Source organism: Grampus griseus (genome assembly GCF_964374135.1).
Source record: "Grampus griseus genome assembly, chromosome: 17".
Taxonomy (NCBI): domain Eukaryota; kingdom Metazoa; phylum Chordata; class Mammalia; order Artiodactyla; family Delphinidae; genus Grampus; species Grampus griseus.
In genome coordinates, this window is record NC_139011.1 from 2,679,836 (window position 1) to 3,825,770 (window position 1,145,935).

At 48.9% G+C, this 1,145,935-nt stretch overlaps 6 protein-coding genes and 1 pseudogene across 19 annotated transcripts; 4 read left to right on the top strand and 3 right to left on the bottom strand.

Moving 5' to 3' along the window:
* Window positions 1-270: 270 nt before the first annotated feature.
* PTK2 (protein tyrosine kinase 2) lies at window positions 271-253,564 on the top strand. 11 transcript variants are annotated; one of them, XM_082674402.1, is made up of 35 exons: window positions 271-400; window positions 31,129-31,225; window positions 86,731-86,957; window positions 95,372-95,538; window positions 108,831-108,918; window positions 121,736-121,815; window positions 124,084-124,146; window positions 137,678-137,732; window positions 146,028-146,168; window positions 146,685-146,762; window positions 152,831-152,938; window positions 154,631-154,748; window positions 160,062-160,092; window positions 163,811-163,863; window positions 175,470-175,553; window positions 176,511-176,528; window positions 182,957-183,013; window positions 184,376-184,396; window positions 185,389-185,486; window positions 190,664-190,748; window positions 194,822-194,922; window positions 196,551-196,666; window positions 197,518-197,618; window positions 200,448-200,537; window positions 203,088-203,292; window positions 215,893-216,004; window positions 222,165-222,251; window positions 223,745-223,882; window positions 224,594-224,725; window positions 236,298-236,360; window positions 241,982-242,021; window positions 242,355-242,461; window positions 247,614-247,769; window positions 249,460-249,540; window positions 252,320-253,564. In XM_082674402.1, the coding sequence occupies exons 3-35, from the start codon at window positions 86,763-86,765 to the stop codon at window positions 252,530-252,532; spliced, it is 3,282 nt and encodes a 1,093-aa protein (XP_082530528.1). In that variant the 5' UTR covers window positions 271-400; window positions 31,129-31,225; window positions 86,731-86,762; the 3' UTR covers window positions 252,533-253,564. The 11 variants fall into 11 exon arrangements, with proteins under 11 accessions (XP_082530528.1, XP_082530532.1, XP_082530531.1 ...); XM_082674406.1 differs by lacking the exon at window positions 184,376-184,396; XM_082674405.1 differs by lacking the exon at window positions 176,511-176,528.
* A 25,583-nt stretch (window positions 253,565-279,147) lies between these two features.
* On the top strand, window positions 279,148-387,568 carry AGO2 (argonaute RISC catalytic component 2). Of its 2 annotated transcripts, none has more exons than XM_082674486.1 (19): window positions 279,148-279,223; window positions 329,354-329,549; window positions 341,462-341,582; window positions 349,140-349,321; window positions 350,941-351,077; window positions 351,555-351,689; window positions 352,443-352,530; window positions 353,861-354,008; window positions 354,811-354,930; window positions 355,081-355,203; window positions 358,817-358,950; window positions 360,789-360,973; window positions 362,199-362,358; window positions 364,575-364,665; window positions 365,241-365,435; window positions 367,671-367,805; window positions 372,813-372,914; window positions 374,926-375,125; window positions 375,571-387,568. In XM_082674486.1, the coding sequence occupies exons 1-19, from the start codon at window positions 279,202-279,204 to the stop codon at window positions 375,677-375,679; spliced, it is 2,583 nt and encodes an 860-aa protein (XP_082530612.1). In that variant the 5' UTR covers window positions 279,148-279,201; the 3' UTR covers window positions 375,680-387,568. The 2 variants fall into 2 exon arrangements, with proteins under 2 accessions (XP_082530612.1, XP_082530613.1); XM_082674487.1 differs by having other exon boundaries at window positions 374,995-375,125.
* A 3,913-nt stretch (window positions 387,569-391,481) lies between these two features.
* On the bottom strand, window positions 391,482-395,099 carry CHRAC1 (chromatin accessibility complex subunit 1). Its single transcript, XM_082674695.1, has 3 exons — window positions 394,883-395,099; window positions 393,069-393,195; window positions 391,482-392,489 (listed from the first exon to the last, which is right to left on the bottom strand). Exons 1-3 carry the CDS (start codon window positions 395,027-395,029, stop codon window positions 392,365-392,367), a joined length of 399 nt encoding a protein of 132 aa, XP_082530821.1. The 5' UTR covers window positions 395,030-395,099; the 3' UTR covers window positions 391,482-392,364.
* A 36,715-nt stretch (window positions 395,100-431,814) lies between these two features.
* On the top strand, window positions 431,815-937,530 carry TRAPPC9 (trafficking protein particle complex subunit 9). Of its 2 annotated transcripts, XM_082675096.1 has the most exons (23): window positions 431,815-431,932; window positions 439,781-440,374; window positions 448,574-448,719; window positions 458,269-458,397; window positions 467,626-467,652; window positions 482,362-482,483; window positions 486,291-486,416; window positions 495,111-495,327; window positions 503,453-503,596; window positions 537,687-537,813; window positions 545,804-545,949; window positions 553,415-553,500; window positions 556,646-556,772; window positions 560,261-560,393; window positions 562,446-562,609; window positions 576,158-576,310; window positions 607,546-607,670; window positions 735,226-735,368; window positions 754,912-755,022; window positions 817,272-817,424; window positions 830,068-830,159; window positions 935,904-936,124; window positions 936,787-937,530. In XM_082675096.1, the coding sequence occupies exons 2-23, from the start codon at window positions 439,791-439,793 to the stop codon at window positions 936,952-936,954; spliced, it is 3,444 nt and encodes a 1,147-aa protein (XP_082531222.1). In that variant the 5' UTR covers window positions 431,815-431,932; window positions 439,781-439,790; the 3' UTR covers window positions 936,955-937,530. The 2 variants fall into 2 exon arrangements, with proteins under 2 accessions (XP_082531222.1, XP_082531223.1); XM_082675097.1 differs by lacking the exons at window positions 431,815-431,932; window positions 439,781-440,374 and adding an exon at window positions 442,847-442,890.
* LOC309835467 (large ribosomal subunit protein eL31-like) lies at window positions 470,382-470,754 on the bottom strand (annotated as a pseudogene). The gene has a single exon. The product of its transcript is annotated as a large ribosomal subunit protein eL31-like (transcript).
* Window positions 506,243-506,496, bottom strand: LOC309835653 (protein CEBPZOS-like; the record flags this gene model as incomplete). The annotated part of the gene is made up of 1 exon (XM_082675257.1): window positions 506,243-506,496. The coding sequence occupies exon 1, from the start codon at window positions 506,483-506,485 to the stop codon at window positions 506,243-506,245; it is 243 nt and encodes an 80-aa protein (XP_082531383.1). The 5' UTR covers window positions 506,486-506,496.
* Window positions 937,531-965,451: 27,921 nt separating the features above from the next.
* On the top strand, window positions 965,452-1,056,927 carry KCNK9 (potassium two pore domain channel subfamily K member 9; the record flags this gene model as incomplete). The annotated part of the gene is made up of 2 exons (XM_082674546.1): window positions 965,452-965,734; window positions 1,056,086-1,056,927. The coding sequence occupies 2 exons, from the start codon at window positions 965,452-965,454 to the stop codon at window positions 1,056,925-1,056,927; spliced, it is 1,125 nt and encodes a 374-aa protein (XP_082530672.1).
* Window positions 1,056,928-1,145,935: the final 89,008 nt, after the last annotated feature.

Below are 1,145,935 nucleotides of genomic sequence, written 5' to 3' on the forward strand. Positions count from 1 at the left end.
GCCGCAGCCACGCCCGCGCGCTGACCCCGTCCACCCGCAGCCCGGGCCTGGCGTTCCAAGTAAGATCCCGGGGGCAGAGCCTGGCGGCAGAGCCTGGCGGCGTGGTGAGCATGCGCGGGCCGCGACGCGCGGCGCGCATGCCCAGTGCTCCCGGGAGGCGGAAGCTCGGAACGGGGACGCGGCCGGGCGCGCGCAGCGGAGGGAGGCGCGCGCCTCAGCAGGCCGCCGCGCACGCGCGGCCCGCGCCGACGCAGCACGGCCCCGAGGGCGCGAGCCCGCCGCCGCCGGGCCGGGACTGCTGTGCGCCCGCGGCGTGAGGCGTGGGAGGGAGCGAGGCCCATCATCCGCGGCGCCGCCCGGTCGTCGTCTATCTTCGTCTCCCGGCGCCAGCGCGGTCCGAGTGAGTGCGGAGCCGGGGCCGGGGCGCGGGCAGGCTGGCGGGCCGACTCCCGGAGCTGGTTGTTGGCAGGGCCGCGGCCCGAGGGTGGAGGGCCGAGCGGGGCCGGACCGGCCAGTCCCGGCGGCGGAGACCGGCCCCTCCCGCGCCGGCCGCGGCCCCGGGAGGCCGAGGACGTGGGGAGGCCGGGGGCCCGAGGAGGCCGGGGGCTCGGGGGCGGGGGGCGCTTGGAGGCCGAGGGGTTCGGGGCTAGGAGACTCTGAGGGTCTCGAGGCCGGGGGACGTGAGGAGGCCGGGGGCTCCGGGAAGCAGGGGGCTTTGGGGGATGCGAGGAGGCCGGTGACTCAGGGAGGCTGGGGGCTCGGGGGACGCAGGGAGGCCGGGGAGCTCAGGGAAGATGGGGAGGCAGGGGGATTCGGGGCTCGGAGAGTCCGAAGGTCTGGAGGCCCGGGGCCTCGGGGAGGCCGGCCGGCCTCTGCCGGGGCGGGCCGAGTGCCTCCAAAACAAAAGGGGAGAGAGAGGAAGGAGGGGGAAGAGGGAATCCGCGGGGCCGCCGGGGGATCGGCCGGCCCGCGGGGCAGGGAAGGGTGGGCCTCGAGCCCGCGTGCGGGGCGGCGGGGCGGCTGCGTCCCCCGCGGCCCGCGCTCAAGTGTTGTGCAGCCCGGAGGCTGTCTCGGCGGCAGCCCTGAAGACCTGGCAGGATTCGTTGCGCTTCCTAAGTTTCCTCCTCTTCTCGCCCCAGCCCCCAACTCCGCGGCGCCCGCCGAGCAAGCTGGAAGCACTCTGGGTCCTTTCCTGGCACCCCATTCTTTCTCAAAGGAGTGTGTGTGTGTGTGTGTGTGTGTGTGTGTGTGTGTGTGTGTGTGTGTGTGTGTGTGTGTGTGTGTGTGTAGGGTGTGTGTGTGTGTGTGTAGGGTGTGTGTGTGTGTGTGTACGCTGTTACTTGGTTTTCTTTGATTGCCGGATTTTGTAGCTCAGTGCATTAAGGGTAAAGGTTTTTGTTTTTGCCATTTCAACAGTGTCTTATTCTTCCTTAGGTAGCCTGCAGCTGGGTTTTTGGCAGTGAGACCAAGAGAATAGTAATATTGTGGTATTCATGGGAACTGGTTGAAATACGGTCACGTTGAAGGCGATGTAAGAGTTTGGGGGTCTGTATTTAAGACGACCATCATTGGGATTCTTACTTAGGATGTAAACATCTTCGTGGTTGGAAAAACAGGCCATTACTGTTCAAAATGCAATACCAGAGCCTCACCTTTAATACTGTATTTGTAAAACGGGTAATGAAAATAGTCTTTTCATTGAAATGACACAGCCAAGCCCTCAGGTTAGTTGTCCTGTCTTTGACAACCTCTGAAAAGTGGGAGGAAAGTATGTGGATGAAGTGATTTAAGATTCACAGTAAATTAGCATTCAGCGTACTTTGTTGAGGTACAGTGTAGATAATATTTTGGTCCAGTTGTACTATTGAGTTAATGTTTAAAACCCTGTAGTATTTAAACACATGAAACTTTTAAAGGAAGTTTGTGTTTCAACTTTCAATTCATAAAGATAGTATGTCTTAGTATCTTTATGAGTATATTGTTTTATATTTTTGGCTACTCTTGGAGGGGAAAAACTAGTTGAACTTGCCATTAGTCTCTTCTGAACACTTGTGTACTAACTGCTGCTGAAACAGCAAGATCAAATATTATAGATTCTCCTCAGAAGAATTTCTTTCAGGTCATTATCAAATAATCCAGTTTAATAACGAGCACTGGAAAATATCGTTTAAAATACATGTTCCCATGTAAACGTGGCCCCATAAGACTTCATGAAAGGACTGAATAGAAGGACTATACATCATTCAGAGGTGATGCATTGAGAAGCAAGTGCTTGGCTAAATAAAGACATTGAATCCAAAACTTAGTATTTATGATGTGGGGCAAAGAATGCTGCAACTCCTACAGGAGATCGTCTGAGGCTGTCTGTCATGGAAAGTGAGTAGTAAGTGTTAGATCAGGAGTGATCAGGAGTGTTAGATCCACTAGTGCAGCGGTTGCTAAGTGTCTGGGGAAAGCGGGAGTTAGGAATGGCAGTAAGGATCATTAAAACATTTTTAGCTAAACTCTTCTCTGTAACACTCCAAGCCCTTTGTTGGAAAGTACAGAAATTAATGTTCCAATTCTCAAAGCTGGGTTCTTCAGCTAGACAACTTTTCTTACTAGAAAGTTGGAGAAATTGTCTAAATAACAAAATCGTATCGTTAAATTGTTCCCTTTAAGAAAAAATACTGATGAGCTTCCTAAGAAGAAATTATTGTTATATTTTGTATATACATATATAGTCTACGGTGCTATAAAGTGTTACGTGTAGCAAAAGATAATTTTGAAAATTACGATCTTTGCATGTTATTTTGAGTTATAGTGAGGTGGGATCTTAGTTCATATCTCTAAAGGTTTTATGGAAACCTTGTTTTCCAATATTTTAATGTGTCTTAATTTTGAGAAAAATAATTAAAAATTGTCTTAAGGGTAACAAAAGATGCAATTCAAATTGTTAATAGAGTATGTAAATCTTTAATTTTTTAAAATTAAACATTTTCAGTTTAGACATTTTCAGATAGAATAAATCTTGTTTTAAATTTCAGTGGCATTAAAAAAAGTTCTGTTACTTTTGATTACTGTAGCTTTATAGTATAGTCTAAAGTCAGGGAGCCTCATTCCTCCAACTCCCTTTTCTTTCTCAAAATCTCTTTGACTATTCGGGGTCTTTCGTGTTTCCACACGTTTTTAGATTTTTTTTGTTGTTGTTCTAGATCTGCAAAAAATGCCATTGGTAAAAAGTTCTCTTATTTTTATCATATTTGTGAAATGAGTTTTTAAATAAGTTTTTTTTGCTAGTAAATCAGAAAAGTGTAGTTTCTGAAGTACTTTATTTCGCTGTAAAGCTCTAGTTTAAGAACATATTTTCATTAGTTTCCTCTTAGTGAAATCCCTTAAATAATTAGAAAAAATTACTGTGGGGATCTTTGAGAATTTTCACTGATGTCTGTATTTAAAATGTTAACTTAAAAAATTTGGGCAGAGTAAATGACCTTACTTGAGTCAATAGTAATAAACTCCAAGAAGTTTATGAATGCAAATAAGCATTCAAATGTTAAGTTGCTTATCACCCTTTAGAAGGATCCCTGGAATGGAGAAGGATGGAGAGCAGCTCCAGCTTGCCTTGGGTGCACCTGTGTTTCTCTAGCTCACCCAGATACATCCAGAAGTTATGGTTTTTTTCCTTCTTTTCTGTAAAACAGTGTTTAGTAGTGGATTATTTGAGCCCTTTATTGCTTTTTCTCTCTACTGACATTTTGGCAGGGTTCTTTTTCTTCTTCATTTCATGACTACCAAAAGGCAACCCAGTGCAAGAGAAATGAAATTCATATGTACCAGTTTCTGGCATTAGTTTCTAGGAATTGTGCTAAATCTTATCATTCAGAACTGTACAAATGTGTTTCTGATTGTAAATCAGCAGAGGAGCCCCCTCTGTTTCTATCTGTAACAGTTGTATTGTTTTTTACTAGGCTCTGTGATGGAAATGAAATTCAGATACACATATATAGTTAAACTTTCAGTTTAAATGGAATTTTTAGCAAAACTGTTAATTATAGTCTGATTTGCATAAATAGTAAGGAAATGATTTATAGACATAGTAGGAAATAAATGTTTCCCCAAGTGGCACTATTCCCACTCTTTAGCAGTTGGAAGCCTCAGAGAAAAATACTAGTAGCATCACCACAAAGTTTACCTATTTTTAAGGACACAAAGGTGTTTCCTTACAAACTTTGTACTTAATTAAAATAATCCTACCTAAATCTTATTTATGTACATAGCTATTTATTATAAGCTTTTTCACATTTTTCACATCAAGAAGAATGACTGAAGTTACACATTTGAATATTTGCCAGTGGTAGGGGAAGAACTGCATTTGTTAAACACCATGTGCCAGGCCTGAGCTGGGTGCCATAGTGCTTTATCTCCTTTTTTACTCGCTAGAACTACTGAGTTGTACTGTTGTCTGTATTCTCCTTTTGTAGATGAAACCCTGCAAGCATCGAGTTAGAGTAGCTCGCCCGGGTCCTCAGCCCACAGTGGTGGACGGCTTGGACAGACCCGAGGGACTCTGCAGTGCCAGCTCCTAATAGCCTGCCTGCGGCCTCCCTGGCTGGAAAAGCAGCAGTCTGTAAAATCTTAATCCAGTCTCTGCAGTAGGAATAAGTAGTGTGCTAGTGTAATGACCATGTCTGGGAAAGTTTAGATAATTGTATTTTCTATTTGAATCTGACGCTTTCAGATCATGAAGTTCTGATCTGGCCAACATAGTATAGGTAAACATTTTAATTAATATACCAAAATTGTTTAATTATTTGAAATTAATTTAGAATTAGGTAAAGTATATAATGCATGATGCAGTGATTGATACTTCTTATTTGTCAAGATGTGCTTTAGTAACTTCCACATTTACAGTTTTTTCATTGGTGACTTTTTTGAGGGGTTGGTGTTTGAAGACAGTTTTGTGGGAAGCAAGGAGTATGTAAGGGAAAAGCAAATTGCACATTTCTCACACAGGTATGAGCCCCTTGTAGTAATCCTAGTATTTACAACCTCTGATACATTGCTGCTCTATAAATGTTTCTGAAGTGAATGTGCTTACTCTCACCAACTTAGAATTTTCCATTCTGCTTTTTTTAAAATATATTTTTAAAATTAATTTAATTTTGGCTGCATTGGGTCTTTGTTGCTGCATGTGGGCTTTTCTCTAGTTGCAGTAAGCAGGGGCTGCCCTTCACTGTGGTGCGCGGGCTTATTGCTGTGGCTTCTCTTGTTGCGGAGCACGGGCTCTAGGCACATGGGCTTCAGTGGTTGTGGCATGCAGGTTCAATAGTTGTGGCGCACGGGCTTAGTTGCTCCGCGGCATGTGGGATCTTACTGGACCAGGGCTCGAACCTGTGTCTCCTGCATTGGCAGATGGATTCTTTTTTTTTTTTTTTTTTTTTGGCGTTACACGGGCCTCTCACTGCTGTGGTCTCTCCCGCTGCAGAGCACAGGCTCCGGACACACAGGCTCAGCGGCCATGGCTCACGGGCCCAGCCGCTCCGCAGCATGTGGGATCCTCCCGGACCGGGGCACGAACCTGTGTCCCCCGCATCGGCAGGCAGACTCTCAACCACTGCGCCACCAGGGAAGCCCGGCAGATGGATTCTTAACCACTGTGCCACCAGGGAAGCCCCATTCTGCTTTTAAGAGTCGGCATATACTCTGCTCCTTTATTTGGGGCCAGTGAACCAAGACCAAGGCTTAGAAGAACCTAAACGGTCGTGTCTGTGTGCTGTGTGTGCCTAGGATCTCCCTTCTGCCCCCATATTCTGTATTGAAAGTAGTCCAAGGTGCTCGTCATGTCTACTGGTGACCAAAACATGCATTTGTCTTTGCTGGCCTAAAGGAAGAGCTTAAATGATTTTACACATTACATGTTTTTAGTGGCTTGTGTGTCTTCTCGTGAGAATTTAAGCACCATGAGGGCAGAAACTTCGTTTTACACACTTTTCCATCTTCAGTACCTGACACAATATTTATTGAGTAGAATAACCCAGACTTATTAATTATTGGAGAACAGCTATTACATCCGTTAGCTGTCTGCGTTTTGTTTGCCTTGGTAAAGGACCTCACTTTAAAACCACATAGGACTTGATACCAGGGAAGAATTGGATTATCGTGTTTTCACCTTTGTCTGCTTTATTTTAGATTACCACTGTCATCAGACTCGGGCCAGGGAAAAAATACTGCTCTGCCCCTTGACAGTTTTGTTCTTTTTTTCTAGAAACTGATCCTGTATAATTGATCTTGTGTTCTTTAGGACTCATCCTAAGTTCTGCAGACATAGAAAATTGCTCAAGGCGACACAAAATGAGCGGGACTTGTAAAAGCTCCTTCATTACTGGTCCAGAAGCTCTAACGTGTCTTTTACTAATCAGCTGGATTCATTGGCTGCTTTACAAGAGTTTTCCATTATGCCCTGAAACCATTTTCAAAACCCATTTTCGTATGGCTGCAGTGCCAATTACATATACAACATGCCAGCTTTCCCTTGCCGTGACAGGTCACTTACCTTTACTTGGGGGAAAGTCAACATTTGGGTAAAAAAGAGCAGTTTGTTCTTCCTCAGCGAGTTCCCCCTTAGTCTTGCTGTACGGTGTGGGGAAACAGGCACTCTCACAGAGACCAGGAAGCTTCAGGTTGTTGAATTGGTTCTCAAAGTAGCCACAGGTTAGAAGTGCAAATGCTCCTGCCCCGCTTCTGACCTGCTGAATCTGACTCTGGGGGCGGGGCCGGTGGTCAGTTTCAACTTGCTGTCAGGAGCTTTTGATGCACGCTAATGTTCGTGGACCACTGCTTTAGAGTGTTTTAAAAGAAACGCCAGTTGTAGCAGGCAGACATCAGTCATAAATGGCAGAGGTACGTGTATGGTCTTTTTGACCACTTAGATTTGCTAATGAGGTTGCCTTCCTGTCAGGACTCTTAAACATGTTCCTAAGGGTTTTTAGAGTCCTGAGAAGACCTCACAACTCCTTTTGTTGAGTAGGGAGTTTGACTGTTTTCTGCTGAGACCACTTAATTATTTTAATTGAATCTCGGCGTGGATTTTAAATGAACTCTTATGTTGAAGTGGCAGTTTGTGTGGCTCCCGGACTTGTGGCTTTTGGCAGATAACAGGAGAGTGTGTACATGTGAGTGCTTAAGGCACACGTTCCCTGGTGGTTTTGCTTTGGTGCTGAAAAATTGGCTAGCTTTATACTAGAGTCAGGGTGATTGCCAAGTCTTGGGGTGACTAATGAAGCAGCATTGTGTGAATTGATTCTATGCCTAGCATTACATTCATATTTAAGTTTAATGAATTTCGTTTTGCCTTTTGTCCTTTCCTTTCTTGCCTAAGAAGGCGGCTAAGTGAAAGTTAGTGCACCAAATGGGATTGGCGATGTGCCTTGTGCAGAATTAGATGCATCTGTTGGTAAATAGACTTATTATAAGCTGACGGACAAGGATTCTGTATTATCTTTTCCTCATGCTGCCATAGTAGATGGTCAGTCAGTGATTGTTTGATGATTGAAGAAGAGTCTCTCATGCTGAGGTCCTGGAATTACAGAGACTAAAGCAAATGACGCTGTTGTGGGCCTTTTGTGGTAAGGGGTCTTTTTTTTTTTGGCAGTACGTGGGCCTTTCACTGCTGTGGCCTCTCCCGTTGCGGAGCACAGGCTCCGGACGCGCAGGCTCAGCGGCCATGGCTCACGGGCCCAGCCGCTCCGTGGCATGCGGGATCTTCCCGGACCGGGGTACGAACCCGTGTTCCCTGCATCGGCAGGCGGACTCTCAACCACTGCACCACCAGGGAAGTCCAAGGGGTCTTTTAAGTGTGTGAAAGTTGTTACAAAGGTAGAGACGAAGAACTCATCAAAGGCAGAAGGAATTAGGTGTAATGTGATCTCATTTGGAGCTCTTTGGAACAATTTCTTTCTCCTTAAAGTTGGTCAAGTGAAATTAAAGTTCGCATTAATGTGACTCCCATTAAATGTATAGCTGTCTGACCAGTATTCGTGGGGGATTGGTTCCAGGACCCTCCTCGGATACCAAGTTCCTTGGATGCTCAAGTCCCTTACCTAAAATGACGTAGTATTTACATACATACCTTTAAATGCACACCCTCCTGTATACTTTAAATCGTCTCTAGATTACTTACAATACCTAACACAGTGTAATGCTATGTAAATAATTGCCAGTGTGGCAAGTTCAAGTTTTGCTATTTGGAACTTGCTGGGATTTTCCCCCAATATTTTGAGCCTTGAATGCGGAACCTGAGGATGCAGAGGGCAAGTGCATTTGAGTGTGCCTGGCCCAGAGCAGCTTCTCAGTGGATGTCAGTGGATGGTTCTCCTGGGATCCCGCCCTCCCTAACCATTAGGCTGCATCCCCTGAGCAGCCTTCTCTCTGATCACAGCTTCAGCGCATCCCCGTCTGTCTCTGTTCCCGTCAGTCTCCCCTCCCAGCGCCTTGGGGTCATTTCTGTAGTATTATTACCACCTTGTGGTTTTATTTTATTTTTTAAAAATTTTATTTATTTATTTATGGCTGCGTTGGGTCTTCGTTGCCGCGCGCAGGCTTTCTCTGGTTGCGGTGCACGGGCTTCTCGTTGCGGTGGCTTCTCTTGTTGTGGAGCACGGGCTCTAGGCACGCGGGCTTCAGTAGTTGTGGCTCATGGGCTCTAGAGCGCAGGCTCAGTAGTTGAGGCGCACGGACTTAGTTGCTCCGCGGCATGTGGGATCTTCCCGGACCAGGGCTCGAACCTGTGTCCCCTGCATTGGCAGGCGGATTCTTAACCACTGCGCCACCAGGGATGCCCCCCGCCCTGTGGTTTTAAATAGCCTTTTCTTGGTTATAATGAGGTTGCACATCTTTTTATACATTTACTGGCCATTTGTATTCACTGGTTTGTGAAGTGCCCATATTTTTCTATTAGTTTTAAAGAAATTTATTTGTAGACTTCTGTATATTCAGAGCACAGGTCCTTTGTTGCTTATGTATTTTGCCACTGCCTCTTCCTACTTTGTCATGCAGTTTCAGTAGCTTGGTGGGTTGGTTTTTTTCTTTTTTGAATGAAGAGAAGTTCTTAAGTTTAATGTAGTGCAGTTTATCAGTCTTTTCCTTTATAGTTGGTGCTTTTTGTGTCTTTCCCTACCCTGAGATAATGAACTTAATTCCTGTTATTTTCTAAATGCTTTATGATTTTGCCTTTCCCCTTTATAATTCTCTTGGAATTGGTTTTGGTGTGTAGTGTGAAGGAGGAATCCACTTTCGTTAACATGTGGACATCTTAGTTGTCCCAACACCATTTCTTAAAAAGAATAAATGCTCCTTTCCCCCAGTGCTCTGTGGTGACACTTTTGTTGTAAATGAAAGGTCCATATATATGTGTGTGTCTGGACTCTATTTGATCCCTCTGGTACTAAGCTGCCTACAGTATTGTAGCTTTATAATAAGTCTTATCTCCTCGTGGACCTCTTCCCACTTGATTCTCCTTCAAGTATGCCTTGGCTATCCTCAACCCTTTGCAGATCTGTATATGTTTTAGGATCACTTGGCAACTTCCCAAAAAATTCTTCCGGTTGTTGTTTGGGATGACATTAAATGTATAGATCAACGTGTAGAGAGTTGATTCTGGATTTGGGTTATTACGGATAAAGCATATGAATATTTTTGTACGAATCTTTTTGTGGACCCAGGCTTCTATTGTTTCCTGGGGATGATTGTTTAGGGTTGTAATGGCTGGATCATATGGTAGGTGTCTGTATAGCTTTTTTTTTTTTTTTTTGCGGTACGCGGGCCTCTCACTGTCGTGGCCTCTCCCATTGCAGAGCACAGGCTCCGGACGTGCAGGCTCAGCGGCCGTGGCTCACAGGCCCAGCCGCTCCGCGGCATGTGGGATCTTCCCGGACCGGGGCATGAACCCGCGTCCCCTGCATCGGCAGGCGGACTCTCAACCACTGCGCCACCAGGGAAGCCCAGCTTTTTTTTTTTTTTTAACATCTTTATTGGAGTATAATTGCTTTACAATGTTGTGTTAGTTTCTGCTGTATAACAAAGTGGATCAGTTCTATGCATACATATATCCCCATATCTCCTCCCTCTTGCGTCTCTCTCCACCCCTCCCTAACCTACCCTTCTAGCTGGACACAAAGCACCGAGCTGGTCTCCCCGTGCTATGCAGCTGCTTCCCACTAGCTATCTATTTTATAGTTGGTAGCGTATATATGTCCGTGCCACTCTCTCACTTCGTCCCAGCTTACCCTTACCCCTCCCCCGTCCTCGAGTCCATTCTCTACGTCTGCATCTTTATTCCTGTCCTGCCCCTAGGTTCGTCAGAACCATTTTTTTTTTAAGATTCCATATATATGTGTTAGCATACGGTATTTGTTTTTCTCTTTCTGACTTACTTCACTCTGTATGACAGACTCTAGGTCTATCCACCTCACTACAAATAATTTCATTTCTTTTTATGGCTGAATAATATTCCATTTTATATATGTACCATATCTTTATCCATTCGTCTGTTGATGGACACTTAGATTGCTTCCATGTCCTTTACATGTTGTAAATAGTGCTGCAGTGAACAGTGTGATACATGACTCTTTTTGAATTTGTGTAGCTTTTTTTTTTTTAATTAATTAATTTATTTATTTTCGGTACGCGGGCCTCTCACTGTCGTGGCCTCTCCCGTTGCGGAGCACAGGCTCTGGACGCGCAGGCTCAGCGGCCATGGCTCACGGGCCCAGCTGCTCCGCGGCATGTGGGATCTTCCTGGACCGGGGCGCGAACCCGTGTCCCCTGCATCAGCAGGCGGACTCTCAACCACTGAGCCACCAGGGAACCCCCAGAATTTGTGTAGCTTTTTAAGAAAGTGCCAAACTGTGTTCTGAAGTGGCTGTACCGTTTGACATTCCTACCAGCAGTGTATGAGAGTTCCAGTTGCTCTGTATCATCAGGGCAACATGATGGTTAGTCTTTTAAGTTTTTGCCATTCTAATAGGTGTATCATGGTATTTCATTGTGGTTTTAACTTACATTTCCCAAATGCCTTAATAACACTGAGTATCTTTTTATATGTCTACTTGCCATCTGTATATCTTATTTGGTGTTCAGATCTTTTGCCCATGAAAAAACTTTTTCGTACGGGTGGATTCTTTATATATTCTGGATACAGGTCCTTTGTGAGATACTCTCAATGCTTTCCTCCCATGTTGTGGCTTGTTTTGTGCATTCTCTTAACAGTGTCTTGAAGAGCAGAAGTTACAAATTTTGATAATGTCCCATTTATCAATTTGTTCTTTTATGGATTGTGCTTTTCTGGTGTCATATTTAAGAAATAGTTGCGTAACCTAGGTCACAAAGATTTTCTCCTGTTTCCCCCTCCCCTCTCTAGAACATTTATAGCTTTAGGTTTTCCATTTAGGTCTGTGATTGATTTTGAGATAATTTTTGTTTGTGTTGTGGGATATGGGTCCACATTACTGGGAGGACTCTTTCGAGGCCTAAATGAAGGTAGCTCCCTCCAGAGCGCATTTGTTTCTGCTGCAGCCAGTCTGGGACCACCTTAAACCAAGTCCAAGGTTTGAGGTGTTCTGGACCACACAGAGCTGTCATTCTCTTGGTGAGCTGATTCACTGCTGGCTTACTCTCATCCTGAGCTGTGTAGCTTTTGAGGTCCTGCTTAGGGAGGTAGGATTAGACACTTTGGGGGGCCCGGCTTTGACTCCTGTCCCTCTTTCCCTGCACTGTTGTGAAAAGGAAAGTCGAAAATTTCAGAATTGTCAAATGACTTCCGTGCAGAGGTGGTTTCTCTGCTTGTTTCTCTCTGGGTTCCTGAGTTCACTTTAATTTTGTTATTTCCTTCTTGTCCTGTCATTTTCTGGTTGCTTTTAAGATTTTTAAAGTATTCTATCCGTCTTTTTAAGCCTTTTTCAGGGAAGGGTTGGACCAAACAACGTAGCCTGCAGTTAAGGAGCCAAGGAAAGTTCTTTTTCATTTCACTCCAGTGTCTAGAGTCTAAACCTGGACCCGCCGTCGCCTATAGTAGCCGCTAGCCACGCGTTTAAGTTAAAATGGAATCAGATTTAAAGTTCTGTCCAACAGCCAGGCTAGCCCCGTTTCCAGGGCTCAGTACCCACACGTGACTAGCGACTCCCCCTTGGACGGTGCAGATGGGGAGAAGGTTTTCACGGTTGCGGGAAGTCCTGCTGGGCAGCGCTGGCTGGACCGAGAGCCTCTGCGGGGAGAGCTTCTGCGGGGCCTCGTGGCGGCGAGTCTGCCCCGGAGAACCGCTAACGGAGCTGCCCTTGCTGCTTAAGGTTGGCCATTTTCTGGAATCTGCCTGCAGCCAAACATGGCTGAGCCCCTTAAGGCTTCTGGGGAAGGCTCTCCATGAGGTGGGTGTGGGTCGCAGGCTGTGGCTGTCAGGGTGCGGATGGGGAGGGCAGACCGCGGGGCGCTCACAGATCTGCTGATGGAACTGGCATTTGGGGAGAACGCTCAGCATGCGCTGAGTCCCTGCCCTGAGCGGGTCGTAGTCCAGCGACCAGGCAGCGGCAGTGCCATGTTTAGCAGGTGCTGGGCAGAGCTGCGGGGGACTGCAGGACACTGCCACCCCATCCCAGGGGTCAACAGAAGGAGCCTGGCGGGGAGGGGGAGGAGGAGGGGAGAGTGTTCTAGGCGGAAGGAAAGCACAGGCAAAGCTACATGTTGGTGGGAACGTGCAGAGATTGGTTTACTGCACCGTACGTTGGATTCTAGCGTCGAGAGAGGTGGCAGAAACCACGGATTTAAGAAAATGTCACAAAAGGATATTCCATCCATTCACTGACTATTCGCTGTGAATTGGTAAGAGGATTATTAGTGCTGGGGCTGTGTCGGAAGCTCTCTTTGTAGCTCACAGAGCATTAGGATAAGAGCACGTGCTGCAGCAGCCCCCGCTGCCCCTTTCCGCTGCAGGGCGCCCCGGATGCTGGGCGCGATTCAAGGAACTCGGGGCATGCGCACTTAGCCGTGTCTGTAGCCTGCTGCTCTGGGAAGAAGGGTTCAGCTGGCTCAGTAAGTGCAGCCTGGCTGCAGGGGCTCTGTCCGAAAGACAGGGTGGTAATTGGGACTGAGGGTGGGGAGGGAAGAGGTTGGGGCCACAGACATGGGCTTGTCATGTCAGTCCTCTTCGTGGCCACCTGTGGAGTCGCCTGCCAGCACTCCTCTGCTTCATTTTGGGATCAGAGAGCAAGCAGAAGAGGTGAAAGCTAATTTAACTGTACCAGGGTATGTTGAACTGATAAACTACCTCAAAATCCAGTGTGTGCGTGCTCTGTATCAGGGCTTCTCAAACTTGAACAGGCACACACATCACCCACGGATCTCGTTAGGTTTTAGGTTCTAATTCAGTCTGTCTAGGGTGGGGCATCAGATCTTGCATTTCTACCAGGCTCTCAGGTGGTGCCGTGCTGATGGTCCCTGGGCCCCACTTTGAGTAGCAAGGTACTGGTTTGCAAAGTATGGGTCATAAGATGACGTTGCCTTACTTAGTTGGAATGTTGAATAACCACTGGCAGTGCAGTTGTGAAGGGCATGGCCTTGGAGCCAGACTCTGACTCTCTGGTCTTGGGCTAGTTTGTTAACTTCTCTAACTCCATTTCCTTGTCCTTTAAATTGGCCAAATAATAGAACCATAGGGTGATGAGAGAATGAGGTGGTACGCAGCATGTAAGGTTCTGGTGTTCACTAGTGTGTGACCTTTTGAGATATTTCACAAAAGGTAGTAACTATTAAAAGTAAACACTTACAGTAAAAGTTTGCCAGTTTTCAAAGTTCTCAGTCCTCCCTGCATCATTGCCCATTTTGTAATATTGCAGCTCAAAGAGAATGGGGGTATTTCTTTCATTTACTGCTGTATACACAGAACGTAGAGGCACAGCTGATACAGCTTGTTTTCCTGTGGGTGAATGTCCTTTGACTTTCTCAGCTCGTTGCTGTCAGCCTCTTCCTTTCTGCTAGGGTCAGAAGGTGCAGTGCTGTGTCTTCACATAGATTTTGTTTTTTAATTTATTTATTTTTGGCTGCGTTGGGTCTTCGTTGCTGCGCACGGGCTTTCTCTAGTCGTGGCGAGTGGAGGCTACTCTTTGTTGCGATGCTCAGGCTTCTCATTGCGGTGGCTTCTCTTGTTGCGGAGCACAGGCCCTAGGCGCGCAGGCTTCAGTAGTTGTAGCACGTGGGCTTCAGTAGTTGTAGCACGTGGGCTTCAGTAGTTGTAGCACGCGGGCTCAGTAGTTGTGGCTCGCGGGCTCTAGAACGCAGGCTCAGTAGTTGTGGCGCACGGGCTTATTTGCTCCGCAGCATGTGGGATCTTCCCGGACCAGGGCTCGAACCCGTGTCCACTGCATTGGCAGGCAATTCTTAACCACTGTGCCACCAGGGAAGCCCCTCATGTAGATTTTTAAATAAGCATTTTTTAAAGAAGTTGCCAGTAGTAAGGGTGATGGAAAGCCGTTTTATACTAAGGATTCTGAAACATGCATAAATGGGAATTGTGTGAGTTTCTATTACATGAGCATTATACTTAATAATTAAAGTTAAAATATGAATCTTCAATTTTATTTTAAAACTTTGTGGAAATTTTCAGACATATGCAGAAACAGAATGTTGTAATGAACTCTCTGTATTCATCACCACCTTTAATGGGCATCATTAATTAATATTAACTCTAATCAGAGATACTGGCTTATTTTTAAAAGATGTGAAGGCACTTGCATCGGGAACATATATGCTAATGTTGGCCAGATATTGTGGCCCTTGCTAAAATGTGACATAACAATTCATGACACATTTCTTTCAGAAGACTGGAAGGGATCGGGTGTAACTGTACTGCTTTTTTAAGTCAGTGATGCACAGAAACATCTAATAGTCCTAATGAGCTGGGTGTTAAGCAAGGCTGTGGTTCTCTCCACAGCCTTGGAAACTGGAGTGGAAAAGTCCTCCCTCCCTCCCTCCTCCCTCCTCCCTCCTCCCTCCTCCCTCCTCCCTCCTCCCTCCTCCCTCCTCCCTCCTCCCTCCTCCCTCCTCCCTCTTCCCTCCCCACTCCCCTCTCCCTCCCTCCTCCCTACTTCCTTCCTTCCTTCCTTCTTTCCCTCCCTCCTTCCCTCCCTCCCTCCTTCTCTCCCTCCGTCACTTTCTTCCTCCCTCCCTCCGTCACTTTCTTCCTCCCTCCCTCCCTCCCTCCTTCCTCCCTCCCTCCCTCCCTCCCTCCTTCCTTCCTTCCTTCCTTCCTTCCTTCCCTCCCTCCCTCCCTCCCTTTCTGTTTTTCTTGTACTTGAGTCAAAATAAACAGTAGTTTGCTTTGCTGTCTTGCTTTAATGCTCCTGATAGCAGTACATATCTTGTTTTTTAAAACTTAGTCATTAGGATGGAGAAGCAGCATGAAGCTTTAATAGAACAAGGTTCATTAGAGAAATACACTTAGTGTATTAGTCTTTTTCAAAAAATGATTTTATTAAACATTGAAGAGATACAGAAGAACATGTGTAAGATGTGTGTAAGGTGTAGATCAAGAGTGCTCTGATCTCCCAGAGGAAGGTACCCGAGTCCGCAGAGGTGAGCTTCCTCGTACTGGCCCAGACAGGACACATTTGGGCTCTGCAGGCCACCTACAGCTTCTGTCCCCAGTACTCAGCCCTGCCATTCTGGCACAAAAGCAGCTGTGTTAAAGGAGTGAGTTGTCTGTGTTCCAGTACAACTTTATTTCTGAACCCTGAAATTTGAATTTCATGTAATTTCACATGCAACAAAATGTTATTATTCTTTTAATAATTTCTTTAATCATATGCAGTGTAAAAACCTTTCTTAGCTCATGGGCTGTACAAAAACAAGCAATGGGGCCACCCTGGTGTAGAGAAGAATAAAGCAAGCCTAGCACCTACGGCCCAGCTGCAGCAGTGGAGCATCCCCACTCTGAAGGCCCGCCTGCTGCCCACCGCAGCCCGCCTCCCACATCGTGAAGCCTGCATAGCTATCCTGCCCTCAGCCCCCTTAGCTACAGTCTCCTTCTTCAAGGCCTGGTGTCATTTGTATTTTACTCACTTTTATTTTCTTTGTCACTTGGCTGTGACAGAAAATCTCAGGGCAAAATGTCTGTTCACTACTGTATCCCCAGCATTTAAAACAGCGGTCACTGAATGCATGTTGCGTTTATCATTTCTTATTTTTGTGTTAGTTTTGTCTGTGTTGAACTTTCTATTAGGGAATCACACTACATGTGACTTGCCTTTTTCCACTCAGCACTGTGATTGAGACCCGTAGGAGGTGCCGTAAGTGATCAGTACGTTCACTTTCACTGTTGTGTAACCTTGTCTCCAGTTGATGGGCATTTGTGTGGTTTGCCGCCTTGCTCTTGCAAGCGCTGCTGACACGTCTTTGGCTGCCCACGTGTGTGGATGTGTCCAGCCTGCCCACGTGGGAGTGTGATGCCGGTTCTGGGCTGGCCAGCCTTCAGCTTGACTGCTTACTGCCAGATTGCTTTTAGAGTACCCCTGCCAATTTACATCCCACTCCTGGTTGCTCTGCATCCTTGCTAGTAGTTTATTTTGTCTTTTTTTCAGTTTTACCATTCTGATGGTTATGTAATAATATCTTGTGGCTTTAAATTGAATTTCTCTTATTACTAACTTTGTTGATACTCTTTTAATATATTGGTCATATCTCTTCTCTCTTCTATGAAGGACCTGTGAAAACATTGACCTAATTTCTTATGTTTTTCTTATTGACTTGTAGGTGTTCTTTCTACGTGTGGATTACTATCCTTTGTCATTATAAGTTGTGAATATTTTCTTCCAGTTTCTGGTTTGTCTTTTTACTTTTGAGGTGTCTTGGAACTAAGTTCTTAATTTTAATATCGTTGACTTTATCAGTCTTTTGCTTTTTCTTAAATTAATTAATTTGTGGCTGTGTTGGGTCTTCGTTGCTGCGCGCAGGCTTTCTCTAGTTGACGTGAGCGGGGGCTACGCTTCATTGCAGTGCGCCGGCTTCTCGCTGCGGTGGCTTCTCTTGTTGCAGAGCACGGGCTCTAGGCACGTGGGCTTCAGTAGTTGTGCCACATGGGCTCAGTAGTTGTGGCACGCAGGCTCTAGTGCGCAGGCTCAGTAGTTGTGGCGCACGGGCTTAGCTGCTCTGCGGCATGTAGGATCTTCCTGGACCAGGGCTCGAACCCGTGTCCCCTGCATTGGCAGGAGGATTCTTAACCACTGCGCCACCAGGGAAGCCCCAGTCTTTTTCTTTATGATTAGTGTTTTTGGCATCTCATTTAAGGAATCTTTCTTTGCCCAAGGGCTACAATTTGATGTGAGGTATTTTTATTATTTATTCATAAAACATTTATTGTTCCATTCAATAAATATGTTCAATATTTAGGTATATTTCTTTTCTTTTGACCACTCTGCATGGCTGGTAGGATGTTAGTTCCCTGACCAGGGATTGAACCCGGGCCCTCGGCAGTGAAAGCATGGAGTCCTAACCACTGGCCCATCAGGGAATTCCCTATATTTTCTAATTTCCATTAAAATTCCTTTGATGACTTATGATTTATTTTAGTGTTTGATAAATTCCAAATGAGTGAATTTTTTTCATGTACCTTGTTGTGACTTATTTCTAAAAGGGGGTTGTAGTAAGAAAATGTGTTCTGTATGGAACCACTTCTTTGAAATTAATACTATCTTTAATAGACCCACATCCTAGTTTAGTTTGGCTACATCTTGGTCCTGACTCAGAAACTTCTGGACACCTAGGTACTTAAATTCCAGCTATGCATAATTTATACCTTGGTTTTGCAAAAAGATTAGATTAATAGATTAGACTAAATTTTTTTATTTGATAGAGTTTCTTATATTTCATTTCTGCCTCTGGAAATACTTGTTTTATTTCCTGCCTGAAGTCGAGGTGTTAATGTACGTTTTCAGCTCTTGGACTCTGTTCTGTCCAAGCTGAAGCTTGAGGACAGGTGACTGCCTCGACTGCCAGTTTGTTTCAGCTTAGCCGATGGGCAGGGGTTCATGCTGTGCCTGCAGCTGCTTCCTTTCAGTGGCATTTGTTAATTAAGCTGTTTAATTTTACTTTCTTAAGGACTGGTTGAAGAAAAGGAAAGAAAGAAAATTTTAGTTTGTGGTTATACCAGGGTCTTTTAGCCTAGTGCTTATTTTGTGTATCCATTTCATTTTTGTTTTGTTTACAAAAAGTAGCATTGACTTGAAAATTATCAAAATTAAATAATGAGTCAGAAATTAAATTTTATCCCTCCCCTAACATCTCAGGTATTGGTAATTGAAGGGGTCTGGGCATCATGGTTTGTGTGGGGAGGCAGGTCTTTTTAAAAGAAAGAGTATCTCATCTGGGAAGCAGAAGACCTGGGTTCAGATATTGCCTCTCTGCCTTTTGTCAGGTGACTTTTGACAAGTTGTTTAGGTTCTGTGAGTCTCGGTGTCCTTACCTATAAAGTCTAGTATTTATAATCGCAGCCATTGAGGGTATTTATGCAGCTACAGTGTAAAGCTTGGACAAACGTGAAGTGCTAGGCTCATGATCTTTACCTGACTTACGTAGTGTTTTACTACTAAAGGCTAAGTCTTTTCCACTTATGTGTTTCCCTGGTTTGTTTTTGAGCTCGTCTAGTCAGTTCATTCATTTGTTCAGCTTTTATTAAACACCTGTCTTGTGCCTCATACAGTATTAAGCCCTGGTGATACAGACAAGAGGGGAGTGGGACTGGTTCAGGTCAGTGGCTGTGTCACAGCAGGGGCTCTGAGGACTGGGAGGGCGTGTCCCCATTGATGGTCAAGCTCTGGTGTTGGCAGACTTTCTCTGTTAAAGGCCAGATGGTGAACACTTCAGGCTTTGCAGGCCGCATATCGCCTGTCACATATTTTTTTCCCCTCTTTAACCCTTTACAAAAGTAAAATGCATTCTTAGCCAAGGAACCATACAAAAACTGGTTGTGGACCAGACGCAGTGGCCTCTGCAGGTTCTAACTGTCTGAAAGGGTCTGTAGAAGTCGAGTGGCAGTTGGGAAGCAGAAAGGGCCTTCAGGACAGGACCCGCCCTTTGCAGTGGTGTGCAGGCGGGACGGGCTGGGGTTTGTGGAGCTGAATGTCTCTGTCAAATCTGGAGTACAGGACAGGTTGGGTAGAGGAGGAGATGAAGTTGGCGTTATAGGCAGGATCAAAGCAGTTTGTACTTGATTCTGATATAGAACAGATTTGTATGGTTGGAGGAGGTTTGGACTGGATCAGCGTGGGCAGTGTTACAGTAAAGCAGTTGAGAAGGGGGAAGAAGCACACGTTTGTCACTCAAGAAACAGCTGCCCGGTGTCACTTGCTAGTAAAGTGACGGGCAGAGTTCAGATGGTCCAGTTCCACAGCTTGTGTTCTTTTAATCATACAATTATGTTGTACAGATAAATGAAGAAAGCCTTGATCAAGGGCATGACTGAGGAACGGGAGAGAAGGGGACTGATTTGAAGCCCGTTTCTGAGTTAATCTCCAGGCCTTGACCAGGCAAATGACGCGGCAGGGCCGCGAGAGGGGTCCAGGGTAACTCTGGGACAGCTCCCAGATTTCTCCTGGGGTGACAAGTTCATGAAGCTCTCTTTGCTCTTGAGTTTACTAGGGATCACAGTTGCTTTGAGGAGGAAACATTGTTTCCTAGGTCCATGAGCCCCAGAAATTAAGTTGTAAGCAGAATTGTGTGTAGATGTGTGTTGTTTTTCCCTGGAGAGAGAACTCTAGGGCTCTTGTTGGATTATTAAAAGGGAGCCCAGCACCCAGGGGTGTGGCTCCTTGTTCTTAGATTGTATACTTCTGGCACTCTGCAAAGGTTTAAGCTAATCATCCCACATCACAGGGGTTTTACTTTAAATGTAATACATCCCAAACTGCCAGCTAAACCCCAAACACATGCAGCCCCTCCGAAGTGGAACTGTATCCCCAGCCTTTCCTCCCCTCCAGAGACAAAACAAGACACGTTTTTGGTACATAGAAGGCTGGCCAGGTGTGTGGGACTCCAACCGTCTTGGAGTGTTTTCAACGTGCTATTGTACGTTAGAGCTGAAGTTTACATACTGTTAGGCATCTCTTAATAGTCACATGGCTGTGAGAGATGGACAGGTGTCACCTTTAAGTAGGATTTGCTAGCACCAAAAATGAGTGTAGTTTCTTCCTAGGAATGTGTGACCTCAGGCCCCCAGCTAAATTAAGGCGGCCTAATCAGGCAGGAGGTTCTGAGGGCTCAGAGGTGACTTCCCAGGAGTTGTGTGCGGGCAAGACCTTTCCCTGGGCCAGGTTCATGCTTTACTGCACAAAGCCTAGAGAGGTTAATTATTATTTCTGTCATTACTATGGAGTTCAAGGAATTATTGCCTTCAGATAGATATATGTTGCAGCCACACGCAGTATAATTCACCACAAAACTGAAAAATCAGAATTTCTACACCAAAGTAAAGATGTCTCCAGAAGTGTGTCATCCTTGACACCTGTCCTAATGTTTTTATAAGGGACTTGAATAAAGATCAGGAGTCATGCTGGGAGACAGCTCACTTTTAGGATCAGAATTTTAAAATATTTTGACAGGTTGTAATGAAGTGCTGAAATCAATAAGGTAAAATTAAAATTTATCAGGAATAAATGTAAAATGCAGACATAAATCAAAAAAGATCAACTGAGAAAGTTGAAGATGGGTCAAATATGTCTTAACTGTACCTGTGTGTAGAAGACAGGGGGATTTAGTTGACTAAAACGGATTGTCAAACATTTCTGTAAAGGCACACAGTTTCCATAAAAGGAAATATCTTAGGTTTTTCAGACTAATAGGCAAAATCAAGGATATTATGTAAATACTTCTATAAAAAGGGAGAACACAGAATTTCTACAAATTTTTCATGGACAGAATTCAAATTATAACTGAATATAATTTTTTTTATAATACAGGTCCACTAATGAGAAGAATGGGATTCTCTTCTGGGGGAGGAAGGGGATAACACTTTCTTTAATTGGAGTTTTGAAGTTACTGCTTCCTGTCATTGGAGTCAATTACAGATATTCATCTCTTAATGCTGATGTGCCCAGGAGGTTTTATGTGTTTCACCTTTGCAAATGTCTTTATGCCGATAGGTACTCTCAGATCCTGATATCAGTGCAGGAGTATATCATTTTAATTGAGCATATTCATTGCTTGGAAGGCATTTATAGAATCCTATTAGGTTCTTCTTGATATTTGCCTTTTAGCATGCCATTATATTGCAGATTAATCACTTCCAGTTGATGGTTAGAGGGCGGCCTCAACTGCATAGTTAAATGGATTTTGAAATATGTAAATTTTTATTATACTTGCATCAAGGTTCAAAAAATGCTGCTGTAGCTTAAACTCAGAAATGTAACTGCTGTGAATTTGTGTGGGAATGGAAATCTCGCTTGTCGTCATAACTTTTGATAGCAGAGAGTGTAAAGAAGCGTGGTGTTACTTGTGATTCAAACATTGGCTGTCATTGAAATGACTTTACTGCAGTAGAAGTCTCTCATATAAGCACTCTTGTGCCTTGTAATTTTAGGTTGAATTCATTAAGAAATGTTATCAAGTCTTTAGCAACAGCTAATTTCATTGAATACAATTTTTCGATTAACAGTGATAATTGAAGGAAGGTCTTTTTCAGAAAAATTTCGGTCATGGCTCTGAGGTCAACAAGTCACAACAAAACCTTCCCCCAATCATTAAACTGCTGTATGGGAGGACAAGTCAGGATGTTTCAGTGAAGTTCGCTGTTGATGCTACTGGTTCAGTAACACATAACAGATTAAAATACTTTGCACAGAGTACGTGCCGATGAAGAATACAATGAATAACCATAGTTTAAATAACTATGTTTAAAAGCTTTACAGGTTTTAAGGCTTCCCTGGTGGTGCAGTGGTTGAGAGTCCGCCTGCCGATGCAGGGGACACGGGTTTGTGCCCCGGTGCAGGAAGATCCCACATGCCGCGGAGCGGCTGGGCCCGTGAGCCATGGCTGCTGAGCCTGCGCGTCCGGAGCCTGTGCTCGGCAATGGGAGAGGCCACAACAGTGAGGCCCGCGTACCGCAAAAAAAAAAAAAAAAAAAAAAAAGCTTTACAGGTTTTAAAAGCTGTAAATGTATAGCTTACATTTTCATAATCTTTGTAAATTTGTCCAGCCAGCCCTTTTCTTCTGCTTCCCATGTATTTTTTAAAAAATATTTATTTGGCTGTGCTGGGTCTTAGTTGCAGTATATGGGATCTTTAGTTGCGACATGAGAACTCTTGGTTGCGGCATGCATGCGGGATCTAGTTCCCTGACCAGAGATCGAACCTGGGCCCCCTGCATTGGGAGTACGGAGCCTTAGCCACTGGACCACCAGCGAAGTCCCTCCCCATGTATTTTTACTGTCATCGTTTGTATTCCACTTCAGGTTGTACTAAATTAGTGTTTTCTCCAGTTCTTTGAAAATATTCTCACCTGTAGTTCCACATACACTATTCCTGGAGGCCAGTTCCTCAGTACCACTGGCTCCTTGAATAAATAGCCGAGCAGTGTGGGAACCATCTGTTGACGCATCAACAGCCAAGGAAAGCCACCCAGAATCATTTGCCTTGTTCTTTAATTGATTATTGATGTTGTTTCCCATGTCCTCAGCGCTTTGAGCAGCTGTTCTTGCTGAAAGGCTGATAGTCTTAAGCAGGTTTGTTTTTTTCTCAGCACATTTCTTTGGCCGTGCAAACATCCGTTTAAACTGAGGGACTGTCTAGGATCTTGAGCAGAGAAGTGGTGCGTCTGATTGAGAGTCCGAGTCACGTGCGGCGTTGGGAACAGGCGCTGGGGTGGCCAGGGCGGGAGCAGGGAGGCCAGTGCTGAGTGGGTGTGGCTGCTGCCGTCATCTTTCGGCTCCGGTCAGCCTGGTGTTGGGGGATGTGACGCCAAGGGCAGTTTCGGGGCGTGTTTTGCAGGAAAAGGCGACCAGATTGGGTGGGGAGCGTGGGAGGAAGGGTTAGGGATGACACCCTCAGCAGTTGGCTGAGGGGGCGTTGAACGCGTGCGGAAGGGTCGTGTCGGAAGGCCACGCCTGAGCTTCGAGGGGTCTGCTGGGCAGTTTACGCCGCTCTCTTTGGCGACGTTTCACTGCTCTGAGTGGGCTAGCAGCTGTCACGGTTTGGTCAGGAAAACAGAAGCCACGCTAGACTTTTTTTCAATATAGGAACTAGAATCCATCACTTCTGTTGCTATAGGGCTGGCAGGGTTGAAGGTCAAGGAAGCAGCCATTACAGTGAGTGTGTCCCAGGAGCTCATCTGGAATCAGCAGTGATCTGGACAGTTGGAGCCGCTGCTGCTGATCTCAGTGGTTGAAGCAGGTGGTTCCTGGGGTCTCCCTCTGGAACCACTGGGAATTCTCTGTGGAAGCCACTCTAGCTCTTAGCTGCCACAGTTGGTGAATTCTTTTTTCTCCCTACGCATCGACCTGCAGCTATGCTTCTGCCCACAGCTACCTCCTGAGAGTACTTTTCTCGTTCGTCTTACCAGTCTTGCACAAGTGCCTCTTATTAGTTACCTCCAGCCCTGAGTCATGGCAGGAGGGGGTTTTGGGAAACCCAGTTCTGGCTTCTTCTCTGTGATGCACAGGAGAAGGTGGAAGGTGGTGGCTGCGATGCAGGGTTGACAGCAGTCGGTCCAGGACAACAGCTGGGCAGCGGGTCTGAACTAGAGACGCATTTTAGAGTTAGCAGGAGACAGCATTCAGAGTGAGCTTGCCTGGGAGGTAAGCACAGCTAAGAGGAGAACAGACAGTCCTGGGGGCTCTGGAATTGACTGGTTAGAGAGAGGAGGAAGCACCTGTGAGCTGAGAAGAACGCAGGGGAAGACGGCATCCTGGGAGCCAAGAGGAGGGGAGAGGAAGTGACCAACTCTTTTCAGGTGAGGCCAGAGTACTGACCACTGGATCGAGCAGTTTGGAGATTATTGGTGATCTTGGATAGAGAAGTTTCTATGGAGTGTGTGTGTGGGGGGGGGGCAAAGCCCGTGGGTTTAAGAGATAAAAAGAATTTGTGATATTGAGTATATTGGGTGTGTGCTTGTTTATGGGATTATTTGCATAATAGCTGCTTTAAAGGCTTTGTGGGCTAATTCTAACATCTGTTTCATTTCAGTATTGACTTACCTTGATTGTCTTTTCCCATGGGAATCAAAGTGTGCCTGGCTCTTCCTATGCCGAATATATGTGGAGCACATCCTCCACATTTAGGGTATTTTGTTAGGGGCTCTTTGTCATATTTAAATCTGCTAATCTGTTGGTGGTTTGAATTCCAGTCTCCTTTCCTAATCCACCTGCTACTGTGTACTTTTCATTAAATAGCTTCTGCAGTTGCTCCATCCAGGTTTACTTTGCTGTCTCCAGGAGAGACAGGATAGAGTGTCTTTACTCTTCCTTACCTAGATCTGGGACCCTGCACTTGCACACTGCTTCCATTGTGCAGGTAATGATGGTTTCTGGTTTCATCTGGGCCATTAATGTCCAAATGACTGTCCCTTGATCAGTTACCTCTCTTGGTCCCTACAGGAGATGCTCCTTCTAATTACTTCTTGAATTTGGTTCATAGGTCCTTCTTTTGGTGTCTCTCTCAGGTAGACAAAATGACCCTTAGATATACCGTAATAACCATTAGTTCTTTTGAGTATGATTGAAGGGTTGACTTGTCTTGAATATATTAACTGTGCCTATTAATTAATTTGAGTAGAATAGTGTTTTGCTAATATTTTTAAGCCTTTTGCACAGTAGAATTTTCTGGGAATGTTATTCACAGTGCAAAATAGAGCGGTGGTTAAGAGCATGGACTTCGGACAGATTTTACTTTGAGTCTCAGATCTGATCCTTCCTCCCTGTGTGATGGGGATGAGGTTGCTTAAACTCTAATCTTGTTATCTCATCTGTTAGGTAGAGATTATCATAACTCTCCTACAAATGTGGTATAATATAGTTCGTACATGGCTAGTCATATAAATAAATAAGGAAAGAATCAACCTGATGTTCAGCAAATACAGTTCCTAACAATGTAGATATTTCTGTCGTGGGAATTTGAAGGCTAATCTTTTTTTTCTTTTTTTTTAAAGATTTATTTTTATTTATTTAGGCTGCGCCGGGCCTTAGTTGCAGCATGCATGCCGGATCTAGTTCCCCCACCAGGGATCAAACCCGGGCCCCTTGCATTGGGAGCGCAGAGTCTTACCCACTGGACCGCCAGGGAAGTTCCTGAAGGCTAATCTTAATCATTCTCCGATTTAGTTTGATCAGTTTCTCCAAGAACTAGAAGGCAGTTTATATTCATCATTTACTCTGCAGGCATAATAGGCAATCTGTTATTAGTGTTGTTGTTAATATTGTTTTTTCTGAATTTAGTAACTTTACCTCTTCTCTCTTGTTAATGTATTCACTTAGTCATTAGTTTAGTACCAGCATCTCAGAGATGCCTGAGACACTGCATCCCAACCTGTGAGCAGCACCACAGTCTAGTATTAGAATATTTTTGGCTAGAAAATTAGTTTGAAGCATAAAGAAGCTTTTGTTTGCCCAGATGATTTTCATAATCATATTCACATTCTTTATATATTTTTGGGTTTTTCAGAAAGTTACTTCTGATCTAGTGTTTTTTAGAATACAGGTTGCAGCTTGCCTACGTACAAAACTGTTGGTAGACTGAGCTTAGAGGAAGGGCAGCCTGTGTGAAATGGTTGTATATTTTGGACACTGGAGACCGTCACAGTTAACTTAAATTGTTACGATGTTATGGGTTAAGAAATAGTGGGTTTCGGCCTTATTTAGCACTTAGCATCAAACGACCAATTCTTCTCCAGGAGTTCAGCCTACATGCTTAATTCGAGCCAGATAACTTATAATTTGTCAGTGTGTCATGTTGAATGTTACTCAGCTTTAGGAAGAGTTTTTCTGCTGTGCTTGCTTTGGAAAGCCCAGATCATGTTCATTGTTTTAACAGTAATATTATCTGGTTAATTTGGGAAACAGGATAACATCATGATTTTAAAAGTGCTATTAAGCTAGTGTTTGAATCCCTGATCTCTCCCTTGCTTGTTGTGTGACCTTGAAAACTTCTTAATTTCTTTCAGACCTAGCTTTCTTCTGTGTAAAATGGGAACACTAATAGGAACCAGCTAGAGGCGTGAGGAGCTAGTGCTTACGAAGCTCTTAGGAGAAAGGCTGTCATTGTATGATGGTTAGGGTTGTTATTGAGACTTACTGAGAGATGGATGTTAGAAACCTGGCCACGTTGGATTGTGCATTGAAATGGGAACACTGTAAGCAAGGTGATGGAAGGAAATACTTTACCTGTTAGTGAAGCACAGATTTAGAGTGTGAGACTGGTGGGAAATTTTAGTTTGCATGTTAGAAAGGGAAAGGGGTTCAGAGCAGCCCAGGTGTCTATTTATACCCATCATAAAACACACCATTCATGCCCAAAATGTAGAGAGTATCCATCTTACAAATATCTTCAGGGACCTGGCAGTGTATTTTATTGTATAGTGAGACAAGCTTAGTTTCTGTTTATCTATCTGGAGTAAAAGATATTATTTATGTATTTTAATTATACAGTTTGGGAAATATCTAGTTTTCTGCTCTATTTGAACTAGTTCAAATTTTTATGCTTATATTTTATCAGTTTTATAGTTAAAATGCATAGCTTCATGTTCTTAATAAAGATAGATTGGCTCATGTGATACACAGGAGTGCTGGAACTCAGCATGCACTGAGTCTCCCACTGCTAACATGACAAGTGAACAGGCCTCCTGTTGCTTAAAATGAAATGTTGTTACTTACTTGAATTCTCCTTAAAATACAGTATGAAGCAAAGAGCAGTTATAAGGCACTCAAAATCTAGTGTATCCATTCATTTATTCAGGCATTATCACTCATGCATCGAGTACATGTTTATTGATTAAGTACTCTACGTGTTTGATACAGTGTATACTATTGGGTATATAGTGGTGAACAAAAACCAGACCTGGGGAGTGTTTTGCCTTTCACAGCAAGAAGAAAGCCAGTTGTAAGAGACTTGCATTTCAATGAATGGAGTTTTCAGGTTTGTACTCCTCTAATAGAAAAGAGGTCAAAAACAAACAAGAAAAGAAAAGAAAAGAAAAGGCAGAGGGCCTCTAAAGAGCACGTGTTACTTACCTCCTGCCACTAACTGGAGTTTTTTTGACCTTAGCTTTGGTTTTATTTAATAGTGTGTCGGTCCTGAGGCTGCAGAGCTGAAAGAGGCTGCCATTGTCCCTAGAATCTTGCTGTTTGGGTGGAGGGAGAGGCTGACAGATCGGGTAGGATTTAACATTCACTCTAGTAAGCATGTTAAACCAGAAGCTACACCCCAAGGGTCCTTGGGGACAGGGCCATGTCTCCCCTGTTGACTGATGTGTATTCCAGTGCCCGGTACCATGCATGGCATGTGTCAGTCACTCCAGAGATCCCTCTGTCAGTGATGGGATGCTGGGGGAGTGCAGGAGAGAGGGACGTGGCTCCCTCCAGGTGTGCATCCTGGTTCAGCCAGGGCAGGAATATCCAGGTGGAGGGACCTGCAAATGGCATAGAGGTGTGAGGGAGGGCACATGTGTTCTGTAAACTGGAAGTAGCTTACCTTTGCTGGAGTGTAGGATTCCTAGGAGACCGATGTTGAGAGATGTTAGGACTCTGGAGAGTTAGATTGGGCTTGATCAATAAGGGCCTCGTGTCATAACGTGCAGAAGCCAGATTCCCTAACGCCCAGGCTGACACTTTTCATATTACATAATGCATGCCGTGTCAAAAAGCATCATCATGTCTCGGGGTACCAATCCGTTAGTGATAACTTGCCTGTTGAAATTCTGTAAGCCGTTGGTGAACTTTTCATCTTTTGGGGAGGATGAGGATATAGAATAAATACTTGTTTTCTCAGGAATAAAAATAGTTTAGACTCTTGAAGGCCAAGCAAAGTCTGTATGTCTTTGACTTCTAGTTCGCTAGAAGCATGCCAGGTATGTAGAGTAGGTACTCAGTACGTGAATAAACGCAGAAAGATCCTTGCTCTCATGTGCACTGCTGTAGCAAGCATTACACTGGGTTTGGGAACGTGATCGCTGAGAAATGGCCCTCTACAAGGTCTCCAGGCCAGTGAGGGGCAGAGAGAAGCAAGTCATTGGTGATGGGACAGTAGGTGAGTACGTTGTAGAGAGACGCACAGGGTAAGTGTGATGGATAGTCACCTTCCTCTGACCACTGAATCCCGTGTTCTTAGTTCTTTTTATGCCTGCTGCTTATTTTCCCCATACTTTCCGATAGCCTTTTAGTAAATCTTCCACAAGGTCAGTCACATAGACTTCACATTCTCTTTCTGGGATACGATTTCCTGGAGATCTCTGTTTTCTTCTTTTCTGAGCTGGTTGCTCCTTACGCCTTTTCCTGTGGTGTTGCCCCTGGACGTTCCTTTGCTCTCATCCTTTGGCTTTTCTTCAGAGTTGAGTTTCATGTTTGTGGTATCGCTTGTGTGTGTGTTTCTTGACTGACTTCTTCGTTTGGGTGGCGCACACCATACAGAGGTGAATCACTTTAGAAAGGTGGTCCAGTGTCTTTGGGCAGGTGCGGCAGCCTTCCACATTCCTTTCTCACGAGCCACGTTGCTCCGACTGTCCTGTCCTGCCGCGCAGCTCCTGTTCTGGAATCTCCTTTCACTGTCGCCCTGGAGATGCCCTCATCTCTGCATCGACGTTCGTGTTTGTCCATGGCTTCCTCCTACTTTGTTATGCTCACATTTTGGTGGAGGACTTGCTCCAGTGGCTTCCTGAGGTAGGACGCTTAAGAGGCAGAAAGTTGGAGAGTGAGCGTGATGGAGAAGGTGATTGGTGGTGTGGCCAGTGTGGAGTTCTGTGTTGGCATCGCTCTGCTCCGTTGCCTCCTGTGCGCCATGTTACTGGTTTTCAGTTCAGAAGCTTATTCTAATTTTTTATTCTTTGTATGTAACTTTTTTCTTTCCATCTTTAGAAGCTTGTAGGAATTAAAAAAATTGTCCAAGACTTTTTAAATGGCATGAAGTGTGGGTCTCTTTTCATCTACTGTTCTGCTTGTCTAGTGGGGACCTTCATTCTGGTAACTTTTATCCCTCAGCTATGGGAAAATGTTTTCAAGTTATTGTGCTGAAGATTTTCTCCCTTCTGTTTCCTTGTTCTGTCTTTCTGGAAGTCTTGTTATCCACAACTTGGGTGTTATAGACAAGTTCTGTAATTTTCTTATACTTTCACTCCAGTATACTTTTCTTCCCACCCTCCCTCCCTCCCTCCCTCCCTCCCTCCCTCCCTCCCTCCCTCCCTTCCTTTCTTCCTTCCTTTTTATTTTGCTTTCAGGGAAATGTCTTCAATTTGACTTAACTTTCTTCTTTAGTTTTTTATTTCTGTGCTAAGCTTCTTTAATATCCAAGAGTACTTCTTTTGTTCTTTTAAAAGAACATCCTGTTTTTTTTTTTTTTTACACATCTTTATTGGGGTATAATTGCTTTACAATGGTGTGTTAGTTTCTGCTTTATAACAAAGTGAATCAGTTATACATATACATATGTTCCCATATCTCTTCTCTCTTATCACAAAGCACGAGCTGATCTCCCTGTGCTATGCGGCTGCTTCCTACTAGTTATCTACCTTACGTTTGGTAGTGTATATATGTCCATGCCTCTCTCTTTCTTTGTCACAGCTCACCCTTCCCCCTCCCCATATCCTCAAGTCCGTTCTCTAGTAGGTCTGTGTCTTTATTCCTGTCTTACACCTAGGTTCTTCAAGACATTTTTTTTTTCTTAAATTCCATATATATGTGTTAGCATATGGTATTTGTCTTTCTCTTTCTGACTTACTTCACTCTGTATGACAGACTCTAGGTCTATCCACCTCATTACAAATAGCTCAATTTCGTTTCTTTTTATGGCTGAGTAATATTTCATAGAACATCCTGTTTTTGTTTATTGATTGCAGTGTCTTCTTATCTCTAGGTTATTGATTGTATAGTTTCTGTTTCTTTCAAGTTATTTCCCTCCTTGCTTCCTTCCCTCCCACCCTCCCACCCCCGTCCTTCCGTCTGCCATGGACTGGGCCTTTTGACTTTTACATCAGGATATTCTGGGTGGACCATTTGTTGGGGAATCCCCAGTGTATCTTTAGGTCTTTCTCCTTGGCCTGGACAGATTCCCCAGACTCTTATCTGTAGAATTCTGGGGGCTGAGTGGGTGGGTGGTGGGAAGCTGAAGCATCCACCGTTGAGGTATGTACGCTGATGAAGTCCGCCTGTGTTAGTGCAGCTGGACAGGGGGACTTCAGTCCAGAGACCACGGAGTGACCGTCCAGTCTGTGTCAGAGATGGTGTTGAGGTTCTGGCTGTGGCTTAAGCAGCTTCACCTGCTCCTCTGTGTTTAGGCCTCCACCTTCCTCACCCTCAGTTGGCTGCACGGGTGCTGCCAGTTCTGAGTCTTCTGGGATACCGATGTGTAAATGGAATTGGGTCTTAGTTTTTTCCACTGCTGGCTTAGCATCTGGCTTTCTTGGCCTGCTGAGTCATTTACTATGCTTACAATCTTTCATAGTTTCCGTTTCCTCCAAGTTTTTTTTCTTATTTTGTTTTGGTTTTTATCTTCCATGTGAGAAACTTTTCTCACAGCTTCCAGAATTCCCTTTCTTTTTCTCCTTTCAGTTCTGCCTGAGCTATGTTTTGTTTTTAAAATTTTTTTATATCTCTTTAGTGTGATTTTGGTGGGAGAGGATGAAATAGATGTATATATTGTTGGTGATCTTACCCTGAACTTATTCGCTAACTTTGTGACTCATTAATATATGCTTCTTGGTATGGTTTAATAGTTTTCAGTTTTCCACATTATTTTCTTAACTGGAATGTAGGTTTGAAGACAGGGACTTGATAACATGTTTTTATCCCTCATTCCAGGTCTGGCACGGTATGCGTGGTAGGTATTGAAGCTGACTGTGAGGGGATGAACACAATAGAGCTTTGAAGAAGTGGTAGTGAAGACGATTTTATAAACGCACGTTGTCTTTTCTTGTCAGGTTCTTTCTGACCGCTATGGAAAGAGGAAAGAGAAACTAGGAGTATTTGTAAATCATCGTTTGACTTCGTCACAGAGTTATGGTGGCCTTCTGAACTGTAAGTCTGATTCTCTTGCCACACTTGTGTCTTGGTTTTTTGTTTTGCTTTGATTTTTCTTTCCCCTGTCTTAGGGTTTCTTTGACACACAGTAGAAACTAACAAAAGGTAGTGAATTTTGCAGAGTAAGTGAGAGAAAGAACAGAAGTTATGTAGTACCTTCTCTGTGTAGATACTATGTATATATTTTTGCTGAGATAGTGTAATAATAATGATTAACAACAACAGTAACATCGCATGCTTTAGAATAGTGCCTGGTGCCTTATAAACACCAAGTTATAGCTGCTGATGGGTCCTCACAATAACCCCGTGAGTGAGGTTGCTCCTCTCCCCTCTTTCACGTTTGCATAACTTAAGTACAGAGAGGTTAAAAGTTACTAAGCTAGTAAATGCAAAGCTGGGATTCAGACTCAGTCTGGTTCAGAGCTTGTGCCCTTTACTCTGGTACCTGATTGTTGTGGGCTCTGGATTCAGATGGCAACTTAGCTACTTACTAACTCTTGACTAGCTACCTAAACCTAGCTTTCCCATCCAACAAACGGTGTTTTGATAGCACCTCCCAGTGTGGTGAGAGGTGTGTAAGGTGCTCAGCACTCAGAAATGTTAGCAGTTACTCCGTGGGAGTTTTCCCGTTTTAATGAGAGGAAGACTGGGCTCTTTGTAATTTGTAACTTCGGAATTTGTTTCATGCTCCACCGCTGGGAAGTTGTAAACTTGAGATTCTATCCCAGTTTGTCATTTCCAAAGACTGCTCTTTCTGGTTAGTTTAGTGGTAAATCAAGGACAGACAGTTGGTAGACGATTCATACATCTCTCCTGGGGTATTGGCATTGGTAAGCACTTTGTTGTACCAATATGTTGTGTCGGTAAAAGCCTCATGAACTTGGACTTCATGGATTCAGTATTCATGACAGTTTATAACTGTGTTGAATTTCACTTTGGCCAGTGTCCTTGTCTTGGATGTCCAAGTGGCAGGGCCCTGGTGGTTTTTCCATTTCCTTCTGAAGGTCAGCTCACTTTCCTCCTTTGTTCTCTTTCTTCCCAAGCCACTTCTGTTTCTACGGAGGCTAGGTATTAGGGAAGGGAAATTATGTCATGCAGTTTCAATTTCCTAGCAAGGCCCGTAAGTCTTACTCCTGTTTTTCCAATTCCTGCTGCTCTTTATTGGCTGTCAGAGGAGCCTCTTCTGCATGGCTGTGCCAGGTGTGATTGTGTCGCAGGTCGTGAGGTGACAGCCTTGTTTCATTCCCTCCTCCCAGTCCAGATTATATGTTTCTTCCTGTAACTGTAACATTTATTTGGGTGAAAGTCTGTTTCCTAGAGTCTTCGAAATAAAAAAGATTTTATTTCACCTCTGCATCTTTTCTGCTTGACCTGTAGGTGGTTTTTGCTAAATGCTGAATGAAGGAATATTTAATGCTTGGCACAAAATAAGTTCTCTTAGTAGATCCAAACAAGAGGCAGAATATCAAGTGTAGCTTTTCAGCAGCATTAGCGCTTAAAAATATCTCATCTTGGTACAGCACAAGACGATTACATGAGGGGGCAGTATTTAGTAGAAGTTACTCAAAAATCTTCTTCTTGATATAATACACAGTGGAAGAAAAGCCTGACGGGAGGGTGGTGAGATGCCAGGCCAGCTCCTGATGGACCAAGAGCCTCTGCCCCAGCTCCGTGGAGCTTTTAGCACCAAGACATAATCTACTGATTCTGCGTTGGCTCTTTTTTTTTTTTTCTCCCCCAGTGTTTGAAAATATATAAGCCTAGGAAAATAACCTTCTAACCAGTGTTCCTGTAATTGTTTCCCCCAGCTCCAGACAAACAGTCAGACCACATGAGTAATTCTGGCCTCCCCCAGAGTGAGTCCAGAGCTGTGATGCTGAGGTCCAGGCCCCTGGATCTACCTGAGTGCCCCATCATAAGCCCCTGGCCCACCTGAGCCCCTGCAGAATGGCTCTGCTCCAGAAGCTGCTTTGCCAGAGCTGGCTCTTGGTTCTTGCTGTGTTTTGGGGTGTTGGGCTAGAAGGCAGGGACTTGGGATGGAGGAGTTTACAACCGCAACCCTAAGAAAGCAAAGCAAAGTTTTGGAGGAGCGGAGTTGCTGAAATATGTATGGAGACCATTTTCAGGGTTAATGGTTTGTGGGAAGGTGGTAGACAGAAGGAAGGCTGCCTTGAGACCCTCTGAAGACCCCCATTTTGGAATAAAGACATCTTTTAAGCATCTCGTGCCCCCCTCCTGGAGGCCCCTGGAATCCTCTGCTTTAGACGTTTCTTTTAGCGTTTGCATCCATGTTTCCTAACTATATTTCTGTACTAGTCAGGAGTCACTGATGCATCAATTTTAGAAAAAGTTACATTTTCAACTTTGCTATATAGTTAAATCACAATTTTTGTTTAGACCCATAATTTAGTTTTTAATTTTTCTTGACTTTGTAAACATTGCTCACTGTTGAGCCAGTTAATTCAGTGTGATTACGTTTCCTTTTTTGTTCAACTTTTTGTTTTCCTGCTTTCTTGGACCTCTAATGGCCACATTTTTTTCCTGTTTGCTTAATATTCTTAAGTCTGGCTAAGAGTTCTCACCTCCTCTACTAGCTCTGTAAGTAAGGCTGATCAAGTATTTTAATTCTGTCTCACCCCCGGGCACACCTGCCCTTTCCCAGCCTCCTCTGGACAGATGTTCCTCCTGCCTGCTGGGAACGGTGCCTGGCTTGAAGAACATAGGGCAGATGGGGCAGGAGCAGGGAAACAAGGTAGAAACGTTGATGGAGAAAAGTATGGTGGGAAGTGCAGAGGGAGGGGACAACTGTCTTCCTGGGGGAGCCTGCAGGGGAAGAGAAGAAGGGCTGGCTGTAGCTGTGGAAGGGCAATCCAGGTAGAGAAAAGTGCAAGAATAAGCACAGAGACGGACCTAGATTGTACAGAGACTGTACATATTAACTGAGTTACAGACTCTACCCTTAAGAGATTTAAACAGGTTTACATGGGAAATGTGATTCAGATTGTTAAACGTCTGATGTAAATTTTTAATGTTGTCCTAAAACCTGAGCATAGGAGATATCAGGACACTTGAATCCAAGTGATAATCTTAAACTGTTGATTGCATGTATTGATTCATGGAAAAAAATCCTTATAGAGCACCTGTCACAAAAAATAAAATTGGCCTCTGGCTGTCCAAACCAGTCACTGGCGCCGGACTGTGCTGAAGCTACGCTCCGTTTGTCAGGCAAGAACAGGGCATTGAGGGAGCTGTCCAGAAGCTGTTCCACATTTGGCTGCGCTGGGACTGTGGCAAGCAGAGTGGGTGGAAAATGTCACTGAGGGGTGTACGCACCAGTCTAATTTGTACGGCATAGCTGTAGCATCCTGGAGGAAAATAAGCCGTCCGTGATGAGGTCATGCGAGACCAAGGGTGATTAGATTAGATCCTTTTGCAAAGAAGTGTCAGTGCCTTTGAAACGCTGAGGCAAAATCGTAAGAAATAAGGTCCACAGAGGCTTTCATGATTGCCAACTCCAGGGCACCTCTTATGTAAACACCTGGTAGTTTTCATGCGTGGTCGGGACCCTGCACCTGCATTTAGTTCAGTGCGTCCAGTGTGTGCACATTACCTGCTGTGTGAGCCTCCAGTTTCATACGCACAGCTCTCTGAAGAGTGCATCTTTATCTTTCCAGTCTCACATTGTGATTCAGGAACTTCGGGTGAATGTATAATCATAATAGCTGCCATTTATGTGTCAGTTGTTGTGTGAGTTAGAATATTATTTAATTTTTTATAGTAATTCAGGAAGGTAGCAGTTACTATTCACGTTTTGTAGATGAGAAACGGGTCTTAGAGATGTTAGGAAACTTGCCCAAGGTTTCATACGGTGGTTATCGAGTTTTCAGGTTCCTTTGCAGTAAGTCTTAGCCCTTGCGCTCCTGCATGTGGGTCGTGCTTTCATAGCGAGGAGCGTCGTGCTGCCTGCTCAACTGCCCGCGGACCTGCCCGCGGACCTGCCCGCAGCACTGTGCTTCCTTTCTGTGCTGTCAGCCACGTGTCGACCACGATGCGTGTATTCAGCGTGTATGTATCGCCCATGCTGACTTGCGTTACCACTGTATCTGCAGAGCTCTGCAGGTAGTTGCCAATCATGTGTTCCTGGCTCATACTACGGAAAGAGTGTGGTTTCAACAAATACTTGTAAAAATAGGGAAATTGGTCCATTCCTGTCCCTAAAAGTAGGGAGACGACTTTTCCTGTGGTTTTTACATTCAGAGTAAGGAGAGGAGGGGATTTTTTTTCTTTCTACCTGTTTTGGCATATCATAGATATTTTTTTTAGCGGGGGGGCAAGTAGGGTGTTGGGAATTGGGATGGTAAGGAAGCATTTTAGATTTTTGTCTACTCATGAATTCTAAGTGGCTTATCAAAATATGCAAACTTTTCAGCATTTCTTCTTTGATTAACTGTATATTAAAAAGGATAGATGTCTCACTAAAAAGAACAAAAATTTGCCACTTGCAGCGACATGGATGGACTTGGAGGGCATTATGCTAAGTGAAATAAGTCAGACAAAGAAAGACAATACTGTATGTTATCACTTACATGTGGAACCTGAAAAAATACAACAAACTAGTGAATATAACAAAAACAAAAAAGCCTCACTGATATAGAGAACAAACTAGTGATTACCACTGGGGAGAGGGATTGGGGAGGGGCAGTATAGGGGTAGGGGAGTAAGACGTACAAACTATTAATAAAATAAACTACAAGGATATATTGTACAACATGGGGAATATAGCCAATGCTTTATAATAACTGTAAATGGAGTATAACCTTTAAAAATTGTGAATCAGGGCTTCCCTGGTGGCCCAGTGGTTAAGAATCTGCCTGTGAATGCAGGGGACACGGGTTTGAGCCCTGGTCCGGGAAGATCCCACATGCGACAGAGCAGCTAAACCCGTGCGCCACAACTACTGAGTCTAGGGCTCTAGAGCCTGCGAGCCACAACTGCTGAAGCCCGCGCACCTAGAGCCCATGCTCCGCAACAAGAGAAGTCCACGCACTGCAATGAAGAGTAGCCCCTGCTCGCCGTGACTAGAGAAAGCCTGCGCGCAGCAATGAAGACCCAACACAGCCAAAAATAAAATAAATTAATTAATTAAGAAAAAATTGTGAATCACTATATTGTAACCTGTAACTTATGTAATATTGTACAGCAACTATACTTCAGTTAAAAAAAAAAGATGTCTCAATAAAAACTTCAATTGAAAAAATGGCCAAAAGGTTTGATTAGGCCTTTCATCCCCTTCATATGGATAAGAATAAGCACACAGAAAGATGCTCAGCATCATTAATCGTTGGGGAAATGCAGATGACAACCACATTGAGATACCATTGCAATCCTATTAGAATGGCTATAGCATTAAAACAGAACAAGACAACACAGGGTGACAGTGCCCAGAGACAAAGCTGTGAAGCAGTTAGAACTCTCTTGCTTCGCTGGTGGGAACGCAAAGTGTTATAACCACTTTGGAAAACGATTTGGCAGTTTCTTATAAAGTTGAGCATATACTTATCATACAGTCCAGTAATCCTACTTGGAGGTATTTACCCAGGGGAGATGAAAATTTATGTCCGTGTGTATGAATGTTTATAGCAGCTCTATTCATAATCACTTAAAATGGCAAACAACTCGGATGCCCAACAGCTGGTCAATGGATGAGCAGGTTGTGGTCCGCCCTTACGGTGGAATCCTATTCAGCAATAGGAAGGAATTAGCTACTGACATAGGCGGCAAAATGGGTGAATCGCCAAAGCATTGTACCAAGTGAAAACACAAAGCGCGAATATAACTTTGATTCCATTTATACAACATTTTGGTAAAGGCAAAGCTCTGAGAATAAAAATGAGGTGAGTGGTTGCCTAGGGCTGAGGGTGGGAGAGACCTGTGTACAGAAGGGCATGAGAGCACTTCTTGGGGTGATGGAAAGAGGCCGTATCTTCCATGGCCATACAACTGAGTATGTTTGTCAGAACTCACTGAACTGGAGGTTTTTCTGTATGGAAATCATACACCAAACTTAAAAAAAGAAAAAGATAGTTGACTTCTGTGTATATACATACAGATAGATATTGCACACACTTCAGCTCAACTTTTCTTTCAAGCTGGATTTAATTTTACTTTTCTGGATGAGGTATCCTGGACGTTTAAGTGAAATAGATTTTAGCATAGACACTGCCTTGAAGTCCTTGGCTGATTTTTGTATGCTTATTTATTCATGACCTCTAAAGGCTTTATAACGTGGCTTGTCTTCGTATAATACAATTGTATATTACAGATGTCATGTAATTAGCATAAGTAAAAGTTGTTTTAAAAGTTAAATTATTTTAGGATTCCTTCCATGTTGTTCAAGCTCTTGTAGCTCTGGAGAAAATAGTTTTACCAGCTTTAAAAATTAATATGAACTGTTTCCTCAGATTGATGGGACAAATTTATTTTATTTTTAAAATATTTATTTATTTATCTATTTGGTTGCACTGGGTCTTAGTTGCAGCAGGTGGGCTCCTTAGTTGCAGCAGGCGGGCTCCTTAGTTGCGGCTCAAGGGCTTTCTCCTTAGTTGCGTCTTGCTGGCTCCTTAGTTGTGGCATGCGAACTCTTAGTTGTGGCATGCATGTGAGATACAGCTCCCTGACCAGGGATCGAACCCGGGCCCCCTGCATTGGGAGTGCAGAGTCTTACCCACTGCCCACCAGGGAAGTCCCGAGACAGGGTTAATTATGCAGTCTTCATCTCTTTTGTTTAGTCAGCTGTAACTGTAGGGTACAGTTAGTTATATTTCACACTGCTAGAAATAATAAGAACGTACACAGAAAATAATACACATTAGCTTTACTGAACTTAAGACTTAATTGTGACTGTAAATACACTTTCTTAAAAGTATGTAAGAGAGTTACTTGTTATTACTTTGTGGTGCCTTTTGATGTCCTCCAGAGCTGTTATTTAGCACTTTTCCCCAATAGGCCCTTGCTTAAGAAAGGCTTGTATAGGGCAGGGAGGGAAATTAAAGTGGAAAGTTGTGTGTGTATATGTGTGTTTTAATTTTTATTTAAAAATAAAAGTTTGTTTGACTTTAGAAAATAAGAAGGCCGCTATTTTAAATGATGAGCTCTTCATGATTTTAGGATGGGAGGATACTCCACTGTGTGGTTATAATAGAATCAGTGATAAAATGAGGCTGGTTTTTGTTCCTTTATTGCACGTGCCCCTCTGTGTTTGAGACCCACCTTACTCTTCCTTAGAGATGTAAACCACTGGGTGCCCAGACCTGCTCACCGCAGCCCCTGCCTGCCGCCCTTTGTATGGTGAGCATACTCCAGAGATCTGCTAGTAGCCTTCTTGATAGCATATTGAGGGACAGAAGAGAGATTGGAATTGTTCTGCTTACATTTTGTTGTCTGGCTCCACCCCTGTGTTTTTCTCTGGAACCTGCACTAACTTAACCCTGGTTCTGCAGTCTGAGAAGAGGGCTGGGATGCTTCTTACAGTTAACGGTGTTTCTGGGTGCTGTCAGTGGTCCATTTGTGTGGATGCGGGCGGGCAGTTTGCCGGGTGCTCCCTCTGGTTGGGATCATGTGTCGTTGCTGCACCACACGTGTGGAGTGTAACTGCCATGTACAGTGTCTTCTAAGAGGTTTCAGTGTGACTCACTGTTCAATTGAAAGGTTATCGTATATGCAGAATAGAAAAAAAATAGTGGAGCGTACACTTAAAAAATATGTAACCATATTTATTATATTTTTCAAAAGGATACTTAACAGGTCTTCTTAAACAAAATGTACTAAAAGATATTAAACTCAGTTTTATCTTTTCTGGGTGACGGGATCTGCGGTATGAACACTTGTCGATTTCAGTACGCAATGACACAACTTTTGCCTTTTTCGTCAATATCATACCACTAGGTTGGCGCCTCTGAAAGCCCTTCCAGCATCCTTTCTAGTTTGCTGCTCCTTGTTTTTTAAATTTTTAAAAATTGAAGTATAGTTGGGTTACAATGTTTCAGGTGTCTAGCATGTTTTGTTTTTTTAAATGAAAAAATTTTTTTCTTTCATGGAAAAGTTGTAAGATGCAGTATAGGGAACTCCCAAATACTGTACTTCACCTAGATTCACCAAATATTAAATTAACATTTTGTTACATTTGCCTGCGTGCCTTCCCTACCCCATCCCCATTTTCCTCTTCTCTCCCTCCCCATCCCTCCCTGCCCTCTCTCTCTGTCCCTCCATATATATATGTGCACATACACACACATATATTTACTTTTTTTTTTTTACTTTTTTTTTTAAAGAGGTTTCTCCACAATGCTATCCTTTTTTAAAAAATTAATTAATTTTATTTTTGGCTGCATTGGGGCTTCATTGCTGCGCACGGGCTTCCTCTCGTTGTGGCGAGCGGGGGCTACTCTTCATTGCAGTGCGCAGGCTTCTCATTGCAGTGGTCTCTCCCATTGCCGAGCACGGGCTCTAGGCGTGTGGGCTTCAGTAATTGTGGCACTCTGGCTCAGTAGTTGTGCCTCGTGGGCTCTAGATCACAGGCTCAGCAGTTGTGGCACACGGGCTTAGCTGCTCTGCGGCATGTGGGATCTTCCCGGACCAGGGCTCAAACCTGTGTCCCCTGCATCAGCAGGCGGATTCTTAACCACTGTGCCACGAGGAAAGTCCCCATATATTTACTTTTTACCAAGGCCTTTGAGAGTAGGTTGCAGCCATCACGCCCTTTATCCCCTTAAATACTTCGGTGAGTATGTGCTAAGAACAATATGACCGTAATATAATTCATATAATTATCAAATTTACAAAATTTAACGTTGCCTTTGCAACCCAAACACTTATCAAAATGTAGACCATTGTCGTTTTGTTGTTGAACCCAGGTTCGTGTGCCCAACTCACTGTGAGGCCAAACAAACCAGAACGTTAGAATTTGAAGAACAGAATGGTGTATTGCAGGACCAAGCAAGGAGACCAGGCGGCTCGTGCTTAAAAGACCTGAACTCTCCGGTGGTTCTGCTAGTAGCCTTCTTGATAGCATATTGAGGGACAGAAGAGAGATTGGAATTGGAAGAGTTTTTATAGGTAAAACTCAGGAGGAGGGCTGCAAGGTGTGTAACCATCCTCTGATTGGTTGGTGGGGAGGTAAAAGTGTGGTGTTCAAGGAATTTCAGTCATCAGTCTTCTGCTTCCAACCGGTCTGGGGTCTATGTGCTTCTGCTCAGCCTGAAGTTAACATCTTCCACCTGGGTGGGGCCCTTAGTTCGTGTAGAAGCAGTCAGAGATCTGTATCAGATTGTTAGGTATACCCCTTGAGGAGGAACCAGGATCCTGGTTTATCACTGCATTATTCTTTCTTTCTTTTTTTTAATATATAAACTTATTTATTTTATTTATTTATTTTTGACTGCGTTGGGTCTTCATTTCTGTGCGCGGGCTTTCTCTAGTTGCGGTGAGCAGGGGCTACTCTTCATTGTGGTGCACGGGCTTCTCATTACGATGGCTTCTCTTGTTGCCGAGCACAGGCTCTAGGCACGCGGGCTTCAGTAGTTGTGGCATGCGGGCTCCGTAGTTGTGGCGCAAGGGCTCAGTTGCTCCGTGGAAATGTGGGATCTTCCTGGACCAGGTGTCGAACCCGTGTCTCCTGCAGTGGCAGGTGGATTCTTAACCACTGCGCCACCAGGGAAACCCCTGCACTGTTATTTCTTGACTGCTCTTCCTTTGTTTCTGCATTCCCTCACTCCTCTAATTAGTAACTGTTGGAATCTGCCCTTTGGAACTCAGGGAAGGTCTAGGAGGCTGAAACCTTTCTTACAAACAAGAAATGGGGGGCACAGAAAGTCCCTCCATGCTCACAGTCCCTGCCCCAGCACCCTCCCCCGCCCGCCCAGCCCGAGACAACTGCTGTTTTTCTTCCACCTCAGATCAGTTTTGCCTGTGCCTGTCGTAGGATTTCATGTCAACAGAATTGTATAGTATGAATGACTGTGTAAGGCATTTTTTAGCACAGTGTAGTTGAGATTCATCTATGTTGTTGTGTAATTTGTTCCTTTTTATTGCTGAGTAGTATTTCCTTGTATGAATCTATCATACCTTGTCTATCCATTCTTTCTCGGTAGACATCTTTATTTTTGAAGAAATTTTTGCTGGGTGATGATGTTTACTTTCAGCTTGCTGATGAACTTGTTGTCCTGTCGTCCTCTGGCTCTTTGTGCTGATTTCTGAAACTTATTTTCTACAACTTTTTCATCTCTGATACTCTGCCTTGCAATTGTCAGCTTGACTCAGCTTCCCAGAACTTGAAATTTTCTCTCCTCAACTTACTGAAGCTGCAGTGCTCTGCTTCGATTCCCCTTCCTGTACTGTTGTCCAGGGTTGCCTTCAGCCAGACAGAGGGTTCAGTGGGGATCACAGGCCTGCCTTGCCCGTTGTCTCAAGATCTGAAAAGTTTCCTGGATTGTGTCTATTTTTCTATTTGTTTACCATTGGAGGGCATTTTCCATACTAGTTACCCTTTCCTGGCTGAAGTGGACATCCCTAGGTCAGTGGTTTTTTGCGGTATGCGGGCCTCTCCCGTTGCGGAGCACAGGCTCTGGACGCGCAGGCCCAGCGGCCATGTCCCACGGGCCCAGCCGCTCCGTGGCATGTGGGATCCTCCCGGACCGGGGCACGAACCTGTGTCCCCTGCATCGGCAGGCGGACTCTCAACCACTGCGCCACCAGGGAAGCCTGGTCAGTGCTTTTTAATGGCACACAGCTCATGTGCTGTACTTCTAAATTTTCTGGTAAATAATATGATAAAATTGTACTTGTTTTAATATTAGCTTAGCTACTGATTTTACTACCTACAAAATCTCAAGTAATTTCCATTTTGACAGAGAGAAGCCTATTCTTTCTTTTGTCAAAACTTTCATTTTATTTTATTATACTAATATAAGACATTTGGTTTATTCTGCATTGTGTTTAATGCAAAGTAGCATTTCTTGGCTGTCTTACCAAATGCTGTGTTGTTTGTCATAAACACAACTGTTAATCCCCACTCCTTCAAGCAGAGGTCATTTTCTTCCAGTCACTTGCCCACTGTCAGCGATGGGTAGTGTAGTGAGCAGTGGGCGAAGCTGGGACTGGTGAGTGAGCGGGAGGAGAAGGGAGACGCTCGAGGGCTGTTCGTTGGTCAGCACACTGCCGAGCGCCCGCTGTGACCCAGCCCTCTGCTCTGCACTGCTGAAGGTCAGTTTTTCCCTCTGATGTTGCAGATGATTGGTTGGAGATTTGGAATCATTTTTGGCTCTTCTTCTAGTTTTTGTTGTACATTTTAGTAACTCAGTCTCTCCCTTTAAAAAATATCTTTGTTAATTTGTGAAACTGAGATTAATAGTACAGTGTATTTCTTTTTTTTAAATAAATTTATCGTATTTATTTATTTTTGGCTGCTTCGGTTCTTCGTTGCTGCACACAGGCCTTCTCTAGTTACGGCAAGCGGGGGCTACTCTTTGTTGCGGTGTGTGGGCTTCTCATTGAGGTGGCTTCTCTTGTTGCGCAGCATGGGCCCTAGGCCTGCAGGTTTCAGTAGTTGTGGCACATGGGCTCAGTAGTTGTGGTGCATGGGCTTAGATGCTCTGCAGCATGTGGGATCTTCCCGGATTAGCACTTGAACCCATGTCCCCTGCATTGGCAGGTGGAACTCCTAACCACTGAGCAACCAGGGAAGCCCCAGTGTAAGTATTAAAATAATTTTTCTTTACGTAAGCCTTTGTGAAGTGACATATCATGAAATGAAGAAATGTGTACATACTACATACTTTCTCTCTACTAGTGACAGCTGCTTTGAAATACAGTAGCCTCGTAGAATGATGGTGTTTGGGTGTATTTATGACATATGCCCATAACCTCTGTATGACATATGACATAGGACATACCCTAGAACGAGGGGTGAATGTGACTTAAAGGCACCATGGCCAGAGTATTTCCTTTTTTTTTAATTTTTAAATTTTATTTATTTTTTTATACAGCAGGTTCTTATTAGTTATCTATTTTACACATATTAGTGTATATATGTCAATCCCAATCTCCCAGTTCATCCCACCGCCACCCCTGCCCCCCCTCCCCCCCCCGCTTTTCCCCCTTGGTGTCCATACGTTTGTTGTCTATGTCTGTGTCTCTATTTCTGCCCTGCAAACCGGTTCATCTGTACCATTTTTCTAGGTTCCATATATATGCGTTAATATACGATATTTGTTGTTCTCTTTCTGACTTACTTCACTCCGTATGACCGTCTCTAGGTCCATCCACATCTGTAGAAATGACCCAATTTTGTTCCTTTTTATGGCTGAGTAATATTCCACTGTATATATGTACCACATCTTCTGTATCCATTCGTCTGTCAACGGGCATTTAGGTTGCTTCCATGTCCTGGCTATTGTAAATAGTGCTGCAATGAACATTGGGGTGCATGTGTCTTTTTTTTTTTTTCGATACGCGGGCCTCTCACTGTTGTGGCCTCTCCCGTCGCGGAGCACAGGCTCCGGACGCGCAGGCCCAGTGGCCACGGCCCACGGGCCCAGCTGCTCCGTGGCACATGGGATCCTCTCGGACCGGGGCACGAACCCGCGCCCCCTGCATCAGCAGGCGGACTCCCAACCACTGCGCCACCAGGGAAGCCCGCATGTGTCTTTCTGAATTATGGTTTCCTCTGGGTATATGCCCAGTAGTGGGATTGCTGGGTCATATGTTAATTCTGTTTTTGATTTTCTAAGGAACCTCCATGCTGTTCTCCATAGTGGCTGTATCAATTTACATTCCCACCAACAGTGCAAGAGGGTTCCCGTTTCTCCACACCCTCTCCAGTATTTGTTGTTTGTAGATTTTCTGATGATGTCCGTTCTGAGTGGTGTGAGGTGATACCTCATTGTCGTTTTATTATTTTTTTAAATTTATTTTTATTTATTTTTTGAACTTATTTATGTATTTATTTATTTTTACATCTTTATTGGAGTATAATTGCTTTACAATGGTGTGTTAGTTTCTGCTTTATAACAAAGTGAGTCAGTTATACATATACATATGTTCCCATATCTGTTCCCTCTTGCGTCTCCCTCCCTCCCACCCTCCCTGCACTGGCTGCACTGGGTCTTCATTGCTGTGCACAGGCTTTCTCTAGTTGCGGCGAGTGGGAGCTACTCTTGGTTGCTGTGTGCGGGGTTCTCATTACAGTGGCTTCTCTTGTTGCGGAGCATGGGCTCTAAGTGCCTGGGCTTCAGTAATTGTGGCTCATGGGCTCTAGAATGCAGGCTCGGTAGTTGTGGCACATGGGCTTAGTTGCTCCATGGCATGTGGAATATTCCCAGAGCAGGGCTTGAACCCGTGTCCCCTGCATTGGCAGGCAGATTCTTAACCACTGTGCCACCAGGGAAGCCCCTCATTGTCGTTTTGATTTGCATTTCTCTAATAATTAGTGATGTTGAGCAGCTTTTCATGTGCTTCTTGGCCATCTGTATGTCTTCTTTAGAGAAATGTCTATTTAGGTCTTGATTGGGTTGTTTGTTTTTTTATTATTGAGCTGTATGAGATGTTTATATATTTTGGAGATTAATCCTCTGTCCATTGATTCGTTTGCAAATACTTTCTCCCATTCTGAGGGTTGTCTTTTCGTATTTTTTGTAGTGTCCTTTGCTTTTCAAAAGCTTTGAAGTTTCATTAGCCCATTTGTTTATTTTTGTTTTTATTTCCATTACTCTAGGAGATGGATCAAAAAAGATCTTGCTGTGATTTATGTCAAAGAATGTTCTTCCTATGTTTTCCTCTAAGAGTTTTATAGTGTCCAGTCTTACATTTAGGTCTCTAAGCCATTTTGAGCTTATTTTTGTGTATGGTGTTAGGGATCGTTGTAATTTCATTCTTTTACATGTAGCTGTCCAGTTTTCCCAGCACCACTTATTGAAGAGACTGTCTTTTCTCCATTGTATATCCTTGCCTCCTTTGTCATAGATTAGTTGACCATAGGTGCGTGGGTTTTTCTCTGGGCTTTCTATCCTGTTCCGTTGATCTATATTTCTGTTTTTGTGCCAGTACCATATTGTCTTGATTACTGTAGCTTTGTAGTATAGTCTGAAGTCAGGGAATCTGATTCCTCCAGCTCCGTTTTTTTTCCCTCAAGACTGCTTTGGCTATTCAGGGTCTCTTGTGTCTCCATACAGATTTTAAGATTTTTTTGTTCTAGTTCTGTAAAAAATGCCATTGGTAATTTGATAGGGATTGCATTGAATCTGTAGATTGCTTTGGGTAATATAGACATTTTCACAATACTGATTCTTCCAATCCAAGAACATGGTATATCTCTCCATCTGTTTGTATCATCTGTAATTTATTTCATCAGTGTCTTATAGTTTTCTGCATACAGGTCTTTTGTCTCCCTAGGTAGCTTTATTCCTAGGTATCTTATTCTTTTTGTTGGAATGGTAAATGGGAGTGTTTCCTTAGTTTCTGTTTCATATTTTTCATCAGGAACGCAAGAGATCTGTATAGGAATGCAAGAGATTACTGTGCATTAATTTTGTATTCTGCAACTTTTACCAAATTCATTGATTAGCTCTAGTAGCTTTCTGGTGGCATCTTCAGGATTCTCTATGTGCAGTATCATGTCATCCGCAAACAGTGACAGTTTTACTTCTTTTCCAATTTGTATTCCTTTTATTTCTTTTTCTTCTCTGCTTGCTGTGGCTAGGACTTCCAAAACTATGTTGAAAATAGTGGTGAGAGTGGACATCCTTGTCTTGTTCCTGATCTTAGAGGAAATACTTTCAGTTTTTCACCATTGAGAATGATGTTTGTTGTGTGTTTGTCGTACATGGCCTTTATTATGTTGAGGTAGGTTCCCTGTATGCCCACTTTCTGGAGAGTTTTTATCATATATGGGTGTTGAATTTTGTCAAAAGCTTTTCTGCGTCACTTGAGATGATCATATGGTTTTTATTCTTCAATTTGTTAATGTGGTATATCACATTGATTGATTTGCGTATATTGAAGAATCCTTTCATCCCTGGGATCATGATCATGATCACTTCATCATGGTGTATGATCGTTTTAAGGTGTTGTTGAATTCTGTCTGCTAGTATATTTTATTGAGGATTTTTGCATCTATATTCATCAGTGATATTGGTCTGTAATTTTCTTTTTTTGTAGTATCTTTGTCTGGTTTTGGTATCAGGGTGATGGTGGCCTCATAGAATGAGTTTGGGAGTGTTCCTTCCTCTGAAATTTTTTGGAAGAATTTGAGAAGGAAGGGTGTTAGCTATTCTCTAAATGTTTGATAGAATTCACCTGTGAAGCCACCTGGTCCTGGACTTTTGTTTGTTGGAAGATTTTTTTTTTTTTTTTTTTTTTGCAGTTCGCAGGCCTCTCACTGTTGTGGCCTCTCCGGTTGTGGAGCACAGGCTCCGGACGCCCAGGCTCAGCGGCCACAGCTCATGGGCCCAGCCACTCCGCGGCATGTGGGATCTTCCTGGACCGGGGCATGAACCCGTGTCCCCTGCATTGGCAGGCGGACTCTCAACCACTGCGCCACCAGGGAAGCCCTGCTGGAAGATTTTTAATCACAGTTTCAATTTCATTACTTGTGATTGGTCTGTTCATATTTTCTGTTTCTTCCTGGTTTAGTCTTGGGAGGTTATACCTTTCTAAGAATTTGCCCATTTCTTCCAGGTTGTCCATTTTATTGGCATAGAGTTGCTTGTAGTAGTCTCTTAGGATGCTTTGTATTTCTGTGGTGTCTGTTGTAACTTCTCCTTTTTCTTTTTTTTTTTTAAGTGACTTTTTCTTTTTGAATTTTATTTTATTTATTTTTTTATACAGCAGATTCTTATTAGTTATCCATTTTATACATACTAGTGTATATATGTCAATCCCAAACTCCCAATTCATCACACCACCCCTCCCACCCCCTGCCATCCTTTTTCATTTCTAATTTTATTGATTTGAGTCCTATTCCTCATTTTCTTGATGCGTCTGGCTAATGGTTTATCAATTTTGTTTATCTTCTCAAAGAACCAGCTTTTAGTTTTATTGATCTTTGCTGTTGTTTTCTTTGTTTCTATTTCATTTATTTCTGCTCTGATCTTTATGATTTCTTTCCTTCTGCTAACTTTGGGTTTTGTTTGTTCTTCTTTCTCTAGTTCCTTTAGGTGTAAGATTAGATTGTTTATTTGAGATTTTTCTTGTTTCTTGAGGTAGGCTTGTATTGCTATAAACTTCCCTCTTAGAACTGCTTTTGCTGCATCCCATAGGTTTTGGATCATTGTGTTTTCATTGTCGTTTGTCTCTAGGTATTTTTTGATTTCCTCTTTGATTTCTTCAGTGATCTCTTGGTTATTTAGTAACGTATTGTTTAGCCTCCATGTGTTTGTGTTTTTCTCATTTTTTTCCCTGTAGTTGATTTCTAATCTCATAGTGTTGTGGTCAGAAAAGATGCTTGATATGATTTCAATTTTCTTAAATTTACTGAAGCTTGATTTGTGACCCAAGATGTGATCTATCCTGGAGAATGTTCCGTGTGCACTTGAGAAGAAAGTGTAATCTGCTGTTTTCGGATGGAACGTCCTATAAATATCAATTAAATCTATCTGGTCTATTGTGTCATTTAAAGCTTGTGTTTCCTTGTTAATTTTCTGCTTGGATGGTATGTCCATTGGTGTAAGTGAGGTGTTAAAGTCCCCCACTATTATTGTGTTACTGTTGATTTCCTCTTTTAGAGCTGTTAGCAGTTGCCTTATGTATTGAGGTGCTCGTATGTTGGGTGTATAAATATTTATAATTGTTATATCTTCTCCGTGGATTGATCCCTTGATCATTATGTAGTGTCCTTCCTTGTCTCTTGTAACATTCTTTATTTTAAAGTCTATTTTATCTGATATGAGTATTGCTACTCCAGCTTTCTTTTGATTTCCATTTGTATGGAATATCTTTTTCCATCCCCTCACTTTCAGTCTGTATGTGTCCCTAGGTCTGAAGTGGGTCTCTTGTAGACAGCATATACATGGGTCTTGTTTTTGTATCCATTCAGTGAGCCTGTGTCTTTTGGTTGGAGCCTTTAATCCGTTCACTTTTAAGGTAATTATCAATATGTATGTTCCTATTACCATTTTATTAATTGTTGTGGGTTTGTTTTTGTAGGTCCTTTTCTTCTCTTGTGTTTCCCACTTAGAGAAGTTCCTTTAGCATTTGTTGTAGAGCTGGTTTGGTGGTGAGGAATTCTCTTAGCTTCTGCTTGTCTGTAAAGCTTTTGATTTCTCTGTCGAATCTGAATGAGATCCTTGCTGGGTAGAGTAATCTTGATTGTAGGTTCTTCCCTTTCATCACTTTAAGTATATCATGCCACTGCCTTCTGGCTTGTAGAGTTTCTGCTGAGAAAGCAGCTGTTAAGCATACGGGAGTTCCCCTGTATGTTATTTGTCATTTTTCTCTTGTTGCTTTCAATAATTTTTCTTTGTCTTTAATTTTTGTCAGTTTGATTACTATATGTCTTGGCATGTTTCTCCTTGGCTGTATTCTGCCTGGGACTCTCTGCGCTTCCTGGACTTGGGTGGCTATTTCCTTTCCCACGTTAGGCAAGGTTTCAACTATAATCTCTTCAGATATTTTCTCTGGTCCTTTCTCTCTCTCTTCTCCTTCTGGGACCCCTATAATGCGAATGTTGTTGCATTTAATGTTGTCCCAGAGTTTTCTTAGGCTGTCTTCATTCCTTTTCATTCTTTTTTCTTTGTTGTGTTCCGCGGCAGTGAATTCCACCATTCTGTCTTCCACGTCACTTATCCGTTCTTCTGCCTCAGTTATTCTGCTATTGATTCCTTCTAGTGTATTTTTCATTTCAGTTATTGTTCATCTCTGTTTGTTTGTTCTTTAATTCTTCTAGGTCTTTGTTAAACATTTCTTGCATCTTTTTGATCTTTGCCTCCATTCTTTTTCCGAGGTCCTGGATCATATTCACTATCATTATTCTGAATTCTTTTTCTGGAAGGTTGCCTATCTCCACTTCATTTAGTTGTTTTTCTGGGGTTTTATCTTGTTCCTTCATCTGGTACATAGCCCTCTGCCTTTTCATCTTGTCTGTCTTTCTGTGAATGTGGTTTTTGTTCCACAGGCTGCAGGATTGTAGTTCTTCTTGCTTCTGCTGTCTGCCCTCTGGTGGATGAGGCTATCTAAGAGGTTTGTGCAAGTTGCCTGATGGGAGGGAATGGTGGTGAGTAGAGCTGGGTGTTGCTCTGGTGGGCAGAGCTCAGTAAAACTTTAATCCGCTTGTCCGCTGATGGGTGGGGCTGGGTTCCCTCCCTGTTGATTGTTTGGCCTGAGGCGGCCCAACACTGGAGCCTACCCAGCTCTTTGGTGGGGCTGATGGCGGACTCTGGGAGGGCTCACGCTAAGGAGTACCTCCCAGAATTTCTGCTGCCAGTGTCCTTGTCCCCACGGTGAGCCACAGCCACCCCCCGCCTCTGCAGGAGACCCTCCACCACTAGCAGGTAGGTCTGGTTCAGTGTCCAGTGGGGTCACTGCTCCTTCCCCTGGGTCCCGATGCGCACACTACTTTGTGTGTGCCCTCCAAGAGTGGAGTCTCTGTTTTCCCCAGTCCTGTCAAAGTCCTGTAGTCAAATCCCACTAGCCTTCAAAGTCTGATTCTCTAGGAATTCCTCCTCCTGTTGCCGGACCCCCAGGTCAGGAAGCTTGACGTGGGCCTCAGAACCTTCACTCCAGTGGGTGGACTTCTGTTGTATAAGTGTTCTCCAGTGTGTGAGTCACCCGCCCAGCAGTTATGGGTTTGATTTTATTGTAATTTCACCCCTCCTACCATCTCATTTTGGCTTCTCCTTTGTATTTGGATGTGGGGTATCTTTTTTGGTGAGTTCCAGTGTCTTCCTGTCGATGATTGTTCAGCAGTTAGTTGTGGTTGCCGTGCTCTCACAAGAGGGAGTCGGCCAGACTATTTCTTAAGACCTAAATGGGAAAGATTTGGGCATCCTCAAGTGATAGTTTTGTTCTGGACACGAAGTGTTGGCTGCCTGTTGTGTTTATGTGGAAACTGTCGATCCTAAATTTACCCTCTTTTGGTGGACTGAGGGCAGATGAGACTTGGTTAGTCTTGGAGCTGAGCTTTCACCGTTCAGGGCTGAAGTTTATTGTGTCATACATATGTCAGTAGCAGGGGTGTATTTGAGAAAACTTTGATCACTTGTGTGCTTAATTTTGTCATAATTTCTGTTATAAATTTCTTGAATGAAAAATGTTGAATTCATGAATATATAAAAGATTTTTTTAATTATTAAAAATGTATTGACTCTCTTGAGTTTAACTTTTTAGAGTAAATCTTTAGATGTAGAGACTTGTATTTATTAGGTACTGAAGAGAATTTTCTGTGTGGTGCATACTTCTGGAAGATTAAAGAAAATGTATCCTCCTTTTTCTTTGCTCCCAAACCCCACCTTACTTTTACTCAGGTAAGAAGATTGAACAGGGAAAAAGGTGGGGTGTAGCTTTTTATGCAAAATATTCTGATTATGTAAATGGAGTCAGTTCATAAGTGGATTTTATCTGGAAGAGGAGGATAAAAAGCATGGTCAAATGTTTGCATGGCATTTACACAATAATCATGATGGCTGTTTTTACTGTAGGACATACTGTGGCTGCTGTCAGGAATTCTCCCAAATGGCAGTGCAGAGCAGAGGGTTTCCTTAGCTGCAGTAGCAGACTTAGTGACCGTGCCTTCTTTGTGTTGGCCTAACTCTGTGTAAGGGAGACAAAAAATGGATTTACTGTAGATTGTGATAGATGTACACAGAGAGGAGAGTGTATTTTGTCTCTTACCTAACTGTTAGAATGAGGTGGAGATCAGTTAAGTTTGAGGATATTAAGAATGAGATAGTCCTGAGTATAGTTTTCAAAAGAAGAAGTAATTTCAGTCAGCTGCTGTATGGAAAGGTTGTATTGTAGTAAGTATAGATTGTACCTTTGAGGTCACATGGAAGCAGGTGTAAGTGTACTTGGTGTGTTTCGAGGCTAGGAATGTGTAGTTACAGTTTACAGGAAGCTCTGCAGGTGGTAATGCTGTTATTGTTGTGTTCTCTTTTTTCTTGTTAGATTAATTCATATTTCTGTTCACTTAAAGATAATATTTGATTTCCATAAAAAGTTTAGGAAATAAACATTAGGAAATTCCTATACTCAAAGGTAGTTCTTAGGTGGTAATTCAAGGATGCCAATAAAAGGAATATGCTTTAAGCCACCTGTAGTTATATCCAGACTGTATATGTATTTATAGCAAAAAGTAAACGTATGTTCTCTCATAAATTTAAATGCATTTCATACAGACACATTCATTTCATAACTTTGTTTTCAGCAAAATCAGATTTGGAGATATTTAAAGCCACAGCTGAAGTAAATTACAATTTCCCCAGGAAATAACTATAAAAGTACGCAATAATGATTATAAAAAGAAAATTTAAAGACTTGAGAGTATTTTTGCAGATTCTTGGCTCTTCTCCTCCCAATCACATAATGGAAAGTAAAATAATTTTTTTTTTTTTTTTTGCGGTACGCGGGCCTCTCACTGCTGTGGCCTCTCCCGTTGCGGAGCACAGGCTCCGGACGCGCAGGCTCAGCCGCCGTGGCTCACGGGCCTAGCTGCTCTGCGGCATGTGGGATCTTCCCGGACCGGGGCACGAATGCGTGTCCCCTGCATTGGCAGGCGGACTCTCAACCGCTGCGCCACCAGGGAAGCCCTTCATCTGTTTTTGATGTTTAGTTTTCTGTTTTTGAATGAACAACTTTACTAGCTGAGGATGCATGCAGAGGTCATATCCCCAAAGAACAATAGTCCACATAATGGCTTTAATTAACTGAAAGAAGTTTTTCCCTAAAAGATTATGTTTCTAGGAAGTTTTTAAAAAAATTTTGTTCTTGCGAGTATCTCATGTCTTAATGGATTGAACAGCTGCAGGTAAAGGTAAGTTTTTAGAACTTTTGTGGGATTTAATTTGAAAATTTCATATAGTGTTTAATAGATAGATAGATAGATAGGTACTTTTGTGTTGGGCTTCTTTTACTTAGCATAATGTTTTCAGGTTTCATCCATGTTGTAGCCTGTGTCAGTACCCTTCCTTTTATTGCTGGCAGGAAATATACTACATTTGCGTTTAGGTTTTTAGCCTGCCAGAACCTCTCCTGCTTTTCTGTCCTCCAGCAGCAGTTTTCTGTGGTTGCAGAGCCCGGGGTTTCAGCCTCCTTGTTTGCAGGATTAGCAAATCAATACCAAAGTTCACAGTAGCTGCAGTAGATCAGCTCAGCTTTGTGGTTCCTCACACTCTGAAGTATTAGCCCCTCTTGTTCTCACTGCCCTAGCAACTCTCTGATTATTGTATTTTATCCACTTTTCCTGTTTTTTTTAGAGGAAATGCTGTTCTACTGTCCACTGTTGGATCTGCCTTGGGTTCAGAAATCTCAAAAAAAGGGGAAGGAGGAATCTTTGAATAAGTTAGCTATTTACAAACTCTCTCCTCTTTTCTAGCCGTCAGGCCCTGCCAGCGTGGCTTGTGGATTTAAGCTGTTGCCGCTGTTATTCTGGATCTTTGGACTAGAATAAGGAGGATTTCTGCTGTATCACAGGAGGTGCAAATAGCCATAATCAAGCATGGATTTTGCTCACACATTTTTAGGGCTTGCCTCCTTCATTTCAGGTCCGACATTTATGAATTCAAGAGTTTGCTGGTCCAGTGTAAAAAATGCATTGCAACTGTTTCAAATAAAATAGATACGCTTTGACAGTTTAGTTACTGTGTTTTTGGTCCTTGAAAAGAAGTGTTAAATAGCTTGTTGTTCTCAGAAGGGAACTTTTAAAATTGCATGATTGTATTTGACGTGCCTTGGGCAGAAATGTTTCTAGTTTCACAAACTCCCTAGGTGATATGCCCTGGATGCCTGGGTGTGGGGAGCCTTGGGGTTGAGGTGGACAGGGCCAGTGGAGTGGGGATGGGTATGTGTGGGCAGGACTCTGGTGAGGCATGTCTCAGGGACCCCAAAATCTCAGTAATCAAGATAAGTAATCGTTTTTGTTTTTAAATTTTTTGGCTGTGTTGGGTCTTCTTTGCTGCACGTGGGCTTTCTCTAGTTGCAGCGAGCGGGGGCTGCTCTTCGTTGCGGTGCGTGGGCTCTAGGCGTGCAGACTTAAGTAGTTGTGGCACGTGGGCTCAGTAGTTGTGGCTCATGGGCTCTAGAGCTCAGTCTCAGTAGTTGTGGCGCACGGGCTTAGTTGCTCCGTGGCATGTGGGATCTTCCCGGACCAGGGCTCGAACCCATGTCCACTGCATTGGCAGGCAGATTCTTAACCACTGCGCCACCGGGGAAGCCTAAGATAAGTAGTACTTTAATGCAGCATTTTTAGAAGTCAGGATTTAATGCAAAAAATCCCTGATGGATGATACCAAACTTAAATGAAGACAGGATCATTATTACTCATTTTTCCTTTTGCCCCAGCACTGTTCCTTGTTCTGTCTTAACTTCTACTTACTTTGGGTTTAATTTGCTAATGTTTTTCTTATTTCTTAAGGTAAAAACATAGACAACTCATGTTTTTAGCTTTTAAATATAAGTGCTTAAAGTTAATTCCCTCTACGTACCCAGCACTCTTTTAGCTGCATCCTAAAGATTTCGATGTTCTGTTTTTAATTATTCTATTCTGAACATTTTGTCAGTTTCTCCTTTGATGTGTTGTTTGTGTGTTATTTGGAAAAGATTGTTTACTTGCTAAATATTGGGAACTGTACTAGATATCAGTTCTTTAAAATAGGTTTTTTTTGTTTGTTTGTTTGTTTTGCGGCACGCGGGCCTCTCAACCACTGTGCCACCAGGGAAGCCCTAAAATAGTTATTTTTTATGTTCATTTACTATTTTAACTAAAATATACATGGTACATTTGGTGGGATTCATATGGGTGGGAAATGAGTCCTAACTGTCTCTATGTGAATCACTGTTCCCACTTGTGTAACCACCCACAGGTCCTCTATGGTGTACAAGGAGGTGCATGTGCGTGCATCTTTCTTTTGCTTTATATCAAAATGTATTTTACATACTCTTCCATACATTTTTTTATTACTTAAAATATGTATCTTGAAAATCCTTGCATTTTGAGACTGGGAGTTGCCTTAACTCTTTATAGTACATGTTGCTTTTTTGCATTAATGAGTATTTTCCAGTATGAACGAAAACTTTTCTGCAAACACAATTTTTTAATGCTTGTATAGTGACTCATTTTTTTTTTTTTACGGTACGCGGGCCTCTCACTGCTGTGGCCTCTCCCGTTGCAGAGCACAGGCTCCGGACGCGCAGGCTCAGCAGCCATGGCACACGGGCCCAGCCGCTCCATGGCATGTGGGATCCTCCCAGTCCGGGGCATGAACCCGCGTCCCCCGCCTCGGCAGGCAGACTCTCAACCACTGCGCCACCAGGGAAGCCCAGTGACTCATTTTGATGTTCCAAACTTTATTTGCTCATTTCCCTTCTTTTGAGCATATCCCCAGTTTTTCAGTGTTGCAGATAAACCTATGAATCATTTAAGCCTCAAACTGTACAGGAAATTTACTGGGGGTTTCTTAGACCAGTCTACCAGGAGCCGGAACTGTGGGTGCTGGGACTTATGCGCTTGTCCTCTGTGAGCTCTGAGCTCCTCAGTGGCCTGGGCTCTGTCCCAGTTATTTTTGGATCCCTGGTGTTTAAGTCATTGCACCAGCACAGAAGATGCAGAGTAATGCACTGATAATGCTGTACTCTCAAAGCCCTTTGTGTTGTGAGATTTAATTCTCCTAACAACTGTGAACAGTAGATGCCATTTTAAACTTCATTTAATTGATGAGAAAACCAAGTCAGAGAGAGGACAACATTGGGCTTTCAGGCTTAACGGTGTGGAAAAGATGAAGTGATTTGGGCTTTGGAGTCACATGTGACTTTGACTTCTACGAAATCTGATCTTACCCCAAGTCCTTTACCTCTCTAAGCCTGTTGCCTTTTTCTTGAAAATGGTGATATTAGTAATAATCTCAAAGTTTATTAGGGGATTAATTTTTTTAAGCCACATAAAGCCCCCTTGTCCAGTGCTGGACCAGTATCAGCAGTGCCGGACCAGTATCCAGCCTAGTCAAGGACCGGTTGTTGTCTCTCTTTTTACTGCCTCTTGCACTTCGAGCTCGTTCTGACGTCTCAAGGCTTTCCCCCTTGTCTGTAAAAGTAGACATAATTATATCGTATTTGCAGTTCCGTTGTAAAATATAAGTGAGATTCACTCTTTTAAAGTGGTTTTAACATTTTAAAAAATTTTTTATTGGGATAGACAAAAAACAGAACATAAAATTTACCATCTTACCTGTTTTTAAGAGTGTAGGTCAGTGGTGTTAAGTGTATTCACATAATTGTGAAACAGATCTCTAGGGCTTATCTTGTGAATCAGAAGCTTTGTACCCCCTCTTCCCTTCTCCCCAGCGCCTGGTAGCCACCATTCTGCTTTCTGTTCCTGCGAGCTTTACTACTTTAGGTGCCTCAAGTAAGTGGAATCATACAGTATTTGTGCTTATTTCACATGTGACAGGCTTTCCTTCCTTTCAAAGGCTGAATAATATTCCACTATAATTTACACCACATTTTATTTATCCTTTCAACCATTCCACTATTGTGAATAATTGCAGTGAACATAGGTGTGCAAATCTCTTCAAGACCCTGCTTTCAGTTCTTTTGGGTGTGGAATTCCCGCAGTGGAATTGCCGGATCGTATGGTAGTTCTATTTTTGATTTTTTTGAGGAACCTCCATACTGTTTTCTGTAACAGTTGCACCATTTTACTTTCCCATCAATGGTATGCAAGGGTTCCAGTTTCTCCACATCTTCACCAGCACTTGTTATTTTCATATTTAAAAAAAAAAATAGTAATCATCCTAATAGGCGTGAGGTTGGTTTTAATAACTTTTAAAAATTGAAGTATAGTTGATTTACAATGCTGTGCCAATCTCTGCTGTCCAGCACAGTGACTCAGTTATACACATAGAGACATTCTTTTTTTAATATTCTTTTCCATTATGGTTTATCACAGGATATTGAATATAGTTCCCTGTGCTATATATACATTAGGACCTTATGGTTTATCCATTCTTTTTTTTTTTTAAGTGTTGGTTTTACCAATTTATTTTATTTATTTATTTATTTTTGGCTGTGTGGGGTCTTTGTTGCTGCGCGCAGGCTTTCTCTAGTTGCTGCAAGCGGGGGCTACTCTTCGTTGCGGTGCATGGGCTTCTCATTGTGGTGGCTTCTCTTGTGGAGCACGGGCTCTAGGCACACGGGCTTCAGTAGTTGTGGCACGTGGGCTTAGTAGTTGCGGCTCGCGGGCTCTAGAGCGCAGGTCAGTAGTTGTGGCGCACAGGCTTAGTTGCTCCATGGCATGTGGGATCTTCCTGGACCAGGGCTCGAACCCGTGTCCCCTGCATTGGCAGGCGGATTCCTAACCACTGCGCCACCAGGGAAGCCCTTGTTTATCCATTCTAAATGTAATAGTTTGAGTCTACCAACCCCAAGCTCCCAGTCCATTCTCTCCCTCTCCCCATCCCCCTTGGCGGCAACCTCAAGTCTGTTCTCTATATGTGAGTCTTGTTTCATCGATAGGTTCATTTGTGCCATATTTTAGATTCCACGTATAAGTGATATCATACGGTATTTGTCTTTCTATTTCTGACTTACTTCACTTAGTATGATAATCTCTAGTCACATCCATGTTTCTGCAAATGGTGCGCGGGCTCCAGTTGAGGCGTTTGGGCTCAGTAGTTTGTGGCGTGCAGGCTTAGTTGCCCCATGGCATGTGGGATCTTAGTTCCCTGACCAGGGATCGGACCCCTGTCCCCTGCATTGGAAGGCGGATTCTTTACCACTGGACCACCAGAGAAGTCCCTAATAACATTTTTGTTTGTTTGTTTGTTTTTGTTTTTAATAAATTTATTTATTTTATTTATTTTTGGTTACACTGGGTCTTTGTTGCTGTGCACGGGCCTTCTCTAGTTGCGGCGAGTGGGGGCTACTCTTTGTTGCGGTGCACGGGCTTCTCACTGCGGTGGCTTCTCTTGTTGCGGAGCACCGGCTCTAGGCGCGTGGGCTTCAGTAGTTGTGGCATGTGGGCTCAGTAGTTGTGGCTCACAGGCTCTAGAGCGCAGGCTCAGCAGTTGTGGCGCATGGGCCTAGCTGCTCCGCGGCATGTGGGATCCTCCTGGACCAGGGCTCGAACCCGTGTACCCTGCATTGGCAGGCGGATTCTTAACCACTGCGCCACCAAGAAAGCCCCCTAATAACGTTTTTTAATGATAAAAATTTTTAGGTAGAGTTGGAAAAGTGACTCTGTAAATTTTTGCTAAGTTAGAATAATGTCTGTTGATACCAGTGTGACAAGAGCAAAATCATAGAGGAGGCCGATTGACAAAGAAAACCAACCACTACGCAGCTGTGTTTGGGAAGAGAAGCCATCTTATTTGTGCCTCTTACTCAGAATATGATTGAAGAAAGGACTGGATCCATACTGGGTGTTTCTAGTGTTTCTTGAAAATGGAGTATAGAGTCACGTTGTAGAAACACTTTCCTTTTCCAGGCCACAGCGAGGGATAATTTAAAATGTAGATAGTTGACGTCTCCCTCTTTATAGCTGAGGAATGTAGGTTGCAGAAGAGACTCATTCACCACCAGGGGTCCCCCTGGCACCAGCGCCCCTTCCAGCTATAGCTGCTTGCAACCTGCAACCACATGGCCTGATTTCTAGCAAGACTCCAGAGGTTCTCTCCGCTTCAGTTACCTAATTCGGGGAGCCAGTCCTACCTTCGCTATTTGCTAAATAAGGTGAGTGGTCAAACTGTGGATAAATTGGATTTATAGGGTAAACTGTGGATAAATTGGATTTATAGGGTATGGTGAGGAAATGATGAGGTAAGTTGGATATGTATATGCATGCCCAATACAGTAAAAGTTTCAAAGTTGATTTGAACAGTTGCAACATTAAAATAAATACTCGATTGCCTTTTGATATTTGTGTCATTTTGGTTAATATAAACAGAATACCCCTCTATAACATATGTAGTTAGGTTGAAAATTTTGGTGTCTTGTCCCATCCTATGTTACTATACCTCTACCACTCACTATATTTGAAAAACTAAGGAAGCATTCTTCTTACACATTTCAGGACCCTTTTTTTCCCTCTTAAACTTAATGGCGAGTAACCTCCCAACAGTTTTTAAACCTGGAATTTAGCGCTGCTCTTTTATATGGCAAAATAAACAAGAAATGGCCATGAATTAGTGTCTCTGGAAATATTCTAGTTTAGCATTGTTTTTTAAAGTTAATTAATTAATTAATTTGGTTGCGTTGGGTCTTAGTTGTGGCAGGTGGACTCCTTAGTTGCAGCTCCAGGACTCCTTAGTTGCAGCATGCAGACTCCTTAGTTGCGGCATGTGAACTTTTAGTTGCAGCATGCATGTGGGATCTAGTTCCCTGACCAAGGATCAAACCCAGGCCGCCTGGATTGGGAGTGCAGAGTCTTATCCACTGCACCACCAGGGAAGTCCTGAGTATTGTTTAGATTAATAATAAGTTCAAAATTTTCTGCCTTTTAATTTTTTGAATTTATTTATTATTTTTGGCTGTGTTGGGTCTTCGTTGCTGCGTGCAGGCTTTCTCTAGTTGCAGCGAGCGGGGCTACTCTTCATTACGGCGCGCGGCTTCTCTTGTTGTGGAGCACAGGCTCTAGAGTGCGCGGGCTTCAGTAGATGTGGCACGTGGGCTCAGTAGTTGTGGCTCATGCGCTCTAGAGCACAGGCTCAGCAGTTGTGGTGCACGGGCTTAGTTGCTCCACGGCCTGTGGGATCTTCCTGGAGCAGGGCTGGAACTTGTGTCCCCTGCATTGGCAGGCAGATTCTTAACCACTGCACCACCAGGGAAGCCCTTCTGACTTTCTAGAAGGCATTTTCCTTCTGTTTCATATATCTCAGTGTGGCTTAATCCAGTGGTATGTTTATCTCCTGGTGGTTTTGATGCATCTCTCAGGTACCAGCTGCATGTCCAGCATCTTACCTGAATTTGTTTTTGGCAGGATTGCTGACACCAGGGACTGTGATGGGATGTTGTGTAGGGGAGAGAGTGGCCCGTCTGTCTTGCGTTCTTTCCGTGGGCGTGTTTCTTCCCTTCCTTTCTTGTCCCTTTGGTCCTCACTCTGACTCAGTCATCCTCTGTAGGTTGGGTGGGGCCTGCTTTCTGACTCTCTCTGGAAAGCTTTGCAGTCTCTGCAGGTAGCATCACTGTAGATGGTGGTTGAAGTGTGTGGTCTGGCGGGTGTCCGAGTGCCCGTGCATATCCCAGCTCTGCCGCTGACCGACTAGCTTGATGTTAGGTATGTTACTTAACCTCTCTGTTCCTCGGTTTGTTCACATGTCACATGTGGATTATAATATCATCTACCTCATTGGTTGTTTTAAGTACTAATTGAGAAAATAGGTGTAAAGCACTCAGCAAATTAATGAGGAACACAGACTGTGGAGCCTGGCTGGCTGAGTTTGATTTCCAGCTTTGCACCTTAGAAGCTCTGTGACCTGGAACAAGTTATCTCTCTGTGCTCCAGTTTCTTCATCTGTGCAGTGGGGGTAATAGAGTCTGCCTCTATTGTGGGATAAAAGTACTTAGAACAGGGCTGGGTACGTAGTAAGCATTAGCTTGGCATCATCATTATTATTATATTTTCATCATTATTAGTGTTGCTGTTCTGCTCTTTTGTGATTGACACGTCATCACTGTTCAATAGGTGATAGGTATTGTCATTGTCCTTGTTTTACAGGTGAACAGACTTAGGTTCAGGATGGTGAAATGATTCTTTCTTTGTCTTACGGATAGAACTGGGGCTCCTTTGCGTCTTCCAGTTGCAAATTCAGTGCCTTCCTCAGCTTCCCCAGAGTTCCTCCAGATTAATGGAAGGGAGGTATGGTAATTGTTATGAAAGTTGGCAGGGAAAGCAAGTAATACCAATACCATCACCTTTCGGAATATTTTGTGTTTTGCGACCTATTGTCTGTTTGTCTTCAGAAGGTGATTATAGCCATTGTTAAGCTTGAATTTCTTTAGTTCTTACCAAGTCATAATTTTTATTGATACTAAAATTTTCAGAAAAAATTTTTCCTGTGTTTGTGGTGGAAACAGTGAGACGCAATGACACAGAAATGGTAATTCTATGAGTCTTACTGGAAGTAAACTTAGAACAGGATACCCGGCTGCAGAAGTTAGGGTATGTTGTAACTATCAGTTGCCAGTGGAGGCATCATATTGTGAAAGTTTTGATTTTATTTCAGTCTTTAACTTTTGATTAATGAAGGTAAATTTTGAATTGTGTGTGTATAATGTGAATTATAGTTTTCTTTTACATTCCTCCTGTTGGTTGACATAAAAGCATTTACCAGTGCTTTACTCTTGTAAGAAGTACTGCCCTAAAGTTTTGGTACTAACTTAAGGCAAACCAGTAAAACCATGATAACCGTCTGAGAACTGTGAAAGTCAGAGTTGTATCTCTGTGAGCTGCTTTTGTGACATTTACAAGCAGTTTGTTTCTTAATAGTTCTTTCCCAGTGACTTTCTTATTTAAGGCCAGGTTTCTGTAGGGAAGCCGGATTGGACAAAATTATACAGTGTATGAAGGGTTTTTCTGCTCACTGATCTTGCTTATGGCATTGTTTGCTAGCCGTCTAATCTCACACATTAGTTTCACTATTGCTCTACTAAAATCTGCAGTGGAAGTTCTGATTGGAGTATCAGAATACTACAGTTGTGTGATTTATTTTTTATGTGGGATGAGGAAGGGCATTCCACATGGTTTTTGTAGAATTTATATCAATTTTTCTTTTTCCATTCTTACGGGGGAAGAAAAGCAAGGTTTACAACATGTGTAATTCACGTATTCATGCAGTAAATATTTTTCAAGCCCCTGTGCTGGGTCCTGGAGGTGAAGCAGTGCCCAAGACTGAGGCAGGCCACGCTGTCGTGGAGCTTAGTGTCGGGTCCTGATACCTAGAATCTCTGATGCTTTTTCTATGGTTGTGGCCTCTAAAATAATAGAACTTCCCTCTGCCATGTCCTCATTACCTACAGGGCTTAGAAGAATGTGTGGAATACGGCCTGTACATTTTACTTTCTGTTTTAGCAGTGAGGCCCTGGAGATGGCGTGCAGAACCGACGACGTCCTTCCCGCCATGGAGAGTGCATTGCAGTGGGGCAGTCAGACAGTGGACGAGGTGCAGAATAAGGCACGTGGTGTTGTAGACGGGGTCATGCTGTGAGGAGGTGAAGCTGGGTTAGGGTATGGGCTGTGCAATTTTAGATGAGGCGGTCAGGATAGGCCTCGTGGAGTAAGTGACATTTGAGCAAAGGCTCGGAGGAAAGGGAGTGAGCCTTGTGGTTATATCTGGGGCAAGAGTGTCCAGCCTAGAGGGAGAGGCAGGCAGTGTAAAGGCCCTGAGGTGTCATGCGTGGCTCGTGTGGGCAAAGGGCAACAGGGAGCTCAGTGTGGTTGGAGCTGAGAAAGCCCGGGGGCGGGGATGGTGGTGGTGAGGAGATGGGGCTGTAGATGGTAGGGGAGTCTCCTGGCACAGGGATTTGCAGACCATCCTTGGTGTGCAGGTCACCTGTTCAGGGGAGTTGGGGAACGTTTGGTGAGTTTTAGCAAAGGAGTGAAATGGTGTGATTGATGTTTTGAAAGAAAGGGTCAGTTGCAGCTGCTGGCTTGAGAATTGATTGTGGAGCAGCGAGACAAAAAACAGGGGGCTGGGCGGTGGGGAGGCCTGTGGGTGCCAGATGGCAGTGGGCGGGGGGAGGTCACGGCCCAGGTGTAGTCTGAAGGCAGGGATGGTGGGTTTCGCTGATGGAATGCTTTGATCTAAGAGACAGAAAAAGAAGTCGAGGTGACCAAGGCTTGGGGCCTGAGCAAACAGTAATCTTTCTATTTAAAGTAAATTTTAATTAAGAGTTTACTTGTTAAGTGGGACTTACCAGAGTTGCTCTTAGCTAGACTGATACTATAAAGAGGTTGTTTAAATACCAAAGAGCTTTTTATATTAATATATAGAATGTCATGAATCAGAGCATAAAGGGATTGCTTACTTTTTTCACTTGTGTTCCCATTCTTTTCAAGATGTCACTGGATTGGGAATTTAAAAGCATAAGTTGTTTTAATATTTAGCAGAAAGAAAATACTAGTTATATCACCAAACTTAGGCCTGAGACAGATCACTCCACCTCTGAACCTCAGGATCCTCTTCTGCAGAAAAGGGGAAGGAAGTGCTTTGGTGGGATTGTGTTAAGGGTTAAACTCGGTTGTTTTATGTGTGAAAGCACCTGGCACAGTGCTGGTCCGCAGGTGCTTTTCTGCTGTTTGCAGAGCACCTGTGTCCTCTCCTGCTCTCACACCGGCTGCTCTTTCTTTTCAGTCGCCGCAGTGGTTCTTTCTTGTAGCTGCTGCTTCCATCTGGGCTGTGCTTCATCAGGCAGCCACTGTTCCCTGTTTCCTGGAGAAGTTTATGCTTCTCTGTATCTTTCCAGCTTTCAGGACCTTGCACACCAGGAGGTGACATTTGGGTATTGAAATAAAATATAAATTAGCTTGGTGGATGGGAGAGAAAGCTGCCATCCACTGGTTCACTTCATTTGGAAACTGGGCTTCTCCCCCCACTCACTTTTTCCATCCTAGAAAGCTCCCAGTTTGCCCCTCGTCCCTGCCTCCACTGCCCTGCCTCCACTGCCCTGCATCAGCTCCAGCCACCCCCCCCCACCCCCACCCCCGCTAGCTTTTCTTCACAGCTGCTGCTGTGGCCTTCTGGGCTGTTTGTGAAGACCCCTGCTTCCCGGATACGGCTGGGCTCAGTGACACTGTGCCTCTGCCGGTTGAATGGCCCTGTCTTTACTCATCTTTAAAAGATGTGGTGGCACTGATTTTGCTTAGAAGATGTGAAAATGAGATATAATCAGTATCTGGTGTGTAGAATGTGGTTGGTGACAAGGTAGCCTTGAATTTTTAATTTTTGAGAGTCATAGGTTCCAAGAGAGACTCACAGTTTGCTTGGGTCGTTTATACAGTCTGTTAGCTGATGGTTTCAGATTAAGCACCAAGCCGTTGTCATGGGGCTGAACCAGGTACCAGACTTGCCCACTGATGTTCCTTTCTGTCCTGGGCTCTCCTCAGTAATGGGGGAAGCTGGGGTGGTTGGTGTTCATGAATTCTGCTGGGTCTGTCTGCTTGTTTCTTCTGTTCTTTTTCTGGCTTGCTTGCCTGTGTTTTCTGGAGCCCCCTTTCTTACCAGTGTTGCCTGAGGTCAGAGTTCTCTGTGGTGAATGATGTGTTTTCACTGGGGCATATGAGGGGTCACTTGAGCTCTGCCTGCAATTAGGAGACTGAAGGTAAAGCCTGCAGCACAAAGCGTCATCTAGGGGAGCTGTTAGAAACTGAACACGCTGCCCTGAGGCCACAGCCTTTGTTCAGCTCTGGTTTTCAGAAGTTAGTGAATTCACAGTTAAGTAAAGTACTTGATTCTTTATTAGCTTACGGGATTTAAGTAAAGTACTTGATTTTTTTTTATTAGTTTACGGGATTTACTACTAACAAAATCACCGATATATTAGGAGGGCTAAACTGTGCCCAGGCAAAGGCTCCAGGAACCTAGTTACTTACTGTCTTACTGCTAAGATAATAAGTGTGGAATGTGTTCAAAGAGCTAAATTTTTTAGACAACCTTGATTATCTCTCAGTTTGAATGGAGAAAGTAAGTAGCTTTGCATCTTAAAAAAGTTGCTAGTACAGATTATTAGGGTATTTTTCTGTCCTGCTTCTTCAGTATGAGTTTATTATTCACTTATATTTTGAAGCTAAAAAAAGAAATGCATCTTGGATCCCTCAATATTCCCTAAAGCTAATTTTGAAAGTATCTGGCAACCTCAAACTCTTGTTTTTATGTGTTTTCTAGATACTTTCTATAAATTTACAAACTTTTCAAGTATCAATCTGGAAAAATATTTTACCTCAAAAATACTTGGGTTCCTATGGACATTTTTTACAGACTTGTTTTTAGTGATGATCAGGATTTTATTTTCAGAATTATTCTTATTTCATCAAGGTAATTATTTTAACTGTAGGTCAGAATTAGGCTGGTAAAATGCCAAAAGCACGACTTTGAAAAACAACAATGGTTTGAGCAGGCACCTACAGACATGATCTGGGTCAGACTTGATTTGCAGCTTACCCAATTCTAGAATCGTCTGTCAGTTTCGTAAACAGAAGTCTGCCAGATGAATTGAACAGAAGGGTGAGATTAGCATATTAATAAGGTTCTGGCTACCGGCCGCCTTTTTCTCCACCCTGTGTCCTCCCTCCCCTCCTTCTCGCTCTCTTTCCCTGAATGAATCTAGGAACACAGACCCTTGGGGTCACGTTACTTGCTGGTTTCTTTCTGTTCAGTAGCTTAATCTGGCCAGGAAGGTCTGTGTTTCAGGTTGCGGAAGCTTGAGAAGATTCTGTAACTGAGAGGCATTCTTCAAGCTGCTGGAAAACATTACAGAGGGAACACCTCCAAAATTTTGCTTCAAGCTCTGAAAAAAGGAGCGCAGTGGGGAAGCTTAGTCTTGCTTGTGGATCGAAGCAAATCCTGTAGGAGCGATGAACGGGGACTTGTTGTGCGGACTCCTGGCTTGGTCTTTCTAGGACTGACTTTATGTTGTTGGAAGTGACGGGCCGAGGGGCCCTGGGACCCACAGGTGCTGTCTGTATGGAGAAGAGCGGCTGTAGTCCATTTCCAGTGTGTTGGGCTAAAGGTATAAGTAGATTAAAAATCTATTCGGTTTAAATTTTATTTAGATTCATGCTTTTGCGCTAAGAAGGTGGATAAGAGTTTGTCAGAACTTATTTCAAAGAGAGTCACAATTAAATTTAAGGAAAAAGGGAAATTACATGGTATGGGTTTGCAACTATTGCATAAAACCAATTAGAGAGTGTTTCAAAAAGTAAATAAAATTATTTTTATGAAAATGCATTTAAATGAGTAAACTCTTTTTATGCTCTGTCTTATGTCTCTTGAAGTTGCATGTTTTGTTTTGAGTTTTAATCAAGACGTCCTACCCATTCTGAGAGGCAGAAGTTTTTAAAGAGTAAAGAGACTAAGCTTAAATAGGACTGCAGGAAAAAAGAGTAACAGATTTTCTTATTTCAAAAATTGGTTTCCTTTCCTCACCGTAAAGACTGTGTATTTAATTGGAAATTCCTTGTTACTGTAAGGTGGGCTTATCACTAAGGGTCAGCAATGCTGTGAATAAACAGTTTTCCTCTGTAATGTTGTTAGGGGTTTTAGTTATATAAAAATAAAAATATAAAATATAGCATTTCATTGTAACACTCAGGATGGTATTTGGGGAATGTGTTTAGAAGTTAAAAATGCCATATAATTCATGTATGAATAAGACCAAGACAGGTAGGCTGTTTTGCTTAAAATAGTAGTGGATTGAATATTTAACCTGGGAGATAAGGTCCTTAATGAAGAATTTAATAAAAATATTTATTATTAAAAAATATATATTTAAATATCATCTTACTTCACTTAGGAAAGATTTTGAAAAGGAGGAATCTGCACTGCGTAAAGAGCTGCAGTATTATAAGTAAAGCTTCAGACTGGTTAAATTTAGTGTTCAGGTTAAAAATGTTAATACCACCAGGATATTGATGTGTTAGCACAAGATTAAACTGGTTTTCATTTGAGTTGTTGTCATTATCTATTAATTCTTTTCTAGGCTTTTAAACATTTTTAAAACATGTGATATTAGAATCCTTTAGTATGACTAAACAAAGACTGTCATTTTATTACATAATTAGATATTAAGAGTAAAGATTTTGCAGTTAATTCAAACTCTTGAGTTTTAAAGGATGTTGGGTTTGGGAACTTTTTAAATTGCAGGTTCTTACCTCAGGACTGTGTAGTATAATTGAACATGGTCAGTGCTCAGTGGCGAAGAGTTCTGTACTTGTTGAAAATTTTGATCTTTTCCCAGACTTGCTGGGATTCATTTATATAATGCCACTTGCATTGTGTGATAGCAAATGATACCTCTCTGTTAGCACTTATCCTTAACAATAAGGCTCTGATTTCACTCACAACGTCTAGGCTAGATTCAAGATATATGAATCCAGTGGCAATGTGATATTAAATAATCAGCTACTAAGTTTTTTAAAACTTCAAAGTGACTTTAAAACTATGAACTTTGGAAGAGAGATTGTAGTGTTTTTGTTCGTCCCAAAGCAATTGATTGAAGCCACTTATTTTTCCATTATGTTTGCTGACTGCAGAGCAAATGAGTAGAGGCGTTTTTAACTGAAATATCATTTTGATGGAGGTGGGCTTGGGCATGAGGGCAGAGCTCCCATGTGTAGAAGAGGGAGAAGGTAGGGATGGTGTCAAGGTCAAAGTCAGTCTGCGTGTAGGGCTGGAACAGGCTGTCTCCTCAGATGGATCCTTCAGGAGCAGATTCTGACAATTATGGGGAGTTTGCACCCTGTCCCCTTCTGGGGCTGAGCCCATTGCCCGGTGAGCACACAGGCACCATCTCAGGACAGGTCCCCTCTGCCTTCTCCGCTTACTGTCTCGCCCTTAGGTGTTTATCCTGATTAATTTTTGCTGTGTGATAAAGACAAAGATGTTGCTGTGCAGAAATTGGCTGAATTGGTTATTTTAAAGTATAAAATTACTCCTTTTAGATAGAGACAAAGTAAAAAGCTCAAATCCAAAGAATATATATCCAAATCTCTCTTTGCAGTTAGACATTCTAAACCTCACATTTGATTTTATCAGTCACATTAACCTCAAAAAACAGCCATGGCCCAATTTAAGAAGACATGTAAAATACTTACTAGAACAGGCTAAAAATAATAGAACAGACCTATATTTGTGTACTTTGAAGTGAAAACTTTATCCTTAAAACACTCTGGAGTCTTTTCTGTAATAAAGTTTATTGTACTGATGAATTTAGTTTAAAGAACCCACCTTAGATTCCACCTGCTGAAGATTGTATTTTAACATATTTAAGAGCACTGTGTTATAAATTGTGTTCAACTATATCATAATTTCCTAGGCTTAAAGACAGTTTTAATTCAGGATATTGAAGTAAGTGTAAATGTTTACCGTGCTGTTAATTGGCTACAAGGCTACTAAGTGCAGAAAGCCCTGCCTGGAAAGTTCTTTGATTATATCAGTGTGTGCATTGTTTGTTTCATCTTTTTGAAAGATGGGGAAGGATTGAGGGGTGTCAGATTTGGTTGTTAGGAATAAATGTGTTGTTGATTTTTTTTTTTATTTTATTTATTTATTTATTTATTTTTTTTGTTGTTGTTGTTGATTTTTTTTCTGTGTCTTTCAGTGGTAGATGGAGTTTGAATATACTATTAATAGTTCATTTGTGTGATTCTGGATCCTGTGGTTGAAGTCATGCTTTTTCTGTATCAGTATTTTAAACTCCATCCATCCATCCATCCATCCATCCATCCGTCTCTGTGCATCTTCTCTTCTGTGTAGCAGACTCCAGGGGTCAGCTGCCTCTTGATACCTACATTTGTATTTTTCATAAGCATCTGATATCAACCAGAGAGGAGCCTCTTACTTCTTGCCCCTGAAATCGGTTCCTCCCCAAATCCTGTGTGTTAATAAACATGTCAAACCCCCATCCACTCAGTTGTTCATGCCACAGACCCAGGATGCCTCTTTGATGCCTTCTTCCATGTATAAGGGATCCATCTTTTTATCCTGATGATTCTGTCTCAAAATCGGTCTTGAATTCCTCACCTTCTCGCCCCCTCTGGGCTATGGGAGTTGCTTCCTGTTGGTCTTCCTGTTTCCTCACATGTTCATCCTTCACACACCTGCTGGAGTGATTTTGTAAAAACATAAATCTGATGTTATTCTTTTTCAAACTCGCCAGTGGCTTCTCATTAGAATCTGATGGAATTGCAAATCCTTAACATGGCCTGCAGGGCTTCGCCTGATCTGGCTTCTGTCCACTGTCCCCAGCTTTGGGCCCTTGGCCTCTTGCTCATTTTGACTTTTCAGTGCCTGGGACACCCAAAGTCTTTCCTCTTAGGCCTTCTGCACCTGCAGTTGCCTCTTGTCTCCCTTCTCTGCCCAGCTGACTCCTGCACCTTTAGGTCTCAGCTAAACCAGTTTCTCTCTGGTGTTCCCTCCTTGAGCCTTTTCTTCTGTCTTGCACAACATATACTGTTATTTATCATGGTATATTGCGCTTGTTTGATCTCTTCTTTGCTAGATGGTAAACTTAACAAAGTCAGGGATTATGTCAGGTTTTTTCCTGCTTGACAAGTAATTGGCAGAAATAAATATTACCTAATGAATGAACAAATTCTGTATAGAGTTAACTAACCCTTAAAAATTGCTCAACAAAAGGAGTGAATTGGTCTTTGGGTTTCGTCTTGTAGCAGCACACATGCTACATTCAGTTCTCTCAACAGATGGGTCTGGGTCAGGCTCCAGGGTCTGATAGCTGCCCTCTGCCACGCCTGTGGGATCACGGCCATCCGATCTGACAGCTTGAGGAGCTAATTGACTCGTGGGGGAGACAGATTAAAAATGTATTATTATGTAAGCATACAAACATTTCATAGTTATACTTATGTGGCTGTCTAGATACCTGTAAATTTACAGTAAAAGAAATCCAGTGCTCTCCAGAGGGGTGACTGAGTTTTATGAGTGCACAGCCCGGGCAGCAGGTCATGGCGCCTCCACATAGCAGCCACAGTGAATGCTGAGCTGAGTTTCCGTTCACCCTCCGCCTGCCCTCATGCTGCAGTGGTGTCCTCAGGCACTGCCCACCTCCCCTCCGTCCTGTCTCCCCGTCCCCAGCTCCTGCAGGCTCCAGCCTCGCAGCACTGCATGCACCTAGCTTTCTGAGAGGACCCTGCTGGGTTGTGCCCCGCCTGTCCCTTACGCTTTTGTTGCTCCTGTGTGGAACTTTCCTTCTTTTTCACACGTGAAGCCTTCAGGACTCTGCCCCGCGCGTGGCCCTCTGTCTATCACCGGCCCACAGGGCTGGGCGCTGCACACACTGGCATAGCTGGCGACTCCCTCAGCTCTGCTTACTTGCTTGTCTCCGGTTACCTGGTTGTCAACTTCTTACAGGCCTTCTTACTTTGTAAATCCCTCTGGTCGGACATATTGTCAGCACTCAGTTGTTTGCTGAGTGAAAAAGAAGGCTAAACTGGTAGTCTGGGCCATTTCGATTCAGGCCGAGAGGGTGTGGAGGGTGCTCCGCGCTCTAGGGGTTCTGCACGTGAAGGCTCTGAGACCCGAAGGTGTTGACGTGTCCCAGAGGATGTGGGCTTTCCCACTGACTGCAGTTTGAGTTGCATTGAGGCCGATGGGGAGGGCGAGCAGGGAAGCCTTGCCCTCCACCCTGTTTCTTCGAGGGGGAGGGGTGGGGCTCTTCTTTCTGAGACTCCCCCGCCTCCGAAGACCGGGACTCCCCAGGTGGGTGCCAGGCCTAGTCAGGCCCCTGTGCATGGACTGGGCGCCGTCTTCCCTCTCCCCGGGAGCCTCATCCGCCGCACGGGAGGCACACCTTGTCTGCCTCAGTCCCTCACCATCATCTGTCAGTTCCTTGAACTCTTCCTCAGGTGGTGGATGCTTTTCCCTCCACCCGGGACACCCTGTCCTGTCACAGTTCCCTCTGTGACCGCAGCCACTCCAGCTCGGATTCCTTGATTATCTCCTCATGGCGCTGGTCCCTTTCCTCACATCATAGTGAGTTAACCGTGGGTAAATGTTAGTGCAGTGTGTTTGTATCCCTCGCATGCAGCAGCATATCGAGTACATGAGTTTATGATAAATCGAGAATATGAAAGTAACAGGTGTCTCTGTCACTGCAGAGGAGAAGGAGAGGACAGCTAGGCAGCACTTGAACAGAGATAAGGAGAGCAGCTCGCTGTGCGGGGTCACGGGGAACTCCCTTTTCTCTCCTGTTTCGAATCTTGTTAGCATCCCTTCCCTCACCCACAGAGCCGGTAGTGTGGGGATTCAGATACCTTTCTCTCTCATTCTTTCACTCGTCCTCATTGTATTTGGGGAAGAGGCCGATAGTTCTCCCCAGGGTTCTCTCCACATGCAGTTCTAGAGCTCTAGTTGGACGTGGGGTTTTTGCTCAGATATGCCCTTGTCAACCAGGTAGGGAAAGTGAGTGCCCCAGTTTATCCGTCTTGACACTTACCACCCACCCACGACTCCCCCGCTGGGTCTCCTGGTTTGGACAATAAGCTGTATGAGTGTGTCCTCCTTGGCCCCCCTGGTGAAATGGGACCCTTCTCCTGCCACCACCATCCTCCCCGCTCCTCTGCTTTCCCTTCTCTCTTGCTCTCCTCACCAGCTCACAAACTGTCCGTGGTCCACCTCTTGGGCTCGCTTGCTCTCCTGCAGTGAAATGCACACCTAGCAGGCAAGGAGCCAGTCTGCCCTTGCTCACTGCTGCGTCCAGTGCCTCGTGTATGGCAGACTGCTGTCGTGAACAGATGAACGCCTTAATGGAGTGAGTCATCTTGTCTGCCTGCAGCAATAGAGGTCTAAGTCTCTGGAAGCCAATGAGAAGGGTGATGGAGGCTTTTTTGGGAAAATTAAAAAACTGTTGAGTTCTTTCTAGTGCTTTAATGGTTAGTGATACTGATTTTTAAAAATAGTGTTCACAAATCTTTAATTTCAGATTTGTCTGTAATTGTTTAAACTGTAAGGAATTTATTGTAAATTCAACAGTTTTCTCTATTTCATAACTTGGTCAGTTTTCAGTTAAAGAGAAAAAGCTAATGTTAAAATAATTAGGGACTTCCTTGGTGGTCCAGTGGGTAAGACTCCACGCTCCCAATGCAGGGGGCCCGGTTTCAATCCCTGGTCAGGGAACTAGATCCCGCATGCATGCTGCAACTAAGAGTCCACATGCTGTAACTAACACCTGGTGCAGCCTAAATAAATAAATATTTAAAAAAAATTATCACTGAATATTTTTGTTTTGCATTTAAGTAATATTTGTGTAAATTTATGTAATATTATTGACATGTAGCTCACATAATTTAGGTTTATGATTAGGTGTATAGGTATTATCGTCTGTAACTTCTTTAACTTACATACATTTGTGTTTTTATTCCTTTCTTCCTGAAAGGTTGTATAAATTGAGTCATATTTTAAGTATTTTGTAGGAATTTGTTGAAAAGAAACCAATGGCAGTAAATTTTTTCTTTGAGTAAAAAGACAGACTGTGGTTTATTCTGTGGTTCATGTAGCTTTGGTTCATTTTTTTGCGTTCTTATCTCAGATGTCAGTGAATTCTTTTGTTTTTTGGTTTTTTGCCTGTTATCCCAGTGTTCAGTTGAATTTGCAGACTTACGGATAGGAAGTTTTACCAGTTACAGCAGTTTTTGAAGTTAGTTTTTTTTTTTTTTTTTCTATTCTGTTTTGATGGGGCTGTGTTGAAGCTGTAGATCAATTTGGGAGAATGCCCTGTGAACAGTATTGAGATTTCTGGTGTATCTATCCAGTATCATACACTAGTGTATAGTAGATCTTAGTGTGGTGGTCTGGACTTTTTTTGATGCTATTTGGTTTGAAGTTTAATTTTCCAGTTGTTGGCCTAGTATGCAGAAATAGATTATCTTGTTAGCTTATCTTGTGGCCTTACTATAAATTCACTTATTAGTTCTGGTGGTTTATTTGCACAAGTAGACAGTCCTAAAAAACTATAATCATGTAATCTGTAAATAAAAACTATTTTTCTCTACAATCTTTTTTTTTTTTTTTTTCTCGCGGTACGCAGGCCTCTCACTGTTGTGGCCTCTCCCGTTGCGGAGCACAGGCTCCGGATGCTCAGGCTCAGCGGCCATGGCTCACGGGCCCAGCCACTCCGCGGCATGTGGGATCGTCCCGGACCAGGGCATGAACCCGTGTCCCCTGCATCGGCAGGCAGACTCTCAGCCACTGCGCCACCAGGGAAGCCCTCTCTACAATCTTGATATCTTTTGTTTCTTTGTCCTACCTTTTTGCCAGCCTCAACTTGGACCTCCATCCCAGGGTTGAGTAGAAATGGCAAGAAGGGATGTCCTTGTCTTGTTCCGACCCTAAGAAGAAAGTACTCAGTGTTAAATAGGATTTAGCTCAGTTTTGTTTTTTTTGTTTTAAGATATCCTTTATCAAATCAAAAAACTTCCCTTTTAATTCCTGGTTTTCTGAGAGGTTTTTTTTTTAAAAAATCATTAGAGAGTGTTGAATTTTGTCAGGCTCTTTTTCTGTATCTGTTGATGTGATAATATGAATTACATTTTGATTGTTAAACCAACTTTGCATTCCTAAGATGAATCCCACCTGATGGTGATGGGTTATCCGTTACCCTATTTATACATTGCGAGATTGAAGATGTAGGGTTCTGTTTAGGGTATTTGTGTCTATTTTCATGAGGGACATCGGTCTGTAATTTTTTTTTCTTGTAATCTTTTTGTTAGTTTTTCATATCAGAGTTCTCATAAAACAAGTTAGAAAGTGTTCTCTTATGCATCCGTTTGTATGATATACAGCACAGCCAGAAAAATCCTTCCTCTACTGAAAGATGTGTACAGTCTGTCTTACTGAGAAAACCAAGGACAAACACAGGATCTGTTAACCAGGGTGAGGCCAGCCTGTTGATCTCCCCCGAAGTCTGTTTTGTTAACTTTTTTTTTTTTAAGAGAAACAAAATTCTGCCAGAATATCATACCTTAATATTAATTTTTTTTTTTACTGTGAAAATCTTACTGCTTTGTAAAGTTGACAGAATTTCATTGAGAAGATAATAGTCCTGAACTGTTGACTGTTCTTCTTCTTTCAGCTTTGTGGAGATTCACGATGGAATGGTATACCGGTGGCATGTTTTCAGTGTAAAAAATGCATAGTTGTTTTATAGGACAAGGTTTAGGGGGAAAATCTAAAGGAACACTGTGCTTAATTTGGTTATTGGATTTAACAATACATTTCAAATATACCAGTTATTATCACGGTAAGAATGGGAATCTGTTGTTCCCTTTTTGGACAAGGATTCATGAAGCTGTGTGCGGTCGTGCAGCAGTGTGCCCACTAGGAACAGGGATGATGCTGACTGGGGACAGAGATGGGACTTTTGAAGTATGAGTTAAACGGGAGGGTCTTGCAGGGTTTCCACCTGGAGAACAGTCCAGCTCAGAGCTCTCCTTCTGTAGCAGCTGTTGCCTGCTGCCTGCTGACTTGGGTTCGTATGTCTTGCTGAGCACTGTATGCTTATCCTCTCCCCCCATAGGGGAGGTACTGTGACTCCCACTTCACAGAGCCTGGCGCGACTGAGAGCCCCAGAGCTGTGAGTGGGCACCGGCCCCTGCAGTATTTTTCTGGCTGTGTTGTTACCAGACGGCATGTGCTACTCCTTCATCAGGATCTTGCCCAGAGGTCCTGCCTGAGCTCTTCCCTGAGACCAGCTTCTTCTGTTGGATTTCCACTTGTCTTCAGTTACAGCCCTGAGATCATACTGGGCTGCTTCTTGTAAAGGGTTATTTGTGTGATTTAGGTGAGCTTTGAGCTGTTTGTAACCTCCAGGGTCTTGCCCATAGAAAGTAGGTGAGCAGTTTAAGGGAGAGAGAATTCAGTCTCGCTTCTGAGGGCTGTGCCTGACCAGGGCAGGTCTCCACAGCCATTGCTGCTGCAGTGCTCTTGTCATAATTTATTCTCCCCTATGTGGGCTGGCTTCTGTATATATTGTTTTAAAAACTTTACTGTGGAAAATTTCTGGTGAAACGTAGTATGTTGAACGTACTCTTGCACTCAGAACTGGGGATTAAGTGCAATTAGCCATGCTTTCTTTCTCCTGGCTTCCCGGAATCCTGTCAGGAGGTGGAGGCGTTCTCTTCTGGAGGCGCTGGTCCAAGGGAAAGGCAGGTCCTGACCTTCGGGCATCTCTGGCCGAGTGGCTGCTTCCCTGCTCAGCACAGGGTCCCTGACAGACAGCCAGGTATTTAAAGACAGCTTCTGCTTTCAATGGGAGACCAGAACAGAGAAACAAGCAGAAAACAGTCTACAGAGATGAAACAGCAAGAGAAGGAAGCTGAAAGAACACAATAGAAGTTCCAGTGTCAGGTTTCCAGAGTGCTAAGAGGAGATGTCGCCTCCGTGAAAGACAAACAATTCTTTTAAAAAGTACATTCAAGAACAAGAAAATTAAAAGTAAGAAAGCAGAAACAAACTCAGCAGCAGCATTGGGAAGTAATGTGGATGGTCTCTCTCAGAACATGGAAAGGAAAGACAAATGGGGGAGAAAAGAAAGAAAGTAGGGTGATGAATTCAGAAGGTTCAGTATCCAAATAGTAAAAGTTGCAGAAAGAGAAAAAGGATAAAATCATCAAAGAAATGATGCAAGAACATTTTCTGAACCAAAGGAGAAGGGTTTCTGGATTGAAGCTTCTCAAATGTTGAAGCCCGCCCCTGGGGCCGCCTCTCGGGCTCCCCCCTCCCCCCACCACCGCTGATGACTTGGGGCTTTTTCTTTACTGCTGTTACTCTAATTGTAATTTTTAAATAGTACTTGTTACAGTTGTAGTTAAATAACCACACATGTGAGTTTATGTGTATGTGCGTGTGTGTAGCTCTCTCCTAACTAGGCTGAACGCTCTTCAGGTTAGGATTATATCTTTTTTAAATCCATACTAGTTAGTAGTTGGCTCAATAAATGCTTTTAGAATTAATTACTCTAAGGGAGGTATGGCCTACAGGGACAGGCATGAACAAATGGATGAGGCTGGCTGGCTGTGAAAGAGTGGGCAGTAGCAATAACACCTTGCAGCTGGCTCACAGCTGAGGCCAGGACAGCACGGTGGCAACTGCAAGGATGGAGAATGGGCACTTGGTGCGTGTTGCCATGCAGCGACACCCCCCCCCCCCCCCCCCCGGCCCAGAGACAGCCAACCGGAGTGGAGGGCAGCAGGGCTTGCTGAGCAAGGGCGTGGCCTCTGCAGCTTCCCTGCCTGCTGAGGCCCATGGACTTGGCCTGTGGCTTTGGGCCTTGGGCTTCTTTCTTCCCGGAAACCAGGGAAAATAAGGTTGTTATGGGGATTAAATGATTTCACGTTTAAGTGCTTAGAATAGTCCTAGCATGGTAAATGCCGCATGAATAATTACTTAAATAAACCCCTGCCAGCCCCCGGTCTAATTCATACCTTCCTGTGTCATGAGCGGCCTTTACGATAATTAGTTCCAAATCAAGACAGCCCAAATCAATCTCTGCCTATTAGGAAAATCACTCTTTTTGATGCATAGCAGTTTAACGCCACATTGGGAGTCCTTGCCATTATGCTGTTTTCATTTTGCACAGTGCCCACCCCCAGAGAGTGGCAGTATTTTCCCAAAGGTAAATTTACTTCTCCTCCTTAGGAGTACAAAGATTCATTTGTAGCTGAGAAATTATATATGTATTTTAAAAGGCTTCAAAGAACCCAAATCAAAATGTCAGTCATGTGTGTCGTGCCCCGCCCCCTCCCATCCCCAGCCTGAGAGCAACTGTGGTGGCCCGAGGCTTATTCCCGTTTCCAAAGTAAACGTACAAAAGTCAGGGCTCCCTGCTTCCCCTCCCTGTAACTGGAGTGCCTCCTTCATCTGGCTTGAGTTCAGGCATTTAGACCTGAGTTGTTCCAGTAACAAATACCAAACTGAATTGATCCTTTTACTTCCTGCCCATCCCCCTTCCACCAACAAACAGCATCTGCCCCTGCTGTGTTCCTTATCTCAGTGGAATGGTATCACTTTCCCACTTAGCTGCCCAAGCCAGAAAAATGGCTGCCGACCCTCCTGTAGTCTTGCATACGCGAGTTGATCAATCCTGTCCTCTTGGAGTTTTTTATAGCTTTCAAATCTTTTTTCTCCTCAGGCCATTTATCCTGTCTGGATTATAACAGAAACCTTCTGATTGGTCTGGATGGGCTGAATTGCTGCCCAGGTGCATATCTAACACCAGGCAGGCTCTGAACCTGCCTCTGCAGCTGGGCCTTGGCCTGCTTCCCTGTGGATGGAATTAAAGGCACGTTGGCTTTGCACTGACTCCCTGGAGCACTCTCACCTACAGCAGCGACCATATCTTTTGTTGGGTCTAAGTTTTGATACCCATTCTCAGGATCCCAGCTTGTAACTCACCTTATATCGGAACCCTGACCATGTCGCGAGTCTGAGGTGGACCTTTTCTTTCCTCACCATGCCCCCGCCACCCCCAGCACTGGTTTTGTTTTTTTTTTTCAATTAATTAATTAATTTTTGGCTGCACTGGGTCTTCGTTTCTGCGCGTGGGCTTTCTCTAGTTGCGGCGAGCAGGGGCTACTCTTCGCTGTGGTGCGCAGGCTTCTCGTCATGGTGGCGTGGCTTGTTGCGGAGCACGGGCTCTAGGCACACAGGCTTTAGTAGTTGTGGCATGCAGGCTCACGTGGGCTCAGTAGTTGTGGCGCATGGGCTTAGTTGCTCCGCAGCATGTGGGATCTTCCCAGACCAGGGCCTGAACCCGTGTCCCCAGCATTGGCTGGCGGATTCTTAACCACTGCGCCACCAGGGAAGTCCCGAGTGTTGAGTTCTTAGTGCACTTGTCTGTGGTGGCTTTTCTCATGAGGTCCTGTTATCAGCGTGTCCTGATTGCTGGGAAGATGCCTTATACGTACTCTTCTCTAATACATTGAAGAATGTAATGTATTGGGGGGTTGGAAGAGGTTGAATTGATTGGTGGAAAGTAAATGATGTACTAAAGAAAATTATAGTATAGCTTGGTAGTTTTGATGCAGGTAACCTACCAGACTAAACTTGCATAGGGCTCACGTGGTGATCCTGGTTGGGGTTGGGTAGGTTTGTGCTGGGGCGGCTTGCACACTCCCCGTGGTGCTGTGCTGCAGGCCTGTGGCTCATTCTTGGACTGGCAAGTATCTGGTGTGGAGGTGAGCTCGTAGCCATGCAGCTGTGTGGTCTGGGCGGTCGCCTAACCTCTCAGCACCTCGGTGTCCACTCATGTAAATGAGGCGACTTACCGTGTAGGGTTGCTGTGTGGATGAGATGAATCGGATGAGTGAGTGGAACCATCGGAGTGTCATGGTTTTCCTGCTGTTTGAAGGACTCCTCTTGAGTTAGTCTTTTCCTAAATAAGCACATCTTTTTGATGCTGTAGGAGGTACATTTAGATATAAACTTATAAGCACTGAAGTGCTGAAGAAATTATTTAATGTAGGTTTTCTACATTGATTTTGAACATCTGCTTTGATAAATTCTGTTTTAATTTACATCTTTAAATATTTAATTATAAAATAATATTACGGAAAAATACTTTAACCATGTTTCTTTCATCTGGGGGATTTATTGATACATTTAGTAACAAAGAAGTGTTTGCGAAAGTCTGTCATGATTAAGGTGTTTGGTAGTCATGAGGAGTCAGCCTGGCTCCAGGGAGATAGTCCTTAGTGTTGCCCTTCCCAGGAGACCTGTGGGGGGTTGTGTCATGTGGCCCAGGTTCACCCAGGCACGCATTCCATCCAGCCACACTGCCATCTGTTCTTTTTCATCATAGTAGCTGCTTATTGAATGACAGCAGGAAAGATAGGGAAATTGCCTTCCTCCTATTATGGACTCCGCCCATGGCCAGTCAGCCCCAGAGAAGTTGCAGCAGTATCCGTGACAAGCTGTGGTAGAGCCACAAGCTTTCTCCCTGAGATTCCGTGTGCAGGAGTGGAATCTGCTTTAGACGGCGTTCTTCCTTTCATTCTTTTATTCATCGTCTACATTCAGAGCTTGCTAGTGTCGTTGGGACTGCAGCAGTGAACAGTTGTGTGTGTGCACGCATGCTGAGAAAGTGGACTGCTTCACTGAGCTTTAGGATTTTAGGGGCAGAGAACGTCGTTAGGCTGGACTTGATGGGCTCCTTGGTGTTTAGATGTACAGTGTACCTGGACTGAAAGAGTTTTTCAGAGCTTCAGTCTCACTCAGTCACAATCCAACCTGGAATATATAGTGTCTTTCATCTTAGATTTTTATACCTGCCTAACGGAGCTAGTACCACCACCTCTAACAGTCGTGGTGAAAATGAAATGAAATGAGATAATGTATGTTTGTGCTTTGCATTAGAGCCACTAAGTAAGTGACAATTTAGATTATTTGTAATGAATGTTGGTAGCGGCTGGACTGTTGATCTTAAAGCTGGGGTCCCTGTATGAGTTTTAGGGGAAAATGAACTTGCAGTCATATACAAAAATTTGTGCTTATTAATGTCTTTGCATTTTCTGGAGGACATGTCCATGTTTTTCAATAGATTCTTAAAGACATCTGTCATCAGTATGCATACATGTGCATGTGTATGTCCATATATCATAAATGCAGTTAAGAGCTCCTTTCATAGAAGATGATAAATTAATAGTAATTTCATATTTGCAGGCGTCACACATTTTACTTGTTTTGCAGAATAGCACGTGCATGTACAATTAAAAGAGCGGCAGAGGCAGAAATCAAGAACAGTTGGCATTTATAAAATGTGCCTGTGTGAATTGCTTCTTTGCTGGATTGGTAACTGGCTCAGGCAATTAATTTTAGCCAGTGCGCTCTGGCATTGCGTGTTGCTTTTGGTTGATCAGTTGTTGGATAAGAGTCTTAAAGATGTATAACTGAAGTATAGCATCCATACTGTAAAGTGCACAAATCATACGTAGCCTGCTGCAGTTTTTACTGCCACCTTCCATACCGGTGTTTAGAATGTTACCAGCTCCCAGCAGCCTCCCTCCTGGCCCCTTGTAGTCAGTATCCCTGAAAAAGAAACCAGAGTTGATTTCTATCACCATGACTCGGTTTTGCTTGTTTTTGAATTTTGTGTGTTGTTTTGCCTGTCATAACATCTGTGAGATTCATTCGCGTTGTTGCATGTAGTACTTGGTCATCGTTTTTCATTGCTGTATGGCTTTCCATTTAAGAATACACCACAGTTTATTTTATTGATGGCTGTGTGGGTTTTCCCGGTTTTGAACTATTACGAATAACGCTGCCATGAATATTGCATGGTGAAGATGTGCGTGTGTTTCTCTTCGGCATATACTTAAGAGTGGAATGGCTGGTAATACTGTATATATCTTTTCACCTGTAGTAGAAACAGTTTCCCAGAATGCCTGTATCATATCACACCCCCGCCAGCAGTTGTATCAAAGCTCTAGGTTGTTCTACATCATTGCCAACTGTTAGCATTGTTGGTTTTTAAAAATTTGGAGCCATGGAAAAATGTACTTAAAAAAAAATCAATTTTAAAAATTGAGGAAATTTACCATTTTGGAGTGTACCATTCAGTGTTTTTAAGTTTACAGTTGACCTTGAACAACGCTGATTTGAACTGTGCAGGTCCACTTACACGCAAAATTTTTTCAGTAAATATATTGGAAAAATTTTTTGTAGATTTGTGACAATTTGAAAAAATTCACAAATGAATTCTGTAGCCTAGAAATATTGAAAAAATTAAGAAAAAGTTATGTCACAAATGCATAAAATATATGTACATGTAACATACAAAATATGTGTTTATGTTATCGGTAAGGCTTCTAGTCAACAGTGGGCTATTATCAGTTAAGTTTTAGGGGAGTCAGAAGTTACACATGCATATTCAAGTATGCAGGTTGCTCCAATTGGTGCTCCAATCCCCGCGTTGTTCAGTGGGCAACTGTGTACACAAGTTTGTGCAACCATCACTCTTCAACTCCATCTCAGTTAAAAGTACTAGTTCCTCAACAGAGTGATTCAGAGTTTGGTTACCACGTATATGAACTATGAGTAAATGCATAAAGTACAAACCCATTTTACAAATGACTACATAAATAACAGGTGTGAATTATAATCCGTGACCAGTCATGTCACTTCTCTCAAAGTCTGTTGGTGACTGGGCAGTGCACATCTGTTGTTCAGTTTATACACAGACAGCAGAGTGTGTAGTTGTGTTGCCTCTTTGTTTGCCAGTGATAAATCCATGTGACATTTTACAAAAATAGCTAATCAAAGGAGGAAATTGGCCAAGGAGGATGAAATATAGAATTGAAACAAAAAGTGAAAAACACTGGAAGTAAAACTGGGTGTAAGTGAAGATTTGAAAATATTGATAGTAACATGGTAACTGTGTAACAAAATGAGCCAGAGAGGTAGGTGTGCATGGAGCTGTGGTGTGAACCAGCAACTGTGATCTCATCATTCAGCCAGTGGACCAAGGAGTGGTTTCAACTTTTAAAGCCTATAGACAGACTTTGGACAGGCTGTTAATGCTACAATTGGAGATAGAGCAAATGAACAAATTCAGGCATCCTGGCAGGAAGTAACAGAGTGATAGGTGTGCAGTATGGCAGAAACTTTTACTACACTGCGGAAATAACTTTGCAAGATTCTAATTGAACGTAAGTGGAGTTACAGAAAAAGTAGCCGACTCTAGGAATGTTGACTTTGCTGTTGAGCCAGACATGCTAGATGTGCAGCCAAAAGAACTTAGTAAAGGTGGTCTCCTTGACATAAATGAAGAAAATAGTTGTGACAAAAAAAAGATGTCACTGAAGAAGTGACAGGGCAAAAAAGTTCGCATTAGAGGAACTTTCAGAGGTATTTCATGACACTGAAAGTACAGAGGATAAAATGTAAAAGGAAGGTGACCCAAACTTAGGAAGGAATGTGACATTTTGTCAAGGCATTGAAAAGATGCTCACTCTGTATCTTTAGTTTAACAATGAGAAGAAGGCAAACACTGTTCAGATGGCTTTTGGTAGTCATTTGATGTCCCACACTCCCACTCGAAGCGAGAACCACCTCTGCTCACGTTAGTTGAATATATGCTCTGTCAGTTGTCTATTGATGAAAACAAGTCATCCCAACACTTAGTGGCTTCAGATGACACGAGTTATTCGTAGTGCTCAGATGTGCAGTCTGGGCAGGGCTCGACAGGGACAGCTCACCTCTTTCTGTGCGGTGTTGGCCGAGGCAGCACGACTGGAAGCCAGTGGATCTACTCAGGTGGGTCTGCCCCAGGGCTCGGAAGTTGACGCTGCCCCTCAGCTGGAAGCTTAGCTCAGGCTGTGGTTCTTGGAGCTCAGATCCTCTTGGGTTGCTTGAACTTCTGTACAGCATGGTGGTCAGGTTTGTGAGTGAGCATCCCAAGAGAGCCATGGGAACCTAGGTTCCTTTCTTTCTTGTTTTGGTGTTGCCTTTTAGGACTTAGCTTAGGATGTATCTTAGCCTAGTCTGAAGCCCACCCAGATTCAAGGGGAAGGAAGGTAGACTCCGCCTCTTGAAAGGAGTATCAAAGTCACACTGGAAGAAGAGAATTGGGAGAGGGGGAGTTTGGAAAATATAAACAGCCACACATTGCTATTATAATATTAAACATTTAAGTAATTTAATGTTGGCTTCTCTGTCTAGTAAAATCACTATAGAACATTTAGGATATTCAGGTTAGATATTTTATGTGAAAATAAACCCAAATCTTGTGTAAAAGAACAAAATTAAGGAGAAGAAAACTTTCACACTAGTCTAGTTTGTTTAAGGATTTACTTTAGGGTCATTATCAGATTCTTAAAAACTCTTCAAACCTGTTGATGTCTTAATTTTTTAAAAACTGTAGCTGTATCAATTTGCATTCTTTGTTTCTACTCTCATATTCTGGCAAGCATCTCAGGTTTTATTAAAGGGCCGGCTTGTTTCAAGCGTGATGAGGTGACTGTCCTGGTGGGATCTCAGTATGTACAGCGAGTATAAACTAGGCAGCTCTGGAGTGAGATGATGGTTGTGATCCTTGTACTTTTCTCCCTCTTCTGTGTGTGCTGTTTTATGGAGCATTTATATCGGATTGTGGGCTGAGCCTTGGGCTCAGTGCCAAGGTTTGTCAGTACCTGTTTCCTCACACCTGCCTTGGGACTGCCCTACTTGTCCCAAGAAAAGAAGTTAGGCACTGAAATTAGTATGTGAATGAAAGGGAGACCTGAAGCTGGAAGGTCGGCGGCCACCACTGACAGGCCATCTGCTTTCCCATTTCCCATTCCAGTGCACTGGCCTCTTGCTGTACCAGGCAGCCTGGTGACTGAGCCTGGACTTGGCCAACTGTGGCCAGGAGACTGGGGTTGGTGCTGGAACTGTTAACAGTGTAGGACAAAGTAAGGGTAGAATTTGGTGTAAGCATCTAGAAACCTCTATAGCAACTTGACAGTAATTTATGTTCACTGACTCTGATGATAGAAGTTTCGTGCTTAGCTTTTGTATCTTTTATTTTGAAATTTCATTTTTCTAGAAATTCCTCTTTATTGTATTTTACAAAAGTGTTGGTCTGTGACAGGTCTGTGGTCCTTTACCACAGATGGCTGGAAGAGTAGGGGTCTAAACCACGTAAAGAAGCCAACTTTAAAAATCTTTTCATTTCCACGTCTTCGATAGTTTTTTGAAAAAGATATTCTGTAGTATGCATAAGTAGCCGATGCCTATGACTTGTTAATCTTGAAAGTTCTAAAAAATACAACTGGCCACAGATTACAGAGGGCTACAATTACAGAATCTATAAAAGCCTACCTCTCTGGTAAAAGAGGGGGAAGGGCTTTTGTCACTTAGAGACACAGAGAGTTGGCAGCCCCAATGGTACAGCTTTAGCCATGGGTCAAAAACAAATAGAGAACCACACGAACAACAGAGAATTCTGTTAATTGTTTGGAAACAGAATAGTCAGTGTAGCAGAGAGCAACGCTTGGGACTTTTCATTCCGTAGTGGACACTGTCCCACAAACTGACTAATCCACGGTTTTGTGACCCAGATGCCAGGCTTTCAGAATCTGCAAGCCCATCATAAAGACAGACTTGGAACGCCACCACCAGGGGAGTGGGTGGTGGTTAACTGACACACACACACACGAAACTGTCCAGAAGGGTCAAGGAAGGCTCGCTGGTGGAGATGTTGCCAGTTTGAGAATTTATAGCACAGATCGGATTTTGACACATTCTGTTTTAGGAAAACTGCTTCGCTCTGGTGACATTACAGCAATGGTTTATCTTTTAAAGAATGTTTAGGCCTACTTTTTGAAGGTTTATGAAGGATTTTGCCATTGATGCTTAGTCACAGAGGTATATCCAGATTGTGTGTTGTTTCTGGTTTAGCTCCTCCCTTGACACGCTCACTATTATGTGTCCTGCTGACCCTTGAGCAGAGTGGGCCCCAGGGTGCCAGCCCTCCGCGCAGTCGAAAATCTGCATATAACTTGTGGTCAGCCCCCTGTGTAAGGGTTCCCCTGTATCTGCGGTTCCGCTGCTGGGGATTCAGCCAGCCAGGGATGGTGTGGTACTGTAGTGTTTATTTACTGTTGAAAAAATATGTGCATATAAGTGGACCTGGGCAGTTCAAACGGGTGTTGTTAAAGGATCAACTGTAGTGATTTTCCGTCACTTCATCACTAGTATATCATTTCTTCTGACCACTCCGGAGGAGTGGTGTTTCTTTTCAGGAAGCAATTGATAATATATTTATTCATCCTTATCATCTCATTTGAAGAGCGAAAGAGATAACTAAGATATCAGAAGTACAGCTGATTTTTTATGATCCAGCAACCTTGCTAAATTCATTTATTAATTCCATTAGTTTATCTATAGATTCTTACAAATTTTCTTTATACATAGTCATGTAGTAATGATGGTTTTATTCTTTCCTTCATACCCTGTGTTTTTACCTCCCTTTTTTGCCTGTGGAACCTGGCTAAGACTTCTGGAACACTGTCAAGTTAGGGATGGTGATGCTGGGCATTCTTGACTTATCCCAGTCTTGGGGGGCGGGACGGGGGGGAGGGACTCTTTTCCAGCAGTATTAATTTAAGTTTAATGTAGATACTTTCATTAGATTAAGGAAGTATTTTCCTATTTCTGTCTTGCTAAGAGTTTTTACTATGAGTGAGTGTTTGGTAAACTTTATCAGTTGCTTTTTCTGCATATATTAAGATAACTCTGGTTCTCCTTTCTGAAAATATGGTGAATTACATTAATTGCTTTTTTAAAATTAAGACTTTATTTTTCCTAAAGCAGTTCTAAGTTCAGAGCAAAATTTAGGGGAAGGTACAGAGGTTTCCCACGTGCCTCCTGCTCTGGTACATGCACAGCCTCCCCATTGTCAGCATCCCCACCAGAGCGGAACATACGTTACAGTTGATGAGCCTGTAACGACACATCGTGATCACCCAAAGTCCGTCATTCCCATGGCGGTTCACTCTTGGCGTTGTACATTCTGTGGGTTTGGACAAACGTATAAGGACTCATATCCATCATTATAGTGACATACGGAGTATTTTCAGTGCCCTAGAAACCCTTTGAGGGTTTGAGTTCCTTGTTTGGCTAATAAGTTACTTGAAATACATTGCTTAATTTCCAGACAGTTGGGAATTTGCTAGTTACCTTTTTTTGTTTTTTTTTTTTCTGCGGTACGCGGGCCTCTCACTGCCGTGGCCTCTCCCGTTGCAGAGCACAGGCTCCGGACGTGCAGGCTCAGCGGCCATGGCTCACGGGCCCCGCCGCTCCGCGGCATGTGGGATCTTCCCGGACCGGGGCACGAACCCGTGTCCCCTGCATCAGCAGGCGGACTCTCAACCACTGAGCCACCAGGGAAGCCCCGCTAGTTACCTTTTTGTTGGAGTCCACCTTAATGCTAGACACAACACAGAGCATATATACTCTCAGGAATTTTAGTCCTTTGATATTTATTGGATCTTGTGCTTTCACCTAGCACGTGGTCAATTTTAGTAACTATTTCACCTGCAAAGATGAGTTGCTGTTGGGTGTAGTATGTTATATGTCAGTTAGATCGTTTATTCATCATGCTGTTCAGATCATCTGTATGCTGCCGAAAGGTAGGAGGGTGTATATAATCAGCTGTGCCCCTTGTCTCCTCTGTGTGTCTTCAACTTCCCTCTGCTTTCGGAGGCGCCCACTGGGCTTGGTTTCAGGACTGGTGGCTGTCGTCAAAGGACAGATAGCACCGTGTGTGCGTGCGTGTGTGTGTGTGTGTGTGTGTGTGTGTGTGTGTGTGTGTGTGTGTTAGTGCCTTTTCCTTAGCTCTTCAGGGTCTTGGACCTGTTCCTTCTCCATCTCTGTCACCTCCTGCTGTCTTGGGCTCCACACATCTGGGTTGTTTTCTAATCCGGCTTCTCTGAGTTTTCTCAGTGGGAGTTGTGGTCTTGCCCGAGCTATTCCCTCACATTCAAATGGACGTCCTCCTATCACACTTTATTTATTTATTTTAAATAAATTTATTCATCTATTTATTTTTGGCTGCGTTGGGTCTTTGTTGCTGCACGTGGGCTTTCTGTGATTGCGGCAAGCGGGGCTACTCTTCATTGCAGTGCACGGGCTTCTCCTTGCGGTGGCTTCTCTTGTTGTGGAGCACGGGCTCTAGGCGCGCGGGCTTCAGTAGTTGTGGCTCGCGGGCTCAGTAGTTGTGGCTTGTGGGCTCTAGAGCGCAGGCTCAGTAAGTTGTGGCGCATGGGCCTAGTTGGTCTGTGGCATGTGGGATCTTCCTGGACCAAGGCTCGAACCTGTGTCCCCTGCATTGGCAGGTAAATTCTTAACCACAGAGCCACCAGGGGAGTCCCCTATCACACTTTAAAAAACTTAGTCATATGTGTTTTTTGGTTTTGTTTTGTTTTCATTTGTGACTGAATTTTCAGTGTATGAAGAAAGAACTTGTATTTCACATAAAAGTTTTCAAAAGTAGGCAGCAAAATTAACATATTTGGCTCTCCAGTGAGATTTTCTCACAAATTTAAAGGCTGTGATTTAAAAGGAGGGTGGTGTTATGTTGTTTACAGATAACACAGTGATTTTTTTTTTTTTTTTTTTTTTTTGTGCGGTACGCGGGCCTCCATTGCGGAGCACAGGCTCCGGACGTGCAGGCCCAGCAGCCATGGCTCACGGGCCTAGCCGCTCTGCGGCATGTGGGATCTTCCTGGACTGGGGCACGAACCCGTGTCCCCTGCATCGGCAGGCAGACTCTCAACCACTGCGCCACCAGGGAAGCCCCAACACAGTGACTTTTGATGGAGCTGAGATAGTGTTCCTGGCCTTTTAATAGTTTGTTTAACCGATATTTATTATTCTATTGTGAATCAGGTACTGCTCTGGGTCTGGGGGTGGCAGGGGGTGGGGGATGGAATACAGTGATTATCTTGGTAGATTAGGTCCCAGTTCTCTTCAGGCTCAACTTCTGCATGTAACAAAATAGGGAGAGAATAAAGAACAGTGTTGTTATGTCAGTATCAGCAAAACACATTTTAATCAGTAGCTTTCAAATATTGTACACTGAGAAATTTTTTTTTCCTTTTACAGAATATGACAGATACCTAGCATCTAGCCAAATAATGGCAGCTGCCTACCTTGACCCAAACTTGAATCACACACCGAATTCAAGTACCAAGACTCACCTGGGTACCGGTGTGGAACGTTCCCCTGGGGCCATGGAGCGAGTGTTGAAGGTCTTTCATTATTTTGAAAGCAACAGTGAGCCAACCACTTGGGCCAGTATTATCAGGCATGGAGACGCTACTGACGTCAGGGTAAGTACATTTTCCTAGGACACATCCTCAGTGTATATGTAGGTTAAATGGTAATGGCACATACCAAAAAAAGGCAGAGTAATAATTTTTATTCCCATATTTCAGAGATGTTAACTTTTCTCTATAGTATTTATTGAGTTAATATGTGACGGACCAGAGTTTTAATTTATGTAAAATTTCTTAGAAAAATAGTAACTGCATCATATTATTCATATAAGGCCATTGACTTGTTTTTCTCTCCTGTTTTTAAAAAAATTCTTCGACATATACAAGGAAACAAAGGAATTAAAATAGCCTCTAATACTGTTGAAATAAATTATTTTCTAGAAAGTGTAATTTTGAAGGTATTTTCATGACTCCAGGTAGGATAGATTCTTAAAAAAAATATATGTATATCTTCTATATACCAGACACTTGGCAAGGTTCTGGGGATATTAAAGGTCCTGGTCATACAGCTTCCAGTCTGTTGTGGGCAAGATGCCCATGGCCTTAATTGCAGTGCGGTGCAGGCAGTGCTTCCCGGGGTGTTGCAGATGACGAGGGCCGACAGGGATGTCACTGCGTGTGACTGTGAGAGGTGGATGGACACACTTTCCTCTGGGTGCTGATGAGAGTGGGCGGTAAAGAATTGTGAGGGGAGCACAGTGTAGGCAGAGGTTGCTGAGAGTGAGGAGTGAGCACCGTGATCTCAGAAACCTGAGTTCAAAATGTAAATTTTCAGGATGTTTACTTTGATCAAGTGTTGAAGAAACCCCTCCTCCTTCCTGCTCTTTCACTTAGTCCCTATTCATCTTTAAGGAGGACAAGTGTCCAGCGAGTAGGACCATCAGATGTATCTCCCCTGCTTTCAGTAATAAAGAAACAAAGTAATTTGTACTCTTTGACTTATATGCCTTAACTGTGTTTAAGTACAGTAAAGGGACTGGTAGAATTTAGATTTAAGGCTACATGTTACATGTGCATTATATATAATATTCTGTTACCTCTTGTGATACTGTAATACTGACTATTCAAACGGACTAATTATTAAAAGGAGAATCATTCACTCAGGATTGAAACATGTGTTAGTATCTCTTCATGTGCTATACTTAAAATATAGTAGTCTCTTTTTACAAGCTTTCCATGAAGCTTGCTGGCTTTTTCTGGTTTTTCTATAGTTCTGTTTTATATTTAACCTTATAAACACAGTCACTGGAGAGAAACCTTGTAAGGTAACGTTTATGGGAAGGCTGTTAGGGTATGTTCTAGTTTTTATTAATTTCGGATACCATGAGAGAGGAAATTCTTTAAACCATCGCATCGGCCTTAATAAACTTCAGAGCATTTGTGCAGGAGGGGAGCCTTTCAAAGATTATGAATTTGACAAGACATTAGCAAATGTTCAGAATTTATTATATCAGAAATTCACCTGGGAAGGACTCCGTGACAGATGTGCCATGGTTTTAGTATCATAGGTGCTGCACATGAGAGGAATCATACCACGAAGAGAACCAGTGATCACTGACACGTGTCCGCCTTTAGCCAATGTTAAAATCTTACCAGACATCAGAACATTCATATTGTGAAGAAAAATTTAAACCAGATACAAATACATAAGTTATGAGAACATATTTGTTAAACTTTTATGAAGATCAACACGAGCAAATCTGTGTGGCCAAAGAGCAAGTTGTTTTATTTCACAGTAATTGATAAATGTCTGGAATTTAGCAAGTCTTAGCAGCTGATGATTGAGTTTTCAACATGAGGCAGAGAAACCTCTATTGGCATTGCTTGAACCCAGCCCTCTCCTGGAATAGCATGAAATCAACATAGTGCTGGGTCACTGTGATGGCAGGTGGGTATTATTCATAACCCACTTCCTTCTACTGCTGTAACATTTGAAAATGCAGTATTTTCATGTAAGTTAATTAATGGATGGATCTAAAAATCAACCATTTTCTGAAAGGAGGTAGCTTATTTTTATCCAGAGTTGGTGAATAATTAGATTGAGTCTCAGACTCTGTTTCTGCACTGCCCGATGTGGTAGCTGTGTGCAATTGCTGAATACTTGAATGTAGCTAGTCTGAATTGATGTTTTGTAAGTGTAAAAATACAACTGGATTTCAGAGATTTAGTATGAAAAAGAATGTAAAATCTCATCAGTAATTTGTTATGATTTTGTTTTTGGCATGCTAGGTTAAAGAAAATATATCATTAAAATTGAATTCACCTGTTTCTTTTTACACTTTTTTAAAGTGACCGCTAGAAATTTTAAAACAACATATGTAGCTTGCATTATATTTCTACTGGACAGCTGTGCTCTATAGAAAGTAATTATCTGAGAGACTGCTTGACTCAGAAGAACCAAACCTTTGGAGGAGTTGAAAGGTTTATTTTCACCAGGAAAGGTTTCACCAGGAAAGGAGGAGTTTCACCAGGAAAGGTTTCACCAGGAAAGGAGGAGTTGAAAGGTTTATTTTCACCATTACAGAGGTTTTATTTCTCATGCTTTAATAGATTTCACTCCTATTACATATTTGTGCTAATTATACATTAATTGTATAGAGGATGCTGAAAGGAGTCACAGAACTCCACTGGGAATAGGTAGAGTGTATACAGCAGCAGTAGGAACATGGTACTCATTGAAGGGCTTTGGACACCTCAGGCATAGGCCTCGTGGCCTTGGGTGCTCCCAGCCATCACCGGCCATGTGTGCAGCACCCAGGTGTGAGGAGGGCTAAGGCCTCCTTGTGGTGGGATCTGTGAGATGGGCACAGAGGCACGTTCCATCTCCGTAGCCAGCCTTGCCCTGTGTAACTGCCCAAGTGCCACCAAAATCAGGTGCAAGTTGGAAATCCAGTTATAATTACTAAACAGTGGTGCGGGCTAGTGGTGTCCTGCCCCAAAATCAGTAGCCCATGGTCTCAAACCTCACTTATCTTGGCCATAGCTGAGTGTCAGTATCATGCTTCAGGCAGCTCTGGAGATAAGTGTGGGGTCAGTGCAGAAGAGCCAAGATTAACCCGTGGTGGACAATACTGAATAAGATTTGTCATCTAGAAACATTGTAGTGACACTTCAGAATAATAAGGGTATAGAGAAGATCCAGATTCTACCAGAGAAGTCTCCTACTCAGGGAAAAGAACATTTACATCAGACTTTAATCTGCGATGCCAGATGCAGGATAACATTGGAGCAGTGTCCTCAGAGGCTCTGGGGAACAGCTTGTACCTCTGGAGTCTATACCAAGTACAGTATCAATCATAAAAACATGGAGTGAAGGTATCTGTAGAGAAATAAGGAGGTAGGAAGTTCATACCATAGGCTCTCTTTGAAAACACAGCTAGATGACCACAGAGCATGAAGAAGTGTGGACCCAGAGGGAAGCACTGTAGTGGGGTGCGAGAGGCTGGCTCCCTTGCTGGCCTCAAACGTCTTCAGAGGCTCTTAAAGCCGTGGCCGTGGTTTCATCCCACGCTCTTGCCTAGTCCACAACTGTACCCCGTTCTGACTTGTTTCATTTTCAATTTAAGACCTAATGCCGCCCAGCTGCATCTGTCCCTCTCTTCTCTGTCTTTGCCTTTCTTTCTCCAAAAGAACCATCAGCGCTTCAGAGGAAGGGTCTCCCCTTCTTTTAGTTAAGTAGGGCCCTTGGCATCATCTTTTACTCCTTTTGCTTATACTGTGCATCCAATGCATTAGCTAATCCTGTCCACGTTGTCCTCAGAGTGTACCTGGAATCCCCCACCTCCTAGGACCTCAGCTGCACACCTTTCTTGGAGCCACGTGGTCTCCTAACTGACATCACAACCCAGCAGCCAGAACGGTCCTGTTAACATAAGAGCCAGAGCACATCACTCCTCCACTCGGAACCTTCCAATGCCTTCCTCTCTATTTGGAGTGAATATTCAAGTCCTTCAGGAGCCCCTAGCCCGTTCTTCTCCCCGTCTTGCCCTGTGACCTTCCATCTTACTGGTCACCCACTTTTACGTTCTGCTTCCTGGACCTGTTTCTCTAATATGCTGGTCTTCTAATCAGTAATTTGCTCAAAACCCCCAGTAGCTCCCCATTTCTCTCAGAGAAAAGCCACATTCATTCCCCCAATGGCCCCCAAGGACCTACAGGACCTGGCTCCTGTTACCCATCCTGAGCTTCCAGCAAGCAGCACATGCTTGCTGATGCCTTTGTTTTAGCCCAGTGATACCCACTTCAGACTTGTGATTTACACAACTGGCAAGTCACACATTTGTGTTATTCTGAGCCCCTGAGTTTGTGGTCATTTGTTACAGTAGCAATGAGAAACTAAGAGTGACTGTAGATTGTCGAGACAGAAGTGCACGCTTTGTCTTGAGGACTGTTAGGTGGGCCCCTCGTCTGCTGCTGAACCAAGAGCAGGAGATGGTGCCCTGGCTGTCGGAGAGCAGGACTGGATTTCCGCATCTTGTTTTGGTAACTGAACGATGCTAGGCTCCTACCTCTACAGGTGCGACCAGAGAAGAATGGTGGGAACCCATTGATTCCCAAATGTAAAGAGTGTCTGAAAGAGAGCACACTGAGAAGGAGAACCCCTGGACAGGATAAGAGACAAGTCAGTTCTTAGGAGGAGTGAAGAGGTGAACAGTGTTCAGAGCAATACGTGTGACCTCAGATACCTGCTCTTGTGATAAATGGAGAAACGTTGCAAACTGCCTGTGAGGAGATAGCTAACAATATGAAATGTCCATTATCATCTTGTCCCCTGCCTTACCTTCCGCACAGATGACTTACTCTCCCGCATGCATTCATTATCACGTCCTCTTCCTGCTCAGCTCTAAGACTTGTCAGGGTCACGATCGCATCTCATCGTCATTGGGTCACTAGCACCAGGCATGCAGCGGGCCTTTAGGTGGCTGCTGAGCAGTTGAGGGGTGCACATTCACGAGTGAACGGACATGAAGGACGCGGCCGTACGAGTGCTCTCCACCGGGAGAAGGTCACTTCTGTTCAAAGCGCTGTCTAAAAGATAAGTGGCCAGGTTGAACCAAGCAAAGTCATAACAAGAACTTTCAGAAACAAACACAATTACAGGCTCATCTCACTAGTCAGCAATCAGGGAAACGTAAATTATAACAGCAACCCCCGCCCCCACCCCCACCCCCACCCCATCCCATCCCCGTTTGGTGCATCACATGGATAAACATTGTAAGATGGATTTCATCCATTATTGGTATGAGATGAGGAACAGTCTGTCACATTATGTGTCAGGTGTAATCGGTATAGTTTTGTTGGTGCACAGTTTGGATGTACTTACCAAAATGTCATATTTTAAGTAGCTCTTGACCCAGCACGTCTGTTTCTAAGCAGTGCCTGTACGTATGTATGACGACAGCTAGAAGGATGTTCCTGGCAGGATTACTTGCGTTTCCACCTCCCTTTCCCCCAAAACAAGGAAACAAAAAAGAAAATAACTATCTCCCAGTAGTAAAATGGCTGAATTGCTATGTTCCTGATGAAATACAAGCACGATGCAGACACTGGCTTCTTTTATTTCCAAGTTTGAGAAGAGTCCTTTACTGTGAATATCTAACATGAGAATTTAATCAGGAAAAGTGTAATTTCTAAGGCCTGGGCTGTGATATAAATGAATAAAAGGAGTTTTCAGAGTAGCTAAGTGTTGCTTTGTGTATTGTAGGACTAGATTGTCATGAACCTTTAAAGCCAGGAGGAGAAATTTAAGTTTAATTTGGATACCATCAGTGGCATATTATGAACCCATGTCCTCTTAGCTCCCTAGAGACAGTCCCTTTTCTAAATGTACATATTCCGGAAATAATATACACATATACTAATGTGTGTGTGTGTGTGTGTGTGTTATATGGAAGTGGTAATGTTTCCATATGGTAGCGTTGAGTTTGCATTTCTCACTAAAAATTTAGTTCTCAAAGTTATTTGTTCAGTTATTCAGAACCAAATAGTTGGTTCTCAAAATTATCAGTACTTTTTACTGAGTACGTATGTACATTTAGCATCAAATATTTAAGCACCTCGTCCACTCATAACCTTGGCTACTATCCAGACTAAGTCCCAAGTGGCATTTATGAGAGTATTAGAGAATGAGACTGGGACGGAACTCAGTATGGAAGCATCATGGAAAAGCAAGAAGTGAAATAAAAGGGAATGCCTGTGTTTATTGCTTAATTGTTTAGTGGAGAGTGAAATTGCAACCTGGTTTAGGTACCAGGTCCTACAGTTTGGGGACTCTGGTTACGCAAACCCAGACTTGAAATTATTCCAGTGTCTTCTGGCAGTGCGATCAAGTGAACTGACTAAAATTCTGTCTGTTCCACAAGACTTCAAGGCTAGGAACCTGCCTTCCCCCTAATCATCACCATGTTTTTGGACTAAGCCCCTCTAATTGATACTGCTTCTCTGCAGGTGGGCTCCTGTGTGTACCCGTGAGTCAGAGGACATGAGGGTCACCTGTGCTGTGCGAGGGGTCGTCAGGGCAGGCACCCAGCGAAGATGGGGTTTCTCCCGGGGTGTTGATGGCAAATACAAGTATAAGGAATGGTTGTGCCCTGCCTTACACTCTACATCTGGGCGTGGAGGGGTAGACAGACCAAGACACAAAGATCTGGGGGTGATGTGGAATCGGAATCAAGGGGAGATGAGCAGGGTAACTAGAGCCTGTGTGCTCTCGGGAGTGAGCTGGCAGAGCGGGGGCGAGAGACAAAGGCGCTTTTGTGGGAGTTTGAAAGAGGCGCCAGCGCCTGTCCTTTGCAGCTCAGGGATTTGGATGTTGGCAAGGAGAAAGCTGCACAAGTCGCCTTTCAGAGAATTAGCAGAAAAGATGGCCCTTCCTGTAGGCAGATCCCGCACCCCAGAGCACAAGATTTGCAGGCGAGCTTGGGGCTGGATCTGGGCTCCCACCGTCCCCTGGCAGGATGCCCTTGGGTGGTGTTCAGCCTGCACTGTCACTCACGGCGGCCCTGTCAGAAATTCAGGCCTTGAATCCAGAAGCCAGAAAAAACGTTTTATGCTCATTCCAGGTACCACCCCAATCCACCACCACCACCACCACCCCCCCACCCCGTCCCCGAGTTCTGTAGGCTGCAGACATGCCTCCTGTCCCAGTAAGAGTTCATCTTCCTGAAGCTGTTGTCAGCTCTTCCAGCCGGGTTCTTTTTCATGCTTTCTCTCTGGTGCCACGTTTGCTCCCTCCCTCCATCCTTCCTCTGCCGCTCTCCTGGGCTCGATGCACACCTTGTCCTGGGGATTGTGGAGTCAGGAAGGGTGGTCGGCATGTGCAGGTACAGGAGTGTGGCACACGTCCTGCCCGTGGTGTGGACTCGCTGGGTCCTTGACAGTTTTTGAATATAGTACGTGTTATTATTTATCTGTTCTTATGGGTAGTGCTGGGGACATCCTTAATTGTGTTATCAACAGCATTGTGCCATAGTAAATACTAGTGTGTGCAGAACTTTTAAGATGTGTCTTACATTGTAAGTTATGTGTTAGCTTCAGTTAATTGCTAGTCTTTAAAAACCAATGATGTTTTTCTCTAGTAGATAGTTCTGATTTTCCATGATAGACATTTTCATGTTAATCTCAGAATCATTAAAAAAAACCTTATTAATGTCCTAAAGTATTGAGAAGATTGCAGTGGATGGTGATTGGCACCCGCTCACGTTAAGGGTGGCAGACGGTCTCCATCGTATCCCCAAGGTGCCTTCCACGCGTGCCACCCATTTACAGACATAGACGCCTGGCTTACACATCTCTGTGGGCACAGGGCAAGAACCAGTGCTAATAGCACTTTCTTTTCCACAGCCCCAGGGTAAACGCCTTCTCTAGGGAGCCTTCCCTGATGCCCTCCTTCAAAGGTCACCTTCATCTCCTCTGAACTCATGGGCACACGTGTTAGAAAAGTTAGGTTGGGGGCTGTTGTGAATTGCTGCATGTTAACCTATAGAGAGCAAAGAGCAGGTGGCTAGGCCTAACTTTAAGTATCTTTTCATATGTCATCAGTACTATCAGAAACATGGCCTTAATTATATGTTCCTAAATGTGTGTTTTTTAAAAATGATATTAGGGTTGCAGCCTGTTCTCAACAATATCGTTCGTTCAGAAAGTATATAACCTTCCACAGGTCTCATTCTTAGGAAGCCACCTGAGGTGTGGCCGTGTGCTCTGATGAGTTGGGGTGACGCAGAGGTGGAGCTGCAGAAATCAATAAAGAAAGGGGAAGTGCCTCTTTTTGTGGTTTTTAAAAAACTTTTCTTTGCTCATAAAAATACTTTTTGTGAAAAAAGATTTCTAAGTAAAATTAAGTGATTTATTTAAATTGATATTCTTTTACCAAAGATTTCTGATAATTAAAAGAAATGAACATTGCATTAATTTTAGCATGCAGTTTTTTGTTTATAACAGTCGTTTTTGTGGGGGGTATGTTTTAGGGCATCATTCAGAAGATAGTGGACAGTCACAAAGTAAAGCACGTGGCCTGCTATGGATTTCGCCTCAGTCACCTGCGGTCAGAGGAGGTTCACTGGCTCCATTTGGATATGGGTGTCTCCAATGTGAGGGAGAAGTATGAACTTGCACACCCACCAGAGGAGTGGAAGTAAGATTACAAACCTACTTTGGGGTGACTCGAACTTGATTTGTTTTGCATATTAGAGACACGCACAAGAGGATGATTATCTATGCTTAATTTTCACACTGATTGTCATTGGGACTCCTGTATAAATAGAGTTGGCCGGTAATTATTAACTAGTGATCTCTTCTGCACTCCTGTGTAGTCTGTCTTGGGGCACCGCTGACCTGGACTTGCTGAGGCGTCTGACTGATCTCATGCTTTTGTGATGACCTGTCGCTCCTCCCACTTCTCTTGTCTGTGCTGCTCTGTCCAGCCTCTGCTCTGAGGAGGACTCAAGCCCTAGTCCTTTTACTTCCTGTTCTGCTGGCACCCTTTCGTGCAGCAGGGCTCCGTGTGCCTGGAGGAGACCACACCCAATTACTTTATTAATGGGCTGCAGAGCTCGCTTTATTGTGCCCAGTACAGTAATCCACAGCCCACCGAAGACAGTCAGCGTCTCTTGGGATGTTCACACATAACATTGAAATTAGGAAGTAATCTCTTAGTGAGTCATACCGACCTTAATGAAACTAAAACCATTTAAGGTCAGTTAAAAGAACTCCCTATAAATTGTCCTTTTCCTGGTTCTCTCCTAATAATTTTTTTCACGTTTAAGTAAACCGAGATGTTTGTAGGAAATTATACATCTAAAAACACGTTTGAGAGAAGTATAACTTATAGAACGGGGTTCTTCCACACTGGTTCCCGTTTTTATAGATAATGCTGCGGAAGTAAAGATCGTTGTAGAGTGAAGAGAGCATTCAAATGTCAGTAACTTTCAGTTCAAGGATCTAAGTTGAGAAGATTAGAAAGATTAAAAAGAAAAACAAACATGTTTAGGTGAGTAAATCTTTAGTTGAATAAAATCTTGACCCAATTACAGTTTATCAAAGAAATATTGTCGTATTTTCAAATTTAGCGAATAGCTGAAACCGAGCTAACAAAATAGTCCGTGAGAATATAGTTTGGTTGCTTTTCATCACTGGCTAGCAAAGATTTGACTTCCATCTGTTTGGTCAATTAATTAAATAAGTGTTTAAAACCTAAGAATATCTAGAGGTTACTTGAAAATACCTCTAGGTGTTTTTAATCAGCACAACTTCATTACCTTCTGAATTCATGCAGACATGTCAGAGGCAGCCTTCATTATAGCAATAGTTTTAGTGCTCAGTAAAGTGTTGAATGTAGATCCCTGTGTATACAAGCTTTGCTTTTGTTCTTTTAAGCCAACTTGTTTGACCTAATTTCAAGTAAAATTGAGTAGGCTGTTTTTTTTAGTGGAGCCTGGATCCTCAAAAGTAAGGAAAATTTGGCTGACCCTCTTCAAATGAAGGGTGATGAAGATGCTACTGCTAATACTGATGAAGATGATGACATTGATGTATTGTCATCATCGAGTGGCTGTTAAGAGCCAGGCACTGTGCCAGCTGTGTGCTATTTATGATTTATTTATTTGTAATTTGTAAACTGTATATTTCGTTTACCCAAACCCTAGGAGGTAAAGACTCTTTATCCTTATCTTACAGATGAAAACAGAGGCACAACAAAATTGATTTAAGCTGCATTCACATAGATAGTTTGTGACACAGTTTTGATTTGGATTTAGCTATCTGACTTCACAGTATGGGTTTTTAAAATCAACATGCCTGTCCCAAGGGGAATAATGTGATCTTCAAAACTCTGAGAGTGTAGCTAGGCTTAGAAGATGAGTGAAGGTGCATGGATCGTCGGTAGAGGCGATGAGAGAAGAAAACGTGATCAGAGATACCATTGATACATGCGTGGCATCGTCCAGAGTGTGAGGGTTAATGCAGATTGCTCTAAAGTGCCAGTGGGGAACAGGAGGCTGTGAAGCAACCAAGCAGATTTGAGAAAGAACAAAACAGAAGTTCTGGAAATCATTGGATAGATAAAGCAGCAGATTAGACATAGATGAAAACTCAGTAAACAGGAAGGTGGATCTGAGAAAATTTGCCCAAAACGTAGCACAGAGATGAACAGATGGAAATTATGAAAGCAGGTTTATGTAACATGGAGAATGAGAAGGTCAGCCCTTTTCTAACAGGAATTCTGAAGAAGAGAATAAGAAGAATGAGGAAGAGGAAATAATCTGAAGAGAAAATAGCTGAGAACTTTCTAGAATCAGTGAGTGATGTGCATCCTTAAATGCAGGATTAACAAAAAATCTCAAACAGGGCGAATAAAACTAAACGCATACTTCGACAAATTATAGTAAAATAGTGTTGTACAAAAGAAAAAGAGAGGATGTTAAAAGCAAGCAGAGGGCTTCCCTGGTGGCGCAGTGGTTGAGAGTCCGCCTGCCGATGCAGGGGACACGGGTTCGTGCCCCGGTCCGGGAAGATCCCACATGCCGTGGAGCGGCTGTGCCCGTGAGCCATGGCCGCTGAGCCTGCGCGTGTGGAGCCTGTGCTCTGCAACGGGAGAGGCCACAACAGTGAGAGGCCCGCGTACCGCAAAAAAAAAAAAAAAAAAAAAAGCAAGCAGAGAAAAATTGAGACTTCTTACAGCATGATTGATGCCAAGACAATGGGGGGATTATACATTCAAAGTGGTGGGAAAATATAACTGGCAGCCTGTATTTGTTTGCACAGTTAAATTCCCTCAAGAACAGATATTGGCTAAATATGAGGGTAACAGCTCAAACATTAGAAATATAACTTAAATACGAGGATAAAAGCTCAAACATTAGAAATATAACTTAAACCGTAGTTGGGTAAGTAGGTATTAGAGAAACGTAGGGATCAAAAAGAAGGAAAGAGATAGAGAAAAGGCACGGGAAACAGGGTAAATAGAAATCACGAATAAGATGCAGGTATACCAACGGTGAATGGTCAGAGGGTATTAGAGTGTGATTAAAAAGTAAATTCTAGCTCTCTGCTATTTATAGGCTGTATCCAAAACAGTGATGTTCAAACATTTTTCTTCGACTTACAGGAAGAAATGTGTTTTGCCTTGAGATTTAGTGCACGTATACCTGTTTGTGTATCTCAGAGCTATTTGTAAATAACGGACCTACATATTTCACAAAACATACTCAGCCTTATTATTTACACTAAAGTCTAAGGGTTTTCTCTTCAATGTCATTCTGTTTTGTTCTACTTAAGTAAAATAAATTAATAAATAGTAAAAAGAATTTTCCTACCTACTAATGAGTCCTGATTTTCAATTTGAATAACTCTCACATAAAACATGAGGACAAGTATACCAGACAAATAATAACCAGGAAAAAAAAAAGATGAGTATTATGCTATTAGTATCCTGTGCAAAAAGTTTTCAGGCAAACAAGAATTATTATGGGTGTAGAGGGCAACTACATAACAATAAAAGGCTCATTTCACCAAGAATTTAATAAGTATAGAAATAGACATAGCTCTTAAACTTATAAATTCCTAGACATTCCTCAAAATGTAAAAAGCAAGACTAGTATTAAAGGAATAAAACTTACCTCTCCTAATAATTAAAAGGAAGAGCGCAAACAATAGTAAGTAAACACTAGTTTTAAAATTATGTGTCTAACTATTTTTTCTAATGTAGAACTATAGGATCCTGCACGTAACAGTATATTGAGCAATTTAAAAACACATCTCTACATAATTTACGGTTCGGGCTTCCCTGGTGGCGCAGTGGTTCAGAATCCGCCTGCCAGTGCAGGGGACACGGGTTCGAGCCCTGGTCCGGAAAGATCCCACATGCCGCGGAGCAGCTAAGCCCGTGTGCTGCAACTACTGAGCCTGTGCTCTAGAGCCCGCGAGCCACAACTACTGATCCCACATGCCACAACTGCTGAGCCTGCACACATGGAGCCTGTGCTTCACAACAAGAGAAGCCACCACAAGGAGAAGCCCGTGCGCCGCAACGAAGAGTAGCCCCCGCTCGCTGCAACCAGAGAAAAGCCCACGCGCAGCAACAAAGACCCAACGCAGCCAGAAACAATAAATAAAATAATAAAATAAATAAATCTATTTAAAAAAAATAATAATAATTTATGGTTCAAAGGAAAAGGCCCAGCCTGCTGAGGGCCTGGCTTTGACGGGGTCTGTCCCTTCGCCGTCCAGTCCACTCTCTGCAGTAGCTCACGGCCGCAGTCACTTCCTCCTGTCTAAATACAGCTGGCCCTCAGCATCCACAGGTTCCCTGGTTCCGCAGCCGTGGATTCAACCAACCGCCGATACAAAATTCTGGTGGGGGGGGGAACTTCCAGAAAGTTCCAAAAAGCAAAACTTGAATTTGCTGTGCCAGCATCTATTTACATAACACTTACATTGTATAAGGTACTATTATAAGTAATCTAGCGATGCTTTCAAGTATACAAGAGGGTGTGTGCCTCTTACATACGCAGGCTGTGCCAGTTTACATGAGCATATGAGGATTTGGGTGTCTGCGGGGGATCCTGGAACAATTCCCCTGTGGATACTGAGTGTACTTCCTTCATTTAGCCTCTTGTATACCAGACTCTTCTGGTGAAGGTTTTCCTCCTCTTTTACTGACCATCACGGTCTGTCTTCTCCTGCTTAGCCTTGACGTTTGGGGCTGCTCCAGTGACCTCTCTTCCTCTTTCTGCCCACCTTAGACCTGCCTTTGGCATTAAATTCACTCTTTATTGGATAAATGCAGGAAACCAATGGACAGGTTATTGCAGTAACCCAGGAAAAAGTCACAGAAGATGATGGCTGTGGGGAGTAGTACTTGAAGGAATGAGAAGCAGCTGTACCGAGATATGTTTAAGGTAGAGCTCACCGAATTTGCTAACAAATCTTTTAAACTGTAAACATCCGAGGAAATGTATAGGTCGTCCCTGCTCAGAAACTCCCGGGAGCCCCCCGTCACCCCGGGAGCCCTCCATCACCCCTGGAGCCCCCATCACCCCGGGAGCCCCCCGTCAGCCTGGGAGCCCCCTGTCACCCCTGGAGACCCCTGTCAGCCTGGGAGCCCCCCCGTCAGCCCCCCGTCACCCCTGGAGCCCCCCCGTCACCCCGGGAGCCCCCCGTCACCCCTGGGGCCCCCCGTCACCCTTGGAGCCCCTCGTCACCCCTGGGGCCCACTCTTGAGTTTGTGATTTTACTTCTGGGTCCTCGTCTCCGTCTGCTGCTCCTCCCCTTCCTCCATTTGAGCGACTCTGGTCCCTTTGAAATCTTAGTTTTCTGTTTTCTTAGATACTCAGGGTAGGGTCTCATTTGATGGTCTCTTCTCTGTTGCCAGCCTTCTTGCTTGTTGAATACAGTAACCCTTCATCTCACTTCTCTTTCTGCCTTTATCTTTTCCAACTTTTCACTTGCTTGACCTTGGCCACACTGGAGCTCTTACTGGCTCTTGAAAAAACCAAGCAGATTGTTCCTGGTGCTTTTGAACTTGATGCTCAACTGCTGTGTGTACTCGTCTGCCATTTCCGGCCTGGCTTGGACCTCCCTTCGTTAGGGCAGGTGCTCCACTGTCACCTCTTCCCCAGGGCCTTTTCCAGCCTTTCTGTCTACAGAGCCCACTGCCCGCCTGGTACAGTCTCTGTCCCTCAGGGACTCCGTTGTATTCACTGCTCGGTTCTGGACGTGCCAGGTATATAGTAGGCACCCAGTACAAAATATTTTAAGTGGAAGTTGAATCAGTGATAATGAAATTATCAACTAGGAACTGAACAGGACTAGTTTACGTTAGTAACAGTCTTCATATTAACACGCTTCTTGCTGTGTGTCAGACATTGCCTGAGGGGCTTCATAACCTGCCCGTGGTCACACAGCTTAAATGGGTGGCAGAGTAGAAACTGGGTCCATGCACCAGCTCTTTCTTTATTCCTGTGTTAGGTACGTGACTGCAAGAAACAGAACACTGAGACCTCCTCAGTCCATGGGTGGACATGGGAGGGTAACTGCAGCTCTGGCTTTAGTTTTGAGAAGTAGGATGTTAATATTCAAATGAAAGTGCCCAGATTCATCAGAATAATTGGATATTAGTTTCCATTCCTGTGGGGTTTTTGAACATAGATTTTTCTTTTTTGCAGTATCTGCTATAATATCTCTTCATATTGTTAAATAAACCTGAGATCTAAACTTGTTTAATGGAGTCTTAGTTCTTCTAAGACCTCGACAAGCAGCTGCAGCACACACATTTGGTCGCAACTGTCTCAGGCAGGGTGGCCTTACAGAGATGTCATGACGTGTCATTGGGGAAAGGAAGGGCTGATTTGATAAATGGCTATCCTCGTAGGAAGAATAACAACAAAATTAGAGCCTACCTTGAACAATACACGGAAATCCACCTGAGATGGGTTAAGTTTTAAAAAAAAAGAGAGAAAGCTTAATGGAAAATATAGTTGAATGTGTCTTTGGCTCTAGAGTAGGAAGGTTTTCTTAATACTCCAAAAACATTCACTCTGAAAGAGGAGAATAATAAATTTGACTTTAATGAGGTGAAAACATTCTGTTTATCAAAAGATGTTTTTTCAAAACTGCAGAAATGGTAATTCCCTGGCGGTCTGGTGGTTAGGACTCTGTGCTTTCACTACTGAGGGCGCGGGTTCAGTCCCTGGTCAGGGAACTAAGATCCCACAAGCTGTGAGGTACGGCCAAAAAAAAAAAAGTGCAGAAACAAGTTGCAACTAGGAGAAGATATTCTACTGATCAATATGGAGTCTCAAATTGGCATGAGACTTGAGCTGTTTTCATAAAAGAGAAGACAAGTTTGACTAGTAATCACAGGAAGACACTATCGTCTTTCTCAGTGCTCAGGGAAGTACGAATCTAGGCCATTAGATTCCATCTTACACTGTCTGGTTGGCAAAAAGTAAGTTGTCTGACAGAATTAATAGCAGGAGAGGTTATGGATCTGACAGGATCTTGCCTGCCCTGCTGGGGAGAATGTAAATTGGTAAAAAAAATTTGGGAAAATGGCATAGCATCCTCATGACATGCCCTTCTATCCTGCTGTTCCACTTCAAGTTCTGTCCTCGAGAGACTCTTGCATTTCTCTACTAGGCTAGAGACCCAAGAACGTTCGTAGAATAACCAGTGATGGTTAAGTCAGTTGCAGAATATTCACAGTGGAATGTTACACTAGTCAAAATGAATGATCAGGGCTTGCAACAGTGTGGATAAATCTTAGACAGATACCATCGTGTGACAAAAGGCAGTCCCAGGATACCTGTGTGACTGCACTAAATAGCAACACCATTGAGTTGCACGCATCAAAGTGGTTACCTTCGCGGGGTGGGGTGGTGCACCACGCGGCTTGCAGGATCTTAGTTCCCCAAGCAGGATTGAACCCGGGCTCTGGCAGTGAGAGCGTGGAGTCCTGACCACTGGACCGCCAGGGAATTCCCTAAAATGGTTACTTTTTATGTGAATTTTACCTCAGTTAAAAAACAAAAAGTCCCAGGAGATGACATACAGCATGATATACTTTTACAAAGTAAAAACAAAAATAAACCTAAGAATATTGTTGGGAACACATCAGATGGGTAAGACAATATTGAACATGTAAATAAAGGATCGGGGGAGATGCGCTGTCTAGAGCCTCTGTGAGGAGAGCACCCTGCCCCCTCCCATCCTCTTAAGGGCCCTCAGGGACTTGTGTGGAATCCTCGGGTCCTGAGGCAGAGCCCGAGGCCACTGTGCTGCGTGCACAGGCACGGGCCCTGCTTCCTTCCCAGTCTTTCAGGGACCAGGCACTTGCTCATCTGTCCCTGGGGTCCTGGGAGATCTCGGTTAGGTAGATCGTGTTTGCTAGGATCTTGAGTCAGCCAAAAAAGTTTGAATTACAGTACCATACCTAGTTTATAGTGTAGCAAAAGGTATCATGCAGTTTTGAGAGATTTCTACCAAACAGATTTAAACTTTAAAGTTTTGCACCTAGATAATTAAATTCTAGTTAAATTTTGATAACTAAATTTTGGTTATCTGGAATCACCTACATGGACTGGTCTGACTTCTGAGCAGGTTAATCAAATATTAAATGGCCCAGTCCTTTTGGTGTAGGGTTCAGGGCTTTGAGAGCCAGGTCTGAGAGGAGGCTCTCTTGGCATTTGAGAGAGAATTGTGGGGCTTCTGCAGAGCAAGTGAAAAAGAAAGTCCTTTTCATCGTTATCAGATGTGGTTCACATTCTCCTGCTCACGGCTGTTGAGCAGCTCCTCTCCTCGCTCTGCAAAGGGATGATTTTTTTTTTTTCCAGACCTTTGCAGGAAAAAAAAAAGTCTTTTATGTAGAGGAAAGGTTTCCCTTTTCAAAGATGACAAAAGAAAATGACTAATGATAGCTTAGGAAGTTTTAGATTGGATTTTGATAGTTGTCTATGTTATCTTGAAATGACATTCCGTGTGCCTATACTTTAATTTGAAAAGCTAGTCTTTCATTTTAACACTGAATTCAACAAGAGTTCTTTAGAAGATTTAAAGCAGTAAGAGAGTAAATAGAGGAACATTCTGACAAGTTTGGAAGTGACCCCTTTAAAAAACAGGACGGACTTCCAAATTTGCTGATTTATTAATTGAACATTTATTGGATGCTTCTGCACCAGACACTGACAGCACAAAGATGAACAGATTTCTGGCCGGTCTGTGGCTATACAAGACTGATGTTTATTGACCAGGCTGGTTTAAAACTCGTTCTGGTGGTTATTTGTTATTACAGCTACAGAATAGTCAGTCTTAGGTATGTGAGAATTTCTTTTTATTCTCAATATGTATCAAAAGTTGCAAAAACAGTACACAGAAATCCTGTGTACCCTTCAGTCAGCTTCGCTAAATGTTAAAATCTTACTTAAACATAGTCCAGATATTGAAACCAGGAACTTAACATTGATACAATACTATTAACTAATCTACAGACGTCATCAAATTTCACAGTTGTCCCTTCTCTGGCCCAGGATCCAGATCAGAGCACCCTGTGTCTCAGTGTCCTGTTGCCTTCTCTAATCTGGGACAAGTCCTCAGGCTGTCTTTGTCTTTGATGACCTTGACCCTTTTGAAGAACACTGGCTGGTTGTACCGTGTTCCCCAATTTGGGTTTGTCTGTTTTTTTTTTTTTTTTTTTCTCATGATTATATTTAGCTTATGCATTTGGGGAAGAGCACCACAGCCAAGGTGTTGGTTTTCTCACTGCATTTTAGCAGGAAGTCTTCGATGATGCTATGACTCATTTTACTGGCGGTTTTAACTTGGATCGTTTGATGTAAGGTGGTGGCCAGGTTTCTCTGTTATAAAGTTATTATTTTCCCCTTTGTAGTTAAGTAATATCTTCTGGGGATGTACAGAGACTGTGCATATACTCTGTTTCTCATTGTATTTTCACCCACTAATCTCAGCATCATTGGTGATTCTTTTTTGCAGTATTCATTACTGTAATTTTTGCCAAATGGTGAGTTTCTGTTTCTACCCTTCCTTCTAGGGTTTTTAAATTGGAAGTCTACTGTAAGAAAGAGCTGTCCACACCACACTGTTTATGCGGGTCATCTGTGTAGTTCTGTGAAATTGTACTTTTGTTTATTTCACTACTCACAGTCTGACCAGCTAATCCTTCTCCTATCAGGGTTATGAGATCTTCATCCAGCTCAACTTTTCAAAAACATTTCCTGCCCCTCCCCATCAGTAGTCCGTTAGCATGTGGGTATCTATCTTGGTGCTCATAGTTGGAGGTAAGACTGAGGAAGTTAGTTGTTGGTGGCATTAATGTTAATATATTACTTAGTAGAAGCAAAAGGATGGTTTTATTTGGGGCATGTTGTAGTTTGCTGCTCAGAAATCCATGGAGTGGCCTAGAGCAGAGACGTGGAAATGTGTCAGGACACAGCCAGGCTCTTAGAAGAGCAGCAGAAGTATGAGGAAGATGGTGAGTTTCACGGAGGAGAAGGGAGTGGCGATGCTGGTGCGAGCGGGCGGATAGGCTGTGGGCTTCAGGTGCTGCGGTTTAAGGACTGGGGTGAGGTGTTTGGACTGAATTAAAGTGGGAGGCCTTGAGCAAAGTTTCCGTAGGGTTGTGAGGGGGAATATGCTAGACGGTAGTGGGCTGAAGCAGGTACGATCTAAAGACCTTGCCCACCCCCGTGACCAAGATCAACTTACGTTCCTCTCTGTTTCTAAGCACAGGTGCCTTCTCTTAGTTTCATTCTGCCTCTGGGCATTCAGGCATGTTGAAGTGGAATCCCAGGTCTGCCTCCTAATAGCTGTGGCACCTTGGCAAAATTACCTAATTCCCAAAATTCGTTTCTCCCCCATCTATGCAAATTGGGTGAAATAGTAACCTGGTCACTATTTCTGGCCAGTCCCCTCCTGGCCTCCCTTTGGTGCCTGTTGTCTGCCCTACCTAGTACCACCTGGCTAGGCCTCAGTAATGTGATGTTACTGTGCTGGCCATGGTGCCCCTGGTGCTTCCTTTCTCACTGGGATGAGCACCACCACCATGATGAGCAGAGGGTCCTGTGAGATCTGCAGGCTCCTGATCCCACGCCCCCCGGAAGCCCTGTTACTCACTGCCCTCGGTCAGTGACTATAGCTGCATTTGCCCCAAGCACCCTCTGGCCTCAGGGCCTTTACACATCCCCCCCCCGCCCCCCCGCACATAACTGCATAACTCCCTTCCTTTAGATCTTCCTTCAGGTATCACTGAGTCAGAGTGACCTTCACCAGCTCCCTTTATAAAATAGTGCCTCATCGCTTGTTACTCCCCTTATTTGCCTTTATCACATTACCTACCACCTCAAAGATACTTATGTGTTTGCTGTCTGGCTTCCATCACAAAAGTAGAGACTCTTTGAAGGCTGGTACTTTGTGCCTGTTTTACTCACTAATGTCTTCCCAGCCTCTCGAATTGTGCCTGTAGATGGTTAGTGCCGAAGTAAATCTTCGTCGAGTAATGACTGATGAGGTAGATAAACCGTCAAGATGGTTGTGATGGTGTGCAGTGACAGCTCATTCACTTCTCCTGGCGTCCTGATCAGGAAATTGAGGCACAGAGAGGTGATGGCAGACAGTGAACGAGTGATGGAGCCAGAATTCAGGCGCAGGCGGTCTTGATCCAGAGCCCACATTCTCTCTGCTTCTGTGGGGTTGTTGCTGATGAAAAGAAGTCATCTGGTTAAAATGCTGCTCACCATTTCTGTCATATCCTGAGTAGTCCCTAAACGTTAGTTGATGTCATCATCAGGATGCTGGATGCTAAGAGCGTGGAGGTGGAGCCAGGCTGCCAAATGTTTGACTTTTGGACCAGTTTTTTTTTTTCTTTAAACCATTAAAATGGAGTAACATTAATACCAAAGCCTCCTGCAGCCTGTTTGATCCTGGAGCTTCCAGCCTGGGAACTGGTTGCTTGCTTTTGCCAGCATTGTTCACCTGGTCTGCTGAATGTAAATAAGTACACTTTTGTTCTTTGATTATTATGTTGATTAAGAGAAATGGTTCATATAAGGTGCCTGGTAAGTCCTAAACTCAAAATAAAGGAACCCTGTTGTGCTTCTACAAGTAGTTGCCCAGTGTAAAGTATCTGCGGTGAGTTACTGGGACCCCTTCAGAGAGCAGAAGTACAGTGGAACCTCATTGTTTGGCAATTGTGGCTTTTAATAAGACGGACACTTAAAAATCTCAGCAGAACTTGTGTATGTGTATCTTGCATTTTTTCTGCCCTTAATTGAACCAAAAGAATTGTACTGATTACTTTGCGTTGTTTTCCCTGTGAGCCTAATACATTTTTAAAAGATCAGTTTATGAAACTTGTAGAAAAAATTCGTATCTTTATAACCTTTGTGTAGGCAAATATTTTATAAACAAAACACTAAGATAATTTATTAAAAAGAAAAGGAATAAATAGGACTGCATAAAAATCACAAACTTTCTTCCTCAAAAGATACTGTTAAAATAAAAAGATTTTTAAAATAATTTTTAAAAGGTACCATTAAAATAGTGAAAGGCAAGCCATAGAGTGGGAGAGGATATTCACTAAGTCTAACAAAGGCCTTACGTCCAGAACATGTAAAGAATACCTACAGGGCTTCCCTGGTGCAGTGGTTGAGAGTCCGCCTGCCGATGCAGGGGACACGGGTTCGTGCCCCGGTCTGGGAAGATCGCACGTGCTGCGGAGCGGCTGGGCCCGTGAGCCATGGCCGCTGAGCCTGCGCGTCTGGAGCCTGTGCTCCGCAATGGAAGAGGCCACAATGGTGAGAGGCCCACATACTGCAAAAAAAAAAAAAAAAAAAAAAAAACCTACAAATCAGTGGTGGGGTGGGGTGGGGGTGGGGGGACGACTCAGTAAAAAAGGGACAAAAGCTTTAATAGACACTTCACAAAAGAAGATAACCAAAAATGGTCAATTATCAAATGTAGAAGTGCCCATTTGTGTTACTCATCAAGGAAGTACTAATTAAAACCACTGTGTACTCTTGCTGTAAATATCAGAGGTCCTAAAATGAAAAGGTTAGAAGTACCAAGTAGAGGTGAGGAATAGTGGAACCAGAGCGCCCCGTGCTGCTTGTGGGAGTGTACATTGGTACAGCTCTTTACCTTACTCTTTGGTCACATCTGCGCTGCCTAATGTGTGTGTTCGTTAGGATCCAGTGATGATGCTCCTGGTCTGCATCCAGCAGAGATGTGTACATATGTTCACCAAAAGGCATGCATGTGAGTGTTCATATGGGTGGACACACACATACACAGAATGAGGCACAGAGAGAGCATTCTGGTGAAATTCGTTTGTTTTGACCATTCTTGAAGTTTGGCTTCCTGAGCAAAATTACTTTTTTAGAGGAATATAAAGAGTGCTCGTAGCATTATTCTTAATAGCCCCAAGTTGGAAACTACTCAAACAGCATCACAGTAATGTGGATGAATGATTGTGGTCTATTATACAGTGCAGGACTGTCAGCTATGAGCAAACTGCAGTTACTCGACAGGGAGGAGTCTCACGAGCATATTGGTGAATGAAGGAAGCCAGACACACGGGAGTACATCCTTTGTACCTCCAGGCATGCAGAGCTCACCTCTGGGGAGTGGAAGGTGGTGCTGCCCCTGGGCAGTGGGGCTGGAGGGACTTCTGGGCGCCCTGTGGGCCTCTCATTAGGCTCTGTCTCCTGCAGAATCCTCGAGCTGTAGCATACTCACATGCACGTTTTTGTGCTGGAAAAAAAAACATTTACATTGACGGATTAATTGATTATATTTTAACTTATTTTTAAAATAATATTTCAGAGTAATTGGCAGTGCCACACTCAAAATAATTTTGTAGACTATGAATTGAGAAAATGACTTATTTCTAATTGCTTGATTTTGTTAATTATTTTTTAGATATGAATTGAGAATTCGTTATTTGCCAAAAGGATTTCTAAACCAGTTTACTGAAGACAAGCCAACTCTGAATTTCTTCTATCAACAGGTACAGGAGGATGCTTTAATAACATTTTTTTTCTTTGTTTCCTTGAATCCTATTTATTTCATGGTTTTATTTTAGAATTAGATTACACCTAACATTTGGGAGAATATAAATTTGTCACCGTAGGGCAGTGAGATTCTTATAATTAGTAAGAAATTATGAATTGTTGACACTGAATTTTTGTATGCTTGGGCAAATCTTAAAAGATACTTCTTTTAAGTAGAGACAGGAAGTCCTAAGTGACACAACCATTGTTCTGTCTTTAATTCAAGTGTAATTATGCCTGAATATCAACAAATTTGTCAGATGTTTATTCAGAGCCAACTATACCCGTATAATCTCAATAGCACTTTGCACAACAAAGCAGAATTGACTTTTTTACACTAAAAGGAGCTTTCTTTTTACCCCGTGTTAGTTAGACAATAAATACTTGTGGCATAAATGAACCAAAACAGTTTTCCAGTCAAATAAATGTTACTTGTAAGTATTTGTGAAGAGTTTAAAAAAAGTCTAATGAATATCAGCGAGACATTTGTACATACAATTTTGCAATTAAATACGCTGGGAAATTTTTTATTTTAATAAAATTATTCATTAAATGTCTATTCGGGGTCAAGAATGCAGAAATTAATGACATAATCTGTACTTCTAAATTCCTCAGTCTAGTGGATTGCCTGTAAACAGCATCTTTGTGTTCAATCCTGTGCTGTTTGTAAGCACAAATGGTGTGGCCATGCCTGGGCGGAGGTGCTAACACAGGGGAGGTTTGGGGTCCAGGCGGCTCCCCTGCAAACCGTCCTTTAACGCAGCGGTCTCCAACATTTTTGGCACCAGAGACCGGTTTCGTGGAGGACAGTTTTTCCATGGAGCGGGGAGGGTGGTAGTTCAGGCGGTGATGTGAGGGATGGGGAGCGATGGGGAGCGGCAGGTGAAGCTTTGCGCCCTCCTGCCGCTCACCTCCTGCTGTGCGGCCCAGTTCCTAACAGGCCGTGGGCCGGTACCAGTCCACGGCCTAGGGGTTGCGGACCCCTGCTTTAAGGAGTCTCCAACTTTGTAGGTGAGGAAGAGAGGTACTTTAGAAAACGTGGTGCATTTAAATCTGAGCTAAAATGATTTGAAAGGAAACGGGTGAGAGAGATGGGACCACATCATGTAAAGAGAGGGTTTTAGGTTTTCTCCTGCAGATAATTGGGAGCATTTATAGAATTTAAGTAGCAAATGTCATGATCAGAATTTTTTTTTAAATAAGACCACCCTGATGTGATGTCTGTACCCGGGATGGATTGGGTCTTGAAAAGGCTGTAACCTAGTGGGGGCTTGTCACCCATTTGGGCAGGAAGCTAGAAAGCTGGGAGGTCCAACGGTGTGGTAGGAAGCAAATTTAGTGGATGGATTTGCTAGGACTAGAGACTGAACGAACTGGAGCATGAAAATGAAGAAGAAAGAGGCCGACGGCGTCAACCCAGTCACTCAGTGTCAGGAAGGAGAAAAGGTGGGCGGGATTCGGTAGGAGGGCAAGGTACATGGTTTCATTTCTCTGTTGAGGTAAGTGGATATTCCTGCTTTTAAGATCCAGCCTGTGAGAGCAGCATCCAGCTCTTGAGATGTTTTCTTGTCCGTGAAGTAGAAGTCATATAGGAAATGTAAGGTGTTAGGTGAGGTGCTTGTGGGAACTTTTGAAGATTTATAATAATACGGAGTCGAATGGGAGAGGGAGTTGCGTTCAACGAAGCAGAGTCCTGTTTGGACTCCAGCTGAGCATGTGTGAGGCCTACTCATTACGGAGCGGTTTCAGTTTACAGGCTGCCTCTCTTCTGCGTCCCTGCGTCTGGCCCTCTAGCCGTCTGCCCAGCTTCATATTTTGGTGAAGGAGGTGACAGAGTTTAGTTAACGGATGTATTTATATTGTATTCTTCTCTCGTAGATGATCTGTATCACTGGTATCTGTATCTATATCCATGACTCCTTTAGTGACATTGATTTCCAGGATGCATGAGACGGGCCTAAATAGCTCTCAGTTATTCCTTTTTATAATTTCTAGGCTAACCTAAAAGTTGGCAACTTTTATGTTCCTTTCACACTGTTACTAGGTTGTCCTACTTTTTCCTTTCGGAAGACCTTGCTTCTGTGTATATGATTAAAAGCTAGCACACGTACCGGTGTATCCCACATTTCCTCTTACTAATAGGACGTATCTTACTGCAGTCTGTGATTCGGGTGAGTGGCCTCTATAAAGCCCGAGAGGTGTGAGGTGTCGTTAGCCCGCATACTGTGCCTGTTCTGCATCTCACAGCTCTGTGACTCCAGGTGCCTCCCTTAGTTTCTTCACATGTAGGTATATAACACCTCCTGCATAGGGTCTTTATGTTGATTAAGTGAGGTCTGATTGTCTACCATATACCTGCCCAGTAACACATGGAATTCAGTCTGTACACAGTGCCAGGCTTTAGAGGATTCAGCGTTTCCACTTGGGTGTCCCAATACAAATGTGAGCCGCACACTGTGGGATGGGACACACCTCTTCCTTCCCATGTGCTCTGTATGCAAACCTTCCAGCCCCTCCACCCCACCTTCTGGTTTCATCCATTTCTAGAACTTCTCTTCTTCAGCCTGTCCCCTTTTAAATATTTTAAAATTGTTAAATCTTATGTTACAGTTTTAGAAAGTCCAGAAAATATTCTAAAACGTCACTTAAATTATCTGTCCTAATAATTACTTTCATTTTGTGTATGCTTTTATAATATCCTACCAAGTACTTGTAATTTAAGGGAAATAGAAGTGTGGTCATAGTAACACCTCTTTCCCGTGTTGATGGCCGGTGTTACTGCTTATCCAGGCCTATAACTAGTGAACTGCGGCTCTGTTCATGGGTATGGAAGTTGTGATGTTAAATGCTACTGTTTAAAACAGGCCATATAAAAAATAAAGCGTGTAATATAGTTCCATTTATGTGAGAAAAATGTACATTTATTTTACCCTCATCTGACAAAGTTTTAGAAATAGTATGATTTTTGCATTGCTGCTTTGGCAAGTAATTTTATATTTATTTGACTTCTTGTGATAATCTTCCAGTGCAGAGTCTATCCTGGTCTGTGCATGGAAGTTCTAGAACTAGAATTTCTTTCTTTCTAGAACTATTAGAGGTGATCCAAACGTTATCCTACCCAGGCAGTACCCAACTTGGGAACAGATTTAATTTCAGTGTTGAAAAATCAATTAGGAATTCAGAACTTCCTCCTATTTAAACAAACATGCCAAAAAAAAAAGTATAAATAAAAAATTGGCCCTTCAGCTATTTATAGCCAAAGTCTTTTGAACTGAGAATGCAGCTGAAATATCTGTAAGAACTTGTGTGTGGAAATTTTCACCAAATTCTGAGAGAAATTATTTTATAAGAGCCTCAGAATTTGATGACACCCATTATTTAATTTTAAAGTTATTTAATTTTTGATGCAAATATGTTAAGATGCATACACATATGCATACATCTAATTTCACTGAATTCCAAGCTAAATTGATCCACTTTTAAGGGGCTCAGGTTTTGATGACATGTTTAGATTCTGTAACATCTGATACATGTGTTCTTTCATCTGATACATGTGTTCTTTAGTAAGGTGTGATACTTAGTAATAAAATGAATACCTGTGATCCCACTGCCTAGAGGAAGAGAACATGCCTGATGTTTCCTGGCCCCATGTCCCTGTGACACCCCCCCATCCCAACCCCTTCACTCCAGGCAGACAGCCATGGTCCTGCGTTGTGTATTTATCTTCCTCTTACTTTTGTTTGCTGGTTGTCACATTTTACAGCATACGTGTGCCCACCTCAGTTCTGGCCTTAGGACAGAAGCTGACTCTAGCTCTCCCCTGAGCCCTCTGCATTCCATCATTAGTCTGAGTAGGTTTTTTGGTTTGGTTTTGTTCGTTTGTTATTCAGCTCATAGAAGCTTTCAGAAGACTTGAAAAAATATTTTATTCAGCATTTTTAGTTGTTTTCAATGAGCACTGTGGCCAGGACATTGGGTCCACTATGTTGGTAGAAATGGAAGTGATCACATAGGGCTTTAAAATTTTATCCCTTTTGGTTCATTTCCACACTAATTTGCACTGTGGTTAGAGACTGTGGTTCATTTGAACTCGTTGTTCAGACTCTTTGGACTTGTTTCATCGTCTTGCATGTTGAGATTTTGCCAGGGGTTCAGCTTTGCTTGAGTGAACGTGTCTGCTCTGGCTGTGCAGTGAGCTCGGTAGATAGCCATCAGTTTGAGATTGTTCACTGTGCTGTTCGCAGCTCCCGCGTCTCTGTTCTCTTTCTGCTTGAAGGATGGTGTTGCTGGGAGCACCGCGGTTCTGGTTCAGAACCACATGGGAGTCGTTCTCCCTCGGAACTTCGGCGGTGTTCTCTGCCGTGTACGATCCCTGTGGCTGCTGTTGAGAAATGGCTGTCGTAGTCTGTTCATCTGTCTCCTCTCTCTGGGTGGCTTTAGGATCCTTACTTGTCCTCAGTGTTTTGCAGTTTTATTACAAACTAGGTGGGATTCCCACTTATTTTTCCTGCTTGATCTGTGTTGTGTGGCCAGGACCTCTGGGTTCCTGTCATTTTAATAGGTCCTGGAGATGTCTTCATTGGCGTCTGCTCAGATACTGCCTTTTCTTCCTTCTTAGTTATTCCTCCTGAGATTTCAGTTGAGATCTCCATCAGAACTTCTCAGACTGTATCTATTGACGCCTCTTTTTTGTTCTCAACTCCTGTCTCCCTGAGATCTGGATTCACAGAAATCTTTCAGATCACCAACCCCCCTCAGCTGTGGCCAATTTGATGTCTAGTGCATTTGTTGGATTTTTATTTATTTTTCAAGTTTTATCTCTCATTCTTCAGTCTGCCAGGCCATCTTTTGTGGCCCTTATTGTTAACTAATTTTTCTGTCCCCTCCTTTTTTTTTTTTTTTATCATTTCCGATGGGGTTGATGTCTCTATTCTGAATCCAAATTGTAACATCTGGGGTCCGTGGGCTTTACAACTGTTGGTGGTGACCCCCTGACTCTTATTCACAGCGGCTTGTTTTCTCGCATGTTTGTTATGAGCCTAGTGTTTTGTTGACCTTCATGTGCGGGGATCTTGAGGGTCTACCCGGGCAGTAGTGCATACTCCTGAGTGTTATCTGTTGTTTCTGTTCTGGAAGAATCAGTATTTTTATTACTTTGGTTCTCTTATCAGGATAGAAGCAAAAGAATTATGTTTCGATTTCCTCTATACTAGTTCCATCCCATGAAAGAGAAAGAAAACTTATAATAAACTACCTTAATTTTATTATTCCTTACTTTGAAATTTCACCCATGCGCACTACTCATCATGCCCCTTGTTTGGATGGAGTCATGAGGAAAACAGCACGCCAGTGGGTGTATTGAGCGTTGGGTTCCTGGTGGGAGATGGTTCTGTGGATGCACGTAGTTTCATTCAAAGATGTCCTAAATGTGACTACCAGTGTGACATGCCACACATGACTCACTAAATGTTTTTGACCCATTTCAGAATATTCTGAAAGATATTAATCAGCACACTCTAAAAATAAACTAGAATCTTGTTATAACTCTATTCACTGTAGAGCAGGTGTCTAAAAAAATAATTTTTGATGCCAAAGCTAATGGCTTATTGTAAAGCAAGAAAAGTGTGTTTTGCCTTGAAGTTGAATTTTGCCTTTGCCATATAACATTTCATTCTTCTTTATCTCTCGGATTTGTTAAAGGTGTATTTGATTGGCAACCTTTTGCAAGTAGTAGTGGCCGTTAGTTTGAAGGGCTCTGTCCATGTTTAGTGAAGAAGTTGTCGTATTAACTAAATGTGCATCGATGATGCTGAGCTTGTGTAGGACCCATTTGGTACCACTGACGTTTTCAGCCTCGGAGATGCCTGTGTCAGACATGAGGTTGTCATTGTTTTCTCCTACAAGTATATTAAGGTTTACAATGAGTATATCCATTGGTCTGCTCTCAAAAAACGTTAACTGTAACATAATTCGTGGTTTATTTGACAAAAAAAGTTCCAGTGGGAAGCTGAAGAAGACATTGAGTCCAGCACCCTAACTTTATGGTTTGGAACCTAAACTGCAGAGACGTGTGAGGGGCCAGGGCACACTTATATTTTGTTGGTCAATCTTTCTGTTATTTTACTCTAATTTTTTATTTTTACATGTCTTTATTTAGATAATTATATTATCAGAAATGATTTCTTTAACTGTAGTTTCTTGGCCATAAAGCTTTCTGTCAGTTAAAACATTTTGAAATGGAAGCTCCAAGTGGGAAAGTTTAGTTTAAAACCTGACATTTTCAATGTGAGAACTATTAGCTGTCCTTTTCCATGAAGAAGTTAAAATTAAATATAGGTCTAAGTCTGATTCGTTAGAAGATACATTTTCTGTACTTCTTTAATAGATTTAATAATGTACATATTTTTTCTCCTTTTCCACTCCTGTATGGTTTCGGTGATTCAAAAAGTTGTATGGTTATTGAGGACTTAGGTAAACTCTGTCATATTTATACTGTTCAACCCATAGTTTTTTGTTCATCCTTCTCTGTAAAAGACTTTAGAAATGGGAGGCAGAAATGGTCAGTCTCTCACGGTCACTCTTCCCTGCTGCTATTTTCAGTTTGCCTTTGGTCTACCTCAGGGCCTTGGACAGATTCTTTCTTTGGTAGAAATCCTGCCGTCTCAGGATCCCCAGCACCGCCCTCAAGGTCAGCCGTTCACCAGAAGGATTTACAGGGCTCAGAGGCTGTTATATTTCTGGTTTTCGTTTATTATAGCAAAAGGATACAGAGGAAAGGCAGCAAAGGGAAGGGGTCTGCGGGGTGATGTCCAGAGGAAATTAAGTGGAAGCTTCCCCGGGTCCCTCCCAGGGGAGTCCCGTGGCGCAGCACGTGATGTGTGAAAACAGGTGCAGAGGTTCGCCAGCCTGGGACCCTGCTGAGCTTGGGCGTTGAAGGATTTTATCAGGCTCCATCTCCTGGGCGTACAACACCTGTGTGACCTCAGGTAGGCTCCAGGCCCCAGGAAGGAAGCAGGTGTTCGTCATAATCACATTGTACATACAAATTCTCCAGTCAGACTGGGATGGTGTGGCCCGAGGCTTCAGGTGGGCAAAGGCACTCTTATCAGAACATTCCAGGAGTTCAGGTTCCAGGAGGCCAAGAGCCAGTCATAATCTTGGGAATGTGTAGGGTTTGAGCAACCCAGGCCTGCTGAGTTAACACTTTTCTGCATGACTCCTCTTTCCTTTCCTGGACTTAGATCATTTCTATTCATTCAGTAACTCTTTTAAAAAAATTGAAGTATAGTTGATTTACAGTGTTGGGTTAGTTTCTGCTGTACAGCACCGTGATTCAGTTACAGATATATATATATATATATATATATTCTTTTTCATATTCTTTTCCATTGTGATTTATTACAAGATATTGAATATAGTTCCTTGTGCTATACAGTAGGACTTTGTTGTTTATTTTGTATGTAGTAGTTTGTATCTGCTAATCCCAAACTCCTAATTTATGCCTCCCCCCTCCCTTTCCCCTTTGGTAACCATAAGATTGTTTTCTATGTCTGTGATTAACTCTTAATTTTAAGTGGTGTTTTCTATGTAAAGCCTTCCATGACACCTGTACATTTCTCATTTAACATCCGATTTTTAAAAATATTTTAAAATTAGTTTTACTGAGGTGTAATTTTACATACAATAAGAATCACTAGGGCTTCCCTGGTGGCGCAGTGGTTGAGAGTCCGCCCGCTGATGCAGGGGACACGGGTTCGTGCCGCGGTCCGAGAAGATCCCACATGCCGCGGAGCGGCTGGGCCCGTGAGCCATGGCCGCTGAGCCTGTGCGTCCGGAGCCTGTGCTCCACAACAGTGAGAGGCCTGCGTACCGCAAAAAAAAAAAAAAAAAAAAAAAAGAATCACTAACTTCAGTGTACAGCTCAGTGAGTTCTGACAGATGTGTATAGTTGAGCAGTTTCCATTACAATCATGATTTAGTACAATATAAAAATAGAGAAATTGACATTGACACAATACTACTAGGCAGACTACAGATCATGTTCAGATTTCACCAGTTTTTACGTGCACTCCTGTGTTTGTGTGTAAGAGTGTGTGTGTAGTTCTATGCAGTTTTATCATAGGTACAGATGCATGTGACTACTACTGTAATGAAGACACAGAACTGTCTCACCAACACAGAGAGCTCCCTGGTGCTGCTTGGTCACAGCCTGCCCCTCTCCTAACCCCTGGCAGTCACGGGTCTGTTGTATGCACGTTGTATTTCCCTGTTATTTTCTGTTGCCCCCACTAATAGAGTGTGCTGTTCAGTGAGGGCAGACGTAAAGTCTGCCTTCACCATTGCGTCCACAACACAGTAAGACATGGGTTTTAGGTGCCTAATTGATTCTCTCGAATGACTTATTAGTGATGATTGAGTTTTAATGCTAATGCCCTGATGTTCAAAAATTTGGATGAGATTTATTAGAAGATGTCAAAAAAATCCAAGAAACAAAGGAACTGTATGCCTTTGGAATTTGAGAAATCACATTGGTTTGTGTGTGTGCGTGTGCACTCTCAGCATTAGATCTTCTTAAAAACTGATATGATTCTTCAGGTACCCCTAGTATATTTGTGGTTGCTTTTGCATTATATATGGACAAGAAAAAAGAAACAATGGAAACACTTATTGTCGTACAGGTTTTCTAGCCTTGGTCATCTCCTTTTTTTTTTTTTGCGGTACGCGGTCCTCTCACTGTTGTGGCCTCTCCCAATGCGGAGCATAGCCTCCGGACACGCAGGCTCAGCGGCCATGGCTCACGGGCCCAGCCGCTCCGCGGCATGTGGGATCTTCCCGGACCGGGGCACGAACCCGTGTCCCCTGCATCGGCAGGTGGACTCTCAACCACTGCGCCACCAGGGAAGCCCAAGGAGTTTGTTTTAATTGAGAACTGCCATTGGGTGCCTTCTGCATACAAACACTCCACTCTTTGCTCTCACAGAACTCAAGGAGGAGTGCCTGACAGTTGAGCCAACTTGGCCGACTGCCTCGGATCACTCAGGTGGTGTATGATGTAGATGGTTATATACACATTTGTCTGCCCTCAGCCCCATTTTCTTTACACACACTATCGAAGACTTTCAGGTCTATTTGATAAATTCATGTAGCTGACAGAATATTCAGAAGAGACCAAAACGAGGCAAAAGATCTCATGTGGCAGCCAAAGCATTGACTTGGCATATGGAATAAATTATGGAGCAAGTTAGGATTAGTACTTTTATTAGAGATGTGAGTGGTTTTTATATTAAAACCTGTGCTTTAGTTCTGTTGCAGAATAAGGTGAAAAAACTCATGAATGTAAATATGATACTTGCCCACAGAAGGAAGTCCAGATACATCCTGTTTTTTAAGCAGGAAATTGACATCCATATGGAAACAAATTAATTTAATAAAACAAAGAACAACATTCAGAGATATTTGCTTGAAAGACTTGGAAATTTGCTGGATTTGGAGTTAATAAACAGTAGTAATCCATGGTATAAAAAAGAATATAACACAATGACAGTGGTAAAACAAACTAAGACATGCAGGTGAAGCCATCATGTTAGACCCTGGGGCTAGCAGGGTTATGAGCTGTGGTCCTTACTGGTCATTAATCTTCCTTCTAGTGGAGAGTGCCTACACTTTCTGAGAGTTCACAGGAAGGTACAGGAACACACTGAAACTTGAGTTATGGGGGTCAGTGGATGGGTTTTTGAGTTTTAGCTTTAACGCTTGCTGTGTGACCTTGAGTACGTTAATTTTGAGTGATTAAGCTTTCTGTTTTTTATGTATAAAATAGGACTAAGGCCTGTCTTGAAGAGTTATTGAACAGACTATAAATAATGTATCTAAAACAGCAGAATACCTGACCCCTGGAATAATAAGTAGTTCCTGCTCTCACCTTCCTTCTTCTAAGGTTCTTTCTAAGGCTCTTAACTGGGGATTAGAGTAGGGTCCAACTCACAGTGACGCTGCCAATAGTAAATGAGAGCTATGTATAAATCTGTCTGACATGGCAATGTGAGTATATTTACTGTAAGCAACTATATAGCTATACATACGCACACTTAAATGTTCAATAAATTGCATTTATTTCACAAATGAAAGCATGAAAGTGAGAAATGTTTTATAAAAAAATGAACACTGAGTGTTAAAAACCCTACATTTTGAAGAAAATTGCATGAGCCCAAACATCAGGACGTGATGTGCACAGTGGTTCAGAGAACAGCCCCTCTGGAGCCTGGGTGACAGGGACCTTGCGGGGGGGTTGCTCTCTGTCCTCACAGAGGGCAGCTGCCACGGGGGGGGGAAGGAGGAGGGGAGGGTCTGCTGAGATGGCTGGTTCCATGGTGGATCCACACACTTGGCAGAAAACATGGATCAGTGCACACAGTGAATGGGCCTCAGGCCATAGTCATACAGCTCTGAGTCAAGAGTAGTAGATTGTTACTGTAAGAAAAAACAACTCGCAGAACTTTTAAGTCACGTTCATAACTAAAGGGATTTTCCATAAAGATCATTGTTAATTTTCTCTTTTTTTTCATTTTTGCAACTAATATGAATTTGGTTTTGATGACTGAATAAAGCATGTGATTACATTTTTCCACCTTTGAATAGTGTTTAAAGATTATAGTAACTAATCTTAAGATAGTTTTGTAATAATGCATTTTCCTCAACATGTAATTGCTGTTCTGCTCTGGTTGCTTCAAAGTCTGCACCAAACCATAAGCTAAGATCCACTGAATGCTTCAGTCAGAACAACTGTGGTGTTTCTCTAACTCACATAAATACAGTCTTGATTCATCTGTCCATTTTTGTGTTTAGTAATAAACCTACTTATGATGCAAAAAAGTTAGTTTTAAAATTTGGATTTATTTTTTGCTATAGAGGAGAAAGAGCCAATTGAAGTGTAAACAGAGTGATTCTAGAATCAAAGCTGTTTACTTAATTTAGTGGGTTGGATAATTCAGTTCTATTGAATCAGTCTTAAATGCCTGCTATATTTAAGGAATAGAAATTACTATTGCTTGTAACTCTTATGGACAATAACATTTACACACAGAGGTATCCAAACCATAGTTTGATGACTTTATTCTTTCATTCATTTACTCAGTCTTCAGTCAGTCAGTGTTTATGGACCACCTAGGTAGAGGTGCTAATGCAGAAAATAGAGCAAAGGTTTCAGAGGAAATGGCGTTTAGGTCAGAAATAGATCACTGCTGGCTGAGCGGGCATCGCCTCCGTCCTGAGAGGAGTGAGTAGATGAGCACACATGCCCCTCAGGTTATAGGTTCTGGTACGTTAAAGAGGGCATGCCCGTCTGAAGACTTTTCTCTGTAAGAAAGAGATGTGGCTGGTTGATTGGAGAAAGTGTGAATCAGTGTGTTGCCAAGTTTCCTAGGCAGGCATTGCCGAATCTCCAAGCAGCCTCAGGCGATCGTTTGAGGTTTGTCTTCGTGAACGTAAAGCGAAGCACAGAGCAGAGTTTCTCCAGTTGCTCAGCAGTAAGCGTGGAGAAGGAGGTGCGTGGCTGGTTTCAGTATTTGCTGGTCTTGCCAGGGAATTAAAATAATGGGAAGAAGGAGGTTGGGAGGTTTGGGGGTCTTTTCAAGGGAAGGTTATGAACTATCACTATAAGGTTGGCAAAGTAGTTAACTTGGGACTAGAAATCTTTTGAACGAGCGAACTGACAGGCTAGGTAGCAATAGAACAGGATCTGTGGAGTTTTTCCTAGGGCAGAGGTCAGCATACTTTTTTTGTGAAGGACCAGAGAGTAAATATTTTAGGGTTGAGGACCAAGAGGCCAAATGGAGGGGAGGGTATTATGAAGTACTTATATAACAAGAGACAAGACAGATTTCCACGGAGTTCTGTATTGGTGAAATTCATAATATAATAATTGAGTGCGTTTTTTTTGTAATAAAGGTCTACTAATGAGAGGAACAGAAGTTCCTTTTTGGGGGAGGAGTAACATTTCACTTAATCGAAGTTCAGAATGAATGCTCCTTGTCATCAAAATCAATTGCAGATCTTGATCTCTTGATGCTAAGCTGTGAGATTTTACATATTTCATCTTTGAAAACATCTTCACACTGATGAGTGCTCTCAGATACTGGTATCAGTCCCTCACAGTTATTGGTGGGAAGGCCTTTGTACAATTCATTAGATCCTTCTCTATATCACACTTCAGGCATGTTGGCACTTTGCAGATGAATCACTTATAGTCGATGGTTAGGTGGAATCACACCAGTTGCAGGATTAAATGGATTTTGAAATAACGTTAGTTTTCTTTGCCTTTGCATTGAGGTCCAAAAAATGGTGCTGGGACTGTAGTTCGAGTTCAGAAAATATAGCCACCGCAAGTTTGCCTGGAAATGGAGATCTCCCTTCTTGTTTTCCCTTTGACAACATGGAGGGTAGAAAGCAGCTTGACGTTGTTGTGATTCACATGATGTTTAAGTGCTCATAGATCATATATGTTCTTTGACAACATGGAGGGTAGAAAGCAGCTTGACGTTATTGTGATTCACATGATGTTTAAGTGCTCATAGATCATATATGTTCTTCACAAAGGAAGACTGTTTGACTCTTTATTCTTTGGTATTACTCATTTTATACCCAGCATCTAGCGTGATTATTGACACAGTGTGTGTAAAGCATGTAAATGGCACCCAGTAAACATTTACTTAATGACTAAGTTTAAAACATATTCTCTTACAGCAACATTATTTTACCCATTCCTTTTTACTGTAGGTGAAGAGCGATTATATGTTGGAGATCGCTGATCAAGTGGACCAGGACATTGCTTTGAAGTTGGGTTGCCTAGAAATACGGTAAGGCGGTAACTAGACATTGAGGTCTTCATTCAACAGTGTTTTCTGTTATTTTTTCTCGGTATTTTTCTTTCCTGATAAAGATTATCAATAAAATACTGAATAAAATGAGTAAACTTTGATGATACTCTGAATTATGTTGACATTGCTAATTTTAGAATCTTTTAAAATATTACATTTAGAATTAAATGATTTATAAGAGTACAAGTATGTAAGCAAGTCTAAGGCTGAGCTCCCCAATAGAACTTCTGTGATGAAGGAAATGTTCAGTATCTGTGAGATCCCATGTGCCAGCCACTAGCCAAGCTGGATGCTGAGTGCTCAGATGTGCAGCATCTGAACATAAATAGCCATTTATGTCTAATGGCTGCCATTATGGGGGATGGGAAACTGAGAATGTATTTCTTATTTCTGATAACATTTGTCACCATTTGTCATATATTCTGTGCCACCATTTAAAACTTGGAGTGAAAGAAATATTTTACCTTTGTCAGGTATAATTTAATTAAAATTTACCCCGGCTCGGGGCTTCCCTGGTGGCACAGTGGTTAAGAATCCACCTGCCAGTGCAGGGGACACGGGTTCGAGCCCTGGTCTGGGAAGATCCCACATGCCACGGAGCAACTAAGCCCGTGTGCCACAACTGCTGAGCCTGCGTTCCAGAGCCCGTGAGCCACAACTACTGAAGCCTGCGCGCCTAGAGCCCATGCTCCACAAGAGAAGCCACCGCAGTGAGAAGCCCGCACACTGCAACAAAGAGTAACCCCCACTCGCCGCAACTAGAGAAAGCCCGTGGGCAACAACGAAGACCCAACGCAGCCAAAAAAAAAAAAATTTACCCCAGGCTGCTAGTTTAAGATGCGTTGGTTAAATTAGCTAAAATTTGATTACGTGTACTCAAAACAGTGATAATTTTCCCGAGAGAGCACTGTTTTTTATATTATATAAGGCTATCAAATAACGGTTCCTACAAGGACCCAAAGATCATTAAGTATAACTCTCAACTCTTCATTAAAATTTGTTTTCAACCTTAATTATATATCCCAGTAAAAAAAAAAAAAAGCCATCTCTCACTGGTCTCTTCCCGTTCCTGGCCTTTACAGTTTTTGCTTGGGAAGCAAACTTGGCGCGCTTTCCTTCCCACAGACAATGCTGTGATGTATTACTTGGAAGAGGGGTCCAGGAGCATTAGGCCCTACGTGAATGGCATGCGTGCCTCTCTGGGTTCCCCTCCCACTCTGGCCTCTCCATGTTACGTTTATCCTTCTCCTCCTCTCCCCTGTTTGAGGTCACTGATTTTTGAACTCTGAAGGAAAAACTTGACAGAGTAGTCACCCGCCCAGCTGCCCCTCCCAAACTCCTCCCCCACATGAATAGAAAACAGGAGAACACATTAAGTGATCCTTTTTGGGCCCTTGAGAATTTTTTGTCGAAATCTAGTACTTTCGATTTTAAGTAGGCCAAAGAAAAAGTCAAACAAATTTAAAAAGCAAAACCAGTATTCATGTTATTACAGACAAGTTTGAAACAGTCTTGTTGATTACGCAGTCTCCTGGGAAATCACTTCAAGTGATTTGTAATATCTGTGTGTTCCAAAGCAGCTGGAGCTAGACCTTGTCCCTTTGTGAGATAACTGTGTACACGCAGAGAATCCCACCCACTTGGGGCAGATTTTGCAGAGAAAGGACTTGGTTCCAGTAAGACCTGAAGTTGCTTGAACATGTAACTTGGAATAAGAAGTAAAATTCAGACTGTGAACACTCAGCGAGATAGGCAGCACTTCTCTGCTGCGCCTGGCGCCTGTTACCTGGACTAGCCCACTGCGATGATTCTGCTTCAGGTCCCATACTGTTTCCTTAGTAACTGTGGGTCTTCCCAGGAGCAGGTGGGGTGCGCACCGGCCACAGGGGCAGCCTGGGGTTCCTGGCACTGTCCCTTGAGGAAAGGCCAAGTACAAGTAGCGAATGTAGCTGATCTCTTTTACAGCTGGAATCTGGTTTCTCATTTTGCAAAGAGCCAGACCTGCTTCACATCAAAAGGGAATGTGAGATCGTTCAATAGAGATACGGTCTGTGTTAACTGATTTATGCTGCATTAGGATGCAGGAAAAATGCTGCGAATCGAATTGGTTCTTTATTTGTTGTTTATCAGAATGTTTGTGGCTTAGCCGCGTAGTAGTTAGATACCCCCCTTTCACGGTTTTTAATCATTTAACATCGCAGACATTCCCAATACCAATCTATGAGTGTGTATCTTCTCTGCTTTTAGGCGGTCGTACTGGGAGATGCGGGGCAACGCCCTGGAGAAGAAGTCTAACTATGAAGTATTAGAGTAAGTGCGGCACGTCCAGGCGCTGCCTGCAAGCATTCAGAGCTAAGTCACTTTTCAAACTGTAGATTTTACTGGTTTATCTTTACTTAAAACTTAATATTAAATCTGAAACACTACTGTTTCTAAAACTTTTATATCCGGAAGAGGAAAGTTTTATTAAGAAATGAATTCTTGGTGACGTTAATTATGTTAGCAAACATTTAAATTTGTTGATAAATGTCTTAGGGTTAATATTCTTTGGCATGTTAACACATAAATAATAAACTCTTCTGTCTCTGTAGATTTAACCATATTGGGATGGAGTTTCACTTCTAATTTATATTGAACTATGAAATTGTTATTATTTATATTCTCTTTATAAGTTTATTAGGGTTTTTTTTCCCTTAGTTAAAAAAAAGTGGAAAGATGGGAGTTATTTGTTGCTCATGTATCAGAAAATTTAGGATAACTGAATATTTTTCCAATAGTGAAGTTAACAGTCGTTAGACTGTTACGTTAGAGTATTTAAAATGCATATAAGACAGAGTGGGGCTTATGTCTTGGGAGGCTGAAAGTTCTGCACTTTATCTGTTGATAATTAATTCAGCAAAAAAATCACTGATATTTGTTATTTCCAGTTTTATTTTCATTAGCAATGGTGCAACTTTTTGCCAGCACTTTTCCTGGCCATATTATTACTGAAATTCTTGTGCTATTTGGAAGATGTTACTACAGTGAAGTAAAAGGTTGTCCATAAGTACCCTGCAATAATAGAGACTTGACATGGCTTTGGGTTTTATTTGACTTTCCAGGTCAGCCCAACTGCTATCACACTGTGAAAGTATAATATCCCACCATTTTGAAAACAAGATTTTACAGGGGAGGTATGGTCATTTGAAAATAAAAGTAGAAGTAAATATTTGGGGGAATTAGTTATGGAGCAGGTCCGACCATTTGCACTAATAACTGGTGGTAGACGTGATAGTTATTTTGCAATCACACAAGCCTCCTTTGTCCTAATTGTGACAAGTGAGGTAGCGCCCCGGGCAGCCTGTCTCGTTGTGGCGCGGATTCATCCCTTGATTTCTGGACCTACTGTATTAGCATAATGTAAGTTTCATGACAGTGTGCAGCGTACAAGGCACTCACTAAATATTTGTGGTTGTGTGTTTATGGACACATCCATCACATAATGTTGTGCCTCTTAACAGATTGAATAAGGATAAAACACGGAGTTGTTAGAGTTGAATGAAAACTTTTAGAGATCAATTGGGATATCTTAGTAGCCAGAATGATTTTAAGTAGAATTTTCCCTGCCCTTCAGTTGACAGCATAGAAGCAACAGTATCATTAATAACATTAAAAAAAAAAACAAAAAAAACTAACATTCACTGTGGTTTAGGTGGTTTAGGTTTTTGTTTAAAATTACCACATTCCTCAGCCTGAAAGACTCTTCCTACTGCTTAAAATTCAAATGACTAGAATCAGAGGAATCATTGAAGGTCTTGTCTCAGGTACATGCTAGGTTTGTTCTCATTTCAAATGGAGGTTTTTGAAAAATATCCGTTTGTTTCTTTGTTTATTCGTTCATTTAACAAAGATTATTGAGCATCTGCTGAGCCCTTGGCAGCTAAGTGCTAGAGATGCAGAAGTGGATAATCCAAAGTTTTCACCCTCAGGAAGCTTACAGCTGGAAGGGAGACTCTCAGACAGTAAGCAGAGTTGTAAAATAATATAGTAGGAACTGAAGTAGAAGCTTCTAGAGGGTGTGTGGGGGGTGGTACTCCATGTCTGAGGTCTGATGGGAGATGCTGTCTAGCCTGAGTGGTGGAGAAGGAACGTGGGCAGGCGGAGGCTGCTGCTCCGGAACCAGCCAGTCCCGGGAGAGAGCGCAGCATTTGCCAAGACACAGAAACGTGGACGGTCAGTTTACTGCGGGTAGAACACCTTGCCCGTCGGGGAGGGCTGCGATGTGTGTTGTAAACAGCTCCAGGCGTTGACACGGCCTCCAGACGATTAGGTCGTGATGACTCGGTGAGCCAGGTCCGTGACAGGAGGAGCTTTGTGATGGAGAATTCCATATTCCCAAATTGGAATGGTATTAAAGAAAGTTAAAAATGGAAGTAGGGAGCCCAGAAACTGTTGCATCTTTCCTTTCTCCTGGAGGAAGAATGAGTCTCTGACGTGGACTCCATAGCAGGAGCAGTGGAGGTGGGAGTTTACCAGAGTCAGGGTCTGCGGACTGGCTGCCTGGTTGGATTGGGGTGAAGGAGGCCAAGGAGGCATCTGGGGATTCTCGTTTTCTGTCCTGGGCCAGTGGGCATGTCAGTCACAAACAATTTCGTGTTTGGAGGGAAGGAGGATAAGTTGGTTGGGACGTGTTCAGTTCTGAGGGAACATTTGTGTTATTTAAACGAAAAAGGAAACAGAAATGTTGGTTTATTTTCTATGTTATAAAATCACTAAAACCACAGCTTTAAAAAAAATCTCTGATGGTACCCAGTGCCTAGATGTTGGTTTCTAATATCATTCTTCAATGAGAGGAAGCAGGACTCCTGATCCGAGGGGCAGGGGGAGATATATGGGCCTAGAGCATCTTGTAGAGCTGGAAAGGAGCAAGCGCTTAGAAAAGCAGGTGGTGGGGCTGTGTCGGAGCATCAAATTGGAGTCCCAGTGACCAAAGGTAGGGCATTTGGGCAACAATGAATGACTTAGTTTTGGGTTATAGCCCAGAGTATGAAATAAATACCCATGGGCCTATATGAATATAAATAATTGAATAGATAAATATATAGAGAAGTGATAAATCTCCCACATAGAAGAATTCTAAGTAATTTATATGGACACAGCCTGAGGAGGCGGATCATAAAATCCCACCCTATACTGTGGGCTCCGCTTAGTGACGTGTGTCTAAAGAATAGAGTGTGGAAGGGTGTGTGAGTAACCTGACAGTGGAGCCATCTGACAGGCGCTACCTCAGCCAGGTGGTCACGGTCAGCATCAACACCAACAGTTATGTTGATGGCATGTGTGTCCTTGATGTGATCTGTTGAGAATGACACTTCATCTCTGTGGTCTGCTTCCCCAAAACCTAAAAACCCAATCCAGACTTGCGAAAAACAGGTAATTCTCATTTGAGGGACGTTTTACAAATAACCAAACCAGTACTACTCAAAACCGTCAAGATCTTTAAAAACAAGGCAAGTCTGAGAAACTGACACAAGCCAAGAGGAACCTAAGGAGATGTGACGATTAAATTGGATCCTGTGAAACAGAAAAGTGACATTAGGGAAAACACTGATGAGATCTGAAAGTGTAGGGCCTGTTAGTAATGATGTATCAGAACCGATTGATTAGTTACGGCAGAGGTGCCATAGTAATGCAAGGGAAAGCCAGGTGTGGGCTATTCAAGGAACTGTACTATCTTTGCAACTTTTCTGTAAACCTAAAACTATTCTAAAATAAAAAGTTTATCTTGGGAACAGTTCTCAAAGCTTTCTGAGATGCTCTTCCCGGGTTATAATCCTCCAATTTGGCTCGAATAAAATTTTCCATTTCTTAAAAAAAAAAAAAAAAGAACAAGAGAATTGGAGAGGAAAAAGCCAGCAGGCACTTAGAGATGATCTAAAAAGGTGAATCATTGTGCGAAGTTGGAGAAGGAGGGCCAGGTCAGTGGCTTGCATTGTAGCGTGCCCGGCTGTCAGAGAGTTGTCCTCAGGGCCACTGTGATGTGGACTGTGTCCCAGCCTGTCTTTGTGAGAGGCCCACGTCGGAACGGGAAGGGTAACTGAGCCATGGCAGCTGGGTGAGAGCCAGAGGTGTCATGGGAATGAAGAGAACGGGTACCTGGGGGAAATCTCCGTGGATAATACATTTGGATGTTTTTGGCAACAAGAAAAGTCTGTAAAAAGAAAGAAAATGAAGAAGCAGGTATCCATCAAGATGGATTTGGAGCTATATTTGGAGAGAGGAGCATTAAGTTCAACATGTGTTTGATATCAGAGTCAAAAATTGCATTAAAGTTGGTGTGAATTTGGCTTATTTCTAAAAATTACAGAAATCGAGGCGGCAGGAGAACAGATATGTGGAAGAGGGCCCACTGGAGTATTAATCAGTGCCTCCAGAACTTCAGCGTGTCTGTGGGGTCAGTGGCATGGAAAGTGTGGGAATCACCAGACATGAATTAGGGCCGGTGACTGTTGCCACCTGCAGCCAGAACAAAGCAATACAGCGTGATTTTGTCAATTAGAGGCCTCCTTAGAGGATACTGATGAAAACCGGAACTCTCTGTTATTCCACAAATGGCCGTTGTGTAGTAGTTATTCTATATGTAAGATATTTAAATTAAGTAAACATGATGGTTAAGGAAAAGAAGGGGCAGGGTGAGAGACTTCCAGTTCCCGCTGTTACTGTGCTGGTTTGGGGTCCTTCATAATGGCGTGAGTTGTGTGAACTCACTACCCCATCTCAGTGTGAGAAGTGGGGCGATGGAGGGGGCTCTTGCAGCAGGTTGCTCCCCTGTTGGCTGGCTCTTCCACTTACTGTCCTGGATCAGTAAAGCCCTGGGTTTCTGTTTCCAAATCTGTAAAGTAGGGACCATGGTGATACCTACCTACATACTGGGTTGATGTGGGGAGTTAAGAGAGAGAATCATGTCGAGAGCTCAATATAGTGCCCAGCACTGAATAAATGTTGCCCGTAATTATCATTGGGATCATTATCCAGAGGAGAGAGTTGAAACACCTTCCCATTTGGGGACTGTTTTATATTCCTTTTGTAAATTGTACTTTTCTTCTGTTTTCCATTATGTTTATGTTTTTTTCTCATTGAGATCTTTGTCATACTAACCCATGGTTCGTAATATTTGTTGTATATATTCTCTCCCAATTTGTCTTTTATTTATTTATTTATTTAAAATTTTTATTTATTTTTGGGTACGTTTGGCCTTTGTTGCTGTGCATAGGCTTTCTCTAGTTGCGGTGAGCCGGGGCTAGTCTCTGTTGCAGTGTGCAGGCTTCTCATTGAGGTGGCTTTTTTTTTTTTTAACATCTTTATTGGAGTATAATTGCTTTACAATGCTGTGTTAGTTTCTGCTTTATAACAAAGTGAATCAGCTATACATATATATATTTCCCCATATCTCCTCCCTCTTGACTCTCCCTCCCACCCTCCCTATCCCACCCCTCTAGGTGGTCACAAAGCACTGAGCTGATCTCCCTGTGCTATGCGGCTGCTTAAAAATATGGAATGCTTCACGAATTTGCGTGTCATCCTTGTGCAGGGGCCACGCTAATCTTCTCTGTATCTTTCCAATTTTAGTATATGTGCTGCCGAAGTGAGCACTGCAGTGGCTTTTCTTGTTGCAGAGCACGGGCTCTAGGTGCCTAGGCTTTAGTAGTTGCAGCACGCGGGCTCAGTAGTTGTGGCTCGCGGGCTCTAGAGCACAGGCTCAGTAGCTGCGGTGCACGAGCTTAGTTGCTCCGCGGCATGTGGGATCTTCCCAGACCAGGGATCAAACCCGTGACCCTTGCGTTGGCAGGTGGATTCCAGGGAAGTCCCCAGTTTGTCTTTTAACTATGATTATATAGCTTTTCATCATACAGAAGTTTTTCTTTTTTAACGTGGTAAAATCTGTCCATTATTTTCATTCTGGTTTTGCGTTTCAAGACCTAATGTTTGTTCTAAAAGTTTTGTGGATTTATTTCTATTTTTACATTTCCAAATGTGTGGATATTTTTTGACTTTTTAAAAAAATTAATTAATGGCTGAGTTGCGTCTCCGTTGCTGTGCGCAGGCTTTCTCTAGTTGTGATGAGCGGGGCCTACTCTTAGTTGCGGTGCGCAGGCTTCTCATTGCGGTGGCTTCTCTTGTTGCGGAGCACGGGCTCTAGGCGTGCGGGCTTCAGTAGTTGTGGCTCGCGGGCTCTAGAGTGCAGGCTCAGTAGTTGGGGCTCACGGGCTTAGTTGCTCTGCAGCATGTGGGATTTTCCTGGACCAGGACTCAAACCCAAGTCACCTGCATTGGCAGGCGGATTCTTAACCACTGCACCACTAGGGAAGCCCTGACTTTCTTTTGAAAATTAACTTCTAGCTTAATTGCATTATGGTCAGGGAGTATGGTCTCTGTGATAAGAGCTTCTTTGACTTTTGTTGAGACTTTCTCTGTGGACTAGTGGAAGATCATTTTTCTCCAGTCATTTATTAGAAAGAAACTATAAACATACAAAAAGTTGAAGAACCTCCTGTTTCTGGTCTTCTCTAGTTTCACCATGTCTTAGACTTGGGTTTCTTTTTTATAAGCCCAACTTGGAACAAGATGTACTTTCCTGATTCTGTGGATTCATGTTTTTCACCTGGAGAATATATGCCATTATCTCTTTAATTGTCAACTGCATGTTTTTTCAGCCTTTATATCTCTTAACATCTTTCATCTCTATTTCTTGTGGCAGTGTGTGTGTGATTTCTTTAGATTTTTCTTCTAAATCCTTAATTCCCTTTTAAGTAGTGTCTTCTTGGCATACCCTGTCCATTTGGTTTTTCACTTCACCACTTATAATTTTCACTTCCAGAAATTCAGTTTCCTGTGTTGTGTAATACGCTCTCCATTCCTGGTAATCTCTGTTGCTCACGTATGTGATTGTGCCGTTTATTTCGTCAAGCTTTTCATGCCAGCTGTTTTGTGCTCTGTATCTGACAGTGACTCTGGGGTTTCTGGGCTGTCTCAATCTGCTGTTCCTCTGACTTCCTGAAGCTCCCGAGTGGCTTGAATCAAAGCCTGGTGGCCCAAGACTGATGAGTGGGCCTCCGGAGTGGGCATCTGACAAGAGCCAGGGAGTGAATGGCACAACTCACCCTCCCTCAGGTCCCAGCTCAGTCCAGGTCCAGCATCCCCACCTGCGGGCGGCATTGGGTCAGCCCTCTTCACCTCCAGCACTTTGGGTGTATAGGGTGGGGTCCTACAGACCTACTTGTTTATTACTGTGTTGGTTAAACATTCATTGTTGTAGCTCAGCCTGTCTTCTGATAGCAGTTCCCTTTTTCTTAAAGTATATTGTTTAGAAATTCTTTTATATGTGTCTTCGGCGGTAAAATTCTGCTCCTGTCATCTTGTAGTTTTCTTTATTTCACCTTGTTCTTGGAAGGTGAAGATTCTTTACTCCTTCGCAATTCTAGTTTAATCGTGATATTTTCTCAGTACTGTTCCCTGGGTTCTGTCTTCCACCGCAGCTGTTGTAACGGCCCACCCAGGGCTGTGGACGAGGTATGGCTGGGAAGTGGTTCTCCAAGCACACTGAGGCTGTCCTGCCCAGGGACCGGCAGCCAGGGCCTCCGGGGGGTCAGCATTGCCCTTTCCTACTGGTTTCTGCTAGTAGCCTAGAGCCACTTAGAAGTGTAAATATTTTGTCAGTATGGAAAAGAATTATACATCAATGCAGAATGTTTCTTGTTAGTTTATTTTGGGGTTCTGGTTTTTCTTGCCAGTAAGGAGAAAAACTGTGAAATAGTCCATATAGTTGCTTAGTTTTGCCAGAAAATGTATGGGCGGTCTCTGTAATTTATAATGTACTAAAGAAAACTCCTTCAGCTCTGCCACATTTCAAACTAACTGTTTTCAGTTATGCAATAAATAATCAGGCCCAACTTCGGAGGTGGGAAAAGCACTATCTAAAAACGTTTGCATTGTTTCTTTAAACCAACTAAAGAGTTAATTGGTCTCTTCTCTCTATGTCTTTCCAACCCTGGTAGGACCAAGGTGCCTCTTCTGTAGGCAGAGGGGAAGTACTGGCCGTGAATATCCAGCCGCAGGCCCAGCATGTGGCCTCCCGGGGTCTTACCCTGCAGGGCGCACTCTGGAGTGTACTCGGGTGGCTCTTTTATTTACGCCTCCTGTAAATCAGAGACAGGAGTCAGATGAGCTGTGTTAAGAAAAATGTTTTGTTATCAAGCTTAAAAACTGCATTGCTGACAATGACAAATGGAACCAAAATAAGCTAATAACACAGTGTTAAAATTATGGTTCCTATTGTGATACTGTAGAAGGAAGAAACTTATGTACCAATGATTCTTCTTCAACGTACAGAATTATACTGTGAAATTATTTTAAATGAATCACATATCTTTTCAGTTCTGCTCATTTCCTTATTAAGTGGTTTGCTTTTTTTAGAAATTCATTTTTAATCATCTTTGCATTTAATGTATTTTGCTGTAGTTGTTTGTGTAACTGTGTCTCTTCTCTACTAGAGTAAGCTGTATTGATGTAGGGACCTCCTGGTATTTCCAGCACTTAGCAAAGTGTCTGATGTTTATTAGGAATTCCATCGGTACTTCCTCAGTGAATAAATTTGTGATATAAAATTAGGTGAGGTTAATTCTAATTGTGCATTGTTTTCATTCATTTTTAAAAATTGTCTTTATTGTCAGTAATAATCTAGTGCTTTTTTTAGCTGCCTGTGATAATTTATCAGTGAAGGGGATGCTCACAGATTTGGCATGAATTGATTGACAGTGGCTTAACTAAGAAGGTACTTTCTCTTTCACATAAAACAAGTGCTAGGCAGTCAGTGCTTCTCATCACCAGGGCACTAGGCCCCTTGAATCTTGCCACCATCATCCGTAGCTGCCACCTGGTAGCCTAGGATGGCTGGTTGACCTTGCCTGTCACAAGGAGGAGGAGATGGACCTTTTCTCTCTCTCCCAGCCCCCTTTAAGGACACATATGTGCAGGTAGTGCTTTCCCTGAGAGGGACATTGGCTGAAACAGTGTCACATGGCCACACCTGGCTCCAGGAGAGGAAGGCAGCATCACCTGGTGTACCTGGCCAAAAGATGACTTCTCATTACTCAGGTTGAAGGAGAGAGAGGATCATTAAGAAGCAAACAGCAATTTCCATTGAAGTTAGAGAATTTTAAGTTTTATCAGTTTTTAAGAGGCTTAAGGTATCATTTGAGAGGTTAAAGGACCTCAGTGATATTCTTAATGATACTCAATTCTTGAGAGATTTGGGGCAAGGATAGGTTAGGGATACTGTATGAGAACATGCATTATAGTTTTATTTTAAAGTTGTTTTTGGTTGCCTTTTTTGCTGGGGCTTTAAATTTATAAGAGTTATGTCCACAAAGTATTAATTAGTTAAAGCCAACAGACAAGGTCTGTATCTTCTCAGTAGTGCGGAAGGAGAGATAAGTTTATACTTGGCCTGAGAATTCACTTATAAGAAGCTTAATGTATGTAAATAAAGCTATTCAAGCCTCAGGCCTCCCAAGGCCTGCTGTGTCATGGGTTTTGGGCGTGAACGCATGTGTGCGCAGGACAAGGCCCCCAGGCTAGGAGTAGCTAGGCGGACCGAGTGCTGCGCTCTGGAAAGATCCATCGGGGAGCTGGTGCGGGGTATGGACTGCTGGGCGGCACCTCTTCCCCCTGATGTGGGGAGCGGCGCCTGCTGCCTGGACCATCGACGGCGAGTGTGATCAGGGGAGCGGGAGGATGGCGCAGTCATGGGAGGGGGCAGAGCTCCGAAGTTGGACAGAAGGGAAAGAGCAAGACAGCCTCATCAGCCAGCAGTGGTCTGAACGTTTCATTAGAAGGACAGAGGTAAATTAAACGTTAACTCAGAAAATTCTGGTTTAAAATTGATCACAAATACAGTTTTAAGCCCCAGACACCCCAGATCTCAACGAGTAACTTTCTGGGCTCTCTCATGGTGCTGTCTCATGGTGCCTGTCACGCGCTTGCACAGCTCGCATCAGGGTCTCACCCGAGGAAGAGACCGCAGGGCGGTGACTCTCCTCTCCCCCTCCCCCACCCATATCTAACGTGATGCCCAGTGTGGGGAAGCGGGGGAGTACAACAGGCTTGCTTTCTTTGAAGCTTCAAATCAGAGTGAGTTGCATCTTAGAGAAAAGTCGGAGGAAGAGTTACTGGGAGATCTGCTTCCGTGCATGGGCAGCCCCAGCCCAGGCTCCTGTCTGGCCCCCACTTCCTCCTGCGGGATCCGCGGTGGTCTTGCTGAGCGGGCCCCCCGGAGTCCTGGGCAGTCGTGGTTGTCCCTCTGGGGCTGTGTGGCCGGGCCCACCGCCCTCTCTGAGGAGCCCCGGGGGCCAGGGAGCCGAGGCCGAGATTTTCTTGCTGTAAGCCCATGCCACCACTGCAGGCCCTAGGCTGTGAAGTGTCCTGTCCGCCCAGCCAGCGTGGGCGCCCTTAGCCCCCGTGGCTCTGAGCACCTGAAGTGGAGCCGGTGCAGCTGGGAACTAGATTGTTAACTGAATCTTAGCTAATTTAAGTGTGAATCCTTCATGGGGCTACTCTTGTGGACAGTGCGTTCTCACCTAATATTAGTATCTCGTTAACTGCACGTGTGGGTTAAGAAGGTTCCTTTGGGCTCACGTGGGAAATCTGACAGCCTGATACTGGGGTTTGGGAATTGGGGGATGGCTGTGTCCTAAAAGTTTCATGAAAGCTAGTTTTAGTCAAATGAGTTTACCTGTATTTAGGATCTACCCTTTGATAATTATTTACATAGTAAAGAATTGCCTCATTATAAAGGCCAGTAGTTTTATTTTGTTCGTGCGACATCAGTAGTGTTTACTGTTTTGTTCATCTTACCTCACGGCTGTACAGACTTTGGGTTCAAGTGAGTTTTATGTCACATAAAGCTGAGAGCTAGCCTGCTGCCCATCAGACAGCTGCTCGTAAGCCAGTGCCCGACACGGGCTGGAGGGAGGTGGCCACGTGTGAAATGGGACAGCCTCTGTGGCCCTGCCAGGCTTCTTGGAGAGTGCTGAATGCAGATGTCTCAGGAGGCTTTCCCTAAAACCGTGAGCGCAGCGCCTGAGCTGTTTCCCAGTGTCCTCCACCGCCAAGCCTCGTAGATGGGCTTCTTGGTAAAGTTAAATCAGAATGTGTGGAGCGGGGTGGTGGTGGTATGGAATTCTCCCAGCGATTCTGTGTACTTTATCCTCATTTTTATTTTCTCACTTGCCATGTGTCCCATTTTAAAGGGTTCTAATGTATGGGCAGGTGTTACAGACTCATTATTACTCAAAAGTAGTTGGAAAAACTAAACTGCATACTTGCTAAACATTAGTTGGCCTTAGCTTTTTTTTCCCTTAAATGGAGTTGTTCTCACCTTGGAAGTAAAAGTAACACCTAGTAATAGGCTTTATTTTCACACAGAAAAATTCAACCCCCTTGGTCCATCTTTAATTTTTCCATTTGTGACAAAAATGAGTATGATAAATTTTCTACTTTCCATTGGACTCTAAGAAAAATACTGGGTTGGCCAAAATGTTCGTTTGGGTTTTCTGTAATATCTTATGGAAAAACCCGAACGAACTTTTTGGCCAACTGATAGCCGCAGAGCTGTGTTGAGTAGTGGCAGCTGATGGTCTCACCGTGGGGAAGAGGGCATCCCTGGCCCTGGTGTTCCCTGCCCCCCATCCAAAGACTTCCGTGGCCAGCTGCCTCCTTGAGATCTCCACCAGGAGGTCTCGTGCACCCTGCTCGACCCCTCTCCAGAAGCAGAAGTCCCAGGAGGCACGCCTGGGCCCCCGGCCTTCCTCTTCCTGGTGCCTCGGCCTTCCCTTGTCACCTTTCATTCAGCGCTGCTGGCTCTGCGTCCAGAGCATCCCTGAGCCTCTGCTGCCCACCCTCCCTCCCACCACCCTCCTCCGGGCTCCCAGCAGAGCCTCCCTCATACCTGCCTTCCAGCCTGTGTCCTCCCCTCCTCCCTACAGCACGTCTGCTCTTGGCACCATCAGGTCACGCCTCCCTCTGCTCATGATGACGGCTAGTCAGGCCTGTAGACCAGACTCTCGCCAGACAGGAGGGGCATCCCGGGTGCTTCCGGGGGAAGGGGAACTACCCGTGTAGAGTTCTAGGGACTTAACACGTTCTCACTGTCTCCTCAGCACCGCCGTTGGCAGCAGGGATTAGCATCCCTATTTTACACGTGGGTCACTGAGGTTGACAGGCACGAAGGCATAGCCAAATCCTCCTGCGGCAAAGCCAGGATTCCAGTGCAGGGCTCCCTCTGTGAAAATAAGTTCTTTATATTATGGAACAGCTGCCTGCAAAGGCAGATAGGGAAGAAAGTGCTCAGGAATAATGCCTCTAAGATTCTAGGGTGTTGGTTTATCTTTTATGTGCTTATTTTGCTACTTCCCATAGTGATTAGCACCCAAATCCTTAAAATGCAAAGTTCCTGTCTTTTTAGGAGGCAACAAAAAGTGGAAGAACTTGGGTGGACACTTTTCCCTGTTCATATCTGAAAAGATAAGGAAGGGAAGTTATAAACAAAAGTGGTTAGAAAAATAAATGGAAAGCCAGGAGTTACATGAATTTGCTGATAAGTAAATCCAGAAAACAGTGTGTCATAGGAGCTGAGGAAGGACTGTGTACGGGAGCAGTGAACAGTGTCATCATCATCACCACAGAGTGAAAAAGAATATGAGAACTGAGACCAGGATTTAGCAAGGAGTTCGTCGGTTTAGGTACTAACTAGTAGAGTATGGAATAGGGGATTAAAATGTTCGGATCTAGAGTCAACCATATAAACTCTGACATGTTTTCTATGGTTTCATTGGTAATACTTGCTAACTTACAATTACGTGTGAAGAAGTCATCCCTGCTTTATTTTTTTAATATACTTTATGTTCATTTTATTTTTTTATGTAATCCTGAAAAGGTACCTTTATTTCGCTTTTCTCCTTCTTGATCCTTTTATATTTTCCATGTGTCTCCTGATAATCTTTCATGTCTAGAGGCTTTATTTCATCTTACTAGCGCACGATTGCCCTCTAGTGGCCAAAAGCCTGGCTCACTTAGTACCCAAAGTAAGTAGAAAATGAGAGTGAGCCGTTCTTTCCATCGGTTTTCTTGGCCGGAATGCTGTGAGGCTCTTGTTACTAACGATTGATTTTGTAGCTTTTGGTCTAAAGAAAACGACTGGGATTTTCAGCATTTCCACACATTCAGCTTTTTGACCTTAGGCCACTCACTTAATTTCTCTTTTTTTGTTTTGTTTCCTGTGTGAAACTGAGATTATAAACATTGATTAATGTTAATCAAAAAGTTTATTTTTAAAAACAGTCAACCTTTAGGATTAATCTAAGGTATTTAAGCTTCCCTGCTGTATCCCAGATCTTTCCCTAATCAGGCCAGTCTACTTTCTATACAAATACAGTGCGTTACCCAGTTGGAATCGAGGTTTATAAGGCTAACCTTCAAACAATGCTCAAAGGAGAACAGTTTGTTCACTGTTGTAATTTACAAAGAGGCAATATTTTAGAGGGTTTGCAATAGTAAGACTTAAAAAAAAAAGACTTTCTACCTAAACCAGCTTGTATCGGTGTTTCCTGCACAGATCTAGAAAATTACTTGTCCCACCTGTTCCATGACTGTGCGGGTACATTGGAGCTTTATTATACTTATTTCCTTCTAGAATAACATGTGGAAGGGTAAATAATTTAAACTGCTTTTATGTTCTTGCGACAATGTCATGTTATTCATCGATTTGGTGGTGTTATTTGTTAATACACTTCTTTTTGTATTTCAGAAAAGATGTTGGTTTGAAGCGATTTTTTCCTAGGAGTTTACTGGACTCAGTCAAGGTAATTAGCCTGCTTTATCGTAATAGGCGACGCGTTAGGCGGACCCCTCCCCCGTGGTGTGCGGTTTTCTCCTTTCCGTGTGAAAGTCGTAATACAAAAAGCTGGCAGTTGCTCTAGTCATGCTGAGGGCAAGCAGAGTTTTAGAGGCGTAGCATCCTGCCAGAAAGCCGCGGTCTCGCCGCTTGGCTGTGAGCGCGTCCGGCCAAGCACAGCCCCAAGAAGGCTGCGTGCACAGCGGTCCTCGTCGCCTGAGTCTTTGCGGTCTCGGGTGTTTTGACACACGAAAGTACAGAAGCGGCACGGAAAAGAGCCACAGTGGCAGCTGTAGCGTGTGTGCGCGCATGCGTGCGCGTGCACGCGTAGAAGTGTGTTCTGGAGGTCTGTCTGCTCGTGTTTCCACCAAGGGCACTCCTCCCCGTTAGTAACTCTTGCAGGACACCAGTTCCTGTCTCTGCCTGTAGCTCCCACTGCAGGGGAGGGGACACCGGGGACCCGAGGTGTGGTTCCCCAGCCCATCCAGAACGTGGTCCAGTGTGGTGTGAGGACGCAGCTTTGGATCAAGATAGAGTCCAGCTCAGCTGAGCTCTGCCATTTCCTAGCCTCATGGTTTTGGACCTGGTTTCTTATTTCCACAAGGAAGAAAATAATATTTTGTAGGGTTGGTGTGGCTGTTCAGCAGATCGGTGTGTGTATGTGTATAAACTACTACCACAAGTACCTCTCACAGTGCAGTTTATAAACTGTGGCTGTTACTGCTCTGACTTTCTATCACAGAGGACATGTTCCACACTAGAGCACCTGTGTGGAAGACCATCCCACTCACTGAGGCCCAAGTGGGATAAGACAGAACACAGTGGTTCAAAAACTGGCTCGGAAGCCAGACTGCCTTGGTGAAAGTTGTGACCCGATCACCTTGAATCACTTGGGACTCAGTTTGACCTGGAGAGTGAGGCCCTGGCGTGGGCGCAGAAGCCCACCCTGTGCATCGGCCTGCCCTTTGCTGGGTGGACCCAGGGGGAGACGCTCACAAGTGTAAGACACTGTTCCTCAGGGCATTTACCCCATCACTGGACAGAGAAGTGCACCACCCAGTGTAAAAGTAGAAAGCAGGAAAGGATACGAAAATGGCTGTATCACATTAATAGCACCATCAGTGCTCAAACATTAGTCCCAGGGTGGCCTGAGAATTACTGCGAAGTCTCCTTAGAGCTGTGTGTAGATAAGCAGTTATCACAGGAGGTATGACTGCTGGCATTTGGGAGTCCAAGAAGTTATTCTGTATTTAAAAAGGATCCTCATACTCCAAACAAGCCACCCCAGGTCCATGTCACAGGTGCCATGGTGTGAGTGTAGCTGAGGTGAGAAGGCCCCGGGGAGGTCCCCCATCGCCGGCTCTTCTAAAGCTCAGCCTCGGCGTCCTCTCCCGTACAGACTGCTCACCTCCCTAGGGGGGCTGCAGAAACATCCTCCACCTTAGGGCCCTGCTCAGGGTCTTAATTTTTAATTTTACTTTCTCAGGTTTTAATTACTAGATATTTACTTGTTTGCATTTTGTCTGCCTGCTTCCACTATATTTTAAGATCCACGAGGACAAAGATGACATCTGCTGTGTTCTCTGCCCTAAACCCTGTGTTTGGCATAATCCCGGGCACACAGTAACATTCGCTAAATCTTATTTAAGTGAAGAAATGAATGAATAAGTTTAAGGGCCACTTGAAAGATGACTGGACTTAGAGGAGGCACTTTCCAGGTAGAGGGTACCGTGTGGAAGGAGGCATGAGAATAGCGCAGGTGATGATACTCCTTCACAAGGCAGAAGAACTGGAAGGCTGGAGAAGCTCGTTTCCCTGGGCAGCCCGCTCTGGCCCTGCTGTCACTCCAGAAACGTCCCCATTCCTGCACAGGACTTGTCCCCTCCAGGTGTCTTTCAGGCTGTCCCTCAGGACCCAGCCTGACTGGCCTTCCTCATCCTCACCCTGCTGCCGACCCTGATGCGCTTCTGCTGCTGTTTGAGCTCCACCGGGCAGTCAGGTCAGCCCTGTGACTAGAGCTCAGACACTGTGGTCGCCTGTGTGGACGTCAGTACTCAGATGAGAGCACGTAGGGGCCCTGGGTGTTCATGGCAGGGGAGGGACATGGTCACCTTTTGGACTTTAGAACATAAACCTGACAGCAGCATGGAGGACAGATCAAAAGCAGCAACACTCCAGCCAAGAAGGCTTGGAGGTGATTAAGGTGATCAAGGTGAGCAGTGTCAGCCCCGGAGGCAGTGGTGGCCGAGCCTCGTGTGTGCACGGGTAGTGGAGGGGAAGGAATTGACCCTCGGGAGCTTGAGAAAACTTCGCGAGCCAAACAGATAGCACTTGTGTTTTCTGAAAGGTTCAGTTGCTGCTGATTTTGATGCGAGCAGGGAGAACAGAATTGACTTCTAGCTTCTGTTTCTTAGGTACAGATTCGTCTAGTGTTTCATTTCTCACACGCTTTCTAATATAAAGGAAATCAGTATACTTTTGTAAAACAAATAATGTATATTTGGCTTCTTAAATAGCTTAATCAGTAGCTCATATCCTTATGCCAAAAATTTTTCACCTTCTATGTAAATTCTTTCAACTGATTGCCGTCAGACTCTTGTGGGTATGACTGACATAAACATATACCCATAGGTATGTAACAGCTACAGTACAAATTAGGTTGTGTTCAGACAGTCTCCTCTTCAAAACTATTGCCAATGAAACTTCAACTAACAAGAAATTCACATCAGCTTCTTATTTGTCCCGGACTAGCCCTATAGAATGGCTAGACCAATTAGTATTTGCTTTTCCAAAGGCCATTTTGTTTTATATGCCTTTTTCCCTTCATATCTAGACTTCTAGAAGATCATTTGTAGTTAATGCTCACGTTGAAGTGTTGAAAGGTTACCTTGTATTTGATGGAACTTAAGCTATGATTGATTGATGGCAAAACAGGATTGGGGTATATGTGCCCGATTACTAAGGATAATTTACAGTATATTTAAATTTTCTGACTCTTTGATCTCAGTAGTGCCAGAGGCACATTTTTAAAAACACTGTACCAGCAAAACTAACAAGTCAATCCCAACCTGAGGGTAGTCTACAAAATTGACAGCTAGGCGATGGGGAGACATGAGTAAATGCAGTGTGGGGTCCTGGAGCAGTGAGAGGGCGTCAGTGGGCAAACTAGGGGCTCTGAGTAAAGTCCGCAGCTAGTGTGTACTCTTGTACCAATGTTGGTGTCTTAATTTTAACGGATGTTCCAGTGTCGTGTGAGATGTTAACTTCCGGGGCAGGTGATGGGGGGAGGTGGGCACTGGGCGAAGGGCAGGAATTCCGTACTGTCTTTGCAGCTCTTCTGTAAATCTCAAATTACGTTGCAAATAAAATAGCCAAATTTCAACTTATTTGAGTATAATTCACAGTAGAAATCTAATTTCAGAACTAGAAATGTTGCCAGATCAATAGTTACCAGTTTTTTGAAGTTTCTGTACTTCAAGGTAATAGAATGGTTTCCTAGGGTCCTATCAGGAGCACTTAGTTTAGTCATTCCCATCCCTGTGGTTAGCACGGAAGTGCTTGGCTCAGCAGTCATTCAGCAGCCAGCTCCTGGCATCTGCTGTGTGCCAGGGAGAATGAAGCCTGGGGTCAGCACAGAAGTGGCCGTCTGGTCTGGGCTCCTGTAAGTAGGGTGGAAAAAAAGCACGCTTCAGACGTACACACGCTCGCACACACACACACACACACAATGGAATGTTACTTAGCCATAAAAAGAAGGAAATCTTGCCATTTGCAGCAATGTGGATGGGCCTTGAGGACATTGTGCTCAGTGAAATAAGTCAGACAGAGACAAATACTGTGACCTCACTTATATGAAAAGAAAAAAAGCTCATAGATACAGAGAACAGGTTATGGTTGCTGGAGGCTGGGGTGGGTGAAACGGGTGCAGGGCTCCAAAGCTACAGACTCCGGTTGTAAGTCAGTCCCAGGGATGTGATGCGCAGCATGGTGACTGCAGTTATTAACACTGTTTTGCATATTTGAAAGTTGCTGAGAGGGTGCGTCTTAAAAGTTCTCATCACAAGAAAAAGAAATGTGTCACTATGTGAGGTGATGGGTGCTAACTAGACTTACTGTGGCGATTGTTTCACAGTATATACAAATACTGAATCATTATATTGTACACCTGAAACTAATACAACGTTATACGTCAGTTATAGCTCAGTTAAAAGACACACTTTGCATGCACTGTTAACGTATCTATGTTTAGCATTTGGTAGGTGGGGAGATAATTCCTCAGTTAATGTTTCTTAGCCTGTTACTCTTTTCTTGCATGTTTTCTTTAGCACTACATTATAACTTTTTCATCCAGGAAGCCCTCGGAGTCCATTGTTGCTAGCAGCATCTGATAAAGATTAGGTTGATTAATATGCAATTATTTTTGTTGTTCAGAGGCTGAATAGCAGCAGTGTCCGACGATTCATCCTGGTCATACTGCCTCACTTTGAGTGGCTTTCTCTCTGTATATGAATTGGTTTAAGACTGACTAGCATTGATTGATAGATGCCTTGTTTCCTAAGTCTGGGCAAACACAAAGCTGATGTTGAAACCCTATAAACAGGGAAGTGTATTGATTAATATCAAGAGATTCTAGGGAGTCAGATTTTGTGGAATTTTTTTCCTTACTGAGAAAGGAGAAAGAACTGATGCTCTCTGAGGCATCCTTCTTAGAAACGAATCTGGGGCTCCTTTCAGATAGCGAGGGTTTTGTAGTTCCTGCCCAACACTGGTTGCTGCAGGCCGGAAATCTCAGTCCTCTTGGGCGGCCACATTGGAGTAGAGACCCCGAGAAAGCTCGGGCACTCACTCCCGGCCAGGCGCACCCGCTCTCGCTTGGCGGGGAGCCGGGGTGTGGCTCTGTGTCCTCAGGAAGCCAGCCCTGAATGGGCGCGCTCCCTCCTTCAGCTCCTGCGGCCGCTGCCCATGAGTGTGACTTCCTGTCTTAGCCGGGTGACGTGTAGGCCTCAGGAGGGGCCGGGCAGAGCAGCACGCGGAAAACTGACAGAGTCAGCTGGATGGCACAGAGGCGTGAACCTGTAGCTCAGGCTGTCTGTCTGCTAGCACTGCACAGTTACTATTTTCAAACCTATTTGCCCAGTTGCTCAGAAGTTTTCCGGCAGGTTGAATGGTCAGGTGCACAGTTTAGTTGACCCATTCCACAGGTGCTGGGGGTCAGGGGACCACAGTGAGGGAAGGAGACGCGGAATTGGAAGCGACTGTGCCATGGGGTCGGCAGGAGAATGAGAATCAGCAGGGACCATAAGGTGTTGCGTTTCATCTTTACACGTGCGCATATTTACCTGTTACGTGAGAGTTATTTCTACACACTTAACAAAGAACTAACTAACTACGTATAATGCTCACATCACAGATATTTCCATTTCCTTGTTTTTCACTAGTCTCTCTTCTACCAGAATTCTGTATCCACGGGAGACCATCACAGAAATCAAAGCAAGAGTGGGGCTGCTGCGTGGGAAGCTTAGAGAAGAGAACATGGCTTTTGGAAAAGCACTTTGAGGACGTGGCAGTGCAGTGGGTTTTGAGAGGTGGGCGAAAGAGGTCAAGGTTGCCGCCTAGGTTTCTGTCTCTAAGCAGCTGGGAGATTTGCTGAGATGAGGAGGTCCAGGCCTGGAAGAAAGTCACAAGTTCTCTTGGTGGCATGCCAGGTTTCAGGTGTCTGGGAATTTCAGGTGGAAAGCTCAGGTGGGCACGTGCATATGTGTGGGTCTAATGCTCAAGAGGAGACGCAGAGAGTGTTTGCAAAGCCTGGAGTCAGAACAGCTGTTAAATGCCGTCTCAGCTGTGGCGAGAGTGGCCTTTTTCAGTCTCTGGGCTCGTGGCCAGAGCTTGGACGGCTCTTCCCCAAACCACGCGTCCCAGACTTTTCTTTTACAGAGTGTCCAAGGCCAACCACTCATGTTGTAGGTGACATCTGATAGTCAAGCCTTGCCCTTGAACCCATTTTGCTTCTCTTCACTTTAGTTCCTGTGATCTAAAACCATAACTGATTCTCTTCCAATTGCCTGTAGTTCCACACTTGGCTCACCTGTCAGAACCCCAGCCCTGGTTAAAACAAATGTTGGCCTACCAAGCAGGCTTTGGCCCGCACTTCTTTCCTGCGGCCACCGTATTTGTGGGAGTCATCAGGCCCCATGCCTGTAATCACGTCGGCTGGAGACCGTGAGGTTCTGACCCAGCCCTGCTGTCTCCTGAGCTCGGGTCTGTACCCAGCTTTATGCTCAGTGGTTCAGCTCGGGAGACTTGCGGATCTCAGGCACGTTCAGAATTAACGGGACTTGATCTTCCCGGAGCCCCGCCCCTTCTGTTTGCCCGCTTGTTCCACCCAAAGCTCGAGTTGTGTCGACTTCCCGCTTTCCCTGCCATCTCGAGCATCACCCAGGTGGCCATGCGTGCCCGGCGCCGGTCTTCCTGCTTCCATTCTCCCCCACACCTTCTCTGCAGGAGCAGAGCCAGCTTGTGAAATAAAAGTCACCAGCCCTAGGTTATCTAGGGCCCACTCTCTGCCCCCTGCCGCCTCGCACCCTGGTCTTCATCTCCAGTAACCGCAGCCCCTCTGGAACTGGATCCCACGCTGACCACTGCTCCTAGCGGTCCAGCTCACTCTGCCGTGTCCCAGATCCAGAAATCCTTTGACCACACTGGCACCTTCAGGCCACTCCAGGCAGGCTGTCACTGCCCTGACCCACCAGAGTATGCCACCCCCTGCTGATTCACCTGCTCCCACTTCCCTGACTGCTGAGATTTGCAGGCCGCCATGGGATGAGGTCCTGTCCCTGCCCCTCCAGATCCCACCCTGGTCCTGTCTCCAGTCTCCTGGCTTTGCTTCCTGTCTGTGTGCATCTCACACCGAGGCTCAGGTGGCCCCTGGTATTCTCTAAGACCCTCCTCCGCCTTGCTTCTCCTGGTCTTGGCCATTTCAGTTCAGTGGTAACTCTTACCTCTCAGTACATCCTGTTGATTCTGTTTTCAAAACAAATCTGAAATCTGACTACTTCTCACTCCTTTCTGCTTCTACACTTGTGCAGCAGTGCCTGGGTCCCATCACCTCTCGCCTGGATTATTTTGTTGGCATCTCACTGGATCTCTCCTGCTCCCTTCATACTGTTCCCAATGTAGCGGCCAGAGTATTCCTGTCAAAATCTATGTCAGATCACAATATTCCTATTCCAGGCCGCCCCAGGGCTTTGCATCTCACCAGGGTGGACCCAGTTGCGTCCTGTGGCCTGCACCCTCTTGTACCCTTCCCCAGACCTCATCCATCACACATCCTTTGCCCGCTGGCCCCCTCAGGCCACACTCCTCTCTCTGACACACCATGGACTGTGGGCTCACCACCCTCCACCATCCAGATGCTCATGGTTTATAAATAGAAAACTCACATAAATGAAAAGTCACCCAGAGATCACCTGTGGTCCCACTGCACAGAGAAGAGAGGCATGGCTGGTTTGTCTTCACTGTGCGTTGGTGCGTGTGCCAGCCTGTGTGAGGCCCATATCCTGTGCTCTCCTTTTAAAGGCTTCTACACTACAACAGATTGCCTTGTCTTATTTTTTCATGTAGCACTGTGATACGGATTTTCATGTCAGTAAATGGGATGTGCACAGCAGTCTTAGGACATCTGGGTAGCAGACACACTGCAGTGTGCATGGCCGGTTGTGGGGTACTCTACACGCTTCCGTGCTGAACCTCCTTGTTGCTGCATCTTTGCACAGTTCTTTCATCATTCCTAAAGAATAATTTCTCAAAGGTTGTGGTTTTAAAGTTTTTGATTTCTTATTGCCAAATTGCCTTCAGAAAGGGTGTGTCGACTTCCCCTCCCAGGTTGGGATGTGTGAGTGCCTTTATGTCCCCTGCTTTGCTGACTTCAGGTCACATGCGAATATAGCCCTTATATTTTTAATGCCTAACTGTTTACTACATGTTCTAATAAGCCAATTATTGCTTTACCAATTTCTGTTTAAGAAATAAAGCTTGGTACTGCTGAACTGTATACTTTAGAATGGTTGCGATGATATATTTTATGTGTATTTTACTATAATTTTTTTAAATAAAAGAAACAAAGCTCTGATAAATACAACATTTGGTGAACGTAGGTGGTATTAAGTGGTGGCTGGACAAGAAATGTTCCTTGGTGTTGGCTGTTATTGCTGTGGTCTTTACTCATTGTTGGCTCTAAAAAGATGTTTGTAATTTTATCATGCAGGCCAAAACACTAAGAAAATTGATTCAACAAACATTTAGACAGTTTGCCAACCTTAATAGAGAAGAAAGTATTTTGAAATTCTTTGAGATCCTCTCCCCAGTGTACAGATTTGATAAAGAATGCTTCAAGTGTGCCCTTGGTGTAAGTATGGGGACTTGGAAATAGGGTGGGACTAGGTGTGATTTCTTTTGCTTTTTCTTATCCATGTATATCTAAATTTCTGATTGAAATCTAATTTGTCACATTTTTAACAACATGAGAATATTTTATCATTTTACAGTGGGAAAAATACAAAAAAAATGTGTCAACGTGAGACTAAAACCATCCTTTTTTAATAGCATGCCTAAGATTTTTTTTTTAATTCCAGCCCAGCGATTCATTGATTAACTGTTCACTAAGGGCTAGTTTACCTATTCATATAATCTTCCCAAAGAAACCATTGGCTTGAGACCCACTGGAACGAGCGCAGTCTGTCTGTCTCTGCTTAGGCTCAGCAGATGCTGCACCGTGAAGTTGTAAATATTTTGTATTATTTGGTTACAAAGATCAGTAGCAAGCTAGTGCAGCCCCCTTTGGTCCTTTAATGTGTCCATGGTTCTTTATCTAAAATATCTTTTTCCTTCTGGTACCTTTGCCGTCACCCGTTTCACCTTCAAGTCGAGCTGGATTATTTCGGTGGAGCTGGCGATTGGCCCCGAAGAAGGGATCAGTTACCTCACAGACAAGGGCTGCAACGTAAGTGCGCTTTGGACAAGTCTTGGGAGCGGCCTGTGTGGAACACACCTCCTTTCGGACCTGATTGTGGACAAAGGGGAATCAAAATAAGGAAATGAGGATCCTCTTGGAAAAGACATCATTCTGCCATTAAAGCTTTCCGTTTCGCAGCGTTTATTGCTCAAGGGAATAAGAGGAAGAGACAGCCTAGGTTGAAAGTTTTTGAAATTCTTTAGTTGGGAAGGAAGGGAGTCACACAAATGGCACATATGTTGGTGAGATCTGAATGGGGTTGTTACAGTTCATCTGGAGAAGTTTTAGATACTAATTTCTTCATTCACTTCCACATATAATTTAAGTATATTTGTACTTGTATCATGTCCTTTGAAACAGCCTCTTCTGGCTCTTTCCAGGATCAAAAATATCACTAAGAAAAGGTCAGCCACCCCAATAGAGGATGTCCGAATAGTTAAGACGTAAGTGAAGCGACGTTCAGCCCCATAGTCATCAGATAAATGCACAGTGTGATACTGTTACACACCTACCAGAATGGCTGAGGTGAAAGAGATGAGTAATTCCAGGTGTTGGCAGGCATGTGCAACAGCTGGACGTTTCATACACTCTGTGAGGGTATAAAGTGGCACGACCTCTTCAGGAAGCTCTGTGACGTTATCTGTCTTCTCTTTGATTTGTAGTCTCTTGTATTCTCTTGCCAGGTTTTCTTTGTCCTTTCGCATTTAACCCGTGTGGAATTTTGTGTATGGTACAAGGTGGGCCTGCGGTGTGTCCAGAGGGTGGGCTCTGGAGTGTGCAGCCGGGGTTCCCAGTGGGTCACCCTCATGCTGGCCGTGTGACTTTGAGTCCATTTCTTCACAGCTGGCTCGTGTTTCCTCGTCAGCAAAATGGCAATAATAATCACAACTACCTAAGAGGGGTGGTAGGAGAATGAAGTGGGTACTGAGTGTGCAGTGTTGAGATGAAGGCCTTGCACAGAGGGAGCACTTAGAGGATGCTGGCTGCTGTCATTGTCCCCTTGTTGTCCTTCTTGTTGGTATCCCAGTGAGCAGCCAGCCGTGTCAGCACAGTAATCGTATCTTTCACCTCTGAACTGAGTGTCTGCCATCTTTGTGATCTAGTTCTGGATCCTCTGTTCTGGTCCAAGGACACAGTTCTCTCTTTCTGTACTGCTTCCATCCAGATGGGACTGCTCTAGTGGGTGCTGCATCCCCGTGTCATCTTTTGTTTGTACACTCTCTGCATGGATTGTTTTTCTTTTGTACACTTTCCTGGCTGTTACTGGCTATTTAATCTTTCAAAACCAAATTTATAGAATTAGCAGAAAATTCTGTTGGGATTCCAACTTGTTTGTTAATTTGTGAAAGTAGATATTAGTTAGTTATCTGTCCAAGAATATGGTATGTCTTTCTATTTGTTCAGGACTTCTTTTTTTTTTTTTTAATTTACTTATTTATTTATTTATTTTTGGCTGCATTGGGTCTTCTTTGCTGCGTGCAGGCTTTCTCTGGTTGCGGTGAACGGGGGCTACTCTTCGTTGCAGTGTGCGGGTTTCTCATTGTGGTGGCTTGTCTTGTTGCAGAGCATGGGCTGTAGAGCTCAGACTCCGTAGTTGTGGCACATGGGCTTAGTTGCTCCACGGCATGTGGGATCTTCCTGGACCAGGGCTTGAACCCATGTCCCCTGCATTGGCACGGGTGGACTCTTAACCACTGCGCCACCAGAGAAGCCCGTTCAGGACTTCTTTTACATCCTTCAATAAGATGTCGTAGTCTTTTTTGTATAGTTTTTTTTTATTTTTATTTTTTTTTGTGGTACGTGGGCCTTTCCCTGTTGTGGCCTCTCCCGTTGTGGAGCACAGGCTCCGGACGCGCAGGCTCAGCGGCCATGGCTCACGGGCCCAGCCGCTCCGCGGTATGTGGGATCTTCCCAGACTGGGCCACGAACCCGTGTCTCCTGCGTGGGCAGGCGGACTCTCAACCACTGCGCCACCAGGGAAGCCCTTGTATAGATTTTTTGTATTAAGCTAATTCATAAGTATTACAGAGTTTTTGGCCTTATTGGGAAAATTTTTTTTGGCCATTTCCAATTTAAAATTCATACTGTGAGCATAGCAGAATATACTTGATTGTTTATCATATATTCAGCAACCTTGTTCATTTAATAAGTCATTTTTTATTAGAATCTTAGATTTTGTAGGTATATAATCATGTAATCAGCAAAAAAAAGAATAGTTTTAACTTTTTTCTCTAATCTATGCAGTTCTTTCCTGTTCTCATATTCACAGGCACCTTGAAGATCATGTTTAAAAACGGGTGGTAGAGGATATCCCTATCTTGTTTTAGGTTTTAATTTATCAGTTAAAAGTATGTCGGGCTTCCCTGGTGGCACAGTGGTTGAGAGTCCGCCTGCCAATGCAGGGGACATGCGTTCGTGCCCCAGTCCAGGAAGATCCCACATGCCGCGGAGCGGCTGGGCCCGTGAGCCATGGCCGCTGAGCCTGCGTGTCCGGAGCCTGTGCTCCGCAACGGGAGAGGCCACAACAGTGAGAGGCCCACATACCGCAAAAAAAAAAAAAAAAAAATGTGTGTCATCATTCAGGATAATTTCTGATGTTGGGTTTTAGTAATGTATCTTTTAAAAGAAATACATTTATTTATTTGGTTGTGTGGGGTCTTAGTTGCAGCACATGGGCTCCTTAGTTGCAGCATGTGAACTCTTAGTTGCAGCATGCGTGTGGGATCTAGTTCCCTGACCAGGGATCGAACCCGAGCCCCCTGCATTGGGGGTGCAGAGTGTTATCCACTGCGCCACCAGTAAAGTCCCTTTAGTGAAGTATCTTTCATGTTTTTAAATTATGCCTTTCTTTGCTTAGCGTTTTTATTAGGAGTGGCTACTAAATTTAACTGAAGGCTTTTTCAGCCCTAATGATATGATCCTGGTGTTTTCTCTTTTAATTTCTTATTAGTGTATATTATCTTGATTAGCTGTGCTGATATTGAGCCATTTAATAGCTCCTACTGGTTATGCTATATTATTCTTTGGAAATAGTGATTTATTATATTTGCTAATATATAGAATTTTTGCAGCTATTTATAAGTGAAATCAGTCTAGTCTTTTTATTTTAGCTCTACGAGGACATGATATTAGAAGTTACACTAATTTTATCAGGCGAATTAGGGGGCTTTTCATCATTTTGTGGCCTGAAATATTTTAAGTCAAGGTAGAGTTGTGTGTTCTGTGAAGGCGGATAGAATCAATCTATGTAACCACATGGTGCCTTTTTCAATGGTGGGTGTTTAACCGTTTTTTCAACCTCTCCAGTAGTAATAGATCTATTCAGGTTTTCCAGTTCTTGTGTCAGTTTTGGTAATTCATACTGTTAGCGTTCTCATCTGCTTTTCTACATTTTTAAATTGTTGCCATGGAGTTGCATCTCGTGATACCCTTACGATCTTTCCAGTAACTTTATTTCTATATCCTTTCTCAGTCCTAAGCTTGTCTGTTTGGATTTGTCTCTTCTTTTCAGATTTGCAAAGGATTTATTTCAGCTGCTTTTGAAGGACAGGCTTAGCGGGTAGGGTTATAGCATTAATCTATTTGTCTTCATTAATTTCAGTATTTATCTTCACAGATTTCCTTTTCCTAATATCTTTTGCTTATTTCTTCTGCTGTTCCCTTTAAGTACTTCTTTAAAATTTGTTCTTTTTATGTGGCCGACCTTGAGGGATAATGTCAGAATGAGGCAGAAAAACAATGGGTTAAAAGAAAGAATAAAAAATAAGTTAAATACAATAATTTCCATAACTCAACTTTCTTTTTGTGCTTTGGAAATTTTTTTAAATTCTAAGATGCCAGTAATGGGAATATTTTAATATAACCATTTACTGAAACTAATTGAGATATTTCTCATTTCATGTGTCACCACTGACTTAATGATATTTGGTTCCCAGTGTGTTAGGAGGAGCCTCAGGCCTCCTCTATGACAGTGTATGTACCTTGTGCCAGCAGCTCGAACATCAGACTAGCATCGCCCTCGGTGATGTCCTTTTCCAAAATGGTGAGCAGCTCATAGTAACATTCCAAAGACAGGCAAGTGTAATATTCCCTGAAATACACCTAAGTTGCATTCCTGGAAAATTCCATGCAGAGCATACTTTGTGTTTTAAAATAGATGAGGGTTCTAGAATCAGATTTTTCGCCAGCATGAATAAATACCAGGATATCTGAAAGCCATTCAGGACACAAGACAGTTTTTCACCATGTGGGAATTTCCTGCACATTATATGGCCTCTCACAGCCCTGGTCCTCATTCATGTTCCTCATTCTTTGGTCAGCTGAAAACTGACCAAAGGGAATGGCCCTGCCCCAGTGAGACCAGAGCACATCCCATCAAGACGAGGTCCTGGTGGGGAATTAGTTCAGAGAGGCAGGCAGAGGTCAGATCATGTGGGTGTTTGATTCCTTTGGGCTAGCATTGTACCGTTTTTACAGGGGACTTAATAGGACCAGATTTACATTTTAAAATACCTCCCTGGCTTCTGGGGGCTGTCTGTTTAGAGGACGAACACGGATGAAGGGACACTGGCTGGGAAACAATTTCAGGACGAATTCTGAGCACCGTGCAAGACAGTGGCTTGTACTGGAGTGGTGGCCGTGGGGATGGAGGGAAAACGCATGGATTCTGGGTGTTGGGAGCTGGGCTGGATGTGGGGTGAGGGAAGGAGGGGAGTCAGTAATCATGCCTTCATATTTCCACTCGGGAACCAGGTTGAATGGTGATGCTTTTGTTGAAGTGAGGAAGACTGGAGGGGGAAGGTGTTTTGAGGGGGGGTCCCCGTGACTGTGCTGGGTGTGCCGTCAGTCTCTCTCCAGTGTCCACGCGAGGATGTCACGTAGGGAGTGGGATACTTGAGTCTGAGCTCAGGACTGGAGATGGTACTTGTGCCACAGGACTGGCTGGTGTTCACTGGGCAGGCCGTGCACAGCTGGTGAGAAGGACGGGGCCCAGCACAGACCCCTGTAGCACCTGAACGTTTGTGGGTTGAGTAGGGGAGAAGCCAGGAAATGGAAAGAGAGCCACGGAGGGAGGAGGAAAGCCCATGAGGGCAGAGGCCAAGAGAGGGCCAGGCGTGGGGGCCGTGCTGTGTGCTGCCCAGGGGATGGAGGACTGCCCGTGGGTATCCGTGCGGGGGGCCTGACAGCAGTGCCTGAGAGCAGTGCTGCAGAGACGCTTCCCTGTGAAGGGGCGCGGGGTAGGAGTCCCCTTCTGAACCGTAATTCCGGCTCAGTCCCAGTGGCATAATCTGTGCTGAGTGGGGCACTTGGCAGGGAGGGGCTGATACCTGTGATGTTCTAAGAGAAAGAGGTCCTAACGAGGCCGATTGTTTTGGATAAACCTATAGGAATCGTCTCACGCGAACCGGTCGTTGTCATGAAATGGTAGAGGATGAAAGACGGATGGGCATGTTTTGTCTGCATAAGAAAAAAGAGTTTACTCCTCTTGGGAAAATGAACAGTGTCTCTCTTGGCCTGTCTGTGTGGGAAGGGCCCTTTGGATACCCAGCGTCTCCCTAGCACTGTTACACTCTGGAACTTCAGAACGTTTCAGAGACTTGTTCTAGCTCAGGGTGCATTGGGAGTGGGAACAGGTCCCTCTCTCTGTGAGAAGTGGAGCAGAATGTTCCCTTAGGCCAAGAATTTCACACGGTTCCCCCCAGGCCAGAGGGTGAGTCAGGTCGGGGACTCCCTTCTTCCTTTCTCTGTCATGTGTCGTGTGGGACTGGTGACCACTTGTGCAGCTCCTGAGGATGGAGTGCCCCTCGGCCGTCAGGAGCACAGAGAGCAGACACATCCCTGACCGTGAATGAGCAGGTGGCCCTAGCAGGTCCATGACTGCTCCTCAGAGGGAGAATGGCCCCCCAGGCAACATGGACAGTTGGTTTCCTCAGACATCCCGTCTAGGGAGGTGTCCTCAGGAGGATGAGGTGGGCTTGGGACCGTGAGGACTGCACAGAATAGTTCACATGAGTCTTGCATCTGTGGTCCAGAGCGTTTGCCTTTTCTTCCCAAAGCCCACACACCTGGCCGACTTCAATCAAGTGCAGACCATTCAGTATTCAAACAGCGAAGACAAGGACAGGAAAGGGACGCTGCAGCTGAAGATTGCAGGAGCGCCTGAGGTAAGGAGGGCTCACGTGCGTCACGATGGGAAGACGAAAATAAAGCGCTGTTGTAGAAATGATGATTGTTTCTGGTTGCAGGTGAAGTATTCGTGGGTCATCAGAATCACAGCTTTTTCTAATGTAATAAGCGTTACATTACGAATAATAATGATCAAATGCCCTCAAGAATAGAAAACAGGTTTAAAAATTAGTGGAGCCTTATTGTGGAGATGCTGGGAGATTATCATGAGTTACCAAGGAAATCAGCCTCTTAGAATTATATAAATTCTGTAAACTATGCTACAGTGTTATTTCCCAGACTGCAGTGTGTGACATTCTCTGGGGGGTAATAATTAGGAAAATAACCACGGCAGCAGCTGGTACTCTGTGCCACATATGTCCCCACTGTCCGACACTTAACACAGAAGCCAAGGGCAACACACGGCATCCTCAGAACCCAGCGGAAGAGGCACTTTGAGATACTTTGGTTACCCCCAGTCTGTAGGTGAGGGAACCAAGCACAGGATGGTGGCCACGGTCCTAGTAGGCGGTAGACATGGAGTTCATCCCAGACAGTCTGGACCCGGAGCCTCTTCTTAATCAGCACGTGGTGTGGAAAGTAAAGGCAGGCCTGGCACGAGAAATGAACATTTGGCAAACACTGCATAAGGTGACCTTTCTGAAAGACGGGCAGAGAATACTCACATACCCAAGAGTCTGCACCACCTGGCGGCACACGCAGGCTTACTCGTGGGTGAAGCCCGTTCTGGGGGCTCACCTGGCCCCACTCGCACACCTGGGCTCTGCTCTGCTGCGGCCCCTGCGGGGATGGTTTGTTTTCGGTGCTCCTCACGCCTTCTTGCTCCTGCTGCCTTGGGATTGCGGCATTTCTAGGCTCCAGGCAGTGGATTCTCAGAACTAAACAAATGATACCATGAAATATTGAAACCGTATTGCAAATTGAAATTTCCTGAAAATATCTCAGTAATTTCTTGTTTGCACCATGATTTTCAGGCTGTCCTCCTTTCTGTTTGCTACCCTCAAATAATATTTAGGATACTGCAGGTGAGATAAGTTGTCCCTTTGGAAGGAGGTTATGTAGACTACATGAGTTAGGACATACTTGTGTTTGAAAGTAAAATACAGCTTTGATGATCTCCTGGATAACATTTAATGATAGGTTTTTAGGAAATTTATCATAATCGCATGTTTAACTTGAAAAGTGTGGTTTCTAAGCTCTGGAGCAGAACATGCTGTGCATGCTCAAAATAATGACATTCCACTAATTTTCTTTAATGTCAGAAAAATTACGATGGATGGTTGATAAAAATTTACTCCACATTTCTCTAGTTTCTAAAATAAGCTCTACTTTAGCTTACTAATTTTCTAAATTCTTTTCTTAATTAGAGCGTGCCTAAGGGACCAGACATTCTGAAAGGAAGTGTTTTTTTCACCTCTTTTTGTTCTAGAAAGGGAGTCTCGGTTTAAGTGATTTTTCTTTTTTTGCCTGGGTTTGCCTTCTGTCACATATTCTAGGAATAACATCCTTAAATATCGAACTTCCTTTTTCACTCAAACCTTATGACAGATCTTGTTTCGCTCCCACTCTGTGTTCAAGTGTATCTAGAGATCTGATGTCATAGTGCAGCTGTCCCTTTGATTACTGGAAAGAACAATAACAGCTCTCTCTGGGTCTTCTCCCCTGTCCAGCCTCTGACGGTGACAGCACCGTCCCTGACCATTGCCGAGAACATGGCCGACCTGATAGATGGGTACTGCCGGCTGGTGCACGGGGCCACGCAGTCTTTCATCATCAGGCCTCAGAAAGGTGAGCTCTTCTTCTGTTCCAGCGCTCCCTCTGAATCGTTAGCCGAGCTCACCCCACAGCCTGTAGTCCTTTTAGATTGCTCTGTGAAAGTGAAGAGTGGATGAATAATTCAGCCCAGTGGATCTGTATTCTTGCTTTCCTAGGGAAGTGATCCAGCTCACAGCCTAAGAGCTGGGTTTGGACAGAGCTTAAAGGAAACATTGTGTTTAGACCCTTTTGTTTTGAGCAACATACTTAATGTATTTTCTAGGTTACCATTAGCATTTTTAAATAAACTTTTGGGATTATGTTCTGGGTCTTTTTTTTTTTTAAGTCTCTTGTAACTCATGATAAATAAAGTCTCTTTCCTATTTTTTCTCATAGATCTCAAAAGCTTAGAGTAGTAGTTCTAAGCATGATGTGATGAACCTTAGAAACACGACTGTGTCTCTTTAGCCTTTCACAAGGCAGTAAGATGGGGTGTTTCAGAGGATTTGGATTTCTGAAATAAAGCAGGAAAAAACTGGACTTTGGAATTGTATTGACCTGTGGGTTCAAATCACGAGTGCATGCCGCCTGCAAAGTACTTAACTTTCTGTGCCTCAGTTCCGTCCCACAAGACACGAAGAGTGGTTCCTGTCTTGTGTAGTCGTGGGGGGACGGCCTCGTGTGTAGGTGGCTTGGGGCCGTTCTGGCACGTACAGCGTCAGAAACTTCAGTGTTGCTGTCATTGCAACGCTGCTGCTAGTTTCAGTGTGATCTTGACACACTGGATGAGCCTTGGCTTGGAGATTCCTCGTCCATAACGGAAGAATGGTACCTACTTTGTAGCGTGGTAGGGGGGTCCACAGTAGTCCCCATCAAGCAGGCAGCCAGCTCTGTGGCAGGTGGACACAGGATCCCTGCCAGCACTCCCCTCTGTGGGTAGGACGATCCCTGGAGGGAGTTGGGGACGACTGAGCAGTGAGCGAATGGGGAAGCGTATGTGGAGACACACAAGGGAAGCAGATGACAAAGCCCTGAGCCCCAAGTGTAGACACAGTAGAGGGCCCTGCCTGCCCAGCAGTCGAGTTCTCTGTGCTGACAGCAGGTGGAGGGCGTTGAGGGAGGGTGTGAAGCAGAGGTATCATTGGAAGCTTTGTTTAAAAGTTAGTGTCAGGGTGTTGTGCTCTGAAAACGGTATCTATAAAGCCATGAACCAAAAGACCAGTAAGTGCATGGATTCCAGGATGTGGCTAATCTAGCAAAAATGTTTTCCCACTATGATCAGACCAATAAAGCCTCTTCATTTATTTTTTCCCTAAAATATAGTGTGTATTTGTCATAGCTTTTTTTATGTAATGAAGTTGCTTTTAGAAATATCTAAAGGCTACTCTCAGTTAAAATTTTTGCATCCATGAGCTTTGAGTTTTCATATTGTGCTTTAAATGGGGGTATGTACCTTGCAAACATTATTTAAATGTTTTGGGACAGTTGCTTCATATAAAGATAGTATTCTATGAAAAATGTTAAATGTGCCGTATCGCCTATCTTCTTTTTAGTGAATAATTTTTTAATTTCATCCTGATTTACCAAAATGTTCTTCATTAATTTGTTGGTACACAAAAAAATAACATTCAGACATTAGGCATTAAATGTTTGAAGCTTTAACATCTTCCTGTGTTGGTTTTTAAATGGCTTTTTTTCCCCTCTAGGGAGAAACATTTTGATATCAAATCTCATGAAATGAGATGCATTAAATTCTTCATTCATATGAAAACAGCATAAATGAAAATGCTTTTCATAAAAACCTAGTAGGGCATTGGTTGTTACCAATTTTATGTTGTCTTTATAGAATTAATTATTGAGTCTGATAATTTATTTACTTTATTCTAAATCACAGCATATGTACTTATTACATGACTGTTTTATAATAGATACCTAAAGTGAGGTTATATTGCCTAATTGAAATAATATTTTAAGTCAGATGTTTTAATGGATTATAGTCAGAAATACGTGGACAAGAGCACATGTGCATTTTTTAATTTAGTTTTTTTTAAAATTTCAAATAAATGTGAAACATGTTTCCACAACTCTAATGTGCCATTTTCCTGGTATGTACTTTAAGTAACGATTATGTACGTACCCATTTGTCCTCTCTAGACTATAAACTACTTAATGGTAAGGAGCCATGTACACGTTTGCGAGTGTTAACAGTTATAGTGACCTGTAGGTTCTACACCTGAGGTCTGATGTGCCCAGATGCACTTTGTTAACTCTGTGATCCACCATAATTGCTTTGAATTTAGAAAGTGCTTTTAAAGGTGGTATCATTGGGGCAGAAAACTAAGAGTCACAAGTCCGATGCCCTGAACCAGGTTCCAGCAGAGTCGCTGAGTGACCTTGGCCCTTATCGTGGGGTGTTATCTGACCTTTCCTTAAAGCAAGAAAGCTCAGTAGCAATTTTTCGATCTTAGTAAAATTCTCCTCAGAGGAAAGAATTGTGCGAATCAGGGTCATGATTTCATCGTTCTCAAGGAGGGTTTCTGTACGGAGGATGATGGTAAATACTGCACATTGTGAGGGCGGGGCTGCTCCCAAGCCTGACACAAAACCCGGAAGGCACAGAGAGCAAGTCCGTAGAGTTCGTCAGTACATAAGTACGAAAGCGCTTCTACTAGTAAAAGAAATGCTTTTTAAAGCCGTGACACAGAAGGGGAAACATCTGTAATACATGCAATGAAGCATTAAAATCTCTTATTTTTCAAGTGTTCTTCTAGCTCATTGAATAAGGGGTAAAAATGGGCACCCGTAGAAGAACGGACATACGCTGTCCGGTAAGCTTACGGACACAGACAGTGACAGATAGCATTCTGTGTCTGTTAGCCTGTTGTTAGATGGTGGAAAGACCGTGATACCCATTCTTGGTGGGGCTGTTGCAAGGTGCCCTCCACACTCCACTGTGTCGGCATGAGTTGGGACAGTGCTTTCGGTTGCTCCTGGTACTGCCGGGCCCCCCTGGAAACAGCCGCGCAGGACCACTGATGCGGCGCCCCTGCTGCACTGCCTTCGGTAGCACAAAATGTGGAGCGACCCCGGTGTCTACGGGGGTGGAGCTAGTAGCTAATAAATAAGGGAGTGTGAGATGCCGTGCAGCTGTTTGAAAAGACGAGCTGCCCGATTTCCGTGCTGAAACCTACATGCGCGCGTGTGTGTATAGCCAAACCTGTGTGTGTTTCTAAGCATACAAGGAGTCTGGTAGTCTGGAAAGTTAAATGTGGACAGTGAATACCCCTATGGAAGGTGGGATTGTATGTGAAGGTGGGGGGTGGGGGGCTTCAACTTGTCTACTTTTTTTTGTCTACATTATAGACCTTTATGATTTAGATTTGTTACAGTGAATCTGTATTGATTATTTAATTAAAAACAATAGATAAAAATTTTTATTCAAAAATTAAAAGCCTCAGTTCTAAAAATGAAAATAAAAATGTGGTTTAGTACAAAGATGCATCCTTAATCCTAAGGAACTTATGCTGAGAAATAAGAGGCCACATGAATGCCATGAGAAAGCATATGTTACTAATTCAACTTATAAATTTAAAGCAGTGTCAAAAGTTAGCTCCTAGCATTGGGTATTTTAGTTGGTGAGCACTTAGGGATTTTTATAATGCTGCTGCTTATCGCGTCTGTTGCCATTTCTCTCAATGTTCCGCTACGTTCTTGTTTCCTGAAAATTGACTCTCTTACGCTCCTTCAGTTGTTAATCGCCTCATTTTCAGCCTTCTTCCTACTCCTGCCCAGCTTCTTATAAAGTCTGTATTAACCAAATAGTTCATAATCTGGTTCCTTTTTCTCTCCAAGGAAGTAGAAATTTCAACAGAGAGTAAAACAGCTAGAAATCACACTGACATGTCATTTGAAAGCCCATATGATTAATTGACAGTGTTGAGTGTGGGTAAGGTGGTGGTGGTAGCATCCATGGGGTAATAAACTAATGATAGGATTTTCCAGTTATTCTAAGTTTGGTCTTCATGGTATAACGTGGTTATTTTGCTTGAAATTTGGATGTCAGAAAGTCATAGTGAGGAAATTTGGATGAAGTTTCTGCAGCGTATTGGGTATTATGCAGTGGCTGTGAGTGCCGGGTCCTCTGCCAGTGTGGGGGGTGGCCTGTGGGCGGGTCAAGTCTGACCTTCTAAGTTGTCTGATACGTGGGAAGCGCTCTGCTAATGCAGCAGAAGCACAGGAAGGCCATCCAGAGCCACTTGGGGTGTTCCAGGAAGGGCTCCTTTGAGGAGGTTGAGCTTGAATTGAGCTTTGAAAGATTGAGGAATGATGCTTCCACCAGAAGGAAGAGAACCTTTCAAGAGATGGAGTGTATGAAGGCATCGTGCTGTGTTCAGGGCCATACGGGACCGGGACCGGGGGATAGGAGGAGGGACAGGAGACCTGGACAAGGGTAATCCGCGGCCTGGGGAGCGAGGGGACTGGTGGGATGGGTTTACCACCAGATTCATCCAGATGAAAGAGATTAAACCAGGGGGCTCCATGCTTCCTGGTTCACTAATGAAGGGGAGGGAGCAGCTCTCCCCAGCCACTGAGCAGAGCTTCCCTGTGATGCGCTGGCCAGAGCCCAGCCGTGACAGGGGAGTCTGCCACCGTCATGGGGGCCACAGCACCTCCCGAAGTCGAGTCCACAGGACACTTCAGGCCACGCCTCTGAGGCTGCTGGGCCCCTTGGCTGCCCCTGTTCCTCCAGGAACACAACCTGTGGGTTTGTTTCCTTTGGATTTCTGTGTGTCCTGCACAGGTTTGTTTTTTAAAGAAGATGTTGGGGGTAGGAGTTTATTAATTTATTTATTTTTGCTGTGTTGGGTCTTCGTTTCTGTGTGAGGGCTTTCTCTGGTTGTGGCAAGCGGGGGCCACTCTTTGTCGCGGTGCGTGGGCCTCTCACTATCGCGGCCTCTCTTGTTGCGGAGCACAGTCCTGCACAGGTTTTGGTGTTGCCGCAGGACGTTCAGTCTTTGGTAAAGAATGTTGGCTTTGATTATGAGAAAATCTTCATCTTCTAGAGTCTCCTGGGAAGAATATCTTTCATCAGTTTATCCCTTAGCATTTGGTTTTGATTGGCAATACCTTTTATATAGTCTGCACCTGCAGGCAGTGTATATTTGTCATAAATACTAAAAATAAAGCCATGGAAACCTAAGATAGATAGGCAGTATACCAACTTCATTTTAAAGTGTTATTGCTAAAATTCTGAAATAAGACTCATCTTCTTTCTCTGATTTCTATACATAATCTTTTCAAAAGGAAAGAAGGAATCTCATCTCTCTCTTTCTGTTTTTTCCCCAGAAGGTGAACGGGCTTTGCCATCGATACCAAAGTAAGTACTGCTTTGTGTGTCTTGTGATTCCTGTGCATTAGAAACTGGGAGGAACTCACTATGCTTTACTGTCCATTTGCCTGAGTAATCAAATTTCTACGTATATGATTAGGAAACTAGAAAACAAATGTTTCCAGAAAGAAATCAAATCAATTTTAAATCATGTAGTTAGGTTTAATCAAAAGTGTACAATGAATTTTCCCTTTAAGTTCAGCAGGGAGCTCAAGAATAGCAGTGAGATCGTATGAGGGAGGTCTGTTGTCAAACAGTCACTTTATAGTCAGTGACAATATTTATAAGAACCTGAAAATAGATACCATTCTGGCTATTTTACAAGTGAGAAAATTAAAGATATGTAATTTATGTTAATTTTTAAATTTGTTTATGTCATGAATTTCATAGTAGATGTTTCAATCTGTACAAGGAAAAGAATGCCAAAGCTTCTCTGTTCTCAGCCATTGTGCTAGGAATTGGGGACCAAATGAAAGTTACAATCTAGACATTCAGATATACAGGTAAATAAACAACTACAGCTGTGTGCTGAGCACTCAGAGAGAGATTTGAAGAGAACCCTAGGCACCTGCAGAGAATACAGCACCTGAGACGCCACTGCATATAGGGACAGAGAGGGTGGAACCTGGGCATCACCTCTGTTCTGTCACTCTCTCTCCTCTATCACTGGTCTGCCGCCAGTTCCTTCCTTTCTGCTTCCTAACAGATCCATCCACTTGACATTCCCACCATCCCTCCCCGGTTTTTAGCTGTTATCACCTGTCCGGGCTCCTCCAGTAGACTCCTGTGTCGAGGTCCCCAAGACTGCCCCATTCAGTGATTCTCTAGAAAGAACTCCCAGGACTCAGCACGTAACCGTACTCTCAGCTGTGAGGTATGGCTGCCAGGGAACGCAGAGCAAAACTGGCCAGGCCGAGAGCAATGGCATGAAGTCCCGAGGGAGCCAGGGGCAGGCTCCCAAGAGCCCTCTCTCAGGGACTCAGGTACGGCGCACCTGATCCTCGGGAATGAGTTGTGATGCCGTGGAGTGTTGTCTACCAGGGAAGCTAGTTAGAGACTCGGTGCCCCAGCTTTTATGGGGGCCTGGTCACGTATGCACACTTCGCTTGGCGTGTACCCAAATTCCAGACTCCCAGAAGGAAGGCAAGAGTTCAGCACGAACCATATTACTTGTACAAACAGTCTAAGGACAGTGAACCACACTTACTAGTTAGGGGTTGGTGGGAGCCCTCCTAAACACCAGCCAAGGGCCCGGCTCAAAGGACAGCAGCCTCAGGTCTTCTGGGTTCCCATTTTCCTGCACTCCTCCTACCCATCTTTGCCTGTCCCATGTTGCCTACCGTCCCGTCCATTCTCTACAAAAGCAGAAGGGACCTTTCCTCTCGAACCCCTTGCGTGACCGCTGCTGCTCTTAGAGTCAGGCCCACATCCTTCAGCCAGCCGGCGGGAGGCTGCACGATGGTCCCTGCCGGCTCCTCCAGCCTCACCTCCCGTTCCTCGTGCTCACTCTTCATTCACATTGAACTGCCTTCAGTTCCTGGAGTCCTTCCTTCCCTCTGGCCTTGTCCTCAGCAGGGGCCTGCTCAAATCTTATCCTGCATCCCTGCCTCTGGAAACCTCCCACCACCCCAGTCCCAGGAGCAGCCCTGTGTGTTTTCCTGTAACTTATCTCACATTAAACAGTTACCTCTCTGCTGCTCACACCCTGTGGCCTCGTTGACGGCCAGGGTCACGTGACGTGGTAGACCCGACCCTGGGCCGTATCTGGCACACAGGAGGTACACAGCAGCTGGGCAGGCGAGTGGAGGGGTGGGCGAGACCAGCTTTCTATTAGCTTTTAGGCCTTGTGTTTCACAAACTCAACAGTATTTAATAGATATTTGTTAATGTCCCATATCAGGCAAGGAACTAATGCTCAGAGTATCTTCAATTGTGGGAAGTCTTAAGAGGTGACTTTGAGGATCAAAACACACTGGAATCATAAACACAGATGAAAAAGTCAGGAAGAAGGGAGTCGGTTAGAAGTGCTAGCAAATCCTAGAAAAACTGAACAAATAAAGCAAACTTTAAAAGAGCAGAATTTCCACAAATCATAGAGCAGCAGACCTGTTACTGCCACTGATCAGAGAAGTGCAGATATCCCTGCAGTTGTAAGTTGGTTTGAAGTAGCATCCCAACCCGCAGCCCAGGAAGACCCTGGTGTCCTATCAGCAGGATACAGGGGCAGATGATGTAACCTGCTTATTATGAATGTGTGCACCTGGGACCTCCTGATAAATGTAGTTCAGAGATGGTGAGAATAAGTCGTGGAGCTGCAATAGAAGAGGAACTGGTGGTTTGTTAGAAAACAACTTTGGTTAAACTTTTATAATAAAGATACCATTTCACATATTTAGAGAATTCCATAAAAGGAACTCAGGGCTATGGCTTTGTGCTGTAACCCTTAGTTATAGAGGTTATGCAGTTGCATATTGAATATTGCTAGTTCTCAATGGGGATATACTATTTTAAGCTCCAGTATTACCTAATATAAATTCTATATACTAGGAAAAATTCTTATTTAGTACTTCTAGAGTAAAGGCTTATGTAGCAGGAGAAGTTTTCTTTTATAAAAAGAGCAAAGTGACTTTGACATCTAAAGACTATAGGGTTCTGGGCTTCCCTGGTGGCACAGTGGTTAAGAATCCGCCTGCCAATGCAGGCGACACGGGTTGGAGCCCCGGTCCGGGAAGATCCCACATGCCGCGGAACACCTAAGCCCATGCGCCACAACTACTGAGCCTGTGCTCTAGAGCCCACGAGCCACAACTACTGAGCCCACGTGCCACAACTACTGAAGCCCACACACCTAGAGCCCGTGCTGCACAATAAAAGAAGCCACCACAATGAGAAGCCTGTGCACCGCAGCAAAGAGTAGCCCCTGCTCACCGCAACTAGAGAAAGCTGTGCACAGCAACGAAAAACCAAAGCAGCCAAAAATAAATAAATAAATAAATTGATTTTAAAATAAATTAATTAATTAAAGAAATGCAACAAAAATATTTTAAAAAATAAATAAAGACTATAGGGTTCCTTTTTTCTCTGCTTTACGCTTTTCCAAAAATTTTAAACTGAACTATACTTGGATTTTTTTAAAATGTCACTGAAACCTTTGGCCAAAATGTTATTTTATGTGGGTGTGTATGTAAAACACTAACGTTGTCGAGCCGTTTCATGAAACAAATAACCGGATGCGTTAAGCTTACCTTGTTTCAGTCTGTAAATAATAACAATATATGTCCATGTGCTGCCTGCTCTTGGACATGCTCGAAATTGAAGCAGAGCCAGTCGTGTAACAGTGTTTCACATTCGCATCTCAGTCCCAGGCATCGTTCCCTCTGTGGTATAACTTCGGCCACTCCCTTGCAGTCCAGCATCTAAATTAAAGTTAATCTAAGCCGCGTACACCACATTCAGTCATGTTATAGTTCAGCGTTCCTTCACTTCTCTGTCTTAATTTCTGGTCTTTAAAACATTAAAGCAGTCTGGTGACTTTAAGGGCCTCAGGTGGTAGAATCCAATGTTTTACAAAATCACCCCTCTAGACTGTGCAGTGTCCCTGGGAAATGGCACAGTCGTCCTGATTCTGGGCAGCTCACGGTTTGAATGAATGCTGGCGGTGTGGTCTGAAGAGCATGGCACTCACGGCTTTGCACCTCTGTTCCAGGCTGGCCAACAGCGAGAAGCAGGGCGTTCGGACCCACGCCGTCTCTGTGTCAGGTAAGAGGCCACACGGGCGTCAGGCAGAGGGGCCCACCACGGTGGTAGGAAATCGCCATGTGTTAGACATCTGCTCATTTTTATTAGGATTACTTCTTTTTAGAATAGCTTACAAAAATTAAACATTAAAATTGTTAATAATTTTAAAAATTTGCATAATTTTACCATCATGAAATAGGTTTAAATATAGCTCACTGATTTTTTTAATATGAGACATACGTGTATAATACTAGATTACTCACAGGATTGTATAGAATTCCAAGTTATTTTTCAGTTTTAATTCCATGTTAATTGTATTTAGAGTGAAAATTTTTACTTTTGAAACTGCAATTATAACTTATCTTTGTAATGCAGCAGAAATTAACATAATATACTTTGTATATTTATTATTTTTTGAAGTTCAGGAAATGTGAAACTTTTTTAAACAGCTTTTGTCTTTAACAATTAACATAAAACAGTGTCTGAATATTGTTTTTTTAAAAATATAGTTAAGATGTTGACATAAGCATTATCTTAACTATTTGCTGGTGTGATGAGTGTGGTGTGCTTTCCTTGGTATGTTTTCAAAGTACATGTGCCTTTTTTCCCCATTTAAAAATGTGAAAAATAGAGGAAAGGTGGGGAAAAAGCAAAAAGCATCTTCTGTGGACCCAGGTGTGGTATCTTAAAATATTGATACATATACTATACGTGTATATTTATACATGTATGCGTATACATGTATATCCATACACACACATATATGTTCTTATGTGTGTCACATTTCTAAAATATAGCTTCCTAAAACTCTAGTATCTGACAGTCTGACTTAGAAGAAATCTAATTCCTGTTAGTTTAATTTACCTTGAGTTAATTTTTACCTAAAATTTAGTTTTGTGCTTTTGCCTCGTTGATGACTGAATTATTTTCTAGTGTTCCAGTGTACAAATAGAATGGCTTATTTTTTTTTGTTGTCCTCAAACTTCTCACAGCCCCCTTCTCAAGAAATATCTGTGCTTGTATCCATACGCTTAGCAAAGATGCTCCAGTGATAAACCGCGTGGGGCAGGTGTGTGTGGGCCGGAGCACTGCGGCGCAGGAAACTGATCCCTTCCTGCTGGGGGAGAGTGGTGATAAGGCTGGAGCTGGTACTGCTGGGCAGTGCCAGATGCCCGGCGGGCTGCAGGGTTGCCTCTCCGAACCCACCGGGCTGGGCTCTCCGAACCCCCGCGGTGACACGGGGCCGCCAAGCGCGCTCATGTCCCGTCTGTGGCGGAGCAGGAGGTGGAGCAGGCAGAGAGCAGGCCCTCTGGCGGGGCGAGAGGGGCCACCCCGTGCCGGAGCGGCGAGGTGGTGAAGGACCCTGTCAGTCGCTAGGCATCAAAGGCTGTTCTGTGGCGTGTTCCATGGAAGAGGCGAGATTGAGCCAACTTTGAGCAATTCGTAAGTGCTCTGGCCCCCTCCTTGCCAGACGGGAAGCAGGCTTGGGAGTGAGGCCCGGGAGGCACTGGTGGCCCTCACCACCATGGCTGCCGCACGCGTGCTTCACAGCTGCTCCGCGTGATGCAGAGCTGACGCGCCCTGTTGTGCGCATCGTGACTCCAGCTAGTGATGAAAACACAACAGGCCTCGCAGAAGCTTCAGGTCTTGTTCCTTCCATTTCCTGGCGTCTTCAGAGGAGGTTTTTCACAGCTGCTCCTCACAGCACCTGCCGGTATCACCTCTCCCGGCCAACCCCTCCTTTCTGAGTCCGCCTTCCTTGCTTCTCCCTGGTTATCCCTTGGCTAGAAGTTCATGCTTCTGCCCCTTCTCCACAGTAGCTGCCTGATGGCTACCTCCTTTACTGAATTTAAATAGGCACTTCCCTGGGCAGGAGCTCCAGGAATGACTCACAGTCCGTCAGAGAAGTTTCGGCCCCTCAGCTCAGCCCCCAGAGGCCTCCCGTGGTCTCTGCACGGCCTGCCTTGCCAGCCGTCCCCCACATTGCTCTTCAGCCAAACGAAGTCGGGCGTCCAGCCCTCCGCCCCGCCTCCTTCCCTCTGTCCTTCTGCTTGAGCTGCTCCACCGTCCGGCACGTCCTTTCCATTGTCACTTGTCAAGGGCTTCCGTTCTTTAGAGTCAGTGATGCTGTTTCACACGTGACCACCGCTTTGGTGGTTCACCGAGACAGGCCAGGAAGAACTCTCCGCGTCTTGTGGATATTCCGTGACGGGCCTGACTTCCTAGATTCCTGTTGACCCTTCGTCAGCCCGCCTGTGGCTTGCTCCCTTTTGTGGAAGTGGACTCACAGTGTGCTTTATTTGTGTCTTCCACAAAGACTAGAGAAGAACATCTCAGCAGCCTGGCCAGCCAGGAGCTGTGTCTTGCACGTCGCCCATAAGTTATCAGGTTGACACCAAGAAAGCCGGTACTGTTGCTAAACCCCGGGGTTTTTCCTTACCTAGCAGCCTGGAAACCCGGCACCGCGTGGGTGTGGCACTGACACTGAGGGGAGACCACCCCCACCCCCACCCCAGACCCTGCAGAGCGCCGCGTCTGTCCCCCGCTGCAAGCTGATCTGTCTCCAGGCTGGTGGGCGGTGGCTGAGGTTCAGTCTGTGTGCCGGCCGTGACGACTTGTTTTTCTGTCAGGGTCCATCTCGTTTGGCCCCAGCAAACCCTGCAAGGTGGATACTACTCCAGTTTTACGTTTCCCGTTTTACGGTAATTCCGTCCACAGATACATCTGAGTCCCTGCTGCGTGCCAGGCACTGTTCCAGATGCTGGGGTGCGATAGTGAACAAAGCCAGGCCCTCCCCTTGTGGAGCTGGCGTTCTGTGGAGGAGACAGACGGCCGCTGAGTTAAAATAAAGCCGGCAAATGGAGAGCGAGGGGTGGGACTGTTTAAAGCTGGGGTCAAGAGGAGTCTCTCTGAGCAGGTGACTGAACGCACACAGTGCGCAACAGCGAGCGCTGAAGCAGGGCCTTGGCAAACCCAGTGCCAGCCAGAGTGGCAGACAGCAGGGCAGGCGAGGTCACACACAGCTAAGAGGGGACGGGTCTCTATTAGGTTCTCAGCGTGCTGTGCACAGCATTAGGTATTATCTCGTTAATCCCTACGACGATCTCACGAGGTCTTTGTCGTCTCCCCATTTCACAGATAGGAGGAAAGAAATTCAGAAAGGTGAACACACTTGTTCAGTGTCACACAACTTGGAAATAATGGAGCTAGGATTGAACTCAGGTCATTATTGTCCTCTAGGCTATATTGCCTTTCAATAGCAATGTAAGGAAGGTTACCCCAGGTACAGATGAAGAATCACTTCGGAAGATGGAGAAAGTGGGACTTGTCTGATTCCACTATTTACATTCATAACTGAAAAGTTCTTACCTGATCTTCAAGGCTGGCTTCAGATGCCGCCACCTCCTGGAAGCCTTCCCTGGCTACTCCAGGACTCTTCTTCCTCGGAGTTCTCTAGCCCACCATGTGTCTCACTATTGTGGATAGTCTTTAAATAGATGTAATGATTTCAGAAACCTTCTTGTCCACTAGACCCTGACCCCATCATAGGCAAAGACGTGTTTTATTTGTCGTTTATTGTCTGGGACATAGTGCTTAGTGATTGTCTTTAAATGAATTGGATGCCCGAGCAAGGTACGGGGAGGTGCTGGGCCTTGGAGGAATGCACTCCACGCGTGGAAACAGGAGGAGGAAAGGCAGGGACCCCCCCAGAGCAAGCAGTGACCTTGAGAGTTGCTGGACTCTCAGACGCTTGCTGTGAGCTGGTCACTGTGAACTGTTCTGGACGCACTCCTAGGTGGTTTTGGGTAAGGGGCATGGAGGCCAGCAAGCAGGAAGAATGGGGGTCTAGATGCCTTCAGACAGTTCTCAGCTCATGATGACGGGGTACCAGACCCTCCTTCCAATCTCATTGTAGGAGGAAATGTAGTTATCAGATCATCTCCAGTAGGGGCACAGTTACAGTTGATGTTGAATACATGCAGAGTTTATCTCTGAAACCTAGACGAAATTTCTCTATAAAAATAAGTATAAGGTTAACAGATTTACAAAAATATCTAGCAGAATAGCGCATTTCCTTGGGCACATTTCTCTGAGGGCCTAGAGTAATTTTTTTTAGCCTCAGTGTAAGTTTTTAGGAAACGTGTAAGCACACGTTCTGGAGCTCAGTTAGAACTATAGTGGAGAGGCCGTTGCTTGTACTACAGACAAGGGGTCTGTAAGTGGTCAGAGAGAGGGGTGCCAGGATCGGGGCGGGGGGGGGAGGCGTGCTTGAGCCACGTTCGTGTGGGTGAAGATACCCCAGGAATATAGGTATTTCTGAGGAAAATCAATGAATAAAGCTGAATTTTAAATATTTCAAAGGTTTAAACTTTGGTTTCTGTTTGGTTGGTTTTTGTGTTTCAGGGTTCTGTTTCGTTTTTTAATAACCAGGCCCTTAATCAAGCAGTAGGGCCTTAAGTGTAACAGAAACACAGGTAACGTGTGACGGCCACTGCACTGTGCACGTGGCTCTTGTCACATGTCTGGGTTGTAGTAGTGGGACGGAGATCAGAAGACGATTTTCTCTCTTGTGTGTCTGTCATGACAACCAGTGCAATGACCTCTTTCTTTCATTAGAAATGTTTGGTTTGATTGTGTCTGCTGAGCCCTTCGTTGATGATCAAATGCACCACTTTGTGATGGTACTTTTTCAGTATTTATTATAAATTTAAAAAAATGTTTTTTTACTCTATAACAGATTCTTCTGGTTTAGTTAATCATGCAACATCATTCCAGTTGTTTAAGATTACCTTTAGGTTTCTCAAGTTAGTGACTAAAAATTGTTCTAAACGAAAATAAACTTAGCAAAATAAATGTTACTTGCGTTAAGCTGCTTCATTACAAATTCTAAAGCAGTTACTTTAATTTTTTTTTTGAGATTGAAGTTTCATGTTTTATTTGTTGAAAAGAAAGAGGTCATGTCAGCTAATCAGCTTCAACATACATAAATGCAATTCCCAAGCCTCTGAGTGCAGGGTTTAAAGAAGAGATGACAAGACCAACTCGTTCACAAGTACTGAGGGAGGTTCCTTGAATGTCTGGGTAAAGTTGGGTTCTACTGAATACAGGCTAACCACCCAAGTGGCCCCACTCTGGGGGCTTACCGGCCCATTTAGGATGGGTCCAATAGACTGATTTTGGAATATTTTACTCTAAGAGTCAGGATAGTTTAATTGCATTTATTTAAGCATTCTGTTTGTACAGTGAAAATGGGAAGTAACTCTTTCTAGGGAAAACTGTGCATTTCTGTTATCAAGCAGTTTCTTTATATATGCAAAAGCAGTTTGTAAAGTTCTATAAAATATAAAGTGGTATATGTATAGTCCATAATAATTATTTGCATTTCCCCCCTTTTTTTCTCACAGTCTCTGAAACACTAGGTCTGTTATTCATTCATTGCCCTGCCACTGCTTTGTAAATATAAGTACTGATAGTTGTTTACATGTGAACGAGGCTCAGAGATTATGCCAGGCATGTTCACAAGTACTGACTTGTTTGAACCTCGGGACAGCTTCCTCATGTTTCCACTTTATAGATGGGCTGAGGTGACGAGGCCTGGCTCACGTAGCTAGCAGTGGCCGAGAGCCTGATGGAAACCCAGATCTGGGCTCCAGACCCATCGCCTTTCCATTAGACCACACTGAGTCATTGGAAAGCTTGAGATGTTCGTGTGTAGAAGGGAGGAGTAGTTTTGGCAGAGTCTGAGTCTGATTTCAGGGTAGTTTTCTCCCATTTATCAGGAATAGCATAGTCCTGACTCATTTCTGACTGTTCTGTTGGAATCCACAAGTCCGCCCTGTATTGAAGTTAGAAAGAGTTTCTCTTGTCTGGTTTACATCCTAGTTTCACTTTTGATAATGCTGATTTAGAAGGTAGTCTCTGTCTGCGCTGAAAGCTTGATTTAAACGAAAGCTTTTAGAGATTTTTTTTAAGTGCCCTAATAGAGTATTGTCGCCTAGTACATGTGAAGTTAATTTTTGTAAATTATATGCTTTATGAAATGGTTTAATCAAATTAATGCTTCTGGTGATTTTTACGTGCACCGAGTCGTACGTATTGGGAGTTTGACATGTTCATAGTACCTGGCTTACTGGAAATTCTTTTAATTCCATCAGCCACGACTAGCGTTCTGTAGTCAGTCTGGCGTTAGGAGAGACGTTCAGCCGTCTCTGACCAGGTAGGGGCAGGGCGGTTGATCGTGTTGCACGTGAACAAGGAAGTGTTCATGAAAGTGTTCATGAAAGTGATCATGAAAATACACCATCACCACCACCCCACCACCACCCCCGCCGTGCTACTTCCTTCATCCTAGCCCCCCTTCTCGCACCGTTGTCACAGCATCTGAACTCTCTTTGCCTCTTTGGAGATTTGAGGGTGCTCCTTGATGATGTCCCTCACCTCTCTGGCTCCTAAGGGAGTTGAGAAGAATACTCTGGAGTCACATGGGCGCTGAAGCATCTACGTCATGTGTTGTAGAATAACACCCAAGAAGGACCCGGAGCCAGATGGCTTCCTGTTTCTCACCCTGGAATTGGACTGAACCTCTCAGCTGCAAGCCTGGAGACAGGCAGACACTTGTAGGACCCCCGGGGGGAGTAGCCTGAGACACTTGCAGATGAAAAAGAGCCCGAGTGAGATTGGAGCAGTCATGAGCACAACAGAAATTTAAAGAGGATATTTACTTCTGGAAATGCTTTCCAGGCCACATGGATCCGTCCTCTTAGTCCTGTGAACTTGGCGTCCAGACTAGAGCGTGACCACCCCCTCCTAATAGCCTCCGCATAGCAAGGGACAGCGCGGCGCTTCCCTCACTAGAGCACTTTGAGCAAGGGTGCATTTTTGTCTGTATGAAAGTGTGCTTCACAATGGCCAGTGTTTGGGTTTATTTAGCTGATGAACCATCTTAATCCTCTTGCTAAACTTATTAACACATTAATAAATAAACTTTAATAATCTTCTTAAAACTTATTACTACAAGAAGCCCAAGTATCGTCTTGTTAAACATAAAAACAGATATTGCTAACATCTGAAGACCCAGTTTTCTTTTTTCCCCCGTCACAGAGAAAAATTTTAAAGGAAGGCTTGAAACTTTTAAAATATAAATTCTGGAATTTGACCTCACGGGTTTCTAGTAGCATGTCATGGCTTCATCATGTTGTGGAATTTGTTAAAATCAAACTGCATGAGTCAAGATAAAAGGCATTTGATATTTTTACAAGCAAGAGGCCATGCGAATGGGTGGATATCGTCATGCTTTTGAATTCTTAGCTTTTTAACTCTTCGTCATGGGAGGCTCCAGACGCACACAGAAGCAGAGAGAGGGTAGCGATCTTCCAGGCTCATCACCCAGGTTCAGCAGCTGAAAACCTGCCACACCTCACCTCTGTCCCCAGCCACACAGACACACACTCCCCACAGATGGTCTCAAGCGCCTTGAAGGCATGTTCCTCTGTAAACATTTCTAAAAGATAAAGACTTTTTAAAAACAACATTACTACACTGTAAGAACGTTCTCAGTAATTCCTTAATACCAGCTGTCCGGTCAGTGCTCGGATTCCCTGGTTAAGGCATTTTCACACTTGGTGTCGTCCAGTCTGGGGTCAGACAAGCAGGGCTGGGTGAACTTGGCTGTGTCTCCTGTCTCCTCCTGTCTCTGTGCACTGCCGCCCCCCTTCTTTTTTTCTTGATCGCAGTTTATCTGTTGAGGAAATCGTGTCCTGTACGCTGTGCCCCACACTCGGCCTGGCCAAGTGCCACTCCGTGCTGCTGTGTTGAGCGGGTCCCCCTCCAGCCCCTGTATTCCTGACTTACCTACAGCCTGGTCGTTAGGATTGAGAGGAGTTTGGTCGGATTCGGACTCAAAGATTTTGTTTTTACGAGCCCACGTGTAGGTGCTGTGTGACACCTGGCCGCTGTCTCGGTGACGTTAAGCCAATCCGTAGGTTCAGAGAGTCTGTGTTTCACCTCGTGGCTTTGGAGCTACTGATGTTTGTGCAGGAATTTTATTCGGGGCCACAGCATGGCCACGGGTGCATTCATGTCATCTTCGTTTATTTCGCTGTTATACTTCTTTTTTTTTTTGGCTGCGTTGGGTCTTTGTTGCTGCGCACGGGCTTTCTCTAGTTGCGGCGAGCAGGGGCTACTCTTCGTTGTGGTGCGCGGGCTTCTCATTGCGGTGGCTTCTCTTGTTGCAGAGCACGGGCTCTAGGCGTGCGGGCTTCCGTAGTTGTGGCTTGTGGGCTCGGTAGTTGTGGCTCGCAGGCTCCAGAGCACAGGCCCGGTAGTTGTGGCGCACAGGCTTAGTTGCTCCACGGCATGTGGGATCTTCCCAGACCAGGGCTCGAACCCGTGTCCCCTGCATTGCCGGGTGGATTCTTCACCACTGCGCCACCAGGGAAGCCCTGCTGTTACACTTCTAAAGACAGCCTCCGCTCATCAGCTGTTCAGTTGCCCTGAGAAATGGGTGACTGAGAAGTACGTTTGCCATGCCCTCCCCCTCCCTCTGTCCCCGCCAGACCTCCCTGCTGCTCCTTGGCCAGTGCCCCAGGCTCACCTCTGCTCTGGAAAGCTTTTAGCAAACGACTCCTTCCATATTTAGAGGTGCAGCCCTACAGGAAAGCACTCCCTGTCCTGCGTCTGCTCTGAGTTTGTTCTCCATGGCACTTACATGTTGATGTACCACACGGTTGACTCACTTAATCATCTTTTCCCCAACCCAGAATGTAAGCTCGACAAGGGAAGAAGGGGGGGGCTGTTTCAGTGCTGTAGCCCCAGCACGTACACAGTGTGCTGTTAGCTCATGGTAGGTGTTTACAAACATAATTAAAGTAGTCATCTTGGATAAAATAAAGGGAGGGTCCTAACACTCCTTTTCATGGTGTGGACAATATTCTTGTTATTACTCAAAAAAAGTTATGCTATAGTTTTTAAAAAGTATTTGCTTTTTAAGTTAATATGAAGAATAGTCATTACCTTAGTTTAGAAATAAGATAAAAAATTGAAAGGTAGGAATAGCTTTGCGCTTTTGGAGTGGTTGTCCTGTGCCGGGTGCCCTGGGAGTTCATGGAATCCTCTCTGCATCTCTTTACTTGAGGAAGCGTCTCTTACTGCCTCATTTTACAAATAGGACAACAGAAACAGAAGTTGGGTAACTTTTCTAATGTCATGGGGTGAGTAGTGGAGCCAGAATCTGAATCCAAATAGAGATTTTTGTATATTTTATTTTTCCATAATTTCACACATAGAGGATGGTTGTAAGAATAGTAAAGTGAAGTCTCATATGTTCTTTACTCAAATTCACTATGTCTCTATTTTGGCCCACTTGCTTTCTCCTTCCCTCTACTTTTTTTTTTTCTTTTTTAAAATTGAAGTATAGTAGATTTACAATATTGTGTTAGTTTTGGGTGTAAAACAAAGTGATTCAGGGTTTTTTTTGCAGATTATTTTCCATTATGGGTTATTACAAAAAGCGAGTATAATTGCTGTGCTATACAGTAGGTCCTTGTGGCTTATCTATTTTATATGTAGCAGTGTGTATCTGGGCATCCTGTACTCCGAACTTACCTCCCCACATCCCCCTCTGATAATCATAACTTTGTTTTCTGTGTCTGAGTCTATTTGTTTTGTAAGTAGATTCATTTGTATTATTTTTTAGATCCCACATATAAGTGATATCATACAATATTTGTCTTTCTCTGTCTGACTTGCTTCGTGTAGTATGATAATCTCTAGGTCCATCCATGGTGCCGCAAATGGCATTATTTCATTCTTTTTTATGGTTGAGTAATATTCCATTGTATATATATGTACCACATCTTCTTTATCCATTTCTCTGTTGATGGACATTTGGGTTGATTCCATGTCTTGGCTATTGTAAATAGTGCTGCTATGAACATTGGGGTACGTGTCTCTTTTCGAATTAGAGTTTTCTCCAGATATATGCCCAGGAGTGGGATTGCTGGATCATATGGTGGTTCTGTATTTTATTTTTTTAAGGAATCTCCACACTGTTCTCCATAGTGGCTGTATCAATTTACATTCCCACCAGCAGTGTAGGGGGAGGGTTCCTTTTTCTCCACACCTTCTCCAGCGTTTAGTATTTATAGACTTTTTGGTGACGGCCATTCTAGCCAGCGTGAGGTAATATACCTCACTGTAGTTTTGAATTTCTCTAGTAATTAGCAATGTTGAGCATCTTTTCATGTGCCTGTTGGCCATTTGTGTGTCGTCTTCTTTTTTTTTTTTTGAAACATTTGAAAGCAAGTTGCAGACATGGTATGCCCCTTTACTTATAAATGTTTCAGTGTGCATTTCCTAAGACCAAGGACATCCTCTTACACAGTCACAGTGTCTTTACCAAAACCAGGGAATTTGACTCTGATAGAATGCTCTTATCTTATCCACAGTCCGTGTTCTTGTTTCATCTCAATGACCCCTATAGCTGTTGCCCCTCCACCCCATCCGGAATTCCATCCCGCCTGGCACAGGGCACTGTTTTCGTGTTCTTAACCGATAAAACACAGGGAGCTGCCCTCTGGAGTCATCACACAGGAAATTGAGTGTGTGCTAAGGGGGGAAGATGGAACAGTGCACATTGTTGGGATAACAGCACACCCCGTGGGAGCGTGGCCACGTTGTCTGTTTCAGTTCTTCTCATTTCTGTTCCTAACTGATGGCCGTAAGTTGTTGCCGTCTTCATCCTGACCCTGCTCTCCCTGGGCCCACACCTGGAATCCTTACCTTTCTTGATGGGACCCTGTGGATCTGCAGTTAAGTTGTGCATGCCCACTGCATCTTTTCTGTCACATGGTGTCACCGCTGCATTTTAAAGGGCTGTACATCCCTTGTTTTGACTCTAGTTTGACTTGTCTGCTCTTGCCCTTAACGTACTGCAGTTGTTTCTTCTCTGTTCTACTGTCCTGGGTGCTTGTTCATCCAGCAAGTGCCTTATACAGAGAGAGTTGACTTTCAAGTGAGTTTGCAGCACATGAATGAGAGTGAATGAACAAAGGATGCTGGTAGGCGGGGGAGGGGCTTTGCAACCTATGTATTCAGATGTCCTTATGTTTTTTATGTTAAGGCAGTTTATTTAAGGTGTACACTTAAGGTCTGTGTCTTTGCTGATGATTTGGGGGAAAGTGCTTATAAAGCTCTTTCACAAATCAGGATCTGCTAGTTTTCTGCAATTTTTTTCTTTGTGGTTGAATGTTAGATGTTCACAAGAATCTTGAATTATCTATTGGTCTTTGTTGTTTGTCTCATTTCATTTTGTTTCAGTTTTGTGATTTGTAAAGGTATCTGTACCTTTACTTGGCTGGCTTTGTAAAGGCTTAGCTGGCTGACTCTCTCTATGTCTTGCTAAAACTTTCTGTGTCTAGTGCTAATCTTTCCTAAGAGGGAAAATTGCATTTTAAAATATTAATATGTTTCTTAAAACTCAGTTATATTAAGAAATCAAGTGTGCCAGTAGTCACATAAAAGCATTGCAATTTTGTATTTGTTTTTATTGATATGCCTTAAAATATAAGTTTGCTCTTGTATTAAAATGTGTTTGTTTTTCTCTTTCCTCCTCCTGCCTCTTTATAAAGGAGTCAGTCACTGCCAACATAAAGTTAAGAAAGCTAGGCGCTTTCTCCCTTTGGTCTTCTGTTCCCACGAACCTCCTTCTGCGGGTACTGCACTCATCTTTGCACAGACTCTTACTAACCACAGCGCCCCAGGCAGCAGCCTAACCAGATGCTTGTAGATTACCCTGAGCGGGAGTGCCTGTCCTGGGGGTCCGTGAGTGCTGTCCACTGCCGGCAGCGGTGCTGTGGGCCGCTCTCCTCGTGGAAGACTGTTGCCCGTTTGCTGGTTTTTAAATGCGTGACAGGGCTAGAAGTCGCTTCCTGGCTTCCCCTGTGGGATCTTAGTGTTTTACCAAAGGGGCCGGCAGGTACCTTTGCCTCGTGGGTTTCCTGACCTGGCATGAGATTAATGGAGAAGGATGGTCCAAGTGAGCCCCAGCGGTCTGCCTTTCCTGCCTCGGGGGCAGATACTCAGGGTGCTGCAGAGCAGAGGCCAAGGGGGGGAGTTTTCCAGCAAAGGGAAGATTATCTGTAACAATTGGAAGAGTCACTTCTACAAACACTATATAATTGTAAGTGGAAGCTCGCTGCAGAGCCTCAGGTGCTGTACTCCTTGAGCTTCTTTGGAGAGGCTGGAATCCTGCGGAGGCTTGCTGAGGGCTGTTCCCTGCTTATTGTGTGGGGTACACGTCAATGACCCATAGTTTTCATTTCCAAGAGGATACAAATTCCTTTCGAGGCAAGTAGAGTCATTTTTTAACATTTAACTGTGAGGAGCAATCCAATCAGTTTTGCTTAATGCGGCAGAAACGCACTTAAACTGCTATTTACTTGGGGTGACGTGTGGACCGCTGAAAACTCGCATTAATGCCCTTAAGTAAACATGCTAACTCCTATGATCTTCTTTTATCTTTTGAATTAGACTGGGGGGGTAATTTTTGTGTTTTCCTTACACTTTGATTTGCTTGTCATTTTAATAGCGTTTTCCCTCTCTCCCCCCCTCCCCTCTCCCTCCCCCCTCTCTCTCCTCCCCCTTTCTTTGCATGCCACCTGGATCTGCAGATGAAATTAGTGGGGACGGTAATATTTATTTTCATGTTTGTGTTACTAATATAATTATTTATGGATATAGATATCATTCAGTATTTAATGAAAGGCAAAATGTGGCTTTGATCCAACAAAACAAGTATGAAGAAACCGTGGTGTGAGTCAGTGATCTCTTCAGAATTATGTAGGGCTTTGACATGGGAAGGGTAACTGTCAGTTTCTTTACCACATCTCAGTAGTAAATTCAAGTCGTATCTATTCATAGCGAATTCTAGAGGTGAAGAAAAGTTGTCGAAATGGTATCATTCAGCAGTAAATGGGAGAAATTTGCACACTCCTCCACACATACGTAATAGTCATTTTTAGTTTGGGAGTGAGGTAGTGGAAAGGAAAGAAAGAAAAGTGATGTTTGAGAGTCAAACAGCCTGAAATAATTAGAGAACTACCAGCAGGAGTGATGATGAGTATTTCTCAGGCAGCTGAGGTTGTCACTCTCATAAACCAGAAATTTAGAAGCACGTGTAGTGTCTTGTTTTCCATTTCCTTTGTGTACTGCCTGCACGAAGCTTTGTGCTCTTACGATACGGAGTGAGGTTTATAAACTAAAATTAAAGGAGGTTGCATTTTTCCTCACGATTAAATGAAATAACGCTTTCACTGAAGAGTCCGTCTGTGCTTGCGTGTGTGTCTGGTCGACGACTTGAGCACCATATGAGCAAAGTGCTTGCAGTCAGACGTCTGGACTAAACGTGACTTGGAAGGCGCCTTGCCTCCTGGGACTTCCAGCTCCAAGCCTCGTTCCCAGGCCGACTCCTTGGTGGTTACTGGGTGGGCGCCCCCGATGTGCGTGCATGTCCTTCACCAGCGAGTCTCCCAGCAGGGGTTCAGAACATGATTGGTGTTCTCCTCGCTGTCGTGCGGGTGAGGACACGGATGACCAGTCCAGGGCTGCTGGGTGAGTGGTCAGGTCCCAGGCTCCAGCCTCGCCCCGTCCCGTCACCAGCTGGCCAGTTGGGTGACCTTGAGCAAAGCACTTCATCTCTGGAGTCTTCATCTGTAACAGGCCTTGATGTTTGTCGTGCGGACTACTGTGAAAGCATAAAAATGTCAACAAACGTGTATTAACGGGTGGTTATTAGCACATTATTTATCTAAAGAAAACATCGTGCCTTTTCCCCACATTTGAATTAGGGTGAGTAGTATTATCCCCATTTTACAGGTGAATAAGCTGAGACTTCCACAAACTAAGGCCTGTGGGCCAAATACGGCTCACCTCTGTTTTTGTATTGCTCCTGGAACTAAGAACCGTTATTACAGTTCTTAATGGTTGGGGGTACAATCAAAGAATAGTACCTGGCATCAAAACTATGTGAAATTCAAATTTCTGTGTCCATCAGTAAAGTTTTGCTGGAACATAGTGACACGTTCACTCATGACGTGTCTGCCCACCCCTGCAATCTCAACAGCAGAGTTAAGTGGTTGCAGTGGAGACTTTGTGAGCCGTGAAGTCTAAGATACGTACTGTCAGACCTTTTGCAGAAAAAGCTGACCGACCCCGGTGCAGGTCACAGAGCACAGCGGAGCCCTTCCTGGCTTCCTGAAAGCCCTCCTGCCCCTGGCCCCCACAAGCTGGTCGCCACCTCCAGGGCTCACGGCAGGGTCACGTGTGCAGGTGTGGTGAGAAGCTGTGCTGTTGCTTGGTCCCACTGAATTGCTGAGCAATCCCGTGACTGTGCATGTGTTGCCCTGGGGGTGGTGCCTCATCAGGCCTCCTGAGGGCAGCAGGGCGCCGACCAGAGGCTGTCGTCAGAGCACTTGGTGTCAGGCCCCGAAGGGCAGGTGGAGGAGGTGGAGAGGGAATCACCTGGCCCCCCTCTTCCCCGCGGGGAGGGGTTGGCTCCTGAGAGCTTTGTGGTCCTGCAGGCTCCGGTGCACTTCCTTTTGTTTACAGCCGAGCGTCCACTGCTCTGTCCCTCTCCAGCTCGAAACTGACCCCTTCACGCTGACTCCGGAGGCTTCAGTCTCTTTGCGTGACGGAGCGTGACAGGCGTGTGTCACTGGTTTCAGTAGTGACTTCACTAGGCCTCTTTTCCTTTGTTTTAAAAGGAGAACTTTGTACCTTTCTCTCCTAATTTCTGAGCTGTCGGTTTCTGCCCTTTTAACGTGTCTTCCCCTCATTTTTATTTTACCACGAATTGTGATACCAAACCTTTCAAATTACAGTGTTATCCAAGGTTTCAGAAGTCTCTGTCCATTTTTCAAAATGTTTACTTTGAAATATTTGACTCATGGTCCTAGAATTGTCTCCCAAGTGCACAGACCCAGTTAAGCCTTCCAGGGATGCCCATGTTGGGGGTGAAGTCCCAGAACATCCTTAGGGGAACACTCCGAGGTTTCGAAGCATCAGGTATCTGGTCTCACAAATAAAAGTCCCCAGAAACGTATTGGGAGATAGTAAAGAACGAAGCCCAGAACACGGCGGCCCAGGAGCTCTGCTGGAGCGCTGAGTGGCTGGGGACTGTGAGAAACTCAGGGTGCCTCTGGGTCCCCCAGCTTCCTGCCTGGGAAACGGGGATGATGATAACAGTACCACCATGTACGATGCCCCTGAGGATTAAATGACGATATGTGTAGTTGTTTGTGACGGTGTCTGGCGTTAGGGCGAGTGCTCCGTTAGCTGTCGTCCTGGTCAAGTGGAGAGTGCAGAGCTGCTTTCCTGTATTTGTGACGAGATCTTTGAACCTGTTTCCTTTTCCTTTATATTTTCCTTCTTTTATGTCATTATTTTGGGGGCCAGGTGGTTTCAGGGTGGACTCCAGTTTTTCAGGGGCCCTTGAGTATGTAAAAGTACCTTTCCTCTCAGTGTCATACTATCCCATAATCCTAAAAACCAGGAAGGAAAAAGGGAAGATAGAACCAAATCAGTATCAAGAATTCTTAGAGAAATATGTGGAGTATCCCCACTTGGAAAGCCCTATATAGAAGGTTACGGTAAAACCTTTGTGGGTCCACGTGCCTTCAACAGTGTTGACCTTTCTGCATAAGAACCAACTCAAGGAGAACACAGCAGCAGAAGTTCACGTGACGTCACGGTACCCATAGCCACACCCACGTGTCGTCATGAGTAATGCCCAGGAAGCTTGGATAATCCCCAAAGTTCTTTTGTAGAATTCACACAGCACTAAAGAAAAAAACTGCAGGCTTTCTCTTGTGATTGTGTGAATTAATGCAAGTGCATGCAACTTGGTTTTTCCCACGTCACTTTTGTGTGTTAGCCTCTGACACATGAGCCATTTTATTCTTACTCCTTGAAGCCGGTTCAGAGTCGGTATCCCTGCTGAGAGTTTTATAAGAAGAGGCCGTCTGGGAAGCGCTTACAGTCCCACCAGGAAGGCTCCTTCCAGAGGCCTCAGAAGGAGGGAACCAAGGAGCCTCCCACCTGTTTGTCACCTGTCCTGTGCAGGGCTGCACCACAACTTCACGTGCATCTCTGTAATCCTCACGACGGCCCCACCAGGTAGCCGTGCTCGCACTGGGCACGTGAGGGCACAGCTGAAGCGCAGACAGGTTCAGCGGCTCCTGGGGTGGAGCAGCGCCCAGACATGCAGCTGTGGCTGGCCTGGCTTCCTCGCCTCTGGGTCACGGGGAGCGCCGTCCCCTCCTGCACTGTTGAAGGGCACTCCTCCCTTTCGTTCAGCAAGTGCTTACTGGGTGCCTCCCGGGCCGGCCGGCCCTGGGTTGGAAGCTGAGAACACAGCAGTAAACAGGGTACATACAGCAGGGCCCACTGCCCTGGGGGCTCTGCTCTGGATGGGGGTACACGGTTGACGAGGAACCAGAGGACCGCCAGAGGGTTGGTAGTGATGGGCCCTGAGCAAAACATGTCAGGCAACGTGATCGAGAGTGATGGGGGTGAGGATGGGTCTCTGAACAGGTGACACTCAGGTGGCAGATACCATTACCCACAGAGACAGAGGGACAGGCGGTCAGTGACCCCAACAGCCTTGGGAAACTTTGGTGCCCGCAGAGTCGATGGATCCCCGATATCTCCTTAGTAGAGCTGAGAGCCAAGTGCAGGGGGTGTTGAAGATTCCGGAGCAAATCTGGTAGCAGGGCGGCAGAGGCAAGAGATCTGGGCAGTTTCACTGCCAGAATCCGGCCCCTCAGGGTCAGCTAATGTGTTTGGCCTCTACGGGTGTGTGCTTTGTGTGAAAGGGGGCAGCAAGGGTGGGTCTGTGGTTGCAGGAAATTGAGCCTTAGTTGCATGTGCTCTGAGGGAGGGGCGTGAGGGGCGTGAGGGGAGCTTGTCCGACTGCAGACAGAGTGAGTGGCTGAGTGTCCGTCTGTGGGGCCTTAGCCCCGGCACATTCCCCCGCTTAGCCCTTTCCTTGCCTCTGCCTTAACACCACCTCCATCCCCAAATTGCATCTCACCTTACACAAAAGCAAGGCTCCCGGCCTAGGAACCATCACTCACTCTTCCTGGTAGTCACTGGGAACAGGATAGGAGGGAGAAATTTAGGAATAAAGAATGTAAGGTTTGGGGTAGATTAAATAATTTTTTTCTTTAATCCTGAAAGTAGTATTACCTATAAACATGTAAGAATAATATAAATTATCCACCTGGCATACAGGACTCACAAATAGGTAACATTTGCTAAATCTCTAAAGGAGAACCGATTTATTGACTTTACATTCTGCCAGTCGAATTTGTTTTTACTTTAATCACTTTTAATGATGATTACGAATTAAGAAATGAATTCTTGGGCTTCCCTGGTGGCTCAGTGGTTGAGAATCCACCTGCCAATGCAGGGGACACGGGTTCGAGCTGTGGTCCAGGAAGATCCCACATGCCGCAGAGCAACTAAGCCTGTGCGCCACAACTACTGAGCCTGTGCTCTAGAGCCTGCAGGCCACAACTGCTGAAGCCCGCGCACGTAGAGCCCATGCTCCGCAACAAGAGAAGCCACTGCAGTGAGAAGCCCGTGCACCGCAATGAAGAGTAGCCCCCGCTCGCCGCAGCTAGAGAAAGCCCGTGTGCAGCAGCGAAGACCCAACGCAGCCAAAACTAAATAAATAAATTTTAAAAAAAAAGAAGAAGAGGGCTTCCCTGGTGGCGCAGTGGTTGAGAGTCCGCCTGCCGATGCAGGGGACACGGGTTCGTGCCCCGGTCTGGGAGGATCCCACACGCCGCGGAGTGGCTGGGCCCGTGAGCCATGGCCGCTGAGCCTGCGCGTCCGGAGCCTGCGCTGCGCAACGGGAGAGGCCACAACAGTGAGAGGCCCGCGTACCGCAAAAAAATAAAGAGAAGAAAGCAAGAAATGAATTCTTCCAGTTGCTTTTAGATTGGGTCCCAGTCGTTACCGTAGCAGTATGTAGAACAGTTGATATCTAGAGACCATAAACTATATGTAGTCTCTATTTTCTTTGGTTTCTATAATTTTAATATCTGAATGGAGTAATAATGGCAGCACAGAAGAAAGAACTTTTAGTTCTTTAGCTTTTAGTTTCTCTGGGGTTAAATTTTGAAAACGATCTCTCTTCAGATGATAATTCAGGAAGTACTGCCCCTCCTTTCCTGGCCCATCAGCCTAAACCCTTGTGCATAGAGCTACTAAAGGTTTTCCTCTTTCCAGAAAGAGGAAGACAGACAAGAGCTGAGTGATTTTTCAGTGTAATTGTTATCCAAGTGAGTGGGTGTTTTCTACAAAAGGGGTTTTCCCCCCACTAATGTGGTGGTGGGTCTTTAAGTTGCTGCATTACTGAAAGGAATTAGTGGAAACATTGGAACTCCTTGACATTACGTCTGAAAAGAACTCGTTTCAATGTGCTGTTTGTTCTGATTTTATTCTCTTTGGCACATCTTTTACCCTTTTGACATTAATGCATACTGTTTAAATATCTGAGTGAAAAGTTACAGGAGAGAAATTCCTGGGTTGCTTTCACTCTGAACAAATGAAGTAAGTTAGCCCAGTTAATCTCCTCAAAAGTCAGTCTGCCGTTTTGTTTTCGAAAGGAGAACATCCAGACTGTGCTGTGGAGTCTAACTATGAATGAAATCTAAGCTGTGTTCTGGAGGTACCGGTCTTGTTTGGAGAAATCCTGGTAGACAGCGGTGTGGTTTTAAACGTGTATTTGGTGTAGTTGAGGGGGAGCTTGGCAGTCAGTACCGCTTGGTGGGTTTGAATCGTGCAAACAGTTGTTTCATGTCTTTCTGTTTTCCACAAGGGCTTTCTCTGTTAGTCTCTTCGCTCTCTGAGGAACAGGTCTGTGTATTATGACATGTTGGACCATGGTGTCACTTTTATTTCCATAAATGACTCATGTGTGAGCAAAAATGGAGTAATAGTGTTTTAAGAATAATGTCAGCATGGTAGGGGGTTTAGGCAGATCATTTTGCCTTTTCGAGTTATATTAAAGGCCAGGGGGTTGAATATTTCACCTCTGTTTCCTTTCCTACAGAAACAGATGACTATGCTGAGATTATCGACGAGGAAGATACCTACACCATGCCCTCGAGTGAGTAGACTTTTAAATATCTCGTGTTTAAACGGTTTAGGTATTTATTGTCCTTTTAGAACTACTTTTAAGACCTTATTGAGTTAGTAACAGAAATATTCTTTTCAGCCTTTAGAATTCTGTATTGTATGTGCCCACTGCCAGGTCAGAAGCCTGAAACTCAAATATCTATAATAAGTCAGTTCACTTATGGGGTTTTTGTAATCTTGTTTTCTGGCTCTATGATAATATAACCTTTAATGATTAGAGCATTCCCTCTCTGTAGGAAATTAGTATTTGAAGTTAAATATGTATACTCACACATATATACAGCTCTTTGAATACACACATTTAATGAATTGCATTTCCCCTTTGAACTTTCATTTTTTTATTGCCCTTGACTAAGCAATTACAAAGAGCAGCCCGCGTCCAGTCCGTCCAACTCCGAGTTGGAGGTGTGGGGAGAGAAGGGCTCTTCACTGACCACCCCCCACAGCAGCCTAGCAGTGTCACCCTCTGCTTCTCTCCGCTGTGCGGCTTGCTGGTGAAGAGAGTCTGGGAGCCCCAGCCCTTGTGGTGGGGTGTATATAGTCACAGCTCTTGAGTTGGAGACAACCTTGGAATTTCACTCAGGTTAAAAAAAAAAGTTAACCCTACCTCTTAAAGAGGCCCAATTAAGAGTCCACCTTACAGCCTCAGAGGCCTGATAATTCAACATCTGATGTCCTGGTTTCAGTAGAGCTCCATGTATTTGGAAAATAAATGTTTCAGGTGCTTTACCCTGTTGTGTAAATATTTTAAAAGTGGTTCTCAATAGATTTACCATATACACTGAGGAGAGTTACCAAAATAAAGAGAAACAGCCCAGCCCTGTCAGGCAAACATTATCCTGGGTGGACCTCTCCTTTCAAGAGCTCCCAGGTTAGTGATTTGAAACAGAGGCAAGAGCTGAAAAACTTAAATGTGTTTACTTTGACTTGCAGTAGCAATTTGGAAAAACGTTTAAATTTAGGTTTAAAGTTTTGGTTAGCCAGTTAGCCATTTGTACATTCCTGCAGAGTATCCACATTTTTATTCGTATATTTTCATAGTTGAGTGGTAAATGTCCAACATGGCTAACTTTTATCCAAACCCCACAAATACGGTTATCATGTAGGAATTTATGGGATAGAAACGTAAAGCATTGTGTATCACACTGAGTTAACTTGAGGATGTTACTTGCGTTTGGTGTTTGGTCCTCTTTTTTGACCCGTGTTGATAGTCAAAATATTTAAGAAAGTAAATATTGAAACGTACTCTCCGAGTTTGTTGTTGTTAACCTAATTGCTATTAGTTACTTCTAAGCAAGGTCTTCAATTTTTTTCTCTCTTAATTGCAATACAGAAAGCTATGGAATAGATGAAGGTAACAGGATTCCTTTAAAATAACTGCATTTGCTTGCAATTGCAACCGATGGAATGATAACGGGATGTTTCAGTTTTCAGTTAACTTTTATTTAAAAATTTTTTCATTGGTTTACTCATGCTGTTAAATCAATGGAACTACTAGCTAAAGTGATTTTAAAGAGGAAAATAACCTTCTAAAATTTGGGTTGAATTTTCTGTATGATTTATAATTTGACAAATTAGAAGAAATCAAAATACCAAGCAGTTAATTGGATTAGAATCATCCACTAGGTTCCTAGTGGGTATTTTCTTTCCATGTGTCTCAACAGCCTGCTAAATAATTGGTTTTGTATAAATCATAACAATTTAATACATTAATTTGAGGCACATGCTCTCAAAAATATAAAATACTTGTTATTTATTATGTGATACGTTCAACTTTGATTCCAAGTCATCTGATTTTGAAATCAGGTTTTAGAAGCTCCCTCTTTAAACTCTTTTAGCTCCGTGAATAATATAGATAGGATTATAATAAAGTGGAAAACTCTTAAACTTGTAAAGCTACTCATGAGACAATTTTTTGTTCCCTCCATATTTACAGACTTTAGTTACTTGTAAAATAATTGCTTTAAATAACTGTTTTTTAGCCTTCATATATTAATACCTGAACTAATAGCTCATATTAATTAAACATACATAAACTTGGAGCAATTATTTAGAAAACCATCAAATAGATAATCAGCTAAATCAGACATTCAAAACTACAAAAAAAATCTACCTTGTATAAAACTCCTCATTTTGGTAATTCAAGCAGTGCTGTAACAGGTACATAAATTCCTTTAAAAATACTGTTTAAGAGAATTCCACTCTGTTTAAGGCATTTTCATAGAATGATGTGCCACCGATGAAGTTTTTACTCATGGATGATGATGAAATGAGGTGTGCCCTGTGTTTTCTACACTGGGGATGTTGCACTGAAGTATCTTCTGGTGTGTGGATCATGTTTTGCAGCCAGGGACTATGAGATTCAGAGAGAAAGAATAGAACTGGGACGGTGCATCGGAGAGGGCCAGTTCGGAGACGTGCACCAAGGCGCTTACACGAGCCCGGTGAGTCCTGTCAGACAGCAGCCGAGCCGCTCCTGCTTACGTGTAGGCTGCTCCTGTTCGTCTTCACGGGTCCTTAGTTCTTCAGGGTGTTTGCAGTTGTCCTTCATAAAGCTTATCACGCATGTCGACTCACTTGCTATAAAACTGGCAAAATTAGCTCCTGAGAGCTGGGTCTTCTCTTCGTTTTAGTCTTTCATCCAGCCTCTGTCATCAGTAATGGATTCCACAGATGATTGTTCCCTTGGGTGCAGTTGACAAATAGATAACAAACAGATGCAAAGTCAACAGCAGTTAGCCAGCATTCCCAATTACCTGCATTCTCAAGAAAAGAACATTAATTTGCCCCAAGTTGCCCTCCCAAAGAGATCAGTGAATTTTTTTTAATGATTTGTTTAAGAATCATCTCATTGAGATATAGTTCACATACTGTGAAATTCACTCTGTTAAAGTGCACAGTTCAGTGGTTCTTTAGTATATTCACAGAGTTGTACGGCCATCACCACAGTCAATTTTGGAACATTTTCTTTACCTCAAAAGAAACCCCATACCTTGGCGAGGATGTGGAGAAGAGGGAAGCCTTGTACACTGATGGTAGGAATGTAAATTGGTGCAGCCACTGTGGAGAACAGTATGGAGGTTCTTCAAAAAAGTAAAAATAGAACTACCATATGATCCAGCAAGTTCCACTCCCGGGTATGTATCCAAAGAAAACAAAAACACTAATTTGAAAAGATACACGTACCCCAGTGTTCATAGTAGTATTATTTACAATAGCCAAGACATGGAAGCATCCTAAGTGTCCATCAACAGATGAATGGATAACGAAGATGTGGTAGAAACTAACACACCATTGTAAAGCAATTATACCCCAATAAAGATGTTAAAAAAAAAAAAGATGTGGTATGTATATGTATACAATGGAATATTATCCAGCCGTAATAAAGAATGAAACTTTGCCATTTGCAACACCATGGATGGACCTGGAGGGTATTATGCTTAGTGAAATGAGTCAAACAGAGAAAGACAAATACTGTTATGTTATCACTTATATGTGGAATCTAAAAAATAAATGAACCAATGTAACAAAACAGAAACAGACTCAGAGACAGAGAACAAACTAGTGGTTACCAGTGCGGAAAGTGGATGGGGGGAGGGGCACGATAGGTACGGGATTAAGAGGTGCAAGCTACTATGTATAGAATAAATAAGCAACAGGAGTATACTGTACAGCACAGGGAATATAGTCAATATTGTATGATAACCTTTTTTATAGTAACTTTAAATGGAATATAATCTATAAAAATTTTGAATCACTGTGTTGTAACCTTAAACTGATATACTATTATAAATCAACTATACTTCAGTTTAAAAGAAAGAAAAGACAAAAGAAGCCCCATACCTGTTAGCAGTCGCTTCCCATTCCACCCTCTCCCCAGCCCTTGCCAATCCAGTTTGCTTTCTCTTTCTCTAGAGTTGCCTGTTCTGGACATTTCATATAAGTGAAATCATACAGTGTGTGGCCTTGTATGATTGGTTTCTTTCCATTAGCATAATGTTGTCAGGTTCATCCACGTGGTAGCCTGTGTCAGTACTTCATTTCTTTTTATGGCCAAATAACATCCCATTGTATGGATAGACTACTTTTTGTTTTGCCAGTCATCAGTTGATGGTCATTTGGGTTATTACCACTTTTTGGCTGTTATGCACAATGCTGCTATGAACACTCGTGTACAAGTTTTTGTGTGAACATAGTTTTCGGTTCTCTTGAGTATGTGTGTCTAGGAGTGGAATTGCTGGGTCATCTAGCCACTGTTTAACTTTCTGCCGACCTGCTAAGCTTTTTTCCAAAGAAACTGCCCCAGTTTCAGTTCCTAGCAGCAATGTGTGAGGTTGCCCATTTCTCCACACCCCGACCAACGCTTGCTGTTGTATGTCTTTTTTTATTAGATCAGTAATTTTTCAATGACAGTTTAAAATAACAGTACATACATGTTCAAGAAACTATTTTTAACTAGAACAATGACAGTGAACAGAGATGGCTTTAGTAGGGATATAATAGCACAGATGATTGACCTTTTGTGACCCCCGATATGGAAACTGCAAATGGCAATTTTTCCCCCTGTGTCTCCTTATCTGTCAGTTTTCCACATCCTTTACACATGCGCTAGGGATACACTGATCATTACTTTTATAACCGGAGGACTGTAAAAGTCTTTCCTTCGAGGAAAATAGATAATTGTTGTTAGAGATTCTGTTTTTTAAAGTTCAGTTTTGAAAGTTTTTACCCTTATACTTATATAAAACTGTATCATTTATTATATATTTTTATCCATTATCTCTTTTTCCAGTTTTTTGGGGGTTTTTTTGTTTTTTTTGTTTTTTTGTTTTACTCTATCTGTATTGTTTATCTTCTTAATTCTCTTAACTCTGCTCTTGAGGCAAAATGCATTAGAAAGAGCCCTGGATCTAAATTTGATCAGAAGACCTAAATCTTAGAGCTGGATCTACCTGACTGTGAGATGTAAGGGAGGTGAGGCTTCTTGATCTAAAGTATTGGACTTGAACCCAGTGGTCTCTGAGCTTCCTTACATCTCTAGAATTCTTAACAAGCAAGCATTCTGAAGTTCCTGGAGTACAGGGACTTACCAGGATCACACAGCTAACAGCAGGGCTGATAGACTTTATTTCAGTCACTTATAAGTAATTCATTTTAGTTGTAAAAATACAAGAGAAAAATTTTTTTCAATATCCATAGTGTTTACTAAGTATTTGTTGAGTGAATCCCAGCCTCCAGGAAAATATCAGTGCTAACCTTTTTTGTTGAATGTCTTTCTGATACACATCGTATGTGAATGCTTGTTTATTTTGTTTTTCATGTGGGAATCTCATTTTATAGCCAATTCATTCCTCTAGGTTTCCGTTAAAAATCCTTTTTCCAGTTTATGCTCTTTAGTGTTCTGTAAGATGTAATAACATTTTATCAGGGATTCTTAATAATTGGTCAAATGTAACTCAGCATAGATTTCATGGGCAAGAACCCAGCACTGGTTACGTTATTTGAGATTCAGTGAATTCTTTTAGCAGTTATTTGTCAGTCGTCCCCCAAGTGGCAGCTCGGCGGTGGGGACGTTGTCATGAACAAAACAGTCAGGGTTCCTGCTCGCACAGCCCTTAAATTCTATCTGAGGCACGAGGGGACCGGCAGAAGCAAACACACTGAGTATCAAGTGGGGAATCTGTGCTCCGAGAAAAACAAAGCCTGGGCTTGGGGAGGTCAGGGCCCTCTTCCCGTGAGACGCTGACACGTGAACAAGGAGGGGCAGTCCCTGAGCTCCCCGTGGGGAGTGTGCCAGACAGGGCGGAGCTCCAGTGCAGGGACCCCAGGTGGAGCTGAGCGGGGAAGGAGGACGACGAGGAGAAGCGAGCAGAGGGGGACTGGGCCGGGTGCAGGGGCGGCGCACGGGGCGGCAGGGCAGCCCTGATTCTCAGAGTCATGGGCACGAGGCGTATCTGAAGGCTCCCAGCACACACTTTTCTTTTTTTCTTAGGCCCGGTTATCAGGTTCATTTTTATAATTTGAGCATCGCTGGTCATCTGCGCACGCTCGCATCATTATTATCCTAGTCTTAAAAACCATGCTTTAAATCTATTTTCTCTTAATTCATCCCAGAGCAGTCCTCCTCTAGACTCACTTGTTAAGATCTTTTGAGTGTCTGCTAGCTGTTACTAACTCAGAGCCTCATCACCTGCCCCTCACCTCGGCCTCGTGGACACCAGGGTGGCATTTTCATTCAACATTGAAGAACTGCTCTGTCCCCCTAAACTCTGCTTGTGTTTTAAAGAAGGTAATGAAAATTGTGTCGTGAGCAGTTACTGAGATGTGTTCGCATCTGCCCCCTTTTAAAGGCTTTTAGAAAACCCTGTGCTCAGTTCTGGTCTTGCGTGCTGTGGACTGACATCTTCTCCAGCATCAGGTCTCTGTGACCAGCCGCTCTGACAGCTCGGCACCCCCCAGGCCTCTGCAGCCTTGGGCCACTAGTCACCGGGCCTAGTCCATGGACTGATGGCCGAGACACCTGGTCTGCTCACGTACACCCCTTTGTAGACATGCAGCCTGTGGAATCTCAGGCTTAGCACCCACTCGAAACTATGCATTTTTAGAGAGCAGTATTTTCCTTGCGTTTCTTTACTGTCTTAATAAAGCACCATGTTCAATATTTGAGTTGAATTGACAGGATTGATGATGACTTACGGTCTTACAGAAGTTTCTGTTGTTATTCAGATCTCCTGTAAAATGGGCATTTTGTGTCATTTCTCAGGTATACCAATCAGCCTTACGCACATAGAGGTAGAATTCATGGTGCCGGTCCTGGAAGTTTGCTGTGTAGTTACAGAGGACAGACTAAGTCATTCAGAGCAGAGTGGTTGCATTGAGATGTCCTGGGTTGCTAGTGACTCTCAGAAGGCCCCAAACTCAGACGTTTAACAGATGGGCCTCTGTGCCAGCAAGCTGCCGTCCCACCGACATCTCAAGCCTGTCTTGTCCAGAGCTGGGCTTCTGATCTCCCCCTTCTCTCACCAGAAACCCGAACTCACCCTCCCCGACGCCCAGCCCGCTGTCTTCCTGCCCCCCCCCCCCGCCTCCGTGGCGCCTTTCCTCACCTCCCCTTTCGGGGGGCCTCTCACTTAGGGTAGAAGCCACAGGGTCTGACCCCTCTCTCCACCCCTGGCCAGCATCCCCTCCCCTCCAGCAGTTCTTTGTTCTCATCCCCTCTCTTCCCCTCTCCTCTCGGGGAGGTTACCTTCAAACCCGCTCCAGTCCACGATGGATGTCTCGTTCACCGTGTTTGTCTGTATCCTCCTCTGGGATGTCAGCTGGAGTAGCACAGGGGTCACCGGCCCTTGTTCACTGGTGCAGCCTTAAGCCCCTACAGGAGTGCCCGGCACTACGGAGAGGAAATGTCTGTGGAACAGACGAATTGCCTGCAGCGTTTTACATGCACGTCTGTTTTCTGGGGTTTTTCTACAAAGGATTTTAACTGTTCCTCTCACTCTTGAGATTGTACAATTCTGGTTCTGTCTGATCCAGAATCCAGAGTTGCAGAATAAACAGCCTGTCCTCAACATGCCCATTGATTAACATAGAGACCCTCTTGTTGCATGTGTCCCCGTCACAGGAGAATCCAGCTTTGGCGGTTGCAATTAAAACATGTAAAAACTGTACTTCGGACAGCGTGAGAGAGAAATTCCTTCAAGAAGCCTGTAAGTTTCTAGAAATGTCTGTGGAACTCCATTTGACTTTCTGTGAAATTCAAACTGTCTCTGAAGATGTAAGAAAAATAATGTTTTGACTTTTAATGAGACAACTACATTTATTACCCTGCCATGCAATTAGTACCTGTATTTGTAGAGGCACGTGTCTACAGAGTTTCCCAGGTCAGCTGTCATGTTTGGGATGTAAAGGCAGATTGATTTCCTGTCCCTTCGTCCTCCGGTACCTTGCACCATAGCCACCTTCACCCTGGCATTGGGCAGATATATAGAGATGCCAGCAGGCCCTGGAGTTGGAGGTGAGCGGGACAGACACAGTCCCTGCGGGATGGAGCCCACGGATGAGTGCGGGAGAGGAAACCCTGCCTGTCCCGAGGGGGCTGCTGTGGAGAGCTGTGTGTGATGGGCCCTCTCTCCTGAGTGCAGACCCTCAGAGAGCCAGGATCTGGTCCTGCCCGTTTGCACTCATCAGGCTCTTTCCCTCCTGCCCTCAAACTGGGTCGTCTTCCTGCTTCCGTTCGGCTTGTCCCTTCTGACCACATACTTTAATAGTGTCTCCTTAGGAGGCTTTGTCACAGGGCCCTGCTCTTTCCCTTTCTAAGTGTCCATAATTAAATATGCATTGTCTAGGGATTTCCCTGGCGGTCCAGTGGGTAAGACTCTGCGCTCCCAGTGCAGGGGACCCGGGTTCCATCCCTGATCCGGGAACTAGATCCCACATGCGTGCCGCAACTAGGAGTCCTCATGCCGCCACTAAGAAAAAAAAAAGATCCTGCATGCCACAACAAAGATCCCGCATGCTGCAACTAAGACCGGGTGCAGCCAAAGCAAACAAACAAACAAATAAATATATACATACACACGCGCACACACGCGCACGCACACGCACACACTGTTTAAAAGTTACTCTTGTCTCTGTCTCCCTCTAGACTTTAAGCCCCAGTGGGGCAAGGAACGTCTCTCTTCTGCTCACCGCTCAGACCCAGAGACAGCACAGGGCTTAACTCATAGAAGGCACTCAGTAGCCACTGGTCGTGTGAATGAGTCTTGGTGCCCTTCATCACATGTACATTGAATTTCAGAAACATTTACCACCCAGTAGTCCAGTAAGTCACAAGTCATGGATGAGTCATATTGTGAGTTCATCAGTTAAGTCGCAGCAAATCCTAGTCCTGTCCCTGGATCTTTGACTTAAGTACAAGACAAGGCCTGGTGATGACTTCTTTCTTCAGGGCATCTAGGCCAAGAAAACACAGAATATATATCAGCCATCATTACCTAACAGCCTGTCCGCCTTACCTTTTGTGGTAAAGTGCATTATATATTTTCAAAAATGCACATTTTTAAAACGGCTTCTCCTTCTCTAAAATTTTTATGAACAGTTATTGTATCGTGATTTCTGTAGGGCTTTGGAATCACCATTACAGAAATCAACTTTAGAGTTTCACAGGAGTAGTCAGTTCAAACTAACCTTGTTCTCTTTTTGAAAGGCTGTTATTTCAGAGAAACATGATGGATGTAGTACACCTAAAATCCTGTGGGGCTTTGACAGGCTCTATACGTAAGAGGGGAAGTAAACTTTTTCTATAAAGGACCACATAGTAAATATCTTAGGCTCTGCAGGCCAGATGGTCTCTTGGCACAACTGCTCAGCTCTGCCATCAGGGTGTGAAAGAGCCACAGACAGCACGTAAAGGGCTGAGCAAGACTGTTCCAGTGAAATTTCGTTTGTGAAAAGCAAAGAGCCGCCCCTATAGCCTGAGCCCCTTGCCCCGGGTGGATAACAGGTCAAACCGCTACACCTATTGGGTTTTAGTTCAGCAGGGATAGAGTTTCCTAGTGACCACAAGATTCTCCTCTTAGCCCTGTACTGTGCAGTATTTTTAATAATTACTTCTGTAAAGGGTAACATAAAACCAAAAATGATGGTAAGTCAATTGAAAATGAGTGAATATACTGGGTTCCTGAATGTTTATCCAGAAATATCACATTCTACGTAAGTGATGAACTGCATTGACAGGATGAAACTCAGTGATACGTTTTGGATTTTGTGCCAGGTGTTTATGTGGGGAGGGTTGCTTGTTTGTTTGTTTGTTTTTAACTACCAGGTCCTATTCTTGGAATATGTAGGCAAAATTGAGGGGGAGAAAATACCTTAAGGGTTTCAGTTCTCTCAAGTGAATGTGGGGTGACTTTGCAAGAAGCCAGTGTAATCCTTGGGTGCGTTGGTAGGATATACAGTCCTCCGTATCCGCAAGTTCTGCATCTGCAGATTCAACCAACTTCACTTGAAAATATTTGGGAAAAAAATTCCAGAAAGTTCCACAAAGCAAAAACTTGAATTTGCTGCGCTCTGATATCTATTTACATAGCGTTTACATTGTATTAGGTATTACAGGTAATCTAGAGATGGTTTAAAGTATAAAGAGGATGTGCGTAGGTTACGTGCAAATACTCTGCCGTCTTTCAGAAGGACTTGAGCATCTGCAGATTTTGGTTTCCCCCTGGGGGTTCTGGAACCAATCCCCTGTGGATACTGAGGGACGGCTGTAGGGTGTCTAGAGTGAAAACAGTGAGAGGCCTGTCTACTCCAGACGTATCCAGCACTGAGTTGCAGTCCACACTGGGCTCCATACTAAAATGGATACTAAAAGATATTTGCTCCTGCTGTGATTCTAATGTCCTTGCTTGGCATCATAAAAATCAACCCCAGGGCTTCCCTGGTGGCGCAGTGGTTGAGAGTCCGCCTGCTGATGCAGGGGACGCGGGTTCGTGCCCCAGCCCGGGAAGATCCCACACGCCGCAGAGCGGCTGGGCCCGTGAGCCATGGCCCCTGAGCCTGCGCGTCCGGAGCCTGTGCTCTGCAACGGGAGAGGCCACAGCAGTGAGAGGCCCGCGTACCGCAAAAACAAAAACAAACAAACAAAACAAAAATCAACCCTGTATTGGTCCCCCAAATTTAAAAAAGTTTTCTTCATTTCAATAGTCTATGAAGTCCAGGTACTTTGGGGACCACTGCAGTGGGTCACATGTAAAGTCACTTCCCGTTTTGAGGTTCTGGAGTTCTGTGAAGGTTGTCCTGCTTCTCACTAATCCTAGTCAGTGTACTGTGCAGGTGAGCTTCTTAGCCCTGATATTAGATGTTAGAAATGTATACACACTTAAAAATACACACCCACACATAGGTATGTGCGTATATGTGCAGGGCCCTCTTGGTCATCTTGGGCTCAGTGAGGCAGTCACACTCACGTGACGGCCACAGGCCATATCTGGCATCAGACTTTCTTTGAGGGGAGTGCAGGACTGGAAATAGCAGGCCAGCATTTCTCCTGTAGGGAAGTCCTCACAGCAGTCCGGGAACTCGTTTGCTTAGCCCTGATAGTGATCAGGTACTGTGAGGGGATGAGGCCACAATGGTGGACTCAGGAGCCACCCGGGTCCAAAGCAGAAGCCCTCACAAACCCGTGGCTGTGGGCTCTGGGGCTCTGCAGGGGACACCCAGCCACACCCACGCTCACACCCACCTCATCAGCAACTTACCAATCGGGTGGTTTTTACCATGAAGGGTATTGCTTAGAAAATGAACCACACATTCCAACTTCATGAGATTTCCAAAGGAAAACCTAGAAAGTTAGCCCCAGGTCAGATTTGTCCGTGGAAAATAAGAGGAGGTTTTCTTAACCCTTAGCTCTTACAGTAGGTCCCCCTGTAAAGTTGCTCACAAGTTCACTGCAGTGGCATCTTGTGCCTCACGGGTCTGCTTTTTTTGTGCCATTTTATGGCGACTTGTGAGCTGACCTGACCGGTGGAATTGAATTCCCAGTTGCCACATCATTAGCCTTGAGTTTTTTTTATTCTTACTTTTTGGCTGTGCCACACAGCTTGTGGGATCCTAGTTCCCCGACCAGGGATTGAACCTGGGCCCTGGCAGGGAAAGCACCGAGTCCTAACCACTGGACTACCAAGGAGTTCCCCATTAAAATGCCTTGAGTCTTATTTGAACTAGTCTAAAGGAAACTGAAATATCTTCAAAAGACTGACCGTGGACCACTGTTTTCCCCCAGTAACAATGCGTCAGTTTGACCACCCTCACATTGTGAAGCTGATCGGAGTCATCACAGAGAACCCCGTCTGGATCATCATGGAGCTGTGCACGCTCGGAGAGGTACCTGCCCCACCTCTGCCTCCCGCCCGCTCCGCCTGCCCCTCGGGGAAGTGTGCGACATACACCCTAGTGAATATGAGTAGAGCGTCTGCATCAGTAAGTTCCCAAGTAATCCCCTAACTCAGTGCTGGCAGCAGTGTCTTCCCATCCAAAGGATTTGTCAGGACTGGAAGCAACAGGTGATCAAGCGGTTCTTTTTTCCCTCTCTGTTGCTGTTGTCTGAAGAACAAGCCCAGGGATTTGAGAGTGAAAGAAGTAACGTTAGTGGAGTTTGGGTAAATTAAGGGTGAATTTACGTAGATCAGAACAGTTGCTTCATCTTTTTGGGCATTCACTTTTCAGTGTCTTTCAGACCAACTCATGTTAGTCACAGTTTCTTTTTAAAACGTGAGTAACAGACTGTGGGCCGATGTCCTTATTTGACTCTGTCTGGATCACAGACAGAGTGAGTCGGTGTATCACCACCGCCTGGACGCTGGTCCCACCCGGGCCTGCTGAGCCACACAGCCTCTGTTTGTGTCCCCAGGCTGCTCTGTGGGCCCCTGCTTGGGGCAAACACGGCAACTTTCGAGATGTCTACACATGACTCTGTGGCACTGAAACCTAGTAGTTTAACCTTCTGACACATTATACACGTTACTTCGTCTTTGAAGGACACCAAACAGTCTTGCTTTTAATGAAAATTGGGGTTTTCTGTCATCAGGAACCCGAGGGTGCTTTGGGCCCGTCATCCTCTTCGTGACGGCGTCAGCCCTGCCTTCCGAGGACAGGCCACCGCCTGGCGCCTCCCACTGCTGTCCTCTTCAGCTTGGGCAGCAGAGTTGGCGAGTGAAGTATCTGCGGGCCCTCCGGTGTCTTTCCTTCCTCTACCATGCCTTGCAAATAAAATGGAGTGTGTACGGATTTTTTTGGTTCACATTATTTTTCTGCTTTTGTTTTTGGAGAGTTTGCTAATTCTTCTGGCTTAAATCATCAATATTTCTCCTTCGTGTAGGGGATTTTGTAGGATTGGAGTGTTAAATTCATCAGCCTTCTTTGCTGTATTATTAGCATTTAGCTGAATTAGTCATGATAGCGGTAGTAAGGACCAGTAAGCCTAGTGCGTAAATACCCAACACGGGACCGTTTTATCCTTCTTCACCCAGAACCTCCTGGGGGCAGAGGGAGAACCTCTTGCCTCCCCTTCCTTTTCACCCCCTTGTGCTCAGGTCTGCCTGGGGCATGGGGAGGTCTGAGGGAGGTGGACTGACCATGGCTGTGGAGGAGGCTTGTTGGAACGGTAACTGGAGCTGTTTGTTCTCCAGCTCTCATTATCTGGCAGTATTTTATACTGTGCCTTTATTCATTCCCTGGAAGCATCTTTCCGTATTTTTTCAGAAATGTGTCTAGAATCATGAAGATTCCAATTTTGCAATTGGATCTCAAGTAAAGAATGATTAACCATAATTTCTGAGCTGATATGTTTCTTTCATTATGCTTTTTTTATTAGGGTAGAATTGAAGCCATTCTCATAAAAATGCATTTGGAAATGATCAGCACTGTTTTTGAATATAGCTCTTCTGCTGTTGATTTTTAGTCTCTGACACTAACTCTTTCTCTTTTTTCTTTTTTGGTCACTGTTCAAAAAGCTGAGGTCATTTCTGCAAGTAAGGAAATACAGTTTGGATCTAGCATCTCTGATCCTCTATGCCTATCAGCTTAGCACAGCCCTTGCGTACCTAGAGAGCAAGAGATTTGTGCACAGGTGAGTCCCGGGTGTGAAGCTGGTGAGCTGCCTCTGAGCAGGAAGGAGGTGGGGAGAGGTTCTCACTGTGCCCTGAGACCTTTCGTTCCCCCAACTCTCGTACACGGATGGCACTAAACGTCCTGCTGTGCGTATCCCAGCCGAGTGTGGTGCCCTGGCGTGGGAACACATGGATTTGAGGGGTTTTTCCTCACGTGGAGTATGAAACAGGTCCATTATTCCCTCCACAAATACTACTGACAGCCTCTACGTGGCACTATGGACCTAAAACAGATATTGTCCTGGGACTTTCCAGGACACCATAGCGCCAGGAGTGACATCTGTTGGCCTTCTGCAGAATTTCTATTCATAATCTGGCTCTCTCATTTGAATACAAGTTAAAGCCCTTACAACTTATTTGCCTTGCATTGTGTTAGAGTTTTGTTATCCGGCACTGAAACGGACTGCATCAGCAAAATCGTTTACAAGTGTTCCAAAGATCATTTTACTTTCATTAATGAGATTTTTTAGTAACCGTAGAGTTACACACCCTGGTCGTGTACTGTCTGTCAGTTAATGCAGCCGGCAATATGATTGCATGAAAACTAATAAGTGGTTTCATTATTTGAGAATATTCTTCACCATCATTCAAAGTAATAATCACCATATTAATGAGTAAATATCTGCCAAAAGGAATATATTTGAAGTAAAGTAATAAGAGTGTCTCTCTTTTTCAGTGTATAGTAAAGCTCTGGTTTGTATTGTATATAAGCTGTCTTTCAGAGTACCTGTATGTCTTTATATAATATAGATGAGTTTGTGGGGGTTTTCCTTTGTATTAAAATGTATCGTCCCAAATTCTTCCTTATCAGGGACATTGCTGCTCGGAATGTTCTGGTGTCCTCAAACGACTGTGTAAAATTAGGAGACTTTGGCTTATCCCGATACATGGAAGACAGCACTTACTACAAAGGTAAGAAGTCAGAGCAGCAAATCAGAAACAGGCTCAGGAGCTTTAATGATTTTTAATTCTGAAAAAGGTACATTCTAATATGCTCAGCTGATTTTTGACAGTGGTATACAGTCAGGTCCGTGGAGGAAAGACAGCCTTCTCAACAAAGGTGCTGGAGCAGTTGGTCATCCCTGGCCAAGAAATGACCCTCAACCTGAACTCACTCGCCATTAACTCAAATGGATCATAGACTTAAATATAAGACATAAAACTATGAGACTTCTAGGAAAAAACATAGGAGTAAAGTTTTCGGATCTAGGGCCAGGCAAAGAGTCCTTAGGCTTGACACCAAAAACATACATAAAAGGGAAAAATTGATAGCTTCTTCCTCATCAAAATTTAAAAGTTTTGTTCTGCAAAAGACCCAGGCAGAAGGATGAAAAGACAAACTACAGAGTGGGAGGAAGTATTTGCCAACCACATGTCTAACAAAGGACCGGTGTCTAGACTACAGATAGAACTCTCAAAACTCAGCAGTAAAAAAAGAAAGGACACAGATAGAAAGTGGGCAGAAGATATGAAGAGAGACTCCACCGCAGGGGGTATTCAGATGGCACATAAGCACGTTACCCACCAGGGAAATGCAGAGTGAGCCCACGGGGTGGTATCGTGCACACCTGTCAGGATGGCTAAGGTAACGGTAGTGACAACACAAAATGCTGGCAGACACACAGAACGTAAATTGCTTGTGCAGATGTAAAATGGTACAGCTGCTCTGGAAAAGAGTTTGGCAGATTCTTAGAAAACTAAACATGCACCTCCCATATGACCTAGCTATTACACACCTAGGCATTTCTCCCAGAGAAATAAAAACTCACATTTATACAAAACTGGTGTTTGTTCATTGTAGCTTTATTTCTAGCAGCCAACAGCTGGAATCAGCCGGGATGTCCTCCACTTCGTAGACACAGCTGGCTAACCTCCCCGCAGAGTGGGGGGGGCCCTGGCTCAGTGCACGCCGCCGGACTTACAGAGCTGCAGTCTGCTGACTCCAGAGACTTTGATCCTTTAGCTTTGGAGCTGGACTCTAGCTGAAGGGATTTTTTCTTCAGTTTTCCCAATCTTGGAATCAGATTGACTTGGTTCTAATTTTCATATTCCTGGTACTTCAGCTAAGGTTTGGATTATAAGTCCATATTACGCTTTTAGTATATTTTCTAGTTATTACCACCATTTTACAAAGGCCAGTTTCTTGCTCAGTTTGCTTTTCGTATTGTCGCAAGATGAGCCCTGATCTTACGTACAGAATTAGTCTTTTTCATTTCATACTGCAGCTGATGGCAGTTCTCCGTCCAAGTGCTTTCTGTATACTACAGCCTGATCCTTTTTATGTGGAAGGAAAAGTCTGGTTGTTTATTCATTTTGATTATGTAGTCATTTAATTTGAAAACGACCAAGCCACCTTTCCACTGTTTTAAAATACATTTCCTATTACCTCACATCCTGACTAGTCCAAACCCTAGAATTCCACTAAAGGGCTAAACTCCAAACAGCACGGTGGCCAAGACTCTACATCATCTAGACAGCACTTAACGTGGGCAACTGACGAGTTCACACATTGTTATCTCAGAGAGGTCACTAAGCCTAGATCCTGCCAGGCTTCAGGAGAACAGCCCCTCGGGGTTAGGGTTCCTCGCCTGGAGCACAGCTGGAGAGTCATTTGTTGTGAGGGAATCAGAGGCTTTGACCTCGGTTGTCATGAAGGTGCATGAAGTTCAGTGGAAGAAAATTAATGAAACAAATGTAATTGTCTTCCGATTAAAAGTCTTGAGAGCACCCTTGCTTATAGAAGAGAGCCCGGCACCCTAGCACCCTGCTCCGGGCCCTCTGGATCAGGGCCTGTCCCCGCCTGGCGCCGGCAGCCCCTCCTCCCCCCTGCCACACCCTCTCACTTCCGCTGGATTTGAGAAACTGTTTCTGCCTTTTGGAATTAGGACTCCCTGAGGGCTGGTATCTGGTGAAAGAATGTTGAGGGAGGTGGCACAGAGGAAGGATCTTAGGCCTCTAAAGAGAGCCAGTGCCAGGCTTTCGGAGAGTGTCCTTTGTGCTCTGTCGCCCTCCCGCCCTTCACGTCCTGGTGGTGGCACAGCCCGTCCTCACACTTCGTGGATTCTGTGTTTGCACGCTCGTGTGCTTGCTGAGACATGTAACTTGCGGAATCCACACTCCGATGCCTTCATAGTCAGGCATGGGTGTGCCCAGGGCAGCGACAAAGTGTCCGTTTGGGCTGGTGGACAGCGAGTGGGGGGCAGCACCTCTGGCTCTGGGCCAGTCGGGCAGGCTGGAACCCCAGCTGTGGCCCCTGCCTGCGGGGCCGGGGGGCGGGGAGCAGGGCCTCAGGCAGGTCAGCAGCACATCCATACCTCATTTTCCAAAGAAGTCAGAACCTACCAGGATAAGTTTGTAGGACTTACGGTTATAATCTGTGTGAGGTACGGATATGTACGTACACATTTCTCCCGGGAGCAGTGGTTCGGTGTTCAAAGCGACCTTATAGAGTAACTACCGTGAATGAGAATTGACCGTGTGTGGCTACCAGGCCGTTTCTAAAGCCAGGCCTCCAGCCTGTAGATGAAGCCGGCACAACTGAGCTGGGAGCTGATGCCTCCCGGTAACCGGGCCGCCCTCCTCCCCTGCTCCCTGCCTCTCCTCTGTCACCCCCAGATGACCCAGCGTCAGGGAGCGCAAGGCAGTTCTCCCAAAGATTTTGGTACTAAAAATCTCAGCTAGCTCTGTTAGATTCCTGAGCAGGTGACAGGGAAGTTTTACTTTCTAAAATTAATCTTCTAGCTTCCAAAGGAAAATTGCCTATTAAATGGATGGCTCCAGAGTCAATCAATTTTCGCCGTTTTACCTCAGCTAGTGACGTATGGATGTTTGGTGAGTATTTGAAAACTTTCGTGTTAGAATTACAGTTCACGTATTCTCTGAGAGGGATTGAGCTCTGTGTGTTGTCAGAGTCTGTAGGTTGGTTTGCCTTCCCTTGCCTGGCCTCCCTCACTGCTCGCCTGCGCCCTCCCCGGTTCCTTAGACATGGGCGTGTGCCGTGCGCCCAGGCGGGGCCCGCGGGGCCCAAGGTCCTGCCCCTAGCCCCTTCTCACTCCGCCTGCCTCCCTCTCAGGGAGGTGCTGTGTCCTCCCTTCTCTCCTGTCTCCACGGCCTCAGACATTCCTTTTATGTGAGTGACGTAAATGGTTAACCTGTCCGTGCGGTTCTGCGACGGCCCCCAGATCCAGCATGTCTAAGATTGCCCTTCATCTCTGTTCTGGAATCTGACCCCTTCCTGACTTGTCTCAAGTCTTGGAAGCGTGACCCTTCATGTTCTGTAGCTGCTGCTGCTCTGGTGTCCACTGTGTCCCCTCCTTCCTGCTCCAAGTCCGTCCCTGTCGTCGTCCTCCTGCGCTGCATTCTTGCAGAGCCCCCAGTGGAGCGAGAGTGTGGCTGTCGTTCACTCTGCAGTACTTAACTTCTACTACCTTATCCGGATTTTTAAATCACTCACCTTTTTGGTGTGGATGACACTCCATCCCCGCCCCACTTTCCTGGTGTTACTCCTTCTTTCTGGACACCTCATCCTGACACCTTCTCCTCCGGTTGAAACTCTTTTTAACCTTCAGGAAGAGGTTGGAAAGAGTTTCTTCATTCACCTGGAATATCCGCTCTGCCATGAAGCCCCAGGTAGCAGGTGTGCCGTCCAGGCATAGACTCCCTTTCTCTGCTTTCCCAGCGCTTCCTCTCTGTGTCCAGACACTCACGTGTAGATCTTGTGAATAGTCCTGTGTGCATATTTTCTCTGCCGGATTTTAAACTGCTTCCCAGGAGATGCCCTGTTAAGTTTATGCACCTTCTTTTTCCTATAAATAAAAATAACTTTACATACATGAAGTACGTGTTCTCATTTTTTCTTCTGCTTCCTTGCTGTTGACTTTCAGTAACCATTTAGTGCCCTAACTGATATTAGGTAAAGGAAGGAGTTCAGTAAAACAGGAAGTGGTGTGACATGATTGGAGAAGGCACTGGAGTCCGATTGGCTTCCGGTCCCAAGACCTCACCTGTCAGCTTTGTGACCCACAGAGCAGGTTACTTGTCCTCTCAAGAGGACGTCACATTTCAAAGGGTCTAAGATGCCTTTTTTTCACATTTCTGGAAGTAGGATTTGTCACCAATCAGTGGCATTTCACAGTTGGTGTTAGTCGGGGGTGTGTTAGTCATGTGGGTCCTCACCTACACGCATGTAGACTGTTTTGTTCATATTGGTGCTACTTTCTTGTCCGAATGAGTTTAAAACCGCTCTTTGGTAAGAATAAAATAATTCTAAGAGGTAACAAAGGATCACATTACAACTTAGTGGGCAGCATATCCCCCCCTTTTTGGATGAAATAATAGTGTCTCTTATAATCATGGCACCTCAGATTTGATAAAATACAGTTTTTAAAGAAATGTAAGGTGTGAGAATTAAAGATAGTGTAAACTTCAAGGAAAGGTGCCAGAGACATATGAAGGTCTCAAGAAATGATACCCAGTGTTGTTATTACTAATGATGTTGTCATAATTTCTGGTGAGAAAAGCAGAACTAAGGCATTATTTTTGTCATATACTCTTTACTTTGAAGTTGTTGGACTTTTGGCTAATTTCAGATCTAACTCACATTAATGTGATATAATGGCATAATGGTATATGCCTTCCTCCTCTGAGGCACACAGCATCTTAGGTGCTGAAGATACAGAAAGACAGTCACAGCCCCTCTGCCCCCAGGACCCGGTGTATGGGGCACGCTTGCTGTGGGTTAGACGGGAGCTTCCCAGGGGGCAGGGCAGGCAGCACAGGAAACTCACAAAGGGACCTGGAAGAAGAGAACTGGTGGAGAAGAAAATGAAAGGCATCGAATCTAGAATTCAGCACAAGCCAAGTCACGAAGGAGTGTGTTCAGGTGCAGGTCTGCGTGGCCAGAGTGCCAAGTGATGGGGACCTGTAGAGGAGTCTGAGTATTCCGAAAGCGTAAGACTTGAGTTGCAGGGTTTTCTTTGTCAAGCTCCAAGCCAGCCGCTGTGATGATAAGCAGGTTGGACTAAAGTGGAGGGAAATCTAAAATGCATTCAGCTCTTTTTTGAATTGGGTCACTAAACTATGCTATGAAATATCACTGTAGCTGGTGGGCCATTTTCTAATGGAGAATTTTTTAGAGAAATAAACCTCTTAGAAAAGTAATGGGTTTTTTCTTGATAATACTGTTTCATTATTCGCATCATACTAAATTAGTATTCCTGTTCTTACTTGATAACAGAGCTAACTGAATGCGGCTCTATTTGGCTGATGTGCCCGTAATCACACAGGAGGTTCTGTCGTACGAACTATGAAGTTATTCCTGAAACGTGGGAATCGCACTCCTGCTGCTAAGTTTACCATTGTGTTTTCGTCCCCGCCTCGCAGGTGTGTGTATGTGGGAGATACTGATGCACGGTGTGAAGCCCTTTCAAGGCGTGAAGAACAATGATGTGATTGGTCGCATTGAGAACGGGGAGAGGTTGCCCATGCCTCCGAACTGCCCTCCCACCCTCTACAGCCTCATGACCAAGTGCTGGGCCTACGACCCCAGCCGGCGGCCCCGCTTCACTGAGCTCAAAGCTCAGCTCAGGTAGGATGGGGGGCAGGGCCGGGGGCGGGGCGGGCAGGCCTCCGCTGCTTCTCCCTGGCAGGTCCTTTTATCAGTACGGCAAACCTGTTTCTTGGGCAAACGTAATTACTTCTTTATGGATTTGTATTTATTTATACATTGTTAGAGCCTTAAGAAGATTATGTCTTCAGGTCTTAATAAACTTCAAATTGTGATCAGGTGTCTCTGCCCTGACTGCTGACCAACGTGGCACAGCCCACAGGCTCTGCGTGGTCTAGTCCCCGCCCACTCCCCAGTCTCGCCTCACACCATCCCTTCCTCTGCTCCAGAGGCACCCGGCGCCTCTGCCTTCCCCCGCTTGCCCGCAGGGCGCTTCTCTTCAGTCTTTGGAGCCCAGCTCAGGGTTGCCTCCTGCAGGAAGCCTGCCTCATCTGCCCCACCCCCAAAGAGCTAGCCCCTCCTATGGTACCTCTTCAGCGCTCTGTTGTTACAGCTCAGCATCCACGTTACCTGTTCAGCTGCCGTCTTGTGACTCCTACTTCGTGCCAGACGCCATTAGACCCAAACCTCCAGCTGCCCCCAGTCCCCTGGCAGGAACACACGGACTTCTTAGTGTGCTGGGCCGCCCCACAGGGTCTGTGCAGAGCTGACCTGCTACTGGCCAGACTCAGAGGCCTCGACAGGTGGCCCTCATCCCGTCTTGCTCATTTCTGGAGGCCTGGAGCAGAGCTTAGGACCAGCACCTGGTCAGTGCTCAGTAAACACTTGTCGAACTAAAGTCTAGATTGAGACTTAATACTTCAATCAACAAGATATTTTAGTATAATACATAACCAACCAGCCAACGCCATGGTTTAATGTGCTGTTTCATGTTTGCAGTACTCCCCTGATTTTATTTGAGTTTTGTTATTTGCTATATTCTCGTCATTTTTCATAAAAATTACCAAATGTCAGGGTCCAAAAGCCCCCGGCAGCTCCTCTAGCCCACCCCTATCCCCCAGCGCTTGAACCCTCTCAGCCTCCCCTCCCCTCCGGCAGCGCCACCTGCCCGGCTGACGAGTTTCCTCCAAAGAGAATGTTTCTGGGAAGGAGCAGGGCCTTAGTGAGAAGTGGGAGAGATTCGTCCAGTCGGCAGCTGTTTTGCTAAGTGTCTCCTTTGTTCTAAGCTAGGTTCTGTTGGCCCAGCAGTGAGCAAAACACAGTCCTGCCCCCAGCGTCTGAAGTCCGGCCGAGGAGGTGGGGGTCGGCACCATTGGCCGCACGGTGACACCCCTGACGCTCCCCCTCCGGGCCCGCTTCCGGGGCCTCGCGCGTGACGGCCGGCCCCTCAGGTCTTTCAAGACAGCTTTCTTCAGGCTGGAGCTCTCCAGGTTCTTAATTCTCATGCAGCTTAGTTATACCTGCTGTCCCTGTTGGAGCTGGTTTTCGAACATGCTTCATTTCGTGTTTTGCTCATACATTTTTTTGTTCCTCCTTGACCGTTGCTCAGAATCTGATACATTCTGTCCATGAAACCCCCCCTCTGATACCAGTTCCACCTGCCAGCCTCCCCGGCGCGTTCTTCCCCCTTACTCTGGGTATCCGCCGGCTTCTCTCCGCAGCCTCCTCCCCTCCGCTCAGTACTTCTCCTTGGTTGGTTGTCTTAACTGTTCCTGTGGCTTCGCTCCCCACCTCCGTCTGTCTTTAGCTTCAGTCCTGCCTTTTCCCACAAGTCCCAGACCTGTGTCTTCAGTTGGAGGACATCGTGTTTATCCTGAAGCAAAGCCGTTACCGTCTCCTCTTGCCTGCCTCTTGCCCCTCAGCTTGTGTAGGTTACAGTGGGGCCTTTGTCTCCACCTGCCTCTGGGAGCCATCAGTAACTCCTCGCCCGCCTGTGCCAGCTGGCCAGCCGGAGCATCCTCACCTCAGGGTCTTCAGACCCACTCCCTCCTCCCAGGTCTCCTTGCCACCCCGCCCCCGGCCCGCATACTTCATCAGTCAGTCTTACCAAACATGTCGAAGTGGGAGAGTAACTCCCTTGCTCAAGACAACTTTCAGTGGGTTCCTGGCACCCCCGGTGTTAGTTTGAGGCTTCCAGAGTAGCACTTAAGGCTCCTTGAGTTACGGCCAGTGTCTTTCCATCCCTTTCTCACACTGTGGCCAAACTGACCACACGCCTCTGCCAGGAAGGCCTCCTCTGCACCTGCTGAAATCAGCCCTACTGTCTTCCTCAGCCTCTTTCCCTGCTCCGCCCGTGGGCTGTCCAGAACTCTTGCTTCTTCTGGCCGTGCCCGCCCTGTGGGCCGCAGATGGCCACATCCCGGTCCAGTCAGCTCCACAAACACTGAGCACCACGTAGCTGGGCCTGGTGCTGGTCACTGGGCAAGAGAACCCAACACTTTTCCTGCCCTCGAGGAGCTCACAGTCTAGTACGTCTCATCCCCTACTAGACTGAAGCTCCTTGAGGACAGGGATCGTCATACTCACCTCGGTGTTGCCCACACCCCAGGCCAGGAGCTGGACCCCGTGAGGACCAGACAGCTGCTGAGTTCACGCTTAGCTCTCACAAAACTCATGCTGACACTGGCCGGAGGACTGTTGCATTAAGGTGGAGCAGCTCCAAAAACTGTCCCAGGTGAAGGCTTAGAACTAAATATAATTATTTTATACACACACACGTATAAAAACATCATGTACCTATTTATAGACGCTTTCTTGTGAACAATTAGTCCAGATTATTGACCATTAGTTTGTTCTGTCTGTTTTGTGTTAGTCAGAAATGGAGTTTAACTTTGTATTTAGAACATGTAGAACATGGCTACCAAATAAGCCAAATAAAACGTAACTTTATAATGTACTAGCTGCTTGGACACCTATATGTAACAGTGTATCACAAGTAATCAAACACGTTCTTTATTGAGTTTTTAAAAATGGTTATTATATCCAAGATTCTAACAAAGTAATAAATTTTGGATAGCCCTTACCCCAGGGCACCTAAAAATGTTCCCAAATCCCATTCTCCTTGTCTATCTAAAGAGAAAATGCTGCAGATAGACTCAGTTTATTGTGGGCTCCACTCATCTTTGGCTGGACCACGTCTTGTTTCTACTGTATCGTAAGTTAAGAAAAGTGGCTCTCGGTGACTCTTGTTAGGCAGAGGGTTGTACTGGGATGGGTCGGTCTCTGTGACCACAGGACCTGTCCTCCTGCCATCCTGTGTCCTTATTCATAGATGTGCCTCATTGAGGAGAATGAGATTAACCTCTGGGCAGCCTAGTAGCAAGTGTGAGAAATTCCTCAATAGGAAATTTCTCATAACATGAGCTCTAGCATTTCGTACTGTGTGACTGACAGGTTATAAGAGTGCACTAAATATTTTTTGAATGAAAAGTCATTTAATCCCTAGCTAGTCAGTTAATTCTTTGGTAGATACTGTGGCGAGGAGACCGCAGTAAAACCCCTTGAGTATTTGCCCCTTTGGAGTTTATGTTCAAAGATAGCGTTTCCCAGCAGTGCTCTGTGTCATTAAGGTGTTTGTGCCATTATAGGAAAAGATTGTCAGTTTTATCTCAGGGGAACATTTTAAGTTAACGTGTGGCCTATTAAATCCCTTTTAGACAAATGAGGGTAATAAATAAAATTTTGATTTAAATTTTGTACCCTAATTTTTGTATTTTTCTAACTTTTTATTGACATGCAAAGATGTGAACATATAAACATGCCAAGAAGTAAACAGCTCACTGAATTTTCACAAATTGGGCCCATTCCTGTAACCAGCATCTAGAACAAGAAAACAGCACTGCCTTCACCCCAGAGACCCACGAGAGGCCCCTTTTCCAATTACTATTCCCCCTCCAGGGATAACCACTCACCATAGACTGGCTCTGCCTGGTTTTGGACTTCATGTAAACGCTGTAATGCAGTGTGTACTTTTTTGTTCATGGTTTATTTTGCTCAGCGTTTAGTGTGAGATCACCCATGTTACTCGGGTAGTTGGACTTCACTCTCGTTGCTGTATGTGTCCCATTTGTGTATATACCATAGTTTATCCCTTCTACTATTGGTGGAAATTCAGATGCTTTTCATCTTGGGGCTCTCAAGACTGCTGCTGTAGGGACATAACAGAAGTGTCATTGGGTGAGCATGTGTACAGGAATGTCTGGTGGATGCGTATTCAGGCGTCCGCAGGTGGGCGCGGCTTTAGCTTTATGTACCGATAGCGCCTGTTTTCCAAAGTGGATGCACCAGTGCGGTGTCTCCAGCAGGGCCGAAAGCTCCTGTTGCTCCAGCCGTAGTCTTTAACCCTTTGGAAATCGATCCTTGTCTCTAAGCATATGCCGTTTTCACGTATGAAGGGCGGGTTAGAGAGAGAAAACATAACGTAAGTGGTATGGAAACAATTTACCTGGGGTTTTCCATTCTAAAGATCACTGACTTAGTAAGTGTCTGCCTGGAAGGCCCTCTGACCCTGAGCGCTTTAGGAAGCCCTTTGGACCAAAAGCATGCTCACTAGGAGCCAGTCTCCATCCTCTGCCGTCAACCTCAGAAATTACAGCATTGAAAACCAGCACTGACTGACTGCTTTCTGCTGCCACACCTGTGCCGTGAACTTTCACACATTATTTCATCTGAATCTTCACGGTCCTGGGAGATGTAGGTAATATTGTCATCATCAGTTTACAAATGGGGAAACGGAAACTGAGGTTAGGCAGTTGAGTGCTGGGGTCACAGAGCTGGGATTCAAGGCAAGCTCATCTGAGTCCAGGACACAAGCTGTCAACTGTCACGCCCTACGCTTTGTTTGAGCCATGGCTAGACGTTAGTCAGTGCTCTGATTATGATTTCAACTAGTGGGCAAGTTGTTAATATTGTTCAGTTAAAAAAGAAAAAGAAGAAAGAAAAGGGAAAAATACCATACTGTTACAAGGAATTCCTGCAGCTGGTTCTCCTACATTTGCTTGAGTGTCAACCAGAGAAAGTCCCCCAACAGAATGGCAGCGTCTCTGGCTTCGGCACAGAGGCCCCCACCCAAGGGTTTTGATGGGTGACATAGTTTCCACGTGTTATCACTGTTTTGCTGTCACATCTTGAGTGTGTTGCATTTGGCTGCTGTGGCCCTCTGTAATCCCAGAGTTAGTGGCAAGCAGTTGTGGAAGTTTTCGGCGAGGCTGAGTCTCTCGAGGGGTACAAGCCACGCCAGTGTGCGTCGGCCGGCGTCCGCACTTGCCTGCTGTGTACTCGTCCTGTACCCGTAATACGTAGCCTTGTCTCCAGCTTGGGTCTGGGGGGAGTTGTGGATGTTGTTTGCTTGTTATTATAACCTGATATCGTCGTGTTTGCTTCTTAACTTTATCATACAAAGCTGGCCGTTGAGAAATCTCTTTGACCTAAGTTGACCTTGGGTGAGTGACTTAGCCTCCCTGGGAGAGCAGAATCACAAATCCTACCTGTCCTCTAGTTTTCAGGATTAAATAAAATCATCTAAAATGCATTTAGTTTTCATGCTCGTGGTGGGTACACACACTTGTGGCTGCTCTGGTAGTAGCAGTAGAAACAAAGCTTTTTCTGAAGATCCGCAAGGGACCTGGAGGTCTTAGGTACAGAAAGTGATCAGTTACTGTTTAAAAAAAAAAACTGGTTCTTCAAATATAAAAAGGGTAGCTATTATTATCCAGATACCAAAATGCAAGGCACATCTTTTTGACATTTTGTAGATGTCTTATGGACATCTTGTACAGGTTTTTTTTTTTTTGAGTCCTTTTTGATTCTTCATTTATCTTAAAATGTGAACTCTAGATTAAAAACTCTAGATTTGATTAATAACATGAGGTTACTTGTGCTTCTTCGCTGTGCTTTTAAAGTGGTTTTGTATCTGCTCCCCAAATTCCTTTCAAAGGTGGTGTCTAAATTCCTCCTTAGTCATCATGTCGGCATTTTCCTTCTCACTGCCGTCCTGTTGGGTCTTGGTGTCATCTAGAAGAGTAACCTGTTTCTCAGTTACCCCTGTATTTACATCTTAAAATGTTTGTTTGGTTTGGGACCTTAGTCTTCCCGGTAATAAAAAGTAAATAGTAAATCTAAATTCCATGGGAATTTAATGTAAAATTTAAATTGTTTCCACTAAAATTTATGTCATAACTGTTTCTTACCTGCGGGTAGCTCTTGCCCTTCGTTGGCCCCCCCCCCCCGCACACAGATGTTCAGACCTTTACAGGTGCATCTCTACTTTAGCTTCACCTCCAGAATTTGGTTTTATGTGAAGTAAACAAATTTCCAGCGAGATTTAAACTTAAATTTCATAAAAATTAGTCCTTTATACTTACATGGCTTCACAGGTCATTTTCACGTGATTACCTTACTGATTTCACAATAATTCTTAAGGGTGAGATACTGTTGCCCTTTTCACTTCAGGAACTTGAGGCTCAGAAAAACCCTATGACTTGCCCGGATTGTGCAGCTAACAAAGGGTGGATCCAAGACCCTGGGCCCTTTTCTCCAAAGTCCAGGACCACTGCTTTTCTCGGTCTCTTTACCACCGTATGCCGCCCCCCACTGAATGGGTTGCTGGCTGCCTCCACCCCCTGTACCTCCCCACGCTCTGCTCACTTCCCCTCCCTTGTCTTATTTGTAAGAGAGGACTTTGACTAGATGAAGTTCACACTTCAGCTGTAATTCACATATTTACTATTTGAAGGTTGCCCTCAGAACCCACAGTGAAATCCTCAGACTCATCCGGTAGCTGCTGTAATTCCTTCCCTTCAGTCCTGTTTCTGGCACCATTTTCCTTCTCTCTCTAGTTGTTCTTCATTCCCCTTCCCTAAATTTTGTCTCCAGGGTTATTATCCCTGAAAACATGGGGGAAGAGTGGAGTAGACATGAATGTCTGTCCTCCCCTCTGGACAGTGAAGGACCAGAGGCTGTAGGTGGCCCATCCCTCTTCAGATTACAGAGGGACATGGCGCCAAGGTTGATGCAGGGATGCAGGGAACGAGTGAAGCAGCGCTGGCTCCGTCTCAGCCCAGTCTCTGGGCACCTGAGCTTAGATGGGAGGGAGCAGCAGCCCCCGTGGCAGCGGGTCGGTTCTCAGTGAAGAGAGTTTGGCGCTGAGAAGCCACTGGCTTACCTTCTGCACCTCTTCCTCTCAACTCCCCAAATTTGCATTTTACAAATACCTTTTGCATTATATTTTTGGTGATTGCCTCAAGTATTACATTATACATCTTTAACTTTGCACCATCTACTTAGAGTTAATAATTGTATTTCACTTAAAATGTGGAAACTTCATTTTCCACCACCTTAGTCCTTTTTGTTCTAGATGTCGTGTGTATTATATTCATATATGACAGTAACCTCATAAAATAAGATTACACTTTATGTTTTTAATAGTATTCTTAGGAAAGTAAGGGGAAAATCTTTTATATTTAACCCCATACAGTGCTCTTTATTCTTCCCTAAAGATCTTTCTTCCATTTGGTTTTCCCATCTGTCTGAAGAACTTCTTTAACATTTCTTGTGGTGTGGGCCTGTTGATTAGTTTTGGGTTTTTTTTTTTTTTAATCTGAAAATGAATTGAACTTCATTACACTGGATATAGAACTCTGAGTTGACAGCATTTTTCTTTTTCTTTTTTTTTCTTTCTTTTTTTCAGCACCTTAAAGCTTTCTTTCGTTATCTTCTGGCCTCTGTTATTTCTAATGAGAAGTCACTGGCCTTTTAAATTATTACTCTTCTGTATGTAAAGTGTCATTTTTTCTGGCTTCTTCCATGATTTCATCTTTGGTTTTCAGCAGTTTATAACGAGGATGTGCTTGGGTGTGGTTTTTGTTGTATTGATCATATTTGGGCTTCACTGAACCTCTTGAATCTGTAAATGTATGTCCTTGACCATTATTTCCTCAGATATTTTTTCCGCTCCATTTTCTCTCTTCTAAAACTCCAGTTCCATGTATGTTAAATCTTTTGATAGTGTCCTTCAGGTTCCAGGGGCTCTGTTCTTTTTCTGTTTTCCCCCAGTCTTTTTTCTCTAAGTTCTTCAGATTGGATAATTTTTATTGATTTATCTTCAATTTTCCTGACTCTTCTCTCATCTCCATCCCACTGATCGTCCAATCCTGTGGAGATTTTATTTCAGATATTTTATTTTTCATTAGGAATTTTCATTTGGCTCTTTTTTATACCTTTAGTTTCTCTGCTGGTGTTTCCTATCTTTTCATTAACTATGACCAAATTTTCCTTTATGTCTTTGAATATAATAATAGCTCTTCAAAGTCCTTGCTTGCTAATTACAACTTCTGAGTCACCATTGGAGTCAGCTTCCTTTAGATTTCTTTTCCTCTTGAAAATGGATTACATTTTAATGTTTATTTGTACATCAAGTGATTTTAGATTATGTTGTGGACATTGTGACTGATAGGTTGCAGAAACTCTGGATTCAGTATTATTCCTCTGAAGAGTGGTTGGTTGGTTGGTTGGTTGGTTTTAGCAGGCAGCTAACTTGGCAGGTCTCACATTGCAAACTCCCTCCATTCTGTGAGCTCGAATCCCGATTCAGCTAAGTTCAGCCTCAGCTGGGCTGCCTGGAGCCTGCCCTGTATGTGCATAGTACAGGGGTCAGCTAGTGATTCAGGCAGAATTTATACTCAGAATTTGAGGTACCCCTCCGTGGCTTTCTTCTTCCTGGGATTTCCCCCTCACTTTCCACCAGCTGTGGTGACCCAAATTCAGTCCTCTGGCTCTTCAAACCAGTAAGACTGGGGCTGCCTTTCTGGCTAGTGGCCATTAAACTGGGGACTCACCCAGTGCCGTTCCTTTCCTCCCGGTGGCAGCTTCCTCCAGAGCCTAACTGCTTTGTGCTGTCACAGGGCTGTTTCTTCTGTCCTAGTCCATAGTTGCTGTCTGCAAGAGGATTGGTCAAATAGGAGCTTCTCGAACTTGCCAGAAATACAAAGAGGTCACCGTTCTAAAGTAAGATTTTAGTAGAAATCACTTTTTTTCAAATAATTTTGAGATGTGTAACACCATAACCAAACAGAAGTGCGTTATTTCCTGCAGTTTGAGATACGTAATAAGTAAAGAGAGATGCAGTTTTGTATTCGTGAAGCGATATGTTCGGTCTACTGTGCGTGTTTATAAGAGAAGAAGGAGGGAGGCGTGTGCTGCAACACTGGTCACTGCCCACTGCAGAGGTGCCGTCCCAGCTTTGTCTCAAGCCTTGTTTTCTACAAAGATACCAAGGGGGGTTGTTGAAGGGTCAGCTCCATTCCTTTGTGGTGAGGCGATGTTGGGTACTTAGAAGAGATCATGTTTCAAAGCTGGCATTCCCATGAACTTGCCAGAACAAGCCATTTCCCTCGTGGCTTTTTTGTTCATCCAGTTTCTTGCTGCTCTTTCTCTGGATGTTTTTCAAATTAGCCTAAGTAGCTATGAATCCAGACTGATTTTCTGTCCAAAGCAAATTTTGTGATGTCATCATAAAATTATTATGTTTAGGTGATCAAAGTCCAATCTTTTTTAAAAAAGTTTTTCAAGCATAGAAGAAATGTAGTTTCGAAGAAAAGAATAGTATTAGTATAATCATTCTCAGGAAAAAATGCTACAGAAATGAAATACATTTAAAAAAAATAAGGCAGGTAAAAGTACAGAACTAGATAGCATTTACTTAAAAGTCTTACTGGTTTTTTTCACCTACTTTATTTCTCCATCCTAACAGTGGATAGGACAGGCAGTATCATTCTCATTTATGAAGGAGGACACAAGTTGAAATGGGCCCAGCTGCCCAGCTCAGAAGGTGCTGCTCATAGCTGGTGCCCTTTCTGCTGGGACAGCGGGAACAGCTGGTCACCCACTTGGACTGATCGCCCCTGTCTACTCTAAATCTTGTCCGTGTTGGAGATTTTCTTCTGAATCTTAGCTTGGTACTGGAAACGAAGACGCTATTAGACCACTTTATTGCTCTCCATGAAAATACCTTAGAAGTAAGATCACATCTTGTTGCTCCAGAACGGAAATTTAATGAGCCCTCTCCATCAGCTTGCGGAGCCCGGGAGACCAGGTTCCACAGGGAGTGCCACAGGCCGGGAAAGGTCAACGCGTGCTTGCAAGTTTTTTTGTCCTTTACCGTGTGAATTGATTACTTTGATGACTTTTTCTCCTGAAGTGAGGGAAGTAGTGATAAAAAATAAAACTAACGTTAAATAAATACTCCTTTCCCCTCTTCCCAGTTCTCTTCCTAGATGGGGCTCGTGGATAAACAAAGAATGATTCTTACATGTTCTAACGTTTGTTAAATGAAAAGTCTTATGAGCTCTTATAGTTTTTTCTCTGGTGAGTTTGAGACTTAGAAACCACCATCCCAGGAAGAAGCATGAGGGCTCATTGCCAGTTCACATTAGGCAGCTAAAAGCTTTCAAACAGAATGTATTGCTACTAAAAATACTTGGACTTTGGGAAAATATGTTTAAATTTGACCTCCTTGACACTCTGCACATTCCAGTGTTTTGCTCTGGGTTCCTCAGCAGCTGTAAAGAGGAAAGTTCAGAACTGTCTCCATGGGCACTCTTACACCATCTATGGAAGAGCCTTCCCATCGTAAAAACAGATACTCCAGGAGTTATTTATGTTCTGCACTACTGTGAGCAACAAGTTATGCTTTCTCCACAGCGTTTTGACATGTTAGTTTTTGGTATGATACTGAGGAACTCGCTTCCCGGTTACCCCTGCGTTCCGTGTTCAGTGGTAGCAGGTGATGAAGGGCTGAGAGGGAGGCTTCAGACAGTGAATCAGTGGGTCAGAGGACAGTGAGTGTGGGCGGAGGGTCAGGGCAGGTGGAGCCCAAGAGGGTCTCCTTATGCAAGGGCCCTCCCATGACCTATCTGGAGGTGTTTGTGGGGAGCAGTAACCTTCAGGTCAGGGTGGCCCAGTTCACAAAACAGCCCATGTGAAATAAATTGCCTTCGTGAGACCTATTTAAAATAAGTCCCATTGCCTTAAAGAACCCGTCACGCTTGGCCTCCTCATAGCTTGCCTTTGTTTTAATGATTTGAAGAAGTTAGAAATAAGGACGATTTTTTTTACTTGATTTTTTTCCTGATTGTTATGGACTTTTCAGTTGTTTAAAACTACGCAATTTTTGGAAATTCTGACTTGGAGTCTGTTACTTGTTTTGAGGGCCAGATGATTGAGAGCGGGGCACTGAGAAGCTCCTAATCGGAGGCAGCCCTCTCTCAGGCCAGGGGTCTGTCTGAACCCCTGCTCCCAGCGGCCACCCTCCCGGCAGCCTGCACCCGTCCCCTGTGAGGCACGGGGAGGTGGTGACCGGTCTTCCTCACCAGCCAGTGCACGTGCTCGGCTGATGGTGGCTTCGCTCTCCTGTCATCACTAAGGCAGACTGTGGTCCGGGGTCTGTGCTAGTTCTGGGCGCGTGGAAAGCGGCAGCTCTCAGCCCATTGTGGGCAAAGGCCAAGCAAACAGGCTGTCGCACGCACTTGACCTGTTAATCATGGGACCTGGGGCCAGGTTCCCAACAGCGCTGGCTCAGCGTGCATCTGGCCAGCCTCGAGGGTGCCGCCAGAGCCTGCACTGTTGTTAAAGTGTTGTGCTATTCACTCAGCCATGACCGTCTAGACGGAGTGAGAAGAAAAACGAAATCATATTTTGAGGAGGGGGTTGCTTTTCTTTAAAGTGCTAATGTGGTCATGGAGGGAAACGTTCCCTTTCCTTAAAAAACAAAACAAAACAAAACTCCCATCTGTAGTAAGGGCTTGCTGACTCAGGGCAGTTACGAGTTGAATTCTGTGTGTCCTCTGCTGCTGTAAATTGCATGAGTGCAGCTGCGTGAGAAACAGCCTGCCCTCGCCTCCAGGCAGCAGGAATGTCTCCTGGAAACAGTCGAGCCGAGCCGGATTCCCAGATTAGAAAGAAAGGCTCTGGGGCCGCTGACCTCACTCTCTCATGAGCTGCTGGCGCTGGGAGGTTCTCTGCTGCCCTCCACCAGGAGGCTGGGACTGGGAAGCCCCAGGACGCGGCGGCGGGGCGGCGGGCGGGCGGGCAGCAGAGGGCGGTGGCCGCTCCCGCGATGGCCCAGAGCCCAGGTGCGGAGCCCTGAGCGGCCCGGCGGGTAAGTAGCCGCGTGACCCCGTGTGGAGCTGCCAGTTTCAAGCCGGCAGGAGTTTCAGAAGTGCTTGTAGATACTGTTGCATTTCCTTCCTTCCTGATGAGGCAAAGTGCTGGTTAAAGTGAAAGTTGGTAGGAGGTCGTGAGCAGTGTGGGGAGCGTTGGGCCGCATGGCTGTTTGGTCGGTTGTTGTGCTGCTGTGGTGACACTGTGAGGGCTGGGTCTGTGCTGTGTGGAGCGCTGCTCGGGATTTGCTCAGGGGAACTCTGCTGCTTAAAGGAAACTGGCGTTCAGACCATCCATCCTGCCCCCCCCCCCCCCCGTTGGTTTCCCAGCTCCTCCTTGTGTTGCCAGCTGCCCTTCCCTTACCTGAGGCTGTGCCCCTTGCATCAAGGCCATTCTGGAATCCTTTTGTGAAGTTAGAAACCCGATCCTCTTTCCCGCGGGGCTCCTCGGGTCGTCAGGGTGGGGTCTGGTGTGTGCGAGCTCCCCCCGTGTCAGCTCTCCTTACATACTGTGTTGTCTCTCTAGCACAATCCTGGAGGAAGAGAAGGTCCAGCAAGAAGAACGGATGAGGATGGAGTCCAGAAGGCAGGTCACAGTGTCCTGGGACTCTGGAGGGTCCGACGAAGCACCACCCAAGGTAGCAAAGGCCCCCAGCCCGTCTGGCATCATGCCTGCTAACTTGTGCGGTTTATGCTGTAGGCAGCAGCTGCCTGTGGGAGAAAACCAAATAGCGGGTTATTCTAAGAGGAATCACTGCAACTTCTGTTCCTTGTTCGCCCCGCCGCATACCACCCCAACGTGCACCCGGTTCCCTAATTTGCGTTGCAGCTCTGAGCTGTTCGAAATCATGAGTGATTGGATTAGGCCTGACCTTCCAATCCCCCCCACCCCCCGCCACCGCCCCCATCATCAGACTTAACTGAGCACGCCCTGCTCGGGGAGGTTTCTCTCTGCTGGTGTCAGGGACCTTCCTGATGACCAGACAGACTATAACCAAGCCGAGAATGCTTTACGTTTTGCTTTATTTTGAAAGGAGTCAGCTTCCACCTGACCCGGTCCTTTTGGGTTTGGTTTGGTTTGGTTTTGCTGAGAACCTGGTGCACATTTTCTGCCTTTCCTCATCTGTGGCGGTGGCTGGGTTGTCAGCGTGGGGAGGTCTGCCAGCAGCACCCCAGCCCTGCCCTGCGTCCTCCTGGCCTTCCGCAGGCGGCCAGAGCCTTCCCCTCTTGTTCAGCTGGGCTGGAGCTGGACACAGTTGGCCCTTAAACACTCTCCTCAGATCAGGATTCTTTGTTCTCCTTTTGCTTTTGACAGGATAGTATTTTCACACAGTGGCTTACTTGCCATGAATAATCCAGTTCAGATCATTTTCTGGATGGTAAATAGATGATAGGCTTTTTTGCAGTTAATAGTTACCTGCTACTTGATATTTGATTAGCTAAAAATATATTACAGGAACTATGACAATTCCTTACTTCATTGTCTTTTTGAAAAATGTTCAGAAATCTGTTCACAAAAAGTGCTATTTAAATATTGTACCCATTTTTTTTATCATGATGCCTGAAATCTGTTTTCTCGGCCATTGTTTTAAACTATTACAGTAAATATTATTACACATTGAAAGTGAACACAGGTGACTGACCCTGTTCCTCAGAATTTTAGAGATGAAGGGTTCTGTAGTCTGGCTTCCTCCACCAGTGGGAAAACTGAGGCCCAGAGAAGGAGGAGGGCCTGTGGTCCGTTCTGTCGGTGTTACTATGAGCTGGTTCGTGCTGAGACCACAACGTTTCTCTGTCTCTCCTCGTGTTACAACAACGACGTCCCGAGCTACCCCCTGAAAAGCTGTGCACCCCAGCATCTGCGGCCTCCACCTTGTACACGGGTGTGCCCGTTTCCTCACTGACTACTGTGCAAGGGTGCAGCACCGGAGAGCCTTGAAGCTAATTTCTCAGGCCTGGAAACCAGGTGGATCTGTTCACAGGTGGCTCTGATGACCAGGTGGATTATCTGCCTGTTCCCAGCCTCACTTTCCTCATCTGTGAAGTGAGGGTACTAGTGTTCCCCACCTCTTAGGGGTGTTGTGAAGACCAAATGAGATAATGCATTCACAGCACTTTTTTTAGTCACAGGAGTGTAAGGAGCTCTACGTAGTTGGTGATTGGCACAAATGATGTGCCAATGCTGTGCACAGCTTTCCCCTAAAACTCACAGAATTAACCCTTTCCATCTAAACGTGATTACGTATCTCAATCTGTATGATTTTTAATAATTTTCCTGTGGCTGAGTTTTGAAGGCTGTGATATTAAGTTCATGGGCGGAGATGGAGTGGTTAGGCTTCTTTGTTTACAGAGCAAAGGTGAGTTCTGCTTAAATTTTTAAATATCCTCACATTTCTTTCTTTAGGATGTTTTCAACGTGTATATTTTAAGGCTCTTTTCTGTAGTCAGAGATGGTTCTACCCTTCAGAGTGGGTCAGCAGACTATACCCCACCGCCTGTTTCTGTTGATGAACGCTTTATTGCATGAACTGCCCCCTTGGCTTGTGTGTTGTCCATGGCTGGGTACCCCCTACACAGACGGACTTGAGTGGTTCCGTTACAGTATGGCTCAAAAAGATGAAAATATTTACTCTTTGGGAATTCCCTGGCGGTCCAGTGGTTAGGACTTTCCCCTAACTGAGAACTGAGAACCCCCTTGGCTTTCACTGCTGAGGGTGCAGGTTCAATCCCTGGTCAGGGAACTAAGATCCCACAAGCTGCACGGCGCAACCAAATAAATAAAATATTTACTCTTTGATCCCGAATTAAAAGGTTGGCAGCCCCCAGATTTTTAAAAAAATTTTTTTTAATTAATTAATTTATTTTTGGCTGCATTGGTCTTCGTTGCTGTGTGCGGGCTTTCTCTAGTTGTGGCGAGCAGGGGCTACTCTTCCTTGCGGTGTGCAGGCTTTACCTTGCGGTGGCTTCTCTTGTTGTGGAGCACGGACTCTAGGCGCACGGGCTTCAGTAGATGCGGCATGTGGGCTCAGTAGTTGTGACTTGCAGGCTCTAGAGCGCAGGCTCAGTAGTTGTGGCGCACGGGCTTAGTTGCTCCGCGGCACGTGGGATCTTCCCGGACAAGGGCTCAAACCCGTGTCGCCTGCATTGGCAGGTGGATTCTTAACCACTGCGCCACCAGGGAAGTCCCCAGATTAAAATTTTAATGGATAGAGAGAATTCCCTGGCAGTCCAGTGGTTAGGACTCAGGTCTTCCATTGCCAAGGGCCCAGGCTCAATCTCTGGTCAGGGAACTGAGACCCCACTAAGATCCCACAAGCTGCGCAGTGTGGCCAAAAAAAAAAAAAAAAAAAAATTTAATGGGTAGAAGATCACCTACATTAGTATATATATGCAGATGCTCGATGTTTTCATTTCTAATAATGTAAATATTGGTAGATATATTCCAGATAAGTAAAGGCTTGTGGAGTCCTCAGTAATTTCTGAGAACGTAAAGGCGTCCTGAGAATAGCTGCCTCAGCATAGTGTTTCTCAGCCCTGATCAGACCCAGCATTCCATTTATATAAAAAAATATTTTATAATGCCCCGTTTACTAATCCTGAAATAAAATACATAGGTTATAAAATGACTTAATAATTTCAAGATACCAACACAGCCAAGAGACTGCGAACTGTACAAGAGAAATAAAAGTAACTTCTAATAGCATTATGCACACACCTGTATAAAATACTCGGGTATAATTACACTGGGAGGTGCGGTGGAGGAGCCAGGTGCCCACACCTGTGTGTGGTAGGCTCGCCCTGGATACAGCAGCTACACACGCAGACCCTGCAGCCACAACTGACTGTGGATCTCATTCGTCTTGATGATGTGATTTTCTAGAAGGGTGAAGAATCTTGGAAAAGTTCAAACGAAACAAAGTAAAATTGTCCATCAGTATTCACAGTAGTTGCTCTTCTGGAAAGTTCAGTGTCTGATAAACTATGCAAAATACCATTTGTGTTTGTATGTCAGACGGAGTTGGTTCTCGGTTCAGACTACGGGGCTCCTTGTTGTTGTTTTACCTGTGTAAGGTGGAGAGAGACCTGAACGTGGCACAGGCCCTGCTGTGCAGCCCCGCTGTCCCTCCCACCTGCCTGCCACCCTCAGTGCCGGGCCCTGCAGGCAGCAGGAGCGCCCTCTCGGTACCCTGGGCCCCCATCGGGGGCACTGCCATCCAGCTGAGGACCACGAGTGTAGGATGTGTTGGGTTTTCCTTTTTCTTCTTCCTCACTTGGGAGGCTTTCGACAAAAACTCCCCCAGCTCCATCGTTTGCTTCATGAAAATCCAAGTTTCTGTCTTTGAGGAGGCGATGCAATCAGCCTGCTAAACCTTGTACTTAATAGCAGGTGACACGTCTGGATACCTCAGCCCAGCTCAGCTCATTCGATCTTTGTGGCAGCCCTGTCCCCACCTCATTCTTGAAGGCACAGTGGGCAAGTTGCCCCGGCCCGGCAGTGGCCATTTCCTCGCCTGCCCTCTTGGCCGCCACGCTGAGTCCGTACTTGTAGAGAAGGAAAACAGAACTGTTAGCAGTACGTCCGTGCTCTCCGCAGCGGGTGGCTAACAGCGTTCCATTTTGTGGTATTCTTGGTGCAGTAGTTTCGTCTTCTGTAAGACATGTTTTCATATTTTTATCTGTTATCTTTATTCTGAAATGGAACCTTACAAGTGTTACCGTTTGCTACCCATGTAAGTATTTGAGCCGCTGGAGGATGTTCTGTGGAGATTTTGCCGTCTTTGATCTTTCCTTTTGTAATTCCCCTTTTCTTTGGTGAGTCACAGTGTGCTTGTCATAGAGTAGCAGCACAGCACAGCAGACTCTGGAGGCGGGCAGTTCTGCCATTACCAGCTGTGCAGCCTGTTTGCATCACCTGACCTCTCTGAGCCTCTGTTTTATCCTCTGTAAAATGAGGTGATAATACTTCCTTGTACCATTGCTCTCAGACTTCTCAGATTGTACATACGACACCTAGCTCTACACGTAGGACACATTGAGTAAAAGTTTTGTATTTTGGTTTTTTTTTTTGAGTAAAAGTTTTTATTTTTGCCTGTGTTACTTAACCTGCCACCTCCAAAATGTAAGCCAGCAGACACAACTGTCCACCTGTCAGATAGCTGTGAATACTGTCCTAATTCCTGGGTCTGCACCCTCCCATACTTGGACTCCAGGAAGCCTTTGCCACACGACCATTGTAATGCATACATATTAACGCACACCTTTCAAACGGCTGTTGCCACTGAAATGTCAGAGGACAGAGATAGTCGGACATTTTTGCCTCTTCCTAACCGCTTGTTCAAGTGAAACCTTTAAAAATATAACTCTGAAGAGTAGTCCCTAAGGGCTTCATGGGGCAAAGTCGCCACCCTAGCACGCGAGCAAAGCCCGTGACTCCCCCTTCGTGCCCTTCCCCCTTTCGGGGGCCTTGGGGGTCCGTCCTCACGTTCAGTTAAGTTTGGAGTAGACTGCACCCGGGGGCTGAAATGCGACAGGGCTAAAGGGGTGGGGGAGGCTTCCCACCCTCAGAGGCTTAACAGGCCCGCACAGCAGGGCGGGAGCAAGTGCAGGGGTAGCTGCAGTCCACGTGCTCGGAGGAGAGCAGGGGATACGCTTCTGTGTCAGGAGGGAGAGGGAGGGGTGACACGGGAAACCCGGGACAGGAGGCGGCACGCATTCCAGGCAGAGGGGGGTGACACTGCTTCGAGACTCAGACTCACTCAGAACTTAGCCAAAGTGAAGTGTGTGTTCATCCAGGACCACCTGTGTCCCCGGGAAAGCGACACAGGCACTTCCTCCCCCGGGCTCGCTGGGCCCCAAGTCTATTTCCTTCAAGTCTGGTCTTTATTCGCCTGGAGAGCCCTGAGTTTCCACTTTGTTAAATCCCTCAGGTTTAGGAGACTTTATTGACTTCATCTTCCGTTTCAGACTAGACCGTTCTTTTTGCTCTGAACTTTAAATTCACGTGTCAAACAATGAGGATTTTAGAGCTGGAAGTGACTTCGGGGCCCCTCCAAGTCAACCCAGTTCTTTAGATGAGGAAATGGGATCCGGCTGGTTCACCCACGTGCTCCCAGCCGGTGAGGAGCAGAAAGGAAAGCCTCCAGGTTTGCATTTCCGTGATGCTGAATGGTATTGAGCATCTTCTTATGTGCTTATTGGCCATTGGTGTATCTTCTTTGGGTCTACTCAGACCTTTTGCACACTGTTTACTTAGATTATTTGTCACTTTCTTGTTGAAGTTGTAAGAGTTCTTTCTATATTCTGGATATGAATCTTATCAGATAGATGATTTGCAGATACTTTCTTCCATTCACGGGTTGTCTTTTCACTTTCTTGATGTTGTCATTTGCAACACAAAACTTTTAATTTTGATGCAGTCCAGTTTATCTTCTCTTTTCTTTTGTTGACTGAGCTTTCGGCGTCCTAAGAAACCATGGCCTAACCCAGAGGGTCACAAAGATTTACTCCTGCGTTTTCTTCTAAGAGTTTTATCGTTTTAGCTCTCACGTTTGAGTTAATTTCTATGTATGTTGTGAGGAAGGGGGGGGGGGTCCAGCTTCATTTTTCGCATGTGGATATCCTGTTGTCCCAGCATTATTTGTTGAAAAGACCCCATGGAAATGTCTTCACACCCTTTATCATTCTTTCCAGCTAAGCTCTTATAGAAAATTATCTTTTTCTATTCTTTTTAATAAAATGCGGATTTACCAAAATAATCAGGATACTTATTCATGTGATGCTCTGTTGATTTGTTCACAGCCCAGCAGACCTGGTTATCCTAGTCCGAGGTCCAGCGAAGGGTTTCATCCCAGCCCACAGCACATGGTACAGACCAATCACTACCAGGTATACCGTTCATTACTGTCAAAAGATGTGCTATTTGATTCTTCAGCACATGTGGGGGTGGGGAAGGATACATTGTATATATTTATAAATTAAAACATTCATTTTTCTCATCGAACAAGTAAATGATTCTCTCCCAAGCCCCACGTTTCCTTACCTTGTAAATAAGAACAGCTATGGGACATTTCCTGTAGGCCTTTTCAGCTTGAAATGCTCGTTTGATCCTTTCACGTCGTTGGTGTCATATAGGAAACTGCCTTAGATCATTTGAAATCTCTTTGTTGTGGAAATTCCTAGAAGTTCTCTGGCAGTGATATATCTCTTCTGACCAGAAATAGTCGCTGATACAGCATTTTATGTTTAGTAGAGTTTTTTTTTTTTTAGTAGAGTTTTTTATTAAAATATTTTCATTCAAATAAGGTGTGAGAACTACCTGTACATCTTATTTGAAAGTTTAGTAATTACATATCGTCAGTATGGGGTTTTGGTATGAATCAGTGCCTAGAGACCTAACAGATGCTTGGAAGCTTTGCTGAAGGGAATTTGGAATATGGATGTGGCTGTGCTTTATCTCATTTGAAAAGTAGCTGCCAGCCCTGGCTGCCCAGAACCAGCCTAATGAGTTAGGGAAACAGATACTGATGCCTTGTCTCTCTTTCTCTTGATGGAGGGAGAACCATGTAAAGAAATTCCTCTCACTTTCCTTCTGCCTTGAAATTTTTCTCCATGTCCAGCTCAATGTTTTTCTCTGCCTTTGAGATCATTGGTAGACTGTGAAGGCCTGCCTTCTGTCACCATCCACGCTGGTTCACTAGAGGACAAGCATTTGGGGGTCTTGTTTGTTCTTTGCTGGTGGAGTAGTAGTGAGTTGGGCAGGAAAGGGACTTGTAGAGAGATGGCTTAACCATGTTTATGGCCCATTGCTTTTACATCCGAGGATGGTCTGCTCTCAGCACTGTAATAAGTGAAGAATTCCAAAGTGAAGAATTTCTGGTTTCCTAGTGTCTGTTTGCACTAGCTGTCGACTGTGGCCATAACAGACCGCCTTTCTCGAGGCTGCAGTTGAGTCCATTTCCTCGCCTTTACCGGCTTCTAGAGGCACCTGCATTCCTTGGCTCGTGGCCCGTTCCTCCACTTCAAAGCCCAAGTATCTCTCTGACTGTTCTTCAGTAGCCACACCCCCTTTCTCTCCCCTCTGCTTCCCTCTTGCATTTTTAGGGACGCTTATGATCACGTTGGGTCCACTCAGATCGTCCAGGTTAATCTCCCCACCTAATGATTCCTAATTGATAATCACATCTGCACAGTCCCTTTGGCATATAAGCTACCATATTCACACAGGTCCCAGGGATTAGGGCGTGGACGAGCTTGAGGAGCCGTTATTCTGCTGCCACATATTCTCTATAATCTCAGTTACTTCCTTTCACGTGGAAAGCAGAACTGTGCAGAAGTCGTACTGCGTCAGACCCTGACCTGGCCGCTTCACTCACCCGCAGGTCTCTGGCTACCCTGGCTCACATGGAATCACAGCCGTGGCTGGCAGCATCTACCCAGGTCAGGCATCTCTTTTGGACCAAACGGATTCGTGGAATCACAGACCACAGGAGATATCGATGTGGCAGCCCAACGTGGAGGTAAATTGGATGTTCTTGGGCTTTGCTTTGTTAACTGATGAGGCTGTGCCCAAGGTACAGGATTTCTAAATCCTGAGATGTGTCAGTTTAGATGCCCTCACTCTAAGATCACATGCTCTCTGGGTCTGAGAATCTTCACTCAACGATGGAGAGATGCTGCCATCATTAGCCCATTCATTTGAAAAGCAGGGCCTACATGAGGCCAAGGAACAGACAGCCTCCAGCTCTGCGGACCGTGTGAATTTTTACTGAATTTTCTTGGTAAAACCAAGAACCACTCCTATAATATTAAAAATCATTTCTTTGAATCCAAGAACATCTGTAGTTGTCTGCTCTTAAGCTCTTTTCCTTGGAGTGCACGTGCTTTATACTCTGTACTATGCGTGTGTCGTATTTAATCCTCCTCCCATTATTTTACGTCCAGATTGTTTCCACTTTTTCGCTCTAACTAATGATGCATTCTCTGCCCCATATCTTGGATTACTTATTTAGAGTAGGTCCCTGCAAGTGAACCATTGTATGCGTTTTAAAGCTGTTTCACGCACGGTAACTTGTAACCCCCAGAAAAGTTGCTCCCGCCGGCAGAGTAGAAGAGACGCTACTTCCACCACGCTTGCTGTTTTGCTTAATTGTTTGGAAAGACACACAGAAAGAAAAGTAAGAGCCTCACACACAGACTTCTGAGAGTGGACCTTTTCACTCCTCCTCCAGGACTCTGCAACACTGGACCTGCGTGGCATCGGGCAGGTGTTGCCGACCCACCTGATGGAGGAGCGGCTGATCCGGCAGCAGCAGGAGATGGAAGAGGACCAGCGCTGGCTGGAGAAGGAGGAGAGGTTTCTGGTAACTGAGTCTCAGAAAGTCCTTGCACCCCTAAGCCTCTGGAGTTGGCTCTACTGCAGATGATGGCAAACCTCATCTGTTCCAAAGCAGGAGCCTTTGTTTTCCATCTGCTTCCTAAAACTTGCAATAGTGGGTCGTTCGCTTTTCTTGAATTACTTTTTCCGGATAAATTTCTAGGAGGTCTGTAGTAGAATCATGGGCTCAGATGTCGAACCGTTTCTGTGGTTTTGTGTTACTGCCACGTTTACACAGAAACGACTCCCACTGAAGTGTCAGCTTGCACATAAGACACTGCCTCTCGCTACTGCAGGCACATGACTAGACGGCCCGGGGGCCCCGGGCTTGCCTTCCTGGGCTCCTCTGGTTCGAGGTCTGAGAGACGCAGACCTCCTGCCACATGCCTCTGGGGTTGTGGGCAGCAAATGTCTTCCTGGGACAACTCTTGTCGACAGCCCCTCAGAAGTCCCTGGGGATAGAGGAGCGGTGACAGAGTGGCCTGTGTGTGTCACGTGGTCCTCAGCCTTAGGACCCCTCCCCTGTCACCCTGCGCAGTTACTTCAGCCTTCCTGAAGTAGCCTGAAGAGAAGAAGGCCTGGACGGAGCCAGGACTCAGAGTGCTTCCGCAAAGCCCGTACCTGGCTGGTCCAGAGCTGGTCCCTCACGCTTTGACCATAAACATCCCGAGACCACCTCTACGTCACCCTCTGTGCTGAGGGACCAGACACTGATGAGGGGATACAACGCTGTTCACGCATCTCTGGAAGTCCTACAGGCACAGAAACATTAAATCAACAACCAGTGGTTTTACGAGACAGCGGTTCATCACCTGTGATCCTGATTTCATTCTTTATACGGGGCTTTCTTTTTGAAAACTGTAGTTTCAAATTAAACAAAGCAAGCTGTGCACAAGTTCGGTGAGGCACGTTTTAACCTCCCGGGTGGCCGCTGCCCCCGCTGCAGGGGGGTGAGGGCCGTCTCGGCGCGAACGGGGGCCTGGGAGCAAGTCACACTAGGTGGAGGCACTTTCTCTCCTTTCTGTTCTTTTTCTAAAATGGAGCCTGCAGACATCACACACACCCCACACTCATTTAACTGCCGGACAGGACTAATGCGCACAGCCCTGTCGCAGCTTAATGGTTAAGATCGCACAAAGTGCTCGCCACGTGTCGCTCACCGTCCTACATATTCCTCATACAGAAAGTCATTCAGTCTTTATAACCACCCTGTGGGGGAGCGACAGGTCCAAAATATTTTATCCGAAACTCTTGAGGGTTCTGTGTGCTACACTATTTTTTTGCTTTAGGAAGTTAATGAAGGGAATCCCCTGGCGGTCCAGTGGTTAGGACTCAGCGCTTTCACTGCTGGGGACCAGATTCAATCCCTGGTCGGGGAACTAAGATCTCGTAAGCCTTGCAGTGCGGCCAAAAAAAAAAAAAAAAAAGAAAGAAAATTAATGAAATATGACGCACATGCTGTATATTATATAAGTATTCCAATAGCATACAGAGTTAAAAGCACTAACGCTCTTACAGCAAAACAAAGGTGTTCACATTACCAGGTGTAAAGACAGCCCTCACATCAGGTCAGGTCAGGTTTTGCCACAAAATTAGTTTCCTTCAAGCTTAAAAAAACAAACAAACTTACCAGTCTTTTAGTACATTTTAGATTTTGGAAACGAGGATAAAGGACAGTGTACCTATCCTTTATTACCCTCGTGTTAGAGATGAGGAAATTGCCCGAGACCACTGGGTAGCGTTGGCCGAGCCGGGGTCTTCGGTGCCCGCCACTCTGCCAGCTGGAGTGCCCGGCTGCACACGGCTCAGCACCCCCACGGACTAGTGCTCCTCTGCACGTGCATTTACTGTAACGTATACGAAATATCGCTGGGCGCTGTGAACCATTCACTTTTGAACAAAAGTTTCATCATATCAAAATTCTAAATTATTTAAATCAAAGCGTATCTTGAGATTATAAGGCAAGCGGCAAAAATTGGTTATTATTATTTACTATACTAATCTGAGCAAATCTATTTGGATATTATATCAGTTCCAAGAATACAGCTGCTGTTCCCTAGCCCTACATTTTAACCTTTTGTCTAGATAGCCTACTTTCCCGCATTGATTTGTATTTTAAAAAGGCAGTGTTACAGACTCTTCAAACTCGAGTTAGTATACGTAAATACCAGTGTCTGGTGTATGATCGCCCTGAGAGTGGAGGAGGCCGCGGCCGTGAGCTGCTCTGACAGAGCGCAGCCGGCGGCGAGAGCAGGAGGGGGGCCTGGGGGTGCCACTCGGGGTCGGGATGATGTTGGCGCCCAGGCCTCGAGATAGATTGGAATTTGCAGGGCAGACAGGCTCAGGAAGTGTGCTCATGCCTTGGGAAGAGCTTGCTGGTGGGGAAGGTGATCGGCCCAGGCCCAGGCTCCATCTTCCCAGCGATGTCAGGTACTCTGAATCAGAAACTGCCGGCTCATCAGCCGTAGGGGTTGTCCCTTTTAATTGAGATAATTTACATACAGTGGACTGCGCAGGTCTTAAGCGTACAGTTTGGTGAGTTTTGATAAATACATTAAGTCCATATAACCCATTCTCCATACGTGTGACATTTCTGTCACTCCAGATGGCTTCCATGCCACGTTGAAAATCCACTAATGAAGTCGTATAATGAACTCCCCCCGGGGAGTCCAGTCAGTGCTGTGTCCTGTGACAGCGTCAGTGTACCTGTCTCCTCAGCCTGGGATATTTCCATTTGTTCCTGATCCCTTTTATTTCTCCCATGTAACTTTATAATTTTCTCTAAGTCCATATCTTCCCTTATTAAATTACTGCCCATTCATTTAGAGCTTCCCGTCACTGATAATGGTATCTCATTTTCATTGAACTTTTTAGTTGTTATTTCCGTATATGCATATGCAGTTGATTTTTAGGAAATTATCTTGTATGTAACGATATTTATCACATGAAATTTTTCTGACTGATTCCCTTGGATTTTTTCTATTCATGCACGGTTATCACTTTTTAAAAAACATTTTCTTTCTTCATTTTCAGTTATGTATCTCATATTGCCCCTGAAGCATCTCTTGCCAACTTTGTATTAAACAGGTTCTTGCCTGCTTTTATTTTTTTATTTTTATTTTTTTAAACCCCACATTTGTTTATTTATTTATTTTTGGCTGTGTTGGGTCTTCGTTTCTGTGCGAGGGCTTTCTCTAGTTGTGGCAAGCGGGGGCCACTCTTCATCGCGGTGCGCGGGCTTCTCACTATCGCGGCCTCTCTTGTTGTGGAGCACAGGCTCCAGACGCTCAGGCTCAGCAGTTGTGGCTCACGGGCCTAGTTGCTCCGCGGCATGTGGGATCTTCCCAGACCAGGGCTCGAATCCCTGTCCCCTGCATTAGCAGGCGGACTCTCAACCACTGCGCCACCAGGGAAGCCCATCCTGCTTTTATTTTTAAAGATAATGTCCGTAATAGTTTTCTCCATTAAGTATAATGCTGGCTCTCTATTTTTAGAATAACCTTTTTAAAGCTTTTAAAAGGCTTAACGTGATGAATTACATGAAGCATTTTGCTTGGTTTTATGCTGGACCCTCATTCCAGAGAGAAGTCCCCACTAAGTCGTGGTTGATGATCCTTTGAAGGTCCTGGTGTCTTTTGTTTGTGATGTTTTATTAGAATTTCCTATCGATCTTCATAAGCAAGAGTGAGTTATTATTGTCATTGTTAATGGTTTCAAGATCAGAACAGTGTTGATGTCCTCAGTCGAATAATCCCTGCCCCATCTGCGTTGGCCGTTGGTCAGGCAGCCGGTATAGGTGGGGGGCTGAGAGCAAGTGAGCCGTCAGGACGGGCCCGGCCTCGGCGTGAGCAACTGGGTGAGCGAGCCACAGCGCCGCTGCCAGGGGAGGGAAGGTGAGGAGGTGAGGGCAAGTAAATGTCAAGGCTGGGGCGTCGTACATGGCATCTCTGAGATCCTGTCCCCTCCAAGCTGTGTTTCGTGCCGCAGCCGCGGTGACATTTCTACACCTCGGGTCTGATCCTGGCCTTCTCTGACTTAAAACCTCCCAGTGGCCGCCACAGGATGACCACCTGGGGCCCTCCATCCTTCCTGTCCTTGAGACGCAGCCCCTGTAGGTCAGCCCTGGTTGTGACAGAGCGGACGGAGCGCAGGGGAGGCCCAGGATGCAGGGCCATCAGGGCAGGCTGAGCAGCTGAAGAACATGCCAGGTTGAGGGCCCACCGAGTGCAGGAGCCTAGGCTCTGGGGTCAGCTAGGGGAGGCTTCAAAATCCTAGTTACCGCGGCCCTACGTGAGTTGTTTAACCTCTCTATGCTGCGATTTGTTAATCTGTAAGATAATTATAATTTCCTCTGTAGAATGCAAGAATGCTTTTCTGTAGGGTTGAGTGGAGGATTAAATGTATAACGCATAGACAGTGGAAGGGATAAGGAATACACCATTAATTTTTCCAAGGGCTTTTAATCTCTCGTTCAGTGAATCTAGAATCCTAGATCGTACACATCGCCCAGAGTACCTGCAGGCGGCTCCCAACCCGAGCTGAGTGTCATAGATGGGGTGAGAGATTTTAGCCAGTGTCGAAGGGAGTCTGCAAAGGAGCGTCGCTGGTATCACGCAGGAGCTGGACACCCTTTCACTGGATTTATTTGTTATCAGTGAACCTTAATTTGTTGTTTGTTTTGGGGGGTTTTTTCCCCCTTAATTCATTTTTGCTGTTGTTAGGGCTCCCTTAGGAGCCCTGGCTGTGTCTGACCGCCACGTTTCCCCAAGGAGGCAGAAGCTGCATGCAGGACGTGGAGCCCTTTAGGCCCAGGTGCTTCCCAGTGCAGGCTTCTCAAGCTGTCAGTGAAGGAGGACCCGTTTCTATTTTTTTTTCCTAAACCACTGTAGACCTGATATTCTAGTGAAATAAAATAAGAAGCAGTTACTAGAAAAAGGAAATTTTTAAAAAGGTGTACAGACTTTTATTATGAGCTCCAACAGACCTAAAAATTACTATTTCAGATTGCTCTAGAAATTTCTAAAGATGCTCATCCTCTGTTTCTGTCTCATCACGACCTGGTAACAGCAAGTCATTCCTGACCCGCCCTGGTCCTCGGACTGTGCTGGGAGCAGCCCTGCCGCTCCCTTCCATGAGGTCAGCTTGTACCCGGGTGGAAGAGTCATGTTCTTACTGGAAAAATTAAAGTTGCTTTGTCAGTAGCGATTCCCAGATTTTTTCTGACAGATCAGAATCGATAGCTGTTTATTGAAGCCTCCTGTTTTAGGACTTACATCATTGTATGAGGCTACTTTTTATCGAGCACTTTGGAGAGTCGAGTGGAGCATCCCTCCATCAGCACACATAAGGCAGGCTCTTGCCCTGGGGCACACAGCTGTGACCTACAGCGCAGGGTCTTTGTGGTGTCCCCACCCACTTCTGTGATCTCAGTGCAGCCCGAGTGGTTTCTGAGTTGCCTCTGTGCCTGTGAATCCACAGCTGTAAAAGCTCTCTTGCAAACTGGCCAGAGAGAGAGCTGGCAGCCTTGACTAGAACCTCAGTCCATTGAGAGGACTTTCTTTCCTATTGGGTGCTGCTTAAAGAGAGAGTAACTGTGTTACTTGTTTATTTTTATTGCCATGCACACAGACATTTTCTAATGCAGGGCTGTGCTGAAGATAGGATTTTAATTTTAAAATGAGAAAGTTTTGAGTATATAAAGCCTGCTTTGTGTCCTGAGAAAGGAAATGAATGTTTGAGCTGTTTTCCCTCTCGCAGCAGAGCCAGTCAGCAGGAATGAAAGGTGAACATCAAGATGGGGTCAGAGAGTCCAAGACGGGGACTCTGCTCTCAGCCAGGCCACATCCCTCGCATGTGTATTCCACAGTCCAGATTTGAAGACAATGTGTAGTGCAAGGGGAAAGGACTTTGAGTTGAAAGCCTTAGGTTTGAAGTTTTCTAGAGTGATAGCAACATGGGACTAGAGATCAAGCCTGAACGGTTGGTTACTGTGTCCCCAAAACCGAAAGCGGCGCCTTCAGCCCCCATCTGTTGCCTAAGAGAAGGGAATACGCATGCCCACACGGAAAAGAACTGGAGATAACCCACCTGCCCGTTAACAGCAGAACGGATGCAACAAGGGCATGTTGCACAACAGTAAGAACGAACAAACTGCTACACACAACCACAGGGCTGAATCTTAGACACCGTGTTTACAAAAGATGTCAGACACACAAGAGTGCTTCTTACGGGACCCATTTGTATGAAGTTCAGAAACAGTCGTCTGGGCTGGAAGTCAGAGGAGGGGTCCCTTTGGCGAACTGAGCCTGCGGGTTATCTGCTGTGTGTCTTGATTGGGGTGGTGTGTTAGGCAGGGGTACTGACCTTTACACTTAAGAACTGTGGGCTGTGTTGTATACAAGTTATACCTGAATTTGAAAAAAAGAAAGAAAATGCATACCTGATGGGGAAAAGAATCAAATAGGCCCAGACATTCTTTATGTCTATTATCCATTTCTGTAAGATTTTAGATAGAAATTGCCTTTGCCTCCTTTCTGTCTTTAGTATTACTATCTTCAGATCCAGAACATTTTGTTTTGAAGTGTAATTGACTTAGAATATTGTATTAGTTTCAGGTGTACAACACAGGGATTCAGTATTTTTATATATTACAGCATGATCATCAGTGTAGGTCTGGTTACATCTGTCACCATACGAAGTTATTACAGTGTTAGCCAATCCATTTCCCACACTGTACATTACGTCTCATTGACCCATTTATTTTATAACTGGAAGTTTGTCCCTCTTAATCTCCCTCACCTATTTCACTCATCCCCCCCACCCCTCCCCTCTGGCAACCACCTGTTCTCTGTATCTGTGAGTCCGTTTCTGTTCTGTTTGTTCATTTGGTTTTGGGGAGGTTATTTGTTTTTTGTTTTTTTAGATTCTACATATAAGTGAAATCATACAGTATTTGTCTTTCTCCGATTGACTGACTTCACTTTGCATGATACCCTCTGTGTTGTTGCAAATGGCAAGATTTCATTCTTTTTTACGGCCGACTAATATTCCATTGTGTGTATATGTACCACATCTTCTTTATCCATTCCTCTATAAGTGGGAAGTTAGGTTGCTTCCATATCTTGGCTATGGTAAATAATGCTGCAGTGAACGTAGGGGTGCATATATCTTTTCAAAGCAGTTTTTTGGTTTTCTTCAGAAAAATACCTGGAACTAGAATTACTGGATTATATGATAGTTCTATTTTTTTTTTTAATTTATTTATTTTTTTGCAGTACGCGGGCCTGTCACTGTTGTGGCCTCTCCTGTTGCAGAGCACAGGCTCTGGACGCACAGGCTCAGTGGCCATAGCTCACGGGCCTAGCCGCTGCGCGGCACGTGGGATCTTCCTGGACCGGGGCACGAACCTGTGTCCCCTGCGTCGGCAGGCGGACTCTCAACCACAGCGCCACCAGGGAAGCCCCTGTTTGTTCGTTTTAATACTTTTTTTTTAAAAGGAAACTTTATTACTTTTATTTATTTATTTTTTTGGCTGCATTGGGTCTTCGTTGTTGCGCGGGCTTTCTCTAGTTGAGGCAAGCGGGAGCTATTCTTCCTTGCAGTGCGCAGGCTCACTGTGGTAGCTTCTCTTGTTGCGGAGCATGGGCTCCAGGCACTCAGGCTTCAGTAGTTGTGACACGTGCGCTCAGTAGTTGTGGCTCATGGGCTCTAGAGCGCAGGCTCAGTAGTTGTGCCACGTGGGCTTAGTTGCTCCGTGGGGATCTTCCTGGACCAGGGCTCAAACCCGTGTCCTCTGCATTGGCAGGCGGATTCTTAACCACTGTGCCACCAGGGAATTCCTTTCATAATTTGTATATTTCTAGTTATGGTCTTTTCTTTTTTGATTAGAGAAGTCCCTTTAACATTTCTTGTAAAGCCAGTTTTGTGGTGCTGAACTCTTTTACGTAACTTTTGCTTGTCTGTTAAACTCTTTATCTCTCCTTCAAAGCTGAATGATAGCCTTGCTGGGTAGAGTATTCTTGGTTGTAGGTGTTTTCCTTTCATTATTTTGAATGTATGGTTCCACTCCTGGCCTCTGCAAAGTTTCTGTTGAAAAGTCAACTGATAGTCTTATGGCAGTTCTCTTGTACATAACAAGTTGCTTCTCTCTTACTGGTTTTAAGATTCTCTCTTTATCTTTAGTTTTTGCCATTTGAATTATGTATCTAGTGTGGACCTCTTTGGGTTCATCTTGTTTGGGATTCTCTGTACTTCGACTTGGATGTCTCTTTCCCTTCCCATGTTAGGGAAGTTTTCAGCTATGGTATTTTTCAAATAAGGTCTCCACCCCTTTCTCTTTTCTCCTTTTGGGACCCCTATAATTTGAATGTTAGTATGCTTGATGTTGTCCCAGAGGTCTCAAACTATCCTCTTTTTTTTTTCTTTTTTCTGTTTGTCTTGGATGATTTCCACCGCTCTGCCTTCCAGTTCACTGATCCATTCCCCATTCCTCTGTATCCAGTCTGCTGTTGATTCCTTCTAGTGTATTTTTCAGTTATTGTATTCTTCAGCTCTGTTGGGTGCTTCTTTGTGTCTCCTGACTCTCTGTTAAGCTCCCCCTGTGTTCACCCATTTTTCTCGCAAGTTTGTGGACCGTCTTTATGACATTTCCTTGCACTCTTTCTTCAGTAGATTGCATATCTCCACTTTGCTTAGTTCTTCTTCTGGGGTTTTGTCTTATTCTTTTATTTGGAATTCCTCTGTCTCCTCATTTTGCCTAATTGTCTGTGTTTATCTCTGTGTATTAGGAAGGGTCAGTTACCTTTTTTCAATCTTGGAGAAGTGGCCTTATGTAAGACACATCCTGTGGAACGCAGCAGCACCCTCCCCTTTGGTCACCAGAGCTGTATGCTTTTGTCCCATGTGTGGGTTGTGTGGGTCCTTCTGCTGTGGCTGGGCCAGCTACCGTGGGCAGCTGGTAGGTGAGGCTGGCCCAGCCCTGTTGGCTGCCTGGCCCTGCCTTGTCCAGTGGCTGCCAGCCTGCTGATAAGAGGGGCTGGGTACTGGGGCAGCTGGTTGTGGGCCCCAGAGGGCTAGAGATCTAGAATATTCTGTAAGGGGAAAACAGGAGAATTTAGCTTCACCCAGTAGCAGAAACAATAATAGAATCTCTTCTTTTTGACAGGCTGTCTTTGGCTAGATCGCTCTTTAGTTCCCAGCATGACACTTTTATGCAGACAGGCTCTGTCGACTATATGAGGAAAACGCTTAAATATTTCTATTCACGGAACACAAGTGGACTTTACATAGATAGGCCTCCTTTAAGATAGAAACGCTGGGGCTTCCCTGGTGGCGCCGTGGTTGAGAGGCCGCCTGCTGATGCAGGGGACACGGGTTCGTGCCCCGGTCCGGGAAGATCCCACATGCCGCAGAGCGGCTGGGCCCGTGAGCCATGGCCGCTGAGCCTGCGCGTCCGGAGCCTGTGCTCCGCGACGGGAGAGGCCACAACAGTGAGAGGCCCGTGTACCACAAAAAAAAAAAAAAAAAAAAAAGATTGAAACTCTGTCTTTGGAAAAGTATATCATTGGGGAGTTGTTGTGCATAAAGAAAAATAAGCCATTTCATGTATTTTATATGAAAGTAAAAATAGATAATTCATGTAAATACATGAAACCCAGCACCTTACTCTATAAGCAAACAATATATGAACAGCTTTTGTTTAAGTAAAAACGTAAATAAAATATTTTCCGCACATAGAAGATACTAAATATTTGTTGCCTGATTGAATCCAGCTCGTGTCGCCTGTAGCAACCGGTTCTGCCTTTCTAAGCTTCACGTTCCTCCTCTGTAAAATCTTTTCTCCTTTGCATTTTTATTAATGCATTCCTTCAGCACATATTTACTAACCATCTCATATGTGCACATTTCTGTGCCAAGCACTTACTTAATCCTTATAATAACTGTGTGGGTGAGGAAATGGGTTAGGAGAGGTGAACCTTGTCCAAGGCAGCTTAGCATCTGTGAGACGAAACAGAGACGTTCTACTACTTAAGGAAGGGGGAGGGGCATTTTGTTTATTGATTGACTGCAAGTTCTAAGTGAAGTCCAGCAGCGCTGGGGCAAGTCCATCACGGACCAAGGCAGGACCAGCATGGCGGCTGATACGCTCAATTTCTCAGATGTTTAAACCCTGTGACTCAGTAATTCAGTTCTTAGAAATCTGTCCCCAGGAACTAATCAGGAATTTAGTCAAAGATTTGTGTACAAAGATGTTTACCCACAGCCTACTTATACAGTTGAAATTTTGAAAATGGCCCAAATGTTCAACAAACAGCAGGATAACTGTTTATTCTACTTGACACGTACATGGCAGTGACTCAGTACTTTGCCAATATTAACTCGTTTAATCCTGACAAGGATTGGGGTAGTGCATGGCAGGTGCTGTTATTGCCCCATCTTAGAGATGAAGAAGTTGAGGCCTGGGTCACACAGCTGGCAAGGGCGGAGGCTGACCTGAACCCCGATGGCTACTGCCAGAGCCCAGGCTGTTTCCACCTTTCTCTGTGTGTGACAACATTCATGCTCTGGAATATTATACAGTATTCTAATGTTTTTACCAATTTCCACTGTATAATATTATATGAAGGTTATGGAATTATATGACATGGTTTCACTTTTGAAAACACACGTTTAAAAGAAAGAGACGAAGCTCGTTTCTCCATCAACACCCCCGACAGGTGCTTGCGGTTGGTGTCCTCAGCATTGGGCCCTCCTCAGGTGTAGAAAGTACGACGAATCAGATGTCAAGACGTTCTTTGCCTAACAAGGAAGTTGTGACTGCCTGATCTCTGCCAAATAGAGGGTCTGTAAGATACAGCAGACTGGCAGAGTCTAAGAGATGAGCAGTCAGCCAGCGTGCCTGGCGGGGGCAGGGGGCAGGAATCGGTGTGGCTTCCTGGGGACTCCGTGAAATCCATGCCATCGTGGGGCAGGCTGGGGCCGCCTCACAGCATTGCTTTCACGAGGAGAAAACCTACCAAGCTCCACACCTTGACAGCATGTGGCCTACTTTGTTAATCTTATGTTAGTGAAATTCATTTACTCTTACTTATATGAAGTCAAGATTTCTGTTTGGTTTCTGTATTCTGGATGCAGTGCCGGGGGAAAACTTGTCACTGGACCATTTGCTGCTTTGGCAAGACAGCCAAGTACATATAAGCCTTAACGTGCCAGGAAGCGGGCATTGGTGCCTCCTCCTGGGGTGGGGATTTTCTAGGTGAAGAAAACTCGCTTTGCTGCTAGGAGGAGAGGTGGAGTGCACACCTTCATGTGTCATATGGGGTCAGGGCACAGGTGCCAGTCCTGTTAGCTATACACATGTGCGGAGAAAGGGGCTTTGCTGGGGCAGCTGACCTGGGCTTGTCACCACTGGGCTTTGAGAATTTTGTGAAACTGGGGAACTTTTAACTCTTCTTGTTCAGAGGACAATTGTGTTACAAAAGGAAGAAACTTAGTACAGAAATATGTCAGTGATTTTCAAACCAAGAATGAAACTGTTCGGTTTGCTTTCGTTTCTCTAGAAACCTGACGTGCGGCTCTCTCGAGGCAGCATCGACAGGGAGGATGGAGGTCCTCAGGGCCCGGTAAGCAGCTGCCCACGTTCTCATCAGGATCTGGACCACTTTGTGTCCTGGGATATCCAAGCTTGCTAGCATTTGTCATATGGAACACAATAATTCATTCTATAACTAAAATCAACGTTTTAGCCAAGATTATTAAAACTTACAGTACGCAGCCCAACATGCGTGTTTAGGTAGAAAAATTTCTACCCCATTACTAATACACTCTTTTCAATAGTAAGCTGAACTCTCTGTGTCCTAAAGAAATACGTACACAAATTGTTGCTACAGCAAGTTGTCATCTGCTAAATTTTTATACTCTTGTTTCGTGTTTTATGAAAGTTTCCACAGTCAGTCACAGAAAACTTGTTCAAGCAAGATTTTTTTCTGCTGAGTGTTGTAGGGGGAAATGACTGAAATTCTCTTTAAAGACCTAGCTTATTATCATTATTCCAAACATATTTTAAGCCCACTAGAAATATTCCCTGGTCTTCAGGGGAGAGTATTTTAAATTGTTATGATTTCCATTAGCAGATATCTGGTTAAAATAAATGCAGATTTCTTTAAAACTTAAAGAAATCCCCAGTAAAAAGGGGAAACGTGCACTTGCTGGGTAACGGACTTAGGGAGATAACTCTCCATCCACCCTAATAAGGTTTATGAGTAGAAATAAACCATTTCATTTCTAGACACACGTGGATACACATACATACACACATTAGACTGTGTAGTCATCCAGCTCCGAGATGCATAGTTTTCCCTAGTCTGTGCTCTAAAATCCAGCTCCCCCTAATATCTGGCCCCTAGAAGACGTGTTCAGTTGCCAGCATGTGAAGGTTTGGCATATCCCATAAGATATGCTGGCACAATGGGCTCTACAGACAGAATATTAGGCATTCCTTAGTCCACAAGTGCAAAATCACACTGTTCCCCGGTTAACATCTCCACATGCAGTGCTCACTCTTTATATTGGAAAGATGACATGTAGCTGAAAGCATTCCCTCTAAGATCAGGAACAAGACAAGGATGCTGACTCCCATCACTTTTATTCAACATAGTATTGGAAGTCCTAGCCACAGCAGTCAGACAAGAAAAAGAAAGAAAAGGAATCCAAATTGGAAAGGAAGAAGTAAAACTGTCACCGTTTGCAGATGACATGATACTTACATAGAAAATTCTAAAAATGCCACCAGAAAACTACTAGAGCTCATCAGTGAATTCAGTAAAGTTACAAGATACAAAATTAATATACAGAAATCTGTTACATATCTGTAGATTAAGAATGAACTATTGTTCATTGTTTCCTGTTAAGGAAACAATCCCATTTACCATCACATCAAAAAGAATAAAATACCTAGGATTAAACCTACCTAAAGAAGTAGAAGCCCTGTTCTTGGAAAAGTAGAAGACACTGATGAAAGAAATTGAAGAGGACACAAATGGATGGAAAGATATACTGTGTTCTTGGATCGGAAGCAGTAACGTTGTTAAAATGACCATACTACCCAAGGCAATCTACAGATTCAGTGCACTCCCTATCAAAATACTAATACCGTGTTTTATAAAACTAGAACAAATAATTTTAAAATATGTATGAAAACACAAAAGAACCCAAATAGCCACAACAATCTTGAGAAAGAAGAACAGAGCTGAAAGAATCACTCTCCCTGACCTCAGACTATACTACAAAGCTATAGTAATCAAAACAGTAAGGTACTGGCACAAAAACAGACATATAGATCAATGGAACAGAATAGAGAGCCTGGAAATAAACCCACGCACTTATGATCAATTAAGGTATGACAGAGGAGGCAAGAATATACAATGGAGAAAAGACAGTCTCTTCAGTAAGTGGTGCTGGGACAACTGGATAGCTACACGTAAAGAATGAAATTAGAACATTCTCCAACACCATATGCAAAAATAAACTGAAAATGGATTAAAGACTTTAAGATCGGAAACAAAAGGAAACAAAAAAATTTCTAAAGTTTTTAAAGATTTTTAAGAGACCTAAATATAACACCAGAAACCATAAAACTCTTAGAGGAAAACATAGGCAGAACACTCTTTGACATAAATCATAGCAATATTTTTTTGATCTGTCTCCTAAAGCAAAGGAAATAAAAGCAAATATAAAGAAATGGGACCAAATTAAACTTAAAAGCTTTTGCACAGCAAAGGAAACCATTGACAAAATGAAAGACAACCTACTGAATGGGAGAAAATATTTGCAGGTGATATGACCGATATGGGGTTAATATACAAAATATATAAACAGCTCATACAACTCAATGTCAGAAAAAAACAAAGCAACCCAATTAAGAAATGGGCAGAAGACCTGAATAGACATTTTTCCAAAGAGGAAATACAGATGGCCAACAGACACATGAAAAGATGCTCAACATGGCTAATCATCAGAGAAATGCAAATCAAAAGCCCAGTAAGATATCACCTCAGACTGGTCAGAATGGCCATTATCGAAAAGAACACAAATAACAAATGTTGGTGAGGATGTGGAGAAAGGGGAACCCTTGTACACTGATGGGAATGTAAATTGGTGAAGCCACTGTGGAAAACAGTATGGAGGTCTCAAAAAACTAAAAATAGAACCACCATATGAGTTAGCAATCCCACTCCTGGGCATATATCCGAAAAAAACCAGAAACATTAATTTGAAAAGATACATGCACTCCAGTGTTCATAGCAGCATTATTTATAATTGCCAAGGTATGGAAGCAACCCAAGTTCATCAACAGATGAATGGATAAAGAAGCTGTGGTGTATATATACAATGGAATACTACTTAGCCATAAAAAATGAAGTTTTGTCATTTGCAGCAACATGGATGGACTTGGAGGGTATTATGCTAAGTGAATAAGTCAGAAAACAACTATTGTATAGTATCACTTAACAAAGTACTGCATATAACGAAAAGACTCAGATATAGAGGACAAACTAGTGGTTAACAGTGGAGAGGGGCAATACAAGGGTAGGAGAGTAAGAGGTATAAACTATTTTGTATAAAATCAGCTACAGTGGGAATTCCCTGGCAATGCAGTGGTTAGAACTTGGTGCTTTCACTGCTAGGGCCCGGGTTCAATCCCTCATCAGGAAACTAAGATCCCGCAAGTCGCACGGTGCAGCCAAAAAAAATCAGCCGCAAGGACGTATTGTAGAACACAGTGAATATAGCCAATATTTTATAATAACTACAAATGGAGCATAACCTTTAAAAATTGTGAATCACTGTACTGTACACCTGTAACTTACAGTGTGCATCAAGACTGCTATTTTTGGGGGTTTTTTTTGCGATACACGGGCCTCTCACTGTTGTGGCCTCTCCCGTTGCGGAGCACAGGCTCCGGACGCGCAGGCTCAGCTGCCATGGCTCGCGGGCCCAGCCACTCCGCGGCATGTGGGATCTTCCCAGACCGGGGTGCGAACCAGTGTGCCCTGCATCGGCTGGCGGACTCTCAACCACTGCGCCACCAGGGAAGCCCAAGACTTCTTCAGTTAATAAAATGATAACGTATTGAGCAGTTGGTCCCAAATTGTTAAGAGGAAAGAGTGAGAATAAGCATGAAAGTAAACCCTATTCAAGGAACCAGCTATTTATAACATCACTAATAGGAGCATTTTTTAGAAAAGGAAAATCCTGTTACAAGATGTGGCATGTAGAAGGTACCCAGAACGTATGTGGAGTGAATGAATGAATGAATGAATGATGAGACAGAAGGATTATTGAGAAACACTTTGTGAAACAGACGACGCATGACGGGGCCGCTTGTGATCTCATAGTACTTGCCACACACCAAGCCTGGGTGACAGTAGGAGCGCTTAGTCCTGATGGAGCAGGTGCTGCGCTGGGTGCTTCCCTCCTGTCACCTCATAAGTCCTCAGCACTCCTGTCAGGTCAGGCGCCGTGCCATCCACACGCCACAAATGAGTCAACTGAGGCTCGTAGGAAACTTGCCCAAGGTCACTGGTCCCCATGCCGGACGCCGGACAGGGCGCTCAGAGCGTGACCAGGCGCCAGCCTGCTCTGCAGGCCTCTCCCCTCCAGGGCCTGGGTTAAGCTGTGGGGCTCATAACACACACTGACGGTTGCTGGCTCTTCTGCTTCTGTGCTCTGCTAAGATAACTGTATGGTTTGGCCCACTTCTCCAAGTGCTCCAACTTAACACTTTTGAAAATGGGCCCCAGTTTCAGGGAGAAGCGTTTGGCTGGAAAGCAGTGTAGACTGTCAGTAGGTCTGGGCTAGTTAATAGACACTAGTCACTGCCTCATGGAAACTGATCCTGTCTGTGTGCATAAAAAGTAAAAATAAAAACTATTTAGATTTTCAAAATAATATTCAAGTTGGCAGCATGTTCATTTTGTGACAACTCCCCCATAGGGGGTAAGTGTCACTAGCCTCCGCGTTCAAATGGGAAAACCAAAGCCTCAAACCGGTGAGTGACTCACTCCTCCAAGGCCAGCACTGCACACGCAGCAGAACCAGAGCCCGGCCCGTCCCACTGCCCAGCCCATCAGCCTCTGCGCACAGGGACATACATAACATCTGTTGAACTGATCCAGAAAGTTCTGAGAATAGGATTTTCTAATTATCGCACTTTCTTGTTCCCTGAGTATCAGGAAATTCTTTAAGTCTTTTTACTGCTGGTCAGTGAGCACAACACAGCACAGCCACAGCCTGTCTCTTTGCAAGGTTTTGGCCCACTTCCCACTGTGTCAAGGAAGCCTGTTCCTCACACCTTCCCGCTCAGAGGGTTTTTCTAGTCTTTAAAATCGGGAGCGTTCAGTGGCCTGGTGGAAGCAGCCGTGATCCTGGGCAAGGAGCAGTTGTGACTGTGTGCCGTCTCATGGTCCTTTATTTTAAAGAAGTGGATGTCTACTCAGTAAAAGTAAAGCACCTTGAAGTATATGTGTTTTAGCCAGTTTATTGTTTTAAAATAAGCAAGGAAAGTCCCTCTTTTCAAAAGTAGGATATAGTTTGAAGATACTTCTTTTCATTCAGTCAGCCTAGGATAAGTGGCTCTAATCATAGCTGCAGGCGTGGCACCCTAGACTAGGGCTGGTCCTATGTGAACCTGCCTTTTTCCCTGTGCCTGGGCTGGTTTGGCTTCCTGGCTTGGCCTGTGGCTGGTCCAGAACGGATGGAGGTGTCACACCAGGTTCTTCAGGTGACAGTGACAACGTAGACATCCCAGTGCTCGGAAGCCTCTTCTCGTTGTCATTGTCCCTGATGGCACTCCTTCTTGTAATCAGAGAAGGAGGGGGTGGGGGAGAGTTTCCGGACACAGGACAGATTTCACACCCATGAAGTTGAACTGGAGACCTCCATGGGCATAATTTCTTTAAAGAAAATTTGAAATTGGTGTGACCACCCCTGACCGTGTTCCAATCGTGATTCCTCCTATGGCAGCCCTTATCCCATACCCCATTGGCATTATTTGCTTATTAGCCTAATCTAATCCCCTGTCCCCACCTGAGGCCTTGAAGGCTGGCCCCTCCCCCGTCTTGTTGGTCTTTGACCCCAGCGTTTAGCCCAGGGGTCAAGGGGGTGGGTGGAGAGGGTGGGAAGGGGAGGCCGTTATCCTGTTGTGCGCCCTGCTGCATTGACCTGGCTTTTTCTTTTCCCACAGACTGGAAACCAGCACATATATCAGCCTGTGGGCAAACCAGGTAAATGAAGAAATGAATCGAGTGTCACAAAATTTGTATAATTTGGAGGGAGGGGGTTTTGATGTATAGTGTCTTAGTTTTGAAAAACTTCATGTTGTGTTAACACTCTTCCCCCTACAGACCGTAGCAAGTATGATGTTTACCAAATTCCCCACGACTAGAATGTTGGAAAACAGACTTTACTGCTCTAATGCAGCAGAAACACCTCTGTAGGGAGCCCTCTCTGAGATTAGCTTCTGTTGTAATAACATGAATCCGTGTTGGTTTGTTTGGGGGTTGTCTCCATTCTCTTCATTAATGTACGTTAAGTAATGGGACTCATTCCTTTACCAGATCCTGCAGCTCCACCAAAGAAACCACCGCGTCCCGGAGCCCCTGGGCACCTGAGCAGCCTCGCCAGCCTCGGCAGCCCCGGGGACAATTACAACGAGGGTGTCAAGGTGAGCGCCCAGGCCTGTGCGCAGCCCAGGACCCCACGAAGCCTTTCACTCTGGGCGATGACCCTGCGATGTGCAGTGGGGTTGGGGCTCGGTGGGATTGGGGGGCTCCTTGGTCGGCTCCAGACTCCTCTGAGTCAGGACAGACTTTACTGGAAAATTCTCTTTTCTGTTTTTCTCTCATGTGATAGATTCTAGGGCCTCAGTCAGATCTTAACTTTCTGAAGACATTTTCCTCTTATCAGACAGAATGTTTCTTTGAGATAAAAGTGCTGGGGTGGCTTCTGGTTTTACAAATGAATCAAACCAGGACGCCTGGGGAAAGCAAGGCCTTCTGTAGGCTCACTGTCTCTGAGTGTGTCAGTGTGGCCTAGTGGGCGACTTCCATCCTTTGCCATCTGGGGCCAGCGTGTGTAAAGCAGCATGTGCTGGGGACCACAGCCTCCTCTTCTGTGTGCCCTTTTAAGGAGAGGGATACCCTCTACTTTCCATTAGGTCAGTTATCTCTCAAAATATGTCCTACTTCTCAATTCTGATACACTTTGTCTTCACATTTTATTTTATTTATTTATTTATTTATTTATCTTTGGCTGCATTGGGTCTTCGATGCTGCGCGCGGGCTTTCTCTAGTTTCGGCGAGCAGGGGCTACTCTTCATTGCTGTGTGCAGGCTTCTCATTGCGGTGGCTTCTCTTGTTGCGGAGCATGGGCTCTAGGCGCGTGGGCTTCAGTAATTGTGGCACGCAGGCTCAGTAGTTGCGGCTCACGGGCTCTAGAGTGCAGGCTTAGTAGTTGTGGCTCACAGGCTTAGTTGCTCCGTGGCATGTGGGATCTTCCCAGACCAGGGATGGAACCCGTGTCCCCTGCATTGGCAGGCAGATTCTTAACCACTGCGCGACCAGGGAAGTCCCTGTCTTCACATTTTAATATCTCTAAAATCAAGAGGGTGTGTTGATTTAACTGGCATTTTTTTCCCTTCTTCGTGGTGCATAGAAAAAGGTACATCTTAGAATTCAATAGCTATGGGATCAGTTAAGATAAACTTTGCTTCACTAATAACCACCATTCATTGAGTGCCACCTGCTGTGGCAGAACCTGCCCCATGTCTTTCAAATCCTCACATCAGCCTCGCGGAATTGGTGGGCTTATTATTGTTCCCACCTGTCACATGAGGCCGCTACAGTTCCCAGAGGTTAAAGGGCGTGTTTGAGGTTACGGCCTCCCCATAGCTGAACCAGCATTTAGTGGCAGACTTGGCTTTCCGCACACACATATGTGCTGCTGCTCCAGGTTTACCCCCAAAGCCAAGCGGCTGATTCCTGGATAGAAGCAGATGTATTGCCACCTTAGCGAATCAGAGAGGTTGTCCCCAGGCAGAGAAAATGTCATCTCCAGTTGCGAGCCAGCCTACAGCTGGAGGGCGGTGACCAGTAGTGAAGCAGCTGGCACCGTCTGGGTCCAGCCTGCTCCCTGCGGAGCCTAACACAGGAACCACGGTGCCAGAGGGGCCCCTGCACCAAGGGTCAGGCAGTCAGCTCCTGGAAACCAGGGTGCTGGTCCTGGGGGCTGCCTGGGGCTTGGCTCCCCCAGCTTCTGGGCCTCCAGGCCCAAGAAGCCTCCTTGCAGCTCCACTAGCACCACAGAGGAGCAACGGAGGACACACCCTTTCCCAGTGTTGTTTCTTGACATAAATTTTAAAAAGAAAGAGAAATTGGGTTAATGAACTTTTTTTCATTTTTCATAAGCAAAAGAAGAACCTTTGAAAAGGGCTTGTATTGCAGTGAAAAGCCAACTTTAAAAGCGGATCAGATACCGGCTTAGAATTCTGACCTGTATTCATTGTTTACATTTGAATAAATATAACTGGGAAATACCCTTATTGTAGGGTATTGAGCAAGTAGAAATCTTTATGGAAAGGAATCTTTTAAGTGTGCTTACTTAAAGTACACTCAGGAGGGGACTTCCCTGGCAGTCCAGTGGTTAAGAATCTGCCTTCCAATGCAGGGACGCGGGTTCGATCCCTGGTAGGGGAACTAAGATCCCACATGCTGCAGGGCAACTAAGCCCATGCTCTAGAGCCCGCGCACCGCAACTGGTGAGCCTGTGCACCACAACTAGAGAGAAGCCCGTGCGCTGCAACAAAGAGCCTGTGCACCGCAATTAAGACCCCACGCAGCCAAATAAATAAATAAATATTTTTTAAAAATACACTCAGGGGACTTCCCAGGTGGCACAGTGGTTAAGAATCCACCTGCCAATGCAGGGGACACGGGTTCGATCCCTGGTCCGGGAAGATCCCACATGCCGCAGAGCAGCTAAGCCCGTGCGCTACAACTACTGAGCTGCACTCTAGAGCCCGTGAGCCACAACTGCTGAGCCTGCATGCTGCAACTACTGAAGCCCGTATGCCTAGAGCCTGTGCTCCGCAACAAGAGAAGCCACCACAGTGAGAACCCGCGCACTGCAACGAAAAGTAGCCCCCACTCGCTGCAACTAGAGAAAAGCCTGCGCACAGCAATGAAGACCCAACACGGCCAAAAAAAAAAAAAAAAAAAATACAATCAGTAAACATTTTTGAATAATTAGTAAGTGTGAAGTATATGTCTCTGCTTCTTCGTGACATGTCTGTTTGGTAGAGGTTATCAAATCCAGCCTGAAAGAACAGTACTCTTTTAATACAGAAATGCTTACCTTTACCTGGGTGTAACTGAAGTAATTCGTCCAGCTCATAGCCAGAGATCAGTCTCGGTTTCTCTGGTGGCTTTATGTTTCGGCTCTGAATTATCGGAGTTTTTGAGGAACCCCCCCACCCCAAGTGGTTGGGATTGGCTGTATCTCTGCGGGCAGTGGTGTGTCTAACTGCCTGCCAAGGGGCCTCCAAGTGGTCAAGCTCCAGAAAGTAGGAAACCAGTGACAGCTGTCTCTGCACACCAGGCTGGTGCTTTGGGAGGGTCCCTGTGAATGGCCCCGGGAAGCTTTGTGCCAGCGTTTCTGTGACAGTTGGGTGAAGGGTGAACACAAAAGAGCAGAGGCTTTGAACAGGTTAGAACAAACACCCTCACCTCCTGGAGTCAAGAACTGTAGTTCTTCCTGATGGAGCCCCAGCTGGCACGCCTCCTGAGGAAATGCGGCCTTTTACGTTGATCCCCTTTGAACTGGCCCTCCTGCCCCATTCAGCATCTCAGTGCAGAAGATAAAATGCTGACACGGCTTCTCTTGGAAGTGATGCTGCTATGAATAACCTCCCTTTTTCTAGTGCACAGAAAATACACAGTGTGGAGGGTTGGACCTCAGAACTTAGGGCTCTGCTAAACTTCTATACCAAAGGGTATACTTTTTTCAGACAATTCTAAGGAAAGGTCAAGAAATCCATATTTCTCTCAGTTAACTTTGCCTGTTATGTTACAGTAGAATAGGCTTGGTTTAAACTGTAGAGGAAAAAAAAACATTAAAGTTTCTAAGTTTAAAGTAAGGGAACCCAACCATAAGAACTGGTTCAAGTGAAGGGTTTTATGTTTTCATTTTGTTTTTGTTTTTAGAATAAGCTCCTGATATCTTTAAACACAGCCTCAAGCCAGGCATCTGCATTACAGCAGGCTGGCTAGGTTGAAGGCCATTTCCAGGGATGCTGGATGTTGGGGCCAGGCCCAGGGAGTGAGGGTGTGCAGTTTCTCCAGAATCACTCAGATGTCCAGTGGGCAGCTTTCTGTGAATACAAGCATAGATACGCTTTCTTTCTTTTTAAAGACCCTTAATTCTTTGGATTCTTGCACGGCTGCCAGATTGTCATTCTCGGGCTTTGCATGTTGTTTTCCTCATTTATTTGTGAAAACGAGCATGGTGCATGGCAGACCCCTACTGAGTATGCGGGTGCCCTGAACAGACGGCCCAGCGGCTGCACTTTGATGGCCGCTGACGGAGCCGACAGGCGGAAGCTCACTCCTCTTGTTCTGCTCGTGTGTTTTTACGGGGGTTTTGTCTGCTGCCTTTATTAATATTGTTTTTCTTTTTTCCCTTTCTCTGATAAATTCCTTTAACTTGTCCTCACCTTCCGTTCGACAATAGCCGTGGAGGGTAAGCACATGGTATCTGTGTGTCTGTCCAGCTCTCTATCACACCCCGCTCCGCGTGTGACTCTGGACCAGGAATCGGGAAGCCTGGGGAGGGCGCTTTTGCTTGGTTTGTCACCAAAAGCAGCATTTATATTTGCCCAAGAGTGAGACGTGAGCATCTGTGCAGTGATGGGACGTTCTCGTCCCTTGTGTCTCATGGCTTAGGGATGGGCACCCAGAGTTAGAGACTGAGCACTGGCAGTCTCAGTGGGTGCCGGCATTCAGTCTTCTCAGAGTGGCCATACGCAGTCCTTTTTGTGCCTGGGGTGGCCAGTTCGACTTTTTAAATACGCTGAAGGTTCCCTAGAGGCCCTTGTGCAGCCTTCAGGGCTCACATGTTGTCTTGGATAACATCTGTTGAAGTCTCTCTGTGCCCAGGCCCTGAGACGGGCCGTTTTACATATGTTCCTTCATTTCACCCCCATCACAGCTGCAGGTGAGGGGGCAGTGCCCGCCCCCCACCAACAGAGCTGCACCCGCACAGCTCCCACCTCAGCAGCATTCTGGAAGCAGGTGGTGTCCATGTAAAGAAGACTTGCATTTGCCCACTTTTTATAACCATAAAAGGAACACACGTTTCCATTAGGTGGTTTGAAGGCAACTAAGCTGAGCCATACAGGTTTTACTGCAAAATTCAAACTAAGTGGCAATTCTTATAGTCTCAATGTAGAACACTTGACCCCTTAGCCAGCTGTCTCTAAATCCTCAGAGAGGTGTAAAGTATCTGGATTCTTCTCTTTTGGTGAATGATTCTGGGGGGACGATGAATCACTTCTCTGAATGAATCCGGGGCTTTTAGTATAATATGTGTGATTCCATCTCATTTCCTTTAACTGAGCTCAAAGTTAGAAAAAAAGGTGCCTTATTTATTTGTCACTTGGATGAATTGCTTTGCGGTCATCCTCAAGATGAACTATGTCCCCTAAGACGAGATCAGTTATGTGATCTGCTTTGATCTCTTTTAAAGACCCTTTCTAACCTAGTTGCAGTGATATGACGCCATCTGCTGGAGGATAGAAAGATAACCGGCTTCTGTGTTGGCAGCTTCAGCCCCAGGAAATCAGCCCCCCTCCCACTGCCAACCTGGACCGGTCCAATGACAGGGTGTACGAGAACGTGACGGGCCTGGTGAGAGCGGTCATCGAGATGTCCAGCAAGATCCAGCCAGCCCCGCCAGAGGAGTATGTCCCCATGGTGAAGGTGAGCTCAGCCCCCTCACGTGAAGCAGGAGACATTCCCTGTGCCCTTCGGGTCCAGCCTGACTCTACAGAAGGTCTGCATCGCATGCGGATCACTGCCACTCCCGACCTTGACCCTGGAATGTCCTGAGCAACAGAGTCTGTCAATAACTACTGCTCATACATATGATCTTGAGTGAGAAAAGGTGCGGAGGAGCACTTACAGTCTGATGCCGTTGTGACTTAGGGGAGGCAATTACAGTGTGAAAGTGCCAAGACAGATGATACTTGGAGACCCTGCTTTCAGTCTTTTGGGCATTAACTCAGAAGTGGAATTGCTGGATCGTATGCTAGTTCTAGTCCTAATTTTTTGAGGACACACCATGCTGTTTCCCACAATGGCTGCAGCAATTTACATTCCCACCAGCAGTGCACAAGGGTTCTATCTAGTTTTTCTCCATCCTCACTAACACTTTTTATTTTCGGTTCTGTTTTTTCTCGATAGTAGCCATCCTTATGTGTGTGAAGTGGTATCTCACTGGGCTTTTGATTTGCATTTCCCTGATGAGTAGTGAGGTTGAACATCTCTTCGTGTGCTTTTTTGTGTTGGCCATTTGTGTGTCGTCTTTGGAGAAATGTCTGTTCAAGTCGCTTGCCCACTTTTTAATAGGGTTGTTTGGCTTTTTGTCGTTGGGTTGCAGCATTGAGCCCCATTTTTAGTACCAATGAGCAGTCTCTGGGACAGCTTCTTTCAAACCATCAGTGTGGGGCAGCTGCTTGGAAGCTGTGATGTTTTATGGGCAGCACAGTTAATCCATTCTGGTTCCGTCTTTAGGCTATACTCCCATAACACTTATAACCAAAGCTCTTAAGGGTGAACTTGCATGAACCACAGACGGGTTTTTAAAAAATACTAATAAACTCAACAATATAGAAAAGCAACCAGAATTTTGTACATGATAAGACTTTTTATGGTGGTTTTCTAGAAGCTGCTTTTTTAACCGTATTACTTTGGCAAAACGACACTCTTTTTGTTGATCCAGTGTCAATAACTAGCATGTCCTTACTGGTCTTATACCTACTGCATGTATAACTTAGCATCTGAGTCATTACGTAGTTGAGCCTCATAAGAATGACAGCGACAGACATTTTAACTCTAACGTCATATCGTTTTTAACCACAGCTGGTCCCTTTAAGCTCCGAGTGGCAGGGGGAGGGCTGTTGTGCTCCGTGTACATAGTGGACGAACCCCGGGGTCAGAATGGCCTCCGTAGCAGACTGCCACCTGTCGTTCCCACATGTGGTAGCAGTAACATCCTTTTTGGTGGCCCACGAGGCTTTGGAAAGCACTGGGGAGGGAAGAGAGTCACGGAGCACACGCAGCCCCAGCGCCGCCTTCCCTGGGCGTCCGGGCGGCTTTTCATACATGAGCCTCCATTCCCCTGTTCCCCAGACAGTAGAGCATGAGTAGATCAGAGAGATCTGAATCTGGGGGAAATTGCCTCATAACTTAATGAGATCAGGCTCAGCACTGTGGAAAAGAAATACAGAAATTTTCCTAAAAAAAAAAAAAAAAAAAGAAAGAAAAAGAAATTTTCCCGTAAGTGGTGAAAAGGAAATGAAAAACCATGTAACTGGAAGGAAACACTGTCATTGCTGGCATGAAACTCCTTGACGTGCGTCCTAACACTGGGTGTGTTCCTGTCTGTTAGGAAGTCGGCTTGGCCCTGAGGACGCTGTTGGCCACCGTGGATGAGACCATTCCCGTCCTGCCCGCCAGCACCCACCGAGAGGTAGGGCCTCATCCAGAGGGCAGCGTGGCGGGGGGAGCACAGCGCGCGCTCTGCAGGCGTGACCTCCTGGCCGGGCCCCAGGTCGGGACGCCGGCGACTGGCCGTCCATCTTCAGAGCTGTGTGGAGCCACCGCACCGCGTGTGGGGTCCCGACCTGAAGGACGGGGCGTCCGTGAGGACAGGTGGGGAGCGCAGGATTGGGGCTGCTGCTGCCTGGAACCCTCCAGAGCGAGGACGGAGGCTGTGGCATCCTGCCCTCCTTCCTCGAATGCCTCTGGAAAATTTCGAGTTTGCAAGTGACCTTGGTTTTCCACTTAAAGCAGCGATATAAACATTCCTTGTAGCCAGTAAATAGGCTTAGCGTTGGGGTCTGCACCCAGCCCAGCTCACTTCCCACGCCTCGCCCTTCCAGCTCCAGCGTCCACTTTCCTGCTTTCTCTCACAGGGTGCGTGATCTGTCCTTCCCCCAGCAGGCAATCTGTTTGTTTTCGTTTTCTTAGTTTTTACTGTGAAATGATTTCAAACTTGAGGAAAAGCTCTGAGAACAGCACCAAGAACTTGCAAGCACCCTCGCCCTGATTGCGCCGCCTTCCCCGTCTGAGCCCTTTGCGTCCTCTCTCTGCACGCGCAGGCTTTACTTCTCCAGAGCCACCTGGGGGCTGGTTGTGCGCATCTCGCCCTCTTACCTTTAGCATTTGCGTTTGTGTTTTCGAATAACGGGCCATACTCTTACCCTGCACGGTCACCGCATCCTGGAATTTAACACTGGCCAGTGTGCTCATCTCTCAGCAGGTGGTGGTCTGGGTTCACCAGTCACCCCAGTAATGCTTCTCCCTCTGGCTGGAGACAGCCTGGGGCTCACGTGGCCCCTGACACCGCTCAGCGTGTCTGTGTGCCTCTCTCCTGGGACAGCTCCTCAGCCCCGCGCTGTCTTCTGCGACAGAGTATAGGCCCCTGTGTTCCAGAGCCTCCCTGACGTGGAGCTGAGGGGTGTTCTCTAAAGGCTGATGTTTCCTCCTGGTGAGGCTGAGGTTTCACGTCTGCGGTGAGGCTGCGTCCTCCTCGGAGGCCGAGTCCGAGGGCGGCACGTCCAGCAGGGCGTCTGGACACGCGGGGCGGTCGGGCTCAGCTCCTGCGGCTGGTCCTGTGAGTGGCACCACTTAAATCCTTCTGGAAAATGCCTCTGACTGGTGTCACCGTGTAACTGAATATTTCCCTCCAGTTCAGAGGTTAGCTAGTTTATCTGCTTTATTAGAAATTTAATTGGTTTTCCACAGTGAGCAAGGATTTTGCCCCAAATGGAGACGCTCCAGGCGCCAGAGGCAAAGCAAGTGGCACCCTAACGGCTGGATATTTTGGCGGGACCGTTTCTAACTTCCTGCTTTAGCTGGTAACGGCTGAGACGATCTCTCTGTGTACCTGGCTCTTCTGCACACCGTGTGCGCCTTCCTGTGCCCCTGCTCCCCTCCCGCCCTCTGGACCCAGCTGTCCCTGACCCCGCCCAGCGGTCACCGGGGGCCATGCCCCCACTGCCCTGACCCCTTGACGAGACCCCTGGAGTTACAGAGCCTTGCCGGCCCCACCCGCAGCCTTTCTTTGCCGTCCCGATGGTGGCCGCCCCCAAGGTGCTCCCCGGACTTGCGTTTTACAGATGCCTTTTCTCCTTGGCAGGACTCCCTACGCCCACAGATCCAGATGTTTGAGGCCCTCACCCTCTGTGCTGTGAGCGAGCCCACTCCGTGTGCCCCAGGCACTAGCTTTCTGCGGGACGTCTGCCCCTGTAGCACATTCTGCTTGCAGGGTCAGTGGGACCAGCATGCACTCACCACCGTGCCCAGCACGAACCACACGCGCGTGCACGCACACGTACACACGTGCAGACAGCCTGTGTCACTCACAAGTCTCAGGTCGGGCCTTGCTTCGCCATCCTCACGGCCACATTCCCTCTTTCCTGAGGTATCACAGCAGCCTCTCAGCTGCTTACTCCACCTCTGGGCTCTCCCTGCCCTTCCGTTTACGTTGCACACTGCCACCAGAGCCCTCTCTAGATTATGTTATTCCCCTTCCTAAAGTTCCTTAGGCCTCCCCGTTGCTAGGTTGAGCAGGACCAAGGTGAACGTGGGTGGCTGACGAGGCCCTTCACGGTGGAGGCCGGCCAGCTTGTGCAGTCTTGGCTGGATGCAGGCGAGTTCTCCTCTGTGGAGTCTCTCCACCCCTCTCAGAAGGAGTGAACTGCTCCTCTCCGGGTCCATTTCTGTGGCGTGATTTCCCCGTGTGTGATGGGCAGCTCTGTGCGTGCTTCTCCCACACTGGGCTGTGAACACAGACACATTGGGTCACTCTTGCGTCCACAACTCCAAGGGCCTTGTGTACAGTAAGTGCTCGCTGATTGTAGAAAGAGCACGTGGCTAGATCGCCGCTGGTTAAGTACACAGGTTGGAGGGATCGCGAGACACCCCAAGCAAAGCTCTCCAGCTCTATGGCTCCTTCCACCAGCCCTGACCCCACTTCCCACCTCTGATCCGTTGGGAAGGGTCTAGAGTATACGTCAGAGTGGAGCAAGTGTCTGGTGACACCCTTGAACCATCTCCTGCATAGCAGAGGAAGGTCTTGAAGCAGGTGCAGTAGAAAGCGTGTGGGCCTGGAGGTGGAGACCAGGGTCTGCCTTGTTTAAGGGGAAGGAAGAAAGTTTCTTCTCCTGGAGGCACCTAAGAAAAGCGCCTAAGAATGCCCTGAGTGTTGGCTGCGGGAGGCGCTCCTGACCCTCTTGTCCTTGCAGATTGAGATGGCCCAGAAGCTGCTGAACTCCGACTTGGGGGAGCTCATCAACAAGATGAAGCTGGCCCAGCAGTATGTCATGACCAGCCTGCAGCAGGAGTACAAGAAGCAGATGCTGACGGCCGCACACGCCCTGGCCGTGGACGCCAAGAACCTGCTCGATGTCATCGACCAGGCCAGACTGAAGGCCCTGGGGCAGACGAGGCCACACTGAGCGCCGGGGCCTGCTCCCCCCTCCGCCGCCACCAGCAGCGAGGCTCTGGCCGGCCATGGGCGCCAGCACTCACAGCGCCAACACTCTGGCCGAGGCTGGTTGAAAATCTCATATAAGTTTAACCGCATTTTGATGTGGGTTGTTTTGGTTTTGGTTCTTTAATCATGGTGTTCAGAAAAGTCCGAGATCCAAAATGTGGCATTTTTCTGAGAATAAAAATTGTACATGAGAAGCTTTTAAAGAATCGTGAAGAACAGATTTTGTTCACAACAGGATATGCTTTCGTGGAAGCGGCCAGGGCAGTGATGCACTGGTTCCTGAACTGGCCGGACTGGTCCTTGGAAGAAGACAGGAGGAAGTGGAGGATTCCAGGAAACCCAAGGGGCTGAGAATCCCTTTGCCAACCGCAGACTTACTACCCAGGCTGGAATTTTTGTCGTTAGAACACTGTTCAGTTGCAGTATGCTAATACCACTTTACAAAGAAAGAACATAAAAGCTATATTTTGAAGACTTGAGTAATTTCAGAAAAAACTACAACCCTCTTGTCTTTCCTGCCTTTTACTTTCATGTGAGTATGTGAAGCATTTGGTTGGAAACTAGCTGTAGAACACACTAAAAACTTTTGTCTTTTTCCACCAGAATAATGTGCCGGTTTTTTGTAGCGCTGTTATTTCTCTTGGAAGCAGAAATGCTTTGTACCGGAGCACCTCCGAACCGCATTGAGAAGAAGTTCTGGAACCATCCCTGTTTTCCATTTTTATATAATTTATAAAGAAAGATTAAAGCCATGTTGACTATTTCACAGCCACTGGAGTTAACTAACCCTTCATTGCGTCTGTCTTCCCAGGAAGGAATTGGGCGAAACAGAGATTTGGTTTCCTTTTGGTGTCCAGTTTTACCATCCATTCTGTTAAATAATTTTGAAAAATATGCCCTCTCTTTAGTTTGTTGGGGGAAATAAATTATTCTCAGGAAGAATATAATGAACTGTACAGTTACTTTGACCTATTAAAAAGGTGTTACCAGTAAAGTGCTTGGTGTAATATCCTTTCTGTTGGTTCTGTTCCTTCAGATCAATTGAAATTTCTCAGGTGACTTGTCAGATAAAGTAACATACAGGAAAGCTCTCGATAATGATTAGTTTCTTTTATTCTTTGTCTTGTCGACAAGTCGAGAACACTCCTCATAAGTTAACCTTTTTGTTGCATCTTCACGGTTAAATGCAGAAACCGAGCTAGGGTGATGTTGTCCCTGAAGGACTTCCCTCCACAGGCTTGGTGTCACCGCCACCTGTCCAGCCTCGGGGAACCTGTTCTCTTAAGGGAACTGTCAGCAGGACAGACCCCAGACCCCCCCTCATCTCGCTAAGCCTCTGGTGTGCAGGATGGGGGTCTGCAGCACTGGGAACCTGGAGGGAGAAGAGCCGGGGCGCAGCCCCCAGTGGAGGGACTCGAGCATGTCCTGCAGGAAGACGCACGTCCCCGGGTGCAGCAGAGTCACTCCCCTCTGGGCTGCCTGGCGTCCTCTTCGTCTGAAGAGAAGCTCGGGGACGTCGCCCTTCTGGGTTTCTCTCGGGCTCTCCAGTCTCCGCTTCGTCGTCCTTAGGATGGTGATCGTGAGGTTAAATAAAGCGAGCGGTGTGAATGATGAAGCGCTTCACACGCTCCCAGGGGCTCGACCGCGGGGCTGTGGGCCACGGCCGCAGCGCATGTCCTCTGCCTCCTGCTCTGACTTTCCCTCCAGTACCAAGAACTGCAGGTAAGTCTGGAAACGTCCTGTAAGTCAGAGGGAAGGGCATTTTGGTTGTGAGAACGGGTGGAGACAGATAGCAGATGGTGTTGGCTGGCCGGCTTGGTGGCCCCGGGGCCGTCAGAAGGGCCATCCGTGGCTCTGCCACATCGTTCTGCAGACGACAGCTACCCACTGAGGCGTTCGACCCTGTCCACGTTGGCCAGGAGAAGCAGTAAAGAAGGTGAATACGAGCCTGCTCACAACCTCACCCTCTGTCTTTCTCCAGCTCCATATATTTTAACAGTATTTTAATTAAAGAGTAATTTAAATAGAGAAAAGGGCACATGAACATTGAGCTTTCTGAATTTTTCACGAAGGAGCACACTCATGTCACAGGCACCCAGCCTCAGGGACAGGACAGCACCAGCACCCCAAAAGTCTGCCTGGGGCCCCTCCTAGCCACTGCTTCCCCAGAAGGGTTACAGCCACCCTGCTTGCCTTTTATCAACTTCACTGAGATGTAATTCACACAGAGTGAGAACCTGCTGAGTGAACAGCTGGATGACTTTCTTCAGATGTGTGCTTCCAGTTCCCCATCAGCCCCCACACCCGCCGAGGCAGCCGCTGGCCTGGTCTCCTGCGCCGTAGATCTGGTCTCACACGCCCCCCCACACCCACCGAGGCAGCCGCTGGCCTGGTCTCCTGCGCCGTGGATCTGGTCTCACACGCCAGGTTGCTTCTGGAACTGCTGCATGCACTCTTCTGTTTCTGGCTTCTTTGACTCGGTGATGTTTTGGGATATCCGTGTTGTTGCGTCATCAGGATTTGTTCTTCTTTATTTCTGATGATGCTCCGTGGTCTCACAGCCAGTTCACCTGTCACCTGTTGGTGGATGGGACATTTGAGCTGTTCTCAATCTGGTTATTATGAATGAAGCCGCCACGGACATTTGTGTACAGGTACACGTGTTTCCGTTTCTCGTGGGCGAACAACTATGAGCACACTTTCTGGAACTTATGGTAAGTGTTCAACTTTATTAAGAACTGCCCAGCCGTTTTCCGATGTAGTTGTACCATTTTACCCTCCAGCCAACAGCACATAAGCCTTCCTGCTGCTCCACGTTCTCACCAGTATTCGGCACTGTCAGTCTTTTATAATTTTAGACTTTCTAGTGAATATGTGTTCCATCTCATTTTGTGTTTCTTAATGTACAGTGATATTGAGTGTCTTTTCCTATACTTACTGGCCATTTATATATCTTTCCTGGGAAATCTCTGCTCACATGTTTTGCCCTGTTTAAAATTGGGCTGTTTGGGAATTCCCTGGCGGTCCAGTGGTTAAGGCTCGGCGCTTCCATTGCCGAGGGCACAGGTTCGATCCCTGGTCAGGGAACTAAGATCCCTCAAGCCATGTGGCATGGCCAAAATAAATTAATTGGTTAATTAATTAAATAAAATAAAATTGGGCTGTTTATCCCTGTGTTGGGTAGATAGGAATTCCCTCTGTGTCCCAGATACTAGTCTTTGTCAGATACTTGTTTCCCACACATTTTCCCCCAGTCTGGGGCATGGCTGTTCATTTTCTTAACTGCACCTCAGTGTAATTTTATCTGAAAAATTGGTGGAGGGATTGTTGTGATTGGAACTTCATTGGCTTTATAGGTCAGTTTGGGGAGAACAAATATCTTCAGAATGTTGAGTCTTAAAAACATGAACTTAATATATCTCTGTTTCTTTATATCTTTAATTTTAGTAATGCCATGCTGTTTTCAGTGTAAATAAGGATCTTAAACATCTTTTGTTAGCTGTATTCCTGTTCTGTGTTTTTGATGCTATTATGTTTTAAATTTTTCTTTTTTAATTTTATTTATCTTTTGCTTAACCTAGGTGTGACATATACTATTTTCTATTCTATTTTTTTAATTGAATTATAGTTGATTTACACTGTTTCAGGGGTACAGCAAAGTGATTCAGTTATATATATGCAAATATATATATTCTTTTTTTACATTCTCTTCCATTATAGGTTATTACAAGATAACGAGTACAGTTCTGTGTGCTCTACAGTAGGTCCTTGTTGTTTATCTATTTTATATATAGCAGTGTGTGTATCTGTTCATCCCAATCTCCTGATTTATCCCCACACACACACACTTTCCCCTTTGGTAACCGTAAATTTGTTTTCTAAGTCTTCATTTTTTTGGATTCCACATGTAGGTGATATCATGTGATACTTTTCTTTATCTGACTTACTTCACTTAGTACTATAACCTCTAGGTCCATTCATTGCTGCAGATGAAATTGTTCAATTGTTGGTGGCTCAGTACATAGAAATGCAGTCATTTACACTGTGTCCTTGGTGGGTCCAGCCCTTTTCTGTCTCTGTTCACCTGCCCCATCCTGGAGTGATGCACCCCAGACTCCGGCCCCAGCCAGCCCCTCGTGCTGTCCGTTCATGCAGCAGAGGGCAGGACCCAGCAGCCGAAACCGAGTGCAGGTGCCGGACACTGTCTGCCACCCTCAGGGCAGTCGGGCTCAGTCTCTCTATTTGGGGCTCCCCTTGCTGGGTGGGGCTGACTGCCATCCTCTCAGCCCAGGTCTGACCAGGTCTGTGTACCACCAATGAGGGCTGCACATCTTTTAAAACTTTTAAATCATACTTGACTTTAGTTTGTTATCTTGATGAATTTGACAACAAAAACAGTCTTTCCAGTTATTTTCCCCTCTGGGGGAAGAATGTGCTTTAAATTTACCCAGACATTTTTAGGCATTGACTTCTTTTTAAAAATTCGTCTTTTTTTATGGCACAAGTGTGCAAGTGGTGCACATACACTGAAGAACATTAGAAAATACAGCCAAGTCAAAAAAATTTAATTGCCCCAATATTAGGAACAAGACAAAGATGCCAGATTCACCACTTAACATTCAACGTAGGACTGGAAGTTCCTGCCAGAGCAGTTAGGCAAGAAAGTAAATTAAGGGCCTCCACATTGGAAAGAGAGAAGTAAAGCTACTTCTATTCACAGGTGATGTGATCTTATACATGGAAAATCCTGAAAACTCCAGAAAAACTGTTAAAGATAATTAGGAAATTCAGCAAGTGAATAAACAGAATGTGGTGTGTCCACACCGTGGAATATTATTCAGCCATTAAAAGAAATGAAGTACCGACGCATGCTACAACACGGATGGCCCTTGAAAACATTAGGTTGTGAAACCAGCCAGACACAAAAGGCCACAGATTGTGTGATTCCACGTGGTTTTGTGATTTATAATAAGAAACAGAAATTTGGTGTCCTCCCATTCCTGGTACAGAGCTCTCAGAAACCTTGGGATTTCCTAGGAGACGAGAGAGACACCGGTGTCCTTCGGAATTAGTTCTTAACAAGCTCCTTTCAGTGGCACCTGATTTTATGTTAATGAGGAGAGTTTGGGGACTGGGGCTGGTCGCTAGAGGAACTGCCCGTGACTACAGGGTTGGGACTTTGATCAGTCGTGCCTACGCAGTGGTACCTCCATAAAAACCCACACAGACAGGGTCCGAGCTTCCGGGTTGGTGGGCGCGCGTAGGTGCTGGGGCACGCCCGGGGCATGGCTGCTCCACACCCCTTCCCACACGCCTTGCCCTGCACATCTCTTCCTTCTGGATGTCCCTGAGTTCTGTTCTTGTAATAAACTGTTCTTTTAATAATAATGAAATCTAATAAGTTAAATGTTTTCCTGAGTTCTGTGAGCTGCGCTAGCAAATTCATGGGACCTGAGGGGAGGGTCAGTCTATGGCAGCGGTAGCACAGGTGATGGTGCCATTGGCACTGGAGAACAGGACAGCCTGTGGCTGAGCCCTTCGCCTGGGGGGTCTGATGCTGTCTCCTGGTAGATGGGGTCAGGATGGCGTTAAATTGCAGGGTACCAGTTGGTGTTGCAGAACTGCTTGGTGTGGGGAAAACACCCACATGTTGAGAGACCAGAAGTGTCAGAAGGGAAATATTGTGAGTAAAGTGTTGTAAGCAATGTAAAGTAAAACCAAAGTTTTTTCCTTTACATTCTATTTATAGGAAGTGTCCAGAGTAGGCACATCCCTAAAGACAGAAAGCAGGTCAGTGGTTGCCAGGGGCTGAGGAGGAAGAGGGAGCGACTGCTTAATGGATGCAGCGTTGCCATCTGGGGTGACGGAAGATTCTGGAACTAGGTAATGATGATGGCTGTACAACATGGTGAATGTACTTAATGCCACTGAACTGTACACTTCAAAAATGGTTGATTTTGTGTTGTGTGTATTTTACCACGATAATAAAAAGTATCAAATGTCTTATTAAAAAACATTAGGTACCTACTTATGTAGGGGGATGAATGGTCACCCACGGTGTCTGCAGGAGTCCAGGGGACATGTAAGTGGGGACAGGTGACAGCAGGTCCTGGGTGGTCTGCACCGCGCAGCTTCATTCCGGCTCTCGGTACCCCTCCTTCTAGGCCCAATCACAAAACTAGCCCCTCCCAACAGCATCTCATCCAGGGCAAAGCCTCACTCTCAGTCCCTCCCCCAGATCCTTCTTTCACCCAAGAAAGAACTGACGGCTCCGCCCTTGGTTTTCTCTGAAGACATGCGAAGTTCAGCAAACTTTTTCGATAAAAAGCCAGACAGTATTTCAGGCTTTGCAGGTTGGATATGATCCCGTCGCATTATCTTTTTTTTTCTGTTTTGACAACCCTTTAAAAATGTAAAAACATTCTTAGCTCACTGGCCAGTAGAGTGTGTTTATCTTTTTAAATTATAATCAGACTGTGTCTCTCTCACACACACACACACCACCCCTACCCCGCCCATAACCTCCAAAGGCTTCCTGGCACTTAAAATAAAATATTAGAATTCAGACTCCTCCAGGGCCTGGCATGGCCAGACCTGCCAGCTCCCTACCATGGCTCTCTGTCCCCCTCCACCTCAGCCACACGGGCCTAGAACATTCCGGGTCATCTGAACCTGCCAGCCTTTGCCTTGTGGCCAGCCATCACCACAGTCAACTTCAGAACACTTCATTGCTTCCGAAAGAAACCCTGCACCCCTTACCCATCCCCCTCCACCCCCAGCCCCTGGCAATCACGACTCCACTTTCTGGCTCCAGGGATTTGCCTCTTCTGGATCTTTCCATACAAACGGAATCACACAGTGTGTGGTCCTCAGTGTCATAATGTTGTCAGGGGTCGTCCGTGTTGTAGTATGTTTCAGTACTTCTTTCCTTTTTAATTTTTTTTTTTTTTAATTTATGGCTGTGTTGGGTCTTCGTTTCTGTGCGAGGGCTTTCTCTAGTTGCGGCGAGCGGGGGCCACTCTTCATCGCGGTACGCGGGCCTCTCAGTATCGCAGCCTCTCTTGTTGCGGAGCACAGGCTCCAGATGCGCAGGCTCAGCGGCCATGGCTCACGGGCCTAGTTGCTCCACAGCATGTGGGATCCTCCCAAACCAGGGCTCGAACCCGTGTCGCCTGCATTAGCAGGCAGACTCTCAACCACTGCGCCACCAGGGAAGCCCCCTACTTCTTTCCTTTTTAAATCACTAAGTAATATTCCATCGTAGAGATAGACCACAAAGTCTCATCAGTTGATGGACATTTGGGTTGTTGCTGCTGTTTGGTTCTATGTATGAATAACGCTCCTATGGAAGTTTGTGTATGAGTTTTTGTGCAGACTTATATTTTTATTTATCTTGGGTATATACCTAGGAATGGAGTTTCTGGGTCATATGCTAATTCCATGTTTAACCATTTGAGAAACTGCCAGAGTACTTTCTGAAGTGGCTGCACTATTTTACATTTTCATTAGCAACGTATAAGCATTCCAGTTTCTCCACAGCCTTGCCAACACTTGCCGTCTTCCCTTTTCCTAGCCCTGTCCTAAGCCCTGGGGGCCCAGGAGTGAGCAAAGCAGGTAAGAAAATAGTACATCTGTGGCCCCTCTGGTCTGCTGTTGGAAAGTCCAGACAGACCAGAATGACATAAGCCCAGTTCATTCCAGTTGATAATCAAAATCCAAACTCTTATCCGGTTTGAAATGTTTCTCCTCCCCCAGCTTAGACTGGATGTGGAAGCCTGGAGCAGGGCAGCCCCTGACATCTGGGAGCTGGCGTGGCCCTCACAGCACGGCCTGTGTTCTGCTGAACCCCAGCAATTTCACAGGATGTGGACATCACACAGGTCAGTCTGTGACTGTGATGGACCAAGACAAAAACCATGAGTTGTCCAAACAGCAAAAGTGGCCGACCATTCCCCCCACCTGCCCCCTGCTGACCTGAGGGATTCCTACTGCTTTACCACCCACGGCTGCCCTTCCCTCCCGACAAGACCGATAAGATGCCCAGTCACAAAGCTACCCCCGCTTCCCAAGAGCGTCTAATGCGGAGCAGACCCCACTTGCTCAGCCCTCCCCCAAATGACCTCAGCCCATCCCAGGTTCTCTTGTGCTGGGCTGAGTGACGGCCCCAAAGATGTTCACGTCCTGATCCCTAGAACCTGTGAGTGCTCCCTTTTATGGCAAATGGGACTTTTCGTGCGATCAAGTTAAGGATATTGAGTTGGGGCCATTACCCTGGACTGTCGGGGTGGGCCTGGTGTAACTCAGGGGGGCCCTTACAAGAGGGAATGTTTGTCTGCAGAAGGGGAGAAGGCAGTGTGACAATGAAGGCAGACATTGGAGTGATGCACCCACAAGCCAAGGAATGTGGGCCAACTCCAAAAGCTGAAAGAGTCGAGGAGTGAATTCTCTCCTAGAGCCTCCAGAAGGGGCCGGCCCTGCCAGCCTCACCTTTAGTCCAGCAAGACTAAGTTCAGACTTCCGGCTTCAGCTGTAGGAGGAAGCATGTGTGTTGTTCTCAGCCAATGGGGCCAGGACTCTAATGCACACATGTTAAGTCTTTTCTAAAGACGCCCCCTTGGTTCCTCAGGATGTGTGTTCTCCCTCGTTGCAGCGAGCAACAGCCCGACACGTTCAGCTGCTGCTGTGTTCTTGGTCGTGGGCTGGAGGGCGGCGTCGTGGGCGTGCCCAAGCGGCGTGGGGGTGGGGCAAGGTGTACTGGTGTCACAGTGTGACCGGGCATTAGTTCTCCCGCACCCGCAGCCCGGCTCCCAGGTGCAGCACAGGTCCAAAGCTAACTCTACTTGGGGGTGACTTTGCAAATTCCAAAGAGCCCCACCTAGCAGGGTCTGGGAGTCCAACTCCCCCGACACAGACCCCTCTCCTCTTCCTCCTCCAGCCGCCTTGTCCCACCTGTGCCATGAGCCCCTCCCCTGGGCTCCTCTGCCCCTCGAGTTGCCCTTGGACCAGCCCTCGCCCTTGGTGAGGGAGAGCGCGGCCCAGCCCTTCCCTCTGTCCCGCCTCCTCCAGGCCCTGCCCCAGAGGGACCAAACCTCTCCTCCCCCAAACCCTCAAGGTCCCCAGTGCTCCTGGGACACTGTATCTGGGACACTCTCAGATACTCTCAAAAGGGACCCCATCTCTGTCCTTCATCTTCCCGTCTCGCCCTCATCTGGCCTCACAGCCCTCCGACAACGTGCCCCGATCCATCAGGGAGGGGCACTGGGCAAGCGGGCCCTCCCTCGGGGGCCTCTGCAGACCCCAGCCTCCCTGGGTCTCTCAGCCGGAACACCTCTAACTCCCGGTTTCTCTCTTGGACACTGGCTAGTTGGTTGCCCGACCGTGGAAAGTAATCTGGAGAAATCAGCTAATGAGTAACTTCCCAGGAAATTATTACAAATCTGCTGCCACTGAGTGAGTCACAGGAAACAGGGTGGGGGGGATCACCCCCAAACACACACGTGCTTAGTTACTGCAAACCCAGTGCCAGTGGTAAGGCACCAGCAGCTCACCGTCTGTATCTAAGCGGTGCTGTGTTGTACTTGTTGTGTTTTGTTTCTTTTGCACCTTCTCTGCTCCTGATGGAACATTTTATTGGAATTCAAAGTCCCACACGTTTTCTTTTAAGTTCTTTAAGGTCAAAAACAGCATTGATTTTTCTGTTTCCTTATTCTTCCATTACTTTTAGGATATTCCTCAGCTTCAGAACTCCTGCTTGGGATCTTAATTTTTTAAACTCAGTGTGTCAGGTCTTTCCTGGTCTCACTGTGAACATCTATCTTCCCAGAACCCTTCCCTTCCAGTGGTCCTGAGATGCCGTCTCCTGGAGGCTGTGGAGGCTGCTGCCGTGCCTCTCCCCACGCTGGCCCTGCTCCCAGAGGTCTTTCTCTAGGACCCCCCTAAGTGGCAGGCATCTCGGGGCAGGGGAAGGGGCCCTCCTGGGGCCTGTGGGGCACACATTCCCCCCCTCCCCTTCCTCTACTGCTTACAGCTCGTCGTTTCATGTGTGGGGCTCCATCCCTGCCTGGCTTCTGGGGTCCCGCGGGGTCAGGGTCGCGTCTGGAGAGGTGAGTGTCATATGCAGCGCACACTGCTCGAAGATGGGGGGCTTAGCCACCTGGAGACTCCAGTGCACTGGGCAGACAGGACCAGACTTGGGTCCCGGCTCCTCCGGGCGAGACCAGGCCAGGCCTAGCCTAACCATGACTGTGGACACAGAGCAGGCCACCCCGCTCTCACTGGGCCTGGGTTCCACTCTCAGAGACGGAAACCTTGCTTTGTAACTTTTTGAGCCACGTCACAGCAGGAACGTCCCTGACGCCTAGCACACCAGGTCTTATTAGTAACCGACACCTTAATAAGAAATGATGGGAATCCCGGCTCCTTGGGCTGAAAGAGACCCAAGCACTCAGCCTGGATTGTTCGCCAATGTTTACCCTCAAGGAGGCCAGAGAGAGAGACCGCAGAGCTGGGGCCCAGCTGGTCCCAGCCCCAGGATGGTGCCCTCGGCCTTGCTGGAGGGGAGAGCCGGAGAGCTGGGTTCCTGGGCTTGTGACAGGGTGATGGGCTTTGGGTGCTGGGACCCACCTTCACTTCTGCCACAGTTGCACCTGGAAGCCAGCAATGGGCATGTTACCCTAGATAAAGGGAACCTCAAAATGCAGGGGATCAAAATTATGCACAGTGCAAGGAGCCAGACACACAAGGCCACACACTGCATGACTCCATGTGCGCGAGCTGTGCCGAGTAGCAAAGCCACAGGCACAGAGCGCAGAGTGGGGGTTGCCGGGGCTGGTGCGGGGAGCTGCCGAGTACAGGCTTTCTGTCTGGGGTGATGACACGTCAAGTCTGGGACTAGAGCAGACGTGATGATAGCGCAACTTTATGAATGTACTGGGATGGCCAAAAAGTTCCTTCGGTTTTAAAGTAAAAGTGAAAGGCACATTTTTCATTTTCACCAAGAACTTTATTGAACAACGTATTCACCATTTTGTTCCACTACCTTCTGCCATTTTCCAGGCAACTTCATAATTCCATCTTCCCCAAACTTTATCTTTTTCAGCAAAGAACTGTTCCAGGTGCCTTTTACAGTCTCCCAGGGAACTGAAATTTTTTCCATTAAGAGAATTTTGTAAAGACGTAAATAAATGGATATCCGAAGATGCAATGTCTGGTGAATACGGCAGATGAATCAGAACTTCCCAGCCAATCTAGCAGTTTTTGCCTGGTCATCAAAGAAACAAGCGATCTTGTGTTATCCTGATGGAAGATTATCGTTTTCTGCTGACTAATTCTGGATGCTTTTTGTCAAGTGCTGCTTTCAGTTGGTCTAATTGGGAGCAGTACTTGTTGGAATTAATTGTTTGGTTTTCCAGAAGGAGCTCATAGTAGAGGACTCCATTCCCACCGTATACACAACATCACCTTCTCTGGATGAAGACGAGCCTTTGATGTGGGTGGTGGTGGTTCATTTTGCTTGCCCCACAAGCTCTTCCGTTCCACATTATTGTACAGTATCCACTTTTCATCGCCCGTCACAATTTGTTTTATTTTATTTTGTATTTATTTATGGCGGCATTCGGTCTTCGTTGCTGCTCGTGGGCTTTCTCTAGTTTCGACGAGCTGGGGCTACTCTTCATTTCGGTGCGTGGGCTTCTCATTGTCGTGGCTTCTCTTGTTGCGGAGCACGGGCTCTAGGCACACGGGCTTCAGTAGCTGTGGCACGTGGGCTCAGTAGTTGTGGCTCATGGGCTCTAGAGCGCAGGTTCAGTAGTTGTGGCTCATGGGCTCTAGAGTGCAGGCTCAGTAGTTGTGGAACATGGGCTTCGTTGCTCCGCGGCATGTGGGATCTTCCCGGATCAGGGCTCGAACCCGTGTCCCCTGCATCGGCAGGCAGAGTCTTAACCACTGTGCCACCAGGGAAATCCCCACAATTTGTTTTAAAAAAACAAATGTTTCGTTACATTTAAGTAGAGAATCGCATGGGGAAATACAGTCAAGGAGTTTTTTTTGCCACTTATGTGGAACCCAAACATCAAAACAATTAACATAACCAAGCTGGTACAAATGATTTTCAACACTTGATTTGCATATTTTGAGTATGTCGGCTATCTCCCTCGTGGTATAATGTTGACTATTCTCAATTAATGTCTCTATTTGATGGCTATCAAGTTCAACTGGTCTACCCGACCGTGGAACATCGTCCAGTGAGAAGTCTCCAGCACGAAACTTCACTTTTGACACATTCGATCCGTTACAGCACCTCCTCTATTCACTGCACAAATCTTCTTTTGCGTTTCTGTTGCATTTTTACCTTTCTTGAAATAATAAAGCATAATATGCCAAAAATGTTGCTTTTTTCTTCCACGTTCAATTACACAAAAATTCATCAATTTTGATAAGGTTTTTTAAAATGCATGCTGGTATGACAGCTGTCACATACAATCTAACAAAATTGTTTCGAATAAAGTTAAAGACAACTAAGTGCTGGTAGAGCCATCTTTCAGGAAAAAAAACGAACAAACGTTTTGGCCAACCAAATACTTAATGCCACTGAACCACATACTTTAAAGTGGTAGCTTTTATGTTATGTGCGTTGTGTGTTATGTGCATTTTACCACAATGAAAAAGGAAAACAAATGTAGGGGACTGCTGCTAACAATCCTTAGTGTCCCATAGGAACTCATTAGGGAACTGACCCATCTAAGCGGCCCTGACCAGGCCCCTCATCTGTCCTGTACCATCTTGGAACCACTCGGCGTAGCTGTCCCAGCCCTTTCCTATCCTGTGCATAAAGTTATAGGCCGAAACTTACCGTTTACATTTCCCGAGGTGCCAGTCGTTGTAACACACAAGTGCCCTTTCTACGTCTTATGTGGAGGACACGGACCACGTTCCCTTCCAGCAGCGATGCAGGAATGGATCAGAAGCCTGCATCTCGCATGCGTGGCTCCGGCGTTTCCTGACTCGGAGCCCCGTCCAGCGTCTCCAGGTCAGTCGGTCTGAGTCCCAGAGCGCGGATGAACCTTGGTCTCCAAGCTGGGGAGGAGCCCCTGGGTCCCCAAATCACCAGGGAGCATGAAGAGCCCCGAGGGTCCCTTTCCAGAGGCCCCACTTCTCCAGATGTTTCTCCCTGTGAGGAAGGAAGGCCCTCACCTGTCCGAAGTCCACCTCAGTCCTGGACCTGAGCTTGGGAGCTCCATGGCCAGGCCAGGACCGTGTGCCCTGGGGCCCAGGCTCTGGGCGTGTTGGCTGTTGGGATGTTCTGAATTCGGGGAGTGGGGCTGGGGGCGGGGTGACCTAGACTGTTCCCCTTGTGTCCCCAATATGCATCAAAGACAAGAGCGGCCATGGAGTCTCATGAGAGCAAAGCAAAGACATTGATAAGAAATAGTAAATGCCAAAAATACATCTTTAGATATATGCAGCAATTCTCTTTTTTTGCTAACCTCAGGACTCATCCTGGATGGCCTGTCATTAGGTGGAGAGAGAAAGACCCTTCACAGAGCTGAAACAGTGACGGTGACCATGACAGTTCTGTGAAATCGAACTGGAGTGTTTTCTGGAACTATCCCAGTTTCCAAGCTACATTGGATAAAACCCAGATGAAACTTCCGCACGGTCTCTTTCACCATGGATGAGCATTAATCAGTGAGGTAGTTAAAACCCATTTTATTAAATCATTTCAAGGACTCCAATTTTGATCGATCCTCATCTTACTTCATCTTCTCAAATGCTTAGTATTTCCCACTCCCAACAACAGAAAGTAAATATGACATGTGAGCTGTCAGAGTGATTGTTTTTAAGCAGTATATGCCTTTCTCTTTAAATTCATTAAGAAAATCCAATTGTGATGTTTAACAAAAATGAGTGGAATTATTTCTGATTTTTATACTTGATTCTCATTTAATTAATCTCAAAAGCCAAAAAACACACATCAGTGCACACATTCACACATATTTACCAAAGGAATACCGTGCTTCCCATCAAGCCCCTTGCTCCATAAGTGCCTTATCATGCTGGGTACATGCTAAACTGTATTATTATAAATTAAGTAATGTTAAAGAGCATATCTATTTATTTTCTTGCTCTTGAAACACATTGTAATATAGATGCATTAATTACTTTAGACCTTTAGTTTAATTTTGACTGCTTTTAATAATCTGTCTTACAAAATGCATTCCTTGATTTAGTTCTAAGTGGATTCTATAAAATTCCTGGAAACACGTATTCACATTTGAATTGTAAAACGAAGTCACCTTCTGACAGGAGCGTCTCTGGCTGAGAGGTTTGACAAGGAAGAGAGGCTCTACAAATCAGATTCTATGCCATATTTTTGCATAAATTGAATAAACTAAGTCTGTGGCTCTAAGAGTTTGACAAAAAAGTTTATTTAAAGAAGTGATAAAAACTTTCATTTTAAAAACATTTTATTGGCAGAGGTATAAATGAATGAACAATATTTTATACCCCTTAAACCTTGAGTTAAACTTGGTGCCTCTAAGTGAAAGAATATTAGACATCAATCTCAGGGAAGTACTTTTCTGCCCAGACCACACCACCTTGATGACTGTCACTTTATAATCAGTCTTGAAGTTGCCGGTGTGAGTCATCTAACTTTGTTCTTTTTTCAAGATATTTTCTTTTTGGCTCTTCTAACTCATTTGCAGTTATACATAAATTTTGAGGGAATTCCAGTGGTTAGGACTCTGCGCTTTCACTGCTGGGGGTGCCAGTTCAGTTCCTGGTTGGGGAACTAAGATCCCACAAGCCACACGGCCAAGAAAAAGCATAAGTGAAATCAGTTTGTCAATTTCCCTTTTTAAAAAAAGCCCCTTGGGGTTTTGAATCAGCTTTCGCGGTGTAACGTCGCTTACTCATTTCACTGTGCTTCTGTGCACCAGCTGGCAGCCGGCTGACCCAGCTACGCTTGGACTGGAGGCTCCCCGGTCACCCAGGGTCCAGGACGAGGAAGGTTCCTCTCGGTGACATGTGTGGGCCTTGGGGAGGGGGCCAGGTCCCAGGCCCAGCCCCACAATGGCACCTAAGGCCTCTTGGGGCAGCTCTGCTGACATCCTAGTGGCCTACACAAGTCACATGGTTGAGCCCAGCGGGCTTCTTCCAGTGGGAGAAGAGGCAGGAGCCATGACTTTTGGGCAGCGATCGGATCCACCACGCCTTTCTTGCAGACTCTATTGGGGTCATAAAAGATCCTTGTGAAAGCCAGGTGATTTCCAGCATGGGACTTTCCTCACCCTGAAGGCAGAGCTCGTTGAAGGGTCAGCCTTCAGCCTTCGGTCGTCACACGTAATTGTCAGGGGAGGTCACTATGCGACTTCGGCACGTCACTAGGAAGGGTCAGAGCTGCCGTGCTGCAGTGACACAGCCCCTTCCATTCCCACCACCACTGATGTGAACACGGCCCTCGGCACTGACATCTCCAGAAACGAGCCTTGTCTCAATCCGGCCAGCAGTCCTTCCCGGGCCCCCATTCCTTATTTTAAAAGACGCATTTCTGGGCTTTCCTGGTGGCGCAGTGGTTAAGAATCCGCCTGCCAATGCAGGGGACACGGGTTCGAGCCCTGGTCCGGGAAGATCCCACATGACGTGGAGCAACTGAGCCCATGCTCTGCAACTGCTGAGCCTGCGCTCTAGAGCCTGCGAGCCACAACTACTGAAGCCCGCGTGCCACAACTACTGAAGCCCGCGCACCTAGAGCCCGTGCTCCGCAAGGAGAAGCCACCGCAATGAGAAGCCCGTGCACCACAACAAAGAGTAGCCCCCTGATCGCCGCAACTAGAGAAAGCCCGCGCGCAGCGAGGAAGCCCCAACGCAGCCAAAACTAAATAAATAAATTTATTTAAAAAAAGAACGAATATTAAAAGATGCATTTCCAACAGAAGTGTACTTTTCATGGCTGAGAATTATTCCTCCAAATGTGTCATATATTTGTGTTTTGCTCAATTGTGAACTGATAATCATAGTGATAAGTAAATCCAGAAGAATTATTTTTAACACTTAGAGCATTGCAGGAAATAAAACAAATTTTCAAAATTTCAATTTATTTACACATTTTTGTTGTAGGGAAGTATGTTGTAGAGTGATCCATAAAACTTTCAAATGTAAAAATACTATTTTAGGATAAATACCTGGCAGCAATCAAAGGAAAAGATGATTTCTGTGGGTAACAGAAAGATGTGTCTAAGCATTAGAGGTTCATCCTGTGCTGCTTGTCACGGATCGTGTTGGATATCAAATCGATATGGTATTTATACTCCATCTGGTTACATTTTAAAGTGATATGACAGTTTTATCTTTAAGTGTCAATATTTACAGTATGCCAGAAATTGTATTCTTTGTAGCTATTTAAACTTATGAAATATTTTAGGTGTCAACTTAATGTGTGAGGGAGATAAAACATATTTTAAATTACTTTAGGGAGTATGTGAACAAAACTGGGGACCAGCAATGCCAAGTGCATCAGTGAACTTCACAGAAGAAACCAAGAGATCAGCTGTGGAACCCTTGGTGTGACAGCCCCCCTGCGCCTGTTGGGAGGTGGCTGGTGTCGAGGTTGGGACCAAGCTGCGCGGGTTCAAAGCCGGGCTCTGTGCTCACGGGCTGTGTGGTCCCCTGCCTGTTTCCCATCTGTAGCCTGAGGAATGAATGAGGAAATACACGTGCAGTGCTGAGAACAGGCACTTGGGCCGGAGGAAGCTCACGATGCCAGTGTTCACGGTCCGCACGATCCTGGGGGGGCAGGAGGTTATTCCTCTCCCGGAGCCACTCTCAGCTCTGCCTTTGGAAGAAACATAGCACGAGACTCTTCGCTTCTCAACTTGAGAGCCCAGTAAGAGGATGGAAGCGGCAACCCCCTCCGCCCCAGATGGATTCACGTCGTTCTCTGCTGTGACTGCACTGGATCCGGATGTGTCCCAGCTCTGATCGCCCTCTGTATGCTCGGCCATGGGGAAAGGACAGGATGTTGAAACAGAGGACCTCGGATGGGTGTTGGGGCACCATTACAGAGCACCCGCTGGAGTACCACACCCCCTAGTAGGAATGAGACGTGTACCCTCACGTCTGACCACACCCAGCCCGGGTTGTCCCAGTGGGGACGGCACGCTAACCCCAGCAGATGCGGGGGACACAGGACCCATCCCAGAGCAGCGAGGCTCCACCCCCTGCCTCTTCAGAGAAGTGAGGCCATCTAGCTTCACCAGGATGGTGTTTATGGGACAGAAACCCAAGCGCAGCATAAGTGCTAGCTGCCCTTCCTGTCTTCCTCAACGCCCCTCGCGTGATGCCATTCAGAAGGGCAGGTGATGTTCTGGGTGTGGGCAGAAGACAAGCATGTTGGTCTCTGACTCCCTCCAGTGTGGACACCTGGGTTTACCTGTGGGTTTGCTCTCCTAACAGCCCTCAGCCCTAGGCTCAGCAGGGACGGAAGGGCAGGGCTGTTCCCAAGGACGCAGGCCACACCAGGCTGTGTCTCTACCCCACGAGCAACAGGATGGCGGGGACGTTTTTCAAGAAGTGACAGCACCTAACGTGCTTTGAAAAGAGAGGCGAGTAGACTAGAGTGGGCCAAGGGGAGCCAGCTGCAGCAGGAAGGGCAGGGCCTGGGGGAGCTGGACGCTCCAAGGCGCTGGAGAGGCAGTATCCACGGTCATGGGGAAGGGTTGGTAGGTGACGGAGAGGGACTTACACAAAATATTAGGGGAACTTCCTGGAGGTCTGGTGGTTAGGACTTGGTACTTTCACTGCCGCAGCCCGGGTTCAATCCCCGGTTGGGGAACTAAGATCCCGTGAGCCGTGCCGTGTGGCCAACAAAACAAAAGAAGAAAGAAAAAAGATAAGGCCTCCTTTTTTATTGACATAATCGAAACACGATTATCACAGCTTTAAAATTTTAATAATTATCCCTTAATATCATCAAATATCCAGTCAGAATTCAAATTTTCCTAATAATCTCATGGTTTTTTTTAGTTTTTAAAAAATCAATTCCAAATAAGGGGCACGCTTATGGTGTCTTCTGATGAAAAGAAGTGCTTGATTTAATGAAGTTCAATATTTCATCATTTTTCTTCATGGTAGTGTTCTTTTGCCTTATTTAAGAAATCTTTCCCTACCTCAAGGTCATGAAAACAGTCTCCTATATCGTCTCTTTTGTCTTTTTTTTTTGGCTGCATTGGGTCTTTGTTGCTGCACGCAGGCTTTCTCTACTTGTGGCAAGCGGGGGTACTCTTCGTTGCGGTGTGCAGGCTTCTCATTGTGGTGGCTTCTCGTTGTGAAGCACAGGCTCTAGGCACACGGGCTCAGTAGTTGTGGCACGTGGGCTCAATAGTTGTGGCTCGCGGCTCTAGAGCCCTAGACTCAGTAGTTGCGGCACAGGGGCTTAGTTGCTCCGCGGCATGTGGGATCTTCCCGGACCAGGGCTCAAACCCGCGTCCCCTGCATTGACAGGCGGATTCTTAACCACTGCGCCACCAGGGGAGCCCTCCTGTCTGTCTTATAAAGTTGTTATTGTTTGCCCTTTCACGTTTAGTCTAGAGTCCCCCTGGAATTGAGTTTTGAGGCATTTTTCCCATATGGACACCTAATTGTCCCAGCACTACTTAGGAGGAAGCCCGTCCTTTGCCCACTGCTCTGAGGCCCTTCTTCATAAGTCAAGTGCCTGCGTACGTGGGGTCACGTTCTGGCCTCTCTCTTCTCTTCCATTGGTCTCTGTCTACGGACAGGCAGTGCCATTCTGTCTTAATTACTGTGGCTTCATAGTAAGTCCTGATCCGGCAGAGCAAGCTGTGCCACCTGGTTCTGCTTCTCAAGAGCGTCTCGGCTACTTTTGCCCTTTGCATTTCCGTACAGATTGTAAAGGAAGCTTGTCGAATCCCATCCCCTGCAGCCACCCCACAAAAACAAACAACTGTATTGGGATTGCGTTGAATCTATGGATCAGTTTGGGGACAAGTGACATCTTTACACTAGTGAGTCTCTTCCTCCATTTATTTAGGCCTTATTAAATTGCTCGGTAATGCCTTACAGATTTCTGATGTGTTTCGCACATCTTTTATTACATGAATTCTTAGATTTTTGATGTTTTACTCTTTACATTTAACTTTTAATTGTCACTAGTATATAGAATTATGGTTAATTTAAAAATATTGACCTTATAGACAAAAACCTTGCTGAATGATAGTTCATCGGTAAATTATTTCAAAGGAACATCATGCTCGATGATAAAAAGGACAGAAAAGGATCATTGTGGAGAGTTAAAAATGAACACTTGTTTACACTTTATATGCTTTATTCCTTTCATAAATAGTATAATGTTTACTTAATGGTTTCTCCCTCTGTGAAAAGTAGCCTTTATTTCTTTTGACTCCAGGAAATGCTACAGGTTGCATACACCACATCCACATTCACCCCCAAGAACTATGAGGAACATATATTTGGATGAGTTTGTAACTCTTGACCTTACAACATAAACAAGTTCTTTGTGGCGTTGGCACGTGCTTGGTGGGGGCGGGATGGTCCTCACCCTGTGCTCCAGAGACCTGGGCTGTCCCCAGGCTGGGAACAGGGGAGGCAAGGCCACCCACACCTTGCAGGTAGGACCCCAGTTCCTTCAAGGAGGAAACGGACCTTGAGTTAAGTTTAAGGGTCATCAAGTAAGTGTGCCAGCCTGAAAGGTGGAGATCAATGCCTGTGTGGAAAATGCAGCAGTTTGAGGAGAAACAGTTAATAAAACCGAAAAGGACTTATCCTTGTCTGGAAAAGCAGAAGGTGTAGCCAGTATTCAGACGAGCTCACAGAGGACAGAATGTGACGTGCAGGCCCCTCTACCCCATCCCGCTAGGGGACAGGCCATCAGGCTGGTAGAGGATGGTGGTGGCAGATCTGAAAGACGTGGCTGTCACCATGTCACCACAACACCACGTGGTCACCTCCATGGCCTTTCTGATGGCTCACCTCCAGGCTCTGTGGGGTGGATGGAGCTGGGGGCTGGGGGGTGGACAGGGGTCTGGATGGCTCCCGTCACTGCCAACCTTCTCTCCTCTGGTCGGATGAGGAGGATGTCTTTTGGCTGCTTCTGTGGCCCCCTAATAAAGGCAGCAGTCGTGAGAATACAGCCTGCACAGGATACTAACACCGCGTAACACCTTGGGATGCTATGTGTAAAGGCACGTGCCACATGTCACCTGAGTCACCGAGCAACTCGGCTGCTAACTTAGTTCTTCCAGGAGAACACGGCATCCCGGGGGTGTTTCAGCTCTTCTTTTCAGATTACCAACAGTTCGCTTTTGATGGGTAATCCCATGAGATATCCAAAGTGTACATTTACTATTTCAATGACAGATGAAGGAAACAAACAAACAAACAGGTGGCACGTTCCCAGTGCACATCTGTTCCTAATATTTTTTTCTGACGGTCCCTGATGGTGGCAATGGAACTGTCTACTGGAGCGGTGGACGGGGGTGGGATTCACAGAGAACATGGAAAGTACAGGGGTCGCTGGTTGAGCTACAGCCCTCGTGCATGAACCTGAGGGCGACCACACAGGTGAGTCTCCTCACTTACGTAGCTTCAGAGGTAAGTGACCTGGTTGGGAGGTTGGATTGTGTTGTAACTCCCCGGAAAGCAGTTTTGAATGTCCTAGGAACTGTTTCTTAGAGTTTTAAGCCTGGGACCTGACTTCTCCAGGCAGTAAAGAGACATTTCTTGCAAGGTACATTGGCATTAATCTAATAATTCTGTCCTAGGGTGTGTGTGTCTGTTTGGGGGGTGTGGTTCAAAACACACGAGAGTGTTTTGGTTTTTTTTTTTTTTAGTATTATTAACCTGTTTGTTTTGAGATAATTGTAGATTCACATGCAGTTAAGTAAGAAATAAAATGGAGGGATCCCAGGTACCCTTTATCCAGTCTCCCCAATGGCAATATATTGGAAAACTACCATACAATATCACAACCAGGATATCAACATTGATAAGGTCGGGACTTCCCTGGTGGTGCAGTGGTTAAGAATCCGCCTGCCAATGCAAGGGACACGGGTTCGACCCCTGGTCCGGGAAGATCCCACATGCCGCGGAGCAGCTAAGCCTGTGTGCCACAAATACCGAGCCTGCGCTCTAGAGCCCGTGAGCCACAACTACTGAGCCCACGTGCTGCAACTACTGAAGCCCACGCGCCTAGAGCCCATGCTCTGCAACGAGAAGCCACCGCAATGAGAAGCCCACGCACCGCAACGAAGAGTAGCCCCTGCTTGCCGCAACTAGAGAAAGCCCGCACACAGCAACGAAGACCCAATGCAGCCCCAAATCAATCAATCAATCAATAAAAATTGAAAAAAAAAACCCCAACAACATTGATAAGGTCAAGATACAGAACTTTTCTACCACCAGGAGGGCCCTTCGTGGCATCTTTTCATAGCCCACCATCTTCCCTCCCATCCACCCCCTTTCAGCCTCTGGCAACCACTAATCTGTTCTTCACTTCTATTACTTTGTCATTTCAGGGGTGGCATATAAATGCAATCACACAATATGTAACCTTTAGGAATTGGCTGCTTCTCCCTCTGCACAATCCTTGAGATTCATCCAAGTGGTTGCGTATCTCAATAGTTTGCTCCTTTTTACTACTGAGGAGTATTCCACGGTGTGGACCAACCCCCGTTGGTTTAACCATTCACCCACTGAAGGACATTTGGGTTGTTTCCAGTTTGGGGTTATACAAATAAAGCTGCTATAAATATTCATGTACAGATTTATGTGTAAACACGAGTCGTCACTTCTCTGGGAGAGATGCCCAGGAGTACGATTGCTGGGTCATGTGGTAGCTATATGTTTGGTGTTTTGAGAAACTCCCAAACTGTTTTCCCTAAAGGCTGTACCATTGGACGTGCCCACCAGCAAAGCAAGAGTGATCTAGTTCCTCCACATTCTCCTTAGCTTTGTTGCTGTCACTGTTTTTTATTTGAGCCATTCTTATAGGTGTGTGTTGTTATCTTATTGTGGTTTGAATTTGCGTTTCTCTAATGATCGGTGATGTTGAACATCTTTTCATGTGCCTGTTTGCCATCGGCCTCTTCTCTATAGTGAAACGTCTCTCCGTGTCTATTGCCCATGTTCTGAACAGATTTTTTGCTCTTTTACAGTTGAATTTTGAGAGTTCTTTTTATATTCTAGATACTAGTCCTTTGTCAGATATGCGGTATGCAAATATTTTCTCCTACTCTATAGCTTATCTTTTTATGCATTTAACGGAGGCTTTCACAGAGCAAAAGCTTTAATTTTGATGATGTCCAGGGTATCCACTTTTTTTTTCCCACTTTTATTTTTATGGATTGTCCCTTAGAACTGTTTGCCTAGTAGCCCTAGAACCCAGAGATTTTCTCCTATTATTATTATTATTATTATTTTGTGTTACGCAGGCCTCTCACTGTTGTGGCCTCTCCCAATGCGGAGCATAGCCTCCGGACACGCAGGCTCAGCAGCCATGGCTCACGGGCCCAGCCGCTCCGTGGCATGTGGGATCTTTCCGGACCGGGGCACGAACCCGTGCCCCCTGCATCGGCAGGTGGACTCTCAACCACTGAGCCACCAGGGAAGCCCATCTATTATTTTTAGTTTTATAGCTTTATGTTTACATTTAAATCCTTCATACATTTTGAGTTAATTTTTCAGTGTCAGTGGCATATTGGCTATTCTTTCCTTATTATACGGAGGAAGGAACACACCCTAGAGTAAACTATGTCTCCTGGACATACGTTAGATGCCCCCTCCCCTGCACTTCCCTGTTCCAGTGGATGACAGCCTCTGTGCACAGTGGTGTCAACACCTCCAGGGTGGTGCAAGGAGGTGGCCCTGGTTGCTTGCATCTTCAGGATTCTCCACTTAGCCTCTGTTGGGTGTACAAATGACAAAGTTATTTATGTATTCAAACTAAGTGGTTTGCATTTATGTTGGGTTCAGTGTGAAGAAGTTGCTTAGGAGTGTCGTTTGTTCCTGATATGAGAGAACATATCAGGAACATATGGGCTTTTGTCAACTCACAACCATGCTCTTGAGTTTTTAATTCAGGAAAACAGCCAATATTTTTATTCAGAGAATCTTAGAGCTGGAAGGCATCATAGAAGAGCTCTACCACAGTGTTTCCCAAAGTGTGCTCCACGGAACCTGGAACCTGGAGATACCCTGTGATAAAAGGGTTCTGTGGTCAAGTGGGCTGGGACACAACCAGTCTGTTTCCCTCCTTCCTCTTTGTAGAATCACAACTCTTTTTTTTTCTTTTTTAAATTTTTTGGCTGCCCACGCAGGTATGGAACCTGAGCCCCCTGCAGTGGAAGCACAGAGTCCTAACCACGGGACCACCAGGGAAGTCACTAGCATCATAACTGTTAATACTGTGTTAAAGGTTCTGAGAAGGTCTGCAGCCAAAAACTGTTCACTGTCGTTTAACTCAATGCTTCCCAGCTTATTTGACCTCCTAACCCCTCGTTTATCACATGCAGAACATGTTTTTGGAAACTGTTTTATTTCAGTGCCCACATTTTAGTCTTGAAGAGACAAAGGGCCCCCAACATTGAGCGCTTTGTGGGCCCGATGACCACAGCAGCGAGCTGTGTGTTTTCCCGAGTGTCCTTTGCCTTTCCTGCAGGGTTACTGCTCTGGATCCGGTGCGCCCGACATGCAAACCTGTGGGGTCCCTGGCTGTGCTTACAGCCCTGCGGGCTTAGCAGAGCAGAGGGACCTGTATGGGATCCAAATACAGAGCAATGAATTGTATCCGAGAGAAAGACTGGGCCCCCGAAGACCCAGCAGTCCTCCCCATGTGGTCAACACCCAAGTGTTGGATGAAGGCCTGGAGAAGCAGAGCAGTGAAGGGCTGGAGAAGGTTCTAGAGGCATTTCCCAGAGAACTGAGTGGACTGGATTAAGTGGGTTAAGTGAACTTACTCCTTGGGGAAGAGGCACAGGGCAGAGGGGCCTGGGCTTTTCTTCGGTGGATGGTGAATGTGGGCAGTGCTTGGGACACCGGTGAAAGAGCGGGTTGGGCGGAGGGGAGAGGAGACGTACGTGGCTTGATGTGGAGGGCCTGGAGCTCGTGGGGGACAAGGCGGGGCGCGCAGAAAGGGGGCGGGATTCCTCGACACTAGCGGTGGAGGGTGATGCCTGGGAGACGCGGGCGAAGGAGGATCCCTGGTGAGGGAGGGCGGGGAGGCGGGGCTTAGGCTAGAGCTGTCTCTGCAGAGAAGCAACGCAAGGAAGCGCTGGGTAGACAGTATCTGGCCAGACTTGCAAAGGAGCCCTTGCAACAAAGTTACCCAACGCGAGCATCAAAGAAGCAGAAGGCGATCTGAAGGGAGGCGGCAATTAGAGCGCCTTCAGGGCGCTCTCTGAGGCTCGAGATTACAGGAGCACGCAGCAGAGCCGTGAGGCCTCCGAGTGATTCAGTGATTTGGGGCGGAAAATAGCGCGGTGGCTGTGTGAGGGAGGGGGCCGGGCGGACGCAGAGCAGCCCTCGGGCGTGGAGGGTCCTAAACAGAGGGATACCATTTATGATTATGATTTTAAAATGTCTTTATGGTGAAATGTAGCAAAGGTACAGAAAAGTATATTTTTAAAAAATGTGCAGCTTAAGAGACTTGCAGAAGGAACAGCTCTGTCATGGGAAGGAGGCTCGTGCCCCAAAACCCCAGGCCTCTCCGTGGTCACACAGCACCCCTATACCCAGCAGTACCCACCCACCATTCTGACTGTTAGGTAGCCACCTTTTTTCCTCTTCAGCTTTTTACTACTAAATGATGTCTCCCTAAAAAATGTAGTTCAGTTTTGCCTGTTTTAGAAATTTTATACATGGACTCATGCAGTATGGCTTCCGGCTTCTTTCACTCAACCTTGTAGAGATTCCACGTTGTTGTACTTTGATGAAGGGTGTTCCTTTTCATCGCTAGATTCCACTTTATGGGTATATGTGGCTCTCACCACCTATTCTAAGACTGATGGACATCTGGGTGGTACCCAGTCCCACCCTGGTGTGCCTTCTTCCCGGACTTCCTGGGTTCCTAAACACACATTACGGCTGAGTAGCAGCCTAGGATCAAGTGCGGATTTGTGTTCCCACAGCATGAGTGTAAGGTGGAGAGGTGGTCCAGCCCCCGGTGAGGGTGGAGGTGGGGGGCAGAGAATTGGAGAGGGATGGATGGGCGTCTCTGAGGCTGATGCCATGAGACCAACTCCTGTTCATATCAGTGACTTGGTGAAGATCGAAGTCCTTTTAAGCTTCTCTCTGGAGGACAGGCTGGTTCTCCTGCATTTATTTAAGAATGTCCTTGAGGACTGCAGAGGCTAGAAATAAACCTATTGGATGCTTGCAAGCAAGACTCCCGTTCATCCTCCTACCATCCTAGGCCGGAGGAACACAGAGTTACTCGCACCCAGTGTGCAGATAAATACCTGCTTATAGGATGAAGGAATGAGCAGGCAAATATGTTTAAAAGACAATGAGCAATTTTGGATTGTATTTCACCTTCTGGTTGCTAATCGCCCACCAATTAGGGGAGAAAGGAGTTGGCCTCTGGCTCGCCTCCCTGGAAAAGGCTCCAGAAAACAGCTGGATCCCAGGGGACTTGATCCATGGAGGAGGATTTGGGCTGGAGGGGGACGTTTCCGCACAAGTGGGGCAAATACCGAGAGTCACGGAGGAGCATGAGGGGGTTGGATAAGGACCCAACGTCAAGAAACTGGGGAGGCCCCGAGGACTGGAATGGGGCGTGTTATTTTGATCTGATCACTGACAGCAGCTAAAATTGACCAAAAACTAAAGTTCTTTAGGTGGATTATCTGGGTTCTCGGCCGGGAGGTGGCGGTGTGGTAGTGAGCGAGGACCGGGGCGCGTTCAAGTTCAAGCTCCGGGTCGGGAGGAACCTTCGCGACATTCCTGTTTCGTTAATAACTTAAAAAAGCCTGGCGGAGATGCCGGGGCGCCAGGACGCGACACGACCACGTCAACACGGTGCCCAAGTTCACCCGGTCCGGCGGGGGCTAAGGGTGGGGAAGGGTCCGGCCCTCGAGCAGCCAGAACGGGCTCGGCGGCGGGGAAACAAGGGGTGTGTTTTCTTTTCTTTCTTCCCGGCCTCCGGTGGCAGCGCCGCGCGGCCCGCTCCGCCCAGTCGGAGGAGACGTCGCTCTTCTGAGTGGCTGCGAGGGCCGCCCCCAAGGCCCCCCCAACCCCGCGCCCGCACCCGCGCCCCGATCCCCTGCCCGCCCCCCCCCCACCCACCCCGCCGCCGCCGCCGCCGCCGCCGCCGCCGCGCGGACCCGCCCCGCCTCCCCTCCCCCGGCCTCTCCCTCCTCCCCCGCCCTCCTCCCGGCCTCCCTCCCCCCTCCCCCGCCCGCTCTCCCTCGCCCCTCCCCCGCCCGCCCGCCCGCCCGCCCGCCGCCTCCGCCCGCCGCCCCGGCCGCGTCGGGTAAACCTGTTTGGCGGCCGCGCCGGGGCGGATCGTGCGGCCGGCGGCTCCCTCGCGGCTCGCGGCGTCGGGGCCCGTGGCGCGCGCGCGGCCGCCCCTCGGCCCCGGAGCCCCTCGGCGGCACCACCATGTACTCGGGAGCCGGCCCCGGTGAGTCCTCGCGCTCGGGGCGCCGGCCCGGCCGCTCGCGCGCTCCTCCCCGCGGCGCCGGCGGCGGTTGGCGGGCTGGGCGCGAGCGCGGCGCGGGCAGCGGGCGGGCGCCGGGGGATCGGGGCTGGCGGGCCGGGAGGCCGGGGATCGGGGCCGCCGGCCGTTTCCTCGGCCCCGCGGCGGACACGCAGCCCTGGCCTCCTCGGGCCCGAGTCGTCGGGGCGCCCCGCGCGGCCTGGGCCCTCCCCGCGCTGCGTTCCCGCCGCGGTCCGGTGGGCTGGGACCGGGCCGGAGCGGGAACTGGGCCGGGCGGCCCGCGTGTAGGCCCGAGGCCCGGGCGCCCGCCTGGCCCGGCCTCCTGCGCCAGGCGCCTTGGCCCTTGCGCCGCGCGGGGCTGGCGGGGCCGATGGGGCTGGCGGGGCCGGGGGCCGAGGCCCGGGTCGGGCTCTAAGCGCCAGAGGGCGTTGAGGCCCGGGCCGGGGGCGCCGAGCTCGGGGCGCGGGCGGCACGGGGAGGAGCGCTGCTGCTCGGCGCAGATCGAGCCGCGGCGAGCCTGGAGCGCTCTCAGTTTCGTTTTTCTTTTTGCCAGTACTTCTGCGGCCCCTTCTCTGAAGGAAAGTCTGGAAATGCTGAATTTTGGCCAATTCGTGCTGGTAGTTAGGGCCGTAGACTGAGAGGGATAGGAAGCGGCACCCTAAAACTGCGTGCGTCTCATTTTCATTCCAGACACACCGGCTCCTTATTCAAGTACTAATTTGCCTTTTGCAGTTTACTAGAGGAAGGTAAGGAGATGTGCTGATTTCCTTAGCATCCCTTCTTACTAGTCAGCCTCTCTTTCTTTAGAAAAGTTCTAAAAAACTTAAAGCAGTAACACTTTTTTTTTTAACTTTTTTTTTTTGATGTAGAGTGGAAGGGCGATTAACTTGCTGGGCCAAGAAAATGGTGAAGTGTTGTGAAGCTCTCTCCGTTTCCCGCCAGGCACGTGGCTCCTAAATTTCCCGCTGGCCCTGCCACTTGGACAGGGCATTTCCCGTCCCCTTTGTCCACCAGGTTCCAGCGGGCTGCAGGCCCTGCCGGCTCGGCATACTGTTGCCTTCTCCCAGGGGCCCTAAGCCCTCCCTGGCCTCCTGCTGATGGGGCCCTGGCCCGGCCTGTTCCGGGCTCTCCTGATCCATTTGGGTCCCTTGACGTTTTCCCCCACTGCTGTGTCTGTTCACAAACAGCTCTCTGCCTTGTGAATACTTTTTTTTGATGTCACTTAGTTAGAAAGGTTCTCCAAGGCTGAGCCTGACCAACTTTTAAATCCTTACGGGCCCTCAGCAGTTTGATGGAAGAATGGTTTTAGGCGTAATGGTTTTAACCGTAATCTGGAAGGTGACTCAGCCCCGGTGGGGAAGGGCCGGGGGCTCTGTAGTCAGGGTCCTGGGAGCAGACTTGGCTCCGGGAAGCCCTGGATGGGCAGCGCCCACCCGTGACATGGCAGGGTCGGCCCTCACCTCCGTGAGTGAGAATCTCCCCGCTGATTCCTGTAGAGGAGCCCAGCAAGTGTTAGCCACTACACTCTACATTTTTTTCACATTTTCAGTTTAAAAGTTGAAGGCCCAGAAAAAGCGAAGAACCTTGAGGAAGGTCAAACCTTTGTGTTGTGTCTGACGTTAACTAATCCATCGGACAGCTTGCTAAGTTGGTGGTGGTCATTTTGAAGATGGACAACAGAGGCTCAGAGAGGTTAAGAGCCTTGCGAAGGTCATATGGCCAGCGAGCATTAGGACGATCTGTCTGATCTCCGCTGACTCTCCATACATTCTCCTTAAAGAAGTGGCTCTCAGTCCTTTTGACCTTGACCCCCAATAAGAAACACCTGTTACATGTAGACTGGACCCATGTCCTCGCATGTTCGGGTGTAATTGAAACTCGAGCTCAGGAAGCACAGCTAACCCATGCTGTGTGCTCTGCACTGGGATATTTTCTGGTCTATTTCATTTTCAAGAAAGCTTTAGTTCTCTGGATCTCCAGGCTCATTTCAGGTCCTTAACGGCTCTTGGAAAAATCATGCTCTGATGTGGGCCTCTGCATTGTGGCCTGGTGGGGAGAGGGCCGCTTGTTCTCGGTTCACAGATAAACCTGCCCTGAAATCGGACAGCTTTGGTTGAAAAAATAAATGGGTAGTTCTTAACCAATGGCAGGATGGGAATGAAACCAAATTTCAGGCTGTGCACGCGTGCTGTCATTATAAGGCTGTGGTGCTGTTTAATTTTATTCTACACACTAAGGTTTTTAATTTTTAAGAGGAATTTTTGGAATAGAGTCTCTTCAATGAAACTCTTTTTAATGTATTTCCTAATTTAGAATAATAAAAAGACATTTGATCTGGATTGTAGAAAAAATTACAAATAGTTTTGCTACTTCCATTTTAATACAATTATTGACTTACTAAGTAAGTTAATATAAAAAATAGAGTCCACAGTAAGCCTGCGTTGTGCCCGTTACAAATGCTATTACATATGTGAATTGGTATGTGGACTCTAAAGTTAGGTATGTTACTATTTCTTAGGTTTTTTTTTTTAACTATTCCAAAGAGTTAGTGGTTTAGAATGGGTGGACTCCCCAGTGACCCTGAACCTTCACAGATGATCAGTCAATTTTTTTTTGTAACCACTTAAAGACCTTAAATGGAGTCTCAATGTTGCATGCTCCAAGGGGGTTGTTTCTGTCGGTTTCACGTGCTCAGACTCCTGTGGGTTCCATTCCTCACAGCTTTGCTACAAAGTAACTTCAGCGACATCTAAGGATTACAACTCTGAGAATGACCAACTTTCACTGTGGTTTCTAGTGTCAGTTAACTCCTCCTGCACCCCGCTTCTTCTCCCTCAGTTATCTCAGTGAAGATATGACCCCTCTTCCAATAACAGTGCACTGTTGCCAAGCAGCAGCCGGCCCTTTGCCCGGGTGAAGCTGTGTCAGGCCGGAGGGCGTGGCTGGGTAGTCTGCTGCCCTCTTGTTTTGTGAACACTCAGAATGTATCACTTGACTTTTAAAATAGTTTCTATTGTGAAGTAATTTAAAGTACACATGAGTAGACTGAGTGGTATAATACGGCTCCCATTTCTCCATCACCAGCTTCAACAACTATCAAGATTTTCCACATTTGCTTCAAATCTGCCCCTTTCTCCTTCTTCGCGGAAATACTCTTGAGTGAGTTCCAGATCTGTCGTTTCACCCTGAATACTTAAGTACCATGTCTGAAGGATGGGGACATTTACAACTCAGTGCCATTGTCACACTTAACAGTCCGTAATCAATTTTTCTCATCGCAGAAGTGTGTTTACTTCCCGGTTGTTTTGGATCCTGAATTTTATTAAAAGTTCACACACGGATTTGGTTTTATGCTTTTGAGGCTCTTTAATCTCGACTCTACAGCTAGCCCCCCACCCTCACCCCGTAAGACAATGAGGTCCTTAAGATCTCTTCTTCAGGGCTTGCATATCTTTCCCCCCAGTTTTCTTTAATTGTTCAGGTCCCTGTGTTTCTATGGGGAAGGCTGATGAGATCCAGTTGCTCGTAAGTTTAATTCAGACGCACTTATCTTCAGCGATGTTTTGGGACAGGTAGCTTTGCATCTTTAACTTTCAGTGCAGTGGAATCCACTTTCTACGTGGGGCTCTGTCAGCAGAAGGACCACGGTGTGACGTGGAAAACAAGCCTGGTGCTCGTGCCTCTCGTGCAGCTTCTCTCCTCATCCGACTCGGTGGACCCCTCCTTCCCCAGTGTGTGGTAGGGAGACGGCTCTCAGCGCCCTTCTGTTTGCTCCCAGTCATTTCTCTCGACTTTGTGACTCACCCCCAGCTTAGCCGCCTCTGTCGATGGCCCGCTGCCAGCGCCCTTGCCTCCCAGGCCGGGGTTTGGTGCTGGGGTTACAGGCCTGTCCTTTTTCACTCTAGGCAGTGAAAAGGTCATTAAGTATTTACCATTCTAATTTTTTGTCTGCATTTTTTTCCCTCAAAATTTAAAACCCTGAAACGTCCTCACTCTTTGCGGCCAGGCCGCTGCGCCGTCCTAAGTTATCTTTGGACAGAGCTGCACCCTTGGCGACGCTACAGTTTATCCTCTAAACTGGGAACTTGTGCGAGTGAAACAGGGCACTCTTAATAGCTTCCCTGGGACGACAGGTGTGCACGGACGGTGGCCAATCAGGGTGGATGTCCCCCTAACAACATTCCTTGAATCTTAGCCTCGTAGACAGGCTCAGAAACAAAGGGCTTCAGCATTGCTCACTTGTCTGACGCCTCAGTGCTTCCCACTTACTACTAAAATCCTCATACAACCTGAAGGTCACAGACGCCATCTCAGAGGGCTGCTGCTTTGTGCCGCAGGGGTGCGCTGCATCCCCCTCCTGTGGTTCACTGCAGGTGGAGGAGACGGCCCAGCCCTGCCTGCTGAGAACTTGAAACCCCACCTTTCTCGCCTTTCTCTCACTTTTCTCAAGGTCATGGCTCGAGCAGTGGACAGGCAGGGAGCCTGGTCATGGGCTCCAGCCCTGTCCCCGTCCTGGGCCTCAGGTTCCTTGTCTGGGCCCGGCTGCCTTAGGTTTCCACGTCTTCGTCCTGTGGTGCATTTGTTCCTCTGTGGACCTCTGATGTGACTGGAGCTGAGGAAGGAGCTAGTGGGCCCTGGGAACAGAGGGTGTGAAGGCCCAGCGGCCGGTGGGCAGGTGGCACGTCCCCCCAGGAAAGGCGCCATCTGCTTTGGTGGCGTGTGGAGTGTCATGTGATCGCACGGGTCCCGGGAAGGTAATTCCAGCAGCCCTGCAGGCGGGAGAGGCGGCCCTGGCAGAGCAGCGTGGGGGCAGGTGTGACCGAAGGGTGGGCAGTCAGGGCCTAAGACAGTGACCCCGTCTGGGTGGGATGGCCGTGGGTACAGGGGTGGGTACCCCGTCAGTATGAGCAGCCAGCGGCCGGCACTCTGGCCCTGGCCAGGCTTTGCATCTCGGTGTCTGCACTTACCAGGTAGACTCCACTTAGCGGCGGCATCCAGTAGTATCTGGACTCCAGACCACGCCTCACCAGCTCCGTGACTTTGGCGGTTGTATATCTTTTCTAAGCCTCGGGCTTTGCACTTCAAAAATGGGGGGCGGGGGAGGGGACGGCACCAACCTCAGGGTTGTTGTGAGCATGAAATGAGATGTGCTGGACCTTCGTCTCGGCCGAGGGTGGGCGCGAGTCTGCACAGTGGTCTGGTCCTGCCTCCTCGTGGGGAGAATTAGGGGCCTGCCCAGAGCCAGAGCCCACGAGGGGGGAGTGGGGAGCTGGCCGCGTCCTCGCCTTCCTGACCCCACTTGTTGAATGTTTGAACAAGGAGGTGCCGTCGCATCTAGCTTTGTTACCACAGAAGGACCAGCAGGCTCCAGGGAGGGGAATCGGGCGTGGCACGTGGACACGTGGAGTTTGAGGTTCTGGAAGGCTGAGGCGTGCGCTGGAGGTGGAGGACAGGGTCTTGGGCTCAGGGGGACATGGGTTCACGGGCCTGCCCACAGCTGGGGCCCTGGGAGAATGCAGCCTGGCGCCCACCCCCGCAGCTGGTCGCAGAATCACCTGAAGCCTTTTCCGCATCTCTGCCCCTGAAGACCCAGGAAATTACATTTTGCAAATGTCCCAGGTGCTTGCTTTTTAGGAGGAGCTTGAGACCCATTGGTGTTGGGAGAGAGGGCGGGGGGAGGAAGCAGAAAAGAGCGAGTGCAGCCCCAGGGAGCAGCTTATGCTGGAAACACACCTTGGAGGGCAGCCCCCGAGAGAGTGGGGCCGCCGGTGGAGGGGGAGGGGTTCTGGGTGGGAGTGTGGGTGTTCTGAAGAGGCCCTTGCGATGCACTGTAAGAAGTTAACTTTAGTTTACCTCTGGTTCCCTTCCTGAGCGAGCTTAGAGGTCTGATTGAATGAAGACCACTCCTTTTCAGTGGCTGTAGTTACGGTTCCATGTTGCTTTGAATACAACTTGTCTGCAGCTTCACTTAGAATTGGGTCAGAAGGGGACTCCTGGGGACTTAAGTGAATTCTCAGTGAAAATTGTTCTGCATCCATCTTTAAGAACCCACAGCACCAAACGAACAGAGCTGTAGCCGGGCTGACGCCAGCCAGCTCATCACCTGAGTCTGTCTCGTTGCGGCTGAAGCCCATCTTGACGCTCCCTACTGCCTCCTGGGCAGTCACTCGAGGGGCACTATTTTTGTGGTTTTCCACGTTATTTCTGGGTGTCTCAGCTCTGAGCTGTAGTACTTAGAGAGTTGCACATAAAAGGTCAAAATGCCGAGGTTCGTAGGTCTGAGTCATTTGAGATGTTTCGTCAGCTTTGACTCCAAGTTAAATAATACAGCCATTGAGAGTAGATTCTTACGATGCCACATGGATGCCGGTGGAGGAGCTTGAACCCGGCGGGCCCGTTCTCGTGGCCCAGGGGTCGGTGGGTGTGCGTTGTGCCGTTCGTGTGTGAACCTGGAGAGTGGGAGGCCCCTGCGCTGGGCACTTGCTCACCAGTTTCTCAAACCCCTCCTTTAACCGAGCTCATGCAAGACGCGACCGTGGCAGGGTGTTTGGCGTGACTGGGGTGCTCTGTAGCTGGTGCTGCCTCTGAGTCTCAGGGACCGTGACCGAGGCTCCTGTCCCAGCGGCACTTGTGTTCTCAGAGTCCTTGCCGCTACTCTTGTGGAGCATGGTCCCATCCATGCGGCGGGCTGAGCAGAGCGAGAGAAAACCGAGGACTTCTCCTGGCCTTACGGGTAGCAGGAGGTGGCATCATTTGTTTTTTGTAGGAACAAAGGAACTAACAGAGAAGTACAAGTGAAAAGTGGAGAGAAGGCAAAGGAAGATGCAGAGCGATAAAAAGGATAACATTGGACAAAAACTGGGGTGTCAGAGAGTCTGGAGCTCGCAGGAGCTAGGTGTCGCCGTGACTTGCCAGCAGACCTCCTCTCACTGTGGTGCAAACCCAGACCACGGGCTCCAGGTCCGGCCGACCTCACTTGGATCCTGGCTGTGTGGCTGGGCATTCACTCAGCCTCTCTGAACCTCAGGCTCCTTCTCGTACAGAGAATGAACACCTGACGGTGGAGGTGCTCTGATCAGATGATAGAACGCGGGCAGATTGCTGTCGCTTCCCTCTGTGCGTGGCCCCAGGAAGTGCCTATGAGTTATCATGTCCCTCGGTCACTTTATCTTCGCTGTTTACTCCACGCACAGTGGCTTCTCTCTGTCAGATGAGCGCCCCCCCCTCCTTGACCTCCTGGCTGACCTCTGGCTCTTCACTCTGTAAGCCGTGAGGGATAGAATACATTTCACAGACCACACCCCTGATAAATACCATTTACCAGGTGCTTTGTATCCACGGCTGCCCTGTACGGCTCAGTACCAGGGAAGTGAAAGGTTGGCCTTGATGCTCGGAGCTCACGTTCCTGGCAGAGTCGTTCAGAACAGACCCAGCTGTGCTGTGCAGTGGGGACCCACCTTGCGTGTCACGTGGTGGGAGTGGTGCCGGGGGAGCACCAGATTCTGTCTCCAGGTGATGAGCTGGCACAGCTGGGTGAACCAGGAGACACTTTTCTACCTGCGATTCTACAGGTGCCTGCGGGCGGGGGACATCGCTGGGGACCTTTTGTTCCCGATGTGGGCTGCTGTTTTAACAAGTGTGCGGTGTGTTCAGTGTGAACACACGTGCCTCACCACAAGAACATCATGTTAGACTTGGAGGGCGTCTCAGTGCCAAGACTGGGAATTACAACTTAACCTTGAGCTGGAGGCATGGAAAGCTTTTGGGGGTGAACAGTCAGAGCATATGCGAGGGGAGATGGAGAATCGAAACAAGTCGTGTACAAGTCACGTGGGCACCTGTGATGGAGAAGCCAGGTGAGCGGGATCGCGGCCCTGCGTGTGGTGGTCAGTGCAGGCGCATTGAGAAGGCACCTTGGAGCAACTTGGACCAGAAGAAGGGGAGGGAGGGAGGTCTTGCTGAGCTTGGAGCCTTTGGTGGGACTTTGAGCCCAGGAGGGGCTGGGCAGAGGAGGGCGTCAGCCGGCAGAGTTTTTACGGCGGAGGGAAGAGCCTGTGTCCTGCCCCCGCCGGTCCCCACAGACAGCCGTGTTTCATCGGGAGCCCCAGGCACAGCCCTGCCCCTCGCGCTTGTCTTTTTTTACGTTTGGCCGCACTGCGCGGCATGAGGAATCTTTTCCCCGACCAGGGGTCGGACCTGCGCCCCTGCCGTGGAAGCGCGGAGTCTTAACTGCTGGACCGCCAGGGCAGTCCCTGCAGCTCATCTTTTTTTTTTTTTTTTTTAATATTAACTTACTTATTTTGGCTGCGTCAGGCCTTAGTCGAGGCACATGGGATCTTCGGCACGCGGGATCTTTAGTTGCGACATGCGAACTCTTAGTTGCGGCGTTCATGCGGGATCTAGTTCCCCGACCAGGGATCGAACCTGGGCCCCCTGCGTGGGGAGCTTGGGGTCTTACCCACTGGACCACCAGGGAAGTCCCCCCTTCTCCTTGTCTTGATGCAGACCCCAGTCATCTCGTTTAATTTACAGTATGTCTGAAGATACCTCTGTGAGATGAGGATGTCTCTTTTCCTCCCCCTCCCCCCTCACATAGCCCCTAGTTACCAGTGTCCTGGACCACACAGTTAGTCCAGATCTGCTCAGTTTCTCACGTGTCATGGACTGTTAACAACTCATTGAGTCGGGATCCAGGTGAGGCCCACATTGTGATTGGCTGATGTGAGCCTTCAGTATCGTCTTAAAATAAGAGCTTTATTGAGATGTAGCTCACGTACCACACAATTCACCATTTAAAGCGTAAAGCTCCGCGTGCTTTAGTGCCTTCACAGGCTTGTGCAACCATCCCCACAACCTAATTTGGGACATTTTTGTCCCCTCCCCCCAAAGAAAGGCTGTACCCCTTAGCTGTGACTCTTCATCCCTGCCCCCCCACCAGACCTAAACAACCACTCTTTTTTTTTACATCTTTATTGGAGTATAATTGCTTTACAATGGTGTGTTAGTTTCTGCTTCATAACAAAGTGAATCAGCTATACATATGTCCCCATCTCTCCTCCCTCTTGCGTCTCCGTCCCACCCTCCCTATCCCACCCCTCTAGGTGGTCACAGAGCACCGGGCTGGTCTCCCCTAAACAACCTCTCTCTTAATCTCTAGTTTTCGCCGTCTTCTTTCCCACTGCTAACTGTTGGTGGGTTGAAGAAGCTGGCTTGTGTGTGCTGTCTCGTTTGCCCACCAGCTAGATTTCACTGATTGCATCTTCTTGGTGTAATTCAGCGTGTTTGTCTGTCCTGTGTGGATTTCCTGCAAATTAGTGCTCAGACCCAAAGGCTTGATCTGATGCAGGTTCTACTTTTCTGGGCTTTGTTGCTTTTTTTTGGTGTGAATACTAGTCGCTGTCGAGCGGTAATCATTAGGTTCCACTAATTCATTAGGGTTTGTACAGCGCTGATGCTCTGTATCCACAAGAAAAACTTCCCCTGGGCAGCTGTTGGGTCTGGATCTGTCGTGAAGGCAGAGGAATGTCGGTGAACAGCATGAAGGCAGGACCACCTGTTGAGAAGAGAGGCCGGTCCGGGTAGGCGGGCGCTGAGCGTGATGTCGGGGGTTTGGAGGTGATGCTGTGGGTACCCGGAAGGTGAGCTGAGGGTGGGGCTTTTTTCTCTTCTGCAGGTAACAGGGACCCTCTGAGTATTTGGCAGGTGTGTGACAGGCCGGGGTGGTCTGGCCGGTGACAGGAGTCTTCACCTATGTGTGGTGGGGACGTGGTAGGGTTCCCTGTTGGTGGCAGGTCAGTGCTGAGGGGAGGAGAGTGGAGAGAGCAGGGAGGCCTGTGTCTGGGGCGGGAGGTGAAAACCACTCCCCCCAGCTGACCTGCTGGCGTCAGCGAGGCGAACCCCAGGTAGGGAAGGAGCTGCAGGGGTAAGCTTTCTTTTGTAGATATGCTAAATTTCAGGCGATCCTAAGAAATCCGGGGGGAAAAATCCATGGCATTCACTTTGCATGTTTATAGCACCCAGTGCATTTTGCCTGGTGGGGGCCTGTTTCCTTCATTCTGTTGTAAACCCCATTTGCTTGCCACCCAGGACCATCTTGGTTATCTTTTGTCTTTCCAGTGTCTACCGTAGTGTTTGCTTTTTACTCGATAAATCCTTATTACGTTCAATTCTTTATTGTTTAAAAGCTAAATCAATTGAGTTGAAACTTGTGTGCGCGTCTGGAAAGCCCTGCCCCCAGCCCGGCGTGGCGCCTCTTCTCGCTTGGCCCTCCCTTACCCCTGGCGCCCTGTGGTTCTCTCCAGCTCCGCCTGGAGTCCAGGGTGCTGACTGTCGGGCAGTGTGGAGGGAAGTGGACCACGAGGCCACTTGCCAGCTGACCTACTTAGATAGGTAGTGGACGTCCGTGGGAAGGTAAACGCGTGGCCTCTCAAAGGGCCTGCAGTGAAGTCTTCCGCAGCACCCTGCGACCTCTCCACCGCCCTCCTGTGAGCGAATTGGCCCTCAGTGTGGGTAGGTTCAGCGCGGGCAACCCTGAGCCGCACTGCTGCTCTGGCCGTTAGGGGCCAGCTGCCTCCCTCTTGGCTTCCTTAGACCTTGTCCAAAGCTGTGCCCCCAGGAGGCAGGCCTGGAAGGAGGCTCCAGCTAGAAGCTGCCTGGGCACGCGGAGTGGGGAGCCCGAGAGCACCCGCGCCTGTTTGTAGCCAGTGTCTTCACCTGTAAAGTGGGGAGAAGTGCCTCCCTTCCTGTGAGGATAAAGCACATTAATGCATGCAAGTGCACAGGGCAGGGCTGGGCAGGTGTGGTGCTGCGATGGGACTCGGGACCGAGCTGAGAGTTGTGGCCTCACCAGGTGCTGGGGTCCTGTGATACAGGGCTGGCGAGCCACTTTCTCTCAATGATGGCATTCTAGGGGTGAGTTAAGGGAAAAATGCATGTCTTGGGTGAAAATTCTCTGAAAAATAAATGCTGTGGGCTTCCCTGGTGGTGCAGTGGTTAGACTCCACCTGCCAATGCAGGAGACATGGGTTCGATCCCTGGTCTGAGAAGATCCCACATGCCGTGCGGCAGCTAAGCCCGTGCGCCACAACTACTGAGCCCTCATGCCACAACTACCGAAGCCCGCGCGCCTAGAGCCCGTGCTCCATAACAAGAGAAGCCACCGCAATGAGAAGCCCGCGCACCGCAACAAAGAGTAGCCCCTGCTCGCCGCAACTAGAGAAAGCCTGGGTGCAGCAACAAAGACCCAACGCAGCCAAAAATAAATAAGTAAAATAAATACATTTAAATAAATAAATAAATAAATGCTGTGATGTAAATAGATGGTGAGAAATTTGGTTATAAAACTGTAGGAACTCTGGGTGGTAATTTTTTTTTCTTTTGTCTTTAGAAGAGAAACAAAGAACTAGGTTGACTTTTTGAGGGATTTGGATCTCATTCCACCAGGGAAGCATCTCACCGGAGATGGTGGGCGTCCTGGGTGCCTGGAGCATCGTGTTGAGAAAGAGGCTGAGCCCCAGTCTGGGCTATCGGAGGAGGGGGAGGGCGCCCAGATGGGTTTATCAGTGTCGGCCACGGGGGCAGTGGGCGCGGTGGTGCCCTTCTGGCTGGCCGGCGAGTTGCCATCCCAGCACAACGTACTTTAAGGATGAGACACACCCTACTAAGCTATCTGATGGTACCTGGTGTCGTTCCCACAAACATCTATTTGAAGAGCGGTTTATATTTTATTTTTGCATGTTTTTATCAAAATAGGTGTTCTTAAGTCCGTGTCGTAGAATGATGGTTGTTAAAGAATCTTGCAGAGTCATCTTTCAGGTAGGGCATGCTCAGGCTGCTGCTGTGAGGTGGGGTTTTATTCCCCTGGTTCAGGTCCCTGGCCTCCTTTGAGGCAAACCTACAGCGCTTTCCCCTGCTTCTGTTACTTGTGTGGTCTATTCCAAGTGTGTCTGCACGTCAACAAAGGGAGAGAAAAAAGATCGGTGTTTCAGAGAAGGCGGTGTTTTCAAAATGTCACAGCCTCTTTTTTCTTTTTTAATTGAGACGAAATTCACATAACATAAACCATTTTGAAGTGAACAATTCAGTGGCATTTAGTACATTCAGCATCAGGCGACCATCACCTCTATCTAGTGCCAAAACATTTTCATCACCCCAAAAGAAAATCCTGTACCCATTAAGGAGTCACTCCCCGTTCCCCACTCCCTCCCTCCCTCCCTGGCAGCCACCAGTCTGCATTCTGTCTGTGGATTGGCTTCATCTGGATATTTCACGTAAATAGAATCATAAAATACATGACCTTTTACGTCTGGCTTTTTTCACTGAGCGTAATGTTTTCACGATTTGTGTCCTAGTGTGTGTCAGCACTTCATTTTGCTTTACGGTGGAATAACCCATTACGTGGCTATGTCGCAGGTTGTTTATCCATTCATTCTGTTGTTGATGGGCATTTGAGTGGTTTCTACCTTTTGGCTGTTGTGAATAGCGCTGCTGTGAACATTCGTATACCCCATGTTCGTCTGTGGTGTGTGGCATATGTCTTCATTTCTCTTGGGCGCATACCTAGGAGTGGAATTGCTGGGTTTCACTCTGTCACTTTGTGAAGAGCTGCTGAACTGTTTCCATGGTGGCTGCACCACTTTACGTTTCTACCAGCAGCGGCTTGTCTCTCCATGCCCTCACCCACACTGATTATTGTCATCACAGCCTTTTAGAAAGTGAAGTTCTTAATGTAATATATCATATCTGGCATATTCTGTTACCAAAGTGGAAAAAGATATTAGATTTAAGCGTGTTTTGCCAAGATCTACCTAATAGCTATAAGGCATATCCATTTCTTTGTGCTAGAGTTTAGAGTACGTTTGGAACCTGGACAATTAGATAAACACAGTAAAGCTAAACAGACTTCAACAGGGTGGGAAAGAATATGAGAGTCCAATACCCAGATCAGGCCTGTGTGTCTAATGTCAAAAATGCTCACTCTGGGGCTTCCTTGGTGGTGCAGTGGTTGAGAGTCCGCCTGCCTATGCAGGAGACACGGGTTCGTGTCCCAGTCTGGGAAGATCCCACACGCCACGGAGCGGCTGGGCCCGTGAGCCGTGGCCGCTGAGCCTGCGCGTCCGGAGCCTGTGCTCCGCAACGGGAGAGGCCGCAGCAGTGAGAGGCCCGCGTACCGCCAAAAAAAATGCTCACTCTGAGTAAATACTGAGGGCCCACTGTGTGCTAGGCGTCTGCTCAGTGCTCGGGGAACGATGATGGGTGCAAACCCAGGTCGCTCCTGCCCCCGGAGCTCACTGACCGAGTCGTGAACACAGACGTGCGATGCATGGTCACCACAAATCCATGCGAGATGGCGGGTGTTTTAGTGCAGGCGGGAGGGGCAAATTCCAGAGCGAATGTGGAATGTGGCGGCGGGGACCCTGTGCTGTTGGGGGCCTGGGGTCGGGCTGCACCTGGGATGGGGCTGCATGGGCCCGGGGGCAGAGGCCTCCCTGAGCACAGCGCTTTTAATCCAGTACCCTGGGGAGCAGGTGTGAGAGATGCACGCGTGCCTCATATGTTTCTGAGGAGCCCCTGGCTGCCGGGTGGAGAAGAGATGGGAAGTGGCTTGGAAATGTGCAGCAGTGTCCCGCTGGAGAGGCCCTGCCGGCGGAGGGTGGGGCAGGTGCGGTCCAGGGAGAGCAGGGGGTCCGGAAGGTGTCTGATTTATTTGGGGCTTGGATGGGTGGTGATGCAGCGTACTAGTAGAAGTGGGCAGATTTAAGTTGAGTTTTGCAGACTTTGAAAACAATTTGAAGGGACTTTTTAGTGAAGAAAATCTCAAATGCACATGAAAGCAGAGGGAGCGGTACAGGGAGCCCACGTGCGGCCGTCACTCCGCGCAGCCGTCACTCCGCCCGGCCGTTCCGGGCGCCTCGCTCACCTGTCTCTCCTGCTCCCCCACCCTCCGGTACTTGAAGTATCGTGTCATTGCACTCGTAAGGATTCATTTATTTTGAAATAATTTTAGACTTAGAGGAAAGTAGCCAAAAGAGTACTACAAGCGTTCCCGTGCCAGCTCCCCTCAGTGTTATCATCTTATATAATTAGAGGACGGTTACGCAAACCAGGAGGTTGACATTGGCGTAGCACTGTTACGTCACCTAAAGATCTTACACAGATTTGGCTGTTAGTCTGACTAATGTCTGTCTCCCGGACACCCCCTGTCCAGTTCTGGGCCTCTGTCCAGCCTCGGGGGCCTACCGTGCACGTCCCCTCACTTTCTCCAGTCTGTGACACTTCCTCGTTCTTTCCTTGTCTTTTGTGACCTGGACGTGGAGCTCTTTCAGGCTGGTACTTCCGCCTTTTCAACACACCCCACCATTTTCTAATTATTTCCCTTCTGGACCTACAGGATACTGCAGTCTCTTCTTGTATTTTTCCTGCCCCAGTTCATTGCGTCGAGGAGCCCTGGTTCTTTTTCTTGGAGAAATGGTGTGAGAAGCTGAGACCTGCTTGCTGAGTGTGCTCCTAGCCCCCTGGGGTGCCCTCGCTTCTGGTTCTCTCAGCGTACACAAGATAATACATGTATTTGTACTCACGTGCGTGTACATACACATCTGTATTTATCTCTCTGTGTATGTATTAGAAGCCATGAGTTCACACTTGCATTTCTGATTCCAATCCAATATCACATGGTTTGTTCTTGCTTTCTTCTTTCCTTATTTATAACTTCTTCATCAGGTAGTGAGAAGTCTGGGTCTCATTATCCACAATGGATTTGCTTATTTGTTCAGACCTAGCATACACAGAAAGTAGTTTTAGAATCACTACCCGGCCCCTGGGAGAAACAAGCCTGCTCACTGGAGAACTGATCTGTGCATGGCCCCCAGCATTTGGCCATGGAGTACTCAATCAGGATGTTAGCTTCCGAAGTTCCTCCCTCGCTTCTCGTCCACCGCCTTGGGTGGGGTTAGCACGCCGTCTTAGGGCGCCTGCTCTGCTCTGTCCTCCCTTCTCTAACAGTTACTGAGAGCTGTGCAGCATATGCTACATTGCATTAGTGGGTTTTTTATTTTTTATTTATTTATTTTTTTTGCGGTACGCGGGCCTCTCACTGCTGTGGCCTCTCCCGTTGCGGAGCACAGGCTCCGGACGCGCAGGCTCAGCGGCCATGGCTCACGGGCCCAGCCGCTCCGCGGCATGTGGGATCTTCCCGGACCGGGGCACGAACCCGCGTCCCCTGCATCGGCAGGCGGACTCTCAACCACTGCGCCACCAGGGAAGCCCTATGTTGTTTCTTTTCACCAATATCTTGAGCATTTCTGAGTGCTATTTATTTGTTGGGGGGGTATGTTTACAACAGTGTTTAAAGTAAATAATGATGGCAGCACGCTTGTGTCAGGTAGTGGTCTCCCACGGGACACAGGTAATGAGCACGGGCAGCTGTGGCCTGATTCCTGGTTAGGTGCCACCCAGCTGTGTGACAATTCTCATGCCCGTCATACCAAACGGGCATGAGACCGAGGTGCGAGACAGAGAGGACGATGACGTGCCAGTAATTCCCTCAGAGAGTCATTGTGAAGGTTCGGTGGCTTAACTGGCTCGAGCACTCCTGTAGCTGCTGGTTTCACTATCATCCTTACGTGTACTCAGAGCTCACACTCTTCCTTCAGAGCACTTTTTTACTGTCCCCAGTAAAGTGTTGAGGGATGGCTTGGTGTCCTGTCTCTCACTGACCCTAAGCTGCCAGAGGGCAGGACCACATCTCGTGACCGCATGCGCAACACTGTTGCTAGTGGAGATTAGCTTGTCCATTTGGTGGAGGGTGTGTGTGTGTGTGTGTGTCTGTGTGTGTGTGTCTGTGTGTGTGTCTGTGTGTTTGTGTAGGGTGGGGGAGGAGACAGGCTGCTTACTAAAAACACACAGGCACTTAGATAGAAACGGTTAGTGCCAAGGCATGTCTATTCCCTAGGTGTTAATTACACATGCCCTGTGCTAATAAGTCAACTTCATGCATAAGGTGGGTTCCGGGACACCTGCTGAGCACACTCTGGGTGGACGCCGTATCCCAAGGCTGAGAACAGAAAAGAATGGAGCTGCTCCACCCCCTGGGGAGCTCCCTTTCTGGGGGAGCCCAAGGGAACTGGACAGGGGCTCTGCAGCTGCGTCCTGGGTTCACAGCATCACCTCACTCGCCACGTTACTGCTGGTGCCTGTAAAATGGGGGTGGTGATAGTACCAATTTTTATTATAACTAATAACAATGTCAAATTATGTGTCAGAGGTATCAGGACATTTGTCAGCATGATGTATTTTATATATAATATAGAGATATAATAAATGCTGATTTTACTTATTCATTGTAATTATCAATGTTCTGTGATTGTTAATTACATAATAATTAATATAACTTGTTGTTACAATGATCATATTAACAGTCATTTTATTGTGAAGGTAAAAAATGAGTTAACATGGAAAGTGCCTGCTGATGCCCAGGGTGTGCTCAGTGCATGTTATTATTACAGCGATGATTTTAGCGGGTGGAAGAAATGTTGTGGCTTCTTTAAGGAGTATGCCCTTCTTAGGGGAATCTGAAAATTACACTTCGAGGGACGTTTGTGCCAGTGCTGTCTGGGGCTGGCGAGGGCTGCGTGAGGCAGGTGCGGGCTTGGGGACGACTTGGGGAGGCTCCTCTCTGGCCTGGGCCACGGGGCAGAGAAGTTGTGCAGGGCTTGGTCACAGGGGTGCCTGTGCAAGGACGTGGACCTCCCGGTGCAAACCCTCTGTAGTGCCCCCAGTACTCCACTGAGCGTGCCCTGCGTGGCAGCACGTCTGTCAGTCCACAGGATCTTCCATTATATTCCAGGAAGGTGCGTCCACTGGGGGTGAGCTTTGGTTTAGAGATTAGAGGCAACAAATTGATATAGATGAGTGATGTAGCATATGTTTCTCATGAAAAACCCTTCTTCGAATGGGAACAGCTTTTTCTTTTTCTTCTAAGTGACCGTCTGGTCTTTGGTCCAAGTTGTTTGCTTGGACATTGTCAAAGTTATTTCTAAACAAAGCCCCAGAAGAAACAAAGCAGACCCGTTAGTGCTGTAACTCAATAGTGTGTTTTAATTTGAAACAGGCAACTGCATGGATGGGATGTGTGGTGCCCGGAAGGGGAACATCTCTGCGTGTAACAAAGCTGTGTGGAGAGCTGGAAAACCGACACTTCCAAGAAGCTCGTCCAGCTTTTTAAACTAGCAAAACCACTCTGAGCGTGTTAAAATTTCATTTAACTTGTGTTTATCTCCCCAAACCATGCCACAGTCCACAGAAACTACTATTTCTGACCTGATGTGTGGCGCCCTTTTATTCTGTCCCTAAAGTGTCAGCTGTTGGCCACTAGTGGAGAGGCCCCCTCTTCATTTTGGCTCTGCCACCGCTCAGACGGCTGTTTCAGCTGGTGAAAGCTGGGCCGTGCGCTCGGCAGACTCCCTGGGGCCAGGGCAGCAGCGAAGGGCCACCTGTGGGCCCTGGAGCCTAGGAGCAGGTGTAGACATCTGGTGGCAGCTGACCCCTGGCTGGCTGCTCCTGGGCCAGTAGGACCTGAGTCCTGCGTGGTGCCCTGTCTCCATCCACTTTATTACATTTTTGCTTATTTTGTTTCATTTTTAAACATTTATTTATTTATTTTGGCTGCGCTGGGTCTTTGTTGCGGCACACGGGATCTTTGTTGTGGCACGCGGACTTCTTAGTTGTGGCATGCTGCGTGATCTAACCTGGGTTGTTCCCTGACCCGGGATCGAACGCGGGCCCCCTGCATTGAGAACGCGGAGTCCTACCCACTGGACCGCCAGGGAAGTCCCATTTTTTGCTTACTTTAAAAGTGGTTTGTTTTAAATGTTTGCATTTAGCCAATCAATACCTGTGTCCTTACAGCTAAAAGTGCTATTTACAGCATGATTACAGGACTTAGGAAGCAGTTAATTGTGGACTGTGCTGAAAGCAATGAATGAGTGAATGGCAGTGACCTGCAGGGAGTGGCTACAGGTCCGTGTGTGAGGAGGGCATTAATGAGAATCACACACGTGAAGTTTGAGACTTGGGAAGTGGCTTCAGCTGGCAGGTGTATGAAGACTGCAGGGTGCAGGAGGTCAGTTCAGTGATGGTAGTAGCAGCTCAGTGGGCGTCCTGCTGGCTGCGTGCCACTCTGAGGGTGCTTTTTTTTTTAACATCTTTATTGGAGTATAATTGCTTTACAATGTTGTGTTAGTTTCTGCTGTATAACAAAGTGAATCAGTTATACATATACATGCATCCCCATATCTCCTCCCTCTTGCGTCTCCCTCCCTCCCTCCCTCCCTCCCTATCCCACCCCTCTAGGTGGTCACAAAGCACCGAGCTGGTCTCCCTCCCTGTGCTATGCGGCTGCTTCCCACTAGCTATCTATTTTACATTTGGTAGTGTGTATATGTCCATGCCACTCTCTCACTTCATCCCAGCTTACCCTTCCCCCTCCCCGTGTCCTCAAGTCCATTCTTTACGTCTGCATCTTTGTTCCGGTCCTGCAATGGTTCTTCATAACCATTTTTTTTTTTTTTTAGATACCATCTATACGTGTTAGCATACGGTATTTGTTTTTCTCTTTCTGACTTACTTCACTCTGTATGACAGACTCTAGGTCCATCCACCTCACTACAAATAACTCAATTTCATTTCTTTTTATGGCTGAGTAATATCCCACTGTATATATGTGCCGCATCTTCTTTATCCATTCATCTGTGGATGAACACTTAGGTTGCTTCCATGTCCTGGCTATTGTAAATAGAGCTGCAATGAGCATTGTGGTACATGACTCTTTTTTTTTTTTTTTTTTTGTGGTATGCGGGCCTCTCACTGTTGTGGCCTCTCCCATTGCGGAGCACAGGCTCCGGACACGCAGGCTCAGCGGCCATGGCTCACGGGCCCAGCTGCTCCGCGGCATGCGGGATCCTCCCGGACCGGTGCACGAACCCGCATCCCCTGCATCGGCAGGCGGACTCTCAACAACTGCGCCACCAGGGAAGCCCACATGACTCTTTTTGAATTATGGTTTTCTCAGAGTATATGTCCAGGAGAGGGATTGCTGGGTCGTATGGTAGTTCTATTTTTAGTTTTTTAAGGAACCTCCATACTGTTCTCCATAGTGGCTGCATCAACTTACATTCCCACCAACAATGCAAGAGGGTTCCCTTTTCTCCACACCCTCTCCAGCATTTATTGTCTGGATTTTTGGATGATGGCCATTCTGACTGGTGTGAGGTGATACCTCATTGTAGTTTTGATTTGCATTTCTCTAATGGTTAGTGATGTTGAGCATCCTTTCATGTGTTTGTTGGCAGTCTGTATATCTTCTTTGGAGGAATGTCTATTTAGGTCTTCTGCCCATTTTTGGATTGGGTTTTTGTTTTTTTAATATTGAGTTGCATGAGCTGCTTGTAAAATTTGGAGATTAATCCTTTGTCAGTTGCTTCATTTGCAAATATTTTCTCCCATTCTGAGGGTTGTCTTTTCGTCTTGTTTATGTTTTCCTTTGCTGTGCAAAAGCTTTTAAGTTTTCAGAGGGTGCTTTTCGTATTCGGGCTTGACCTTAGCGGGACCTGTCACACCCCCCATTATGGAAGTGAGGAAACTGAGGCACAGAGTGCAGGGCACACAGCGGGAAGTACTGGATCCCCGATTTGGACCTGGGCAGCCACCTGCGGTCCTAGAACCTGGACCCCCAGTGCCCAGACAAGTGGGTGAAACTTGCTGGGGTTGATGAACGCATGGGAGGGTAGCTGACTGGCTTTGCCATTATTATGCAAATGTGCAGGACTTTGTAAGGGAATTCTTTGTAGTAGCACAAACTTCCTTACGAAATAAAAGGGAAAAATTGACTTAGCTTAAGTGGGTTTGGATTTTCCAGTGTTTTGATTAAAGAACATTCAGTTGATTTTGGTGGGGGGAGGGACGCTGTTTTGAATTAGTGAATACTGACTGAATTTTACCTTTGCTTTCTTTAAAACCATGGATTTCTGAGTGTTTCGGGCCATGGTGCCCTCCAGTTTGCCCCAGGAGGGGATTTCCATTAACCGTCCTTTGCTGACATCCCAGGCATTTTCTTACCACTCACTGACGTCTGATCATTTTCACATGCTTTTGTGAAGGATGATGACCAGAATGGGGCGATAGGATGAAGGGCCTTGTTAAAGCCCAGCTCCTGGATCCCTGTACCATTTCCCCCCTTTTTACATGAGAATGAAACGGGCTTCACTTGGGGAGGTGGCCCGGGGAGCCACGGCTGTGTGGGTGCTCCCCTTGGCTTGTGAGACGGCCGTCACCGTCACCCCTTAGTCTGTGTAATCGTAGCGTGTCGCCACCTTGAGAGCCGGTTCCATCGTGTGGCGTGTTAGTGCAGCAGTGGGGGAGATGGGGGAGGAGGTGTGGGTTGTTGTTGCTTTTTTTTTTTTAAGATTAAACTGGAAAATAGGCAAAGGAAAGCATGTTGTGGACTTGGAGAGCCCTCAGGTGATTTCCCCTCTCCTCTTCAGTTTCGTAGCCTATGGAGATCCCAGGGCTGGTGAGGAGTGAGTACCAGTCCGTGACCCTCCAGCATGGTGGCCGTTGATGATGCTGTTTGCTCACTGAAAGTGACAGTGAAGAGCACCTGTTTGCTCACATCTTGTCCCTGGTGAAATTTTATGTATTTTGAAGTGAATGGTGTTTGCTGTCTCTGACTTGAGCACTTGACAAGTAGTTGTTTAAACTGAAGTAACTGGATGCACTTGGAGGTGAAGTGAGGATTTGCCACACCTGCACAGAAGGTGCACGGTACACTCGTCCTTGTATTACAGGGTCCTGAGAGCTCAGTATTTACGCAGACTTTGCGTGCCCACCTTCCTCCGCATCCCTGGTTGTGGGTATCGGGAGAAAACTGTGTTAATGCAAAGACAGTTGGAAATCACTTAACCATTAAGGTCTGCTGTGGATCCGTTCAGTTCCTTTGGAACGAGTGCGGGCTACTGCCATGTTTACTAGGGACTGACTTTGTGTTTATTCTGGTGACATTTTCTGTATGTGTCCGTTTCCCGTTTTGGTGGGTAGTTTCCTAGAGAGAGTGGCTGTGGAGTGCAGTCTTGAATTGCTCACCTCTCGTACCAGCAGGACACAGCACTGGTGGTGAAGCCGTCTCTGGTCGACTGGTCAGGCGAGCCACCAGATGGTGGCAGGAGAGCACGGTCACCGGGGATGGTCAGACCACCCAGCTCCTCCTGCTGCTGTTCTTACCTGTTGGGAACCAGATCATAAATGTCTGCAATACCTCCTTTGCTAGTCAGAGTTTCCTTTGGGTCCCTGGCATTTGCCACCCTTGCCCTTATTCCTGGAGAAACGCAAGGCGGAAGCACTCTGGGTGGCCAGCCACACCCATAAAGCGATAGACCAGGCAGCGGTTCTGGAACCTTCTTGTGTCAGGACCTCTTTAGAGTCTCAAATTACCAAGGTCCCCACAGACCCTTTGTTTATGTGGGTTATACACTGTATAAGATCTTAAAATTGAGGGGGTTAAAAAATACTTAATGTGCTGTAATGACGAAGATTTAATGTACTGACAAGAAATCTGATGTCTATTAATATATCATATTCTTATGAAAGAATTGTTTAGAACTAAAAACGCTGTAATGAGAAGAGTGGGTTTCACCTTTTTGTGACTCTCCTTTAGGTTTGGCTTAGTAAAAGCAGCAGTTGGTTTCTGCATTCAGTCTGCTGGGATATGGTGCTTTGGTTGAAGTATACGAAGAAACTGGCCTACGCTGATCTGTGGCTGAAAGGGAGGAGTGTTAGAGGCCTTTGCAGGTTGTGGGTGTTCTTCTTTGCCACCACACCAGAACGCAACAAGTCGTAGTTTCTTACAAGCTAGCTGCCGTGCAGGGTCTGGAACCGCACCCGTTGCGGCGTGAATCGATCTGTAGCCAGGTGACTTTGTGACGTCCCGCGTCGTCATTGGAGGACATTGGTTTGCAGAGTTTTCAGGTCTTTCAAACACAGGGAAGAGTCACACCGGGGGACATCGCATCACTGCTGCTCTCGCCACACGTCTAGGTATTTGGAGGCTTTAAGCTCGTGGCGGCGAGCACAAGTTCTCCACAATTCTAATTGTCACGTTAAAGCTTGACTTTTATCAGCGCCACAAATGCTGGCAGCCGTGTCCTTGGAGGGGCAAGCCCACTTGGTTCAGTTTTGAGACGGTGTCTGCCCAACTCCCAGCTCCAGTCTCCAGTTGGAAAAGGAGGTCAGCTCACAGCTCACACTGACACAATCGCTGTTCCTCGGCATTCCATCATACCTTGGGATACGAACATTTCCTGCTTCTCACACAGGTAGTGAGAAGGCCTGAGAGTCAGTGTTTCATGAACACATTCTACTGCTTTGTTAAGGACATTTCCAGGTAAACTGGGTTTTCCGCATTCTGTGATGGGCCCGGGAAGAGCACAGGTCGGCTCCGCTGCCTTGCTCGGTGCTGAGGCACCTGGCGGTTTTACCTGCCGTTGAACCATCAGTGCAGTTGTCAGCACAGAAAGGGCGAATGACATCTCAGTATTAGATGGACGTAGTTTTGACCTTGGGAATCCCCTCAAAGGGTCTTAGGACCCCCCAGGAGTTCCCAGGACCGCTCGTGGAGAACTGCTGAATCAGGAGAATCCTGAGTTCTGTTCTGTTTCAATCTACCAAACGATCTGTGTGTGAATACTTAATGCCACCGTGTGTTAGAAAGATGTTCCACTTTAATTAAATTGTATCATGATTTACAAGCATGTTTTATTAAACTACCCAAGAAGACAGTCCGATTTGGAGTTTGAATTCTTGTTTGTGTGGCCCATCTGGGACTGCAGGAGGGGTTTCGGGCTGGAACAGACCTGGATGGCCTGTTTCTTGGAGCAGGTGTAGGTGGGAAGCCGTAGGATTGACTGTGGGACGGAAAAGGGACCCTCGTCTCTGCTGCGGAAGGAAATGGGGTCAGTGCTTTCTTTTGGGTTCTTGGTGAAGGAGTGTGGCTCTCCCTCAGGTCTCAGAGCTCTTTTTGAAAATAGGCAACTTAAGTGAGTGGCGTCTTTAGTTTGCTGAATTCTATTTGTGCTTTTTGTGAGGTGTTTATAAAAGTTGTCCTGTGAAGAAAGCCTCTGTCTTCGCCAGCAGATGCTGATGGAATTTTCCGATAATCTGAGCACACGTTGAGTTGGGATTTTCTTCTGAGGTTATCAGTCTGGAAGTGCTTCCATTCCTGGCTGGCATCCAGACGGAGTTTAAAACGTTTCTGTGGGCCTAGAGAAAGACCCTGCCCCCTTCCCTGCCACCTGTCCTGCTTGTTCTTTATCACCACTGTATTTAAAAATAAAGTGTGTCCCCCCTCCCTCCCCAGGAAACAGCCTGGGGCCCTCTTGGGGATTTGTTGCCAGGGGTGCTTGTGTGAAGCACCATCGCTTGGCTGCATCTTCGAGTGGTTTTTAGGGGCTTTTGCTCGTAGCTTCTGACCTGCTCTAGAAAAAAATATGAGTGAATGGTGTGACCTACATAGAGGAAGGTATTCTAATTGATTCCTGACGAGCAGGCAGTCACTTCCCCGTGTGTGAAAAATTGTTGGTAAAGAGTTGTGCTGACTTCCCTGCTGTCTTGTCACAGCCCGGGCCCAGGGACAGGGACAGAAGCCCCATCTATTGTCGGGATCAGCGCCGTGTCCCTCGCTGCCCCCTGCGCTCCTGACCGCTGTCTCTGTACCTGCCTTCCTTCCGTGTGTGGAGTACTGCTCTGGTGCTGGGCCCTGTCCTAGATGCTAAAGAGAAAGTGGGCCAAAGCAGATGGTTCCTACTCTCAGGGAGCTTAGGATCTGGTTGGGGGAGATGGGCAGACAATCAGTGGGTAGCATGTATGCCGCGCTGGGTTAGGGCAGGACTCTGGACAGCGGGTTCCTGCCGGAGCGGGAGCGTGCAGCTGAGGAAGCACCTGCGCGCCGAGGCCTGAGCACGGCGCGGTCCTGCGGGGCTGCGGCCGGGGCCCTGCTGTGGCCACGCTGCCTACCTGGACACAATCAAAGGTTGCCAGCTATTTATAGAACGCGTTCTAAACCCTGGAGCGGGTCAGGACCGGGTCCTTGCCCGCCCCCCTGCCCTGCACTTCTGGCCGCGTGGGTCCCGGCTCCCTTTCCTGTGGGTGGAAGCTCCTTCTTCCCAGGATCTGCTCAAAACGGCTTTCCTGTGAAACCCTGCCGAATAGCTAAGTCAGAATGCCTTGGTGTTCCCCCACGGCCCACAGGCACTCGGCTTGTTCCCCAGCGTCTGTCTCCTTCCCTTCGGGTGGTCCGTGACCAGCCAGCCCATCAGGGAGCTCACGGTCCTGTTGGCCGGCACATGGTTAATAGGGTCTGGTGGGTGTCAGTCCCTGGAGGTGGTGTTGGTGGGACCCGCAGGGAGGTCCCGGTGCAGTGGGAGGTGCCGGGTGGGCAGGAGGGGCACTGGACACTGGATGGATGGACGGGCAGGTGGACGGACAGAGCTGGCAGTGGACAGGGCTCCTCTGCTGTGCTGATCCTGCATGGGGGGACGCTCCTTGAGGCCACTGCAGAGTGCCCGTTTAGGTGTTCAGACGTCAAGAGCCCTCTGTTCTGTGACCCAGCAGGTGACCCTGGTGTCACTCTCTGGAGCGATTGGAGAGCAAAATCCTGGCAGAGAAGCCCCTCCCTTACTGCTTCCATCTAACCCCTTCAGCATTTAGTGCTCCTGGCGTTTTTTAGGTCTGGTAGATCGCTGGCCCCAAAGCACAGAAGCTCCACTGGCCGAGAGTGCAGGGCTTGGTGGTTTTCCTGGCACTCGTGCCCGCTTGGGTAGCTGCAAGCAGCTCTGCTCGGGTGAGGTTTCCAAATGGCACGCTGTATGCCACCGGCCATGACCTTCCCTCCACCTGTGCTGTGCCCGCCCGGCCTGCGGGCGACCTGCCGGACCTGAGCAACTCCCAGGATGGGGGAGAGAGACCGTCTGTTGGGGTCTCCACTGACGATTGTGCAGAGGAGGACGAAAGGGGATACGGCCAGCGTGCCCAGGAGCTGGTGGTGTAGCACTGGAGAGTGGCGGGGCCTTACCAGTGGGCGCGGCTGAGTGAGAACAGAAGTGGTGTATCAGTATTGTCAAAGGAACGTGTCAAAACCCGTGTTCTGATTGGTTGTCTCTGTCTTGTATGACACTAATGTTCAAAAAAACACAACAGCTTTATTTTCTCAAGATATAGCTCATGAAGCCTCAAATTACCACTGTATTTTTATTTTATTTTATTTTTTTACATCTCTATTGGAGTATAATTGCTTTACCATGGTGTGTTAGTTTCTGCTGTATCACAAAGTGAATCAGCTATACGTATACATACATATATCCCCATATCTCCTCCCTCTTGCGTCTCCCTCCCTCCCTCTCTCCCTATGCCACCCCGCTAGGTGGTCACAGCACCGGGCTGGTCTCCCTGTTCACCACAGTATTTTCGTGTGTTGTTGCTGAAGATCTGAAGAGTCTGCTGGTGCAGTTCATGCAGTGAGTGTGTTCTCCAGAGGAGGCCCCAGTTCCCCTCCATGGGGCTTGGGAGCCCAGTGCCGAGAAGATATATCCGTGAAGTGTGGCGTGTATGTGTATGTATGTATATATTTGTATATATGTAGGTAGGTGCATAAAATACATGTGACATCAAATTTACCATTTTAAAGTCTACTTTTCGGGGCATTAAGTACATACACGGTGTTTGCAAACCACTACCTCTTACCTAGTTCCAGAACTTTTCATCACCTGAAGAGAACCCTTGTACCCATGGCTGTCCCTGTCCATTCTGCACTCTCCCAGCTGCTGGCAGCCTCCCCTCTTGCTGTCGCAGTGTAGCTGCCTGTTCTGGATGGTTCGTGTGAATGGAATTATACGCGAGGTGGGCTTTTGTATCTGGCCTCCTTCGGCTAACAGTGTTCTCAAGGTTCATCCAGGTTGTAGCGGGTGTCGGTACTGCATTCCTCTTTATGGCTGAATAATATTTCACTGTAGGGATAGACCACATTTCGTTTTATCCATTCATTTGTTGATGGAAACTTGGGGTTGTTTCCAAATATTAAAGTTTTAAATTATAAAATTCTTCATTTGCTGTGCCTTCGAGCCTCACCAGAATTGAAATGTGCGTGACTCTTTTATCAGGGGACACACAGGCCCACCTGGCTCATCTTCCACGCTGTGCTGAGAGCGTTGGCTTTTGGAGAACGTCGCCATTGATCCCCGTTTGCCTTGTGGGAAGGGAGGGCGGCAGTTGGGAGCTACAGGTGCCTGCTTGTGTGTCTCACTGAGCCCCTTCCTTAGGGATTAGAATCTACCTGCTTCCTTCGGGCGAATTAAAATGTAGTTGATGTTCTGAAGAACAGCGTTCTTCCTCTGTGTATATTATTATGGGGAAATCTTACCTAATTTTTAGTAAACCTTTCTGAGCTGTAAGGTTTTTGTTTGTTTTTGTTCTGTTCTTTTGGCCGCACTGTGAAGCATGTGGATCTTAGTTCCCCGACCAGGGATTGGACCCGTGCCCCCTGCAGTGGAAGTGCAGAGTCTTAACCACTGGACCGCCAGGGAAGTCCCAGATGTAAGGTTTTTTAAGCCAAACTCAGTGAGCGTGACTGAGTTATAAGCATGAGACATATCCTGCATAATTTGTTTATAATATTGGTCACGTTTAGTATATTTCGCAACTTGAAGGCACGGAGTGTTAGACACAGTGGGGAGGACAGTTACTTTTGACGCTCTGCTTCATTTTGCAGGAGTTGATTGACATGTCCCTTTGCTGGGGACTTCTGCAAGCCTGGCGGTTTTCCCTGCACGAGGGCTCTTAACTTGCCCATCCTCGCTTTGCTCCTGGGCTGACTCTGAGGCCTCTGAGCAGGCTTGTAGCTTTCCCCTCCTTTCTGGAAAAGTTCCCTTCACTTAGCTTCGTCAGCCTTGTTTGTGGCCATTCATCTCCCTGGTTGCGCCTGCAGTCAGGAGGAAGCTGCTGGAGGGCCTGTGAGCCTGGACCCGTGTGCAAGGCTGCCGTCAGCCGGTCGGCTGGCCCCGGGGTCACGGCTGACTCAGAGCCCACCGCCCTCACGCAGCAGCTCCGGCACCACCGACGAGCGCTCCTCACCCTTCCCGGGAGAACGCCCGTGTGCTCGCCCACACCATCGCGTGCGGTTCCAGGCACGTGTGCCCTCTGGTTCAGAGCGGTGGCCTGGCCCTCGTGCGTCCCCGCCTGGGAGGGGGTCTTCCCTGCCTGGAGTGCTGCTTCTGCAGCTGGCCTCAGCCCCACTCACTTCTTTCCTCTGGGAATCCCATCCACTGTGATCATCCCCGCATTTGCTGTAATGTCTTTCAAACTTTAAAGGTACTTTTAACTTCTTAACATGTATAAAAGGAAAGTCTAGTGGTCCCTGTGTGTTCATCACTCAGCCTCAAGAAGTACCAACATGTGGCCTGTCTTACTGGTACATTTTGAAAGAAATCCCACATCGCATCATTTATCCACACATCATTCAGTGTGTGTCTCTGAAAGATGGGGACTCCCTCTAGAAACAGGGTCACAACACTGACTCTTGAGGAATGGCCCCTCCTTCGTATCATGACGTATACAGTAAGCGCTCAGATTTCCCAAAGGCACGTTTACTGTTGGTGTGTGTGAATCAGTATTTGTGCACAGAATTAGCTGTTAATTCTACCGTACCTAAACATTTTTGCCTGTGTGATTTTCGGGTTCTTGAGAGTTAACTCCCAGCTACCTGCCCAGCAGAGGCCGAGTCTGCTTTGGACCTTTCCCACAGTGCAGGGCATGCGTTGGCCGCTCACGTTTTAGGGATGTTTTCCATTGTATCATTTGCCTAGCGCTTCCCCAAGCTCTGGCTTCAATTCAAACAGCATCTCCCCTTGGCCTGAGCCTCCAGGCCCGCTGGGTGCGCCTGGGCCACCGCAGGCTGGCTGGACAGCTTTGCCACCTTGGCTGGTCCCCTCATGGGCCTGGACAGCTGGCACCTTCAGCGCTGCTCCCCGCTGCGTCTCATTTCCCCCACCCCACCCCGGAAGGCAGGGTCCTGGAAGAATGAGTGGCGGAAACACACAAACTCCTTTGAAAGCCCATGTCGTTGTGGAAAGTTGATGGCGGGCCGTGCACCTGAGGTGGGAGGGACCCCAGATACTGGCCATCAGCCCTATCTGCAGAGCTCCTTGTGGAGACGAGCTGCGCCGGGGCTGCTGCGTCCATCTGTAAGAAATGCCGGGGGCAGGGGAAGGGACGGAGGCAGAGCGACCAGTGGTCGCGGGGGCTGAGGGTAGGAGGGAGCGGGGAGGGTTTCTTCTTGGGGTGATGAAAACGTTCTGGAAACACAGTGGCAAAGGTTGCTCAACATTGTGAATGTACTGAAAGCCACTGAATTGTACGCTTTAAAATGGTTAGGATGGTAAATTTTATGTTATGTGAATTTTAATAAGGTAAAAAAACCCAAAAAACTGGGCTTTTGATCATTTCATGCGTATTCATGATCCTAGATTTCCAAACTTGGCGTTGAGCTTGAAGGCGGCAGCAGACTTCACTCTGAGGGATGCCTTTTTGGTTGAATCATGACCAACCAAAAGTGACATTTGTGGTTCTACCTGAAGCTCAGTGAGACCCACCAGGGTGCAGGAGACCCCGACTCTTGTCTTCACCAGGCTGCAGAGGGCACTGGGCATGCATAGAGCTCTGGCTAATGGTGGGGCCTGGTGTGGATGGGAAAATGCCACGATTATGTCATTTCAAGATAACAGTCAGCGCTCCGCATCTGGCACCATCCACAATCCAAGATGTGGGCAAGTACCGTTAAATTTTTTTTCAGTCTTCTGAAAAACTCAGAAACACATTTCTATTTATTTTCAATTGTGGGCTTGTTTCTCTTATAGAAGAATTGACTGAAGAGGCCCAACAGTCCTGGGGTTTGAGCTGCTTGAGTTTCAAACAATGTGCTCCTGATTAATTATTCTGACTCAAAGAACATTGTACCTCTACGGGATGCCACTCTTTAGAAGTGACGTTTCAAATATCTGGACGTTGTTTGCCCTCCAGTTGTACAGATTTGGGGAATTTTCCGATTTCTGTCGTTTGGTAAATTTGCTTTTAAGTATCCCCTCGGGGAGTTGCTTTCATTCCAAGTGTGGGGATTACAGTCAAATTAATGCTCAGTTGAATTGGATTGAGCCACGGGTATCGGCCACCGGAGCCTTGCTGAAGTGTGCAAGGAAATTTTACGTCTTAAAGCTAAAGCTTATTTTATTTAGTCTTTTCAGATGTTTGTCTTGGTATAAGGAACATTCTGGGATCTGTTTGTTTGGTAATAGCACCATGATATTTGCTATTCAATGTGTGCCTTGTTTTATTAACATTTAAAGTAACATTTCTTTTCGAAGTATCATGACTATAGTTAAAAATAAACATGGGAGTATTCTTATAACAAAATCCGAGTTGAAGCGCTTGGTTTCTAAATATATCACTGAGGAGAGGAAGTATTTTTTTCCTTTACAATGGCAGTGTTGCAGACATGACCCTGTAGACATCCAGGCTGGGAATAGTTTGATGTGTAACAAGAAACCGTGTTTATCTCAAAAAAGATATCATAAAGAGAGGCTGAAGTTTTTCCTTTGTAATGTTTATTTTTAACCTCTATTTTATTCTATTAAAAATAAAAAGACTCTGGGGCTTCCCTGGTGGCGCAGTGGTTGAGAGTCTGCCTGCCAATGCAGGGGATACGGGTTCGTGCCCGGTCTGGGAGGATCCCACATGCCGCGGAGCGGCTGGGCCCGTGAGCCATGGCCGCTGAGCCTGCGCGTCAGGAGCCTGTGCTCCGCAACGGGAGAGGCCACAACAGTGAGAGGCCCGCGTACCATTAAAAAATAAAAATAAAAAAATAAAAAAAATAAAAAGAGTCGTGTTCATTGTAGAAAAACATAGTGACTACAGAAGGATGCGTTAGTTGGGGCACATGAAGCTCTTAAGTAGATCTAAACCTAACGGCTCCTGTAGGAATCCAAACTCGTGGAGGTTTATTTTTCCTCTGTCTAAATTTCCAGGGGTGTGTGGGGTTCATGCCCTGTTCCGGGAGCATCCTGAGAGCAAGGCTGAGTGCATCTCCACCCTGAAGGCGAGGGGCCTGGAGGGGAGGTTTGTGGGGTCTCCAAGGGTCTGCCCGTAGCCTACCTCCTGCCTACACACACCTAACCCACCGTCGCCTGCACAAACCGTGTAGCTGGGCAGCACATGCCCACTTGCCATAGAGGAACAAGCAACCAGACCACGGCAGACAGCCAGCAGACTTTGCCATGGTGAGGGAGCGCAAAGAAAATTAGACTCTACCTGAGCTCGTTCATCACAGCCACTCACACCCGTCAGCGTGCTCTTTGCCGGGTGTTGCTCTAACTGCTGGGGTAGAGCAGTGCACGCTGCCCTCGTCGGGTTTGCCTGGTGCAGGGAGGACTCGATGCGGAACATACCAGGCAGCAGATGCTATGGAGCAGGAGGTGGCGGAAGGGCAGATGCCGTTTTTAACCAGGCGGTCGGCAGTGGTCTCTTCTAAGAAGGTGACACGTAAACAAAGGCCTGAAAGAGGGAAGCAGGCGAGCAAGCCACACGGATCTCTGAGGAAAGCGGGTTTTGAGCAGAAGAAGTGGCAGGTGCAAAGGCCCTGGGGTGGGAGCCTGTCGGGCAAAGAGGGGAGCAGTAGGAGATGCGAGAGAGGTCGGGGCAGTGGCAGGACTCCGCTGTTACTCTGACTGAGATAGCGGGGCCGCCGGGGGTTTGAACAGTGACGTCGTTTGCCCTCCAGTCTCTGGCTGCTGTGTGGACACAGAGGGGTCCCGTTAGGAATTGTGGGGTCACCCACCAGGAGATATGACGGCTTGGACCTGTGTGCCAACGGTGGAGGTGGTGGAGCTGAAGGAGTCTGCACGGTACAGGTGTTGAAAGGCGGAGGGCAGTCGGATTCAGTCGCGGGCTAGGTGTGAGGTGTGAGGGACAGAGTCGGGTGACACCAGCACTTCGGCCTGAGCCGAGGACACCGGCGTGGGAGGCGTCAATGATGCAGGGCCTTGGTGGCCCTGTTACGCGGGTTCAGAGGAGCCAGTGCAGAGGGGCTCGGGGGTCAACAGAGGATCCTGGGGAGGGTGGGGCGGGCTGGGATGCGCCGGACCCGGGGTGTCTGTTGGGCGTCCCGGCGGAGGTGTTGAGAGGGCAGCAGGGGGCTCGCGGGACACGTGAGCCAGAGAAGAGCCCCGCGGAGGTCAGGGGGCTGGCAGTGCGCGGCCAGGCTTGATCACCGGGCTGTGCTGTGGCTGGACATGTGGGGCAGAGCTGGCGCGCAGGGCTGAGAGGGCAGGAGGGGAAGGTGGGTGGAACTGGCCGGGGACCGAGGAGGAACAGCTGGGGAGGAGGGAAGGGAAGCTGGAGGAAGCAGAGACTTGATGCGGGAGGAGCGATGGGCTGTCGGGGCAAGCGGGCTGCCTCGGGGCACAGGCCTGACTGGGGAGAATCAGGAGGAAGGAGCAGGTGCAACCGGCTGACGGGTAGCTGGAGGGGGTGGGCGGGAGCCCGAGATTGCTTTGTTCCTCAAGTCTGTTGAGGGCTCGCTGTCTGCGAACATCTTTGTTCTCATTCTTCAGGGAAAGTTTCTGAGTGCACGTTTACAGGTTGAGAGTTGCTCTCTTTTAGCCAGTCGATATGCTTCCTCTTTTTTGGCCATACATTGTTGCTGTCCAAGTCAGCTGTCTGTGGTTGCTTTATAGCTGATCTGTGTTTTTCTCTCCAGTATCTTAGAAGATCTTTCCTCTCTCTGTCTTGTTTAAGACGGGAGTCATCGCAGTGTGCGTGTGTGCTGCTGGGAGTGAGCGGGCAGAGGGGGAATCGTGGCACGGAGAGGAGGAGGGGTTGGGGGGGCGGTGGGCCTCGGGAGCTCCCTCCTGATGGCTGGTATTCCCTCTGCGAAGAGCGGGGAGCTGGGGGCAGGGGGGCAGGAAGGAGGTGGACAGGTGTGGGCGGGAGTGGGCCGTGGGAGTGCGTGGAGGGGTCCTGGGAGGCTGGCGTCACAGAGGGACCGTGGGCCCAATGAGAAGATTTTTTCTGTCCCCCACGGGGCTCCGGTCAGACCAGCGTTGCACAGTCCTGGATCCCAGGAGAACCCGCTTTCTCCGAGATGACCAACTTTGTGGTTTGCTCTGTGCCCTCAGAGACGTCCTTGCCCAGCTCTCAGTCGTCGCAAGGCCTGCTGCCTCCAGCCCCTCCTAGTGTCGGGCTGACTGGGCTCTGGGCACCCGGAGCCCAGACTTGTGCCGTTGACCACCATCCCCGCTTCCTTGAACGGGAACATGACCGACAAAGGACCCCCCCCCCCCCCCGCTGCCACCTCGGAACCTGCCTCAGCTCCACGTGTGTTTCTTTGAAGATGCTCGTGTTGCTTGCGTACCACGACAGGACTGAGGAGCGGGTGGCACTGTTCAGAAATTGGTGTTTGTGCCTGTTGCCTGTTGCTGCCCGTGGACTCGCTGGGTAGGGGTCTGGACCGGGCATGGAGGCTGCAGTGTCTCTGCCCCACGAGGCCGTGGCTGGGAGGGAGCGCGGTGGCTCTGGGCTGGAACCGTCTGGGGACGTCTCCACTCTCGTCTGGCACCTGGGCTGGGGTGACTTGAAGGCCGGCCTCAGCTGGGCTGCCCGCGGGGGCCTCTCACGTGGCCCAGGCTGGGTTCCCCGAGGAAGTGTGTCAGGAGGACGTGTCTGGAGAGCAGACATTTCCAGAGAGGGGGTGGAAGTGCCTGGTCGTTGTGACCCAGCTCACAAGTCCCTGGTGTCATTTCCCCTTCGCACCCCACTGCTGGTCCAAGCCGTCACAAGCCTGTCCGGGCTCAAGGGAAGGGGGCGTGGACCCCGTCTCTCAAAATGTTGAAGGATTTGGGCAGTTTTAAAACCACTAATGTGTTGTCCTTCCAAAAAACTTGAAACTCAAGCAGCGTGGCAACAGTTGGCTGTGTTGTTGGAGGTGGCCATCAAATGCCAAGAATTCCTCAGTGACAGCGTGTGGGAACCACTGACCCCATGTGCTCAGCTACACATCAGCCCACGTTGTAGCAGCTAGTAACTCCTCACCCTTCCAGAAGCCCCCTGCCCGGTCCCCACTCAGCCGGGTTGGCTGGAGGAGTCCAGGGCCCGCCTGTGCTGTGTGACCTCGGGCAGGTCACCGCACCTGTCAGTCTCGGCCTCTTCTGCACAGTGGTGATAACCCCTGCCTTGCAGAGGTGTCGTGAGTGTTCTGGAAAAGTGTGAGGTGCCAGTGGTCCAGGCCCTGGAAGGTATTCCTGGGAATAACCTTGTCGTGCTCAGCAGAATTATTCGTAGAGGGTTACACAGGGCACCTGTGTTCGAACGTGAGCCAGCCACCCAGAATCTGGTTTCCTTTTCCTCTGAGCGAGCGCACGCTTCCGGGATCTTTGAGGCGGCTGTGGCGTGTGCCGCAGGGCTCTGAGTGGAGCGGGTACCTAACCCCGAGGCCCCTGGCGGAGGCGCTTGCCGAGGGCAGTGCTGCTTCGCCGAGCTGTCTTTCAAGTCCGTTTTATACCCGCGCCTCTTTCGTACCTTACAGTTTGATGTTGTTGTTTGTAAGTGGCGTCTTTGTAACCTAACTTTCCTAATTAGTAGTCGCTCACATACGGGGATGCAATGGATATCTGGAATCTTGTTTTCAGCAAGCCTGTCGAGTTCTTTTTAGTCCTGACAGCATGTGTGGATTCCGCCTTAACTTTATGTAGGTGGTCATGTCGTCTGTGCGTGGCAGTTTTGTGTCTTCATTTCCAGTCACGTTGCATATTTTCTTTTTCTTTTGTTACCGCCCTCGCTCAGATCTGTTCAAGTGGTGATTCCAAGCCTTGCTGTTTGGTTCTGTCCTCAGAAGAAATGCTTTGCTGTGTGAGTGATGTTTTCAGAAGGTTTTTATTAGATGATCTTTATCAGGTCCAGGAAGTCCCTTATGCTAAGTTGGAAGGGGCTCTTGTCTGTTTTGTTTGTTTTTATTTTCTAAATCATGAGAGGATCTTGTTTTCAAACAAGTAAAAACTTACAAGCCATATAAAGAACGTCTGTATACATGCCACCTAGTTTAAAGAAATGGCTCTAAAATGGCTAGAAGCTCTAGGGCCTCTTCTATGTGTGTGTGAAGTGTCTCGGGTCATGGGCCTCCAGAGCCCTGGGCAGACGCAGCGCCCCCAGCTGGCTGCGCAGCTGCGTCCCCTTTGCTCCTGGCCGGCTTTGGGGGCTGCACTGTCACTGAAGATGCGGAGCCTCAGAGTCCTGCAGGCTTTTGCTTCGAGGCCCAGCACACCTGCCTTCTAACTGCGGGACCCTAATCGTTAATTCCAGCCCACTCTGTCTACGAAATGGAGCCACTGCTAGACCACTTTACAGAATTCTTAGCACTGGTTGGGCAAATGAATGCAGTGCACTTGTCCAGATACAGGCTTGCCAGTGGGATTACGGGCATCGTTACAGATGCTGAATTACGGTCCAGTTTCAGTGAGCGCTCACCCAGCATTGACGACCTGCCAGGCCCAACAACGTGCTGGGGTGGTGACATGAGTCCGCCTCAGGGTTGTGGGAAGACAGATATCTTGGCCTGCGAACTGCCAAAGCACAAGGTAGAATGGACCCTGGCAGTGGGCGCATACACAGTGCGGTAGAAACATCACAAGCGGAGAGGTCAGTTGGGGAAAGTGTTGGGTTATTATCGCATTCCTCTAGTTGAGCAAACAGCAACAGCAGAGCCGTGGGGAGACGTTCAGTAAGGCGGGCTCGTGGGTCCAGGAGGTCTGTCTGCAGGATTTCCTGTTTTCAGGGAGGAAGTGAGGAACAGCTCACAGAGAGGGTGAGGAACGCTCAGAGCAAGGGAAGCGGAGCTGAGGCCGGGAATGAGGAAGGGCTGAGGCTCGTCTTGGGTGAAATGATTTTAAAAGATAGTAGGTTAAGCAGGAGGAAGTGTAAAGTCACTCCCGTGAAGATTTCAGCAGTTGATTAGAAGGAGCTGCTTTGGAATGTCACACCTCTGGGGACCAACCCACGCTTCTGAATGGTTGAGTCCTGCTGCCTTGCTTGGTCCAAGATAGTTCTTTTCGTGCAGTGGCTTCAAAACATCTGGCCATCACCCCACGAAGTCATCCTTCAGGCAGGGACGGGCGCTCTGTTCCCATAAGGGTCAGATGTGGAAAGCCTGGAATTCGTCCCTCTCCCGCTGGTGTTGCCGCATTGGGGGCTGAGCTGCGTTGTGGACACCTGGGCCGGTCCGTGCTGCCCCATCTTGTTCCTTCTTCCTCCCCTTGTCGTCTTGTGCTGGGCCACGTAGAATAGTTCACTCAGTGGTGGACGGACGCCCTGCAGCCTGGGCCTCCAGGGTCACCTGTCAGTTCCCCAGACGGGCAGATGACATGGCACCTTGATTCTGAGTGACACGGGGTGTGTGTGTGTGTGTGTGTGTGTGTGTGTCAGCGTGTCAGCAGCAGCCCAGCTGGTAGAAATAGACATTTACTCTTTTCAAGGCAGGCGAAAGGCTAAGACTTCCCTCAGCAGCCCTGTGGGACAGAACTAAAATGGTTGTTTCTCATTCTTGATGTCGTTTTTCTTCTTCCTGATTCTCTTTCTCTAAAAATTCATCAGGCCTCACAGGTAATACTGATAGGTCAGGTTTTAGCGGGTTTGCATTAGCTGGAGCTACGTGGATGCTAATTTAACCCTTAGTCCATTACCGAAATTCAACTTACGGCTTGAAGTCAGCAGGTAGTTCCCAGGGAGAAGGCCCTGGCTCGGAAGCCCGTTAGCGGCCAAGCCTTTACCGCCTGAAAAGCTGTTGTGGGGGGGTGGGGGTGGGGCAAGGCCGCCAGCCCCGCTCCTCTGCTGCTCACCTGCGTGTGTGCAGATGGCGCTCAAGTAGTTAACGGAGTAGTACCTGCCCTGAATAGGTGAGGCGCGCCCTCTGTATTGGGTTTTCTTTTCCATTAAAAAAAAAAAGAAAGAAATGCCGTCCATATGTCCACGGGTGGCCCCCTGCCGCTTGGCGTCACTGCCCCAGTGAGTCGTGGGCTTCTCGCGGGGACCTCGCCCAGCATCAGTGCAGACTCGCTCCCCCAGAGTGGGCCCTCCGGCGTCGGGCTCCCCTAGTGCTTGCACGTACAAGGCGGTGGTTTCTTGCCACCTCAGAAGATGATTCGGTGTGTGTGGAGGGAGAAGGGGGACCCCAGCCTGAGTCAGAGCTCTGGGTGGGAGCAGGCCCGCCCCGTGTGCCGAGGGCCACATTCCGAAATGGGCAGAAACAGCGTCTGAGCTGCTTTTTTTCTCGTGTGCAGTTCCAGTATGGGTTCCCCTTATCTGGGCTGTAAAACCCAAACTGTGGCTTTAATCTTGTGTTTCATATAACACGTGTGCAGGCAACAGTGCAGAAGCGCGTGGTGAGCTTGGGGCGAGGACACCTAGGTTTACACCCTGCCCTGGCAGTGGGGTGCCCTTTGGCGGGTCCCCAGGCACTGCCCGGCACCTAGGGTCCTTCCAGCCCTCCTGGCTGCAGAGGGAGGCGGAGGCTGCCCTGTCTTCCAGGAGGTGGAGCTGGGTGCCTGCTGCCTGCCATGGGCGAGGGGCTTGACCTTCTCATCTCACTCTGTTCATCTGTAAAATGCAGACGGAAGTCTTAACAGGCCTGCCACAAATCCTGAATTAGGCAAGTTTTAAAATCAGTGTGGTTATCTATTAAATGGGGGTAATGACCATGCCTGTATCTTGTAGGTTTTTAACAAATCGGCCGTATTATTATTTTTCCAATACTAGATATCGTATGCCCACTTGAAAAATACAGAGGCGGAACGAGGACCAGTCATAGCATGACCGTTTGGGAATATTCACTGTTAATATTTTTCTAATCCTTCCTTGAGTTCTCCCATTCATACACCAAGCGTGTGTGTGCGTGTGGACGCGCACGTGTGTAAATAGAGGACAAATGTGATTGCATCAAACGCTGTTTTGGAACTTTCTCCCACTTGGACATCTTTCCATGTAACAATTGTAGATGTGTTGTGTCAGGAAATTACTGTAATGGTTTATTTAACCAGCTGTCTACTGATGGACGTTTTTGTCATTGTCAGTCTTTTATTATGATATACTACGATAAATGCCCTTAGGTATAGGTACCTGGGTATTTTAGGATAAACACCTAGACGTTGAGTTACTAGATCAAAAGGAACATGATTTTAAAAGATTTCTGAAACATACCGTCAAAACCACCTAGTTTGGATAAGAGTGATATTTTCCCCCAAGCTCTTATAAATACCAGATGGGCAAAAAATTACTTACGGTTTTTTTGGGGGGGTGGGGATTTCTTTGTGTAAAGGCTGGATGTATTTTCTACGTTTGTTGGCTACTGGGGTCTCCTACGCACGCTCTCCATTCATAGATGTTGCCCATTTTCCAGTTGGAGTTTTTAACCCTCAGAAATTTAAACTCTGTATCCAGGTTTATATTTTTAGGTTTGTGAGTTTATTATGTCAAAATTTTCTGAGTTTATCCAGTGCTTAGAGAAGTCTTAAAAGATCTCATGTACTCAGGCTCGCCTCTTACGGCCTCTACTTTTGGCTCCCACCCCATAATTATAAAAGTTATTCAATTTTAATATATTTCTTTGGATGTTTTTGTTTCACTTAAAAATGTTTATTTATGGTTTGTATCCATTTGGAATTTTTTTTTAATAAATGTATTTGTTTATTTATTTCTGGCTGCGCTGGGTCTCTGTTGCTGCGCGTGGGCTTTCTCTAGTTGCGGTGAGCTGAGGTTAGTCTTGGTTGCGGTGCATGGGCTTCTCGTTGCGGTGGCTTCTCTTGCTGTGGAGCGCGGGCTCTAGGTGCGCGGGCTTCAGTAGTTGTGGCTCGCGGGCTCTAGAGCGCAGGCTCAGTAGTTGTGGTGCGCGGGCTCAATTGCTCCGCGGCATGTGGGATCTTCCTGGACCAGGGCTCGAACCCGTGTCCCCTGTGTTGGCAGGCAGGTTCTTAACCACTGCGCCACCAGGGAAGCCCTGGAATTTATTTTTAATAAAATGTAAGGAAGCTCTCCTTAATTTTATAATATTCAGAAAGCTGTTCTTGTCCTCCTGTCCCACTCATGGACATGCCACCTTCGCCCACCCTGACCTGTCATAGCGGCCTGCTTCCGGCCTCTCTCTGATGTTTCTGCCCGCCCCCTTCTGAAGGTGGGCACCCCGAGAACAGGGGAGTCGAGGGTACTCAGGTGATGCCCAGTGAGTGAGTCGGAGCCGGTGTGTGGAGGTGCTCGGCGTGGGGCTGGCCATGCGGATCTCGGGGAGGGCACTGAGCGCTGTGCAGTTCGGCTTGCTAGCAAAGCTCTCGTGCCGTGAGGGCAGCAAGACCTGTGTCCGAGTCCCGGCTTTGCCTGTCACTCACCTTCTGGTCACCTTGGTTTTCCGTCTGTAAAGCGGGATCCTGTTTGCCTTACCCAGGGTGAGGACTAGACGAGATGATACACGTGATACACAGCGTACGTGCCTGGTGCACTAGTGGTGGCTGTTACTTCCTGAATTATTATGGGAGCTCAGAATAATAATATACGTATTACAAAGAGAAATCACCCATTTTCTGTAGGTACTGAGAGGTGTTCCAGGTACCTAGGATGAAGTAGTTAATGTAAAAGGGCACTAAATTGGGTTTTCTGAACTTTCCCAGCTGCTTTAGAGGGATGATAGGTTAGATTCCTGAATGTTTGGGGTGATGAAAAGGATCTGGGTTCTTTGGAGAAAAAGACTTTCCTGAAGTATGAGAGATGTCATGTGAACTCTTCCGTAAGGGAGGCTGGAGGAGTCGAGGGATTGCTTTGGCGGAGGGCTCAGCGGGGATTGCTTTGGCGTCGGCACTGCGGTTGGCGGGCATGGTGCCCTCTCTGCCGCCCTGGTTCCTCACCTGTGGAGTGAAGACAGTGTCCGAGAGGGTGGACGTGAGAACGATGAGGAGGCACCTGAAATCTCGTGCCCGGAGCGTAGCAGGTGCTTGGTCAGTGCCGACCTCTTGAGTTGGAAGGGGGCAAGGCTGCTCACCAAAGGCGGAATGGTAGTCCTCGCGTGAATGCCTCATGTTTTTGCCACAAAACACTTGGCATTGAGTTGTAAATCAGTAAAGGCATTTCTCCCGACAGTGGGTGTGACACTGAGCTATTCTTTTTTCATCTGTGCACTCGTTTGTTCAGTCATTCATTAAACAGTTGCACCAAACCAGACCTAACCTCTGCCCTGGTGATGCTTATGTTGGTGGGAAAGGCAGTTACTAATCAGAAAGTCACAAGATAACTGTAAAATCAGAACTAGTAAGTGCTGCAGAGAAATGTGTGGGAGAAATGCACGTATGATAGCTTTCCTGTTCTCACGGGGCTTTTTTGTAAAGCGCTTCCAAACTTTCTGACAAACGCTTCAAAGAACCCCTAGTCCACAATAATGTCATATCAGCCATTTGGGGGACATTTCTGTAGGAGGTAATTTGTATTTTACAAGTATTTCTTTAATCCTTCCTTGTGTTAATTATAGTATTTCTGATATCGTTGAGTAAAGACAGATGGTGAATCAGAGGGGGCATTTTTAACTTAAGAGGGAAAGTTCATTAAAACATTTTCTATGAGAAAAAAAGTTTTCTGGGGCTTCCCTGGTGGCGCAGTGGTTGAGAGTCCGCCTGCCGTTGCAGGGGACACGGGTTCGTGCCCCGGTCCGGGAAGATCCCACATGCCGTGGAGCGGCTGGGCCCGTGAGCCATGGCCGCTGAGCCTGCACGTCCGGAGCCTGTGCTCCGCAATGGGAGAGGCCACAGCAGTGAGAGGCCCACGTACCGCAAGCAAAAAAAAAAAAAAAAGTTTTCTTTTCACACATCACGGGGGTGGCTTTGGGGACTGTTCCTCAAAGAAGATTGTGTTTTTAATGCTGATGGGAGTTTCAGGTTAACCACAAAAGCCCACTTAAAAAGCCCACACAAAAGCCCACTTAAAAACCCAGACTTCCCTGGTGGCGCAGCAGCTAGGAACCCACCTGCCAATGCAGGGGACACGGGTTCAAGCCCTGGTCTGGGAAGATCCCACATGCCGTGGAGCAACTAAGCCTGTGCGCCACAACTACTGAGCCCACGTGCCACAATTACTGAAGCCCGCCTGCCTAAAGCCCGTGCTCCGCATCCATGCCCCGCAACAAAAGAAGCCACCGCAATGAGAAGCCCGCGCACCGCAACGAAGAGCAGCCCCCGCTCGCCGCAACTAGAAAAAGCACGCACGTAGCAACGAAGACCCAACGCAGCCAAAAATAAATAAATAAATAAGTAAATTTATTTTAAAAAAAGAACAACCAAAAAAACCCCATCGTAGACAAAGTTCTTTGAATTTGCAACAAAAATAGAGACTAATATTAGTCACTGATACGAGGGTAGCTGGGTGCTTGTCTTGTAATGAATCCTCAGTGGTCCGTCTGGCTTGTGGCCTCTTCCCGTGCAAGCTGCATGCTCCCTGGGAGAAGGCTGAATATCTTCAGGGTTTTGGGGCCTTTGGGGCCGGCTCTCACCTGGGCGCATCTGCCCCTGGGGTCACAGCTCCCTGTTCAGGCCGCCTTCGGGGCCCTCTCTTTGCATGTTACCAAGAACCAGGTGGGAATTTCCACCGAGAGCGGAAGACGTGAAAGGCTTACAGGAACGGTGGCCCGCGCGAGGGTGACACATTTACAGAGAACAAGTCTGCAGACCACGGCTGGCTGCCTTCCTTGCAGGGCCTGTCCCTATCCCCTCCCCGGTCTGGGGAGGCTGCCACTGTGTCGCCGGGCTCCGCCCAGCCCGCCCTTCCTCTTCATCTAGAGGAGTTGCTGTGCAAGCCTGCCCGAGGGCACGAGGAGGAAGAAAGTCCTCTGGGCTGCTGTGGGCTTGGGGGATGGGGGCTCACGCCCGGGCTGGGACCTGCAGGCCTGGGGGCGTCAGCGGGCTTGATGGTCAGCCTCGTGCTGTGGGGTGTCCCCAGAGCCCCTGCGCTCTGGGCTGACGTTGACTATCCCATCGGAACGCTGGTGGCACCAGACGCTGCTGAGAGCAAGTCCTCCTGCAGTGACCGGGCCTGGGTCCTCCCTGCCCCGAGCTGACTCTGAGCTCGCGGGGCAGCAGGAGCGAGGCCCGGGCCAGGCGGAGGCGTCTGTGTCTCGGCCTGGGTTCCATCCCAGCTCCACCTGGCAGGGCACTCAGGCCGGACGTGCGTGTGGGCGAGCGTTCCTGGGTCCTTGTGTCTGGTCAGACGGTCCCTTTCTCTGGGAACTCAACTGGGTTTGGTTTGTTTCCCTGCTCACAGTTGGCTGTCGGTCGCCTGGGTCTAACGCTGCGGTCATGTTTGACTTGATCTCCAGCTGACAGCAGGCGTGCCTGTCTGCATTCTTAGTGCTTCGTCCTGACACTGCTTCCACTCACTTCAGCAAAGAGGCTGCTGGGATTGTTTAATGCAGTTCAGTCGGTTTTGGTGGCCACAAGCGAGCCCTGCCTGTGTAGGCAGCAGGTGGATTTGGTCCGTGGTAACCGTGTGTCCTGGTTTCAGCGGGAGAGTGCTGGTCTGTCGGCACCTGCTTTCTGGTCTGTGCCTGACGAGCTCTTCTAGCCTATGAGGAGACACACAGCCCCAGGCCTGGCCCGGGGAGCCTGACACGCCACCCATCCTCCACACAGCGAAGCATCAGGGAGCTGATGTCCACACCGGCTTGGCCCCAGGCGTGGCGTGGAAGGGCTGGACAGCCCTGAGCTGTTTTTATCACTTTCTTTTGCCTTCATGGTTTCTGGCTGTGATACCCAATATAATGAAAACAGAATTCTAAAAGGAGAATAGGGGATGCATGGCTTTGAATACTAACGCTTACTTTGAGATTCTGGAAAGAGCTTTACAATGGCCTCCTGGTATCTGGGTGGCAAATCTTTGATCCCAGCCCCACTGAGACGTGGGTGCTGGTGTGCTGGGCTCACTTCCTGGAGGAGTGCCCCACCCTCCAGCCTCCCAGCAAGGCTGTGGCCCAAGTTCAAGCAGCACGGAACAGCCAGTGAGTGCAGACAGGAACGTCATTTGGACTTTTCTTAAGGAACATTTCAGTCACCCAGGAGCGAACAGTCACGCAGATCTTTTTGTTTTTGAACGTCAGATAACTCATAGTGCGATGTGGTGGAAGGGGCGGGGCCGGGGCGGGGCCGGGGCCGGGGCCGGCAGCTCTGGGTAGTAAGATGTGGTGGAAGGGGCGGGGCCGGGCCGGGCCGTGGCCGGCAGCCCTGGGCCCCTTCTGGGCAGTCCTGGTGCTTGCTGCTTGGTACCTTTGTGCTGCTTCCTGGGCCTCCCCGAGACCAGGCCCCCAGACCTGCCCAGATCCGGCTCACAGTTGATGGCTTAGAGCAGATGGGGGTGAGTTGCTGTCTCCTCTGGGTCTCCAAGATTGTCCAAGGTGACTCCAGCCTTCAGGTTCTGTGATTTATTTCAAGCCGACCGTGGTCAGGAATGCTGTTCTCGGCCTGATGGTATAAGCTGGCACCCAGACCTTTGCGTTTGTGCTTGTAACAGCAGATGCGCCGTGAAAGCTGGAGTGAAGGGGCAGGGGCGGAGGCCAAGCGGATTCCAGATCCGGGTGCCTGACCTAATGTGGTTTGCAGTTTTTTGAAAGTTCAGTTCCATGTGCCTAAGTACTTAGAAAACAGCATTTGGAATGAAGAGCTTCTCTGAACAGCTATGCTTGTCCCCTTGCTCACCCTGGGACAGCTTGATTTCCACACTGGTCATCAGGGAGTTTTTGCCTTGCTTCTTCCCAGGATCCGCTCCCATGGCCCTAGGTGCCCAGCGCGGGTAGAGCCGTGGGCCCTGGGGCACTGCTGTCAGGCCTTATCAGGATGTCTGATTTCTGATTCCCAACTCAGCAGCGTGGTAGGCGGGCCCGTGTGATGAGCAGAAGAAGCCTGGAGAGCCTGTTGTCATGGCAGCCGGTAAATCGTGAGCTCACATCACGTCAGGGATGGGTGATCTCAGGGCAGCCATGGAGACACAGCCCCTGTGGGCCTGCAGGGCGTGGTGCTGTCTGCAGGGCTGTTCCTGGTGGAGGGACGTCAGACCTGCCCACCCTCCACACCGCCACAGAGACCACGGAGGTTTTGTGACGTTATCAGCAGCCGAAACACTCTCCTCTCTGCTTAGAGATGAGGCCACCCTGTGCCCCTAGAGCAGGTGGTTCCCAAAAGTGTGCAGTCATGAGCCTCTTTGTCAGTCTGGTGACGCTTGTGGATGGATCCCTTTCCAGAATAATGTTTTTTAAAGCAAAGAACAAAATACATAGGATGACAAAGAAAACTGGTTGTATTGAAATAGTTATCAAAATACCAAACCAAAAGGGTGACAGAGTAACAAATGGGTCCTTTACCACCTTTAATAACAAGGTCCAGCAGCAGGTCTAATGAACATCATGATTTTGAAGTAGCTTCAGGTTTTAAACGTACATTGTGGCGTCTGTGACCGCTGCCACGTGACAAGACAGCCCTGTGTTTTCTGCTTGTCTGGTACACAGACCTCAGTAAGTGGCAGCTATGATTATGCTCTGAAATGCTAATTGAATGAACTTGGTGAGGCTAGATTATTATGCACTGTTAGTGCATCTCTCTTATTAATTTTGTTTGTTTTTAAATATTTATTTATTTGGCTGCGTCGGGTCTTAGTTGCGGCACGTGGGATCTTTCGTTGTAGCGCGCAGCTTCTCTAGTTGCGGCGCACGGGCTTCTCTCTAGTTGTGGCGCACGGGCTCCGGAGTGCACAGGCTCAGTAGTTGTGGCACGCGGGCTCAGTAGTTGTGGCGCACGGGCTTAGTTGCTCTGCGGCATGTGGGGATCTTCCCGGACCAGGGCTGGAACCCGTGTCTGCTGCATTGGCAGGTGGGTTCTTAACCACTGCACCACGAGGGAAGTCCCCCGAGTGTATTTTAAAATATATATTTATTTATTTGTTTGGCTGCGTGGGGTCTTAGTTGTGGCGCGCAGGCTCTTTGTCGCAGTGCGCGGGCTTCTCTCTAGCTGTGGTGCATGGGCTCAGTAGTTGCAGCGTGTGGGCTCTCTAGTTGAGGGGAGTGGGCCCTAGAGCGCATGGGCTTAGCTGCTCCGTGGCATGTGGGATCTTAGTTCCCCAACCAGGGATTGAACCTGCGTCCCCTGCATTGGAAAGTGGATTCTTAACCACTGGACCACCAGGGAAGTCCCTTGTTTGATTTAAACCTTGTCTACTCTCTCAGAAGGACTTGAGGCAGCTCCGCTTTGGTGGCAAACCTCACATGCTCTGATGACAACAGGACCTGTGTCGGAGTCCCAGCTTTGCCTGTTAGTCAACTTCTGGCATAACAGATGATTTAAATTTTCTTTGTATTTTTCTACATCTTCTGTAATAAGGGTGATAATCAGAGAGAAGACTGCAGTGTAGGAAAGATTCACCCAGTCGCCCGCGTCCACCATCATGGGTAAGGAAACAAGACGGCTTCCTTGAGTGGAAGTTACCCACAGGTGCTGCTTTAGGGAGGGCCCCATGATCTAGTCGGTGAAGAATGGCACCGCCGCGAGCTCTTGGGTACCTGGCACATTCGGAAGGAGGCCAAACTTCCTTTTCTTGGAGGGGGTCTTAGCTGCCGTGAGGTCGCCTTGTGTCTTGGGGCCCTGCCCGTGCTGGTGCATGTAGGCAGCGGTCTCAGGGGATCTCCTTGGCTCCTCGGGTGTGTGACCTGCGTCCCCAGTTCCGGGTGGGAGAGAGGAGGGGTGAGTGTGTGAGTTTGCGTCCGTGTGTCTCCATCCCTCGCTCGGTGGGGGGGGGGGGGCGCTGGGACGGGCGAGCAGCGCTGGCGAGGGGCTGCCAAGAGATGGTGAGGGCAGGTGTCCCACAGCCCTGCTCTGGGACCTTCCTCTTCCTCTGACAGGCCAGCGACAGTCCAGACCTTGGGCGTGGGTTTCTGCAGGACGCCCAGTGCAATGACAGGCTCGCCTCCCGTGGAATCTCTTGAAAGCTTTCTGGTTTCTATGAGCCGGTTACTCATACAGGAAGTCGATTACTCATTCACTACATGTTTCCCTTTCACTGATTGAGCTGTGGCTCTAACGATGGAAATTTTAAAGCACACCTCGGCAGCAACTCGGCAAACCCTCGTGCCTGCTTTGTCCCTGACGCTGTGCTGGGTTCTCAGGCTCGGGGACTCCTGCCCGCAGCACTCTGGTCAGGAACGGGGGCTGGTGGCCGAGTCACTGAAGCGCTGGGGCTGTGCTGGTAGTTGCTGTGGACGAGTCCTTGCCCGCCGTGACAGCCAGTGTTGCTGGATGAGAAAGAAGCGTTTGCCTTCCCGATCCCAAAGGTTTTGCCCCGTGCAGAGGCAAGCCTAACCGCGGGAAATCCATTCCAAACAAAACTGTTGGATGAGTCGCTGGATGGGAAATGTGCTGTGCGGGCTGCCTGGGGTTGGGAGCAGCGAGGCGGTGGGGCTGCCGGCCGTTCTCACAGGAAGGTCAGACCTGAATTTCTCCGTGAAGAGGGGAGGAGATGTGAGAGAGCTCGGAAGCTGGGGGGGCGCTCGCTCGGCCTGCCAGCATGGCAGGAGCGGGGGAGATGAGGTGGCACCTGAAGGTGGGTAGGCACTTGGGGCTGGGTCCCCGCTGAGCAGGTGGCCGGCGCCACAGCCAGTTGGCTTAACGCCAGCTCCATGAACTCCTCCCCAGACGCTGCCTCGTCTTGGGCTGGGCCTCGGGCTTCCATTTGCTTGTAGGTGTTGGTGGCACGCGCTCCTGGGAGCCCAGGGTAAGAAGGCCGAGCGGGGAGCTTGTGCTCTGGGCTCTCCCCACGTCCCCTCCTCACCCTTTCCCTCCGACGCCCCGCCCGTCCGGTGCACCTGTGCGTGGCAGCCCCCATTCCTGCTGCAGTGCGAGGGGCCGCGGGCCGTGTGAGGGGAGCCCCTGGAGAGCTCAACTCTAGGTGATGTGGGCTGGATTTTCGGTTCCCCTGTGTCACATGCGCGCGTGTGCCCGTTCGTCCCTCCTTTTAGCCTCGGGGCCAAGAGCTGACACCTCCTCCCTCTCCCCTCCTGTCCCGCGTCCCTTCCCCAGCACGGGTGGAGCTCTGCGCTTCCACTGCTCCACTGCTTCCTCTCCGGAGCTTTGTGTGTGGATCTTCCTGCTTGTTCCGGCAGTTTACACTTGGGACTCCCTACGCGTCAGAAAAACAGATCCAAGGTGTCTCAGGACTGAGGCCTGGCGCAGTTTTCATGACCCTCGGTGGGAGAGTTTCCTTCCCAAAGGTATGAAACACAGGTCCTGGGCTTCCCTGGTGGCGCAGTGGTTAAGAATCCGCCTGCCAATGCAGGGGACACGGGTTCAAGCCCTGGTCCGGGAAGATCCCACATGCCGCGGAGCAACTAAGCCCGTGCGCCACAACTACCGAGCCTGCGCTCTGGAACCCATGCGCCACAACTACTGAAGCCCGCATGCCTAGAGCCCGTGCTCTGCAACAAGAGAAGCCACTGCAATGAGAAGCCCGCTTGCCGCAACTAGAGAAAGCCCACACGCAGCAAGTAAGACCCAATGCAACCTCAATCAATCAATCAATAACTCTATATTGAAAGAAAAAAAAAAGCCACACAGGTCCTCACCCTGTTCCCTCTGCTTAGAGGGCTTTAACTTGTGACTCTATATTCCATACGCTCCCCACGAACTGTCGGTATTTTCATTATTAAAATCTAGAAGCAAGGAAGAAATATCTTATGAAATTATATATTTTATAAATAATTTACCATTGCATTTTCCCCATTGCTTTTATTAATACAGGTTAGTGACGCAAACTGGTGAACTGTTCTCCTTCTTTCCCGCGGCTTATTGTGTCCAAGTGGTGGGTGTTGGGGGTATAGGAGGCGTAGGCTCAGCCTGAGAGGTGGGCCCCAGGCCTGACCCTGCCTTGCTGAGAGGTAGGTAAGGCTGGGGACTGACAGCTGGCGGGCGGGGGCGGGGGCAGCCTGGGGAGTGGGATGGAGTGGGCACGCCAGCTGTGTTACTACTCCCTGGGCCTTGGACAGCTTCACAGTTCACAGGCGACCCCTTTGCTCCGTAGCTGTGAGGCGCAATTAGGAAACGTGAACCAGAAGGGACCTACTGTATAGCACAGGGACCTATACTCAGTATTATATAATAACCTATAAGGGAAAAGATTCTGAAAAAGAACATACATGTGTATAAATATGTGTGAGTGTATAATGTATATATGTATGTATAAAACTGAATCACTGTGCTTTACACGTGAAGCTTACATGATATTGTAAATCAACGGCAAGAAAGAAAACTGTGAAAGCGCTTTGTAGCTGGGACTCCCTTCAGTGTGGCTCGTGCCCGGTTCCTGGGCCAGATTTCTGTGGCTCTGTGGCTGGACATTTCCTGGGACACGAAGGTCTAACCTTGACTCTACATTCACAAGATTCCTCTTGCCGGGTGGGAGTCCACCTGAGAACAGGGACCTCGTGTCAGTGGGCACTCAGTGCTGAGTGCAGAGAGTCTGCATCTGTCCCCAGGGAGCAAGTGGTGTCCGCTCCTTGGCGTGGTCAGGACCCTCAGTGCGAGGACCCCGTGTGACCAGCTGACTCTGGAGAAGTAGACACGGTAATCCACTGGGTGTCCTGCACTCAGACACTCCTGGGAGGTGATGTGTGAGCTGCTTGAGAACTCTGTTTATTTTTGTATCTCTGGTCTCTGGCACGCTACCCAGCACGTAAAGGGCACCCAGGCGTGCTTGTTGAAGGGATGGGCTGTTGTGAAAGGCTGTGAATATGTCATCTATGAAGTCATAGTAGCTTAGTGGAGAGAGACCCAAAGGTCTCCAGATGGTTTAGCTCAATGAGATTAATAACCTTTAGAGCATGTTTGTTTTCTCATAGAAAGAAACCAAAGTATAAAACAAGTAATTCAAAGACTCCCTGAGTTTTACTATGTCAGAAATACAGTAAGAACAGCTGCTATTATTTTTTGTAGAGTAAGTACTTTTGTTTCCAGTGAATGTCAGTAGGGATTGCAGTACATGGAATTTTTTTTAAAATGAGAACTTTTTTGAAACAAAGATATTTGAGCGAAAATTAAAGGTATACTGTTAATCGGAAATTTTTTTCGTTGGTTCTTTTCCTAAAACGACTTTGAATTTTATTAATGGAATTACTGAAAATTCGAGTTGGGACGAAGTGTTTTTTTGTTTTGTTTTGTTTTTGTTTTTTTTAACTGTTGGGGGTGGGGGGGAAGCACTCCTAGATTAAGTTAATGGATTTAAGAGTCATGGAGGGGGGACACTGTCATGACGTGACGGTCTGGGTCCCTTTAATTCCATATGAGTCTCACCCCTTCGGCTTTGTCTCATTTGCTGACAATTCACACTGCCCCATCTTTAATCTCTCATATGCACAGAAAGAGAACAGAAGTGTACGTGGCAAGCATGGTAACCAAGGAGGTATATTATAAAGCACTTTTAAGTAACGAATTGGCTTTACTGCTGAGACTCCTTTGTGGAAAGGTTGGTCTGTTGCAGAGAAGGGGGTGTTGAGTCTTGGCTTCCAGGAGAGAGATGGCAGGGGTAGTTGACTACCATGTTGACGCAAGCACAGCTGTCGGAAGTCCCTGGAAGAGGGACTGTGGTGTAGGAAGTGGTACTCGGGGGCACAGTGTCAAGGTCTGTGTGTGAGTGTTGGTGTTGGGAGGCTACGCGGGCTTCTCGCTGCTGTGGCCCCTCCCATTGCGGAGCACAGGCTCCGGACGCGCAGGCTCAGCGGCCATGGCTCACGGGCCCAGCTGCTCCGCGGCACGTGGGATCCTCCCGGACCGGGGCACGAACCCGTGTCCCCTGCATCGGCAGGCGGACTTTCAACCACTGCGCCACCAGGGAAGCCCACGTTCTTGACTCTTGATGTTGCACACACCTTCCTGCGTGACTTCGGTGGTCCGCGGCAGAGGACACTTTGTGAGCGACTTTGGCAACCTTCCTTTGCCTGTCCGAGCTTGGGCTTTCCCAAGGCTGGATCCAGTGTTTCTGGGCTCGTGTGCGTCAGGTGCTCGCTTAGACCTTGATCCTCAGGCTGCTCGTGGTCCAGCCAGCCAGGCAGAGAGCCAAGTGTGATGACAGCACGGTGCGGCAGACTCGTCCTGGAAATGCCAATGAAGTGAGCTGGACACGCGAGGGCTACAGGAGTGAACGGATTCTTCGGGATTCTTGGGCAGGAGCTGGCATGTGCAGGGCTCTGAAGTGTGAGGCTGGGTCTTGGTGGGGAGGGTTCTTAGAGCTGCAGAAGGTAAGGCCGAGGCGTGAGTGCCTAAATGTCGGGGCCACGTGCTGGGGGGCCACGAAGGTATCTGGCCAGGGTGAGATCAGAATGTGTGGAAAGTGGGTGAGGGGCCTGGAAGCCGAGCCCCCACTAGGACGAAATGGGAGCCCGAGCTGAGGCAGAGAGAGATGGATAGGAAAGGAGGAGTTAGAGAGAAAAGCGGGTAAAACGATGAGCACTGTTGAGCAACTGGCCGTGAAGAATGTGTGCGAAGGGTCTTGACAGTGGAGTAGACCACAGCCTCACCGGCGGAGGCGCAGGCCTGGGGGAAGGACTTTGAACTGCGGGTGCAGGGCTGGAACTGTGAGGCTGTCAGAAGTGAAGAGGGTCGGTGAGCGAGGAGGGGACCGGGGAGGGAAACCTTTGAGCAAGGAGGGCGAGGTGCAGTGTCGCGGCCGAGTGGCCGAGGAGGGGTGTGCTCTGGGGGGCCTTGAGCCTGGCACTGGGGCGCTCTGCGATGAGGTGGCCCGGGCGGGGTGGGGCATCAGTTTCGGGGGGGGAAGGAGGGGGTGGCAGTGCCGGCGGGCCTGGGATGGCGGGGTCCAGCGGGGTGGGGAGGGCAGCGTGCCGGGGGCAGGCGCCAGCCTCCTCTCAGCGTGGGCCCTGGGTAACAGGGTTCTCTTTGCCCTTTCCAGTGCTTGCCCCTCCTCCACCGCCACCGCCACCCGTCCAAGGGTATGCCTTCAAGCCTCCACCCAGACCCGACTTCGGGACCTCCGGGAGAACGATCAAGTTACAGGCCAACTTCTTTGAAATGGACATTCCAAAAATTGACATCTATCATTATGAATTGGATATCAAGCCAGAGAAATGCCCAAGAAGAGTTAACAGGTATTCTGTTTTGTCCTTTATTTTAAAACGAATCAACCCTCTCCGATTCTCAGCAGATCCTTCTGACCTTTTCTCCCCAGAAAGCTTCCGCTGCATTTTTTTTAAGTGTTCTTGTATTGAGATACAAAGAAATACGCATTGTAAGTGTGCTGCTCAGTGAGTTTTGACGAATGTTTAGCCACGCCCATCACCCCTGAAAGTTGCCTCGTACCCCCGCCCCCCACCACCAGTGCTGGGATCCGTCCCTGGAGGCTCGTTTCCTGCCTGTGTAGATGGACTCGCACGGCCCACGGGTCCATGAGAGCTGAGAGCTGCCCCTTCATCCTGCTTCTCTCAGCATGTTTTTGAGGTTGACCTGTACCACTGTGTGTGTTAATAGCTTCTCATTTTTGTTGCAGAGGAATGTGTTACGATACAGTTATTTCATGGTTCATTTACTCATTCTCTCATTAGGTGCTTAGGCGCTCTGGGCTTTGCTGTTACGAATGAAGCTGCTGTGAACTGCTTGTTCAAGTCTTTTGTGAACACACGTTTTCATTTCTCTTAGATAAATACCTGGGAGTGCAGTAGCTGGATCAGAGGGTAGTGTAGGTTCAGCCGTAGGAGACTCTGCCGAGTGGTTTCCCGGCGCGCTCGTACCGCCTCGCGCTCCCGTTGGCAGCGAGACTTCCCGCTGCTCCACATCCTTGTCAGCACTTGATATGGTTCGTCTTGTTGATTTTTGCTGTTTCGGTGAGCGTGTAATGGTTTCTTATTGTGGTTTAATTTCATTTCTTGGTAACCAATGAGTTGAGCACCTTTTCATGCATTATTTCCTTTTTTTCTTTTTCCAATGAGTTGTTTGACTTTCTTCTTTTAAATTTGTTTGCTTATTTATTTATTTTTGGCTGCATTGGGTCTTCGTTGCTGCGCACGGACTTTCTCTAGTTGCGGCGAGCGGGGGCTACTCTTCCTCGCTGTGCGCGGGCTTCTCATTGCGGTGTCTTCTCTTGTTGCGGAGCACAGGCTGTAGGCACGCGGGCTTTGGGTAGTTGTGGCACGTGGGCTTCAGCAGTTATGGCTCACGGGCTCCAGAGCGCAGGCTCAGTAGTTGTGGTGCACAGGCTTAGTTGTTCCACGGCATGTGTGATCTTCCCGGACCAGGGCTCGAACCTGTGTCCCCTGCATTGGCAGGCGGATTCTTAACCACTCCGCCACCAGGGAAGTCCCTGAAAGTGGTTATTATATTGTGTGTTCTAAGAAACCTTTGACTTCCTGAAGGTTACAAAAACACTTGTCAATTTTTTTTTTGAACAATTATAGTTTTAGTATAATTCCTTTTGCTACTGTTGGCATGTGTTTTACTCCTATGTATGTTATAAACCCCATGGTACAGTGCTGTTATTTTAAAGAAATTAAGAAAAGAAAATAGTCTATTTACCCACATATTAACCATATCTAGTTCTCTTTATTTCTTTCTGTTGATCTGTGTTTATACTTGCATCATTTCCCCCTCAGCCTGAAGAATATCTTTTATCCTTTCTCATTGTACAAACCTGCCAGTGATGAATTCTCCCACCATTTTTTAAAATCTGCAAATACGTTTATTTTCTCCTCATTTTTGAAATGTTTTTGCTGGATGTAGAATTTTAAATTGACAGTTTTTTCCCTAGCAACTTAAAGATGTTATTACGTCGTCTTTTAATCCTCATTGTTTCTGATGAAACCTGTTTGTTGTTGTTGTTTGTAGTTCTCCCATATCTATCTTTTTTCTTTCAGTTACTTTCTAGTTAATTTTGCTTTTCACCAGTTTGCCTCTGATATGCCTAGCTGGAGTTTTCTTTGTATTTTTCCTTCTTGGGATCCTTAATGTTTATGTCTTTCATGTTATTTGGGTGAAGTGCTGGCAGTCATTTCTTTACATTTTTTCCCTGTCCCATTCCCTCCTCTACTTCCAGGATTGCAGTTATGTGTATGTTAGACCATTTGATACTGTCTTGTGATTGTGATTTAAAAAAAAAATTGTTCTCCCTCTTTCCTCAGTTTGGGTAATCTTTATTGATCTCTCTTTAAGATCACTTTATCTCTCCCGCCCCAGACACACACCTTTTTTTGGTAATATCCAATATTCTGTGGTAACCATCCCAAAATTTTTTCATTTATATAGTGTACTTTTTCTAGAATTGGCATTTGGTTCTTTTTCATAGTTTACATTTCTGCTGAGATTTCTCATCTGTTCATTCATAGCTGCCTTCTTTTTTCTTGATGACTTTGAATGCATTTATAGTAATAGCATATTTATGATAGCAGCCCGTGTCTGCTAATTACAACAGATGGGTCATTTCAGGGTCTGTTTCTATTAGCAGGTTTTCCCTTAGATCACATGTCACCTTTCCTTGCTTATTCACATGCATAGTGAATTTTTTGTTCATTGAACATTATGTATGTTACGTTGAGGGAGTCTGGCTTTTGCTATCTTCTCTGGTACCCTCCCCTACAAAATCCTACCTCTTCTGCCCCCATCTCTGCAGCACAACAAGACTGTTGCTCTCTTATGCTCCTTCTCCATTTTGTGATTTGGAAATTGTTCCCAGCAGAGTGAATGTTTGTTTTCCTTCCCTCGGTAGTCACAGTCCTAAGCTGCCTGTTTTCCACTGTCAAAAACAGCTCTCAGGTTTTCTCTAGTTTCTTTAGTTTTTTTAGGGCAGGAGGAGAAGTCTGCTTACTTTGTCATGGTCAGAAACAGAATTCTGAGTTGCAGTTTGATAATAAGTCAGATTGGTTGCCCAGTTTGTGCTGGTGCCCTATAGAGTGCTCTTCGCTGTAAATTTTTTCCTGATCACAGTCTTGGTATGAGAAGGAATGTTTGGGGAGTCATTTCCCTTATTTGTAAAACTAAACAGTTGGATTCACTCAGTGTGGCCAATATACATTGGTCCAGACTTTTTAGAAGGTGGCTTGGTGTATATGTTAAACTGAAAATAGTATATACCCTTTGACCCACTGATTCTACTTCTGAGTATTTATCCCCAAAAGACATGTCTCCAAAGAAACAGTACTTGACAGTAAAATGGGGTCCTTTAACTATGTGCTTACTAAAAAATGTGTTTGTGAACCAGAACTTTGGGCACAACTGGTTTAAACAGCTTTATTTACTAAAGGTCTTCTGAGATCTTTTAATATGCCTTATATGCTCTGAGACGCTCAATGAATGGGCTTGTTTGATTTTGAGTTTCCTTGGGACAAAATCCTGTGAGGATCTGTGATTTGGATATACTCTTAGAGCTGGAATGAAGGCATGAAAAAGCACATTTTCTGGGCTTTTGATTGGCTTGGTGGCAGTGGGCTCTTATTATGCCATCAACCACAGTGTGCAAGAAGCTTTCTGTTATGAAAATAGGCATGACTAAGGCTTTGTCTTCTGGCAACAGAAAAAGGCTGATGGTGACTAAAATGCGATGTTTTCACCTGACTGTGTTCCCACAGTCCTGTGTAGTTATGACTGTAAGGTTCTAAAGATACCCAGTGTTTAGAAATTGCCTCGTGAAACAGAAAGGAGCAAAGATGGGCTGTAATCTTTTTTTTCAATTTATTGCTAGAATTTTATTTGGTTGTTACAAAATCTGCAAGGGTATGTATATTAAAAGGGGGGCGCCATGAAAGGCAGCCAGAAGAGTAAGTTATCTTGAAGTTACCTGAGGTGCCAGGCTAATTTGATACTATATTTAAACCTTTCCAAGAAAGTAAAATAGCATAGGTAGGCAAAGGAATTGAGAGAGAGAAACAGAGTGAGAAGCATAGGCCATAATGAGGTAAGCGGACACCTTCATGGGAAAAGACTTCATCCCACTTTAACTAAATTTTCATATTTCTGGAAAAAAAACCAAGGTTAGCCAACACCAAGCTGAACATCATCTAAAGAAAAAAACCCAGCCCTTAAATATTTAAGGGTGTTGAGGTGCATTTTGTGGCAAGGCCAGCCCGCAGACTGGCATGCCGTGCTGCTCCCCTGGGTTTTGAGCCAGCCTGAGAGTTGCTGCGTAGTTAAACGTGTGAACCTTCAGGGTTCTTCATTTGACTATTCTGATGGACTTTGGCCTAAGGTCCAATCTCAAAGTTATAATCATTCATAATAGCTTAGAAAAATGTTGGAAGTAAGGTTTTTGTGCTGGCAAAACCCACGTGCTAAAACCTTGACTCAGTCCCTCTCGGCAGCCACACTACCAACCGGCCGACATTTATGAAACCTCCGCTGTGTGATAGGCACTGTGCCGGCGGGCGTACGGTGGGGGACAAGGTAGACATGGTTCCTGTCCCTCGTTGGGAGGGGAGAGTCAGAGCAGTGATTGACAGTATGGGGGCAGAGCTGGAAGAGGGGACCCGGAGGGGAAGGGGAGGCGGAAGAGCAGGCAGCTCCGGCCGCAGACTGTCCCCTGCCACTGACCCTGTCCAGACAGTCCTCTACACCCCGTCTGCTTCCACACTGCAGCCTCTGTTAAAGCAGTGCCTTAATTCTGAGTTCCCAAAACCTTGTGCAGGGCACATGGTAGATATTTAATAAATTCAACCCTGAGGCTTCATTCAAGACTGAGAGGAAAATGCCATCTACGGACGTTCTGATGAGTCGTGAATCCCGGCCCGGTGTGCCCTTAGTCTCGATCACCGTTCTCAGTGGCTTCTGTGGGAGGGGTTCCAGTATAAGGCAAGGTCCCTCTTCTCAGGATGCCTCCAGTACCATCGTGGCTGCAGTTGGTCACACACGACAGCCGGTGCCCAGAGCTGGTCTAGGCTGTGCGGGCCTTACAGCCAGCGCCAGGAAACCTTGCCAACGGGTCAGAAGTAGTGGTGCCGTGCTCGGAAGCGCGGGATGGGCTACCGGAAGGAAGGAGGTGTGCTCCTCACCTTTTCTCTGCACTTTCCCCCTTGTTCCTCCTGCGCTCTGTCAGGTGGCCCTAGGAGGGCACCGCACGCGTGCTCACGCTGTGCTTGGGAAGAGCTAGGCGGGGCAGCACGGCTGTGACATTGGCAGCCTGCTGTTATGGGCACTGTCCACCGGGGGAGATGTACGCTGGTCCAGACTTCTCGGAAGGTGGTTTTGTGTATACATGTAAATACAAATAATGCCCCATATACCTTTGACCCACCAATTCTACTTCTAAGTGTTTATCCCAAAGAGAGATATGTACAAGGATGTCTAATATTGTGATGGCGAAAAGCGAGAGAGAAGAGAAGTCATTTCTGTGTCAGCCAATGAGGATGGTTAAGTAAACATACTGTGGAATACTGTGAAACGATGGACAGCAGTGGAATGGAGCTTCACAGTATGAATGCCACGTCCGGAAACATAGACAACTACGTGGCTTGTTAACATCACGTTACAGTACATGATACGATAACATTTCTATTTCTAGACTTGCTGCCACTTTGTACATAGTGTCGAGGAAAGGTGTTAAACACGCATCCTGGGAAAACGGCAAGCTCCAGAGCCATGTGTGTTTAAAACATAATACACTGTATTTATTTTATGTACCTGTGTATTTATATCAATGCATAGGTTTAAAAACAATAAGGGTGCTTCTGAGAAGAGAACTGAAATGAAGAGGAGGTCAGGCGGACTTGGAGCACTATCCGTGTTGGAAATTCACAGTGAGAATGTATTAACGAAAAAAATCTGTGTGATTAGAAATTACCAGAAGAATACATTAAAACATGTTCAGTGACCTATTTATTTTATAACTGGAAGTTTGTATACCTCTTAATCTCCCTCACCTATTTCACTCATCCCCCCTGCAACCACCTGTTTGTTCTCTATGTCTGTGAGTCTCTCTGTTTTGTTATGTTTTTTCGCTTGTTAAGTGAAATCATACAGTATTTGTCTGACTTCTTTCACTTAGCATAATACCTTCTAGGTCCATCCATGTTGTTGAAAATGGCAAGATTTTGTTCATTCTTACGGTTGAGTAATACTCCAGTGTATGTATGTATGTATGTGTGTGCGTGTGTGTGCATGTATGTATGTATGTGTGTGTGTATATATATACACACACACACACACATACACGCACGCACACGCACACACACTACATCTTATCCATTCATCTATTAGTGGACACTTAGTTTGCTTTCATATCTTGGCTATTGTAAATAATGTGGCCATTAACATAGGGGTGCACGTATCTTTTATATTGTGTATCTAATTAGTGTTTTTGTTTACTTCAGAAAGATATCCAGAAGTGGAATTGTTAGATTGTATGGTAGTTTTTAACTTTTTGAGGAACCTCCATACTGTTTTCCATAGTGGCTGCACCAATTTACATTCCCCCCAGCAGGGCACAAGGGTTCCCTTTTTTTCCACATCCTTGCCAACACTTTTTATTTGTTGTCAGCCATTCTGATAGGCGTGAGGTTATATCTCATTGTTTTGTTTTGCATTTCCCTTATGATTAGTGATGTTCAGCATCTTTTCATGTGTCTGGCCGTCTGTATATCTTCTTTGGAAAAATGTCTACTCAGGTGCTCTGCCTATTTTTAATCGGGTTGTTTGGCTTTTTGATGTTGAGTTGTATGAGTTCTTTGTATATTTTGGATGTTAACCCTTTATCAGATATATTGTTTGCAAATACCTTCTCCTATTCAGTAGGTGGCCTTTTCATTTTGTTGATAGTTTCCTTTGCTGTGAAAAGTTCTTTCGTTGGAAGTAGTCCCATTTGTTTATTTTTGCTTTTGTTTCCCTTGCTTAAGAAGACAGATCCAAAAAAATACTGCTAAGATGATGTCAAAGAGCATACTGCTGATGTTTTCTTCTGGGAGTTTTATGGTTTCAGGTCTTAAATATAAGTTTTTAATCCATTTTGAGTGTATTCTTGTAAAAAAAGTAGTCCAGTTTGATGATTTTACATGTAGCTGTCCAGTTTTCCTAACATTGTTTTTTGAAGAGGCTGTCTTTTCCCCACTGTATATTCTTGCCTCCCTTGTCATAGATTAATTGATCGTGTAAGTTGGGTTTATTTCTGGGCTCTATTCTGTTCCATTGATCTGTGTGTCTGTTTCTGTGCCAGTGCCATACTGTTTTGATTACTGTAGCTTTGTAGTATAGTTAGAAATCAGGGCGCATGATACCTCCAGCTTTGTTCTTAAGATTGTTTCGACTGTTTGGGGCCTGTTGCATTTTCATATAAATTTTAGAGTTATTTATTCTAGTTCTCTGAAAAATGCCATTGGTGTTTTGATAGGGACTGCACTGAATCTGTAGAGTGCCTTGGGTAGTATGGTCATTTTAGCAATATTAATTCTTCCAATCCATGAATGTGTCTTTCCACCTGTTTGTGTCATCTTCAGTTTCTTTCATCAGTGTCTTATAGTTTTCTGAGTACAGGTCTTTTACCTCCTTGGTAAGATTTATTCCTAGGTATTTTACTCTTTTTGATGGGATTGTTTCCTTAATTTCTCTTTGTGATAGTTCGTTTTTAGTGTATAGAAATGCAATAGATTTCTGTATGTTAATTTTGTATCCTGCCCCTTTACCTAATTCATGTATTAGTTCTAATAGGTTTTTGGTGGCGTCATTAAGATTTCCTATATATAGTGTCATGTCATCTGCAAACAGTGACAGTTTTACTTCTTCCTTTCCAATTTGCATTCCTTTTGTTTCTTTTTCTCATCTGATTGCTGTGGCTGGGACTTCCAAAACTATGTTGTATCAAAGTGGCAGGAGTGGACATCCTTGTCTTCTTGTTTCTCTTCTCAGAGGAAATGCTTTCAGCTGTTCACCATTGAGTGTGATGTTGGCCGTTTGTCATATTATGGCCTTTGTCATGGTGAGGTATGTTTCCTCTACCCACTTTGTTGAGAGTTTTTAATCATAAATAGATGTTGAATTTTATCAAACGCTTTTTCTGCATTTATTGAGGTAATGATGATTTTTATTCTTCAGTTCATTAATGTGGTATATCACATTGATTGATTTGCAGATATCGAAACATGCTTGCATCTCTGATACAAATCCCACTTTATGGTGTATGATCTTTCTAATGTATTACTGAATTTGATTTGCTTACATTTTGTTGAGGATTTTTGCATCTATGTTTATCAGATATCGGCCTGTAATTTTCTGTTTTTTGTGATGTCCTTGTCTGGTTTTGGTATCATGGTGATGCCGGCCTCATCAGATGAGTTCGGAAAGCACTCTTTCCTCTTCAGTTTTCTGGAATAGTTTGAAAAGAATAGGTTTAACTTTTCTTCAGATGTTTGGTAGAATTCATCTGTGAAGTCATTTGGTCTTGGACTTTTGTCTGTTGGGGTTTTTTAAATTACAAGAATGCATTTTTTTAAAAGAGAAAACTTCTCAGAATTTTGGTAACAAGGCAGACAAGCTGCCAGGGAGTGTTTCAGACTCTCTGGATTAGCAGACATGTCCCGTTAACCACGAGGCAGTTTCACATCTGGCCACTGACACTGCAGTGTGTGGCTTGTGCCTCTGTGTCCTCGTGTGTAAAATGGAGGTGGTGTTGACCTCCTAGGTTACTGTGAGGACTGAATGAGTTGTTCCGTGTGCAGCCTGGCAGAGAGTAGGTGCCAACACGTTTGCCATTGTCATCTTCACTCTACGTTTTAATATGTGGATCATTCTGTAAGGTACTGAGCACATAATGAGTCTCTAGAATGTGTACAGATGGTATCTGGGGGCTGTTGCCTTTTGAGTGAGGTCAGGATCATAGCTTGAGAATTAGGTTCAGGAAAGGTGTGTGTCCAGGGAGCCAAACTGATGTAGTACAGGAACTTTGCTTTCCAGTGGTCAAACTTGATATGAAGAAAGAACTAAACACAGACACTTGAGGAATGACATGTGCCCAGGTGGTTCTGCTCAGATATCTCTCAACAGTCGCTGGGGAGAATCTGGTCCAAAAAAGTCCTTGAGCCTAGAAAGGGGTGGGGGGGGGGCGTGAGGAGAGTTACTGTTTAATGGGAACGGAGCTTCTCTTGGGGAATAAGTAGTAGTTCTGGGCATGGATGGTGGTAATGATTTTACAGCAATGTGGATGTACTTGATGCCCCTGAACTGTACATGTAAAAATGACTGATGACAAATTTTATGTTATCTGTATTTTACCACAGTTAAAACAGAGAGAGAACGACAGGAAGGCACTGGCCAGCCTCTGGGAGTCCGCCTGGGCTGATAGAGGGAAGGGACCTTCACATTTTAGAATTAGTTGCTATAAAAATTAAGCAATGATCCCTACTAATGTTTTGCAAAAGATGATACAAGGTGATCAAGCGGGCCATCGAGGCACAGGGACATGGTGTGGGTAATGAGGATGCTTTCTCTTAGTCCATGTGGTGGTCAGGGTTGTGTACCATTAGTCACCCGAGCAGGATTGCTTCGTAGTCCCTCAGGGTAACTCCAGAGGTCATGACTGAACAGCCTGCTTCTTTGAACAAATATTTACTGAGCGCCTGGTGTGCCAAACTGCCAGGTGCTGGATGGTCCTGGGTAAGACGTGACTCCCACCTATAGTTTGGTGTGTACGTGGAGTCACCATGCCAACAGTTGAATTCAGCTGAGAACAGTAAGTGTTAGCGTGGATAAACGTTTTGTGTCGTGTGGGCTCCATTTATTGCTTTGAATACTAGATACCTAGTTGCCTCAGCACAAGGTATTGAGAAGTATTCTTTGTCCTCTCTCTTCTCCTTCTGTCATCAATGGAACGTCTGTATGTCCGTGGGTCTTTTTCTGGGCCCTCGATGCTTTCCTGAGGTCTGCTTGTCTGTTCCTCTAGCACCACACTGTCTCTGTCATGGTAGCTTTTACGTCCACCAGGTACCTTTTCAAGAGTGTGCTTACCAGCCTTTATCCTTCGTTATTTCCAAATACATTTTAGAATTAGTTTATTAAATCCCATCAGATAAAAATTAACCCCTCTGGGTTTTCATTGGGCTTGAAGGAATGGATTTGTTTGCAGAATTGAATATTCCTGTCCATGAATATGGTATATCAGTTGGTTGGTTTGTTTCTTATGGTGTTTCCAACTCCCAAATAAAAGAGTTGTGTATGCCACTTGGAACTAGTTGTCCCCTATCCCTTATTACCTACACACTGAACTGTGGGGAAGTCCGTTTCTCATTGCAATGTACTTTACTGGTCCCTTTAGGAAGGACCACGTTGCTTTGGCTGATCTGCTCCAGTCTTGGGAGAGAGGAGCAGTGGAGGGTGGGGCTTCCTCTTATTTTGTTCTGCATCTGTGTTCATAAGTGAGATTGTCCCGCGATCACCTTGTTGCGTTTTGAGATAAAAGTTTTTCTAGCCTCATAAAATGAGTTGGGGCGAGTGCCCTCCTAATTCTGTTCATGATAAATTTGAGTTCAGTTGGCGGATTTGTTCTTTGAATGAGGGCGGGACTCCCCAGTGGAGCCATCTGGAACTTGAGTTGACTGTGAAGTCTTGACCAAGAAGATGGGGTCCTTGAAGCTTGGGGGGGAGTGGTCTGGAGACAGCGTGGAGGAAGGGGCCACCTTGTGTTGGGTGGCCCAGAGTAGTGTGTGCAGCAGCAGGTGAGACTGCACCCTGGCTACTGGTCAGGGGCGGCGGGGATGGAGGTCAGAGCTGCACCTAGGGCTGTCCTTGTCCTGCTAGGGCTGTGACCTCCCAGTTGGTGCCTTCTTGGTGAAGCCAGCAAAGCAGAGGCTCCGTCTGCCCCAGGGGCTCCCCAAGCGGTGGGTGTTGGGGCAGGATTAGCTGGGTTCCCGGAGACCCACCTCCTGCAACTAGCACAGTTGAAAGTCAGCTGGGCAAAGCCAGTTTGAATAAGCAAACCCTTCTTAGGCCTGCTTTTCTCATTCAAGGAAAAGAATGGAATGAATTTCTGGTTCTTGCGTCCTGAAAGATGACCAAGGCTGTGTCCCAGAGAAATACCCTTACGGCAACAAGGCTGAGCTCAGATGTGCGTCCCCGTCCTCTGCCCACCTCCCCTTTCCCTGCTGTCAGAATCCATCTCCCTCTTTACCACATCCCATGAGCTGCTGTTTCCTGGTAATGACTGAGATTTTGAGCCTCTAACAGTCTGTTTGCTACCAGTCCTTTGCATGTTTCCCTTACGAGGACCTTTGGGGACCAGGCAGGCACCACAGCTTTTCCTGTGTGTACTTTATCAGAGTCGGGTGAGTTCATGGGACACGCTGACAGGGATGTTCCGGGTGGGGCTCCCTTGAAGCACAGAAGTACGGAGAGGGTGGCCGGTGGGCCTGGCACTCCCCTGGGCCTTGGGGCCCGCAGGAGAGCTGAGCTGTCCCTGGTCATCGTGGTGCGTTTCTCTGCTGAGCCGTGGACAGATAGGCAAAACGGGGCGAGGTAGGGCCACTGGTCTGCTCGGTCCTCGGAGCCCCACAGAGAACAGCTGCTTCGTGCTCGCCGGGTTCCTGCCGCTCCCGTTCACGCCCGAGGAGCAGACAGCCCCAGAATCTTCGTCGCTTACAGCAGCAAACCTCCACTGCACGTTCAGGGTCTTCGTGCTGGAGCCCAGACTGAAAGGGCAGCGGTACCCAGGGCGAGCTGTACAGCGAACCGCAGGAGCCTGAGGCCCCGGCCGAGCCAGCCCGCGGTGTCGCGGGGTGGGGGGCACTCTGTGTGCAGGTCGCACGTGGCAGCCTGTCCAGCAGCTTCCGGAGCAGGAGCCCCGTCTGCTAGTCTTCCGTGGATGCAGCGTGCGCAGTGCTGGGCGGGGAGGGGCTTCTCCCATGCTTGAGTCACTAAATGAGTGAGCGTAAACCCACGGAAGGTTCTAGTTTGATTTCTTATACAAGGAAGTTGAAAGTCACGTTTTTAAAAGGAGCCACGGGGCTTATAAAATTGCTTAAAAACCAGTGTCAGAAGAATGTCGTCCTTGTGTGCCATTTCCCTGATTTTATTGATGTTTTGCTCGAATTCTGTCTTGTTTCAGGGAAATAGTGGAACATATGGTTCAGCACTTTAAAACACAGATCTTTGGGGATCGGAAACCAGTGTTTGATGGAAGGAAGAATCTCTACACAGCGATGCCCCTTCCAATTGGGAGGGATAAGGTGAGCTCACAGAGGTGGGTTGGATCGAGCAGTGTGCGAGAAGTAAAGTCCGTTGTCCTCTTGTCACACACTGAACCACTTCACCCAGGAGGAAGGAGCCGCTAATTGGTCGCGTGCTTCATCGTGAGATCCACAGAAACTGCCTTCCGTGTGCCGTGGTTTTCAGTGGCGGGGGGTTAAGTTGTCTAAGTGCAGAGAAAGACGTTGAGAACTTCTTGAAACCACTAAACTTTTAAATGTAAAGCACACACGTGCACGCACATGCCCCAAACCAGCACCAGACAGGAGCCTGGATGACAAGGCGGGGCTGTAAAGACCTACGGAGAAGTATGTTTGCACAGGTGAGTGTGTGTGGGACAAAGGCGGTAAAACACACAGCCTTCGTTCAGCCGTAGCCAGTGATTCATCTGAACTGATGCTCATAATTAGTCAGCCTGGGAGTAGCGGTTGGTTTAAGCCTTTCCTTGTTGTCTTTGTCCTTACCGTGGTTTTATTTAAAAAGCAGTGAAATTTCTGCCCAGAAGCTCTTACTTCTTGGCCTATCTTTCAACCAATGGGCTGCTCTGGGATGATGGGCCTTGTTTATAAGAGAGGAGGACCAAGGACGGCTTGGAAATCATTTTTACCCGTACTTTAAAAAAAACCCAGACTCGTAATTTAACAGTTATCCCAACGAGGCTGTAGAATCTGATTCCCTTCAAGAATGACCCCCGCAATCAGCTTCTTAGCCCCAGGGTCCCCGAGAGGGAAGACAGCTCAGAGCTTAGAGGGTCTCCTGCAAGTTCTCCACAGACGTGTGTTCGCTCTTGCATTTTAGTGACGATCCGTCTGAATGGCCACAGCAGCGGGGCTGGCTGGGAAGTGTGAAGTGTGACGCTCAGATAGGAGGAGTCGTTAGGGCCAAGGGCGGGCCAGTGGTGATAAGGGCTCTGTCCCCGCAGGGCCTTGCTGTGATTCTAGGAGATAACAGTGGTGCTCGGCCCAGCCCTGCCTGGCTGCTGGGGGGGGGGTGGGGATTGACAGGGTTTGAATTTGGAGGAGCCCCAGGACCCAGTGCCTGTCAGCTGAGCAGTCACCCCTTGCTAATTAACATGCTCTCCATTTGAAATGTATGAGTTATAGAGTTTTGTGTTTAATTTGCACATTTGTTTTTGTTTAAAGTTCTATAAGAAAGAAAAGCATAAGGAGTTTATTCACAGTTTTGTCTGTACATATTTATAATTAGATACTAGGAGGGGCTAAGGAGTATTTTTCTTTCAGAAGGGGTGGGGAGGATGTATGGTGTTCAAATTTGAGACACATCGTTGTGGACGTTAACACGGGTTCTGGGGTAATAATAAGTCTGATCCGAGGCCTGGCTTCGCCCTTAACTCGTGGTGGGACCTTGGGTAAGCTGCTCACCTGCCACCCCTATAAAATGGGGAGATGGTATAGACGCTACCTCCCAGGGGCCTTGTGACAACTGAATGGGTGAACGCACCCCAAGAAAAGCTTCTCCACCTTCTGTGTGCCTCCTGCAGCCCTGGGGCCTCTGCTAAGTGCTGGTTCTGGTTCAGGGTCTGGGGTGTCTGCATCTCTAAGCCACTCTCCTGGTGATGCCCGTAGAACACCTGGGACACAGTCCACACTTAGCAGATGCTAATAGGTGCTGTTGCTGGTCCAAGGGTTCGCATCTATCGTCTTGACCCATGTCCGTGTGGACGCCCTGATGCCCACAGCAGCCCTTCGTACGTATTGCCAAGACTCAGTGGGCATCAGTGTCTCTTAAATTGAGTCCCACCCATCCTCATCCTTTTTTCAGGTGAGCTGAGAGGACCTAGCCAAGGCCACAGCGTTTGGTTAGCGTGGGTCTCCAGATTCCAGACCCCTCCTTCCAGTTGTCTTTAAGGTTCTGTCAAATATTCGTGAGATGCAGAAATTAATCTCTTCCGTTTGAGAGCTAATGTAAGATGTTAACCTTTTCTATTTCCGTATGTTCACATCTTGGAGCAAAGTGTCATCCTTTTTTTTTTTTTTTTCATTTTACGTTTGCTCTCTTTTCTATACAGTACTTTTCTTTGTGTCATGGGCACTTTTGTAGTAAGAGAAGACATCCTTTAATGTCCCGGAAACCCTGTGTCTGCTAGCGGCTGCCCGGGGGCCGCAGGTGGCTCTGCACAGGTCTGTGCACAGACTGTGGCCCCGGGCCCTTACTCAGGGAAGGCAGCTGTTTGCGATCTACTCCTGCTCTCTCCAACTAGCGACCCCCCCCGCCACACGCACACGCACACGCACACGTGCGCGCACACGCGCGCGCCCCTTGATCCCAGCCCTGTCGTGTCTGGAAGACCCGGTGCACCAGGCCAGCCCTTCCCTCCCCACGCGGAGACCGAGGAGTCTGTGAGGGCCGTTCACGGTCTGGGGTTTCACTTCTGGACCCTCTGCAGCAGGAGCATGACATGAGTTGCAAAGGGGAATGTGTGTCATTTGTTGGCCTTGTTGCTGGGTCCAGCCCTCCCCCAGCAGGTCTGCAGCTTCCTGGACCTACAGCCTCTATGCGTTTATTCAGGGAAGGTGTGAGCGTCTCCTGAGAAGGAAGCGCCCCGTGAGGCCAGGCACGAACTCGGATGGGTAGCAGACCCTGCGTGGAAGGCGTTCCAGCCTTCAGAGTCCACTGAAGGCGCCCCTTCTCCCCCTGCACCTCGCCCCGGACCGCGAGCCGGGCTGCCTGTGCCCCGCTGGCCACTGCTGACCTGGGGTGACGGGCTGGAGAGTCTGAGCAGGGTGGTGAGGCCTCTGCACTTGGAGGGTCGCAGGTCTGAGGAGGGGCAGGAGGGGAGGGCAGAGGCGGTGGGGGCCAGGGAGCCGTCCTTGGGGCCTCCTTGGCGAGCCCACAGGTGGAGGGTCTGCCCGGCCTCGTTTGCCCCTCAGGCAGTCCTGCTGCCTTCGGACTGAGGGTCCCTCCAGTGAACCTGTGGCAGTTTTTTTTTTTAATAAATTTTATTTATTTATTTGTTTATGGCTGCATTGGGTCTTCGTTGCTGCGCACGGGCTTTCTCTAGCCACGGCAAGCGGGGCTAACTCTTCGTCCTGGTGCGCAGGCTTCTCATTGCGGTGGCTTCTCTTATTGCGGAGCACGGGCTGTAGGCACGTGGGTTTCAGTAGTTGTGGCTGGCGGGCTCTAGAGCACAGGCTCAGTAGTTGTGACGCACGGGCTTAGCTGCTCCGCGGCATGTGGGATCTTCCCGGACCAGGGCTCGAACCCGTGTCCCCTGCATTGGCAGGCGGGTTCCTAGCCGCTGCGCCTCCAGGGGGGCCCGGGCCTGCGGCATCTGTCAGCGAGCTTTGGCCTGTTGGCGGGTCGAGGTGCTCGGCAAGCACGGCTCCTCAGCCGCGCAGCCCCTCCCTGGACCTGTCGTTCTCCTGCCGCCGTCACTGAATTCCCGGCCGTCTCCCAACGCTTTGTCCCGGGTCATCTGAGGACGGGCTGCTCGTTGACGGGATCTGTTGCTGTGCCGGTCACAGAAGACCTGCGCTCCCAGCGCCCTGTGCACATGGAGCCTGGCAACCCCGAGGCCCTGCCAGCACTGTCACTCCTTCCTGAGGGATGGATGGCAGCCACATCTGGACAAGCAAAGCCCGCTGGGCGCCGTGGCTGCCGCTCCCTGGCCGCGCACGCCTCTCCTTGCTCTTGTCGGTGCTGCTTCCGAGCTGCACGGCGGCACCAAGCGGGACTCTTCCTGTCCCAGTTCTCATCTGTCGCCCTGGTGGCGTTCAGACAGAAGGGACTGAGTGTGTGGCTGTGGTCTGCCTGGAGACATTGACTCTCACATCTGCCTCACCGTTTTCCAGGCCTGGGGTGGCGTCCCTGCTAACGTTGTCCATATTCAAAAGCTGGCAGTGGTCGCCTTCCTGTGTCGCAGCTTCTGGGCTGCCGGCATCCTCGGTTGGCACAGACATCTGTGTGGCGCGTGGGCTACCCTCCTGTCCCGTATTACAGACGGCACCCAAGGGAGCCACAGAGGTTACAGAGCTGGGAGCCCGCACACTGCCCTTGGGTGCTGCGTGGTTGGGACCAGAGCTACAGGGTGCTCAGAGGTTGGAGTGTCTTGGTGTGTGGAGCGCGTCCAGTGGCCGGCAGCCCAGACGGACATGAGGACTGCTCTTGGGCTCGTGTCACAGCTGAAGCCCGGTGCCACCCTGCCCCTGGAGTGACATTTCTGTTGAAATCTCCATCATCCCTAAGATATTAGATGCCTGTACCCGTTGGCCTCTTGAGACGTGACTGACAGAGAATGTTGTAGAGCCTGGAGCTTATTCTGTTCCCTTTTTATGGGGGCCAAGAGGAGGCTGGTCTAGAATCTGTTTAAAAATAGAGGACTTTGGGCTTCCCTGGTGGTGCAGTGGTTGAGAGTCCGCCTGCCGATGCAGGGGACATGGGTTCGTGCCCCGGTCCGGGAAGATCCCACATGCCGCGGAGCGGCTGGGCCCGTGAGCCATGGCCGCTGAGCCTGTGCGTCCGGGGCCTGTGCTCCACAACGGGAGAGGCCACAACAGTGAGAGAGGCCCACGTACAGCAAAAAAAAAAAAAAAAAAAAAAAAAATAGAGGACTTCGTGGTGGTGCAGTGGTTAAGAATCCACCTGCCAATGCAGGGAACACGGGTTCGAACCCTGGTCCAGGAAGATCCCACGTGCCACGGAGCAACTAAGCCTGCGCACCACAACTACTTAGCCTGTGCTCTAGAGCCCGCGAGCCACGACTACTGAGCCCACGTGCCACAACTACTGAAGCCCGCGCGCCTAGAGCCCATGCTCCACAACAAGAGAAGCCACCACAATGAGAGGCCCGCGCACCGCAACGAAGAGTAGCCCCTGCTCGCCACAACTAGAGAAAGCCCGCACACAGCAACGAAGACCCAACGCAGCCAAAAATAAATAAATTACAGAAATAAATAAAGAAAGAAAGGGTGTTTTAAAATAAATAAAATAAAAATAGGAGTACCTTTTGCTAAAGGAAAATATGCCCCTCTGAATCCCACTCAGTTGGATTATAGAGGCATTTTTAAAGAATGACATTGACAAGCGTCTAATTAGCTCCGGTTCACAGAATTCTTCTTTAGATGCGCCAGGTGCTGCTGGGTGGAGACGTGTGCGGTAGGCGTGAAGTGCCCACTGTACACGTTGGTGTGTGAGAAGGAAACTAGCGTGCGGTCTCCACCCACCTGTTAGCCGTGTCCTTGGTGCACCACGTCTGAATAGGCGGAAGTGCTTACCCCCTCTGCTGACGCACGAGCAGGTCTCTGCTGGTCCACGCTCGAGCCCTCCCCCGCACCCTCCCCCATGGCCACCATCCTGATGACCTGGGTTAAATGGACCCTTTCTTGACTGGTTTTATCAGCTGTGTGTGCATCTTTAACATGTTTTGCCCTGAGGCGAGTCATACTGCAGTGTGCCCCTGTGGCTTGCCGCTTTTATTCAGTATTAGATGCTTGAAATCCATCCATTGTGAAGAACGTGTTCCTTTTTCCCTGCTCTGTTCTCCCTTCGATGGACCTCGGGCCGTTTCCATTTTGGGGCCGTCAGGCTTGGTGTGTGGGCCTGTGCTGGAGCACACCTAGGACACAGGTGTGCAGGGGGCTTTGGTGCAGTCTGGTTGCTGCTCTGGTGATGTCTGGATGGGCTGTGGCAAGTGCAGGAGGGAGGGAGCCCCTGCGAGTGCAGAGTGAGCAGAGGAGCTGAGCACAGGCTGTCAGGTGAGAGGGGGAAGGAGGGCGTGAATGAATGAGCGAGGCTGGTGCCAGGACCTCTCGCCCCCGCCCCGCCCCGGGTCATCACGTGGTGAGTGGAAGGGCCTTTGACATCAGCCCAGCTGGCTCCCAGTCCCACGTCTGCCCTTTCATGGTTGTGTGGCCTTGGGCTGGACTGTCAGTCTGAGGGTCTGTGTTTTTTGTATAACGCATGGTGAACAAGTCTCCCTTGCTGGGATTTTTGGGTGTTTAAGGATAAAGTATATAGTCTGTGCCCTACCGATAGATGTTCCATAAACACAGGGAAGTATTACCAGCAAATATCAGAATTGCTTCAGTCATCAGCTGTGTGTGTGATGCTCAGGGTGCATTAGTCAGTCGCCAAATAATAAGTTACCGTTTCAGTGGTGGAGTGAAGGCACTGGGTAGAGGTGTGTCTGGGCATCGCGTGGAGCAGGGTGGGTGGGCGTGGTGAGGGGCGAAGGACATACTGGGAGGTGGGGAGAGAAGTGGATTTGCTGTTCATCGAGGGTTGGCTCCAGAGGGCGCACCTTGGACCATTGTCCTGAACACCCGCCACTGGCTGCACGCGGCTTTGTGCACTCAAATCTACTAGAAGTTAATGAAGCTAAAAGTTTAGTTCTGCAACTCCCACCAGCCACGTTTCAAGTGCTCAGTGGTCACAAGTGGCCCGTGGCTTCTGTCCTGGTCAGCTCAAGAAAAGACTGTTTCCATTACCACAGAAAGTTCTGTTGGAAAGGGCTGTTATAAACACTGAGTGCTACTGTGTAAATATTCTGAGGTCTTGCTGAGAATTTTAATTTCTTCCCAGGGAATTCTGATTGGTCTTGTGGTAGCTGAAGGTACTTTCTCCGCCATCTTGTACCTGGCGATGCTGGTACCGCAGCACTTTCCTGTTGCACAGATGGGCATAGACAGCCCTTGGAACAGCATCAGGGCTTGTTTGCCTGGGGAAGAGCCTGGCTTGTCCCCACTGCCCACACGCTTCATTCAGTGCCTGTGATCTGCCCACGTTTTATTGTAACGTCGAGGGAATTGGGAGACGCACGCCCGTCTAGGCTGTTGTAACGTCGAGGGAATTGGGGGACGCACGCCCGTCTAGGCTGTTGTAGCGTCGAGGGAATTGGGGGACGCACGCCCGTCTAGGCTGTTGTAGCGTCGAGGGAATTGGGGGACGCACGCCCGTCTAGGCTGTTGTAGCGTCGAGGGAATTGGGGGACGCACGCCCGTCTAGGCTGTTGTAGCGTTTTGTTCCGTTTCACCTCATGTCTGTTCTGAGAAGGCTTTTCTTCATGATTTATTCACTGCAAAACTAGCTTATGGACTCTTAAGGGACCCAGAAAACAGGAACCCCCAGAGCCACTGCGGTTTTCTCAGTCCCACTGGAGAAAGAGTAACTCCCCAGGACCCCCAGTGAGCTGCCCACGCCCCCTTCCTCTGTCCCAGGAGCAGCCTAGGCTTGTGCCTGTGCCCTGCTTTCCTCTTCCTGGGGTGCCCTCCTCAGAGAGGCCGACCCAGACCCCAGCTGAGCAGCTGCCGTGCGGCTTCAGGACGCCTTCGCCCGGCTGCCACCGTGTGCAGGAGCGGGCTAGGGAAGCACTAGACACCCGTGGCGGGAGGGACTCCCGTTGCGCTTCAGTCACTGGCTGCTGGAGGAGGGGCTGAGCGTGCCCTCTGCTGGGCTTGGATGAAGGAGCGGCTGAATTCCCCTAACCTCGGGGCTCTGGAAGCTGACCCACCACCCTTGACCTCCCTGTAGCTTCTTCAGAGGGAAGCGTGAGTAACTGTGTGCTCTGGATCCCCTCCCAGGTGGAGCTGGAGGTCACGTTGCCGGGAGAAGGGAAGGACCGCATCTTCAAGGTGTCCATCAAGTGGGTGTCCTGCGTCAGCTTACAGGCATTACACGATGCACTTTCGGGGCGGCTGCCCAGCGTCCCCTTCGAGACGATCCAAGCCCTCGACGTGGTTATGAGGCATCTGCCGTCCATGAGGTGAGGACCGTCCATGAGGTGGGAACCGAGAAGCCTGAATCCTCTGTCTGAGCAGGTGCCGGTTCTCGGGGACAGGGTGGGGACGGCCGTAGGGGTTTATACGATGAAAGCAGTAGCAACGCCAGCTCGGGAAAAACTGTCACGTAAAAAGAAATGGCCGGAGCGCGCAGCCAAGCACACAGAGGTCCTGCCTGTCTCTCGGTGCAGCGGTCGCTCCACCCGGCGTGCGGGCTCGGTCCTGCTTCTCCGTCGCCCTCGCGCTCAGGAGCCCTGTTCCAGCCTCTGTGCTTGCCTGGCCTCCGCCTCGAGGGGGGGCCTCTCGGGACCGCGGGAGCGCCCACGCCCACACACCTCGGCTTTATTCTGTGGGATTCCTTTCACTGATCACCACACTTGAACTTGTTGAGGCAGAGGGTAGGAGGACACTTTGGTGGCTCGTGATTGACCAGATGAAGGCGCAGGGCCACACCAGCTCCCCATGTGACAGCTGTGTGCGAGCCACACCCACCGCTCGGGTTTCCAGTGTGGGACGCCTCTTCCTTCCCTGGGTGGCGTGCACAGTAGGGCCTCAGGAACTCTGAACGATTAAGTGAGAGGAGGAGAACCTGAAACTGGAACGAACCTCCGTACTGAACTCTCCCAATACCAACCAGAACTCTAAGGTTTGAGGGGAGGGTGTTTTAAGTGTAAGAGGAATCTCCTTGAAGGGCCGTGTTAGATTTAAAGGGGACCCTGGTGTTCTCGAAACACAGGGCAGGCTGTCACTCCTGGCAGGGTCCCCGGGCCCCTGCATGTAGTCTGTCACTGCTTGGAACTGTTGATGTGAGGAAGGCGGGTGGGTGCAAAAGACCCCAGCTCTTAAGGGTTGTTGCCAAAATGTTGAATCCATTTCTTAAAAGAGTGGCAGGAATTACTATGATTTTTTTTTTCTGAATTCCTTTGCATTAATCACCATGTTACTTTTATAATCAGGAGGAAAGTCTTTCATTTGGGGGAAATAGAGAAAGGCTGGGGGAAGCAGAGTGTGTGTGTCCTGGTTGGCGGCTCGGCCTGTAGGCGACAGGGTCTTCCCTCGGGCACCCTCGGTGATGCTGCGGCCGCTGCCCTGGAGAGTGCGGTGGCCTCCGTCTCTGAGCACCTTCAGTCACTCCCCCTGGGAGGGCATGGGTGTTCCCTCACGTGGACCTCACTGTCCCCCGAGACGAGGTCCGAGCTCTGCAGCTCCCGCTCCCCCCCCCCCATAGAGGAGCCGGGTGGAAAGGGAACGGGGCCTGGGTGCTTGGTCTCCGCGAGGTCCTCGGCCCTCCGTGCCAGACGCCCCGAGGCCCGGGCGGGACCGGTCTGGCTGGCTGACTGTGGTCGCCTGCACCTGCACCCCTGCCCGCCCCATCCTAGAAGGAGGTGAAGTGCTGTGGGCAGACCCGAGGGCTGCGGGCGAGGCATCGCGGTGGGAGGATCGCGTGGGGAACACGAGGTGTAACCAGACCCCTGTGTCCTCGGCTCGCGGGAGGAAGTTCTCCTGCGTGTGCCCCGCGTGTTGGCCGTGGACACAGGCGGACGGCTTGCGCGTCTGCGGGGTGTGTGCCCGCCGGCCTACCTAGACAAGGCTCCCGTTCCAGGTACACCCCCGTGGGCCGCTCCTTCTTCACGGCGTCCGAGGGCTGCTCCAACCCGCTGGGCGGGGGACGAGAGGTGTGGTTTGGCTTCCATCAGTCTGTCCGGCCTTCTCTTTGGAAGATGATGCTGAATATCGACGGTAAGCAGAGCCCCGGCCACCATCGGGGGGTGAGGGGGGCTGCGAGGCCCCTCCACACGCGCCCGGCGCGCCGCACTGCTCGTGCACGGAGGTAGTGGCGCTCACGCTTGACCGTCAGAGCCTCCGCGGGGCCCCCTCCACAGACACAGCCTGTGGCTCAGGAGGCCGAGAGGGGGTTCCCGGCTGCCCCTCTGTGTTGGACCCCACGTGGGAACAGTAAACTTCAGGGAGCCCGAGACCAGAAGGGGGTCAGAAAGTGCCAGAAAACCCAGGCCTGCGGTTATCACCGGCTGATGGGTTTTGTTTTTACACCGCGGCATTTTCCTCAGAGGGTGACTTCAGCCTCTGCCAACCCCTCCACTGCCCCTCGGAGTCCACAAGCAGGGGCAGCAGGGGGAGCCGGCCGGCTGCGGGGGTGGCCTGGCCAGGCAGGCCCGGTCACGTCTCGGCTTTTGTCTCTTCTCTTCCCGCCTGTAGTCTCGGCAACAGCATTTTATAAGGCACAGCCAGTAATCGAGTTTGTGTGTGAAGTTTTGGATTTTAAAAGTATTGAAGAACAACAAAAACCTCTGACAGATTCCCAAAGGGTCAAGTTTACCAAAGAAATCAAAGGTAACTAGCTGCCCGCCGCGGTGGATGAGGGACGCGACCTGCATGGCCCTGAGTTTCCCAAGTTCTTGTTCATTCGTGTTTCCGAGGGGAAGGGGCAGGGGGCGGCGGAGGAGCCAGCCCTCAGAGACACATCAGCGCAGGACAAGGACGCCCGCTTCCCAGAGCAGGAACGATTTCTAAATGATGACTTTCTGCGTGGGGTGGCCCGGCAGTGTCCGAGTGCAGATATGAGGGCCAGGCAGCTGCAGCACAAGTGTAATCAGTTTTCTTGGGACGTTCCGGAACGTTGATTCCTTGTCATTTAACCGAGCCTGGGTTCCACTCAAGAAAACTCAGCCCAGGGTTCAGTGACCTGGCTGTGTCCTTCTGCCCGTCGTCGGAGAGCTGGCAGGCCCTGTAGGCTCGGCCCCTCTGCACCTGTCCTTCCTGGGGGTGTTCAAAGGCCGGCAGCAGTGCTCATTGCTAAAAATAACCCCGAAGGAAGCACAGAAGGCCGTGTCGGCTGACGCCCCGCCCTCAGCCGAGCCCACGTCGCCCCTCGTCTTTGAGGACACACCCTGCCTCTGGCCCGGGCATCCCTGGGGCAGGGGGCGTCCCTGGGGGTGAGATGGCCCAGCGCGAGGGTCACCCAGAAGGCCCTCGCCGTGGGTCTGTGGGTGAGGTTCCCCTGAAAGCTGATGGGCTGACAGTGGGGTGTGCGCTGCAGGCCCGGGCGAGTCTTGATGCTGAAACCCAGCTGCTGTGTGTTCTCAGGTCTAAAGGTGGAGATAACGCACTGCGGGCAGATGAAGAGGAAGTACCGCGTCTGCAACGTGACCCGGCGGCCCGCCAGCCACCAAACGTAAACGGCCTCCCTGTCAAACGCTTACCAGCTCTGACCTTCACTGTCACTCAGATGTCCAAACTCTGCAGCAATCACTTCTGCAGAGGATTTTCATTCTAGTTATAAAATTCCGAAAGCACACTTCACCTTGTGAAATAAAATAATGAAATTCCCCCTGTATGGGGCGGGGGGAGGGGCTCACCGTCAGTTTTCCTTCTTGAATATGACGGGCGAGGGAAGGTCTTTCTGGTTCATTTTCCAGTCCTCCGTACTGAGTGGGGTCCAGGGAGGGAGTGGGGATCGGTTGGCGCTGCCTGGATCCACAAGCGTGGCCCGGCCCAGGCCAATGCTGCGGCCTCTGTCTTGAGCTCCCGTCACTTCACAGACAGCCTGGGGTCCAGGTCCGTGTAGTAAGCGTCCTGGTGCACGGATGCAGTGCTGTCTGAGGTTGTGTGGCCCCCTCACCCCACCTTGAGGCCTCCTGGGTCCAGTGAGGACTCGTTAGTTTCTCTCGCGGTCGCTCCGTGGGAAGTGCCTGGTGTGTCTCTGGGTACTGGTTATACCAAGACGCCCAGGGTCCTGTGCAGCAGTGGGGGGGCAAGATGAGCCTGTGTCTTTGTCCCCATGACCTCCTCCCACCGGGCAGAGCGAAGGAGTCGGCAGAGGTCCCCTACCCCTGTGCCCAGCGCCCTCGGCCCCATCCTGCATGGGGGCTGCTCCCCCCATGAGTGCAGGATGCCACTGTGCTCTCCCGCCCCTGCAAGTGGGCCTCTCCTGCCTCAGCCCACCACCCACATGGCTGCGGAGGCCTGAGCAGCCCCAGCTTGTCCCTTTCACTGTCCTGTTCTGGAAGGCCTCAGGTTTTCTGGGGCGGACACTTGGAGCGCTCAGCCGGTAACCGACTTTCAGAGTCAGTGCGAGGTCAGCTGGAACGTGCTCAGGCTGTTCTTTCTGGATTTGTCTTCGTTTGCCCTGAGTCCTTTCCGTGTACTCCAGATGTATGTGTCGTTTGTCCTGAGTCCTTTCCGTGTACTCCAGGTGTATGTGTCGTTTGTGATTATTGCATATTGTAATATGTATTGCATATTGCATATTGTGCGGGTGCTTTTCACTTCCCGACTCCAGAGATAAAACGAAAGTTTAGGGACTTGGGAATGTTCAGATAAGCCAGAGGGCATGATTTGGTTTTGACCCCCAGGGAGGTGCTTTGAATCACCCTCCACCTTCTTCAGCCCTAAGAAGGCAGACCCACAAAAGCATCCCTGTGTGAGCGGGCACGTGGGTCTTGGTCACCCATCCCCTGGGGGCCTGGGAAGCTCCGGGGCTGAGCCGCCTCTTTCTTCCCCAGGTTCCCGCTGCAGCAGGAGAGCGGGCAGACGGTGGAGTGCACGGTGGCCCAGTACTTTAAGGATAGGCACAAGCTGGTTCTGCGCTACCCTCACCTCCCATGTTTACAAGTCGGACAGGAGCAGAAACACACCTACCTTCCCCTAGAGGCAAGTCCCCCTCCCTCCATCTCTGTGGGCTGGGAGGAGAACTTCCGGGGCAGGGGTCCCACTGGCACCCCCGGCCCAAACCTTGTTATTCCTGCCACTGGGGGACCTGGGACAGGTTAACAGATGTGGTCCAGCCTCAGTTTCTGCACTAATAAGATGGGTTTGGTAACTTACAGAATTCGTGTGAAGGTCGAGACCATACGTGTGTGCCCAGCAGGCCCCTGGCACCCAGCAAAACGTGCTCAGGAATCACTTCTGGTTTGAAAAATCCTTGCCTGGGAAAAGATCAAATGCTGAAACTAGGACACAAGTTTTTAAGTCTTTTCTGGTAGTGTTTTAAATTCTCGGTATTTGTCCAGTTACTGGAACACCTGGCCCTCGGTTTGGTTTTGCCTGTGCTGGGTGCAGGAGGCAGACTTCCTTCCCATCCCCCGCAGCTCTGTACTACAGCCCCGTGTCTGAGGACGGGGGTCCGCACAACCCAGGGTGAGGACACAGGCCAACCCCAGCCCGCTGCTGGGTGGTGCTGCTTTCAGCGGCGCGGTTCCCGGCTCGCGCTTCTGTTGTGCTGGGTCTCCTCGGGTGGTTTCTGCCTTGGGCCGGAGGGCCTCCGCCCGTGTGCGGTTCCTAGTGGGTCTCAGGAACAGCCTCCACACTGGCGTCTGTGTGGCGCCTCACAGCTCACCCGTGAGGAACAGGTGTGTCACGGGCAGAGCTGGGCGCCAGCTCTCGCGCTTGGCCTCAGACCCGTGCCCGCTTCCCAGCCCGCTGCTGACACCCGGTTCTTGGCGTTTCTTCATAGGTCTGTAACATAGTGGCGGGACAGAGATGTATAAAAAAGCTGACCGACAATCAGACCTCAACCATGATCAGAGCGACTGCCAGGTCAGCCCCCGATCGGCAGGAAGAGATTAGCAAATTGGTGAGCATCACATCCTCGGGTGGGGACACCCTGGGGACGCCAGCTCAGGGTGCCCAGGGCAAGGCCCCCCGCTGCTTCGGACAGACTGGGCTTCTGGAAGGAAGCAAAGTCCACCCCTGACTCTGTGCCTTTCCTTCTTCCCTTTTCAAGATGCGAAGTGCCAGCTTTAACACAGACCCGTATGTCCGTGAGTTTGGAATCATGGTCAGAGACGAGATGACCGACGTGACCGGGCGGGTCCTCCAGCCGCCCTCCATCCTCTACGGGGGCCGGGTAGGTGGACGGCTGGGCGGGCTGTTTGTGGGTGTTGGGAGTGTGTGTCTGAACGTCGATGTTGGAGCGGCAGCACCTGACCCACACGCACACATCCTCAGGTGTAGACCATGGTCAAGGTAAAGGATTCTTCCTGACCCAGTGTGAACCTGTAACGGCCATGGGCCTTCGTAAAGGACTGGTTTCCTTAACCCTTTTAAAGTTTTCTGAATCACCCCTTTTCTTTTCAAAAGGTAAACTTTATTATCTCATCAAAATTTTAAAAGCATCATTCTTTGTATGATGGGTACTCTGCCAGTGACGAGTTGCTCTCCAGAAGTTCGTGCCGCTTTTCTGCTTTCTAACTGTCGTTTTGGAGGTATGTGGGAGCAAGTACATCAGTTTAGTCACGGGCACAGTTCTGTCTGTTGGTTCTTGCCCATTTGACCTCTGGCTCTGGTCAGTACGGTCCTGACCCTTGAGCCCCTTAGAACTCACGAGAAGTTCTTCTCTCCTTTCCTCCTGGCACCTCCCCCGTAGCTGCAGCGCAGGTGGTGGGGCTCAGCTTCCAGGGTCACAGCTTTGGGAATCCCCTGGCCGTCCAGTGGTTAGGGCTTGGCGCTTTTACTGCCGGGGCCAGGGTTCAATCCCTGGTCAGGGAACTAAGGTCCTACAAGCCGCGGGGCACAGCCAAGAAAAAGAGCGAGCGAGCGAGCGCGCGCGCACGATAGAGAGTGAGAGAGAGAGAGAGAGAGAGAGAGAGAACGAGAACAAAGGTCATGGCTTTTGTGGGTCAGTGAGCACCTGTGGGAGCCTGTGTTCTACATGACTTGACACCTTTTTACCTGATGGGGTGGGACTCCAGTCCTCAGCGCCTCTGGCAAGCTTTAGTTTTGTTTTTTTGTTTTGTTTTTTCGGCTGCGTTGGCTCTTCGTTGCTGCGCGCGGGCTTTCTCTAGTTGCGGCGAGTGGAGGGTACTCTTCATTGCGGTGCACAGGCTTCTCATTGCGGTGGCTTCTCTTGTTGCAGAGCACGGGCTCTAGGCACATGGGCTTCAGTAGTTGCAGCATGCGGGCTCAGTAGTTGCGGCATGCAGGCCCTAGAGCATGCAGGCTTCAGTAGTGGTGGCTCGCGGGCTCTAGAGCGCAGGCTCAGTAGTCGTGGCGCACGGGCTTAGTTGCTCTGCGGCATGTGGGATCTTCCCGGACCGGGGCTCGAACCCGTGTCCCCTGCATTGGCAGGAGGATTCTTAACCACTGCACCACCAGGGAAGTCCCTTCAGTTTTTTTTTCTTTTTTTTTGCGGTACGCGGGCCTCTCACTGTTGTGGCCTCTCCCGTTGCGGAGCACAGGCTCCAGACGCGCAGGCTCAGCGGCCATGGCTCACGGGCCCAGCCGCTCCGCGGCATGTGGGATCTTCCCGGACCGGGGCACGAACCCGTGTCCCCTGCATCAGCAGGCGGACTCTCAACCACTGCGCCACCAGGGAAGCCCCCCTTCAGTTTTGTTTGCAGGACTTTTTCCTTTCTTATTTTAAAATATAAGTTCTATTTTTTTAAGCGTTTCAAAGTTCAAAAGATACAAAGAATTATAGGGAGAAAAATCTCTTTCTCCCCAGATCCTGGTTACTTTCCCAGGAGGCAATTCTCCTTGTAAAATCGCTCCAGGGATTATTCACATATTTTTTTCACCCCTTCTTGTGCAGATAGCTGCATATTAAGTACACGTTTGTGCCTTGCCTTTTTTTACTTAATATTTTCTCTTCGATCCCATGGAGATCTTGGAATGTGTGTGACCTCTGGCTTGTCGTTTTTGACCGTTGCATGGTATTCCTTTGTGGGGGGAGCCCCACCCTAGCCAGTGGGCATGGGGGCTGCTCCCCGTTCTCTGCAGGGTGCCTTCTGAGCAAGGCCTCCTGGCTCCTTCTCAGCCCACTTGTGCACCTGGGAGCTCAGACGCTGCAGACACAGCACCTTCTTAACCCTCCCTGTGGCCCTAGGAGGGAGAGGTGGATTCCCTTTCACAGGTCAGTGAGGAGATGCCCGAGGTAGTGAGACTTACATAGTGAAACCAAGATTGCATATCCAGCGTCTTTCCACCTTTTAGTAAAGACAGGAGTCATCTGGAAAACAAAGCAGCTCTTGTAATCTAACCTTGCAAGAATGTTAGAATTGTAAGGATCCAAACTTTAAATGCTTCTAAATGAATGAATTTTTCCAGATGTTTTAAACATTGTAATGGGAGCGAACACTTCTCATCACCTGCCCTACCCATTGTCCTGTTAGACAAAACATTAAATGTCCCCCAGGGACATCCGGCAACGTCTGGACTGGAATCTGATGGGCAGCAGCTGCTGGCACCCTCCAGCGCACAGGACTGCCACACAGCAGCCAGCCAGCCACGTGCCCACTGCAGGGCTGAGGCTGAGAAACGCTCCGATAGTAAGAGTGCACTGCAGTGTAAACTGTGCGTGCGCGCGTGTGTGTGTGTGTGTGTGTGTGTGTTTACTTACTGAGTCTGGAACACTACACTTGGTGGTGGCTCTGTCTTATAGCAGGAGGCTCGCAGGAGCTGGGTAGTGGTTTAGAAAATATAGGAAACAAAAACATTCATTTGTGTAATATTTGATTTTTACAATATGCTTATATTATTTTAGTAGGAAAAAAGTGTTTTTCGTTAAAAAACACTTTTGCAGAGTAAATGACAGCAACTCAGACACAGCCCTGTCCTTCAGGGCCTGCTGCCCGCTGGCCTGGGATGGCAGCTCTGCCCCCTCCACCCGGCCCTGGCTAAAAAAGGAGGCCAGTGCCAAAGCCTTCTCTCTGACTCAGGCCCAGCCTGTGGGACTCGCGCTTTCTCTGTAGGGCACACAAGGGTCCAGCCAGCACAGCTCCAGTCACAGCGTCCCTTCCTGACTGTCCCTTGTGCTCCAGAATCACTTGAAGGCAGTTCAGAGATTCCTTCAGTGAGTGTTGAGACCTGGTCGTTTCTGGTTGAGAGATGACACAATTAAGTGGATGCGTCATCTGCTGTTGTTTTCCTTCCGAAATGGGAATGGCTTACACAACTGCAGGCAGCGGCGCGTGGAGCCGGGGAAGCGGTGGGCTCGGTCCTAGCTGGCCTGTCTGCTCCGGGCACAGGACTGGGAAGAAACACCTTGCTTCCCTTCCCTTCCCTTCCCTTCCTTCCCTGGCTGCCCCGCTGATAACGGATGAGGTAGAATGAACGGAAGCCTGTTTATAAGACAAGAAGCCTTCCCGTAACGTCGTGAAGCACTTCTTTTCCTCCAGGCGACCCGTGACATTGGATGGAGCTCTGGGCCCTCCCTGCTCAGCCTTCCGGGCACCCCCCTGCTCCCCACAATCTACTTCTTCACCCCTCCATCCTCCCTCCACCTCTCACCCCTCCATCCATCCTCTGTCCGTCCATCCATCCATCCATCCTGCACACACCTGTGGGACCCCTGCGGTGCCAGGCGGCTCAGAGATGGGCAGTCTACGCAAAGGTTCCCTTCTCAGCCTCAGGAGCTGCCATCTGGTCAGGGGACCAACAGCAGTAGGGACAGTAACAAAATCCAAGGTCAGAGGAATATGTTTTCCGTTTTCTTCTTACTCTAAACTTCTCGCCGTTTGCAGAATAAAGCGATTGCCACCCCTGTCCAGGGCGTCTGGGACATGAGGAACAAGCAGTTCCACACGGGCATTGAGATCAAGGTGTGGGCCATTGCGTGCTTCGCCCCCCAGCGGCAATGCACGGAGGTGCACCTCAAGTAAGGCCCCCAGGGGCGGGGGGAGGGGGCCACGGGGAAGGCCCGCTGCGTCAGGCTGGGCAGGTCGTGGGCTCCGTTTGGAGGGCAGGGGTTGGCAGCCTTTCCCCGTGGAAGGGCACTGCCTGGGGTGGCCGGGCCGGGAAGTGGGGGACCCCGGTGCTGCTTTGCTTCTCAGACTCGCTGTTGGAGCGAGTGTGAAGAGGTGGGGCAGGTTCTGTAAGAAACAAAACAGCAAGTGAAGAGTAAGTGTGCAAAGTGGAGGCAAGGGAGGAGATTGTCTCAGCCCAGCCGGGCCCAGTGTCAGACCCTTTGAAAGCGGCCCCATAAACATGCTCACGCTTCTGTGCCAAACAGACCCAGCAGGGAGAGGAGGGCTTTTGTCTCCTGCCTCCCTGGGGTGGGAGCAGGGGCGCCCAGCAGGGAGGGGAGGGCTTTTGTCTCCTGCCTCCCTGGGGTGGGAGCAGGGGCGCCCAGCAGGGAGGGGAGGGCTTTTGTCTCCTGCCTCCCTGGGGTGGGAGCAGGGGCGCCCAGCAGGGAGGGGAGGGCTTTTGTCTCCTGCCTCCCTGGGGTGGGAGCAGGGGCGCCACCCAGCAGGGAGAGGAGGGCTTTTGTCTCCTGCCTCCCTGGGGTGGGAGCAGGGGCGCCCAGCAGGGAGAGGAGGGCTTTTGTCTCCTGCCTCCCTGGGGTGGGAGCAGGGGCGCCACCCAGCAGGGAGAGGAGGGCTTTTGTCTCCTGCCTCCCTGGGGTGGGAGCAGGGGCGCCCAGCAGGGAGAGGAGGGCTTTTGTCTCCTGCCTCCCTGGGGTGGGAGCAGGGGCGCCCAGCAGGGAGAGGAGGGCTTTTGTCTCCTGCCTCCCTGGGGTGGGAGCAGGGGCGCCCAGCAGGGAGAGGAGGGCTTTTGTCTCCTGCCTCCCTGGGGTGGGAGCAGGGGGCCTGCAAAGCGGGGTAAGGTAGCAGTGGGCGTTGCAGCAGAGAGTGGCTCCAGAGAGCTGTGGCTCTCAGGACTCTGGGGAGGGGCGGGGCCTCTCCTCCACGCCACCAGCGGAGAAGCTGGGAGCGCGGGATGTCGGGGGACAGAGTGGGTTAGAGTCCGACCTCGGGGTGCCTCCCCTCTCCGTGTCCTGTCCATGGCCCCCATTTCACTTTTCCTGGAGCCAGATGGCCCCAGGGTACGTGCACGTGTGGGCGTAGGTGTGTGCTGGAGGTCAGGCGCTAACTGGCTGCAGCGGGTCGGAGTGTCCTGACTTTATGGTAAAAGGCGGTGGTGTTTCTATTCCTGAGCTTAAAATAGGAGCCGTGGCTCTGTCTCCCCAGCCCCGCCTGTGATTTCACAGGGCCTGTCGGCCGCAGCTGTCGGTGCTACTCTAACTGGGGGCTGTTTGGTTTTCTCCCGTGATTATGTCATCCGAGTCCAAGTTGCACACACAGGAATAACTGGGGGGAAATCCAAGGGGACAGTCAGCTCACAGTTTTCCTCACCCTGACAACGCTCGGCATCCGCAGGAAAGTGGGCGGCAGCTGCTCACACACGGCTTTCAAAGGACAGCACTTGTCGCTGCCCTGGGAGTGTCACAGCCGGTGAGGGGGCAGCGTGGCCCCGACTTGAAGTCTCCTGTGTCATCGTGACTTTACAGTAACCTGCACGGTTAGCACGAACGGCCGCCTTTGTTTGTTACCATGTTGAAACGGCCTTGTCCAGGGCTTCAGCTCGGATTTGGATCCGACGAAGACGGTTTGGGGTCTGGAGCTGTTAGGACTGTGCCCTTTCCCCAGGGCTTCCGGTTGGTCGGAATCATCGGCGCTCTCGGTGCTTCACGTAACGAACCTCCTCCTCGTTCAGGTCCTTCACGGAGCAGCTCAGAAAGATCTCGAGAGACGCAGGAATGCCGATCCAGGGCCAGCCGTGCTTCTGTAAATACGCCCAGGGCGCAGATAGCGTGGAGCCCATGTTCAGGCACCTGAAGAACACGTACGCCGGCCTGCAGCTGGTGGTGGTCATCCTGCCCGGAAAAACCCCCGTCTACGGTAGGCATCGGCGCGCGCACGGCCTCTGGCCGCTGCCGGTGGCGCTGTGGGTGTGCGGTGCCGCCTCAGCCCTCCGTGTCTCTACCGCACCGAGGAGCTGCCTGTCTCTGGCTCACTCGAGAGCTAGGAAAGACCGGGTGGCTTCTGATTGCGGCCGCGCACGTGCCCAGGGCCGCCCTTGGTAGTCTTGTCCGGGGCCGCGGTTCCCGGAGGCCGGCGTCCTGCGGTGGCACAGGACTCGACACGTGTGCGGTTACCTACTGCGCCGCCCGACGCAGACGTCAGCTGGATGGAGGAGCAGCCAGGCGGCGCACACGCAGTCACCCACTCGGGGCGCCGTCCTCAGCTCCGGCCTGGGACTCACTTCTCCACTTGTGAGCTGTGCCCGCCTCAGAATCCTCTGGAAGCTGATCAGAGTCCTTTCTGCCAGAAGGGCGGTTGCACTTTCACATGGCTGAAAGTTACCAGGCCCCTGTGATGGAGTCCCAGGCCCTGGGTTGGGAAGCTCTGGGGCGCTGGTGGTGTAGACAGGTGGCGGCGGCATGGGGAGGTGGGTGCCGGGTGCGTCTGCCGGAAGCCCTCTGGGGACCAGAGGCCCCAGCACGGGAGGTGTGTGGGTGCCCCAGGGCAAAGGGAACAGGTGTGTCGGTGTCGCTGACTGGATCCCCCGTCCGGGCAGCGACGGAGCACTTGCTCCGTGTCCAGGGAAAGGAGGAAAGAGAAAGCCCTCGGAATTCCCATGCTACGCACGCATCTTCTCCCAGGCCCGCCCAGGGAGCGGCTGACCAGTTGCTTCACGAAAGAACCCGGGAGTAGAGGGGGTGTGGGCCCAGAGAGGTCTTGGATGTCGGATCTGCGTTTGCCGAGGGTGTGAGGATGCCAGTGTTTATATTTTTAACGACTCGGGCATTGGCTTGCTTGCAATCCTGAGCACCGTGACGGAGGGCGGCCTTCGGAATGCGAGCCCTGTCTTCCAGCCTGGCTCTGCCCGCACCGCCCTGCAGGCCTGGATCAGTCGCAGAAACGCTCCTGACAGGACTGGGCTGCACCCGCCCGGCCTCTGAGTGAGCGGGACACACGCCCCGCAGCTAGCGCAGGCCTGGGCGGCGTGGAGCAGAGCTGGAACCCGGGCTCTGACCCCTTCTTCCACGGGCTTGGCTGCACGTGGGGCGGGCGGAGGGGAGGCGCCAGGGGAGCCGTCCTGAGCGCACCGTTCCCTCCGCAGCCGAGGTCAAGCGTGTAGGAGACACGGTGCTGGGGATGGCCACGCAGTGTGTGCAGATGAAGAACGTGCAGAGGACCACGCCGCAGACCCTGTCCAATCTCTGCCTGAAGATCAACGTCAAACTGGGCGGCGTGAACAACATCCTGCTGCCCCAGGGGAGGTGAGGCCGGCCTTCCGCCGCGTGTGCGCGGGGCAGCTGGTGCGCGACTCCCCAGCTGGGGGTGGGGGTGGGGCCCCGCCGGGGCCGGCTTCCGCTTCCCTGGACAGTGGGGTGAAGGAAGCGAGTAGGACGCGGGTCTCGGATACTCTCGGTCCAGGGGACCAGGGCCATCTGCAGGCCACTGAGGACTGGGTGCAGGGGCCCGAGGAGAAGGGACTTCTTACCCCGTCCAGGGCCGGGGGTCCCACACGTGAGATGTGGTGGCTGCCCTGAGCGGGGGTGGCTCTGCCACGAGGGGTCGTTGGACTCGCTCAGTTCACTCAGCGGCAGGTTCTGTGTTTATTGAGCGCCTACTGTGTGCAGAAGCCCTAGCCTTCCAGCGCAGGCCCCGGTGAGAGGGTCCAGAAACGCACTTCCCAGGTGAGCAACAGTGACACAGCGGAAGGGACAGGAGCTCAGAAGGGTGAGGGTTTCACAGGGGAGGTGGCACTAAGCAGACTGCAGCCACTGGAGGGGGCGGGATCACGTGGGCGCCTGGGAGGAGAGCAGTCCAGAGGGCACAGGCCGTGCAAGGGCCCTGTGGTACAGCCTGCCAGGAGTGCGGCAGGTGTTCCACTGAGAGACTGAGGGGCAGAGGGCTGCTGGGGGGCCTGGCCCTCCCTCCGGGGGAGCGCATCCATGGGAGGGAGGTTCACGAGTGGAGGTGTAGCTCCGGTGACCTCGTTCTAAAAGGCGACTCCAGCTCCGGGTGGAGTGGGGACCGGGCCCTCCTGCGTTGTCCCAGGAGAGGTGCTGGGGCACGGCTGGGGCGGGATGGTCTGTGAATGGAAGAGGAGACTCGAGAGTGAGTCCGAGCCTGCGCCTCTGGGGCGGTTAGGCAGCAGTGGATGAGGAAGCTGGGCTGTGCGTCAGCCTCCCAGGGGAGACACTGGGGGTGGGGGGGGGAGGGGAAACAGAGGCCTGGTGTTGGTGGGGTTTGTTCAGGGATCCTCACGTGGAGGTGGTATTTAAGGCCTCTAGGCTGGAGAGAAGCCCCAGGGCAGGGTGTAGATAGGAAGGACATCCAAGCCCTCGGCCTGGGGAGTCCGGGGTTGGAAAGGCAGCACTGGGGCCTGGTGGGGTCGGGGGAAGAGCCAGTGCGTGGCCGTGTCACTCGGTGCCAACCGGCCAAGTGCGATGAGGTCCGAGGCTCCACCATGGGACTGGGGGACGTGTGCAGGTCGTCGGTGACCTTGCAAAGAGGAGTCTCGTTGCCATGGCAGCACGAGGCCTGCTTGGGAGGCAGTAAAGGGATCGGCTAATTCCGGGAGCTTTGCCACAAGGCGAGCAAGGGAAGTGAGGGAGCTGTGGGAAGAGAGTGGAGTCCGGAGGCAGGTGTGGTTCTGCTGGTGTAAGGTGTGAGTCATAACTGCATGTGTTGTGCTGCGATGCTCCCGGGACCCATCCAGGATTGGGGGAGGGGGCAGCAGGGAAGAGCCACAGGGTGGGGGTGGGGGTGGGGGGCAGGCGCAGGGTGGACGGGAGAGCACAGGCCGTCAGGGAAAAGAGGCGAGTGAGGCACAGAGAGAGGAAGCTCCAGGGCGCACAGCCGGTGAGACTGGGACCCGCCGGCCGGCTCGAGAGCCGTGCCCCCAACGCTGGCGCTTCAGGGTCGTGACCGCTGGGGTGCAGCCGGCGCTTAGAAGACCCAGGGAGAGAGCTTAGAGCAGTACTTCTCACCTGGGGCGGTGTCGCAGCCCTGGGAGTGTGTGGTCATGTCTGGAGGAGATGTAGGGGTGTCGGGACGGGGGCTGGCCTCTAACGGGTAGAGAACAAGGGTGCTCCTGGGCACCCTGCAGCGCGGCTGCAGGTCCAGGGTTGGGTAACAAACCGTGGGACTCTTTGTATGTATAATTATCTTGGAATTTTCAGCCGTCTACGTGGGTAGAACCCTCATGTCCCTGAGCCCAGCCACAGCAGCTGTCAGCACCTCAGCCCTCTCATTCAGTCTACACTCCACCTACACCCTCTCCCCCACCGCCTTATTCTGAAGCAGATCTCACACCAAGCATCTTTTCACCCGTAAGGTTTCTGTACATGTGACTGAAAGATAAGGAGTCCTTACAGACACGGCCACAGTACCCTTAGCACACAAAGTAACGCTGGTGCCAGTACCCTGAGAGGTCCGGGCAGTGTCCCCGAGCCTTGGCCTCTGACGCTCCCGCATCCCCTCACAGGCCTCCGGTGTTCCAGCAGCCCGTCATCTTTCTGGGGGCGGATGTCACACACCCCCCTGCCGGGGATGGGAAGAAGCCGTCCATCGCCGCCGTGAGTATCACCTCCTGCCGGGTCCCGTCAGTCTGTGTTCCTGCGTGATCGGCATCTCCATGCTTCTTGGCCCTTTCCTTGTCTGAGCAGCATGAACAGTGCAGCAGGGTGGCCCCGTGGGGTCATGTCCCTGGCACTCGCTGTCTGGTTCCCTCTGGGCGGCACCTGCGGGCGATTGGTTTCAGGCCAGCTTGCCTTTGGGACACCCGTCACTCTTAGGGGTCGGAATCTTGGAGTGTCGTGTGTAGAGGTGCACATGGCTTTGGGAAAACAGTGTGCTTGAAGGAATTAGGAACACTGTCACTGTCACTGTCGCCAGGTACCTTCTCTGGGCTGATGTAATTCAGCCACATCTAATCACAAGCAGAATTAGGGGTTCAGAACAATTGTTGATTTTCTTATTAGGTCCCTCGGGAAAACCTTTACTCTTTGGAACACGTTTATAAACGCTACAGCCACACATTCAGAAGAATCGTAAAGGTGGTGGGTTTGCATGTGACGAGCCCTCTCCTGGACCCCCTTCACCCCTAGAGCGGGGGCCCTCGGGGCTCCTGCTGACCCGTGTTGCCCCGCAGGTCGTGGGCAGCATGGACGCCCACCCGAACCGCTACTGCGCCACCGTGCGCGTCCAGCAGCACCGGCAGGAGATCATCCAGGACCTGGCGGCCATGGTGCGTGAGCTTCTCATCCAGTTCTACAAGTCCACACGCTTCAAGCCCACCCGCATCATCTTCTACCGAGACGGTGTCTCCGAGGGGCAGTTCCAGCAGGTCGGCCGTCTCCCCCGCGTTTTCCCTGCCCTCTTCTCGGTGTCTTAAACTCCCCTGTTTCTCGGCAGGACGGCTCCTTGGGTTCGCTAATGAAGACGGTGGGGTGGGTTTTGTTTTGCCCCCGGGTTTACTGGTCCCCGTGTGGGCGGTAGTGATGGACTTGGGGTTGTCAGGGGTCTGCTGCAGGTGGGGCGGAGAGGCCTGTCCAGGCGGACCCGGTCCAGAACAGGCCAGCCAGGGGCCCTTCCCGGCTCCAGGTTTTGCCTTGTAGGCTGTGGGGGGTCTCTGTGGGGCAGGGACACCACTGTGGCTTGGGGGTCACCTCTGTCTGCAAAGGAGGGGGCGGGCCGGAGTGAGGAGAGCGCAGAGCAGGGTGAGGAAAGTGGCCGGGCGGAGGGTAGGTGGGAGCCCTTTGGAAATAGTCAGTAGGACGCAGCCACTGTTTGGACGTGGAGGGAGAGGCGGCACCTTAGGTGGCGTGTGGGGCATCGCCTTGAGGAAGCGTCTGGAAGGCAGGGGAGCCTCTTGGACACCGGGGCACTGGACGAGGGGCAGGTGAGGACCAAAGGGGGTGTGTTGCTGTGCTCCAGGTGAAAGCACCCGCAGCACCTCCAAGTCGAGGGGAGTGTGGGCAGCGGCGGATCCATCTGACCCTGGAACTCGGGGGTTGATGCCCTGCGTGTGTCCATGCTTGGCCAGGGCTAATGCCACCTCCACCCCTGCCGCGTCTCCAGTGCACGCTTCGTCGAGAGACAGTAGCGGGGAAGGCAGAAGTATCCGATGCTGCAGGAGACCCACCCAGACAGAAAGACATCCTAAGAGGCACTCCAGTGTGTCCCAAGGCCCCAGGCCACCCTGCTAGGCAGGTGGGGTGGCACGTGACCAGGCACGGGTGCCAGTGCCTTCCTGGTCCAAAGTAGGAGCAGCTGAGGCCACAGCGGGCGAGGGGGGTGGCTTGAGGTTCCTTGACCGTCTGGTAGCTCTTGGCCAGGGCCCCTGATTCAGAGCTTCTGTGGGAACCTGGGTTGGGGGTTCCTGTGCCGCCTCTCGGGTCCAGATCCAGCTTGTGCCAGCCGGCCTCGAAGCCCCTCTTATACAAAACCGTCTGGTTCCCTCCGTTGGGAGATGTTCTCCCCTCTTCTGAGCACCCGTTCACCCTCTGTCATGGGCATTCTTACTACAGAAGAGGGTTTGTGTCATCCTCCGTTTTCTCTCTCGGTGAACGCACTCCACATCTTACAGAATCACCACAATGGGGTTTCTGGACCCAGAACCCAAGACATATTTTTGAGACACATCGCAGCACAATATTTGACAAGGGCAGTTGCTGAAACCTGAGGTGTGTGGTCCCTGTAGCAGCCATCAGCCCCCGTGCCGGGCTGTGTGCCTGTTCATCTCTGCCACAGGTGGGGGAGCAGAGACAGTACCCTAACTCCTGGCGCTTCGCAGGTGACTTTAGTCTTCACTGCAAGCTTGCAAGGTGGGATGTTCCCATTTTAAAACTGAAAAAACTGGGGATCAGACAGGGTGCATGGCTTTCCAGAGCCACACGGTTGCTTAGTGGTAGAGCTAGGATTTGACCTCAGGTCCAGCTCCTAAGCCAGTGGGTTTTTGGGTTTTTTTGTTTTGTTTTGTTTTGTTTTTTACTAGATTCTCTCCGTCTTCTCCAATCCAAAAACAAGCTGTTGGATTGATTTGTTCATGTGTGTGTTTCCCACAGTGCCTCATGTCCACGGTGGGTGGTAGCACTTAGAACATTCCAGAGCCTGCGCTCAGCCTGTTTCTCCGTTATCTAACCTAAAACATTTAACCACGAAACCTGGGTATCGTTTGCTCCATGATATTATTGAAGAAACAGGCTCAGAGAGACAGAATCACACAGGTAACAGCAAGCTAGTGGAACTACAAGCCTTAACGTAAACATGTATCAAACATACACACGATTAAGGGATTCATTCCAAGATAGCGAGAGGCCTGAAAACATAATAATGATCCTCAAAAGTGTTCTCCTTGGGCTCCCGTGGTGGCGCAGTGGTTGAGAGTCCGCCTGCCAACGCAGGGGACGCGGATTCGTGCCCCGGTCCGGGAAGATCCCACATGCCGCGGAGCGCCCGTGAGCCACGGCCGCTGAGCCTGCGCGTCCGGAGCCTGTGCTCCGCAACGGGAGAGACCATGACAGTGAGAGGCCCGCGTACCGCGAAAAAAAAAAAAAAGTGTTCTTCTTTCTTTCCATAGGTTCTTCACCACGAGTTACTGGCTATCCGAGAGGCATGCATTAAGCTAGAAAAAGACTACCAGCCGGGGATCACATTCATAGTGGTCCAGAAGAGGCACCACACTCGGCTGTTCTGCACCGACAAGAACGAGCGGGTGAGTGTCCTCGACCCTGGGCTGTGCAGCCTCGAGGGACACGGGTCTCACGCCCTGCACCACCTCCCAGGCTCTTGGGAGACCCGGCCCTTCGTGGCGACGCAGCCTGAGATGTTGGAGAAGGGCTCTCCTCAGTTTGGTGAGAAGTTTGAACCTGCAAACCCCACAGGTCCAGGATAGGTCCAGGCAGCTGTCATTTATCCGATAAGGAAATTACCAAAGGTGAGGTTTCAGGGCCAGTTAGCAACCATGGTCATAGACAGCATAGTGTAAAGAACGCGGGAGAATGCAGTAAAGTGGGGAGCCCACGGGGTGGTTGGAGTGCTGGAAGAGGGCCTGGGGAGCTCACTCAGGGGTCTGGTCTGGAGAACACTGACAGACAGCGGTGTCCAAGCTCCTCATCCCTCTCCTGGCTGCTCCAGAACAAGAACCACGAGCATGCAGGAGACTTAAGACTTGTAGTGGTAACTGCTGAGAATTGTCCACAGTTGGAGAAAGATCAGAACCCTTAGGTTAAAAGGCCTCTCCTGTTCCCAACAGGATAAATAAAAATAAATCCATACCTAGACACATTGTCCTAAAACTGCACAGCGTCAAAGTAACTGCATGAGATAAAAGACCTCCCAGAAGGGAAGGACATTCCATCAGACTGTCCGCCAGCGGGGCTGGAAGCCGGGCGTTAGTGTCTACGTGGCGCAGCCCACTAACGCCACAGTAGCACCACAGCACCGAAAATGCTTCTTGCCTAAATGGAAGACAAAATGCAAATTGAGAGTCAATAGTGAGGAAAAGGGGTACTTTGTCATGATCACCGAGAAGACAGAACAGCTGTGACGTGGATGTACCTCACGCCATGACCTAAAAATATGTAAAGAAAAAAAGTAAAGCAAAAACAGGCAGAATTTTAAGGAGAAATTGACAAACACACCATCAAAGAGGTCTGTTTTAACAGACCACCATCAGAAAGTGAAACAGGGACAAGTTAGTAGAAACTGAAAATGGGAAGAAAGGAATGAGCCAGACCTGACAGACAGAACTCTGCCTGTGACAGCGGAGCTCACGCTGAGGGCTTACAGGAGCTGGCGTTGTCCCAGGTCACAAAAGAGGTCTCAGGAGATTGCCAAACCTCAGTATTCTACAAACCACATTTTTTTTTAAAAAATAATTTATTTTGGGGGGGGGCTGCACTGGGTCTTCGTTGCTGCACGCAGGCTTTCTCTAGTTGCGGCGAGCGGAGGCTACTCTTTGTTGCGGTGTGCGGGTTTCTCATTGCGGTGGCTTCTCTTGTTGTGGAGCACGGGCCCTAGAGTGCTCAGGCTTCAGTAATTGTGGCATGTGAGCTCAGTAGTTGCAGTGCACGGGCTCTAGGGCACGTGGGCTCGATAGTTGCAGTGCACGGGCTCTAGGGCACGTGGGCTTCAGTAGCTGCGGCGCTTGGGCTCAGTAGTTGTGGCTTGTGGGTTCTAGAGTGTAGGCTCAGTAGTTGTGGTGCATGGGCTTAGTTGCTTGACGGCATGTGAGATCTTCCCGGACCAGGGCTCGAACCCGTGTCCCCTGCATTGGCAGGCAGATTCTTAACCACTGCGCCACCAGGGAAGTCCCCAAACCACATTTTCTGTTACGTAGGAAAAAGCGTAAGAAAACTTAAAATTTTGATTTCAAGCCCACTGCAGGGCTTCCCTGGTGGCGCAGTGGTTAAGAATCTGCCTGCCAATGCAGGGGACACGGGTTCGAGCACTGGTCCGGGAAGATCCCACATGCCGCGGAGCAACTGAGCCCACGTGCCACAACTACTGAAGCCCGCATGCCTAGAGCCCGTGCCCCGCAACAAGAGAAGCCACCGCGATGAGAAGCCCTCACACTGCAATGAAGAGTAGCCCCCGCTTGCTGCAACTGGAGAAAGCCCACACACAGCAACAAAGACCCAGTGCAGCCAAAAATAAATAAATAAATGTATTTATTTAAAAAAAAAAAAGAAAGAAAGCACTGCATTAAAAATGTAAAGAGAATAATCAATTGTGAAATGATTAGAAATGAACAAAAACGAGAATTTCATATCAAACCTTGTGCAGTGCACTGAAGCAGGCATTTACAGGTAAGAGTATAGACATAGGTGCTTTTGTTGTGAGACAAGAAAGAGAGCCATGAATAAGTCTGAAGCTACAGGAAGGATGTCAGTCCCAGTGGTCAAGGGAAAGCTGAGGAGTTGGTGTGCATAGGCCCCTTGCCACCTCAGCCTGCAGACTTCTCTTGCCAGGAGTCGGGAGGGCTCAAAGTCAGCTTATTCCAGCACCCCACTTTCTCTCTCAGAATAGAAAATCGTGAACTAGAAAATGAAGAAGCAATAGAGCATATTAACGCAAGCAAAAGGTACTTCTCTGAAGATAGATAAACCCAGCAAGACTCAACAAAAAGAACACTTGTAATTACGTTGGGAACAGAAGGGGAACAATGGCTGCAGAGGGAGTGTGTGTTATTTGAATCATAATGGAATGATAACAACTTCATGACAACACATTGGAAAACTGAGAAGAAACAAACACTTGTTTGTAGAATTACATAAGTTACCAAAATCAGCTGAGTAAGATAGTCCAGTCATTGTTCCAAAAGGCATCAGGCCCAGAGAGTTTTACAGGCAAGCTTTACTAAGGCGTCAGGAATAGATTACCTTAAAGTGTGGCAGAGCATAGGAAAAAGGGGGAAACTACTTAGCTTATTTTATGAAGTTAGTCCAGAGATTTTTACAGGCAAGCTTTACCAGACCTTCGAAGAATAATCTTGTATAAAGTATTTCAGAGAACGGGAAAAGTCGGGGGGACTCACATTATGAGGTTAGCCTGATAAATACCAAATGTCAAGGATGTGGGTGCCGTGATGAGGAGCAAAGGGTCTGGAGCCGGATAACCTGGCTCCAATCCACTCCCTCAGCATCCTGGCTACGTGACCACAAGCTGTCAGCCCCTCTACCCACTGGACCACCTTCTGAGGATGTTGGGAGGGTTCGCGGAGCTAACACGCAGAGCACTTAGCACAGAGTAAAGGCATTATTATGAAGAGGACTCTCCTACACTTCAGATGGGAATACAAATGGGTAACCAACTTGGAACGCTGTTTGGCAATTCTAGAGATCTACCCTGGAGGAACTCACACACTTGTGTACAAGAAGACATGTATTCTGTGAGAATATACTGGCAGTATTGTTTATAATAGCAAAAAATTAATCTGTTAACAGGAGAAAAGGTGGTAATGTATTTATATATTGGCACTTGTACAGCAATGAAAAATAATAAACTATATCTACCAAATGACTACATCTCAAAATTGTAATACAGAGCAAAAACAGAAAGTAGCAAAACATAGGATACATGTATACAGTTTTGTTTTTTTAATAAATTTATGTATTTATTTTACTTATTTATTTTTGGCTGCACTGGGTCTTCGTTGCTACGCATGGGCTTTCTCTAGTTGCGGTGAGCAGAGGCTACTCCTCGTTTTGGTGCGCCGGCTCCTCATTGCAGTGGCTTCTCCTGTTGCGGAGCACGGGCTCTAGGTGCACGGGCTTCAGTAGTTGTGGCTCGCGGGCTCTAGAGTGCAGGCTCAGTAGTTGTGGCACATGGGCTTCGTTGCTCCATGGCATGTGGGATCTTCCCAGACCAGCGCTCAAACCCATGTCCCCTGCATTGGCAGGCGGGTTCTTAACCACTGCACCACCAGGGAAGCCCCTACAGTTTTAAAATCTGCAAAGTAACACAATATAGTGCTAACGGAGACCTGAATGTGTAGCAGAATAAAGCATGTGCAGGAGTAATAAAGCCTAGGTTTGAGACCGCAGCGTGGGAGGGGTGCAAACGTGGGCACTCTTTTCAAATATTTTACTTCTTTTAAAAATCTGGGACTTCCCTGGTGGCACAGTGGTTAAGAATCCTGCCTGCCAATGCAGGGGACACGGGTTTGAGCCCTGGTCCAGGAAGATCCCACATGCCACGGAGCAACTAAGCTCGTGCGCCGCAACTACTGAGCCTGCATGCCTAGGGCCCGTGCTCCGCAACAAGAGAAGCCACCGCAGTGAGAAGCCCACGCACTGCAACAAAGAGTAGCCCCCGCTCGCCACAACTAGAGAAAGCCCGCATGCAGCAACAAAGACCCAACGCAGCTATAAATAAATGAACAAATAAATACACAAATAAATAATCTGAAGGTATAAAAAAAGGTTGAGAAGAAGTAAAAACACACACACATCTGCAGGTGCAGAGGGGTTACACTGGAGATTCTCCTTTTTGTATGTATATTTGAAATTGCACGAGTAAAAAAAAAAAAATCAATCAGTGACTTCGTGACTGATTGGGAGTTTTGCTGTTTCAGTAGCGTAGCTGGATGTTTGGTGGTTTTTCGATGCTAGAGTGTAAACTGAGAGTTAAGTGGTTTGGTAGAATTTGTAGTCCCTCCCACACCCCAGCTCCTTGGATGGCCTCTGGTGGAGCAACCCGCCCTCCCTGGTGGTGGTGATTGAACCCCTGGTAGAGTGGGGAAGTTCTTGACAGCTGTCAGGGTTTTCTAGCTCTTCTGCCTTGAGTATTGTGTGTGTGTGTGTGTGTGTGTGTGTGCGCGCGCGCACACGCAGGCGCACATGGGCAGGTGACGGCTGTCACGTGTCCGTCGTCTGGTCTTAGATTTGTTATGTTGGTGACAGTTTCCATCTTGGCCTCAACAATAATGAAGACCCTTCACGTGGCCCACGCACATGCTTCAGTGAAGGGAAGACTCTGCATTTCCCTCAGGGGCCTTTATGAGATGGCGAAAAATAACCCCAGCCCAAAGAGAACAGGAATTAATTTGATTTCAGTTGTTAGTATATGTTAAATTTTAGTGCCATGGCACTGAGCAGATGTATTGGCCAATTTAAAGACGTCAGAGCAGAAGGCAGTGCGGCTGCGTCTTGCCTGCTTGCCTGCTTGCTTTGCCCTGTTGTCCCCGGGGCGTGTCTGATGGGCTCCTGTGTTGCTGAAGGTGGGGAAGAGCGGAAACATCCCAGCAGGGACGACCGTGGACACGAAAATCACGCACCCGACCGAGTTTGACTTCTACCTGTGTAGTCATGCTGGCATCCAGGTAAGGACAGAGGGTCCACTTTGCGCAGTCTTGGTTGGTGTCTCTGGGGTGTCGTCCACACATTCGGCAAACACCTGCAGAGCACAAACCTTGTGCCAGGCGCTCCCGTGGGCACTGGGGATGTGGTGGTGAACAGCACGGATGCGGCGCCAGTCCATCCCAAGGGGACGCAGGCGGTTGACCAGTGAACCGTGGAGGCCGAGAACCATCAGGGGTTGCGGATGGAGGACCCCCTGGGCTGCTGTGCTGGGCCGGGAGTGGGTTCCCATTTTAGCCGAGATGAGGTCCAGGAAGAAGGAGCAGTGAGCGTGAGGGCCAGGCAGGCTGGCGGGGACAAGTGGCGTCCCTGTGTGCTTGGAGTTCGGCGAGCTGGCTGGGGTATGAGAGGTGACGGAGCGGCGGGGTCAGCCTTGCGTGCCCGCCACGCACGGGCACTGGTGTGCGGGGAAGGTCAGCACGTGGCATTCCTTGTCCCTCCCGGCGAAGAGACCCACAGCTTTGCCACAAGTGATTCTGAGAGGATGCTGCCACCTCAGAGGTGCCACGTCCAGCGCACCTGTTGTCAGAGCTGAGCCACCAGCATCTGCGAGGCTGTGCCCCTTGGGACAGGAGGGACTTAGCTCTGGGTGCCCGTCCTGCTTCACCACAGAGGGGCTTTTGGGTGTTTCAAGTTATAAGTGAGGACTTAGATATCCATCCCCAAGGGATTTGAACTTAAACTTGGAGGGCTTGCCGTCAACTTTGTACTTCTGCCACGGGAAATACACCTGCACGTCCTTCACGTCACCGTGGCTCTAGAACAGGACTTGGCAGACTGGCCCGTGGGCCGCACCCAGCCTGCAGCCTGTCAGGGTGCAGCCTGAGGGCTGAGCCGTGTGTACATTTTTAAAGGTTGTTAAAAAGGAAGAAGAGGAACGTGGCTCAGAGAGGACGGAGGCTTCCGCAGTGTTTCCCGGGCACGTCTGTCCCCGCGATGGCTTCCGTGTCGGGCGGGCGCTTTTTCTGTGCAGGCCAGCCCGGCTTCCCTCCTGGTGGGTGGAGCCCTCTCCCCCCCGCCCCGGGGCCTCTGGTTTGTTTAAGGGGTAAACCTGCCTCCCTGCATTTTCTGCACAGGCACTTTCTAATGGGGGAAATCTCGCACTGGAGACGTTTAAGTGCTTTGACAAAATGGGCCTCAAGGGGTCCTGCTCTGCTGTGGTTGCCATGTCCTCGGCACACCCTCTGATACAAAATACCCCACTGCCCGCAGGCCCCCGTGACAGCCACCGATTAAATGCTGAAAGTGGGGCGCAGAATGTGTGCTTCATCAGAGGATAAGAGCGTCTGCTGCTCACCAGTCTCTGGGGGCCTGAACACAGACAGAGAGTCAGGAAGGGCCTGCTTGTTGGCTGGCTTGGGTTGAGTGGCAGGGAAGGCAGGTGGGGAGAAGCCAGAGAAAGGCCCTTCCCTCAAGCGCGCTCCTGGCTGACCGGTCATGGGTGCCCCGGCGAGCAGTGCAGCGGCTCTGCCGGCACCTGAGCCCCGGCAGGCATGGGCCAGGCGACCAACCCCACCTCCTTCAGTTTTGAAAGATTCCACACCGCACAAAATAAATATATGTGCAAACTCCCATTTTAAAGGCGTTAATATGTAACTTATTAGAGATTTCTTCTTGCCTTTATAAATAAAGCATTGTAGAAAACCTAGTATGTACAAATGACATTATCCTCCAAACAACCATCTCTGTATTATATCTTTCCTATGAGTTTTCTCTACACAAATAATTGTGTGTATAGTCTGTTATTTTACCAGTAGGGGGTCATAGAATATGTGGCTCTGATGCCCGTTTATAATGATACATAGTAGGATAATATAAATACCTTCTTGCTACTGAACGTCCTCCCACTGTATCCTCTGTGAAGGATTCTACTGTGGGGTGGAAGCACAGCTTCTCTCGGCAGCACCCTTTGCAGGTGAGTTCTGGACTTCTCTCTTGCATGTTTACCTCTCTGACCCTCTGATCTGCTTTTAGGGAACAAGCAGGCCTTCCCACTATCACGTGCTTTGGGATGACAATCGTTTCTCTTCCGATGAGCTGCAGATTCTCACCTACCAGCTGTGTCACACCTACGTGCGCTGCACGCGCTCCGTGTCCATCCCGGCGCCAGCATACTATGCTCACCTGGTGGCCTTCCGGGCCAGGTACCACCTGGTGGATAAAGAGCACGATAGGTGAGTGGCACGCCCTTCCTGGCTGGGGTCGTTTCTGCAACAGGCTTTGGCATCTGCTTTTCTGGAATGGGAAGCAGTGGGGTCCCAGTGGCTGGAGCCGACCGTGACACAGACACCCAAAAGCTAGCATCTTCACCGCCATTTGTTAGCTGTGTGGCTGCCTCCCCAGATGGCTGGTGCGTGGTCCTAACTTAGCTATCAGTGTGCTGCCTCATGGTGCGTTAAAGGCTGCGCTCTCTCTCTCTCTCTCTCTCCTCTCTCTCTCCCTCCCTATCCCTATCCCTCTATCTCTCTCTCTCTCCCTCCCTCCCTCTCTCCCTCCCTCCCTCCCTCCCTCCCTCTCTCCCTCCCTCCTTCCCTCCCTCCCTCCCTCCCTCCCTCCCTCTCTCTCTCTTTCTCTCTCTCTCTCTCTCTCTCTCTCTCTCTCTGTCCCCCACCCCCACAGTGCTGAAGGAAGCCATACCTCCGGGCAGAGTAACGGACGAGACCACCAGGCGTTGGCAAAGGCAGTCCAGGTCCATCAGGACACGCTGCGCACCATGTACTTTGCTTGACATGTTTTAGTGTTTACGATTGTGTACCGAGTTGGATTCACATGAGACCAGCTACACTCAGACCAACAAATGCCCAGCCCTTCCGTGACAGCCAGCATCGAACATGAAACGCCATTGATTTTAGTAGATTCTCCACTTTCCAGAATGCCTTCCGTCCCAGATTTCAAACTTGGATTTTGAACTGCAGACCTGTATGAGACCCCATTGTCGTAGGAAATATGGTTTGCCAAAATCTTATAAGCTGCTTATGAAAATAGAGTCCCGTGTTTCCTAAAAATCTCCTAAAACCAGTCTATGAACTCAGGGCTTTAAAACATTTTTAATTTATTTGGTCGTTCGATTTACTTGTTTTTAACACATGATTCTATATGAAATTGATGGGCTCAAACTAGCTGTGAACGTTCTGTGAGAGTGAAAGCAACATAAAACACATTGTGGTTTTAAAGCCTTGAACATTCTGATGCTGTCACTAAAGTTTATTTCAGAGTGACACCTGTGTGCTCCTGACCTGGCTCCCACCAGCTGTCCGGGATCCGAGGGCAGGGGCCAGGCGAGGCGCCCTGGTGTCTCTCGTTCTGCCACTGCCCGCCTTTCACTCAGCCCGAAGGAAGGAGGGGTGGCAGAAGGTGGGCCGTGTGTGTTTACAACATTTATAGGTCCAGAGGGATTGGCAGACAAGTGCCATTTTAATAAAAATTTATTTAAAAAAAGAAAAAAGACAATATGCCGACAGTCTAATCATAAGATTTGTCCTATAGGACTGTGACATTTATTTTCCAAAGTTTCTAAAGAATACGGGTCTGTGGTGATAAATACAGTACAATCCTTTTTCACTGTTATGTCTTTAATGTAAGAGAAAAGTATATATATCTGGTTTGCAGTATTAATGTGATAGATAGATGCTGTTTTTCATTTTACTGACTACGGGGTGCTTTTGTGATCTGTTTAGCATATCAAGAGTGTTTTGGAGCCTGGAGCCTGGACCACCCTTGTGGTTTCTCAGTGCTTAAGTACAGGAGTATGCAATTGACTCAGTGCCCGCGGCCCACCCCCTCGTGTAGACCGCGCAGCCTGGACCCTCAGGAGGACGGAGTGTGCTTCCAGCAGTCACTCCCCTCCCCGCCTCATCCCCGTGTGTCGCTCAGCCAATTAAGCACAAATGGAATGTATGTATCCTTCCACTCCTGGGAATGAGTCTGCGTATCAGCGTGCACTTCTCTCTGCGTGTGGTTTGTTAGACAAGCGTCATAGGATCTATGCACTGAAACACAGAGAAGGCTGTCGGTGGTGGCGCTCTGCGGGCTGCGAGGCCCGCGTTCCGCGAAGGAGCCCAGCCCTCGGGAGGATGGCTGATGGCGAAGCCAGCAGCAGAGGCAGACCCTTCTGCTAGGATTTGCGTGCTGGGCCCCGGACGTGGGTTTGCCAATCTAGAATCCGTTGCACTAAGAATGATACCGTGGACAGCTCGACAGGGCTGACAGCAGAGGGCTCCGTTTGTGTGCAGTGGGCTTTTTGTCCTTGTAGGCGGTTTTCTGAGAATCCAATCCACGTTCAGTACAGAGATTCTAGGAAGGAGATGAGCCTTTCCCTAGTGCTGCTTCGTGCTCTGTAGGTTTCCTCTGGCCCTGCTGACGGCCCTCCCATCCCGGCCTGACATTACCTCTGGCACTGTGGTGGAGTGAGGGTCCCAACCAGGGTGCCTCGTGCTGGGGTCAGCGCCTGCCTCGGTCTTGTGTGAGGGCTCCGCGGGGGCGGGGAAGCGCTGTCATGGACACTCGGCCTGGATTTTGGCGGCAACGACAAAGGGGTGACTATTATTTGTGACAATATATACTCAAGAGTGGTGTGTGTGTGTGTGTGTGTGTGTGTGTGTGCGTGCGTGCGTGCGTGTGGGCGCGCGCGCGTGTGTGTGCATGTGGGTGTCTTATTAATGGCATTAGTCTCTTCTTGCTGTATCTATTTTTTTTTGTCTTTTTAAATGACAGAAGCCTCTGCTCTAAAAATGTTGCAATTCCCTGTCACTTCGTTAGCAAGTGGCACCTTCTCCTGTTCGGAAGGACACCAGTACACTCGTGGCTTAAGTTACCGGGAGCGTTCAAGCTAAGGAGGGAACCTTTTCACTAATACACTTTTAAAATCTGAACTTAGGTTAGTTTTCAGTCATTTTTAGGATCATCTAGAACCGTGCGTCTCGAAGGTATGTTTCTACCACTTGCAACAGGATCTCGGTGGTCGGGGCGTTGGCCGTAAAAACGCTGTGACTCCTGTGCTCGCTGCGGCCTCTGGGGTGGCGGCTGGGCATCTGCGTTTTACACCATCAGCTGGGGGTCCAGGGCTGCCTGGAGTCCGAGAACCTCTAATCTAGAGCCTTCTGGAGAGTGTGCTCCCTCAAGCACTGAGGGCCCAGCAGGGAGGGACTCCCCAGCAATGCAGGGAAACGTTTTCTAAGCGAATACACTGGGCAGGATCACAGGCTGGCAGAAAATGAGACCTAAATTTTTGAAAAATCCTTTTGAAGGAAAAGTTTTCTTTCTAGAGGGCCAGAGTACTTTGAGAAAGGTACTTGTTACAGCCCTGCGCTTGTTTTATAAAACTTTTACTACTTAAAAGCATTCATAAAGCAAATGTCTCCAGCTGGGTTAGCTGCATACCTTTGTACATGTCTGATGGTTCAGAATTCAAATGGCTGTAGTTACAATTTCTCAGGTAAAGAACTGTTTTCCCAAATTTCTACCAATCCCCCCCCCCCCATTATTAGGATAAATTTTGAGACAGCGTAAAACCTCAAGGTGCAGTAGAATAAGTCCAAGCCCTGTTCGCGTGGAAGCCAAGAGGGGCCCTGCCCGTTCTGTGTGGGTCACGCCCGCCCAGGGCAACCTCGTGGCCGCCGGAGAAGGGCTCCGGGCACCTCCGGCCTCTGCCTGCGTTTGACAGGTTTCCTGAGGCCTGTGCAGGGCTGTGCAAATTGCAGAGGTGTCCACTCGCCGGCTTTGCCTGACCCCACTAAGTAAGGTGTGCCTTGCTTTAAGCAAACTGAATGTGAAAATTATGAAGTAGAAATCTGGATTAATTTCAAAGAAAAACTGGGGTTTATCTCTTCAGAAGAGGTCTCCCAATTAGACCCTTATCCTGGTACTCTTCCTAGTATATTTTAAAATATTCACCGTAAGAAAAGTTAACATATTCCCATCCCTTCACCACTTCCTATTACGTTCGACAAGCTCTCACCCTAATAGCTAAGCGATGAAAGAAACCCGGGGGAGCTGCTTCAAGTCGCCGTTTTGTAGGAGAGCCCTTTGGCCCTGCTGAGATTCCATCCTGCTGTTTGTGTACTTATTATAATAAGCTCAGATGTTCCTAGTTCAGATAAATGTTGTAAAGCTGGGCATACCTATACTTTTAGAAAGGGATTGTTTTATTTTGGTTTTGGTTTTCTGTTTTGAGAAGACTTCACATATACACTTGATACTACACTTTAGGGTCTGCTTTCTCTTTTCAAGATTGTGTTGCTTTTTGGTAGTGTCCTCACACTCCCGTGCATGGATGTTTGCACTCTAGAACCACGAGCGATCCCTGGCCACTGCGCTGGCTTCCCCAGGAGGGACTTGTTGGAAGTGGAGTGATTACCGTGCTGTGTGAGTCTGGCCGTAAGCAGTGCTGTTGTGATGTTTACCCCGGCGTGTGCTCATTAGAAGAGACAGTTGAAGTTCAATTCCTGCAGCAGGGTTGTGGGCGGGTGGGTGTCGATGTTATATTGTATGTTATTTTTATTGTTGTTAAATGCAAATGTTGCTATTTATTGTTTCCTTTCTGCTCTGGTTTCATTTGGCTGATACGGATATTCCAGTGCATGTGGTACCTGATGAATATGATAGAAATTCTTTTCCCCAACTTTTATAAATTACCTAATGTTTACCTGCAAGTTTGCTGGATGATTTATTTTTGAAAGCCACAAATGTAATTTTTCTGGATGAATTGTTTTTCTTATATACGCAGCAATGTAATTTAACATTGATCTGCAGGGTGACTTAAATTTTATTTTTACAAGGCAGTTTTTCAGTCAGATTATATATTTGATACAATATGTTAAGGGTAGACCGGCCAAGCGTTGTGCAGTTGGGACACCAGACTGTCTCGAGGAGGCCTCTGAAGGCTGGGGCGGCTTCTCTTCGTTGCTTGGCGCCGTGGAAGCACTAGGCTGTTTCATGGAGCCACCCGTCAGGATCTGGATGGAGTCCTTGAGTGGGACTTTGATCTGTTGGGCAGTTCAGAGGATTTTTCATGGGCATTTTCCTACACCTAAGGCAGTTCCATTAGGAGGAGCTTTAGACGTTGACATAATCCAGAGAGTGGACAATCCCAGTGGCCCAGACAAGCCATAGAAATTTCCCTGTGACCTCTCTTTAACTCATCTCTCACGCTCATGAGAAAAGGAATGTACAATGAATAGAAACTTCCTCAGTGTTCATACGCCTCACTTTCAGAATGCAAATACTTTGTATTTTAAGCCCTCCCCCAAAGTAACCAAGAATATTCTCTCTAGCTGCCGTGCCAGCAGTTTCGGCTGCTGTGACGTTTCTCAGTGTAGACACAGTGCACGTGTGACTTCGTAATAGGGCTGTCCGTGTTACACACACATGCTGACTTCTTTTGTAAGGAAAATTTTCAACTCGAAATAATTGCACTGATTTTTTGACAGCTTCCTTTTTATTATGTCCAACTTTGCATCTGCTGTACTTGTTTGAAATGACTGTAAATAGATTTAGGATAGCAGAAATGATGTAATACGATGTGTTGCTTTGTTTTAGTGATCCTGCCACGTTTTTCAGTATTATGTGTTAGAGCCGTGTGGGCTGGCCGCCGCCCTTCCCCCTCTACAGCCATGTGTATGTGTGTGTGTTGACCATTCATGAAGGACAGATTAGCCTCGTTGCTGTCTTTTTCTGGAAGGAAGTTTGCAGTGTATTGGAAGAAGAGTGTGCTCTCTCCTTGCGGTCTGAGATTTAATTCTAAGAGGATTAATTGTAAATCCTTTGAATGCTTCTGGTCTGTTTAATTCCTCGTTATTTGCCATGACTCCCTAAAGCATTTGCTGCTAGCTCCCTCCAGCATTTGACAGCTTGGATAGGAAGCATCTGAACGGCCAATGTTACTAGAGAGTCAGGGCCTCCCTTGCTTCTCTTTGGTCACCCGTCATTTGAAAGCCATGAGGTCGCTGTTATGTCAAAACTGTCATTTGTGGCTTAACCCATAGGTGCCAGGCAGACCTGAAAGGCAGGCTGTTCCTTTAGGCCTCGTGATTTGGCCAGATGAGAAGTGTGTGCTCCAGTCCACAGTGTGTAGTTCTGTCTGTGATCAGGTTACACAGTATCAGACACACAAAGGAGCTTTTCCACCCAAACCAGCCATCTGAGTGTGTGTTAGTGTCGCGTCGATGCCACCTCGGTGCCCTCACTTAGTGCTTTTTTGGATCTTTTGCCATTTTATTGTCTAAAGTGAATGTATTGGCTTAGCCATATCACTACAGAAGGTGGTTTCTAATACCTTTTAGTTTAAAAATAAATAAATAAACGCAGATAAAGGCTACCTCTGAATTCTCAATAGATTCATGTTTGCTTTTAAGTGTAGCTATCCACACTGAAAATAGCCAAAATGTTGCCTGAATCAACTGAATTGTGAACATCTCTCTGTTCAGTTCTGGCTTGAAAATGTGTGTGCCATACTGTGACCCACGGGCAGTCCCCTCCTCCCTCTCTGCGTGTCCAGGGTGGACCAGGGACTCCTCAGGGCTGCCCGGCTCCGAGATGTTAGGACTCTCAGTGGCCAGCAGGAAGGAAACACAAGGGCCTTTCTGCACCGTCCTCAGGTGCAGGGCCGTGTGTGGTGGGACCTGGAAGCGACCCACTGTCCTGGCTTTTCACTTTCCTATTTGACATAAGGAAGCACTTTTTTTTTCTGCTTTACTTATGAATGGGTTGAAAGTGTCTCCTTCTACTCCCTTCTCCCTTTTTGTACACTCTGTAAAATCACAAAGGTGCTTAAACACCGACTCTTGTGCAAATAGTACTTCAGTAGCTGCATGGTTTCAAAATGCAGTGCAGATGTCGTTGACCTTTGACTTGGGAGCCTTGAGTTACTAATCACTCTATACTTTAAAGTGAGCTAAGGTTTGAAAGCAAAAGGTTCTGTTCAAATCCAAGGCCCTTTGCTTGAAAGGAGCACAGGGTCCAGGGCGGCAGCGTCTTGAAGTAGGGGTTCCTGCTGCTGGCGCCCTGGACCAGGATGCCAGCCTGCGGGAAGACTGGCCTGGGAGAGCTCGGCATCACGTGTCATGAACCACTTTGCTGTCAGAAATCTCATCTGCTCGCACGCTGCTGTGGGTTGGTCAGTGTCGCCCCCCTGCTCCTTCGCGTCTTTTCTTTAGGTTCCTCGTGTTCTCTCGTCTTCAGAAGGTGAGCTTTTGCTCCCGATCACTTGCGCTGGTTTGCTCCTGAGTTCTGGAGGGACAGTTGGGCGGTGTTGCAGTTGCAGGCGTCTGGGTGTGAGGAGGCGGCTCCGCTCTCTTCTGGGCGCTCATCAGACCTTGACTTTGGCCCAGAGAGGTTCCAGGTGTGCCATTACGAGGAAGTCCTGGCCTTCAACGCCGCGTGCTGCGCTTTAATTCCGAAAGCACCAAGTGTCCTTTGCAGTCTAAGAATGTGTAATTCTGCAGTCGTGCTGTCCTATAGACACAGACCACCCTGAGAAGCGTGGACACTGGGGAGCGTCCGCTACCTCTGCTGACCTGCTTCTGGGGTTGCTGGGCTCCGCTGAAGTGGCCTCATTTTCAGCCAGAAACCCATACAGGGCTTTTCGGGGGCCGCTGCGCGGCGGCCGGCTCCTCGCTTTAGTGATGTCAGCCGTTGACTCAGATCTCCCACCTGCTTTCTGCACTCATGTCCCCAGCGTCCCGACGTGGGCCTCCCCCAGCATCTTTGCGTTCATGAAAGATCATTAAAGATGAGGGAACTGAAGATTACTGGTGCTTTTGTTAATACTTTTCTGTCTTATTGGTTGATGTGAAAAATTCAGGTGCGTTAGATCTTTAAACGCCCTTGGTGGTGTGACTGTAGGCTTGGGTCCTCACCTCACCCCCCTTCTTTAGGCGGTTGGAGGAGGCTGAATGATCTCCTAGTTACAACTTCCTTGGCCTCAAGTAGTTCAGAGTTAAAGCTACAACACCAAATATTGACTCCTCCCCCCCCCCCCCAAGTGTCTCCAGGAGCTCGATGTTCAGGCCAACCTCATTCGGTACTTCCGGAATCTTCAAGGTCCTCAGAACCATGAGTTGATGCTAGGAATGTGCCCCCTCGCCGCCCACCACCACCTACCGGGCTGGGGGGGGGGGGTGCGATGCGGATGGGCTGCCCGGCCCCGCTGGACGGAACTGGGGGGCCCAGGGCTCCTCTGGACTCTGGAGATGCTGGGAACGATGCTGCGGGGTGGGAGAGGGCAGCCCCTCTGACCCAGGGGGCAGGCGGTGCCCAGGCCTCCCCTGGCCTCCAGAGGCCAGGGGTGCCAGACTGAACGTGTTCTGGAGACCCCGTCTCAGCCTCCGTGCCTTTCAAGTCCAGTCCTCAGTGTCCTTTCGAAACCACAGTGCGGCTGCGTTGTTGGGAAGGAAGCCTGGCCCGGCGCACGCTCAGGCACCGGCGCTCTGCCTTGGAAGCCGCACCGCTCCTCGGCTCCTGGGCACTGGCTCCTGCGGGAAATCGCCGGGTTCTGGCCGCGTGGCTCCTCCCAGGCCCTGAGCACGTCCGTCCACAGGACCCCGCTCCCAGTCGGGTGCTGACCGTGACCGCCGGCAAACCTGGGGGGTTTGTTCTCAAGGTCACTCAATGAGAATGTCGAGCGTAATGGAACTAGATTGTTTTCAAAAAGGAATTGGAATCGGAGTCCTGTCTTTGTAAAATGCGTGGGAAGTCCTCAGATGTCAGGTGCCATTTCAGTTGTCGGAGTGCCCCGCGTTGTTGTTGTTTTGTGACGTGCTGGGAAACTGCTTCCTCGGGAGTGGTGTCACCTGGAGCTGTGCACGGAGGACTCGGGTTTTGATGTCTCGAAGATGCGGGTTTTAGCTCTGACTTTTCCAAGCCAGGTATTGAGTTGAGCAGTTTTCTTGGCCGACGGTCTAGTTAAAAGCCACCCTTCTCTGTCAGTGGATGGTTTTAAGCGGGGGAAATAGCCCAGTGTTACTTATTTTAAACTGTCTAGAAAAGCCTTCAAGGTGGCAGCTCTTGGCCCTTCCGTCTCCCCCATATCCTCTGTTCTGAAAGGCAGAGGCACCAGGCACCGGGGGGGCTGCGGGCGGCTTTGGGGGGTCGTAACACAGCGATGACGTGGGCTCCTCTTCAAAGCCAAATAGACACGCGACTAAAACCCTGGAAGTCTGCGGTTTAGCACTGAACTGAAATTCGCCTCCTGAGTTTGATAGTGGATTTTACATGTAGTTGTTGAAGGTATAAATTCATGTTTTGTAACTGTAGCGGCAAGTGAGTTTTTACTTTTTAAAAAGTTTTAAGGGAATAATTGTAAGTTTCTGTGCAGCAAAGTGGCTAATTATTCATTAAATACAAGAATGTAGTGTCTGAATCCAGATTTTTTCTTACCTCTGGTACACTTCAGATTACTTACCTAATATGTATTGAGGGGTTTAACCCTGAGTTTTACCGACTTTTCTAGTTTTATTTTATTTTTATAAAATAATTGAAAAAAACAAAAATGAATTCAAAAGTTCCATAGGTAGATCTTGCCCCTTCTTAATTTTCTCCCACAAAAAAAATTTTAGAAGACATTTTGAATCAAAATGTATTATGACCATTTAAAGTTTACTGTTTTCTAAGAAGCTGAGCAGCTAAAGGGCCTCACTTCAGGTGGTACTGTGCGTACTGTCTGCGGACTCGTTTACCTGTGCGGTGGGTCTACGTGACGATGTCTTGTGCTTGCAGTATAGAAGCCGTGCAGTGCTGTTCCTGTATAAACTAGTTCCTGTATAAACTAGTATTTATGTACATTGGCCTCTCTGTATAACTTTTCATTTGCTTACATGAATTGTAAAATTAAATATAAAATTATAGTACCTGCTAAATACAAATCTGAGGCTTCCTGTCCTTGTCTTTAGTTTAATACCATTCTGTGTGTTTTGAGGATGTCCAATGCTTGCATGATGGTAGGTGGTAATGCCACTTTAAATTAAGCCTTAATCAGATGTTAAATTTGTAAGTTTCACAGTATGCAAAAATATTAGGCAGAATGAGTTTAAACTGTTCAGATCAAGATGCTATATCATAACTCAACAAGTCTTTTCTCCAGAGTTATAAAGGGAAACTTTCAGTGATACAGCTCTGTCTCGCGCGCTCTCTCTCTCTCTCTCTCTCGCTCTCGCTCTCTCGCTCTCGCTCTGTTTCTGGTCTGGCTTGGCTGTTGCCATTGCTTGATGAAAATGGACCATTGTGCATTTCTGTGGCAGTCAGTCAAAAAGACCTGTTCTGAAAGTCTTGAGACTTTTTCAGGGTTATTTTGAAATGTTTGATTTTTTTTCCCTCCAGTCTGAGATGTATTTATGGCTGATGAAGAGCATGATTTAGGCACAAACCTTTGCAAACCTGCTCATGTTCTAAGCTTTCTTCCGGTAGTGCCACCTGTCATTGCTTCTGCATATGATTAAATGGATTTTTGTTTTTGTAAAAGCATCTTAAATTTAGACATAAAATGGAGGGGACCCAGCTTTCTTTACAATGTGGATCTACCTCAGTTAAACAGTTGGGTGCTATTTACTAAGTCTGTCAAATTGAATTGGAAAAAGTAACAAAACAGTGAACTATAACTCCACACAAAGCTTGAAATCATAATTTCCGTTTATTTAATAATATCTATTTATTTTGTGCCTTTTGTGTTGAATCCTAATGCATTGAAAAAATCAGTATGAAATTAAATATTTTATATTGTACATGGGGAGAAAAAGCCCAATTGGCCATGGAATTTGATAGATCACCCCAGCCAACTAAACACTAACGTATACTGGAATCCCAACTGCCCTCTTGTGAAAAGAAACATAGAATTATGTCCAAGAGCAAATTTGACATTTTACAAGCAAATTCCAGACTCTTCTACGCATATATCTGTAGCTATCACTTCATTTTCTGTGCCAATGAAGGGGCGACCAAAAACAACTCACAAACACTCTTGTCATTGCTTTTTCACCACACGTGCCCTCCCGGCCTTCCTCTGGCGTATTTTATAAGTTTATTTCATAAGCAGCGAATGGACTATTGTTGATTTCATCTCTCCCACCCTCCTGGTGTGGGTGTTGGTGACCATAGACAGAGGAAGGGAGGGCCGCTGGCCGTGGAGGGGGGGGAGGGGAGGGGTGCTGCCTGCAGCAGCAGCCCCAGGGTTTCTGTAAGTTAGGAAAGCTTTCTGGCAGGTGAGAAAATCGGGTAGATCGATGACTTTCCATGCTTTTATATTTGGCAGTTTACAAGTCTAGACTTTTCCTACTATGGCAATCTTTTTTAACTTAATTCTTTGGAGGTAACACAATATTTTGGAGTCTTAAGAATTTGATTTTATACCAATAAGAAATAAAAATTAGGGATCTTTCCTGTAGTATATAGTTTTACTATTTTAAAGAGATCTCTGAATTTTACAAGAGAACCAACATTCCTTAGTGGCATAACTTTGAAAGTTGATTTGGGAGGCTTTTCGCTTCAGGATCTCAAAAAAATTGGGATGATTCTAGTTAAATGTTTTTAATTTTTAAAATTCCATCAGGTCAATACTTAAGCTATATTTTGTAAAGAGTAAATCATCCTTTAGTATGCTGCATGTAAAGATCAGCGTTGTTGCACTTTCTCAATAATAATAAATGCCCTACAATTGGCTCACCAGTAAGCATTTTGTTTTTTACCTAACAAGAGTACTTTGGGGCAGGTGATTAAATTTATATAGGTACCTCAAGAAAAAGAACCTGAATATGCTGCATTTTGTTTCTTTAGCTTTTATACGTAGCATTTTGTTCTGCTCTTATGATTTTGTTTAGATATATGCTTTTTGGACCCCAGTAGACTGTTAAAAGAGATTTTAAAGTTACTCTTGTAGGGATACAGTATCTTTTTTTTTTTTTTTTTTTAACGTACTGCAATATCTGGTTCAAAGGTTGCCCACCAGGAGATTAATACTTTATACCCAAATACACCTGAGAAAAAGGATACCATGTTTATAAGCAGACAATAATGTTCCCAATCCTTTCTGTTCATGCTGCTTTCTTAATTCTTTTCTCCATATCATCAAGAGGTTGGACGACTTATTTCTAAGGTCAGACTTAAACATCATAGGATCTTAATGTTTTCAACACAGACCTCACAAAATTGCCATTGAGTAAGTAGCATGATCCTAAAGGTATTGCTGGCACTAGGCAGCCGGATCCATCTGGGCTCTGAAGAGCCGGTCTTCACACTTCTCTGTTCCCCAGCACTCACCCCAGACTGAACAGACGGGGAGTGGTCTTGATTGACAAAGATTAAACTGGTGAAGAAAGCTAAAGGCTGAGACACTGAGCATCTATTGTCGTGTTTAAGCTTAGCTGGGTCCTTTAGAGTTTGTTTTACAGCTTACTAGGTTAAGTAGTTTGCACTATTTTTGCAATAAATTCATGGAAAACCTAACAGTTACTTGTTTTGTTTCTTACTGTGTGTATATAAACTAATACTAAAAAGTTTGGCATAGTGTTTTTTTCACCTCCTTACATAACCCTTAACATGCACAGAATGCTGTAAATCTGATACAATATGATGTGAATGATATTTTATAAAGTTATTTTGTATGGTGTCAATTTTGTTTTGCCTCATAGTATGTCAGCAAAAAATAAAATAAAATTCCTCGTATTTACAGCTGCCTCGCCCAGAGATCTTCTGTTTACTCACATATTTATTTGGGGACTTCCTTCCATACGGGTTAAGGTTCCAGGCTTCTGAGGTGGAAGCACGCCTTTGGTGATAGAAGTCTAGAGCCTTATTCCATACGTTGGGCCCCTGAGAATTCGGGGTCTGGGGATAAAAGCATCAGGAATGAATTGAACAAATGTGGTACCTAGGATGAGCTGGGTGTTCCTACTCTAGCAGCCATAAGAAGAAGAAAAGAAGTCATTCAGCTAAACCCCAATCGAGTGCAAAGCCCTGAGCTCCATGTTGCATGGGAATCAAAGCTGACCATATCTGGGATTCTGGGCCTGGTGACCTCCCTCTGGGCAGTGTTTGACTTCTGTCTGTACTGAAAGAATATGTGGTGTTGGGAAAGGAAAGGAGGGTTGGGTTAAGAAAACCAAAAAAATAGCGGAAAATCCCTAGGATGCACATTGTTGCTAAAGCAGGCCAAAGTTCTTGTTTTGTTTTGAAACAGCCAAAGCTATTTTCTGATTTTTACGCAAAATGTTTTTAAGAAAAGAATAGGGCTTCCCTGGTGGCGCAGTGGTTAAGAATCCGCCTGCCAACGCAGGGGACACAGGTTCAAGCCCTGGTTCGGGAAGATCCCACATGCCGCGGAGCAACTAAGCCCGTGCGCCACAACTACTGAGCCTGCGCTCTAGAGCCCGTGAGCCACAACTACTGAGCCTGCGTGCCACAACTACTGAAGCCCACGCACCTAGAGCCCGTGCTCTGCTACGAGAAGCCACCACAATGGGAAGCACGCACACCACAACGAAGAGTAGCCCCTGCTCACCGCAACTAGGGAAAGCCCGCGCGCAGCAACAAAGACCCAACGCAGCCAAAGATAAATAAGTAAAATAGAGAATGTGTTCATTACAGACAATGTAAAAATTCAGATAAACATAAAGATAGAAACTGTAAATTATCTGTAATCACAACAGTGAGAGGTAGTTACTCTTAGCACTCTGGTGTATTCTGTTCCAGGCTTTTTTTTCCCCCTAATAAAATCAAGATGTAGTTCTCTCTTTTTTTCTTTTCCCCTTAATGTATACAGGACCTAGTACTTCTTACTTCTTGGTATCCAAAACCACAAAGCATCTTGGTGCCCACAGGCCTTGGGACATGCTAGCTGAAACTGAAAGAATACACACAAACTGCTGAGAGACCTGCAGTATCCTTACTTAATAAATATGGCCTTACGTTGTTACATTCCCGTTATCTCACTATCATTCAGTGGATGGCCAGAGCAGTCATGATCTGACTGTGAAAACCTAAGTGTAAAAACAGCGTACGATGATGTGACGTTATGTGAATTAGGAAAAGATTTCACAAAAGAAAACAGCTCCTTGATCAGAGGACGTACAAGGGATCTTTACGCGCCACAGAGGACAAGGAGCCCATCTCAGCAGGAATGGAAGGTTAATGTAGGAAAACAGTAGGATACAAAGCAGAGTAAGACCAGTGTCCAGGGCCTCGACTGCCAAGTTAAGAATTGACCCCGTTGACAGTGCAGAGAAAACCACACTGTTTAAGCTCCAGTGAAGAGTGTAGTCTGGGATTTGAATCCTAGTTCCACCACTTGCTAGGTGTGCCTTGGACTAGTTCCTTAACCTGAGCTTTCATTCTCTTCTTTGCAAAATATGGATACTTTGCAAGTCGTGAAGTTTAGATGAAAGTGCACAATGCACACAGAAGAGGCTCAGCCCCCAATGGCTACTCCAATATCAGCTGTTATTAACGCTTCTTACCAGGAAAAAAAGATTAATCTTCATAAAATTGTTTTGATGATCTGATAGCAGCATGCACGATGGGAAGAGGAAACAGGCTGTAAAGATGGTGAGGAAACCAGTTAGGAAGCTACTGTACTAGACTAGCATGCGGTTTAAGAAGGAACTGAGAAGGATGAACGCTCCCTACATAATTGGATCTGAAGGGCTTATGACAGGTTAAGGATGTTTCAGCTGGTTACACACAAAAACCATTTTTCCTGGGCATTTCTTAAACAGCATCACGTTATTATAGGCAGAGGTACTGAAGGCAGTTCGGCATTTGAAAGACACTGACACAGGAGATCTTTGTGACTCTGGGTTTGGTGACAAGTTTTTATATACAACAAGAAAAGCATGATCCCCAAAGGAACAAAGTGATAAAATGGACTTCCTCAAAATTAAGAATTTCTCAAAAAAATAATTTCTGTTCTTTGAACAATGCTGTGAAGAGAATGAAAAGACAAGCCACAGGCAGGTAGGAAATATTTGCAAATCACATAATCTAGCAAAGGACTTGTATTCAGAACATATAAAACTCTGAAACCCCAACAAAAAGAAAATAACCCAGTAAAAAGATGAGCAAAAGATCTGGACAGTTCAAAGAAAATATATAGACAGTAAACAAGCAAATGAAAAGATGTTCAACATTATTTGTCATTAGAAAAATGCAAATTAAAACCAACACCCACTAAAATGGCTAAAATTAAAGCAATAAAAACTGATGCCGAGTTTTGCAGAGGATGCAGAGCAGCTGAAGCTCTGGTTCACTGCTGGTGGGAATGCAAAATAGTACAGACGCTTTAGAACACAGTTTGGTGGTTTCTGGTAAAATGAAGTATGCAATTCCACCGAAGTGACATGAAGTCGTATGGTCACACAAAACCTGTGCCAAAGGCTCATAGGGCTTTATCTGTAATCATCAAAACCGGAAACAAGAAAAATTTTTGAGATTTTTAAAAGGAAAAAAAGGGAGAAAAAGAAAAAACAGGAAACAACCCAAATTGGGAATTATCCATTCACCTGTGGAATGGATAAACAAATGGTATATCCATACAAAGGAATGCTACTCAGCAATAAAAAAGAACAGACTGCCAATACCTGCAACAACATGGATGAATCTCAAATGCACTCTGCTAAATATAAAAAAGTCAGATTCAAAGGCTACTACTATGTGATTCCATTTATATGACACTTTGGAAAGATGGGTGGGCAAACCATGGTCTGTGGGTCAAATGTGGCCTGCTGTGTTTCTGTATGGCCTATAAGCTAATAATGGCTTTTACATTCTGAAATGGTTGAAAACAAGGCAAAAGATTTCATGACACATTAAAATTATATAAAATTTAAATTTCAGTGTCCAGAAATAAAGTTTTCTTGACGTACAGCCACGCTCATTCCTGTATGTGTTGACTGTGGCTGCTTTTGAACTACAACAGCAGAGTTGACTAGTTGTGACAGAGATTATGTAGCCCATAAAACTTCAAGTATTTTCCACATGGCCCTTTCCAGAAAACGTCTGCTGACTCCTCCTCTGGGGGCAGAGAACAGCTAGATCAGTGGCTGCCAAGGTAAAGGGTAGGAAGGAGTTTAACCATGAGGGAATTTGGGGGAGGTGACAGAACTGTTGTATCTTAATTGTGGTGGTGGTTACATGACTCTGCATCTGTCAAAACTCAGAACTGTACACCAAAAAGTGGATTTTAAAATAAATTTTAAAAACAAGAGGGACAGAAAACATCAGTGATTGATTGCCTGGGGATAAGGGAAGGAACTAACTCCAAGGGTATACAGAGGAATGTTTGGGGTGATGGAACTGTTCTATATATTGATTGCTTACACAACCAACAGAATGGACATTAAAGGGTGATTCTACTGGATGAAAATTCAAACTCAATTGGAAGAAAAAAAAGAAAAGGCAAAAGCCAAAATTTACCCTATGTGAAAAAAAATAGGGCTTATGGTTTTCTCTTGTGGACAGTAAAGACAACTACTATAGGTGTAAAGAAAGGAACAGTAAAACGAGATCTTCAATATACAAAATGCTTTATAATTTTTTAAGAAAAACGTGCTTACACAGAGGTAATATTTCTTACTGTATTTGATCTAATAATTTGACTTGAAATTTTTCTCCAGGAATAAAAGTATTAGAAAGTGCTCAGTTTTGGACCTCCCCGGTGGTCCAGTGGTTAAGACTCTGCGCTTCCACTGCAGGGAGTGTGGGTTCGATCCCTGGTTGGATAGCTAAGATCCCACATGCCTCACGGCGCCGCCAATAAAAAGGAAAAATAAAAAGAAGAAAGTACTCATTTTAAAATTTCACAAATGTTTCCAGATAATAAGAAGGGCATCAGAATAACAGAGGGTTCTAAAACTAGTTTCGTAAAACATTTCACTATAAAAATATATACAGCTTTTAAAAAAGAAAAATTTATTTCTTTACAGTTAAAAAAATGCAGTATTTGGACATATACAAAGCCATAAATTCTCTTCAAATACGAAAATGCAAATGTAACATACTACCCAGGGACTACACACTTAGCTAAAACAGGATCTAGCTGTTCACAAGGACGAATTTCAAAATATACATATGTGAATTTACACACTGATATTTAGAAGTTCTTCAAAATCTATCTGTAAACTAGAAAGTTAAGCAAAGTTGTCTTTGCCTCTATAGCTTACAGCTGCAGGCTGGCTGTGTCTCACGGTACGCAGCCCCTTCTTGGTCCTCTCCCACTCCAGCTGCAGTGTGGGCCTGGGGAAGAGAAGCTGCTGTCTGTGTTCCTTTCCTTTGGGCTATTTGTGGCAGAGGTACATTATGCTTGGTCTCAGCCAGGAAAGAACATCACGTACGTGAAGTCTCCGAAGCGTGAGCAGACTAATGCCTGCTCCAGAGCAAAGGTGCTGATCCATGAGGGTCCTCACCAGGCTGATCTCTAAAGCCCTTCTTTCTGCTTTAGGATTCTGCTTCATCGTCATCAGTCTCATCGTTGTTGTCATTCTCCTCCTCCTCCTCTTCTTCCCTCTTCTCTTTAAGCGTTTTCAGATATTTACTAGCTAAAATCTTCTTTGGTAATATATCTTAAAAACATAAAGCTAACATCAGCAATGCAAATTTCAAACGTGCTAGTTCCTGCTATGACCTCCAAAACAGGTTCCAAGACAAGTCAAAATTCTGACTACATAGCAGGAAACCAGCACTGCCTCTGGACGAAGGCTCAACACCTGTATCTATTCCAGTGGCTGCAAACCACACTGCTCTGTGCCGGCACCCACTAGGAGCAGCCCTGCCCGACCCACCTGACACAGCGGCTGGCCCCAAGGGTCACCGGACGCTCTTTTTTAGCTGTGGTGCACACAGCCTGTTCCACAGCAACAACTATGGGTTTCTGCTTCCCCAGCCAAGTAAGGACGAGTCTGAGGGGGTGGGCTGCCCGGCTCCCACACCCACCCAGACAGCCCCGTGCAGGTGCCAACTTAATTCCTGCTCTAGGTGAACTGCATTACAAACATGCTCCACTGAACAAAACTAAAACTCTCGCCCCATGCCAGGTAAACTCTGACACCTGGAGACAGCAGCAAAATGTCATTTTCAGTGAAAGCAGAAAAAAAGCAGGGAAAAAGCTGTTTTTTAACCAGAATGTTTCAAAGGCTAAGTACCTGCAAGAAACTGAAACGTTTCCGATTCCTCTGCGGTATCTGATAAATCACTGTAAGTGAGTGCTTTCTTTTCTTTTCCACTGCCGTGTCTGTAGGAATAGGTGGCGAGATATTGAACAAAGAGTTCCTAAAACAAAATGAGAAAGTTAAGATGAAAGGTGTGCTTTGAAAATTTACCACAGACCTTACTTTTTAATTACATTAAGTTTAGATGATTTCAGATTATCTTGGTTGATCGAATTGCAGAAAATCACTGGAGAAAGGAGACATACGAGGTCGGAAAGAAAGCAAGGCTGAATTAAAATTGGCAGGGCAGCAGGAATTTCCCGAAAGTTTATTTTATTTTGTTTGTTTGTTTGTTTGCGGTACGCGAGCCTCACTGTTGTGGCCTCTCCCGTCGCGGAGCACAGGCTCCGGACGCGCAGCCTCCGCGGCCATGGCTCACGGGCTCAGCCGCTCCGCGGCATGTGGGATCCTCCCGGACCGGGGCACGAACCCGCGTCCCCTGCATCGGCAGGCGGACTCTCAACCACTGCGCCACCAGGGAAGCCCTCGAAAGTTTATTTTAGATTTCTAACTTATGAAAAATATTTAAAAGCCATACAACAAGGAATCGTGTTTGTTTAATGCCCAATCTCTAGTTAGAAGGGTTGGCAAGAGACCATCCAAAAATTCTATGCCAGGAGCAGACTTTTAGTCTTGTATTTGACTACACTGTGTCTAAGGTGGCCCGCCGACAACTGTAACAGTCACTAGCTTAAAGGTAAAAAATGGTCAGCTTGCCATTCTGCCCGGACACCTTTCCGAGGGCAGCCCACCTGAGCTGAGCCCCTCTCTGTTCTACTTTAACTCCATCGAAGTTAGTCAAGAAGGGAATAAGAAGTGCCTGCAAATCTCTTAATTCCTTAAGACCTACAGAACGAAACTGTACAGCTATCCCAAGACCACGTGATCCCCCCCTCCCTTAGCTCTGACCAACTCACCGCACCGGACACCGTCTACCGTCTACCGAACTAGCCGGCCTGGGAAACAGACTCGAAGGGAAGTTAAAGCAAGTGAGGGAGACTCTGCAGCAGAAACCTGGCCCAGGATAAGAACAGGAAGGTCTGGCCTACCTAGACCAAATTAAGAGACAAAATCATCTATCTGGACCTAGGAGGGGACTAAAACTGAGGTCCCCGAAATTACTTCAATTCTGGCCCAGGAGACTGGGAGAGGGTGGGCGAGCGGCTGGGCCGGGCCGTACCTCCTGAGGGAGCCGCCGGCCCTCTCAATGAGCCGTTCTGAGGAGCTGGGGCCCAAAGCCGCGAAACAGGCCGGAAGCGACAAAAGGAGAGGCTTTGGGGCCCGGAGTACGGTGACTGGAAAAGGCGGGGGAGACACCAAACAAGGCCCGCGCGCCTCCACGCTACCGCCCAGGCCAAACCCGCGCGAGGAAGCGGGGGGAGCGGAGTGGGCGTGGCGACCAGCTCGCGAGGGAGGGCGGGAGCGGAGTGGGCGGGGAGACGGGCGCGCGAGGGAGGGCGGGAGCGGGGTGGGCGGGGAGACGGGCGCGCGAGGGAGGGCGGGAGCGGAGTGGGCGGGCGGCAGCGGAGTGGGCGGGGAGACGGGCGCGCGAGGCGCCGGATGGGCGGGGCGAAGAGCGCGCGCGGGAGCTGGGGCGCGCGCGGCGTGGGAGGGGAAGGAGACGGCTCTCAAAAGGGCGCGCGCGCGCACGCGAAGGGGACTGGGCAGCTCCGCGGGGCCCGGCGGGGCGCGATGGTTCCGGGTGGGCCCCACCGCCGCCCCACGCTCCTCACTCCTCCCCGCCTCACCGTGGCCTTGGCCGTGAGCACCAGCGCCTCCTGGTTGATGCTGGACACCTCGGGGGAGCTCTTCATGATGACCCGGATGCGGGACAGGGGCAGCGACACCAGCCGCTGCTCGCCGCACTTCTCCTTGCCCACGACCACGTCCGCCATCTCTGCGCCCCGCCCCCGCAGCGGCAGCCCCTACCCGCCGCGAGGTGGCCGGCCTACACGGTCGGTGCGGGAGCGGCGTCCCGCTGCCCCGTGGGAGTTGTAGTGTCGGGAGGCGCGTCCGCGGGACGGACTACAAGCCCCGTGATGCCGCGCGACCCCGAGGCTGTGCAGATGGAGCGGAAGGGCGGCCAGCAGATTCGGCGGGGCGGGGGTGGGGGGCGACCGTGGGTGGGGGTTCTACCTGTGTGATGCTGAGAAGTACCATGAAGGAAAACAAAGCAGTGTAAGAAGATAGAAACCGGGTCAGTAAAGGAGAAGGCTGGGCAGCGAAGAGAGAAAAGAGCCCTGTTTATGAGAAAGCGCTTTGCCGGGGGAAAGGAGCGACAGGCAAAGGCCTTTCAAGAAGCTCAAAATGACCGCTGTGTGGACCAGGTGTGCTAGGTGAAGTCTGAGAGGTAGCCAGGGACTAGGTCCTGTTGGATTTTATTCTAAGAAAAATGGGAAGCATCAGAGGGATGATGGGCTGTGTCTTAAGTTTTCGAAAGATCCCTCTGGCTGCTGAGTGTGAATAGACCAGAGGGGAGTCGTGAGGATAGGGAGGTTGTAAGGGTGGAAGCAAAGAGATTGTAGAGTAGAAGGTGATTGCAGGTGATGAATTGGATGCCACTGTGGCTACGGCGAAATGAGCTAGGAGAAGAATGATGAGAAGTAGCCATGGGCCAGACCAGATAGGGCCTTGTACGTCATGGAATTCTTTCCCAGAGAGTTGGGAGGCCTGGGGAAGAGTAAGGTGGTCCCACTTAAGTTTTACAAGGAATACTCAGGTTGCCGTGTGTGAATAGACCAGAGAGGGGTGAGAACGGAGGCGGGCAGAGGGTGCAGTTAGGAAGCTGTAACGGGGATGGAGGCAGACGATGGGTTAGACTACAGTGGAGGTGGTAGAAGTAGGGTAGGATTGGGGATCTAATTTGTAGAGCCAACGGTTGTCGACGAAAATTCAATTAACTATCAAATTAAGAAGAAAAGGGATTTTATTCGAGCCAAACTGAGGATTATCACCTGGGAAGCAGATTCTCAGAAAGTTCTGAGAGCTCTTCCTCCCGTTAGAAGTCGAAGGTATAGTCTGTACATTTTTGAGACAAGGGATCGTACATCAAAATGACGTACTGATGTTTCCCTTAAAGTTCACCAAGGATACATAGACCAGGTAAGCACGTACAAAGCGGGCAGCAAGTCACCATGACCCCCTACAGAGCTGGGAAAGAACAATGTTCTTGTAAGAAGTTACGTTGCTAGCGTCAGAAGAAAGAAAAAAAAATTGATCTTTATGGTTGAGCAGGCACTGCCATCTTTGAGGAGCGCTAACGCGTAGCGCTAACGCAGATGCATACAGCACATTAGGGAGAGAGGGACGAGGCCCAAACAAACAGAATTTTATGATGAATTTTTTTTCCTTGTCCTTCCCTAAAACAAATTTTATTTAATCAGGGTCTTGCTAATGTGATGTGGAGTATGAGTGAAAGGATGGTAGTGCTGTTACTGAGATGGGGAACCCTGCGGGAGGAGCAAATTTAGCAGAGGCGTAGTTTGGAGCAAGTTAAGTCTCAATTGCCTGTGAACCCTCGTGACAATGTTGAGGAGCGAATTGGCTATTCCAGTCTGCAGTTCAGGCTGGAGCAGTGAATTACAAGCCACCCTTGTCTAGGTGGGAATTAAAACCAAGGACCTGAATGAAAGCACCTGGGAGGAGAGTGTGGCTAAAGTAGAAAGATCTAAGGACCACGAACTGGGGTACTGCAGCATTCTGAGATGGAGAGAAGGAAAATCCAGCAAAAGAAACTGGGAGGAAGTGGCCATTGAGTAAGAGGAAAACCAAGAGATCGTGTGTCCATAAAGTCAGTCGAAGAAAGTTCTTCTGAAAGGAGAAGCTGATCAGCTGGATTGAATACTGCTAGGAGGTGGAATAAAATTGTCCCACCATTCACAACAGCGTGACCCCGGGCAAAGCAAGTACTCTCTCTGAACCGCTGTTTCCTCATTTGCAAAGATGAGACAGGAGAGTCGCACCTGTCTCGGGTTTGTTAAAAGGTGTGAACATGCCTGGCACGTGAAGATTAAAGTCGTCCCCCCCATCCATCCAGCACTGCCTCCCTCACAGGTCATCAGGGAGCATCAAAGGAGCTGAGAATGAGAAAGCTTTTTGTCAACTGTACAGCACCCTGCAAAAGCCTAAACTACTCTGTAAAGTCTCAGGGTTCCTGCTGCAAGGTCCTGTCACTCCAGTCAACTTTGATTTCAAAGTTCATATGAAAGGAGTCTGGAAAATTAAAAATAGATCTTGTTTAACCTTTCTGATTTCCATTTTGTCCATCACTTAGGTAATGATTACAAAATATAAAATGCATACTTGCACAGCGTGTTTCTGCAAGTTTAGTGGGTACTGAAAATCACTGCTCTTCAGCCTTCCTGAGGAGAGGAGCGAAGGCCAGAGAGCCCAGATGACCCAGATTGCTGACGTTTGTAGTGCCAGAAAAGTTTTCCCATCTACCTTCAGCCGTGATGCCCCAGTCGTCTTAGCGCCTGCTGTGTGATTTGTCACTAGAAGGTGAAGGCCGAGAACGCAGGGACAGTGTCATCTTCACCGTTGTGACCTCAGGTCTTGGTCCAGTAGCACCCAGTACGTGTCAGGCACTTCTAGGCACAAAGGAAAGGTACAGGCAGCGAGCAAGACAGCTATGGTCCTTGCTGTCACGGAGCGTAGTTTCAAGTACAAGCGAGACAAGAAAAATAACACCTCCTGTGGTAAGTGCTATGAGGAAACAGACCAGTGTGAGTGATAAGACGGCCTCTCTGAAAAGTGAGATTTAAGGTCAGATCTGGAGGACATGCAGAAGGGCTGGGATAAGATGAGCACTCTGAACAGAATAGCCTGTGGGAAAACACCTGAGAAGGAAGACGCCTGGGCAAATCTGAGGAATAAAAAGGCCAGTGTGTCTGGAGCTTAGTGAGTGAGGCAGAGTGCACTGGAGATGTGATGAGCAAGCTGGGCGCCACCCGCTCGGGCAGGCCGGTGAGAAGCTTGGCTTTCGTTCTGAGAGCAATGGAAAGCCACAAGAGGCTTGAAGCAAGGGAGTGGATCTAACGTAAAAGCTCATCCCGCTTGCCGAGGGATGACTGAATGGCACCATGCCCTGTGCAGAGCGGAGATAGAAGGTGCTGCTTCAGCCTCCAGGATTCAGCTCCAAAGCAAAGGAGTGCCTTTCCTCCATAAGCTAGCTGTGCAACAGGGTCCTTGGGTCCACACGAGAAGCAAGCTGACGTTTTTCAGTCTCTAGATGTTTTGCTTCTCTAGCAGGTTACTGATCAGGTTTGTCATTCTCTTCTGGCATGTTTGAGAGCAGGATGGGTTAAGTTTAGGAAAGAGGACAGAAGAGGAAGGCTCAGAAAAGAGAAGAATTCAAGGAGACAAGGAGGGTGAGAAGCTCAGGTTGCGGAACTGCCAGGGCATCTGGTCATTAATCATTTTGAGAAGTAAGGAGTGCGGCAAAGACAAACCTGCAGAAAAGGGGGGAAATGCTCAGCATTCAAAAAAAGGAAACAAGCTTCGAACCTAAGACAGTGGGAGAATGAAGGAATCTATGATCGTCAGAGCTTCCCTGCACTAGAAAAATCACGGTGAGTTAGCCGATCATCCTGTGGTTGGTGCACCTATCCATCAGCCCACTTACCCTCACGACATCTCAGGTGTGCCCATTGCTTCTGCTGCCTTCCTTGTTCCCTGCTGTATCTGTACCCGGGGTGCTGGGAGGCGGGTATCTACACTTCCCAGAATCTTCCGCCAGCTGGCTTCTGGTTAGATTCTGCCAGTGGGAGACCCAGGTGAGAGAGTGCAGTTGTGGATGGAGGAGGAGACATCGTTTTACGGTTGTGTGAAGGCATTGGCAGCAGGTGGGGGGGAGGTGGGGATGGGGGCGGTGGGGGAGTGTGGCTACAGTGAGTCATCCGCACTGGGTGGGGGGCGTCTGCGGGGAGTGTGGGCCCAGCCCCCAGCCAGGAGTAGTAGCAGCGTCCTGATCTCTGAGCAGCACCTCAGCACCGGCCCCCTCGTGCTCCTGCAGCTCTTCCACACACTTGAAGTCAATTCTCGGCATTAAATCCCTCTCTGTTTGAACTATCTAAAGAAGTTTCTGCTTTCCTGGTTGAATGTTGAAACACATGTACTTGGTCCCAGGAAACAGACCCACGAAAATGGGAATCTGGGGCTGGTTATCTGATCTGATTGTGCTGGTGCAGGGATGACCTCCCTGGCAGCATGCCCTGGCCAAACAGTCACTTAAGTTGTCACCTGCCATTGCCTGGATGGACGGCTCGCTGAAGACAAGGCTGCCCCAAGTCGGTGGAGCCTTGTGGGATGGGCTTCTCGTGAGGCTGGGAGAGATTTCAGAAAGAAAATTGAAAGCTCGGACTATAAATTCTCAGATCAAGCCCTAAGCCGTTCCTTATCTTTTGTAGCCTCAGGGCTAATGGGGCTAAAGGTCACACCTGCCTTTAATCCTACCTGAGGCATAATTATGACAGAGCTTGAATTCACAGCTTCACCTGGGCTTTTCTGTGAAGTTAGGCTGTTTATTGGGAAGAGAGGGGTCCTGAGAATTAGAAAAGGGACGGTTGGGAGGATACAAGCAAACATTTAACCCCCCATCCCTCTGAGCCCCTTTGTCAGTGGAAATAGCCCCCTGCCTGCCTGAGATCAGTCTTCTCCTGCTTGAAGTCCTATTAATGAGCTCATCTGTGCTTACCTGGCAACAGGGATGCTGAGTCTTCTCAAGAGTCACCCCCTCATTAACTCCAATCCATAACCGGAGTCAGATCCCAGCATGCCCCAGGGAAGCAACAGCAAAGCCCGATTTAGGAGATGTTCACACAGTGAAAGAATTGCAGCATGTTCATGCATTTATCATCAGAAACTTGGGGAGTGTGAGGTGAATGGATTGTAACGGCACCAGTCTAGGTGGACAGAGTTTAATGTAGGTTTGGGCTGAATTTATCAATATAGCCGATTTACCAGAGATTCTGGATTCGGTGTGTGTTCGCTCCAGCAGCTAGGAGGGGCTTGATCAGCTTGCTTAGCTAAGCCAGTGGAGTGAGGTTTGGAGTGACCTGCGCTGGTGGCTCTCTGACTTTTAAAGACTACTTGAACATCATCTCAGTGTGCTGCTCTGACCCATTCACGAGATAACTGCAGTTCTAGGCCAGGGTGTCTTTGGTAAGAAGTTCTGGCAGATCCCAATAACAGTCATAGCACAGACTCTCAGGGGCTTGGAGCAAAGACATATCTTCTGCAAATAACTATTCTCCATTTGAACCACAGCTCCAGATTTTCTGCTGGACACTGGTAGAGACCAAATGCCAGACTCCACGTGAGTGTGTGAGCTGAGCTGGGTGTGACGTGCTCCACTGAGCCACATGCCACACTCCACCATCGCGGGGAGGTCGATGTGGACGATGCTATCAGCCTTGCGCAGGTCCCAGAAGCACAAGTAAGTCACATGAACAGGTGGCTGAGACTCCCAGGGCACCTGCTCCATCCCCCCACACCCCACAACAATGGCCTCAGTGGACTCTCTGTGGGCAGAAGAGTGAAGAAGGAAGACGCAGACCCAGTTCATAGGCTGCTTTGTAAATATGCTGGCACCACGCAGACGTGGAATGCCGTGCAAAACAGCTTCCCCCAGTGTGCCCGAAAGGCAGAGGTGAAGGGCTTCCCCCAGTGTGCCCGAAAGACAGAGGTGAAGGGCTTCCCCCAGAAGGCCACCTGCCTGGGCGGAGAGAAAGCCAGAGGTCCAGGATCTACAGCAGTGCAGGGGCAGCAGCTATCAGATGGTCTGGGAACTTGGAAAGAACAAGACTGGAGGCTTAAAGACAAAAAGGTCTGGGGAAGGGGCTTGTGGATGAACTTCTCAGAATGAGGAGAGATGTGAGGGGAGGTGTAGCCCGTGTCCATACTCACCAAAGGGCTCCTACACGGGAGGCCTTTAATAAACAAGCGGCAGGATGCCTCTCTTGTACACGTCATTTGTTCTCTTTCTCCAGCCACCCTCTGGCACTATCCAGTGCTTGCTCTATTGAGCTTATGTATAGTGGCCATGGCCGCATCTGGTGCTGACGCAGCAAGGATGTCATCAAAGACCTTGGGTCTTTCCATCTTTCTGCTCTGTCATTCTTGGCATGTTGGTTTTAGGCCTCATGCCTATTGCCTCATGGTTCCAAAAAGGCCACTGCTGTTCTGGACTTCATCACGGCATTAGACAGGAGCAAGGGGAAAGGGCCGTAGGCAAAAGGCTCTTTCCTCAGTAGGTCTCAAGCCTTTGTCTTTTTACTAAGGAAGGGGAGATCTCCTTAGCAGTCTTCCCCTTACATCTCATTTGTCAGAATTGGGACCTGAGACCAATTACTGGCCAAAGGGAATGAGACTGCTAGGATTGCTTTATACCAATTAAGATTTATCCCCTGGGGCTATCTTCCTGAGATCAAAGGGTATCTGATCCCTACGGACAAAAATTAAGGGGGTGGGAGGTGAGGTTTGAGGCAGGGAATGGTTGGACAATGACCAGTACCTGCCAAAGTTGCCAACATTTAAAATTCTGGAGATTTCACTTATAAATCTAACTGGAAGAGTGGGAGGGGCAGAAAACATGACCCCACATTGCCTCATGGCAAAGCTGGCTGTCGTCGTTAGATGAGTCACGTGCTCTTGGGTTGGCCACCGTCCCCACCACTCTCTATCACTCACCTGTCTGCTTCACCATTTCCACTGCCTGCTTGGCTCCTGTGAACATTTGAGTTTGTGACCCCCGACTTAGGACGTTGTTTTAGAAAGATCTGTTTACTTGTGTGTTTATCCCACTGGGCTGGCACAGTGTTTAGCATGTAAGATGTAAATAAGGCCAAAAAAAAGAAGCCCTTCCTAATAAGCCAAGCTATCACATTACATGAGAGGAGTGGTAAAGGCTTTGCCATCACAAAGACCTAAATTACTAAATGACTAGCTCCCGCAGTCTGACTCTCTTGTTTCTCATCTGTAAGATGAGGCTAATCACATCTGCTCCCCAGCATCACTGAGAAGCTTATATGGTATAAAGTTTATATGCATATAAAGCCCCAGGCAAAAAACATAGAAGTTCCCTGTTCCTTCTCCAGGAAGGAGGAATAACCAAAGTTGAAATGAATTTGGGATGGAATTCGGAAGGGAGATCTTTAAGAGCTGAGGCTACCTCTTATTAGATTTGCATGGCTAGAAGTGCTTAATAAGTATTTTATAATGATAATAATGATCATTTAGCTCAATAGAATGTAGTTATACAAATTGTAAAAATATAATTATGCCAGGTTGTCATTATAGATAATGGCCGGAATACAGGGATAATGTGGGCAACCCAGAGCCCACCGTGGTGATGGCTGCTGGCAGGCAGGCAGCTTGCAGAGATTTTCATGTGGGGAGTGGAAGGGGAGGGGCTGGCATCTGGTGGGGGGAGCAATCTGGGCCAAGGGGAAAGGTTTCCGGGAGCCACACTGTACAGAGCCTCAGGGTCCAGCTTGGAGTAGTGGGAAGTCATTGAGAGTTTTCAGTGGAAAAGTGACAGATGAGAGCTGATATATGATTTTTTTGGATAAATTTTTTATTATGGCAAAATATAACAAAATTTATCTTTTGAACCATTTTTAAGTGAACAGTTCAGTAGCATTAAGTACATTCACACTGCAGTGCGGCCATCACCACCATCCACCTCCAGAACTTTTTCATCTTCCCAAAGTGAAACTCTGGCCCCATGAAACACTAACCCCCCCTCCCCTCCCCCAGCCCCGGGCCCCACCCTCCTACCTTCTGTCTCTATGAACTTTACTCCAGGTCGCTCATATAAGTGGAATCACACAGCATTTGTCCTCTTGTGACTGGCTTAGCTCACTGAGCATAATGACCTCAAGGTTCATCATGTTGTAGCACATGTCAGAACTTCCTTCCTTTTTTTTTAGAAGGATTTCTTTTTAATTTATTTAATTAATTAATTTATTTTTGGCCACATTGGGTCTTCGTTGCTACGCACGGGCTTTCTCTAGTTGCAGCGAGTGGGGGCTACTCTTTGTTGCAGTGCAGTGGCTTCTCTTGTTGCGGAGCATGGGCCCTAGGTGTGTGGGCTTCAGGAGCTGTGGCACGTGGCCTCAGCAGTTGTGGCTCACGGGCTCCAGAGCTGCGCTCAGTAGTTGTGGCACACGGGCTTAGTTGCTCCACGGCATGTGGGATCTTCCTGGAGCAGGGCTCAAACCCGTGTCCCCTGCATTGGTAGGCAGAGTCTTAACGACTCCGCCACCAGGGAAGTCCTTCCTTCCTTTTTAAGTCTAAATAATATTCCATTTTATGGATGGACCACATTTGGTTTATCCATCCATCCATGGGTGCTTGGGTTGCTGGTGCCTTTTGACTACTGTGACTAATGCTGCTGTGAACATGGGTGTACAAAGATCTGTTCCACTCTCTGCTTTTAACTGTTGGATATATATATATATATACACACACACACACACACACACACACACACACAGACCCAGAAGTGAAGTTGCTGGATCGTATGGTAATTCTGTGTTTAATTTTTTGAGGAACATCCGTAGTTTTTTCCGCAGTGGCTGCACAATATTCATGTTCCCACCAGCCATGGATAAGGGTTCCAGTTTCTCCACACCCTAGCCAACATTTTTGTTTGTTTGGCTTTGATAATAGCTCTCCTAGTCGGTGTGAAGTATTATCTCATTGTGGTTTGAATTTGCATTTCCATAATTAGTGAGGTGGAGTATCTTTTCACAGGCTTATTGGCCATTTGTATATTTTCTTTTTCTTTTTTTAGTTTTATTGGAGTATAGTTGCTTTAAAATGTTATGTTAGTTTCCACTGTACAGCAAAGTGAATCAGCTATTTATATACGTATATCCCCTCATTTGTACATTTTCTTTGGAGAAAAGTCTATTTAAGTCCTTTGCCCATATTTTAATCAGTTGTTTGTTTTTTGTATTTGAGTTGTAGTTCTTTATTCTAGATATTAACCCCTTATCAGATACATGATTTGCAAATATTCTCTCCCATTCCACGCCTGCCTTTTCACTCTTGATTGTGTTCCTTGATGCACACAAATTTTTAAGTTTGATGTAGTCCAACATATTTATTTTTCACTTTTGTCACTTCTGCTTTTGGTGTCATAGCCAATAAATCATTGCCAAATACAATGCTATGAAGCTTTTTCCTGTTTCTTCTAAGAGTTTTATAGTTTTAACTCTTAAGTTGTGGTCTTAGATCCATTTTGAGTTAGTTTTTGTGTATAAGGTGAATTCAACCTCATTCTTTTTGCAGGTGGATGTTCAGTTTTCCCAACATCATTTGCTGAAAAGACTGTCCTTTCACCATTGAGTGGTCTTGGTACTTCTGCTGAAAATCATTTGACCTTGTATGCAAGGGTTTATTCCTGGACTCTCTATTCTATTCTTTTTTTTTTTTTGCGGTACGCGGGCTTCTCACTGTTGTGGCCTCTCCCATTGCGGAGCACAGGCTCGGGACGTGCAGGCTCAGCGGCCATGGCTCACGGGCCCAGCCGCTCCGCGGCATGTGGGATCTTCCTGGACCGGGGCACGAACCCGTGTCCCCTGCATCGGCAGGCGGACTCCCAACCACTGCGCCACCAGGGAAGCCCTGTTCTTCTTTTTAAAGATTATTTTTATTCAGGTCCCTTGAGATTCCATATGAATCGTGGGATGAATTTTTGTTTCTACAAAAACAAGTCATTGGCTGATGCATGATTTTAACTTGGGGGTGTAGTAATCATGGAAGCAGTTAAGAGGCAGTTCAGACAAGAATTGCTGGTGTTTCTGAGTGGCATGGTAGCATTGGACATACAGAAACCTGGAGGGCTTTGGGAAGTGTTTGGATGGTGAAATCAATAGGATTTAGTGGTAGATTGGTTGTGGGTAGGAGGGAAAAAGGAATCAAGAATGATTCCTTGGTTGTGGACTAGAGCAAACGGTGGTGTCCATTTCTGGGATGGAAAGAATGGAGAAAGAACAGCTTTGGTAACCAGGGGTGTCAGGAGTTCCTTCAGGGGCACAGATGGCTGGGAGATGCCAGATGGGAAGACAGGCAGCTATACCACGGACTCCCAAGCTCGGGGCACAGGGGAGACTGCAGGGCTGGGAAGAGAAATATGAGTGTCAGTACTGGATGGATGATGTGTAGAGCCCAGAGGCTGGTCAGGCGACCAAGGAAAGAGAGTAGGTGGAGAAGGGAGGTCCAAGGAGCCAGCCAACCTGGTTATTCAGCGCTTGGGACCCGGAGGAGGAGTCCGCAAAGGTGGCTGTGACCTCCTGGGGAGATTGTGCCCAAGCATGGACACACCCAGGGGCCCACCCAGGGGCCGGCCTCCTCCATGACTCTGCGTCCTGGGCCGGTGCCCTGTGGCTGCACGGAGGCGCACAGCATTTGAGGAGGCAGCGGGGCAGCGGGACCAACCGGGCAGCATCCTTCTTAGCCTTGGGGTTGGGAAGTCCCAGACACCTATGAGCCCACTTCTGGCCACCACTGTCCACCAGGCCCCCCGCATGTCCCTTCTTCATGCCTCTCCACCCCCTTGAAGGTTTTCCTCACTGCCTCCCCTGTGTGCCCCCCTCCTCTGGCTGACCCCATGTGTGGCCCCTGTCCAGGCAGCTGGAGCCTGTGGAACCCCTGCAGACAGTCAGTGTACTTTATTCATCTTTGTTTTCCCAGTGCCCAATATTGAGCCTGGAACATGGGTCTCTGGATGGAGAGATTAAGGGGTAATTTTAAAATTATTTTTTCACTACTGTTCTAATTTCTATACCCTGAGCATGTATTATTTGTGTAATTATTAAAAATAACAAAAGATTAAAAAACACCCAGCACGAGTGTTTTTTCCCTGGTGGCACAGTGGTTAAGAACCTGCCTGCCAATGCAGGGGACACGGGTTCAAGCCCTGGTCCAGGAAGATCCCACATGCTGGGGAGCAACTAAGCCCGTGAGCCACAACTACTGAAGCCCGTGCACCTAGAGCCCGTGCTCCGCAACAAAAGAAGCCACCGCAATGAGAAGCCCGCGCACCGCAATTAAGAGTAGCCCCCGCTCGCAGCAACTAGAGAAAGCCCGTGCAGCAACGAAGACCTCACGCAGCCAAAAATAAATAAATAAATTTTAAAACCACCCAGAGCAGTGGAATAAACATTGGTTTGAAAATGATAACAAAATAACAAAGCAAAGTGCATTCACTCATGCATTCCGTAGTGATCGATTGAGTCCCCTTGGTGGGCAGCATTGGGCCAGGGGCTGAGGATGTGCACTCTGCAAGAGGAGGCCCGGTCGGGTGGTTCCCAGTGTTGGAGAGAATGTTTAGCGACCGCCGCTCTCCCACGATACTGCTGACGAAGTAATATGGTACAGACACTTTGGAAAACAGGTTGGCAGCTCTTAAAAAGTTAGCCATATTATTACACGTGACCCAACAGTTCCAGTCCCAATATTTATCCAAAGAAACAAATGCATATGTCCACACAGATGATTGTTCCTGAATGTCCATATCAGCTTTATTCATAATGACTAAAGATGGAACCGACCCAAATGCCCACAAACAGATGGAGTGTAACAAATGGTGGCTCATCCGTACAAGGGACTCAGCAATAAACAAAGAACCACTGAGCCACGCAGCAACCTGGCTGAAGCTCAAAAGCATTACGCTACAGAAAAGAAGCCAGACCCAGCAGAGGACATACTGCGTGACTCCACCCATGTGAAATTCCAGACCAGGCAAAACGAATTTATAGGGACAGAAAACAGACACTTGGTTGCCTGCCAGGGTGGGGACAGGGCTGGCCGCAGGGAGCATGGTGGAAACGTTGTGTATCTTGCTTGTGATGGTTGGTTACAAGTGTGTATACGTTTGCCAGAACTCATTAAACTACACTTAAAATAGATGTCTTTTATCATATGAAATTATATCACGATGAAGTTGATTTTTTAAAAAAAGGAAAGACACTGTCCCTGCTCTGATGGAGCCAGTGGGGGTGAGAGACGTCATTCAAGTAACAGCAGAAATGCACGCAGTCACGAACCATGATCAGCCTCCTGAAGAAAAGGCACAGGGGGCCCCGAGAAGTAAGAGGCCGAGACGCCTGGTGGGGCAAGGTGAGTTTCACAGTAGAGATGAATCTGACCTGGGACTTGGCATCCTTTTTTTTTTTGGCTGCCCGGTACCATGAGGGATCTTGGTTTCCCGACTGGGATGGAACCCGTGGCCCCCGCAGTGGAAGCGTGGCGTCCTAACCACGAGACCGCCAGGGAAGCCCCACTTGGCATCCTCATCGTCATCATTACAAGTAATCCTTTTCTTCCTCAAAAGCAACACTTCTTGAGTATAGAGGAAAATGAGAGGAAGCAGTTCCGTAAAAGGAAAATGAGGTGAGACCTCGTGTGTACAGCCACCACCCTGCCTCACCCCGATTTCGGCCACTGCCCCTCCAGACCTTCCGCCTGGAGCTGGGCCTTGAAGGACAAGCAGGAAGGAGTTCCCCAGCCACGCAGAGAGGGAAAGGCCCTCTGGGCAGAAGGAACAGCCCATATGAAGGCGGGGGTGCCAAGTAAACTCCAGGCGGAAGATCCAACTAGGAATCGTGCTCCCGAGGCCGGCTGCGCTAGCGCCCACGTTGGAGAGGACGGGCAGGACTTGCAGCTGTGGTTAGGGAGGGAGGGCCCTGAGCCCAGATTCCCGATGGTCGGAGCTGGGAGGCGGTGCAAAAGGGTTCAGGGTCCAGCTCTGGTGTAGAAATCTTACCCTTATCCCCATGGCCCATGCCCTCCCTTGGGCTTACACAATTTACCTCTTGATTCACAAACTATATAACTCTTCATTCCACCCGCCAGCGATTAGGCTCAGAAATAACTGGGGGGAGTCAGGTCCCCCAGGGCACGCATGTGTTGCCCACATGGCCAGATGCCTATCCAGGCGGCCCTGCTCATTCTCTCCTGGGTCACTAACACCCCTTTTGTCTGTCTCCTTTTGTGTTTCTCATCAGAACCCAGCACTTTCCTGGGTCTGGGTTAAGGGCAGGCTGGAAACCTGGAGTAGCTTGATTTGTAGGCGGGCCCTGGGGGGCCAGGAGGCAGGAGCCTGGGGTCTGTCCGGCTGAGAGCTGGCGCGGGGAGGGGGAGTGTGGGGGGGTTCTCCCTCAGTGAAGGTTGCGTGGAGCTTTCATGTCACAGATCTGCCTCCACTGTGAGCCTTCCGCCCCAGCTCCCGGGAACTGAACTCTGCCCAGGCGGAGGTGTCTACAAAGCTCTCGGCCTCAGACCCAGCAACCTGTTCCGGGGTCTGCATGCCTCACAGCACAGGGTCCTCAGGGGCCCCGGCCCTGGCTGGGAGCACTTTTTGTCCTGCTGCTCATTTGGGTGCCCAGTTTCATTACTTCCCGGCGGAGGGGCAGGGGTTGCTTGTGTGTGTGGCACTGGGCCAGTTGCTTTGGCTCTCTGCCCACCCCCCTCCCCAGCCGTGAAAGAACAGCCCCCATTTGGCGGCTGGTGTGCGTCTCCAGCGAGCCAGCGTGAAAAGACACCTCCCCCGTGCCTGGCACCGAGCCTGCAGTAGATCAATGTCTAACCAGCCATCCATTCATGCATTTCGCCCTGTGATTAACCAGATGAGTGTTTGCATGTGTCCTGGTTTGCAGCGAAGGTCCTGGTTTACATCTTTTGAGCCAGAGTAGTAATTAACAAACTTTCCTTTCACTCTCAAAAGTGTCCTAACGAGGGTGACAAATAATATTGTTGCCATAGCACGAACCAACCACCTTGACCCTTTCTCATCTAGGAAGGAAAAAGGAACCATCGGAAAGCTTGTTTCATGTCATTTTACAGACTGGGAGTGAGCCAGCATCCCACAACAAGAGACAGATTCCAGATATGTGTCAGGGCTAGATTGGTTTGCCTAGAATGCACGCCAATTAGTTTATGTTTCTTACATGACAAGATGTTTAGCCTTTAGGGGAATCCTTAATTTTTTTTTTTAAGAGGTCTTTTGTCTTTCGAGCAATAAGTTTGTGTGTGTGTGTAAGAAAATCTCTCTTGAGAGATTTTGCCTTAATTTCAAGACATGAGCAAACATTCAGGGAACTCCAGCTGGCATAGCGGGCGCATTCAGGAAAAGCCAGTCTGGGGCAAAGAAGGCACTGTTGCCTCCATGTAGAGTTAGGGAAGGGCCACGTCAGCATCTCGAGCACTTGTGTCATCAGGTTTGCCCATCTTCCCACGGGGTCTGAAGGAGGCTTGAGCTGCAGCACAGGGGCTGTGAACCCCGTGAAATGCCACAGACCTCCCTTCAGCCTGGAATTGTGTCAGCTCAGTGTGGCGACCCTGTGGGAGCTCCTGCTGATCGGAAGCTCTTGGGGCGATTTTCAAAGAGTCTGATTAATAAGGATGATGAGATGAAGCAGTGACTTCTTTTTTTTTTTTTTTTGAAGCAGTGACTTCTTAACGAATGTGGCTTGTATGGAAGGGCTCTCAGACACACACCGCGGAGGGTGCAACTGTGCCGACTTACTGAACCGTTCTCTGGCATATGTATCTGAGGCCTTCGAGGGCCTTTGCCTTTGACCCAAGAATTCTGCCCCTGGGAATGTCTCTAAGGAAACCACCCGAAATTTGGAAAGATCATTATGCACAAAGATGTTCATTGCAGTGTTATTTATAACAGTAAAAATGGGACAATTCAGCTGTCCAATGATAGGCATTTGGTTAAGCACACAGTGGCATAACCCTGATGGGATCAAGTATAGTCATTAAAAATGAGATGCAGGGCTTCCCTGGTGGCGCAGTGGGTGAGAGTCCGCCTGCCAATGCAGGGGACACTTGTTCGAGCCCTGGTCTGGGAAGATCCCACATGCTGAGGAACAGCTAAGTCTGTGCGCCACAACTACTGATCCTGCGCTCTAGAGCCCATGAACCACAACTACTGAGCCTGCATGCCGCAACTACTGAAGCCCACGCATGCTTAGAGCCCATGCTCCGCAACAAGAGAAGGCACCACAATGAGAAGCCCACTCACCACAACGAAGAGTGGCCCCCGCTCACCACAACTAGGGAGAGCCCGCATGCAGCAGCAAAGACCCAATGCAGCCAAAAATAAATAAGTAAATAAATAAATAAATCTATTTTTTTTTAAATGAGATGCATACACACAGAATGAGGCACACTTGTCCCCTGCCCTCCACTATCTCTTGTCATTAGTCTGGCTGAATTTTCTTTCTAGGGTTGTAAAGTGGGGGAGAGAATGGAGTTATTAATGTCAGGAATAAAAACTTTACATAAAGATTTTGAAAATGATCTTTATACATAACTGGCAACAGCATGAGAAATGCTTTTGTTAAACAAGAGCAGGCTATGACGTCATACACGCACTGTGATTATAACCATATTAGCTGCAAACTTCGGGTAGAAAAAGCTTCGGGGAAATAATTTTCCATGGCTATCCCAAGTTTCTTTGTGAGTTCAATATTAAGGAATCAACAAGACATATTAAAGAAAATGTCTTTACTACTGTATATCACAGAAAATTATATTCAATATCCTATGATAAACCATAATAGAAAAGAATGTTAAAAAATGTATATATATGTATAACTGAATCACTTTGCTGTACAGCAGTAATTAACACAACCTTGTTAACCAACTATACTCCAATTAAAAAATAATAATAATTAATAAAAAAGAAAAATTTGGGGCTTCCCTGGTGGGGCAGTGGTTAAGAATCCACCTGCCAATGCAGGGGTCACAGGTTCGAGCCCTGGTCTGGGAAGATCCCACATGCCGCGGAGCAACTAAGCCCATGCGCAACAACTCCTGAGCCTGCACTCTAGAGACCGCGAGCCACAACTACTGAGCCCAAGTGCCACAACTACTGAAGCACCTAGAGCCCATGCTCCGCAACAAGAGAAGCCACAGCAACGAGGAGCCCGCGCACCGCAATGAAGAGTAGACCCTGCTCGCCGCAACTAGAGAAAGCCCACACGCAGCAACGAAGACCCAATGCAGCCAAGAATAAATTAATTAACTAATTTTAAAAATGATAGTTTAAAATTTTTTTTAAAAAAAGAAAAATTTGGGCTTCCCTGGTGATGCAGTGGTTGAGAGTCCGCCTGCCAATGCAGGGGACACGGGTTCGTGCCCCAGTCCGGGAAGATCCCACATGCCGTGGAGCGGCTGGGCCCGTGAGCCATGGCCACTGAGCCTGCGCATCTGGAGCCTGTGCTCCGCAATGGGAGAGGCCACAACAGTGAGAGGCCCACGTACCGCAAAAAAAAAGAAAAATTTGCACATTTACAGTCATGTAATATTAACTTCCAGTAATTTTGCATCATGGCTTAAAAAATATGTTTTTAGGGACTTCCCTGGTGGTCTAGTGGTTAAGACTCTGTGCTCCCAATGCACGGGGCCTGGGCTTGATCCCTGGTCAGGGAACTAGATCCTGCGTGCCGCCACTAAGGATCCTGCACAATGCAACGAAGATCCTGCGTGCCGCAGCTAAGACCCAGCACAGCCAAATAAATATACATGTTTTTAAAAGACAAGTGAAATATGTTCCGTGAATTAAAAAAAAAGGTCTTTAAACTGAAACACACATAAGACAAAGTTATGTACGGTGGTTATGAAAATGTGACCAGGGGTTCGCAGGAGCCTAGCCCTGTATGTTCCAGAGGAGCAATGGCCCAGAATTTGCTAATTCAGTGTTAACGGTGACTTAAAAAACTACCACCAGTAATGAGTGTCAACTGTATTATAAAGCAAAAGGAAGCAGTGGTGGTCTGGTAGTGAAGTTGCCAAGCCCTACTCCAGGGCCCTTCTGTGAGATGGTGACGTCTCCCTCACTGCCAAACGGGAGCCACTTGCCTACCCTGCAGCTGGCCATGTCCCGCCACCTCCTTGGGCACGTTCCTTAACTCTGTTGCTTCTGCGTGCTCACCTGTAAAATGAGGATCACACGTAGTTAGTGGAGAGACAGTTGTGTAGCCACCCCCATCCCCCAGGTGCCCAGCACTTACTCATGCTCAGTTGGTGTGCCACCTACCACGGTGTCACCTCCAGAACAACGATCCTCTCTCTCTCTCACCAGCTGTCTCAGCCCTACTTTCTAGATGGTGACACAAAGGCTCAGAGCAGCCCTACAGCTTGCCTGGAGTCATGTAACACAGAAGAGGCGGAGTTAAGTTTCCAATTCAGGGTTCGCTGACTCCGAAGACTGGATTCTTTCTACTAGGTGAGTCTTCTTGTTCTTTCTGCATCTTTTTTTGCTGAAAAAAAACCTCAACACTGAGACAGAAGAACACAGGGCCCAGGCTTAGCTATTAATTTTCTGTGGAAATAACACTTTTTTGAGTGTTCTCTCCTGAATCTATATTGAAGATATCGACTAAAGTAGATTTATTTCAGGAGTGAAAAAATAAGAGCATAAATCCTCCCAGACCCAGGCTTCGAAGGGCTCCAGCCTAATCCCAGGAACCTGTGAATATGTGAGGTTGTGTGGCAAAGGGCAATTAAAGTTGCAGATTAAATTAGGGTTGCTCATCAACTGACACTAATGTAGGGAGATCATCCTGTATTATCCATGTGCCCAATGTAATCACAAGGGTCTTTAAAGGCGGAAGGAGAACTTAGAGGCAGACCACAGAGATGCTGTGGGTTCAGTTGTGGACCACTGCAATCAGGCAGATATGGCAACAACGCGAGTCACACAAACTTTGGTTTCCTGGTGCATGTAAACGTTATGTTTACACTGTACTGTAAAAGTCTATTGAGTGTGCAATAGCATTATGTAAAAAAAAGGTATATATCTTAATTTAGAAATGCTTTATTGCTAAAAGTGCTAACTATGATCTAAGCCTTCAGCAAGTCATAAACTTTTTTGCTGGTGGAGGGTCTTGCTTGGGTGCTGACGGCTGCTTACTGATCGTGGTGGTGGTTGCTGAAGGCTGGGGTGTGGCCATGACAATTTCTTAAAATAAGACAACAAAGAAGTTCACTGCATTGACTGACTCTTTCACAAATGATTTCTTCGTAGCAAGCAGTGCTGCTTGATAGCTTTTTCCCCACAGAACTTCTTTCAAAATTGGAGTCAGTCCTCTCAGACCCTGCCACTGCTTTATCAACTGAGTTTATGTCATATTCTAAGTTCTTTGTTGTCATTTCAACAACCGACTAAGTTTACCATCTTATATGGGAGTGGTTCGTGGTGCCCCAAAACAATTACGATAGTAACACCAAAGATCACTGATCACAGATCGCCATAACGTATATAGTAATGAAAAAGTTTGAAATATTTCGAGAATTACCAAAATGGGGCACAAAGACACATAGTAAGCAAATGCTGTTGAAAAAATGGTGCCAATAGACTTGCTCTGTGCAGGGTTGCCCCAAACCTTCAACTTGTAAAAAATGCAACATCTGCAAAGCGTAATAAAGAGAAGCACAATAAAAAAAAAGGTGTGCCTGTCATCAAGATCATAGACACAAGTAGTGGTGTTTGCCAGGGGCTAAGGGGGAGGAGGAATGGGGAGTTATTGTTTAATGAGTATAGAGTTTCAGTATTGCAAGATGAAAAGAGTTCTGGATATGGACGTTGGTGATGGTTGCACAACAGTGTGAATATACTTAGTGCCACTGAATTGTACATTTAGAAACGGTTATATACTAAACACTACTGAACTGTACACTTTAAAATGGTACATTGTATTTATGCGAATCATATCTCCATTTAAAAAAAAGAGGTCCGAGACAGAACAAGCCCTTTTTCCTGTCTCTGGGTTTGATACATAAGGGTGTGAGGCCTGGAGCTGCTGCGACCATTCTTGCAGCCATGAGGGACACTGGTCACACAAAGAGAAGCCAAGCACAAAGACGGGAGGCCCCTGAAATAACTGGCCTGCTCCCGACTTCTGTAATGTGACGTAGTGGAGGTCCTGACCGTGAAAGCCAGTTCCTAGGCTTTTCTGTTCTTTGTAGCAGAGAGCATCCCTCCAGAAAGTCCTGAGCACCCTGTACACCATCAGGGGTCTCTCCTACCGGAGAAGCAAGTCTCACTCCCAGTGGCTGGGAGGAAGTAACATGTTCTCTTTGTTTTTGATTTCGTTTATTGGTTTTGGTTTTTTTTTTTTTTTTTTTTTTTTTCTGTACGCGGGCCTCTCACTGTTGTGGCCTCTCCCGTTGCGGAGCACAGACTCCAGACGCGCAGGCTCAGAGGCCATGGCTCACGGGCCCAGCTGCTCCGCGGCATGTGGGATCCTCCCAGACCGAGGCACGAACCCGTGTCCCCTGCATCAGCAGGCGGACTCTCAACCACTGCGCCACCAGGGAAGCCCTCTCCTTGTTTTAATGCTGCTGTGTCTTCTCCTCTGTTGCTCCTCCCCCACCCACACTCTTCACCCACCAAGGGCCAACACTGCCTCCTTGGTTGTCCTTTCTGCACCCCCTATGAGCCTCTGTTAAGCCCCCGATACAGCACTGGCCTCAGGGATTAGAGGTGACTAAATGTCCCTCTGCTCCCTTCCTGGGCGGCAAGGCCTGGGCCTGATTAATTAGGCCTCCTTGCAGAGCCCAACACAGGCCCCAGCACTTAGTGGATCCCCAGGAATTGCTTATTGTGTTGATCACAGAGGTGAGAGTGACTTAGTCAAAGTGCATGTGATGAGATAAAATCAGCCTTGTTAGCAGGTGGGGAGAAGAAGGTTGGGCAGTAGCAGGAGCCCCTCCTGTTCAGGCCCTAAGGCATGACATCTCCACGCAGCCCCTGAGGTCAGCGTTACACATGAAGCAGGGAGGCTCAGACAGCTGGGGTCACGCGCCCGAGTCACACACGCTAGCGAGCAAGCTGGGATTCAGGCACAGTTCTTGCTGACTCTGAGCTCTAAAAAAATAACAGTAACAGCTAACCCGTACGTAGTCGCCACTACTTGCCAAGCTCTGCTTTCCCTCGTTTGCCCTCCTGACAGCTCTATGAGGCGGTGGTGTCATCAGCTCCGTTGTATGGAGAGTAGAAATCACCCAGCAGGTAGGTGGCAGAGCCAGCACTGGAGGCTGGTGGAGACTCCAGAACCCCTGCTGTCCCCACCTGAAGTGTCCTGGTTCTAGGTCAGGACCTGGAACTTTCAGAGCCTGAGCGGGAGCTGGCCATCAGGTAGCGGTGACAGTGACAGGGACAGGTTGTTGGCCAATCGTACACCCCAGCCCACTGCTGGCTCTGGGGTGGGTTGTGTGGGCCTCACTGTCTAACTGTAGGCTGACATAACCCCTCTGGTCCTTGAAACCCGACAGCCCTGGGCTCTGCCTCTAACCGGCTCTGGGACCCTGGGCACACTGCTTCCGACCTCCGAGCACAGCCTCCTGGAGGTAATGTGTGCGTGCAAGGCGGGGTAGGGGTCAGGAGAAAACAGGGACAGTCCAAACAAGCTCCCTGATGGTGGCTGTCATGCTGTCACTGAGTCTGCTTCTTCCTTCGGTGGGCCAAACAATGGTCCCCATTCACATTTGCCTGTGAATACGCTACTTTACACGACAAAAGGGACTTTGCAGCCATGATAAAGTTACAGGTCGTGAGTTGCAGAGATTATCCAGGATTATCCTATCCGGGTGGGCCAATTTTTTTTGTGTGTGTGGTACACAAGCCTCTCACTGTTGTGGCCTCTCCCATTGCGGAGCACAGGCTCCCAACGCGCAGGCTCAGCGGCCATGGCTCACGGGCCCAGCCGCTCCGTGGCACGTGGGATCCTCCCGGACCGGGCACAAACCCACGTCCCCTGCATCGGCAGGCGGACTCTCAACCACTGCGCCACCAGGGAAGCCCCGGGTGGGCCAATTATAATCACACTGAGCCCTTAGAAGAGGAAGAAGAAGACAGAGAGTCTGTCGGAGAACCTGGAGGACAGAAGAGGCAGGAGAGACTCACAAGAGAGGGCCTCAAGCAGGCATTGCTGGCTTTGCCGCTGGAGGAAGGAGCCTCTGGAAGTCGGACTTCGGTCCCGGCCAACAGCCCACAAGAAAATGGGGGCCTCAGTCCTACGACCGCAAGGAACTGAATTCTGCCAGCAACTCAGATGAGCTGGGAAAACGGACTGGACTTCCAACTACTGTGAACTGTGAGCTAATAACTTTGTATTAAGCCTGTAAACTTGTTGTAATTCGTTATGGCAGCAATGGAAAATGACACTCTCCTCAAACTCCCTATCCACTGGAGTGAGGGTTGGTTCTCATCTTGGCCTTGAGTTGATCCACAAGCGTGGGGCCGCCAGCCCTGTTCTCCTGAATCAACGTGCAGGATCACTTTCCGTGGTCTCCAGCTGGAAGGCAGGCAGGACGGTAGAGCCCTGCAAAGGCCAACTTCACTTGGCTCTGTGCCCAAAATAAAGCTCTGGATATGTGTACTTGTTTAAAAAGAAAAAAAAAACAACAAATGCTGACCCACTTTTTCCTGACTGCTCTGGCTCAGACATGTCCCTCTAAAAGGCAATTTATTTCCAGTACACGCTGTTCCCAGGGCTGACATCACAACCTCAGCTGGAAGGAGGAGCAGTACTTACGAGAGCTCTCGGGGGCTGGCATCCAAATCTGATAATGTAGCAAAATTCTGCAAAAAGCTGGTGTTTTTTTAAAAAACTGCATCAGCCTGGCGATGGAGGGGCTGGGAGTTTGGCCCTACTTAGAATCTCCAGCCAGGAGAAATGCTCGAGGCGTCTGGACCCTGGAGCTCCAGCCCTCCTGCACAAACCCTGGCAGACCACAAAGCAGCAGCGTGGCCTGGCTTACAGCAGGGGTGCACCCTTGCAGCCTGACATGGGGGCTGCTTTGAGGGTAGACAGCCTCCCTTGGGAGACCGGGGCTTCCCAGTGGCCACACGTCTCTGAGCCACACAATTGACTAAAACATCATAAATATATTATCTAGGGCTTCCCTGGTGGCGCAGTGGTTGAGAGTCCGCCTGCCGATGCAGGGGACATGGGTTCGTGCCCCAGTCCGGGAGGATCCCACATGCCGCGGAGCGGTAGGGCCCGTGAGCCATGGCCTATGAGCCTGCGCATCTGGAGCCTGTGCTCTGCAACGAGAGAGGCCACAACAGTGAGAGGCCCGCATACCGCAAAAAAAAATTTTTAAATAAATATATTATCTATTTTGATAATTATTAAATTAATATAAAGGTAAATTTTATTGGAAATATATCTCTTATTGAAATAGATATTTTTAAGTTATTTTATGGACCTACAAATATTGATATTTATTGTTTGCTTGAATGGGAGAGATTATGCACCAAACGTATCCTGAGTTTTAGCTCTTGTGTGTAAGTGCTGAGACTCTTGTTCACATTAATGTAGATGGGAATAGAGAAAATTTTGTTATAGCAGTGTCTCTCAATTCTCCAAACTTTTATAACAAAAATCAGATGGTGATATAAGATCAAAAATCATTTTGAGTGATTTTCAACTAACAACTCAGCAGGTCTTCCTTTGATTTTGCTGAAAGAAAGCAACTGAAACAGTTAATTTGCAAAATGATTTGTTACCAAGTTGTTAGAATCATTCATGTTCTTAATTTCTGGGCAGTATGCTAAAAGTTCAAAATTCAAGGCAGTAATACCAAGAATTAGCACATGACGCTTAAATATACTTGTTACTCTTTTGCTTAGAGGCACCTCGTTTAACCCAACATGCTCAGAAGAGGCTGGGAAAATGGAAGTATTGTTAATTCCAGTTTACCTTTGCCAAGGTAAAAAAAATTAGTATACATTTACAATACCCAATGATATTTTGGGAAATGGTAATGAAAATAATCATCTTGTGAATCTGAATAATGGTCTTGAAAATTTTTGTAAGGTAAAAGTATGTATGTCCAAATGTAACATTGATTTGTCAAAAGCAAAAGGAAATCTTTGTTTTTTTCAAAAGGAAACGTTTGATCTCTTCCTCCCTCGTTGAAATCATATAAAATATGCAACTGAGTTATAGACTGAGCTGCAGGAAAGTGAAAATACTCACAAATCCTTTCTCATTGCTGAGAACAGTAAAAACGGAGGAAGAGCTTCATAGAAGATTGTTTTTTCCCAGCATGCTTTTTACACATGTCGAGGATTCTAATTGTAAGGAAAAAATGTGCAAATTTTAGATATGAGGCAGAGAGATTACTGTGTCCTGCTGAGTGTTTTGCAGGGTTAGTCTGGTGGTGTAATCTGGGGGTTTTATAAAGTTGTAAGTGTAGGCATTATATTCTAGAAAACTGATTATGATGCAAGATTCTTGAGCTATAGCAAAGCAAATGAATATTATCCTAGAGAGATGCAAATGAGAAGATTACATTCCAAGACTCATAGCTTTATTTTGTATTCATTTTACAGTCTTATTTCTTTCAGGGAATAATATATTTGCTTCTCTCATAGCTTTTTTTTTTTTTTTTTGGAAACAGCTTTATTAGCCTGCTGTTTCCTTCATTAAGGAGTTGAGTTTAATACGGGTTCATTTTATATATTTGTTATCAATTTTATTGAATACATTATTGCATACACTAACTGCCCATTTTAGAAGCAGAATTCAGTGAGGTTTGCTAAATGTATATACCTGTGAAACCACTGCCACAGTCAGAGTATCAACCCAACCACCGTCGACCACCATCAACCCAACGAATCTCGGTGCCCCTTCCGAGTCAGCTCCCGTCTGGGCCCCAGGCAACACTTGATTAGATTTGCCTTTTCTAGAGCCTCATAGAGATGAAGCCACTTACTCTTCTGTGCCAGACTTTCCTTTACCGGCACGTCTAGGAGAGTGTCAGAGCGGGTCCCTGTTCAGTGCTCTCTAGTATTCCCATCTCTCTGCTGGTGGAAAAAGCGTTATTTCCTCTTTGTGACAATTATGAATGAACCGCTGTGAACATTCATGGACATACAGTTCTGTCCTACTTCCTCAGAGGGGAATTGCTGGGTCATATAGTGCATGGATGTGTGTGGAGTGGGAACTGTCAAACCTTATTCCAGAGTGTTTATCCCATGTGACATTCCCACTAGCAATGTTTCTCTCCTTACTCTGTCTTTTGTTATGTAGAGGGCCCCAGCTGGGGAACCTAACGTGGGTAGAGGAAGATTTTTTTCCCCTCCTTTCCACGTGCACACGTGGGTGGGGAGCCCAGGAGCTCACACACAGCTTTGTGGGTTGGCTGCCCCTGGCTCTCTCCTTTCCATTTCCCGTCCGCTCAACTCAGTGACACTGCTGGTCTTTGAGTGACCTCTCTCTGCCATGGATCAGACCTGGACTCCCGACACAAAGCTCAAGTGGCCCCAGAGCTGTGACCTCATTGGTTTCTCTTCCGTCAGGACACGGTCCTGAGCTGGCTGTTGTCCAATGTCTGAAAACCGTTTTCTTTCTCCTCCCAGTTTTCTAGTTGTTCACGGCAGGAGGGTCAACCTGGATACTGTTCTTCTCCCTACATTTGTTTTTCACCTTTTCAAAATTATACTTTTACATAATTTTAAGTAGATACATAGTTAAGGCATGGGGCTTTGCCGTGAAATTTGTTGTGTGGTGAAATTAATATCTCCACTTTCGATATTATCTGCAGTTTCCCTCTTGGCTCTCACAGACTCTCCCCTAGGTGGGAAAGGAGATTCTGTGCTTCACTGCATATGGAGTCTGAGGTGGATCAGTTTTAGGAAAGACTACGTTGTGGACATTGGGACTTTCGGTGGGGAAAATGAGTTCCTTAAAGCAATGAGACAGTACGTATAGTCCTTAGAACAGTGTCTGTCATATTTTAAGTGCTCCAGAAATGGTAGCTATTATTAGGACAATGCAATAAAGGAGCTTTACATTAAAGACTGCCTCCTTTGTAGCACGCTACTTATTCCTTGAGGCCCCTGGGATCATTATGTTATCCTTTTTTTTTTTTTTTAATTAATTTATTTATTTTTGGCTGAGTTGGGTCTTCGTTGCTGCGCACGGGCTTTCTCTAGTTGCGGCAAGCGGGCTTCTCATTGCGGTGGCTTCTCTTGTTGCGGAGCACGGGCTCTAGGCATGTGGGCTTCAGTAGTTGTTGCTCCTGGGCTCCAGAGCGCAGGCTTATTAGTTGTGGCGCACGGGCTTAGTTGCTCCGTGGCATGTGGGATCTTCCCGGACCAGGGCTCGAACCTGTGTCCCCTGCATTGGCAGGCGGATTCTTAACCACTGCGCTACCAGGGAAGCCCCGTTATGGTATCCTTGCCAGCCCAGGGTTCTGATCCAAGCTTGCTTTCCTGGGCTGCGGCCCATATTCCATTATCATTTCTCTTTTTACTCATATAACAGCCTTCCATTGAAGTCCTTACCCCGTCCCCGTCCCTGTGTTGGAGTTGAAACTCATAGAACCGTGAGTGGGTCAGATACGAGAATGGGGTAGAAAGTCTCAGGACAGAGAGATGCAGAGAGGGTTGAGGAAGCCCCGAGGACAAAGGAAATTCCTCTGCTTGGGGAGTCAGGGTGGCTTCGCAGAAGATGAAGGACTGAAATTAAGATTCGAAGAGTAGAAATTTGCCAGATGGGCATGGTAGGGGAGAGAAAGAGCAGAGTATCTGCAAAACTCAGAGGCATGGGAAGAATGATGTTCAGAAAACGGTAGCAGTGCAGCCAGGCTGAACCACGGCATGAGGGTGGGATCGCAGAGGGTCAGGCTGGACTGGCAGGCAGGGAGCAATTTTTTTCAACAACTTTATTGAGCTGTAAGTCACATGGCACACATTTCACCCATTTGAAGAGCACAATGCATTGGCTTTTAGTATGTTCAGAGTTGCCTGAAACCATAGGAAGCAATTTTTTTTTTTTTTTTTTTTTTGCGATACGTGGGCCTCTCAGTGTTGTGGCCTCTCCCGCTGCGGAGCACAGGCTCCAGACACGCAGGCGCAGCTGCCATGGCTCACGGGCCCAGCCGCTCCGCGGCATGTGGGATCTTCCCGGACCGGGGCACGAACCCGTGTCCCCTGCATCAGCAGGCAGACTCTCAACCACTGCGCCACCAGGGAAGCCCATAGGAAGCAATTTTTGAAGCCTCTGTATGCTCCTATTGAAGGTGGCCTTCCCAGGACTTCCCAAAGTGTCTTTTGGGGGTTGTGTGGGTGCATAAAGTCTAGGGGAAGCTGGAGCAGTGATGGATCCAGGCAGAAAAGAAAACAGGCAGCAGTCCTTGTGCTGAGCAGATCAGAGCTCCGTCAGGTTGCCTGTGGGTCATGATGGGGGGGAGGAGGCCCCCTGCAGGTCCCCCACCATGAACCAGAGCTTCTGTAACCTGGGGCTGTGTCTTAATAGTCAGAGCAAAGGGGACTGTAAAATACTGAGAGTGTGACCCTGGAACAGGCTGAGGCTCCCAGAAGTCCTGCTTTCCTGACAGATACCAAATGGAGGCCAGGTGTCCCAGAGCTGATTTGGGAAGTGCACTGAAATGAACACTTTTCAAGAAGTTCTTAGTTTTCTTGTTAAAGGTAGTCCTTTTTTTTTAATGGGAGACAGGGACTTCCCTCGTGGTGCAGTGGTTAAGAATCCGCCTGCCAATGCAGGGGACACGGGTTCAAGCCCTGGTCCGGGAAGATCCCACATGCCACGGAGCAACTAAGCCCGTGCGCCGCAACTACTGAGCCCACGTGCCACAACTACTGAAGCCCGCGCCTATAGCCTGTGCTCTGCAACAAGAAAAGCCACCGCAATGAGAAGACCGCGCACCACAACGAAGAGTAGCCCCCGCTCGCCACAACTAGAGAAAGCCCGTACGTAGCAATGAAGACCCAACCCAGCTGAAAATAAATTAATCAATTAATAAAAAAACAAAACAGGGTTTCCCTGGTGGCACAGTGGTTGAGAATCCGCCTGCCAATGCGGGGGACATGGGTTTGGGCCCTGGTCTGGGAAGATCCCACATGCCGTGGAGTGGCTGGGCCCGTGCGCCACAACTGCTGAGCTTGCGCTCTAGCGCCTGCGAGCCACAGCTGCTGAGCCTGTGTGCTGCAACTGCTGAAGCCCGCGCGCCTGGGGACTGTGCTCTGCAACGGGAGAGGCCACTGCAGTGGGAGGCCCGCTCACTGCAACAAAGAGTATCTCCCTCCTGCCCTCCCGTCGTTGTTCGCCGCAACTAGAGAGAGCCCGCATGCAGCAACAGAGACCCGATGCGGTCAAAAATAAATTTAAAAAAAACAACAAAAAGACAAAAAAAAAAAAAAACGGGAGAGAGGCTCTAGTTTATTGTCAGGAATGGAAAACAAACAGGTCAGAGATGGGTGGAGGCTGATTTTAACCAGTCAACTTGTGTGGAACAGTTTTTTTATGAGCTGCCCCAGTGACTGTCTGGATGAACGGATGAAAGGAAATTGGTCTGCACATACAGGCTGTTCTTCTTCCCGGGCCGCGGGAGTAGCTGCTTTCCGAATCTGGCTGTGTTTTCACAAACACATTTCAAGGCCACACCTCCAGTGTTCTCATTCAGTACCTTTGAGTCAGGCCAGGAAATCGTGGTGTGTTTTTAACGGCTTTGAATTCTTTTGGAATTCTCTTTTTGATAATTTTTAAACAACTGCAAACTTAATTTTCAAGTACAGTACAAATACTTTATGTTCCTTAACTGCTTTAGCGTAAGTGGCTGCCCCAACACCCCTAGCTGAGTGTGGATTTTCCACAAACGAGGACCTTCCCTTGTAGCCCCACAGGCAGCCATCCAAAGTGGGAAATTAACATCGGTACATTATTACCACCTGATCATCAGGCTCCATTCAACTTTCACAGCTGTTCCAATTTTTTTTTTTTTTTTTGCCGTACGCGGGCCTCTCACTGATGTGGCCTCTCCCGTTGCGGAGCACAGGCTCCGGACGCGCAGGCTCAGCGGCCATGGCTCACGGGCCCAGCCGCTCCGCGGCATGGGGGACCTTCCCGGACCGAGGCGCAAACCCGTGTCCCCTGCATCGGCAGGCAGAGTCCCAACGACTGCGTCACCAGGGAAGCCCTATTTATGACTTCTGTGTGTCAAATATTACAGCATTAAAGCTAATTTTTTTTTTTTTTTTTTTTTTTTTTTTTTTTGCGGTACGCGGGCCTCTCACTGTTGTGGCCTCTCCCGTTGTGGAGCACAGGCTCCGGAGGCGCAGGCTCAGCGGCCACGGCTCACGGGCCCAGCCGCTCCGCAGCATGTGGGATCTTCCCAAACCGGGGCACGAATCCGTGTCCCCTGCATCGGCAGGCGGACTCCCAACCACTGCGCCACCAGGGAAGCCCTAAAGCTAATTTTTAAAAGGAAAGACTGAGGGCTTTCTTGGTTGGCGCAGTGCCGCTGAGCCTGCGCGTCCGGAGCCTGTGCTCCGCAACGGGAGAGGCCACAACAGTGAGAGGCCCGCAGGTCATAAAGAATAATATAACTTGGGCTTCCCTGGTGGCGCAGTGGTTGAGAATCCGCCTGCCGATGCAGGGCACACGGGTTCGTGCCCCGGTCCGGGAAAATCCCACATGCCGCGGAGCGGCTGGGCCCGTGAGCCATGGCTGCTGAGCCTGCGCGTCCGGAGCCTGTGCTCCGCAACGGGAGAGGCCACAGCAGTGAGAGGCCCTCGTATCACAAAAAAAAAAAAAAAAAAAAAAGAATAATATAACTTGAATTATAATTACTTGGTATGTAATATATAACATATTTCCAATTGGATTATTATTTATTACCTTATATGTAACATATAAGGCATACAATGTAGTGTCATATACATAAATTGAATTCTCAAGAATTAAGTCACTGCCAATTTAGCTAAATCTCTTTTGTGAATTCCTTTCTAATATCAGTCTACTCTGAATTTGCCCAGAACTGACTGACCCAGGCTCACCTGACAAAGTGACAAAATCCCAGGTCTTGGTGAGAATTGTTGAGGCCATCCTAATTTACACCAGACACGGATGTTTTCCCATAGTAGCTCCTTAGCTTGTTCCGGCATCTGGTGGTCACACATGGGATTGCAGCTACCCATATGTTACCCTTCTCAGGATTTTTCTTTCCCTTTTTGAATTTTTTTCCCATTTAAACTTAAATTTGAGATGTAAGATCCAATTTTAATAAATTGGATATACTATAACTTACAGTTACAAGTTTCTGGCTCTACAAGTGGCCACAATGCATTGGTGAGAACTTATAATTTTTCAGTCTTTGTTTCTTGGGGTGTTTGTGTGTGTGTGTCTGTGTTTGGGGATGTTTTTCCTTTGTTAATTCTAAAAATTTACTGCTAATATGTGGCAGGCACTGAGGTAGATGCTGGCAGGAAAAGAATAATCTGGATGGCAAATTAACCTAGTGCTTCTGATTATACTCCATGAAACTGGAAACCTCTTGCATGTGCATTGTTTGAAATGTAGTAAATAGTAAGTTACAATCGTGACTAGGCTGTTAGGTAATCATTCTTGAGATATCTGTGGATGTTAAATTCACTGGTGAAAGTTTGATGAAGAATAGGTTATTTATGCAATTTCAAAGTATCTTCAAAAACCCACAAGTTACTTATTAATTACAATGGGAAAAAATAGTAACTTTATAGTGGAGAAACTCGGCAGACTGCACATTAACCAAGGGAACAAAGTTAACATCACAAACCAGACAAACCAACCTCATGTGTCTCCTGAGATGATACACTAAGGACTTACATCACTTCTGTGGTCTGTTTTGCAAAAAACACATAACCTGAATCTAATCATGAGAAAGCATTAGACAAACTCAGAATGAGGAACGTTCTACAAAATAACTGAACTGTATTCTTACATATTAAAGTCATGAAAGACAAAGACTGAGAAACTGTTCCAGATAAAAGGAAACTAAAAAACATATGACAACTGTAACCTGTAATCCTGGACAGGGGAAAAATAGCTATGACGTGCACAATTGGGAACTATTTACCTAGAGAATGATAAAACCAATGAGGCAAAAATGTAAGTAATTGGTGAACATGGATAAAGTGTGTATAAGAGTTCTTGTTACAGTTCTTCGTGCCGTTTTTCTGTGTTTGAAATTACATATAAAAAAGTTAACCCAAAAAAGTGTTTCCAAAAGTAACAAGCTCTTTAATGACAAAGAACTGGTCTCTTTTAAAATGATTTATTATTTTTCATTATGAAATCAATGTATGTATGCTTTTTATTATTATGATTTTAAAATTAATTTATTTAATTAATTTAGTTTTGGCTGCGTTGGGTCTTCGTTGCTGCACGCGGGCTTTCTCTAGTTGCGGTGAGCGGGGGCTTCTCTTTGTTGTGGTACGCGGACTTTTCATTGCGGTGGCTTTTGTTGCGGAGCACAGGCTCCAGGGACGCAGGCTTCAGTAGTTGTGGCACGCAGGCTCTAGAGCACAGGCTCAGTAGTTGTGGCGCAGGGGCTTAGCTGCTCCACAGCATGTGGGATCTTCCTGGACCAGGGCTCGAACCCGTGTCCCCTGCATTGGCAGGTGGATTCTTAACCACTGCGCCACCAGGGAAGCCCCTGTATGTTTTTTAAAGGAGAAGAAATATATAGAAAAGTTAAAAGAAGAAAAAGCATTAATCACCCACAGGTCTATCACAGACCAACGCTGCCTAGGAAGATTGTTTGAAAGGAGTGCAGTTTCACGGTGCAGGGATGTGCTAGATGGAGGGCATTCTGGACTGAAGGAACAATATAGAAAAGACAGGAAAGCGTGGAAAGGCACGGCTCAGGGGAAAATGAGAAGACAGCATTTGGTTTGCTTTGAGGTGGGGAAGCTGGGGCTAGAAAACGGAGATGAGTAGGTGCGGTAGGACTTCCCAGGAGGACCAGTGCTGGAGGGGGAGATCGTGCAGGTCCGATTCTCCCCCGGGTCGGGGTCCACTATGCCTGGCACATGGCTGGGGCTAATGAAGGAGTGCGCACGAGGCAGGCCCTAGGTCCCTTCCTGCCCCGTAGCGTCCCCTCGCGGCGACTCCCCCGCCTGCTTGCTGCTCGCCATCTTCACTCCGCCGCCTGCGGGCTGCTGACGCAATCGGGAAGCAGGTGCACGGCTCGGTTTCCAGGGCAACAACAGCCGGGCCTCCATCCTTCCGCTCGCACTCGTGCGTCACTTCCGGCCGCTCGCCGCCAGTCGCCGCCGGCCTGTGGAGTGGTTGAGGTTGGGGCTATTTCTCTTCGTCTAGTTGGGGCGCTGTGCTGGGGATGGTGTTGGCAAAAATTATTTTTCGGTTCTGCGGGAGGAGCTGGTAGGGAGGCAGGTGGAGCTTAGTCTCCGTCCCCCAACCAATCGCTTTCAAATCCGTTCCGTGAGCGCAGCGGGGAGAGGGCGTCTCGTCGCTGCCAGACCTAGAGCATGCGCACTCGCACCGAGGCAGTCTCGGGGATCCTGTGTTCCGGGATTTCAGAGCCGCCGGAGGGAATCGAGGGGGCGGGGCATCGGGGGGGCGGGGTGGGCGAGCGAAGGCGTTGATTGGTCACTAGGAAGCTCGGCTGTGGAGCCGCCGTGGACCCCTGCGGCGGGCTCTGGGGTTTCATTCATTCACTCACTCATTGAATGGATAGACTCACTCAGCCTTCTCGGAGAGTACGCGGAGTCTGAGCTTGTGCTAAGCGCTGGGGATTCGGATCCCACGATTTGGTTGACACTCTGCGGTGTCCCCTCCTTTCTTCCTGTGCAATCTTATCGCGTCTCCTCTCCATTCAAGCCTAGTGTGGTGTACTTCTTGCACAGGGAGGTGACACCCGGCCTCTCTTACTGCAGGCACCTTTCCTTAAGGGTCCCCATCCCTGAAAGCAGCCGCTGAACACTGGAAGGTCTGAGGTGGAATTCTGGTTAGCCGCTCAATTACTGAGGCACTTCCACCACTTGACATTCACCTCTGAAAGAAGAGTATAGTTATTTTAGGAGGGGTTGTGAGGTTTAAAATGAGCTTTGTTGGTTATCTTGGGAGTTGAATCCCTGCTTTGACCCTGATTAACCTGTATGACTCTGGGCCATTGCAGGGAGGCCTGTGTCCAGCACTGGCTGATACTCAGGTCTGGCTAATTTTTTTTTTTTTAATTGAAGTACACATAGTTGATTTACAATGTTGTGTTAATTACTGCTGTACAGCAAAGTGATTCAGTTATACATATATACTTAAAAATATTCTTTTCTATTATGGTTTATTATAAGATATTGAATATAGCTCTCTGTGCTATACTGTAGGACCTTGTTGTTTATCCATTCTGTATATAGAAGCTTACATCTGCTAACCCCAACCTCCCACTCCATCCCTCCCCTAAACCCCCTCCCCCTTGGTAACCACCAGTCTGTTCTCTATGTCTGTGATTCTGTTTCTGTTTCATAGATAGGTTCATTTGTGTCACGTTTTAGATTCCACTTATAAGTGATATGGTATTTGCCTTTCTGACTTCACTTAGTATGATCATCTCTAGTTGCATCCATGTTGCTGCAAGTCATGTTATTTCATTCTTTTCTGTGGCTGAGTAATATTCCATTGTATATATGTACCACATCTTCTTTATCCATTCACCTGTTGATGGACATTTAGGTTGTTTCCATGTCTTGGCTATTGTGAATAGTGCTGTTATGAGCATAGGGGTGTGTGTATCTTTTTTTTTTTAATTAATTTATTTTTGGCTGCATTGGGTCTTCGTTGCTGTGCGGGGGCTTTTTCTAGTTGCAGTGAGCAGGGGCTACTCTTCGTTGCGGTGTGCGGGCTTCTCATTGCAGTGGCTTCTCTTATTGCGGAGCATGGGCTCTAGGCGCGCGGGCTTCAGTAGTTGTGGCACGCAGGCTCCGTAGTTGTGGCTCACGGACTCTAGAGCAAAGGCTTAGTAGTTGTGGCGTGTTGCAGTTTTCTTATGACAGGGCCGAAAGTAAGCTCATCACACGAGATGAATTGTGCCGAAACACAGCAGTAGAGGGCTGCCGCTCGCTCGGGCAAAACAGCGCCGTCTGTCCTGCTGTGGTAGCTTTTATTTAAGCATTATCTATGTTTACATTTTAAGACTTGTTTTCTTAACATTCCAAAAATGCCAAAGCAGCAACATATGCTTTCTTGAAGACATGCCGTGCTTCGTCCTTGAGCGCAAAAGCAGCACAAGGACATTGCCTTGTGTTTCCATTATTCTGATTATACTGAAGTAGCACAAGGACATTGCCTTGCGTTCCCACCATTCTGATTATACTGAGGACATCTCATGGATCAGTGCCCAAAGCACTCAATGCTTATTCGCAGGGCCTCGGTTTGCCGGGGGTGGGGTGGGGCGCTAAAGCAATCAGGACTGTTTGCAGTTCCGGCTTATTCGCCAGCCCCCAGTTTGCTGGGGTGGGGATGCGGCTCATGGATCACGTCTCCTTTCCATGTCCTCAGTTATTCCACTACAGTGGCGCAAGGGCTTAGTTGCTCCGTGGCATGTGGGATCTTCCCGGACCAGGGCTTGAACCCATGTCCCCTGCATCGGCAGGCGTAATCTTAACCACGGCACTACTAGGGAAGCCCTCTTTTTGAATTATAGTTTTGTCTGGATATATGCTCAGGAGTGGGATTGCTAGATCATATGGTAATTCTATTTTTAGTTTTCTGAGGAACCCTCATACTGTTTTCCACAGTGGCTATACCATCTTACATTCCCACCAATGTAGGAGGGTTCTCAAGGCTGGCTAATTCTAAGGTGAAGGATTTAGTAAACCTAAACCAAACTTTTGGCTCCAGATCTAAAGCACCCTCTTCAACTGACATATTGTTAATAAAATTGACTTGTAAATATCCATTGTCTGATTCTTTTGTCTTATTTCTCAATTGCTCCACACTCAGGAAGAGAAAAAAGGAGTGTTAGTGCTTAGTCCCCTCCATTAGAACAACCTACCTTATAGGGCCATTGTGAGATTATATGAGAAATTTGTACCAAGCACATTGTACTTTACCTGCTGGGTAAATGGTAGCTACCAGGATTTTGTTATTTTGAGGGAATAGATGTGAAAGCCCTGCTCAAGTGGCTGGCTCTTCATGGTGATAAATAAGCAAATCTGTTCCCTATTGGCTTGGGCACTAGAAAGCCCGGGTGAGACATGGCCCTATGGAGAAGTATCCAAGTGGACTGCATGGTAGAAGAGAGCCCTACAACATGGAAAGGAGTAAGGAAACCTTTATAATACTGTTGGTGGATCAGAAATCCTAAGAGGTGATGGGCTTTGCCCAAAGTGGGGTGATCATATGACCCAACCAGAACACTTTTAGCCCTGACAACAGGCATAAACTGGGATTGTCCGAGGCAAATCAGGATATATGATCACCCTATCCCAAGGCCATACAAGTAGCACTTGAAAGAATTGAAACGGAACTTAGATCTATCCCACTCTGTCTCAAAGTGGTTTCTCATACTTGCTTTTATTAATCCTGAGAGTGACCTTATGAAGTGATTATTCCCATTTTATGTGTGAAGATATTTAAGTTATATAGTTAGTGAGTAATGGAGTTTATGCTCTGACCTGCACTTTTGACTGGTTTCAGCGGTAATTCTCAACCCCACCAAGCCTCTTTGGGCATTGGTCTTCATCTTTGAGATTGCATGCATGATTGGATGTTTCAGGGAAGTAGATTTGCCTTATGAGAGAACTTTCTAACAGGGCTCTGTATCATTGTATGAAACTTTCCACCTCTGTTAGGATTTTTTATAGAGGGGTTCTGGTGTGGGTGTGAGGTTGGACTTGATGATTTTAGATGTTCCTTCCAATCCAACTTTAAGTGTCTAAAACTCCTTGAGAGCAGGTTTGGTATATTCGTTGAATTCTCAGCATTCAGAGGAGATGCTCAGGAAACGTTAAAACTATGTAAGCAACATAAATCCAGAAGCAAGATATACCTGGGACAAGTCTGGACACCTCCCTCTGATGGCTGGGGGGCTGTGGCTAGCCTTTACATTCTCTGAGCCTCAGTTTTCTCATTGGTCAGAATGCAGAGTAGTCTCCTCCCTCCCTCCCCCACAGATTTGCTGGGACAATAAAATAAATTAATGTGAGTACATTGTAAACAGAAACATTGTACAAAAATAACAATGTTTCCTTTTGCCAGCTTTCAATCTTGCTTTCCAAATTGCTTCTCTTATCCATTTATAGAGAGAATGAGAACAAAGGACTATGGAAAGAGCGCAGGCGACACAGTCAGACAGCCTGGGATTTGAATCCTAAATAGCACCAGCCACTTGTGTGCCAAGTGGAGTGTTCCTTCTGGACCTCAGCGCTAAGAATAGCTACCTTGTATCGATCTTATGAAGACATCGTGTGCTAAACAGGGAGCTCTATTCCTGGCACTTAGACCTCCATAAAGGGTGGCCTCTTTTAATGTCTGTTTTCTGTGTTCTGTAATTGTCAACCTGTACTCTCAGCGCCATGGAGAAGCCACCTTGTGCGGCTTTTTGTAGGGTCCTGGAAGCGTTCTCTCTTAGCCTCTGGGCACCTGTGTTGAAAATCCTTCCTGGCTGTCTTGTGTGCTGGAAATCCGTTCCACCTGTTTTGCCCTGAAGATGTGTTCTGTTTGTAATTCATTCCTACTCTTTGGAAAACAATTCAATAAAAACTCATTTGCTTTTCCACTGGCCCAGGGCAGGTATGAGGGATAGCGTATTATTATTTTATAAAAAATATATAAATAGTAAAGTCATAAAACACCACTGGTCACAGAGCAGAGAGTCAATAAATGCTGGAGTAAAGTAAAAGTGATGGCTCAGTTTTTTCCATGGCTGCTGTATTGGCCGAACTATTCCTGTCCACCATTACACCTTTTTTTTCTTATTTAGAGAGAAATAACATGCATATGGTAAAAAAATTAAAACAGAACACAAAAATACACAAGGGAAGGAAGGTCTCCCTCATCCTCTGTTCTCTCAACCCTCTCTGGAGATGCCACTGTTGACAATTACTTGTGTATTTTTCAAACATGCTATGCACATTCCAACCTATGTATGTGAATTCCTTTTTAAGTTTTATTTTTAACCTGGATAACCCCTTCTGCCCCTACCTAGCAAGCTGGGCTCTGGAACTAAGGACAGCTGTCCCACACCAGGGGGCCTATTCGGAGCCCTAGACGGGACCCCCAGAGTCAGGAGTGGGTTTCCAAGGAGGAATGGGGACCAAGCACCAGCCCTCGGGCAGTCTGCTTGGGGCTCAGGCTCTGACCTTCTACTTCCCGGCCCCGCCCAGCCCCTGTGGCCTTGCACATAAGGCATGCCCTGGAGACAGGCGGCCTCAGTTTCTCAGCCTGTAAAAGGGGAACTTATACTCTCCCCAAGGTAGTTCAGAGCACTGGCGACAACGCCTGCGGCTGCGCGACACGAAGCCCGGCTCGGCGCGAGGGCAAGGAGTGTGATCCCGTAGTGGTTTTGCAAAGGCCTGGGCTGGAGGGCTGCACCACGGAGGTGAAATTTGAGCTGCGCGCCTTGAGGGCTTGGAAAGGCGCGCGGAGGCAGGAGTGGCATCTCCTTCGGGGTGCGCGGCCCCAGGAGCCAAAGCTTTTCTTTCCTTCTCAGCGGCTCTCCTTCCCCTTTTCTCCCTCTGGGTCCCTCCATCTCCTTCCTCCTCCCTGTCCCTCCCTGCGACCATCTAGCTCCCTCCACTTTTCATCACTCCTCTCCTCCCCCTCCTCCTTCCCTCGCTTCCCCGGCGTCTCTTCCAAAACCGGGAGCGGATCCCCGGCCCGGGACGGGCCCTGCGCATGCGCAGGGGCGGTGCCGGCTCAGCGGCTGGTCGGAAGCTCCCGCTCTGAGCTGGGGTAGCGTCCGAAGAGGCTACTCGGCCCTGCCGCCCGCCAGGCCGTTGGCTCCGGGCCCGGGGGTCCGGCTGTGTAAGTGCAAGGTGGGGGGCTCCCGGGCAGGCAGGGTGTCGGGTCGGCTGCGGGAGGGCTGTCCGTGTGTCACGGCGCTCGAGGGCGCCAGCCAGCGTGTGTCCCGCCGAGGGGCTCGCCTCTGCCCACACCTGCTCGGGCCACTTGCCCCAGCCCCGTTACCCTGACCGGAGCCCGGCCACACCTGTCCACGGCCGCGTCCGCACCTGCCGAGGGCCCGGCCCGCACCTGCCGCCTCTCGGGCCCGGCCCTGGCTCTCCTTAGCTCTCGGCTGTCGTCCCCTTCCCCTCTTACGCCCGCGGGCCCCCTCCGCCCGGCCTCCCTCTGCTCGGCCCTTTGACCCCGGGCCAGCGGGTCTCGGGACCCGGCTGGGGCCGGCCTCCGGGTGGCGCTGCAGCCCGCGCCCCCGGCCGCCTTCCCCACCCCGCGGTCCCCGGAGGCCCTCTTCTCCTTTTTCCTTCTCCTCCTCCTCTTTTGGTTTCAAAGTGTCTCAGATCCCGCTCGGCGGCGGCAAGCGCTGATTCCCGGGGATGAGCTCCTCGAATTGCAAAGTCCGGCTTCTCCCGGCCAAGTCTCGGGAAGAGAGAGCACAGTGCCTGCCTTTGTCTCCTCCCCCGGCTCATTTGCCCCACGTGAATGCCCTTTAACACGGAGTTTTCTGGTGTTCGGATGGGGTTCTTATGGATTTCACGTGTTTTTATAAAGAGAGGGATTACAGTGTTGAAAGCAGGGCTCGGTTTAGTTAAAGATGAGTTGAGGGTATGAGGCTGTGACATCCTCCATCCTCTCCCCGCCCCAGTTTAAACGCGACTGGCGATTTTTAAAACGTAGTTAATTGTCGTTTCCTAGTCCAGCCCAGATAGTATTCCTTAACACGAAATAGCAGCACTAGAGGCATGATATTGGAGAACCAGGAATATTGCAGTCCTAAAGATGTCCTGGCAAGGTTCTTTGTTTTGTTTTTCTTAAACTGTGGGACAGTCCAATAGTATAGAGGGAAAAATAGTTGTCAAGAAATATTTTATCAAATAACAGCGTTATTGAGATAATGTTCACATACGATGAAGTCCACCCGTTTAAATTGTACATTTCAGTGGTTTTTAGTATATTCACAGTTGTGCAACCATTATTATTCCAGAACATTTTCCTCACTTCAAAAAGAAATTCCATACCCGTTGGCAGTCTCCCCTCCTGCAGCCCGGGGAGCCACAGATCTACTTTCTGTCTCTAAGGAGTTGCATATTTGGGGCACTTCATGTAAATGGAATCATACAGTATGTGGCCTTTTGTGCCTGGCTTCTTTCATTTAGCATAACGTTTTCACGGTCCACCCATGTTGTAGTAGGGTCAGTACTTTGTTCCTTTTTATGGCTAAGTAATACTCTATTGTTATGGATAGATCACATTTTGTTTATGCATTTATCAGGTGATGGACACTTGCGTTGTTTCCACTTTTTGGCTCTTAGGAATAATACTGCTATGAATGTTCGCATACTAGTTTTTGTGTGGACACGTATTTTCAAATCTCTTTGGTATATACCTAGGAGTAGAATGGCTGTTTATGTGGTAACTCTATGTTTAACTTTTTGAGGAACTACCAAGTTGAAGAAATATATTCTTGATGTTTTAATCTTTGTATTAGATTAGTCTCAGACACCAGAGGTGGCTCAGTGCCAGGGCTTATTTCATCAGATTCTTTCTCCCTTGAAGGAAGTAGTGGAAAAGCATGGACTCTGGAACCTGGCTCCAGTTTACCCCTTACAGATTAGGAGACCTTGAGCAGCTGACTGAGCCTGGTTCCTCATCTGTAAGGTTGAAAATGGGAATGCTTGTTTCTTAGGATTGTTGTGAAGTCTAACTATGATAAGTTGTAAAGTGCCCAGTGCAGCCCTTTTCCTACCTTATATATGAGACAAATTGCCCCCCGTGGTACTTGCATATTTTGAATCTGGGGCAAAAGTGAACAAGAAGTTTGCTAATACTGAGCTGCCTCAGGGAAAAACCCTTGCCTGAGGTTGTAAGGTTTACGGAGCTGTGGCATGGAGTTGATTGCTGGTCTGCTTTTCAGGGCCTAGTTGGAACTGGAAGGGACCCAGAGGGGTCTTTTAGTCCAGGGTGACTTCATTGTCTAGATTTCATAGATTGGTAAGTGCTAAAAAGCTGGAGGGCCAATCATAGGCTTGTCAATTTTTATTTTTGCCCAGATAGAATAATGGAAGAACAAGCGCCATCTCCCCCGCCCCGCCATTGTTTTATAAAAGCAAGAATGTTTGGGAATTCCCTGGCAGTCCAGTGGTTAGGACTCTGTGCTTTCACTGCGGTGGCCCGGGTTCGGTCCCTGGTCAGGGAACTAAGATCCTACAAGCCGTGGGGCGCAGTCAATTAAAAAAAAAAAAAAAAAAAGACTTTTAACAGCAAAAGACGAGACAGTTCATAACCTAAAAATAAATGATAACAATAGTAGTTAATACTTACAAAGCACTTACTAAACTTACTTTAGTTTTATGGGAACTTAATATACATTGTTCATATTTTTCTCATTTTACTTCAGAGTAGAGAAATTGAACACCTCCTGTCCTCAACCTGTGTCAGACCCACAGGCCACCTGTGCACCTGTAACACACTTGCCTTTTTTGTGCATCAACTTTTTTGCTTATAGAAGAGGGGTGTTGGCAGGGGCAGTAGCATAATCTCCTGATAGATGAGAAGGGTGGGGGCCAGGCCCTGAAACTAGCCAACCTGCTGAAAAATGCACCGTAATTTTGAAGTTCGACCTTCTTCCTTTTTTTTTTTTTTTTTTTGTGGTACGCAGGCCTCTCCCTGCTGTGGCCTCTCCCGTTGCAGAGCACAGGCTCCGGACGCCCAGGCCCAGCGGCCATGGCTCATGGGCCCAGCCGCTCCGCGGCATGTGGGATCTTTCTGGACCGGGGCACGAACCCATGTCCCCTGCATCGGCAGGCGGACTCTCAACCACTGCGCCACCAGGGAAGCCCAATGTGGACCACTTTTAAAGTCTTTATTGAATTTGTTACAATATTGCTTCTGTGTTATGTTTTGGTTCCTTGGCTGCCAGGCATGTGGGATCATAGCTCCCTGACCAGGGATGGAACCCGCACCCCCTGCATTGGAAGGTGAAGTCTTAACCGCCAGGGAAGTCCCCCTTCTTCCTTTTTTAACTCTTATGTTAAATGTTTAACATGTATGTACAGTTTAAAGAATGGCAAAACAAGCACCGCTGGATCTACCATCTAGCTTAAGAGACAGAACATAACTACTGCTTCTGAAGCCCACTGCTTCCCTTTCGAACTGCATTCCTCTTTGCCACCCAGGTAACCACTATCCAAATTCACTTTTTCTTTATAATTTTGCCATATGTGTAAACAAGATACTGTTTAAGTGTTGCCTGTTTTTGAACTTTACATGAATGGAATGGTGCTGCTTGTATCAATCCACAACTTGCTTTATTTGCCCATCATGTTTTTGAGATTCATCTTTGTTCCTGCAGTGTCTCTCTAGGTCATTCATTTTCACTGTTCTAAAGTATTTCATTGTGTTAAACGACCACAGTTTAGTTACCCATTCTCCTGACGGTGGACATTTGCGTTCTCTTCAGTTCTTGCTTCTGTGCACCTGCCAGCCACATGCCAGAATACGTGCCACCTGTCCAACAGGAGAGTTACCTTTGGTCTGCATCTTTGCAGACACGTGGTGTTTTTATACTTAAAACATTTTATCTTTATACCCATGTTCATAATAGTATTATTCATAGTAGCCAAAGCTAGGAACAACCCAAATGACCTTCAATGAATGAATAAATAAAATGTGGTGTATATATATACAATGAAATATTATTCAGCATTAAACAAGAAGGAGATTCTGATACATGCTACAACATGGACGAACCTTGAAGACATTCTGCTAAGTGAAATAAGCCAGCACAAAAGGACAAATAGCATATGATTCCACTTATGTGATGTGTCTAGCGTGGTCAGATTCCTAGAGACAGAAAGTAGATGGGGGCGTGCCAGGGGTGGGGGGATGGGCAGTTAGTGTTTCATGGGGACAGAGCTTCAGTGGTGAAGGTGAAAAAGTTCTGGAGATGATTGCACAGCAGTGTAAGTGTACTTAATGCCATAGAACTCTGCATTTAAAAAGGTAAGTTCTGTGTTATGTATATGTTACCACAATAATTTTTTTTTTTTTGGTCAGTCTGGTGGGTGTGAAATGGTCTATTCCTGTGGTTTTAATTTGCTGTCTCCTGATCGCCATTGAGGTGCAGCATCTTACTGTACACGTCTTGGCTACTTGAGTTTCCTCTTCAAAGATGTCTGTTTGTCCCTTTTCTGATTGGGTTATGCATCTTTTTCTTACTCATGGATTACCCATTGTGCCAGTACTGCTGTTGGACAGTCTGCCCTTTCCTACTGTCCTAGAGTGGCGCCTCAGCTGTATTTCAAATTGCCATGCATGTGTGGGTCTGGTTCTGGGCTTGATGACATTTCCATTTTTCTCTCTATCCCTGTGCCAATACTGTGCTGACTATAGGTGTTTTTTTTTCCCTACAGATTTACTGAAATATAATTCACATGCTATACAGTTCAACCATTTAAATATACAGTTCAGTGGTTTTTAATGTATTCACAGAGCTGTACAACCCTCACCACAATCAATTTTAGAACATTTCATCACCCCACAAAGAAACCCTATGTTCCATTAGCAGTTATGTCTGGTGGGACAAATGCCCCTCCCCATTGGTCGTTCCTCAGGAGTTTCTTGGCTATTGACCATAAACTAACTTGTTACATTCCATGAAAAATCTGATAGTAATTCTAATCAGAATTGTGTTGAATCTATATATCAAAATGGGGAGAATGAACATCTTTATGATATAAACTTTTTCTACCCATGGGTATATCTGGGACCCTACCTTTTCCTCTCTACAGAGCCTGGCACGTGGGAAGTCCTCACTAGATGTTGGGGATGTGAATGATGAGGTTTTATATATCATTAGTTTCAACCATAGCCTTGCACAAAAGAGAAAACTAACCTCAGTGAAGCTACGTGACTCGCTTATGGTCACAAAGAGTGACAGCCAGTGCTGGAGCCAACCCGACGCACGTGGTGCTTGCAGTGAGTTCTCCGCCGCCTACTGCTGATGGGAGCAGCATCCTTTTTGCGAATGATACATGCTGGTTGGCCGCTTTCACTTTCATTGGTTCCATCTTATCTGTAGGTGTTTTTCTTCTGGTGGGCCTGTGTGTGATGTGTGACATGTTAATAAAGATCTGTGTCTGGGAGAACTCTGGGCCAGGTGCAGGGAGTGCCCACTGAGCACATGCTTGAATTGGGAAAAGACACAGTAGAGGTTGGAATTTCCATTACGGTTCAAACTTCCTGATTTCTATGACCTATTATACCTTGATTTAGCGCACCTTAATTTTGGATGCACAAATATGGAAAAACTTGATGAAACGTGATTGTACGGTATTGTAGAGAGAGGACCTTGTACGATTTTTCTCTTTCTTTTTTCTAACACTTGTTCTCCTGGGCCGCACAGATCCTGCACCCATTCAGCAGTGTCCAGGGCTTGCTCGGTGCTGCACTGAAGCAAAATTTGTTTATAAGGGCCTTTCCTCATCTACTCTGGGCCTCCGTCTTCTTCTCTGCACAATGAAGGCTTAGACTAGATAAGGGTTTTTCAATATCTTTGCCACCTTTTAGAAACAGAAAACTCTCAAATCTCCCTCCCCACCCACCCCAATGCTTAAGATTTTGATACGTCCCCCAAGGGGTGACATCCCTCTTTGTTGAAAGTTGATGTGCTTTTGGTTCTTTCCAGGAGGTGCAGAAAAGACTCTGCAGAGAATTATTGCAGGGAGGGGCCGGGGGCCAGTGTATCACACTTCGCAGTGTGAGTGCCGGGGCAGGGGCTGGGGTGGGGGGTGCGGGAGCGCCTGCCTTTCAATACTGCAGCTGATGTGGCCTCTCTGTGAGCTTGCACAATGTGACCGACTTCTCTTTCCCTCAGTTTCTTCATGTGTAAAGTTGGGGTGATATTATTTAGAGGTTTTCATGAGATAATATACACATAAGCTTTTTGTGTCCTGGGTAGAAACAAGACCAGTTAGCGGGTCAGAGTTTTCTTAAAAAAAAAAAAAAAAATCTTTTTCCTGCTGCTCTGTCCAGGTGTGTTGTGAAGCTCCTGGAGGGTGAGGGTTGACTCTGAAGTCCAGCATGGGGTAGGTGGCCCCAGGATCTGCGTGCCCCAAATTGCTCCCACCTCCCTCCCCAGTCCTCTTCCTCTCAGCCCAGGATGAAATCCCTGCCATTGGACTTACTCAGAGGTCTAGTGGAAATGGCCTTTTATTTTTATTGTTTCATCTGGGAGGGCTGCTGTCATGATCTCTGTAGTCAGGTTCTGGTGAACCGAAGGCTATGCAATTTGGTGTTCCTAGTCAAGAAAAAGAAAACACAATTACAAATACAAAATTAGATATAAAAAATTAGATATAGGGCCATGGAAGGGGCTCTTGCAAGTGGGGGCCATTAGCTCTGTTAGCTGCACAGTACAGCGGCCTCTGGCCGTGAGTACCCACCCCTGTACTCTGAAGTAGGAGAGACCAGTGAGGTCAGTGGAAAGATTTACTGAGTGTATCTCACGGGCTAGGTGCTTCCCTACTTGTATGGTGTATTCCTTATTTGATACAATGAGCTCATTTAATCTCAATAGCCTTTAAAAAAATTAGACCTTTTATTTTGAGATGTAGTGTAGATTCCCATGCAGTTGTAAGGGATAATATTGAGAGAACTTATGGACGCTTTGCCCAGTTTCCCTTAATGGTACTTGCAAAGTTATGGTACCATGTTAAAACCAGAATATTGACTCACTAACCCTTTGAGGTTTGTGTTCTTATCCACATTTTAATTCATGATAAAACTGGGGTGTAAAGAAGCACACAGGCCTGCCCCAGGTCACTGACGTTGTTAGTGTAGAGTCGGGGGTGGGGCGTGGGCTTCACATTCCTGGGCAGTGCCGTTATGATGGTCTGTGGAAGGGGGCAGCATTCATTTGCTTGTTTGTTCATTCACTCAGCAAACATTTATTAACTCCTACGGGCCAGATGCTTTCCTATGGGTTATCTAATTGAATTCTTCAACAGTACTGAGAATCAGGTAATGTTGTTTTCTTTCTTTCTTTTTAAATTTTTATCGAAGTAGTGTTGATGTTGCTTTCTTTTTATATCTAACAAAATTCACTCAGAGAGGTTATTAAAACTCTCCCAAGGAAGCACAGTTCGTAAAGGAGGGATAGTAACCGTGTAGAGCCTCTCCTTCTACGTCAGGCAGTATGCCTGGCACTTCGCATGTGCAGCCTTCCTCAATCCAGATATCTTCTTAGCAAGCAAGTTTTATTATCGCCATTATTTTTCAGTTCAGGAGCTCAAGTGGACTGGAGTTCAAGTCCAGACCATCTGATTCCACTGTGGTTCTTTTCATTCTGTTCTGCTGAGGGGCTGGGGAAGCAGTTCCTTCCGTTGTTCAGTCATTTATTCAGCTTTCTGAGCACTGATTCCACATCAGTGCCTGGCTCCTGGCCAGGAGTTGGAAACAGAAAACAAGAGATGGCCCCTTTTCTGCAGGAGCTCCAAGCCTGGTCCAAGAGCAGGGGATTGTGATAAGAGCTGTGATAGCCATATGCAGAACTCCGAGGACGAACTGTTCCCCACAGCTTTGCTTGGGGCTTACCCTGCCTTCCACCTGGTGGACGCCAGCATCACCGCATCCCCGAGTGCGCCGGCAGCCTGCAAAACCCGGTGCGCCTCAAAGCCTCTTTTTCTCTCTGGGCAGGGTCTTCACCATGAGTGTCCCTGACTACATGCAGTGTGCTGAGGACCACCAGACTCTCCTCGTGGTGGTCCAGCCCGTGGGGATCGTCTCGGAGGAGAACTTCTTCAAGATCTACAAGAGGATCTCGTCCGTGAGCCAGATCAGCGTGCGCGACTCGCAGCGCGTGCTCTATATCCGCTATCGGCACCACTACCCGCCCGAGAACAACGAGTGGGGCGACTTCCAGACCCACCGCAAGGTCGTGGGCCTCATCACCATCACAGACTGCTTCTCGGCCAAGGACTGGCCGCAGACTTTCGAGAAGTTCCACGTGCAGAAGGAGATCTATGGCTCCACGCTCTACGACTCGCGGCTCTTCGTCTTCGGGCTGCAGGGGGAGATAGCCGAGCAGCCGCGCACCGACGTGGCCTTCTACCCCGGCTATGAGGACTGCGGGACGGTGGAGAAGAGGATCGAGGACTTCATCGAGTCGCTGTTCATTGTGCTTGAGTCCAAGCGTCTGGACAGGGCCACGGACAAGTCCGGGGACAAGATCCCGCTCCTCTGCGTCCCATTCGAGAAGAAGGACTTCGTGGGACTGGACACGGATAGTAGGTAAGTCTCCCTGGAGCCCAGGCTCCTCGGCGTGGGCTGCTTCCCGACCTCCAGAGAGGGAGAAGCAAGCGGGAGCGTAGAAGCAAGGGAGCGGGGGGAAAAGGGTGCAGTCCACTGGTTTTCAGACTTAAAAATGGGACAGCCTTTGGTTCAGGGAAATCCTTTTAGGGTTCGTGTGGACACTTACTGCCCCTTTTCAGCTGGGAGCCCTGGTGGGCCCCCCTGGAGCGCTGTCCAGTAGGGTAGCCACTGTCACTGAGACTGTGGAGGAGGCTGGTCTGAGCTGGGACGTGCTGTAGGTAAAATGCACGTCAGATGCTGAGACCTAGTCTAGGAAAAAGAATGTAAACTATCTCAGTATTTCTTTTTTATTGATTACATGTTGAAATAACACTTTACATGTATTAGATTAAATAAAACACGTTATTCAAATCTGCTGCGAGTGTTTGGTTCTCACTGTTTAAAATGTGCAAACTAGGAGACTTTACTTACGTGGCTCACACTGTCTTCCTGTTGGACGGCGCTGCCCTCCGGCACAGTGTGAAGACTGTTATTCAGCCTCATCCCGTCAATGTGCAGATGAGGTGCTGAATGCAGAGAGGCGGCCCAGTGAGGTGCTAGCTGAGCTGGGGGTCGGGCCGTGCCTCCTGCCTCCCAGTCCCCGGGCGCCTGCAGGGCTCAGGTCCTCCTCTTGCCAGAGGGCCACGCCACGGCAGCGCCGCAGCCCCCGCTTATGCTTAGGGTATCAGAAATGCCATGGGGGCTTCCGAAAGAGCGCCCCACGCAGAGGAAGGTGTGTTCATGGTTTCTGTGTCTCAGGGAGTGTCAGACAGAGCAGGGAAAGTTCAGTCCTCACTTTGTCCCTGTGATTAAGTCACCAGAATTGCAGACGAGCTCTGCTGGGCCGTCTGCTTCCCCTCTCTGCCCTCTGCTCAGTTTCCCTGTGTGGCCAGTGCGGTGTCCCTCCTGCAGGAGAGGACGAGATGCACGCCTTTGCCGAGATGTGGTCCCCTTTGCTGGGGAGAGCGCGGGTAGCTGTGTCACTCCTGGCCTTGGGCCCTGGGCCCTGAGTCTGTCCTCCCCGCTCTGTACAGGTCGCACGATGGTCTCCCAGGTGAGGATGGGGGACATGGTGTGGGTGCCACAGTGCCCGCTGCAGAGCAGGTGCTCAGGGTTTCCTGAATGTACCTAAGGTCAGACCCGACTTTCTGGTTGTCGATAAGTTAGAGGAGAAGATGTCACAGAATTGAGGGAAAAAGTCCAGGCAGCCCTACGAGTGAGAGGCACAGAGTCCCCGAGCCACTCCTGCAGGTGGTGCCTGGCAGGGTCTGGAGGAATTTTCATTTCCTCACCCAGACACGTCTGCGTGGTCTAAGGAAGGGGCAAGGCATGTCGTACTCACGATCCGTACTTAGTTTTCGCATGACCCTGTGATCTACATGCCAGCACTCCCCTTCTCCCCTTGGAGCCGAGGTGGCAAGGGTTAGGAGCCCAGGCACCGCGGAGGGGCAGAGCTGCCAGCACCAGGCCCGCTCCCGGCCGGCTCCTCACCGCACCTGTTGCCTCCTGCTGAGCCCCGGGCGTCAGGTGGGGTGGATGCCGTGGTGATCATCCCTCACAAGGTGGGGCCTCACGGGCACACAGCATCACAGTGCCTGCGGCATCGGCAGGGACTGCCTGCCCCTCCCTGGACAGACTGGTGGGTGAGTGGCTGAAGCCAGGAACCCTGCCCTGACCCCGTGGCCAGTGCCTTATCCTTGCCAGACGAGGCACTGGTGACATTTCTGCTCATCAGCTTCTTGGCTTTGAGGTTGCAGACCCACCAGGGAATGCCAGTTTGTTTTTGCCTTTTGAAATCTGTGCTCGCAATTGGGCAGGAATAGCTAGTTTCAGGATACTGTGCTCGGTGCATGGTGGCTGACCCTATTGCCACGGGTTTATGCAGAGTGAATGAAACCTCCCTCCTGGTGGGTCCATTCTGTTCTCGCGGTACCGTAAACACTCAGCCATCATGTGCACTTCAGTGAGATAATGATGCCAGTGACCTCAACTCAAACACATTCTACTCCAGTCACTGTTCATCCCTTGTTGCTTTCACTAGTCTCAGTTATCTAATTTTTAAAACAACAGTTAGGTGCAGGGACAGAGCCTAACTCTCCTGCGGCTCTTGGTAGGGGTGATAAAAAGTGTCCAACCTGAAGTGAGATTGCATTTTGTGGCTCGAAAGGAAACGTCTAGATGTAGGTGGAGGTTTGGTTGGAGGCGCTGACAGGCTCCACGGCAGGTGCTGCCAACCTGAGGCCCCAGCCTTCCCAGGGGCGGAGGTGTGGGTGGGCTTTACTGAACGTCCACGTGTGCCCCTGGCCTCATCAAAGCCCACGTCAATTCTTGACCATGCTGTCAAAGTTATTTTTGTTCTGGTGTGTTTCTAATTTTTGCTTGTTCCTCTTTCTTTTCTTTTCCTTTGTTCTTTTTCTCTCATACCGCCCTGTGAGTATGTTATTGGGTCTGAAAAGGTAGGCTGTGAACACATTACATTGAAAATAGCTAGATTTGCCTCTGTGCTGCCTTCTTACCGCCTTCATCGCTTTAAAAAACAAAAACTTAACTGCTGCTTTGATCCATGTATTATCCTGGTCATCATTTTATTTTCTAATTTTTTCGCATTTTCGCTTTTTTTAGCACATAACCCACTGATGTTTGATAGCTATTCAAACACTTGCTTTGGGGAACCTGTTTGGTCTTCCTTATATTTGGTGACAAATGAGCCCTTATTAATTTTTGTTTGTTTGTTTTGAGGAAGTGAGTTGCTAATTGATTTAAGCGGCTGCCGGCCGAGGGGTTTTCACGGGATATTTTAACTTGGAAGTCAAAGTCTGCCGCACCTTGCTTGATTCTGGCTTTTAAATGAACGCATTAGGCCTGCGGTTCTTGGCTGTCGCTGGCGATGTGCATGGTGGTGCTTACTGGCCAGTGGGTCACCGGTGAAGAGGTGACCGGCTTGGGGGTCTGCTGGCCGTGGAGGGACGCTGTTGGAGGAGCGGACACCAGATTTACTTTTGCTTTCACCTTGACCATGCCATTTACTTTACTTTGTCTGAGCAACTTTTCGTCATAAAGGGGCAGAGGCTAGTCTAAAATCCATGCCAGTCTTTTGCCCCCTTTCTGAGGGCAGGTTTTCTAGGTATCAGAAAAATATGTCCTTCTCCTAGATAGCTAGTTCGTTTGGATCTGGTGGACACAAGGGCCTCTCTAAGTGACCACGGCTTCCTCTCTGCTTTAGCCAATAAGCGTTCAGAGCCAGGTCTGTGGTTTACCTTAGCAGATGTATAGGCCCTACCTGCACCAGCCTTTACTTTTAACCCATGTTGGCAAGAAATAGCTGATTCTTTATTTGTTGAGGCTAATGTCTGCCACTGATGGGCATGTCATTAGTTTGCAACTCCATCGCCCAAGGTCAGCTGTGAAGGGAGATGCTTTGGCTGTCCTAGGACCTCGCGTTCTTCCCCCAGGTTCATCTCACCCCTGGGGAAGGGTTTTGCCACACTACCGTGCTGGCCAGGAGGCCTTGTTTCTCCTTTAATGCTCTGGTCCAAATGTGGACCCTTCATCTTTCATCGAAATAGGCCAGACTTTCTGCAAGGGTCCATCTCATTCTGGGGCGGGGGGACAAAACAGAAGTAAGTGTAGCAAGTGCAAGAAGTTGAGGCCATCTGGGTTGGAAAACACAGGGTGGGATCCTGTGATGGCTGGGCTGTGCCCTGGGTGCAGGGCCTTTCCCATGGCTCCCTAGACTCAGAAGCTGGAGTTGAAGTGGCGTGGGAGTGGGGAGAAGATGGGGTCTTCTTTGAGGGAGGGAGGAAGGCCTGGGGTGGTGTGGAGCCCTGCGGTCCAGTGGACTATCTTCCCCACGGACACAAGGCAGATCAGACAGGGGATCTGAGGGCGGAGGGGATGAGCATTGGGAGGAGGGGCTGACGTGTGGAAGGACTGTTGGATAGTTCTGGAATAGTCTTTCCCCTCAAAATAGACTTAAAAAAATCCAAATCTCTTAAGAACATTGATAGTTACTATGCAGAAAGCAGCTCTTTTTTGATCCTTCTAAGGGTAAGGCACTACACTGGTGGATACAAAAAATAGGACAGTCTATCCCAGGGGCTTGATACTTATTAGGGGGAATATGCAAGTTTATAAGGGGAGAAGGGTGGGGGAGGGAAACTAGCAAGGCTCTGTATCAGGCACCAGTCAGCCTCCCCACCTACATATTTCATTCATGCCACATCGATGCCATCTGAGGTGGGTGGTAGCAGCCCCCTTTTCCAGATGGGAAGCCTTCTCAGAGAGGTTAAGTCATTAGCCCAGCATCACCGGGCTAGCAAATGCTGTAGCAGGATTCAAGCATGGCCCCGTCAGGCTTTCAAGGATGTGTTCTCACTACTAATTCTGTTACCTCCCTGTTACATCTGGAATGGTAAAGTGGATCAGTTTTGGAGTCTTTCAGAAAAAGTCTCTGACTTAAGTGCTGCAGGTCTATGTCATGAAGCTCAGACTTGTCTGATGGTTAGGAAGCATCAGCGTGCTTTACATCCCCGTGTTGAAGGTCTTCATTTCACTCCAATGATGACATGCTTGCAAATGACGCACAGGTGCAACATCAGACTTAGAAACTTCCGAACTTGTAATGGAAACTGTCCAGCCCTCCCTTGATCTGCTTTCCTCAGCAGAATGTAACTATGCTGCAGGGTAGGCCTGGGCTTTCTCTATGGAGTGAAGGTTAAATATCCAACGTTAGCATAAAACAGTTCAGATGGAGGAAATCGACATTGATGATTTATTGGAAGATTTCATAAGACAAGGTGCAGAATCAGTTAATGGCCCATATACCATCTGAAATTGAGTACAGAACATTGCATTTCTTATTTTCTATTCAGAGCTGTCTTATAATATAAAGTTGTCTACTTTGGAACTTCAGCTCCACCAAAGGGACGCCTGTCAGCGTTTATGCACGATGCACGTAATCTAGGTTTCCTCAGTCCATAAAATGCTAGTGCAAAATCATGGGCTGTAGCTATCACTTAATTATGCAAATACCTTTAAAACTATATAATACCAAAAAGAAAAAAAAAAGAGAGATTACCTTTATCCAAGTTCCTTTGGCTTTTAATTGCAAACTGTTGTTGAGCAGCTCTGGTTTTCCTTTGGATTTGAATATATACATTCTTTGCATGTAAATTGGTTTTTGGATTAGAATATACCAAGCCCTTTTTTCCCACAAGCCACATAAATAGTACCCAAATTGCACACATATGAAACATTTTCTTCTTTTATCTGATCATAAGTCATGAGAATAATACAGCGTATATCTGTAGTTGAATTGTCCTTAGTGTAAAGTGCAGTGTGAACGCCTTCTGTGACAGTGCTTGCGGCTGTGTGTTAGGTGTTTTTGCACAGCTTCTAGAAAGGATGCCTTTCCCTTTATCTGGGGAGGCTGCAGGTCTTTGCCTGTGATTTAGGTATGATTGATTTGAGGCCATTATGACTTAGGGGTTATCGGGTTTTTAATTTTTTTATCAATCCTTATTTCCAGTTCCTTTAACCCAGTGGTTATAACTTGTAAGAATACTGAAATAACTCTTTGAAGTATTTAGAGCATATTCACATTTTTGGCTAAGTTCTATTGCTCATGGCTTTGAAATTCACCATTAGTTTTGAAATTCACAACAAATTATGGCATATTTTGAATATTTACATTTTGTGTTAATGTTACATTTATTTGCCACTGTGGCTTCATGTTGTATTTTTCTTTGTTATACTGTTTGCTCGTATGTTTTTTTTCCTTGTCCATAAACATATTCAATGGTCACACAATGTGACTATTCTAATAATGTATATATAAGAACTCTGAACTTTTAGAGAGACTTAAAAAACCTGACATTACCATTTTCAAATGATCCGTGAAAGAAGGATCCATGTCTTTTTGGAAAAAGAATTTTGATGAGAAAGCTTATATTCTAAATTCCAAAATTGGCTTAAAATATTTTAGTTTAAAGTATTTTGTAGTTTAGCTAACTACAAATCGAATTGACTTAATTCCTTTATCTGTTTCTTACTGTGTTTTCAAAGGATTGGAACAGAATTGCTCATAATCTTGAGATGACCCAGTCTTGGGACATATAGTACTTTGAGAGTTAAATACTTTAATTTATATAAATCTGTGATAGAATTTTGTTTGTATGGTATTTTGGAGATTTCCTCCCAAGTATTAGGGTTCCTTCTATTTTTATATAATTTCGAATATTTTATATTGTTTGTTGAGTCGTGTGACCTTAATATGAAAAACTATGAGCATATTTAGCTGCCTCCTTTTTGTAAAAATCCTGTATTTTCAAAACCAACTGTTTCTGATCACAGTGGTTGCACTTTTTATTTTTGAAAATGTTCTGGGCTATATTTTGCTACAGTAGATGTGCACCTTTGTAAGTTCATACGAAGATGTAATAATTTACTTTTTTTGGAGAGTTAAGACAGGATGCTTTAAAGCAAATTTTAGTCTAACAGGATAGGAGTAGAGTCTACTGAAAAAAAGTCTAATTCAAAATCTATTGAGTCAACATCATGGTGGTATTTGTAAACTGAGCCACGTATTAAAAGTCCACAGTCGTGGTCATGGAGGAGGAAAATGTGCATTTGGACGCTGAATTCTTTTCTGGTTAGAGCAGGAGGACACGGCAAGAAAGCAGGCCAAGCACTGCCCACCTTTGGGAGGGAGAGGCCCACAGGTGCAGAGGTTGGAGGCAGGGAAGGCTTCCATGAGAAACTGAGTTGAAATGAGCCCTAAGGTGGGTGGGAAGTAGCTAGACCGAAGGGTCAGGTGGCCCCTGCGGTCACTGGGGGCCTTGGTACTGTGGTAAGGCAGGGGAACGCAGGGGGCAGTGCGGGGGGGGGGGCTAGAACTGTACTGGGGAAACTTTGAAGGCTTTGAAGTGAGGGAGTGACCTAATCAGATTTGTGCTTTGGGAAGGCCACTCTGACTGTGTGTGTGTGAGAGAGAGAGAGAGAGAGAGAGAGAGAGAGAGAGAGAGAGAGAGAGAGAGAGAGTGTGTGTGTGTGTGTGTGTGTGTGTGTAGCAGGGATGAAGGGGAGGGTGGTACAGGGTGGGCGGGTCATTAGAAGACCATTAGAGGGCTGTTGAGGTGACCAGTGGGGGAGAGATGGCAGGGTGTGCTTGGGGATGGCGGGGCAGTTTAGATGCAGTATTTTCTTACGGGGAGGGCTTGTTGGCGGGGGCCATCCTAGCAGTGCCTTGTGGCTGGGAAGAAAACAGATAGAGGACAAGCCGACTTTCCTCTTCTCTCCTTCTCTGTGTTATGTGATGGTCTTAGTTCAGTGAACATTTGGAACAGAAAAGCTACATTCCAGAGTTAGATCTGATGGGATTTAAGTTTGTATTGAGATCTGTACGTTCATTTAGCTAGAAACTTCACATCTTTTGGATTAGCATAGGGGTTTTCTTTCCTGATAAGATTGCTTTCTTGGTTAGAGGAAATTTAATACAGCTGCTGTTTTTCTTGAAAAATCTTATCTTTTAAGAAATTTAATATTCAAAAGAATAGGAATATTTAAAAATGATAAAGCAGGATTTTGGTATAGTTTCTTTGGTTTCTGAGTTGATACAGAGTTAGAAGCTTTTGCATTATTTAATAGCACATCCTTGCCAATATTTAAAGAGCTGTTAGTGAGGGTCCCAGGCCCCACCTCTCAGAGTATCATTAAAGCTTGCTCTGAAATAGTGACGATAAAGGTCTTGTTTGCAAAAGCCAAACAGTTGGCTTATAATACGCAGCATAGCTCTCTTTATAAAATGATAATAGGTTTGAGGTTAAGAAAGTGGAAGATAATTGATTTTTTTAAAAAGCTGAAACATAAACTTTCTTGTGCTAATGTTGTGATTGGAAAATTTGAAAAGAGAAAGGCTGCTCTAATATTATCCATGTGAAATCCGTGTATCCTATTAGGTTTAAAAAATAACTTTGCTCATAAACTGGCAATGATGGTGGCTGGCTTTCAATTGTGGAGCCTAAGGTTGCCTTCTTAGCATTTTTTTTGTAGCGAGGGAATTGAAAAGTGCTTAGCCAGTGTGCTTTTGGGGCAGAAGTCGGGCATTAGCAATGATACATTTCTGTGCATTTTACTTTATAGACATTACAAGAAGCGGTGCCAAGGGCGCATGCGGAAGCATGTGGGGGATTTGTGCCTGCAGGCCGGGATGCTGCAGGACTCCCTGGTCCATTACCATATGTCCGTGGACCTGCTTCGCGCAGTGAATGACTTTCTGTGGCTTGGAGGTAAGGTTATCTGATGAAGATGATCACATATGTAATTACAGCAACTGCTACTTGAAATAAGAGAAAACCTAGAAACAGTGGCTCTAAAAACATATGGAGAGGGAGGGGAAGCCGTCAGCTGAGCTGGTTGCAGTGGGGAGTCTTCCGGGGTAACTGCCTCACCTTATCTCCTGCCACTTTCCCACCCAGCCCTGCACTGCAGTCCTGCTGAAGCAAGCATGCACTTTCCTCAAAAACACACTGAATTGCCTTGTTGCTCTGTTTTTTTTTTTTTTTGAAAAGCACATCTTGCCCTCTGCTTAGAATGCCATTCCCCATGATAGTCACCTCTTACACTCATTCTTCAAAACCTCATCCATAGGTCAGATGATGAATGGATGAACAAAATGTTTCTCCATATAGTGGAACACTATTCAGACATAAAAACAAATGAGATACTGATACCACTACAACATGGACGAACCCTGATAGCATCATGTCAAGTGAAAGGAATCAGACACAAAAGGCCACATATAATATGATTCTGGTTATCTGAAATGTCCAGAATAGGCAAATCTAGAGGCAAAGAGCAGATTACTGGGGCTGGGCAGAGGGGGGGATGGGGAGGGACTGCTGATGGGCATGGGGTTTCTTTGGGGTGATGAAAAGGTTCTGGAGTTAGATAGTGGTAAGGGTTGCACAGCTGTCAATATACAAAAGCTCCCGAATCGTACACTTTTAAGTGGGTGAGTTTTGCGGTATGTGAATCATATCTCAATTAAAAAACTTAAAAGAAAACCTGCTTCAAAGGACAGCCTCTTCTGACCCCTCCACGCAGTGGGTGCCCGCAGGTCTTGTACAGAATCCTGTCTGCGTGGAGTTTACCCTCTGTGCTGGAACTGCCTGTTTGCATGTTTTTCTCCTTCAGGGGCTATGTCCTGGAGGTGGGAGTGGGAGGCGTGGTCTGTGTGTGTCCATCATCTAGTATATTGTAGATGTTCTGTGAGTGCTTGTTAAATAAATGTGGCGTGAGTGAGGGCTGAAACAGGGTCCTTTCCCGGAAGAGGTTGACAGCTCAGTCAGAGGGCCCGTCAGCCACTGTGGCAAATACAAGTCAGAATGAAGTAACCAGGTTCTTCAGTGGAAGATCAACAGCGTCCTATAGGACACACAAAATATAAATTCTTAAAATGGACTTAAATTTCATAATTTGGCTTCTTAAAGAGGATAGGGAGATAAAAGTGAGAAAGAGAAGGAATAGATGGAAAGAAACAAGAAACAGATAAAGGGTTAAGTAGGAGGGGAAAGGTGAATAGGAGTTTTACTTTGTTTTCTTGAAGGAGAGGTCTATAATGACTTGCTGTGGACTGGTGGAGTAGAGCTGAAGGTTAGGTGCTTATCCGGGAAGAATGCCACCGGGCACCTGACCCACCCAGTGATAATGGGCAGGTCGGGTTCCTGTGAAGGCTGGGTGGAGTGGGTGGTGCCGGGTGCTGCCAGCTTATTTCACTCTTGGTCCCTCAGAAACGCACAGTGGGGTTTCCGGGGGGCTCCAGGACGTGTGACATCACAGCAGATTGAGGGCAGAAGCAGGTGTGAGAATCCAGTACACTTGGCTCGAGCCAGACATGAAAGAAATTTCATGTAAAATTGTAAAAATGCAAACAGTGCCCCTCTTCCACCATATTGTTGTTGTTCTGAAACGTAGTTGTTGTTCATAAAAATTTAACATGGTCGGGACTTCCCTGGTGGCGCAGTGATTGAGAATACACCTGCCAATGCAGGGAACACGGGTTCGAGCCCTGGTCCGGGAAGATCCCACATGCCATGGAGCAACTAAGCCCGTGCACCACAACTACTGAACCTGCGTTCTAGGGCCCACGAGCCACAACTACTGAGCCCACGTTCCACAACTGCTGAAGCCCTTGTGCCTAGAGCCTGTGCTCTGCAACAAGAGAAGCCACAGCAATGAGAAGGCTGTGCACCACAATGAAGAGTAGCCCCTGCTTGCCACAACTAGAGAAAAGCCTGCACACAGCAACGAAAACCCAACGCAGCCAAAAAAAAAAACCAAAAAAAATCCCTTAAAAAATTTAATATGGTCAAGATGGCATACTAGGAGGACGTGGAATTTGCATCTCCTCACAACTTGAACACCTACCTACCAGGCACCGGTGGGGGACCACGGACACCTAAGGGGACGGGAGGAACCTCTAGCAACTGGGTAGGATGTGGGGTGTGGGGGGAGTGAAGGAGGAGGAGAAGTGGAGGTGGGACGGGACTGGAGCCCCTGAGGGGTGGCTGGGGGAGGGGAAGGGATCCCACGCCCGAAGGGGGAAATTGGGGAACCATTGGGAGGGCAGAGGATCAAAAGGGAGCGTGGCCAGGTTTCCCCTGCCCACTTGGGCCCCTGGGAACCTGCTGAGATCCCGGGCCTGATCCTCTGCCCACCAAGGCCCCCTCCAGCCACATGGGTCCTGAGGGAGTGGGAGGGAGGGAAGGGGGAGCAAAAGTAAAGGCCGGACCTCTGGGACAGCACTGCTGAGGGGCGGCTGGGGAAGGGGAGGAGTTCCTACACCCAGTGGGACCCATCCACGGTTAGGGGTCCAGTGGGGACGGGGGAGACCTTTGGGGAGACAGTGGGGAAGGGGCACGAAGGAACGGAAAGGAACGCGGCCAGTGCTCACCCTGTCCATCCGGAAGCCTGTTGGGCTCCCAGGCCCAATCCTCTGCTCTCGGAGCCTCCCTCCTGTGGCGCAGAGCCCAAGCCCCGCCCCTACACCTCCACCCAGGGCCTCACCTCTACACTCGGAGACCCCCTCCAACCGTGCTGGGCCTAATCCCCACCCACACACCCTCACTCAGGGCCCCACCTCCAAACTCCTGGAACCCCAGCTCCAGAGACCTTCCTTTCCACGTGCTGCCGCTCCCCTTCTGGCAGGTCCTAAGCAGAGGCCCTGCCCCACGCTTGAACGTCAACCCCCAACCCGCCTAGGTCCCGCCCCACCCTAAACCCCGCCCCTGCCTAAGTTCCACCGCCACCTAAACGCCACCCCCAGAGCCAAGAGTTATTTTTTTTCCTCTTTTAGATTGGGGTTCTGTTTCACCGTGTTGATTCATTGTTGTTGATTCTTTTATATTTTTATTTTTCCAAATCTTTTGTTTTTCTAATTTTATTTTATTCTTTATACTTTGTTATTTTTCTCTCCTTTTGGCTTGTTCCTCCCCTTTTTTTCTTCTTTTTTCTGTGTGTGGTTTCATTTTACCTTGTTGCAGTTGTTTCAATTATAGTTTTATTTTTCCTAATATGTTTTTTATCTTTCTAATTTTATTTTGTTTTTTATTCTTTGATATTGTACTGCTCCTTTTTTTCTTTCTTTCTGTTTTTTTTTTTAATTGTGCCACGAAAATTGCAGGATCTTGGTTCCCAGGCTGGAGGTTGGGCCCGAGCTCATGTGGTGGGAGCTCTGAGTCCAAACCACTGGGCTAACAGAGAACCTCAGACCCCAGGAAATATCAATTGGAGTGAGGCCTCCTGGAGGTCCTCATCTCAGCACCAGGACCCGGCCCTGTCCAACTGCCTGCAAACTCCAGTGCTGGATGTCTCAGGCCAAACAACCAGGAAGACAGGAATACAGCACCACCCATCAAAAAAAAAAAAAAGAAACGACAAAAAAATATGTTACAGACCAAGGAGCAAGGTAAAAACCTACAAGACCAAATAAATGAAGATGAAATAGGCAAGCTACCTGAAAAAGAATTCAGACTAATGATAGTAAAGATGATCCAAAATCTTGGAGCAGAATGGAGAAAATACAAGAAACAAATAACAAGAATCTAGAAGAACTAAAGAGCAAACAAACAGTGATGAACAACACAATTACTGAAATTAAAAATACTCTACAAGGAATCAATAGCAGAATAACTGAGGCAGAAGAACGGATAAGTGAGCTGGAAGGTAAAATGGTGGAAATACTGCCAGGGAGCAGAAAAAAGAAAAAAGAATGAAAAGAGGACAGTCTCAGAGACCTCTGGGACAACATTAAACACACCAACATTCGAATTATAGGAGTCCCAGAAGAAGAAGAGAAAAAGAAAGGGTCTGAGAAAATACTTGAAGAGATTATAGTTGAAAACTTCCCTAACATGGGAAAGCAAATAGTGATTCAAGTCCAGGAAGCACAGAGAGTACCATACAGGATAAACCCAAAGAGAAACATGCCAAGACACATATTAATCAAACTATCAAAAATTAAATACAAAGAAAAAATATTAAAAGCAGCAAGGGAAAAGCAACAAATAACATACAAGGGAATCCCCATAACATTAACAGCTGATTTTTCAGCAGAAACTCTGAAAGCCAAAAGGGAGTGGCAGGACATATTTAAAGTGATGAAAGGGAAAAACCTACAACCAAGATTACTCTGCCCAGCAAGGATCTCATTCATATATGACAGAGAAATTAAAACCTTTACAGATAAGCAAAAGCTAGGAGAACTCAGCACCACCAAACCAGCTTTACAACAAATGCTAAAGGAACTTCTCTAGGCAGGAAACACAAGAGAAGGAAAAGACCTACAAAAACAAACCCAAAACAATTAAGAAAATGGTAATAGGAACATACATATAGATAATTACCTTAAATGTAAATGGATTAAATGCTCCAACCAAAAGACATAGACTGGCTGAATGGATACAAGAACAAGACCCATACATATGCTGTCTACAAGAGACCCACTTCAGACCTAGGGACACATACAGACTGAAAGTGAGAGGATGGAAAAAGATACTCTGTGCAAATGGAAATCAAAAGAAAGCTGGAGTAGCAGTTCTCATATCAGACAAAATAGACTTTAAAAGAAAGACTATTACAGGAGATAAAGAGGGACACTACGTAACGATCAATCCACGAAGAAGATATAACAATTGTAAATATTTATTCACCCAACATAGGAGCACCTCAATACATAAGGCAAATGCTAACAGCCATAGGGAAATCAACAGTAACACAATCATAGGAGGGGACTTTAACACCCCACTTTCACCAATGGACAGATCATCCAAATGAAAATAAATAAGGAGACACAAGCTTTAAACGACACATTAAACCAGATGGATTTAATTGATATTTATAGGACATTCCATCCAAAAACAGCAAAATACACTTTCTTCTCAAGTGCTCATGGAACATTCTCCAGGATAGACCATATCTTGGGTCATAAATCAAGCCTTGGTAAACTTAAGAAAATTGAAATCATATCAAGTATCTTTTCCGACCACAATGCTATGAGACTAGATATCAATTACAGGAAAAAACTGTAAAAAATACAAACACATGGAGGCTAAATAATATGCTACTAAGTAACCAATAGATCACTGAAGAAATCAAAGAGGAAATCAAAAAGTACCTAGAAACAAATGACAATGAAAACACAACGACCCAAAACCTATGGGATGCAGCAAAATCAGTTCTAAGAGGGAAGTTTATAGCAATACAGTCCTACCTCAGGAAACAAGAAAAATCTCAAACAAACTAACCTTACACCTATAGAATTAGAGAAAGAAGAACAAAAAACCAAAGTTAGCAGAAGGAGAGAAATCATAAAGATCAGATTAGAAATAAATGAAAAAGAAATGAAGGAAACAATAGCAAAGATCAATAAAACTAAAAGCTGGTTCTTAGAGAAGATAAACAAAATTGATAAACCATTAGCCAGACTCATCAAGGAAAAAAGGAAGGAGACTCAAATCAACAGAAATAGAAATGAAAAAGGTGAAGTAACAACTGACACTGCAGAAATACAAAGGATCATGAGAGATTACTACAAGCAACTATACGCCAATAAATGGACAACCTGGAAGAAATGGACACATTCTTAGAAAAGCACAACCTTCCGAGACTGAACCAGGACGAAACAGAAAGTATAAACAGACCAATCACAAACACTGAAATTGAAACCGTGATTAAAAATCTTCCAACAAACAAAAGCTCAGGACCAGACTGCTTCACAGGCTAATTCTATCAAACATTTAGGGAAGAACTAACACCTATCCTTCTCAAACTCTTACAAAATATAGCCGAGGGAGGAACATGTCCATACTCATTCTATGAGGCCACCATCACCCTGGTACCAAAACCAGACAAAGATGTCACACACAAAAAAACTACAGGCCAATGTCTCTGATGAACATAGATGCAAAACTCCTCAACAAAATACCAGGAAAGAGAATCCAACAGCACATTAAAAGGATCATACACCATGATCAAGTGGGGTTTATCCCAGGAATGCAAGGATTCTTCAATACATGCAAATCAATCAATGTGATACACCATATATTAACATATTGAAGGATAAAAACCATACGATCATCTCAGTAGATGCAGAAAAAGCTTTTGACAAAATTCAACACCGATTTATTATAAAAGCTCTCCAGAAAGTAGGCATAGGGGGAACCCTACCTCAACATAATAGAGGCCGTATATGACAAACCCACAGCCAATATTGTTGTCAATGGTGAAAAACTGAAACCATTTCCTCTAAGATCAGGAACAAGGCAAGGTTACCCACTCTCACCGCTGTTATTCAACATAGTTTTGGAAGTTTTAGCCACAGCAATTAGAGAAGAAAAAGAAAGAAAAGGAATCCAAATTGGAAAAGAAGAAGTAAAACTGTCACTGTTTGCAGATGACATGATACGATACATAGAGAATCCTAAAGATGCTACCAGAAAACTACTAGAGCTAATGAATGAATTTGGTAGAGTAGTAGGATACAAAATTAATGCACAGAAATCATTTGCATTCCTACACACTAATAATGAAAAGTCTGAAAGAGAAGTTAAGGAAACACTCCCATTTACCATTGCAACAAGAAGAATAAAATACCTAGGAATAAACCTACCTAAGGAGACAAAAGACCTGCATGCAGAAAACTATAAGACACTGATGAAAGAAATTAAAGATGACACAAACAGATGGAGAGATATACCATGTTCTTGGATTGGAAGAATCAACATTGTGAAAATGACTATACATCCCAAAGCAATCTACAGATTCACTGCAATCCCTATCAAACTACCAATGGCATTTGTCACAGAACTAAAACAAAAAATTGCACAATTTGTATGGAAACACGAAAGACCCCGAATAGCCAAAGCAATCTTGAGAAAGGAAAACAGAGCTGGGGGAATCAGGCTCCCAGACCTCAGACTATACTACAAAGCTACATTAATCAAGACAGTATGGTACTGGCACAAAAACAGAAATATAGATCAATGGAACAGGATAGAAAGCCCAGAGGTAAACCCAACACATATGGTCACCTTATCTTTGATAAAGGAGGCAAGAATATACAGTGGAGAAAAGACAGCCTCTTCAATAAGTGGTGCTGGGAGAACTGGACAGCTACATGTAAAAGGATGAAATTAGAACACTCCCTAACACCATACACAAAAAATAAACTCAAAATGGATTAAAGACCTAAATGTAAGGCCAGATACTATGAAATTCTTAGAGGAAAACACAGGCAGAACACTCTATGACATAATCACAGCAAGATCCTTTTTGGCCCACCTCCTAGAGAAATGGAAATAAAAACAAAAGTAAACAAATGGGACCTAATGAAACTTAAAAGCTTTTGCACAGCAAAGGAAACCATAAAGAAGATGAAAAGACAATCCTCAGAATGGGAGAAAATATTAACAAATGAAGCAACTGACAAAGGATTAATCTCCAAAATATACAAGCAACTCATGCAGCTCAATATCAAAAAAACAAACTACCCCATCCAAAAATGGGCAGAAGACCTAAATAGACATTTCTCCAAAGAAGATATACAGATTGCCAGCAAACACATGAAAGCATGCTCAACATCACTAATCATTAGAGAAATAGGAATCAAAACTACAATGAGGTATCACCTCACACCGGTCATAATGGCCATCATCAAAAATCTACAAGCAATAAATGCTGGAGAGGGTATGGAGTAAAGGGAACCCTCTTGCACTGTTGGTGGGAATGTAAATTGATGCAGCCACTATGGAGAACAGTATGGAGGTTCCTTAAAGAACTAAAAATGGAACTACCATATGACCCAGCAATCCCACTACTGGGCATATACCCTGAGAAAACCGTAATTCAAAAAGAGTCATGTACCACAGTGTTCATTACAGCACTATTTACAATAGCCAGGACATGGAAGCAACCTAACTCTCCATTGACGGATGAATGGATAAAGCAGGTGTGGCACATATATACAATGGAATATTAGTCAACCATAGAAAGAAATGAAATTGAGCTATTTGTAGTGAGGTGGAGGAACCTAGAGTCTGTCATAGACAGTGAAGTAAGTCAGAAAGAGAAAAAGAAATACCATATGTTAATATATATATGGAATCTTAAAAAAAAAAAAGGTTCTTATGAACCTAGGGGCAGGACAGGATAAAGGCTCAGACGTAGAGAGTAGACTTGAGGACACGTAGAGGGGGAAGGGTAAGCTGGGGCGAAGTGAGAGAGTAGCATTGACATATATACGCTACCAAATGTGAAATAGACAGCTAGTGGGAAGCAGCCGCATAGCACAGGGAGACCAGCTCGGTGCTCTGTGACCACCTAGAGGGGTGGGATAGGGAGGGTGGGAGGGAGACGCAAGACGGAGGGGATATGGGGATATACGTATGCATATAGCCCATTCACTTTGTTAGTCAGCAGAAACTAATGCAACTTTGTGAAGCAATTATACTCCAATAAAGATATTAAAAAAAAGTTAACATGTTATGGGCTTATTATTGTTTTAAAAGGAAGGAACACATAAATATTTAAATCCTCTTCTAGTTCTATTTTCGAGCATGGTAAATATCTGTAGATGTAACCTGCACAAAAAAAGCGCTCTTTATTGTGGTCCTTAGTGATTTTTCAGCGTGAAGGAGTTCTAAGACCAAAAAGTTTGAGAACCACTGAGCTACTGGGTAAAGATGAACACTGCAGCACGACTTGTGAGGCGAGTAGCATAGCCCAAGTTTCTTAGGGTTTAACTGCCAGTGATAGAAGAATGAAAAGTTGCCGCAACTCAGTGTGGCTGCCTTTGAGAAGGAGACAGGCCTGCTAGGTGTTTGCTCGAAATGGGATAGATGCATTCCGGGTGAGTGATGGGGATAGGTATTCTGGTCCTTCTTCCAGTGGTATGATTTTAAAAATATTTTCGATCCAGGGCACTGCTTCATCTGTCTGCAGTGTCAGCATCTGGCACAGAGCCTGCCACACAGTGTGAACTAAACTGTTGGTTAAATGAATGAATGAACAGCCTGTCTCACATGTGCTCAGCCCCTCAGAGAAACGTTGAGCGTCGCGAGAGTTTTCTGCGCTGCCAGCTTTGACACGGGCCTGCAAAACATAGTAGGGGCCATGTTCCTGTTTGTAACAAAACCAGTGATCTGTAGGTTTGATCTCTGTTTTGTGGAAAAATTGGCATTTCCACATCATCACGCCGTTCAGATCATTCTTAGTCACTGCAGTTTTTGCTAAGGATGGGCCACTAACTTTATTAATTGAACTTTCATTTTAATGCCCAGCTGCCCTTGAAGGGTTATGTTCAGCTTCTGTCATCTATCACTATCCTGGTGGAACTGGTGGTAAAACTGGAGCTCGAAGGGTCCAGGGTAGCTCACTTCCTGCTGAAGCAGCCAACAGACATCGACCAGGTAAGCTCTGCTCTTGCCTCCATCCTAGACTCAGTTACAGTCTTTAAGCAAGCAGGAGTAATCTATTACTGTTCCCTCTGAGTGAAGGTTGAGTAATGTTTAAATAAAATATAAAATCCGTTGAGTCAGAAATCCTGCACATAAAAAAAAAAAAAAGAAATCCTGCACGTGAGACATTGTCTTCTGATTCTATTGAATATGTATTGATCTTATTGAGTCTTATCAAATGATATTAATGGATTACAATGATGGGTTGATTTCTGGACCAGTTGCATAAAATTTCATGGTAGGCTGCCTTTGAAGTTCTCTGTCTGGGCCCTTGTCATAATTTCTGTGTGTTTGGTGAAGTTAGTCCCAGATGTCAATTTTAACAGCTAATTCAGGGCCCGGGGAGCTGTTTCTTCTTTTTCTGGTTGATGAAGTTCTCTTAATGCGTGAAGTTTGATTTCCTCATGTTTGTTAGCACCTGTGAAGAGTAAAAATGCATCTTTGGAGGAGCAGAACCACAAATGCTTGTTGAATGAACTTGACCCTTTTGACCCTTAATAAGTGAATTTGCCTTAAATGTTCAGGATGTGGTTGTCATACCGCGTAGGTCACAAAGATAATAGCAAAGAATGCAGAGATCAAGGCTATACACAAAACTACTAGGTGTTTTTTGAACCATGAGATTTTTACGGATTTTTTCCCCCCAAAGAGAAGGCCCACGGCCGTTGATGTGTATTGGATGCGGAAATGCCTTCAATGTCTTTTTCCCCTGAATTATACCATCCCCGTCACCAGCAAAGACTGCAGAGACCACCTCTGTGAGCCAGTGAGTGTAGCCACTCAGTCTGAATCTGGGTGCACTCTTTGTAGAACTGCTTAGATGAATCTCTGGTGGTCCTTGAAGATGTTTTATCTTCCTTCAGCAGACCGTTCCTAACGGTTTTAGTGGGGTCTCAGTTATTGGAGAGGAAAGTAAAGCAGGCTGAGAAGTGATAGAGAAAGTCCTCAGACTGGGATATCTCTGCTCCCTGCTTTCCTGGGCTTCAGTTTTGACTTGAGATGCCTCCCGTCGGTGCTCACCACCTGTGTTTATCCCGTGTTGTTGTAACTGCTGTCTCTGCTATGAGATTCCAGCATTTCAAGTCCTCTTGTCCCCTTGCGCCAGCGGCCAAGTGCTAAAATATCCAACACACAGGTGACAGCTGTTTATCTTCTCCTTAGAAGGAAGTCTGCTCTCTCTCTGGGGGCCTTTTGTTGAAGGTTGTTTTGTTTTATTCTTTCCCTGCTACTTGAAGAGTTATAAAGTGTTGAGACTGTTCTACTCATGGGCTTAGTGAGACTCTGGAGCCTTTGTAGGGCGATGCTTCACTTTCTGCCCTTGCTGAAGATAGGCAAAGCAAGTTTTAGGCCTGAAAAAGGGCTCCGTCTGCAGTAGAGAAGTGGCTTTATTTAGCTGTGCGTAGTGTGAAACACTTGAGAACTTTTTACTGTTGAAGACAGTCTGTGGAGAAGAACATCCAGTGAAGCTTGGATGAGAGCTGAAAGAGCAGCGCTGATGGCATTTAGATCGGAAATGATTTTACCACCTTTCAGGCATTAAAGGGTCCCGAGCCATGAACGGATTTGCTATCATGAGTATATATGTTGCTTCATTTTGGATATCAATTTCAAGATTAGTCAGTTTGCAGTGGCAGCCTCATCTCACATCAGGAATTTATGGTATCTACTCTTTGAGGTGAAGACCAGACAAACGGATTATTTAACATTCTCCCTTGAATTTATATCTCAGGTTCCTTTTTCACCAGCAAAATAGCAGGCTACAGATGTCATTTAATGCCCACGTGACCTGGAGCAAGTTTAATCTCTCTGTGCCTCAATTTCCTTATTTGTGAAGTGGGGGAGATAAAAACTGTACTTACCTTGGAGGATTCTTGTGAAGGCTGCATGAGATACACATATAAAGGACCTACAACAGTCCCAGCCGGCGCTGGATAAATGTTAGCAGCCATTACTGTTATCAGTATTATTATTGTTGATTGTCAAGTAGTTTTAAGCCTTGGTAATATGAATTCATGAGTACTGTTAAAAGACTCTAGACATCTCAGATCCCCTTTACATAGTTTTCAAGATTTCCTCTGAAAAAAGGGAATTTTCCCCTCTGTTAAAACTGAATTTAGTTTCAAAAAAGAATTCTGTACTCCCTATGTCTTTTTGCTTTAATTCTCCTTTTGTTTAAATTTTTTTAAAAAAACTTCACTTTCTTAGTATTCAGAGTAGTCAAGGTTATTCAAAACTTGGTTTATTAAAAAATCAATAGGACATTCTGCAATCAATCCAAAAGGAAAGGCTTATTGACTTACAAATGTTTCTCCTTTATGGTTATTGGTACTTTTTGGACTAGCTTAATTTATTAATAGTAAGCGTTATCATCCCTAATTATTGAAATAGCTGTGAATGATTTGGCATCTACCCTAGGCCAGGCTGTGCTAAATGCTTTCCTTACGTTTTACCTCATAGCAGGTGTTTGAGGGTAGTTATCAGTAACTCCTTCTTGCAGGTGAGGGATTGAGGTTTAAAGACATGGGGTAACTTGCCCCAAATCACGCAACTGGCAGCGGCAGACTCGGGGCTGGAGCCAGGCTGGGGTGACTGCACAGTAGGCATCCTTAATTGCTCCTCTAATCAGCCTCCCGTTGACTGGTTTCCCAAACTCCTGTGAGTTCATAAGTGACTGATTTTAGTGATCTCAACCTGATGAGGCCATAAAAGAAGAGGTATCAGTGAGAATACGAGACAGAGTGGCATAGATTAACATTGTACATTTTCACAAATGTTTTATTCTCAGCTAATGACCTAAAAAGTTAGTATTTTTTATTTTAACTCTGGAAGCACTAAAAAAACCCATAAAAAATGATTACAGTGCAAAAGAGAAGTGAGCTTTGAAGATCCAACCATTGCTAATGACTTACCGCTTGTTCTTCTCTAGTGAGGCTTGTCGAGAGAAAAAGTTACAGAGACTGAACTGCTTTTGTGTAGTCTTTAGTACGGAAGAAAAGATCAAGCCACTGAGAATTGAGAGAAAATACAAATCTCTACTCTCTTCTTTCCTTATGATGAATATGTTAAGTTGGTTTTTATGGTTTAAGTATATATTTCCTCATTTGTGAAATTTGAATAATGTTATTTACCTAGTCTGACTGAGTTAGATACCTTGCACAAAGCACCCAAGAGATTCTCAGTAAAAATTTGCTGTCACAATGACAGATAGTTTAGAAGGATCAGCTCTGAATACTGAAGAGGGTGGTTTATTTATGATGCATATTCAGTGTGTATATACATGTGATATATATGAATATGACTTAAAGCGATAAGGATTCGGTTACTTTTTTTAGTGCAGTATGAAGTTTTGATGAGAGTGTCATCCTAGTAAGATAGGGACTAGCTAAAGTGTCTTCAGCTGAAGAACTTGAAGATTGTTTGTACAGAATGTATATTTTTACAACTCAGAATTCATATTGGCTTGTAATCATCCACTAGAACCTTTAAATTGCTAGGAATTTGACCACAGCCTTTACGTTTAGAAAAATCAGTATTGATTATTTGCAGAGAATAAGCTTATCTCTTTTGTGATTGAAGAAAGTTTTGATTTTTTTCCTGTACCCTTAATAGGTTTTACTTATTTATTTTTTAAGAAAGAAAATGGAAAATTTTATTCAAGCCAAATGTGAGGATTTTATAAAACCCGGGAAGAGCATCTCAGAAAGCTCTGAGAACAATTCTGCCTGTTAGACGTCAAGGCGCAGGTATATGAGTTTTTTGAGACGAGAGAGCTGTACATTTAATGACGTGTTGACAGTTTACACAATCCAGATCTGAGCATCATCATGGCGGTGGGTCATGTGTCCTCTTACGACATAAAGACGGAATGTTCTCTTTTAAGGAATTGCCTTGTTGATGCTAAGAGAATGCTGCTTTTTTTTTGATTGAGGTATTTCTGCTGCTGGGGGAGGTAAATAATCAAAACGATTTGACATCTGTCACTTTTCCTTTATAGAGGGAATAGAAGTGGAGCTCAGGGCTTCCCTGGTGGCGCAGTGGTTGAGTCCACCTGCCGATGCAGGGGACGCGGGTTTGTGCCCCGGTCCGGGAAGATCCCACATGCCATGGAGTGGCTGGGCCTGTGAGCCATGGCCGCTGAGCCTCCGTGTCTGGAGCCTGTGCTCCGCAACGGGAGAGGCCACAACAGTGAGAGGCCTGCATACTGCAAAAAAAAAAAAAAAAAAAAAAGTGGAGCTCATGCTATTTTATTTATTTATTATTTTTAAATTACTTTTAAATTTTAAAATTTTTTATTTTTTAACATCTTTATCGGAGTATAATTGCTTTACAATGTTGTGTTAGTTTCTGCTGCATAACAAAGTGAATCAGCTATATGTATACATATATCGCCATATCCCCTCCCTCTTTATTTTAATATATAAATAAGTGTTTTGTATTTCAAGAAAATTGTGTGATTTGTAGTTAAATGCTCTTTGGGAAGTATTTTGCAAGACACAGATTATCTAATGTTGGAAACATGCAGACATGACTTTTATGAATATAGAGCTAGTACAGCTAGCTAGTGTAAAACAAAAGGACTAGGAGAGCTTTGCTGCTGATTGCTAGAAGGATGGATTCTGGGTCTCAGTCTCCCTGTCTGTAAAATGAAGAGGCTGGACTGGATTCCTTCTTCTAAGATTAGTTTCCATGAGCCTATGTCTTTTGTTTATATTCAGGAGTGTTAACAATTTCAGATTACATACTGAATACCACTCCCTTCCCTGAAGCAGAATTCAGTTATGAGCTAGATAAGCTTTTAGTTATAGGCTCTGAGCATCCTATTTTTAAAAACCTTACTGATTGTTTCTTATACAGGCAATTTATGTGTTGTGTCTTTTACAGCAACCTGGACAGCCTTTTGGGCCATAGGTGGCGCTGTTGCACCTTTTAAAAGTCTTAATTTTCCTGTTTGTGGAAGACGACTTAGCCCACGTTCCTTTAATTTGACTTCTTTGTTTAGTGCTTCAGGATAGCACAATGTCCATTATGTCTGGATACCTGGACAAATTATTCTAGTTATATCTTATTTTTATTCTGTCATCTCAGTGTGAAAATTTCAGACTTGCTGTGCAAACAATGGTGAAATTGTACTTTTCTTCCAGTATTAGAAACCAGTGAGCCATGATTTTATAAAACAGATAGAAGTGGTCCCTGGAGCACCTTAAAGCTGAAAAACGTATTGAACTCCCTGAGTATTGAACCCACTGCTGTGCGTTAATTAGTGGGAGGTGATTTGGTTGCTGTATGAAGGAGCGTAGTTTTTTGACTTGGCTTTGAATGCACATGCTACCACTTAGCCATGCGAACTTGAGTCAGTTCTTTCTGAGTTTTTCCCTTGTCTGTAAAATAGGGACGCTAATATCTGCTTTGTAGAATTGTGAGAATCAGAAATTATGTAAAGTGTTTAGCACAGTGGTTATCTCAAAAGAGCTCAAACCCTTAGCTATTGTTTTGTATGAAGCCATCATTTTGTATAGTCTTTAGCAATTACTAAGGAATTAAAATAGAAAAAGCTGGTTTTATGACAAAAGATCCAATTAAGAAATGAGTAAAATATTTGAAGAGGTTCAGTACTTCCTGTACCCATAATTTAGCAGCAGCCTCAGAATTAGGGCTGGTATACAGTCACCCTGAACGTTAAGCCACAGAATTTTTGGCTAATTAGTATATGTTGGGGCTTAAGTGGGCCCAGTAATTACACTCTTCTTTTCTCCACCAGCCAACTGAGAGATGAGACGAGAGAGTAGGCAGCGGGAGCTAAACGTCTCCTTTGTTACTGGTAAAGCCACATTCTCCGTGAACGTTAGGGCTTCAGGGAAATGGGTGTCTTAATACTCTATCCCGGAACTAGAGAGACTCACGCAGTCGCAGGCAGTTCTGGGCCACAGTGGGCCTTCCTATGAGGGGACCTGTCCCCGTCATGCTCAGGGCTGTCATGTCACAACGCTGAGCATCCTGGGTGCTTCCTGAGGGTGGCCAGCACCCGGGGGGGAAGAATGGTTTCCCGTGCCCCACTTGTCTCCCAGACTCCCTGAGCCCACTCCTCACTCCATTTGTGCGAGGAGGGCTAGCTGTGGGCCAGGGGTCAGGAGTGTTGAGGGAGAAGCCCTCCTCATGGCCCAGAGGAGTGGGGAGGAAGCGTCCCCTCCCTCAGTTTGAACAGGTCGTGGAGTGGAACAGAAGGGTGCTCCCCAGGAGTTTATAAATAGGGAAATAAGGATGTCCTCTGTGACTTAAACTAGCAAGGAAACATTAAAGATGATTAGAAGGGAGACAGGCGGGGCATGCTTCATAGTCAACATTTGTTGGGCACCTGAAATGTGCCGCTTACTTTGCTAAGCACTTTGCAGAAACTAACTTAATCCTTTGATCCTCACAACAGCCAAGTGAGGTAGGTTTGATTATTTTCCCAACTTTACAGATGTGGAAATTGAGGCACAGAGAGGGTAAGTAATTTGACCAAGGTCACAGAGCTAGTAAGTGGCAGAGCTGGTATTTAAACCCTGGCAGTCTGGCTTCCAGGCTCTCAGAGATGGGCTTTGGGTTTTTAGAGGTATCAGCCTGTCTGTGGATCTTTTGTACATCTGTCCATTCGTCGGCCTGGAAAGGGTGGGAAAGGGAGAGTTACACAAGTGTTCACAGCTGTGCCTCGGCCACTGTCCATGCACCGTGACCAGCATTCATTGTGGTCTAGGCAGCAGGTCTGTCCCTGTAACAGAAATTTAGTCCATAAGTTAATCTAGGAAATCCCTCTTGCTCTGCATCTGTCCATGCTTGCCATGTGGCCTCCTGCCCATGATTGGGTCGTTGGAGAGAAAATATGCTGATTGTTGAACTCCGATATTTTAGTCTGATCGATAATTTTATGTCTCCTGTTACATTAATAAGTTAAACCTCTGTTTCTTTTTTCTTTTCTTTTGGTCACACCCTGCGGCATGCATGATCTTAGTTCCCCGACCAGGGATCGAACCCGTGCCCTCTGTATTGGGAGCGTGGAAGGGAAGTCCCAGCCTCTGACTTTCTTACACCAATCTCTTATGAATTTGGTTAATGTGAAATCAGTCCATTGGAGGCTGATGATGCTGATGATATCATTTCTGAGCACGTTGAGGTACTCCTGTCTGTGGAGACCTGGCTGGAGGGTGCTCCTTTTTCTCACTGTGATTTCTTCAGACAGCACCAATTATTATCTCCCCACCCCCTCACACACACAATGAAGTGAGAAACCTTCTGAGTAGGCCAGATAATCAGATAGCAAAGTCGACTGGTCAGTAGACAGTTGTGTACCTAGAAGTGGGTTTAATAAAAGGAAAGGGCTTCCAGGGAGTCCAATTAGACGTTAAAGTTCATTTGGTAAAAGCTGTCCATTTGTTGTGGTTGAGCTTGTTCTTTGCTGGTCGAAAAGATTGGATTAGATGGATTAGCTTAAAAGGCAGAAAAGGATCGTTTCAGGTGGTATTAATACATCCACACCAGTGAGAAGTGATAGTTGACCGCCTGTGTGAGGCTTGAGACAGAAAGATTTTTACAAGCTTCATTAAACAACCTTAAAAGCTCTGCAGTCTCAGTGTACTTAGCATGGGGCCCGGTTCATCCCTGGACGCCCAGGAGGTCGAGTAATTGATGATTGTGATTATGACTCTGAGGCATCGAAAAAGTCTCATTCATGTTCCCTATTCAAAGGACAAGGCACAGTATAACATATTTGACCAGGTTTTTCACTGAACAGGATGTTTTTAGCACTATCTGGAAATCTCACATCCCCCAAGGTTCCACACAGCTCAGTGTCCCCTCAGTGCAGATCCATCAGCACTCGTCGTGGGCATGTTGTGGAGTGTGTGATGGTGCCGCATCCCTGGCTCCGCATCCGCCCCGCAGGCTTTCTCATCCTCATCTACCTCGTAGGGTTGCCCTGACAATCACACACGATGGTTGTCAAGCATTGTGTTTGGCATGTAGTCAGTATCCAGTAGGAAGCACCTGTTCTTTAGTATAATCGTGGCTTCTAGATGGCAGTGAGTTTTAGTCTGCATGTAAAAATGGACATTGCAGTACACAGAGTAGCTCTTAAGTAGCATCATGGGACCTATTCTCTATGGACGATTGAAAACATGCTATTTCAGTAAGAATATATGTTATTGGGACATACCTTTCTGAATCTTGTTAACATGTTTAAAAATGATCATAGCTGGGCTTCCCAGGTGGCGCAGTGGTTGAGAGTCCGCCTGCCGATGCAGGGGACGTGGGTTCATGCCCCGGTCCGGGAAGATCCCACATGCTGCGGAGCGGCTGGGCCCGTGAGCCATGGCCGCTGAGCCTGCGCGTCCGGAGCCTGTGCTCCGCAACGGGAGAGGCCACAACAGTGAGAGGCCCGCGTACCGCAAAAAAAAAAAAGATCATAGCTAATGATAAGCAGGACTCTTGAACCCAGTTCCTCTTAGGGTGTGTTTTGCCATCATGGGAAATTACATTCTATAGAGAAGGCTAATTGGGTCTCGTTGATATTTGGATGGTTTAATAGATGATCAAGGCTTTCAAAAGCTTCTTGATAATAATGAAGTTAACTGTTTTGTGTTGTAAACTAACTACAGAGCTACCTTCTAGAAGTTGGAAATCCTTAGCTTGTGAAATGTCCAGTAAATCAGTGTGTATGTGTGTCTGTGTCTGTGTGAATGTGTGTGTGTGGGTGTGTGTGCGCACGCGCGTGTGATTTTAGGAAGGAGAAATAAGTTCCATATAGCCTTCTGATACCTTTCTTCTTCAGGCTAAGGTGTGGGCGTATATTTATACAAATAAATTGATATTCTTCTGTCACTTGGCTTATTTGTGGGAATAAGAAATTCTCATACTTGTTTCAGAAGAGTTAGGGAGTATAAGCTTGGAAAGTGGGAAGGGAGAGAGATAGGGAAGCACTTTGCAGTTTGTGCAGGATATGAGAAATAGTTTTTCTTCTCTTTTTTTCCTTCTAAAGCATAAAGGCACTGAATTGTAACATACTGTTACTCAGAATTGCTTTTCTGATCAGATACAAGTGTCTCATATTTTTTGAGGCTATGTGAATTATGAAATGTGATTTAGCAGTTATTTTTAAAAGTAGTTTTGTTTTTCAAATAAAAGACCATAATCTGTTCTTTCTTCCAGGGGCACAAGAAGTTCTCATTGATCCAGGTACATGATCTATGTGCTTAGTTTCTTTTGGTTATTTTTTTAAGTGCTTGTTTCATGGTGGTGTGAATGAATGGTTAAAATTTCCGGATTACGATCTTTGGAACATACTGATTTAAGTAACTTTAAATCAGAACTGTTACAAACCTGATTGTTGTTTGTTCCTTGTTTCATGGGGCACCCTATTGATTTATGTTGTTTGTCGAAGAGGGAAATTCTTCCTCTAGCATGGTTAAGTGGATGATTTGCAGTGTGCTTTTAAAATTCTCTGAATGCACTGAGCATGCCTGTCCAGTTAATTTCGAATTTACTCATAGTAACGACTCTGCTCTGATGCTGTGGCTTATGCTCCTCTCAGTGTGAATTTGAATTCTCTGTTGCATTTTGTGTGTGTGTTCTTAACAGGGAAAGACATTTTGCATTTTTCACAGAGGTGGGTTTTCCTTTCCCCTCTTAATGCCTTCTGTAATTCATACAGCAAAAAACTCTTTTATTGCAGTGCTTAATTATTTCGTAATGAGCTCTACTGTTTTCTGCCTTAATCGGACAATGACAAAGAATAATAATAAAAATGAAAACCCTCCCTTCCTTTGAAGGATGGACAGCAGATGGTCACATGCTTACACACGCTTTGCGACCAACACATTTACTTTCATCTCGTTGTGTATCTTGAGTTTGAAACGAAATTGCTTCAGGTTTGTAGATTTTTGTTTTAACATTTGTGTTGCATTCTTTCTCTAGGCTGACGTTTCCTGATGGAGCTTGTGGAAAGTGTTTTCCTTCCTAGAGGAAGGAAAACAAATGTTTTGCTTTGTTTTTAGGAGACCTGAGTTGCTGATGAGAAAGCAGTTGAGGGCGGGCTGAGGAACTGAATGATACTCCCTCACCTCCCATCCAAAACTGATGAACGATGAAATCAGTGTTAGATGTATTGGTATTTGAGCAATAGAAGTTAAGGAGCCCAGACTGGCTAGTTGTGCCTGATGGAAAGTACGGGATTCCCTTGCAGGAGAATTAGGTGCTTCTACCAAGTAGAAGTAGCTTAGAGCTGTCAGAAAAATCAGTCATATGTTGAGATTAAAAAAAGAATAGAATATTTTTTATTTCTGAAACTTTTCAAAATAAGGGTGTATAGAGCTGAAATTGAGTTTCGAGTGCTGGGAGTGAAGTCAGGGTGGTTCTGTGGGGCTTCTGTTCAGGGAGAGGGTGAGACTGGCAGGAAAGGACGCAGAGCCAGGGTTTGGCATCCCAGGACGCCCTCTATTACGGTTCCAAGTGAGAAGCACGCAAACTCTGTCTTCTTCCCCGAGGGAGAGCAAGGAGAGAGTTGAGATTCTGCCCGCCCGCACCCCCCCCTTCCCCCCCAGTTCACCTGGAGCCCTTCTAGCCTCTGCTCACAGGGCTTGTCCCAGGACTGGCCGCAGCCTTCTCTTCACTTGCCAATGTCTCATCTGCCTTTCAGACGTTAGTCTCTTCTTCTCTGCCCTTTAAACCCTGGCACACGTGTTGGTGGGGAATCACTTCACGACTCCTGGGAGCAGTGTGCTGTGACTCTCCTTAGGCTCTGCTAGTGTTCTCTCGGGGATGGCAAAATTGTTCGGCTCTATAGAAAACCCAGCACGAAATTGTATCACTTTCATTTTATTTTTGAACTTTAAATGGATAAATTATTTGAAGGAAACTGTTTCAGAGTTTTTGCTGCCTGCTTTCCCCACAACCATGTCAAAGGCCAGAAGGAGGAGTTTGACCGTCTCGGGAAGAGCTTCTCCAATCACTTCTAGCAGCTCAGCTTCCGAGCCCTTGATGGGCATTTGAAACAGAATGCTTCTTCGTGTCACACTGTTGTTTCTTGTCATTTCTGAATGTTGCATGTACATTCAACAGCTGTTTCAAGTGAAGTGATCTTTTGTCCCATTTCAGTTAACTCAAATTTGCTTTTCCCATTTTAATGTTGACAGGAGTTTCTTCTTCCTATAATGAAAATTAGCAATTTGCACTTACTACGTGAAGGCACTGGTCCGAGGTGCTTTATTTTCTTAACAGTTTTAATACAACTTACCCATTAAAATATACAGAGGTTTTTACTCTATGACCAGAGTTGTGTATCACCATCAATCTTGGACATTTTCATCACCCCAGCAGGAAGCCCCGTACAGATTATCAGTCACCACCCATTTCCCCCATCCTCCCCCAGCCCCAGGCAACCACTCTTCTGTCTCTGGATTTGCCTGTTCTGGGCATTTCGTATAAATGGAGTCATACAGCTTGTAGTCTTTTATGACCGACTTCTTTCACTTAGCATAATGTTTTCAAGGTTTGTCCGTGTTGTATCATGGATCAGTACTTCACGTTTTGCTTTTGCTGAATAATATTTCACCATATGGATAGACCACTTTTTGTTTACCCCTTCTTCAGCTGATGGACATTTGGGTTGTTTCTACTTTTTGACTGTTATGAGTAATGGTGCTGTTAACATTCATATATGTTTTTATGTGGATGTATGTTTTCAGTTCTCTCATGTATATGCCTAGGAATTAGAATTACAGGGTCATACGGTAACTAAATGTTTAACTATTTGAGGAACTGCCAGATTGTTTTCCAAAGCGGTTGTGCTGTTTTACTTCCTCAGCAGCAGTGTATGAGAGTTCCAGTTTCTCTATGTCCTCATCAATGCTTGTTATTCACTTTTCTTTTGTTTTGGCAGTTCTATAACTTTGCTTAACAATCAGCAGTTAGTTCTCATCCACATTAACTGTCTTTAGGTTTTTGATAATGGTGGCAGGTACATGGTAACCAACGTACAGAGCTTGTCTGGTGCATCTTCATCTTCCTTATGTTTCTGGACAGCTGCACATGGATACAATACGGGACATCCCTTATTCCTTTGGCGCAGACAGCTTTGTGGAGCCTGGTGTCGATGCGCACATCTGGAGTTCCCATCTCCTTCATGGCAAATTTCCGGATTTCTTTGAGTGCCCGAGGGGCACGCTTCTTGAAACCCACTCCAGGGATGCTCTTGTGAACGTTGAGAGTGTATTTTCTGGTCGTCACCTCGTTGACGGCAGACTGGCCCTTCTTCTTGCCACCCTTCTTTGCGGGAGCCATCTAAACCCTGTCGGCGAGAAGGCTCAGAGTGGAGTGGGACAAAGCCAGGCCAAGTCTTCCCTACCAGCCAGCCTCATGCAACCGCCCCCGGGGCTCCTGGAGCCCCAGGTCAGGGTGTTATCATCTTTTTGATTATAGATGTTCCAGTGAGGGTGAAGTGGTTTCTCCTTGTAGTTTTTTTTGTTGTCGTTTAAAATGGAAATAGAATTTTTATTTGTATTTGTGTATATTTACTAATGTTAAAATATCATAAAAGTTTGCCATAATATATATATTTTTTCCTTTTTTTTAAATTTTTATTGGATTATAGTTGATTTACAATGTTGTGTTAGTTTCGGGTGTACAGCAAAGTGAATCAGTTACACATATGCATATACCCACTCTTTTTTTAAGATTCTTTTCCCATATAGGCCATTACGGAGTATTGAGTATAGTTCCCTGTGCTACACAGTAGGTTCTTGTTAGTTGTCTATTTTATATATATAGTAGTGTGTATATGTCAATCCCAATCTCCCAATTTATCCCTCCCCCCACATTCCCTGGTAACCATAAGTTTGTTTTCTACATCTGTGACTCTACTTCTGTTTTGTAAATAAGTTCATTTGTACCCTTTTTTTAGATTCCACATATAAGCAATATCATATGATATTTGTCTTTCTGTGTCTGACTTTACTCAGTATCACAGTCTCTAGATCCATCCACGTGGCTGCAAATGGCATTATTACAATCTTTTTTTACGGCTGAGTAATATTCCATTGTCTGTATGCACCATCTCTCTTTTTTTTTTTGCGGTACGCGGGCCTCTCACTGATGTGGCCTCTCCCGTTGCGGAGCACAGGCTCTGGACGTGCAGGCTTAGCGGCCATGGCTCACGGGCCCAGCCGCTCCACGGCATGCGGGATCTTCCCGGACCAGGGCATGAACCCGTGTCCCCTGCATCGGCAGGCGGACTCTCAACCACTGCGCCACCAGGGAAGCCCTGTACCATCTCTTCTTTATCCATTCTCTGTTGAGGGACATTTAGGTTGCTTCCCTGTCCGGGCTATTGTAAATACTGCAGCAATGAACATAGGGGTGTGTGTATCTTTTCAAATTATGGTTTTCTCCGCCTCCTTGTAGTTTTGATTTGATTTCCCTTATAGCTATTGATATTGAGCATCTTTTTCTTTTTTTTCTTTTTCTTTTTTTCTGGTACACGGGCCTCTCACTTGTGGCCTCTCCTGTAGCGGAGCACAGGCTCCGGACGTGCAGGCTCAGTGGCCATGGCTCACGGGCCCAGCCACTCTGTGGCAAGTGAGATCTTCCCGGACCGGGGCACGAACCCATGTCCCCTGCATTGGCAGGTGGACTCTCAACCACTGTGCCACCAGGGAAGCCCCCTTTTTCTTTTTTAAAAAATTATTTTATTTATTTATTTATTTCTGGCTGCGTTGGGTCTTCGTTGCTGCCTGCAGGCTTTTTCTAGCTGTGGCGAGAGGGGGCTACTCTTTGTTGCTGTGAGCGAGGTTCTCATTGTGGTGGCTTCTCTTGTTGCAGAGCACGGGCTCTAGGTGTGTGGGCTTCAGTAGTTGTGGCACACAGCCTCAGTAGTTGTGGCTCAGGGGCTCCAGAGTGCAGGCTCAGTAGCTGTGGTGCACAGGCTTAGTTGCTCTGCAGCATGTGGAATCTTCCCGGACCGGGGCTTGAACCCGTGTCCCCTGCATTGCCAGGCAGATTCTTAAGCACTGCACCACCACGGAAGCCCTTGAGCATCTTTTTCACTGTGCTTATAGGCCATTTGTACAATTTCCTTGAAAAATGTCTTTTCACATCCTTTATCCATTTTTTAAAAAATATCTTTATTGGAGTATAATTGCTTTACAATGGTGTGTTAGTTTCCTCTGTAAAACAAAGGGAATCAGCTAAGTGCATACGTATATCCCCATATCTACTCCGTCTTGTGTCTCCCTCCCACCCTCCCTATCCAACCCCTCTAGTTGGACACAAAGCACTGAGCTGATCTCCCTGTGCTATACAGCTGCTCCCCACTTACGTTTGGTAGTGTATATATGTCAGTGCCACTCTCGTACTTTGTCCCAGCTTACCCTTCCCCCTCCCCGTGTCCTCAAGTCCATTCTCTACATCTGCGTCTTTATTCCTGTCCTGCCCCTAGGTTCTTCAGAACCTTTTTCTGTTTTTTTTTTTTTTGATTCCATATATATGTGTTAGCATACAGTATTTCTTTTTCTCTTTCTGACTTACTTCACTCTGTATGACAGACTCTAGGTCCATCCACCTCACTACGGATAACTCAATTTCATTTCTTTTTATGGTTGAGTAATATTCCATTGTATATATGTGCCACACGTTCTTTATCCATTCATCTGTCAATGGACACTTAGGTTGCTTCCATGTCCTGGCTATTGTAAATAGAGCTGCAATGAACATTGTGGTACATGACTCTTTTTGAATTATGGTTTTCTCAGGGTATATGCCCAGTAGTGGGAATGCTGGGTCATAAGGTAGTTCCATTTTTAGTTCTTTAAGGAACCTCCATACTCTTCTCCATAGTGACTGTATCAATTTACATTCCCACCAACAGTGCAAGAGGGTTCCCTTTTCTCCACACCCTCTCCAGCATTTATTGTTTGTAGATTTTTTGATGATGGCCATTCTGACCGGTGTGAGGTGCTACCTAATTGTAGTTTTGATTCCCATTACTCTAATGATTAGTGATGTTGAGCATCTTTTCATGTGTTTGTTGACAATCTGTATATCTTCTTTGGAGAAATGTCTATTTAGGTCTTCTTCCCATTTTTGGATGGGGTTGTTTCTTTTTTTGATATTGAGCTGCATGAGCTGCTTGTATATTTTGGCGATTAATCCTTTGTCAGTTGCCTCGTTTGCAAATATTTACACCATTCTGAGGATTGTCTTTTCGTTTTGTTTATGGTTTCCTTTGCTGTGCAAAAGCTTTTAAGTTTCATTAGGTCCCATTTTTTGTTTTTATTTCCATTTCTCTAGGAGGTGGGCCAAAAAGGATCTTGCTGTGATTTATGTCATAGAGTGTTCTGCCTGTGTTTTCCTCTAAGAGTTTTATAGTGTCTGACCTTACACTTAGGTCTTTAATCCATTTTGAATTTATTTTTGTGTATGGTGTTAGGGAATGTTCGAATTTCATTCTTTTACATGTAGCTGTCCAGTTTTCCCAGCACCACTTATTGAAGAGGCTGTCTTTTCTCCATTGTATATTCTTGCTTCCTTTATCAAAGATAAGGTGACCATATGTGTGTGGGTTTATCTCTGGGCTTTCTATCCTTTTCCATTGATCTATATTTCTGTTTCTGTGTCAGTAACATACTGTCTTGATTAATGTAGCTTTGTACTATAGTCTGAAGTCTGGGAGCCTGATTCCTCCAGCTCTGTTTTCCTTTCTCAAGATTGCTTTGGCTATTCGGGGTCTTCTGTGTTTCCATACACATTGTGCAATTTTCTGTTCTAGTTCTGTGAGAAATGCCATTGGTAGTTTGATAGGGATTGCAGTGAATCTGTAGATTGCTTTGGGGTGTACAGTCATTTTCACAATGTTGATTCTTCCAATCCAAGAACATGGTATATGTCTCCATCTGTTTGTATCATCTTTAATTTCTTTCATCAGTATCTTATAGTTTTCTGCATGTAGATCTTTTGTCTCCTTAGGTAGGTTTATTCCTAGGTATTTTGTTCTTCTTGTTGCAATGGTAAATGGGAGTGTTTCCTTAACTTCTCCTTCAGATTTTTCATCATTAGTGTATAGGAATGCAAATGATTTCTGTGCATTAATTTTGTATCCTACTACTATACCAAATTCATTGATTAGCTCTAGTAGTTTTCTGGTGGCATCTTTAGGATTCTCTATGTATAGTATCATGTCATCTGCAAACACTGACAGTTTTACTTCTTTTCTGATTTGGATTTCTTTTATTTCTTTTTCTTCTCTGATTGCTGTGGCTAAAACTTCCAAAACTATGTTGAATAACAGTGGTGAGAGTGGGCAACCTTGTCTTGTTCCTGATCTTAGAGGAAATGGTTTCAGTTTTTCACCATGGAAAATGGTGTTGGCTGTGGATTTGTCATATATGGCCTCTATTATGTGGAGGTAGGTTCCCTCTATGCCTACTTTCTGGAGAGTTTTTATCATAAATAGGTGTTGAATTTTGTCAAAAGCTTTTTCTGCATCTATTGAGATGATATGGTTTTTATCCTTCAGTCTGTTAATATGGTGTATCACATTGTTTGATTTGCGTGTATTGAAGAATCCTTGCATTCCTTGGATAAACCCCACTTGATCATGGCGTATGTCCTTTTAATGTGCTGTTGGATTCTCTTTCCTGGTATTTTGTTGAGGAGTTTTGCATCTATGTTCATCAGAGATATTGGCCTGTAGTTTTCTTTTTTTGTGACATCTTTGTCTGGTTTTGGTATCAGGGTGATGGTGGCTTCATAGAATGGGTTTGGGCGTGTTCCTCCCTCTGCTATATTTTGTAAGAGTTTGAGAAGGATAGGTGTTAGCTCTTCTCTAAATGTTTGATAGAATTCACCTGTGAAGCCATCTGGTCCTGGGCTTTTTTTTTGGAAGATTTTTCTTTTTTTTGCAGTATGTGGGCCTGTTACTGTTGTGGCTTCTACTGTAGTGGAGCACAGGCTCCGGATGCGCAGGCTCAGCAGCCATGGCTCATGGGCCTAGCTGCTCCGCAGCATGTGGGATCTTCCCAGACCGGGGCACAAACCCGTGTCCCCTGCATCGGCAGGCAGACTCTCAACCACTGCGCCACCAGGGAAGCCCCTTGTTGGAAGATTTTTAATCACAGTTTCAATTTCAGTGCTTGTGATTGGTCTGTTTATATTTTCTATTTCTTCCTGGTTCAGTCTCGGCAGGTGGTGCTTTTCTAAGAATGTGTCCATTTCTTCCAGGTTGTCCATTTTATTGGCATTTAGTTGCTTGTAGTAATCTCTCATGATCCTTTGTATTTCTGCAGTGTCAGTTGTTACTGCTCCTCTTTCATTTCTAATTCTGTTGATTCGAGTCTTCTCCCTTTTTTTCTTGATGAGTCTGGCTAATGGTTTATCAATTTTGTTTTTCTACTCAGAGAACCAGCTTTTAGTTTTATTGATCTTTGCTATTGTTTCCTTCATTTCTTTTTCATTTATTTCTAATCTGATCTTTATGATTTCTTTCCTTCTGCTAACTTTGGGGTTTTTTTGTTCTTCTTTCTGTAATTGCTTTAGGTGTAAGGTTAGTTTGTTTATTTGAGATGTTTCTTGTTTCCTGAGGTAGGATTGTATTGCTATAAACTTCCCTCTTAGAACTGCTTTTGCTGCATCCCATAGGTTTTGGGTCGTCGTGTTTTCATTGTCATTTGTTTCTAGGTATTTTTGGATTTCCTCTTTGATTTCTTCAGTGATCTCTTGGTTATTTAGTAGTGTATTGTTTAGCCTCCATGTGTTTTTATTTTTTACAGATTTTTTTTCCTGTAATTGATGTCTAGTGTCATAGTGTTGTGGTTGGAAAAGATACTTGATACGAGTTCAGTTTTCTTAAATTTACCAAGGCTTGATTTGTGACCCAAGATATGATCCAGCCTGGAGAGTTTCCATGAGCACTTGAGAAGAAAGTGTATTTTGTTGTTTTTGGATGGAATGTCCTATAAGTATTAATTAAGTCCATCTTGTTTTTTTTTTTTTTTTTGTGGTATGCGGGCCTCTCACTGCCGCGGCCTCTCCTGCTGCGGAGCATAGGCTCCGGACGCGCAGGCCCAACGGCCATGGCTCCCGCACCCAGCCACTCTGTGGCATGTGGGATCCTCCTGGACCGGGGCAGGAACCCGCGTCCCCTGTATCAGCAGGCGGACTCTCAACCACTGTGCCACCAGGAAAGCCCAAGTCCATCTTGTTTAATGTGTCATTTAAAGCTTGTGTTTCCTTATTTATTTTCATTTTGGATGATCTGTCCATTGGTGAAAATGGGGTGCTAAAAGTCCCCTACTGTTGGGTTACTGTTGCTTTCCCCTTTTATGGCTGTTAGCATTTGCCTTATGTATTGAGGTGCTCCTGTGTTGGGTGCATAAATATTTACAATTGTTATATCTTCTTCTTGGATTGATCCCTTGATCATTATGCAGTGTTCTTTTTGTCTCTTTTGTAATAGTCTTTCTTTTAAAGTCTGTTTTGTCTGATATGAGAATTGCTACTCCAGCTTTCTTTTTTTTTTTTTTTTTTTTTTTTGTGGTACGTGGGCCTCTCACTGTTGTGGCCTCTCCCGTTGCAGAACACAGGCTCCGGACGCGCAGGCTCAGCGGCCATGGCTCATGGGCCCAGCTGCTCCACGGCATGTGGGATCTTCCTGGACCGGGGCACGAACTCGTGTCCCCTGCATTGGCAGGCGGACTCTCAACCACTGCGCCACCAGGGAAGCCCTCCAGCTTTCTTTTGATTTCCAGTTGCATGGAATATCTTTTTCCATCCCCTCACTTTCAGTGTGTATGTGTCCCTAGGTCTGACGTTGGTCTCTTGTAGACAGCATATGTACTGGTCTTGTTTTTGTATCCATTCAGCCAGTCTATGTCTTTTGGTTGGAGCATTTAATCCATTTACATTTAAGGTAATTATCTATATGTATGTTCCTCTTACCATTTTCTTAATTATTTCGGGTTTGTTACTGTAGGTGTTTTCCTTCTTTTGTGTTTCCTGCCTTGAGAAGTTCCTTTAGCATTTATTGTAAAGCTGGTTTGGTGGTGCTGAATTCTCTTAACTTTTGATTGTCTGTAAAGGGTTTAATTTCTCCGTCGAATCTGAATGAGATCCTTTCTGGATCACTGAAAGGTCTTTTTAGATCCTTTATCCATTTTTAATTGAGTTATTTGTCTTTTTATTGTTGAGTTGTAAGATTTCTTTTATATTGTAGATACAAGTTCCTTATCAGATATATGGTTTACAAAAATTTTCTCCTATTCTGTGTGTTGTTTTTTCACTTTGTTGATGGTGTCCTTTGAAGCATAGAAGTTTTAAGTTTTGATGAAGTCCACTTTATCTAACTTTTCTTCGTTGCCTGTGCTTTTGCTGTCATATCTAAGATCTGAGGTATTTTAAAAGCAATTTAATTCTTACAACAGTTCTAGGAGATAGGTACTGTTGTTATCCCCAGTCTGTAGATGAGGAAACTGAGATGCAGAAAAGTTCATTGACTTGTCATGGGTACAGCTAGTTAGCGGTGATGTGGGAATTCACACCCACACATTTGTCTCCAGGTCTGTTCTCTTAACTACTATAGTCTATTCCTTTCTGTAGGAATGGTTAATTAAAAAGCCTTTACTTCTTTGATTTCTTACTATTTTTTTCTCATTAGGGACCTCATCTCTTCCTTTATAATACTTTCAGAACTCAGTGTAGTTTTATTTTAGGTCTAATGTAGGCGGAAGCATTGCTACCAGTTAATACCGCATTACTTACCTTCCAGTGATGATTGTTGCTAATTGACCTAAAAAAGTCATACTTAACTCTTTTCTGGTCATTACACTAAAAGAAGAGTCATGGCTACCGAATGCTCTAAGAAAGTATATGATTTATTTTATTTTGCTAACTAATGAAAGAAAAACCCCAGTGTTGACATAGGTTGTAAATTTTCCAGAATAGGGTCATTGTCTTCCTTATATTTCATTTTGTTTGGTCACAGTGTCAAGATAGTGCCTTATTGTCTGGCAGATTAGTTAGAGCATGATGCTCATGAATCATTATAATGACAGAATTTTGACAACAGTATCTGTTGCTTCACAAGAAAAAAGAGAGTATAGAAATACTGCTCAGATTTATTTTAAAAGCCTGGAATTTTGAGAAGAGTTCCACAAACCATACAAAGGTATTTTCATTAATTTTAGCTCCATCTTAGACACGTTATGGTTACATAGCAGAGTAAATTTATGAACTAGATTTGACAGGAGAAGTGTAATATTGATTATTTGTTTTAATTAAAATATTGTGCTTTGGGGCTTCCCTGGTGGCGCAGTGGTTGAGAATCTGCCTGCCAATGCAGGGGACATGGGTTCGAGCCCTGGTCTGGGAAGATCCCACGTGCCGTGGAGCAACTAGGCCCGTGAGCCACAACTACTGAGCCTGCGCGTCTGGAGCCTGTGCTCCGCAACAAGAGAGGCCGGGACAGTGAGAGGCCCGCGCACCGCGATGAAGAGTGGCCCCCGCTCGCCGCAACTAGAGAAGGCCCACGCACAGAAACGAAGACCCAACACAGCCAAAAATAAATAAATAAATAAATAAAATAAAAAAATATATATTATGCTTTGGATAAAGTAATTTAGTGCCCATGAATGAACAAAAATAAGTTTGCATTTATATATGACGGGGGGCAGCCTTCCTACATATATATGTTTTGATCTGTTTTTTGGAGTATTTTTACAGCTTTTCAACAATGTTCTAACTTTACAATTCTATTTATCTTTTGTTATTTTTTAATATTAATTAAATTTTTATTTATTTATTTATTTATTTTTGGCCTTGTTGGCTCTTCATTGCTGCTTGAGGGCTTTGTCTAGTTGCAGTGAGTGGGGGCTACCCTTGTTATTCTCCTCTTTCCATGGTTTTGCCGTTCTTTCTCCTGCATCATTTGTCTCTGTTTTATTCCCTCTTATTTCTTTTTTATTTTTTTAAAATTAATTAATTAATTAAATTTATTTTTGGCTGCATTGGGTCCTGCTGAGTGCGGGCTTTCTCTAAGTTGCGGCGAGCTGAGGCTTCTCATTGCAGTGGCTTCTCCTGTTGTGGAGCACGGGCTCTTAGGTGCGCGGGCTTCAGTAGTTGTGGCTCACGGGCTTAGTTGCTCCGTGGCATGTGGGATATTCCTAGACCAGGGCTTGAACCTGTGCCCCCTGCATTGGCAGACGGATTCCTAACCAGTGTGCCACCAGGGAAGTCCCATTCCCTCTTATTTCTGCTTCATTTTACTTTTGTTGACTTTCTGGCTTGTGCCTCCTATACTGTCTTGCACATAATAGGAACTCAGTAACTTTCTCTTGAATGAATTATTAAACTGTTGTTGGACTGATACTGGGGAGCCCTTGTGATGATTTTTTTTTTCCAGCTTTTCCCCACTTCTTAACTATGCTCTTTCTTTTCCTTTCCTCTAGCCTGGGTTTCAGCCTGCCTGTGGCATTGATTTTTCCTGTCTATAGACTCCTTGTTTCACTGGTTCACAATAATGTTACATGTGGACTGTCAAAACTTTATAGGTGTCAAGAAAGATCAAATCCATTGCATACTAGTATTTTTAGAGCGTGTTATTCTTTTATTGAGTGAAATTAAATCAGTCTGACCCACTAAGCTCTCCCGTGAGCTATGCTCTTTTTACCTTCTTACAGGTTATATTCTTCCCGGTTTCTGCATATGCTTTTTCCCCCCGGCCTCTGTACTGGAATTAAGTAAATCATTAAGGGAACGCCCATTATCAGTGGTGTCTTTTTTTTTTTTAAATATGGAGGGAAAATTTGTTCCTTCTCCCTGGTTGGGGGCTTCTTGGATGAGGTGAGGTACCATAGGAAGAATGAAGAGCCCACCTCATTCTGATTCCCACTCTTTCCCTTCCATTCCCCAAGGGAAAAGAGTAAAAGTCAACAATATGAAGACAAATTATTAGAGCTAATGAGATAAATCAAGATAACCTATCATCTATTAAATATTATTTCATGCCAGAAACAAAGGTATTGTAAACATGAAAAACACACAAAGCAGGATAGTACTGTGGTTAAAAATACAGGCCCGGGGCTTCCCTGGTGGCGCAGTGGTTGAGAGTCCGCCTGCCGATGCGGGGGACGCGGGTTCGTGCCCCGGTCTGGGAGGATCCCACGTGCCGCAGAGCGGCTGGGCCCGTGAGCCATGGCCGCTGGGCCTGCGCGTCTGGAGCCTGTGCTCCGTGACGGGAGAGGTCACGGCAGTGAGAGGCCTGTGTACCGCAAAAAAAAAAAAAAAAAAAAATACAGGCCTGGGTTCAAATCCTGCTCTGGAGTAAACGGCTCTGTATATCTGTATGTCCAGCTCCTACTACTGGAGAGCTAGTAGGAATGCTCACCCTATTTAGGACCTGTTTCCTCCCCTGCAGAAACGGGGCTCACTAGGAGTCCCCCCCGCCGCGTAACGCTGCCATGGGTTGTAAATGAGGACACGCGTGGATGTCCCCACGTAGGTTCTGATTCCTCGTTAGTGCAGAATAACATAGTTTTTGCTCTGATGGCCTTATGACCACCCAGTGTAGATTCTCAGTGCTCCAAAGGGTTGCCTTGTGGCTTGGAAGTGGACTTCTCAGTTCTGTAAGGACCCAAGGATTGTGTCATTGGGCCTTGCTGATTTCAATCTATTCTTTAGAAAGTAAATATTTTATTCAGGCATGCATGCCCTTTTCTTTTATTATTTATAGTTCTACCCTCTTATCTCTTGCTGTGATTTTCACAAAATCTGTAGAAACACAAAATCCTAAGCCACCTTTCTCTTCCCAGTTCTCTGTTATGGTTCTTTCTTCCTTGACTAGAAGAGGATTTTGCGTAGGAAATGTTCTTTGTTCCTCTTTGCTTAGAGTCTCTCTGTCCGTCTGCCCATCTTTCACCTGTCCATCTGTCCATTTATCTATCCACTCATTCTTCTGTCCTGTTCCAAAAAGCATTTGAGGCAGCATACAGAATAACAAAATACCAAGAGAGCAGGTGAGAAAATGGGACCAAGTTTAGACAGCAAGGCGAGGCAATGAGCTTGCGTGAAGGTTGCGGGCCGTGTGAGACACACCCTTTGCCCCGTGAGTTATAAGGTAACAGCACATGTGTGCCTGAGTCTCCCAGTAGACATGAGGGGAACAGAATTTGTTGGATTTCCTCAGTGTCCCTGAAATAAACAAGTGGCTTAGGAGAAGCCCAGCTTTTCCTGCTATGAGGCTAACGAGAGTATTTTTTGAGTGTTCTCTGAAATCAAAGAGTATTTCATCTTTTTCTTGTCAGAGTTCTATGTGTAGTTGGTTACATTCTATAAACGGACATGTCTCCAGAGCTCTTGCCCCTGTGAGTTTGATGGCTGGGGAATTAGGTGGTTCTGCTTATTGACAGGGGTTGGCCAGAAACAGAAAATGACAGCCTCAGAAAGGACGCTAGTATTTGTAAGCTATGTGTTTTTGTGCTGTATAGTTCAGAAAATACTTTCACATAGTTTATCTCCATTTGAGGGTGCAGTCTGGTTTCTTGTAGCGTTAAGAGAAGAGCTTAGTGCTGGGAGATAATGCACACTGACTGCATTGCTGTCAAGGCAACTAAGCTAGTTATTATAGACATGTTACTTTTATATAATGCATTTCATGTTCTTTAATAAAAAGTTTCAACAGGGAGGAAAACTTATTCTGAGTTAATTAACATTTAATACAATGCTTTGATGGTAAGACTATTATAGGGAGTGTATAAGCTGTGAAGACTTTAAAAATGGTTTCATTATTTAAATTTCAGTTGGGAATATTCAAGCTTTATCTTATTTGTGCCCTTCTTTTAAAATAACAAAGAAACAAGATGGAAACAGCAAAAGATTATTTCTTTTCTTTCTCTCGGTTTGCAGGTGCCCTCACCACTAATGGCATCAATCCAGATACCAGCGCTGAGATTGGACGGGCTAAGAACTGCCTTAGCCCTGAAGACATAATTGACAAATACAAGGAGGCCATTTCCTATTACAGCAAGGTGATCTTACTCTGTAGATCCTTTATGTGACTGTGTTGTTTTAATCAGAAGTCCCTGTTTTACATTGTGTAATGCTGCTGCCGTATCTCCTAAGCATTTGTTTCTGTAAGTATTCATGTAGTATTCCCCAATGCATAATACTATATGCCTAAAAATGGTTTTTGTTGATTAAAAATCATGTATATTTAATTTAATAAGTCTGAAAATAGGAGAAAAAGAGGCTATCATAGCCCTGCTACTCAGGGATAACGTTTAAAAAATTTTTTTTAAATTTTTTATTTAAAAACTTTTTAAATTTTTTGGCCATGCCGCACGGCATGCGGGATCCTAATTCCCCGACCAGGAATCGAACCTGCGTCCCCCCATTGCAGTGGAAGCACGGAGTCTCAACCACGGGACTGCCAGGGAAGTCCTCAGAGATAACATTTAAAAAAAAAAATTAATTAATTAATTAATTAATTTATTTTTGTCTGTGTTTGGTCTTCGTTGCTGCATGCAGGCTTTCTCTAGTTGCGGCAAGTGGGGGCTACTCTTCGTTGCAGTGCGTGGGCTTCTCATTGCGGTGGCTTCTCTTGTTGCAGAGCACAGGCTCCAGGCGCGTGGGCTTCAGTGGTTATGGCACACGGGCTCAGTAGTTGTGGCTTGCAGGCTCTAGAGCGTAGGCTCAGTAGTTGTGGCGCATGGGTTTAGTTGCTCCGTGGCATGTGGGATCTTCCCGGACCAGGGCTCGAACCCATGTTCCCTACATTGGTGGGCGGATTCTTAACCACTGCACCACCAGGGAAGCCTGGAGATAACATTTTTAATATCTATTTTCTGTTCTTTTTGTCGATGTATATCATCTATATCATAAAATGGTGAGCATTCTGTACTTCTTTACTGTGTGGAGACCTACATTTTTCATTTGCAAATTATGCGTTTTTCTGCGTTATTGAATCTTCACTTTTTCACTCTTAGAAAAAAATGTTTGAACATTCTTGTACATATATTCTTTTGTTCTTGTATGAGTATTCCTTTAGTTAAGATTTCTGGAAATTTAGTCACTGGATATGACATTTACATTTATCATAGGTTACTTTCAAGTTACTCTCCAAATTCCTTCTCCAACAGGGAATGAAAAGATATAGAATTACTCATTTAACCAATTCTCTATTACTGAATATTATTTTCCTTCAATTTTTCTTTCCACCGTTGTAAACAGTGCTGTGATAAATGCCGTGATGGATAAATCTTTTTGGACTGATTTTTTTTTTTAAAAGGAAACAATTCCCAGAAGTGGACTTGAGTCAAAAAGTGTGCATATATTTTTTAGAGTTTACATATACATTGCTGTATCGTCCTCCAAAAAGCTTTATAACAGTTTGTTCTCCCACAAACAGACACTGTCCTTTTAAAATATTTGCCAATATGATGAGTGAAAGTAATTTTTCGTTGTTTTAGTTTGCATTTGATGACCAGTGAGGTATTGAACATTGTTCATGTATTAGCCAATTGCATTTTTAAAATGAATTATCCGTTTTTGTCCTTTGCATACATTTAAATTAGGGAGCATTTCTTATTGCTTTGTGATAGCTCTTTGTAAATCATGGATATTAGCTTCTTTTCTGTCATTGACATATATTACAAATCCTTTTCCTGATGTTGCTTGCCTTTTGTTTTGTTTATGAGGTTTTTCATTTTGGTTGTGGTCAAAAATGTTTTTAATATAGTAAACCTTTTCCTTATGGGTTTTCTCTTTGGTTTTATTCTTAGAAATACCTTCTTACAGAGCTTTTCTGCTGATCTGCTGACACTTCGTAAATAAGACCTAAGAAATTACTGGCTATAAAATCCTTACTGTCATGGTTTGTCCTCGAGTTCCCTACGTATGGGATGCTAAGGCTATATAAGGCTAGATCTGAACAAAGATAGGAGGGTTGTCTGTGGTGCTGGACCCTTCCTAATGGAATGAGATTTCCACCTTAGTTTTGGAGTCAGACAGACCTGAGTTCAAATCCTGCCTTTACCAATTACTAGCTTTGTGACCTTGGGCAAGAAACTTTACTTTTTGGGACCCTATTTTCTTTATCTGTAAATAAGTTCCGTATTCATTTTAGGGGTTTGTTTTAGAATTGAATGAGATAATTCCCTCATTTATTTCTAAAATATTGATTGCATAGTTCTATTCTGGTGCCTTGGTAGATGATTACTAGGAACTCAGCAGTGAAAATGGGGGCCCCTGCATCAGAGAGCTTATGTTCCAGGAGAATGCTTGTAAAAGACTAGGTATGTAGTAGACTTTTAGTAAATGTCCGTTCTTTTCCTGATTCCCATTGATTCTGTATATCTTTCTACTAATATATGAACAGTTTTTTATGATTGCAATTTAAATTTCATTGTAATATTTAAAATATTTAACTATAACCAAAATATGTGAAAAAAATGAGTTGACTTCTATTTTCGCTTCAGTAGAAGTTATTTTAAGAATTTTGAAGGAAAGGAAATAATTATATTTCAATGAAATCAAGTCCCTGTTAGATTCTTTGTGTTGTGTCATTAAATGGTATATAAAATTGATAGACTTTGACTTCAGTATTGGTAGTTAGGTAAGTATAGTTTCTTTTTGTGCTGTCTTTGATAAATTACATGTACTATATCACAAATTCTGCGCCTGTTACATATTGGAAATGAGGAAACAGTGGAGACCTGCTCTTTCTGGCACAGTAATTTCTTTTCCCACCTTACAAATAATTTTAGTAAGAAACATGGGCAATTGGATATTTTTGCTTCTTAATAATTGAAAAGTGGGCAGACTGCATTTTCATGAGTGGTTATGCCAGGCAGGCCTTGGGGTCTCAGCAAACACTTGCTGGGGGGTGGCTGACTCCACAGCACGTTTAACGCCTCGGTGAGTGTTGGTGGGGGGGCCTCTCAGCCTCGGGCGCTTATCAGGCACCAGAATACATGGATTTACCTCAGAAGCCTCTTCCCCAGCTGCAGGAAGTCTTTTCAGATACATCAGATGAAAACCACTCCAGCTCAGGGTAATTAGGAAAAAAAAATAAAAAGGGCAGAAGAACAGGGAGCATGGAGGGCTTCGAGTTGGGGCCTCGGCAAAGAGGAAGGCACAGAGCAGGGGGGCCTGGGCTCCAGAGCCAGCTTCTGGGCCTGTCCTCACGTCTGAGCCACACAGCTTTCACGTGGGCAAGGCCAGCTCTCCTGGCTGGATGTCACCTCGTGCAGAACCTTGAGAGGTGAAGATGAGATTGGAGAAGTTCTCGCCGGGATCATTACTGAGTGGCTGTGTGAAGCCCACGGTACCTTTTCTGTTCATGTATCTTCATTTGTCCTTCCTCTCAGGATCTGAGAAGCAGGAACAGGTAACTCAGAGAGATAAGCAGAAAGACATCAAACGTGCCAAGAGAGGACAGATACAGTGATACAAGGAGCTAGAACTTTTGTAACAAAGTAACATGAATTGGCACCTACTGCATCAAAGCTGCAGGTGTGAGAGAGTCTAAGAATGTTTTCGAGCAGGAGATTAAGTGGAAGTGAATAGCAAAGTTTCCATTGATAACATTTTGAAATTTTGTAGAATATCCAGCGACTGTTGGTTGTGTTATTTGAATGAACGCAAACATATCTATATGGGCATTTATAGGTTCACTCAATCCCACCAACCCCTTCTGCCCCCTTAAGGGATAGACTTTCTCAAACACAAAGTCCCCCCCTTGGGTGGGGACGTGCTGCTCAGTGTCACTGAGTCCCTGTGGTACCGCCTGCACGACCTGACACAAACACCTCTCCTCTTCTCTTTTGACCCTGCAGTATAAGAACGCCGGGGTGATTGAGTTAGAAGCGTGTGTCAAGGCCGTCCGTGTCCTCGCCATTCAGAAGCGGAGCATGGAAGCTTCGGAATTTCTCCAGAATGCAGTCTACATCAACCTTCGACAGGTGGGTATGTGTCCTCCTATGAGTGGAAGAATTAACGCGGTTTTCCTGGAGCTTATTCACCAAAAGACCATCTGATTTTGCTGTGCTAGCATTCAGTATGGCACGGTTAAAACTCTGGAGTCAGAACTTGAAACTTTGATTAAGGGAGTTGTTTTACCTCTTTGTATTATGGTCTTTTACCCTCAAAATTCAGAATTCTGTTTTTTCAAAATTTTTTTTGATTGGAGAAACGACTTTGCTCTCACCAGCTTTGCGACCTTGGACAAGCTTAATGCCTTATCACCTTACATTTGTCACTTGTGAAGCTATTCCATTTGGGACCCTATCTGGGTTGTTCATGTTATAAAACACGAAGTGTGTGAAGGTACTTTGTACAGCTCCTTTTACACCTAAGGCATTCCACAAATATTACTTGAATCTGGATGTGTTTTTAATAAGACAAAGCCATTAGAACATTTAGTTGCAGGTTGCTACTGCAAAATCCCCAAATCAATAATCTAGCCAAACGTCTACAATCTTTCTAATCTACCTTGGATTTTTATGGCCAGGGCAACCAAGACTCAAAAGTGAAGCAGTTTGGTTAAGGACCCAGGACTAGGGTTACAATACCGGTTACTGTAATCGAGCAGATCTTTACTGAGCATGGCATTGTGCCGGGAGGGGGCGTAGAGGTGGAGAAGGCAGAGTCTTCTCTCATTAAGCTGACAGTTTCGTGGCAAAGATAGACATTCACCAGGTGAAGAACTTGGAGTTTATTCTAAGAACAGTGGTTTTTAAAAGAAAGGTCTTAAAAGCACAGGAATGATGGGATCCCCTTTGTGTGGAGTAGGGTAAGCATGGTGAGGGAGGCCAGGTGGGAGGCTCTTGAGGAGTCCAGGTGGGCAGTGTAGGCGGCTTCACCTGAGTGGTGGTGGGACGGTCAATGGAAAAAAGTCAACAGATCAAAGACATGTTTAGGGGGTGAAAAGGAAGGGATTAATGTTGTATGTGAGGGCAGACAGAATAACGCCCAGGTTTCTGGCTTGATTAATTAGGTAAATGATGGTCATGCTGTGCTCGGAGAAGGGAAAGCTGCAGAGGGAGTTGGGGGGCAACGCAGGTGGATTCAGTTGTGGATATAATGAAAAGACTGTAAAATATGTGGGTCTGGGAGGCTCAGGTGAGAGAGAGGGTAGTGGGTGGAGGGGAGGGGTGAGAGGCTTTACAATCATTTTGTATTTTGAACATATAAGAGAGAATGAGTAATAAGACACACATGCCTCTATCATCTAGGTTTAACGTATTAACATTTTGCCATATTGACTGCAGAGGTTCTTAATTTTTTTTCAAATTAATTTATTTTTGGCTGCGTTGGGTCTTCATCGCTGCACGCGGGCTTTCTCTAGTTGTGGCGAGCAGGGGCTACTCTTCATTGCGTTGCGCGGGCTCCTCATTGCGGTGGCTTCTCTTGTTGCAGAGCACGGGCTCTAGGCATGCGGGCTTCAGTAGTTGTGGCATGCCGGCTCTAGAGCGCAGGCTCAGTAGTTGTGGCGCACAGGCTTAGTTTGCTCTGCGGCATGTGGGATCTTCCTGGACCAGGGCTCGAACCCGTGTCCCCTGCATCGGCAGGCAGACTCTCAACCACTGTGCCAGCAGGGAAGCCCAGAGGTTCTTAATTTTTAAAATAGAAATAAAGCAGTGGCGTTAATGAAGGTCTCAGCGTTGATGTGTATGCTGCTCATATATGTTTTGATACCTCGTATGTTTATAACCACAATCTATAAGAAGTTAGCTATTCTAGCATAAGAGTTTAGCACAGGGACTCGGAATACACACTGCTGGGGCCTGAATCTGGCTTAGCCCCTTGGGTAAGTTAGCCTCTCTGTGCCTTGGTTTCCTCTTCTGTGAAGGTTGTTACTGCACCCCCGGGACACTGGGAGGGGGGCAGCTGAAGGGAGTGAGAAGTGGCAGCTGCCAGCCTAACACTGAAGGGAGAGACAAAAGCAGAATCAAGCGAATAAACCGAGTACAAACAAACCAAAACGAGAAAAAAATCCCACAACGTTTGGAGCCATTTAGCGTAAGGGAAACAACACTACGTGGACTCAAAGCTGCTGAGCACGGCGGTGTCACGGATGGGAATGCGTCATCAGGAAAGGGTTGAGGAAAGGTTTTGGTTTCCCTTGACGTTTCTGGTAAAGATGGGCAGGAAAAGTGAAAACCCACCACTTGACGGTGAAGCTTCAGTTTTATGGGAAACTGAGCGAAGGGTGGAAACCAGCCGTCAGCAGTGCTGGCAAATGCCCAGACATCTGGGTTGGATCCATCACTCACCACGATTTCCGGGTGACCTGCTGGGTGTGAGCTCTGGGCTGGGCAGTACGTTTGCAGGGATGACCAGGGCGTAATCCCTGGCTCTTAGGCTGCTGGTCCAAAGAGCAGCCCTGGGCACATGCAGATCTAGTGGGACAGCTCGGGGTGCGGCCCGGGGACTACTGTGCTGAGGGTGAGAGGAGGGCTCCCCAGAGGGGTTTCCCTGCAGAGAGCAGAAACAATCCACCTACAGGGGCTGAAGAGCCTCTGAGCAGGGACCAGGTGCGAAGGCGTGACCTGGCTCGAGCACGGAGGGCTTGGGGAGCCGGAAGTCGTTTGGTGGCCTGAGTTGTTTTGTTGCTGAGGGACAGTGGATGGAAAAGGTGCTTAAAAGGCAGACCTGTTATAGGTCGTGAGTCAAAGCAAAGAAACGTGGACCTGTCAGGCAGGCACGAGAGAACCCTGTGGATGTGGGGATCCAGCTGGGGCGTCATGCTGGAGTGAGGAGCAGAGTCGTGGGCCTGTGTGCACAGACCCCGCTTTGCCACTTATTAGCTGCGTGACCTTGAGCATAATCCTCCATATCTCTCGATATTTTCATCTGTAAAATGATGGAATAACGAACTCATGGTGATCAGGAGTAGTTTAGTTCAGATTCTCTGTGTCTAGTCCTGTCTAGTGTTGCCCTGCAGTTACCCAGTAGCCGCTCTTATACTCAGGCCAGAGGGCGTGGAGGGACATCTGGGGGGCGGGGGGATGCATTTAAAAGCATGCTGAAGAACTGCAGGCAGTTTGGTGGAGGGTTGGGTGTGGGAGGGACTTGGAAGACTCAGTGTCCTAAGACTTGCTCGCCCTTACGGACCGGAGTTGGCTTTGCAAATTAATGTTGAACATTTGGGCTTTTGGTGAAGCTGTTTTTACAGGTGGGTATATATACAATGTATTTTATAAGATCAGATGCTTTTATTTAATGTGTGGGAATTTGCAGCTGTTGGGAACAGCCCCTTCTCTGTTGGCCTGGTCTTCGTAGAACACTAGGGGTCAGCAGAGCCGTGCGGAGGGTAAGGGGCCCGCCTTGCTGCAGCGGGTGTGGGCCTTTCGAGTTCTCCTCAACTCGATTTTCTGCTGGAGTTGACTCATCTCCGTGTCTGGTTGCCAGCTGAGCAGACAGCAAAATGAGTTCTGGTGGGATTTTTCTTGTTTTTAATTTTTACATTAAAATTTTTTTTTAATTTTATTATTTTTTAATAGATCTTTTTTTTTTGTGGTACGTGAGCCTCTCACTATTGTGGCCTCTCCCGTTGCGGAGCACAGGCTCTGGACACGCAGGCTCAGCGGCCACGGCTCACGGGCCCAGCCACTCTGCGGCATGTGGGATCTTCCCAGACCGGGGCACGAACCCGCGTCTCCTGCATCGGCAGGCACTCTCTCAACCACTGCGCCACCAGGGAAGCCCTTTAATAGATCTTTATTGGAGTGTAATTGCTCCACAACACTGTGTCAGTTTCTGTTGTACAGCAAAGTGAGTCAGCCATATGTATACATATATCCCCATATCCCCTCCCTCTTGAGCCTCCCTCCCACCCTCCCTATCCCACCCCTCTAGGTCCTCGCAAAGCAGCAAGCTGATCTCCCTGTGCTGTGCTGCTGCTTCCCTCTTCAGTAAGTGGTGCTGGGAAAACTGGAAGCTACATGTGAAAGAATGAAATTAGGACACTCCCTAACACCATACACAAAAATAAACTCAAAATGGATTGAAGACCGGACACTATAAAACTCTTAGAGGAAAACATAGGAAAAACACTCTTTGACATAAACCACAGCAAAATCTTTTTTGACCCACCTCCTAGAGTAATGAAAATAAAAATAAACAAATTAGACCTAATTAAACTTAAAAGCTTTTCCACAGCAAAGGAAACCATAAACAAGACAAAAAGACAGCCCTCAGAATGGGAGAAAATATTTGCAAATGAAACAATGGATAAAGGATTAATCTCCAAAATATACAAACAGCTTATGGAGCTTAATATCGAAAAAACAATCCAATCAAAAAATGAGCAGGGCTTCCCTGGTGGCGCAGTGGTTGAGAGTCCGCCTGCCGATGCAGGGGACACGGGTTCATGCCCCGGTCTGGGAGGATCCCACATGCCGTGGAGCGGCTGGGCCCGTGAGCCATGGCCGCTGAGCCTGCGCGTCCGGAGCCTGTGCTCCGCAACGGGAGAGGCCACAACAGTGAGAGGCCCGCGTAACACACACACACACACACACACGCACACACAAAATGGGCAGAAGACCTAAATAGACATTTCACCAAAGAAGACATACAGATAGCCAAGAAGCACATGAAAAGATGCTCAACATCACTCATCATTAGAGAAGTGCAAATCAAAACGACAATGAGATATCACCTCACACTGGTTAGAATGGGCATAATCAGCAAATCTACAAACAACAAATGCTGGAGAGGGTGTGGAGAAAAGGGAACCCTCTTGCACTGTTGGTGGGAATGTAAATTGATACAGCCACTATGGAGAACAGTATGGAGGTTCCTTAAATAACTAAGAATTCCTTAAAAAACTAAGTTCCTTAAAAAACTAACAGTATGGAGGTTCCTTAAAAAACTAAAAATAGGGCTTCCCTGGTGGCGCAGTGGTTGAGAGTCCGCCTGCCGATGCAGGGGACACGGGTTCGTGCCCCGGACCGGGAAGATCCCACATGCCGTGGAGCGGCTGGGCCCGTGAGCCATGGCCGCTAAGCCTGCGCATCCAGAGCCTGTGCTCTGCAACGGGAGAGGCCACAACAGTGAGAGGCCTGCGTACCGCAAAAAACAAACAAACAAAAAAACTAAAAATAGAATTACCATATGACCCAGCAATCCCACTACTGGGCATATACTCTGAGAAAACCATAATTCAGATAGACACTGGTGGGATTTTATAATGACAGTAACAAAGAGGGATCTATAGTTTTTCTGAACCAGGACAAGGTTTCGGTTCTTGGTCAAGTGTGTTCCATTGTAGAACTGATGAGTTGTGTCTGTTCTGGGACTGATTTTGGCTAATCTGGAAACTTTGAAAGGAACCAAGATGGAATTATTGCAGGTGGCTTCTGCCTTAAGAAGCCCTGTGCAAATGTAAAAAAATGAAAAAGAATACGTTTGGGTCTAGTGGTATTGGGAAGGGTTTGTGCACGTTGCAGGAGCGTTCAAGGCAGAACTTCTCTTTGTGAGCGGGAGCATGGATCACCTGTCTTGTCTTTCGTTGTTTACGAGAGTAGTTTATGGTAATTAGCACTGACAAACGGCTGGGCGCATTGCATTTAACAGCTGGCTGTCTGCAGATTTGTCTGTCGAACACGTAGATTTCACAGGCACGTAGATTTCACAGGTCAGGTAGAAGTGAGAGAGAAGGAACGCGAACCTTGGCAGCCCAGATTCAGGTTTCAACCGCCTCTTCCCCTCCGTGTGACCTTGGACTGGAAGGTACCCTCCCTTAGCCTGTTGTGAATCTGTAAAATGGGAATGATAATACTCACTTCTTCCCGGATTTGTTGTAAGTTGTATCAATAAATAGTATTAGAGCACACGCAGAGCACTTCGCACACTGCTTGGCACTTAGAAAGCCCCACCGGTGACGTGTCAGAGCAGTAAAGGCAGCTCGTGTGTGTTGGACTGCTAGCAGACACTTGACTAGGTTGTGAATTTGGTTATTTCCTTCTACCTTTGTAACTCTGTGTGCTAAGTGCGTTCATTCCTGTTGATAGAAGAGGAGCCTCAGGGTAAAGAAGATTTAGTAATTTGTCCCAAGTCAGACCATAATTTCGGGTGCAGGGGCCTCATTAAAGCATGCTTGTTTGGGTTTTCCCCTCTCTACGTTCTGTCCTGGAGGCCGGGTGCTAGGCCCTGGGCCCACTGTCTTGTAGCCCGAGAACATTCAGCAATGCAGCCAAACAGACAGGGTCCTGCGCTGCTTGAGCAAAATGTCCGGAGGGGGACACAGGTGCTAAGTAGATAAATGTAAAAACAAATGACTAGAAAATGTGATCAGCTCTGCAGAGGAAAAGAACATGCCTTGCCCTGCAGAGCTGGGGAAGTTTCTAGTCGGTGCTGCTCTGGTGGTGTTAATCTCAGTAAAATACGTTGTTACCACAGACAAAACGGCAAAGCATCTATTCTCAGGTAAACTAAAACCCGCTGATGATACTTACGACTAATTAAGCAGCCAGCTCGTTGCCGGCACTTACCTAGGGGTGAACAGGTTGCAGCCATAATCATCACGGCAACTGTGCTCACTGGTTTTATTGAACCCAGTTTTAGAGGTGAGGAAATCGAGGCTGGGGTGTTTGCTGCGTGCCCGTGATTACCTTGTAAATGCTACCACTGGTCTTCAGACCTAGTTCACCGTGGCTCCAAAGTCTGAGCTCTGTGAACTGCGTCGTGTAGCTTCCCCGCAAACAACCCAGATGACTGAAATTAATTTTCTTCATTAGTAGCAAATGTAAGTGACCATAAGAGAAAGAGGTCGTAAGGAATTGTTTGGAAAACTAGAGAAAAGCCCAGCACTTTACCAGCTGTGGGAGCATGCTCTAGGACCAATGTATATTCAACCCAGCACCCGGCACCTCCTGCAGATCTGATGTTCAGGAATGACTGAGCCATTTGATAACGTTTTGGCTCATGACACACTGTTGGTTAGAACCTGCGGCCTCTTTGTCCCTGGTTAATTTTCTCTTCAAAGCCATTTACATTTCCTGCGGGCTACTCCACTCAGATATAAGAATAGCCTCTTTAAACTTCCTGATGCAGTTCCTTAATGAAGCTTGTTGCTAAGGGAACCTAGCAAAAGCCCGGTAGATATGCACATAATAATGGTAACCTCAGAACTTTGTCGATTTAAACTCAGAATCAGAGGGATGGGAGATTCAGGAAAGGCTTTCTGAGATAGAAGGGGGAAAGTGTAAGGATGCAGCCCAGGTTAGACGGAGACATCTCGGTCCTAGCCGGCAGGGTGCCCGGCTTTCAGGATGGTGTGTGGGGAACGCAGAGCTCTCACAAAGAAAACGGTTGGATGGGGAGGGAGGAAAGTCAAGTTCTTTATTGGAGAAGGAAAAAGAGAGAGGGAACTGAAAACTTGCTGGTTGAACAGGAGTCTGGAATATGGCTTGACGTCCTTGCATTTAGGAGAGAGGAGTTTTGTGGGGACCAGTGTAGGAAGGAATCTCTCTTGGTGGGAAGCCAATGCAGCAGAGAAATGGGCAGATCCAGGGGGCCCCAGCTGGGTGAGCTGCCCGCCAAGCCAAGGTGTGGGGCTGCCTCCGTAATCTGGCGCTTCAGGCCTGGGTTTGCAGCCCAGTACAGTGATGAGAGGGAGAGGGCTGGCGGGAAGGGCAAGGCAGAGGCCGGGGCACGGGCTGCGGGCATGTGCTTGTTGCACTTAACATGAGGGGTCTGAGAAGGATGCTCGATGGTGAGGAGGATGTTTTGGATTTTCCGCATGGGACGTACCAGCAGCTGACACAGATGTTTATCCCACAGGCGTTATGGCTCCTGTAGCTCATCCTCTTCTACTTTTTGCTTCAGCTGCCAGGGATGTTGGAGCTGAATCTATAGTCGGCCTCTGTTAATTACCCCTGCCTCATGGTGTGCATTTTTGTGACTTCGCCTGCCCCTTGTTTCATTTAAGTATTAAATCCCCATTTTTGACCCTCGCTTTTGTTTTTTTGTTGTTATTGTTGTTGTGTTTAAAAAATTGATTTAGATCCTCGTTTAGAATGAAGCCAAAAGGAAATAAATGTGTACACAGACTATATCACAGACACGACTTTTAAAAATTCTGAGCTGTTACCTAGTAGTTACATTGCTGGCCTGTAGTCGTGATTAAACAGAAGTTGTTATTACTACATCATGGGGTGGTTGGGAAAATACGGTTAGGTTGTAGATGAAAGAAAAATTTTTGTAAGCCATGAAGTCTTAATTTAAGTCCAAGTTAGGTGTGGTTATTATTAACAGTTCTTTGTCTAGTTACCTGGTTACCTGGTTCTATATATTTTGTGTTTTGAGAAGTTAATGTATTTGATGAAAATCCCTGCCCAGATTCCAGTGTCTTTCCCTTTCTCTTTCCCTTCTCTGCATCTTATGTGCTAGGTAGCAAATACCTTTGTTCCAGAGAATATGGGCCTTCTTAGCAAAAGGACAGGGTGAGCTTGGAGAGGTGGGGCTCAGAGAAGGCCTTGGAGCTTCCATGTCGGTGCTTCTCTGGATCCTGCCCTGTCAGTGCACTAACTCAGCTTCCCTTTTCCTTCATGTTTCATTGGGCCTCTGTTTTATGAAAAAGCTTTTTTGTGTTTCCTTTTGCACTTGTAAGATTCTTTCACATGCTTTTTACTTTCCTCTGTGTGCTTCAGCTCTCCGAGGAGGAGAAGATCCAGCGGTACAGCATCCTCTCTGAGCTCTACGAGTTGATTGGCTTCCACCGCAAATCCGCCTTCTTCAAGCGCGTGGCTGCCATGCAGTGCGTGGCCCCAAGCATCTCAGATCCTGGCTGGAGGGCCTGCTACAAACTCCTCCTCGAGACGCTTCCTGGCTACAGTCTGTCGCTGGATCCGCAAGACTTCAACAAAGGTACTAGAGCTGAAAGTTGCTTCAGTCCAATTAATGGTGCGTCCAATTAATGGGCCCTGCTCTGCCTGTCGGACACGATGACTGCTGCTGGCATGCAAAGGTGACTAAGCTCTCCTGCACTTGGGTACTTTTGATAGATCACAACAGAACGTAGCGGTGCTCTGCATGCGGGCTGGCATTCTTAAATCTGCGTGCCGGTTGGAAATCTCCCCTGAGATCACTGACGTGTGTCCTCCTTGAAACATCTTAAATACCTAATGAATCCTACTTACCTCATGTGATTTAGCCAATTTGCAAAAATCAACCAATCTAGAATAAGTCCTGGGGTATATGTGTACAAGTACAGGTGTGCATTTGGTGATAAATCCTTATCCTGCAATGTTAATGCAGGGTAGTATGTGTTAAACATAGCTCTGAGTCTAATAACAAGTGCACACAAGTGTGATGCCCAGTGTCAGGCAAAGGGTGATTCGCAGGTGAAAAAAAATGGTTGATGGCCGTTTTAGGCAGGACATGCAGAGCACTTTCCTCCAGCTCACGTCCAGAGCCAGCAGGCCTGGCCTGCTAGACGGGGAGAGAACTGAGGGGCTGTCTACCTTCCTGTCCCACCAGGGCAAAGACAGTCCTCTGGCACGTGTTTTCTGTGGTCATGTGTGCCGGCCTGAGGGGCCCGTGGTCCGAGTGATGAGTCTGTTCTGCTCTTGGGTAGTTGTGATTACTGGGTCTCTCCATGAAAGAATTATGAATCCCCTTCCTGCTTGCCTTACCTCCCGGGGACGGTGTGTCCGCTTTCCCTTTGTGTCCACCTCCTCAGTAATGATTTGTCGTGCTCTTGCCTGGTGCCATGGGATGTGTGAGGTGAGCGAGTGGAGCAGTGGGAAGAGGACAACTCCTGCCCTCCAGCGTACAAACAAGCAGTTCTAGCATGTGTCGACCTTCCAGGTATTTGCAGAGAGCTCTCGGGTCCTTCCAGAGCCTTCCTGTCCTCTGTCTCCGTTGCCTAGGTGGTTCTTGATGAATTACTCTGTCTGGACTTCTCCCCATTCTGACCTTCTCCCCAGAGCATCACTTAACATTTGATAGAATCGTACGCTCAGGATGAATTCTGATTAGCGTAGAGCAAGGAGTTGGCAAACTTTTTCTGTCCAGGGGCCAGGGAGTAAACATTTCCGGCTCTGGGAGCCCTCCGGCCTCTGCTGCAGCTCCTCGGCTCTGCTGCTGAGGTGTGAGAACAGCCAGGGATGAAATGTCCGCCGACAGATCTTTACTTATGGTGCGGGTGGGGCCGGATTCGGTGTGCGGACCGTAGTTTGCCACAGCCCTGGCTCAGAGCACAGCGATATCTGAAATCACTTCGGGGGGCCCAAATTACTTAAAAAATGTTTTCCAGAGTGTTTTCCAAAATCATTTAAAAGGCGGGACCTGGGGTTTGGAAGAGCAGAGGGAGACTGAGTGAGCAGCACGGCAGGTGGCCTTTGAGGAGTGGAGGGAAGCTGAGACAGGACACAGCCCTTCATTAGCCCCCGCCTCCTGTAGAAGCCAGAGACCGGCCGCTGGGGGCTTGGCATGTGAGCACACGTGCTCCGGAGGTGTTGATAGGAGCGGGGCAGCGTGGACTTTGGGCTTTACATGTCCTGCCTCTCTGCAGCCACAGGGGGAGGATTGGTGGGCCCAGTGCTGATAGGAGCGGTCTGCATACTTCTCCTGTTTACGTAGCGTTCCCTTTCTAAAGCCATCTCACATAATAGAGCCTGGTCACATGACCTTGCCTGGTCTTCCTCATCCTGTGCCCTTGCTGTTGATCTTTTTAAAAAGTTAAACAAGGGGCTTGACGTTTGTCTCTGCTGGATAGCATCGGTGATGGGGCTCGTACTGTTGATGGAGTGATTTTGAACCTGAACTCTGTCCCTGTCTTCTGTCCCAGCCGTTGGTGATGGTATTAAGTGCAAGGGGTCAAGGGTAGAACTGGGGACCCTCTCTAGGAGGTCTTGCTATTAGCAAACGTTTCTTGCTTCTTGCTTTGTGCTGGACACCGTGCCACATGGTGAGGGTAAATGCATGGACACTAAGCCACGTCTGAATTCATTCAGTGACACTTTCTTCCAGATCTTTCACCATCTCACCCAAACAGAAATCACGACACATTTTTTTCATCTGCCATGTCATCTGCTCTTCCTTTCTCTAATTCCTTTTTCCTCTGTGTTCCCCCAAGAGATGGGATGGAACGTAAGGTTTGCTGAGCACTTGTTTCACGACTGGCGCTTTTGGGCGGACTGTGAGTTCTGGGTAAATTAATACTGGCGGCCTGTGATTTCAGCCCCAGTGTCTCTCTTCTGCAGCCAAGAACCTCAGGGCAGTGGCAGTCAGGTGCTTCCCAGAGACCATTTTAATTTCTTCCTGGCATCTCTTGTGGGCCTCTAACTGGCCTCTAAGGGCTGCTTCTACTCTCTGGACAGCCTTGCCCCAGCTGTGGTCACAGGACTGTCCTTCGTGTTCTGAAACACCGAGACCATGTGGTGTTTAACTGAAAGTCATCTTGGAGCCTGAGGGCTAAAGGGACTCACAGCCAGAAATGAGAACCTTCTGGTGGGCCCCGTCCCTGCAGATGGGATCCCTTGGCTGGCCTTCTGCGTGACCTGTTTGCCCTGGGCCCCCAGCCTGTCACCTCTTGCGGGGGGCGGGGGGGGGGAGGGTTTGTGCAGTGAGGCCCGAGCATATATGTTTGGAAAAGTCTCACATGATTCTGAGAAGACTGATCTAGCTCCTTCCCTCTCTTTACAGACAGGAAACTGAGATCCAGAGGGGAGGGTGGGCTTCACTTGGTGGTGTTTCTGCTGGGAGCTCTCATTGCTAATGGAGTCAGGACAGGGATCCTGAGAGGGAGGCTGTAGGTCCAGGTGACCCTGGAGGGCAGAGGACAGTTAGGGAAAGAGAGGACAGGTGTGACGCGTGATTCGGGAGGTGCTGGATTCGGGGCGCCAAGGTCAGGCCGAGCCAGGATGAGGGATTCGGGATGCAGGTCACACTTGCCGTCGCCCTTGCGTCTGGTGTTGCACAGGGAGCTCTCCCGGGACGCAGCCAAGTGAGGAAAGCAGTGGAGAGACCACGGGGCTTGCGGGGGAGCTTGGCTCCCGGATCCTCGCTGGTCTGCGTTTACTTTGCTCGTCTCCACGGAGTGAGCGGCCGCGTTCCGGGGAGGCCCTTTCTGAATTCCCGGGCTCTGTAGCTGCTCTGCAGTCTAGTTGTGAGCAGCCGTCCGCTTCTTGGAGGAGAGGGCAGAGTGCAAACCGGACAGCGCTCTCAGAGGTGCGCTGCGTGCCTGGGGTTTGCTCTCAGGGTGGAGGTGCCGGGAGCTGAAAGGCTCTTCTGACACAGCTGGCGGCTTCCCTTCTCGTCTCCACTCAGCGCTTAATGGCGGAAGATGAACAACAGCAAAGGAGCCCCTGGGTGTCGCGCGGTGGCACTGGCGCGACAGGGTGTCCACGTGTGTCCACACGCGAGTCACGGGAAGTGGTTTCACCAGTTCACCCATTTACCTAGGAGCTCGGACGGTGCTTATTCTTCTTCTAAATGTAAATCATGTGATAATGGATTTTATCACGTCCCTCCTACCACCACACTTTCCCCTGTGTGATCTTATTATTGTTTAAGTAGATTTCATTAGAGCAGTTTTAGGTTCACAGCAAAATTGAGCTTAGCCATTTCCTACATACCCCCGTCCCCCGCATCACCCCCCCCAGCCTCCTTCCTCATCAGCATCCCCACCAGGTGGTGCATTTGTTACAACGGATGAATCTGCACTGACACAGCGTCACCCAGAATCCATGGTTTCCGTTAGGATTTATTCTTGGTGGTGTCCATTCTGTGTTGTTTGTTCGTTTTTCCGTTACCACACTGTCTTGATTTTTGTAGCTTTACAGTACATTTTGGAGTCAGGGATGTCTTTATTTCTTTAAAAAGTTGTCCTTATATTTCCCAGTGTTTTAAGTGACAAATATAGAGCAGCTTCCTTGCCTGGTAGGGTCAGTGCCTGAGAGTGTTGCCTGCACGAGGACGCTGTCCTGGGTGTGGGCAAGGCCTGGAACCCAGAGCCTGCTGCCCAGGCCCAGCTGTGTCCTGGCCCAGGGCTGGAGGGTCAGGTGATGGAGCGCCCCGTCTGCTCCACACGGTCTCTATCCCAGCACACCTTGCACTTGCACTTGCCTTACGCTGCTTGTGGCCTCAGGGAGAATGGTTTCATACGTGTACCATCATTTCTCACGGCTTGGTGAGCGGATGCAGTGGGCCCTGTACCGCACTTGAGGGAATAGAGGCTTGGGGAGGTTAAATGCTATTCCTCAGGTCGAACAGCTAGTGAGAGGGTGACACCATTACCGACTGGCTGCATGGCCCCCGTCAAGTCCTCTGTCCCTCATCTGTACAGGGAGGTACTTTTACTGTGTCACGGGAAGGTTGTTATAAGGACTGAGTGAGTCAGTCCCCAGAATGTGCTAGGACAGTGCTCAGCAGATACTGTCAGGTGAGGTCTAATTCCATCTGTCCCTCTGAGGCCACGTGGAGGCTGGAATAAAGTGCCCTGCGGGCCAGTGCTTCAGGCCTGGCCCCATTGGGAAGGAGTGCGTGCTGGTGGGATGGCCCCCTGCCTTGGCCCTGGTACCAGTGGTTGAAGTTAAGGGTGAAATAGCTGGACACGCCCTAGAAGCTTTCGGGGTTTACATTTGAAAGGCTGAGAGTTGCTGGTGTGAGAGACGAGATGAGACCTGCAGGCCTGTGGAGGGGACAGTTGAGCGTACAGGCTCCGTTAGGCCGTCTTCGGGACAGATTTCGTGGGGTGAGTTAGTGTCTGGGAAGGGGTTTTTCGAGCGGTCACACTGTTGCTCTGCAGAGAGATGGGAAGGGGGATTGAGTTTCCATGTGCGTGGGACCGGGATCCCTGTTAGTGTGCTTCTGACAGACTTCTGGAGAGATCGCAGGTGCTTTCCAGTGACCCCTTTTGTATCCCTGGAACATAACTGCAGGCTGGCTCCAGAGTAAATGCAAGCCTCCTGGGCTCTATGCAGTTACACTGGGCTGGCCTTAGCCTTTTCTTTCCGTGCTGGGCCAGTTGTGCACACGCCATCCAGGTGTCCACTGTCGGGTCTCCTGCTGGCTATTGCTTCCTCAGGAATGCTCTTCCCTGCCATTCACCGCTGCACCCCAGGCATCCTTCAGGTCTCCGCTGAGTGTCAGCTCTTCTAGAGGTCCCCCGTCGTCTCTCCACCTAAATGCAGTCCTTTTATTTCTCTCTTTCACGTACTCCTGTTCTTTCTAAACAGCATTTACCATAATGTGTAAGTACCTTAAAAAAACGGGGCAATGATTTAACACTTCTTCCCCGCCCCCCCCCACCAGGCTGTGTGCCCCGTGAGAGCAGAGACCCTGCCTGTCCCTGTGTCCCCCTTGCTGGCACACAGCAGGCGTGCCTGTAAATACGTGCAACGTGTGTCCACACCTGATGAGCAGCTACGTGGCATGTGCTCATTGCCATTTATTGAACAGAGTTTATTTCTTGATCTTAATTTTTAAATCACATGGATGAAACATGTTTCTTTTGAAAAATGAAACAAATAAGCACACCTCCATGTGATTTGATACTTTTTACTTAGCCTTCTGTTTTGGGAGGGGACATTCACCATCATTTTGTGAAAGAGGTGGGGAGGTAAGGTAAGAGATCAAATAAGGTAAAAGTGATAAATGTCAGCTGGCTGTATTTCTAACAAGAAATAAAAGTTACTTTAAACCCCATCTCCACTGTTGCTCTGGACTACTTTCAAGATTTCTCAGAGAATTAAATGGAATTCTACTAAATCCCCATACCTGTGAGTAAAAGGGAAATTGTCTGTATTCTCAGGACCTGAAATGTATTTCTCTCTGTTTCTGGAAGTGAACATTTTCCCTAGCTGATGATGGAAAGTCGAGGTAGGAGCACAGAAGTTCACTGTGTGTATTTGCTAGCGTAACGGGCTGCTTATCATCACTTTAATCTTACTTGTGTTCCTATATATGAAGATTTTTTTATCCTACCTTTTGCTTAGCCTTTTTCTGAATGAGAGATTAAATTTTCGCCAGGAACTCTTATGAAAGAGAGTGGTAAGGCACCTAAGTTTGGTAAAAGGCAGTAGTTGAGGTAATACACTCTCACATTGCTGAACTTTCTGAATACAGGAGTGTTGAAAATTTTATCACCGGCTCATATACTGCAAATCTGTCTTAAGAATAAAAAGATTCAGATTTTATAGGACGAGCAGTTTGAATCGCATAGAAATTATGATTTGTACACTATTTGGTGTTAAGAAAATTTATACTCAGTCTTACCGTAATTGCCTGTGGTAGGAACTGGATCCTTATCTATTAAAAAAAAATCTGCAGAGTGATATGTGCCCCCTTCTGGGTATGGTGGGGTGGAGATTAGTTAGGTCAGGTCATTTAGAATTCTGGGCTAGGTTAGTCATGACGTTGATTTCAGCCTTATCATCCTTTTCAGAATCTCTTATTTTGTTTTGGCCTTTGGTCTTTTGACATCGTGGAAATACTGCAGGGACTTGTCATTCCTTCCTCTCCTGTCATTGTATGAAAAGATTTCTGTAAGATAAAACTGGTAGGATATCAAGGTTTTTGTGTGTGGGTAGGTTTGGTCAGCTGTAAGAATTTCAATTCATAATTATTAGTAATTGTTATTCAGTTAACAGTTTAAAAATTACTATGAAATAATTTAAATATACACAAATCAGAGAGAATAGTACGATAGCCCATCACCCAGATGAAGTAATTAATAAGATTTTGCCATATCTGGCTTTATTCAGACCTTTCTTTTTCTTTTATTTGTTCTTTGTTGAAATATTTTACAGCAAATCCCAGAAATCATGTCATTTTACCCTATATGCTTAAGTAGGCATGTCTGAAATATAGGGGCTTTTTCTTTCGTCATGCTTTCAACTTGACCCACGAGGCTGTTAAGGACCAGCTCTGTATTAGGCATCTTACTAGGTAGTAAGGATATTTGGGTGAATAAGACACCATCCTGGCTCCCAAGGAAATTAAGGACTGATGGAAGAAACAAAGACACAAGCTTACAGGTGCCTCACTGTATGTGCCAGATAATGCCTATGGGACAAGATTTGTGCAGGATTCAGTGGAAATTCACAAAAGGGACTTGCCAGCCTTGTAGGGTAGGCAGTGGGAGAGACGGTCAGTAGGCCTATGAGAGGAGGAATGCTTTGGTCAGAGTCTTAAATCCTTTCCCCCAACCTTTCAACCAACCCCCCGGGGCCCCTGGGCACACAGCACTGGGTGGTAACTGTTTTTGAGCCCTGTTTCCACATCTTCATGAAGAATTTTAAGGTGGAAAATATTTAAAAGCAGTAACTGTTGCCAAAAGGGACTTGGAATAAACAACTCTAAAATCCTGTGATCTTAAAAAAATACTTTTCGATGGCTGTGCAACCGATTTCCTCCACCTCTAATTTCAGACACGCTGAGTTGTTTTGGAGGGAGCAGCCACAGTTTTGTTGGTAACCTTTCTTCTACCTTAGCTTTCTGCTTTTCTGTTCTTATACTTCAGAGAAATGCTGTGCTTTTTAAGTTTATGGCCTTGGTTGTTGATAATGAAGGCTCATCAAATAGTATTTTCTTGAAAAAAAAAGTATGCTGTAATTCAAATACATGCCACTGAAAACATATTTTGTTATAACCTTATTATAAGTATTTCAAAGTGGGTTATTTTAAAAATTGTGTCTTTGCAGAAGAGAGAGAATATTGGGTTGGCCAAAAAGTTCGTTTGGGTTTTTCTCTAACATCTTGTGGAAAAACCCGAACGAACTTTTTGGCCAACCCCATATAATATAAAGCATTTTTTAAAAACATAAAAAACCAAAAAACCATGTGAACAGGTGCATCATGTGAGTGTGCTTCTCCAGGATAAACACAGGGGAAATGCTTTGGTTGCGCTTTGAGCGTGGTGGTTGAGGCGTTATCTTGAAATCACGAGTTTTACACATTAGACATGGCTCCAGCGGGCTCATGTGTCGGCCCTGTTGCCAGTGCGCCCCTGAAGCCGTGCTCTGATGCTCTGTGTCTTCTGTCGCAGGCACGCACCGAGGCTGGGCTGCCGTCCAGATGCGTCTGCTTCACGAGCTGGTCTACGCGTCCCGGAGGATGGGGAACCCTGCTCTCTCTGTCAGGCACTTGTCCTTCCTGCTACAGACCATGCTGGATTTCTTGTCAGATCAAGGTGAGTGGATTCAAACTCCAGTTTTCTCCCAGGAAAGATGAATGAGTGCACTCCTGGTGCTGGCCCTCGTCAACACCGGCCCAGGATCGGGTGGTGATGTCCTCCGTGCCCTCACCTCCCTGGGCCCCTCTCAACACACACTACTGGCCCTTCTTGCTGCTCTCAGCCTCCGGCATGGGCTCCCCTTGCCTTTGCCTATGTTTTATAAAATGTAAGTGTCAACGTGTAACACTTATATGCAGAAGTGCACGGTTCACGAGCACACTGCTCAGTGAGTCTTCACGAAGTGACCACGTGGTACCCAGCACCCAGATCGGACACAAGACCAGAACCCCAAACACCTCTGTGCCCCTTTTGGTCACTGCTCCCCTCGCGGGCAGCGTCTGTCTTGACTTTCTGAGGGATCGTGCATGTCTTTGCCCACACATCAGGGCAACGTTCTTCTAGGTCCTTGCCTCCGTCACCTTCTCTTCTCACACAGTTCCTGGGTGTCACGTGTTTCTTGGGTTTCAGTCACAATCCGTTTATCTCCAGCCCAGGCCCCACCCTGAGCCCCAGGTGTTCTCCTGCTGCCTGGGTGCCGCACAGGTCCTTGGAAATCAGCCCTCCGCTGCCTGTGTCCCAGCGCCCTGTCTGCCTGTCCCTCCCGCCGGGTTAGCATGTGCTGTGGGTCCCCTGGGAAGCACTCTTGGATGTGATGCAAGTGCGGGGCGTTTATTAGAAGTGCTCTTGGGATCGACACCCACTGAGGGGAAGAGAAGGAGGCAGGTCTGGTTGGGCAGAGGGAAGCTGGGCCTCGGGGCAGAATCTGCAGGGGCCTGGGCAGCCCCCGGGAGCTCCAGGCTGGGGTGACCCTGGAGCCGTCCTGCATCATCCCGCAGGCCGGCCTTCTGCCCCCTCACCGAAAGGTCGTACAGGTTCTCGTGGCGAGGTCCCTATCTCCCTGTGGAGGGCACTGTCTGGAGAGGACACTGCCCAGAGCCTTGGGGGTGAGGCCTCAGCGGGGCCTCTGGCACTGGGATGGCCGCGCTGTGTGGAGAGGAGCTGGGTCTCTGTAATCACACACCCAGGGGATGACGCAGCTGCTCCCAGGGAGGGGAGCACATCCCTTCCCTGAGCTGCTTCCACCTCCCCCTGCCTCGCCTGCCTCGTCCTGGACTTTTTTTCTCGCAAATACACATCTTCTTCCTGCAGCGGGCCTTTGCCCTCACCCCTTGCCTGCACCTTGTCAGCCATCTCCCCTGGGTCTGCACTTCCTCTAGGCTGCCTGTCACAAGTCCCAGGGGACCCGTCGTCCTCCTGCTGTTCGGTCTCTCCCCTCACGCACTTCTCACGTTGCACCGACAGAGCTGGTGCCTGTTTAGTCGGTCTGTCTTCCCTGCAGAAGCCCCAGGAGAGAAGGAACTTGGTGGTTATTTAAGGTCATATTAATTAGTGATCCGAAGACGCTGGGTCTAGAAGGAGAGAAACTTGGGATATTTGACCCTGTTGAACAAACCGCTGCCTCATAAGGGCCTGTGTGTAATGGTATTTGGTTAATTGGAGTCTTCTGAGAAGAGGACTGAAGTCAGGAGGACCCAGGGTTCCCTCCACTCACCCCAACCTCTAATTACCATAACCTCAGATCAGTAATTAAGTTCTTCCTGGGCCTTCATTTTCTCATTTGTACAACTAGGATATTACAGATTGTGTGGCAGCTTGTTATTATTTTAATGATAGTATTTTAATTGATTGGGTGACCTTTCTCCTGGGGAGCTCATGGTACCATTCACAGAGTTGATAACTAACATTTCTAAATATCACTGCATTGAAATGAAATACGAAAGAGAGGAGTAGCCTTGTCCTTGGATGGGAACCCGTCTGGGTGTTTGCAGATGGAGGCAGCACAGTCTGGGGGTTCTTGCCTGCCCCTCCTCATAGGTCCCCCCCCGCCCGGTGTGTGCCAGTGCGCGGGAACTCACAAGATGGGTTCTGGGGCCAATTGTTTTTTGTGTTTTTTTATGACGAATTTTATTCCAAAGTGGCTCTAGTAGTATCAGAGACATTGATGTAGGGTTTAAATATTGTTTCAGGTAAAGTGACAATGGATAAAAGCAGTATTTCTAGTTAATATGTTTTTAGATAATGGGATTTTAAATGTGTGAGTTAAAAATGTAATAAATATTAATGAACTTATTTACAAAACAGAAACAGACTCATAGACAATAGAAAACTAACCTACGGTTACCAAAAGGGAAAGGAGAGGGGAATAAATTAGATAGACAACAATGTCCCACTGTATAGCGCAGGGCACTATATACTCAATATCTTGTAATAAACTATAATGGAAAAGAAATGTAATAAATGTTAAAAATAGGTGTTTTACTATTTTATCTACTTTGAAAGATTTATCAATTCAGAATTATAGGGGAGATTTTTTTTTTAAAGGAGAACCACTTTATTTTGAGTAGTAAACAAAACTGCATTTATAACATAATAAACAAACCTTCCTTCAATTTCTTCAGTTAGTTCAAAGAATAAAACCTCTGACTTAATGAGAATTTACATTTAACCTTAAATATTCTAAAATCCATCCATGTCAACTTTGGAATTTTAGTCTTGCCTGACACTATGAAATAGGGCAAACCTTGATCAATGGGCAAATTCCTAATTTTTGCCGTTCAGCCACTTTTCTGCATCTTGCTCTCTGATTCTGTACATTCCAGAGTGTTCAGTGGATTTGTAATGAACTTCCAAGATGAAGGGGAATTTCTTGCTCATTGTTTGCCTGAAACCTTGGCTTGTGTTCATCTTTTTAAACAAAAAATATGCTCCAAAAATGCCCACAAGTTCAGCTAGTAAAACTCCTTTAAAGATCTTCTTTGCCAGTGGATCCAGAGTACAGGCCATCCTGAGGCACGTACTCGCGGGGCTGCTGGGACCAACTGTTTACATGAAAAGAATAGGGTGTGGGGAGGATGCCACGGTTAAGCCTATAGAGGAGTCCATAGTAAATGATGGATGTGGGAGCATCATGGGGGAATTGACAGTTCTTTTCAGAGGTGGAAGAATGGTTTGGGTAATGTTCCATGAAGGAGGTGACCTTGACCTTGAAGAACAAATTGGTGTTTGCCAGACAAGACTGAGCAGAAGGAATAGCTTCAGGTAGGAGGACTTTCTCCAGTTCTGGTGGAATTAAGAGGGTTTGGTTTATTTGGGGAATGTTAGATACAGTGATTTGTGTGATTCTGTTGTCTGGGATTTTGGGAAGGAAAGTGGCTGATCAACAGTAGTGCAATACGATCCTGCAATTCCACTCCTAGGTATATACTCAAGAGGTTTGAAGACATACACCCACATAAAAACTTGCACATGAGTGTTCCTAGTGGCATCACGCATAATAGCCAAAAAGTGAAAGCGGCGTCCATCAATGTCCATTCGCTGATGGATGGATAAAGAAAGTGTGGTGTGTCCACCTGGATTTCTCATTCTCTTCCTCTCCCTCATCCCTTCTTCCTTTCCACTTTCCTTCCTTCTTTTGGCTAACATTTGTTCATCCTTCAGATCTCAGTGTAGATAACCACTTCTGTTGTTTTCTACAAAGCCTTTCTTGGTCCCTCAAGACTACCTTGTGTTCCTTTGGAACATTCCCACTGGAGTATGTGCTTACCCATCGAGCACTTTCACCCACTATATTTCGATCGCTCATTGATTGACAGGCTCCGCGCTCAGGCTGCAAGCTCTCTGAAGGTGTCTGTCTGACTTGCTGTTTTTCTTGTCCCTGTCACCTAGTGGCTTGTGCTGGCATCCACATAGGGCTGAACGCATTAATAATAAATGCTTTTCCTTTTTTAAAAGTAACTTTATTGAGATTTAGTTCGCAGACCACAGTTTAAAATGTGCCCTTCAGTTTTTTAGTGTATTCACAGATATGTGCACCTGTTAACCACAGTCAATTTAAAACATACATCACTTTGAAAAGAAACCCTATTAGTGGCTGGTTAAAGCCACTGTGGCTGGTTAGTGGCACACTTCAGTACTCACATCCTGTTGAATGCATTAATAATAAATACTCTTTCTTTTTTTGGTTTATTTTCACTGTTACTGGGAAGGCTATGGTGAGCCTCTTCAGCGCTTTGGCTTTTCGAGCAGGAGAGAGATTTTGTCAGGAGGGGGATTACTGGGTCAGCCATTCTGAACACTTTTATTGCTGTTGAGACATATTGGAAATTGCCTTCTGAAAGGATTGTTCTAATTATACCTCTGGCAGCAGTGCTGCTCATTCAGTATGTAGAAAACGTTGCCTTATTGTTTTAATTTGTATTTTCTGGGTAAGTTGCAAGTTTGGATATTTGTTCTGTGTTCCTGTTTACTAATTGTATCTCTTTTATGTGAGACTCTTTTACAGTCTTCTGACTGTTTCCCTGTAGCTTGTCTCATTTGTTTCTCATTTCTTGGGAGGCAGATAGCATCAGGCCACTGTGCTGAGGTCTGTCACGCTTTGAGATGCTAATGAAGTCCTTTGCCCAAAGTCTGTCAGTTACTATGAAAGATACTCATACTATGAAATGTATCTGGTGCCCGTAACATACCTGGATGGTGTACAGCGGGTTTGAAAGAGTTAAGACACCTCCTGAAAGTGCTTCACTTGTTTTTGAACTAAAGCTGAAAGTAGCAGGAAAATCTGTTTTAAACATTTTATGATAGATCTCTTTAGCATAATACGAAACTTGAAACTGTTGCTGGAACTCTGAGAAATACATTTAACATTACAGAGGATCAGCTCAGACCAACATATGTGAATTTAACAGAGTATGAAGCGCTCTACATTTGACCCACATTGGCCATCCTTTGGTTTCTTGAATATGTCAGGATTTTTGCTTTTTGGTGTTTTCTTGTCTCAGGACGTCGGCTACACTCTTGCCAGCCGTCCCGCCTTCAGCTCTGGGGTGGGTTTGTGCAGGTGGCCTCCCCATCCCCGCCCTCACAGCGTCTTCTGGTCATGTCCCGACTTTTCTTCAGGGCGGGCAGTTTTTATGGCTGACCCTCCACTTCCTCTCTTGATAAATCCCCCTCTAAGAGAGTCGGGCCCCTGAGGGACAGCAAGACTAAGTTATGGGACGAGGGGCCGAGCTGCCTGGGAAGAGAGGGGTTTCCTCTTTTCTGCCGGGAGAAGCGTGAAGCCCCAGGAACTGCTGGTGACCACACTGGGTCGTGTGGAGAAGAGTCTAGGAGTGGAGCGGACTCTTCCTTGTGTGGTCTTCTCCGTCCCAGCAAGCACACCGTAATCCAATCTCTAGAGCCCTAGGGCCTCCCTAACTAGAACGTGCTTTCTAAGAAAGCAGTGACTCTGCTTGGATCACTGTACCTTTTTTTTTTTTTTTGCTGTACGCGGGCCTCTCACTGTTGTGGCTTCTCCCATTGCGGAGCACAGACTCCGGACACACAGGCTCAGCGGCCATGGCTCACGGGCCCAGCCGCTCCGCGGCACGTGGGATCCTCCCGGACCGGGTCACGAACCCGTGTCCCCTGCATCAGCAGGCGGACTCTCAACCACTGCGCCACCAGGGAAGGCCCTCACTGTACCTTTGTAGCATCTAGAATAGTCGTAGGTGTGCCGTAAATATTTGTGGAATGAGTGAGTGATGGTGGCAGTGATCAGTGACCGCTCAGGAAGTACTCTGGGAGGGGGGTTTTGGAGGGGACGTTGGAGTGCAGTGCTAGGACACTTGTTTTGAAGGTGCATTTAAGTAACATTTTACCATGGTGTTTGTTCATACTTTAAAAGTGATGTGGAATGGCTGATAGGAATTATGAGGTGATTGATCCCTCCTGCTCACCCACCCGTCACTCCTTGTCGGAACCTCTGGCCAGATGATTTACTTGCATGGATTTAGGGTTAAGGAAAACCCAGAAGAAGGAAGAGATGGAGTCTCCCCGGGAGGGCTGAAGAAGCGCTCATCAGGAGGCAGCAGGTGCTTGAGATGGGCCCTGGAGAGTGAGCAGGTACTCAGCAGGTGTGTGGGACACAGGTGAGGGGGAGGTGAAGGGAAGGAGTGTTTAGGGCAGGGCTTGCATGAATGAAAGAGAAGGTGCCGCTGTGCTTGGGCTGAGGGATGCGGCTCAGTCCAGACCTGGGTCTTCTGCTGCTTCGGGCGTGGCAGTGCCTGTCAGGTAACGCATCTCATCCGTAAAGTGGGAATGGATGCCCGGAGGACGGCGTCCTGGCGTTCCTCCCCGGCACCCCTGCGTTCCCGGGCTGCCCGGCTGCAGAAGGCCACAGCCGCGTGAGGCCCGTTGCAGGGGTGAACACGGAGGTCCTGCCTGGTGAAGTGGCCTGTCCCAGCCCCACAGCCAGTGGCAGAACGAGCCTCGACCCTTAGCCTCTCAGCTCCTAATATGGGGGAAGGGGAGCCACTTGCCCTGACCCCTCTTGACAGAGACGTTTTCGTTTAACTGCCAAATGACTGCCTGCTTCCACGCGGCCGTTCGAGCTGCTGATGGCAAATGCGTTCCGGCACAGTGCTGCTGCCCCCTGGCAGTGGGATGGTGATATGTGTGTATTTCATCAGAGGGAACAACACTCGCTGAGCTTGGAAACAGCTTCCAGGCAGCCTTTGGTGCACAGAGGACCTTGTTTATGGAAAAGGAAGAATTACCGCTTTGAAAACAATGACAAAGCTGTGAAAACTGCAGTTCAGTTAGGATTCTGAACGCACGCATGCATACGTAGTACACGCGTACCATTAAAGAGAAATTGTCCCGACACTTGTTAACATGGCAAGGAAGACTGTTCCAGACAGTTGCAGTAGGGTCAGCTCTGTTGCAGTAGGGGAGAGAGACTGGGCTCCCTCCGAATACAAGGACAAGTGGGGATTCAGAGCCAACAGCAAAGGGAGTGGGGAGTGGACAGAAAATTACTCAGAGGCGACGTCGGGCTGGGGGATTCTGGCGCAGTTGGCCTAACAGGATTCTTGCTGAAGGCAAGCCAAGGACTTAGACGTCGGGGGGTGGGGTGGGGTGGTGTGAGGAACTTGATCAGATGTTGAGGGTGATCGGATATCAAGGGTGGGGGGACTCTCGCTCACCTAATTAAGTGGGATCCTTGCTACAGCTGGACAAGGCGGGGCGAGGACAGGGCCTAGTCAGAAGTAGGGCACTGAGCAGCCTGCATCAGAGAGAGGTTCTCTGTCATTACGCACACAGGTACATACATGCACGCGTGCTGTATGACTGGGGTTTGACTGTACGCAGTGTGGGAGCTGGCTGCACGGTATGTGGAGCAGTTGCTTCTGTGTACGCTGCCGGATCCTGAAGCCCTCAGGCAGGCAGTCGGAGAGGCGGTTGGGAAGGGGAGGTGGGTGGGAAGGAAACACAGACGAGCAGGAACTTGTGAGGCTGAGCTGGACCCCACCCCACGGGGATGGACAGGAACCGTGCTGGTTTCTCAGCACCTCCCAGCCCCCAGCTTCGATGATGGGAGCCCCTGGAGGAGCGGCCACCTGGCCCAGGAGCTGGAGAAGCTGAAGCAGAGGGCCTGGGGAGGGCTAGAGGAGCTGGGGGAGGGATACTGCCTCCACCCCCCACCCCAGCAGTGTCGGTGGGCGTGCCTGTGTCTTCCAGGTCCCCATGCACGCTGGCTCAGAGTATGCAGGGAAGGGGCTTCTGGGAAGTGTGGATTCAGCTTAGCTAAACGCACACACTGGTGAAGATTTGACTTCGTGGTTTGAAGTGCACGTCCCCTTTCAGGAAGCGGGAGATGAGTTCCCATTGAGAAAAAGCATTCCTATTTTATTTTTGCTTTCCTTGCTATCATAGTTGCCATTTTACTTCTTGTTTTAGTACCGGGAACAACTTTTTGTTTTGATTTCTCTTTGATGAGCCCGTAGTTATACATTTAGATGGGCTAGACAGGAATAATTCCTCCGTTTCCTCCCCCGCTTCTTCCTTCTCTCTTTGAAAACTGTTCATCTGAGATTACGTGATGCTTTTTGAACGAGAGTGGATTGTACTGTGAAGAGAATAAGAAAAAGTAGGATTGCCAATTCCTTTAAAAATTTTGGTTTTTACATGTGAAGTAGATAGGTTTTTGAGTTGTGAGTGCAATTGCAGTAGACCCTTAAGGCTCCTGAAGGTGTATTTTAAGGGTTCTAGGAATACTGTGCAGACGATGAAGGACAAGGGAGGGGTAAACGACGGCGTTGGGGAGCTCTCCTTATCTCCTTCCTGGAAGTGTTTATTGATCATCTCCGTGACTTGGACACGATGCTGGGTCCATGCAGTACCAGAGGTGACTTTTGGGTTGAGCTGGAGGCCGAGGGACAGCGGCGGCAAGGCTGTGGGGCGGGGCATTGCGGCAGCTGTGCCGGCGGGGAGCGAGGTGCGAGGAGTTACGAATGCTCCCGGTATCTTGGCCGAGCAGTGTTTAGTGTAACAGGATGCCCGCAAAGCGTGGGGCTAAGGGATGGCGGGAGATGCAGCCAACAAGAGAGACTGGGCGGGGTGAGGAGGCCCTTGGTGCCAGTCCTGTGGGCGGGGTAAAGGGAGGCTTATCTGCACGGTTGTCACACGTCACCTCCTTCTTCATCTAGGGGAAGGAAAGAAGGAGGGATAGAGGATGGAGGGGTTTCGGGAGGAACTGGAGAAGCTGGGTCGGGTATTTTTGACTCAGAAACCAGCTAAAATGGAAGAAGCCAAAGCTTGTTACCTTCCACCCCAATCCCTAACCCTCACCGAAAACAACCTGCAGGGAGTTTTAGGTTTTGGGAGTTCCTTCAGTAGAATGGTAAATTTATGTTCGCTACCATCTACCTTTTATCTCTGAGCATCATTTTTGGAGGGGGGGAGACCCTGGGTTCAAATGCCAGGATTATCACTTCCTGCTTTTGTTTCCTTTACACTCCCAGCCCCTTCGAGTCCCTTTGGGTTGTCCCTTTGAGTCTGCGCCTCCGCCAGGTGTGCCCAGTGCCCCTGGGCTTCAGCTGCTACCTACTTCGTCTCCCAGAGCACCCTTCATCACTCAGCCTCTGCATCTCGACCTTATCCGAGGTCCAGGCCTGCAGGTCGCCTGTCGCCTTCAGACTCCTCTCTGTTGGTGTCTGTACTTCCAATCAGGGCTCGTTTCCCATCCCTTCCTGCTCTCATGACCTTCCGCTGTGACCTCAGGAACTCATGGTCTGTCATAGCAAAGGCCCCTGTTTCATCTCAGCCTCATTTTTCCCCTGAATGTTCCATTAACCTTGTACTAAGGTAGTGACTCTTTACCACAGAGTTTGCAAATGTGTGGGAATGTTTCTGGTAGAACCTGGACCGAGGGGTGTCATGTGTGTTTCGCAGGAAGGAACGAGGCCGCTAAATGCAGGTCTAACGCAGGTGAATAAAGCACAGAAAGCGCCGTCCTGCTCAGGATGCCGGGGGTGCTCCCCCGGAGCCACAGTGGGAGGGGCCAGCTCATTCCCCTAGGCGCTGCTTCCCCGGCCACCCCTCAAGATGCTGCTGTTTTTTCCTGCTGCACCCCAAGTGCCTCGGGGCCTAGAGGTGGCAGAGAAGTCCTTCCCTATTGCTACTTCCAGGCAGTCCTCCTTGGAACCCCCAGCTCCTCACAGCAGGTGTGCTTCTCCTTTGGCTGTGGCCACTGACGCGCTCTGGTCACTTCTCCCCGCTCCTGGCTCACCCTGTCCTGCAGCGCCGCCACTGTCTGTGTCCTGGTGGCTTCATCATCCACTTTGAGGGTCCAGTCAACACCATCCTTATCTTCTCCGTATGTGTTTGCTCCTGGTGAACTCACAGGCCCACGTCTCCAAGAACTCTCTGCACACATGGCTCTTGTATTTATTTCTTATACGGAGCTCCAGACCGGAACACCTGACTGCCTACCCATCCTTCCCTGCCCCGTCTCAGCACGTGGTACCACTCTCTGTCCAGCTGCTCAGACCACAGACGGTGAAGTCAGTCTCCATCCCCTTTCCCCCCATCAGACCCCATATCTAAGTCCTCCTCAGGCAGTCCTCCGGGTTTTACCTCCCAAACATCCCCATCTGGCCCCTTCTCCCCACCTCTGCGCTTAGAGGGGCAGCCTGAAACCACCCCCGCCCCCATCACTCAGCTGGGTGTGGATTTGGTTCTTTGGTTCAAATAAGGCTTAGCCCTGGGGGAAATACATTTTGAAAGAAAGTAACGCTCAGCCCACAGTTAACTCAGAATTTACAGGCCCAGTTCCAGAGCCCCGTCCTGGACCCAAGAACTTGCATTTCACAAGGACCTGGGGAGGCCAGTGCAGGAGGTGTGCTCCGTGGGCTGAGAAACGGGCTTTGATAAGAACAAGTTGTTGGTGGGGAGTTTTTCACTGGGGCCATTTCAGGGTCTTTGCCTCTTTCTGGAAAGCAGCCTCCCTTCTTCCCCTCCGTAGCCACCATTCACTGGGTTTGGAGTAAAATGCATAGAGTCACCGCTGCGGCCCTGGCTGCGCTCAGAGGGGTTCCTGCCTTCTTTAGTGCCCCTGCTCGTGGGTAGCAGGTCTGTGAGTTGCGGGCCAGTGAGATTTCTTTTGGATTCTACAGTTATTCATGTGAAAGCTCACGTAAAGCGATACAAGTTATGTCACATTTAGTTAGAGATGTGCTGTCACGTTTTTATTGGAAAGAAGGACCCTGAGGCTGACGTGGAATCTGAGGGTGCTGATGCCCTGTGTATCAGCCCGACAGCCACCTATGAGGGCGTTGAGGTGGTGACACAGGGCGGCACAGCGTCGGGCGCAGGACGGACTGGACAGATGGACACACCTCCTCCGCGTGCCCCACCGCCCTGCACTTTCACTTACCGTAGTTCTAGACTATTGTGAATTAAAATTACTTTTCTGGCCATCTTTTATAATCCTGGGTTTTAAAATATCTGTTCTTCACATTTTTTTGAATTTCAGTAAATTGTAAAATGGCATTGAAAATAAGAAAGCATTACTTTACTAGATTTTGGTATCAGACATTATGGGTAAAATAACATGGCTATAAAAATTGAAAGTCTCCTACAATATGGACCAACTTGAAAATATGCAGGGTTTGGGTTTAAAGCCCTGTGTGTTGTGTCTTGTTCCCGCTATGAAGAACATACAGGCCTAGATTTGAACTTTTGTCCTTTGGCTTCATAGCAAAGCATAAAGAGCTGCAACATGAACCCTGCCCAAAGATGAAGGCCATAGTTTTTTTTTTTTTTTTTTGCTGTACGTGGGCCTCTCACTGTTGTGGCCTCTCCCATTGCGGAGCACAGGCTCCGGATGCTCAGGCTCAGCGGCCATTTCTCACGGGCCCAGCTGCTCCGTGGCATGTGGGATCTTCCCGGACTGGGACACGAACCCGTGTCCCCTGCATCGGCAGGCGGACTCTCAACCACTGCGCCACCAGGGAAGCCCAAGGCCATAGTTTTTATATTGTGAAGGCATATGTATTATTCTGCTTCTTGCTTTCCATTCCAGACATGCTCTTTCCCCATTGCATTTTATCCCCAGGTGGTATACGTTGTTTCTTCTGGAGTTTTGAGTTAATATGTTCCATTTTTCACCTGGGTGGAGGAGGAGGCGGTCTGAGCACATGAATTGTTACCTTGCAGAGTCCTGGTGGGAGCTCTTCAGTAAAGAGCTGTCATTTGTCTCTGTCGCAATTTATACAGTCCCTTTTGTTTGTTCAAAAATAGAAGAGGTTGAACAAAAACCCAACAGAAATGAAGGGAAGCTTTTGACTTCCTTTAGGTTGTGTGTTGACGAGCTGAATGCTGTGTAGGGCAACATAATAAGTACCTGCTAATAAAATGCGTTCTCAGTAGAGCAACCACACACGTAGAATAATGAGGTGAAGAAAAACTATCAGTGTGTCAAAATCCCCAGTATATTAGCTGCATTTCCTAGTTATGGGAAAATACTAATTTGCCAAGTCGTAGGTGAGCCAAAGTAGAGCATCCTGGGGTGGTATCAAAAGGGGCACTCTGCACCTTCTCGAAGAATTTAGTCTTGTGGGACACCGTGGTCTAGATGGTGTGCGCTATTCAGCAGTGGAGTGGGGCCTGCTTTGCTGCTCACTTGCCCACCATCTGCTGCACGGAGTGCCAGCCTGCCACTCTCTCGGGCAGGCTGCCATTTCTGGTGCAGGATATGGTGACACATTCTAAGGACGCACCTTGTCTCCCAGGTCGTCCTTTCTCATCTCTCTTCCACACAGACTATAAAGTGATCTTCCCAAAGCAGATATTTATCTATAGCAATCTATGTGTGAAGGCTGGACAGCTGGAATTGAGACTTTTTTTTTACCCCCCAAACCCCAGCCTAGCATAAAGTCTGGCTCATAGGGGCTCAATACGTGCTTGTTAAATCGAATTGCTTGTTTTCTCTGCATTATTTCCCCATCAGGAAGGTGAGGATTATGTCTACCTTGCTGTGCTGGTGTAGGGAGTTGAGGCGCTGTATGGAAAGAGCCGGGAGCGTAATGTATGCTCAGCACATCGCAATTCTTATTGTCTATATTGATTTGTTTCTGGCTTCCGAAGCGTTTCAACACATGCAGGTCTTAAACTGGAGAACCGTACAGTTTTCTGTTTTGATGGTATGTGTATCATTCATGGGGTGGTTGAATGGCCTTGGACAAGATGCCGGTGTCCCTGGCCTGGACTGCTCTGTGTGTAGGATGGAGACAGTACAATGTTGTTTCAGCAAGGAGAACAGTGCAGAGAAACATATGGGTCATGATCCTTGGATTGAGGCAGACCTGGGTTTGCCTCCTGTGTCTTCTGTTTAAATGTAGCCTTTGAGAATTTACTTACTTTACTAAGCCTGCTTTCAACTGTAAGATTAAGAAGATAATGTCTGATAGTGTCTGGAGGATTATCAGAAATAACGTGTAGCAGTCACTTGGCATCCTGCCTGCAATAGTAGAAGCTCGATAAAATTAGCATCTTCCCTTACTTCACCCACTTGAAAAGTCAGTGTTTCTCCCCATAATGCTATACAGTTCTTTCCAGCTTAAAGAGCTTTTGGTGGATGTTATCAGAAGTTTCAGCAGCAGAGTAATCTGTTAAAGTTATAAAAAGAGAGTTTCTCTGCAGGATCTTCATAGTTAGGTGGGAACAGATGGGGAGAACCTTTTGACTGTGTCTGACTCTAATCTTTGACCAATTTCCTCTAAAAAATGGTTATCTTGGCAGGTACTTATTTATTGCTAAGGATGACTAGAATGATTAAAATATAGGTTTCTCTGTATCTGGAATATGTCAGAGTAAGAGAAGAGGAATTTCTGAGTATTAAATTCAAGCCAAAATAGAGCAGTACGGTTTTCACATGGAAGTATTGAGTCTGAAATTTGAAGCAACTGGGAAAGAGTGTGCACACTACCTGGACCAGGACCGTGGGTTTGGCGTAGATTTCCGGATAGGAATCAGCACGAGGAGTGGGGGTGGGGGGGGTGGTTGGGTTTCCCAGGTGTGACCTCGGGCCAGTCACTTCTCTGATCCCTGGCCTTCACTTTCCTCTTTGGTAAAAAGTGAAGCAGTGAGACCGAATGACCACTCATACGTGTATATTCATTTATCAAATTAGCTCTGTATTAGGTATTGCATCTCAGAATTGATTGAGAATTTTGAATCTGTTAATACTTTCTGTCATGTCAAGTGAGGAGTTGAAGATGTGCTCCAGTAACTTGCTGAGCACCGGAGAGGACAGCTGACCTGGAGCCCTTACAACAGTGGCCCTCAAACTTCTCGATCATGGCCCATAGTAGGAAGTACACTGCGTGTGAAAAAACACACGTTTCATGAAACGACACCCATTCTCACTGTGTGTGGTGTCCCCTATCGGTCAGCTTGGGCCACCGTAACAAAAATACCACAGCCTGGGGGCCTCAACAACAGACATTTATTGTCTCCCAGTCCTGGAGGCTGGAAGTCTAAGATCAAGGTGTCGGCAGGGCTAGTTCTTCCTGAGGCCTCTCCTTGGCTGGCAGATGACCACCTTCTCCCTGTGTCTTCACGCGGTCGTCCGTCTGTGTGTGTGTTGCTGTGTCCTAATCTCCTTTTCTTATAAGGACACCGGTCATATTGGATCAGGGTCCACGCCTATGAGCTCATTTGACCTTAACTACTTCCTTAAAGGCCGTCTCTCCAGATGTAGTCGTCTTCTGAGGTACTGGGTATTAGGACTTCAACAATATAAGTGTGGGGGGTGGGGAGACACAGTTTAGCCCGTAACGTGGAGTATGATCCATCCCACCCCACCCCACCCCACCCCACCCCGTCCCGTCCCATCCCGTCCTGTCCCGTCCCATCCTGTGGGATGCTGCTCGCTACCCACTAAACTGATTTTTTAAAAAAAATATTTATTTATCAAGCAACCCATACATTGTTAGTATAGACATCGTGCAAGGTTAAAACATATTCAAACATCAAGATCCACATTCAGGGCTTCCCTGGTGGTGCAGTGGTTGAGAGTCCGCCTGCCGATGCAGGGGACGCGGGTTCGTGCCCCGGTCCGGGAAGATCCCACGTACCGCGGAGCGGCTGGGCCCGTGAGCCATGGCCGCTGGGCCTGCGCGTCCGGAGCCTGCGCTCCTCAACGGGAGAGGCCACGGCAGTGAGAGGCCCGCGTATTTTTCTATAAACTTTAAATGGCAGAGCTGTTTTTGTCTTCTTTGTCCAGTGATAACTTTAGACATATTTTCCATTGACAATATCATAAATGCCATAAAGTTCTAAGCAAGTTCTAGAGGCTGGAAGTCTGGGGTCAAGGTGCCAGCGTGGTTGGGCTCTGGTGAGAGCTCTCTTCTTGGCTTGCTGTGTCCTCACGTAGCAGAGAAAGAGAAAGAGAAAGAAGAAGAGGAAGAGGAAGAGGTGTAAGAGAGAAAGAGAGAGAGAGAGAGAGAGACTAAACTGATTTTTATGACCCACGAAAAGGTCAAATAGCTTACAGGCTGCTACACCCTTACTTCTCCTTTAGAATTGGCGATGGGCTCCTTTGAAATGAGCCACTTGCAGACCTCCCCAGTGCCCCTTGTGACCTGTGCTCCGCATTTGTTAGCTTCATTTACATGTGTCGCACGTGGGCGGAATCAAGCTGTTCGCCCGTGCAGCCGTCGTCCTGCTGGTATCCTGCTTCACTGATCTGAGAGAGAGAAAGAAGGCACCAGTTCAGGCTTTTCTGGATCTCATTTTTAAAAAGAGATTGAGATAAATTCACATTAATATTTATCAAGCAGCCTCTCAGTGGCAGAGAACTATTTTAGTGGAAGAAATGGCATATTCCTTAGCAAAATGAATTCAGAGACCCTTGGTAGGACGTGCAGGGTTTAGCTCTTCTCTGGGTGATGACCTCTGCAGATAGCCCCCAGCTTTCAGGGAGGAGACCCTGGATGCAGCCCACAGAATACCGACGCCAGGGGACAGAGCGCCAGCCCCCGGCTCCTTGGCTTTTTCTGCCTGTGAGCATCCCCAGGGGTCTGTGTTACGTAGGCAACTTGAAGCTGTGCCGAGGCCGGGCTGTTGGATGGTTGGTGCCCACCTGGGCTCACGTGGCTGACGGCCGACCCTGGCCGACTGTGGCCCCTGCACATCGGTGAGTCTGTGTTCCTCTCTAATTGTCCCTGTGTCCATTCCACGGCTCTCTTGACGTATCAGTCATGTTTTATGCACGTAGCGGGGTCATTTTAGTGGCACCAGCGAAGGTACAGAGGTCCAGGGGCCTGTTTCTCCTGATGTCAAGGCTCTGCTGTCTGCATGAATAACCCCAACAGTGGGAGAAGGGACAGCTCTGTGGGTGTGGGGAGAAGGGTGGTGTTTGATGTGGCTGTAGATGGATTTGGAGGAAATAAAACAACTACACAGAGGGAATTCCCTGGCGGTCCAGTGGTTAGGACTTGGCGCTTTCACTGCCGTGGCCCGGGTTCAGTCCCTGGTCGGGAAACTTAAGATGCCGAAAGCTGCGCGGGGGAGGGATGCTCGGCCGTGGCTGGGCTCTCCCACTTGCGGAGAGAAGACGGGATGGGGCCGGCGTGGCAGCAGAGGGGGCGGCACGAACAGAAACAGCTCCTCACCTGCTCTGAGATTGAGTTTGTTCATCTCTAAAGTGGGGATGATTCAATGATGGAACGAGCCACGCTCCATACCCAGCAGAGCACCTGGCTTTACAGGAAGGCAGTTAGTGTTGACTCCTTCCTTATTGCTTATCTCAAGCCCCCTTTGTTCTGATGTTTTAGACTCTAGCGAGACAAGTTAACAGCATCACCAGCAGTGCCCTGCATGTTGGCTGATGACCATGTGCCTCGTGCTCACAGCCCCTCCTGTGCTGCTGAGGAAGCAGGCCCAGGTGCGGGGTGGTGGTGGTGGGGAAGGCGGGTGTCACGGGCACAAACCTGTCCAGCGGGAGGTGGGGCAGAGGGAGGTTCAGATGCAGGTGTGTGAGGCTCCAGTCCACGCGCCCTCCTCTCTTATGTGTTCCCACATCTCTGATGGCCTGATCCCCAGTCTGAGTTCTCAGTTCTGCTTTCCAGATGGAACAGTCCTCATCTTCGCCTTTGAGCTGGTGCTCATATGTCGCGATCCCGGACTTCCAAAGCTAGATTAATTCATTTTCTCACTTGCCCAGCCAGTATTTGTTTTTTTAGAGTGTCTGCCTCTTGTATCTTTCCTCAGTTTCAGCACCTTCAAGGTGCAGACACATGACCGGGCTTTGCTTAACAAGGGTTTCTGGGTCCTGAGAGTGTGTGATAGTCGTGGGCGTGCACTTTCTGTACTCTGTGCCCTTACAGGGGTGAACTGCCCTAATCCTCACAGTTGCCCCAAACGGGTAGTTACTGTTCTTAGGCTTATTTTGCAGTGAGACGATTGATGCATAAGGAAATTAGCTAGAATGCCTAAGGTCTGCTATGTGGTATTTGGAGGAGCTGGGACTTGGACCCTGGCCATCTGGCTCTGGAGTCCATGCTCTTGTCCGCCGCTGGCCTCGATCACCTTCTGTTGCCTGAGTGCACGCATTGACGGTTGATCTTGCTGCCCTGCACTGTGACAAGGAGCCAGACCCGCCAAAGGTTGCATTGGGACATCAGACATCACACTTCTGGTTTGCCTCTGTACCAGGGTTATCTACCAACTTAGATACAGTTGTCATTTGTTTGAAAGACAAAGATTGGATGAGATAGAAAATGTTAGATTTAATTTATTCAGTTTCTCCTTCATTTTATCGCCAGCTCATTACTTTGCTGCTCAGCCCAAAGAAAATGCATTAGAAATTTGCCATTGTCAGTGTCAGAGTAGATTGAGCCTTGGCCTGGGAAAGGTGCTCTCCTGGGCGTTTCATCCTGATGGGATGGACCCTCACACTCTCGCTTCACTGTGTCCTGGAGCCGAGGGAGGGCAGGAAATCCGAGAAGTGATGCATTTTCCAAACACTGCCGGTGCTCCTTGTTGTCGCGTTCCCATTCTCTGCCTGCAGTTCCACATCAGCTCTCGTGTGCTGCAGAGCAGACAGCGGGGAGCCAGAGGAGCCTGGGGCCAGGAGCCTCACTGCCCTGCAGCTGCAGCTGCCAACGTTAGGAGTATCTGTAAAAGGAAGTCTTTTGTTGGGCTGTAACTTGTGACTGGTATGTCATAAGATCAAAAAGGTTTTTTTTTTTTTAGTTTAAATGCTGTGATATGGAAGTGCATTTATTTCATGCACATACTTCTCCTTGGGGAAGAAACCAGAGCAGCTGGAAAAGAAACTTTGGCTTAAAAAATTATGAAATTAATGTTACCCCAAAGGTAATTATTTGAGTTATGAAAAACAAGGTTATTAAAAACTAGAAATTACAAAGTGCATCAATGAGGGTGTACATTTAAAAAAATTCTGTGAAGATTTGTGGTGGGGATTTAAGAGTTAAGCTCTTGTTGTATTCAGTATGTACTTGTATTCAAATTAAAATTTGCTATTGATTTCACACAGTTATACATCCGGTCCTGACTTCTGAGCTTCAATTTCTAAGTGAAGGCTGGATGTGTCCTTTGAATGGCCTAGGACCCTCAGTTGAATTAATTCTTTCCCTTGAGGGTGTTACTGTTTTCTTACTCTTGGAGGCTTGAAGCTTTTGGAGTCACCCTCCAATTGTCCTCCTTCTCCTATATCCTGTGAATCGCTTGGGTGTATTCCATATCCGTTCTAATGCTTGAGCTTTTCTCCCATGGGATTCCTCCTCCCCCTTCCGCCATCACTGTCCTGGTTCAGACTTCCCTCCCTCCTTCCTTCCTTCCTTCCTTCCTTCCCTCCCTCCCTCCCTCCTTTCTTCCTTCCTCCCTCCCTCCCTTCCTTTCTTCTTTTTAATTTCGAATGTCCATTTGTTTATTTCTTTTACATCTCTTATTGTTTGGCCTGTACTATTTTTTGTTTTTTGTGTTTTTTTTAGAAAAATAGTTTTAATTGCAGAAAAGTTTTCACATAAAAATAAAATAAGCCTCAGACAGAATAATGGCCATACATGCAAAAATGCTGCCTAGTGAGTAGGTTAAATTTTTTTTTTAACATCTTTATTAAAGTATAATTGCTTTACAATGGTGTGTTAGTTTCTGCTGTATCACAAAGTGAATCAGCTATACGTATACATACATATATCCCCATATCCCCTCCCTCTTGGGTCTCCCTCTCACCCTCCATATCCCACCCCTCTAGGTGGTTGAGTAGGTTAGATTTTAAGGAGAAAATCATTCGATTCATGCCAAAGGCTACAGAAGTATCTTAAATAAAAATTTAATTAATAGAAATTTTACAACCTTTATCTCCTTGAAAACAGCTCACTTTTCCAAGCTGATTTCAGTAATTCCCTCAATGGTCTAAGATTTGCAAGATATACTGGGATAAACTGAGTTGATTCAGACTCATTCTGAATGGGTCCTTTTCTAAAATAGTATTTATTTACACAAGTCTGCTTTTTTTTTTCTTTAACATCTTTATTGGAGTATAATTGCTTTACAGTGTTGTGTTAGTTTCTGCTGTATAACAAAGTGAATCAGCTATATGCATACATATATCCCCATATCCCTTCCCTCTTGCGTCTCCCTCCCACCCTCCTTATCCCACCGTTCTAGGTGGTCACAAAGCACAGAGCTGATCTCCCTGTGCTATGCGGCTACTTCCCACTAGCTATCTGTTTTACATTTGGTAGTGTATATATGTCAATGACACTGTCTCACTTCGTCCCAGCTTACCCTTCCCCCTCCCCGTGTCTTCAAGTCGATTCTCTACGTCTACGTCTTTATTCCTGTCCTGCCCTTAGGTTCATCAGAACCTTTTTTTTTTTTTTTTAGATTCCATACATAGGTGTTAGCATACAGTATTTGTTTTTCTCCTTCTGACTTACCTCACTCTGTATGACACACTCTAGGTCTATCCACCTCACTACAAATAAATCAATTTCGTTTCTTTTTATGGCTGAGTAATATTCCACTGTATATGTGCCACATCTTCTTTATCCATTCATCTGTCGATGGACATTTAGCTTGCTTCCATGTCCTGGCAATGGTAAATAGAACTGCAGTGAACATTGTGGTACATGACTCTTTTTGAATTATGGTTTTCTCAGGGTATATGCCCAGTAGTGGGATTGCTGGGCCATATGGTAGTTCCATCTTTAGTTTTTTAAGGAACCTCTATACTGTTCTCCATAGTGGCTGTATCAATTTACATTCCCATCAACAGTGCAAGAGGGTTCCCTTTTCTCCACACCCTCTCCAGCATTTATTGTTTGTAGATTTTTTGATAATGGCCATTCTGAGTGGTGTGAGGTGCTACCTCATTGTAGTTTTGATTTGCATTTCTCTAATGATTAGTGATGTTGAGCATCCTTTCATGTGTTTGTTGGCAATCTGTATATCTTCTTTGGAGGAATGTCTATTTAGGTCTTCTGCCCATTTTTGGATGGGGTTGTTTGTTTTTTTGATATTGAGCTGCATGAGCTGCTTGTATATTTTGGAGATTAATTCTTTGTCAGTTGCTTCTTTTGCAAATATTTTCTCCCATTCTGAGGATTGTCTTTTCATCTTCTTTATGGTTTCCTTTGCTGTGCAAAAGCTTTTAAGTTTCATTAGGTCCCATTTGTTTACTTTTGTTTTTATTTCCATTTCTCTAGAAGGTGGGTCAAAAAGGATCTTGCTGTGATTTATGTCATACAGTGTTCTGCCTATGTTTTCCTCTAAGAGTTTTATAGTGTCTGGCCTTCCATTTAGGTCTTTAATCCATTTTGAGTTTATTTTTTTGTATGGTGTTAGGGAGTGTTCTAATTTCATTCTTTTACATGTAGCTTTCTAGTTTTCCCAGCACCACTTACTGAAGAGGCTATCTTTTCTCCATTGTATATTTTTGCCTACTTTATCAAAGATAAGGTGACCATACGTGCGTGGACTTATCTCTGGGCTTTCTATCTTGTTCCATTGATCTATATTTCTGTTTTTGTGCCAGTACCATACTGTTTTGATTACTGTAGCTTTGTAGTGTAGTCTGAAGTCCAGGAGCCTGATTCCTCCAGCTCCCGTTTTCTTTCTCAAGATTGCTTTGGCTATATGGGGTCTTTTGTGTTTCTGTACAAATTGTGCAATTTTCTCTTCTAGTTCTGTGAGAAATGCCATTGGTAGTTTGATAGGGATTGCACTGAATCTGTAGATTGCTTTGGGTAGTATAGTCATTTCCACAATGTTGATTCTTCCAATCCAAGAACATGGTATATCTCTCCATCTGTTTGTATCATCTTTAATTTCTTTCATCAGTGTCTTATAGTTTTCTGCATACAGGTCTTTTGTCTCTTTAGGTAGGTTTATTCCTAGGTATTTTATTCTTTTTGTTGTAATGGTAAATGGGAGTGTTTCCTTAACTTCTCTTTCAGATTATTCATCATTAGTGTATAGGAATGCAAGCGATTTCTGTGCGTTATTTTTGTATCCTGGTACTCTACCAAATTCATTGATTAGCTGTAGCAGTTTTCTGGTGGCATCTTTAGGATTCCCTAGGTATAGTATCATGTCATCTGCAAACAGTGACAGCTTTACTTCTTCTTTTCCGATTTGGATTCCTTTTCTTTCTTTTTCTTCTCTGATTGCTGTGGCTAAAACTTCCAGAACTATGTTGAATAATAGTGGTGAGAGTGGGCAACCTTGTCTTGTTCCTGATCTCAGAGAAAATGGTTTCAGTTTTTCACCATTGAGAACGATGCTGGCTGTGGGTTTGTCATATATGGCCTCTATTAAGTTGAGGTAAGTTCTCTCTATGCCTACTTTCAGGAGAGTTTTTATCATAAATGGGTGTTGAATTTTGTCAGAAGCTTTATCTGCGTCTATTAAGATGATCATATGGTTTTTGTCCTTCAGTTGTTAACATGGTGTATCACATTGATTGATTTGTGTATATTGAAGAATCCTTGCATTCCTGGGATAAACCCCACTTGATCATGGTGTATGATCCTTTTAAATTGCTGTTGGATTCTGTTTACTAGTATTTTGTGGAGGAGTTTTGCATCTATGTTCGTCAGTAATATTGGCCTGTAGTTTTCTTTTTTTGTGACATCTTTGGTTTTGGTATCAGGGTGATGGTGGCTTCATAGAATGAGCTTGGGCATGTTCCTCTCTGTGCTATATTTTGGAATGGTTTTAGAAGGATAGGTGTTAGCTCTTCTCTAAATGTTTGATAGAATTCACCTGTGAAGCCGTCTGGTCCTGGGCTTTTGTTTGTTAGAAGATTTTTAATCACAGTTTCAATTTCAGTGTTTGTGATTGGTCTGTTTATATTTTCCGTTTCATCTTGGTTCAGTCTTGGAAGGTTGTGCTTTTCTAAGAATGTGTCCATTTCTTCCAGGTTGTCCATTTTATTGGCGTATAGTTGCTTGTAGTAATCTCTCATGATCCTTTGTATTTCTGCAGTGTCAGTTGTTACTTCTCCTTTTTCATTTCTAATTCTGTTGATTTGAGTCTTCTCCCTTTTTTCCTTGATGAGTCTGGCTAATGGTTTATCAATTTTGTTTATCTATTCTAAGAATGAGCTTTTAGTTTTATTGATGTTTGCTATTGTTTCCTTCATTTCTTTTTCATTTATTTCTGATCTGATCTTTATGATTTCTTTCCTTCTGCTAACTTTGGGTTCTTTTTGTTCTTCTTTCTCTAATTGCTTTAGGTATAAGGTTAGGTTGTTTATTTGAGATGTTTCTTGTTTCTTGAAGTAGGATTATATGGCTATAAACTTCCCTCTTAGAACTGTTTTTGCTGCATCCCACAGGTTTTGGGTCGTCATGTTTTCATTGTCATTTGTTTGTAGGTATTTTTTGATTTCCTCTTTGATGTCTTCAGTGATCTCCTGGTTACTTAGTAGTGTATTGTTTAACCTCCATGTGTTTGTATTTTTTTACAGTTTTTTTTCCTGTAATTGATATCTAATCTCATAGACTTGTGGTCAGAAAAGATACTTGATACGATTTCAATTTTCTTAAATTTACCAAGGCTTGATTTATGACCCAAGATATGATCTATCCTGGAGAATGTTCCATGAGCACTTGAGGAGAAAGTGTAATCTGCTGTTTTTGCATGGGATGTCCTATACATATCAATTAAGTCCATCTTGTTTAATGTGTCATTTAAAGCTTGTGTTTCCTTATATATTTTCAGTTTGGATGATCTGTCCATTGGTGAAAGTGGGATGTTGAAGTCTCCTACTATGATTGTGTTACTGTTGCTTTCCCCTTTTATGGCTGTTAGCATTTGCCTTATGTATTGAGGTGCTCCTATGTTGGGTGCATAAATATTTACAATTGTTATATCTTCTTCTTGGATCGATCCCTTGATCATTATGTAGTGTCCTTCTTTGTCTCTTCTAATAGTATTTATTTTAAAGTATATTTTGTCTGATGAGAATTGCTACCCCAGGTTTCTTTTGATTTCCATTTGCATGGAATATCTTTTTCCATTCCCTCACTTTCAGTCTGTATGTGTCCCTAGGTCTGAAGTGGGTCTCTTGTAGACAGCATATATATGGGTCTTGTTTTTGTATCCGTTCACCCAGTGTATGTCCTTTGGTTGGAGCATTTAATCCATTTACTTTTAAGGTAGTTATTGATATGTATGTTCCCATTACCAGTTTCTTAATTGTTTTGGGTTTGTTATTGTAGGTCTTTTCGTTCCCTTGTGTTTCCAGCCTAGAGAAGTTCCTTTAGCATTTGTTGTAAAGCTGGTTTGGTGGTGCTGAGTTCTCTTAGCTTTTGTTTGTCTGTAAAGGTTTTAATTTCTCCGTTGAATCTGAATGAGATCCTTGCTGGGTAGAGTAACCTTGGTTGTAGATTTTTCCCTTTCATCACTTTAAATATGTCCTTTCACTCCTTTCTGGCTTGCAGAGTTTCTGCTGAAAAATCAGCTGTTAACCTTATGTGTGTTCCGTTGTATGTTATTTGTTGCTTTTCCCTTGCTTCTTTTAATTACTTTTTTTGGTTTAATTTTTGATAGTTTGATTAATATGTGTTTTGGCGTGTTTCTTGTTGTGTTTATCCTGTATGGTACTCACTGTGCTTCCTGGACTTGACTATTTCTTTTCTCATGCTAGGGAAGTTTTCGACTGTAATCTCTTCAAATATTTTCTCAGACCCTTTCTTTTTCTCTTCTTCTTCTGGGACTCCTATAATTCGAATGTTGGTGCATTTAATGTTGTCTCAGAGGTCTCTGAGACTGTCCTCAATTCTTTTCATCCTTTTTTCTTTATTCTGCTCTCTGGCCGTTATTTCCACCATTTTATCTTCCAGCTCACTTATCTGTTCTTCTGCCTCATTTATTCTGTTATTGATTCCTTCTAGAGTATTTTTGATTTCAGTAATTGTGTTGTTCATCATTGTTTGTTTGCTCTTTAGTTCTAGATCCTTGTTAAATGTTTCTTGTATTTTCTCCATTCTTTTTCCGAGATTTTGGATCATCTTCACTATCATTACTGTGAATTCTTTTTCAGGTAGGTTGCCTATTTCATCTTCATTTATTTGGTCTTGTAGGTTTTTTCTTGCTCCTTTGTAATATATTTTTTTGTCGTTCCTTTTTTTTTTTTTTTTTTTTTCGAATGGGTGGTGCTGTATTCCTTTTGTACTGTTTTTTTTTGCCTGAGACGTCCAGTACTGGAGTTTGCAGGCATTTGGATAGAGCCGGGTCTTGGTGCTGAGATGAGGTCCTCTGGGAGGCCTCACTCCAGTTGATATTCCCTGGGCTCTGAGTTTCCCTGTTAGTCCAGCGGTTTGGACTTGGAGCTCCCACCACAGGAGCTTGGGCCCGACCTCTGGCCTGGGAACCAAGATCCCGCAAGCTTGAAGACAATGTGGGCAGTTGAAGTAAGGACAGGAAATTCCTGTACTGTGTTTTTTAATCAATATTTTTTAAAGTTGAAGTATAGTTGATATACAGTGTTGTGTTAATTTCTGCTGTGCAGCAAAGGGATTCAGTTATACATATATATATGCATTCTTTTTTTAATATTCTTTTCTGTTGTAGTTTATCATAGGATATTGAATGTAGTTCTCTGTGCTCTACAGTAGGACCTTTTTATTTATCCATTCTGTATATAAAAGCTAGATTTTCAACACCTATTTCTTGGATTGGTGCAGTAGACTCCTAACATCATGTCCTATTCCTTCCTTTGCTCTTTTGATCCATTCTTCACACTGGAACCAGAATTATCTCCCTGAAGCACAAACTAAATCACATCCTTCTGCCCCTTAAGAAACTTGCAGTGACTGACTGTCCTCCATCTAGTAAATTCTCAGCTCCATCTCAAGGATGCTCAGATTTGATTCAAACCATCTTTTTAGCCTAATTTCATACTTTCTCTATCTACATAATCTGTATTTCATATAAATTGGGACTTGTAATATCATATGTTTTTTCATGCTGTTCTATGGTAGCTTGCTCTCTCCTTGTACTTTTCCTGTTTCCCATGTTATTAAGAGGGTAATAATTCTTTCCTCTTCACCTCCTCATTACCTTGCTTAGTTCTCAATTAAGCACCATTACATTATGTCCTGAGATCAATTTCGCCATCTGGTTCCCTCACTAGATTGCAGGCTCCTTGGGGATCAGACTATGTCTTACTTATACACCTTTCATCTTTTGTCATTTGGGACAATGCTTTTACCAAGAAGATAGTCAATAAATGCGGAACTGAATTAACTTAACACTACCTTTCCTAAATTATTTCTTATGTATGTATTTGTTGAGACCCCACCAGTCGTAGAAGGAGGCTGAGGAGTTAGGAGATCTTGTTGTCCTTGAAGATGTGGGGATCCTGCTGAGTGCTTTAAGGCTGGGCTTTTCCTTTTATAGGGCAGATACTCGATATTTGTTAAAGGAATGTTGACTGAAATACGAAATAGTTTTAGAAGAAAGGGTGCTGGCTGAGCCTGGCAACTGATTACAAATGAGAGCCTGGTGGAACTGGAAGGCACACTGAGCTAGAATAAAACCTTTCTAAGCTTCAGTTTGCTAACCTGTAAAACAGGGAGAGCAGGGGCACCTCTTCCTTTAGGTTTTCGGATGATTTAATGAGATAAGACGTGGAGGGTGCTGCGCACAGTGCCTGGCGTGTAGTAAGTCCTCGTTAAATGTTGGCCGCTGCTGCTGCTCTGGTTTCTAAGCATTGCCGAGGGCAGCTGTGGGGCTGGGAAGGGCTGTACATGTCCCTACAGTAGACACCTCTGTCAGATTGGGGAACCTCAAAAGCTCCTGATTGATGTTGTAGGGTGCGACTTTCTTCACTCCTGTGTAATGTTGATAAATAAGCCCTGGTGTTTCTTTAGAAAACTTCCTGAAAACTCAATTTTGAGTAGTTTTGGAATAATTGTTATTATACAAATAATGTATGTTCCTTTTAGAAGTCTTGAAATGTATAAGCAGAAAGGAAAAAATTGTGTATAATCCTACATGGGCAAACACACACACTGTTAACGTTTTAATGTATTTCTTTTGTTTCATTTTCTATTTAAAACAAATTGGATTGATTTTTGAAATTTCATTTATTTCAAAAATATTATCTTGAATTCTGATTTTCCATGTATTGTAAGACATTTTTCATATTACTGCAGACTCTTTATAAATGCCGTTTTAATGATTGCATAAATTTGCATTATGTTTCTGCACCATGGCTTATCCAACCATTACTTCATAATTGGATGTGCAGATTCTTTCTAATTATTTATTAAGTGTCTATTCTTAAGATCATTTTCCCTTCTGGGAGTTACATTGAGATCTCTAGAGATATTTAAAATTTTTCTAGGTAGCGTTTTAAATAGATGGTTAAGTAAAAGATGACGGCTTAACATCATTGCCTTTGGTTTTGGTAGAGTGTGTTTATATACTTGAAAAGAACAAGGGACAATATTTAGTCTCCTTGTCTACTTGAATGATTGCTTCTCCGGGCCTCCGACCTGTCACTATGTAAATTAAGTGAAAAACAAGTATAAAGCAACACTGATGGGAAGCAGTTACTGTGGCTCGGTGCAGGTTTATCTGATTCAATCAGCCTCCTGTTACGGAGAGGCCTGTTTTCTTGGTACATGACAGGGCTTATTCTGTACCTGCTGGTTTGGCAAGATCATTCATCTTCGTGGTGGTGGCACGTGACTCTTTCAACCTTTGTAGTTGGACCGTTATGCTGCCTGGATGTATTTGCAGAGTGAAGAAAAGCCAGGTTGATTTTTCTTGCTTGTCAGGTGCTCAACTTGCTGGATATGACGTTTCAAGATATCTGTGTTTTCTTCTGTATTTTCACATATTGAGGCAATCTGGGTGGGCAACGCAATGAAATGGAAAAAGCAAAAAGTTTGAGCTCATAGCTCTGAGTATGAATATAATTTAGCCATTTATTACTGGCATGACCCCAGGAGAGTTCACGTGACCATTCCAAGCCTCAAATTCCCTATCTGTAAAATGGGCACAGTGATGCCCAAGGAAGTCACTCTGAATGGTGGAAAGAGAACTAGGTGTGAGGACCCCGGACTTGAAATCTCAGCCTGCTCACTGGCAATGTGACCTCAGAAAAGAGATCTGGGGGACTTCCCTGGTGGTCCAGTAGTTAAGACTCTGCTCCCAATGCAGGGGGCCTGGGTTCGATCCCTGGTCAGGGAACTAGATCCCACACACAGCAACTAAGACCCAGCACAGCTAAATAAGTAAATAAATAAATAAAAGAGCCCCCAAAAACCAACACCACTATCACAGAAAGAAATGATAATTCTTTAATAATTCATTAAAACATTAAAAAAAAAGAGAGGTCTGGGATCTTGGCTCCTAAGTGTTCTTATCCCTACAGTAGGGCTAGGGGTAGCATGTTGCTTACTGGGTAAGTGGTACCGTTGAGTGGGACAATGCAGGGGAAGCCCCCTTGGACACGTACCTGGCTTTTATGCTGCTGCCTGTCGGTGCTTTAACTCACTGCCCAGGGGACCAGCCATCGCCTACTCACTTCCCGCCTGATTCTTAATTTGCTGCTGTTGGGTTCCTGCACCCACTAGTTTCTTTTGAAGGTAGCAGATGAGCATGTAACTCCCACATGTGGCGATGGGTTTTTAGTCTCATCCTAATTGACCTGTCTATCCCTTTCACCTCCATTTCTCTTCTTTCCAGAAAAACTCATCTTTGGGCTTCTTGAGTCTCATCCTGAGCTTCTAGGATTGTTTCTTTTCAAACCCATTTACTAGTTCTTTTCTCACTGCGCTTAACGTCTGTGTTCCCCAGGGCGTTGTCCTCAGACCCTCTGCTTTTCTCCTGTCACCTTTACACTTCACCTGGGAAGTGCTATCTTTGCTGATTTCTGTGGTGCTTGGGATTCCGCCTTGTTCTGCGTCTGCTTCCCTAATCGTCGCCCAACAGCTTTTCGGGTCTTCTCGCCCTTCTGGGTAGTGCCTTCACATTCGACATGTCTAAACCACCGTCTTCAGATCAGAGGACCCCTGGCTTTTCTCTCATCCTGGGTTTGCATCTTGGTCAGTGACCCTGTCCTCCACCTGTCACTCCAAGCCCTTCTCTTTCTCCTTTTCTGCCTTTATTTAGGAGAATAAAATCTTTTCTGTGTTCTATTTTGTCTTCTCTATTGACTTTAAAGCCACATCTCTATTTTTTTCTTACTTGCTCTAGAGATTACAGTGTGCATCTCTGACCACAGTCTACCTTCAGGTAATATTATACTACTTCCCTTTTTGTACTTGGTGTATTAAAGAACAGTGGAGAGTGAGGTGAATAATACTGACCCTTAGAGAAAGGCGCTGCCTCTCGTGTCGGCTTCACTGTCGGATCCTTGCCAGTCTGATGTGTAGCTGAGCTGGGGGTAGGCTTTGCTGTGGCTCGCTGATAGCTCATGGCGTTTGGAGGGTGGGGTCAGGATTAGACCTTTTACGGGGCGTGGGCTGTGGGTGCAGGGGAGACTGGGGGGGTCCCCCTGTGCTTTACAGCCAGCTGCCGGCTTTCCCACCACAGGCCATCGTTCTCTGCTCTAAGCCAGGCGGCACGGTTGGTGGGTTTAGTGGGGCTCTCTTTGGTCTCCAGTCCCACCTCTGGCTTTCTGCATTCTGTGTGCTTCCTCTCCGCCCTGCCCCAGCTTTCTGTAGGCCACTTTCTTGCACGCAGTGAACGTCCCTAGTGCCTTGGAGGGATTTCTTTCAGCTTCTCTGTCCTGCTCCGGCCTTTGATGGCCTTGGCCTTGGAGGAAGGGGTCCCTCTCGTTCTCCTGCCCCGGGCTCAGCAGACCTCTCTGCTTTCACTTGGAGAAAGTGCGTTGTGCCTCAGTGCACCTCTCAGCTCTCCTGGCTTGCCCAGATTTCTGCGGGCAGCTGCCTTACATCTGGGGAAGGTTCTGAGAACCTCAGGAGGGGGTCTTCCTCTCAGCCCCCAGCCTGCAGTGTGCTACACCCTCTGCGAAGGCCCAGGGAAAGGATGAGTGTGTAGACTTGCTTGGTGGCTGGGTTCCTGTGAGTTGGAATCCATTGTCCCCACCATGGGCAGTTGGGAGTAGTTTGTGAAAGGTTCAGCTCTTTTCTCCTTCCCTTCCTCTTTGTCTGACTCCCCATTTCCTCCTACTGCTCTGCCAGGGACGAAAGCAGCTGTGGGTCTTCTCTCCTGGGAAGGCTTGCCGCCCTCCAGAATTTAGTTCATTTACGTTCCCCTTCTGATGGATTTTGAAAAGGCCCCTTTTATACCTCATGCAGCTGTCCCCGTGGTGTGGCAAGGCCATCTGGTGTCACCCTTTCCACTTGACCTGCCCTCTCTTCTGAGTCACTTTCAGGTGGATTTGGCAGCCTTCAGGCCTGCAGAGCTGACTGGAAAAAGCCCCAGGGGAACCCGTGCAGCGAGTCCGGGCACCCGGCTCCTCCCGGGCACCTGGCTCCGGGCCCGCTGGCTCGGTGACATGCGGTTGCTCTCCCTGCCCCATGAGGAAGCCGCGGGCTCTCCTGGCTGCTCAGCCTCTTGGCGGTGGTTCTCTCCAGGCCTAGAATCCACACACGCTCCCAGGGACAAAGTGGATGCAGGAAGGGGGTTCATCTTCATGAGTGCCCCTTCCCTCTGGACTCTCAAATCTTTGTTGCCTTGACAACTCTCCAGTGCCCCTCCTCTTCTGTAATACTTTTGTTGTGGCTCTTTTAGTTCTTGGTGGCAGTGTTGTTTGCTGTGAGCTACTCCAGGAGTGGAAGTTGTCACAGTGGTGTTTGTAGTGGAGATTAACTTTTTCACTGGCAGTGAGGTGCTGTCGGATGAACAGGTGTAGTGTTACAGAGATCCCGGATTGAGGGTGGTCCCCACCTTCCCAGACTACTAGTTTTGTAGCTTTGAGCTAATCACTGCCTCTTCCTGAAGCTCACTTATGTCTTAGTAAAATGGCATCACATACACTATTTGTGAGTGGAGAATCATAATCTTCACAATCCCTAATGTCCCTAATGTCCAGTATGCGTAACTGTGGGTAAGGACTGCAAGTATTTCTGCAGCGCTTTGTGCTAAGAACAGTGCTGGCCCCTGTGGACGTGCTGTAGAAGTGAAAACTGCCTGCAGCAGACCTGAGCTTAGTCTGTCATTCTTTGTCTGAGTGTTTCTACATTTCTTCCCTTGGACACGAAGCCTCCTTTTCTGCCCAGCAACTGTGTATTCATCATCTGTTGTCAGTAGTGAAATTTCTATAGCAACTGTCACAAGCCTCTGAGGAGTCCTGTGTTCCAGAGAAGGTCCCGCATTGTAGACCTGTGTGAAGTATCAAGATTTGACAGTCAGTGTAGCGCGAAGCCTGTACCGTCCTCGCCTGCGGCAGTCCCGTCGCCGTTCCCATGCAGGTCCCCGTGCTGCCGCACCATTCAGCCCTTGATGTCCACAGACGTTACCAGCCTTAGCCGATTCCCTCTCGCACGTGCCTCAGACAGCTTCTCCGTCAAGTTCTCTTGTGTATGTACAGCTTATAATGATATGTCATTATTCATCCTCTGTCCATATTTTTGTCATATTTTCCTTAAAACATAGCAAAACGTCCAAATAACGCACTCATTGTTTTTGCTCTGAGTCCCAGGACCCTTGGCAAAGACCAGATGTTGCCTCTTCTATAAAACCTTCTTTGGCCAAATTACATGTCTCGTGTGCTCTTCTCCCAGACTTTGATCCTGCCTCTGTAAAGTCACTGATGAGGAGCCGTAATGTCCTCTTTTGACATTGTGTGCTCTTTCAACTTGGGACACCCCAAAAGTAGAGCCTGTCGTGCTTCTGTGTCCCTGGTGCTCAATGCTGTGGGCGCCTCGTAGGTGTTTGATGAAAGCTGAGTGGATGAGGGCTTGAATGAGTAAAGTCAGGTAAGGTTAAACGAAGAGGAAGGAAAACAGTAACTTGATGAGTGAAGAAAAAGTGATACGAGTAGTAGTGGGTGGTGGAATGCATCACATGATTATTTCAGCTGCTTGTTGAAGTAGAAAATACCTGGAGAAGAATCACCTCGGTGGGGGCCACGGTCCTTAGTATCGACACGTAGCACCCAGAGCTCCTTTGTGGTTCCCACCGCGGTAAGGTGCACAAAGAAAAGGTGAGGAGGTGGTCAGCCTGCACAGCCTGGCTTCTGTTGGTGAATCAATGGCTGTTTCTCTCATTTTATTATTTTATTTTACTCTTGCCCACAGATTGATTCTGTCCTACCTCTTTGGATAAATGAGGCCAGCCGACTAACACATAGCTCTTTAACACCTTTTGTCATCTAAATACTCTTGACAAATTAGGGGAAAACCAAAAAAGGTGACAAGATGCTTTCCCTTTAAGGAACTTGTAGTCCAATGACCTTGATTTTTAGCTGTCAGAACTTAAACAAAATTTAAAGAAAAAAATCACAGTCTCACCACTTAAAAAATTTGGTAAGTGGACCTGTGTTTTGTCAAGACCTAGAGAGACAAGGAGAATCTGGTGGCGTTGAGCACCCAGCCTCCAGATTCCGATCTCTAAACACTGAAAGGATCCTGCGCTCCTTGGAAAATAGATTCTAGACCTGAGGCTGGAAATGAGCTAGAAAGATAGCAAGCTGTTGACAATCTTGGGCCTTCTCTAAAGACATAGGAACCAACCTGCAAGGGCTGCCGAACATGGGACAGTTTGAACATCAAAAAAGAATGTGATGGAAGCCAACTGAAATACCAAATACATAAAAATCCACCAGTGCATAGTGATACTGAGTCATATACGACTTACTGGTCATCTTTGGAGGTGGTAGGGACACCAGTTCTCTCTCCAGTAAATGAAGGGACAGACTCATTTGTCAGCCCTCCTTTCTGTGTCGTCTGTTTCAGGATCACCAAACGGTTGATGAGGGAAAATCCTTTTTAATTAGAGAATTAAAAAATTACCACTTTAGAATCCTTGATAAAAATAGATCTGGGCAACAACATACAGCAGGTGCTCAGCTCTGTCAGGAGGAAGGTTGATGAGAACTTTCTAACGGATGGACCACACTGACAATTGAACATAAGCATTTAACCCTGGAAACCCCACTAAAGTGACAGTGAAGTTGTCAGGTAGTGGGAAGGCAGGGAAGAGGCCCCAGAAGACAGCGGTGCTCTGGGGGTGATGTGACGAGGGCCGTGACGGTGGGAGAATTAGCTGTAAAGCATCTCATGAGTTGATTGTGTCCCCAGATCTCCTTCTCTGCTCCGGAAGCAGGTGGCTGTCCCTCTGCCGTCTCCGCAGAAGATTAGTATTTCGCCTGACGGAGTAAAAAGAAAGCATATGTGCTGGAGTCACAGGCACAGCTGGAGAGCAGGGCCCTGTTGAAACCGAGGGGACTAAATGCATATGGGGCGTTGACCGCTTCACCTGGCTTCCACAGCCAGTCTTATACCCCACATGGGAAAGTCTTCCAGGGAACAGTGCCCAGAAGAAGAGGCTAAAGTACAGACACGGGAGATTCTCAGAAGGAGATCCTGCAGTGCGTCCCTGCGTGTCCGTCCTGTTCTGTGCAGCCAGCTGAGCAGAACACCCCGGGTACTGTTCCTTCTTGGGTAACTTTGCAGGTGGCACCGGGCATCATTAATAGGTTCATTCCTTTCTTCATTTCAGCAGGGTTTACTGGGAGGGCATAATTCAGCCTTATAATAAGGTACCTAAACCACGAGTGCTCTACCCAACATTAGGCAAATTAGGTCACTTGTATGTTATCAGCGGGAGCCCCTTGGGAGATTTGTCACCTGTAAATTGAAGATGATTTGATTATTTAAGGAATTTTGTTCATGCTGCAAATTAACATTACTGTGTCGTATCTAGATTAATTCTGGTTGCTTTTCTGCCCCCCTGTTCTCTAAGGAATGATGCTTAGACACAGAAAAGCCCTGTGGCACAGTTAACCCATTAATGTATGTGCCTGAGATCTAGTCATTGTCTGCCTGGATCTTGTTTTGTATGGTCGCCGGTCAGTGGAGCCAGCAGCCTCACCGCGCAGCCCTGCACCACTCTCTGTGACGTCCTCGAATTCCCTGCAGGCACCGGTATGACAGTGGTGACAGTGCCATCGTTCCTCTGAGCTCAGTCTCATGTCCACCAGCCACTGTTTTTAATTCACCCTTAGAAATTCTTTAGATGGGAGGTTAAGGTTTCCCATCAGGTGGTCACACCACAGATGGGGAAAGACCAAGCCATGTACTGGAACCTGGTCTAACTTCATGGCCCAGAGTCTCGCCCCCATGGCTGTGCCGCTCTGTCCCTCTTCTCTCCAGGTCCTCCACCCTCCCTGCCAGCAGTGACAGGAAACAGGCCAGGAGTGAACCCCCGATCCCTGACTCCTTAATTCTTCCAAACAGTGTGGGCGTGTGGAGATCACAGGCTGAGGGCCAAACACGGGATTTTTGACACGACTTTAACTTCAGTTGGGCTCGGTTTTCTCGTTTGCAAAATGGGCACAGTGATGCCTGCCTTTCCGAGTTACTTCGAGTTTTCCAGCTGGAAGCGCCCTTGAGCTCCGGAGTGTTACAGAGCCCGTGAGCACGTGTCTAGGGTGCGTCATGGGTGATAAGCAAACATTATTCACTATTACCTGCATCCTCTTCTCCTCCCTCCTAGTGAAAGGGACAGGGATGGGGTGGAGAAAACCAGCCTTATCTCACAAAGCTCTACTTTTACATAAAAATACTGGTTTGTAATTATTTGCTTAAATATCTGTTATACAGATGGACTGTACACTCCTTGGGGACAGGGCCTGGCATTTTGCTTGGTACCTAGTAATTGCTGGAAAAATATTTATTAAGTAATAAAATATTCTCCAGTCCTGCCTGCCCATTGACCTTCTTGGAATTTGTTAAGGATTTATTATCTTGGAAAATGAAATCTCCTAGAAGATGGTGACTTAATTTCCTTTTTATCCACAGGCCCTTAAATGGAGCAGCTGCTAGTGATTATTTAAGTAAATTGAATAAAGCTGCTATTTTCTTTTTGTCTCTTTTGGTCACTGCCCCTTTATTTCTCTCAGAAGACTGGACTCACTGGACTGTTAAGTATTTGGGTTAAGAATTTTATTTTTGCTCAAAAAAATAAAATAGAGCAAAACAACCCCCCCCACTCCCCCTTTTCTTTGGTTTAATTAACCTTTATTTTGTTTTTATTTTCTCATCAGAAAAAAAGGATGTGACGCAAAGCCTGGAGAACTATACCTCCAAGTGTCCCGGAACCATGGAGCTCATCACCCTCCCCGATGGCCTCACACTGCCCCCGGTGCCCTTCACCAAACTTCCCATCGTCAGGTAGGACAGGCTGGCCGGGGTGCGGAAGGTGAGCTTCGCTCCCAGCGTCTGTCTTTGGTCTGATCAGGGATGCAGATCTTTAGAAGAGTTCCTGGTTTGGGTTGGCTGTGTATCTGGTCCGTCATCTCGTTAAGTCGCAGCCATCGCCTGTGAAGTGTGTTTTATAGACCAGAGAATCAGGCCAGGGCCATCGGAGAACTGCCATGGTCACGTGCTTGTCTGCCGGCAGAGCCCCGCAAACCCGTGTCTGCCCGGTTCCATGGCCGAGACGTGGCCCTCTGTGCAGTGGAGGCCAACCAGGCCTTGTGGCGCTCGCACTTACCCGCATCCGGTAGGGCCCACTTTCCTAGACTGTTCACCCCTGCACACGGGCCCGGGGGGGCGCCTGCACCTCGCTTGCTTTGAGTGGCTTACAAGACCATCTGCGGCCTGCTCTGTCTCCAGACTGACTGTGAGCCCCTTCCTGGACCCCCAGCCCTGCACGCCCTTCTGGAATCACTGAGTAGGCAGAATGTGCGGGGGGTTTCATTCCTCTGCTCAGGCTCCACCTTCTGCTTGCAGCGCCTTTCCCTCCCTTGCTCTGCCTGGTGACATTCAGGCATCTTTCAAGATGTAGTTCAAGGATTATCTCCTCCATAAAGCCTTTTTCTAGAGCCACCCAGATAGAAGTAATTACACCTTCTGTATAAATTACCAATTATTTCAGAGCGAAGAGTAGAAAACCTAGCAGTGGATCGCAAATAAGAGGTGATTTTTCTTATTTATTAAGAACTTGGAGACAGGCGGCCTCTCTGCAACTCTGTCTTTACCCCCTGATGACCAAATGGCTGCTGCAGCTCCAGATAACACATCAACATCCAAGACAGGATGAAGGAGGAAGGGGCAGGGCCAGGGAACCTATCTTTTGTTTACTAGGAAAGCAAAAATCATCTGGACGGATTCATAGTAGGCTTCTGCCCCAGTTTCCTTGACCAGAAGTGCATCTCGTGGCCACCGCTAGTTGTAAGAGAGGCTGAGGAAATACATGTTTAACTCTCCCAGTCTCTGTACTGTAGGTGGGATAGGGAGAAGGGGGTTAGAAATGGTGCTGGGTTAGCCAGCCAGCAGTATCTCTTATGTCTTTCTTCTGTTTCATTTACAGAACTTGGTTATACGATACATCTTTGTTCTTTTTGACTGAGGGCTACCTGAAGAGGGCTTTGTCTTTGTAGCCCTTGGGTGCTCATGTGTGTTGGGTGAATGAACAGGTCTACCCATCAGAATTCTTTGCATAGCAGTTGGCAGAATACTTGGCCCAGACTATCTTAGGCAAGAGGGAATTTATGGCACACACACCTACAAAGTCCAGGAGAGGGATTCGGGCAGGGCTGGGGCCAGGCTTCAGGCCACCTCATCAGAACCTGTCTTCTCTCCCCTCTCAGCTGTGCCCTCTGCAGTGAGGCTTTAGTCTCAGGCCCCAGGTGGTATCAGGGGGGCAGCCGCAGCTCCTCATCCTGCAGTGTCTGGGAGAAGAGAGAGGCAACACCTGTGGGGGAAAGACGAAGCTTCTTTCTTTCAGGAGCCTCCACAAATGCCCTTTGCTCTCCACTGCCTCTGCTGGGGTTATGGACTCAGATCTGAGTCCCTGCTCCCAGCCCTGTGGTAGCCATTTCTTCCAAGAGCCCTGGTCCTTTCAGTGGAGAACAGAATCTAGGTTAAGATCTGGGTGCTGTGTGTGCTCCTTACCATTGGGGTGTTGCTGCTCGCAGTGGATAGAACGAGGCAATACCTATTTACATACATACGTTCCTCATTGCATGTGCATGTCCATGGTTATTTCTGCATCTATTTCTGTGTATTGGAAACCGTGAGTTCATACTGATACCTCCATTTCCACCCAGCATCTTAGGGGATCCTTCTACTTTCCTGAAATCTGTAACTCCCTTCTCAGACTGGGGGAAACCTGTCTCCCATTAGCCTCAGTATGGTTACTCATTTGGTCAGTTCCCCTGCTGGTTACCAGTGGTTATCAGGTTGACCTCCCTCCCCATGGGGAGCTCTGATGGCCAGGCTGTGCTGCTGCCCCAGCCCCCCAGGCCCCTCTTGCCCCACTCCGGCCAGCGTGCCCTCTGCCCTGTCGCCTGCTCAGATGCGTACCTGGCTTTGCCCTCCGTAATGGACTCAGGGCTGAATTGCCGGGGCGGGAGAGAAAGGGGAAGGAAGCTTCTTTCCCATCTATTCTCATCAACAAATAAGCTTGCCCTTCAGATCTTAGTCTAGCATGAACTGGGCTCGCCCCAGAATGGTTTCAAGTGATTGTGATGCAGGTACACATTTTGCCGTGTTTTCATAAAACATTTGAGGCAGCTCATAGAAATGTTATGTTAAAAATAAAGTCACCAGAGTGAAAGGTAAGTAAGGGTCCTACATAATGGCTGGAGATGGGGGAAAAGCATGATTCTGTTAATCATATGTCAATAATTAACTAACAATGGGTATAGGAGGAAATGTGATTGGTTACAAAACTCTCTGTCTCATAAGCAGACACAAACCAGTCACACTGGAGAAATACACCTCTTCACAGTAAGGAGGCTTGTGGAAACCCCTCTTGTGGGTTCTCTTAAAGGGAACATATTGAATAATGTCCTCAAAAATATCCCTACAAAAATCTGAAGCAGGTTCTCATGGTTGTTTTGTTCGTGGCATTCCTCAGTGCAAACTACAGGCTTGATGCCAGAGGGGGTTGGGTACATCCAGCTCTCCCAGAGGACAGAGCAGCGTGGTCCAAACATGCAGCTCTGCTGTGGACTGTGTCCCCCCCAAATTCATCTGCCAATGACCTGACCCCAGTGGGATGATATTTGGAGGTGAGGCCTTGGGGGGCTGATTAGGTTTAGGATGGGGCCCCCATGATGGGATTAGTGCCCTTATAAGGAGATGAAGGGACCAGAGCTCTTTCTCTTCTCCACATGAGGATACAGTGACCATGTCTGTGAGCCAGGGAGAGGGCCCTCAGCAGAACCCGATCATGCCGGCACACTGGTCTCAGACTTCAGCCTTCAGACTGTGAGAGATGAGTATTGTTGTTTAAGATGCCTGGACGATGGTATTCTGTTAGAGCAGCCTGAGCTAAGACGAGCAGTCTAATACAGCAGTCTGGACTGTCCCAGCCATACGTAGCGTAACGGACGGACTGTTTATACATCAAGCACTCCTTCATGAAGGTGATTTCTCGTAAGTCAGCTTTTGGCAAGAGTCAGGCAGCAGAGAATTCAAAGTTATATTCTCAGGAGAAAAAAAAGGGTGATGGTAGGTGCTCTGTGATGCTGACTGAGGGTGGCAGACCCATATTACTGGTGTTCAGTCAGGACCTGGAGCAGGGTAGGTGACTTTGTGTGGAATGGTTGTGTTCACACTGCGTGTGGGATTGTTGCTCTGTCACACAATCAGTGTTCCTCGTCTCTCTCTGGAGAGGGCTGACACAGTACCCATGGACCCGGCCAATGTTTTTTCTTAGAAAACTAGTCTGGGACTATTTTAATGTTCTAACCAAATGTTTCAAGGACATATGCCTGGAAAACATGGACTTAATGTTTAAGTCAGTTTAATTCAAAACAAAAATTCAAGTCAGTCATTGCAAGACACCCCCTGTAGCTACAGGAAGGGCTTTGAAGACCGAAGCTCCTGAAAAATGTCCATATTCATGAGTAAATGATGAGACGTGCTGAATAGAATTGTTAGACATGAGCTAATTTAATGTTAGTGGTGCCTCATATTTATACTTGTGGTTTTGGAAGAGATGAGTGGAGCCTTTTTTTCTGGTGAGGACTTTCCTTGTTTTTGACAATAAAGGCATTTCATCAATTTATAGGAAAATATTTACTTGTTCTGTGTAGCATGGGAGCATGAACTGGGTTCACCCAAAAGTTGTGTGCAATTTAATTTAAAAAAGGGCCAATATAGATCCCTGTTTTAATTTTGTTCTGAAATTCAACTAATCAGATATTTATAGAGTACCTAAGATGTGCTTGGCTCAATACTAAGGGCCAGGGACTCAGTGATGGTCAACATGCCAAGATCCCATGTGCCAGGAGACTGCCAAACCCATATCAGTTACTACTGTCCAGAGTTAAAGCAGAGGGAAGTTCATGTTACTCCTTACAGAATTCGCAAAAACAATAATGTACGCAAAAGCCACTAATAATCCTGTAGATTGTTCACACGCTACAAATTGTGAATTATTAAAGAAGAAACTGGGGTAGAGTTTAGATGCCATTTACAGGAAACCAGTGGGTCTTTAATTTGGGGTGAGACGGGGGTGGGGTGGGGTTGAACTGATTGTTTCTTTGATGAGCTGACCTTGAGCTTCAGCCTGGCAGAGAGCCAGGGTGGATGAGGCTGCTTTAATTGATAAGGATCGAAACCCTCCAGTCAGGATGAGCTTGGAGTCGTTTTGAGTGGCCTTGGTACTTTTAAAACTCCAGCTTTTAAGTTAATTGTATTTGAGGAAGGATTTCAGGTGTTTATTCAAAAAGGGGCTTAGAGGCCATGCTATCAGGGCAGTTTTTCTTGGTTTGTGAAGCAGGGAAGCCTTGCACCACTGCCCTGGCTGGCGTAGTGGGTCCTCTCCAGCTGTCTCCGTCATGCCCGGACTTGAGACAGTGGATGACCTCACGTTGTTCCAAATGTGGAAGGTGTGGCCAGTTTTGGCCATTGCCCATCTGTACAGAGATATCCAGGAGGTTCCTTTTTTTTTTTAAATAAATTTATTTATTTTATTTTATTTTATTTATTTTTGGCTGCATTGGGTCTTCGTCACTGCACGTGGGCTTTCTCTAGTTGTGGCGAGCAGGGGCTACTCTTTGTTGTGGTGTGCGGGCTTCTCATTGCGGTGGCTTCTCTTGTTGCAGAGCGTGGGCTCTAGGCGCGCGGGCTTCAGTAGTTGTGGCGCGTGGGCTCAGTAGTTGTGGCTCGCGGGCTCTAGAGCACAGGCTCAGTAGTTGTGGAGCATGGGCTTAGTTGCTCCACGGCATGTGGGATCTTCCCGGACCAGGGCTCGAACCCGTGTCCCCTGTGTTGGCAGGTGGATTCTTAACCACTGCGCCACCAGGGAAGCCCCGGGAGGTTCTTAGATATGTCTCCCCTGTGAATAAGCTTGAGGAATTAAAAACCAAGAAAGAAAAAGTGAGCTGTTTTTTCCTGTGTCATTCTTCCCACCAATATGTTTTATATCACTTTCCTAATTAGTGTTCCACCACTGCTTTGCATGGTCCTAATTAGCCACGGTATACTGAGAAGTCAGATTTTAAAATGTCAACTGTTTCCAAGTGGAATCCCTAAAAATAATCCTTGGTTTGGACGCTTCATCCCTGGAATTCTGCTTTACTGTTGGCAGCTTCATAAACCAGATATAATATTATTAGTTCCACAGAAATTTATGCTAAATGAATTATATTTCCTCTAGGTCAGGTGCCTTGAATGATTGTTTTTCTGGGTACATTTTATAAACAGACATTTGATGCTAGATTTTGAGTTATAAATGAATGCCATGACTGCTTGTCGGGTTACTTTCCTGGCTGACCACGCCCTCAGAATTCCTCTGCATATTTTAGTAAGCTTTTATGTGATCTGGAATTTCTGTGCTTGTGTACATGATTCCTAGAATCACAGATGACATCTCATTTTTAGGTGGCGACGGTGGCACAGAGTAGAATGCTATTTGTGTTGCAAGAAAATGGTATCATTTTACAGATGAGTAAACTTAAAGGCTCGAGTGGACGGTGCTGGTCTAAGGTTCCCAGGCTGCTCTAACATCACTGGGACCAACACTTCGCTTCTTTGTCCCGGTGCGGTGTTGTGACCTTTGCGCAGGGACTTGGCTCTCTGTGCCTGTAAACGAGTGTTGTTTTAGGGAGGAAAGAGAAAGGCTTTTGTGCACCTGCTAGGTGACAGGCACTATTACAGGTGCTTGACGCATGTTAACTCAGTCCTCAAAGTACCCTGCGAAGGTACGAAGGTTTCTGCTTCAGACCACTCCCCTTCTCTGCCTGAGTTTGGAATCAGCAGAAAGAAGCGTCTGTCTCAGGTGGATGGCAGTGGCTCAGGGCTGTCCACCTGTGCCCCAGCCTCTGGCAGAGCCGGGTGACGGTGTGCTTTTTCGTGAGACAGGCTCTGTTCTGTCCGTGCAGAGAGCAGGACTGAATACGTGCTCTCGGCAGGGCCTGAGAGGTGCACACGCTGGTTCTCCGTCCAAATTCACCACCTCCCTTGGGAGGAGTGAGGGTGGGCAAGAGCGAGGTTAGGACCACGACCCTAAGGATGTCCCTCCTCATGGAAACATGGAACCGGGGAAAGGAGGTGTCCTCCTTCCGCAGAGCATTATCAGGTGCCGATTATTTTTCCTATTTCATAAGTGAGAGGGTTGAGGTCCAGGGAGATGAAGCCATCTGTGCCCGTTGCCCAGCTGGTAGGTCCTTCAGACTGCAGTCAGGTCTGTGTCTGTTGAAGCTGCTTCTCAGGAGCAGGCGAATCCCCCTGGGTTGGATGTGGTGGGTGTTAGATGCACATCAGACGTGGCATCTCGGCCAGTGTGAAGGCTTGCCCACCCTCGTCCCAGTGCAGCGCAGCTGGTATTTTTTGAATGTGCACAAAGGGCTGGGATTTGCAACTGTTAGGGATAAACTGCTTAGCCTTAAATATACGGTTTTGGAAGATTTGGAAGCTGAGGTTGAAATCCAGCTTTTGGGAGTTTATTCATGCAACATTTATCGAGAGCTCTGCATTGAAGTATTGCACCAGTACTGGAGAGGCAAATGGGGCCCTGGGTACCCCTGTCCTTGGAAAGCTCACAACTGAACTGCAACAAATAGAAAACAAAGTGATTCTGATCCCGCACGAGAAGAGCATGCCGGAGGGGTCTGCAACGACAAGAAGAGTCAGAGAAGGTGTGCAAGATACAACCCTTGTTGAAGGGCTTTGGTGTGCAAGCACCGTCTGCTTCCTTGCATCGTTGTGGGCATAGGTGGGAGTCACGCGCGTGACCCTCACTCTCCCGGGGCTGGGCTCGGGGAGCTGTCAGTGACGGTTGAGTGAGTTGGGGTTGCCTGTGTGCCGGGTAGGGTTGCCCTAGATGGCTGGGAGTCCTTCAGCTGAGAAAGGCGTGATTTTGTGGATTCCGTGAGGGGGTCTCTATAGGGTATATAGATATAGATATAGATATAGATATAGATATAGATATAGGTATAGATGTAGATATAGATATAGTCAGTTATAGGTTAGCCTGTGCTGTGGCAGAGAAATTATCCCTAAAATCTCAGAAAAATTAGCCCTCACTGCAACCCAGATTTAAGTCCCACTCACACAGAGTCTGATACCATTTGGGCAGTGAGTTCTCCAGGGTGGCTGGCCTCCCTGAGGTTACTCAGTGATCCACGCCACGTCCACCTGCGGCCTTACAGAGGAAGGGAGAGAGCTGGAGGCCAGCGCACCGCTTCAAGTGGTTTGTCTCCCTTGAGGGACGTGCGCTGTTTCCCCTCGCCACCCTCCGGCCTTACCTCCTGCAAAGGGGCTGCAGATGGGGAGGGAGGAGCAGTAAGGGTCCCGCCCACCTTCCAGCCCTTCCCCAACCCTGTCCCTTCAGCCTCAGGCCTCAGGGCTTTCCAGACCCTGAGCCCTGTCTTGCCCAGCTGCTCCCAAGGGAGGTCACAGGTGCTGGGGTTGAAGGGTGTACTGTCTCCTGCTGTCACCAGTTTCCAGCGGCCCCTCTGGCCGCAGTGCAGTGGCCCAGGGGCGTGGCTGCTGCCCGGCGTGGACGTCTTCTCTCCCTGGGATGGTCTGGAGCGGTTGTGTGCAGCCTTCTTCCGCTTTGTTCTGTGAAATTGAGTACTTTTCCTCCCCTCAGTTTATCTGCTGCTTGATTTACTGTCGTTCTAACATCCGATACCTGGTCGTATTTACGCTGAACCCAAGCGAACAGGCAGCTGAAGTATTTTTGTTCCCTTTGGAACCACAGGCATGTGAAACTGTTGAACCTTCCTGCCAGCCTCCGGCCACAGAAAATGAAAAGCTTGCTGGGCCAGAGCGTGTCGACCAAGAGCCCCTTCATCTACTCACCGATCATCGCACACAACCGTGGGGAGGAGCGGAACAGGAAAATAGGTAGGCCGCCCATGCTGGCTTGCGGGCTGTGCTCTGCTGCCCAGCTCCTGGTGGCTCGTCTAGATTTTAAAGCTTGAGACTTGACTGCAGTTCATTCGTGCACGTGTGTATATACCCTCATCCAGGTTTATTCAGTTTGCTGCCTTAGCCAGGCCATTGCCTACAGACCTGACTTTTTGATATCTATTTCGTAAAAGGCAGTTTTTGTGGAAGTTCTAGAAACCAGAAGACCTCTGTTATCTGAGACTTATGTAAACTACAGAAGAGAGGTACTAGGAGATTAGGGTGATTTCCCAAGGCCTGGAGTAACTTCGGAATCATCAAAGGAGATTAAAGGTTGACTTATGTTCAGGACTGACTGGGGCATAAGGACCTCGTAGCATTTTCCCCTTTGAACGCTGACAGCGCTTGTTTTGTAGCGCACTAACGATCGCCACTTCCGAGATGCCTGGTGACTCAGCAAGGGGAGATGAGATGGTCTTGGGGTTGACCGGGAGCGGAACACGCGTTCCTGAGAATCTCCAGTGTGCCCTTCTGTGTGCTCGGCTCCCCGGCCATGTCCCAGCCCACGGCCACACCTCTCCTTCCTCACCGCGGACCCCAGGGCTCCCTCCGTGTCCTTCCCAAAGCCTGGCCGTGCTGCAGGCCTCATTCCTGGCCAGCTTTCCCCTCCTCGGGCCCCTCGCATTTTGAGATCGTGGTGCCTGCAAGTCGCAGTGACAGAGTTAAAGGACTGAGAGGCCCGTCACTGGTTGGGGTTTCGGTAGAAGTCGTGCGAAGCTTTTGCAAGTCAGCGCTCGCTTCTCCTTCTGTCCTTTTTCCTCCTTTAACTTCTTAGCCCTGATGTAGGCGAAGGCGTCCTGACCTCATGAGGCCCTTCTTCCCAGGATGCACGTGTCCTGTCACGCCCCGTAGCCGGGCGGCGGGCTCTCCTGACAGCGCCAGCCACGCTCTTTCTGCCTTTCCCGCTCACCTCCCACCTTTCCACTCGTGGCCCTCGGCTCCAGCCACACGGCTGCTTTCTGTTCTTTGGACGTGCTGTCTCGTTCCAGTCTCAGGGCTCGCTGCGCCTCTGCCTAGAGCTCACCCCCTGCCCACCTCGCTCACTCTGCGGGCCCCGCTCAGAGAGGCTGCCTCTGACCCGCACCTCATGGGCCACTTCTCCCCACTCTCCCCTCACTGCCGGTTGCCCTTCACAGCACCTAGATGCGTCCCTCTGTTTATGTTCCTGTCCTCCCCGTTTCCCCCTGCTAGAACAGTGTGGAGTGAATGAAGGAGTGGGGTGGATGGTGTGACCCCATTTTACAGACAAGGAAGCTGAGATTCCGGGTGGGTAACTGGCTGCACAGCAGAGCCTTTGCCCCGTACCGTGGAGCTCAAGGCCAGGCACGACGCACAGCCCATAGCCTCGGTGGAGATTACTTACACTCACGCCAGCAGGAGAGTTTCTTGGAGTCTATGACGATCTCATAAAAAACCTCATTCACAAGTATTAAACCCCTGAACACCTTGAAAAATGAGTGTTTCTAAGCTGTTCCCTAAGACAGAGGGCATAGTGAGGGCAGGAGTGCTAAAGCGACCCTGTGCTTTCTGGTAATGCTCACCATTTCTTTGATTCAAGTTGTGCTTTGTATAATGCTGTCACATTTTAGCTCAGTTAGTTTTCCTAGTAGTTTTGGAGGAAGTAATTTTTACCTCCCTTTTCCAGATGAAGAAGCAAACTCAGAGAAATGAGAAACTCCCAATTTTTCAGATCAAGTGTGCTGTTCTAACCAGGGCCCTCCAGCTTTCCCTAATGTGTGCAGCACGCCTGGCATGGACCTCAGTCAATGATAACACACAGCTGCCCACCTCCCGCATCCTCCAGGTCAGCTTCGACAGCAAGGCAGTGTAATACCCGGGAAGTTGAATATCCTACTGCTCTGAAACTAGGTCCGCCGCCAGCAGCACCTGGGACTCACCTGTTGAGTTTGGGGAGATCATATGTATGGGATGAGCTGAGACTTAGGAAGGCCTCCTGGGGGCTCAGGAAGCAGAGCTGGCCCAGACGAGCAGGTGGGCTTCTAAGGTGTGGCTCGGAGGGCTCTAGTTAAAACAAGAAAATAAAGGAAGAAATATGGGGTGATGCCCTTAAAAAATAGCATCTGATTGTAAATTCTGGTACATTTCTGAAAGCAGAAGCCCTAAGCATATAGCACGCTACAGCCTCGATGTGCGTGCGTGCGCGCGTGCGTGTCTCTTGGTTCAGTCCTTCATTGGTTCATTGGTTCCTTCTCTCATCCATCAGTGAACTCCCCGAGTTTCCCTGTGTGTGAGGCATGTGGCAGCCCAGCCCTGTGGGTTCTAACGGTGAGAAGTGCAGGCGTGGTCCTTGCTGTCGTGAGGTGTACGTAGAAGTTAGAGGCAAGTGACAGGTAGTAACTAAATATATTTAAAACGACAGATATTGTTTGAACGTTTTCCATTTGCATCCTGGGAAATGATTTTGCTCTTTTGTTCTCACATCCATCACGTAGGCGTGGCTGCCCCTGTCACTTATCAGGCATTGTAAGGGTGAAACAAATCAGTGTACACAGATGTATATCGGAGGTCAGGTACTGCCTCTTAGTCCTCTGACCCCTACCCGCCATTCCCCCGGTGCTGCTTGGGCTGAACGTTTCCCTGACTTCCCTGCCAGCCGGCTGCCATGAGGGTCTCCCCGGTGGGGGTGAAGGTGCAGGAGGGCAGGGGCCATTCCACTCCTGGGGGTCCCCTGGGTGGTGGCGGTGGTGGTGGTGCAGGGTGACCACAGCTGTGGCAGCCTGGGCTGCGGTGGTGGCAGTGGCAGGGGCTGTGGCCCCCTCTCCATGGTCCAGCAAAGGGCAAGCAGTAAATGTCCGTGAAAAAGAACGAGTGACCAGCTGCAACTGTTTCCTGGTTGTCAGGGGGGCAGGCCCGCCCCCCGCAGGCACTCTGTTGTGTGAAGGCAAGTCTTTTTTTTTTTTTTTACATCTTTATTGGAGTATAATTGCTTTACAATGGTGCGTTAGTTTCTGCTTTATAACAAAGTGAATCAGTTATACATATACATATGTTCCCATATCTCTTCCCTCTTGCGTCTCCCTCCCTCCCACGCTCCCTATCCCACCCCTCTAGGTGGTCACAAAGCACTGACCTGCTTTGACATTCTCATTTCAGTCTGTCGATTTTGAAAGACAGCCGCAGCCTCCCTACTGTTTCTTTGCTCTGGAGAGCATGCTGGGGAATCTGGGAGCAGGGGAGCCGGGGGGACATCGTGGTTGAGCAGGGAGGCCGGGTCCCGGGCTGCTCCAGCGCATGTTGGCGAGCAGTGCGCGTCTGCCAGTGCGGGTGCCTCCTTTGATCTCTTTGGAGGTGTGGGGGGCTGGGGCTTGTTCCAGTCCGAGTCTCACTGTTTCTTGATGGTGGGCAGGTCACTTTCTGGGCCCCTTTTCCCCTGGGTGGACCTGGACCTGTCATTACAGAGTTAATGAGGCTTGTCTCTTGGACCTCCTAGGAGTCTCTGGCTGGTCTTTTTGGATCTCGTTAGGGTTGATGATAAGCTTTCTCCCCTAAAGGACATTTTAGGAAACTTTCACCCATTTTGTTTAGAGAAACTTCCAGAGACGATTTGGGGGACTGGAAGAGTGAGACTCCTTCCCAGGACCAGCTGCATGATTTGTGGGGCCGCCTTGTTCAAAAATTATGAGGAAATTGGAGACAGGGACAGCGTTAAGCAGAATGTGGCCCCGAGCCTGGCACAGTGTGGCTGCAGGGTCACTGCCCATGCAGCTGGCCTTTCCTCTTGATTTTCTTCCTCTCTGATCTTCAGAAACTGCTGAGGCTTCCTTTTATGAAAAGAACACCCTGCATCTGCTGCAGAGGGCTTCCACCTTATCCAGCGATTCTCATGACCGTGTGATGCTGCAAGTGTTGTGTTCCCAACTTACAGATGAGAACATTACAACCGAGTGATTGTAAATTCCTGCCCTAGGTCAGGTAGCTAGTAAGGACAGAGCTCAGGCTATGTCCATGGTTTGTGACTCAAAGCCCAGGGACCTTTTCCTTTAAATACGGCTCCTCATAACAGTGAGAAAGAAGCACCTGTTCATCTGGGCTGAGGACAAATCCAGTGGATGATGCAAGACTTCTGGGGATATAACAGAAACTTCAGCCAAGATGCATGTTGTTTGTTGAAGACCCATGGGTACGAACATGTAATTTATATTCTGTGGCTTCTAATATCTTTTTAGCAACAGACTCATCAGCGAGAACCTGCCTGGAGGTTTGAAGAATCGCACGTCTTTAACCTAGAATCCCAATCTCTATAAATGAACCTTATAATTGGGGGAGTTATCACAGCAAGGGGCACAGAATATTAGAGAAGAAGAAACCCTTGAGGCAGTTCCTGAGACGACCATTTTCCACGCTATCTTGGAATAATTTATCAGTCTTTCCATCTGTGTGTTGCTAGCATCTCTGTCGTCCGAGTTAGACTCCACGCCGAGGTGATGACTGTACATGTCCTGAGCCTAATTAGTGCCAGGACTTGGTGGTGGAGCTGGGCTTCTCGCCCGGCTCGACAGCTGCCCCGGAGGAGACTTGGTGGCCTGGCCAGGCCGGAGCTGTCAGATGGCCTTGGGCTGCCGCCGGGCCTCCCTGGGCTGCAGTTGTGCCGTCTACAGAGACCGGGCGCCAGAAGCTCACGAGGAGGATTCTTCTGAGGGTCAAGTGAGATAATGTTCTGAAGCATCCAGCAGCCTTTCTCAGAAGGCTGTGAGCAGCGCTGTGTGCACTGTCCAAGGTGCTGGGGACGCCGTGAGGAATCAGGAGCGTCACCCGCCAGATGGGTCCAGCCAGTGTGGTGGAAAGAGAGGAGCTTGTCAACAGAAGCCACCGAAAGATGTTGTTTGTCCACGGCTAAGAACACACATGGGGGCTGTGCAATACAGTGTGCAGAGGGCCCGATACAGAGGGTGTTTCATAGCCTTCGATGCTGTTCCTTCCTGTGGTTTCTGGGACAAAATATCGAGGAAGGGGCCCCACCGTGTGCTTCTTTTTGTTTTTTGGGTTTTTTTTGCAATATGCGGGCCTCTCACTGCTTTGGCCTCTCCCGTTGCGGAGCACAGGCTCCGGACGCACAGGCTCAGCAGCCATGGCTCACGGGCCCAGCCGCTCCGCGGCATGTGGGATCTTCCTGGACCGGGGCATGAATCTGTGTCCCCTGCATCGGCAGGCGGACTCGCAACCACTGCGCCAGCAGGGAAGCCCCCACCGTGTGCTTTGACACACTTAGGCTTAGGAAGGAGATGATCTCCTCTCAGACAAATAACTATTCCTGTAATCAGGGATTTATCTTAGGTTTACCTTTAGTGACTAGGACTGTGCAAGTATAAACGATTCCTTTCAGAACCCCAGGAAAATGAATTTTGAAATGATGGTTATTTGACCGTGGTAGAGAAGACAAACAGTTCCTTCGTTATCAGGCATAGCAAGCTGTTAAAACAAATGACATTTTCATTGGCAGTGAGGAAGGGCTGGGGTGCTGGCCGCTGAGGCAGTGATGGGCTCAGTGATGCCGCTGAAGATGGGGGTGGGAGCACCGTGTCTCTGCAGAAGGACTTCTGTGACCCCTCCCTCCCGCAGAGGTTCTCAGCCTGAGGCTGGGTGAAGAAAGGTGGGTTCCTGGAGCCAACGGGGGGAGAGCAGAAGCCTGGGAGCAGCAGAGGCTTTGGGGCCAGGCACACGGAGATTGGACTCGGCTGCCTCATTCATTAGGGCCATCGATGGTGGACGGTTCAGTGTTCCTTGTTGGTGAATGGGGGTGATACGTGCTCTGCTGACTGCTTCACTGTATTGTCAAGAGGCTCAAATGGGTACCTGCTTGTGCAAGCATTTTGAAAACTAACTCACCTGGTGGGCTCCTTCTTCACTGCATGCAATTTCAGGATGCCATAGATTTGGTGCAACCTGTCTTAGTCTCTGTGCAGGGGACCTGGGGTGAAGTGTTTGGGAAAAATGGTGTCTTTATGAAAGCCTGTGAAAGCTGAAGAATTCTAATCAGTAGATCTTAGTGTCTACTGTAGAAAAAACCCTTTAACCACCACTGTCCAGTCTAGATACTTCTCTGAGTTCAAAGACCTGGGCTTGAATCCCTGCTGCCCCACTTACTGGCTGTCTGATTCCCAGCACGTTTATTAACCTCTTTGGACCTTGAGTACCTGCCTTGTAACAGTGGGATTGTAATATCTACCTCACCAGGTCATTATGAAGAGTAAGAGACAGCCTTCCAAGGGCTGGACAGTACCTCCTGCCCAACACGTGTTACTTGGTTCTGAAGCCCCTTCCAGTTTGCCTAATGGAGACTCTTAAGGGGAGGAGAGGGCAGTGGAGTGGGGATGGGGACCGTATTACTTTTCTTTTGTGTGTAACAGATGACCACCAATTTAGTGGCTTAAAGAACACAAGTTTATTTTCTCACTGTTGCTGTCATGAGTCCAGCATGTGTTAGCTAGGTCCTCTGCTCAGAGTCTTGCAGGCTGAAATCCAGGTGTCAGGTGGGGCTGTGTTCTCATCTGGAGGCTCAACTGGGAAGGATCTGTTTCCAGTCTCCCTCAGGTTCTTCATCCGTTCCTTGTGGTTGTAGGACTGACGTCTCTGTTCTCTTGCTGGCTGTCAGCTGGACCACTTTCAGCTCATAGCAGCCGTTCTTGGGTCCTGGCCACATGGCCTCCATCGTGCATCCTCTCATGCTTTGAATCTTTTCACTCAGGATGGGTATGTTCCCTTCCAAGGGCTCACCTGAGTAGGCCAGGCTCTCCTAGGATAATCTCCCATTGATTAAGTCAAAGCCTACTGCTTGGGGGCCTTTATCACATATGGAAGCCCCCTTCCCCTTTGTTATATAACATAGCCTATCGTCATCTCCACACTCAGGGGTAGAGGATGACACAGCATGTACACCAGGGGCCGGGAGTCTTGGGGGTTATCTCAGAATTCTGCCTCCCGTAGATGTTGGACTGCAGCTGACCTGGGAGTGGACAGGGAGGAGAAGCCACCGTCTTCTCTCACAAACTTAGGGAGGGGAAAGAGAAACCACGCTATGTGCCACTTAAAATTGACTACGGTGCCACCTTCCTAAGTACCAGCCTCTGGGCCCGCAAAGGTCTGTGTGACGTATGGCTGTACACCAAGAATAGTGCTGTCTGGATTGATTCCAGTTTCGTGCAGCTGCGCTTGGCACTGAGGGAGGGAAGCATCAGTCACAAGGCATCCAAGTGGCAGGGATGATGTGCTTTGCATTGGAGAAAGGTAGCAGTAAAATAGCTTTAAACTGTGTATCTCAGGATGATCGCAGTGCCCACTGCTTCACTGGAAAAATAAATTGCCAGGGAGTAATCTGAAACCATGTGAAACGTGCAGAAACACCAGCTAAAACGTGGACTCTTCTGTGTGTATGTATTTCTAGATTTCCAGTGGGTTCAAGGAGATGTGTGTGAAGTTCAGCTGATGGTATATAACCCAATGCCATTTGAACTCCGAGTTGAAAACATGGTATGTATCATGAATCATTTGACCCTTTTGGGCTAGACATCAACTTACCATTAAAATAACTTTTTTACTTAATATTTCAGGCATACTGCCTACAATCTATGTCTGTTTTTTTCACTGTTGTGGCCTCTCCCGTTGCGGAGCACAGGCTCTGGACGCGCAGGCTCAGCGGCCATGGCTCACGGGCCCAGCCACTCCGCAGCATGTGGGATCTTCCCGGACCGGAGCATGAACCCGTGCCCCGTGCATCGGCAGGCGGACTCTCAACCACTGCGCCACCAGGGAAACCCTATGTCTGTTTTTAATATTTGTTTTGCCAAAGATTATAATCTTCTTGTGAGTGAAGACTACATCTTGACATTCCCATGTCTTTAGTGCATGGTACGCAGTGAGACGTGTGAGTCAATGAACAGAGATATCTCGGATTTGAACATACACAGAGCTTAGTTGATTGCATATAAGATTTGAAATAATTATATTGAAATTTACATGAGATTAGCAAGGTTACAAACCCTGTATTGAGCCCACCACTCAATATCACTGTTACTGCACTACTACAAGATGATAAGATGATCAAGGCCTAAGGGAAGAGCGAGCTCTTTATTCGTAAGAGAATAAACGGCTACACTGCTAATGCGGAGTTTCCCTTGGGTTTGAAATTGATGTTCTGTTTCTGTGTTTGTGCACGGCGTTAGAGGCTCACCTTTTGCAGTGCTGTCCGTTGGAACTACTCCCCTAATTCTGCAGTGAGCGGGAAGGAGATTCATACGGCTCACCAAGCTAGACCTAGTGTTTCCAGAGCGGAGCCCTCCGCCATCGGTGGATTCCAGTCCTCAAGTCTTCTCTATGCTTACTATTGTATAGAACCACTTTGTAAATTTTCAGCCTTGTGTGAAGGATGGTGCTGAGCTGGGCGATGCCTTCCTTTGGGGTTTTATGACTCATTTTCAGGGTGGGAGGTGGGCTGTCCGTACAGGTGTCCTGCTGAGGGCCCGTGCCACGCGTCAGGCCTGGCCTCTGCCGTGACCTTGGTCAGAGCCGTGGTGGGGTGCATGAGGGGCTGCAGGAGCTGCGTGGAGAGTTAGGGGAGGCCCCACTGAGGACACAGGGTGAGTGGGAGCTCAGAGGCAGACTGGGAGTTATTGAAGATGATGTTTAGGCCTCCGGCGTGAGACATGGTTTTCCCAAATCTGTTGGAGCTCTTAGAAATTCAGCTGAATATTAAGCTTACCACCCTGAGGTCACTCCAAGAATGACCTGTAAGGATGAGTGTTCCCTCCTCCTCCGGTTGCACAAGAATGTGCCAACCTTAGGGTTTAGCTCTTGGTCAGGCCCTTTAGTGACCTTCTGTCTCTTGGCCTAAACCAGGAATAATAGTTGTTTAGAGAATTTCCCCCAAAGTGCTTAAAGTATCATATGCTTGCTATTCTTTCTTATACATATTTTTAGTCGTAAAAAGAAGCTTTCATTTACATCTGGCTGAAAAGTAATATGTGCTTTTTATAAAAAATGAGGAAGAACAAAGAATAAAATAAGTTACTACTAGGAGATAGCCCACAAATCATGTTCAGAATTTAAAAATTAAATTATGGAATATTTCAAGCATATGAAATGTTACAGGGAATAATAAGCCCTTGTACATCCACCATTCACATTTAGCAAATGCTCACAGTTGGCCGTATTTGCTTTAGCTATTTTAAAAAGAAATCAAATGCCAATATATTTTGCCTGGAGACAATAGCCATCTAATTGGTTTCTCTGCTTCCATTCTTGGCCACTACATCTGTTTCACACATGGCTAGATCATTTCATGCTTTTGCTCAGACTCTGGGCGCAGGTGTGCTCATTGTTATTGGAGAGCCTTTGCTTCTGGGTACTTTCTGTAGACAGGGTTAGGAAAAGTCTGCATGCATGCACACATAGACACGTGCTTACACACGTACCTACATGCATACACCTGCACGTGTGTGTACATACATATACATGTGCCCTTAGACATGCATATACACAATACAGACACAGACTTCACACATCTGACTTCACACATCCCTCCAATTCTAGTCCGTCTCCGTAGGGTCCTTCTCGCCTTCCTGCCTTCTACATCAGCGTCCTTCCCTCCAGTGGGAGAACCTGGGCGCACAGCAACATTAGCACGCTTCTCAGCTGCTTGCTCCTGGGATAGACCTAAAAGAGTTTCAGGATTGCTTCGACCGTAGCACTGCAGAAGACAAGCCGCCTGGGAAGAATCCAGGACCCCTCCTACATTTAGTTCTTCTTTAATGTATCTCAGCCATCTTCTGTAGATTTCAGCGTGGGAATCTCACAGACCACTCATTAGACTTATTCCAAGATAAGGGATGTTTTTGGTCTCTTGTTAATGGTATTTGTAATATTTTATTTTCTAATATGTTTTGTTTAGTGCTCGATTATAGAAATAATTTTGCTTTTTTAATACTGACTTTGTTACTTGGCTAAGTGCCCTTGTTAGTTCAGTTTTCCTCGTAGGTTCCACAGTTTTTGTGTGTGTGAATAATTGTTTTCGTGCCGTTTCTTTCTTCTCTTGGCTGTTGTGCTGGATGGGGCCTCTGTTACAGTGTTGAGGAGAAGGTCCTGAGCGCGGAGAGGTCCTGCAATCATGGGGCAGCTCCTGGAGGCCAGGGAGCCTGTCTCGTTCGCCGTCAAGCATACGGCCGGGTGCTTAGTGAGATAAACTGGTAATTCACAGAGGCACTGGTGGAAGCATATTAACTGATGATCTATTTCCACACTTCATGTTTTTCATTTTGTTTCTAAATAAAATATTTTATTTTTTCTTTTCATTTACATTCCAACTTGGTAAAACAAGAAAGCAGAACAAATATTAAAAATACATCAAGCGGGGCTAATATTAAAGATGGAATTGTTGTTCAGGCACCCACAGTGCTGTCCACTTTGAGATTGTTTTGTGTTCATCGCACTTTGAGGACATCTCTACAATTCCCTGTGGACTTTTATAAGAGCCGCTTATGAGCCTTTTCCTTCTGAGAGTCCCGGGGCTCTCCTGTGGGCGAGGCACGATGCTTGGGGGCCGATCGGGACCGACCAAGAGCGGTGGCTTTGGGATTGGGTTAGGGCCGTGCTCATTGCCATCCTCTGTCACCTGCTCCAGGGGCTGCTCACGAGTGGAGTTGAGTTTGAATCTCTCCCCGCGGCACTCTCCCTCCCGGCTGAGTCTGGTCTTTACCCAGTGACGCTTGTTGGGGTCCCGCAGACGACGGGGACGATTGCTGTGAATGGTAAGCAGGTTCGGGGGCTGCTGGTTCCTGTGCTGCCCGGCATTCCGGTCTTCGCCCGTTAACAGGTCACGGATGGATGGCGGTGCTTTGGGACACGCCACGAACCATGTAGAGCGTGCGGGATGTGGAGGGCACCCCCCGCGCTCCTGTCTGTCTTCCCCGGAGCCTGCAAACACGCTCCAAGGTTCTCCCACTGCAGTTAAACCCCCTGCCCCCCCGCACCCCGAGCCCACGATTTCCTCTCTCTGTGGCTTCATCTGCTGTCTCTCCTTCCGAGCAGACCTCTTCAGAGAGCTGTCTGGACACGCTGAATCCACTCTTCCACCTCTGTGCTGGTTCTCTAACCCACCGCATCCTGCACATCCAGCCGCCACCTCACAAAAACTGCTGTCACTGAGGCCACTGGCAGTATTTTTCCGGCTAAATCCAGTGCCTACATTTCAGATTTTGTCCAGCTCCACTGCTCGGCAGCCTTGGGCACCGCTGCCTGCCTCCTTCCTGGGTGCGCTCGCCTGGTCACCCTCGCGTCTCTGCTGCCTCTTCTGCCTGTCATCTGGGGCAGTGTCTTCTGCAGACACTTCTTCTTCAGCCCGACCCTTCAATCTGCACCCAGCTCTGTCCTTCCCTCCCTCCCTCCTGCTTCCCCTTGCCTCTCCTCCCTCCCCCACCCCCTCCCGCCCTTCCTCTCTCCTCCCCTCCTTTCTCCACCTGCTGTCTCTCGGCAGCCCCATCAGAGTCATCTACTTTCCTGGCTTCAGGTCCCATCTCCATGCTGCTGATTCCCAGGGCCACGTCTCCTGTCCAGACCCCTTTCCTGGACCTGCACATCCAGCCACTTCCCACCCATCTTCTTGGCTGTCTCGTGGGCACGTCACATACAGCATGTCCCAGCCGGAGCCCGTCACCTCATCCCCCAAGCTCCCCCTCCTGCCGTGGTCCTGTCCCAGCGAGGGCGTTGCCGTCTGGCCAGTTTCCCTGCCCAGGCACTGGGAGTCATCCTTCCCTTCTCCTGTTCCTCCTCACTGCCCCCTACCACATTGACCGTGTCATCCGCACCCTCTCCACCTCCACAGCCGCGCTGGTCTGACAGAACAGGACCCTCTTCTAGAGTTTGTCACAGAAGCATCAGGACTGGTGTTTCTGCCCTCACTCTTTCCATATTGCAGCCACGTGACCTTTCCACAGGGCAAGTGGAAGTCTTAGCACCTTCACCATGCGCTTTCCATCAGGGCTCCATGCCTTACCAGGGCTGTGGAGCCCTGTGTGATTGGGCCCTGCTCATCTCTGCCGGCTCATACGACTCCTGTCCCGGAAACACGCCATGCTTTCCTTCCGTTGGTGTGCCTCCAGACTTGTGACCCTGGTACTTCTCCAGTGCCTAGCGCAGCCTCCCCTTCCCCCTGGAGATCGTCCTCAGCTCCCCTCCGCTGGCTCGGGCCCTCTCCAGTGCCTAGCCCAGCCTTCCTTTCCCCCTGGAGATCGTCCTCAGCTCCCCTCCGCTGGCTCGGGCCCCTCCTTCACGTCATTGATCGCGGTGGCTTTTTGGCCTTTTCCTTGCCAGCCTGGCTGTATCCTCACACCTGGCACGTAGTAGCTCTTAGCTATTTGGTGGCTGAAAGAACAAACATTCACTGGGAAAGGTGCTCTCTCTCTCGAGCAGAGAGGCAACAGCATCCTAGGTGAGGGTGTGTTGCAGGCAGTGCTGAGATGGGCAGAGCCCTGGCTTGTGGGCAGTGGGGGAGGGGTGACCCAGAACGGGAGGTGGGCGGAGAAGGACTTCTCCTGACGAGTGACCCTGAGGTTTGAAGGCGAACTAGGGGTTATCCGAACGAGTGGGATGGAGAGTAAGGGGGATCCAGGCAGGAAGAACATCTGGTCCAGGCTCTTACCTACCTGGTGGTAAGAGAGAACAGGGTGCAGAGGGAGCTGGAGGGGGGCTCAGAATTAACTGATCTAAGGCAGAGGGGTGTAGTGATGAGGCTGGGAAGGCAGACAGAGGGCCGACCCAGAGGGCCTCATAAGTCTTGCTGAGGGCAGTGTGGGCTGCTGCGTTATTTGAAGAGAGGAGAGATATGGTCTGATGGGCGGTTCAGAGCTGCTCCAGGCTGCTGCGTTGGAGAACGGGCTGCAGACGGGCAGGACTGGAGAAAGGAGGCCAACTAGGAAGCTCCAGCCGTAGCCCAGGGAGAAGATGTCAGACATCGGACCCCAGCTGTGGCTGGGAATAGAGCAGAGGAGACAGATGAGAGAGGAAGTAGCCAGGACCGAAAGGCTTGACTCAGAGTGACACACGGCCGAGGACCAATACGTTCACGGATGAGTAGTGAAGCCTCGGTGACAAGAGGTCGCTGGGACAGACTAGTTGGTGTCCGTTGTTTGGGGAGCCTTATGTGTGAAGTATCACTGGACATAACACACAGGATTGTCATCAGATTTTCAGTTTATTTGCAGTCACCTTCAGCAGTGGGTGAGAAAAGGAAAATGATTGATTTTAATTAAGAAACTGCAAACAAAGGTTGCCTCGTAGACAAAGCCACATCCTCTCAGGTTTCATAGAAAGAACAGTATGACAGGGCGTTGTGCCAGCTGTGGGTTTCTGGGGAGGAAAAGGTTCGCAAGTTAATTTAAAGGGGGCTTAGAAGGAACATACTTAAAAAAAAGGAAATGCGGGTGCCGTGAATTGGAGTTATTTTACGTTGAGGGGCCAGTTGGAACTGGTGGGAGGTAAAGGGGAGCATTGGTGAGGCTGTACAGGTGCCAGCTTGCTTCTTGTTGGGTATGTAGCCACTTAGTATGAACGCAGAAAAATTGTCACCCTAGGCATTTAGCCATCGAGTATTATTTGATTTTGTTACACAGTGAATGTTGTTTATAATAATTATCTCAGAATTTCAAAAGCCATTTTAAAGCTTTGCTTAAACAATTTCAAGTGCTTATCTAACCCATGGAGGGTTTTTTTTTTTCCCATGGAAATTTTGCTAATCTTACAGTGTAGTACTTGTACACATCGAGCAGATCTGCCGTATCACGTGACAGCTATAAAAACAGTAACTGACTCTTGAACTTTCGTCTCTCAACAGAAGATTTTGAATCATTTTTTTCAAATACTTATTAAGTTACATTATGTCCTGGAAAGGAATACAAACTATCATTTTCATTTTAGAGATGGATAAATTTGAAAAGCAACTTGGTAAAGGGATGAGACACTAATTATTAAGCTCTGTGAGATCTATAGTTTATACACTGTCGCTTGGACGCAGCCAGCCTTGTGAAGTGGGCACGCAGGTTCTGTTCGCACCTCTGCTCAAGGAAACTGAGGGTCTTGGGGTTGAGCGTGGGAGCTGTGGGCGAGCCTGGCAGGCGACGGGGCCTAAATCTCAACTCTGGTCGGAAAGGGACCCTGCGTTCCTGTCACCCCGGGGCTGCCTTGAGGCGTGGGTGTCTCATGAAGCCTTTTCAGGTGGTGAAGCTTTGCGTTTTGTCCCCAGGTTACCACACCACGGTCTTTGGTGTCTTCAGCGACTGTTTGCTGGACAATCTCCCGGGAATAAAGACCAGCGGCTCCACGGTGGAAGTCATCCCTGCTCTGCCCAGACTGCAGATCAGCACGTCTCTGCCCAGGTAGAGCACGCGCAGCCCTGGGTCTGCTTGCTGACAAGAGGGGCACCTAGGAGTGCTGTTCGGTACACCTTCTGCAGGGGCCCCAAGAGTCTGAGCTAACCTGTGATCGTTACGACCAGAATAGAGGCGAAGAGTTTCTTCGAGTTAACCAGTAGGCAGTGTGCTCTGCTTGCAGCAAACTGGAATATAGTTGAAGTGTTTCTTACCAAGATCAGAACAAAATGTGAAATGAGGCTTTGGAATTGTAATTTTGGTGAGAAACAGTTGAGGTTTTAGAGAACTTAAGAAAAAGTCTTATCTTCTAAAAAATAGTCTTTTTTTTTTTTTTTTCCTTTAGCATTATAGGAAAGCATAAAGAAGAAAGGGAAACCTCAGAGTGAATTACTATTAATGCTTTCTGGTGTTTCCTTCCACTGTTTATCCATGAAAAAAAATGTTTGAATAGTTGAGATCATACTACATTTTATATACTATCATAGATTACTTCTTGCATAAACGTATAACATTAGCTAAACATTTCTATTTTAATTGCTTAAAAAAATACATCATAAAGGTATCTCAGAATCTCATCACCATTCATTTCTTTGCTTTTGGAATTTGGGATTGTCTCAATTTTTGCTCATATGAAAAATGCTTTAATGTTTATCCTTTGGGCTGTTTTTATAAAATGTATCTTGGTATTTTCTGAAATGTTTCAAAAGCTCAGTCACTTACTTGATGGGCCCCTTCTCAGTGCCAGCCTCGTCTCATCCCAGCTCAGGGCTCTGATGGGTGGGACGCTGTGCTTTGGGACACTCAGCGCCTGTGTCTGGGCCAGGCCTGCGGCCAGGCTGCATGGTTCCCTGCTTTCTCCCTCCTTCTTTTCCCACCGTACCAGAGGGGCTGGCATCCTCTTTGCTTGAGAGGCAGAGTAATTTGTGCAGGCTGTGTTTTAGTTTTCCTAAACACCTTCTCTGCAAATTCAAATTGACTACAAGCAGCTTTCACTTGAGAAGGAGAGAAGGACTGCCTGCTAAACTGTGGGAAGAAGTCATTTATAGTGAGGACGGGAGTCACTCTTCCTTTCTTGACAGAGAAAGTTTATTTCTTGACTCATGAACAACTGTCAGGTATAAAATGCAAAGGGATTCACGTTGATTCTTTACGCTGTTATTTTCGGAAAATGTGGTTTGGATGCGCTTTTTAACCCCACCTCCCGCACACGCACCTGCCTCGTTGTTGGCTGGCTTTCATCCCCACTGTGCCTCTAGAGCCTTTTCCCTGTGGTCACTGGTCCCTCCTTGCCCGGAAGTGGGTTTGCTGCCTGTGGGTTGGGAAGGAGACACCAGGGTAATGAGCGTTGTGGATTGAGTGACAGTCAGTAGGACTCAGGCTGGAGCTTCAGACCAGGGCTGTAGTGCCGGAGCCTCAAGGGAGTGTCAGGCGAGGCTCGGGGCCTCTGGTCCAGGGCCCCAGCTGACCAGTGCCGAGGACCCGCCAGCTGCCCTGGGTCCCGTCAGGAGTTGCCAGCGTTGCTCGTCGATTTTACCTGTGATGTGGAGGCTGTTGTATGTACTTTTCATTTTTCTTCATTTTCCTCCACTTCCCACGTTATCATTTGGAATGGTTCATTTAAGTTTTCTTCTTAAATCAGTGGATTTTCCCAGGCCATTTCTGAGCATGAGATTTAAAAAAAATTTTCAAAGAGTGCAGCATGCTCACGGATCATTTGAATTAATTCATTGTTTCACTTTTGTCCTCACCATAATCCAATCATGAAGAATTTTTTTTGCTTCACACACGCTTGAGAAAGTAAGGCCCAGTGAGAGCGATCACGTGGATGACAGGTCAGTGACCCAGGGCGCGTCTGCATGTAGACAGCGCTTATCACGTGGCAATTTGCCCTTGAGTTCTTGGACGCTGGGTGCTGATTCCATGTTAAAGCCAAGGCTCCCTAGTCCCTGTTTCTGAAATGTTTAAGTGTGGTGATGTGAATAATTCTAAAATACCATTGGTTTCCTTTGTTTTTTTCTGTGTTTCTAAAATTTATTATAATTATTACTATTATTTTAGGTCTGCACATTCACTGCAACCTTCCTCTGGTGATGAAATATCCACTAACGTGTCAGTCCAGCTTTACAACGGAGAAACTCAGCACCTTGTTGTGAAACTGGAAAATATTGGGATGGAACCACTGGAGAAACTGGAAGTCACCTCAAAAATTCTCACCACCAAAGGTAGGGAATTTAAGTAGGTTTGACCCAGAAATGTTTATCTTTTTTATTTGCAGAAGAGACACATTAGATAACAGCGTTCAGAAAGCCTAAAAATTTCTTCCAGTTTTTTTTTTTTTTTTGGTACGCGGGCCTCTCACTGTTGTGGCCTCTCCCGTTGCAGAGCACAGGCTCCGGACGCGCAGGCTCAGCGGCCATGGCTCACGGGCCCAGCCGCTCCGCGGCATGTGGGATCTTCCCGGACCAGGGCACGAACCCACGTCCCCTGCATCGGCAGGCGGACTCTCAACCACTGTGCCACCAGGGAAGCCCTCTTGCACTTTTAATTTGACACCACTGTGAAATTTTTGTCCTAATCACGCGTGAAGAGCACGCAAAGGAAGAGAATGGAGCACAGGATGCACCTTCGTATCCCCTGTGCTCTTAACAACGATCAGATCTCAGGAAGCGTATCCTGGAATGAATGAATGAAGAGAAGCATTTGCAGGTTCAGAAGCATTACCATCTAGGATCCAGCCAGCCAGCCCAGTGTTTTCCGTGGGTTCAACACTTAGAGCCTGTGCACTCCCTCTTAAAGACAGATTCTGTTTCCTAGTTCTAAGGCACACGTAGCTTGGGTGTCATAAGACCTGTGTTAAACTTTGGCTTCACTGTTTACTTGCTCTTTGTCCTTCACATGCCTCAGCTTCCTCCTGGGTAAGCAGGGGAGGTGGTCCTTACCATGAAAAGTTGTTCTAAGAATTAAGTGAGGCAGCTTGCGGCAGAGGGCCTGGTCTGCTCGTGGTTAGTGAATGGTACTGATCAAAGGGGGGATATATTGTGTGTGTGTGTTGCGGGGAGGGCATCGAGAATAGTAAGTGGAAGTAAAATCAGGTCATTTAATAAAGGTAGAGAAATTATACTGTCTGGGGAGACCAAAGACAAAGACAAAACAGGGAGAGCAAGCTGGTGGGATTTCGGGGTGTTTACATGCCTTTGACATAGGAGCGAGGTGAGCCCGGCATCCAGTGGGAGCTTGGGCGCACCTGGGCGCTGCTGAGGACGCTGCTGTCCCGGGGCTCCTGGCACTGGTGGGCAGAGGCTGCCATCTCCGTGAGGGTCTCCAGGATCGGATGCTGAGCCATGGGGCCACAGGCATTCGGCTTCAGAACTACTTTTCCAAAGTCCATTTACACAGTCATCGTGTGAGAGTGACGGCTGCCCCAAGTCCCCTCTGCCCTGTGGCATCGTAGTCATTTTATCCACGGTAGGGAGGTGGGGTGCAATGCTCTTACACCAGGGTTTAATTTGTATTTCCCTGATGACCAGCGAAGTTGAACACCTTTCACGTGGTTTTGGATACTCAGGTCCTTTGTCGTACCAGCGCTTTGTCCTTTTTTCCCGGTGGGTGTTCTGCCTTCTCTCTGTCTCTGTTTCTCTCTGTCTGTGTGTCTGTCTCTCTCGCTGTCTGTCTGCCCCTCTCTCCTGACTTGCAGGGTGTCTTTGATCCTGAGTGTAAGTTCTTTGCTGGAACTGTGTGGTGTGAATATCCCCTCCTACTCTACCCGCTGCCTTTACACTCTCTCAGCCATGTCCTTGGATAAACACAAGTTCTTCATTTTAGTATGGTTCACCTAATCATTCTTTTCTTTTATGGTCATTGCGTTTGTGTCTCTGAGTCTTTGGGGAATTTTGATGATCTTACCTTAATCACATCCTTTCTTCCCTTTCTCTCCTATTTTCAGGAGCAAACACATATGGATTAGGTAGAAAATGCCTCCCTGACATGAAATACCTTCATCTGGTATTCTGAAGTCAGTTAAGTGGTTAAAGGGGTTGGTTGATGTTTGAACAAGCGAACATTGAATGACAGAAAATTGCAGAGTACATAATGGTAAAAATTTTCACATCTCCTGTGATTTACCTTGCCTTCACAGCTTAGCAACTGGAAAATATCTCTTCCTTTTCTCAAATAAACCCAAATGGTAACCACGTGTCCATTATTCATTACAAACTTGCTTCTTTCCGAAGCACAGCTCCTCAGGGTTCTCCTTTGGAAACCCCTGCTGTCCCTGCGCCCCAGGCCCCGTATCCCTGGCCTCTGCCCCAAGCTTCAGCCTCAGCCACCTCTCCCCTTAAACTCTCATCACGTTGACCGTTAGGAGCTAGTTTCAGTTTCCTGGACGTTCGTGCTGTCTCTCTAAACTTGAGGATAAATCATCTCCTCTCACTAGGAGCCGACTTGCTAACTTCTGTTCCTGCCTTTGCCTCCTCTTCTGCAGTTAACGTATCCTGGGGTTTCTGCTTCGTGGTCACTCTGGGAAGCCTTCCTAGACTGGGTGACTGGGGCGCCCCTTTGTCGTCTCAGAGGCCCGGGTGACTTCTGAGGAGCCCCTTTCATTCCGAGTTGTCATTGCTTGTGGTCTGGTCTCCCTCCAACCAGGTGCGAGTCTCTCAAAGGCAGCGAGTGCGTTCCCCTACCTTTGGCGTTCTTACGCTTTTGAACTCTTACGGAACTTATTCTTTGTATCAGCCATTCCCTCCCTCTCGAACCTTTCATTATAAAAATATTCCAACATACAGAAAAGCGGAGAGAATTTTACAGTGAACACTGCAAACCCACCGTCTATTCTATACTGTTTGGCTATCCAGCCTCCTATCCATCCATTGATCCATCTTGGTTTTTTTGCGTCGTTCAAAATAAGTTGTAGATTTCTGTGCGTTTTACCCATTAATACTTTAGCATGCATATCGTTAATTAGACTTCAAGTTTGTTTACTTTTCTTTGGTAAGATGTATATGGGGTGAAATACACAAACCTTAAGTTACCATTTGATAAGTTTTGACAAGTACGTGTGTCTCACCCAAACTCTTATCAAGATATATCACAGACCATTCTCATCACCTCAGAAAATCCTCTCATGGCCCTCTCCAGCCAATCCCTGCCCAACCTGAGAGGTGGCCACTCTCCGTATTTACCTGGTCAGCCCTCGCTCATCGTTTACTGGCAGCGATGTGGGAGGTTGGAAACGCTCATGGGAACCAGGCAGAATCCCTGGAGAAGCCTCTGGGGCTGGGTCCTTCCAACACTGTCAGCAGTCACCTTCTCGCCCAGCTCTCAGTTTAGCCTCTTCGAGGGCAGGGGGTCAAGTATTATTACCCTCACTCTATGGATAGGGAAGGTGAAGGCCGAAGAGGTTAAATGACGTATCTGGGATCACAGCTGGTTCCATCATGTATAGCACGGGCTGGCCGTTCAAAACAACACGTTTGCAAGTGAAACATTAAAGCTGTCATTCTTTTTTAATTCTCATCCCGAGCTGCCGTACATTTACATGTGGAATTAAAGTAATGAAAATAAACCATCTGCTTCCAAAATATACAAAGGGAATAATTCCTGTCACTTATATTCTGCAGGACCAAAAAGCTGTCAGAATCAATAAATGATGTACTATGAATGTGAAGACAGGAAAATGTCTTAAACCGGGAACACGAGTGAGCTCCTTGTGAAGCTCTTCCACAGGGAATTAAACGCTGCCTCCTCCGGGGTCCGTATTATTTTCTTTGTAGCGCTGTTGGGGTTATTTTATGTCTCAGCAGTAATAATAACTTTTACTTTCTAGCACTCACCACGTGCCAGCTGAGTGGTATTTCAGGTAGTTTTTTCTCATTAGGTAAAAATGACACCTGTAAGAGGCCTTTCTGGGGTAGGGGTGGTCTGTTTACCTCACTGCTGCAGCGCCGGGGCCCGGGAACTAAGAACAGTGCTTGTCACAGAGGAGGTGCTGAGTGAACCCGGCGAGAGTTCCCGCCACACAGGTTGTTGCGCGGCTGGCGCGTTAATGCAGGACACAGGAGCGCTAAGGACGACCCTGAGCATGAAGTGCCCACGTCTTGCCTGCTCCGAGGGTGCTGACTGCTCTCGGTGTTTCTGCCTGCAGGTGGTCTGCGTGCGCGGGGCCTTGGCCACGTGGGAGGCCTGCCTGCGAGCCCCACGTCTTCCCCTCCTCTTCCTGCCACCTGTCAGGGGCCCTTGCAGGTCTCTGGTCATGCCCTCACTCCCCTCTGATTGACCCCCTTTTCTTCAGATAAAGAAAAGTTTCCTGTTGTGTTTTTTTTTTTTTTTTTAATGATGTTTGCTGTGGGTTTGTCATATATGGCCTTTATTATGTTGAGGTAGGTTCCCTCTATGCCCACTTTCTGGAGAGTTTTTATCATAAATTGGTGTTGAATTTTGTCAAAAGCTTTTTCTGCATCTGTTGAGATGATCATATGGTTTTTATTCTTCAGTTTGTTCATACGGTATATCACATTGATCGGTTTGCGTATATTAAAGAATCCTTGCATCCCTGGGATAAATCCCACTTGATCATGGTGTATGATCCTTTTAATGTGTTGTTGGATTCTGTTTGTTAGTATTTTGTTGAGGATTTTTGCGTCTATATTCATCAGTGATATTGATCTGTAATTTTCTTTTTTTGTAGCATCTTTTTCTGGTTTTGGTATCAGGGTGATGGTGGCCTCATACAATGAGTTTGGGACTGTTCCTTCCTCTGCAGTTTTTTGGAAGGGTTTGAGAAAGATGGGGGTTAGCTCTTCTCTAAATGTTTGATAGAGTTCACCTGTGAAGCCATCTGGTCCTGGACTTTTGTTTGTTGGAAGATTTTTTTTTTTTTTTGCGGTATGCGGGCCTCTCACTGCTGTGGCCTCTCCCGTTGCGGATCACAGGCTCCGGACGCGCAGGCTCAGCGGCCGTGGCTCACGGGCCCAGCCGCTCCGCGGCATGTGGGATCTTCCCGGACTGGGACACGAACCCGTGTCCCCTGCATCAGCAGGCGGACTCTCAAACACTGCACCACCAGGGAAGACCCTGTTGGAAGATTTTTAATCACAGTTTCAATTTCATTACTTGTGATCCATCTGTTCATATTTTCTGTTTCATCCTGGTTCAGTCTTGGAAGGTTATACCTTTCTAAGAATTTGTCCATTTCTTCCAGGTTGTCCATTTTATTGGCATAGAGTTGCTTGTAGTAGTCTCTTAGGATGCTTTGTATTTCTGCGGTGTCTGTTTTAACTTCTTTTTCATTTCTAATTTTATTGATTTGAGTCCTCTCCCTCTTGATGAGTCTGGCTAATGGTTTATCAATTTTGTTTATCTTGTCAAAGAACCAGCTTTTCGTTTTATTGATCTTTGCTATTGTTTTCTTTGTTTCTATTTCATTGATTTCTTCTCTGATCTTTATGATTTCTTTCCTTCTGCTAACTTTGGATTTTTTTTATTCTTCTTTCTCTAGTTCCTTTAGGTGTAAGGTTAGATTGTTTATTTAAGACTTGTTTCTTGAGGTAGGCTTGTATTGCTATAAACTTCCCTCTTAGAACTGCTTTTGCTGCATCCCATAGGTTTTGGATTGTTGTGTTTTCATTGTCATTTGTCTCTAGGTATTTTCTGATTTCCTCTTTGATTTCTTCAGTGATCTCTTGGTTATTTAGTAACGTATTGTTTAGCCACCATGTGTTTGTGTTTTTTACGTTTTTTTCCCTGTAATTCATTTCTAATCTCAGAGCATTGTGGTCAGAAAAGATGCTTGATATGATTTCAATTTTCTTAAATTTACTGAGGCTTGATTTGTGACCCAAGATGTGATCTATCCTGGAGAATGTTCTGTGCACACTTGAGAAGAAAGTGTAATCTGCTGTTTTTGGATGGAATGTCCTATAAATATCAATTAGATCTATCTGGTCTATTGTGTCATTTAAAGCTTCTGTTTCCTTATTTATTTTCATTTTGGATGATCTGTCCATTGGTGTAAGCGAGGTGTCAAAGTCCCCCACTATTATTGTGTTACTGTCGATTTCCTCTTTTATAGCTGTTAGCAGTTGCCTTATGTATTGAGGTGCTCCATGTTGGGAGCATATATATTTATAATTGTTATATCTTCTTCTTGGATTGATCCCTTGATCATTATGTAGCGTCCTTCCTTGTCTCTTGTAACATTCTTTATTTTAAAGTCTATTTTATCTGATATGAGTATTGCTACTCCAGCTTTCTTTTGATTTCCATTTGCATGGAATATCTTTTTCCATCCCCTCACTTCCAGTCTGTATGTGTCCCTAGGTGTGAAGTGGGTCTCTTGTAGACAGCATATATATGGCTCTTGTTTTTGTATCCATTCAGCAAGCCTGTGTCTTTTGGTTGGAGCATTTAATCCATTCACGTTTAAGGTAATTACTGATTTGTATGTTCCTATGACCATTTTCTTAATTGTTTTGGGTTTGTTTTCGTAGGTCCTTTTCTTCTCTTGTGTTTCCCACTTAGAGAGTTCCTTTAGCTTTTGTTGTAGAGCTGGTTTGGTGGTGCTGAATTCTCTTAGCTTTTGCTTGTCTGTAAAACTTTTGATTTCTCCATCGAATCTGAATGAGATCCTTGCCGGGTAGAGTAATCTTGGTTGTAGGTTCTTCCATTTCATCACTTTAAATATGTCATGCCACTGCCTTCTGGCTTGTAGAGTTTCTGCTGAGAAATCAGCTGTTAACCTTATGGGAGTTCCCTTGTATGTTATTTGTTGTTTTTCCCTTGCTGCTTTCAATAATTTTTCTTTGTCTTTAATTTTTGCCAGTTTGATTACTGTGTGTCTCAGCATGTTTCTCCTTGGGTTCATCCTGTATGGGACTCTGTTTGCTTCCTGGACTTGGGTGGCTATTTCCTTTCCCATGTTAGGGAAGTTTTCAATGATAATCTCTTCAAATATTTTCTCGGGTCCTTTCTCTCTCTCTTCTCCTTCTGAGACCCCTATAATGCGAATGTTGTTACGTTTAATGTTGTCCCAGAGGTCTCTTAAGCGGTCTTCATTTCTTTTCATTCATAGCAGTGAATTCCACCATTCTGTCTTCCAGGTCACTTATCCGTTCTTTTGCCTCAGTTATTCTGCTATTGATTTCCTTCTAGTGTATTTTTAATTTCAGTAATTGTATTGTTCATCTCTGTTTGTTTGTTCTTTAATTCTTCTAGGTCTTTGTTAAACATTTCTTGCATCTGCTTGATCTTTGCCTCCATTCTTTTTCCGAGGTCCTGGATCATCTTCACTATCATTCTGAATTCTTTTTCTGGAAGGTTGCCTATCTCCACTTTGGTTGTTTTTCTGGGGTTTTATCTTGTTCCTTCATCTGGTACATAGCCCTCTGCCTTTTCATCTTGTCTATCTTTCTGTGAATGTGGTTTTTGTTCCACAGGCTGCAGGATTGTAGTTCTTCTTGCTTCTGCTGTCTGCCCTCTGGTGGATGAGGCTGTCTCCCTGTTGTGTTTTTCTCCTCCATCTTCCTTGCTTTCCTGTCTTGTTCTAATCCCTGCTCTTACAGACTCACGGAGTGAAGTAAGTCAGAAAAAGAAAAACAAATACCGTATGCTAACACATATATGTGGAATAATAATAATAAAAAAAGGTTCTGAAGAACCTAGGGGCAGGACAGAGATGCAGATGTAGAGAATGGATTTGAGGACCTGGGAAGGGGGAAGGGGAAGCTGGGACGAAGTGAGAGAGTGGCGTGGACATATATATACTACCAAATGTAAAATAGATGGCTAGTGGGAAGCAGCCGCATAGCACAGGGAGATCAGCTCGGTGCTTTGTGACCACCTAGAGGAATGGGGTAGGGAGGGTGGGAGGGAGACATAAGAGGGAGGAGATATGGGGATATATGTATACGTATAGCTGATTCACTTTGTTATACAGCAGAAATTAACACACCATTGTAAAGCAATTATATTCCAATAAAGATGTTAAAAAAAAAAGAAAAATAATCCTTTTGCATTTGCAGTATATGGTAGGGATCAGGGACACTTCAGAGACACACAGACCTTTGTGGGCCTCTCAGGGGTCTGAACTGCCATCTGGGCACTTGTGGGGCACGTGTGTTCCCCCATCACAAGCTCCTGATCTGGAGCTGAGTATTTACAATCCACCCCATCAGGACAGGGATCACCCGCCCATGTCATGGAGTGATTCTGATTGCAGTCTCTTTGTGAGCACGTCTCTATTTGTAGGTTGTCACAGAGCCAAACTTCTGCCTTTACTTAAGTAATCATAAATTTTATTATAATTAAGCCCAAATTGACATGAATTTATTGTATTTGCTTTTCAACAAGTCTTCTGAGATACCCGTGAGTGTGTGTACAAACACAAATATACACATACCTGTGTACATAAATACATATACACATCCCTTAATTTCTTTATACTTCCCGCTTAATTTTTTGACAAAAAGCAACGGCTCCATGTGGGTATAATGAACAGCTCATAAGTGTTTTGACTGAGGTGCCGTTCCCTGCTGCTTCCTGCTCTCATCAGCATTGTGGCAAAGTCTCTGCAATTAGAAGCATACATGAAAGGTCCTCAGATGTTGAAGGTCAGCAGCAGTAATGACTCCTCTGGTAGTGTCAGTGTCACATAACCAGTATGACTTGACTGCATGAAACTAAACTCTAGCATTAAAATGATGACTATTATTTCCGAAACCGAATTCCACAGGGGGGAAAATTAGTGACATATGCTACTCTCTTGGTTTATGTTTATCTTGTTATTCCTGATAGCTTATCATTATATAGGATTTTGAAAAGCCCCTCTGGACTTTCCATTTTGTAGCACAGTAATGAAGGAAAGAACCAGAAAGGCACACTTTTGAGGCGTAAAAACATATTAAATCCGACAATGAAGCTGTTCGGTTTTCTGTCCTGCTGCAGCTGGAGGAGAGTCCGTGCGCTGTGAATTCCTCTAAATACCTTAGTGGTTTGGCTGCAGAAGGTGAATGAGCTGTTCCCCATGGGTGGACTTGCCTGTTGTCTGAATGTGTCACTCTTAAGCCACGGAACTTAACACAGAATAAGCAGTGCAGCTAGCGCCCTTTCTGAGTATACCCTAAGCTTGGAGGCAGTGGGTTACTGAACGCAGGGCTTTGAACCTTATTTAGCTACTGGCCTTTTCTGGGGCTGGGGGCGGGGGTTGGGTGGCATTTTTCAGGTCTCTTCTTGAGCTGTGCCGTTTGCCTGCGCACGTAGCGGGAGCAGCCAGCGCGGTTCCACGCGGCTTGCGTGCCGCCCTTGACCCTTTCCTGTTGCTCTGCTGTTCCCTCTGTCAGGGCAGGTGGTAGCACGGCCTCTCTTCAGCCGGTGACTTGAGAGATGGGTTTTGGAGTCGGATGGGTTTGGCTCCCAGCCCCTTGCTGTTAGTGACCCCTGCGTGGCTGCCCTGAGCAGGCCGCTGAGTGCTTGTGGGTTAGCGTTGCAGCCTGGGCACCCCTGGCCCAGCCCTGCTCTCATCTGGTGATTCCAGAAGGACTGGTAGTGCCTCTGGGGTGCCCAGCACAGTGCCTGGCACGTGGTGGGTGATGGGTACTTGCTAAGTTCCCTTCCCTTTAAGTGGGGAAATGAGCTGCTGCTTCTGCTTCGTGATAGCTGCACAGTGGGAGTGTCTGTGGGGCTGGGAAGCCAGCACTCAGCGTGGGCGGGGCCGACTTGAAATACACAAACTCCCGCTGCGCCGGAGGCAGGCAGGTGCCTGGGTCCACGTTTCCTGGGTTCATCTCTCCTTGAGCTGTTCAGAAGCCATCTTAGCTTTCTCTTTGCTCTCAACTTTTTCCTGGAATGGTGAAATTTAACGATCCCCAGATGAGCAAGGGTGTTCTGGCATTAAACCCTGCTCATCCCACAGCAAACGAAAGCAGAAGAGGTGAGATGGTGAGAAGCAGCCTGGGAGGCCGTGGGCAGCTCTGACAGTGGGGAGCTTGCTGGCTCCTCTGTCCCTGGCCACCCAGGGGAACCTGTTAGCTGATTGACTGTCAGGACCCAAGGGGCTCGCTAAGGAGCCCGCTGAAGGCCCATGAAGGAGTTAACAGTAAGAGTTACCCTCCCTGCCAAGTTTTCTAGTCTTTTTTCGAGTTGCTTGTGTTATGGCATTTTTATGTAATTCTTAAAAAAACCTCACACACACAAACACTTTGTGGCAATACAGGGCAAAACTTAAAAAATAAATCTCGTAAAAAAGCGTTTTTTTTTCCTTCTTAGCACGGTCAAAGTGTACAAGTGTCTTGGGGAAAAAAGACTCAGTTTCTTCAATGTCTCCTGCAGCGTTCATGCCACACCCCGCCTGCACGTTTGGGTGAGGACAGAAGCAGAGGAGAGCTGGGAGGAGGTGGCAGCGTCGCATGGGGCTGGTGGGCCAGTCACTCCCGGCAGAAGAGGCAGCACGTGTGGGTGGTAGTAGGGGCACAGCGGGTGAACGTGGGGAAGGGGAGGAGGAAAGGCAGGGGTGAACCCGGACTGTTCTTCCCAAGGCATTTCAGTCCTGTCAGGACCCACGTATGATGGTGCAGCAGGAGATGCGCTGAGAGCCCTCACCTAGTTTCTGCCCGTCCATGGGAACAGAACTGAATGAGAGCCCGGGTCTTGGCGCCTGGGTTTCAGAAGTGGCCCAATAGAAGCTTTGGGGGGGGGGGGGGCTTTGCGGGGCCTCAGTATCTTGGCCGGTATTGCCATTTCATAGAAAGGTTGGCCAGAGCTGCTGTGGCAGATGGAGAGGCTGTTTAAAGAAGTTAGCACGCACTGCTATAGTCCTGGGGCTTCCAGCAAGCAGGGCCCGAACGGTTTTCTGCCCTGGCTTCATGTCGCCTGGTATGTCATATACCCTTCTATCCCAAGTTAGTCTGTGGGATTGAAAAATAAAGACAAAGAATGTATTAACCTGGTTCACACATACTTATAGAATGTGAGTTACTGGGTCATCGAGAGGATTTTGGTACCATTAGTGCTTTGGGAGGGAAGGCAGTAACTTCCGTTGTGGAGTCGGATGCTGACAAAATACCCAGAGAGTAACATATCCAGCAGGACTAGAGGTCAGGTCAGTTTGTAAAACTTAATCACACGAGGCTCCTGCCACATACTCAAAATCGTCGCCAGCAAACATCTAGAATCTGTGTGTTCCGTACAGTATTCATTCTATAGGAGGAGGGTGATAAGAGCGTGTATGTGAGGAGTTTTGAGTGTAATGTCCATTAAATGGGTCACATGCACAGGAGGGTGTGTAGACACATACACGCCAAGTCCAGAGTCGACCCCACGGGTCCCACTGCTCTTTAACCTGCCTGGCCTCTCCTCATCTTCAGGTCTGGTCTGATTAGCAGTCTCTCCCGGAGGTTTTCCCTGGATCTGTGCTTGCTGTCAGGTGCCCAAGTGTCCTGGCCTGCAGTGATTAATCGTTCACGTTATCCTGAAATCTTACCTCCCAGGAACCAGCACTCTCAGCAGTCCCATCACCCTTTTCCCAGCTGCCCCTCTGTGTTTAGATCATTCTGAAATAATGTAGTAATATCAGTCTACTAAAAAATCTGAACACCCTGTAAACTAGTGGAATTGGTGATGCCGCTGTGCACCGGACACTTAATTGAGCACCTGTTGTATGCCAGGTCCTCTACTTCCCAGCTGGATGACCTCCAGCAAGGACGTGCACTTCCTTGGTTTCCAAGGGGAATAAATGACCACAACTCCGCTGGGTTATTGTGAGGATTAAGTGAGATAACTCACATGTGGAAAGTGTCTGGTGTTCAATGAATAACTAAGTAAATAAATGAATGTGATGTGGTTTCTAAACACCTCTCAAGGACGCCTCCCCTGATCTGTTCCTATTTAAGGATACCCTGAGGATAAGTGTGCTCTATTAGACGTGTTCTGAGTGGAACTCAGCCAGTTCTGGAGGGAGCACACCCTGGACAGGAAGACATGAACTTACTTTGCGTTTATAGCACAGTTTGGCCTCGTGTTCTTGCAGTTAGCAAACCTCACAGGTCTTTCTTCTTCAATATGGACCCCGATCAAGCTCCCTGTCTTCCACTGGACTCTTGCAATGTTGATTTCTGGGTCCCAAGAGGGTGACTTTATTTTCTAACCCCACCTTGATGGGCCTTCATGCAGGAAGTGAATGTCATGGCTCTAGAATCATTTGGATCTAGAACTCTGGCACTTTTCCCTAGTTTTGGACCATGGGCAAGTTACTCTCTCTAGGTGTCCGTTGCCTTATTCCGACGGAGGGGATTTAGCACAGAGAGTCGGTTTGTTTAAAGGGAGGTGGTAAGGTAACCCAGAGGCGGGAACAGCAGCAGGTTGCTCCCCTGTCTGGGACTGAGGGACAGCAGGAGGGGGGATTAGCGAGGCGGATTAGGGGACTGAGAAGTACAGCGGGAAGGCCTCCCGTTCACCTCGCTGGTGTGGAGGGATTCCCGCCCCAGGGCCAGGAGGATGGACACACACGTAGTGCCCGATGCTGGATGGATGGGATCACAGCCCGCCATGCAGGGAACAGAGGGAAACCAGAGGCTGCAGGGAGGCAGGCTTTGTATTGTCAACAAGGTGGGGTGTCCCCTGGTTCCCACAGGGGGCTGTGCTTGGCTGGCAGGGAACTGAAACCCGCCCTCAGGGCTAAGCGGGAGCTTCGTCTGGTCCCCAGGATAGGAGGGTTGTTTGTCAGGGGACCGTATCCCCGGGAGCAGAGTCAGGAGGAGAACTTGCAGTGAGGTTGTTCCAGGCCTTCCTGGTTTCACCACATGTCAAGGCAGTGGTAATATTGGACTTGATCCTAGGCCTTAAACACCCGTTCCTCCCGGTCTGTAATGAAGCAGGGATCGTCTGGCAGGAGGGGGAGCCACACAGGTGACACAGCTGCTTCCATTTGACACAACCGGTGCCCCCCCACCCCCACCCCATCTCCTTCCTGGGCTCCTTCCTCCTCTCAGCACATTTCAGCTTTAGTGTATACAGTGCTTTACAGACACCACTTAGTTTAATCTGTAAAACAGCCGTGTGATGTAGGAGTTGTCACCCCTACTTCATACACAAAGAAATGTTGACATGGACAAATCATCACTCCCCATCCAGCTCTAGGTGGTCAGAGTCAAAAAGGCGTCAAACCCAAGGCCGTCTGACTCCGCAGAGCTAAGGATGCCCCCCTGCCCCCCAAAAGGCCCTTTCTGATTTTGTGTTCCTGTTTCCTGAAGAGTGTCTCTCTCCCACTAAACGTGGATCTGTTTCTCTTTAAGGCGATAGAACATAGAAAGTACTGGTTGAGCTCTGACTCTGTTCATGAGAACAAGAGTGCATGGCTCTTGTTGGGGAGAGAAAGCTGCTTCATGGGGGCAGTGCTCATAGAAACAGGCCTTGGAACAGCTGTGATTCTGGAATTCTCTGGTACTTTGATCCATCACTTTTTTTTCTTTTTTTTTCTTTTTTTTTTTTTTGCGGTATGCGGGCCTCTCCCGTTGCGGAGCACAGGCTCAGCGGCCATGGCTCACGGGCCCAGCCGCTCCGTGGCATGTAGGATCCTCCTGGACCGGGGCATGAACCCGTGTCCCCTGCACCGGCAGGCGGACTCTCAACCACCGCACCACCAGAGAAGCCCAGATCCATCACATTTTAAATGGTTTGCATCTTTCTTTGCTTCTGAAGGTGCATCCGAATTTTCTCCCGGGATAGTTAAGTCTCCTGCTGCCTCAGTTGCATCCTCATTATCACCTTTATTACTGTCATTGTAGAAAAATTATATGGTGACTTCCTGAGCTGGAAACTAGAAGAAACCCTTGCCCAGTTTCCCTTGCAACCTGGAAAGGTGGCCGCTTTCACCGTCAGCATCAAAGTGAAGCTGGATTTCTCTTGCCAAGAGAATCTCCTCCAAGACCTCAGTGACGGTAAGTTCCTCCCCAGTTTTGATCAGCACGTCGCGGTCCCCAGTCACATGGTAGCGATCACCTTGCCTCGAGCCCCGCTGCTCTCTCGGTAACGTGCTTGTCGTTCATTAGCTCTAGCGGCTTGAGACTTCTCCTGGGCACGTACTTAATGAGTGAGTTACTGTGCACAGGGAAAGTGATAAAAGTACTTTCCAGTTGAACGATTTCTTAATTCACACTCTTTACTATTTTGTGCTCATTTGCCAGGAGGTCATCCTAAATTAGTGGAATGTAGGAATTACTGCATTTTTCTTCAAGCATAACTGCTGTGATCCCTTAGACATCTAATTAGCTGTGATTATGAAGTTCTCCTTCAAAGTCTAATGATTTCTATAAGGAAATGGAGTGTGGAGAAAAATGAGAATTTATTTTTGTTATAACATTAGGACTAGCTGATTAGGGGTAAGATTCCATAGATTAATTATGTCCGATGATACAGCATGCATTCATACTTTCATTGGGAGTCATCGTGGGGTGTGTTAGTTAGCTCAGGCTGCCACAAGAGAATACCACAGACAGTATGGCTACAATTACAAACTTCTTTTCTCATAGTTGTGGAGGCTGGAAGTCTGAGATCAAGGTGCCAGCATGGCCAGGTTCTGGTGAGGGCCCTTTCCTGGCTTGCACACAGCTGCCTTCTCACTGTGTCCTCACGCGGCAGAGCGAGCCTGGTGTCTCTTCCCCTTCTTAGAAGGACGCCAGTTTTATCAGACTAAGGCCCCACCCTGTGGCCTCATTTAACTTTTGTTACCTCCTCACGGGCCCTGTCTTCAATTATAGTCACAGTGGAGGTTAAGGCTTCACCATATGAATTTGGGGGGCCACATTCAGTCAAAGGGTGTTATTGGAGACGGTCAACGGATTCTGTTACTAGAACTTAGCAACTATGTGACTTTGACTTCTTTGTGCCTTAATCTGATAAGATGACAGTAATACCCATTTCTACAGTTGTTGTGAGGATTTGCCCTTCACCTGGAACATGGTAAGGGGTCAACAAGTGTTAGTTATATCCCCCCCCCACCCCCATCACAGATTTATGACATTACAAGACATTTAACTACCTCTTGTTAGAGACAAGCACTTGACCGGGCTCTTGGAAAACAGAGATGAGTGAGTCAAGGTCTGTCCCCTGGGCAGTAGTAATAACAGCAGCTAACATTTAAGAGGTGTGCATAGATCAACTTGCTGAACCCTCACAGCAGCCCTATGAAATAGGTGTTATTAATAGCTCTGTTTTACAAATAGGGACAGTAAGGCATAGAGAGGTTGTGCAGTTTTTCCAAGGTCACACAGCTAGGAAGTGGCAAAGCTGGGTTGTGAAGCCAGGCAGCCTGACTCCAGAGTCTGTCCTCGTAACTACTCTGTGGCCTGTTGTTGCCCAGAGGGTCAGCCAGAAAAATAAATATGTGATTGGAACACCCTGAGACTCGGGTGTAACTGAGATGCAGCTCACTTTGTCAGTAGGGTCCTGCAGGGAGGGCCTCCCAGAGCTGGTGTGTGACTTGGGCCTGAACTGGGGAGTATCCTAGAAGAAGAAAAAAGCCTGTGCTCCACAGGTCTTTCAAGGAGCAGCAGGTACCGAGGCCCGGAGATCTCTGGCCAGTGATGCAGTGGGATTCACCTCCAGAGACTAGATGGACATACGTGTGGACGCAGACCTGATTATTCAGATCTCATTTCAGTTGTCTCCCTGGTGGAGAGGCTACCCGGACCGTGTCGGCTGGGCCAGCACGCCCTGCCCACTGTCATTCTTGTTGGGTCCCCCCACATTATGGACAGCTCCTGTTCCCTGGAAGTGTCTTGTTTGGTTTTTCCTGTCCTGCTGCCTCCGTCCTTTACCTTAGAAGTTTCACAGGGAGAAGGACCTCATCTGTCTTACTCAGGAGGTCCTGTATTCACATTACCTAGACGGTGTACCTGGAGGGAGGGGAGTGGATGAGCTCCTCTTCCCCTCCCCCCTCGGTGTGGAGGCTCCTCCCTCCTGACCTCGTCTGACCCTAATGACCTCCCAAAGGCCCTGCCTCCTAGTGCTGTCACATTGGGGTTAGGGCTTCAACACAGGAATTCTGGGGGGACACCTACTCTAAGTCCATAGCACGCTCCATGAAATTCTTCTCCTGTACTCTCTGGAGTGTTTAAATAACCATTAAATTTTTCTTTTATATTATTAATGCAGGTAGGAAAATAAGTTTACTGTTGGACACACTAGAAATGGAAAATATCACGTGGATTTAACATTATACCAGAACTCAAAAAGTATCAGATGAAATGGATATTCTTTTCTGTCTCTAAATGGCTTTGTACCACTGGACTGCATCTTTCTATAAGTAGACAGAGGGTTACAGACAGAGTTTCTGACTTTTCTTTTTCCCAGGAAGGGAGTTGAGCAGAGTCAGTGGTGCCTGACACCTGTCCAGGGAATGCTTGATGAGTTGTTATCCCGGGGGTATGTCTGGGCAAGTGGATGCCTAGCTGAGACCATCTGGACGTGAGACGTGAAGGAAAGCTGATCGTTACTTGTGCTGCTGACGTTTGGGGCAGGCTGCTCCTGAGAGGGAGAAGATGGAAGGCCTCCCGGTGGAGGCTGAAGCTGCTTTTGTTTTGGTGGCTCCTTGAGTCTATGTGTGCAACGTGGACGTACTTTGTTATGTTTCTGCCTTTAGTTACAGAGCTCTGGAGGGTTGTCTCTGCCCTCTGTGCTGAAAGTAAAATTGCAACTTGGGATTTATAGTCTGAAAATACCTTCTTCTCTCTTTTAAAATAAAACCAAAGAGAGCTCGAAGTAGGTTTACCAAGTGGTTTGTAAATGTAAGGCTGGCCTAGGTTCCTGTCAGTTAGATATAGCACAGGTGTGCAGTAGAGCATGGTTATAATTAATTAGATGCCCTCTTGGGCTTCCCTGGTGGTGCAGTGGTTAAGAATCTGCCTGCCAATTAAGGGACACGGATACGAGCCGTGGTTCAGGAAGATCCCACATGCCGCAGAGCAACTAAGCCCATGCGCCACAGCTACTGAGCCTGCGCTCTAGAGCCTGTGAGCCGCAACTACGGAAGCCCGCGCACCTAGACCCCATGCTCCACAACAGGAGGAGCCACCGCAATGAGAAGCCCACGCACCGCAACAAAAAGTAGCCCCCGCTCGCTGCAACTAGAGAAAGCCTGCCTGCAGCAACGAAGACCCAATGCAGCCAAAAATAAAATAAATAAATAAATAAAAATTAGATGCCCTCTTTATTTATTTTTGTACTGATACATGTGTTTTTATTTTTGTAATACAGTATCATAGTTTATGGCATTTATAGTAGAACAGAATCAGAATATACTTTTTTTTTAGAGTTTTTGTTTTTGTTTTTGATGTGGACCATTTTTTAAAGTCTTTACTCAATTTGTTACAATATTGCTTTTGTTCTATGTTTCGGCTCTTTGCCACGAGGCATGTGAGATCCTAGCTCCCCAACCAGGGGTCCAGGGATTGAACCCGCCTGCATTGGAAGGCGAAGTTCTAACCACTGGACTGCCAGGGAAGTCCCAGAATATACTTTTTTATAGTGTGTTAAAGTAATAGACTTTTACATAAATTTGCATTAATGTATCTAGTGGTCTGGCAAATACAGTATTCTAAGTGAGACACCCTCTCTATTGATATGGTTAATAGACACTCCGGCTGGTCATTTACGTAGCAAATCGTAGAGATTGAGACACAGAATCTTAATGTCCACACCCGGGCAAGCTCTGTAGAGGAAAGAAAAAGTTGGACACCAAGGCCCACAAAGGACTTCTGCAGAGTCTGGTCGGTGGATAATGAATGCATTGCGCCGTGTAGTTCAGTCTGAGCAACCTGGAGCCTGTGGTTTAGCCCTTATTTGGAGACAGCTGTACACTCAGTGGCAGAGGCTCATTTGTGGCCTCTTGCAACTGGGAGATGCCCCACGGGTGGCACTTGGTCTGACAGCTTCAGAACCTCCAGCCGGGGACCCCTGTGGACCCGATTGGCTTTTTAGGCAGGGACTCACATTAACTATGGTTACTGAAACCAGATGCCATTTAAAAACCTTACAGAAATAAATGTAGCTGTCATGCAAAGCAGGACACTGGATCCAGTGTGGGCTGTAGACAGATGGAAGAGAATTAATATTTGTTGAGCATTGTCAGATGCTGCATATCAGGTCTGGACCAGCGACTTTATTTGCATTATTTCTATTTAACCTTCCCAACAACTCTATAAAGTAGATGATTCCATTTTGTAAAGACAGGTGGGAGGACTATTCTGGATTAGAGGACATGGAAGAGATCTAACAATCAAATGCTATGTGCAATCCTTAATCGTATCCCGGATTAAAAAAAGACCCTGAAGACGTTTTTGGGACCTCAGGATCCTGGCTGGGGCAAGAGAGAATCGGGTGTCTCGGTACTCGTCCCGCACAGCTGAGGAAGTACGGTCCTCGCTCCCACGTGCACCGCCCCCTGGGAGGAGCCCTGGGCTGACTCTGTCTCTCTGGGCACTGAGCTGCCGCCTTCGGGGAGGGTGACGTGGGTAGAGTCAGGCGGTGTCCCCGACCCTCTTCAGTGCGTCCAGTCTCAGAGTTTTGTGTGCTGGGCCTTCTCTGTTGGACCCCTGGACCTCCACCGAGGCCCTCTCGTGTGTGGGTGATGGTCCAAATTGGCGTTCTTTGGGGGAGAAGATGGCAGAAAACTCTTATTCTGCCACGATGATGATGCCACTCTCTGCAAAAGCGATTTTAAACTGTTTTCAGTGATTGTTGTGGCAGAGATAGTGTTGGTATGCTGAAACTGTGTGTGAATGTGGAATTAAGTAAATGATCAATTCTGTGATAATCTAATTCTAGCATCTGAATCTGGTCCTGAACGAGGGTTCTCATTTGGAAGAGATAACTGATGTAAGATGATAGAGATGAAGTAAAAACCTTGTAGTTTGGAATTTAAATAAAAGATATCAGTAAGAAATTATGGGATATTTAAAGATCTATCTGTCTATGTATCTACTCCAAGGCCTGGAAACCCAGCAGCAGTGAGCATTCCTAGCGCCCACATCATGGTGTTGAAAGAAACCAGGGCTTCTTGGAGAAGTGGCCACGTGCAGGTCTGGAGCAGGAACTGCCTGTAGTGAGGTGATCTGGGAACATCCTGTGAAACCTACAGCAGGGAAGCTGTCAGAGTGGGTTTACTGAAGCTGTGTTAGGAGGACCCAACGTGAAGAGGCTGCCGCTGGCGGTCTGAGCGCCAGCAGGGGCGATACCTGCGTTTCAGCCTTGGGTGCTTAGTGCCGTTAGAAAGAATTGCCAACCTTTGGCGAGTGATGGGGAACCAATTCATTATTTTAAAGATGATAGGTAGTGGGCATTCTGCCTTCCATGTAGATGTGCGGTTGGACAACCTAAGAGCTGGTGAGGACAGCTTCTCTTTATGGAAGTATGCCTGCTAACGCTTGAGAAGGGACGATAGAATTAGAAACCCTCCACTTTGCAGCTCCTAATAGATTATGGGTTGAGACCATGAGCATCTACCCAGCAAAACAAGAGACAGGCAGGCATTATGTCCTTCCTGACGGGAGAACACACACCTCCCGTGAGTTAGTGTTGCCCCCGCATCACACCTGAGTCTGATCAACACTCCAGCTCTCATTGCCAGCTCACAGGAATCCTGCCGACAGAGAAACCCGTGAAGCTACTCCATTTCAGACTGCGGTTAACTCTGCAAGCAACGTGGTTTCTTCAACGAGTAAATGACAAGAGAATAAAAGGGATGAAGCCCTGGAGATGGATGGTGGGGATGGTTTCTAGCTGTGGGACGCTGCCACCTCTCACAGCCATTCTGAAACAGTGTTTTGGGCCTGCGACGCTGTTGCTCTCCGCTGGCAGTGTCTGTCCATCCTTCGTGGCCTGCCGATCCCCACCTTATCACTTCCTCTCTTTATCACTTCCTCACGGCCCCTCCCTCGTGCTCGCTCATGGCCCGTGTGTCCCCTCGACACCTCTGAATGCTGTCACAGTTTCACGTCACGTCTCTCTACTCCCAATACCCAGCACAGGGCCTGGCTCAGAGAAGATCCTAGTAAATATTTATGGAGTTGAGGGGATGAAAGGAATGTTGTGAAGACAGATTGAGTGGTCCTGACCCTGAGTTCAGGGAGGGGAGAGCCGTCTGGGTGGGGACAGCCAGGTGCTGGCTGCTGGCTGCGGGGTCCTCGAACAGCGCCTGGCTGCGGCGTGAGCTGAACGCAGTGGGCAGGGATGGAGGTGGTGGGGTTGGGTATTCAGGAGAAGGAGGGCAGCCTGGTTAGAATGGTAGGTTCAGGCAGCTGTGGAAGGCCTGAAACTCCAGGGGAGTAACTCAGACTTCATTGGAAGATACTGGAGAGTCCCTGAAAGATTTTTGAAAAAAGGTTGATGTGATGGAGAATGTTGGGAGAAGGTGGGTAGGCAGATTGGAGGGGTAGCCCGAGATTCACCTGGTGCGATAGGTGACAGGTGTGAGGGTTCAAGGGTGAGGCACGCAGGTCTTGAGCAAGAGAGAGCCAGGTGGGCAGGAGAGGAAGGGATTCAGAAGACCGGCCGCTGCGTCTCTACCTGGAGGGCGTCCTTCCCGCTCTTCCCCGCAGCTGTCGCTGGAGGCCTCCGGTGTTTGTAGCACAGGATTTAGGAGCTGGTCCAGCATTTGGTGAGCTATTGGAATTTGTTCTGCTCCCCACGGAAATGCTTCTTGCCTGAAATGTCTCTTGTTTGTTAAGCTAAAGACAAACTCTGCCTGTGGGAAGTTCGAATCATTTCAGTTTCTTTGTCCAGAGTTGGAGATTTGGGTTAAAAAAAGCCACGTTTACAATTGGCATTTCGTTATGTTTTACTTCTTCATAATTTGATGATAAGAGATGCTTCGGCTTATCATTGTGGCCTGGGATTGGTTTTATGTGAGAGTCGTCGCTGTGGAATCTTCTGTGTTCCCTTTCCTACCTTGTCTCTCTCCCCGATGACTGTGCCTGAAACCAGGGCATCGCTGAGTGTCTTTGCCCCGGTCTGCCGCTCTCTTCAAAAGGAAATACTAATTTTTGGGAAACTCCGTCTTACTTTTTAAGGAACAGTGACTCATCCTGAATTACCCAGAAACCAAAGACAAAGGTGGTTGGAATCTTAATGTCAGAAGATTTCTCTTTTTCTTTAGAATTCCTACATGCCTGAGGCTTTCATAAACATGTGATTTTAAAGAAGATTTTCTTGAAACCTGGGTTTTTTTTCTGAGGCTACAGAGTATGGAGGCTGGAAGGAGACGAAGCTGTACTGAGTGGCCCCCGTGTTTGGGCATGTGATGGAGGTGCTGAGGTTCTCTCCCTAACCCTGAGAAGTGGCTGGATGGTGACCTCCGAGTTTGGGCTCTGTACCCCCAGCTCTGTGGTTCCCCTCGGCTGTACCAGCTCCTAGCTGCTGAAACTGTCTGCATTTTTGGTCTTTCTCACTATAGCACCCCCATCCTGAGGGCAGGGCCAGGGACATCTTTGTCTTTTTTTTTTTTTTTGGCCGCGCTGTGTGGCAGGTGGGATTTTAGTTCCCCAGCCGGGGATTGAACCCAGACGCCCTGCACTGGAAGTGCGGAGTCTTAACCACTGGACCGCCAGGGAAGTCCCCATCTTTGTCTTTTAATTCCAGCTCCCAGCCTGGAGGCGGCTCCTCCCTCCTCACCTTGTTTTTCCTTCTTCCTCATGGCAGCTCTTGGTCAGTTCCATTTGCTGCTTCCTCCTTTCCCTCTTGACCATTACAGAGTGGAATTGCTCAGGGCTCCAGCCGAGATCCTCGTCTTCTTTCCTTCTAAGTTCGCTCTCTCACAACTTTCTCATCTTCCACATGGAGTCAGTGACTGTCTCCCGCACCCCACCCCCTGGCCAGACCTCTTCTCTGTACTCCTGGTCCGCGGATCCGACCGTGTGCTCCGAAGGCTCTCGGTTCTGGGGAAAAAGCGGCAGGTGAAGCTGGGGGGAGGTTTGCTTGGTGGCCGCCGTTCCCCTCCCCCAGCTGTGGGGGGCTTCCATCCCTGTCCTCGTGCTGCAGTCTGTGCTCTTCCCCTGCAGATGAAGGCTTGGACCCCATAGGGAGAGGGGAGGGGCTGGTGTGGGGCAGTGGCTCTGGTCCCCTCCCAACCGGCCCCAAGAGGAGCCCTCAGGATCCTTTTCCTGGGGGAGAAGCCTGCGTGGCGCGGACAGCAGCCCCCAGGGAGACTTCCTGCTCTCATAGCCGGTGCCAGACGTTTAGCAGTTCATTAACAGCGTCTAGCTGAACCTTTTGCCTGGCTTTCAGAACCCACATAGGCACGTGTGCTGGGGTCCTACTTCTCCCTGTAGGTGCCTGTCCACAGATTTCAGGTTAGTTTCCCCTGTGACTTCACTTCTCTGATCAGTTCAGGAAAAGTTAATTTCCAGTTTATTCAGCTTTTTTCTTAAGGATGGAAGCAGTGCTTTTCTCAAATCTCAGCATTTCTAAGCGGTGATCAGAAGCCCACATCCTTTATTTTAAATCAGCCCTCCAGTCACTTTTGGACCGTGTTGGCCGTTTGTCAGACTGCACACTGCTCTTGTGTTCAGTGGGTTATCTGCTTTTGTTCTGAAGGAAAGGTTAATGGTGCACCTGCCAGCCTGCCCATCGTTATATTTAGCCTGCATCACCCACCAGCCTTCTGACTCACAGACCGTAATTTCACAGCACGGTGGCTGAGCTGAGGGAAAGGTCAGGCTGCTTCTGCTTCCTGGGGCTCTCGGGAGCATATCTGAGTGAGACAGAAAGCTGAGTTCTTGCCCGGCCATCTAATAACCTGTGGAGGGGCGCTGATCCCGTGGTCCCTGTTAGTCTGCAGGTGGGATGGTTGACTCAGCTCTGATTTAAATTCAGGTTGGAAAATAACTTGCTAAGCCACCAGGAGCGAATGAAAATCCAGGTGTTTGTCATTCATCAGCAACAGGTGATCCTATTGCAGGCAACCAGGGCTGAGGTCTTCTGGATCATTGATCTCACTGGTCGCATCACTGCCTTTCCAGTCAAGCTGGTGGTGACTCACTGGGAAACAAATTAGGTAGGTGTTCAGTTGAGGTGATTTAAGAAGGTTTTCCCGCTGCAGAGAGAAAGGGGTGATTTCTGTGGATCGCCGCAGGCTGGTATACTTCGAGCTCATGCTCGCGATTGCACCAAGTCTTATCAATTTTGTTTTCTAAGTCTCTACACATCCACCATCACTGCTCGGCTTAAAGCCCTGATCATTTCTCATCCGGACCATATGCTGGGAGCCTTCTGACTGGTCTCCCAGCAGCTCATTTTGCGCCCTCTTCGCCATCTTCCATATTTTCCCTGCAGGCCTCTCTCCAGAGCAGAATCTGTTATGTCCTTCTTCTGCCGTGCACCTTCCAAGGGCTTTCCATCGCCCTCAGATAAAGCCTCAAGTCTGGCTTTTGTGGTCTTGCCCTGGCCCGCCTGTGTGGCCTGCTTGCCCACCCGTCTCTTCTCCCTCATTTGGTTTGTATTCCAGAAATACTGAATGACTTGTATTTCTGACTTGCCATACGCCCTCTTAGGCCTCTTGCCTTTGAGTGTAGGCCGATAGGTTCAAACTCTGCTGCACATTGGCATCAGCTGGGGATCTTTAAAAGCTCTGCCTGGCTTCCACCCTAGACCTTGTGATTTCATAGGCATGGGGTGTGACCTGGGTGTCAGGGTGTCCTAAAGTGTCCCAAGTGATTCCTATAAGCATTGGAGTGTGGGAACCACTGACATAGACTGTTTTTCTCCCTAAAAAACGTATTCTCTGAATCTCCTGGCCTTCTTCAGGCAGACACAATGGCTGCTTATTTTCTGTTTCCTCTGAGAAGCTTTGCAATCTGGTGGGATATTGCATCACCCTTTAGATGACTGTTCAGGAGCTGTTTGGATATTTTCTGTCCTTTGGTCTTAAATTTTAGAATCAGTTTGTCATGTTCCTCATGGTAGCCTGTTAGAATATCGACTGGGACTGCATTGAACCTGTGGGTCAATTTGGGAGAAGATGGATACTTTCATGAGACTTAGTATTCATAACTATGAATATTGCCTCTTCATATATTTGTCTTCTTTCATGTCTTTCAATAACATTTTCTAATTTTTCTGTGATGGTCTTATAGTATTCTTCTAGAGTTATTCTTAGGTATGTTTATTATAAATGGTATTTTTGAGTCCTTTTCAATGGAAGTATAACTTACATGCAGTCATGAGCACAGTCATGTACAGCTTGGTGAATTTATTTTTATTTATTTAACAGATCTTTATTGGAGTATAATTGCTTCACAATACTGTGTTAGTTTCTGTTGGACAACAAAGTGAATCAGCCATATGCCTACACATGTCCCCATATGCCCTCCCTCTTGAGCCTCCCTCCCCTCCTCCCTCCCCCACCCCTCTGGGTCATTGCAAAGCACCGAGCTGGTCTCCCTGTGCTGTGCTGCTGCTTCCCACCAGCCAACTATTTTACATTCGGTAGCGTATATATGTTGATGCTACTCTCACTTTGCCCCAGCCTCGCCCTCCCAACCCATGTTCTTAAGTCCATTTTCTATGTCTACCTCTTTATTCCTGCCCTGCAACTAGGTTTATCAGTACCATTTTTTTTCTTTAGATTCCATATATATGTGTTAGCGAACGGTATTTGTTTTTCTCTTTTAGACTTACTTCACTCTGTATGACAGACTCTAGGTCCATCCACCTCACTATAAATAATTCAATTTTGTTTCTTTTTATGGCTGACTAATATTCCACTGTATATATGTGCCACATCTTCTTTATCCATTCATCTGTCAGTGGACATTTAGGTTGGTTCCATGTCCTGGCTATTGTAAATAGAGCTGCAGTGAACATTTTGGTATATGTCTCTTTTTGAATTATGGTTTTCTCAGGGTATATGCCCAGTAGTGGGATTGCTGGATCGTATGGTAGTTCTATTTTTAGTTTTTTAAGGAACCTCCATACTCTTCTCCATAGTGGCTGTATCAATTTACATTCCCACCAGCAGTGTAGCAGGGTTCCCTTTTCAGCACACTCTTTCCAGCATTTATTGTTTCTAGATTTTTTGATCATGGCCATTCTGACTGGTGTAAGGTGATACCGCATGGTAGTTTTGATTTGCATTTCTCTAATAATTAGTGATGTTGAGCATCTTTTCATGTGCCTCTTGGCCGTCTGTATGTCTTCCTTGGTGAAATATCTATTTAGGTCTTCTGCCCACTTTTTAACTGGATTGTTTCTTTGTTTTTTGATATTGAGCCCCATGAGCTGTTTGTATGTTTTCGAGATTCATCCTTTGTTGTTTCATTTGCAAATAGTTTCTCCCATTCTGAGGGTTGTCTTTTTGTCTTGTTTATGGTTTCCTTTGCTGTGTAAAAGCTTTTAAGTTTAATTAAATCCCATTTGTTTATTTTTTGTTTTTATTTCTGTTACTCTAAGAGGTGGGTCAAAAAAGATCTTGCTGTGGTTTATGTCAAAGAGTGTTTTTCCTATTTTTTTGTCTAAAAGTTTTATAGTGTCTGTTCTTACATTTAAGTCTTTAATCCATTTGGAGTTTATTTTTGTGTATGGTGTTAGGAAGTGTTCTAATTTCATTCTTTTACATGTAGCTTCCAGTTTTCCCAGCACCACTTATTGAAGAGGCTGTCTTTTCTCCATTGTATGTTCTTGCCTCCTTTGTCGTAAATTAGGTTCCCATATGTGTGTGCGTTTATCTCTGGGCATTCTATCCTGTACCGTTGAAGTCAGGGAGCCTGATTTCTCCAACTCCGTTTTTCTTTCTCAAGATTGCTTTCGCTATTTGGGGTCTTCTTTGTTTCCATACAAATTGTAAGATTTTTTGTTCTAATTCTGTGAAGAATGCCATTGCTAGTTTGATAGGGATTGCACTGAATCTGTAGATTGCTTTGGGTAGTAGAGTCATTTTCACAATATTGATTCTTCCAATCCAAGAACATGGTGTATTTCACCATCTCTTTATGTCATCTTTGATTTCTTTCATTACTGTTTTAGTTTTCTAAGTACAGGTCTTTTGCCTCCTTAGGCAGGTTTATTCCTAGGTATTTTATTCTTTTTGTTTCAATGGTAAATGGGAGTGTTTCCTTAATTTCTCTTTCTGATTTTTCGCTGTTGGTGTATAGGAATGCCAGAGATTTTTGTGCATTAATTTTGTATCCTGCAGCCTTACAAAATTCATTGATTAGCTCTGGTAGTTTTCTGGTGGCATCTTTAGGATTTTCTGTGTATAGTATCATGTTATCAGCAAACAGTACAGTTTTACTTATTCTTTTCCAATTTGTATTCCTTTTATTTCTTTCTCTTCTCTGATTGCTGTGGCTGGGACTTCCAAAACTATGTTGAATAAGAGTGGTGAGAGTGGACATCCTTGTCTTCTTCCTGATCTTAGTGGAAATGCTTTCAGTTTTTCACCATTGAGTATGATACTTGCTGTGGGTTTGTCATATATGGCCTTTATTATGTTGAGGTAGGTTCCCTCTATCCCCATTTTCTGGAGAGTTTTTATCATAAATAGGTGTTGAATTTTGTCAAAAGATTTTTCTGCATCTATTGAGATGATCATAAGGTTTTTATTCCTTAATTTGTTAATGTGGTGTATCACATTGATTGATTTGCGTATATTGAAGAATTCTTGCATCCCTGGGATAAATCCCACTTGATCATGGTGTATGATCCTCTTACTGTGCTCTTGGGTTCTGTTTGCTACTGTTTTGTTCAGGATTTTTGCATCTGTGTTCATCAGTGATATTGGTCTGTAACTTTCTTTTTTTGTGGTATCTTTTTCTGGTTTTGGTATCAGGGTGATGGTGGCCTCATAGAATGAATTTGGGAGTGTTCCTCCCTCTGCTATATTTTGGAAGAGTTTGAGAAGGATAGGTGTTAGCTCTTCTCTAAATGTTTGGTCGAATTCACCTGTGAAGCCATCTGGTCCTGGACTTCTGTTTGCTGGAAGATTTTTAATTATGGTTTCAATTTCATTGCTTGTGGTAGGTATGTTTATGTTTTCTAATTCTTCCTGGTTCAGTCTTGGAAAATTGTACCTTTCCAAAATTTTGTCCATTTCTTCATGGTTGTCCATTATATTGGCATATAGTTGTTTTGTAGTAGTCTCTTAAAATCTTTTGTATTTCCGCAGTGTCAGTTGTGATTTCTCCTTTTTTCATTTCTAATTTTATTGATTTGTGTCCTCTCCCTTTTTTTCTTGATGAGTCTGGCTAAGGGTTTATCAATTTCGTTTATCTTCTCAAAGAACCAGCTTTTCGTTTTATTGATCTTTGCTATTGTTCTCTTCATTTCTATTTCATTTATTTCTGCTCTGATCTTTATGATTTCTTTCCTTCTACTGACTTTGGGTTTTCTTTGTTCTTCTTTCTCTAGTTGTTTTAAGTGTGGGGCTAGACTGTTTATTTGAGATTTTTCTTGTTTCTTGAGATGAGATTGTACTGCTATAAACTTCCCTCTTAGAACGGCTTTTGCTGCGTGCCATAGGTTTTGGGTCGTTGTGTTTTCATTGTTATTTGTTTCTATGTATATTTTAATTTCTTCTTTGATTTCTTCATTGATCTCTTGGTTATTTAGTAGCACACTGTTTAGCCTCCATGTATTTGTGTTTTCTACAGTTTTTTTTTCCTGTAATTGATTTCCAGTCTCATAGTGCTGTGGTCAGAAAAGATGCTTGATACGATTTCGGTTTTCTTAAATTTTCTGAGGCTTGATTTGTGACCTAAGATGTGATCTATCCTGTAGAATGTTCTGTGCACACTTGAGAAGAAAGTGTATTCTGCCACTTTTGGATGGAATGTTCTATAAATATCAATTAGATCTATCTGGTCTATTGTGTCATTTAAAGCTGGTGTTTCCTTATTTATTTTCTGTTTGGATAATCTGTCCATTGGTGTAAGTGGGGTGTTAAAGTCCCCACTATTATTGTGTTAACTGTTGATTTCTCCTTTCATGGTTGTTAGCATTTGCCTTATGTATTGAGGTGCTCCTATGTTGGGTCCATAAACATTTATAATTGTCATAGCTTCTTCTTAGATTGATCCTTTGATCATTATGTAGTATCCCTCCTTATCTCTTGTAACAGTGTTTATTTTAAAGTCTATTTTATCTGATACGAGGATTGCTACTCCAGCTTTCTTTTGATTTCCACTTGCATGCAGTATCTTTTTCCACCCCTTCACTTGCAGTCTGTAAATGTCCCTAGGTCTGAAGTGGGTCTCTTGTAGACAGTATATATATGGGTCTTGTTTTTGTATCCATTCAGCCAGTCTGTCTGTGTCTTTTTGGTTGGGGCATTTAATCCATTTTCATTCAAGGTTATTACCAATATGTATGTTCCTGTTACCATTTTCTTAATCGTTTTGGTTTTTTTTTTTTTTTTTTTTTTTTGTGGTATGTGGGCCTCTCACTGTTGTGGCCTCTCCCGTTGTGGAGCACAGGCTCCGGACGTGCAGGCCCAGCGGCCATGGCTCACGGGCCCAGCCGCTCCGCAGCATGCGGGATCCTCCCAGACCGGGGCACGAACCCGCGTCCCCTGCATCGGCAGGCGGACCCCCAACCACTACTCCACCAGGGAAGCCCTTGGGTTTGTTTTTGTGGGTCTTTTTCTTCTCTTGTGTTTGCCTCTTAGAGAAGTTTCTTCAGCATTTGTTGTAAAGCTGGTATGGTGGTACTGAATTCTCTTAGCTTTTGCTTGTCTGAAAAGCTTTTGACTTCACTGAATCTGAATGAGACCCTTGCTGGGTAGAGTAATCTTGGTTGTATGCTTTTCTCTTTCATTACTTTAAGTATATTCTGCCACTCTCTTCTGGCCTGCAGAGTTTCTGCCGAGAAATCAGCTGATAACCTTATGGGGATTCCTTTGTGTGTTATTTCTTGTTTTTCCCTTGCTGCTTTTAATATGTTTTCTTTGAACTTAATTTTTGTTAGTTTGATTAATATGTGTCTTGATGTGTTTTTCCTAGGGTTTATCCTGTATGGGACTCTCTGTGCTTCCTGGACTTGGGTGACTATTTCCTTTCCCATGTTAGGGAAGTTTTCGAGTATAGTCTCTTCAAATATTTTCTCAGACCCTTTCTTTTTCTCTTCTTCTTCTGGGACCCCTATAATTCTAATGTTGTTGCATTTAATGTTGTTCCCGAGGTCTCTGAGACTGTCCTCAATTCTTTTCATTCTTTTTTCTTTATTCTGCTCCTTTCCACCATTTTGTCTTCCAGCTCACTTATTCGTTCTTCTGCCTCAGTTATTCTGTTATTGATTCCTTATAGTGTATTTTTCATTTCAGTTATTGTGTTGTTCATCTCTGTTTGTTTGTTCTTTAGTTCTTCTAGATCTTTGTTAACATTTCTTGTATTTTCTCAATCCGTGCCTCCACTCTATTTCCGAGATTCTGGATCATCTTTACTATAATTACTCTGAATTCTTTTTCAGGTAAATTGCCTATTTCTTCTTCATTTATTTGGACTTCTAGGTTTTTATCTTACTCCTTCATCTGTGAGAGAATTTTTTGCTGTCTCTCTCTTTTTCTTTTTTTTTTAATGAGTGAGAGTCTGTTCCTGTCTTACTGGTTGTTTGGCCTGAGACTTCCAACCCTGGAGTTGTAGGCTATTGGGTAGAGCTGGGTTTTGGTGGGTAGAAGAGGGTCTTAGTGCTGAGATGAGGAATTCCGTGCGACGTCACTCCAATGAATATTCCCTGCAGCCTGAGGTTCTCTGTTGGTCCAGTGGTTCGGACTTGGAGCTCTCACATGCAGGAGCTTCAGCCTGACCCTGGGTTCGTGAAGCAAGATCCCACAAGCTGCCTGGGGTGGCAAAAAAAGCAAGAATAAATAAATAAATAAATAAAATAACAAAGTAAAAAATAAAATTAGACTAGGAGACTAACAGATATGTTAGGAAGAAAATAAAAATATAGATGAATCAACAACCAGAAGGTACATAAGTACCATAACAGTATAAAAGAGGAGGAGGGAAAAGAAAAAAAAAGCGGGGGTGGGGGGGGCGGAAGTCCTTGGCGGTGGAGGACGGGGCCTAAGCAAGGGTGATGTTTGGGCGGTGGGCGGGGCTAATGCTCAGGACCATTCCACTCCGCCTCTGAATTTATTTGTATATTCATATTCACCCTTGCACCCACCACCCAGACCCAGATGGGGGTGATTTTTCCAGCACCCCACCATTCTTCTCCTGTCCTCTCCCTGTTGATGACCCTTTCCTAACAAGGCTGGAAAGGCCCTGGGGGCTATGGGGGTGGGGCTTAGGATCAGGGAACAGAAGGGGTCCAGGCGTGCCCCCCACCCCTGGTCTTAGAGGGCAGGGGACCTCACCTGGGAGCCCAGCAGGTGCCCCGTGCCCGAGTGGGCGGGGCAATCACCCTCCGCTCCTCTCCCACTCTTCCTGGAGAGTCCCTCCCGCCTGCCTCTCCTGATCTCCCCAGCCTCCCTCCTGTGCCCCCAAGGACCTACGTGGCCTGGAGGGGGCTCTGGAGAGCAGGGGACCAGCCTGGGAGCTCAGCAGGCTCCCCGGCCCCAGTGGGCCAGGCGATCACCCTCCGCTCCTCTCCCGCTCTTCCTGGAGAGTCCCTCCCGCCTGCCTTTCCTGATCTCCCTGGCCTCAGGGGTGCCGATCCTGTTTGGCCTCCACTTCTCCTCCCCCCCCTCAGTCCCCCTACATCCTACCGGTTCACTTTGGGGTTCACTCCTGTCTCCTTGGGCGCCACAGTCCCCTACCAGTGCCCGACAGGTCCCCTAGTTGTGGGGAGATGCTATCTCCGCATCTTCCTGCACTGCCGTCTTGACTCCGCCTCCGAATTTATTTGTATATTCATATTCACCCTTGCACCCACCACCCAGACCCAGATGGGGGTGATTTTTCCAGCACCCCACCAGTCCTCTCCTGTCTTCTCACTTTTGATGACCTTGCATCAAGGTAAGTAATTATGACATTGATCATCATAGATTAGTTTTGCCTGTTCGTTTCTTTCATATAGAAGAAATAAATACAGTCTATGCTCTTTTGTGTCTTTTTTTTTTTTCTTTTGCTTTAAACAGCACAAATTTCTTCTCTTACAGTTCTGGAGATCAGAAGTCCTGTGTGTCTTTCTTCCCACCCAGCACTGTACCTGAGATTCATGCACGTTGTTGTGTGTTGCATTTGTTTGTTCCTTTTTATTGGTGGGGGATATTCCACCGTGTGAAAATACCACAGCTTATCCAGTCTACTCGCGATGGACATTTGGGTTGTTTCTGCTTTTTGGCTATTATGAATAATAAACTTTCTTGTACAAGTATTTGGTGGACATCAGCCCACGTTTTCGTTGCGTGTGTGTCCAGAAGTGGCTTTACTGGATCATAGGTTATGTGGTGTATGTTGAGCTCTGATAGCTCTACAGTCATCCAGGTTTTCAACCTGCTCATTTTGATTTACACACACCATCTGCGTGCACACCAGTCCTCTGGTGCTCCAGATCGTCACCACTGATCGGTAGGGTCAGTCTTTAAGTTTTAGCTGTTCTTGTTCATGTGTAACCTCATTGTGTTCTAATTGGCTTTTCCCAGATAACTAATGATGTTGCCCAGTAAAAAATGAAAATATTTTAACAGACCCCTCACAAAAGTGTATATCCAAACAGTAAGAGATGAAAGGTGTGCAGCATCGTTAGTTATCTGTTTTGCAGCTTTATTGAGATAATTGACATAGAACATTGTATAAGTTTAAGGTGTACATTGTGTTTATTTGATCCATTTGTATATTGCAAAATGATTATCACCTTAGCTAAGACCACCATCACATCACTTAATTACTGTTGCTTTTTTGTGGTGAAAACACTTAAGGTCTACTCTCTTAGCAACTTTCAAATATATAATACAGTGTTGTTAACTATAATCACAATGTTGTGCACTAGGTCCCCAGAACATGCTCATCTTCTAACTGCAAGTTTGTACACTGTGACCAACATCTCCCCATTTTGCCTGCCTCTCGGCCCCTGGTAACCACCATTCTCTCTCCGTTTCTACAGGTATATCTTTTTTAGATTCCACATATAAGTGATATCATACAGTATTTATCTTTCTCTGACTTATTTCACTTAGCATAATGCCCTCAGGGTCCGTCCATGTTGTTGCAAATGGCAGGATTTTCTTCTTTCTCATGGAATTATATTCCATTGTGTGTATATATGTATATATCACATCTTCTGTGTCTGTTCATCTGTAGAGATATGCTTAGGTTGTTTCCTCATCTTGGCTATTGTGAATAATGCTGTAAAAATATGGAGTGCCGGTATCTCTTTGAGATCCTTTTTTTCATTTCCTTTGGATATGTACTCAGAAGTGGGATTGCTGAATGATATGGTAGTTCTATTTTTTATTTTTTGAGGAATCTCCACACTGCTTCCACAGTGACTGCACCAATTTACATCCCCATCAACAGTGCACAAGGGTGCACTTTTTTCTTTGTCTCCTCATTGTTGCCTACACTTATCTCTTGTCTTTTTGAGAACAGCCATTCTAAAGTATGTGAGATGTTATCTCATTGTGGTTTTGGTTTGCATTTCCCTGATGATTAGTGATGGTTGAGCACCTTTTCATGTAGTTTTTGGCCATTTGTATGTCATCTTTGGAAAAGTATCTTACTCGGTTCCTATGCCTATTTTGAAATCAGATTTTTTTTATTGAGTTGTATGAATTCTTTATACATTTTGATATTAATCCCTTATCAAATAGATGATTTACAAATATTTGCTCCCATTCTGTAGGTTGGCTTTTCATACTCTTGATTGTTTCTTTGGCTGTGCAGAATCATTTCAGTTTGATATAGCCCCACTTGTATTTTTGTTTCTGTTGCTCATGCTTTTGGTGTCAGATCCAAAAAATTGTTGCCAAGACCAGTGTCAAGGAGCTTTTCTCCTATGTTTTCTTCCAGGAGTTTCTCAGTTTCAGGTCCTATGTTTAAGTCTTTAATCTTCTGAGTTAATTTTTGTGAGTGATTTATGATAGGGGTCCAGATTTATTTTTCTGCATGTGGTTATCTAGTTTTCCCAGCACCACTTATTTAAGAGGCTGCCTTTCCCCATTGAATATTCTTGGCTCTCTTGTCAAAGATTAGTTGACCGCATATGCAGCGGTTTATTTATGGGCTCTCTATTTTCCATTGGTCTGTGTGTCTATTTTTATGCTGTTTTGATTACTGTATACTATTTTGATTACTATGGCTTTGTAGTATAATTTGATATCTGGAAGTATTCAGTATGATACCTCCAGCTTTGTCCTTTTGGCTTAGGATTGCTTTGGCTATTGGGGTCTTTGTGACTCCATACGAATTTCAGAATTGCTTTCACTATTTCTGTGAAAAACGCCATTGGAATTTTGATAGGGATTGCATTGAATCTATAGATGGCTTTGGGTAATATGGACATTTTAACAATATTCTTCTGATCCACAAATACAAGATACCTCTCCATTTTTGTGTCTTCTTCAATGTCTTTCATCAAAGTCTTGTAGTTTAGTGTTCAGTTCTTTCATTTCCTTGGTTAAATTCCTAACTACCTTATGTTTTTGATGCTATCGTAATGGGATTGCTTTCTTTATTATGTTTCAGATATTTTGTTGTTGGTGTGTAGGAAAGCAACTGATTTCTGTATGTTAATGTTATATCCTGAAACTTTACTGAATTTATTGATTAGATCGTACAGTTTTTGGTTGAGTCTAGGATTCTGTATAAGATCATATAATCTGCAAATAAAGATAATTTACTTCTTCCTCTCTGATTTGGATACCTTTTAATATCTTTTTCTTGCTTGATTGCTCTGGCTAGGATTTTCAGTACTATGTTGAATAGTGGTAAGAGTGGGCACCCTTGTCTTGTTCCTGATCTTAGAGGAAAAGTTTTCAGCCTTTCACCAATTGAGTATGTTAGCTGTGGGCTTGTCACATATAGCCATTATTATGTTGAGGTATGTTCCTTCAACACCCAATTAGTTGAGGGTTTTTATCATGAAAAGATTTTGCATTTTGTCAGATGCTTTTTCTGCATCTATCGAGATGACCATATCATTTTTATCCTTTATTCTGTTAATATGTGTGTATCACATTTATTGATTTGTGTATGTTGAGCCATTCTTGCATCCCAGGGGTAAATCCCACTTGATCCTGGTATATGATGCTCTCAATGTATTGTTGAATTTGATGTGCTGATACTTTGTTGAGGATTTTTGCATCTGTATTCATCAGGGATATTGATGCGTAGTTTTCTTGTAGTTTCCTTGTCTGGCTTTGGTACTGGGGTAATGCTAACCTGGGAAAATGAGCTTGGGACTGTTCCCTCTTCCTTAATTTCTGGAAGAGTTTGAGAAGGATTGGCGTTAATTTTTTAAACGTTTGGTAGAATTCACCTGTAAAACCATTTTAGTTACCTGTTTTAGTCTATAGTTTTTGAGCTAATTTTGTGTGTGTATATGAGGTACTTGTAAGTATTTGAATGGGAGTGGATATTATAGAATATTTGAAGTTATGTCATACAATTTTAAGTTATGGAAGTGTAACTAATTACTAGTATTCTGTTTTAATCAGGTAACAGGACTTAAATAATTTCTTTCTTCTGGGTTTTACCATGCGGTGTGTGGTGTAGTAGAGTTAGCAGTTACGGTGTGTACTTCCCCCCACACCCCCTTCACAGATACTTATGGACTGTCTGCTTTATTCCAGGTACAGGCATACCTCAGAGATACTGTGGGTTCAGTTCCACACAACCACAATAAAGTGAATATTGCAGTAAATCGAGTCATGATTTTTTGTTTCCCAGTGCTTATAAAAGTTGTTTACACTATACTGTAGTATATTAAGTGTGCAGTAGCATTATGTCTGAAAAAAGCAATGCACATACCTTAATTAAAAATACTTCATCGCTAAAATATACCAAAACAACTACAATAGTCACATCAAATATCACTGATCACAGATCACCATAACAAATATAATAATCAAAAATACTGAAATACTGTGAGAATTACTGAAATGTGAGACAGAGACACCAAGTGAGCAAATGCTGTTAGAAAAATGGCGCCGATAGACTTGCTTCACACAGGGCTGCCACAAACCTTCAATTTGTAAAAAGTGCAGTATCTGCGAAGTACAGTAAAACGAGGTGTGTCTGTACTGTACTTCTCTTGGGATTGTCCTGAGTAAAATGAGACGCAGTCCCTGCCCTCAAGGAGCTTAGTGTCCAGTGCAGTGCTGTCCATCAGAACTCTGTGATAGGGCAGTTCCTGTTCTGAGCCGTCCAGTAGGGTGACCGTGGGTCACATGTGGCTTTGATCACTTGTGATGTGGATGGTGCATCTAAAGATCAAGTATTATTTGATTTTAATTACTTTAAAGGCGCACTATCTTGCGGCCACTCTGTTAGACCACGCAAGTCTAGTGGGAGAGATGGGCAATTTAATAATTGATAAAATAAGTGAAATGAATTTTTTCACAAATAAATGAAAAAGTACAGCTTTGCTAAGTGCTAGGTAGGAGAGGTACATGATACTATGACTGTATCACAGGGAGTGAGGGAAGGCTTGTCTTTGGAGGTGATGATGGAGGTAAAATTTACAGAAAGAGCAGGACCTTAGAGGATGAAAGAGGGAGGGGTGGGGAAATTTGTTTTTCATGCATGTGTAAAAACCGTGGCAGAAAGCAAGTTCCGGTAACTTAGTTTTTGAAAAGTGTGTGTGTGTGTGTGTGTGTGTGTGTGTGAGAGAGAGAGAGAGAGAGAGAGAGGGAGAGGGAGAGGGAGAGAGAGGGAGGGAGGGAGAGGGAGAGGGAGAGAGAGGGAGGGAGGGAGATTCTAACAGTTATTCCTTAAGAGAGTTTGCCCCATAAGTATCAACAACGAATTTGTTGGAGAGGAAAGGTTTTGGGGGATGATGCTGGCTTGAACTTTTTCTTTAGATAATTCCTAAAATTAGTGTTCTGACTTGAAACTGTCAGCTCTGTGATTTCTGTGATTTGGCTGACTCTTTAATGAAGAAATAATGACTTTCCCAGTCTTTTAGGGATGTGCAGTGCTTGAGGACAGCTGTGAAGAGGGCTCAGACATTCAGACTGTACTTTGAATTTCTTGTTTCTAAAAGAACAAGCATGTGTCATTACTTGGCCTGGGACCATGGCTCTCCCTTTGTTATCTTGTGGAAAAGGCATCCTATTTCCAGTTTCAAATTGGCAGTACTCTGGTTTTGTTTTCCTGATTTTATCCTAAAATAACATATGCTAATTGAGCTATTTCTGTGGCTTTCTTTGGAGAATTGATGTTCATTTATTTGTGTTTCTCTTTAAGTAGAGATGGAATACTACATGTAAACAAGATACAAAAGATGTGTAAGATCCAGAGTGGAAACGTGAGAGCAGCATTTACCAGCGCTGCTGGGACCTTTCCTGTTGATCAGTGATCAGTCTTTCCCAAGGCTGGGGGCGGGCGGGTGGCAGGGCCAGGCTTTTGTCTCCACGTCCAGTGCTCCTTTAAGCACATCGGTTCTGGACAGACAAAGGGAGCACATCTGGGATTTGAACACATGTCCTCACATCTCTTTTGTTAAAAATTTTTTTATTGAAGTATAGTTGACTTGTTAATTTCTGCTGTACAGCAAGGTGATTCAGTTATACATACATATACATCTATCTATCTATCTTGTTCATGTTCTTTTCCATCATGGTTTATCACAGGATATTGATACTCCCTGTGCTCTACAGTGTGTCCTCAAGTACCTTAATCCTTCGCTTCCTTTGACGATTTCCAAAGAAAAGAAAGTGCCGCTTTTGGGCTCCCATTTCAGGGCTCTGTCGCCAGGGGTCCCTGAGATCCTTTGGCCAAGTGTCACCTGCTTCGGTTTCACTTGTTTCTTTTTTTCTTACCCATCTTTAGAGGGGGAGAAACTCGGTAATGTCCTGAAGCTAAGAGGACCGTCAGATGGTTTAAAAGTCCACTGTAGTTGGCCTCCCGTGTGGCCAGTGACTCAAATGGTGTCGCTTTTCGGCAAAGGTGATCATCAGTAACAGGCTCCCAAACAAGATCTCACTGGACACTGGCTCCTGTAGCATGTTGAACACCTTGTCTGCTGTGAAAAAGTATGGATTTCACACTTAGCCTTGGAGGTGACAGCTGGACGTGACTGTGAGAAAGTGTGCCTTGTGCGCACAGCGTTGTGGAACTAGACCTTTGTTTCTTCTCTCACCTGGGACACCAGAAGGAGATCCTACTCTCAGATTTTAGGGCTGCAACTTCACAACACTTTGTCTGTGTGATGCTGCCTCATTCATAGTACAGCCTTCATGGCAGAATTTCATTCTTCTTTATGACTGAGTAATATCCCATTGTGTGTATGCACCACATCTTCTTTATCCATTTGTCTGTTGATGGGCACTTGGGTTGCTTCCATGTCTTGGCTGTTGTGAGTATCGCTGCTTAAGAATATCGGGGTGCATGTATCTTTTTGAATTAGTGTTTTCGTGTCTTCTGGATATATACCCAGGAGAGTGGAATTGCTGGATCATATGGTAGCTGTATTTTTAGGAACCTTGTACTGTTTTCCATAGTGATTGCACCAATTTACACTCCCACCAACAGTGTATGAGGGTTCCTTTTCTTGTTGAGTTACTTTAGTGAGGATGTGTTGGTGGTAAGTTTGCTCAGCTTTTGTTCTGAAATGTCTTTATGTCACCAGTTATTTCTAAGAATAGGAAGTTCTGCTGTGTACATATTTCTAGATTAGCAGTTAAATTTTCTTAAATACTTTGAAGATGAATTCATACTGTCGAATGGCTTCCATTGCTGTTGAAGTTAGCTCTTGGTGTAATTATTGTTCCTTTGGATACAATCTCCATTTTTCTTCCCCCCCAAGTGTTTATATCCTTTAATTAAAAAAAATTGATACAATTCACATACCATAAATTCACCCATTTAAAGTGTACAATTTAGTAACTTTTAGTATATTCAGAGTTGTGCAATCAACCAAAATCAAAACATTTTTATCACCCCAGAAAGAAATCCCAAACCCATTAGGAGCCATTCACCATCCTCCCCTCCCCTGGTCACTAGAAATCTACTTTCTGTCTCTGTGGATTTACCTATTCTGAACATTTCATATAAATGGAATCATACAATCTGTGGCCTTTTGTGTCTGGCTTCTTCCGCTTAGCATGATGTTTCAGGGGTCATTGGTGTTGCAACCTGTGTCAGCCCCTCATTCCTTTTTGAGGATGAGTAGTATTCTATTGTATGGACAGACGGTTTTTGTTTATCGGTTCGTCAGTTGACGGATCTTTGAATTGTTTCCATTCTGGCTGCTATGATTAATGCTGTTATGAGAATCTGTGTACACGTTTTTGTGTGGACATGTCCCTGTATGGTTTTTTTTTTAGAATTTTTGAATTTTATTTATTTTTTTATACAGCAGGTTCTTATTAGTTATCTATTTTATACATATTAGTGTATATATGTCAATCCCCTGTATGTTTTCAAAAATAACTTTTTCTTATTTTTCGGTATTCTGCAGGTTTACTGTGTCATTTCTAGGTTTGCGTTTCCTTTTATTGGTCCCGTTGAGCTTTTTTGCGCTTTTTGAATTTGAGGATTCACATTTTTCCATTATGAAAAATGTTCAGTCTGTCTCTCTTCAGATACCAGCTTTCCCCAGTTTACTCTCACCTGCTTCCCTAACCCCTGTTCACCTGTGTAGCCTCTCACTCTTCCATGGCCTCTAATGTTCTTTCACATTCCTCATCTTTCTCCATGTGCCACATTCTAGATAATTTCCACTCCTCTTTTTTCCAATTCACTAACTTTTTCTTTTTGCCTAATTTTCTGTTTGGCTCTTTAAGGAGTGTTTAAATTATCCAGTTTGTTTTTCACTTCAAGAGGTGATATTTTGGGAGTTCCCTGGTGGTCCAGTGGTTAGCACTCAGCTCTTTCACTGCCGTGGCCCAGGTTCAGTCCCTGGTCGGGGAACTAAGATTCCCCCAAGCCATGTGATGCTGCCAAACAAAACAAAAAACAACCAAAAACCCCCAAAGAGGTGATATTTGTTCTTAAATTGCCTGCTCAGTTTTTGATAGGCTCATCTTCCTTATTTATTCCTTTGAATTCCTTTTTATTGTTTGCAAGCATATTAACGACTCATTAATAACTTTCTTGGAAAATCAAATATACACTTAGCATATGACCCAGCCAACTTATTCCTGGATATTGAACCAGGAGAACTGACAGCATATGTCCATACAAGGACTTGTACACAGATGTTCAGAGCAGCTTTATTTTTGTAATAACCAGAAACAACCTACGTGTTCATCAGTAGGTGAGTGGAAAAACAAATTGTGTTATATCCACTCACTGGAATACTATTGAGCGATACAAAGGAGTGAACTGTTGATATGCACAGTAACTCAGGATGATTCCGAGATAAGGATGCTGAGTGAAAGAAGCCTGACAGAGGAGCGTAGATTAATGTACAATATGTATAATGTGTTAACTTCTGGAAAACGCACCCTCATGTCTGGTGCCAGCAGTGGGTATCTGGCCAGGAGGGTGGCGGTGAGGATGTGCGAGGGTGCACGGGGAACCTGGCAGTAGGTGGGTATGTTCACCGTCTCAATTGTGTTGCTTGTTTTAGGAATGTCAGAACTCCTCCAGTTGTACAGTTTAAACATCTGCAGGTTATGATATGCTAATTGTGTCTCTGTAACGATGTTAAAGTGAGAAGCCCTGGTACTGGGTGAGGGTGCCTGGAATGAGAATGCGCGGAGGAGGGAGAGGCTGCAGACATCCCGGGAGGCCGTTCGTGGGGCGAGAGCAGTGAGGCACCGATTGGGCCCCGCAGGAGGGGTGCTGCTTCCCCCTACTTTAGCAGGAGGGAAGGCCAGGGGGATGGAGGGAGGGCTGTTTCCGTTTGAATGGTATATGAAGGCCACTGTTTCTACATGAATTATTTTTTCTTCCTAAGCATATCCCAAAGTTTCTGAATGAATAAACACACCACTTTCTCTATGGAAATTGAGGATGAGTATTGTCTAATTTCTGAGCCAAATGCTTCTACTTCTTTGGTTTTCTTGAGGATATGTTATGATAACCAGATGGGCTCTTTGGCACCCAGGGACTTTATGAATAATTGAAAAAACATCTTCAAAATATATTCTACCTGGAGCACCATACCCTGACCGACTCCCACTGGGAGATGGTTGTCTCCTTTGGCCTTTGAAATATATTCTACCTGGAGCACCAGACCCCGACCGACTCCCACTGGGAGATGGTTGTCTCCTTTGGCCTTTGAAATATATTCTACCTGGAGCACCAGACCCCGACCGACTCCCACTGGGAGATGGTTGTCTCCTTTGGCCTTTGTAAATGCATTTTATTCCAGTTTGGTTTATTTCATATACCTGTCACCAGTGAGAAAAGTGTGTATTCAGCCTTCAGCATTTGTGTCTCTTTTGAAAGTGCACAAAAATGGACACATTTCTGGAGTGGCCCCCTCACCGAAGACAGATGCTAAGCCATCGTGAGGGGCCTCGTGGTAGGTTTCGTGGGATGGTGCACTGCAGAGCAGCCTGGCTGGGGAGGTTTCATAAGCTCACGTCAGGGCTGAAGCATGTTGTTTGTGCCAGCTTTGCTGGGTCATCACAAATCCGACAGTACTGACTTCTAGTTCTGGCTGTGCCTCTGATGAACTACAAGTTACTTACCTTCTCGGGACCTCGGCTTCCTCATCTATAGAACGGATAAAATCGTGCCCGCCTGGCAGGGCGTGACGAGCAGCTACGTGACGTGTCCTAAGCGCCCAGTGCTGTGCTGAGCCCGCAGTGAACACGCAGCCTCCAGCCCTTCTTAGTTGCAGTATTTTTATTGCGACTGTGCTTTTTCTTCCCACCACACACATCCCACTTTCAGCTGTCATTTCTACCAGTTGTCACTGTGGCTGTGATGAAGCTGACTTCGAGAGACACGTACTATTTTAGCATATAAAATTGTATTTCTGAATTGCCCACAGAGATGCTCTTAATAGAAAAATTGAGCACTGTAAACAGCAACTGTGAAATTCTCTCTAAAAGCTCCCTTTGATTCATGATGATCTACCAGGCTCGTCCCATTCTTAAATACCCTCTGTCCTCCTAAATCCACTCAACTCTGCGGTCTTCCTACGAGGCTGCCTTCGTCTGTTTGTAACTTTTTTGGTCTTATCTTCCTATTGCTTGTCATCCCAATCTGTTCTCTGTTCTATTTGTGGTAGCCTGTGTTGGCAGGAAAATTGGCCGAAATGGTTGAACAGAATTTGCTGCCCTCCATCCGCCCAGCTGGGAGCGGCCTCTTCCCTGCTTGCTCCACTGGCTCCGTCCAGCCTCTCGCCACCCTGTGCGGCGGCCTCCTCCTCTCCAGCCCTGTCCTTATGCAGCTTCCGGCCTTCCCAAGGCTGGCTTCTCCCTCCCACCCCTCTGTCTCCCATGGGGACAGAGCTGCTGATCTTCTGTCCCCATTTATAATTTATACATAGCTTGTCTTTTCCATTCTCAATTGGATTAGGGGGCAGAATTCTTTAATCTATGAAGAAGCCGGAGAGTAGCTGTTTTAATATATATTTTTTCCCTGAGCTTGAAGATTACAGGTTTCTGAGGTTTCTTTGAGGCTTTGAAGTCGATGTCAGAAAAGGAGGCACATTTCCGATGTAGTTTTTAGCCTTTTTTGGTAAGTGCCCACAATCCTAGATCCCTCCAGTTCCAAGACACTGCAGATTTGTGCTTTTCACTGATTCCCTTGAGCGGGTCCCCATTTTAGAGTCAAGAAAACTGAGCTCACAGGGTTGTGACTCACTCACTCTTGCAGTGTGGTGGGAGGATGGCTGCAGGAAGACCCAAACCTCTATCTTGAGAACACATGATTCAAAGGAAGATGCACCCCGCCTGCTCCACCCTTCACAGATCAAATCTCAGAAAGACTCAACGAGACCCTTCTGGGGTCTCACGTTCGTCCTGTGGATCAACCACTGTTGATGGGACATTTCCATCTCTCACCACGGCTGGATTAGAGCCACCCCTGATCCCGCCAGAACAACCTGGGGTGGGGGCAGGAGCTGTTCCGCAAGGAAGGAGGACAGACCAAGCCGCTGCTCAGGACATTTCCCACTACAGCCCGGAGCCTCTGGACCCCTGCAGAAAGGAGGCCTTGAGCACTGTTACAAGTGTAAAACAGGATCAGTATTTCCAAGGCACAAAAGGACCTCAGGCCTTTGGGAGCTAGCAGCATTTGCATAATATGCTAATGATGGAAACTTTCTCTAGGGAAGAGTGAAGTACGTGGGGGAACGAGAGGTGGCGCTTAAAATCCGTTGGGCACCTGCCTTAACTCAGCAGGGGTGATCCTGGGGCTCACTTGCAGGCTCCACGTGACCTAGTTTCTAGCTGAAGAGTGTGGAGTTTGTGTTTTGCAAATGTCTGTGTTCATAATACTAGTTCCCTCACAGCAGGTACTGTGGTGTAGTGGAGAGGTTTTACAGATTATGCCCATGATGCTGGGAGAACGAGAAAAGGGAGAGAAAAACCCATTCAAATCTCGCAGCTTTGGACTGACTTTTGCAAATGGGTCTTTGCACAGAGACACATGATGAAAGTTCAGTTAACCGTGAGTGAATTGAGTTGATTATTGAACGTGACTTTGGGGTGATGGAATTTTCGTTGACTGTGGCGTGTAAACTACCAAATCTGACCCTGTGATTTATTCATTTACTTAACGTTTACTGTGGGTTTATGATTTGCTAGAGCCTGTGCCAGCTACTGTGGGGGGTGTATGAGAGTGACATTGATAAGAATTCTGCCCTCAATGAGTTGATAGTCATGGAAGGAATCTGGGACGTGCATATAGGTTGCTATAATAACAATAGCTGTTTTTGCCGAATGTTTGCCAGGTACCAGGTCTTGTGACAAACACTTAATATTCCCTGACCCGTCTGAGTCCCCACCACGGCCCTGCCTCGCAGCCTGTCTTCCTGGATACGGGGCCAGCTGTAGTGATTGCGGGTCTCAGTGTAGACGAGGTGCCCGGACTCGAAGGAAGGGTGGCTGCATGGTGAAGAATTGGGGATATTAGGATCCACAGAGGTGGTTGTCAGAGGTGCACAACGGTGAGAAGACACAGGACAGAGTAGGCGCGACAGGGAATGTGTTTAGGCAGGAGAATTGCCTCAGTCCGGTTGCAGGTACTGACCTGATTCACAGTTGGGCGCCGGTCCCTGGGCGGCCGCTTTATTTCCAGTCTATCCTTCACTTAGTGTGTCGTCCTTTCGGGTCCCACCCAAAGCCTCTAGGGCTTACCATCCACTCTTTTTAGGGGACACAGAATGTCACTGCTTTCCCACCTGAGTGTGAAAGGCTCTGCTCAGATTCTCAGCCTCTTGGTCAGTTCTTCAGGGAGCTGCAGGCACCTCTGGGGAAGTTGAATGGCAGGCCTGTGTCCCTGCATCTCCTTCTCCTGCCGGATCGTGGTCCTGGAGTTCCTCCTGCCTTGTTAGCCCTCCAGTGCCTTGTCTGCGTTCTCGAGTTGTTCTCAGCGGCTGGGTTGGTCTGAATTGTCTACCTGCTGTTGTCAGAAGTAGGAGCTCCTGAAGTGCATTCGCTCGTGGGGCTGTTGGGGGTTTGTACTCCCCTGCTTGCCTGTTCGATGATGCGTGGGCGCCTGGTTTACTTGTAACTGAGTTTTGGTGTGGCCCTCTGCTGCTCGGTTGACTTTCTGTTGGGATTCTGAGGGATGCATAAACTGTCCTCTAGCCACCATCTGGAATTGTATTTTGGGTTTGCATTTTCTCTGCTTAATGGAAGTCATTTAAAAATTAACTTTTGGGACTTCCCTGGTGGTGCAGTAGATGAGAATCCGCCTGCCAATGCAGGAGATACGGGTTCGAGCCCGGGTCTGGGAAGATCCCACATGCCGTGGAGCAGCTAAGCCCGTGCGCCACAGCTACTGAGCCTGCGCTCTAGAGCCCGTGTGGCACAACTTCTGAAGCCCGCACGCCTAGAGCCCCTGCTCCACAACAAGAGAAGCCACCGCAATGAGAAGCCTGCGCACCGCAATGAAGAGTAGCCCCCGCTCGAGGCAACTAGAGAAAGCCCGTGCGCAGCAACGAAGACCCAACACAGCCAAAAATAAATAAACAAATAAATAAAATTAACTTTTCATGGCGATGTTCCTAACAAATGTTTCTTCATAATTGGTGGGCACCTCCATCTAATTTAGAAGTGGTTCTAGTTGATAATTGAGTCAGTTTCTTTTGGGGTGCAGAAGATACTTACTTACACTGTTGTCAGCAGTTTTTACAGTCTGAAAATGCATTTTTCTTCAACCTCATGCAGCCATTGTGCTGTGCAAAGGGCCCTTGAGTAACAGGAGGCATCCTGGGAGGGGCGTGACCTGATTTACATTTCTGTGGAGGGAAACGAGCCAGAGCGGCATGTGTGTGTGGGGGCAGCCAGGAGGCCTTGTTCTTAGTCCTGAGGGGCTGATGGCGACCAGACCAGGCTGGTGGCCTTGAAAGCCATTTCTGGAAATACTCTGAGAGCTAACAAGAGCTCCTTTCGGATTGGATGTGGGGTGTGAGATAAAGGACTTAGGAGGAGTCCTGGATTAGACTGACAGGTGAGATCACCAGGTAAGAAAAAGAACAGGTGGCAGGGAGTGCTCTATAGAGGTTTACATACGGTTCTGGACACAGTAGTGGCCTCCTGAAATTGGAAGACGAATGGGCTTTTAGACTAAGTTCAAGTGGCACGGTGAAACCACCGCGTGAACGGAGGCTGAGGGAGCAGCTCGTACAAAGGCTGGAAGGTAAAGGCGGCTTGGCGCTGTCTGAGCACAGGAAGCTGGGGGCGGGTGCAGGTGACGTGGTGCTGCGGCTGTGCCTCCTGACAATGGTAGGCACCTGGCGTGTTTCAGAAGTGGTACGTCCTCGACTTTGACCTGTGGTAGGTGTGACTACGTTCCCGGGAGATTCACTGGGCGGTTGTAGTTAACACGAGGTAGAGTAGTGAGCACACACGGGAGCATTACTCCAGATATTAGCGATTTTTGAATAAAATCTCCTACATTAAAAAAAAGAATCCGGTTAACTTCTCACTTACAATTTTATTCTCATCTTTCAGACAGCATCAGTGTGAGTGGCTTTCCGCTGTGCAGCCCCTTCCGCCAGGTCGTGAGGCCCCGGGTGGAGAGCAAGCCCGTGAACCCAGCTGAGGGCAGCCGGCCTGGGGACCTGGGTCACGTGAAGGTGAGTCGGCCCCCACGGGGCAGCCCGCCAAGGGGCGTGGCGCTCTGGGTTTCTGCCGAGCCTTTCGGAGGCAAAGTTCTGAGTATTTTTCAGAAAGGAAAGGAAGCGTGTATTTGATAACAGATCTGTGTTTGTGGAAAGCTGGTTTCTCAGTATTTCTCCTTCTGTGTGAGGTTCGGGAAGCAGTTACACTGAAGCTTGAGTGCCTCGTGTGGTGGTGGACTCTTAATTTCCTGAAGTTTCGGGAATTTGTGGGTTGAATCTAGGACTGTACTGATGAAAGTAGAATGTCGCCTGCTTTTTTCTCGTTCATTTAAAAAGTTTATCTATCGCATCATTATTCTCAGTTCAGATGTTTATCCCGTAGACTTGTCTTAATCCTTAGGCGACTCCTTCTACTTGTTGGTCTTTGAGCACCAGGGCAGCCGGAATGAATATATAAGCCACGAGTGAGTGTTGGTGCACAGGTGCCTTGGGCCTGGAGCCTGAGCAGAGATGAGCTGTCTCCTCAGAGCACAAGGGCAGTCGGGGCAGAGCTCTCGGTGGTCAGCGACTTGTCAGCACCTGGAAAGCTTGGCTGGGACGCGCCTGCCCAGGGAGCGTGTGTGGAGCGAGGGGACAAGAGGTCCCAGCAGCTGTGACTGGGGAGCAGGCAGCAAAGTCGCCAAGAATGACTTCAATAGGCGTGTGTTCGGGCCCAGCCTTTTGGGGCACTGCTTACATTCTTGGCGTTTAACAGGGTCACTGACTGATTAGACCCATCAGAAGAGCTTGGCCAAACTGGCTGTGAGTCAGTGAGACAACAAATTGTGAGCCATCGGGGCTGCGCTTGACGCAAACAAGATGACGGTGGAAGGACCTGGACGCCGTCTGCCATGAGGCCGTGGCGGAGGGGACGCGCCAACCTGGGTTGATAGAGGTCGCGTCGGTGGGCTGAAGTGCTGAGGAGCTGGGTTTCGGGGGAGAGTCTTCTCCATCTAGGGCCCTGTGGGAAAGAGGAAGGTGGCATAGCTGGGAGTCTCCGTCACTCAGATACAGAAGCTTGATGGCTGTGCGTCAGGGCTGTAGTGTTGGCCAAGGGCCCTGGGATGTGGAAGAAAAGTCCCACCAGAGGGAGCAAAGGCGTAGAGGTTCCGCAAGCGTAGATGCTGTTGGGGTGATTGTTGGCAGGGAGCCGCGGAGGAGAAGCTGGGAAAGGGGCTTCCTTCCAGGCCCCGGATGGTACTTCCCTGCCGTCTCAGGGGTTCCTCCTCCTGGGTCAGGCCCCTCAGCATCGTTACCTTTGCCTCTGCAGTTGGCCTTGTGGCCTCCCCCTCTCCGTCTGCTGTTGGTGCAGCTGTGGCACGATTTTCTTTTTATTTATGTATTTAATTTATTTATTTTTGGCTGCGTTGGGTCTTCGTTGCTGCACACGGGCTTTCTCTAGTTGTGGCAAGCGGGGGCTACTCTTTGTCGCGGTGTGCGGGCTTCTCACTGTGGTGGCTTCTCTTGTTGCAGAGCATGGGCTCTAGGTGCGTGGGCTCAGTAGTTGTAGCACGTGGGCTCAGTAGTTGTGGCTCGCGGGCTCTAGAGCGCAGGCTCAGTAGTTGTGGCGCACGGGCTTAGTTGCTCCGCGGCATGTGGGATCTTCCCAGACCAGGCCTTGAACCCGTGTCCCGTGCATTGACAGGTGGATTCTTTACCACTGCGCCACCAGGGAAGCCTATGATTCTCTTTTATCCACATCCACACACGCCAGTCTCCTTTTAGAGCCGTCAGGAATGCTGTCGGGTGGATGTGCTGACCTCGTGGGAGCCTTTGTGCCGAGAGGGAGTCACCCAGTTTGTCTGAGGTCTGTTGGTGAGGGGTGCAGTGAGTCCAAACCTGTGAAATGTCGCACCTCTCCCTGGTCGTCCAGATGCGTCCTCGTGGTTCAGTTGAACTTGTGAGGTTCGGCACAGGAGTGGCGTCTGTGAGCGGCTCCTGTGCTTCTGGTGCTGTCATGTGGGAGCCTCCTGGCACTGCTGAGCCTATTACATCAGCCTTCTCCCCAGAGCAGGAACGGCTTTAATTGGGAATGTGCTAAACCTGTAAACCTCGCTGAGGAATGGTGTAGTCATGGAAACAAGTAATTCAGTGAAAGTGGCTCTGGGGAGCCCCTCAAGAAGTGGGAAAAGACAGCATGTGTTTCTTCGGATTTCCCAGAAAGATTCCTTCCCCCGTTTGGTTTGCGGCATGTCTGTCTGCATTTATTCCCGGCTTTTCTGCACACCCTGAAGAATCTTCTAGGATTGAAAACAGATTGTGTGAAGTGAGTGCACATTAGACATAATATTCCTGTAAGTTAGACTCTGCAGTAGGGCCTCTCTGACCCTCAGTTTCTCCATCCGTAAAATGGAGTAATCACGCTCCCTTCATGGGGTTGTTGGGAGGCTTAAATAATAGAAGAGCTGGGCAGGGAGGAGAAACAAAGCTGATCAAATCAAGAACTGGTAATGGACTGGGACTTGATTTCTGTATTTTGGGAGAGAAATGAGACTTGGTGAATGAGCCCCACTGGCTGTTACGGGGGAGCAGCCCCGGCTAGGATGGACACTGGGTGGCCGATCTGGAGTCTCTCGACCAGTTTCTTGGCGCTGCTGAGCCAGCTCCCCAGTGACAGCAAGGCTCGGCCCTGCCTTCTGAGTTAATACTGTGTGCACGAAATGTGGCCGCGTGCCTGGAACGTGGCAGGGCTGCATTGAGAGCCTGCCCGGGAGGGGCTTAGCTTGGGGACCGCCTGTCCTGGGCTGGGGCTGCAGAAATGGGCACGCATGGACGGACGGGAGGCCTCTTGCCTGTTGGCTGTGCTGTGTCCCGCTCGAGGCTCCCTGCAGCTTTGCCTGGTGGAGGCATCCAATTTACAGCCTCCAGGGCCAGACTACCCAGAAAGATGGGAGCTGCATGGGGCCCTGTCCTACTCGGGCCTGGAGCGTAAAGCACTCAGAGAGGCTGGAGGGCCTGCCCCACAGCCAGAGCTAAACCCAGCCGAGGCCCCCGCCGTGTCCGGCTGCTAAATACACCCCAGTTTCCCTCCATCGACAGCAGTGCTCTGTAAAGGCATCACACCCGCTGGTAGCCTGCTGAGAAGCGCTTGGAAATCCCAGCAAAGCCAAAGTTCACCGGCAGGCGGGGCAGCCGGGCCTGCCCTTGGGCTCTGTACACATGTGCTTCTGGGGAGCTTGCTGGTATGTGCCCACCCTTGTCAACAACACCTTGCCTTTAAAAACATCAGGGAACAGGCCCAGCAGCCTCGGCCATCAGGGTAACAGCTCTGTCCACAGGCACCTCCCGTGGGAACCAGTGTCATGTCGGCCGCTTTCCGGATGGTGGGGGCTCGAGCTGAGGCTGTAGGTGCCCCTGCCTCTGCATGTCCTGCCGTCTCCCTGCTGCTCTGACACCTACACAGTCCATCCAGGGGCCTCAACCACTCACTTAAAACACCCGAGCCCCAGTTTGATCACCTGCAAGTTGGGGAGAAAGTCCTTTCTCACAGGTTGTTAGTGAAGATCTATTGAAATAATACTTGGGCAGGTGTTTTATTAAAAACAATACACAAGCTGGGGAGGAGGAACAGAACTGGGGGTTGCCTGAACAGATGAGTTGCAGGGTGTGGTGAAGGCGTCCCCTGGTTACAGAGCAGGCAGAGGCCAGGCCTCGTCTCGTCCAGCCGGTGTTGCCCACCCAGCCTGGACCCTGCCTGCCTGTCCCAGATGCGCCACATGGCTGCCTGCGTCCTGTCGCGTGGCCGTGCCGGGGCTGTCTTCCCTCTCCTGCGTGCCTGTTGTGTCAAAATTATAGATGATGACTGTGTTCACTAATACATGCACCTATGAAAAAACTCAGGAATCTTCAAAATTAAGTAGTCAGTCTTAAATCCAACAAGACTTCTCTAAGTAGATGTTCAGATTGTCTGTGAATAGAAAGATTTACTTCTTCCTTTCCAAGCAGGCTAACTTATTCCTTTCCCTGCTTTATTGTACTAGCCTTGTTCATGATTGTAGAGATAAACCATTCAGTCTTTCATCATTAAGTGTGATGGTAGCTGTAGAGTTTTTATACCTGCCCTTTATCCTATTAAGGAAGTTCCCTACAACCATTAAAAAAAAAGTTATAGCAAATAAGCCAACGAAGGAGGTAGAAGTTGAAGCATAAATAATATTCAGTTAGTCCAAAAGAAGGAATAGAGGGAGGACAAAGGAAACAAAGGAAAATGGGACAGATAGAAGACATAGCAAGATGATGGGCGATAAACTTAACCATATCAGTAATCAGATCGAAAGTAAGTAGTCTAAATACTCTAATTGCAGGTAGAGAATGTCAGATTGGACAAAAAAAGCAAGACCCAACTCTAGCTACCTCCAAGTAATGAAATTTAAATATAAAGACAAAAATAGGTTGAAACTAAATGCATGGAGGAAGGTATACCATGCTTACACTAATGAAAAATCTGGAGTGGCCTTATGGAGAACAGAGAAAAGTAAACTTCAGAGCAAAGAATATTACCAAGGATAAAAAGGTCTTTTCATAATGGTAAAGGGCTCAATTCCTCAAGAAAATGTAAGCCATAAATATTTATGTACCTAATAAGAGCTTCAAGATACATGAAGCAAAAACTGGTAGAATGGCAAGAAGACATGAGTAAATTGAGAGAGATCCATATCCTTCAGTAATTGTTGGAAAAAGTAGACAGAAATGAGGAGAGATAGTATTGTTCAGATCTTCTCTGTCAATCAATTTGACGTAATCAACATTTATAGAGCACTCCGCTCAACAACAGTTAGGTACAGAGTACATGTTCTTTTCAGGTGCGCATAGAACGGTTACCAAAGTAGACCATGTTGGTTAGATTTTGTGTGTCCTCGGGGCTAGGCTGTGGTGCCCAGTTGTTTGGTCAAACACAAGTTTAGATGTTGCTGTAAAGCGATTTTGGAGATGTGATTAACATTTACCACCAGTTACGTTAAAGAGGTTGTTCTTCATAATATGGGTAGGCCTCATCCAACCAGCTGAAGGCCTTTGAGCAAAAATTGAGAATTTTGGGGGGAGAAATTTCCAAAATCCCTTTCTCCAAAAATGGAGAAGGAATTCTGCCTCAAGGCTGTGACGTAGGTCCTGCCTGAGTTTCCAGCCCATCAGCCTGCCCTGCAAATCTCAAACTTGCACACTGGCTAGTTCCTTAAAATAGATCTCTTTGTACATGTGTCCACACAGATATTGCCAACACACGTGCCCTATTGGTTTGTGGTTCTGTTTCTCTGGAGAGGCCTGACTGATACAGAGGGCCACAAAACAAATCTCAAATTTAAAAGGATTCGCATTTTTTTTTTTTTTTTTTTTTTTTTGCGGTACGCGGGCATCTCACTGTTGCGGCCTCTCCCGTTGCGGAGCACAGGCTCCGGACGCGCAGGCTCAGCGGCCATGGCTCACGGGCCCAGCCACTCCGCGGCATGTGGAATCCTCCCGGACCGGGGCATGAACCCGCGTCCCCTGCATCGGCAGGCGGACTCTCAACCACTGCGCCACCAGGGAAGCCCCAGGGATTCTCATTTTATAAAGTATATTCTGACAGTAATAAAAGTAAATTAGAAGCCAATAACAAAGATCTTTGAAAAACCCTCAGACATTTGGAAACAAAATGACACTTATAATTAACTCATGGGTCAAAGAAGAAATAAAAAATTAGAAAGAATTTTGAAATGAGTGAAAATGTGAAAGCACAATATATCATTTGTGGGAAGCCACTAAAGCAGTAGTTTGGGGAAATTTATAATACTTAATGCCTATGTCAGAATAGAAGAATAGCCTTCAATCAATAAACCTCAGCTTCAGCTTGAAGAAAGTAGTAGAAAAAAATGTGGAAGTTAAACCTAGAGTAGAAAAGGAAATAATAAAGACCAGAACAGAAATCAGTGAAACTGGAAACAAAAAAACCCGATATTGACAAACCAAAAGCTTATTCTTTGAGAAAAATCAGTGAAGTCTACCAACTTCTAGTCAGATGGATCATAGAGAAAAGACATAAATTAAAAATATTAGGAATGAAAAAGGTGGCATCACCACAGGTGCTACACATATTAAATGCATAACGGATATATCATGAACAACGTTATGCCAATAAATTTGAAAACTGAGGTGAAATGGACAAATCCCTTTAAAAAAATTTTTATTGAAGTATAGTTGATTTACAGTGTTGTGTTAATTTCTGCTTTATAGCAAAGTGACTCAGTTTTACATACATAATTTTTCATATTCTTTTCAATTATGGTTAATCACAGAATATTGACTGTAGTTCCCTGTGCTCTACAGTAGAACTTTGCTCATCCATCCTATATGTAATGGTTTGCATCTGCTAATCCCACACTCCCAGTCCTTTCTCCCCACCCTCATCCCCTTGGCAACCACAGGTCTGTTCTCTATATCTGTGAGTCTGTTTTTGTTTTGTAGGTATGTTTATTTGTGTCATATTTTAGATTCCACATATAAATGATATCATGGTGTTTGTCTTTCTCTTTCTGACTTACTGAGCTTAATATGATAATCTCTAGATCCATCCATGTTGCTGCAAATGGCATTATTTCATTCTTTTTAATGGCGACAAATTCATTGAAAGACTCAAAGTATTAAAGCTTACTCATAGAAGGAAGTAGATAATCTGAATAGCTTTATATCCATTAAGGAAACGGAATTTTTTGTTAAAACCATCCCATAGAGAAAATCCAGGCCCAGGTGGCTCACCCATGCAGCTTACCAAACATAAAGGGAGGAATAATACAAATTTTATGTAAGCTTTTCTTGCAGGAAACTTGAGAAAGAAGGAATACTGCTAATTCGTTCTATGAGGTCAGCATTACCCTGATATCAAAACCAGACAAAGATTATAAAAACAAAAACAAAGACTCCTGAACATAGATAGGAAAATTTTAACGGAATTTTTTTACCATAATATTGGCTGAGTGGCATTTATCTGAGGAATGCAAGGTTGGTTTAACATTAGAAAACCAGCAAATGTAATTCTTCATATCAACAAACTAAAAAAAGAAAATGATATAAGCATCTCAGTAGATGAAGAAAAAGCATCTGACAAAGTACGATATCTACGTCTAATAAAACTCCGCAGACTTAGAAATAGAAGGGAACTTCCTCAGCCTGATGAAGTGCACCCACAAAACTGCTACAGCCCCCTTTGAACTTAAAGGTGGAAGACAGGTTGTGCTTTCCCTAAGGGCAGCCACACTGGGCCACGCACCCTGGCTCCCCAGGTGTACCCTCTCACTGTACTCTTCATTGGCGCCGGCTGTTCACTTTGATTGGAGGTTCTCTCTCCGTTCCTTTGATTCCTGGCATGTTCTCCGGTCCTCCTCCAGGGCCACGCCCTGATGTTACCTTGTCTGCCAAGCTGTCAGTGGTGGCCCTGTGCTCACGTCCCTGAGTTCTCCATAGCTGTGAGCTCCTCATGGCCGTGGCCTGGTCTGTGCCTCCTGGCACAGTGCTCGGCCTTTGGGAAATCTTTCTGGACCCAGATATTCCAGATAGCTAGGTCAGATATTCCCTTTCCACAGGAATTCTCCTTTCTCTAAAGAGGTTCTCTCCATCAGTGAGGCAAAGCAGGGCAGTGGAGTAAGTTTCTTCTCACTCAGAGTAAAGTCTAGTTTTCAGATTCTTCAGAAGCCCAACAACATTCAGATGCTGTCTTATGCCCTGTCAAATATTTTATTTTACTTTAACCTTTACAGTAAAGAACCATAGGATATTCATGAAGTTCTTACATGCTTTTACGTTTTAACAGTTGTATTTATAAATGGACTGACTGGAAGAATCTGCTAAGAAAACTTAACAGTAAATGTATTTGAGTTAAAAACAAAAAAACCTATGTCATGGAATAGCATATTTTCTTAATCAAGCTGTGTTATTAGGGGAAAATGGTTTCATGAGCCTTTTGGTGCCTCGGGGCAGCAGAGTGAAGGTTCTCATTAGCTTGGAGGAGAAAATGTATTAGACCATTTGTCCATTGATCATTCACACGCTCAAGGATGGCAAGCAGGTGGGCGGCCCAGGCTGGAGACTGTGCTGGCCAGGGAGGCTTGGAACGTGGCAGCAGAGAGATCGAACTTTTTAAACAGTATTTACAGGTTACGTCCGTCATGACTGCAACTTCCCAGTATTTGGGTGGGAGTTACTGAACAGCTCAGAAAGATTAAGCAACATGCCCAAGGTCAAGCAGTTTCAAAGTAGAAGCTAAAATTCAAACCCAGTTATGGCTAAATCCAAAGCTTGTATTGTTTCCACAATGTCATGCTTCCCCTCTCTATATACTTTATAAGTTTCCAAACTTATTATGGAATACAAAACATCCTCTGTTGATTCAAGCCGTATTTATAGAGCAGCGAATATAAGCTTTTCGCCTATCTGACCCTCAGTTTTCAATCTGTGAAATGCAGATCATAAGCCTTCCTCCTGGGCTATTGTAAGGAGGAAAGCGTCTGCTATTAGCCCTGGTAGATAAGAAAAGCTTACAAAATGGCAAATCCAATTCAGTTCCAAATTATTTCTAATCTGTCCCAGGAATAGTTACAGAGGCAGTTTAAACTCTACGAAGTTTAAGCATAAAGGCATCAAAAGAATCCTTTAATCTGCTCAACAATTTCAAAACTTAGTAAGAAATGTAGCAGTAAGAGAAGTGGAGAGTCCACCGCATGTGGAATTCTAAACAGATATCAGGGAGAGGGGCCAGAAGAATGCTCCTTGAGGTTCCATGACACGGTGAAGGCTTTTGTCCACCATGATGGTCACTGTTTACCTGAACCCCTGTAACATTTCATCCACTCCACCCATTCGACAAGCCCCTGGTGAGTAACTGTTCAGCGCCCAGTTCTGGGAGCTGGGGCTGTAACGGAGGGCAGGACGACGTCCTGGAGCTCACCTTCCGGCAGAGGAGACGAACAGTAAGCACACACATGTCAACTGGTGAGAGGTGCTGTGCGGGAAGGTCAAGGAAGGAAGAGGATGGGGCCTGCTTGCCCCATCGGCACAGGCCTTTCTGCAGAGGCACCATGGCAGTCTGAGATGCATGTGCACACACACAGTCTGTGTCAGATGGTTTCCTGTATTGAGGTAGGACATGACTTAGAACATCACCACAGCTGCCATAACTATTATATAAGCCAGTTTTCTTCCCAGTGGGGTGTGAGTTGGTCCAAGCTAAGGATGATACCCTACTAATCTTTGCCTTTTCAGCACTTGGTACCAGGGCAGGCACATCACAGGCTCCCGGTAAGCGCTGAATACTGAACAAGAAAGAAAAGGAAATGGCTTCTAAAGGGTTGCTCTGTGCTCTCATTCCTTTCCTATTAATCATATGCTACGTTTGATCACAGCAGGACCGTATCACGTTGGTTGGTACACAGTAGCATGCATCCGGATCACCTGGGGGCTTGTTGAAACAGCGCGCTGGGCCCCATCCTCAATTTCTAATTCGGCAGGTCTGGGCCGGGGCTGGGAGTGCATTTCTAACAGGCTTGCAGCTGCTGCAGCTGGCTGTGGGCACCATGCTTTGAGGACCGCTGCCTTAGGGTAGGAGATGTTTTCGATTTGTTTAACGTCTTTTACTGTCTGTAGGACGGCACTGTAAGCAGTTCTGCACCTTCCTGCTGTGCCTCATGCCCTGTGATGTAACTCTTAGGTTAGCACATGGGAAGCTCTCTAAGTAGCTCAGTTTGAGGTACCTCAGTGACTGACTTATAGCACCTGGATTCCTGGGACGGCATTTTCATAAACATTTGTGGTAAAATCTTAACATAAACATACAGTTAAAATTAAATCGAGGCATTCAAACGCATATTTTGGGGAAAGTCAAGAGACACCTGTCTAGGACCCCATAAACCCCGCCAGCCCCGCTGCAGCCCAGGGCCCTTCCACGGGATGAGCCTCATGGTGCCACCGTGTGGGGGTCACAGAAGCCCTCAAACCTTTGAGCACCCTGGCCCGTCATGAGAGTGCCTGTTGGTTCACCAGCAGGACTCACGGATTCCCAGGCAGACAGCAGAGGAAAATGGGTACTTTCATTGCATTCTTGCCAAACAGGAAAATTGAGTTAGATCAGCTTTTCAGAACGACTGACAGAAAGCCAATATGTTTGCTTTGGGTAAGGAAATGGAAATTTCACACCACAGACATACGGGGTCCAAGAGCCATTTTACAAAATGTCCTGCCATACAGATTTAGGTGATCTCATCAGTCCCTAAAAAGCCCCAAACTCTTTAAATAGGGGCCACATTAAACAAAAGAATCCTGCCCCCTCTCCCAACCCGGAAACATCTACACTATTGAAACAAGCAAAATGGGGGAAACAATTACTTGTCATCAAACAGCCATGGATAAACCTCAGCGTTGTCTCAGTGGGTGGGTTACTTCACTTCATCTGTGAACGAGAGGTCATCCTTAGTCCTCAGGGGAGTTCTGAGGGTGAAGCAGGTCACAGAACCCAAGTGTGGAGACCCCCCAGCTCCCTCTGCCCTCTGGTTGGCACATCCCTCTGTCATCTCTACATTGCTTGTATGGCGTTGTTGGCAGTAGGCTTGTCTGTCACCCCATGTGACCCCAAGCTCCACGAAGGCAGAAAACGCTCACGTTTCCTTATCCACGCTCTACAGGATATCTAGCGCATGCTGGGTGCCCAATCGATGACCGTTAGACTGGGAGAAACACAGAAAGCTGTGGAGGAGGCAGGCAGAAGGAGGAGCCTTCTTCTTCTTTATTTTTTAACATCTCTATTGGAGTATAATTGCTTTACAGTGGTGTGTTAGTTTCTGCTGTATAACAAAGTGAATCAGCTCTACATATACAGACATCCTCATATCCCCTCCGTCTTGCGTCTCCCTCCCGTCGTCCCTACCCCACCCCTCTAGGTGGTCACAAAGCATCGAGCTGATCTCCCTGCGCTATGCGGCTGCTTCCCACTAGCTATCTGTTTTACATTTGGTCATATATATAAGTCCATGCCACTCTCTCACTTCGTCCCAGCTTCCCCTTCCCCCTCCCCCTCCCCGTGTCCTCAAGTCCATCTCTACGTCTGCATCTTTATTCCTGTCCTGCCCCTAGGTTCTTCAGAACCTTTTTTTTTTAAGATTCCATATATATGTGTTAGCATATGGTATTTGTTTTTCTCTTTCTGACTTACTTCACTCTGTATGACAGTCTCTAGGTCCATCCACCTCACTACAAATAACTCAATTTCGTTTCTTTTTATGACTGAGTAATATTCCATTGTATATATGTGCCACATCTTCTTTATCCATTCATCTGTCGATGGACACTTAGGTTGTTTCCGTATCCTGGCTATTGTAAACAGAGCTGCAATGAACATTGTGGTACATGTCTCTTTTTGAATTATGGTTTTCTCAGGGTATGTGCCCAGTAGTAGGATTGCTAGGTCATATGGTAGTTCTACTTTTAGTTTTTAAGGAACCTCCATACTGTTCTCCATAGTGGCTGTATCCATTTACATTCCCACCAACAGTCTAAGAGGGTTCCCTTTTCTCCACATCCTCTCCAACATTTATTGTTTGTAGATTTTTTTTTTTTTTTTTTTTTTTTCAGTACGCGGACCTCTCACTGTTGCGGCCTCTCCCGTTGCAGAGCACAGGCTCCGGATGCGCAGGCTCAGCAGCCATGGCTCATGGGCCCAGCCGCTCCACGGCATGTGGGATCTTCCCAGACCGGGGCACGAACCCGTGTCCTCTGCATCGGCAGGCGGACTCTCAACCACTGTGCCACCAGGGAAGCCCATTTGTAGATTTTTTGATGATGGCCATTCTGACCGGTGTGAGGTAATACCTCATTGTAGTTTTGATTCCCATTTCTCTAATGATTTGTGATGTTGAGCATCCTTTCATGTGTTTGTTGGCAGTCTGTATATCTTCTTTGGAGAAATGTCTATTTAGGTCCTCTGCCCATTTTTGGATTGGGTTGTTTATTTTTTTTGATATTGAGCTGCATGAGCTGCTTGTATATTTTGGAGATTAATCCTTTTTCAGTTTCTTTGTTTGCAAATATTTTTTCCCATTCTGAGGGTTGTCTTTTCGTCTTGTTCATGGTTTCCTTTGCTGTGCAAAAGCTTTTAAGTTTCATTAGGTCCCATTTGTTTGTTTTTATTTCCATTTCTCTAGGAGGTGGGTCAAAAGGATCTTGCTGTGATTTATGTCATAGAGTGTAGTGTTCTGCCTATGTTTTCCTCTAAGAGTTTTATAGTGTCTGGCCTTCCATTTAGGTCTTTAATCCATTTTGAGTTTATTTTTGTGTTGCCTATGGTGTTAGGGAGTGTTCTAATTTCATTCTTTTACATGTAGCTGTCCCGTTTTTCCGGCACCACTTATTGAAGAGGCTATCTTTTCTCCATTATGTGTTCTTGCCTCGTTTATCAAATATAAGGGGACCATATGTGCATGGGTTTATCTCTGGGCTTTCTATCCTGTTCCATTGATCTACCTTTCTGTTTTTGTGCCAGTACCATAGTGTCTTGATTACTGTAGCTTTGTAGTATAGTCTGAAGTCAGGGAGTGTGATTCCTCCAGCTCCCTTTTTCATTCTCAAGATTGCTTTGGCTATTCGGGGTATTTGTGTTTCCATATAGATTGTGAAATTTTTTGTTCTAGTTCTGTGAAAAATGCTACTGGTAGTTTGGTAGGGATTGCAGTGAACCTGTACATTGCTTTGGTAGTATAGTCATTTTCACAATGTTGATTCTTCCAATCCAAGAACATGGTATATCTCTCTATCTATTTCTATCATCTTTAATTTCTTTCAACAGTGTCTTATAATTTTCTGCATACAGGTCTTTTGTCTCCTTAGGTAGGTTTATTCCTAGATATTTTATTCTTTTTGTTGCAGTGGTAAATGAGAGTGTTTTCTTAATTTCACTTTCAGATTTTTCATCATTAGTGTATAGGAATGCAAGAGATTTCTGTGCGTTAACTTTGTATCCTGCTACTGTACCAGGTTCATTGATTAGCTCTAGTAGTTTTCTGGTAGCATCTTTAGAATTCTGTATGTATAGTATCATGTCATCTGCAAACAGTGACAGCTTTACTTCTTCTTTTCCGATTTGGAGTCCTATTATTTCTTTTTCTTCTCTGATTGCTGTGGCTAAAACTTCCAGAACTATGTTGAATGTTAGTGGTGAGAGTAGGCAACCTTGTCTTGTTCCTGATCTTAGTGGAAATGGTTTCAGTTTTTCACCATTGAGAACGATGTTGGCTGTGGGTTTGCCATATATGGCCTTTATTATGTTGAGGAATGTTCCCTCTATGCCTGCTTTCTGGAGGGTTTCTATCATAAATGGGTGTTGAATATTGTTGAAAGCTTTTTCTGCATCTATTGAAATGTTCATGTGGTTTTTCTCCTTCAATTTGTTAATATGGTGTATCACATTGACTGATTTGAGTATATTGAAGAATCTTTGCGTTCTTGGGTTAAACCCCACTTGATCATGGTGTATGATCCTTTTAATGTGCTGTTGGATTCTGTTAGCTAGTATTGTGTTGAGGATTTTGCATCTATGTTCATCAGTGATATTGGCCTGTAGTTTTCTTTTTTTGTGACATCTTTGTCTGGTTTTGGTATCAGGGTGATGGGTGGCCTCGTAGAGTGAGTTTGGGAGTGTTCCTCCCTCTGTTATATTTGGAAGGGCTTGAGAAGGATAGGTGTTAGGTCTTCTCTAAATGTTAGATAGAATTCGCCTGTGAAGCCATCTGGTCCTGGGCTTTTTTGTTGGAAGATTTTTAGTCACAGTCTCAATTTCAGTGCTTGTGATTGGTCTGTTTATATTTTCTGTTTCTTCCTGGTTCAGTCTCAGAAGGTTGTGCTTTTCTAAGAATTTGACCATTTCTTCCAAGTTGTCCATTTTATTGGCATGTAGTTGCTTGTAGTAATCTCTCATGATCCTTTGTATTTCTGCAGTGTTGGTTGTTACTTCTCCTTTTTCATTTCTAATTCTATTGATTTGAGTCTTCTTCCTTTTTGTCTTGATGAGTCTGGCTAATGGTTTATCAATTTTGTTTATCTTGTCTAAGAACCAGCTTTTAGTTTTATTGATCTTTGCTATTGGTTCCTTCATTTCTTTTTCATTGATTTCCTATCTGATCTTTAAGATTTCTTTCCTTCTGCTAACTTTGGGTTTTTTTATTCATCTTTCTCTAATTGCTTTAGGTATAAGGTTAGGTTGTTTGAGGTGTTTCTTGTTTCTTGAGGTAGGATTGCATTGCTATAAACTTCCCTCTTAGAACTGCTGTTGCTGCATCCCATAGGTTTTGGGTTGTCGTGTTTTCATTGTCATTTGTTTCTAGGTATTTTTTGATTTCCTCTTTGATTTCTTCACTGATGTCTTGATTATTTGGTAGTGTATTGTTTAACCTCCATTTGTTTGTATTTTTTACAGATTTTTTCCTGTAATTGATAACTAGTCTCACAGCCTTGTTGTCAGAAAAGATTCTTGATATGATTTCAATTTTCTTGAATTTACCAAGGCTTGATATGTGACCCAAGATATGAGCTATCCTGGAGAATGTTCCATGAGCACTTGAGAAGAAAGTGTATTCTGTTGTTTTTGGATGGAATGTCCTATAAATAGCAGTTAAGTCCATCTTGTTTAATGTGTCACTTAAAGCTTGTGTTTCCTTATTTATTTTCATTTTTGATGATATGTCCATTGGTGAAAGTGGTGTGTTCGAGTCCCCCACTATGATTGTGTTACTGTTGATTTCCCCTTTTATGGCTGTTAGCATTTGCCTTATGTATTGAGGTGCTCCTATGTTGGGTGCGTAAATATCTACAACTGTTATCTCTTCTTCTTGGATTGATCCCTTGATCATTATGTAGTGTCCTTCCTTGTCTCTTGTAACATTCTTTATTTTAAAGTCTATTTTATCTGATATGAGTATTGCTACTCCAGCTTTCTTCTGATCTCCATTTGCATGGATTATCTTTTTCCATCCCCTCACTTTCAGTCTGTATGTGTCCCTAGGTCTGAAGTGGGTCTCTTGTAGACAGCAGATATACGGGTCTTGATTTTGTATCCATTCAGCCAGTCTATGTCTTTTGGTTGGAACATTTAGTCTATTTACATTTAAGGTAATTATTGGTATGTATGTTCCCATTGCCATTTTCTTATTTGTTTTGCTTTTGTTATTGCAGGTCTTTTTCCTTCTCTTGTGTTTCCTGCCTAGAGAAGTTCCTTTAAGCATTTTTGTAAAGCTGGTTTGGTGGTGGTGAATTCTCTTAGCTTTAGCTTGTCTGTAAAGGTTTTAATTTCTCCGTGGAACCTGAATGAGATCCTTGCTGGGTAGAGTCATCTTGGTTGTAGGTTTTTCCCTTTCATCACTTTAAATATGTCCTGCCACTCCCTTCTGGCTTGCAGAGTTTCTGCTGAAAAAGCAGCTGTTAACCTTATGGGTATTCCCTTGTATGTTATTTGTTGCTTTTCCATTGCTGCTTTTAATATTTTTTCTTTGTATTTAATTTTTGATAGTTTGATTCATGTGCGTCTTGGCATGTTTCTCCTTGGATTTACCCTGTATGGGACTCTCTGTGCTTCCTGGACTTGACTCACTATTTCCTTTCTTATATTAGGGAAGTTGTCAACTGTAATCTCTTCAAATATTTTCTCAGTCCCTTTATTTTTCTCTTCTTTTTCTGGGACCCATATAGTTTGAATGTTGGTGCATTTAATGTTGTCCCTGAGGTCTCCGAGACTGTCATCAATTCTTTACATTCTTTTCTCTTTATTCCACTCTGTGGTAATTATTTCCACTATTTTATCTTCCAGGTCACTTATCTGTTCTTCTGCCTCAGTCATTCTGCTATTGACTCCTTCTAGAGAATTTTAAATTTCATTTATTGTGTTGTTCATCATTGTTTGTTTGCTCTTTGGTTTTTCTAGGTCCTTGTTAAACGTATCTTGTATTTTCTCCATTCTATTTCCAAGATTTTGGATCATATTTACTGTCATTACTCTGAATTCCTTTTCAGGTAGGCTGCCTATTTCCTCTTCATTTGTTAGGTCTGGTGGGTTTTTAGTTTGCTCTTTCATCTGCTGTGTGTTTATCTATCTTCTCATGTTGCTTAACTTACTGTGTTTGGGGTCTCCTTTTTGCAGGCTGCAGGTTCGTAGTTCCCATTGTTTTTGCTGTCTGCCCCCAGTGGGTAAGGTTGGTTCAGTGGGTTGTGTAGGCTTCCTGGTGGAGGGAACTGGTGTCTGTTTTGGTGGATGAGGCTAGATCTTGTCTTTCTGGTGGGCAGGACCATGTCCAGTGGTGTGTTTTGGGGTGTCTGTGACCTTATCATGATTTTAGGCAACCTTTCAGAAGTGGGTAGGAGTGTGTTCTTGTCTTGCTAGTTGTTTGGCCTGGCGTGTCCAGCACTGTAGCTTGCTGGTCGTTGAGTGGAGCTGGGTCTTATCGTTGAGATGGAGACCTCTGGGAGAGCTTTTACCATTTGAGCTTTCGTGGAGCTGGGAGGTCTCTGGTGGACCAGTGTACTGAACTCGGCTCTCCCGCCTCAGAGGCTCAGGCCTGATACACGGCCGGAGCACCAAGACCCTGTCAGCCACTCGGCTCAGAAGAAAAGGGAGGAAGATATATGAATGAATGAATGAATGAATGTTATTAAAGTAAAAAAATATATTAAAAATAAAAAGATAAAGTGATAGAAAAGAAAAGAAAGAAGAGAGCAACCAAATCAAAGAACAAATCCCCCAATGATAACAAGTGCTAAAAACTATGCTAAAAAATAAAAAAAGAAAACAAAACAAAAAGAACAGACAGACAGAACCCTAGGAGAAGTAGTAAAAGTAATGCTATACAAACAAAATCACACAAAGAAGCATACACATACACACTCACAAAAAGAAAATGGAAAAAAATATATATATAAAAGGAAGAGAGCAACCAAATCAATAAAGAAATGTACCAATGATAATAAGCTCTAAATACTAAAGGAAGATAGACATAAAACCAGAAAAAAATAAGATGCAGAAAGCAAACCCCAAGTCTACAGTTGCTCCCGAAGTCCACCACCTCAATTTTGGGATGATTCATTGTCTATTCAGGTATTCCACAGATGCAGAGCACATCAAGTTGATTGTGGAGATTTAATCCGCTGCTCCTGAGGCCGCTGGGAGAGATTTCCCTTTCTCTTCTTTGTTCGTACAGCTCCCGGGGTTCAGCTTTGGGTTTGGCCCCTCCTCTGCGTGTAGGTCACCTGAGGTTTTCTGTTCCCGCGCAGACAGGAAGGGGTTAAAGGAGCCGCTGATTAGGGGGCTCTGGCTCACTGAGGCCGGGGGGAGGGAGGGGTACGGAGTGCGGGGCGAGCCTGTGGCGGCAGAGGCCGGCGTCACGTTGCACCAGCCTAAGGCGCGCCGTGCGTTCCGGGGAAGTTGTCCCTGGATCATGGGACCCTGGCAGTGGCGGGCTGCACAGGCTCCCCGGAAGAGAGGTGTGGAGAGTGACCTGTGCTCGCACACAGGCTTCTTGGTGGCTGCAGCAGCAGCCTTAGCGTTTCATGCCCATCTCTGGTGTTCACGCTGATAGGTGTGGCTCGCGCCCGTCTCTGGAGATCGTTTAGGCGGTGCTCTGAGTCCCCTCTCCTCGCGCACCCGGAAATAACGGTCTCTTGCCTCTTAGGCAGGTCCAGACTTTTTCCCGGACTCCCTCTTGGCTAGCTGTGGCTCACTAGCCCCCTTCAGGCTGTGTTCGTGCAGCCAACCCCAGTCCTCTCCCTCGAGCATTCTTCTTGAGTGGGAAAAAGGCATTTGAAGCTGAGGGACCAGCCTAGGCAACAGCAAGGAGGAATTAGCTTCTTTTACATGTGTGGAGCAATTCTGCTAAAGTATGGTAATAAAAGATGAGCTAGGAGAAGTTCAGATGAGACGGCGCGGTGAGGAGTCCTGAGGCCTCTTGAAACATCCAGCCTGTCTAACGTCGGCAGTGGGAACCACTTTGAGACCATAAGGGAGCCAGCAGTGTCACTGTGACCGGCCTCAACCTGAAATTGCTGGCTTTGTAAACCAAGACTTGCATGTTCTAGGTTTTGTTCCTTGCTCTGCCAAGGAAGTCAGTGTGTGGAGAATTATCTGATGTCCATCTCAGAATAGGCATAAGGTGTATATATATATAAACGTAAATAACAGCCCCTGAAGGAAGTTGTGAGAAAAGGAAGCAATGAACAGAGTACAAGACTAGATACTTAAAAATAGTTACGAGATGCCGTAGAAAAGGCCTTGCCTGACATTAAAAGCGGCTCCATAACTGAGAGGACTGTTACTTCACCGTTCTGACCCTTCTTATTCCCGTTTTGTTGAGAGTTTTAAAAAAATCAGGACTTTCTCAAATGCCTCTTTGTACGTGCTTTGAGTTGAACATATGGTTTTTCTTTTATAGTTTGTTAATATAGTGACTTACACCGATAGGATTTAGAATGTTAAAGCAACCTTGTGTTCTTGGGATAAGCCCCACCTGGTCTTACTGTAGCATCCTTTTTAGCCTGGAAACATTTGAAATACTTAAGAATAAATCTGACAGATGATGTGAAGGACCTGCGCCCTGAAATAGTCAATAAGGGAGATGATGAAGGTCTGACATCAGAGGAAGTGGGGGCGTGCAGGAAGGTGCCTGTGTTTCAGAGGCTCCTCCAGGGATGTCAGTGCTACTCTGTGATAAGAATCAGTGTTGAGAGCGTGAGGTGAAATCACAAGACTGGCTGCGAGGTTTGGGTAGAGGGTGACTTCCCACCTGAGATGGAGCATGTAGGAGGAAAGGGAGCATGTTGTCCAGACCTACCAGAACTGCTGGGCAGGATGGCCATCAGCCAGGATTGGTCAGGACTCCTGGGCTGGGCCTCCTTTTACTCATCTGTATTCTCCCAAAGCTGTTGGAGTTGTTCTCTCTGATTTTTAAGATAGGACGTAGAGTGCATTCATGGTTTAAAATCTGTTCTCCAAGTAGGCCGTGAAGTGGCAGTCTTAGAATTTATTTACGTTGAAGTTCTTAATCTTAGACTTCCCCTGATCATGGCGTTTGAACAATATTCTGTATTAATGATATTTACATAGCACTGTCTTTCTAAGTGACGCTTTTAGTGACGAATGTTTCCCCTCTTGCTTGCTCGCACGGTCTGGGTTTGTTTTCTTGCAGGGCTAAAAATAAACGAGCGTATTTGCTGGAGCCTTCAGGCTGTGACTTCGTGTGTTGTGTGATACGGCTTTCGCTTTTCAAGTGACTTACTCATGGTTATGATGAGCGTTGTGTCTTCTGAGTACCAGTGATGTCTGATTTAACCCCTGGTGACACTAAGGATTTCTAGGCCGGATAGTTTCGACATTAGAGTCGTAGGTGACAGACCCCAGGATTGCTCCTCAGTGGGATCTCACTTCTGCCTCTGGTTTGGGTTTCCTGCATACTGACGTCTCTCTTTTCCTTTCTTTCTTTTTTGGTTAAGCTGACATCTCCATAGATGATTTTTGATTTCTTTAAGCAAGCTCTTCCTGTTCATTAGTTTTGTTCAGTTTCTTCTCCCTGAACTTAACCTTCTAGCCTCTGGCTTAAATTCTCAGCATGTTGATGAAATAGCTTTCTTTGGGATTCTCTGAATTTTTTTTCTGTTAATGGAATCTAATTTCTTTTCACTGCCCTCATTCCTCTTCTGTCTTTTCACCAGACTTGACACTACTGGACACTGTAATTTCCTTTGTGTACCTCCTGTCATTTCTACTTTGTGTGTGATAGAGGTCTTCTGATTTTCCTTTTTGTTCTTAGTCTTTGAAGCTTAATACCCTGGCCTTGTAAGTGATGCTTCCATTACCCCCAGTACCCAGTGGCCAGGAAGTCCTACGGAGTCTTCTTGATCAATGTCTCTTAGGCCTGTGTGGTCTTTTCATGACCACAAGCACCCACCACCTTAGCTGAGCCCTTCTTGCCTCCAGCCGAATCCTTTGATCTTTTCCAAATGGGCTTGTCTGTTTCTTTGACTCTACCTTGCTCTCACCTGGTGGCTCAGCCTTCCCCCAAGCACTGATTGAGAGCCTAACATTCTTCAAACGAAGTCCAAAGTCATTGGCACGATTTGTGAGGGGCCCTCACAGAGGTGTGAGCGTTTAGCACTGTTGCTGTTCTGCAACACAGTGCTGACCAGCGCTGGGAGGTCGTTGGAACACGGGGACGTTTCAGACTGACAGATATATGTTATCATTAGAGAAGCAGTACCAGCGAAAACTGATTCAATAATACAGTTTACACAAGCAAAAATGAAAGTGAAATTTCACTTTCCCACTGCCCAGAGGTTACCACCAGGAAACCAGAGTGAATGTTCATTCTGGGTCCCCAGATCGAAATAGTGCTGTAAATATTGTTTTATAACTTGCTCTGTTCAGTTAGTGCTCTTCAATTTTATATTTCAGTAAATTTTCATTGCCTTGAATATGCAGATGATACTAAAATTTCTCCCATTTGACCCCCAAATTCTATTATGACAACTAGTCCGCCTAGAGGGGTGGGATAGGGAGAGTGGGAGACGCAAGAGGGAGGGGATATGTGGATATATGTATACGTATAGCTGATTCACTTTGTTATACAGCAGAAACTAACACCATTGTAAAGCAATTATACTCCAATAAAGATGTTAAAAAAAACAAAACAAAAACCAAAACAACCCCCCCCCCAAAAAAAAAACAACAACAAAAAATCCATTTAGTCGGAATCAGTATATGCTCTAGGACCACTCATCGCATCTGGGCAGTGTGCCACTTAAGTTTGTTTTAATCTAGCACCATCCTTTGTTTTTTTTGTGTTTTTGTTTTTTGACTCTAACTTGAGGAGACCAGGCCAGTTGTCCTGTAGAATGTCTTATCTTCTGGATCTCCCTAGTTTCTGCCTCACAGTGTTATTTGTTTCTTCATCCACTGATTTCACTTAAACTGCAGATTGTATGTAAAGACTTGATGGATTCAGATGAAAGGTTTTGGCTGGAATACTTAAGAGATGAAGTTGGTATTCTCGTTTCATCACATTAAAGATGCCTGATGTCTAGCTGTCCCATCATCAGTGAGGTTTAGGTTGACTGTTGGATAGGGTGGTGATGGTCTGAGCCCACTGTGCTTTTCCCCTTGCAACTAGAGACGATTCCACATGTCAGTACTTTAGCAGTATTACAGAGGCATCAATAATGCATCTAATGTTTTTTAAATCAGTTGATAATCCGGATTGCCTGATTCAAGTGTCATTAAAATTTTATGAAATGATTTTCTACGTCTATTATGTCTTCTGCCTTTATAAAGTGGCCTTCTCCCGTGAAGTGGCACTTACAGCTCAACTGCTGGGGCTGTTTGATTACCCAGAATTACACCACCTGCTAGAAAAACAGAAACAATGCTCTTTTTCCTTTTAATTTCTAACTTTGCATTAAGGAACTGTTTAAAAACTTCAAATGGTGAGAAATTAGGGCTGTTTTCCCTCTTCTTTTTTGAGTCCCATTATAGTCTCGGGTTTTTATTGATTCGGTGTGTTTTGATCCCTTAAAATCGTTATTCTGGTTGCTCCACTTGTCACAGCTTTGGCCAGTGATAGCTTTCTTGTGCCCTTTTGACATGACTCATAATCATTGAAAGATTGATTGCTTTTTGTTACAGGGAGTTGTCCCAGAGCCGGGGGATTGGACCTGTTTTATTCTTTGGGAAAATGGGACTGAGGGAGTTGAATGACCCCCTGGAGCGGTTCTGTCGGGCCGTGACAGAGGGGACACTCACATCCCAGACTCTGTGCCCAGTGGGCTCTCCACTCAGCCGGTCTGTGTTTAGCCTTGATTGGACTAGTCAGTTGTCACTGCTTCCAGTCTGAATTCGCTCTTTCAATTGGACCAGTTACCTGCTCCCACCTTATTCCACGTCGTTCCCTAAACACGCAAGCAACTGGAGTATCATTTCTTCTCCTTGGCAAGCATGTCTGACACCAAAATCTACGTCTACCTTCCCAGGTGCTGCACTGGCTGCCACAGGGGAAGACAAAGATGATGAGGTGTGTTTCTGGCCCTTTGAGAGCTGACAGTCTTGTAGGGGAGGCAGACAGACACACAGGTCACCAGAATGCAGACCAGAGAAGGGAGGCGGAGGAGAGCTGTGGTATTGGCTGATGGTGGCGTCAGCTTTGAGATTCCAGACCAGAACCCTGAGGTCAAGGGGGGCGTACATTTCAGATATTAATTAAATTAAATTAATTAAATTTGATAGAGTGGAAAGAGTAGGGTTTTGGGGGTCGAAAGCTGGTATGGGTACAGGTCTTGTTCCTTATGCTTTGTGATCTTAGACATACTACTTTACCTCTCTGTTTCTTTAAACTTCAGTAGGGGAATCATAATATCTTCCCTTCTTTTTTCCTCCTGGTATAGTTTTGAGAATGAAGTGATATGAGAGAACTTTTAGTTTAAGGTCCCACCAAATGTAATTAGTTGTTATTCTATTTGTTATTAATACAAACCTCATTGGGCTACAGAGAAGCAGTGGTTAGGAGCATGGCCTTTGGCTCCATAACTTATTAGCTGTGCCACCTAGGGCAAGTTACTTAATCTCTCTGTGCCTCTGTCTTCTCATCTATAAAAGGGGGACAGCAGTAGCACCAGTCTGGTAGGATGACTGTGAGTTAAATGGAGAGCAGCGCTGAGCCTGGCACTTAGAAGTAGGACGTGCTCAGCCTACTCTTATTACTCTGAAACTCAGTGGCAACTCTGTCTCATATTCAGCCCTATCCCTTTGCTCACCTCACCTCTCTCGGTAATTCCATTTCATTTAAAAACTCTCCCAGAAGACAGCATCCGTGCTCACTCTGCTGGGCAACTCTCGGCGCCCAGAGCACTAGACGGGTGTGTGTGTTTGTGTGTGTGTGAAGAAATGCTGCTCCCACACTAGCAGAGTCTCTCTCAGCTGTGTGGCTCAGGACACCAGTTTGCATCTCACTAGAAGTTAGCTTAAAAGTGAGAATACAAGTGAAATTTAGAATTTCTTATGGCAACAATAGAGAACGGAAGAACCGAGACACGTCAGTGTTTTGGCGTGCTCTGGCAGCCGGTACAAACCAGCTCTCTGACGTTTCCAAACACCTAGGAGCTCAGTGGAGAAAAGGTACCCTCTTTGAAACTTGTTCAAATTGTCGTTTCCCCTGGGGAACTATTAGCTGCTAAGGCTGTGGGAATTTGTTAGGCAGCAGTGGAAATTTAATCCAGCAAAGATGGTGCTACGTGCGTCACACAGAATGCGCTCTTGACATCTTGCCAACAACCTGTAATCTGTCAGTATCTCCATTTGAAATGGGGAAACTGAGGCTTAGAGCACACGCTTCCCAACAGTTGATACAGCTGATAAATCGTGTCAGTGCAGGCTGGTCCACACCAGGCTTGTCTGAGTCCACAGTCTTTACCTCCAGTGTTTTGTCCTCAGTGCCCTCCCCGCTCCACCAGTGGTGTCGTGTTGGGTTAGGTGTGTGGACTCCCACTGGACCCAGAGCTCTGCTGTGGGCCTGCGTGCTGGTGTCCCTGGGGGATGTGTGCCCTCACCACGCGAGGCCATCGTCCCCTGAGCCTCACCCCATCCATGGCTGCTGCCTTTTTTCTCTTCTTCCCCTTGGATAAGCTCTTGAGTGGGAGTCAAATGCAATGAGGAAAAATGTCACCAGCATCCAGATGACTCAAAGCATGACTGTATTTTCACAGTAAATATCAAGACCCGTCATCTGACAGAATGTATAAATGACGAGATACAATGTTTGAAATTAGAACTGTTCTGGGGAATCAGAGATCCTCTGTAACAGTATCCACAGTGGGCATTGAACAAGTGAATGGAAACTAAGTCTGATATGTTTTCTGGAAGAGGTGTAAAATAAGATTTGTCAGATATCAAGTGAGTGTTCATGGGGAAAAAAGAAAATCCACGGGGGGCATCCTTACAGGAATCCAGGAGCAGTTTTGCTTTACGTCAAGCCCGATTGTTGGTCAGCAGTGTTTACCTAGAGAATGGGAGACGGGAGCCTAATGAAACTTAGTCCTCAGTTCTCCTGCAGTTTGTGACCATTTCTCAATCTTTCCTTGTTTTGCATGACCTTGACAGTTTTTTTTTTTTTTTTTTGGCTGTACGCGGGCCTCTCACTGCCGTGGCCTCTCCCGTTGCAGAGCACAGGCTCCTGACACGCAGGCTCAGCGGCCATGGCTCACGGGCCCAGCCGCTCCGCGGCATGTGGAATCTTCCCGGACCGGGGCATGAACCCGTGTCCCCTGCATCGGCAGGCAGACTCTTAACCACTGCGCCACCAGGGAAGCCCGACCTTGACAGTTTTGAGGAGTGCTGGTCAGATATTTTGTAGACTGTTCCTTAATTTGGGTTCCTTTGATCTTTTTCTTATAATGAAACAGAGTTGACTGGCCCGTCTCGTTGCATGTGTCACTGATGATGTTGACCTCGGTCGCCTGGCTGCTGTAGCGTTTGCCAGGATAGTCTCCATACTCAGTTCTCTGGAAGCAAGTCACCGAGTGCAGCCGATGATCTAGGGGTGGAGTGGGGGGAAGGCAGGGTGGGAATTAAGCTCCACCTTCTGTTGGGGGAGTCGCTCTAGAAATGATCTGGAATCCTCTGTAAGGAGGATCTCCCCTGGCATGGCCTTGCTTCTAGGCCCCTTCAGCCAACAGAGCAAGGAAATGTGTGTGTGGAGCCACCCACATATCTACATATGTCCGTAATTACTTATGTATTTATCCAGCTGTTTAAGGTAACATCTATTTAAGTTAAACGAGTTCTTACCAATGTCTGACTTAACCCAGCCCCACTGAGTTTGTTCTAGCTTTCTTCTTGTTTATCTGCAGCTTCCCTCCCCAGCAGTGAAACATCTGGCCACACTACCATTTACTGATTTGTTTGGCGCCAGTATAGGTGTAAAGCAGTTAAAGCAGTTTCAGAATTGTTAACTCATACTCGTGAGAAACAGTACTCCCAGCTAGAGTTCCTGTGCGGTTCCTTCTGTCTGTAGCCCTACAGTTTCCAGTCAGAACAGTGTCTTCCAAAGTTACTGTCTCATCTTTTGAATACTTTTTCTTTGGACATTTAGGTTGTTTCCATGTCCTGGCTGTTGTCAATGGTGCTGCAGTGAACACTGGGATACATGTGTCCTTTTGAAGTATGGTTTTCTCAGGGTATATGCCCAGTAGTGAGATTGCTAGGTCGTATGGTAGTTCTATTTTTAGTTTTTTAAGGACCCTCCATACTGTTCTCCATAGTGGCTGTATCAATTTGAAAGACTTTTAAATAGTCCTGTTTGAAATGAACAGGATGTTATTGGAAGAAATGAAAGCACAAGTATGAAACGAAAGCAGGCAGATTTGCAAAAGAACCAAATACATATTATGAAAATTTTAAAATTAAAAGAACATAACTATTGAAGTAAAAAAAACAAAAAACCAAAGCACAGAGGGGACTAGATGCAACTGAAGGCTGAAGAGAGAATAAGTAAATTGGAAGACAGATCTTAAGGAACCTCCCAGAATGTGTCCCCATAAGAAAAATGGAAAATGTGAAAGAGGAGTTAAGAGTCTCCAATATACATCCAGTAGGAGTTCCAGGAATAGAGAACAGGGAAAAATCCTGGAGAGAAAAATATGCAGAGATTATGAGTGACAATTAGCTTAAGAAGCACTGAGCCCTTGATCGAACAAGTACGTCAAGTTTTTAGTTTTCAAGCTTAATGAGAATGATAAATCCTCAGATCCAAGAAGCTTAACAAACACAGGATAAACACAAAGAAAATCATATCGTAATCAAATCGCTGTAACCTGGTTGTGCTGAGAGGAATCTTTAAGGCAGTTGGAGAAAAAACATACATTCCATGGAAACAAAAGTATGATTGTAGACATTTTGTAGTGTACTTAATGTAGACATTAAGTAATGATCGTCAGAAAAGAATGCAGCCAGAGACAGTGGAATTTTATCTTTCACTTGGCAAAAGAAAATAACTGTTAACTTAGGATTTTATATCCAGCAAAAATATCCTCAAAGAAAGAAGATGAAATAAAGATGCAGAGACAAATGTTGAGAGAGCTTATCTCTATTTAAGACTTGCTCTGCAAGAGTGCTTAAAGGAAGTTCTTAAGGTGGAAGAAATCAATGATTCAGATCTTGAAATGTGTTGGAAAGAGTAGAAATATTGGTAAATGTAACAGTAAATATAAAATGCTTATTCCTAGGAATTTAAAAATTTCCTTAAAAGAATATTAACCATGTTTTAAACAAAAACATCTGTTTTATTGTTTCAAAACATATATAAAATATGACAGAAATAGAGTGGAAGGGAGAAATGGGAATGTATGGTGGTAAATTCTTACACTGTGTATACAAATACATAATATTATTTGAAGATGGATTATGGTAAGTTCAGGATGCACATTGTAACCATAGAAAAACCACACAGCAAAACTAAACAGTACAAAGGGTTATAGCTAAGTCAATAATGAAGACAAAATAGAACCCTAAGAAAAATATTCAATCCTAAAATATAGCAGGAAAAGAGAAGAAAAGGAACAAAAAAGAGATGAGACAAATAGCAAGATGGTAGAACTAAACCCAATCACATCCATAATTACATTAAATATAAAGAGTCGAAAAATTTCAGTTTAATGGTAGAGACTGCCATATTGGACAACAAAAAAGAGACCAAGCTATGTGCTTCTTACAGAAGATTCATTTAAAATATAAAAACAGAGTAAATATGAAAGGATTGCAGGAGATATACCATGAAAACACTTATAAGAAAGCAGGAACACTATATTAATAAGACAATGTAGACCAAGAATGTTATCAGGAATAAAGAGGGACATTTCATAATGAATGGGTAAATTCTTTAGGAAGATGTAACATTTTTAAACGTGTAGGCACCTAATAACAGAGCTTCTAAATATAGGAAGCAAAGAACTGACAAAATTAAAATGATAAATGAACAAATCCATAATTAAACTTGGAGATTCTACCACTCCTATCTTGGTAACTGATAGATCAACTAGAAAGAACATCAATAAAGATATACAAGACTTCAATAATGCAACCAACTTGATCGAGCTGATGTTTATAGCTCATTCCACGCAGCAACAAAATAATTCACATTCTTTTCAAGTACATGTTGAACATTTAGCAAGGTAGACTTTATGCAGGGCCATAGATCAAGTCTCAAATTTAAAAATATTTAAATCATACAAAGCATGTTCTCTGACAACAAAATTAAATTAGAAATAAATAACAATAAGATGTCTTGATTAACCCCAACATTTGGAAATTAAGTAACACATTTCTAAATAACCCCTGAGTTACGTGAAGAAATTACAAGGGCGATTTGAAAACATGGTGAATTGAGTAAAAATAAAAACACAGTATATCATAATTTCTGGATGCACCTAAAGGATTGCCTTTAGGGAAACTTGTAGCCCCCATTAGGAAAGGAAAATTGTTTGATTAATGAACTATACTCTATCTGAAGAAACTAAAAGAGAAGAAAAGAAGAATGAATTAAAGCCAAAGTAACCAGAAGGGAGAAAGTAAAGACTAGAAATCAGTGAAATTAAAGACAAACAATAGAGAAAAACCAATGAAACCAAGAGCTTGTTCTTTGAAAAGATCAATAAAATTCATAAACCTCTGGCCCGACTGATCAAGAAATAGAACATAAATTATCAGTATCGGGAATGAGAGTGGGACATCAGTTTTCCCTACAGACATTACTAGGATAATAAAGGATTTTAATGTATATCTTCATGCAACTGAATTTGGTAATTTAGATGAAATGGAAAAATTTCTTGAAAGACACAGTACCAAAACTGGTTCAAGATAAAACAGAATACTTAAATAGGCTCTGCCTATTAAAGAAAGTCAATTCATTGTTTTAAAATATTCCCCCAAAGAAAATGTTGGCCAGGCATCATCACTGGTCAATTTTATCACATTGTAATGAAGAAATAGCAATTTTTCCAAAAACTCTCTCAGAAAATTAGAGGAGGGAACACTTCCCAATTTATTTTATGAGAATAGCATTATCCTGATACCCAAATCAGACAAAGACATTACAAGAAAACTACAGACTAGTACCCTTCGTGAACACACATACAGAACCCTTAAAATTATTAGCGAATAGAATCCAGTGATATACTTATTAAAAGATAAAAAATCCAGCAATATATAAAATAGGTAATCATGATCTGGTGGGATTTATTCTAAGAATGCAAGGTTAGTTACATATCCAAAGTCCAATTAGTTTAATTCACTATATTAACCGAATAAAAACCATGATCATATCAATAGAAATATTAAAAGAGCATTTATAAAAATCACACATTTATGGTACAAAAACACCCAGTAAGCTGGATGTTAAAAAATGATGGACTCTTGTTCAATTTGCTAATGGGCATCCACAGAAAAATCTGTCCTTAATGTGATACAAAATGCTGAATGTTTTCCTCCTCAGGTTAGTAAGGAGGCAGGAATACTTATTCTTACTGCTTTTATCTAACATTGTACTGAAAAGTCTAGCTTGTGCCATAAAGAGTGAAGAAGAACTAAAAGTCCATAGACTGGAAATGAGGAAATAAAACTCTTTATTTCCCTGAAACATTTTTACATACACAGAAAATCCTAAGGAATTTATAGAAGGTATACTAGAATAGTTAATTTAACAGGGTAATAGGATACAAAGTCAATATACAAAAATCAATTTTATTTCTATATATTATTAGGCATTCAGAAAATGAAATTAAAAATAGCATACCATTTACAAAAGCCACAAAAAAAATCATATACCTAGGAATGTATTCAAGAAAAGATGTGTAAGAACCGCACATTGAAAATTGTAAGATTTATTTTCTTTCAGAAAAACACTCAAATAGAAAGATATTGAGCTGTGCGTAATCGTGGGTAGTAATACCTAGTATTAAGATCACAGTTCTTTCCAAATTGATCTTTAGAATAAGATCCAGCAGGCTTATTTTACGAAGAAATTGATAACTGGATTCTAAAATCTATGTGGAAGTGCGTTGGACCTGACACACCCCAGACGACAAAGCTGCAATAATCAACACGGTGTGGTGTTGGCATAAGGATAAATGCATAGATTAATGGGAACGAAACGAGTCTAGCAATAGACCTATGTATATATGTAAATTCAATTGATTCTGGATCAGTGTGCCAAGGTAATTGAAAGGGGGAAAGGATAAACTTTTTCAACAAATGATGCTGGAACGATTAATTATCAGTAAGCAAAAAAGTAACTTCCCCCACACATGGATAAAAATTAAATCGAAATGGATCATGGACCTGGAATATAAATGGTAAAGTGGTAAAGTTCATCGAAGAAAACATTGGAGAAAAATCTTGGTCTTGGGGTGTGCAAAACCTTCTTAGGACACAAAGCATGAAATGTAAAGGGCGAAATTATAAATCAGACTTTGTGCAAATCAAAAACTCATACTCTTCAGAGTCACTTTTATGGAAATGGAAACATACGCTTTAGCCTTGGAGTAAGTATTTGCAAAACATACGTCTGTTAAAGCACCTGTATCCAGAATATATTAAAAAACTTTTACAACTCAACAATAAGGAGACAAAGAACCTGATTTTCAAATAGGCAAGAGGCTGACCCGCTAATTCATCAAAGAAGATACATGGATGGCAAATGAGCACACGGGAAGCTCAGTGTCATTTGTCAGTAGGGAAATGCCAACTAGAACCGTGATGAGATACCATTATACACCTATTAGATGGCTGAAATGAAGAAAATTGATTATTCCCAGTGTTGGTGAGGAGGTAGGGGAGCTGGAACTCTCCTCCATTGTTAATGAGAATGTAAACTAGTACAAGTACTTCGGAGAACGATTTAGCCAATTCCTACAAAGTTACCTTTAGGACTCGGCAATTCTACTTCTAGGTATTTACCCTCGAAAAGTGAAAACATAGGTCTGCACAGAGACTTGACTGTGTTCAGAGCAGCTCTATTCATAATAGCCCCAAGCTGGGAAAAACACAGCTGTCCGTGATCAGGTAAATGAATGAACAAACTGACGTATCTGTACAATGGACCTATCACTTGACTACAAGAGGTATAAACTACCGATAGGCCCAACAAGACAGATGAATGTCAGAAACCCTCTGCTGATGAAGCCAAACACAAGGACGCATACTGTATGATTAGGGAATTCGGAGATGTGGGAAACTAAGCTGTAATGACAGGAAGCGGATCTTTGGTTGCTGGGGACTGTGGGTAGGACAGACCCTGGCATTGACAGGGAGGAGACGAGAGCTTTGAGGAGACGTGGAAATATCCTCCGTGTTACTCGTGCTGGTGGTTACACCAGTGAATTCATTTATTAAAGCTGTAGTTCTGTCTACTTAATGTGGCAGCGTTTTATTGCATGTTAATTATTCTCCGTAAAACTGATTAGAACAACTTTGCTGCGTTCAGAGGAGTCGTCTTTGACTTTGTTTCCTCGCCATTCATCCTGCTGTTGTGTTCGGTAGCACCCTGCATTTTTATTTATGGAATCACTCAGCTCACACTGAGTTGTAATTGCCTCCTTTCCTGCCTCCCCCACCAGGCGTTCAGCTTCTTCAGAGCAAGGAATGACTTTTATGCGTGTGCCTCCAGAGCGCAGCCCAACAGTGTTTGGCATAGGTACTCACTGCTTCATTGAAGTGTGTATTTAGTATAATAGTGTTAGTTTATTGAATGCCTCCCATGTGCCAACGATAGTGCTAAATGCCTTTCACTTATTATTTCCCATCTGTAGTATGTTTGTTGTGCAAGTGAAGAATCATCAATACATTCCAGAAGTTATAGTAGCATGGTTGCACACTATCACCAAGTATATTCTCACTAAAAGGCCGAAGTCAAATGAGTTAAATATTTAAGTTCCTTCAGTTGTTTAATGGCAGTGTCATGATTAAAACCCAGGGAAGTCATTTGATTCTGTTTTTTCACCTATAGATCTTCAACTATTGTCTGCATGTATTAAGACTCCAGTTACCCCTCTGTTTCTTAGAATTGGTCTTACCAGCAAGTGGAATTTACTTTGGAGATGCGAACCTTAAATTTTCTAATCTCTTTAACATCAGTTTCTTCTGTTTGGGTGATCGATTTAAAGTAGGAGATATGCTGGAACCAACTTATCTTCAGAGGCTAGCCAGGCATTTAAGTTGAGCAGCATTATTGCTCGCTTAATTGCATAAGAAATGAATTAATTATGCTTTATAAGCCTAAAAACCACTCGTGACAACTCTGGTGCCAATTTCTGTTTGCTCCCTTTCCCTCAAGGAAAAAAATCCCTTACTCTCAGCATAATAGAAATTCATAATTCAAAAACCAGTTATTTTGGAAACTATTGGATCAGTTTTCTTTGGCACCCTTTGGTTGGCTGGTTCTCGCTAGCCGTGCGCTGTTTTTCCATAGGCGTGTGGAAAGTGGTTATATCTGCTGGAAATTAATCGTGTTGGGTGGACTCTGAGATTTGATGATTGAAACCAGGCAGCGCTAGAACTACTACTGCCACGTTTTTCTTCTTCTGTTAAATTCTAAAGAGATTTAAAAATGTCACTGACTTTAGATTACAGTCAAAACCAACCCCTAGCTGCACTGGAAAATGGTTTGGCAGTTCCTCAGAAAACCAAACAAAGTTATCGTACGACCCAGCAGTTCCACCCCAAGGTACATGCCCAAGAGAATTGGAAACATGCATCTGCACAGAGACTTGTCCCCAAATGTTCACAGCAGCGTTGTTCATGATAGCCGAATAGTGGAGACAACCCAGATGTCCATCAGCTGATGAGCAGAGAACCGAACTGTTGGGTGTCCGTGCGATGGAATATTACGCAGCCATGAGAGAAATGAAGTTCTGATGCATGCTGTGACATGATGAATCCTGAAAATATTTGCTAAGTGAAAGAAGCTAGTCACAGAAGGTCCCATGTTGCATGATTTCATTTATAGGCAGTATCCAGACTAGGCAAATCCTTAGAGACAGATTTGTGGTTGTCAGGGGTTTGGGGAAGGGAGAGGCAATCTGGGGGGACTGCTTCATGGGTACAGGATTTCTTTTGGGGGTGGTGACAATACCCTGAAATTAGATAGTGGTGATGGTTGCACAATTCTGTGAATACACCAAAAGCCCCTGAATTGTACAGCGATTTTTGTTTTTAGTTTTTTGTACAGCACTTTTGAAGGGCGAATTGTATGGCATGAGAATTAACACCTCAATTTAAAAAAATCCCTGAGCTAAACATTTTCTCCCCTTCTCTTGTCTTGCCCGCCGTTGCACCCCATCCCCACTCACGTCTTTTGAATAATAATTATAACAGCGGGCTGCATTTACTGGGATCCTACCGTGTCATCTGCTGTGCTAGGCGCCTCGTATTTGTCATTGTATCTCATGCTCCCCATAACTCCATCTCACAGATGCTGTTACCATCAGAGGCTCAGAGGTGCTGAGCCCCTTACCAATTTCACATGAGTAAGCAACAGAGCCAGGGTTTGGAGCACGTTCTGTCTTCTGGCCCACCATATACTCTTCTGCCTCAATCAAACGTATCTTCCTCGTGTGTATTCTCAGCAAGTAGCTAGCTGAGTTGAAGGCCTGATCTGCAGACACACCCTGGACCAGAGTTAGCAAATGCTTGCAGACAAGCAGTTCTCCTACTGCAGGTGAGTGGAAGACCAGAAGGTCTGTGCTCTGACTAAGACATTTTAATCACTGATTTTTATAAGACAGGGAGAGGCCTAAACAGGAGATGGCTCTAACCCAAGGGTTCTAGTTCTGTTTCCTCCCACTTCCTTCCTTTCTTGCAATTAATTGTAAAGTATTAATCAAAAGTCTCATCGATTAGCTGATGGTGTAAATATAATAAGACTGCAGACTCCATAGAATGTCGCATTATCCTTGCTTGTCCAGGGTGGGAAGTGACTTCTCAGTGTGTCCCTCTCTGCTCTCTCACACGTCAGGGCCCCATGATCTTTGGCGCTAACAATTGTGAGCCTTTTAGCTGCCCCCAGCCTGGCTCTAGGCTCTCCCTTCTGGTCCATTCTCTGACCCGCTGCCAGCAGGCGTAGTGGCTTGGAGGCAGCCTCTGCAGTCAGATTGCTGGGCCCAGCTACTCTGTAGCTGCTGACCTTGGCCTGCAATGTTAATCTCAGTTTAGTTGTCTGTAGAATTGGGAATGATAGTACTTTCCTTGTAGGTTTTTTAAGGGGATTGGCTGTAACAATGGCAGGAGCTCACTTTGTTGCACGCTTACCATAGGCAGGAGACTTCCTAAACTCATGGAAAACAGCACAGTGCTAAGCATTTAGCTAAGTGCCCAGAAAATGTCAACTGCTGTTATTATTATTGTATCTCTTCTAAAACTAAAATCTGATTAGCTTATTCCTTTCTTAAATCTCCTTCCATTGTCTGCCAAAGATAGTTCAAACTGGCATCAGAGGTCTTTTTTCAATCTGATATGATTCTGGTCTCTCAGCATTATCTCTGGTGGCTGTCTTTTCCTCTCTTCTTCATGGAATCCTCTCATCTCAGAATGCTCTGCTGTGTTTTGCAATTTTTCGGATGGACTCATGCTTCCAGGCCCAGCCCAATGTCACTTCCTCAACTTGCCCTTCCATTCCTGAACAAGGAAACACTTCCTCCTTTGTTTCTCCCACAGCAGTTACCGCATTGAGTTCCCATTATTTGTTCGCTTGCCCTTCAGGGAGTCACCCAGCCTTTCTCTAAGTCTGGATTCGAGCCTTTTCCATCTAGCACCTGCAGCAGTTGTCATTTTTGTTAATTTTCTGTCCTCCCGACTAAAGCAGCCTCCTCTTGAAGACAGAGGCTTTACGTCCTGCATCTTTGATCCTTGGCACGGAGTGTCTTGGTTTGGTGTGGTCGTACTCCACACCAAAATCTCCCTTTTAGTATATTACAAGGTATAGATATTGCTTCCTGCACCAGGACACAGCACAGGTGATGTCCCAGCTTGCGCCTGCAGCTGCTGGGATCCCTCTGTCCCCCCAGACGCACTTCCAGGCATCGCCAGGGTCAGGAGTTTGTGTGAGGGGCATCAGAGGGGGTGGGAGAGCCTTCCTGGCGAGGACCTCAGCTCTTTTATGTGCTGTGACTCTGGGGGTTACTTTTATGTCTGGCTATTTATGGTCCTCGCAATTTATAACTCTTAAACGATTTAACAGGACACAGCTGTAAGCACAGATAATCACAATTACCTTCAATGACTTATGAGTAAAGGTTTTTGGATCTATTCCTCCAGAGGAATTCATCTTCAGCAGTTGCCTACTTAATTTCATATATATATATATAGATGGTAAAAATTCAGTGTTTTCAGTGGATGGATGAATAAATGAGTAATGTTACAGTCTTTAGTAATTTTTCTTTATTCTTTTAAAAGAGTATTTTCCCTCTCCTATATATACTACCAGCTACCTATTTATGTCTACTGTTAGTGATACAATTTTATTTGTTCCTGTAATATTTCTGTGTAAGAATGTTGAGATTGAGGAAGGCATTTTGATTGTATAGCCAGAGGCCCAGAATGCCCAGATGGCCTGCTAATCACCTCTCCCTCCCTGCCTGAGGTCCCGAGCAGGCTGTGTAAGCACGAAGGTCCAGACGGGGCTCAGGGAGCCCACCAGTGGCTGTGGGAAGACCCCATAAGCCACAGGATTGAACTCTGGTGCAGACAGGCTTGGGGCCCAGAGCCTGGTTAGCTGGAGGCCTCAGTTGGGCTCCCGTCCTTTCTGTGCTTTCCCCACTCCTGTCTGGCCCCAGCTCTGTGGAGGGGCTGGGGAACAAATGCCTGGGTCTGTAGGGTGGACCCTGGTGCGTTCCACTCTCCCAGCTGTGTTCCTGGTGGCAACAGACACACACAAAGAGTAGAAGGATGCAGTGTGACTCACCTGCCAGCACGGCCATCCAGTCCATGCTGCAGATGTGCACCGGTCAGGACAGCTTGTCCTTTAGGAGGTGTAGGGAGGCAGTGTGCGTGCTCCCTCGTGTGTGTGTTTACACCTTGTGTGCCCAGGAGGGGTGTGTGTGTGTGTGTGCCTCGTGTGCCCAGGAGGGGTTTGCTCCCACTGGTCCTGCTCTGTCTGCAGCTGTCTTTCCAGTGGCCGTGTACTCATTCCGAGTCCGGATTTCTGGAGCAAGATTCTTGATGCTGTTGATGGCAGAAACCCAGCTCTAAGTGGTTTTCTCAAGAGGTAATTAATCGGCTCATTGCATGGAAAAGCATTGGTGTAGCTTTATTTTCAAGTTTAGCCTTCATCTCTTAACTCCCTCTTCTGTTTCCTGCAAATTGGCACCATTCTTTGCTTCTATGGGGCAGAAACGTGGCTGACCTCACGCTGGGCCTGTGTCAAGATGAGGGAAAGAACGTGCACTTCGCTTTGTTGGCCGAGAAATCTTGTACCTGCCTCCCGGCACCCAGTCACGTGCCCCAGATTAGCGGAGGCTGGCGTGGGCCACGGCTGGGGACGGGTCCTTCCCAGCAGGGCACATGCATTCGGCTCCGGGGCTGGATGATTCTCCAAGGAAAAGGGGGCTTCATTTTCAGAAGAGGAATGAATAGATGTTGGGCTGTAAAGCAGCCCGTGTATCCCTGCTGTCCTTCAGAGATTCCTTCTGGGTCTGCTTTTCCAAGGCCCCTGACTGTTAGCAGATTTGTCCCAGGGCTCTTTCCCCCACTCTATGGTGTGTTCCTGGAGCCTCTGTAAACTCATTCTACCGTGCATCAAAGTTTGATGTCTGTAGGTTTCTGTAATTGGATTTTGAGTTCCTGAGGGCGAGGATTTTTCCTACCATTTTCCCACACCCCCTGGCACGTGTCAGATGGTCCGCAAACATTTCAGTGGGTCAGAAAGCAGAGGGCGTGGACTTGGAGCCAGACATGCCTGGCTTCCTGCCGGGGCTATTCTGTTTATTAGCTGAGTCGCTTTAGGTAGGTTATTTTGCTTCTGTGAACTCAGTTTCCTCATCTGGAGAACAGGCGTAACGATGTCTCCTTTCGCAGAGTGACATGATGATACATAGAGCGCCTCGCCTGGCATCGAACAAAAATGAAAGACGATGTGGCTCTGAGACGCGTGAAGTAGAGGACAGTCACGGTGCAGCTCCTACTGTCCCTACCCCACTGCCAAGGGACAAATACCGTGTGATTTCACTTATATGTGGAATCTAAAAAAGAAAACAAGCGAGCAAACAGAACAGAAACAGACTCCTAGATACAGAGAAGAAACAGGTGATTACCAGAGAGGGGCGGTCAGGGAGTGGGCAACATAGGTGAAGGGGTTTAAGAGGTAGAAACTTCTAGCTATAAAATAAATCAGTCATGAGGATGTAATGTATGACATGGGGACTGTAGTCAGTAGTGTTGTAATAACTTTGTGTGTTGACACATGGTTACTAGTCTTATCCTGGCAATCAGTTCGTAATGTCATCAATGTTGAATCACTATACGGTACCCCTGAAACTAATAGAGTTGTACGTCAGCTACACTACAATAAAAAAGAAAAAATCCCAGTATTCTGATAGGGCTTCTATTTGTTAAAACATCAAAGAGAATTCATATAGTAACTTTATTGCTTTCAGGAAAAGGCTTGATAAAAAGTTATGTAAGATATTTGAGCCATTTTTGTTTTCAAATCTGTTGGGTTCGTCTCCTTTGTTGCTTTGTTCCCGTGTACTTCCAGAATTATGTTCTTTGCTGCTCCTTTTGTTACTCTGCTGAAAAGGTTTCCCAAGTGCTGATCTTAGCACTCCTTTGCCAGCGTGGACATGCACCCATGGGCGGTGCTGTTCACCTCAGACCAGGGGCCCCTGGAAATGCTGCAGGAGCAGCTGCTGCTAAGAGTTCCGAGGGCTCCTTGACGCTCCTCGCTTCCTTCGGGGTGGAGTGCGTGTTCCTCTGTGTGGCGTTTCTTGCTCTCATATCTGGTCCTCCCTATAAAGCCGGGACAGATGGATTAAGGACCAGGAGGGGAGGTGCTGCCCGAGGGGAAAGCGTGTGGGGGACCCGGCCTGGGGCCAGGCCAGCCGGCCCACGGGTGCGTCTCTCTCCTGCTGCACCCTCTGCCCCCGCATGCTTTTTCTGCAGAGCCCTGGACTCTACCTGTTATCTTGGAACATTTCATCGTGGGTCTCCTTCACCAGAATGTAAGTTTTACCAGGGTGAGGACGAGGTCTTGTTCACTGCTGTGCCCCGAGTGTCTCGAGTGGTGCCTGGAACATTAAAAAGAGGCTTTCAGTCAACACCTGTTGAATGAACTACCAGACACTGGAGATACCCGTGCTCACAGTCCCCGGAGGAGGTGGGCAGGTGAGCCGGCAAAGAAGGAGGGCAGCACGGCGCGAGACACGGCTCAGAGCTGCACGTCCCTGCACAACCTGGGAAAACTCATTCGTTTTTAAGTAAGTAAAAATAGCATTACTTGCGAGTGTTTTAAAGTGAATATTGATGAGACTTGTAATCAAAAATAGTTATTGAGTGCAAATCAAAACCATGGCGAGAGGGACTTCCCTGGTGGCGCAGTGGTTAAGAGTCCGCCTACCAATGCAGGGGATACGGGTTCGAGTCCTGGTCCGGGAAGATCCCACATGCCAAGGAGCAACTAAGCCCGTGCGCCACAACTACTGAGCCTGCGCTCTAGAGCCCACGAGCCACAACTACTGAGCCCGAGTGCCACAACTACTGAAGCCCGTGCGCCTAGAGCCCATGCTCAGCAATAAGACAAGCCACCACAATGAGAAGCCCGCGCACCGCAACGAAGAGTAGTCCCTGCTCGCCGCAACTAGAGAAAGCCCGCACGCGGCAACGAAAACCCAACACAGCCAAAAATAAAATATAAAATAAATAAATAAATTTGTAAAAAAAAAAACCCACAGTGAGGTGCCACCTCATGCCCACTAGTGTGGCTGTTATCAAAACATGGAAAATGATTTTTGGGACTAATTCTTTTTTCCTTCTTCACAATTTCATGGCTACAAGATTCAGCCTTACTGTAGATCTTAGCGGCCTCAGCATATGATTTATTTATAAACAGAGAACTTTCACCTTTTTACTTAAAGGAAGCACTTTACGGCGTCTCTCTGGTGTGTCTGAATTGCCAACATCACCACTCCTGCACTTTGGGGTCATTATTAAGTAAAACAAGGGTCACTTGAACACGAGCACTGCTATAGCGGTGGTCCGTCTGACACCCAGGACGGCTACTAAGCCACTAACGGGCAAGATGCGCTGGACAAAAGGATGATACCCGTGGTGGGGCGCAGTGGGATGTGCGAGATTTCGTCATGCTCCTCAGAGCAGCGTGTGATTTAAAACTTATGTATTGTTTATTTCTCGAATTTTCCATTTAATATTTTTGGACTGAGGCTGACCACGGGTAATTGAAACAACAAATAAATGGGATTGGGGACTGCTGTATGTGGGTGTGTCATTGCCATTGACGTAAATTTGGTATATTCATCCCCTGAACCTGAGTGTAAGTTTTGTTTTTAAGATGAGGAGCTGTCACTTAGATGAGTCTGTCTTGGGTGACCTGGTATCCTTGTGAAAATAAAGGCAGCTGACGGCCAGTACTTGTGTTTGGTTGGTTCAGTGGCCTGCATTTTTGTCTCAAGTGGAGACAGTGTGTGTGGCTTTTGGGTTCAGATAAGCTTGAATAGCAAGTGTTGTAGCTGGGAGATTAAGCACAAGTGGCTCTCGCTCCGCCTGTTGAGTGGAGGTGATGCCAGCGCCTGGCTGAGTGGGGAGGGGTTTGGGAAGCATGTTAAGCACAGGAGTTGCACCTGGACACCCTGAGGCCTGACCCCTGTGCCTGGAGCACAGAAGCGTGTTGTGCAAACGAGTCCAGGCCTCAGGGGACAGGTCTGAGCCAGAGATGGAGGCCTGGCAGTGAGTGCAGGTGGAGGAAAGGGTGCCGTGGCGTTGCGGCCACCGCTCAGGGTATGACCCTGGGGCAGAAGAGCTGGGCCGTGCCAGGGTCTGCACCAGCAATGTCCTAGGGATGATAAGATGGATGGATGTTCACGGAAGACAATGAAGAGGCAGCAGGAGGAAGGGTGGGTCACAGAAACCAAAGGTCGTCAAAACAGGTGAAACAATTGATAGCAAGGAGGTCTGATAGGAAGAATGTGGAAAATATCCCCTGAATTTGGCAACATGGGCGGTGTGGACAACTTCAGGAAGTGATGGAGAGGTTTCGATAGCGAATGTGGGAAGAAGCCAGCCTGTGAAGGGTCGTGGAGTCACTGGGATGAAGGAAGCAGCAAGTGGAGTTACTTTTATGAAGTTTGGTTGTGAAACTTAATGAGAAATGAGTCAGGACTGAGAAGGGAGTCTTGTGCATCTTGTGTCCCCACTGCCTAGAAGCCTGGGCTGGTGGGAGCTGCCTGGTGGTGTCTGCTTTTCCCCCTTGTCTCACATACTCAATGAAAGACACAATGATTTTACTCTTTTCAGTTCTACATATGTTTTTCTGGCTGCATTGGGTCTTAGTTGCTACACTTGCGCTTTCTGTAGTTGCGGCGAGCAGGGGCTACTCTTTGTTGCGGTGCACGGGCTTCTCATTGCGGTGGCTTCTCTTGTTGCGGAGCACGGGCTCTAGGTGAGTGGGCTTCAGTATTTGCAGCGCACGGGAGCAGTAGTTCTGGCTCACGGGCTCTAGAGCGCAGGCTCAGTAGTTGTGGCGCATGGGCTTAGTTCCTCCGCGGCATGTGGGATCTTCTGGGACCAGGGATCAAGCCCGTGTACCCTGCATTGGCAGGAGGATTCTTAACCAGTGCGCCACCGGGGAAGTCCCGGTTCTACATATCTTATCTTCACTCAAGGTTTAAGTTAGCAGCTCTTTTATAATTTGAGATAACTTTATTAGGTGAGATAGTTTTAGTTTCTCAAAAAATTTCTTTTTATTTGTTAATTATTCTGGAATCTTCTTTTAAATATGATTTCTAAGTCCATTCTCTTTTCACAAGTCTCCTCCTGGGTCCGGAGCTAACAGGCTCTTGCATTGACCTATCCATTCCTTGATGTCTGAACTGGTAATTGTATTCTGAGCTCTGTCTCTCTCTCCTTTCCCCATCTCCTTCTCCCTCTACTGTTGATTTTCCCTTTAAGATGCAATTTATCAAAACAGAGGCAATGAATTATTGGAAAATATTGAAGTATTATATAAGAATAGATTGATGTGATTTTAAGACTCGATTCCCAGGGTGTGGGCTTCCATGTAAGACGTGCAGTGCAGCTTTGTAAACCCCTCTGGCCCTGCTGCCGGCCCTCTCCATGTCTTACTGAAGCCATTCATTCAGTGCCTCGTTCATTTGTCGGGTCATGCAGCACTGAGGTGGCATCAGTCTTGGATTTGCTTCTCCTTACTGGGAAACAGCAACAGTAGCGTCCAGGGAACTTGACACGCTGTCTCTGCTCTATGTCTGGGGGCTGCTGTCCTTGATTGAACACTTCCTGGGTGCAGGACTCTGCATGGGGTTAGATTCTGGAATGATTTGATTTTGCCCGTCGTTGTGAAATCGATCCACCTGGTGTGCAGGTGGGAGACGCTACCTGCTGAGGGTCCTGGGTGGGGGGCTGCAGCTCTGGCGGGGACAGCACACCTTCCTTGTCCCTCAGCCCTGTCTCACTGCTGGGAGCAGGCAGCTCTGGTGAGCTGAGAGAGTGCAGAGCATGGACCCTGTTCTTTAAAAATAATTATTTAGTTTATAAAATTGTGGTAAAATATATGGAACATAAAATTGACCATTTTAATCCCTTTAAGTGTACAGGTCAGAGGCTTGAGGTACATTCACATTGTTGTACCACCGTCACCCTGTCCAGCCGCAGAACTGCACGCTTTTGATTCTACCCTCCTCCCACAACTGAATTATTTTGAAGTGGTGGCCCACTACATAGAGTTTATTCTTTTATTCATTCGTTAAATATTTATTGAACACCCGCTGCGCCTTATGCAGTGGGTTAGTACTGGGAAGACAGAGCACGAGATCAGTCCTGTCTCTGTGGAACTCAGACTAAGAAGGAGCCCAGCAATAAAAACCAGTCACAGACTAGGTTGGAGTGCATGGAAAAGCCTTCCACTCGGAGGAAACAGCGTCTGAAAAAGCAGAGGACTGAAAACGGCAGGCTAGTCGGGGAGCTCCGAGGGCTCTCACGCGGCCAGGCTGAGGGCGGGCGATGGATCACTAGAGCCTCGCGTGGTGGCAGGTGAGGCCGGCGGCGGGCTGGGCTGTTCTGCATCTTTCATTTGGGTTTTTCCCGCACCAGCAAACAGAACATTTTGATCACTGTCAATTTCACGTGGATCCTCTAGGTACAGTGGAGAATAATGAGCAGTTTGTACTTAGCGGCAGGCCATGAGCTTGGGGCAGGTAGACAGTGTCATACGCTGGGGCTGGCGTCATAACAGAGGACTAGTGAGGGCTGGTGGGCAGCCCTGTGCAGAGAAGGAGGACCGCAGTGGTGCAGAGGGCGGCGTCTCCAGGGAAAGGCCCCTCTGAACTCCGTGCTGCTGGAGCTCTCAGACTTGGCCTTGGGAGGCTGTCGTGTCAGGAATCAGGCTTCCTTTGCTGGTGTCTCTGCATTGTGGGGTTGCTCTGGACACCCTGGTGGCCTGTTCCAGCCGGACTCACGTCTGCATCCCCCTTCTCCCTGTCTCTGCCCATCGGCCTTGCTTCTCTCGGGTTTAGAGCTCGAGCCCGCTTTCGAGTCTCTGTTGTGGCTGCATGAAGTAGCTGAATGAACAGTTACGTCTGGAGCAGCGGGACAGGGGTGGGTCCTGACTCTGCTCCTTGCCAGCTGTGTCGTCGTGGGCAAGCCACTTTGCCTCTCACAGCCGCAGCTTCTACGTCTGTGAGATTAGGATGAGACTTACTCTGAGTGTGGTGCAGAGTGGGGATCATGCTTGCAGGGTGCTTGGAGCACAGCCAGGGCTCCGTGAAGCCTGCACACGATACTTTATTCTGTGTCATGACAGGAAAGAGTGGAGGAAGGGTTAGGCCTGCTGCTTCCGATGAGGCCCATCTGGGTTCCAGGGAACTCTAGGGATCCTCAGTTATTAGCTATGAGACCTTTCAGCAAGTCATTAACTCCTCCGGGCCTCAACTTCCTCACCTGTAAAATGCGATGGTAATAGCCACGTATGACCAAATCAGACAGTGATTTAGGCCCTGGACACATAAAACCGCACATCCTGAGCACTCGGTGATTGATGGCTGCTCCTAACGTGTGTTTGTGGTGATAGTACTTGCTCTTGTTTCAAAGCTCGGGATAGTCTGGTTCCCTGGTATCTGTTCCTCTTCCTTGACTATTAAATAGGGCAGCAGTTTCTAGAACAGAGGCCAGGAAACTCACTTGTTAGAAGTTAACGAGGCCTCTGGGCAACGTACAGCATTGCAATTGCTCTGTCTCACCACACAGGGCTGCCCTTTCTCAGCGAAGTGCTGAGCTGCACTGCTGTCCGTGGGCACCCAGACCTGAAAAGAGGATTATCTTAGAAATAGTATCGATAGTTTGATTTGGGTTTATTTGTTGTTGTTTTTTTAACATGTAATGCTTGATTTTCTTTGGAGTTGCAGAGTGGGAGACCTGATTTCCCTCTTTGCTTGAGCTGAGCGGCTAGGATGAGATTCAGAAGAACTTCTGGCATTATCCATGGAATTCTGCTTTATCTAATGGGCAGACTCTTTTCTCTTGCCTAGTATGCCTTCCTTGTGGACATGATGTGGAGGCTGATAGGAGGCAAACCTTTGCGGGGAAGACACCTGCTGCTTTCTGTGTTAAATAGAGTGGGTGGGGGACTTGCTGCCTCCTGGTGTCACCGCTGGGAAGGCAGCTCCACTGAGGGCAGGGACTCTATGATTCACTTCAGTGCCTGGTGGTAGTAGGTGCTCTCTCAGCATTTGTTGAATAGTTAAATAAATAATGAATGTGGGGAAGTCACTTGACCTTCCTGAGGGGTCGTTGTTGAGCTGTACACTCACATTAAGTAGGTCCCTGCTTCCAGGTTCAGGAGCCCGGGCTCCCTCATTCCCAGCCCCGGTGCTTTTCACCTCTCCACACGTTCCTTGTAGGCCACGAGCAAAGGCATTGCCTGCTGTGGTTTCCAAGGTATGCCCTTGAACTTGCAAACTGCTGGCTCTCAGATAAGCCATTTTCAAGGCTTGCAAGTATATCCAAAAAAAAAAAAGCGAGATGTCTTTTGTTGTTATTATTAGAACATAGCCCCTGTTCCTGTTAAGCGTTGCCAATCAATTTGGCAACTGTCACAAGAACCAAAGTATACACTCAATTGGTTTAGCTAGCCTGCTTTTTTGGGCATTGACACTCAGGGGTCACGTGTCAATAGATCCACAGAAATTTATCTTTTTGGACGAAGGGTTACTCGTTAAAACAAATTGGACCGTCCTTTTAATTTATTATTATTTCTTGGGCTCCAAGGGCCAGAAGCCGTCTGAACAGTCATCTGCAGGCGCCCTGGGGGTGCTGGGTGGGTCTCCTCTGTATCTGTTTCCCTTGTTCCTAGCATTCATGTAATAGGTGTCCAGCAAATATTTAAAATTAAATTAATTTATTTTAAATTAAATAAATTGAATTAAAAGAAAGAATTTCAGTCCAGTCTCCACCAAGTACAGGGCTTTTTTTCTGCAGCATGTGAGCAGTGGCTGTGAGCTCTCTGTGTGGTCGCGCCCAGTGGCGGGAGCTCAGGTGCTTCCTTACATTGCCCCCCACAGGTCCCAGCCCCGGCCTTCTGGGGCCTCCACCTTAGAGACTCCTAGCAGGAAAGGGGCTCTCCCTTCTCTGAAGCTTTGTATCCTTGAGCTAAACAGTCCCCATTTGGAAACCCATCTAGATCTCCTTGCCCTCGTGTTACCAATGAGAACTTTTGCCCTTTTAAATCGTAGCACCCAGGTCTACCCATCCAAGGAGTGAGCCCTTCCATCACGAGATATTTCTTGAGCATCAGTTAAGTGTCAGGGATTGTAATGAAAGAGCTTCCTACCACATGGAACGCACAGTCCAGCAGGGGGAGACACATCAATACAGAATCCTAAGAGCACAGCGGTTTAATAGCGTAGCCCGGTGCTGTGCTAGCCTTCCCACGAGGAACAGGGAGCCTAAAGGCGGGAGGAGGTCATTTCTACCTGAGGGTTGCGATGAGTAAAGATTTCATGTACATTTACTCACGTAGCAGATACTCAGTGAGTGCCTTCTCTGAGCCAGTGTGTGCTGGACCACGGGGCATAATGACACAGTCCTTCTCTCACCAGGTTTATAGTCTGTACAATAGCCCTCCGATTCAAATAACTGGCACAAAAGCTATGAAGAAAAGGAATGTGATTCTATGAGGTCATAGACTGACCTAGACAAGGGTGTCGGACGAGATTTTCCCGAGGAGGTGCTGAGATCCAAAGATGAGTGGGAGCTCGGCAGAGGGATGGGGGCGGAGTGAATGTTGAAAGCAGGGGAAACAGGGCGAGGGGGTAGAGTGGTGGTCAGGGGAAGCTGGCCATGCAGCCCGTGGGCCGTGGTGAGGTTTATCAGGGTAGCGGAAGCCTTTGGAGGACTGCAGGAGGGGGAGGGACAGGGGGGTGAGGTTTAAGATCTGCACCCCGGCTCAAGCTTGGGGAATGGTGTTGGAGGGGAGGCCAGCGTGGAAACGGGTCAATCAGGACACTGTTAACACTAGTCCAAGAGAAACACAATGATGGCTTGGATAAGGTGATGGCGTAGAGCCAGAGAGAAATGGATGGATTTCAGAGATATTTGCAAACAGAAAGGCTGGCACTTGGTGGTGGAGGATATGAAGAGAGGAGATGGGGTTTCTGAGATGGGTGTTGGGACTGACAGTGGAGTTGCGGCCGAGCGGGAAAACGTGGGACAGGAAAGGAGTTCTCTTCCTTGGCAGAGGCAGGGCGGACCTGGTCATGGGTTCACGCTCAGATTCGGGGAGTGTGGGTGCCTTTGAAATAGCCAAGCAAAGTAGACAGCTGTGTAAACAGATCTAGAGCTCGAAGGTGATGTTTGGGCTGACTCTTGAAAAAGGGGTTGGCTGGTTTCCAGGTGAGCAGTGGAGAAGGACATTCAGGGCAGTCCGTGCAGGGTATGACCCGGCAAATGTGGGGAGGCTTGAAAGAGCTCTGGTGTTAGGGGGTTGTGATGGTTTTGGGGGGTTTAGGGAGTGGGGTGTGTAGCGGAAGATAGGAATGGAGAGATGTGGGGCTGGGGCACGTCCAGGAGAATCTTTTATGCCACAGGGAAGTCTGGACTTCATCCTGCCAGGTATCAGCAGCTATTGAAGGGATTTTAGCAAGTGAGTATATGATCAAATTTGCACTTTAGAAAAGTCACTCTGCCAGGAAAGTTGAGGATGGGCTTAATCATTCATTCATTCATTCATCACCCAAGGCTGCACGTTACCGCCCTGTGCTGAGCTCCGGGTCAGATGCTGGTGGGACAGAGGTCAGTAAGGCAGAGATGGTGCTTTAAAGGGTTGGTTGTCTGTTGGGGAAGATAGGCCCATAAACATGCAGTCGTAATGTGGTGGCTGTAAGGATGCACAGGCACATAGAGATTGTCGGCGTGGAATGAAGGGAGCTCTCCTAGGCTCTGCTTGCAGAAGGTTTCTAAGATGCAGTACAACAAAGTCTTAAAAGAATTGCAGGGGAAATGGGCGGCCATAGAGATCGCATTCCAAACAGAAGGGAGGGGGAGCAAAGTCATGGAGGGAAGAAGCAGCAGAGGGTGTCAGGTAAAATCTCCATCAGCTTGTTGCCGGAGGCAAAGAGCACAGCGCGAGTGGTAAGAAACGAGGGTGGAGCCGTGCGGGGCTCGGAGCTCCCGAAAGCGCTGGAGTCTGAGAAAGAGGCTGTGATTGGATGAGCTCCGCGTTTTAGGAAGATCACCCTGACATCTGTGGGGAGAAGGGATGTGCAGATGAGATTGTGAGGAACCCTTCGCCATACGAAACAACAACCCCCCAAACAAAACAGCCCCCATCAGGAAGAGAGTGAGCACCCTCAGGCGGGTGAAGGGTGGCCGTGAAAGCTCACTGCCGGGGCCTTCTTCATGGTGCAAGCCAGGACGCTCCCCGAGACCAGGAAGGAGACGCTCTTGCCGTTCCTGTTCAACGTTGTACAGGAAGCTTGAGCCAGATAATTGGGCTAGGGAATGAAATGCAAGGCCTCCAGTTTAGAAAAGAGGAAGTAAAACTACCTCTGCCGGCAGATGACATGATGCCGTGTAAGTCATTCACTAAAACACTATTAGAACTAATAAATGAGTTCAGCAAAGTTGCAGGATATTGAGAAAATAATTCTTTTAATAATGCTATTAAAAATAATAAAATAATTAGGAATAAACTTACCGTAAAGAAGTGTTAAGACTTGTGTACTGAACACTGTAAAACATCATTGAGAGAAGTTACAGAAGACCTAGGTGAGGGGAAAGATGTCCCGTGTTCTTGGATCGGAAGACTTAACTACTGTCTGCGTGTGAACCTGCAGGTGGCCACCTCTGGGCCAAGGAGAGGGCGTGGGAGGAGCCAGCCCTACCCACACCTTGTTCACAGACCTGCAGCCTCCAGAACTGGGAGACAATATATTTCTGCTGTTTCAGTCACACCCGTTTTGTTACTTTATTTTGGCAGCCCTAGCGGACTAGTCTGGAGAGGAAGGAAGGGGGCTCAGTAGGAGGGATTATCCACCAGCTGGTGGAATCCAGCCTGTCCGCCAGCTCCGAGCGCCTGAGATCAACTAGCCCTCTGTGCAGGGGCTCCTGTGTGGGTTAACGTGGCCTGAGGGCGTGTCCATCCCCTGTTGGGTGTCCTGGCCCTCCTCCGTCCCGTCATCCCACGTCAATCTCCACCTCCGCTTATCTGTCCCCGTGCAGTTGATTCCTTGCAGCCTAGATGTGGGAGGTCGGTGAACCTTTGCTGCACATCATCTCACTGATCTTGATGCCATATGTAAGCCACTAGAAGTCGCTTAGAATTTCAGCTCTGCTGTCTCTTGTGTTTGCTCTCCCTAGAGACCGTGGTGTCCAAGGGATTGAGATAAACTTGCTTATTCTGTTCTTACTTAAGTCACTGATGGGAAAAGCCTATAGGAGACAGTGCGGAAGGCGAGGCACCACAGTGCCCCAGCCACGCCCTGGGGCCTTTCTCTTGGCTCCAGGGCCCCACGACAATCTCTGCACCCCTTCTACCCTCTTCTTCCTGTGGGGACGGCTGGGGTTTGGTTACCAGCCAGTCGGTCTCAGTCTCTGTCCTGATGGTCTCCTCTCCTGGTCCCAGTTAGCACCTGTGGCCACTGGTGATTTGGGCACCGGTTCCTTTGATCCGGCTGCATCCACCCCAGGAACTCTTGGGCTTCATTTTCCTCATCTATAAAGTGAGGGCCACGATAATCATCGGTTCACATGAGGTCGTTATGATGATTAACGTGAGGTAGCAGAATGGAGAGCTTGGCAGTAGTGCCTGCTACATGCTAAGCCGCAGTGTGTGTGCATCACTCCCGCTCTGCCTGGGCACGTCTTCCTCACACACGTCCTGCCACACGTACCGCGTGTCATGGCGTGGTGGGCTCTCCTGCTTCCCCCGGTCATCCAGTTGGAGTCTGTAGCGTTATACATGCATACCTACGTAGATACATGCATACTTATGTGTGTGTGTGTAGTATTATACGTGTGTGTGTGTGTGTGTATATATGTGTGTGTGTTACATAGAGTCCTCTCATGTAGTTTCCTCAGGCCTCTCGGGGTTCATATTTGTGCTTCACATACTGGGTCAAGTTGAGCAAAAACTTGGATGAGATGAGCAGGGAATTAATAACTGTTTGCCCAGCACCTTGGAAGAAGATGACTTAGATACATTTTAATCAACCCAGCAACGCTGTGTGTAGATACTTTACCCCCGCTTCACAAATAAGCAATATGCAGCCCAGGCACTAATCTGAGAATAATACTCTTAATCCTGTTTAAGAGCCCGAGGAGCCTGCACTTGGTCTTGACCTTCCTGGTCTGTTTGGGATTGGCTGGCCGTCTGGGATACACTGACCATGCCGGGGGCCCCCACTAGTCTTCGTTTGCAGGGAGACCAGAGCAGTGGGGACGAGATAAGAGGTTGACGGTACCATTACTCTCAGGAGTGGAATAATAATGATAATAATAGTTCCTGCCTCCTGGGAAGTGTTTTCATATATATTACCTTATTTAGCTTCACCAGACAACTGGTTTAGCCCAGCAAAGTACAGATTGAAAATGTAAAAGACTTACCTGTGCACTTTTTCTGTTTTGGAGACTGTGAACTTAACTAGAAAACCACTCCCAAATGGGTCAGCTCCTTCTGGAAACATGATCAAGAGAACGTGGCTGTAAATTAACAATTTGCAGTCCTCATAAAGCACGATCTGATTGCCACAATGAATAGAAAAACTGAGCTCAAAATGAGAATAACTCTATTCATCTTGCTCGTTCCGTCATTCATCTCGTGCTCAGAACTATGAACATACTGGTTCCCAGAACCTCTCCAGGCCTTCTGTTGCAAGGTGGGCATAAGTATTTTTGGATATGAATCACTCATTGAATTGCCTGAAGTGTTCTCTGAATTGCTGCAAGATTGTTGGAAGGTACAGGCCTGAAAGGAAAGCCTTCTGGAGGAACCCCACGGGGTCTGAGTCAGTGTGGACAGAAGGTTTACGGCGAGGCAGGTTGGGACGGCGGGGTGGCAGGCACCCTGTCGTCCTGCCATCCTGAGCCTCCTTGTGGACAGTTTGTGGCATCGTGATACATTGGAAGGAGCCTGGGCAGTATGAAGGAGATGCTAAATGGACCATCCTCAAGTTTCTTCCCAGGTAGTGAGTCCATGACAAAAACTGGGGATTCTTTTCTCTGACAGCAGAAAAATTGTTTTAGAAGAGAATTCAGGGTAATAAAGTGGAGTCCAGAATCCAGGTGTGAAAGTCAAGTGAAAATGCGGTTGATGGCTCTGAATGGAGAAGGGACAGCATCATGACAGCGTCACAAGGGCATCATTTTTATTAAGATGGTCTGAGTGTGTCAGTGCTAAGTGTGCAGGTGTCTCTGACCCCCTCCAGCGGTCTGGTTGTTTTCTCCCCTCCCCGCACACACTCCCCTGGCTCTGGGCCTCACGGCTCGTTTGTACGACCACTTGAGGATAGGCTCCCCTAAGCCAAAGCCCAAGGGCAGGGCTTTGGCTGTCTTGTTCATTGCGTGCCCCTGGGACCTGAGCCAGCACCTGGCACAAAGTAGTATCTCGATAAATATTTCCTGATGAAGTGAATGAATGCATGGCTACTTTTCTTCTGTATTGAACGTTCTATACGAGAGGCTGTGTGCGCTTCCCTCCTGCAGCCCCTGAGCCCGTGGCGCTGTGCACAAGGCGTGTGTCTGGCCCTGGGGGCCTGGGCACTGACTCCGTGTGCTTTTCCTGGATGATGGTGTCACTGTGCCTGTTCCAGCCTCACTGTCCTCTTCTGGAAACGAACTCGCTGTGGCTTGAGAATCAAGTGAAATAATACATATGAAATGCTTTTTAAAAGCAGGAGGCGTTGTTGGTGATTGAGCTGTCTTTCTGTCTGTCTCATCGATCATTGTAATTATGCTGATTTAGGCCAGAGCCTCAGAGTGATGTTCACGCTTAAGATAAAAATAACTCTGATAATGTTAGTAAGTTCTGCTTTATTCTTTGATTTCCCATCTTCCTGCCATGAAGTTATCCAGCTATAAATAAATATTATGACTCTTTTACGATGAAGGAAGCGCTGTTTTTCTGACACAGCCAGCTTATCTTGACAGTGTTAGCCCAACCAACTGTGTGCCTCCTCTAATTATTGATTATGCCTTGCTGTCTCAGGCCTAGAGTAAGGCATCAACCAAGACATTAAGACACTGATGAGACGTGGACGTCTGTATGTCTGCTGAGACCATATGTGCTGCCCCCACAAAAGGAAAGAATTCATTTACGAATACAGTGAATAAGAGGGACGTGGCATTGTGGCTGGCGTAGGGGAGGGATTCTGATGTAGACAGCTGTTGCCTGTGGAGCATTTATGCGTTATTGGATTTTCTGCTTAGGTTCATCCTAAAGTGGGCGGTTAGCTGTCCACTGCTGAAGGTAGAGTAAAGCATAGACCCCAGAAAGGGGGACAGGGAGGCAGTCATACAGAGAGAAAAGAGGACGTGGATGTTTGAGTAGAAATGTGAGGAAACTTGTCTTTACTGAGCACCTGTGTTGTGTAGTGGGTAATTTCACGTACTTTATTGCACTTACCAAAAGTATACTGCAACATGAGTGCTTTTATCCCCACTTTTTTTCCTGTAAGAAAACTGAGCCCTGTAGTTATTAAGCAACTTGCCCAAGGTTATGGAGTGTATTAATGACAGGGCAAGTGGTTTCAGAGCCTGCTGTGTGAGAAACTACGAGAAGCTGGTTAGTGACTATTCATTATAAAGTAGAAGAGGCATGTAATGTAGGAGAGAGGCTGGCAAGAGCCATGTTATTAAGGTGGAGGTAACACTTAAAAGCTCAAATTAATGCCACAATGCCACACGGCTGGTCTTTAAAAAAATAATTTTAAATAGAGTTGGTTTCTAAGAGTGTGCTTTTTAAAATATTTATTTTCCTTTTTTTTAAATTTTTTTGGCTGCATTGGGTCTTAGTTGCGGCACACGGGATCTTTCGTTGCTGTGCGCAGTCTCTTCGTTGCGGCGCTCGTGCTTCTCTCTAATTGTGTCGTGCGGTTTTTCTCTCTCTAGCTGAGGCGCTCGGGATCAGTAGTTGTGGTGCGCAGGCTTAGCTACCCCGCGGCATGTGGGATCTCAGTCCCCCGACCAGGGATTGAACCCGCGCCCCCTGCATTGGAAGGCAGATTCTTTACCACTGGACCACCAGGGAAGTCCCTAGGAGCATGCTTTTTTAATGGGGATCCTTACATTGGCTTGACTATAAGTTGAGGGGGAAAATGTGCATATGTATATATGCACATGAGCACACCTCCCCTGCCCCCGCCCCTGGATGCACAGTGACCATCGACATACATTCTTGGAGGTTGAATGTAGAATTTAGCCCTTCACCAAACCCTTGGAACCTGCTCTGGTAGGGGCGGGCAGACAGGTGCCTGCTGTAGCAACGGGCACACGCGTCTCGTGCCACACAGCTTCCCCTGTGTGTTCAGCGTTGTGTGAAGCAGAGAAGGGATTTAGGAGGTCCAGCACGTAGAAGAATTGGGTAGCTGGTGAAGAATTTACCAAGTATATCCTCATAAATTCCTTAAATATGTAACATTTCCAAATTCTCTGTTCTTGAAGAAAGTTTGTTTTGAAAGTTCAACTAGTGTATTGAACATTTAGCAATTTATTAATTGGATTGAATCAATTCTGTTATTTGCCAGATACCCTACCAGGACCTTTAATATATTTGTGCCATTTAAGGGAATAAGTACTGAATTTAGGTAAAGGTTTAGCAAAGGAGAGACAGTGAAGATGGACTTGCAGACAGGGAATTGGTGTGGAATTCCAGGTCTGGTCAGGTCCTGCTTTGATTCATTCTTGCCAGAAAAAGAGCTTAGGCAATAACAGAAAAAAACTGAAAGGAGAAATCAAAAATACCTCTGTGAGTTAAAATATAAGGTAAACACTTTAAAAAATACAAATCAAAAAATACGAAGCAGTTAGGTGCGTTCTGGGTCCCAAAGTTTCATGGGTGGCACAATGCAAAAAACCAAAATAAAACATTAGCAAATCAAATTCTGCCGGGTATAAAAGGAATAAAAAGGGCTTCCCTGGTGGCGCAGTGGCTGAGAGTCCACCTGCCGATGCGGGGGACGAGGGTTCGTGCCCCGGTCCGGGAGGATCCCACATGCCGCGGAGCGGCTGGGTCCGTGAGCCATGGCCGCTGAGCCTGCGTGTCCGGAGCCTGTGCTCCACAACGGGAGAGGCCACAACAGTGAGAGGCCCGCGTACCGCAAAAAAAAAAAAAAAAAAAAGCAGACCTGATGAAACCATGCACTGTGTTCCATGTTCGTGGATGGAAAGACTCAATATTGTGAAGATGTCAACTTACTTCCAGGTTTATCTGTGTTATATATCATCCCTAGAAAAATTCCTAGTTTTAAAATCAACCCGACAAGCTGATGTTAGAATTCCTATGGAGGAAGAATGAGCCAGGAATAGCCAAGACAGTTGAAGCATGTGAGCAAGTCGTGGAATCTTGCCCTGTGAGGTACTAAGGCTTATAAACCAAGAGTAAGTAAAACAGTCTGATAAATTGTGCAGGGACAGGTAGACATGTTTTGTAAAAGGGAATAGAAAGGTCCAAATCAGGTCCATAGGTATAGGGAAAATTGACACACCCAGTTTCATTAATTCTAAGAAGCACCTTTGTTTTATCTCTGAAATACAAATTCGTCTTACAATCTATGATGTTTTATAATTGTTGCCAGCCAGATGGCAGACCTAACACAGTTTTATAAAAACGTTCTGATAAGAATTTTAGAGTTGATGGAATATGGAATGACTGGGGTCATCATAAATCAATGGGAGAAAGTCAGAACCTTTTCATAAATGATGCTGGAACATTGGGTTATCCATGTGGAGAAAGAAAGAGAATTGGAATATGATAAACAAAATTGGCATCAGGTAGGATGAAGACACAAGTATGAAAGAGCAACATGTTTACGACTTTACCATTTTAGGGAGCGTTTCTTAGTCTTGGAATATAAAGTACAGACCATAGAGGAAAAGACTGACCAGTTCGATTATATTAAACTTATACAAAATTCTGTAAAGGAGACTATATGAACAAAATTTAAAGCTAAGTCACATGTCATTACATGTTTTGCATCTTTTAGTATGTATGATATACTGCAAGTAAAGAAAGAGTTAAAAACACAGAGAGGGAAAGGATCCACAGAAAGGGAGGTGTGACCAGCACACACCACCAACAGAGGAGTGGTCCCCAGACTGGAGGAGGGATTTTCATGGATGTGGGAATCAATAAGAAGCCAGAGAAATGGGCAGTGGGGGTGAGCCGGCCCTTCCCAGGAGAGGAAGCCTGAGCTGGCGAGGGTCATGCTGCCGGTGCCCAACCCTGTGATTAAATTCTTAATGATGCTTTTGTAAATACTAGCCAGGGAAATGCATCAGTAGCAGCTCCCTCACCCTCTACCCTGTGGTCCTGCTTTAGTGTTCTCCGTAGCACTCAGGACCCTCCTGACGTTCCATTCATCATCTCTTTTATTTTTAAATTTATTCTTATTTTATTTATTTTACTCTTGGCTGCATTGGGTCTTCGTTGCTGCACACGGGCTTTCTCTAGTTGCGGCAAGCGGGGGCCACTCTTCATTGTGGTGCGCGGGCTTCTCATTGCGGTGGCTTCTCTTGTGGAGCATGGGCTCTAGGTGCGGGGGCTTCAGTAGTTGTGGCTCGCGGGCTCTAGAGCGCAGGCTCAGTAGTTGTGACGCATGGGCTTAGTTGCTCCTTGGCATGTGGGATCTTCCCGGACCAGGGCTTGAACCCGTGTCCCCTGCATTGGCAGGTGGATTCTTAACCACTGCGCCAACAGGGAAGCCCCATCATCTGTTTTATTTCTGTGTATTGCCTGCTCCTCCAAAAGGGCAGTGATTTTGTCTGTCTTTTAACTGTGTCTTCAGTGTTTTTAGCAAAATGCTTGGCGTATGACAGTTTAAATATCTGTTGAGTAAGTGACTGGAGGGACAGATGTATGGGTGGGTGGGACAGCTATAGTTTCACAGTTGTAAAATGTACCCATCAGATTGGGAAAATAAAAACAAATTCTTTAATACCAGAAACTGTAAGGACGTAGCAAAAGAGGAACTCTCATACAGCGTTGGCCAAAGTATAAATCTGTACAACCATTTGGCATTTTTAATGAGGTTGAGGCTACGTATATTTTTGACCCGTAATCCCCACTCCTTGGACGATACATCAGAGAAGCTCTTGAGCAAGGAGGCAAGCACAGGGTTCCCTGCAGCACTGTCTGAATAGTGAAAATTAGCAACCACCCGAATGTCCATTGATAGGGGGCTGTTAAATAAAATGTGTTAAATTCATATACTGAAATACCACACAGTGGTTACAATGAACTAAATCTACATTTATCAGCATGTTTAAGTCTGGACATGATCATATATTGAGTGAAAACAGTAAGTTTCAGAATAAAGTGAGTATGATTACATTTCCATCATGTTTAAAACCATGCCGAACAATACTGTATCTACGTACATGTAGTAAGCATGTAAAAATATATGTGCAGAACACACACCAACGTCAAGGTAGTGGCTACCTCTGAGGAGGAAGGCGGGGCACTGGGGGGCTTCACCTGTAAGTGCATATGGCAAAATGTGCAGATTTCTCGTAGCCCCGTGGGTTTGAATGCATGGATGGTGACCGTATAGCCTTTCCTCTTCCCCTCAGCTCATGGGTTCTTAACATTCTTACCATATTGCCAGTCGGCCTGCCTGCCCGCCCTCCTTCTGACGAAAGCAGACGTAGAGTTAGTACAGAATACAAGAAAACCCCTGACCGCACCCCTGTCCCGCCCCCTCACGGGTGTTTGTCCTTCCAGTGCCTGTTGGGATGGCCGTTTGGTTAGCTTGTTCCGGAGGTACAAATTGGAGGGGCGTGTCTGGGAGTGCATGTGTGCGCGTCCGCGTACGTACACATAAAGCACACCTGTAGGCACAGTACGCACGATCGGGGCCTGTTCACCAGGAGCTACTGCTCAGTGTCACACGTGTGTTCCTGCCAAACTCGACCGCGGCTTCAAGGTGAGCTCTGCAAATCCTACACTCACCTCTGAATTCCCTTAGTGAGTTAGTTTGGTTTTGAGGTTTTAGAAGACTTTCTTCTTTATCGTTTATGTCTCCCCTTAGGATCCCATCATAAAAAGGAAAATGACCAGAACTCACTGTATTTTCTTCCCAGTCAGGGGATTGGGGTTGGTTGAAGGGATTTTAAGATTCTTCTTTTTTATAGAGGAGTAGGGATGGGCAAACTTACACAGAGTTTGTAATTTTCAGAGAGCCCCCCAAATCCTAGACATCTCTCTTCCTCTAAGGGGCAGGCTGTAGGGAAGCAAAGGCCAGCGCCTCTGGGGGTCAGGGTCCTAGTGGGGCAGAGCAACAGGCGGCATTTGTGTGCGGGCAAGGCCCTCAGCAGCTGACAACAGTGGGAGCTGCCAGCCCCTCTAGGCCTGTGGGGACCGAATGGTGTAACCAGAGCCTTCTGAGAGCTACAGCCATGGAAGCATGGCTGGACAAGGCTCTGGGCACGGGGGTCCCAGCCCCACTGGGCTAGGGAGACACCCAGGCCCCTCTCTCACTGCCCTTGGGTCTGCGGCCTGTCCTTCTTGGGCTGAGCCCAGCCAGAGAGAAGCGTTCTAGGGGTACAGCCCAAGGAGTGGGGGAAGAAGACCCAGTGCTTTCTGCGCTGCTGTATCTCAGATAGCCTCACCACACCCCTGTGAGGCAGGTCCCGTGTCTCCTTCTGAGAGAGGAGAGAGGGAGGCTTTTGCACAAGGTAAGCCAAACCCGCTAGACGGAGAGTCCTTGCGTGGGTCCCCGTTGGTTGAGGGGCCTGGGGCGTGGGGCCCTCAGGTCTAGAGCTCCCCGCTGGGGCCCGAGTTGCTCTTTGAGGGCAGTGGCATATGTTGACGCTCCCCTCTTTGTCTAAGTAGATCTTTTCCTAGCCATATGCATTCTGCTGCCCACGTCCTTAGGACTGTAGCTAGAACATGGTCTCATCTCTTCCCTTTGACTGATGGGCGGTTGAGGAGTTGCGACAGGTGGCAGCAGAGGGGAGTTAGCTGGGTGGCGGTGCGATTCTGTGCTTGTGTCCTCGGGGCCAGGACGGAGCTACAGTCACTCGTTCGTTTGCTCCCCAAGCAGCTGTCCCTACACGGGGCACCAGGCCACGTGGATGCAGAGCTGGGGTGACGCGGTCCCTGCCTTCCGGAGGGTTGTGGTCTGTGGGAGTAGGTAAGAGAGTGAGGAACGCAAGAGAAGAACTTGCAAGTTGAGTGCCCCCAGGTGCCGGGCGTCTTTCTTTTGCTCTCTGATTGATTCCTTAAATCCCTGGTTTAGGCATTTCATAATCCCTCTTTATAAATGAAGAAATGAAGGTTTGGAGAGGTTGACTTAGTTATGCAAGTAAACTAACAGTGTGGCTGAGCTGAAATTCAAGCCTGCAGCAGTCTGGCTCTGAGCTCCCTGCTCCTATGTGGAAAATGACCCGTATTTTAGGAGCCATGTGGGTAAGGTGTCCCTCCAGATAGAAGTAGCAGAAATTAGAGAAGACTGCATGGACATGGCCTCTGACCTGGGGTGGACTAGGGGTAAGGACGGGATACCCCTATTCACGCTGCCCGTCCTCCTGCGTCGTAGGTCATTGTAGGAACAGCCTTCCCGGTGCGAGTGACCTGTGCGGCCCGCTGGGGAGCCGCCCTGCTGCGCAGGGTGCTTGGGCAGTGCCTCCAGTCAGCTGGTGAAGCTGGAGCCCCCTTTCCGCTTTAGGGGCTGCGTTTTGGAATGTTACGGTGAAAGACAAAGGTCATAAAGTGTCACATAGTCTATTGTGTTCCTCCAGTGTTCACTTCTTGGCACTTGGGAAAAAGAAAATTGAAACTCATTCTGTGCATGTGTGAATATGTGCACGAGATGCAGTGTTTCTGAGGACACGTCTTCAAATGCGATCGTGTGGAGCTATTTTTAGGTATCCCTTCTCCCAACAGCGCTGCTTAAAGATTCAGCTCAGGCTGCTAATAGGTATATTTATAACCGTTCTGTGGACGGCCCAGCATGAATGCTGCTGCAGATGATGCTGTTCCTGGAGGTGGTCGCCATGGCTACCGTTAACCCTTTAGCTGGGAAGAGTCTGTCAGTGGGTGCGCTTTGTTCCCCAGGGCGCTCAGTAGCCTTTGAATGCATACATGGTCTCTGAAACGGAAACAAAAATTGAGTGCATTTTATGCTTAAGCAGTGAATAAACTCGGTAAATGAATGGGCAGCATGAGTGATCAATATTAGTAGAGGCTCCTCCCTTGCCCTTAAAAAAACTAGAACAATAAAGTTAGCTTTGTAGCTATTGCTGAGCACTGGGGTGCTAAAATCATCTTTTTTTTAGAATTTTTTATTTCTTTTATTTTTGGCTGCACTGGGTCTTTGTTGCAGTGCGCGGGCTTCTCGTTGCGGTGGCTTCTCTTGTCGCGGTGCACGGACTCTAGGCGCGCAGGCTTCACTAGTTGTGGCACGCGGGCTCAGTAGTTATGGCTCACCTGCTCTAGAGCGTAGGCTCAGTAGTTGTGGCTCACGGGCTTAGTGGCTCCGCGGCATGTGGGATCCTCCCGGACCAGGGCTCGAACCCATGTCCCCTGCATCGCCAGGCAGATTCTTAACCACTGTGCCACCAGGGAAGTCCCTAAAATCATCTTTTAAATTTGAATACAGACTCACATGTGTAGAGAAAGAAGACTCAGTCCCTTAAGATACATTGTTCCTGCTTCACTACCTGTCATTTCTCTAACTTTACAACTTATTGGTTTAAACAATGCAAGTATCTCTTTATTAATATTCATTCATTAACTGGAACACCACTACAACAAGCTCTAAGACTGGCATCCATTGGGATATAAGTCCAGTCCTGATTTACCTGAAAGGTTTCATAGGTCACTGGGTTCAAAGTACCTAGAGATATAATCCGGTGAGTAGACTTATTCCCCCCATTTTTAACCAACCCTCATTGTGCTGTGTTAGATATGGGGCTGCCTCTCCCACCCACAAGTAGCTTATAGTTGGAAGAGGAAGCAAGCAGTTAGTTACTCCGGAGTGAAGAACAGAATCAGTGTTATAAAAAGGACAGAAATGCTCCATAGAAACAGAACAGCTGACATTTGGGCTGATCCTCAAGGATTAATTATGATTAGCAGAGGTGGAGAAAAATTCTTGGCTGGGGGGAAATGTGCGACAATTCTTGGCCTGTAGGGGCAGTGGTTGTAGCCTAAGTGAATCTTTGGAAGCAATCTAGTGGGAGTTGAGGCGGGAAAGATACCCTTGGCGGGACCGAGGGAGACAGAGAGTGCCAAGCGGAGGGATTGCTATTGACGGAGGACAGAAGTTGGCTTGGTCTGCCTCCTGCTTTATGAAGACAGCTACGTGAATAATGTGGCACGATTCTGGAGGCAGAAAGATAGTGGGATGTGAGGCATTGCTGCGGAATTCTGAAATGCACTGAATTTTTCTTAATTGGCATATAAGAGCATCGTTTGTGGAAGTGAATTGTCTTTCATTCACATTTCTACGCTCTGGTTAAACGCTGGGCACAGTGGGACGCAAGGTGTTAAGTGGACACAAAGCTACACATACCAATAGGAAAAGAGAGATGATCCTCGCTAGTTAGAACTCGCGACTTAATTGGAAGACACGCATCTCTGGAGGGAGCAATTTGGCTGAATAAGTCAAAGGTGAAATGAAATTTGGAAGCCTGGAATAAAACTAAGAAATGACGGACGGTTTTTTGGTGGAGTGGGTTTTAAAAAAATTATTAGGAACTACTTGAGATATACCAAAAGGTATAAAGAGTAACGTAATGAGCAATTGTATATCTACCGTCCAGCCAAGGGGTGGATTGTTTTGATGCCTTTGAAGTCCATGTGCACGAGGACCCAGCCAGAGCCTCCCCGCTTTCATGGAGGGAAACCACAGTCCTATGCATCTCTCTGTACTTCCACTAAAAATGTATCGTTCACTTAACAGCATCTAACATTGATTTGTGTGTTTTACCTTTTCATAAATTGAATTGTGTGTGTTGGAGTGAGACCAGCTTCCAGGGAATGTCGCACACATGTTTGGAGGGGACACACGAGAGGCAGAGAGCTGCGTCTTGGAACCGACAGCTCACTGGCAGGAATGGGCCAGGGAAGGGAGCACAACCCAGTGTGGGTGCCCGGAGCCAGGAGGGAGGTGGCACATGTCCGTGTGGTTTAAATCATGAGGAGCCCCTGACTTGGTGCAGAGACTCTGGGATGTACCAGGCACCTTCACATTCGTTCTCTCTTTTCATCTGTATTTGAGAATAAGCATGACAGATACTATCCTTATTCTCTGGAATGAGGGAACTGAAACTTAGGAATATTAGTAACGCAGGAATTTTCATCAGCCACACCTGAAAGCATCCCAGAAAACTGAATTCCCAGAAGCTGAGGAAACGCTGGGCTTTCCGTGGACGCTGACTTTGAAGCATAATGCCGTGGACCCTACTTACTCATTTTTATTTGTAGATCAGTCACACGAGTCAGACTTTGCAGTATGGTTTTTGTTAACCACAAGAAGAAAGAAGCGTGCTGTCCAGTGTGTCTCATCATTGAACACGCTGGTGGACGGCAGCCATGGATTACAGACCTCTGGAGAAGCTTCTAGAAAATAGAAAACACAGCATGGTCTTCTCAAAAATCTTTTATTTAAAGAAAGAAAGAAAAAAAGCTGTGTGCCCTGAGATGGGTTTCTGTTCTCTCTCTTAAAGGATTTTTCCTAGATTGTTTGGTATCAGTTGCCTAGGAAGTAACCAAAATGTCAAACAAATTTCAGAAACAATCTGGCACTTTCCGACAGTACATACTTGAGAAGTGGATTTCTGAGTAAAGATTCCATTTTAAAAATGCCATATAGTTGGTACAGAGACTACACTATCAGTCCTTTCTTGGTGTCAGCTTGACTACCATTTCAAGGTGGATTTAGAATAAGCTCATGTGTGCCTTCCTTGTAGGGTGGTTTGGGGGCTCACCGGTTTACCGGCTTACCTAGTTTGAAGGGAGGTAGCTGGCACCGTTGGTTGGGGCATAAAGAAGCCTTTGTTTATGGCATGTCCTACACTGAACGCCCTCGTGGCTGGCGGGGCTTCTCTGGCATTTAAAACTTCAAAAGAGGAGAAGGTGGAACCAATTTCTACATTAGTTGAAAATACGCCGTAACAGGGAACTATTCACTGGAGCAAGCAGCAACCCGAGGGTTGAAGCGGCTACAAACTTTGGAAGATGCCCCGGACCACTGTGTTCTCAGGACCGTGGTTATTGCCTGGGGTCCTGGGGAATGCAGGAGCCCTTACATTTCATTCATTCTTTCATTCATACATCCAAGCATATGTGTCTTCACCCCCTGCATTTCATCATCAGTAAAGTTGAGGTGGTATTAGCATTGACGTCAGAGTCATGATGAGGATTAAATGAGATACTCTAGGAAAAGCTCTCAGCACAGTGCCTGCCCCTGACTTAGCGCTCCATCAGTCTTGGCTGTTATGTGGTCCCCACTTCTTCACTGTACCATCTGGCCTGTTCTGGGTACTGAGGACATCACAGAGCAGAACAGTAGGCAGGTTACGGTCTGTCAGAGAACTCATGGTCTAGTTAGTGAGGTCATTGGATAGACAGATGCTTACTGGTGTCCACAGTCTAGTGAAACTATCAAACAGGCTTTACTGTGAAAAATCCCTTGGTTTAAATTTTGGTTGCTGAGTGCTGGAGGCCACCCATCACAGTGGCTCTGAGCTGCAGGTGCCTGTCTGGAAGACGACCATGGCACCGACCTGGCAGGGCTGGTGGCGACGCTCGGTGAGATCATGCACGTGGGCACTCTGCCTGACCCCCCCACTGTTCCATGATATTTGCTCAGTAAATGGTAGTTGGTTTTTTTTTTTTTTTTTGCGGTACGCGGGCCTCTCACTGTCGTGGCCTCTCCCGTTGCGGAGCACAGGCTCCGGACGCGCAGGCTCAGCGGCCATGGCTCACGGGCCCAGCCGCTCCACGGCATGTGGGATCTTCCCGGACCGGGGCACGAACCCGTGTCCCCTGCATCGGCAGGCGGACCCTCAACCACTGCGCCACCAGGGAAGCCCTATTTTTTTTTTTCCTTGAAGCTTTTATTGAATTAAAACTTAAGGTGAGAAAAATGTACGAATCATAAAGCAGCTTAGTGAAATAGTGAATACCCTTGTATAACTGTGAGTTCAGTGTGGGTAACATTGAATCCTTTCATGTAGCCACTTCTCAGATCAGAAGTGGAAGACCAGCAGCTCCCATGGAGGTCCTTGTCATGGGGCCCCTGCTCAGTCCCCACCCCCTTCTCCCCCAAAGTCACCACTATCCCAGAGCCTCATACCATAGATTGTTCGGCCTGTTTGTGAACTTGACGTAAATGACTTGGTACAATACGCGTTTTTTGTATCTGGCTTTTCCTCTGCATCATGCTGGTGAGATACATCCACGTTGCTGCGACAGTAGTTTATCCGTTTTTCGCCAGGGTGTAGCATCCTCGTGTATGAATATACCGTGACTTATTCGTTCTACCGTTAATGGGCCTTTGGGTTTTTTCCTGTTCGGGGCTATTATGTAAGAATGCTGGATGGATTTTCTTGTGTCTTTTTGGCGCACATATTTACATGTTTTTTGCTGGATATAAACCTCAGAGTAGAAATGCTGGATTCTAAGCTCTGTAGCTGTTTTTGTGAGAAAATTGTTTGGAGCACAGCGTGGTGTAAAGGTAAAACTGGTACAAGGAGGGGAGAGTACCTACCGTCCCTGGGAGGGTGTTAAGGAAAGCATCACAGAATCTGAATGGGCCTCACGTCTGGGTCGGGGTGCGCCAGGAAAGGCGGGGCCAGACCTCCCCAGTGAGGGAACAGGACCACGGGCACCCACCGAGCCTTGACTTACCATCTTCCCTCAGACCCCTGTGCCTGTTGAATCCAAGAGTTGAGGGATGCTCTAGCTGCACTGTCCTTTGCTTCTGGAGCCCTTTCTTTGGCTGCCCTCCTCTCTAGAGTGTGTGCGCCATGGACTCCTGTGCCTGACCTCTGTCCCTGACTCCTGTCCCCAGGTGTCCTGCATGGCCGCTCCTGGTCTGTGATGCCATCGAGGCTCTGTCTGGGAGTCAGCACGCTGGGCTCCTGTGTGGTCCAGAAAGGCCTGTGTGCCGACCTGTGCTCTGCATCTTCAGACATTGCACCTGGCCCTGTGCCCTGTGCTACAGCCATCACCACCCACCTGGGTCAGGGTTGACTCTGCTGCTGTGTCTGAAGCCAATACCCCCTCCCACTATTTTTTCTCTGAATTGTTTTGTTTTTTGTTTTATCTTTCTCATTAAGGCAGAGCATACTAGCTACATTCCTGTCATTCTATATTTCTGCTTGTTTAGACTCTTAGTGGACAAGGCAGGATGTACTTATTGTTCTGAGCTGCTGTTCTCATTCAGGGCAGCGTCAGCTACAGGGGAGAAGCTGGTCTCTCACCCTCTGGAATCAATCTGGACCTGAACTGAAAACTACCATTAATTCGAACAAGAGCATAGAGGAGCCTGGAGATGCACTGAGAGAATGTCAGGCAGATAACAGAGCTGGCAAAGGCATGGTTCTAGAAAGGGCCTTTAGGGTGTGTGGCGTCCTTTTGGCCTCTCCCAAGCTTTCTTAAAATAGCAGAGACAGGTTGTGTGTCCAACTGGAGAAACGGTGCCTCCTGAACTGGTCTGTGCTGCCCAAGCATTAGCCGCTATTTTAGCTATTGCCTTAAGAATGTGACAGTAATAGTGCCACGTATATGCCAATATTTCAGGGAGATTTGGTGACACCACGTCATATGCTTAAAGCACAGATTTCAGAATCAGACATATGTGGATTTGAAAGTCAACTTATTTGCTGTCTTGGACAAAATACATAATATCAGTAAGCCTCCATTTTTCATATTCAAAGTGGAGTTGCCAATACCTACTTCACAGGAGCTAAAAGAGATAATGCAGTGAAGCAGGTTCTTCCCAGATGTTACTGAGCATGGATCCTCTGAGGGTCCTGTTCAAAGCAGAAGATTCAGCAGGTCAGGGGTGTGGCCAAGGCTGGAGACTGCATTTCTAACAGGCTCCCAGGGGATCCCGGTGCTTCTGGTGAGTGGACAGCGCTCTGGTAGCCTGGGGTGAGGCAGGTCTGTTTGCAGGAGGCGCCCAGAAGATGTTCCGCTGTGTCTGGATCCGTGTGTGGTCCCCGCATCCATACAGCCACCACCGAGATCCTAGCGTGGACCCTGCACTCTGCACTGCCATACCCCGAATCCGAGTATGGACCCGGTGCTCTGCCACCTCCCTGGCTGTGTGTGTGCTTCCTGCCGCGTATAATGCTCCCTTTCATCTGCACCTCGGGGTCCTACCCACCCTTCTAGACTCAACTCAGATACTACTTCTTCCTGAAGCCCTGGCCGCCCAGACCCTTGGCTTTAAGTTCCTGGACCCCAGGATTAGAGTTGTGATTCATCTTGGTCCTTCCCAAAGTGCCTCACAGATCCTTGCCCGCAGGCACTGAGCGATCAGTGTACAGTAGGAAGCCGCGATGGAACTCGGCGCAGGCACCGAGCCCAGGGTCCATCCTGCCCAGCCCGCCAGGCAGCCCTGCTTTGCCCTGTCCTCCTGTGTGGGCTCCCGCTGGTCACCTGGTTTTGCGCAGCTTGGCTTTCTCTGGTGGGAACCTGATTTATGCAGACCAGGTCCCTCCCCCTGTTCTCCCTTCCAGCCCTGCCCCGCTGGCCTCCTAGCCACCCACCCCCGTCTCTTTAGGGCGTGATGAGCGTAATTGCCTTCCTCTCCACATTATAGAAACATCACAGATAGGAAGGCAGAGAAAGTGATCTATCTCCTTTTCTTCGCCCCCATCTCCCCCCTGCAGTAATTTATAGTTTTCCTGATTGAAATGTAGTAGTTTGTCACTTTTGTTTTATTATCATGATGTATCTTTCCAAAACAGCCGATTCTGTCACTCTTCTCCTTAAAACCCTTGCTTGCAGAATGAAAGACTCCTCCCCTGCCTTCCCAGACGCCCCACCCTACCCACCGCACTGCTTACCCTGCCTGCCGCTCCCGCCCCAAGTGCAGCAGCTATTTAGAATTCTGTTTGAAAAATTGTATTGTGCTGAATGTGTGTGTGTTTATATAGATACATGTTTTTTGAAGTAGTACCAGATTGTTTCCCACATTGGTTGCAGCACTTTAATTCCCACCAGCAACACACAAGGGTTCCACTTTCTCCACATCCTCGCCAATGTTTGTTATTGTCATTATTATTTTTTGTTGTTATAGCCATCCTAGTAGGTGTAAAGTGGTATCTCTGTGGTTTTGGTTTGTATTTCCCTAATGGCTAACAATGTTGATCATCTTTTCATGTGCTTGTATCTTCCTTGGAGAAATAGCTAAGTCCTTTGGCCATTTTTTTAATTGGGTTGGCTTTTCTTGAGTTGTAGGAGTTCTTTATATATTCTGAACATTAAGCCCTTATCAGATATGATTTTCAAATATTTTCTCCCATTCTGTAGGTTGTCTTTTCACTTTCTTGATAAGTCCTTTGATGCACAAGAGCTTTTATTTATTTATTTAGTTAGTTTATGCTTTTGATGTCAAATCTCAGACTCCATTGCCAAAGTCCGGGCCATGAGATGCTGCTGAACATGTGTGCAGGTGAGTGGTTATCTGTGACCCCTGGAATGTCTGGATGGAGAGGACCATGTGGGCAACTAAGTCTGGGCAACCCAACCTCAAGACTTTGTTCCCTAAAGATTTCTGTGAAGGAGCAGTTCTTGGGTGTGATTGCTGGGAGAAGAAGAAGTCAGTTGGCTAGGAGACAAAGTTGGCTAGGACAAAAGGGCAGCAGGTTTCCACTGTAGAGAGTGCAAGTCCTGCGCAGCTCCAACCCTTGCAAGCTTTGGGGCCTAGACAAAACCACTTGACCCACCGAGCTTGACTTTCTCAATATGTAGTTAGAGGTTAACACTAATTTCTTTCCTTCCTCGGAGCATTGTTGCAGAGGCCAGATGAGCTCTGTGTGTCTAGGAGAAAGCCTTCTAAGTAGCTAAGCGCTGGGCAGATGGTGATTGTGTGAAAATCCAAAGCCGTTTTTAGCAGATGCTGTCAATATACTTTGTGTAGTGTAGCTCAGTATAATGTTTCTGTGGGGCAGTTTGGCGGTCCTCCGTGTATCAAGAGCCTTGAAAAAGTCTATATCCTATTACCCAATGATTCCACTTCTAATATACCCTAAGGAGAAAAAAATCCAATACGCAAAAGGCTTTGCGTGCAAAGAGGGTTATTGCAGTGTTATATTTATAACAAAGGAAAAATTGGAAACAATCTGAGTGTGGTATAATAGAGGATTGATTAAGTGAATTATTGAACAACTTTCTAATGGAAGAATATGCAGCCACTGAGAAAGTTGAAGAAGTATTGGTACATTATAAAATATTTTTACAGTATAATTTCAGTTTATTAAAAAATCTATGCATAGAAAAAAGACTGAAAAGCTGCATATGGAATTCATAGCTGTTACCTTAGTGATGGAATAATAGGCTATTTTAATTTTCTTTCCTGTTTTATAAAATTTTAATGATGAGCATTTACTATGCTTGACAAATTTTTTGTGTAGTTTTTATTTTGAAACAGTCACAATCTAATAGAAGTTTCTAGTACAAAGAACTTTTTTTTCAGAGTTACTTGTCAACCTGATGCCATCACCCCTAAATTCTTGACTATGTATTTCCCGCAAACAAAGACATTCTTTATATAACCACAGTATAATCATCAGAATAAGGAAACCCCCAGCCCGTCCTTAGACCCCATTCCCATTTTGCCAGCTGTCCCAGTAGTGGCCTTTATGACAGAGGGTCCTGCTTTGGAGCACTTGTGTCTTCAGGGTCTCCTTCCCTCTTGCCGTCTGGGTTGGTTTTCCTTAGACTGTCTTTGAGTTTCATGACCTCGATATTTTAAGAGAGTATAATGCAGTGATTTCGTGGGCTGTCCCTCCATTTGGGTTTGCTGTTTCCTCCTGATTAGATTCAGGTTGTGTGTCTTTGGCAGCAACGTCACAAAAATGGTGCTGTGTTCTCACTGTATCCGTCGGTGGCTCACGATTTCTCTTTGTCCCAATTCTCATGTTGTTCATCACGAATAGTTGGTTCAGGTGATGCCTGCCAGAATTCTCCACTGGGGAGCTACCCTGAAGCTCATGGGTGCTTTGCAGGGAGGTCCTGTGAGTCTGTGTAAGGACCCTGTTCCTCATCTCACCCGATCTACTCCCTCATTTATTCGCAACAGTGTGAGCTCACGGTCTCATTCTGCTCCATGTGGTCTAACCCATTACTGTCACTGTTCAGTTTGATGCCCACATTTTCTCAGATTTGACCAGTGGGAGCCCCTTCGAGATGCCTTTGATATTTTGACACGTGTCCATCAGTTTTTGAGTGCTTCCTTGCTTTCTGGCATAAGATATTCCAAGCTCATGTTGTTCCAGCTCTGTAATCGACTATTTCTCCAGGAGCCCTGGTTCCTTAGAAGCCAAGATTTGAGAGCAAAGTGTGCCCAAAGCTATTGGCGTGTCACTGCTTTGAGGCCCTCTCAGTGGGCAGGTTATATATGTACACATGTGTGCTTATATACACACTTACGTCTATTATGATTTCTCTCTCTCTATTGAGAAACATGAGTTCTTGGCAGTATTGCTGGCTTTATTCCAGTTTTCTCTCTCCGTATTTGTAACTTCTTTTTCTCTCCGGGAGAAGTCTGGCTCTCGTTGTCCTTTGCATATTTACTCATTGTTCAGTCCCCGTGTGGGATCTCCGCACCCCATTTGGGTTCTTGCGCCCTGTGCCAGGCCGTCCCCGTCCCTCCTGTGGGCATCCTTCTCACCCTGCTCAGGCTCCATCCCCCAGACTGCTTCACACCCAGGTGTGGGGACACCCTTTGTAAACGCCCCCCTCAGCCCCTGTTCAGATGCCCCAGCCCACTTTGCCCTCCACTGGGATCCCCTCCTGTCCCAACATGGCCCTTCACATGGGGCTGCTGGGCTCCACCAACCAGGACAGACCACCCCTCCACCTAGAGCCCCTTGTCCCCGCGGGCCGGCACCACCCACGGATGTCCTCCTCATCGCCTTTGGGCTCTTACTCCTTACACTGGGCGCACCTTAGTTGGTGCCACTGAGCTTGCTGCCTTTTTGGGCTCAGTCACCCCACACCCAATCTCCCTTCCTCACCCGGTAACGTCAGGGCCGTACTGCTCAGAGGGAGATGGGATGCCACTTGCTGCTGCTGCTGCTGCTAATGAAACTGGCTCAAGCAGAGAATTTGAATAAGGTTTAGAGGTGACTTAGGAAGGAGGGCTTTGCCTTCTGTTAACTGAAAATCTACCTTGCTGGCAGAGAGGCGGAGATCTACACAGAGGAGGCTTTCGAATGGGGAGCTAGGTGGCTGTGAAGTTGCCTGCTTCCAGAGCCAGCCAGTCCCCTGGGTGCAGATTTCACAGGACAGTGCTGACTCATCGTCAGAAGGACTTGGTGGAGGCAGCGTGGACGGGGGAAAGGGCGACGAATTTCAGACCTGTCCCCAAATCTGAGCTCTGCCATTTGTTGGCTAAATCATGTTGGCCCCTTTGGTGAGTCACACCATCTCCTTGAGCCTCAGCGTCGTCTTGTGTAAAGTGGAATGCTGATGGCCCCTGCCTCGCAGGGTGGTTCTGAGGGTTCACCGTGTGTGACCGCAGTCACCTTCAATTAGTGCCAGTTCCCTTCTGTCACCGCTTTCAGAGAAAATGATTTTGCCTCCCCCAACTTTCGAGTTTCTCATCCTTCTGGATGCAGAGGCTCCAGACTTGTGATGCGAGGAGGATGGGTGGAGGCACACGTTCCCTGAGACGCTTCCGTAGCACCCCTCAGCTCTGAGGTTACTAGCCCGTGTGCCCATCCTTGGTGTTCAGCTGTGCAGCCTCAGACCCTTATTCACTGTTTCCTACATCCCAACCACCCATTCTGGGTGGGCTCAGGGTGACAGAAGGCCCACCACGATCACTCTGAGCGCCAGCCGTCTCCTTGTGGATAGTGTGCTAATGCCGGAGCTGTGAGTGGTTTCCGTGAAAACCCTTTTTTTCCCCCGTTTCAAAGTAAATGAAGCCATACTTAGGCCGTCTCAGTATCAAGCATAATCTCAACTGAACTATACTGTGGTGGTTGGAAATAAGCAGTGACTAGAGAGCCATAGGAGAGTAAGATGAGCATTTCTTGCCTTTGATGTTGATAAAAACAAATTAAACAGATGGTGAACTCTAACCTTTTCTGTATGTCATGGTCTGTCCCATCTTTATTTTTGGCTAAAAAGTCAATTTAAATCTTCACTGAATCATTTTAGTATGTCGAGTAGATGCTATCTTTTTTGGTTTATTACTCACCCTGCAAAAAATGCAGTATTGCCTATTCTTTCATCATAAAGGTAAATTTGGGCTTTAGCATTTATGACTTCAGGCTAATCTAGTGAAACTGCCTTATCTCTTATTCAGGACCTTCATTTTTGGCAAGAATCTGGCGAAGCAACAGACAGACATTTGTAAACTTACACGATCATAGTTTTAGACTTTTGCTAGTTTATGTGTAGGAGCAACACTTGTGGATATGGTGGGTCTTTCCCATGATGGGATTGCCTTTGCCACCAAGAACTGTCTCCTTTAAATGTTCACTGATCAAAGGAAATAATTTCTGGAATATGTTTTTTATCATCAGTGAAATCTGTGGCTTAAAGCCTCACATTGTTAAAATGGCTCTTTAAATGGAGGCCAGAAGACTGTTCAGTTTATTTAGCTCATTGGATGTTTATTGAGTGCCTGCTGTATACCAGGTACTAGTCTGTCTGCTGGGGATGTGGTCATGCATAAAACGTGGCCACTGTCCTCGAGAGGTTTACTGTCTGGAGAGAGCTGTGTGATGATGCAGTGATGCCTTGTATAGGGTATGGCATGTCATTACGGAATTGAGCTTTTCCTTCCGGTAGCTAACTCACTGAAAATCATTTTAATTCTGCTTCTTCACTTGTATTATATTTCGTTGTGTATGTGTATGCTCAGGATCCTTTTCATTCGTTTGCTTGTTCGTTGTTAATGCACAAATACACACGTATTGAGCCCCTGTCCAGCACGCCGGGAAGCCAGCCACGCTGACTCAGTACATGCCCTCAAGGAGCTTCTGTCTAGACCCTCGTTTGTTCCGAAGGAAACGACTCTGACATCTGCTTTGAGAAAAGCAGCATACTAAACAGTTGTGGTTTTTTTTTTTTTTTGCACGGTACCATCTTTCATCCTCACAGCCTGTTGGAAAGGGGTGTACCTCTCCCATGGTTTACGGATAAAGGACTGGTGGTTCCAGATGTACTTGTTAGGGAGGCACCAACGCGGCTCTTGGGGAAAGGGGGCTCAGCTGCAGACCCGGCTCGGCCCGCCTGCCATCTGGTCTGTGCGCCGTGTGGCACGGAGCCGGGCCCCCAAGTCTGCAGGGCGTCCCTCACATCCTGGCAGTTGTCGGCTGGGCGACGGGGGTTTGGCAAAGTTAGCCCGGCTGAGCCACTTCTCCTCACCGCTACTGCTCTGGCTAAATGCATTGTCCTAATTAAATGGTGCCTTTTCATTTAAAATTCCACGCTGCTGTAATTCAAACGAGAAGGCTGCTATTTTGACGGATGATGTCATTTAATTTGGGGATCATTGTGCTTCTTGTATTCAACCCCAGACTAAATTGGACCCTATCTTGGAGCTTTTATATATTTATAAAACGTCACGTTTCTATGAGTGTCTGCTTAGCTTGACTTGCGGGGTGCTGATATTCTCTGAGAGACCCCCCTCCACGCAGGTCGGGGCTTGATTACTTAATGTACTTGTTTGGAACCTGGTGCCTCCCAAGTCCAGTTCTGAAATAGACTCTGGTAAGTTTTCACTTGTCTGGTGGCCGCAGACTGTGTCTCATGCTTAAAATGCTCCAGCTGGGACCCACTGTTTTCCCTCTTCTGTGAGCCTTCTCCCTTCACCCACCTTCTCCTGGCTCACACCCGACCTGGAGCCCAGGGAGGCTCTCATTTCTCTCCTCTTCCCCCGGCTGATAGCCTCCATGTCTTCCCGGCCGGCTCTTTTAGGTCTCCTTCACTGCGGTGTAATTTACGTACAATACAGTAAAATGCTGGTTGAGGAGTCCAGAGGATGACTTTTGACAGAGGCATACACCCCTGAAACCACCACTGCCACCTAGATTTAGAATAATTTCTCCTGCCCGCAGCCCCGGGTCCCACGGCCCCGCCTGCCACTCGTCACTCTCATCCGCAGACCGTTGCCACCTTTGTGAAGCGCAGGTTACATCTGCCTTCTCTGGAGCTCTGTATGCATGAGGCGTGGTCTCTCTCCAGTCTGTTTGGGTCATCGGGTCTCTGCTGCAGTCCTGGGGGTGGGCTCACTTCGTTTCTTCCTGGGCCAGCGCCCTGATCTCCTGCGCGACTCCCTCGCCTCCAGTCCACCCCCTCTCCTGTGCATCCCTCACAGCCTCTAGAGGGAGCTTTCAGAGCAGCAGCCCAGCCCTGTGATCCCCGCTCTGGACCCTCTGGGCGGCTGCCCGTTCAGCCTCAGGGAGCGTGGTGTCCTGCCCTGGGCTCTGCATGGCCTGACCCCCTTGTCAGCACCTGCCCCGACCTCCCACTCCTATTCCTGCTTCACGGCCCTCCCAGCCCCCGTCAGGAACCGGCAAAGGGACACCGTCATCCAGTGGTGCGAGTAACAGTGTCAGGATTTATCTAAGGCCGCCCCGCTGCGGAGCGGCGATGCCTCCACCTTTTATCCAGAGCTGCCTTCAGGGTACTTTTGCTCTAAAAATGACAAGATTCAAACCTGAGGATTCTGAACACCTTCCCTTCCAGCTCTGCAAAATATAAAACTGTGTATTCCCTAGAGCCAAATAACGAGACAGTTTTCTCCAAGAGATCGCCCACCCTGTGGATGGCAGGCTTGGTCCTGGGATTTGTTTTGGCCCGTGTGAATGGAAGGGGCTTTGTGGTAAATGAATAGTGTCTCCACAGAGACACTGTTGCCCATGTCCTAACCCCCAGGCCCTGCGAGGTGCGGCCTCACACAGCAGGGGGCTTGGCACATGTGCTTAGTTAGGGAGCCCGAGATGGGGGTTACCCGGGGTTGTCCCGCTGGGCCCTTGTCAGAGGGAGGCGGGAGGCTCAGGAAGACGAGATGTGGCGACGGAAATGAGAGGTCGGGGTAACGCCAAGATGGGGCCCTGAGCCAAGGAGCGCAGGTGGCTCTGGAAGCTGAAACTGGCACGGAGCCAGAGTCCCCCTGGAGCTGCAGAAGGAGTGCAGCCCTGCCAGCACCTTGACCTTGGGACTTCCGACCTCTGCCAGGTTCATTAGTGTGTGTCGTTTCAAGCGCTGTCTGTGGTCATCTGTCACAGCGGTCACAGGAGTCTAGCAGGGCACGCGCTGCTTCTGAGCAGCAGTTGAAAGAGCCATCGTGGGCGTGGCCTCTTGCTTGTGCCTCCGCGTGGGGGCAAGCAGTGTTCTGGGCAGGACAGCGCTTCAGCCAGGGTCCAGCGTGCAGACTGACCAGAGCCTGCCCCGTAGGACACTGTTGGAAGCCCCTGAGGTTTGGGTAGGGGGTGGTCACGGGATGACCTAGCCTCTCCTCATTGACCCACTTTCCCAGGGTACGTTACATCCCTCGCAAGAGCGGACGCCTTCCGTTCAGTTAGCAAATGCCTTTCCATGTCGTTTGGCGGCCAGGCCCTGCATTAGCCCCTGGCATACAGCAGGCAACACACAGACATCATTCTTATTCTTGGGAAGCTTGTGGTCTTGGTGGGAGGACAAAAAGAATACATCAGGAGTAAATGTATGTGGAATTATACTTTTTGATGAGTGATAACGACAGAAGTACGTGAGGAGTGATGACCGAAACAGTGGCGTGGTGGGGTGCGGCGAGGACCCGTGGGAGGCCACCGTGAGGCGGCCCCGCAGGAGGAGGGCAGCCCAGCTGTGCACAGTGGGGTGGGGGAAGGCACCAAACCTGGGGCAACACGGTGAGGAGGGGTCTGGCTGAGCACTGGGGAGGACAGGGAGAAGCGGATGCCAAGGGTCCAGAGCCAGTGGGACCAGGTCGCACAGGGCCCCGTTGGACGTGGGGTCAGGGGCCTGGGTTTGACTAGGAGACTGTGGACGGCAGGGAAGGGTTTTTAAGCAGGGAAGTCGAATTTACAATTTTACTTAAAAAAAAACAAAATAGCCGCTTTGGCTGTAGCGTGGAGAAGTTGAAGAGGGCAAATGGAGCTGCAGGAAGGCCAGCCTCGAGTTCGGGCAGGGGGTGGGGTGCTTTGGATGGCGCTGTGACGGCAGCAGCGGGGGGACGCGGGGGTCTGCAGTCCATTTCGGGGCAGGCAGCCAGATGTGCGGCGGCACCAGGGGTGGGGGTAGGGACTGGGGCTGGCAAGCGGTGACCGGGTGGAGGGGGGCGTGTGGGGGGGGTCAGAATTTTCGGGAAAATGAAAAAATTCATTTGCGGAGGCCCTAACTTTTAGATGCTGGGCTGATGTACAAGGGGAGGTCAGGCCGGTGGTTGTGTAGGTGAGTCTTGCCCGGTATGTAAGACGGAAGAAGAATGCTACAGGGCTCAGGACACCTTTTCCAGGTGTGCGTGCAGCAAGCACGCCGTGCGTGCAGACGGTTGAGTGACGCTGGGCTTGCCTGGCTGCAGAAGGCGGCCTCCGAAACCGGTCCCGTCCTTCCAGGCCAGCTCAGCTGCCCCTCCGCGCGGCTCCAGTAGCGGCTGCGCTTGTGCTGGGCTGTGTGCTGTCCCCGGGGACCGGCCCCCTCCTCTGGCACTTGCGGGGAGGGGCGGTGTTCCGTCTGTCTCTTCCTCCTCAGCACCTGGTCTTGCAGGTACAGGAGAGGCCTGGAGTGATAGTTGATGGAGTTCCTCTTTGTGTCTGCTCTAGTCATACACTTCCTAAAAACTTTAATTCTCACGGAAACCCTAGCACGTAGGCATTATTTCTCCTAGAAAGGAAAGGGAGGCTCAGGGAGCTTAAGTGTCTTGTCCCAAGTTGCAGAGCTGATACGTAGCAGATCTGGGAACTGACTTAGGTCTCCCTAGTTCTAAGATTTTTGTTTATCCATACTGTTTCTATTAGTTACCTCTTACTTGTGACAACATACCACAGACTTAGCGGCTTACAGCAGCATATATTTATTATTACACAGTTTCTGTGGGCCAGGAGTCGGGGCCTGGCTTAGCCAGGTCCCTCCAAGGCTGAAGTCCAGGCGTTGGCCAGAGCTGCAGTCTCATCTGGGGCTCTGCTGGGGTTGGGTCATTTGCACACTCCCTCAGGTGGTTGGCACAGTCCAGTTCCTTGAGGTTGTAGGACAGGGAACTTCCATTTTTAGCTGGCTGTCAGGTGGAGACTACCTTCAGCTTCTAGAGGCCGCCCTGCAGGTCCCTGCCACGTGGGGGTTCTCCAAAGGGCTGCCTGCTTCCTCAGAGGCAGCATGGGGGAGGGGGAGGGGGAGAGAGCCTCCAGCAAGACGAGAGCCAGTCTCCTGTGACGTGATCGCACACAGCCTGTCACCTCTGCCGTGTTCCCTCGGCCAGAAGCAGCTCACGGGTCCCACCCCCGTTCATGGGGAGGGGACCGCACGGAGTACGAGCACCAGAAGGTGGGGTCATGGGAGCCACCTGAAGCGTCCCATCTGGGGCTGTCATACCGACAGAGGACCTCGTCTTACTTATTACTTTAGCCCCTGCTGGAGGGAGCACAGAGCTCTACAGGGGAGGCCTAAGTAAGTATTGGCCGAAGTGAAGCCCTTGGTTTTCCATCAGAGGACTTACAGTCGAGTCTACAGGAGGATAGGCACACAGTTTTGCCTTTGGTGATAACTTCACAGTGTGTCTATAAATAGAACATTGGCAAGAAAACTGGGGCATCTCCCTTGAATCCATCCTGTGCTGCCGTTGCTGCTCCTCCCAGGGCCCTGCCACTTCTTCCTGGGCCACTGCGACACCTCCCACGGTGGCCTTCCCTGCCTTTGGTCAGGCCCGGCCAGTTACCAGGGTATCCTCCTTCAATGAAGATCTGCCTGTGGCTTCCCCAGGGCCTCTGGAACAAACCCCGAGCTCCTTGGATAGCCAAGCCGTCTCAATCTTTCCCGTTCTTTCTTCTGCAGCCTGTCTCTCGACACCACTCATCTTGTGTCCCAAGGTCCCACAACACCTTGGGTGCCCTCTGGTGCCCTCCAAGGCGCGAGGCAAGGCTTCCTCCTCAGTGGCAGCCTCCCTGATGTCCTCGGGGACAGCTCACGCTCTTCGCTTTACCATGCAGTGCCACGTAGACCCCTCTTCCAGGATTCCATGTGTTGTGTAGTTATTTGACTTCTAAAAAATTTGCCGCTTTGTACGCTCAGAACCTTGCACAGTATTTGTTAGCGTGTGCTCCATTAATTTTGATCGGATTAATGAAAAGGATGAATGAGTGAGTGATGGAAGAAAAGTAGCGCAGTGAAGCTGGGTAGAACTGAAAATCTTAAAAGCAAAATCTATTTGGCATTCTTTTCTGGGAGAGGCACGCTATATCGTATTAATTAACTCAGAAGCTTGCAAATCAGGGCAGTGCTAACGATCTCTTTTTCCAGTTACTGAAGAGAGGAGCTGGCAGAGTCCCTGCTTCATTCATCACTTTGAGCTTAGGTCTGGCTGTGCTTATTTTTCTGGTAAATAAGGAAAAGACATTACACCATATTTTGAGTTGGAGGGAGCATCTTTGGAGTCCACATTTGCCTTAATTTCTGTTTTGTGGGTGTGTGTGGATGTTACCCAGTTCAAGGTTGGGCCCTGTTGCCTCCTCGTGTGGAAGCTGTCGTAGCACCTAGGCCAGGGCCGCACATCCACGTACTGAAAACCCGGGGGTTTCCTTGAGAAACAGGTTCACGTTGATCTTCACCCACTTCCTGAAGGGTTACTGAGGATTCATTACGTGAAACGAGGCATCAAGGAGGCTGAATAAGGCTCGAGCCAAGGAATCGTGTCTCCATCCATTCTGATCGGATTAATGAAAAGGATGAACGAGTGAGCGATGGAAGAAAAGCAGTGCAATGAAGCTGGGTGGAACTGAAAATCTCACACAGGTTGCTGAGATGGGTGTGGGGCAAGAGGTGCAGGTAGAGCCGGCAGGGCAGGTACATCAGTTCTGCGGGAGCCCTGCTGAGAGGAAGGGGGGGAGTTCCCATCCCGCTTAAACGAACATGGAAGGACGTGACATTTGGGAGGCCTCATGGCATGAGGTGAATGGATTTGAAGTCAGAAGACCTGGTTAAACACTGATTTATTTCTCAGCCGAGCTACGCTGGAGAAGTTACTGACCTCTTCTTACTGCAGTTCTTAACATCTAAGACGGGGAATATTCATACCTACCGAGATGTGTCTGTGTGGTGATCAAATGACGTGACAGTACCTGAAGGGATTACGTTCATTTAAGTTACTGTGTTGGAGCTGGACCCTAGGGGTCGGGTGGGACCATACGTGAAGAAGCCAGGGTATGGCGGCCAGCGGGGCGGGCTGGGGGCCGCTCTGGGCGGGGCGCTGAGAGTGCCCAGCCTGGTGGGGACCCAGGGTGGAGAGGGACTGAGGACAGGCATCCTAGGGGTAGATCCTGAAAGGACTCCTGTTTTGCCGTATCACGTTTGCATTTTTGCTCAGCCAATTCATCATCCCGATCAGCTTTCTTAGGCTGTGGATAAAATTAGCCTTGGTTTCCTAAACTCATTCCAAATGACAACCCTCCTGCCACGTGCTCGCAGGCTGCAGGCTGACAGCGCCGGCATTGCTGGGCTGGCCTCCTTTTTGCCCTTGCCCCCCCGCCCCGCCTTTGTGCTCTGGCTCCCCGCTCCTCCCCTGTATCTTCCAACACAGCTGTGCCCCCCTGGGTCTCCTGGAGCCCCTTAAACTTCAGACGGCTTTGGTGTGACTGCACCTGGAAGGGGCTTGTCTAAATTAAGACTCTTGATTGCAGTTAGCATAAATCGCTCTCAAGCCGTTCTGAGCAAAAGAGGGAAAGCACTGGGGGACAGACTTGGTGTCTCCCGGCATCCAGGGCAGGCACACTGCGGAGCTGGGCTGCAGGTGGGACCCCAGGCTGGAAAGCTCTGAGACCAGCCTGCCGGGCTTTCGGCTCCAGCGGGCCCCATCCCTCGCTCTTGCTTTCTCGGTGGTCTCTTGCCCCTCCTTGGTCTTTCTCTCTTCACCAGCTCCTCTGCTTCTCTAAACGCACGGTTCCCCGCAGTAGACGTCTAACACGGCCACAGGTGACACCAGCAGCCCTGACTGATGATTCTCTCAGCCCCGACTCCGTAATTCTAGGAGGAGGCATCTTCTTGGGCCAGCTTCTCTCACGTGTCTTCCCCTGGTCCTGTCACCTGGGGCCAGTGGGGTGCAAGCCTGTTACTGACAGGCGTGACTACTGGTGGCCTTGCCCATGGACAGGAATACAGATTCCCAAGAAAGGGGCGATGGTGGGCCGGGCAGAGACCGCAGACAGTATTGATGAAGGTATTGGAGGTGATCGAATCCTTGGCCTGCTGAGCTGGGGTCCCAGGACCCCTTCGGAGGCTGTAACAGTTGTAATGAAGGAAATTCATTCACCCACCACTTACTAATCTCCTTCAGTGTCAGGTGCTGCCTGGATTCTGAGGGTAGGATGTGTGTGTTTCTTTGGTCACTCTCCAGAAGCCTGGTAGAAATCTGGCTTTACCTGTACTGAAGCTTTGTGTTGGCTCGACTTTGAACTTCATGTCCGGTGCCCACTCCTGGCTACCCTGCTATTCTGGGGACACTTCAGCCATCAGGGTCCTGCTCCTTGGAAGAGGGGAAGCACCTCAGCGCACCACACAGGGCTTCACCCCCAGCAAATCTTGGTTCCTAATTTGTAAAATGGGATTAATAGTCACCATCTCGTGGAATTTTTGTGGGAAAATAGGTTTTTATGAATTTTGTAAGCACTGAAATTATTATGCAGATGTGATTTCAAATTGCCAGTGATTTCAGGTAAATACTGTAGCTGAGTCACAGAGATGAATTACCCACCAGCGCACGCACAGTTGGCCTTTGTAGATCAAAAGCTTGGGAGGAATCTCTTTTTTACTTTGTAGACAATGTGCATTTGATGTTGTATCTCTTAGGACAAATATAGTGCTGAATCAGAATCTATTTTCCAAATTCCTTTTAAGAGGAAAGGTATCAAGCCTACCTTTGCTGCTCGCTGAGTCCTGTTAAGCGGCATGTTGGAGGCTGTTTCACTTCCTGTAGGGTTATGCTTTTCGCTGCTCGGCCCTAAATAAAGCTGCCACGGTGTTCCGGCTATATGTGCCAAGCACTTCGTGTGCCTCATCTCATCTGACCCTTATGCCATCTTACAAGAACACGTTCTCTCTCGCCGCTACAGATGAGAAGACTGAGTCTGAGTGAGTAAGTTAACCTGTGTAAGTTAAGTTAGTAAGACTCTCAGGCTCCAGAGACCCCCTTCTCCCCACGCTGCCTCACAATGTAGAGCGAGGGCACGTTACAGCTTCTGGCAAGAGCACAACCCACCCCCTTCTCCTTATGTGGACTCTGGCAGCATCTGAGTGACGTGGGAGAGCCCAAGCCCCGCCTGCGCAGCCCCCCTCAGCCTGTCCTACCTCCAGGGCACCCCAGGAGCCTTTGAGCACACTCCCCTCCCAGCCCACCAACTCACATTTTGTATCCTGGCAGACTGAGTCCGCATCAGCCAGCAGCCCTTCCCCTGAGAGCCAGCACGCTTGTCACCTGCTGCCAGAAGGGTGCACCCCAGACCTGAGCACAGCCTGGGGTAACTTATCCTCACAGTCACAGCAGGCATTATTGTCTTTAAAGAACAGGAGCGTGATGAATCAATTTTTAGTGCCTGAGAGAGAGCTGCGACTCTGTAATGGCTCCCCAGATTTGTAAATTACAGGCATCGGCGTCAGTAAAGTAATGACAAACGCCAAACCAATGACTCATGGGCTCCCTGGGGTTCAGTACAATTCTGCTCTCAAAGCACGGAGAACGGGGGTTTAGTTGGCTGCTTAACTGGATTGTCCTGAAATTCGCACAAGGAGAGAGAGAACACATCATATGTATTTAGGCTAACCTGCCCCCAGGGGGGTGACATTCACTTTTAGGTGTGAATTACCTGCCTCTGAAAGTTGGCCAGTTTCCTCCGACAGGTGCAGAGTGAACCCTCTCCACTTTGCGTCGTGGCCGGCATGGTCTTTCTAAAAGGCAGACAGGGCTGTACCTCACCCCCGCTCTAAACCCTTTCATTATTCCTCACGACCCTTGGAACAAAAGCCCACTTCCTTCACCCGGGGTGCGTGCGTTCTGCCTGCCTCTGCCTCTTCACCCGCCCTTGACCACATCCACTGCACAGCGGGCCGTCCCCTAACTCATGGTGTCTTGTCACCGCTCATGGCCTGGCGTGGCCTGGCGCTTCCTGCCGCTCTGCCTGGAACCACCTTCCCCCACCTCGTGCACCCCGGGGGCTCCTTCGGATTCCAGCTCCAGTTCTCCCTGCTCTGTGGTCTTTCCTGCCCCCCAATAATATTCATTATCACACGTTTCATGAACACCCCGTCGGTGCCCAGGGTGGGGTGGCTTGTAGACATGTCCAGGCGCTGCCTCACCCAGCCCCACTGCCCCCGTCCCTCCAAGGGTGTCCTCCGAAGGAGGCGGGGCTGAGGGGGCAGCGCACCCCATGACCCCGCAGCCCAGAAGCGTGGGACTGGTTTTTAAACCCACCTTTGAAAACTTGATGCTCTCCTCTCCAGGCTGCTTTTCTTTCTTTTTTTTTTAATTAAAAATTTTTAAAAAATATTTTATTTATTTATTTATTTTACTGGGGGATGTATAGTCGCTTTACAGTGTTGTGTTAGTTTCTGCTGTACAATGAAGTGAATCAGCTATATGTATACATATATCCCCTCCCTCTTGGACCTCCCTCCCTCCCCCCCCTCCCCGCCCCCCAATCCCAACCTCTAGGTCACCACAGAGCACAGAGCTGAGCTCCCTGTGCTCTACGGCAGGTGCCCACTAGCTGTCTGTTTTACACGTGGTAGTGTATACATGTCAATCCCAACCTCCCAATTCATCCCCACCGCCACCCCCCGCCCCTGCCATGTCCACACGTCCGTTTTCTAGACTCCTTTTCTAAGATGGTTAACTAGTCCCTTCTCTGTGCAGTCCCTGTACTTTTTTTTTTTAATGGATCTTTATTGGAGTATAGCTGCTTTTTAAGGCTACTATTAGTGCTCCACCGTGTTGTGGTTAGTTACTTTCACATCTGTGCCCTTGGTTAGAGTGTCAGGAGCTAGCCTCTCATTCTTCTCTTTCCCTCCACCCCTCGTGCGAGTCTAGCTCCCAGGAGGCGGTCAGAAGACTCGTGGCTGAGTGTAACCGAGTGGACTACATTCAGTGGATGGATATTGCATCTTTTTCTTCAAGTTCTATGTATATGTGGTCGCCTCGCCTGGAAAACAGCCTTATTTCTGGATCATCAGCAATTCCCTCCCTTCTTCTTGCCTCTTGACTACTTTTACTTCCCTCCTGTTCCAGAAGCTTTTTCTGTATCCACGAAGTCTTTGTGGGGGGCACAGTCCTCCAGTCCCCTCCCGTATGCTTTCCTGTCCCTGCGCCTCTTACTTGCTCTCCTAATCACGACACTTCACCGCTTTCTTCCTCCTTGGTCTTTAAGTCTTGAATGTAATGACCCAGCGTGTAAAAGCAATCATGAAACGATTGCATCGGTGACGGATGGTCCCGTTATGATTGCAGCCTGTGCTGGGATTGAAGAGCTTACCGTGAGTGCCAAGAATGACTGCATTAATGTCATCTTTTTGATCAAGCTTAACTCAGATTTTTGTCAATGAGGATCGTCAAATTAATGACACTATGATAACAGATTTCTACTTTAGGCTACGTGGCCCTAAAGGACCATGTGCCTTTTGCAGTGTCAGCTGCTGGTGTTCAGAATATCTTCTTTTTTGGAAAGAGTTTTTTAATCTTTTCATCACTTTCATCCTTATGAACCCAGTGCTGGGCTCGTTTCGGACACGCATGCTTGCTGGATGCACGACCTGAGGCAGCATTCAGTTTGCTCCACACATGGCCGAGGAGAATGTCCTTCTGAAGCCAATGCTGGGCCAGGTGACGGGATGTGAACAGGAACGAAATGCAGCCCTTGCTCCAAAGGAGGATGCATTCCGGGGAGGATTCACACGACTTAGCAGCAGTACCAGCGGTGGACCATGAGGGTGCCATGGTGCTCGGGGGAGGGCCTGGGGAGGGATGTCGGAAGGGATGGTTACTGCCCGGAGACTTTAGGGCAACTCCTGTGGTCCACATGCCCAAATCAGCCAGTTTGCAAATGAACCAGCAATTCTGCAGATGAGTGGGCCTGACTTGAGGATGTGGTGGAAAGCATGGGCTCTGGTGTGGGGTCTGGGTTGAAGCGCATTCAAAGGTAGAAATGAGTCAGGAGATGAAGATAGCCCCTACGTTACCAGTAAAGTCGGAAATAGAGGTTTGGCTTGGTCCTGCCAGCCACATGGCCTTGCGAAGCCACCCCGTCCTGAGCTGAACTTATCCTCGAGGCCTCCTCCAAGGACCCTGCCTCTTTGTGACGACTTACGGCACAGAAAACAAATGTGTGCTTCCTACCGTCAGAGCTCCCAGGGGGGCAGTGAGTGGGGTCTGTACCGAACAGGCCAACCTTCCTTCTCCACTCGATGCCCACAGGACTCTCTTGGTGACGAGGGCCCTGCCGGCGTTCCTCTGTGGAGCCGCCGCCACCATTTCTAGGGTGGGATGACTTGTCTGAGAGCCATACACATGTTGGGAAGTTACTTCAAGGTTGAGGGTGGAGAAGCAACAGCTCTTCTCGGCAGCAGGCTCTCAGAGGAGGCGGTGAACGCGCGTGTGGGGCCGGCTCAGCTGCGGACCCCGGCCGCCTGGAGAATCCCCCGACATCCAGGCTCAGCTCAGCGGTCCTCTCTACGGGCACACCCCAAACCAGCACGGTTTCGACCCCGTGCGTCCTCAGAGGCCCACCTTCCATGCCGCTCGCCCCTGGCGCTATCCTGATGTCCAGCTGGAAGTGCCCTCCATCCTGCGCAGGCCGGGAGTGGCGTCAGCCTCCACCTGCCACGGCACACGCTGCCCGGGATGCTGCTGCTTTTGCCTCTTTGTTCCTGAGACCAAGCTCCTTCCGGGCAGGGGCCACGTGCTGTGTGTCGTCATGTCTCCGTGGTTCATAACTCAGTGTCAGGCCGTGGTGTTGCCTTTCCCGTCCTCCTCTCTGCTCCCCAGGTGACACTGGGCTTACTCCCCGTCCTGCAGTGGCCTTGTATATACGTATATAACGTTTACTGGCTGCTCAGTAAATACTGCATGAATAAATGACTAGTAAATGATGAACAGGTGAGTGAAAAATTACGTGGAAGAATATGTTTTATTACATGTCAACACAAGAGGAACGTAAACACTGAGGATGCGTCTAAGCTACAGCAGAACGTGGTTTTATTACATGTCAACACAAGAGGAACATAAACACTGAGGATGTGTCTAAGCTACAGCAGAACGTGGTAGAAAAGAGGAGGCCTTAGGGTGAGACACCGCTGGGGGTGAGCTGTGGCTCGGCACCTGCCACGGCGGGGCCTCGAGGCAGGATGTCTGCGCCTGGGAACGGGAGGACTGGGGTAGGGGGGAACAGCTGCACCCCCGCAGCTCTGAGTGCGGTTCCACACGTAAAGACGGGGGCAGCCCAGGGCCTGCTGAGAGGATTAAAGATGATGTGTGGAGGGTGCGTAGCTCAGAGCCGGGCGTGAGGCTGAGTGTGGCAGCTATGCCACCATCCAGAATTCTCCATTCCCTCATGCCTGCGAGGCAGAACCAGCCAGAGCTTCCTGTGGCCACGTCAGTTTTATTATTACTTCTCTGTTTATAAAAATGGCCAACTTGAGGAAGGTAAGGACCACCCACAAATGTTCTTTCTAGAGAAAGCTGTGAATGTTTCATGCAGCACCACCGAGTCCCCCGTGCTCTCCGCCCCTGCGGAAGGCACCTTATTAAAGTGTCCCCATGATGAAGTGTCCTGCGTGTGCGCCGGGGGAAGCGTGCTGCTTTTCAGCCACTTAAAGTCATAAATATTTTAAGGAGTCTTGTCTGCTCACTGTTTCTGTGTACCCGTCTGTCAAATGGGTCACTTTCAGGACAGAGCACCTTGCCTTTGTTCTTATCAGGGCTTCACAGATACTATCGTCAGTTTCCTTCCTTCTTCTGTTTTACTGCAGTTTTGAAGTAAGTTTCCATGTTGTCCTCATGCATACGTTTGTGACCTTTAGGGAGTGCCTGTCCCGAGGGAACGTGAACGTGGCTGGTCAGGTGTGTCTCGGGGCCTGTGGCTGTGTTCCTCTCCCGCATCACATCGGGTCAGTTCCGCTGCTGCTGAGGGCCTGTGTATCCTAGGCGCCGCCCTGGGGTTGGGAGGGGGGCAGGCTGTCCTCTAGGCTCCCCCGCGCCCCTCCTCTCTGAAATCTCTGAGGCAGCAGCCGGGCAGGAACGGGGCTGGGACTTGGCCCTGGAGCCCAGCCTGGACTGAGGCAGGCCGGGGGAACGAAGAGCTGGGGCGGCCCTTTTGAAGGCGGTGGCCTCGAGCTTGCTGACCCCTCTGGTGCTCAGTTCCCCACCTGTGCAAGGGACCAGGAGGAGGTCCTGCAGGTCACCTTGCTCACAGGTGCCTGGTGCAGGGTGAGCCCAGACCGGGCCTGATTGTAAATGCAAAGGAAAGGGGCTCCCGACGGATGGATGTGTCCTCAGGGTCCCCACGCGAGGCAGGCGGTACCCTTGGGTAACTGGGGGGGTGGGGGTGGAATAAAGGGAGCCTCTGTGCTCGTGTGAGTGAGTGGCAGGGCAGGGGCCGGCGGCGGCGGGAGCCTTGAACGCTCCAGGCGGAGGGGCCAGGAGAGGAAGCCACAGCGAAGAACTGCCCGCTGCGTGAGGGCTCTGGGCTCTTCCTGCAGGACGGGACGGCAGGAGCCCGGCAGGCAGGGGTCTCTGGCCTCACTCCCTCCGCCCGCTCATCTCCTGCTGGCGCCTCCCATCCCTGAGCCCAGCTGGAAGCTTGGGGCGTGGGGCGGCCGCAGCTGTCGTGTGGACCCACCACGTGGGGCACGGCAGGGTGGGCAGTGGACCTGGAGGCTCCCCAGAGCATTTTGGGCATGAAGGGCTTCTGTATAAGGACTTTCCCAAGGCTCTGACGTCAAGTCCACCCAACCCAGAGAGACCTTCCTCCGTACCTGTGAGACCCGGGGCAGACCGGCAGGGTGGACGTCTGGCTGTGTCTGTCTTCTGCTTCTGTGCCGTCGGGGGAGAGGTTTGGACGGGCTCCCGAGGAGACGCGCTGTGGGGAGCTTGGATCAGTTGCCCCGCCTCCCTCAGGATGTATGATGTGGAGTTGGGGGCCCAGCGGGCCTCTCAGTGGCTTCTCACCATGCCTGCCGCCCTCTGTGCACACAGGCTGGAGTCCAGACGGAGTCCCACCACCTTTTCTTCTATCATCTGTAACCCTGTGAGGGAAGTCGCACCGCCTGGACTCAAGGTCACACCGCGACTAGGTGGCAGGTCTGGAGTTCACACCCGGATGTGTTGGCTCCATTGTACCACGGGGCCTGTTTTCTCAGTAGCAGTTTTCTAGTGGCAGCGCATCTCGCTAGACCCTGACCCGGCCCCTGACCAGGTGATCACCGTCCCCTATGTGGATGCGTGGTAGCTTGTACTGAATGAGCTCCAGCTGGTATTACTAGAGTGACCACACGCCCCAGGTTGTCCGAGACAGGCCCTGTCTACTCCCATTGTCCCCTCGCAGAGCTGGCCTGGAGCCCCTCAGGCCGTCCTCGGGGCTCCCCAGGGAGGGCCCTCAGCCTTGTGTCTGTGCGGCCCTCGGACAGTCAGGGACTTGGCTGACCTCGCCTCCCCTCTGCTGGTGATGTGTCCCTTTCAGCACATAATTTTTGTAAAATTTGAACACATATCTCGAGGCATTTTTGGAATCACATTCGCTTCAGAACTGGAAAGGGAAAGTAAAGTATTTTGGGTTGTTATAAATTACCTGTTTTGGTTTTTGGAAACTCCTTTTCTATTGTGCTTTCTTTCAGTAAGTATAAAGGCTTCTGGAAATAAGGAAAAGGAAAGAACCCTACCCTCTCAATAGTTGCTTTAAATGTGTTCTTAGCGGTAGGACGTTGTGTCAAGTGAGAATCCCCGAACACAGAGCAGCTGAAGGTGGAGCTGCTGTGGAGGCAGAAGTCCGCGGAAATCTGGGGCTTCGTTAACTCCACACGTGTTTGTGGAGGGTCTGCTGTGAGCCGGGCGTCGTTCTAGGCCCCGGGGACACAGCAGAACAAAACAGACAAAAGCCACGGCCAGGAAGATGATGTCCTAAGGTGGGGAGAGGCTGAGAACCGCTCTTCCCCCAGGCTTGCTCCCTGAGCCCGCCTTCCTGCACGTGCACTTGGGAAGCTGAGGGGCGGGGCTGGGGGGCCGTGTGTTCTAGGTGGGGGGCGGGATGTGCAAGCGGAAAACGCTGTCGAGTCGAACCCATACATGTGCTGAAGCCCCTTCTCTGGGCCGGCGCTGTCTCTCTCCAGAGGCTCAAGACCAAAATAGCTCATGAAAACTGAGGGAGCACTGCCCATTGACCATGAGAAGCCGTCAGGGGTGCAGGCAGAATCCCAGAGGGCTGTGCCCCCGGGAAATTCAGGGCTGGGAATGTGCAGACTGGGTTTGGGTTCTGGTTTTGCCAATAACCAAGCATCTAATGTGATAATTGTATAGTTGGTTATCTCTCCTCTCCAGGGTATGGTTTCCCTGTTTGGAAATAGAGGGCTGGGCTGGATAAACTCCTTACCCTCCCTTTTCCCGATTCATCCTTGTAGGTTTGTGAATCAGTGATTCATCATTAAGTTCAGAATTTACCCAGACGATGTCTTATTTATACATACATACACACGTACGGGCACATATGTGTTTCTTTTTCTTCCTGTTTTGAAAACCGAGTGCCTCACACTGGCCCTTTCTGGCCTAGACTGTGGGCGAGATGAAGAGCTCGGGCGTGTCTCAGTCTTAACTTGTCTGCACAGATTCTGTACCCGCGCTGCCGCGAGGAGCCCGGTCACCCCCCCGCCCCCCGCACACTCTCACGTCTCCTCCGGCCACGTGCTGTACAGTCCACACACTTACCTGTCCGGCAGCACGTCTCACCTGGCGGCTTCATCTCTTCTCCGGGCGACTGCGTGGCCTGGCCGGGATGAAATGATCCCATTTCTCTCGCCTGTGAACTCTGGCGAGCGCTTGCCTCCTGCCTGCGGGGCCCTTCCTCTCCCCGCCCGCCCTTTGCCCTTGGTTCCCTCCTTAATTCTCCAGCGTCAGCCAAGTTGTCAGTTCCCTGAACTGAGAGCCCCTCCCACCATACCGTTGGCCCGACCCCCTGGGTGCTCCGGTAGAACCCGAGCTTCCCTTGTAACGTGTGATCATCACTGGGTTACGGCAAATCACCTTGAGCCCGGGGATGGCGCCGTTCTCCCTGCTGTTGTGGCCTCAGCGGGCAGCACTGTGTGTCCATCGTAGGAGCCACAGAGCCGAGTGGAATATTTGAGTGAAGCTGGGAACGGCCGCCGGAGGGGCCCTCCAGTCCCGCCTCTCTGTGTCTGGGAGTCCGCAGTCACTGAGGACTTGTACAGGCGGGAATTGCTGGGATACTTCAGAGGAGGTGGTTGAACTGAACCCGGGCCTGAGGACCTGAGTAGAGGGAGGAACGACTGCCTGATGGCGGCGTCAGTGCCTGTGTGTGGGGGTCCTTCTCTAGTCCAGGTCAGGGGTGCCTTTGCATCTCTAAGAAAAGCCATGGGTCATTTCCTCAAAAACAAAACAAAACTACACACGAGGAATATCTCCCTTATGATGTCAGGAGGATCTTGGACCCCATGGAGTTCAGGATAACAACTGTTTTGGACAGAGGCACCTATGAAACCGATCAGAACTTTTGCAAGTGTTTATTAAGACTGGACTACATGCCAGGCAGATGAGTTGCTGGGGAGAGAAAGAGAAGTAGCACTCAAGGAGGGAGAGGGGAAAGGGATCTATTTCTTGAGAGTCTCCTTGGAGGCTGGCAGGGTCCAAGCCCTTTATATAGATTATCTCATTTAATTCTTATAACAACCCTTAGGCAGTAGGCATTGTCATCTTTTTTCATAGGAGGAAACGGAGTCTCAGAGAGGTGAGATGACTTTTCCGAGGTCATCCAGCTAGTAAGGGGAAAATTGGAGGTCACAGTTTTCTCTTGCTCCAAAGCCTGGGCTCTTCGTTCCATCTCACAACTTCCCAAGGAGGTAGCTCACAGTGATTCTCTGGCTCTTTCCACTTACGGTTGCTTTGAGTAGCGATCCCAGCCCAGCTCGCCCTGCGACTTGAGTCCTGGCATCACTCACCTGTAGGCATCGCGGCGAGGCCTACCTTGGCTGCCTTTCTGCAGGACAGACATGGCGCAAACAGACATGGTGAGGACCCAGAAGCCCCCGTTCAGGCGTCTTGTCTGCTCTTCTAGGTCTGACGGTTGGGAAATTCTTCTGATCTTGTGTCAGATCAATTTCCCAGGCACCTGTCTCTATCAGCAGCGTTTCCAGCCTTCTCTGTGAATACTGCCTGGCCCCCAGATGCAAACCTGGTGCTCACTTTGTGGGAGCCGGAGCCTTGGCTCCGCAGGCAGCTCGACCCTTGTCTGGGGGCCGAGAGGCTCTCATGGAAGCGCCGCTGACCTTGCCTTTGTTCTGAAGGTGGAGTGGAGCCCCGTGTGATTCATCACCCAGAACTTTGTCACGTGCGTTTCTTTTTGATCTGAGCAGGAGACATTAAAAAAACTTCATCGTTACAAAATCTGCATCCCGCTTGGTGACTGAACTCGGCTTGGACTTTCCATTGCTCTTTCCCTTCGTTCCTGCTTCCAAAGGGAGGTGAGGGATGTGCCCTTGTGCCGCACGTGTCTGATGTCACGGGCAACCCAGCCCTCAGGGGATGCCGCCTGCTGGCTCTCTGTCCATGGGGAGATCCCCTCGAGGGGGCCTCTGCCTCAGATCACGTGCCGTCTGGCTCCTTCCTGGCGGGTTATGTGGCTGAGACGGACTGGAGGACAGAGGTGGCATGGGGAAGGCCTGGAGAGAGAGATGAGAGATGAGGAGGGACCGTCGCGGTGAAGTGTTGAAGGAGAATGGTGCATTGACCAGGTGGGTGGGGAGAGGTGGAGGGAGCAGGTTCCAGGAGGTGGACAGGCATGGAGAGAGCGTGTATGTACCCAGCTCTGTGTCTCTTCCGAGCCTGTATCTCTGTGAAGTGTAGCTGTGTTCTCTCTGTAAGCTAGGGAAACCGAATAGTTCCAAAGAAGGAAGAGCTTGTACCAAGAACAGGAAGGACTGGGCTGGTCAGCGTGGGAATCACACCCAGGAACAGGACAGGGAGGTGGATTCAGTACAGTTAGCCGACGTCGCAGGGAAAGAGCTGACTGTTGAGAGTACATGACCAATCTGCGCGACGGTTCACCGCGGTCGTGGCTCATTGATTACACGCCAGGCGCTGTTTCAGCACAGCCTTGAGACGGAGCCTCTGGGTGACCCTGCTAATTATAATGCGGTGCTAGCAAAACAGAGTGAGGAAACAGGAGCCGAAGTCTTCGACTTCGTGGTCTTGAGTTGGCAAAGGGGAGGCACCGGGTAAGGGGTGCAGAGGAGGCAAGGCGGGACTGTGTCTGGGTCCGCGTCAACCTGCGTGGAGCCTCGGGGCATGGAGCCCTGACCAGGCTGTGCCGCCCTTCGTGTCGCATGGGTGCTGGCCATGAGTGGCGGGCATCAGAGGAACTGTGCACATGCCCATCCAGGCTGAGTCGGAGGCCAGGGAGTTGGAGCCCTGGGGTGTGGGTGTGCACAGGGTACTGGCTTACTAGGTTGGGGCAGAGTCGGCCAGCATGCCCATGACAGCTCATCACTCTGCCCAAGAGGGTTAGAGACAGGCAGGGAGGCTTCGCTTCTCTGGGGTGACTCTGGGAAGCACGCTAATCACGAGAGAGATGTTTAAGAGGTACCTGTGTCAGGTGGGCTGGGCGGAGGGGACAGCCCCTCTCATGGCACCTGAAGCCAATGCTGTCGTCCTCCGGCCTCAGAAACACTGTGTTTCGGTCACCAGGGCCGAAAACCCTTGGCCTTGTCCCTCTTTTTCCATAGCTGGTTCTTGTCTCCTCCCGTCCTGCTGTCATCCGTCTTGCCTATCCTTGGTGTGACCTATCCTGAGCGCTCATCTGTGTATCCGACTGTCCACTAGGTGGTGAGTGTCTCAGGGATCCCAGGGTCTAAGTCACCTTTGTTCCTGAGGGTCCCCATGCTGCTTCCTGCTCACCCCCTTCCTGGAGTCTGCTCCCTCCTTTGTCTGCCTAGGAAACTCCTCAGTCTTTGAGACCAGTTCAGAGAGGAAGCTTGGGTCCTTTCTCTGGCCCCCGGGCCCTACGCCTGTATGATTCTAGCTCTGGCATTGCATTTGTATTAGACTGTCATTCTTTGTTTACAGAGCGGCCTTCCCTAGACAACTTCATCCCCGTGTCTCCAGCTCAGTACAGTGCTCGGTACACAGGAGAATTGCTAAGTAAATGTTGAGAGAAGGAAGGAACCTAATGGAGCGAAGGGATGGTCCAGTGCCGGAATTCAGAGATGCAAAGCTAATACATGATTCACTCAGAGCGCGTCATTCACGTGCTGAAAAGCGCCCATTTCTGCAGCTGAGGAGTCAGATGCTGGCGTGCACCGCCTTCCCCTCCCGGACGGTGTGCACTGCCTTCCCCTCCCGGACGGGGCGCGGAACAGTGGGCAGTGGGCTGGCGTGCACTGCCTTCCCCTCCCGGACGGGGGCGGAACAGTGGGCAGTGGGTGCTGGCGTGCACTGCCTTCCCCTCCCGGACGGGGGCGCAATAGTGGGCAGTGGGCTGGCTCTGCCACTTACTTGGCAAGTCATGGCGCCTTTGGGAGCCTCAGGACCTTCATCTGTAGAAGAAGAGGGGTCGGAGCACATCTCCGGCTGAGCTCGCAGCTCTGGGCGCCGTTAGCAACATTGTGCCGGCTCTTTCTTACTGCTTCCTGGTAGCGGCGAGGCACTGACGCTTCACGTGAGGCTTTCTCCACAGCAGCCCCCTGAGGTTTGCTGCTAGGTGGCTGCAGGGGCCACTTACCAGCGTCCTGTCTTCCACTCTCCACTTGCCGGGAGCCAACCCCGCCAGTCAGTTGTGACAGCCCGATTGTCTCCAGATACGGCCAGACGTCCCCTGGGGAGGGCCCCAGCCTTACTGTGTCCCTCCTGGGCCCTCACAAATCTCTGAGGTGAGTCCTGGTGCCAGTCCTGGTCTACAGAGGGGGAAACTGAGGCACAGGGAGGTGAATAATTGCCCCCATGGTGCCGTTAGCAAAGCCTCTGCAGAAGGAGCGTTCCTAATGGCTCTTCTCGCGGCTCACCCTCCTCTGCCGCTGCTGTGCCGACTCCTTGCCTCTCGTCACCTCGGTCCCTCTCTTCGAGGTGGGCTGGGCAGCAGGGGCTCGGCCAGGCCCCTTCGGCCGTGGAGCCTGCCTTGCAGCTTTGCTTCATTTCTTTCCTGGCTGTGTATGTGGGGATCGCGCTCCACCCTGGCAAGTCAGATACAGTCCTGGCTCCTGGGACACGTCCAGGACGGTCGCTCCATGAACACGGGAGCCGTGGGCACGTGGAGGCCGCTGTCCAGCCCAGGCCACGTCTGCAGGTGGACAGAGAGGCGCACGGGAGCGAGGGGGTTGGAGATGGCCTCAGAGGAGGACCCGGCCCGGCACCCCGAGTCCTCGCCTGTGCTCTCCGCCCCCTCCCTTTGCAACTGCCCCTAAAAGATGGCTCCACTCGCGCCTCCAGTTCCTCTCCTTCCAGCCTCCCTCGGTGAAGTGGGCAGGAAAGAACCCAAACCGAACCAAGAGTGTGTGTTTGAAAGACAGTGAAGGAGCAGAGAGGGACGGGAGACGCTGGGTCCCCGCTCGACCTTGACCTCTTAGCGTAGGAAAGTTCCAACCCCGTCCCGGTCCTCTGCTCCGTCCACACCCACTCCTTTGGTGACCTCGCCCACACTGCAGACACTCACATTCCCTTGCCTTCTCAGCCCCTCTGCTGGACATCTCCTAGGCATCCTAAACTCCACGTACTTGGAAGTGACCTTCCCTTCAAACCGGCTCTGCACACGTCTTAGCGGATGGCAGCTCCATCCGTCCTGTTGCTCAGACCAAACACTTGGGAGTCTTTCTTGACTTTTTCTCTTGAACTTCATACTTAATCCTTGAGTAAATTCTCCCTCTCTCTCTCCCTCTCTCTCTCTCTCTCTCTCTCTCTCTCTCTCTCTCTCCCCCCCTCCCTCTCCCTCTCCCCCCCTCCCCCTCTCTCCCCCGCTCCCTCTCCCTCCCTCTCTCTCTCTCTCTCTCTCCCCCCTCTCCCTCTCCCCCTCCCCCTCTCTCCCCCGCTCCCTCTCCCTCCCTCTCTCTCTCTCTCTCTCTCTCCCCCCTCTCCCTCTCCCTCTCCCCTCCCCCTCTCTCCCCTGCTCCCTCTCCCTCCCTCTCTCTCTCTCCCTCTCTCTGTCTCTCTGTCTCTCTCTCTCTCTCCCCCTCTCCCCCCTCTCTCCCCCTCTCCCTCCCTCTCTCTCTCTCTCTCTCCCCCCTCCCTCTCCCCCCTCCCCCTCTCTCCCTCTGTCTCTGTCTCTCTCTCTCTCCCCCCCCGTCTCTGTCTCTCTGTCTCTGTCTCTCTCTCTCTCTCTCCCCCTCTCTCTGTCTCTCTCTCTCTCTCCCCCTCTCCCCCCCCCCCCGCCAGTTTCTGGTACTTCCCTCCTATTCCACTGTTGAAAGCACCATTAGCTCTCACTTGCATCGTCACAGTGGTTTCCTAACCTATCTCCGTGTTTCTAGCTTTTCTCCCTGTGGTCTGTCTTGAGGGGTCCTGTCACCTGGTGCCTGAGTGAGGTGCATCACTTCTCTTTAGTGGCTCCCTAGCTTCTCAGAGTAAAATCCAGAGCTCACCATTGCCTGAAAGGTTATCCATGACCTCCTCCCCCCAGCCCCAGCCCAGCTTGTTTTTGCTGTCGAAGGAACGAGGCAGGCACACTTCTGCCTTGCTGCCCTCACACAGGCTGTTCCCTTTTTCTGAAATGCTCTTCCCCTGGGCATCCACATGGCTAATGCCCTCACCTCCTCAAGTCTTTGCTGAAATGTAAGCTTCTCCGTGAACAAGGCGTATCCTGAGCCTTCACGCCCCTCTCCTCCTGCCCCCTGCCCCCGCGGCCCACCCCCTGCTTTGCCCCACTGTCTCTTCCTTCCACGCACTTTCAGTCGCCCATGTGCTGTATGACATGCTTATCTGTTACGTCTGTTGTTCACTGTTTTGCTCTCCTTGCTTGAAGTTACGTTTCTTGGGAATGGGGGGCAGCGAGTCTTCGTTTGGCATATCATACCCTTCCTCCTGATGAGTGTCTGGAAGTTCTTTTGTGTTTGTCTTGTCTTCTTCCATGCCGGGGAAGAAGTGCCGCGGGGTTTCTTGGGGGCCTGTCTGGAGGCCTTAAGGGGACGCCGAGCTCATCAGGAGTGGCCCCCCTCCCTCCTGCCTCTCTCCTTTCCTTTCATCTCTGTTCCCTCTTTCTCTATTTGGAAACTGTTGCTTGATAAAGATTCACCTTTTCATTAATGTAGCTATTTCAGAATGACAGCCAGTCGTCAGATTTCCGACAGGTGCCCTGCAGAGCAGCTGGAAGAGCCTTGCGCTTCTGTCGGCTGCCTTGCTGTTCTCTGCCCTGGCCTCGCCCGTTGTGCCGCACGGCCAACGCGCCTTCCAGGCACGGTGCTCAGAGCTGGAAGAGATGCAGATGTGGTAAAGACCAGGTCTTGTTCTTGAGGAGTTCCCTTCCCTTCCTACACGCCTGTCAGGTCACCAGCACATGCCAGGCGTGGGGACGGAGGGTGCACAGCCGAGCTGGGTGGCTCTGGGCAGGCGTCCACCGGAGCAGCCCTTCCTTTGTACCTCTCGGATGTGGTCGTGGTGGGAGCTGGGAGGGGAATGCTGGCTCCAGGCCTGGAGTGAGGGCGCGTGGCCTCGGAGCTGGCCTGACCTGCCCATACCGTGTCCTTGCCCGAGCCCTGTCCACTGCTGGTGGAGGCCGAGCCCCGCGTGTCCTCTGTGTAGCAGAGATGACACCCCGGGGCCCGGGCCAGGCCTAGCGGTGCTGGGCGGCCGCCCCCTGCATGTAGCAAACACGCCCAGTCACGGCTCTCGGGTCACCGTGGTCCTCCCAGCTGGACAGTGTGGTGGGGAGTGACAGGCCGGTCCACAGGGTGACCTGGCCCGGAGATGACGGACCAGAACGTGCCCAGTGGTGGGAGCGGGGACGAGCAGCTGGGCTGCGCACGAGGGGCCGCGCGAAGCCAGGGTCAGTGTGGAGCCTGTGCTGGCTGGCTTCGTGGTCTGTACAGACATGGACTCCGGGCTGGGGGGTGTGGAGGAAAGCCGGCACGGTGAGGATGGCTGAGGGTCTGGACAGGGGGTGGCCGTCCCGGTTGGGACTCCGACTGCAGGCTTCGGGTCACTGCCAGGCCACCTTGGGCAGGCGCCTTTGTCTCTAGAGGGCGCGGCGTCCATGTCTGCCCGATGAGCAGGTGGGGTCGGCCTCCCAAGTCTGTGCGGCTTTAGTTCTTCCGTCCAAAGCCTGGCTACTGGCTGCTGGGCTTGTTCTTCAGGTGACAGTGACGTGCCGGTGAGGAACGTGGGCTGAGCTCACGGGGCCCCGGAGTGACTTCCTGCCCAGACTCTACCTCGGGGAGTGAGAAGGACACGGATCTGTGCCGGGGCGTGTGAGAGGTGCTGCCACAGGGGCAGCGGGGCGCACTCCTCGCCCAGACTCGGGAGGTTCAGACGGCCGGGGTTTGCAGGGTCTGGGCATGGCTTGCATGTGGGCTGATGAGAGAGAAGGGTGAGCCGGAGGACATTTGGAAAATCTCATCGTCTCCATGATGAAAGCAGCGGTAATCACCCGACAGGTGCCGCACAGGCACTGCAGTGAGTACTGTACGCACACCGCCTAAGTTGATTCCTGATGATCTAAGTGTCCTAATCCCATTTAACAGATTAGGGACATAAGGCTTAGGAGTTTCAGTAATCTACCCGAGTTCCCATGACTGCTAAGTGGCAGAACCAAGAACTTTTGACTCTAAATCCCTTACACTCGATGTTCATATACAAAACCAAAAACATGAAAAATATAGAAATACGTTGCAAAGTCACCATTGTTTCCAGCAACCAGAGATGATCCCATTTTGGGGTATTTGCTCTTCGTCACCCCTCCTTTGCTGAAAGGAAGGCAGTGGTCTCTTTGGGGTGGGGTGGGGTGGGGTGGGGAAGGGACGTGCTCGTGATACCATGGTGGGGGGTGCCCAGCCTCTCGGAGGGTGTGTGGTACTCGCTTGTGGAAGGAGATCGGGATGCTTTAGCGGATCAAGTACTGGATAGTCGGTGGCGGAGGGACTGCTGGTAGCAGGGCCTCTGACACCGGTTAGGTGCTCGATGAACAGTGCTCCCGTTATTAACGTGGTAAAGAAGCATCTGATGAGTCTTGGGGGCTTTGCTGAGGGGCAGGAGGCCGGAGCGGGGAGGCCCCACTGGACGGAGGAGAGGGCCGAGCCCTGGCAGGCGGGCTGCGCGGAGGCCGGCTCAGGGTCGTGGGTCTGAGTCGTAGGGTAGCTTGTGGGGCTGGCAGGAGGCGGGTCTGTGGGCCAGGACGGGCCAGACCTCCGAAGGCCTTGAAAGCCATGCTGGTGGGGGGTCGGCCTCTGTCCCGAGGCTGTGGAGGGCCACTGACAGAGAAGGAGAGACTGCGGGTCAAGCAGTCCCGGGCTGAGAGCAGTGTGTAATTCTCTGTTATTTTTGTAACTGAACCGCAGCGGGCGGGACAGCAGATCAGAGCCCTTTGAAGCCGACTTCAGAGGCCCCTCGTGCCCTGCTTCGCTGCGTCCTGCCTCACGTCTTTCATCTCTACGCTTATCTACATCATGGCAGTTAATTTTCTCCCCCAATAGTAACTCTGCCCATAACTTTATAATGCGATGTTCCGTCGTCTCCCAAAGGAAGCCTGCTGGTTTCTGCAGGTGACACGGTTGGTAGTAATATTTCGGCGCCCAAAAAGCAGAGGCAGCAGAGTGGCTGCCCAGAGGCGAGTGATGCTAAAAGGGGCCTCCTTTGAGCAAACTCGGTGAGAAGCCCCGGCAGACCGTCTGCCTCTATCTGCTCGGTGCCGCGGGCGCCCTCCGCCCCACTTGGCCTCGCTCGTCCGTGCTGCCGTCTCCCCTTCCACGCCGTTTGTTCAGCATTGGCCCCAGGGTTGTGAAGCCGGCAGGGCTGTCACACGTGACGGGGCGCTGACAAGTGGACAGACTCACAGGGGTTGCAGGGCGAGTGACAGGAGAGGGGGCGCCGGGGCCGAGGGCGGGGGCCGGGCACCTGGGCCGCCACCAGGTGCTTCACCGCGGTGCCTGGTCTTCAGTCCGAAGGAACGTCGGCTCTTACCTGGCATTTCAGCGTTAATGACTTATCCCTGTATATTCACGCTTTGTTCCTTCTCCCTCCGTGCTGTCTTCTGTCCAGCCTTGAAGCCTGGCTCAGCTTCTCAGGCTCCGGGACTCCATCCCCTCAGCACTGGGGGAGCTGGCAGCTCTGGGCAGAGCCTCACCGGCCCGGCTCTCAGAGGCCAGTGGGCTACTGCGCCGCACAAGGGGGTTTTGTGTACACGCGCCCTTCCCCTCCCCACCCACGCCGCCTTCAGGGCCCGCCCCCGTGAGCAGCTGGTGGGGAGCAGCCTGGCAGCAGAGCTGGGCCGCTGCAATGCTGGGCTGTGGGCTCCCTGGGGGGGGCTGTCTGCTGCGCCTCGCTCCGAGCGGACCAGACACCTGGGGGGCTGAGACGGGGCTTGGAGGGATGCTGTGGGCTTGGTCCTGGTGGTCATTCCCTCACTGTGTTTCAGAGGGTCGTCAGCCCCTCTTGGGATTAGCTGTATTAACCTAAAGAAAACCACCGCGGCCCAAGTAGAGTGAAATTGTGTCAGCTTGAGTGCGCTCCCTGTACAGCCTCGTGTGGCTCAGTGCGGGTCCACCCGAGAGGGGGTCTCAGGAGGTCGCCTCATTCCCCCCCTGCTTTGAGGTCGCGGCAGTTTTATCCCCACCGTATCCCTGCAGAGGCGTCAGGAAGGAGCTGAACGCGGGCAGGCTCACGGCCCTTGACCCGCCGCTCCGACACCCAGAAAGGGCGCAGAGAGAGGTGTTTTCGTGCAGAGGGCTCCAACCTATTGGCTAGTGAAACCTGCCCTGAATTCGTGTGAGACCGTTTAACGCCTGTCTTTCCTTCACTCAGTAGCCGACTATTTGCGGATTTTCCTGCGGACTTATCGTGTCTGGTTACAGGGTGCTGCCTAGTAAGTGGTGTGTGTACCTCATGGCCTTTCTAAACCTGAGAAGTCTCTGCTCTGGAAAGCCCCTGGCCCCAGGGGCCCTGGGCCAGTGCCTTTCTAGCTTCCAACCTAGAGAAGCTGGCACGGAAGGAAGGGGGAGCAGAGGAGAGAGACGAGTGATGTGGGCGAAACGCTTCAGGAGGCCACGGGGGCTGACACGCACACGCAGGGAGTGTGGTCTCCAAGAGCCACCGGGATGCCTCTGCCCTCCTAAGAGAGGGCAGGGCAGCTGAGGGTTGCAGTGCAGGGGCAGAGGGGTTATTGGTGGGAAGACACGTCACTCTCAGCCTCTCTGCTCTTCACTCTGTCTCCCTTTGTCTTTCTCCCCCTGTCTTCTCTCCCCCAGCTCTAAGCACTCTCTCTTGCCTTCTCTTCCTCTCTTCTCTCCCACCTTCCCTCCCCCTTGCCCCCCACACTCTGAGCCCCTGTTGCGCTTGCCTGATGCGAGCGCACCTGAGAGTCTGCGTGCCCCCCTCGGCCCCCTTACCAGCTACCTCTCTAACACATCGTCCGTCTAAGCCGTGGTTAGGTCACGGCTGAGTTTGGCTGCATCCGTTTAGTCTAAAAGCAGAGGGGAGCTCTGCAGCCTGGCAGGTCATCTTATGCTTCTGGCAGCGGGGGCGTCATGGGTGAAACTGGAGTCTGAGGGTTGCCGCTGTGAGCCTGGGCGGCCTCCTCTTCCAGACACTGCAGCACCTCCCAGGGCGGTGCGGGGAGGGAGCTGTAATGCAGCAGCTTTGGGAGAGAGTTCTGGTAGCACTTTGAAAAAGAAATGTTTATTTTTAACAGTGAATCAGAGGAATAAAAGGCGGTTCATTGACAGAGACAGGCTGGGCTCCCACGTGGAGAGCGCCAGTCGAGGTCATCGTTACCCAGAGCAGCGCTCTCCTCTCCGCTGTGCGGCTCGGGGTGGGTCTCAGTGGGGCCTCGTGGTGAAGGACCTACCCCTTTCCTCTCTAAGTGGACCGGGAACAGGAGAGAGATGTTTGCTTTGAAACAGAGCAGAGTTGTCACCCAGTGAAATCGGAAGCCCTGTGCTTCCCTGGGCACGTCTGCATCCACGGAGTGCTTGGCCGGGTGAGCCCATGGAGCTGCCCTGGTGCTTGCATTCAAGGGACTCAGTGATTCTCACTTTACAACATAAAGACCTTCTGCGTGGAAGAGAAAGGATGGTTTATTTAAAGAGAGATTTTCTTAGAACGTTGAAGGTAGAAGTTGAAATTTATATTTTGTACTAATGGTACAGTCCTAGTGGGTTTCGTACTTAAAGAAAATCTAAACAGCAGCATCCTTTCTGCAAACAAAATATGCAGAGGGAACCTGAGGTGTAAACAGTCACGGCTGGCGTCGCCCACTAGAGGTGGGTGTGTGGGTTGTGGAAGAGGCTTCATCGTGGCCCGATTGTTCTGAGCCAGCACCAGCGCCACCAGACGGGGGAGCCCCGTCTTCTAGAAGTCGCGGGCCTTTAAAGGGAAACATGGCTCAGTCTCTCCGTGTCTCTCTCTGTCCGGTGTCCATATTTTGTGGATGATTCAGCTGCAGGTCCTGCCGATGCAGAGCCAGCGCAGTGAGGAGATCGAGAGCACGGCCTTTAGAGCCCAGCCCGGGCCTGACCCCAGCCCTGTCATCCGGGCAAATGACAGAACCTCTCCAGGTGTCTGTTTCCTGTCTATCAAATAGGAGTAACGACCCTAATAGAGGGCTTAGCACCGCGCTTGGCACTGAAGCATGCTTGGTGAGCGCTCCAAGATGGGGAGGGTATCGCCCAGATCCAGTGTGCTCAGCAGGGGAGCAGGTCGTCTGGCTGAGAACAGGCCAGAGTTCCCTGGACCCTGGGCACCAGCTGGAGCCTTATGGGGACCCAGTCCCGCTGAACAGGCAGGGAGCAGCCCCAGTAGAGCTCAGAAGGCAGGGTCAGCCCTGGTGATGAGATACATCGGATTTTCATGTTGGCCTTTGGGAAAGGTAGGTCGGACCAGGCATTCATGGCTTGGATGCAGTGCTGCAGGCCACTTGGGAGGCTTCTAGACAACAGGAGAGGAGCATGATCTCAGCAAACTCCCCACCGAGTAGCCACCACACGGGATTAAAGCTGCTAAATCAGAGGGGGTCTGAAAGCAAGGGCACCAACGATACTGCTTTTACCTTATCCATTTAAAGTTTTTAGTGGACAGTTTTATGTTTATGGGGATTTGTTTTCATTATAATAGCATAACAAGTTTACTCTAGAAAATGTTAAAAAGAGTAAAATGTTGGAGGAAAAAATCAATCATGGTTCTACCGCCCAGAGTCAATCACTGTTTTTTTTTTTAAATTAAACTTTTTATCTTGAGACAGCTGTAGATTCACATGCAGTTGTAGGAAGTAGTACAAAGCGATCCGTGCATCCTTCACCCAGCCTCCCCCAGGAGTGACGTATTGCAGAACTGTGGTACAGTATCACAACCCGGATACTGGCATCATGGTACAGTCAGGAGACAACAGATCCATCACCCCGAGAATGCCTCATGGTGTCCTTTTAGAGCCACAGCCACCAGCTTTTCCTTAACCCCTAGAATCCACTATTCTGTTCTCCATTTCAAGAGTGTCATGTAAATACACCATACAGGCCTCTTGGGTTGGCTTTTTTCACTCACATAATTCTGTGCAGAGTCATCCCAGGTTGCTGGGTTCGTTCAGTAGTTCACTCCTTTTCATGGCTGACTATTATTCCGTAGAATGGATGTACCACTGTTAGTTTAACCATTTACCCACTGAAGGACGTGTAGCTTGTTTCCAGTTTGGGGCTATTATGAATAAAGCTGACAGAAAATTTCATGTACGGGTTTCTGTGTGAGCATAGGTCTTCATTTCTCCGGGGAAAATAAGCAGGAGTGCAATTGCTGGGGAATATGGTCATGGCATGTTTAGTTTACCAGCAAAAAAAAAAAAAAAAAAAAAAACTGTCAAAATGTTTTCCAGAGCGGCTGTTCCATTTCATATCCCCCCAGCAATCTCTGAGTGATGCAGTTTTCCCTCATCCTCAGGAAAATTTGATTCCATCACCGTTTTTATTCTCTTTCCTACACACTATTGTAACAATCACAGCCACCATTTATCAAGTGCCTACTATATGACAGATGCTGTTCTAAGCTTTTCATTAGAACAACTCCCAGGGAGGGTTTACTCTTCCGCATTTTACACATGTGGAATCTGACGATCAGATAAGTTTGAGAGGCTGGACACTAAGCTGGCACAGCTAGTAAATGGCAGAGGTCAGATGTGAGCCCCTGCCCGTCAGATGCCGTGGTGCTTGCTCTTTCCATTTGCCAAGGTTTATGGAGGTTTTTGTATCCTGGCTTCTCCACTCAGTTAGTACCTTTCAGTCAACAGCATTGTCATTGTCATTTTAATGGCTATATGATACTCTATTGCACAGTGTTACCAGAATATTCTAAATATTTTTTCCAAGCGTTGGATGTTTAGATACTGACCTTTTTATTGTTAATTTTTTAAATTGAAGTATAATTGGTTTACAATATTGTGTTAGTTTCCGGTGTATAGCAAAGTGATTCAGTTATACATATATATATTCTATTTCAGATTCTTTTCCATTATAGGTTATTACAAGATATTGAGTATAGTTCCCTGTGCTGTCTGTCCAGTAGGACCTTGTTGTTTATCTGTTTTATATGTAGGGGTGTGTATCTGTTAATCCCAAACTTCTAATTTACCCCTCCCTCCCTTTCCCCTTTTGGTAACCGTAAGTTTGCCAAACTTGTGGTTACCTTGTATTGTTAATTTAATAGACACTGTTGTGATAAATATTTATCTCCTTGGAAAGATTTTTTCCGAATTCCAGATCATATTCTTAGGAGAGATTCCCAGAAGTAGAATTGCTTTGTCAAAAGATGTGAACATTTGACAGTCCCTTGTTATCTGCTGTCAAATTGCTTTCCAGCAGGGCTGTCCCACTTTATCAGCACCAGCTGTATGGGAGGCTGCCTACCGTGCCCCATGCTCCGTAGCAGTGGACGTTCTCATTGTTATGACCTCAGACCAATGTGAGCTTAACTGAAACATATTTTGACCTGCGCTCATGTGATCTCAGAGCAAATCAGAGCATTTTGATTTGTTTAACAAGTGCGTTCTTTCTTTTCCTTTTAACAGTCTTTTGCAAAAGCTTTATTTCTAGCAGAAAAGTTAATTTGAACATCAGACTGGAAAAATATGAAGTTAGTAACAGTTTGTCAAGCACTGGCCTATTCAAAGCAGTATGTTCAAGTAGAACAGTTTATAATCCTTAACTTCTTAACCCCCTTTCTTTTGTGTATCTGTCACCACCTTAATGTTAATTAGGTTGTTAAAATGCGTGAAAGCATCAAGCCCTGTAACACTCTCCTCTTGGTCTCACCTGCCTTCATTATTTGGCAAATCAGAATGCTCTCTCTGCCAGAGCTTTCAGGGCATCTTGTCACCACGCAGCCTGGGAGCCGCCTCCATTGAGGCAGCCCTGTGTGGAGGAAAACAGTGATGCCCTGGTTCATTCAGGACGTCTTTCATCCAGAGAAGACACACTGCTGGCTAATGTGACGTGTTAGATTCTTTCTTCCTTTGAATCCTGAGAAAAAGATTGCTCCTGGGACTGGGTCATGGGAACACGTGGTGTTCGTGTAGCTGTTGGGTCTGATAACAGAAACAGGAGGCTTTCATGTGAGCTGGATAAAAACTCAAATTTCAGATAAGGGAGAAATGGGTCACCGGATTTTAAAGCTTTTCCTTCCACTGACAGCATCTTTCCCTTGTTAAGCATTCTTCAGTTTCGTTTAGTTTCTGGGCTCGTTGTAAGGACGTGTTTAGTTTCTGGGCTCGTTGTAAGGACGTGCTGTGCATTAGAGAAAGCTGGGCCCTGAGCAGTACAGGGTGAACAGTGGCGCCTGTGGTCCCTGGGGAGAGGCAGAGCTGTTGCCGGATACCTGGTAAATTCAGTAAGCGCTGTAAGAAACGTTGATGGAGCTCCTCCTCGGGGCCAGGCCTTGGCTTGGGTGTCAAGGATGGAGAGAAGCAGGGAGATGTGCGCGGACTGGGGGATAGGCAGCTGGTCTGGCCGGTCTAATGATACGTTTATGACCCCGACCTCTTAGGATGTTTGTAGTGGACAACTTTACGTTTATTTTCATTATAATAGAACATTGAGTGAACACGTGCGTATGGCCATCTTTCCCAAACCAAAAAAAAAAAAAAAAAGGGGGTGGAGGCGGGACGCCCAGGAAGGAGTTTTCCCTGATTTGTGTCTTTATGTAGAATATCTTACAGCAGCATCAAGCATGCATTTTTGAACGCGTTGATTTTCTTCTTCACCTTGACCGTGTCGGAGTGAACCCAGAATAGGGGAGAGGAGGTCCGGGCAGTCTTCTCAGAGGAGGGCACTTAAGCGGGCTTTGAGGGAGGAGGATTGAATAGCTGGCCATGTGGGTGTCAGGGGAGCGGCAGGTGGGAGCAGCTGCGCGGGGGGCTGTGCCCCGGGGGAGGCAAGCGGTCCGTCCGTCCGCTGGAGAGGCATTTGGGAACAGACAGCGAGGGGCAGTTCCATCTCGATGTTAATCTTGCTGCGCGGTTACCTTCTCTGAGAAACCCCCAGTCACACCCGCAGAGCCAACAGGTGCCTTCCTGGAGGAAGCGGCTTTCCCGGCTGGAAGCGCACAGGAGTCTGGGATGTGACCGTGGACACAGTGGGCCCATCGCAATACCTTCCCCCTGGCCCAACGTGAGGACCTCAGGAGGTGATGGTTGTGGAGCACCTTGGACTTTCTTGTTTGGTGCCTGTTTTGTGGGGGGACCTAGGACTCTTGGCAGGGTCGACAGTCACACGCACGTAACTCATCTATCTCCGGCCACCGCACCGGAAATCAGTCAGGCTTCCTGGTTGTTTGTATTCTTTTGTATTTTTCAGCCTGTCTGTTCTGAATTGCACGTGGAAGGCAAGTTAACTAGCGTGGTTTCAAATCTCGCCAATGCTGAGTGTGGAGTGACAAGGAGAACTATTAAGGGCCCGTGCTTGGCACCACTGAGGGCTGGCTCATTGTCACAACCCTTATTTCGGACCATTTATGTACTTTATTTTCACGGATTGTCCGGCGGCACTTCCATTTCTGGGAATTTGGCCTTTTGGTGAAATAGAATTGATCATTAAGGGAGAGGCTTCTTAAAGCAAAAGTTTGACACGTGCAACAACATCTGACCAGGTGAAAGTGGTACCTTTGTGCTGCGATGTGTGTGTAGGCTTTGTGGTTACCTGTCATGATAAAGGGGCGAGGTGGTGTATCCTCGGTCCCCTGGTCTCGGGGACAGCCTGTGATCTGAGGTCCCCGCACACAGGCTGCCGCCCCCTGAGCTCTCCTTCACGCTGGGTCTCCCTCACTTCTCTGGGGCTCCTGAGGTTAAAGAATTTGCCAAATTCACACGCCTCGTAAGGAGCAGAACCAGGATTTGAATCGGGTTTGGCCACACACAGCCTGAACTCTTCTCGGGTTCTTTTTTGTCACTTTTGGCGTCCAAGGCTGAAGAGCTGGACGGTTGCTCCGGGGACTGTGGCGCTGACTTGAGTGTTTGGAGTGTCCTGAGCGATCGTGGGGCAGGCCTCCTGCTGACTGCCGGGGGCCGGGGTGTGGTAGCTCATCTGGTTTGGGGCCCGGCTTCGGAACCTGGGGCTCTGTCTTGCATGTGCCTGGAGGGCCGTCCTCTCCACTCCTAGACGGGCTCCGTGGGGGGCTGCGCGCTCTCCACCCTGAGCTGCCTCCTCTTAACGGGGGCTCAGTTGCTGGATCACACCACCGTGTCCTGTGATTCGGGGCTTTGCCCAGGTGGCGACCATTCCTGGGGGAATTGCCTCTCCCCACCCAGGAAACTCTTTCCTGTCATTGAAACCTCGCGCCAGCCGTTGTCCCACCTCCAAGCCCTCCGTGACCCCAGCCCTTCCCCCACTGAGACCTCGCCCCCATCCACTGCTGCTGTCACCCCTCCTTCCCCGCCATGGCCGAGATTTGGGGTGCAGGGGTGACAGAGTGCTGGAGGGCCTGGGTGGGGGTCGAACTGGCCAGTTTCGTGCCATGCAGCCTGAGTACGAGTGGCGTCTTCCCCACGCCGTCCAGGGAGCCACTGCCGTGAAGGGTCTAGCACTTTTGCAGTTTTCTTCTTGCCTTTTGCTAAATATGATTGTGAAAAATTGTTTTAAAATTCCATAAAACTTTGTACTTTTGCAAGTGACCATATAGAGAGATTTGAAAGCAGAGAAAGCAATAAGGAAACGCTTTGGAATAAGTTCTTCTTGACTGTAGGCTGATTGCGGGACGGTGTTTTTCTTTCTCTGAGAGCAGTTTCCAATTAAATGGAGAGAAACCGCATGCTTTGAAGACATTCTGTGTCAGTGTTTCGACCAGTGTTTCTGGGTTTTCACATGCTTCGTATCTAGTTATTTTAACTCCATGACAGATGAGGATAAAACATTCACTTTTCTGATGGAAAACTGTGTGTTTCTGTAAGGACCACGATAATTGCACAGGTCGGGCTTTTCTGTCCCCATCCGAGGCTGTCACTGGACTTGTCTCCTGTCTCTCCGGGTTTCCCTTCCCCTGGCCTTCAGTCTTACTGCAGCTCTGCTGCCTCTCAGTTTTCTGCACGGTAATTCCTCTGCCTGCCTTAGGAGTTTTGACAAAATGATACATGTAACCACCACCACCAAAATTAAGGTGCAGAACAGTCCCTTTTCCCTAAAAAGTCCCTCATGCTCCCTTGTAGGCAGGCCTGCTCCCTGTGCCACACCCTTGGCAACCACTGATCGGTTTTGTTTTTCCTGAATGTTTCCTGAGCACATGGAATCATAAAGTATGTAGCCTTTGCCGTCAGGCTTCTTTCACGTGGCGTGATGCGTTTGAGATTCATTCATGGTGTTGAGTGTATTGGTAATCTGGTCCTTTTGCTTGAAGAATAGCGTTCCATTGTCTGGATGTACTACAGTTTGCTTAGCCGTCACCAGCTGAAGAACATTTGGTTTGTTTCCGGTTTCTGGTAGTTATGAATAAAGCTGCTTATAAACTTTCTCTTATAGTTTTTGTGTGAACATGTTTTCATTGCTCTTGGGGAAGTACCTAGGAGTGGGGCTGCTGGGTCACATGGCAAGTGCATGTTTATCCTTTATGAGAAATTGCCCACCTGGTTTCCAGCGGCTGCACCATTCTGGCATTCCCGCCAGCAGCAAACGAGAGCTCTCGGGGCTCTGCACCCTTGCCAGCCCTCAGTCTTCCAAGTTCTGTTCGTTTTCCAGCGATTCTAATGGGTGCGTGGTTTTAATTTGTATTTCCCAGTTACTAATAACGTTAAACACGTTTTCATTTGCTTATTTACCACCAGTATGTCTTCTTTGGTAAGAAGTAGGTTGCCTATTTTCATATTATTGAGTTCTGAGAGTTTTTTATGTACTTTTGGACACAAAACCTTTACCAGATGTGTGCTTTATAAATACCATCTTCCCTTCTGTTATTTGGTGTTTTTAATTTTCTTAAGTGTCTTTTAAAGATTAGAAGTCTAATATTTTGATGGAGTAAAATTTACCGATTTTGTTTTCTTTTGTGGATCATGATTTTGGGGCTGAATTCAACAAACCTTTGCCTAATCCAAGGTAACAAACATTTTCTCTCATGTTTTCTTCTGAAACTTTTGGAGTTCTAGGTTTTATGTGAGCACCATGATTAATTTTGGTTTTATTTTCTCTTCTTATGGAAGGGATGAGTTGAGACTGACAGGCCGGTCAGTGTATGAATGTCCAGTCGCTCCAGCAACGTTTGTTTAAAAGGCTTTTCTTTCCCTGTTGAATTGCCTCTACACCTTTGTTGAAAAGCCGTTGGCTGACGGGTGTGGGTCTGTTTCTGGACTCTCTTCTGTTTTGTTGATTTATGTGTCTCTTTCGCCATGTGTCTTGATTATAGCAGCTTTAGAGTAAGTCTGGAAACCAGGTAGTGTGAGTCTTCCAACTCCTTTCTCAAAATGTTTTTCTGTTCTCATTCCTTTGCCTTTCCATATCACTTTTAGAATCAACTCATTGATTCCTACCGAGTATCCCTGCCGGAACTGTGACTGTTGCAGGCATCTATAGATAAATTTGGGGAAAACTGATGTCTTAACTCTACCGAGTGCGTCAGTGAAAGAGGATTCTGCTTTTCCCATTGAATCACTTTGTTGTTCTTTTCAAAAATCATGAGTTGGAATCTGGCTCAATCACTTAGTAACTGTATCAGCTTAGAAAAGCTGCACCATTCATCTGAGCCTCAGTTGCTTCATCTGTCAACTGGAGGAAAAAATCCTTACTTGCGTTTTAGGATGGTTGTGAGGATTAAGTGGGATCATATGGGCAAGGCAGCTGGTGTGGAAGCTGCGGCCCCGACGGAGCCCGTGCGCTGGGACCTGCTCTGGGGCAGGAGCTCTGTTCACGTTTCTCCAGCGCGTTTGCCACCGAGGCCCGCCCATCTTTTTGAAGTCTCATTGTAATTACTTATTGTTCCGATTATTCAAAGAAAAACTCACATATCTTTGAGCCATCATTACATACGTATGTCTGTGTGTATTATGTATGTGCCTACGTATGTATGATGCATGGATTCTTCATGCATGTGTATATGTATATATCAGGTATGTGCATATGCACACACTTTAGGCGTGTATATACGTATGCGTGTGTATGTGTATGATGTATGCATTAGGCATGTATATGTATTTTGTAGGTATGCACATGTGTATGCATAGTCTTTAAAATGTTAGGTCCAGTGCTGGCAACAGTATGTGGAGACTGGTATATTAACATGTTTCTGTTGTCAGTGTAAGTTGGTACAATCTCTTAAGAAGAAGGCCGCATGTCAGTACATATAGTCTGTGCTATGGTGATGACCCTGTCTTTTGCCTCTCTCTTCATATAATTCAGAACTGTGGGAAAAGGCGTGCACGAAGATGTTGTCCCAAGCTTTATCTGTATTAGCAAATGTGAGAACAACTTGAACGCCCACTGACAGGGGACGTTTTTGGTGGTTTCTGGTCCATTTAGGTGACGGTATATGATATGGGCACTAGAAGGTAGATGCATGTGAGTTACCGAAGTTCACTGAGGTTCTGTCCGTTTATAAGTTGTGTGTGTGGACACGGCCCAGAGGGGACTAACCACAGGAGAGTAATAGTGAGGCCATTTCAGACCGCTTTGCCGAGGCTGGTGCTCTGCCCACGTCCACCAGATATCCTCACCCCAGCCCTTCAAGGTGGGTAGCACGATCCTTTCTTTTCAGAGGAATGGACTGAGGCCGTGAGTTGTGAATGTGCCCTGGCTGTGTGGGCAGTGAACCTTGACTGGGGTCTGACTTTGGATTCTGGGCCCTCTGCACCAGTGCTGTACTGGGTGGTGCTGGTAGAATAGCAAGATTGGGCTGCATTTTGATTTCTTCTGTACAATTAAGTGATTCTGCTGTTATGCTCACATTCTTTAAAAGTTAAGTGAGCCCAGTGGCTTCAGGAGGGGAATCGGGGGCTCTATCTTCATAGGCGTAACTATATTCAAAGCTAGGGGCTGGCAGGCATTCTGTGTGTGCTGGGCCCGGACTCTGCAATGGCCAGTTGGCTTGTGCACTTCAGAAAGGAATATTTTCTGACATCATTTTAAAGTCTTGTTTTCCTTCTAGTGTTTTTTTAATCCTCAATATATTGTGAATGCAAGGGAAATTCAAGGATGAATCACTTAATATAGTAACACAGATAAAATAATCATATTTACATTGACAGTGGAAAGGTTCATGCATAATTCAGGTAGTTAATACTCGCTGATTTAATTTACTAGGCAACGCGGTATTGCTGTGCCAGACGCAGCGTCGCTATTTGTTATGAAGGATCGAACAAGTGTCCAGAGCAGCGCTGTTTGCGGTAAACTGATTAGGCTTTGATGGCTGCCTGCAAAATACAAATGGACTAATTAAGGTGTTTTGATTCAAGAGTTTCATAATACAGCTGATCACCCATTCTCGTTTTATCCATTAGCCTGGTTCCATTAGGTCAGCTGAGGTTGACATGTTCTTTTGAGTGAGGAATATTGTCGATGGAAATGTCCTTGAAAGTGAAAATTATTTAATTTATAATTATGTAAAATTTCCCAGTGAAAGTCTCTTCCAAACATAAAATTTTCTGTCCCTTGTGCACCTGCTCAGCAGGCTTTGCCGTGATGTGCAGTGACCGCAGCATCTCTTGCAGGCCCCGCGGGGGTTTGAGTAGGCTCCTTCTGGTTGCATTTGGTGTCTGTGACTGCAGGGCTGCCCTCAGCCAGCAGAGAACAGGGCACAGGCTGTGTGCCTTCACTTGTGCTGTTTCTCTTGCCTGGAAAGCCACCCGTCCTCTCTCCATCCCCTGAGATGCCACCATTTCTTTCTTAAATGGCTCAAATGTCATTTCTCCATGAAGGCTTGCCTACTTTTCCAGACAGCTCTGTGCTATGACTGAGTGCCAAGTGCAGCACTGGAGGTTTAAAGATGAATCTGTCACAGTCCTTGCTTGCAAGGAGCTCAGACATAGAAGGAGGCTGACAATTCCCATACAAGGTGGTACACACACACACACACACACACACACACACACACACACACACACGTAATATTGGTAAGTGCCAAGTACAGGCAACCAAAAAAATAAATGAAGGAGTGCATAAACACACATTTTACTTGCCTGATGAGAAAGCTCTCCCATATGTGCACACAAATACACCTTCCTAGACATTCTATATGTGGATCCTGGTTCTGCTACTTGGTCAGTGTGATCCACGCCTGCCTCCTCTTTCCACATCCTTGAGAGCTTTGAAGATGGCGACCAAGCTTCCCTGGAATTCCCTCCTTCCTTCGTGTCAGCGTTTCCTGTTATCACATGGCTTCAGGCTTCTCACTGATTCTGTCCTTTCTCTGAATGGGCTCGGATTGGTCTGTGTCAATAGCATCTGCTTATTGAAAGAACAGAGAACTTTTGCATTTTATACTCACCTCCTTTAACGTACTGATACCGTCCATGTACTTACTCTGTGACCTTGGTGAAGACACTTTTTTTTTTCCGGATTTTCGTCTGCAAAATGAAGACATTGGGAAGGATGCCCTGCACGCGGCCTTCTAGCTCTTCCCATTGCTTTACGTTAACCCACAGGCCTTGCCCTGTCCTCACCTCAGTGGACTGCGGACAGTAGTTTTCTCACGGAATTTGAGGGAAATCAGACGGGTGGTCTATTGCCAAGAGCCAAATTTGACAGTGAAAAAACTTAGAAGAAAAAGGTCTTTCCTAAGCCACTGCTTTTTCTGAATGACTCCTCCATTCTGTTGAAAGGTTGTGAGACTAAAATGCTTCAAGGAGAAGAAATATTTTTACACTATTCAAGGTTCCTCTTACCTGTCCTTCTAGACACATATTCCCCAGACTTCCGCCTGGAGCCGTGAAGAGGGTGCCTGTCACCAGGTGGCTTGGATGGCCCGCGCAGGTGCCTTTCTTTCTCTGATAGCTTTCTTGCAAGCGCTCCATGGAGATGACAGAGCAGCCTGTCATCAGGCAAGCCCGTGTGGGAAGTCGTCGGGTGTCGCCTGCCCCCGTCATGGCTCCCTTAGGTTCTCTGTTCCCTTGTGTCGGTACCAGGGAGTTTTGATCTCTGTCTGCTTTTCACACTTCAAAAAAAACAACAAAGTAACTGTTCCCTAGATGTTGGTCTTACATGGGCTCTGCACATAGTAGGTGTTAAGTAAATCCTTGGTAATTTAGTTGAGAATTGCACCGTGCACATAATGACTCATGGATTCATTCCATTTTCATTGACCACCCGTTCTGGTGGTAATTTTCTCAAGGAGACCACCTGTTTTCGGAAACTCGTGGGTCTTGCCCCAGCCCATACGAGTTCAGCTCAGCTCCCTGCAGGTCAGCATGCGTTCTCTGTGCGACCACGGGGCGTCACACTGAACACAGCGAGGTCACCTCATCGAGGAGCTCACAGCCGTCTGAGACCATTCCTGCCTCTTCAGTCTGTCCTCGCCTAGGCCCAGGTCTCTTGTGGCTTAAAAAATGATCCTGCCTTCCCAGTACACCCAGTTGACTCTGTCTCTGAGCCGCCCCCTGTATCAGACCATCGCTCAATGAGTGCTTTCGTTTTACACTGGCTTTCTCTATTTGAAAAGGAGCCACAAGTTAAGTAATCAAAAAGCAAGGCAAGTGAACCAGGAGGCAAGGAACGTTAATTCAAGGTGTGTTAACCATCCGCACGCCACTTCTTTCTTTTCATCACAGGGGGACGATATCTAACTGCTGAAATCACCAACCACTGCCTTGGCACAAGGTTGTGCACATTAGAAGGGAGAGATGACAGTTGTGTAAAGTAATGGGATCATTCCCTCCTGTGTGGGGAAGATGTGCTATCACTTTGGGTTCCACGGCAGACATTTCAGTGGGCTCCTATGGGTACAGGCCTTTACAGCCCTGCAGAAAGCGGGGAGTCTTCCATGTACCAGCAGGCACATCCAGACCATAACCTGATGTCCAAACCAGTCCCACTGAAACACTTTGTATAGATCCTGTTGCCCGGGGTTCAAGTTGTTGCCAAAATACATGGGGCAGTGTTTGCAAAACTGCAGGACAAGCATCTACAGTTTCTCTTCTCACCTAGCTTGCTGCCACCCTTTTAACTGTCCAGTGTTCAAGCCCCTAGGACGTGCACATCAGTTTTCCTGTGATCTTTCAACTCTCTCATTTTGCTGAGACCCTATGCTGAGCACAGAGGAAACTGACAAGTCAGACGTGGCTCTTGGCCTCCAGGAGCTCGAGAAGCCTGCGTGGAGAGCCCTCTGCCACAGGTAGCCTCTCATCCTGTGTCTTGTTTTCTTCACTTTTTTTCATCAACGCAAAAATGTCTTCTTGTCCCTCCGTATTTTTCTGCCCTTACTTCTTATTTTGCCATTATAATTGAAATCTCCAACTCATATTACACAGAATTCTAGGTATAGATCAATAAATGTTGCTTTGTAGAATGGGATAAACTAAAAGAAATGCTGAACATTTCACACAACCCATTATTGTGCAAACACGATGAGATGCTGTCTTTTAGGAAAGGGTCATGTGGTTTAGTGTGTACTTGGCACAGGAATTCGTTACTCCTGCCAGATATATCAGCTGAGTTGGGAAAATGGGCTGTTGGATTATGTCATAGAGAGGTCTGCTGTTAGGATGTGCAGAGTCACAAAACCACACTAGAGAAACGGTGACTGAAATACACAGAGAAACAGGAATTCATTTTCCCCAGGAAAGGCCTCACTGAAGGACTGCCATTTCTCCTCAAAAAAGAGTAGAATTTTGGCTGGTAGAAAAGAAGGACATGGCATTAACAGAGGTGCAGAAGCGTGAACGTGGACCAGGATGCCGGGGTGTGCCTTGAGGGCAGGGCGTGTGAGGGTAACCCAAAGGGTAACACCCCACCCTCCGGTTGCTTCCTCTTACGGAGACGTGAGATAATTCTTTGAAAGCAGACATGTTTTTAGTTATTGTTAGTTCAGCGTCCTGATGAGATAAATCTTTTATGAAGAAAGTATGCACTGAACAGTCTAAATACTACTCAGGCATCATTTTTATCCAGTATCAAAATCTAAGTGTCCTTTATGGCCACTCTGCTTGTTCTGTGTTCATCCACCCATTCAACAGACATTTTTCCTGTACCTCCTCTGGCCGGGTAGGGTAGTTTCCCAGAGTTAAGTCACTGTAACTGACTCATGAAGGGTCTGTCAGAATTTACTAGATGGATATGTGAGGTGAGTGCATGATAAGCCAGAGGGCCGAAAGAGTGTGAGTCAAAAATACCATGTTTGCTGACTTGGAGAAGTACCTTGTTATGTTATGGCTGGGCCGCGGGGCATACATGAGGCCAAATTAGGAAGAGCCTCGAAGACCCTCCATTCATTCCTCAGATGTTCACTGAGCACCGCTGCGTGCCAGGCACCGTTATGAGTGTTCACTGAGTACCTCTGTGTACTGGGCACCCACGCATGTATGTTGGGGCCGGGGCAGTGCACAGGTGAGGTCCGTGTCCCCATGGCATGGCCCCTGGCCACCGCCCTCTTCCCGGCCCTCCTGCCCTCCCACCCAGGCTCCTGGTCTAGTCAGCCTCGTACTCCTCTCGCTTTAGACTGAGAGCACATGCCAAACGCTTCCACCTCCTTCATCCTGCTGACGCCACCTGAGCCTTGAGAACCCAGCTCAGACACCCGTCTTCTGGGGCGGCTTCCCAGACTGGCTCCCCAGCGTGTCACCAGCCCCTCTCGGAGCTCCCCAAGCACTGTGCTCATCTGCTGCGTCCGTTTGCTTCTCCGATTCCCCCCACCGACCGCGGGCTCCTTGAGGGCAGAGACCAGCCTTGTCTGTGTCCACAGCCCCAGCTCCTCGGAGGGCGACTGTGTGGACTAGGGGTCAGGATTGAAGCTGCGGCCCAGCGCCGAGAGGGCGGCCGGGAGCCCGCAAGAGCGGCCGAAACAGGCCGTCGGACCGTGTTCCTGTGGGCGACTTGCCCCGTCGTGGAGCTTGGGGACGTTTGTGAATCGTTACACCAACTGCCTAATGCGACCGGATGGTAGCCTCGCGGTTTTTGAAATCTTTCGATGGCTCCCCAGTGCCCATAGATCTGGTTCTCAATTCTGGCTTCAAATCAGATCTGAATCATCCGGGGATATTAAAAAAAAAAAAAATGCCCGCATCTCATGCCAGGCTGACCAAATCAGAATCTGAGGTGGGGTTTGTACAGTCTCCCAGGCAGTTGTAATGTGACTGACAAGCGTTGGCCTGTACCATGCGACCTCTCCCTTGCAAGGCCCTGTTTCTCAGACTGGCTCAACATTGGCACCACCTGGTGACCTTAAAAACTACCGACCCTGGGACCTTCCCGTAAATTCTGATTCAGTTGGTCTGGAATGTGGCCTGTGCGTTGACTTTGTTGTTCCAAAGGCTCGCCAGGTGAACGCCAGCTTCTGCCATGATGGAGTTAATTGGTGGCAGGCTTGCCCTCCTGCTGTAAACCGCTAGGAAATTGGGGAAGAAAGGATTTAAATAACAGTTGTCGGACCACAGAAAGACAACCAAAAACCAGCACAGCGCTGTGTGACCCCTGAAGGAAGAGAAACAATGAGGTGAGCCCTCTGATTGCCTTGGCGTCCTGCCAAGGTGTGGGTAGCAGGAACCCAAGCCAGGAATATGGCAGCTTTGCTGAGCTGAGGGGATGCAGGTCAGTGTTTAGGAAGGCTGAGGTGGCTGAAACTGCGGGGCAGAGGACCAGGAAAGGATCTAGCAAAGAGAGAGCTCCAGATCTGCATAGGGGTCACTTTCAGCTCACTGCTGAACCCTAAGCCTTCCCCATGGAGGCAGAGACCCCCGGGAGCCAGGACAAGAACCACCAGGGCTGTGAGCTGCACGGCGCCACGGGCTCACTCTCGCGTGGCTGGGGTCATGGTGAACACCTGCGGCTTCTCAGGCGGAGCCACCGCCAGGTGAGGGCCACCCCTCACGCCTCGGGCCAACCCAGCTCGAGACTTGCCCGAGAGAGCTGAAAAACAAGCCTGGGAAAGAGCAGGCTGAGCTCTTTCACCGCCAGCCGAAACCGGCTCCGACACTCTTGGAAGGAAGACGAGAGAGACGCAGACCTCCGGGTCTCAACACAAAACCCACCAACACCTGAAAAGAAGGAGAAACACAGGAAGCATCACGAGGAGAAGAGTCCGTGCCTTGCAACAGACTCGGAAATGATTAGGCTGTGAGCGTGTCGGCATACCCCGATGTGGCCACAGTTATTAGAGCTGTGCTCAAGGATTTAATGAAACATAGAGACAGAATGAGGAAAGAAACAAGAGAAAAAGAACAAATGGGAACTTTTATTGCTGAAAATACCATTGGAGTTGTTTGTAGAATACATAAATACATTATATAACTTAATAAAACCACCCAGTTAAAAAGGGTGCAAAAATTTGGCCCACCAAAAGAATGTATATGAATGGCCAACACACCTGTGAAAAGGTGAGGACGATCATAAATTTTCGGGGGAATTAAAGGCGAAACCACCATGAGACACACCTGCACAACCGCTGCCCTGGATAGTCAGCGAGGAGTGGAGGAAATGAGACACGTGTGCTGCTGGGGACAGCGTAAAATGGTCCATCCACTTTGCAGGACTGTTGGTGGTTTCTTTGCAAGTTAAACCTGTAGTTCCCGTGCAAGGAAGCAGTCTTCCCACTCGGTACTTACCCAGGAGAAATGAAAGCTTGTATCTCCGCAAGACTTACACGTGAGTGTTCATCGCATTTGTTCAGGACAACCCCAAGCGGGAAATAACCCCTGTGTCCAACAGCACATAAATCGATGGTTGTGGGATTGTGGAGTACTCTTGGCGATAACAAGGAACAAGCTGCAACGCACGTAGAAACAGGAATGGGTTTCATTGCGCCGCCAGACACAGAAAGCACATGCTGTGTGATTCCACTTGTGTGAATTCTAGAATAAGCAAACCCATCTAGGGTGGTAGAGAGCAGATCTCTGTTTTCCCGAGGGCTGGGAGCGCTGTGAACTGCCCGACAGGGGCAGAGAGGAACTTTGGAGGGGCGATGATGGACAAGCTTTATCTTTTTTGCTGTGTCAATTATCCGAGTGTATATTTGTCAGAACTCTTTGAACTTGACACTTGGATGGGTATAATCTGTCTTCTGGAGATGGTGCTTCGCCGCCATAGATTTAAGAAACGGCACCACTGCCCGCACAATGTCTGGGAGTATTCGGTCTGCAGCAGAGTTTGAGAGCTACTGCCTCGAAGGCCCTTCGTAATCTGGCCTCCGCCTGCCTCTCCATCTCAGTTCCTCCCTCTTTTTCCGTCTGTCGCTCTTTCTGCTCTGGCCGGAAGCCCGCCCGCTATGACAAGCGACTCCCCGATCGGGGCATCCCATGTTTGCTTGCTTTGCCAAATGCAGTTCCGTTTGCCTGACAAGTCTTTCCCCCACACCGTCTGCTCCACCCCCAGCCCTTCATGGAGACCCGTTGCCGTCTTGTGTGTTTCCCCAGGGCCCTTCCTGCCTGGCTTGTCTCTGTCTCTGTGGCGTCTTCTCCTACCCTTCTGTGAAAACTTGTGGTTCCAGGCCCTGCCTTTCCATCCCTGTATCCTGGTGCACAGCTGGCCTGGAGCCAGAGGTGTCTAGTGAGCAGGAGATGCTGAATGAATGAATGAACGAACGAACGAATGAATAGACGGATGGATGGATGGATGGATACATGGATGGTTGAAGGGGTGAGGAAGCCTTCATGGAGGAAGCCAGGAAGATGGGGCTCAGAGAGGTGAGGGCAGCGTCCTGATACAGGGAGAGAGGAAAGTCGGGAGGGAGCTGCAAGGAGGTTTCAGCAGTGGGTTAATATTCGCATTTTTATGCCCTTGAGTTGACACTGAGCCCTGCGAATGTTTACAGGGCATTTGGAACGAGCCATAAAGTGACATCAGAGTGCACCAGCCCACCCCTCCCCAGCACCTTATATATTAAAGATTCTGAGAAGTGACGGGGGGAAAGGAAATTAATTTTCCATTGACACTGATTTTGATCTCAGCTCATTTAAGGGCTGACCCAGGAATCTTCTACAACCAAGCAGGGACAGCATCCCGGAGACTGGACTAGACGTGCCCCGTGAGCTGCCACATTTGCCAAGAATTTCCCGTATGCGCTGTGCTTAGGAAGACAAAAGCTGGCACACAGTGTGATGTGAGGCCGCCCACGGCCTGTGGGCCATGGACGTGGCCGCTCCAGGAGACACGACGCTGCCCTGGACGCGGAGGGTCGGGGGGAGACTCGCTTGCTGGCTCCCTCCACCCCAGCCCCCTGCCCCGCCTGTGGTTTGCTGCGCTCTTCCCAGGCGCCGGGCTAGGCTTGCTGCTCCCGCACTTGGGCCCCTAGACGTGACGCCGCCGGCCCAGCATGCCAGGCCCACCTCTCCACCAGGGGAAGCGGAGGCCAGAGCGGTTGGGAAGCTGGCGCGCCGCATTCGCGTGGTGTGTGGGTGTGGGGCCCGCCGCCTCTGACCGTATTTAAGTGTCTTGAGTATCTGAGCGGTTGTGCTGCTTTGCTTCTCTGTGCTCCTTCTGACCCAGCCTCCTGCTTGAGATGATGTTTGTACCCGACAGCATTTAGAGAAATTATTTTTTGGTAAGAGAATTCTCTCAGTCTAAATGAGGGGGGCTAGATGTGAGCGCCCAGCAGACGGTTGTGGTTGTTTGTGTGTCCCTAGGGGAAATCTGGTGCAATGGAGACACACCTGGCGCTGCTGAGGCAGAGGTTGTTTCCAGCTCCAGCTGCAAGGACTTCGTGCCTTGACCTTTGCAGATCTCTCTTCTCATCTATAAAAAGCAAATGTAATACAAATCTAGTAAGACTTCATGATAATCAAGTGAAAGCATGTGCGTAACCTTTCAGCAGGTGGGTGGGCTTCACATCACGCAGATGCTCAGGGGGTCGTCTCCTTCCCAGCTCTGCTGTGCCCAGGTCCAGTCTCAGTGTTCTCTGCACTCCTGGGGACCTTAAGCTTTCAGCGTCACTGCGGACTGAATGGATGACTCTTTAGTCATTTTTGTGGCCACATTTGGGCCGGTGCCAGCGCTCTCTGGCCGGGGTGAAGAGACCCCCAGGATTCCCTTTGAAGGTGAGAACCGAGAGGCGAGGGGCTCGTGAATGGGCCCAGGCAGGACAGGTGCTCAGGCCTTTCCCTGCCTGCGGCTCCCAGCGCCCTCCCGCCTCCCTCAGGGCACGGCCTCACCTTGGGAAGTGCTCCAGGAGCTTTCCTCCTGAGGGCTGTGCAGGCAGAGGCCCTGGGCCACCGTCATTCACCTGTGATGGCAAAGCCAGCCTGTGGTGTTACTGGTGTGGGCGCCTCTCACCTCCCCGTCCTCCTAACCCCGATCCACCGCTCGGCACCTGTGGGACCTTCCTCCATCTGCCTCAGTCTCCTCATCTGTGAAGTGGGCACAGTAGGCTGCAGGTGGGAGTGCACAGGCTGGCGTGGGCCCCGCCATCCGTGTGTTGTCTGCACTAAGAAGGTGCTCAGTGTATCACAGCTGCTGCCGCAGCTGCTCCCTGCTCACCGTTAACCATTTTCAACTTTGTCTTTTGAACCAATTTCAGATTTACAAAAAAGGTGCCAAAAGAGTACAGAGAATTTATTCCTACCCTTCCCCTGGCTTCTCCAAGTGCTAATGTCCTGCGTAACCACGGTAAAGTTAGCGAAGCCAGGAAAGTAACCTTAATACAATGCTCGCAACTCGTAACCCTGTTGTGGTTTTCCGGCCACTTCTCTAGCTTCCATTTTCTGGGTCAGGATTCGGTGCAGGACGGGGCAGTGCGTCTGGGAGTCAGGCATCCTTCATCCCCTCTCGTCGGGATGGTCCTCAGTCCGTCGTTGTCTCCCCTGGTCTTGACGCGTGAGAAGGGTACCGGCCAGCTATCTTTTAGAGTGTCCCTCAGTTTGGGGCTGCCTGATGTTCCTGGTGATTAAATGGGTGTTACGCATTTTGGGCAGGAACAGCTCAGAGCAACGCGTGCCTTTCTCAAGGCATCACCCAGGAGGCACTGGTGCCTTTATGTCTCGTTCCTGACGATGGCAACTTTGATCCCGTGGCTAAGGAGGTACCTGTCAGGTCTCTGCTCAAAAGTTGCTAGTTTTCCTCTTATTGAAAACTAAATATAAATATTGGTGGGAGGTACTCTGAGACTCTAAATATGCTGTGGGGTTCAGTGGCTGTGAGGCATCGGGGGAAGTTCCCTCTCACCCTCCCTGTGAGGAGGAGTGGGGGGCAGCATGGCTCTCAGCCTGCCCACACCCGTCTCTTTAGTCTCCCCTCCCAACCCTGGGGGCTTCTTATCCGGGTGTTCCTTAGGTAGAAGGTGGGCTTGCCTCATAATGCAGTCTGGATCCCGCCCCACATTTCAGGTAAAAACAGTCCTTGAATTCCCTTTGCTTCTCATTGCAATTCTACCATTCTTTTGAAAAGGACAACTCATGTCTGGAAAGCCAGTACTGCTAGAATATTAACTATCAATACATTCAAATCGCCATCTTGGTGATAACTGCTTTTCACTTTTCTTGGTGAAGTAGAATAACACTGAGTCAGAGCGACTATTTGGAGAAAGGAAGGAGTCACGGAACACAGTGGATCTGGGGCTCCTGGCTGTGTGGCGGTTGAGCGGGCGGCGTCCTTGCGCTTGGACCGTTGGTTTCACCTCCCCAAGAGGCCGCGAGTGTCCGCCTTCATCTTTGTCAGGAGGGAGGTGTCCTCCCTGAGGAAGCAGAGGGAGCTGAGGCTTGTTAAACCCACCGCCCTTGTTCGTTTTCTCGCTCATTGCTCACAACCGCCCAGCAGGAAGGGGGCCCTCATGGTGTCATCGCGCAAAGGAGCCTGAAGCTGGAGCGAGGCCGCCTGCCCCGGGCACCCCGCCAGCAAGTGCACGGCGGCGTCCGACCGCGCACGGGCCCTCGGGCTCCCGGCTGCCACCTTTCTCTTCCTCAGCTGTGCCCCCGGCAGGGTGGCCAGAGGCAAGGACTCAAGGGAGGCAGGAAACCAAACACCTTGGCGGCGGCTTGGCTCCCATTTGGGGGGGAAGTTCTCTGCCCTCGTTGTGCATCTGTTTTGTTTTTAATACTAATGATCCTTTGCGATGACTTATTGACTCCTCACTAATCCTGGCTTACCTCTGGCTTAATGTTTTCAGCTGACACAGAACGTTACTCCTTTGTCATTTATATTATTTAGCTATTCTTAGCCTTTAGAGTTAATGTGTCTTAGGTGAGTGTAATTAGAAAGGCATATTTAGCACACAAGGGATAATTTTCTCTTATGCAGCTGTGCATTAAGAAAAAAAAGCATCTGCGGGACTATAAGGTTTCCATTCATAATAGAGATTTATTCTCCCAGAGGCTAGGAAGCCGTAATCCTCTGAAAGCTCTTTATATCAATGCTGAAGGTACTCCTTTCATTCATTTATTTATTTAATTGGTAAGCGATGATTGAACTCCTCCATTGGGCAGCGTGCCAGGCTGTGAGCCAGCCCTGGGGGCACCGCCGTGCCTGGAGGGACTCTCAGGGCTGGGCCTGAATTTAAGTGGGTTATAATGACTGTTTCTACAGCGGTGCCATGGCTGTCTATTACAGGGAGTTAGGAGTTGGGCAGGTGCGGCATTAAATTCTGCCTTGGACAAGCTTTGCGACTGGCTGGACAAATCACAAATCCAAGCCACAGTTTCTTTTTTTTTTTTTTGAACTTTTAAATTGTATTTATTTTTCTATACAGCAGGTTCTTATTAGTCATCCATTTTATACACATCAGTGTCTACACGTCAATCCCAATCTCCCAATTCATCCCACCCCCACCCCACCCCGCCACTTACCCCCCTTGGTGCCCATACATTTGTTCTCTACATCTCAAGCCACAGTTGTATTATCAGCACGTGGGAGGCTCTGTCGGCCAATGGCCTTGAGAGGTGAGGTCTTCAGAGTCAGTGGCTAAGTGTAAAGCCACGTCTGGGTCTGTTGTGACTTGTTTCTGTCATTGTGGTTCAGCTGCTTGTGGCCCAGCACTCAGTCCCAGGCCCTGAGGGAGCTCTGGCCAGAGCTCGGCGGCTGGCCTGCCAGGGTGCCCTGCTTGTCTCCACTGGTCCGCGTCCCATCTTTCCTGCCTTCATGCAGCTGGGGTCCAACGTCACACTGGCAAAGGGTCAGCCTGGTTTCCTCTTGTCTCCAGCCTCTTCCGGAACAGTCTGACCCCCTCCTCATGCTCTCGGCAGGGCGTGTGGCATGGTGGACAGCCCGGGACGGGGCTCAGTGGACGTCTCTTGGACAGTCGGGGTGGTGGCTTTCCCTGGCCTGCCGAGGAACCGTGGAAGGTGGGTGGTGTTAGACTGTCAGCCCCAGGCTGTCTTCACACGGGTAACAGGGTTTGAGAGGAGCCCAGCTAGCACCCTGCTTGCACAATCTAAGTTTGGAACATCAGAGAGGTGTGTGCAGGAGTGGCATGGTCAGCTCACCAACCCGGAGAAGCTAGGTGGGAGGGCCGGCCTGGCTGTGGCCACGTGGGCTCCCCAGCGCCTCACCGTGGAATTAGCGTGTCCACACAATCAAGGGCAGAGCTGAAGTCCATGATTCTCACCCGCAGGGCCGGCTCTAGGACTCGGGCCAGCCTGCAGGGCCAGTGGTGGACAGGGAAGGGGTAGAGCCCACAAGACCCATCCTTTCCCATCTCACCAGTCAGGGAGGCTGTCCTCCTCTCCCCATCTGCACGTGGTGGCTCTCAGAGTGTGGTCTCTGGACCAGTAGCTTCAGCATCCTGGGCTCTCCTTAGAAGTGCAAATTCTCGGGCCCCGTCTGGACCTGCAAATCAGAAACGCTGCTGTGGGGCCCAGCACTGTGTTGAAACGAGCTCTCCTGGGGACTGACACGAGTTCTGGGGTAGAGCTCCTCAGTGAGGAGAGGTGCCGGGCAGAGGTGGGCTATAAAATCCAACCAGAGAACCCCGGTATTGGTCTCTCAGGCCTCAGGGTGGCCAGTGGGAGTTGGGGTAGCCAGTGTTTTCCACGTGAACCAGGGCATGGAAGAGTGAGGGAGAGAGTCCTCGGGGAAAGTCCTTCACGTGGAAACAGGAGAACGGAGAACACGCTCTCTCCGCAGAGGGGTGGTCTGGGACATGCTGCTTAATCTTCCTTAAGCCTCCTTCCCTCACCTGCAAAATGGGGCTAATGAGCTCTTCTCTGAAGGATTTTGAGGCTTAAACTACACGATGCATAAAGAAAGTGGAATTCAATGTATAGTAATAGATGGCCATTAAAATGCAGTTTTATTTCCTTAACCTCTTTTCCTGTTGGCCGAGATGTTCTGGAGGATCTCAAAATGGGAGAGCAGATTATAGACCAGAAGAAGAAATTCTAGGTGCCAGAGTCAGCCTTTGCTGTCGGGGACAGAAGCCCAACAGAGGGCTTACAAGGGCGCCCCTCAGGCTCAGCTGCTCAGCTTTCATCCTGGGCGTGGGACTCCTGAGGTCTGGGCAGGACAGGCGGCTCTGGTCTTGGCCTGTTGTACCAACTGAGCTGGAAAAGAGTTCTGTAAAGCAGCTGTTAAATTGCCTCCCACTGTGAAGATAAAGGGTGGAGGTTCCGAGGGGGGTGGGATTTACCAGGGTCACCTGCTCCGGGGACCTAGAAGTGCCATGGCTGGCCAAGCATCAGAAAGTTTGTCTTCTGTTTAGAGAAGGACGTTTGCTGGAGTGAGAAAGGGGCAAAGGCCACAGGCTAGAAGGGTTGTTGAATAACTGAAAACATCAGCAGAAATAAATTAATCAGGAGCAGCCCAGTTCCAGGGAAAGCAGAGCCTCGTGACACGCGGGCTTTGCAGTGGTCACTGCCCTGTATCCTGAGTAGCCTCGCCGGGCTTCGGCAGCCTCTGATTCTTGTACGCCTCTGGCGTAAAGCCGTAATTTCATCTCAGCCATCTGAAAGAATGAGTGTCCATGCTTCCAGCCCAGGTTAACAGACCATGTGGGCCCAGGCCTATCAAAGAGGCAGCGCACAGCGAAGGGACCTGACTACGGTTCCACACTCGAGGTTGGAATGCCATTAGGCGCTTAACGAAGGTGCCACGGTGTGAGTCTGATGAGCTCAAAGGCAGACCTGTTGTCGCGGATTTAACGTTGGATGGGATCTTATAGTGCACTTGGCATTGGGCCCGGAGTCTTAGGGTGGACTTGAGCTCTCTGTCCCACCCATACCCATGAAGGGCAGGTGCCAGGTCTAATGGTGGAACGCCGGGAGTCCTCTCCCTGTGGGCCCTCGGCTGAGGTGGGGACAACAGGCACTGACTTGTGTCCTGTGGAGGAGGGTGCACGATGCACCCTACGTTTCTCACATTAGAGAAGGTTGTCACAGGTGTGGGAAAATGAGAATGAATCTTGTGGTGTAAATTTGGAACTTGAGGTATCACTCTGAACTCCCTGTTTATTTCTGTATCTTATATATATACTTATATCCATATCTATCTACAGCAAGGTGCCAATATATATGTATGTATGTACGTATGTACAGACACATATTTCTCAGGTTTGTTCACTGGAAAAGCCTTGAAGCAAGAGCATCTTAGTAGCAAAAGAAAATTGTGTTGTTAGAAAATTGTCAATGGATGCTAAAGCTAGTGAGTGAGAGTTTAATGAGGAATAAGGTATTTATCACCTCTCAAAGCATCTCCACACAAATTGCTTGTTAATTACTAATGGAAAAATAGGAACAGAACTTGCAGACACCATTATCGTCATTATTTCATTATCTATCTATCTATCTATGTATCTATCTATCTTCTGTCTCTATCTGAAGAGAGGGAATTTAAAAATGAGAGAAGATGTGAAAAGTTGTTGAGTTGGGTAACGGGGTGGTTTTTGTACTTCCCTTTCAAATTTTCTGTCACTTTGAGATAATATTGAAGTTAAAAGTTTAAAAGATAAACCTTAAAATCATAGAGGAAAACAGGGGAGAATAATATTTTATAACCTTGGAGTGTGGAGAGTGTTTCTAACCATGATTCAGGAGCCATGAAAAAGGTGCAAGGGACATAAAAAAGAAGACTGATGCATTAACTGCAAAAAAATTAAACATTTCTGCAAGGCAAAGAACATCGTAAATAAACCCAAAGATACTATCCAAATGTGAAAAAATATTTGCAGCTTATATCAGGCAAGGAGTAACTTCCTCAATATATAAAACCTCCTAGATATCTGGAAGAAAAAACCTGACAGGTCAATTAAAAAAAAGAATGGTCAAATGATGTGAACATGTGCTCACAACAAAAAAGATGAAACAGCTGCTTTTCTTGGTACCAGAAATCAGACTTTTGGCCTTTTAACAGTCCCCAGACACATCTTCCTCCATCTGGACCTCATGTCCTAACCCTTCTCAGTCGCCAGGGGACTTCTGGGCTTCTTGAGGAGGAGCTGTTTTGATGGTTGGTGTTGCTCAGATCCATTCCTACTAGAAGGGTGTTTTAGTTTATGAATCCAATGTCTTCACTTAGCAGGAGGCTCTTCAGGTTTTCTATTTCTTGTTGGTTCCGTTGGTAACGTGCCCATTTTACCTGAGTTGTTGAATCTATTGGCACTGAATTGTCTACACTCTTTCTTTACCGTCTTTTTCATGTGAGCACGATCTATACAGATACTCGTTTTCATTCCTGATGTTAGTAATTAGTTTCTCACTTCTTTTTTCCTTGATCAGCCTAACTTAGAGGATTGTCAATTTTATTGATATTTTCACAAAATAGGTTTTAGCTTAATTGATTTTTTTCTCCCATTATTTGTCCGATTTCTATTTAATAATTGCCCAGTCCTCCCTTCCTTGCTGGGTTGTTTGCTCTTCCTATCCAACTCTACACCTGACACACACGGGCTTTTTTCCCCTGTATCCTTGTATATACTAGGACGCTCCTCTCTGATGTAATATATCACAACTGTCTTAGATATCTAGGGGCTTGTGTCTTTGACTAGACCTGAGCAAGCCCTCAGGGGTGGCATTGTGTCATCTGCCATAGTCCCTTACACTTAGTAGACATTCATTCGGGGTCAGTGAGTGAATGAGTGGGTGGATGAATGAATGAATGAATGCTGTTCTGAGCAGTTTGCATGCATGAAAGAGAGAGGGCTGTGCAGCCATGCAGCTCTGCATTTGAATCCTGGATGTGCTACTCCCTGGGTGTGTGGCATAGGCCAGTCACCTAACTGCTTGTTTGCGAAAACTGGACTTTCCTTGTAGGGCTCTTAACATTAGAGCCCATGTGTGAAGACAACTTAGCATTGCATTTGGCACTTAGTAGGTGCCCAATAAAAGGTAGCTCTTGAAAGACCTTTCATTTTAGCTCAAATAATAAATTATATTGATAGTATACCTAGAAAGTAACTTTTCTCTAATTCTTTGCCCATTTCTGATTTTTATAATCATCTTCCCTCAAAGTAAAGACCATCGCATGTTCTAAGAAGGGAAAGTCTTATGGCAGAGTACTGCATTGTTTCTCCTTATGTTTTGATGAAATAAAGCTTGGACATCCTTTGTCTTTTATCACCCCACTTTATGGCTTTATTAAGATATTCTAATTTTGGGGGACTGAGTTTTTTTTTTTTTTTTAATCAAGGAAGAAAGGCAGTAATACTCAATTTTAGAAAATCTTTTCTGTGCTTGATTTTCATAAATTACATATTTTCCCCCATAATTATATCTTTTCCTTGCTTCTCTACAGAGTAAATAAACAGCCAGTTCCAAGGAGATAGAAACACAGACTATTTCTTCTTTGTTATATGGTACTTGACAGTTCTCTATCTCTGTGTATTTTTTGTTCATTTCCCAGGTGATTTCTACTCTATCACTACCTGGAGACAACTTTTAAGTTTACCTTAAAAAACAAAAAAGACAGTGTGACATTTTTATTACTTCACAGATTTTGGCTTTTCAAGGCCATAATTGAGAACCTGTTTATTTCCTTGACCACCATGCTTGCAATTTGTGGAAGCTGCCATGTATGTGTTGGGTGATGGATTGGTTTTATTTGCTTATTTATCAGATAATTTACTCAGACATTCATTGACTCAACATTTAGTGAGCTTTCTGGGATCAGGGACCAGACTGTATTCATTGTTCTAAGCACAGATCCTGGCACTCAGAAAGTACCCGGGAAGTGACTGAAAAGAGGAATGAAAGAATAGACCAAACAGATGAGAGTCAGCTGGACTGAGAAAGTCGTTCCAGAAAGGTTTATTTGGATGTGTGTATGAGGGGGTCTTACCTTCTGCTCACAAACAAGGGTTTTCAGAAGTATAAGACATAAAATTGGCAATCCTTTTGAGATGACGGTACAGTGCTTTATGCTATGGGAAAATTTGGGACTTTGGTGAAACCAAAATATGATCCTTGAGTATTTTTTAAAAATCTGTATTTCACGGAGTCCTTTTAAAGTAAGGCAGTATAGCCATCTTACTGGAGAAGGCATGGCTTTTGAGAGGCCATGAAGTAGGAGTTACATTTATACAGGTTGAGAGAATTAGTAGGACCAAAGTTCAAGGGACCCTGTAAACATATAGGTCTTGAGGAGTGGTGGGAGGTGAGTTGGAACAATGAGCTTTTAAAATGGGACTGAGGAACTTGAATAGACATTTCTCCAACGAAGATGTACAAATGGCCAGTAAGCATATAAAAAGATACTCAACATCATTAGTCGTTAGGCGAATGCACATCAAAACCAAAATGAGATACCCCTTCACCCCCATTAGGATGGTGATTATTAAAAAACAGACCAAGCAAACAGGAAAAAAAAACAAGTATTGTTGAGGATGTAGAGAGATTGGAATCCTTGTGCATTGCTGGTAGCAATGTGAAATGGTGCAGCCATTGTGGAAAATGGTATAGTGATTCCTTAAAGAGATTAGATACAGAATTATCATGTGATCTAGCAGTTCCACTTCTGGGGATATGCCCAAAGGAATTGAAAGCAGGGTCTCAAACAGATATTTGTACACCCATGTTCATAGCAGCATTATTCACAATAGCCAAAAAGTAGAAGCAACATAAGTGCTCGTTGACAGGTGAGTGGATAAACAACATGTGGTATATCCATTCAGTGGAATATTATTCAGCCTTAAAAAGGAATTAAGTTCTGATATAAGCTATAGCACAGATGAACCTTGGAAACACTATGCTGAGGAAATAAGCTAGTCACAACAGGACAAAAATGCAATGATTCCACTTACATGAGGTATCTGGATTAGTCAAATCCATGGAGACAGAAAGTAGATGGTGGGTGCCAGGAGCTGGGGGAGAGGGGAGTAGGTTTGTTTTGTGTAATTTGTATAGAGTTTCAGTTTGGGAAGATGAAAAATTCTGGAAATGGATGGTGGTGATGGTTATACAACAATGTGAAAGTACTTAATGCACAAAACCATACGCTTAACAATGGTTAAAATGATAAATTTTATGTTATGAGTATTTTACCACGATACGAAAAATGTTAAACAAAATAAATGGCACTGAGGGCTTCCCTGGTGGCGCAGTGGTTGAGAGTCCTCCTGCCGATGCAGGGGACACAGGTTCGTGCCCCGGTCCGGGAAGATCCCACATGTGCGGAGCTGCTAGGCCCGTGAGCCATGGCCGCTGAGCCTGCGCGTCCGGAGCCTGTGCTCCGCAACGGGAGAGGCCACAGCAGTGAGAGGTCCGCGTACCGCAAAAAATAAATAAATAAAAAATAAATAAATAAACAAATGGCATTGAAACACGTTTCACATTTCCTCCTGTTTTAAGCCGTGTTGCCTTAGGGTGTCAGGTGGTGACGTCGCAGAAGGAGAAAGGAACCTATTTAGTGAGTGCATATATGTCCTGCTACTTCGTTTTCTCACTGAATCTTCATTAAAGTCCAGTGAGATAGGTGTTAATTATTGTCCCCACTTAACCCTTGAGAAACCGAGGCTGAGGATGGGGAAACACTAGGCCAGGCTGCCTTGCCTGTCTCTGGAGCTTCTGTACTCTGGCCTTCCCAGAGGAAAACCACTCTCCACCTAGGATGGCCTCTGACAGCATGCATACACAGGTGGTTTTCTTTAGTTCTAAATAATTGTGTAGCTGTGGCTGCCTCTCTTCTGGAGAGGGGAAACCGGTCAGTGAAAGCAATGACTGAGGGCTAAATGCTGTGTCTTGCCTGGAAGGCTTATTGAAGTGTGACTCTTGAAGCGTAGGGAGGAGAGCAGGAGGACAGGTGGGCAGGCACCTGCTCTGCCGTTGGCAAGTGTGGCTTCTCTTGGCGCTTGCAGGTGGGAATGTGCTTGAGTCCCCACCTTGAACACGTGGTTTTGAGGCGCCCGTCCGGCACTGTCAGCCCCAGACAATGCTCTGAGCTCACCCTCACTCTTCCCTTTCTGGAAGAGGCTTCCACTAGGGTCATTAGTGACCAGTTCATCGCCATTAGTGTGATGGCCGCTTTCTCAGACCCTTTTTACGTGGATTGGCTGCAGCAATGGGCATTCTGGCCCTTCATCCCAGAGCTCCTCCCTCCTTGGGTTTCCAAGACACCAGCCTGTTGTCTCTTGTTGCTTGTGCTTTTGGTGTCATGTCTGCGAAACCATTCCTAATCCAAGGTCATGAAGATTTCCTCCTGTTTTCTTCTTAGTGTTTTATCGGTAGACTTTTTATGTGAGGGACCGTATAGTAAATATTTTAGCTTTGCTGGCTGCCTAGGGTCTCTGTCGCGTATTCTTCTTTGGTTTTGTCGTTTGTTTTGTTTTACAACCTTTTAAAAATGTGAAAACTGTTCTCAGCTCCAGGGCATACAGAACCAGGCTGCGGGCCAGATCTGGCCCTTGGGCCATAGTGTGCTGATGCCTGTTTTAGGACCTTACCGGGGAAGGCTGAGTCATTTTAGTGAGAAGTTGAGCTGGGTTTGAGATTTCCTGTTGCTATGGTTACCCTTGGTGCAGCACAGGCTCCGAATTGTGCTGGGGGAAGGGGAAGAAAGTCGGGGCTGCTGAGGTAGGTACCAGGGGTTTTTCCCATAATGGTCCTCCATCCTCAGCCCTGAGCCCTCCCTGCCCACCAGCACCTGGCCGGGGTCTCTCCACACCTTCACGCCACCCCCAGAGGCTTCTTACTGGGTGCCTGCTAGGTCTGTGCCAGGAGCAGCTGGGGCCCTCTTGCTGTCCTCGTGCTGCCTCAGTCCTAGGTCGGAGCCGTGCCCCTGGATCCTGCGTGTGGGCTCTCGGCGTTCCTGCCCTTCCCCCAGGAGTAGCCATCCCCTGCCTGGTATAGTGGTGGGCAGTGTGTATGAATGGGTTTCCTGCCTCTGTCTCTAGTGGCATTGCTTTAGGATCCTGGCTTGGGACCGGCTCCTGGCCCTCCCAGCAGCGTCTGCCCTCCCCTCACTAGAACGGATGTTTACCCCTGTCTTTGTGCCCTTGGCATTGGCTCCCCCTCCTCCGGAAGCTCAAGATTTTGCTTTAGAGGAGAGAAGGGTCTGGATGGGGTCGGGATGGGGGTAGGGGATTGGAGCTGGGGTTTCTGTTTCTTGTTCTTCCTATGGTGGCTCCTGACCCCTTCTGCCAGGCCTGTACCACCAGGGAGGCTCCCCTGCACTCCTGCCCCTGCCAGTCCTTTGTGTAAGCCCCCAGGGAGGTCATCGGAGAAGACCCGGAGTGGGTGGGAACTGTCCTTGGGCCTGGAGAGTCCTCACTATCAATAGAGCCCCTACTCAGCCTTTAGCAATTCATTAACGTCTGAGCTGATTCCTTCCTGCCAGCTTGTATGGTGGCTGCCTCTGCCCCTGGTGAGATGTGTCCCCCCCCGTCCCTCCTGGAAGGACCTTGTTCCTCCTTGGCCTTCTGGCTATGTGGTTGCCCTGTGACCTTATCTCTGTGGGTTCAAGGAAGTGTCATGAGTTTGTAGCTTGTCAGCCTTACTCGCTGTTAGCCTGGGAGCCACGTTCTAGCTCCTTGATGGGAGTCCCTCCTCCCCCCTCAACCTGATCTGTGTGTTTAAGTGATGCTGATTGAAATGTGTTTTTCTCTCCCAAATGCTATATCCCATCACAGAGTAATTCTGGAGCTCCTTTCCATTCGTGTTTCCAGGCTGAGAATTGTAGGTGTTAGATACAGGGCATCATGGGAGGAAAGATGGTACCAGATGTCAGGTGCCAGGTGCCAGCCCTGGGTGAGAGTTGCCCGTGGTAATAACGTTACCAGTTGGGATAATCTTCAGCCTTACCTGAGTGAAGTCCGCTGCCTGGGGGAATGGCGGGCAACAGAGAGTACTAACTTACCATTTTTTACATCTTTTTAGACCCTGGAAGCTATCCTGAATTTCAAATACTCCGGAGGCCCGGGCCACATTGAAGGATATTACAGGAACCTCTCGCTGGGGCTGCACGTAGAGGTTGAGCCATCTGTATTCTTCACACGAGTCAGTACGCTGCCGGCAACCAGGTAAATGCACCTCTGCTCTTTGACTGCCGTGTTCTAGAGTCTGAGGGCGCTATGTTTGGAATTCTGACCTTGGTGTTCGTTGTGGTCCCCCTGTCCACTGTGCTGAGTTATTTAGCCTCCCCAGGTCTTCTTCAGGAAGACAGGCAGTGTAGAGCGATGCCGCTTCATTGAGACGGGAGTGCCTGGACTTCGTACCTTTCACGCGCTGTAGTGATACTGTTGGCGGCGCGGTATGCTTGCCTCTGGTGGTCACCGCGCAGGACAGGGCTCCCGCCCGTTGTCCCGAGGCTGGAGCTCACTCCAGTCTGGTTCAGCTCTCCTGTTAGCAGGGGCTCAGCCGATGGCTCTCTGTCTTGGAGACTTCTGGAGGCATCCAGCACATCTGTCTGTGTCACTTCGGGCGCCCCAGGAGGACTGTGCAGGCAGGGCCAGGCTGCCCAGCGTCTCAGCCCCATCTTTGCGGAGCTCCCAGCCATCTGGAGCGTGGGGTCATTTCTGCCCAGAGCACCCTACTTGCAAGAGGCTTTCTCTCTTGATTACTTCTCCAGGCCTAGTCTTCCTTTAAGGAGAAAGAAACCAGTTTGTCTACGTCAAACCCAGAAGTGGTCAGAGATACTAGAGGTTATTCCTCCCTTAGGTGGGAGAATGACAGTCCCTCACCCCCGAATTTGACCTGTGATGAACTGGGAGCAGTGGGGTCCGAAGCACTGGGTGGGGCTCCAGCCAAATGGAGACCCTCTGGGGTCAGATTCCTGCCCAGGTGGTGAGCCGCCCTGGAAGGCAGGTCCTGATCACCCCTGGGCATGTCCACATTCTCACGTCCAGGGGCACATTACATCTCGGGGTAGGATAGAGTGGGCTCCTATTAGGATAGAGTGGGCTCCTATTAGGATAGAGTGGGCTCCTATTAGGATAGAGTGGGCTCCTATTACTTTGTTTTCTTTTTTAATAAATGTATTTATTTTTGGCGGCATTGGATCTTTGCCGCTGCGCACGGGCTTTCTCAAGTTTCGGAGAGCGGGGCTACTCTTTGTTGCGGTGCGCGGGCTTCTCATCGCGGTGTCTTCTCTTGTGGCGGAGCACAGGCTCTAGGTGCGTGGGCTTCAGTAGTTGTGGCATGTGGGCTCAGTAGTTGTGGCTCGCGGGCTCTAGAGCTCAGCCTCAGTAGTTGTGGCACACGGGTTTAGTTGCTCCGCGGCCTGTGGGATCTTTCCGGACCAGGGCTCGAACCCGTGTCCCCTGCATTGGCAGGCAGATTCTTAACCACTGTGCCACCAGGGAAGTCCCAGTATTACTTATTTTTAATGGAGTTAAGGCTATACTTACCTGTCTATCCTTGACTGTGGGGGAGAGAACATCACATGCAACATCCCTCTCCCCTCCACCAGTGGGCTCTATAGTCCACAGAGTATAATAGAGGGATGTTACTGTCGATATAAAACTCTCTTTAGAGTGATACAGCCCCCAAAAGTAAGGGTCGGAAAGACTTTCATAGGAAAGACTGCCGTTCTCCCCAGCCATTGGAGAATGGCTTCAGCAAGAATTAATGTCTTTGCTTGGGCTTCTCAGCCCAAGCACATTTTGATCACATTCATCATCTATCACTTTTTCAACCCACAGAGTAATGGTCTTTCTTGCCAACGCTTGCCTCTGTTTTGAATTTGTATAAAGCGTCAAAGCACTTGCCGGCGGGAAGCTTTGGCAAGGATGCCTGCCAGGTACCGTTAGAGTTTTTCAGGCCCTTCCTGTGCTTTGGTCCACTCCTGGTGTGCGTTCTTTTTCATCCCCTCACCTCCTGCTGCCACTGCTCATATAAATAGGTCTTAGAAGCCTCACAGGTTGTCACTGAGTTGGATTATTTTCGCCTTATTGATATCTGGCTTCCATGTCATGGCCCCTGCAGTTCTTAATGACGGTTTAAGATGAGAAAAATGTTGCCTTGTGGTTTGGTGCAAATGTATGCTCAGAAGAGTTGGTGGTTAGCTGACGTGCTGTTTGGCGCCCGGTTACCCGCCTGTTGACCTCACTCTCTTTCTTTTGGATCCCTGCTCTGGGGCTTGAGATTTGATTTCCTCTAATCCTCCCTTTCCTTTCCTGCTAAGTCTAACTGAGCCCCAAATCCTGTGGGTTGAGCTGATGTCCCTGCATTCCACTGCACGTCTTTGCCGTCTTTCCTTGGGGCTCTAGAAATACTCGTCTACTCAGTCCCCCTGCCTCTAACCCTGCTCCGGCATCGTCCTGTAGACACACATGAACGTTCCCACGTCACCGTCCGGCTTAAAGACTTCCCCAGTGCCTGCGGGATAAAGTTCAAAGTCCCCACTCTGATATTCAAGGTACTTAAATTTTTGATCTAGGTGTTCCTCTTCAGCTGTTTGTCCCCAGTCCCTCCACAGTTCATGTGAAAGACACTTTGCTTCTCACCATCACCAGGACGTGTCAGGACAGCTTACTCCAGTGTGCCTTTGCATACCTCCTTTTCTAAAACTGTTCTTTTTCTTAAACTATCATTCCTTCACTTAACCTTTTGGAAAATGTCTGTTTGCCATTGATATATGTTACGTTTTTATAAAATTTTCCTGACCATGACCAGGCAGAGTGGGGGTCCTTCTGTGGGTTCCCCTGTACGTTCTTTGTATGTCTAATAAAGCACTTAGCAGACTGTAAACCTTTATACCAACACCTCCAATGTTTTGGGTGCTATGTGAAGCACCCACTGGGATCAGAGATGGACAGAGAACACAGTCCTCGTGTTTTATCAGCCTGGTAAAAGCTCATCAGGCAGAGATAATACCAGACGGAAACTCAGATCTACATTAAGGACTGATGAATCCCGGAAATAAAGTCAGCAGGTTAGGTATGAGAATTTTTATCCTCGCTTTTTGATTTCTTTAAAAGACTACTGACTGTCTAAGAAAGAAATAATAGCATTTAATTTTGTAGTGCATGTCATATAAAGAAGTAGAATATGTAAAAAAAAAAAGTCACAAATGGAAAAAGAGGGAGAAATGGACATTTTTATATGCAAAATGTTATATTATTTGAAGTTAGAATGTGATGTTAGAGACCCATGTTGTAAAGCCTTGAGCAATGACTTAAGGTATGGATAGTATACCAGGAGAGATAAAACAGAACACTAAAAAATAACCCCCCAAAGGGGGAAAGAGGTGGCAAGAAAGGAGGAGAAAAGAACATATAGTTAAATAGAAACAAATAGCAGTGTGGTAGATTTAAACCCACCGTACCAAGAATTACATTAAATGTAACTGAACTAAATGCTACATTTAAAATCTTTGCCCCCCGGAGTTACAGAGATACTCTGCCACTTTTTCTTTGAGGAGGTTTATAGTTAAAGTTTTTCCCAGAATCTGTCTCAAATGAAGTTTTGTGCATGATGTGACATATGGATGAAAGACTTAAATAGTTGGGGAGAGATACCATGTTTATTGATTGGAAGTGTCAGTTACTGCTAGGACACCAGTTTCCCCAAATTTGATTATAAGTTCAATGCAATCCCAATTAAAATCCCAACAGGACTTTTTTTTGGGGGGGTGGAAGTTGACAAGCTGTTTTTAAAATTATTTCACAGTGGAACAGATTATTGCCAATGGAATAAGCATATGACTTGACAAAAAAACAAAGTTGGAGGACTTAAGCTATACGACTTGAAGACTTAACATAAAGTTACAGTAATCAAGAGAGAATGCTATTGTTGTAAAGATAGAGAATCAACGGACCATAATAGATGGTCCAGAAATAGACTCATTCATGTATGATCGATTGATCATGTGACCAGCAAGGTATGAAAACAATTTTATGTGGAATGAAAATCTTTCCAACAAATGATGATGGAAGAACTGGATATATATGTGGTGGGGAAAAGCGTGGAAATTGTCATACTGTATAAAAATACAAGAGCCAACTCTGTGTTTTCTATAAGAAACTCACATTAAATATGCACAGTTTAAAAGCAAAAAGATGGGGGGGAAAAGGCATGCCATGTTAACAGTAATCATAAGAAAGATGGCATGGATATATTATCAAATAAGTAGACTTTCAGGAGAAAAAGAGAGAGAGTAAGCAGATAATTTGTAATGACGGAAGGGTCATCAAGAGTACCCGACAATCCTAAATGCAAATGCACTTAGAAACATAACTTCAAAATAAAACCGACATCTGAAGGGAGAGATGGAAAACAGATAATTATAGTTGGATATTTCAGCACTCGTCTCTCAGTTTTTTTTTTTTTTTTTTGCGGTACGCGGGCCTCTCACTCTTATGGCCTCTCCCGTTGCGGAGCACAGGCTCCGGACGCGCAGGCCCAGCGGCCATGGCTCACGGGCCCAGCCGCTCCGCGGCATGTGGGATCCTCCCTGACCGGGGCACGAACCCGTGTCCCCTGCATCGGCAGGCGGACTCTCAACCACTGCGCCACCAGGGAAGCCCTTGTCTCTCAGTTTTTGATAGAACAAGGAAAATATAGAAAGAAACGGAAAGATATAGAAAGCTTGCACAGGACTAGTAAACAACTCCAGCTAACTGATATCATAGAACACTAAATGTTTATGCTAGAGGTTGAATGGCTTAAAATCAGTGGTATAAGTGTCTGTGTAAGATAAAGAAGAGCAAAATGTACCCAGAATAAACTGAAGTAAAAGAAAATAAATAATAAAGAGTGAAGAGTGAAAATAAATAATAAAGAGTGAAGTAAAAGAAAATAATAATAGTGGATAGGAATGAAATAGAAAATGAAAAAATAATATGTAAACTAAATGGAACCCAAAATCGATTCTTTGAAAAGATTAATGAAATTAGTAAACTATAGCCAGGATGGTCAGAATTTTAAAAAAGAGAGTGAACATACAAATTACTAATCATGAGAATGAAAGAGGGGGGCATGGCTAAATTCTGCAGACATTAAAAGAATAATAAGAGTGTACTGTGAGAAATCATATTCCAATGAATTTGACAACTTAAATGAAATGGAAAAAAGTTTGAAAGACATGAATTACTAAAGTTGGTACAAGAGAAAATAGAATCCCTGAGGTAGTCATCTCAGTTGAAGAGTTTAATTTTTAGTTTTAATTAGTTAATTAGTTTTAATTCTTAATTAAAAGTTTTCCATGAAGCAAAGGTTTCTCAGATGGAGTGAGAAACTACTAACCGTAAAATAAAAAGTTGATAAGAGGGTTTTTATCAAAATTAAAAACTTCAGCTCATCGAAAAGCAAGCTCCATTGGGAGAAGATATTTACGATGTGCTTATGCAACAAAGGTCTGTATCCAACATATACCAGCGAGTCCTAAGAATAAATACCCAGGAGACCAAAAGTGGGTGGGATTTAAACTCCAGAGAGCCCTTTGAAGTCAGCATTGCTGTATGGAGATGTTAAATAACTCACCCTGGTTGCACATTAATGAGAAAGAGAGATTTGATTTGCATTCTGGCCTTCTTGGCACCAAAACCCATGCTTCCTGCCACACATACGCTGAACTGGCATTCCAGAGACCTGGGTTTCCCTTGGCCCCCTGGTCTTTGCAAGCATCTCTGTATCTCTCGCAGCTTCAGCCCTCCTGTCCCTCCCTGGAGTGATCACCGGCTCTGCTCACCTCATAGGGCCTAAGAGAATCAAATTAAACAGTAGAGGGCCCAGTGTTTTCTCAAAGCCAAAGCACAATATAGATGGGAGGTGGAATTCTCATTGCTTTTTTTTTTTTTAACCATTCTCCTTCCTTCAGGGGTGTACCTAGCTTTCAGCTGACTTTTATTTAGGAGATCAATTACCATTAAAATTCACTTTTCACACCAAGCTGCCTGGTAATGTTGTTAGGGACCAGATTGAAATGGATTGAGCCACGCCGCCCTGTCTGAGTGCCTGGCCTCCCTCAGCTCAGGAGCAACTTCTTTCTAGGCTGCTAGGGTAAGTGGTCCGATCTTATACATAGCTACTCTGAGCTCTGTGGAAAATACACTCCCCTGAGCAGGGCGTAAGGTGTGGGAGTTGTCACATTCTGAATAAACATCATACAACCGGACACGCCGTGGCGCTTCTCCCCAGACACTTAGAAGAAAAATTCCGTTTCCCCCCGTGGAGTAGGACCGCTCCACGCCATAGGGAGCCTCTGCTCACAGACATGTAATAAAGGCAGTTTCAATGTCGGATTTCATCACGGTTGATCCTTTTTACGTTGCTGTGTTGATTTAAATTGGTTTTAAATTTAACAACAATTTAGAATTTTAACGAGCACAGGTTTCAGAGCCCAGTGTACCTGTCCTGTATCCAATTTCAGATTTTGATCCTCCCACTTTTTTGCCCTGTGGTCTTGAGTAAGTCGTTCCTGTTTCTTTAAGCATCATTTTTCTTCATCTTGAAATGGAGAGAACACTGATCTTGCAGGGCTGCAGTAAGGTTTAAAGAATGCAATACACAGAGCGTCTAATACAGTGCCTGACACAGGTAGAAAACTGAGAAACGGCGGTTGTCAAGGGCAAGGTCAGGGACTCCCCCTCTTCCGTGTGGAAGTGGCACAGGGACAGCCCAGCTGGGGACTCACGTCTGGGTGGCTGGTACGAAGACCAGGGCTGTGTTACTCAGAGGGAAGCCCTCGCCCGCCCAGCAGCTTCACCCTCTCCAGAGCCCTCACTGAGGCTGGGCTGTGAGGGGCACCCTGGGGAGGACAGAGGAGGGGATGCGGACGAGACCTGCTTCTGTGATGGGAGGGGACTGGGTCTGCCCCAGGGCTCCCATCTCTCTCTAACCCATTCATCGAATCTCTGGTGGAAGGAGCTTAATGACTTAACGCATTTGCTTCATCCCTTCCTGCTCCTGTTGGCTTGTGTTCCCTGAAATGATGAGCACGCTTTTCATCGTCTTTCCAAGTGTTAACATAGTGTAGATCTGCACAGGCAGGAGCTGGGACCCCACCTCCCATGGCAGGAGCAGCTGGACATGTCATTTAGGTTGACACAGCAGTTAGCACCCTCTGGTCCCCAGTGTCACCAGTTAGGAGCCGCCCAGGCGGTGAATCACCTCCCATTTTTCTGTCTTCACTCACACGGCTGTACCTTGAAGGGACCTATTTTATGTCTCAACCATACATATTATTAAAGTATTACAATCAATAATTTTAAGTGATCTGTATTTTATTTTGAACTATTACATTATTGAATGTTATGTTCATTTAAGAATGCTATCAATATTCATTATTTAAAGACAGATTTAAAGATTGTCCTACTTAACAAGTAATATACACTAATTATGTTAAGAAGTATGATTTATAAATACCAATTAAAAAGGCCCATGCCATACTTGGTTTAGGGATTGACATCGTATGTTAAAAGGTAGATTGTCTATCATCAACAATTGGCCAGAGTTTTTTGTGACCTTCCATTTAGAATTTTTGCATTTGGCATTTTCAAAGTTTTAATCATTATAGAGTTAATTGCAAACGATGCTACATTGAACCATGATTTCAAGTTATTTTTAAGTACTTTTCCGTCCGTTTTGAATTGGGCTTGTCTTCATTCCCAGAAAATGAAAAGCCAAATATGACATAGTTGTCATTTTATGTTACCTTTTTAACCTTGGGTTTTGAGGCACAGGTGTCTTGGTGTTCATTTTTGTGCCCCTTTTAACATGTGGTCTTCGTGGTTCTTTTCTAGTACCTGTGGTCCATTATGAGTGCAAAGTAGACAGTACAACAGAGAGTAAATGATGTGCCCGTCAAGACCACGGTGGTGCTGAGCGCTGCGCCCTGGTGAGGTGACGCGGTGCTGTGGCTGAGCCGGGAGCGTGTTGACCTCACCTCCACCACCCCCGGGCACTCTCGCTGCATGTACACGCAAGCTGTGTGGAAACATTGTTTGCATACCACACAATTCACCCACTTAAGCTGTATAATTTATTGTTTTTAGTATAGTCACAGAGTTGTTGTTTTTAGTATAGTCACAGAGTTGTTCAACCATCGCCACCATCTAATTTTAGAACTTTTCATTCTCCCAGTTGAAGCCCTGTACCCATTAGCAGTCCCCCCTCCGCCTCCCCTACACGGCCACAAATCTACTTTCTGTCTCTAGATTTGCCTGTTCTAGATATTTCCCGTAAGTGGAATCATACAAAATGCGACTGGCTTCTTTCACTTAGCATAATGTTGTCAGTGTTCACCCACAAGGAAGTATCAGTATGGCATTTCTTTTTATGCTGAATAATATTTCACTGTGTGGGTATGCTACATTTTGTTTATCCATTCATTAGTTGATGGGTTGATTCCGCTTTTTGGCTGTTGGGAATAATGCTGTCATGAACATCCACATACTGGTTCTTGTGGGGACCAGCGTTCATTTCTCTTGAGCATATACCTAGGAGTGGAATTATCAGATCATGTGATAACCGTCTAACCATTTAAAGGAGCTGCCTGACCATCTTCCAGCTCGGCTGCACCATCTTACATTCCCGCCCAAACCTTTAAGCAGCGCTTGAAGGTTCCAATTCTGCACATCCTTGCCGATGCTTGTTATCCTGTATGTCTTTAGGATTCTAGCCATTCCAACTTGTTTCATCTAAAGGGAACATTTTAAAACATTATTTTAAAACTTACTCATTAAAATATCAGAAACAGAGGCCCTTCCTGCCTTCATTATGTGCAGCCCCCCAAGACCCGTCAGAGGCCAGGTTGTGTGTCAGCCGTCCACAGGGCACTGTACCCACATTTCAGTCGGTCACCAGATCTGTCCTTTCCACCTCAGTAACTCTGCATTGACTCAGGCGTGTCACCTTTGTCCCTTGGGCCAGCCTCTCCCTCCCTTTCTTGGACAGTTGCTATAGCGTTTCGAAGTCTCTTGCGTTCGTTTTCTCTTTCCAGTTCTTTCCCCAAATAGCTGCTGAAGTGTTTGTTCTAAAACACAAGCATGAGTTTGTCCCTCCTTTAGGGTCCTTCCACGAGTCCCTGTCGTCTGTAAGTCATGTTTCGGTTCCAGAGCTCAGCACACAAGGCTTTGCACAATCTGACCCAGCCTGTCTGCCTTGCCTTTTCTTGTCCCCGCCCCACGCGCCTCCTCACTCCAAGGAGACTCCTGCAAGCTCCCCGCACAGTCCGTGCTGCTCCAGCCCTGTCTGCTCCATGCTCTGCTCTGTCCGCCTGCAGTCCTGCTCTCAAGCCTTTGGTCCCTCAGCGAATGCAGGAGCCACTTCCTTCCAGAAGCCTCCCCTGCTTGTCTTCTGTGTCTCTGTGCCACCGCCGCCCACTTGTCTTTCTCACCAGTAAGACTCAGCTTCTTCCAACCCCCGGCCCGGAGGACACCAGAGCCCTGGGTGTGACACCTCCGAGGCGCTGATCCGTTGTCCCCTGCAGAGCCAGGGGATCTGTTTCAGGTGGTCCTCACATCACACTTTGGGAAACCCAGTTCTAATGGACAGTAAATCTACTGTCAGAGTCTTCAGTAAGATTTAGAAGCTCCATAACCTGTGTGGCAGAGGTGAAGATGAGATAATATCACCCGAAGAACATTCTGATTGTTTGTTCCATTATTTTTTTGTCATTTTAGATTGAATAAGCTCCCTGGCTTTCTTAAGACTTACAAGAAAGCTCTCCATCCTGAAACTGACTACTAATTTTTCAGGAAAGGAGGCTGATTGATAACAGGCAGGCTTATGGAACTTTAAAAGACCACACGGGTTTGGCCAAAGGTGTATGTGGCCATCACTACCGGTCTGGCTGTGTCTTCACTCACTTTACCGCGCCCCTAGGATGGATGGAACGGTGATGTTTGGACCCTGCAGGGGCTGGGAGAATGCGGCCAGACTCGGGGAGAAAGAGCCCCACTTAACTTTCTGGGCATGATGCCATGGTTTTTAGACAGACTCAGACCTTGGCGTGGGAATTCCTCATAGTCACTTTTAGCTGAGTCAGTGTTGAGTAATTAGCTGGGATTGCTTTGTTGGCGGGCTGTGTGCTTTCCCTTTTGCCGCTCCACTGACTGCAACCAAGCTAATAATAATCGCCACCCCTCAGATTTATGTAATATTCCGCTTGTAGTTTTACAAAGCACTTGCACTTTTTTTTCCCATTGGAGCCTCCTAATAATTCCATGACATAGGCATTCTTGTCCTCGTTGGGGAAACTGAGACTCAGAGAAATGAAATGACTTACTTATTATAAGTAAGAGATATTATATACCCATTAAGATGTTATATACCCATTAAGCAAAACTGGTGTTCTGATAAGCAATCTTCAGGCTTGGAATCGTTTCCCTTGTACCAGAGCCTTATTCGCTCAGGCTGCTTTCAGGTGGCTTCTTTCCTCTTGCTTCTGAAAGTTTAGTTTGCTTAGGATGTTTCTGGGCCTAGATTTTTAAAAATTTATACTGCTTGGGGTTTGCTGAGCTTCCTGAATCTGTAAGTTTACGTTATTTGCCAAATTTGGGGAATTTTCAGCCATTATTTCTTCAGCAGCTGTGTGTGCGTTTTATTTTGTGTCTCAAACTCCTATGACATGACTTTCAGAGCCTTTCTTGTCTCAGAAGATTGTTTTCATCCCGTTTTTTTCTCTCAGCTGTTTCCATTGGATCAATTATTAATCTGTCTTCAAATATATTAGTTTAATTCCTGTGTGGTTCAAAAAAATACTTGTGTGATTTTTACTCTTTTAAAGTTGCTAGAGGTTTTTATCATGGCCTAGAAGTGGTTTATTTTGGTAGATGTTGCATATAACTTGGGAAGTATGGATATCCTACTTTTGGGGGAGGTGGAATGTTCACTAAGCATCAGTTGGGTCCAGTTGGTCAATGGTATTGTTTGTTTTATATCCTTCCTCATTTTATGTCTACTCGTTCCCTCAATTACTCAGATAATTCACTACCTGGTGGATTCTTCAGTTTTTTCTTTTCTGAAGTGTCTCTTTGCTTCCTCTTTATATCTTCTATTTCTTTGCTGAGATTTTATCTTTTCATCTGTTTCAAGTGTGTTTGCCCTTACTTTGCGGAACGTATTTAAAGTCTTTTTCTGTTAAGACTTTCATTTTGAGGTTGTTGTCTGTTGATTTTACTTTCCTTTGCAAGTTGGCTTTTTCCTGGGTTCTTCCTATGCTGAGTGGTTATAGACTATATTCTGGACATTTCAACTACAGTGCTGTGAGGTGCTGGGGTCTTGTTTGGATCCTGCGGAGAATGCTGATATTTCTGTTCTGGTGGGTGGTCCACACCATGGTCCCGTAGTGCCTTGTGTGGGCTGTGCTGCAGTTCTGGTTTTAGAGTCTGTGGTTCTCCTTGGATCAGTCCTGTGTGCCGCCCAGTGTTCTTCTTTGGAGCTCAGTTACCGAAGCCCGTGGTTTACTGCTCAGGATCCATCCCCTCGTGCTTGCTCCACAGTGAGCCCAGGTCAGGTACCACTTTACCAAATGGCGCTCTTCATCTCTCTCCTTTCCATAGTCGCCTCCCTTCGCTGTCTGCCCACAACAAAGCCAAGGTTTGAGTTCTTCCTCTGTGTGTCTCTGTGTGGGACTAATTGGTCAGAGGACAGAGAGGGAAATAAAGTGATGGGGACTGGCCCTGTGCTTATGGGACCTCAGTCCCTTGGGTCAGAGAGATGGTTTCCTGGCCTCGGAGTTGTATATGCTGTGCAGCCATGACCCATCGTGGCACTGTCACATAGCAGTGCTGCCCAGGGGCTGGGCTGGGAGAAACGGAGGAGAAAAAAGAAAAAAAGAAAAAGCCCACAGGACCCCCCAACACACCTTCGTGGTGCCCTCTCCCGCGCCTTGGACCTGGGACAGAGGCAGCTTGCGGAGCTCTGCCTGTCTGTACCTGATGGGTGCCTCTGAGCCGCCTTTTAGGACAGGTAGGACTGAGGGAAATGGAAACTCGCTCTGAAGTTCAGAGAAACTTCGGTTTCAGATCTCCTTCCCAAATCCACCTTCTATAGTTTCCTCTTCGAATCTTCCAGTAGCTGCTCCATGCATTATGTGTATGACTTATAGTTGGGTTCAGTAGGGGAGACACAGTGGATTATTTGTACTTACGGCATCTTTCCAGAATAGGAACTCGTCATTTTTTAAAAACATGAACCAATTCATGTCGCTCATCTGCTTAAGACTCTAAAGATAGCTTCCCATCATACTTAGAATAAAATTCAAACTTTCTGTCACGACCTTTCCTCTGTCATTAATTTCATACCACTCTCCTCCTGGCTCGTTCTGTCCGTTGATGACACCATGCCTTAAGATTTGGCCTTAACTGCTTTCTCTGGAAAGCGGTCCTCCAAGACCTTCACATGATTGCCTTCTTGTTGTGTGGGTCTGAAATGAAATGCTGTTTCATCAGAGGCCCTCCTTTGCCGTCACATCTGAAGTCAGTTTTTAATCTCTGTTTATGATTTCAGGAGATGCACTTAATTAAAAAAAAAATTTGTTAGCCACGCGTCTTGTTCTCTGCCTCAAGTCCTAGCCCACGTTTTACACCAGCCATCTCTGTGGCAGCCCGATTTATGCAGGGGTAACTTGACAGCACCTCACCTCAGCTGTGCTGCGTAGCTCTCGAGTTCTGGAATGTCTGAAAGCCTTCTCCGGGGCCGCAGCACAGGTGCACATGCCGCACAGTGTGGGGAGTTGGGGAATTGCCCCCTTTCGGGGGGAGCTTGACCAGGGAGGGCGGGGGCTGGTGGAGAAGTAATCCCCTCTCCTCTGCCTGAGGTGCACACTTCAAGGCACAGTCCGTGACTCTTCAGAGGGACCAGCGGGGTGAGCGCCAGCGGTCCACATGGTAGCCAGCTCAGTAAGGCACTGTGGTACTGCGTTCTCGCCGCACCCCGTGCCCCCGCCCTGCTCCCCTCAGCATCCCCTTCCCAAACACCTGCTCCACTCCAGCCCTCTTCTCAGGCTCTGCTTTCCCGGGGGAACCCCGGCTAAGACAACATTCTAAGTGACTTTAAAAATACCTCTTATAAAACATGTCTTACATCTTATAAGCAGCATATAAAGAAAAGTCAAGGGGATGCTAATCTATTCAGCCACACAGATTTGTCATATTTTTACATTTTGCTGTTTTTGCATCTATTTTTCTAATTTAAAGAAAGAAAAATGAAACTGTTAAAACTCTGTGTGCTCCCCTGTGACCCTATTCTCGTCCTCTCTCAGCAGGAGTGACTACTACCCTACAGTTGATTATTATAAGCAATATAGAGTATTTTTAAATATTTTAAACTTGATATAAATATGTAACTATCTCCTGCAACTTGCTATTCACTCAACCTTATTAACATGAGACTTAACCTGTGCTGAGGTTGGTAGTTCTTAATTCATCTTCGCTTATATCTAGGTTTCCAGTGTATGACGGTTACAGATTTATTTGTCTGCTCTCCAGTTGCCTGCGCTTCGTTAAAAGCAGTTCTTTGATTTTATAAATGAGGCTGCAGCGCACATTTTAGGAAGCATCCTTGTGCTGAACTCTGAGAGTTGGTCCAAGATACATGCCTACAGGTTGAGTCATTAGATCAAAGGGTTCTCATCTACCACTTGGCCAGGTTGTGCCAACCCGCCCTGTGAAGGAGTTGTACCAGTTTACACCCTTAGCAGCACTGAATGAGGATTCCCATGATTCTTGCTCATCTACATCTTGGCCAACACTTGGTCTTAGAGCACATTTTAAACATTTCCAATAGGTTGGGTGGGAAGTCATACCTGAGGGTTTTCTCTCCATTTCTCTGACTACTAGTTGTATTGAGACTCTGTCCCTATATATTGGCCATTGGATTTCCTCTGCTTTAAATGGTCCAGTCTTGTTCTTTGCTCAATTTTCCATTGGATCATTTCTTTCTTATTGATTTACAGGAGTTCTTTATTAATTCAGAATTCTAATCCTTTGTCAGGTTTATGTGTTGCAAACACCTTTTCACAGCTAGCTTTTCTTTGCTTTGACTTTGATGTTTTTCCTTGTACAAAAGTGCTTCATTTCAGTGCAGCCAAACATTTCAGTCTTTTCCGTTCTATATTTTTCCAGCTTGATTGAGGTAAAATTGTATATATTTAAGGTGTACAGTGTGATATATACATTGTGAAATGGTTAACACAATCATGTCACATTTCATTTCATTTCACATTTCAAGCTCGTTAATGTATCTGTAACCTCTCCTAGTTACCTTGTGAGAACACTTAAGATCTAATCTCTTTGCAAATTTTAAGTATACAACGCAGTATTCTTAACTACAGTCACCATGCTGCATATTAAATCTCCAGGATTTACTCATCCTGCGTAACTGAAACTTTGTATCCTTTGACCAACCTCTCCCCCTTTCCCCCACCCCTCTATCTCTGGTTAACCACCATTCTGCACTCTGCTGTTATGAATTCAACTAATTGAGATTGTACGTGTAAGTGAGATCATGCAGTGTTTGTCTTTCCGTGTCTGGCTCATTTCACTTAGCATAATGTTCTCTGGGTTCATCCATGTCAGAAATGGTGGGATTTTTCTTTTTTCTCATGGCTGAATAATATTATGGTGTGTGTGTGTGTGTGTGTGTGTGTGTGTGTGTGTGTGTGTGTGTGTGTGAAAGGGGGGAGAGAGAGAGAGAGAGAGAGAGAGAGAGAGACGAGTTTTTTTATTCACTCATCTGTCAATGGACACTTAGGTTTTCCCATATTTTGGCTATTATGAATAATGCTGCAGTGAATATGAGAGTGCACTTACCTCTTTGAGATACTTATTTCATTTCCTTTGGATATATACCCAGAAGTGAGATTGCCGGATCATAGGGTAGTTCTATTACTAATTTTTTGAGGAAGTTATACACTGTTCTGTAATGGCTGCACCGATTTACATTCCCACAGGTGCACGAGAGTTCCCTTTTCTCCACATCCTCACCAACACTTATTGGTCTCTTTAATAGCCATTCTAACAGGTGTGAGGTGATATCTTATTGTGGTTTTGGTTTGTATTTCCACAATGATTAGTGATGTTAAGCACCTTTTCATATAGCTGTTGGCCATCTGCACGTCTTCTCTTGAGAAATGTCTATTCAGGTCTTTTGCCAACTTTTTTTTTTTTTTTTTTTTTTTTGCGGTACGCAGGCCTCTCACCACTGTGGCCTCTCTTGTTGCGGAGCACAGGCTCCGGATGCTCAGGCTCAGCGGCCATGGCTCACGGGCCCAGCCGCTCCGTGGCATGCGGGATCCTCCCGGACCAGGGCACGAACCCATGTCCCCTGCATCGGCAGGCGGACTCTCAACCACTGCGCCACCAGGGAAGCCCTTGCCAACTTTTTAATTGGATGATGATGATGATGATTGCTGTTGCTATTGAGTTGTTTGTGTTTCTTATGTATTTGGGGTATTAACCCCTTTTGAGACCTACTGTATCCAAATGTTTTTTCTCATTTTGTAAGTTGCCTTTTCACTCTGTTGATTGTTTCCTTTGCTGTGCAGAAGCTTTTAGTTTGCTACAACCCCCCTTAATCTGTTTTTGCTTTTGTTGCCGGTGCTTTTGGGGTTATTTCCAAAAAGTCGTTGCCCAGACCTATGCCAAGAAGGTTTTCCCCTGTTTTCTTCTAGTCGTTTTACGGTTTCAGATCCTACATTTAAGTCTTTAATCCATTTTGAGTTGATTTTTGAATATGGTGTGCGGTAAGGGTCCAGTTTCATTCCTCTCCATGTGACTATCCATTTTATCCAACATCATTTATTGAGGAGACTGTCCTTTTCTCATTGTGCATTCTGGTGCCCTGGTTGAAGATCTCTTTATATTTTGTATGTCTTGTAGCTCATTTGAGAAATCTTTCTCTCTTTCAGGTCAGAAGTTGTTCACCTGTATTTTCTTCTACAGGATTTTAAATATTGCTTTTTACATTTATCTATTCAGTCTGTTTGGAACTTATTTTTGTTTATGGTGTGATGTAGGGATATCATTTTCTTTCTATCTGCATAACCATTTGTCCAGCACTGTTTATTGAATCTCCTTCTTAATAATCAACACTGCTACTTTGGTCATATATCCATTACCTTATTATATTCATGGATCTGCTTCTGGGCTGTTTTTTCCTTCATTGATGTGTTTATCATTGCCCCACTGCCTTCATTTTTACAGTTTTATGACAACTCTTGATATCTAGCTGGCCAAGTCGCTTCCAAAAATTTTCCTCGTTGTTGTTTTGCATGTTCTTGGCCCTTTGATCTTAGATATAAATTTTAGAATCAGTGTATCAAGTTTGACCAACACCAGAACAATGTTGGGATTTTTTATTGAGTTGCATTAAATTTATATACATTTGGAAAGAAGTGAGTTATTTAAAAATACTGAGTTTTTCTATCCTTGAACATAATACATCTCTGCATTTATTCATCCCCTTTAATATCATTTCATAAAACTTTAGAATTTTTTTCATAAACATCCTGCATATATTTGGTTAGATTTTTTTCTAGGTACATTACTATTGTAAATATATTTTCTTAAAAATTGTATTTTGTACTTGTTTTTAGTTGATATATAGGAATTGATTTTGTATGTGGATGTGTGTCTTAACCCTGTATTTAGCAACCTTTTTGAACCTATTTTTCCTCATTTTACCAAATATGACTAAATTTTTTTCACTTTTAATTCCTCTTATCTTTCCTAGCCCTGTCCCCTCACGAGAGTGTGAGTTCCGTGAAAGCAGAGATCCTGCTTCTCCTGTTCACTTCCATATCCCAAGTGCTTAGAATAGTACCTGCCCCACAACAGGTACTCAGTAGATATTTATATTTGTTACATGAATTAATAAATAAAATTAATTGTCCTAATTCTAGATAGGAAATAGTGCGTACTAACTATATAGACGTGGCTTCACACGCACTGTTCGCTGTGCCTGGGCTGTGCCTCTCCTTTCCACCTGGCGGCCTCATCTCCTCCCTCCAACTTTACTCCAGATTCTTTCCTGCTGCTGGGCACTCCCCGCCCCCCCCCCCCCCCCCCGCTGCTCCCGCCCCCCGACCAGGCAGATGGATCTGAAGCCTTACTCTGATCTCGGTTCTTCTAGGAAGCTTTCCTGGGCTTCCCTGTACTTCAGAAAGATGGATCCAGAAAAACCAAAAAAACCAAAAATAAAACCAAAAAGCAAATAAGAATTAAAAGTAAATTATATGCTTAAACACAGATTAAAACTTAAGAGAATCATCCAAAGAGGTATGGAAAGATAACAGAGTAAATGACACGATGGTGGGCGCACAGTGCTACTGCAGTTTGGGAAAGGGAATTAATTTATGAATAATAGATAGAAAGCAAAGATCCACCAGCATCTCATCCTGCCAGCAATTAGGAGGAACAGAAACACTGGATCAAGCGCCCCATACTCAGACGGTGAGTCAGAAAAAACAGAGGACAAAAAAGTATTACATTCCGACGTTGTTCATTCCTGTGCAGTTTTCTAACAACTATATTCCGTGGGTGAAAACAGCACGTATTTGAATCTTTTCTCTCCTGCTTTTAAATATCACTTCAATTTTCTGCCTCTGATAAATGTTTTATGAATTTCCTTTTCTGATGAGAGGTTTTGCTGTGATTAAAGATTTCATCAAGTTATGACAAAGGCAGAATAGATCTTCATTCTCGAAAGCTCATTTTCCTGTGGGCTGAGTGAAGAGGCCTCTCGGAGGCAGCTGTCAGAGCTAATGAATGTTTTTCCAAGTGCTGAACCTCTGGGGAGGACACCCCGACCCACAGAACCCAGAATCAGCTCAAGACGTGGCGTGCGACGTCTCGTAGTGCGTAGCGGGACGATCAGGCTGCTGCTTCTACCATCTCCCTTGAGAGTAAGCGCACGTATGTGTTTTGAGAATCTGGTATCTCACAGATGCCCAGTGGCCTTAGGATGCTGTCAGTCTTTGTGTATGTGAGCGCGCGTGTGTGCGTGTGTGAACCCCTGGACACGTCACTGCGCCCTCTCCATCTCGGTTCCCTTCTCTGGAAAGAACAGGGGACGCAGTTTGGGTTGGAATATGCGTCTTCATCCGCTGTGAGCGCTACAGGATTTCTAGCTCGATGTCTTGACTCTCGGTCATCACCAGCACTTTTCGTCATCTCCTGAGCCTCCCTCTCCTCTCCTCTCCTCTCCTCTCCTCTCCTCTCCTCTCCTCTCCTCTCCTCTCCTCTCCTCTCCTCTCCTCTCCTCTCCTCTCCTCTCCTCTCCTCTCCTCTCCTCTCCTCTCCTCTCCATCAGTGGGTCTCGGGAGGACAACCTTGCAGGGCTTTTGTATGAAATAAGCAATGCAGGCAGCCGGCACGTGTGGGTGTGAGTCCTGTCTCCCCTTTGCTTAACAACCAGCGAAATCTTCCCTTGTCACACTTTGGGAAACACACCTGAGAATTCAGATGCCCTATGGAAGGTCATGTTTTGAAGAAATGCTCAGCTGAAAGAGACCAGAGCACAGGTCCTTTTCTGAGGCTTTTTTTTTTTTCTTCTCTGAAAATCTCCTTACCCTGTTCCTCCAGGAAGGAGGATGGCTGCTGCCTCTGTTGCTGTCTGCTCCTGTCTTAGGCCCGGTTGTCCCGTTTTGATGAGCGGACGCTTATCCATCAGCTGTCATGAGCCAGCTGCGACACTTGGTGTTTGAGATGCGGTGTTAGTTTTAGGCAAGCACTGGACCGTAATGGGGACCTGACAAATGGCAGCTAGCACAAACGAAGCGTACGTGGCTGGAATTTTGTTTTTCACATGTAGCTAATGGGTCTGTGCTATCATTTCCCAGGGCCCCACTCTGCCCTCCACAGCCATGGCGTTCGTCCCCATCGCCCCCTAGAGTCCCTGAGCTTCTTGGCGTCCTGCTCCTCCCCGGGGAGGAAGCAAAGGGAGTCAGGAGGTGGAAGGGTGGCGCCTTCCCCTCTCAAGGACTTGTCTTCTTGTTTGGGATGAAAAGTCTCCAGAAGCCGGTTATTGGCTGGAACTTTGTTCCATGGCGCTCCCCTTGGGGAAGGGGGCGGCGGGAACTTGGTTACTGCAGTTTTACTGTCTGCGGTAGAGAAGGCCAGGGAAAGGAGGTTTCAGGTGGGTGGTGAGTGACCCCAGGTGTCACCCACAGTTCTGGGGGAGTGAGGGGTGGCCCCCATGAGGACTCTCGGTGGACATGTGCACAGACAGCATGGGCACGGCTCTCTGTGGACCCCTGCCCAGCACCTGGCCTGGCACCCGTAGAAATCCAGGGCCATGACGTGGTCACTTATTGAATGACACTGTATGCCGAGTGCTTTCCCACTGGGTCACGCGTCCTAGCGGTCACACATGTGAGGCTTGGAGAACTCAAGTTACCTTCCCAAGGTCACTCAGTGTGTAAAGGGCAGAGCTGGGTTGTAAGCATGTGTCCCAGGACCAAGGAGGACCTCCTGTCCAAACCCATTGTGTAGAATTCACAATTAGTTCAGAATGCGTCTTCTTCGTAAGCCTTTGTGTCCCGGGGTACATGACATTTTGATAAATCGTACTTCTCGTGTCCTCCAGTGGTGTAAAATCTTCGGGGGTTGGGGGAAGCGGAGTCACCCTCCTCTTTGGCTGCCAGAAGATGCTGAACTTGGCTTTGTCTTTGCACCGCAGTGCCCGGCAGTGCCACCTGCTCCTGGACGTCTTCAACTCCACGGAGCACGAGCTGACAGTCAGCGCGCGGAGCAATGAAGAGCTCGTCCTGCACGCCGGCGAGTGCCAACGGTGAGTGTCGTCACGGCCCCACGTGCTCCCTGGCCCTGCTCTCGTCACCCTGCTTGGGAGGTGCTGAAACAGTCCAGCCTCGAGACCTTAGAGGGTGGGCAGTCTGGTCCCCCTTTCAGAGGCATCACAGCCCTTATTCAAGTTCAGTGACAGGATCGGTCGTGGTTGCAAATTGGAGCCAAGTGTAAAGTCAAGGTAGAAATGAATGGTGTCCGTCCAAGGAAGCAGCTTTCAGGCACCATGTCTGAGGACGCCCAGACATCTGGGCGAGGCCTTTCACTTCTAAATTCTTAAGAAAGCTGGGCTCACTGGGTGTTGATCTGAGGGACGCATATCAATGTCAGTGGGAAGCTCCTTGGAGAAATTAATGTCACAGGAGACAGGCCAGGCAGAGGTGCCTGGAAGAGGTGCTGTGTCACCCGAGCTCAGCCTTTGGAGGGCAAAGAGAGGTGGCCCCCGTGGGCCCTGGCCAGGGTCAGCCGCAGGACGTGCCCTGGTCCAGCAGAGGCGAGCAGGGAGCCAGGGTGGAAGTAAGAGCTGACCAGGAGCAGAGCCGGGGCCACAGGGGCAGGTCCGGAGGCAGGTCGAGCTCGGTGACTCTGGAAAGAAGCTCTTTGCTGTGGTGGGGATCGCTTCCCCAGGGCCTGGCCCACTCGTACTCCTCTGGGCCTCTCTCCAGACCAGGAGCTGTGCCCCCAAGTGCAGCTTGGATGTTAGGGCCACACCCTTATAGGTGGGGGTATAGCTGGAGTAAGATATAGGTGAAATATCATTTTTATTTGTAATTGCAAAATACTTGAAACATATAGAAAATAATTTAGATACTAGCATACCATATCTCAGGTTTCAGCGTTTTGCTATATTTGCTCGAGATCTCTCCCTCTCTGTCTCCCTCTCTGTCTCTGTCTCCTTCTATCTTTCTGTCTTCTCTCTCTCTCTCTCTCTCTCTCTCCCTCAAGGAAATAAAATGTTAAAAAAAAATAGTGGACGTTAACACCATTGGTCAGTGGGGAGGAGGGAATGCAAATTTAAATCGCAATGAGAGAGCACTACACACTCATGAGAATGCTTAAAATGACAGACTGACAATGTCAGGTGTCCACAAGGAACATGAAGCAGCTGGAAGGTTCATGCCTGGGTGGGAATGTGAAACAGTGCAACCACTTTTGAAGAGGCTGCTGCAGTTTCTTACAAAACTAAACATACACGTACTCTGCCCAGCAGTTCCAACTCTAGTTATTTATTCAAGAAAAATTTAAAAACATATGTTCACAAAAAGACCTATAAAGAATGTTCCAAGCCAAAAAGTAGAGCTCAGGTGTCTGTTACAGGAGAATGAATTAACAAATGGTGGCGTTTTCCTAATGGGATATTACTCAACAACAAAAACTGATAAACTCCTAATACATCACCATGGGAGAATCTCAGGAACCTTATGCTGAGTGCGGGGAGCCTGACCCAAAATAGAATGTACCGTGTGGTTCCCTTCATTTGAGATCCCAGAACCAGCAAAACTCTTCTGTGACGGTGGAAACAGAGAATCGGTTGCTTCTGGAGAGGTTGGGATGGGCTTTGACCAGGAAGGGGCACAAGGGGATTTTCTAGGTGATGGCCATGTTGTATAGCTTGACATTTGGGTGTGGGTTCCACAGGTGCTTGCCATTGTTAAAATTTAGCCAACGTGTACTTAAGATTTGTGCATTTCTCTGAGAGTCGATTTTATATCAAAAGAAAAACTGTAAGCAGATGTTAAACTCTGCCTGTTGAAGGACTTGGGGGTGGTGTATGATATCTGCACTAGTCTTTGAAATGCCTAAAAAACTAGATTCCTGGATGGGTGGAGGGATGGGAACATGGACAGACTGAGTTGATAAAGCAAATAGAATAAAATGTTAATTATAGAATATACCAGTGGGTATATAGAGTATTCTCCGAGGAATTCTTTCAACTCGTAAGAAAATGTTGGAAAAAAATAAGCAACTGAAAAAGCAGCGAAGGGCTTCCCTGGTGGCGCAGTGGTTGGGAGTCCGCCTGCCGATGCAGGGGACGCAGGTTCGTGCCCTGGTCCGGGAAGATCCTACATGCCGCGGAGCGGCTAGGCCCGTGAGCCATGGCCACTGAGCCTGCGCATCCGGAGCCTGTGCTCCGCAACAAGAGAGGCCACGATAGTGAGAGGCCCGTGCACCGCGATGAAGAGTGGCCCCCGCTTGCCACAACTAGAGAAAGCCCTCGCACAGAAACGAAGACCCAACACAGCCAAAAATAAATAAATAAATAAATAAAGCAGCGAAGCCTGACAGCCCCGCCCCCGGCCCCCGCCCCCACCTTCCTTTCTCTTCCTCCTCCCAGAGTCTGTGTGTCTCGGAGGCCATGGCATCATCCACTCCACACTTTACTGCTTTATTGTATTTATTTATAGGCACAACAAGCACTGTATTCGGTTTTTTTTTAATGTCATTAGTGGTTCCATATCGTACGTCGTTTTCTGCGTGTCTTTATAACTTTAAATCAGCACTGTGCTCTGGAGTCGACTGTGAATCAGGCTTTTGCCCTCTGACTGCTCTTCGTGATTCGTTCGTGAATGCACTGTTTATCCCTCTCCACGCGGATCCACCGCGAGATTGCTTCCAGGGTGTGGCTGTCTAATGTCATTATCGATGGTGATGACATATAAATGCACGGTCGTATTTGCTGTCTGGGGCTGGTGCTGGGAGGGCGTTGATGGCCTGACCCTTGAGAGGAAGGAAACACTCCCTCAAGAGCTCCTTGTTCTAGGGGGTTCTTGCTGTCTGGGCGTGTGCAGGGCTCACGTGCTCGTGCACGGAGGCCGTGGCGGCCGTGCTGAGTGTTCTGGCTCCGGGGCGTGAGGACAGGCTCTTTCCTGGGCTGCTGCTGCGTCCCTGGGCCCCGTGCTGGTCTCCAAGTTGTGAAGGAGACCGTCTGCCCCCTGCCTTGTCTGCCTCGTCTAGGTGTTTTGATGTAGCCTGGGATCCCAGAGGACATCCTTCTGGTCATCTCGTGACACCAACATAAATCCTGCTTTAAAAAAATTACAAACTGCTGAGCTTGTTCTAGGCTTGACTCACTGTCAGCCACAGAGGTCAGCGATGTTAACGACCCCGTTCGCAACTAAGCACAGTGCAGTCTTGTGCTTCCGGCTTCTTCCTTGTTAAGCGTTTTGCTTAAATTCTCGTTTCTTGATGCATCTAACTCATGCATTCTTTATTCATTCATAAAATATTCATTCGATAAATATTGATGCTTTGAGAACTTGCTCTGCGGCGCCTGCGTCAGGCTCCAGGAGCCACAGGATGAGTAAGCAAGGACCCCTCATGGCCGGGAGTTGACGACACTCCCCGGCCGGGGCGGCCCTGCCACTCCTGCCTGATGGGACCTCCTGCTGTTTTGGGTGGGGGGGGGGTAAACCGGAGGTTGTGATGCTCCGTTCTGTCTGAGGAGTCCACTTTGGCTCTGCTCCCACTGCCCCCGCTAACCCAGGGGTGACCACCGGGCATCCCAGCGTTCGCGGGGATGCAGGGAGTCACTGCACTTCCCTTTCCAGACCTCTCCAGCTTTGCCTGGTTTGGACACACGCTCTGCCTCCGTGGAGAGGGCCCAGGTCTTTGGTCTAACGGAGCAGGTCTGGGGGAGGAAGCTGTGGTGGGTGGACCTTGAGCTCAAGGTGGACTCAAGGTGGAAGCCCCTTGAGTCCTGGGCTGCTGTCCCCGTACCTCCAGGTTCTGTCTCCTTGGAGCCCAGTGCCCTCCCGGAGTCCTGAGCTCAACCCCCGAAGGCTGTCACCCGGCACCCCACACACACACCTCAGGCTTCCCTAGGCGCTCATGAGGGCTGCCCTCGGCCAGGCTCGGCCACTCTGAGGAGAGCAGGGCGGGCCAGCTCTCCCCGGTGGTGAGGGCAGCGGTGGCCCTCAGACTCTGGCTTTATCTCCCAGTGCGTGGCAGGCCACCTTCCCACTGCTCCCTGGGGAGTGGGCAGATGAACCACGGGTTCTGCCAGGGTGACACAGCCTCACCCTCAGTGAAAAGCCGTATTCCTGGAATCCACGTAGCTGTGATGCTGCTCTTCTCAGAGCCCTGGCATCCTGGGTCACAAGGCATTTGACATCCTTTTAAGGGTGACCTGCAGTCCAGGAGAGGGACCAACTCCAATTAGACTGTTGGGAGCCTGCATCTGTCTCCCCCTCCCTCCGGGTAGAAAGGCGTGCCAAGTACAAGAGAAACGTGTCCTTGGAGTCACAGTTTCTGAGCCCCGTGTGTTTGCAGGTCAGGCACTCACTCCTCCTAGTACCCTCACATAGGAGATTCTGTCCACATGTTATAGACAAGCAGACTGAGTACAGAGGTCAAAGGCACTTGGTGGGACCCAGGTCTGAATGACGCCACGGCTGAGCTTGGAATGGTGATTTAAGATGGGCTGGAGATGCTAACACCTATGTATGGAATCTAAAAAACAAACAAAAAAAATGGTCATGAAGAACCTAGGGGCAAGATGGGAACAAAAACACAGACCTACTAGAGAATGGACTTGAGGATACGGGGAGGGGGAAGGGTAAGCTGGGACAAAGAGAGTGGCATGGACATATATACACTACCAAGCGTAAAATAGATAGCTAGTGGGACGCAGCCGCATAGCGCAAGGAGATCAGCTCGGTGCTTTATGACCACCTAGGGGGGTGGGATAGGGAGGGTGGGAGGGAGACGCAAGAGGGAGGGGATATGAGGATGTATGTATACGTATAACTGATTCACTTTGTTATAAAGCAGAAACCAACACATCATTGCAAAGCAATTATACTCCAATAAAGATGTTAAAAAAAACAGATGGGCTGGAGGGGGTGGGGGGAAGCAGGTTCTGTTTTCTCCTCTTTCTGCTCTGTGCAGCCTTAGGTAAGCTGTGACTAGCGCTGAAGTCCATTGTCAAGTGTACAGGCCGGCAGGAGTCGGGGAGGCGGGGGAGCAGGCTGGGTGTCCGGCTCAGAAGGCTTTCATTCATTCCTTCAACAAGCACCTCCCGAGTGGCGAGCGAGTACCACGCCCTGCCAGGAGATAGCATAGTGAGTAAGGTCCTCACTGTGTCCTCACTGCACTTATGTTTGGTGTGGAAAAAAGGCAGGGATTGTCACACAGGCTGAGGAGAATCCAAAGCTGAGAGGAAGAAACCCAGCTTGGGGCTGGGAAGGCTTCCTGGAGGAAGTGGTGCTAATACAGAACAGGACACTGAGTAGGAGTGAGGTGGAGCTGGAGTGCAAGGGAGAGCAGCCCAGGTGAAGGGGCAGCACACCTTGGAAAGGGGCGTGTGCATGGGGTGGCGTGAAGGGCCTCTTCACAGGCTGCACATTCGAGTTTTTAAACTGGAAATACCACTCTTATACCCGTATTTCCTAGGGATATCTATGTCATCTTATAATTTAAGATACAACGTTTCAGCAAATGGATGTAGCAAGTACCTTTTCACCTTCCTCATCTTTTCTGTGAAAGGTCCTTTGGAAATCGGTGACTCATCTCTCTTTCTGTGGCCTGGTTGATGCATCAGTTCTGTAATTAAGCACCATTAGTTAACTTCACTTTTGCCATACACAATTTGTGACGCTTGGTCTGTGCTGATTGCCTTTCCTGGGGCTCCACGCCATCGGTCGTGACATTGAGAATGTCCTCCAGACTTGCAGCTAGATGCCTGTAGTAACATTCATTTTTACCCGAGGGGTGGTGTAAGGAAGAACCCACTTTCACAAGCATCTCTGCCTTTAATCCTCATCCTCAAGCTGTGGGCATTGTGCCCATCTCTGCTTATGTGTAAGAGAGCTCGAACTTGCCAAGGGCCACGCAGTTCGTTGTAACTGGAACCCAGGGCTGCGCAGTTGCCACCATACCCCTCCACGGGAGTTACCTACACTTCTTTAGTCTATGTCCCCAGAACTAGGCATCCCCCCTCCTCCAGTTTCAAAAGATGACCAGAAACAGTAGAACGCTTTTCTGAGTGAAACAGCATGAACTTCCTTAAGAAAATACAGTGTCGCCAGCAGCAAATGTACTGGGAAAATTAAGGTATGATAATTATTGTGTTTTTGCTTAATTATCAAACCATTAAAATTAAATTTCACGACAACCCTCATTTATGCACAAATCTCTCTTAATTTACAGTAACAGATGCCGTCTCATCCCGTGCTTCAGGCTACCCCGTCTTGTCCCGCCCTCACTCACAAGGAGCCACTGCCTGCTTGGCAGGCCTGGCACGTCTGGTCCAGGCGTCTCCTCGCTGGGGAGCCTCGCCGTTGGCTGACTGAGAACAGGTCAGCCCTGTCCAGTGTCCGGATGGTGCACCGCACGGGTCCTAGAATGGCTGTCACGCCAGAGGGGCAGGGACGGGCTCTAGAGCAAGTACAACTTCGGCGCTCTGAGACTTTCCCCTTCACGCCGTCCAGGCCTTGGGGAGGGCCAGACCCTCACATCTGGAGGATCCTGGCAGGGCTCTGGGGCGGCAGTGGGAAGGCCTGGGTGCCCCACGGCATTGTGGTTGTGTTTCTAGGGTTCTCTTGATGGTCCGAGGGGTCCAGCCTGTGGCGCAGCACTGCATTCAGCCCGCAGTTTATTTCCGGTTTAGCTTTTCTTCTTCTGCCTCCTGAGTGGCTTTAGATAAGCCTTTTCCCTCCTCTAGGTTTTAACTTCTTCCCTGGTCCTTTGAGAGGCTCAGACAATGTTTCCTGTAGGAATGAACGAGCAAAAGAAGTGATCACGTGATAAGCGATGACTTGTGATCGGTTACTTGCTGGGCTGCGTGTTCTGTCTTCAACGTGTCTTTTGAGGTCGCTATCATGACCATCATCCCTATTTAGCAGGTGAAGAAACTGAGGCTCAGAGAGGTGACCAGCCAGGTGACCACTGAGGTCCTGTCCTCCTCTCATTTTGACTTTGGTCTCCTGTAACTCCCCGCAGAGGGGTTTGGGGAGCAGCCTGTGCGTCCTCTACCCCCGCGATTGTTCACCTGTGTGCAGGTGCCCTCCCTGGGAACAGTGAGTGTGTCAGCGGTGATTTCTGCGCAGGCCAACCTCTGGTGTTTACCCGAGCCCAGAACAGCCCCAGCCCTAAATGTCTAGCTCCTCCTACCAACTGTCTCCGTGTCTCTCTCTCGTTTAGTTCTGTCGAACGCTTCACGGAATCATGCAAGGAAGCCCTTGTTAGGAGCCCGGTGTTGTTGCCCTTTGCTGTGTAACCGCAGCTGGAATTTGCACATGGCCTCCTTCCACGGGTGGCCTGCCCTGTCCCCTGCAGTCAACAAGCCTGTGCCCCCAGCCCGGTGGTCTCTTCTGCAGCCGTTATGAGTCAGAAGACTTTGTGGATTTTCTTTGTTCCTTTTTCAGGCTGGGAGGAAAGTGGGAGAGTCCTTCAGAAAGTAAACTTATGGAAACCAGGAGAAAGCACCGTGGTGTGTTCTTGTCCTTTCAGCTGCCCGATGGGGAAACTGAGGCTCGGGTTTGCTTCACAGGCCCCGGGCAGAATGACGCTGGTGCCGGGCGCCTCGCTCCCTGGCCACAGCGTCTCTGCCACCCCACTCTGCATCCCTTCCAGTTAGCGGTTTTGCAAGTCTCCTAAGAGAAACCCGATGGCGCCAGAATCAGTAGGATCCCCTAATGATTCGTAGGCAGCAAGAAGAGGGGCCAGAGCTCAGCCTGGAGAAGCATCCAGGTGGCAGAGGTTCGATACCTGGAAGGTGCTGCAGTTTGCGGACTCCGATGACAGGAGAGAGTCTCTCCTCTTCGTGAGAGGAGAAAAACCAGGTCACTCGCTTGGGCTCCACATGCCAGGCAGCTCTGTGTGGCCTCTGTTCTCCTGAGCGACTGGAGCCTCCCTGGGGCAGGAGGTGGTGCCCCCTGCACCCACGCCCTGGCTGCAGGCTGGTGTTCAGGCGCCCGCCCCGTGGACACGGGCCTAGCGGGCACAGACCTGGGGCCACACAGAGCCCAGGCCCGGTCTCGCTCGGCCACTGGCTGGCTCGGCGGTCTGGGTAAGTCGCCTGGCCTTGTCGAGCTTTCAAGTAAAGTGGGGATGCCGATGCGTGTCCTGCAGGTCGTTATAAGTCCTAAAGTTAGTCCAGGCTGTGTGCCTAGCACTGCACGTGACCCCCGGCAGGTGCCCCATGACGGGCAGGTCGTGTTATTTTCAGCTGTGAGAACGGCTCCCACCGTCCGAGCCGCCAGGCCTAGGGAAGGGCGTGCGCTGGGGGTCTTGTGCTTCCTTTCTGGGGAGATGACTGCGGAGTTCTGCTCAAGTGCTTAGTTATGACTTGGAGCCGCATTGCCCAGGCTTCTGGGCGGTGACTGACGTGGGGACAGAAGGTCCTCCTCTGTCAGGAGCCAGAGGCCACCCAGCCACTTCACAGGGAGGACTTACTATGAGGACTTGTTAACGAGGCCTGACCAGGGAACTGGTAACCAGGTAACTGGAAGGGTAGAGGGCGACACTGAGGCGTCCGCTGTAGCAGACCTGCCGCCCCTGGGTCTGGGGGCCGAGGTTATGGGCAGGCATCATTGCAGTTGGGAGCTGGGGGTTGGCGGGACGCCCGGGGTCTCGGGGGAGGTGCACCCACAGGAATCTCAGGCAGATGACCACCCCTGGGAAGTGACAGGAAGGCCCGGAGAGAGCAAGGCCGTCCCCCTGTGGTCCCTCGACCTTCGGCACAGATGGGAGAGCAGAACGTGGCCTGCAGGGTCAGCACTGCGGGACTTCAAGCCTTGATAGAGCCGCCCCACCGGGTCCTCCCCGATCTCCCCCTGGAGCCGTGTCTTGCTCCTCTGTGTGCCCATGTGCCACCTGGGCATCGGGACCTGTAAATCTCGCCTGGCGACTCTAGCGTGTGGCCCTGTGCGGGGACCACGGGGCTCGACTGGGGTTCTTTGAGGGCAGTGTGTGTGTGTTGCTCAGCTCTGAACATCCCTCTAACACCTTGATCCACTGTCAGGCACACAGCAGGTGCTCAGGTAATGTGCATGAGTGAGGGAGTTAGCAGTGGGCGTGCTGAGTGTCATCACAAGTGTTCCCCTCCTCCTTAGGGGTCCTCCTCAGGGCGCCTCCACTCACAGCCTGACTCAGGCAGGCTTTAAGCTGACCCCATCGGGTCCTCCTGGTTCCGTTCACCAGGAAGAGGTGGCGGGTCGTGACACGGGTCTTGTGTTCTCTTTGGTGCTTATCCCTCACACTCCCAAGCCCAGTCTCCCCCAGCCACGGTGCTCCGGTTGGTCTGGAGCTAGAAATTCTGGGAACTCATCTTTCCCTTCATGGGGATTGGAGTCTGGCCGTGGAGCCCCATGTGCAGACCTCTCAGGGCCCCCAAAGGTGTCTGCCCACATGTTAGGGAAAGGGTCTCATCTTATCCGGTGGGAAGAGGAGAGTGCCCTGGACCAAGCCGAGACGTGCGCTGCAACCCCAGCTCTGCTGGTCCTTGGTCGTGCCCTTGGCTGGTCCTTCACACTCTCTGATGCTAACGCCTCATCTGTCAGATGGGCGGGGGGAAGAAGCCCAGCCATGCCCACCTCGGCACTGGGCCACTTCAGTGAAGGTGCCGAAGGGAAGGGGTGTGTCGTTATTCATTCTTTTACTTAGAAACTTTATGTGGAGAATTCAGATATATACAAGAGGTGCTGTCACAGTACTTCTCACCCAGCTTCTATAACTAGTGACTCATGGCCAATCTTTTTCATCTCTCCTTCACCAACTGCCCCATTTCCTGTGTTATTTTGAAGCAAATCCAAGACGACGTATCGTTTCATCTGCAAATATTTTAATAGTCAACATTGGAGTTCTTTTAAAAAACATAACTGCAATGCCATATCATGTTTTAAAATGAGCAGTTCCTCAATATCAATGTTTAAATTTCCAATGATCTCGGTGTCATGTTTTGTTTTTTCTTTTTTTTTTTTTTTGCGGTACGCGGGCCTCTCACCGCCGCGGCCCCTCCCGTTGCGGAGCACAGGCTCCGGACACGCAGGCTCAGCGGCCATGGCTCACGGGCCCAGCCGCTCCACGGTACGTGGGATCTTCCCGGACCGGGGCACGAACCCGCGTCCCCTGCATCGGCAGGCGGACTCTCAACCACTGCGCCACCAGGGAAGCCCACGGTGCCATGGGAAGCCCACGGTGCCATTCCATTTTTTGGAATCAGAATTCAAGAGGTTGATAAGTCTCACGTCCATTTTTAATCTGTAGGCTCCCTGTGCATCTCTTTTTTCTCACAATTGTTCATTGACTAAATCAGGTCCCCCAGTTGGGGATTTGGCCAGTTGGGTGCCTGTGGTGGTGGTGACCTTGCTCCTCTGACTGACTTCTTTTTCTTTATTCCTTATTAAATTGGTAGTAAGCTCTAGAGGCTTGATCATATTCAGTGATAGTTTTCTCTTTTTTTTGCAAAGAATCTCCATCAGAAGGCACTGGTGTCTGCTTATCTACTTTCTGTGATGGAGCCATGATTATTAGATCTTTTCCTTTCATCTAACCTTACACCCCAAATGCATGCCTTTTCATCCCCAGCGGATGAGTAGACATTAAAAATTCTCTAACTCTTTTTCATAAGCTCAAAATGAAGCACACAAGCATTTTCTGTCTGAGGTTTGGAAAATGAACAGATGAAGAAGCGAAGCCGCTTCCTGTGTCTCTCCGCTCTAAAGCGTCCGCCCCGTCAGATGATTAAGGTTCATTGTTCTCAGCAGCTGCCCACGGGGAGACATCGGGGTAGCGCTGGTGCCGCTTAGGGCTCTCAGAGGCCCAGCGGGATTGGGAAACCTCGTGTCCACCTCTGGTAGCTGACGCAGCCCTGGAGCTGAGTGGCTCCAGGTCTGGCAGGACCAGGCTGCGGCCCACACGGGAGTGGCAGCATCCTGACTGTCCACGGGAACTGGTTTCAGGGGCTGGTGGGGAGGAGGGGAAGTAGAGTTCTGGACGTCTGGGACTTTGCGGCACATGTTAGCCCGAGCGGCATCTGTGTGTATTTGTCATACGTTATGCTGCTTCCTCTGAAACTAACTTAAGCTTGTAAATGTTTGCGTTTTTCCAGGGCAAGGGTTATTTTTCCCATTTGACGAACAGCTCACTGCAGCTCAGGATGGGAGAGCTGGGTGTTTCCTGTGGCCCGAGTGTAGGGGGAGGTCATGAGTGGACAGTCTGGGCCAGATCTTAGCGGACCTTGGAGGCCAATGAGTCTTAATACATTTTTAATGAGGGATACATTTGAAGATGTCTTTGTCTTTTGGGTTTTCCCCGTTTTCACCTTCAGGATAAATGACAGCTTCACCCTGGGCTGAAATCCTCCTGTGAGAGCCATAGTCAAAGCCATGTCTTTGGAGGGGAAGGGTTGGTCACAAGAGAGCTCGAGGCAGGAGAGTGTCAGCTTGACCTTTTAGGAAGTGTCTGGAAGGGGTGACAGCTGGTGAGAGCCTGGGTGGTCTCAGGTAGGTCATGGTGGCTGCGCCTGGGGGCGCCCTTTGGAGTAGAGAGAAGAGTCGGGATCCGGAGACCCTCAGGAGGGAGGAAGGCTAGAGAGTTGGCGGGTGTGGGTTGTGGAGAAGGAAAGGGAAGTTTCTAGTTTGGGCAGCTGGGGGTGGTGTTGCCATTTGCTTGGCCAGCAGATGCATGGCCAGGGCGGGGTGGGGAGGTTCTGAGGGCACAGAGGCTATGGCCGCAAAGCTGCTGTCCTCGCAGGGGCAGCCCACTTCCTGCTGCACCAGAAATGCCACGCTGTGACCTTGGGCAAAGAGCGCAGCATTGGGAGCCGAAGGTCTGGCTTCTAGTTGCGTCTCTGCCAATGCCTAGCTCGTGCCCTTGGGCTTGTCATTCAGGCTGCCAGCAAACTGGGGTCTCAGTTGGGTCCTGTGAGGAAATAGCAGTGGAGCTGACTGCAAGCTGCAGGACACCTGGAAGACATCACCGCTTTATTCTCCTCCCTCCCAGGAGCGAGACCTTGGGGAAAAGGTGGGGCAGAGGCGTGCTCTTCCCCGTCTCCCGGGACAGGCGTTCTGTATAACCGGCGCCTTTCTCTGGGGCCCCACAAGGGATCTCAAGCTGCTGGCACCCGGTTCTCCTGGCCCTGATCGGGCTTGTAGCCAGCGAAGCTCAGAGAGCCTGCTTGGGCCCCTGAGGGACTCCGGGGGCTGCCCTCTTGTTTGGGCCCCACTAGCACCTCTGTTCCCCAGCTTAAGGAAGCTCTTCCCGTTCAACCCCACACACCGCCTTTGGGCCTGGGAATGGGACGCAGATCCCACCGTGGGAGGAGAAGTGAAAGGAGGGTCGGGATCCTCGTCCCGGCCAGCAGTGTGGGGCAGCCTGAAGCTGGGCAGGCTGGTCCCAGGGCCCGAGCCTGCAGGGGTCGGCAGGGCTGAGGCCAGTCCAGGGCCCCTCCTCTGGGCTGGGAGTCTAGTCCACGGCATGCTTATCAGCAGACTGACCGATGGCCCAGAAGAATCGCTGCGTCCTTTCTCGGACTGCCTTACCTAGCGTCTTTCACAGAAGGGAGCACTTCCGCGGTGAAATTGGGCTGGAACTTGGATAACAAGGCAGCCTCACAGCAGAGTATTAGAACCACTGGTGGCAAAACTGAAAGGAAGTGGGTGTTGACATGATGGAGTCGTTTAATCTGTGTCAGTTCAGAAGGTCTCCACGAAGGTACATTGACTCAAAGGACCCGTTAGCCGCTGGAACCTGCCCACGATGGACACAGTAAAACCCGCGCTGGCAGAGGAGCTCCCCTGGGCTTCCAGCGCGTGAGCCCCTGTGCCCCTGGCCTTGGAGGGAAGGGGGCGTCCGAGGCTTCCTCCTGGACCACTTGCTGACGCCTCTGTATTCTACACGGTCACGCTTTCTAGCCCTCCCCGTCAGCAGGAGGCCTCTGGGCCTCTTGTGTCATCCCCCAACCCTTCTGTCATCTCTGCGTGCCCGTTGAGGAGACAGGCTCAGCGGGATCAGGTGACCCACCCCAGGTGACACTGCCCGTGGGTGTCCGAGCCAGGGTTTGAAGCGGGCTCGTGAGAGGCCTACTGCGGTGAGCTCCCTCCTGTCGGCTCCCTGGCTCATTCTGCCTGTCAGTCGAGAGCTTCCCAGGAGCCTCTCCAGGCACCAGAGAGGCAGTTGTTACAGGACAGTGGCTTGGAGGACCCCAGAGTGTGTTGGGAGGGAAGGGCCAACGACTGGACGATCAGATAGATCAAGGGCAAGGCTACATGACAGACCTGCGCAGGAGGGGCGCCATCACCGCGTATCAGTCCCGAGGCCGTGACGCGGAGCATTTTAGCACAATAGCGGGCATCCGCCCACTCAGGGCCATCTTATCAGTTGCCTTCCCTATCTTTCAACTTAAGAATGAATATATTGCATAGGTATCATATGCACACAGTATGTGCACCGTGCATATACACGTGCTCAGGTGTACTTACACACACCTGCACACACGCATAAAACTATGAATGTTATCCTTACTATATTCAAAATACTGTTACAGCTCCGGGGGTTTGTGTGAAGTGCAGCCGTAGCTGAGAATCTCTCCACTTAAGAACTAGTGGAAAAGCCGTGCCTTCAGGGTTGCAGAGACCTGGGCCAGGTCCTCCCTTCTTGACCTCTGCCTGTGGCGCGATCTCGGGCAAGTTGCTTACCCTGCCTTGGCGTCGGTGTTGACATCGGCACACCTGGGCTGATGGCGGTACCTGCCCGGGGAGGGGTTGAGAAGGCTGAGCGAGTAGCTCTTATGTACCTGCAGCTGCTCCAGACATGCCAGTCCCCTTGTGTCACCTCGGAGGTGCGTGGGGTACCCTGCTGTGTCAGTCACGGGGCATCCTGAAGGGAAAGAGGCAAAGGCCCTGTAAGGTGAGGCTGTACAGGGAGCAGACCACGCCTCCCTTCAGGAATGTATCAGTTGTCCACCAGCTGCCCGATTCCAGAGGCCAAGTCCAGTTGCCTCCTTCTGCTGTGTCCTCCCCCCTGACATCAGGGTCGTCTTGGAAATCCCTGAGATTCACGGAAGGCCGGGCATCCATCGCATCCTGGGAAAGAGCTTAAGACTGCTGATAGTAGGAGCCTGTTTCCAGGGCTTGTTAGTGACCAGGGGGCACATAGTCAGAAAACAGGCACCTGAGAGCTGTGGGAATTGTTAAGGCCATGGGGCAAAGGCTGCGAGTTTCTCCGTTAAATGTATATACATATATTTATAAAAAAAAAAGAGAGCGCGTGTGTATGTCATTGTGTACCCTCCATCCGCCTACACCAGCTTTTTATCAGGGAAAGTGTTTTTTGTTTTCTTTTCATTCTTGCTGTTGTATATTCTGTGGGTTTGGACAATGACGCGTATAGTGACGTGCGTCCATCATCATAAAATCCCCCGTGCTCCGCCTGTGCATCCTTCCCTCACCTCTGGCCCCTGGTCATCAGTGATCGTTTTACTGTCTCCTTAGTTTTGTGTTTTCCAGAATGTCATACAGTTGGAAGCATACAGGATGTAGCCTTTTCAGGCTGACTTCTGTTATTTAGTGATATGCACTGAAGGCTCCTCCGTGTCTTTTCATGGCTTGATAGCTCCTTTCTTTTTAGCACTGAATAATATTCCACTGGAAGTACCACAGTTTATCTGTTTACTTCCTGGCGGATGTCTTGGTTGCTTCCAAGTTTTGGCCGTCGTGAATAAAGCTGCTCTAAGTACCCATGTGCAGGATTTTGTGTGGATGTAAGTTTTCAGCCCCTTTGGGTAAACACCAAGGGGCATGGCAGCTGGGTCGTATGCTAAGAGTTTGTTTAGTTTTACCGGAATCATTGTGCATTTTAAAAAGCCAAAAATAATGCATACTTTTTTTACCTCTTTCATCATCCAGTTTCCAAGTACTGTCCCATAGCAATAGGAAAAAGAAAAAGAGGGAAGAAACAGTGCTGAAGTAAAATGACACATAGCATGGTGCGGGCTTGGGGCGTCCCGTTCTCTGTGTGCAGCGCCCCGCCCGACCCCGTCGGCCGCATTATCTCCTGATCCTCGGGGTCTTAGGGCTTCCCCACTCCTCCTGCCTTTTATCCACGCGTCCCCTACATCTCATGCTGGGGTGTCCTTATTTGCTTGCGTGTCTCTCTCTGCCCTGGGAGCCCACTCTGGGCAGGGATCATGTTCTCATTATCGCAGTGCTGGCTCCTGGCCTAGTGCCTGGCCCAGTAGGAACTGGATTGAATCACTTTCTCTATCATTCAGTTTGGGCTGAGTTTCTCCGCAGTAACGGAAGCCCCAGAACCTTAGTTACTTAGTGCCGCAGGAAGATTTGTTTCTTGCTCACGTTTTGTGTGTATCACAGGTTGGTTTAGCTCTGCTCCATTTTGCTTTCATTCGTGACCCATGTCCTCTGGAGACATCCTGGTTTGGGGCAGAGGAAAAGGGAAGGGTACAGGCCACATGATCGCTCAGGAGCATCCTGCTTGGGTGGGGCCCGGGTCGCTGCCTGCACATTCTGTTGGTCAGAGAAGTCACAGGGCAGCCCGAGATCAAAGAGGCGAGGGTGGGCAATCCTGTAGGAAGGACACCAAGATGTGGACAGTGCTGGAGTCCAAGTACTTTCTTTGCATTTAAAGGGAAACTACCATACTTCTTTGGGTCTTCATCTTTCACTTTTTGCCATCTTTAGAGGATGGTTGCTTTTTTCCTGTATGAACATATAACGTTACAGTTGACTCTGCATTCTTTTGTTCTTTCCTACATTCGTTCAGAAGGCATTACTGGAATACCCATCGTGTCCTAAGCACTGTGCTGGTGCTGTGTGGAGGAGGGCTCACGGACATACCCACTTAGCCTGGTGTGATGCACATGTGTGCTAGGCGTGGAAGTGAATCCCTTGTTGTTTTAACTGGGGTTTATTGAGCACCTGTCAGACTCTGGCTGGAAGCCCAATCTCTGCTCTCAGGTTTTGTTACACGAGACCAGAAAGGGACTGATGTGTGTGACACCCGGCACGCGCCGGGCACCGTGCTGCCAGCTTTACAGACTTGCTTACTGAGCCTCAGCAATTGGAAGAGTGGGCAGCCTGAACCTATCCAGTAAAGCGCGAGACTGAGACCGTGGCTGCCCCATCCCCCGTCAGAGAGATTCGGGTGGGAGGGGCCAGAGTCCTCAAGTGTCCCACCCCGCACTCCCACGAGGCCGAGTGAGGACTGGAATTCGGGGCACCCGCTCCGGGGTCGCATGGCACGGCCTCTCCCTGTGTCCAGCTCCCCTCTAGGACGAGACAGGACCTCATCCCCCCTGCCCAGGAACCCTCTTCTCTTATGCAGGGCCTAGCCTGGAGGAAGTGCTCCTTGGTATTGGTTGAAATCAGCTGTCTTCATCACCTCATACTAGCATCCTGTTTAAAGTTGGTTTTGGGGGGTTTTTTGGTTTTTGGTTTTTTTCAGAATTGATATGTACCAAGGACCTTTTTTCTCTTTAAAAACCTCCCTCGGAGAGAACTCGGGGTGTTGTTCTGGAAAGCCTCATGATGGAGGCTGCACGGCCCCCAGGACACCTGTCTGCCTTGCTTCCTCCATGGCTGTGTATTGCTGGTTAGGTTAGAGGGAATTCTTTTATTTCCAGTTAATTATCTCTTGCGAACCTGTTCTGCATTCAGCACACAGCAGACTCCCTACTTAACATGTATCTTCCTTGCTCCCTCCGGGACTCTTCTCTATTTTTTATAAGTAATTGCATTGTTTGTGTTTGCTTCTTGTGTTTTGGAGATGTTTCTGGAAGAGGGAAGCAGAGGTTATGGCTCCTGAATGCTAATGGACACCTTGAGAGGGGTGTCCTGCGACCAGGAGGTGAAGCTGCTTTGCTTTGGGAACCTTTGTTCTTGATAAGGAGTTCTGACGATAAAAAAGGCACTGTTTCTGCTAAACAGAACCTGAGGACCACCTTGTCAGTCCGTATTCCCAGCTCTGTGCCCAAGAGGTGTGTGCAGACCCCAGTCTGTTCACAGGAGACAGGGTGGCGGGTGGACGAGAGGACCTGATGCTTCCCCCAGGTGTTTTGCCTGACAAAAGGCAATTTTCAAGGGTGTCATGTGGGGAGCATCTGTAACCTCAGGAAGCAGACAAGCCAGTATTGCAACTACAAAAGGCATATTTCAGACCACACAAGAATATTCTTAACAAACCTTTCCAAAGGCCCGAATGTCGGAGGCCCTGTGCCAGGTGCTGAGGGTCTGCAGACGAACAAGCCGTACACTGTGCACTGCAGTTACAGGTGGCGCGGGAGGGAGCCCAGATCTGGGGAATGAAGGTGGACAGACTGACAGTTACCGCCAGCCTGGGCAGCTCAGAACAGACACGGCCCTGGGGGGCAGGGGCGCTGAGCGCCCTCACCCTGCCCTGCTTTCCTTGCATCAGTATGACGTGGTGCTTCCGTCTGTGCTCAGTCCCGGGGAGGAAGTCAGTTGCTGTTGGGATAATTTTAGGGACCGCTTTCCCCCGCTGCTTTCACTGAATAGTCTTCTCAGGTGCGCCTATTAATAGCACTGGGGTCAAAGTTCCTTGGTAGAGATGTTTCGTATTTTAGGGAAATTAAAAATCTAGCCTCTGTCAAACATTATTTTTCCCAGAATTTGCTGAGTGCTTGAAGTTACACACTCTTGCCATGTTTGTTTACCTTATTTAATCTCTTCGTGTTTTCTTTAAAAACTATTCTTAATATTATTTTGGAGATGCGGTTCTTCTGAATATTTGTAATGATTGTTTTGAAAAATACCTCTTAACTCCATCAAACTTTGGAACCTTGAAGTTGGAAGGGGGGGTCTTTGAGATCGTCAGAGCCCTGACCGCTCATTACCGGTGGGGACCCTGAGGCCAGCAAGAAGGCAAAGTGGCCTTTTCAGGATCTCACAGCTGCCTGGAGGGAGAGCCAGGCTAGACTGGGCGTCCTGGCTTCTAGATCCCAGGCTGTGGCTTCCTAGCAGGGGGTTGAGTCAGGGTGTCTGAGAGAGGAAGCACCCTCAGAATCAAGTGTAGGCCGGTGCTCTGCACTGCGCCCTTTCCCTGAGGGAACAGATTCCTCTCTTCAGTCCACCTGGAGAATGTGTGCATTCTCCCAGACCCAGTCTAGCATCCTCTCTGCCGGAGGCCTGCTGAGACACTTCCTTCTTCTCTGTGTCCCACAGTTCCTGGCACCTGCCCTGCTGTTAGACTCCACTCTGCCATGACTGTGTCTACGGGTGTCTCTCCCCAGTGAGTGGTGACGCTCCACTCACCAGCGGCCATGCATTCCTCATTGTCTCTCTCCCTAGGGTCCAGGGCAGTACCAAGGGGTTAACAAGGGCTGTAGGCAGGACAATGCCCCCCGCCTAAGAGACGTCCACGTTCCAATCCCCGGAACCTGTGGATGTGTTCCCTTACGTGGCAGAAGGAACGCTGCAGATGTGATTGAGTTAAGGACCTTGAGATGGGGAGATTACCCTGGTGTCTTCGGGCTGCCGTAACAAAGTACTACAGACTGGGTAGCTTGGAACGATAGAAATTTCTTTCTCATAGTCCTGGAGGCGGAAGTCTGAGATCAGCTGGTTGCTCTGGGAGGGGGGTTTCACACCCAGGTCTTTGTGGCTCCAAGCACTCCTGGCACCTTCCCGGCATCTGAAGCTTCCAGATGCTTCTGCCGGTCCTCACATTGCTGGAGGTTGTGCCTCACAAAGTGGGCTTTGAGGACGTTGGTCAGGGTCAGCTTTTTTTCCCATTTCCTCTTTGTCCCCTGGTGGGCATGGCCCCCTGTGGTCCACGGGGATTTATGAGCTTTTAGAGGAATGGGCCTCAGGTCTCGTGGGTCCCTCTCCCTTCCACGTCTGGATCTTCTGCCATGAAGTGTTAGGGTTTCCATGAGCATAAACGCACCTTTGTGCTGCAGCCTCACTGCAGAGCCATTTGAGAATCTATAACAAAGAGCCTTGAAAGCTTTTGAGCCAGTGAGCGAGTCCCTCCTGGGAAGCTGTCCTGATGAAAATAAATCTAAACTACAGAGTGAGGGTTGAACACAAGGGTGTTTATTTCTATGTGATTTTTAGAAACCAATATGTCCGACCATAGGGCATGATTAGTGAATTACGGTACATTTGTATAATTGACTGTTTGCAGCCATCAGAGATTGTGTTTTTATAGAGTTTGTAATGCCGAGCTCCGTTGTCACAACGAGGATTGTGATGCCAGCAGACACAGGCAAGGGAGACACGCTGCTTAGATGAGAGTAAAGCAAACGCCACGTCTGGAGCAGGTGGCCCTGGCGCCGTGGTCCGCGAGGCTGGGATGTCCCCGAGCTGCTGCTGAGACCCGGGGCGGGGGTGTTGGGGAGCCCCGCCCAGGTGCTTGCCGAAGCTCTTGGGCCGTCCCTTGGGACTGTGGATCCTCCTGGCCCCAGTCACTGTACCTGACCCCCTGGCTCTGTGTCTGCCTGTTCACCAGCTGGTGGGCAGCCACCGATGCTTCCACGAGGCTGGGAGAATCTGAAGTCCATTTCCCAGGATCAGGACCGATCACCCCCGCTCCAGGCCCAGACTGCAGAGGAGCTGAATTTCATGCCTGCAGCGTGGATACATGTCCACCGCTTAATGTGTGGAAGAGACAGGACATAAACTGGTATTTGTAGTGTGATACACAATGTGTACGAATCAACTAACACGCTTAAGTAAGACAAGCACGGCCAGTTCATGTGACTGGAAGGGAATGCAACAGAGTGTGCACGGGAAGAGAGTCGTGGGGGATCTTTCCCTTCTGGTTTTCAGCGTTTATGATGTGCCTGTAATAATATTACTCGACATATACACACGTCATTTTCTTACGTCCTCGCCGCGGCGCACGGCCAGGTGCGCTTCGGTTTTCCAAAGCCGTGGCGCTCGCCTGCCCATGTTACTGTCGGCTGTGTGCATTCAGACTGTTCACTTTTTGTCCGCCAGGAGCGCTGGGTGTCTCTGGGGACGTGGTGGCCTCGTGCTCTCTGGGGCAGATCTGAACTTGACGCTTGCCCCCTCACCTCAGCCCCCCTTGTCCACCCAGGCACCTTCCGGAGTTCGCCGTCTTGCCGGGGAGGCCAGTTCGCCTCCGCTCTGGGAGTCTTTTTTTTTTTTTTTTTTTTTTTGTGGTACGCGGGCCTCTCACTGTTGTGGCCTCTCCCGTTGCGGAGCACAGGCTCCGGATGCACAGGCTCAGCAGCCATGGCTCACGGACCTAGTTGCTCCACGGCATGTGGGATCTTCCCAGACCGGGGCACGAACCCGTGTCCCCTGCATCGGCAGGCGGACTCTCAACCACTGCGCCACCAGGGAAGCCCCGCTCTGGGAGTCTTTGTCGGAGACCCAGGCCGCCCGTTCCCGGCCCCCAAAGAAAATCAAGCGTGTCTAGAGAAGCAGCGTTGGGGTCAGTGCTCCCTTGAGGGGAGGCTGCAGTGCTGCGATGCGCGCCCCGTGCAGCTGGTGATCTCGCTCTTTCACTCCGCTCCCTCCCCCTCGGCAGCTGTGGAGTCGTTTTCACTTGCGTTTGCAGCCACCAAAGCCGCGTCTCCAGCATCCCAGGGCGTCGTAGCCATGTTGACTGGCTTCCTGTGTGTCATCTCCTGAAGCGTCGAGGGTTGCTTAGCCAGCGGCGGCTCCTGCCAGCCCCTTTGGTGTGCGTAGGCGGCTTTCTTCAGCGGTCTCTGTACGGCCCTGCACCTGGTGGCCAGCACCCTGCCTCACCCCTCGCCGCCGCTCTGCCCTCTGGGACGTGCTCTGTCTCCAGCCCTCCGGCCGGACCACACGCTCACCTTCAGCCTCCTTCCTTCTGTTGGCTTCACGGGGTGCTCCTCCGCCGGCTCTGCCCTCCCGTTTCAGGGTCATCGTGTAGAGCCTCTCTGCACGTGCAGTGAAGTCTAAACGCCTTCGTGTGGCTCACGAGCTCCCCACCTTCCTTCCCTCCTCCTGTCTGTTCCTCAGACAGGTGTTAAGAGGATACGAGGTGCTCTTATGGACTCAGTAACAGAAGATCCCGTCTCTGCTCTTGAGAACTTGCCGGCTGCTAGGGGGCGGATCGATGCCAGATGTTGGGGTACAGGCTGGAAGGGTCCCCTGGCTTCATCTCTTACATCATCTTCCTCGATTCTTTCCTTGTTCATTCGTTCGTATACGTGTGTTTGCCCCCTTGCGTTTTGCATCCTAGACACACCACAGTGCATCCTGTTCACACACACGTGCGTGCACGCGCGCACACACACACACACACACACACACACACACACACACACACACGTGTGTTCCTTCTGCCCATAGCACATGCCCTCCCCTCACCGGCGAGTTCATCTTCCTTCCTACATTCCATGAAGTCTTTCTTCTGAGGGGCCCTGCCTGACAGTCCCAGACACAGTGCATTACTTCATTCTCCCATAACTTGTGAGCATTTTTGTGTTTTAGATGTAACCTTTTACATTCTATCCATTTGTTTCCATGTTTGCCACCTGTACCAGGCCCTAAACTTCTTGACGTAGGGAATTTGAAAAGTTTTTTGTAATCTTCATATACCTGGAGCTCGCTCAGCACGTATTTGGTCCTCAGTATATGTTTGTTGAATGAATGAAGGAATGAGACATACAGCTTATGCTTTTATACCTCTGTGCTTTTGCTTCTGCTTCTCCAGCTCATGGAACATTTGTAACTTCTGTTAGTGTTAAAATGACAGTTTCTTCTGCTCCTGATAGCGAAATGAACCCCGTCGGCCATACAGTCCTTAAGTTCAGAAACTGTTCCCACACCTGCTCCCAGCCCCACACAGCGGGCGCATAGTGGAAGTCTGTGGGCTGCAAGTGTGTGCGCTCCCGTGTTCGTCTGTTCTGGGTTTCAATGTGTTCCTGCTGCTCTGTTACTACTTAAATGTCATCTTAAATTATGTTAGGAAGGAGACGGACATTCACTACTAGAATCTGATGTCCCGTAATCTGCCTTGCTTGTGTTTTTGTTTTTGCTTTTCTTGCTGGTCTCTGACTCAGAAGGGCTTATAAAAGGAGGTGTTTTGCTGCTCTTGGCTTGTTTTATAGAACTTGGTTTTGGGAGCAGTTGGACCCAGAAGGCAGATCTTAAAAAGTTAGGGGTTAAACCTCCAGGCAGCCTGTGCACCTCCTCCCTCCTGCCCACCTCAGGGCATCACTGGGGATGGGTCCCCTTGCCACTGAGCCCCCGGGACATGCAGTCATGCAGCAGGGACAAGCAGGAGTGACAGGCTGGGCCCCAGGCCCAGGCCAGTGCTGTGGGTCCCGCACCGTTGCCGTCCTCTCCACAGGCCTGCATGGAAGCTGGTGTCCTCGACTCCCGGTTGAGGAAGCTGAGGTTCAGGGCCACTGGTCAGTAAGGGAATGCGTTAGAAAGAGGCAGTCAGTTGACACCTGGCTTTTCTGGTGCCGCGGACAGTGGCCGTGACGTCGTCTGGCCTTCGGGGAGGCCACAGACACAGGTGGTGTGTGGAGCTGGCCCGGTCAGGTTTAGAGGCGTATGTGGGATGGGCGGGAGAATCCCAAGGGCAGGAGGCAGGTTCAGAACAGGTGCAGAGGTAGAGGCCTCTGCCCGCAGGATGAAAGTGGGCTCAGGGGCCAAGTTCACCCCTCGGATGGCGTCAGCAGGCAGACTCGCCCTGATGGGAGCCTCATGGAGCGTCTTACCACGTGGGTGTCCAGACCCTCAGGAGCTCGGTGGTGGTCAGAGGGGCCTCCTCAGGGGACGGGGTGGGTCACGGGCCTCCGGTGCCGGCGGCTTGCTCATCACAGGCGACGGGGCCAGCCAGAGTGATATTTGAATCCCAGCCCCGGCGCTCATTTGCCACTGGTCTTGGGCAAGACGGCCCCGGACGTCACGATTTCCACATCTGGAAACAGTTTGTTGTGAGTCGTACATGAGCTAACGTATATGCGTGTCTGCTGGAGCGCCTTACGTGTGCTCGATCCGGGTCCCCTTCCACCACCATCTCCTCAGCTCCATCACCCCACAGCCCCTGCCCTTCATCCACAGGCGAGGGTCTTGGGTTGTGGCTTAGCTTGGGGCTAGGCTGGGACCCCAGGCCTTGGGGGGTCTGCAGTGATGGCCAAGTGGCCTCGCTGTCCTTTTGAAGCCCCACGTCTTGCTGGGGCGAGATCCACAAGGGGTCCCGAGCCAGCTCCTGCATCCCTTCCCCTCTGCAAGGCAGCCAGTGCGAGTTGGCGATGGGGGACGCCACCTGACGGCCAGTACTTGTTTATTGGCTGGGGGCTGTCTCCGCTGCAGTCGTGGCTGTGATTGGGCTCCTCCCGTGAGGTGGGGTTTCTCTCGGTGGTGCTGGTCTGTGGACGCTCTGGTCGGCCTTCCCATTCTCCTTTGTTTGTGCCTGCAGTAAAGCTTGCAGTGCCCAGGGGGCCAGGCGGCCAGGGGTGCTGGCTGTGGGACAACGGCCATTGGTGGTGGCGTCCTGTGAGAGGGCAGGCCGGCTTTACTGCCAGACGGTTCTAGGCTCCAGGCTTGGCTTCACCTCTTGCCAGCTGTGGGGCTTAGAGGAAAATCACTAACTCTCAGACCCTCAGTTTTATCTGCCATGAAATGGGGAAGACGACCTGTTCGCAAGCTCTGCTCAAAGGCCGTGGATGTGTGGAACTCGTGGCAGCCGAGAGTCCCTGACACACAGGAAGCGCTCAACGAACACCGGGGAAAGTGGTGTTTAAAGCCCTTGGCGTGTGTTGGCGTCCTTGGGCCAGGCGTTCCTGGCGGACAGGTCACCCAGCGCTCGTGACAGCCGTGACCGGGACGCCCACCTGGCCTCCTCCTACAGGTGCGGTGATGGCGGCTCAGTGGTTTGCTCTTGGTCACCTACCCAGCAGGTGCCTCAGCTGGGAGCCACACCCATCTGTCACTCAGACCCGGCATCTGGCCTGTTGGGGCCCTTACGGGCTGGTCACCCGGGGTCGGCTCGTCTTTTCCGTCAGGCACGTGCTCCCAGGGCAGTGGTCGTGGTGTCCAGACTGCTCCGTGCGTCCTTGCAGAGGGGAGAGGGCCCTTCCTTAGGGATGAGGATGGTTACCCTGCAGCTGCCCACTTCCCGGGAAGGTGAGTCTGTGTGTGGAGCATTCCCTGCCGTCTAGAACCGCCATCTGTGGCTGTGTGACTGCCCCTTCAGGCACGGGGGCCCGAGAACCCATGTGTCCCTAGTGGGGCAGCACTTTTAAAGAGGGGTCCACATCTCTTTCCTTCAGACGGGTTGAACTGTGGGCTGCGGGGTGCTATTGGGGCTGTCAGAGGTTGTTCAGAAGTTGGCCCTGCCCCCCGTAAAGCCTGCTGTCCAAGAGAGGAGACAAAACGAGACAGAAGCAGCAGAGAGAGTGACAGCTGCCTAGAAACAAGTGTTGGCAGGGACTCTGGGTTCCGCGGGGAGAGCCGTGAAGTGCTGAGAGCGAGGCCCTCGCGGGAGCCGCGTGGCGGCATCTGGGCTCGGACTCGTGGAGTGGCCAGGTTTCACCACGTGGAGGGGGTGCGGGGGAGGGGGTCACGGAGTTTAAACAAAGGGGGCTGCTCAGTCACAGGGCTACACGGGTATCGCACGGGCACGCCCACACCGGCTCAAGAGGTTTACGGGCAGGAAGCGGGCGTCGTGGGGAAGCTTCTGGGACGGGGAGGGAGCCATGCGGGCCGGCGATGGCCACTCTTCCTCCCTCTGCCTCGGGCATCCCGTCTTGGTTGCCTTCCTCCCGCCTGCTCTGTTCTCCCCGTGATGGGGTCCCTGCCAACCTGCGGCAGTTCGTGAGCCGCACTTTGGCCTGCGGGGAGCTTCGGCGGCCACGGGCCTGCTCTACTCCCCACGACAGCTGTCTCGAGTCCGTGGTCGGCTGCCACCTGCCATCGAGGACCTGTGTGTTCATAGGGCTCCCCTGGCAGGGCTGTGGATGGAGCTGGAATATTGGGGAAAGCATCGGGTTCGGCGGGGAAAATAGGTCGCTTTGATTGGAACGCAGGGCCTTTGGAGGGGACAATAGGAGGCACTGGGACCTGTGGGTGGCGTGGGTGGCTGGCCCTTGGGTGCCAGGCTGGCTCTGCCTGCAGATGGTTCAGCCCACGAGGGCCAGAGAGGTTTGCGGTGCCTGTCGGGCTTCTCCATCCAGCCTAGAAGGTGTGCGAGGGGGCCGTGTGGCTAGGATTGAGCTGCTCTGAGATGCAGCTGACACCAGGCACCTGACGGTCCCTCTTCGTCTTCTCTCGGAGTGGGCACAGCTGGAGGCCGAGGGGGAGCAGCCCTGCAGGACACGGCCCATGGGCACACGATATGCGTTTGTTTCTGAGGAACCGTCTGCCTAGGCGCTCGCGCTCACTGTGGAGGAGGTCCGTGACCCCGCCCGCCGGGCTCCGAGTGCTTGCTCCCCTACACCCCGTGATCTCCTCAGTTATTTTTAAAAGGAAAGGCTGACTTCGATGTTAAAGCATTAGGTCATATGCTGTTCACCTGGGACAGGTGTCTGGAGGGAGCATCTGTCAAGACAGTCTTAGTGCCCCTCCCCCAGTCTGGCACCTGGGGGTGGCCTGAGCCCCTGGGGACCTTGCAGGTAGAGGGGCTGAGCCCTTCTTGCACCGTCCTAGCTGTGCTGTTTCTATGGCAACCAGAGTTGCTGGTTGCTGTTGGGACTAATTGGACTTGTGTGTGCTATTTTTAGCCCCCGTGAGGGGAGTCTTTTGACTTAAATTTGAGTGTTACAGGACGGTGTGTGTGCAGGGCGCACCGGCGCCCTCGGTCGGAGCGAGTTTGCTCTCCGGGAAAGCAGGCTCCCGTTGCCGTCTTCTCACACTCAGAGGCTCGCGCCAGAAGTGCCCTTCCGTTTCCCCTGCGTCCCGTCCACTGGCTCTTTTAGCTCAGAACCCCGCACACCTTTTCTGGGCTGACTAGAAGAGGAGGCGATCCTGCAGTGACTTGGTACAGCCCGCTGTGCCCAGCCTGTGCAGACCTGAAGACAGGGTGCTTTCCTCCCAGGGTGAGGGGCCACCCCCCACGCCCCGACGCCAGCCTCTGAGCCTGGGCCATGTGCGGACATGGCCAGCCTGCAGGTTCCAGTGTGGGGATGTCAGGGCCACCACAGTACCGTGTGACCCCCCTGGCCCCAGGCCCCCTGTCACCGGTGAGCTGGGCACAGAGGGCGGGCCTCAGCTGAATTAGGCACCGGCCCCTGCATTCTGTAGAGAGACCTGGAAGGATGTGAAGGCTGTGCCAGGGGGTGGGGCGATGAGGCTGATGGGGAGGACCACATCTTTGGGGTTTCTTTTCCCCAGCCTATTCAAGAGCAGAATTTATTCTTCCTTGAACAAATAACTTACATTTTCATGTTTCATGTGTTTAAGTAAACCGCAGTTCTCTGTGAGTCCTTTAGGCATGACTGAGAGACTGAAATGGTGTGGTTAGCTTCTTCACTGCCACATGTAACCCAGTTTCTGTGTCCAAAGTGGCTCATGGGAGCCATTGGCGCCGGAGCCCACCAGGGACAGGTTCTGGTGATGCTCGGGCGCCTCCCAGATCATCTGGCTCCGCTCCGGTTTGATGGCCACGATCCAGAGTCCTATCTGTACTTACTGGTCCGACCCTCCTGTGGCCACTGGTGAGAAGGGTTGTCGAGGAAGTACCCTCTTGGGCAGCACAGCACCCTCTGCCCGAGCTCCTGAATAAACTACACCTGTTTCTCGCCAGGCCTCTGTGCCAGTCCCCCTCACCCTGGCCCTGCCCTCGGGCTTCCCTGTGCTGCCCCCAGGGCACTCTCCCGTGGCATGACACTTGCCATCCTGGGTGGCTCCTCCACAGCAGGTGACGATGCCCAGAGACCTGTTTCTTCTCTCCTAACCCTGCAGTGCTCTGACATGACCTTCACCTCCCTTGAGATCCCTCTACAGAATGCCCGGAATTCAGACCCTTCCCCTTCCAGGGCTCCTGGAGCATCGGGTAAATGAAGTGATGCTCCCGTCTTCTGCACTGTTCACAAGGTGAGGCTCCAGCGAGCTGAACAGAGCTGCACCAGGCACACGGGTCTTGGTCCTTGTCCACAGAAGGGGCCTGTCCTGACCTCAGGCAATACCTGTGAGGTGCTGGCTGCACGACGCCCCACGGTGGAGGATGGAGACACAGGTCGGGCAGAGGCCCTTGGGCCAAGGAGGTTCTGCACAAATACTACAGTAACAAGAATCCACATGGAGTCAAATATATGAGAAGAAGGCAGGTGCTGGGGTGTGGGGGTGGGTTCGGGATGTGTGTCAAGCAAGGAGAGCCCCTCCCTCGCCTGCTCTCTCCACGTTAACCAGTGCCTTCCCTGGCACCAAGCAACAGGAGAAGCAGATGGGGGGCGTAAGGAGGACTCAGATACGTCCTTTACTCCAGGTGCTCAATGCAGTGATGGAGGAGCACATGGGAGGCCAAGGGACCTGGGGGACCACACACAGAGAAGCAGTGGGACCTTGGCAAGTTAATTGACCTCAACGTTCAGTTTCCTCATCTCCACAGCGTGGTTAGCAACAGAGTGTACTCGTTAGGGTTGACAGAACTGATGTGATATTATATCTGATGCTCTCAGCACAGGGTCTGGTTCACAGGAGGTGCTCAGTGAACAGCAAAGGTGATGTCCTTACTGCCACCATCGCCCTGTGCGGTGGATGTCCACTGCCTCAGCTGCCCACGGCCCCTCTCCAGTGTCCTGGCCTGTCTTGTAACATCTTGTCCTCAATGTAGGCACGCCTGAATGTTCACGACTCTCTTTTTATTTCCTCGTGTTCCATTTTCTTGGCACATTGCTCCCCCCGTTCTGTTACCTTGGCACACTCTTTGTTCACTGTTCCTAGCGAGAGCCCTCACGTAATCCCAGCTGCCGGACGCCTGTAAAGTCTCACCACTTTGGGTCCAGTTGTGTTGATTCTACTTTAGCCTTCCATGATTATGTCACTTATGTAACTGTTTGGCTTGTCAAGTCACTTAAACCCCCTGAGCTGCTGCTGCTGCTTCTGCAGTAAGAAGAAAAATAATGATTTCATGGGATTTTGGTGAAGGCAAGATGAGTCCAGGCATGGCGCTCCTGGCTCAGGAAGGGGAGGGAGATGGTCAGTAATAACTATCAACTGGCTACTAAATGCCGGACATTGAGGTAGACTTTTCACATCCCTGGTCCCGTTTAGCCCCCAAATAATCCCTCAAGTCGATGCAAGTATTGGCCCCATTTTACAGATGATGAAACTGAGGCTCAGAACGATGAAGTAATTCCACAGTGAGGATTCAGTGGAATTGGAATAAAGATCAGGTCTACCTGACACAAATTTTGGTTGGGCCTATTCTTCTATACCAGTAGAATCTTTGACCTCCTGTTCCCTTGAGATCATCCTTAAAAGGGTATGGGGGGCTTCCCTGGTGGCGCAGTGTTTGGGAGTCTGCCTGCCGATGCAGGGGACACGGGTTCGTGCCCCGGTCCGGGAGGATCCCACATGCCACGGAGCGGCTGGGCCTATGAGCCATGGCCGCTGAGCCTGCGCGTCCGGAGCCTGTGCTCCGCAGCAGGAGAGGCCACGACAGTGAGAGGTCTGTGTACCGCAAAAAAAAAAAAAAAAAAAGGGTATGGGGTGGGGGTGGTTCTTGAGATGGATAAGTTGGGGAAATACTACATAGCCATTTCCCCCTCTTAGTGAGTTACAATGTACAGTAGTGTCTTAAGTATTCTGAGACTTCCATTTAAAAAATAATTGAATGTTTTCAATTTTTATCATGAAAAATTTCAAGTATATAGAAAAGTTAAAAGAATTTTACAGTGAGTACTGGTATACCCACCACCTAGATTCTATCATTAATATTTTGCTATACTTTATTGCATATATATTTACATTTTTATCTCTTTACCCATCTGTTAATTCATATTTTGTTCATGCATTTTAAAGTAAATTGCACACATTAGTACATTTTCCCCTAAAAACCTTGGCACATATATCATTAACTAGGGTTTAGTATATACTCTGTGTGATTTCAGTCATTTAAAATATACTGAGACTTGTTTCATGGCTCAACATACGGTTCATCTTGGTGAATGTAGTTGTGCACTTGAAAAAGTGTATATGCTGAATGCATACACTGAAGTTGTTTGCTGTAGTGTTCCCTAAATACCAGTCAAGTGGTTGATAGTACTGTTCAACTCACTTATTTCTTCACTTATTTTTTTTCTTTTTTTTTTGTCTAATTGTTTGATCAATTCTGAGAGATCTTAAAATGTCCAGTTATGATCGTGGAATTGTCTGTGACCCCTTTTAATTGTAGACAGTTTTTGTTTCGTGTATTTGGAAGCTCTGTTGTTATGCACACTTATGATGATGATGCACTGCTCATGGATTCACTTCATACCATTATGGACTTTCCTCTTTACCTCTGGTAATACTCTTTGTCTTGAAGTGTATTTTATGTGATAGTAATATAACCACTCCAGTATGGTCATATAACCACACTGTTTGCATGGGGAGGTTTTTCAATCCATTTACTTGGACCTACTATGTATTTATATTTAAATTGCATCCCTCCTAGACAACACACAGTTGGATTTTGTGTTTTTGTCTCCTATAACAATCTCTGAGTTTTATCTCTCTCTATATATGCACACACACGTATAAATTAAATGGATCTGTGGACATTTTACCTATACCTCTTTATATTTTTTAGTGTAATCTAGGGATTAAAATATAGAATCTTAATTTTTCATGATCTACTTAAAGTGAAGATTGTATCATTTCATATAAAGTGAACCCGTATGGGTTCCTTTGCCCCCCCTCTGTCCTTCATGCTATCCTTGTCATTGATATTAGATACACTGTTAACCACATGACATGTTAACATTTTTTTAACTTTAAGAAGTCCTATGTATTTAAAAGAAATAAGAGGAAAAAGTATTTAATAGTTGCCTGAGCATTTAGTATTTCTGATGATGCTCACTTTCCCAGGATAACCAGTTCCATCTGGTACTGTCTCCCTTTAACCTCAAGAACTTGCTTTAGCATCTCTTTTTTCTTTTTCTTTTTTTTTTTTTGCGGTACCCGGGCCTCTCACTGTTGCGGCCTCTCCCGCTGCGGAGCACAGGCTCCGGACGTGCAGTCTCAGCGGCCATGGCTCACGGGCCCAGCCGCTCCGCGGCATGTGGCATCTTCCCGGACCGGGGCACGAACCCAGTTCCCTACATTGGCAGGCGGACTCTCAACCACTGCGCCACCAGGGAAGCCCTTGCTTTAGCATTTCTTGCAGAAGAGGTGACAGTTTCTTAGTTTTCCTTCATCTAAAATGTTTTTATTTGTTTCATTCCTGAAGGATATTTTCACTGGGTATAGAACTATGGCTGACAGCTCTTTTCTTTCTGTACTTTAAAAGTGTTGTTCAGCACTGTGTTCTGGCTTCCATAATTTATGATGAGAAACCAGTAGTGGTTTAAATTGGTGTTTCTCTGTATGTTTTTGTGTTGTTTTTCTCTGGCTGATTCTAAGATTCTCTTTATCCTTGCTCTTTAGCTGTTTGGTTACGACACGCTTAGATGTGGGTTTCTTTGCATTTGTCCTGCTTGGGCTTCACTGAGATTCTTGAATCTGTAGATTTATGTATTTTGCCAAATTAGGAAATTTTTTGATCATTATTTCTCTCCCCCTCCCCTCCCCTCCCCTCCCCTCCCCCTCCCCTCCCCTCCCCCTCCCCTCCCCTCCCCTCCCCCTCCCCTCCCTTCCCCCTCCCCCTTCCCCTCCTATACCTTATTCTCTCTTTCTTCTCCCTTTGGGGCTCTAAGAACAAGTATGTTAGAATTTTTGATACTGTTTCACGGTCCCTGAAGCTCTAGTCTTTTTTTTTTTTTCATTCTTTATTTTTCTTCTTAAGATTGGATTGCTTCTTTTTATTAAAGATACTTTTCAGTTTCAGCTTTTCTACTTGGTTCTTTTTTGAAATTTTTATTTCTTTGCTGAATTTTCCTATCTGTGCATTTATTGCCATGGTATTTTCCTTAATATTCTCAAGTATAATTTTTAAAACTTTTAAAAATCCTTGTCTGTTGATTGCAATATTTGCATCTCAAGATGGATATCAGTTTATTGATTGTGTTTTCTCTTGAGAATGTGTCACACTTTTTGGTTCATCAAAAGCCAACTAATTTTAGATTGTATTCTGGACATTGTAATGTTATGTTTTGGAGTCTCTGCATTCTGTTCTAGTCTCTGAAGAGAATCTCTTGTTTTTATTTTATAGCAAGTGTTTATCTTTGTTGGCCTCAAATTGAAAACTCCATCTTCTGGTCATCTCAAATCTTAGCCTTTTCTTTTGTAGCTGGCTGGACTGCATTGAGGCTGCTCCATGCACATCTGTTTCAGGCGTCAGCCAGGGATTTGGGCAGAGTCTATGTACACTCTTTGGCTTTGTCCTTTCCTGCACCCCCTGCTTCACTTTGCAGTTGCTGTGGTTTCCCTGTGCTCTGTCTTCGGATGCGTTGGCCAAGAAAGATGTAGGTTCTCTACCAGAGCTTTAGCTTCTATGTGGTGCTGACCTGGGCTCATCCTCAGGCCAAAAGCCATAAAGAAAGGGTCAAATCCATGTTTTTTCCCTCTTCCAGTGGCTATTCTTCTCAGTGTTTGCCTGTTTTCCTTCACCTTCCAGTGGTTTCAGATTGTTGTCTTTAAAAATATTTTGTCCGGAATTTATAGTTGTTATCTATAGGAGCAGTTGGGGCTTACTGAGACATGCTAGAACTTGTCTCTTCTTTAAAATTTCGTGTTTCCCAATGAACAATTAGTTACCCAAATGCAGTGATCCAAATAGGGTCCTTTTTGGTCACTTTCTAAGCAGTCAGTAAATGGTAACTATTGTTTGTTCATCCCTTAATTGACCCCAGGAAGATAGGATGGCATAATGGGGGGAAGCCCCAGAGTTGGGTAAACAGATAGGACCACCCTCTAAGGGCTGGAGGAGGGACGGCCAGCACTGTTGCCACCACGCAGTGTCCTCAGCCCTCTTTACTGTTTACACATCAGGGAGGCTGGTCTTTAATTAATAACAGACGAGGAGCCCGAGGCACAGCGTTTAAGTGCCGTGGTGGGGAGTTGGGCGCAAACCCGGGTGTGTCTGCTTCTGAAGCCCCTGCTCTCGGTGCCTCCCACCTGCCCCTGTGCTCCCTGCACGCAGGTCTTCATGTTGCTTCCTTGAAGCCAAGGAAGTGCGCCTTCAGGTCTGCTCGGCATTTTCTCCGCTTTGCTTTGGGAAGAAGTTTGCTAGGCGTCTGGCAAACGCACGCCCTGAGCCCAGGTGGGCCAGAGACGCCCACGCCCTGAGCCCGGGTGGGCACAGTCTGGCCTGGTGCTGCAGAGCCGCGTTCTGCCACCATCTGCCTTCCGCTCGGCCAGTCTGCCCTGTGACATTCACGGAAGTGGTCACAGTTGGTCACATTAGGGACCACCAGCCTGATGATCTACCCCTACTCTGACGCCTCCATCTTCACCCTGCCAGAGACACAGGGTCTCTCTCCCTGGGACCCCAATGCATGTCCTGTCTCAGCTGGCAGCCCCCTGAGCAGGGCTGAGGGACACGGGGGATGCCCCTTTCCACCCCCTGGGGACAAACTGACAGCACCCCCCGCTGCCCCCGGGCACTGTGCTGGCCTCCGCAACCTGTTGCAGTGCCCTCCGGGGCTGAGGCCCAGACAGATGTTCCCTTTCGCTGCTCCCCTGCCAAGTAGGCTGGGCCTGCCAGACAACCAGTGATGTGAGTGCCACCTCTGTCATCTCTTGGTGAGGACAGGGCTGGGAAGTGCCACCCCAGGGCCCCTTCACTTGCTGCCGTGAACACCCTGCCTGCACACTTGCCTTTTGCGGGTGCTTGGGGGCAGCCACGGCCTTGGCCCCTCCGTGGTTCCTTTGGCTGCTCAGCTGGGACTCAGCCTCCGTGGACGTGGCACGGAGCAAGTGCCTCTGAGCACCCCGCAGCCTAGAGGCAAGAGGCTCTCTAGAGCTGTGAGGCTGAGGAGGGGAGGGGGCCTTGTCGAGGTGCTCGCCACGCCCCTGGGCTGGTGTGGTCCTGGCTCCTTGGGTGACAGCGGAGCTGCCTCTCCTGCCCTGGGTGTGGAGGCCTGGGTGGAGTGTGGTCCCACTGCGTCTCCTCCAGCCACGCGCCCCGACGCAGCAGGGCAGGCCGCAGCCCCCTTAGCTCGCCGGAACGCGGGCCCGCAGCTCCTCTGAGTCTGGGCTGTCCTTCTGCATTGTCGGATTCATTCACGTTTTTAGTTTTTTATTTCCCCCCGTTTCATTACAGTGTTTCCTGTCCTTCCATCTGGCGCTATGAGATTTTCACAGTATGGAATGTAAAATGAAGGTGATGAAGGCGATAATATTGGCTGGAGTAGAAAATGGCAGGCAGCTCCCCAGTTAAACTTTAGCTTTGGTTTCTTCCCCGTCTCTCTGCCCAGAGAGGTGGCAGAGGAGACGCATTAAGAAAAACACGACTGACAGAGCTGTTCAGAAACGACAGACCTCCGGTCAGTAACCGGGCTCCCCGTGCTTTGGTGGAGCCTGCGGTGGGTCCTCAAAGGGGGTCACCTGCCCACCAAGCACCCCGTCAGAGAGTCCGAGGTGGGGACCAGCAGGCCCAGTCCAGCTCACAGATCCATTTGGCCTGCCTCGTGTTAAAAAATCCCGAGCCACCGTTTAAAAAATATGGACATTTTAGATTCAGTCTAGTTTCTGATTCTCCTGACAAGTCGGGAGATCAGGCAGCACGGCGGGAGCCACGTCTTGAAGGCCACCTGTCGGCCGCTGCCTCGCTCCTGTGGCGAGTTTCCTGCCAGCTCCTCGCAGGGGAGGGGGTCATCACCCTCAGTCCGCCCCTTGCTGTGACCCTGCCTCCTGGGCCCTGGGGCATCGTCGTTGCCGCACTGAATTTAGAGGTTTCTTTCCAGTTCCAGGATTTAGGACTTGAAAATATGTTGGCAATGCTGATTGAACAGTTACTAGATGTGATCAGACTGGTCTGGAATCAGAGTGTGTGAGCACTGGCCCGCTAGGGGCCACTGTGGGGACAGTGGCCCCGTAAGGTTGGGGTGACATGGGACAGACGGCTGGGGGCTCCCACACCAGCCCGAGTTAGTGGGCCTCTGTCCTCCCTACCCCTGCAGACCCCGAGCCTGAGGAGAAGCCTCCGGGGGTGGGCAAGGCAGACCCACCCTAGGAAGGGGCCTGGGAAGCTGGGTGAGGGTCCTGGCTGGCACACACTTCCTGGCAGCCCCATCTGGCCTCCTGTTCGGCCCCCTGCTCCTGTGGCCGCCCCCGCCTGGCCCCCTGGCTGTCCTAGCACATCCCTCCCCACTTCCCCCTGGGCTGCACTCACTCAGCAGTGTGTGCTGTCCATCCGCGGTGCCCAGCCCAGGCATGACCTCTTCCAGGCCTTCATCTGGGCTTTGCTCATTCTCCGGCTCTCAGGACTCATCCCCTCCACAGTGTGGCGTCGTCAACTGCCCGCCTGTCCCTCCGTCTCTCTCCCCAGTCCTTTGAGCATAGAGACCATGTTTGATTGGCCTCTCTTGTCCCAGGGCCCAGAGGATGGGGGATGCTCCTTACCTGTACCTAGAGGCTGGAAGTTGCCAAGGGGTGGGGAGTTTGGGGTGAGCAGACGCAAACTGTTATCTGTAGGATGGACAACAGTGTCCTACTGTGGGTGGGGCACAGGGAGCTGTAGTCAGTATCCTATGATAAACCATCGTGGAAAAGAATATAAAGAAAGAATACATATACGTGTATAACTGAGTCACTTTGCTGTACAGCAGACATTAACACAACACTGTAAATCAACTACACTTCAATAAAATTAAAAAGAAAAGGGGCTTCTCTGGTGGCACAGTGGTTGGGGGTCCGCCTGACGATGCAGGGGACACAGGTTTGTGCCCCGGTCCGGGAAGATCCCCCATGCCGCAGAGCGGCTGGGCCCGTGAGCCATGGCCGCTGAGCCTGCGCGTCCGGAGCCTGTGCTCCGCAACGGGAGGGGCCACAACAGTGAGAGGCCCGCGCACCGCAAAAAAAAAAAAAAAAAAAAAAAAATTAAAAAGAAAAAAGAGGCTGTGGGGGGAGGGAGGGAGGTCTGGGAGACAGGATCCCTCACTCAACTGTAGTATTTCTCCTTTGGCCTCCAAGAAGTAAGGCGGGACAGCACTACATGTCTCAAGGGATTGCATATTTAAGAGCTCTCCCATAAAAACAGACTGTTTCAAATGACCAGCCCCTCTTTGGCGTTCTCCTAGGATTTCCGTGGAGGGACCACTGGATCGAGGCTTGGGGGGCAGCTTTGCTCAGCTCCCCAGAGAAAGACTTGAAGGCGCGTGAGGTGGGGGAAGGACTCCTGCTTTATTGTTTTCATTCAGGAATTCCTTTGTTGCCCTAATTGCCAATTCCACATTGTGGAGGACTTTCTCCTTTTCGTTTTTTAAATGGCTGTGGCATTTTCAACCTGCAGCCCGACTGCTGAAAGATATTTCTGGCTGAATCGATCTTCCGCAAGGTTGATTTCTGTTTTCAAATCCCCAAAGATGCACAAAGGCCCAGGAAGCCTACCTTTCTTCACGCATCTTCCGAACGTATCTTCGCCTTGTCTTCTTTCTGATCCGCACGGGCACTGAGTCAGATGCCGGGCCGCAGTGCTGACTGCAGCGCTGGCTCTGTCCCCTGTGGTCAGAGGCTCCATCGCCCCACGCCGTGGTCACTTAGAAAATGTAGCGGCAGTGGGAATAAAATGTGACATTTATGTTAACGTTTCCACCTCACACTCTGCCTTCCGAGTGTTTTCGTCCACAGCCCTTCCCGTCTGCCCGGATCTGTCCCAGCATTGCCTCCTTTTTCTCCTCTCCCAACCCGACCGTGTGCAGTTTCCCACGTGGACGATGCTTGTCCCCGCTCGTTTGCACACAGGGATCCTGTCTGCTTCGACCGTGGCCCTCATGCAAGCCCCCGGCCTGCACCGTCGCCGTCACCCCGTCACCGCGCTCGGGGGCTCGTCCCCTCTGCTGTCATCCCACCCGCTGCTGCTCTCACCCTGCCGTCCAGCTTCCCGGGAACAGGGTTTTCTTTTGCTCTTTGAGATAGCATCCCTTACCCTTACCCCCTACAAAACGAACACATGTTCATTTTAGAAAAGTCTCAAGAAGATGATCTTTAAATTGCACTCATCCCGCCTCCCAGAGATGACACCCTCACCACCCGCATCCTCGTCCACAGTGATGGTTGTGTCTAGTTTACTGACACAAAACCAGGACTGTGTTGTGGCCGCTCTCTTGTAGCCTCCCCTTCCGCCACAGCATCACAAGGGCTTGTTTTGTTACCCTTCAGGAGCACACGTTTCCTTGGTCTCACAATACCCCTACGCCCAGTGTATTAAAGCAGGCCCCTGCTGGGCGCACAGCACGGTGTCATCTGAGCCTCTCCCACCTTCCCACCCGAGCGGCCCTGCCGCTCTGCGCTCACGCTGTCACTTGCCGAAGTGCCGTGAGTCCCGTGGGTGCCACAGGCTCGCCTCCCCGAGCTCGTCCTGGGGGTGCCCTGCTCTTCCTGCCGGCCGGGGGCTCCCCTCCACCTCTGGGAGCTGGGGTCTGGCGCTCAGCGCTGTTAGCACATCTGTCGCGCGTCTGCAAGTCCCTGTCTGTCTCCCCACTAACCGTTCGCTCCCGCGTGTGTGGCTGCGTTTCATCTGTCTTCGTGTCTCTGCTGTGTGGTCCAGTGCTGTTTACAGGGCTGGACCTTAGGATACCTTTTACCAACGAGTAAATGTACTGCGTCCTCAACAGTGGCCTAGGAAGCGTTTTGGATTGCACGCCTCCGAATCTTCCTCTAGCAGGACTGGCGAGGCCCGGTGCCAGGTGCCAGGTGGCGTGTTAGCCTGTGGCTCTCCTGGCCTCTGCCGGGTCCAGTCTCAGCAGGGCAGCGTCTGGGGATTCCTGAGTCTTACATGTGAGGGACCTGAGCGTCTCGACAAGCCAGCAGCGTGCGGTGAGTGTCCGCGGTGATGGTTGTGGAGTCCCTGTTTCAGACAGAAGATGTGAGAGTCAGAGCAGTCTTAGCTGGGGCATGTCCTCAGGGAAATTCTCCTACAGCGGGAGAAGGAAACCTGGGTCATGAGAACCGTGATGCAGGGGAAAAAAGTGATAAAGTTCACAGGGGGACAGACGAGGGGCTGGGGGTCTTGAGAGGAGAAAGATGGCTCCTGGCTGGAGAATCAGGAAAGCTTTCCAGGAGTGGTGGCCTTTGCACCGCACCCTGAAACTCGGCGTTCATCTGCTGTGGCAGAGTGCACAGGCGTTCCAGGGAGAAGGGCTGGGCAGCGTTCACGGGATTGTGCTGTGGTAACAAACTACCCCGAAACATCACCGCATCAGAGTCAGGCTTGCCATGTGCTCACATCACACGTGGAGGAGAGATCGGCCGAGGCTCGGGGATGCTGCCTCCCACGCCTTTCCCACTGCAGGAATCAGAGCACCCAGCCTCACCTGTGCTCGTGTCTGGGAAAGAGGACTGGCCGGCCACACCGTGGTCCTCGAAGCCCCTGGCCCAGCATGGATGTGTCACCGTGCACAGGGCCAGTAGCCAGGCCTGGTGGTGTGCAAGGCCCCCTACGAAGGCCCGGGGCCGCCGCCCTTGGACCTGCGCATCTGGCTCCCGTGCCTCTTGCGTGTCCAGGCAGTGCTTCCGAGCTCCAGGCCACTGACTCTGGGGTTGCCCCAGACTCAAGCTGTGCATCCAACCTTCTTCAGCCTTTTCTTTCATTTTGAATCACATCGCTGCTCTTAGGTGCTCCTGTAACGCTTGACAAATTCTCTGTGAAGAAAGGAAAAAATGGAAGCATAAATCATCCGGAGAGTAGCATTTTCTAATTTGGATATGTGGCAAAACAAGTCCGGGTGATTTTTTCCTTTATTTTCAGCAGAGTTTCTCTGACGGGCCATCGTCGTCTGCTGTGGAGCGATAGATCGCAGTCATATTTTCCGGGTGAAGCAGGTTTCAGTTCTCATCGTTGCCTTCATGTTTCCCTTCCTCCTCTGCTTCTTGGGACGTGTAATCCTTAGCAACTCTGTGATGAGACGGGATGGTCAGAGCCTCAGTCTTACCACGGAGGGTAGATGACCGATAGCGATCTGAGCTCCTTGCGTTGGCGGCCTGTGCTGAGCCCACAGCCCCATCCAGACGAGCAGACTCGGGGCGAGGGCACCACCCGGACCCCGGGGCCCAGGGCTCAGGCCTGGGGCTGTGTGCAGCCTTGTGGAAGCTGGGGCTTGGGTTCATTTAATCTGTGCAGAGAGAGGGATGTGCTTGTCCCCTTTCAGATGTAAAATTCCACACGCTGAAGACGGGGTTCTGGGGGCAGCTGTGTGTTCGAGGGGCGAGCCAGACCCGCAGAGGAGCGTCCATCCTTCTTCCTGGGGTTCAAGCCACACGTGGCTCCACTCGTGAAGCCTCGTGTTTGGAAACTGCCGTTGTGTGCGTTTGCCCTGCCGGTAACCCCCGAGGTCCTCGGCGTCGTCCTCTGTGGAGTGGGGGGCGTGGCTGCCCGGGGCTGTGATGTTTGGGGGCAAAGCTGACCTAGTGCAGCCGGCGTCCGGTACGTGGCAGTTAGCCTGGGACCGAAACCCTCACGGTCAGGTCAGAAGGCTGAGCCCACGAGGTCGAGGTGGCTTCCAGTCGTCTCATGCTTGTAGTTGTAGACGTGGGCTTCCAACTCTCGTCCTCACCCCGCTGGCGCGGCCGGGGAGGTGGGACGGTGAGGGTCGGGGCCTCGGGCTTGCTTCCTGTGCAGGACAGCGGAGCCGTGGAGGGAGCAGGCTCGGCGCCCCAGGGCTGATTCCAGCAGGGCTTTATCCTGCCCGCGCCTCAGTCTCTGCATCTGTGCAAGGGGGGCATGTGCCTGCCGTCCGGTGAGCACTGCTGCTGTCTCCACAGTGGTTTCATCTCAGCGTAACCCTGTGTGGCCTCCTTCGCTCCTGCTTCCTCTCTGAGCCTCCCCCAGGGATGTCGGGGTCTCTCAGGGGCCGCCACTCACCATGGCTGACTGAAAACGAAATCTAAGTTCCCTCCTCCATGGGGCCAAAGGTGGAAATGCCTCTTACTGAATTTGACGGGTCTAGAAGAGTTGAAATTGTCTTTGAATGTGAATCTTGTCACTGTTACCTTTTTGTCCTTTTAATGTCTTGGCTGGAGAAAGGAGGGTATGAATAGCTCTAGTCTTACCTTTTTGTCCTTTTAATGTCTTGGCTGGAGAAAGGAGGGTGTAAATAGCTCTAGTGCTCCCTTAAAGCCCTGCACTGTGTGTGCTGCTTGAAGGCAAAGCAGGAGCTCTTTCCAAAGCTTCGACCTGGTCATTAGCTGCCTGCTTCCCAGTCTGATTCCAGCCCGCATCCACCCGGCCCGCCGTAGCTGCGGTTGCCGGAGAGAGCTTTGGGGGAGCTCTTAGCTGTTCTCGCCACTACTCACCTGAGCTCCGTCCTGCTCCTGGTGATGTCAGCTCCAGGTGGGCTGCGGCTCCTGCCCCCGCCCCTCATGCCTGGCCCATCCCAGGAGTCGGAGCGGAGGGCGAACGCGTGTTAGGGCAGCAGGCTCTGTGGGGCCCGCCCTCCGTGAGTACCGTCCCTTCCCCTACCACGTCTGTGACGTCCAGGTGATCCTAGAATATAAGGGAAGTGAAGTTGTGCTTGTCCAGCACCTGTTACGTGCCACCCACCATGCTAAGTGTTTGTTCACGTCACCTGTGCGCACTGGAGAGGTGTAGAGACACAGGGGACCGCTCACGGCATCGTTTACCTCCGTGGCCGTCGGAGTCGAGTTCTGCTCCCAGGGCTGGGGAAACCCTCCCCCGTGAGGAGGCCGTTATTACCCCATTTTACAAGTGAGTGTGCTGTGGTTTGGACCCTCGAGGAGGTTGGAGTGGGTGAAGCAGAGAGCGCTAGGCTGGAAATGAGGCTGGAAAGGCGGCGAGAGGGTCCTGGAGCCCCCTGCTTGGCTCGGCGTGCTCTTAAACCCCCTCTGCTGACCCCCGCAGCCTTGCTGGGGCCGCGGTTACAGGAAGGGGCACCTCCGACCCCCGCCTCCTGCTCCCCGCGTGTCAGGCCGTGGCTTTGTGTTCCCAAAGCTGCAGACCACGTGCAGAAGCACGGTTTGAGAAGATCAGCGGAATTATGCAGGGCCGCAGAAACCTGCAAATCTGGAAAGAGAAGCAGGCGGGCTGAGGCTTTAGGAGGAGGAAAGCAGAGCGAGGTCCAGTGGCTGCCCGAGGTGTGGAGGGGCCGAGCAGGTTTTGATTGTTTGTCTTTTCCCTCAAATGTGAGACCAGCACCGTGTTTGAGACTGGCTGTGTCGTGGAGTTATTTAAGGCCGCTTAGCTCCGCTCGTGTCTCAGGTGTCGTGCTGTGTTCCGGTGACTCTAGGTTTTAAGCCTGTCGGCTTGTGGGCGGGTGGCTCTGGCGTGTGGAGTGTCGTGGGCTTGGCATCACTGGTTCCTGAGGACTGGTCGCACTTCCCTGTTTCTTGCATGGCAGGCATTTTACCTTGCTCTTGGACACTGCGAGCATATTTCTTGTAGACTCTGAGGGTTATTTTTTGAGCCTCTGGAGAGCACTGACGGTTTTGTTTTGGCAGGCAGCCTGTCCAGTGAGGTTCCAGTCGTAAACCCTGCCTCGCCTTCCTGGGCTGGAAGTCGAGATCTCTCTTCCTTCAGCTCAGTTCCCCAAGCCTCTGCTTCACTGGTTTGGGTCTGTCCAGCGTGACCTGCTAGGTTGTTAACAGCTCACCCTGGATTGTAGCGTTTGCCAAATTCTGTGGTGCAGATACTTCCCCTGCGGCCAGAGTCCAGCTCCCGACGTGACCTCACTGGATGTGGGGTTGAGAAGAGAGGCCAGCGGCAGCGCCCTGGGCCGCTCAGGGTCAGGCTGAGGTGCCTGTGTCTGCTTGGGGTCCCAGCCAGGCAGCCCTGCGAGCTGGTGCCTGTCCTGTGCGCCCACAGCTCAGGGGCGAACGGAATCTGAGGCCGGCGTGCGGGTGCGGAGGGTCAAATTCCAGGTCTGTTCTTGGGGCCCGTGCCCTGAGATTCACACACACACACACACACACACACACAGACACACACACACGCTCTGCCACCTCCAGGGACCCCCTTTCCTGGCTTTCCTGGCCAGAAAGATGGTGTTTCTATCCGAGTTGCATCCACTGGGGCTGCTGCCTGCTGCTGTCTACTGGGGGCGCCCCAGGCCACTCCATGGAGAAGTGAGACGGGATGTGGAGGCCCAGCCCGCGGGGCGGGGGTTGGGAGCCTAGTCTGAGTTACTCCCGTCCCACCTCCCGCTGTGCTCTCCTCCCAGAGAGCTCAGGGGGCTGCCTTTGTGCGGGTCCAGACTTTTCCTCACGGTCAGTAGGAGGGGTGGGCTGTCACACGGGTACAGAGGGCTCCGCGTGACTTTAGGCCCTCTGTCCTACCCCCTGGGGCCCCACAGAACAAAGCTGGCCCCTCATTCTCATCGCATCACTCAGGTTACCAAAGGCAGTTTTCAGTAATTCATGCAGCCAGGTCTTGTTGGACACCGAAGTTGTAGGTCTGTGAAAGATGGGTAAGAATCCATAGTGAATTCACAGCCGTGTGCGTGTGTGTGTGTGTGAAGCCACCACGGTCATGAGTGTGGTTAACCACCTATTAAACAGTGGGCACAGTGTTCGGGGCAGGGAGCCTGCACTTCCCGTGGGGCGGAGGCGGGAACAGGCCAGGGTAGCCTTCACAGGGCTGATCCCCGAGGCGGAGTCAAGGCCCAGCAGCCCGAGCGCTGCAGGCCCCGGGGAAGGAGGCACGCGGGTGAGTCGGGACAGCTGAGGCCCGGAGGTGCGCGGGCCCAGGCCTTGGGGGTTCGCGTGCCTCCTAAGGAGTTTGCGTGCTCCGTGCCCGCCTGGTTCCCTTCTGCTCCCTGTGGCCGGATCAGTGCCAGGGTGGGTGATGTCCACGGTGGGATATGATTCCAGGTAGCCCCGCCCTTGGAGTGCATCCTCAGTGCTCAGCACGTGGCCCGAGGCCTTTTAAACCTCACGACTATACTCTGAGGGTAGCCTCCTTATCCTTATTTTTACAGCCAGAAAATGCTGCAGAAAGCCAGATGACTTCCCGAGATGGCCCAGACTTGGGGCAGAGCAAGGACGCGAGACCAGGTCTCTGCGTCTCCGCAGCCCTGGCCCCATCCGTCCCCTGCCCTGACTCCGGGGGGTGAGAGGCTGGGCCGCGCACCCCTGTGCCGCCTCTCCCAAGCTGGGCACGCTCGGGACATCTGACCCCTTCCTGTCCCTGTCTGCTTTCCTCATTGACGTTAGGACGTAGGACATTTAACTTAGAGTTGATGAAATATGCAATTAGGTGTAGAAGCACCTGTTTACTAACGGCAGCTGGCTTAGTGTGATTGGAGCATCTTGTTAATAAAATGGAGGCATTCAGCTGCCTTAAAATCCGTCAGCTCGGGGTTCCTTCCGGGCGGGTGACGCTGCAGTCGCACGAAAGGCTTGTGGGCTGACTCTCAGTTCAGCGTCCACTTTCTTCAGCCCCGACTGCGTGCCAGCCCTTGTGCCAGGCGCCAGGACGGCGAGGGCAGGCAGGCCGCGTCTCTGTCCTCCGAGCACGGTCAGGTGGGGCGGGAGGTCTTCAGTGTGTGCTTCACCAGGGCGGCTGCTGGAAACACGGGGGCTGAGGGGAGGTGGGTCGAGGGTGAGCCGAGCTGGGTGAGAGGCCGGAGGTGCAGACTGCTGAGCGCAGCGTGGACGCGGCGTCGGGACAGTAAGGGCTTCGTGGTGCCGGCGGCAGGAGGGCGCTGGAGACTGGCGGGGCGGGTCACGGAGGCTGGTGCGGCCCCATCCACGCGGACTCCCTTCGCTGGTGTCGGGCGGCACGTGGAGGCTGCCGTCTTGGTGAATGGCTCTGGGGCGGTCATGTGAAGAGGTTTATCAGAAGAGACGGTTGTTGACGTGAGGACCCGTGTAGGTACCTCTGGAATGAAGGCCAAGGCCCCCACTTCCTCCCGCCCCCAGCATCCCGCCGACTTCCTCGCACTCGGGGCCTCCACCTTTGCTCCCTGACTGTCCCTCTGGAGCCCGGGGGTGGCTTAGGAGCCTCAGTTTCCCCGTCAGTACAGACGGGAATGACAGGCTACACTCAGGGGCGTCACGGGGGTTAGATGAGAGCTGGGTCTCAGAGTGCTCAGCACAGCAGGCGGCCGCGTCTGCGGTGAGCCCTGAGCGATGATGGGACGGAAAGGCTCGAGCACAGCACCTGGTGCAGGGAAAGGCCTCGTACGCGGTAGGGATTCTCACTGTAAAAACCGACTTCCTCCCTGGCACTTAGGCCTCTTGGAAAGAATTTTGACCTTCTGGAAATGTATTCTAATTTTTATTTTCCAAGGGAATCGCCCTTAATTCTATTTCTGTGCTTATAAGTATATCTGTGTGTATACACTGTTTGCTGATGGTCACACTGATGTTATTCGCACACAGATGGTCATTGGGCAATTTCCAATTTGTAAATCCCTTTGAGAATTCCATACCTTAGAAATTTTCTTCTTCTGATGGTGGTTTTGGTTTGGATTTGGGCCACTGCACTAGCCTTCACACGGGCTCGTCATCGGTCTCTTCCCCCCTCCAGCCTTCCCCCCCGGCTGCTGCCTTCCTTCTGCTAAACCTCCTTGGCCCCTTTGTCTAAAGAAAGCCTAGAAGCTCTAGGAAACCACTTAGCAGGACAGTGAGGTCCCTTGCATTTTGCGTCCACTTTTCTTAGGCATCATCACCCTCGGCCCCAGTTCTGTTCTCCGGGCAGCAGGAGCCCTTTAGAACCAGGGCAGTTTGTGTACACTGTGATCGAGTTCCGCACACAGGGTGCAGAGGGCAGAGAGGGGAGAGGCTGGGAGTTAGACTGACGTTGCCATCAGGTGGCCCGCGCAGAAGGGAGCAGGAGGCCTGAACTAGGGCGTGGGGACGGGGTGGGTTCAGTCCACACAGCCTGCTGCCCAGGCCTGGAGGGCAAAGGGAAGGGGGATCGCAGGCCCGGTGTGTGGGGTGATGCGGGAGTGAGATGGGCCTGGAGGGGAGTAGCTGGGAGGTGGTATGCTTCTGGTTTTGGATGTATGGAGCGCTAGGTGCAGGTGGGAAGATATCGTGTAATAACAATGGCAATGAAAGAACTAGGAGTTCTAAAAGGCTTTCTTATTAAGAATACACTGTCCAAATTAATCCACAGATCACCTTTTTTTAGCTAGATCATGTGCTCATTTTACAGATGACAAACTGAGGTCACAGTGTTCAGGACGCTCTCCGGGGGTTACCCTGTCTGCTGGTGAGAGAACAGAGTCCAGCAGAGGTGACTCACCTGCCTTTGGACTCCACCCTGGAGACTGGTTGGCGTCTGCAGGGCGCCTCTGACCCTTTCTGGACATGCTGTGATGGGAGGAGGCTTTGCTCCAAGGACATAGGGCCACGTCCGCCTTCCAGAGCGCCCCTCTCCTCTGCCCCCCAGGGCCACACATGGCTCTGAGGTTTCCTCTTCTAGAGGATTCGGACACTGATCGTGATAACATTTATCGCCGGAGTGGTTGTGAGAATTAAGAGACGTGATTGTAGAGAACCCAGCAAGGAACCTGGCTGTGAGCAAGGTCTCGGCGAGGGGACCACCCCCAGCAGATGCAGATTCAGTGCCAGATGCCCCGTCCCCTACCTGAGACCCTCCCTTCCTCGATCTCCTAGTTAGGTAGAAGCAGGTACGCGTCCGTGGAAGGTGGGAAATCTGTACCCCAACGTAGAAATATTTCTGTCCAGAAAGACTGATACAACACGGTAATGTTTTGTAGGTTCAGCTCCACTCAACAGGGGCGTTTTTATACAAGGGAACTTTAATTTCTGCGGAGGATAATTGAAGTGTTATTGTCCTTCAGCAAATGCAGGATATTTTCACTTACCTTTGACACTGGCAATGTGCCAGGATCCTTGCCCTCCATTCCGATCGTTTGAACTGTCTGATCCGTCTAACTGTTCTACCAAAGCTATTTTCGGGTTATTGAACTCTGTGGGTTCTTTCGCTTCTGATGAGCTTGATGAGGGAAACTGCCGTGGTCTGTCTTAAACCCAGATGTCAAAAACCCTTCCACGTATTTCTCTCACGTCCTTTCTTGAGCAGCATCTGCCAGGAAAAAATCTGCCAGCGATGTTCCAGTTTGCTTCCCTCTGTCTCTTCATCTCCCCGGGCCTGGGGTTGAACCTGTGAGCGTCCTGGCTCCGCCCCGTGTTTGCCGAGTGGAGTGGGTTTGAACCCCATCCCCCAAACCGCAGCAGCTCCCTGCCCACCCCCCTTGTGCGACCCCAGGGGATGCAGCGAGGAAGGTTGCCTTCTCAGTTTGGAACCCTGGACCCAGGCCCTGGGCTTTGGCTTCCCGGCAGCCTCCCTCCTAGGCGTCACCTGGACAGGAGGGAGGAGCCAGCGCCTCACCTGTGGATGCTCCTATGTGCACAGGAGGCCTCTGGCTGCCAGGGCCAGGGCGGCACAGGGAGGAAGCTGCCATCCCCACCTGGGCTCTGTGGAAGGATGTTTGTGCCCAGGAAGGCCTGGCGCTTGGTGACCACACCATCACCTGTGCCTCGGTTTCCTCATCTGCTTTGTGAAGACAGTAAGACCTTGCATTTGAAGGAGGGCGTGTGTGCTAACTGCAAATACTCAGTAATCGTTCTCTCTCTCTGTAGTTGCCTTTTCCTCTGCCTCCTTCAGTCTCTCCTCTTTGTACTATTTTTTTAAAATTTTTCCTTTGTTCTTAAAAGTAGCCTTTGACACTCCTTGCAGCGTGGGTCCACCTGCCTGGCGCTGTGGCCATCTACTCGGCCATAGCGAGCAGGGGATGTGCACGCACCCTGATGAGGCCATGGGAGCCTCCGTGGTCTGCCCCTGCTTACCCCTCTGGCCTCGTCCCTCCCAGGCCCCTCAGAGCAGTCGGACTGGCGTCCAGGGAGCCGAGCCAGCGTTCACGCTCCATCACGTCGTGCTCTGCCACTTGTGATGTTCCCGTACCTGGAGTGTTTCCTCCTCACCTCACCCCCGACTCCCAGCCTGAGCAGCTTCAGGGCCGGTGGACAGGACGGGTCGTCCCCTTCTACGCCGAGTAGCACCCGAGCATCCCGGTGGCATAACACTTGTCACAGCTCATCACAAACCTCACAGCCCATCTGCCCGAGGTCCGTCTCCCACAGGGAGATGGGGACTGCTTCGGGTTCGCCCATGTCCCTGAATGCTAAGCGCGGGGCCTGCGTCGTGCCGACCGCTCTCTTAGTACCGTCGCGCTGGTCCCAGGTGGCTGGTCCCAGGTTCCCTCCTCAGTCTAGCCCGGCCAGCACCCCGCTGAACCCTAATGTTGCTCACAGCACATCCCACCCTGGCACGTTGGCTGGCCAACGTGTGGAGTAAGGTGACTAGGGGACGACAGTGAAGTGTCCCATCAGCTCGTGTCCCTCGGGCGCAGTCACTGACCTGCAGCTGCTGTGCAGGATCCCGACTTCGTCAGGGTGATGGGGTTGCCAGCCGGGACGCGGGCCGGTGCCCTCACCCTTTAGGTAGCGGCCGCCCCATGATGCAGCCACGTCTTCTGCAGGGTGATGGGAGTGAAGCAGGCTCCACGATGGGGACACTGCTGCCTTAGCTCTCCCTCCCTGGCCAGCACGTTACTCTGGGAGAACTCAAAGGAGCCGGAGGTGCCCGAGCGTGTTAATGCACCCGCTTCTCACTGAAGGATGCGTGGCGGCCACGGCCCACCTGCCCCGGCAGAGGCTGCTGCTCTGATCTGAGCGCGTCGGTGGCTTTCCCAGCCCACCCGAGTGGAGCACGGCCTTCGGGGAGGAGCGGGGACTCACTCACTCATACCAGGCGGAGTGCGTCCACCTGCCACTTGAAAGTAGCTCGTTCCCTAATGGTTGGAAGCAGGCGGGAACTAACCCTGATGAGGCACCGGCTGCACCGTGGCCAGACCCTTACTTGGGTTAACTTGCTTGTCCCCTCCCTAGGAAGGGCCCCCGCGCCGGCCCAGGACGGAGGCTCCCAGTGGGTAACTCGCCAAAGACACAACTGATGAGAGGCAGGCCTAGGCAGAAGCCAGGTCTTTCAGACTAAAAGAATAGCAGAAAACCGGGAGAGCATCTGATAGCTATTTTGATCTTCGTACAGACTTCCCCAGAGCAGTCATTGAGGAGCGTTGGAGAAAACCCCAAGCTGCCCCTTAGAGACCCAGCAAATCCAGGGAACTGTTGGAATGGTTTCTGGTGCTCACCGGGGAGGGAAGGCCCTGCTTCAGCCAAGCTCGTCCTGTGCTGGGGGCCCTGTGAGTCCTGCTGTGGAAGGAGAGGGAGAAGGGAGATGAGGGTAGACGGGCAGGAGCTGGTGGGGTCTCCCCGCCAGCCTGTCCTGTGCGGGGCCTCTGGGAGCGGGGGGCGGAGCTGTGGAGGATGCAGGGCTGAGGACACAGCGAGAGGCTCAGGTGCTTTTGCGTTAGCCTTGGTGTAATATTCTTTGTGATTACACGATAGTGAAAAGAAGAAATAAAGTACCTAGCATCTACCTGGCATTTTTTACATCATAAACGCCATTGTAAATGCTTTCCTGTTTTGATCTCAATCCACTCTAGAACTTTTTTTTACCTCCCCCCCCACAAAGTAATAGCTGTAATTTTGATCACCAATTATATGCCAGGTGGTCCAAATTCCCCACAATCCTGACTAACCCCCATGTCAGATACCCAGTTCCCATGTGAGTTCTTAATCATCACAGGTAACTGGGCTGCCAGAGGGACCTTACAGCCCACCTTCCTGGTCACAGCACATACCCCAGAGAACAAGAAACTGTACTGTGCTCCCTGTTCACATGGCCTAACTGCTTTGCACAGCCTCTGGCCACCAAGCTCCTAGGTGACCAAGCGTGGATTTAGAATCCAGGTCTCTGTGGCTGCAAAAAGCCCGTGCTCGTTCCTCCACACAGTTCTCCATCCCAGAGGGTGCCCTGAAGTCAGGTGACCCGCCCTGGATCCCACGTCCCATCAGGAGCAGAGTCGCGCTTGAACCCCTGCCCACTGGCCTGCCATCCCGCCCCTTTCCACCGCACTACAGAGGCCCCGGCTGTCCCTGCCTCTGCCGAACCCTGTGGCAGGGATCCAGCAGGCCGGCCAGCCCTGTCGAGATGGCAAGGGCCCCCCCCGCAGGAGGCCTAGCAGAGAGAAATCAATGAAAAGTGGCCCCGGAAAGCCGGGATCCAGTCCTCACTCTGCTTCCCGCAGTTTCAGGGGCATCAGCTGGCCGCTCAATGACGTTAGGAGTAAATCTCAATTTATTAATTAAGCACTATTTTCTGCGCCGAGAAAGGTACTTAACGGGTCCCAAAACAATTGTTCGTGTACAGAAACGCAAGGTACGGGGTTGTGCTTCCGCAGAAGCGTTGGCTGAGATGGATGGGGACACTCCGATGCTTCAGAGCCAGCGCCTCTGGACATTAGAAGCATTGCTTTGTTTCTTTTTCTCTAATACAGAATAAACTCGTATCAGTTTTATACAGGCGGTGTCGGCGTTTCGGGGGTGATTCGGGGGCTGCACGTGTGGCTGTGGCGGAAGCAGCCCTGGCCCGGAGATGGGTCGGCAGAGCCCTGGCCGCCCTCGGGGGAGGAGGAGGGCAGGACGCTGGGGACGATGGGGGCACAGTGACACGGGGGTGCCCCAGCCGGCCTGAAAGGCAGCATGGGAGGCAGGGAGGCTTCGCAGGGAGGCTGGGTCTTGGAGCGGGGGAGGGGAGTTAGCTGCCTGGAGGAAGCGGTGAGGACAGGCGAGGGGCCCCAGGAGCGCAGGTCCTTGGGGGAGGAGGACTGTTTGCCCTCAGCTTGCCCGTCTGTAAGATGGGGCAGTGCCCTGGGGTCTCCGCGTGTGGACGACGGGGGAGCACGTGTATGGGGGAGTGTGACGGGGGATGTCACGTGGGGTCCCTGGTCCTCTTCTCCTGCGGAACCAGCTGGTCCCTCGCCCATGATCACACCACGCGGTCATTCTTCCGAGAAGCTGTCTCGGCAGCAAGAGACCATGATCCCCACTCCAGTCCCCACCCTTGGCCTTCGCTGAACTCACAGAGACCCAGGCAGGAGGTCGGTGGGCCCTGGACAGCCTCCAACTCACAGATGAGGAACTGGAGATTCAGACAGGCTGGAACCTCAGAGGCAGACTCGGCGATCAAGAGAGGCTGGGGTCTGTCTGAAGCTGGCATCTCCTCAGCTTTCTCCCCTCCAGGTGGATCCCAGCCTCTGCGTGGTACCAGCTAGAGGGTGGAGCCCTGGCTCCCAGGCCTGTGCTCGTGTCTGAGCTGCACTGACCCTGCCGAGCGCTCTGTCCTTCAGCTGCACCAGCCCTGCGTGTGCCCAGAGCGCGGGGAGCAGGGACACCTCTCCGGACCCACGTCTTCGCCTGCCGCGGGCTTTGGGCCGTCCAGGCCTGGTTAAGAGTCCTCTGCCCCGTTTGCCTTCCCTGTGGCCTTGGGCAGCACGTGTGTGTGATCCCGCCAGGGCTGCCGTGGGGACGGACGTAGGTGGTGGCGGTGAGGCACATGCTGGGCCCCCCGTGGCCACGGGTGCTGCCACTCTTGTGTTTGGTGCGATCCCTGATGGTGCTTTGATTTTTAGAATACAGTTCTCTTCAATTAAAAACAATAATAAGGAAGGTGTTTTTTTTAAAAAACCATAACTGATCTATGAGGCTTAAGGTGAAAATGATCTTCTTGGGTGTGATCCAGGTTGTCAGTGTTGATGCCGTTTTCTTGTCTGCCAAAAGTTCTTCTCATTCAGGATGGATGACTGGAAGGTTGGCCGCTTCCCTTTCACTTGGATTGTACTTCATTATAAAACAGAGAAGTAGGCTGGCATGCTGCATAGTCAAATAGACTCCCCAAGGATGCGCCACATAAATTTAGAACACCGTCGTATAGCTAGCGATTATCTCCCAATGAAAGTTCAATTTAATTATATGTGGATAGTCCTTCTAAATCCGACTCCTTGATTTGTATTTAAATGTCATCATTATGACTTCCCTGGCGAGGTTATCAGCTGTTCAAAGGCTGAATCATATGATACGGTATTTTAAAAACCACCGCTTTTTTATAGACTCTTCAAAAATCACAGCACCTTTTTTTAGTGCCAACTCTTGACTATTATTGTCACATTTGGCCATAAAATTAAACGTGAAAATTGGCATTCAATAGCAGTATTAATTCTATTTCACTCCGATGCGGCAAAGATGAAGAGAATTGAATGGTGGTGGGGCTGTACGGTTAAGAGGCTGGGGAATTCGCTAGGGCGCTGGGTCAGCATCAGAACTTCATTCAGGTCCGAATCTCAGCTCTTCCGTGAGCAGCTCAGGTTATTTCCTTAACTTCCCAGCCCCTTAGTCTCCCCATATGTAAGGTGGGATTGATAATCGTGACAGTGGCCACTGTCTGTAGGATGCTGTGGTGTGCTGGGCACTTGCGGACCGTCTTACTTAATCTGCACAAACTCTTACAAGACGGGGCTTATTAGCCCCAGTTTGGGTGCAGGGTTTTGCACCGTGAGGCAGTGCCACCCTTCCAAGAGGGTTTGTGCTGTGACCGAGCCTTGTGGCGGAGCTGACCTCTGATGGCGTGGTCACTAGCACTGAGTAAGAACGCTGACCGCTCGCCCACCCTCTAGGTCACTACTGCTGACCGCATTCCGCAGAGGTGCTCAGGGAAGTGGAGGGCCACGGCCAAGGTCATGTTCAAGTCGGGGCAGAGCTGGGGGTCCAGCCCAGGTGGTCTGCTCTCAAGCCGGGGCTCCCTGCTCTGTGCCCTCTGCCGCCTCGGTGCCCATGGGGTGGACATGGGCTGCCGTCCGGGGCCTCAGCTCCCTCCCCTCCGGGGGCCGCTGCAGTAGATGGTCTTCCTCCCTCCCTCCCTCCCTCCCCGCCTCCCCTGGGTGGCTCTGGGTTTCCCGTCCTCCTCCTGGGTTTCCCGTCCTCCTCTCCACAAGGGGCTCCCAGCAGCTCCGCTTCAGTTCCTCCCTAAGCGGCCCTGATGGCCGTGGGGCCGCCTCCTCTTCGAGCAGCTGCTTTGTGATGGGCTCTGGACCTGCTGCGTCACCAGGGAGCACTGCTGCCCCCAGCCAGGGGGCCCCTTGGCACGTCTGCGGGTGCACCTGGAGCAAGGGTGCCTCTCAGGGCACCAGGCTGTGACTCCCCCTCTGACAGTGCTGGCCCTTGGGACCGGTGTGCGTGTCACGGCGGGCGGAGAGCTCACGTGTAAGGACTCGGCTCAGGGAAACGTTTCCCGGCCTTGCTGCTGGGCCCTTCCTGGAGGAGAGGAAGGAGGAGGGCGGCAGGGCTCAGGACTGTGCCCCAGGCCCACGTAGATAGAGACGTAGAGGTGGACAGTGCTCCTCTGGGGTTTGCGGGGGGGTAGTCCTCGGGTCCTGGAGTTGCCACCGTGGCTGCAGGATTTTAAGCAGGGTGCCCCTAGGTGAGCCACTCAACTTCTGGTGCCTCGATTTCGTCATCTGTGGGAGAGGAGGGACACTGCCTTTGGGACATCTGCTGGCAGCACGCGACCTGGGGCTGCTGGGGCAGGAGGGCTGTTGTACGTTTGGGGGTGCGCTGGTTCTTGTGGATGGCAGGCCCGCGGTCACCGGGTCTGTGTCCCACGCCGGCTCTGAAAACAGCACGAGCAAAAACCATTACCTTTTAGGTACACTGCCTAAGCAATGGAGAGCCAGATACAGCAAAAACCAGAGCAGCGCTGAGTCTGAGCGGCCGGCTCTTGACGGGACTGCCAGCTCTGTGACACTGGGCAGGTGGCTTATGCCCACAGAGCGTCATTGCATCTGTAAAAGGAAGCAAATCACACTCATCCTCAGGCCACAGTAGGAAAAAAGATGAATGTGTATTGAAAATACCTAGCCCGGGACTGGGTATGCGATAAGCGTTCGTTGCATTGCATTTTTTTTTCCTCTCCTGTCCTGTGGGCACACCTGGCTACACTTTACTGAAGGGTGGAGATGGGTCATATAGTATGACGCTTATGCAGTCAGAAATTGTTTGAAAGAGCCCCCCCCCCCGAAGACGGTCACACAAATATAATCCTGGTGTCCAGTGTCCAGTGTGTGTTCTGACCCTAAGGCTGCTGAGAGCCGGGCCTCTCTCCCTTTTTGCATTCGACCAGAAGAGAGCTGGGTATTAGGATGTGTCCACACCCATCTGACAGGTGACAGTTATTAGTTCTTTTTGAGTTATCAGACGATGAGCTGAATTTGGCCTTTTTAGTGAAACTTACGAAATATTCTGACCTTTTGTTTGAAGAGAGCACTAGTTTGCTCCGGGCTAGCTTGGAAGTAGGAAGCGCTTCTGCCGGGTGGGAAATTAGAAGCACTCTGGCTGCACTCACAGGGGAAGAAAGATAAATGGCTAATAAGCTCCTGAAACAGTGTGCAGCCTCAGGAGTAATTCAGACAGACCTGCAAACTGAAGCATCAGCGAGGCAGCATTTTGCCTCTTACTAGCGCAGATTGAAAATTGATCATCGTCAGTATTGGCAAGGGTGCAGAGAGGCGCGTGCCCGCCGCACTGCTCGGGCTAGTGTACCTCCGGAAGAAGTCTCTGGGAAGGAACTTGGTCCTCTGCCTCCAAACCTCAAAGGTTTTCACACCCTCAAATCAGTAATTCCGCCTCTAGAATGGAGTCTAACGGACAGTCATAAATGCAGAGAACGAATTTAAGCACAAAGATGGTTGTTACGATTTTCTTCACCAGTAAGTTTTTAAAGAATGGAAAATACCTGAAAGTATGAGAAATAGGGATTGTTAAGTAAATTAGATTGTTAAGTAAAATAGAGAATTGTTAAGTAAATTATGATGCAGCCATATGATAGAATATTCTGCAGACTAATTTTTTTAAATTAATTAATTAATTAATTTTATTTATGGCTGTGTTGGGTCTTTGTTTCTGTGCGAGGGCTTTCTCTAGTTGCGGCGAGCGGGGGCCACTCTTCATCGCGGTGCACGGGCCTCTTACTGTTGCGGCCTCTCTTGTTGCGGAGCACAGGTTCCAGACGCGCAGGCTCAGTAATTGTGGCTCATGGGCCCAGTTGCTCCGCGGCATGTGGGATCTCCCCAGACCAGGGCTCGAACCCCTGTCCCCTGCATTGGCAGGCGGATTCTCAACCACTGTGCCACCAGGGAAGCCCCAGACTAATTTTTAATGATGCGAAATTGCTCATCCTATATTAAGAGAGGAAAGCAAGTCTTAAAATTATGTGTATATGTATGTGTGGTCACATATATTTAATACTTATATAATGACTTGTATGTATGCTTATATAATGATTTAAACTACATTAAAATACGAGTGCTTAGAAAAAAGACTATAGAATTAATAGATCAACCTTAGAGTATAAGATTGAGTGCTTTTTCTTTCGAGTGCTTTTCTCTATTTTCCAGCTTTTTACAGTGAGCCTATCTACTTGTATAATCCGAAAAGAACAGTAAATGTAATTTGTCGAAAGTGGTCCTTGCTATGAAATGCACTGTTTCTGCACTTACACAGAAGTGCCTCTGACTCTTCAGTAGCTGACCCTCAAACGTCACGCTCCTGGCCAAATGCTGTGGATTTACCAATGTTCCAGTAGTCCTTTCCAAGCTCTCAAGACCTCTTCCTTGGGTTTAATCTTATGTTTATACACCCTGAATACCAGTTCCTGGTTGTTAAAGAAGAAGCTCCAAAGGCCAATTAGAACATGCTGAGGCTCAGCGGAATATTTTGGCCACAGCACAGACTGTGAAATAAAAGAAAATGCCTACTTTTATGCGTTGAGTGACAGTCATCTTCAGGGCCTGACACGAAGGAGCCCCCCTTTCTCCCCCCCTTTCTTTATCCATCCATGTAACACATTTTTGTGGAGTACCTGCTGTATGCCTGATTTCATGCCAAGAGGTAGGATTTCCAGCGTCAGTAAGACACAGCCCCTGGCTATGCGCCTGTCAGGGGCATGGGAGTGGGAGTTGGAGGCCAGCTGCAGGTGGTTAGCTAGAGCCCTCCTGCCTTCTAGAGACCAGGGGCTGTAGCACCTGGGGACTCAGTTGAACGTGGATACAGGTGTGCGGGCTGGGCAACAGTGGCGGTGGGCGGGAGATAAACGTTGGCCTGGGATGTTAGGGAAGGATCTTTTTATTTTTTTTAGTTGGAGCATAATTGCTTTACAATGGTGTGTTAGTTTCTGCTTTATAACAAAGTGCATCAGTTATACATATACATGTGTTCCCATATCTCTTCCCTCTTGCATCTCCCTCCCTCCCTCCCACCCTCCCTATCCCACCCCTCTAGGCGGTCACAGAGCACCGAGCTGATCTCCCTGTGCTATGCGGCTGCTTCCCACTAGCTATCTACCTTACGTTTGGTAGTGTATATATGTCCATGCCACTCTCTCACTTCGTCCCAGCTTACCCTTCCCGCTCCCCATATCGTCAAGTCCATTCTCTAGTAGGTCTGTGTCTTTATTCCTGTCTTACGCCTAGGTTCTTCATGACATTTGTCTTTCTTAAATTCCATATATATATGTATTAGCATACGGTAGTTGTCTTTCTCTTTCTGACTTACTTCACTATGTATGACAGACTCTAGGTCCATCCACCTCATTACAAATAGCTCAATTTCATTTCTTTTTATGGCTGAGTAATATTCCATTGTATATATGTGCCACATCTTCTTTATCCATTCATCCGATGATGGACACTTAGGTTGTTTCCATCCCCTGGCTATTGTAAATAGAGCTGCAATAAACATTGTGGTACATGACTCTTTGAATTATGGTTTTCTCAGGGTATATGCCCAGTAGTGGGATTGCTGGGTCATATGGTAGTTCTATTTGTAGTTTTTTAAGGAACCTCCATACTGTTCTCCATAGTGGCTGTACCAATTCACATTCCCACCAGCAGTGCAAGAGGGTTCCCTTTTCTCCACACCCTCTCCAGCATTTATTGTTTCTAGATTTTTTGATAATGGCCATTCTGACTGGTGTGAGGTGATATCTCATTGTAGTTTTGATTTGCATTTCTCTAATGATTAATGATGTTGAGCATTCTTTCACGTGTTTGTTGGCAGTCTGTATATCTTCTTTGGAGAAATGTCTATTTAGGTCTTCTGCCCATTTTTGGATTGGGTTGTTTGTTTTTTTGTTATTGAGCTGCATGAGCTGCTTGTAAATTTTAGAGATTAATCCTTTGTCAGTTGCTTCATTTGCAAATATTTTCTCCCATTCTGAGGGTTGTCTTTTGGTCTTGTTTATGGTTTCCTTTGCTGTGCAAAAGCTTTGAAGTTTCATTAGGTCCCATTTGTTTATTTTTGTTTTTATTTCCATTTCTCTAGGAGGTGGGTCAAAAAGGATCTTGCTGTGATTTATGTCATAGAGTGTTCTGCCTATGTTTTCCTCTAAGAGTTTGATAGTTTCTGGCCTTACATTTAGGTCTTTAATCCATTTTGAGCTTATTTTTGTGTATGGTGTTAGAGAGTGATCTAATCTCATACTTTTACATGTACCTGTCCAGTTTTCCCAGCACCACTTATTGAAGTGTCCTTTCTCCACTGTACATTCCTGCCTCCTTTATCAAACATAAGGTGACCATATGTGCGTGGGTTTATCTCTGGGCTTTCTATCCTGTTCCATTGATCTATCTTTCTGTTTTTGTGCCAGTACCATACTGTCTTGATTACTGTAGCTTTGCAGTATAGCCTGAAGTCAGGGAGCCTGATTCCTCCAGCTCCGTTTTTCGTTCTCATGATTGCTTTGGCTACTCGGGGTCTTTTGTGTTTCCAGACAAATTGTGAAATTTTTTGTTCTAGTTCTGTGAAAAATGCCAGTGGTAGTTTGATAGGGATTGCATTGAATCTGTAGATTGCTTTGGGTAGTAGAGTCATTTTCACAATGTTGATTCTTCCGATCCAAGAACATGGTATATCTCTCCATCTATTTGTATCATCTTTAATTTCTTTCATCAGTGTCTTATAATTTTCTGCATACAGGTCTTTTGTCTTTTTAGGTAGGTTTATTCCTAGATATTTTATTCTTTTTGTTGCAATGGTAAATGGTAGTGTTTTCTTGATTTCACTTTCAGATTTTTCATCATTAGTGTATAGGAATGCCAGAGATTTCTGTGCATTAATTTTGTATCCTGCTGCTTTACCAAATTCATTGATTAGCTCTAGTAGATTTCTGGTAGCATCTTTAGGATTCTCTATGTATAGTATCATGTCATCTGCAAACAGTGACAGCTTTACTTCTTCTTTTCTGATTTGGATTCCTTTTATTTCCTTTTCTTCTCTGATTGCTGTGGCTAAAACTTCCAAAACTATGTTGAATAAGAGTGGTGAGAGTGGGCAACCTTGTCTTGTTCCTGATCTTAGTGAAATGGTTTCAGTTTTTCACCATTGAGGATGATGTTGGCTGTGGGTTTGTCATATATGGCCTTTATTATGTTGAGGAAAGTTCCCTCTATGCCTACTTTCTGCAGGGTTTTTATCATAAATGGGTGTTGAACTTTGTCGAAAGCTTTCTCTGCATCTATTGAGATGACCATATGGTTTTTCTCCTTCAATTTGTTAATATGGTGTATCACGTTGATTTATTTGCGTATATTGAAGAATCCTTGCGTTCCTGGAATAAACCCCATTTGATCATGGTGTATGGTCCTTTTAATGTGCTGTTGGATTCTGTTTGCTCGTATTTTGTTGAGGATTTTTGCATCTATGTTCATCAGTGATATTGGCCTGTAGTTTTCTTTCTTTGTGACATCCTTGTCTGGTTTTGGTATCAGGGTGATGGTGGCCTCGTAGAGTGAGTTTGGGAGTGTTCCTCCCTCTGCTATATTTTGGAAGAGTTTGAGAAGGATAGGTGTTAGCTCTTCTCTAAATGTTTGATAGAATTCGCCTGTGAAGCCCTCTGGTCCTGGGCTTTTGTTTGTTGGAAGATTTTTAATCACAGTTTCAATTTCAGTGCTTGTGATTGGTCTGTTCATATTTTCTATTTCTTCCTGATTCAGTCTTGGCAGGTTATGCATTTCTAAGAATTTGTTCATTTCTTCCACGTTGTCCATTTTATTGGCATAGAGTTGCTTGTAGTAATCTCTCATGATCTTTTGTATTTCTGCAGTGTCAGTTGTTACTTCTCCTTTTTCATTTCTAATTCTATTGATTTGAGTCTTCTCCCTTTTTTTTCTTGATGAGTCTGGCTAATGGTTTATCAATTTTGTTTATCTCCTCAGAGAACCAGCTTTTAGTTTTATTGATCTTTGCTATCGTTTCCTTCATTTCTTTTTCATTTATTTCTGATCTGATCTTTATGATTTCTTTCCTTCTGCTAACTTTGGGGTTTTTTTGTTCTTCTTTCTCTAATTGCTTTAGGTGCAAGTTTAGGTTGTTTATTTGAGATGTTTCCTGTTTCTTAAGGTTGGATTGTATTGCTATAAACTTCCCTCTTAGAACTGCTTTTGCTGCATCCCATAGGTTTTGGGTTGTCATGTCTCCATTGTCATTTGTTTCTAGGTATTTTTTGATTTCCTCTTTGATTTCTTCAGTGATCACTTTGTTATTAAGTAGTGTATTGTTTAGCCTCCATGTGTTTGTATTTTTTACAGATCTTTTCCTGTAATTGATATCTAGTTTCATAGCGTTGTGGTCAGAAAAGATACTTGATACCATTTCAATTTTCTTAAATTTACCAAGGCTTGATTTGTGACCCAAGATATGATCTATCCTGGAGAATGTTCCATGAGCACTTGAGGAAAATGTGTATTCTGTTATTTTTGGATGGAATGTCCTATAAATATCAATTAAGTCCATTTTGTTTAATGTATCATTTAAAGCTTGTGTTTCCTTATTTATTTTCATTTTGGATGATCTGTCCATTGGTGAAAGTGTTAAAGTCCTCTACTATGAATGTTTTACAGTCGATTTCCCCTTTTATGGCTGTTAGTATTTGCCTTATGTATTGAGGTGCTCCTATGGTGGGTGCATAAATATTTACAATTGTTTTATCTTCTTCTTGGATCGATCCCTTGATGATTATGTAGTGTCCTTCTTTTCTCTTCAAATAGTCTTTATTTTAATGTCTATTTTGTATGATATGAGAATTGCTACTCCAGCTTTCTTTTGGTTTCGATTTTCATGGAATATCTTTTTCCATCCCCTCACTTTCAGTCTGTATGTATCTTTAGGTCTGAAGTGGGTCTCTTGTAGACAGCATATATATGGGTCTTGTTTTTGTATCCATTCAGCCAGTCTGTGTCTTTTGGTGGGAGCATTTAATCCATTTACATTTAAGGTAATTATCTGTATGTATGTTCCTATTCTCATTTTCTTAATTGTTTTGGGTTTGTTATTGTAGGTCTTTTCCTTCTCTTGTGTTTCTTGCCTAGAGAAACCTTTAGCATTTGTGGTAAAGCTGGTTTGGTGGTGCTGAACTTTCTCAGCTTTTGCTTGTCTGTAAAGGTTTTAATTTCTCCATCAAATCTGAATGAGATCCTTGCTGGGTAGAGTAGTCTTGGCTGCAGGTTTTTCTCCTTCATCACTTTCAGTATGTCCTGCCACTCCCTTCTGGCTTGTAGGGTTTCTGCTGAGAGATCAGCTGTTAACCTTATGGGGATTCCCTTGTGTGTTAGTTGTTGTTTTTCCCTTGCTGCTTTTAATATGTTTTCTTTGTATTTAATTTTTGACAGTTTGATTAATATGAGTCTTGATGTGTTTCTCCTTGGATTTATCCTGTATGGGACTCTCTGTGCTTCCTGGACTTGATTAACTATTTATTTTCCCATATTAGGGAAGTTTTCAACTATAATCTCTTCAAATATTTTCTCAGTGTCTTTCTTTTTCTCTTCTGGAACCCCTATAATTCGAATGTTGGTGTGTTTAATGTTATCCCAGAGGTCTCTGAGACTGTCCTCCATTCTTTTCATTCCTTTTTCTTTATTCTGCTCTGCAGTAGTTATTTCCACTATTTTATCCTCCAGGTCACTTATCCATTCTTCTGCCTCAGTTATTCTGCTATTGATCCCTTTTAGAGTACTTTTAATTTCATTTATTGTGTTGTTCATCGTTGCTTGTTTCATCTTTAGTTCTTCTAGGTCCTTGTTAAATGTTTCTTGCATTTTGTCTATTCTATTTCCAAGATTTTGGATCATCTTTCCTATCATTATTCTGAATTCTTTTTCAGGTAGACTGCCTATTTCCTCTTCATTTGTTAGGTCTGGTGGGTTTTTATCTTGCTCCTTCATCTGCTGTGTGTTTTTCTGTCTTCTCATTTTGCTTATCTTACTGTGTTTGGGGGTCTCCTTTTTGCAGGCTGCAGGTTCGTAGTTCCCGTTGTTTTTGGTGTCTGCCCCCAGTGGCTAAGGTTGGTTCAGTGGGTTGTGTAGGCTTCCTGGTGGAGGGGACTAGTGCCTGTGTTCTGGTGGATGAGGCTGGATCTTGTGTTTCTGGTGGGCAGGTCCACGTCTGGTGATGTGCTTTGGCGTGTCTGTGGACTTATGATTTTAGGCAGCCTCTCTGCTAATGGGTGGGGTTGTGTTCCTGTCTTGCTAGTTGTTTGGCATAGGGTGTCCAGCACTGTAGCTTGCTGGTCGTTGAGTGAAGCTGGGTGCTGGTGTTGAGAGGGAGATCTGTGGGAGATTTTCGCCGTTTGATATTACCTGGAGCTGGGAGGGAAAGAGAGAGAGAGAGAAAGGGAAGGAAGGAAGGGAAGGAAGGAAGGGAGGAAGGAAGAAGATAAAAGAAAATAAAGTTATTAAAATAAAAAAATAATTATTAAGAAAAAAATGTTTTAAAAAGTAAAAAAAAAAAAAAAAAACGGACGGATAGAACCCTAGGACAAATGGTGAAAGCAAAGCTATACAGACAAAATGTCACACAGAAGCATACACATACACACTCACAAAAAGAGGAAAAGGGGAAAAAATAATAAAGCTTGCTCTCAAAGTCCACCTCCTCAATTTGGGATGATTCGTTGTCTATTCAGGTATTCCACAGATGAAGGGTACATCAGGTTGATTGTGGGGATTAATCCGCTGCTCTTGAGACTGCTGGGAGAGATTTCCCTTTCTCTTCTTTATTCTCACAGCTCCCGGGGCTCAGCTTTGGATCTGGCCCCGCCTCTGCATGTGGGTCGCTGGAGGGCGTCTGTTCTTCGCTCAGACAGGACGGGGTTAAAGGAGCCGCTGATTCGCGGGCTCTGGCTCACTCAGGTGCCGGGGGGTGGGGGGGGGTGGGGAGGGGCACGGAGTGCGGGGCGTGCTTGCGGCGGCAGAGGCCGGCGTGACGTTGCACCAGCCTGAGGCGCGCCGTGCGTTCTCCCGGGGAAGTTGTCCCTGGTTCCCGGGACCCTGGCGGTGGCGGGCTGCACAGGCTCCCCAGAAGGGAGGTGTGGAGAGTGACCTGTGCTCGCACACAGGCTTTTTGGTGGCGGCAGCAGCAGCCCTAGTGTCCCATGCCCGTCTCTGGGGTGTGCGCTTTTAGCCGCGGCTCGCGCCCGTCTCTGGAGCTCCTTTAAGCAGCGCTCTCAATCCCCTCTCCTCGCGCACCAGGAAACAAAGAGGGAAGAAAAAGTCTCTTGCCTCTTCGGCAGGTCCAGACTTCTTCCCGGACTCCCTCTCGGCTAGCTGTGGCGCACTAGCCCCCTGCAGGCTGTGTTCACGCCGCCAACCCCAGTCCTCTCCCGGCACTCCGGCGGAAGCCCGAGCCTCAGCTCCCAGCCCCGCCCGCCCCGGCGGGGGAGCAGACAAGCCTCTCGGGCTGGTGAGTGCAGGTCGGCCCTGATCCTCTGTGCGGGAATCTCTCTGCTTTGCCCTCCTCACCCCTGTTGCTGCGCTCTCCTCCGCGGCTCCGAAGCTTCCCCCTCCGCCACCCGCAGTCTCCGCCCGCGAAGGGGCTTCTAGTGTGTGGAAACCTTTCCTCCTTCACGGCTCCCTCCCACTGGTGCAGGGCCCGTCCCTATCCTTTTGTCTCTGTTTATTCTTTTTTCTTTTGCCCTACCCAGGTACGTGGGGAGTTTCTTGCCTTTTGGGAGGTCTGAGGTCTTCTGCCAGTGTTCAGTAGGTGTTCTGTAGGAGTTGTTCCACGTGTAGATGTATTTCTGATGTATCTGTGGGGAGGAAGGTGATCTCCGCGTCTTACTGTTCCGTCGTCTTCCCCTAGATCCAGGGAAGGATCTTAATTCACTCATTCATTTCTTCTCTGAACCGGTTACTCCAGTGTGCCCGGCAGGCTTTTTTTCCAGGCCTGGGAAACACTGGTAAACAAGACAAGAGGATCTCTGCCCTCAAGGAGCTGAATTTTGGTAGGATTGATAGACAGTTAACAAATCCAGAAGTAAATATTTACAGCTCATGGTAAATGCTATTGCAGAAATAGGTTGAATGCCGCAGTGGAGAATGGGGTGAGGGGAGGGATGAGATGGAAAGCTGCTGTGGAGAGGTGGGCTGGGAAGGCCTTTCTTAAGCTCAAATCTAAAGGATGAAAGCCTCCAGCTGTGCCAAGGGTCAGGAGAAGAACATTCCCATGTGGGGAGCTGTGGGCACAAAGACTAAGGGAGGAAGAGCCTGGTGTGTTCTGGAAACTGCCAGAAGGTTGCGAGTGCGGGACACAGCAGCAGTGTGGGAGGCTCTGTAGAGGATGTTGTACTTGCGCCGAGACCTGAAGGGAGGGTGGGGTCCTGGGCTCAGGGGCTGGAAGTGGGCAGGTGGGGAGCTGTGCGACTGGCGGAGCACTCGGCGTGTGTGAGCAAGTCCATCTGGCCAAGGGTGAAGTGCAGCGCGGCAGGCAGGGCTCTGATGACGAGGCTGCAGTTCCCCCTGGCTTTTGGGGGCCCAGGGGTAAGTGGTTGCCAGGTCGCCCCTCTGTGATTTTTCCCTTGCTTCCTCTCTGCCTTACCCTATTCCAGAATTCAGATTTCCTTCTGGGGTTGGACATTCTGACTGTGTCTTCCGTGCTAAACGGTGTTGAGCCAGCTCTGAAGCTGGTACTACCCTGGGAGTCAATTATTTCATTTTCTTGGAGTGAATCGGTTATGAATTACTAACGATAATGATTCATTATCCTGTCTCGTGCTGGCATGGGCTGCTTTTCCAGCAGCCCACAGAAGAAATTGCCCTCCTGATTAATTCTCTGCTCTGTTTCGCCCTTCTCTTAGAATGGCTATTCAAGTGGACAAGTTCAACTTTGAGAGTTTCCCAGAATCCCCTGGGGAGAAGGGGCAGTTTGCAAATTCCAAGGAGCTGGAGGAGGAGAGGCAGGAAGCCCGAGGCCTGGAGATCAACAGCAAGCTGGACATCCACTGGACCATCATATCCTTTTCCCGGTGCCCACCCCGACCTGCGGATCCCTGAGGAGGACCCCAGAGGGGTCAGCTGTTGAGCGCTAGCCACAGATAACTCACAAACGGCATGGCAGGGAGATAAGGACCAAAGAGTGGGCATTTTCTCACCCTTCCACCACGCCCAGGGCCCCACGAGTGAAGTACAGGTTCAGGATGAGGAAAGGCCTCCTTGGGGCCGGAGCTGCTCTCACTTGGATCACGTGTTTCCTGTCAGCGTTGAGATCTGTGTTAGTGACCGGTTCTAACGGCCACCTATCAACGCTGGGCTTGGGGTCGGGAGGTTCCACATACTGACAGCTGAACACAGGATACGATTGTTGGGGAAACTGAAATCAGGCTGTACAGCTCAGCAAGGCACGCAGATGCCATTTTGCAAAGCCTGGGGTGGGGGCGTTAGGAGGACTGCACAAAAAAGATGGTTTCATAAAATGAGTGGCCCTGCCTTGAGTTTCCGATCAGTGCCTGGCTCGTGGTAGACGCTCGGCTGGGTGAGTGGGGCTCTGGAGAAAACTCAGGTTCACTTATCTATTGACGTGTTTTTTCCAGCAGTCTTTACTCGGTGCCTGCCTTGGGTTGGGTATGCGGCAAGTGGCCTGAGGGACTGCAGTGCGCAGGCGGGGCTTCATGGGGTTGCCCGGTCCCAAAGAGCGTGTGCGTCATCTGAGGATTAAACGGACGGCTGGGGAGCAGGGACAGAGCGTTATGCCAACTGCTGTGAGGTTCAGAGGATGAAGCTGCCGGGGGTAGGGCAGTCAGGGGCGGCTTCACAGAGGGGGTGTCGCCACGGCGGGCTTTTTAAGGGTGAGTAGAAGTTTATCAAGGGGACAGGGGTGGGAGATGCCCCACAGTTCGCACGGTGCGAGAGGATGGCTCGCTCAGGGCGTCTCCCAGGAAGAGGCAACTCTGATGGGAATGTCTGTTGATTACCTTGTTCACACACTGGTTCTGCGGAAGTGGGATAGTCACAGGCTGTTGTGTGGGCTCGTCGCCCTGGATTCTGGAAGCAACCTTAGGCTGCAGGAGGCACAGCTTCCAGGACCGAGGCAAGTTCCTTTGCACCAGCTAACGTGAATCTGGGCTTGGTAGACAAGACCCCTGTCTCCGAGGGGCTTGTGACAGATAAAGCGCTGTAGATGGAAGGCTTTGAGAACCAGACGCCAAAAACTAGAGCGCTCAGGGGCTCACGGAGGGAACCTGGCATGCATGGTGGAGCTAGGCGTTTGTCTTCTGTACAGAGAGAAGTGAAAAGGTGGGGGGCCGCGGGAGGTGCCCTTCCCTCGGTGACCCCACTTCTCAGCAGAGTCAGGGTATAGTCAGCCGGCGCTGCTTGAGTGAGCAGAGTGTCGTAGCATGGAGGAAGGTGGCACCCACGCCGCACCCCAGGCTCGCTGCATCCGTCACCTCTGTCAACTGTTCACACCTCTCTGGTCGGCGCCTCTCACGGTCCGCTGGGGAAACGGGATCTCAGCAGGGTGAGCTGACTAACCCTGAGTCCAGCCAGGAAGTGGTGCGGCCAAGGACGCACCCAGGGGGGGCGGCCGGCGGCAAAGCGCTTCCCCGCCAGGCCAGGTCCCCATGGGGAGCGTGGTGAAGGTGCTCATATCCTGGGGTGGGGAGGGAGCGGGGGGCGGGCGGTCGTAAAAGGAGGCCATTAGCGCTCAGTCCTGGCGTCTACGTCCTGGCACGAGCCAGGAGGGTCCTTTCTGGGCCTTGGGTTGCGGAGGCTCCGCACCTCCTGCGTGGAGCCACGCTGGGTCCTGGAGCCTTGGCTTCGTGCAGGGGCTCGTGCAGAGCCAGGCAGGCCTGGCTGGCACCCGTGGAGGAGGGGCACTGTGCTCGGGCACCCGGTGGGAAGGGTTCATCCTTCTGCGGGGTCTCATTCTGGGACTGGGGGGGCCCTGCCTCCCCAAGTTTCACGGAGACTGGGCCTCACTGGGAGCCAGGGCGCACGGCAGCACCTGCGAGTGTCATTTCCTGGGTGCTGCCCCCAGGGGTCCCACATGGTCCTCGGCACCGCTCAACAGCTCCCAGGGCGTTTCTCACCACGTCTTACTGATGCAGCTGCCTCTGAGTTCCTGCAGAAAACGGGGAGGAGCCAGCACTGAACCCCCCGGCCTGCTTGAGCCCACAGTCCTTGCCTTCTAACGGGGTTATATTGACCATCAAAACTCTGAACGTGCTTTGAAAACTATTGAAAACGTACTAAAATGTCTTTGGGTTTCTCTCGTTTTAGCCTTGATTCTTTCAAGAAGCTGACTTCCCTATTTTGTGTTCGATTAATAATTCATGCTGCAAATCCTTATTGAATGCCTACCATGTGCCAGACACACCTGTCTCCTAGTTTAGGGATTGGAAGACTGTCACCAAAGGCGAATTTGAGTGAAGAGAATTAGCATTAAGGACATTCCCTCTCTCCCCACTTCCCCTCCTATCTGGTAATGACATCTGGCATGGGATGGATAGCAGACTTTTGCTATTGTAAATCTAAATTCAAGCAGATGGAAAGACCAAAGATTGAATTGGCTAATTATTTCATTATGCATTTTAATATTTTCTCAATATTTAGACTTCATAAAAAATTTGAGCCTAGTTTGACACCCACCGTAGTAATAAAAATGGCCCATATGTGGCACGTAAGGCTGGACAGACGTGTTTTAAAGGAAACTGTGGCTCTTGCGGTAGGTGTGTGCACACCTGTCTGGGTCATATCTGCAACATCCAGATACGTGGCAGGGACACCGGGAGCTCCAGACCTACTCTGCACCTGGCTAACAGCCTGTACGTATGCTGTTTCCGTGTGCTGAGCCCTGGAGACGCCCCCAGTCTGTGGGAGGGGCAGACGCAGAGACGGACACTCACGGTGCAGCCCGGGAGGGCTGAGACAGCTTTCCTGCGGTAAGGACCGGCAGGCCTGGAGTATTCTAAGCACATTCCTGACACACACTGGGGACCTGAGTCGTCCCCTGTGACTGGTTGTACAGAATGCAGTCTGGGGCAGCAGGGGCCAGGTGTCTCTCAGGCTGTGCGGAGCAGTCGGGCTGCCCTGCCTGCCTCCTTGCCCCCTTCCCTCCTCCCCTCCCTTCCTGAAGACGAGGGGCCTCCTCCTTCAGGTCCTGCCCGCAGCAGCCTGTGAGCATCGACCTCCAGGGCTCTCCAGCAGAGCCCAGCCTCCCTGCAGGCCGTGAAGATCTGTCCCTCCCAGTACAACCCAGCCGAGCTTTCAGGTCCCTCCTCTCGTCTGACCTCCCCCGCCACTCTGTGAAAGATGCAGGGCAGACTTTATTTTTATTTTTACTTTTTAATTTATATTTCATTTTAGTGTAGTTGATTCACAATGTTGTGTTAATTTCTGCTGTACAGCAAAGTGACTCAGTTATACACGTATATTCATTCTTTTGCATATTCTTTTCCACTATGGTTTACCCCAGGATATTGAGTATAGCTCCCTGTGCTGCACAGTAGGACCTTGTCGTCTGTTCATTCTGTATGTAACAGTTTGCATCTAGTAACCCCACACTCCCAGTCCGTCCCTCCCCCCCTTATAATAAAGGGCGGGCTTTATTACAAGGAGCCTGGTAACTGGCCGAGAGCCAACACAGTCCACGGGTCCCCGCAGGCTGCCCGGTGGGTCAGGAGACCCACCTCTGCAGGGACAGGGTGACCTCATGTGGAGGAGGTGGTGGAGGGCACCTGGCCATCCAGGGGCAGTGAGCACCAGGGGCCTAGCGGTGTTTTCAGCCCTGGCGCTCACTGGTTCTGAGGTGGGGTTTACACGCTGGCCCCGCCAAATGAGCTCATGAATTGAATACTGCTTGTTTCCCTTAGATTTACGATACCTGTCTCTTTTCTGTTTATCACTTCCATCATCATCACTGCTGTGAAAACCGCCGCTTGCACGGCTCCTGTGTGTCAGTTACTTAGTGTGTTGTCTGCGGGGCTGGGGAAGGGATGCCGGGCAGCGGAGCTGGACGTGGGACCGGCAGGCGCTCTGCCCCCGCCTCACCCCTCCCTGCCAGCCGCTGGGTCTCAGCCTAACCCCTCTGTTTCCCGTTCCTCCCAGTGTAGTGGGGGGAGGTGACGGTACCGCGAGGAGCCCTGTCGTGTGGCGCCTGCAGGACCAGCGCCCTCCCCGCCATCAGGCTTGCCCCCGTCACACCTGGGGCTCTCCTGTCCTTGCGCTTCGATCCTTATTCCGCCCAGGACGAAGGACTCCTCACAGAGACCTGTCCTGAAGCCCGCCCTCCTCCCTTGCCTATGCCTTGTTTCACCTCAGCCTGGTGACTTTGAAAGGGAATGCCCTCCTGAGTGCGTCCATCTCGCGGGAGGAGCTTGCCTGGGGGTGATGTCGGTGGGGCTCCTGGGGGCGGGGAGGGGCGGCCTGCACAGAAAGGCCTGTCCGCGCTTTCCGGATAAACACGCCCTTGCTTTCCATTCTTCTTCTTTGAACCTTCTTCTTCCCTCCAGCTGCCACTGTTGGACCATTGTTACTGAAATTGGGAAACCTTAATACAGCCAGCTCTCCCGGAACTCTGTCAGTAGCAGGTAGTAGCCCCCGCATGTGACCCAGTGACCGTCTGCATTTGCCTTTGGGCTGGGACCAAAGATGCTGCATCGTTGGGGGCCGGAGCCCTGGCTCCGAAGGCCTGGCTCTGCTGTCTCCTGCGTCCAGCAGGGAGGTGGTGACCTGTCAGGCCCGTGTCTCCATCCATTCAGCACCATGACGACCCCTGGTCCGGGTTGCCGGTTGCCGCTAGGGTCAGTTCTAACAGTTGTAACTGCCCTTCTGATCCCGTACCAGGTGCCAGACGGGATATTAGCACTTTCCCTCAAACCTACAAAACAGGTAATACCTACCCCTTTTTAAGAAGTAAATAAGTTGTTATAAAGCAGAAATTAACACACCATTGTAAAGCAATTATACCCCAAAAAAGATGTTTTAAAAAAAACAAAAAACTGTATGACCTAACCTAAAAAAAAAAAAAAGAAGAAGTAAATAAGTAAATTTTGGAAATTAAGTAACTCACCTGAGATGGTGCTGGGAGCTGGAGAGCCAGGATCCCAGAACGTGTGTTATTTTCCTGTTGACTGAAGTCAACCTGAAGTGAGGCCTCACCCTCGTGGTGCCGTCATGGCCCCTGACCCTAGGGTGTGTCAGTACAGGGGACACGCTTCCTGCTGGAAGACCCGGCGCTGCTCAGGCGACCCGGCCTCAGGTGAGGCTTCTCCTGGACAAGGGACGCTGGGCCAGACCTCCCCCACGACTGTCCCCTGGCGTCCTCACCTCCACCTCTGCTGGGGCCTGCCTGAAAGGGGCTGGGTTGGCAGTTCTGACAATCACCCAGAGCGTCTGGTTTGGGGACGTATGGAAGCTGACCATATCTGTTTTCACTTTCCACGGTAATTCAGAGACGGAGGAACAAGCATCAGCATTGAAGCAGGTGCGGGTCGTCCTTTATGGTTGGCCTCACGTGTTCCATCTTCCACGGAGCCCTCTCTGCCCCCTCTGCCATCTGGCCCTGGCTGGAACTGCCCCTCCTCTGGGGTCCTGCAATTCTCAGTGCTTAACTCTCGTTTGGAATACTGCTTACAGAGCACAGGAAAGTTTGTTTTCTTCCCAGGACTGTCTCCCTTGCCAGGCTGTGCTGTTCTTGAGGTCAGGTGGTGTCAGCAGCTATTTCCTGATGACCTGCGATGTGCTGCGGTTTGCGCCCAGCGCCGGGGACACTGCGGTGAGCAAGATGGGGTGTGGACTCTGCCCGATGGGGCCCGAGCGCGTGCTCTCTTCCCCGCCCCGGTGCTGCCTGGAATCCTTCCATGTAGCTACTGGAACCTTTTGGTGACTCAGTGGTTTCCATTTGATTGACGCAGCCGATGGTCACCAGCTTGGTTGCACTACGCTGAGTGCTGTGATGAACGTAGGAAGGGAGTTTGCAACCAGCAAGATTCGTCTGAGTGGAAGCCCGTCTCCATTTCCAGGGGGCAGCCCTGCGCAGGCTGTCTGCGGTGGAAACAGATGCGGGAGACGCTAGGAGCAAGCTTGTTGTCAGCGCCCCTTCTCGCTTTCCTCGTTTTTGTTGCAAATCTCTCTTCAGAGAGCATTTCAGGGTTTGCTGAGATGCTTGCTGACCTGTTAGAATCCAACCCCATATAGGTTTCCCGACAAGGACTGGGTGCCCAGCTCAGCTGATCCCCACGAAGCTGGCGGCCTGGACCATCTGGGCTGAGTCTCTGCCAGGTGGTCTGGTCTGGTAAGCACGCGTCTCCCGCCTTCTGTCTGGAGATCGTTTGTAACCATCTGGCTGCTTTGAGGGTGAGGCAGAGGCTCAAGGACCCCAGTGGTACAGTGGGCCTTAGGTGCCGAAGAATCAGCAGCCCGGAGTGGGGGCTGGAATGTCTTCGGGGGACACAGAGGGCACAGAGTCCTTAATAACTGGGAAGGGGAGTGTGGCCGTTCTCTTGAGAGCACGGCTGCGCCCCCGAGGGGCTGCCTTCCCAGGGCTGACCCGGGCCGTGCCGCTGATGGTGCCGTGTTTGGCCTCACAGACACAAGTGGCCCTCTATAAATTCCAGAAGCGCAGCAGCGGCTGTGACGTCTGTCATCAGTCTGTACTTGGGGTCAACCCTGTAAGACTCTAGGCACGACGTCCTCAGTTTGGTTGGTCACCACCAGGACAGGCCACCTGGCATACGGCCACACCTGGCTTCTCAGCTTCCGAGACCGCATCCCCGCCAGTGAGGAGAATTTGCCGATAGCCAAGCCCTCCTCCCTTTAGAGACTGAGGCAGAGCGTTCGCTGTTTGCACCGGATTGCCTGAGATGGCCTCTCAGCCTCTCTAACTGGCTGCTGGCTAACTCTCACAGATGCTTCTGATGGAGCTCCGTCTTCTCATTCCCTGAGAGAAGTTAAGTATTTTTAGATAAGACTCCTTTAAAACAGTGCACTAGGTTTTTCTGATAGTCATGTTAGGAGAGAGAGTTCTATCTAAATGAATTTTAATACAAGTAGCTCCCTTTATCGGTACAGCTGATTCCTTGATCATCTTCAGTAACATGCAGGGTTGCATCTTGTATTTGTCTTTAGGGAGTGAGTGTTTATAGCTGTGGATAATCACTTGGTTAGGCCTTTAATCCTCATAGTGGGGAAGCCACGCCAGCCCAAGAGAAGCGTTGCTCCCGACCCTCGATGTAAAGTTGCCCTGGCCCTTTAGCCTTCAGGGGACGGAGGGAGTGAGGTGGGAGGGACACATATTTGATTCTTGACTCCCCCGAACCCAAATATGTATACCTTGAAGTTACTCTGAATGGAATCAGGGTTTGGCTCACAGAGCGCAGATTTCAGGTTTCGCCGGCTCACGAGAGTGGGGAAGGACTTTTCCCTAGCGTGCAAAGCAAAGTTCCCAATCTGTGTGTGTGTGTGTGTGTGTGTGTGTGTGAGAGAGAGAGAGAGAGAGAGAGCGCACACATGCACATGAGTCAACGTGCAGCGTGTTCATGTGGTTGGGTGCACGCTGGGCTTTTACACGTTCTGTGTACTTCCGGCATGACAATTATTGTGAGCATGTGTATCTTATATAATAGAATCATAAAATTACAGAACTTAAGTAACAGCTAACACCTTACGGCACTTACTAGATGCCAGCACTGTTCTGAGCAATTTACCTAGATTTACTCAGTTTTTACAAAAACCCTGTGAAGTAGTTTTTATCCACAGTCCACAGATGAGAAACCTGAGGTCCTGTGAGTTTACCTAACTTGTTCTGGGTCACCCAGCTAGTAAGTGGCAGAGCTTGGGTTCTCATCCAGCTGCCTGGCTTCAGAGTCTGTGCTCTTATTAGCTCTGTGTTGGGCAAAAGAGCGGAAGAGCATCTGGTCTCTGCCAGGGCCTTCAAGTTATCCCCATTTTTCAGATGAAGCCAAAGAGACGTCGCGTTCCTCGGGCACGCTGCTGATTGGCACACCTACCCCACAGGGCTCTCTCCATGTTGCCTGCCCTCCATCCTCTGACTCGACTGTTCTCCCCCCGCAAGACCTGCAGCCCCGAACCGCGTGCAGACTCTCCCTGGCAGTTCGTGGCGCTGTCCAGGGAGCTGAGCCCAGACACTGGCGGCCCTGCTGGGATGAGAACAGCCCAGCATCAGCATTCTCAAAGTTCGTGAAGCAAATCGGAGGACAGAGTCATGGGAAAGAGGCTCATTAATCACCCAAAGCAGCCTTTCCATTAGCGTAATTTCTAGTTGTGACAATTTGCTAATTGATTTGAGCTGAAGTGGGGCTGGGCTAAGTCCCTGCACCTGGGGTTATCACTCCAGCGCTGGCACATGGGGCGCAGACAACCCATCTTCCTGGCGGGGGTGGTGCCAAGGTGCAGGCCTGCTCCTCAACGAGCTCCCCACTCCGGAACGCTCACCTGGGGGCCCGTTTAGAAACATCTGCATCCGCAGCTCTCACGGGCTGGGTCTCAGTAGACCGCTTATGACAACCGGGTGTTCAGAGCACGGTGCTGCACTCTCCTGTGAGAGGACCCAGGCCTGCCACCCGCCAGGCTGCACATTCCCCAAGGGAAGAGCTGACTGAACAGTCATTTCTTCTAGAGCATCAGGCTGGGTCCTGGTAAACTTCAGTCCCATACACACAGGCAGGATCTCAAAAACTGCTCCGTGGTTTTAAACGGTCCTTTGATTGCAGTGCATGACTGAATATTTCACCGCTAACGGGCTAGCAGAAAATGAAAGGGAAGGTATTTTATTAACTTTCTGCATTTTCCTAGCATCTGGCGTTGTTTTTAAGATTTGGAAGCAAATATCCATGGTTCCCAAGACTCGTAGAAGATTAACTGAGACAATGTGCATGAAAACATTTGTAAACAAAAAGGCTCTGCACAAATATTGATTAATTAAATGTAATTAACAATGATGGGTGACTAATAATACTACGGTATCATCCTTGCACAATAGGCTGGGCTTCTTAAAAGTAGGCAGGATCTCACCTGGTGGGTCTTCTCGTCCCCAGCAGCTACCACAGCCCACGCTGTAGGTATTGATACCCTGATGTGAATCCAGGCCCACCCCCGGCAGGGAGGAGCTCTGCACCTGGAGCTGAAGGGCTAAATTGGATCCTCCCTTCCTGGCTGTGTGGCTTAACATCCCCGAAGGGGTTTCCTCAACCTGAGGTTGCTGTGAGCACTGTGTGAGATGCCCCTTAGGTAAGTAGGTGCTCAGTGAGAAGCCCTGAGCATTGATGGAGCACCTCCTGTGTGCCAGGCGCAGTGCCACTGACCAGGGGCATGTCCCTTACTCTCCTGGGTTTGGAGCCACAAGCAGCCCTCTGAAGTCTGTCTTACTGGTTTGCAAAAATGAGCGGCCAAGCAGTCGTGACGGCAGAGCCGGCGGCTCATCAGCCCGGCAGGTTTGAGTCGGGGTTGGCAGTGAGCAAGGGCCAGCCCGCACTGCGAGGCTCGCCACCTCTGAGAGGCGTGAGTGGAGTGCGGTGGCTCCGGGGAGCTCAGCCGTGGCTCTGAGGCAGGAAGTGGCAGGCGCAGGGGGCGCTGTGAGAGGGATGCGTGGCTCCTTGCGGGGAGCCAGAAGCTGCCTGTGGGAGGCTCCAGAGGCAGAACGAATGTGAGTTGGATGCACTGAGCTGGGCACTTGAGTTTTCTTACGTTCCAGGCGCACAGGGGTTGTCGATGATCATTACTTGAGGGTGTGGCTAGGAGACTTGCAAAGCCTGGTTGGCACCCACAGTGGTCTACATTCCCCCTGCTGCAGTGTCACCACCCCTGCCCTCCTAAGGGACAGGAGTATATCTTGGGGGCAAGAACCCATCGGCTGACCTGGAAACTTAATTGCTGCGTCCCAGGTGACTAGGAAGGGCTTGAAGTGGGGAGACAGGTACTTCAGCACCACGGAGAGCTCCCCGTGGGCCTCCCTCAGGGCTGGAGGAAAGAGGCTGGCCACCACGCGCCATGCTGGGAGCAGGCGGTGACTCTGCCCCTGACAGTGCTGGGGTCCTGGCCGGGCCCCGGCCCTGTGCACAGAGGATCCTCGTTTGTCCGGTGGGGATCACGGGTCCTGGCTTCCAGGTTTATTGTGAGGAATCGATACTGTGTTCATAGTAAAGTGTCTGAAAGTGTGGGCTGCAGTGTGGGCTCCAGGGTCAGATGGCCTCAATCCTACCACTTCCTAGCCGTGTCTGCTTTCTTGTTATCCCCATGGGCCTGAGTTTTAAAAATCTCTGCAATGGAAATAACAGTCCCTATTTTAAACCCACCACATACTCAATTTGAAAATAGTGTTAAATTGAGAAGATACATGTTAAACATTTAGCACACAGCCTCTCTCATGGGACTCGCTTTGGAAATACTCCTTCTAGCAGAAATAATGATAGGAATTATTGTCCTCATCATCATTCTCTGTTGACCTCTTGCCCCCAACGCCAGAGTCCATGTGTTTAGGAAAGAGAAGCCACTGCCATGTCCACTGTCCTCGCTATAACATTGTAACCTGGGCTCTAAAAGTGGCTGATAGAGCATCTGCATAGCTGACTGGTCAGCCAGGGTTGCATTCCTGTGTCCAGGCTCAGACACAAGACTGCTTTGGTGGCTCGTGGGGCTGAAGGGGAGGGGATGTGTGTGCAGGTAACTGGCTTTACTAGCTCAGCTGTATAATTTTATGGCTCATGTCCGAATACGGAAATATGCTATTGGAATGGTTTCCAAAGCCCCAGTGCCATTTGGCAACTTTGAAATTACTCACATCCTAACTTGCTCTTCTCACTAATCATTTCAAAGGCTCCTCATCCTGGCCATGTTTGTTAGGCACTCTTTCTGTTCTTCAAGCACCGGGGTGCGATCAGCCTCAAAAGCCTGGCATGATTTTTTTTTTTTTAACAAGAGGGAGTAATATGCCATATTCTGAAGTCTTAATTTCATACAAGTGAAAATAACCCCCAGAGAGAGTCAGGAAAGAAAACAGAAAGAAACACACACACAGATGTGGCCCCTGCACCGCTTACCTGGGATGTTGACTCATGCCAGCATTCATTTAGTCATCAGCCAGTGTTCATGGAGCGGCCACGATGATGCAGACACTGTTCCAGGCCCCAGAATGAGGGCTCTGCCCTCGCCCAGCGGACAGGCGAGTGATGAAGCCAGACAATGGAAGACACACACATCTAGTGAGGGCTGCCGAGGGGATGCCGAGAGCCTTCGGAGCAGAGACAGTTCAGAGAGGCCTTCCTGGAGGAAGTGAGGTCTGCGGTAAGGGTTAAGGTATGAGTACAGTGAGGAGCGGGAAGAGGCAGGGAAAAGCATTTCCAGGCAAAGAGCACAGAAGGTGGAGGGTATGGAGTTCTGAGAGAGCACACTGTGTTTTGGAAGAATTGAAACAGGGCCAAGGCAGCCAAAGCAGGACCCGGGGCTGGAGAGGCAGGTGGGCGGTGCTCCTGAGCGTCCTGGACGCCAGCAGCTTGGCCTGTGCCCGGCCTGAGGCCCGTTGCCGCGTGCAGCCAGCTGGCTCTCCTGAGCAGCCCTCTTGTCTGAACGGCTCTCCGCAGATGCTCGGCTGGGCTGTTTGAGGGCTGGGTGTCCCTCTCTGGCAGGAGGGACCCGGGAGCTCTGGCCTTCATTCCCTCGGGGCCTCGGCACCCCTCGCTCCCTGCCCCAGCCCGTTCTACTCTGCCTGTGTGGCTTTATCCCGACCCGGCTGTCCTCAGGCTGGGCAAGTGCAACGGTCTGTTCCTATATTGTCATCTTTGTTGGAATGTGAGCCTCTCAAGTTCAAGGTTCACGTCCAGTCATTTCAGTGTCCTCAGTGCTTCTCACCATGCCTGTCTTGTTTCAGACACACTCTGTGTTTGTTGAATGCAATTAACTTGCTAATGGAAGAAAGTAATGGGATTTTCCCCCACTTCCTCAGTCACTAGAGAATGTCAGGAATGACGTTCTTCCCTTTTGATTGCAACCTAAGTACTGGGGCTTTAATGTATGTAGGAAAAGGGAGAGAGGTTTATAGATCTCTCTCTGAGGACCACACTGGCTGTTTAACATTAGCACCTTGGACACGTCTGTTTTCTGCCTTTCTAAACCTAATTTCTTCATCCACCGATACTTGCTGAGAGGCCGTATGACTTCCTCGATTATGAACTCGCGTGAGTCCGTTTGTAATATGTGTAATTACATCAAGATGTATAACAGGGCAGACGTGAAACTGGCATGAAACCGACACGTGTAGAGAGACGCACTTGGTTGTATTGAACAGTCAGCCACAGTTTGCATCCTTTTTAGGAAAAACAACCTTCCCTCTTCTTTATTTCCCCCAGCAAGAATAGCTGTTGGATTGAAATTATCCCAGTGGATTTCCCTTCTTCACGTAACAGCTCAATTTACCAGATCTGGGGGAGGGGAGGGGGGGGGGAGAGGCCCTTGCCACATTTACGTACCTGTTTCCCACACACTCAGGTGATATCTTGTGGTTGGTTACACCATCCCTGGAGAGCAGGGGGACAGTCACCTGCCGTGGGAGGTTTCCCGTCTGGGAGTCTGTGGAGAAACTTCTGGAACTTCTCCCCCTGGCCCGGGACTCGGAGGCAGCGGAGTTTTCCTTAACGCGGCTCACCCCTCTCTGAAGCGCACAGGTGAGGCGAGTGTGGAAGGACTCCTGAGCCAGCTGGTCCTGGAGCATCTGCAGCTGGCCCCTCTCCTGTGGGGTGAGTACCACTCGTCACCTCGGGGGCATGCGCTCCTTTTCTCAGAATGCGCAGGCTCGCGCTTGGCAGTGTGTGCGGACGTCACAGAGAGCCGTGGGGGGGAGGGAAGCTCACCGCCGGGCCGGCCTCTGCGTGTCTACCGAGCTCTGCCCGGGCACAGCCTCGTGAACGGGCTCGCTGCCCTCTGAGCACAGGTGTGGCAGTGACGTGGAGGGGCCCTCGGGGTCCATTCGCTGTGGAGTCTGCCGTCCTCCGTGGGGGCACTTGGTGTCCGCATGGGCGTGTCTTCTGCAGATGTTTCTGCATCTCCCGTGATGAGGGTGGTGCGCGGGAGCGAGGCTGCCGTTAGCTCGTCTCTCCCGGACTAGCTCGGACAGTTTGTTTGGTAAACACCCTAACTCAGCCTGGCGCTCAGCCCGTGAGCGATCGCCCTGAGGTGGTACTTCGAAAAAGGCATTTGAACGTTCGCTGCCCGTTGCACCTGGAACTCTCACCCCAGTCTCTGCCTTCCTAAATAGCGGCGAAACAATTTTGTTGAGAAACAAAGTAAATGTAGAATTTTTGTTGAAGTGGGAGTCTTTATTATCCTCTGGAAATGATTCCATCATGTAATCTATGTTGGGTCAGATGCAAACAATCTTGTACGTGTACCTTCTTCTCTTTACCCCAGAAACCATTGTAAATTAGTATCTGGTATTTCATCTGCTTAATTAATTAGCTTGACCTCCCCCTTTGGCATGCTAGACACACAGGAAAATTATCCCAGGGGTCTGAAGAGAACAGGCCTTCCTCCTGGAGTTCCTGCACTTCCCCTTCAGTTTGTGAGAGCCCCTCGCGCTGCCCGGGGGCTGCCCACTCTGCTGGGCTCCCTACTCCCGCCCGTGAAGGTTGTTGGGAGTCCTGTGAGGGGCGCTGACACGGCAGCCGTGAGTGGACTGTGTGCTGCACCGGGGGCTCCTTCCGTGGAAGCCGCCGCCTCGCTGGTCCAGCCCGAGTGGAAGGAGGCGGGCGGTGTTTCTGCGGAATGTGTCACTGCTTGCACCTCTGGGGGTGTCCCTCGCTTTCCTAGTTTGGAATGTCTTGTCTCTTGATGACCCGGGCTCAGCCAGCTACTGCCACCGTTATGTGGCAGCTGAGGAGGATCAGACTCCCAGCCCCAACCAGCCCGAGGAAACACAGTGACACAAAACTTGCATTAAGGCATCATGTCAGTCAGAAGAAATTCCCCAAGGCCTCGGCAGTCTGGGAGTGAGCCCTGGAGGGTCTGACTCATTCCAGAGATTGGGGGTGGGGAGGGTACATTGGGAGAGGTCAGAGGCCCTTGCTGGATTTGCACTGGTCTCCTTGCAGGTGTTTTCCTTGTCATGTGTCACATGCATACCAGTGTGTTGGCAAATAATGCAAGTATTAAAAGATTTTATCCTGGAGAAGATGCATGACGTTTTAAACAATAATACCAGGACCTGAAAGGCGTTTCTGCCAGGAGGTCTCACTGGCAGTGTCCGCGGTGCCAGGCAGCTCGGGGCTGAGCTTTTGGGCTCCCAGCAGCATCCCCGGCAGCCCAGTTCCTGTCCTTGAGGCATCCACGGTCTCCAGAAACAGTGCGTAGTATTTTCCTGTTCAGAGTGTCATTTAACTATTACCATATCTGGCTGCTTCCAAGGAACATCCTTAGGTAGACTTTCCTGACTTAGATCAGTTTCCTAGCTTTAGAGTTACCAAGTCAAAAGACGTGCGCGTATTTAAGGCTCTTGAGCTGTTCTGTCAAGTGACTGTGTGACTCTTGGTCATTGATCATGACATGGGCATTGTGGGAGTCTGGGTTTCTCGGGTGACTTTCTCACCCTCTTGTGAACGCAGTTCCAGGGTAGTGGCCCGTGAGGGAAGGCGGTGAGTTTCGTCTGCTTCCCTCCTGCCCCAGGCTGGCCTCCCCGGCCCACCGTGCGTGGGGTGGGGTCTTCATCCCTGGCCTCAGCACACGTCACCTCCTACCCTCACTGTCCCCTCTGCAGTGGAGCCGACATCTTGGAGCCACCAGCTCCTCACCCCATAACTTGGGCTGTCCTCCTGGTTCTTCAAAGGCAGCTTTCCACACCCTGGACTCTTGACCCTTCCACTAGCTCACTTCTTGAAAGCAATATATTCTCACTGTAGAAAGCCAGGGGAAATCAGAAAAGTTGGATAGAGAAAAATTACCCTTTTCCCACATCCCCCCCCCCCAAAACAGTCTCTACTTCATTTCATTTGTGTGCATTTCTAAGTCTTTTTCCTGTCCCCCAACTTAAATTTTGTTCATAGAGATGATCATACTGTAGTACTTCTGTGTCCTTTTTTATACTTGACAAAACATAAGTATTTCCCATGTTATAAACATGTCTTAACACATGCTGTTTAAGTCCTCACCGTAATTTCATCAAATGGATACAAGATAACTTAGTACCTGCTCTGGTGTTTGGCTGTTTCTGTTTTTTGGAGGTGTTTGTTGTTATGTAAGTTACTTGCATTGGCTGTACGTAGAGCTTTCTCTGTGTTTTGGGGTCATTCCCTCAGCAAGGATACCCTGAAATTGTTAATACTCTAGGGGGTGGCGGCAGAGAGCACAGCCGTCAGGTTTGCTGCGTGATGGTGGTTACATCACGTGCCACAGGCAGACCTGTGGATGGCACAAACCCACCACGGGTCTCAGTCCTGTCTGCTGCTTCCTCATGGGGCAACTTCTGTGGACGAGTCAGCAAGTTCTCTGGGCCTGGGTTTCTTATTTGTAAACTGGAGATGCTGAGGGCCCCAAATCCTGGGCGAAGGTTTGAAGAGATGCCTGTGACCTTGCGAGAGTGCGTTCCTTCCCTCTCAGTGGGGATGTGGGCCTGGGGCGGTGGGGACCACCAGGACTGATGCTGTGTGGTGGTCGAGGAGGAAAGGAAGCTAGATTCTGGGGTGGATCCAGGACTGCATGCGTTCTTTCTGCGGAGCATCCCAAGGCAAGGCAGGACCGGACAGGACAGAGCCGCGGCAGGGCTGGGGAGGGGCCTGGGACGGGACCCCGAGTCGGCTGCCTCCTGTCTCTGTCCATCCGGGAGCAAAACTGCGAGCTGGGGAGGCTGCACCTCCGGGTGGGAAGACGAGGCTGGGAGGGTGACAGAGCCCTCTGGGTGAAGAGTGGGCTTCCTGACGGCCTGCTTCGAGGTCCAGTTCCAGTCGTTTCCATGGATACTGGGTGGTGGTGACTAATGGGCTAAGCCGTTTCCCATGATGATTTGATCGTCCCACGGCTGTGCCCCTTCTCCCTTCTTCAGCTGACAGCTGAAGCTTTCCTCTTCATAGCTTCGTGGTGCCTGGTCTGTCCTGTCCTTCATCCACAGCCAGTGAATACCAGTCAGGTGTTGGCTCCATCTTGGAGGGGATGCTTTCAGTGCACAGCCTCCAGATCATCACCGAGCAAAGCCCCAGGTCCAGGGCCGAGCTGTGATGTGTGGGCAGCACTTGTAGGCACGAGGGTAACGCCTGTCAGGGAAGCAGCGGCCACGTGATGCCTCGTGTGAGGTCACCCACTGCCCACCCTCACATTTGGGGAGCGTGACGCCAAACTCTCCGTGTGGTTCGTCCGAGCCGCACGAGTCTTGAGGTCATGATTACTGTCCCCCTTTTACAAATAAGGAAACAGACTCATGGGGTTTTTGTTGCTTCAAGTTATGTGGAATACGTAGGTTCTTGGATTGAAGGATTTGTCCATCTGCACCAGGCACTGTCCCAGGTGCTGGGGACACAGAGGTAAGTTAGACTTGATCCCGGCCTTCCAGACACTCCTGGTCCGATGCAGGCAGGGGGCCCAGGTCACTCAGCAGACCGTCGCCATGTAGCCTGGTGCGCTTGCCAGGTGGAAGCTTGGCAGGTGTCCTGGACGTGGAGGCCAGAGGCAGCCCTGGACCCCGACACTGACCACCTGGTCAGTCTCAGAGGAGCCAGCACTGTGCTTGGGATGAGGCACACAGCCCGCAGAACCAACGGAGCTCACGGGCCTCCCTGGGGACAGAACCACCTGGAAGGCGCTATGGGTTCATCACGTCTGCGCGTTGCTCCGTCTACGTCAGTGGCCCCTTCTGCACTCTGCAGCTCCGTTCTGGAGTCTGGATCCCGGCGCGCCAGGCAGCCAGACTGTCCTGTGCCTGCGGTCGGGCTGCATCCCGCCCTCCTGGGACTCTGCGGGGAGACGCGGCCCAAGTGCTGCAAAATGTCATTTCATCAAACTGGGTGACGTGGAGGCCTTGGTGGGGGAGACGGTTAGTTTGTTTCTAGCGTGAGATTCGTGAGGACCGATAGCAATACTTGTATCTTGGGTGCGTGTGGCGCAGGCCTCCCCGTGGGCACCCGCCTCCTTCCCAGGGAGCTTAGCAGTGGCGCTGGGCTGTGGATTTCTCCCCCACAGGCTACGTCTCCAGACAGCTGCTCCCGGGCCAGGGTTAGCACTCAGGCCCACGGACCAGGCTGGGTCTGCTGGGCCAGGTGAATCGGGTGGTTTTGGTGAGTCCCAGCGGCTGGTCAGCCTGGTCTGAGGACCCCGCCCTGAGGCCCAGCTGTGGTGAATGGCCATCTGATCTGAGGCCCAGCTGGCCTGGCAATGGGTGCAGGGAAGCCAAGGGGCTGAGTCACCGTCCCTTTGGCACCTTTGCCAAATATATATATATGTATGTAAATTGATTTTAAAAAAAAGGAAAAATAATTTATACAGGATATAAAAAAGGAAGGAAAAAAGCTGAAAACAAAAAGCCCATCTAAAATGTATGGACACCAAGGGGGGAAAACGCGGCGGGGTGGGTGCTGGTGTGCTGAATTGTGACATTGGGATTGACGTGTATACACTGATGTGTATAAGATGGAGGACTAATAAGAACCTGCTGTGTAAACAAACAAGCAAACAAAACAACTAATACTAAACTTTCTTTGGGTTATTTGTATGGAAATATGTTAATATAAATGTTTCAGACGTTACATGAAATTCCTAAATATCTTACATGTTCTGGTGTAATGTTGTAGGTCATGATTCTAGTTATTACTTTAAAATGTGTATCTCAGAAATAACTAAAAACAAAACAACAACAACAACAACACAAAAACCCATACAAAGAAAAAGCCCCAGGCCATGATCCCCCGCCGGGGAATGACCCTGTGGGACCAGCCAGTCCCCTCCTGCCCTTTCGTTGGTGGGTGGCAGCCTTGCCCTGGACCCCTCCGTGCCAGGCCTGTTCTGTGAGCTGCCTTCCCCCTCCTCGCAGCCACTGAAGGCAGGCACCGCTGTCTGTCCGGAGCCCCGAGAGCCTCGGCTGTGCTGGGCCCTCCGGCGCCCCAGAGCCTGTTCCTGCCCTTCTGCAGCACCTCTCCTCTCTCCTCTCCCCTCCCACCACCCGCTCGACCCTGCCCCCCATTCTTCTATTTGGTCCCAAGCATTCTAGTTTTAAAAGCACGTTTGGGAGCCTGCTTTATTGTGATAATCTTTCCCAAAAGAATAGCTGCATTTGGGGAGCATTTACTGCATGCAGCGTGTCCAATAACTCTGTCAGCTCACTTATTCTTCATAACTACCTGCTGGAATAAGCATTATTCTATGTTTTATGGAAGAAACTGCTGAGTGAAAAGATTCCATGACTGGTCCCCCAAACTGCTATTCCTGCCCCCAATCTGCTTCCTGCGACCTGGGGTCCTCCCTGCAGCCCAAGTGACCATCCCAAACGTGACCCCCCCAAACGTGACCCCGATGATGTCACTCTTAAACACTTAAAACAATTCCTTGGCTCCCATTATCACTGAGGATGGACGGGAGCGTCCTTAATGAGGCTTAGAAGTCCCTCCCCAACCAGCACGCCTGCCCCTCCAGCCTCCATCCCCCGTCTCTCTGGGCTCTCCCAGCGCCATCCTCCCCGAGGTGTGCACCCCGGGCTCCCTCCGCTGCTCTCCCTTCTGCCAGGAAGTTGCCCTCTCTTCCAGGCCTGTTTCCATGTGCCCTGTGATTTCTCCTAGTCCTGTCTTTCCTTCTTCGGTCCTCCTGGGAAGCCTTGCTTGCTGCCCACACCTCCATGCTGTCACACCCCACCACCGAGCTGCACGTCCTCCTTTGTGTCCCCTCCTCAAGTTCTCGTGGCCTGTAGATGGTGTCCGCCACTCCCAGTGAGCACCCTGGGAACAGACCGCATTGACCGCACCCGCCGGGTCTCGATGTTTGCCGACCGCGTGGAAGAATCGGTGGATGAAGGCCATCCTCCTCACAGGGTCAAGGCCATCCAAGTCCTAGTCCTTAGACGTCCTCCTTCCACATGACTTAAATGCACATGACTTCCGTGGTGACGTGCCCAGGTACACTTAGGCAATCCCTTCTGGCTGGCTATTAATGGTTTCCAGTTTTTCCATTCATAAGACTAAGGTGGACATTCTTGGCATCTGCCCTTCTGCCCCCGGGTCAGTCCCAGAGGGCCAGTGTCCAGGGCAGGGTTACTGGTGCTTTGTGAAGGCATTGCATGCTTGTGGCCAGCTTGGCCTCCAGGGCGGCCGTACTGATCCACACTCCCCCTGGCAAGGAGAAAACGAATTCACCACGGTCACTCTGGATCCTCTGTGACGCAGCAGCCGGGAGGGCCAGCTCCACCCCAGGCGTGAGGGGCCAGGCTGAGTGAGGCCCAGCCCTGCCCTTGTCCTACCCCCGTGCCAGGAACCCAGGCAGCCTGAGTTGGAGTTTGCTTCTGGGGCCCAAGAGTCAGAACAGGGGTTCTGGTCCTGGGCCAGAGGGTATGTCTCTCTGAGCCAGGTCCCTGGAGAAAGCTCAAGGACAAAGGACAGCATGTAAACCAGGTGGACTGAGTTTCCCTCAGTCCCCAGCTCCTCCAGCTGAAATCACTGTGCTGGACCCCTCAGCGCTCTGCTTAGACATCCTCCCGTCCCGGCAGGAAGCCTTCGCCTCTCGAGTTCCCACCCCACGTTGTCTTTGCCTATTCACTTGTCTGTCTTGCTCCCGAGACTGGGAGCTCCGTGTGGGCAGGTTAAAGGAGGTGCTCAGTAAGCTTCCTGCATCCGATTGAGAGGGACTTGGCCTGGGGGGAACAGGTGCACATACCAGACCTGCAGCCTCTGGCCTCGGGGACAGGGGTCGTGGGCGCCCAGGGAGGCCCACGCCTGCGACTGCCTTGGGGCCCCTTTCCTCGGAGGGAAGGTGACAGGTGGACCTGGAAGCAGTGGCGTGAGGGTGCTGTGGAGAAGGGGGTCCTGCCCAGCCTGGGAGCTGGCCGATTCCCACCAGCTCTGCTGTGGGTGTTCGTTGTTACTCTGGCCTCCAGTGAAGGCCATGGGAGATGCTTCGTCCTTCTCTTTCTACAAAGGGGGGCCGAGAGGCTTTCCATGATGGGAAGGACTACTGCCCCAAAATGGATCCTCTGTGTGGCATGCGGTCAGTGTTAGTGTGATTTGCTTATTTTGTGAAGATAAAACGTGCACAAACTGTGTATTTTCCTCCTCGGGTACCACGGGAGAGCTTCCTGCCACTTTCCCTTCTTACTTAATGACATAGGCTGGGTCCAGCCCCATTCCATATTGCACGCAGAGCTGCCACAGTCTTCTTAACCACAGCGTGAGATGTATCATAATTTATTTACTCTGTATCTTTTGATGGGCCCTTAGTAATCTTTTGCTATTATAAATGTGGTTGCAACAAATACCCTTGTAAGTATGCCAGTCCTCCCAGGAGTGAGTCAAGCTGGAAGATACTTATTTAAATTTAACAATCTCTTTAAAAACAAACAAAAAAACAAAAACTTTGTTTTTGTACCATACTCAGACTTTCCTCATTTAGAGTACATTTTTTAAAAATTCTCTTAATGCTTTCATGGGCTCGGCTGTTTTAACATTTAAATCTTTTATTTATCTGGAATTTATTAAGGTGTGAAGAGTGAGGCATGGATCCACCTTTTCTTTTTCCAGAAAGCTATCTAGTTATCCCCAAGTCACTTAATAAATGATCTATCTTCACTAATAAGCAATGCCATTTTCTCATATGTTTAGGAAAATCTTGGGATTCTCTTCCATTAATCTATCCATGGGCCAGTATCACCCTTGTAAGTATATTATGGGTTTACAATATATTTTAATATTTACTTGGGTAATCCTCTTCAATGTCATTTTCTTACATTCATTCGTTTGTTTATTTAAATATTGTGGTCAAAGCACATAATACAAATTTGCCATCTTAACCATTTTTAAGTGTACATTTCAGTAGTTGTAAGTGTATTTGTATTATTATGCCAAAGATCTGTAGAATTTTTTTATCTTGTAAAATCAGCCCTATGCCCATTACACATCTTTCATATTTATTTGTATGACTTCAGAAAGAGCTTGTATAGCTCATTTTGTTAAAAAAGAAAACTTATATAGGTATTTAACTGCCTCTTTAATGGAGGGTTTTTTCCCTGTTTTTGCTTCCTCTTTTATATAAGTTTGCTTCTTCTTCTTGTTTAAGTGAGCTAACACATGATCTACTTTCTTCATTAATTCTATCTCCCTTCTCTTTTCTAATTCAGTGATTCTTCTGTCATTATTAGTTTCTCCTTTCTGCCTTATTTGGGCTTATTATATTATTTTTTCCCTCACTTACTGGGTTGGGCATTTAATTCATTCATTTAGATTGTTCTATTATTGGTATAGTTTTATGGGGCTATGAATTTTCCTATGATTACTGCTTTAACCACATTCTGGCATTTACATTTTTCATGTTTGATATTTTTAGGCATTCTGCGATTCTAGTTTGTTTCATCTTTATCCTAAGAGTTGTTTAAAACATAGTTTTTTGCTTGTTTGTTTTTTCTCATTTTGTTATGACTTTCTAATGTAACAGCAGTGGAATCACTTTAGTACTATTCTCACCTCTTAGAATTTACTGAGATTAGTTAGTTTACTAGTTAGTTTTTGTTTTTTGAATTTTTTTTTATGACTACTCCATGGACATTTAAAAGGAAGCATATTCCTTGTTTTAAGTGTATTGAGTTGAAATGTATCACTTAGCTATACCTTATTAATTTGCTTAGGTTTTTTAAGATCCTTACCTATTTGATCTACCCATGGACTTTGAGAAGTGAATTACAATTACTGCTAACATGGGTCCTCTTCACCCTGATGGACTTCTGTCCATCGATGTGATAATGTCTGTCCTGTAATACATGCAGTGTGAAGGCTGATGGTCTTTGGTGCATAGATGTCATAATTATTCTCACTTTGTTGTGCCTTTTACCATGTAAAGTGCCTTTCTGTGGCTCCTCTAATGTCCTTTGCCCTTATTTCAATCTGGTCTGATACTGTAGCTCTCATCCCTCCTTTCTTTTGGTTTGGCCCTGATGTACCTTTGCCTCTTGTTTTGTTTTAAACATTTGAGAATTCTTTTTCCCCCTGTGTGGTTCTCTTAGATGAAGCATAGAGTTGAGTTTTGTTTGTGATCTAACTTCATTGTCTTTTTCATTAATAAGTGGGTTTAGACCAGTTACATTCCTTGATATGGCACATATGTTTGGTCTTATTTCTGTCATGTATTCTGTTATGCTTTTTATCTTGACTCTTGTGATCTGTGTCATCTCGGTTTTATTTTGTGTGATGATTTTATTTTTTCTTCCTTTTCCTTTCTAAGCTCTCCTGCTTCTCTTGTCTGACCTCCCCATCCCCACATCACCTTCTAAGGCCTTACCTGCTTTAGTTTTCTTCACAATTCTTCTTATTCTCTGAAAGTTCATTACATATACAGTTTTTTTTCTTATTTGTCTCTCCACCCCTGCTAGAGTATAAGCTCCACAGAGAAAGAATCTGCCCTTCCCTGTATTCTTAGAACCTGGAACCGTTACCGGAACATTTTAGTGACAGCTGAATACATATTTGTGGAAGGAATTAATAATGTAACCTTCACAGTCTGTCTCTGAAGTAGGTAGTGTTATTCCTGTGCTTTAGGGGAGGGAAATGCAAAGCGTATGCAGGGTTATTCAGCCTGTGAGTGGCAGAGTGAAGACCAGCGCATGGTAACTATGATTCGAAAATCCACGTTTTCCCCATTATTGTGCCTCCCAGAATCATATAATGAGCTAGTGGCCTACAGCTGGATTGGAAGCCTGGGTCTGCTGACTTCTAACCAGAAATTCCACAGTACCATAGTCTTTTAGAAGTAAAGATAAGCAAAAGGAAAGAAGGAAGGAAGTTATCGTGTTATTACTCACAGACTTGCAGGAAAGTTGCATGTATAGTGGTTAGAATTTTTTCTGAGCCATTTTAGAGTCACTGCACCATCGTCCCAAATTCTGTGTATTTCCTACAAACAAGGACAATCTCTTATTTAACCACAACACAGCCATCAAAATCAGGAAATTAGCGTCCGTTCTACCATCCAGTACTGAGACCCATTCAAGTTTTGCCAGTCATCCCAATAGTGTCCTTGGTTCCTAAAGGATCTAGACGTGGTTCAGAACCACTGTTGCCTTCAGTTGTTTCATGTCTCTGGTCTCAGTCGATCTGCAACAATTCCTCAGTCTCTCTTTGACTTTTTTTACCTTGGTGCTTCCAGATGTTACCAACCAGCCATTGGTGGAATGCCCCTCAATTTGGGGCATTTGGGTGATGTGTCCTCATGATTAGATTCAGTACCTGTGTCTCTGTCAGTAGTCACAGAGGCAGTGCTGTGTCCTTCTTGCACCTGTCAGGTGGCTCGTGAGTTCTGTTTGTTCCACTACCAGTGGTGTCCACCTCGATCACTTGACAAGGTGGTGTCTGCCAGCCTTCTCTGCGATCAGGTTTCTTTGTTTCTCTTGGTAATCACTAAGTATTCTGTGGGAAGGTGCTTTGAAACTTTGTAAATACCGATTCCTCCTTAAACTTTCCTTGGTTCGTTTACTCTGAGTGGATTCGTCATTTCCTCTTTTGCTCAGTGGGTTAAAGTATGTGACTGTCATTATTTATTTTGATGCACAGTGGGAGCTCTTTCAGGCTGACTTCTGTGTCTCTCGACACGTCTCCGTCCTTCCCTGGACACTTCCTTGCTTTCTGGTGCTAGGTATCCCAGATTCATCATGAACTACAGCTGTGACAGCATCCATTTTCCCCAAGAGGTCTTGGTTCCCTTTAGTGAAGATCATTATTTAGAAACCAAGACGCAGATGTGAGAATGGTCATTCCTACTGGGCGGGGCGTTGCTACTCCCTAGCCTCAGAGAACACAGCCAGGGAATATACATGTACACATAACTATAAATACACACACGCACGCTCAGCGTCTCTGTCTATGCGTACTGACAGCTACCAGTTCTCTCTGATAGCTCTAATTCCAGTCCAACATGGCAAAGCTCCTTCAGGTTTTGTCCCCTTTCCTCAGTTGTACCTCACTTCCTTGGCATTGGGAGATTGGCTTTTGTTATCTCTAATGTGATTACCAATTTGTCAGTCCCCCCACTGTAACCAGTCTTCCATCTCTGCCCCAACCCTCCCCCACTCTCAGCATGTCAACCTCTCACACTGCATGGGGCGGATCCCACATGGGGTGGCTCTGCTGTGCAGATGCCCTTCGCCCTCTCCCTGGTCCCCATGCCCCCCTGTCCCCACTCCCTTTCTGGTCTCCCATACCCCCCTGCCCCCAACCCCTCCCTCATCCCCCTGGTCCCCCAGGTCCCCCCTGCCCCCACCCCGTGGCTTCGGAACTGGATTTTCCAGGAGGGGTGCCCGACATGAGGCCCTGCCTTTGCCCATGGCCCTCCCTTCCTCGCTGTCCCTTCACACCCTTTCCTGGCTGGTTCCCTGTTCTTATTCTCTGGGCCCCGTTCTCCCCTCTGTCTTCCATCCCCATGGTGGCGCTTTCCGATTCCCCTGTGAGGATCTGTGCCTGTCTCTCATGCTCCATGAACTCACGGGGACGAGGTCCAAGTTAACGTCCATCTCCCTGTCTCCAGGGCCTGTTCCTTATGTGACCCAGAGGAGGCACAAGGCAAATGCTTGTTGAGTGACTGGTAAATACTAAGCCTTCAACAAACGCCTGTTCTGTGAATGAATGAATGAGAAACAGTCTGTCCCAAAGGAGTTCACGGGCTTGTTGGGGAGAAAGGGTGTGTTCCTACTGGACAAAGATAGATGGGCCAGAAGACTTCCACTGGGGAAAACATCTCTGTCCGTTTGTAAAGGTGCCTCTGGCTCTGGGTTCTGAGAGAAGCTTCTCAAACCTCCTCGTCATCCGCAGCACCGAGGAGCCTTAATCGTGACGATGCTCCTGTCCTCGGGCTGGGCCTGCTTGAGTTCTCTCCTAATCACAGTGGAAAGTGAAATTGGGAGCATCTAGATGGCTGGTTTGAACGGGTGCTAATTAGTGCAGATGTAGGTCAAGTGCAGGTCTCTGCGAGCTTCTTAGTCCCAGAGTTTCACATGAGCTTCCAGGCAGAGCTCACACGCGTTTCCTGCAGCGCTTACTCCGTTGCTCCTGGACCTGTTGACGATCGGCGTCCTAGGATGCTGGTACCCACGGGCCCTCCGCTGGCTCATGTAATGACAGGCACTTCACTGCAGTTGAACAACTGCTGACATAAAGCACTTTGTCCCAGCGTGTGGGACAGCCCCGGTGCGAAAGTGACCCACCTCAATCCAGGCTGCAGGGGTGGGTTCTGCTGGACTGGGTGGTCCCAGGCCCTTTCTGTTTGCTGAGATTTCACCTCTAGGGTCAGGAAAAGAGCAGCAGGGATCTTTCCGGTGCTGTGGGAAGACCCACTGTGTGAGGCTGGAGGCGCTCAGAGCTCTGCAGGTCTTGCCCACAGCACGCCCTCTGCCATCTGCCCTACAAACACTGCCTGCCTTGCCCGCCCCCGCCTCCCGGGGCCCCTGGAGCAGGTGGAGGACCCTCACCTCACAGAGCCGGAGACGGGGCTCTGCAGAGACAGCAGTGAGTCTCCCGGCCAGAAAGTCACAGAGCTGGTGCTTGAATCGACCACAGGACTCAGCTTCTGTCACACTGTTGTAGGTGTTTTCCGTTTCTTAAATAAGAAAGTGATTTCAAGGTATGCAACATGCTAAAAACAAGGGATGGAGGTTTCAGTCTTTCTCTGGTTTTCCCATTGTTTCTTTGCAAGATGAAAACTTCAACCCTAGGGCTTCCGTCTCGCAGGAAATTTGCTCTCTGGATGCTACGCCCTTTTCAAACATAAGTTGTGTTTAGAGAGAAGAGTCGTGGAATGGGGGTCTGGATGTGCCTCAGCTGGGACTCACGGTACTGGTGAATGGGATCTCTTGTTTTTCTTGACGCCTCGTCCAGGGACAGACAGCACAGCAAAGAGCCTCGGGTGCCAGCTGAGGAAACGGCTCCTTGGACGAGCCAGCCCCTGGGGCTTCTGGCCGGGAAGCTCACTCAGGAGGAGGATGCGTCTTCTGACTGAGTCTGCAGCCAGGCGAGCCGTCGGGAGCACGGCTAGTGGAGGCCGTTAGACAGGACCTTGCTGAGCCCCTGGCGTCCGCTGCTCTGTTAATCGGAGCCGAGGCAGCTCAGCGCTCTGGCTGGTGAAGGCCGTCTACCTGATAGTTCACGTCACTGCTGGGCGGGGTGGCCGTGGCTGCTGCAGGCTCCCCCCGGACTCGGCCCCAGGCTGGCTGGGGGCAGCAGCTCCCCCACATCCCAGCCCCGTCTCTCACCATCTGCCGTCCATGGCAGAGGCCTCCCTGCTGGACTGCCACCGCCACCGCCCCTCCTCCTTCCCCTCCAACCACCGCGTTCTGTGCTGCGGGCCAAAGATGTCCTAATAGCAGTGGCCCTTCCCTGTCCCAGCTCATCCTGCCGGCCTGTGTCACCCGGGACAAAGCCGGAACACCAGCATCTGAGGTGCAGACTCCTCCCTCCACTCACCCCGCGGCTTCCTCACGTCACGCAGGGTGCCTCGCAGGCCGCTTCCCATCCGGGGGGGGCGCTGTGGGAGTCCCCAGGGGGGTCACGTCCACTCCCGTGGTGGCCCATCTAAGCAGCCTTGCCTGCCTTTCCTCCGCTTTTCCTCCAAGGCTCAGGTTCCCTTGTGGAACTGTCCCCAGACTGCCCGGCCACGTCATCTTTCCCCTGCACCGGCTACCCTTGGCACAAACGCAGCGAGTGCCGGCCCGTGTGCGTGTGCCGTGCTCCTGTGTATGTTGGCCATGCCAGCTCTGTGCCCTTGGGCTGGTGGTGCCTTATATTCTTCTTAAAGTACCCTCTGTCTCGCCATCTGGGATAGAAGCTCTTTGAGTACAGATACAGGATCAGCTTTTCTCATTTCCCCTGATTCATTTGAGAAGATGCTGGAGGGTGTACATACCTGGGTTTTCAGTTTACAAAGTGCTTGCATGTCCGTGTTGCGTCACAGCCTTGGAAAGGCCCTGCTGGCGTGATAGCGTCACTGTCCCTGCTCTACAGAGGAGAGCCCTGGGGCACACAGCCAGGCTAAGTGACTTGCCCAAGGTCTTCCGCCCAGGACATCAAATCCAGGCCTCTGACTCCCTCTGCTGTGCTCATCGACTCCCTGCAGCTCCTCCCCTGAGACCTTGTACCTGGGCATCAGGCCTGGTGACAGCAGTGCGTCTTCTGCAGGGAGGGAGTAAGGGCACGTGCCAAGATCTGGACTTGGGGGGTGGGGGACGCCCGGTTCCACCAGAGAAGAGCCGGTGAGTGGTCAGCGTGCTTGGGCCGTCTTCACGCTGAGCCGGGAGGCGGGGGGAGCCAGGGAGGAGACCCGCGGTTCCAGCTCACTCGCCTCCACCTCCCTGTGGACTTGGGAGGCAGCTGCCCTGGGCTGGAGTCCCGGCTTCGTGACCCTAGTGACTCTCTTGACCTGAGGCCTGGGCGGTGGCTGTGAGGGCCCGCAGCCAACCCGTAACAGCGTCAGCCCGCCGTTCTCCCTTGGCTCCACAAGGCATCTTTTAGGGAACTAAGGCCTGTCCTTGAGTAGTTAAAATCCCAGCCCTGTGCCCCGTGCAGACAGGGGGCTGTGTGTGGCCTGCTGGGGCTGTGCCCGGACGGATGGGTGACCTGGGTGGCGTTTCGACCCCCCCTTGGCAGACGGTGCTGTCCCCAGGGCCTTCGATGCCTGAATCCTGGCGGGGACCCACTGGGCTTCCTGGCAATCCTGGGAATGTCGCTGTTTCCCCACACCCTGGATTCAGTTTCCAGCCTGCCACAGGGAGAAAGCTGCTCGCTGCCCGTGCTGGCAGGCCCCTCCTCGTCTCATTGGCGGCGCACGTATTTTTAGCTGCAGCATTGAAACCAGAGCTGCAAATGAGCCAGTGCATGCGGCGTGCATGTGCTCGTGGTGGAGTGGCTGCCTCGGCCTTCCCCAGGTTGACAGGTTTGCCATCTCAGCCTTTCTCAAAGGCAAAAGCATCCTTCCTAGACGTGCCAGTGGAGGGTCCACTCAGAACAGGCCTGCTGCGGGAGGCATGGATGAAGGATCGCCTTGCCCTGCCCGCCTTCACTGGGTTGGCACTCCAGGCGTTGGGCCGGGCCCAGGTCTCAGCAAGAGCTGAAAGCGACCTTGGAAAGCATCTCATTTATTTATTCTCCCACTTTGCATTAAATTCAGCCAATTCCTGTGGCTTTTTCTCATGGAGAAGATGAGCCCATGACCTTTTATCTGTGTTTTTGGAAGTGTCTGCTGAGATAAAGGTCTAGGCTTCAGGTGAGGTTTCTGGCTTCCCGGCCAGAGGAGGGGCCCTAGACCTGTGCTGCTGGCTTCCGTGCTTCTGGCGCTGCCAGCGGGGGAGGCCCCTGGCAGCCTGTCCCTGCTCAGGGGCGTCCCAGCCCAGATCGGACTGAGTTAGGTCTGCTCAGCACACCTGACTGTGGAAGGAAGGCCGGGCGGGAAGAAGGGGCCACTCTGCACGCGGTTGCATCTCAGGAGGCCGGAGGGACGGTGGGGTCACGCAGAGCTTGGTCCTCCCCGATGGGTGGGGTGGTCAGGAGGCGCAGGATGGGAGGGAGCAGGCACTGGCCTTCTCTGTGCGCTCGAGGCCCGGCATTAGGGGACCACCCAGGGGCACAGGCGTTTCCCTTCGGTGGGTGGACAAACAGCTCATGGTTCTGACAGCTCGCCCAAGATCAAGCATCAGGAAGTAGGGCCGGATCTGGGCCCTGGGCTCACCATCCCAGCAGTCCTCGTACCCCGTCCATCGGCCAGCAAAGAGGAGGAGGTGCCTTTCCCTGGTGGTGGGACAGCTGGATGCCCCACACCGACGGCCTCGCCTGGAGCTGTCCACTGGTCCCTCCGTACAGCTGAGCAGACTGGAGACCGGGCAGGTCAGGCAGCCTGATTAGGTCTCCGTCCAGTCCACGTGGCTCACAGGCGCTGGTGTCTGAGCCCGTCCCACCGCAGCCCAGGAGCCATCAGCAGTGCAGGGCACGTGTCTGGGCACAGGAGCTCTGGCTTCAGCTGTGGGCCTGCGTGACCCTGGATAAGTGATTCTGCCCCCGAGTGCTCCCTTCTCCCTCCGACAGGCCTTCCCCTGGCCGGGCTGAGGGTGGAGTGAGGTCCCGAGTGTGCATGGGCCGTGACTGAGGTGACGCCCTCAGGGGGAGAGGTCACGGGAGCGTGGATGTGGATGGGGCCTCCCAGGTCACCTGGCCTCCCGCATGGGGTCCTGTGTTTGCAGGACCAGAACCAGGTTTGCCTCCTCCTTGTCTGTCCCGCTCCCTCAGCCACCACCAGACAGGGCTGTTGGCCTCGCTCTACTATACCCGCCATTTTTGTGTCTTACCCACATTATTCAGAATGTGCTAAGTGAGCACAGAGCAGATGCTTAAGGGAGAGTGTTTGAAATTAAGCTGTGTCATTTCTTAGCAAGGAAAAGAGGTCTGGAAGCAAATGTGGGTCAGCTTGGGCTGCAGTGCTAAGAGGTTCTGGGGGAAAATAACTCCTTCCCATCTGAGGAATTGACAAAGGAAGCTGTCCTTTAAAAGGTGCTGGCCTTCGGGCCACTTTGAAGCCAGACCTTGAGCCTGACAAGGCAGCTTCCAAGACTCAGCTGCTGACCTTTTCCAGGCGGCCCCTGACAACATCCTTCTCCCCGAGGCCTTGCCTGGTGATTCGTCCCTGGACGGTTGATCCAGTCCAACAGCTGGAAGAAACCAGCCGAGTGACCTTCACTCTTGGAGATGTCAGTTTGTCAGAGGATCAGCCCCTTAGCTTGAAGCGAGTTCACCGGATCTCCCTCGGTGGTGGAAAATACAAAAATCCTGGTGGAATAGAAAAATGCAGGGCACCGCCCCGTCTGCCAAGATCACAGCAGATCAGGAAGAACGTGGGCCTCGGGGCCGTGGGCCCTGGGTCCTCCTCTTCCTTGGGTCCGATGCTTTTCCTTGCAGAACTTTAGTCTCTGGATCTGTAAAGGGACCACACACAGTCCCAGTTTACGTGACTGAGCGGAAGGTTAAATGGCACATGTATCCCCAGCATCTGTCGAGCAGGAGTGTGTGGTGCGATACCTTCTCAACAATAGTGAGCTGTGTCGAACAAACGGATCGGCCAAGCTTAGCCATCATGTCGAGAGCCCCTGGGGACCTAATGGTAAATACACACTCGAACGAGGCTTTACGGCCCCTTTTGTTAAGAGCCGACCACTTCCTGCAGGTGTTTCGCCCCTGTCCACCCAAAGTACGCTGGTTTTTGCGGAAGAACGCTGATTTCTCGAGGGTGGGGCAGAATTGCATCATAACAAGGCAGCTGAGGGCGGGGCAGCGAAGTAGACGCGATCCCTTCATTCTGTCACAGAGAGGCCAGGGCTCTGAGGCTCAAAGCGTCAGCTCCCAATCCCCCAGCGTGTAGGTTCCGTAGGACCCAAAGCACATCCCCTCCTCTGGTTTGGAGTGGGCAGAAGCGGCCACTCCAGACATGCGTGGAAACCAGCTCTTCCTGACAGCATATGTGGCTTGACAGGAAGTACCGGAGTGCAGCCGTGGGAAGGTGCCAGAGAGCCACTTCCTGCCAGCCTGCAAGATGCCCGCTCTGCCGTGGCCACGTGGTTCCCGGGATCTGCAGGCTGTGGTGTTTATCTTATTGCAGCCTTGTGGGGGCTCTAAGTGGGGTGGGGGCGGCAGATGGGGGGCGGGGCAGACCCCGCAGCAGGAACCTGCGGCTCTGCCAGAGGCCTGGAGAGAGGCCGCCCGCCATGCCAGGGACTGGATCAGTCAGCACTCGCTTCCTGGGTGCATACTGGGAACCCAGCTCTGGGCCTGGAATGGGGTCCAGGGGCATGGGCTGGTCGAAGACGCTGAAGGCCGTGGGTGTAGCCTGGTGTGATGGGAGGAGCTGGGCCTCAGGTGTCCTGAGCTCATGTCCCAGCCTAGCAGAGGACCTTTAGCGTGTCGTGAGGACTGTTGGAACCTCCGTGTGCTCGGGACACGGCAAGGCACAGGAGTGGCTCAGAGCTTGGCTTCGGGGAGCTGACCCTGTTGTGGAGAGACAGACCCTCACTTACCTGCCTGTCACTCACGTAGCTCGGCAGTGCGATAGCACCAAGGCCTGTGGGCGATCGTGGGGAGGGCGGGAAGGCAGTAGAGGTTGGGTTTCCTGGGGAGGGGGCCGGAGGAGGTAACGTCTGGGCAGAGATCAGTAGAAGAGGCGGCAGCAGTGCGGGCCTAAGGATACGCTGTGCCAGGGTCGGGTGCGCTTTCCATGGGGCTGTGTGCCTGGAGCCCGGACGCTGAGGGGTACCTGGAGAGTCCAGATGTGGTGGGGCGTATGTTTCGTAGCAGGAAGACACAGGGGTCCCACATGTGGCCCATTTTCCTTGTGAAACAGGAGGGGAGATCATGTCACAGGATAGGATTGGGGCGGTTGTGTCGTGGGTGCTGGAAGTTTGAAGAGTACGGAAGAGTTTACCTGTAGTACAGGGCACGGAAGGAGCTTGGCCGCAGTCAGAACTCATGACTCATACGCTGAATTAACGCAGGAGGAGGAGAAGGAGGGAGGGTAATGTAGGGAAAGGGGAGGGAGGCGGTCCCAGCAGGAGCTGAGGCTGTTGAGTGCCACGCCTGACAGACAGAAGCTTCTTCGCCGTCCATCCAAGCTGCCACGAGTGTGTGGGCAGGGCCGGGAAGGACCAGGGAGCAGGAGAGGGGCCTGGAGCAGAGGCGTTTGCCGTGGATTGTGTTTCCAGGGGGCTGTGAACATCCGTGCCTCCAGTTTCCAATTCTCCTTCTTCCCCAAACCTGAAACCTTAGGGGGAATGCGGACAGGTCAGTGCAGACTTTTCAGTGGTGTTTACAGTCAGGGAGACCTGGACACAGCTGGCATTCAGCAGGCGGGTGGACGTGTGGTTCCGAGGACAGAGGTCAGCCCAGATATGGGGCTCCAAGATGGAGCACGGGGCAGGTGTGGGCAGAAGGGACTAGGGAAGCGGCGAGCTGGTGACAGAAGCCCGGAGGAGGGGGAGGGGTCCCAGTGGACACGTGCCCCAGAGCGCTCGGATGACGAGGCGGTGCCGTGCTCTGTGAGCCCCTCTCTTCCTGTCCCTGCGCCCGTCATGCCGGTGTTCTTTGCACCAGGCTCCTCCCACATGGTTCCGTGGTTCCTGCTCACAGCACCTTACCCCTCCCCCCGAGAGACTGACATCTTTCATTTGGGGTGGTAGTTATTCATGTGGGTGTTTCATCCTCCGACGTAATCTTCCTGAGGTCAGAATCCCCCCTGTCATTTGGCTCCCAGCCCCTCTCTGCAACGCCTGTGGCTCTGGACACAGACTGTCACTGTCCGTGGTTTCTGAAGTGCAAGTCAGGGCTTGGGGCTGACGTGGGACCTGGTGCTTCTGGGTGTTACAGGCAGCCTGAGCACTGGAAGGTTCACTGCAGACTTGGAGGCACAGGGTCTTCTGGACATGGAGACAGCTACAGAAAATTGGAGCTCAGAGGTCGCCCTGATGTTTGTGAATGAACGAACAGCCAGGGGTGGGGCAGGCAGGGCTGTCCTGAGTTGACGTTGTGTTCTGATGGCAGTATTTGGTGTGGGATAGATTGGTTTGAATTACCTCGGCTGTGTTTTGTTAAAAATCCATTGGAGCTTTTGAGAACCCACAGGGGGGATGTTGCAGCCTGCATTTCACCCTGGGCATCCTCCCCGGGCGCCCCCAGCGCCGGCCCCATGCTGGCCTTCTGTGCGAGTAGAGCTGGGGCAGCCACTCTCCTGAAGCACAGAGGCCTGTGGCGAGCGTCGTCGGGCCACCCAAGCGCCTGGCATAGGAGCAGGCCGGCTGCCTGGGCCATGTTGCCTTCCCCCACTCCTGGGAGCCTGTGACAGTCTCATCAGGACCTGGGTCTGCAGGGAGGGCGCTCCGTGAGCTTGTTCTGCGCTCAAGGAAGACGCGGACCTTTGTCTCCAGCCCATGTGCGCTCGGTTAATGCCCACGCACAGCCTGGCGGGGCGTCGGCGGCGTCACCAGTTCGGTTGTTTGTTCACTCAGCAAGCATCTGTTCAGCGCTGTGGCGTGCACCGGGTGCGGCCTAGACTCTGGAGGCACAGGGACTGCAAAAGGCTTTGTCCTCAGCCACTCACATTCCGCTGAGCAAGTATGTCAGCCGGGGGCTGGCGGTGAGTTGTCCTCAAACGGCGCAAAATTACACACACTGTATGTGGAGATTCGTTTCTCTGGGAACGGGGTCTGTAGTTTTCGTCAGATTTTCAGAGGGTTTTGTGGCCCTACAGGGGCGGGGTGTCTCTACTGAAAGCACTGACGCGGGGTCCCCTCCCGCCTCCCTTTGCTCCACCTGGAAAACTTAGTCCGTCCTTCAGGGCGCAGCTCAGCTGTCACCCGCTCCCGCCGCAGACCTCAGAGCTCCCTGCCTGAGCTCTGGGAGCGCATCCCGCACACGTGTCTCCCATGTCCTCTGGGTCCTGGGCCCAGGCCCCAGCCGGGCTCCCCTCCGTCCCATGCGTTTTGCTGGCTGCCTGGGGGCAGCGCTGGCATCCGGACCCTTCCTGTGGGTGCGAGGCTGACCGCCACAGGCAGCGCTGCCACCAGCCGGGCAGCAGAATCGCCCTCGGTCATTCTCTTTCTCAGACGCGGAACCTGCCAAGCTGTCATTAGGAGGAAGCGTTAATTTCCCTGCTATCTGAAGCTATGGCACGTTATCACCCACATGCCTTTTCTATTTCTGGAAGCGTGAACTTTATTCTGCAGAAATCCAGCTTTGCTTAGTAAGCAGCAGAAAGCCCTGCTTTCCACTGAATGTCTCTGTGGGTCACGGGGACGGTGAGAGCATTGACGGCCACGTCTAAGCCTGGAAGTGCGGGACGGGCTTGATGATGGGGCACTGGCGGCTGAAGGTGCCCGTGAGCCCTGAGCCAGGGCTTGGACGTCAGGCCATGCAGCCACGTGGGCCACCTGGGCGTCGGTTCAAGTTAGCGTCACCTCTCGAGTTTGACTCGGGCCAGCGATCGGGGCACGGGGTGGGGGAGAAGCTCCCGACCCGGGCGTTCTCACGCGGTGCCGAGAGCACCAAGCAGTGTCTTGTCTGGGCTGAGCAGGGAGAATTCGTGGAAGAAGTGGCGTGTGAGAGAGGGCTGAAAGTAACGGTAGGATTTCAGCCCGCGAGAGCAGAGGGAAAGGTTCCAGGCCGGAGGCGGCAGGATGAGCAGGGCCTGGGTGGGCCGGTGAGGCGGGTCCGCAGGGTGAGGCTGCGGGGCTGATGGAGGCGCGGGCTGGGTGCCCGGCGTTCCCGCCCCCTGGCTCTCGGCCCCGCGGGCCGGCTCTGGCCTTGGCAAGACCACTGATCTTCCTGACTCGTCAGCGTCCACGCCCTGCAGATACAGGGCTGTCCCAGGGGTCACACGAACGGGCTGACCTCAGTACAGTGGGTCCCCGCCCTACACGGACACTTGTCTCCTCCTGTGGAGTCCCTGCACCCGCCCGGCTGCCTACTGTCCATAACACCTGACAGGAGAGCGCAGAGAAAATGAAGAGCAACTGCAGAGTCCATCACAAATCCTGGAGAAGGTGCAGAATTTCCTGAAGTTGGTGAAGTGATCCAGGAGAGCTTCCTTTGGACCCCGAGCCCTGGGCCAAGGAGGACCTGGGGGCAGAGCTGAGAGCTAAGGGTAGGGGGTGACTGGGCCAGCGCGGGGCCCTCCAGGCAGTGCAGAGAAATGCCCCTCCTGCGCTGCCGCCGCCGTGTGGAGTGAAGCCAGCGGGCGCGCTGTGCTCTCGTGCGCGCTCTCAGCAAAGGGCAGGAAAAGACGGTCACAACCTGGCTGTTCCTTTGCTCTTTCAAAGACTTAGTACCTCTGGCAAACATAACCTGGCTTGTGTTAAGCATAACCTAAAGTGAGCTTGTTTTCATACTTCTTTTCATTTTATTTCCAAAGTAAAGCCTCCGTTTTACCTTATTTTCACTATTTGCCATGGCAATTTGGTCCCATTTGTAAGTGGGTTCACTTAAAAGTAGCCTTTTTTCGAGCCGTTCTCCTCAGCGGGCAAGGCCTCCTGTCCTCAGGACAGCTGCCTGTTCAGTGGCCGGTTGATGGCGTTTGAAAGGCAGGGGGGTCCACGGGCCAGGCCACTTGGGTCCGTGGTGCCTTTGTCTGTGGCTCCCTCCACCCGCCGCGGGCTTCGTGGCTGCTAGGGAGGAGCTCACGCCCCCACGGCAGTTCTTCCTGATGGGAGAAGGGCTTCGCCTCTGCCTGGGAGGTGGCAGCCAGCCGAAGGGACCCCATGCCGGCTCCTGACTCTTGCGGGGAGCGGCTGCCAGGCCCCATGGCTTCTCTGGCTGGCCTGTTGCTGTGTGTGGCCGTGAGAGGCCCAGGCCCTGGACCGGCATCGGCAGGCAGGTTGGGGTCCCCACTGCCCTGCTCGCCCACCATGTGGCCTTCAGTCTCCTCAGCTGACAAATGGAGGAAAAGTGGGCACCATCCGGTAGGGCCATGGTCAGGATGCAGTCTGAGGTTGTGTGCAAGTTCTCTGTGGAGACACGGGCAGCAGTGGTGTTTCTCACCCTGCTTCCGTGACTAAGGCCCCGGCAGCTTCAAATGCCCACCGGGCCCCCGTTGTGCTCAGAATACAGACTCCTCGGGCTTCCCTGGTGGCGCAGTGGTTGAGAGTCCGCCTGCCGATGCAGGGGACGCGGGTTCGTGCCCCGGTCCGGGAAGATCCCACATGCCGCGGAGTGGCTGGGCCCGTGAGCCATGGCCGCTGGGCCTGCGCATCTGGAGCCTGTGCTCCGCCACGGGAGAGGCCACAACAGTGACAGGCCCGCGTACCGCAAAAAAAAAGAATACGGACTCCGCCCCATCAGGGCCTTCAGGCCTGGTCACCCCTGCTGGCGTCCGGCCTCGCCCCTCTGCCATGCTGACCCATGTCCGAAACCTCGGACGATCACCCCTCCGTGCCTTTTCCTTCTGCCCTGTGCGCCTTCCTGCTACTCTTTGAAAACGCAGCACAGGCACCGCCTCCCCGTCTGAGCTGGCTGCCCCTACCCTGGGCTCCAGAGCATCTTGCCTGACTTTCCACTGCCCTTCCCGCCTCCTTTCACAGGCTGCGAGCCCTCCTGGAGAGCAGAGGTGTGGCTGAGTCACTTGTGACCCCACGCCGAGCACCGCGCCAGATCCGTGACAGTGCTCGGAGCTCGGAGAACATGTGAATGAAAGATGAGTGAAGGAACAGACGGGTGAATGCGTGCGTGGGTGAGGGCGCTCTCTTCCACCTTGGCTGGCTCTGCCTGCACTTTCCCTCGACCGCCTCCCCTTTCCTCCGTCAGTCCTTTCGGGCAGCGCCAGGTTTTGACACGGGAAGAAATTAATTCTGAAAGCAAGCCTGTCACATTTACAAATGGAGACCGTGCTCAGACACGGTTAATGCAGTTGCTGTTGAGAAAACAGGCCCACCCGCCCCCACCCCCAAGTCCGGTGCTTTGCTGCTGGCCTGCGTTACAGGGGAGCCCTGGGGAGGCCGCGGTGAGCCTCTGGAGGAGCCCTGGCTGCACAGCCTCTCTTGCTAGAGCTCAGGCTGCCGTCAGGAGTTGTGGGCTCACTTCCCTGCCTCCTGGTCCCAGAGTCAGGGGGCAGAGGAGGGAGGGGGGCGCCCAGGGCTCTCTGAGGTCTGTCTCCTGGGGGAGCAGAGATGGCTTTGGGACACAGGCCCCTGGGAGGCTTGGCGTTGGTCCTGAGAACATTCCGGGTAGAGGTGGCTATTGGAAAAGGCACGTTGAGATGAGGCACTAGGCACATAGCTGCCCCCAAGGTAAGACTCCTCCCCAACCCCCGCCGACCCGACCTGCAGCCCTGCCCAGTGTCTGCACACCCCTCTTCCCACAGACCTCCCCAAAGTCCCAAATCTTTGTGGTGCCAAGGGTATGGTGGAGGGGATTCCCACGCTGGAGTGAGGATGGATGAGGTCACCGCTGAGAGAGGGAAGGGCCCACTGCATGTCCTGAGTCCGAACTGAGTCACTACTCTTTGCAGTCACTGTCTCGTTCCATCTTTGATGTAACCCAGGGAGATGGAGAAATCATTCCCATGTTACTGGGGAAGAGACTGAAGGACGGGGACTTGGGGAGCTGGGGTCAAGTCAGACAGCGTGTTTGGACCCGGTTCTGTTGCTCTTCCACCAAGCACACCACCTCCCAGTTCCCTGGTTCTGTAGGAGGCTGTGCTGGCCGGGCCCGGTGATGTGCAGGGGAGGCTTGGAGGTCACCCGCGGGAATTGCCCGTCTTACAGGCTGTATAAACCGTGCATCAGCTGGTGGCCCCAAGGCACAGGGTCAAGCTGGGCCTTCCGGGAGGCGAGTGCTGTTTTCAGGGCGACTTCTGGGTACCCCGCGCCTGATGGGGCTTCTCATCGGCCATTGCCGCAGGGAGGGTGCAAGGTACTGGGTTGGCCAGTTCAGAATCACTGACCCCGTGTCTCCTAAGGCTCCTTATGTAGAAGGTCAGGCGCAGAGCCCAAGTCTGCGTGTGTAACGGACAGCCAACATGATGATTCGGGTAAGCCGAGCTGCGGACCCTGCCCTTCACCGTCCTGGATCCCCACGGGACTCGCAGCTTCGGGGACGCCACTGTCATTTGAAGTTGCCAATCCGAGGCTCAGGGAAGTGACAAGACTTGGCGAGGCACCAGAGCTGGGATGCAGACCCCGCCAGGGCCTCAGAGCCAAGGCTGGCCACCCAGTGACCCAGGGGCCCTGCAGTCCCAGCTTGGGATTCTCAGCAGGATTCTTAGGCCTGGAAAGTCCAGCGCCTGCTTCCCAGGTTCCGAGGAGAGCCAGTACTGAACCGCTGTCTGCTCACCTCCATGCCCAGTGGCTTCATGGTCCCGATTCAGAATCTCTGGGCCTGATTGTTTGTTTGTCTTTTGATCAGCGGCCCAGCTCCTGGTTGCAGGGTAACCGCGTAGGCCCAGTGGTCTTCCAGGCATGTTTGTGGAGGAGGCAAAGTCTCCCGCCTCCCGGAGACGTGAACAAATAATGGTTTAATAATTGACGCTCCCACCTCAGAACACCGTGCCAGCTGCATCTGAAGATGATTATCGCCCAGCGGAAGGAGCCAGGAGCCTATCCAGAGCCCGGGGGCCCCGCTGGCAAGGGGGGGAGCCAGGTCGGTGTGATTTGCAGGGGGAAGGGGGAGGCCAGCGTGCTTCCCAGTGAGGGTCCCAGGGTGCCCAGCACCGGCCTCAGTGCCCACTCGGTGCCCCCTTTGCTGGGCTCTTTCAAGACCCACCACTGCCAACGAGTCTCCTGAGAGATTTGAGCAGGAGAGAGAAAGGAGAGAGCAGTTCATTAGAGTAGCGCTTGTTACGACCTGACTGTGTGCCGGGCGTTACGCCAAGCCCTCCTTGTGAAGGGGCTGCTGTGATCCCTGTGACTCTCGTCCCACCGAGGCTCAGAGAGGTTACGTTCCTCTTCCAGAGCCACACAGCCGGGAGGTGGAGGAGCCAGGTTTGAGTCTTGGTGCCTGGCTAGGCTGCCCTTTACTCGGGGCATCCTGTACGCTGGCCGCTGTGCCAGGTGCCCCCACCACCAAGGGTAGGTGCGCCGGAAGCACTCCCACCTGGGCACAGCCCACATCGCTGAGGGTCGAGTCACTGTCCAGATGGAACGGGACCCCAGCCAGGCCTAGACTGCACTGAGCTCCTAGCCTCTTTCTGGAACTAGAAACGTCATTGACGGCGGCGTCCGAGATCTGAGGCTCCGGGGAGCGGAGCCAGCCCTGTCGAGTCTGACAGGGCTTGACAAAGAGAAGGTGCTGGACGTTGCACAGTCGTCAGGAGGGTGGGGAGAGATTTCAGGTGTTGGAAGAGCTCAACCTGCGGAGATTTCTGAGCACAGTGAGCCTCACAGGACCCTCCAGGGATCTGATAAGCTGGTAGGAAGCGATGAGCCTTCCACCCCAGAACGCTCAAAGCCACAGCATGGTCAGAGGCGTTCGTCTTCCTCGTTCTGTTGTTTTATTGCAGTGAGACCATTTGCCCTGAGAATTAAAACAAAACAAAAATCAAGACAAAATCCCAAATAATAGCTGCACATTTTGCACGTTCATTGTATAGTTGTATATAGTCTGTATATGTGTAATAATTACACGCAATTACAATAATTAGGTGGCATGTGTAATATCAAAATATGAAACATCTCCATATTTATTTACAAGTAAAAATAAGAAAACCAAAACAAGACCCCTCTGCCTCCTCTCGAAGGTTACCGCTGTCGGTTGGCCATCACCTTGCCACCACGCGCCCTAACCACTGAGGGCGCCTGTCCCCAGGCTCTGCCCCGGGTCCCCAGAGTCAGCGCTCTATGCCGAGTTCCAGCCTCCACCCTTAGCTGTTCTCCAGGTCTGCTCCTCGCCCCTTGGGCTGGCCCTGCCTTCTCCTGGTCCTGACTGTTGCTGACCCGGAGGAAACAGTCACAGTCCCACGGCTTTAGAACTGACTTGCACCCTTGGGGAGACCAGTGGTCGGAGCCCTATTCATTTGCTCGCTGTTCATTCATCTGTTTGCTCGCCCGTTGATTCAGCAAGCGTTCCGTGAACCCCCTGCCTTGTGCTCGGCGTGAACCAGGGTCTGTCCCTTTTGTCCCAGCTCTCCTAATGGTGGGGCAGACAGACTCCTGAGTCACGGAATCCACGGCCCGTGGTGGATGTCGGGAGGGAAGCACAGGGACGCCTTCTTAGCTCTTTCCGCAGTGGAGGAGATTTGGAAGGTGCTTCTGAGTGACGGTGCGCTGATCCCTAGACTGCCCCCTGCTGATCACCCCGAGGGGACCCGGGCTGCTCGGGAAGACCGCGCGTTCCTGTTGCCTGGAAGAGGCCCCTGCCCATGCACGTGCCTGCCACGGGGGGCTCTGCTGGGGGGTGCTGAGTGTGGGGCTCGCTGCCCACACAGCTGTGACGGGCAGGCCTTCCCAGGACGGAGGACGGCACTTCGAGGTGCTGACGGGACAGGAGCGTCACCTCGGAACCTTCCACAAGATGCCTAGGTCGGAACCATTCCTGGGAAGGAAGCCGCAGAGAACGCTTTGGAGCTAAGAGCACGTGTGGCCTGGTCAGCATCTCTCACAGCTGCTCGGAAGGTGGGCGTGGGCAGGGGCCTGCAGACAGCCGTTTCTCTGCTGCCCCACCTCCGAGGATCCCTCCCCCCAGGGTCCACCCACGTTTTGAGAGATTGTGTCCCAACCTGTTCAGTGAAGGACGATGAACTCACTTTTTCGTCTCAGTAATCAAAGCCACACGGCTGTCAAGCGGAGCTGCTGCCGGCGCGTGGTAACCCTTATAACTGCGCAGAGCTGCGTGCCCGAGCCCGGGGAGGAAGTGTACGGTTTTCTTTGGTTTGTGCTGGTTCGGGGTCAGATCTCAGGGACCAGGCGTTCTGGTTCCTGGGCGCTCAGCAGCGCGCTCCCCCAGGAGGGCCTCCAGGATGCCAGCTGCGCTTGGTACCCAACCAGCATCCTCTCTCCTTCACCCGCTTCACACGCACAGAGGGCAGCCGGACTGTTTGCAGCCTCCGGACCTTGGAGAGCTCTTCCTCATGCCACCGCACAGTCTCCCCAGAATGTTCACAGTAAAATTACTTTCTGCAGCCACTACATATGCTCCAAAATCATTAAGTTTGAGTATTTCCAATAAGTCCATAGGAAGTCCTTTCCTTTCCTAATTGGTTTGCTCGTTGAACATTCAGATTCCGTTTTCTAGCGCTCTCCACGCTTCCCAGGTTGCGTCACCGTGTCTTAGGTAACGCAACCAGGACCCTCTTCATGCTCTGCTTCCTCTGGAGACCTAGCAGTGGCATCTGGCCAGACCGGAGCCCCGGGACCTTCTGCGGAGCCGTCCCAGGTGCCCTTCATTCCAGGACACATTTTCAGGAAATCTGCCTTCTTTTTTTTTCTTTTTTGAGATTTTTTTTTGATGTGGACCATTTTTTCAAGTTTTTATTGAATTTGTGACACTACTGCTTCTGTTTTCTCTTTTGGTTTTTTGGCCCTGAGGCATGTGGGATCTTAGCTCCCCGACCAGGGATTGAACCCACACCCCCTGCATCGGAAGGCGAAGTCTTAACCAGTGGACCGCCAGAGAAGTCTCGAGCTACCCTCACACAGCTCCTGGAATCAAGATGGGGGGAGCAGCTGGTAGCATTTGGGGGTCAGCATTTGTACTTTCTGAGTTGCTTTGGGCCTGAGCTTCTGTTCCTATTGAAAGCAGATGGTAACATGGGACGGGTGTGAGCTTTTGAATCACACTGACTTAGGTTTGAATCAGACCAATTTCAGGTAAGGTACAATATTCTCTGACCCTGGTATGTGCTCCCAGCTCCCACAGTACCTTGTTCCTACCTCCCTTTAGGACCTAGTGCGTTGTTGTGTGGAAGTTCCTCTATTACCAACAGGTTAGACCCCTGAAAGTCTGTTCATAGCCTGTCCACAGTAACACCATGTAAGTGACCCAGTACATCATCTGTCGGCTGGCGGCTGAGCTGATGTGCATTCTCTCCGTTATTTAGCTTCCCTTATTCTCGTGAATGTTCGTAAAGTGAAACGTGTGGATGGAGGAGCTTCCGCGGTTTGCTTTTACGTGCTGGTGTCCTCCTAGCGACTGAGAGTCCTTTGAAGGAGGGAGGATATCTTATTCACCTTGGTGCTCCCGTAACTGCCGTGGTTCTTGGCGTGTGACAGGACTTCGATAGGTGATGGTTGGAGAGGTAGGTGGGCCTTTGGGCAGGGAGAGACGAGTGCACAGCTGCGTGGTAAATGCTTGGGTGGGCCGAGGCACAGTTGGGTGAGCGGGTGGGTGAAGAGCGAAGTGACTGGACAGCTGGTGGGTGGAAAGGATGGAGAGCGCATGCCTAATGGACGGGCAGGTGGCTGTGTGCCTCTGTGCATGCGTGGGGGAGCTGGTTGCCCAACTCACTGACAGACCAGAAAGCCTTCCCTGTGTGACTTACATCCCTTCCAACGGTAACTCTCACGGCCCAGCTTTTGCAGATGGGTTTGGGAGTTATGTTAGAGTCTCGCTCTTTCTTTTCTTTGACAATTATGGTGACTTGTGATGAAAACGCTGTCACAAGTAACCCCGTTTCTCAGCAGGACAGCGGCAGCGCTCCTCAGGGTACTGCTTCTGGGGGCTGCAGGGAGGAGCCCCTGGGAGTCAGGAGCCCCAGGGTCCAGACTTGGCTGTGCCTCGTGAGACCTGCCCCCGCTGCGTGAGTCGTGAATGTGAGGTGGTCACCACTGTAATTGGCACATAGTGAGTGCTCAGAAACTCTAGTTGTTCTTCCATCTTCCCCACGTGTGATGTGTACCAGATGGGGTGACGGAGGCTGGAGCACTGTGTCAACGGTCAAGCCTCCAGAGGTTCAGGCTCCGAATAACTGGGCTCGGGGGTCACTGGGCAGCTGGTACAGGAAGCGGGAAGCGGAGGGAAAACCGTTGGAGGCCCGGGCACTTGTGGGCGAGGAGGGGAAGGGTGCACAGGCCCTCGGGCCGCGGGCTGCAGACCTTCCCAGGCCCCCTCCCCCAGAGGTCAGGGGTTGCTGGCGCTGAGCCGGGGCGGAGCCAGGCGCTCCGGCAGAACTGGCCCTTGACGCAGATGGGCTCAGCGGGGCTCCCGACGGGGGACCCTGAGGAAGCTCCTTCACCTCCTGGCCTGTTCCAGGAGTAGGTGGTGCCCACCTCACAGGGCAGCGTGAGGGTTCAGCGAGGCGGAGGGTGAGGGGCCCGCAGCGGTCCTCCTCGTATGGAACACGCTCAAAAATATTCACCCCCTGGGGATGTGACCACGATCGTATTCACTGTTGTGTTGGGTTGGCCAAAAAGTTCGTTTGGGTTTTTCCATAAGGTGTTATCAGGTTACTGAATGCTGTATACCGTAATATATAACTGGGACTATAGTACCTATTTACTATGGCAAATAACGTGTTTGTATTATATAATTAGAACAATTACTTGGCAGTTCCCTCGTAGTTATTAAGAAATTCTTAACGAGGAGCACAGTGAAGCTGCCGAGCTGGATCAGAGCAGGGTTAGAGGAGACAGCTTGACACGCCCGTCCCTTCCCGGCTCCTGACGCGCTTCTCTGATACCAGAGCAGGCAAGCCTGGCCAGTGGCGAAGATCGCCGACGCTCCTGGTCCGCGGTGAAGCCCTTCCCGCCGTGGGAGCCGCATCCCCGGCGTGGCCCTGCATCGTCTGCTTCCCGTTTGCTCTGTGATCCGCGTGGGGCCCCTTGAGTGTGCCCTTGGGGGCCCCAGGAGATCTGTCTTTTCCTCAGGGATCCTAGACAAGGGCAGAGGAAAGGAGGCCACCCAGGAACCTCCTGCTGGAGACGGGGGCCGGTGGGCACTGGGCAGGTGTGCCCTCAAGTCCCTCGTCAGAGTGGGAGGGGCACTGGCTGAGCCAAGGGAAGGCTACTGAAGGAGAAGAAAGTGGCTCGGCGAGTGGTTAGTCTGGAGCACGGGCACCTGGCTCTGGACTCTTCTGAACCTCTGATTCACCTAAGCACGTAGATTTCTATTTCAGGGCCTTGGAGCTGTATAAACACACGTACGTATTTATATGGGGAGGGCTGAGTCTATACACTTCTGTGTCTACGTATAGAAAGAGATCCGACTTCAGGCGCGTGTGACATGTGGCTTTTGAAGAGATACGTGCGTGTGTGTGTGTGTTCCATACAGCACATCCTACTTCTCTAACGTCAGTGGGGGATTTTCTTCCCCAGGTTATTTACTAGGTAATCGGTCAGTGTGTCAGTGGCCCTCTGGTGTATGTGGGTCTTCGTGCACGCGTACAGGCGTTTCACTTACCTTCTCGATCGTTAGAGGCAACGTGGGCTTCAGATCGGGGAGGCCAGATGATGATGTCTCCTGCGAGGGCTGACGGGCAGCTCGCGGAGTGGGTGCGGCACCCGTCCCTCACATGATGCCTGCGCGGGCCAGGGCTGCTCGCCGGCGGTGCAGTGGCAGTTTGGCTGGCGCCCCAGGGGCCCAGCTGTCGAGCACGCTGTCAGCTGCTCTGTTCTCATCGCCTGTTTCTGTTCTCTGCCTCCTCCCTCAAAGTCTCTTGAGAAAGCCATTTCCATTGAGTGACCTGCCCGAGAGCTTCCCGGGCAGGCCCTGTGGAGTGGCTGAAACTCTCCATGGGGGACCTTGTTCGCTTCCTGGAGACCGAAGTCCAGGCCCCTGCTTAGTGACAGGGGCCCACGCTGGTGGGTCAGGAGGGGCAGCGCATTGTCGGTGGTGGTCTTTTCTCTTGGAGGGGTCTTTAAACGTGCTCCTCTCCCCGACGCCTCTGAGGGGAGCACAGGCGCTCACTCGCGCTCGTCCCCGAGGTAGTCCGAAGCCGCCATTTCACTTCTTTGCATTTGTATTGAAGGATAACACAGGGCTGAGTGAACACGACCGCTGGCTGCAGGATGCCGTGTCTATGTCGTTCAGACGGAATTGGTCCGTTGATTCCATTCCTCGTCCAGGATGAACATTGGTTCCGTTCTTTTCTCACCTCAGTGCTTTGGGTGTTCATGGAAGAGTGTTTGTAGTGCGTGTGTTTCTCCTTCTCAGAAACTTTTTTTTTTTTTCTTCTGTTCACCACGAGCCACATTCAGCTTTCTTGGCAGAAGCCTTGGTTTTGGAAAAGAGGCGCATTTGTTCCTGAGGGGGCCTCTCTGGTCCACTCTGAAAGGTCTGCAGCGTCTTCCTTCCTGGTTGGGGCGGGCTTCATCCTCCCGTGTGCCCGCAGTGACCGGCATTTGGGGACCCTGCCGGGCAGGGACAGTGGCAGGTCCAGATGCTGGCACAGAGTCGCCTGTTAATAAGTAATCATTGAGTGAATGAGACCATGAATGTTTTGATTAACTTGACCAGATAGTTTCAATAGTTTCTTAATGAATTTGGATAATCTGATAAAAATGATATAGATTTGGCGTTGTATTGGACTAACAGACTGCATCGTGTACTCAGATTTCTAACCCGCTGTGCTCACCCGTGGCCTCCCCAACAGGAAGTAGCATCAAGGACCGAGTGGAAGGGGAGCTAGGAAAGCGCCCCGTCCGCGTGCTGCTTGGAGCCTGTCCACGAGGGCCCTTGGGGCTTGGTAGCCTGGAGTCTCTCAGATGTCTGAACGCGTCAGCCAGCTTCCAGTGTGTCTGGAATTGTGTCCTAACCCAGATTAAGTAGAACTCAGTGAAACAGTTACATTTTCTCTCCAAGACCATTGTAATTATGTGTGTGTAAGAGAGTTAATTTCTTTAAAGTGCTGTGTAAACATTTGTCTTTGTTATTCAGTGTTCCCACGGTCATGTGTTCATTGCACCTACTCTGCTGATCTAGGATGTGGTTCACCTTATCCCCCCAGAGTCGTGGGGCTTGAAGCCCGAGGTTTGCAGGCTGGTGAGAATTTGGTGGGGCCTGGAGCTGGGCCGTTGATTGGAAACACAGCTGCAGAGGCGAACGAGTGTCATCCCGTCACCACCCTCCTGAGGTGCCGGCTGCTGTCACGGGGATGTGACTAAGAGCTCCGTTCAGTTGAGGATTGATGGTTGGCTTCTGTGGGGGGGGCCCAGGGTCTCATCACTACTTGCTGGGACTTTTACAGGACTCCTCCCGGTCTCCTCCAGCTTCAGGCCTTCAAAAACTTTCCTGAACTTTCCTTATGACTCTCAGGGCCCATCACAGCCACTCCCTCGAGGTCTCTCTGTTGGTCAGGTCCTACCGAAGTAGGTGATGTGGTTGCCATGCCTCCGCCCACCGCTTTCCCTGCATTCCCTGCTTGCCCTTTGAGCTGCCGTTGCCTCTTCCATGAAGCCTTCCCCATCCCCTAGTCCTTGGTGTGCCCTCGTCCCAGCGCTCCTTGCCCCGGCCTGCCCCTCGGGGGCTGACAGCTGGCCCGCACCCCAGCCAGCGAGCCCTAGAGAAATGGAGCCGCGTCTGTGACACACAGAAATTGCAGGTTGTGTCCCGTAGTCTGAGGTTTGGCTACCGTAGCAGAAGCCCCCAAATGAGAGCGGCTTAGGTAAAGTTCACACGTCTCAGTCACGCAAAAACCTGGTGGCAGGCAGGCCAAAGCTGGTGTGACGCGCTCAGTGCCAGGGGCCTGGACCCCCGCCACCCCATCCTGTGTGGCCGCGGTAGTGCTGACCGTTGCTGCTGTGGATTTCAGGGGATTTCGGCCGGCGGGAAGGACGAGGGGAGGGAAGGAGGCACTGCCGGCCCCCTTCAAGGAGACTTCCACTCTTTTCATTCCACTGGCCAAAATTCACAGGAAGCTCGGAGGTATGGCTTTATTGACAGTGGCCAAACAAAAACGCTCGCACTCACCTGCCGGGTTATAGGACGTTAGATTAGATGCGGCCTCTCCCAGGTCCCGGCCCCGGCAGGCTCTCCACGGGGATGCTAAGTGTAGATCACAGAGCATCACCCAGCTGACTAGGCTGCGTCCCCAGAGCAGAGGGACGAGCACTTGGAAAACCGTAGACGGGCAGGACTGTGCACTACAGGACGGAGGTGGTGGTGGTGGTGCCTCTCTGTGCTGTGTGTTGAGGACCCTGCTGCGGTGGGGCCGAGCCAGCGCCCACTGCCCCCTCGCAGGGGTCAGCCCTGCGTCCCGAGCGCACCCCTGCCGGTCCCCTGCCACCTCTTGGTGCAGGGGGAGCTGTGATCACGGCCCTGGGCAGGAAAGCAAGAGAAACGGTTGATTCCATTTACCAGCGTGATGGGTTGCCCGCTGACCATGTTTATTTGTCAAGGCTGCAGTGAGGCTGTGTCTGGGGGTGGGTGTCTGCTCTGACAGAGCGGCAGGTGGGTTTGCTGTCCCCTCCAGCGCTCCCTGCTCGCTTTGAGTGAGGCCGGCAGGTGGAGGCCTGGCTGGAGGGCTTCTCTCAGGACAGAGCTGGCTAGCAGCAGATTATAAAGCAGCTTCCCCCAGGCAAGACGCCCCAGGCTCAGGCAGGAGCACTTAAAGGGAGAAGAAGGAGGTGCCCCAAGGCCAAGCAAGAGCGCTTTTTCAGTAGCCAGGAAAGTAGCTGTCCCTGCAGCTGTCCAGAGAGGCTACAGCCTGGCCAGCTTGGTATCAGGCCGGTCTTTTCAAAGCACAGTGTGGCACCTGGGGCTTAGAAGACACCCAGGAAGCGGTAGTTGAATTTGAATTCATCTGCGGGTTTCCTGGGCTCTGGGTAAAGTTCACTTGTGTTTCTCTGACCCCCAGCTGACCGAGGCCCCAGGATCGCACCCTGGATGAGGAACCTGGTGTGCCAGCCATGCCTCTGGGTTAGAGGCTGAGGGCACGAGGGCTCTGGCCCCGTGGGCGCCAGAGGAGGGCACCGTTGTCTCACAGCCTCGCCAGAGGCCTGTCCCCATGCTACAGGCCTAGAGAAATCAGGTGACTCCCCCAGGGTCACCCCCCTTGTCTGGAGCACAACCCACAGCCAGTGGAAGACCTCAGACAGAGCAGGAGGTGACCTGGGGTCCTTCAGCAGAAAGCAGGGTGTCAGGAGGGCCTGAGGACCCCGCGCACGGCCAGGCCGAGGTCAGCCAGGATCGGTAGTTGCTGCGAATTCCTGCCCCAAGGGCACCCTTGGACCAAGACCAAGGGCAGGAGGGTCGTTTTCAGTTCCCAGCTGGCTCCGCCGCTTGCTCTAGGGCCCTGCAGCCTTGCACCAGAAGGGCCCTCAGGGATTCCCAGGTCGGCCAGCAACACCCAGGCCCCTCAGGCGTGCTTGGGGAGCCGCGCCAGGTTGTCACATCAGTTTTAAGAATCTGCATTCAGGTTTGCCCTGGTGCCATGACTACCACATTAGATGGCATTAAAACACCTGGTAAATGATGACCAGCATTCTCGCGATTATTCATTCAACAAATATTTACCTGGTGCTGTTTGCCAAGCCCTGAGCGTCTAGTAAGTAGTACGCGGTCCCCTGGCCCGAGGTCCTCCAGGCGAGGAATGGCGGCTGGGAGCCATTCCCAGCACTTCCGAGGTCCGTGGTGTGTGCGTGTCTGTCTCTGGGCTCAGGTGGCCCAGACCAGCTGAGAATTCCATTTCCCTTGCTTTTGATGGCAAACAGCCACCCTGGGGACAGTCACTACAGAAGCAAAGTAATTGTTGATGGCCGCACTGTCTTGGGTGCCCGAGTTTCTCAGAAAGTGGAGTCCGTTGGAGACAGCACAGGGCGCTGCCCTGGAAGCTGTGGGCCCCGGGAGGGAGAGGCCGTCTGCTTTTACCCCGTGTCTCCAGGCCTGGCACGGGGCTGGCACCTCCCATCTCTGGAAGGCACCCCTCCCTCTCCCAGAGCACAGGCTGGCCGTGTGCTGTCCTGGGACAGTCCTTCCTTCCCTCCTTATCATGTTCACCAGACAGGGGAGACACCCAACAGAGCTGGCGGCTTCCTGGGGGAAGTGGCATTGCAGGGGGACCCGCAGGACCGAGGAGTGGGAAGACCCCCCGTGGAGCGCAGCCCACAGGGTGCAGCTGAGGGTGGGTGTGCAGAGTGAGGGACTAGTGTGAGGGGCTCCGCCTCCTCTCTGATGGGTCACTTTCAAGTGGACGCAGACGTGAATCCCGTCAGCACAGGGCCTCTGTCCCTCAGTGGATCTTTGCCCCGGCGTCAGCTCCTCATCCCTGCGGTGGGGTCTGTCTGGTCCCTCAGTCCCTCAGTGTGGGCACCGCTTGTTGAGAGCTGTCCCCGGCCCCCGGGGTGCTTGGGACACGCCCTGCCCCAGCCCTGCTCTAGATGCACTCACTGCCTGGCCTGGTGTCTCAGGAGGCCAAGACCATGATGCTCACCTCCCCTGATAACGTCCCCAACATCAAGCGCAGTGTCGGGCAGGTAGCAGGTGCTCCGTGTTTGCTGGATGCGTGAGAGAGCCAGTCCCCGAGGCCTTGCTTGTGGGAGTGGCAGGCAGGTGAGGATGCCAGAGCGTCTTGAGGCCAAGGTAACAGCTTGAACAAAGGCCAGGGGTGGACCGCCCATCTTGTGGTGCATTTGGCACTATTTGGTAGATGATGGTACTGAATGGGCCTCCCAGTACGGGAGAGGCTGCCCTCAGAGAACCTGGCAGTGTGTATTCTTACCAGCCTGGTGTGTCAGCTCCCCTGTCGCTACAAGGCTGGCTGACCCGGGTCTGCAGCTGCCCGCCCACCCGCCCACCCTTCAGCTCGTAAAGGTTCTGATCTCCCCATAGCAGGGCTGGAAGCGGGGGAGGAATAAGAGGAAGAAAACTGATGATCAGGTTCCCAGGCAAGCCCTGGACATCAAGCCTCGTCTAAAGGAACCATCGGTCAGAGGCAGCCGTACAAATGCCTTTGATGGGGCTGAGAATGTCCAGTGGTCTCCAGCCCGGCAGCAGCTACCAGGCAGAAATTGCTGTGGATGCCTAGGTGGTGGTGACACGTCTGTCATCACGGCCAGCAGTCTGGTTCTGCAGGGTCCCCGCCCCCAAAAGAAACTAGGCTGGCTCATGCCAGTCACGACACTGGCACCGGGAGGTCTCTGAGGCCACCAGGTCCAGCGGCAGAAGGCAAAGGAGGCTCTTCCGGAGCATCTCCGAGCAGCTGCGGGAAGGAGCCTTCCGTAGCACAGGCCCTCAGGCTTGGCCCCCAGCGCCGCCCCGTGCGCCGGAGGACTCCGCCTTGCCCACGCGCTCGTCCCTGCAGATGTGTTCGCTGTGCTCACAGAGCTCCCAGCCCAGCAGAGAAGAAAAGCTACCAAGTACGTAGGATGTCAACCAAGTATGATAAGCGCTAAACGGGAGGGCAGGTTGAGCAGATGCGAGCACCCGGAGACCCCTTGGAAGACCCACCTGGTGCCATGGGGCCCTCGGGAGGGGTCTGGGCAGCCGCACGCCCAGGAGCGGCACCCGCATCCGGCTCTCCTGGCACGCCTTGGCATCCTCGTCTGGAAATGGCGATGGGACCCCTTTCTTCCCCTGCCGACCTCGGGGCTGTCTTGGGGCTCCATGAAGGCAGAGTGTGATACAGCCCTTCTCACTGTCACTGCCAGCGGGACACTGTACACTTAGACTGTGATAACAAGGACCGTGGTCTGGCTGGCGACCTTGACCAGCCTTTCTGTTCTTCGCAGATGTGTTGTCTTGGGCTTTCAAGTTTACAGAGTATTTGTTCTGTCCACTTTCTCACTGGTTCCCTGTCCAAACCCCACTGTTGGGTAGACACCCAGGGCCCCGCCGTGGCCTCCACCGTCTTTGCTCCTTGGTCAAGGTCTCACGGCTGAATCTGGACTTGAACCCGGGTCTCCAGGCTCTGAGTCCTCATCATTGTTTTTCTTTTTAAGGAGAAAAAAAAAAACCGCAGAGGCAGAAGAAGCAGTTCCCATCAGCCTTTCTGACTCTCTGACTCCCTGGGTTCGGTGGGGCTGAACCACAACCTCCTGTTTTTAGTAACAGGAGCAAACGTTGGGGATTTTAGATGATCATGTTCTTTAGTTTTCAAAATAAAACACCTCCAGTTAGAAGCACCCTCCTCAAAGAGCATTTGTTCCTTCTCAGAACAAATGACAGGTGTGCTGAGATTTCTCAGAGCCTTGGTCTCCACTCAGGGGAATTCAGCAGAATGTTCCAGGCTTTCAGGAAGCCCAGCTTCTCTCTCTTCCGGCCCCCAGATGAATTGTGAGTTTTCAGTCCTTAGCTAGGTCGTACGCCCTGCAGGCTGCAGCATCTCGACCGTCCAAGTGAATGGAGCAGCTCTGGGATCAGACGGCCTGGGGCTGGGGCCTGGGCCTGGTCCGAACTCTGAGCCCCTCCAAGTCTGTCTGTAGGAGGGGCCTGGCGGCCTCTGGCGTGTCTGGACCTGGGGAAGATTACAGGAGCAGGTGCACGTCCAGCCCAGGGGAATCAGAATCAGAACATCTTCCAGTGTCTGAGAAGGGCGAGCGTTTCTTTGTCCAGGAGCGCTTTTCCCTTGGTGAAAAGTACCATTTACCCCAGAATAAATACAATTTGTCCAAGTGACTGGCGAGGTCAGGCCACCTCCCCTGCTGGAGACTGGGGAGTGGAATAAATTCTCGAGTATCGCCAGGCTTTTTCTGCTGCCCCATGAGCTCCATCCTCCCTGTCACTACCTCTGTAGGCTTTCTGGGGAAACTTTTATTGTATTTTTAATCTTCAGCTTCTTATGTCTCAGCAGACCAGTGAGGCTTAGAGTCTCTTCATTTCACTCTGACACTTCTTATCAATCTTCTCCTTAATTAAAGCAAGCAGATGTGGCCACAGTGCCTCTTATCTGCTGTCAGCTGGGACTCGATCAGTTCACAGCAGCAGGGCTGCTGCTGTGTTGGGCCTCTCGTGCTGCCTTCCACTCTGTCCCCACGGTTACGGGTTAGGACGTTTCGTGGATGTAAAATACACGCATAGATGGATGGGTGGGTGGATACATACAGACAGACAGACAGACAGTGCACAGCAAACAGCATCAACCGCAGGAGAGAGAGTCTGATAAGGACGCTTATCACAGAGCCCTGGCGTGCAGAGCCGGGAAGGGCCTGCAGGATTCTGCTCGGTGCTTTCAAAATCTGCTAATCAGATTTTGAAATTAATTAGCTAATTAATAGCCAATTAATAGTTAAATAGCTAATTAATAATTAAATAGCTAATTAATAATTAGCTAAATCTAATCTACTAATCAAATGCAGTGTGTTTGCAACCCAACATATGAAACAAATCAGCAGCCGCTCTGGTTGTAGGGGGTGAGGAGGCCAGGGGACTGGTCAGGTGGGTGAAGACTTGCCCCACCCACAACCAGTTTAAAACAAAAAAAAAGCGGTGCTCTAGTGAGCGTAGGGCTCAAAGAGCAGAGATAGGTGCTCACGGGTCACCTTCACGTCAGCAAACCCCCGTCCGCAGAATAGCCTCAACGCCGCAGACTAGAGAGTAGACCCCTCTTCACAGGGGGCACATTTGTCTTTGAAACCCTCCCCTCAGCGTCACCCTGTCCAGGTGAGCCAACCTGGAATAAAGAGCCCACAGCACCTGGAATGGAAAGGCCCTAATGAAACGACTGCTGGGCTGGCGGGCCATCACTGGGCCTGGACCCCGGTAGAGCCAGCCCACGCAGCAGCGCTGCTCCTCGGGCCTGAGACTTACATTGTCAGAGCTGCGGTTTCACGTCTTCAAATAGGGATGCTGATGGCCAAGCCTGTGCCCGATGTGACCTGCCTCGAGCTTCCGCTGCACAGACTGACAGGAGACCTCCGTGTGTGGAACTGGCCACACCAGGGATGGGTGGAAAACATGGCACTTTGTAGCCTGCGGACCTGAGTCCAAGTTCAGGCTGTGCTACCGACTCCTGGCTCAGCCAGACCAGCAGACCTCTGTGACTCCTACTCCCTCAGCTGGAGGTGGGGGTGACGAGAGTGCCTGCTGCTCCAGGCGGTCCCCGGGGCTGGCCAGGTGGCTGGTGGATCCCCACGTGCGCCAAGGCTTTTGCTCTCCATCTTCGTAAAGGAGCCACCTCGCGCTCTCAATGTGCGTGGTACTTAGTGAGCACCGTCAGTCCTCCGTCATAGATTCTCAGCCCAATTATTCCCCACACAGCCCTCTGCTGTCCGTGGGGCTTTTCCCTAGGCATGCATTTGTAGCATGGACTGTCCAGGGTTTCTGCTACCTGTAGATGCACGTGTGCCAGGAGAAGAATAGTGCCTGTTTGGGGGAGTTTCTGCTTCGTATAAGGAGGAGAATTCTTTGCTCTGCTGCGCATGTGCATGGCTGACCTCTGTTTCTAAGCCAGAGTGGTGGAGGCTGAGGATCGCCGAGGAGAGAGGGTCTGAGATGGGAAGGGGAGGGGTCAGCAGCCTGCCCAGGAGCACTCCGTGCTCACCAAACAGTAGGAGAATTCTCTGAAGAAGTTACCTGCTATTGGCAGAATCTTGAAAGCTAAGGAGAGGTCAGCCAAGGGAGCTTCAGGAAAGTTCTCTACTCGGGGTGTCACCAGGCTAAAACCAAGGTGTTCGTTGGGTGGAATTCTCCCCTGGAGGCTCTGGGGAAAAGTCTGCTTCCACGCTCTTTCTTGTTGTTGGCAGAATTCAGGTCCTCGTGGCTGTAGGACTGAGGTCCCCGTTTCCTTGCTGGCAGTCAGCAGGGGTCACTGTCAGCTCCTAAGGCTGCCCCCATTTCTTGACATGTGCCCCCTCCATCCCAAACCTGCAGTGGTGTACTGAATCCTTTTCATGTTTTGAAGCTCTGACGTCCTCTTCTGAGCTCAGCTGGAGAAAATTCTCTGCTTCAAAGGCCTCCCTGATTAGGTCAGGCCCACTTACAACACCTCCCTTTTGCCAGATAACATATCCACAGGTTCTGACCAGACTCAAGAGGGGGCTGCACAAGCGTGAGTAGAATCCTGCCTCCCAGAGGGAGGGAGGGACAGACTGCTTCCTAGAGGAGGCTGCCCTGGGCAGAGTTGTGAACACTGAATGGAGCCTGGTGGGTGCTCCAAGCAGGGGACGGACCCCTTTGCTCACTCCGGTTGGCCTCACTTAGGAACGTTTCCCCAGAGCATCAGGCCCACCCTTAGCCTAGAGCTCAAGTTCAAGATGGCAAAGCTGAGGACCAAGGAAGTCCGACGTAAACGGTGAGGTCAGAGCGCCAGGCCCATTCCGGCCTCCCCGGGGCACCCCGCCAACCCCGCATCCCAGAACTGACCAGCAGCGGCCCGCGGGCAGGCACGGCAGGTCTCGCCAGCTACTCGCATCCTAGTATCTCGAGCACCTCGTCTCCGTGCGGTGTCAGACCTCGAGCATTAAACACGGCCTTCGAGCTGGATGGCAGTCAGATGTTATCATGTAAATGCTGCTATTTTCACAGGACGCCCAAGGAAGAAAGAGGCTGTTCTGCACTTTGATTAGGGAACGCGCTCACACAACAGTAGATTCCACCGGAGGCGACCAGGGCGTCCGGTGGGGCAGAGAGAGACTTGCCCCAGAAGCTCTGGAGCCCCAGTGACCCTGCCCTCACCCCTTTCATAACCTGTTACTGGGTCGGGGGACGCCCGTGCCAGCCTGAAGGAAGGATGCCAGCACGGGCGCCTCTGAGGTGTAGCCAGGACGACAAAGGGCCACTGGCAGAAACCCGATGGGCACGTCGGAGCCTTCACAGAGGCTCCTGCAGGCGAGCTGAGCAGGGGCCCTGGGGCCAGAGCTGGGCCGAGACCCCTCCAGCAAGTGACTGAACCTTTGGAGCCTCAGTTTCCTTCACTAAATTGACAACATCAGTGCCTTCTCTGCCACAACCTTGCTTTGCATAAAAATGAGACTGTTTAAAGCAGCCCTGTGTCCTGCCTGGCCCCTAATCTGGCGGCCCACACTGCCCTTTCCCCCCAGCCTCTCTGAGTTCCGGACCTGCAAGTCCAAAGCCTTGTCATCCTCCGTCCCCCTGCCCACAGTCCCCGCCCCCGACTCTGGCAGGCCCTCTGCCGTGTGTCCTTCTAACCCAGCACCGCCCCGGACCCATGAGAAGCCCCGCCCACCTTCTGTGGACCAGACCGTCTCTAACTCTCCCTTTCCACCTCTTGTCTCATCCTTTCAACCCAGTGTCCAGGCTGCCACACCCCCAGCCACGCCTCCCTGAGGACCACCCCTCCCTGAGGTTGGCTGGAGCTTGCACAATCAGTACTCAGACTGCAGAGTGTCGGAGGGAGGGAGCCCTTCAGCCTTGAAACCCGATTCCATCTCACGGTCTTGGAGCTGCAGCTGCCCTTCACTTGGCTCCCCAGGACCCTCCACGGGCGTGTGTCAGCAGCCCTGTCCTGCAGAATGCCGAGCTGAAAACAGGCCGAGAAACGCAGTCTCCTGGGGGTGGAAGTGACCTTTTCCTCAGAACTTATTATGGAAATTAAATTTCCATTTTCATGGGAACGTTAATTGATCCCATAGGGATCAAGGGCAGAGATTCTGGGGACAGAGTTTCAGAGGTGCCTGTGCAGCCCCTCCCAGCTCCTGCAGCTCTGCCTTCACGGCCCACGTCCATCCTGCCAGCACGTCCAGGGACACCTCTGCAGCACTGCCCTGAGTGACGCCTGGCCGGGACAGCGGCCTCAAGGGACTCGGTGCCACCTGCACCAGCCACGCCCCCCGCCGTCGCGCCTCCTTTCGGGAGGGAGTGAGCTTCTGGACCCAGCTGGGCCGTGGGCCCCGGAGGGGAGGCTGCACGTAGGAAGGCCGAGCCGCCCGCCCTGCCGGGCCCTGCAGGCTGCGGGTCTTGCCTCTGGTCCTTCCGAGACCCCAGCCCTCAGTCACATCTTTCTAGTCCCTTCTCGTGGGCTGACCCATCCCAGTGCCCCGCACTCCCCCCTCAGCCCAGGCGACCCAGGTGGGGACACTTGGCCTCACTTGCAGCTTAACAGCTGAGTTTTGCTTAGAAACAAAAGATAAAAGAACCCCACGACCAGTGTTCAAAGTGCCTGTCTGGGATGGGGGAGCTGTGCCGTGGGCCTGGAGCTGAATTCCCGGTTCCCCAGTGAGGGTCCCTGACATCTGCAAGCCGAGGGGCGAGCCCTCACCAGACCTCAACCCTGCCGGCCCCTCAACCCTGGACTTCACCCTCCAGAACCGTGAGAAACAAATGTACGTCGCGCGAGCCCCCCGGCCCGTGTTGCTCCAGCAGCCCCAGCAGACCAAGCCAGAGGGAAAGAGGCCTTGAGCACGTTTCTGTCACCAGGGCTTCGCGCGCCTTCTCCCTGTGGGGTCATGGCAGAGCCCTGGCCCCGCCTTACAGTTCCCGTTCACACGCCTCCTCTGCGGGGCGGCCTTCTCTAACACCCACGTGGAGCCTGGCCCCTGGACGCATCCCCTGACAGCGCCCTTCCAGCACTGCTCGGTTTGTAGAGGTACACCAGCGGGGTCGCCAGGGCCCCTCTCCTCCCCCGGGCTCTGAGCTGGGACAGGCCGGGGTCTGTTTTCCCCGTGGGTCCAGCACCTGGTGTCCCTCTGGGCACGTGAGTGCTTGCGCTCAACCCTCTTGTTTCACGTGTGGGAGGACTGCCCTGAGAAAGCTGTCGAGCTCAGCTCCCTGTGTGTCACTGGCCCCCACGACTCGGGAGCCTCTGGGGGGCAGGGTCCCTGTGTCTCCCCATGGCTGTTTCCTCGGGGCCCAGCGCTTGGCCTGGATTATGAAAAGACGGAAGAAGTCACCTCTGCATCCCCAGGGCCCAGCACGGGTCTGGCCCAGATCAGCCCCAGGCATGGATTTTTAGTTGAACTGACGATCTGGCCTGTCCAGAGCCTCAAGGCTGCAGAGCTGCCAGCAGCTGAGTGTGTGTGTTACGGCGGTGGTGGGGGCTTGGTCTCCTGCGTCCCACGTCCCACGACCCGCATCCTGCCTGGGGCTCTGGCAGCACACGTGGCCCCTGATAGAGCCACGTTGACGAGGGGGCAGGAGTCAGAGCCCGGTGCCGGGGAAGAGCTCTCAAGCCTCTCGGCCTGATTGCTCAGCCCCGCTCGGCTCATTCCCCGAGTGAGGGGCAATTTGGGCCCAGCCAATAGCCGAGCGCGGCGCCGCCATCCGCGCTGTCCCTCGAGCTCCGCGGGGAGGGCTCCAGCTGCTGCCTCTTTGATTCCTATTTACCAGGCTATTACCGTGCCGAGCATCCTTGATCTCTCTACTCGGAAGGCTTAACGAGCTCACAGGCCCTGTAAGCAATGATCACGCTTGGACCAATGACAAGCCTGGGCGTTGGGATTGGGTCTCAATGTAGAAAGCACTTAAAAACCCTTTATTAGATTCTTTAAATTATATAAGTAATCCCTGTTCATTTTTACTAGTGAAATACTACTGAATAGTATGAAATGTATTCACCTGCCTACCTTCTCCATTCCTATCCTCTGAGGAGACACCCAGTACCAGCGCCCTCATATAGATGTTTATGTCCTTTTACACGTTTCTCCAGGCTCATGTAGCCGCATACACACATGTTTATATATGAAATGTGTTTGTTCTCCCCAGGTGGGATCCTACTGTTGTTAGACCCCTCTAAGAACCACGTACTGGACATGTTATATGCACCCCAGCCCCCTTGCGCAGAGGGCACTGCTGTAGGAGGTCACATGCCCACCTGCCCACGTCCTGCTGCTTCAGCCTGATGGCTTCCATCTGTACTCTGATGGGCAGAGCACACCATTGTTGCTCTGATTTGCCTTTCCCAGACAAATGGCGAGGTTGGGGATCTCCTCTATTTACTGATCCTGTAGATTCCTCCCCCTGAATTCCCTGTGTACTCCCTCCACCCCTTCTCCTATGAGATCCTGTGTCTCTTTCTTACCCATGCATAGGAAGCTGTAACCTGGCCGTGAGAACTGACTGTCTGCTGGATGTGCCGCGGGTACCTTTTCCTCGACTGTTGTTTCTTGTGACTTTGCCTTCGTGGCTTTTGCCAGAAAGAGTCCCTTTATTTTCCTGAGGTTCAGTGTCCTCTTAGGAATGCCTCCCCCACTTCCTATTATATACATGTGCTTTCCATTTCTTTTTCTCATTTAAAATGTTAATCCAACTGGAATTTATTTGTGCATATAGAACGAGGTGGATCCCGGCTTGTCCTAGAGATATTTAGTCGGTTATGCCAGAACCAATTTATTTTTGAAAACCATCCGTTTCCTCTGAACTAGCGTGCCATCTATGTAATATATTTAGTTCCTTTGTAAACATGGATCTACTTCTGGATTCTCTTATCTGTAGTATTGAAAAGATTTGTCCGTTTCTGCACTAATGCCATGCCCTTCTATCATAGTAACTTTAGGATAAGTTTTAATATCTGGCAAAGCATGCCCCCTTCTCCCTATTCTTCTTTTACACTTTTCTTAGGTGTATGTCTGTATGAACTTTAAGAGCATTTTTGTCCAGTTAAAAGTTAACATTCTAATTAGAAATGTAACAGATTCATATATGTATATATTTGAATATGTAAAATATTTTCTTTATTATAAAAACAGTTCTTATAATTTAAATAGTTTTCTTCTGTTTTAAGAGGATTTTGGGGAGGGTGAAGTTCTCTAAATTTTTTCTATCAAATGACTTGGCATTTATTAATGTAATCCTCATTTTTTCCCCTTTTAAATGTTGTGGTGAGTTAGGCTGATAGATTTCTTGGTGTGACCCACCCTTAGGATAAACCATGCTTGGTCATGGTGACACACTGCTTGATTTGACTTGCTAATATTTTATCTATAGTTCTTGCATCTGTAGTCCTAAGTGGAATTTATTTACGGTTGTCTCCGAAGTGCTGCCTTCCAGATGTCACCTCTGTGCCCTAATGAGGTGGTCTCTGTCTTGGGGGGGGCTCCCCAGGAACAGTGATGGTGCTCGGGAATAAGTGCTGTGATTGAGACGGGTTCAAGGGGTTGAGGGGTGGGACAATAGTGTGAGGGGCTGTGCCCGAGGAGGGCAGGGGCGGCTTCCTCAGGATGTCGGTGTAGGGGGCCGACCCTCATAGAGTGACTGGGACGTCGCCGAGTGGCAGTAGAAGACTGGGGCTGTGCCAGCGTGCCCGTGGACCCACTCACACCTTCAGGAATTTTGTCAATTCAACTAACTTCACGTTCGTAGCTAGAAATCAGTCAGGTGGAAGTATTTACACCAGGGAAATTGGCCAGTGGCAAGTCAGTTTTGTTTTTCCAAACAGCAGATGGTTAAACGTTGCCCAGCACACCACTTACCCTCAGCTTCTAATCACCCTCCACCCCGAGGGCAGGGTCCTGCCGCTCCTCAGTCTGTGGGCCTGGCGCCCAGAGACGGGAAGTGCTGTAAAGCTTCAGAACTGGAAAAACCTGGGGTCAGTCTCTTTCTAGCCGAGGGCAAGTCACCTGAAGTCCCCAACCCCATAGCCTTGTCCATGAAGTAATCCCTGCACGCGTGTGTAAACAGTGGGTGTGGGTCGCTCAGCCTATACTAGTACAACTGGCAGAAAAATAAAACTGTGACACAGATTCTACATTGATTAATGCAGCACGTTGTCGGGATCCCCCTGCCTGCCTGTGGGGACCTCAGGCCCACCGCCGGGGCCGGATCTCAGAGCTCCGTGCGTGCCGGCAGTGAGTCCAGTGCGGCTCTGGTCTGCGTGTGGCAGATGGAATGGGACGGTCCCGTTCAGACCTGCAGCCTTCCGTCCTCCCTCCCCGTGGCCCCCGACCTTCCCCTCCTCTGCTCCCCCGTCTCTGCCTCTGCCTCTGCATGGCCAGCCCCACAGCTCTGGACGGTGCCCCTTGTTGCTGGAGCGAATCCTCCCATCTGTCAGACCTGCTTTCCAGGGCTCAGCATCCCCTCCTTCTGGAAGCTTCCCTGGTCAGCAGGTCTGCCCCGAGTGCCCCACAACTCGTGCAGCGGACAGACTCCAGCCGTGACCGTTCTTGCCAGCTTGGCCAGTGGTCGGGAACCCATGCTGGGCCGCCCACCGGCATCACCTGGCCCATGTCCTGGAGCCTCCCTGGCCTGTTTCTCCGTCTTGTCTCGAAGGGCGTCTGAGGCAGCTCAGTGAGGGACAGGAGTGGTGATTAATGAGAACGGGGTCCACCATTGCCCTCACTGTGTGTCTCCTGCTGGCAGCTCCCTTGGGGATGCCCAGCGCGGCCTTCTCCCGGCAGGGGCGTGGGGGGCTTCCGGCAGGCAGCCAGCACCCGGCCCGGGGACGTCTAGCAGGTGAATGGGTGTCGACCGTGAGTGGAGTACTGGGTAGTCTTGGTGATCTAGAGATGGAGAGCATTTGAATCTGGGGTCAGCTGTGTGACCTTGAGCAAGTGCTTACCTCCTCTGCACTCCAGTCTCGTCCCTGACATGGGGTGATAATATTTGCCTCTGCGCTGGGAGAGCGAGGACCCTGGAACCTGAGGGGCCATCCAAGGGCTGGAAGCACGGCTGTGGACGCTCTTCCTCCGATCACAGCTGCCTCCCCCTTCTGTTGGCAGGAAGATAAAGCCAGTTGGCAGCACAGCTTTTGCCAGCCTGACCCTGGTTTTGAAGCCGCCCCAGGCCGAGAGGTGTGAGAGCCGCCAGTGGCACCCGGAGCACGTGGGGTTCTGCGGCGCAAGTGGCCCGGCCGCGCCCCCGCAGCTGCTCTCCTGCAGAAGCAGTGGCCGCTTTCTGGCTGTCTCCTGCACCTTTCCACGTGTCCCGCGTAGGAACGCTCGGAGTTCTCAGTGACCGTTCTCTGTTTTTCTAGGCCAGCAGCAGAGTTTGGGGGGAGTGGAGTTTAAATTCAGATGTGGATTCAGAGTCTACTACTTGTAGTAATAACTCTGCTACTTGTTAGCAGAAAACCCTGGAAAAGTGAGTGTCTGAGCCTCCGTTTCACGTCTGCCTGGACCGAGACCTGGGAACTGAACGTGGACGTCAAGCTCAGCTCCCGCTGAGGCCCCAAGCTCGATTTACCCCAGGTCAGACAGGTGGGAGAGCTCGTTGGTGTGAGTCCCCACCCGCTGCTTTTCTGTCCTCGCCAAGCTGCACTCCTCTTGTTGAGCAGCAGAGACAGAGAAGACAGCAGGAGTGAGGCCAGAGGAGGGGAGACGGCCGCCTGCCAGGGACCCGCTCTCCCGCGGTGCCACCACCCAGCAAGGGTCTGTGCAGCCGGACGCGGCAGGCCTGCGGCGCTTCCTTCCCCACTCCCCCAGCTAGCGGGGAGAGGAGCTCATTTTGGTCCCACTTCATGGTTCAGACCAGCGACAACAGGCACCGCAGGGGACAGAGCTCCCCTAAGGATCCAGACTCTAGGCTCTCATTTGTATGTGCCGCAGCTCCCAGAGCAGTGCCCCTGCCGCTGGGCCCGAGGTTGCATTATCCCAGGGCGTTGTTCACTGGCCGGTTCCTGCCGGTCCTCCTGACCCCTTGCCTCCCAGCAGCTGCTCCTTTGTCCTCGGCCTCTGCGGGGCTCTGTCCATCACTCTTCATTTCTCCCCAGGATGACTGCCCTCTTCCCCCAGCTGTCATGGCCTCTTTCCTCGTGGCCTCATGCCATATCTGTTCCATCGCCGTCCTTTCCGTGGGTTTCAGGAGGCAACAGACAATCACTTGTTTTCCTCAGCCCATCTACACAGACCCTCCCACCACCCCTGTCTTTCCAGTTCCCCAGTGACTCTGCACCCAGGGCAGGTGTGCTCAGGTGTCAGTCGCACCTGCGGCAACCTCTGCTCTGGGAGTGCTCGGGGGAGTCGGGCTGTTGGGGGGGCCGGGGTCGGGGAAGGCGGGAGGAATTGGGAGGATGCTCGGTGGTGTCTGTGGGGGAAAGTGCTCGGTCAGCCCTGGGGCTGGCACGAAGGGTGTCGAGCTGCGTGTCTGTGGCTGTGCCGTGCTTGTGGAGGAGACAGTCAGGGCTGCTATGTGCTGGGGGCCGTTGTGGTTTCGGGGATGAGCGTGCTAGTGGGGGTGATGCTGATGACAGAGGAGGGAAGCCCCAGTGGGGAAATGAGGACACAGGGCTGGAACGGCAGGCAGGCTGGTTTGTCAGGATACCGGGTGCCCGCAGGCGAACTCAGATTTGCCCAAGACAGTGGAAGGGCGTCACAGTGGGGAAGAGACAGAAGCGTAAGGCGACGGCCCAGGATTCATTCCCCAGAGCGGCCTCCGCCTGCCTGTCTCATCAGCACCGACCGATTTCACAGCCAGCCTCCCTTCTGGAGCAGGACATCGCCCGCTGGCTCTTGGGGCGTTTAGCGCAGCTTCTCAGCTCCCGCCCTGACACCGCCGGCCTTCAGGCACGCTTACGGTACGGCCTCACTCCCCTCCCTGTGCCCGTTTCGTCCAAATGTTGCTGATGCAACGCGGGGCAGAGTGCTGAGTCCGCCTTTGGAGAAGGCTGTACTGTAAAGTCAATTTTAGAAGCGGCTTCTGTACAATTCGAGGTAACACTTTTTTGCTTTGGGGGTAAATGCTAAGTGGGACAAGTTAAGTAGATTATCTGGGCTTTGCATTTGTCTCCCTGTTCTCAGAGGGTTATCAAGTTAGATGTTTTTAGTGATGAGATATTATAGTCTATAGAGATTTATTCTTGTTTTGAACTAGGTTGGGTACAAGAACACAGGGGTCTAAAGCAGGCACATCCTCTCCTTGGCAAAGAGAAATGAAAACATGTGAAGGACCAGCCAAACCCGTGCATGGGTTGTAACAGCTGAAAGTGGAAACAACCAAGCTAGGTGTCCACCGGCGGATGGCTCAGCGACTCAGGGTCTCCGTACGATGGAACACTGCTCACCAGTAAAAGGAACAGAGTACTGATATATGCTGAAATGTGGATGAGTGTTTAACATATAATGCAAAGTGAAAGAAGTCAGATGTAAAAAGTTATATATTGTCTGGTTCCATTTATGTGAAACGTCCAGAATAGGGAACTCCGTAGAGGCAGAAGGTAGATCAGTGGTTTTCGGGGGAGAGGGGGTGGGAGTGACAGCTAGTGGGTGCAGGGTTCCTGTTTGGGTGATGAGGTGCTCTGGAGTTAGAAGGTGGTGATGGTCGCACACTGTGAACGTACTAAACACTCTGGAATTATTCACCTTAAAGGGGCTAATTGTGTTGTGTGTGACGTAGGTCTCAAAGATGTTCAAAAACAATAACTTTTTTTAAGGGTCAGGCAGAACCCTGCCTTTACCACCCTCGGCTCTGCGACCTTAGCTAAGCTCCTTAAACTTTCTGTGTCTTGCCCTCCTCTTGTGTAAAATGAGACTCGTGACACCCGCCTGTACGTGGGGCAATCCCAGCCCATGAGGGCAAAGCCATAGAACTCAGTCCCCACCTGCAGGAGCCACCGACCCTGTGCCGGCACGTCCTCCACCCAGCAGTTCTGCTGCGCACCTGCTGCGGGCTGTCCGCAGCCTGCTTGCGATCACAGGCTTTCCCGGGCATCAGACAGAGAAGAGCTGGGAGACAGGAGCCCTGCTGGGGCTGCTTCACCCAGTCTGTGGGGCCCACCTTAGTCTCCGTGGAACGTTCGTTCTCCAGGCCTCTGCACGGCCTGGAGTTTACACACATTCGGGCAGGAAGGCGGCACGAGCACTGCTACTCCCACCAGCTCCACGTTCCCCAGACCCGCAGAAACTCCCAAGGGAACGCACACCTGTGTGGGGGGGCGTCTGCTCTGCATCTGGGCTGAGAGCCGGGAACCCTGCCCACCTGGCGAGGCCTGGGGGCTTCTCTGGAGGGTTCAGTGGGGGTTCGACAGCTTGAAGGAGGCAGGGAGAGAGCCTTGGCCTGACTCAACCACCTACCCAAGTGTGCACCCAGTTAGGAGGTGCCTCTGGGCCCCCAGCGTGAGAGGAGCCCTCCCTGGACGGGGTGAGGACCTACAGGGATGTTCGGTGCGTGATGCGTGAGTTCCCGCATGAGACACGCCGGGAGCGCTACTGCTCCCGATGGGCACAGGCAGGCAGTCAGAGGACCTGGCTGGCGACCCAGCTCTTCTGCCGCCCGGCCGGTGGGGCTGGTCGACACCTTTGCTGGTTGCACTTCAGGCTCCCGCCCTGCACGAGGGGTGGTCTGAGGACTCGGGGTGTGTGTGGAGCACACGTGTGCGAGCCGCTGCTGCCGCCGGGGGCTGGCGGTGCTCTGTTTGCTGACTGGGGCTCCCCGGGGAAAGGCACACGGGCACGTCTTGGCTTCACAGAGGGTGAACCCACTGATCGTTGAGACCACGTTTGGATGGCATTTACTTCAGGTTGTTGCCCAAGCGACTGAGGTAAAAATCCCCACTGAGGTGCGTGCCCCCGGGCGAGGGTGAAGGGGAGCTGCGGTTCCAAGATGGGGGACTGGAGCCGAAGGGCGTTGCACACGCCTGGAGGGACGGGCCCGGCCTCCCAGAGGCTCGCGGGCCTCGAAACGTCTCCTCTGAGGAGGAAGGGCTTGGAGTTCTTTGGAAGACCTTCCACCAGTGAACGTGGAGGGGAATTAGCCTTTGTCAACAGGTTGAGTGTGCAGGTCACGAGGATGGCCCCTGGGAAGGGTGGGTGCTCAGCTGTATCAGGGGGGCCTCGCGTGTGACTGTGGGCCGCTAGAGGGCAGAGGCCACGTGCTCCGGTCTGAGGACCTCTCAGAGAGGATCTGTGGCCTGAGGGTCCCCTGCGTTGGCACCGCCTGGGGGTGGGCTCCTGGGCAAGGTGGCTACGCACTGGCCCTGCGTGTGGTCCAGCACAGATGGGGTGCCCTGGCCACCTCCCCCGGGGCAGCGGAGTCGGTCTCTGCACGAGGGGTAGGGGTCACGGGCAGAGTACGGGCTAGGTGGGCTCAAGCTTCCTCCTGACGCTGCCTTCTAAGAGGCCACGACCTTGGTGAGAGCCTGGGAAGGGCCCTAGCAGCACACACGCCCGCAGAGACACACACCCTCACACAACACAGGTGCGCAAACACACAACACCATGCAGACTGTCACACACACACAGAACAGACAGATACACAAACATACACAGCAACACTCAGACACTCATACTCGCACAGATACACAGACCCAACACTCAGACACTCGCACAACACAGAGACAGATACACAGACACGCTACACGTTCTAAACCCTTCTAACACTCAGAGTGCAACGCTTCGGTTCCCAAATCAGAGAACAGCTCCTCACTCTAGAGGCAAAGATAGTCATTTTTTTCCAAACAGGATGTTCTGTTTCTAGTATATTCCCATCATCATCAGAAACAAATACTAGTTGGCATGTTGCCTGTAAAGAAGACTGTTCCTCAGTCTCCCTCCATGCGGCTAATGTAAGCATCCTACAGGATTTGATAGCTTACATATTACTATTATATTTCTTCTTCACAGCAATCCTGTGAATGATATGAGGCCATCCCCATTTTAAAGGTGAAGAAACTGAGTCTGAGGGCCAGGGGCCGCCCGAGGCCTGGCTGGGGAGGGGTGGGAGCCGGGGCGGGGAGGGGCATCCCTCTGACCACACTTGATGTCCTGCGGCTGCCCAGCGGCCCCTCACGTGAGCAGGATCTCATATCACCCTCTTCTCCCAACAACAGCCCCTCTCCCTGTTCCCTCCACCCCTTCCTGAGGGCCAGTCCCCTGCCCGCTGGTCCCGTCAAGCCCTAAAGCCTCACCCAGGGCTGGCCCACAGGAGGCGTGCCCAGAAGCCAGCAGGAGGGCATCCCTGCCCTCCTGGGGTGAGCTGGGCAGTCGTGCTCCGGTTTGTGCATCTGTGGCCGGTGGGAGAATCAGCGCCCGGCAGGGTGGGCGCCCAGCAAGCCCACGTGAGTCTCAGCCAGACTGTGGGGTACAGAGTGTCCCAGCAGAGGCCCAGGGCTTGGCGGAGAGGTGTCCATGAGGCACGTCCGCGGGCCTCTGGGGGTTGCCGCTGGGCTCTGCAGGCCGGTGCTGGGTTGGGAGGCTGCTGAGATGCTGGTGTTCAAAGGCAGAACTGCCGCTTCCTGCTTGCACGCTCCCAAATCCCGTTTCTTAGCCAGTCGGCACTTGAAAAGTTTCAGGACACAGGACAGAACGGAGGAAAGGAGGCAACGCAGCACAGCTGACGGGGCAACTAGCGTGGATGCCTGGTGGGTCCCTCGGCCACAGCTGGTGGCTGTGCACTTGGGAACCGGGACTCCTGCCTCCATGGTGCTTTCTGGGGGAGGACACCGCCTCCTGGCTCGGACCCCTACGCCATCCCCACAGAGCTTGTCACAGCTCACGGCGCCATCGCACCCCTGCCTCGTTCACCTGACGGTGGGCACAGCCCAGGCCGGGTGGGGGACGCCCCGCAGAGGCACCCCCCGCCCCGCGCACGGCATCCACGCGCTCCTGGTGTCCCAGCCACCTGGCCACGTGGGGATGTGCCTGCCTCTTACGGCCTCTTCACTACGCCAGCCAGACGCGGCAGCCCGGCCTCCTGCGCCCCCTGTGAGGACATCCGGAACCTTGTCCATCCAATCTCATTGAATTCTGTGGCATTAAGCGCGTTCACTTTTTTGTGCAACCGTCACCGCCGTCCATCTGCAGAACTTTTCATACTGTAAAATTGAAACCGTTTCCATGAAACGGCTCCCCGTCCCCCTCCCCCGAGCCCCTGGTGAGCCCCGATCTACTTTAGGGACTTTAGTAAGTGGAGTCATGCAGTGTTTGTCCTTTTGAGACTGGCTTATATCTCACTTAGCCTGTGGTCTTTAAGGTTCATCCACATCATAGCCAGCGTCTAAGGCTTCTAGGCTTCTAACCCTTCTAAGGCTGAATGATATTCCCTTGTACGGATACACTGCACTTTGTGCGTCCATCCTTCCGTGGACACCTGGGTTGCTTCTGCCTTTAGACCAAACACATTTTAGCAAACGTGTGTCGGGTGCCCACTCCTGAGCTGATGAGACTGCCTTCAGACCTTTTCGAAGCTCGGTGGACAGTGTGTCGACGGTGTGTGTGTGTTGATACAGGCATAAGTAACAGACTCTGCCCCTGGACCTCTGTTACATAAGTAACAAACCTTACCCCCTGGGATGGCAGGTGTGGCGTTTGTTAGTTATTTGGATTATTCCAGGCCGTCGTGGTGCCAACCCTGCCAGAGGGTGGCTTCACAGAAGGGGAAGGACTAGGCTGCCTGCACATTCCGTGCCCACTGGGGGCCAGGCGCTGAGCGGAAGGAAAGTGGCCGTGCCCCCGGTGTTACCAGCGCGACCAAGGCCCGGGCGGGAGGGGCCGGCTGGGCACACAGCCAGGCGAGGAGGGGGCCTGCCTCCCCGACACCCACCCTGTGAGCCGAGTCCCTCCTCCTGGTCCTGTGCTGATCTGGCCTCTCAGAGATAAGACGGCATGATTTCTAAGTGTGAGCCTTACTCATCTGACAGCGTTGCTTTCATGCTCTGTTCTTTCGGTGAAAACAACGACGCCCTGAGCGTTCATCTCGGTAGTAAATCCCGCCATCATCCTCCAGCCAGGGAGCCAGCCCTGACTGCGAGTCACTCCCTGCACGCGTCCCCACCGAGGACGGGTACGTTTTCCGTTCTTGGAGTCATTTAATTCATTCTTTTGCTGTGTATTAAACACCTACTGCATGCCAGGGGTAGAGCAGGGAGCACGGCAGGCACAGCTCCACCCTCCGGAGCCCACTTCCCATCGGGGAAGATGGCCCAAGACGAATGCTGGCTGGTGCCAAGAGTCAGGCAGGGGCCGGGGGCGGGTGGGCAGGGAGGGCCTCGCTGAGGGGTGACACCCACAAAGGCCCCAAGGGAGGGGGGCCAAGCCAGGGGATGTTACAGGAGGGACATTCAAGGCCGAGGAGGACGCAGTGCCAGGTGTCTGGGTGGAAACAGCCAACCACGTTCAGGGGCCAGCAGGGAACCCTTGGGCTGGAGCAGAGTCCCGGGGGCTGGGTTGCAGGCCGGCCACTGGGGGCCTCTGAGGATGGGTTAGTGTTCGGGTTTGACTGTAATTCTCCTTCAGCACGTCTCTAAGAGAAGAAGAAGGGGCTTTGGGGCGCGGTGTTGAGAAAGCTCAGCCCGCTGTTGCTGAGAGCCTACTGTGCGCCAGGGCTGAGGGCCTACTGTGTGCGCCAGGGCTGAGGGCCTACTATGTGTGCCAGGTCGGGGCTTCCGAGTGCGGGACAGTCGGATGCGGCTGGGAGGGAGAGAGAGAGAGAGAGAGACAGCGAAACAGCGCTCAGGGGCCCCGGGAGCCCAGAGAGCGTCACCGGTCAGGCCTTCCGGAAGAGGTACTCTTGGCTGCAAGGACGGATGTTGTGGGGATGAAATGAGAGGATTTTCCCAGCAGCCCCGTGTAAGCACAAGAGCTCCCTGAAGGCCTTCGGGCACATTCTTGCCACTCGGCACCGACCACCCAGTCCACAGACAGTGGAGCAGGTGGTCACGAGAGAACAGAGGTATAGAGGTGACGAGTGACATGCTTGAGGCTCCACGGCCCAGAAGGGTGCAGGTGGCGGAGGGCGCTGAATAAGTGGGATTGTACCTTGAGGGTGTCCCTGTGCCCCGCACAGAGCCAGTCTCAGTAAACGTTTGACAGGTGACTGCCTGAGCCCCAGCGCATGGAACTGCAGGGCCTTCAGAGGCTGCCTGGCCCCGCCCTGTCCACTGCCAGTCCCTGCAGGAGGCTCTGCCTGCTGCTGTAAGGAAGAGCCCACAGGAGCCCCCCAGGTCCCTTGTCCAGGACCTCAGTGTGGATGGTGGGAGACAGGGTGGAGCTGCCATGGTGCCGACACGGGACAAGGAGCACAGGTTCTGATAGAGCCCCCTGAGATTGGACAGAAATGGCAACTGTGGGGAAATGGACCCTTTTGGAAGCCAGTGAGGGGGGTGGTTCCAGCAGACTGAGGCTCAGCATCTGATGGACGTGGTTATGAGGATTCCACCTGTCTGCACACACAGCAGGGAGTAGCTGAGAAACGGCTCTCCAGGGAACTCTCTGGTGGCGCAGTGGTTAGGACTCAGTGCGTTCGCTGCTGGGGCCTGGTTTCAATCCCTCCCTGGTTGGGGAACTAAGATCCCGCAAGCCAAGCAGCGCAGCCAGGGAAAAAAAAAAACAACAACTCTCCAAAAGAGATCCAAGTTCTGGTCCCCGGGAACTCGTCACTGTGACTGTACATGGCCGAAAGGGGGTCTTTGTAGATGTAATTTAGGGAACTTGAGATTATCCTGGATAATACGCATAGGCCCTAAATGTCATCATGTGTGTTTTTATAAGAGGGAGGCCAAAGAAGATGTGACATGCAGAAGAGAAGGCCACGTGACCCCATAGGCAGAGACTGGAGCAGAGTGGCTACAAGCCAAGGATTGCCAGCAGCCACCCAAAGCCTGAGAAAACACGGAACAGAACCTCCGCGAGCGCCTCTGGAGGGCGCGGCTCTGCCAGCACCTTGCCTTCGGCCCAGTGATACCGATTTCAGACCTCTGGCTCCAGAGCTGTAGGAGAATAAATTTCCATTGTTTTAAGCCACTCGGTTTGCGGTAATTTGTTTAAGCAGCTGCAGGAAACTCTTCCAAGCAGTATTGCTGGGATCCCATTATGTGTTTCCATATTGGCTGATTGAAGGGACGGCCAGGATCCAGAGTTTCGGAAGATAACATTTGCAGCAGCTCACACAGGCTCCCATGCATCAGAGCTAATTATACCCTTTCCAGAGCACAGATCCTGATGACGCCACACCTTGGGCAGCGCCCCTCCAGGCCTCCCTACCGCCCCTCTCTTTGAAGAAACCAAACAAACAAACAGTGAGAAGCGTCTACCGCTACAGTTCAGGTCCTCGTCTTCTCCTGGGTTAGCACAGCAGCCCTCTTCCGGTCTCCTGTATCTGCAGAAGCTTCTCTTTAGGATGATAAGGTAATATTTCTAAATCCTAGCTCTGATTGAAAGTCTCTGTTTCCACGCACGATTGATATATCAATTATATTTCTATATACTAGCAATGAAAAACCTCAAAGTGAAATGAAGAGCACAACTCCATCTACAATAGCAGCACAAAGAATAAAATATTAGGAATAAACCTAACATGAGAAGTGTATGATTTATATGCTGACAATTACGAAATATCCTTGAAAGAAATTAAAATGTTTAAAAACCTAAATCTTTAGAAAGAAATCCTTTATTCATAGATCAGAAGACTTAATTTTGTTGAATCAGTACTCCCCAACAGATTCAACACAATCCCTTTCAAAATCCCAGATGCTGGGCTTCCCTGGTGGCGCAGCGGTTGAGAGTCCGCCTGCCGATGCAGGGGACGCGGGTTCGTGCCCCGGTCCGGGAAGATCCCACATGCCGCGGAGCGGCTGGGCCCGTGAGCCATGGCCGCTGAGCCTGCGCGTCCGGAGCCTGTGCTCCGCAACGGGAGAGGCCACAACAGTGAGAGGCCCGCGTACCGCAAAAAAAAAAAAAAAAAAATCCCAGGTGGTCTCTTGGCAGAAATTGACAAGCTGATCCTAGAATTCAAATTCTAGGTCAAGGGACCCAGAATAGCCAAAATAATCTCGAAGAAGGAAAAAAAAAAGGAACAAAGTTGGACAACTCACACGTCCCAATTTCAAACTTATTATAACATTACAGCAGTCAAGACAATGTGACTCTGGCATAAGAATGGACATACAAGATCAGTGAAATAAAATTGAGTGTTCAGAAATAAACCTTCACATTAATGAATTAATTTTCAGCAAGGGTGCCAAGACAGTTCAATAAAGAAAGAACAGTCTAGTTGACCCTTGAACAACACAAAAGTTGGGGCAAGAAACCCCTGCGTAGCCCAAAATCAGCATAAAACCTCATAGTTGGCCCTCCATATCCACGCTTCCGCCTCTGTGGATTCAACCAGCCTCGGGTCACGTGGTACCATAACACCTATTTACTGAAGAAAAGCCACACGTGAGTGGATTCAAACCCGTACTGTTCAAGGGTCAACTGTGTTTTCAACAAATGTTGCTGGGACAACTGGATATCCATAAGCAAAAGAATGAAATTGGACCCCTGCTTCACACCATACGTCAGGATTAATTCCAAATGAGTCGAATACCTAAAAATAAAAGCTAAAACTATAAAACACTTAGAAGAAAACGTAGGGGTAAATCTTTATGACCTTAGATTTGGCGATCTCTTCCTAGATAGGACACCAAGAGTACAGCAATAACAACAACAAGAAAAGATAACTTGCACTTCATCAAAATTAAAAACTTGCGTGCTCTTCAGGACTCTATCAAGAAAGTGAAAAGAGAAGCCACGGAATGGAAGAAAATATGTGCAAATAAGGGACTGGTATCCAGAGTGTATAAAGAACTCTTACAATTCAGCAATAGAAAGGATAGGTAAGCCAGTTTAAAAATAGACAAAGGACTCGAGTAGACATTTCTTCAAAGAGATCAAATGGCCAACAGCACACGAAAAGATTTCCAATGTCATTCGTTAGTCATTTGGGAAACGCAAGTCAAAATCACGATAAGATGCCACTTCTCACGCACTAGGATAGCCAGTGTTGACAATGACGTGGGGGAATTGGAACCCAGGTGCACTGCAGGTAGGAGTGTAAAATGGTGCGGCTGCTTCGGAAAGCAGTCTGGCAGTTCCCCAAAGAGTTAAACATACCGTTACTGGATGACCCAGCAGTTCTACTCTGAGATGTATATACCCAAGGGGAGTGAAAACATGTTCACACAAAAACTTGTACACGAATGTTCACAGCAGCATTTTCATAACAGCCAAAAACTGGAGACAACACAAATGTCGGTCAGCTTATGAATAGACACCAATAAACGTGGATCATCCGTGCAAGGGAATATTACTCAGCTGTGAAGAGGAATGGAGTCCTGATCGATGCTGCAACACCGGAGAACCTGGAGGACATCGTGCTGGATGAAAGCGGCCAGACACACGTGCTCACCTGTTGTCTAATTCCATTCATATGAGATGTCCAGAATAGGCAAATCTATGGAGACTGCCTGGCCGGGGGAGGGGTGGGGGGGAGGATGGGAACAGTCTGGGAAGTAACTGCTGTCACCCAGCTCCTGGGCATGTGTCTCAGAATTGGGGCCCCGGGGCTGGAACAGACCTACCAGGTGACTGAGGTTGACTCCTCTCCCTGAGCCCCAGCATCACTGAGTGACCTGTGGCAACACCCCAACAATGCAGAGCTGGGCTCTGAGCACCCAGAGAAGCCCAGGGCTCTGCTCATGAGCTGACTCTGTGAATGTCACCATGAGCAGCGCGGAAAGGAGAGGGAGCGTCCTGAGCAGGCCTCCTCCCCCATCCATCTCTGCTTGTACTGAGGGTGTCAGGCTCTTACTGATGCAGTTTGGACCCCACCGCCTTCTCCTGTGTTGGGTTTGCTCAGTGACTTCACCATGGCTGGTGACCCTGAGCATCACATGCCGGGGCCCCTGTTCCCTCCCCATGCTGTTTTGCGGAGGGTTCTCAAGCTGCTAACTGGCTCGTGCTTGGCTCGTTTTCAATTCCAGAGGCCTGCTTCCCACCTCTTGCGTCTCCCCGGCTGGGCGAGCATCGTGATCTCTGATCGCTTCCCGACACCTCACTTGTGCACTCTGGGTTTCAGGTTAGTCGGGGATTGTTCTCCACGTAATTGAAAAGGATGCTTTCAGATGCTTGTAAGTGATCATCAGAGTGTCCACTTGCTGGTGGCTTCACCTCTCCCACCGCCTCCACCACTCTCCTACCCAGCGTTGATCACGGATCCTATCAGCCGCATGGCCAGGCAATGAAGCCAGGTGAGCCCCAGGGGAAAGCTGTGTCTGAATCATGAAAACATGGCTACTCAAGCTAGAAGGGTCGGGGAGGATCTGGCCAACTCCCCCATCTCCTAGGTGGTGTTCTGAGATCTCTGTGTCCAGGAGAAGCCTGGCATCTCGCTGAAGGGCCCACGGGGAGGTCACGGCCGACACAGGGTGGCAGCCTCGCTCTTCCAGCTTGTCAGCAGTGGCCTTTCTCCTGCCGCACGTGTTGGGTGGGTGGAGCCACGGGCAGCATGCAAACATGGCAAAGAAGAATAGGCTCTGCACTGGAGCCAGGACACCTGGGCCCCCATCCCTGTTTCACCATGGCCTGTGGGGACCTGGGCCGGGCCCTGAGTCTCGGGTATAAAGAGCCCGACATGGTGCAAAGAATCAAGTTTTGTGCCTGTCCATAGAGCATCTCACGTCTCCCACCAAGAACCCAGCCGGTTCTGTCTTCCCAGAGCTCTGAGAGGACTAAAGGAGTTAGGGTGTGAGACGTGCTCAGCACATAGTAAGGGCTTCATAAATCCTGGTTCCTGTCTTTTTATTCCCTTGCTGTCTTCGCCCAGGCTTAGGAAAGGAACGATTGCTTTCTCGGGCCACGCGCCTGAGGTCAGATCCCTCTCGGGATGGATGCGGCCTCTGTCACATGAACAGCTTTAAAGTGCGATGAATTCCCAGCAAGCGCTGCTGCTTGTTTGGAACGCGGGGTTGCAGTCAGTTTGCGGGTCTCTATTTAGCACCTGTCCCTGCCAGACCCACCCGAGGCTCAGCCAGGGGAGCCCCCAGGCAGAAGCAGCGTCCACCCAGTGATGTGCATGAGCGTGTCCTCTGCGGCTCCAGCCCTGCCGGAGAATAGGGGGCGGGGGCGGTCTGTGGGCCGTGGGCGAGCTCCGGGGCCGCAGAGGACTGCTGGCTCGTTGTCCTGCTCCTGGGGAGCACACGGTCATCAGGCAGGTTTCACACCGGCGGGGGGGGGTCCCAAAGCGCGTCCCCCGGGTGGGCCCGGCCTGGAGAGCTGTGTTTGGGTTGCTGCACGTCGACCGAGCCCCTCGTGGGGACACGCTGCCCCTCCGCACAGTCGTGGCTCTGAGAGGTCCCCCGTGTTGCGAGTGTCACCCTTTGGCCTTGGAACCCTCTTTTCCTGCCTGCCTGTCTGACAGCAACCTTGGGCAACACTGCCTGGGTCGTGCAGTAGTTTGGGGACGCCCTGGGTGGCGAGAGCCCCGTGGCAGCCATGCTGGTGGGAGCTGCGGGCAGCCGGGGAGGGCAGGGTAGGTTGTGGACAGGGCCTGCTGCCAGCGGAGGCAGGGCTCCCGAACCAGTCTCTGAGCCCCATCTGTGTGGCTCCCGAGCTTGAGGCCCCTCCCCTTGGCCGCCGCCTCCTTAGACGCAAGCTGACCCTCTGCCGTCTGCAGCCTTGAGCGGGAGTGCGGTCTCTTCCCTCCAGGAATCCAGTGCGTGGACCCTGTCTGATGGGACCAGCCATAGAGTGGCACGCTCGGCAGCAGAGGGGGCTGGCTGGGCGGCAGTCAGGTGATGCCACCGCCTGGGGTCAGGGGCGCTCTGCAGAGGCGGGCACCACGCGGATGGACGTGGTAGGGATGGAGCAGAGTCGAATTGGCCTTTAGAAAGCTCCTCTGCCCTGGAACCAGCTCTGGGCCAGGAGAGTCACCATCCAGGAGATGCTCCCTCTGTGCTGGGCCCCCTGGGCCATTGCCCCACTTCCTTAGGAGGTGGGGATTTTGACCCATTTTAAAAGGGGAGGAAACCGAGGCTCAGAGGAGTTAAGCGTCTCGCCCAGGGCACACAGCCTAGTAAGTGGCACAGGCTGGTTTTGAACCTGGCTTCTTCGCCCCTGACAGCCTGGCTGCCTTGGACCCCCGGCTGGGCGTGTCGCACACTGCAAAGCCAGACCCAGTGAGTCATTTGGCCAGCAAGCCTGTCCTGTTGGCTCTGAGACTGCCCAGAGCTGCCCCGCCAACAGCCAGCTCCTGTCCCCCTGACACGACGGCCCAAGGAAGCCCTTTGTCCCTCTGCTTTCCCGTGAATGATGGTTTTATTCAACTGCTGTTGATTGTCGACTCTGGACGAATAGAATTTAAAGTCCCACCAAACAGTGTCACTTTGCCGCAGAGGTGGTACCGGCAGAGGCCCACCCTCGTTGGCCTTTGGATGTCCGCTCCGCAGGGCACTGTGCAGCGGGAGGTGGGGCCCAGGCCTGCATCCACTGAGCTCCTGCACCTCCCAAGTGGGTGCCGATGTGCCGAGCACTTGCTCCCTTGGGGGTCTGGAGTGGGGCATCTTCGCAGGAGAAGCAGGGCCCCTGTGGCCAGGCCCTGCGTCCAGGTTCCTGCCAGCAGACCGCTGCTCTGCTCAGGGGCCGTGGCACCTTGTTGTCTGTCCGACACATACACGTCACCACACGTGAGCACGTGTGCCTGTGGGTGTGCATGCACGCAGGTTGCAGAGGGTGCCTGTGGCTGGCCAGCTGGAGACACTGACGGGCAGCCCCCGAAGGTTTGAGACCCCTTTCTCGCAGGATGTGTTGCTGCCCTCCTCCAAGCCCCGTGTCCATCTCCTGTGGCGAGGGCTGCCCACCTGGGCGCTGTGGACGTATGGAGCCATGCGTGTCTTTGTCGGCCGTCCCGCGCACTGTGGCCTCCACGCACTGGATGCCCACGGCACCCCTCCCCCAAGTGCGACAACCAGAACTGTCTCTAGACGTTAGCATGTCCCAGGGTGGGGGCAGGTAGAGCCACCCCGTGTCTAGAACCCTCGCTCTGTGCTCCCCGCGCACTGGCGGTGGGGCCTGTCCGCCGGTGGCGCTCAGTGAGTCTTGGCTCCCGGGCCTTTGCACCCCCTCCCCGGCTCCTTCGCTCTCCCCACGTGGCACCTCTTGCTGGAGAACAAAGCAGGCCTCCTGGTGTCATTTATTCTCAGGTCACAGTTTTGAAAATCTAGGCGGTCGATTCGGAACGTCTGAATTTGATTAGCGGAGCTGAGCTCTCTCGCGTCAGCGTTAGCAGAGCTCTTGGGTTCCTGGTTCAAACAGGGCTAACCTTATCTTTGGGAAAATAGAGTGTGTTTGAGGCCTAATCATAGGCATTAAAGCCATTAATTAGTAATAAGATTCAATTTCCCAGTGTCCTTGCCCGTGTGTGTCCTGATGCAGAGATTGTGCTGCGAGCATTTTCCACAGATGCATCGACAAGCACCTGCTGTCCCAGTTCAGTGGCGACACGTCGTAATGTTCCCCAGCCCGGCCAGGCCCCGAATAACCCCATTACCGAGAAAGATGATCCATACCAAATGTGCTGCCTGCAGCGGGAGGGGCGCCGAGGGGAGGAAGCGGGGGCGGCCCAGGCCAAGCCCTCCTTAATCAGATTACCCGCTTCAGTGTTCCAGTTGAGGCCCGTTAGCAAAATGGACGAGCTCTCCCTCAACAAGGCTACCTTTCCGTCCTCCCCCATCAACACGGTTCTCTCCGTTTTGCTAACCTCTGCCACCCACCATCGCCTGCCTCCCTGTGGTTCAGGGTCAGAGGTGTGCTTGCCTTTTATCCCAGCCCCGGACACCAGGGAGCAAATAGCCAGGAGCATGTGCTGTGTCCGGCCAGGGCAGGAGGCCACGCGCACGGTCAAAAGGGGGAGGTCCGGGGCCATCACCCCCAGCACCGCCCTCCCCCCAAGCTGGGTGAGCTGTGGCATGGTACTGACTCACCTCTCGCCTCCGTCTCCGGCCACCGAGGATCCTGATCACGCAGGCGTGCTTCCAGGTCACGTGAGATGACAGACACGAAGTGTGGGGCCTCTAGGAGGCCCTCAGTGAGACACACAGCCTCCCCCGCTTTGAAGTGGGGCTCAGCTGGGCTAAAATTCAAGCAGCCTGGCGATGATGAGGCCAAGTGTGAACAAGTGTGTGAGGGCAGGGCAGGTGAGGACCCCGTGGACTTGGGCAGCGCGCGCAGCCCGGCCACCTCCGCCGGCCCCCAGCCAGCCTGGGGGGCAGGCGGGGGAGACTGTGACCTCACCCAGAGCACCCCAGCTCCCTGAGGGCGGCACAGCGCTCCTACGGTCCTGGGCTCTCACCTCCGTGGGTCTCCCCTCCAGCTGAGGTGCCCACCTGGAGGGGAGAGAGGAGGGGGGTGTGGGGAACCAGTGCTCAAGCGAGCCCTGCGCTTTCCCAGGTGAGAGCCGCGGACTCCGTGCTTCTGGCGCACTTTGACCATTTCACGACGTTCGGATTAATGTCCACGCTGATGATCTTAGCTGCGCCGCTCGCCTAACTCCCGGGATTTATTTGCATCTTAGTGTAGAGACAGTTTCTCGTATTAGAGACACTCAGGTGTTTGTCTTTTGGCTCTTTTAAAACAAGGCGCCTTTCACTTGGACTTCTCTTCCAAATCCTTCTGCTCTGACCCAAGACTGCTGGCACAGGGGCCCCCAGGTCTAGTTGTGTCCCTTGCAGAGCCCGGGGTCAGCGCCCCCGGGAGGCAGGCAGCCTGGGTGCGATCTGTGGGTTTGTCTGCTCAGAAACGTGGTGGGTTGACCTTGTGTTGGGCGGGTGCCGTGGGCCGTGAGCTCTGCCTCTAGGCTCAGCGGTTTGAAGCCGCCCTGGGTTTCCTTCCCTCTCTTCCCACTCCCCTCTCTGCCGGGTCTGTTCTTTCCCCAGAAAGGAAGGTGGGTAGCAGACGGAGCCTAGGCCCAGGCTGGAGTGTCCACAGGCACCCCAGGACCTTTGGGGGGTGCCAGAACCCATTTCCACAAGCTCCAGGGACCCTGGTACACGGGAGGCATCGCTACCAGTGACCACAGACCTCACAGACGGGCTGGGTTTGCGGTCACTCCGCCTCAGTCCAGCTGGGTTCCAGCCTGCCCCCAGTGTCTCTGAGCCTCTGTCTGCTCCGATGAAGGTGGGGTCCTTGTAGGCCTTTGAGGGGGAGCGAGGGAGAGCGCGTAAAGCATGCGTCCCTGGCCGGGCAGCACAGGGGGAAGCGTTTGACTCGGGTGGTACTTGCTGTTACCTCCACGGTGGTGGTTGTCTGGAAGTGCCCGCGGCAGGTCCCCCTGGCCTCCCCGAGGGGTGGTCTCGGCCCCAGGACAGCGCGCTGCCCACTGGCCAGCAGCGGGAGGCCTGGAGCTGGGAGTCCTCGCCGCTCCTTCCCCAGCAGCCCGGCGTCTCTGCCCAGCCTGATGGTTAACAGTTCTGACAGGCCAGGCTATTTTTAGAAACCTGTTCCCACATCTTTTCCCGGTGGGAAAAGCAAAGCAAGTTAAATTTTAAATTAACCCACCACCCCGGCCCTCCTGCAGCGCGCCCGGTGGCCACCGGCGGGGGGGGGGGGGGGCCTGCAGGAGGGGCTGGGGGGAGGGGGCGTTTGCGGAGGCTCCTCTGCCCACCAGGCTCGGTGAGGGGCACCTGCATCTGAGATTGGGTGGCACTGTCCTGTCTGGTGCCCACGCATACATCACCACAGTGCGGCTCAAGGACGGGGAGCGGCTTGTCGGGTCACACGGCCGGGAGGGCTGGACCCGGCTGGAACTGGGCTGCCTGACTCTGAGTCCAGTGCCCTGTGTTGCACCTGGGAGTGGGTTGGCAGCAAAGGGGAACCCCGTGGGGATGGGGGCAGTGCCCACTGCAGGTGGGTCCCCCTCTCACTTCTGAGCAGCCCTCTGTGCCTTCCAGAGCTCGTCTGCTCCCTGCTACTGTGGGGCTGACAGTAGCCCTGGGAGCGAGGCAGCGTCCAGGTGTCATCCCCACGTTACCAGCCAACCTTAAGGCCCAGCCACGGGGTCACAGGTCACTCCCAGTCACACCTCAGAGCAGCTTTCCTGTGGGGCCCGGCCAACATACAGGGGTCCCTGGGCGGGAACTGGCGCAGGCGCAAACAGGCAGGGAAGTGTTAGATTCACAGCTTGAACTACAACGGAATTGATTTGAAAAATAAATTTAAAGTGGACATTAAACAGTCACCAATTCTTAGGTGATAACCTGGTCAAGGTTTAGAAAAAAACTTAGACACGTATCAGCGTCTTTGACCTGATCCACCCACACTGCAGTTTTCAGCAAGGCCCTTTCCTGTTTTGGGGGTTGACAGTGAGACCGCAGGGAAGAAGTCGGCTCAGAACCAAGGTCCTCATCATCAGAGCGGGCCCAGTAGCTCTGCTTTGGGGCTGTGATGAGATGGAAGACACTCCTGACAGCCACGTGCCCGGCGGGGCCCAGCCAATGGCTGGTACCCCTCTCCCCTCTCTGCGTGGGCTGTAACACAGACGTGAAGCAGCTCAATCACTCTGAACCAGAGTTTTCCTCCTCAAACTTCCATTAAGCAGTGACTAGACGTTCCCCCAGGCTGTGACTGTACTCACCCCGTCACTTCAGTGCTCTGCTTGGAAGAGCCGTGGCCTTCCAGTGCGCCCTGGTTGAGTCAGTTTCCGGATTTTAAGCAGCTTTGTTTTTTTGTTGTTGTTTTGTTTTTTTTGTTTGTTTGTTTGTTTATTTTGCGGTACACGGGCCTCTCACTGTTGCAGCCTCTCCCGTTGCGGAGCACAGGCTCCGGACGCGCAGGCTCAGCGGCCATGGCTCACGGGCCCAGCCGCTCCGCGGCATGTGGGATCTTCCCGGACCGGGGCACGAACCCGTGTCCCCTGCATCGGCAGGCGGACTCTCAACCACTACGCCACCAGGGAAGCCCTGAGCAGCTTTGTTGAGGTCCAGTTGACACACAGCAAACTAAACATATCTAAAGTGTACAAGTGTATGCGCTGGTGGAGCCATCGTCCCCCCGAGTTGCCTCTTGCTCCTAGAATGCCTCGTCTCTGGCCCCCCCGCCCCTCACCGGCCCTCCCATCGCTGATCTGCTTTCTGTCACTGTAGGTTAGTTCCATACAAGTGGACTCTTGCACTACGTACTCCCTTGAGACTGGCTTCTTTCATCCAGGATAACCGTGTCGAGATTCCGCCATGTTGTGTACATCGGTAGCTTGCTCGTTTCTGTGGCTGGGCGGCGTCCCATCAGATGCACTTACGTACACTCCTTATCTGCTCACTTCATAGACACTTGGTTTGCTTCCAGCTTGGAGCTGTTAAAAAGAAAGCGGCCACAGCCATTCATGTGAAAGTCTTTGTACGGACGCGTGCTTTCATTTATGTGGCGTCACAGCCTAGGAGTGGAGCTGTTGGGTCACGTGATAGGTGTTTGTTCATCTTTTCACCCTTCTCATTCCTGATACTGATCATTTGCATTTTCTCTGTTTTTTTCCTGATCAGTGTGGCTAGAGGTTTACTAATTCTATTGAGCTTCTCAAAGAACCAGCTTTCGGTTTCATCGATTTTCTCCATTGATTTCCTGTTTTCCATTTCATGGATTTCCACTTTGCTGTCTGTTTCCTTCCTTTTTTTTTTTACTTTGGATTTAATTTGTTCTCCTGTTTCTAATTTCTTAGTGTGGAAGCTGAAATCCTAAATTTGAGATTTTTCTTTTCCTCTAATAGGTGTTTAGTGCTATAAATTTCCAGTAAGCATTGCTTTATTGACATCTCACAAATTTTGCTATGTTTCCATTTTCACTCAGTTCAAAATAATTTCTAATTTCCCATTTAATTTCTTTCTTGACCTGAGGGTTATTTGGAAGTGTGTTGTTTAGTTTCTAAATAGTTGGGGATTTTCCAGATCTCTTTCTGTTATTAAATGCTAATATAATACCATTGTTGTCAGAGAATATACTTTGTATGACAGTCTTCTTAAACTTACAGTTGGGAATATGGTCTGTACTGGTAAATATTTCATGTGCACCTGAAAGTAATGTATGTTCCGTTTGGGCAGTGTGCTCTAGAAATGTTAATTAGGTCAAGTTATTGACAGTGTTGGTCAAGTCTTTTATGCCTCGGCTGATTTTCTGTTCACTTGTCGTGTCGATTATTGAGAAAGAGGTATTGAAGTACACACCTGTAATTGTGGATTTGGCTGTTTCTATTGGCAGCTCTATCAGATTTTACTTTACAAACTCTGAAGCTCTGTTACTAGGTATCAATACATAAACATTTAGGATTCTTATGTCCTTTTCATGAATTGACCCCTTTATAACTGTGAAATAACATTCATAACTTCATAATATCACTTGCACTGATATTAACATAGCCACCCCAGCCGCTTTTCCATTAGTGATTTCATGATATACCTTTTTCCATACTTTCAATTTCAGTGTGTCTGTTTCTTTGTATTTAAAGCACATTTCTTTTAAGCAACATATGGTTAGGTCTTGTTTAGTTTGGTTTTATTTTGCTTTTATCCTGGCAATCTCTGCCTTTTATTTGGGTCCATTTACATTTAGTCTATTAACATTGAATGTGATTATTATTAAGTTTAGCCTTAAGCCTGTGGTATTCTGTTTGCTGTCTGTCTATTCCAACTGTTCTTTGTTCCATTTTCCTATTTTACTGACTTCCTTTGGATTTGTTAAGTATTTTTATGATTCCATTTTTAAAAGTAGATTTTATTTTTTACAACAGTTTTAGGTTCACAGCAACATTGAGTGGAAAGTCCAGAGAGTTCCTACATACCCACCATCCCACAGTCTTCCCCATTGTCAATATCCCCCACCAGAGTGGTACATCCGTCACAATCAATGAACCTATGCTGACACTTGAGTATTACCCAGAATCTACAGTTTACATTAGGATTCAGTTTTGGTGTGGTTAATTCTGTGGATTTTGGCAAATGTATAATGACGTATATCCGCTGTTAGAGTATCCTACGGAAAGAATAGTTTCAGTGCCCTGAAAATCTTCTGTGCTCCACCTGTTCACCTCCCCCAAGACTCGTGACAACTGCTGATCTTTTTACTGTCTCCATAGTTCTGCCTTTTCCAGAACGTCATGTAGTTGGAATCGTATGGTATGTAGCCTTTTCAGATTGGCTCCTTTCACTTAGTAATATTCATTTAAGTGTCCCCCGTATCTTTTCATGGCATGATAGCTCATTTCTTTTCAGTGCTGAATGATATTCCGTTGTCTGGATGTCCCACAATTTATGCATTCACCCACTAAAGGGCATCTTGGTTCCTTCCAAGTTTTGGCACTTGTGAATAAAGCTGCTGTAAACACCCACATGCAGGTTTTCTTTGCACATACGTTTTCACATCATTTGGGTAAATAACAAAGGGCATGATTATTGGATCATATGGTAAGAGTTTACTTTTGTAAGGATTCACCAAACTGTCCTCCAAAATGATTGTCCATTTTGCATTCCTATCAGCAGTGAGTGAGCACTCCAGTCGCTCCATATCCTCATCATCATTTGGTGTTGTCAGTGCTTTAGAATTTGGGTGTTTTAACAGGTATGTAGCTGTATCTTGTTTTAAATTGCAATTCCCTAATGACATATGACGTTGAGCATCTTTTTATATGCTTATTTGCCAAATGTTGTCTTCTTTGGTGAGATGTCGGTTCAGGTCTTTTGCATGTTTTTTGAGTTGTTTGTTTTCTTATCATTGAGTTTTAAGAGTTCTTTGTATATTTTAGATAACAGTCTTCTACCAGATATGTGTTCTGCAAATATTTTATCCCAGGTTTTGTCTTCTCATTCCCTTGATGGTGTCTTCTGCAGAGAGGAGTTTTTCATTTTAATGCATTCCAGCTTACCAATTCTTTATCTTATGGATAGTGCCTTTGATGTATTTTAACATTTATCACCATACCCAAGGTCATCTAGATTTTTCTCTTATGTTATCTTCTAGAAATTGTATAGTTTTACATTTTGTATTTACATGATCCATTTTAATCGAATTTCTGTGAAGGGTATAAGGTCTGTGCCTAGATCCTTTTTTTTTTTTGGCATGTGGATGGATGTCCAGTTGTTCCTGCACCATTTGTTGAAAAGACTGTCTTTTCTCCGTTGTATTGCTTTCGTTCCTTTGTCAAAGATTGGTGGACTATATTTACCTGGATCCATTTCTGGGCTCTCTAGTCTTTTCATTGATCTGTTTGTCTGTTCCTTCACTGATACTACACTGTCTTAATTACTGTAGCTTTCAGTAAGTCTTGAAGGCAGGTAGTGTCAATTCTTCAGATTTGTTCTTTTCCTTCAATATTGTGTTGGCTATTCTGTCTTTGGGTTTTTTGTTTGTTTTTGCCACTCGGTATAAACTTTAGAATCAGTTTGCCAATGTCCACAAAATTACCTTCTGGGATTTTATTTTATTTTATTTTATTTTTTTTGCGGTATGCGGGCCTCTCACTGTTGTGGCCTCTCCCGTTGCGGAGCAACAGGCTCCGGACACGCAGGCTCAGCGGCCACGGCTCACGGGCCCAGCCGCTCCGCGGCATGTGGGATCCTCCCGGACCGGGGCACGAACCCGCGTCCCCTGCATCGGCAGGCGGACTCCCAACCACTGCGCCACCAGGGAAGCGCCCTAAGATAATATTTTTGATATATATTAAACATTTATTTATTTACTTACTTACTTTATTTATTTATTTGTGGTACGTGGGCCTCTCACTGTTGTGGCCTCTCCCACTGTGAAGCACAGGCTCCGGACGCGCAGGCCCAGCAGCCATGGCTCACGGGCCCAGCCGCTCCGCGGCATGTGGGATCTTCCCGGACCGGGGCACGAACCCGTGTCCCCTGCACCGGCAGGCGGACTCTCAACCACTGCGCCCCCAGGGAAGCCCCACCTTCTGGGATTTTGATCGCAGTGACTCTAACTCAGGTTGGGAAACACTGACATCTTGACAATATTGAGTCTATTCCAAACATGGAATATCTCTCTCTCTATATTTATTATTACTTGGTTTACTTTCATCAGAGTTTTGTTCATTTCCTCACATAGATCTTAAACATATTTTGTTAGATTTCTATCTAAGTATTTCATTTTTGGGGGGTGCTAATTGACTTTTGTATGTTTACCTTGTATCCTCCAACCTAGCTGTAGTCACTTGGTTCCAGGAGGTTTTTTGGTTGGTTTTTTTGGATTTTCTACATAGATGATCGTGTCATCTGTGAACAAAGACAGTTTACCTCCTCTTTTGGCTAAAACTATGACCCTTTTACTGTATTATGTTAGTGGCTGGTTTAGGGTTTATAGTATACATCTTTCACTTATCTTAAAGTGACATTATAAACTTTATATATACTTCAAGGACCTTATAATAGCATGGTGCCAATTCTCCTCTCTGAGTTTTAATACCACTACTATCATGCACCCTATTTGTATATAAATTATAAACTCCACAAAACATTTTTATTGTTTTATAGAGTTTTCAATAAAAACAAAATCTTATCTATTTACCCATGTAGTTACCTTTTCCTGTGCCTTTGTTTCTTATCAATCCACGTGTCCATCTGGTGTTATTTTCTTTGTACTTGGAAGACTTTGTTTTCGCGTTCTGAAAATGTAGGTCTGTTTCTGCTAAATTCTTTCTGCTCTCTGTTTTTCTGAGAAAGTCTTTGTCTTCACCTTAGTTTTTGAAAAAGTTGTTTTCTACCTGGTTTCGAATTCTAGTTTAGCAGTTCTGCGTGCCACCCCATCCAGCATTTAAGATGTTGCTGCAGCGTCTCCTCCTTTACATTGTTTCTGGTGAGAAACCACTGTCATCCTTACCTTTGTTCCTCTAGATGTAGCATTTGTTCTCTGGCTGCTTTTAAGAATTCTTCTCTTTATCACTGGGCTTGAGCAGTACGATTATAGTGCGCCTTGGTGTCATTTGCTTCCTGTTTCTTGTGCTTGTGCTTGTTTGGCTTCTTGGGTCTTGGAGTTCATCGTTTTTATCAGTTTTGGGAAGAAACTGGCCATTGTTTCTCATTTGCTTCTTCTGTGTCCCTCCATATGCTCCTCTCCTTCAGGGGACGCCAACTGCGGATAGGTTTGGCCACTTGAAATTTTCCAAGAACTTACCAATGCTCTTCTTTCTGTAAACTTCTTAATCTGCATATTTCAGTTTGGATCTTTTCTATTGCTGTGCCTACAAGTACACTTACTTCTTTCTTCTGCCGTGTAGTCTGCTGTGAAGTCCATCCTGTATATTTTCATCTCAGATATTGTACATTTCATTGATAGAAGTTTGAATTGGGTCTCTTTTGTACCTTCCATGTCATTGCTTAACTTTTTGAACATCTGGGATTATTACGATTGTTTTAACGTCCTCATTTGCTAATTCTGGTGTTAGTTCTGGATGTGTTTGGATTGTTGGGGTTTTTTTCTTCTCATTGTGAGTCATACTTTCCTGCTTCTTTGAATGCCTAGTAATCTTCCATTGGGTGGCAAACATGATCAATTTTGCCTTTTCGGGTGCAGGATATAAATACTCTTGAGATGCTGGGACACGGTTTTATTACTTAGAGAAGGTTATATCATCTAGGTTTTTGCTCTCAAGACCTTTTAGGCAAGACCAGAACAACGTTTAGTCTGGGGCTAATTTTCCCCCGCTACGAAGGCAAGGACTTTCCAACCAGGCTAACACCTTATGAATTCTGACGTTTTGTTGTCTGACAGGTGGGAACAGGTCTTGTTCCTGGGTCTATGTGAGCAACAGACACTTTTCCCTACGAGCCTTTTAGGTGCTCCTTTCCCCAGCCTCGGGTACTTTCGGGATGTCGCTGACTCCTTAGGGGCCCCCCTGGACCTCCGCAGTCTCTCGCTTGCCCTTGCTGTCTTCTCGCCAGCGTTCTGTCCGATAAGCTCCAGCTGCCTTCACCTCCCTGGACTCTCAGCTCCGTCTTCTCAACTCACAGGATCTTCAGGGTCCCCCTAAGGTCCCCATTCCCTGTGTCCTGACCCAGAAACCTCTCCAGGCAGTAAGCTGAGGTATCGTAGGCTCACTTCATCTCTCAGGGGTCACTGTACTTTGTTGCTTAATGATCAGCGTGTTGAAAACCATGGTTTCATGCCTTCTGTCCAGTTTTTGTTGTGCCGCGTTGTGCTGGGGGAGGGTAAACTTGTCCCTGTCGTTCCTTGGCTGGAAGCGAAAGTCTCTTTCACTCTAGCTGTTTTCATGTGATTTTGTTTCACCAAAGTGCACGTTAATACGTAAGAAGTCTCATGGCCAGCGTGGATAACTTATTTGTTATTATCAAGGAGAAAATCATTCATTTGCTCATTCAGGAAATGTTTGCCTGGTCCCTGCAAGGCCGGGAGGAGGACCCAGGAAGAAAACAGGCACACCTGTGGAGCTTATTTGGAACCACTTTTAACAACTGCCTTGGGAAACCTTAAGCAGCATAAAGCCTTCCATCATTCATTCAGCTGACATTTACTAAGTGCCTGGCATCTGCCAGACCATCTCCGCGCAGCCCCAAGGAGCACGTAGGCTGAGTAGTAGATGTACGATCGGAAAACAGTCTGCTGAACGCTGAGACAGAAATCCCGAGAAAAGGTGAAGGTGCTGCTTTCGACCATGGGGGGAAAGAGGACCTTTCCCAGAAAAGGTGGCGGTGGAACTGAATTTTGAAAGATGGTCAAGGCGGGGGCGTTGGAAGGGGAAGGATCGAGGCGGCATGTTCAGGTGGCGGAAGCGGAGCATTCAGGGCTCAGCGGCGAGGCTGGTGGGGGTCACGTGCAGGCTGGGGGTTGGCGTTGCAGGAGCTGCAGAGGGCCCAAGGCATACCGGATCTGTGGTTTAAGAAGACGTTATTGTGTCGTCATTTCATAAGGATTCCAAGGCATGAGGGACTTCTGGTTTTATTGCCAAAACCAAAACCAAAACCAAATCATTTCTGGTTTCCCTAAAGGAACTTTATGGTAATTTCTTTATGGAAAATTTATAGTTACTTTAGTTGAAGGCAGCACCGCACGTGCCTTTCCATGACACAGACACGTGCCTTTCCACGTATGCGTGCGTGCACACAGGCAGACGGATGGGGCAGACAGGCCTGCCTGACGGAAGCCACTTTGGAGGCCGGGTTCAGGGAGAAGCCGAGGGCAAGGCAGCCTGGAACCCTGGCTGCTGCGTGGTCAGCAGCGCTTTCCTGATCAGGTGATCGATCTGGTAATTAAGATCCTATTTCCCGAATAAGCGGTTATGCGTCCCCTTTCTGTAAGCAAGCCGTGTTGGCGTCCTTACCTCCGTGCCACCATCCTTTCCAGCAGCCCCGCCTCTCCTTGGGCCACAGGGGGCAGTCTGGTCAGCGCTGTGTTGCGAAAATGGGGTGACGTTACCTGGCAGTTTAGTTCCCCTGCTTGGCCTGCTGGCCCCACGTGCTCGCGCAGCTGAGTGATCGTGTACTCCGACATCTGGCCGGCCGGGCCTGGCATGGGCGTGCAGGCCAGTAGCCTCGTAGGGTAGAGGGCACTCCACTTGGGAGCCGAGGACATACGCCTGGATCCCGAGTCCCCCCTGAACTGACTGTGGTCCTGCCGAGGCTTCCCAGCCTGGTCCTCTTGTACTCAGTGAGGCAGTGACCAGGCTGGTGGCCAAAAAACGCCCAAGTCCCCTGAGAGTGCCTGGTTGGGGGAGGGGGGGCGTGTCAGGGGACCGGAGCAGCGTAACTCGGGGGGCAGGGGCCAGGGTGGCTGCATGTCGGGTGCGTGTCGCCGAGACACTGTGGTAGGGAGGGGTCAGGGAGACACTTGCCTTTGGGTAGACCCCAAAGGCGGAGCCGAACGTCAGGGCCGTGAATGCAGAGGATGTTCCACGTGGGCCTCACCGTGTCGAGGCCCAGGCGCCAGGGCCAGAATGACAGACAGCCATGGAGGGCAAGACAGAGCGCTTGGTCCTGACTGGGGCTCCATCTGGTCCCACAAGGCGGGCAGGGGGACCCAGCCTGTCAGACTCACAGCCCAGGCTGTGCTCACACCCGGCTGGGGCCGGGCCGTACTGCCCTCAGGGTGACCCCCTGCCCGCGCCAGCTGCGCCCTCACTCTAAGATGTGACCTCGGCCCTCGACCTGCCAGCACCCAGGAGGGCAGCTGGTAATTTCTAGCCTGCGTGACATTCTCAGTGCCCAGCCTGGGCCAAAGGCCCTCTTCTCAGTTTCTGGGAAAAGCAAATTTATCAGCTCGTGAAAAGGGGAAATGTTTACAGGAAAGGAAGACGCAAAGTGAATGAATAATTGCGGCCCCATCCTGGTCCCCAGAGGCCCATATTCTAGCCTCTCGCTTTTATTAGAAAAGTGAACCAAAGAGAGAGCTCCTCTAGAGAGCTGGGAACCGACCCCCCTACTCCTGGGCTGAGGGGTGGGAAGGGGCCCTCCCTGTAGGATGGGGGAATCCCAGCTCTCCCAGGAGTCCAGCCCCAGGTGCGGCGGCCACCAAGATGCCTCTGGGCCCACTCTGGCCTTGGGTGTGTCAGGGACAAAGCCCCTGTTGGCCCTTGGATCACAGCCTTCAACCTGCTTCTTCACCAAGCGTTACCCTAAGGTCGCACGATGCCATTGAGTTGTTTCCCTCCGTGCCCAGCGGACTCTGCTGTTAACTGCGTGTTCTCCGTCGCTCCCAGGATCCCCAGAGTGTGTGCCATGGACGGGAATGGGGGTTGGGCTCTAGCAGCTGAGGTCACTTCCCAGCTCTGCCCCTCACTTGTCAGTCAGGCAAATCCCCTCCCCTTACCGAGCCATCCGTGTCCTTACCGGGAATAGTCTTCTCAATAATTAATGGTAGTGAGCCGCTACTCTGGGGTTGACAGGAAGACCATGTTCCTTCGGTAAATGTTCTGAAGCATTCTGCCTGTTTCTGGCCCGGGGAGACGGGGGAGTGCAGTACTGTCCCAGGGTGGGCAAGGTCAGGGCCCGGGGAGGGGGGAAGCACCCGCCTTGCTGACGGCCCAGGGGGGAGGCGGTGCCCAGCTGGATGGCGACATCTTTGAGTGGACATCAAAGGTCACGCCGGATGGGGCCCTGTGCAGGCAAGAGGGAGAGGCACCCAGTTTGCAAACACAAGTGCTCACATGCGCGCGTGCACACACGTGCGGCCCCAAGGCTGGCAGCTTTCCCAGTCGTCACCCCCCCCCACCCCCGCCAAGTCCAGGTCGCCGGCATCGTGCTTCTCTTGACCCCTTCTAAGGCCTTCCTCTGGCCTCTTCGCATCACCACCACCATCTCTTCTCAACGGCAGCCGGGTGACCCTCTACACCCGTGCATCAGGCTGTCACTCTTCTGCTGAAACCCGCCGTCACCTCCCATCTCCCTCCAGCCCCCCTCAGGCCTCTCCGGCCACCTCTTGCCCTCCTCTGTCCTGCCTGCCCAGGTGAGCCCTCGCCTGCCCGTCCGGCAGCCCATCCTACAGCCCGTCCTGCAGCTGCCCGCCCTCCCCTAGCACCCTTTCCAGCACAGCCCACGTCCGTCTCCACCTCACCCGTCCCATCTCCTTCCTAGAGCTGATCCCTCACCAACGCGGGATGTGCTAGCGCAGTGTTTCCGCCCTCCTTCCCCATGAGAACCCGTGCTTCAGGGAAGCAGGCCCTTGGTTTGCCTTTCTATGTTATTTCTTTCTAGAAATTTGTTTCCTTTCTAGAAGACTACCTGACAGGTAGGGGGAGCTGAGTGAAGGGTAATCGGAAGAATGAATGCATTAATCGTTTGGTTGCAGGCGACAGGGCTGCCATGGTCACAGGTCCACAGAGAGGGCGGGCATCCAGCCGGGTGGGTGGTGACGGGCACCTGGGGGCACTGGCAAGGCTGAGCTGGGAGAGGGCAACCACGGGGCAAAGGGGTGCGTGAGCGGGAAGCGTGTCCCACCCCCGCCTCCACTTCCCACTGGTGGATGATGCCTTTCGGGTCTCTGATTCCCATCGGCCTCCATCTGCTGCTTTGCCGGATGCCAGGGGGCGAGTTACCCTCAGGACAAACGCCTCCAGTTGTAGTCAGGGCCTCTGGCTGCCGTGGGGAGCTTTATCTTCATTTAATTAGCACTAAGTACTGTCTAGCGTTTACTTTGGATTTTAGTTAAAACCTATGCAAGCCACTAGCACGTGGAAAGACAGAGGCAAGGACCTGGCTGCGCCAGGCCCGGGCTGGCATGGCCAACCTCACCGTGCTGCCTGCCAGGTGGGCACAGAGCGAGCGTGGGCGCTGCTGAGGGAGCCAGCGCTCCATCCAGAGCTGGACCCCGGCCCGTAGCCACAGGGCTCCTGGGGCGTGCCACACTGGGGACGCAGACTTCAGGCTGGAGGAGACGTGGTCACCCCAGCCCCGGCCCTACCTCTTGCACGACGCCACTCTGCAGAGACTCACTTGGGCTCGGCCGTGGCCCTGGGACCCCCCGAGCGTCATCGGGACGTGGGACAGATCCCAGCGGAGCTCACAGGACCCTGGGAGCATGGGGCTGAGATGCGGTGGCCATGGAGATGGCTGGAGTGGAGAGGCTTGGGGACTGTCGGGTGGACCCCTCATGAGGCCCCGGCCTAGGCTGCCTGGTTGTCTTTCCCGACATCCGCTTTCTTCTCCAGCACGACCATAGCTCCTGGGGGCAAGGACTGTGCCGCGTGCTCTGAGTCCCTGAGCCCCCCGTGGGTGCCCAATCCCTGTCCTTCACCCACGAAGGACACCAAGGCCCCTCTGGGCCCCCGGCCCCCTTCTAGAGCCAGGAGTGGCTGGGCCAAGTTTCTCCTCCCAGAGACTGGCTGTCCACTCTTCTCCTCAGCCACTTCCTGGCAGGGCAGGAGCCTGTGGGCAGGTCACTGAACCCTGAGCCTCCACTTCCTCAAAGCCCCTTTGCCAGGCTGGGTCCCCGTGGGGGGAGGTGACATACACGCAATGCTAGGCCCCGCGAGGGTGCCCCATCGAGTCCTCTCCCCTGTCGCCCGAGTGCACAGACCTACCCGCGGCCGTGCTCACCTGTGCTCGTGCACACGCACGAGGGCCATTTGACTTGATCAACGATCACTTTCCGTTTGGATCCCAAGTGATTTTATGAGCAGGCTATATATAGGCCTCAGAGACTGGCAGGACAAATCAATAGCCATTAGCAACGTTCGGGCAGCCAGGGCCCCTGCCGTCCCTGCAGACCAGGCTGCAGCATAATTACGTTTCCACCGACGGGGCTGTCACCAATAGCGGAGTCATCTTCCTGCCCAAGCCACCCGGGCAGCCGTCTGGACTCGTGCCCGGGGGAGACTTCCCAGACCCCAGCTCTCGGCAGGCAAGGGGGCTGCGGGAACTGTGTCCCGGGACCCGCCTGGCCCGGATGTTGAAGCTGCAGGGGCAGGTGGGGTCGGCCATGTGCACACACCCAGGCTGGGGTCACTCATGTGCACACGTCACGAATGTCCCGTGGTCCTCACGCTGGGCCCTGGGGTCCGAATCAGGAGACGTGTGCCCTCCTCGCCTGCCAGCCAGTCACCCCACTTCTGGAGGAAGTGGGTGTAAGTGGTCAGCGAGGTCCCTCCCAGCTCCCCCAGTCCAGTCCTCAGTGGCCCGGGCAGAGTTCAGTTTTCTCTCGCTGTGCATGTTTTATTGGAAAGCATGTACTTAAGCCCCTATTTCAGAAGACTGGGCACATAAGGATTGCTGCCGTGCCTCTATTGAAGTCTCGCTGTTACCTTCCCACCCTCAGTGGGGCCTGTGCGGCTCTGAGGCTCAGGTGAAGGATGCCCAGAAGCCCCCGGGTCCAGTTTGGCCCCTGACGTCAGCCGCCTGCTGTTTTCTCAACTGGCGCATAGCTTACTTCCACTGGTCATGCTGGACTGGGGCCCACCCTCAGGACCCCCTTTTAATTTAATCACCTCTTAAGGGCCATCTCTCCAAATAAGTCACATTCTGAGCTCTGCAGGTGGTAGAGTTTCAATATATGAATTTGGGGAGACACAGTTTAGCCCATAGCTCTAGATGTGGCATACATTGGCGCACACTTAGTACAGATTGTACAAAGATAAGAATTAAAGTGGGCTATGAGCTCTCTGTTCAGAGAACCCTTATTGACAAATTAAACAGAAAACGTATGCTCGTTGTAGAGAAGCAACAATAATCGGTGAACACAAAGAAGCTACCTGTTAGCGGCAATCCCATCATCCGGGGCTGTGCACGCTTAACAAGGAGGTTTGTAGTTGTCTAGATTATTTCTTGCGTACATCTTTTATAAAAATGAGATATAACTGAAAACATAGGTACATAAGTACACTTTTCCTCAATGTCCATAGGCCTGTCTTTCCGTGCGTACCAAATGGACGTCTAAAACGTGATCTCTCACGGCTGCGTGATGTTCTTTTAGCCCAGTGTCCCCTAACCTATGTAGCCCGTCCCCTCTGGTTTTGGACTGGAGGCAGTTTCTGGTTTCTCGGTGTTATTATCCAAATCCACCCTCACCGATAACCTCCTAGAACTGAAATCACCGAGTCAGAGTGTGTCTGTCTGCTACTTACTTCAAGGTCGCCCTGCACCCACATTACAGCTTCTAGGTGGTGACCAGCCGTGTCTGTAAACACCCGTTGCCCTTGACCCTTGCCAGCAGCGGCTTTCATCTTCCACAGAAGCCCGTGCCAGTCCACGGGGTCAGCAAGGAAGGGCTCCGCGGGCCTCCACTTCGCTTCTTTGATCGCTGGCCAGGCTCGGCTTCTCGCTGTGTGCGCGTCAGCTGCTCGCGTTTCTTCTTGGATGAAGCCCCGTCGTGTCTGCTCTGTCCCCATCTCTGTGCGGGATCTGGGCCCGGCCAGATCCTACCACCTGCCCACCTCTGCACTCGGCTCCCGCGTCGCCTCCATATGGAAGCTTCTCCCCGTCCTCCCACCCGCACCCGCCCGAATTCCCACCTGGGTCCGTCTGTCCAGCCCAGCCTTCGTCTCGTGACACCTTGCGTTTCTCCCTGTGTGGAGCTGACTGACCGCACACCTCAGAACACGTGGCCGGAGTGGGGAAACCAGGGCTATGGAATCGGGCAGAGCAGGTGTCGCTGTGTGGTTTGGTCCTGGAGCCTCTCAGAGGCTGCCTTCCATCTGTGATCTGAGGACTCGTCCTTCCCACCTCGTGCCGCTGTTGTGAGAAGTGAGACGGGTGATGTGTAAAGCCCCAGAGGCAGTTGAGACCGTGGTCGTCACCGTGGTCCTCAGCGGCCTCAGGAGGGGCGGCAGCAGTGGGGACAGTGCTGTGACTGTTGGCAGGCTTGTGCCGGGGTCTTGCAGTCGTGTAGGGGACACACACGTGGAGTAGGGACTCAGGACATGTGACAGTGCTGAACAGCGGGCACGTGGGACGCCCAGGCAAGCCCTTCTGGAGAAGAGGACCCTCCCCGAGGATGTGACACAGGCTCGGCCTTTCCCCTTGGGGAAGGTGCTCTTGGGAGGAGCCAGGTGGGGACGCTGGGCCAGGCAGAGCCCCAGCCCTGAGACCCCAAGAACAAACACTGTGGGTTGAGTGCCTTTGCAGGGACTAGCTTGCAAGTCCCCACACGATGCCAGGTAAGCATGTCACAGAGAAGGAAATGGAAGTGCCCCAGAGTGGCCTGACCTCTCCAAAGTCCGGTTGTTGGTAAATGTGAGAGCCCTGTTTTGAGTGTCTGTCTGATACCAGAGGCCCTGGTCCAGGAGTCAGTACATATTTGTTGAAGGAAGGATTTAGTTTGCATTTGGAGAAGTTGTCACTTTGGGGACTCACGAGCGTACAGCCGTCACGCTCACCGTGGGGACGGGAGCTCAGAGGTGGGCTGGGGAGGAGGCCTGGCCCAGCCAGGGGCCACCGGAGTGCTGCAGGTGCCAATCCCAGTCTGGTGGAGTCTGGCGGGACGGGGTCCTTAGGACTCTGGCCCCCCCTGTTCACAGCTGGGGGCAGAGCCTGAGAGGCCACCTGCCCAGGGATAACTGCCCCCCGCCCCGCGGCCCCACCCCCCGTAAGGCAGGGAAGCTCCTCCTCTTTCCCATCGCTATTCCTTGATGTTTGGGACCAAAGGGATTTGGCAGGTTCCCTGGGGCCTTGTGAAAAAGAAGAAAAAAGCAAAACATTCCGCTGTTGAATTGCTTTGTGCGTTAGATGTTGTGTCTATGAAAATTGCTCCGTGATTATTTTCGTACTTGTAACCCTTTTGGGGATAAAGAGTTCTGTGTCCTTAAAGGGGGCCACTGGCAGTTTCCAAGCTCCAGATCAGATGCCGGAGAGCCCGACTACGCGAGTCTCCCACTCCTGGCCCTGCCGGGGTCCCTGCTGGGAGCAGCGCAGGGAGGAGTGTGATCCAGGCGGGTCGTCTTCATCCTGTGGTTACAGATCCACTTGTGGGAAAAGAGCGCTTCTGGGTGTAACTCTCAAGCAGATCGGTGTGGGCTTTGCATCTCGAGGACACGTGCCTCTCGTACCCATGCCCGCAGCTCTTGCATGCAGCTCCCAGCATCTCCCCCGACTCAGCACACAGGGCCTGCCCTCACCCTTCCCCAGGGCCTTCAGTATCCGCCATTTCTCCCGCCAGCACTGGATGGGGACTCTGACCCATGAACGAATCTTGAGCCCTCCTTCATTTTCTTTTCCTGTCTCTCTCTCTTAACTCAGAAACTCTTTCCCTCACCTCTCCTCCTCCTGCCTGGGTCCAGTCCATCCTTTAAGTTACTGGCTGTTAACCCCTTGGGGCCCCAGAGTGTCTCAAGGATCCAGTGGAAGCTTCGAACCATCTGTTCTGGAAAGTGTAAACTCACATAAGTACACACAACATGCCTGTCCTTTCAGGGCGTCCAGGACCCTGCGGAGGTGGGCTGAGCTTTCGGAAGCGCCTCCCTCCCATGGAATCTTGCCAACTTTGCCTGGCTTTCCCTCCCTCCTGCTCCCAGAACTTGGGCATCTACCCCAGGCCTCATTGCTCCTGGCTCGTGGGGCCGGGCCCGACTGCACCGCATCTGACATCCCCACTGCTCCTGCCTCTCCCCGGGCCGCCCGCGGGAGCCTCCCGACTCACTCACCTCCCGCTTCTTCACTGCCTGCTCCCCAGCAGCCCCAGTGAGCCCGCAAAGCCGAGGCCAGCTGCCCGGTCTCTCTGCCCAGGGCCCTCCGGGGCTTTTCCATCTCACCCAAGGGAAAGGCCAAGCACCTCACCTCCCGGATGCAGCCCGAGTGGTCTCCCAGCACGTCTCTGCCTGGTCCCTCAGGCCTCCGCACCTGCTTGCTCTGCCGGTACTTGCTCTCCAGGTGTCTGTCTGGCTCCTTCGGGGCTCGACTTAAATGCCACCTCGCAGGGACCGTCTGCGACGGCCGACATAAAACAGCCTCCCATCCCGCCCTCATCCTTCACGCCTCAGGACCGCCTGCGACCGACTGAGACGTGTGTGTATGCACGCGTGTGTGTGCACATGTGTGCATGTGTGTTTATTTGTTTGCTGCTTTCCTGTGGGTGCTCAGTGAGAACATCTGAGCTGGATGGACGGATGTGTGGAAGGATGGACCTAAAGGGCTCTCTGGTGGGGAAGACAGGCTGTAGCTTCCATCAGATTCTGTTTCCTCAGGGCGCTGTAAGGGCATTTCGGTGAAGAGTCGTCTTCCTAGATGAATCCACGATATTTCTCATTCTTCTGGGAGACCAGGCCTTAGTGTGGTTTTGGTGAAAGATCATGAGCTGTGTGCTCAGACAGAGCCATGTTTCAATCCCAGCACTACTCGATGGCTTTAATCGAATTACTTAACCTCTCTGAGCCCTGATTTGTTTCCCTCTCTCAAGCCTTGCTTACAGGGTTACTGAGAAGACAAAAGAGTTGTTTGAAATATGCCCATTGCCACAGGTCTACGCCCCGTTAGTGTCAGATCAAGGCCCTCAGTAAATATTATTCTCTTTCCTATTTGATCAAGGAATGAAGAAAAGTTTCCGCCAGTCCCGTTACTGAGACCCGTCCTGCTTTCAGAAAGCCAGGTGTTGGGATGGCCCCTGGTGGGCTCAGGGGTCCGCCCCAGCTGTGCAGCCCCATGACCCCAGGAGCCTGGGGCTGGGGTTCTCATCCCCATTTTCCAGGTGGGGTGCAGCTCAGGCCTGCAGGGGAGGCCAAGTCCCACAGAGAAGAGGGGCCGCCCCAGGGCTTCTGGCCGCAGGGACCCTGTCCTGACTTGCCCACCCACTTCCTAAGCAAATACACGCTGCTTAGAAGGAGAAGGAGATGGTGGTGGAGATGATTAAATTATTCAAGAGAACAAACTGTTTTGAGCGCCTTGATTTGCATACCAGATCCTAATGTGCTCATTACAACCATTCTTCTGGGTTCTCTAAAGCAACGGCCCTCCAGCCAGCCCTCGAGGGGGCTGCCCTGTGTGCAGTAGGGGTACCGCAGAGGTGTCCTCAGCCGTAACCCAGCCTGTTCAGACCTGGGTCTCCCCTTCCAATTGGCGTTGTGTCAGGGTGCGGCCAGGAGCCTCCCGTCTGTGGCTCCTCGAGGCTTTGTGCCCGCCGCAGAATCTGTTTCCATCAGTCAGGAACCTCCATCTGAACTTGGTACCAGAGCATAGGCAGAGGGGGCAGGTGGGAAGGGGAGACAAGCAAAGGAAGCAAAGGTGCATGGAGGGGGAGACAGGCAGGGTGGGGAGGGAGGGCGTAGAGCTGGAAACCACAGGGGTGGTGGCCCCCGGCCCTGGAGAGGGGCCGTGCACCATGGGAGCGAGGGCGGAACTCAGCAGCTCTGGGTTCAGGGCCAGGGTGACTGTCGGGGCCTCCCTGTGGAGCCGAGGGGCGGCCCCACCCAGAGAGCAGGTGGGGATTGAGGGCTGGCCAGCAAGTCACCTGGCGGAGGTACAGAGGCCCGGGATCCATGGGTCTGGACTTAGAATGGGGCTCACCAGCCTCAGAAGTGGTGGAAGGCATGGGAGGGAATGAATCCCCTGTGAGGGTGAGCAGGGAGGAGGACCGCCAGGTGCTCTCACGGCATCGCATCCCAGCCCGGAACTCCAAGGGGCCACAATTCTACATGTGGTCTCGGCCTCCCAGCCATGATGGAGGTGTGTTTGTCACGCTGGGAGGATGAAACGTGTCTTATGTCCTTGTTTGTTAGCTTGGTCTACGGCTCCTGAACATCCGGCCCTGTGGTAGGCGGTCGCCGCTTGTGCTCCCGTCCTGAGTCCCACAGCTCAGGACGTGGGTGGGCCCGGCTGGCTGGGTCTCTCCCCAGCCTTCACCAGCAGAGGCCGCCGCGGCCAACTCCCTCGTGTCCGGAGCCTTGGTCCCCTGCCCCGGGTGCTGCTCTGTGACTGGAATTGCTCTCCTGCTCATGAAGCAGACAACATGGCAGGCAATCGGCTTCCGAGTTGCTTTTAAAAATTCCATTTTTCTCCTGGAAGCGATGCTCTTGGCCCAGAGAGGTATGTGTTCCTTCTCACGTGACGGTAGGAGGCTCATCAGCCAAACCGGGAGGGTGCTGGGTGGGGCAGAAAGGCTGACGTAACCCCCAGCCTCCCCGACTCGGCGGTTCAAGGATCCCACACGGACTCCCTCACAAGCGTTCACTGGGCCGGAAGTCACCTCCTCCGTGCTTCCCCGAAAACCGCCCCCAGAGTCCTCCTGCCAGGGGTCCACGCCCTGCACGGCCTCCTCTCCCACCGCACTTACCCCACCCGGCCCTGACCCCAGCCTGGGGGCTGCACTTACCCCCCATCATCGGGGCCTCTCAAGGTGGCGTGGAGTGGGGCTGGGTGCAGGTGGGGGTGCAGAGGAGCGTCTGCCCATGTCTGCAGGTCCATCACACGCCCGTGTGGGGCTGCCAGGGAGGCGGCGGGCTGTGTGAGCTGAGCAGAACGGGGGCTCCTGGAAGGAGCTTGGTGTGGAGGCCAGGCTTCAGAGGGGACGGGCTGAGGGGCTTACAGCCTAGAGGAGGGGGTTCTGCGAGCACATGGCAGCCGTGTCCCTGTCTGGGGTTCGGGTGAGCATGGAGAGCCCAGCGCGGAGGCCAGGTCAGACTTCCCAGAGGGGTGCTGAGTCCGATGGGCCACCGGGACTAAGCAAAGGTGTTCCGAGCACAGACGCAGGTGGGGGCCACCCAGGGCTGCGTACCTGGTGATGTCAGCCTTTCCTTAACTTTCCTGAGCCTCAGCTTTCTCATCTGCAGAATGGCAACATTTATACCTTCTCTGCAGCATGGAGACCGGGATTAAAGGAACATGCACGATGTGCCCCCGAGTTTCGAACGGGCGCCTGGAGCAGCAGAAGTGAACAGGGAACCGTGTACCACACTAGGAATAGCGCCAGGATAGTTGGCACGTCAGCCCCGGGGTCTCCAGAGCCCACAGCGAGCTCTGCTGAGTGCCCTCCCCGCCACCCGGACCGATCACCAGGGCCCGGGCTCCAGGGCTCCCCAACACCCAGTGCTGAGCAAATTCGTTTCCCAACTGCTTCCTGGTCTCTGGCCCTTTAGACAGTGAGCTGAGCCGGGAAGCACAGGGAGCTGCTTGTCTCTGGGCTTTGGGGCTGAGGGGCTGTGAGTCCGCAGACTTGCTGTTCAGGGTTGAGGGGCTCAGGCTCTGATTTCGGCGGGCCTGGCCCTGAGAGACGCCACCTACCGTCTACGGGAAACAGGGCTCCTGGGGTACCTAGGGCAGACGTGTGCGAAGAAGAGGGGAGCTCTGGGGCCGCGAGGGGGGTTGAAAGATGCAGAGAGGTTTGCTGCGTGGACGGGGTGGGAGCTGGCGGGGCAGAGGCACCATGGGGATCCCCGTGGAGGGCGGTGCCCACTCCTGGGGACTGGGCCAGGGTTCTGGGGCTGAGCCATGCGTGCCTATCCACGCTCTCGAGCTCAGGGGCACGTGTCCAGGACACCCGTCTGGCGAGGGCTGGCATGGGGCTTTGAACCCAGGCTTGGGGTCCCTGGACCCACACCCTGAGCTTCTGGGCCCTCACACCGTGGGGCGGTTGGAGTGAGATTTAGGCCGTAGACGCCGCAGGCCCTGGTGGTGAGGGGTGAGAGAGAGAGCAAGTGACCCGGGTTTCTTCTGTGCCGACCTCTGGATGCTGATGCCACTCGCTGAACCACTGAACGTGGAGTTTCTCAGGCTCAGCCAGAGCTCACAAAGGGCCCCCCCCCGCCCCCATGCCAGCTCCCAGACCAGAGATCCCCCAGGGAGACAGGGATCTGACAGCCCCTGCAGGTGAGGTGTGAGCCCCAGAGGACACCGGCAGGAGCTCAGAGGTCTAATTAAATCTCCTGGTTGTCACTCCCCCGCAGCTCCCCACAGAGTAGGCTGTTCCACTAACCCCGCCTGTCTCCCGAGCCTGATAGGGAGGGTAAGTGGCCCTGGGCAGGTGGCAACCTGGCGAGCCCCTGGCAGGCGGGCAGATGTGCACCCACTGCTGCAGGGCAGGGAGGGCCGGGTTGCTGCCCATCAGCAGGGATTTCCTGAGCCCCTGCTGGGCCAGGCCCTCCCTGGGTCCCGGGGACAAAGGAGCAAGCAGACCCGCCCCCGGCCTCACTGGGCCTTTGCTGGTGGGTAGTGAAGGTTGAGGAGGGACACGGCCTGGTGCGAGGGGGCAGGGGTGGAGTCTGGGGGCGTCACACCGGCCTGGCCTTGCTCCAGCCGTGCCCCACCCCAGCTGTGGACCCTGGCACGGGTATAAGGAGGTGACTGTTCCGTGGAGTGGTTGGGACCCAGCCCCCAGGGGGCATCTGCAAGTCCCCCATCCCCACCCCTGCCCCTCCTGCATCTCTGGGGACGTTTTGTCTTTAATTTTTTATTTTCAGTTAATGAGAAACCACTGGGCAAACAGCCAGTGAGGCCCTCACCGGCTTTTACTGCGCGCTCAGCCCCGTTTATTTACTGTACCAAGAGGACTTCTCTTAGGAGCCCCCAGCCTGGGAACGAGCAGCTTGCCCACCGCAAACTTAAATGCACGGCCTGGGGCTAGGGAAAGGCCTGCTGCTTTCCGTGGCCGGGCCACACCTGCAGGAGTCCCAGCAAAAAGTTGAAAAGCACTGTGACCCGGAAGAGATTTGTGTGCTCGTCCATTCCATCAACAGGCACTGATCAAGGCCACCTGGAGGTCTGAGCAGGGACTGAGGGTCAGGAGCTTCCCCCCAGCCCGGGGGTCGCTGGGCCCAGTGTGTGTTCACGGTGCCCTGGCCGACCCTGGAGATGCTCACACCCTGCCTGGTGCTGAGAAAGAAAGTCACGACTTAGAGCTTTGTGCTCAGAGACAGGGCCAGAGATGGGGAGGAGGGGGCTTTGGGGGCTCCTGCTCTACTTGCGCAGGTCCAGGAGGGCTTCTCGGAGGAGGGAGCAGGGGCACAGGGGCCTGCAGGGTGAGGAAGGAAACCCTCTTTCCTATGGGGTCTCTAAGGGCACCCTGGGAGCTTTGCCCAGAAGCTGGTGTCCTTTGGGTGCTGGGCCGTGGGAGCCTTCTGAGCACAAGGCCACTGTCGTGCCTGCCTTGAGACAGATCACCCTGGGGAGGGAGGGGCTGGGGAGAGGGCGCCCAGCCCCCCGAGCCCCCCCACTAGGGTGGGCCCTCCCTGGGCCGGCTTCCTGCCCCCATCGTCTCCGTCCTTCCCTGCTCTTTGCTCTCTCCATCTGGTACTGCAGGGACAGAGGAGGAAAGGATCCATGTTGACCCCCAGTCCCAAGCCCTGGCCCTGCCCTTCCCGCGCAGGCATGGCCTCCTTTAGCCTCAGAAGCCTCTGGAGCAGATTATGTGAACTCGCCCCACACACCTGCCCACGCGCACACACGTGCAGGCTTCAAGTTGTGAGGAGGACCCGAGGTCAGCCCCGTGCAGCGTGGAGGTCCAGGTGGCCTGCACGTGCAGAGGCTGCGTTGGGAGCTGGACCCCCTCCCAGCATCCCAGAGTGGCTCCGTGTCCTCTCTAGGCCTGGGGACAGCATGCATTAATCCTTCAACCAGCGTCTGCGGTGGGGACAGGAAGCTTTGTGCTGTCAAAAAATGATTCTGACACTTGTTCAAACAGTAAGGGGACTTTATTCAGGACTGTTGTGACAGGGGTCAAGCCTGTCCAGTAGCAAAGAGAGGTCGGACTCTGCTGTAAATGCAGCAAAGACGGCTGGGGGTTTGGAGCCAACGAGCAGAGTGAGGGGTCAGTGGGTGGAAAGTCACTAAGAGGAGACATCAAGGGTGGCGGATTCTTGCTGAAGGCAGGCCAGGCGATCGGACATCAGGGGCGGGGATTCTCGCTGAACCGACTGGGCAGGATTCTTGCCAGAACTGGGGGATGCCGGCCGGCAAGGCCAAGTTCCGAGTATGCTGTCCCAGCGTTCCTGCTGTCAGCATCCCGGCACTGCCAGGGTGGCCGTCAAGGGCCTGGAGTCACGAGCCTGCAGCTGGCCTTTCGGCCTCTACCCCTCACCTTCCTCACAAAGACAGAACCCAGCTCAGATGACTGTGCATGGCTTCCATGGGCCCAGACATGGAGACGCCCAGTGCAGCGCCAGGAACACCGTAAATACTCCGTGAGCGCTAGCCCGCATCTTTCCTTCCCTTCCCCATGCCACAGCCTGCTACGAAGGTGTTAAAGAGACGCCTGGGTCCAGCCTCCAGCTCTGCCACTTACTGTGCAGCCTGGACAAGTGACCAACTTCTCTGAACCTCAGTTTCCTCATCTGTAAAATGAGGGCAGTAAGGGCTCATAACGCAGAAGGTAGCTGTGAGGATTAGAACAGGGCCGGGCCCACGGAAGGTCCTGGTAAACGCAGCTGCTGTCACGGGCAGCGGCAGCTCTGTTCGCTCAGAGTTGGGGCAGAAAGAGGCCCGGCTCGAGAGCGCAGCATCTCGGGTTCAGTCTCCTCCCCAGAACCCCAGGCAGTGACAGCACCACGTGCCAGGAAGCTCTCGGGCTTCATCTCATTGACTCGTTGCAGCCACGCTGTCTGTGCTTAGTGCTCAAGCTCATTTTGCAGATGGGAAAGTGGAGGCTCGGAACCTCCTCCAGCTTTGTAAGTGCTGCAGCCAGGGTTTACGTCTCTCTGACCCGAAGCAGGAGGCCTCTTCAGCAGGGAGGGAGGTGTACCGTTCAGCTCGCGCCACAGGTTGGGGCCCCTGTGAGAGGGAGAGGAGGGGGAGGCCGGGCTGCGACGCAGGCCCCGTGAAGGAGCTCCGGAGCAGGGGTGGCTCGTTGGGACAAGGGGCCTGGGGCTTGATGCCCTGTGTCAGCCGGTCACCGGATGTGGGCCCCCCTGGAAAGGGGCTGTGACCTTGGGCAAGGCAGCCTCTGAAGGGCTGGGGGGCCTGAGGCCTCACTCCAGGAGCGGCCCCCCGAGCAGGCATCACAGCATCCGTGGCAGACCGTCTGCACCCCTGGAGGGGTCAGTCCTGTCTCCACTGAGGGCAGATGCGGACATCCAGGGTTTATGCCGTCAACCAGTCCTTGGTGGCCTTTGCTGCGGATTAGGTGGCTGAGACTAGGCAGTCGAAGGGGAGGTCTCTGGTTTGACTGCCCTGTTTTACCGAGAAGGAAACTAAGGTCCAGAGAGCGCAGGGCAGCCTTGGCTGTCGCGGCTGAGGGTCATGTTAGCCAGGATGAACTGAGAGTATTCCAGAGCATCTCTCTTCTTGCAGTTCTAGGTTCAAGGGTTCAGACTTGCCATGATGAAGCCAGTTCAATGCAGCAAGTATTTCCTGAATTCCTACTAAGCGCCAGGAGATGGGGTTGGGACATGCAAACCATATGATTGTGCTCCAGCCGAGGAGATGGACCGGCCCACAAGGAACCGTCCTATAAGCCATAACGCAGCGCGAGGAAAGGGGACTGATGTTGTCTGACTCCCCCATGTGCCGAGGGCGGGCCCTTTACGTATCCATGTCCTTTAATCTTCAGTCACCATAGTCTATATTCCAAGGGAGGATTCTGGGGCTCACGAAGTAAGTGGGTTGCCAAGGGGCAAACAGCTCATAAATGGCAGAGGTACCATTTCAGATGGCCTGTTTAACTCCGGCAGCTGAGTGAAAGTTTGGTCAAGTCCCCCAGGAAGTGTGGGGAAATCTTGAAGGAATGGAAGACGCTTGCGGTGAAGACTTTTGTGGGTTTAGGCCTCCAAGGCTGACCGAGAAGTCCGCAGGCACCGGGGCTGTCCCACCATGAAGGAGGAACAGGGCAAATTAGCAAAGTGGGAAAAGGCAAAATGGAGAAACTGTATGGAACGCGAACAGAGGGAGGGAGCGGGGGCAGGGGTGGGCGGAAGGAGGGGCAGGTGGCGGATGGGAGATGCGTGGATGGATGGACAGGTGAGCACGTGGGTAGATAGACACACGGATGGTTGTTGGATGGGTGATGTGTCGTCCAGTGTTGGTTGAATTTGTGGCAGCAGAAGACGAAGTATCTAGATCCCTGTTCCGAGGCTGGGGCACGGGAGCCCAGATAGGTGGGCAGATTAGGAACTGTGGGCACCACCCTTGGCCACGAAGCCAACATCGCCAACTTGAGTAAGTGGAGCGGGGGAGCCTGCCCCTGTTGCCAGTGGTTACAAGCTAGGGTTGGAAGCAGGCGGGCAGTGTGCAGAGACAGAGAAATGAGTCAGGGCCAGGGCGTGGCCCTGGTACCTGAAGCATGGATGCTTACGGGAGACGTGGTTTCCGGAAGGGCCGGGTTTATCTGAGAGCCAAGGCAGAGGTCCATGTCGGGTGCTACGGGCTTGGCCCCTGAGCGTCCCTGGCCTCTGGACCCTCGCGGGGATGTATTCTGTCCAGTTCTGGCTGCTGGGCACTTCAGGGCTGAGGACTCCACTGTGATTTCCATCGAACATCTGACAGAATCGGGCCAGAGATTCAGATGTGCAGCCAGGTAGGCCGACTGGGTGGGCTGCCCTTAACCTTCCCCTGGGCTGGGCCGGGCTGGGCTTGTTTCAAAGGGCATGTGGATCGGCTCCGCGGGCAGCAGGGCGGCCTTCCTCAGGAGGCTCCGCCCCTCGCGCTCGGCCTTCTGCAGCCCGCGAGCAGGCAGCGGCCTGGCCAGACTGCCTGGTGGAGCGGCAGGGGCCCGTCAAGGGGGCCCTGGGCCCTTGACCTCCGGGCTGGGCCCTTGTCCCTCGTGCTGGAGCTGCACTTGGCTTCTCCGTGTCCTCTGGGGTCATCCATCCTGCCGATGTCACTTGCTGCTACTGCAGGGGACAAAGGAACTCGTGTGGAAGGAAGCAGTTAAGAGTGTGAGCTCTGCAGCCAAATCCCGCTTAGGCAAGGACCTGAGCTCTGTGTACCTTGTCCACAAAGTGGGGACAGTAACACCCTTTGTCATAGGGCCCTGGGGAGGAGGAACGGGCCCGTGCGCGCCAAGCACCGAGAACAGTGCAGGCGCACGGGAGGTGCTCAGGGGAGGGGAGTTCACAGTGCTGGCGCTGCGGGTGCCCAGGGTCGCTGGGAGCTGGAAGGCCCAGTGTCGCTACAGAAGGGGCCACCGCCACTCACCCCGCGCACTATTCATTCACAGACACCCACTGGGCAAGACACAGATAGACCTCAGCCCCTGCCCTCTGGGCTCCCAGCGTGTGGGGGGAGCAGCAGGGACAGGTAGTGACAGCGCAGGGGGCTCCGGGCTGGGTACAGGCGTAGCTGAGGGCTTCCGGGAGGGTGTGCCACCCGAGCTCGCGGCACAGCGCACTCACAAGGGACATCGCAGCGCTCTTGCGCCTTCTATCTTTCAGCATCCCTGCCGGGCAGGCATCACCGTCTCATCTTACAGGTTAGAGACTGAGGCTGGGTGAGGGCCCCGCGAGTTAGTGGCCTGGCAGCCCCCCGTCCCCAGGGCCCCGTCAGCCAGCCTCCTCGCCTCGTGCCGACTCCAGTCCTGGGCCCTCGTGGTGCATCTTTCCTCCTGAGCGTTCCCCCCAAACCTGCACCTGCCTCGGGTGTGTCATCTGTACAGTCACAGGACGAGGGACAGCTGGGGCAGTCTTGATGTCTCTGCAGGAGGCTCAGTTAGGGAAGCCAGGTCGACCTGGAAGGATTCTCCGTGCTTGCTCTGGGGTCAGTGCTCTCTCTCGCTGGCTCTGTGTCGATTGGGAGGACAGGAGTGCGTGACATGCAGCAGACACCTCGTGTGTTAGGACAGGCCCCCCCCGGGGCACACTGCCCGAGGGTTGCGGGGGACAGGCACCTGGGTGACACGTGCGGTTTGAGTGGCCCCTGGGGACTCATCCCAGGGCCCCTCGATCTGGCTGGAAAGTACATTTAGAGAAGCCACCAGTCCTTGCAGAGAGGCAAGAGGCCCGTCCCCAAGAGCAGAAGGCCACAAGCCAGCTGCGGAGCCCTGGGCAAGGGCCTTCTTTTCTGGCTCAGGGCTGCCCAGACAGCCCCTCAGCCTGTGCCCGGCACCGCCCCGGCACCTTTCACACTCACCGTGCGGTGCAGGGCTGCTGCCTCGCCCCGAGCTCTTCCTCTGCAAACAGAGGACCCAGCCAATGCAAAGGCAGCGGCACGAGGGCACCCGTCCCCCGTGCCAGGGGCAGCTCAGGTGGAGGGCAGCACGGAGGGCAGCACACGGGCACTGGCACAGGCCCTGGGCAGGCGGTCCTCCAGGAGGTGCTCCGTCCACACTCGTTTGCAGGGAGCCCGCCTGAGCCCGGGACAGTCTGGACTCTCGTGTGGGTCGGGCCCCCTGGAGCCTCTGCGACGCTCAAGCACAGGTGGGGGTCTCATTCAGCAGGGTCACCTCTGGTGAGGGTCTGTGGGCCCAGTGCACAGCCCGCGCCGCACGGACAGCCGGGGCCCATTTCCCTGAGGCCGCTCTGCTCTGACGCCGCCCTCCCGCATCCGACGCCCTGCGCCCAGGGTGGGTGCAGCGGGGGCCGCTCCTCACTCCGTCCTGGGTTTGTGCGGGCCTCCGCCCCACCCCTACCCCGTGCCGTGAGCGTCACCGTGGGGCCTGCTGCGCGGTGCTCGCCCAGGGCAGAGGGGCCGTGAGGGGCCCCCTTACTGCATCCTTCCAAAGGGCCAGCGGCCAAGTCTCGGCAGGGCAGTGCTCTCTGGGGGCTCAAAGGGTGCCCTATCCCATGGCCGGGAGTTACCCCAGTTAAGTGCAGGGCAGCGGGCTCATCTCCAGCCTGTTTGTCCAGCTGCCCGGCTCCCGTGGTTCGGGCGTGTGGGCCGCTCGGAAGCTTCTCTCGTGGCCCGTGCCCTTCCTGAGTGATCTGAGTTGCTCTGGGTGCTCCACGTCTATGGGAAGCTTCAGCTGCCACCGCTTGAAGAGTCTGTTTGATGCGGTAAACGTTGACCGAGCACCAGGCAGGTGTCAGGCCCTGGGCTGTGTGTGGCGGGGTGAGGGGACGGTCCTGGCACGGTGTCAGGACGCCGAGGGAGCCAACATGCCACCTTGGATCAGTAGAAAGAGCAGTGTGAGTATGGACTTAGAGGGCTGAGCCCAGGTACGGGCACCATGAAGTAGTAGCCTGTTCTGAAATCATCCAGCTCGTTCCTCTCGAGTTATAGATGGGAAAGCAGAGGCTCAGAGAAGTTAAGTGATTTCCCTAAGGTCACACAGCAAGCCATAGTTGGACCCTGTTCATTCGTCGGTTAGTTCAGTGAGTGAACCCTGAGCCCTGCCCTCAGAAGAGCTCGCCTCAATCAGGGAGATATTTTGTCAACGGAAAATTCCGGCATGAGGCTGTACATGATATGACAGGGGGCTTGTGCGGGGCTGGGTATGATTCAGGAAGTCTTCCTGGAGGAGGTGCTGCTCGAGCTGAGTTTTGGAAAGGCCTAGAGGAGCTGGCAAGGCAGAGAGTATGAGGGGCATTGTGTGTGGCTGTGAGCGGGTGATGGAGGGAGGGAGGGGTGTCACAGGGTGCTGGGGAAGAGTGAGCAGAGGAGAGAGGCAGATGGCCTTCAATTCGGTCTAGAAAACTCTGGAGGAGCAGTGGAGGGCACCAATCCTATGTCGACATCCTTTTACATTTTCTCTCTGGAAACCCTTTTTCTTCTCCTTGGCTGTCTCCCTGCCTGGAGAGACCCCGGAGTCCAGAGACCTGGCTCCTAGGCCTGGCCCCACTACCGGTCAGCAGAAGGTCTGCAAATCCTGGGGGCCGCCCCAGGTACTCAGGCCCTGCTGGGCGCCAGGGGATGGAGGGAGGAGTGCCCATGTCCTGCCCTCCCGAGTCCGTGGTGGTGGCAGGACCCCAGGTAAATGCAGGATGCCGAGTGCAGCCCCCAAGGCACCGGGGAGGGGAGGCTGAGCTGAACAGGCGGAACAGGGCAGGCTCCCAGGCCCAGGCAATGAGCCGCCTGTGCAAAGGTCCAGTGGCATGAAACCAACTGCACGGCCCCTTCGCGTGTCCGCTGGGGCCTCCCGTGCTCCTTCCCCTCCGGCCCTCAGCTTCCTCATCTAGGGAAAGGAGGGTCCTTAGGTTCCTGCATATCCTCCTGGTGCCAACAGTGCCAGCGTGTGATCTGACCCTGTGGGGCTGGGGCTGGGACAGCCTTGTGTGGTGAGGACCTGCCTGGACGCAGAGCCACAGGAGCGGCGGAGGGCCTGCCTGGGGGGCAGCAATCTTTATTTAGAAAGTCCTGAGTGAAGAGGAAAACGGAGAGATTGAGAACGTAGGGACACTGCTCGGAGACAGAGAAGTCATTTCAAATTCTCTGCTGTTCTCAGAATGATGTCTTTGCATAATGCTACCAGCCAGCACGCACAGCTTTCATTCTTCCGTTTTTTCCTGGTTTATCTTCAGTTGTCTGAAGTGCTTGTCCAAAAAGAGAAGGTTGAAGCAGAGGGCCTAAGAGAGGCATTGTCTCCACTAAGCACAGTGCTCCCCGTGCAAAAGCAGTTCCGGTCCCTTTGGGAAGGGAAGGGCACCCGGGCTCCAGTACCCACGCCACCGCTGATTCACACCGTGGTCCTGAGCACGTCAGCTCCGCACTGGGTTCCAGTGTCGCTTCTGAAAGGGAGCAGTTTGGAGAGACGAGCCCTGGAGGCCGGTAAACGTCATAGCTAAATGCCATAACAAACAGCCCCAAGTTTCAGGGGCCCAACACGGCAGCCTTACTTTATGTTCTCGTGGTGGTGGTGGTGGTGGGGCCTGTCTGGAGCCCACTGGGGGACCCTGGCCCCGCCTACCCTGGGGCCCTGCCCGTCCCAGAGCTTCCCTTATCCCGCGGCTCCCCCCGGACCCTTCTCAGCTCCTTTAGTTCTGTCAGCAGGCAGATGGGGGATTGTAGGAGGGATGTGTGTGGAGGCCAGCTCTGGGAGGTGTCATTTTCCCCGCTGCTGTCCACTGGCCGGGACTCAGTCCCGTGTTCACGCCTCAGCACTGTGGGCACTGCACTCTGGCTGTGTGCCCGGGAGGCAAGGGAATGGTCTGGTGAACACGCGGCCAGCCTCTGCCACCAGAACCTCCCGAGTTCAAGTGTTCCGTGAGGGAAGAGCAGGGCGGGCCCCTGGGTGGAGGGGCCTTGAGACCTGGGGCAGGGGGACACTGCTAGGGAGAGGACAGCAGAGGGCGGCCACCAGCACGGAACCCTCAGGCGAGACCTGGGTTCGAATGTGGCCGCCCCGAACTCAGTCTCTTCAAACTGAACCGACCTTGTAGCTCCGCCTGCACCGCTGCCTCTGGTCCCCGTCGTGAGCCCTCGCGTTCGTCGGGCACTTCTCTGCCCCGGCTCTGCACACCAGCCCTCTGGCCGCATCACCCCCTTGCAGGCGAGGAAGCAGAGGCTCCGGCTTCTCAAGGGGCTCTCCCGGAACCTGGACTTGGTCTGAGCTCCGCCACCCTGCTCGCCTGGCCCGAGAACCAGGGCGACCGTGGGCAGGGGGACCCCTGACCTGGTGGGTGGTGTTGGCCGTGTGCGTCTCTCCCCGTCGTTGAAGCAGGTTTGCACAGTTCACAGGGCCACAGGATGCAGCCGCCGGGGGCTCCCCTCCACCGGCCTGGTCCCCGCCCGCCCCACAGGTGCTGGCACCCGGGTGGATGTGCCCGGGAAGCTAGGGGACATTCCACGAGTGAGCTCCAAGCCACACGCATCTCCCCTCCAACTCCAGCTCTCCTTCATTTTAATCTAATTCCCTTAAATCTTTAATGAAAAGTTGTAGAAGTAAATTATTTACCCAAGAGAGACAAACGGCCCCTCAGGAGCTGTTCTCGACTTGAGGGTAATTACACGTGTGTGTCTTGCGCGTTCTCCCTCCCCGGATGCTGGGAAGAGGCATCCTGGCTTATGAACTAATTATCTACCTCAGTAACTGTTAAAAACGCGCGCCATTTAGCACATTGGGAGCAGGGCTCAGGCGTTGTGCGGTGCCACCTTGATGCGCGCCCGGCCCGGGACCCGGTGGAGCCTGCGCAGCTGAGCCGAGCTCTCGGGAACAGCCCTTCTCCCAGCCCGGCACTCTCCGCTCGTGTCCCCCAGCCGGAGCCAGCGCGGGCGACAGAAAGACCCCCTCCCCCACGGTGCGGGAGGCTCGGAAGGTGGGGGGAGGCAGGAGGCGGCTGTGGGGCCTGATGCCACCTCCCCAGATGCCCACTGCCTCTTCGCGTGTAACACGCTCGCCCAGAACACCATCACTCCCACCTCCGGGGCATCTCCGTGCTCCTGACCTCTTTTGCAAACTCTCTGTCAATAAAGGAGCAAAATAAGATTTGAAACATTTGGACTAAGGGAAACCGTATTTGGCACAGTTGGTCAAGACTTGGAGGAGTGGGCATGCAGGAGAGTCCGTGTGCGCGTGCGTGTGTGTGCGCCTGTGTGTGTAGACTGAAATACGGCCGCTGAGGGCCTGCGTGGTGCCTTAGGTTGGTACACTCTTGGCTCTGAGCTCCCTAACAGCCACAGAGAAAAGGCAAGTTACTTGGCTCTCGTCGGTAGCGAGGGAAAACCTGCCGCCTTGGTTGTGTACCTAGCGACTAGCTACGTTGGCATTAGAGAAAGTTCACCACTTTCTACTGGCTAGTCGGGAATTACAGGGTTTTCTGCGGGACCTGCCTGTGCCTTCTCCCAGAGCACAGCCAGCGCTGGGGGGAGCGGGCAGCACCACCGGGCCAGGGCCCCAGGCCTTGGTTCTCCTCCGCATCCCCGAGCCTCAGCCGTTGTATTTTGTTCCCACTTGAGCTTCTTTTTTGCTTCATTTAAAGGGTGACAAAGCTCCTTGATAAATTCCCGAACCTAGCCTCTCCTGAATCAAATTTGGCTCTAGAATTCAGGCCCCCCGAGACTCGTGTCAACTGGAGAGATGTGTGTCCTGTGAAATCTGAAATTTAAATGTGCTTCAGCTGAAGCAGGCTTGGGGGAGCCTCGAAAACTTGACTCGCTCCGGCAGCTTTGGAGGCTTCACCTCATTAATTCCTACCGCATTGTTCCCAAGTCTTTAAAATGTTTTGTCCAAAATTAGACCCAAAGTCTGCTTAGTCGTCCAGTTTTATCAAAGAAATGAAAGGCAAGGAAGGTGGAGCTCTGGGGTGAGGCCGGGAGGGTGTCCTTGCTGGGGGTTTGGGCTCCGGGGAGGAAGCAGCCTTCCACTGCCGGCCCTGGGAGCTGTGTCCTGAAGAAGCGACGAGCAGGCCGTCCGCGACTCACCCCTCCTCGCCACTGAAAAGCGACTTGCGCGTGATCTTGGCTGGGGCAGGGGGGCTGCTGATTTTTTCCGTGTTTCCTTCAGCCCCAAGGGAACTGTGCTGTGCAGCCTCCACCCAAAGTCCCACCTCACCCGTCTTCCATTGCCTCTCAGAGCGAGACCGTGGCCCGGGATATGCACACGTGCACGCGCGCACACACACACACACACACACACACACGTCAGAATCGACCTAGGAGGCCAGACTCCCGGGAGCCGCCAGGCAGGTCCCTTTTGAAAAGTCCACAGTGGTTTAGAACCGCTGGGCTGTCCACAGCCATTTGGCAAGTGTCTCCCAAGTGCCAGGACCATCTGCCCGCCCCTGACCTTCACGCCCTCCCACTCCGTGGACCAGACTAGAGAGACGGCTGTGGACGCCGCAGGGCCGGCCTGACCACTGGCCCATCCGTGACCTGCTCGTCCTCAGGCTCCGCTCTCTACCCGGCCCTCGTCTTGGCCCCAGAGGCCCTGCTCCCACCTGCGCCTCTGAAGTCTGGGTCCTGATGCTCTCTGCTGGCCTCAGACTCGCCCAGCCCCCTATTCTCTGCCATGCACGAGGGGAGAGGAACCCACGCTATGCCCCAGCCCTCTGCCCAGCCGCAGTCTCCAGGAGGACGAGTGGGGTTAAGGGCTTGGGATTCCAGAAGGTTCTCAGCGAGGGATGGATGAGTAAAGAAGACCGGACAGAAGGGCCTTTGCAGACTCCTGTCCCGGCAGGCAGAGGCGCACGTCCACCCTGTGGGGCACTGAGGGCCGCAGCTGCCTGGCCGGGCGTGGGCACAGCAGGGAGACGCTACCGCACCCACACTAGGATGGCGGGGACAGAGCAAGGCAGGCGCTACAAGCGCTGGGAGGGACGTGGAGAACCTGAACGCTGCGAGTAGGGCTGTGAGATAACGCAGCTGCTTCAGAACACAGCCTGGGGGTTCCTCAGCAGGTCAAACGCAGACCCACACGACCCGGCAGTTCTGCCCTGAGGTGTGTGTCCTCGAGAAGTGAAAACCTGAGTCCGTACAGACACTTGTCCTGGAGTGTCCACAGCAGCATTGGTTACGACAGACAAGGGTGGAAGCACCCGAGGGCCCATCCACAAATGAAGACAAGCTGTGGTGTGGCCACACGCCGGAACATCACTCCAGCGTGAAGAGGAGGGAAGTGCGGGCTCCCACAGGGCAGAACTTTGACAGCGTCACGCTCAGGGAGGGAAGCCAGTCCTTAAAGACCGAATATATATGATGGTACTCATGTGAAAGTCCAGATCTGGGGCGTCTGGAGAGCTAGAAACTCGGTTCGTGGCTGTTCAGGGCTGGGGGACGGGGAGAGAGGCAGGGGTGGTGAAGGCGTATGGGGTTTCTTTTTGACGTGATGACAATGCCCTCACATTGCCCGTAGTGATGGTTGCACAGATCTGGGAATCTATGAAAAGCCATGGAACTGTACACTTTCGTAGGTGAGCTGTGTGGTTTGTGAACTAAATCCCGGTAAAGCTGTTTAAAAAATAACACCAGCCCCTGTGCCCAGAGTTCAGGTGGGAGCCGGGCGCTTAGCTGGGTGCCTCGGGCCGGCTGCGAGCCTCTCCACACCGGGGTAGGTTCACCTGTAAAGTGGTGCAGTGACAGCGCCAGTCTGATGGGGTTGGTCTGAGGACTGCGTGAGGCGGTGCCTGTGAAGCCTTAGAACAGTGGCCAGGGTGCCACTGGGAGCTCCTGTCACTCACAAGACTAATAACAGTGAGAAGTGCAGCGGGCTGGTGCCCGCGGGGGAGGGCGAGGGGGGCGCCTGGGTGCAGAGGGCCACGCCAGGCCCCTTCCACTGTGCTCTCCACCTGCTCCCGGGCTTACGTGGGCCTGGAACCCTCTAGAGTGCAATGGGCATGAGAGGTTGGCAGGTCCCAAGGGCGGTGTCTGCCTGTGTCCTGGGCACCAAGAAAGGCCGGCCCCCTCCAGGCGCAGCGTGCAGTAGGGGCAGCACTTGGCGAGGCCAGGCGGGGCTCTAAACCGGCCCCTCATGGGAAAGCGGAGCTGTTGCAGCCCCTCCTGGAGCAAGAGGGGAGACCTAGGCTGGAGGACAGAGCCGCCCCCTCCAGAAGCAGGACTCCAGCCGCCATGCCGATGCCAAGCCCTGGACGACGGGCACTCTGTTGGGGCAGCGTCTGGGGCGGGCCAGCGGCCCCGGGCCCCGGCAGCCCCATCACTTCCCGGACCTCAGCCTCCCCGCTCAAAACCCGCTAAAGCCTCCCCTGCTCTCACTGCCCTCCAGGAGCACGTGAGGGTGGGGGGAGGGGCTTGGCCTGTGCCGGGCACCTGAGAGGGTGGGGGGGAGGGACTGAGCAACGGAAGACCCACCTGACCTGGTGGCGCCCTGGGGTGTGGGCACCGCCCCGTTCTCAGCGCACTCTCACTGCGTGAAGCCCCGCCCGCTGTCCGCACGGTGGCTGCCCTTGGCCAGAGCGCAGGCTGGCACCGCCGTCCGCCTTCCCCCAGTGCCTTCCTCGCCAGCCTGGGCCCTGCAGGCCCTTCCCTCGTCGTGCCTTCTATTTATAGCATGGGCTCCTGCCAGAGCTTGTCAACGTGCTATAGCATAAACGTGGCAGCCGTTTCAGGAGCCGTTCTGGGCCAGATAAAATTAAGTCCGTGACTCTGGCTGGTATTAAAAGTGAAGGAGAAGCAGGGCCGGGGGCGGCGGGAGAAGATGGACTGTGGCCCAATTTAACGCTTTGAGGGAAGAGACTAATCTGCTCCCCGGAGATTTCTTACGATATGAGGTTCTCCCGCATAAATAATGTCCTCCACGAAGGCCGGGTCTGCGAGTCAGGACCAGAGCCGGGCAGTGGCGGCTTGGTCCTAACGTCCTCTCTGCAGGGGCGCTTCGGGGGCGTGGCCCAGTCCCCTCGAGGCCCAGGGGGCCCGAAGGGGGCAGGGCACGGCCGGGATTTGAGCCCAGGTACCCCTGCCCCAAAGCCCACTCACCTACTCTTTCATTCATCCACTCATTCACTCAACAAATATGAACCAGAAGAGTGCCTGCCTGGCCCGGGTGTTGGGACGAGGAGGGAGGGACACACAATGGTTAACAAATGGGTAAAGAAGAACTTCAGATAAGATGTTGACGGTCACGAGAAAATGAAGAGAGTGGAAGAGTGACGGGGCAGGAAGGCTCTTCACTGTGTGGTCAGAGGCAGCGTCCCTGAGGAGAGGGCCAAGGTGGTGCGAACAGCAGGTGCAAAGGCCCTGGGGCAGGGATGCGCTGGGCCTGCTGGCGGAACAGGGAGGAGGGAGGCAACGTGGTAGGAGCGCGGGGATGGGGGAACCTGGCTCAGGGCCGTGCAGGGCCCTGGAGACCAGGGTCAGTGGCCGTAATGTGATCAAAACTCCCTTTTATTCTGGGACCGGGCAAGGGGCAAGCGAGGACGTGACAAGGTGAAACCATGGTTCATGCCGCTGTGAACCGTTGGCTGCCGTGTGGGGAGCTGGCCTGGGCTAAGATAGAGTGGGTCGGGGCGGAGATGGGGATGGCCTCCGGGCGGGCCGGGGGGTTGGGTGTGGGTGCCCGGGGAACACCTTGGTGTGACCCCCCGGCGCCAGGCAGGCCTGCCGGGTAGGGCCACTTCTGTACGGAAGACCCTGGGGAGGCGGGGTTTCCGGGAGAAAGTGGGAGGGTTTCGTTTGGGCCAAGTTAAGGGTGAGACCCCGCTGGACACCTGGGCGAGGAGGTCAGGGCTGCCCAGAGGAGCCGGTGCCCGGCTGCGGCCCTCAGTGGGTCCTGAGCCCCTCCTGCTTGGTCCTGCAGGGTGGCCACCTTTCCTGTCCAGGAGTCCCTCCCACCTGGAGCTGCTTGAGGGCAGGGCCACATCCAGGATGTTCCACAGACACTCGTTAAGATAACGAGTGCTGTGGCCTTGGCCTCGGGCCTCGGGTTTCAGAAACTGGGGGCTTGGGGGCAGGTCGGGCAGAAACGAACCGAACCTTTGAGCACTTCCCTTTGGCACTTTGCACAGAGAATGTGACACTCGCTGCATTTCCAGATGAGGGACACAGGCAGAGTTCAGACTGCGCACATGGTCCAGCTCCAGGCCGGGCTCTGCCCGCCCTCCCCTTGGGCCTGGGAGGCGGCGGCAGCTCTTTGGTCGCTGAGCGGCAGCCACTCTAACAAGTGAGCGCCAACCTAGTGGCTGAGAACAACACGAGCTACTACTCCACAGTCCTGTAGGCCAGTCTAAGAGGTGGCGGCAGGCTGGGGGCTGGGGAGACCCCGGTTCCCGCCTTCTGGGCTCCAGGGACGCCTGCACCCCTTGGCCCCGTCCTGCCTTCAAAGCCAGCTGTGCAGCAACTCCCAGCCTCCCTCCGCCGCCATGGACACACAGCCTTCCAGGCTCTCTCCTGCCCCCTCTTGCCCTTATAAGGACCTTCGTAACGACATTGGGCCCACCCATATACTCCAAGATACTTGCCGTCTCAAGGTCCTTAACTGAATGTCACCTGCAGAGTCCCTTTAGCGTGTGTGGGAACACACTGCACGGGGTCCAGGTATTAGGATGTGGACATCTTTGGGGGTGTCATTCTGTCTACCACACCACCCCCTCTGGCGGCACAGACTCAGGGTTCCGGGAGCTTCTCGGGGACAAGGCTAGACCTCACAGAGCCAGAGTTCTGTGCCTCCCGCCCACCGCTCCCGAGGAGCCCCCAGGTCGAGGTTGCCCGTGTGCAGCTCCCCAGCAGCCTGGGGGTCAGGAGATGGGCTTCCAGGCTGGGACCCCCCTCCCTGCCTCCCCGGGAGGCTGGGGCATTCCAGGTCGCCATGTGGCCCACCTGCAGGCTGGCTGGGGGTCTGGACAGAGTGGCCAGGAGAGGCTGAAGGGGCTCGTCCTGCTGCCTCGGTCCTCTCTGTCCAGCGCTCAGCGCCGTGCTGGTCCTCTTTCCCCATCAGCATTCACGGCCAGCCTGCAGGTGAGGAGCGGCCCCGGAGAAGCTATATAAATGCAAAGTGTCCTCCTGGGCTGGGGATTAGAGCTGGTCAGGGGCCTGGCCCGCCCCGCGCATTCTCCACTGCCCAGGGTGGATGTGAGCGTGATGGCGACAATGATCCAGCCGTCCCGCTGCGGCCGCTGTGTGCCCCGCCCCCTCTGCGTGCGTGTTTCCAATTCTCACAAAACCTCTTTGAGGTGGGCTTTCCTATCAGCCCTTCTAAAGGTGAGGAAACTGAGGCTCGGAGAGGGCAAGCGGGGAGGAGTCAAGGAGAAACAACTCAAAAGTGCGCAGCAGCAGGAATCCCTCTACCCCAGCCTGGAGGTGGGCAGGGGGGTCACCACCCCAGGAAGTGCGTAGTGGCAGCGGCCTGACGGGCCGACCCTGGCGGCCAAGGGGAGCAACTAGACCCCGCACACCCGGACATCAGACCTGGGGTTCCCGTGGGGGTCTTAATGAGCCCACCCTGGATGCCGCGGGAAGGCTCCCAGGTGATGGTGAGGAATTCTCGGGGCGGGGAGGCACCAGCTGCACGGGACACACTCGGACTGGTGTGCCCACCCCTTCCTGCAGCTGGCCAGTCTGCTGCGGACACAGAGGGAGTGCTAACCCGCCGTCCCTGACAGTGGCCCCCCCGGCCTGGCGACTGAGTGGACGCGGCGCCCACCTTCCCCACCTGAGGGCGGAGGGGCTGGGCCAGGTGGCCCCCAGGGACGGTGGGCGGGAAGCTGAGCTGAGCCCTGCACGAGCAGGGCGGCTGAACTCCCGGCAGTGCCGCGAGGTGGTTCTCTTTCCTCTGGGCAATTTAGAAACGGCTCCAGCACAGCTTGCCTTTGAGAAATTTTTAATTATTTCTCCCCTGCTCCTTCCTGGTGAGTTCTGTGACTCCCTGGTGGATGGCTGGTCTCAGCTGTTCCTTCCAGCCTTGCTCAGCAGGGCTTCCACGCGAGAAGGCTCCCCTCTCCCCGGCATGGGGCACAGCTACCCCGGTCCAGAGTCAGAACCGAATTCACTACAGCAATGGGGTATGCTGGGACATTAGTGCCAGTGGAGTTACAACCCCTGACCTGAGCACAGCCATCACGGTCACCATCAACACTGTTATCTCAGGTGCATTTTCACTAGATTTCTCGCACAGTACCCCGTGGGTCCCAGGAGAGGCCAGCCCTGGCATCCTTTTCAATTCAGGAAGCGTGTCATATTCTCAGAGAAAACGGACCTCTGCTGTTTCCTCCCAGTGAGTGACGTGGGAAGGTTTGGTGCTCTCGGACCCAGGCTGGAGGTGCTGGAGCGGCAGGGTGGGAGGAGACAGCTGCCTGCTGAGCCCAGAAAGTCGTGAGTTTGGCAGGCACTTATTGTGGGCGCCAGGCATGGGTGTGGCGTGACCAACCGTCCCAGCGTGCCTGAGGGGTTCCCGGGACGCAGAAGTTTCAGTACTAAAGCCAGGATGGATAAACCATGACAGTCAGTGTCGCCTGTGACTGGAGACACATCAGAGAGCAAGACAGGCGGGTCCTGCCCCTCTTGAGGGTCGCCCTCCCCCCTGGGGAGGCAGACAAGGAAGCAAGACTGGGGCAGGGCAGCCTGGCTGGGGCCCCTGTCTGCGTCTGGGTCATTACCCCGGTTCTGCAGATGAGGTGAAGGAGGCTCAGTTCGGCAAAGGGCCTCCTCCAGGATGCAGGGTTAGGGCAGAGCCAAGACCCCAGCCCGGCCTGCTGCTCAGCCAGGGGCCAGCTCCGTCCCCCATCCCTGCCACCCTGGCCTGACCTCGGGACATGCCCCTCCCCCCATTTAGAGAATGCCAAGGAAAGAGTCCCACTGGGAACTGTGTCCACAGCCTCATTTCCCCTCTTCATTGCCCCAGGGGCCAAGTAGAGCTGGGCATCAGGGAAGGATTAAATGGGCACCACCAGGTGAGCTGGGGGCTGCGCTGCAGATGAGCTGTAGGCCAGTGCCTGTGGCCCACGCGGTTCTCTACAAGGGAGAACAGGGGGCAGAGATGCAGCGAGGCGGCCACCCTTCGCTGGTTTGCAGAGAATCCTGTCTTCCCCTTAATGGAACCATCAACCGAGGCTCTCCTACACCTGCTCTCTCCACATGAGGCTCAGACTTGCCTGGCTGGGTTCATTGTTCAGCACGCATCACCGGGGCCCGGCCTGAGCAGGAGAGGGACCCAGGACTGTCATTACGCCCACTTCTCAGGTTTGAAACAGGCCCAGGACAGAAGCCAGTGTCTCTTGTTCCTGATATATCCTCTCAACACACACACACACACACACACACACACACACACACACACACACACACACACACACACACACACACACACACACACACACACACACACACACACACACACACACACACACACACTTTCACTCCGAGTCCTGGATGTGCTGCTGCCTTGGAGGGAGGGTCTGCATGGCCCGTCCAGTGCTGGCCACTCTCCAGAGCCGTGCCTTCCAGGAACCCCAGTGAGGCGCTGGCCTCCTCCCGTGGGCACCGAGGCCCCATAGCTGTTGGGCAGGAGGGTCTTCCGTGCAGTTGCCTGGTGTCAGGAGCAGTGGCAGTGACCCAGGGGCTGTCCCCGACTAGCCTCCACTGCGAGATGCTGGTAATGGCGGGGTCAAGGTTGAGACACACGTGACGAGTCCCTAAACAGCGAGGTGGGCAGGCATGAGGAAGTACACAGGTTGACACTGTCACATCATTACTCCTGGGCCTGCAGATGTGACGAGGCCAGGGCTCAGGGTCGGCGCTCGGTAGCCCCACGGCCAGTACCATGTGGTGTGAAGTCCCACTGCAGGTCTAGGACCCCCTTCCCTGGCCTCCATGGCCGGATCAGCAAGCCGGTGACCTTCGGGTGTCAGGAAGGACCCTTCCTGACCGTATCAGCATGCGGCACTGCCGTAGCAAATCAGCACAGACTGGGGGCCTCGAGGCAACAGGGCTGGACTGACTCTCACTGTCCTGGAGGCTGGAGGTCTGAATTCAAGGTGTGGGCAGCGCTCTGGGGGAGGATCCCCCCCGCCTCTCCCAGCTCCTGGAGCCGCGGCTGCATCACTGCAGCCTCTGCCTCTGTCTTCACAGACAGAGGGCTGCCTCTGGGCTCTGGGCTCCCCGCTGAGTCCGTTTTCTCCTCTTCTGCCTCTTTTAAGGACACTTGTCACTCTCAAATGGCAGCCTCTGCCTTGCACCCATGCTTGAAGGCGGGTCCCCCAGCCTACCCACCCCGCCGTCCTGCTGGGACGTCTGGTGGTCTGAGCAGAGTGGGGGTCACAGCACAGCCTCTCCAGTCGACCTGCCCCATCACCCCACCCCCTTGCTGCTGCCCATTCCCTGTTCCCTGCCTGGCGGGCGCGCGCCCTGCTCCGTGACTCCCAGACCTTTCCCCAGCTAGCGTCCCGCCTCCGTGGTGCCCAGGGCCACCCCGGCCCTCACTGCGGCAGTCTGGGCGGGGCGGTCTGCAGGTGACACAACAGTCCTCGGCCCCGGCCTGTGCACAGTCCCCGCCAGTTCTCAGCCCCTCCCCTGGCTGGCCTCCACCTGCAGGAGCCCCTGGGGTCCAGACCAGAGCTCAACCCTTCCAGGTGGGTGCAGCTAGGAGGCCCTTCAGGACCCCCCAGTGACCCTGGGGCCCTCTCGGCCTCTCCAGCGTGGCACAGACCCCCCTGGGGTACAGCTCCGGCCCCGACGCCTGTCTCCGCTGGCCTGCACGTCGGGAGAGCAGGAACCGGGGCCCTTCCTCTGTTTTCCAGGAGGCAGCCTTGGTGGGTGAAGGAGCGGGAAATGAATGAATGAATGGAGGGAGGGAGGCCGGCTGGGCGGTGCCCTGACAGCCTCGTGCCCCATGTCCCTCACAGATGTGCTGGTGGACGGACAGCCCTGTGACCGCGAGGCGGCGGCCTGCCGGGTGGGCGACCCCGTGCGCCTGGAGGTGAGGCTGACCAACCGAAGCCCGCGCAGCGTGGGGCCCTTCGCCCTCGGCGTGGTGCCCTTCCAGGACCACCAGAACGGCGTGCACACCTACGACCTGCGCCATGCCGTCTCCTTCGTGGGCTCCGGCACCTTCTACCTGGACAAGGTGCGTGTAGCCCCCGGTCACTGTCCCCTGTCCCACCCCTCCCCCAGTGGCAGACTTAGGGGTTGGTAGACGTGGCGGCCTCACTGCGTTGACCCTCGTTCCCCTGACTCGCCCTGAGACCTCAGACAAGTTCACGTCTCTGTACCTGAGTCCCAGGAGCAGAGCTAGGATGGGGATACTGGCCCCGAGGGTTGTTAAGGAGCTGAGACGAGTGTGCTGGGGGAGCGGCAAGACAGCGTCAGATCTCTGTGCCCCTGGCACCGCTGCCCTGCCCCACGTGGCCGGCTCCTCCCTGCTCGCGGCCACTGCACGCAGGCCCAGAGGGACTGATGGGGTCACAAGGCACAGTCCTCAAGCTCCACTTACCTGTTGAGATGGCGCCTTTGCCCCAAACGCTCCCCACACTCCCTGACCCCCAAACGGCCCAGGGAGGGAAGTGTGATTAGCGCCATCCTAGGATAGGAGCTGAGGCCTGGAGAGGTGCAGTGACTCGCCGGGGCAGCACAGCAGGGAAGCCCTGGAGGGCCACGGGAGCGAGTCCTGGGGGCCCGCCCGCCCCCACCCCCGCCCCCGCCCCCGCCTCCGTATCTAGGTAGGTTCAGGCTCTCCTGGAGGCTCTGGGGGTCCGCGCTGCTCCCGGCTGATGCCCCTCCTCCCCTCAGGTGCGGCCGTCGGGCCAGTCAGCCTGCCTTGGGGCCCTTCTGTTCCTCTGCACAGGCGACTTCTTCCTCCGCATCCGCTTCCACGAGGACAGCTCCAGCAAGGGGCTGCCGCCCTCGTGGTTCCGCCTGCCCAGCGTGCACGTGCGCGCCCTGGGGGCCCAGGCCTGAGCCGCTGTTCCCGCGGGGAGAGATGACGAGAGGGCCCCCCGGGCAGGGGACAGGCCTTCGCTGCAACTCCTGTCCACTCCTCCCACCCCTCCCCTCCCCTCCTACCTGCACCGTCCTCTCTGGGCTTTGCAGGGGCACCCAGACTTGGCAGCCGTGCCCCTTCCCACACTGGCCATCAGGGCTCCCCTGCAAGAGGCCGCTGCTAGGGTGAATGCTAACCAAGCCCCAAAGTGTGGCCCTGGGTCCCTGCACCTGTTCCTGTGACCTAGGGTTCACAGCCCAGACAGCAGGAAGAAGAGGTGAGCGTGAGGGAGGGGCACAGCTGGGGTGGGTCTGGGGAACCTCCCTCGGCCCCCTCGGCCCTTGGAATCCCCCGAGGGCTGGCTCTTCTCCCCGGGGCCCCGAGGCAGCCCAGCCAGGAGAGGTGGCACCGTGGTTGACCCCAAGAGGAGCCACCTGCCCCCGGTGGGTAGACAGTCACCTGTGCCAGCTGTTCTGGCCCCTGGGCTGGTTCCAGGCTGGGCTGTGGGGGGCCACGGCCTGTGTGCGTCTGCGTGTCGCTGACAGATTCTCCAATAAAGGGCCTGCCTCACTTCTCTGCTGGTCCACCTGCATCCCTGCCTCTGCTTGTCCAGTGTGGTCAGGGGGCCGCCCGCCAGCTCGTCAGACCCCGGCGCAGGTAGGGACTTGCACGACCCCACACAGCACACACGGCTGGTGGCCAGCAGGGTTGGGCCTGTGTCTGTCTGTGCCTGTGGCCCCCCCAGGCCCCTCCCCTGTGTGTGCTCTTTAGGCCTCTATGCCGCCCCTCTTAGAGCACCGCCTCGAGTCCTACACCATGGTCCTCAGCCCCCGCAATGGCTCTGGCCATCTCGGCCTCTCACTTTCTCTCCTGAGGTCCACACACACTCGGGAAGATGTTTGGGGGTGACACAGGTGTCCAGAAGTCGAGGTGCAGATTGGAGGTGGGCATCCTGCAGCCGCCCTCGGACCCACTTACCCACCCACCGCGAGGGCTGCCTCGCCCCTGCTCCCTCCTCTCTGGGTCGCCCAACCTGCTGCCCCCCTGCAGCCTCACTCCCAGCCCTGGAGGTTCAGACCACCTCTGAACCTCTACCTAGGCATCCTCAGGCCCTGTCTAGTAAACTCCACCTGCTGAGCAGAGTTCTGGGGCCAGAGAGAGGGCGAGGGTCCCAAGGCACAGAGCAGGGTGCGGTGAAGCCGGACGTGTCCAAGGCTCCCGGGTCACCCCATTTAAACGAGGCCCCCGGGCAGCAGGCACATGGCCAGCCCACACCCAGGGACAGAGGAGGATGGGCAGTGAGCGAGCTGCCATGGGCCTGGGGCGCATGGCCCGTGGGAACCCCACGGCTTCAGAGATGGGTGCCCTTCCACGCGTACCGGCACACCCCGATTAGAAAACATCTCAACGAAAGCTCTGGGCTCAGGGCAGCGAAGAACTTCCCAGGCCCGCCTCACATGGGCTGCACGTGTTCCTGACACGCCTCCCAGTGCCGGGACTTCGCCCTGCTGTGTGGTCCTCAAGCCCTCTGGGCCCTGGGGCACTGCCCCACCACAGGGCCTGGGGGACTGGGTCTCCAGGTGCCCGGAGCACAGAGCCAGAGGCGGCTGCGCAGAATCCCTCTGCCCTGGCGGGGTCACCCCAGGAGACACCTGGGAGGAGCCGCCTTCTCCCACACTCCACCTCTCTGACGATGCATAAGGTCCCTCGCAGGCTCTCAGGGCCCGAGTCCAGGCCTCGTGGGCCAGGCTGCCACCCGTGGCCGTGCAGGCTGCTTCGAGCGAGGGCCAGAGCCGTCTTGCCCCTCGTGGGGCTGTGTCGCCTGGGTTGGGCAGGGGGTGCTTATTCAAACTGCACGAGCTGCCACGTGGCCTGGGGTGGCCCGTGCCCCCCACTCCATCGGCCTCCACCCTCGCAGACCTTGCTTCTCCCAGAGCCCTGCCCTTAGCCGCCCTCCCTTCTGCCCAGGGCGCACACATCTGGTTCCTCGCAGAGGCTGGCCCAGGGACGGTCTTCGTTTGAGTGCCCCATAGCAAACCCTGAATCTGAGCACAAGTTCATCTGGGAGATGGGGGGTCCCCCGCGGGGGAGTGAGGGGTCAGGGGCGGGGACGAGCCGGGGCGGAAGCATTCTCGGGCCCCTGGGCTGAAATCCTCGGGGAACTTGCAGGGAGTGAGAACACAGCTTCAGACTCCTCCTACCAGCGGCGAGAGCTGGCCTGTGTGTCCCCCACCCCTCGGGGGTTCCGTCCTGCCATGCCAGCTGTTCTCGGACCTGAACAGGTCAGATGCCAGCCTTGGGAGCCCCGGGGATGCTGGACATTGCAAGGAATCTTGGGGGCTGGGAGTGAGGGCTCGTCCACAGCCGTTTTCTGGGACTGGTTGAGTGTAACACAGTAGGTATTTGGTCTCTGCCCTCAGTTCCTGACAGAGCTGTTTCATCCCTTGGAATTTCCTGGGTGACAGGAGCATCTTTTGTTCGAAAAAAGGCGGCTCTGGGTGGGCTCCTAGACGGCTTCAGGATGGGGGCTGGTCGCCAGAAAGGCCCAGCATGACTAGAAGCTTGGGCCTCTCTCTCCCACCCTCATCCTCCGGGGAGCGGAGAGGGACTGGAAATTGAGTTAATTGATCATGCCTACAAGATGAAGCCCCCGTAGAATTCCCTCAGCTGTGGGGTGTGGAGAGCTTCCTGGTTGGTGAACACACCCACAAGCTGGAGGTCGTGCATCCCAACTCCACGGGGACAGAAGTTCCTGCACCCAGGATCCTCCCGGACCTCACCCTGGGCACCTCTTCATCTGGCCATTCGTCTGTATCCTTTATAACGTCATTTATAATCAACTGGTCAGCATAAGCCGTAAGTAAAGTATTTTCCTGAGTTCTGTGAGCTGTTCTAGCAAATTATCAAACCTGAGGAGGGGGTCATGGGAACCCCATGTGTTTTACAGTTTCCAAAACAAATACAACAGTTGCCAGAGAAGTTACTGAATGCACCGAGAGAGAAGTCTCAAAGGGCTTCTTGGGGGAGGGGGTGTTGGAACTAACCCAGGCACCCTGAAAGGTGACCCACATGAGGCCTGTGTCCCGAGTGCCCCCCACGGTAGAGGAGATGAACTGCATCCGGCCCAAGGACAGCCCTGTGTGGGCTGTGAGCATTTGGAGCTTTCTCGAAGGGTCAGCGGGAGCCCAGGAGCCGTGTAGAGCAGGGGTGTTACTGTTGGCGTTGGCATGGCTGGATGGTTCCAGCGTGGAGGTGTGTGGTCGAGGCAGAGAACCCAGGCGCAGGTGTCTGGGTGACAGCTCAGCATCCTGGTCCTTCAGGTCCCGTGCTGTCGGCTCCTGAGCACAACAGTCCTACAGCTGCTGTGTCTGGAACCCTCCTCCCTCCCAAGGCCAGAGGAGGCTAAGCCCAGAATAGACTGTCCTTTTCATTTCACTAGCTGAGCTGGCTTGGTTTTGCCTCCTGACACTGTTCCCTTTGGCCAGGACAGGCCTGCAATGACCCCGTAATCACCCAGCCATCACACTCTTGTCATCCGAAATTCACCAAGCAGAGCCCAGATCCATGGGAGGGGGTCTGAGGAACTGAACTCCAACCCAGCCACAGGTCAACTCTGCGACCTCAGACATGTCACTTAAGACTCGATTTCTTTTCATCCGAATAAATGGAGATAAAAATACTTATTTCATGGGCAGTTTACGCTAAGAGTTTGGTTTGATCTCCTCAACATTCCTACACATGAGGGCAACTCCTCATGAATACTGGTTCCCTCCTCGTACCCCTCCCGTCGCCCGTGTGCTCCCATCCACATCCCCGGCGTGTGCCTGGAATTCCACCATTCCCCTGGGAAGCTTAACAAGGGATATTGCTGTTTCCCATTAGACCCCTGCACAGGTTAATTTATTAGGTAACATGAAATAATACAAGGCAGGTATTTCTAACACAAATGCTCAAATGGTAAAGGGATTGTCTGACAAAGGAGTGAGCTCTGTGACTCTTTGTAGTCAAGCAAAAGCTGGAACTGTGGATGGTTTCAAAAGATGCCGGTGTCGGATGAGGCCTGTGAGCCCAGAAGCCACTGTCATTAGATGTCTTAAGAGCCAGCCTGGTCCCAGTAAGCAGAGAAGAGAGTGAGGTGCATGTGATCACCTGGCTCCTGGGGCCTCTGAGCAATGTCTTAAGGGATTACGACAAATAATAAGTAAAGATCAAAAGAGGGTGTCAACATGAAGGAGTAGGAGCCCAGACTAAGCTCCTATTGAAAATAACTAAAAATGATGGTAATTATGTAAAAACACATTTGTGAGTGCATCCACAAAGCTGGCAGGGGAGTAAGAAATAGTCCAGTACCTGTGTAGGCAGAATCCAAAAAGGCAAGCAGTGAACTGATGCCAACTTTCATTTTGAGGGTTTTTGCCAAAGCAGGAGCATCAGTTTTTTGCAGTCTCACAAAACAGGAAGGAGGAAGACAAATCCTAGGACCCATCAAGTGGGAAGTCTAATAGAAGGCCACTCCCCAATAACTTGGGAGGCCTACCATACTTAGAGAGTGGAAATAAAACTTCTCTGTCTCAACCCTTTGATTCCAACCCACATTGGCCCTCCCTTGAATCTGCAGTCCCAAGGCACACTCCCTGAAATCCACCCCCAAACTTCAAGTCATTCATTAATTTGAAAATGACCCTAAATATACACACCCCTACCACCACATACCAGACGTCTTACAGAAGTAAATGCATCCTTTCTGGAGGAATCTACTCTTGTCCCAAGCTCCAAGGGTTTCTACAAGGAAAATGAATAATTCAGAGTTTCAAAAGAAAGAAAGTCATTAAATACACAAGGAAACCATGCATCATGTGTGAGAGCCAGAAGAAACAGAAGCAGCAAACCTGGGCTTGAAAAGGAATCGGACATTGGCTTTATCAGACATAGACTACAAGATACGTGTGCTTTATATGTTTTGAGAAACGAAGAAGAAGATTAAAATGGGTAAAGACCTAGAACATCATAAAATAATCACGTGGAACTCCCATAATTGGAAAATAGAGCTGAAATTAAATACTTAACAAATAGGTTGAAAAGCAGATTAAACCCAGCTTGGGGGAGAACCAGTGAATGAAAGATAGAGCTGAAGATGTTAAGGAAAAAAATGCAGCCCAGAAAGACCAAAAAATATGAGACTTAAACACAGAGGACAGAGTGAGACACTCTCTCATACATCTAATCAAGTTCCTGGAGAAGTGGGTAAAGAGAATAGAGAAAAGGCAGTATTCGAAGGGATAATGACTGAGAACTTCTCAGAACTGAGAAAGACAAAAGTCCACATATTTTAACAAGCCTGATAAATTCCAAGTAGCATAACACTTAAAAGACACAATAGACACGTCATAATACAATTTCAAGGACCAGATACAAAGGGATGATTTAAAAGCTGGAAAGCAAAGACAGATTACCTTCAAAGAAGTGGCAAATTGATTGACAGCTGACTTTCCATCGGCAAAAACAAAGTCCAGAAGTCGGTGGTATAGCCTCGGAGAATGTGCTGAGTGATGCAAATCTTTTTCAGTAGATGAAATGATTATATTTTCATATAAACAAAAAACAGGGGTTCCACCCCCAAAACCTCATGGAAGGGAGTTCTGAAGAATGAATCTCAGGCAGAAAGAAATTGATGCCAGATAGAAAGTCAGAGATGCGAGGAAGAAGTAACAACAGACTGAGTGGTACACATGCGGGTAAATCTAAACAAACATTTACTGTATAGTAATAATTATCAAAACAGAATTGACATATAGCAAAATAACACATAAGTGTTGGTAAGGGGATGATTGGAATTAAAGTATTCTAAAATGCTTCAATTTCAATTTTAAAGGTTCAGGAGGAGGGTAAAGATATTGAGTAATTTAGACTTAAACTTTGGTGCTTTGTTTATGGAAGTGTCCATTTCTGGGATAAGCACTAAGAAAATGAGAAATAACATGAACAACTTCTAATCTAGATGCTCCAAAAAAATGGAATAAGGAAAGTTAATTATTCAATCAAAAAGTAGGAAAGAAAGGAAAGAAATAAATGGTAATGACAGAACAAATAGAAGAAAATGACAACCATAGTGGTATTATCCCCATATTACAGGTGAAAAAAATGAGGCACAGAGCAATTAAGTAACACCTAGAAGTGGTTATAAAGTGAGTTGTAGAAATAAAGCATATCATACTTAGAGTAAATTAAGCTAAATATCCCACATAGAAGACTAGAGAAAACCCACAAAATCATGTTTATGATATTTATAAGAGACACTACAACCTAAGGATATAGTAGGTTGAAATGAAGTGTTGGAAAAAATGTACCAGAAAAATCCTAATTAAAAGTAAGTCTAAAGCAAAAAATAAATTAAGAAATAAAAACAATAACATCATGATAAAAGTAATAACATCAGGAAGCCTATAATAACTCCAAATATGTATGCAACCAATAATACTGCCTTCAATACATAAAGAAGAACTTGGTAGAACTAAAAGGAGAAATAAACCTCTCACAGTAACTAAAAGATGGAGAAGACAAAAATTGTTAAAGACATACAAGATTTGTAAAATTCCGTCATTAAATTTGATTTAATGGATTTATATAGAATACTCAGCAGCTTAGAAAGTCATTTTTATCAAGGGCATATGTTAAAGATTTGCTTTATGGCCCAGTAAGTAGTTGAAGGACTGTTATCCTACAGATGCATTATCTGAACCCAATATTCTTAACTTAGAAATGAGAAAAAGATGATTATAAAATTTTCATGTATTTGGAATCTAGTAAACACTTATAGGTAACTCAGAGTTGAGAGAGGAAGTAACCATGGAAAGTAGGAAATACTGAAATTGAACAATTAATAAAAGTATATCAGAACTTGTGTGATGCACATAAATCAATATTTAGAAGAAGGTTTTATAAACTTAAATGCTTATATTCAAAAGAAGAAAGTGGGAAAGTTAATGAACAAAGCACCATCTCCAGGAGCTAAAAAAGATGGCATAAGAAATCAAAGAAAACAGAAGAATATAATAAAGATAAGATTGTAAATTAATAAAATAGGAAAGAGACACACAGTAACAAAAAGCCAAAGGTTGTTTCTTGAAAAGGCTAATAAAATTGAGAAACCTCTGAGTAGATTAATAAAGAAAAAAGAAAAAGGCACAGATAGCCACACTACAAGTAAAGAGGGGACGTCGGATACTGCAGACAATAATAGGAGACTGTTATAAGAGGAAATGATGAAGAAATTCGTAACAATAAACTTGAAAATGTAAATGAAATATACGTTTTCTAGTAAATATAATAGTTAAAATTTCTGGTAATAAATAGGATGAATAATCCTAAAACCATTAAAGCAATCAAATCTGTAGTTAAAAATCTTTTCAAAAAGAAAACCCCAGGCCCAGATGGTTTTTTACCAGTGAATTCTAATTCAAGGAACAAAAAATTCTAACGCTACACAAAATATTTCTGAACATGGGAAAAGAGATGAAACACTCAGGTATATTTTATGAGGCTGGTATAACCTTGATATCAAGATCTAACAAACACAGCAGAAGAAAAGAAAATTTTAGGCTAAATCCTAAAATTTTGCATCAACGTAGATGCAAAAAATTTGAATCTAAATGTTAGCAAACAGATTCAGTGATAACGTGTAAAAGAATACCATCATCAAGTGTTTGCTGGCAATCTGTGTGTCTTCTTTGGAGAAATGTCTGTTTAGGTCTTCTGCCCATTTTTGGATGGGGTTGTTTGTTTTTTTGATATTGAGCGGCATGAGCTGCTCGTATATTTTGGAGATTAATCCTTTGTCAGTTGCTTCATTTTGAAAGGGTGATCAGCATCACTAATCGTTAGAGAAAAATGCAAATCAAAACCACAATGAGGCTGAGTAATATTCCATTGTATATATGTGCCACATCTTCTCTATCCATTCATCAGGGAGATCAGCTCGGTGCTTTGCGACCACCTAGAGGGGTGGGATAAGGGAGGTGAGAGGGAGACGCAAGAGGGAGGGGATATGGGGATATATGTATGCATATAGCCGATTCACTTTGTTATACAGCAGAAACTAACACAAAACCGTAAAGCAATTATACTCCAGTAAAGATGTCAAAAAAAAAATAACCCCCAAACCACAAGGTATCACATCACACCTCTCAGAATGGCCATCATCAAAAAATCTGCAAACAATAGATGCTGGAGAGGGTGTGGTGAAAAGGGAACCCTCTTGCCCTGTTGGTGGGAATGTAAATTGGTACAGCCGCTATGGAGAACAGTATGGAGGTTCCTTAAAAAACTAAAAATAGAATTACCATACGACCCAGCAATCCCACTACTGGGCATATATCCTGAGAAAACCATAATTCCAAAAGAGACATGTACCACAATGTTCATTGCAGCTCTATTTACGATAGCCAGGACATGGAAGCAACCTAAGTGTCCATTGACGGATGAATGGATAAAGAAGATGTGGCACACATATACAATGGAATATTACTCAGTCAGAAAAAGAAATGAAATTGAGTTATTTGTAGTGAGGTGGATGGACCTAGAGTCTGTCATACAGAGTGAAGTAAGTCAGAAAGAGAAAAACAAATACTGTATGCTGACACATATAATGGGATCTTAAAAAAAAAATGGTTGTGTTGAAACTAGGGACAGGACAGGAATAAAGACGCAGACGTAGAGAATGGACTTGAGGATGCGGGGAGGGGTAAGGGGAAGCTGGGACAAAGTGAAAGAGTGGGATGGACATATATACACTACCAAATGTAAAATAGACAGCTAGTGGGAAGCAGCTGCATGGCACAGGGAGATCAGCTCGGTGCTTTGTGACCACCTAGAGGGGTGGGATAGGGAGGGTGGGAGGGAGACGCAAGAGGGAGGAGATATGGGGATATATGTATACGTATAGCTGATTCACTTTGTGATACAGCAGAAACTAACACGACATTGTAAAGCAATTATACTCCAATAAAGATGTTAAAAAAATAAAATAAAAATTATTTTTCACAGCAAAAAAAAAAAAGAATACTATAATCAAGCTGTATTTATTCAGAGAATACAAGGTTGGTTTTAAATTGGAAAAGGTAGTAATGAATCCACCCCTCTAACAAATTAAAGAAGAAAAATCATATCATTCTTACAGATGTGGGAAAAGTCTTTGATAAGAGTCAACATCCTCTTATGACTTTCAAAAAAACTCCAAAACCCCGCAAAAACCTCTTAGTAATCTAGGTCTAGAAGAGTTTCTTTAACCTAATAAAAGGATATCTATTAAAAGTATACATACAGAAAACATTATTCTTTTTTTTAGGGTACTTTTTAAATTTTTTTTAACATCTTTATTGGAGTATAATTGCTTTACAATGGTGTGTTAGTTTCTGTTTTATAACAAAGTGAATCAGCTATACACTGATTTAGTGTAGTGTATAACTACACTGTGTTAGTTTCTGTTTTATAACAAAGTGAATCAGCTATACACTGATGGGAATATACATATATTCCCATATCTCTTCCCTCTTGCGTCTCCCTGCCTCCCACCCTCCTATCCCACCCCTCTAGGTGGTCACAAAGCACCGAGCTGATCTCCCTGTGCTATGCAGCTGCTTCCCACTAGCTATGTATTTTACATTGGGTAGTGTATATATGTCCATGCCACTCTCTCACTTTGTCCCAGCTTACCCTTCCCCCTCCCGTGTACTCAAGTCTATTCTCTAGTAGGTCTGTATCTTTACTCCCATCTTGCCCCTAGGTTCTTCATGACCCTTTTTTTTTAATTCCATATATATGTGTTAGCATACAGTATTTGTTTTTCTCTTTCTGACTTAATTCACTCTGTATGACAGACTCTAGGTCTATCCACATCACTACAAATAACTCAATTTCGTTCCTTTTTATGGCTGAGTAATATTCCATTGTATATATGTGCCACATCTTTATCCATTCATCTGTTGATGGACACTTAGGTTGCTTCCATGTCCTGGCTATTGTAAATAGAGCTGCAATGAACATTGTGGTACAGAAAACATTATTCTGAATGTTGAAATGTAAGCACTCTCTTTAAGATCAGGAATAAAACAAGGATGCTCATTGTCTCCACTTTTATTCAACATTGTATAATTGGTCCATGCCAGCACAGAAACTTAGATACAAGAGCAAATAAAATGCATAAGGCCTGGAAAGGAAGAAACAAAACTGTCATTATTTGCACATTATATCATCAATTACACTAAAAAATCCTAAAGAATCTTCAGGTTTATCGGAATTAGTAAGTGCTTAAGCAGTGTTGTTGGATACAAAATCAATACAGAAAATCCACAGCATTTTGGTACCACAACAAAAACCAGCTAGAAAATAAAATCATAAACATTACCATTTATAGAACTACGAAAAATATAAAGAATCTGTGGTAGGCAGAATAATGACATTCCAAGGATGTCCACGTCCTAATTCCCAGAACTTGTGAAAATGATGGGTTCGTGGCAAAGAGTAATTATGGGTACAGATAAAATTGAAGTTGCTAATCACCCGACTTTAAAATAGGGAGATTATCCTGGATTAGCCATGTGGGTCCAATCTATTCACAAGGTTTCTTAAAAGGGAAAGAGAGAAACAAAAGAGAACCCGAGAGATGACAGCATGAGAAGACTCTAGCCCGATGTTGCTGGCTTTGAAGATGGAGGAAGGGGCTGTGAGTCAAGAGGCGCCTCAACCTCTAGGAGCTGGAAAGACAAGGAAACAGAGTCTCCCCCCAGAGCCTCCGCAAGAACAAAGCCCTGCCCACACCTTGACTTTTACTCAGCAAGACTCATTTTGCACTCTGACTTCAAGAACTGTAAGATAATCAGTTTGTGCTGTTTAAGCCACCAAGTTTGTAGTGACTTGTTACAGAAACAATAGGAAACAGGGGCTTCCCTGGTGGCACAGTGGTTAAGAATCCGCCTGCCAATGCAGGGGATATGGGTTCGAGCCCTGGCCGGGGACGATCCCACATGCCACGGAGCAACTAAGCCTGTGAGCCACACCTGCTGAGCCTGCGCTCTAGAGCCCGTGAGCCGCAACTACTGAGCCCGTGTGCCACAGCTGCTGAAGCCCGTGTGCCTAGAGCCTGTGCTCTGCAACAAGAGAAGCCACCGCAATGTGAAGGCCATGCACTGCAACGAGGGGTAGTCCCCGCTCGCCGCAACTAGAGAAAAGCCCTTGTGCAGCAATGAAGACCCAATGCAGCCAAAAATGAATAAATAAAATTTTAAAAAAAGGAAACAAACACAGAATCCAGGAATAAATCTTTAATGTGTAAGACCGTTATGGAGGAAATTGTAAAAATTTATTGGAAGACATTAAAGGAGACCTAAGTAAATGGTTGGAAGACTCTCTTTCATAAAGATGTAACTTCTCACTAAATTGATCTATAGGTTCAATGCAACACCAGTAAAAATCTTAATTTTTTTGTGGGGCGGTGAAGCTTGGCAAGGTGATTCTAAAATTCATATATAAATGCAAAGGCCCAATAATAGCCAACATACTCTTGAAGAATAAGCCAAAATGTATTATAAAGCTAAACAAGTACACACTGTGGAATAGAAAAATGGGTCAATGGAAAGCCCAGAAACAGACCTGTGCATATAGGGACATATGATGTATGAAATATTGCTGTCACATGCCAGTGGGAAGGGGATGGAATTTTCCTTAAATAGTGCTCAGAAAGTAAATGAGTAGCCATAGGGAAAGAGAGATACTGGGCCCTGCTACACACCATATGTAAAAATTATTCTAGATTAAGACCTAAACGTGAAAGGCAAAATATAAAATATTTAGAAGACATTAAAGATATCTTACGATCTTGGGGTAGGGATAGATACCCTAAATAAGACACAGAAAGCACAAGCCATAAAAATGATCGATTTCACTATATTAAAACTAAGAACTTTCATTCATCAAAAGGCCATAAAGAAAGTGGAGAGACAAGTCACCCACTGGGAGAAATATGAAGAGGGTCTTACACCGTAATGAGATTATTCACCCTGGAAATGGCCTCGCCTGACTGCAAACGAGGCATGTCTCTTTTAGGGAGGAGGGAAGAATGAGCACCAGAAGTTTCTACCACACCTAGTGAGGTTGAACTGGTCCTACCCGAAGACCCAACGATTCTACTGTCATGTACATAACGTGATGAATGTACAGTGGCTTGTGTAACATGAGCTGTGTGCCAGAATGTTTACAGCAGAATTGTTCATTGCAGGCAAAAAAAGGACATAAGTTCACATTCCATAGTAAGAATGGAATGTACCGATCCGTTTCAGCATATTCATATAGCAGAATAGTATACAATGATGAAAATGCAACAATGGATCCACTTCCAAAACATAACGTTGATGGAAGAAAGGCAACAGAAAAGCACGTGCAATATGATTCTAATTACTTGAAGTCCAAAAAGCAAATCGGTGTATTTGTTAAGGATACATACCAAGTTGTTACAAAAAAAAAAAAAAAGACAAACAAGTGAGTGACACAAAATTTAGCATAGATTCCTCTGGATTCCCTCAGAACTCTCATGGGACCTGAGAGGGCAAACGGGGCTCTGGGAATCAGGTAATGTCCCATTTATTCACCTGGGCAGTGAAAACTTAGTTCTATGCCTCTGTCCAAAAATTGAGATGTTCAGTTCAGGCCCAGGTGATGAGAATTGTCAAAGACATGGCTTTCGGTAAAAAAAGAAAAAAAAAAGAAAAAGCTCCTTTGGCACAGATTCAGCAAACCAATAAAGAAATTCTTTCCTTCCACCTTTAGTTTGCCATTTCAAACCTGCTGATTAATCACAGTGTGTTCCTGGCAGCCGCCCAGACCAGCTCCTCTGAAAATAGGTGAAGTGGGAGCCCTCGGACAAGAGCACCTTCAGCACCACGGACAGCAACCCACGGCTGGCCCTTCTGAGACCAGCTATGTAGCGATTCAGAATGTTGCAGAAGGGCAGAGGCCTTCAAAGTCATGGCCCAGGAGGCAGAGGATGAAACAGAACCCAGGTCTCCTGATACCTAATCTAGTCTTCATTCCATTGCTCCTGGCTTTGGCTAAATGGACTGAAACTCCTCCCTGAACCAAGAAGTCGCCAGGGGCCTTCCACATGTGGCTTTCACACATGCCATTGAAGGCTTGGGCTTCGCAGTCAGTCTCAGCAGGGTTGAGATCTGACTCTGCCTGCATCATCTGAGTGCCCTCGGAAGTCTCTTCACCTCTCCAAGCCTCAGTGTCAGTCATATCAACTCCCCACAGAGTTGCTGCGAGAATTCAGTAATATTAGATCTTGTGATCTGGTGTGCATTTAAAACCTAGAAAATTCCCTCTCCCTCAGTGGATTTCATATAGAAAAAAAAAATTGGTTCTTTGGAACATTTCAAAGATGCTGAAACAACTAGAGGCTGTTCTGGAAATAAACCCCACAAAATTTCCGTATAAAATCTTGACATTCCTAACAGATATTAAGGCTCCCTTAGATGTCGATGTCTTAGCTTTGTCCAGTCTGGTTCATTAGAGGCCCCTGATCGTTGCCTAGTATGTCCTTACTTTTTGTCATGCCAAGAGACGCTCAGAGAAGAGGGGTGAAAATATGCCTACAAAATGTCTCTAAGGCTAAGGGTCCTCAACCACACACTGCTTTCCCACATTGAACCTGAAGGGTAATATATTGTTCTCTTGATTAGTCGCTAGATTCTATTTACTAGTACTTTATTTAGAAATTTTCACCTATACGTGTGCCATCAGTCTATAGTTCCCCTTATTTTGTATTAAAGATATTCTAGATGCATAGAATGAATAAGGGCATTTCTCTCCTATCCTTTTCTATGGCCTCAAATAGTTTAAACAGTATTAAAATGATTCATTCTTTAGAAATTAGATAAAACTCAGCTGTGAGCCTGTCTGGTTCTGCTGTCTTTCCACTGATAGATCTCCAGTCACCTTCTAATCTCTTCTATGGTAACTGGTCTATTAAAATTTTCCATTTTTTCTTGGACTGATTTTGGTAATTTACTAGGAAATCATCCATTTCCCTGAGGTTTTCAATTTGTTATCACAGAGTTGCGTGTAATATTCTCTCATAATTAGTTTTATCTCTCCTGTATCTGTAGTTATGTTGGTATGTCTGCCTTCTTACTGCTAATCTTGTCTAATTTTACTGTCTCTCTTCATTCTCCATAATTGGACTCACGAGGGTTTTTTCTATTTTATTAGCCATTTCAAAGGATAAGCTTTTGCATTTACATATTCTTCCCACTGTTTAAATGTTTTTTTCTATTTCATCAGTTTCAGTTCTTTATGAATTCCCCTTTTCTTGTTTCTTTTGTTGTTTCTTGTCCTAATTGCTTGAGACAAGTACTAAAAATGATGTTATGTTTAGCCTTTGCCCCTTCGAATGAAGGCATTTAGGCGGTGTGTTTCCAAGCTGTTATCTTCACTCCATATGTTTTAACATGAAGCATTTTCTTTTTCTTTGTTTTCCAGATGATATATAACTTCTCCCTTGATTTTTCTCTTTGATCCAAGAGTTATGCATGAATGTTTTAAATTTGCAAGTAAAGTGTTTGGCTCCCTTTTTATTATTAATTACTACGTGTGTTGCATATGGCTGGAGCATGAGGCCTGTGAAAACTTCATTCTTGGGTTCTTGAATTTGGTAATGTTTTATTGTCAGCCTATTATATACTGATTTTCCTCGGTGACATTTGGGCACATAAAAAGGGATTCACTATTTAAAAATATATATATATATATAACGATATTATATATATGTTCACAGTTATTGGTTGCATTATTCTGTTCTGGTGTTATTACTTTGTTGTTTTTGAATTTCATATATACATAGAAGCAGAGAGGTAACGTATACTATACATCCATCATCAAGATTCAGTAGCTGTGTACATTTTGCTATGTTTGTTTTTCACTGAGGTATTTAGAATTAAATTATAGGCTTCATGGCATTTCACCCCTAGATACTCCAGTTTATCTCTTTACTAAAGAAGGATGCTCCCCTACTTAACCATGATACCATTACTGCACCTGAGAAAATAACAGTGATGTTCTATAATCTTCTAAAACTCCATCCATATTCAAATTTCCCTAATTGTCCCTAAGACAGCTTTTAAAAATCTGATTTGCTCAAACTAGGATCCAATCAATGGCCATGCAATAAATTTGATTGCCTCTTAACTTCTAACAGTTTCTTAATTTCTAATACTCTTGTCCATTTCTTACGGAGATCGTGCAATGGTCTCTCACTATAATTATACTTTTATCCGGTTCTCTTTCCTTTCCTAATAGGTTTTGCTTACATATTTAACTCTTTTTTTCTTTTTAAATACAGGCTTATGACTGTATAGCACTTCATTGTATAACATTCTAATTTATCACATATAAATATTTTAAACCTTTTTGAGATTACTATCTACCCGTCCTACTTTATTTTCATTTGCTTTATCCTTGTAGCTATTTTCCCTGCAACTTATTTTATTTTATTATTATTTGTAATGTCTTTTTTTGAACATCTTTACTGGAGTATAATTGCTTTACAATGTTGTGTTGGACTTCCAACCTCCAGAACTGTGAGAAACAAATGTGAGTTGTGTAAGCCCCCCGGACTGTGGTATTTTGTTATGATCGCCCAAGCAGACAGACTCTAAGACCCCTTCCATTGCACTGATAGCCATTCTCTCTTCCCTGTTTCCCAGATCTCTCTACTTTGAAAATAAGATACCACCTATTCCACACAATAAGATATTCTATTTTTCCCCTGATTATTCCTCCCCAGTCCAATAAGATGACACTTCTAGACATCTTTTATTTTCCTCCTTTCCCCTCCCCCTCCAAGATGAGATCCTTGCAAAGTTTATAATTGTCCTTCCTGGCCATAACTTGTAGCTGTTGCTGAGCTATGACTTTTATAAATAGACTATCATTACAATGTTTCCTTTCAGTACGGACCTTCAATTTTAGGAACCCTTACTTAGCACTTAGATGATACAGTCTGGGACAGGTCTATCCTTATTCATTTTTATTCAATTTACCACATAGCAAGTTCCACTGCTCACCATTACGTCTTTCCCTTTTCATCGTTCTTCATTTCATGGGCTCTGTTCTGTCTTCTTTATTTTCAGGTTTGGGTCTTCTCTTGAGTCTTTTCTTCAAATGAAGCATGCAGGGGATAGAAGAGAATTTGGGAAGTGTACTCTCAGAATCTTCCTTTTGCCTTGACGGGTGAGTGGGAACTTGCCTAGGGACAGGATTCTTGGGTGAAGGTCTTTGCCAGGTATGAGGGTGGACAGAAGACCCCAGGCTTGGCCATGTGGCCTGCTTTGGCCAACACAGTGCATCCAGAAGTGATGGAGGATGTTTCTGGGCAGAAGCTTTTGGGACCATGGTGAAATCTGTCAGGTTCCATCTCCCTGTCTGGGATGGTGGAAGCCTAGGGAAAGGGAGCATCTGTCAGCCTAGGTCTCAGGGAGCCAGTGAACAGAGCTACTATCAACTCAACATGGGCAGGAAATAAGCCTTTGTAATTTGAGCCACTGAGTTTTTTATTTAAACAATGTTCTGGTTCTGCTATGTCTCAGTCAGCACAGGCTGCTGCGACAAAATGCTGCAGACAGTGGTGGGGATGGGGGGTGACCAACAACAGACATTTATTTCTCATGGTTCTGGAGGCTGGAGTGTCCAAGACTGGGCACTGGCAGATCCGGCACCTGGCAAGAGCCCTCTTCCTGGTTTGCAGATGCCCTTTCTCACTGTGTCCTCACGTGGCCGAGAGATAGTGAGAGAGAGAGGGCTCTGATCTCTTCCTCTTACTATAAGAACACTAATCCCATTACGGGGCCACACTCTTATGACCTCATCTAAACGTGATCGCCCCCCGAAGGCCCCACCACCGAATGCCATCACACTGAGGGTTTCAACATATGAACGTGGGGGACACAGACATTCAGTCCATGACATGCTGTATAATCTATCCCATCCTGACTGATTCAGAAACCGATAGGATGCGGGGTGCTCTCACTCTCCAGGTACAACTCTCCCCGTCGTGTCTGGCTCTGGGCCCCCCTAGATGCCATGATTTTTCTTTGTCAGCTCTTTGGAGGCTCAGATCTGATAGCTGAGTGCCCCTGTGTTGATCTGGGTCCTCCAAGAAGCAGATGTTGAGATGCAACTAAACACACAAGAAATTTACTAGGGAGGACACTTGAGAGGAAACGGGGAGGGAGCTGGGAGAGCCATCACACCGTGATCTGACCCAAGTGAAAGAGGGAGGGAAGGAAGGATGGTAGGGTGGAAACCAAATACTCAGTTAAATTTAGCTGCCAAAAGGCTACTGCTCAGAAAAGGCAAATAGACAGGAGGTGAAGTGAGGCCTGGCCCCAGAGTCTGGCCTGACGCTTCCTTTCCATGGTAGCTGAGGTGCAGGCCAGAACACAGGTCAGTATGGCCAAGCACGGGCTGCACAGGAGAGAAAGGGGTGTGGGGTGCATTGGGGACTGAATTGTGGACAGTACTGCTGATGAAGGATCGTGGGAGCCAACATGTACACAGTACATCGGTCTGTGGTGTGTAAGCATCCTGACCTCACCTTTGCAGCCTCCAGGGCCTGGACCAGGAACTGGCCGAGTACATGCTTAACAGACATTCAAGAAAGAATGAAGACCTGTATCTCTACTCTGGTCTCAGATTCTAAGACATAGTCTGGGAGAGAGAGACTTTGGGTGGGAGCACCAAGGAGGTGTGCACCAGCACCAGAGTCAGGGAAACTTAACCCTGATCGTCTCATCCCCACCCGTCATCGCTGCCCGCTTCTACCTCGTCTGCACACCACATTCTCCCTCCTCTTTGGTTCCTGCATCTCTCCTTCTTCTCTCTGATCCCCCAGTCTCTCCATCCTTCTCTCTGGTCCTCCACTTTCCCTTCCTCTTTCCGATGTTCCAACTCTCCCGCTCCTGCCCCTGCTCTGCTGGGTTCAAAATCTCAGGACTGTTGTGCAGGAGTCTCCGGTGCCCCTGCATTTGGAGAAGCAACAGGAGCTCATGAGAGAGTGAGGTTCAAAGCTAGGGACAGAGACAAACACAACCAGCTCACCTTCCTTCAGTGCTTACCTGTGCCAGGCACTCTGCTAAGTACAAAACACACCGCGTCCGCATTTCACAGATGAGGAAATTGAGACTTGGGTGAAGTGACAGGCCCAAGGTCAATCAGCCAGTATATGGTGGAGCCAGGATTCAAACTCAGGACCATCTCATTCCAAAGCCCACCTGTCTGCACTACCTCCACCCCAAGCTCAGAGACTGTGCCAGTGTGGTACCTGGCTTTTCACCCTCACCACCATCCAATCAGCCAGGAGCCCTCATTCCACCCATTCTGCAAGGGACGGGCCTGAGGCTTGAAGTCCAGGGGTTCACCCAGGAAGTCGGTGCCCAGATCTGAGCCAGGTCGGCCCTAGTGCACACGCAGACTGAGTCCTTGACCATTATGGGCCACCTCCTCACACGAGGTGTCCCCTCCAGCCCTCCTCCACCCCTAGCATCGTGGTCCTGATGCACCCATGCTCCAGCCGGCCTTGATCCGGGGCTGTTCACTTGCGCTGTGTTGGAACTGCACGGTTGTCACATACTCAAGGGATGGAATCTCTGCCTGGCTCCATCCAAGCTGCACAGCGGCAATGGAGTGTGAGAAAAACAGGAGTGCAACCTGTGATGTGGTCCTTCTCAGCTCAGCCTTCTCTCCTGGGCATCCTCCTCTCTAACCGTATCCTCGAACCTTCTTGAACATCCATCCCCTTTGCGTTCTCATCTGCTCCCTTGCACTTGACCCTTAAGGAAGGTCTTACATCAGCATCCGTGGACTTTAGGGTGTAAAAGTCAGTGTTGCCCAGGGCCGGCCCCATTGCTGAAATGGTGCTAACTTCCCTGGGGAAAATCCTTAGGATTTTGTTTCTTTATATTTCTCTCTACTTTTTATATTTTACGCAAAAAGTATTGTTTGTGATCAAGAATAAATAAATTAAAAGGGTACAATGATTATAAAGAGTCAGTAATTCAACCTGCCACCATTAAAGAGATTTTAGGCATCTGAGTGGAGGTGTGGGGGGGATTTGGGGAACTGGGGACTCTTCCTGTTGCTTCGGAAATCGCACCTTGTCCACCAGGCCTGTCCTAGGTCGTTGGAGACCAGACAGCATCGGAAGCTGCAGTGATTTCACCCAACTCACCCTCGGGGCGCCTGGTCCCCTGTGAGTGGACCCCGGCCCCGACAAGAGACGCTCAGCAGTGGCCTCTGGGAGGCTGGGGCCATGGGCTGTGTGCACTGCGGGCCCAGCCCCTTCACAGTCATCAGAGTTGGAGTCGTCATTGTTTTAATTGACCACCCATTTCTTGGGGACCCTTCTTCTTCCAGGTTGGAGAGCTCCCCAGGTGCCCTGTGGTGCTGATTCTACAGGATGTGGGTGCCCCACACTGTGCAATGAAGCGGATGTGCCTTCTCTCCCTCCCCACACAATGCATGCGTGGACTTCCATGAATGCGCAAGTGAAATCCATCTTCCTCCCGTGGGCTGCGAGAACCTCTGTGATCTGGCCCTGCCTCCCGTCCTCCTGGGGGGGCTCGGAGCCCTGACCTCTGACCTCATCTTGTGCCAACTTCCTCTGGGCCAGCATCCCAGCCACATTTGCCTTCTGGCTCTTCCCTGAATAGGCCAGCGCCCCTCCCCTGACCCCAGGGCCCTTGCACAGGCTGTTCCTCTGCTTAGACACCCTTTCCTGGGCCCAAACGTGTCATTCAAGTCTCAGCTCCAGTGTCATCTCCACGGGCTGGCCATCCCTGACCACTGCACCTCAGATCTCTCTCTGCCCAGTACACTTTTCACCGTCCTGTGTTTCTCATCTTCCTGCAATCACCTGTCTCTGGCTTTTCCCTGATGGTTAACCGGTTTACTGTTCACTTTCCCAGCAGGACGATTGCTCCGTGACAGCAGAGACAGCTGGCCCCCCAATACTCCTCGAGGCAAGGGCTGGATTGCCAAGCTATGTGGACTCCCTGGAGACCCTCTGGGGGGCCCTGGACCTGGGCTCGGGGGCCTGGGAGGTGGATGGTGTCCCAGCTCTGCAGACGATGATGACTCTGTGACCTCCCATAAGTCCCTGGACTTCTCCGGGCTGCCGTCTCCTTATTCATCGAACGAGGAAGGAGACCTAACTGCCAGTGTACCTTCCGGCCCTGTGGGAAGAGACTTAAACCCCGGATGGGGCCCTACAATGTGTGCATCCTCAGAGTGTGGCTGTGCCTTCTCCACGCCCATAGCAACCAGAGAGCTGGGATCAGCCCATCCCACGGCCTGGGGACTGGCCAGGAAGCCCTTTGGGGTCCCACCGTCTACACTGGTCTGGGCTCCCGCAGCCCCTGTGACCCACGGGTCTCCAGCTCCAGACCTGCCATGGCCATCTCCCATCTATCTTGTGTCACAAACTCCCAGCCCCTGCCTGGCACGGCGGCCCCGAGCCTGGCAGGTGATGTTTCAGGGGCAGAGAAAGCCCCTCTGAAGCCCCAGACCCTTGCAGAGCTCCCATCAGCTCAATGGATGTTTCCTGATCCCTACTCTGTGCTGGGGACACAGACAGGTCGGACAGGCCCTGTCCTAGGAATCTCGAGGCCTGGACCGGAACAGGGGCTGTTCGCACCGGGGCACGTGGGCCAGGCCCAGACCCCACCTGGGCCAGAAGGGTTTCCAAGGGAAGGCTCCCATGGAACAGGAGCCTCTGGAAGCACCCCACCCTCTCTTCCCTCCGCCGGGAGGTGACAGGCCCGTGATTATACAAACGATACACCTGCGAGTCCCAGAATAGCAGCAGTGTGTACAGGGATGCCTGTCTCGCTGCCACCGCGGCTGCATTTGCAGAAATACCTTCTGCCGCACAAAGGTGAACATGACAGAGGCGAGAACCAGGCTTCTGAAAAGGGAAAATATTTAAACACCTTCCGCGGGGATCTGTAAACTCTCGGCACGGGGACAACGATGGCGCCATGTGACTGGACTAAAGTTAGCTCCCACCGGAGGAAGCTGACTCCCCGGCCAGGAAGGTGGAGGGAGGAGGGCAGCGTGTCCTCCGCGGGGCGGGCGGGATGAGCTCCCGCACCGCGTGGCCCTGCCTGCGGGCCAGGCCTCCGCCGGCGAGCCGCACACGCCTCCCCGTGCTTCATCCAGATGGATGGAGAGCCCTCTTCGGCCCTTGCCAACCAACCGGTGGGGTGGGGGGCAGAGGCACGGAGCGGGTCGCCCACTCGCCCACGGTCACGCCGGGTGGAAACGACAAGCTTGGGATTTGGATCCCGGCCGCCTGACTCAGAAGCCGGTACTTATCCCACAGCCCGAATGCCAGTCGGGGTCCGTCTGGGAGAACTGATCTGATGGTGATGGAGAGCCTGGTCACACCCCGTGTGCGCTTTAGGGACACGCTGCTTCGGACCGGGGTGGGGGGGTCCGCAGAGCAGCCTCCACGCCCCGGCTCTGCCCCGTGCCCGTGCTGGACAACTTCCAGGTGTTCCTGTCCACAGCCACATCAACAACCGCGGGGCATCCCGTCTCACACCCGAGCGCAAGCTTCCCCACGTCCCACATTTAGAGCGTTCTCCGTAAGCTATTGTTTGTTTTTAAGAGCGGAAGATTTTTTATTTTTAATTATTCTTATTTACGTCAGCATTAGTATTACGAAGGAGAAGAGCTGGGTTCAACAAATGTCCCCTCTTTATGGGTGTCTAATTATTTTACGCACTGGGTGGTGAGGAGGTGACTGAGAGAAAGGTCACCGGTGCCATTTCCTGGCCACCGGTACGTCGTTCTTGAATCCATTTCATTAATCTAGTCAGCAAACGCCCAGGAGCCTCTGCTCTGCCAAGCCCCGCGTACCCAGAAGCGGAGGCTGGGGGCAGGATGCCCTCCCCACTGCCCAGTAGTCCCGCTGTGGGTGTGGACATGCTGCCCTCCCATCTCCTGGGCCTGGTTTTCGAACAGCCTCCCTCAGGGGTTGGCCCTGACGCTCCGGCCTCGGTTAATGAGACCCTCCTGCTGGGCACAGGGTTCGTGCCCCTCCAGCAACCCCCCTCAGGAGCTGTCAGCTGGTGAAGCCTCTGCCGATGGCCTGATTGATCCTGGCAGCACTGGGGCTCCGTGGGGAACACGATGGAGCTATTTATGGAGCAGGTGTGGAGCTGGGCAGTGGTTCAGGCTGCGCGTTAAGAAGCCTGAAATCCACTGATCATATTTCCTGCAGTAAAGCGAGGGCTTGTGTGTGTGTTGGGGGGGGTGGGGTTGGGGGCCGCCCTTGGCTCGAAGGAGGGGCCCCTGTCCTTGCCTCTGCCCTCATTCGCATGTCACCCTGAGTCCCAGAGAGGGCTGGCTGGCTCCTCCCCTGCTAGATGAACTTCCTACTCTTAAGAGTCCTCTAACTCCGGGGGCAGATCAGATCCTCCCTGAGCCTCGAACCTGCACACCGATCGTTCCTGCAACAGTTTAGAGTGTGAATCTCCCAGGCGTCTTTGCCCACGTGGTCACAATTGGAGACATCACCGCACAAGGAGAACTCTGGGGCTCAGAAATTCCAAGTAAGACCCCCCTTGGGCTTCACATCTCAGGGAGGAGCCCACCCATCTGGGGCTCTGTGTCCTCACATCACCTGATGATGGACTTTTGGGGCAGGTGCAGGTCCAGCAGCCCCAGGTCACAGGCTCTGACTGTCCACCCTATGAACTACTTCCCCTGCCCCTGACATGACATTCTGGAATCCTCTGGACAGACTGAGCCTGGCCAGCCTCAGTTTCCCTTTTCTGGCGTTGGCTCTGCCTCTCGTGTCTTGGGAGCCCTGGGCCATTTTCCTGCTCCCCTCCCCCGACTCTCACCACATCAGCCCTGGGACCAGCCTCAGCATATTTGGGATTTAATCATGGAGCCAATGAAACAACTTTTAGCACCTCCTGTGTACCAGGGACTGGGCTGACTCTCCCTTTTCCTTCGCAGCCTTTTCGCCATCACACTGGTCCAGCCTGGCAGCCTGTGCCTGGAGAGGAGGACGCAGCCCCCCAGCTCCCACCCCACCCCACAAAGGATCTGCAGTCATGGTCACTGTCCTAAGCTTAGAGCCTTGGCTTCATCACCGGCAAGGGGATGATGATGGCCTCACAGAGTCATCATGAATGCTCAATTCCCAGCTCAGGCTGAACACCCAGCAGCTGCTCAAGAAAGGCTCACTCAGGACCAGCCCACCAAGGCGCCATACACCACCATCACGGTGCCACTTGCTCACGGCTCCCTACGTCCTCTCACAATGCCATCTCAGCTGGGGCCAGGTTGGTGATGGCCTTGAAAGGAAACAGGTGAGCACTGAGCCCAGGATGAGCCCTGTGTGGACCCCTGTGTTCAAGATTCTCAGGCTGTAACAGATCTCGACCAAAGACAGGGCTGGGATTGATTAGCAATGTCTGCTGTGGGCCCAGGCCAAGGGAAGGCAGCCTGTGTGCCAATATTGGTGAGCTCACCCTTGGACCCACTCCCCTCTCCAGGCTCACTCCTCACTCCTTCCACTGTCTGAGCTCTTGTTGCTTTCTGCCCTCTCTTCCACCTCTGCGTTTCGTGTTCTTTCTCCTCCTTCTTCATTGCACTCAACCCCCCAGGGACATCAGAGTCAAGGCCTAAACCTCAGAGACTCTCCGGGTCCTGGCAGGCAACCACCTTTGCCATCTGCACAGCTATTTTTTTTTTCTTTCTCTCTTCTACATCTACCTCTTCCTGCCTTCCTTTGAGAGATCTCACTTGGGGTGATGACTTCAGACGCACTGGCACGTGAACTCAACTCCGCTCTTTAGTTTTTAACAAACATTTATTGTGCACCTACTGTGTGGAAGGTCCTGCATGACCAAGTTGAGGCCGGCATGGCCCCTGCCCTCAAGGAGCTCACAGTCTGGCAGGGGAGGTGTGACTGGCACCAAAGGGGTCACAGGATAGAAGTATGTGCAGAGACACAGACGCCTCATCCAGGCTGGGCACAGGGGAAGCTTCTGGAGGAGATGCTGCCAGAGGTGAACCTTGAAAGATGAGGAGACGGGAGCCTGAAGAGGACAGGGAAAGGTATACAGGCAGAGGGAACGGCGTGAGCAAAGGCACGGAGGCGTGACGTGCTGCACTGGGTGGCTGGCCTAGAGCACGGTACCTCCCCGCTTCCCGCCCGCAGCTGAGTCTTTCACAGACACATAGCGCTGATGTAGAAGCAGCACTAGACTGGGAGTGAGATCCACTGACTCACTGAGGGGCCCGAATAAGCTGGTCGGCCTCTCTGGGTAACACAGGGTAGTGATTCTTAGCCCCAGGGGCTACGGACACGCCCACTGTGTGTAAAGAACCTGCAGTCTCAGTACCTGCCTCCCTCCCACTCCTCAAAGAAATTCTTTCCCAGGGTTCTCATTGGTTGAGAGGTGAGCCACGCCCAGCCAATCACCGTGGCTGGGGGAAACCTGGCTCTGATTGGCCACACCTGAGCTCTGAATCCACCTCTAGGCTGAGCTGGAGTTGGTGCTCCCAGACCACAGGGGCAGAGAGGGAAGGTGGTCTCCCCAGACGCACTGCCACCAGCCTAACCGCTTTCTGGACTGTCATGCGGCAGCAACCCGCAGTGCTAGCTGAGCACCTGCCTTGGGGATGAGTGCTGGGGACACAGGGAAGATGTCAAGACCCAGGCTCTGCTTCAACGAGTTCACTTCCACCTGCAGGTCAAGACCATGGAAGGAGAGTGTAGGGTGAGGAGAGGAGTGTGGGTGCTGGATGGACAGACCAGGAAACCCTCCTTTTACCCCCCTCCCCGACCAAGAACCCCCCAGAGGCCCGGCTCCCAGGCTTGTTTCTCTTGAGTCCAAAGGCCATATGTGGGGGGGGGCGGGGGGGAAGTAAAGGAAGAAACGGCGTTTGGGAGTGGTCTGTGGCTATTCGTGGCACTGTGAACTTGGGGTCAGAAGGCAGCTGGGTCCTTGAAGGAACGCAGGACAGAAGCCAGGAGGAGGTTCAGTGCTGGTTCTGGATCCGAATTGCCTGTGTCCCTGGGCACGTGATCCTCTCCCGTTGGAAGTGTTCCCATCTGTAAAACAAGCAGTTTGGACTAGTTTATCTCTGAGGTCCCTTCCAATCCGCAAAGCTGCTCCGCTTTCCTGCAAGGTTGTATGTAAACTGAATAAAAGTGGCTCCCTACAAAGCTTGGAATCTGTGGGTGGAGAGCACCCCATGCCCCGCTCCCGCACCTGCCGGCGGGGACAGCCTGGACCTTCCTACGAGGCGTTGACTCAAAGCGGGGCGACCTGTGGGTCGGAGTCCAGTGCCCCCTGGTGGCGTCCAGGCGGGCAGGCTGCTTCCGGACGGCGTAGGCCCGACGGCTGTGACTCAGGGGTGGCGCCGCTGCAGGGCGGCGGGAGGCCCGACTGGGGTTCCGTCGTGGGCCGAGCCACGGCGCAATTAATTACCAGCTGCTGGGAATCCTTGTCGCCCGCTCGCGGTGACTCACCGGGCGGCCAGGCTCATTCGCCGAGCGCGGGGGCCTCGGTTTCCAAAATGAATTCTGGGGAGAGCGGCTGCTAGGGGTGGGGCTCCCCGCCCCCGCGGGCGAGCTCAGACCAAGTGGAGACCGGGCGGCCCAGACGTCGCCCACAGCGGGGGCCCCCTTCCCTGGTGCACCCGCGAGTCCCCAAAATGTGATGGAGAGCATCCCCGCCGGGGAGCCTCCGTGGGTCCCTAGACTCGATCGACCCAGACAGAATCCTGTGGGCGGGGAGCCCAAGCACGGCCCGAGGGGGCGACCCAGAGGGATCAGGGCTCCCGGAGCGAGCTGCGCGAGGGTTGAGTATAATTCCCTGGCCTACCCGCCTCATAGTCCATGGCTGGCCTCTGCCCCGTTTTTCAGCCCGCCGCCAGCGAGGGAGGGCGCCCCTTTCCCCAAGTCTCCCATCTCTTTCTTGGCTGGGGTCCAAGGGAGATCGCCTGACCCAGGGAAGTGGAGCCCGGGGGTCTCCGCCACTTGCGCTTGCCCCTTTTGTGCTCCATTGCTCAAGAGGCAATTAAAGGGGCCGATGGTTGAGGGAAACCCCCTCGACGACCTGAAGGGAGATGGGGGGAAGAGGGCAAAGGAGGCTGAAATAGAAAGGGGGTATAGCCGAGCGAGGACCCCTGTCTGGACTCAGGGAATAGCTACGGCCAGGCCGAGCCTCGGGTTTCCTCCCCAGGCTGGTCCCGAGAGGCGCCGTCGCGCGGTGCGGGGAGCAGGGGGGAGGGTCAGGGTTGAGTTCTGGGTGCACCCCGCGCCCAACCTCGGGGAACCAAGGAGTGTTTCTCGGAAAAGCGACAGGAAGCAGACAGGGAAAGGGGAATGCGGCGCCCTCCCCAGCGGCCCCGATCCCAAGAGTGGCGGTTTCTGCCATCGTCAGCGCCCTTCCAGGTCGGCCGGTGCTGGGCCAACCGGCCGGCGATGCTCTCCGGGTCTGACGCGGCCCTTGGGACCCCAGCACGCGACGAGGAGACGCCCCAGGCCAGTGACATGCACCCGCGCCCGGGCCAGGTGGCTGACCCTGGGGGAGCCGCGTGCGCCGCCGCGCTCCCGGGAGCCCACCGACCCTCCCCTCGTGCTCCCACCCTCCGCCGGATTTCCCCTCTCCCTTAAGCTGCCTGTCTGCCTTCTCCGGCTGGGCTGCATCCCGTTTCTTCTCCTAACCCCGGGTCCCTCAAACTCTCCGCCTCTCGTGGTTGCATGTGCTCTCGGGGAGCTGGCCTAGAACGGCCCAAGCAGCCTCATTTATCCTCCCATCCCCCGCCAAAACCTGCTGGTGGCTCCGCCCCCCACCCCCTCTCGGGCGACACCCAGTCCTCGGCCCGCCTCCGCCCCCTCCCCGGCTGCACCGGCCGCCCCTCCCGAGCTCCCTTCGCGTGCGCCCTGCGCCGCGCTCGGTCTGCAGCGGGAGCCGCCGCGGCAGCCTCGCCAGCTGGCTGGTGACCAGGCGGGAGGTGGCGCGCCCGGGAGGCTGCGGGAGGGAGGGAAGAAGGGAGGGAAGAAGGGAGGGAGGGAGGGAGGCCGGGCCTCGGCTTAGCCCGGCCCCTGCCCCCCGTGGCCCTCCCGCTGGAGCGGGGCTGCCGCGCGCGCGCGCGCACACACACACACACACACACACACACACACACACACACACACACGCCCGCCCGCGCGCACACACCCGCGCGCGCATACACACACACACGCACACATACACACAGGCACACATACGCACAGACACACGCACACACACTCGGGCTCCCTCCGGCGCGCACGCACGCAGCGCTCCAGGCAGAGCGGCGCTGCGGCCGCCTCCCCGGACGCCCGGACGCCGGAGGGCCCCGACCCCCGCGCGGCTCATGCGCCCGCGCCCACCCCGCATCTCCACGAGGCCCGCGGGACCCCTCCCGCCGCCGCCTCCGCCGCGCCCGCCGCCCCCGGAGGAGCGGGCTGGGCGACCGCCGCCGCGCCGTTTCCCGGCCGCCCCCGAGGCCGCTCCGCCGCGGGCCCTGCCACCCGGGGGCCGCGCCCCGCTCCCGCGCCTCGGGGGCTGAGCCGAGCAAACTTCGTGGACCGGCCGACGCCTGGCTGGGACCCCGCCGCGTCCCGGCTCGCCCGGGTGGACGCAGCGCGCTCGGACCTTCGGGCACCCGGCCGCCCCAACCGCTGCACCTGCTCGGCCCCCTCCCCGCTCGCTGGGGACTCCGGAGACGCCGCCACTTCGCAAACTTTTTCACCCCCCTCAAAGGGGAACGCGGAGGGGTAAAAGGGGCAGGAGGTCCCGCGGGGCGCGTGCGGACCTGTGGTCTCCTAGCTGGGTGCCGCCTCCCCGGAGCCGACCCGGAGGGGCGCGGGCCCCGGCGGCCGCGCTCCGGCTCCCGCTCCCGCCCCTGCTTTTCCGGCGGGAGCTGGGGGCGGGGTGCGGAGGGCAGCGAGGCCCGCGCGGTGCCCGGCGGGGCCGCCGTGCATGGCCCTGCGCAGTGGGGCGGGCTGTTTCGGCCGGGTCTGGCGCAGGGTGTCGGGGCTCCCGGACGCCTGGCCCCGGCGCTCGAGCAGCCTCCTGTGCCTGTCCGCCTTCTCGCCCGAGCCCGGGCCCGCGCCGCCCCTGCCCCGCCAGCCGCCTCGCGGTGGCGGCGGCTGTGGCGGCCCCGGCGGAGGGGGGCCCCCCCAGCCTCCCCGCCCCCCGCCTCCCCGCTGCTGCTGCTGCTGCTGCTGCTGCTGCTGCTGCCGCCGCCGCTTACAACTTGGAGGCGGCGGCGGCGGCGGCGGAGGAGGCGGCGGCGGCCGCCGGGCGCTGCAGTGGGACGCGCGCGGCTGCGAGCCTGCGGGACATGCCCCCCGCGCCGGCTCCTTGCTGGCGGCCATGAAGAGGCAGAACGTGCGGACTCTGTCCCTCATCGTCTGCACCTTCACCTACCTGCTGGTGGGCGCCGCCGTCTTCGACGCCCTCGAGTCGGACCACGAGATGCGCGAGGAGGAAAAACTCAAAGCGGAGGAGGTCCGGATCAAGGGCAAGTACAACATAAGCAGCGAGGACTACCGGCAGCTGGAGCTGGTGATCCTGCAGTCGGAGCCGCACCGCGCTGGCGTCCAGTGGAAATTCGCCGGCTCCTTCTACTTTGCCATCACGGTCATCACCACCATAGGTAAGGGCTGGGCGCGCCGCCGCCCGGCTCCCCGCGTCCCGGGAGGAGTCCGGGGAGGCGGCTGAGCGCGCGGCGCAGGGCTGGGTGCGGGGCGCCGAGGGTTAAACGCAGCCTGTCGCCGGGGCCCCTCCCGCAGCGCCCCCTCCTCTCCGGGAGCCCCCGCCTCTCCTGCGCCTCCGCGCCGTCTCACCCCTCGCGGACCCCACCCGGTGCCCTCCTCCGCGCCGGTGTCTGGGCCGGGCGTGCGAGCCCGGAGCGAGCGTGCCGGAGCCTGGAGGGCGGAGGCGCCACTTTTGCAAAGAGAGTGGAGCGCTAAGAATAATCCCACAGCAGACACCCACCCACCCACCGCCCCGGCGCGGGCTGGGCTGCGCGGGCCTCCAAGCCTTACACTTACTACCTCTCCGGGAGTTGGAGAGGGCTGGCCTGGCACCTGCGGCGCGGAGACCGACTCAGGTGGCCGCGGACGGCTCTCGGAGCGAGGCAGGCGCTGACCCTCGCCAGCCTCCAGCCTCCTCCGAGCCCAGGTTTCAGTTCTCCTGACTCCTGGCTCCTCTTCTTCCATGCTGGAACCTGGTCGTGCCAGGCCCCTGGGAGAAGAGGGTTTGCTCTTTGGTGATGGGGGCGGGGGCGGGGCGGTGGCGGCCTGGTGAGAGGCTCTAGGAGCGCGGTGGAGAGCCCGTGGGGGGGCAGGACCAGCCCACCCCCAGGCTGTGCCGGTGGGTAAGGCACGTGTGCGTATTGCCCAGAAGCCAGGGAAGTTCAGCTCCGGTCCAGGGAGAGAGTCCAGTTGGTACACCCTGGGGATTCCTGTGGGTCTGAGCCCGAAGGTGCTGCCCGTGAAGCAGCCTCTGGTGGGCACCTAGGGCAGGACCCCCACTGAGGCCAAGGGGTTCAGGCAACTTGCGTCCATCACCCTTGGAGACCTGTGGGAAATAGAGCAGGTCACTTCATCCCAGTGGATTTGGGGCTGCCCTCCCCACGCCGCAGGAGGCAGGGTGGTGTCTCTGTGGTGTGCACCTTGTCCCAGCGCGGCACCCGGCCTCTCATGGCCACCTCCGTGGACCTGTCAGGGCCACTGTATTGGCTCGGGGCCACCTCTAGTTTGCTCCCCTCCAGTTCTCTGTGCCCCTGTGCCCTGAGAAGAGGCCTCGTCTTCCCCATCCTTCTCTCCGTCCCTCCTGCCTGACTTCTCTGGACCTCCTTCTCTGATTTTCCCCTTGATATTTTTCTCTCTCTGGAAAGCTCTGCGTGCCGAAAACACAGGATTTCTCAGTGCCATATGCAACAGGAAGCACCAGCACAGGACGGCTTGTCTTTCCGTCTTGGTTGAAAAGAGTTTTTAAGAGAGTCATCTTGTTTGAAATGTTTAATTCATTGGTGTAGGTTTTTATGTTTTCAGGAGGAAATTGTCCTTCTGTTGTCTGTGGAACCAGCTTTGCTCCTCTTGCCACACGTCCTTGGCCCAGGGGCCAAAACACAGTAGAGTCCTTCCTTTCCCACCCTGTGCTTCCAGCTCCTGAAAGGGCCAGCCAGTCATAACCATCGTTCCTGTTCTTCACACTTCCAGTGTGAGCTGTGGCCGTGACACACATGCACAGGGCGTCCATCCTGCGGGGCAGGGGCCTGCTTGCGGGAGAGCCAGAGAGCCGGGGATATGCCTCCAGAACTGACCACCCCTGGGGAGGGGAAGCACTCATCGTTCCCTAAAGTGCCTTGAGTGACGTAGACCCAAATCAGATGAAAGCTGCGAGCGTGCTGGCCACCAGTAGTGAAGTGAGCACAGGAAGCCTTTGGCCGGTCCCAAGAGTTGAACTGCAACACTGAAGAGACAGTTGGAGTTAAAATCAAACCTAGAGATGTTCCACTTACCTGATAAGGTTCTTATCGATTGCGTGTATTGATTCTGATTGGCAGTTCTGGGCATATGCCTCTAATGGTTAGGGCTCCAAAGAGGGAGGGGCAAAGCAGGGGGGCCAGGTGGAGCGTGTGGAGGGGCAGCCAATGACCGTGCTGGCTTATTCCTCACTTCTTTTGTTGAGTTTTCAACAGATTTTCCGGAAAGAGAGGGTGGAATATATGTGTAAGGCTAGGAAGAAAAGACTGTCCTAACTCAGCCGCCCTGTGGTGGAAAGATGCTGAACCTGGAGCCCGCTGACCGGGCTTGGAACCTGGGTTCCATGAAGGGCAGGGTGGTGTGCTGACTCCCAGCCTGTTTCCCCACCTGTAGAAGGGGCGTGACGCCGTAACCTCCCGCCAGGGCGACTCTGAAGGGCCAGTGGGATCCCTCGTGCCTGCAGCCGCCTGGTACAGCGCTGTGTGCACTTCGTAGGTGAGAATCCATGAATTTTGACATCAGCTAAGCCTGACTCTGCCCTAGGAAGCTGTTTAGCTCTGAAGAGCTCGAATTTACGGGAAACCAAGCACCTATCTAGTTAATTCTGTTTGTTTTCTTCTATTTTAATATAAATGCAAATTAAGGTGCTCCTAGGCCTAGACCAAAACCCAGCCCCAAGCCAGGCCCTCCAAGGAAGCGCCTCCTATCGGACAGTGATGGTAATGAGTCGGGTGCGTCTTCAGGGGCGCTCTTCTTTTTAATCTAACCTTGAGCGGTTTCTTGAGTGTGCATGCTTCAACTCTGAGCTTGGGTCTCCAAGGTGGGGCGGGAACCACCCTCACTCCCTCTGCTAATGTACGCTGCTTCCCGGATGCAGTTAGTAGCACACTCGTGAACGGGATTTTAAGAACATGTATAATTACCACTCTGCCTTGGACCTGTGGCCGCCGTTTTCGTCAGAGCCTTTGTCGGGCTCTCACACTGACCGCCGGCCAGCTCTCCCGGGAGCCCGGGCACAGGCACCTTTGTCCTAAGGAGGGACGAGCACAGGTCCCACCGGCTCCAAGCCATCGCTGCTCCAGTTCTGGGTGCCGTCCGTCCCTGCTCTCTGCTTCTGATGTCTGTGCCACTTGTAGCTGCTGCCCAGGAGATGGTATTGTTGCGTTCTAAATTTGGCGAGCCCGAGGCCTTCGGAACTCTCCATCGTGTTCAAGATGAAAACTCCTTCTGCATCCCCTGCCGTGCCCATCTGATTAGCAGGCGGGTTGGAAACCCTCCCACCTGCCTTCCTGAGCTGTTGGTAGGAGTGGTGGCAGTCAGGAGTCCCCGCGGCCAGGGGCTGTAGAGCGCCTGCTCCGAATTGCTCTGCTCAGGGCTAAGGCCTGGGCGGGAAGGAACCCCCAGCACACGGGGGCTCTTCCTACAGGAGGCGCTTGAGGCCAAAATTGTGTCCCGCCATCAGCGACTACTTCTGACAACAGCGGGAATCTCCAGACACTTCTCTTTCGACTCTAACATCTGTGTTCTAAGTAGTTACCACCTTCGGGATCATTAAAGAGGAAACTGTGCTTAGAATTCAGATCTCATTTGGAGGATCTAAGAGGCCGATTTAAAACCTGGGCCTCACAGGGGAAGGAGGGAAGGAAGGGCCCTGCGTTTTGTTTTTGCTGCTGTTTGGAGGAGGAACAGACTGACGTCAGGCCCTTCGGGCCCGGCTGAAGGCGGGGTGGCTGCTCCAGGGCACCGGCTCGGGGTGGGGCACAGTCCCAGAAGGTCTGCGCTCCTGCGGGCTCCCTGCTCAAGGTCCCCCGCCCCAGAATGCAGTGGGGCGCCCCCTTTTCTCGCTCATCCGCAGGACCTTGAACAGACTTCTCACCAAGTGGAAAGCGTCTCCCATGTCCTCCTCTCGCGCTCTGGGGTGCAGGTTTCGATCCACGGTTTACACTCTCGCTGCGTGCCAGACCCTCCCTGGCCTGTGCTGCCTCTGGGGCTCTGGGGACCGTCTAGATGACAAGATAAGGCCTGGCCTTGAGGCAGGAGGGGAGCTGGAAACCCAAACAGTTGGGTGCAGTCCAGCGTGAAGCGTGGGGACAGCTAAGCTCAGTTAACCCTTCCCGGGCCACCGGCAGACAGCCCAGGGGCCGGGCGCGGCTTACCCTCTGCCCCTCACTGCCCCCGAGCTGTGCCCCCTGCCCTCCGCACCTCCCCCAGCTCCAGCATTGTTTCTGCCATTTATTCTGCCCCTGGAGGAACCATGTCTCCTCCCGGCACCGGCGGGACCCGCACAGAGCCCCGCACAGAGTGGTCACCTCCAGAAGGACCGAGGATGGAAGCACCACTTCTACGCACACGCACTCACGTCACCCCCAAGGCGGGAGGAGGTGTTGCCCCAATTTACAGATGGGGAAACTGAGGCCCAGAGGAGGCAGTGCCCACTGAGGCCGAGGGCCTGGAACTCTGCAGTCCAGATCTCCTTACCGCAGGCTCCAAAGATGGATTCCACCCAGGAGCCAGGGATGGGCCTGTGGAATGTTCCATCTGTGTCTTTCTGCTTCTCCCTTTACCTTCACGCTTCAGGGAAGCTGCTCAGCCAGGCCCAGGTGAAGGACCCGGCCGCCCAGCACACCGTGGGCTGGACGGGAGGGCTGGGGTCTCCTTGTGACTTTCAGTATGGCAGCTGGTCGGGTGCAGGAGCACAGGTGCCGTGTTCAGCTCCTCCCAGGCCTGCCCGGACCTGGCCTTGCTCGACGTGGCCCTGGCCCTCCAGCAAGCACGGCCTATTTATAGATGTCCTGGGGGAGGCAAAGGGGTGGGTTACTTGACTCGGGGTGACCTGAGAGAGACGGCTCTCCCGAGGCGTATGAGACACCCCGCTGAGGGCTCTGAGACGGCGGGGATCACAGGAGACCCCGTGTGCAGACATCTGTTGCCTTCACCTGCTCTCTCCGGATGGCCTGGACTTTCATCTGCTGAGTCCGGGGAGGTCAGAGTGGGAGGTGAGCCAGGCTTCCGTGTACATGTCTTCCCCTGTGGACCTGCGTTCGCACCTGCACCCATCCATCCCCCACACTGCCGCTCAGCCAGCCCTCCCTGCGCGTGTATGTCAGGCTCCACACGTCCCCGCATCCGTCCATTCTTCCCTCTGTGCTGTCGTCCACTTGCTCAGTCGCTCACTCCTCGTTGCTCGGAGCACTCACTTGGCTCCGTGCATTGTTCGTCTTTCCTCCGTCAGTGGGATGTTACCCAGTTCCTCCCATGGGCAGGTTAGGGTGGGTGCACGGCACCCCTGGCAGGGCTCAGTGAGTGTTAACGCCTCGATGGCAGGCGATTTTCACGTTGTTCCAGCCTCATCTCCTTCCTGCCAAATGGTCAGCCGATCCCAGTCACTTCTAATTTTTCAGAAAGTAGAATGTTCGTGTGGAGAAGCGCACGTGTCACAAGTGTATTGCTCAGTGATTCCGATAAACGAACCCTGCCATGCAACCAGCACTCAGATCAAGAAACAGAACATTACCAGCACCCACGATCCTGCCTCATCAGCCAGCCTTTTCTTGAACGCCTCTAGTGACAGGGAGCTCATCACTTCACATGTGATGCAGTGTGTGTGCTTAGATGAACGTTGAGGTTATTGTGTGAAGTTCTGACCTGTGGGCTTCCATGTGGAAGGGGGTGTGTGTACTTGGGGGGGGGTCTTCTCTTAAAGGGCTGGCCAGTCTCTATGGTGGTCACCTGAGGAGCGGCCTGAAGGTCTCCATTTAGAAAGTGGAACTCGGGGGCCCAGGCCCAGGAAAGGAGAGGGAACTCATTACATAGAGTGCAGGTGAGTCTGGAGTGGTCCAGGGTGGGATGGGCTTGGGGAGCTAGGATGGACAGGTGGGCAGCCCCGGGCACCTGCCTCTGTGAGTCAGAACACAGAGCAGCCCCGCACTGTCTTCACACCAGCCGCGCCAGAGGACCAGGGAAAATGCCGGAGGAGATGAATGTAACGCCTGGTCTTGGCAGTGCTCTGGGAGGGAGTTAGGAGGCAAGGACCCTGGAATTCCCCGGTGGCGCAGTGGTTAAGAATCCGCCTACCAATGCAGGGGACACGGGTTCGATGCCTCGTCAGGGAAGATCCCATATGCTGTGGAGCAACTAAGCCCGTGCGCCGCAACTACTGAGCCTGCGCTCTAGAGCCCACGAGTCACAACTACTGAGCCTGTGAGCCACAACTACTGAAGCCCGTGCGCCTAGAGCCCGTGCTCCACAACAAGAGAAGCCACCGCAATGAGAAGCCCACACACTGCAACGAAGAGTAGCTCCTGCTCACCGCAACTAGAGAAAGCCCGTGCGCAGCAACATAGACTCGATGCAGCCAAAAAAAAAAGAGTCCATGGGCAGTGGAATCTGGGACGAGAGAGTCTGGTTGAGAATCCTTCCCCTCCACCCCGCGGATATCCTCCTCCAGGCCACCCATGGGCGGGGAGCGGGGGCGGGGTCTGGTGTTCATTTCCTTAAGGGATTTTGTTCAAAGTTCCCTTCTGCCTGTCCCAACTCTGGGACCTCCGTCTGTAGAAAGTTCTCCCTTCTAAGCTGCAGGCACCCACCCTGTGGCTTACAGTTCTCCAGCAGAAGGGCTGAGCAGAGCGTGGTTCACTTCCTGTCCTGTAACAGTCTTGGGGATTTGGAGATGGCCCCAGGGCCCCTGCATTTCTGTTGATAACACCTTTGTAAGCTGGCCGCTCTCCTCTGAGCAGCTCTGGTGCACTCAGTGTGCTCTCCCAGTCGGGTCTGATCATGCAGCGAGAGCAGAGAATTTTCTCACCTCCGCTGGTCTGCACTGTACTTTTGTTCACGCTCCCAGTCAGTACCCCAGCATTTCTGGGCAGCCCCCTCCCTGCATTGACACGTTTCGAGCCTCTGGCTCATGTGAACTTCTCTTATTCTCTGTCTTGGACTGGGGTGAATCCAGGCCCTGACGTTGATCTCGGAGCGCAAAACAGCTCTGTGCTGTGGACCCAGAGAAGAAGGGATGGTTGATGGAAAAATTTGCAGCAGGGGAAGATGAGAAAATTTAGGAGCGTCTGTGAATGCATTGGCCCGGCTTGCCAGGATGCTGTGAGATGTCTGTCCCTGGGCCCGGGAGAAGCAGGGGGTCCCCAGCTGATGACCGGCTGTAGCCCTCAGCCACCTCCGCCACCGTGCTCCTTCCTGGGGTCCTGAGCGATGACAGGCCTGGCCGGGAAACAGCTGCTCAAAGGCAGGGCTGCCCCATGCGGTGGGCTTGCCCTGAACTGCCCTCACCCTCGTCGTGTCCCCAGCCCTGGGAAGAGCACTGGGTGGCAGTGAGGTGAAGGATGGCACTGTGGATGAGCTGTGGCTGGCGTGAGGGTGCAGGTGCCCTTGGGTGGCAAGGGGCGTGCTGGGCTGGGCGCATGGAGAGCGGAGGGGGCTGGGGCCAGGCCCTACCTCTGGCCTTGGTCTTGTATCCGCAGGAGCGGGTCATGGTGCCGCTTGCCTCCAGAGCCTGAGTCCAAGGGACTCGGGGCCGCGGGCGGCAGGCAGATCACCGGCGGTCCCGTAGCCGTGGGCAGGACTGCTCACGTCTGCCTGTCCTGGAGGCCTGATCCTAGGCACGTCCCTTTAGCCTGGGGCTTTTTTCTCATCTGTGAAATGGGGACGTAGAGCTTGGTGGCTCTCGAGCATCAGAGAACGTGCCAGAACAACCATGGAAGGCCTCCTGCCACAGCCCCGGGGCTCTGCTGTGCTGACGGTGGCTGCCAGGTGCCTCGCACCTCCTTGCACTCCGCCGGCTCTTGGCAAATTGGAGAGTCGTCATTTGCAGCTTCCCAGCCCTGCTCTCCTGCCCTCCCCCCCGGGGGACATCCCATCCCTTGCCTGTCTCCAGCCCCCGCCCCTGCTGGGTGCCGTGGCCCTGACCCTCGTTGGGGGGCTGCCCCATGCCCACTCTGTACTCAGAGAGCAACCCCGGAGATGGAAAAGCTTCTGACATCCAGCGGAAGGAGGCTCCCGTGGTGGGATGCCAGGCTGGGGGCCTCTGGAGCCGTGGGGTCCAACCCTGGGCAGTAGGTTTTCTCAACCCAGCCCTGTTGAGAAAATATGGCTTTCCGGGAGGCCGGCTTCCACCCTGCAGCCACGGTGACCTTTCTGAAGCCCATGCCACCATCTTCCTCTGCCACCGACACCCCTGCACCCCCAACTTCTCGGGTCAGAGCCAGGCCCACCACGCCTCCTGCAGGGTGCCCCGGGCATGTGTTTGTTCCACAGCCTCCACAGGGGGCAACTGAGTCCCCAGGGCCGCTCAGGGCACCTGCTGGCGGCCGAGGTACGCACTCGGCCCTGAGAGCTGGGGGGACTTTGAACTGAGTGGTTTGGGGCCACTGGGCAGGTGCAGGCAGAGGCCTGGCCTTTTGAACTTCAGCTGTTGGTTTTCAGGGAGGACAGCAGGTTAGGGACCGTCTCGCCAAATGGGCAGCTTCTCACTCCCACGCCTTAGATGTGTGATCTCGGTCCCCAAGGCCATCGCTAGTGACGGGCTCGTGCGAGTCTGTCCGGCACCTGGCGGGAAGAGACACCCACCTGTGAAACAGCCTTGGGCTGTCACCAGCCCTGCTAGACGTGAGGTACAGGAAGGCGAGGGGCTCCCGGCGGGCAGCATCACCAGGCGTTTGCCCGGGGCTGAGGCGCTCAGCGTGTTGTCATGGCACCCAGCCCTCCGCCCTGTTGCCCTGCCCGCCCCTCCCGCCCTGTGGGCCCCCAGACCTCCCTCCACCTCTCCCCACGCCCCCTGGGACACCACTGCCGGGCAGTTCCCACCTGGGACCTTGCCCGTGCTGTCCCGTCCACCCAGCCTGGCCCCGTGCACTCACAAGATGCTGAGAGTGCTCGTGTCTGTCCTCTGGACGCTGGTCAGTAGGTGACAGCAGGGGCCTGCACTGTGCTAGGTCTGCTCACATGAAAGGCGCTTGAGGGCTGGGGTCAGGCCTTTTATCCCAGTGTCCCGAGCGCCTGGCGCATACCGGGCCCCAGAAGGTGTTTGATGCTTGAGCCCCGATGGCCCGTCAGGAGCACGGTGTTACACTCAGGGACCAAACTGTCCATAAACGTGAAGCACGCGGCGGCGTCTTTGGTCCCTGTTGGCCATTTGTTGGAGGCGTGCAGGGTGGCACACGTCTGGGGTGCTGTGGGTTTCAGGGGCGGGTGAGGCCTGCTGGGAGTGAGGGGCAGAGCCAGGCGCCGGCAGCCGCTTTGGGAGCTGCAGCCCTGAGGTGTCCAGGCTGGGCACAGCTGCTCCCTGGACCTTCCCCGTGCGCACGCCTGCCCCCCTTGCTGTCCCCCTCCCACACCTTTGCGCACAGGGGAGCTTGGTGAGGACCTACCTGCTGACTCTTGGGGGTTCCATTAGGTACTTCCGTGGTGCCCACTGGCAGTGTCCCCACTTCTGCGGGCAGGAGACCATGATCGCTCATGGCCCACAGTGAGGATCCTGGCGTGAGGGCTGCAGAGATCGCGGGCTGTACTCAGGGCCCCGGCTCTGGTCACCGGGTGACCTCGGGCTGGGGCAGGGTTCTCCCCGTGCACCACTGATATTAGGGGCTGGATACCTCTTTGCAGTGGGGACCGTCCTGTGCATCGCAGGACACGGAGCAGCCTCCCTGGTCTCCATCCTCTGGTTGCCAGTGGCAACCCCCCTCCCCCACCCAGTAGTGACAAATAAAAATGTCTCTAGACGTTGCCAGATATTCCCCGAAGTGCGGAATGTCCCCTGGCCTGGTGACTTCCCTTCCCGGAGCCTCTTCTGCAGACTGGGAGAAAAAGCCACCTTCCGAATCATGGCCAGAGGGGGCCGAGCGGTGTGGTGTGTGCGTGTGCGCAGTCAGTGCCTGGGAGGTGGGTCCCTTCCCTCTCCCTGCCCCCTCCTCCTGCCCAGAGGAGGCCTCACAGCCACACGTCGGGAGGGAGGTGACTCTGGCGTTGAGCTTTCAGGCACAGTCCCATGTGGATGGGGGGTGGGAGCCCAGGTGGGGCTGAGGCGAGCTCGCTCACTCTGGGCAGGTGGGGTGAGCTTGGAGGTGTTGGGGGGAACTGTAGGAGGGCGCTTGGCTTCCCCACCTCACGCAGAAGCTCTAGGCAGCGTTGTTGTGTGTCAGGGAGCACGGAGGGTGTGGTTCCTGCTCCAGCCCAGCGGCGAGGCCCCAGGTACGTCTGGAGGCAGCTCGGTGTCCCACAGGCTGCACCTGCAGTGTCGGGACCTTTTCTCTCTTGGACTCTGGTGGGAGATGACTGTTCGTGATGCAGGGCTGGCCTGGCTGGGCTCTAACCACGAGTCTCGTCTGCGCCCCAGGAAGGGGCCTCGCCCAGGGCTGCTGCAGGCTGCGGGGGAATGTTCCCTTTGAGTCTGGTCGTAATGAAGGGTTTCCCAGTGTGAGCGCCATTTCCAGGGAGATAAAGACCTCTTTGCGCCCCCAGTGCTGAGGGGCCCTGGCAGTTAGCACAGTTGGTCTAGCATCCATTTGGGACAAGTGTTTAGGCCAGAGAGATTCGAGCGCCGACGCAGTGGATGCCCCGTGTGTGCTGGTTCACAGAGTAGCTCCTGCATCACAGAAGAGGGGGAGAAGTGAGCCGTGGCAGAGGTCGTTTTATAAAGAGGGGAGAGCAGTCCCCACCACTCCCCTGTGGGCTCGTGGTCACATGCAGGAATGGCTTTAGCTTTTCATGTTCCCGCTCTCCTCGTTGCCCTACTGTGCTCACTGTTTTTATCCTTTCATCAGGATGAATCTGTAAGGGACTTAGTTCAGCTGCCGGTAGCAGAGAACCCGGGTAACAGTGACCAAACAGCAATGAAGGAGTCTGGGGCAGGTAGATGGGCTGACAGGTGGCTCCACGATGCCTTCAGAGACTCAGGCTCCTTCTATCTTTCTGCTCGGCCGTCTTAGCTTGGCTTTAGTTCTCAGGCTGGTGCCTCATGGTTCCAAGATGGCTACCCTAACTCCAGCATCACCTCCGGCATCCTTTCCTGGCAGGAAAAAAGAACAAAAGACAAAGGCATGTATCAGCTGAGCCTGCTGCTTTCTAAACAGCTTGCCTGTATGGTCCACCTAAGGACTTCTACTTACACGTCATCGGCCAGGACTTTGTCTTATGGCCAACTCTATCTGCAAGGCAGTCTGCGAAAATGTAGCATGTTGCTTTTCAAGCCAAATGGGTTCTGAAGGTGGGGAAGGAGTAGAGATAGGTATTGGTAGGCGCCCATGGTGTCTAGGCATCTCAGAGTCTTTTTCTCTTTAAGTTTATACCAAACATTACCTTGTGTTTCCGCAGTCTTAAGGGAAATATATTTTCACAGCTCCATATCCACTAAATGAATGTATGATCATCTATTTAACCACTTCTCTATTTATAGTGTTTTAATGTGTCTTTCCTTTTTTTTTTTTTTTGCCAATTATAGGTAGTGCTTTATTGAATGTGTGTGTGTGTGTGTGTGTGTGTGTGTAGATTCTGCTGGGTTATTACTTAAGGGTTTGCTGTGGTGGTGGGATTCCCAGGTCAGAGGGCACGAGCACCTGGCAGTGTTGTGTGTTGTCTTGTAAACAACAGCATATGGTGCAGGGCTTCTAGTCTCACTGCAATTTCAGCAGCCCTCAGCGGTGTTGAAGACATTTTTTGGATGTTCTTACTATTTTAGAACATCCTCTTAGCAATCTTTATGTGGCCTGGACCAGGTCAGGTGGGGTTAGAGGGATGGCGTCCACAGCTGTGAAAACCCATCCTCATCCCAGACTCAGCTAGTCCAAGGGAGTCTTGTGGGGGCAGTTGACACCTGGAACCCACAATCTCCTGGAAACCCCGGAACCAGGTGGAGGCAGGGGAGCCAGTGGGCCTTGGTCTGGCTCCCAGGATCGGAGGTTTTGCCTGGTCAGTTCTGGTCCAGCCAGTTGTCTTGGTCACTGGAACTCTGAGTTGAGAAGCAGTGGGGAGGAGTGCTGTGATCGATTAGTCATGTGTGCCATGGGTATAGAGTGGACAGTGGCAGTGTACCTGCCATGTACCTGCCCACCCCAAGCTAGCGAAAGATGTGACTTCAGAGGTGGAGGGCTTTTCCCTCAATATGCCTGGAGTGACATCTCTATAGAGGACTCTATGGATATGGATCGTTTGTCCCTGCTGTTATCTAGTTCACAAAGCAGGGTCCCATCCACTACCATGTCTCATCCACATAACAACCCTGTGAAATAGGCATGGTTAGGATTAACTCTGTTATGCCAGCGAGGCCAGACACGTCCAGTGGCTTCCCAAGGTCACACAGTGGCGTTTGGGACTTGAACCCAGGTCTTCTGCCCTCAAGCCCAACTTTCTATTCTTTATTCCACTGCTCACCTTCCTGGGATCATGGGTTGGATACAGGGCAGAAGACCTGCCTCGGTGATTATTGTCTGACAGGATTCAAAGGTCATCTGGTTCTACCCTTTCAGGATGGCATCGTTGCTTGACCCTCCAGTGACAGGGAGCTCACTGCCTCACTAAATTAGTAGGGAAAGGCAGATGTGGGACTGATGTTAAAACAAAAGAAGACGAAAGGTCTGTCATCTTGGTCAGGCTGACCAGAGCACCCCAGGACAAGCTTAATCTCTAGTCCCTGTCACAACAATAGAGCTATCACTCATGGGGTTTTGTTTTTCTACAGATAACCATCTCAGTTAACTGCATCCTCTCAACAACCCTATCAGACAGATATTTTCATGTATTCCCATTTTACAGATGTGGCTATGGAAGATCAGAGAGGTCAAGCAATTTTCCCAAGGTTACACAGCAAAATAATGTCAGAGTCAGGAGTTACACCCAGGCAGTCTGACTTCAGAGCCTGTGCTTGTTACTGTTTCATTATATACTGCTTCTTTTGACCTTCTATATCAGTTAGCTAGTGACGTGTAACAAATCACCCACAAATATAGAGGCTTCAAACAATGACCATTTATTATCGTTCACAGACTGTGGCTCAGATGGGCTTGACCGCTCCAGAGCACTCAGCTGGGCAGCTTTTTTCTCATTGCTGGTCTGAAGCTGACGGGGCAGCTCTGTTCCAAGCCACTGTGTGTTTTCCTCTTGGTGATGGCAGAGGTGCAAGAGGGCAGTGAAAGCAAGTGAAGTGTCTTATGCCATGACCCTGCTACCGTGCTGTCATTTCTTCCACGTAACCGTTGTCTGAGGCAAGTCACATGACAAAGTCCAGAGCGTAAGGGCAGGAGATACACCTGCCCACGATGAGGCCAAGGCAGGGGTGCAGTCTGCTCATCCTCTTGGCTGACCAACAGTTTGTCCATGCCCCTTGCTGAGCCTTTCCTGCTCTCCGTGCTTAGCTGCCTGGTGCAGTGGAGAGAGCATAGCTCTGGACTCTCATCTGGGTTCAATGCTGCCCATTTCATAGCTCGAAGATGTGCCGTTCTCTTATCTGTGAAATAGACAGTGTATCATCTGCCTCTGTATCGAGCTCAGGCTGCCATAACAAAGCACCACGGACTGGGTAGCTTAAACACCAGAACTTTATATTTTTGCAATTCTGGAGGCCAGTAGTCTGAGATCAAGGTGTTGGCAGGTTTGCTTCCTCCTGAGGCCTCGCTCCTTGGCTCAGAGATGTCCACCTTCTCTCTGTGTCTTCACATGGTTGTCCCTCTATGGGTGTCTGTGTCCTAATCTCTTCTTTTTTTTTTTTTTTGCGGTACGCGGGCCTCTCACTGTTGCGGCCTCTCCCGTTGCGGAGCACAGGCTCCGGACGCGCAGGCTCAGTGGCCATGGCTCAGGGGCCCAGCCGCTCCGCGGCATGTGGGATCTTCCCGGACGGGAGCACGAACCCGTGTCCCCTGCATCAGCAGGCGGACTCTCAACCACTGTGCCACCAGGGAAGCCCCTAATCTCCTCTTATAAGGACATCAGTCACACTGGATTAGGGCCACCCTACCAACCTCATGTTAACTTAATCACCACTTTAAATACCCCCATCTCCAAATTTGGTCCCATTCTGAGGTGGGGGGTTGGGACTTCAACATATGAATTTGGGGGACACAATTCAGCCCATAGTATCTTCCTAGGACTGCTAAGAGCAGAACAATGGAAATGAAAGTACCTATCCAGGCCTGTCGTGCAGAATTCCCTCCATAAACGTTGGTCTCTGCCCTATCACATGTAAGAGTGTGAGCGTACATCCTTACGGCCAAGGAGCTGCTGTGGCCCCGATGTATTAATTATCCTATCATTATGTTCAAAATCCGGTTATATGTTGGGTCAAAAGGCTACCACGGTAGAGCGGACCCAGCCTGGGATGTGTCATCAAGAGGCCCGGGCTCAAATCCCTGCTCCAGCTCTTACTGGCTGGGAGACGGTGGGCAAACCCCTTCACTGGTCTCAGCCTCAGTGTCCCCATTTGTACACTCCGGGTGATCCTTCAGCATGTTTTGGGGTATATGAGGTCTACTGTGCTTCGTTTAAACTTCTTAATTGAATTTTCTAACAGGTAGCATGTAATACTTCTGTAATGAAACACATACATACTAATGTTAAGTGTTTGGTGTGATTATTTTATCATGGTTATATATAATAAATGAGTCCTTATCTTTTAGAGGTATATACTGAAAGGTTTAGAGATGAGATGAGATGTCTGGGATTTGCTTCAAAATTATCTGAATTGCAGGGGAAGTGGGTGGAGGTTTAGATGAAATGAGATTGGCCATAGGTTGTTAATTACTGAAGTTTGATTATTTGTGTTTGGGGGTTTATTATACTTCTAATCTCTACCTTAGTATATATTTGAACAAAACATAAAGTAAAAGTAGAAGTCTCTCGTCACAGTCTAGCCCCTTAGCCCTACTTCCAGGTAACAGCTGCCAGGAGGTTGCTGTGTAGAAGAGGATAAATTGGCTCCTGTGCAGGCTCTGGCCTGCTCACAAGTTCCCTTTGGTCGTTACATTGCTTGAAAATATTTTGAATTAGTTGCCAACATATATTGATCTTTCAAAAGAACCAGCTCTTGGTTTTATTATAGTATAGTAAGGTTATCTATCTTACTGATTTTTGCTTTTGTATTTATTAAATACTTACTTTACATTCTTTAGTTTTATTTTTCTTTTCCACCCTTCACACACTGACAGTTTGTTTCTTAAATAAATGTATCAAAGGCTATACATGTTCCTCTGCATGCCACTTTGGCTATATCCCATAGGTCTCTCATTATCACTTATTTGTAAATAACTTGAAAATTAGTATTTTCTTTAATCCAAGAATTATTTGAAGTGTGTGTATGTGTTTTAAAATTATGCACACACACAGACACACACATAAAGTTAGCATAGTTGGTTATAAGCTTTGGAGCCAGACTGCCTGGGTATTATTCTTTCTTGGGCATTTGCTAACTGTGACCTTGGGCTTTTCCCATCTATAGAATTGAGGATAATGATAGGAATAATAGGAATAATAGATAATAATAATAATCGCCCTCAAGTTGTTGAGAAAATTGTTAGCTATTGCATTCTGAAAGTTTGAGAGAGCTAATGTTTATTGAGTGTTCACTGTCTGTAGGCACATTTCTAAAGCATAATTTCTATATTCTAAGATTTACTGTAATTTTTCTTTGTAGCTCAGTGATTACTTTTTGTAGCGTTCCACGTATATTTGAAAAGAACTTATCTCTTTGTTGTGCATGAAGTTCTGTATAAATCTAAGTCAAACTTGTTTATTATGTTGTTCACAGCCTTTCAAGGGTTGAAACTAGTGATTATTGGCTAAATCAGCCTGCACACCTGTGCTTCTATACTGTTTTAAATGATCATTATTTTGTTAATTCTCATGCCTTTAATGGAGCACGTGCTCTGTCTGGTTTGCCACAGTCCCCACCATCACATCAGGTCACCTCACTCATTTCCTTCAGCTGCCTGTAGCTCTGTAGACATCTCTGCTTGTGCCCTTGCCTTATCATCATCTGATTGTCATTATTATTAGGTCTACTTTATTTTTGAAAGAGATTGTTAGTGTCTCTTTCAGTCCTTCATCACTGTGGTTTGTCACTTTCTCCTTGTATTTCTGTCCATTTTAGTTTTATGTATTTTGAAGCTATCTGATTAGATGCATAAAGGTTCGTGTTTCTCATTCCTTCTTGGTGTGGAGATAAGCTTGCCTTTATAAAACATGGTTTTTTTTATTGTGTTTGATATTTTTTGCCTTTTGGGTTCTTTTTTTCTTGATATTATTTCTGTGCCTGCTTTCTTTTATTAGCATTTGTTATATATGTGTGTGTGTGTATATATATATATATATGTATACACACATGTGTTGAGCTTATTTTTACCGTCTCTCTTCTAGGAAGATTTTGATATTGCTTATAACAAAATGCGTAAAAATAAGGTACAAAGGTCCAGGAATCTGGGCTGTGTGCGTGTGTTTCATGTGTATTAACTCTCATGATGGCCATGATAGAAGTTCAAATTTACATGGAGTTTCCTAGGATAAAGGACAAAAAGAAAACATGTCAAATGTTATAACTCCTATTGTAGTGTTTGGCGCTAAATTGCACAAGAAGGGCCCGCTGAGTAATGTGTTGGTGTCACGAGCATCGATGTGGGCTGTGTTGAGATGTGGCTGACCTGGAGACAACCGGAGGACGTGGAGTTCCCAGGGGAGGTCTGGGTGGAACATCAGGGAGTGACCGTGCTAGTCTCTGCGGTGCTCTGTCCAGGGCCATCTGGGCTCCCAGTTCCTTTGATTTTCCTGCTTGGTCTTCTTTACGTGTTGTCATCTGTACCCATGTTGATCATATCTATGTTCCAGGCAGGAAGAAGAAGGGTGGGCTAAAGGTCAGAAGGGGTATGCCAGCTGAGATTGCCCTTTGAACAAACTTTCCTGGAAGCCCCACCCAGCAACTTTTGCTTCTCCCTCATTGGCCAGGGGTGGATCCTGTGGCCACACTTAGACCAGTCATTGGAAGATGATGGAGAAGGGGGTGTGGCTGTGTGCCCGATTTCACATGTGCCTGAAGGCCTAGGGAACAGGAAGCCCAGACTTCTGGGGTAGAAGGGACCTCCTGGCAGGCTGTTCAGAGGCCTTGTAGATTCCGCCTGTCCACCCCTTGTAACAGGGACAGCTCTCTGAGCCCTCGGCCATGGTCAACTACCACACGTCCTGGTGTGTGATCTGGAGCCGCGTGGTCAGCTCCGACCCCTCGGGCAGGTTTCCCTTCCCTGTCTGGGCTTTAACTCCTGAGTGGGAAGTGAGTCCGCGGACGAGGTTGGCTCTGAGGTCTCCGGCGGCTGGCGACGGAAACCCTTGGACCTGCTGCTGACGACACAGGCCACTGGCTGCTTTGTTTGCTTCTCAGGGTGTCCCGAGAGTCCCATGGCAAAGGCATCCGAAGAGAAGATGGAGCTGAGGTGGGGAATGCTGGCGGCAGGGCATCACCTCGTGTGGGAGAGGCGAGCAGAGGAAGCTGCGGCCCGGGTGGTGATGCTTTCCCTGGCTACCTTCTGCTCACGCCTGGTGTCCAGACCCCTGCTCTCCACCCCTCTGGCAGGGGAGATGCTGGCAGGCCGGTGCCCTCGTCTTACATCTTGCAGGGCCCATCAGTGACCTTTACAAGGTGGGGTGTTAAGTGCTGTTGGTACCTTGTACTTGCTTCTTCCTACCCAGGGGGCGTTGGCCATCAGCCAGGACCTTGTCCTGTTACTGTCCCCTCGCCCAGCCCCTGATGCCCCTGGCTGAAGTCGTGCCTCCCACCAGACCCAGGAGACCCAGCCATCGGCAATGTTCTGGGTTTTTTCCTTTGGGTTTTGTTTTCCAGCTCAGCCTCAGTCTTTTCTGGGCACACAGAGGAGCCCTCTCTGATTTTTGGCTTGCTCTGGGGATGACCTAAGCATTTGTTTTTAAGGGGCTGGCGGGGGGCCACGGGGCATTATGCAACACTGCACTGAGACCACATTACCCACTCGGCCTTGTCCCAATGCATGCATTTCTGCGATGGCTCAAGGCCTGTGCTGATATGCACCAAGCTGGCCACAGGCCATCAAATCAGATCGAGTCACTCCCCTGCTCCAAAGCTGTCGATGGCTCCCAGCTGCCTGCAGCGCACAGGCATTGCCCGCCACGGCCCTTGCAGTCTGAGCTGTTGCCTACCACTCAGCGCCATTCAGCACCGCACCCTATGCCATGTAGGTGGAGTCCCTAACCACTAAAGACCGCTCCTCTCTGGCTGGTTAGGTGTCCCTCCTGTTGTCCCTGTAGCTCCGGGGCCCCCGCCATCTCAGCCCCTGTCACCCCGTGTCATGCCCAGCTCCTCCCAAGTCTGACTCCTGCCCTGCCCCCTGCCTTCCCAGCAGGGACTGAGGCATGCGTCCGCCAGTGTCTGGCGCTGAGCAAGCCTTCGGAGAATGTTTGTTGAATGAATATAGGCATGGAAATGGAACAGCTTCCACAGGAGTCATATTTAATTGTTCTAGAATATTCTCCAAGTCTTTCAGAAAAGCAAATCCTGGAAAAACCACAGCCCACGAATCTGAATGGCCGGTGTTTGCACGAAGTGGTGGGCAGTCGGTTGGGAGGGCAGCCCCGCTTTCCGTGGGTGTGGGGTTCTCCCTGCACCCCTCACCCTCCTGGCTCACTCAGGAGCCTGCTGATTTCGCAGCTTTTCCTCCAAATCCCAGGGTACCTGCAGGGCCTGGTCTGGTTCCCTTGGGGTTGCTGGGAGCTTTTGGATGAGCAGGCCATGGGAAGGAAGGGGGCCTTCCCTCGTCCATCTGAGGCTGGGCCACTTTTCCAGGTGGCTTGAGCCCTGAGTGCGGCTCTGACCACGGGCCACGCAAGCTGCCAATCAGTTAAATTTCTCCACAGCGTCACTCTGTGCACTGGTCCACGTGCAGACCTCTCTAAGTAGGGTGCTGGGTCCAGGCGTCCACTGCAGGTGGCCGGTGCCCCACCCCCTGACGTAGGATCAACCCACCACTGGCCTCACCACGGAAGCCTCTGGGACTCTAGTACCTTCCAGCAAAGGGAGCAGTCAGCCTGCTGTCCCCTGTGGTGTGGGGTGAGCTTCCTAAAGCCTGTGGCCCTTGTCCCGCCCCCAAACCCTCAGGGGCTCTGGGAAGTCTGCAGGGTCAAGTCCAAACCTCGGAGACGTGTGGACCTCCCCCCACGACTCTACCCATCTCTGCCAGCATCCTCTCTCCTTCACACTGTGGTCTGTGCCTCCTGCTTCCCACCTTGGCTCAGGCTGGTCCCTCTGGCCCACATCCTTCCAGGCTGCCCTGCTGTCTCTTCATCCAACGCGCATGCGTGAAGCAGCTTGCTGGTGAGAGGAGCCCTGCTCCCTGGTTAGAACCACTGTGGACTCAGGCTTTGTCGGTGCTTGTCCTGGCCTTTCTCTTGAGCAGCTCAGTGTTTTCATGTGTAAAATGGGTAGACCAGTGTCTGCTTCTGAGAGGTTTTCTGAGAATTAAGTGAGATAAAGCGGGTAAAGTGCTTGGCCTGGTACCTGGAATGTGGTCCGTAATGGGTGGACCGTGGACGCCGTGATGATGATGTTGATGTGCTGGACTCTGCCGGATGCGGTTGGCTCAGAGGCGAATGAAACAGACACGAAAGCCACGTGTCTGCTCCGGGAGATAGTTGTTAAACAAGTGAAGACACAAATCTGAAACTCCACGTCGTGGGATGTGCTGTGAAGGGCAAGAAGTGGGCGCTATGAGAGTGAGTGCTGGCGACTAAACTCCGATCAGGGGGTCAGGGACAGCGTCCCCCGGTAGTGCCGTTTAAACTGAGACTTGACGTAGGGAGAAGTTACTTGCCCAGGACAAGGGAACCGCGTGGCATGTGCAAAGGCCCTGTGGCAGGAGAGGGACTGAAAGAAGGCTGGGGATGAGGCCAGAGCGAGTGCCCTGGGCTGGATGGGTGAGACCTGGGAGAGTTGAGGGAGGTGGCAGAGCTCTGGAATTGGAGAATTGGGCCAGTGGGGCTCAAATCCTGGCTTAGCCATTTACTAGTGTGTGGCTTTCTTGCCCACGTTACTTAACCTCTCTGTGCCCTCGTTTTCTCAACTCCAGAGTAGGGGTCGTGAGTGTCAACCTCAAAGGGCTGTGTGTAGATTCAGAGAGAGAGTACAAGTGCCAAGCCCGGCACACGGTGAGAGCTCACCTAACTAACTTCCAGACACTACCTCGGCTAAATAAACCACTGCATGCACTTGAGTGCAAGGGGTTGCAAGGTGCACTTGAGAAGGACCTCTGGCTGCAGGGGAAGGGTGGGCTGCAGGGTGTGGAGGGGAGGGGGGAGCGGTGGGCTGCAGCCTTCATGCCTTCTGGGTGCAGAGGGAGGCTCTGGGTAGGGTGGTGGCCTCAGGGAAGGGGAGAGGCCGACCTGAGATGCTGAAGTGGCAGGAGGGAAGCTTCCTCCATGGGGAGGATCCCTCCCTCTGCCCCTCCCCCAGCCCGAGGACTGTCCCCGAGGTGGCCCTCAGTGCTGTCCAACTCTAGCCCCTTGGAGGTATGCAGGGCCCAGCTGGCCTCAGGAGCTGCCATTGCAGGCCCTGGACGAGGCCCTTGCCGATTCCTGAGGCCAGTGAAGCAGGAGGTCAGGGTGGGCAGCTGAAGGGGAGGCTCCTTCCTGAAGCTGGGACCTGCCCTGCCCCCTGTGACACCCCTGCAGGATTGGGCACTGGAACTTCCGGTCCCTCCACCTCTGCCGCTGCTGGCCCAGGCCAGGTCAGGAGCCCGCACTTGGCTGGCCCTGGGCAGAGGCTGTGCCAGCCGGAAGAGTCTCTGCCAGCTCCTGCTGGCCTCGGGCATGACTCCCCAAGTCCCCGCAGGCATGGGTGGGCCCAGGTGCTCGGAGGACAGGACCCAGGAGCTGCGGGCCCCCAGGCCATGTGCCCCAGGCTCACCCCGCGGGGGTCAGTGCATCACTTGGTGAATAATAACAGCTGTGACATGGCTCAAAGCGAGGCTGAGCCTCCGGCTGCGGGCGAAGTGTGGGTTCCAGGGCCAGAGCGGAGGTGGGAAGGTGGTGGGGCTGCGGCCTCTGTCCTTGTTTCATCCTTGTCCCCATATCCTAACTCAGTGCTTGCTTGTTAACGAGTGAGTCCGCCCAGAGTCCTGCTCTGCCCCCAGGTGTGGAGCTCCTTCCCGGCTCTGGCTTCAACCTCCCCTTCTGTGAAGGAGGAAACTGGGCGTCTCGGAAAAGACCTGGGTTCAGATCCTGACCTGTACCCTCACAGGCTGTGTGACCTTGGGCGAGTTCAGTGACCTCTCTGAGCAGTTTTCGCATCTGTAAAATGGGACCGCCAGTGTGAGGACTAATGGAGAAAAGGCTGGTGCGTGGTGAGCTCTTGGTGACTTTGGCTGGTTCCTGCTGACAGTCCCTCAGTCTTATCCAGGCATGTGTGTACCCAGAGATCCTGGGTTGAATGATTGCTACCTGTGTCAGTGAGGAATGGGTTGACTTCTTGTAAAAATCTGACCACAGGGCTTCCCTGGTGGCGCAGTGGTTGAGAGTCCGCGGGTTCGTGCCCCAGTCCGGGAAGATCCCACATGCCGCGGAGCGGCTGGGCCCGTGAGCCATGGCTGCTGAGCGTGTGCGTCCGGAGCCTGTGCTCCGCACAGGCAGCACAGGCAGAGGCCACAGCAGTGAGAGGCCCGCGTACCGCAAAAAAAAAAAAAAAAAAAAATCTGACCACAGCAGCTTAACCAGTTTGGGATTTTCCCTAGAACAGGAAGTTTGGGTGTCAACAGACTAGCTCCTTGGGGAAGTCATCACGACCCAGGCCCTCTGGCCCCCTGTGCCCCCCATCTTAGCGAGCAGCTTTTATCCTGCCTCCTTGGTAGGAGTAAGGGGAGGAGTGAAAGCGGATGTCTGTTGGGGCTGCCCTTGTGTATCGGGGACACGGGCTCCCCCAGAGCCCTGTCGGCAGGCGCTTCCGCTGTCACTGGGCAGATCAGGGGCCCGTGCCCACCCCTGGTGTTTCTAGCTGGGCCCATGGCTGTTCCAAGTAAAACTGGGGTTCTCTCAATGAGGAGAAAGAGGGTACGGTATGGAGTGGCCAACCCACGTGCAAATTGAATGCTTACTACTCTGAAATGGGCTTAAAAAGAAGAAACTTGCAAATGCGTTAGGGGTAGTCGTTCAGATCAGTGTGGACCCGGGCCTCTGCAGTAGCTGCCGCGTCTCTGCCTCTGTGTGAATGTAACGTGGGGTGTGGCCAGGCCCCATGAGGGAGGGTTCAGCTTTCTTGCCCACTTAATGCCTGGGGAGAGGCTGTTCATTGCTGCATCTTAGAGCAAGGCCCTGGGTCCCGAACGGGAGCCCATATGTCCCTAAAGGCCCAGTGATGGCCCTCAGCCTGGCCACGAAGCCCCCAAGCCAGCAGGCCCCAGACTCCCAAAGGGAATAGTGTCTGTGTGGCGTTGGAAGTGGCCGTGCAGCTGAACCAGTGACCTTCCCAACAGCGGGCTCGGACGCCCTTGTGGACACCAGAGGACATCCCAGGTATGTGAGGACCCTGCTCCCCGGAGCCTCATCCCAGCAGAGCTGGAGGCCCCTGTGGAAGGGCCAAGCTGGCTGCAGACTAAGATCCAGACGCACTTTGAAGTGACGTGGAGGGGGTGTCCGGAGAGCCCGGGGGAACACGGGGCAGTGGTTCCAGAGGGACAGAGACCTCGGCGCTCTCAGCCCACAGAGGGGAGGTGGGTTCAAATTCTGAATCCAAGAGGGGAGGCCCGAGAGGCATACCTGCCAGGAGAGGCCTCTCCGTGACCCTGTGAAATCCTTCCACCTGAAAGAGGGGGGCCCACACTTGGGCGGAATCCCGCTTCCAGAACTTCCCAGGAGTTGTTGCGGCCCTGCAGAGCCTGGGGAGGAAGGTTGGGCGTTCGAGTCCAGGAGGCTCCAGGCCAAGCAGGGGGGCAGCTGGGCGGCCCTGGGCTGGCCAGGGCGCTGGGTCTTCGGGCTGGGGTGCCAGGTAATGCGCTGGACTTCGGAGCATCCCGCTTGTTTCTCTTCTTGTCAATGGTCGCGACCCACTTTTCTCCCTTTGCTGAGTGCTCAGTGTTTAGAGGAATTATGTTCTCTCTTGACCCCGAGCTGTGTCTTGGGGTTTGAACAAACCAGCAGGCCAGGCGGGCTGGGTGACGAACACTTCTTGGCATTTGGGGTCAGAGTAGCCTGCAGGACCAGTGCTGTGCACAGAGCCACAGGCCCTGGGGTTAGGCAGGCCTGCTCGTGAGCCCAGCGCTGTCCCTCCTCCCCGGCGTGACTCAGTGTCTCGGCCTCGGTCTCCCCATCTGCCACATGGGGTTCGCACACCCAGAGGTGACAGGGAAAGCATCTGACACCCGGCACAGCTGCTGCAGGGCCCGCTGCCCAGCATCAGCCTTCAGCTGGTAGATGTGAGGGATAGGGCAGTGGAGTACAGCATGGCAAGTGAGGGAGTGGCTGTGTCCCAGCTGGTGGGGAGAATGGCGGTGTTTCAGCAACGTGGCCTCCCTGTGTTGGTGAGAAGTGCTAGTGACATGTGGGCCCACCTCGCAAGGGATGGTGGCGTCTGTGAGGCACCTCATGTGTGGAGTGCATTGTCCCTTCTGGTTCCCTTTGGTCTCCGGGCCCCTGGGATAGGTTCCTCTTTCTCAAGCCCAAGTAGGCTCCTGGGCAGGGAGGCCCACTCTCGCGGGCCACTGTCCCTCTCTGATGCCTCACTTCCGCTCAGCTGGGGGACAGTGTCTGTTCCTCTTGACTCCTTTGCCCTGAGTGCCTGGAATTTGCACTCAGCTGATCTGAGGGTGAGCAGCTCACGAGGGCGGCCCTGGGGACGATTGACCCTCAGGCCAGACTGTCATGGCCTGGATCTGTGTCCTCAGCAGGAGGTGGGGCCGGAGGGGGGACAAACACGATGCTGGCCTGCGTCTGGGGGAAGCATGTACATTCCGGGGCCCACGGCCTGGCTTTTATCCAGTTCTTGCAACCTGCCTGCCATGGGCCGTGGACAAGTGACTTACCTCGGTTTGGGGAAGGGTAAAGTGAGCATGTACTTGGGAAGAGCTTAGGACGGTGCCTACACGAGGCTGATCCACAGTCATTGCTTACACTTGGAGAATCAGGCACAGGCTAAGACTGGAAGGCCCTCTGGGAACAAACTTCTTATTTTCCAGGTGGTCCTATTCTGAGGAATTCTGGTGTCTTCATCAGGCAAAAGTTATGGTTGCCCACTCTGCACCAGCCCCAGCTAGGGAAATGGAAATGAGGAAGTGACAGGTTGTACCTTGGTCATAGACCAGCGTGGGAGACAGACAAGAGCCTGGCTAGTGGTGGTGCAGAGGACCGAGGGCCAGGAGGGGGCTTGAGGAGGGAGCCACGACTGGACCCGTTTGTTGTTGAGGAGGAGTCGGGGCTGTGTATTCCTCAGCATAGGCTGACTGCTGTAACAGACACCCCCAGGTCCCAGTGACTTAGCACAGTACAAGTTTATTTTGCTCAAGTTAATGCAGGTTAGAGACTCTGCTCCACCAGGTCACTCAGGGCCCCAGGCTTCTTCCATCTTGTGACTGTGCCTTCTTCTAGGTCCTTGGAGTGCTCTCCGTTCAGCTAGCCAATGGGGAAAGAGAGCTTGGAGGTGTGTGCAGAGACAGGGCTGGAATTGGTGTGTTTCATGCCTGCCCACATCCCATTGGCCAGCACACAGTCATGTGATCCTGCCTAGCTGCAAAGAAGTCTGGGAGATGTAGTCCAGCTGTGTGCGGGAGGAAGTGTGTGAGGTTTGCCAGCTTTGGCGAGCACCAGCGGGTCTGTCCCAAGAGGCTTCTGGGAGAAGCTGAGGCTGGCCCGGGCCGTGGAAGATGCCTGGGAGTAGGGAGGGGAGACAGGCCCTCCAGGCAGGGGGGCAGCTTGGGTGAGGGCTGAGAGAGCCCAGCACATTTGGGGGAGACAGGAAGCCCAGGGGATGGGGTGCGTGGAAAGGCGTGCAGGGGATCATGGGATGTCTCCCCTCATCCCCCAGTCCCTGAGGGTTTTGGTGTTCGTTTCCAGTTGAGGCAGTGCCCGTGCCCCGAGCAGGCCCCGCCGTGAACATTATTACCTCATTCAGTCCTTCCACCTCTGCTCCCTTTGGAGCTGGTGGACACCCAGGGCTCCGGGAGATGAAGTAATTTTCCTATAGCTCACTCAGACAAATAGCGTGGAGCCAGGATTTGAATCCCAGTGTGTCTGACTCCGTGGCCAGTGCCATTTCTGGTGCTCCACACGGCATCTGTGTCACCGGGCCAGGAGTGCACACGAGCACCCAGCGTGGGGAAGCCTCTGGGGGGAGGAAGAGCGCGTCTCTGGGTTGACATGCCAGGGGACATGGCCCTTGGGTGTGGCTTTCAGGGAAGCGCGTTCCGTGCACAGGGGCCTCTGAAGGCCCCGCCCTGTGCTGAATCCCCATCTGCTGCGTGGCCTCAGGGCCACCGGGTGTCTGAGCTCTTGTGACCCTGACCGCACGGGTCCCGTCACAGTGTCGTTATTCCCATAAACATGTCGGCGAAGGAGGAGGGCCTCAAGCAGAGCAGAAGTGGGGGAGGGAGGCCGTCTGGCCGGGTGGGGGGGGGGTGGCACAGGTTTCTGGGCAGAGCTGGGCGCTGGGGCATGAGGTCCTGGGTTCGAGTCCTGGCTCCCTGCTCCATAGCTGTGTGCTTTGTATGAGAAAAAACATCAGCCTTCTCATCCGGGAAATGGGAGCGCCGGGTCCCCTGCCTCACAGACATAGTACTGGGGGCACTGCTGTCTGTCCACCTGGCCCTGGCAGCCTGTCTTGGTCAGCTCAGTGACCATAACAAAATGCCTCAAGCTGGGTGGCTTAAACAACAGAAATTTATTTCTCACAGCTCTGGAGGCTGGGAAGTCAGATCAGGGTGCCAGCCTGGTTGGGTGAGGGCCTCCTTCCTGCTTTGCAGATGGCCGCCTCCCCGCTGTATCCTTCTGTGTTGGAGAGAGAGAGCTCTGGTCCCTTCCTCTTCCTATAAGGACGTGAATCCCATCATGGGGCTCCACCCCCACGACCCCATCTATAATCAGTTACCTCCCAAAGGCCCCACCTCCAAATACCATTGCATTGGGTGCTAGGGTTTCAACATATGGACATTGGGGAGACACAAACATTCAGCACATAACACACCCCAAACGGGCCATGGGAAACAAGCTTGGGGTTTTGTCTCCCTGGTGGGCACAGTGGTCTAGAGCTGGAAGGATCCAAAGACAGCCCAGACGGCTGAGGCGGCAGGGAGGGCAGAGCTGCCTTGGGCTGGAGCAGTGGGGCCCAGCTTTGGGAGGAGGGTGCCCCAAATCCAGCCTGGGAGGAAGCTGGGGCACTGGGTGGGCTGTGCACTCAGTGTCATGCTGGAATGGGTTCTCTTCTCTCTGTGGGACCCTGAGGTCCCACCACCACAGAAGGAAATGGGAGGCTGGGCCGCCTCCTGGGTGGTATCTTCACAACCTGCAGAGGTGTTTAGCCCACTGTCTCAAACATGGACGGCTGGCTTTTCGCTTGTCTCCACGAGTTCTCTCTCCAGCCTGTGTTTGCCAGCTCTGCGGCCCTGGTGAGCTCCGGAAGCTCTCGTAACCCCACTGTCCCCACCTGAAAAGTGGGCTACTGGCGTTTAGCAGGTCAGATTATCAGGGCTGTCAAGTGAGACATTGACTGTCGAGGTGATCGGTGGAGTGTTTGGTGTCCCCGCTGCTCCCTGGCATCGGCCAGGTCCTGCTAAGGTGCCCCTCCTGATGCTGGCACAGGGCTGCCGGGGTTTCCTTTCTTCTTTGTAGCAGCTTTATTGAGATATACAGTTCATAGACGGTACGATTTCCTCATTCAAGGTGTACAACTCCACGGTTTTCAGCATATTTACAGATTGTGCAACTGTCCACGGTCACTTTTAGAGCCATTCATCGCCTCAAAAAGAAACCCTGTGCCCTTTAACCATCACCCCGTCCCCCTTCCACCAGCTCGAAGCAACCGCCGATCGCCTTGCTGCCTCTTTCAGGCAAGGCTTTGGGCTCGTGTCTCCTGGGTGTTGGTTTGGCCGTTCAGGGGGGTTTAGGTCCTGAAGCCGAGGACCCAGGGCTTCCTCGCTGTCACTCTCTGGGCCCACACTCCATTCTGCAGGGGCTGAGGCGGGGGCTCTGTGGCTGGACCCATGGCTGTTTGTTTATTTCTCCCTCCTGTCGTGTCGCCCGGCTGGACTGGCCGCTGCCCACCTCTCCCACCCTGTGGGGCCTGGCACCTTGCCTCGTGGGAGGTGGTGCTGGGGACCTGGGCTCAGGGAGGAGCTGTGAAGGTCCTGCAGGCTTGGGCAGCTTCTCCTGTGGCCCGTCCCAGTCCACACGTTCTAGGCTGTTGCTGGAGCCCCAAGCTCCTAACTCACCCTGTCACTGGAGAAGACACAGGACTGGAAAGGGGGCCGGGCCCTCGGCCCCCGAGGTGTGCCGTGTCCCGGAGCGCCTGAGCCCACCTGCCCCATGTCCATACTCCTCCGGAGGCAGCCCTCAGGCGTGGGGCAGTTGCCATGGGAATTGTGTATTGGGATCTATTTTGAGACCATTTTGTAGCATGATTTTTATTACCGCCTGGTGTTGGCTGTTGGTTTTTCTATGTTTTTCCCAAGTGAGCGGGTTTTGACTGGCCAGTAGGTTGGGCCGGGTTTGTTTCTGGCTGTGGCATTGCCCAGAGCACGGTCTGAGCAATTAGTAACAGTGGGGCAGGGGCCTTGCGAGGACCCCCTTCAGAGGACGCGACGTGGCGTCCCTCCCCCAGCCTCTGGCCAGCCGGGGCATCAGTGGGCGGGGCCCGTGCCGTGTGGGACAGATGAGGAACCCAGGAGGGAGTCATCCCCGGGCTCTGGGAATTCGATGGGAGCCCGGCTGGGGGTGAGGGACTGGCTGTGGCCGGTACTGTGATGAGCTGCTGGGAGGAGGGCAGAAGCGTCAGCTGCGGCCTGGCCTGATGCGGGGTCTCGCCCACTGTTGGCTCCCGGGGCCCCCGGCCTCCCCTGCATGGCATTCATCATGCATCACAGCTTGAACTGTGAGCGGAGAGTGTATTCACTCAACGTCTGCCTCTCCCGCTGGGCTGCGGGCCCCAAGGGGAAAGCCGGGGGCTGTGCCCCTCCCGCCATCCCCGCGGTGTGCCTAGCACAAGGGAACCGTGAATAAATACTTGTGAATAAGAGAATGGATGAAGCGAGAGGCCTCAGGAAGGGGCTCCATGCTGGCCAGACCTCTTGCCTGCGGGAGCTTCTGGCGGCCTGTCACCTCCCCTGGGCCGGCTTCGGGGTCCTGCCGCTGGGGCTACAGAGCAAAGACCTGAGGACGTCGGCCAGAGGGGGTCCGGGAGGGTGACCCCTAGGAGGGATGAGCCAGGAAGGGGAGGGAGGGACGTGCTGACCATGGACAGCCTGTCTTTGGGGTCAGGCCACCTGGATCCCAGACATCCTCTGCACGTGGGCTCTCTTTGCTGCCTCTGGTCCCAGGAGGGGCCTGGCAGGTGACCTGCCTGCACGCGTGCGGGCCAGCTGCTGCTCTTATCGGATCTCTTAGTGATGTTGTGATGAAAGCAAACGTGGGTCCAGGAAGGAAGCCCACGGGATGAGCAGGGGACGCTCGCACGCCGGCTCCACGTGGCTGGGAGGGGGCCGGGCTCAAGATGATGCGGCCACAGAGCCCCTGCTCGGTGATGGGGACGTCCCCGGGGCCATCATCCAATCCTGGAGCTGCGGAGATTCTCAGTGGGAGGTCAGGCCGCCCAAACGTGTCCTGTTGCGGGTGTTTCTAACTTTAAAAAGCAAAACATTATAATCAGGTCAGCAATACATGGTCATTGTAAAGCAACGTTAGAAAGTACAGGTGAGGAAAAAGGTCTGATTTCCCACCTGCTGAATCTACGGTTTCTAGTGTATTGGTCCACACTTTCCAAATATGTATGCAGCCGGCATCTGTTTCCCGTTCTTATTCTTATTTTTATTTATTTTGCAAGAAACAGGATTGTACTACACTGACTTTCCTGGACCTTTGGTGTTTGCCATTTAGTATATCCAGAACCTACTCTCATGGACATAAGTATAATCGTGGACATCTCTAGCCCTGCTTTCATGGTCCATCTGTGCGGTGGAATCGTAATAAGTCATAATGAACTGCTCTCCGGTGTTGGAGATTCAGATCAAGTTTTGCTGTTATAAGGAACGCTGTGTTGACTGTCTTGTTCACAGTCCTTTGTGCACTTGTCCAGTTGTCCCCTTAGGATGCAGTCCTGTGAGGACAATTGCAGTGTCGTCATCTACAACCCACTCTGCTCCATCCTCACAAGAGCTGCCTGGGTTGTGAAGGTGGAGCCCGTGCTGGGGGGGTCCTTGCTGGAGGGCGTGGACGGCGGCTGACATATGGGGCTCTGCACTGTGCGGGACACCCCTCCCCCTCCCCCAGAGTTGCTAAGCCCTCCTTGCTTACACGGCAATTATGCACGTGACCGAGAGCCTCGGGCTTCTCATCTTTGCAACAGGGATAACGCAGTTCACCTCTCTGGATCTTCCTTTAGGTGAAATCTCATGGTACCGGGTCCCTCGTGGTGTCGGGCGCTGGCCTTTCTAAGGAAATGCATGGATGGTGCCTCTGGCCGGGTGGCATCTGGGTCTTCATTCTCTCCATCCCTGGGCAGGGCGAGGTCACAGGGGAGCCGCACACGTCAGCAGGACCTACCTGGGAGTGAATCACTTCACTCTCTGGGGCCCGTGGTTTTGGGGATTGATTTTACAAAGGGACAGGGTTTTGTACGGATGACAGAGTGGGGGTGGGCATGAACGGGGCGGGGGAGCCAGTGCCCTCCTTTGCCACTTTCAGGGCCCCTTGAGTCTCCTGCAGGTCGTTTAGGGAGGAGAGGAAATGGGGTCCAGGTGAGTGATTGGCGTAATTGCTAAAAAAAAGTTCCGGCATGGTGGGTCAGAGGTGTTAGACTGAGGGATGTGGTGTGTCTGGGGTCTCTGAGCAGCCCCCCTTCGGGTGGGAATAGTGGGCTGGGGGTTGTCCTGACAAAGGCTTCATCCGTTAGCCTAGCGATTCCCGAAGAGGGGAAGGGCGTCGAGGCAGGTGGGATGTGCCTTGCAGGCGGCAGGGCTTCGTGGCTCCCACGCTCCCTCGGCCTCCCCAGCCGGTGGCTGGCGGCCCTTCACGTGATCCTGCCCCCCTGTGAGCCTGTCTTTGGGTCCTACCTTGCCCAGAACCCAGGAAGGGGGCTCTGGGCACCAGTGGACGTTCTTGTGCCTGAGAAGGCAGTTCAGCTGTGATTTTGGGGGCCAGAACTGTTTTCAGTTGATGCCAGTCGCAGCCCTGCCTTGGGGAAGGGGTGTAGGCAGCTTCAGGGTGATGCTGGGCGGAGGCCAGGGACCCGGGCCCGCGTCGCCTGCCTCGGTCGGTCCACGTGCTGCCGCTCCTGGGACCTGGGCTGAATTCTTGTCCCGCTCAGGTTACGGCGCCAGGGAGGCCACCAGGAGGGCTGCAGGCAGAGATGCAGAGGGACGTTGAGGGCGATGGAGGAGGTGCTTGCGTTGGCTCCGGGCAGGGGGATGAGCGGGGAGGGCCGTGAAGCGTCCCCAAGGGAGTGGTTTCCCTGAACAGCTGCTCACAGGTCGCCTGGGCCTTGGTGGAAAATCCTTTTAATGGAGGTTCCGGAGCGGAGCCAGTGTCTCGGGGTCCACGCAGGCGGGGCGCAGGCTGAATGTGGTCGCGTTGTCTCCCTGGGCGACACCTCCAGAGCTCTCTGGGCCTCCTGGCTCCCTTCGGGGCTGTGGAGCCGGAGAGGTTACGTTAGGATCGTGCTCAGGGCCCCATGGCCATCGACTCCCACCCGGCGCCACCTGCCGCCCCGCGTGATCCAGAGGTGGCGCTGTCCCCACGCCCCCGACCCCAGCCCAGGCTCCTGAGGAGGAACCCGGTGGCCCAGGCGGCTGCCGCGGGTTGGCATTGGGACCGCCTCGGCTGGCGCATTGTCCAGCGGGTGTGTGTCGTCCATCAGCCTGGCGCAGGCATGGGTGGGGGGACGTGATGGGCAGGAGGGCTGCCGGCCCCGCGGGGCCTCTTTGTTTTTTTTTTTTTTTTTGCGGTACGCGGGCCTCTCACTGTCGTGGCCTCTCCCGTTGCGGAGCACAGGCTCCGGACGCGCAGGCTCAGCGGCCATGGCTCACGGGCCCAGCCGCTCCGCGGCATGTGGGATCTTCCCGGACCGGGGCACGAACCCGCGTCCCCTGCATCAGCAGGCGGACTCTCAACCACTGCGCCGCCAGGGAAGCCCGGGCCTCTTTGATTTATCCGCAGGTCCGGGCCGGCGTGGGGAGAGCCAGGGTCTGAGTGCTGGCTGGTCTCGGCCACCCCTGGCCGGGGGCCTTGTGGGCAGGACCCTCTGTGTGTCCTCGGTGTTGCCTGCAGGGAATGGACGGGCAGCCGGTGGCTCGCGAGACAGCAGGCTGAGAGGGGTGAGGGACACGTTTTACCCCGTGGCCCAGCACCTGTCCGCCCGCCCCTCTCTCTCTTGGAAAACTGACAGTTCCGTGAAGCAAGGAGGATGGTGCCACCCAAGCCGCGCTGGGCGCCCCTGGACCTGTTTCTCTCTTCCTTCCCTCCTCGTCTCCGCCCTCCTCTCCCTGCCCCTCTCATCTCTTCTCTCTCTTCATTTCTTTTCCATGATCAGGAAAAGATGAGGGTCGCAACCGTGAAATGGGTTCTCCATCCGCCGCCATTGTCTGTGGGTCTCTGGTACAGGCTCTGCTGAGCCAGGCCTCTCCCCGCCCGGCCCCTCTCCCCTTCCAGATGCCCACGGAGACCCCAGCCGAACTGGGAAGACATCCTAAAGATGGAACCTTTATTCGTTTATTTTTTTAAGTCAGTGGACACTCTCCAGGGGCGGCGTCCGAAGGGAGCAGCTCTCTCCAAGGTCCTGGCCTTGGCTTTGGAGTCAGGCTGCCCTGAACGCTTAGCACAGAACCTTGGACGAGCCCTTGGCCTCGGAGGCCTCGGCTTTTCCCAGTCGTGGGGTGTGTAAGGGGGCCCCGGCCTCTGGGATCCTGGCCAGAATTCAGAGAGAGAACACATGTCCCACATGGGGTACAGTGTGGCCCTCGTTCTGGGAGCTTCCATCGCCCTTGGCTGGGCTCCTCCCCCACCTCTGGCCTCTGACTCACCCCGTGTAGGACGGAGAGCCGAGTCCTAGTGAGAGGCTGCACAGCCGGACCCCAGCCGTGTCTCCTCGCCTCTCGCCTGACCCGTTGGAGACCTTTCAGGAGCTGTGGCGTGTTGCTGGTGTGGACAGGCTGCCTAGAGGTGTTTTAACTGGTGTGGACAGGCTTCCTAGAGGTGTTTTAAGGTTTGGAGGTGGGTGTTCCGTCGGTGGGTGCTTCCCCCTCTGCTGTAGATTCATCGTGTCTGAAAGTCCTCGGTCTCCGCGTCAGCAGTGCGGGAACCATCGCGTGCCGGGTGTGTGCTGTGTTCTCTCTCACGTCGCAGGGCTGCTTGTGGAACGTAGGCCTGGGGCCTGACTCCCATCTCACTCAGGCGCCTCTGCGGCTGTGCGGCCTTGGCCTGAGCCAGGCCACGCGTCCCCACTGGGCCCTCGACCATCGAGCCGTCGGGTGCTGGGCTGGGGCGGGGGGGGGGGGGTTGCGCCAGCCTCAGATGCAGCCACAGTGATGCTGCCGTGGATGGAGGTGGGGGGGGGGCTTTGCTCAAGGGCGAGACCCAGCCCTCCAGGCCAGGGCAAGGCCACGGGCACCAATGCCCAAGGAGGCAAGTGGCTGAAAGTCGAAAAACAGGTGGAGGAGACCTAAGTGGGAAGAAATAAAAACCACGCTGCATGTTGGTGAAGAGGTGGTGGGCTTTCAGTCATCAGATACAGTCTGATGTGCATCTGGGCTTTTCTGTGGAGCCTTTTGAGCACCTGCTGTATGCAGTGCTGCTGTGGCTCAGAGCACAGACTCGGGCCGGCTGCCGGGTTCAAGGGCCGGCTGTGCCGCTCGTCGGCCTCCAGAGCTGGCTGGTGAATGGGGCCTCCCTTGCATCAGTTTCCTCATCTGTAAAATGGGATGATCCAGCTTGTAGAGGTTGCCAGCGAGGAGCTGACCCGTTCAAACCTGCTAACACCCAAGAGGTAGGTACTCACGTGTATACATTTATTTCGCACTTCATAGAAAGGGCATGTAGCAGGGCTTGAGGTGCTACTGCATATTGTTTTAACCACCCTACGCAGCAGGGTTTGTTCCCATTTCACACGTAGGGAAACCGAGGCTCAGGGTTATTAGGACCTTGCCTCTGGTCCCGCAGGCAGTACTTGGTGAAAGCAGGATTTCCACCTCTGTTCCTATTAGTTACTGTTATCGGCCCCCAGTTTTCTCTGCTCTAGACTAGGGAGGCCTAACTGCCCCACGGTGCACGGCTGGCAGCCAGGTAGCTGGGATCAGATCCCAGGTGGGTCCCCGGTTCTTCCCTTGCAAGATTCAGCTTTGGGTTACGACCGCTTAGTGCGTCCCAGGTGTGGTGGTGATGGAGTAGAACGTGGGCACTGACGAGCCCAGCTCCGATGACGTGGGGTAGAGCCGAAATCCTGCCACTTGGCCGCGCTCGGTGTCGTTCTGGGGCCAGCAGCGCTGGTCTCACTGGCAGCTGGGCGGACAGGGGAGTCTCAGCCAGACCTTCGGCATCCAAGGCTGCCTTCTGATGAGACCCCCATCCCCCTCCCCGCCAGGGGACTGTGCACGTTCAGGTTCGAGAAGCCTGGTCTGGATGGTGGGCTGGGGGTCATCCCGCCTCGGTTGTTCTGCAGTCCATCTTGGGGTAGTGCCCCTCGCCCCCCTTGGCACCTCCTCGTCCCATGTCACAAAAGGGCAGGTTGTTAGGGGAGGGGTGGGGGGAAGGATCCAAGCTCCGGGGGACCCCCTGTGAACTGTTCCAGGCGGGGTGGGCACCTGGCAGTTGCAGAATGTGCCCCTCTCCCAGAAACGTCCACACACCTGTGAATATGTTCCCTCGCACAGCAGGGAGAATTAAGGCAGCAGGTGGGGCCGAGGTTGCTAGCCAGCTGACCCTGAGATGGGAGAGTGTCCTGACTGTCCAGGGCCCGGTGGAATCACAGGGTCCTTGAAAGAGCGAGACAGAGGCCCAGAGTCACAGACGGCACGTCGTGACGGGAGCAGAGGTGAGAGAGGGAGAGGTGGGAAGAGGCTTGGAAAGTGGAGGAAGCGGCCGTGGCCTCCGACAGCCTCCAGAAGGAGTGCAGTCCTGCTGGCGCCTTGGCTTTAGTCTAACGAGACGCTGTTCAGCATCTGACCTCGCAAACTGCAAACAAATACATCTGTGCTGTTTTAAACCACCAGGTTTGTGACAATCGTTACAGCCGCCGTAAGAAGCCAATACACAGAGCAGACGTCATCCTGATTACTTTGTTGTTGTTTAAATTTTATTGAAGTGTAGTTGACTTCCAGTGTTGTGTTAATTCCTGCTGTTCAGCAAAGTGATTCAGTCATACATATATATATTCTTTTTCATATTCTTTTCCGTATGGTTTATCCCGGGATATTGACTACAGTTCCCTGCGCTATACAGTAGGACCTTGTTGTTCATCTATTCTCTATATAATAGTTTGCGTCCGCCTGAGTACTTTGTGTAGAACTGTGCTGGTACTGGGGTCTGCCCATCCTTGTTTTGGGAAGGAGACATCCTCCAAACCCCTCAGGTAGAACTGCCGAAGACCCCTGGGCGTGGGGAGGCGGGGCCAGCCTGGTGAGAAGCTGGGGGCAGGGGAGCTTCCTTTTAGACTCCTCACACCGAGGGGTCACCCCACCCATGCTGGCTCCCAACCTATTGCCATGGCGCCCCGTCCCTGTGGTCCAGTCCCGGCCTGCGGTTGGTCCCCTGGCCCCCTCTCCTCCCACTGCGCCAGCGAGTCCGTGCCCACCGTGTCCGGCTCAGCGTAGGCCCTCGTGAGATATTGAGTCGCTGGAACGATGGTGCCCAGTTACGGCCACCCGAGCTTGACCCTTCCTCAAGGCCAGGAGCAGCCGGGTGAGCAGGGCTTGGGGTGGGTGGGGGGCACTGGCCAAGGCCTTAGGCCAGACGTGTGCACACAGCCCCCTGGGCCTGCCTTGGTTGGAAACTCAGGGTAAGGCCATCCCTGACCGCGTGCCTGTGTCACTCGGCCACACCTGTGCCTCTGTCCCCTCCGAGTCCTCCTCCTGGCTTCACTTGCTGAGCCCTGGGCTGGGAGGGGGGACCACCAGCCTCCCCACTCACCCCTTCCTGCCCGCAGTGGGAACTCAGGAGCCAAGGGACTGGGGGAGGCCCCGGGCCGGCCCGAAGAAAGGAGGACACCAGACAGGCCCACAGGGAGTGGGACAGCTCCGTGGTCCAGAGCCCCAGCAGTGGGGAGAGAGGGGGCTCAGAGCACGGCAGGCCCTGGGCCGGCGCTGGAGGAGGGCAAAGGATACTGGCAAAGTATCCCAGCTGAGGCCCTGGTAGCCTCAGCTGGGATACTCCAGACGCTGTGTCCACCCTGCCACTTGGGCAGTGAGGAATTATAAGGTGATTGTCATGGCAACGGGGAAGCAGGGTGGTGGTGGGGGGCTCCCAGAGGTCTGGAGTCTGTGGGCTCAGCCTGCCTGGGCGGTGGGGCCCAGGCCTCAATCCCAAGGAAGACCTGGGGAGCTGGCCTATCGCCATTCTGAGCCTCAGTTTCCCCGTGAAGGAAAGCGGCTGTGCCTACGTCTGGGGGCTGAGGCAGCAGCCTGGTGGGGGGACTGCTGCTGAGCCCTGGTTCTGCAAAGGGCAAGTCTGACCTCTGTGTGCCTCGGTTTCCTTATCTGCAAAATGGGAGTGCTGTTAGCAGTCATCCTCATAATTGCCCCACCCAGTGCCTCCAGCAGCTCCCTCCTTGCCTGGGTGTTGGGTCCTCCCTCCTTCCAGTCGTTCAGGCTAGAAAACTCGGCTCCGTTCAACCCAACACCCAGGCTTGTGGCCCACCTGCAGAAGCGACCCAGCATCCAGCCCTCCTCCTGTCACCTTGGCCACACCCTGGACAGGCCACTGATGCTAGCCTGGCCTCCCCTCACCCTGCAGCTGCCCCGCTGGCCCTTCCATCCCCCACACCACAGCTAGACTGAGGGAGATCCGCTAAAGACGGGGTCTGATTGCATGGTTCCAGCTTCCATTTGGAAGGAGATGGAAACTTCTGGAAGATTTGAGTCAAGTCCTCACAGTGGACCACAAGGCCTTAGGTCCCCTGCCCCGCCTTGTACTCCCTGCAGGAAGCAGGAGGAGAGCAGGAATTCGGTCACCCTGCTCCCTGGGACTTCATCTTCCTCCAGCAGAGAGGCTGCCCCCTTGGACACCTCTACGTCCTCCGAGATCTGCTCAAAGCCCACCTGGCTGCCTGGCCCCTCTCTCTCCTAGCCCTGACACCCCTCCTGTGTTATCACCGGTGCCCTGGCCCTGCCTCACTCTGTCTCACAAACTAAATGGTCACCTCCCCTCCTCAGGGAGCTCACATTCCAGTGGGAGAGAGGCTGTCCCCAACTCACTGTCCACAGTGGCTAGAACAGGGCTGGCACGTAGTAGGAGCTCAGGGCATGTTTGTGGCATGAGTGGTCCCTGCTGTGTGGCTGGAGGCCCGGGCATGGTTGGGGCTCTCTCATCCACCGCCCTCGGCCCCGGCTCTGCCACGTTCTAACTGGGGCCCCAGGAAAGTATTTGGAGCTGAGCATTTTCATTGCGTTTCTACCACAGATGCATGCAAGGTGCTGGTGCTTGTTGGGAGCTGGGGGTGGAGGATGCCCCCCCCGCCGGCAGTGGGGCAGCAATGGGGGTTTTGAAGCTGAGGGAACTGGGCTCCTTTTACTGACTGGCTCTGAGACCTCCTTAGGCAAATGGATTGACCTCTCTAAGCCTTAGTTTTTCCATCTGGAATATGGGGATGGTCATAGACACAGAAAGTCTCAGAACAGCCTGGGTGTGAGCGACTGTCTCGCGCGCTGAGCCCCTTAATGGCAAGCGGCATGTATCATTGATAATCAGTAAACGTCTGTTAACTGAGTGAAAAATACATCCAATAGGTAGGTTTACCCAGTCATTCTTGTGCTTTCTATGGAGGAGTTGGGTCATAATAGCCCCATGCTTCCTTGTCAGTTGTTATCACCAAGTGATTGCTACCTGCGATTTGGTGGTCTAAGTGCTTTTAGAGATTCTCACGTTGCATCCATATAATAATATTACAGAGAGGCTAAGGCTCAGTTTTATTGCTAACACTAGCACCTTCAGAAATGTGTTACTCGCCCAGGGTCACATAAAAATAAATAAAACCACTCCGACCAGCTATTTGATCCAGCGGGTAATATTGATACGTTTCCATCGTTCAGATATTAAGCCACGATACGAAGGTGTTCATCGAAGTAACTCACTCCCATCCTGTTCTTTTCATCCCATCTGCATCTGTTTTTCCACGTTCTTACTAATAAAGTAGGAATCACTTTTATTAATACCTTGTGTTTCTGATGGAGACACAAATACCTATTATCATCCCCCCTTTCTTACACAAAAGGCAGCGTCTCGATCACTGTTCTGTCTCTTGCTTTTTCGTAAGAATAAATCCCAGAGGTCTTTGCACACCAGTACATAACTTCCTCTTTCTTTCTTTTTTTTTGGACATAGGCATACTATTCCATTTTGCGAATGTACCAGAATTCAGTGAGGCCTCTACTAATTGATGTTCTATTCCTGATAGCAAAGGACTGGAAACAACTCGTGAATGAATAACTTTTTACCAACATCATTGCATACGTATGCAGGTGTACCTTAGGGTAAAGGTGCAGAAGTGGAATTGCAAATGCATTTGTAAACTTGGTAGAGGTAGAAATTCCCCTCCGTGGGGTTGTACTATTGTGCCTGCCCACCAGCAACCTATTAGTGGGAAACGGTAGCTTGGTGTAGCTTGAGCGTGAGGTTGAGTGTCTTTTCCTATGTTGAGTGGTTATTTGTGGGTTTTCTTTCCTCAGGAAATTGTCTGTTTGTGTCATTTGCCCAGGCTCTCAGTTTTGAACCCCACCCCCAGGTTCAAATTCCAGCTCTCCAGAACTTGAGAAGAAATAGGGGAATAATAATAAAAAGAGGAGGAGGAACCTTTGAGAACCAGGCCCCCAGGGAAGGAGGCCACCCTCTCCCCTTGCTGATCACTTAGCCACTGCTGTTGGATAGGCAGCAGGCGGGTACCTCGAACCTGGCACTGGGGTCAGGTCTGAGCTTCCAGGGGCTTGGGGCCCAGTGCCAGAGGGTAGGACAGGGCAGCATTCTCCATTTTTAATCAATGTGCCTGAGGCAGAGGGCAAAGAGGAGAGAAACCCAGCCTGTGCCCTCAATCCTAGGCATGAGCTTTGCTTCAGAAATTTGAAGGGGGACCCCTGGGACCAGTAAGGAAAACCTAGCCTGCAGCTGTGTCCCCAGGAGGTGGGGGACCTTGGGCCAGTCCCCCATGACAGTCAGGGCCCCCATCCACATGGGGCACAAGCACTTTCTGGCCTATGAACTCATTTCGTACCCACGGGGCCCCCAGTGTCTTTTCACGTGCTGTTCCTCGCCCCGGGAATGCCTCCCTCGGTAACTTGCCCTGCCTCAGTATTTTAATTTTTACTTTCAAATCACTTCTGATCTTGTCCCCTCAGAGAGCTTCCCAGGACCGTCCCCTCCACAACCCCCCAGAAAACATTAGTTCTCTCCACGCTGTGTTACCCTCTGAACTTGGGGGTCTCAGCACCTCGGACAGCGCCCGAGTCAGCGGGAACCTAGAGGGCTGGTCCAGGGCCCTGACAAGCCTGGGACTCTGTGGGGAGACGGAAGCTAAGTCACGCAGAGCTCCTGGAACACGGCCTTGGCCTTGCTAGCCGTGACCATGCCGTCAGCTCTGCTTGGCAGGTGGGAGAAGGGCTGTGCTCGCAGACCCACTTGCCCCCTCCTCCTGTGGCGGACGGCAGGGAGCTCATTCCCAGGCTCCCTTGTGCTCTGGTCTGGGGGACTTTAGCCCAGGGCAGGCAGCGGCAGAAGTTCAAACGGCAGGGTGATGAGAGGGTGCACACTGCACCCTCCCTTCCCCCGCATCCCTGGCAGCGGCTCCACTGGAGGACAGTGCCATGGCTCCTGCTCTGGCCAATGACCTGACGCTGGCCTGCCTGCTCTCACAGCCCAAGCCTGGTGGCAGCTTCTGGTCCCCACTCTGGGCTGCTTCAGTTTTCTTGTCACCCCCATGACCGGGTGGAATTCCCTCTGTTCTACATTTTTCAAGTGGGTCCTCGTTTCCTGGTTAGACTCCTAAGAGGATTACACTCAGAGAGGCTCAGCGACCTGCCTGAGGTCGCACAGCAGGTTAGGCGCACCAGGATGCCTGAGTTCAGTCCTAGCTCAAACCAGTGCCTGCCTTTCTGCTGCTCAGTGCAGCCTGGCTTCCCTGGGAACACAAGGGCAGGCTTCCTGGAGGTGGTGACGTTGGAGCTGAGCCCTGGGGAGCAGCAGGACTTAGTCGGGAGGACCTAGCAGGATGGAGACGGCTGTTCCTTGGAGCACACAGCACCTGCAGTGGTGTGGAGGGGCAAAGTGGTGGGTTTAGAATGGATCCTGAGGCCAGGAAGGCTGCAGGAAGATGGGGCTGGAAGGGGGAAGCACAGACTGTGCAGGGGTGGGTCGGGGTGGGGTAGAGCCCTGGCACTGGGGGGGCCGAGCAGGGCTAGGGCATGATCCGATTTGTGTTGGAGAGGACCGCTCTGGCCACTGGATGTTCCGTCCCTTGTGCCAGGGATGGGGAGGCCGTGAGGAGGTTGTGGCCTGTGTCCAGGTGAGAGATGACGGTGGCCTGCACCTGGCCAGTGCGTGGAGCCCAAGAGAAGTGACGGGTCTGGGAAAGGATCATGATTATTCAGGAAGTCTCTGCGGCAGTAGATGGAACATTGTGTGAGTTTGAGCCCCGCCAAAGTTTGGCTTAAAGGAGGAAGTGATCAGCTGTTTCCGGGAAGGTGAGGGCAAGGAGGGTGGAGGCTTCCTGGAGGAGAGGCCGTCTGACAAGGCTCCGTGCACCCGGCCGTTCGCTTGTCTGTGTGCTCCTCGGGGCTGGGAGCCCCTTGGGGAGAACCGGCCTGAGATGGTGAGGGAGAAGTCAGTGTGGTCCCACCTGAGATGTCGGTGTGGGGGGAGCATACCAAGGAGAATGGGGAAGGGCGCTTTGGCCAGGAGGAACAGCGTGGGCGGAGGCCCAGAGGTGAGAACGTGCTTGTTGCCTCTGGACAGCAGGCGTGGCAGGGAGGTGTGCACTGGGGGAGGCTGGAAGGTCAGGGCCTGGGGCCGAGCCACTTCCAGCTCCCCTCTCAGGCTGCTCCCACTTTGCTTCCTGCGCTCTTGAGGGCCAGGCCGGCGGCCGGGAGAGCTGACAACTGCCTCTCAGCTCAGGTCAGAGCCCCAGTGGGGTTCATTCACCTGCACCTGGGGGCATCAGCGGCCCCTGACCTTGGCCCCTCCGAACCTCCCTCGCTGTGCCTGTGAGAAGAGTGGAGCAGAGGGGCCCTGAGTCACCTGAATGTCCACCGAGCCACGTGGCTCAGTGCCCATCAGAGGGCGGCCCTAACTCTTTAGCTGATTTGAACCTTACTCCACCTCCCTCATCTGTGTAATGGGAACAAGAACAAGGGTTCTCGTTCCCATTACACAGATGAGGAAGCTGAGGCTAACAGGGCTCCAGGAACTTTCCCAAGGTCCCCCCAGTGTTGCTCTGCCTTTCATTTGCTGTAGGTTGAAATCCTCTTCTGAATCCTGCCTTCTCCTCCAGGAAGCCCTCCCTGATTACCCTGCGTTGGCCTGCCACATCTGCTTTCTCCCCTCCAACTCTTGGGCAGAGCCCCTGGATGAGGAGGCTCAGGGTGTGGGGGAAGCAGGCTGGTGGAGTTAGCCACACCTGCTTATGCGAGTTTGAGCAGTTACTTCCCTTCTCTGGGCCTCAGTTTACTTGTATGAGAAATGGGGGTCACAGTGCCTTCCTGGCAGGGTGGACTGGGGATTCTCCATGTCGTGACACCACAGCACAGGGCTTGACACCAGTCAGCTTCCTGCTTCCCTTCTAGACCTGGTGGGATTCCAGCCTCTCCTGCCCCTTCCCTCCCCCATCCCCAGCTCAGGGCTCTAGAAAATCTGCCTAGTCAGGTTTGAATGAGGGAGAGCCAGCCAGCCAGCGTGTCTGGGTGGCGAGAGCGGCTATTTTGGGAACGAGCGGGGAAGGAGTGTTTTGTTTTGTTTGCTCCTTGTGATTACAAGAGGTGGCAGAGTTCTGCCTCTCCTCCCCTGGACACCAAGTGAGGGCTGAGCGAGGGATGGGGAAGGGAAGGAGGGCCTGGCTCTCAGCGAGATGGGCTGTCAGACTTCCTGACAACTGGAGGCCACATGGGTCTGCAGCCTCGCCCCCATCACTTGTCACTGTCATCTTGTCCCCAAGCAGTGTCTGAGAGAAAAGGAGTGGAGGAGGGGAGGGTTGAAAAAGCAGGGAACTCAGATCCTGCCACACCAGAGTTTTATTTCCAGCTCTGCCATCTGCTCGTGTGTCCACCCATCCACCCACTGACCTGTCCATTTGCAACAAACCATCCTCTTACGCATTCACCTATCCACCCATTTATCTACCACCCCATTCATCCCCCAACCATGCACCCACCCATCCACCCATTTGTCCATATGAACCATCTCTTCATTGAAACAGTTATCCATCCATCCATCCATCCATCCATCTATCCAATCACTCACCTATCCAATCACTCACCTATCCAATCACCCACCTATCTATCCATCCATTCATCCATCCATCCATCCATCCATCCATGTATCCAATCACTGACCCATCTATCCATCCATCTATCCATCCATCCATCCATTCACCTGTCCAATCACCCACCCATCTATCCATCCATTCATCCATCCATCCATCCATCCACCCACCCATCCATCCTTTTTCAGCAGATACCACAGGTGCTCCATATCTGTGCTTTGTCTTGTACGAGGCTCCAGGATAGAATGGTAAACAGGACACACTATTGCCGCCCGCCTTCCCCACTAGAGGCCATGATTAAACAACTAACCTGGCATTTAGTGTTTATATTTTTGGACCTTACAGTATCCCGAGGGGTCTGGAAGATTTGAACCAGGTACTGTGTGAGGAAACCACTGGGGGCCAAAATGAAAGGCTTCTGGAGGGATGGTGCCCCAGCTTCCACCCAGGCAGAGTCCAGGTGTCTCTGCCCAGCACACTCAGCTGAGTGAGGAGCCAGCGAGGCCCCGAGGTGGGAGGGGCTTGTTGTCAGGGAGTCAGAGGGTCTGCAGCTCAGCGAGGGAGAGGGGGAGGGGCCCTGAGGGCTGGAGAGTGTCTGTCTGTCTGGCCATCTGATACAGTCCATGGCACACCTGGACGGGCCTGGACACATGGGCACGTGCTCCGAGGCCAGCTTCCTATTCAGAAACTGTCTTCTTTGATCAGACAGAGCTGTCCCCAGATGAAGGGGGCGGGGGCAGCTGGCACTGGGGCACCCAAGCGATTTGGTACTTTATGTTTTACAAGTAAGTGTTAAAAGCCCTCCCCGAGCTTTCCCTGGCTGCACAAGCTGAAAATTCAGATAAACCTCAGCGATTCCTAGGTTATGCTTGGACTTGGAGTTTTCTTTTTCTTAAGTGAAAACATCTTCCTTTTTCTCATCAGGTGTGTTAACCTGGAAAGCTCTGTTCCTGAAGAAATTGAGTGGACAAGGCCTTGGGCGTGGGGCCCAGCGTCCTGGCGTGGGCACTGACTTGCTGTGTGACCTTCGAGCACCCACTTGCCCACTCTGAGCCTCCACTTCCTCCTGGCTGAAAGGAACGTGGGGATCAGAGCCTGCCACTTCTGCTCTGAGGCTCTGGGGTTGGGGGACTTGGGGGCCGTGAGGCCTTGGGCAGCACAGAGCAGACGTTCTCGGGAGGGTGCTGCCGAGAGCTGAGCCGGGCTGGCGTGGGGAGGAGTGAGCTTGTGGGCCTCTGGGCAGCGTGGAAGGCGGATTCTTTCTGAGCCGATAATACCGCCTTGTGTTTGCAGAGCAATCTATGGATTTTAAAAGCACTTTCCCTTGTGTCCTCTGAGTTGAGTTTTGAGTGTCTGCCGAACAAGTGTTTGCATATAGTGGACAAGGGGAAGCCGGGCCCTGCGGGGTCCGAGAGGCAGTGGGATGGCTCTGCCCCCAGGGGCTCACATTCCCACGGGGGCCGCAGCCCCACCCCAGAAATCTCTGGAGAGAGCAGGAGGAAGAGTAGGTCTCTGGTGGGGGCTTCTGAGTGGAGACCACCAGAACCGTGGACCCTGGGACTGGAAGGAGGGTCATCTGCGGGGGGAGGGGCAGGGGGACTAGATCAGGCAGGGTCTCGGGGTGGGAGACCTCAATTTGATTCAAAGCAGATGTGGCAGACATTGCAGGTGCTCTTTTTTATTATGTTAAGGTAAAGCCGATGTGTATAAAGCATGTCCAAACATTTCTTATTCCTGGCCGGGTATTTGTGATCTCTTATCACAAAATACTTTTTAGAAGAGTGGTCTCAGCTGCTTGGAAACGGGTCTGGGATCAGAGGCCGACAGGGCTGGTGGCTCGTGTGATGGTTCTCCATGGCTTCCTGCGGCGAACGCTGGGCGGCAGGGCACAGGCAGGCCAGCGCTTCTGCACCCCCATCTTCCCCATGTGGAAGGAGGGCCCCTGCGTAGCCCCCAGGGAGCAGCAGCAAACTGCTACCGCGGCACACATGGTGCCATCCCTAGCCCCCAGGATGCCAAGTTCCGACTCCAGGAGGGAGGGTGAGGATGCATCCGGGGTTGGGAGCCCCTGCCTGGTCTCGGCGGCTTTGAACTCAGAGGGACCCTGGGCTGCTGCCAACCGGGAGCCGGGTGTCAGGGGCACCCAGAGCATGCCACCTGCTGACGGGTGCTCCCGGCAGCCAGCGGCTGACAGCGCTTGGTGTATTTATGGACCCATAAAATATTAAATAATCATCACGCAGCACTTTTTCTCCTGAAAGCTCTTTAGGGTGCGTATTTCCCCCATTTGGAAGGCAGAACAAATAACCATTTAATTAACCCCCAGCTCCCGGCACGAGAATCGTGCCTTTGGAGGACTCCAGGGCCGGCAGCCTCCACCTCTTCCCGCCCCTCACCTGCTGCCTATCAGAGGAAGCCTCCCCCCAGCTTTTTACAGGGAGGGGTGCTGATGCAGGCAGCAGGCCAGTGGCAGGACAGGGGCTTGAACCCTGAGCCCCTGAGACAGCCGAGGGACCAGGTAGGGGGGGCGGTTCTCCCAAATCGGCCGCCCCACCTGCAAGTGGTCAGCTCGCCACGCCCAGGTTGCTCAGGTGTCGGTCCTTAAATGCATTTAAGTGGAGAAGCGCCCATTTTCTCACAAACGAGGACGCAGAGCCCTGGAGCCGTCGTGGGCTGAGAAGTGCGTGTCGGGCTTGGAGCCAGGCGAGCTGTGGATGACTCCAGCGTGGTGGTGCCTTCGAATCAGGTCTGAAGCATCCTGTGTGTCTGATCCTGGGTGGTTTTGTCGCTGTTCTACTGGGAGGGCTCGGCGCCGTGTGGAACCTCTGCTGTGGGTGTGTTTTATCTGCTGGCCGCTAGCCTGTGTCCGCCTGTCCTACCATTTCATTTAATTTTGCAGAAAGCTGGGATCATGTTACCCAGGTCACGGGGGTTTGAGAGTAAGGACATTTGAGACTCAAACTGGTGACATGGGGGGTTCACAAGATGGGGAAGTTCAGGCATAGAACGGATTTTAGGTGCGTTGGTTGGGGATCTGAGGGCTCAGGTGACGCTCTCAGAGCTAAGAGAGGAGCCCAGGTGTTTCTCACTGAAGGGGGAGGACGCAGAGGATGAGTGGGGCTCAAACCGCAGCATTAGCCGGAGCAGAGACAGCACCCTTACATGCAACTCCAGGGAAAGACTCGGGCGGAGGGTGGGATTGGGCTGTGATTGGAAGCCCCCCTGCCCCAGGACCCCAGACTGGGTGTGTGGGGTGTATGGTGTAGTGTTGATCCTGGAGGTGGACCAGATGCCTGTGTCTCTGACTGTGTGGTCGTTGGTACCTGTTGATAGAGGCTGAGTTGCGATAGCAGATTATCCCGCGTTCACACCCCCTCCAGGCCTCCCTCTGGCTCCAGCCCCTCCTCGAACGTTTGGTGAACTGCTCAGGGGTCATCCAGCCTTGGCCTTGCAGCCAGGAAGAAGTGGAATGGAATTTAAAACGCGTTCTCTTGACCCGCAGCCTAACATTCTTGTTTTTGCGTTCACCCAGAGATTCTGGAACTCTCGATATTAGTAGGAGCAGATGTTCTTGCGGTTGGCTGGGGCTCCAAAGGCCCCCACCCAGCATCACTTGCGAGGGGACGAGGGGCTGGGGGAGTCTCGGTGAGTCTCTGGGCCCAGCCCGTTGAGGGCTGATGGGAGGCCGCTTCGTTCCTTCCCTGCGACAGCACCAGCTATGGCAGGGCTGTGCCCCTCACTGGGTGCAGGCCACCCCTCACCCACATCTTGGGCAGAGTGTTGCCTTTCCCAGGGACTTCTGGTTGTTGACATTCACTCTGGGCCAGTTGCAAACTTTCAGTCTGTATCCAGTCCAAAGCCAGTCCCTTCCTGCTATGGTCAGATGGCAAGGACCTGAGGTGGGGAGGGGACGTGGATCCTCTGTTCACCCTCCTTCCCCTCCCTCCTGGGGGTCGCCTCTCAGTGGGGAGGACGGGGGGGGGCGGGCAGAGCAGCCACAAGCAGCAGGGTGGGCACAGGGCCACCTCGGCTCAGCCCCTTCCCCTGTCCTAAGGCAGCATCTGCCTCCACCGCCTACCCTCGGGCTCTTCGGTGCCCCGTTAACAATCATAATAAGCGCTGAATTAACCAGCGGTGTGTGTGCCGGGCTGCTTCAGGGCTCACTGTGAGACTTGAGGCTGGGCTGGCGGGGTGGGGGGAGTTACTGGTACTCATAGAGCTGCCATGGGGGAGACATGATTAACCAAAGGTGCCCCACCTTTGCCCTCGACAGTCTACGCGTCACACCGTAGCCAGAATGATCCACTGAAGAGTGAACTCAGATTCAGGACTCTGGAGCTTATTCTGGGTGAAATGAGAAGCCGTGGGGAGTTTGTTTTTTTTTTACATCTTTATTGGAGTGTAATTGCTTTACAATGGTGTGTTAGTTTCTGCTTTATAACAAAGTGAATCAGTTATACATATACATTTGTTTCCATATCTCTTCCCTCTTGCATCTCCCTCCCACCCTCCCTATCCCACCCCTCCAGGCGGTCACAAAGCACCGAGCTGATCTCCCTGTGCTATGTGGCTGCTTCCCACTAGCTATCTACCTTACTATGGAGTTTTGAGTCAAGCTCCTCCCATGGCCTCGGGACCTTAATTTGCCTGGGTTGGCTGCTTCTGCCCCAGGGCCTTTGTACATGCCGTTCTCTCCGCCCCTCAGGTATCTGTCTGGCTTGCTCTCTCACTGCCTTTCGTAAGATGAAATAGAGGGGCCCTCCCCACACTACCTCTTCCCCCAGTGAACGGAGAGTTTCCGCTCAGCTTCTTCGGATCCTCCGTGCTGGTGGGGAGACTTTATTTTACTGCCTGTCAGCGCTGCTTTGTTCTCTGCTATATCCCCAGATCTTAGAACATGCTAGATGCTCAGTGAATTTTCTCTTAATGAGTGACCGAGGCAGAGTGGTTAAGTAATTTGTCCAGGGTCACACAGCTGAGAAGTGGAAGGGCTGGGATTGGAAGCCAGGCCGCGCAGCCCTGGAACCAGACCCTGGTTGCCTTGCAGGTGCTGGGGAGCCATCAAAGGTACTTGAGCAGGGGGTGCCCCCGTGGGCACAGTGCAGGAGGAGGATGGGAGTGGGAGTTGGACCAGGGTGGGATGCAGAGTCCACGGCCGGAACCCCGGGAGCGTGGCCTGTGCGTGGGACGCGTTGGGGAGTGGATCTGGCCTACCTGTGACTCTGTTTTGGCTGAGCCCACCCTCTTTCTACACCCACGATGTCCACTTGCTGCCAACCCCCAAATCCAACAGCGAGCTCATCACAGGCCTCCTGCGCCCCCAGCGCCAGCGTTTGCATAATTAAACACACGCTTCTGACACGCCACTCCGGCCAATTTTCCAGATCGTGTCTACTTGAAAATCCTGTCATTTTCCACCAGCTGAGTTACAGTGAAAAAGGAGAATTTAACCGGAGCACATCCATCTTCAGTGCAAGTGAGCAATTGGACCCCATCTGCAGTTGAAGGACCTGAAATGCGGGGTGTGGAAGGGAAGAGAGCACTTCTTGGAGGGCAAAGAGCAGCTCAGTCGCCTTTGATTATTTTGGGGGGGGGGGCGGGGGGTGCATTTCACAGAAGTGAATTATGAAAACCCACGGAAAGAAGTCCTGAGGCTTCGGGAGGCTCCTTCCCTCTTATAGGCAGATGACTTCCTGCCACAGGGGAGACGTGAGGTGGAGATTGAAACTGGGAGAGATGGGCGGGGCAGCAGCCAACCCCAGCCCAGTCCCCAGGACAGAGCTCCGGCCAGTGGGGCAGCCCGTGGGGCGTCTGTCTCTCCCATCCACGCGTAGCCCGGGGGTGGCTCCCTGGGGGCAGGTGCCCTGTCCTTACCTACCTGCAGGCCAGCATGTGCTTTTCACTGGTTAACCCCGTTTGCACCAGGCTCTGGGTTGAAACACGGCTGCTCTGGATGGGCTGATGCCAGCGGGTGTTTATGGTCACTGGCTGGTGACAGCGAGTTCTTGAAGTTGTGTGCTGAGCTAGTGGCCTCCCCCTTGTGGGGGGAGGGTGTAGGAGGCAGGAGCCCCAAGTGGGGGTCGACACTGCAGCCGCTGCCATCTTGAGTCGGGCTTGTGTGGCCCCCATCTCCAATTAAGGTAAAATACATCCCATAAAATCAGTAACTGTAAAGTGTACAATTCAGTGGCACTTGGTACATTCGGTGTTGTGTCATGTAACCGTCACCTCTGTCTGGTTCCAAAACATTTTCATCCTCCCAGAAGGACACCCCGTACCCATTAAACACTAACTCCATCCCCACTCCTCCCAGCTGTCGAAACCATCAGACGGGCATAACTTGTTTTACTGTGCTTCGCAGATACTGGTTGTTGCATGTTGAAGGTTTGTGACAGCCCTGCTTCAAGCAAGTCTGTTGGTGCTATTTTTTTCCAACAGCATTGGCTCACTTCGTGTCTCTGTGTCACGTTTCGGTAATTCTCGTAATATTTCAGTCGTTTTCATTGTTATATTTGTTACGGTGATCTGTGATCCGCGATCTTTGGCGTTTCTATGATAACTGACCATTTGTTTTTTGCAACAACGTATTTTATTAAATACCTTTGGAATTTTTTTTTAGTAATTTAATTAAATTAATTTATTTTTTGGCTGAATTGGGTCTTCGCTGCTGCACGCAGGCTTTCTCTTGTTGTAGCGAGCGGGGGCTACTCTTCATTGTGGTGCACAGGCTCTAGGTGCACAGGCTTCAGTAGTTGTGGCATGTGGGCTCAGCAGTTGTGGCTCGCAGGCTCTAGAGCGCAGGCTCAGTAGTTGTGGCGCACAGGCTTAGTTGCTCTGCGGCATGTGGGATCTTCCCAGACCAGGGCTCGAACCTGTGTCCCCTGCATTGGCAGGTGGTGGATTCTTAACCACTGCACCATCAGGGAAGTCCAACAAAGTATTTTAAAATTAAGGTACGTCCATTTTGTTAGATATAATGTGATTGCACATTTAATAGATGACAGTATAATATAAACATAACTTTTACATGCACTGGGAAACCAGAAAGTTCCTGTGACTGGCTTTATTGCCATATTTGCTCTGTTACAATGGTTTGGAACCCAACCCACAGTCCCTCTGAGGTGTGCCTGTCATCTGCTTTCTGTTCCTATGGCTTTGCCTATTCTAGAAATTTGTGGAATCATCTAGTGCGAAGTCTTTTGTGTCTGTCTCCTTTCCCTCAGCAGAATGTTTTCGAGGTTCATCCACGTTGCAACGTGTGTCAGACCTTCATTCTCTGTAGCGTGTGTCCACGGCTGAGCAATGTGCCATCCTGAGGACATACACACTCGTGTGATGGACACTTGGGTTGTCTCCACCTTTTGGCTGTTGTGAATAGCATTGCTTATGAACATGTGTTTGTCTGAGTTCTGTGGGCAGTTCTTTGGCATACACACTTAGGAGGGCAGTTGCTGGCTCACGTGGTCATTCTAGGTTTAAGGAACCACCAAACTATTTGTACATGGCCGCCCCATTTTATATTCTGCGGTAGCCTCTGGAGAGGGGGCAAAGGTAGGACTTGGAGACCTACCTTTTAGAGTGGAAGCCAGGGCAGAACACTGTGGGTTCAGAACCTTCTAGACCTTCCTGTGTCTCTTGGAGGAAAAACCAAAGCCCTTAAAATGGTCCACAGCCCTGCCCGACGGGTCCCTGCGACCGCCCCTGTCATTCCCTCCTCCCCCTCCCCAGCCACCCTGGCCCCTCTGCTGTCCTCCAGTGGCCGGCATGCCCGTGTCTCGGGGCCTTTGCACGGCTGTCCCATAGCCATGGGGGTTGCTGCAGAAGACAGTGACATGTGCCCTTACCACCCTCTCTCCTGTTGTATCATTTACTTATTTATTGTGTTCGGTAATCATTGTCTGTCTCCCTTCTTCCTCTCCCCACAAAAGAATCCAAATGTCTACAGCTGTGCCTACCGGTTAAGCGCTCAGTAAATATTTCCTGAGTGAATGAATGAAGGTGATTACACAGATGAGCTTTTTCCTTAGACCTCCCGCCAGCTTCTCAGGGCTGTGGGTTTGGGGAGACCGGGACCCCTCCTTCAGACTTCTGTCCCTGGGCTCATCCCACTGTGTTAGTGCCCCCTCGAAAACGCACGCTCACCGGGGCACAGCCCTAGCACCCCTTCTCGTGCCTTTGAACCTCAGACTTGCAGAGAATCCTACTGCCAACAGAGGGTGGGAGGGGATGCTTGGTTAGGGGCCTGTGTGCCCAGTGCGCAGAGGAACCGATTCTCCTTTACATGCATAGCACACCTGCTATGTGGATGTGTTAGGGCTGGTGACCAGTTTCAGGGCAGTGAGCCAGGGTCCCCCTGTTAGAGATGTCAGAGATCTCTTTTGGGGCGGTCACGTCAGTTTACTGTATTCAACTAAGAGTTACCCGTTAATGTCAAGTCTATGTTTGCGCCATAAACTTAGAGCCCATTTCTGGGAATTCTTGTTTATCACGATTTATTTTATCTTGTTAGGGTCAAGATTTTAAAATGCTGGAAAGACGGCCAGAACTACCATCCAAAATACCATCCATTCACGCAGTCAGTTAGCAAATATCCCTGGAATACCTATTATTCCCATGTCTCAGACACCGCTTGGCACGAAGACATGGTACCGTCCTTGAGGACACCCATCCATTTACAGTGGGCCGTCCCTCATTGCTCTGTGTGGGGGGCTTCTTCTGGGTCATTATCTGAGTCATTAATGAAAAATATTGCTCAGGTCAAGTCCGAGATAGAGCCCTGTGGCCAGCCACTAGAGACCTCCTTCTGTGTTGACCTGGTCACTAGAATCCCTGTTGTGCTATTAGTAACAGAAGTTCAGATGCCACTGCCCCCTCATCTGCACATGGTCACCCGTCTTCTCCACAGGTTACTGGAAGAGATTCAGAAACTGATGAATTTGGCGAAATGTCTCTTGTTATTGTTCTTGGTCTTTGCAAATCGAACCAGCACTGTACATCTGCAGGAGCCCGCACAGGGCCGGCAGGGGAGAGGCCACGAGGCGTGTGTACCATAGGGCTGCATCTCAGCAGGGCTGCCGACGTGCCATGCTCACAGCCTTTCCCGATAGGTGCTGGGCCCAGGCAGGGCTTCCCAGGGGAGGTGACATCCACCTGGGCCTTGAGCACTGGGTCCGGTTCCAACCTGAGAAGGGGGCGGGAGGGATGCTGTGGTGAGCAGCAGGGCCACGGGGTGGAGGTGTCAGGGGGGGAAGCGGCAGGTTTTTCCCGGGAGCTCTGAGCGTGCCAGGAGGGGCAGGTGGGTAAGAGCTGTGAGCATTTGGGGCGCCAGGCTAAGGCAGTGGGGGGCTAAGCAGTGTTGGGGGAGTCTTTGGGGTCTCGTGCAGGGGTAGGGCAGCATCTGGTCTGAGGCTCAGAAGGCCCTGCTTGCTGTCGCTGGGGGAGGCTGGGGAGTGGGTGGAGTGGGTGGAGGGGTGGGAGGCCCCAGGCAGTGGTAACAAATTCCCCCATATACCCCTCGGGGCTTCAAAAGCAGGTGCTCAGAATGGATGCCTAATTGGCTCCAGGTGATGTGAGAGAGTGTCTGGCTGAAGCTGTCCCCGAGACAAACGTGGACCAGGCTGGCGGTGGCGGGTCCCAGGTGCCAGGAGGCTGGGGGATGGGCAGGAGGGCAGAGGACTGGCTTCCCTGGAGCACCTGCTCTGGGCATCACACGAGTTCAGTGTTTTCTGAGATACCTTCTCTTGTAACGTTTAACACACCCTGTGCGGGGGGCAGTTCAGGCCTTGATTTACAGACAGGGAAGCCCAGAGCTGGGAAGGCTCCCAGCTCTTCCACTGCCTGGCTTTGCCAACCTCCTGAGCGCCCAGGCTGGACTCCGATGACCCCTGCCCTTTCCAGTGCTGAGGGCAGGTGGGCCTGGGTGGGGAGGGGCAGGGGCTTCTGCCCTCTGCAGCCAAATCCTTGAATGGGACGGGCCTTGGGCTTACGGGCAGCCCCAGCCTTTGGAAGGTGAAAGAATCCTGACCTCTTCAGGTAGGTGGTTCCACAAGAGCCCAGAGAGGGTGAGTGAGCCACCTAACGTCACACAGCATCAATCTTCCGCTCAACCTTGATGCTCAGGGCCCATGGGCACCTGTGGAATGCTTCCCTGGGACCCTCTGGAGCCCTCGGGGGGAGCCCCTGCTTGGGGAGCCACGGCCCATGGTTCCCACTCCACGTTCTTAATTCTGAGATGACAAAACGGCCCACGGTGTGGGGAGGGAAGCAGCCTCGTGTTTCGGTCTGGTGCCAGCCTTCTGTTTCTGCAGCCTCCTCCCGCCTGGTATGGGCCCAGGTAGGCACCCTGTGCCCCCTGGGGCCGCGGAGTAGGCCTCCCGAGCCTGTGGCCTCAGCTCCGAATCAGGGGCAGTGATGCCCACGGACGAATGGGAGTCTGAGCGTCTGGACCCACCTGAGTGTCAGCCGCTCGCTCCCAAGCCCACCCCGCCCGCCTCAGGCTGCAAAACCCTGCCCGGGAATATCGTCTGAACCGTGGGCTGTGATCCATTAATGGGTCATGAAATCAAGTTAGTGGGTCACAGCCAGCATATTAAAACACAGACTAGAATAGAAGGGAATCAAATAGTAGGATAGAGAGAGGGAGCCGCGCTGTCAGGAGAGCCTGCTCTGAGACCCAGCTTCACACGCTGGCTGCTGCCACACTGCGTTAAATACATTTCTGGCCACATGGGTTTCAGCCTGGCTGGGTCTGTTGGCCCTGCTACCTGCAAGCAGGAGATGCCGGTTCGCTCCCCCTACTCTGTCCCTCGTCGGTCAGACAGGATAATAAGGGTAATGATAGTACCCACACCCCACAGTCCCCCCAAATCCCTTTACTTGCAGAACGCTTTGCACGGCCCTGGCCCTTCCTAATGGCAAGAGTATTAAAGCTGGGATTACTGTTACTTCAGCAGCAGCTACTAGCTCGCGAGCGAAGATGCCATGGAAGAGTGGGGACCACAGCCACCACCCGGCTGGGGCCCGTGTTGATGCCGAGAACACCCCAGGCCCAGAGAGCTGGAGGCCAGGCTCACCTTTCTGCCTGCTGCACAATGCGCGGTGCCAGGTGGAGGTGTTGTCAGAATTCTCAGGGCCCCTGTGTCCCTCCTCCCTGCTAGGCCCTCTCAGCCCCTGGAGCCCCGGCTCCCCACGCGAGCCCTCTCCTCCAGGGATCTCCCTCCCTAGGCTCCCGGCTCAGGGGGCACAGGGTCCCTGGCCCCCGCTCCCTGCCCCGGCTCTCTAGGGCCTTTCTTAGAAGCACCCGCTTGGTCTCACCCAGGTTTTGCCTCAGGCAGTCCTTCTGTCCAGGACCCAGTTCCCCACTCTTTTCCGCCCCTCCATGTACAGGGTTTTGTCCAGCTGCAGCTGAGTCCTGCAGGGGGGCAGGTTTGAAGTCGTCTCCTCCAGGGGGCCTCTCTGGACCCTGGTCCGGGTGAGGGACACCTCCTGCCGGCTCCCAGGGTCTCCTCATCTCCTCCCACAGCCCAGGGACTGACCAGGATGGACCTTGAACCTGGCTTCCGGAGTGGGGGGCCCTGGCTCTTCCCTGATCAGCCCGACTTGTCCACCACAAGCTCTCTGGGCTCCCATGAAACCCGCACAGGGTGGGTGTTCAGCTGTGAGATGAATGAGTGAGGGAAGGGATGCTTCTCCTCCACCTTCTCCCAAGTGCTTCCTCTTGGAATATCAGGAGGACTTCCTGTAAGGGGGGGCTTTGTGGAACGGGAGCAGCTTGGAGACACAGAGGTGGAGGGGATCCAGCGTGGCTGGTTCCGTGGATTCTGAACTGTTTGCTGACCACGGTGCCGGCGGCAAGTCCCTGCTTTGCGGGACAGTGACAGGGTGGGATGAGGGGGCGCTAGGCTCTCCACTTGCCAGATGAGAACACCTGTGACCTTGGCAAGCCGGCTCGCCTGCTGCAAGGATGAGAGGTAGAGGGATGAGGCCGAGGGCGTAGGGGGGCTCTTGGAGGCCTAGACGAGTTTGGGGCGGGTTGGGAGAGCTCTCGACTATTAGGGCTCTGGGCTTGGTTGGAGTGTCTGGGGCGTCCCCAGGGGTATTTGAGCAGGGCGGGGGGATGGTAGTTGTCCGTTTTCTGACCACAGTACACAGCTCACGCTCATCAGCCATCGACCCCCAAACCTGCTCTCCTACCGGACAGAGAGGATCCTGGTGTCCCGGCGTGGATTACATACTCACCCGGGGCCCGGAGCCAGCTGGCCGGCGCCCTCTGCCCACCTGGGGGTGCCACTCCAGGGGCTTAGCTTTTCTCTTTGGGGAGTGGGTACGGCAAGGAAGGAGGCTGGAGGAGGCGTCCTACTTGGTGATCTCACGGTGGGGGGAGCAGTTGGAGCTCGGGGGGGTTGGCATCACCATCACAACAGATTCAGAAACCACCCCTTGGCCTCTGGGGTCCGGGTTCTGGAATGTTCTTTGCTCTCACCCCCAGCCCCCCGTCCTGTGTCCCTCAGGTGTGGGATCCAGCTTGGGGCTGCCGACCTCACCCTCGCTCCTCAAAGCCTTGTGAGGGGGTGGGTTCTACCCAGAGAAAGGAGCTTCTCCCAGGGTCCCTTCTGGGGGGCGACCTGTCGAGAATTGTCTGTGCTCCGGGCCTTTTGGCCACCAGGCTAAGCCAGGTGGGGAGAGATCCCAGTGGAGCCCAGGGAGGGCACGTTGACTTGCAAAGTCACTTGTCACTTCACAAGGCTGGGGGCTAGTTCACACCCATGGCATTCTATAAGAGCCTCACTTAAAAAAAAAAAAACAGAAAGAAACCAAACTCAGACTTTTAAAAAAACATGCTTTTAAGCTCACTAAAATTGTTTATTGGTTTTGATTACAGCAAACGAGTGAATTCGAGCTCTTCTTTTTCAATCAATTTAATTGTTTTGGTGCTGTTCCCAATTTTTTCAGCAGGGCTTGAATCGCCTTTGTTCAAGGACCTCTGGTTCCAGCCACATACTTAACATCTCCTGAGTCTGGGCGGCTGTCTCTGAAGGAGCCGCTAAATTTGCACTAAAACCTGCTCTTGGTGGGGGATGGGATTTAGTTGATTTCAATTTTAGGTGGGGAAAGGGCTGTCCCCGAGCCATGGATGTCACTTGGGGTTATAGGAGCACCTGAGCTGGAGTAAGGGCACCTCAGCATTCCTTCTCTGATGCAGGGGTCCATTCTGAGCCACCTTGGGTGCGTGGTGGTCCAGCCCTGGCTTCATACTCTCAGCCACGGGCACCTCACTACCTCACCGGGCTATGGCTGGTCCCTGCTGCAGAGCGGAAGTGGACATCTGTCTGGCAGAGTCTGGGAGGAGACCTGTTCGTTGCACAGGGTGAGCCCTGCCAGCGGGACAGCTCCTCCAGTGGGCCCCTCCAGAGTTCTCATCTCTCATCTCCTGCAGCACAGGCCTTGCCCTCAGGGAGCTCCTGGTCAGGTGTGGGCTGGCTGGGGGGATGGGCAAGGAGGGGAGAGAAGCATATCACCAGGGGATCATGGCCCTGACCGGGCGCAGAGGTTGGGCACTGGGCAGAAGCGGCATCAGGAAAGTTGCGATGGATGGACGGCCAAGGTCAGCTCGTCCTATGATAGGGGGTCAGACCAGACAGAGGGCATGGCAGGGGCAAGGCTGCTGGTGAGGAGGGCTTCCGCCTGCTCACGGACGAAGGGGTAACGTGGTGTATTAGAATTGGGTGTGCAGCCGGGGGCAGGCTGGAGAGGTAGGTGTGGGTCAGAGTGGGTGAGGACACCGTTATTTGGGGTGACCCTCACGTGCCACTCCACCTCCAGGAGAAGAAAGGTCACGATGCCCATTTCCTGGAGGCTGAGGCGGTCTGAGGATGCCAGGGCCCAGTGTCCCTCGGGTAATCTGCAGCAGGCTGTGTGGTCCGTGCCGAGCTCGGCATGCTGACGGGTGGCCTTTCTGCCACAGGCTGGGGAAAGCTGGGTAGTTATAGGAGACAGAAGATGGAGAGGGAAGTACCCTGAGTGTCCTGTGCCCCGAGGGCACCCTGGGGTGGGGCTGGGGTGCAGCTTCAGGGAGTGGGTGAACTCTACCTGCAGGGTGGTCCAGGCATCCACCGCCACCCCCAAAAGTACAGGTCACAGGGTGCCCCAAACCACCAGGAGAGACAGAGCCCCTACCTGGTGTCAGGCCCTGGGCAGGGCGGTTCCCTAGTCATCGCCCTTCATCCTCTCTAGAAACCAGTAAAACTGAAACACAGGCATGAAACTAATTTTTTAAAGTGGGTGACCCACTGATAAGTGTGCTTTCTGACTGACGCGTTCAGTAACGGGGACCATGGTGGGTCCAGCCGACTACCATGAGCCCCCAGCGGTGATGCATGTCTGCGACGTCTCAGAATGTCCCCAACTGCACACATGGGAGGGAATCACGTCGCATTTCTGTTGACGTCACAGCAATAGCCACTACTGACCCCTCTTTGGTTTGTTGTGCATGAGTGTCATAGAAGGAATTGCTAAATTTCAGCCAGAGGGTGGTGAAATTGAAGATGGTGTATTTTTCCACATCCAAGTTTCGGACACCCCTGCATTCTATCCACAGACCCAGCCCCGCAGGGTTCAGGGTCCCTGTCCAAGGCTGTCCTCGGCAGCCCCGAGGGCAGATGGGCTCATGGTTTGAGGAGGCCCTGGTGAGCCCCGAGTGGCTCTGGGTGCAGGTCTGTGACCAGGATGAACGGCATTGAAGAAATACATCCTCTGACTGAGGGTTCTGACCGTGGCCAGCACGGGACTGTAGGAGCACGGGAAGGACCCCAAACCAGTTTATTAGGGCCCCACAGATGAACCCTGACTGCCGTCTTGGAGAAAGAGGTGTGAGGTGTCACAGGCTGGGGTACTATCCTGTCCATCATCCCAGTGGCTGTCAACAACCTGACTTGTTCTAGGAGTGGGAGGTGTACAGCATAGCAGGAGCTTGGCGGGTACTCTGGGGTAGAGCAAAGGAGAAAGACATTTAAGGAGGTGGGTTAGGGACAGACTAGGGTTCAAGTCACCAGCTCGGTTGCTGACGTGCTCAAGCAGGGATGCTTTGCAGATGTGAAGGCCATGGGCGTTATTTCATTTAAGCTGCACACAGCCTCTCTGTGCCGTGTGGAGCTGAGCATAGTGCCTGGGGCCCACTCCTCAGCGTTCGCCGAGCTCGGCTGGTTTGACCGCTCTTCTGGGGCTGGGGGGCGTGCCGAGCACAGGAGGCCCCACCATCTGCGCCTTGCCCAGAGGAGCAGGAGGACGCTGGGCTCGGGATGGATGGAGGTGCGGTTAGCGGGCTCAGAGGCTTCGTGACCCGCTGGGGGCTCGTGCAGGGAGCAGGTGAGGCATGAGGCCGCCACTCAGCCCTAGCACAGGCAGCCTGTCCGCTGATGCCATCTCTGGGATGGATGGGGCAGAGCTGGGGTCCTTACCTCTTCTTGCAGATGTGGACGCTGACCTCAGAGAGGTTATGTCTGAGGCCCAGCTGGGCAGCCCTGCGGTCTGGCCACAGCTTGCTGGTGTGGTGCTGGCGAGCCGGGGGCTGGTTGGTTTGGGGGACTCAGCTGGGCTGGCTGTTCCATGTGGTCTCACTCCCGTAGGGAAGCTGGGGTCTTGTCACACACACGGAGGCTGGGCTTCAAAAGCAGTCAGAGAGGCCAGCCCTGAAGCAGAAGCACTTTCCTAGCGTTTTTTTTTTTTTTTTTTTTTGCGGTACGCAGGCCTCTCACTGTTGTGGCCTCTCCCATTGCGGAGCACAGGCTCCGGACGCGCAGGCTCAGCGGCCATGGCTCACGGGCCCAGCCGCTCCACGACACGTGGGATCTTCCCGGACCGGGGCACGAACCCGCGTCCCCTGCGTCGGCAGGCGGACTCTCAACCACTGCGCCACCAGGGAAGCCCTCCTAGCCTTCCTTGCATCGCATTTTCTACTGTCCCTTTGGCTAAAATGAGCCACGTGGCCAGGCCCAGATTCCACATACTCAGAACTGTGGGGGTGGAGCTACAGGCCAACACAGGGCAAACTGCTCTGTAACTGGGTTCTCATCCTTCCCAGTTGCTTGGCACAGGGCGTTTATTCACCCCGTGGCCTTGGGGTTCGTTGGCACTTTCTGACAGAGAAGGGAGAGTAGCTAGCATTTATTGGTCAACTACTATATGCCAGGCATGGTGCCAGACACACCGGCAAAATGAACAAACGTGTGTAGTCACGCCGCCTGGGGTCAAACCGCAGTGTTGCTACTTGCTGGTGGCCTGGCCTCTGGTAAGGTCCTCCACCTTCCCTGTGCCTCCATTTCTGCTTCTACAGAATGGGGATAACGCTAGGACCTGCTAGGGGACCGTGATGAGAGTTAGTGGGCTTATCCATTTAGCATCACTTGGCATGGGAAAAAGTGTTCAGTGCATATTAGCAGCTAATATTTTATGAGAGAAGTGGAGCTCGGAAAGATGAAGTAATGTGCCCAAGGTGGCACAGCTGGCTACTAGGCTTCAAAGCTCAGGTTTCATCCTCTCCGTGCCCCTCTCACTTATGTTAATTAGCAGCACATATGGTATGCGTCTATCAATCGTAGAGCTCCACGTGAATACTGGGCTTTGATATTTGGGTGCAGTTAGCATGGGAGCAAGTGCCCAGAATACGTCGTCGGAGACAGCTGAGGCCACGGGAGGGAGCTGACTCCCCTCCCCCTGCTCTGCCACTCACACAAGACTGAGTCTACGAGGGGATGGGAGCAGGTGTCTTTGCCAGGCTGTGGGTCCCCTTCCATTTCTCCCTGTTCCCAGTCTGGATCCCAGCTCCATTTTGCACTGGAGGTAGAGGAGGAGACAAGATTTAAATTGAGTTTGAGATGGCACTGTAGACTTTCTTGAGATTTGAATAACTGAAAGGGACTGGACAGTTTTGGAATCTTCCCCAGGTATCATGAAGGGTTGATGGGACAGGGTGTGGTTGATGGCAGTGGACTGGGAAAAAAATTGAACCCGTCCTTACATCAGTGAAGTTCTGTTTCATGCATTTTGGGCCTCTGTTATTAGGTAAATATATGTTTATAATTATGATGCCTTCCTGATAGATTGAACCTTTTATGCTTCTAAAATGTCCTTCTTTGTCTCTATTAACAATTTTTGTCTTAAAGTTTATTTGGTCTGATAGTATAGCCACACTCCAGCTCTTTCGTCAAGTTTGCATGATCTATATTTTCCATCCTTTTGCTTTAAACCTGTTTGTGTCCTTGAAACTAAAGTGTGTCTTTCATAGACAGCCTATAGTTGGATCGTGTTTTTGTTTTTTGTCCATTCTGCCAATTTCTACCTGTTAATTGTAGTACGTAGTAAATTTACATTTAATGTAGTTATTGATAACGTAGGGTTTAAGTCTATCATTTTGCTACTTCTGTATGTATGCTTTTTTGTGCCTTGATTCCTCCATTACTGTGTTTAAATAGATATCTTCTAGTATATAATTTTGATTTTTTTGTTGTTTCTTTTACTATATATATTTTTTATTTATTTTCTTAAATTTCCCTGGGGATTATAATTAACATCTTAACTTTAAAAAGTCTAGTTTTGATGGATACTCACTTAATTTCAATGGTATATAAAAACTGCTTCACTATAGCTCCATTCCCTCTCTCTTCCTTTGCACTATTATTGTAAAAAAAATTACATCTTTGGGAATTTCCTGGAGGTCCAGTGGTTAGGACTTAGCACTTTCACTGCCAAGGGCCTGGGTTCAATCTCTGGTCGAGGAACTAAGATCCCGCAAGCTGTGCAGCCTGGCCAAAAAAAAAAAAAAAAATTACATCTTTACACATTATAAACCTTTCGACACTGTTTTATTATTATTGCTTTATTCAATGGTCTTAACTCAGATAGGAGAAGAAAAGGGTTACAAATAAAACACATATGTACTCATATATTTACCTATATAAAGTTGTTAACTTTACTGGCATTCTTTATTTCTTTCTGTGGATTTGAGTTACTGTCAAATGTCCTTTCATTTAATCCTGAAGGACTTCTTTTAATATTTCTTGTAGGGTAGGTCTGCTAGCAATGACTTCTTTGAGTTTTTGTTTATCTGGGAATGTCTAAATTTCTCCTTTGTTTTTGAAGGGTAGTTTTGCTGGGTATATAATTTTTGCTTAACAGTCTTTGTCTTTCAACACTTTGAACATGTCACCAGAGCCTTCTGGCCTCCGTGGTGTCAGAAGAGAAGTCAGTTGTGATCTTATTGAAGATTCCCTGTACATTTTGGGTTATTCTTCTCTTGCTTCTTTCAAGAGGTTATCCTTGTTTATGACTCAATATCTTAACTATTATGTGTCTAGGTGTGGATCTCCTTGAGTTTGTCCTATTTGGAATGTGTTAGTCTTCTTTGATGTGCAGATTAATGTTTTCATCAAATTTTGGTAGATTTGGGTCATTATTTCTTTGTATATTCTTTCTGCCCTTTTTTCTCTTTTCCTTCCAGGACCATAATGAAATAAACAGTAGATCTTTTATTACAGTCTCATGGGTCTCTGAGGGCTCTGTTTATCTTTTCTCCATTTTTGTTTCTGTTCCTCAGACTTGGTAATCTCAATTAATCTGTCTTCAGGTTCACTGTTTTTTTCTTCTGTCAGTTCATATTTGATGTTGGACCCTCTGGAGGACTTTTCATTTCACTTATTGTACTTTTCAATCCCAGAATTTTTATTAAAGAATAATTTCTATCTCTTTACTATTTAGTGAGACATCATTCTCATGCTTTCCTTTATTTCTTTAGACATGGTTTCTTTTAATCTTTGAACATATTTATAAAACCCGATTTAGCATCACTACTAATCTCTGGCTTCCTCAGAGACAGTGTCTACTGACTGCTCTCCCCTTTTTTTTCCCCTGTGTATGGGCCATACTGTCCTGTGTCTTTGTGTGTCTTGGAATTTTCTGTTGAAAACTAGATGTTTACAATGATATAATATGGAAACTCTGGAAATCAAATTGCTCCTTAACCTCCAGGATTTAATGTTGTTATTTTTTGTTGTTGTTTTGATGCTGCTGTTTGCTGGCTTAGCAACTTTCCTGGATGAATTCTGTAAAGTCTATATCCTTTGTCACATGCGGCCATGAAGTCTCTGCCTGGTTAGCTTAGTGGTCATCTAATTGTTGGATGGAGATTTCCTTAGATGCCTTGAGCAGATAAGTCTCCCCGTCTTTGCTGAGGGAATCTACGTGTGGGTTGGGGTACACAGTGCTCTGGCAGGCAGTTTCCCGCTTCATCTTAGCCTTCACTTCCTGCTTGGGTAGAGTCTCATGGTCATCCAGAAGTGGGGGATTAGGGCCATCTAAAGTGTTCCCTGGTAATGTGTACCTTCTAGATTCCCAGGAACATGTCAGAGCTTTTCAAAGTCTTCCATTCCCCAGTTTTTTAACTTTTTGGTCAGCCTCTTGTTAGCCCCAACTGGTATCTCCACTTCAGGCAGCTGCACTGTTAAAGAATTTGCCCCTGACTGTTTTCAGCAAATGCCCTGGGTATATGGTTTCTCACGGAGCAGGCTCTGAGTCAGGTCAAATAAAGACTAGCCATGGGAATGGAACTTTTCAGGAAGCTGCCAGACAGGTCAAATAGTGGCAGTTCTCTGGGTATAGGTTTTTTTGGGAGCTCCAACCCTCCTCTGCCCCCTCCCATGGCTGCTGGGATGCTGTTTTCACAGCTGTCACGATTGCTGGGCTATTGGTTTTCAAGGCTACCACGGAGCTGGGGACAGGGAGATGGGACTAGGAAAAGTTAAAATACCATAAAGCTTTCCTTTCTTACTGCAATTTAGTCACTTTTCTTGAATAAACATCTTGGATTATTGAAAGCCTTTTGTTAATTTCCAGAATTTGAAAAAGTTGATTTTGACACTTTTCCCAGGGCTCTCATTGTTTTTCTGGCGGAACAGATATTTGGAGGTCCTTACTCTGCCATTCTGGAAGCTGGCTGTCCAGCAGTGAAGTTCTGTGACCTCAGAAAGCACATTACGGTTTGGGTTCATCAGCAGTAGGTGGGATCCACCTCTGCTGAAAGGAAAGGGCCACAGTGAGGGGAAAAGGGAGACTCTAGATCTGGCCGGGTGAGAGGCTCAGGAATTGGCCCTACCTTGGGGCACAGGGCCGGCCCTGTTCATCCCAGCCTGGATGTCTCCAGCCCTGGCTGTGACCATCAGCATGAGAATAGCTGGAACTTTGGGTCATACTAGCTGTATGACCTGGGGCAGATCACTTGACCTCTCTAAGCATGTGTCTTCATCCAGGAAAATGGGGGTGATTGTTCCTAGAAGATGGGCATGCCGTGGGAAGAAGGTTCTCATTAGACGCTGCCCTCAGGAAAGGGGACAGTGAGGGATCCTTTTCAGCTTTGAATCTCTTGCCGTGCTCAGCCCAGGTTCAGGCATTTCTTTGGTTTCTGGTCTTTTTAATGTGGTGTGAGTAAAATACCAAGGGCCGGAAACAGTGTGTTTTTGGCTAAAACACAAATGGTTATTAGCAACAGAGACAAACTGGAGATCAGTGGATTCCGTATTTAGCCTATTTAGGGGAAGAAATTATGGCACGTCTATTTGAAATTTATGAAGAATTAAAAACAATGTTGATGAAAATTTTTATTGGCAATATAGTGGCATAAGCATTTTCTTATAAGTAGAAGAAAGAAAGCTACATAATTGCTTATATACAGTTTGTTCTCAGCCATGGAAACTGTATTTAGGAAAAGGCTGGAGGAAATATAACAAAATGTTCACAGGGCTGCCTCTTGAGTGGTGGGATTGTGGGTAATTCTTTCCTGCTTCTGTAGACTTAGTTTTTAACTTTGCAATGCTCTTCGGTAAGCAAGTATTATTCCTACAATTAGCAATTTACAAAATGGAAAAATCTCAAAAGTAGAAAACAGAAGTGGCTGGAAGTCCAGGAGATAAATTAAGGAGGATTAGGTCGGTGGGGATTTTTCCATCTCTTGTTCTGCATCTCAGTGTTTGACCTCTGCAAGGTTAGGTGACTTGCCCAAGGTCACATGGCTGAGACACGGAGGAGGTGGCGCCGGGACCCGGGTCTTCTCTCATAGTCATGACAGAGTGATTACGAATGCAGTGCAATCCCACTCAGATGCCAGCCTGCTCCCCTTGCTGGTGGTGTCTGACGCTCCAGCATCAGATGGTGATGGGAATTGATGGTGACAGATTCAGGAGAGAGTCCACCCCAGTGACTGTCACCCTTGGCTTTTTCGGGAAGGGTATTAAGGGCAGTGCTCTGGGTGGGCAGGATTTTCTCCCTGTGGGACTGGTACAGAGAAGCCTAAAACAGTGGCTAACTGCCTTTGGGGGCCCTGCGAGCGTCCAAACCCTTGGAGATCCATCCAACTTTCCCCCTCACGCCAGGCTCAGAAATGGGCACCAAACCCAGCGCCCGGCTCAGGTTAGGGCTGGGGCTCTCAGAACCCGGTTTGGGTAGTTCTGTAAGGTAGATTCCAGGGCCTGCTCCCAGGGTCCTGATTCCATGGGTCAGGGCCCAGAATCTGCATTTTGACCATTGCACTAGGGAGTCCCATGAATGGTCTGTGGCCATGCTTTGCAGAACACTGGGCTGGGGAGTACCTGAATGGTTGGTGCCTCAAGAGGACGGGATGTGGGATTTTGCAGAAAGGCACGTCGGGGTGGCCCAGGGCTGGCAGGGGGAGAAGATGACCCACCGTTGGGACTTGTGTGTACCTGGCCCTGGGCAGGAATCACGCACCATGTCCACCCCCCATTTGGGGGGTTACTTTCCCTTTGACAGATGAGGAAATGGAGGCTCAGAGAGGCTAAGTGACTTGATCAGTCACATGACCCACATGAGCACTGCAAGTCCAACTTTAGAGCAGCCAGTGCAGGGCTCCCCGAATGTCACCTCCATCCTATAGGCAAAAGGTTGGACAGCTTTCCTGCTGCAATGCCCACCTGGCTCTTCCAGCAGACTGTCCTGGAGGAGGAGTGTTCTGGGGTCAGGTTTTGATTGGGGAAACGATGGGGATGGGAAGGGAGTTGGGTTTCCACTAACATTTGTTGAGGGCCTACTGTGTGTCTGCAATGTCACGTCACGCCAACGGCGGTGTCCTCAGGAAGGTCAGCAACAGATGGTGACGTTGCGTTGTTTTCACTGGTAATGCCCCAATTTCTATATACCTGGCCCTGTCTGATCAGAGTTCAGGTTACCCCACGGAGCCCTCGCAGACACCCCAGGCAGCAGGACCGATCTCGTTCCATGTGGCAGAGGGGAAGCTGGGTCCCAGAGAGGCCAGCACTCTTCCTGTAACCTGTACCCACTGCTCTTCCCAGGCCTGCCCCTTGAAGGCCACCTCTCCCTGTGGCCAGCATCTGGGGATCTCCAGAGGGGTGCGGTGCAGTCAGAAGGGGACCTCACCCAGGGCAGCCTCGGAAGCGGAGCCCGTCCTCATTTTCCCTGGGGGCTGAGTGGGGTGGAGCCCATCCTGGCAAGACCGCACGGCCGTGTAGGCAGGAGGATGGGGCGGTCCTCTCCGGCCTGGCTCCCTGGCTGAGGCTGGGTCTCCAGGCCTGCACAAGCAGCTCCAGGACACCAAGCCACTAACAAGACTGATACGGGGCCGCTCTCACGGTCCAAGGGCCATCCCTCATCCACAGACAGCTGGGCAGGCTCTCTAATTAAAAGGGCTCCGTGGCTCTGGAGAGATGAATTGAGGCCAGCTTCTGTTTGTAAACGCTTCCTGCAGCAGGGCTGGAGGTTCTGGGCAGGCTCTTCTCCGTGGGGATGCGTGGGTGGGTGGGTAGGCGGGTACCCTGCCCTTCTCACATGCTGAGCCCAGGGCTGGCTTCCTCATTGACAGCCAGGGGCCGGGTGGGGGGCTTGGCATGGGAGGTCCTGGGGAAGTGACAGCGTGAACTGAGGCTACAGTAGGCTTATCCGAGAGCCCTTCTGTCTCACATCCTTCACAACACCCTAGTGGCTGCTGTGCCTTCTGTGATGCCACCGACTTACAGCCTTTGGAACAGTGCCCGACACAGCAGCCCCGTTGTCACCGTCATCCTTGTCATCCTTGTCATCACATCACTGCTGTCATCATCCTCCTCCTCAGCCTCGTCACCACCCTCCTCCTCTTCCTTCCCGTCATCATCCCCATCATTGCTGTCATCACTCTCTTGGCCTTCCCAGGGCCCAGCACATGGGGGGTGCTCAGTAGTTACCTGCTGGATGAATGAAGGGATGAAATAAGTGCCTATATGTCCCAGGCACTGGGAGTGCAGAGATGAAAGACACAGGCATTTCACCCGCTGTGGCAGGAAAGAAGGAGATGCTCCCACCCTGCACTGCGGCAGTCTGTTCACATAAAGGCAGGTGTCACCCTTGGAGACTTTCGAGCCATTTGGCCTTGATGTCAGAGCCCTCAACCTTCCTCTCGTCCACGTCGCCGCTCCCCACCTGCCTCTTGGCGGCCTTCCCTCCTCCTGCCCTGGCCTCCTTCCCAAGGCCCTGCCCTGTACCTCCCCATGGGACAGGGGGCGCTGCTTTGTCGTATGTGGACGATCTGACCCCACCCTGGCAGCAAGGTGGCCTCGGGGACAGGTTTGAGGGAGCGGGGTTCTGGGTTTGAATTCCCCCTTTGCCATGTTGTCAGCTGGGTGACCCTGTGCTAGTTACCGGTCCCCGAGCCTGTTTGCTTGTTTAAAATATGGGTGTAGTAACCGTACCTCCTGTGCGTGTTTAGAACCGTGGCCGGCACGTGGCTGACATGTTATACACTCAACAGTTTGTATTTGTTCACTTAGCCATTCGTTTCACAAATGTTTTATTGAGGTCCTGTGTACCAGACACTGGGGATACTTATGGCCGTGAATAAGATGGGCTTTAGAGAGCTGTGTGAGGGCCACCGCCTGCCCCCAACTCTGCCCACAGCCTGGCCGCCCAGCCCCCTCTTCCAGAGCTCTGTATGTCGCAGGGGAATAATCGGATGGTGACCTGAGTCAGGGAGCAGAGCAAGGCTGCCCCTGCCTCCCCGGCCAGCGTTACAGGTGATTCCTGTTCATCCACTGACCAGCCCTGTGCCCCAGGCAGCGCCCCTCCTACAAAGTCCTCGGTAAAACGTGATTCCTGTGAGCACCACGAGAGGCGTGCCTCGGCCAGTTTATGTCTGTATCATCTGCCTTCACCCAAGGATCCCACTGACACCCAGTGTAGGTCCCGAGTGGAATCATACCTGAAAGAGACGCACCAGAGGAGACCTCCCTTGTCTGGCCGTTCGTCATGCCAGGCTTGGTCCTGGGGCTCCAGAAAAAAGTCAGAGGCTGCCCTTGAGGTGTTCCTGCTGGTCTGGGGAGGACAGATGGTCCAGCACGGGTGAGCCAGCCCCTCCAGGGGGTGGGAGGGAGTGGGAAACCTCGAGATACCGGAGAGATGGTACCGTCCTGCAGGGCTAGTGACGGTGGACGTGCCTCCCCTGCAACCCTCGGGCCGAGGGGAGTGAGGGCTCCGGGGAGGACACCTGGCAGACCCCGGGCACCCAGACACCAGCGCCTCCTTGTCAAGAGGGTAGGGAAGACATTGATGAGGCAGGGCTTTGCAAACGTTCGGTCCGTGCATCTGGACGCCTCCCTTTCTGTGAAGGAGGTCAGGCCCCCTGGGCTGTGACCCTGCAGAGCAGTAACTGGCCGGGGCTGCCCACATGCTCTCCCCTTCCTCAGGTCTCCTCCCATTGACCTCTGGGACAAGTCCTGCTCCCTCGGGACTGGCACTTACCCGGTCCCTTGAGGCCACCAGCCTAAGGGAGCCACAAGGCAGGGGCACCTTGGCTCCGCACTGGGTCCCTCCGCTGAGCCATCCCAGCCTGAGGCTGAGGACCCAGGGGTGAACCTGTAGGCAAGGTGGGGCTGAGGAGGGTGCCGGCATCCATGGCTGGCAGCACAGCACGTGCAAAGTCCCTGGGCATAAAGTAGAAGAAAGGAGACTCATGTGCACCTGGGACAAGCTCATTTACAATGTTTGCAGGGTGTCTGGGAAACCAAAAGGCAAAAATCACAGGCCAGAAGGGTCCAGGGAGAGGGCCCTGCCCTTAGGGAGGCCAGTGCCGGTGTTTTGTGTCTGTCACCTTCTTGAGTGCTCGCAGCATTAAAGGGGGAGGCGCGGGTTTATATCGCCTCCAGGACAGACCTGGGCGCAAGGTGCTGGAGCACGTTCCCAGAGTCCCACAGACGAGCAAGCAGGCCGAGCTGGTGTGGCTCACACCGGGCTGTTTCCACTCGACCTGCAGACGCCTCGGGCTGCCGTTGTGCGAGCGAGGGTCTGGGAGAGCTGTGGTCCGGGCCGTGCGTGCGCGTGCGCGTCTTCCCGCAGGTGCTGGCTGCAGCCTTTTGAAAAGGAGGTGAACACCGGGTGGTTGTATGGCGGCCGCGGTGGCCCGCATATTAGCTGTGTGTCCTTGGGCAAGTGACTTGGCTGGAATCCTTGAATCCTCCCCCCTCCACGAGGCTGGAGCTGTTATGACTCCATTTTCCAACAAGGACCGAGGACAGAGGCTGTGCGCCGAGCACCGCCCCTCGGTTTTTGTAAGGCTCAGTGTGACGCACGTTCACTGTTAATAACTGGAGAAGGAGTGAGGGGCTTGTTGTGTTCCTCAGCTTTATCTTGCTTCTTTTCTCTTGTTCTCCAGAGTGTCTTGGGCCGCAGAGGTGCATATGTGCGTGTGTGCATGTGTGGGCGTATGTGTGTGCCTATATATCTGTGTACGTCTCTGCTTGTGTGCGTGTGTGGGCATATATGTGGACGTCTCTGTGTGCATGTGTGTGTATCTGTGTGTGCATGTGGTGTGTGTCTACATGTGCATCTCTGTGTACCTATGTATCTGTGTATGCCGGTGCGCACACACACGTGTGCATGTGTGCGTGGTGTCTGCATGTGTATCTCTGTGCATGTGTGTGTGCATAGGTGTCTGTATGCCTGTGTGTGCACACATACATGTGTGTGCGTGGTGTCTGCATGTGTATCTCTGCATGTGTGTGTGCATAGGTGTCTGTATGCCTGTGTGCACACATACATGTGTGTGCGTGGTGTGTGCATAGGTATCTGTATGTGTGTGCATGCGTGTGTTTGTATGTGCATACACGTGCACGGGGGCTGTCAGCATCGTACAGCAGGCTGCGCTGTGTAGTCACGGCCATGTCCCACGCCTCGCCCCACTACATATGGGATGACCCTAAGGTCACACAGCTAATCATGTCCCGGAGACCAAGTTTCCTCACCTGTGAAATGGACGTGGCCGTCCCTGCCCCTGGCAGATGTGGAAACAGGTACAGAAGGGGTCATCCGTGTCTGCACCCGAGTCTGGGGGATCCTGTTGGACAGCAGGGTCGGTGATGATGGCCTGTACGTACCTGCCCCTTGAGTGTGGCCCCTGTGCTGGTAAACCCTGATCTCTACAAGTGCTTGTTGTGAGCGGGGGGGGGGGGGGGGGGGGGCGCAGCAAGCACCTCCCCTCATGCCCGGCTTCGTGCGACCCCAGCTCCTTTACCCCTCGTGTCACAGTCACCGGGGATCAGCAGGGCCTCTGTCATGCACGGTCATTCAGGAGCCCGGGCTCCGAACAGCGGAAGGTTCCATCCTCCCCGAGGTCCCGGGTCGGCTCCCTGTTCAGGCAGAGCGGGGAAGAGGAAGGAGGAGAGAGAACGGGAGTCCCGAGGCCGGGTTTACGGGCCAGGCCTGGAGCCCTGCAGGAGGCCCGAGAGCCGTGTGGCCCGCCGTGTGCAGAGCAGGAGAGGGCCCACATCTGGGTGGGCACCAGCGCTCTCAGCTAGAGCCCCCCTGCTTTTGCCGCTGCCTGAGCACATGAGCCTCTCTCGCCACGTGGAGCAAGTCTGCTGCCGTCAGACCCCCGGTGGGTGCCGAGTCGTGCGCGTGACACGGGCTCAGTTCTAAGCATCACCGTGCACTTGGGACCAGGCCGGTGACATCCCCTGAGGCCGGGCGCTGACCCCCTCAGCTGCGACAGGCCCCTGCTTCCCTTCAGGTCCCTCCCTAGTGGTGGGAGGATCCAGGGAGCTGGAGAGAAATGCAGAGTCCCAGGCCCGGGCCCCCTGCCTCAGCACCTGCCCTGGAACAAGACCCCGGGGCGGCCAATCCCCGTGAGCACACGGGTGGTTTGGGAAGCCGAGCTGTCTGCCTTTTACCTTCACTGCAGCTCATCGTGTGTCCCAGAGGCAGAGGCGTGCACATTTTAGCATTTTCAGCCGTGAAAGCGGCGTGTCTTTGCCCTCAGCGGCGTGAGTCATGCTCCTTTCAGTGAGAGGGGAGCCAGGCTTGAAGACAGGCCACCTAACGCCGTGTCTCTTAGGTCCCTGTGTGCCCAGAACGCCTTTGGGATTTGGGGGTGAGGAGAAGAGGGCCTCCCTGGAGGAGGTGGCCTTTGAGCCGGGCCCTGAGAGGGGGCAGAAGCTTCCGGGAGGGAAGGGCAGGCCGCACCTGGGGGGCTGGGGGCTTTGGGGAGCTGGCACTCAGAGGCTGAGTACCTTGGCATCCAGGGCTCTCTCTGTTTGGCCCCCACGGATCTTTCCTCCATGAATTCACCTGCTCCCTCCGTCTCCTGCCCTCCAGGCCCTGAAGGAGCGTCTCCACCTCAAACAGAAACAAAGCAGCAGTTTAAATAGTTGTGACTTGGTTTTACTTCTTTAAAAATACAAGTATCAATGATTACCGAATGAGTGGGTATTCTTGGGTATTAAGCCTGTCTTAAAATTGTCTTCTTCCACCCTAGACTTTTCAGAAGTCAGCCCGATTTTATATAATTTTTCTTATGAACTTAATTTTTAAATTTAAGTTTGTTTCCCCAGATTTCCTTGCAGTTTTTGTTTTGGGAAGGGGGGCGTTATGGACTGTGCAGAGAGGGAAGGAGAGTAGAATGGGAGAGAGAGGAGGATTTTCTTGCAAAGGGCTGGAGGAGACAGAAGGAAAACACCTCTTCTTCAGTATGTGGCTGGCTGAGAGCAGGGAGTTAGGATGGGCACCAGCTCCGTCTGACTCTGGGGCTTCTCATCCGTGCCCCCCGAGAAAACACCACTCACTACGCAGAGGGCGTTCCCTCTCCCTGCAGAGCGAATGAGTTGAGGAACGTGAAACATGCTAGTTTGGTCCCTGGCGCAGTGCATGCCCTCTGTAGACAGTGGTTGTGACCACCATCATCTATTATTATGTTTCGTCAGTGATGCCGTTGGTTGGTGGTAACTTATGAGAAGAAGTTCACCACGCGACACACGTCCTCTGTAAAAAAGATGAATGGCTTTTCCCTGACTCCCTGGTTCTGAATGCTGTCCCAGGGGAACCCAGGGCTGGTGGCCCATGCGGCCGAGTTCCGGCTCTGCAGTTGTCCGTGTGCCCGCCAGAGGGCGCCCTTGCATTTTGGTCGCTGACTGGCGGTCCGAGGCTCTTTAGCAAGTGGGCCTGAAAATACTGAGAGCTGTAGGCTTTAACCCTCATCTCAGCCCCTTAAACTCCTTACTGGCCACATTTTACATGACCCTCTTCAAGAGCAAACTTACTTGGCGGATGGAGGGCCTCTAACCTCTTCCAGCAGTGAGGCTCCATGCCTCTGAGGGTCCAAGCTTGAGATATTTGAGGGGCTGGGGTCTGGGTATGCCTTGTCCCAGTCCTGTTCCTGATGTCTCTCCTGTTCGGGTCAGAGCCGGGACCCCTGGAAAATGGGAAGCGTTTGGCTTTAAAAATAATGCTTCCCCCCCCCCCCACTTCTTGAGGTACAATAGGCATAATGTAAACTTAGCCATTTTCAAGTGTACAGTTCAATGGTATTTAGTGCATAAATAATGTTTGCAAACCACCACTTCAGTCTAGTTCCGGGACATTTCCATCACCCCAAAAGGAAACCCCCGACTCATCGAGCAGTTGCCGTGTCGTCCCCTCGCCCAGCCCCGGGAAGCCCTAACTTGCTTTCTGTTTCTGTAGACTTGCCCATTCTGTATATTTCATATAAGTGGAATCATACAGTGTTACCTGTTGTGTCTGGTTTCTTTCTCTTTGAATAATGTTTTCGAGGCTCAGCCACATTGTAATATGTGTCAGAGATTCCTTCCTTTTAAAAACATTTTTTGGGCTTCCCTGGTGGCGCAGTGGTTGAGAGTCCGCCTGCCGATGCAGGGGATACGGGTTCGTGCCCCGGTCCGGGAAGATCCCACATGCCGCGGAGCGGCTGGGCCCCGTGAGCCATGGCCGCTGAGCCTGCGCGTCCGGAGGCTGTGCTCCGCAACGGGAGAGGCCACAACAGTGAGAGGCCCGCGTACCGCAAAAAAAAAAAAAAAAAAAATTATTGAGATTTAATTGAACTAAAACATAGTAGTTTCAGATGTATGACATAACGGTTTTATTTTTGTTTGTATTGTGAAATGATCACCACAGTACATCTGGTTAACATCCATTACCACACACAGTTAGTTTTTTTTCTTGTGGTGAGAACTTTTAAGATCTGTTCTCTTAGCAACTTTCAAATATGCAGTAGAGTGTAATGAACTACCGTCGCTGCGCTGTACATTATGTCCCCAGGACTTATTTATTTTACACCTGGAAGTTTGCTCCTGTGACCCCCTGCACCCATTTTGCCCACCGTCCCCGAGTCCTGCCTCCAGCAGCTGTCAATCTTTTCTCTATGAGCTTGATTTTTTTTTTATGATTCTATATATAAGTGAGATGATACAGTATTTGTCTTTCTCAGACTCAATTTACTTAGCGTAATGTCTATTTATGTTGTCACAAATGGCAAGGTTTCCTTCTCTTTTATGGGAGTAATATTCCATTGTATACATGCACCAGCTTTTCTTCTTTTTTAATTATTTAGTTTTTTTAAATTGGTTTATAGCATTATATGTTTCATGTGTACAGTGTTATAGTTCTACTTCTGGACACAGCACAGCACGCTCACCCCTGAAAGTTTAGTTTCCATCTGTCCCCACACTGTGGACCCCCTTTACCCATTTCGCCCTCCCTCGACCTCCATCACACTGGTAACCACTACCCTGGTTCTCAGTATCTGTGTGCTTGTTTTCGTTTGGTCCGTTCATTTATGTTATTTTTTTTAAATTTTTATTGAAGTATAGTTGATTTACAATGTTGCGTTAGTTCCGGGTGTACAGCAAAGCGATTCAGATTTTATGTATATATATGCATATATATATTCTTTTTTAGATTCTTTTCCATTATAGGTTATTACAAGATACTGAATATAGTTCCCTGCACTATACAGTAGGTCCTTGTTGGTAATCTATTTTATATATAGTAGTGTGTATATTTTAATCCCAAATTCTTAATTTATCCCTCCCCTGACACCCCTTCCCCCTTTGGTAACCATAAATTTGTTTTCGGTGTCTGTGAGTCTATTTCTGTTTTGTAAACAGGTTCATTTGTATCATTGTTTTAGGTTCTATGTATAAGTGATATCATGATATTTGTCTTTGTCTAAATTACTTCACTTAGTATGATCATCTTTAGGTCCATCAGTGTTGCTGCAAATGGTATTATTTCATTCTTTTTTTGGCTAATATTCCATTGCATCAATATACCACATCTTCTTTATCCATTCCTCTGTCAGTGGACATTTAGGTTGCTTCCATGTCTTGGCTATTGTAAATAGTGCTGCAATGAACATAGGGGTGCATGTATCTTTTTGAATTACAGTTTTCTCCAGATATATGCCCAGGAGTGGGATTGCTGGGTCGTATGGTAGTTCTATTTTTAGTTTTCTAAGGAACCTCCATACCGTTTTCCATAGTGGTTGCACCAATTTACATTCCCACCAACAGTGCAAGAGGGCTCCCTTCTCTCCACACCCTCTCCAGCATTTATAATTTGTAGACTTTCTGATGATGGCCATTCTGACCAGCGTGAGGTGATACTTCATTGTAATTTTGATTTGCATTTCTCTGATAATTAGCGATGTTGAGCATTTTTTCATGTGCCTGTTGGCCATCTGTATGTCTTCTTTGGAGACATGTCTATTTAGATCTTCTGCCCATTTTTTGATTGGGTTCTTTTTTTTGATATTGAGCCGTATGAGCTGTTTGTGTATTTTGGAAATTAATCCCTCGTTGGTTGAATAATTTGCAAATAGTTTCTCCCATTCCGTAGGTTGTCTTTTCATTTTGTTTATATTTTCCTTTGCTGTGCAAAAGCTTTTGAGTTTAATTAGGTCCCACACCACATTTTGCTAATCCGTTCATCCACTGATGGACATTTGGGCCGTCTCCACCTTTTGGCTGTTGTGAATAGCGCTGCTATGAACATGCGTGTATGAGTATTTGAATACCTATTTAAAATTCTTTCGGCTATATAACTAGGAGTAGAGTTGCTAAAAAGAGTTTTTAAAGGAAGTATGTTTTGTTGCTTTGGTCAGCGCTAAGAGTAGAGAACATTCTTGAGCAAACTGTAAAGTCTTGCCTTTTACTTACCCGCTGACTTCTGGGTGGTCACCACCGTCTGCGGTGGGCGTCATTCTCAGCACCCTCAGGGACCCCTGGGATGCAGCTCTGCCTCCATCTGAGGGGTCTCCTGATGCCAGCCTCCCGAGGTCTTTGTGGGACCAAAGGAGAAGCACACGGGGCTGCCCAGGCTCAGTTTCCTCCTCCGTTAAGATAGGGATAACGACATGTGACTGGATCCTCATAGCACAAAGGAAACAGGGCCCAGGGAGGTACAGCCCAGAGCTGGGAAGAGGCCCACCTGCAGTCTGGACCAGGGTTTCTAGGAGCCCCCGCCGTCTCGTCTGCCAGGTGCTCCTGAGTGATAGCACAGACCAGGCGAGAGATGCCGTGTCCATTTAGCACAAGCGGGGGGAGTGGTGCCAGGTTGATATGAGTGGGAAGGTCCCTGAGGCCGAGCAGGCCCTGGCCTCACCCGACACCCCGCACCCCGGCCTTCCCAGCCCTCCCAGGAAGGGGCTCACCGGGCTCTCCCCAGGGCGTCCTCACAGGAGGCCTCCCTCCAGACAGAAGAGAAAGACCTGTCAGGAGCTGTTGTTAGAAACCTGCGCCTCGTGAGCTTGCATATTTTTAAAACTGTATTTTTAGGTCTTCTTTCCCTCTTAAGACATATCGAAACAATGAAGCGAAACCACAAGGGAACGTTTTGGGAAATTAATGAGGGAATTGCTCTGTCGCTAAATAAAACACCAAATCTGCCAGGTTTTCTTCCAGGGATCACAGTGCCAAACTGGTGACTGAGCAACTCACCAGGCCTCCAGGCGCCTCTGAGAGGGGCCAGGGCTCAGGCCTTGGAAGCCCCGGCCCTGGACAGAAAGCCTCAGGGTTCTCATCTGTGAGATGGGGTCATGGTCCTGTGGGCTGAGTCCCCTTGGGGATGGTGCCCAAGATGGTCACGCTCACCTGGCCGTGGCTCTGCTTGGTGCTCTGAGCGGGGCAGGCGCGTCTGTGAAATGGAACAGATGACTTGCAGCAGGGACCTCACTGTGATGGGGGAAGGTGAATGGGGGGGGTGAGATGGGGCTCGGGGGTGGGGAGCCACGGGCCTGGCTGCCCTCTCACTGCCCCCTCTGCTGCCCCCGCCCTCTCTCTCCTCAAGTCCCTTCTGTCCTCTCCTCCCTCCCCTCCAGTCCTTGAGCATCGTGACTTCTCCGTTGGACAAACAGATGGTCAGTTTTCTCTTACTGTGTTTGGCCTGTGCCACGTTTTAAAATGTTTCATTAGATACCAGTTAGATCCCACATTTTCAATATCCAGTGCTTCCAGCTTCTCTTTAAAAAGCAGGACATTGGGTCACCCTGGCCTGCAGCCCCGGTCGCTGGGCTCGGGGAGCAGCTGCTCTTTCGGGGACGTGGGTCTCCAGTTGGCCGCCGGCTGCCCGCAGGCCTGGTTGGCCGCACCTGCCCACTTCCCCTCAGACAGACCTAGTGGCCTGTAAGAGAAACCGTGTGAGGTGCAGGGTGTGTGAATTGCAAAGTGCTTTGTTATCCTTCCCAAACTGCTCTTCATTATTTGTAGCCGTGCTGAGGTGTAGGACGTGTTGAGTGTTAAGCCACTGCAATCGGAGCACTGGCTGAAGCCAGATTACTGGGACACAGACGGGAGTGCCTGAGAAGGGCTGACTGGAGACTGGGCTCGGACCTGGGGATGGAACAATAGCCCCCGTTTCTCAGGATAGTCTCCTGCATGGTTGGGCTCATCCTCATGGTGGTGAAATGACTTCAGAGGCTCCGGACATCACACCCTGGCCCCTTCAAGTCTGGCAGGAAAGAACAAAAGGCTCATTGGTTCAGGGCTTGGCTGGAGACCCAATCGGAGCCCACAGGAAGCATCATCCCCTCTTGGGGGCTGAACGGCAGTCCTGCACATTAGCCCAAGCCCCCGTGGTGGGACCCGGGAGAAATTCAGGTTCGGTTATAATGTGAGAAGCGTGGCTTGACCTGGGGCTGCCACAAGGGGTGGCCCTTTCAGATGAAAGAATGAATGCAGAAAAGCTTTGCAGACTGTAGAGTGCTGTGGAACTAACTGGAAGGGACTCCCTCGTTCCTCACTCCCCTCTACAGAAGAGAGTAAAGGCTTAGAGTCTAGGTGGCTTTCCCAAGGTCATGGTTGGTAGAGTAGGAGATGGAGCCAGATGTAGTCCTTGGGACTTACTGATTTCCATCCAGGAACCGCTGCAGGACCCTTCCTGCCCACCCTCACCCCCACTCCCCATGCCCCACGGGGCCCATGAATCATTTTCCCTTTTGGTGTCTGCAGACACCTGGGTCTTAATAGTCATGCGGAGCCCATGCGGGGGTCGGAGCCGGGCCAGCACGGTTGGAGGACGGATGAGTGGGATGCTTGTTGCAGGCTGAAGTGGGGAGCCAGCCAGAAAGCACGGGGGGCTGAGGGCAGCCCCCTTCTCCGGCACCTCTCTCCACAAAGCCACCTTGAGTCATTCTCTAATGGAATTTGTGCCTATTTTAATTCCTACAGGCACAAAATCCTTGCGTGTCCTTTATAAATATTTCATTGTCGTCCGGCAGCAAATTCCTGATGCCCAAATGCCTGGGTGGCCATCTCCTTGCCTGGGCCGGGCGGCCTCTGGGCTGGACGAGATGCCCATGACCACTGGCACCCGGCCTTGATAGCTGCTTCTGCGCAGTGAGCAGCAGAGGATCCCTGGGAGGTTGGGACCACTGTGAACTTGACTGAAGAGAGTGAGGAGGCCTGGGCACCCATGGTCCCTAAGGGGCGGAGTCAGGGCTCCAACCCAGGTTGTCCTGATGCCAGGGGCCAACCTTGTCCCGCCCGCTGAAGTGTCCTGGAGGGGAATTCAAAGCTGGATTGGTTGTTTCTGGCACAGGGATCAGGGCAGGCTTCAGGGAGGGGCACTCCACAGTGGGAGAAGCTTTGCAAACTGTGAAGTGCTGTGAGAGTCTGGAAAGGGCTTTTACGGCCAACTATTCATAGGCCTAGATTCCCAGGGAAAAGGAAGGAGCCATGGACAGTCCCAGAGTGTCAGGAGTGAGGCTGGTCTACGACCCACACTACCCAGTCGCCTGATTTACTTCTCACAGTGAGGACAGCCCGCTGGACACCCATGACATCTTAATGAAATGCTGCCCAGGGCAGGAGCTGGGCCTGGGAACTTCTCGGACCTGGCAGTTGTCAGCTTCTGGGAAATCTAGTAGGAGCCGGGGGAGCACAGGGTGTCTTGCAAGGGAGCGCTGCCTTGTAGCTGCAGCTGGCTCTTTGGGGAGCCCCCAGCCCAATAGAAATGATGAGTTTTATTACCCTCCTTCCCTGCCTCATTCCCCTCCGGGAAGACAGAGCCTATTCATTTGTTTTATTTGTTAGCCAGCTGCAGTCCAGAGATGCAGGCCTCTCTTCTGCAAAGCCTCTCCCAAGACAGATCAAAGAGACCCACTAAGTATATTAAAGGGGCCATGAAAATCGGGCTAGATGATGCAGTGTGTTGGGCAAAGCTGCCCTCAGCCGTGCTGGGCTTGGGGATGGGCTAGGACTTCAAGGCAGGCCTGGAAGACGGAGGTCGTATGCATGGTGATGCTGCCCTCTGAATTCTGAGTGCCTGTTCCGTGCTGGGCTCTGGGGTCCACAGGGGTGAGCCAGGGGTGGGCTCTGCCCTCCTGGGAGCTCAGAGTCTGGCAAGAAGGCAGTGGAAGGGAGGGAAGGAGGGAGGGATGACCTCCAAATGTCATCTCACTGGGGGGGTAGGGCTTCAACGTATGAATTTGTGGGGGACGAACATTTAGTCCATAGCAGGGACTTGGTGACCTGATAAGAGGTCAGTTCCCATTGCATCTCTGTCTGTTTATGCTCCCTGTCCTTGGCCCCATTTCACAGATGAGGAAACCGAGGTGTCTTTCTAGGGTGCTCAGGAGTCCAGATCAGCTTTTCAAGGTGGGGCTTGTTACTTGAACAGTTCTACCCCCTTTTGGGATTTGTAGGTTAGGAAGGCCACGCTGGCCTGTGGTGTGGAGCTGGGCTCTGCAGCCCTTTCTGGGTGGGGAGGTTGGCCGGGCTGACTTTGTGCATTCCTCTTAACAAACAGCCTTGCAGCTCTCAGAATGCTCCATCCCCACCCCTGGGCTTAGCGCGTGGGTGCACGGGCTGGGATGTGGGGCTGGGCTTGCGGTCTTCCTTTCTGTTCTGCTAAACTCCTTTACCGCATATGTCCACCTGCCCTGCCCTTAGCGCTTCTGGTGGGGAAGCCAGGGTCCTGGGCTCAGGCGCTAAGCGGAAGCCCGTATGTCCACCTGCCTCTGCCCTTAGCCTGGTCCTGGGCCCTGCCACCTGCTGACAAAGAGAACCCCTGGCCCAGGGAGCACAGTGTTGGAGACGCAGCTGCCGTTTGTGCCCACTGGGGGTGGCTTTTCAGGCTGTCACCGCAGTCGCCATCCATGTCAGTGGTCCCCATGGCTGGCCTCACACCCAGGGGCCTGGCCCCTTGTGGCCACCTGAGCAGCCCATCGGGGCCACGAGCAAGTCTGAGTCTCTGGCTCTGCACACGTGGAAAAGTCAGCAGAAAGGGGGCGGCAGGGCTGGGTGCAGAGGGACAGTGTGAGTCACTGTGTCCCGTGTGTAGGGAGCTTCGCATCTGGTGGCTGGTGGCCTTCATGTTCCCCAGTTTGTGGAGGTCTGGGTGATGGTCATGCTGGTCACTGCTGGGCTCCTGTGGGGCTGGGGAAGGATGACCCTGTCTCTTGCAGAGTGGCCGTGAGCTGGTCTGATCTCCCCTTTCCAGCCTCATTTCTCACATCTGTCCAGGGAACTGAATAACTCTGCTGAGGTCACAGAGCAGCAGCCCAGAGGTTTCAGCATCTCTTCTGCACCCCCAAGCACACCTCCTGAGCCCCGTATAAATCAATTTTAGATGTGTCTTTGCCAAAAGGATGAATTGTTTATGATGATGGAAGGATGAGCAGTATGGTCCTAGGTGGGATTCCTGAGGTTTTGTCGGTGGAGGAGAAACTGGCTCCCAGTGCCTGGGAAGATGGGGGGTAGGGGGAGCCCAGGATCTTAAAGGGAAAAACCTGGACAGGGATGTGGCTCTGAGCTCAAGGGACTGGTCCTCACAGGTGGGGTGGGAGGCAACCCAGGAGAACAGGCACCAGCCTGGGAGTCCTCAGTGGCATTGCGACACCCATGCCCTCCACCTAAGGTCCCCTTGTCCAGGCACTGGGTGGGGCTCTGAGCACTGGCTGGCTGGTGCCCCTCTGGAGATCTCGGGGGAAGATGAAAAGCCCCCGTGGATCCCCTGTGCCAGAAACAGGTCATGGTGCATAGTCAAGGCTCTGGATGAGTCTCAGTGGATAACATATGAGTAGATACATAAATCCGGCTCCCAGCCCAGGAAAGCCAGGCTGCCTTCATTCACTCACAGATTAAAAAAAAAAACCACCCACAGTCTTCTAGGATCTGAGCTGTCACACAGGTTCTCTGAGAGCATTGAAGATTTGTAGCTTGTTCTCCTCTTTATAACAGGCTTGCTATGCTGTTCCATTGATCTATATTTCTGTTTTTTGTGTCAGTACCATACTGTTTTGATTACTGTAGCTTTGTAGTATAGTCTGAAGTCAGGAAGCCTGATTCCTCCAGCTCCATTTTTCTTTCTCAGTATTGCTTTGGCTATTCGGGGTCTTTTGTGTTTGTATACAAATTAAAAATTTTTTGTGTGCTAGTTCTCTAAAAAATACCATTGGTAATTTAACAGAGATTGCACTGAATCTGTAGATTGCCTTGAGTAGTATAGTCATTTTAACAATATTGATTCTTCCATTCCAAGAACATGGTATATCTTTCCATCTGTTTGTGTCGTCTTCAGTTTCTTTCACCAGCATCTTACAGTTTTCAGAGTGTAGTAGGTCTTTTGCCTCCTTAGGTAGGTTTATTCCTAGGTATTTTATTCTCTTTGATGTGCTGGTCCATGGGGCTGTTTCCTTAATTTCTCTTTCTGATCTTTCGTTGTTATAGAAATACAACAGATTTCTGTATATTAATTCCATTCTCCTCTTGGGAAGGAGAAGCTGTCTTCTCTCGTGTGTCTGGCATATGTGTATTTTGTATGTTCTCCACTGCGTATGTCTGTTATCTGTAGACATCATGGATGCTACTGAGATATGGGTACGTACAATCCCTGCAGCCCGTGCACACATGTGGTGCACACATCCTGTGTCTTGAGTGCACTTTCCGTGCACATGCACATCCTGCACAAAGTGTGTGACTCTGGGTGTGCGGTGGGTATACCGTAGATGCTTTGTGTGTTGGTCTACTACATGTATGGTGTGTGGCTTTTGCCCCCGTTTCGCATCCACATCCATCTTTCACCAAGTTCCAAGCGTATATAGACCATGTGTATCTGTATAAAGCATCCATGCTATGTCTGTGTGTTCCATTGATACTTTATGAATATTCTATATGTAGACTTGATGTGTGTTGACCCGTTTGCATGCAGTGCCCACCGCGTTGCATCATAAGGAGACCTGGGAAGCAGATGCAGTGGAGAATACACGTGGTGTATCAGCCAGGGTCTTGGCAGGAGGTGGCACTCTCAACTTGAACAGTTAATTAATGGCTATTTATAGTGTGGGAGGGTGGGTAGGTTGGAGGGAAAGCAAGGAGGGAAGGTGTGCTAGCCTGGGATGAGCAACTGTGGAGAGCTGTCGGTCAACATGCCTGGGATGTAGCTGCTAGCACTTGTAGAGTTGCTCCGTGGCGTGAGCCTGCTGGCACATGTAGCTCATTACCAAGTCCTCCTCTTCCTCCGTTCCTCTGACCTCCTGCTGGGACTGTGCCTTGGATGAACTCAGCTGGACACCAGAGGGCCAAGAACCCCTTGAGGTGGCTTATGCAGACTTAGCCTCCCCAGTGGAGAGCAGGGTGGAGATGGGTGCATCTAGATGGGGAAACTGAAGATACCCGGTCAGGCCTCCGTCTTCCTGAAAGGCTCTGCAAGTTGGGCAGCTTCTTTCTCGCTGCAGTGGTAATGGTCCTGTGCCCTGGACCACTGGGGCCCTAGGAGACTTATTCTAGGGCCTGAACTTTGGAAGGTCCTGAACTTTAGGGGTGTTACCAGCCCACACTCTCTTGTGCACGCGTCTTGCTAAGGGATGTCATTGCTGTAACAGATCAGGGAGATATACTGTGGGATGTCAAAATGATGGAGTTCTTTCTGTAGTATGATGGGCCGTGGGAGAATTGACACAACCCCGGGACAGGATACACGGGCATACTGCCATCCAGGCCCTGTGAAGGGACACCACTTCTGATCATTTTTACTTTACAGGAGGGGGGCCTGAGCACCTGGGTTTGAGCCAGCAAATGCTGTGCTGGTTTCCTCCAGTAAATATATCCCATCCGGAACCGTTAGCTAATTTACCGCCTTATTAAGTTGCCAGCAATCGACTGTCTTCCAGCATCCATCTGGGTTTTATATCAGCCACACAGGTGAGCTATACGGCGATGTCGCGGGATTCCCACCCCTGCACTTTGTATAAATATAAACCCACTTGTTTACCAAGATGCACTTCATTCTTTCCTGAAGACCTAAGTCTCCATCTGGTGCCATTTCCCTCCAGGCAGAAGAACTTCCTTAGTAATCATGCTATGCAGAGCAGCAGGAAACAAGTTTTTAGTCTGAAAGTGGATTTTGCCTTCATTCTTTTTTTTTTTTTCACATCTTTATTGGAGTATAATTGCTTTACAATGGTGTGTTAGTTTCTGCTTTATAACAAAGTGAATCAGTTATACATATACATATGTTCCCATATCTCTTCCCTCTTGCATCTCCCTCCCTCCCTCCCACCCTCCCTATCCCACCCCCCTAGGCGGTCACAGAGCACCGAGCTGATCTCCCTGTGCTATGCGGCTGCTTCCCACTAGCTATCTACCTTACGTTTGGTAGTGCATATATGTCCATGCCTCTCTCTCACTTCGTCCCAGCTCACCCTTCCCCCTCCCCATATCCTCAAGTCCATTCTCTAGTAGGTCTGTGTCTTTATTCCCGTCTTACCCCTAGGTTCTTCATGACATTTTTTTTTCTTAAATTCCATATATATGTGTTAGCATACGGTATTTGTCTTTCTCTTTCTGACTTACTTCACTCTGTATGACAGACTCTAGGTCCATCCACCTCATTACAAATAGCTCAGTTTTGTTTCTTTTTATGGCTGAGTAATATTCCATTGTATATATGTGCCACATCTTCTTTATCCATTCATCTGATGATGGACACTGAGGTTGTTTCCATCTCCGGGCTATTGTAAATAGGGCTGCAATGAGCATTTTGGTACATGACTCTTTTTGAATTATGGTTTTCTCAGGGTATATGCCCAGTAGTGGGATTGCTGGGTCATATGGTAGTTCTATTTGTAGTTTTTTAAGGAACCTCCATACTGTTCTCCCCAGTGGCTGTATCAATTTACCTTCCCACCAACAGTGCAAGAGGGTTCCCTTTTCTCCACACCCTCTCCAGCATTTATTGTTTCTAGATTTTTTGATGATGGCCATTCTGACTGGTGTGAGACGATATCTCATTGTAGTTTTGATTTGCATTTCTCTAATGATTAGTGACGTTGAGCATTCTTTCATGTGTTTGTTGACAGTCTGTATATCTTCTTTGGAGAAATGTCTATTTAGGTCTTCTGCCCATTTTTGGATTGGGTTGTTTGTTTTTTTGTTATTAAGCTGCATGAGCTGCTTATAAATTTTGGAGATTAATCCTTTGTCAGTTGCTTCATTTGCAAATATTTTCTCCCATTCTGAGGGTTGTCTTTTCGTTTTGTATATGGTTTCCTTTGCTGTGCAAAAGCTTTGAAGTTTCATTAGGTCCCATTTGTTTATTTTTGTTTTTATTTCCATTTCTCTAGGAGGTGGGTCAAAAAGGATCTTGCTGTGATTTATGTCATAGAGTGTTCTGCCTATGTTTTCCTCTAAGAGTTTGATAGTTTCTGGCCTTACATTTAGGTCTTTAATCCATTTTGAGCTTATTTTTGTGTATGGTGTTAGGGAGTGATCTAATCTCATACTTTTACATGTAGCTGTCCAGTTTTCCCAGCACCACTTATTGAAGAGGCTGTCCTTTCTCCACTGTACATTCCTGCCTCCTTTATCAAAGATAAGGTGACCATATGTGCGTGAGTTTATCTCTGGGCTTTCTATCCTGTTCCATTGATCTATCTTTCTGTTTTTGTGCCAGTACCATACTGTCTTGATTACTCTGGCTTTGTAGTATAGTCTGAAGTCAGGGAGCCTGATTCCTCCAGCTCTGTTTTTCTTTCTCAAGATTGCTTTGGCTATTCGGGGTCTTTTGTGTTTCCATACAAATTGTGAAATTTTTTGTTCTAGTTCTGTGAAAAATGCCAGTGGTAGTTTGATAGGGATTGCATTGAATCTGTAGATTGCTTTGGGTAGTAGAGTCATTTTCACAATGTTGATTCTTCCGATCCAAGAACATGGTATATCTCTCCATCTATTTCTATCATCTTTAATTTCTTTCATCAGTGTCTTATAATTTTCTGCATACAGGTCTTTTGTCTCCTTAGGTAGGTTTATTCCTAGATATTTTATTCTTTTTTGTTGCAATGGTAAATGGGAGTGTTTTCTTGATTTCACTTTCAGATTTTTCATCATTAGTGTATAGGAATGCCAGAGATTTCTGTGCATTAATTTTGTATCCTGCAACTTTACCAAATTCATTGATTAGCTCTAGTAGTTTTCTGGTAGCATCTTTAGGATTCTCTATGTATAGTATCATGTCATCTGCAAACAGTGACAGCTTTACTTCTTCTTTTCCGATTTGGATTCCTTTTATTTCCTTTTGTTCTCTGATTGCTGTGGCTAAAACTTCCAAAACCATGTTGAATAAGAGTGGCGAGAGTGGGCAACCTTGTCTTGTTCCTGATCTTAGTGGAAATGCTTTCAGTTTTTCACCATTGAAGACAATGTTGGCTGTGGGTTTGTCATATACGGCCTTTATTATGTTGAGGGAAGTTCCCTCTATGCCTACTTTCTGCAGGGTTTTTATCATAAATGGGTGTTGAATTTTGTCGAAAGTTGAGATGATCATATGGTTTTTCTCCTTCACTTTGTTAATATGGTGTATCACGTTGATTGATTTGCGTATATTGAAGAATCCTTGCGTTCCTGGAATAAACCCCACTTGATCATGGTGTATGATCCGTTTAATGTGCTGTTGGATTCTGTTTGCTAGTATTTTGTTGAGGATTTTTGCATCTATGTTCATCAGTGATATTGGCCTGTAGTTTTCTTTCTTCATGACATCCTTGTCTGGTTTTGGTATCAGGGTGATGGTGGCCTCATAGAATGAGTTTGGGAGTGTTCCTCCCTCTGCTATATTTTGGAAGAGTTTGAGAAGGATAGGTGTTAGCTCTTCTCTAAATGTTTGATAGAATTCGCCTGTGAAGCCTTCTGGTCCTGGGCTTTTGTTTGTTGGAAGATTTTTAATCACAGTTTCAATTTCAGTGCTTGTGATTGGTCTGTTCATATTTTCTATTTCTTCCTGATTCAGTCTTGGCAGGTTATGCATTTCTAAGAATTTGTCCATTTCTTCCAGGTTGTCCATTTTATTGGCATAGAGTTGCTTGTAGTAATCTCTCATGATCTTTTGTATTTCTGCAGTGTCAGTTGTTACTTCTCCTTTTTCATTTCTAATTCTATTGATTTGAGTCTTCTCCCTTTTTTTCTTGATGAGTCTGGCTAATGATTTATCAGTTTTGTTTATCTTCTCAAAGAACCAGTTTTTAGTTTTATTGATCTTTGCTATCGTTTCCTTCATTTCTTTTTCATTTATTTCTGATATGATTTTTATGATTTCTTTCCTTCAGCTAACTTTGGGGTTGTTTTGTCCTTCTTTCTCTAATTGCTTTAGGTGCAAGTTTAGGTTGTTTATTCGAGATGTTTCCTGTTTCTTAAGGTAGGATTGTATTGCCATAAACTTCCCTCTTAGAACTGCTTTTGCTGCATCCCATATATTTTGGGTTATTGTGTCTCCATTGTCATTTGTTTCTAGGTATTTTTTATTTTCTCTTTGATTTCTTCAGTGATCACTTTGTTATTTAGTAGTGTATTGTTTAGCCTCCATGTGTTTGTATTTTTTACAGATCTTTTCCTGTAATTGATATCGAGTCTCATAGCGTTGTGGTCGGAAAAGATACTTGATACAATTTCAATTTTCTTAAGTTTACCAAGGCTTGATTTGTGACCCAAGATATGATCTATCCTGGAGAATGCTCCATGAGCACTAGAGAAAAATGTGTATTCTGTTGTTTTTGGATGGAATGTCCTATAAATATCAATTAAGTCCATCTTGTTTAATGTATCATTTAAAGCTTGTGTCTCCTTATTTATTTTTATTTTGGATGACCTGTCCATTGGTGAAAGTGGGGTGTTAAAGTCCCCTACTATGAATGTGTTACTGTTGATTTCCCCTTTTATGGCTGCTAGTATTTGCCGTATGTATTGAGGTGCTCCTATGTTGGGTGCATAAATATTTACAATTGTTATGTCTTCTTCTTGGATCGATCCCTTGATCATTATGTAGTGTCCTTCTTTGTCTCTTTTAATAGTCTTTATTTTAAAGTCTATTTTGTCTGATACGAGAATTCCTACTCCAGCTTTCTTTTGGTTTCCATTTGCATGAAGTATCTTTTTCCATCCCCTCACTTTCAGTCTGTATGTGTCTCTAGGTCTGAAGTGGGTCTCTTGTAGACAGCAAATATATGGGTCTTATTTTTGTATCCATTCAGCCAGTCTGTGTCTTTTGGTGGGAGCATTTAGTCCATTTACATTTAAGGTAATTATGAATACGTATGTTCCTATTCCCATTTTCTTAATTGTTTTGGGTTTGTTATTGTAGGTCTTTTCCTTCTCTTGTGTTTCTTGCCTAGAGAAGTTCGTTTAGTAGTTGTTGTAAAGGTGGTTTGGTGGTGAACTCTCTCAGCTTTTGCTTGTCTGTAAAGGTTTTAATTTCTCCATCAAATCTGAATGAGATCCTTGCTGGGTAATCTTGGTTGCAGGTTTTTCTCCTTCATCACTTTAAGTCCCTTCTGGCTTTCAGAGTTTCTGCTGAAAGATCAGCTGTTAACCTTATGGGGATTCCCTTGTGTGTTAGTTGTTGTTTTTCCCTTGCTGCTTTTAATATGTTTTCTTTGTATTTAATTTATGACAGTTTGATTAATATGTGTCTTGGCGTATTTCTCCTTGGATTTATCCTGTATGGGACTCTGTGTGCTTCCTGGACTTGATTATTTCCTTTCCCATATTAGGGAAGTTTTCAACCATAATCTCTTCAAATATTTTCTCAGTCCCTTTCTTTTTCTCTTCTTCTGGAACCCCTACAGTTCGAATGTTGGTGTGTTTAATGTTGGCCCAGAGGTCTCTGAGCCTGTCCTCAGTTCTTTTCATTCTTTATTCTGCTTTGTAGTAGTTATTTCCACTATTTTATCTTCCAGGTCACTTATCCGTTCTTCTGCCTCAGTTATTCTGCTATTGATCCCTTCTAGAGTATTTTTAATTTCATTTATTGTGTTGTTCATCGTTGCTTGTTTCATCTTTAGTTCTTCTAGGTCCTTGTTAAATGTTTCTTGCATTTTGTCTATTCTATTTCCAAGATTTTGGATCATCTTTCCTATCATTATTCTGAATTCTTTTTCAGGTAGACTGCCTATTTCCTCTTCATTTGTTAGGTCTGGTGGGTTTTTATCTTGCTCCTTCATCTGCTGTGTGTTTTTCTGTCTTCTCCTTTTGCTTATCTTACTGTGTTTGGGGTCTCCTTTTCGCAGGCTGCAGGTTCGTAGTTCCCGCTGTTTTTGGTGTCTGCCCCCAGTGGGTAAGGTTGGTTCAGTGGGTTGTGTAGGCTTCCTGGTGGAGGGAACTGGTGCCTGTGTTGTGGTGGATGAGGCTGGATCTTGTCTTTCTGGTGGGCAGGTCCACGTGTGGTGGTGTGTTTTGGGGTGTCTGTGGACTTATTATGATTTGGGGCAGCCTCTCTGCTAATGGGTGGGGTTGTGTTCCTGTCTTGCTAGTTGTTTGACATAGGGTGTCCAGCACTGTAGCTTGCTGGTCGTTGAGTGGAGCTGGGTGCTGGTGTTGAGATGGAGATCTCTGGGAGATTTTTGCCGTTTGATATTATGTGGAGCTGGGAGGTCTCTTGTGGACTAGTGTCCTGAAGTTGGCTCTCCCACCTCAGAGGCACAGCACTGACTCCTGGCTGCAGCACCAAGAGCCTTTCATCCACACGGTCTCAAAGTCCACCTCCTTAATTTGGGATGATTCGTTGTCTATTCAGGTATTCCACAGATGCAGGTACATCAAGTTGATTGTGGAGATTTAATCCGCTGCTTCTGAGGCTGCTGGGAGAGATTTCCCTTTGTCTTCTTTGTTCTCACAGCTCCCAGGGGCTCAGCTTTGGATTTGGCCCCGCCTCTGTGTGTAGGTTGCCGGAGGGTGTCTGTCTGTTCTTCACTCAGAGAGGAGGGGCTTAAAGGAGCCGCTGATTCGGGGGCTCTGGCGCACTCAGGCTGGGGAGAGGGAGGGGCACGGAGTGCGGGGTGAGCCTGTGGCGGCAGAGGCCGGCATGACATTGCACCAGTGTGCGGTGTGCCGTGCGTTCTCCCGGGTAAGTTGTCCCTGGATCCCGGGGCCCTGGCAGTGGCGGGCTGCACAGGCTTCTGGAAGGGGGGTGTGGATAGTGACCTGTGGTGACACACAGGCTTCTTGGTGGCGGCAGCAGCAGCCTTAGCGTCTCTGGGGTCCGCGCTGTTAGCCGCGGCTCGCGCTTGTCTCTGGAGCTCCTTTAAGCAGTGCTCGTAATCCCCTCTCCTCGCGCACCAGGAAACAGAGAGGAAAGAAAAAGTCTCTTGCCTCTTCGGCAGCTCCAGACTTTTCCCCGGACTCCCTCCTGGCTAACCGTGGCGCACTAACCCCCTGCAGGCTGTGTTCACGCCGCCAACCCCAGTCCTCTCCCTGCGCTCCGACTGAAGCCTGATCCTCAGCTCCCAGCCCCGCCCGCCCCGGCGGGGGAGCAGACAAGCCTCTCGGGCTGGTGAGTGCCGGTCGGCACTGATCCTCTGTGCAGGAGTCTCCCCGCTTTGCCCTCCGCACCCTGTGGCTGTGCTCTCCTCTGCGGCCCCAAAGCTCCCCCCTCCACCACTCGTAGTCTCCGTCCGCGAGGGGGCTTCCTAGTGTGTGGAAACCTTTCCTCCTTCACAGCTCCCTCCCACTGGTGCAGGTCCCGTCCCTATCCTTTTGTCTCTGTTTATTCTTTTTTCTTTTGCCCTATGCAGGTACCTGGGGAGTTTCTTGCCTTTTGGGAGGTCTGAGGTCTTCTGCCAGCGTTCAGTAGGTGTTCTGTAGGAGTTGTTCCACGTGTAGATGTATTTCTGGTGTATCTGTGGGGAGGAAGGTGATCTCCGCATCTTACTCTTCCGCCATCTTCCCGGAAGTCTCCTATTTGTAGTTTTTTAAGGAACGTCCATACTGTTCTCCATAGTGGCTGTACCAATTCACATTCCCACCAGCAGTGCAAGAGGGTTCCCTTTTCCCCACACCCACTCCAGCATTTATTGTTTCTAGATTTCTTGATGATGGCCATTCTGGCTGGTGTGAGATGATATCTCATTGTAGTTTTGATTTTTGCCTTCATTCTTAAAGAATACTTTCCCTGGATAGACAGTTCTGGGTTACGGTCTTTTTAAAAAGCTCTTTAAAGATGTTATCCACTGTTTCCTGGCCCCTGTTGTTTACGATCAGAAGTAAGTGCTGTTCAAATAGTTGTTTTCCTGTATGTGATACACGGTTTCTCTCTGGTGCTTTCAAGATCTTCCCTCTCTGGTGTTCAGCAGCTTGATTCCGACGTGTGGTTTTTGTTGTATTTATCTTGCTTGAGGCTTACCGAGTTTCTTGAATCTGTAAATTTGTCTTCCACCAAATTTTGGTTATTATTTCTTCAATTTTTTTGTCTCATTCTCTTTCTTCTAGGACACCTGGTGACACTGTCCTACGTGTCTCTGAGGCTTTTAAAATTTATTAATTTCTGATCTTTATTCGTCTCTTCAGGTTGGATCATTTCCATTGATATGCCTGTTGTTCTCTCCTTCTTGCTGTTTCACTGTTCTGTCCTTTCTGGCCCAACTCCAACGTTGACCTGCCATTTCTTCTCTTTCGTAAGGACTGTGGGGTTGCTGAGGGGTCAGAGCTCTGCACTGGCTCAGTGGGACTGAGGGCCAGAGAGAGAGGATACAAACGTGTGATGTCATCTCTGCTGTGAAAGTGTGGCCCCTGGGGCAGGCAGGACGTGGCACAAGTTCATGCCAGGGGAAAGGCGGACAGGCTGAACAGCAGTGATGAGTCTCTGGGAGAGAGGCCCGGGCTAGGGCAGTCAGTTGTCTCCCTGGGGGACGCAGTGGGCGGGGTGCAGGTCTCTCCTGAGTCCTAGGCCCTGGGCTAGCTGCTCTCTGACCTCAGCAGACCTGCACAACATCCCCACCTCAAAATTATCATCCTCCCACGTAACAGACTGGGAGAGGTTGTCTGGGGCCTAAGGTGGCGCAGCTGGTTAAATGACCATGAGCGTGTGGCTCGGGGAGCACCAGGGAAGCCTTTTGTGACGGGGCAGGATTTGAGACGTTGGAAGGCCACGCGCCTCCTCCAAGTGCTCAGTCCAAATACCGCCCATGATCCTGGTATTTTTCTGGGCAGCATTAGTCCCGGAACTTGAACTAGTCTTAGGTTTCTTCTGCCATGTTGTGCAGACACTGTCCTGGCTCTGACACGATCACTGACCAGCCAGGTGACACCGGCAGGTAACTCACCTTTCCAGCACCACTGTCCTCATTTGAATGTGAGGAAATACAGGCTCGGTTTTGCGTAGTTGATGCAGGGGATCAACGAAGTGATGGTCTGTGCAGCTGCGTGAAGAGTTTCAAAAGCGCTTACACACACGAGGTCGCTAAGGATTATTCGTTCCGTCGATTCTGACAAGGCCACATTCACACAGTGGCATAAATTTATTCTGTCCTTTGTTAAAGCGGTATTTTATGTGCTCGGTGTTTCTCTAGGTGTGAGGATACAGCAGGGGACAAAACAGGTAAAAATCTTTGCCCTCGTGGTGTTTATGCTCCACCCTGCAATGACCTCTCTCAATTCAAGACGTCTGCTTTTAAAAAAAGTGTCATTTTGGGGATTGGAACCCAGAGTTTTCATCCACCAACTCTGAAGAAACCAAGCTCCCCTGCTATTAAGTAACTGACTCGGTTTCCTTGCCAGTGGTGTCAGATGCATCACGCCTGTTTTATAGGGTCGTCACGAGGGTAGAAGGAGGTGATGTATGACAAGGAGTCCACACGGACTGGCCGTGGGCTGGTGGGTCCCCGATGCCTGAGCTGGGGACACGGGGAGCCTGGGGCAGAAGGCAAGTTGATTTGCTCCATGCCGAGCTTCCTGGCACCACCGTTGAGAACGTGGAAACCAGGGTTCTTTCTCCCCTTCCCCAGCGCACACAGAAAGGACTCTAGGGAATCCATCATCCCCTCCCCCCTGTGCACCCCTCTTACCTTCCGTGGTGTCCCCACCTCCCGGGGCAGCCCCACAGCTCCCAGCGGGGGAGGTGCCAGGATCCACACCTCCTTGGCTGTCCGCCCACCTGTCTGCTCTACCTGGCCCTGGACCGCGCATGTATCTAAGAATAGAATCATGGCGGTCAAAAACAAGAACCACCACTAAAAAACCCAGTTAGCATTCTCTGACTCTTCACTCTTAATGTTGACCCATGTTGGGATATTGAATTTTCTCCCCTGGGCTGGCTACTTTTGGAGTTTCCTGCAAAATGTTACGAGTGAATATGCTGCTTTTCTTTGAGAAAACTGTGTTACTGGAAGAAGAGTGCAATGACCCCCAAGCTCCTCTTGTGACCAAATGCCCCAGACCTCCCCCCCACAACAAACTTCAAAGGCTATTTCTTCACTGATTCGTCCCTGTTCTTCGCCCCGCCCCTCAGGCGCTGGCCCCGCCCCCAGCTCCATCCCCACGGCCGCGCCCACATCCACACCCACCCCGAACCGCAGGAGACCCCAGCTGACTCCGTCTCCCTGTCCTCTCACCTCCTCCCGCAGGTTACGGGCACGCTGCTCCGGGCACGGACGCGGGCAAGGCCTTCTGCATGTTCTACGCGGTGCTGGGCATCCCGCTGACACTGGTCATGTTCCAGAGCCTGGGCGAGCGGATGAACACGTTCGTGCGCTACCTGCTGAAGCGCATCAAGAGGTGCTGTGGCATGCGCAACACGGAGGTGTCCATGGAGAACATGGTGACCGTGGGCTTCTTCTCCTGCATGGGGACGCTGTGCATCGGGGCGGCCGCCTTCTCCCAGTGCGAGGAGTGGAGCTTCTTCCACGCCTACTACTACTGCTTCATCACGTTGACTACCATTGGCTTTGGGGACTACGTGGCCCTGCAGACCAAGGGCGCCCTGCAGAGGAAGCCGCTCTACGTGGCCTTTAGCTTTATGTATATCCTGGTGGGGCTGACGGTCATAGGGGCCTTCCTCAACCTGGTGGTCCTCAGGTTCCTGACCATGAACAGCGAGGACGAGCGGCGGGACGCCGAGGAGCGGGCGTCCCTCGCCGGCAACCGCAACAGCATGGCCATCCACATCCCCGAGGAGGCGCGGCAGGGCCGGCCCCGGTACAAGGCGGACGCGGCGGACCTCCAGTCCGTGTGCTCCTGCACCTGCTACCGCCCGCAGGAATACGGTGGCCGCTCGGCGGCGCAGCAGAACTCCTTCAGCACCAAGCTCGCCCCCCAGTACTTCCACCCCATCTCTTACAAGATCGAGGAGATCTCACCAAGCACATTAAAAAACAGCCTCTTCCCGTCCCCTATTAGCTCCGTTTCTCCCGGGTTACACAGCTTTACCGACAACCACAGGCTGATGAGACGGCGGAAGTCCATCTAGGGTCTGGGGAGGGAAACACAAACAAGTCATTTGTCATAGCTGACGTTAAGTCTCATTGGCCCACCTTGTCTTATTTATTGATTATGGTTATATCCTTTATTGTTATGATTATTGTCATCATTTTTTCTTTCTCTCCTTCCCTCTTTCTTGGTTTCATTTCTTCCCCACCTTCCCAGCGAGACAGAGCAGGCCAAAGGGAAAAAAGGAAAGGCCCGTCTTCCTGTGAAACTCGCATCTGAGCATGAAGCATGGATTTCTTCCTTCTTCCCAGCAAAGTATGCCTTACATTTCTCCCCAGCCCGCCCCACCTCTGGGGTGGCTTTCCCAGGACAGGTGTGAGACCCAGACAAGGAGACAGAGCCCAGAGGATACCTGACCCAAAGTTGCACACGCGGCTGAGAGCCTCGAGTGCCCACCCACAGTGGTGTCTCTGACCCAACTCCTTTCTCTCTTCCTCCCCAAGCAGTGGGTGGCCGAATGTGTGTGGTCTGAGTGTGTGTGAATGAGTGCACACACCAGTGTGCTTCTGATGTGACAGAATGGAAAGTATCAGGTATTCATCCTTCTTCTCCGTCACACAATTTTGTTAATAGCCTGCTTTCGGCCGCTTCCAAACAAAACGGGAAAACAAACAAAACCCACGAGGTTTCTGATTTATCATCTTGCCAAATCATGCATGTTCCACAAGCAATCTTTATCCCAGATACGTCATGACCACATTTTTAAAACGCTAGATTCTAAATTATATTAACTTCTTTTTAGGGGGTGGGTGGGCAAGCCGACACGGATCATTTTAGCTTGCCAGTTCAAAAATTTTTTAAACAAGCATGCACTTTGTTAAACTGGTATGCGTTATCAACACAAGAAAACAAAACTAGCAATGGAATAATCAAAAGCCAATAATATTAATTTATCAGAGACATTTTTAATTTCACCACCTCTAGTTCCAACGATTTTCCGTGTAACTGGACGTGTTGGGGAAACTGGAAAACTGTTGCAACCACAGAGTATCTTATTCTCTCTTATTTGTGTGATGATGATGACTTGTGTAGCATCTACCTACATGAGTAAGAACTACAGTTCGGGATGCTTGGGTGAGAATGGGTATTGGTAAGTGGACGTGGTTTCTTTTCCTAATGAAAAACGACAGGGCATTCCTCATTTTAAAGAATATATATAATGTATTTTAAGAAAGATTGTCTCTAACTGCATTTGATTTGTAAATAAGGGAATGTTGATGTTGGTCTCAGGAAGAGTTTGGAGGCAAGGAGCTGCGTCTTGGCCTGCTGGGAACTTGTCAGTCTCGGGGTGATTTTTTTCTGAATAATGGAGAAATTCCTCCCCACTCTCAATAGGGGATGACCCCAAAGGGAAGGCCTGCTAACATCCTTGGGGGGCGGGGCTATAGAACATAGCACGTTGGAGGCCCTTTCCAAGACAGGAATAAAGCAAAGTCTCACCTGCAGATTCACGGGGGGACCTTCATTTCCCTCATCACTGTCTCGGCCATTTCTAAAAATCAGCCATCCTCACTTCCCTTTTTCAAATTCTTCCAGCTCTTGGACAGCAATGGGCTTTGGCTGGGCTGCCCAGGCGCGGATAATCTTTGATCTATAAAAGAGAGAGAGAGGCACTGAGAGGATGAGTGATTTGCTCAACGTCAGAGAGCTGGTCTTTGCTAGAACTGAGACATTAGTCTCGGTCCGGACCCCAAAAGGGTCCAAGGAGCTGTGACCCCACCACACTATGGCACCCTCATTCAGCCCTCAGATGAGGGAACCTGCATCTTTCTCCACAGCTAAGTGTACCAGGCTTTTAGAGTCAGTTAGAGGTACACGGGTTCAACCCTTCACTCAGAACTGTTCCCCTCACCATGTACAGTGGTCATAAAGTGACCTACTTCTGCTTGAATGCTTCCAGTGACAGGGAGCTCCTCCCTTCGCAGGGAAGTTTAGAAAACATCCCATAATCTCTCTTCCCACAGAGCTGACTCTTCTTTGTAGGATTAAGGATGGTAAGATGAAGTCTTTCCTGTTTGCAGGATGACCACCAACTTAAGTGTCTGAAGCAACTTGGAATTTCTCTTGGTTCCATATCCTAGCCCCCCCCCCAACCCCCTGCCCTTTGCTACCAGCTCAGCCCCTGAAGGACACGTACCGAGTCTTCTGTTCCAAAGGTAAACATCCTTGTTTATGCTCAGAGCGTTCGGGGGTGGAGGGGAACCTCGGTTTGCTCCCCTTGTGATGTCTTTCTTTTTCTCAGATGCTCGAGCTCTTCCCTACCATGCTGTCTGGCCAAGGAGTCCTCTAGGTGCCTCCAGTGAGGTGCTCTGATGGGGGCTCTGAGCCAGGAGTTCTCCAGGGTTCTCGTCTCTTGATAAAGCAGGCCTGGGGCATCTCCAGCTAGAGCTTGGCCCACCCCATCCGCATTGGAATCCTCAAAAGCCAGGGGGAAGCTTAGTCTGAGTCACCTTGCTGAGGTCCCTCATCTTCAGGAAAGGAAATCGAGGTCCAGAAAGGCTGGACATGACTCTGAGGCCCCACAGCCAGAACTTAGGTCTTCCCACTTGTTTATCCTGCTGCTTCGTCACTGCTGTCACACCCTCCAAACAGTCCTCGTTGCTGGACTTCTCAGCGTCTCGGACCCAGGTCTCTCTCCCCCCTTCACAGCTGATGATTTCTTTCTTTCAGCCCAGGTTTCCCACACCTTTCTTCCAGTTGACCACACCCACTCAGGGAGGGGGGAGAAATCTCACCAGGTTGTTTGAATTTGGGCCCCAACTTCCGTTAGAATGAGCTGAAGAAGAGCCACGTTCCACCAGCATCACAGGAGGTTGGCCTGCCACGTGGTCCCTGGTGGGGGTCTAGAAATCAACATGCCACATAGATACTCAAAGGGATTTTTGGACTCTCACTTGAATGCTTTCCAACTAGGAGATCTCAACCCATCCCCTCCATCAAAGACAAAAGGAAGGTAGGCAGTGGTACCGGTTAGTCCAGCAGCTCTGAGTGCCATGCTTTGTAGAGACCATCCCATTTTGATCTTTATGACATCCATCCTGGGTGGAAGGTGCTGTCATGCCATTGGTCTACTAGATTCTTTACATAGGAGTGAACCAACCTGTTTGGCTTTTGAGATACCCAGTTAGCCCCAGAGCTGGGATCGGAGCACTTCTTTCCATCCACACCACTCTGTCCTGAAACTCGGGCAGCAGCCTCTTAAACACAGCAGGCTGCCTGGTGCTCTAAATTTAAATACTCTCTCTGAAGCATCTGTTGTGCTCCACTGTGCATCACCAATTGCGAGGAGGGTACCTGCACTTTGGAATGATCACAGCAGATCACTTGCAGCCCAGGAATCCCCACTGGGTCCCTCATCCTTCCAGCAGAGGAAGCAGATGGACGCAGACCGCCGCCCAGGAGGCCTGGCTGTGCAGGTGCTCGTCAAAACCCATCTGTAGGAAAGGGTGAGTTGACTGGTTAATCTCGGTGCACCGTCGTTTGGTCTCTGCACACGGGGCCTCGGCTGGGAGAATATCTGGATGGTGACTTGGAAACCTGCAGATAAGCCCAGGCAGGTCATTTTTCTTTGCCTCCAGATCTGAAAGCCTTGATTCCTAGTGATTCCTGGTCACTAGCGGTTTGAAGCTGGAGGGAAGAATGGTTTGGAGGCATTCGTTGTGCACACTGAGTTTGGAGGGGAAGGTGAGAGAGGTAAAAATGATTAAAGAAGGAAAACCACCCATCGCTGAGGTTTTCGGCCCTATTTCTTTAGGTAAACTTCTTCTTAAATAATAGGCCCTAATTAGGGTACCCGTTAAGGGCATCCACAGAGGCGTGGGGTCTGAGGCCTGTGCCGGACTATGTCCGTTCTCTTGGTGGGACGGGCGGTGTCATCTGTCCAACACTCCGATGAATTGTATCTTCACCCTGAAAGGGGTGGGATGTGGGGTCTGTCACATGCAGGCCTGCTGCCTGGGAGTGGCTGACGTGTGTTTCTTACAGAGTCATGGTTTGTGTGGGAGCCCGGAAGGATCCCGGCAAGGAAAGTTTGGCAGGACGGGGACCCGGTTCTCACCTCCAGCTTCACTGGGCTCCCCTGTAGCTTCCTCATCCACACAATGGGCCAATGTGGGCTGAATTTGTGAGCATGTAGCACAAAGTCAACTTGACCGATGGAGACATCTGGCCTGATGTTCTGGCCACTGGGCACACTTGAGGGTTGAGCCGCAACATTGAAAACCCAAAATCATTTCGCTTGGCAGCATCCTGGGAGCTGGGAAGATGGCGAGTGAGTAGGCAGAGGCGTCAAGAAGGGTGGTCATCGTGCAAACCAAGGCCCCGTGCGTGCTGAGTTCCCCAAGGCCCTGGGCATACATCCATTTTATGTGGTTATTTCTTGAGCACACCTTAGTAGAGGTTGCTGTTTTGCGGGGAGCGGGGAGGGAAACCTATTGCCATGATTCCTCCCTATCGCCCCAACTTTCTGTTGTGAAAATTCCAGATTTACAGAAAACTTCCATATCCCTTTCACCCAGACTCACCAGCCTTCAGAACTTGGCCACATTTGCTTAAACCACCCCCCCCCCCCCATTCATACCCAGGGGCATTTGGAGAATGAAGTGACGTCTGCAACTTTTAGGTGGTTTGGCCAAAGGGAAAAATTGTTTCTCTCCCAGGAACAAAAGCCTTCTCTTTGGTAACAATGCTGTTATCACCCTTAAGTTTAGCAGTCATACAATGATATTGTCTGAGACGCAACCCATATTCACATTTCTCACGTCGCAAAAATGTCCTCCAGGGCCTTTTTGTGAATCTGAGAGACAATCCAAGATTGCATCCCACATTGCTTGTCTGCTCACCCCAGACTCCCCCAGTCTAGGATGTTTTCTCCGTTTTTGTTTGTCCTGACGTTGCCACTTTGTTGTCTGAGCCAGTTCTGTTGTGGGCGGGCCCACGACCTGCCTCTGTTTCCTCAGGTTAAGGAATTAAAGGTGATGTTGTTACGATTAATGCGTTTGAGAAATCTGACTCTCTGGAGACCTCTGTGAGAACCTCTTTCGTCCTAGATAAATAAGGCATATTAAGTGCTGTTCTCCTTTGCTGGAGACACGAACTGAAGCTGTAGGAAAGGCGTCCAGGAGCCCCTGGATGCTGGGTCTCGTCACCAAAGCCGAGCAAGGCTCTGCTGTTTCTAACTTCTCACATGGATCTCTCTTCTCTGCTGAGAGTCAGCAATCTTTCCCCTAAACACCTGTGAGGATGACGCAGCTATAAATAGACATAAAGCACCAAGACATTCTTTCATGGGTTGTGAAGGGTAGCAAGTGTAGCCCAGTAGAGTAGTGGGAAGGATGCCCATAGGCCAGTGGGGTACTCGGCACCCAGTTGCTTCTCATCTCTGTTTGAGATGTGTGTTTGCACTGGCAAGTTCTATAGCATGGCCTTCTCAGTTCTGGTAACACAGAGCAACCCACTGGCTGAGGCACGGTCCCTTTAATTTTGATCAAGAAAATATGTCCATACAGATTCCCGCCTCTGAGCCTTTGCCCATTCTGTTCCCGCTACCTGGAAGGTATCCCTGCTGCTCTCCAGCACGGAGGTGGAGATGGGAGCATACTTTAAAAGCTCCTTCTGACTATTTGTTCCATGAGGGACTCAATGATGTCCTCCTCTGGGGTCCCCAGTCCTTCTTTCTATCATGGACAAATACACTGGGAAGCAAACCTCCAGTGACCCGGCCATAGGAGCTATACGTTCCGGGCAGCGCCCACAGCAGGGCATAAAGACAGTCAGACTTCCAGCATCTTGCCTAGATGGCCACTCGTCACTGTCATCAAGGCACATCTTAACGTCACTGCCAGACTTTGTTCCATCCCTGGAAACCGATGCACATCCACGGGATGAAAACCATCACCCCACCGTTGGCGATTCAGAGGCAGTTGCCTGGCAGAGTTGGGTGGGCCACGTGCAATAGGGCCACAAGCTGTCCACAGCTGGGCATTTCCCATAGAGCAGGAGATCGGTACATCTTCAGATGCCAGCGGCACGCTTGTGACATTTTGCCCTGGAGTGAGTGAGCCCTTGATGCGAGTGTCAACAGGAACCAGGGCAGCACCGTTTTCTCAGGGGAGTACTTCCGGTAGAGGCTGAGTGGGGTGGGGCACACACGGCGAGGGACAGGATCCCCGGCCTCGGCTCTGCACCTGCCCAGCGCTCGCTCTGGGGCCCTGAGACAGGACAGGGCAGGCTCTTCTTTCTCTGCAGAGCAGCGTGAGGGAATAAAGCTGCATGCACACCTGGGACCGGCTTCTGCCGTTCACAGGCAGGTGGTGGTTTTGCCTCTCTGAGCCTCCGTGTTCCAGCCTTTAAAGTTGGAGATTTCAGATTAACCCCACTGCACAGGGTGCCTACAAGAACAGCATGTGGCAACATCGGGCGCCTGTTCTGAGCAGAGTGCCGAGCTAGAGTTCTTAACACCGCTTGCATTTCTCCTAAAGGCCGGTCCAAGGCTCCTGCAAGCTTACTCCCGGGCACTTGACTAAGTCCAGCTATGGAAAGAGGTGATCAGTCTGGTGGAGGAACGCAGGCAGGGCTTCAGGGAGGAATTGGCTTTTGGTAATCTTTGAGGAGAGGCTTGAAGGAGCAAGTGGGCACTGTTGCATGGGCAGAGGCCCAGGCGTGGGAAGGGGCAGGGAGCAGCGATTTCACCCAGTGCTCCGTGGCTTCCCTAACACAGAGCCACACCTGAAAGATGAGTCAGTGAGCTGTCAAGGCCCTTCACAAGCTGGTCACACCTTAAGTCATCCAGGCTACTCTCCTGCTCAAGAACCTTCCATGGCTCCCCAGTGCCCACACATTTTATTTCAAGGTCCTTCGCTCTAACACCCAGAGCCTGAGCCTTGGGCTCTGATGGAGGAGCTATCCATCCTGAGATCCCTACTGGGTTCTCCTCTGATTACAAAAGTCTGAAACTAGATCCTGGAGTCTCATCCAATTTGAATCCTGTGGCGTCCTATTCTTCAGGTGGAGGTTTTCTTCCTTCTTCTGGACGTTAGGTCTAATTTGCATATGGGAATATTTCTGGATAAGATCTACTTGGTCTTTCATTTAAGCATCCTGGGGGCTTGTTCTGGTGCAGACTTCCAACAGCTTGAGCAAAGATTAGCATGAAACCACTAAAAGGAAAATGTATAATTCTTGGGCTTCCTTGGCGTGAAGAATTCGCTGTTTCCCGAGACTCTGGGAGCAACAGATTTTGTGACTGCCTGTGACCAGGAATCAGGGATGGAGAGAGGAGAAGAGGACGCACTTGAGGGCAAGGTAACTTTTTACTTGGAGAGTTTTTATTCTCCACATCATCCCATCACTCTCGGATCCTAACTTCAGCCTCTTGGAGGCTCCAGTCGAGTTGCCTGGGGACCCCTACCATCCAGAGAGCAGCTCTTGATCTTGAAGAGGGAGGTCTTGTGAAGTTTAGCTATAAGCCTCGACCACTACAAACATAAAACCTCAGCTTTGCCCCTTCCAGCTCCTGAGCACTGGGGGGTGGAGGCCTCAGGGCCTTCGTAAGCACCCACCCGGGCAACAGCTTTCTTTCCTTCCTCTTTGTAATCAGGCCAAGTGGCCTTGGGCAAGTCACTTCCTCTCCGACAAAGGACGGAATGGCCAGGGGAGAGGCAGATGCTGGTGAAGATGACAGGAGGTCAGTGTCATTATGTTCCATGCTCTTGGTTGACATTTCTTTGGGGGGGGGGGTGCTTTGGAGGCAGGATGGCCAAGTCCTCCCAAGCATAGGGTTCCTGAGCGGGGCCAGCTCCTTCCCCCTGGGGAACGTCACATTTTCCAGGTGGAGTTGTTCTATAACCCTCCTCGCACCAAAGAATCACGTCTTTACCCAGCTCCTCTGACCCTTCTGTTGACGGGTTCTCCTTTGTGGCCCTGCTCAGTCCCACGTGGACCAAATGCTTGGTGATGGGGGGCGGGGGGCGGGCATTGCCCGGTGAACCGAAGTCCCCCCTTTGCCTGACAAACCTTGGGGAAGTCCTACCTTTCCTTAACCTGAGAGATCAAAGCAGCTACTGATGTGAGCTGCAACAGTGGCTCTGCAGGGCCCCCTCTGAGCAGTACTCCCTGCTGATTGATTCACTTATCCAGCGATTATTTATAGAGCTTTTGGGCATCTGCCATCAGCCTCAGTGAGAGGCCATTGTGGTGAACTGGACGGTCAAGTTCTGTGGCCTCATAAGGCTAAAATTCCACTGGATCACGTGCTCCCAAGATGCACAAGTTCTAGAAACAGAGTCAGATGAGCACTTCTTGGAATCAGAACCTGGCTCAGCTATTGCTGCACTTTCTTGAGCTGAATTTTAGAAGTTGGATAGACAAATAAAAATCGAATGAAAGGCAAAACACGATTAGTGGGAACCCAATGAAGCAGAACCCACAATTAACCAGATTTCTCTATAATTTGATGGCTCCTCAGAGAAGAACATGGTCCTGAAAAAGGCTAATTACATATTTGTTTATTCAGCCCACAAATAGCATTTTGACAGCCGTCTGGGGCTGGAAGGGACCTCCAGAGGCCTCCTCAGTCCACCCTGTGCTTTATCAGAAATCTCCACGGAACAGAAAATGCATTGGATTAGGTGATGCTGTTGGCCTTACTGAGTGAAATTTAAATAGGAAAACAGACTAACCCCACCTGGAAGGTCTGAGGCTCTCTCGCTTGTCCATAATGTTGATCAGAAGGCTTGTAATTAAACAAACAGAGGAGACACAGGAAAGATGTCAGAGAGAATGAGATTTTAAGTCACTGAACCGCTTAACAAGAAGGAAGAATTTCTAGTCTATTCCCAGCAGGCCAAGAAATTGCTGATACTCCCTCTACCATGTACACTTTTTAACTTAGCCAACCGTGTATCCTTGTACCTCAAACATTAAACATTTAAAAAGTGTCATTTGTGACCCTAGGCATAGAAGAAGTTAAGCTTGAATTAGGTTCAAACTCACACCCGTTAAAATGATTGGCCTATATGCACAGGGAGTTCATTCTGGGAGTTGGGGGCACAAAGGTGTGATACTCACTTATTCATCTGGGGCGCACGCGTGTATGCACTGACCGGGTATCTTTGGGTCTCTGGAGTTTTTTTCTTTCTTCTTGGCATCGCTGGACGTTTTCATGACTGCATGCTAAAAGGACCTGGGTTTGTTCTGATGGCGATGCTGCTGCTGGAAGGCCTCCAGAACATTCCCGAGGAGTGATGGAGATCAGGAAGTTTCTAGCAGAAGCTGGGTCAGCCTGGCCACAGGCCAGGAGGATGGAACGGTTTGTCCCGAACCCCTAGCAGGGCTCTCCCTTCCCACGTTGGTGGGCGTTTGGGATTGGATGGCAGGCCCAACTGTGGTCAAGGCATCAGACCTTGGGTGGGAAGCCACACCAGTGATCCCAACTGGACCACAGTGAACCAGTTTCAAAGAAGCCTACTGTTCCTGTTCGTTTTCCTTTTGTTTATCTTCTCTGGCCTTCTCCACCCGTGGAGAGGGCGCCTTCACAAATGGCCTTAGAATGCCGTTCTGAAGTTTAACAGAATGAGACAACCATCAAATGAATATCAGAGGTATTTACTATCGCAGCTTATCTGAAAAATGAAAAACAAAAACAAAACAAAACTGTATCACCAATGTTTACAAGTCCAAGTAGACATCCAGCCCATGTAAAATATGTAATTTATGCAAGGGATTGCATCTTTCTTTTGTAACGAATGCACTAAGCAACCCTGTATATATTTTACAATGTCTTTACAGAAAAAAGAAAATCATTTACTGTAGTGTTGTAAAATAATGCACTTTTCTAATTTTTTCATTAAAATCTCTATGGCACGTTTGCAAATGTGTTTTGGTCTTCCTTCACTAAGAAAAAGGGGAATTAAGAGGTGTTTTTGTCCAGGCTCTCCCGCCTTAAGCCACATTCGGAAAACTTTCTCAAGCAAGGTGGACAGAGTCAGAATTGTCGTTGGTCTTCCTCACTGCAGGCAGGCCCGCTAAGAAGCCTTGCCCCTAAAAACCTCAGCAAGGACTTCAGATCAACCGAGACCCCCCGATTGGCCAATTTTTGTTTTTCTGGCTGAGGAATTTGAGTTCAAAACATGAGACAACCCCTTTTGCCCTTTTCTACCTGTCTCTGCGTGTGTGTGGAAAAAAGCAGAAACAGGCAGATAAAAGATGCTCTGTCATCTCTGCGTCAAACGTAAACTCTGCTTCCGGCAACCCACAGTAGCTGCTCAAAGGTTAGGGACTTCTGACCTCACTCATGTTCCAGAGGCCTGGGCATCACGGAACTCTGGGGGTGCCAGTGTCGGAGCTTCCTGAAGGGGTGGTATTCTCCGATTTTGCCCGCATCTAGAAGGTTCCTGAAAACACAGATTGCCAGGCCCATCCTCACTGTGGGTCCAGGGCGGGGCCACGACTGTGCGTTTCTAACAAGGCCTCAGGGGTCCTGATGCTGCTGGGGTTGGGACCACACCTTGAGGACCGTGGTCTTCTCCGTGCTGTCCCAACTCTGAGGTTAAGGGGAGATTCTGGACCAAAGCGCACCATGGCCACAGGTGGAGCCCCACGGAAGCCAGGCTCCTCTCTACCGGTCCTGTCGTAAGTGCGCTCATTCATGGGGTACCTGCTGCCTGCTCTGCTCCCCCAGAACAGAGGCTCATACGGGGAAGAGGCCTGACCCTGGGAAGAACCTTGACTCTCAATGATCAACATCACATCACCAGTTTGTTCCTCGATAGGACACCTTGTTTCAGGAGTCGGGTCTTCTAAGCCAGGGGTTAGACAACTTTGACAATAAAGAGCCAGACGGTACCTATTTTAGACTTAATGCCATACCCCAACTCTGCTGCTGTAGCAGGAAGGCAGCCAGAGATAATACGGAAATGAACGGGCGCAGCTGTGTCCAATACACCTGTATTTATGGAGACTGAAATTTGAATTTCACAGCAATTTCATGGGTCACAAAATATTCTTCGTCTTTGGTATCCACCCCCTGCACCATTTAATAATGTAAAACTCATTCTTAGCTGGTGGGCCACGCAGAGACCGGGGGCCGGGTGTGGCCTGGACGCCGCAGTTTGCAGACCCCTGTCCTAAGCTCTTCTCCAGATACGGACTCGTTTCATCTTCCCACGACCTCCGAGCTTGGTACCGTTTTCATCACTCAGTGTTCTCATCTGAGCCGGGGTTTCTCACAATAGCAGCAAGGGCTAAAACTCAGCTCACGGGTCCGAGGGGGCTTTATTTTGTCCATCCTTCGTGGACGTCCACCTTTGGGAGGGTTCAGAGAGATCATCAGCCCGGCCAGCCCAGGCCAGCCGCCCCTGACGGTGGTTCCCCTCCTCGCTCCGTACCACCCCAGCCCCACCTGAACATCACGCATCAGCGAAGACACTGCTGGAACCCAGCACGTACAGTTAAGGGCCAGATGCAGCGTCCCGCCCCGCCCCCAGGTGAGGTCAGGGAGCCCAGGCCATTGTCCCTGGCACTGTCGCCCCACAGAGAGCCTCTTTAGGCTGGGTCTCCTCGTCCTGCCTCTGGGAGGTTCCCAAGAAGATCACAGGCAGCATCTGGAAGAGGATTTACAATCTGTGTTGACATTTTAGAGACGAAGGTCTCGCTCTGATCCATGAGCCTCAGTGTGCGGCGACAGACCTCCATCTGGTGTCAGCCGGCCAGGCTGCTGAGAGCACGGGAGGTCGCGGACGGGACAACAGTCGGGTGTGGATTCTTCCTGCTCTGCCCCCTCCCTCCTTCTCCCCTTCCCTCTCTCCCTCTTCCCGCCCCCTCTCCCCTTCCTCCCTTTCTTCCCCACCTCCCGCCCTTCCATCCAGCAACCATTCATTAAAAATCTCCGGTCTGTACATCCACCTGCCTGTGACACGTGTTCACTTGGGTTTCCAACGGGCATCTCCAACTTCGCGGGTCTAACGTGAACTCCTGATCACCTCCCTCCCCCCACCTCCCCAGACCCCTGCTTCTCTTGAAGGGCTTCTCTTCTCAGTGAGTCAGTGCCGTCCTTCTAGCTGGTCAGGCCAAAGAACTCTGGAATTATCCTTGACTTCTCTTTTCCACCCCAAATCCGAGCCCTCAGAAAGTCCCGTTGGTTCTACCTTCAACATTTATCCGGAATCTGACTCCTTTTCACCTCCACCAACCCGCCCTGGGTCCACAGTACCAGGTCTCGCCTGCATTATTGCGTCAGCCCTCCACCACCCCCCACCTCCCCTCCCCCTTTCCTCCCATCTGCTTTCAATAGAGAAGCCAATGCATGCTTTTGCATTTTAAACTCAAGGTTAGTGAGGCATAACTCACATACAAAACAAGTCACCCTTTCTGGCTGTAGGATCTCTGAATCCTGACAACACACAGGGACTTAAAACAATCCTTCTAGAGTGTAAATAAGGTCAGGTCACTTTCCCTGCTCCACCCTCCCTGTTCCCATCCACCCCAGCTGACAAGGCCCTCCCAGAGCTGCTCCCCTGACCCCCCCTTGCAGCCCTGCTGGCCTCCTGGCTGTGCCTGGGCACCACTGCCCAGCGTGCTCTTCATGCTGTGGCCTGCCGCCCCCAATCAGGAGTCACAGGCCTCTTTGTCACTTTGGTTTCAGCTGCACTGGAGTATATCTGCACTTCCCCCTGGGGTCCTCTTCACAGACCCCCCAAAGTGAATGTTGTGTATACCTGTGTTCAGTGCCAGGCCTTCACAGACATACCCAACAAACTTGGTGAAAATCTAACCACGTGATACAGTAACGGAGCCCATAGTTTACAGTAGGGTTCACTGTTGGTGTTGCACATTCTGTGGGTTCCGGCGAACGTGTAATGACATGTGTCCACCATTAGAGTGTCATACAGAGCAGTTTCACTGCCCTAAAAAGTCCTCTGTGCTCTGCCTAGTCATCTGCTGAGTCCTTCTCACGTAATAACGCATAACTTCTCCCAAAACACGTTCCATGGAATGCTTGTCCCCAGCGCCACCCGCCAACACAGGTTATGTGCGTTGCCGTATCCCGTGTCCCCACCCTGGAGACTGACAAGCCACCACACCGCAGCGCCTCATAGCCTTTGCTATATGAAGAAACCCAGAGCTCTGATGGCCCAGCGACGCCCGAGCATGATGGGTAAAGGGGTCCTCGCTCCCCAGCGCACCTATTTACAACAGTCAGAGCCCCACCCCACATGCACTGGTGCACCCGTTCTTCCCGCTTCCCATGCTCCTGGTCCCCTGGGTGGGTGGAATCATGAGACTAGTTCTGGCCAATGAATCCTGAGTGAAGTGACATTGGTCCCTTCTTGGATAGAGCATCAGTTGTCGACGTGAGACCCTCCAGAACATCATGCTGACAGTCAGGTTTCAAGATAGAGGCTGCTGAGTCCAGGTCCTGAAGTGAAGAGGTGGAGCATAGAGTCCCCAGCTGGTCCACAGCGGACACAGAAAGTGAGGGGGAAAAATACCTTTAAACCGCTAAGATGCTGGGGTTCGGACTATCCACAGCCTATATCCTGACGGAGCCGCACCCCTTGGGACACTGGTTTCTCAGGCCTGTGGTGCCCGGCACATGTTTGGTTCATAATGAAACTGAGTCTCCCAAAACCAAGTTCCTCTGCCGAGTTTATGGTTAACCGTTGAAACCGTACAATCCGCCATGTCCCTGTCCTTGGACATGAAAGGCTTTTGCTTTAGTCTCCCAGGGCTCCCCTGAGTCTCAAAGGCTGGCTCAAGAGTTAATGATTAGAAATGCGAAGATGTAGAAACCGAGAATAGCTGTTGGGCCGGGAGACTGGTAACAATTTAGACTATAAATACGTCACGCAGCAGAGTGGCCAAACTCCCAGTTCTCTGGAAGATATAGATAAAGGCCTGACACACATTCCTAGGTTGTTTTTTATAGGAACCAGACCCCCACCAGATGACAACTGCTGACCACAAGCACATAGACCCCAGACCATTGAAACCAGAGATCTGACGATACTTGGAAATTCACCTTGATGCCAGCCAACCTGAGAATTGTGCATGAGCTGATCATGAACCCTGCAGCCCCTCCCTCACATTGCCTTAAAACCCCCTTCCCTGAAAGCCATCAGGGAGTTGAGCACGAGCTGTGCCTTCTCCTTGCCTGGCACCCTGCAATAAATGCTGCAACTTCCTTCACCACAACCCAGTGTCAGTAGATTGACTTTACTGCCTGCAGGCAAGTGGACCCAAGTTTGGCTCGGTAACAGTCAAGAATATCTATGAGTTAACGATCAGCCCACAGCATCTTCCTGGAGACAGCTGCATGCACTGAAATCAATTCCACGTCAGGGTCTTACTTATCTGAGTTAAGCGTAAGCCCCTCCAATCCCAGTCCCAGTTTTGAGACTTCAAAAGAATCTTTGTCATGTCCAGCTGTCACGTCCAACTGTCTTAGCAGCTCCGATCAACTCAGCCTCAGGCAGACCAAGAATTGCATTGAAAACCAAAACCCAAACAGCTGAGGATGCAGGGCTCTCTCCCCTGGCCCACCTGCAGGGCTGGGCACAGTGGCAGGGAGGGTGGGAGCTCTGGGGTCAGCCTCCCAGCTCAGCACCCACAGTCTTAGGTAGTAATGCTTAGGTAGCTTACTATACCACAGGTTTCCTGTGTGTAAAACAGGGCTCTTTTGAGGAATTATGATTATTAACATCACCCCCCGAGTCAAGGTACCTACTGAGATAATATATTCAATGCTCATAATAAAAGCTAGCTGTGTGCCAGCACTGTTCCGAGACCCTGATTTCGTGGTTATTGTTTTTGGTTCCGCTGTATGCATTCCACACACATTCCCTTTGACTATTTGTCTACCGTGGGCTGTGTGTCTACTACGAAAAGGGGCTTCCAGTGTATCTATGCGTCTGGTGCCTGCCCCCTTTTGCTCCTTCTTCTGGTAGTTGTCCAGACTTGAGCCAGATTACTGACTCAGAACCCTTTGAATGAAGGGGAGGTCGGGTGCCCTTGAGGATGGACCCGGGCACATCGCCAAAAGTGTGTATTATTAATCTTTCTCCCAGCCTTCTCTGAAAGGACCCATGGCTGTTTACCAGGGTGACCGTGCCGCGGGGAAAGGGAAATAATCAGACTTTTGGGGGGATACCTGGACGCTGGCTCTGAGCTGACACTAATTCCAGGATACCCAAAACGTCACCGTGGTGGCCCCGTCAGAGTAGGAGCCTATATAGGTCAGGTGATCAATGAGATCAAGTCTGTCTCACAGCGGGTCCCCCAAGTCATCCTGTGTTCGTTGTTTCAAGTTCTGGGCTGCATCATTGGGCAGTCACACTCAGCAATGGCAGGGTCCCTGTGCTGGTAACAGACCTTGCTCTCAGCCACAGGTGTGGTCTGTCATCTAGGCTGGGCTAATTACAGCACCATGTCCCTTGGGCCACCACGGTGATTGCTCCAGGGATGACCACGTGACCCAAATCAGCCAGTGGGAGCCCTCCCTTTTTTTCCCCAGCAGGACTTGGTAGGGAAGAGCTGTGTCTGTGGCCTCTTGAAGCAGGTGGGCTGACACATCTCACAGAGCCTAAGAGCACTTAAGTCTTGAATCAAGTTATACTTGAGACCAGATCTACCCTTGCCCTTTCTACTGGCTGATGGTACAAGCTAATCACTTTCAGTGAGCCAGTGAGAGCTTGGATTTGACTCTAGTGTCCCAAGACAAATGCTGTGCTGGGAATCTTCTATTTTCCCCTCCAAATCTCTCTCCACCTTTATCCACTCTGCTCTGTGTCCATGGAAACAAACCTGTGTGGCTTCCACTTAGATTTGGCCAATGGGGAGCTCTGGCACAAAGTCAGGAGGTTTGAGGAAAGGGAGGGGGAGCATTTCTTCCCTCCGTTTGAGTCGTGGAGACCCTGGGGTCTGGGTGTTTCCTAAGCAAGGGTCCCAGCCTCTCCCTGGTAGCCTTCTCTGCACAGCCTCTGCTTCCAGGCTCGGAACTGCCCCTCTTACCCTGGCACAAGGGGTGATGGTGCCCTGACATTATTAGCTTCTTGTACTGCACTACCCTTTACGGTTTCTTTATACTCTAAGTTTTTGCAAATGGTCCCTTCATTAAACTGTTCTCAAATCACCCAATGTGAGTATGCTATCTATCTTGTAGTCCGGCAGACTCCGCCAGCTGCATACACTACCTGATTGCTACACCCAGACAACTCAGCCTAAGTGGACAGAACATCACCATGGGGATCATCTCATCCTGAGAGCTGGGTGCACATCTCTGCCCAGGCAAAGATCTTGGGGAAGTTAACTTCTGTTGTCCAGGAAAGGAAAGCAATTGCTTAGTATATGAGCAATGAGGACATGAGGATTGTGACTGATCATCTGTCCAGGATTGTGTGGCCCTGTCTCCTTCAGAACCAGAACCTATTATCTGCTAAGAGAAAGGCGAACAGGCTGAGATTGGCAGTGGGGGAATGGATGGGGGAGGGGGTGGGGGAGGACTGTGGAGAGGACCAGGGGTTTCCTGCAAGATGGGAATAATGCTTCCCCAGCCCATGTGACATGTGACACATGTGACATGTCTGTTAAACTGAGATGCAGTGGGCACAGGAAGACATGGAAGACAAAATCTCTCCTTCCTTTGCTTGGACACAGAAGCACAACCTGGTGAGCCTCAGCCTTACTTCTACCCCCAGTGGTCCAGCTTCCCCCTAACTTCCCAGGGTTCAGGATGGCCAGCTCCAACCCAGCTCTGGACTAAAGGGACAGGACACCACTTACGTGGGATCTTTCCTCTACTGCTCTCCTAGGGAGCACCGCCCACCCAGTGTTCTCCTTCACGGGGTAACAGGGTTGATTTTTACCTGGAGGAACACACCTCCCATGCTCTCGGCCCATACAGCCTGCCCCGCTCCTAGCTTCAGCACTAGAACAGGACCCTGGTTTTCTGCATTTCTCAGCCAACCCTTCTATGGCCCCTCTGCCAGGGTCCTTGGCCCCTGGGCTCGATGTGAGGCAAGCTCACTGAAGGGGCGTAGGAAGGGAGGGTGTGTATTCACTGCTCAAAGCAGATGGTGCTGGCTTGTGCAGCTGCTCTGCGAACCGTGAGGTCCCCACAGAACCATCAGAGAAGCAAGCCGGCTTACTGAGCCTCCCGAGTTGCCCTGTTGCCATGGCAATGCCCCAGTGCAGCACCAGGAATAGATGGTTTTTTAAAGGGGGTGGGGTGGGTGGGTGGCATCTTGAAAGAAGTATGAGCAGTTGAGGGGGAGGGACTTCTTTGAGTGGGTGCAGGGGCCTTGGCTGCCCCCCCAGTTCAGGGCTGCCCACTTCCACCCTGTCCTGCCAGCAAGCAGCTCTTCCTTTCATTTTTGAGACAAACGTCAGCTGCTCGCGTGGAGTTCTGGTGGCAACGCTGGGCACGAGGCGGAGTGAGGTATGAGGCACAGGGGCTGATGGGGGTATAACCAAGACCCACTCATCCCTGAGTCCTGGAGGCCAGGGCCCACCCTGGGCCACATGGCCTTCCACAGTTAAAGGCAAAGCATAGAGCTTGGGGTCAGAGGGGCCTGGGTCCTCAGCCTGGGTCTCCACTTCGTGCTGAGCAAGCCCCAGGCAAGTCCCTTAAGCTCTCAAAGGCTCAGTGCTGCAGTCGGGCAGGGATGACCCAGAGAAGCGGAACCAGGAGATGTTACTGCGAGGAGCTGGTCTACGTGATTGTGGGGTCCGGCTCAGGAAGTCTGGAGCCCACAGGGCAGGCCACCAGGAAGGGCAGGCTGGACTTCTCCAGCACCGGCGGGAGCTGCCCTCTGCAGGTGGGATTTTCTTCTTTACCAGGGAGGCCTCAGCTCTGCTTTAAAGGCCTTTCAGCGGACCAAACGAGGCCCACCCGGATGATCTAGGGTGACCTTTCTTGCTTGAAGTCAACCGATTACGGCCTTATTCACATCGACAAAAATACCTTCCCCGCAGCACCTAGATTAATGTTTGGCTGAGAAACTGGGGACCGTTGGACACACAAGAAGACCGTGACAAGTGGCTCCTCTCTAAAGTGGGGCCAGTGGGCCTTTGGGGGAACTTACTACGTGATTTATAAGTGCTTATCTTATTTAAGCCTAATACTAGCGATAATGACAAAAACGTAACTGTAGCCAGCCGGAACCTCACTGTGTGCCAGGCATATCCTAAGTACCTATTTAATCCTCTCAATGAGCATATCTGGCAGGTGCCGTTCTGATCCTCGTGGACCAGAGAGGTTCCTTAACCCGAGTCTAAGGTCTGCAGGATCCAGAAGCCAAAGAAAGGCGTATTTTAAGTCAGGTGCTACGCTGACGCTTCACATAGGAGAGTGCTGTGATCTGATAAGAGCGAAGAAATACTCCGCGTTCACTCATTCTCGCCTCCTTCAAACAGGCGGCAGCCCCCACCGCACGCTTTACCTGTCTTCTCCCCTAGCCCTTGGTGCCTCCCCGTAGAGTGACATTATTACCCTTGTGCGGTCATTGAAGACGCAGAGGCCGTAGGTAAGGTGAGGAGCTGAACTGAGGTCTGTGTGACTCCGAGGCTATGCCTCTTGGATACTTGGCATTGTTGGAAGAAGTGTCTGGTTTGGCCCCGGGGCTCCTGAACTCAAGCTTCAAGCCTCGGATCGGGGATACCTTCCTTACAGATGATGTGCTGGACATTCTCCAGACCTATTCTCTGCCCACCCCTTCCCTGCTCTGTGCCCCGGGAGGCTGACCCCGTGAACTGCATCATCCAGGATCCCTCTGGCTTCTCGCTGGACTTGGTCAATGGGAGACACTGGTAGGAGATGGGAGGGTGGGAAGAGAGAGATTAGGACATACACTGACCTTGACTCCTCCCTGCCTTGCCACGGCACCAGCAGTGGCCCATCTCTCTCTGCACCTGGCAACACACCCACCTCCTTTTTCCCAGACCCTTCCAGGCCGCAGAGTGGCAAAGGTTTCCCATAGCTCTCAGACCGCTGGGGGCTCACCATCCCTTCCTGGTTCCCCTGACCCTTCCCTCATCTTTACCGATAGTCCCTTCATTACACTCCTTCCAAGGAAACCTCTGGGCACCCCATCTGTCTCCTGCTGGAGCCCCGACAAACCGGTAGATCTGGGAACTGCTAGCTGGCAGCCCACCTTGGGTGATGGAAGGTGTCTGCAGGAATTGAGGCAGGGGGAGGGCAGGGCCACTCCAACCTCTGCAAAAGGACAACATGCTTTAGGAGCCTTTGATCAGCTGAGTCTGGCCCCCTGGATGTGTGAGGGAGAAGCAGGGTGCCAAAGTCATTCCGATTTCCCGGGGACATTCCTGGCTTTAACGTTAAATGTCCCCTTCTTCTCGGACACCCCCAGTCCCAGGCATATGGGGACCGGTGGTCACCCCAGAGTGAAGTTACCCCTCTTTTGCCTTGCACGACTCTCACTGGCATCACTATTCAGGGAGATGCCCAGACTCATCCCCAGGAACCCTAGTCTGGGCTCCACGGAGGAGGTGAGAGCAGCTCAACGTGCGGAGACTGAGGCACAGAGGGAAAGGGGCAGCTCGGCAGGCCCTCCGTCCATCCTGCCTCACCGGGGCGCTCGCAGCCTGGAAGTGTCACTTCCTTCAGCGGTTCTCCTTGAGGCCTGGCTGGGTCTAACTGCTTGGCAGCCGGAACCCCAGGGTCCAGCACAATTACTGAGTATTTAATAATAATTAAAAGACAATGGGATAAGCTTCTCCTCTGTACCTCTCACTGTGGGGTCTATATTCCCCTAGGCACGCTTAATTGCTGTAATGACACTGTCAACTTACAGGCCACCGCCTCTTAAAGTCCAGACAGGGAAGGATGAGAAGTTTGTGCTGGATCAGTGATGACAGGCAGGGGATGGGGCCGCGTCACCTTCGTTTACACATGTTCCCTCTGCCTGGGCATCCCTCCCCTCGCTGAGGAGCCTGGTGCCCACCCTCCCTGGCTCAGCAAACCACCCACAGAGTGCTTACTCCTTGCCGGGCCTCCTTAGGAGCCGAGCACTGAACCAGACCAGGGAGCAGAGCAGTCGTTCCAGGGCTTGCCCTGTGCCTGTCACCCTCCCATTGTCTCCAGCTGGACCAGAGCAATTAGAACAGTGTCACGTGGAGACACCCCTCTTCGGAGGTCCAGGCTCTGAGGCCTGGGGGTGACTTTGAGGCATTTGTCAAACTCTGATCCCACCCATCATGGATGTGTCAAATCTCAGAAGGGAGCCACTGATCACCGTCTGTTCTGAAGCAATTCGGAGCCTCTCAACACCCGTGTCCACCTTCCCTAGTTGATGACAACGCCCCACCAGTAGGCTACTGTTGTCCTAAGCCAATGAGAAGCCATGAATAGGTTCTGGGCAGAGGAAGGCCGTTGTCTGCCCTGGACTACAAGACCCCGAAAGTCCTGCCCAGCCTCTCCCTGCTCCCTGCCCTCCAGTTACAGTCGCCTTCTCCTGGCATGCTCAGGGCACCTTGTGTTCTCCTGACTCAGGGCCTGGGCCTCACTCTTTGGTCTGCATGGAAGGCCCCCCTCCTGGGGCTTGGTCAATTCCTACTCATCCTTCAGGCCTCAGAGATGGCTTCCTTGGCCATACCTCCTCTGCCCCCTCAACATAGACTTCAGGTTCCTCTTGTACTCTCATAATGCCCTGGACTTTCCTTTCATAGCACTTGTGAAAAGTTGCAAGAAGACAGTAACCGAATAATTGGACAACTAAATATGCCTCCCCCAGCTCTGAGAGCAGAATCTACAACATTGTCATTGCTGTGTCCTCAGGGCCCAGCATCAGGGTACCTATCACACAGCAGGCTCTCAATAAGTGTTTGCTGATTTAAATGAATAAAGTACTACTTCCTCTTGGAAAAGAAATGCAGACATTTGGGGAATCATCCTCTACAGAAAGTGGGTTTTCCTCTCTTGCTTCATCCACTCCAGAACCTCTTGCAGAGCAAACACTTCTATAGCACTTACTGCGTGCCAAGCACTCTTCTAAGTGCCTTACATACGTCATCTCATTTAATGGTCACCACTCTATGAGGTGGATACTATTATTATCCACAATTGACGTAGGAGGAAACTGGGGCACAGAAAGCTTAAATAATCTTAAGCAGCTAAGGAGGCTGCAGAGATAATCCCAGTGGGATAAGACTGTAATTTCTTTAGGTCTTCAATTCAGCGATCATAAAAATGGAGAAAAGGGGTAGGCTCTTCTTGTCTGTAGACAGAGTCAAAAATCCAAACTTTTTTGGGGTATCTGACTTCTTTAGGAGTTCAGGTGTCTTCTTAGACATGAATCTTTTTTTTTTGGGCAATTGTTGGATTGCAAATCTCATGTGCTTGCTTTTGGTAGAAATGTAACATCATAAGCCCCAAGTTTCTTTGATTTTATCTTAAAATTTGGTTAAAGCCGTAGATCACAAAATTCACATATTGGTTAATGAGAATACCTTCTAAAAATAACTTTTATAATGAAGCTGATTGCACAAGTGTTTTGAGAACACAAAGCACTGGGTTAGCCAGCCATCAGCTTTTGTTTGGAAAGAAAGAAAAGATTCGGCAAGTATTTGCACAGTAGTGTCTATAACATTTAACTTTAAGCTACACTTGCTCTGTATATGTCATCATAAAGTTCTGAAGGAAAATGACTACATCTCAGAATTCTATACCAAGCAAAACTATCATATGTGATGATATAGTATAAAAACTCAGACAAAGTGTGTCCTGGATCTTACTAATGTTGGCAGTAGGTCTCTTGGTAATGGCAGTTATCAAAACTTTGTCCCTGATTTACTCTTTTCCAGTCCAGACTAACTGCTTGGTACACAGCAGTCATCCTGGATCTTTCATCATTTTATGTTTTTCATCTCTTGCTTCCTCTATCCCACTTCCCCATGTACTCCATTGTTTTGTTGGAGCATATCTTCCAGGAGCTTTCTGCAAAAAGTTTGCTTGGGGGGTAAATTCTTGGAAGAACTTTTCTGTAAAAACCTGGCTTTATTTTACCATTATATTTGATTAATAGTTTGAAAAGGAATAGAATTTTGGTTTGGAAATGATTTTCCTTCAGATTCTTAAAGGTATTGCGTTAGAATTCTGTCTCCTAGTGTTGACGTTGGAAAGTCTAAAGACATTCTAATATCTGGTCCTTTGATGCCAGTTTGTTTTTCCTGGAAGTAAAGTATACAATCTTCTTCATCTCTGTTGTTCTTTAATTTCATGATGATGTGTAAGGACTGATACGCAGGGAACTTGGTGATCCCTTTTAGTCTTTAAAGCCAGGGGAAACCCTGAAGCGGGGTGGGGTGAGAGGGGTTTCTAAGGCTGCTTCTAAATTGCTATCATTGAATGCTCCTTATTTTAGCCTCCTGTTTCACCCTCCACCTCTGCAAGTACCTGGTACCATCAATTCCTGAGCCTTCTGAGGACTCTGTACATCCAGTTGGCTCTTGGCTTTCCCCACGGCCTGATTAGTACTTGAATTTCTCAGAGAGGCTGAGATAATAAGTACAACTATCCTGTCTGCTTTCCTGTTACTGAAATTTGTTGCTGTGTACTACTCTTTTCTTCCTGTTCTTCTGGATATGAGATTAAAAATTCCCTTTTCTAATTGGTACAGCCACTATGGAGAACAGTATGGAGGTTCCTTAAAAAACTACAAATAGAACTACCATATGACCCAGCAATCCCACTACTGGGCATATACCCTGAGAAAACCATAATTCAAAAAGAGTCATGTACCAAAATGTTCACTGCAGCTCTATTTACAATAGCCAGGAGATGGAAGCAACCTAAGTGTCCATCATCGGATGAATGGATAAAGAAGATGTGGCACATATATACAATGGAATACTACTCAGCCATAAAAAGAAACGAAATGGAGCTATTTGTAATGATGGTGGATGGACCTAGAGTCTGCCATACAGAGTGAGGTAAGTCAGAAAGAGAAAGACAAATACCGTATGCTAACACATATATATATGGAATTTAAGGGGAAAAAAATGTCATGAAGAACCTAGGGGTAAGACAGGAATAAAGACACAGACCTACTAGAGAATGAACTTGAGGATATGGGGAGGGGGAAGGGTAAGCTGTGACAAAGCAAGAGAGTGGCATGGACATATATACACTACCAAACGTAAAATAGATAGCTAGTGGGAAGCAGCCGCATAGCACAGGGAGATCAGCTCAGTGCTCTGTGACCGCCTGGGGGGGGGTATAGGGAGGGAGACGCAAGAGGGAAGAGATATGGGAACATATGTATATGTATAACTGATTCACTTTGTTATAAAGCAGAAACTAACACACCATTGTAAAGCAGTTATACTCCAATAAAGATGTAGGAAAAAAAAAGGTCTTGCTGTTGAAGTACAGAATCCAAAAAAAAAAAAAAAAAAATTCCCTTTTCTGCGGTTTTAGTGGAGATTTAGAGAGAATGAAATCAGGTATGTTTGCACAGTGTGTCCTCTTTAGGACAGACAATGTTTCAGGTACAAGAGCCTCACGAGACACTTCTCTTGCCCATATCCGACCGCAGCCAGCTGTGTGACTTGTCTCCCTTTGTCCAGATGAAGAGATTAACTCTGGGGAACTCTGTGCGTTTCTCACAAATCCATGGTGATATAGGTTTTGCCCCCTGGATGGGAACCAAGACCATGGAGGCTTGTGGAGGAAGAGAAGGGTCAACCGAGGGGCTTTAAAAGTGTGTCCAAAAGAGAAAACAGCAGGAACGGTTTGTGCCTGAGGGCTGAAGTCGTCCTGGAGTGCTAAAGCCAATGATATGATGTCAGCACACGATGAGTAAAGCTTTCTAAATACGGCCTCCTAATGAGGCTAAGTTCAGTGATGGCCAAGCTAAGAGACCCGGAGCTCTGCAAGGCCAATGCCTTCACTTCCACACGGGGAGATGGAGGCCTGCAGGGGGCAGCCTCTTCCTCAGACACACCCGAGACAGCACTGGCTAAGGGGCTGTGTGGATGGAGACTTCCGGAAGCTGACCACAAGACAAAGAGAGGATTGCAAGAGGTTATGGGGGATGATGTGTGTGACATAAAGCAGCGAGGAAGCAGCCCTGGGTAGAGGAGGCCATCGGATCATGAGTAGATCTTACAAAGTCTCGGTCAGCTCGACCACGAGCTCCAGAGCAAACATGGCTCCTTAGAGGAAACTGTGTTGGACAGAAATAGCCAGGCCCTGGGACCCGCCCCCTCACACCCCCCGTGTTGTTCAGTCCCAGTGGCTGCCTGGGAAGAGTGTAGACACAGATCAAAAGCTGAGATGGACTCTAAAAACACGAAGAGCTGGAAGCTGCCGGGGAACAGCATTACTGACAGCTGAATGGCAAGTTCTTTCTTGAAGGGAGAGCTCGGGCTACATCTCCCTGTCTCGTGGGGACGGAGGAGACAGGAGGCAACAGGAGCTAGCCTCACAATCCTCTCTTCCCTGGTTGCCCAGCTGAGGGCGAGGGCAAGGCTCTCCAAAGCCCTGCACGTTCCCATTTTCAGGACTGGGACAGCCCTGCACAAAGGCTGAAGGACCTTTCATTGAGAGCAAGGGGGTTAGTTCCTGCTCGTCAGATGATCCTACCTCACAGTGCGAGCCTGTCCCCTCAGGCTGACCAACACCCGCATTCAAGACAGCTTTCACGGAGGCCCTGGAAATACCAGCCAGGAAGAGATTTTCTTGGAGTTTCTTGCCTCTCAGATCCACCTCACTGGCCCTTTGCAGTTTTCAGGAAGGCCTCCTGATCTTGTAGGCAAACCGCAGCCCCAATTCCTGGATGCCCAGCTGTTCCTCAGACCTGAGGATGGTGAGAATGGCAGAGGCAGCCAGTGGGCATGGGAAGCCCCTGTGACCTGCGAGAAGGTCAGGCGGCCTCCCCATCTGTCCAGGGACGTTCACTCATTCCTCAGTTCCCCAAGGAAGTCAGGGTGTGTGTAATCCTGGACGCTGTGTGGCCACTCGTTGGCGAGGGTGAAAGCACAGGATTATTATTATTATTATTTTAAGCTCTCAATGTAAGCAGAGAAGCAGCGGGAGCCTTGACTTTTATTACTTTGCTCTTTCTCTCCATATGCCCCTAGAAGCCCTGGAAAGCAGAGGCGATCAGGCAGCATGAGAATGCAGAACCCTCATCCTGGTTCTGGGGCCCGGCCCAGTCACAGCAAAACGGGAGAAATACTCTCACAACCACCTTATGAGGCAGGTGTAGAGGAGGGCCCAGCCTGGCCCATGTGAACAGTCATCCTTGTCTCTAGATGGAAGCATTTGTTCACCACCTCCCCACCCACCCCGGAATGCAAGGCTGGGCTGCCCGAAGCTGAGAAGGGACCAGCCTGTGTATGAACACTTGGTACCTGCCCGCTTAATTGAGGACTTTTCTGGACCGTCTAGATCAGTGGTTCTCATTTGGGGCTGATTAGCCTGCAAGGGATATTTGGTCAAGTCTGGAGACAGTGTTGGTTGCCACAGCTCCTGGATGATGGGGGTGTGGGTGCTACTGGCATCTAGTGAGCGGAGGCCGGGTATGCTGCTAAGCGTCCTATAATGTGCAGAGCAGAGCCCCTACCCCACCCCCCCAAAAAGAACTACCTTATCTGAAACATCAATAACGCCTGCTCTGAAACCCTGCTCTAGAAGATATCTGATCAGAAATCAATCCCTAGCCTCCATTTATCGAGTATCTACTAAAACGAGGCACGTTACGTTCAGTATCTCAACTCCAGACCCAGAGGCTTGTTGCGGTTAATACCTTCACTCTGGAGATGAGGAAACGACCAGAGAGGGAAAAGCAAATTCCCCCTGGTGTCCTGTCCCTAAGGGCCTGGGGCATGGATTCAAACTGAGGTTGGTTTGACTCCAAAGTCCAGGCCTTTGATGCCCAGACCTGGCTGCAAAGCTACAGGGTGGGCTGTGCTTACGATCTGGTGGGAAGATGCTGCTGCTACGAGGATATGATCACGGGCAACTTGGTGCCTGAGACAGTGCGTGGGCTACGGTGTTTCCCTTCGCGCTGGAGGAATCACAGTTTTAATTTTTTGAATAGACTATTTATTCACATGGTTCAGAATTCAAAAGGTGCAAAAGAGGACTCAGTGAAAGTTTCTCTCCCACTCCTGTCCCCCATCTACCTAGTCCCCAGCCACACAGACAGCCAATGTAGACAGTTTTGGGTTTTTTTTAAACATCCTTCTAGAGATAAGGCACTTAAGTTTTCTTAGAAAATTAAGCTGCTTTTTTTTTTTTTACAGTGAATATGTATTGCTTGTTTAATGAGTATAAGCAAACAGAAACCAAGAGAATAAAATTATCCATAATCCTACCCCACAAAAAAGTCACCATGCATGCTTTGGTGTCTAAATGTCCAGATGCGTTTTCTATTCAAAAATCTATGGAGATGTGCACCGCAATGTTCACTGCAGCTCTATTTACAATAGCCGGGACATGGAAGCAACCTAAGTGTCCATCAACAGATGAATGGATAAAGAAGATGTGGCACATATATACAATGGAATATTACTCAGCCATAAAAAGAAACGAAATGGAGTTATTTGTAGTGGGGTGGATGGACCTAGAGACTGTCATACAGAGTGAAGTCAGAAAGAGAAAAACAAATACCGTATGCTAACACATATATATGGAAACTAAAAAAAAAAAAAAGGTTCTGAAGAACCTAGGGGCAGGATAGGAATAAAGACACAGACGTAGAGAATGGATTTGAGGACACGGGGAGGGGGAAGGGTAAGCTGGGATGAAGTGAGAGAGTGGCATGGACATATATACACTACCAAATGTAAAACAGATAGCTAGTGGGAAGCAGCCGCATAGCACAGGGAGATCAGCTCGGTGCTTTATGACCACCTAGAGGGGTGGGATAGGGAGGGTGGGAGGCAGACGCAAGAGGGAGGGGATATGAGGATGTATGTATACGTATAGCTGATTCACTTTGTTATACAGCAGAAACTAACACACCATTGTAACGCAATTATACTCCAATAAAGATGTTTAAAAAAAATCTATGGAGAACTCTCTCTACATATGGATAGGAAAATAACTTTGGTATAACAATAATATAAAACTTCATAAAAAATAATAATATAAAATAGTAATATAAAAACAACTTTCCAAAAGCAAGACAAGAAACCCAGAAGCTGGACAGCAAGAGAAATTTGACTAAGAAGATTAAAATTTTGAATAAAAATAAGCACTATACAGTCAAAAGACATAAGAGCCTGAGGAAATGTATATCCTCATAACACCAGTTTAATAGGTAGGAGTCTGATGTAACCCATATGAAAGATAAAAATGAGCATTTGTAATATTCAAGCAGCACACTTTTCTGTCCTGCTCAGGAAGGCCTCCAGCACACCAAGCTTATTACATTTTGTCCTAAATGTTCTTTTAGGAGTTTTATTATGCACGTTTGTAATTACTTAAATCTTTACACTTATTTTTCACATATGTACGCTTCAATTTTTAATCTACCTGGTGCTCATTTTTGTATACGGTGTGACTTGGGGGTCTGGCTTTGCTCTGCTCCAAATGGAGAGCCAATTATTCCAGCAACATTTACAAACTAGACAGTTATTTTCTCACTGAATTGAAATGCAGCCTTTATCGTAGAGTGAGCTCTCCAAGGTACGCAAGTCAGTAGATCAGAATTTTCCAAAGAAAGGTAAGATCACGATTCTCATACAGGTATAAAGATAAAACATTAAATATTTTGTTTAACTAAATAATGAGAAAACTGGTGAGGTGGTACAACCAGTTCAAAGGAGAATCAGAAGGACACATATTTATAGATCAGAAATATCGACAGGGATGTGCCAATGGAGCTGAAACGGATTTTTCTGGTGGGTTGGGGGCAGCGGAGGGTTCATTTGCATTTCACAACAAGAATGATTTTGCATTGCTATCAGTTATCTACAACTTCCAGAGGTGTCAAATAGCTTCTATAAACTCAGAATCACACATGGGAGGGAATGCTATAGATACACCATCATTTTCCACTGAAGCATGTATTTTTTTCCCCTGTATCCCCACTTTTACTCAAAGTTAAAAAAAATTATTCTTGATCACAGAGTAAGGCTGTTCTCATTAGTTTGGCCCTGATTATGTACATAGGTACACCAAGGGTGTTAGTTTACCATAAAGGCCCTAAGCTTGCTTTGCTAGAAGTTTTCATAAGGAATCTCAGATTGGATTTTTAGCTAAGGAGTCCAGAAGAACTTTGAAGAATGCAAAAGGGGTTTGGATAACAAAAATACCCTCAACACTGCTGCTTTAGGACAAAACCACTCTTCCTTGTGAAACAGAAGCACGTGCGTCGTTATATTTCTCTGAAACCACTGCTCCCTAGGCTCAATCACTTATAATAACTAGTATATTAACTATATTAGTTATTTAAAAACAAAGTAGTTCGTAATATTTTACAGAGAAAACTAGGGAGTAATTGAGAACCGTGTGTCACACACCAGCACATGATCTATCAGAGCTCATGGAAACACACAACACAGCTCTCTACAGCCACACATGTTCCTTGCACAAATTCTCTGTGGCAAAATGAAACTGTTCTTAACAGACCCAGAGATATAGCCTCTCTGTAGTGTATAACAATAAGAAGCAAAATCACATAACCTTAAAGTCATGCTTTGTGATCTGGGCGTCACAACTCTATTTCACTTAAAATTTATCCAGGCATCCAGTGGGTATCACTAATGAACTCAATTTAACATTAGTCCAAGGTTTTAAGTTATCTAAAGATCTTGGAAATTATCTCCAAGCTGACAAATTACAAAACAATGTTGACATACAAGTTCGTCACAAGAATAAATTCATTATTCAGGTAGATGCAAACTTACATTTTTCATAATATTAAACACGTAGGAGTAGCGTTAGCTCCTTTGATCAGTAAACCTGCATCCGTTTAGGAAGAACATCTCCAAGTAGAATAAAAACATATGCTTGTATTATACTTAACACTGACAGATGAGAGAAGATTTAACACTGACAAATCAGAGAAGATACAGCTCTGTTTTCACTGAGCTAAAAATATTAAGCTTATTTGCCAAAGATTTATGTTCAGTTCTGTGTGCTTGAACTCTTAAAATACGAGTTGACTTTTTAAAATAGCCATATTGAGATATAATATGCACCACATAAAATTCAGCTTTAAGTGTAAAATTCAATTTGGGGGGGTATTTTTATAAGTTGTCAAAAAACAAAATCACCGCAATCTAATTTTAGAATGTTTCCATCACCCCTAAAAGGAGTCACTTCCATCAGCCCTAGACAGCCATTAGTCCACTTTGTCTCCATTGATTTGTCCATTATGGACAGTTCATATTACTGGGAACATACGACATGCTGTCTTTGGTGTCTGGCTTCCCTTATTTAGCACAGCGTTTTTTAGGTTTATCAGTGTTCTAGCATGGATCTGTACTTCACTCCTTCTTATTGCTTAGTGGAATCCCAGTGTATGGACAAACCACACTTTGTATTATATATTCATCAGGGGATGGACCTCTGGGTTGTTTCAGCTTTGGGCCTATTCAGATTTATTGTTATTGTGAACGGGGTCTTATTCCAATTTCATTTCTAGCTTTTTATTGCTAGAGAAAAGCTTTATTTTTAAATACGCATCTGCTATTCCTCACCTTAAGAAATCAAAAGTTACGTCTTTTATGTTTTTTGTTTTTTTTAACCTATGTCTCTAAGGTCTCCTGGATTTATAGTTGTGCAATTATAGCATCTATAAATGAAGATGTCTCTTTTTCAAACATTTGTTTTGAGTATTTACTTTGTATACCTTATTATACTCATTAATAGCTCTGAAAATATTAAGTAATAGTTTCTGGTGAATAGTCTTAATAATGTCTAATCAAGACATAACATGGAAAAATGTTCTAGATTTTAATGAAAATTCCCTTAATAAGTCGTAGTTTCTATTTAATCCTATTTCACACATAATGTTTATTAGGAACTACTGCTGAATTGTATGAAATGTCAATTTGGTAGCCATTGGTACAATTTTTTAACCTCCTTTATCACGTAATTCATTACTTTCACAGGTTAGAACTCCTGAGGTTGAATTCTCTCTGTATTCTCAGACTAAAACGGACTTGGTCACTGTCTACTGATGCTGCAGGTTGGGTTCCATGGAAACAGGTTCTTAGGTGGAGAGTTATGTGCAGCAACAACGGAGGGAGAGAAGGAACCCGGATTGGACAGAAGGGGATGTTGAACAGCTAACCCCACAGGGAATGCTGGGACCGACTGATGGATCAACAGAGTTGTCTTGGATTGAGGCGAGGTGGTGGGGCCTTTGTACCCCCTGCATCCACCAGGAAGGGAGTATAGCCTTGGACCTTGGGGAGACATTCTGTCCAGTCAAGGTCAATGCCCAGGGAGGGTCTCACCTGAGAGCTATCGGCCACTAACACTCCCATCCACTGGTAGTAATTCCATCAACAAAAGGGGTGGGGCGAGATCTGTGTGGTGTGCTGTATCATCTACTACAACTGATACACTGATATGCCAGCAGGTTGCATGATTTGCATTTATATTCAGAAGACAATATTTTTGGTTTTCTTTTGATTAGATTCTGATATTAAGGTTACATTAGTTCTAGAAAATTAAATGGTGAACTTTCCATCTGTTTCTGGTATTTAAAGTCCTAAATGAGCTCACCTAGGAGGCTGGGTATGAGGAGAGGAGAGGAGCCAGGAGCAGACCCTGGGACTCTGACACTTAAAGGCGGGGTCAAGGAAGAGGACACAGTGAAGGAGACTGAGAAGGGGCAGAGGAGGGAGGAGGAAACCACCAGGGTGGTGCCGGGTTCCCGAGGCTCCGCAGTGCCTGTCACTTGACTTTCCTCCATAAGATGAACAGTACGGGGGGAACCTTCTTCTTTACGCTAGATGTTTCCTTCTAGGTGGGAAGAGTTCAATTAATGTTAACTCCTGGCTTTGTGCCACCTCTTCATTCATTTTGCATCAGGGAAAGAGAGTAACTTGACCACCTGTCAAGCTCAGGAAGGATAAACTGGGCATGCCCAGCTCAGCCCTTTCCTCTCCTCCTCTGGGTACCAGCCAGCCAGAGAGAACACCACCCTCCTAGTTCCCTCGGGCCAGGCCTGGGCCCTGCATGGCTCTCACAAGAAGTTACGACCCCCAGCTCCACCTTCATCAATAATAAAGCTAATATGTTGGCGCTTCATCTGCCGCTCCTTCATAGGTTCTCTAAGTGTGTTCTGAAACCACAGGAGAATGGGAGGGTCGGGGGCATTTATCAGGTGTGCCCTCTAAAACTTTAGTTTGCTTTTTCTACTCTTACAATGAAACTCAGCGCTCAAGCTTTTGTGATAATAGGATCCAGATCACTTTTTAGATTCCAAATGACTGTTAGTAAAACAAGTCCATCTAACAGTATATTCTCTGAACAGTGGATAGAGTTAAAGTCAGTTCAAGCATCAAGGCTATCTAGATTTAGCCCATATATAAGTGGAGTTAAAGCTCATATACATACCTGATCCCACTTAATCTTTGCAACAGTACTATGGTTTAGATGCTGTGATTAATCACACTATAGCAACACTTAACTGGCGTAAATACTTTCAGTCCTTTTGCACCACTACTTCCCTTCTTTGGAGCAAGCTCTCTGGGAAGGAAACCTCTAAGGCCAGACATCATTGAACTTGACTTTCCTTCATATATGAACAGCCAGCATTGAAAGCACCATGTGATATTGCAAAAGAGCCCCATATAAGGAAAGATGAAGTAACTTAAGCTCACTTATTAAAAACAAAAGTGCCCAACTCTCCAACTGGGCTACAAAAAAATTCACCTACATTTTGCTTAACAAGAAACTCACATAAACTTGTTTATCCTTCTGTCTTTAACCTTCTGTTTTTGTTTCAGGGCGATGCAAACAGAAAAGTGGCACGGAGATACTGATCTCAGACACGGTATGAAATGGAACGGTCTATTTTATATCGATAAATGATCCAAATCACAACGGAGAGAAAATAGTTTGCTTATAGGTTCAGTACACGGGTCCACAATAATGATGCAAAGTTCTAAGAACACCTAATTCTGCTCACATACGTGACTCCTTTTCCCCGAATCCCGCTGAAATGACCAGTCTAATAAAACAGTGAAAATTGTGTAGCGTTAGCGTATTCTTGGGACGAGTCCAATGAAAACAGCAGGAATCACTGCAGAACCAGTGTTGAGAAGGACTTGCTTTTTGTCTGTCTTCTCATCCACATGGACTGAGATTCTTTACAGATATTTGAATGGCTTAAAGTCAAAATAGATAATTAGTCTGAACAAAAAACAAATACTCTCCGATGAAGTAGTTACTAGGGGAAATTGGAGAGAAGAAACAAGCCTCAAATGTCAAGACCTCACAGGAAAAACTGTAAAAGAAAGGATAGACAATGTGTTTGTGACGATTCTTTTGGTTGTGAGTGAAAAATGCTTAGTGGTCCAGTTACCTACTGCTGTGTAACAACCATCCAAATTCTTAGTGGCTCAAAACAACAATTCAGGGCTTCCCTGGTGGCGCAGAGGTTGAGAGTCCGCCTGCTGATGCAGGGGACACGGGTTCATGCCCCGGTCCGGGAAGATCCCACATGCCGCGGATCTTCTGGGCCCGTGAGCCATGGCCGCTCAGCCTGCGCGTCTGGAGCCTGTGCTCCGCAACGAGAGAGGCCACAGCCGTGAGAGGCCCGCGTACCGCAAAAAACAAACAAACAAACAAACAAACAAAAAAAAACCAATTCATTATATCTCTCATGGTTCTGTGGGTCGACTGGACTCAGCTGGGTGGTCCTTGCTCAGGAGTGTTAGTGGGATTGTACCGGTGCTTGTGTATTTGTAGCTGTGGTGGATGTATGTGTTACTCAGGGCTCTCCAGAGAAAGAGAACCAGTAGGAGATATATATACGTATATAAGAGAGAGAGAGATTTATTTTAAGGAATTGGCTTATGTAATTACGGAGGCTGGGAAGTCCAAAATCTGCAGGGTGGACCCGCAGGCTGAAGACACAGGGGAGAACTGATACTGCAGTTCAAGTCCAAAGCCTGTCTTCTGGCTGAATTCCCTCTTCTTCGGGGGAGGTCAGTCTTTTGCTCCATTCGGACATTCAGCTGCTTAGATGAAGCCCACCCACGTGACTGAAGGCAAGCTGATTTACTTCAATTCCACTGAGTTAAATGTTAATCTCATCCCAAGACACTCTTACAGAGACATCCAAACATATGGAATAACGTTGGGCCAAATGTCTGGGCACCGTGGCCCAGCCAAGCTGACATGTAAAACATCAATTCTCAGGGCAGGCCAGCATCCTGGATATTCAGGCGAGAGTCGCTGTTGCAGTCTGGAGTCCAAAGGCTGGCAACTCAGGCAGAACTTCTCTACCGCAGCCTGGAAGCAGAATTTCTTCCTTTTTGGGAGACCTCAACTTTGCTCTTAAGACCTTCAACTGATTGGATGACGCCCACCTCTGTCATGAAGGGTAATCTTCTCTATTCAAAGTCTCCTGATTTAAATGTGAATCCCATCTAAAAAAAAAAACGCCTTTATGGCAACATCTAGGCTGGTGTTTGGCCAAACCACTAACTGGGCACCACAGCTCAGCCAAGGTGAAACATGAGATTTACCGTCACATGGAGTCTGGAGTTATCGGAAGGCGGCTCACACACACGGCTGGCAGTGGTTGCTGGCTTAGTGAGCGCTCAGCTCTCCCCTGGGACAGGCACATGGCCTCTTCATGGAGCCTGGACTTCTCACAGCTTGGTGGCTGGGTTCCCAAAAGGAGTGTCCCAAGGGTGAGCAATCCAAGACGCATTTCTTTCATCAAAGGACGATTCCTCTAGATAAGCCCTCTTCTGTTCTGTATTTGGTTTGTCTTGAGCTTATGTTGATGGAGTTCTTGCTCTGCTCTCTAGGTCCCAATGCTGCAAACACCAGAGGACACTAATTTCTGAACAGAACAGTTCTGTTTTGACCTATTCTTCAGAACTGGAGGTAGGCAAGGGAGATCTTAAAAGCAGAAGAGCTGCCTCTTTCTTCTTGCAATCTCTAAATGCCCCAGCTGTGGTTTTCTTGTCTCTTACAACTCATTCATGAGTTTGTCTACTAGCTGGACCAGGATGGGCTCTTGTAAATGGTTGGAGCTGACTGCAGGCTAGAACCCAAGGAGTCTGTTTAGCTTTTCTTCTCACAGGAGCCTTTGTCTAACAGAGGGTAACAGCGCCCTTTTCTAAGCTAGGTTTAGGCTTGTTATTCAGTCTCTAAGAAAGCTATCCAATTTATTGTTTTGGTACCTTTAAAAAAATTTATTTCTTTTTTATACAGCAGTTTCTTCTTAGTTATATATTTTATACATATTAGCGTATATATATTTTGGTATTCTTATTATATCATTTACATTTATTAAAAATAAGGAAATCGTGATCATATTCCTAACTTTTGTGTTAATCTTTGGGTGCTGGGAGGAAAAGGGGGCGCTGTGAAGGAGGCATGCAGAGGGCTTCTAAGGTATTGGAAATGTTTTATTAATCTGGATAGTAAATGTATGTTTAAAGAAAAATAAGGCAAATACCCTTAAATGTTGTAAACACCCTTCTACATGTATGATACATTCTTAAACTGGTTTATAAAACAAAATCTTCCTGTATAATATTTCAAGAGAAACTTGTAAACTCAATGACGGAAAGGTTTTCTATGGTTATGGGGTTGGTCAAATTTTCTACCTCTTGGTGAGTCATCCTTTTTAAACCTTTTGCTAGAAGAGCGTCTGCTTCCACTAGGTTTTCAAATTCATCACAAAGTTGCAAGTATCATTTCCGTTAGATTTTCAAACTAGCTGTCTTGGAGTTGCAAAGTAATTTAATAAGCTCCCATAGAGCTGCAAATATAACCACAGATACAGAAATACAAGAATATCTTCCTTTTAAAATCCGGTTCCTCTATGCATATATTCACATGTACTTTTACATAAATGCCTAAATCGGATGATATACATCATATAGAGTGTTCTGGGCAGAGCAACAGTGCGAAGGGGGACCTCGGAAGGGAAAGCAGCACCAGAAGGTAGCCACATGGCTGAGGCTTGGCTGGTGTGGGGAGAGGTGGCAGGAGATGCAGTCAGGGAAGCAAGCAGGGGCCACGGTACCCAGAGCTCTGTAGGATAAAACGCAAAATCCTTACCTAAGGACTAGGGAGGTCACAGAAAAATAACATATCAATAAATACAAACGTGCCTTCTTATGTTTCATGGCTGTGTGATACTCGTACGAGGTAGAAGCATTTGATTAAAATCCTATTAATGGATGTTTTAGCTGGTCAGTTTTTGCTACCTTAAACATAGTGTGTTGAGCATCTGCATATCTACGTTTTTGTAAATCTGTGTGATTACCACCCTTGAATTGGGTTGGGGGGGTCAGTTAATGTGCGTATTTTACGTGGTCACATTTTATCAGACTGGAAACCGTGCTGGCAGAAGTGTAAATTCGTAACGTCCTTCTGGAGACAACCAACCTCGTGGACCTGAGGGCACTGCTATTTTATCATCTCCATTTTTGTTGTCTGTTGCATTCAGCAGCATTCTTTTCCTCTGACGCTTTTTTCCTCCCTCCTTATTTTACAGGGCTGGTGCCTGGAACCCACATTTTCCAGAACCCCTTTCTCAGTAGCATACTGGTGTAGCCTCTGTCATGATGAGGTCCGCAGGCAAGAGCTGGCAAGTGCCCCAAAGCAGAAGCCATTCTTCTTCTCCCGGAAGTCGGAGGCAAAGGCGTGGCCTTGGCTGACCCTGAGCTTTGCAGTGGCCTCTGTGGGAGGGGGGAGTGGGAGGGGGGAGGCCTCTTTGTTGCCGGCAGCTCTGACCCTTCAGTGCTTCCCTGCTGGTCCAGGCCCGGTGGCAGGAGCAACTTCCAGATTCCTTGGTGGAAAACCAGTGAGCTGGCAGAGGCCCTTCGTCAGTTTCCTGCTTCCAAACTTTTCCAGATGTTTCGTCAACACCTAACTTCCTGTTCTAAATCCCTACCTACTGGAAATGCCAAGAGTGGTTTCTGTTTTCCTAATTGAATCCCGACTGACTGATCCCTTTGCATTTTTTTGTTACTGATGAGGTTATTTTTTCACAGATTTGTTGGTGTTTGTGTTGCTTTTATTAAGAAAGAGCCAATGACACATGCAAGGCCTATTTGGGGATTTTCAAGTATTCATATTTTCTTACTGATTTGTAAGTGCTCCTTAAAATCTATAGGCCTGTTTGTTCGACTGGCACATGGGTTTAAAACATTTTTGTGAGATTAATTTGAGTTTTACTAAAAGTTAAATGTTTTAAAGTAAAAAAAAAAATAACCCTCAGAGATTAGCATAATCAAAGACTTGAAAGGTACCTGGGTTTCTAATCCCCAGTAGGTAACATAGGGCCAGATAATTCTGTATAGTTGGGGCGGATGGGCGGTCCTGTGCATTATGGGTCATTTAGCAGCATCCTGGCCTCTACCCACTAGTTGCCATTAACAATCCACTTGGACTTCCCTGGCGGAGCAGTGGTTAGGAATCCGCCTGCCAACTCAGGGGACAGGGGTTCGAGCCCTGGTCCGGGAAGATCCCACGTGCTGTGGAGCAACTAAGCCCGTGCGCCACAACTACTGAGCCTGCACTCTAGAGCCCACGAGCCACAACTCCTGAGCCCGCGTACCGCAACTACTGAAGCCCGTGCGCCTAGAGCCCGTGCTCCAGAACAAAAGAAGCCACCGCAGTGAGAAGCCTGCACACTGCAAGCAAGAGTAGCCCCCGCTCACTGCAACTAGAGAAAGCCCACGTGCAGCAACGAAGACCCAACACAGCCAAAAATAAATAAATTTATAAAACAAAAACCATCCTCTTGCCCACCTCGTTTGATAACCAAGACTGTCTCTTCAGTAATGGGGTCCTTCTTGCAGTCTGGCCAGTGAGTGACCCAATTCTAGTGTTTAATTAAACTCCATTGCCACGGTGGCGCCCTTAACCAAACCCAAATCTAAGCCTATAAACGCCTCAAGGTTAAAATTGAAACCTGAGGACAACCAATCACAGGCCGACAGTAGGCTTTAAGCTACAGCCAATCGATTTCCTTTCTTCGCCGCTGCGCCTTCTCTGTACGTGCAAGTCTTTCCCCAGCTCCCGCTGGCCGAGGGCTCCAAACACTTCCGGTTTGGTGCTGTGTGTTTCAAATCGATTTTGGCTTAAACAAACCCTTCACATTTTTTTGAACATGCCTGAGTGTAACGCTAGGTTCCCATTCTGAGCATCTGCCTCCTAAGGCCACTTGTAGTAACAGCTGTCGCAGTTATGGTCCCCCTAGAGCAGATCCTGGGGCGAGGATTCAAGTGCAAGTTCACTGCCTTTCTCTCACTTCATCAGCATTTCCTGGGATCATCTTCCCAAGCAATGGTACATCCTGAGACAAGTTAACGCTGTGGGAACCAGAGACGGATGCCATAGGAGAACGCTGGGAACCAACCCAGAACATGTGATTTAGGATTAGCCCACCCAAGATGTGAGGGAGGTGAGATATTTACGTACAACTTTCTGTCAGCCCCTGGCTAGGGTGGCTTCCGGGAGGTACAAATTCTCAGGCACCCAGGTCTGCCTGTGTGCAAACAGAGTAGGTTCCAGTGGTCAGAAAAAGCTGAGGGATGGAGAGGGGAAGATGCTGACAGTCACCACACATATTATAACAGGAAGGGAATTACTGGGGTCCTGATTACTACTGGAATCTAGGGCTAAGAGTTTCTGGAACCCCCTGAGGAACCACATGTAGAATGTGTTGTACAAGGTATGAAACAGGGGAGTATAATTCTACAATATTCCATTACCCTTGGGCCAAATGGTAACTGCCTTGCAATTCCAGGTCTGTGGATGAGCCACAATGGAGATGTGGGCTCCCAAAGGTATTTATGTGGCAGCACCAGAAGCCCTGGGGCAGAAAGCAAGACAGGTGTGCAATAAAGAGAGATGTCAGACTGCACTTCCATAATTGCCGCAGCAATGCTGGCGCATAATGGTAGACCAGGAGGGTGTGAGATGGGGCATCAAAGATCGCTAAATCCACACTCCAACATCTACATCTTTCCAAGTATTTGGATTCTTCCTTCTACATTTTATGAAAGAAGTTTTGGCATCTTGCCTTCACTTTATATAAGCCAACACTGAACTCCTGTTTAAACCCACAACTTTATTCCTAGCTGCTTAATGCATTAGAGTGCTTACTATAAAGGTTCAGATCTATTGCTGATAATTTTGGACCAATGCAATTTTACATTTCTTCTTCCCTGGTCTAACACCCTTATGGTCTATTTCCACACCCATACCTAGGTTTTGGCTGATAAAAACCACCAAATTTGCAATTCTGACAGTGTGTAAATGCTTGCTTCCTATCTTTCAACCTGTCCCTTGTGTATGTTTAGATCTAACTGTAGTTGCTGATCTGGAAGGAATGAGGGTTGGTGGAGGTGGGCTTTGGAGAGATACTTTGCAGAGCCCTCTGCAAGGCAACTTCCTCAGGTGAAGTCAGTACAGGATCCTATACAAGGGGGCGTCTGAATCCTCAAGACCAGGGGGGAGGAGCTACTGTCTACTTTGGAAGAAATGAAAGTCAGTGGGATGTGGAGGTTCACGATTGATTTTAAAATAGTATCCTAAAAACCGGAATGGGGACATTTGAATGAATCTGACTTTCACAAGTTGAGCCCTGATGTGGATGGGAAGCTAAATTTTGTAATTCTTTTACCACTTGAGGATCAAAATTTGAGTTTGCTGTTATAATACACTGACCCTATAGCTACAACAGATGAGACATTCTTTTAGGGATTTTTACTAGCTCTTCAATTCTGACATTCAAGGTTTCTATGCCTTGCACTGAAAACGCAGAGGCCTGAACTTGTCATTTTTGTTCTGTGATATCTTTAGTGCAGTCCGAAGTAGGCAGGCCACCTCATTTTTTTGGTGTCAGATGCCATATAATTCAGGGTACAGGAAAAGAGAAGAACCACTGTAGGTATTTCAAGCAGAAATGATCTAATTCAGGGAATCACCTACTTATAAAATCACTGGAACAACTAAGGGACAAAAGTTAGAGGAACCAAATCTATCTTTCAGGTTCTCTGCTACAGAGTCAGATGACAGCTGCTACCCAGAATTAGGGTGCTTACAGAAATCAAACTTCACGGCTCTCCAGCCTGAGGTAGGACAACAGGGGATGTCGGAGGGCACTGCTTAAGTTCGAATTTGGCAAGCACGTGCATTAGAGGTGCAGAAATGGATTCTGTTTCAGTTTCCTTTTTCCAGGCTTCCATGAGAATTTCTCATTAGCAGAATGTAAATAACATCTTGGACCCTGGAGGTAAGTGTCCAGCAAATATGGTACCTGGACTTCTAACCTCCATGGCACAGGGGAAAACAGAATAAACTCTGGGTTCTTCCAGTTTGTTCTTTCCCCAAAACAAACTTAAAGAGCCAGCCCCCACACACAAACAAGAAATATGTCCCTGAAATTGTTGGCTTTAAAAATGTAGAGGTTCTGAAATGGTGAGGGGAAAAAAGAATCTCAATTATGGCAAGAGGATTGGATAAGAACAGTTTTTACTAAAGAACTGATTTTGGACATTGATTTGTTCAAATATATGTAGAGATAATTGGGTTGAAATTGGTGCTCAGCATTTGCAAAGTTTGGAAAGTAATTGTTTGGAAAGATGCCTTCTCAACAATCAATTATGATACTTAACTGAAGACACGAAAGTTCCGTTGCTAAATTTGTCAGATGCTTATTTTAGAGTCTATTTATAATAAGCTGTGTCTTGGCCAAGTGGAAAGTTTAATAAATCTTAGAGTTTAACTATTTACTCAGAAAAAAATCACTGATTTACGGTTTGAGTATCCTAGAGCAAACTAAAGGCTGAATTATTGAATATTAGCTATTCGATACAAAGTATATGATTTAACTTTTAATTTTAATTTTCCGTTTAGGAAAAGGAAACTTTTAATAAAACAATCAGGCTAGGATGACTATGTGCTTAGAAATCATCAAGAGATAAAGATTTGGGATGATTATAAAACAAAATCAAACAAGGAAGAATATGTGTAAGCCTTTAAACTCTGGGGTGAGGCAATTACCTCTCAGTGGAAAGGGAAGGGGAGGTTAACTAGTTCAGTTCTCCTGACTTTTTAGGAGTTCTGTAAAAGGAGTTATTAAATGCCACAAATTTAAATAATCAGAAAGTGGTTGAAAGAAATGTAGTATAATACAAGTGCAAACGTTTAGATTTCACTTTAACACTTGTCAAATTTGGCAAATGTGCTAATTGGATTAGGGAAAATAGTTCTTTATAGTAAAGTGCTAATAGGCTTCAACAATTTAATGGTGATTCATGTTTCACCTCTATAACACCTATGAAATTGCTAAAAATTCAAGATTGGATTGTATGTATATTCTATTATAAACCATGCAAAAATTTAAATAAATGCACACGAAGCGAAATTTAGATATTTGCACTAATGGTGAAATAACTCTGATGTATGTTTCAGGAATTTTGTGACTTTCTTTCTATAGAAACCCCAGCTTATATAGATCATTACTTGGTTTGTTAGTTGGAGTATCTAAATACAATGTTAATATGCCCTTTACGTACTGACCTAATACTACAAGTGCTATTGGATAATATTTGTTTTTCTGTGGTCCTAATATTATAAGCGGTAAATGGGCATGTGAACTTTGGGCGATTTTTTAGATGGCAAGATTTGCCATTTTTTCCCTTAAAAAGTTTCAATACTGTTCAATTTCTTGATAGTCTTAATTTCTCCATCTCCCCATCTCCCCTCCTCCAGAGAACACTGAGAAATTTTAGTTTAATACTGGAACTTCATGTGGAAAATAACATATTGGAAGGAATAATGTATAAATTTTGTCCATACTATGGGATTATCTATAGATAATTGACCGAGACACTTCAAAGATACCAATGCCATTTTAAAAAGTGAGAAAAGTTGAGACCAAACCAGCCTAAAGAGAGAAGCACTCCTGCAATGGCTGAGGAACGGTCTCGGAAGATTCAATCCTCCATAAAGGCAATGAGAACACCAGCAAAATTTGTAAATCAACTTTTTTAGAACTTTTGAAATTAGCCAGACTTGCAACAATCTGAGGAGCATTTATTCAAGGAAACTGGCCCGATCTCAGTTGTCACAGTGAGCTTCAGTGCATCTGAACTCGCCCCACCCTTTCCCCTATCTCCCCAGCCTCATAGTAGCCCTGAAAACTACAATAGCCTTTCACAACTATGGTAGCTGTGAGAGTCAGCAGCTCAGTCGCCACTGGAAGGAGCAGAAGAGTTTGGAGCTCTTCACGAGCCCCACCCACAGAGCATTTCACTATACTCAGGACTAACTGTGATCAGTCCCACGCCAGGGTGTTTGTTAAAAACAATCAGAGGCAATTGTTTATCATCACAGATGTCTGAGGTAGCATTACCAGTTGGGGATTAAAAAAAAGGCTGACCCAAAAACTTAAAAGGAGAAAAACTGGGGAATGAGATGTTTATAGGATGATTTGAAAAGGTCCAACATACTCCTGGGAATATAGATGGCCACACACAAGTGAGAGCTGTTGCAAAACCAGAAAAGAAGGCCCTAATATCTCACCTCTAGTTGACCTTGAGGCTCTGTGCTAATGAGAAGCGAAGGCTGAGGAAGTTATAAACCACCTGCCAGGGCACTGATGGCTTGTTCCAACACACACAGATTCACTCAACAAAGCCTGGGTGACTTACAGGCTCAGACATTTAAGGAAGCCCCTGTCCAATCATTAGCTGACCACTGAGCAGAGACTTCAGTGGCTGTGCGTGACAAAGAGTACAGGTTCTACAAATGCACCCTAGGAAAACGGAAACAGCAGCCGCAAAAAGCAACAGAACTGGGGGGAGGGGAAGATCCGACTTTCAGTTAAAATGTCTAACTTAACAAAAAACTGCAAGACCCCTGAGAAATATGGGAGTATGATTTATATAAGAGAAAAGGGCAGCCAGTAAAGACTGTCCCTAAGGAAGCAAAGATGTTGGACGTACTAGATAAAGTCTTTGAATCAGCTATTATAAATAACGTTCAGAGAAAAGAAGCCATGTCTAAAAACTAAAGAAATGAGAACATCTCCCCAAATGGAGAATATTAAGAAAGAGATGAAAATTATGAAGGGAACAAAACTGTGGAGTTGAAACATAGAACCGCTGGATCTGTTCTACTAGATCTGCCATGAGGTCCTGTCAGGAGCAGTTTCTGCTGATTTTTTATCCTTTGAGTGGGCCATAATTTCCTGTCTCTTTGTATGCCTGGTGGTTTTCTTGAACACTGAACATCTGATGATGTGGTAACTCTGGAAATCAGATTCTCCACCTTCCCTCTTCGCTTTTTATTGTTTTGTTAATTGACTCAGTTTTACTGATTATTGTAGGCTGTCTCTGTGCTGAGGATCAGCCTGAGGTGTAAGCCTAGGGGCATCTCAGGGTTTTTCTGGGACTGTATCAGCACGCATATGTAGTCACTCCCTAATTTTCCCTGTATATTCAAGTTGCTTTTGAATGCCCTGCCCTAGTCCTTAATGCCTGGCTCTGCCAAGGGGAAAAAAGAAAAATAAGGGGAGAAAAAGGGGCACCAGTCTTTAAATCCCCTGGAAGTCACTTCAGCCAGAGGGGGAGGGTCTTGAAACAATGCGGATCAGGGGAGGTGGAAGGACAAAGCCTCTTTGCTGCAGATCACAGAGGTGCAGACAGTGATAAGAGCACAGATCCCTGCTGTTTGGAGGACGGGGTACTTTTTCAAAATCACAGTAAGCACTGTTGTAGATACTGACAAACTGATTGTAACAAAAATTACAGAACAGCCAACATAACACTGAAAGAGAATGAACAAAGCTGGAGGTCTGATATTCCCCACTTTCAAGACTTACTATATAACTACTGTGATCAAGACAGTGTGGTCTCTGTGGAAGAAATAGACTCATAGATCAATGGAACAGAATAGAAACCCCAGAAACAGATCCACACAAGTACAGTCTATTCATCTTTGACAAAAGAGCAAAGGCAAAGGAGAAAGGGTAGTCTTTTCAACAAAAGGTACTATAACAATTAGATGTTCGTATGCAAAAAAGTAAAATTAGACACAGATCTTACATCTTTCACAAAAATTCAGAGTGGATCACGGACCTAAATGCAAAACTATAGAACTTCTAGCTGATAAAATAGGTGATACTGGGCTTGGTGATGAGATTTGAACAAAAAGCACAGTCCATGAAAAAATAGATAAGTTGTACTCTATTAAATTTTAAAACTGCTTTGTGAAAGTTGCTGTTAAGAGAATGAAGAGTCACAGACTGGGAGAAAACATTTGCAAAACACATCTAGTAAAGGACTTGTATCCAAAATATAAAAACAACTCTTAAAACTCAACAAGAAAGTAAACTCAATTCAAAAATGGGCAAAAGACCTGAACAGATATTTCAGCAAGGAAGACATACAGATGGCAAATAAGCATATGGAAAGATGCTCAACATCACTTGCCGTTAGGGAACTGCAAATTAAAATAATGTGATGCCACTACACACCTATTAGAATGATTAAAATCTAAAACTGACAACATCAAATGTCAACAAAGATGCAGAACATTAGAAACTCTCATTCGTTGCTGGTGGAGGATGCAAACCCGCACACTTTGGAAAGGAGTCTGGCAGTTTCTTACAAAGGTTAGCATAGTCTAAACATACGATCCAGCAGTTGGGTTCCTAGGTATTTCTACCCCATTGATTTGAGTGCACACAAAAACCTGCACGTACATGTTCACAGCAACTTTATTCACAATTGCCAAAGACTAGAAGCAACCATGGTATTATTCAATAAATGAAGGAATAAACAAACTGGCACATCCATTCAATAGAATATTATCCAGGAATAAAAATGAATGATCTATCAAGACACTACAAGTCACGGAGCAAACTTATATGCATGTTGCTAGGTTAAGAAGCCAATCTTAAAAGGTTATAGACTGTATGATTCCAATTATATGACATTCGTTAAAGGACAAGACTATAGAGATAGTAAGAAGATCAAGGGTTTCCAGTTTGGGAGAAATATATGGAACACAGGGGATTGGGGGGAAGTGAAACTATTCAGTATGATACCATAATAGTGGATACACGACACGATGTGTATTTGTCAGAACCTACAGAACTTTAAAACACAAAGAGTAAACCTTAATGAACGCAAATTAGAAAATCACTTAAGAGCCCAGTGAATCCCAGGAAAGAAGGCAGACTGTGACAACAGAATCCAACTGTAGTTTGTGAAACAACCTCTCTGGAGAGGGTGAGGGGAAAGGTGATGCCCCAAATAACATTAGAAATGAATGGGGCCTGTAAGGATAAAGTTAAAAGGAACCACACTTAAGCACCCTCTAGGCAAGAAAGTTGATTCCAGTGGGGACATGCGTCAATTCTAATACGGCTGCATGTGTTTACTGGAATTGAACAATTAAGTAAATGGATGGTGGTTGATGGGAGCCAGATTTCTCACTGTTGGAGTGGAAATTTACAGATCAGTAAGGGGAGGAAGTTGGAATTCTCCACGCGGTAATGAATGGAAGTTGGAGACCTTAGTGTGAATTCATGTTTAGCTTAGTGTAAATGCAGATTAATACATAAATACTTGGATATGCATATATACATGGCTTAGCATACACACATACATTTCTTTCCTCCATCAGCTGAGAGGGCCTAAAAGAAACGTCACCCAAGTAGCAACAAGAACCTCTAGTGCCTAGACCTTGGTTTCTAAGACCAGTCTCCAATAAAAGGAGCCAGGGCAAATTGGAGAAATGGGTGATCCTGAGACTGGAACAGAAGACGTACAAGATGAGCCTGTAGCACCTTACAGTGTCAGAAAGTAAGGAAATGTACAAAAACAAAGATACAAACAATAACAAACACATTGATGGGGGAACGTCAGAGGGGCATAGGAGCCAACTCAATGAGCTTCCAACGGCCAAAGATGGAACAATTTGGGCAACAAATTTAGTATTGGATTAGAACTCAAATTATAAAATAGATATCCATGAGGCCCCCATGAAGAATTTAAACTAGATTTAAATTTAAACCAAGGTACTTCACACTAAAAGAGATGGACCAGAATTCCTCGCTCCTTAAATGTGGGTTGTGCATAGTGACTTCCCCCGAAGAGGGCAGTATAGAGAGGAGAGGAGAAAGTTTGTAGTAGAGAAACTTGACACACACGTGACCAACCAGCTGATCAGGTCAACATTAACAGTCAAATCATGTTGACAGTACGTACTCCTCATGTGGTAAAGCAGAAACTTACTTTTGTGATCTTCCTCCCCTAAAATCCGTAAATCCAGTCAAATCATGAGAAAGCCATCACGTGAATTCCAATGGAGGGACACGGTACAATATACCTGACCTGCTAATGTCCTTAAAAACTAGTACTTTCCACGACTGTCACAGCCAAGAAGAGCCCAAGGAGACATGGCAAATACATGTGATTTATTCTGCATGTGATACTGGAACAGGAGAAGGACAGTAGGTGAAATAAGGAAATCTGAATAAACCATGAACTTTAGTTAGTAGTGTATCAATATTGTTCACTAATTGTAACAAACATGCGATTCTAATGTCATATGTTAATAGAAGGGAAAACTTTGTATGGGAGTATATGGGGACTGTCTTACTATGTGCTACAACATTCCCATACATAAACTGGCCTAAAATGTTAAGGTCTAATAAAAAAAGTATTTTTATAAGGACAGCTACATAAATCAATTATAAAACTACTGATGAACTTCTAATGTACAAGGATGTGATTTGTATGACAGTAATAGCACAAAGAAGGGAGAGTACAGTTATTTGGAGAAAAAGTTTTGTATACTATTGTGTTAGTCAGGGTTCTTTATAGAAAATATTTTATATATAAATACGAGAGAGACCAAATGCAAGTAAAAATATCGACAATTGGTGATCTGGGTGAAGGATGTATTATTCTTTCCGTTTTTAAAACAGTTTTGAAAGTGTTCAAGAAAATCTAGGGAAAATATATTTTAAAATATTTTAAATACAGTTGAGACTTGAGCAACATGGGTCCACTTATACCTGGATTTTTTTTTCAATAATTATACACAAATATACGTGTGGAACATCGTGTGCAAGACTTGCATAGAAGTGGATCGCCTATACTTATATAGGCAGAAGGGAAGTGATATTTAACGTAAAATTAATGTGTCAGTTCTTACCGTTTTATAACTTTGCTTTCAAAGAATTAAATTACTGAACAGTATGCCTCTCTCTTGTAATTGGAGAAACTGCATGTCAGCCTATCATCACAGATAAGTGGCTTTTTAAGAGATGGAACTATGTTTCCAATACTGTATTATAAATCTGACTGTAATACTGTATGCCATAAAGATTTTATAACAGTTCATTCATTAGTGTACAGGCTAGGCTACCTTGAAGCAACTGTTATCGACTACACTAGCTTACCATAAAGCAATCATACTGCTGCTTCTTATCAATGCATGGGTCATGATGCCTGTAAATGAATTTTTCACATTATCTTTTCATTTTTGATATACAGTGTTAGTAACACATATAACATACAGTTTGGGACTGTAGAAGACAATAATGATATAGGTACCGACAGACCACCTTGTAAAGAACAACATAAACTTACGGTACCAATAAATAGAGCACTGTAAATGTATTTTCCTTCATGACCTTAATTTTTTCTCTAGATTACTTTAAGAATACAGTCTATAGGACGTGTAACATACAAAACGTGTTGATCAACTGTTTGCTATCAGTAAGGCTTCTGGTCAACAGTGGGCTATTAAATTTTGGGGGAGTCAAAAGTTATACATGGATTTTTAGCTGTATGGTGGGTCAGTGCCTCTAACCGCCACATTGTTCAAGGCCAGCTGTAAATATTAATGAAAAAGGATCTATAGTTTGGCTTGCAGAACAAAGAGCTAAAGGGAAATTTAAGAAAAATTCCAAGAACTGGTTTCTGCCTGAGCTCTCCTTATAGCTTTATCTAGGCGTGTCAATTCTATCTTTTGTTGCACTGTGTTCCCTGGTGAGTCCTGGCACACCTTTGTTTTCAGATGGCCTGACTGTTCCCAAATGACACCATCAGAGAAAATCAACTGGACCATTTCACAGCGCAACTGATCAAGGTGGTGATGTTGAGTGCTTACATAAAAATGTTTGTAAGAAGTAAAAAATTAAGTGTAAGGGAACACAGCATCCCCAGGTGAGCTCTACCTATGTACGGCAGGTACTTTTGTGTCATACCCTGTTGTCCCATCTCCAGTTTTTGCTCAAAGGACTGGAGCTATAAATCAGGTCAAATAACTGCAGAAGTGATCAGAATCCCCTTTAGAGAAATAGGAAAAACCTAGTATGCTGCAGATAGTACTTCTTTTGCAATCCATAGGTCTACAGAAAAATTGGAAATAACTAGAGCATTAGTAAGAAAGTTGGAAGATCTATTTTGTGTCACTACAGTCAGCAGGGGTAGACTAGACGATTTATGCTAAATAAACGCAGGCACCAGCTTGGGATCCCCAGCTCTAGCCCCGACAGGTAGACTTCCTGATTTCTGGCCACTAGGGTTACAAGATCAAGGAGCAGTGAGGACAGGAGAGAATCACGTGGGCCCTACCTCAAGGTGTATTTGGTCATGCCTTGCATATTGGAGTATGATGAAGTAAGAAGCATGGAAGAAAGCTGAGTGAGTTTGGGAAAAACACACATAGCCCTAAAGTAAAAAAATTATTGTATTATTACAATATATGGGAATCATTTGAAATAACCCATTGAAAGACGTCCATGAAGAGAAATGCTAAAACACCCCAATTCAGCCAACTGTGGAGGGGCAAAGTCTTAGTTAATTGTCCAGCAGACAGATGAGAAGGGCATCGTGTTGTAAATACTGAATGAAGGCTTAGGAATAATTTAAGGTCCCCAAATTATTGAAAATTAAGAGGCCTCCAGTTGATTTCTCTGATCCTAGGAGGGATCCTAGAGCCTGGCTCTTTGTATTTTTGTTCCTGATGTTTAAAGTAGGAGTCAGGATCCTATTTCACAGTCTAGGGTGGACATGACCGTCCACGTAACCAGTGCCAACTGAACAGTGGGCATAGGATGACAAATTCCGGGGTGTTAAGGCTTGCCTGGCCCCCCGTGCGGGGGCACAGATGTCACCCATAGAGTCACCGCGTCTGTCAGCATAGCCTCTGATCTCAGCAACCTGTTTATACTTAGAGGCATAAAGCTGTCTGGCTTTATTATTGGTAGAAAATACTAAAAAAATTGGAATATTGGTTCAAGGAAAGCACTGTGTGCAGGCTGAGAAGATCCTAATTGTTTTGTTTTTTTTTTTGCTTTATTATCTAAAGGTAAGTTTGCCAGAGTTAGCAAATAAAACACAGGATGTCAAGTTTAAATAAGTGATTTTTTAGCATAACTATGTCCCATACAGTAACTGGTATATACACACATTTTTAAAGTTTTTTTCTGAAATTCAAATTTAACTGGGCACCCCTGTGTTTTATCTGGCAAACCTAGAGAAGGTTATATTTCAGAATAGACTGTTTGGGGTAAAATACGCAAAAATCCAGAGATACCATCCGAGTCCGAAGGGCTACGCTAAATTGGACACTTCCGTTGGGAGATTCTGTTAATGTTGATACCAAACCAAACTGCAACTTAATTAGTGCTAACAGAAGTGAATCCAACGTAGCAAGAACATTTAATACAGCCAACAAAGCAAATGTAGTATCTAAATTGGTGACCAATTATGTACAGTCATCAGAAACCGCACTGCTGGAGTGAAAAAGCCCTTTCCAAGCAATCTCTAGACGTTAAGTTACTGGGCTTGGAGCCATCGTCAGGCCAGACATCCAGCCTCTCTATTTTTATTTTTTAAATAGATCCCAAACAGTCAATATGGTATGGTAAATATATTCTTTAATTCCCATGATCCCCAAATAGAAATATATTTAAAAGTGACATAGCAACATGCCAAAAGGTGGGGATGAGGCTGTGGCCTGCTGGGTGTTGAGTTTGGAAACAGGAGGATTTAGCCAGGAGTCTAACATCTGTAGGCAACAGGGCCCTAGACCCTACATGAGTCGAATCCTATAAGCTAGGCTCACCGCATGGAACGGGGCTGTAGGAGTTGCAGGTCTTTTTAAACAAGCACCACGGGGTCCTTTCAACGTTTACACTGGGCCTTAAGAATGTAAGTGGCTGACCGAGCCAGGATATTCTAAGCATTCTAAGTATTCTAATAAAGTATTCTGATGCAAAATCCTTTAAATCAGAGACCTTTCCTAGTGGTTTACCATTCATACAAAGAAGTGGTTTTATTTTTTTAAACATCTTTTTTGGAGTAGAATTGCTTTACAATGGTGTGTTAGTTTCTGCTGTATAACAAAGTGCATCAGCTATATGCATAGTATATCCCCATCTCTCCTCCCTCTTGCGTCTGCCTCCCACCCTCCCTATCCCACCCCTCTAGGTGGTCACAAAGCACCGAGCTGATCTCTCTGTGCTATGCGGCTGCTTCCCACTATCTGTTTCCCACTAGCTATCTATTTTACATTTGGTAGTGTATATATGTCCATGCCACTCTCTCACTTCGTCCCAGCTTACCCTTACCCCTCCCCCTGTCCTCTACAAAAAAAGAATGGGTTATGGTTGACATGGGCCTGGGAACCAAGGGCTTCAAGTCGGTGTGGCTCTCATTTGCCATCACTCCCAGGGACCCACCTGAGGATCTGTCCCTCTTCCTGACCATACAACTCTGGGCCTTTTAGATTTAGAGACACTGGTTCCCCAAAGGGGCACCCTTGTGCCAGGGGACACGGCAGAAGACCTACTTCAGAATGGCCCACGGTTGATGCCCTAGCACTCAAGGCTCCTTGAGCGAAGGAACTGGCAGACAAGAAAGGACACCATCTTGACCAGGAGGAGGTGGGGGTGCTTTTATACACAGGGGCAGGAAAGAATGTTTCGCACCCAGGCTTCTTGGTTATCCCTTGCTCTGCTCTGATCATAAAGGGGCAAGTGCACAGCATCCCTGACCTGGGAGGAACATGACTTCAGACTCAGGTCCATGAACGATGAGGACCTTGTTCATACCACCAGGAAATCCACCAAGACCAGCAGAGCTATACAAGGGTACAGGAAATCCAGAGGAAGGGGATGCTGTGTATTTGTGGTATCCCCAACACCAGCTGCTTCATGGGATATAGCTTCTCTCTCCAACCTTCTTCTTCTATTCTTCCTTATTCTATATATCCCTCGGGAGAAGACACCCACCCCTCCCTGGAATCCTAGCGGAACTTCTGGAACTTCCACCAAGAAGCAGATCTGGGTGGTGCAGGGGCTGCAGTGCACACTGGCATACACTGCCCAAGCTCCTCTCCAGGAACAAAGGGCTCCTCCCCCGATGCTACCTGAAGTGCTACCTGAGGAAAAGTGCTCCCTGAAGGAAGCCCTGAGCTATCACGGCTCTGTGGCGTTGCCTCATCTGAGGGGAACTTCTTTGTCTAAGCTCATGTACCATGCCCAGGGTGTCAACCCTCTCACGCCCTCTTGAGATGGCTCTGAGTCATCACCCCAGCTCCAGAATTCTCTGTAGGGTCAGTGATGGAATGTGTCATTGGTCAGCTATGCCCCGTCCAATCCTCCTGCAGGGATGGATCCCGTTAGCACTCCATAACATACTACTCACACGTGAACCTCCTTGTACAAAACAGATCCCTGAGGGGCTCAGGATGCAGCAGCTTCTGCCCTTAAGGACTGTAGCTGGGCTTATTCAGCCTCCTGAGCTCAGTCTGTAACAAGTTCAGACTGACAGAAATCTGTGTGATCCCAGAAACACTGCCTTAGATGGCAGGTATCTCTTCAGGAATGATCCATGACAGAGAAATCACAGTGATGGCCACAGAGAATTAATCCCGGAGGACCTGGCAGGAGAGGAGAAATGGACCCCATCCTCAGAGGTTCAGGTGTGGAAAATCATGAGACCATAACTGCTAAGGAATAGATAATCTTCAAGAGGGGCTGGTCTTGCTTTGACAGAAGAGCCAACACAACCCAAAGAAGGAGTAACTCATACCCTGGAAGAAGGTCCACACTTCATCCCTAAATCCTGAGACTAAGCAGATCTGAGGGAAAGATGAACAGGACAGCATCTGACATACACTTTTCAATTACCAGGGATCTTCAGGGAAAGTCTCTCTCAGCCTGGGTCATGACTGCATCCATTTCATGCGGTTATTAAACCAAACTCTACTATTGGCTCATTAAGGTTGAGAGTTGAAGCCAGTTCCACCAAGGCAGCCTAACCTGTGGATATGGGTTGCCAAACACCTCCCAATATTCTCAGCTCTTCCACAGTTAAGACTGTGTGATTCTGACAAACACACCCTGGCTTTGCTGACATGAGACCCTCTGGAAGTGCACCCGCTCAGTCAGATGGGTCCTACGCAGTTATTCAGTTGATTCTATGTCTCCCAGGAGACTTTTAAATTGATGTAAAATTCACACAACATAAAATTTACCATTTTAAAGTATACTGTTCAGTGGCATTTAGTATATTCACAATGTTTTACAGCCGTCGTCACTCTCTAGTTCCAGAGTATTTTCATCGTCCCGAAAGGAAACCTCAGCAAACCTTGAGTTGCTGTCTAGGGTCCTTTCCACTGAAGTCTGAAGGACCCCTTCCAGCATTTCTTATAGGACAGTCCTACTAGTGACAGACTCCCTCCGCTTTGTTTTTCTGGGAATATTTTAATTTCTTAAGGTTTGGAGGATAGTTTTGCCAGATCTAGAATTCTTTGAGGTTTTTTTTCTTTCGGTACTTTAAATACATCATCCCACTGCCTTATGGCCTCCGTGATCTGATGAGAAATAAGTTATCTTTGAGTCCCTTGTACACAAGTTGCTTCTCTTTGCTGCTTTCATGAGGCCATCGTTGTCTTTCGACTATTTGACTGTAATATGTCTTGATGTGGAGACTTACGCTTTTCATCAAATTTGGGGATTTGCGGGCCATTTTTCCCTCAAATATTTTCTGTCCCTTTCTTCTCTCTCTCCTATGTGTGTCTTGGTATGCTTAAGCAAAGACACTGTCAGTGACCAGGCCTCAGGATTCTGTGACCAGATGTTTCCCATGGTTTCCACAGATCCAAGACTGAATTTAGGTTAAGAGATTTCCATGAAGGGCTGGCTTGATCCAAGATAGAATGAGTCCCAAACCACCACCCACCCTTTTCCATCTTAGAAAAGTTCAACTGATAGCTCACATTGAAAGTATTTGAGATAGTAGGAAAAAATATTTAACAGGGAAAAGTACAACCCAGAGCACTTGGATACTGTTAACGTTTTTAAAATACCATTTTAATGCAAAGAAGATGGAAAAACCCACCTCTGTCTTGACCATCCACTGTTACTAGCCCTCATTCTGCATTACGAACAGTTCTTAAAGCTAAATCTTCATCTTAATACCTGCAACTCCACATGGTCAGTCCTCCGCCAGGCCCCGTGAAGCCCCACACCACCAGTCCTGTGCACCCCAGGCTCACTTCCCACAGCCTGCCTCAGAACACCTGCATCTTCTTTGGAAGCTGTCCATAGGCTGGTAGGACCCACTTTGTCTGCAACATAAAAGGCTGAAAGTGCCTCAGAATCAACATCCCCCCAGATACCTATGGGATACCCTAACAAGTGTCAGGAGTATACATAACCCAACTTTCTCAATCTAGGATCATTTTGAAGTACTAGTTCCTAGAGCTTTCCTGAAGGGCTAATCTCTAGTCACGTACTGTAGCAGCTGGCTTAGTAAGATGCCTCTTACTTTCTGCCTTCCCTCCCCCACCCCATCACCTCCTCACTGCCTTGTCAGCAATTCCAAACACTCGAAGTGGACCCTTGTCTAAGGATATGTTTTTCTCAAGGTCGGATTTGGGGGGAACCCAGCAAAGACTCTGGGAGAAAATTCCATTCAAACATAGCCAAATATTTGGTCCTGGCCACTGAAGTCTTTCGCCTTAGATACTGCTGTTTTTTTTAAATGTCACATGTTGTGAAGTGACGATGAAGTAGGGAAAGCTATGGGAAAACTGTTTCCGCTAAGGAGCATGGTCACAGCTCAGGTCTGGTTACAAGTAAATCAGAACTGGGCTGGTCCTTAGCTGTGGAGGAAGCAAACTTGGAGGAAGGAGGAGGAAGGAGGAAGCCCACCTCAGCTGAGGTGTGAATATCAGGTTCACCGAATTTGAATAGAGGCAAAGGGAAGTTGAAATTTATGAAGGGAAAGAACGGTGTTAAGGCTAACGGAAGCCCACCCTACTCGACTTCATTAACTCCTGTTGCCCTGACATGCTTTTTTGACAGCTCTGATCAGTCTCTTCCCACTAGAAGCTCCATCAGGCCAGGAACCTTGTCCATCTTGTTCACTGATGCATCCCTTATACCCAGAACAATGCCTGGTACATAAACAGCAGGCATCCACCCTTGGTCAACAGAGGAGAATCTAGAGATCAGTTGTGCAGACAACTGCAAGATGAAAATGGAACTCGCCAGATGGAGGGGAATGCTAGAATCAGCACACCAAGGTGAAGAGGGATGTCGAACTGCTACGTTCCCACCTCTAGAAAAATGGAATTAACTCATTTCAGGGAGGAAGACTGCATATGAGCAGAGAACTCATCACTTCAGCCAGTGGCGTCTCTCACTAGCCCACGGCAAACACACGGCTTTCAAAGGCTCCCCTTGTCCTCTGGAAGGAGATGAGTACAATGTGAAACAAGAAGGTCACTAGCAATGCACCATTTTGCTAACAGCCACGTGGCTTTACCCAGTGACTAGGGAATTCAGCGCTGGAGGCTCTGAGCTTCTAGCATCATGTCTGTCTGTTTTATCATACACAGCACCTACCCGAGGCATTCACAAGGTGACCACGAGCATCTGCTTAGCTACCCTCGTCAGTTCATTCCACCTGTTGACAGCTGGCTAGAGGCGTCTTCCTTATTGAGCCAAAGCCTGCCTTTGCTGTAAATACCCACAGATCCTTTTCCTGATCTAGTGACCAGTACCAGCTTATCTCATATTAGACACTGTTCTTTAAATACGAGTATTCTCACAGTCCCTGAACCTTCAAGACCAAACAGCCCCAATATAAGCTATTCCCCAGAGGGAGTAAGTTCTAGAACACTGAATCATATTCATGCCTGGAGCCAGATGGTTCATTCTTGATTCGATGCTTAAGTGACCAGGAAGTCAATTATCATTGCCTTCCTCATGATTACTTTAATAAATTAAAAAAAAAAGTTGAATTACAATGTTGTATCAGTTACTGCTATACAGCAAACGGACTCAGTTACATATATATATATGTATATAATTTTCATATTCTTGATCTGGTTGCCACAGGAGCTTTAAGAATGAACACATAAGGCTTCCCTGGTGGCGCAGTGGTTGAGAGTCTGCCTGCCGATGCAGGGGACGTGGGTTCGTGCCCCGGTCCGGGAAGATCCCACATGCCGTGGAGCGGCTGGGCCCGTGAGCCATGGCCGCTGAGCCTGTGCGTCTGGAGCCTGTGCTCCGCAACAGGAGAGGCCACAACAGTGAGAGGCCCACGTACCGCAAAAAAAAAAAAAAGAATGAACACATGACTGTAAGACCACCTTACAGTTTGGGTGTTCCTGGCATTGATCCTAGTATCCTGTTTTTATTCGTTCTTCCCAATGCCTCATTTTAAGTGAACATATACAGTGCTATCCATCATAGTGACAGAACTCATCCTCAGAGTCAAGCTTTGTCACTCCCTAAAATGGTATTAGGTTTACATTCATCTGTCCACCCTGGAGACAAGTGTCTTATGTCAACCTTAAGGGTCAGTTAGCCCCACGGACCCTACAATATAGCATCTTACCTATACTTGATAGACCTCATAGAAAAACACAAGATTCATGTAACATTCCAGAAACATACATGCTCTGTCAATAAGCAGCCTTAGACTTTAGATTTCAAAGCTCAAATGTTTTTAATTTGGGATGAGACTGGATTGTAGACTTAGGAGTTAAACTGAATAAATGATACTCTCAGTCTGTCTGAACATTTCAGAACAAGAGTGCCGAAAAGTTAAATATTGTTTTGTTTTTGTCAAGAGTCACATGTTGTATTTTGTGGCGTATGAGTGAGAGATTCTTACACACTGGCAGCTGGAAACAGGGATGACTCCTTGGGGTTTTATCAGATCTCACATCATTTAGGAGATTAGCACAAGGTTACCAGGTTTGCCACAGGGCTCATGTCACCATGAATCACATGGAAACATTGTTCTTGGCTAAGAAAAAGATTGACTAAACACAATTCAGCTAGTCAAATTGTGTCTTAATGGACCAATAACATTTACTTAATTACATTAGCAAACACTGATTCTGAGGTTGCTATTTATTTTTTACAATAGTACTGTCTGGTACCCAGTCAGTACTTCATGAATATATCCATGAAATTTAGTTGCAAGTTTTCTGGGGTCAAAGACTATAACGGCCTCCTATGTTTCTGCTGAGGCCACACATCCACTTCTTGCATCCTGGGCACAGTTAATGCAGTTTTCTTACTGAAGAGGGGCCTAGAGACAATGGCTTCATTTTAATTCATTTACCCCTCAGTGAAGTTGGCATCAAGAGTTTCAGCTAAGCTTTACTGTAAGCATCTTGCCTTTTGCACTCCCACAGGACACCTGCCACCATATAGGTTTATTTGGATCAAGCAAGTGACACACTGAAGCTTTACACAGATTTCTGCTGGTCGATAAAGCAGTGTCTACATCCATCACCATTTAATCCTCAGAGATCACAAGAGCTAGTGAATAAAACAATAACATCCCTAGGACAAGGCCTGGCTCTCCATGGGCATGGCCACTGCAGCTGTTTTCCTCATTACGGAGTCTTTAATTAGAGACCATTCTGTATCTTCCCAAATTTTGGATCGATATGACTGCTTTTATTGAACAGAGGACCACACACGGCTTTGGCTGTCTCTACCAACTGCCAGGTTAAATGGAAATTAACAGAGAAGTTCTAGAAGGAGCATCAAGACGGGCTTCAGTGTGTGGCCCTCCCCCATGCGCACAAGGCTCCACCCCTCCAGTATTTAGCAACCCTCCACTGCTCCCCCTCTAAGCTCCCACCTGGCACTGGTTTCCATGATGATGTAGAATCCCTCAGCTGCTGTCAGGCCAGTCAAGGGTTCAGCCATCTCTTCCCTGCCCTGTACTTTGGAGTCAGTAACCCAAGCCTCACCCTGGCTTTCTGAACTGGGGGGTAGTCAGTTTCCAAGAGCCTTTTCTGAAGGACAGAGGAAGGTTTCAAAAGGAAAGAAGGGCTCTTCAAAGGGGCCTGGTGCAGGACCTCCTCGTGGTCTCCTTCTGGGTCTCACTGGACAACGGCTGTCCCTCCATTCCCTTAGGGACTTGCATGTCTGCAGCCCTGCCCGCTGTCCCCTTAGGATGTGCAAGAGTGATGACAGGAGAGATGGTAAGGGCGGGAGGGAAGGAGGCAGCCAGGGAGCATTGGGACACTGTCCCACAGCTGTGTTCACTGCAGTCTCACAGCACTTTCAGACACCCCTCCCCTGCCCCAAGAGCCTGGACCTTCCAGGCTTTATGGCCCTCCTCTCTGAGGACGAAGCCACTGGACCAGGATAGCTCTCTGAGGAGGGGCACCCTTTGCCTGCTTCCTCTGTCTTTTCCTTCCTCTTCTAATTTACTGCAATGATAAGCAGGTGGACCTGGAGCCTGTTTCTTGCCAGTTGCAAGTTTATGGGTTTCCTAGGATAAGGAATGCCGAGTCCTGGGCCTTTGAGGATTTCTGGAGGGAGGGTACAGTGATCACCTCTGGTCAGGTGGAAGGGAGGAACCCTGAGACAGTTCTGTTTCCTATGTCTTATTTCAAATGAGAAAACTACCCAATGCTAGTTTTCATGGTACATTTGGCCTGTAGGTAAACAAGAGGTATCATCCTTTGGGACCTTGCAAGGGTAGAGCTAGGGTTTCAGAGGCAGGAGAAATGATGTCAGCGAAGATCAAGTGTAGGAGTGGCCACTGAAATTGTGGGACCTAGTGGCAAAGGAAAATATGTAGGCCCTCTTGTTAAATCATCAAGGAACCCAAGGGCAGGGCCCTTCTGAGCCCAGGGTGTGTGTGACTCTCCAGGCCACATGTCCATGAAGCTGCACCAGGTTAAGAGACTTGCTGTGAGGCCTGGACGTTTGACCTGGGTCTGAACAATGTCAGTAGAACACAGCATGTCACCACAAGGTCATTTTCTACATTAGAGTATCCCGAGTTTTTCGAAAGTAACTATCGAGCTTTAGAAATTACCTTTAGCTGCATCTACTTCTAGGGAGAACATAGGTCATACTGCTGAAACTAGGAAAAGTTAAATTACCAAAAAAAAAAAAAAAAAACCCTCACTTTTACAGACATCAGAACCACAGAGACTAAACTAAATTCCAGAGATGGGGAAACTGTTGGGGGTGACTTGCTTACAACCAGCCACATTCTGCTGGTGGCGACTGTCAGTTCTGGGCATGGGCTAAGGATCTGACTGGCTCTGGCTGGGGGCTCTGCTGGGACAAAAAGCAACAGAGCTTTTGATTATGCAGGGCTGCTGTGACAAACTGGAAGTTTGAAGGGCTCTGAGCATGGGGCCAGTTTTCCCAGGGGACATCTTCTAGGTCTTAGGGCTGCACAGAAGGCTGGGACTTGGGCTGAAAGCTTATAAGCAGTGTTGCCATGCTTGGGACGCAGATGTGCTGGGGAAGGGGCCCGCCCCAAGCACATTACTCCATCTCCTCTGAAGACATTTTCCAGGTGTCGAGGCTGTGGAGGGGGACGAGATGCTCTGATGGGCGGAGGGAGATCTCCACCATCCTTCATGGCGAAAGAAACGGACCTCCCAAGCTCTCAACCATAGCCCAGAAATAAGGACAACCCAGAGTCTTACTGACACCTGGCCTTGATCAGCTCAGTCTTTGATGTAGGGTGAGGGGAGACTCTCCTCACCCCACACAGCCAACAGGGAAGATGATCTTTTCTGGTCGGAGATATTCTTAGATTTATTTATTCACAATGCCATTTGCTCAAATTGTTAGACATACAAAGAGAATATAGCCAAGAATCAAGAAGAAAGATAACCTAAGTAGACCTGCTGGCCATCCAGATATTAGCTCTATGAAGGATGTCAATGCTCCCCCAGGACCCTCAGACTCCCCCCTCACCATTTGATGGGAACAGTTGCTTCTACTTTATGAGTGTGAGAATGTGATAAGGAGTTAGCAAGACGAGGGACGCTACACCCCAATTCTTCTCATGTAGTTTCAAGCTCCCGAGTTATTTTAGTAAATCAGATCCAGTGATCTATAAAAATAATTTAGCATGATCAAATAGGTTCCCTCCAACCCGGGAATGCAAGAGCTATTTTAAATGTAAAAGACAAAAACTCAGTGAAATCTGCCACATTAACAAAGCGTAAGAAGTCATGATCACTGGGATAGATGTAGAAACAGCATGACAGAAATCACAACACCTTGTCGTTAAATAAAGTAGCATCAGTAGATAAGGAATGAAAAACCCTATGGTAAACATTGTACTTTAATGGTGAAATATTGGAAACATTTCTTCTGAGTTTGGGAAGATGTCCAAAACTACTACTTTCCCTGAATGATATACTGGAGGTATAATAAAATGGAAAGATGTAGAAAGCCTAAGGAATCTAAAGAAAGAAAACTTATGCATAGATGACTATATGTATAAAATCCAAAAGCAGCTACAATCTATAAGAATAAATACGGTTTTTAACAAATCGCTGGGTATGAGGTTAATTATTTTTAAAAAACCAAATTGCATTTTTATACACAGAATAAATGGTAGAAAATGGACTAAGAAGTACTGAGTACATAGGTATGTTTAGAGCTGCAATTAATTTTCAAAGTTCATGTATGGTGTGTGTGCACTTTTCTGAATGTACGTTGTACTTTAAATTTATTTTTAAAATAAAGACATTTTTAGTGAAAATAAAATTGTCACCAGAAGACTTGCACTATGGGAAGTAAGACTGTTGTTCAGGCACAACAAAAACAATCAACAAAATGAAAAGGCAACCTATGAAATGGGAGAAAATATTTACAAATCATACCTGATAAGGGGTTAGTATCCAAAATATATAAAGAACCTATACAGCTCAATAGCAAAAAAACAGTCTAAGATGTGGACAGAGACCTAAATAGACGTTTTTTCCCAAGCAGACATGCAAAGGGCCAACGGTACATGAGAAGATGCTCAACATCACTACTCATCGGGGAAATGCAAATCAAGACCACGAGGTATCACGTCACACCTGTTAGAAAGGCTTTCAAGAAAGAAAGAAGTGCTGGAGAGAGTGTGGAGAAAGAGGAAGCCCTGTGCACTCTTGGTGGGAATGTAAATTGGTGCAGCCACGATGGAAAACAGTATGGAGGTTTCTTAAAAAAAAAAAAAAGAAAAGTAGAATTACTGTATGATCCGGCTATCCCACTTCTGGGTATATAAGCAGAGGAAATGAAAACACTATCTCAATGCAGTATCTGCATCGTCGTGTTTACTGTAGCAGAATTCACTAATGGCCAAGATGTGGAAACAACCTACGTGTCTATTATGGGTGAATGGAAAGATGTGGTACAGATACACACAATGGAATATCATTCAGCCAAGAGGAAGTAGGAAGTCCTGTCATTTATGACAACATGGATGGACCTTGATGGCATTATTCTAAGTGAAATAAGCCAGAGGAAAGTACTATACGCCATCACTTATACGTGGAACCTAAAAAAGCCAAACCTGTAGAAACAGTGCAACAGTGGTTACCAAGGGCTGGAGGGTCAGGGAAATGGGGAGGTGTTTGTCAAAGGGTACAAACTTCCAGTTGGAAGATAAATAAGTCCTGGGCATCTAGTGCACAGCATCGTGATTATAATTAGTGTTGTACTGTATACTTGGAAGTTGTTAAGAGTAGATCTTACATTTGACTATAAAAAAATGATAATTATGTGAAATGGTGGTGGTATTAACTAGCATTACAGTGGTTATCATTTTGCAATATAAGTATCAAATCAACACATTGTACAGTTTTTTTTTTGTTTTTTTTTTTTGCGGTACGCGGGCCTCTCACTGCTGTGGCCTCCCCCGTTGCGGAGTACAGGCTCCGGACGCGCAGGCTCAGCAGCCATGGCTCATGGGCCCAGCCGCTCCGCAGCATGTGGGATCTTCCCGGACCGGGGCATGAACCCGTGTCCCCTGCATCGGCAGGCGGACTCCCAACCACTGCGCCACCAGGGAAGCCCCAACACATTGTACATTTTAAACTCACAATGTTATACGTCAATTATATCTCAAACCTAAAAAAAGGTTATTCGGGAAGAAGTAAATGGTTGCAGATGAAGCGTGAACAAATGAAGGAATGAAGAATGACAAATATAAATACTGACTAGTAATGAGAGGTTTAAATATGGATTGAAATGATATAAAAATATGACATTAAAATCAGGACTGAGTACTGTCATAGTAATCTAGATGTCTCATATTTTCTGGGAAAGAGGTAAGAGTCCTAATTTATATTAGATTTTGATATCCCTAACATTGCAGAAATCCCTAGGATAACTCCTAAAAGATTAAACATTAGAGCTTGGAGGAGAAATAAGGAAAAATAAAAAATCAACCTAAAGAAAGCAAGAAAGAGAAGAATTGGAACTTAGAACATGTGGGACAAACAGGAAGCACATAGTATGATGTTAGTTAATTATCAGTAATTGACAATTATATTAAGTTCAAATGCAGTAAGTTCCAGTTAAAAGTAAATTATGGTCTGGATTTAAAAAAAAACACACAAGACATCTCCCACTGGGCATCCAGATCCAGTCTCCCTGCTTCTCCACTGTTTGTTCCAGGGCCCAGCCTACTGATAGCCAGATAGGCACTAGAGGGCACTGGAGCCTGTTGACAGGTAAGGGGAGACCAAGCAGGATGTCGGAGGAAGGGATGAGTGTGCGGTCCAGGTATTTAAAGGCTGCATCCCTCTGTGAGGTTGCAGCGATTGGCTCTGTCTTCCTTTAAAGGCAGATCCTGAGAGGAGCACTTTGGTGCTGTAGTTTATCTGAGAACTAGTTCCAGGAAGCAGAGGTGAGGAAAGAGGAGGAAAGAAAAGGGGAAATAGGAAAAGCCAATAAGGAATCAGCACCATTGGCAACAGGACCTCTCAGAGCCTGCAGGATGCCTCTTGGAAATGGCGACAAAGTACAGGAGTCAGGAGCTTCTATCTGCTGGCTCTGGTTGCCCCTTGTTTGAAGGTCAGAGCAGAGACATTAACACCTCTGCTTGTCTGAACTGGAAGGCCTAGTGGTCTCTGGGCACTGGAGAAGGTACCGATGCAAAAGGGTGTGAGTGTGCTGGATGTGGAAGTTGTCCTGTGTGGGAGGAGCTGTGCAATACAGACGTGGCTGAAATCAGTGTTGGGCTGAGGGGAGTGACTCGAGGTATCTGCCACAGTGGAGGTACTGGGTAACAGAAACTGCTGTTTCCATAGTTTCTTCTTCAGCTCAGTGACCTAGCCTAGTGGGGGTGGGAGACTACGGGAGTGGGGGATTTGGGGCCTCATGACGGAAGGAGAGTGATGAAGTAGAATGAACTAGATGGAAACACAGACCCCTGTGACTTCAAGGGCTCGATTGTGGGTCACAAGGACTCCTTGAACACCTGAAATGAAGAAACGAGCCTGATGGGTAAGGGAGGGAGCAGATGTGGCCGGAGGGTACTGGCTAACAGGGAAGCAGGGATTTCAAGTGACTCCAACCCACTCTCTGGCCCTACACAATTTCTCAGATGGAAGGAATAGCATATTAAATGCTAATTATCAGAAAGGAACCAAAAAGAGCCCTTTGCTTAAAAACTGACAGGGGTAGGGAGTAGGGAGAATAAAAATCAATGTCAAACTTTGTAAAAAGCTCAGCATAGGGAATTTCTGTACTTTCTTAGAGCTTCTAAGATGTAGTCATAGATTCTGAACATTTCTAAAACAGCAGCGTGCCAAGCTAACAGAATAAGAAGTTAATAGTCTTCCTATAGCATGTTTATCCCCGTTAACATCAGCATTAAGTGTAGCATAATTACTACCTACATCTGGGCACTAAACATGTACCCATCCATGAAAAGTCAGTCCATGCACCTGACCAGTGCCAGCCAAGGGACTTGAAGTGGGCTCTGTCTGCAGTGCCCAGCCTGGAACCAAGACACAGGATTCTACCTTCATTCCTGTCACAACCCAAGAGTCTTCCTCTGGTCTTGAACTAGATTCCTCACCAAGCAGTCAAGATACCAATTGTTTCCTGCAGCACTCCCCAGCAGAGCCCCGAGAGAACAGGTCTGGAGCCCCTCTAGGTTCTCCAGCTTCCTGAAGTCCTGCTAGACTGGACCCCCAACCAGATAGGTGCTATAGCTGGATTCAGCAGTCAACCGGGCTACTCTTGAGACTCTGGTGGAATTATACCGGTGGAATGCTGGGAGCTGGACCTCCACAGCACCTCACTCTCTGTGGCCCAACAACCCTTGAGTCTAGTACCTTCTTTTAAAAATTGGGAAAGAATCAGTGACACTCCAGATAAAGATTCCCCCAGTATCATGAGGACCTTGAACAGGCTGTTCTAGCTCTTCAGGGTCCAATAAAGTCTGAGAAACACATTCTCCATGCCCTACTCAGGTTCTTCCTCCTTGGAGGAGGGTGACTTGAGCTGAGATGGCTCTGAGGCAAGAGTCATCCTCAAGTCTTGCCTCCCTGCCTCTCAAGCTTTCCTGGGGGTTTGGGGCACAGGAGGGCCAGTGAAGTACCAACGATGAAATAGGAGGCAGGATACGCCTGCTGTGGCCGGTGACTCTGCTTCCAGATTATGGTCCATGTTCCACTGGTAGCTCATGAGACAGGTAGTGAGAACATTGGGAACATCTGAATAGTTTTATGTTCTGTTTTTATTAAAAGTTATTATATATTTGAAACAGGCATTCTTATAGCCTATGATATAATAGTTGTACCAGGAATTATAACTTCAAACACTTTTAAAGAAAACACTAATTTAAAATAAACGGGATGTCATTTGGTCTTTTATATTACAAAGGATGCATTCCTCTCCTACACCCACATCAGCACAAAGGAATCCATCAGAAACTGAAAGAAGGCGGATGTGATCGAAGAGAGAAACCATTTATTTGTCTTTCACTCAGTCTCTTTGTGACTATCCTTTTCTCCCCTTCAACTTCCATCAAGGAAGATGGTTAGTGTCAAATTCAGGGCCATATAGAAAGAGACAACCAGCATCACAAAGCTCGGAAGCACCTGGGGTCCCCTCCCCACTTGTCATCCCTGTATGTGTGAGGCGGATAGAGGAGGAGGAACTTCAGAGCAGAGAGTCAGATTAGCCTGCGCTCAAGAAGTCTGTAACCTCCTACGCATCCAATTCCAAGGGTGATGCTTTCCTCTGGACCAGACTGCCTCGCCCCCTGCACTTCACCTTCAGGTCAGTGGTCAGATAGGTAGTCCCAGAGCCTGCACCCTGATGGAGAATCAGGTAGAACGTGGCCCCTTTAGAGGGGCAGCTGTCCTTGAACCACGCTGTGCTTCCTCGACACCAGAGTTCTCTCTCTCTGCTGCTCTCAAGAGCCTGGCTCCCCTTCTCGGAGCTATTGCTCCATCCAGTGAACTACCTCATTTGGAAACAGGGGATCGTACACCATTTGGTTTGGATGGGAATATTCTCTAGGTGTTCTAGAAGCAGCTAAGGCTGTGGCTGGGGCACATGGGTAGAGAAATCCTCCTGTTTTGGAAGCAAGCAGAACCACTCCCAGGGATGGATTCCTACTCCTGGAACCAGTATCACTGGCCTTTTATTCTCAGTGCACGCGGACTTGCCCACGCTCCTCAGCCTTAGTCACCACCTCGGCCTGGCAGGGTTTTCCTTGTGGTGTCCTTACCACCCTCCAGGTCAGTGACTGCTGCACCCTGAAAAGGAACCTTCGGTCCAGGCTTGATTGCTCCTAGCCTCACAAAACCATCCTGCGGTTGACCGCAAGACGTGATCTTCATAGCCAGAGACACTGCCAGGCCTCTTTCCTACTGTGCCCCATTCAGATACCCAACAACATAATAGAATCTGAACCCCCTGAGTCAGCAACCACTGAGGACACGACACAAACACACTGGACCTTCCTGGGGACAGAGTGCTGGCTGTGACCTAAAACGGGTTCCTCTGGCCTGTGGTACAAAGACCTCTAACTGGAAAGTCCAAAAGCATTTTCATCTCTGGACATCAGTTGGCATTGGAAGAATAATTGCCACGTTTTGCTTTTGAGGGACAAATCAAGGTTCTGTCTTGGTGACATTTTGTCCTTGGAGGATACCTAAAAGTAGGCTGAGGTCACAGACACAGTGTGATTTATTTTGGGAGAAGGTTCCAGCTGAGAAGGAAGCCAGCTCTGTGGGCCTTTTGTGCTTGTTATGACATGGAAGCAAAGCACCTCTTGCTCAAAGCCACCAAATACAAATGTAGAATATGTGGCGGGGTGGGGAGTGTCTGTGGCAAAACTTCAGTTCATGTTTGACATCACAGAGGCCAACACAGTGAGTTCTGGTGACAACATGGCGATATGGACCCACGGAGTCCCCAGACAAGAACAGGATGAGAGGGAGACAGCAGGGCAGCAAGACAGCAGGCCAGTGGGACTGCCAGTGATAAAGAAGAGATCTTAGCGTTTAGAGATTCCAGCCCAGCGCTGGACTTTCTTAGAACCCTTCTCTGCAAGGCCATGGTCACCTCTAATGTGGATAACAATGTGCCCAGTGTCTGAGGCCCGAGCTGTGAGTGGATCATCTTCCAGATGAAGAGTTACTACTTTATGGACAATTTACAAATACTGTGAGCTACCTTGGGGGCTTGGCTGTGTCTAGGAGTTCCCTTGGGAGGTGCCTGGAGTCTTCAAGGTCACAGCAGAGGGAGGCACTCGTTCATTTCTAACAAGGGGGTGGTGGCAGAAGAGTTCTGGGAAGAAGACTTGAGTTTAAGTACGGTGGGCTATGCCCCAGAGGTCAGAGGGACAAGTAATCAGGACACTAATCACACCAGCCATCCTCAGACTCATCCCATAAAACAGAGCCACAAGTAAATTAACGTGAACCACGCGTGACTCAGATCCCACCAACCACAGCTCCAAACTGTAAGGTAAGAAATTTCATTTGTTGCAACATGTATAGAAACCAAATCCTTAAGATGGGGAAAACAATCTTCCTGAGTGTTACGTATACTCGATAAGAACCCGTGACAGCCTGTGTCTGACGCCCTCCCCCAGCCCACATGGTCTCATACTGTATGACCTGCAACCTTGAGTGACAAGGCTCTAAGCAGCACCGTCCCTGTGGTACGGTGTTGTGAGAAACATACAAGACCAGAATAGACAAGAACTACAACTTGCATGGCAGACAGAGTTGTGATGCTTGGACCTCCCTTCAAGAATCAATCAAAAATGAATTTGTCTAGAACTACCATACAACCCAGCAATCCCACTACTGGGCATATACCCTGAGAAAACCATAATTCAAAAAGAGTCATGTACCACAATGTTCATTGCAGCTCTATTTACAATAGCCAGGACATGGAAGCAACCTAAGTGTCCACCGACAGATGAATGGATAAAGAAGATGTGGCACATGTATACAATGGAATATTACTAAGCCATAAAGAGAAACGAAATTGAGCTATTTGTAGTGAGGTGGATGGACCTAGAGTCTGTCATACAGAGTGAAGTAAGTCAGAAAGGGAAAAACAAATACCATATGCTAACGTATATATATGGAATCTAAAAAAAAAAAATGGTTCTGATGAACCTAAGGGCAGGACAGGAATAAAGACGCAGACATACAGAACGGACTTGAGGTCACGGGGAGGGGAAGGGTAAACTGGGTTGAAGTGAGAAAGTAGCATGGACATATGTACACTGCCAACTGTAAAATAGCTAGTGGGAAGCAGCCGCATAGCACAGGGAGATCAGCTGGGTGCTTTATGTCCACCTAGAGGGGTGGGGTAGGGATGGGGGCAGGGAGACGCAAGAGGGAGGAGATATGGGGATATATGTATATGTATAGCTGATCCACTTTGTTATACAGCAGAAACTAACACACCATTGTAAAGCAATTATACCCCAATAAAGATGTAAAAAAAAAGAATGAATTTGTCATTCAGGTAGGAGCCTCCCCCTGTAAGGGCAGCTAGAATCTGCTGTAGCTTTTGAGCTGAAGCTGCTTTCTTCCCAATGACCACACATGATGGGGTGTTAAGGCCTGGCCACTTCTGCCACACATAGGACTTCCCTAATGGGCAATCTTTGCTATTGAGCTCCAGCTTTGGTTGTCTGAGACTCTGTCATACCTGCACCCGCTCTGAAGCCGTCCTTATCCACTCCTGCTTCCTTTCTCTTCTATCCTCTGAATTGCTGCAGCAGATGGTAGAAGGGACCCCAGGGCATGGGAAAGGGTAGATATTACACATGAAGCCAGAATAACCCAGAGGGCTCTGTACACAGTGTCCACAGGTCATGCCCTTCAGAAGCCCATCAGGACTGTACCCTGAGGGGGGCACGGCCTCACTAAGCTCAGTGGTGGCCCCTCTGCGGGCCACGGCTGATGACAGCGGAGCTTCCTCAGTGGGGATGATCAACCCCAAACCAACAGAGGCTAGGTGGGGGCGCTCCCTTCAGAAGCTGGAGCTGTGTGTGCACACCACATACACACTTCATGCCAGCCCACCGTCCCCCTTTAGGAAGCAAGCACTGATGAACAGTAGGCTGAATTCAGTTGCTATCAAAGCAGTCATGATTCTCTGCCTGACCTGGGTCTCAGATCAACATATGGGAGTGAACATGAAGTACAGAAGGATAAAGATTCCTGCATCTCATGTTAATGCCCACCATGGAGGAACCACTGAATATCCCAGTAGAGAGAATGACTCTGGCCAGTTAATCTCAGCCAGTCCTTGATATGAAGAAATAAAGTAGTGATATTTGCTACAACATGGATCAACGTGGAGAATGTTATGCTAAGTGTAAGAACCAAGACACAAAAGGCCACTTGTATGATTCCATTCATAGGATTGTCTAGAATAAGCAGGTTTACAGAGGCAGGAAGTAGATTAGTGTTTGCCTTGAGATTGTGGGTGACTTGGGGGGACAAGGAATGACTGCTATTTGGTAAGAGTTTCTCTTTGGGCTGATGTGCTTAAACCAGTGATGATGGTTGTACAACTTTGAATATACAAACTCCTTCAAATGTATACTTTAAATGGCTGAATTTTACGGTATGAGTTATGTCTCAAATTTGTTAAATATATACTAGCTGGCATTTGTCAGCAGCCATGAGAGAGATGGTGCAATGGGCATATGAACAGAGAGGCTATGGTGGCAGTGATGGAGGCTACACAAGGGCCCAGTGGCAGGGCAGCCCACCCCTCAAGGCTAAACCAGCTCTTGCTCCGAGTGTCCACCCTGCCAGCAGTAGAGACCAGTCTTGAGCTCCCGACATGGCACTGTGCCTCAAGAAGGCCGCCTACCCACGTGGTGTCATTTACTCTATCGGGTGGGTTCTTTCCTTCCTGGAGCGGCCAACAGTTCATTCTTATGTTGATGGAGATACATTCCAGGTATGGATTTGCCATCAGAACCTCAAACAGGAGCCGCTCTTGGGGGGCTTACTGAATGCCTGACCCACAGTATGAACTGCTACATCGTAGCAGGACTGTTGGAGCCACTTTACAATGAACGATGAAGGCGACACCCTGGAATCCAGCGGGCGCCCCACATACTGCACCTTTCCGAGGCTGCAGGCCTGATGGAGCATTGGCACAGCCTCCTGAAGGGGCAGCTGTAGCTCCTCTGCAAGGATAGGCATCATCCTTCAGGAGGCTGTATACACAGTGAAACAGATGACTCTATGGCGCTATGTCTGCAGTGGGAGGAACACACGGGTGCAGGAACCAAGGGGTTGAAACAGGAGAGGCTCCCAACTTGGCATAATTCCTAATGACCCACTGGGGGGGACTTAGTCTAATCCTGCAGAGCTAAGAGTTGCAGCGACAGGAAGCCCAAAGCTCTGTTCCTCAAAGACAGCACACTCTTGCCAAAGGATCCCTTTGACCGTCTAGTTATGGCTGCTGTCTGGGTACTTTGGGCTTCTTGTGTCCAGGAACAGCAGGCAGGAAGAGTGAGCACCATCTTGGTAGGGACACCGGACCTCACTGAGATAGGGTTTCTGTGACACAAGGCATCAGAGTGGAGGATGGATGGCACTGAGTGGTTCCTTGGGACATCTCTTGGTCCTCCCCTACCCAAAGGTAAACAGACAAGTACAGCAATACCAGCCCAAGAAAGGATAATTATCAGGGGCTCAGATTCCCTCCAGAATGAGCTCAAGTCACACCATCAAGTAAGCCACTGAGAGCAAGAGAGGTGTTAGCTGAGGAGCGAGTTTAGGATGGGCAGAAAGAGGAGCAGGAACATGAGTGCCAGTTACAGCCTGAGACCAACTGTGGTGACGGTGTTGTAGTTCATTCCTCCACCCTCCCTCTTCTAAGTCTGCCCACCAGAGGCTGGGGAAGCTGCTCCCCTACATGCATGGAGAAGTGTGTGCCTTGGGTCTTGAAGAAAGGTGTTCGCCTTCAAGGAGGAGTTGTCTGAGAGCCTCCAGTGGTTGGTGTTTTTAGGACTCATCTCAGCATTGGGGTGTCTGTTGTTCCTGGGCAGCCTCCTGCCAATGACTGAGCATCTCTACCTGACACAGGGCTTCTCTAGGTGTCAGTTCATGCCCTGGAGTTCCCCATTTGATTAAAATGGTCCTATCTGCACTGTGGCCGAGCCTGGCTAGGTAAGGATGAGGAAATAGGTGATGAAAGAAAAGAGGAAGTGATGTGATACAATGCACCTCCCCTCTGGACACCCCATTACAAAGTTGAAAACTGACACAGGTTTAGCTTAGCAGGTTCATTCACTAGGCCCAGAAAGGTCACAAAGAGATTATACTTTTGAGTAATCCAGGGATGAGAGACAAAGGAGAACTTATTAGCCTGCTCGCTCTCATCTCTTCCTGTAGGTCAAGGTTCACCCCATGTGGAGCTGAACCCCAGACTTCAGGTACCTTTGGTGTCTTCTTAGGAACCCAGATACCATACCCCATGTCATCCTGCTGCAACCAGGTCTAAAAGTAGAAGGTCAACCTGAACCAGGCAAAGCAATAAGATATTCAAGAAGTCCTAGAATCTGTACAAGGTCATCACCAACATGCTCTCCCCATCCCTAAAATAAAATATTCTGTGAAGTCTCATAGATGAGAATGTGTCCACGTTGGAAATCAATGATTGCCCACGAAACAGCCTGCACCTCTGAAGGGGAAGGTGAATCCCACCTCCCACAGTGACCAACTGATGTGCTCACGGCATACAGCAGCCATGGGGTTAGCACTGAACAGTCTACACTCCCCGGCATGGGATTCTGGGACGCTCATGCGGTGGTCATAAGGTGACACGTGGAGACTTTACTAACTCCGAGATGCTTCAGTCAGAAATAGGAGGGGGACAGGTCCCTGACCCAGAGGGGAACATAGAATATCAAGCCATGAATGTGGAAGAGAAAGTCCTGTTCCATACTTACATCAGGAATATTCAAACCAAGCCTCCATTTTTGTATAAAAACTCCTTTAAAAGAAAGCCTTAGGTACACAGCTAAATTGAGAGGAAGGTACAGAGATTTCCCATGTGCCTCTCCCCACCACCCTCATGTACAACCACCTCCATGACCAACATCCCATACCACAGTGGGTATTTTAACATTTGTAACATTTGAGGAACTGACACTGTCACATCATTATCACACAGAGTCTATAGTTTACCTTAGGGTGTACTCCTCATGCTGTACCATTTTGTATGTTCGGACAGCTGAACAATGACATGTATCTATCATGGTCATACGTGGTATTTTCACTGCTCTAAAAATCCTGTGCTCCCCCAAGCCTCCATTTTTATTTCCTCTGAGTAGTCTCAGTACCAACTTCCACTGGTTTCTCTCTGTCTGGAGGTCTTTGACCCCAAGAACTTATTTGTAGCACCCTCTGGGCTCTCTTGTCCAAGTTCAGGAAGCCTGATGTAAGGATTGTTGCAGGACATGGAAGACAGTGTTCCAGGATGAATGTCAGGAAGCCCTGCCCCCACTCTGGTTGCAGGGGAATCACTGAACACCTGGCTCCCACAAAGGGTCTTCTGTGCCTATGATCACTGAGGACTTTCCCCTCCATTGTAAGAGCTGTGTGTGTCTTCTGAGGCATATGCTCTTCTCTACGGGCTCTGTCCCTCTCAGTACTGGTAAGAAACAGCAAAAATAATGTCGCTTAGGCAACCACTTCCTTAGATTAATGTCACCATGAGAATAAACTAATCTACTCATTGGCAGCTTCCACATTTGATGTCTCTGTCCATGAGGAGATACCACAGGAAAGCATCTCTTCAAAATTCCGGGGATGCCTGAGGAAGGCAACTCTCGGTAAGTCCCGGGAGCTGATCTATTTGACTCTTGCTCTGAGCACCTAACCCTCCAGAGTTAGGTCAATTCACTCCATTTACAGAGCCACTGAATTAGCTCTCAGTGGAAGCACCTCTCCTGATCTCTCCCACCACCCAAGGAACACCAACACACATTCTGCCAAATGCTGTGTAAGACCCAGCTCATGGGACAGATTGGCATTCTTCCTGTGAATCAGGTAGGGTAGACACTTTGCAACTGAGAAATCAGGAGCCTTTAGATTTCTTAAAGTGTACCAATACGCTTCCAAGGCAAAGGCATGCGCGTTATTTCCAGAGATCTCATGAACTGTCACAAGAAATGCCACGGGGCAGAAATTCTTCCAGGAAATCTCTGGATCACGTTGACCACAGTTTGAAGCTAATCAGCTGTACCTCTGTGGTCTCATCCAATTACGGGGAACAGCTCTTCTGGGGCCCTGGTAGCCTTCTCCTTCTTGAGGAGAGGAGGAAAATGAACTCAAGAAAAGCAGGACTAGCAGGATGATCTACTCTACATCACTGAAGCTGGTCCCAGAGCCGCAACTGGTGTCCATTGTCTTCCTCTTCCACGCTCTGTTCCGAGATCTCCCTGACCCTCAGTTACTACCTATGTTGCACTTGCTGGTGTAGGTGGTTAGAACTCACTTTCATTCCTGAAGGGTCTGAGCCTCCAGCAGACACATCCTTCTCAGGATGGTGGCTACACTCGTCCACTCACAGTCACAACTGGGCGGGGGAAAATCAGTAAGCGTCCAAGTGGATCGCCTGAGGACCACATCCCTTCCTCTCTGCCCTCCTTTTATATCAGCAGCTCTACTTCCAGCTGATCACCAGGATTGGTCATCCCTGCCAGAAGGGCGCCTTTTCTTGCCTGATGGTCCTGGATACAAGGAGTCTGACGTGCCTGGGATGCGGTCACATCTTATACTTCAGGGACCCCTTGCCGTGTCCCCGGCAAGAATGAACCCTACTCCCACCCTCTCCAAGTCTCCACCCTCTTGGGACTAGGACCTCCAATCCTGCAGAGCTGAACTGGAGGTGATAAGCACAAAGTCCTCTGTAAGAGACTAAGAATGATGCTAAGTGAGGCCACACCTGCTTCCGCCCCTTGGTGTCTGGACTCACGGCTTCTTCCTATTGGAATAGACCACCACCTAGAGTTCTACTTAGTGTGCATTTGAATCCCGAAGGATAGCACCCACCCTCACGGAGCATTGCCTGAGCTGGTGTTTCAGCTGTACATACAGCAGGCCATCACTATGCTTTATCAGGACAGTTCTCTATGGTGCTGTAAGCAGATGGCCCACCTTGATTTAGAACCCTGGGAACCTGCAGTGTGATTTTCTCATGGTGGTTTACCATGAGCCCCATGAGGCCCCCTTTCCCACCACTCACATCTCCAACACCCTAGGGTCTGCCTGATCATTGGCCCAAGTGTCAGGGCATTTGCTCCACAGCCCAGACCTGCTGCAGAACCCATTCCTGCTCTCGGCCTCACACAAAGCTGGTGGCCTCTTTCATGTCATCCAGTATACAGGTTGGGACAATGTACCTAGATTTGGAGAGTGGCCTCTAGAACCCCAACAGGCTTGGCAGGCACTGTGATTCTTTGCCATTCTAGATGCAAGATACAATGTCTTTTCCTTTGCAGAGATGTCCCAGCATGTCTTGACCTCCTGATTCTAAAGTCATTACTGAAACAGCAAGCTCCCCAAATCCTTGGAGAATTTCTCTCCCACCTTCTGGGGTGCACGTGTCTTACCAAGTCCCCCTACGTGCTAGCTCTCTCTTATTCATCATGCATGATGGTTGGCATTGTCGATGTAATGGATTTCTTGTTCTGCAGGATGCTCGGCCATTTCAGTCTTTTCGAACCAGAATATAACAGAGCGGAGAAGTCTACATAGTCTTGGGAGAAAACTGAATGTCTTTACTGAATGCTGAAGAGCAAAGTGCTTCTGATCCTCTTGCCCTATTGGGATATAAGTTAATGCATGTGCCAAGTCAGTGGGCATACAGCACACAGCTGATGCACCTGAGTGCAATTCCTGCTCTACCAAGGATGCTGTGTTCACCACAGCAGCTAGGATCAGGACTTCTACTTTGAAGCTCACAGTGGTCTATGGTCATTCTGCAGAATCTCTCCAATTTCTGTAGAGGCAAGACAAGTGAACAAACTGGGGATGTAATAAGGACAACCACGCCTGCCTCCTGAGTATCCTTAACGGTGGCATTGACTCTTTGCCATTGCCCTGGGATACAGTATTGTTCAGGATTTGTTATTTTTGCTGGGAGAAGGGGCAGCTTAAGCAGCTTCCACTTGGTCTAGCCTACAATGATAGTTTGTTTCACAGGCCAAGGATGATGTGAAGGTCATTCCACATCAAGGATGTCATTCCCAGTCGTGGATCCAGGGACTGGAGAAAAGACAACTAGGTGTGTCTGCAGGTATAGTGGACCCAGAGAAAGCTGGGCCTTGTCCAAGTGCCCATTTAAATCTTAGCCCCAAATGCCTTTTAATTAGGAAACAATGAAGGCAGAGGTTTTGGGGTATCAATGTCATCTAATCTTGTCTCTAAACAATCTTTGAAGTGGCTGGGTTTTCTCTTTTCCTCACAGTATTGTCTTGAATAAATGGCCACAGTCTTCTCAGGAGTTTATACTTACGTTGTGGATTATATACTTGTGTTGTCAAATCACAAGAATATATACTCGTGTCGTGGATTCTTTGGGCATCCGGCCACTTCTTTAGTCAACGGGTCCTGGGTCTAAAAACCATCTTAGGTCCAGGAATTGTGCAAGCGATCTTAACCCTTCTATGATGACTGCTCTATCTCCTGCTTTTAATTCTCGCTTCCTTTTGATCATATCTATAGGCTAAAATAGATATTTAGCCAAGAAGTGTACTGCTTAGTATCTGACATTCTATTAAATCATCTCTACTGTTCTTTGAAGGTCTTGGCCTCTTGGCTACAATAGTCACCTTTCCAACCGTTAGGTGGTTAGGTGCTGCCCTCTGGCCTCTCTTGCTTGGACTGGGGTGGGGGTGTGAAGTAATCCTCACTGCTGATCAGTGACCTGAGTTCCATGAATGCCTCTGCCATCAGCCCTGTCCTGCAGGGGAGCCTCCAACGCACTTAACGATGCTCTTCTCATCAGTGCATTCCTGGTGGCCTTCATGAAGGTCTTGCAAGGGCATCATCTCGCATTCATCTTCTGGACTCACATAATACACGCTCTCCAACATGTTCACTTCCCTGGGCCTCTTCATCCCCTTCTCTACTGTCTGCCAGGGCAACTCAAGCATTTCACTTAGAAGTCTGGGAAAGCTCTTTCTGAGCAAGGGGCCAGTGCGATGAGTTTCTGCTGTCCCCTGAGGTTCTTAGGGGTGTCCGAAGAGGGAGAGATGATGATTCCTTTGGCAGTCCCCTTCAAGAGTGCCCCAGTCTCCTCTAAGGTATCAGAGATACCACTGGGCTCTACAACCCCTTCTGCACTTGCAGCTTCCCAACTGGCACAGGTGAAATGCCATTCCTTGATGAGCTTCATTTTCCTAGTCTCAACAGTACCATTAAACTTGCTATGGTAGGAACCATTCTGAAACTCATAGAACCATAAATGTGAGATCAATGAAAGTCATTGATTAGAACTTATCACTTTGCCACTGTAGATAGCAAGAAGCCTGCAAGATGGCCCGATTTGCTTGCTCTGATATTCACCATGTATCCAAGGGATGTGGCTAGCACAAAGAGGTGCAGCTGAATGATCAAGTTTTATAGCACTTCTTCCACTGGGCAGGCAGTGGATATAGTTCTGGATGTTGATGAATGTAGTTTTCAATCTCAAATGAGAAGAAGCATTTAGGAAGACTTTAGGCAGATAGGAGGGGAGCTCCTCAAGAGAAAGGTCTTGCTCTTCTTGGGTAACTCACCCCAATTCAGCTCCTAGCCTCGCGGGCAGTTGCCTCAACTTGTACCCTCTAGCACCTCTAGAAGTTCATTTCCCCCCAACTTTTTAAAATTTGCATTGCAAGGAGTAGGAAAAAGGAATAAGTTGTTTTAACGTCTCTTTATTCTTAGTGTAAAAGCAAAGGAAAAGAGTGGCTTAAAATGTAAAGACCAAACTACCTGAGATCTCCTTCATAGAAGAGGTATTTTAAGAGTCAAATGTTATCCTTGCAAACAGATTTTGTGTAGAGATTTTAAGTTCTTTGTACCCTTTTGAGGTTTAGTTACTAATAAGCGGTACTGCAATGTAGCACATGATCTAACTCCATCAGTTAAACTCCTTCAGATTCTCCCAAGCCATGAAATAGCTTGCTTAGTTTGGACCCCCTCTCGTGTTTTTGTCAACCATGGTTATGGAGAGCGGCCGTCTATAGATGTAGAGCTGCAGTCAGGAAACCCAAGAGTTGGAAAAACCCCCATACCAAATTCAAACCAACACATTCATACCCACAATTCCTAGTAAAGAATCCCCAAGGTAATGATTTGAAAAAGAGTTTGTTCAGGTATCCAGGTAGCTCACATTTAGGCTTTCTCTTAGATATTTCACATAGTAAAAAAAATCCTTTTATCTAGTTCTTCAGGTAACAGAAGAGGCATGCCTCTCTGAAATAGCTATGTTATTATGAATAGAGAATTGCATCTGAGTATATAACTTTGTTTAGTGTTTAAGAAGGTCACAACTTTCAGGGAACATTTCCATGAGGACAGAGCTGGAAGAGCTAGTCATACATCTCAAACCATGGACTTTAACGGCACGTCAATTAGAATCCACTTATCTGAGCTGTAGAAGTGGACACGATCTTCCCTTTGAGGATGGGTCCAGGCACCTTTCTGGATTAATGGCACATAGGTCTAAAATCCTCCTGTGTTACTGTGGACATGGCTCTTAGCTTAACCTTTTTTGCAGCAAGAGTGGAGGGATTTCTAGTTTTATAACCTTGCTAAGGCTGCCCTTATTCCCAGGTGGTCGGTCTAATTTCTTTGGGTTAATATAGATTTTTATTTAAATCTTCCATGAGTAGCTTATCCTCTAGCCACTTTTTTAGCTGGAAAGCTGGTAGGGATCAGAGAATTTAATGAACCTAAGAACTTATTGCTGGTTTCAAAGAGAGTAAAATCCATTACAGCTCCTGTGTAATACCACGTGACCTGTTGACCATGGAGACATAATACCCAAGTTCTCATAAGATTTATGTATCCATGAGGGGTTAGTGAATAAGCTAGAAGATTCTAGATGTGTCTTCCTTTAGCTTGGCTGCCTTCAACCAACTCTCACAAATATACCTTTAGTATGGATCGTTCAGCCCCAACTTTTCAATATCTTATTGAAATCTGAGGAAGGAGAGCTCAGTCCACAGTGACCCCTGCCTCTTGCCTCCCAAATTCCATGGGTCACAATCCCCATATTACATGGGAGTCTTCAAGTCTGTCTCCCATGCAGATCAGGCCATAGATGCTCCAGGGAAAGCTGAGAAAAATGTAAGTTCTACTTTTTGTCTTCAATCATTTCGGTCCCCTTGACTTTCCTTTTCATTTCCTAGTTAAGACCCAGCTTCATTTACCAGTACCTCCGGCGCCTAAAAACCTCATAATCTAACAGAACTTATTCCAAGGCTTGGCCATACCCTGAGGGAATCTGGTCTAATTAGAAGACCTGTACCCTGGAGTTCCTCTGGTCTTGGCAAATCACGTTGCTTCATCATGCCCTTAATGTGTGACTAGTTCAGCCAAGTCCTCTCCACGTTTGAATTTCATTTTGAAAGAATAAACTGAGGCCAACATGAAGTGGAAACTTCAAAACACTGGGCATCTAGATTGATCTGCCATTGAGAAACTGCCATTGAGAAACTGAAGCTCTAGAAAGGTTAGTAATATCAACTCTCTAACAATCCCCGAGAAGCCGTTCCCTAGCCAGTGCACAGACCAGTAAGCTCCAGGAGCCCGAATGTCATGAATCTAGATCTTCCTTTAAATAAGGTCTTGCTGCCCAGCTGTGGGCAGTGGGGCTAACAAGCCACTTCCAGATGTCAGCTCCTTCAGGGCTGCCTCATGTGAGCCGCTTTTCCCATGATCATACCCTTCTCAGGGGATCAACAGCCAATGACCCACAAAGGTGGGAGTATAAGGACCTGGCTGCTTTGACCCAAGGATTTGTTGGATCCAGATTCAAGTTCAATACTTCCTCTGCCTGATTCTATGTCTTCCCTCTTCTTCACCCAGGTTCTGTGCCTAGTAGACGTCCTTTCTGTAGGACCATTTCTCAACATCTGCTCATGGAAAATACAACCCATGAGAGAGAGAACAGAAATACAAGATTCAGAGAAAAACCATACCTGTTAGGGAAAAGGAAGACACTTGGTCATTCTGGCATTTTGCACCTGTTCTTTTTGTCTGTGTTCAGACAGAACTGCAGAGGGGTCTTGTTAATGCCTCGTGCCATCGTTGTCATAAAGCAACATTAACGCTGGTATTCTATGAAACTAAGTTTGGCTCCACTACCCATTGAATGCTATCAAAACGCTCCCCACGCTCCCCAACGCTCTCTCTTGTTGTCTCCTTTGGCCAAGGGCAGAAGTCAGACCGTCCAGATCCTAACCAGTGCAGTAATTCCAGTTAGAAGCTTGTCCTGGGCACACAGTCTGTAGTTAGACTTACTCATATTCCTTTTATTGCATGATAAATTATAGGAATATCTGACTTAACAGATGTACTATAGCTCTGAAGATTCTGGAAAGAATTCCTCAGCCACTGTAATGGCAAAATAGTGCTCATAAACAGGACTAGGTTCTGGTTAGGAAAACATGTCCCAAAATCCAGCTGGGTCAGTTGTGACCAGCCACGTGGCTTTTCTTTTAGCCACGTTATAGACCCTTGTACCTGATTGGTTGTACTCATGTAGTCCCAGCAAGAAGTGTTTGTGCTAGTCCAAATTCCTCCTTGTCCAGTTATGACTGATGAATTTAAACTGGATTGCTAGGTCTCCAAAGAAGAGCTTGTCATTAATGCCTTTCTAGGGTGAGACATTACTGACCACTTTCCATTTGTATTATTCCCACTATGCGAATCCAAACTTGCACAGCATGCATGAACAGCACGTTATTGGAAATTCTCCTAAGTAGCCCACAGCTGCTAATTTGGGAGGTTTCTGGGTGTCCTTAAGGAGAAATGGTCCACTGGGTGGGAGGTGGCTTTAAGGCTGAAAGTCTAAAAATTACCCCTTGTTCATTCTGTCCACCTCTCCCCCCGAGGGGCCGTGTGTGGCAGTGTCCTCTCCTAGGCTCTGAGTATGTGACAGGTAACCTTCTGTGGCTCTCATCTGTCCAGCTGTAGAGTGGGGGTGAAGAGGGTGATTAAGACACAATTCACAGCAGTTGCCTTAGTCTGAGAAAGAACACCCACCATGGCTTTGTGTTTGCTTAAGTGTCAGAAGACGAACATAAAGGATCAGAAGTAAGAGACACGTTTAGCTGGCTGCTAGTAGTAGGCAACAGTAGGCAAGGTTAGTGGATGCCAAGGGAATAAAGAGAGATACTGGGGAAATCAGAAAGCCAGTATTATTTCATTGTCTCAAGAGAAACAGCCTATTCCCTGCAGTCAGCAGCTCGATTTGACAGTTTGGGCTGGAAGCTGCCTACTCCCTGCAGGAGTCACCTACCAGAAGGTTCTGGAAGTAGGAGAGAAGGAGGCATATTGGCTAGGGACCCAGGGATGTGAGAACCACCTAGCAGTGAGTTTCCTGGGTTTTTGTCTGACCTTCTGTACACCCTTGCCTGGCTGGGCACTAGTGAGATCCGAAGCCAGGAAATGCCAACAGGCACAGACGAGAAACAACCCCAAGCGAAGTCTACTCTCTCTGGCCAAAAGCCTGGGGAAAGGACCCCCAACATGACAGGAGCCCTTTCATCGCACCTGCCTGTTCTTTAGCTGAGAAAAGTCAAGCCCCTCCCCCAACTTAGTGAGCACAGCTGCAGCAGAGCTCATGGAGGAAACTCCTCTTCACTCCCGCGGGGGTGAGGGGGTGGCCCTCTCTCCCAGAGCCCGCGGACAGAATGCTGAGATCCAGCACTCTTCCCTCCAGTGGGAGGGAGCTCTCCTTCCCTGCCCCGAGGAGGCCCTGGGGAGAGTCTTGTCATCCGGGTAACACAGGTGGGATCCACGAGAATAGCTTTATTAACTGAACTGACACTTGATCTACAGCTCCTAAGTGCGATATGCATTCTAAACAGGCTGACTACCTGCAAAAATGAAAGATCAATAGGAATCAGCCTTACAGTCCTCAGAAGCCTAAGGTACAGCCCGGAATTACACCCTCATACCAAGATCCAGAAACACTTCAGCTCGAATGAAAAAAGACAGGAGTCGGATATTAAGACAGATATTAGTTCAAGTTCAGTCAGGCTGAGGGAGGAAGATCTCACTGGGCAGAACACGTGCACTGGCCTCTGGCATCCCATGTCACTGTTTTGGTTAAAGCCCTGGAGACAAGCAGACAGACCCTTCCTAGCACAGAAATGTCCCTCTTCTACACGGAAGGGGAGATGATGAAACATTATCAGGCAGAACAGCTGCAGCTTAGAGGCTCTGAGGGAGGGAGGCCCCTAAGGCAGCCCTGACCACTGGGTCAGGTGCTTTTCCCAGCAGCTCCTGTTCCTGGGCGCTGGTGCCTCTGGCCAGTGACAGTTCAGACCCTGGGTGAGCAGCTCAGACTTTGCTGAGGGCAGGTTGCCTTCTCTAGTCTGAGCTCTGCTTTGTCCACATCGAGAAGCCAGAAGACCCCTGCTTCTAGGGGGTCAGAAAACCTAAGAACCTGGCTATGCTTCAAGTACGTTCAATGAGGATTCTCTAGGGTGAAGCACGCCCCAGCGTCACTGCCGTGTTCAGTGATCTGAAACCTGTTAGGATATCCTCGTTAAATGAGGCAAGTGGCTGCCTTTGCACTAATGAAGAAAAAGGCATATCCTGGTAGGCATCTTTAGAGTTGGGGGACATCACACATTTGGGGGTGCTTCTCAGATGCATGCAACGGTCCTTACAGCTGTCACCATTGAGTTGGACACAAGAAGGCTAGGATGAGCTTCCATGTCACACTGTCCTTACATCTCAAAGGATATCATGACGGAGAAAACTGCTACACAGAGCCACTGGAAAGCCCCAGTTGGACGACCAACAGATTCCTGGAGGAGAAGAGCCATGCCTACTTCTGCCAGCAAGTATTCTACATTTAAAAGCCAACTCCTGGCTTGCTCCTGGTAATAATGAAATCCTAAAGATGGTTCCCTAAATGCCTGGAACTTTCTAGTGTACTTATGAACTCTACCACAAGCTGGATGTCATCTGTGTCATAAGATTGCACTTCACAGCAGAATAACTAAACTACAGAAATAGTTAAAGGACCAGCTGGCTCAGGTCTACAAGTCTCAAGTATTTTCTTGCACTTGAGGATTATTCCTGTTTATTCAAAAATCTCTGGTCTGATCTGAACCTTGATCCCATGGGTAACAGATACCTGGATTTGTGCACAGGCAACAGGACTCAGCAGCCAGAATAAGGTTTGAAGCACTTAATGCTAGACTCAGTTGTCTGTGCATATTGGGAGGGGGGCCACCATCTGGGGGGCCCATCAACATCCCTCAAACTAAGGTGAGGAGCTCTTTGTATCCCATCTTTTATCCTAGGCCAGATACACCTCTTTGAAGGAACACAAATGTAGCCTCGTGTGACTCTGGAATCCAGGCAGCACTGGATCTCTAGAGGCCCATCAGGAATCCTCTTTCACTCAAAAGGAGGACTGATCTTTTTTTTTTTTTTTTCTGTACGCGGGCCTCTCACTGCCGTGGCCTCTCCCGTTGCGGAGCACAGGCTCCGGACACGCAGGCTCAGCGGCCATGGCTCACGGGCCCAGCCGCTCCACGGCATGTGGGATCTTCCCAGACCGGGGCACAAACCCGCGTCCCCTGCGTCGGCAGGCGGCCTCTCAACCGCTGCGCCACCAGGGAAGCCCAGGAGGACTGATCTTTAACTGCACGGAAACACTGAGTGCTCTTTAGTTTGAGGTTAAGCTGCCCAGTGTTGGTGCCACAGCCCTGGGAGCCGAGTCCAGCCTGGCTGGGACCTTGGAGGAGGTTCTCTTTGTCCTCACTAAAAGCCCTCTTCATTCTTAGTTTGCTAACGTGAGCCTCCCAGCTCATTTTCTCCAAGTTTCTTGGGGCCTCTGATATGGCAAGTTCCAGCCATCTCCTTCCCAATCAGCTTCCTCTCTCCCCCATTCCAGAGCCCTCCTGCTTCTGTCTCCTGAAGACAGAGCCCTTCAGGTCAGCTCTTGTCTCAGGTGACTCAGCCTCCTGACTCCTTGTCATACCCCCTCACATAACTTTCCTTTCTCCTGGTTCCCTGTAAAACACTGTCAGGTTTTGGCACGTATGCACTTATAAAAATACTCTCGCCTTGATTGTGGTGATGGTATCATGGGTCTATGTATGTGTCCAAATTTATTAAAATGTATACGTTAAGTATGTGCAATTTCTATACATTAAATATACGTAGTTGGGCTTCCCTGGTGGCGCAGTGGTTGAGAATCTGCCTGCCAATGTAGGGGACACGGGTTCGAGCCCTGGTCTGGGAAGATCCCACATGCCGCGGAGCAACTAGGCCCATGAGCCACAATTACTGAGCCTGCGCGTCTGGAGCCTGTGCTCCGCAACAAGAGAGGCCGCGATAGTGAGAGGCCGGTGCACCGCAACGAAGAGTGGCCCCCGCTCGCCGCAACTAGAGAAAGCCCTCGCACAGAAACAAAGACCCAACACAGCCATAAATAAATTAATTAATTAAAAAATATATATATATATAAACATACGTAGTAAAGCTGAACAAAACCCTCTAATTTCTGAGCCTCAAGACCTAGCCGTCTCAGAGATTCCAAGGCCTCTCTTAGATTACGGAGGACCCTCAGATGTCTCAATCACATATTCAGAGCAGGCTCATGACCTTGCACAACGGCCGAGGTCTTTACCTCGAGTTTTACCATGATCACTAAAGTCACCATACCATATGGGCACCCAGATCAACACTCCTTCCCTACAACAAATTAAAGGATCAGGCTCCGACCTTTAAGTCAAAATATTCTTATGCAGAATGATAGTTAAGTGCACCTCTCCGGCATGCAAGTTGGTCCTCAGCTTGCCAACTTCCCTCAGCTACAGCTGGGACTCTCCCAGAGCTTCCCAGTTCCTGAGGTCACGTTTGACCTTCATTTGCCATTTGAGGATTGCCCCCCTTCATGCACATTGATGGCCCCCCTTCATGCACACGGATGGCCTGCAAATTGCGTCCTGTACTCTATTTGTAGACAAAGTGAGGTTGCAGGGCCCTAAGCACGAAGTCCAGAGTAAGCCATAGACTTTCATTTAAGAACAAGGAAATAGATCAAGTGATCAACTCTGTCCTCATCAGGGTTAAGTCTCTCAGACCAGCTGCCACCACCCCCAGGAGCACGATTGACCTGGAAACAGGTGACATAAGCAAGTTCAGCAGCAGCCGTGCACAGTAGACAGGGAGGACCCCCAAACCTCCTGCAGAAGCCCTGCAAAGCGTCAGCACGGCGTGGCTCTAGGACTGTCTTAGGAGTTTCTTCTCACACACATAAGTCACAAACCACTTCTGGAAGGAGATCTAGAGGCCAACTGCTCTTGCACTTGAAGACTAGATGTAGGAAGCTTTCCAACCCAGGTAGATAAGAAGTCTCAAGATGCCCAGTGCCACCAAGGCCACGCTGAGCCCATGAACCCCAGGCAGAGGCTGGAGGAGAGTGGCACTCATTGACCCAGCAGACAGTGAGTTCCAGGCCTAGCTCTGAAGTGAAAGGTCCAGTGTGACTCAAGGCTATAGTTATAGGACTGAACCCTGGGAAGGGAAGAGAAAGGACCACAGAAGAGGGAGCCTGGGGAAGAGGGCTCTCCTTTCATCTTCCAAGCTAAACCTCTGCATTATTGCAGACCCACTACCCAGTGGACTCCAGCAGGTCCTGGAGTGGAGATGGAAGGAACAAGTTCAAGAACTGATACACCACCACCTTCTGCCATATCTGTTCCCATAAATATACCCAGATTGATGCCCAAGTGACCACTCTGGGCTATCCTGGGAAACAAAGTAGCAACATGTTAAGAAATATAAGTTGTATCATCTAATGTGGACAAGAACACCTTGCATATTTTAGATACCCAAACAGTAGCTGTACCTGTGACTGAATAAGATGTCAGTAATTTGAAACACTGTAACATACGACCGCCCAGTCACCAGCAGGGCTGAAGTTACAGACTGACATCACTAATCGCTGGTTAGCATGTGAAGCAACTAGAACTTCCTTACATTAAGAATGTACAATGGCATGACCTTGTGGAAGGCCGTTCTGGTGTGTCCCCCAAAGCCAAGCACACGAAGTCTATGACCCAGAGATTTCGCTACAAGGTACACCAACAGGAAGGCACACACACGCACACCACTTGCCACATCCGACGACGCTATGCTAAAGCGACAGTTTTTAACAGTTCCCGAGCTGCCACCTGAGTATATAGCAACACTAGAATGGATAAGCTGAAGTATGTTCATAATGAAATACTACGTAGCAATGGAAATGAGCAAACTACCGCTATATACACGTCTCAAAGATAGTGTGAAAAGACTAGAGTATATACATGGACTCACAGTAAAAGCTTCAAAAAATTTCCCCACTTTTATCACTGATTTGTTCTTTGAGGACAGTGGGTAGGAGGCAGGCCTTTGGTTTGTTGGTAACATTCTATCTTCCCGGGTCATGGTTTCATAAGTGTGTTCACTTTAACCTTCCCTCAGTCTCACTCTTCAATGTTATTTCATTAAACAGAGTGAAGGACAAGTAAGTTCACAGGTTGGTGAATTCAGTCCATAACTTTGCAAGTCTGTCCCTCAATGTGGCTGCCCTACTCCCAGCGACTGCGAGCTTTCTGGCTGGGTCCTGGAGAATGTGGCTGCAGACTCAGATCTCCCAAAGGGCTCGCTAGTCACCATGGACATGACCTAGGGTGTCTGGCTTGGAGGAAGTGTGGTTGAATTCCTGAGGCTCCCAGACCTGCCAGAGAGACTGTCTTCTTACCACACTCATGTCTATTAGCTTGAAGTAGAACTTGAAGTTCAGTCTTCTGGGACCTGTATATTTGTCCTCTGGCTACTTGTTTGCTGGAAAACTAGAGATTTTGGCGTTTTTGTGAGCTCAAGAAACTGTTGCTATTTGACAAATATCGTATAATAATGCATATATGTGGAATCTAGAAAAAGGGTATGTGATCTTATTTGCAAAGCAGAAATAGAGACACAGACGTAGAGAATGAATGTATGGATACCAAGGGGGAAAGGGGTCGGGTGAGAGGAACTGGGAGGCTGGGATTAACACATATACACTATTGATACTATGTATAAAATAGACAGCTGATGGGAACGTACTGTGTAGCACAGGGAACTCTACCTAAGGCACTGTGGTGACCTAAATGGAAGGGAAGTCCAAAAGGGAGGGGATATCTGTATACGTATGACCGATTCATTTCGTTGTGTAGTGGAGGCCAACACAACATGGTGTTATGTTATGGTGTAAAGCAGCCACACTCCAATAAAAATTCATAGAAAGAGAAACTGTTGCTATTTGAAAGAATAACAGTAAACACTTCCTGTATATCTAACCCCCATAGCCAGCCAGGCACAGACACTTGAATTAACAATGTTTCTTGGACTCTGTTAGTTTGGGCGCCCAAATTACACAGGAGCAGAAGCAGTGATGACCTGTGCTCCACACACCTGATCTGGCCTGATAGCCTTCTTTGAGGGTCTGGTGTCCAGACAGCCCTGCAGGAGGAAACTTCCTCCGTCTTCAGTTTCAAGGTCCTGTGAGAGCTCTGATGGCAGAACACACTGCTCATGGCCTCATTCTCTGTTAGACTTAGCCTGTTGGAGCTCATGCTTGCTCCCAGGCCATGCAAGACCCAGTGCCTATCAACTATTCTATTTAGTTTTGCTCTTACCCTCAGCTCCTTCTGCTCTATCACAGACCCTAAGATAACTGTCTCAGGCGCACACTTCCCGACCACCCACCTCAATCCTCACATCATGCTCTCTTCTCACTTAACATTGAGGTTCTGTTCATCCCTTGGATCAGAGGAATAGCATGGAGGAAGCCCATGGCCTGGTCTGTGCAGATCAAAGTTGTCACAAGCTAACACACACTCACGTGAGAATCTTCAACCAAGGTCCCTAGGCATATTAGGTTTGCTTTGGAGGAAAAACTTACCCACAGAGGAACTTTAGGGCAGTAAGAATGCTGTATGGTATTATAATGGTGGGTACATGTCATTATGCATTTGTCTAAACCCATAGAATGTACATCACCAAGAGTAAATCCTACTGTAAACTATGGGCTTTGGGTGAAAATCACGTGTCAATATCGGTTCACTGGTTATAACCAAGGCACCCCGTCTGGTGGGGAATGTTGATAATGGAGAGGCTGTGCACGTGTGGCGGCAGAGGTATGTGGGAAATTCTCTACCTTCCTCTCAGTTTTGCTGTGAACCTAAAACTGCTCTAGAGAGAAAACAAAGACTTACACTCAGACTGGTCCAAAGCTACATTCACAGAACTGGGCATCTGGACTGACCCATCAAACTTGACCAGGCAGGTCTCACAGCATTTTCTAGACTAGTCTAACTTAACCCTGATTGATCACTTCAGCAGAATGCTCTCTGGAGGGTGCTGGACCAGAGAGACCCAGAACTGCAGACCTCTGCCCTTAACTCCCTCCTGGACAAGTTTTGAGTCCCATGACAGGTCACCACCCAGCTGTCCCCTTAGCTTGGCCTTTGTACGTGCTTAGTATATAAGCAAAGCATGACCAAGACCCCATGGCATCCAGACATCTCTGGGTCTAAGATGGGATCACTTCTGGTGACAATGCAAGTTAGCTCTTCGAGAGCAATGCGGCAATTGTTACATGAAGACTAATGCTATTTTGATACTCCTTGGTCACTTGATAGTCACTTGCTAAAGTCAGACACATTGAGAGCTTTTTGTAAGAATCTGAGGGGCAATTGGTAACTTCAGTCTCCAGTAGTGAAGTAGACATTCGGGGAAAGTCATTGCAGAACTTCTGGGTACCACTGGAGAAGGGGCACTGCCAGCAGCCATTCTTGAGGTTTAGAGCTTCATAGCTAAAATAAGAGGATGCTGAGACAGTTCTTCTCCAGCATCAAAAGAATTCCGGGCTCCCACTCCAGTCTCAAGTTCTATTCTTTAAGTCCTTCCTAGGGGTGTGTACCCAGCTTTTAAGAGTAAGTACTATGACCAAAAAGCTGGCAGGTCTTAAAGACTGCCATCCCATTAAATCACTGCAAGCTAAGTACCACTTGCCAGGCTCTGTTATCTTATAAAACTCACCACAGGCTAAGTTCATACACTGGGCCCCGCTTCCCTTAGGCCCCTCGGGTTTGGGGGAGAGGCTGAAGAAAGGCTGATACATCTTGGACCCCACTCTCCTCAGCTGCTCATTTACTGTAAATAATAAAACATGAGGCTTCATCTAATCCCTGGGAATGCCGATCCCATGCTCAAGGCCCTCAGTCACTCAGGCATGCATTTCAGGTCTTTTGATGGATGGGGTGGGGGGTAGGTGCCCATTAGGAGCTGCCTCTGCACCTAAAAGCAACTCAGGGCAGTGACAGCACTGCCCGCTTTAAAACCCAACATGAAGAAAACGCCATCTCCCTTTCAGTCTTTCTTAACTTCAGAATAGCTGGTTAAATGACACACCACCAAGGCCATCAGTCCATCAGTACAATGACACCTGGAAACTTAAGGATTATTTTACTCTCCTTTCAAACATCAGAGTGAGACGGGGAATTGCAGAGATGTAGCCAATTTAGGAGAGATGATGAATTCCACCTAGAACAACAATCTAAGTTTGACGCACCTGTGAAACTCAAATAGGGACAGGTAGTAGGTATTTGAGTATGCTGGGTTGAGGCTCAGAAGAGCTCCACTAGAGGTGAAGATGGGAAGAGGGAAAGAACAGAAGTCCGTAGCTCTTAGTCGAGGCCGTGAAGCTATGAGATGGACTCGGAGCACGAGCAATGGGGGCCAAAGAAGAGCTTGCAAAGGAGACAGGAACAAAGTAGCCAGAGATGTGTCAACCCCTGGACCAGGCAGCATCTGGGCCAAAGCCCTCTCAGCCCAAATCCTCACAGCAGGTCTAGAAGAGAGGTTGGAATCTACTTGTTTGGGACCGACTAACCACGAGAGCATTCAGACCCCAGAAGTTTAGAGAGACCTTATCAACATGCCATGTCACAAATACTACTTGGGAAACGATTAGTTACCAGGGTGAAGACCCTGGCCTTGGAAGAAGATCCAGGCCTGGATGGAGATGAAAGATTTCCCGGAAAAGGTAAAGGGAGGGAATCCTGCAGAATGGATAGAAAATACCTTTCTCCAGGACAGAGGAAACCCCAGTTAGTGAGACAGACCCTCAACAAGCTTTCTACAACTGAGACGTCGTTTTTGAGGGAATCTAAGAGCAACCGAAGTGCTGGCAAAAATACCGATGTGGCCTGGAGGATTCCCACTGCTCCTAGGAAGGAATGCAAAGGCTATGTGTTCATCCAACCCAGAAAGCCACCTTTCAGAGGGCCAGCCAGGGAAGGATTTCCAGGTGCAGTGACCTGTACAACCAGCAGTCCCATCAACAAGATGGGACAGATTCCCTAGGCACGTGGGTGCACAGGGAGGTCAGGAAACTAGAGAGGACCCCTGGGGCCAGGGTCTCCTGAGGGTGAGGTGGGAGAATTCAGGCAAATACTTGTAAAGAAAGAGGCAGACAAGCAAGAAGAGCCAAGATTTGTGTGGGTCCCTGGGATTTCGGACCACATCAGACCTGTCCCCTCATCTCCTAGTTTTCCTTTGGAGAGACTATGGCTCCCCCAGAAACCACTCAGGGTCCCTGTGCCCTGAGAACTCAGTCTTTAGGACCTGATGGCACATAGAGACTTTTCCAAGTTTTGCCTCTGGAACAGATGGTGAAACCCACGTGGGCAGAAGTGTCCAGTTTTCCTTCCATGGGGAAGGACACAGAATCTAGGGCTTCGGCACAAGGCAACAGCCCTATTCTGCCACAATTTTGCCCCAAATCCTCACTACAGGCAGGTTGCCTACGGTAAGGAGGATTTCTCCATGCGTCTGACGGTTCTGGTTATTTCAGATTATGACCCAGTCCTCAATTATGAAAGAGGGAAAAGAGATTTGATTTGTATTAGAGTGTCATGGGCTCAACACTGATTTGGAAAGACTGAAGTACTGGGTTATACGAGGAATACTTTAGGCTCTCTTGTTCCTCATTCACTGCCACGGAATTTTTAAATCTCCTGAGTAACTGATACAACAGATTCTACTTTTGGTTCCTTCAGGTTGTCTAATGTCACTTCACAGCAGTAATAGTCCTAAAACAGAATCGGAAGCCATCGTGGCTCTTGATAGAGGTCAAAAGTTGGGCTCTCACCAACCATACTGGGGATGGAGGAATCAAAGGAGGCAGACCCACTTTTTCAAAAAAGTTATTTCATGATCTTATCCACTCCAACACCCTCACTCCCCGTTTTAGGACTTTCATCACTGCCAGTGACGCAGAAACTTGAGACTGTACTGTTGACCATGTTAGTACAACCACTTCACTTGGAGGTCCTTCTCACGTTGGAACCTACTCTCCGTTGACTCAAAATTCTCAGGAGCAGAAGCATGCTAATCCTGGCAGATTGTTTATCCCCCACCCCACCCCACCCCCGACCACTGGGCCACAGGGAGTTTGGTTTGGTTAATTACAGTCTTAAGAACTGGGCACTTTAATCTCAACAGCTCTTGTGTAGAGATGACAGCTCTGGAAGTCAGATATCAGAACAGAGGGTTCAACAAGGACTTTCTTTTTGAAGTTATTCCCCTTATCCACGTCCCACCCCAAAGGTGCCCTCCAGTACTAGGTAGGAAGACGTCACGCTCGTGAAAGAGCCTCATTTCTAGAGCTATCCTGTGATAGCACCAGGGATCTGCTGAGCAGACGTGCATTTCTGCTCTTGAAAGTAAGCTTCAGAGGGAGCTGGAGTCACGTTCCCCC

What these genes read in the sequence shown, in the direction of transcription:
- AGO2 (XM_082674486.1), top strand. Translation starts at nt 279,202, where the DNA reads ATGTACTCGGGAGCCGGCCCCG. An exon ending in ACACCTACCTTCCCCTAGAG is followed by an intron (nt 354,009 to 354,810) that starts GCAAGTCCCCCT and finishes GTTTCTTCATAG; the next exon opens with GTCTGTAACATAGTGGCGGG. An exon ending in ATCCTGCTGCCCCAGGGGAG is followed by an intron (nt 362,359 to 364,574) that starts GTGAGGCCGGCC and finishes ATCCCCTCACAG; the next exon opens with GCCTCCGGTGTTCCAGCAGC.
- CHRAC1 (XM_082674695.1), bottom strand. Translation starts at nt 395,029, where the DNA reads ATGGCGGACGTGGTCGTGGGCAAGGAGAAGTGCGGCGAGCAGCGGCTG. An exon ending in TGCTCACGGCCAAGGCCACG is followed by an intron (nt 393,196 to 394,882) that starts GTGAGGCGGGGA and finishes ATTTTGTTTTAG; the next exon opens with GAACTCTTTGTTCAATATCT. An exon ending in AACGTTTCAGTTTCTTGCAG is followed by an intron (nt 392,490 to 393,068) that starts GTACTTAGCCTT and finishes TATGTTTTTAAG; the next exon opens with ATATATTACCAAAGAAGATT.
- PTK2 (XM_082674402.1), top strand. Translation starts at nt 86,763, where the DNA reads ATGGCAGCTGCCTACCTTGACCCAAACTTGAATCACACACCGAATTCA. An exon ending in TACAGACCAATCACTACCAG is followed by an intron (nt 222,252 to 223,744) that starts GTATACCGTTCA and finishes ACTCACCCGCAG; the next exon opens with GTCTCTGGCTACCCTGGCTC. An exon ending in AGTATGTCCCCATGGTGAAG is followed by an intron (nt 247,770 to 249,459) that starts GTGAGCTCAGCC and finishes CCTGTCTGTTAG; the next exon opens with GAAGTCGGCTTGGCCCTGAG.
- TRAPPC9 (XM_082675096.1), top strand. Translation starts at nt 439,791, where the DNA reads ATGAGTGTCCCTGACTACATGCAGTGTGCTGAGGACCACCAGACTCTC. An exon ending in CCATTTCCTATTACAGCAAG is followed by an intron (nt 482,484 to 486,290) that starts GTGATCTTACTC and finishes TTGACCCTGCAG; the next exon opens with TATAAGAACGCCGGGGTGAT. An exon ending in AGTACGCTGCCGGCAACCAG is followed by an intron (nt 735,369 to 754,911) that starts GTAAATGCACCT and finishes TTTGCACCGCAG; the next exon opens with TGCCCGGCAGTGCCACCTGC.